The 1122013-nt window shown below is 40.9% G+C and overlaps 14 protein-coding genes, 1 long non-coding RNA gene and 1 other non-coding gene across 26 annotated transcripts; 7 read left to right on the top strand and 9 right to left on the bottom strand.

The window, feature by feature from the left end:
• Positions 1-37773: 37773 nt before the first annotated feature.
• Positions 37774-40444, bottom strand: IFT70B (intraflagellar transport 70B). The gene has a single exon (XM_063118600.1). It carries the CDS (start codon positions 40413-40415, stop codon positions 38409-38411), a length of 2007 nt encoding a protein of 668 aa, XP_062974670.1. The 5' UTR covers positions 40416-40444; the 3' UTR covers positions 37774-38408.
• Positions 40445-52092: 11648 nt separating this feature from the next.
• PDE11A (phosphodiesterase 11A) lies at positions 52093-251857 on the bottom strand. The gene is made up of 20 exons (XM_063116335.1): positions 251030-251857; positions 224368-224526; positions 169242-169331; positions 167165-167305; positions 162543-162607; positions 158582-158720; positions 155285-155360; positions 152576-152643; positions 148588-148680; positions 145437-145487; positions 113685-113831; positions 113467-113574; positions 97470-97579; positions 91332-91422; positions 87197-87297; positions 81123-81200; positions 79651-79714; positions 76055-76129; positions 74381-74464; positions 52093-52382 (listed from the first exon to the last, which is right to left on the bottom strand). The coding sequence occupies exons 1-20, from the start codon at positions 251855-251857 to the stop codon at positions 52224-52226; spliced, it is 2727 nt and encodes a 908-aa protein (XP_062972405.1). The 3' UTR covers positions 52093-52223.
• An 8699-nt stretch (positions 251858-260556) lies between these two features.
• On the bottom strand, positions 260557-260661 carry LOC134393872 (U6 spliceosomal RNA). The gene has a single exon (XR_010025140.1). It is a non-coding gene; the product is annotated as a U6 spliceosomal RNA (small nuclear RNA).
• Positions 260662-262956: 2295 nt separating this feature from the next.
• LOC134392223 (cytochrome c, somatic) lies at positions 262957-265634 on the bottom strand. The gene is made up of 2 exons (XM_063116361.1): positions 265466-265634; positions 262957-263105 (listed from the first exon to the last, which is right to left on the bottom strand). The coding sequence occupies exons 1-2, from the start codon at positions 265632-265634 to the stop codon at positions 262957-262959; spliced, it is 318 nt and encodes a 105-aa protein (XP_062972431.1).
• Positions 264325-284364, top strand: LOC134392224 (uncharacterized). Its single transcript, XR_010025032.1, has 2 exons — positions 264325-264393; positions 283970-284364. It is a non-coding gene; the product is annotated as an uncharacterized LOC134392224 (long non-coding RNA).
• LOC134392212 (RNA-binding protein 45-like) lies at positions 269156-284364 on the top strand. Of its 2 annotated transcripts, none has more exons than XM_063116345.1 (11): positions 269156-269543; positions 272237-272359; positions 273423-273549; positions 274008-274133; positions 275015-275134; positions 275409-275576; positions 277462-277591; positions 279819-279912; positions 281401-281549; positions 282092-282288; positions 282977-284364. In XM_063116345.1, the coding sequence occupies exons 1-10, from the start codon at positions 269223-269225 to the stop codon at positions 282282-282284; spliced, it is 1551 nt and encodes a 516-aa protein (XP_062972415.1). In that variant the 5' UTR covers positions 269156-269222; the 3' UTR covers positions 282285-282288; positions 282977-284364. The 2 variants fall into 2 exon arrangements, with proteins under 2 accessions (XP_062972415.1, XP_062972414.1); XM_063116344.1 differs by having other exon boundaries at positions 281398-281549.
• A 3348-nt stretch (positions 284365-287712) lies between these two features.
• Positions 287713-311514, top strand: LOC134392209 (RNA-binding protein 45-like). 2 transcript variants are annotated; one of them, XM_063116336.1, is made up of 16 exons: positions 287713-288057; positions 290355-290468; positions 291078-291204; positions 293101-293229; positions 293898-294026; positions 294231-294347; positions 296140-296319; positions 296508-296717; positions 296871-297077; positions 297749-297853; positions 298936-299112; positions 301273-301402; positions 303674-303767; positions 306442-306590; positions 307937-308133; positions 311393-311514. In XM_063116336.1, the coding sequence occupies exons 1-15, from the start codon at positions 287737-287739 to the stop codon at positions 308127-308129; spliced, it is 2382 nt and encodes a 793-aa protein (XP_062972406.1). In that variant the 5' UTR covers positions 287713-287736; the 3' UTR covers positions 308130-308133; positions 311393-311514. The 2 variants fall into 2 exon arrangements, with proteins under 2 accessions (XP_062972406.1, XP_062972407.1); XM_063116337.1 differs by lacking the exon at positions 311393-311514 and adding an exon at positions 308238-308891 and having other exon boundaries at positions 307937-308168.
• A 2001-nt stretch (positions 311515-313515) lies between these two features.
• LOC134393272 (RNA-binding protein 45-like) lies at positions 313516-333444 on the top strand. Its single transcript, XM_063118302.1, has 11 exons — positions 313516-313815; positions 317639-317749; positions 317883-317997; positions 319822-319950; positions 320723-320851; positions 321729-321896; positions 324444-324573; positions 326268-326361; positions 328114-328265; positions 328829-329029; positions 333363-333444. Exons 1-10 carry the CDS (start codon positions 313516-313518, stop codon positions 329019-329021), a joined length of 1521 nt encoding a protein of 506 aa, XP_062974372.1. The 3' UTR covers positions 329022-329029; positions 333363-333444.
• A 12442-nt stretch (positions 333445-345886) lies between these two features.
• OSBPL6 (oxysterol binding protein like 6) lies at positions 345887-450878 on the top strand. Its single transcript, XM_063116319.1, has 27 exons — positions 345887-345947; positions 368148-368189; positions 395259-395527; positions 399914-400009; positions 404342-404464; positions 406998-407051; positions 408610-408723; positions 408831-409001; positions 409348-409480; positions 411015-411118; positions 411947-412033; positions 417741-417815; positions 425311-425476; positions 426639-426769; positions 428133-428240; positions 430996-431133; positions 432808-432895; positions 435129-435382; positions 438219-438356; positions 438670-438733; positions 439061-439139; positions 439971-440115; positions 442493-442637; positions 443258-443384; positions 444004-444126; positions 445935-446039; positions 449221-450878. Coding segments are annotated over exons 3-27 (2871 nt in total). The 5' UTR covers positions 345887-345947; positions 368148-368189; positions 395259-395425; the 3' UTR covers positions 449222-450878.
• A 2406-nt stretch (positions 450879-453284) lies between these two features.
• On the bottom strand, positions 453285-471254 carry PRKRA (protein activator of interferon induced protein kinase EIF2AK2). Of its 3 annotated transcripts, none has more exons than XM_063116353.1 (8): positions 471128-471254; positions 469067-469236; positions 467383-467464; positions 465989-466067; positions 461793-461910; positions 459223-459320; positions 456855-457029; positions 453285-454952 (listed from the first exon to the last, which is right to left on the bottom strand). In XM_063116353.1, the coding sequence occupies exons 1-8, from the start codon at positions 471244-471246 to the stop codon at positions 454795-454797; spliced, it is 999 nt and encodes a 332-aa protein (XP_062972423.1). In that variant the 5' UTR covers positions 471247-471254; the 3' UTR covers positions 453285-454794. The 3 variants fall into 3 exon arrangements, with proteins under 3 accessions (XP_062972423.1, XP_062972424.1, XP_062972426.1); XM_063116354.1 differs by having other exon boundaries at positions 461793-461907; XM_063116356.1 differs by lacking the exon at positions 467383-467464 and having other exon boundaries at positions 465989-466053.
• A 2556-nt stretch (positions 471255-473810) lies between these two features.
• PJVK (pejvakin) lies at positions 473811-483770 on the top strand. 2 transcript variants are annotated; one of them, XM_063118598.1, is made up of 6 exons: positions 473811-474076; positions 476407-476602; positions 476775-476916; positions 479965-480082; positions 482158-482253; positions 483465-483770. In XM_063118598.1, exons 1-6 carry the CDS (start codon positions 473857-473859, stop codon positions 483764-483766), a joined length of 1074 nt encoding a protein of 357 aa, XP_062974668.1. In that variant the 5' UTR covers positions 473811-473856; the 3' UTR covers positions 483767-483770. The 2 variants fall into 2 exon arrangements, with proteins under 2 accessions (XP_062974668.1, XP_062974669.1); XM_063118599.1 differs by lacking the exon at positions 482158-482253.
• Positions 483771-487225: 3455 nt separating this feature from the next.
• On the bottom strand, positions 487226-495228 carry FKBP7 (FKBP prolyl isomerase 7). The gene is made up of 4 exons (XM_063116318.1): positions 494980-495228; positions 493342-493493; positions 488503-488636; positions 487226-487865 (listed from the first exon to the last, which is right to left on the bottom strand). Exons 1-4 carry the CDS (start codon positions 495183-495185, stop codon positions 487704-487706), a joined length of 654 nt encoding a protein of 217 aa, XP_062972388.1. The 5' UTR covers positions 495186-495228; the 3' UTR covers positions 487226-487703.
• A 195-nt stretch (positions 495229-495423) lies between these two features.
• Positions 495424-518080, top strand: PLEKHA3 (pleckstrin homology domain containing A3). Of its 3 annotated transcripts, none has more exons than XM_063116317.1 (9): positions 495424-495440; positions 496384-496736; positions 503569-503685; positions 504948-505103; positions 505734-505870; positions 508524-508688; positions 510277-510320; positions 512821-512936; positions 516089-518080. In XM_063116317.1, exons 2-9 carry the CDS (start codon positions 496697-496699, stop codon positions 516211-516213), a joined length of 900 nt encoding a protein of 299 aa, XP_062972387.1. In that variant the 5' UTR covers positions 495424-495440; positions 496384-496696; the 3' UTR covers positions 516214-518080. The 3 variants fall into 3 exon arrangements, with proteins under 3 accessions (XP_062972387.1, XP_062972386.1, XP_062972385.1); XM_063116316.1 differs by lacking the exon at positions 495424-495440 and adding an exon at positions 495442-495482; XM_063116315.1 differs by lacking the exon at positions 495424-495440 and having other exon boundaries at positions 496305-496736.
• Positions 518081-523579: 5499 nt separating this feature from the next.
• On the bottom strand, positions 523580-827945 carry TTN (titin). The gene is made up of 281 exons (XM_063116312.1): positions 827743-827945; positions 825465-825568; positions 819419-819622; positions 817561-817848; positions 813351-813442; positions 813004-813254; positions 810401-810701; positions 805665-805805; positions 800264-800539; positions 800016-800141; positions 798101-798385; positions 797731-797796; positions 795621-795879; positions 794508-794568; positions 794191-794403; positions 792720-792862; positions 791100-791302; positions 790727-790957; positions 789449-789693; positions 787951-788174; positions 787682-787846; positions 787420-787588; positions 785316-787006; positions 784922-785203; positions 782452-782718; positions 782075-782347; positions 781362-781625; positions 780994-781254; positions 779715-779975; positions 778552-778815; positions 777717-777977; positions 777304-777564; positions 775874-776134; positions 774596-774737; positions 774015-774180; positions 771235-771466; positions 769452-769736; positions 769216-769341; positions 765760-765948; positions 758759-758815; positions 737931-738209; positions 736182-736745; positions 735460-735741; positions 735076-735354; positions 733565-733843; positions 733191-733469; positions 732778-733065; positions 732378-732656; positions 731992-732273; positions 731614-731892; positions 731245-731523; positions 730864-731142; positions 730433-730720; positions 730038-730316; positions 729538-729819; positions 729163-729441; positions 728763-729041; positions 728390-728668; positions 727971-728258; positions 727444-727722; positions 726943-727224; positions 726050-726328; positions 725661-725942; positions 724594-724872; positions 724200-724487; positions 723745-724023; positions 723378-723656; positions 722993-723271; positions 722588-722875; positions 722155-722442; positions 719708-719989; positions 718362-718640; positions 717956-718237; positions 717543-717821; positions 717155-717442; positions 716743-717021; positions 716361-716639; positions 715981-716259; positions 715185-715472; positions 714744-715031; positions 713487-713768; positions 712952-713230; positions 712568-712849; positions 712192-712470; positions 711462-711749; positions 711040-711318; positions 710668-710946; positions 710285-710563; positions 709424-709711; positions 708915-709202; positions 707509-707799; positions 705873-706160; positions 705250-705342; positions 704835-705120; positions 703257-703440; positions 701960-702049; positions 701581-701848; positions 701228-701488; positions 700458-700667; positions 700287-700364; positions 700150-700176; positions 697434-697481; positions 697268-697324; positions 697084-697161; positions 695112-695351; positions 694089-694181; positions 692725-692802; positions 691639-691704; positions 690723-690806; positions 690287-690337; positions 689844-689906; positions 689511-689588; positions 689125-689205; positions 688568-688648; positions 688179-688238; positions 687734-687811; positions 687425-687505; positions 687155-687238; positions 686321-686425; positions 684524-684700; positions 682931-682996; positions 682135-682212; positions 661584-661667; positions 660697-660771; positions 659597-659671; positions 658917-659000; positions 658601-658684; positions 658226-658309; positions 657810-657884; positions 657482-657550; positions 656134-656199; positions 654953-655030; positions 654552-654650; positions 652694-654181; positions 652200-652283; positions 651522-651605; positions 650015-650101; positions 649500-649595; positions 647450-647527; positions 645937-646035; positions 644970-645056; positions 644543-644590; positions 643883-643963; positions 642119-642172; positions 640131-640526; positions 638780-639055; positions 637146-637421; positions 636864-637003; positions 636159-636285; positions 635804-636067; positions 635427-635693; positions 635028-635291; positions 634788-634927; positions 634538-634664; positions 634145-634411; positions 633775-634041; positions 631818-632084; positions 631489-631628; positions 630315-630441; positions 629276-629418; positions 627535-627658; positions 627040-627303; positions 626645-626742; positions 624725-624893; positions 624364-624630; positions 623628-623894; positions 623240-623518; positions 622215-622623; positions 621987-622111; positions 621616-621882; positions 620699-620968; positions 620191-620493; positions 619792-620094; positions 619017-619204; positions 618414-618528; positions 617370-617654; positions 616805-616956; positions 616533-616680; positions 615825-616002; positions 615612-615733; positions 615037-615324; positions 614652-614948; positions 614063-614249; positions 612810-612925; positions 612421-612720; positions 611938-612237; positions 611735-611840; positions 610115-610311; positions 609721-610026; positions 609341-609619; positions 608676-608975; positions 608271-608573; positions 607796-608170; positions 607397-607699; positions 605726-606025; positions 605337-605633; positions 604951-605235; positions 604578-604871; positions 603526-603825; positions 603091-603399; positions 602814-603004; positions 601038-601467; positions 600399-600707; positions 599867-600015; positions 599008-599037; positions 598772-598901; positions 598374-598673; positions 597968-598285; positions 597578-597874; positions 597177-597476; positions 595434-595748; positions 595156-595304; positions 593772-593922; positions 593391-593672; positions 592997-593299; positions 592602-592904; positions 592206-592487; positions 589744-590043; positions 589321-589623; positions 588919-589227; positions 588556-588837; positions 586826-587125; positions 586380-586673; positions 583306-586266; positions 582881-583201; positions 582495-582779; positions 582050-582349; positions 580535-580837; positions 579366-579641; positions 578960-579259; positions 578564-578866; positions 577867-578166; positions 577473-577760; positions 577084-577380; positions 576690-576992; positions 576281-576586; positions 575250-575537; positions 574759-575049; positions 574368-574655; positions 573354-573944; positions 573155-573259; positions 572374-572571; positions 571980-572276; positions 571301-571888; positions 570909-571211; positions 553690-570792; positions 552603-552899; positions 551918-552505; positions 551528-551830; positions 551098-551394; positions 550530-550817; positions 549855-550154; positions 549443-549745; positions 548978-549283; positions 547104-548870; positions 546718-547014; positions 546089-546376; positions 545670-545969; positions 543513-545579; positions 543097-543399; positions 542702-543007; positions 542314-542604; positions 541888-542187; positions 541438-541743; positions 539993-540298; positions 539602-539883; positions 538712-539305; positions 538327-538614; positions 537906-538205; positions 537372-537674; positions 536836-537138; positions 536142-536726; positions 535567-535872; positions 535170-535469; positions 534196-534771; positions 533794-534099; positions 533106-533699; positions 526380-532333; positions 526137-526290; positions 525010-525303; positions 523580-524879 (listed from the first exon to the last, which is right to left on the bottom strand). The coding sequence occupies exons 2-281, from the start codon at positions 825553-825555 to the stop codon at positions 524587-524589; spliced, it is 97539 nt and encodes a 32512-aa protein (XP_062972382.1). The 5' UTR covers positions 825556-825568; positions 827743-827945; the 3' UTR covers positions 523580-524586.
• Positions 827946-856328: 28383 nt separating this feature from the next.
• On the bottom strand, positions 856329-971481 carry CCDC141 (coiled-coil domain containing 141). The gene is made up of 24 exons (XM_063116311.1): positions 971234-971481; positions 967983-968105; positions 943808-943999; positions 935894-936002; positions 926362-926615; positions 915792-915911; positions 907576-907770; positions 901012-901184; positions 899079-899220; positions 894959-895078; positions 892750-892941; positions 889471-889647; positions 888967-889146; positions 887520-887645; positions 884906-885094; positions 884455-884634; positions 882330-882479; positions 874605-874745; positions 873915-874109; positions 872016-872199; positions 870248-870360; positions 865459-865587; positions 861636-862489; positions 856329-856796 (listed from the first exon to the last, which is right to left on the bottom strand). The coding sequence occupies exons 1-24, from the start codon at positions 971333-971335 to the stop codon at positions 856535-856537; spliced, it is 4602 nt and encodes a 1533-aa protein (XP_062972381.1). The 5' UTR covers positions 971336-971481; the 3' UTR covers positions 856329-856534.
• Positions 971482-996927: 25446 nt separating this feature from the next.
• On the bottom strand, positions 996928-1064003 carry SESTD1 (SEC14 and spectrin domain containing 1). Of its 4 annotated transcripts, none has more exons than XM_063116307.1 (19): positions 1063921-1064003; positions 1062125-1062229; positions 1049748-1049828; positions 1039685-1039793; positions 1037439-1037529; positions 1035312-1035425; positions 1024864-1024977; positions 1022699-1022796; positions 1020925-1020980; positions 1018297-1018508; positions 1012357-1012479; positions 1007033-1007227; positions 1005972-1006086; positions 1004218-1004377; positions 1002996-1003077; positions 1002620-1002742; positions 1001203-1001394; positions 999364-999485; positions 996928-998393 (listed from the first exon to the last, which is right to left on the bottom strand). In XM_063116307.1, the coding sequence occupies exons 3-19, from the start codon at positions 1049800-1049802 to the stop codon at positions 998264-998266; spliced, it is 2091 nt and encodes a 696-aa protein (XP_062972377.1). In that variant the 5' UTR covers positions 1049803-1049828; positions 1062125-1062229; positions 1063921-1064003; the 3' UTR covers positions 996928-998263. The 4 variants fall into 4 exon arrangements, with proteins under 4 accessions (XP_062972377.1, XP_062972379.1, XP_062972380.1 ...); XM_063116309.1 differs by having other exon boundaries at positions 1018306-1018508; XM_063116310.1 differs by lacking the exon at positions 1024864-1024977.
• Between the last annotated feature and the right edge of the window lie 58010 nt (positions 1064004-1122013).

Genomic DNA, 1122013 nt, shown 5'->3' with positions numbered 1-1122013 from the left:
AACAACTAAATTCTTAACTTTTACACATTAATTTTAAGTCACCATGCTTTTACTGGTCACCAACTCAAAATAGTATATGTTCCAATCTTAAATATTACCCTTATATCAGAAAAAGCAGCTTTAAAATAGACAAATGCACAATATCACATCTCAACAACTCACACTTTTTTGATCATAAACCAAAAACATGGCTGTAGTCTGGATAGCCTTTTTAAAATTTAACCTGCAAGAGTAAACGAAAATTGCAGTTAACAGAGATTAACTCTTTGAGCCAAAGTCCATGCCCCCAATAAACACGGGTAGAATCCAAGTAGTTTTCCTGTGCTTGTGGAAGAGGGCTTCACAGGAATAAGAAGGAGTGATATTTTCAGAGATTTCACCTCCTCCCTGCAGCCTCCCACCCAATCTGCTCTCAGGGGTCCCCCAACCAGAGTAGATTTTCAGAAGATACCTGTCAGCAGAGGGAAGCTACTTGGATTGTATCCTAGGATTTAGCACAACATCCCATTTTTATGTTTTGACCATGTACAAGTTATCCTTTATCAATATCGATTTCTTTCTCAAATATAGAGATACTTTTGTTTTGCTAGAAATAAGTGTGTTTTCATGTGCCTAATAAGCACCAAATCTAGGAACAAATGTGTGTTTCAGGGAATAAAATTGCCTTTTTTGATAGCATCAAAGGAAACATTTAAACTTTGTGGTTGTTTTTGCTTGTTCTGACCAAGTTTGTGTTATCTCCAAAACATGTAGGCTCATTTATGGTGCTTAATTTATTTACTTTTCTGATAAAAAAATAATAATCCTAATCCTTTGTTCCTGGAAATTGCACAAGGAAATACCCATTGGGGATATACCCTTTGGGGATATTTTTCATAAATTGATAGATAACAAGGAGTGTTCAAATCATGAAGTATAAACTTTGGTCATGTTAGTACAGATAACTGAACATATTGTAAATTGCTTTACTTATTTTGCTAAACCTTGTTTCTTTTCCTTCCCTTTTTTCTGAAACGGTTAAATTGTTCAGAGCATTACACCTGTAAAACATGCACAAGCTGAATGCTACTTCAAAAAAGTGAGATGCTCATTAAAAAATACAAATGTACCACATGGAACGCTATTGACTGTGTTTTCATGACCCTTCAACAGGATAAAAAATAATCGTGAAGGATACACAGGAATATGCAACATATTCATTTAATTTTCTCCACAACATGAATTACAACATTCTGCTGTCCTTTCACCAAAGTTGCAATACTCTAAGCCACTATTCAGTAGGCTTCCAAACGCCTGTGTATACATAGTAGTATACGTGCCAGGATTCTTCTGGCCTTCAGGAGTGGCTCCTCAACCTCTGAAACTCACAAGAGCAAGAGAATTTCCTCAGTTTGCACCTGCATGGTGCAAAAGACTGCCAGAAGTGAAAATAGAGGCATAATCTGAACTCTACCCAGCAGGGACTCCTGCAAAATAATAAATACCGTATTTCTTCGATTGTAAAACGCCATCGATTGGAAGACGCACACTAATTTCAGTACCACCAACAGAAAAAAAGCTTTGATTCTAAGAATAATCGCACCTGCGATTCTAAGACGCACCCCGTTTTTAGAGATGTTTATATGGGGGGAAAAGTGTGTCTTAGAATCGAAGAAATATGATAAAAAAAAATTTAATGGCAAGATGCTTAGGATACCACTGCAATACTGCAGTGACCCCTGAAGCATCGTCATGATGTGCAAGAACCAGCATGCCAAAATGCAACACCTCTTTCAGGTACCTCTCCCACCTGACCAGCATCAAATCGAGGCTGCTGTGTCGCTGCTAAAATCATTGAAACCCCTGATCAAGCGCAGAAGTGCTGTGAGTGTTCTTTAGTGAGGGAAGCAGGGACCCTCTCCAGTCACATGGGGTGAGGAATGTGTAAGTTCTACCCCGTGCTATACGGCAAACGTCTTTGAGATTTTCCAGAGCAATTTGTGATACATTGTGAGGGTCTTCAGTTCAAGGAAGGGAAAATTCAAATCCCATTGGGCATGCCAGCAGTAGCTCTTTGGATTTAAAACAGCTTCTGTTTTAAAATTGGAACTTTGTAGGTGAGCGCAGTTCTAGTGTCACCCTGCCCAAACATATTCTACTTTAAGCCACAGTTGGTCATGTTTATGCCTTCAATTACAGTTTTAACTCATTATGTCTTAGAGTTGACAAAGGCAGCTTATTTCACACACTCATGAGGTCTTGGGTATAATGTAACTTTCCTGAATGCAACCTTCCATGTCATAAGGCAGTCTATTTTTTGAAACGGGACCTTCCAAAATAGTTTGTAACGTAGCAGGAGGAGATAGTGAGTAGAAGTGGGCATCAAGTATTCCATTGGCCCGTGTGCAAGCTCTATATGCCTGAAGTAGCTCTTAAGATCCTGGCAAAGTGCTAATGTCTTCTTTGGAGTTGGCAGGAGAAGAATTCAAGTCTGTAAAATATGATATAGACGATTACATCTCCTTGCAGTAGGGAATATATTTATGTTCTTACCAAAGTTTAGCTGTAATTTCAGAAGAAGGATCTAAGGAATACTCATAGTTTTGTGGCTTTTCGTTTGCTAGGAATCATCTTACATTAAGGGTGCCTCTTAATTCAAAGGGTCAAAACTATATATTACATTAAATATGTCTTTACAGTTGTATTGTGGTCGTAGGTTTTTAAAGTAGCAGGTGGTGATGGTAGTGGGGTGATCCAGGTCTGGACCACAGCACAGGTGAAAAGGTTAACCCTTTCTGCCAGCACCTCAGTTCCAGTCCAGACAGGAGCCACTCACAGCTGCTATTTTAAAAATGTTCATCCGAAGACACATTTAACATAATGCTTTTGGCCACAGGCCACATTAAGCAGTTCTTCCATTACAATATTAATCTATTAAGAATACAATTGAGCTTTGTGTTAATTATCTGAGAACATGTTTTATGATAAACTGAAAACATATTTATACAACTACAGTTATAATGTGGAGATTATAGATGCTTACTAATCAAGTGGTCTTAAACTTTCTCCTTAAGATGATTAAATTAATACTTTTTGAAATGGCTGGTTGTTTTTACTTCATTGAAATATAGTTTGAAAGGTTAAAACAGCAACTGAAGCTTTGGACACTTTGGGGGAATAAAGCTTGGCAGCATGAATAATTTCTAATAGCCTTCAATTCTGTTAAGTTAAAAAAAACTTTTCCAAATCCCCATACCAACTTAGTCCATTTTAAACACTAAACCTTTAATTGGGATATACACCATTCAATAACCCTGAATTCTGTGAAATCATTTCTTAAAATTTGCTATGACTGAACATTTGCTATTTCAATGTCATAAAAACAAGGCATGTACACCCTGGCACATGAGTATTAAGGTTTATGAAATAAATTGTATCCCCTTAGGCTTCAGTTACATGTTACTTGGAGTTATAATTTTTTTTTTTTTTAAATCTAAATCTAAAGCAAACTGGTCAGTCTGAGTCTGGAGAAAAGACGAGTAAAGACAAGCAGCTTAATCTGTTCTCTCCTGGTCTTCTTCCACCTCCAAATTGCCCTTCCTAACTTGTGTTTTTCACACATGTTAGAAAATATATGGGATATAGGATACTTCTAAGCCGACAACTCTTAGTGCTACCAAACAAGACATAATGTGGTTATTCAGTCTTGCCCTCCATGGATTTTCTGTGGTAAGAAAGTGTTAGGAGTGTAAAAAAAAAATGTATGGAAGCGTCACAAATGGAAGATGGTGTCTGGATGCCACTATAGTTCCACCTCCATAAAGATCTGTGTATGAGGCAGGGCCATTGTGCAGTCAAAACATCACTGGGAGGTATTTATTACATTTTTATACCACCCAATAGCTGAAGCTCGCTGGGCGGTTCACAAAAATTAAAACCATGAAAAGCATAATAAAACAACAATCTAAAAGCACAAATACAAAATACAATATAAAAAGCACAACCAGGATAAAACCACACAGCAGAAATTGATATAGACTAAAATATGGAATTAAAACAGCAAAGTTTAAATTTAAGTTAAATTAGTTGTTAAAATACTGAGAAAATAAAAACGTCTTCAGCTGGTGACGGAAGGAATACAGTGTAGGCGTCCACTGAACCTCTCTGGGGAGCTCATTCCACAGCCGGGGTGCCACAGCAGAGAAAGCCCTCCTCCTAGTAGCCACCTGCCTCACTTCCTTTTGCAGGGGCTCACAGAGAAGGACCTCTGTGGATGATCTTAAGGTCTGGGCAGGTACATATGGGAGGCATTCCTTCAAATAACCTGGCCCCAAGCCATTTAGGGCTTTGAATGTTAGTACCAGCTTTTTGAAGTACCCATGGTCTCCCTGGCTGCTTTTTTAAAAATATATATAATCATCATTGTGATGGGGGGAAATGTGAGGCTCTTATATAGCATGTCATTTCAGCCTGAGAATGGGATACAAAATTCGATGCAGTTGCCATGCCTATTGTGGCTCCCCAGTGCATATATTTACGGTTGGAGATGTGAGTCTCTTCACACTTTTCTTGTGCAGTGGTAAACCCCAGGAAGCCTGGGTGGTTTCATACTGTGCAGTGGTTTTCAAAGAGCTTGTCCTTTGTTAGTAGGGCTTGAGTTGGTAGTGTGTAAGATTTGACAGATGATGACCACACACTAGTAACAATGGGATTGTGCTGCCCAATTTCCCCAAGTCAACCTAACCTAGTGCTAATGTTGGTCATTCCTATTTCTGGCAACCAACAGTCCTATCCTTTTGCTACCCTTGTGTATATCCTTGGCTTCTGGATGGAGGGGGTGGTATTAGGCCAGGCCCTAGTCTGCCCTACTAGGCATTTATGGAGCATTCTGCACTAACCAGAATTTCAGTTGGGCATGTCTTTACTACAGGCTTCAAGTTATAAGTAAACAGTAATGGTTGAATTCACCAAGTTGGCACATTGTTTTAACTGTTTGAATAGTTTTACTGCTTTTAAATTATATATTGTTTTAATTTGGTTTATGGTTTAATTTGTTTTTAGCTGTGTATATTTACTGTTTATACTGCATGCTTTTATCTGTACGCCGCCCTGAGATCTTATTGATATAGGGCGGGATATAAATATTTTAAATAAATAAATAAATAAGTCTGAATTTGATGGGGGCGTGGAGGCCTCAAATCTTCCTTAAGGGGTTCCTAGAGACACATCTGCTTGGCTACTGTGGGAAGCATGATGCTGAGCTAGGTGGACCTGTGGTCTGATCCAGCAACCATGGGGAGGCGCCTGTTCACAACAGTGGCCACAGGTTTAACAAACGTCAAACTGTTTGAGTCTGCAAGGAAAGTAACTTGTCAAAGAGCATGACTACAAGGGAGCATTTGCACAACCCCCTCCCCCCCCCCACAAAAAACATGCAACCACAGGAAAAAAATCACCAAGCATCATGGAATGCAACTGCAGACCACAAAAAAATCCAGGAAACAACCCACACACCACACCAGCACAACAAAGAAACAAGAACCCTAATATTCCTGGAGTGCAAACACACACACACCCCAAAGAAGAGGAAAAACGCTAGAATGAAACTACAAACCAGAAAAACAACCCTAGAGTGCAAACATACACACTATAAGTGCCCACACACTGCTGGCTAGCTGCTTGTCTGGAATCCTCTCACTGGTTTGGGTGACGAAGGACCACAGATGCCAGCAATGCAGAAATATGATTGGTTGGGGGCATCGGTCAGAAGTGCCCCACTGCTCAACAGAAAGCCGCCTTTCTACTTATTTGGGCAATTAACAGGAAGAGGGCAAACTGCCAGAGCGTTCAGGTGGGAAGCCTTACCTGGAGCAATTCTTGCAAGGAGATTGGGGCAGGCTTGGGGAAATTAATACAACAACACAGCTGCCTTTTATGCAGCTGAAACAGACATAAGAAGTGGTTAGACTGCTTCAGGGATTTCAATTAACTTAGTGGTTTCAACTGACTTCGTGACTGCTTGGGGGATGGACGGGCCAGCGTGGGAGGGGGGGGTTGCCTGGCTGAGGGTTCTGTATTGGCACCTTCACCTCCCCTGCCCCTAATAAGAACCTGCCCCTGTTTGGAGGTTGACTCAGGAATTGGTGTAGTAAAACAGACACTTGACGTTGAAACAGAAGACCGTGTGAGTGCAATTCATCAATCCTGAATAAATGGAGCCCTGGGGAAGCAGAGGCAATCACAGGGGCCAAATACAGCAATTGACCTTTATCCTTCACCCACAGACAGGAACAATGAGGATTTCATGATGCAAAGTTCATTAGAATGTGCCTCTGTTGGAAACCTTGACTGCCCAGCAGCTGTACATTTCAGGATGGGGTTCCTTTTTAATTACTTTGTCGCGTTTGGATACAAAAAATAAAAATAAAATCAAAATATACAAAAATAAGATTGGTAACCTTTTAAATAACTCGAGCAAATCTAAACCCATTAACAGACTGATAGGATGAGGTGCCTACCCAAACACACAAGGGGAAAATAGAAACAAGAATCAGGGTACAGTTGTGCTAACTGAGTAGACGCTCAGGGTTGCTTTCCAACGTAATGCTAGTGCAAAATTTCTGTGAGGTGAAGTTACACTAGTTGTGTACTCTGCTAATAATTCTGTATTCTGCCAGCACTGAACAAACGCCTGGCATGATGAGTTGTGAATTAGTTGTGCAATGGAAGTCAAAGTATTGGATTTGACATGTGTGCAAGGATGAAAACAGGGTCTCTGCAAGCCGTAGTAGCTTTGCTCTAGCACAGCCTTCCTCTGGCTGGGGCATTCTGGGAGATGCAGTCCAACACATCTGGAGCGCCCCAGGTTGAGGAAGGCTGCTCTAGCAGAACAATACCTAGCACTGGATACAACCCACACAATACAATATTTAAAAGAACAAAATGCAATGCCAAACAAAAACAGCACAGGAATATACATAAAACAACCATTTCAAAACTAGAACGAAGTTGGGTGAGGAGAAAGTCTGTGGCAAAGGAACTACTACTTTGAAACCCTTGTGAGGCTTGCAGTAGCCAGGGCAGAAAGTGGTGGGGGTTTTTTACTTTGTTTCTTTTTGCTCCCTGAGGGTGGGTGTGTTAGTTTTAATATTCCCTCCCACTGGCTCTAGGGCTACCATAGGTCCCCACCACCACCATTCCATGGGACATCTGGGGAGCAAAGAGTTTTGGATCCAGCGGATTCAAAGGCTTCCTCAATCCGCCTTTGGCATGTCCCTTTTTGCCCTTACTGCTCGCAGCCATTGTACCAAAAAAAATCCCACCATCATCCAGGGGGCAGATCTGCCAGAATAAATGTGTTCATCTTTAAGGTGGCACCAAACACTATTGGTGCAGTGGACGACACAGGCACCTTCAGGAGACAGCATTCAATTATTGATATAGCACCATCACCATATATGTGGAATCCTTGGATGAAAGATGCTTTCTGCAAAAATAAACACATTACATTTCCCCCCAAAGTTTTAAGATATTGATGTCTGAAAGCTATTTGGAAGGTCAAGTTTACAATAGCTGCCGATTTTCCAGAAGCCTTTTCACTGAGGCTGTTTTTTTTTCCATTTCTTTAGCCTCCTGCAACTCAGGGGCTTTATCCATTCATGCTGCTGCTTTAACAGCTGTGGAGTTCACATTCCAAGTGTGGAGGCCAGTCTAGTGTGCTCTGTGTTTCACCTTCACCTGCTTTTCTAGAAACTATAATTCTTTTTTGTTTGTTTGCTTGCTTGCTTACTTTTCCCCCTCTTTTTCTTTTTTTCTGAAAAAGAAGGAAACAACTGAATTTTTTTCAGACCACAATAATAATAATAATAATAATAATAATAATAATAATAATAATAATATACCGCCCTATAGCCAAAGCTCTCTGGGCAGTTTACAAAAGTTAAAAACTGAACATTAAAAACAGCTATACAACATTTAAAACCATAAAAAGCATAAAATACAAACAAAAACACAATATCGCATCAGTATGAGCATGAATTAGCAGCAAACATTTCCAGCTGAAGTGGGAGGCCCATCTTCCTTCTTTGCTCCTCCTTTAATGAGGCAGGCATGCAATCTAAAGAATAATTAAGAACACATTATAACATTTATTAATAAAAGTGCATTGTGTGTGGCTTTTTCTAGTGAGCCAACTACAGGAAATACAAATACTAGTTTTTAAAAAGCACGCTGTGCTTTTCATTCAGTAGATTAGACTTTAGATAGATAGGTAGATCTACCTACCTACCTACCTACCTACCTGTTTATAAAACCTGATATAAAGCAAATTCTATAGGTGTTGTACAGTTTTAAAATAGAATAAAATGCAATAAAATATAATAAAGTACGAAGCTCTACAACCAACATACAAAAGCATATACAAAGCCATGTATATGATACATGATAAAAAAATACATACATGATAAAAAAAAAACAACCTGATAAAATATAGTAAATTTCAGGAAACAGAACCATCCAAGAAATAAGCAGTATAGCAGTGATTAAAACAGCAAAGGTTTTAAAGGCTTGGGAGAATAAAAGGGTTTTGACCTGGTGACAGGGGGGGGGGAGTGGGGGAGTGTATGTATATACACACAAACACAATCATACAAACACACACACATAGGCATATCCTTGACTTCAGTTTACTGTGAATTTGGTTTCATTATTCCTCAAATAAACGCACTGGGTTCGACCTGAATTTAGATGCTTGCAACATGACAATCCCTCCAGGCCCCTGAAAATGTAGTGTTGAGGGTTGGAGGACTCTGCTGAATGGTGTAAAGTGTCGTGCAAGGGCATTATGATGATGATTACATTTCATTGCCACCCAATAGCCAAAACTGTGAGCAGTTTACAAAAGATTAAACCCTTAAAAATGCAATATAATACATAATATAAAAACCATTTGCCATAGCAACTTAAAACACCCAACAATAAAAGTTGCAGGACCAGTTAAAGCGTTACCATTTGCTGTCAAATACTTGGAAGTAGAGAAACGGATGATAATGTCGGTACCTCAGTGGAGAGAGCATTCTACAATCAGGGAGCCACCATAAGAAGGCCCTGTAGGTGAAGATTGCTCACAGAAGGTGCCTTTTTCCAATTTTAGGGAACCGCCTCTTCCCCCTCCAACCCCACACAATGGACTACCTAATTCAGCAGTGTCCCATGATCATCCGTGTAGCATTTCATGGAATTGGAGGGGCAGAGTCTGTAACCTCCATTAACACGCTCCCTACCATCACTTCTCTGCCCATGTTTTCATTCCTCAGTTACTTCCTCTTTCAAAAGAGGAAGTACAGAACGAGCACGAGGCCCATTGAGTCTGCTGTTCTAATGGCGCTGTTTCTCCTGCACACAGCAGGAGAGAGCAGCAATTCTGAGTTTAAAAAAAACATCGGATTTAATGGCCCCATTCAGAAGACACCTTAAACTATGGCTTTAACCATGGTGGTTAAGCCAGAAAGCCTTGTTCACCATGGATAAAGCCATAGTTTAAGGTGTCTTCTGAACACGGCCTGGCTTTCTGGCTTAACCACGTGGATAAAGCCATGGTTTAAGGTGTCTTCTGAACATGGCCTGTCTTTCTGGCTTAAGAAAGAGTGGAAAGAAGGCCAGAAGGGGTGCAAGGCGCGTGGGAGGCAGACACCGTCATGTGAGGAACCTGAGCAAACTCCGTGAGTGCCCAGTAACAAGCGTGCAATAAAACGCTTGTCGGATGGAGCTTTGTATCTGCCAGCCTTGTTGATTGTGTCTAAATCTGGATTCAGATCCAGTGTATTTGTCTGTTTATTTTATATGTATCCTGCCTTTCTTCCAAAGAATGGCGCTCAAGGCAGTTAACCCTGGGTAATACTCAGTAAAATTCACACTTAAAGGGTTTGAACACGTACCCCATGCCTTCATACACCCACCCAGTCAGGTCAGTAAGACTTTGACATGGGGACAGATAGAGTGGCTGTCAGTATTTATGACAGAACTATATGTTCTCACATTTTCTCATTTATTCCACTTCAGAAAACAGCTTACTCCCAACTTAGCTCTCAAAGGAGGAGGGCCTTCTCTGCTGTGGCACCCCGGCTGTGGAATGAGCTCCCTAAGGAGGTTCGCTTGGCACCTACATTATATGCTTTTAGACGCCAGGTGAAGACCTTTTTATTCTCCCAACATTTTAACAATCTATAAATACATTTTAACATGGTGTTTTAAATTTGTAATTTTGCATTGCTGCTGTTTTTATCTGGTTGAGCTTTTATACTGTATTTAATATTATGGTTTTATACTGTTGTTTTATACTTTGAATGGTTTTAATTTTTGTGAACCGCCCAGAGAGCTCCGGCTATTGGGCGGTATAGAAATGTAATAAATAAATAAACAAATAAAGTGGACTGCTGCTGCGGATGCGATATGACCACAAGAGGCATGAAAACCTAACAGAGCCATTGAAAGGCTTTCAAGAGGAGTGCGTGTATTATTATAGAATCTATAATAAAGAACAACGCAAAGTTTGCTGTTTGAAAAGGAATGTTGAAACATGGAAACAACTGTTGCGTTTTCCTGATGGAAGAGAATAAATGCAGCTACTCCCGGGTCTCTTATCTACCTGAAGAGCTGAGGAACTTCTGTGGCATTCTTTAAGTTGGGAAATTTGTAAGTGCACAAGTTTCCATTGGGAGTGTTTGACATGTGTTTAGAAGCTGAATGGTATACGTTATATTGAAAAACCAGGTAAGCTTCATGGCTTTTCCCCCTTCTGTGATCATGCAACTGAGTCAAATCATTGGTCCATCGAGCCAGTCTTGCTGATGCTGAGTGCCAGGGGCTCTCCCAGTTTTCAGGCAGGATTCTTTCCCAGCCCTACCTGGAGATGCCGAGGATTGAACCTGGGACCTTCTGCATGCAAATCTGAGGCTCTCCCACTGAGCTACAGCCCCTCCCTTTACCCTGCTTTTCTTGCCCACTGTATCAATGCCTAGAAGAGACAGGCAAAAAGCCGTTATATCATCAGGGCCAGGAGTGTAGCTTTGCGATAGCACTGGTTAAAGTAGTGGATATGTGTCCCTGTCAGAGCCTGCCACACTAGTTTCAGAAACGCATCAATCCTCTGACAGCCACCAACCTGCTATTTAGGTCATAGGAAAACAGAGGGTTTGATGCTAATGCATCCAAACACTCCCAGTTGGGCATGCCGCCAGGCTCTACCATTAGGCAGAGTGAAGCAATTGCCTCGGGTGGCAGATCCTAGGGGGAAGCAGTGGCAGACCCTGGTTGTTCCTCCTGAGCCTCAACCATGAGTTCCCTTCTGTTGGAGGACAGAGCTCAGTGTGTGCCCTGGGGCTCTCCTGCGCACCCTAAACTCAAGTGTGATAGAGGATGCTTTCCCATTGCTAATAGACAGCATCCAGATGTGGAGTGGGGGGGGACACCATCTTGTCCTTTGCCTCAGGCAGCAAGAAGTCTTGGACTGGCCCTGACATGCATACAATTGCACATATCCATTACACAGGTAAGGTGTGCATTCTGTCCCTCTTGCTTTCTCTATTATGCGTAAGGCTGCCTGGAGGAAGGAGAAGCAGTCAGTTTAAGCATCAGATTTTGGAACGGGACACCATTTGCTTTCCTTCAACCACCATTTCTGAGCTTTCTTTTTTAAAAAAAAAGTGTGAGGAGTCATTGTGCAACCTTGATTAAGGTGCAAAAATGAGTCCTGAGACAAAAATGACAAGAATAATATCTGCAGATGTTGCATAGAGGGCTCCTTCCACCCATCAGTGGTGTCTCATTTTAAACTGGGGCCCTCGGACACTGCACATAAAATGTTAGCACACCAGGGTGGTGTCCGCCTAGGCTTATGTATCTCTGAGGCACTAATGTTGCACACGCAGGCAAAGTGAAGAAAGGCAGTGTAAGCAGGATGTAAGATTTGTAGAAGCCTCCTAATGACCTTGTGTCGTAATAATCACAGAGGGTGCATTGCTAAATCCTCTTTTGTCCTCCTTTTTTGTTACGCATTTCATCTTTTTGGGAAATTCATAAGCAGCCACCCGGCCTCTCTCTGGGAAGCTATGTGTCCTGTTTCGTTCCATCATGTCTAAACATGGAAGCTGGGAAAAGGCGGGACTGGATTAGTCTCAAGGAGGGCAGCTCTTCAGAGTCATATGGCTGAAAGGAAATTTTTGCTGGTAACGACAGCCTTCACTTTAGACACATCAATTGAGACTCTGTCCTGGCATGAGTGTTTGTACAGCAGTTCTTATGACAGAGAACATGTGCTGCCAATGACAGCTAGCGCCTTTCTCTGACTAATTTTATTTAACTACATACTGAAGTTGTAGGAATACTGTTGTGGTTGTGATATTCCTAAAATATAAGCTTCGCATTCCCCCCCCCCCTCTGTGGAGAAACAAGGACTAACTAGTTCTCAGTCAAAATCCTCTCAAACATTTTTAACCAAATTAATCTGCCTTTTGTACCTCATCCTTATTTCTATAGCCTAGCCAGTGTGTGTCTGTGTCTATGTGTGTGCAACTAAGCCTGAAGAAGAGCTCTGTGTGATTTAAAAGCTTGCCTCAGGCATTAAAAATGGATATCATTGCAAAGGATTCCCCACCCACCCCCCATTTCAAGGAAACATGCGTGAAAACCTTCCAAAATACTTCTCACCCATGTTCAGTATAATCTCTTTTGCTAGACCTTTTAGCTAAAATCAGTTGCTAAATTCCCCCCAAGAAAGAATGGATAGTGAAGGGAGTATTTCATCTGGAATAGCCATCTAGTGGATTTCCTTTATTTCAGTGAGCAGACTCATCTGTGTTTGTCAGAAGGTTGTATTTTATGAAAGATTCACAACATTTATTCTCTCAGGAAATGTGCACGCTACTTTGTCGATATTTGGGCTTACATTCTAGCAGTGTAGCTGGATAATAGAGATACTCTTTTTCAATAGGAGAGAGTTTAACGAATCCGTTGTAACAATCTTTAAGATGCCACGAGGCACATTGTTATTTTTAGTGACTCTACTAATTGTGAACGAGAACCAGTATTATTTTCTTAAGAGAGTGCTAGAACTATAGTCTTCAGTATTCCCTGGGGGGAGAGATTGACCATTAAAACAGTTTTAAGTTTGTGCTGCAAATATGCCATTTAAATTCTACATCTATATCCACAGAGAAATGTGTCATATTAGCTGACTAGAGGCAATTCCTACAAATGAGTCTATTATTTTGTGGCCTTGCATAAATTCAGCTACCTACAAATATAAAGGTTTTTATGACAACTTTTCGGTCCAGGTTCACACTGAGTTTGGGTGTGTGTGTGAAATAGCCTTGGTCACCTTGGTAGATGACGTACTCTTAGGGTGACCTTATGAAAAGGAGGACAGGGCTCCTGTATCTTTAACAGTTGTATTGAAAAGGAAATTTCAGCAGGTGTCATTTGTATATATGGGGAACCTGGTGAAATTCCCACTTCATCACAACAGTTAAAGCTGCAGGTGCCCTGCCCTCTTTTAAATCTGGTCACTTTAGTATAGCTCCTGCAGCTTTAACTGTGGTAATGAAGAGGGAATTTCACCAGGTTCCCCATATATACAAATGACACCTGCTGAAATTCCCTTTTCTATACAACTGTTAAAGATACAGGAGCCCTGTCCTCCTTTTCATAGGGTCACCCTACCTACTCTGGGAACTAGACAGGGGACAAGTATCCCTGTTGGTTTTTCTGGGCATCTCATTGGCATTCCATACCATCAGCCATGGTGTCCTCCTAGGGTGTTTGGTCAGTATGGGAACTGGGGGCACTGGGTTACAGTGTGTTACTGTGTTACAGTGCTTCTGATCTTATCTAGCTGAGCTTCCATTTTTGTTTCATCCAAGCTTTGTTCATGTAGATAAAAAAAAGCAATATATAAATGGGAAAAAGTCATGTAATTACCAGAATGCTGCGAGTTGTAGGACTTTTTTCTGTCTAAACGTGCATAGGATTGCACCCTAAGAGAGTAAGGCTGCCCCCTTTTTTTTGTTCAGTTGTAGGCAAGCTGTTAAAACATTTTGTTCTGTGTGACTTTTTAGTATTTTAAATGTATTTGTTCTGCACCCTGTTTTAAGATTTTCAACTGCTCTTAATTCTGCTGGTTGACGTGGGGCACATATTTTAGAGTACACACCATTTAATGCATGCTTCTAACAATAGTGCTGACTCAAACAATCTCTTGGGAGTCTAGAAACACGATTAATTTTAAGAACATCAGAAGAGCCCTGCTGGATCAGACCATGGGTCTATCTAGTCATGGGCTCTCCCACGCTAGAGGCATTCAAGAGGCAGCTGGACAACCATGGCCTTTGCTAGACGAGGGATTAGCCTGGTGCGAGGCCCGGGCTCGTCCCTGTGTATCCAGATGACACACAGGGGATCCTGAGCTCAGGCAGAGGTCAAACCTCCCTGGCCCCGGGATAACCAGCACCGCTTGTGGCCCGATATTTCCCATGGTCTCTTGCTGAGCCCGACACCACGGGCATGTAGACCAGTCTGCCGCTTTTCCTGGCTATTGCATTTACTTGTGTGTAGCCAGGGGGAAACGGCAGACAGTGCACAGCATTCCACAGGAGTGCTGCGGCCATCAGGGCAGGGTGGGGAGATGGGGGGAATCGGTGCCTGGGGGGAATCGGAGCCAGGGGGGATGGGGGGGAATCAGAGATCGCGGGGGGGAATCGGGGATCATGGGGGGGAATTGCGGCCAGGGTGGGGAAATCGGGGGCAGGGGGGAGCGGGCAGCCCTTTTTTTAAAAAAATGCCTACCTTAGTCGCTGGTGCGCTTCTGTGCACCCGGCCCCTTTAAGAGATTAAACAAAATGGCTGACCAAACAGGGCTTTCCTTTACCCCGTCGCATCTGATGTGTGGAAAGGAGCGACAGCCCGCGCTACTTCTAGCGCGGGCTGGGCCCTCCTCACCACCGGATTTTAAGGTAGGTCTAGCAAAGGCCCATCTGTCAGGTGTGCTTTAAGATGGATTCCTGCATCGAGCAGTCGGTTGGGCTGTGCTTTTTTCCAAGCCAAAAGTCAGTGTAGAAAGGCCAATCCCCCATGGCTACAATCCCGTGAAACTCCCCCACACACAGCATGGTGGTTATGGATAGTAAAACACACACACACACACACACACACACACACACACACACCTTGTTTTGTGGGAAGAGGAGGATTAAAGCTCACCCCCCAGCAAAGAACGGGATGGTCAGAACGCAATGATAGCAATACACAGGAGGGAGGAGTGCATTTATTTTGCATGGAGGGAAAATAATCCAGACTTTTCCCACTCCAAAAAGAAATGAAACATGGGTGGGAAGAGGCGAAATTAGTGCAGAACGTGGATGACGTCATGTGAGTCATGTATGTGCAAAACCACATACCAGGCATGGCAAGAGTGCGATAATCGCTGGTGTGATGGAGCCCATTGAATCCTAATAAAGCAGTGCTGTCCAACAGATCTGCATTATTTGAAAATGCACAAAGCTTTTTTTTAATGGTTGGTCTTCAGTGCTCTCTCGCTCTCAAGTACTGCTGGCACATGGCAGGCACATGGATAACAAATCCAGTATTTCTGACTGTATTTCCAAAAGCTCCAGAAAAGGAATTTCCACAGCTGACCAATCATAAAAAATCCCATCTGTTTCATGCAACACACACGCACACACATGAAGTACAAATGAGGGTTGTTGGATTTTAGTATTTCATTTTAAGGTTTATACAGCTAGATCACACAGAGCTGTCTCTTTTTAAATATTACATGTAGTTTGATGAGGAAGTATGTAGGGCGCAAGGGAATAGACTTTTCCTTACGTGTTTTTTTGGGGGTGGGAGCCAATCCCATAATTACAAATCCCTGGAGGAAATTCCCCCCATATGTCTGCCTACTCACTGCTTAGGTTTTATGGAGCATGGAGCAACGACAACATTTACAGTGTGGCAAAACTGAATTTAAAAAACAAATTGAATCACACCTTCTGGCCACCACAGCTCATTCTGAACACGGCAACGAGAACGAGGCACATAAGTTATTATGCAGAAACACTTATTGGCTCTGAATGCACAGGCCAAATGTTCTCTGTCTGTTTCACCTTCTCCCTCCCACCCCCGTCCTCACCACTCATTTCATTTCATCATGTTTTAAATCAGTGTGGCAACAGATATAAAGCATGCCTGTCTCCAAGTGCCTGACAACATTTAGTTCTTCTATGAAATCATATTGCTTTTTTAATAATAGCTGATAACTGATAGCTTTAAAGGAGGCAAGAGGCACATTAAGCCTTACACAATGCCGTCAGCTCAGCTCGGCGGCCGGGCAAAAGGCATGCTGCAAATTCATATAAGAAACCCCGGCATTGCCAGACTTATGCAGATGGCTAAATGAAACTGCCACACAAGGCAACTGGAAAAGGGCTTTTTCTGCCTTGGAAACTCATTTGTTATGTGCAGAGCGTTGGTTTTAATTATGTAGAAAGGAGAATGATCAATAAGTGAATGTGTGGTGTGTGAGATAGGAAAGTCAGTGGAACTCCCATGATCTCAACCTTGTAAATAAGCCTACAAAACTTACTAGCCTGCTATATATATATATATATATATATATATATATATATATATATCACCCAATAAAAAAATAAAAATCACTAGCCTGCTGGGGGCTAGTAGAGGAAGGACAGAGATCTGCATTTCTATGCTGGGTGCGTAAAAGGTGGGAAAGAGTTATTTCCCCCTGCTCTGCCGACTCGTTCACCTGCATGGAATTCCGGGTTGCTTATGGTGATCCGACTAGTGCTGAAAGACCAAGTGGTGATGCATTCTGAATGAGCTGTCACAGGTATAACACCATAGACCAACCTTACATATCACCTCACTTCTTTCCATGGGCAGCAGATCCATATAACTGCATGAATCACCAAGAGTAGATTAAGTGTAGGATGATGTAAATGTGTGGGCCAGCCCACAGTTATCCGAATCACTTGGTTGTCCAGATGGTTCTTGGGAAAGGTATGTTTCAGTCCTGTTGAAGTCAGTGGGGTATAGTTTAAATTGAGTGCTTATATCTGATTGATTTTGATAAGAGATTGATGAAACGTGCCTACTTTTCTCACCATTATCTGGGCCGTAGCAAGAGGCTGATGAACAAGCAGGTTGCAAGGATGAGGAAAAGCAAGATCCGGGATGGGATCTTTTGTCAATTGTCCCCGGCTGGAGTGTGAGCACTTGCCAGATGCCCAGTCATGCTTCCCCTTAATGCCAGCTCTGATGCCACTCCATGCAAGCCATGGTTATCCTATGGGGTCATCCGTCCAAGGAGATTCCCCCCCCCATTTCAGCCATGCTTTCATCCAAAACAAGTGCAGGAAGGCTAGAAAATGAGGTGGTGCACAATTATTTGCATCTAGCTTCCAATAGAGCCAGTGTGGTGTAGTGGCTAAAGTGTCGGACTGGGAGTCGGGAGATCCGGGTTCTAGTCCCCACTCGGCCATGGAAACCCACTGGGTGACTTAGGGCCAGTCACAGCCTCTCAGCCCAACCCACCTCACAGGGTTGTTGTTGTGAGGATAGAAATGGAGAGGAGGGAGATTATGTATGCCCCCTTGGGTTCCATGGAGGAAAAAAGGAGGCATATAATTGCAATAAAATTAATAATAATAATAATAATATGTAATCTTAATGATATTGATAATGACTCCTGAGCCAGTTCACAGCCCATGATTCCATTGATCTACTGTGTAGAATGCTTGGGAAATCAAAGTGGCTATCAGGTACTGCTGTGAAGCAAACAAAAACAAAACAAAAGAAATCACAATGGACGAGCCATGTAAACATCACTCCACTTTTACAGAAAGTCCAATGATTACTGAAACCTTTTGAATCAACCAATATGGAGGTGATGAACAGGATACATCACTCAAAAACCAAAACAAGCAACCACCAGTAGTGCATCCAGATTATAATTCTTACAGATTTAAAAAATAAAATAAAATTGTATAGCTTTAAAATTTTATGGCTTTAAAAAATGTTAAACGTGTTTGTCTGAACGTGTTTATATGTTTTTTTAAAAAAATATTAAGTGATAAAATTTCAAATTTTAGATTTTTTTAAAAAATATAAATTTATATAAAAAATTATAAACTGGATGTGCTACTGGTGGTCATTTGTTTTGTTTTTGAAACCCTTTGTATATCTCTCAGGCCATTCAGATAAATAGGTTGGGCTGTTTGAAGTTTATAATTGGCAGTGGAAATGTGAACTAAAGCTTTACAAATATATAAGCAGGAAGACACATTGCAGGGCAGATCCAGCTTGATTTACACAAAAGGAGAATGTGGTTCATCATGGCCCTTACACATTGCAGGATAGGTCAAGTGCAGGAGTAAGTTTACCTGCTCCCCCATTTTCACTAGCAAGCCAAGAAAATACAAACTTCCCAATCTTGCAGCTAGGACTAAATAATCAGGGAATTCCTGGATTTGAAGGAGACATAAGCCAGATCTACACCAAGCAGGATATAACGCTTTGAAAGTGGTTTGAAAACAGTATACGGAATGTGTCGTGGGCCCCAAGAGTTGTTAATACTATTATAAACTGTTATAAAGAGGTACTGTAGATCCTGCCGTAGTTGATTGGTATCCCATGAGATGGTGTTTTCCAGATCACAATTCCGTTGTCCAAGAACAGGTAAAAATGTGTACACTCTACAAACAGTTTCAGTGTATTTTAAGTGGTGGGGGACATGACCCCGTTCAGAAGACAATGTTTAATCCAGAAAGCCAGGCTGTGTTCAGAAGACACCTTAAACTACAGCTTTAACCATGGTGAATAAAGCAAAAAGCCTTATTCGCAGTGGTTAAAACCATGGTTTAAGGTGTCTTCTGAACAAGACCTAGCTTTCTGGCTTAACCACCATGGTTAAGCCATGGTTTAAGGTTTCTTCTGAACAGGCCCACTGAGTTACTAAGGCATATATCCCAAATACATATACCAGCCAATATTAGTCTGATGTATTCCATAAGTCTGTATTAGCAGTTTGCTGTAATCCTATACAGACGTACTAAGAAACATGTTCCATTGATGTCAGTGGGGCTTACTTCTGAGTAGACATGTATAGGATTTTACTATGAATGAGCCAATTACACATGGCAGCTAGTTACTAAAATATGCAGGTTCCAAATTTTAAAGACTTAGCCATCTGCACGTGGGCTTCCAGATGCAGGGCTCTTAGCACCACCAGTCAAAAAGCACCGTGCCCTAGTCCCTCTTTTCTTCCTTAATGGATTCCTTGCGATAACAAAAGTTTGGGGAAACAGTGGGAAAACACGGGAGGGTTATAAATGGAAGCCCACATTCCATGGATCCCACCCCCCATAAAATTCTGTGTTTGCAGCAGGGCAATTGCAAGCCCGATTTTGAGCTATTTTGCCCCATTGCCTCAATACCTTTGGTCCCAGTTCAAGCAAAACTTGAAATATGGATAAAATCATGAGAAGTCAACTGAACAGGAACTTTAGCCCCCATTTTCATAATCGCTTAACAATACTGTGGGTCAAGTTGTGGGAGAGCCACATTTCTCATTGCTTTCATTCCCCCCATTTCTGCACTACAAGAAAATGCAGCGCATTGCATGGATAAATACTTTCTTGAAGTGAATACTTTAAATATATAGCTTTCCCTTTTGCCCCCCCTCCCTTTCAGAGGAGTGTGCGTACATGGGTGGTGGGTTTAGATCGGACTGAAAAGTAATTTATGTGTAAATGTTGTAAAACATTTCAATTCTTCTGTTACTGGGCAGGGTACCAAACCTCCAGAGCCATTTAAAAAGCATATGAATATATACTGTAGCAGGTCCCCTGTCAGGTTGCATGATTGCTAGAATGCTTTTCCTCACCAACACTGTTCTTTCTTTCTTTCTTTCTTTCTTTTTCTATTAATGCATTCCCTTCTCGTTTCTAATATGTTTTCATCCCTATCCATTCATCCAGATGGGCCTAATGTAAAGGGACGTGAAGCAATGGAATCCAGTTGCTAAAATTCCATTGTGACATTGACAACCATAGCAAGGCATTCTCTGGGTGTGCGTGCTCATTTATGAAAAGTTACTGCTTGCCTGATTGGAATATTCATATATTTTAGCACATGGATAGCATTAGCTGTTATGTTAGATTTCAGTTGAAATCTAACTGAATTCTCAACAGACATTGTGGGCTGTAAAATTTTACAACCATGGAGTGTGGAGCTTGCAACATGTAGATTCCATTAAAAATCAGGTGAGAATGGAATCCAAAAGTATGCTGCATTACATACTTTAGAGATTTTGTCACTGAGTTGATTGGCCTGACTTAAGTTATTAGCTGTTACGAGAAGCTTTCCACAGAGAAATGGAATTAGAATCGGTAAAGTATCGCTTGTTGCATTATTATTCACAATCCTGTTGAAAATAAGCTCAGCCTCATACACCATCTGAGATCTGTTGGGGAGCTCCTTCTGTAATAATAAAGCTTTTCATACTTTTTTCTTCAGGAAGAAAGAGGCTGTGATAACTAGTCATTCCTACAACGGAACAAGTAGAGTTTTGGAAAGGGATCAGGGCTGCCCATGTCACTAATATGTTGGGGTTGTATATTTAAATGCCAGCACTAGGATTCTGAAAAGGGAATAAGCTCATTGCTGCCAAGATCATCAAGCAGACTGGGAAACATGATGCAGGGTGGAAAATGTAACTAACTTTCCCTTCTGTGCTAGGTTCTTTTTTAAAAAAAAATCTCTCACATACACACTCCTTCTCCCAGGGGCTGTTTGTACATGGGGAAAGCCCCACGGTGGTTGTGAGTCTGCACTGCGTCAGTTATATGACACAGCCACCACTTCACAGCCACCACGGGGCTTTTCCGTGAAGCTGTGCATTGAAAATATTGGGGACTTGCCTCGACTTTTTCAATGGGAGCAAGGTCAGTGCAGCGCTTCTGCCATCTGATGTCACTCTGGGGCCAATCTGGGGATGGCGCCTGGTGGAAGGTGACCAGTGATGGGGTGGCAGCTCCAGTACCCGGATGGCTGCCAGAAACCCTGCACTCCCTCTGTAATCCCAATGCCACCATAGGTTGTGGAGGAAGCAAGACTAGAGTCTTGCTCTTTTGTTCCCCTCCTCATTGCTTTGTTATCACTGTCGACAGTACTGGCCTAGATGGCCCATGGTCTGATTCAGAAGAGGCAACTTCCTACGTTCCCACGTTCCTATTTCTCCCTCCCTCCTAGCCTGTTGCCTCACTATTTCTCTCCTACACCCCCCCACCTCTTGAGCTCGCTTCTGAGTAGCCAGGCCCCCACGACCAGCCATTATGTGACTAGCCACATCTTCCATGGGAGCCATTTTGTGGCAGTGCCCACAGCAGTTTCTCAATTGCCCAAATGTGCCCACTAGAACAAAAAGATTGGGAAACTCTGGTCTAAACAGTGCCCAGAGCTGATATGGTCTAAGTAGTAGGTGGTGTCTAGTGCACTACTGGTGGGGTGCCTTTAAAAAAAAAGAAAAATCCACTTGCAGTATGATGGCGCTTCTCTTATCATATGAAAAACGAGCAGTGCAGCTTTTCAAATGAGAAATAAGCTGATAGCATATATTGCCTTTAACAGAGAGTGACGCGTACACTAAGCCAGTGTATAATTGTGATCTGTAACTCATAATCTTAATTACAAGGGGAGAGAGAGGGGGGGGGAACCTGAATGAGCTCATTAATGCAGTGAAAAGAAAATGTGACCCACCTGCCAAATGGCAAGGTGGAAATAATTAATCTGGTCAGTTATAAAGAAAAAGATGCATTAAAATGCAAAGCCTTGGGTGGTGTGATGCTTTTAAATTAGACAGTTCTGATTTACAAGTGGTGGGTTTATTGTCAGACTTGGTTTACAGACTTAAAGTGCAGTTTGATATGTGTTTATGCAAAAGTACGTCCCACTGAATTCAATGGGGCTCACTCCCAGGCAAGTGTGATAGGATTGCAGCCTGTTTTTCTTCCTTTGAATTTGAGTTTGGTAAGATTGCTTGGTACGAATTGCTCACATGGCACTATCAATGTTCTGAAGAGATCTTGCCTACAAAGGTATAAGCTTAAAAAAAAAAAACTTAGAAAGGGAAGGGAAAGGATGGAAGGGTAAAGCCTAGATTGGAGCAAATGCATATAAAATTAATTTCCTCAGATCTCCTGTTACTCCACTCTCTCAGGTTCCTCTTTATGCAACTGTCTTCAATGGCAGAGTGGGCAGAAGTTTGATCTCCATTTGCTTGCAGAAGCCCCTGCAAGCATGGCCAATACTCAGGAACGCTGGGAGTCCAAAACATCTGGAGTCCTTCCTTCTGTCCATCCCTGGTCTATGCCAGCGCCAGCACATATGCGAAGTTAGCTTCTGCTTTTATGATTTGCTCAGTCCTTGCTATGCATATGTTACTGATGCTAACGACCTCTGCTCTTGCTAGACTTTAATAATATGAGCCATTTTAGCAGTTTCTCTTTAACACAAGCCTAGTCTAAAATTTACTCCAACCTACAAATACATAATCAGTATATATGTTTGAACTATCTATGATTGCATATCAGGTATGCCGTTCTACTCCTACAACACTGAACCAATCATTTATATTTATTTATTTTTATTATTGCATTTATATCCCGGCTTTTTCCCCACAAGGAACCCAAGGCAGCGTATATAATCCTCCTCCTCCTCCTCTCCACTTTATCCTCACAACAACAACCCTGTGAGGTGGGTTGGGCTGAGAGTCTGTGACTGGCCCAAGGTCACCCAGTGGGTTTCCATGGCAGAGTGGGAACTAGAACCCAGATCTCCTGACTCCCAGTCTGACAGTCTAGCCACTACACCACACTGGCTCTTATATGATGCAGAAGCCACTGTGGAGGCATCCCAGGTCTTTCCCCCAAAGCTCCGAAATAAAAAAGTTGGGGTGCATCGCCATCTGTCACTGTGTTCCAGGGTCGTGGCAGAGGCGTGGTTGGGCGCCATCCCCTGAATGGTCGCCATCTGTTGCTTTCCCATCTCCCCAGCACAGCCGAGAGCTCCTTCTTGCTCCTCCTGCTACTTCTGTGCCTCCATTTTTCCTGCCAATTGCTTCGTCGTCCAGACGCTCGCTTTTCAGTTTCCAGGACTGTCGCGGCGGTGCCTTGGCCTGACCAGCCTCTGCCCATCGAAGCTCAGCCCGCCCTGGAGTTCTAGGCTGTGCATAATGGGACTTGGCGGTTTTATGGCAAGTGCACACTTCACAAGCCCACCAGAACTCCTTGTGAAATGCGGCTGAGCCGAGCTGTGGTAAAGTGGCTCCGTTCAGATCCTGGAGCTTGAGAGCTATGTACGTTGTGCTGTTTATTCCCCCAGGTAGAGGGAAGGGGGAGGGCCAGGCAGACGTGCAGTGGCATTTGTGTGGCAGTGAACAGTTGCACCACGGTGCACAGAGCAATGGGGCAACGGCATCTCCCCGAGGGACGCAAACCCCTCACTCGCTCCTTGGCATGGGGACAACCCCCAAGGAGGTTGGGGGGGCTTGTGGCACCAATGCGCCCTCGTCAAGACACTCCCATAGACTAGGGTGACCATATTTTGGAAACCAAAAAGGAGGACAACATGGTTGCCCCCAAGGGGGCGTGTCCAGTACCAAGGGGGCGTGCCCACCCGAACATAGCCTTGGTCACATGTCTGATTTTACAGCACACATTTAAGACAAATCTGTTCTACATAACATCTTAATGTTAAAATCACTGAAACAAAGAACAAGTGAGAGATTCAATGTATCTGAAATTAACTTCACTCACTCCTACTTTTGTAGGTTTTGCTGTACTTTGAAGATTTTGCTGTACTCTGTGTGTTACGTTCTCCCCTTCCCTCAAATTTCTTTTCTGACTGTATCTTCACTCATTGCAAGCCGCTGTTGTTGTTAACAGGGTTTGCTACTGCCCCCAGATCTGTTTCAAATTTGGTACAGCTAAAGCGCTACCTAAAAGCTTTCATGGTGCCAACTTTCAGCTCTTTATCTTTAAAAATGATGATTTTAAAAATAGTAATTTTAAAACCTCATTTTTAAAAAAATTCCTAAAAAATCAATGGATGAACATATCTGTTTCAAATTTGGTGTGGCTAAAGCTCTACCCAGATCCTATCATGGTACAAAGTTTATCTCTTTAACTTTAAAAATGATGATTTTAAAAATAATAATTTTAAAACCTCAATTTTTAAAAAATTCCTAAAAAATCAATGGATGAACGGATCTGTTTCAAATTTGGTGTGGCTAAAGCTCTACCTAAATCCTTTCATGGTGCAAAGTTTCATCTCTTTATCTTTAAAAATGACGATTTAAAAAACTAATTTTAAAACCTCAATTTTTAAAAAAAATCCAAAAAAATCAATGGATAAACGGATCTGTTTCAAATTTGGTATGACTAAAGCCCTTCCTAAGAGCTACCATTGTGCCAAGTTTCATGTCTTTATCTTAAAAAATGACGGAGTTATAAGCATTTTTGTTAATTCCCATTAGAGCTGCTCTTTGAAAAAAATCCAGATTTCCCCTCCCCCTCCCCCTCCCTCCCACTCCCTCCCACACCAAAATAAAATGCAACAACAGGGGGAAGTGCAAGACAAGGACGACATCATATGAGTACCATGCTGCAAAACCACATACCAGGGATGGCGAGTGTGTGATAAATCACTGGTGTGATGGAGCTCTCAGTGGAATCATGGAACATTAAATCTTTATCCTAAGAAAAGATCACTATTCCCCACTTAATATTTTTTTTTAAAAAAAGAGGGCAAATTTCTAGAACATCTAGTTGCAATTAAAAGCTTAAAACAATAGCGGTGCTTCTGCTATTTATTTATTTATTTATTACATTTCTATACCGCCCAATAGCCGGAGCTTTCTGGGCGGTTCACAAAATTAAAAACATTCAAAGTATAAAACAACAGTATAAAACCATAATATAAAATACAATATAAAAGCTCAACCAGATAAAAACAGCAGCAATGCAAAATCACAAATTTAAAACACCAAGTTAAAATTTATTTATAGACTGTTAAAATGCTGGGAGAATAAAAAGGTCTTCACCTGGCGTCTAAAAGCATATAACGTAGGCGCCAAGCGAACCTCCTTAGGGAGCTCATTCCACAGCCGGGGTGCCACAGCAGAGAAGGCCCTCCTCCTGGTAGCCACCTGCCTCACTTCCTTTGGCAGGGGCTCACAGAGAAGGACCCCTGACGATGACCTTAGGGTCCGGGCAGGTACATATGGGAGGAGGCGTTCCTTCAGATAAAGTGCTAAAGGCACGGAGATCAGAGAGGAACTAAAAACAAGGCTTTTAAGGCTGACGTATCATTTGCTCTCATCATTAGACTTTAATGGGCGATGTTTGTTTTTTAACCGATGCACATCACAGTTGTGGGAGAGCTCATTTGGCTCACAACTGCTGTAAGGCACAAAGGAAGGATTTAAAACTCCCTTTCCCTTACACCAGAATCCTGATCTGGATGTGGGGATGGTGTGTGTGCCATGCTGGCTATTTGTGAAAGAAAAATCTTGCACTCAAGGGCAAAGCACATGATTAACGTCGCCTCATCACTCTTTTCTGTCGCCCTCTTCTGAAAGCCATTTGCCCTTTTTCAAATCCTGAGACGTTAACGTCTTCTAGGAGGAGGATCCATCTCGGTCTATTTATGGCCTCAGAAATCTCAACTGCAAAGAATAGGCGGAACTCTGAGGTACACAGCGCATATGCTCTATGGAACTGGAAACAGTAAAACAGTTACTTTTCTATAAATACCAGTAACTCCTGTTGACATTTACAAGCACGTAAGATTCTTTTACGCAGTCCATGATCGCCAGAGTGTTTAACAGATCAGTCAACTGCGTGTCTGCGGTGAAGAGGCTCCATGTGGGTAACTGTAAAGCTATTTCGCACCCCTGCATGAGCCCTTGCAAAAGTTTAGGATATTTACATTAGTGCCAGTAGATCGCCAAAGCATAAACTGAAAAAAGAAATATGAGCCAATGACTGAATGGGTGACTGGAGTCTGAGTGCTGTGGCTTGAAGGAATATACGAATGTTATTGTTTCCTTTAACTACAGTATATGTCAAGTCAAGGCACCATTTCCTAGTTTGGAGAATCGTTTTGTCCAAAACATACTTTTTGGCACCTCCAGCTGCTAAGGAAAGTAATGTAATAAAAGGAGCCGGGTTCAGCGGAGGGCATCTTTATTTGCCAAGTGTGAGACTTGGCAGGCTTGGGGGAAGAAAATATGTAAAACTGAGCAAGAAGAATGAGGAATGTCTGTGATGTGATTAAAATAACCAGCATGTGTTTATAACCTCTTCTGGAGGCTGCCTTGTGTAAGGAGAAAGTCTAGATGGGAGGAAACAGCTGGAGCAAAAAATTAAATTCTTGCCGATAAGACAAACTCACCTTGGTCTGTTCAGAAAATCAGTTTCATGACCCCCATTTCTCTTGACTGCATTGCTGCGAAATCATGGAAGATCACATAATGGGGATTTGAATGGAAGTTCTCATACACATCTCTGATGAATTCCATTGCTCCGTTCTTATGATAGGGTTGAAAATACAGGACCTCACACTAGTTTGCACCAAATACTATTGTTTATCAGGTGAAAGACTGCCTCCTCTATTAAGGGTAGTCTATCCTTGGGAGGGCCACACAGGTCGCCCATTTGTGACGGCTTCAGGATTAGGCACAGCAACCAGAAAAGAGATGATCTTAGTTCAAGGAATATCGAGTTCAGCATCTCTGGAGAGCATGAGAAGCATCATCTGTGAGGATGAGATGAGGTGACCCTTAACGCCTCTTCCAACTCTATGATTGATTGCCCCACCACTCCTGACCCACATACCAGACTGACAAGATCATTGCACTTAAGGTGTAAATCAGGGCAGGAACTGACCCCTGGTCTTGTAAGCTATCCTTAATAAAATAGACAATGACATGAAGCCCAAACAGGCCCAAGGACACAAACCAAGCAGAGAGCCACTTGAATGTCAGTATGAACTATGCCCAAAGTCCGCAAAAGTAACAGGAAGGTCCAAGGTCACACATGTGACCACAGCTCTATTCAATCGTACTTTTACAAAATGGTTACAGTAGGCTTGGGACTCATTTATTTTATGTCCCACTATTGGGTTCTTTCTTCCCAGCTAACAGGCAAAGTCACATGGTCCCAGCAATGAACCACAACCCTTTGTTGCTAGAAAAATTAGTTTCTTCCCCCATTGAGCATATCTAGTGTTTTGGGCAGGCTCCTCATGTACCATAGCTCCACAAGTACCACAAATACCACTATTCACTCATTTCAGTGGCAAGATGTGCCCTTCCCTGAGAGATATTGGAGCCATTTCGAAAAATTTAAAAGGTGATTCAAAAATAATTGATTGCATTTATTTCCACACTGTTATTATCTAACCTGAATGCTGATTGTATCCTAAAATATAAAAAAGAAAAAGAAAAAAGGCTATTCATGCCCCCATGTCTCTGGCCCACCAGATCATAAGTTTTTTTTAAAAAAAAACACCATTATTTTATTTATTTCAGCAGATCTGAAGAAGTCCATCCTTGAAACAATCCAAAAATTTAATGTGATATCAAAGCCTGTGCATTTTAGGCGATGTACTTCCCTTTTCCAGCATTGGACCCAATATGTACTTTTCTTTATTTAAAGAATTAAAAAAAGTATTCCCCACAGCTAGGCTATTTGTTCTGCTTTCAATCAAAATGATCTCCCTTCCATTCCATCGGGGACAGACATTAGACCCTTAGCCTAGACTGCTGACTGGTACCACTTTGCCATTAACTTCAGTGCTAACAACTAATAATGTGAGACTTTTATTTTTAAAGAGTTGTTCTGCATGTTTGCTTTTTTCTCAACTGAAAAGCTTTTTATATTGTTGATTATGTTTACCGTTGAATGGAAGGTTGGGACTTACCTGCCTATGATCTTTCAATCATTAAGCACATGGTATTTCTGTTCACTTCCTCGTTTTAATGTAGGGCTATCTTAAAGATATTTACTTGGCAACAAGTTACATTAAGCCCAGTGGGACTCTCTTCTGAGAATATATACTTAGGATCATGCTGCATGGTTGTGACCCTATGCAGACTTCCTCTGAAGTAAATCCCACTGAAATCAATAGGACATGCTTCTAAATAAATATGGGTAGGGCAGGGCCAAAAGTATTTTGATGGGATTGTGTTTGACAGTTTGAGTGTTCATCCTCACTATTAATGCTAATGAGCCTGTTTCAGCTGTGGTTTCAACTGAAGCTGCAACAACTGGCCATAGATGGGCATGCACATTCCTGCTTGTATCAAAAGACACATAGAACCACTGTAAGAATGCCTGGAAGAGCAATCTGATGCAGAAGAAAATGCACATAACAATCCGCGTCAACTGGGTGCCCAGATCTCCTTGCTGGATCAGGATAAAAGATAAGGAACATGCTGATGTGTTAGCACTTCTTTTTAAGTGGGTTCTAACCCCCAGAGGCTCTAATCAAGTTTAGCTGCAATGCTTGCACTGAAAGCCATGATATGACACAAACTGTTTCCACTGCTTTCAGTGGGACTTAGGCCTAAAGCCTAATCCACACCATCCATTTATTCCAGAATAGCATTGAGGTCGTCCCATATGACACACAGCTGATGTTGCAGTGATCCAGGGATGACCCCTCAGTTTTCCCAGGATATCGGTGACAGCTTTTGTCCCAGTTTTTCCCCGAGGTGCGCAGCTGGTGTGCCCGCCCCTCGTGAAGCTGTTGCTGTTCCTTGCGAGTAGCAGGGCTCAGCAAACAGGCAACCAGCTATGTGGAGCAAGCCCATGGGTATCAGAGGTGAGGGCGAGGGCATTGTCAACAATGCCCTCGCCCTCACCTCTGGATGGATCTCGGGGTCTTTCAGCGCCGAGTGTGTGTGTTTTTTTTAAAAAAAAACACTCATCTTTGCACATGATCACAACTCTACTCTTGGGCAAGAGTTAGGAGTCATAAAAAAATCGCCCTAGAACGGCTCTTCTTAAATTGTGGGCAAACTCGCTGGCGTGTGCCCTGTGAAGGACAATTGCTGAAGCAGAAAACTTCATGATCATCCCTCCCCCCTCTCGTAAAGTCTCTAGGTATAGATGAGCCCCTAGTTATAGCTACCTTTAGTTGGATTGGGGTCTTTATTTCTATCCAGCAGAAATTGGATCTCACAGTCAATTGTTCTCAGTAAAATTCTAGTGCAGTTGAAATCGTTATATTGATCATTCAAGTATGCTGTGATTGTACATGAGAAAATGCAGTTTATTTGGAAGATAGCAGGAAAACTATCTCTTCTTTGGTCTGGTCCAATATTATTTGGACCAGACTTTATTACTCAATGAGTTGCCTATTATTATTATTATTATTATTATTATTATTATTATTATTATTATTGCCTTTTTCAAGTTTTGGTGTAATAATCTACTTGAATAAAGAAAAATACAGAAATAAATCCTCCAGACTTTGATCGAATATTAAATAATGAAGTTTACAATATTATTAACTCTAACAAAAAGGGTGATCAAAGAGGTTCAAATTTCTCAGAACAAATTGTTGAGTAGCAGCTGAGGGACTATAAGAACAAAGTGTCATAAATTCTCAAATTTCTCAAAATGGCAAATGTGGCTCAATGTAAGCAAGTGAAAAGTGATGTTGAGACCAAAAAATCCCAACTTGAAAATAAGCTGATGGGATCTGAGCTAGCAGTGATCTTGAGGTCGTGGTGGACAGCTTGATGAAAATGTCAAAGCAGTGTGCGGCTGCTGTGAAAGAGGCAAATTCCAATGTTGGACATAATTAGGAAAGGAATTGAAAATAAAACTGCCAATATCATACTCCCCTTATATGAACCTATGGTGTGACCACATTTAGAGTGGGTTCAGACAACATGATAACCAACGGTGGTTTAAATAGTCAATGGATGGTTATTTAACCCACTGTGGGTTATCGTTTTGTGTGAAGGGCACTGTTAATTATTTCCTTGGCCACCATTGGTTATTTCATCAACCACAGAGTTGCAAGGCCAGAGCAGTCAAAGTGGTGGCTGCCGCTCTAGCCCAGCCAGCAGGATAGTTTTTTGGCAGCAGTGGCTAATGGGATACAACCAGGCAGGGAGAGAGAGAAGGGGATGAGTGAGTCAAGTCAGCATGTTGATCCTAATCCACACCACAATTCATCATGTTGTGTGGGGATTACTCCCTAGATAAACAACTGTTGAGCAGATTATTACCCCACCATTGACTATTGTGTTGTCTGAACGCAGCCTTAGAAAATCATGTACAATTCTGGGCACCACACCTAAAAAAGAATATTGTAGAGTTGGGAAAAGTGCAGAAAAGAGCAAGGAGCTGGAGCATCTCCCCTATGAGGGAAGGTTACAACAGCTGAGATTGCTTAGCTTGGAGAAAAGGTAAGTAGGGGGAGACATGATAGAGGTATACAAAATTATAAATGATGTGGAGAATGTGGATAGGGAGATTTTTTTTCCTACCTCTCTCATTAAACTAGAATCCAGGGTCATCCCATGATGCTGATTGAGGAAAGATAAAAGGAAGGACTTCTTCAGAAGTGCCTAGGATAAAGAAACAAATACTGGATGATGCCCAATTTTTTTAAAAAATGTAAAACCCAACTATTAAAGCACACAGGGATTTTTGTTTGCTTGTTTTTGTTTTAAAATATACATTAGCCATCAAAAAGCTACAAATTGCTTTAGCAGCCTATGAAGCCAAGCACTCTAATTCAATGCCTTGTTCTATACATTTTAGCCAGGCAACATGTTTTAATTCCCAGGAATGCCTTTTAAATAGAATTCTCTCCCAAGAGATACCCAGTAGGGTCTTCTGTGGAGGCTTTTAAGAGGGATTTTAAAACTTACCTTTTTTCTGCCTTTCAATTGATTGTATTTGCTGCTGTTACATATTCAGACTGCATTGCATTGTATTTTGTATAGTATTTTAACAGCCTTATTTTAAAATGGTTTACATTTAAGGTGGGTTTATAATGTATCAATATTGAATTTTACTGTTTTATATTGCCACCTGCCGTGCGAAGACTAGAGTCTTGAAATACAGCTACGAAATACATGAAACAAAATGCAATCAAATGCCTAGGATTGTGAGCTACACAATGTTGAGCTCTGAGTGCCTTTGGCTGCCAGTGTTTTTAGTGAGGGAACGCTGAGCTCAGTGATTCTGTACAGTCACATGTGAAGTAGATTGGATGCTTCTAGGCAGAAGCTTATTCCTCTCCGAAACTAGCAGGATACAGTTTCTCTGTCTTAGGAGTGAATAAGTGATTCAGGGTTTGCTTCATTCGCTCTGTAAAGGTTTTACCTTCATCCTTTGGAGGATGCTGCCCTCCTGTGGGAGGACAAGCTATTAGAGAATCAGGAAGCCCAATTTGTGGCTCACTATCACGCTCTATAGGAGCACATGAGAATGGAATGCAACAACAAAGCCTACACATAATGTAGGTGACACATGTACCACTTCTTAGTAAAAACATTCACGAATCTTTAGTGAATAGCTGAGAATCCCGCCAGATAGAACTGCAGACCTGTCCTACGCAGTTCCTATGCGTGTGCATTTGGAGTCAGTGGGGCTTCCTCACAAGTGAAATGCGATGGCATCCTTCATGTTTGCTGGTTTATCCATTTAACATCTTCTGTACTGCAATGGCCGTGAGATAATATTCATGGTAAAGACTGCTTTGAAATTGAACAGGTTATCCAGCTGTGTGCTAGAAAAGCAGATTTTTTAATTCCCGATAGGAGCTGTGGCGCCTTGTGCCATCCATACACCTCTCTGCATTTTTGCATGGCAAGGATGGCTTAACAATCGGAAACAGTGACCTTAAGTAGGATTGGTAGAATTAATTTCAGAACTAAAAAAATGTTGGTTTTGTTTTCTCATTCAGGGTGTTGGGATGCGGAGAATGCTGTTCTTCCACTCTGCTTCTTACAGCAGTGTTTGAATAGCCTTCTGTGCGTGTCTCTCTCCTAGAGGCAAGGCAAGCCATGAAAAAGTGATTGATAACGCAGCAGCAGTCACTCAGACTGTGCTATGCTACGCATGACATGGACAGGGAGAAAGGAAGATCCCTAGAGAGAGCGTTTGCTGTGAGTGGAGGAATGGAAGAAAGATGGAGGGAATGCTTTTGCAACCTGGGGACAAAGGCATGACCTGTGCTACTGTAAAGACTTTCACCAGCCCTTTAATACAGACTGGAAAGCTGTACAGTAACTCCTGTCGGACAGAGCTAGAATAACCTTGCTATTGCTACTGGCTGCGGCTCTTCCACATTTTCAGGGCATTCAGCCCCACAGGTGTGACCAATGACCTCCAGCTCCAGAATTCTCAGAGGGAGATGAGAGGTCGGGAATGATGCCTTACACAATCAAAGAGCTTATCCACACATCTGATCTTGGTGGTAGCTATTCCACAGCTGCTATCACTTCTTCTGGTTGTAAATGACTGACGGGGAAAAAGATAACAAAGGAAAAGAAAGAGGTTGAGAGAGAAGATAGATCTTTGATGTCTTATCTTCCCGCACAGCTGGTGACATTACAAACCCTAAGAGACTCAAGGCTAGGTCAAGAAAGACACAAGTGTGCCACCTTGGTTCTTGTTTTCCTGCAGTTCCCTCGAGAAGCACGATTAGAAGTTTCTTATAATTGTCACTTATCTCAGATCAAAATGAATACATTCATTACTTTTATTTAATCCACTTCCAAAGAAATGTATATTAATATTGGTGGGTGGGTGTTTTAAAGAGCTGTCCTAAACAGATGTTGTATCTACTGGTGGCTCCTCATTCAGTCAGCAAAGTACTCCAAGGCCACCATTTTGAAGATAGACACACACACACACACACACACACAACCAAACAAAACAGTCAACAAACAATGGAGCCAGGTTTTACAATTTATGGGTATTTTGAGGCTACACCACCAGTGAATCTGCAGAGGAGAGCTAAACGGATCTGCAGAGTTCACTTCCCGCTTGCCCTAGAAAACAATTGTGTATGACATGGATGCCTGTGCTGTTGCAGAGATTGATGGAGGAAGGGTGAGTGGGGGATGCAGGCTGGGGTGGGAGGGAAGGATCTAGGAGGAAAATGAATTTGGTGGCGGGAGAATTAATCAAAGAGGAAATAGTGTTTGAGTTTACCTCTGTCCTGTACTCAATTTATGTTCCTAGGCTTCATCTACACTACTGCTTTTAAAGCGCTTTAAAGCACTTTGAAAACGTTTTGAAACCTGTATATGCAGTGTGTCCTGGGCCCCAACAGTTGTTAAAACTGTTATAAAGTGCTTTAAAGCAGTAGTGTAGATCCCCCCCCTGGACAAATCATTCAGTAGTTTGCCTTCTGTAAAAGGTTGCATTAGGAAATGCTGGGTCAAAGGAATGGTTTGATGTTCAAGGCTCATGGGGCATCTTTGCCTTGTACTCAGTTTGTGGCCTTGGGCAACTTACTTGTCTCCACTGTTTCTAAACCAAATGCCTGTTTCTAGCCAAATGCCTCTGGTAAGTCTACAAGTAGAATATGAAGGCAACAGTTACTTGTCTCCGCCATGTGGGACTCAGAGGTAATACCACCTCTCGCCATTTAGCTAATACCAATTTCTAGAACATTCCCCATGAATCTGTTCAATTAATTGAAAAAGCCATTTTTCAATGAATTGTGACATGCATAGGATTGCACTGTAAGCTACCACTTCTTGTTTGCAGATTACTCTTTCATTCATCCTTAACGTATTACAAATCAGTTTCATTGGAGGATTCCCACCCCCCCTGCAGCAAGTTCCAATAGAAGAGCAGGGGGAATATCCATCCATTTTTACACCCAATAGAGTTCAGAGGTAACAACAGAGACATGCAATGTGAAAATGCATACCCTACAGCGGGCTGTCACCCTTCATCGCTTATAATAGTATCTGTGGGTTTTGGCCCCTAGGGTCATAGGAATGGACAGGAGCTTGACATTCCAGTAAGCAATATTGGCCATGGAATCATAAAGGCTGATTTTGAAGCTCATAAACATCATAGCATAGCCAGTAAAACCATTAAAAACAACAACCTCTTTTCTGCTTTTCCATTGCTTAGAGGGCATTCAACATTTGAACTCACAGGATTTTGTTTTTTTAAATGTCCACTGACTTTTACAGAAAATGCATAGCGACTATTAAACAAAGCCCCGCTATTCCCTGTGTCATTGCACATAGCCTGCACTTCGTTCCCTGTAATGCGGAGTGACTTTTAAAAACTTTTTGTAAAGGTCATGCTGTTTATGCTGAACAATATATGGTACAATTCCCCCTATAAATTAGAAACATGTTTTACTGCTGGCTGCTCTGTTCATGGAGGTGAACAGGATTTGAAATGGGAAACAGTTTCATACAGGGTAAAAACAGGTGACTACAGTACCACATTTGCCACAAGTCTCCATAGGTTTCAGCCATGTGATGAGTCCAGGATTACCAGATGCTGGCACCTTCAAAGGACTGACTCTTGGCATTATTATAGAAAAAAATCCAAAATCCAAAGTAAATGCAGGGTAGGGCAATATTTTTATTAGGCCAACCAAAATTTCATGTAATAGTGAGCAACCTTTCAAGATCTTCAGAACTCTTCATCGGACTAGGGCCATTTCTACACCTGCCTTTCCCCCCAGGATCGTCCCTGTGCATCCAAATGACACACAGGGGATCCCAGGAGCAGGCAGGGACGATCCCTCCATTCGCCTGGGATAATCCTTAGGTGTAGAAAGGGCCTAGATGTTAAACAAAGCAGGGAACAAAGCTGGCTGATGTGGAAGCTGCAAACCCTGCATTTAGTCACAAGATTCAGTTAGAATACGGGAAAAGATAGCAGACCAATAGATTAGGCTTTAGTAGGACTATCCCTAAGTGCTGGGATAAAAATATATATACAATGGTTGATGTCCCAAAGCGGCAAGTGATCAGCTGTTTTCACTAATATAGGAAGGAGCAACAGCACTAAGTACTGCTGGAATGAAGTACCGTACATTCAGAAGACCATTCAGAAGACAGTCATTTAGCAATAGCAGTAAAGAGGGAGCATCAACTTAATTCCCAAAAATATTTGAAGGAAGGTGATCCAGTGTGATTGGGAGTGTGTTCACTTCATAGTTCCTGTGACAGCTTTGCTAGCTCTGTCCATGTGATCAGCTTCCATCAAATGTTCCAGAGGGAATGTATTGCATGTTTTTGCATGGTAGAGTATGAACCAGACCAGCGTCTTATTGTTTCATGCTAAGCCTTGCAGACCCTTGGCCCCACTGGAACATTGTTTAGCTTTCTAAAATGTGCCTGAAGCTTGTAAGAGATGGAGAACCTTCAGCCCATGAAGCCTCCATGAATTCCTCCCAAAGGCAGGGTAGGCCTCTGAGCCCTGCACCCTGGAGGAATCACTGCTGTTATCTCCAATTACAGATCAGAGATAACAGGGAGTATTCCACCCCCCGCATACTGCTCCCACCCACCCCGAGGTCCTGCATGGGATGGTGAGAGACAAAGGGGGTGCTGAACTGACCAGGACCCTTTCTCTACACTGACAGGACACCAACCTGTTTCTCTCTCCACAGGGAACTACAAAATGGGAGGGGGTCATGACATCAGTGGGTGAGGCCCACTGAAGAGTGCCCAGTTTGCAGGGGGCTGGATTCTTAATGTAGTTTTCCACCTGTGCTATAAGTGTATCAGCATTTCAAGGAAACAATACACCAAATAGGAACAAACATTTTTAAAAAATATATGGACGGTATTTCATATATTATTTTTCTCTCTGCACACTTTGATTAACAGGCAATGTTGGATTTGTATAAATCTTCATTCTCCTTTGATTTCTGGAGGGAGAGATAAACGGTGTCCTATCTTCAGGCACCACTGAAATATGCTGTAGTAGTCTAATCCTGCCTTCTCTTACTGCTGTGTAACTGTTAGCATCAACTTCCACTTCCAAAAAGTCGAAGCTTATTTGACTTTTGGTACTTATGGAGCTTATTCTTGGGTACTTGGGTTTCACAGACCTACTAATAAGCAATTTGGTACTTCCAGAGGGCCACTTGCAAGCTTGGATTAGGTGAACTCATGCTGCATTCAAATCAATACTCAGCTTTACTGAGTGTTTAGCAAAGAAAAAAAAGGCATTACTCATCACCACTTCTCTGGCTATCCAAGAAATAACTCACTTAAATGTATTTGAAAACATAATATGGTGGGGGAGTAAAGGCTGGGTAACAATATATAAAACCTTTGTCTTAAATTCTTAAAGAAAATATTTCATAATCCAAAGCTGTTCAATTTTCCACTTTTTGGGGGAAAAACGAAACGACCCTGGGGGTGTGGGGGACAGAAAAATAGGGTTTTCCCGTTTTTTCCCCAGGCCTTCACATCTCTACTACTTAGCAGACCTACCTAGAATTACTCTGCTCAGCCTATCCACACTCACACCCCTTTCCTCAACTCCAAGCTCATTCACTTTGCCACTCCTACTTCCTCCTCTGCCATCAGTGGCCCCAGCTGGGAAAATGTTGTGTGTGTGTGTTGTGAAGAATGGGCTGGGAAGGAACAGAAAAAGAGCAATGCTGGGAGGGAGAGGGAAAGTGAGAGAGAAAGACCAAGCCTAGGCGTAACCAGCAAGGGCGCAAACAAGAAACATCATCAGGCCAAGCAGGTTGCCAGATGCTAATGTACAGGCATAGCATCAGCACTGAATGGCCCAACCAGCAGAGGCCACAACTGCTTCCCAACACAGCAAAACAACAACAACCCTAAGGGCCTCCATTCTCTCCCACCCACCCATCCAGGTAACCAGCAACCTAGGGATCCTCCTACACAGACTACTCATTCCAAGAGAAAGGTCCCTACAGAAGGATTCTAGATTTCTGAAAGTCTTCCAGCCTTAAGTCACTACATCCAAGCTTTCTCTGGTGGGAAACAAGGTCCATGAGTGGTCTAGGAGGAAACTCCACTTATAAGCTGTATCTGAAGGCTGGATGGTCACCATGGCAGGGTAGGCAGGGGCTTGTGTATCTAGCAGTATATCTCTCTGTGTTGTTGCATGGAGTCTCCACTGCCAGAACTTTACACATCGCTGCAGGAAGGCTTATGACCTTAGTTAGGCATGGATGTGATCCAGACTTAGTCATGCTTAGAGCAGAACCACAGAAATCACTGGGACTAACTCAAGTATGTCTAAGTCTGGATACAACCTGATATAACTTCATGGTTACCTGAGAGTTTCAGATCGGAGGATGTTTAATTTGTCTGTATAACAACGATAATTTTAATCTCTTCTCAGACCAAAACCAACACATTATGGAAGATGCATGAATGACTCTCTAAGTTTTTGCAAATAGCAGTTGTGGAGCATGATCCAGGTCCAGACTGTAGTGCAATTGGTTACCTCTTTATCCATGTGTTTCTTCTCTGATGAAACCCCCAAAGCTACTATTTGCTATCGGGGTGGGGGGGTGGGGAATCATGTAGTCACATCCCTCATCATTTCTTCATTCCAAAGTGGCAAGACATTAACAATCAGGCAGCAGAAGTTTCTACTTTATTTTGGAAACCACATTTCTGTTTATTTTTGTTAAATTTTAGAAATATCTATGGTAGCGTGTTTTTTTAAAGAAGGTAATTTCTTAATAGGAAAAATAATAATGAATAAATGTTAACCAGTACAAGAGAGTTAAACTATAATGATGATATATACTAAGCTAGCTCAATATTTCCTACCAAATGTGATTGTCAAATATTGAGGCAAAGTCTCTGAGGATGCTATTGGTCCTTGAGTAATTTGGTACAAATAGTAAATTTTAATTTAAAATACTACAACTGACTACCAAAAAAACCCTCAGGAAACCAATGCATATGATTATAGATAGATATGGGGCCACGTCCAATGCCAATGGGCTGCTGCACCCCTGCTGCTTCTGCTGTGCTCCACACAGATTCCGTTCCACAAGTGAGACCCACCACAACAGAGATTTAGTACTTCTAGGAAGAACACAAAACAATCAGAAAAAGTTCATTTATGGAACGGTGCAGGTCAACAGAGCTCTGCTAACCTGCCCTGATCCAGAATTGAGTGTTTCTGCTAGTTTTGGGGTTTCCTAGAGAGAGGGTTAAATATCCATTTCGCAGATAGTGCATCCTGCTTGTGCAATGGAATCAACAGGACAGGACGACAGCCCTGTTGGATACTACCCCATGTATATAGTAACTCACTGATCCTTTTTGAATGGGAATGCCAGAGCAATTATTTGTTCCACCCAATCACTTCATACATCAGTGCCCTCAGCTGCCTGGCTTCATAGGTCACAGTGTTCTTCCCACTGTGCATCTTCTCTTCCTCAAGAGGTTGTTCAATCACAGCTGGGATATTTCGGCCATACACTTCACAGTGCTCAAGAAACTGGATACATTCTTGAATGACACTGTCACGCACCATAATCACATGCTTACACATATTTTCCAACAATGACAGGAAACATCGTTTGGCATAATACCAAGTGTCTGTACCAAGCTTTTTGTTGTAAGGCTCCAAACTCTTAATCACCCTGGAGATGCCAAAGTCAAAGTTCCCTTTGGCACAGTAGAGAGTCCCAATAACTAGATTGACAATGCAGAGGTGGTAGATCTTTTTATCAGGCTCATGGTATGAGAGCTGCTCTTCTTCCTTTTCAATTTTCCTCATCAGCTCCTCTGCCTCTTCATTTTGGCTAGTCATGATGTAGGAAACACACAAGTTAGCCAACACAATGGCACTGACCTGTAGGATATTATCATAGTGCTTTTTTACAATAGGCTCATAGAAACCAATGGCTTCTTTGTATTTGTTCTCTTGCATGAACAGTACATGAGCCACGTTAAGTTTCCACACTTCATGATCCTTGCAGAAGTCCACTGACTTGTGAAACATCTTCTCCAACATGGGATAGTTCTCCATGTCCCAATAAATCTTTGCCTGAGCCATAAAGACAGGGACATACTTCTCCAGTGTCTCATCATACTCATTAACTGCCTTCCTTAGAGCCTCATCATCTCGATTTTTCCTAGATTCCTGCACCTCCTTGGTCAGCTTTCTCAGCTGCTCCGTTAGGGCCCCTGCCAGTTCATCAAGCTTATGGAACGCCTCATCAGGGGCAGTTTGGCAAGTGATCATGGCATCTAAGAAGTTGTACAGATATGGTGTCAGAAGCTTATAGGTGAGGTGAGCATTTTCAGCCAGCACATCTGCAGCCAAGTCATAGTACTGGTACTTGCAGTAAAGAAGCAACAGGTTCCCAAATGTCTCTGGTGGGCAGGGGTTCTGCTGCAGGAGGAACTGCATTTTCTCAAAGCCTTCAGTGGGCCGCCGATCCATGTTCATCAGAGCTTGGTTGTGCAAGGTGACTGGATCCAGCTCCTCCTCAGCCCGGGGTGGCATGTCTGTGAGGGCCTCTTGACATGCCTGCACATTGCACAGCTGATACTCAATGGCAGCCTTGAGGTTGAAGGCCTCCACCAGGGCTGTGCGATGCAGGAGCAAAGTGTTGCCGACGCTGCGGACATCCAGGCCCTCAGTGTTGGTGCCCACACTCAGCTCCGGGTGCTGCTGCATGCCCCGCTCGATGATATCTGCAATGTGCTTGAGGGCAGGGGCGTACTGCTTGGCGGCATAGCAGCACAGCGCCATGTTGTAGGACAGCTCCGGGCAGTAGCCGAGCACCTGCATGGCCGAGGCAAACTTGCTGCAAGCCTCCTCGTGCTGCCCTTCGCGGTACAGCAGGCAGCCCATGTTCACTTCCGCATCCGGCAGCTCCGAGGGGTCTTCAGCCGCCCCGGGGCTCCCTTCCGTGGCCGCTGCCAGCTGCAGCTCCACCAGGGCCTTGGCACTGGAGAGGTCGCCCTGGGCATACTGGGCGGCCGCCTGGAGGCGCAGAGCTCGGCTCTGGAAAGTCGGGACGTCGAGCAGCGGGACGGTGGCGCGCAGGGCTTCGGCGTAGAGCCCGGCCTTGTAGAGCGCCTGCGCGTGGTAGAGCCGGTACTCGTGGAGCTCCGGGTGCAGCGCGCCCAGCTGCTCGTAGCACTCGGCCGCTGCCGCGAAATCCTGCAGCTGGTAGTAGCAGTAGCCGAGCAGAGACAGGCCTGCGCGGGAGCGGCAACTCCGCTGCAGTTCGCTGCTTAAGATCCCCACCGCCTCCGCGAACCGCCCGGCCCGAATCAGCCCGTAAATTGCCGCGGTGAATTCCCCGTCGGCTATGGGAGCGACCCCCGAGGCCATCCTGGACAGGCCTCCGGCTTCACGCAGAAAGCGTTGCCTAGGCAATGGCCGCCCCCGGAAACGGAAGAAGCTCCGCCAGCCCGGCGTCGGTTTCTATGGCAACGGCACTCCCAGGAACAGAACGTTACGACGCTGCCCACCGACATCTGCGCACGCGACGGAAACCAACGTTTTTACTCACCTGTGTTTCATCTCTTCTTACGCAGCTGTGACGTTGCCGAGTACCCCCTAAGTTCGGAATGAGGCGCGTCCTTCGATTGCCAAACGCGTGTGAACGACGGGCGGCAGCGTGAACTACGTATTCCAGCATTCAATGCGCACGACTAATTCTTCGCCTCCGAGCATTCTGGGATATGTAGTTCTTTTATGGAGGGGTTCGGCAAGAGAAACGGAACACGTTTTGGGGGCTTGTGACGTTGGAGCCGTAGAGCGTTAGAAGGAGGACGGAATGTGCCTGTAGGCCTTGCTCCGTTATGATTCGCTTTTTAAAAAATGAATAATTTTAATTCTCAACTGTCCTGGAAATTCATACATTGATTGGAAAGAGAGAAATAAACTATCCAGTGTTATTTGAAGGGGCAGTTGCAAAAGAGTAGCTAATAAACCTGTAATGTAGCCTGCTTTAAAAACCCGCAGATTGGTGGCGTGGGGTTAACTGCAAAGGGTTAGTGAGAGTGGTATATTGCAGGGTAGTTGTGATGTCTTCATATCGCATGTCGAGATGGGAGTTTGCAACCATCTTGTATTATGAACTGTATATTTTGAACCTTATATTTCAAGCAGGGCTGTATTTGATGGTTGCTTACAACAACTCTTTAATAACATGTTTCCAAACATTTACCTACATGATTTTTATTGGTGAAATATAACCACCCAACTTTTTACACACAACAAATTACACACAAATGGCCATTGCGTGCATCTGGCCACACTGTTTGTTAAGTTCTGACTGGGCCAAAGAGATCCCACGTGAAACCCACCTTAAGTTGCAAAAGAAGGCAAGACTAATGGGGGGGGGGTTGTATAAAATAAAAAAATTATGTGCTCTTTTAATTAATTTTATGTATTTGATTTATATTGTATTGTACTAATGTTGTTCCCTGCCTCAATCCAAAGGGAGAGGCAGCTAAGAAGTTGTTGTGAAATTGCCACCTTCTTTACTCACTCACTTCACCAAAGCCATTCAATTGAATCCAGGGGGGGATCTACACTACTGCTTTAAAGCGCTTTATAACAGTTTTGACAACTGTTGGGGCCCAGGACACACTGCATATACAGGTTTCAAAACATTTTCAAAGCACTTTAAAGCGCTTTAAAAGCAGTAGTGTAGATCCCCCCCCCCCCAGATGTATTGTGCCTCATTGACTTCCATGCAAATGTTATGTTCTCTGTCACCATAAGAGACCCCAAATCAAACTAAGTGCTACTTAAATCAGTGCTACTTAAAGGTTGGAGCCTCTCGGTTGTATCCAATATTAGTCTAACAAGTCCCATTCATTTCTAAGTAGGATTAACACTGGGTAGAACCCACTCTATCTCTATGGATATGCAGGAGTGAGGAAAGTTGGGCCTACTAAAATTGCCTCCTTTATACAAGTATTAATGCTACAGAGACTCGGTCTTGCTTTGTGTATGATCACCCATATAGGAGGAGGGTAGTGTGAGGTATGTGCACAAAAGGAAAGTGGGGGAGAGAAGAAAAGGAGCTAAAAGCATGACTAGTGAAAGTTTGGAAAGACTAAGGAGGTCTGTCCTTAAGAGACTGCCAACCCTCCTGTCTTTTACAAAGGCTCATCCAACTGAGTTTTACAAGCTGGTTTTATTATAGTACCAATATGACATCACTCTGCTTAGCAAGATTGTGCTCCTTAAGACCTGGTGAGCAGAAAGTAGGCTTGGATGTACTGGTAGATCTCTGGATGATTCGAGATAAATCAGCTAGGTTTTCTGATACCCAATTGTGTAACAATAGTTACAACAAAATGACTCTACCCTAAATTATAGTACTGAAAGCTTGTGGAAGGACTGGGAGCTCCATTCAGTCCTTCACACTCAAACCAAATTCCTGGGCTCAGAATTCTTTAATTTTAAGTGTATGTCTTCTTTTGCATGAGGTGCCAGTTGTTGGATCTCGGGGCTCTAGTAAAATACTAATTAGATCCCACAAACCAGATGAAAGCTTTCATGAAAAGGATGTGCAGCGAGCCTTTGATAGTTTTGTGGACGGACACACAGTTAAAGTGCAAGTAGCGCATGCAACAGCGAAGAGCTTATTTGAGTATAAACCCCTAATACTTTCCAATCATCTTTGTTTTGCTTCATGGAACATTACACTTCTCAGGCTAATGGACTTCCACCTTCTAGCTGAAGTCACTAAAATATTAATATGTGTTCTTTGCACTCTGTATTACATTTACTACACTGTTCATATGCTGTGTGGATATAGATTTATGGTTAGATTCAAAGCCCCCTTCAAACAGTTGCTTTCAAATGTTCACTACTTCTGTAAAAATAGATTTATTTTTTTTATTATAAATAAAAAATCAGAAGGTTTCTTAATCTTTAGGTGTATTTGGAAAATGGCATAATGCTATTAAGCATTATTTTAGACATTTGAAAAACACAAAAGAACTACAATAGAATGTTCACGTAGGTGTGAGGGGGAACTACAACTAAGGGTGCAGTCCTATGCATATTTAGACAGAAAATTTCCAATAACACTTCCCAGCCTTCATGCCTGACCGAGGAATACTGGGAATTGTAAGACTTTTGTCCTGTCTAAACATACATAGGGTTGCACTTCAAGGAAATATGTATAGCAGTCTTTCTTGACCTAGTGTCCTCTAGATGTTTTAGACTATAACTCCTAGCAATCCTATCCATTGGCCATGCTGGCTGGGGCAGATGAGAACTGAAGTCCACAATTTCTAGAGGCCAACAGGTTGGGGAAGGTTGAAGTATGCAGTTGGTTGCATGGCATCTAATACACAGGGTTTATGTTGAGCCCGGCAACAGTGAGGTTTGTCATAAGCATCTGAGACAGAAGAAGTCTACAGTTTGTATTCATGCAATCTGCTTCCAGATCTGCAGGGTGAAGAAAGCATTCAACAATAGCAGATGGAGGGTCACGTTCAAATGAAAACACAAATCACAAACCAGAATTGCCCAGGCCATTTCCTCTTGCTCTTACTGTCCTCCTTCATTCACTTTTGATAGGACCTTGGAGATCAGAGGCTGATAGGCAGCACTTTTAGTAGGGCCTTTTAATTAATACTGTAATTTGGTTAAGCAATAAATGCAGTGCAATGGTATAAAGAGCTACAGAATTAACCCTTCACGGGGTTTCACACTGTTCAAGTAAAGCCAAGGAAATGCAACTTCTTGATGCAGTTTAGGTTTTCAGCTTCCAAAGATGACAAAAACTGCACACCTTGTAAAGCAGGAGTTGGGAACCTCAGGCTCAGGGGCCAAACCTGGCCTGCCTGGGGCCTGAATCCAGCCTTCTGAGGTTCCCCAGATGGCAATTGAGGTTCCCTTCCCTTAGCCCTACTGTCCTGGCTTTTGCAGTATCCTGCCATTTCGTACTTGAGAATTCATACAAATGGCACTTCTACCCTGGAGAGTGATGGAAGGGCACCCTTTGTTGGGGAGAGGTGGCGTGTGACGGGTGAGGTGGTGGTTTAACCCTGACCATTGTTTGCAGGATAGAAGTGGGACACTGGAAAGCTGTCTGATGCCAAGTCAGACCACTGGTCCATCTAGCCCAGTGTTGTCGACATTGACTGGCAGCAGCTCTCCAGGGTTTCAGCCAGGAGCTTTCCCAGCTGTACTTGGAGATTCCAGGGATTGAACCGGCATGGTTTTTTTTAAAACTTTCTGCTCCTGGAACACCATGTTCTCAATCCAAATTGGGGCCACATGTGCTTACACAGGGGTAAAAGCACAGCAGTGAACCTTTGGAATTCCGGAATTGTGCAACTCCAGAGAAGAAAGAAAGACTGACCCTTGGTATCAAGAACATGGTCAGAGGGACCAGCAAGGGGAAGGAAGAGCTTTGGCTGCATCTGTGCTTACATGTGTGGCTGGAAGGGCTCTGCATGTAGCAGCAGCTTCTCCTGACAGAGGGCACTGTACAGAAATTCCGCTTGTACTTGACAGTGGAGGTTCAGTGATTGGTGGCACTAGGAGCCCTCCATCTCAAAGAGTCCATAGTCTTAACATGGACACTTCCTTGGAAGAAAGCCCATTTGAACATAGTGGCGACTTATGAGTAATATGCATGGGAACATGAACCAGAGTCTAAAAGGATCAAGGACATTCACTTAGAGCACCTCTACATTAAGAAAAAACCCCTACACCCTTACCAGGCTTTCTTCTTCTGGGGTCTTTCTGCATTTATTACGACTCCTGTGATGACCACTTGAAAACTTCCCCTCTCCATAAAGTTCAATGAAACAATGCCATCTAGTGGCTGCATTATAACACAACACTGACTTTACTCACTGGGGATATCTCACAATATCCTGTGATAATTTTAAATAGTGTATTATCTCAGATCTTTTTAACAGCAAGATTACTCGGGGGAGTGCTCAGAAGATGTCCTGGAGACTGATGGCATCATGTAACGGACTCGCAAATTTCCATGAGTGACCAATCATGAGTGAATAAATTGCTCCTGTAGAGAAGCTCTTAGAAGTAAATAATTCAAATACTTTTACAGGGAAATTTGAACATTTAAGGAAACAGATGGTACTTCTATCTTTTCTTTCTATGTTGCCCAATGATCATTAAAGCATACTGCAAATGAGTCCCAGTTAAAACCTGAAACATTCATTTAGTGATTTATTCATTTATTTAGTGAGATAGAACAAACCCAAGTTACCCATTTCAAAATTATCCTGTTAAAAAAGTTGAAATAGAATTTCTGAATGAGCTAAGGCAAACCAATGAGTGATATTAACAGGCAGAGATAAGAGAGACGTACATAGTCATATAAATTCAAAATCCATAGTATATGCATTTTTATAGTATATAGGATCCATATGTTTAAGGGAAATCCTTAATTTAGCTATGCACATGTATGTTATCACACACAGATTGATAGCCAGTCTATTTCTCACACAGCTGATTGGTGCAAATCTAACATGCCCATAACCTCAAACAACAAATCAAAAAGTTCTAATAAAAAAATTGATTAAAATGAGATATTCACAGATATACAAGACAACTCAAATGCATAATTAAGGATCCTCTTATAAACACAAAACCCTCTTTATTACAACTGATTTATATTCTGCTTTCATATTGTTCTGCTTTCACATCGCATAAACTTCCTAATTCATTTTTCAGATTTTGTAAGATTGGAAGAGGACCAGCTCTGTTCTTTCTTTGCATTTTATCATACTCTGGCCGTCCTCTTTCTCCATTTCTTTCTCTTTTTGTACATACATGAGCTCATGTGACATAGTTGAGGATGTGTCAGATTTGGACTGAGGAACTACGGGTTCAAATCCTGACTCAGCTGGTGAAGCTCACAAAGTGACCTTGGACCAAGAACTATCAGCCAGCCAATCTCACAGAATTGTAAAGGATATATTTTTGAGAACCTTCAGCCATATCTACACCTGCCTTTTCCCCCAGGATTGTCCAAATGACACACAGGGGATCCCAGGAGCAGGCAGGGATGATCCCTCCATTTTCCTGGGATAATCCTTAGATGTAGAAAGGGCCTTCCGATATTCTGCCTTGATCTCCTTGGAGGTCAGACAGGATGCAAATGTAATTTATAAATAAAATACTGGTGAATTGGTATAATGATTGACAGTGCGATCTTGTACATGGGGCGGTATATAAATGTAATAAATAAAATATAAATAAATTATTATTGAGTACAATGGTGCATACTCCCAGGTAAGTGGGTATAGGATTGCAGTCTAAATTTTGAAAGTTTTTCAAAACAAATTGTTCCACAAAATATTTAGGATTTCTTTCATTTTATTATGGGGCAAACAGCTTATACAGGGCAGTATCATATATGGCTGCTGCACTCCTGCTCATTCCGTTGCACACTGCTAACATAATGGAGAGTTAGCGCTCTGCTGACCTGCTCTGTTCCGGAAAGAAGTGTTTCCGCTTGTTTCCAGTTCCTTTACAAAACACTAACTCCCTGTTGCCTTAGTGTTGGGCCCCACTGCTACATGGGCAGCACAGGATACGGCCTTTAAGATTTGCCTGGTTTTATTAATGTGAACTATAGCTTTTGATATTTTACAAGTTCACTTTTATATCAGATGCTCCTAGTGCATTTTTAAAATTTGTGAATAATGGCAGCGGATGTATTGATTACTATTGAATAGTCAATGCACCCACTGCTTTCTGAATTGCTTCTCCTGTACTTTTCATGACAGTGGCATACCTCTATCAGGAATTGCATGTAAAGCCATAATGGCAATTTCCTTCGGTTCACATGACCATTCTTGCATTACATTTCACATGCTTTTTCCTGATTGGGACATTAATACAGTGTCAAAATTAATATATACATGAAGTAGCAAGTAAATTGTTGTCCATCACATGACATTTTTCTTCCTAGTTGAGTGCTGGCAGGTGGTCTGAGGGGGGAGTATTGTGGCAAAATAAACAATGACAAAATTGTGTCATTGACTATTTTGCCACAATTACATGTATTTAGAAGCTATTGTGTGTTCTTGTAAAGAGAAAATACAGCTCTTATATCAGTGCCAGAGTCTAATATTAAGATTCAGTACAATTTAATAACAGAATATATTTCCTACACGCAAACTACTATTTTTTCATGGCCACAAACAGTAACAATTTGTTGATTCATATTGTGTAAATGCTTTTCAGTACAAGGTGGGAACCAGATTGCTAGACCTACATTTCAACCCTAGGAGTTTCTTTAGACAAATAGCATTCATTTCTATGAAATTCCAAGGAGCTGGGATCTTTTAAAACAAGGTTCAGCTCTTCAAATGTTTGGCAACTCCAAATTGGGGAGCAATGGGGAGGTATAACCACTCGAGTCTACTAAGGAAACTCAGGGACTCAGAATCTCACAACAGCGATTTGAAAAGACGTGAAGGATGCTTGACTGAATTGAAGGAGTTGCTTCGGTACATGTTTGAATGTGGAATTAGTCAGGAGAGGGGCAAGTGAGGCAGGGGGTGGGGAGAGTGAAGCATCAGAACCACTGCATTAGTCAGCAGTTTCTGACTTTTTGAATTTTGATCCACAATAGAAAAGATACCACAAGACACGGGAAATAGATGGAGGCAATTACAAATAGCTGCGTGATGGATGGTTGACATTGTTAGGGCCTCGAGTGTATGTCAGCTCGCAATGGTTTTGCATTCCCGTCACTGCCACTGCTGTTGCCATGGGCAACGATGTGCTGAAGCCAATAAAAAGGAGAGGAAATGAGGGAACACTCAACCTTGGAGGAAGCTGTAGGTTATGTGCTATAAATTATGTCACACTTAGCAATATGTCGTATCAAAATTCAGGAAAGCTTTATGTAGCTGCCAGCAGGACCAAGTCAATCACAGTGTCTGTTTTTGCCATAAAGCACGTATTATATAAATAAGCCTTATACGAGCTTAAAGCATGCCACCCCAGCTCTATTTATTATTAGGGAAGAAGGGGGAGGCGGTGGAGAGGTAACAGAAACAAGTTGAAACAGTGCAGGTATTCATTTCTCTAGTAACATGGATTTCCCCTTAGCCTACCTGTTCTATTATGCTTTGGCAAAAGAATTCAAACAGCAGGGAGTTTATTTGATTTGTGTTTTGCTATAGTAGTATATCTCATGTAGAAATTCCAAAACTCAAAGCTGGGCAGTACCTTTATAGGACTAACCCAAATACCACAAAACAGTGAGCAAGCTTTCAAGTGCCCTAGAACTCTTCATCAGGCTAGCTGGATAAAAAGCAGGTGGGGAGGAGAGAAAAAATGGGCCAGAAGTTGCAGCTATGAGGTTTTCAGTTTAGATCCAGGCTCAAGATGGAGACTGCAGACTGTATTAGGTTACATGTAGTTCTTTACATGTTTCTAGGAACACAAAATAACTTAAGATTTCAGAATTGTTTTCAGAGATTAAAAGATGCTCAAAAATGCTCTATGAACCTTGTGCTTAGATGTTTATACAAGAAGTGGTAAATCTCTGCAGTCTTAAAACTATGGGCATGTCTACACCAGCCATTTATCCTGGGAACATTCCTGTGCATCCAAATGACACACAGGGGATCCCAGGAACAGGCAGGGACAATCCCCCCATTTTCCTGGGATAATCCTTAGGCCTATGTCTACAATATCTGAATTCAGGATTCATTCCCAGTGGTGCTTCTACAGTACAGCTACAATCTGTTTGTAAATGTAAACCCTACAAGAGATGAGCATAGCACTTTGCTTTTTCTTAACAGGCAGTTCTATAACTCTGAAATCCTAAATACAAGAAGTATCCTTAATACAGATTAGCATGCATTCAGGAGACTGACAGAGCGAACAGGTTCACATTGCAGCATTCAGCACTCAAATCGCCAAGATTCCTACAGAAACCACCATTCACGGCTATTCAATTGAGAAATAAGATGTTTGCACGAGGTGCTGATCCCAATTTAGAAACAATTTGAAACCACGACACTGATACGATGCATTCAAACTGCACTGTTTAAACTTTACACGTACAAAGAACCTTTCACTTTGCAATGTAGCTTGATATGCCTCTACTGTAATTTGTACTAGAAGAGGAGGGAACTTTGCTTTACCCAATGCGTTTCGATGCAAATATTGTAAAGCTGACACAAGTCTATTTCCCTTTGCAGATAAAAGGGATTGGTTTGCAGCATTGGAAGTATGGGTGGGTTGGTGTTTTTTTTTTTGACTAAAATTGTAAGTTACACAATTGCCCAGATTTGGGCCCCAGTAGTCATTTCCTCCAATGGATGGTATGGAGCCTATCAATTTGGAAGCCAACAGGGCTATCTAGACATAAGGTTGTGGTTTCTATATATTTGAGCAGGCCCCTTAAGTGGTTGAGGTAGTAGAAGTTTGCCATTTAAAAAAAATAAAAATCCCTTAAGTGGCTTGACAAGCACCTGTCAGCTGTGGTGTCACTTGCGAGAAACGTAGGGTACTTCCACATGAGGCTTTTATCCTGCAATCGTTTGCCCTCAAACATGGAATTAAATGGGGAGTGCAGTTACACCCTCTGTTTGTAATCCTCCTGTGCGTTCTCACTGCTGCTTCTTTTTTTCTTATCAGAGAAAATCTGTTGAAGGAAGAAACGATGGAATAGCTGCATAATGACTTTTGACTGGTAGTGGTAGGAGCCCTCTGCCTGGAAGCGCTCAGGAAAAAAAGGATAGGAGAACAGAGAAAGAAGAGGAAATTGGCATCCTTAAGCCACAAACATCTTATAGTAAATATCCAGGGGTGGTAGTAGTTGTAGGCATAAGTTAGGCAGATACATGTTGTGGGTTTAAAAAAAAAACCTGCCTTGCCTGTACTATAGAAGGATGCTTCAGGATGAAGTAAAGGATAAAATATGTATTTCCTACACTTCAGAGCCCCTTCCCTCACTATGTAGCTATGAAAGGTTCAGGTTCAGGGCTGCAAGGTCAAGCATCCTCCACGTCCCAGACCTCTAATATTAAAGGAATATAAGGACCTGGTTCATACGAGGTCAGAGTATCTGTCCACGTATTGTCTACTCTGATGCGCTGTAGCTTTTTAGGGTCTCTTTAGGGTTTTGTGTTATCTGGAACCTTTTTAATACAGGACGGGAATGCTGTGGGAGGGTTATCTTTTCTCTTTCCCTCCCTCCGTCCCAAAACTCCCTTCTATCTCTGTGAGGCTGGAACATTCCTCTTGCATGTCCCTCATATAAAAGCCAGTTCTCAACATTCCATTGCACACTCTACCTTGACCAAGAAACAAAGTGGGAGAATGCTGATGAAGAGGCAGAACTATTCAAGAAAGTCCTGCAAGATTACAGACTCTGGTTGGGTGGCTTAGGGTTTTAAAATCTTTTAATTTCCAAACTTTCTATAATTCTGCATATTTAGGGAACCCCCGAATATATCGAAACCACAATCTTATTTACATCTTAATTCTAGGAGTCCTTTGAAGGGTGGCTGACAACAGAAACTCTAGGCAACCACCATTCCTTAGGAAAATCTGTTACCCATGAATACGGACGACATGCCAATTCAGATGCCCAAACTGTCATATTGACAATGCGAGTTATGTGTATTTGTATATAATGTGGTACATGCTGAGGTGGCCACATAGATTCTTCACTGTAAGCCCAGCTCATAAAACTGCACAGTAAATGTCTGAATTGTGCCCTGGCTATGTGGCCAAGCAACCACATGACAGAGTAGTAAACACTGCTTATTGGTGCATTCAGCCTGTATTCTCAACACACCAATCCGGAACTTCAATGCACCATGTATTTTCAAATTTAATTAGGGAACAGAAGTCCACTAGCTTGTCATGCCAGCACTGAAAGAAATCCAGGGGAAACTGAGGTTGTGCTAAATAGAAATGAGTTCATTTCCAGTGTAGACATGTCTGTGGATATATTACACTTTTGTGTTTATCAAATGTGATTCAAATTTCACATACACATGCAAAAGCTTTCACCATATCTCAGTACATGCATTTTTACTTGATTTCTGTCAGCTGCAATATATTAACATGTTACTGTGAATAATAATAATAATAATAATAATAATAATAATAATAATAATAATAGGCCAGAAAAGCAGAGGTAGTCATTGCTGCTTTTGTGACATACTCTAGTGCCACACCAACAGTAAAAGTCAAAGTTAATGTGATTCAGAAAATGTACTAGAAAGCCATCTTCATATCATATAGTGCAAATTCTCTACCAGAAGGCAACAGATTTCATTTTTATTATGCAATTTTCATGAAATACCATTGGTTCTTTTCTTAGGTGTGCAAAGCAGCTTTAAAAAATGAATGTTTAAAACAAAATTCTAAGAGAACCCACATTACCATGCAGAATTTTTACCTTTATGTAAGCTTTCGCCTGCAGAGCAACTCAAATTGCATTGCTATTATGAAATTCTTAAGGAAGCCAGAACAGGTTGGTATTTTTCAATGTAATAAAGTTCATTCCCCCCCCCAACCCCTTAAATGTAGCAAAGATAGGCGATTCTAAAAGCCCTGATCAATCATCTGAAGCTTTGTTGTAAAAAATAATAATACTTCTGTAGAATACAAAGCAGGCTTCTCTGAACACTCAAGCATAATAAAAGAAGGAAAAAGGGATAAATGGATAAACATCACAAATGCAGGTATAACCGGTTCATATTAGCAAATGCTGGAAAGGTGCAAACCCATGTTATTATTACAAACTATTCTTTTTTCTTCTTCTTCATCTTCCAGCAGCCCCCTGCAGATGCCTCAGTTGCTGTTTATAAATGTCAGCCATGCTCTCTTTTACTAATTTCACTAAGCTGCAAGCTCCAGTTACGTCAATCCTTTGTGACCACGTTTGCCAGTTTTCATAACAGCCGCTGAAATGAGCTGACTGCGCCAAGCTCAAAGCTGCAGACACCAACGCAGCCTCATTGCAGATCCTCCGTTCAGACCAAGTGAGCTTCCAGGAAGCAGCTAGACCATGGCCAGCCAGACACTTTTCACACAAATTAAGCACGTTCGTGATAGCATTTTTGGTTTGCTTTTATTTTAAAAATTATGAGAGTAAGCCTTAACCAGCCTTTCAGACGCTTCTTATCCTAGCAGCAGGACACATTTGCAGACTTAATTTACGATCTCCATAGACATGGAGCACTTGGAAGAAGAAGATGTTGCTGTTGCCTGGGAAAGCAGTCGGGTTTGGTGCAGTTCTTCCCACTTTTTTCTATTAGCCACCACTGAATCCAGCATAGGCTTCAGCTTCCCATTCACTTTCACTAAAACCTGGAAGGAAACAGCAGAGGAGGAATTCCGGATCATTCATTAGGCTGCTAATTCCAGTTTAAACAAAACATTTGCTCAGTTCAATTCGTCCATGGGCTCCCTGAGAAGGGCTCTTTTCTGGAAGGTTTTATTAGATGTGTCATATTTTGCTCATGTGTACCATTCCAGAATACCAAAGGAAAGTTGATACAATATCATTCTGTTGGATTCCTGGGGGAAGAGGGGATTGTTAATGCATTAACACTAAATAAAACTAAAGAGGACAGAGAGTTTTCTTCCCAAACCAGCAGGCTCCCATTTAAAAGAAAAGTCATTTTTTAAAAATTAAAACTTTATTTATACCCCATCTTTCCTCCAAGAACCTCAAGGTGGCATACATTGTTCCCATTTTATTCTCACAACAACCTTGTGAGGTAGATTAGGCTGTGTGTGTGTGTGTGTGTGTGTGTGTGTGTGTGTGTGTGAGAGAGAGAGAGAGAGAGAGAGAGAGAGAGAGAGAGAGAGAGAGAGAGAGAGAGAGATTGCCCCAAGGACACGTAAGCTTTCATGACTAGGTGAGGATTTAAACCTTGGTCCCCCCAGTCCCAGCCTGACATTCTAGGCACTACAGAAAAGATCTGAATCCTGGACAAAGTTTCCTATCCCAAACCTCTCTGTGTGCACTTTGTGTGGCAAATGTGTTTGCTACCTCAGTATTCTGGTGTTACACCAGTATTGTCCACAGCAGGTATTTAATGTATGAATGGCATACAGCAGCGTGCACACATTTTTACACACCCTTGTTGGATGTGGGGGATAGCTATGGGGTAGATTTTGCCCCTTCCCAGGAGTTTTGATGTTTGGAGTTCATGCATTTTAAAATGACGACAGGGGTGGGTCCAGCTACACACACACACACACACACACACACACACCGCCTAGCCTGTGTTGCTGTTGGCTATTTGCTCCACCATCACTGCAGTTCCCCAGCTTCCCACCGGCCTCCCATCCAACAGGAGCAGCACAGCAGCAGCAGGTGTTAGCATAACCATTGATCTAACACAGGTATCCAGTAGCATTATATTCTGGTCAAATCAAAATGGCGGCAGGGGAGGGTCCAGCCTCATGGGGTTGGCTCTCAAGTGAGCACCATTGAATGCCTGCTGCTATTGTCAAGGGCCTGCCCACTGGGGAGAGCTGTAAAGGGGCACTGAAGGTGGTCCACTGGGGGTTGGCAATCAATCATGGCCCCCTCAATCACAGATTGTCATATATAACGCAGTGGAAGCTTCCAGACCACTTTAAAAAAAATTCAGGCAGTCCAAACATTGTTGCTATTTTGGACAGCTAACTGGTCCTTAGCAAGCACAGTGCTTTTCTGAGGGGCAAATTACATGTGACACTGAAGTCATGTGTAGTTTTTCTCTGATTGAATCCACTCTTACCCAGAAACATGGTCTTACTATTATAGATTGTAGTCTCAATGATAGTAAAAAAAAAAAAAAAAAGTTGTCAAAGAAAGCTACACACAACTGAGTGTTATGTCTGTTGCTTTTCTAGCCCAAACCTTTACTCCTTCCTTGTGTGACTTTCCCCCCATAACCCTGTCCATCTTCATTGCCCTCTGAACCATTCTAATTTGTCTACATTCTCCTTAAAGTGCAGCGCTCAGAACTGGACACGGTATTCTAGATGAGGTCTGTTTAGTGCAGCATAAAGTGGAAGTATTACTTCCTGCGTCTTGCAAACTATTGATCTAATTGTATTGACCACCTGTGATCTAGAGCTCTTTAAATCGGGCTCGTTGAGTTTTCTGCTGCAGAAATTCATGTGCTCTGCACTTTTCGTGATGTGTTATCAGTCAGCCGAGAAGCACTGCAGCCTTAGCAAACTTACACAACTGACTGTGTGGTTTAAGGGTGCCCTTGGTCTACAGAGTGAGAAGGAAAAAGGTGATTAACACAGAGCAACTAGACGGCTGGAAGGCCAGCAAAGCACATGAACCCCCTTAATGAAGTTTAGGAGACTGAGGGAATGGGAAAGAGTTTAGGAACTGTGGATGGAGCCTTGGTAATCATTGCTCTATGTTCCCCTCACACATTAGTTTGACTACTGAGTAATATCTCATTAAATCCCCCCACCCTGCCAATGGAACCGTTTTCATTAACAAAATGGATTCCTGCTCCCACCTCAGGCTGTTTGCGTGCCCTCGACATCTGCTCCGGAGTGTTGGGGGACCCACTGGTACAGATTTGAGGGGAGATGGGAGGCTGCAGGGGGAAAGGGAGGACAGGGCTCTCTGCCTGCGTGGAGCTCCCGTTTGGGAAACTTCCATAGCTGAGATTTTTGGCGGGAAACCTCCCCCACCACCCAATGCCTCAGTTCTCCTTTGACCGCCATTGTGGCTGCATCGTTGGGAACGTTCTCGTCCTTGGACTGTGTTTTTTAGAGAGCTGAGTGTTTTCATACTGTTTTTTCTAGTTTTCTTCGTCTCCTTTTTCGCTTCTCCTTTTTAATGTTAAAATGTACTTTTGACTGTTTTGGCGATCTCTGCGATCGCCCCTCATGCTCAAGGGTGCATGGCCCTCAGGGCTCCGTTTAGGAAATGTACCTGCTGTGGGAATAAGCTCCAGGGCCAGGGCCCCGCTGTTTTGCAACCTAGGCAAGGCGAGCTACTCCCCCCCCAAATTGCCAACTTTAATTGAGCTGTTCAAAAGAGTTTCTGTACTATTATATTTTCCTTTTATTATGTTTTTTCTTAAAACAGCTAATTTATATAAAACCATGACCCTTAAAGGGCACTACTGCGCCCTTCTGAGGTCTGTGCCCTAGGCAGCTGCCTAGTTGGCCTAATGGTAGCGCCGGCCCTGGTAATACACTTTGCCTCTTGTGCCCCGGAAAGGGACATGAAGTGGAAACTTGCCAAAATTATCAAGCCTTTTCCAATCAAACCAGAAAACATCGGGCGGACAGACTAAAGGCTGAACTTTGGAGTCAAGTGCTTGAGGCAGTTGAAACACCTAGATGCCCACTCAAAGAGCCACAGTTACAGGTAAGCAACCTGTTTTCCCCTGGCATATATTGTTTCATTTCTTGTGTGTATACATGTGTGTGTGTTGCTTGTACATTTTTATGTACATTAAAGGGTCTAGCAGTTCAGGAGTTTACAGATTATCTAACAAAGATGAGGATAATAGCTAACATCAAATACCCTTCCGTTATTGCCCTAGGGTGATTAAAACTGAAGAAGGAGGAGGGATATTTCCCTGGACTTTGATTTTCAGTCGTAAGTAAAGTATAGGCAATTAATTCTATAGAATAGTGGTTATATAGAGAGTAATTAAAAAAAAAGAAACACTATCATTTGTTATGCACATTAATCAGGCGACATTTGGACTAGAAATATTGCAAAGGCTAGATTTTATGTACAGGATATAAAACTTCTTTCTTTAGAGGTTCCTTTGATATTTAAGCCCTATTTGTGTATTTAGTAGACTTTGGCTTTGGGACACAGATTCACTCTTTTAATTAAACATACTACTATAATTCCTATGGAAATTAGCCTTTTAAAAATAATTCAGCTACTAAAGCATTACTCTCAGACTTTCTGGATACAAAGTACACTATTTGGATTTTATATCTGCCTGGGATGTAATTAAAATCTCATTTGATTACTATATATTTTGGCTCTCTTTTACTTATTAAATCCCTGTAATCAATTTTCTTTTATGAAGCTTCTGGGAAATTATCTCAAAAGCAACACATTTCTCTCCTCCCAGCAGATTCCTTAAACATTTACTAAATTACTTTCTTAGCACCTGTCCATATCTGAATCAATTCACCAATTTATTTTGAAGCTACTTAGATCTTTTTGGCTTTAATACAATTGAGGTTCTATAGTTTTAGCTCTTCATTCCACACATCATGTTACATATTGCCCAATGCCAGTTGCTCAGTGCTCCTTTGTGCACGCTTTTTCTACCTCATTCTGTCCTTTAAGAAATTATAATTCAAAGTTGGTACCCAACCCTTGCTGTAATAAAAAGTGACAAGTTCTGGTCTGGCCCAATCTCCAAAGTCTAACTGATCCTGGATGGTATTGTGGGGGTGGGAAATCACACTAATATTTTTTTAAGCAGTATGCGGCTATCCCATTGGAAAATTTTCTTTTTTCCTGACCATACCTGTTGATCATAATGTGCAAAGCATAATGGTAAGCCAATATCCGTATTGAGGTTTTAGTGGCTTATAGGGATAAATAGTTTGTTCTCAGTATTTGCACATTATGTTTGGCTGTAATTCAATATAAAGTTTAATAGTGAAAGCTTTTTTTTTTTTTACTCCTTTAACATTGTTAATGATTATGTCTGTTCAATAAAAAGGAAACATGGTATGGTTCACCCAATACATTTATTGTCCACACAATTACTCAGGACCTTCTTTTGAGTATGGACTCATATGGGCAAACGTATATAATAGGTCTACTGTGAGATCAGATACAGTAAATGATTATTTTTAAGCCTTTAATGTCATGGCCCAGATAAAGGTTTGGGAAACCACTGTTTGGAAGAGGAATCTAAGAGTGAAATTCAGTGCTACACGAGCAAACTTCCATTAGTGTGACAAGACTTTCTCTTCCTCTCCTCTCCCAGGCAGCCCCCCCAAAATCTGCTCTGGAGGGCACCCCAACTTCCCACTCCAGGGAATTAGTTCTATTGCAAACGGCTCTTACTGCTAAAAAGTTTCTCCTAATGTTCAACCAAAAATGACCTTCCTGTAACTTAAGCCAGGGGTGGGGAGATGGTCAATCTTTTGGACTTCAGCTCCCAGAACCCCCTGCCAGCATGGCCAATGGTCAGGAGAGCTGGGAGTCGAAGTTCAAAACATCCAGAGATCTGTCTTCTGCCCACCACTGACTTAAACCCCTTAGATCTAATCCTGCCTTCTCGGGCAACAGAGAACAAACCTTTGTCCTCTTCTATGTGACAGCCCTTTAGGTACTTGAACAGTGCTATCGCATCCGCCCACCCCCTCACCCCCCGTCCTCTCTTTTATGGGCCAAACATACCCAGTTCCTTCAATCTTCCCTCCTTACTCATGAGACTTATTTTCCATACTGTCGTCCACCTTTATTGCCCTTTAAACCCATTCCAATTTGTCTACACTCTCCTTAAAGTGCGGTGGTCAGAACTGGACATGGTATTCTAGATGAGGTCTGCTTGTGCAGCATAAAGTGGAAGTATTACTTCCTATGTCTTGGAAACTATTGATCTAATTGTATTGACCACCTGTGATCCAGAGCTCTTTAAATCAAATGTCCCATTGACCTCTAAAACCAGCTCCAAACTGGTTCGCAGGACAGTGTGTGTCACCTGGTAAATTACAAGCATTTCCTACAGCTATGTAGATTTTTCTTCAGGGCTTGCATCCAAATATTGACCAGCTTTGACTCCCCTATTTAATTCATGAGCTTTGACAAGATAACAGCATATGGTCGTCTTTCTGCAGATCTAACACTTGTAAAGTGTGTATGTGCAAAAAAAAAAGACCATATAAATTCTGTTTTATTACTAAGCAGAATATCAGAAAGCAATAAGCCACAATGTTCACACTGCTCAGTAACTGACTGGGTTCTAATTAATCATTTTTACTGTATAGGCAATTGAGAGAGGACCTGGAGACTAGAGACACTGAAAAGGGACAAAAGGTATGACCACATGAAACTCCCACAGAAGTTAATGGACTCCAAGCAGTTTGCATCTTGTGTTTTGCCGAGTAGATTATTCCATGGAAATTACACAGTAACATTTTTTAAATGCAACTCTTCTGGGCCACGTGTAGGGTGGAGTTAAATTTCAAGAAACCTGGAGCTGCCACCAAAGCAGAAGCATTGCATCAGGGTCCCTCTTCTTGGTGCCAGGTTTAGGAACAAGCCTAGTAAGCCATGGTTTAGAGCCTCATATTATGGCAGGCCTCTCAAAATGTTGGAGATAATACAGATGCATTACAATTGGAATTGCTTTGGCTTAAATATGTTGGAAAGCCTGGCATGACTTACAGCAGAGTTGCCTTATATAGAGAAAGCATGGGCAACACAGAATTTAGTATTGTAGGCAATGTGCAGACCAGATCCAGTTGAAAAGAAGTTCAAGTCAACTTACTTTATTAGTGCCTTTATACCCAATTTCAGAGAAGGTTATCTAACACTGTTCAACTATAAGCACCCCCTAATGCTTGGTGGTACCCTTTCATTACCCTTTCTATTATAATGTAATACACATTTTTATCATATGGAGCCTCTGAATCTTGACATGGCTTAGGCCCTCACATCTGGCCCTACCTCTTCTGGCTTTATAGCATCTAGTACAGGTACAATTCAAACTCGTCTTTCCAGTTCTGCCAAGCTTGAGCCAGATTAGGCCCAGTGAAATCCAGTGATGGGGGGGCTTTCAAACCTTGCTCCATAATCCAAAATCTCAAGCTGTTTTTTGTTGTTGTTGTAAATGGGTCCTGTTAGACTTCTGACACTGTGGCCACAGCTAGACCTAAGGTTTATCCTGGGATCATCCAGGGTTCGCCCCTGCCTGAGCACTGGATCCCCTGTGTGTCACCTAGATGAACAGGTTTGAACCCTGGACGATCCAGGGATAAACCTTAGGTCTAGCTTTCAAAGATAGGTTTGTTGCAAATGAGGAATGCAGTATTATATAAAAATAAAACTTTTGTTGCTTCAAACAAACATAGCTTCTAACTAACTTCTCTCCAGCCCTGACTGACCCTTGAGAGTGCTGAGTCACTCACTGCTGTGTCACCTCCTGATTGGGCGAGTATTCCTTCAATCAAAGTCTGTGTCCCTGACTTCCTCTTCCATCTAACTTCCTGTGTGTCTCACTTAGTTCTACCTATTGATACACTCCATGCTTGGATATCAGGTTAATATTAAGGCATGGAGGCATGCCTTAATATCCCTTCGTTATGGAGGGGAAGAGGACAACTTGACCCAGAACTGCCATTTTTGTCAGCAGTCCTGTGACCCTTGTAGTGTTTCATTCTGTCCCTGGATTTCAATTTTAGAATAGAAGACATTTGACTGGGCTTTGCAGAACTAATATTATTTCTAATTTGGGATCAGTAAGGGTGCATCAAGATTATCTTCTTGGCAGATAATCACCTAACACGCACAATTCATACTATCAGTAATGAAAGTCAACCTAATTAAGGCCAGTCTCACTTCCACTGTGCTTGGAGAAAATTAGCAATACCACCTGAAAATGAACACTAACATTTGCTATTCCATTTGTTGCACTTCATTCAGCACATGTGCCACTATTCTAAATTCTGTTGTCCTGCTGTAATGATTATTCTTGTCTGTACGCCTCCCTTGCTTCATATGGACCTTGCATGCTCTCTTGTTTTTTCATTGATGGTGGAATTGCAAAAATACACATCCCATTCACCCACACGATGTGTCTGCTTACAGGATAACCTGGCAGTATGATGAAGTCTTCAGTCCTTTTTGCTTGAGGCAAACAGACAATCCATAGAAACATGCAGAAATGTAAAAGAATTATAACAGAGATGGCAGCCTGTAATCATTGTGTACTGCATATGTGTGCCAACCCTATAATAAATACATCTCTGCACATCGATTTCAGATCTTCAAGTTGAGTTAAAAGCAACCATCCATCCAAAGTAGTTTGCTTTCCTAACAGCCTCCACCGGAGTAGGCCAAAGGTACAGTCTGAGGTCATTCAAGATTGGTGCCAATTCAGAGCACTGCCTCTTTAAATTCCTTGTAATATCCAGTTGCATTTCGGGGCTCTGGGAGTCAGCAGAGGCTTCTTGGTAAAATATATATACTGGGGTTTGTCCTCATTGGATAAATTCCTGGGTTTTTAAAACACTCAACTAAAATCACCCCTGGCCGGTTGTGAGTCAGAGTGAGGAAGGTACTTAATCCTTTCACCTCCAGTCTTTTCCCCAACTCAAAACCACCCTTCCCAAGCCTTTTTCCCTGTACAAAGGGAAAGATACAGGGTTCTTACAGGGACTGTGATAAAGAGCTATCTTTAACTAGCTCTGTTACCAGAGACCAGTTTCTTACTTCAACAGCCTGCTGCGAATTTGTTCAAAATAGTGTAGCACAGAACTTATTCAGCACCCAGCGAGCTCCTAGCTACAAGAGGATGTTCAGGGCAATAGTAATGCTCCCTTTGAATCTGATATTTGGCAGAAGAGCTTGATTGTACCTTGGATGGCAATGTCCTCACGGAACACTTTCTAGCACTATCCTTTATGGAGCACAGCACATGTACACTAATGCAAGGGTATACCACAAACAGAGGAGATGTTTATGTGCATGCACATCGGTGATTTCATGAATGTACTTTGGTGTTGTTGATTCTCCACAGATCTAATCTTGAAAGAGTTATAAAGGCAAAATAGGCCATACTGCTAAACATGGAGGGAGTCATTCTGCCAGGCTGCAGAGAGGAGGAAAAAGAGGAAGAGGGCTACTCCGTTATCTCTGCTATCTACCTTTGGCCCTCCCCACAACTGTCACCTAGCAGCAGCCATCTGTTCAGACCACGTGAAACGGTTTGCATCCTGGCTGGTCACTCTAAGAACTGTGACCTTAAAAAGATTGGTTTTTTGTACCTCTTTCCCAAGCCCTTTTTCTCAGTGAGGGTTGGTAGTTCCAATATGAGGGGGCAGTGAATCGGTTCCGGATTTCAGGCAGACCCAGTCAGAACTCTAAAGGGGCTTCACACCTTGGATAGCTCTTTTAGAGTTCTGACTGAAACCCGGAGTGGATTCAGCACCCCACTGACTTTGGAGCCACCAGCCTCCATTGCTTTTTCTTTGTGTTTTACATTAACCCTGTTCAGAAGGCACACTAAGCCACAGTGGCTAAGCATTTCGAGCATAATAATAATAATAATAATAATAATAATAATAATAATAATAATAATAATAATACTACATTTATTTGTTACCCGCTTCTCCCTCTGGATCGAGGCAGGGCACAACACAAATGCAAACATCATACAACTAATTAGAACATTTAAAACCAATACATCACTAAAAGCAGCACATCATTAAAAGGCAAATTTAAAATTCAAGTGGGTAGGCCTGCCGGAAGAGATCAGTCTTTGTGGTTTTCTTAAATTCCAGAAGACTATTAAGTTGACGAATCTCTCCCAGCAAGCCATTCCACAAACTGGGAGCGGCAGAAGAAAAGGTCCTCTGGGTACCTTGTCAGCATTGTTTTTGTTGGCTGGAGTAAATTCTTCCCAGAGGACCTGAGTGTGTGAGGCGGATTGTATGGGAGAAGGTGATTATGGTTTAGCAGCCCTGTTCAGAAGACACCTTAAACCATGGCTTTAACCACGATTTTTTTGCCTTATTCACCCTGGTTTAAGGTGTCTTCTGAACAGGGCCAGCATGTCCTGTGAACAGTTCCTAAACATGGTGGCTACATAACCACAGTTTAAACAAGCTCACTAACCCACATGCTGCAAAAAGGTTAGCACCCTAACCACGGCTTAGCGTGTTGTCTGAACAGGCCTATTATACGCCTGAGGGCAGATCCTGGTTTACTACTGATCTTTATAAGTTACTCTGAGAGCCTTTTCAGCTAAAGAACAGAGTAAAAAATACTTTAAACATACCAATAAAGAGGACCAACTGCTTCAGATATAAATATAGGCTGCCATCCTTATACCATTTTCTCCAGAGTAGCCTTGCAACCCCCAACTTCAATTTGCTTCTGCAATTTGCCAAGCGTCCCAGAGCCTAAGAGAGTTGTGCAAAACACATGAGGACTCCAGCCATTTACTTTCGGCATTTCTTCTGCACAACAATCAATACTTGCTGCCTTGATATTAAATAGATTTTGAAAATCTCTTCAGTCCATATCAGTCTCTTATCCTTAGTTAGTTCTTTAGATTTACCCTCAGCTGGGAATTCGCCAGCCAGATGTAGGTTGTGATTCTAGAACACTTACTGGAAGCATTCCATCCATCATCATTGCTAGCCCTTTTCTGATGCAATATTGTTTGGTCTTTGTCTTTCTTGAAACCTGAACAGCTGTTAAATTATCCATTAATCTTCTTTCAGATTTGCTGCAAGTTTTGTTTCTTTTCCTTTCCTTTTCTTCTTCTTTTTTTTAATCCAAGGGTTCTTTATTGGCCATCTTTTCAAACACATTTTCCAGCTTCTCAGTCCATTTCCTCAGACTCTAGTCTGCGTCTGCCTTTTTCTCTCAATCCTTTTTGACGTACTGCTCAGCTAATTCCGTCGTTGCATTGTTTGAAAAACATGCTACTGGCCCAAGGAGCTCAGTTTTTCCTTATGGATAGTGAAGAATTGCCTGTCCTCTTTCACCCCATTCATTCTTTTCCTCAAGTGGACCTTATATTATTCTGCCACATCACTGCAGCCTCTGATACTGTTTGATAATTTCTTCATGGTGTAGTAGCCAACTGTGCCCCAGTGCTACCAGTAATGATGTTGCACTAGAGTAAACCAATGCTTGCGCAATGTAGGTAGTGCTGGAGGAAAGCCCAATATAACTAGCACTAGGGTAAGGGGAAAAAGCAGAGATTTGCTGCTGAATACTGGTGGCCAATTGTCACTTTTCCCCACTGCCATGGCAAGCAGTAATTATCTTGGACAACCCTTGGTTCATGCTAATGCAATATCATTAACACTAGTGCTGGGCAAAGTTGAATACTAACCATAGTTTCAATTTTATGGCTGCCCTAAAGTATCAAGATTGAATAAATTGGGGATAAAATTGAAGGGCTTGTGGGGCATGAATTACCCAACCAAAAATAAAGATCTTCTCAAATATATCTTTTAATTTGATAGTTGTTTATAAACATTTGGGCTACAATGCTGCTGCTAATCCATTTGTTTTGTTCTTTCTGTGCTATGCTTGCAACACAGCACCAGAACACAGGGACAATCACTGCATTGTTTAGGTAACACTGCCCTTCCAGTGCTGTGCTGCAGCCTGCATTTCCTAGGGAATCTTCCCGATTGTCCAGGAATGGGAAGACTGGGAAGTCTCCCTGGACTGGGAAGTGTCCCCAGTTGTCTTTTCTTATCTTACCACTGGGGCTGCCTGCAGAACAGCACCCGAAGATAAGGAAGCACCCCCAATTGCCTAGTGGGACCCCAGGGATGCACTGCCTGTCCCAACTCAACTTCATCCATCTTCATAGGGACCTCCTGAAGTATCAGTGAAAGTATCAGTGAAAGTGTGTGTGTGTGTGTGTGTGTGTGTGTGTGTGTGTGTGTGTGTGTGTGTAAGAATCCAATTTCACAGCCTGCAAGCAAAGCTGCAAACTGATGGTCTTTTTTCACACAATCCTAGCTGTTCGGTTGGGCAATAATGTTGCCATTTTGCTAAATCACAGCAAAGCAACTATACTGTCTCTGCTTTCACTCCTTAATCAAAGGGACTGTGAAGATTTTAGGTGCCCTAATTAAAAAAAGGCAACTTATGGTAGTATAATTATACTTGTATGCACCTGTCCCAGGTTACACACACATGCGGAATCTCTCTTCAGATGCCAGCACTGTGACAGATCTGATAGAATCAAAGGGTACCTACAATTCATCCTATTTCTATGAATGTTTAGATGTGCATAGTGATGGTGCTATATAAAATAATAATAATAATAATAATAATAATAATAATAATAATAATAATCTGTCGTGCTCATGATGGATATCTTAATTTATTTCAATGGAAAGAGGTGTTGTATGGGTGAAAAGAAAGGCTTCTGTAAACTGGTTTCCTCCATTGAATTAGAGCAGCAGTTATTTTTGGTACACTAGAGCTCTTGTGCTTCAAACAGATTACTGCATTGAACTGGGGTGGTAGTGACTAGTTCCCTTATAGCTGTGAATGACCAGCAGCCAGCCTTCCTGCCTAGTTCTTTCTTCAGCTTGGAAAGACTCTGTCTCTTGCACAGGCGCATATACATGTACACTCCACACATTACTGAGCATTTAATGTAAGATAGGGTTACCAGATTCAGCATAGCCAGTGCTGCCGTGCTTTACATAGTTGCACTAAAGGGAACAATTTAGAAAGTCAAGCTGCACCCACCACTGCAATAGAACCTTGTACCCAGATGATGCCTTTATGCTTTCCTGCAAGCAGCAAGTAGGGTGGGGTGGGGGGGAATCTACATGGCAATGGCCTCAGAAGTGCTTTCTGTTTATAGCCAGATTTTCTTGAAATTGGTTTGGTCTGGCAACAGCACATAAACCAAGGAAAGCAGAATATATGGCACCTGAAAACCCTCTTTTCCAGTCACACAGGACCTGAAACTTCAGGGTGAATGGGCGGAGTGAGGGAGGAGAGCTGAACATCATCAAGACCGGAGGTGCCACTTAGCGAATAGGGGAGGCTTGTTTCCTGCCCCTGTCCAGGCTCCCCCTGCTACAATGCTCCTATGAATGGAAACTACAGGCTAGATACTCTCCCTGGTGAAAGCAACTACTGCGCAATTCCAGAGGCTAGAAACAGTGCTGTAGAGCTTTTATGAGTGGGAACTACAGGCTAGATACTCTCCCTGGTGAAAGCAACTACTGCGCAATTCTGAAGGCAACTGCAACATTAAGAAACGTAAGCTGCAGACTGCGCACCCTACTGCAGGGGAAAAGTGGGAATGGTAGGGGGGAAGGGGCAGCCCCACCCCTTGACCACGTCACTGCTAGGTCACTGACACATCACAGAAGCGTGGCCAGGATTTAATGCAGGGGGCCAAAGCACACTGCAGCTGAACCACATGGGAGCTGCTTTAAGTAAAATAAAAACAAAAACAAAAAGGACTTTTCAAAAATGCGGTTCTTTCAGGGTCGCTGTGGGTTGGTGACAGCATCATCTGTTGTGAACGACCCTGATGTGCTCTCCCTCTGCATTAAATTGGCCATGTAAATTAACTTTAGAAGTTTGGGTCAGGGGTGGGTGGGGTTTAGATCAGGGAAATGGTGCAGAGGAAAGGATTAAATACCCCCTTCCTCAAAACTACTCCATGATCCAATTCACAGACACACCCTGAAGTTGCCTTGAACTAAAAAAGTAAAACCTTATGGGAGATCCTATCACGAATCTCTAGCATCTCATCTAGTTCGGCCCTGAAAGCTAGGCCTCAGTTACAATGGGACATAAGTGAGCAAGCACCCAATCAAAATATTGCTTGTTCCAGCATGTGGCTTGCTCATATAGGATAGTATCAACTTCACCCTTTGTCTACTTTCCTTCCAATATTTTCACTAGTTCTGCCAATTACCTGGGAGGGGTTAAGCTCTTACAGTCTCTCTCTACAAGGAACAGTTTAGAACCCCAATATAAATCATGATAATATCCATTCTTTTTGCCAGAAGGCCTGAAAGCCAAAGCCAAAGTGTCACTTCTTAGAAAGACAGACGGTTTTTAATGCTTTATGTGTGTATGTTCTGTGTTTTAGAATTTTAAATTTTGTAAACTCGTTTTTATCTTAATTTTAGAACTTCTGTAAACCGCCCAGAGAGCCCTGGCTATGGGTCGGTATATAAGTGTAATAAATAAATAAATAAATAAATTTCTGCTACCAAACTACATGTAGATCATCCTTCCCCAACTTGGTACTCTCCAGATGTGTTGGACTGTAACCATCTGGAGGGCCCTGGTAAGGGCTGTTAGAGAAATTCCCCTAACCTGATAAAGAAGGGACGGCTTCACAACCAGGCCAGACACAGAGAATCTTTATTACTGTGCACACAGGAGAAAAGCCCCATACCTCATACAAACCGATGGCAGAGACTCTCTCACCATTAGCCACATCAGCATACATTTATACTTCATCCAAGTTGCTCTAATGAAGTCATATTCTTCCCTCCTCCCTCCTTTGACTGATCACAAGTTCCATACACGTTCTATAAACAGAAACCCATTCTTACATAAATAATGCCATATTTTGGCAGCCTATGACCGGTACAAATGTTGCATTCTATCCCTTGATAAGCTCCCCAAGGAGAGATAGGGATTTCAGAGTATGCGCCGACCCTTTAAAATCCCTGGTCAGAAGGCTCTCAATGGTTTGGATGCCTCTGTGTCTGGGGAATGGGAAACGTGCTTCTGTCCTCAAGGCCTTCTTTCTCTGATATTTTTGCTATCGGGTGTGGGGCAAAGGGTTTAGGGCAACCTTGACGTTTAAAGTGAAGACTAGGCACTTTACTTTTCTCCAAGAGGAGACATGAAGGTGGGGGCCAGGGCCAGAAGTATCCATGCTTCTGTACTTTTATTCGCCTTGGAGTAAGGGGCTTCAGGTGAGCTTTTCAGATTTCTTTATCACGGCAAAGTAATGTATAATCACATGAAATCACCAAACTTGTGTTTTTTGTTGTGCTACAAAACTGTAACTCGCTGTTGCTTCACAGTGGTTGCTCTCCACAATTACATGCAACAAATTAAGACATGTGAGATTGTCACACATGGCATTTCCATGCTTAAATGTGTCACTCCATTTCTTGTTTGTCAAGGTACACTACCTCCAACTTCTGCAGATGTTGAACAATATAGCACAAGTGATTATGAAGGGGAGAAAATATAATTAGAATTCAGGGTCTATGGAAAATCTTTGCAGGCAAAAGTAAAAGCAAAGCAAAAAACAAACAAACAGAAAAAGCAAAAAAAGCATTTTCTGTAGTATGTTGCCTGTTTGGTTCACAGCAGTATAGTTACTGCCTGAAGCCTTTTGCTTTTCATTGGGCATATTCTGAATAAATTAGAGGGTTTGCTACAACTACAGTGTTTGGTTAGAATCACCCCACAGATTCATTTAATTATGGGGTCACACATTGTCTACAGCTTAATGATGAAAAGCTAGATAGGAGGACATAAAAATATTTTTGCCAGTGGCTAAGACCATTATCTATGCACTTCCTTTGTGTGTTCTGAATATATGGTGTTTGATAAAGTGCCTTATCAGAGACCTTTTCCTTACGTCTGTGTTATTTAGTCAAAAATGCAAGCTGCCCCTGGGGGATTGGGATGGAGCAGGGCCAACTCCTTTACCCTTTGCATTTACAGAGATTTCAGAAGAGTCCTTTGGATGCTTGAAAGGCACATCCCATCTGGGATTCCAAAAAGGGAGCAGAGCTCTGGACTTGTCTCCCATGAAAAAACAGATCCCTTACATTTAAAGTAGCTGCTGTCAGCCTGTCAACTGACTAACTGCTTATATTCTTATGCAGACAGGAGCAGAGTGCTTGGCCTCTGACCTGGGTATTCTTCCATGTCCGGAGGTTGCCATCTCTGCGTAACAATGCAGTGAGAATAGGTGGGGAATCTCTTAGTTTCTTTTGTTTAAATGGAATCTTCCAGTTCTTATAGAGTTCTCTATTTTCCTTACAGGAAGCCTCACACGGCTTGTGTATAAACCACTTGGTTCTACTAACTGGGTTTGGGGGAAATAAAAACGCTATAAAGATACCCTTTGACTATACGCAAGCACAGGGTGCTCCGAAATGAGGATTTTTATCTTGCTACTGCCCTGCCTCGTTCATGGGACTTTTATGGGGGGGTCCAGATGCCACTGCCTCCCACTTGTAACCCTCCTGTGTTTTCCCACTGCTTCTTCCACTTTTTCTCTTACTGCAGAAAATCTGTTAAGGAGAAAAGGATGGAAGAGCTACAAATACCTTCTGCCTGATAACACTAGGAATCCTCCATCTGGAAGCACCCACTAACACACCACCTTCATTTGTATTGTTTGGGCATGATTTGCTATAGAGAAGCAGTGTGTGGGGCAAGGCTGCTTAACCCTTCTCCCTGCTTACCAATTTCCCCCTGCAACCCATCCACCCCCACCCCCACCTATCTGGGACCTGACACATGTTTACTTCATAGGGACAAGTCGCTGGTGTGAGTGTTGTAGGAGAAAAGAGGCAGATGGCAAAAAGTCCACACACTGATTCTCCGATGCAATTTGTGGCTCCCCATGTTACTTTCCAGCTGTTCAGCACTGACTCAGGTTTTCAGACTGGGGTTGGTCACTGAACATCTGGTTTGGTTCTTTCATTAACACACTGATCTAGCACCTCCTTTTACGCAGACAGCTTTATATTCTAGAAGACAGATCATGGAGAGACACAATATCCACCTCTTATACACTCATAGTTTAAGATCACACACACACACAAAATTCCACACTGACGTTCTCAAATCTTATAAAGCAGAGGTGTATCTTATCCAGTATAAATAGCAGAGCCTTTTAACAGAAGGCAATGACAAGGCAAAGTAAGCACAGAATTAAATACATACATAAATAAATACCGAAAGTGGGAGATAATATTGTAGACCCCATGTATATAATTTAACATTTTGGAGTATAATATACTGGAGCAGTATATAGAGAGAGGTGATTATATGAAAAGGAGGACAGGGCTCCTGTATCTTTGACAGTTGTCTAGAAAAGGGTATTTCAGCAGGTGTCATTTGTATGCATGCAGAACCTGGTGGAATTTCCTATTTATCACAACAGTGAAAGCTGCAGGAGTCAGAGGTAGAGTCAACTCAGTTCAATGGACTTTAACTAGGTGTGCATAAGTTCACAGCTTCAACCAGTAATTCTTTTTTTTTAACTGCAAAGATCACTACATTTTGAAAGTGACACAATTTAGTAGAAAAAAACACCCGATTTGTACATATCTCCACAAAAATGATATGAGAAGGGAAAAAAAAGACTGACTAAAATGTATACATTAGGAGCAATTCAGGATAAACTTCCCTCTCTCGCTCTCTCGCTCTCCCTCCCTCCCTCTCAAATTATAGGCAAAAATAGGACCATCTAGTTTAAAAAAACTACAATATTGACGTAAAAACTAAAATGTCCCTTTCCCCCTGACACGCATACACGCATCTTGACATGTGTTCACACACGCATGTAGACACACGTGTACGCACAGGCACCCACACCTACACACACAGGCACACCGGGGGAGGGTATGGAGGCGCACAGGGCAGAGAAGAGGAAGTAGTCAGATGCCCCAGTGGTCTCCATTTACCCCCATGAAAGCAGCACTAGGCACACATTAAGCCCCCTAGACTTGTCAGCCCCAAAGGACACTGATTGAGTTAATCCCATCAAATCCACTCACCGGCTAGCTGCCCAGACATCACCATATAGAGGAAAGTTTAAGTGCAGGTATGCAGGGCAAAGGACATCTGAGAGCAGGTATTTCACATGTAATGGCAGCCGCCAGATGTTCCCCCCCCCCCCACAGCTCCAGCGCCACCTAGCTTCAAGTAAACTTCAAGTAAACATCGCTTAAGTGCACTTTAACACCATAGGTCAGTTTCAAAATGACACTGACCAGTTAAACTCAGCCAAGTCCTTAGGACTGCCCCCTATCCACATCACCAATAGGGGAGGGGCTACAGGCACAAAGCACATGGCACTTTCAGCTGCAATTCTCCTTCTGACCACTACATAGAAGTATATAAGCTATTGTCCTGCCTCAGCACAGTGTCACTGATTTAGCAGTGTAAACGCCAAGAGGTCACCTAATTCTCGAGAATAAACGTTTGGAGCCCAACGCCTTGCCTGTGATCTTTCGCAAGTGTTTCAATATTGGATTTAAACACACTTGGATTAGCATAATTTATGCAACAATATGAGTTTCTCCTACAAGCATAATACAGCCCTGTGTCACTCTCCATCTCTTTAACCTTCCCTACCTCCTGAAAGCATTACATTGTTATTTCCTGACCCACATCAAAGTGATGACATCAGGACTCCAGGTAAGTTCTACAACACGTTCCAGAGAGGGAGAACATGATAGACGGATGCTATTTATGGTGGCGGACTTAAGCATTTTAAAATGTGCAGCTGTGGCTCTGGTCAGTGCTGATTTAGCTTACAAGTTACAGTTACATCAGTTCTGAGTCATAGGGCCAAACTAGATGTGATGTTAATTGTATGGATACGCTTGACATGCACATTTTTTTAAAAAAATGTTAATTGTCATGGGGGAATGTGAGTAGCATCAGGGCCTCAAAGGGTGGTGAGTGTGCAATCCTTCCTCCCTGCCAGGGTCCTGACAAAAATCTTCTTGCTCACATTCCAGCTGCTATTTACATTGAAGCCTCCATTGATGCCAATGGACCTGGGCAAGGTGTGTGTGTCTTCATCACAACTATGACAGAGGGGAAGGGTTAAACTTTATCACAGAATCATAGAATAGTAGAATTGGAAGGGGCCTATAAGGCCATCGAGTCCAACCCCCTGCTCAATGCAGGTATCCACCTTAAAGCATCCCTGACAGATGTATACTTATAAATGCAAATTAGAAATAATTATTCTTATATAAATAAAATAAGTACATGTCACCATGGCATGGAAGGTTGTGACCAGGTGACCTGTGTGACTCTGCTCAGTCTGCTGTCCAGTTACTAATTGTTGATGGGTGACTTTTAAGGCCCTTCCAGGATCTCTTATGGTTCTTTATCTTGAAACCAGACTTGGACCCGACAGCCCTTCAAATAGAGGAGGGCTTCAAAACTTCGGACAGTCTCTGGCAGCCCAGCAAAAGAGGACATGTGGCCACCCTCTCAGCCCTGATGCTGCTCAGGCTCCCCTACAGCTTTTATTTACATTTTTAAAAATACATGTGAATTGCATTCACACAATTAACCTCACATCTTGTTTGGCGTTCCTGAAGAAATCTAGAAAATCTATATTGGCATTATAGCATTAAAGTAGAACAGCAGGGAAAAGGGAATGAGGAAGCCGAATAGATAGAATCCCTTTATGGATTCTGTCAGCAGGTGCGTAAGTATGCAAGCATTTTTCTGCAACCATGTTGGAGAGAGAGTGGGAAAAGGAAGGAGGAAGCCAAATTCTGCACAAGCACGACATGCCCTTCTGCCATACCTATTATATTCCATGTTGTGTGATCTCATCAATTTATTACCGTTCAAAAAAGAATTTGTGTGGGGGAGAAGAAACCCAGAACCGGAGATACCTGTGGAGCATGAAGCCCTAGCTTAGGGTTTTTAACCATGTATAAACAGGATTTACAGTGTCTCCACGCATCATTGATGTGATGGCTGTACTGGAAATTAAAACTCAGCTTTATATTCCAGGGAGCATCTCACTCAGTGTGAGACGGTGACATCAAGTTTTCTGTTTACCCCTTAGGCTGGTATGACATTAACTTCACGTTTTGACAATGCCTTAAAAAAAAGAAGGAGGGGAAAAGATGCTGAGCAGCAGGGTAATAGTTGCGCAGCACGAGCAGGGGTTGAGGGGAGGCATTCGGATGTGCCTCTATCCCCCACAGAACTCCTGCTAAGATGGAGCTGAGCGGTGCTCTGAGTGCTCATATCCAGCCCTCTCACACAGAGAACACACTGATCATTCTTTGCTCTCCTTAGATAATTCTCTTGCCTATCCCGATTAGAAACACCGACTCCCACAAACCAAAGCCTCTGGCTTAACATGCATGGTTTGTCTTAGTTAATTGGTTCTGAACTTTCCCCCCCTAATTTCTTCCCTAACTTATCCAGAACGTAATATTCATTTTAAATAATAACAGGAAATGTTTGTTATATGCTATTTAGTGGCATATTTGATTTGAAGCTGTCAAATTTGCAAAGTTTTCCAGATAATTACATTGCATTGTGGATTTGTCTTTATAGTTAAGGAGCAGGCCAACTCCTTGGTCCACTCAAAATCTGATATATATATATATATATATATATATATATATATAATATGAATGAGAATAAAGAGATAATTATTATAGTGGGAAGACTGTAGTCTTGAAATGTGCCTAAGAAATGCATAAAATAAACATACAACAGTACAATAATTATTGTAATTAATTAGGAACTGGATACTTGAGGAAACACCTTTTCTCATGTCAGCTTGTGTGAACTCTAAGATCTTATTCAGAGGTCCTGACCAAAGTATCTAGGGTAAAGTGGGTCACACATGACTAAGGAACTTATAGAACTCTTTTTCCATGCAGGTATCACTTGGCACCTATGCAAATACAATGTCTTTTAGGTGCTAAGAAAATACCTCCCCCACTCTGACTTTTTTTGCTGTTTTGCTGTGATAACATATCCCACCTTTCTAAGAACGTACGAAGAGTCATGCTAGATCAGACCAAGGGTCCATCTAGTCCAGCACTCAGTTCACACAGTGGCCAACCAGCTGTCGACCAAGGGCCCACAAGCAGGACATGAATGCAACAACACCTTCCCACCCATGTCCCCCAGAAACTGGTGCATACAGAGTTACTGCCTCTGATACTAAAGGTAGCACATAGCCATCAGGACTAGAAGCCATTGATTGCCTTCTCCAGGAATTTATCCAACCCCCTTTTAAAGTCATCCAAACTGGTGGCCATCACTACATCTTGTGGCTGTGAATTCCATATTTTAACTATTCTGCATATAGCATCCAAGGCACCTAACAACAGTGACAATAATAAAAATAAAATAATGCAATTTTTAAAAAGTCAATAACAATGAAAGAAACAAGAAAAGCAGATAAAACCAATAAAAAACACCAATGGTGGACACGTTAAAACATATTACAAGATGAGCCATAAATTAAGACATCTGTCTAAATAAAAAAAAGTCTTTGCCTGATTGCGGAAGAACATTAGAGAGAAAGTTAAGCAGGCCTCCCTAGGAGAAATTTCCAAAGCATGGGTGCAGCCACTAGGAAGGCTCTGTCCCTCTTAAACATACCAAAGAGTCCCATTATGCATATCAATGGGTACCTGTAGTGAAACCATGAACTTCCTTGTTTGAACAGCAGCTCTCCTATGACACATTTGATTGCTGTTTCAAATACAAATATCTGTCAAGTTTCAGAAACAATTCCCAAAACTGCATGTGTAGAACTGCTGTTTAAACATGAAAGGACTGTTCACTATTTATATTGTCTTGAAAAGTGAAAAAACAAACCCCAATATTAAACAACAATACAAATAAAAAAAAGTACATAACCCTGCTGTGGATCCTGCAACCTTTGGACCAAAGCCAATGACTTGGTTCTTGCATAATGCTAACCTATGGTTTATTTAACCCATGTTGGTTGTTGAATTCTGGGTTGTTTTAATGTGTGAACCCCAGTCACGCTAACAAGCCATAGTTTGTGTTAACCACAAACAACCTAGAAAGGGAACCCATGATTTGTTGTTGGGTTCTGAACTCTGGGTTGTTTAAATCATGGTTCGTTGTTATGTGTGAACCCAGAACCATGGGTTGTTCTGAGATTGTTTCACCAATGTACAGAGGCAGTGAACAAGCGTGGTTAAAAAAAAACCCAGCTGCTCCACATGCTAGTACTTCAGAGCCACAAAAGCATTTGGGATACAGGGAGGGAGCAAGTGAAAGAGGAGAGAAACAAACCACATTTTGTTTGATGATCTGCCAGACAAAGACTAGGTTCACATGATCGTCACTGTTTGCTGTGATAGCCATGGCCCCCATGGGCACCACCCTGAATACTTAAGCCACAATTGTGGATTGCTGTGTCATCCTAACCTGGGAACCACTGTGGGCTGTTTGATTGTGTGAGCTGGCCAAAACTCTGGGTAGGGCAAAAACCAAGGGTTAAATAAACCATGGGTTAGTGTTATGTGCAAACCAAGTCAATATAAGCAAAAGATCTGAAAATCATCAAATGTGTCAACTAATGGAAACATTTGAGGTTTATTTGGTTATTTTATTTCTCTTCCTTATTGATAGACGATACTGATTTTGGGCTAATAGGCATTCATTTATTTCACTTCATTAGAAGTGCCTTAGCCTCTTTCTCTGCTCAGTGTACTTTATGCTCCCTGAGGAGTGAAACAAGTAGGGTCCACGACAGTCTGCACATATCCAAAGATTGACACCCTCTGCAAAGCTCTTACATATTATCATTATTTTCCCTTCTGCAGAGAAGCAGGACCAGCCAGTCTTCGTCTAACCCTGCAGCAGCAATATGTAAAGTCACCTGATAGAGAGGCATGCAGATGCTATCAATCCATTCCAGCTGCAATCGTGGCAGTTCATCTTTCCTGTTCCGATCAAAAATAGCCTGAATTGGGCGGGGGGAGAGAAAGAGAGAGAGAGAGAGAGAGAGGAGGAATATGTCATGCTTTGTTACTCTAGAATATTTTACAGATGCTGCTTTATCCAATACTTTAGATCTAAGATCAAATTGTTACAAACTGAACACTTTGAAAACCATAATCAATCTTTATGCACATTTCCCTGTCTTTTGTCTAGGATGAAAAATAAACCATTTATTCCCTAGCCCTGCTTATGGCATATGTAAGTTTAATTTATTTGACTGTTATACCATGTAGTTCCTTAACGTCAGACAAATATACCATATTGTTGGCATTTACGTTGCAGGGGAGAGATGGGGTGGGGGAGGGGGAGAGAATATAAAGACAAGCAACTCCTTCTCTCAGACCTATTCATTCTTCCTGGAGGGAGCTGTGCAGTGCAATCCTATATGTGTCTTCTCAAAAGTAAGCCCCATCAAGGTCAATGGAACCTACTCTCAGGTAAGTGAATGCAAGGTTACAGTCTCATTGAATGATCATCATGAGCTGTAGTTCTTGGAGCATTGCTTGAAATTTGCAGAATCTGAGTCCAAGCTTTAGATATCAACAACTTTTGCAGTCTATTCTCCTCCAGTGCTCTTTGAAACTATGAGAACTGAAAATCCGTATCTTCAAAACAAAAACAAACTCTTCTCCTTGCAAACCCCAAACTCTTATTTGACCCTTCTTTGGAGTTTTACTGGGAAGGTTTTTTCCTGGCCCATGTACTTTGGGCTAGATGAAGAAAAACTGGTTAGTTATGTAATAGGGTGACCATATGAAAAGGAGGACAGGGCTCCTGTATCTTTAACAGTTGTATTAAAAAGGGAATCTCAGCAGGTGTCATTTGTATATATGGAGAACCTGGTGAAATTCCCTCTTCATCACAACCGTTAAAGCTGCAGGAGCTATACTAGAGTGACCAGATTTAAAAGAGGGCAGGGCACTTGCAGCTTTAACTGTTGTGATCAAGAGGAAATTTCACCGGGTTCTCCATATATACAAATGACACCTGCTGATATACCCTTTTCTATGCAACTGTTAAAGATACAGGAGCCCTGTCCTCCTTTTCATATGGTCACCCTATATATAACAAGGCCAAACTGAAAATATATAACGAGCAGGAGAGCTAACGGCTTATTTAGTATTTTTCAGTGTAGTTTATGGGTGCCTCCAAATGAGGCTTTTATGCTGCCAACACCCTGGAATGTTATTGGGGTCAATGGGACTGACTCCCAGGTTCATATTTTCTCATATATATATATCGCTACTGATAAGGGCAGAAGCTGAAACGTTTTGCTTAAAATATATGTTTTAATACTTTATTTATTTATTTATTTATTTATTTATTACATTTATATACTGCCCCATAGGTGAAGCTCTCTGGGCGGTTTACAAAAGTTAAAAACAGTGAACATTAAAAAGTATACAAAATTTAAAAACATAAAAAACATAAAAACAACAGTATAGAAACAACGGTATCCATTTAAAAACAGTCTTTCTATCTTTCATATAAAACCTTAAACTGTTTTCTCATTCTACAATAAAATAGTTTCCAAAATGAGTGATGAACTTACTGAAGGCGTGAGTTTGAGCTCAGATCTTTCTCTGTCTCCTTGTTCAAAGAACTCGTTTGTTACCAGTTCAGCTACCTAAAACACGTATCAAATAATCAACCAGGGTTAATACTATGAAGAGCAACGAATACCTTGCCTGAAGCCCTGATCAAGTAAGGAGCTTAAGCACACGCCTGACTTTAAATATATGTTTGCTTGGAGTTCTTACTGAATCAGAGCCACAATATCTGATGGACATGGACATGGATTCTCCATTGGTTCACTACAAGCTCTTCCCACATTCGATCACTTCTTATCACAGACACTCAGGTCTGAACTACTGTATAGGAGTGTATGAGAACCTGGTTTCTGTTCATAAATCAAACATTTACTGTCTACAATCCTGAAATGTTTGCAAATTCCTGAAATTAGATCGTATTCACAAAATGCACATTTTTTGCAAAATGAGCATGTTGAAATGCACATTTTTTATTTTACAAAATACACATTTTCATGCTTCAATTAATTGGGGGAAGTGTGTACCTTTGAAAAATATGCACAGAAATGTACACTATTCCCATTCAAAATGCACACGGTCCCTGTTTGAACTAGCCAACAGGTCAAAAACAAAAATGGGAGCAAACCAAAATGAACTACAAAGTGATTTTCAGAGAATTTAGGTGAGCTTGAAAACAGCTGATTCTCCCACCTTCACCATTGCAATCTGCATGCATGAAAAAGATTTTCCACTGTTTTTGCCATAATCTGTTTAAAATGCCTTGCACGAGTGCAGACAACAAGGGAACTGGATGCTATCAATGGCAGGAAGGAAATTTCTATCTAAATTCACTTCATAAAGTCATGCTGGCACTACACACACTCCATATTTTCATTGGGATTCCTTCATGGAAATTGAGAGGGGAATGGAGAAGCCATGATGTCCACAGGCCTGTACTTCTTCACTGAGATATGGAAGGAGGAAAGTTATTATTATATCTAGTTCCATGTGGGCAAATCAATCTAGCTTTGTAATAACAATTTGTGAAGTGTTGGTGAACTCTGGAGGTAAAAATAAGGTTGCTGCCAAAGCTTTCATCATGGTAAACCCCAGCTAAGTGTTGCCTTCTTATGATAACACTGTCATGTGGAAACTAGTCCATGCAGTCCGCTATTTTGTGTGTATGGAGTTGCTACACAGATAAACCTCCACCATGGAATTTATTTTGCAGAAGAGCCATGGCTCAGTGGGCAGAACTCATGCTTTCACTAAACATCTTTGGTGGTGCCCAGTGGGGATATGCAGACAAATTACACAGGCCACAGCGAGACCTAAGGTTTATCCCAGGATCATCCCGGGTTCGTCCCTGCCTGAGCGCTGGATGCCCTGTGTGGCACTTAGACAAACAGGTTTGACCCCAGAACAATCCTGGGATAAACCTTAGGTCTAGCTACGGCCACAGAGAGGGCTGACCCACATGGGCTGGTATACACAACAAACGAAGAATCGCTGTTTGGTGCAAGCCCCATGCTGAGGCAGTTTCAAGCTACTTGTACATGGCAGCCATATTGAGAGAAGCGACCTGTAAAACAGCTTCATTTAAATTAAATGAAAGTAACCTGGATCGTGAAAAGGATTTTTCCTACTTCAGACCCGTCTACAAAAATTTTCATATCACCATATATCTTGGTTGCACATAAACATCTAATTATGAGCAGAGATTAAGATTGTTTTAACACTTTTGTAATGTTTTATCTCTTTCATTGATTCATTTGGCCTTCGAGATGGGCTGGGCTATAAATCTAAGTGAAATAAAGCTAAGGATACGTGTGAGTAACTTCTGGAAATAGGCAATGATCTTCTGCAAAGTTAACCTTAATGGATTTTCAGGTTGTGTGTCTTCAATATGCTTCTTCCCCCGCCTCCACCTGTGTTTCTCAAGGCTGCGCTATTGTTTTGCAAGAAGCCTGAAGAAATTGCTAGGACTCAAGGCTGCAAGCGAGGTTGCCATGACAGACATCTCAACTATTGTAATTCTCTCTCATACTAACATGGCCTGCACACATGCATGTTATGTGATCTCTGTTGAAAACAGTATGGAAGATCATAGGTGATATGGCAAGTCCCTCCTGTAGTGTCATAATTTAATAGCTTTGTAACTTATTTGATCAGTGCTAACCTAGATACTACCCTGTGTGCCACCTGAAGAGATGACATCAAGTACTAGTCAGCTCACAGGTTCTTTCCCCATGCCAGATTTTCTTTTGGCAGATATTAAGGGTTAAATCCAGCATCATGCTAGTGGACATCTGCCACCCCATTGAGAATTCCTCCCTCTTTCCTCCACCCCAAAATCTCCTCTGCAGTGTTTCCCATTCCTCCAGAGCACTTATTGAAGGTGTGTGGAAGTGGTGGAAATTAACCCCTCCTGGATCCACTGACAGAAACAATTCCGTCAGTGGAATGACACCACTGGATCCAACCCATTGACTGGATTTGTTATACATGTAGGAAAATGAGGTGGCAGAGTACTGAGGCAGCAGAAAAGTCTATGGATGGGCAAGTTCTGTGGGTCTGGGGGCCAATCTCACCTCCCCCCTGGAACCCACTAGGGATAGCGCCCCTCCCCACTGCCACTAAAATTGCTAGTGTTGTGCCACCTACTTTGGTGCTGAAATGTGCCAGTGTGTCAGTGGTGGCAGCAAAAAAACAAGTGATTTTCCTTTAAGAGAGGACACATTGGGAGCGTGCTTCTTGACGGGAAGCAAAATAGCTCTCCCAGGAAGTTACACTAATAAGACATGGAGTACTGTAAATGCAACTCTGGAAGGACAATATTTAAACATGGGTGAAATGTGGATCTTTTAAAATATATATATAAACATGCCACACCCTACAGAGAGACTGTGATAGTTATAGGCAGCCAGTAGATATATTCCTTCATGGGGATAACTATTTGATATGGCTACTAATAAATTTAGCTATCAGTGAGGATTTTAGGTGACATACATTACATACTTAATCTCTTTGACCTGGAAGCTAATCAGGTTAGCGGTTTGGACTTTATAAAGAGGAGAGAGGGGATGCCCTTCAGATGAATAAATTGAGCCTTTTCCAAATGTTTAATCTGATTTACAATGGGGATTTTTTAAAAAGCCTTTTGCTAGCTCTATCAAGCTTCCTATGGTTTGTCTAGGCACCCCAGAAACAGTCTTAAACAACATTGTTAAAGTTCAGATTTGAGAAATCTCCTTCAAAGATCCATGCTAAGCATTTGCTTTCAACTTTTTGTAATAAGAGGGAATCTACAAAATAATTAGATATTCCAAGTTGCTTTTAAATATGAAGTGAAATAGTTAATCCTCGGGCTGCAATTCTGGAACGAGTTTCCCCACCCCCCACCCCCAGCACCTTAATATTACTCAATGCCGTCAAATAAACAAGAACAACAAAAAGATTGAGCAATAAACCATGCCTAGCAGAAAATCTGTGCCATTTTTAAATGCAGCAATTCTGTTGTAAATCGATTGCCAGATTTGGCCCCTTCCATGTCAGGCTCCTGGGAAAACCGTTGCATCGGTACCTCCTCTTTCAGGCCCTGCTATTAATCATGACTTGCCTGTCTTGAAATCTCCCACGGTTTGGTCGCAGCTCCAAGGTCACAGGCTGTCATTAGCATTGATCTGAAAAACAGAAATGAACAATGCAAGCTGAACAAACCTTTGTTGCTTTTCTGAACAAATTCACCCAGGATACAAATTTTGTTTTAAATGGTCAGGATTACAACCTTCTTCCCTTATAGAAGGGATGGCACTCTTTGGAATCTCAACAGTCAGCACGGTTTTTATGTCATTAAATATAGGAAGGCTAATGCATTATAGATAATCAGATAATGAATTTTCAATGTTATCCGTTGAGTGCTACAAAGGAAACATGTATCACCACAGACTAACTACTAATTTTGCTGCACTTTGACTAATAAAGTCATATTTATAATGTACAGGGCAGCTGGGTTTTTGCTATGATGTAAGAAAAGGAGTTATTACATAATAAATACAGATTGGGCTAATCTATTTGCCTACTTACAAGTGACTACTGTGGCAAGAGAAAAGCTATAACCATGAGAGGCATTCCAGACACTGTTTAAGCCGTTTCTACAGTTCATCTGCAATAAAAGTTCAGGATTTACTGTAAGGACTACAGTTACACTGTAGTTTAATACCTGGCTACAATTATGTTTTATAAGTGTTGGGAGAAAGAAACTATTCAGCTGGAGAAAGCATTTATGTACAGTACACGATGCATATAAAACTATGAGAAAGCCCAAATGAAGAGCAAGGACACTGGAAATAAAGAACTGGCAAATATATTGCCCTGGCTCTAAAATCAGAAATGAGTGAAATGACATGGAAAAATAGGAAATGACCCATGCCTCAGCTAAGACACAAAGACGTAAGAATCTTACTCATCACATGAATAGCTCCTTTCATAACTATGAGAAAATGTGGGTAATGTTGCTTCTGTCTATCCCTACAGACTTTACTCTTTCCTGAAGTTTCTTGTTGAGTGTAGCGATGGTAGTGAACTGTGCAAGCATGCCCTTAGGAAATGTGGCGACTGCAGAGGTGGGTTGGAAGAGCCAGAGGCCTATGCCCATCTGCTCACTGATATATGGAGAGAAGAGTGGGCAAATGTGTACATTTGTATACTAGGCATTGTGGGTGGCATGAGGGCTGCGTGAGGCAGCAACTACAATAGGCTCCCTAGAGAACACTGGGTCGGTCCTCTCACCTACATAGAGCTTTAACTAAATGTTACCTGCAAATATATCTAACGAAGTTCAGAAAGCAGCTTTTATTTCAGGAAAGCTGTGTGGGGAGCGGGTCGGGATGAGATTCATCGGGCTTAGCTAGGGTGACCATATGGAAAGGAGGACAAGGCTCCGGTATCTTTAACAGTTGTATAGAAAAGGGAATTACAGCAGGTGTCATTTGAATGCATGCAGAACCTGGTGAAATTCCCTCTCCATCACAACAATTAAAGCTGCTGTGCCTACCTCAGCCCTCTTTTGTAGAGTGACCAGATACTTACCGGAATATCTCTCTTTGACTTTTAACCTTCCAGTTGTAGTCACCTTTGTTGACAAGTTCGAAAAACTCAGCCCTCCTCCTACAACAAAACGTATCCATGAGAGGAAATACATTTCTTGCACTTAGGTGTAATACTTCTGGTTAGCATTTTGTATAAGAAGGTTATACAATTCCCCAAATATATAAGTCTATTCAGAATTTACTACAATGACTAATGCAGGTAGAGATCAGCCTGTCTGCTGCAGCCTATTCAAATTAAAATTAAAACTGCAGGATCATTTTACAACAGCCCATCAATTTTCATGGTCTCCTGATTATATATTGGGAACAACCTGGAAATAAATGATGGAACCTTATTACTCTATTTTTATAGAATGATCAAGTGTATTGAAAAGAATGTTTGCATTTTATAAATATGTAAAGTTGCCAGCTCCCCCAAATAGCATAACCATCCCTGGCTGTTGGGTCATGTACTAATTGATCACAGTCAATCAATTTCAATGTGCGAAGGCTTGATTTTTCCATTGTTATACGTTAAAACCAAGCTACATGTAAAAGTCACTTGATGACAAACAATATGTGGTCTGTTTAAAACAAGCCACCTGACAAACACCAGTTAGTGAGAATCTGCGTTGTGTGGCGGGTGGAAAGTTTGACTTAAGCTGGAGAGAATCGAGTTCAAATCCCTGCTCAGCTATGTATCTCACTGAACAATCTTGGTTCAGTCACTATCTCTAAGCTCCTAATGGAAGGATAAAATGGAGAAATCCTTATATACCTTCTTCAAGGAAGGGTAGGATACAAATGGGATAATAAATATATAATTATAAGAATACTTTGCATGTGTCTTGTTTTTTCAAGTCAACAAGCCTTAAAATATTTGCTGACAGATTTTTTTTTCTGATTTGTGGTTAGAAAAACCTATTTAATCTAGAGATTTAATATTTCTAGAACGAATATTTAATTTTTGTAGGGAGAAACATGCACTTTATCAAAATATTTATTTGGCTCAAGGTCTATAAATACCAAAATAAAGAGGCTTTGCTACCATGTGACTAAAAACCTGGCAATGTAGTTGGCTTATTCATCCATTTACACTAGAGTTGTTAGAGGTACAGACAGCTGATGTCATCACTTTCTACTTGTAGCCTTTCCCATGTTTTCCTTCCCTGGCTTCTGTCTTTTCTCTTATCACAAAAAATCTCTTAAGGAGAAAATGACAGAATTATCTGCATAGTACCTTCTGATTGGCAGCACTAGGACCCCTCTAGTCCTCTAGATGTTTCTGCGCTAAGTCTAGAATCCGCTGAGCCATTATGGGGGAGTCAGGAGTGCTTGATGTTAAAGAAGAACATAGATTTAGTGGGAGTAAGGAAGACCTGGTAGAATGGGGGATCACTGGGGATATGGTCAATCTCTGGATATAAACTCTATAATCCTAGAGAAATCTTTTAAAAGATACATTTATGGTAATAAATAAATTAAATAGAATTTATTGATAAATCACCAGATCCAGGTGTACACAAATGTGAAATTGCTAATCTTCTAACACAAACATCCCTAAAGTCAGCCTCTGTACCAGAGGACTGTAAAGTAGCCAGTGTGACAGCCATTTTTAAGAAGGGACCTAGGAAATTACAATCTGATTAGCTCAACATCTGCTTTGAGTAACTGAGTAACTGGTGGAAAACATTATCAAAGATAAAATTATCAAACATATAGAGGGATAGATCTTGCTAAAGGAGAATCAGCATGGTTTTTCCAAAGATAAGCCCTGTGTTGCTAACCTTTTAGAGTTTTTTTTTGGAGGGGGGGGGTGTCAGCAAGTATATGGACAGAGGTATTCCTAATTACTTACACTTTCAAAAGGCCTTTGGCAAAATCACTAAACAAAGACTACTGAGCAAACTTAGCAGCTATCGAATAAGAGGAGACGTCCTCTTATACATTAGTAAAAATTGGTTAAAAATTGAGGTAGGAGAGTAGGAATAAATGGCAAATAAGGTTCAATGTAAGCAAGTGTGATGTGATACTTTACATGGTGGAAGATTCAGGACAGACAAAAGAAAAGACTTCTTCCCACAGCGCAAAGTTAAACTGTGGATTTTGTGATCACAGGATGTAGTAATGGCCACCAGTTTGGAAAGCTTTAGAGGGGATTAAACAAATTCATGGAGGACAAGGTTATCAATGGCTACTAGTCATGATAGCTATATGTAAGCCATTGCTAGGGAACATGAGTGGGAAGGTGCTATTGCCCTCAAGTCCTGCTTGTGGGCTTCTGACAGGCAGCTGGTTGGCCCCTAGGTGAACAGAACACTTGACTTAGATAGGCCTTTGGTCTGATGCAGCAGGGCTCTTATAACTAAAAGGAGCGAAGAGGGCATTAAAAGTCATTTCTGCATTGGAAGATGATATTTAATTTACCATGTAAATCCTTTGCATTATTTGGTATGAACTCTGGAAGTGGCACAGAGACTTACTACACAATACAGAGGATCCTCAAGGTTATTGGGCGGTATAGAAATGTAATAAATAATAAATAAATAAATAAATAAATAAATAAATAAATAAATAAATATTACTCGTTTCAGCTGCTACATTTGTTTTGGGGAGGGTGTCCTGACCATATAGACCATCCCTCAGTCTCCCACAGCAAAAGGCAATGACCTAGAAGCAGTCATAAAGCAATTAGTATCAATGATTGGCATCCATGGGGTGGCTTTTCACCACTGCATCAGAAAAAGATAGCAAAAGACAATCCTGGAAACAGGATCCTGAATTCTTGCTATTCACTGGATTTGTCCTTGACTCAGGCTCCTTTCACATATATTCTGGAGTGGCCTGTTTGCCATTTTTTCCATTCTGCTCCCATTAATACTTACAATTTCCACCCACATGGTTAGTCCACATGGGTGGTAATATTCCATAATGGGGTTAGTGTCCCAAGCGTAATCCATAACAGAACCAAATGACCTTCTAAGGTTAATGGTTGAAAAGAGACAAAATAATAATGTGTGATCTCCCATCCTCCCTGATGACTGCTGAACTTTCTGTTTATTTAATATAAAAGTTCTTAGTTCACTAATGAAACTTCAGGTCATATACTTTTTTCCTTGCACATTTTGCTTTTTACAGATGACCAAAGTCGTTGCACATTATAAAAACTTTATAATTTAATGCAAAGTCACACACTCAGAAAAGAAAATTCATTTCTCTCATGCAGATTGAAAGCAAGATGGCCTAACAACCCCTCTGAGAATACTGAGAGTACTGCAGTGATGACAATTTTAATGGCCCAGACTAGCTGGCACATTGGCTTTAAATCAATCTTATCCTTAACTGTTCACAGGCAACTCCGCATTGCGTCAGCACTACACAAGGTGTTTTTGTGAGTGCTTGCTTCTTTTATTTAAATTAGAAGCCTACAATTGAATGCACATTTTTTTTCTTCCTGAGAAAACAGAACTGCCAATTGAAAAATCTCTTTCCCCATTGTTTAGTTTCCTTCAAGCAATATACAATTAATAAGGAAATAAAATCTTCCAACTCTGACCAAAATGTGACCTTCTCACAGCCATCTTGACCAATTTACATTTTTATATTTTTACAGAAAGACAGGTTTATGAGCATTTAAATATAGACAGTTCCTGCTAAACTTGGCACGCATCTCTGGCATCTTTTTTGTGCCAATGTCAAACAACCGACTGTCAAAACCCAAAACAATCATGAGGATTTTGGTAAGAGGGATGAGGTTGGATGCTCTTTCACCATCTGACACATTCTGAGGGCAAGGAAGAGCTCTGCTGAATCAGAGTAGCGGGTCCAAATTCATCAGGGAAGTGACCAATCAGATGCCTCTGGAAAGTCTACAAGCAGGACTTGAAGGCAATACCCCCCATTGCTCCCTAGCAACTGATATTCATTGTCCTACTACCTTTGAAAATGGAGGCTCCATTTAGCTATCATGCCTGATCGCTGTCATCTGTCCTCCATTATTTTCTATAATCCCCCTTTTAAAATCACCTGAGCTAGTGGCCATCACTACATCTTGTGGCTGATTTACACCAGCGTATACATCACTTGATGAATAGGATTGCCATCTTCTCTTCTCTCTCTCTATTTTCCTGGCAGAGCTCCTATTCCTTTAACAACTGCATGACAGACCAAAGTTCAACAGCTGAACCTTTGTTCAGCAAAGTGATGCTGTTTCAGGAAAAGCTTCACCCACACTCAGGATCAGAACTCAACATCCTTGGACAGCTTCTGGGGCTGCAGCACCCCAGCAAGGCCCACCTCTGGCATCTCCTCTTGATTGTATCTATATATTTTTTTGCTGGTAGCTGTTGCCAGACACTGCCATTTACATTTTCCACAATCCCCCTGACAAAACATCATTCCAGGGCATTGTGGAAAATTAAAATGGCGCTGCCCAGTTTTGCTTTGGACCTGTGCTGTTGCCCACCACTGCCATCACCACCAGGGTCCTCTGAGATAGGAAGGGATCCACCAGAGGGCACTTAGCTGACGGTCCCCCTAGACCTAGAGCCAGGCCTTGCTTCGCCCGATAAAGTTCTGTAAGTTTTATAGCTTGTTAAATGCGGGGGGGGGGGGGGAATGGTCAAAATGCCGAATACATGAACTTCATAAGTATTAGTGTTAGAGATGGTGTCACGGAATATATATATATATATATATATATATATATATATATATATATTCTGTGGTATTTTATCTCTGGTGGGAGTTTCACACGTACCAGCCATCTCATGAGAAGCAGGCATGTGTGAACTAACTCAAAACCTACATCCCTGTTAAGACAGTTATCTAGTAATAGTCCTTTGTTACGTATTTACAGGAGCATAAAACTGGATCAGAAGGAATTGCGAACCCTCTTCATGTGTTCTCTGGAACATGTGAAGGCTAAAACTAGGGATAGGGATGGGATTGCGCATGCTGGCCCCATGGCAACATCCCAGCACACGCAGGCCCCACGTCCTGTTAGTTCTTTGGCCTTGACATATTTTGAGGCAAGGACTGCGGGGTAGATATCCTCGCATTGGCTTCACTCCGGGTCCTAGGCCCTTTCTACACCTAAGGATTATCCCAGGCGAATGGATCCCCTGCCTGCTCCTGGGATCCCCTGTGTGTCATTTGGATGCACAGGGATGATCCCGGGGAAAAAGACAGGTGTAGAATCGGCCTCAGTCACTTGTGTTCAAGCAAATGTGAGTACAACTCCGCTGAACACCTCGCCACTCAAGGCGAGGGAAGTGAGGAGGCAGGCCCAGTGTGCACGAGGGCAGGGCTACAGTGTGTGGCTCTTTCCCCAGACTTCGGCCTCACATGTTCTGAAGAATGCATAAAGAAGGCTTTGGTCTCATTGGATGTAACTTTCTTTTTAAACGTAACACTGAGTGCCAAACTATACATTCAGAAAAAACACCAAGCAGTTTTCCTGGGGCTCTATGGCCTCATCTATACTAAGCAGGATATTGCACTATGAAAGCGGTATATAAAGGCAGGAGCCACACCAAGCAGGATACAGCACTATGAAAGTGGTATATGGTATGTGTCAGTGGGACCCAACAGTTGTCAGTGCACTTCAATACCACTGTAAAGCAGTCGTGTGGCTCCTGCCTTTTATATACTGCTTTCCTACCGCTTTCATAGTGCAATATCCTGCTTGGTGTAGATTAGACCTGAGACGTTAGTATACAGATGGGACATTACAAGCTCCCCCATTTAAAAACAATTTAAAACTAGCAAAGCATGAAAGAAGAAAAACCGGCTCTCTGAAAAGCTCGTCTTCCGATAGGTAAAGCTTTTTTCACTTTACAAATTAAGCATAGCATACATTTGTTTAAAAATTAGGAAATAGCTGTATATAACGTATGTAAATCTTTCACAAAGCCTCAAATACCATGAATGCTAGAGTAAATAACTCAAATGATAATTAAATACTAACTTCTAGTATTATGTGCCCTGTGCCCTCACTGGTATTTAAAAGGTCATTAGGGGGCTGTAGCTCTTTCGGATTTTCATTTGTCAAATTCAGAAAATGCCAATACCTACTCAAAATAGAGAGTGAGGTCTGTTGCCAATATTGACTTCTTCAGAAGCTGCATAAGGTCACTGTAATCCTTGGAGGACAAGTTAGCAAAGATGTTGTGACCCTATAATGAAAGAGATAGCAAAGCTAAATAGCTCAGAATCAATATAGGGTTTTTGAAAGGTTTTCCAATAACTCCGCAATGTGGGTCATCATTACAGCAAATCTTTTTTTTTAATTCATAGTGAAAACATGACAAAAATATTTCCATCAGCCACTGTAATTAAGTTGTTTTCCTGGATTTTTCTGCTGGTCTGAAATTATGGGCAATTAAATAAAAAGATTACACTCATAAATTTGGTGCATGCAATTGATAAACAGCATACCTTCCCCCTCCCTTTACCCAAATGCCTTTGGGACTATATTTTGAGAGCATTGGCTTTTTCCATAGCAGATTTATATGCATGGGCAGACACAGCACAAATTGTTATTAGGCTGTCGCCCCAATGCTAAACACATGAAAATGGACCCAAGTCCAAATTTCAATGGAACTAATTTCTTCCAGAAAGTATGCCAAGAATTACATTACATGTTTCTTGGGGAGTTGGTCTCCTTTTTCCAGCTATCTTTATCTGCTTCTCTTGGCAAGTTTGCAGCTCAGGGAGTAAGGCTGGCTACCCCAGCCTATTGTGGCAGGGGCACTTACCCTTAAAGCACATATGGGCAACCTGCAGCTTGCATTCTTTGTGAGGCCTGCAGAGCTCCAGAGAGGCCCACTAACTTTTCCTTGCAGCCCAGCTGATCAGCCTTCAGTTGGGCAGCGGAGAAAAGACCATTGTTCTGACACTGTTATTGGCAGCGCTGGGACAGTGATCTTGATTAGGATTGCTGGGGGAGTGAGGGGGCCTTAAACTCACCCTACCCCCCATCTCCCTGATCCAGGTGCTATTGAGATTGCTGTTTTTTCCTTGCTGCTAATCTGGATCTGGATCAGAATCACATTGTGGTGGGAGGGACAGAGGCTGTAACATTACCCCCTTCCTAATAATGCTGCTGCAGGTTGAGTCACTGTTTCTAACAGCACTGGGTAAAATAGCAATCTGGATTGAGATCGCTGGGGGTAGGAGGGGCTTTAACCTCGCTGCCCCCCCCCGGCAACACTGACATCAAGATGACTGTTTCCTTGGGGCTGTCTTCACGGCGCCGGGTTGTTGCTGCTCCGCTGCCAAACCCAATGCTATTGTTGGTGTGCAGTGGCGGCCAGTTGTCCTTATGAGGGGAAGCAGTGAGGGCTTTCTGGCGGCCGTTAGACTCACCAGGCCCACCCCCTCCCACATCTTCTGGCAACCAATAGGAGGTCACCTTCCACCCACGAACACCCCCAGGGTGGCTCTGAGAGAGGACAGACTGGCAGAAGAGCCGGGCTGACCTCACTGTGGCTGGAAAAGTCAGTGTAAATCCCCGACTTTTCAGCTGCGCATCTTTGCCTCTTTGCCCCGGGTTCGCTTCGAATCTGCTGCTGCGTCATATAAATGACACAGCACGGATTCGGAGCCACTCCAGGGCAAAGACGACGTCAAGACAGCCCCCTCTGTTGCTAATAGGACTGGGGAAACAGTGTCCGGGATCTGTTTTGCTGGAGAGGGGGAAAAGTCGTTAACCTTGCCTTCCCTGCAGCACTCTCCATGCTGAGTTTGCGGTTTCCATGTAGCTAACAGCAATCTGGATTGGGATTGCCTCCCCCAGAGATACATCATCCCTTGATCTCAGCAGGCAGAGAGGGGAGGTTTAAACCTTCCCTACCCTGTGAGTGGAGATGTCTGTGTGTAGAGAGAAATGTGTGTGTTTGGCCCCCAACACACCACGTGAAGCCCTCAGGGAGAAAATGGTTGCTCACGCCTGCCGTAAAAATATCTTTCCTAAGGCTTCGTTACTGGCAGAAGAGCTTTAGAGCGTCATCACACAGGGGAAAATCACGTTTGCTTACCGCCTGCATGTTTGACCGTCATTACTTCCACTTTTGAAAGAGAAAGTAAAGAATGTGCATGTCACCCTGTTTTGATCCTGCTGCTTCTCCTGCTCGCAGCAGGAGATAGCGGCAACTTCCATCTTTAAAAATAAGTCAGGCTTACTGGGGTGTTTTTTAGTGGCACGAAGAAGGCTAGAAGGGGCGGGAGGCAGACGGTGTTGTGAGACGGACCCGCAAAAATCCGTGAGTGCCCAGCAACCAGCATGGAATAAAATGCTTGACAGATGGAGTTCTTAAGCTAAAATATGGTTCAAGTATTCTTTTGCCATTCCCCTGGCCATTTTGCCTTTGGCTCCACCCACGATTGGAATGCAGTTCCCAAGAATGTCTCCCAAATGGAATTTGGTCCTTCGGTTGAAAGAGATTTTATGGCATAATACGTTGATGACTGCACTGTTTTGCTGTAACTGTGGCAGAAACCTGGTTATGAAATGCCATTCTTCTGAAGAATTTGACGCTAATAAAAGACATTCTTCTCATACTGGATGCATAGGTGTCAAAATCCAAATTCAGCCCCAAGAAACAATTTCTTTATTCAGAATACATTAAGCACCCTAACAGAGCAATCCTTAGAATAAGCCCCACATTGTTTTGAGATTTACAGCCTAACTAAATACATATTAGAATAAAATAATATACTCTTTTGTTTGCATATGTTTACTGTTCCCAGGATCAGTCAAAAAGCAGTATAGCAGAGGCAAGTAGGATGAGAACAGATGACCTGTGATCCAAAATAACGCCCCCAATTTAGTACAAAGTTGCTGTGCTTCTTTACTCCCACCACACAACAGCAACTCCTTATATCAAACTTTTCCACATGAGGCTGTTAATCCATTGAAGAATCTACTTTCAGTTTTGTCTCAGAATTAAGATCTGAGCTCTCCTTAAAGAGTTTTTCCTTTCCTGCTTTTCTGCTACATAACCTCTAGGAGATGCTGTGCTATGGCAGAATAATGCGATTATACAAGTAGGAAAATGCATTTTCTTTTGCTTTCAGAAATAATACTCCACTTTACCCACTCTGAAAACAACAACCCAGGAAAGTGCTCTTAAAAAAACAGAAATGTAGTTCTTTAAAGGTTCTTTAGACTGGAGGGTCACAACAACATCTAAAGAACCCGTAAGAAAGGAATGATGACCCCACAATAAATGCCTCGTGTAGAAAAGCTCATTGTGTATGGATTTTTTTCTAAACCCTAACATTTCAAGAGTGGTTTGGCAGGCAACACGGTGGGGTGTTGGGAAGAATTTAGAAGTCCTACTATATTTGTAGAACATTTGATGCATGGCCCTTTGGATCAAGATGAAGGGTATGAAGAGGCCAGTTCAAAATTTATGGTCAACATAAACCGCTGTAATCCTGTATAGTGCAAGCATTATTTTATAATGGGGAGGGCGAAGGAGAAGAACTTACAACACTTATCCAAATGATTACCATTCTTTAACTTGGCTGAACTTCGTAAGAACCAAATTGTAAAATTATAATATGTACAAAATAACATAATCCTTGGTATTTCTTTGCTGGTCTTAGAAAAAAAATATCACATAGAATCTGATTTCTATTTTCTTGGTTGCAGTGCAATCTTTAAAAGGCTGTTTAGTGCTTAGGAAGGAGCATGTTAGAGAAAGAAAACCAATCTCAACAGTTTACCACACAAATAAAAATAGTTGCGTCTTCTGACCTGATGGTCTTATTTACTATGAATACCAAGAAAGTTGTGGGAGAATATTATCATAGAGTTTACGCTTACTGCATTTATTAAGGCAGAGGCAATGTCGGCCTATTTTCCAGAAGAACATATTTATTTATGATGTAAAACATTCACTAGAATATTCCAATTCAAATGGTATAAACAGCAAAACACAGAAACATTTCAACAACATTCCGAGCTGTTTTGCTTTGTTGAATTGTTTTAGCTATTCTGGGAACTAAGGTCACACAATTCATATCACAAAACCCAGGAAAAAATATAGCAAAGGATTCTAGAGCAGAACCCAGAATCATTTTCATACATGTCGGCAGAGAAACAAACCAATAATAGAAAAATCTATTAAGACTGTCACGATTTATTTTAAGATACTTATATTTACAAAAGAAGAAGAGGTTGTGCATTCCGCTGCCTTTGTACCTCACTCTGAAGAATCATGACAGCATGGTTAAAATGATGGTGCTCCAGAGTAGCAGAAGTCCCATAGAGCTGAGCCAAAGCAGATCCACTCCTGAAAAAAATGCAATAGACACAAAAGATCAGTACTGCTACTTTCAGCATATGCTCCTAAGAGAAATCCTGTCCACAATTTCACCACTAATGCATGCATTCCCCTATACAAACAAACAAACCTTGAAAATACCTTATACAGCCATACTGAAGCTCATTTCATACCTTGCTGTATATCACAACGACGGATGTTAGTTGTATATTTAGCCACTGCACCAATCACCCAGAATAAACAGAAAATCAGTCCTCCAGAGCAGGGCTAATCTAGGACCATATGCTGAACATATAGTGGTGGCCAAAATTGTGGACAGTTTTTGAAATTTTCATGTTTTGCAACTTTGCATGCCTATAGAAAATGTTCTGTTTCACAAAATTCAAATGTTTATATATCAATTGAAAGACCTGATTCATGTAACGCAACAATCCTGCTTCTTTTCCTGGGTGTCCAATCAACTCTTTTCTTTGGTGCCATTGCTCTATTTATGATATACGTACATACACTTTTAATTTGAGAAATATTTCAAATAGTCACACAATCTCCAATTGTGCTTCAGTTACAGAACAAACAGCAAAACTGACTTTCCCCAACTTGAAACATGATGTTTCGCAGCTACTGCCATGTGATTGGCCAGTAGGACTGTGATTGGCCAGTAGGGTTTGCAGTTCCAATCTGCTTCTTCACTCAATCACACCTGTGTTCGTTTTTAGACTAAAGTAAGCATAACTTTTTTTGTACTGCAGATATTTGCGTTCTGTTTTTTTCGTATTGAATTCAGCATTAAATTCTCTTTCAATAAACATTTGAATTTCGTGAAGAACAATTTCTATAAGCATGGTATTTACATGTGCCAGAATGTGGAAGTCCATTGAGTTCTGCAATTCCTGCAAACTTATGACTGCAATTTCTGATGCAGGAAGTGATACACATGCAGAAGTCTGCTTAAGTGTGTGGAACCTCCTTAGCTGCCCTGAGGTGTCCATATGGACACAGACACATAAATGCAGGGTGCATATGGCACATATACTAACAGATGCACAAAAATGCACTCATAATCCTTATATAGCTATGCTAAATTTTAGGGTGGGTGCAGCATTTTCCTTTGTTTTGTGCCACAGTACTACATAATAATACAAGAGAGAGGGACTTTTCTGTGGTGGCCCCCCAATTGTGGAACAATCTCTCTGATGAGGCCCGCCTGGCACCGACTTTGTTATCTTTTTGGTGCCAGGTCAAGACTTTTCTCTTCTCTCAAGCATTTATCAATATGTAATTAGCCCGGGTTTGTTTTTGTATGTTTTTGTGGTTTTAAATTGTATGTTTTTGTGATTTAATTTTTTTGTATATTGTTTTTCAGTGTTTTTATCCTATGTAAACTGCCCAGAGAGTCTTGGCTATGGGACAGTATACAAATAATAATAATAATAATAATAATAATAATAATAATAACAACAACAACAACAACAACAATAATAATAATAATGCAAAATTTCCAAAGAATCAACTAGACCCAGACACAAAAAAGTCCAATGCCAATTATAATTTCACCCTTAAATTAAGCAGCAATAAGTGATCTCAAAAATGCTAAAGTATAAATACCAGAGGACCAGTAGGGAATAGACTCTCCACTGGCGCTACTACATAAGGGAATTAGACACTAGTCCTCTTTCCCTTGTTCTGTTTGCTGGCCCATATGATAAGGGGGGAACCCAGGATCAAGGGCATTACTATTACGGACCAGGAACATCTGGTAAAGCTGTTTGCGGATGATGTTCTGTTATTTCTTTCGAATGTGGAAGAGGTTGTGCCTGTATTTTCAGAGATTCTGTCCAAATTTAAAAGCAATTTGGGATTACAAATAAATTATCTTAAGTCTGCACTGTTAAGTATAAATGTTCCCGAAGCAACCTAATGGAAAATGCAAGCTGAATTTCAATTAAACCTTAAACATTCATGCATGCGATATCTAGGCATAGTCATTGCTAAAGACATCCACCAATTGACAATATAGAACTAAAACACAATAATTAAAGTCATTAAACAAAAACTAAATAAGTGAGGGGAAAACTGAACCAATCCTTATTGGCAAGGATAACGTCGTCTTTTAAAATGATGCTATTTCCCAAATGATTATTCTTATTCCAAATTATTCAAATTCCGCCCTCAGAGGCTAAGTTAAAAAGATGTCAAAAGATGGTGGAGCGATACTTTAATAACTGCAGGTTAGCAAAGGGGCCAATGTATAGGCATCAGAAGCAGGGTGGGTGGTCAATATCCATTTTTAAATTGTACCTAGCGACCTTTCAGATTCGCCAGCTTATCCTCATCTTTCTTAAGGACTAGTCACTAGACTGTTCCAGGGGTAACAATGAAAACCCCTTGAAAAATTCCCTAACATAAGGTGCTCAAATACATTTTTAGGTGACGTAGGAGATCCCTTTTTTGCAGCCACATTATAAATATGGCGACCATGGGCTAAGGTCCTTGCACCCCCTATGTCACCATGATTTCCCTTTGTAGATCATCTGGCATTCCGGGGCTTCCACAAACACACCCAATAAAGGTCATGGAAAGGAAAGGGTTTATACCCTTTACGGGACTTGTTCCTAGGATGGAGGCCAATTACTATGGTAACTTTAGAACAGATTTTCTCAGCAGAAGAGCTGAAGTAGATACAAAAGATCCATGCTGGCTCTTTTACAAAACATTTGTACGCTAAATTGCCACCCCCACCCCAAGGTTGTTAACCATTTTTAAGGTCTTTGAGTGAGCAGTAATGCTGATTTAAAGGGGGTGGTACTGTCTGTCTACAGATGGCTATTGCAAGACATGGTTTGAAAATCCAATGGGAAATGGACCTTGATATGAAGCAGTTAGAGGACCAATGGAAAAAGTTCCAGGTATTCCTCTCCCTCCCCCCAAAACCACAATTTCGGCACAAATCGGAGACACATCTTTAAAAACTGTGCATAGATGGCATTTTGCCTCAACCAAACTGTCCAAAATTAACTATACTGGAGAGGTTGTGGGCTCAGAGGAACACTAATACATATATGGCTGGAATATCCAATAGTTCTTGAATATTGGTGGGATACTGGAGGGATATACTTTGTATTTTTTTAAAAAAGGAATCAAACAGGCAAATTCCTTAATTTTATTATCTATAAAATTAGTGGCTTAATTCACTGGTGGACTATATTCACTGGTGAGAATGAACGTTTAATGTACAAGGACTTGTTAAGACTTTCCTTGGCAGGTACTTGTTTGGACGTGGCAGCTCACGGGTGATGGCAGTGGTTGGTCCCATTAGCAGAAAACTGACTCATAAACTGAACGTGTTTAAGGGGGTGGAGACTCAAGACTCATTTATTACTGGCTTGTTTCCATTTATTGAGTAAATCAGCGGAAACGCGGGATGGCAATCCCCACCAAACATTCAGCGTAAATTCCAGAGGGGCATATTATGACATGACTCTGACATTGTATTGTCTGTATCTTAAATGAATGTAGAATGAGTAAAGTTGTACCTATTATAAAGTTACAATAAATACAAAAGTTATTTAAAAATACTTAAGCCATCAAGAAAACAGAATGGATGGTATAGCAGGAAAATAAAATACTAATATTACTACCCTATTCCTGTCTACTTGGAAATAAGTCCCATTGAGTTCAGTGGGACTTACTCTTAAGTAAGTGTGTATAGGATTGTGGTCTAAGTCTTCTGTCATATGTTTAGATGTATTGTTTAAAAATAATTATACTGTAATCTCTGTGTGTGTGTGTGTGTGTGTGTGTGTACACAGCTGCACATCATTTAAAATGCTAAGTTAAATCTTTAAAGGTAAACCATGAACTGTAATTACAAAACTGAGAATTGTTGGGCGGTGGAAGGCAATAGGATTGGACTGTCACAATAGATTAATGTGCACCAGTATTTCACTTCTGGGACGCAGCCCTAAAGCGATGAGATGCAGTTTGTTGGTGTGCGTGTGTGTTTAAAGAAATGTGTATAAGAGATTATGCTAGGAATGAGAAGAAGTCTCTGAGGAGCTTATACTACAAAGCTACACCATACTGATATTTAATCATCATGGGGCAGCTGTAATAGGGAGCGGCGGGCGGGGTGCGGGGTGGAGGTGATAGGGCGAGAATGACTTGGAAACATCATCCCCGGGAGAAAATAATGCTGAGGTGTATTAACAGAGCAATTTCAGGGAGCTGTGATGTTTTCAATCACACACATCTTGAACCTTCAACATGCTCCAATCCCAGCACTTAGAAAGTAAAGGGGGGAAACAGAGAATAATGTTAGGCCTGATTTTAGGAACCAGCTTGTGAGGATGAAAATCACAGCTTCTGTCATGGAATTAACAACTGTTGTTACCAAAGTTCCAAGTGTACTAGAGAGCACGGTCAGATGAGCATTTTATTGCATGCTCGTTACTGGGCACTCACAGATTTTCCCGGGTCCCGCTCATGATGTCGTCTGCTCTCATGTGCCTCCCACCCCTTCTAGTCTTCTTCTTGCCACAAAAAAACACCCCAGTAAGTCCAACTTATTTTTAAATTGCTGCTGTCTAGTGCTGTGTGCAGGAGAAGTGGCGGGATCAAAACAGCCCACTGAAAGGGCCACGTGCAAGTTGTTTATGTGCGGGTGGAGAAGCGATGGTAAGGAAACATGATTTTCCCCTGTGGGATGACGCTCATAGTCACAGCGTGCCTTCTTGTTTAAACCCTGCAGTGATTTCTGTGATGTTATAGAATGATTGGCCAAGCGGGGTTGTCCATCACCCTGCTGGCAGAGGGGCTGCCCTGCCTGTTTGGCCTGGAGAAAATTAATTGCTATTAAAGCTGAAGCTTTGAACTTTTTCGAACTTCCAAAAGTATCACTTTATACTCTGCCCCTAATCCTTAGATGTTCTAAGCTTCACACTTCTTTGGTAGCATTTTGGATGTAATCCTATGCATGTTTGGACAGAAAAAAGTCCTACAACTCCCAGCATGCCCCAGCCATTGTTGAACAGAACAGTTTATTATCAGCCTCTTTTAAACCAAGGGAGAAGAAGTCAGTGAAGGAGCAACCTCAGCCCCAAAGCAAAGCAGTGTCTCATCTGATGTCTTAAACATATGGGGAGTTTTACATGGGAGCTGAGCTTTTATACAAGAGGCATTTATTGTTTGCTTATCATTCCTTATTCATGATTGTTTAAGGGTTCTTTAGACGACGACATAACCCTCTAGTTTTGCTTCTGTTTCTAAAGAGCACTTCCAGCTAGTTTTTTTTAGTGTAGAGGAAATGCAGTATTTATTTGTAAAAGTGAAAGGGATTTTTTCCACTTGTGTAGTTGCATTATTCCACTATACCACAGTGCTACCTAGAGTTTATGTAGCAGAAAACAGTAAATGAAACACTCTTTGTGTACGGCTTGAATCTCAATTCTGCAATGAAACCGAAAGTAGACATAGCAGATTAACAGCCTCATGTAGAAAAGCTCTCATAAACCACAATAAAAGCTACAAAGGAATTAACGGAATGTGCCAAGCACTAACCATGAACAAAAGCCATTTTTTCTGCGTTTTGTAGGAATATGCCTATATTAGCCAAGAAGAACCCTGTTTGTGGAAACACCTGCTTCTGTTTTGAATGCCATCAGTTATATTTCCTGAATACTGCCTGAAATTTCATACAACTGCAACAGAGGAACAAGAATGACAGATGGGGAAATTTCAATGCTTTTCATTTTGGCATATGCAGAGAAATACTCCAACCAATGGAACACCCAAATTCTGTATTACAATTTTATACCAGACAGAAATTCACAGAGGGCAGGCCAAGTCAACAGCATGATACGAAGGGGATTTAAAAGGAATTTAAATTTATGTTTCAGAGTGGGAAAGGAACAGGGAATTGTTAAGATGGATTGTCTCTCTTAAAGGCAAGCATAAGAATACTTTGCTGTGCATGGCACCAGAAATTAATGCTTTCTTGTGTAACTCCTAACACCTTTAACTCTCACCTTCAACAAAGGAATAAGAATGAAGAAACATACTTGGCTTGAAAGGCATTGTTGGTTCCTCTGTGGTCAAGGTCATGGCATAAACATCCCACAATCAAAGCTAAAATTTCAATCTCTGCCAGAATCTCCTGAAATCCTGCTGTCTAAAAAGAAAAAGAAAAGGGGGGGGAGGAAAAACAATGTTGATGATGTCAATAACTGCAGCTTTCAGTGATGCTGTTAAAAATCAGATATATGAACATTTAGTGGGAACCTGAACTGAATCCTATCAGTTGTTAAGGTTGAATGGTTGATCCATTGTTCAAAGCTTTTGAGGACCTTAATACAGATGAAAAAGCAACTATAACTCCAACCAGTAATATACTAGCCTATACGAGCAAAAGGCTTAACTACATCCAGAAGTGAAACGGAACAACTGGGTTGGGTACACTGGTGACAATATATGCGGTGATAATAACAATTTGATGATAATAATGATAAAACAATTTAAAATTATTTAATTTTTCAATCTAATCTAAAACAAATACCAATATATATATATATATTGGACCACGAAAAACTCAATAGTATAACATTTAAAAATTGATACCAAACACGTTTCAACCAATGGTCTTCTTCAGTGGTAAAGTAAACATACACTCATATATATATATATATATATATTCACAATACATACAACACAAATATCAGTAAGCGCTATTGAAGTGTTAAAACCAATTTAAGACGCTTGCCAATCCTTCCTCTAGTACATGTAGACCTATAGAACTGTACATGTTATAAAACAGATAACTGTAAAGGAGGCCAAGGTCTCCACCAAGGAGGATTGGGGTGTTTGTTTTTGGTTTGGCAAGGAACTGCTATAGTCTCACATATGAAGGTCAATGAATAATAAAACAATAGCTCAGGGTGCTGCCCAAACAACTCTCCACCCCAGCTCAAATTCCCAATCAGCGATGAACCTCAATGAGTAACTTCGGGAAAGTCACCCAGTTTAGTTGTGAGGCTAAGGAGGGGCAAGAAACATGCACACCACCTGGCGGAAGAGCGGGTTTAAAATGTAATAAATAAATAAGAGGTGCTGACCTACCCAGGAGCTGGCACACCATCTCAGTAGACTTAATGCATAATGCAAGAAGTCATTACAATATAAAGGAGAATATTTGATCCTATTTTTACCACACACACACACACATACACACACACACACACAGGCCAGTTCCAGGTTTTGGAGGGCTATTGGACAAGGCGCCCTCCGTGGGCCCCTCCTTCAGTGAGTCTACCTTCTGACCACCACTATCACTAGCTGCTATTGTTCCTCATCATCTTTCTCATCATTGCTATGATTTCCTTACTTGACAGCCAGAGAGCCAGGAAGCAATGAGGCAGTGGCATCTACTGTTCCTCCTCCTCACCACAACTATTGTCTGGGCCAAAGTGAGAGGCAGGTGAGAGGTTGCACTGGTGAAGAGGAGAATTCCAATGGACTCTTGTCAGTGGTCCCTTACTGGGCTCTGGACCCTTGGCAGGTGACCAACCACGCCTACCCTTGATACCAGCCTGGAGTGTGTATATCTATTTATATATCTTGCACTACAAGATTTCTTTAAGAAAGAAAGAAAAAAGGTGGGGAGGGGGACACAAGAAAAGAACTGTGTACAGACTGGTTTTCACATTTTGTGTCATATCGACTAAAAACAGCAATAGTACCTGAAGAATAAATTCAGCACCTGAAGGTTCAGTTCAGTTGATCAAATAAATAAATAAATCTTGCAATGAAATGGGACTAAATACCAAATATCAAAGACTATTACAATATATAATTTTCAGTGTGAAGCTATCTTCCTGCCCTCATATTGGGATGGATCCAGACTTAATCATATGTATAGTAGTCCATTAAAATCAATGGGATATAAATTAGTAATGACTAAATTAAGTCCCATTGATTGAAATGTGAGTACTCCATGTATGACTAAGACTGGATCCAACCCAAGATGAGGGCAGGAAGATATCTACTTTGTAAATAAGGTGCTAGAATAAGGATTATGCTTCCTTTGCTTTTAAAATTCAAGTATGTACAGGAAAATGCATAGCGCTGGATCACAGTGGAGCAGAATTTATTTTTGCCAGAAAATAAATGACCTTAACTCACAAGAGCCAGAGTCTCAAGTGAGTTATGGAGGTCATTCTTCCATGTGAGGAAATGAATTTCTTCACACCTGGTCTGCTTTCTACATGTTTTGTTATTAGCACACTGGATTTGAGTTTAATTATTTGTACAATATATCTTAGCTGTTTGTTTTCTTTTCAGAGGGTATCTGAAGAAACACAACTGATTAAAAAAAATGTGGGTCTGATCTTGAGGTCGATCCTACAGTCAAAATTCCTTACTCACACGAGTAGTCTCATTATAATCAATGAGTGCAGTCATGTGAGTTAAAATGATGGATGTGTAGGTTGCAGCACCAGGTCTGAAGCTCTCAAAGGCCAAGCCATACAGGGGTAACAGTATAAATCATTAAACATATAAAAGGACTGCAGAGCTGGGGAGTTATTTTAAAACTTTAATGCTGCATTCATGGCATGACCCTAAGATGGGACTAAATAGCACAGGAATGCAGCTTAGGTTAAAACTCTGCATTTGAGAATGAAGTGCTCCTCTTCACTCTTTGCAAAAAACAAACAAACCTGTAGAGGTCCCTTTTGCTACCCCAAATATATGATAAGTGATTATAATTCAGAGAGATTCTAGACTGGGCTATACAAGTCCATGGACAGTTTATAACTCAGACAGTTATAAAATGCCATAAATTAAATGCCAACACCATCCAATTATTGTCTAAAGAAAAATAAGATAGCAAGGGAGCTGAGTGGTGTGAACCTCTTTTCCCACATCAATGTGACTTTGTAATCCAAACATAAGCAGCCCAGCACCATGAACCTAAACTAACTGTCAGGGTTTGATGGAAGCCAGCATCCTATGTAGCAGTAGGATCAGAGCCCCAATGTAAGCCATTAGCCAGATGGAGGCCAAGGGCAAGTGGTACACACTAAGATGACCATATGAAAAGGAGGACAGGGCTCTTTTTAACAGTTGCATAGAAAAGGGAATTTCAGCAGGTGTCATTTGAATGCCTGCAGCACCTGGTGAAATTCCCTCTTCATCACAACAGTTAAAGCTGCAGTTAAAGCTCTTACAAGAAATACTCACAGACGTGGAGTTTCTTCAGCGAAAGAGTTTACTGAGGCATATAAGCATACATCGTTCCCATACATAAAAATATATATATACTCCGGATGAATGACTGGCTTTGAAGGTGGTGCCGTCGTGAGAGTTTTGGATTCTGGGACCAAGGGCTACGCTACTTGGAACATGGACTGCTGGCAAGGGATGGGTTGCACCTCACAAGGGCTGGAAAGAATGAGTTCGGCTACAGCATGAAGAACTTGATCAGGAGGGCTTTAAACTGAATCTTACAGGGGTGGGAGATGTAAATTTTGAGGCAACAATGGATGAGGGCCAATGCACCACAGTACAGAGAACAGCTCCAACAGTGTCCCAAAATAGTGTCTGCAACAATGTAGGAACAAAGCCAGACTATAAAACACATGGTCTTCGATGTCTATATACTAATGCCCAGAGCATGGGAAACAAACAGAATGAACTTGAACTCTTATTACATGAAGGCAAATATGACTTGATAGGTATAACTGAAACTTGGTGGGATGACTCCCATGACTGGAATATAGGAATTGAAGGATATAACTTGTTCAAAAGGAACAGAAGAAATAGAAAGGGAGGTGGAGTTGCACTATATGTTAAAAATACCTATCCCTGCACAGAAATACAGGCAGATGAGACTGGGAGCCCCGTCGAGAGCGTCTGGATTAAAATAAATGGGGCTAGGAATAAAAAGAATATGATAATCGGAGTCTACTACCGACCACCCAATCAAGGAGAAGACGAGGACGAAACTTTTGAGAAACAAATTGCCAGTGTTTCAAGGAAGTGTGATGGGGGACTTCAATTACCCTGATATCTGTTGGGAGACCATTACTGCCAAAAGCGGCCCTTCCAAGAAATTCCTGACATGTATGGGTGATAACTTTCTCCTACAGAAAGTGGTGGAAGGAACTAGAGGATCGGCAATCCTTGACTTGTTATTGACCAATAGGGATGACTTAGTGGATAAAGTGGCAGTTACGGGAACTCTGGGGGAAAGTGACCACGTCATACTTGAATTCTTGATTATGAAGGAGACAAAAGTCGAGCGTAGCCATACACGTACTCTGGATTTTAGGAAAGCTGATTTTAATAAACTCAGAACTATAATAAGTAAGGTCCCGTGGCAAGGGAGCCTAATGAGAAAAGGAGTGCAGGATGGGTGGGAGTATTTAAAAAAGGAAATTTTAAAAGCACAGTTACAAACAATTCCAACAGGGAGAAAAGATAGAAGACAACAGAGGAAACCAATGTGGCTCCACAAAAAGCTTAGAGATGACCTGAAAACAAAAAGGGATACATATAGGAAGTGGAAGGAAGGCCAGGCTATAAAAGAAGAGTACAGACAAGTGGCGCAGAAGTGACGAAATGGCGTCAGGAAGGCTAAAGCTGTGAATGAGCTGAGATTAGCGAGGGATGCTAAAAGCAATAAAAAGGCTTTCTTCAGATACGTGAGTAGTAAAAGACAGAGGAAAGAAATGGTGGTTCAACTGCTTAATGAGGATGGCAAATTGAGAACAGACGACAAAGAAAAGGCTGAAGTGCTCAATTCCTACTTTGCCTTGGTCTTCTCCCATAAGCGGGTCTATGACCCCCCGGGAAAAAGTGAAGCAGAAGTTAAGGGGGCAGGATTGCAGTTTGAGATTGATAAACAAATGGTCAAAGAACACCTAATTTCCTTGAATGAGTTTAAATCTCCAGGGCCCGATGATCCTAGAGTAATGAAGGAGCTAGCAGAAGAACTCTCAGAACCTTTGTCTATTATCTTTGCAAAATCGTGGAAGACGGGTGAGGTGCCAGACGACTGGAGGAGGGCTAACGTCCCTATCTTCAAAAAGGGCAAAAAGGAGGCACCTAGGAACTACAGACCAGTCAGTCTGACATCCATCTCTGGGAAAATTCTGGAGCAGATTATAAAGAAGTCAATCTGTAAACACCTTGAAATCAATGCAGTGATTACTAGAAGCCAACATGGATTTGTCAGGAACAAATCGTGTCAGACTAATTTGATCTCATTTTTTGATAGGATAACCTCCCTTGTGGACTGTGGGAATGCTGTGGACGTCATATATCTTGACTTCAGCAAAGCTTTCGACAAAGTACCACATGACATTCTGATTAACAAACTAGCTAAAAGTGGGCTAGATGGAACAACTATTAGGTGGATCCACAGTTGGCTACAGAATCGGACTCAAAGAGTACTTATCAATGGAACCTTCTCAAACTGGGGAGAGGCAACGAGTGGGGTGCCGCAGGGCTCAGTCCTGGGCCCAGTGCTCTTCAACATTTGTATTAATGATTTGGACGAGGAGGTGCAGGGAACGCTGATCAAATTTGCAGATGACACAAAATTGGGTGGGATAGCTAATACCCTGGAAGACAGAAACAAACTTCAAAGTGATCTTGATAGGCTGGAGTGCTGGGCTGAAAACAACAGAATGAAATTTAATAGGGATAAATGCCAAGTTCTACATTTAGGGAATAGAAACCAAATGCACAGTTACAAGATGGGGGACACTTGGCTCAGCAATACTACAAACGAGAAAGATCTTGGAATTGTTGTAGATCGCAAGCTGAATATGAGCCAACAGTGCGATATGGCTGAATTAATAGAAGTATAGCTTCCAAATCACGTGAGGTACTGGTTCCTCTCTATTCGGCCCTGGTTAGGCCTCATCTAGAGTATTGTGTCCAGTTCTGGGCTCCACAATTCAAGAAGGATGCAGACAAGCTGGAGCGTGTTCAGAAGAGGGCAACCAGGATGATCAGAGGTCTGGAAACAAAGCCCTATGAAGAGAGACTGAAAGAACTGGGCATGTTTAGCCTGGAGAAAAGAAGATTGAGGGGAGACATGATAGCACTCTTCAAATACTTAAAAGGTTGTCACACAGAGGAGGGCCAGGATCTCTTCTCGATCCTCCCAGAGTGCAGGACACGGAATAACGGGCTCAAGTTAAAGGAAGCCAGATTCCAGCTGAACATCAGGAAAAACTTCCTGACTGTTAGAGCAATGCGACGGTGGAATCAGTTACCTAGGGAGGTCGTGGGCTCTCCCACACTAGAGGCATTCAAGAGGCAGCTGGACAACCATCTGTCAGGGATGCTTTAGGGTGGATTCCTGCATTGAGCAGGGGTTGGGCTCGATGGCCTTGTAGGCCCCTTCCAACTCTGCTATTCTATGATTCTATGATCTTCCACTTACCAGCAGCAACGAAAGAAAATAAACGTTCAATATGTACAACTATATATACATTCCAAAACTGGATGATAACATCATTGCATCAGTCAATTATTAAATTGATGAGGGGTAACACTTTCTCTTATCTTCGACCTTTACAGTTTCATCATTAATGAGCAGCATCTGCTGTGATGGTGAAACTCGGACCTTGTGCCAAGACCAGTTTTGTTCAGGGGTTATTTTTCTGTAGATAAATTTTTGCCCTGACATTTTCATATGGTCATCCTAGTAGTACACACACACAAAATAGTTTATCTTGGCATGCTTGGGTTCATGCTTGAGCTTGGGTTCTCATGCTCCTCTTCCTCTGGAAGACTTGGGAAGGTTTTGCTTATTCTTTTAGTTAACCATGGCTTCCTGATTTGTCCAAACTAAAGATTGTATATAATATTAAGACCCTGTTCAGACAACACACTAAGCCACAGTGGTTAAGCATTTTGAGCTAAACATTATGTCTTAGCGTGTCATGTGAACCATGACTTAGCATTTCATGTGAACCATTCCTAACCATGGTGGCTATATAACCACAGATTAAACATGCTCACTAACCATTTGCTGCAAAACGGTTAGCGGCCTAACCATGGCTTAGCGAGTTGTCTGAACAGGCGCTAACTATAGTTAGTTTAAACAAGCCAGCTTCATAAGCAATGGTTTAAAGTTGGCTTATTTTGAAAATAACTATAATTAGTGCTAAACCACAATCCCTAGTTCAGATGAAACAGGAAGTCAGGTTTTCTATTAGTAAAATTGAAAGTGAAAGCTTCAGGACACCTCCTCCCAAACAAGCAGAGGAGAAAGGAGGAGGGAGCATACTTCTACACCATAGCATGTGTATTTTTAACGGTTTTTAATGCTTTATGTATGTATGTTCTGCGTTTTAAAATGTTAAATTTTGTATACTCATTTTTATCTCAATTTTAGAATTTCTGTAAACTGCCTGGAGAGCTCTAGCTAGGGGGGCGGTATATAAGTGAAATAAATAAATAAATAAATAAATGTGAATGTGTCTCAGATAATCATATCTTGGCTTAATAAATTCAGTTAAAAATCAGGCTTTTGTCCACAGATGTAGCTCATTTACACAAGCTGACAAACAAACCAGGAAGTCTTCCATTGACTATAGTTTCCCATTCCATCCAGGTTGGTTGGTTTAATATTCTGGCTTTTTCTGAAGCTGTTAACCTTTATTTACTGGTTTGGACAAAATGGAAACTATTGTTAATGGAAGACTTCCTAGAGGGGATCTACACTAGTATATGAAACGTTGTTTTTATAGTCATTGAATGTTTTGTTTTTGAACGATTTAAAACGCAGCAGTTTTTAAAACGTTTACTTACTTTTCTCTTTCCGTGGGAATGCATTCCTTTTGGCCACACTAAGAAAATAAATCCGTTTGTAATTTCCCCTCCCACTTCCTCTTCTCTCAGAGACATTCCTCCACCAACCAGCAGCTTCCCAAAAGTGAAACTGGAAATGGCTTGAAAGAAGAGGCTTGAAAGAAAAAAACGGCTCCAACTTTGGGCGCGGAAATGACATAAGCATGCCCCCAGGAATGCGATTGGCTAATTAAGAGCTACAGGAAACCCATTTAATACGATGAAATCGGCCACATCATACCAAATAGAACGAATTATTTCAGAGAAGTTCAAAATAAAAACCGGAGAACAGACAACAATAAAATGTCACAAACTATACGTCATGTGGCGAAATACTACCAAACGCACACTTAAAAACGGCAAGTCACGCTCTAACTTGACTAGTGTAGCTCCCCTCCTAGTTTGTTTGCCAGTTTGCATGAAAGGAAGAGTGAAAGGGCTGCATGCGCAGGCAAAAAGCTCATTCATATCTCGGCTTCTTCAGCTGAGATATGATCATCCCAATGTGGTCAATACATGAAGGGGGAAGGGCAGATAGTCAGTCCGGAACGATCTTTTCAGTAGGGTTGGTCAAACCCTTGGTCACAAGGCCTGCAGGTCATTAGTATTGACTTCAATTGACATATCTCTGTTCAGTTGCTACACAGAGTTGGACTAGATAAGCCTCATTTCTAAGCAACACAGTTCTATATTTGCATAATGTTTCTTATTCAGCTCAGTTCTTATCCAGAGCTTTCTATAAACACTGTGTTGGATGCCCAGTATCAATGGGAAATACATGCAACATACTTAATGTGAAGAATAGCAAAAGGATTAATACTTTAAAAATGATGAAGTACACAGCGTCCACAAAAGCTTATGTTAGAATAAATTAATTTGTTAGTCTTAAAGGTGTCAAAAATTCTTTGTTGCTTTTGCTGCTACGGACTAACATGGCTGCCCTTATGAAAATTATAAAAAAAGAATATTCATTATTCATTATTCATGACCCTTCTGCTTCTCTAAACCTAACCACACTCATTTCACAAATGTCATTCTTAAACATGTAATATCGACATTTTAAGAAGCATATGAAACCAAAAGGATTGTCAGTGTGTTTACTGTAATAGCCAATCATAAAAATGTTGAACTGCAGCTCTCTAGTACAGCCTCACTGACAGTATTATCATAAAATCTAAGATAATCATATGCTTCCCAAGCCCTGCATTACCAGTAAGTTGTGCAAAATTATGACATTCCATAAGAAGTTATGTAAATCTTAGAAAGAAAATGGATGAAATGACAAAATATGTACCTATATTTCAAGGTGTCTTTACTGAAGTATCTATACTTTCAGAGTTTAGTGACAACATCATAATCTAGGTAATATCACACTTAGGAATAATTTAATGGTATGACCATTTATGAGTACAGATTTCAAGGGGAAAAGTGATCCTTGTAGAACAATATAACACAATGAGCAAATCAGTAAAATAGACATTATCCTTTGGCCTTTAATTTAGTCTTATATTTTTAAACACACTGATATTGTCAAAAAATATGTATTCCTAAACTGAACGGTATGTTTAATTATGCAGACTGTATTCCGCATAGTTAAATGTATTGTTCAATTTCGCATATTTTAATTGCAGTCGATCAAATTACTAGCGCTTTTCTGGCTTTCAAATTATGGCTAATGGCTGCACATAATGGAGGTGTAGTATAGTTTGTCTTACACCTATGCATGTCCATTAGAGCATCATCAGAGTGCCTCCATGCATATAATTACAGAAGTTCTAACAGACACATGCAGGCCAAAAAAGGTGGAGCCTATCACCAAGATTCTATCCCTTTTCCTAGACAAGGCCATTATTCCATTTTGAACACCTCGGAGGTGTCTAGACGACGATGCTTTGCAGCTGGTTCCATCAAAACCCCGCAGCATCACTGCTGTAGGGCAGGAACGATAAATTTAGATGGCAGGAGGGAGTGTGAGTTTTCTGGTGGCCATCGGCTCATCAAGACTGCCCCCCGCCCCGTCTTCCTGCACTTAGAATTCAAATAAATTCTGCCCCTATACACAGTGGAGGTTCTACTGCATCACTTTCAGGCATTTCTCCTTGTCTAGGAGACCACGAGTGTCATCAGACAAGCATTTTATCACACACTCATTACTGCCCACTCAAAGTCCTTTTGATGACGTAGTCTGCCTCCCATGCATCTCCCACTCTTTCTGGCCTTCTTTCTGTCACAAAATAAGACCCCCGTAAGTATGATTTATTTTTAGAAGCGAGACTTGCTGTGATCTCCTGCGTGTGCAGGAAAAGCAGTGCAATAATTTTTGTGAAGCACCCAGAGAGTTTCAGCTATTGGGTGGTACAAAAATGTAATAAATAAATAAATAAAAACACCCGCTGAATACAGTAAACATTAAAAAGTATACAAAATTTAAAAACCATCAGAAACATAAAAACAACAGTATAAAAACAACAGTATCCAGTTAAAAACAACAGTTCTGGGGTCCGTTAGCTGTTAAATGCCTGGGAGAAGAGAAAAGTCTTGATCTGGCGCCTGAAAGATAACAGTGTTGGTGCCAGGTGAGCCACATTGGGGAAATCATTCCACAGTGGGAGGGCCATCACCGAAAAGGCCCTCTCCCTTGTTGCCATCCTTTGAGCTTCCCTTGGAGTAGGCACTCAGAGGAGGACCTTAGATGTTGAGCGCAGTGTATGGGTAGGTTCATGTTGGGAGAGGCGTTCCATCAGGTATTGCAGTCCCAAGCCATGTAGGGCTTTATAGGTTAAAACCAGCACCTTGAATTGGGCTCGGAAACGTATAGGCAGCCAATGCAAGCAGGCCAGAATCTGTGTTATATGCTCAAACCTCCCTGTTCCAGCTATCAATCTGGCCGCCGCATTCTGCACAAGCCGTAGCTTCCAAGCCATCTTCAAAGGCTGCTCCATGTAGAGGGCATTGCAGTAATCTAATTTGGAGGTTATCAGAGTATGGACAACTGAAGCTAGATTAACCCTGTTCAGATAGGGGTGTAGCTGAGCAACCAACCGAAGTTGGTAGAAAGCACTCCGTGCCACCGAGGCCACCTGAGCCTCAAGTGAGAGAGATGGTTCTAGGAGAACCCCCAAGCTACGAACCTGCTCCTTCAGGGGGAGTGCAACCCCATCCAGAACTGGTTGAACACCCCCCATCCGGTCAGAAGAACCACCCACCAGCAGCATCTCAGTCTTGTCTGGATTGAGTTTTCTTTGCTCTAAAAAAACCTCGCTGAAAGTGCTGGTTAGATCTAAAGCAGTGGTCTTCAACTGGTGGGTCGTGACTCAAAAGTGAGTCACGAGATGAGTCCAGATGGTTCGTGGCAAAGCTATCGCTGCCATATTGGGCAATTGTGGAAGTGGATCCCATGTTGCAGGCTGGGAGTCCAAGGTGGGTCTCGGGTCTAGACCAGTTGCAGGCCATTGATCTAAAAAATCCATAAACAACCGTGAGTAGGGTATTAGCAATGCTCGATAAATCCCTCATGTAGAAAAGCCCTTTATGTCAAAGGATGCCGAATGTGTCTCCATTCCCAGGATGAGACTCTGAACAGACATAAAAATCTACGATGGTTTTGCAGCCATTCAGACAGTTCAATCCTAAATGTGCATATTCCCATCTAGTCCTATAATTACAATAGCTGAACATCTCAAGCAGAATCAATCAACCTCTAAATTCTGTTCTGTTCCTTGGTGACCTGCCCTAGAAGAACCCTCAAAGTATCTACGAATGGTATAAAGAATGAGGACAAGGGAAGTTCTTATGAGTTCTTCTTTAGTAGTAGATCCAACTTCACATATACATCTTTCAATGATTAAACTACAGATTATGTTACATATTCCAATAAAACCTATGGCAAGTGAAGTCAGGAGCAAAGTTTATACAGAAGCAGACTTACAGTATAACTCCATTGCATATGTACATGTTTACTCACAAGTCTCACTGTGTCCAATGGGGCTGGTGCCCAGGTAAGTGTGCCCAGGATTACAAGTGTGCCTAGGATTTCAGCCTTAGTATTATTAAAATACTTGGGCATTTCCCTCACATTACAAGTTTGACATGGATGCGCTCCTGCAAGTGATTCCCATAACTTACCTCAACATTAAAATCACTCGACTGGCTGCCAATTAGTTTCCGGGCAAAGTACAAAGTGTTGGTCATTACCTTTAAATCTCTAAATGGCTTGGGTCCAGGTTACCTGCGGGATCGCCTTCTCCCATACAGTCCGCCCCGCACACTCAGGTCCTCTGGGGAGAACTTACTTCAGTCAGCCAAGACTAGGCTGACATCAGTTTCCCAGAGGACCTTTTCTTCTGTCGTCCCCGGATTGTGGAACGGCCTACCGGAGGAGATTCATAACATTAACTCTCTCTGTGATTTTAAAGCAGCTTTGAAGACTAGCTTTTTCCAGCAGGCCTACCCAGATCAATGTAAAATCAAGAATTTTTAAGATGTGTTGATTCCTGTACTAATGTTGTTCCTTGCCTCGATCCGAAGGGAGAGGTGGGTAAGAAATATTTATTATTATTATTATTATTATTATTATTATTATTATTATTATTATTATTATTATTAAAAATGTCCTGATAGAATACTTAAATATATACATATAAGTATTACAGAGCTACTTACAGTCTCATATTTGGTTAAGAACTACTCAGATGTATTAAAGATTTCAATGAGATATTCTAAAGCTTGATATACACATCTGTTTGCCACTGCATAGTGACTTTTATTTAAGGCAATAATCTTACGGCAGCTAGGGGTGTGTGTGTGTGTGTGTGTGTGTGTGTGTGTGTGTGTGTGTGTGTGTAATCCATTTGCATGAATTGTGTCATCATGCAACCTACAAGATGAACTCCAGAGGAAAAGAGGTGAAGGTGGGGGGAAGAAGGGTGCTTTACAGAGGGTGGTGTGGCAACAGGATACTTTGAATCCATTCACAATAACAGGTTTCCCAAAAACCTCTGCCACCAGGGGATTGCCGCCTTGTAGAGAAGAAAAGGTCATGTGCGTTTGCTCTAAAAGCTGATGCAGAAGAACTGCAGCGTGAGCAGCGGGAAACAGTTGTGACCCACATTTAGTTGTGTTTTGACAGGTAGTCATGCAGATATACACAGATCCACTGACAAAAGATTGATGTTTAACTCTTCCAAACGCAAAAAGCAGACTTTCCAAACACGGACAGATCTATCTGATCCTGCTGCTTGATAGTTATTTAATCCAGATGAAAAGAAGCTTTTCATCAGAGAATGAGACAAGTTGTCATCCCTCACCACCACCTCCTAGAAGCAGCCTAAAACAAATGCGGCCTTTTAGCTCCACCTAGAGGAAGTCTTACATTTAGATCTATATTGTTATGAATAAAGATGCGGCACAAATTTGATAACATTCATCAGAAGTTCCGTTGGACAAGGAGGGTCAATCTTTGTGCAGCAATTTTAACAATGAAACATCAACCTTCAAATAATTTAACTTGGTTGTCAAGGATGATCAAGGATCAGCTCAAAGTTCACAGAGGAGCTGGCTGAAGGCCAACTGCGAGAGACCTATGATCCAAATCCAGATGTGTGGATGAATTTTATTAAACGTAGCCATGTCGGGGGAAGCTCATTTGATCAGAAAAGCAGCATGGGGTTTAAATCTTCCCTCTACACTCAGAAACTCAGGTAGGGGGTCCCAATCCAGCCCACCTGGGGTCCCAATCTGGCCCCACTGGAATTCCGCAGATGGCCATGCCCCCTTCCTCTGGCCCCACCCCCTTTCCACAACCACCAATCATTTGGTGGCTTCCCAGCTTTTGTGGAGTCCCCCCCCCCAATTCTAAAAGGTTGAAATGCCTCTCTGAAAGCTGAGTTCCTGGCAGTAGGACCTTTAAGTTATAATACACTGGTATATTTGGCTCCACCCCTTTTGCCTTTGGCCCCACCCACCACTGGAATGCAGTGTCCCCCCCAGCTTCTCTGAAGCAGAATTTGACCCTCAGGCTAAAGGAGGTTCAATAGCCCTGCCCTACACCCCCTTCCTGATCTAAACTGCACCACCTCTTTTCCTCTTCCCTCTTCATTTCTTCTTCCTTGTGTGTTTCCTTCTATTTAGACTGTAAACCTGAGGACAGGGGCTGTCTTGTTTTACTGATTGAATGTAAGCTGGTCTGGAAGCCTTTTTGGCTGAGGAATGGGATAATAATACTATAAATAAATAAATAACAAATTAGTGGGCTTCTTAAGCCGATGGGGCGATATCCTAGGGATTGCCCCGGGATCCCCCCCAAACCCAAAACATTTTATAACTAGCAATCCTCCCCCTGCCCTCCTCAGGAATTAGAAGTGGAGATTATGTGCTAGTGATATCACAGGCACGACACAACCAGTGTTTTCCTGGTTCAACGTGAACCATGCGGGAAACCTGGAGAGCCATTTTTAGAGCTTATTATTCCAGGATTGTGGGGGCAGGGGGGTATGTTTGTTTAGAGAGTAGCATCAGTGCTATCAACCCACTTCCACCATTCTGTCGTCACCCTTAATATATTTAAAAAACAAACGCTACGCTTTAATTGTGTTATATAGACACCCTGGATTCTGTTTTCTTCAACCAGCTCCCTGCTAGCACAACACTGAAATAATTAATGCCATCTCATGTTCAGTTTTATTTCCCAATGAACTGCTTTTTATCTCTGTTGTAATGCACTTTCTCGTAGAAAATACTGCCTGGTTTAGTGGCACATGAAGTGTTATTATGCTGGGTGATGCACTCTTTGGATTTGGCCTCTTTCACAATCATGGCGCTTCATCATAAAATCTTCAGCTGGAAAGGACCCTCAAGGACCATCAACCCCAAATGTATGCAGTGAGTCAGGGCTCGTAATACTCAAGATATCCCTGCTGGCAATGTGTCCACCCTTTCTCTAAAAAAAGACCACAGTGAAGACATGAAATCAGTGCAATGTGGAAACAATAATTCTCAGCTTTCTTTATATACTGTAAGTGCATACTTTTTCTGATGCCTCCCCCAAAGCTGAAAGAAATGGTTCACCCATCTTCATTAAGCAGGTTGTAAACACTTGCCTGCATATGACCTTTTTGATGAAATATTGAAATACCACACTTTCCCTATCCTCCATTAGATCCCTGAACTCCTGCACCTGGCAGCCCTTCCTCACCCATCCAATCTAGCCTGCCTGCCTGCCTGCCTGCCTGCCTGCCTTCCTCACCTCCTGTCCTACAGCTGGAATTTCCAGATTATCTGTTCCTTTTAACAGTCTTCCCCCTCTGGCCAAGTCCTAATTAGTTGCTACAGTTCATCCGTTTACATCCACTTTCAGACGCATTGGAGTTCTCACCTGACTCTTCTTGCTACTGCAGGGGTGGGCAACCTGTGGCCCTCCAGATGTTTTGGCTTCCAACTCTCCACATCCTTCACTACTGGTTATGCTGATTATGTCTGATGGGGAGGAGTTGTTGGCCAGAACATCTGGAGAGCCACAACTTGCCCATCCCTGTGCCACTGTGACATTTCTTGGCCAATTGCCTGACCCTACTTTACATCCCTGAAAACAAAGTCAGTTTAAGTTTCTTAAACATAGTTAGTTTTCAGGTTTGGTTTTGGTTTAAGATAGCACTTTTTCACATTCCTACTTTACATCCCCCCATTTTGTAATTGGTTAACAGTTAAGTGTCATTTGGGTGATGGAGCAGGCAAGCCCTCAAACCGTACATCTTATATTTGTATGGATAAGTGTTCAAGTCCTGTTGATTTCAATGGTTTCTCTGATGTTTTAGGTAAGTAGGTAGAGTAGGGATTTTATGATGCAGTGAGATCTAGGTCAATGAATATATATATATATATATGCTCTTCTTAACCATCCGTATATTTCCCGTAGCAGCCATTCTGTAAGATCAGATTCTATAACAGTAAGGTTATAGGACTGCACAACTGCCATCTATTGTTCTATTCTTTCACAGTGCCTTGAACATCCCTATTGTTGAAGTTCTATCAAATGTTGCCAAATAAGTACAGCTTCAATCAGGACCCTTTATTCTCTCAGGCATTTGTATCTCAGTCAATAATTATATGCCGTAGTAGCAAGGAGAAGAGGAAACAAAAGTTCAGACGTGTAAACAATGGGGATAGTAACACAAGCTGTACTATCGCTCAGTTACTTACAGTTAACATAGCAAACATTAGCTGACACACGTTGAAAGCATGCCTCCAGTTGTGATACAGAACCATTCGATAATTCTTCCTCACTGTCAAAAGCCACCTACACAGCGTCTGAAATGGAAAAATACAAACCACATCAGGGATACTCATGTGTACAAATGGACACAGCAACCATTGCCAAGACAAAAGCAGCAGATTATCTGCCCGGAGCAGATGGTTACCTCATAGTCAATTTTAAATTTCTGAACCATTCCAAGCTCCATGAACATCCGGAGGGCTGCAGTTATCATGGCGTCCATGTCGAGGGAGAAGTCATCGAAATGGATATTATCTATGCCAAGCTCTGACACAAGTGGGATGTTTGCTGCCTAGAATTACCCAAAGACAATAAGAAACTCGTCAGGCACAGCTCAGCTCTTTCTCTGCCCTCTTGCTTAGCAAGAACATGGCTTAAATCGTCTAGAGAGCATACCTCCCTTGCATGGCAATTACAAATATCTGGGGCAAATCTAAGAGTGGAAATAGATAATTTGAGCAGGAAACTTGCTTAATCTTTTTGCCAAAACCTACAGGTGCAATCGAACAAATACCTCTCTAACTGCACCATGCTCCATTCATTTAATTAGAAAATGCCTAGAAACAGAAGTCACATTTGGACAAATGGAAGTTGTGTGGAAGCAATGCCTGGCAAAACTAGAGGGCTTTTTTCTGCATAGATCTCCTCTCTAAGTCAGGAAAATGGTGAACACTGTCATCTTCTTCGTTTATTTTGCTGTAATAAAATGGTCTGGGAAGGGAAGCTGATGCGTGTGATCCATGTATACATATTCATCACATCACTCATCACAAGGGATGTTTTATGCACTTTCTTTTCTTACAATGCATGTAAAAAAAGGCATGTATATGGCAGCCCTGAGCCTCCCCAATGGCAGCTCCAATGGATTTGCATTAATCGGCTGGCAGATGTAAACTGCAGGGGGAAATGACAAAGGAAGTGTTCAAATTTAAAATGTTTATATTTGCAAAATTTCAGCAAAAGCATCCGTGGTGTATCGCCACATCTACATATTTGGGTATTTCACTTAGTAGATGAGCCTATTGCAACCTGGCACCCTCCAGCTGCATTTATTTATGTTATTTGTTATTACGTTTATATCCTGCCTTTTCTGCTCTTGCAAGGAACCCAAGGTAACTTACATGGTCCTCCTTCTCTCCATTTTAGCTTCACCACAACCCTGTGACGTAGGTTAGGCTGAGAGTCAGTGATTGACCCAAAGTCACCCCACGGGCTTCATGACCGATCACGAACGAGCGTCCCAACACACTAGCTCTATGTTACATGGCTGTCTGGGGGATACTGGGAGTTGTAGTCAAACACATCTGGAGGGCAATAGGCTGGGGAAGCCTGGAGTAGACTGTAAGTCATTTTACGTGTGTGCCAGCTTCAGACGTTACAAACCAAGCACGACTGGTTGCCTACACATTTTTTTCTGTGGTTGGTTGGCTTGCAATGCTTGTTTGTAACGTCTGAGGAGGAAATTGCAGAGGAAAGTTGCATATGCTGTGGAAGTGAATATAAAGTCTATGCAGCTTTCCTCTACACAAGAACCCTTTCAGACATAGTAAACAAGTGCTGGCAACAATTGCCAAACGTAAAATGCAGGTTGCTGCCAGTGCTAGCCTGTATTGTCCAAGGCTGCTCTGACTGAACCAATGGAAAAGTGTGAAAATAAAATGATAATACTGGAAATGCATCTTTTTGGGGAGCTGCTAGTGGAATAAACTGTAGGGGTCTCTCAAATGGAGAAACAAGAATATATAACAAATTGATCACAAGCTGATGAACAAAACAAGTCAAAGACATTTCTCCACATCAGTCTCCCTATTTATGAGGCCATACCACCCTATATTTAAACAGGAGTGCCATAATCCAAAATAATCACTGAATTAATAGCCAAGAGGTAACATTTGTATAAAATAACCATTTGCTTTACAGCAGTAATAAAAGAAATGGCAGAATTATGTATGAGGGTTGAAAGTGATTTGAATAATGTAGGAAAGGAGAAATATTATATGCATGTAATGTCTATTGTCATTCCCCTACATTTGAGGTGAAGCAGAAAAAGCTTACAAAAAAAAATTATAGAAATTAAAGTGTTGTTTAAAAACATAATCTATGCCTAAAATCCAAATTGATCAGAAATGGTTTTTCAGCTCTCAGATATTATGGACTAGCAAAATGGCTGTCATTATGATAGGTAGGAGAGTGGAGGAGGCTACATATATTGCAGGAAATACATCTTTGTGTGCTCAGAGCACAGAGACCTAGTGAACACAATCCAGTATTGCTTAGTAACAGCTAAGTCTCGTCGAAAGCAATGAAACTGGATTTAAGGCAGAACTGAACATGATCTGGAGATGAATGAATGCTGGAAATATAGGAGTGCCTTCTCCAAGAACTTGCTTGCTTTTCCTCTGGAATCCCTCCTCCAGCTGCCCCCACTGTCTGAGGATTAGGGGGTACATATCAGAGAAAGGGCCTTTTCCATGGTGGCACCCAAACGTCAACCCCCGGCACCACCACTATGGGGGTGGGGCTTGTTCCCAGACTTGTCCATGCTCCCTTGCTGTACTAGCTGCCCATTCTCCTTCCCTTCTGGGTATTTCTTAGTTGTAGGTGTCTCGCAACTGCAAAACACCATGGCGGGCTGCCCCCCTTTTCCATGCTCCCCCACCCTGCTACTCCTCTTAACCAACTAATGGGAAAAGGAGAGTAACTTGCATGCCATTCCTATTCATAAAAGCAGATTAGCTACTCTCCCTTTGGCAGGCTAATTACTCTTATTGCCTTTCCCATTCATAAATGCATAATAGCGATTTTACCCTCCTTCAGAATTGTGCACATACTGCTTTAGAAAGAGGGAGTAGCGAGACTGCTTTTATGAATGGGAAAGGTAGGCTGGATAGTATCAGTGGTGACAGTAGTGCCTATGGGGGAAAAGAGTGACGGGGGGGGGGGGAGGCCCCACCCCTTGAGAATGCCACTGCCAGGTTACAGAGGCACGCCCAGGATTTAATGCAGAGGGAAGAGGTATAAAGCAGAGGCACCGCCTGGGAGCCGCTTTACATAAAAAAGATGGAGTAAAAGTACTTTGAGAAACTGTGGCTTTTCAAGAGGGAAGCAGCTGATTGGCAACCACACCATGTATTGCAAAGAACCTCAAACTGTTCTCACTTCACACCAAAGCGCTTGTCTAGATCACCCCATGGTCTTTCTCTTACAGGTTCTTCCATCTTTTTTTTTTCTCACCACTGAAAATCTGTTAAGAAATGCCTGAATAGCTGCATGCTGTCTTCTGATCATTCATAAGAGGACCTCTCCATCTGAAAGAAACCTAATTTGCATGGCTATATTCCAACTAACCTTAGAAGTGGAAATTTTGTGGGCTATAAGGATTCTTCTGCTTTCAAACCTTTCCTCCTTTTATTTATTTATTTATATTTATTTATTTAATTTATTACATTTTTATCCCACCCTTTTTCCTCCCAAGGTGGCATACATAATCCTCCTCCTCTCCATGTTATCCTCACAACAACAACCCTGTGAGGTAGGTTGGGCTGAGAGTCTGTGACTGGCCCAAAGTCACCCAGTGAGTTTCCATGGCCGAGTGGGAACTAGAACCCGGATCTCCCGACTCCCAGTCCAACATTTTAGACACTACACCACACTGTTTTTCATGGTTTGTCAGAAGCACACAGGGTAGGAGAAGACTCTGCTTGTTTGGTTTGGAGGAATGAAAACAAGAAAGGAATGGCTGTTCAGGGCTTTTCCAAAACATTTTGAGATCTAAGCTAAAAAAAAAAAAAAATCAAACCATCTCTCAAGCCACAACTAAACCTGATGTCAAAACTGTCATGAACATATCTATGCTTTAAAAACAAACAAATAGGAATCCTAAGGGTAAAGTGTACCCTTATGTGTACCTGAACATTTATGCCCATCAGGCAAATAGATTTGGGTGGAAATGTTAATCAGAAAAACGGTGGTGAAAGGGCGGAAGCCCCAATTTGGCTGCTATTCAAAATAATTTTTAAACCAGAGATCTACTTATAGAAACCGTACTGTCCTGTCTAGTTTGGCCCTCTTTAATTAGCACATAATGCACAGTCCACCAAGGCATTTCCCCAACCTGGTACCCTCCAGATGTTTTGAACAGCAATTTCCAGCATTTCTGATCGCTGGACATGATGGATGCAGCTGATGGGAGTTGAATTCCAAAACATTTGGAGGGCGCCAGGTTGGGGAAGACTGTCTTAGAGAGTCAACATAGTTGAGAGTTTAAGCATGTTGTTGCATTTCATGATTATAAAAGGCTGCAGGGTCCAAAACTAGACGGAGTCTATCATGTGTAGGGAGGAGATTAAAAAAAAAAAAAAACACCATTCCATTCTCCCACTGGAGATCCACCCACCCAAAGCATCTGTTGGCACAGATTTTATTTAACTGGGGACAAATAGGAGCTAGGGGGAGGGTATATTTTATCAGGAAAATAAGATGGAATAAAGCGTTACCCACCTACCTCTCCCATGTTTCAATACTGATCCAGTCTGGTGTCCCTACTGCTGCTTTTAGTAAATAAAGAGTCATGGTCAAGCACAACCATGAGATTTAAAATGTAATTAATGTCACACTCAGTTTGACTCTTTTAGGGATCTAAATGCCATCTAACCCTTTGATATGAAGATATAATTAACTGATATTTTGTTTGTTAATTGTGAAATGTTGCATTTAGGAGCCAACTATTTCATGTTTGTCTCAGGTTTGAGGCATCTCAGTAAATTAGATTAAAATTGCACACATGTTTACGTCTCTCTCTGAAGGGACTGCGTATCTAATTGTTTCAGGCAAGGGACGCCTTAACACCCAGAGCAAACTTAGTTTTAAAGGCCTCCATCTGTTACTGTGTCCTGCTGACTGATGGTGTCTCTCTGCCCTTCACACTGCTGAATCAGCATCCCTTCATGATAGATCTGCAGCGGCACAAGTAGGACGTTGGTCCCTAAAGGAAACTTTCTCCGACAACTTAAAAGTAAAATGAGCAAATGGGAACAGAATAAAGAAGAGCTCCCATGTAGCTTCTAATCTATTTCAACACAGAACTCATTTCAGTTTTCTTGGACCTTCTGTAAGAATGGAGTCTTGGATTCACTGTAGACCAGCACGTAGCCGGTTTCATCAGAAGCAGGTTTCTGAATGTGTGAGCACTTATTTGTGGAAGTTTTTTAAACATAACAGAATGCTTATTTAAATTTAGCTCTTTAGAACATGGGAGGGAAAACACAGATAACCTGGGCTAAAAGGAAATAGAGGAAATAGAGCAAACTGGTGTGTGTCCAGAGAAGAGTGACCAGGAAAGGTGAGGGGACTGGAAACAAAGTCCTATGAGGAATGGTTGAAATTGCAGGATATGTTTAGCTAAGAGACGAGTAAGTGAAATGCTGTCAGTTACATATCTGAAATGCTGTCATGAAGAAGACGAAGCAAACATGTTCTCTGTTGCTCCGGAGGACAGGACAAGAGCTAATGGGTGGAAATTGCAGGGAAACAGATTTCAGCTAAATAGAAACTTCTTAACAGTTTTCTGCAGTGGAACAGGAGGTGGTGGGTTCTCCTTCACCAGATATATTTAAGCAGAGGGTGGACAGCCATCTGTCTCGGTTGCTATAGGTACATTCTGCATTACAGAACTTGCATTAAATAGGGGGTTAGATCAGTGATGTGGGAACTCTGGCCCATGGGCCTAATTCAGCCTCTTGGGGATGGGGCTTAGGGCTGAAGATAACAGCAAGGATGCAGGTGGATGGAACTAGACAAGATGGTGCATTGGACATCTCTGCCCTCTGATTTGTATTGCATATGGAGTCCAAGCTGGGATGGATCTGAATGACTTTATCCCAATTAAAGCACTGCAAACCTCTCACAACAAGCAACTGAGGGTTCAATGCGATCTTTATTCTGACCAGCCTGGAGAAAGCCATGAACCACCCCGAATGACAAGGTGACATTGTGAGGATGCAATGACAGAGGAAAAGACATTCTTCTTTATTCTCATAACTTTCACAGAGTAGGCTCAATAATGAGTTCTAACCTGTGTTCAGTCAGGATATGGATTTCAGCATGGATTGTACAAACTAGTCAAAGTATATCCATATATGGATCAGTAAAAAAGATAGTCCAGACATACCCTACTGTTACAAATACACACCTTCTAATTATGTTATATTTTATGTTATATTTTCTGTTATTATAATGGGGGATATTGATTAAGCCTAACTGCAGCCATGAAGAAGGGACATTCAGCACATCCACAGTTTAGATACTAGAATGAACTTCAAAGGGAAAATGGAAATCTCCACCTTCCAACAGCTTTCAATCTTTCTTTTTACTCTTCAGATGTTCACCCCACAGTGCATCAGGAAAGAGGGGGATTTAACTCTGCACAGATTTAATTCATCACACCCATTGTCCCCCTCCCCACTTTTTCATAGAATCATAGAATAGTAGGAAAGGGCCTATAAGGCCATCGAGTCCAACCCCCTGCTCAATGCAGGAATCCACCTCAAAGCATACCCAACAGATGGCTGTCCAGCTGCCTCTTGAATGTCTCTAGTGTGGGAGAGCCCACAACCTCCCTAGGTAATTGGTTCCATTGTCGTACTGCTTTAACAGTCAGGAAGCTTTTCCTGATGTCCAGCCGGAATCTGGCTTCCTGTAACTAGAGCCCATTATTCCGTGTCCTGCACTCTGGGAGGATCGAGAAGAGATCCTGGCCCTCCTCTGTGTGACAACCATTCAAGTATTTGAAGAGTACTATCATGTCTCCCCTCAATCTTCTCTTCTCCAGACTAAACATGCCCAGTTCTTTCAGTCTCTTCTCATAGGGCTTTGTTTCCAGACCCTTGTTCATCCTTCTTGCCCTCCTCTGAACACGCTTTTTACTTTATTTGGAAGACTGTATCATTTGCATATTTGTAAGAAGTGAACGACAAACAGTTCTTCCAGCCCAGAGCTATCTTGGTTCCTGCTCTGTTCATCTCATATTGCAAAATGTAATGACTAAAGCTCTGGAAACAAAGGGGAATCTTCAGGAGCAGTATATTCTCTGCTCGTCCTCTGCATGCAAAGTGCATCTTCTTCTACTAATGGAAGTGTATGTTGAAACCCTTCCTCCTCCCCCTTCCCTTCCCTTCCCCTGCTGTGCAGCTCTGGCTTTCAAAGCCACCTCAAGCGTCCAAACAAGCACTCTGGTAGCTGGCTCAGGAACAACTGAGCCAGAAACAGCAAATTACGTGTATTCAGGGCACATCAATTAACATTGCCCTCATGCAGCTTCAAATGCGCCACAAGCACTTACATACAGCAGGAGGCACTTCTGACCTTGGCTGCTCCTGCTAGTAATTTTTTTTTGGGGGGGGGGCATGAATTAAATGTCACAGAGTGTTTGAACCAGGCTGTGTGTGCGAGACAGACAGACAGACACACACACACACACACACACCAACAACAACAACAACAAAACCCCAAACACATCAGGCAGGCAAGCAGGCATACACATATTGCCTGTTACCATTTTACCAGAAAATCTGCTGAAATTTCAAGCAGAAATGCCAGATCGTTCTGGTAGATGGAATGGAAACAAACACTCCTTGCTTGATGTGAAAGCCATTATTTTGCCAGTGTCATGTTGGATAAATACCAGCACACTATGTAGCCTACACATTTATACCAGCTTTATACTAATTTAACTGTTATGGAAAGAATTGTAGGACTGAAGGAACATCAACGTTGGCTCTACCCAATGACCCATTCCCACACAAACCAAGTTTAAAGGGAAAGGGCTCCCTAATCGTCCCCTCTCCTACATGAACTAAGCAACAGAGGCTCTGTCAAAGTTCTTCCTCTATATTCACTTTTTCTTTCCCCCCTTCTGCACCTCAGGCAAATTCGGTTATGAACTCAGACACTTGCTTGCTATTCACATTGGGATAGACAGTGGCTTGAAAACCCTGTTTTAGGTTATATGGGAGAAAACAGAGAACATACATAGGCCTGGTTCAGACAACACGCAAAACCATGCTGCTTAACCACAAAATGGTTAACAGAATGCATTGATCTTAATGTAAGTTATGAAGTTTTTATTTTGGCAATACCTGTGGCCTGTTCTTCCCTTATGGCACATTGTGATCCGGATCGCAGAAGCTCATTGGTGAGGACAGATGTGTGGGTGGTCCTACCTAGCGAACAGTGGTTTGGTAAATAAGTCATCTAATCCTGTTTTCTGATTCTGATGCGTTCACCGCGTAGTAGAAAAAAGCAATGAGACACGTTTTCAGCATAAAAACTACAGGTATTTCAAAAAAATCCACCATGTGGCTCTTTGTTACCTCCTCTTCAAGGAAACATGCTCTGTGAAACACACTAAGGGCATGTCTAGACCAGGGGAGGGAGGGGGAAGGATCTCACGATATTCTGTCCAGATGCGTGCACAACATCCCAAGAGGAAGAAAGGATGTCACTGCCACCATTTATTTTATTTTTTTACAGTAGAATGAGCACACATGTGCTCCAACTAAAAGTGATTTTTTTAAAAAAACAAAAAACCACCTACTCCCGTTCTCCCCCCAATGGGTACGGCGTGCCTGAAGAAATCTGATGGCAAATCGCCATTTTCCTCTGTTGCCCTAGCAAGCGCTATTGTGCAAGCATTCATATTGTGCAAGCATTCATTTATGCAAGCTCAACAGCGCTAGCGTTGAGGCACAATCGGATACCACCCACAGTTACCAACTTCCTTTGCTTTTCAATTGAGCCTTTCACCTGTGTCTTAAAAACAGCTGCTTGGTCTACAGATATTAACAAATGATAATACTTCTCTCTCTGCTTTACCTTTTGACCTCTGCAGATCAAGAAACTGCCAAATGCAAAGAGGTATGTCAAGAAGAGGGTGTGTGCACGTATCAGTCAGTTGTCAATCCTGGCCGGAAACCTACATTCACATCCTCTCTTAGCCATGAAACTCACTCAGTGGCTTTGGGCAAGTCACTGTCTCTTAGACTAGCCTACCTCACAATATTGTTGTGATATTTATAATGTTATCTATGGCCTTAGCTAGACTTACCTTATAGTCCGCAACAGAGGAGGGAAGATCTCGCGTTGTGATTAACGCGAGATCCCTCCTCCGTTTACACGTTGAGGCGCGATGACCTCAGGAAGAGAGGCGTTGCACCCACCATTTTTTTAAAAAGAAGACAGAGTGCACGAATGCTCTTGCGCTAAAGGTAAGTTTTTTAAAAAAATTAACTACTTTCCCCGCTCCCCTCACCCTAACCCTGATGGGCGCAGCGCGCTGTGCTCCGTGTGCGGAGCTGGGTCAAAAAGCGGCAACGGGCCACACGTTCTGCGGTCCCAGGCTGAGCCCAAGACTGCGGAAAAAGCAGGCCCAAAGGGGGAGGGCGAGATTCTGGAGCAAGGGAGGGATCATCCCTCTCTGATCCCGTGTGTCATGTGGATGCACAAGGACGATCCCAGGGATCACCCTGGGATTTCGCTCCATCTAACTATGGCCGCTTTCTATAATCACAACACAATGAATGAGTCAGGAGTTTGCTCCTAATGCTGTTGGCAGGCACAGGAGGAGGCTAGGCTGGTATCATTCTGGTCTGCTGTGAAAAGGAGGAGGAAGTCTATTTAATACTGACACTATATGTGACCGATACTGTATTTGCAAATGTTAAAGGGGCGTCTGTTCCAAAGTACATCGGAAACATTAACTGTGTGTTCTTATTTCACTGATGTACTGCAGTTCCTATATTTCTGCTACCTAACAAAGAGTGATTTCCTCGTGTCATTTGGTTGCTAGAAAGATGTGTAGACTAGTGAGGCAGTGGAATGAAGATATCCAGCTAGCCACTGCAGCTTTCTTCCTTTTCTTCCCCCCCCCCTTTTTTTTTTTTGGTAAGTGCTCATGACATAGCCAGGCTAGCAGAACAATGACAGGCAGAAGAGTTTATGCAAATATACCACAGGAGTAGTGCCCCCAAAGGGAGAAAATTATATTTCAGGGCCTTGACTTGATTGACAATGGCAGCTGAAGGTTGTTAGATTGAATATAAATCATATTAAGAGCATCTCCAAACACTGAACATGTATTTGCATGCAAGCACTAGAAAACAACAAAAGCTGTCCTACAAAATATGTTTTATCTTCCTCTTATTCTCTTCAGCCTCCATCAAATCCTAGCGAGGCATATTTTGTTTTTAAGCATACCCTGCGGGCTTGAGTTGTAAATTGCATCGTTAAATCAAATCTTAAGCAGCGTGATTGTGAACTTAATTTTCCTCTAATGTCATCTACTTTCTGAAAAACAAACAAAAAACCCACACGGCTCACCTGATCGGAAAAAAAAAAGAGGCAAACACTCTGATCTGCGTTAATGCTGCTTATGCCTGTCCTGGTGGATAGATAGTAACATTTATCACTTTTCAGTTTTGGTGCTGGGTGTGTGTGTGTGTGTCAGTGGGGAGAAAACCTGTCTCACTTCTCAGCCTGATTCAGGCTACAATCCTATACACATTTACTTGGGAGTAAGTTCTATTTAACCCAATGGCACTTACTTATGAGTACATATGCATAGAATTGTACTGTCAATCTTTTGCTGTTGTGTGGGCCAGATCACACACTGGTCTATCTGGCTATCAGTTTGGGGATCCCCACACACCACAACTCATCCCATTTAGCAGGGTCTCCCGACTTTCCATGTAGCATTTTCAGGGAGCTGCAGGGGCTGTTGTGGGAAGGAGGGGGAGGAGAAGTCCATTTCTGTCAGCACAGTTGATCCAGCGTAAACTTGGATCCAACCCTTCTGTCCAATTTGTGTGATTTTTTCACCTCAGAAAAGGAGTGGAAACAATGATATGCACAGCTGCATATAGGCCTTCTTATTCTTTACATCATATTGTGGCAGTGCCACATGCAGACGCTCATACCTGCACAAAGGAGGAACTTGCACCTCAGTGGTAGGATGCACACTTTGCAAGCAGAAGGCCCCAAACGATCTGGAGTTTGCTGATGACATCAAATTATTTAGGGTAATTAAAAGGAAAAGGGAAGTTGAAGAGCTGGTGAAGAGTTCCAGAAGATTCTCTCCAAACTGGGAGAATGGGCATTAAAATGGCAAATACGTTTAATATAAGCAAGTGTCAAGAGATGCACACGGGGTGGAGGGAAACCCTAACTCAGATGGGGGTGTGAGCTGGCCAAGAAAGGGGTCTTGGGGTTGTGGTGGACAGGAGCTCAATGAAAATATCAACCCAGTATCGGGCTGCTGTGGAAACGGCAAATTCCAGGTTGGGCATAATTAGGAAACAAGATGAAAATAAAACTGCCAATATTATAATGACCTTAAACAAATCTATGGTGATACCACATTTGGAATACTGTGTACAGTTCTGGTCAATGAACCTCAAAGGGAACAGGAAAAGGGCAACTGAAATTACCAAGGAGTAACTCTTCTCTGAAGTAAAGTTACAATGTTTGGGGCTGTTAGGCTTAGAAAAAAGGCAATTAAAGAGAAATGTGATAGGGGTGTATAAAACTATGCATATTATGGAGAAAGTGCATAACGTTTTCTTGTAATACTCGAACTCAGAATCTCCCATAAAGCTGAATGGTGAGAGATTCAGGACAGAGAGAAGAAAATTCTTCACACAGTGCATTGTTAAACTCATGAAAGAAAAGTCTAACAATGGCTACTAATCATGATAGCTATACATTACTTTTGGTGTTGGAAGCAGTATGCCAGTTGCCGAAGATCATGAGCAGGAGGATGCTGTTGCATTCATGTCTGGCTTGCGGCCTTCCCAAAGGCATCTAGTTGGCTAATGTGAGTAGAGAATGATGGACTAGATTTAGAGGGACACAGCAGTGACCCTGTAGTTAAGGTCGGAGAGTAGATAAAGCATTCTACCATTATAAAGGGGTAATGGGGGGTATTCTAACATTCATAAAATCAAAAATGTTTCACCAATCTTTCTGAAATTTACGTGTACCAGAAAGAAATGCTGGTTGTACGTACCTTGAAAATTTCAAGAAGTTTGGTGAAAGATTGAGGGAAGGAGGGCAGTTTAAATTACAAAAGAAAAAAACCTCTCTGAAACAAAATGGTTCTGATAATTTAGGGTGGTGATTTTTTTTATCCATGAAATGTGGAGTCTTCAGCCCCTTACCCATTAATCCAGTGGTGCTGTCTTCTTCCTCCTTCACTGTAGTTGGTGGAATGGCTTTTCTTTTTTAAAAAAAATCCCTTTGGTTGATTTTTAATTAATATTTATTCATCCTATTAGAGTGAATACAGAGGCCTTCTTCAGGGATAGCATGACACATGCTCAGCCACATCGCTCTCCCCCTCCCTCCTGCCTCAGATAGATTAGAAGGTTGAAAATAAAATGGCCACCTGCTTCCTCTAGCACAGACATTTCCTTAGTGGAATCATCAGTGTCTTCTCAGAAGTAAGTTCCATTGAGTGTAATAGTCTTACTCCCAGGTAAGTGTGTAGGGGATTGTAGCCTTGTAACCACAGCTAGCAAGCTATGAGAATGCCACAGGCACCAGGTAGCCTACCCCTGCAGTACAATGTAAAACAGACTTCCAAGGCAAGAGCAAATGCGTAATATCATTTGCAATCCCTTCCCATAAGCACTGGATTGGAGGGAGAACATGGAAGAGACTGTGGCTATTGGTTAAGTCACAGATGGCAAATTCAAAACCTGAGCGTTTTCCTTATGTGGAGAATTGTTCCACTGACTCCCAGCAACTAATTCAAGTATCAGAGAGACCCTAAAAAACAGTTGGACACTTCTGTCGGTTTAGAATGCAATGCTCAGGTTTTAGTGTTGAGCTAACAATGCATACTTACTCAGAAGTAAGTCCTACCAATTTCAAAAGACATAGAGTCCCTAAGTGCCTCCCTCCTTCCCTGTCATGTGTGCAAAGGACGTGAGGGGACGTCTGCTGTACTGTTTCCTTGCAGCCCCCGGGAAAGCCAGGACTTAATCTAGGTAGACATAAGATCCTCAACACATTTACCTGGGAGTAAGCCCCGTTAAAGATAATTGGCCTTACTTCTGAGTAGACATAAGACCCTCAGCACATTTACTTGGGAGTAAGCCCCATTGAAGACAATGGGACTTAATTCTGAGTAGACATAAGATACTCAGTGCACTTACTTGGAATTAAGCCCCATTGAAGACAATGGGACTTGCTTCTGAGCAGACATAAGACGTTCAGCACACTTACACGGGAGTAAGCCTCACTGAACCTAAAGGGGTGCTCTTGGTAGGGTGGAGGATCAGATCTGCTTCCCTTTGTTGCAGAGAGGCATTCTATCCCTTTCTCCCTTGATCACAGACACGGAAAAGTCCTTCCTCTGCAAGTTCATAGCACAACCCCAGCTTTACACCCTGCCAATCTGACACCATTAGGATAATAATAATAACAACAACAACAACAACAACAACAACAACAACAACAACAACATTTCTTACCCACCTCTCCACTTGGATTGAGGCGGGGAACAACAGTGAATGTAAAACACATTAAAAACTGATTAAAAACATAGCATACATGATTAAAACATCCTTAAAACATCCTAAAATTTTACTGGATAGGCCTGCTGGAATAGATCAATCTTTATTGCTTTTTTAAATTCTAAAAGACTGTCAAGTTGATGATTTATTCCATCTGGATTTATTCCAGCTTTTCTTTGATCTAGTTTATAACACAATAAGGGGGGCGGGGAGCCACAGGAGACCTTCTGGCTGATGCCAAGGTCAAAGGACACACAAATTTCTGGGACTGGCCAGCTTCAAGAAGAAGCCCGTATACAGAACGAAAACAACGAATATAAATCCCACAATTATATTTATTTACAGTCTTAACATCTACGATTGGGTGTGTGGATGATACCCTACAGAGTTGAGACTTGGATGAGAATGGTTTCCAAAGGTGAATTGCATGTAGTTTGTTGTGTGTGTGCGTGATTGTTTGTTGTGTGTGTATGTGAGAAAGAATGCCTAGCAGAGAGAGAAAGGTGTGTGTGTGTGTGTGTGTGTGTGTGTGTGTGTGTGTGTGTGTGTGTAAAAGAAAAATTGTGACTCTCTGTTTTTTTGTTCAACAGGAAGGAACAAATAGTCTTTTTCAAATCATTCTTGGATTGAAACATGCAGATCATTCAGTTCAACCTCAACAGAAGTTGGCTTCCTATCTAAATCTGGTGTTCACAAAAGATACATCTTGATCTCCCTTTATGGATATAGAAAATGTTTGGGTTTACACAACACGTAAACCCATAGTGTTTAGGTGTGCTGAACTGTCCATGCTGTCATGCGGGGCATTTTTAAAACCGGCAATGGGTTCAGTGGACACAAAGACCCTCAACACATTTGCTTGGGAGTAAGGCCCACTGAGATGCTCTAAAAAAAGAGAAGTAGGTGGCCTGAAGTTGTTCGTGATCAATTTTCCACAACCCCAGTCACCTCTGCATATCATATTGCATATCATAACCTGCTGCCCTCCAGATGTTTGAGATCACAAGTTGCATAATTCCTGACCATGGGACATACTGACTTGCAATGATGAAAGTTGTAGTCCAACACCTTTGGAGGGCACCAGGTTGGGGAAGGGCTGCTCTAAACAAAAAAAGAGAAGTAGGTGGCCCTAAGTTGTTCGTCATCAGTTTTCCACAACCCCACAGTCACCTCTGCATATCCTATTCTCCACCCTGGTTTTTCTGCTTTGGGAGAATGAGTATTTCACTGGCACTTTCTGCCTCCTGGCAATTTTTGTGAACTGCCCAGGGAGCTTCAGCTATTGGGCGGTATAAAAATGCAATAAATAAATAAATGTAGCATTAAGCCTTGTGAGCCTTAACTCCCAATTTCCCTGCTTTTTGGTGCTTGGTTGAAAACTGTAGAGCCTTAACGTTGTTTTGTAAACCGTAGGTTTTTTTTTAATGAATAGGCCTTTGGTCTGATCTATCTTTTACCTCCCAGACAGTGGTGTAGTGGAACCAGTGCTCACACGGACACAGCACCAGCACTTTTTGTTTAGCCAGGACACTTGATATCATCTGCCACCCCCACCCCCATCCCCCTCAGACTTCCTTGTTCCTTCTGAGCTTAGCTGCAATCTTCACAGTAGCTGGAGCGAAATGAATTTTCTTAGCATTAATAAATATTTGTGAGCTATCTCTTTTGTAATGCAAATCATTTTGGGGTTGACTGTTCTTGGGTGGGCAATTAAGACCCGATCACTTTATAAAAACCTGCTCTAAGGTAGATATTAAAATTGCTAGAATTGGTTTGTTGATATAGATCAACACAGCTGCCTGAATTTTCGGCTTCTCCTCAGGGGCGTAGCTATGGGAACCATCATCTTTAGCATCAGCATTTCAAAATTTTCCACTACACCATTGGTCCCGGGTTTAGTCCTGACATCTTCAGGTAGGGCTAGGAAAGACGTCTGTTTGACATAACGGAAAGCAGCTGCCAGTCACTGCAGACAATTCTGAGCTACCTGGACCCATGGCCTGCCTTGGTATAAGGCAGCTTCCTATGATCATGTGTCGGAAATGGCCAGATTCAATCGCTCTCAGAACAGCAAATGCTTTGCCACAAAACGTCACAAAAAACACATTTTGAGCTTCTTTTTTAGCACTATATATGAACCCCTTTAAACACTACACTAGCTGCATGGGAACCAAGCATATTATTAATGACCTGTTTACATGGAGGTGAATTGTTTAACCTTTCCCACAGAATCAGCACCAGAGTTGCTAATATGATGGGCAGAACCCACACAATCTGCATTCACCTATATGGGCCTTTGCTAGACCTACCTGAAAGTCTGGTTGGGAGGAGGGGTGAGCCCGCGCTGCAGCTAGCGCAGGCTGTTGCCCCAGTCTATACGTCAGATGCGACAGGCTAAAGGAAAGCCCTGTCGCGTCCGCCATTTTTTTTCATTTTTAAAGGGCCGAGTGCGCAGGAGTGCATGGTAATTTTTTAAAAAAGTTTTCTCGCTCCCCCCTGGCCCCGATCTCCCCCCCCAGCCGCGATCTCTCCCCCTGCCCCGTATGCGCAAGTACGCCACAAAGCCGGGAAAAGCCATGGAACGAGCTAGACCTTCTGCGGTCCCCGGCTCAGCCTGGGAGGGAGGGTTGACCCCTGCCTAAACCCGGGATCCCCTGTGCATCATCTGGACACACAGGGGCGATCCCGGGTATCAGCCTGGGCTAACCCCTCATCTAGCAAAGCCCATGGTTGACCCATCTGGACATTATTCTGGTTGCAAGAAAGTCACTCACAGAGAAGCTGAATGTGACTAGTGGAGAATTTTTAATGTTGTTGATGTAAGATACAAAGCAGAAGGGATATGTTTTAAATATCTACTTTAATATTTACATTGCAATTTAAACAAAATTCAATTTAAACCTCACCCATATGTACAAGTCCTTGCACCTTGATGTTGCAAGTTGTTATGTTTGAAAGCTAGCCACTATTTTGCAACGTTTAGTTGATCTTAATAAAGATATTTGATATTTTCTCTCTCCACTGGCAATGAAATTCATTGCACCAGGCTTAAGGGGTCTAATTCAGTTTCCATGAATATTATCTTCAAATTTAACATTCCACCTGATAGAATATTTCCTTTACCAAAGATTTTCATATGCCACTAGCTTTAGAAGAACAGAAGTACATACACAATGACTGGTGTTATTTATTTATTTATTTAATTTATATCCCACTTTTTTTCCTCCAAGGAATGCAAGGTGGCGTACATAATCCTCCTCCTCTCCATTTTACCCTCACAACTACCCTGTGAGGTAGGTTGGGCTGAGAGTCTGTGACTGGCCCAAAGTCACGCAGTGGGTTTTCATTGCCAAGTGGGGACTAGAACTTGGATCTCCTAACTCCCAGTCCAACACCTTACCAACACTACACCACACTGGCTCTGTGCAATGACTGGTGTTGAACTGAACTGCTTCTTGTATTAACTTGTAGGATCAGCATGTCTCCTTGTCACTGGAGACATACCAAGAGCAATAGATTTGCCAGTTTCTGTCATGCAGTTTTAATTTCTATGGCTTTGTTTTTTGGAAGTATTTATATGGCAAATTAAGTAGGGGAAGCACATTTACTAGTTATAAGACATATGAAAATCTATCTGTTCCAGAGCTGTGAAACCTATGTGTTCCAGACACAATCTGTACAATCCCCTGGCGCTACATAATGTACCAAATAAGATCACATAACAAGGTTTCTATTTAAAAGAATTAGGGAAAAGAAAGTATGTCCTTTGGAGTAGGTTGTTTGTTTAGCCCAGTATTCCCTGAAATCATGTCGCCTGAGACAACCACTTTCTGAATTAACATTGGAACCACACTTCGCTTACACCTGAAAAGATTCCTTTTTGGACCGTGTAAGAGAAAGTACTACCTGTCCTGAGAGGATTCCACAACCCAACTTTTGAGTAAGAAACTGACTATTCTGGACATACCCTTTCTGAGGGCAGATAATTCTTTTGCATGTTTGCACTGGCAGTAATTTTGGGTGGGTACTTTGAGCTTATGGGATAATATAATTTTTAATTAGTTCATTAATTTATTGTGGCAAACTAGCAGTTTTGTTGTAGAATGCTAAGTGTGCCCAAGCAGTTCTGGAATCACTGGTTTAGCCTTTAGTTTGAAATAATCCTGGCTAAATCCAACTCAGGGCTTTTCTACACGAGGCGTTTATCATCCACTCGTCATTCAGTACTTAATGGTTTTTTTATGGGTTCTTTAGAATATGTTCTGACCCTCCAGTTTTGCTTGTGTCTAAAGAGCACTTTCACTGATATTTTTTTAGAGCAGGGGAAATGTGGTGTTCCGTTGTAAAAGCGGAAAAAAACACACTTTTCCACTTGTGTATTTGCAATATTCTGCTATACTACAGTGCTACCTAGAAATTATGTAGTGGAAAAGCAGGAAAGGAAATGCTTTGCACGTAGTGCTCAGATTCTGCAATGAAACCGAAAGTAGATACAGCGGATTAACAGTGTGGTGTAGAAAAGCCCTTAATATCTTTCAAAGAATTGGCAGGGTGGGAGAGGGGGCAGAGGGCCTAGACAATTAGACATTACACCTTTTGCTCTGGGAGGCCCATTCCCTTCCAACTGTGGATGGGTACAGAATAGTGGACAGGCAAGTCACGGTGTACATGCTCAAGGCACTTTATTCTTTATTCATGAGATCCAGAGCTGAGCCCTAGAACTAAAAACAGATTCTGAGGCTAAATCTTGCTAATGTGAAGAATACGACTGCTGGTATATATACTATATCAGGGTTGCAATTATCACAATTTTCATCATGAACAGGCTTACTGCAATGATCTATGGAGAGAACATCCTTGATATGAGTATTGTGATTATATTAACAACAGAACCAGGGAGGATATTTCTTCAGACTTTCTCTTTTTCTTGTGTTTACGCTGAAGAAAAAAACAGTACGGCCTGTATTGCTGCCAAAATCCAATACCTCCACATGTGCAAACATTATTATGATCTCAATTTACATTAGCAGTGCATTGTTTTGAATTTTATATGTTTACAGAACATCTCTTAACGTGGAGCAAGGAGGGCACCCAGTGGCCAAACAGCTTCATCTCATGTGTTTGATTCGTAAAACATTTCAGATTGTAGCTGAAATGCAATATATTGCTTTGAACTCACATGCTTAAAGAGGCAAACGACCATATGAATTAAAACATAGGTATTTTATTTTCACTAACTTCTGTTTTAAAAAGAAAACAGAATAAACGTGAATGTTCACACTATTGGTTATAAAGCCCCAAACAATCCCAGTATGATTAAAAGGAACTGATATTACTCAAAGGGGGAAAATAAAGAATTTCTAATTTTAATATTTTGCCGATTAGTTTAAACAAGATTACATCACTTGATTAATTAAATGAGAAGATGCACTTATTTGTGCTATTTTTAATTAGGAGTGGTCTTTCCAGCCTGATCCAGTTAGGGGATATATAGACAGATGGCATGGAAACAAGATTACATTTGCTCATCCTGATCTAGATGGGGAAATTGCACACGAACAGGCACTGTATGTGTGATTAATACTTCCAATCCTACAGTGACAACATGTATGCAGCCCTTGAAACTAAGTTGAAATCCAGTCAATTTATGAGTAGGAGGATGGGGCTGGATTCAGCACCCCACCCTTTTTTCGCCTTCCCGCCCAAATAGCTGATGGATAGTGTTTCCTCGGCTTTCTTTACAGATCTCCACATATACTCTGTTCTTTCAGAGCTAATATGGTCAGTGTCTGCACATCCGTAGTCTCAGTGGAACAAGCAACTACTAGAAGGACTGTAAAGAATCTATGGGTGAAATCCATTGACGTTTTTCCACTGATGGCACTGCTTCTGTCAGTGGAACCAGGACGACGGTTATTCCTCCTCCTGCTGCAGTTTTCTATGTGCCCTTAAAAACTGCTTTGGAGGGTTGACGGACCCTCCAGTGCAGATTTTAGGGTGCACACAGGGGGGAGAGGGAGAAATTCCTGTCACGCAAGCGGACTTCAGTTCATGCGATGTTGGATTCCGCCCTACCTTTGATGATATGAAATTTAGTCAGAAAAACTCCATATATAGTTTGAGGGAAAATTGAGGGCCAAACTACATGTTACATTTAATGTTTAACTTCTAACTACATCTGCTACATCTGTTGTTTTATGGTACTTAGATTAATTACAGCTATGGGGTGTATGTTGTTATTGGGATCACAGTGGGTGGGGATCTCAATAACCCAACTATGAACTGCCTAAACACAGACACATTTCTCTATGGGACTTCGTATAAATGTTCCCACTGGTGCTGTTTCAGCCAATCCTATTCTCTTAATGCTCAAAGAGCCAGCAGTCACAGGTGAGGAAAAAAATCATCTTAATACAGTTTTAGGCCATGGGCCCTGTTGATGCTCTGTGATGTAGCTTGGGTTGCAGTGTTCTGCTAAGGGATCAGATCTTGAGCAGGGATCAGCTGGCTTCAGGTTTCTCAGGAATCAAGTAGAAAGAGAGTAGAAGCACGTCCTGGGAGCTACACAGGATTGTCTGTACGCTGCTCCAATGAAATTCAAAGAATGAGACTGAAGCTTAAATAGAAAGTTACCGGCCCTGTCTCTACATTGACTGAGAGCTCCATCACACCAACTTTTTTCTCCTGGTATGCACCTGCAATTTTGTCCTCCATTTCTTTAGCACAGCAAGTGCCGGTCCCTTTCACAATCATAGCTATACTGGAGGACTCTCTTTTCACTTGTTTGCTCTCCCATTATTGCACCCGCCCCACCCCACCCCTTCTTCTTCCCCCTCTACTTCATTGGTTCTTTTCAAGGATTGGATGTGGGAGCCTCCCCCCCCCCCCGGTTGCTCTGGCTTTGCTGTCTAGCATTTTACCGATTCAACGTTTAATCGGCTGGGTGCCGTTTCTGCAGGCAAGGAGGGTGGAGTTGGAGCAGCAAAAGGCCATTCGACTGGCTCAATTTGTTTGACATGGTGTGCTGGAGGAGAACTGGAGGTGGAAGGACGCTTTAATCCCACATGGAGGAAATAAACCAGATTTTCCCCGCTCCAAAATAAGATGGAAAAGGAAGAGGCGAGATGAGTGTAGGACACCATGTGAGTACCGCATTGCAAAACCACAAACCAGGCATGATGAGAGTGTGATTAAACACTGGTGTGATGGAGCTCTGAGACTATGAGCGTCATCACACGGGGGGGGATCGCATTTGCTTACCATCGCTTCTCCACCTGTGTATTTGTCCCTCATTACTTCCTCTTTTGAAAGAAGAAGTAAACAACCTGCACGAGGACCATTCAGTGGGCCATTTTGATTGTGCTGCTTTTCCTGCACACATCAGGAGATATCGACAACTTCCATCTAAAAATAAGTCAGACTTACTGGGGTGTGGTGTTGTTGTTTTTTTGTGGTGCAAAGAAGGCTAAAAGGGGCATGAGGCGCGTGAGAGGGACCCGCCAAAACCCATGAGTGCCCAGTAACGAGCGTGCAATAAAATACTCGTCTGATGGAGCACTTGGATCCTTAAAATATCCCTTGCTTTTGATGGTACTTTTAAAACTGGCTATGTATCAGAATTACGCATTTTTATTTCCCCCACTATAGACATGAAAGCTGGCTAAAGATGCTTCCAGGTGAAGCTTTTATGGTGCTATCTCCCTGCCTCATTCATAAAATTTAACGTGGGGTCCAGATGTCATTGTCTTTCACTTGTAACCCTCCTGTGTTTTCCCACCTCCTCTTCCATTTTTTTCTTCACTGCAGAGAGTCCATTAAAGGAAAAAAAACAAAAAACCAGACAGAATAGCTGCACAATGCCTTCTGAATGGTAGTGCTTAGAGCCCTCCATCTGGAAGCACTCTAAGATGTCCCAGCATTATACAAAACTCATTCACAGCTAGTATAAAACTACTCTCATTAAAGTAGCTGAGATTTCCTTGTCTCAGGTGGCATTATTTCTCAGACTGGATTTGATTAGAATAAAAAGATTAACTGAGAATTACAGAGATCTGTCTCCTATAAGTGGCCCTGCCGAGCCAAGCATTAACAGACTGTTCTCCTTCTGTCTGGAAGTTGGAGCAATTAAAAGCCAGACTTCACTGTCACTTCCCAGCAACCAGACTGGGCATAAAGAGAAGACATCATAAGGCTATGCTGAAGGACAATGCACAGCTGTGATTGTTTGAATTGCATAAGTGGCACGAAATGAAGTGAATCAGGTTGGCCTATGCTTTCCCTCCCCATAGTGGAGAATATGGCCTGATGGGTTGTGAAGATGGGTTGTGAGTATGCTCTGTGTGTGTGCTTCCTGGGGTCAGATGGTTACAGGGATGGTGCATGTGCATGCTTCAGCCCTCTAGGCTAGATGGTTTAGCCCCTTGGAATCCTCACGCAGAGTTAGTTTGTTCTGTTGGGAAGGTGAATGATAGAGAACTGATTTATGATTTAAGGGCTCTTATCACGTAGTATAAGGTAAACTGAACTGTTATTTGTGTATAGCAGAATTGCACGGGGATGGGGAATCACTTTTGCATCTTTGATATTTGTTATAATTATATTATTATTGCAGGGGTAATACTTTGGCTGTTGCTAGACGAGGACTTAGCCCGGTGTGAGGCCTTAAATCCCGGTGTGAGGCAGACGACGCACAGGGGATCCTGGGGTCAGGGCGGGCTAAATCCTCCCTTGACCTGGGATAACCGGATCTGCTTATGGCCCGGCTTTTCTGCAGCCCTGGGCTGAGCCTGGGGCTGCGGAAGGTCTAGCTACTTCCGTGGCTTTTCCCGGCTGCTCGCTTACTTGCGAGTAGCCGGGAGAAGCCACGCACTGGGCACAGCACTCCATAGGAGCGCTGTGCCCATCAGGCCAGGGGGGGAAATCACGGGGGGGGGAGATGGGGGCCGGGGGAAAGAGCGGACCCGGCAGGAGAGATGGGGGGGAGAGCGGAGGCAGGGTGGGGAGATCACGGACAGGGGGCGCGGGAGGGGGCATCGGACATGGCAGGCGGGTGATCGGGTGGGCATGGCGAGTGGGCTGGCAAGCGGGCAGGGGGGCATCAGACATGGCGGATGGGGGGGAAGAAGAACGGGACCAGGGCAAGAAGATCAGGGACGGGCGAGCGAGTGGGGGGCAGACATGGCGAGTGGGGACGGGCGAGTGAGCGGGGGTGGACATGGTAAGCGGGGGGAGGACGGGCGAGCGAGCGGGCAGGGGGGCATCAGACATGGGGGGAAATCAGGGGCAGGGGGAGCGGGGAACCCTTTATTTTTTTTAAAAAAAAACCTCACTTTTCCGTTGGTGCGCTCCTGCGCACATGGCCCTTTAATTAAAAAAATATATATGGAGGACGCGACGGGGCTTTCCCTTTCCACGTCGCGTGTTACGTGTAGAAAAGGCGACGGCCCGCGCTAGCTGTAGCGCGGCCTCGCCCCGACTCCCCACTGGATTATCAGGTAGGTCTAGCAAGGCCCTTTGACTACAATGTTTGGATTACTAATTATGGATTGTCCTGTGAACTGAAATGAAGGAATCTACAAATGGGACTATTGAAGCATCCAGCATCTTGAGAAAACCAAAGACACTTCAGAACTGGCCTACCGCAAAGTTGCAAGCAAGAAATCTATATTTTTGTTTGGATTCAGAGGGACTCATTGTGCATTTATGTGTTTTGAGAAATGGTTGCATTTGCTTGTATAATTTAATTCTTACTAAAGACATGTTTGTTCAGTTATATCTTTGCTAGTTTTATTCTGCTTAAGCCCCGTAGGACCCACACAAGTAGAGATTATACATGCACAAAGAAGCTTGATGTGCTAGCTTCTGTACATTGACGGAGGATATGTTAAATTGGAGGATATGTTAAATTATTTATTTTAATTCTGATCCTAACTTTTTTTTTCTAACGGGTGCCCAAGATGGAGGGTAGCATTATATTTGTTCTTAGAAGTCCTTAGAAGTCATTTTTGTACGATTTCATTTTCTTCCAGAGTGCCAAAATAAAATAAAATAAATCCTCGTGACACAAAAATACAGAACCTTCGCTTTATCTTTTCATCATGTCTTTTTGAACACAAACGGTAACGTGCTTTACTGACATTCCACAGTTCATCATTTGATGAAGTGGATGCTTTATCATGAAGCAGCTCTACCTCATGATTGTGACACGAGAAAAATAGCTTTGTACATGCCACCACCATCTTTCCCCTCCACACACATCTTCCCTCACTGAGATTGGCTTGAGCATGGCAATTCTGAACAGCATTTATATGCCTCCCCCACAGTTTTCCATCAGATAATAAAGGTGGGAACGAAGTGTTACGAGAGAGACGGAGCTCCATGTCGCTTTCTTTCCTCTTCCTAGCAACATCTATTATAACACAATGTGTGACATGAGGAAATCATGCTGTGGGGGTTGTTTTTTGTTTTTTTGCCCCCAACAGCCAATGATGTGGAGCAGTGGGGGTGGGGAAACACATAGCAATGATGCAGAGTCAGAATTGGTGATATAGTAGATGTTACTAGGAAGAGGACACAGAAAGAGAGAGAGAGAGGGAGGGAGAAAGAAAGAGAGCAGTAGCAGCTCCATGTTCCTTGTAATGCTTAGTTCCACGTTAATAATACTAATATTTATAATACTTAACACTAATTATGCTTAGAATTCATTAGAGTTATTAATTAATGCTTAGACATTTCCACACAGCTACACGACTAAATAGTTTGAAGGGAAGACAAAAGCTAAAATAGAACAATGAATCCTTCACCCCCTGCAATGAATGATGCACATTTGTTTTTAGGCTGTTTTTAATTTTCTTGGGTTTTATAAACATTCTTTCACCATTAGGTGATACTTCTTTGGACTCCACAACAGATGCAAAAATAATGGTGAAAAATCCATCACACAGAGCTGCATAATGTACTATATTTGTAACAGTAACATGAAAACTCATAGTATCCCTTATAACATAAGAGTCTATTCATCAATAACATTGACTGTTTTTCTCACAACATTCATTCTTCAAGCCTAACTTGCCAACATATTGACTAATACAAGAGGGAATTAATGATATTGAAAGAGAAAATTGCTTGTTTTCTTTCTTCTTATCCATGTGTTTGGCACAAATACTAGGGATAAAACAAAGCTGACAGTTTTACACCTTTGGTGAAAAGTGATTTTCAACCATCTTCAAAGTAGGCCAGAGACACAAGGATTTTCTTTTGTACTGTGTTATATACCATTAACTCACTAAAACCTTGATAAATCTTTAAACAATTGTAACAGTTTCCTTGAGCACTGCAAGGTCTGAGCATTTCTCCTTTCAGTGGAAGAACAGTAGCTGAAAAAACTAGAAAATAAATCATAAAATATAGCAAGTCAAAATGTTATTTACTTGTTCTACCATCATTGGTCTAATTCAGCTTTCTCCAACTTGATGCTCTCCAGATATGTTGGACTACAGCACCTACTATCTCCACTCACCATGTCCAATAGGCTGAGATGATATATATCTGGCCCAAAGGAGCCCCAGGCCTAATCTACACCAAGCAGGATATAGCACCATGAAAGCGGTATAAAAGCAGTATATAAAAGGCAGGAGCCACACCAAGCAGCATATAGCACTATGAAAGTGCTACAGTATATGGTATGTGTCAATGGCCCCCAACAGTTGTCAGTGCACTTCCATACCATTATAAAGCAGTAGTGTGGCTCCTATCTTTTATATGCTGCTTTCATAGTACAATATCCTGTTTGGTGTAGTTTAGTCCAATCCAGGGGTGGAACTGAACAGGGAGATTATGCCACTGCCAATTCCCTTATACCCTGCCAATCCCCGTGGGACCCACTGCTTGCAGAAGGAAGATTTAGCACTTCCGAGGCAATCGGAAATGAGCTAAAATGCTCATTTCTAGAATGGACTGTAATTTATCTGATTTTATATTGCCCTTTTATCTTTTAATGTTTTTAATTTATTGTGTACTTATTGTATTTTTATGGTTTTAATTGTGCACTGCTATTGAGCGGTATAAAAATGAAATAAATAAATAAATCCCAAGAAGCTGATTGGTGGGAGATTCAGGACAGATGAATGGAAGGACTTCTTCACACAGCACATAATTAAACTATGGTATTCGCTACCACAAGATGCTCCAGCAAAGGAGATCATTACCTTGTCGTGGTGCTGGAGCTTGAGCACCTCAAGGATGCCATGAGCTAAACCGTGAAGGGACACCCAAGACGGGAAGGTCATGGTAGAGAGGTCAGACTAAATACGATCCCTGGGGAAGGTAATGGCAACCCACCCCAGTATTCTTGCCATGAAAACTAAATGGATCAGTACAACCAGAGATATGTCGGTATACCATATGCCAGCAAATCTGGAAAACACAAGAATGGCCATCAGACTGGAAAAAATCAACTTATATCCCCATACCAAAAAAGGGAAACACTAAAGAATGTTCAAACTATCGGACAGTGGCACTTATTTCACATGCCGGCAAGGTAATGCTCAAGATCCTGCAAGGTAGACTCCAGCAATTCATGGAGCGAGAATTGCCAGATGTACAAGCTGGGTTTAGAAAAGGCAGAGGAACTAGAGACCAAATTGCCAATATCCGCTGGATAATGGAGAAAGCCAGGGAGTTCCAGAAAAACATCTATTTCTGTTTTATTGACTATTCTAAAGCCTTTGACTGTGTGGATCATAACAAACTGTGGCAAGTTCTTGGTGGTATGGGGATACCAAGTCATCTTGTCTGCCTCCTGAGGAATCTGTATAACGAACAAGTAGCAACGGTAAGAACAGACCACGGAACAACGGACTGGTTTAAGATTGGGAAAGGAGTACGGCAGGGTTGTATACTCTCACCTTACCTATTCAACTTGTATGCAGAACACATCATGCGACGTGCTGGGCTTGACGAATCCAAGGCTGGAGTTAAAATCGCAGGAAGAAACATTAACAATCTCAGATATGCAGATGACACCACTTTGATGGCTGAAAGCGAGGAGGAGTTGAGGAGCCTTATGACAAAGGTGAAAGAAGAAAGTGCAAAAGCTGGGTTGCAGTTAAACCTCAAAAAAAACAAGATTATGGCAACCAGCTTGATTGATAACTGGCAAATAGAGGGAGAAAATGTGGAGGCAGTGACAGACTTTGTATTTCTGGGCGCAAAGATTACTGCAGACGCTGACTGCAGCCTGGAAATCAGAAGACGTTTACTTCTTGGGAGGAGAGCAATGACAAATCTTGATAAAATAGTTAAGAGCAGAGACACCACACTGACAACAAAGGTCCGCATAGTTAAAGCAATGATATTCCCCATAGTAACCTATGGCTGCGAGAGCTGGACCATAAGGAAAGCTGAGCGAAGGAAGATAGATGCTTTTGAACTGTGGTGTTGGAGGAAAATTCTGAGAGTGCCTTGGACTGCAAGAAGATCAAACCAGTCCATACTCCAGGAAATAAAGCCAGACTGCTCACTTGAGGGAATGGTATTAAAGGCAAAACTGAAGTACTTTGGCCACATAATGAGAAGACAGGATACCCTGGAGAAGAGGCTGATGCTAGGGAAAGTGGAAGGCAAAAGGAAGAGGGGCCGACCAAGGGCAAGATGGATGGATGATATTCTGGAGGTGACAGACTTGACCTTGGGGGAGCAAGGGGTGGCGACAGCCAACAGAAAGCTCTGGCGTGGGCTGGTCCATGAAGTCACGAAGAGTCGGAAACGACTGAACGAATAAACAACAAAACCACAAGATGTAGTGATGGCCACCAATTTGGATGGCTTTTTAATGGAATTGCACAAATTCCTGCAGGAGAAGACTATCGGCTACTAGTCCTGATGGCTATGTGCTACCTTCAGTATCAGAGGGCTACTTTAAATGAGTGTTTTATAACACACTCGTTACTGGCCACTGTGCATCTCCTGCTCCATTTTCTCATTCTAAAGCTAAAAATAAAACCTCAGAAAACCTGGAATAAATCTATATTTGTCTGGTTTTCCTGCCATGTGCAGGTAAAGTTGTGCTATAAAATGCCCACAAGCAGGTGCTGTCCCATTCAACTGCATTGAGACTATACAAGCCATGTGGTCGCTGCTCTCTTCCTTGTGTAAATACAGCTCATTGCAGAAGCGTAAGAGATGCAGGAAGCAAAGCCAGGGTAAGGGAATGTGATTTCCATCTGTCTGAAGGAGCTCAGAGGCAGTATCCCTCTTTAAACCAGTCGTTGGGGAATATGGGCAGAAGGGTGCTGTTGCACATATTCTGCTTGTGGGTTTCCCGTGGGCAGCTGGTCGGCCAATGTGTGAACAGAATGCTGGATTTGATGGACCTTGGTCTAATCCAACATGCTTCTTCTTGTGTTCTTAAGACTGCTCCTTACATTTCTGCAAATATGATGTGTAAAATGTGTGATATTAATGGGTGGTTGAAGACAATTGTATGGGATAGTTTGGTTTATTTATTATTTTATTTTATTTCTATACCGCCCAATAGCTGACGCTCTTTGGGAAGTTCAGTGTTTTGTGCGACATTAAAAATATTTAGCAAATTTAAACAGCCAATATTAGAGTGACCATCATTACCACCATGCCCCAAGCTCTATCCATGGATATACAAACTGTAACAGCTTATACCAACTGGCCTGTAGGCCATACACCAGCAAAAACTACAACAGCAGTGCTTCAGAGATATTTTGAGGCTTTTCTCATAGACTTTCCTTCCCGTCAGACCCACATATTGCTTGTCACTACTGCTGTCAAAATGAAAATCCATTGAACAAAAATAGTATGGACAAATAATTGGAAGTGGGAGGCAGAAGGCATAAATAAAACTGCCATGATTTATTTGTTTTGTATCATTTATTCCATTTAGTCATAGAATCCAATCAGGCCCAGCATCAGAGTTCGGCAAGGCTGAGCGCTGCCGAGGGCCCACGGGCTCATGAAAGCCAACCCTGCTGACCCCTAAGGCCTCCACTCACCACAGCCATCTCTCCTCTGGAGAGCTGGGTTGGCAGGACAAATTGGCTGGGGTGCCTCTTCAGAGAGCTGGCCAATCCCAAATGCTAGGCTCTAAGGGGGTCCTTCCTCAGAGCCAGGCATTGTGGAGACTGGAGAGGTGTCCCAGGAGATTGCCTGTGCTGCGGGTGATCTCCTGGGACACGTCTCCTCATGAGCAGCTGCCTGACTTCCAGAACTCAAAGTCTGTATGACAAACTGCAGAGATCATGCACAATGGAAATATTAAAAAAATACGGTTATTTCTACAAATAAATGATTATTTTTTTAAAAAAAATGCTGATTATTATAACACCTATTGATGACATCTTTGTTTAGGGTTAGCAAAGATCAAAGTACCTAAAGAGAAATGCTACTAATATTATGTTCTGAATCAAAGATTCATAAAACAAGTAATTCATTATTTTGTATGATGGGGTTCGCCTGACTGCTGTTTGCCCTATAAAAAAAGAATATCTCACAGAGCTATAAATAATGGAAACCGGCCATTAAATATTGATCTGTTGCATAGTATTCACAGCTGCACAATTAAGTTCGCTTTTTAAAAAATAGCTTATTGTAAATTATATATCAATAAAGAACTGTTTACATATTCTGTTTGGAAAGGACATTAGTTGAAACTTAAGGTGGCACTTGTGGGATTTCTTACTGTCAGAATTAAAAACCTTATCACTTGTTTCCTTATGATCCTAACCTCTAATCCTTGCTATAAGTAAGCTGTCATACAAACTTGTCCTGCAAACCCACAATTTGCTGGCTACCAGTTAGGGCCTTAAATCAGATATCATCCTAAACCATGCTTTACGCTGGCCATAGTTTATAATCTAAAACATAGCTTGAGCTTCCAAACATACTGGCAATCCATTGCTTAGAGCAAATTGTTTGCTTTCAATTTATGTTGTTTCAGCACTGCAGCACCTAGGGGCTCATCTACACCAAGCAGGATATTCCACTACGAAAGCGGTATATACCGCTTTCATACTCCTTTCATAGTGGAATATCCTGCTTGGTGTAGATGAGCCCAAGGTATTGTGGTGGCCAGAGACAGAGCAGTAACCATCCTATGGGTTGTCACTTCAGACATCACACCAAACCATAGTTAGCGCTGCAGGTCTGTGCTGCTGGCCAGTCACACCAAATTATTGTGAAGCTTCCTTAACCTTGGTTTTGTACAATGCCTGAATAGACCCACTGTTGTTCTCCTGGGACAACTGTGTGGTGGTGACTGGACCAAGTCATCACTCCAGAAAGCTGCTGCATGGGAATGGTTGTTATAACCCTAGCCAAAGTTTTCCACAAATAGCAATTCCTCACCCCAACAAGCACAATTGTCAAAGTTCAGTACAAAGTATGATTAAAGAAAACCACCACAAAATTATTCCCCTGATTTCCCATCCCATATTATTATTATTTTTGTGAGTTGTGTACTTGGCCCATGCAGCTTTCAAGTGCATGTCTTCCATGAACTGGACAGTCCTGCACAGTACGGCAAGACACCCCTGCCTCCCTCAGATCAGAAGGTGAGGCCTCGCTCTGCATCACTCCAGCTTAGAAATAAGCTTGGTTGGGACTCATGCTAAGGCCTTTTCTGTCATGGCACTCACCTTCTGAACTCTGCTCAAGGAGGCCCTCCTAGCCACTTCTCTGCTTTCCTTTAGCTGAAAACCTTTTAGAAAATGGATATTGTTGTTTTATACTGTTTTTATATTTTTGATGGTTTTAAATTTTGTATACTTTTTAATGTTCACTGTTTTTGACTTTTGTAAACTGCCCAGATACCCTTGGAACTTTTTCAGCTGAAGAGCAGGGTTAAATAAAATCTTTAAATAAATAAATTATAGCACTCAGAGAATATTCATAGGAAGGAACCCATTGTCTGGAAGCACTGAAAGAAAATTAGCTAATTAGTTAATTATCTCCTCCACAGTTTTATTTTGTTTTTTGGCTGTGAAGGGGGGAAGAACATTTGCTTTCTATGCAATAATGTTTCTCTAGATCTGGGCTTTTATGGAAAAGCAGATTTTGAAGGAAAGATTGAACGAAGAGTGAACTGACAGGTAGAGAGGAGAGGGCTGTTTCACAATGACATTGGGGCTGTCTACAAACACGGAAAGCCGCGTGATGGCTGTGGATCTGTGCCCCGTCAGTTAGAGGATGTAGGCGCAGATTCACAGCCATCCCGGGGCTTCTCCATGATGCTGCATTCTGAAAAAGTTGGGGATTTACCCAGACTTTTTCAAAGGGAGTGACGTCAACACAGTGCTTCGTCCGTGTAATGTCTCTCCACAGCCAATCCAGAGCCAACCTGGGGGAAGCCAAACAGCAATTGGTCGCCTTCCACCAGGAAGAGGACAGGGGCAGCTCCAAGACCCGGATGGCCGCCCAGAAACCCAGCACTCCTTCCTCGGCATCGGGATTATCCAATGACACACTGGAAGAGGGAAAGCACAGGGTTGAGGAGGGAGGCGGCGCCAGTCCGGTGACATGAAGACAGCCCCGTAAACTTTTATCAAATATTAATATCCTTATTAAACTTCTCCTCTCTTGTGCTATTTCTTGCCTCCACGCTTTCTCCCTTGTGGCTCCTTATGTGTAGAACCCTTCCCCTTTAAATATTCAGCTAGCCTCTTCTTTGTCTTACTTTAATAAATGATGATAAACTCATATTTTCCCTTTTATATACTATTTGACCTTTTGTTTCTTTTCTGTTCCTAAGTGAATTATGTTATTCTTTTATTCATTTACCTTCTTTTACTTTCTCCCAGCTAGTGAAAGGTCTCCCTTTCCTTCCAGCTACACTGTCCTTTTTCTTCTAAGATTATAAGTCTGCAGGCAAGAACGTGTGCCTTTTATTTTTGAACACTACCTAGCACATGTTAGGCACTTCTATAAATAATATGTGGTGATAATAACTAATCACTAAGGTGGAAGCAGGAGCCAATAGGCAGATGGAGTGAAAGGGATGGGGGATGAAAGTAAAGCAACTCCTAGTTAGCAGAAGAGTAATGCCGAGAATATAAAGAACAGAGAATCCTGACATGACTAATCATGTGACCGCAAACATGACAGAGAAAGACAAATGCAGGAACTTTATTATAGGCTGCAAGTTGGCACAGAGAACATTAGAATTATTCCTGAAATGGATTGTTAGTGCCACAGGATAATAAATCTTTCTGCACAATCCTGCTAATTTTTAATTCTTTTTTGGATTTTTAAAAACGTCTCTTTACCAAACATTTGCACAATAAAATAAAACATTGGTATGTTACCTTAAATTTGTCAACTTCTGCCTTTGAACATGTTGCATGGTAAGACAGCACCTGACCCAGAACAAATTGGGGTGGGGAGGAAATTGCTTTAAGTGAGAAGCAGAAATGATATAGTCACTTTAAAAAGCCATTGATGAAATGCCCTTTAAAATGGTTTATTAATATTTGTGCATCATATACTATACATGAAATATTACAGATCATCATTTATACTTGCAGCACTTACCTCCTAGATAATGTTTTAGGAAATCGTATGTAGTAAATAATGTAATGTTGCAGACAATACTTTTGTTTTAAGATGTTTCTTTTGAGAGAAAGAAACCTTAGAAAAATAGTTATGGGTAATACTGGCTTTTCATAGGTATGTTTTCCAGGGTGTGCCATAGTCAACAGGTTTACCTTGCTATCCTATACCATGTATAAATGTCCTTTAAATGTGGTACTTTAGAAGTTAAAATATCCCACGAATACCATCTAAATAACATGTTTCATGTATAGAAATTCTATACATTTGCACCAGATATAGACTACATGTTTCTAACCTATCTCCCACAAGCATTAGACTGGAGTCCACTTTTAAAAATGGAACTACCTTGAATTTTCAGACAGATTGGAGAAAAACAACACTAGCTGAGAGCTGAAAGTTATTTAAGATAAGCATCTCTGCCCATGGTGAACACGCGTCTTTCTTTTGTCCCACTTTTGCTCTGGTGAAACAGACTCTGCTGTTTCTTCAAACAGTAAAAAAACCTACGAAGCCAGTTTAGCAGTGGCAACAGTAGGATGAATGTTCACACCCCCATGAGCTACCAATTCTCTACAGTCTCAGTAATTATCCAACTGTGATAAGAGGGTCTTTTCAAACCCAGTTATCTTTAAGGAAACTTTCCATGTCACTAGAAAGAATTACATCAAATGTGTGCTTCTTCCTTGTATTTTGAGCCAGTTACTATTCAGGATACAGCCATGGGTGTCATGAAGGCTATAAGAAATTTAAAAGTCTACTCACAAGAACTAAGCATCAGTACTTATAAAGTGCATTTTCAGTGATGGCACCCTGGCTGTAGAATGGTCTCCTCAAAAAGGCTCACCTAGCACTTACTTGGTGGACTTTTCAGTCCCAAGTGATCTTTTTTTATTTTCCCAGTCCCTTGAAAGTTTTCTTTTTTAAATCTAAATCATGTTTCATTCATTATTTAGAGCTGCCAGTTTTTTTGTTCTACTGATTTTATTCTATCTATGCTTTATATTGTATTGTTTATAGTTGTGTTTTGTCATTATTATTGTATGCTGCCCAAAGAACTTTGTTTTGGGGCAACATATATTGTCAGTTGATAAATGGATATATTCAAGTCCTTAACAATGAATAGATTTCATCATGGGTGAGATCAAGGAGTTCCACTTCACCACAGAAATGTAGAAAAAGAAACAGAAATCACTTTCCTTTCACATCACTGTTCAAAATATGAGCAAGCCCTTATTAATCTCTCAGGTTCTCATCAGCATTTTTAGTATGTTTCAATCATCCTACCCTTGTACAAAAAACCCCCACCTAAATTGTGATGATCCTTCATCATTATTAAAATCAACATTCACATAACAGTGTGATCAATCTTTACATATCTTCCAAGAAAGTAGTATGTTACAGCTTATCGGTTATATATTCCTTCACTGAAACAATAAATTTTTTTTTTAGTTAAAGAGTCCTTATTTTGATGAGCTGTAAACACACTTTGGCTATGATTATAAATAGCCACAGTGTAGGCAGGGGAGAAATCTCCATGCACCTGGAGGTTACAACTGATCAAATGGCTGAGCAAGCAGGCCAATTTTAAATGGAGAACTAGCTTGCCTATTCCACCAGGTGATGAGATAAAGATGTTTAAAATACCTCTAGCGAACCACATATCTTTTCCTTGCTTGAGCTATGGCTGTCAAGGACTCTAAGCCAATAAGGCTTAGAATGCTTGACAGCCATAACTCAAGCAAGGAAAAAGTATGTCGTTAGCTAGAGGTACGTTGCCTGGAGTACAATTAAGCCACAGATCTGAACTGACAGAGGTTGACAGAGACATTCAAGTCTTGCAGAACTCATCAGCGATACTGACCACCATTACCAGATGAAATGGTGGAATATTATCAAAGAGAAACTATGCTCATATGGGCTCTCTACAGAACATCTACTAGCCATAGGTTTAGAAAAAGCCAAAGACCTTGTTAAGCAGCGTATATGGGATATTGAACTGCAGAATGATCTAAGTCAAATCCTATATATTTATCGCTCTCCCCAAGATATACAGGGCGGTGGCCCCACAGCCTATCTGAGTTCCCTTACATATTATAAATACAGGTGGGCATTTACTAGGGCTCGCTATAATGCTCTCCCTTCCAAGTTCACAGAAGGCAGATATCAAGGAATTCCAGTCCCCCAAAGGTTATGCCCATGTGATTCAGGTGAGATAGAGACATTATTATTATTATTATTATTATTTATTTATTTATTTATTTATATAGCGCCATCAATGTACATGGTGCTGTACAGAGTAAAACAATAAAATAGCAAGACTCTGCCGCATAGGCTTACATCCTCTCATGTGCTTTTATACTGCTCGTTCTACTCAGAGGCCCAGTCAGTTTTAACCCATCCTCTACTACAGGGCTTCCCAGGTGACACTGAAGAATTTTATACCAAGTTTCTCCTTGCCGATAGGAACCCCTCAGTTACTTATAAGGTTGCTAAATTCTGCCACTTGGCTATGAGGACACGTCATAACCTATTAACCTTGGAGGACTGTTAAATCTCTGGGAGATGGGAACTAAGGATCTGTACTACTTTGTATGGTTGTTGTTGCTGGATTAACGCTGTGCTGGTCTTGGACCGTAATAAAGTGATTTGATTTGATTTGATACTGACCACCAAGTTTTTTAAGATCAAAAGCAAAATAAAAGGATGAGAAGCAGGACAAAACTAACTTTTCTCTATTGTGAGCTGCAGAGAAAGGAGTCAGGCAATACACTGTAGTGGAAATAGATGCAACTTATTTCTATGGCAGGAAGAGGGACAGCAGTGACCCTTCTTTCTTCCCCCTGGCCACATAATGACAGGTGATTTTTTTTTAACAAACAGTAGCCGATTTACTGTGATACTCACATCAAGAGCCACGGATTGCTTTGCCCACGATTTCTTCACTTGGTTATACATTATAGTATTGTTGATGCCCAAGCCACAAAATATAACAAAAGCCTAAAAAATAAAATAAACATAATTATTATTTAACCATTTAACAGAGAGCAACATTAGTTTACTTGTTAAAAGGATCTTTAAAAGCCTCATCTGGGAACCAGACCCAGTAAAAAAAATGCTAAGATGGAACTCAACGATTATGAAACCAACACAGGCTGTGGAATTTTGCCAGTATTATGAGGCTGCCCAGGAATTCCCAACGAATTAAAAGACCAATATACTAATGCATGGAAAGCAGCTATCATCAATAGAAACAGTATTACAGCAGCATGCAAAACCATTATGCAGGACAGCAAAATAAACAATTAACTGTTACCACACAATCCTCTGTTACCACACAGTCATGGATCTGGTACCCAATAGAAGCGTAATACAGTGCATTGCCTATTGTAGATAACACAGTAGGCATGCTTGCCAAGGAGCAGTATACGTTTTCCAATCTCAGCCTGCCCAAGGAGTTGTATCCAATGAAAAGGGTTCATCAACCGATTGACCTACAAACTTAGGCCTCAGCTAGACCTACGGGTCTAGCACGACCGAGGGGCGAGGCTCTCGCGATATTGTTATCATGAGATCTCCCCCTGTTTACACACGGCACGACAGCCTCACAGGCACAGGACATTGCGCCCGCCATTTTGTTTTTATTTTCTTAAAGGAGAAGAGCGCACAAGCGCTCGTGCACAAAAGGTTAGTTTTTTAATTTAAAACCACTTTTCCTGCTCATCCCACCCCACCCCTGATGGGCGCAGAGCTCCTGACGAGCTCTGCGCCCCGTGCGTGGTTTGTGACTCCTTGTGAGTAACCGTGAGGAGCTAGGACAAACTGCAACACCCATCCACACGTTCCACGGTCTCGGGATCAACCCGAGCTCATGGAAAAAAGCGGCTGAAAGGGTAGGGTGATATCCTGGGAAAAGGGTGGGATCATCCCTCCCTGCTCCCGGGATCCCCTGTGCGTCATGGCCATAGGCTTTTAAGCTTTGAGTAACTGGGAATTAGCAAATGAGTTTCCCTCTCCTCTACCCACCCACCCCCTGTTTGTTTGTTTTTTAAAATAAAGCTTGTTCTTTGAGAAGGTGGTAATCAAATAACCTTAATGTTTTTATATAGTATCTATTCTAACCTTGCAGAGTCTGTAAATAAAAGATATAATCCGTAACATCTGTTTTAACTCTCCTCAAAATCCATATAATTATTTAACAAGGTTTAAAGAGATTCTATCTGATGAGAATTGTATGAGTTAGTCTCAAATTACAGCTACATTTGGAGACAACCCTCTGTCCTACTTTCAATATTATCAAGTATAAAGCTTTTTAGACTACAATATTAGAATCAGGAAGATGGAAACAAAAAAATCCCCATTTGAATTACTAATATTTGAGAGGAAGAAATTGAAAGGGCTCTTGTTGCAGATCTGTCACACTTAAAGTTACAAAATAAATGAAAGCAGTAATTTTGAAACCAAATGGAATAATTAATATATTGGGAATTGATATTCCAGATTCTGTTTTGCAATTCATTTCTGAAAAAGGCCCTGCGGCCTTTCCATGTGTAAACCTGAAAGAAAGCCATTACGACATTCTTTACTGCTGCAATTTAACACCATTTCATCTAGGAAAAATGTATAATAGTTACTGTGAGAGATGCTGGAAAAATTCAAAAACCTGAAGCTGACATCTGTCATGCTTTGTGGAGTTGTAACAAGATTTGGAGGCCATAGCTAGACCTAAGGTTTATCCCAGGATTGTCCTGGGGTCAAACCTGTTCATCTAGGTGCCACGCAGGGCATCCAGCGCTCAGGCAGGGACAAACCTGGGATGATCCTGGGTTAAACCTTAGGTCTAGCTATGGCAGGAATGTCTGGACTGGAGTTGATGCTACTATATTTCTTAAGCTATGATATTTCTTAGTTGGACCTTCAGGCTACCTGTAACCTGAAGGGGAACCAGTTTGCATGGTCTGCCCACAAAGATGGCTGAATCCAGATGGTTTTCTAACCTCTCTGTGGGTGCTTCTTGCAGGTTTTGCTGGCAGTTCTGCCGAGCCTTTTTTGCTGCTTAGAATGAGGCAGTGATCTGGGCAATTGATGCGGTCGCTCTCAAGCCTACTTGACCAAATTGTAGAGCCAAATGGGCTCCCTGCTATTCTAAAGAGCTGAAATTGGGTTGATGACTAGAGCGCAAGGAGTAGAAAGCTTGTAGCAAATACAACTGAACACAAGTGAGAGTCCATTATCTGGCCATCATTGTGGAGAAGATGGCAGAAAAGTAATATTTTTCTGCCACCATTGTGCAGAAATTCATCTCTATAACAGAGGTAGTCTGCTAGGACAGGCTGGGCCTATTCATAAAATCTCCTGTCCAGCCATTTTTGACCATCTCAGCAGTCTCTTTTTACCGTTTTTGGCCACCTTAGCAGTCCCTTTTCAAAAATTGTGACCATTTTAGCAGTCTCTTCTTAAAATTACAGTTACAGGGTAGGAAACGATTCTGAGAGGTTATCCAGCTCAACCCTCAATCTTATTAACAAAACCATTGGAATCATTTTCTTTTAACATATAAATATTTATATGTTCCTTATACAAACAGAATTTATACCTATTACGTTCCTCGCATAGATATGACGGCACACGCCATTTTGTGTAATAAATGTTGCAGCTATGCTTACTTTTAGAATTAATCTGTAATCCTGATTGCAGGTAATTTATGCAGGTAATTTACAGGTAATTTATGCAGATACTGAAGATATGCACGCAAATTCTCAGTCAAGAGCTTGTTTTATGCAACTAATGCTACCAACACCAACTTGGAATTGATTTCCGTTGAAATCAGTACTGTGTTCTTCCAAATTATGACTTGGATCCTGAGTTGCCCTTTCATAGACAAAAGGGCTCCTTCCATTTACGGAAAGGCCTTTGATCCAGAGAAGGCTCCTACTGGCAAGAGGCTGTATTTGCCCATTCTCCCTGCAAGCCCCTGTGCTATTCTGGAGGGGCCCCCATCTTCTGGAGCATTTTCAGAGGTCACGGGGGCCTCCACATGGAAAGAGGAATTGGTGAAAGATGCCTCCCCTATTCCACCAGCAGGAGCATCCTTCGAGTGGAATTCGATTCATGGGATCTGAGGATCCAAGCCAATATGTTTGGAAGATACATACATCACTTCATACAAGGGATATATACAAGGTATTTCCTTAGATAATTAACAAGCATTTTAGAACCCTGTGCTGGTGGGGTTTTTTTTTAAGTGTCCCTAGCTTTAATAGCAAACTAGGTAATCTGGAAATTTGGGGCATTATCAGATGAGTGTTTTATTGAACGCTCATGGCTGGTGTGACATGGGTTGTCATGGTAACGGAAGGAGGGGAATAGAAGGGGTGGCAGTTGGGAGCGATGAGCAGAGGAGCAGGGGAGAGTGAAGGGGAAAAGGAGGAGAAAGGAAAAGGAAACGAAAAAGGTTTTCAAGGGATTTGGGGAAAATAAGAAAGAGAAGGCGATGTTGGAGAGCATGGCTGTAAGGAGCAGGGAATTATGCAGCCTGCCACGGTGAACAGCACTTCAGGAGCAGCATAAGCAGTTTACCCGGCAATGCACAGGGCCCTGCAGGGATGGCTGGACAGTTATTTAGGAGTTGAGATAACTCAGGGACTCGCAGTGTGTTAACGGTTAAGTTGGAACCATGTTCCAGCCCAAATTAAGCAAATCCCATTGGTTTGAATGGGAGAGTTGGAGTCCGAACCTATATATTTTTATTCAGAAACAAGTCCCACTGTGTTGAATGTGGCTCACTCTCAGGTAGATAAGCACAGGATTAAAGCATTAAGCAACTGAATTCTTCAGACCTGCTGAAACCAATGAGACTTAATAAAGGTCCTGCTGCAAAGGTAACGTTTCTTACCTCAAAGAGTCGCTGATCAGCATCATCAAAAGGTTTCCCATCGAGCCTATTTAACACTTGAGCTACCCCTTTAAAAAGAGTTTGCAAACGTAGTCAATTTTATTTATTAATTTCAAAAATTATTTTTGTTTATTTACAGTTGCAAATAAAAACACATACACACAGATATGTACTATAACTAAAGAAAAAAGAAGAAATGCCATAGTACATAATCCATAAAAACGTGGTTAAAAATCAAAACAAACCACCTCACATTTTATTATTTTCCAGCAAATTTAACAAAACTGCTCATAATTCAATAAACTGAACAGGGCAAACTTTGGTTTATGCCTAAGCACTTTGACTAAAGGTGCAATCCTATGACTGTTTAAGACAGGAAAAATGTCCCCGGAAATTGTAGTATTTTTTTCTGTCTAAACATGCACACTTAATTATACTGTCAGCTGTGCTGTTCTAAATCCTGTAGATTATGAACAACAAACTCAGGGCCCACACATTATACTTTTAGATTGAATACCTCTCAGTATTTTACAGATTGTTAATAACAAGCTTTGTGAAAGAGATCACTACAATTAGTATTGCAAGGAAGCAATCAGAAAAATAAAATACATGCTCATGTAGTACTTCATGCCTGAGCACTTTGACTAAAGGTGCAATCCTATGACTCTTTAGAAAAACTTTCTGTCCGTCTTCTTGTTCCCTTGCATGCTGCGTGGGTACTTTCACTGTAAGACTTCAAGCACAGGCCTGTTGTTTTTTTAAATTCTGTGTGCAACACTTGGTTTATTTTTAGTACACAATAACTACTACCACCAACACCACCAAAAATAAATCATGAATATATCTAAACAATAAAGACCTTGTTATCTGACTTGTTATAATTCCTCCTCTGCAGAATTTATGTCTATATTGATTGGGTAATTCTATATTGTTATGAAAAAAGTTGAAGTAATTTTCAAAACTACAAGAGGACCACCGAGGGGGGGGGGAGGGAGGGATCCACATAGAGATGCTTCCCAAGGTGAATCAGTTCTAAACCACATTTTCCATATGAACATATGAACCTCTTTTGGGTGGCAGATGAGAAACAGTATTAGTTCAGGCATATATGAGGGTAAAGTCTTGCACCATGAACAAGCTTCCTTTTAAAAAGACTTCAAAAGACTAGTGCAGCTCATTTGTGGGGGGAGAGCAAATCACCCTCTCCCCCCTCCCCGCTCCTTTGTGGTGCTGCTCCCCTTCTTAAGGAGGCACTAGGAGGAGGGCAAGTAGCAGCAGTGGCAAAACACTAGCTCCTTGCAGTGACCCTTCAGGCCCCCTTTTGTTCAGTTTCTCACCTCTGCTCCTTATATCTGAGGTTTATAAAGCAACTTTCCCTTCCTCCTAACAGGGTTCTTCTACCCTGGGGCTGCCTAGATGATGTGAAAGCTCCGTAGTGGCTGCGAGGTGGCGCTGTGTCAATGATATGATGCAGCAGCCACCTCATAGCCATCGCAGGGCTTTCCCATGGTGGTGCAACCCCGACTTTTTCCCCTAGAGCAAGGCGAGTATGGCATATCCACCATCTATCCTCACTCTGGAGTTGTGGCAAAGGTGTTCCTGGGCTGGTGGCAACCCCTGATTGGTCACCATGTGGGCCTAGTGAGTCACTGGCCGCCAGAAACCCCACACCCTCCCTTTGTGTTGGGATTAACTGCTGCCACCCCGCAGCAAAGAAAGCATGGGGGGTTGCTTAAGGTGGAGGCAACACAGCGCCATAGAGGCAGCCAGCCTGTCTCTCTGCTCCTTGCTCTTGTGAAAAAGGGCACCCACCCCTTGTCTCTGCTCACCTCTGCTCCTCGCATACAAAGCACCAGATCATTCACTCCTGCACGTGTCTGGAGAAGGGCTTATGATTGCAACTTTCCTTTACACCCTTCTGCCATTACATCTGAGTAGACCTAGGAGGTTATTCTCCCGACCCCTCTCTCTGCTCGTACTTAGTAAAATGCAACTGAAAGCAATGAATTCCTTCTGGGTAAACTCCTCCTGTGCCCACCCTTTCATGATGGAACTTTTCCTTCCACCAATCAGACTGCCCACTCTGAACGCAGTTGAGGTCACACACACTCACAAATCGCACTGAAGCTGCCCTGACGGAAAAAAATGTGTCAGAAAAGCAGTTTCCCAAAAAACCAAATTATACAGCAAGGAACAGTGCGCTTCGTCATATGACACTATCATTTCAGGGCTGCAGCAGGATCGGAGTAAATATGTCATGTGGATAAGCATTTCACAGCAGTCACTTACTAGTATTAATTTATAGTAAATTATAAACATAATACTTTTTTTTAAGAAGAACAAACCTTAGAGTTTACATTAGAGCCTCGTGTGGCGCAGAGTGGTAAGCGGCAGTTACTGCAGCTGAAACTCTCCCCACGGCCTGAGTTCGGCCTGAGTTTGATCCCAGAGGAAGCTGGTTCTCAGGCAGCCGGCTCAGGTCGACTCAGCCTTTCATCCTTCCGTGGTTGGTAAAATGAGTACCCAGCTAACTGGGGGAAAGGTAACTGTGACTGGGGAAGGCAATAGCAAACCACTGCGCTACAAACTCTGCCAAGAAAACGTCAGCAATGACTCAAGTGCTTGCACGAGAGGTTCCTTTCCTTTCCTTTTTCTTAGAGTTTACATTAATAAAGCAATTTTTTACTCATTGAAAAAGTTATATCTTACCAATTATTTGGTGGCTGCTATTCCATATAGGTACACAGAGTACAGACCTTATATGAAAGCCAGAAATCTGGTCAGCCTAGGAGCATAAAAACAAGACTTCAGCATGAATTAGCATTCATCCAATAAGAATAGCAATTAACGGATTGTATCTAATGTTGTCTGTCCACCAGTGGAATGGAAAGTGTTTGTGGATTAGATTTTCCCTCCCCACTTGAAGCTCCTCACATGTCCCCAAATCTGCTCCAGAGCAGATTGGGGGGGGGGGCGTGGGGGATCCGAGGAGACAGGTCAGTGTTATGCACATGGGTCTGAAAGAGATGAACAAGAAATAGCCTGAAGCTGTCAAGTAGGTGGAAGAGGCAGGCATCCAGTCATAATGAAACTATGAAGAGTTTGTGGGGGGGGGAAGCTATAGATGTTCCTTGTGTAGCTTAGAAATAACCTTTTAATTCTTTTCAGTTCTGAGATAAAGAACTATTATATGAAACTGTATGATTTCAATTTTAGGGACACTATTCTGTGCAGAGTTAGGCTTACTTGGATATTTAAATCAATGAGAGTTAAATCAAGGGGATGTTAGTCTTACATAGAGCAGACCCATTGAAATTAATGAGGTTTAAGTTAGTGCTAACATAAGTCCCATTCATTTCAATAGGTCTAGTCCACACAGGGCTAATATAGGATACTACCCATAATATAAAAATATGTTTGAATAAGATAACAGAAGCACAATCACATCATTTATTGGAGAAAAATGAAAAAGTTATGTTTTGTGAGCTTCTATTGGTCTTGCTTTAATTGGAACCAGGGGGGGATCTACACTACTGCTCTTAAAGCGCTTTAAAGTGCTTGGAAAATGTTTTGAAACCTGTATATGCAGTGTGTCCTGGGCCCCAACAGTTGTCAAAACTGTTATAAAGCGCTTTAAAGCAGTAGTGTAGATCCCCCCCTGCTTAATAAAAATAAAAGTGAAGACTCTGCTGTTTTAAAAAGATTTTCCAGCTTACACTGTAATAGTTCCTCTTTTAAGCAGTTCCTATTCTAATAGAGTTCATTCTTTTTTTATATTAAAACAATTTGCATGGGATTTTAATTGTGATTTTCACCTTGTTGCCCTGAACACCTGGTGGAAGAGTGACTAATGTGAAAGCAGTGAAGTAAAGAGGTTTTTAAAAGTGGGTTATGTAAAGAAATGCTTGGTGAAGGCAAATACCACTGCACGTTAGCTCTAACTTACGTTAATAAAAGATAATGGTGTTTGTTTATTAATGAAGTGGTTTGTCTCTGAGAACCATTCTTCTAAAACTTGAATTTGGAGATTAATAGGCTCAAAAATTAATTATTATCTCTTCTGTCTCATGAGTCACATCATTCTTTCCCTGTATAAGTTAAGGCAGCATTTCTTATTGATGCAGACTTTATGTGAGTGTGAAACAAATATGAATTAGCTGCATTATGTATTAATCAAGACATGACACATTAAAAATACAAACAAACTATCATTACAGATATGATATGTTTTACTTCTGCGTATCGTTTAGCAGGAAATATTCCCAGGCATTAACTGTAATTATTTGGGAAGCAAAATAAATTAAACCCAGCCATTTCCTTGTAAATTGGTTTTGATAGCTTATTTCAATATATATACAAATTACTATGATTGTTTGAGAGGTATTCCTAGACAGACTTGCTACAAAATAAAGACTTTATCAAATAACGACAACAGTTAGAATAACTCTACATACACTGCCCTAAACTGTGTGGAAGAAGAAGAGAGTTCAAATATGATGACAAATATTCTCTAAGGTTGTCTGGGGCACTATGTATCTAATTCCCGACACTTCCCCCCCCCCCAAAATCTGACTTCCTCTACAGGTTTTATACCTTTCATAACAAACCAGCTCAAACCTAAGAATATCTCAGCACATTCTTTTTGAACTCAGGCACAAAACGTATTTATTTAAACTATCACTTGAAGCAGATTAGGCACCTCTTAGCAAACATTTTATTATGTTTCTAATACTTTGCATGAAGATCCTGAGTGTAAAGGTGAAGAACACATTTATTAACCTGTGATTTTCCAACATATGGTCATGTTTTACACCACTGCCTATCTGAGGAAAGGCTGGCCAGGAAAGATGTGCAGCTGATGTAAGGCACAGCCAAGGAGAAAGCTGTAGAGATGGTTAAGTGTAGGCTACTTGCCCCCCCTCCAATGAACCTGAATACTCAAAGGGGCCTGATTCTATCAGCTGCTCCCTCTTCAAAACCCACTCCTAAAGGAAGAAATCTCACCTTGGGGGGTCAGGCTGGAGTTGCAGGATGTAGAAGTGGCTCCTAAATGGAGGAGGTCTGCTGGGCCTATTCTCCTCCATCCAATTGTTTCACATGTGAAGATGCTGCCAGTGTGATGATGGCAGCATTCATTTTCTGCTGGGGATCATATGCGAGTTGTATTTCAACCCCTACGATCCCAAGAGGAAAAAGACATTTCAGCATCGCTATACTGGCAGCATCTTCAATTTCTAAACAATCAGGAGGAGGAGGAGGAGGAGGAGGAGGAAGGGCCTGTTGGGCTTGTCCCGTCTTCGAGAGAGCCCTCGGCCACCTGCTAGTCTGTCCCTGGCACCCTAGGCAAGTTCTTTGCTCCCTGAAGAATGGGGAGACAGTAGCAAGCAGCAGAGACTGGAACCAGCACCTGCTTGCAGTGGGCTGTGCTGGCCTCGATTCTGTTCTTTTTAATTTGAGCATGGACATTTGCATGTGCTGTGTGATGCTTCACCCTCTCCCTATAAAACAGGACTGAGGAGAAACTATACTTAGGACCCTGAAACAGGAGAGGTTGGCAGGAAGGAAGTGGGAAAACAAGGGAGGATGGGAGGGCTGGGAATTATGGATCAAGGAGCCAAGGATGCTATGACTAAGGGGAAAGTGGGCAGCAGCGGTGTCTGCTATAGTAACTTGTTGTGACCTGATGATCTTAAGGAGACAATGAGGGCTGAAAAGCAGTGAAGTGAGGCAAAGTTTCACATATTCATTTGAATTAACCAGTCATTTTGCATTTTTCAGCCATGACTGTGTCAGTGACTAAACCAAATAGAGCAGAGTTAAGGCAGTTCTGTTTATGTTGTGCCAAGAATCTGATCCATTGGTAAAAGGAGCAGTCAGCCAAGAGGACACTTCATAAACATGATCAGGATCACAACCTTAAGTTACAAAACGTAGTCCAAGTCCCTATGATTTTGAGTTTCAAAAGAATACATTGGTGTGTAGACATATGGGTAGACAGTGTCTTACTTCTGCATCAAAGCGAGGATCTTGATATGCATCACTGATGTTCACTGGGAGGCCTGTGGAAGCGACGAGTTCAGCAATGCTATTATGTACTAGCCAGTCTGAGTAAGATGAAGTCGGTTTCTCCAAACTGTCTTTGAAACTATCGTAAAGGCAGAGCAGAGGAAGAAAAGGGTATAGTCACTGATGCTTGAAAGCCCATCTTCATAAGTCTGGAAAGCATAGCCTTATATCAAGGTTGCCTATAAGAATTCAGAGCAGCTCAATGCCGTTAGGTACAGAGCAATACAGGGTTTTGTGGTTTTGTTTGTTTCCAATATGTATATTGTTATACAAATATAATAAAAAAGGAGGCTAATGATGACCTTTCAATAAATATACAATACGATAATAAAATAAGATCACTAAAATTATGTAAAACAGCAGCAAAATTAAAAAAGCAGATTTAACAGGCCTTAGCTAGACCTAAGGTTTATCCCGGGGTCATCCCTGTTCATGTAAAGGACACACAGTACTGGGAGCAGGCAGGGACGACCCCGGGACGATCCCGGGATAAACCTTAGGTCTAGCTAAGGCCTAAAAAGCAGAATTCCAGACAAGGCTAGCTGAAATCAAACTGGGCTAGTTCTAACAATATCTTTAAGCATAGGGCAGGTACATGTCTTCTCTGCACCTGCAGGGACAGCATATAAGAAGTCAGCCTACATACACAAAACCCAGGGTATGTATGCCTCAATCACATCTATGGTTCCCCAGAAAAGATCTGGACCTAATGTGTGGATAGGGAGGAAATAGTGGACCAGGAAGGACAGGAGTGCCCTTGCTCTCTCTACATGAGATGATCCAAAAGATATACTCAGAACTGGCTCATGGGCTTTGCTGTGAGAGGGCCAGGTAAATTTCTCTTGGGAGGCAGATCCAAATTATGGGTTCTATCACTGAAAAGGCCAAGTCTCTTATCTGTCTGCACTGCGCATCCAATGGGAGAGGGAACTGAAACATAGGCCACAGCTAGACCTAAGGTTTATCCTGGGATCATCCAGGGTTCGCCCCTGCCTGAGCACTGGATCCCCTGTGTGTCACCTAGATGAACAGGTTTGACCCCTGGATGATCCAGGGATAAACCTTAGGTCTAGCTATGGCCATAGTTTCCATAGAGGTTAATGTGGAGAGAGATGATTCTTAAGGCATTCTGATCCCAGGTCATTCAAGATTTAAAGGTCAAAACCAGCACTTTGTACTGAATCCAGAAATCATATTATTTTAAACCTTTACAAATCTGCATTGGTCATCAGTCTAACATAGTTTTGTGAAAGATAAAATAATATGATATGATGGTTCTAGACAAACTTCTAGCAATGACATCTTCAGAGGCTGTCCAATGCAGAGCACATTATAGTAATCTAACCTAGAAGCGACTAAAAAAAATCACAGAATTCTAGATGTTGAAGATAGTCTGTTGAGGAATGAACTCAACAACAAATCCCAAACATCTCCAACAGGTGACTTACACGTTACTCCCGTGACTATGCCGAAGTCTGGAAAAATGCAGAGTGTAGTCATAAAAATAAATACATATATTCCATTTATGATTCTGATGCAAGAGCAGGACAACACAGCAGGCACCTATTTATATTTTGAAGGTATATACGGTACTACATTTTAAGTGAAGATGAAGGCTAACAATATCAAGAAGAATGTATAACTAAGATACCGAATAATTTTTGCATATTAATTTAAGACCATGTAATATTCACAATTAAAGCAAGATTTTTTTCTTAAGCAACATCACACAGACAGCTTAGTTCAGAAACCAGTTAAGCTGAAGTGTCTGTATCTATCCCAGTTTGCCCCAGCATCTTCAATGCAGCAAAACTGGATTCACTCCAAGATTTTTGCTTAGCCTATTTGTGAGTAAGCAGATTATGAAGCTGTAAAGAATAAAGTCCCAATGAACTCTCTATACTAAGGCCTTAGCTAGACCTAAGGTTTATCCCGGGGTCATCCCTGTTCATGTAAATGACACACAGGATATCCTGGGAGCAGGCAGGGACAACCCCGGAACGATCGCAGGATAAACCTTAGGTCTAGCTAAGGCCATAGTCAAAACTTCAGCTGGCTTCAGCTAGAGCAAAGCAAAAAATGAAGATATGAGCCAATACGTGAACATGGGGGAAATCTGCAACGTACAGCTGATTTTAATGAAAGAATTTAAAGGAAAACAAAGGAAAGTCTCTAACTGTCTTGAATAAAATATTATGACTATCCGTTCCAGAGCAGAGCATGCTGAGACAAAAGAAATATGAATCTGCAACAAAAGAGCTGGATGCATAAGAAACAGAAAAAAGAATTGATTTTAGTTTGTTGCATAATTCTCCACAAACTCATTCACAGGTGTTCTCTCTTTAAAAGAACAACGGTGTTAGGCAAATTCAAATAAGGCTGCAATCCTACACACTAACCTGGGGCTAAGTCCCATTGAACTCAGTGGGGCTTACATCTGAGTAGACATGTTCAGGATTGCACCAAAAGTTATTTTTAAAACTTGTTTTAAGGAAGCAGGAAATCTACACATTTTCACTCACATTGTTTTCAGCGAAAGTAATAAATAAGTTACATGATACGTGCTTCGGTAACAATGCAAAACCTAAATGTAAAGATGCAGAAATGCAAAACCTGGTTAATTATTTCAAGATCTACTTCAGCAGCTTCATGAACATTAGTGGAAAGGAGCCTTTGAGGGCAAGATTCCAATTACCGATGCAGAATGCTCATAATTGTGTATCGTGCAAAATCTATCATGAAGCAAGCAGAAATTTAAAGTGCACCGCACCGATTAAAATCTGAACATTACTATTATATGAGAGGATGATTAAATCAGCACTAGATGATGTGTGACAAGCTTTAGAAGCAGCAAAATAAATTTAAGTTGACAAAAAAAGAAATCATTCAAGTGGAAGTTCTAAATGTAGCCTGCCTCTATTTCCAGAAAATTAGGGTGACCATATGAAAAGGAAAACAGGGCTCCTGTATCTTTAACAGTTGTATTGAAAAGGGAATTTCAGCAGGTGTCATTTGTATATATGGGGAACCTGGTGAAATTTCGTCTTCATCTCAACAGTTAAAGCTGCAGGTGCCCTGCCCTCTTTTAAATCTGGTCACAGTATAGCTGCAGTATAGCTCTTGCAGCTTTAACTGTTGTGATGAAGAGGAAATTACACCAGGTTCTCCATATATACAAATGACATCTGCTGAAATTCCCTTTTCTATGCAACTGTTAAAGATACAGGAGCCCTGTCCTCCTTTTCATAGGGTCACCCTAGGAAAATGTATTTCATACTTCTACTCTCTAGAAAGATCATATCAAATTTGCAGAGGAAAATGCTAATCATCTCAACAGATTAAAAAAAAAGTCAGATTGATAGAGAACAACCAGTTGGCAGTATTTACATCCCACATAGTAGTTACACACTCAATACAAGTGCCTTTGGGGCTGGTGGGGAGAATCACACTTTCTCCAGTACAACATATTACAGCTTGAGTGCGGGGGGGAAATGCAATATTCCTCTAACACAGTGGTTTTCAACTGGTCCCTGAGACCCACCTTGGACTCCCCCCAACCTGCAACATGTGACCCACTTTCACGATTGCCCAACGTGGCAGCAACAGCTTTTCCGTGACCCATCTGTAGTGATCTTGTGGGCCACTTTTGGATTGAGACCCACCAGTTAAAGACCACGGCTCTAACAGTAGCACAAAATGGAGTGAAGATGTGTCAATTGCATGCCACAAATGAGAAAATGAGCAATAAACTAATGGAACAGAAAAGCCCTAAATCTGGAATCTTTCTTTCTTAGTTTTTTTTTTTAAAGGGTTATCTTGAAGCACCTGTTCATAAACAGCGTTTAGGCCAACAATAAAAGATTATTCATTAGAACAAGTTCAATAAAACATGAGATCTAACCTATTCTCTGCATCTGCACTGCATTTTGGAGACATCAACTCGAAGGATTTGGTAAATTTCACCACCTGTTATGGTAAAAATAAATAAAAATGCTATTGGTTTCAGATTTTTCATGCAACAGTGAAAAATACATTTTAAGTGATACACAATTAGCCACAAATCAGTTCTCAATGCTCACTGAATAAAGTGCACTTCTTCCCCCCTAATTAAATCATCCTGAATTAATTCCAACTTTCTTTATTGTGATATAATGCTAATATTCACTGAAACCACAAGTCCAGAGTGTAATCTTGAGAACATGGAAAGCTACTGCTTGTCAGAGCAGAGCCATTTGCCTTCCACTGTTGGGTCAGGATTGCTTCACGGCCTTTTGGCTAAGATCAAGTGTAGTTGGGTCAGGACCCACTACTGGGGTTGCAGCCTGACCAAAGGTGGCTCTCAATAGCAGCACTACCATCATACAAATGCAGGTTTTGTGCTAAAGGTGCCCCCTGGGTATGAAAAGCTTGAAGAATACTGAAATAGACAATACCTGTCTAAATGTGCTGAAGGTCTGATTTAGTATGAGGCTGCTTATGTTAAAGGCACAATCCTATGCGTGGCTGGGGCATGCTGGGACTTGTAGGCCTTTTTCTGTCTAAACATGCATAGGATTGCACCTTAAAAGTGTCTTTTAACTATATTGTAGCACTAATATAAAGACAAACTCCTTGCCCTTGCTCAGAAAAAGATGAGGTTTGAAAGAATGAAATCCTGTGGATTTTACCTGTTCTGATGCAGAAGAAACTGAATGAAGGCATAAAATGAAACCATGTGAAACCATAAACTCAGATAAGAAATTTCAGATTATGAATTTACCACGACTGTTCAGGAAGATAATTATGGATTAGACTTGATGGCAAACATTCCCCACCCTACAATAATTTATTGGCCTCAGTCAGAACAGAAGACAAGCAGCATATCTTTTTATACCATCTGTGGGACAGAGTCCCAACTGGCACAAGTAATTCCAAATGACAGTGAGGCCGCCTTGGGTGATATTAGCAATTTGCATACTGCCCAGTTGCTTCACAGTAACTTCCATTCCTAAAAGACGGTGTCAGTTGTCCTCTATGGTATATTTTCAAAAGAGAAGCAATACTTCAAACACAGTACTTCAAACACAGAAACAATACTTCAAACACAAAAGCAATACTTCAAACACAGAAACAACATTCACTTTATCTCTCACTCACCTCATGATTCCAGCACTTGTCAATATAAAAGGACGTTCGCTTCCCAGCATGTATCAGCAGCAATACCCCATGTCTATTCTGCCAGCCATCTATAGCCCTGCAGGAATTCTTAGGCTGCTTCCAAAACCTAGCATTTTCCAAGTGTCATAGCACTAACATGCTGATTCAGAGCACTAATCAATCATAACTCACACATTCAGGCAGGGAAAAGCGTGCAATCCCTACAGCAACCTGTACTGGGTGGGTGATGAGGTGTTGTTGTAGCCACTGCTATAGAGCTATAGCTATAGAGTTATAGAGAGCTCCGGCTATTGGGTGGTATAGAAATGTAATAAATAAATAAATAAATAAATAAATAAATAAATAAATAGCAATGATAGCTCAAAACCCCATAAGATAGGGATGCTGTTGGACTCCCTCCAGATGCAGTTGGACCCCAGTCAGCATGGTCAATAGTCAGGGATTATGGGAGCTGTAGTCCAACACTATCTTGATGGCCACAGGTTTCCTACCTCTGTCACAATCAGAAGTAATTAAGTAAGTAAAAAGGCCTTTTGTGTTTTGAGTGCTGCCTTTCTGTCCCCATTGAGCCTAGCAACAAGGGGCATGTCTAGACGAGTCGTTATCCCAGGGATGGCCACGGATCCCGGGGGCAGGGAAGGATGATCTCTCCCTTTTCCTGGGATAACCGGGACAGCTTTAATCCCAACTTTTCCTATGGTCTCGGGAATCGTCCCGAGACTGCGGGATGTGTGGGCGGCCATCCCGGCTTTGACCTGGCTCCTCGCAAGTACACGTCAGGAGCCAGGAAGTGGACATGGGGCACGGAGTTCTTCAGGAGCTCCATGCTCATCGGGGGTCGGAGGGGGGAGCGGGATCTTTTTTTAAAAAAAACCCACCAACCTTTTCAACGGAGCGTTCGTGCACTCATCTTCAATATAAAAACAAAAAACAAAATGGCGGGCGCGACGTACTCCTTCCTCCCGGGATGTTGACTGAGGGGGAGGATCTCGCAAGCAGAATATTGCAAGATCCTCCCCCCTCCCTCCTGGAATGCCGGAAAGTCTAGACATGCCCAAGGCCAAGCAATGTATTTAGGGCCTCAGTAATAGAGGAAGGGAGACATAACATTCCTCTGATCCAGCCCACTAAACTGCAAGTTGCTTTATGGTCTACGCTGGTCACTTTAGACTGGAGTTGGGATTGCCCTTAAGTAGAAGAACCCAGGTCAAGACTCCAAACTCAACACTCTTCACAAGCTCTTACGCACATATAGAGCTCTTACATTAACTGGCTCCTACATTAATGACCGGCAGCTTTGCACATGCAAAGAGGAGGTACCCAGAGCTCATCTTTGAACTGGACCTCATGCAGAAACCACAAGTGGTATTGGTGCAAAAGACTCACTTTAGTCTTCAGTGTTTATATCGGAGATTTCTTTCTCTAAAATTGGCCTGTCAACATTTTGGATTGTAACCATTAGCAGAACCCACATATCTGATGAAACAGTAATAGCGAGCAGGCAACGAATTACTGTAGTGTACGTTACTAACATTTCAAACCATGCTGCTCTGTATATGGAAAGGAGCCAGAGGGAGCTGCAAAAGGGAAGAAGGCATCCAGTGTTGCCTGTTTGTGTCAGGAAAAGTGTGCTTATCTTTGCTTGAGCGTGATTTTGAGCATTTCTATTTTTGTGTGGTCACAGCATTACAAAGTCATCCATTTAATGGTATGTACATTTAAAAACTGCTGAATTTGCTGAGGGCTATTCCTTCAGAGCAGGCAGTTCTGTTCTTATACCTGCTTGTTGCATGCAGACTTGTTACTTAGGCCCTTTCTACACCTAAGGATTATCCCAAGAAATTGGAGGGATTGTCCCTGCCTGCTTCCGGGATCCCCTGTGTGTCATTTGGATGCACAGGGATGATCCTGGGATAAATGGCTGGTGTAGATTTGCCCTTATACTGAAGTTACTGGGGTAGCCCACATGTGCAGGAAGACCATCCAAGAATGAAATGTTACATTACAGCTTATTTTTTAGTATAATTTCGGCCAAAATGGCCCCCAACACAATTGATAAAAGTATATAAATACATTGTTCAGAGGATATAATAAAATACAAGTTTAGAGCAACAATATAACAAGTTTAAAGCAGCAATATGTCTATTTAACTACAAAAAACACGTGGATGACTTACGAGTAACTGTGCTGGAAGCTGGCAGTACTAAGGGAGTGCCTGGCCTGCCTCTATTGCCTATACGCTTCCGGTCGGAATTCAAGGTGCTGGTAATGACGTTTAAAGCCCTAAACGGCTTGGGACCTCGATACTTGAGAGAGCACCTCTCCTTATATATGCCTGCCTGAGACCTTAGATCTGTTGGAGGAGCCCTTCTCTGCATCCCACCAATGCAACATATACGTTATGATGGGACAAGGGAGAGGGCTTTCTCTGTGGTAGCACCCTGACTGTGGAATGCCCTCCCCTTGGAGGCCCGATTGGCGCCAACATTGATTTCATTTTGACGCCAAGTAGAAACATGGCTTTTTAACAAAGCCTTTGATGATTAAACTCACTGGCACATTGTTTTAACTGTATCTATTGCTTTTAAATTATATATTGTTTTAATTTGGATCATGGTTTAATTTGTTTTTTAACTGTGTATATTTATTGTTTTATACTGTATGTTTTTATCTGTACGCCGCCCTGAGATCTTAGTGATATAGGGTGGGATATAAATATCTTAAATAAATAAAAAATAAAATAATAAATATTGTCTGGTGACTCAAAGAGGCACTACGATATAGGAGGACTGCAATATTTTAGTAAGGGGGGGGGGGAAATTTCATCAGTTCTTCCTAGCATGGGAAGACAAGGGACAACTTGTAGTGACTTTACCACCACATCAAAGTAATTGTGTGAAATGAAATGGGCCCTCAAGCCCAAGGTATGATTAGGACCCTCTTTATCTCTGGCAAACTATTGCAACTTAAAATGATAAAGCGAAGCAAAGCTTCCTGTGCACCTTCAGGAAGCAGCACTCAACAGTGTATATTCCCCATCCTGCCTGGCCTTTTCCTCAGCATTGGATACTGCTGTTCAAAGGTGGTCCAGTCCGGACATTTCTGGAAAGCAGTGCCCAACACTGTATGCTTCCCCTGACCCCCAGTCTTTCGTTGAGGAAGCGCTGGCAGCGTGTGTATGTACACTAAGACGGAAACGTACAGTTTCTGACTTGGCCAATGAGGTCACACAAAGATACACTTTGCTTAAATTAATTACTATATCCTTTAAGTGAAACAGAGCAAAAACGAAATAACGCACAAAAGAAGTTCCTCAGCCACTCATAAATTATATATTTTCCAAAACCTGGAAAAAAAATGACTTACAGGCGATTCAATGTCTTCAAGGAGCAATACCGAGCAGCGTTCACACTTCAGTAGAGTCTGGGCTCGATGCATAATTTTCTTCACAATTTTCTCTAAGTCTGTCTGTTCTTCAAAGAGATCATTCACCACCTCCAGCAAGGCCTGTATGCATGGGATGGGCAGCAATCACAATTTGTTTGGAAATAAAAGTACAAATTTTTGCAAACTGGGATTGTCAAAAGTACCAGTCACTGACTCTCTCTCTTATACTGGTTTACTTCCTTGTAAATTAAATGTAGGCACATAAACAGCAAAGGAAAATGATCCCTGTAACAGGTCATTTATGTAGTTTTCTGATTTTTATTTCTGTTCTCTCTCAATGATAAGAGAGATCACTTCAGTGTTTAATGTATACTCTCTACCTCTGCAAATTAATTGAATGGATTCTGATACTGGCTGTTCCCTGTTAGCTATCAGGGTAACATCAGACGGGGGGAAATCACGTTTCCTTACCATCTTGCTTCCTGCTGCTCTTCCGCTGAAGGGATGAGAAGAATCTCACAGGAGAGAAAAGGGAAACAAGCTGCAACCACGTGACCCCTTCACTGTGGTGGGACTGTGCACTCTAGTGGGCGTTTTATGGCAAAACTTCTCTGCACAAGGCAAGAAATGGCGACCAATTTAATTATAATGCAGAAAAGTCGCATTTTGTTTGGACTATTGTACTACCAACAAAATGGCAGAAGGAGTGGGAAACCAGCAGGAGGCAGACTGCATCATGAGAGGGACCCATGAAAATCCGTGAGTGCCCAGTAACAGGCGTGCTATAAAACGCTCGTCTGATGATGCTCTCAGTCACAAGCATCAAGAATGCTTTAGAGTACAATGCATGTTTAGACAGAAAAAAGTCCAACAACTCATCTGCTGGCTAGGTATGCTGGCTAGGGCATGCTGGGAATTGTAGGACTTTTTTTCTGTCCAAACATTGCACCGTTAATGACTTCCAGAAAAAAATAATAGCTGCAATCTAGCCCACAGTTATATAAACTTGGTACAATCAGTGGCACATAACTTGTGCAACTGTATGCTGGACTGAACCCACTGTTTTTCCTTTCATGCCAGATCTAAAACTAGAGATGCAAGACATTAATTTATTTCGATAAGGTCACAGCTTCAGACTCTGCTACCTAATTTACATGTTTCACAATGCTAATTCTTTTATTTTCAGTTCCTACACATCCTATATGTTTTAATATAATGTGTTAAATTAATTCTTAGTACCAGTCAACTAAGTCTTTGGAATTACATTAGACATTAATGTGGTCCATTATTATATGCCTCTGCACATCATGCTGGCATTAGAATTTAACTTATCACTGAATATACAAGAGGCAAAAATAGAACAATTAAATACTCTGAACCCTGTTTAGGAGGAATGGAGACACACCTTGGTTTATGGAAACTGCATTTTAAACCATTAAGTTCAGGTTTTCTTTTTTTGAAAATCAAGTGTGACGTTTTTCATTTGTAAGATAAAAGCCACAGTCCTAGGCTCATTTAATTGGGAATAAGCCACACTGAGCTCAGTGGGACTAACTTCTAAGTAAGCATGCAAAGGATCATGCTGAAATTCAATTAAGGGTACAATCCTAGGCATTTTTAGACAGAAAATGTCCTACAAGTCCCAGCATTCCCAAGGTTGTACCCTAAGTTACTTTCACAGAACTCAATGGGATTTACTTCCACGTAAAGATCCGTACAATTTAACGGCATATTCCATAGTACTTGAAGACTATTCAGTTCTAGCCACTCTTGTAATCATTGATACAGGTACTATTTAAGAAAAGATCCTTTATTGTGTTTGTAACATTATTATGTCAGGGCATTCAGACAGGTACTTTTGAGAACATTCTGGCAGTCAGTTGGACACTTCTAAATGATTTTTAAGGCAGGATTCAGTGAAAAGTGTTATGGTTTCATTTGGAAATAAAGTGTGATTACTCTGCAAAACGCTCTACATTTTACCATGTGATTGTGCAGAATTGGTATATCAAATAAAAGTAAGTGGTCATGGTCCCAGTTGCTACTTTTTACTTACTCTGCTTCTGTCATACTCCTTTCTGGAAGCAGCAAACAGCTGAGCATTAGATATGGCAATCCCACAAAATGGAAGATACATTTCCATTACCTAGTACAAAGAGAAATATCAGCTCATTAGAAGTTGTATTTGTTGAAGTTAAATATGCATCTTTGGTCAAGTTCTCACAAAGATGGTATACCGTGTCCGTGCTGAACCATGTCAGCCTGCAGGTAGGGGATGACATGATTGAATACACTTCCATTTCCGTCCATACAGAAAATTAGAGGTCAGGAAGATGGATAGGCTAGACCCAAAATGGCCGCTCACTTTCATCAATCCATTAGTGGGTGGAGTGTTAGGGGGTGCTGTTTTGGTGGCCCAGTTTCAGGGGCTGCAATTCAAACCCCAAAATAGTTTTGAGAAGGGCTGGTGGCCCACCATGGCAGCAGCAGGACATTGTCTCGGTCTTTCTCTCTTGTTCATAGTTTTGAAGTTGATGCCTTTGGAAGCTTTTGTATGGAAGATCGTTCCATTACATGAGCTTCTACTTGCAGTCTGAAGTGGAACTGTCAAGAAATAGCTGTACCACATCAATGAGAACAGGTTTGCTTTAACCTCTATGGCCTCAAGACAACAGGATGCTGCACTTGACGAGGCTGTGCCTCACCATCCCCTGTAGCAGTACAGTATGTGTGCCCTTCCAAGTTACTTTGTCCTAAAGGGAAGAACAAGCACTAGTGAACCAATGATGATGGGTATGGCTTTTCTGGTCCTGGAATCAGTCCCAGCAAGAGGCCTGGCACCAGTTATGGCCTTTCACCAGTGTCAGTTTCCTTAAATCTGGCCTCAACAGTTGCTGCACCTACCCAGCAGTGAGTGTATAGGATGATGATGATGATGATGATGATGATGATGATAATAATAATAATAATTTCTTCCCTGCCTCTCCCTCTGGATTGAGGAGGGGAACAACGTTAAATACAATATAATACATAAAACTAGTTAAAAGTAGTTTTAATACAATATTAAAATAACAATCACAACATCTTGAAATTCTTAGGTTCAAAATTCATCTGGGTAGGCCTGCCGGAAGAGACTAGTCTTTATAGCTGTCTTAAACTCAGAGAGAGCATTAAGCTGACGAATCTCCTCTGGCAGGCCATTCCACAGTCTGGAGGCAGCAGAAGAAAAGGTCCTCCGGGTAACAGTTGTCAGCCTAGTTGTGGCTGACTGGAGTAAACCCTTCCCAGAGGATCAGACATAAGATAAAAAGCCTATGCAACTTCCAATTTCTGCACTGTAAAAGATAACGAGAGAGATATATATAATTTCCCAGAAAAAGTTTAAACATAGTCTGAGTTTACAATCATAGGCCCTTTAAAGTAAAGAATAAAACAGACTTAAAATACAGAACAGAAACAATTCAAAGAAAATATTTGCTTCTGCGTTCTGTGGGTTCTGCACAACAAAAAGGAATACACCTAATGTATTCTAGATGATCTATGTCATGGTTGCCTCAGGAGCATGTAGAAACTGAAGAAAAACAGTAGAGATAGATTCCATCTGCAAACAAGTCATAATGCTTTAAAACAACAACAACAACAACAACAACAACAACAACAACACACCAGCAGAGCAAACCAAAACACATTACTCAGCAAAAAGCTAAGTTACATTCTAAGGAAACTGTAATCTAAGGCAAAGGAGTAGCATTTAATATCAAATTTCAGGATACCTGGAGAACAATAAAGAAGGTGAAGACTTTTTATTTCTGTTCTTTGATTATTATTTTTAGGACTTCTCAGAATCATTTGAAGTTCACTCTTCTTAGGCATTGCCTTGTATTTAATTATGAGACTCAGCATCATAGCAGCTTTGTAAATTTGAAGAGCATAGGCTGGGTGAAAATGGAATAGTCATAACTGAGCAGGTCCTGTATCTCAAATGGACTACAGTCTCTAGAGCCCATTCTGAGATCTAGGGCTTTCACCTCTCCCAATCCCCAGCAATCTCCAGTGAGATTGCTCCTTCTCTGCTGCTAGCAGTCATCTTGCAAGGAGGCTCACTGGGAGTTGGAAGATGTGAAAGCTAACAGAGTGCCAGGACAGTATTTTGTACCCTGCAGTCCAGGTGATCAGTGGACCCACAGTTTCACTGGGCGCACCAGATCTGTCCCTAGCCCCTGCAGGTTGTGTACCCCTGCTCTAACAAATGTGATAAATTGAAATCCTATATGCATTTACCTGGGAGTAAGCTGCATTGACCTCAGTGGAGCTTAGCTCTGAATAGACATGCATAGGGTTGCACTATTAATATCCTGTAAGACAGTGGTTCTCAACCTTCCTAATGCCGCGACCCTTTAATACAGTTCCTCATGCTGTGGTGACCCCCAACCATAAAATTATTTTCGTTCTTCTCGACACGATCCATTGTCATGGGATGGTTTGCTAATGAAAATAATACATAACAATAGCTTTAATAATACAAAAGATGATACATGACATAGTTCAGTCAATACAGTTTCCTAAGACCATCGGAAATATGTGTTTTCCGATGATCTTAGGCGACCCCTGTGAAAGGGTCATTCGACCCCCAAAGGGGTCCCGACCCACAGGTTGAGAACCGCTGCTGTAAGACATAGGTGGACATCTTGAGTCCCTCCAGATGTGACCACTCATGTGACCCACAGCTCCCATTATTCCTCACCATTAGAACATAAGGAGTGCCCTGCTGGATCAGAGCAAGGGTCCATCTACTTCAACATTCTGTTCACACAGTGGACAACCAGCTGCTCATGGGAAACCCACCAGCAAGACATGAGTGCAACAGCACCATCCTACAACTGGTAAACCAATGGATATGATGGCTAATGGATATTGTAGAGCAAAGTATTTGGAGATCCACAAGTTGCCCACCCCGGCCATAAGAAGAACTGGACTGAATTAGACCAAAGGCCATACAAAATCTTTACAGAAGGTGCTATTAAAATCCAACACAGCCATATGGAAACAAACCTGGAGCAGAAAAGTCTTGCACATTAGAAAGACGCAGACCAAATGTTACCATCTCTGCATCTGCTACTAGTACAATGCAGATGGGAAGATCACATTTTTTTAAATACTCCACTATGTGAAAATGTTCCAGCATATGGATGCAAGCATATCAGAAAGAAGAGCATAGCCTTCTCCATGATATGTGTGAATACTTTTTAATGTTGTTCCCTGCCTCAATCCAGAGGGAGAGGCGGGTAAGAAATAAATATCTTCTTTCTTGTTGTTGTTGTTATTTTACACAGGGACCATTCAAACAGATTCTAAGCCGGTCCATTTTGATTTGTTTCAGCACAACATAAGCTTTGTAAAATGAGGAACTGTAACAGCCATAGCCTAAGAGTGTACATTAGTTGCTTCATACAATTACTGTATTAAAAAAAAGTAGAAATGAAAACTATTTCATACATTACGTGTATCTTACATCAACCTTTCACAACCTGATGTAAAAAGCCCTGGTGGCTGTGAATTATGGGAGTTGCACTCCAACAAAGCTGGTGGGTGCCTGGTTGGGGAAGGCTGTCCTATGAAGAGATGACCATGATTTCCCCCCTTTCTTCACAAATCTCCCCCTGCAAGTACGTTATTGTACTCCAGGAACTTCTACAAGCTGAGGAACATTTTTTGCGGGAACCCTCTCACACTGTCCACTGCTCATGACTACAGGGGTTCCTGCCCAACTCCTCAGTTCCTTGAGACCAACTAGTGTGGCCTAGTGTTGAGGAATTCAATGTATGATTCACACGGTATCAGTAGTCCTGACACCAAGAGCGGGGATGGTGGGAGGGTTGTGTGAATGCACAGGTGGCCACTTGAAGAACTACAGTTACAGGTAAGCAACCTGTCTTTCTTCATCGTGGGCTCTGTACATCACACATATGAGCAATTAACAAGCTGACTTGTGTCAGGTTAGTCTTCAGAGTATTGAGGAACGAACTGTACGGCCAAATTTGCAGTCTTCTCAGGATTGCAGGTCTAACCGGTAGTGAGTGGCGAAGGTTAATGGTTGCGACCATGTTGCTGCTTTACACAGGTCCGGAATTGACACTCCACCTTCAAAGGTCATTGATGTTGCTACTCCTCTTGTTGAGTGTGCTCAAAGTTGGTCAGTTAGTGGGAGACCATTAATTTCGTATGCTAACTGGTCTGGTCTGTATGATCCATGAGGAAAATCTCCGAGACGAAACTGGTAGTCCCTTTTGATGCCCACCATAACAGACAAAAAAGTGGTGAGTTTTGTGGAAAGTTTCTGTCCTGGATTTATAAAATGCCAGAGCTCACATGACATCCAGTGTATGTAAAGTAGACTCAAGGGGGGGATGAAGGCGCTGGGAAGAAACTCGGTAAAATGACGTCCTGGTTGAGGTGGAAGGTTGAAACTACCTTCGGAAGGAATGTCGGGTCCAGATGCAGCATGACTCTAACTCTATGAAATATTAAATAGGGAGAGTTGATGCGTAAGGCACAGAGTTCAGACCTATGAGCTGATGTAATCGCAACCAGGAAGGCAACTTTGAATGTTAACAAGCGGAAATCTGAAGTGGCTAAAGGTTCAAATGGCTTGGATGATACAGACTTTAAGACTACTGATAGACTCCATTATGGTACAAATGATCTCAATGGGGGCACCAAGTTTTTTATGCCTTTCATAAATTGTTTTGTGTGCAGATGAGTGAAAACACGGATCTTTGGATCAGGTGGTGTGATGCTGATATCACTGCTAGATACATCCTAACTGAAGAGAACTTGAGACTTTTTTCAAATAGGGAGAATTCCTTTGATAGGTCCCTTGACTGGGTCAAGTTATTTCTCTCTGCAAAGCGAAAGTTTCTCACTTCTGGGAGTGGGATTGTCTTGTGGCTGGTTTCCTGGCTGCTTGCAGTACCAATAATAATAATAATAATAATAATAATAATAATAATAATAATAATATAATAATTAAAAAAAAATATTTGTTACCCGCCTCTCCCTCTGGATCGAGGCGGGGTACAACACAAATAAAAACACCATAAAATACATACAACTAATTCAAACGTTTAAATTAGTATTTCCTGAAGTGGCAATTCTTCCATTGGCATCCTCAAATACTCCAAACTGTCAACTTGAGAGCAGATAGATTAGGATGATGAATCTGGCCATTCTCTCTGGAGATTAGGTCTGACTTCATGGGTAGTCAGATTCACTCCTCTTTGAACAGTTTGAGTAGAGGTGTGAACCAAGGTTGTCTTGGGCCACCATGGTGTGATCAGTATCGCATTTTCCCGGTCCCACCGGAGTTTGGCAATGACTCTTGTCAAAAGTGGGGTCGGTGGAAACAAATAGACAAGGGGTACTGTCCAAAGCAGTTGGAAGGCGTCCCCAGTGGACGCTGCACTCATACCTGACCTTGTGCAGAAGTGGGGACATATCACGTTCTGCGGAGACGCAAATAAATCTATCTCTGGTACTCCCCATGTCTGGTATATCTGGTGAAGAGCAGGTTTGGAGAGTTGCCAGTCGTGTGCGTCCTAAAAGTGGTGGCTTAAGGCACTAAGCAGTTGTCCTCTCTTGCGATACGTAGAGCCAAGAGAAAAATGTTCCGACAAATGGCCTAATTGAATAAGTCTAGGGTCATTGTTGCAAGACAACTCAAATGCATGCCGCCCTGCTTGCTGATACCTATATGAAAGTAGGCATCTCTGAGGTCTATCACTGTAAACCATATTTCATGTTTGAGAAGGGGAAGAATTGGTGCTAATGTGGTCATCCTGAACTTCCTGGTCTTGATATATACATTGAAATCTTTTAAGTCCAAGATAAATCGAAGCTCTCCGTCCCACTTTGGTATCATGAAATAGTGAGAGAAAAACCCCTCACTGGTATTGTATGGAACAATTCTCTGTATGGCTCCCTTTTCCAGCAGTAAACGTGTTTATTACTGGAGACGATGGGGTGACATGGACGATACCAATGGGAGGAAAGGTCTCAAAAACTATCTTATAACCGTGAAGAACCACACCGAGGACCCATACATCAGTTGTAATAAAAGTCCATGTTTGAAAATATTGGGAAAGAATATCTCTGAATCTTGGGTTGTCCATCTCCATACCAGGTAAAGTCAAAGACGACGCTTGGAAGCATTGTCCTGCTTATGCTTCGACTGTCAGAAACAGCTTGGAAATGGTTGTTTCTTCTGCTGCGAAGAAGACTGATAGCGAAAGGAGTGATCTTGCTGCTGCTGGTTTCTTGGTAGGTATGGTGGTTGGTTTTGGTACTACCATCGGGCATGAAAGGGGGACAGTTGATGCTCACCCAACCCCATCTTTTTTTATTGTATTCTTGGCCTTTTGGATATTGTCCGTCGCTTCATTGGTGGTAGAGTTGAAAAGGCCATCCCCATCAAATGGGAGGTCTTTTATTCTGGACCTAGTCTCCAGTGTCAAACCCGCCAACCGTAGCCAGGCGTGTGTCCTTAACACTAACGTTCCCACTATAGGCTTTGCCTCACAATCTGTTTGAGGTTGGGCAGTGTTGATTTGTTGCCAGAAGAGCTTCAAAGCCTCTGCATAGAAGACATTGGCCAACTCTCTTTACTCATCCTGTAGGTATTCACATCAGGTATTCATATCAGGAAGTCATCTTTTTCCACAAAAAGAGTTGGTACCAGGCCATAGAAGCCTGGTAATTAGACACTCAGAGGCCGAGCGCTGTCAATGAGTAGATTCTGCACCCCAACATATTGAGTCTCTGGCCTTCCTTGTCTACTGGAGCAGTGTGTATTTTCTGTGACCAACCTTGAGATGATTAAACTATGATCGAATTCAGCTTGGGATGTGTGAAGAGAAAAGTTGTATCCTTCTCTTGCACCCAGTAAAGTGACTCCAGTCTCTTTGAAGTCAGTGTCATAGACAAGGGTTTTTTTCCCAAGAGAACGAACAACATATGAAAGTAGACTGAAGAGATCAATATAATAGGAGAAAAGAAGAAATGCCTCAGCAGAAAAACACTGAACGATGGAGGAAGTTCCCTGTGATGGCAACCACTAGATGGTCGAAAGAGAACTGGGGAGTTAGGCGGGAATCCCGTAGACATGCACAGTGGACGGTGGGAAAGGGTTCCCGCCACAAATGTTCCTCATCTTGTAGAAGTTCCTGGAGTGAGGCTCCACGCAAGTGCAGAGCCCATATGTGTGATGCACAGAGACTATGATGAAGAACTTCTATTTAGTCCTTTCTGCTACAAAGGTCAAAGGGAGGATAAAACTGAAATGTCATTCAATAACCAGCATTCTTATCTTGTAATTTCTGCAGTGACACATAATACTAGCCATATTAGGTTACACAACCCTTCAATATTTTATCAGTAGATCTTCAGTTAAAGAATAAAAACTGTTGAATACTAGCCCAGTACTTGATCCTCTTCACCTCAAAATAGTCTTCTTCTATTGTATGAGTCTTTTATTCTACAAACATGTTCATTAAAATAAATGAATAGGCTAAAATTAGTGCAATTATATCTAGGTCCGTGTCCTTATATTTTAGCTGATGCCTGACCTTTTCCACAAAAGGGAAGAAAAATATAATTATGTTCTTTTTCTTGTTTTGTTTTTTTTCCTTTTTGCAGAAAGTTTTTTTTTTCCATCCTGACTTCCATGCACTCAAACATGTTTACATTTAGTGGCCAGATCCATCTGTTGATGACAAAAGAAATGTTAAAGGCATAGAGACCCACTGAAATTGGTGGGATTTAAGTGACTACTAATTTAAATATCATTGATTTCAATGGGTCTACTTTAAGTATGACTAAGTCTGGATCCATCCCTTATATCTTACAAAAAAGACATTAGCAGAGATGTTCCTTTCAACTAAAATAAATTAGCTTATATAGTTTGTGTACTGTTGTTAATGTTGCTGCTAAGCATTCAAATCACACAAAACATTTATGCACTGCAGTTTGGATCCAGATTTAGTCACATTGATTTCCATGGGTCTACTTTAAGTATGACTAAGTCTGGATCCAACCCTGCATCTCCCATTTCAGCATAAGTGCACAGAAGACAACAAATGGATAAAAACACATGTCCTCCCCTTTAAAACTCAAAAACCTCACATCACCACCACAAATTAAATTCCACTACTACAGCTTGTACAGATGGAACATTTGAAGACAGTTTGTCTTGAAATTGTTGGCATCAGCTACTATTTGGGTAGTCCTCTTAATAAAGTTTTCATTGCATGTCAGGCAACTCAGTTTTTAATCAAAGAATTCCAATGCCCTGAACTAATGCTATGCAATAGTATAAAGAAACTTAAGCACAACAGATGCTTCCAGATTCGTTTCATTTATGACCAAGGGTAATAGTAGGGGTTTTTTTTTAAGCTACAAAGAAAACAGGATTGCAATACAGAAACTTTTAATTAGAATTTGGTTGAAAAGCTCTGAGGGGTTTTTTTTTTGGTTCTCTTTTTACTATTTGCTAAAAATAATCCAACATAAAAGTCAGTTTTGGCTAACACAGAAGCGACTCAATAAATTAATGTTTACAAGCATTATTTAAGAGGAAGAAAAGTATATGAATATTGTGGCATTACCTCACAGTTCTGTTCCCTTAGGTATGTCTGGACTGAGTTGGTGTGGCTGATGATGCTGTGAAAGGGGGGAGGAGTATAAATGGGGGAGTTTAGTTGGTTGGGAGTGTCAGTTAGGATTGTCAGTGGTATGGAGAGGGAAAGGAGATAAGATTTTAAGAGATGTAAGATTACTGTTTTTATTAGAACTTCAAGTTAAGCAGGTTAACTTGAATTTGAAGTAACTAAGATCTGTTAAACAAAAATAAACATTTTATTTTGTTTTGTTACCTCAAACCACGTGTCTGCTTGGCTTTATCACCTGCTCTACAGTTACTGTCATATACACCTTATATATAACCTTCACAGTACACAGTAAAACCTTTTCAGATTCTAGGCTTTACCCTCTCATATGAGGGAAAGGTTGTGTTTTACCCTTCCCTCAGGTTGTTCAAGTGGTGGCACTTGGCTTGAGGAGGGTTTGTGTGCAACAAAGGCCTGGTGTGTGAGGCCTGTGTCATGACAAATATCTATATATTGAATTAATAATTTTCTGAAGATTTGATTCATGATGACTGCGGCATATTCGTCCATCAAACTATGCCATAAATCCAGTGGGTGTTATCGCTTCAGAGGACCACACAAACACAACCAAGATCTTTGTGAAGAACAGAAAGGAGCGTGCCATTCTTTAGCTTCATAAAAGCTTCACACATTCTATGTGTGCAATTTCTGCAAAACTGATGGTGAAATTAAACATTTCCCAAAGGATCTGATATAGTCCATAACCGCTGACTCCTGCCCCTGCCAGCAACAGCATAGATGTTATATGTAGATTAAGTGTCCAAATTAAATCATCATCATCATCGTCATCACCACCACCACCACCTCCATAGAATGAACTTTAAGTCTGGAACTGTCCTGTGTTGGCTGCGACAGAGTCTTGGTACAGGACTAAACAAGAAACAAGGCAATGAAGCCAGCAAATGTTGACGCACACAGGTTTCAGTCAAATAGAATTCAGGCTAAAGTCGGAGTGGTCAAAATAGTGGGCAGGGTCAAAATACAGTTAGGCAGCCAGATACATCACACAGTCCAAGAGCAAAGTCATAGAGAACCTTTTTCACAGAAATCTACATGCCAACACCTTTTCCATCTCATTTGCACTAACCGCACCAATATTTGACAGCTCCTTTGACAGCTGTCAAATAGAACCACAGCTCAAGTGAAAAATGTTCAAAAACGGAGAGTGGAATGTACTTTTCTATGAAAATGACATGCTGGGGGCTTGGGCAAAGTAGGGCTTCAAAGCAGGGCATCCCCAGGGCAGGGCATCCCTTGGATCAGGGAAATCCCTTGGATCAGGGCATCCCCAAGGATCAGGGCAATACTTAAAACCCTGGAGATTGCCTGGCTAAAGGGGTGATTTAGACTCCTTTTTCCCACCTGTCAACAGTAAAAGGCTGCAAAATCAGCCTATATACTGTTCCCCCTTATCATTATCTTATTTTGATAGTTAAAACATGCAAAGCACTAGACAAGGCAAACCTATCTATTTTGGACAATTGGAGTTACGCACTTGCACAACTGCAAAACTCCAACAAAAGAAAGGAGGATATTTGCGCATATTAGTGGGGCCAAGAAAATTATATCTGTTTTGTGCACATAAAAGAAAAGAATGGGCTGTCGTGTTGTGCGAACTCAAAGTATCTTTCTGATCAAAAATGTTCTGACTCTATGGGCTCATCTACACCAAGAAGGATATTCCACTATGAAAGCGGCATATAAAAGGCAGGAGCCACACTACTGCTTTATAGCGGTACTGAAATGCACTGACCTTTGTTGGGGCCCATTGAGACATACTATATACCGCTCTCATACTGCTATATGTCTTATAAGGCCCCTTCCAACAATACTATTCTATGATTCTATTAACTATATGTGCTGCCTTGTGCTCCTTGGCGTAAAGCTGGGTTATAGATTTAATAACTAAGGCCCATAAGAGAGAAGGACAGTCTTCCTAGAGGGCCTATAGATTAGGAGGGGTGCCCAACCTTTTTGGCCCCAAGGGCAGCATGTGATGCTAGCTTGTGGGCATATGTGCGAGCACATATACGCACGCTCCAGCAATCCTGCTACAGGTTGCTTTTTCCTTTCTGATAGGGGCAGCAGGGAAAAAGCGATCTGTATGGGGGTCTCTCACCTTTTGATCTGGACAAATATCCCCTGCTGTTCCGGTGGGGGGAGGGGTTATGTTCTTCCAGCATACCATGGACACTAAGGATCCTCAGTTCTCCCTGGGGTGTTTTTAATAATTGCACCCCTCCCCATAGAGGTTTTTAAAAGTTTTTTTTAATACTTCTGCAGATCTGCTGATAAATCCCTTTCTTATGGTCTGTTTTGGCTGCATAAGGATCTATAACCAGAGAAGGAGGATGGGAGGGTGCTGTTGCACCATGTCCTGCTTGTTCATCCCTGGCTGATGGCTGGTTGGCCGCTGTGTGGGCGGAGTGCTGGACTGGATGGACCTTGGGTCTGATTCAGCATGGAAATATACTGTTAGTTTTACCCTACCCTGTACCTGCTTACCCTACCCTGTGCCTGTTGGCATTCTCTTCCCCTCCTTATTGTTTTACTATGATTTTATTAGATTGCAAGCCTATGCGGCAGGGCCTTGCTATTTACTGTTTTACTCTGTACAGCACCATGTACATTGATGGTGCTATATAAATAAATAATAATAATAATAATAATAATAATAATAATATATGCTGCTTGGTGTGGCTCCTGCCTTTTATATACCGCTTTCATAGGGCAATATCCTGCTTGGTGTAGATGAGCCCTTTGATAGAAGAGATTAAGCCGTGGATGATTCTCATTGCCTTAACAATTTTTGCATATTGCTGTGACAGTAGGTTTTCTGAATGCTTGCAATTGTGCATAAGAAACTGACCTCTTAATGGTACTTATCACTGGAAGTCTACAGAAAATGTCTCAAATCTGCAGCTCCCTTATATAAGGCAGATTGTATGCAAAACTCCAAGAAAATAAAGGAGGATATTTGCGCATATTAGTGGGGCCGAAAAAATTATATCTGTTTTGTGCACATAAAAGAATATATATGAAAAGGCTCTGACTGCAACTGGGTTCGTGATCAGAGCAGGGACAGGGGCTTGGCGGCAGAAAGACAAGTTCTGCCACCAAGTCCCTTGAGATGCCGGGCAGAGCAGAGGGAAACAACCCACAATAACTAAGTACTGTGGGTTCTTCACAAAACAACCCATACTACACAGCTTGTCACCCATGATGGGCTGCCGTGTTGTGCAAACTCAAAGTATCCTTCTGATCAAAAATGTTCTGACACTATGATAGAAGGGATTAAGCCCTGGATGATTCTCATTCATGTAACAAAGCCTCATTTCTCTGATCCTCTCCAGCAGACAGCAGCTGCAGTATTGAATGAGTCACTTTGCTTTGTTCTCCAGCTGCCGAGGAGGCTATATGTGTAGAATGGTCCATCAGTCTGGATGGAATTTTTGCATATTGCTGTGACAGTAGGTTTTGTGAATGCTTGCAATTGTGCATAAGAAACTGACCTCTTAAAGTACTTATCACTGGAAGTCTACAGAATATGTCTCAAATATGCAGCTCCCTTATATCAGGAAGGTTGTGAGAACAAGCCCTAAGAAAATCTGGTGACACACACACACACACACACACACACTAATTACTGTAAGGAAATACTCTTCTAAAGTTCTTCTCTTTTGTCTCATAGATATATCATCCTCCTTACTTGACGTGAGAGTTAAAAATGTAAGCACGAAAAGACTGGTTTTTTTCCAGTCTTCCCTACCAGACTATTTTAATAGAGGGAAGGTGACAATAAAAAGAAAAGAAAAGAAAAGATCAGAGTATGGCTCAATGAATGTTTCCATGCTCAGCAATCTCCTCCCTCACCCACCAAGCACACATGCAACCTTGACTGACCCAGGCATTACTTGTCACATCTTATGACATCAACTTTAATACCTAAGTGGATTTCTAGGCAGCTTGCCTTGCCTGAGCTAGCCTATATATTGCTGCTAGGGGGAGAGCTCTTAACAGTACGAATTAGAAGGCATTGTGCAACAGTTCTGTCTTTATATCTTTAATGGATTTTCTGCATTCAAAAAAAGGATGGAAGTGATGGGAAAACACAGGAGGGTTACAAATGGAAAACGACACCATCTGGACACGGACACACACACACACACACACACACACGACATAAAATTCTGTAAAGGAGGCAGGATAAGAACAGGTTGCTTACCTGTAACTGTAGTTCTTCGAGTGGTCATCTGTGCAGTCACACATATGGGCTCTGTGCAGAATATCTGGCATGATAGCAGATTGCCTTGGGGATTTTTCACCCTGCAACTCAGGTATTTGAGTAATAGGCTCTGCTTGAGATGTTAAAACCTTAGCCATAGGCGTAGTTTGATCACCAATTGCTTCCAATGCCTGCTTCCAAAGTATGGCCTTCAACCTGTCGGATCTGTGACGCCGGGTTTGCTTTGAAAAAGCCTGTCAGCTTGAACACGTTTTCAACCATGTGTCCCTGTCCCAGACACAGAAGGCAAAGAGTGTGTTTGTCTGAAGGTGGCAACTTGCTGCCACAGTGAGCACACTTCCTAAAAGGTGCTCGCAAGGCCATAAGCCCCTAAGGGGTGATTGCGGAAGAACAAACAAAAAACGCAAACCAGAGAATAAGATAAGAAAAACTGAACAGAATTAAGAAAAGATAGAATAAAACGCTGAAGTATACAGAATAACTCTGCAAAAACACCAAGAAGATTCCCTCACGAGGTTGCCACTATGGTGGTTGAAGAGAGATTAAGGGGGAGGTGGGGACCATTGGGACATGCGTTGTTGGACATGGGGAGGGGTTCCTGCCTAAAAAATGCTGTTTGCTCTAGAAGTTTTCCCTAGCCAGGTCTCTGCACAGGCGCAGAGCCCATATATGTGATGCACAGAGACCACAAAGAAGAATGGTGCGATGAGAGCCTCATCTGGAAAAGCCTCACCCTAAAACTAATCCCACTCAAAATGGCTTGGAATTGTTGCTAAGCTTCATTCATAAATAAATAAAAAAACCAACGTTAAAACATAAACTTGTTTTTGTCCTTTGGAATTCTCTGGTCTTCTAATGATCAATGGATACATTCATAGAAGGGCCAGCCATTTAAATTAAGTGACTCCTTTCAAAAAAATAAACATGTGGCAAACACAGGCAACTGGAACAGAAGGAAACTAAAAGAGCAGCAGACTTTTCTTTCTTTAGGCATTTCTTTAACCTTCTTGTTCCCAAGTTTGCCTGTAGAGCCATTTTCCCATGGATCAGGAATTGTTTTCTGAAGAATTCAGAGACTGGATCTTCTTTTGTAAATAAATGATTTCTGTAATTAATTCAAACCATGCTTTTACTTGTGCAAGCTTCGATATCCTTGCCCTTTCACCATTATTTCCTATATCCCTAAAAATAGGTGCAATATGCTTGACTGAATTCATGAACCCAAAGACTGAAAATCAATTGTAATATGGTTAGGTGTGAACACACTCAACCAAATTGTATTATATTTTGGCATCTGTACAGTGTGTGTCTGGCAAGGCTTATAACCAAGACCTCTGATCAAATCAGAGTGTAACAGAAGTTTGTCATTTGCAAACATATTTCTCAGGGGAGATCACTCTTTTGATTCCAAAACCACCCACTGCTGGCATTTTAAACTGTGCTCTATGGGCCCTAAATCCCAGTCCATTAGTCTCAGATCAATCCTCCCTTCCATGTATGCTGTGACACCCATCCTCTGAAAATCAGCCCACTGCATAGCAATTAGGCTTGGGGGGAAAACCCTCTCACTTAAATTAATAGAAGGCTTTCTTCAGACCTAATTGTACTGTGGCTCAGAGAGGCATTTGGGGGAGTTTCAGCTGAGGAGGAAAGGGTTAATTGTTCCTACCCAACACAACACGCCCCATCCTCCCCACAATTTCCTTCAAACAGAGAAATTAGGCTTTTTAAAAATAATAATAAAAAAATCCTCCCATTGGCACCAAAGTCTGATTGCTGCACAGGGAGGGGCCCCCATCTTTGTATATGTGCATGCTCCTTCATAAGGCTGAACTGGCCAGCCTGCCTCATCTCAGTTTCAAAAACAAACATTCTGTGAGCTTCAAACTTGGAAACCTGGCACACCAACAGCTGCCTCATTCCTCATGGCTCAGAGTGACTTGTTAAATGAGAACTGTGTGATTGGATCCTGTGGCGTTACACCCCACAAGTCAATTCCAAATGTATGTCTGCAGTTTGTAGGTCTGTGGTTTTTAGAATGTTGGCCTGAGTGGGCGGAGTTAGAATGTCTTGGGAGGGGGGAGGAGTGATATATAAGGGAATGACTGAGGGGATTGGGAGTTCTTGTTCTTTTCAGGAAAGCTTTTCAGGGAGACTTGTTAGGTACTCTTAGAGTCTGTAGTGCTCTCTGTGTTTATGATACTTACGTTCTGGGAAATTTGAGGGTCAGTGTAGTGCGTGGTGTCTTTAGAGTGTGGTGTGCACGTAGTGGAAGTATATTAATCAATACTGATAATAAAGAAAGTTCAAGAGTGATTGTGTGAGAAAAAGGAAAGTGCGAATGTGAGAGTGACAGGATTGTATGGAAGGTTTCAAAAAGGTTTTTAAATGTTGTTATTTGAAACAAAGCTTATGAACTTTTAAAAATAAATTTTGATTGTTTGTTTTAAAACTACCACAAAAATCCCACGTGTCTGTTTGGCATTTATCATCTTAAATTTACACATATAACACCCACTCTGACAATCATTCACCTAAGCAGATATAACTCACAGCGCATTATTATATATATTAAAATCCATTCTCCATTTTAAACCCCTTTCTCCACATAGTTTGGAGGAAGGTGATTTTTATCCCTTGCCTCAGGCGTATCAAGAGGTGGTGCTTGGCTTGAGCAGGGAATAGCCTCGGCCAGGTCTGGTGTTCAGAGCCTGTATCGCCCCATAAGAAGTGGTGGTAGTGGTAAGGTCTGTTGTTCAGAGCCTGTGTCGTGGCAGATCCCTCAATATATTTGTTTTTATTGCAGTTGGGGGTAGGTGGGTTCTGGAGCTGATCTGGCAGGGGCTTCTCCCCAGTTCAGTGTGTCATCCCAACTCCTTCCATGACACATCCCTGGTTTGTACATAGGCAGTTTTTGGTGGGTTGAAACTATTATTTATTAAAACATTTGAATCCCGCCCTATTATCACTGGGATCTCAGAGCAGCATACAGATAAAATCAGAACAATATAAACATAAATAATACAGCTAAAAATCTATTAAATTGTTAACAAATTAAAACCAGTAGAAAACAAGTTTATGTGTAACCATGGAGAATTTAGCCCTCGAAGGCTTTGATAAAAGAGCCATGTTTTAACTTGGTGCAGAAATGAAGCCAATGTGTCGGGCCTCCAAACTAGCTGTATTGCCAATTTACAGACAACATTAAATGACAACAAAATATTGTAACTCCCAAAACAACAACACAACGCTTAAAAAAAGAGTGACAGGTACACTAGTTCGTTTTTTATTCTGGTACAATAATAGAGGTACAGAAAATATTAAAGTTAGTATTCTGCCCCACCCCAAAAAGAAAGAAACCAGCTCTATTGCTGAAAATTCTGTTCATGTTGAGATAAACTATTTTATCTGAAATCAAGAATAATTCTGTCCCTTTTATAACTAAGCAACTTTGGAATGCATACATTTCCTCCCACACAACACTATATTTTACAGATCTATACTATATTTTACACTATATTTTACAGATGTTACACAACACTATATTTTACAGATCTGTATATTATGTGTGCTGAGTTCTTTTAGACAACTGATTCCAGAGAATGAAATGCTGTAATTGGATTCAAGTGATTATGACAGAGATTGGGCATATCAATAGTGGGAGAATAACTTGCCCTTTCATAACACAATCAAATCTAACTGAAGCTTTATCTTTAGTCTGAAAAGCCGGTTGATGCCTCACAGACATTTTCAGCAGTTCTGGCTTTATCAGTTCCAACAACAACAAAAGTATACAGAGACTAGTCATGGAGAAGTGTTGAACATTAGAACAAGCAGTTCCAAAGAATAGATCTTCTAATTTGAATGATAGGTAACACTTGGCTGACATTCATTGTGTTCTATTTTGTCTAAAGTGTATCTGACAAACCACTCAGTTTTTAAATGCGCTGCTTGTGTTGGCATACCTTAGTATCAATTACCAAGCTAACATAAGAGCTAGCAATAGCTAAAGAAAATTTGTGGACTCTAATGTTCTTTCTAGAATATTAATACCCACTCAAAATCAGCTACTGCAAAACAAATGACAGCTTGTACCAACACAATAATTAAAATATATATCCTGTTCTTGATGGGCCAAGCTAACCTCTTTGTAAGATTTCAACAATTGACTTCCTGCAGGATGCCAACCAAGGAAACCTTCTAGGACTCTGCCATGCCTTGGAAGTATTGTGCAATAGCCCTCATGCAACGCTGCTGCGCCACAGGAATAGTTGACTCTGTTGCCATTTAACGTTTTAGTTTTAGCAGTGCACACAGTCCAGGGTCTGCTTGCCAAGTGACGTAACAACACTAGCATAACAACACTACCCTGCTCCATCTGGGATTCCATCGTCTGCTCTGGGTGACGGCTCAGGCGAGGAAGCACAACATGGGACAAGAGCTGGAACAGGAGCAGTTTTAGCAACACTACGAGCTGCACAGATATTGATGAGCCCAGGACTTGGAGTGAGTTCAGGACCACGGAGAGCAGTTTCACAGCTACAATACTGACAAATTACCTCAGAGCCAGATTTCATAGCCAGGTCAGGAAAATCTTTCTGGGAGCTCCACTTCCTCAGGTGCAGAATCTGTTTTTCTTAAAAGGCCAATGCCCTTTCTCTCAAGTCAAAGGATTCTTTGGGTGGTGAAGGTTTGGGGAGCAAGGGGCTGGCTTAGGAATACTTTCTAGAGCCTCCCTGCTCTCTGGAGAAGTCTGAGGTCCACTCCACAGAATCAAAGGACAGTGGTGTCTCATGGAGATCAAGAAGACAGAGTGCAAGAAGGCCCCATTTGTGAAGGTTCGGGAACTGTTTCTGACTCCTCCTCAGAACTGCTGCCACTAGAAACTTCTGTCTCAGAGGGCTCTTGGTCCAGGGCCATGGTAAATAAAAATAGAGAAAATTAGGGTGACCATATGAAAAGGAGGACAGGGCTCCTGTACCTTTAACAATTGTACTGAAAAGGGAATTTCAGCAGGTGTCATTTGTATATGTGGGGAACCTGGTGAAATTTCCTCTTCATCACCACAGTTAAAGCTGCAGGTGCCCGGCCCTCTTTTAAATCTAGTCACTCTAGTATAGCTCCTGCAGCTCTCACAGTTGTGATGAAGAGGGAATTTCACCAGGTTCTCCATATATATATATACAAATGACACCTGCTGAAATTCCCTTTTCAATACAACTGTTAAAGATACAGGAGCCCTGTCCTCCTTTTCATATGGTCACCCTAAGAATATGCTTCCATCGAAGACAGAAACTTGGCTGAGTACAGGTTAGAGCACTGTCATGACTATGTCCTATGCTGTTACACACACGCACACACACACACCAATGATTATTGTCAGGTTTCAGAAGATGTCTTCCTCCATCCTTCCATTTCCTTATGCATGTTTATTTGAACTGTAAGCCTGCTGGCAGGAGGCTGCTGCTTTTATTTAATGCATCAGGGACATTTTCAGCAATTCTGGCTTGGTTATTTGCAGCCTTTGAGAAATGATAAAAATTAACAATAAACAGCCATTATTATTATTATTATTATTATTATTATTATTATTATTATTATTTTCCAGTTCCCATAATGAATTATGAGAAGCATTCCACAGCAGAAAGAGAGAAAGAGCACAAGCTGGAAGAGCCCTTCTTTGATTCTGCATTCAGCTAGAGGAAATACGAATCCAATTTTTAGTTTAAGCTTCCTGACTTGACTTGCTACTGTCACATTCATTCATCTGAATCTATGCCACATGCACTCCAGGAAGATAATGCAACTGTGTGAACTGCTTTGGGATTGAGCTATAACTATTCCACAGAGCATATCATGTCTCCTGGACCTATGAATAAGCTTTTTCAGTTCTAGACGTCAACATTCTATGAGAAGGACATTGATATATTTCCTGAAACCAAAGAGCCACAACCTTGAGTTTAAAATATATAGAGGAGTCTGGAAGCCAGCACAGACTTTCCACCTCAGAGGGGAAGTGGGAAAACAATTGATTCATAACATAGATTTTGTGTTTATCAGTCTAGCTCCAAGCAACACTGTTTAGCTCTGGTGTCCAAATGTATACAAAGAGCACATCACACATATCCACACACGCACACCATACTTGGTGTCAGATTTTATTTAAAGTGACAACAGTTGCAAATTAACCTAACCTCATTAGAAAAGACATTTTAACAACTTGAAAGCAGCACTTTTTTTTAGGGTGGAACTACATAGTTTAAAGTAATATAAACTATATGCTATAAGATTGTTTGTCCACACCAGCAACCCCATTGCCTTGTCCAGCTTTATCTTCTAGTAACATGCAGTAAAAAAAATGAATGGTGCAACAGGGAAGGATGGTGGCTCCAATTTTAGTGGGGCTGTCAATCCATTCAGGGTTTCAGTCAGAACCAGACGGAACACTAAAGGAGCTATCTAAGGTACTGAACCTTTTGGGGGATAGGGCTCAGCATCTTGGATAGCTCCTCTAGTGTTCTGTCTGACACTGACTAAGACCCAGAATGGATCCGAAGCCCCACTGTAATCGGAGCCACCAGCCTCCATGGTGGTGCAATGCCAGGGTTTCTCTGCCCCCACAAGTGGCAGCCACTGAAATGGAATGGAAACAGGGAAAGCAATGATGTCACATCACACATCTTGCTTTACTAAACACTGTGGGGGAGAGATAAGGAAGGGACATGGGGGCACAATTTTTGATAGAAGTCATGCATCGCTAGTAACATCAAGTACTATCTGTTTTTTAAATGCAAAGCTCCCAGATGAAGTTACCCTCTGAGTTTAGGAGCAATGAAGAATTACGGCTATTTGTAATGCTTACCTCTTTTTCTTTCTTTCGTTCCTTCCTAATCCTCTGGGCAGAAAATGTATTTACAAGAGTTTCAAATGAATCTACCCTTTCTTCAGGGTAATTTTGTGAAATGCGTGGCAAAAAACAACAACACAGAACAAATGGCTGGGTGAACATTTTGTGAGAACAGCACTATGAGCAATGTTATGAGCTTACATCCTGCAAAATGTAAAAATAGGGCCCCACTATGATGTAAGCTTAACAGGGTGCCAGTACTGAAGCTAGCACATTCACTGTTTATAACCTGCATTTTAATGCTGTATATCATTTCCAACCTCAAATTAAATCGTAAGTACATTCAAAATGTACTTATTGTGAACTGCCCAAAGGGCTTCAGCTATGGGGGATGGTATAGAAATATAATAAATAAAATGAATGAAAATATATGCAAACTATCTGAAATGTATTGGTCATATTAAAAAAAACATTTCTAAATAGTTCTACACTTGTATAGTTCATGTGTATTTTCCCTCAGCCAATGAAAGTGGCTTTTTGTATAGTATTTACAACTCCAAGTGGTTACAAGCAAAAATTGTGCTAAAGAAAGGGAAATCATCAAACTGCTGCCCAGTGGAGCTTTTCAGAGTTGACCAGGGACAATTACATGCTGGCCCCAAGGACACTGTAGAACCTTCTGAGGCCTGCTGTAATATATTTGCTAGGCATTTCCAGAATAAAATCTCTTGCATCCTCCACCTGTTATAGCAGATGAATCAGGTGAGGTATCCAGAGCACAATCTTGTCCAGTTTCCTTGGATGAGTTTCAGTTGATACAGCTTGAGGATGTTGACAAGGTGCTTGGGCATGTTCATGCAACCACCTCTATATTGGATCCTTGTCCCTCTTGGCTAATAGCATGGATGGAACAGCTGGCTGGGCCAGGGAAGTAATCAATGTCTCTCTGTGAGAGGGAGTGGTCCCAGGCTGCCTGAAAAAGCAGTAGTGAGACCACTCCTGAAGAAAGCTTCCCTGGACCTGGAAAATCTTAATAACTATAGGCCAGTGGCAAATGTTCCATTCCTGGGCAAGGTCCTTGAGCGTGTGGTTGTGAGCCAGCTCCAGACACTCTTGGATGAGACCGATTATCTGGATTCATTTCAGTCGGGTTTCAGGCCTGGTTTTGGTATAGAAAGAGCCTTGGTCACTCTCCATGATGACCTATGTCAGGAGAAAGTCAAGGGGAGCATGACTCCATTGATTCTCCTTGATCTCTCAGCAGCTTTCGATACCATCGACCATGGTATCATTCTGGGATGACTGTCTGAGTTGGGAATGGGAGGTACTGCATTGCAGTGGTTCTGCTCCTACTTGGCGGGTCGGCTCCAGAAGGTGGTGCTTGGGGGACATTGCTCGCCCTGTGGATTCTCCATTATGGGGTTCCGCAGGGGTCAGTTTTGTCCCCCAAGCTGTTCAACATCTACATGAAACTGTTGAGTGCAGTCATCCAGAGTTTTGGATTGCATTGTCATCAATATGCTGATGACATGCAGCTCTATTTTTCCTTCTCATCTTCATCAGGTGAGGCTATGGATGTGCTGAACCGGTGCCTGGCTGCAACAATGGACTGGATGAGGGCTAATAAACTGAAACTCAATCCAGACAAGACTGAGATGCTGTTAGTGGGTGGTTCTGCTGACCAGATGGAGGGTGTTCAACCTGTTCTGAATGGGGTTGCACTCCCCCTGAAGGAACAAGTTTGTAGCTTGGGGGTTCTCCTAGAACCATCTCTGTCACTTGAGGTTCAGGTGGTCTCAGTGGCACAGAGTGTCTTCTACCAACTCTAGTAACCTCCAAGTTAGATTACTGCAGTGCACTCTATGTGGGGCTGCCTTTGAAGACGATTCAGAAACTGCAGCTTGTGCAAAATGCAGCAGCCGGATTGATAACAGGGACAAAAGGTTCAAACATAAAAGAGCACCTCTAGCCCTTGCATTGGCTGCCTGTACGTTTCCAAGCCTGATTCAAGGTGCTGGTTCTAACCTATAAAGCCTTACATGGCTTGTGACCACAATACCTGACAGAACGCCTTTCCTGACACGAACCTACCCATACACTACGTTCAACATCTAAGGTTGCTCTCTGGGTGCTACTCCGAAGGTGGCCCGGAAGACAGCAACAAGGGAAAGGGCCTTCTCTGTGGTGGCCCCCCAATTGTGGAACCATCTCCCCATTGAGGCCTGCCTGGTACCAACACTGCTATCTTTCCAGCACCAAGTTAAAACTTTTCTCTTTTCCCAGGCATTTAGCAATATGTGATAAGCCTCATTGATCCTGGATCTATTTTTATAGTTGGTTATAAAATTGTTTATTATTGTTTTTAGATGTATGTCTTTGTTTATGTTACATGTTATTGTGGTTTTAAATTTTGTATATTGTTCTTATTGTTTTAATCTTATATAAACTGCCTGAGAGCTGCAGCTATGGGGCAGTATAGAAATGATAATAATAATAATAATAATAATAACAACAACAACAACAACAACAACAACCACCACCACCACCACCACCACCACCCAGCTAGTGAGACTCAAACCATGGATTTCCAAATTTGTACTTCACTCTCTACAACAATTTATGCAAAGAATCAACTATTCATACTAGAAAGTGGCAGCAAATACACAAAAGGCCCACTTACTTTCAAATTTCCAGATTGAATTTTTATTCCTTACTATCTCTAAGCTTTGGAAAAACGTGTTTAGTTTTGGTCCCAACTGTCATAGCTAAGTAGTGTCAAGAGTAAAAGCTTATTTCTGTTAAAAACTGGAAACATGCTGAAGAAGAAAACAACTATGAACTAAACTGGGTTTTTCTATCAAGCCACAGACTTGGGTACCCCGAAATAAAATTAGCTGGCATCAAGCCTAGTGTCTCAAGCTTATTTTTCTATCACCTGAATTGCTTATAAAAAGAAGCAAAAGCAAAATCAGCTTATAACCAACTCAAGCAAATGCTTTTCGTTTCATTTAACATGTTAAGGTCACCCAGGAAATGAATTCATGCACAAACACAAGGAGCAAGGGCATCTTTAGGATTTTATTATAAAGTCCTTCTAGATGTCTGCAGGATTTATAGACCAAAGAGGTAAGAAAAATATTTCAGTGTTTGCTATGACATGGGAAGGAAGGACCTGGTAGTGCAATTCAGAAGCACCAAAAATTGGGGTGGGGGGTGGGAGCCAAAGAAGTATGTGCACCACAGTTTTAAGATTCTGATTTGTTCTGATGCTGGTAACCATCCTTGCCTGATTGTGACATAACAGGAAAACTAAGGTTAATTAACCAAGGAAGTGTTGAACTTTGCACATTGAAAAGAAAATGGGGCTGTGTGAGGCTGGAACACACTGGTACAAGGCTCATGCATATCTCAGCTTAATAAACCAAGATAAATATATCCAACCCAGGATACGTGTACCAAAAGTTAGCTTTGTAAGTGATATATTAGTAGCTTAATTATTTGGAAGTACATTTCTATGTCCCCTATTTTGAGAAAAAACAGTATAAATGACTTGATTTCAGGCTTTTCTAGCAAGCAGGATGTCTCGACCAAAGACAGTACCAAATTTCAAATTTTTAGGTGATCTGGAAGCTCTAGTTTGAAATAAATGCATCTCCCCTCTTTTTGAAGGGGTCAGATACAAATATCCCATGACATGAAAGTTCTACCTGTAGATCAGGAACGGCCCTTCAGATGTTGTTGGACTCCAACTCCCATCAGCCCCAGCCAGCATAGCCTATGGCCAGGGATGATTGGAGTTCTAGTCAAACAACATCTGGAGGGCTGCAGGTTTCTCACCTCTGCTGTAGATCAAAGTCTACAAGTAGAATAATGAATGTTGGCTCCTTCACACATGCAAGTTATCAGCTGATAAAGCAATCATCACATTTTGAAAATAGATATTTAACCCTTCCCTCAGATGTCAACTTTAATGTCAAGGAACCCTGATTTCTTCCATCCAGAGAAAATACTAACTTCTATTATTATTATTTTAAGAATCAAGGTAGTTGGTTTTACACTAGGGCTGATCATGTTACATTTCTTTATTCAGCTAGCATGGCTATTACTCCCCTGCATTGCACTTTACCCTCTGTATGTCTTGCTGAGGCAAATGAAGGGAAGATTAAATTTACTGAAGTAATAAACTGGTGTATAAAAGTCTTCTACCTGGTGCTCTGAACTTCCACCCCATTTTTACAGAATGTATGGAAGAGAAACTCTGAACAACTTCTAAAGGCAATAGCATGTATGTCAAACCAGTATTTAAAATGAATGGCTGTTCCTTCAAGCTTTAAGTAGACCTAAATTAGGATATCTAACATTAGAGCAGTGCTAATATTATTCCTGAATAATATTCTTGCTTTCTCTCGCTTTGAGAGTTTGCAGTTATACAAGGTTTTATTGTTGTTAAGATTTTGGATTTATAAGGCATTTTAACTATAAACTTCAGGGCTCATAGCAACATCTCCACATTAAGTTTATCTCTACAATAATCCTGTGAGATTGGTGGGTTTTAGTCCTACTTTATAGATTGGAAATTGCTTAAGGGAACACAATGAAAGCATGGCCAAAACGGGCTAAGCCTCCAAGGACCAAAGCCAACAATCAATCCACTGACCACTTTCTAGAGCCTCTTGATCTATGTATAAAGAACGTATACATATCTTTATGTACATATAATGGAAAGCAGTTGTCTGCAGACTCCTTAGATGATATTTTGACCCTCCAGTTTCACTTCTGTGTTTAACGAGCATTTTCGGCAAGTTTTTTGTTGCGAAGTGGAAAAGCTGCATTTAATAGTAAAAGTGAAAGAAACCACTTTTTTAACTTATGTAGTTGTGCTGTTCCACTATACCACACTGTCACCTAGAGGTTATATAGCAGAAAAGCAGTAAAGGAAACACTCTTTGTCTAATGCTTGGATCTCAATTCTGTGACAAATCCGATTAACAGCTTCATGTACAAAAGCTCGATTTGATATGGCCACTTAGGATCCCTCGAGGGCCGGATTGGGACCCCGGGGCTGAGGTTCCCCACCCTGGTTTATAGTCCAGATTATGGTTGTTGCTTGGATCCCGCACTGAGTAGGTACATAAAACACAAGGTGTTTTAAATTACATTTACATGGTCCAGGCAATTATATTTTTCAACCATACTAGAGTAGCTTTCCAATAGTGAGTGATTTCCCTGTCATGGCTAAAACCTGTCCATATCACACAGACACCACTTCATACAAGCAGCTCATTATGTAGTGAGGTGCCCACACAGTTTGGCATCCCAGCAGTAGCCATGCTACCATGATACCATTTTTGAAAAGATAAAATCCTGCTGTTATTCAAAACTACCTCCATCAGGGTCGACATCCAATAAAGGGCTGCTTTCTGCCTTTCTTGCTCCCAGCAGTCCTTGGGGCAGCTTGAGGTGAAACCTGAAACTATCACATCACATGCCTTATTTGAACATCTCCATATCCGTTCCATCTCAAGATTGCAATCATGCAGAGAGCATAAGTTCAACATCAATTTTTTCATCTCCCCACCCCCCACTCCCACCACTTTTTGTAACCTCTTGTCTGATTAAGAGATCTGGGGCTTGTCTATACACTATATATACTGTGTCGTGGCTGCACAATTGTACCTTGTTCTTTATATGACGCCAACTCGCAGCCACATTATACTACTAACCGCAAAGCTGCGCATTTTCAATGTGTCGCTTTACTGTGAGTTTTTACTTTGCTCTAACGTCGCCACAGTTGTTTTTGCATGCGTCAGTGTTGGCTTCAGTTTGGATTAAGAGAGTGGGCATAGTTAGGGGGCAGATCCCAGTGCAGTGTAGGCATGAGAATACAAGGCAGGGGGGAAAGCTCCAGGTGAATGTTTAGTAATGGCCCTGATAGCAACATTAAAGTCTCATTCTGGAACAAAAGTAAGGACAGTTATTATGAATAACACATAAATTCAATGAACTGTAGCAGCGCAGATGTGCAGCTACAGGCTTTCAAAGCAACAATGTTGCTCAGAGTTGCCAGAAAACAAAACAAAAAATGCTTTTGGAGGTTTTCAGTCACTCAATACTTGCTGCCCATTACTGCCGTGTGACAACAGTGTTGCATGTAATGCTATTGATGCCTCTTCACAGCAGCGATTAGTTTTGGAGGGAATCAGAAAGGAAAGCAGCGCCATATAGACGCCCCCCTGGAGATCTCAAATGCTTGCACATTTTTGTGACCTTTTAAGTTAGCCCAGTAAAGACATTGCACTAATATTACTTTTGGAATTAAACGCAAGGTGTACTCTATTGCTTTATTTTACAAGAACACATAAGTCTCCTTGTTTAAGTTGCTGCACAATGCTTTCAACATCATCTATTTTTCCCCAACCAGTAACCCAGTTAAAATGAAAAACTTCACTATAATTATAGATGCGTTATAGCTATTGGGTTACAGAATAATCAGTGATATAATGTACACCATTAACTGGAAGGATGTTTCACTGTAAACAACTGAATTTTCAAGTAAATATATGTAGGGCTAGGGAATGAGTCTGTAGTTTGTTATAGATTATTTGCTGGGAATAGGAGTTAAAAATAGGGAATGAGCAGTCTGAAGTTACTGAAGTGAGAATAAGTAAAATTCTATAGCTGTGAAGTAGCAAGCACTGATAATACTGATGTTGTAACAGCTTGAATCCACTTGATGGCACTGTGGGCAGACTATTTCTCTTTATGTAGGATATACCTTTTCCAGACAGGTAGCGCGATTTTCAGATAGAATGGTGGCGAGGTGCAAAGCACTTTTTAAAAATTGGGCCAAAACTTACTTGCTGTTTGGGTTAAAGGAAAGAGTAGGGTCGCCACATCTATGCTGTTAACCTCTGAAAAACCTTAAAAGTGACATAACAGTTCCAGAATTCACTATGTTCTGACACATTTAAGTAAATAACAGCACAGAAAATAAGATTATCTTGAAAACAATAAAACAGAGTTTAATAAATTAAAATATGACTTTCCCCCCCCAGCCATGAAACATTAAATTTTACCACTTCTACTTTGTTATTAATTTGTTAACATTTATATTCCCACCTTCCTCCAGAAAGCATTTATGGGGTCACCACTCAGTAATATTCTCACAATAATCATGTGAGGTAGGAATCACAGAGACATCGGAACTTGTGCAAAGACACCCAGAGAGATGCATAGACAAGCAGGCATCTGAATCCGGAATTTGCACATCCAAACCAAATCAATCTAGCTGCTATACCACAGTGGCTCCCCTTACTAATTTTATAGCAGAAAACACTCTGACCCAGCAAATACTGGCCCTTTCTACACCTACAAGGGAAGGAGGGATGATCCTGGGATTCAGACGGCTGCGCAAAGTACCGGAAGTGAAAAGGGGTGTTGCGCCCGTAGCAGCCGCTATTTTTTTTTAAGGAATAGGAGCCGGAGCGCACTTGTGCTCCAGCAAAATGTAAGTGGGGAAAAAGGCCCAACCCTGCTCCCCACCCCACCCCCAATGTCCTTGGACTGCCCCCAGCTCGGCTTCCCTTTGCTCACCCCTGCTACTTGCAGGGAGAAGGAAAGAATCTGGGACGGGCGCCCACACCTCCTGTGGTCTCAGGTTGATCCCGAGGCCGCAGGAAGAATCGGGATTTCCCAGGGTTTTTTTATCCCTGGGAAAACCCGTGCCTGTCCCCCCCACCCTGCCCTCGGGAGTCACAGGGACTCAGCCGTGACCAGCCCAGACTATCAGGCTGGTGTAGAAATGGCTGCTAACACATGTGAAAGCTCCAATGCATGCTTGGAAATCATTCCATCAAAAGTTCCCTGTTCATGTAAACAGAAGGATAGAATTATATTATTATTATTATTATTATTATTATTATTATTATTATTATTATTATTAAATTTATTTATTTGATTTGTATGCCTGTTTTCTACCAAATGCAGCTTACCATCACTAATAAAACTCAATAAAAACCATAATAAACAAGTGCATTAAAAACAATTACAAACACAATAGCTGAGTAAAATCAGCATCCAGTTGAACAATAACACATTACACAATAATGCTTACGCACCAAAAGCCTGCTTGAGTAAAGCGGTCTTTGCCTTCCAGTCGAAGGACAGCAAAGAGAGCGCAAACTTGTCCTCCCTCAGCAGAGAGTTCCAGAGCCATCAAGGAGGCCCTCCAAAAGCACCTCTGAAGGTGGCAGTCTTGAAAGAAGGGCCTCTCCAGAAGACCTTGACCTGGGCAGGCTCGTACAGGAGAAGGCAGTCTTTCAGGTAGCCTGATCCCAAGCCGTATAGGGGTTTATAGGTCATACACCAGGCCTTTCAATTCTGCCCGGAAACAGACCAGTAGCCAGTGAAGCTGTTGAATCAAGGGAGTCACGTGCTTCTTGTAACCAGCCCCAGACAACTGTCTGCTTGCAGCATTCTGGACCAGCTGAAGTTTCTGAACAGTTTTTAAAGGAAGCCCCATGTAGAACACATTACTGTAGTCCAAATGGGATGTAACTAAGGCATGCATGCCCCACAGATCAGGCATCTCTAGGAAAGGGCACAGTTAGCACACTAGCCTCAGTTGTGCAAACACAGTCCTGAGCATCCAGGTCCAAGGCTGAGTCCAAAACTACACCCAAACTACAAACCTGAGTAGTCAGGGGGAGTGTAAGTGCATCCAGCACAGGTTGAATCCCTATACCCTGATCTACCTTCTGACTATCCAGGAGTACTTCTGTCTCGTCTGGATTAAGCTTCAATCCAATCCAATACTGAACATCAGACACCCATTTAGAACTAGAACAGCTTCCTTGGATTTGAATAGAAAGGTGAGATAAGTGTGGGTGTCATCAGCATACTGGTGGCACCAAACTCCAAAACTCTGGACAATCTCTCCCAGTGGTTTCATGTATATGTTAAATATCATGGGGGATAAGATGGAAGCCTGAGGGAACCACAGGCCTATGGCCACAGCTTCAAACAGGAGTTCCCCAGCACCACCTTCTGAGACCTCCCCTCCAGCAAGGACTGGATCCACCATATAACAGTGCCTTCCAGTGCCATCTCAGACAGATGCCTCAGAGGGATGCCATGGATACCCTCAAGAGGTCCAGCAAAACTAACAGGGACACCCACAACTTGTCCTGCTCTCGGCATAGATTGTCCACAATGGTGACCAATGCAGTCTCTGTTCCTTAACGAGGCCTGAAGACAGATTGAAAAAGATCTAGATAATCCGCATCATCCAGAAATCCTGGGGTTGAGAAGCCACCATGCACCAGTTGCCCATATAGTGGGGTTCATGGAGGGGGTGTTTTTTTTAACGAAGGTGTTATCACCGCGTGCTTTAAGCAAACTGGAACCACAACTTACTGTAAAGAGCCAGTTCCCCACCTCCACCCCTTTTATAAGACAGGAAGGGCAAGGATCCAACACAGAAGTGGTAGGCCTCACTTCTCCAGGTTGCCTGCCCCAAAACTGAATAGTAAGGACAAGCAGGAGCCAAAGTTACATGCACTGGATCTGTATCAACTACGGCATCCAAAGTCAGCAAGGATAGGAATTGATTTTATCTGCAAAGTGGCGCACAAATTGGTCAGAGTGGGCTATCAAGTGGTCCACCTCCTTTTCTTGTGGGTCAGGCCTCTGCTCACCTGAAAATGCTCCATGGGGCGACCCTGTGCAGTCTCAATGGGGGCAGAGATGAACATCAGACACCCATTGAGTGCAACCCCATCCAGAACGGGTTGTATCCAATGTTAGTCCTACTTCAAGTAGACTAGTGAAATCAATGGGACTTATTTTAGGCCATTGGATACAGCCCTTGGCTTTTGTGGTACGTAATAATAAATAAGTTGAAAATTACAATTACTGTCATATATTAATTTAAAGTGCCTGCTCATCTCCCTTCTCCACCCAACCTTCATCAACTTCAGTATAACCTCCCTATTTGTTTTTTTCCGCCCTTCAATTAAATTAGTCCCCATGCGGTGTACTCCTTCTATTATTTGGTCTAGCTTTAGCATAGAATTTTTGCAGAATTTGGTCTGATGTTGGGGGCCACGTCTGCAACGTCCACAAGCCTACAGAACTTAGCCAAGCAATGATATTTGTGGGGAAGAGCTCTGCTCATCTCCCAGCCCCCAATCAAAACATCCCCAAACCTCGCTATGAGCAGCGAATGCAGCTTCGTGCCGCCTGCAATGCAGGCGTGAGCTTGGAAGGTACAACTGAGCTGTTAATATCACTTCAGCTTTTGCAGTAAAAAAAGAAAGGGGGAGGAAACCTGTGTAGAAAGTGGTTTTTCTTGGGTTTACTTATTCAGTTTTACAATTCGTGCTGCTTTGCAGCAGTAACTGGAAGCAAAAATGATCAGGCACCAGCATAAAGCTCTGATTAAATCAGCAGTGACGATGGACAGGGGCACTCTCCTATAGCCATAATGTTAACTCAGTTGCTGCAGCTCCAGCAAAGCAGAGATACGCTGCTGAGTGCCACAAAGTGTGTAATCTGATTGTTACAGCCAACTAGGCTTGGCAGCTGATATACACTACTTCCATTCTCAGTGGTAAGAGATTATTATTAATAATAATAATAATAACCCAGTAGAACACATATCTCTGTAGTCTAAATAAGCCAGAAAACATAACAGACTTGGAAATGGGAGAAGCAAACATAAAATATTTATGTTGTACAACAGGGGCCCAAATTCTGTAATTCTCCTATTGTTTAATAACATTTTAATCTGTCCAAAAGGAACATATACAGTTATCCAGTAATTAGAATACTGTCTCTGACATTTACTGGGCTTCCAGTTTTTCATTGCTTTAATATTCAGTAAAGTCCTCAGAGTATTTCACAGAAAAACACCCTGTCATATTTAAAACAACAGCTCATCAGAATTAGAGAAATGCAAACATTACAGAGAACTGAATATGCTTTAAGATGCACTAATGGAAATTTAGGAAGGAAAAGCAACATTTATATCTTTTTTTGCACACGGGCAAAAGATAGCTTTTAAAAAATGTTCAGAATTGAGGTGCACCAAGCACAAAATATGAGGAAAGGAATATGTCCATCTACAAAGGAAAAAGCAGAGAAAAAACTGTACATTGAATGTTGATTTAGCATGATCTGGACAGCAGAGAGAGGCAACAAAGCCTAACACAAAGAAGCAAAAGAAGACTTTAAATATATATATTTCTGACTGTGGGTTGAATCCAGACTAAGTTAAGTCCCATTTACTTAAGCCATTTATTTCAATGAGAACTGTTAGTAATGACAATTTTTAAAGTGTTGTAGCTGAATGTTCTTTAACATTGTGGGAAGGGAGCTGTTGTTTCTACTTCAGATACTGTAGACTGCTAATGGCAGCTTTTTAAGTAGAAAGATCGGTGATGTAGGCAGTAACAAAAAGGAAAAGGATATTATTTTGAATGTTGTAGCAGCACACATCTCTAGAAGCCACATCATTTTCCACTTCAAATTCCACGAAGTATTATATGAAAGAAGCTTTTGGACTGCTTTTACCACTTCAGGAACTGAACGGTTTTGTATGAATACTCTTCGTAACCTGAATGCAGAATGCATATCCAAAATGTGCACTTTAATTATGATTTCTGATAACATGTAAAACACATACCACCAAAAAGGAACCTTCAGACATATGTGTGGGGCTTCAAATGACATGGCTGTACCACCTGAAGACACCCTGCATCTGCCCGGTCACAGAAGGATTTCTCAACTATCCTTGCTAACTTGCCTTCTTGTAAGTTAAACCAATTATATAAGAAATGTGTTCAGCTCTTTCACTTCACATTTATTATGCTTTTTACCGATATGAGAAGCAAGAAGGCCCATCAAATGTACTTAAAGTCAAACACAGAAAATAGGAATATTGTTTGATTACAAATCTTACAGTGCACTCTTTTTTTTAAAGAAACTGTGTGGGGGTAATGGGTAGAGGGCTGGACGAGGACGGGAAAGTCCCAGGTTCAAAGCCCCATTCACCCATAATGCTCACTGGGTGCCCATATTTTCTCAACCCAAATATCTGAAGGGGTTGTGTTGAGCAAGAGAGGGGAAAGTCAGGACATAAATGTAGCACAAAGAAATAGATAAAAATTATGTCCAGGGTCCCTTGGTGACCCAAGATATTAAGAGATGGGATACATATTTTTTTTTCCTCAGACCAATTTCACTTATTTAAATGCAGCCTCCATGCTTTCAAAGTGGCATGGATTACTCAAGAATAAAGGAGCTATATAACTTTACTATAGTTAAACAGAGCACTCTTATTACTGAGTTTGCAATCCTAAGCACACTTAAGTGGAATCCACATGTCGTACTGAGGCCGCTTCCATGCGACCCCAGTGCACCCCAAAAACGATCGTGTAGCTTGCCTGTAAAAGAGACGAGGAAGAGGCGTCCTTGCCACCGCCGCCACCCAACTTCCTCCTCGCCGGTCGGCAAGGAGAGCTCGGCGGAAGAAGGCGGGCTGAGCTCTCCGAGCCAGCCAGCGAGGAGGGAGGTGGGTGGCGCCGGCAAGGACGCCTCTTCCTCGTCTCTTTTACAGGCAAGCTGCACGATCGTTTTCGGGGTGCACTGGGGCCGCATGGAAGCGGCCTCAGTACGACGTGTGGATTCCCCCTTACTAGGAAGAAAGTCCCATTGAAATGGTGCACCTTGTTTCCAAGCCTTGGTACTGCACCCTATGGTTCCTTCCATGCCAGATCTCTGACAATTTGAGATCTGTCATGGAAGGTATCATAGGGTGCCAGGCAATACTATGCATTCTTCGAAGCAAGCTGCACCAAGTTGGCAACCCCTGGATAAACAGACCAATGGTTTGAATCAGTATAAAGAAGCTTCGTGTGCTGGGGTTTGTGGTCAACACAGTTAGGTGACCACCATCAAGGAGTTGAGCAGGGGGTTGGACTCGATGGCCTTACAGGCTCCTTTCAGCTCAACTGTTCTATGATTCTATGAGTCTGTGGTAGCAGAAATTCTGGATACTGACCACAATCACAGTAGCCTCCCTGAGGTTAAATTTAATGTAGTCATCATCCAGTCATCTTGGTTACATGAAGTAGCTCGTGGATTTGCATGGGAATGCATTTGAATTATTCCAACAGGTGAAAATCATAGAATGTTAATACTGGAGATAAAATGTATTTTCAAGCAACCTCTCTGGAATGGTATGCTGTTGTCCCAGACTGAGGGGTCTAAAAAAAGGGCTAATAAGCATCTTAAGATCCAGCCATACGATGAAAGCAAGGAGAAAGTGCTAACATATGGATGATCGAGAACCTAGATTCAGAGAACACTGTGAGGCCCCAGTATAGACGGAACCCCAGGTTGAAAATAAATAAATCTATAAAAACTCTGCAGAACAAAAACTGAAGGACCGTTCTCGCTACAGTTATCTTAACAAGTCTGGGCATTCAGCCAAAATACTATCCCGAAGAAGAGAAAAGAACTGATATTTTAAAATGAAGTTTAAACAACACGGTCTTCACAGGTGAATAATTAAAATGAGTTAAGATGTTCATTAATACAAGTAAATAATAAGTAAATTTTTAAAATACTGTCCTCCATCATAAGCTAAAAGACTTGTAACATTATTAAGAATATGTTGACTCCAGGAGCTTTGCAGCTCACACCTGTTCTCAGTTCAAATCTGCCCTTGTGCCAAAATAGCTTCCAGGAATTCTTAGATAAAAAGTTCTTGGTTGTTATCTAACTTTGTATGTAAAAAAAATGACTACTGGAACAGTACCTTATAGTCCCAGGGAAATGTTTAGATTCAGAAATCTATACAACCTGCTTAGGTTTTAGGAAAAGTAGCTTCCACCCAGTTCTGTACTCCAGAGGAAAGTTCAATTCTCAGGCTAAGAGAGCAATCCTATATTACCTGGGTAGCCGAGGGACCATAGGATTGTTCGTATCCCCTCCCCCCACCTCCTTGAGGTCAGAGACAGCCCTCCAATCTCTGAAGGGGGAGATGGTAGGGAAGTCATGGCCCCTCTAACTGCCATTCGTTCAGCTGCTCTGGTGTCACAGAGGGACTCATTTGAATTCCAATTTCTAACCTAAAAGAATGTTTTAGGTTTCCAACCTAAAACATTCTTTGTGAAATATCACACATACACCCACAATCTATGGAAACATGCTGGTGGTCTTTTAAAATGACAGGCTTGGTTCAGAAATGAACTGAGCAGTCTCTGAGACCTTTGCAAGAAAGTGACAGGAAACATTTGCTGATTATAAAATAAGGTAGGGTTATTTAAAACATGCTAAATTTGGGAAAATGTGCAACAGTAATGTGCTTTTCATTGTTGTTGTTTATTCGTTCAGTCGCTTCCGACTCTTATTAGACACTAAATCATTTATCCACATTATAGAATATAACAAACACAAACACTTAGCTTAATCTATGCAAACCTAGTTTAAAGATCCATTTTAAATCAATCTTAGAATGATAGCCTGTTTAGCATTTTTTGGAGATTGTGCTGTGAAGATCATTACATTGCTGCTTAATCATATCCATAAGTAGATGCAGCAGTTCAGGACAATTACTGTGATAAACTATCATTGTCTACATTTGACCAGAGATGCTCATAGTCTCCAGCTGCTGGCTTTCAAAACCAACTCTAATTGCAGATACCAAACACTACTAATTGTTCCAGAATTATTCCTGCACTCCTTGGCCTGTGTCACCTCTGTGGGAATGTACATTTATGCTCCTTTCTTTTCTTTTCTTTTGAGAACTGGGAATAAAACTCTTCTTGAAAGTTCACCCATCTACCACAACAGGAAACTTCGGTTCTGTTTTGCTGGGTCCAAGAAGGAATCTTTCAAGAGGTCTCCAAATCCTTTATGGAAGTCCAGGTTTTCCCCACCACCACTTTTGGGCACTTTATGTATCCCAAACTGGGTGACTCCCACCATCATAGCCAATTAGGCAGTGGAAGCCCACCAGTTCCCACCCTCTTATTGCCAAATTTACTAAGATTGCTTATAATTATTATTAATCATTTAATGTACTGATACCCACCTTTCAGAAGGTGGCTTAGAAAGATAAATACACATTACAATATACAGATAAAATACAGGTAAATAAAAATGTGAATGTGATCTGTTTAAATTTTAGCTCAGTGTATGTAGGCATTATTTCTTCGCCTATCTCCACTACTGGCACAAGAAAAAGCAAGGTCTGAAGATACAGGATGCAATCCTACCAATGAAACCTAACAGATCTGGCCCTGTAAGCTTCCTGAGTTAGACATATCCAGTGGAATTTTAGGGTGCCTTTAGGATGTTTTTAGGATTTTTTAACAATGTATACTATGTTTTTAATCAGTATTTTATGTATTTTATACTTACGGTTGTTCCCCGCCTCAATCCAAATGGAGAGGTGGGTAAGAAATAAAATTATTATTATTATTATTATTATTATTATTATTATTATTATTATTATTATTTATGCAAGGTACTCTGATAAATAAGTGTAATAGATAAATAGTAAATAAACCAGTTTAACCTTGAACAATTCAGTATACCTGCGTTGTCTATATAGGGCTAACAGGATACATTTTGGAGTAGCAAATGCCCACCCTCAATAAAGGAGTACACTACCCAAGGCCAACCAAGTTATTTTGGTATCTGAGGCAGAGACCTGGTTCACACATAATGAAAAGCCACTGTAGAGGAATTTCAATGTGGGGTCTATTTTTGCAGTGGCAGCCACTATTTTGTATATTCAAGGTACAGCAGGAACATGCCGTATTTTATCGCTACTTGTGAACTTGGCGAGATTGGGTTGTTGGGGTACTTCTCAAGCCATTCAAAACCTATGAGCTATTTTAGGGTTAAGGGTGGCTAGTAAAGAACTCCAACATGTTGGAGGGGTGCCATAGCTTGTCATTACAACTCGCCAGACAAGCTATGGCACCCTCCATCGCAGCTTGAATATTCAAAATGGTGATCACCACAACAAGAAGTTACTCTAGTATAGCTCCTACAGCTTTAACTGGTCACTCTAGTATAGCTCCTGCATCTTTAACTGTGGTGATGAAGAGGGAATTTCACCAGGTGCTGCATGCATACAAAAGACACCTGCTGAAATTCCCTTTTCTACGCAACCGTTAAAGAATCAGGAACCCTCATTAGATAGTAAGAATGGTAAAGGAGAAATTAGTTATGTAGAATCTTTAACATAGTTTACAAAAGGGGACCATTTTGTTTCAAAAGGATCAGTTAGTTCAGTGGGACCTGGCAGGTCTAAACCTCTTATAGCCAGGGAGAAAAAAAACATACATTGCTATTCTTAAAATACATTTATTCACTTTTTATAAAAATTATCACACTGCTAATAATATCAACAAAAACAAGTCAATTAAGTACTGAGGACATACTGATTCCTGCACTGAACAGGAGGTTGGACTTGATGGCCTTTTAGGCCCCTTCCAACTCTACTATTCTATGATTCTATGTCTCGGTTGCCCTGACAAGACCCTACGGTGGTATGTTTTCGGAACAGGCTATGCCCCATACTTTCCTCTTGAGGTTGAAACTGGATCGGGAAAGATAGATATATAAAATGGATAAGATAATGCTTTACTGTTAAAAACTTTTACTATTTTTAAAGACTGTAATCATGCTTTGTAGAAACAACTTTTTATCTTGTAATAAAATATTTTTTAAAAAAGAATCAGAAACCCTGTCCTCCTTTCCATATGGTCACCTTAAAGAAGTCCCACAAGGCAATTCCCCTATGGTGGCTTCTTGTTATGTGAGAACCAAGTCAGAAACTCCCACCAGCACCCCAGCACCCCACCCCCTAACTGGTGATAAAAATACAATAGAAATAAATTAATCATTTACAAAATGCTGCCTCTTCAGGACACCAAAAACTGGCGCCTGAGGCAGCTGCTTCACTCTACCTAAGGGTAGGGCCAAGCCTGTTTGTGTTACGGGAATAAGAGGCCAGGAACTAGCTTTTTAACTGTTGTTATGATTTCAAAACTTGAGTTATACAATAGGCTGTTTCAAAACAGTTTTTATGCTTTGTTAGTGGCTGGTGTGAATTTCTCTTTGCTTAGATAATGCACATATGGGAATAAAAAAATCAAAATGGTAAAGTTTGATACAGAATCTGCTAATGTATTAAGACGCTTGTCTGACAAGGCAGTCTGCCTTCCAGCTGTACTCACTGGTGCTTCTCAGTAGGCTCTGCAGAAGTCTTTTTCACAGCACATCCATTCGCTCTCTTCAACACTTGCAAACCACATAATATTATTTCTAAACTCTTTGCTTAGCATATGTGATTATAAACACTGCAGCACACTTTATCTCTGACAATCCCAACAAAAGTTAATGTTGGAATGATACTTTTTATTATTAAAGCAGATAAGTGGGTGCATGGAAAGAAAATATGACAGGGAACTTAATTGGCTTTCGTTTTTATGCAAAACCGCTACTGAACTGCCAGCGGACTTCTTGAATTGGCAAACCAGCCGGACAACTGTTTTTATCCCAGTTGACTAAATGTCAGTGGGTAGATAACACATTAGATCTTGTGTTTTCTATTTATTCATTAGTATCGTGACACTTTGCCACATCTGCAAGCAATTAGAGAGATTTGAAATAGTTTATAAGGCCACCGATGAAATTTTGTTAAAATTAAAAAATCAATAAAACAGCCCAATTATGTCAACTGATCAACAATGCAGAGGTCTTGGTTGCGTTAATAAAAAATGTAGCCTAAAACCTAGCTTGCCTCTAACATCTTCTTAAAATGCAATGTTCTAGAATGCAGCCCAAATTCTTTGTCCACTTTAATGCACACAGATTCAGTTACAGTGCAACCAAGACAACACAGTCAGAATTCTATTAATGTGACCAGGTTAAGACTGCCAAGACTCATTTTAATGCTCAGTTAAGACCAGAATGTGAGTTTCTCTATCCCCACATGACAGTCAGAAAATTGGAGCAAGGATGGAGTAACATGCAACATTATGAGGTTATGCCATGTATTTTGCATTAGTAGGTGTTCCCGGAGGGAGGGCTGCTATTCTTAATGATGACCATGCACCTCCTGTAACATACAGATACAGTGATATCACATCCCGCATTCTGAATTGCTAGACATTACCAAAGAGAAGATATGGTGACATGGGGCTGCTGTTTTCAGCAGCCATCGAGCATGTCCTACCATCATGACTCTTCTCAGCCAAATGAAGGAGAAGGGCAGAGTCATTTCCCCTGATGCCTCCAAGCTTTCTCATGCTCTGCCTCTCACACACTGGTAGAAGATTTTCTTCCCAGTGCTACAGCATTCAAAAAGGCAATAGTAACAGGCTTGTTGCTAAAGCCTTTAATCAAATTTGGGTCAAATATTGTACTATCTTCACTTCTATACTGCCATCCAAAATTTTAATGGCCATTCCAAGTACTGCTGTGCTTTCAATTAACCCACTTACGAGCCACACTTACATGAACTAGAATTATGTATTGCTGCAGTATCTGCGTTCTTGTGCTGTTTCAACATTTCCTGCAAAACCACTTGCACTTCCAATATTTTCATCTTTTTTTATTTTTACAAATATATATGCAGCTTTTCAGCCTGGATGGGAGCTCTCACTTGTGCCAAACGATATGAGTTCTGATACCATTTTAATAGCTTCTTGTCAGATCAACGTTATTCAAGCCAGATATTTATGGTAGGAAATTGAAGAGGGAGCCAAAGGAGGTCAGGAGAAAGGGGCTGGAGCCCTCTGCTGCTCCAAGGTTTGGGCATCCCTCTTAGGGATGGAAGTCACTGATATGGGTCTGAAGATTGCCAAGGTATTTCCATAACTCACATAAGCGGCTGAAATTTACTAGACTCATAGAACAAAATGCCCTGATTATAGAAAATTTTCAAAATAAGAAATTATAGAAGTAGGATGCATTTTATTTATTTATTTATTACATTTCTATACCGCCCAATAGCCAGAGCTCTCTGGGCGGTTCACAAAAATTAAAAACATTCAAAATATAAAACAACAGTATAAAACCATAATATAAAATACAATACAAAAGCTCAACCAGATAAAAACAGCAGCAATGCAAAATTACAAATTTAAAACACCAAGTTAAAATTTATTTATTATTATTATTATTATTATTTATTTATTTATATAGCACCATCAATGTACATGGTGCTGTACAGAGTAAAACAGTAAATAGCAAGACTCTGCCGCATAGGCTTACAATCTAATAAAATCATAGTAAAACAATAAGGAGGGGAAGAGAATGCCAACAGGTACAGGGAAGGGTAAGCAGGCACAGGGTAGGGAAAAACTAACAGTAGAAAGTAACAGTAGAAGTCTGCACAACATCAAGTTTTAAAAGCTTTAGGAAAAAGAAAAGTTTTTAGTTGAGCTTTAAAAGCTGTGGTTGAACTTGTAGTTCTCAAATGTTCTGGAAGAGCGTTCCAGGCGTAAGGGGCAGCAGACGAAAATGGACGAAGCCGAGCAAGGGAAGTAGAGGCCCTTGGGCAGGCGAGAAACATGGCATCAGAGGAGCGAAGAGCACGAGCGGGGCAATAGTGTGAGATGAGAGAGGAGAGATAGGAAGGAGCTAGACCGTGAAAAGCTTTGAAGGTTAACAGGAGAAGTTTATATTGGATTCTGAAGTGAATTGGAAGCCAATGAAGAGATTTCAGAAGCGGAGTAACATGGTCGGAGCGGCGTGCTAAGAAGATGATCTTTGCGGCAGAGTGGTGAACAGAAACCAACGGGCTGATGTGAGAAGAAGGAAGGCCAGAGAGAAGAAGGTTGCAGTAGTCCAACCGTGAAATAACCAGTGCATGAACAAGCGTCTTGGCAGACGAGACAGACAAAAATGATCGAATCCTGGCAATATTATACAGGAAAAATCGACAAGATTTAGCTACTGCCTCAATATGAGGAATAAAGGAGAGCGAGGAGTCGAAGATAAAGCCAAGGCTACGAGCTTCCTTGACCGGAGTAATCGTAACATCATTGACAGTAAGAGAGAATGAGAGATGAGGAGAAGGTTTAGGAGGAAAAACAAGCAATTCAGTCTTTGCCATGTTAAGCTTCAAGCGACGATGAAGCAGCCAGGCTGAGATATCTGAAAGACATGCCGAGATACGATCGTGAACATCAGGAGAAAGTTCCGGAGATGACAGATATAGTTGTGTATCATCGGCGTACAGATGATATTGGAGACCATGAGATTGAATAAGCTTGCCCAAGGGCAACATGTATAAGGAAAACAACAACGGGCCAAGCACCGAGCCTTGCGGAACCCCTACTGAAAGGGGAAAGGAGGAAGACGAGCTGCCATTAGTCAACACGCTGAAAGAGCGACCCGCTAGATAGGAGGCAAACCAGTTATAGACAGAGCCACAAAATCCAAGGTCATGAAGGGAATCTAAGAGAAGATCATGATCAACCGTGTCAAAGGCTGCAGTTAGATCAAGGAGAATAAGAACGGAATAATGGCCTTTAGACTTGGCAGTAAGGAGATCATTGGTGATCTTAGTAAGGGCTGTTTCGGTGGAATGCAGAGGACGGAATCCAGATTGAAATGGATCCAAAATCTATAATGGATCCAAAATCCATTATAGACTGTTAAAATGCTGGGAGAATAAAAAGGTCTTCATCTGGGGTCTAAAAGCATATAACGTAGGTGCCAAGCGAACCTCCTTAGGGAGCTCATTCCACAGCCGGGGTGCCACAGCAGAGAAGGCCCTCCTCCTGGTAGCCACCTACCTCACTTCCTTTGGCAGGGGCTCGTGGAGAAGGACCCCTGAGGATGACACAGCACAATACTAAAGTGTAGCATTCCAGATTGCTAAATGTCCACCCAACGCAGACACTCTTAAATCGCTTCTGGAACAGTTGAAGTGATTCAACTGCTTCTGTAATTATAAAGATGTTTCCATTTTAAGATAGAGGGATGGAGCAAATGAACAGTGGAAATAATCAAGGACCTGCCATAGATCCCTGTAAAAATAGATGTGTAGAGAATCTTGAAGTAGGAAGACATTTAACTTAGGAAGACATGCCCATCTAGAGCATGAGTTCTGTAGCTGTCATTTTCCAAGATGCCTAACAGACAAATGTGAATATGCAATGACTCATGAACAAGTGCATGTAGAAAGCTGGTTTTGGTGACAAAATTTAGGGGTTTTAGTCAAGATAGATAGATAGAACTCTTACTAGTCTTTGTTACTAGGGATCTATGGATTTTGCGTTCTTATCTGTATTTTGTAGATTGTCAGGCATATTTCGATATGTCATCCACACATTAACAGAGTCAGAATGAACTTTCTACATGTGCTTATGAGTTATTGCATATCCACATTTGCCTGTCAGTCATCTTGGGAAATGGCAGCTACAGAATTCATGCAATGGAATAGGCATGTCTACCCAAGTTGAATGTATTTATTTATTTATTTATTACATTTTTATACCGCCCAATAGCCAAAGCTCTCTGGGAGGTTCACAAAAATTAAAACCATTAGGAACATAATAAAACATCCAACAAGCTAAAAACCCAAATACAAAATACAATATAAAAAGCACAATCAGGATAAAACCACACAGCAGAAATTGATATAGGATTAAAATACAGAATTTAAACAGCAAAGTTTATTTATTTATTTATTTATTTATTACATTTTTATACCACCCAATAGCCGAAGCTCTCTGGGTGGTTCACAAAAATTTAAATTTAAAGTTTAAATTCAGATGTTAAATTACTGAGAAAATAAAAAGGTCTTCAGCTGGCGACGAAAACAATACCGTGTAGACGCCAGGCAGACCTCTCTGGGGAGCTCGTTCCACAGCCGGGGTGCCACAGCGGAGAACATAGAAACTTCAAGGTTTTCTGCGCATCAATTTTATATTTTTTTCCACAAGGGTCTACAGCAGATCCAGGACTAAACATAAGAAGAGTCCTTCTAAAACAGATGAAAAGTTCCTCTTGTACAACATCCTGTTCCCTAGAGTAGCAAGCCATGTGAATCCAGGAAGCTCAAAACTAGGTCAAGAAGACCACAGCCCATCCCTTTCTGTTCTCTCCTCCAGCCCAGCCCAGCCCTTCCGCTGGCATCTAGTGGCATGTTATCCTAGTTTCTAACATTTCATAAATCCTTGAGGTCATCCGATGAGGCCTTCTAGAAGTGCCACATACTTCTGAGGTCCACTCCACAGTCGTCCAGAGCATAGTGACACCCACTATGTAGAATAATCTTCCCCCTGAAATTAGACATGTGATACCACTTTTTATTTTTAGGTGGATGTTTATGCAAGCCTTTCCTGAATAGTGTAGTCTGCCAGCTTAGATTAAGAAAAAAAAAGGGTTATATATTTGGGCTGTGGAGAAAATTGGAAGTCAATTTTATGTTTTAAGTGTTATGTAGTTTTTAACTTTGTACATGTTTTGTTTTTGTTTTGTTTTTCTCTCTCTCTTTTCTTTTTCTTGTATTGTGTTTAAGTAGGTTTTGTTTTGAAAATAAAAAACTTTAAACGTATAGATTATGTGGTCTATGTGTTGGTTTTTATTTTTATGTTTTTTGCCATGAATCCAGTAAATGAATTATACTGTTGTGTGAAGAAGTGCTTTCTTTTGTCTGTCCTGAATCTACTGTCCACCAATTTGATTATATTACTCCAAGTCCTAGTAGTACGGGAAAAGGAGAAAAACATCTGTCTACTTTCTTTGCACACTGCATCATAAACCTTACTCTTTTAAAAAAAAAAACAACTCACCTTACCCTTTTTTTCTGAACAGAAAGGCCTCAAACACTTTTACATTTCCTTGAAGTGATCCGGATAATACCAATTCTCGTTTCTGTCATTTAACTTTTAAAGCTTTCTTTTTTTATTTTCCCCACTGGCTGCCAGTTACTGCAACATCCCTCTATTTAATAAGACAGCAGAAGATTAAGAAAAGCATTAAAAGCACTATATTAGGGGGGGAAGCCTTTACAGTGAAACACACATAAAACATGCCAATGTCAAAAAGTAATTCAATTGTTAACCAAGTGATGTTCAGTTAGCTTTTAATGCTCATCAGGCAATCAATAACAGTAGGCAATGAAGCCATATTTATGAATATTTATAAACATCTTGCTCTTGAACAATTAAACAAAGCACAGGAGCTAGAAAAGTTCTATTCTGTAGAACAGAACAAAGCCAGTTGCTGCTTGTTGTCTTATATTTTGCTAGAAGGGCTAATATATTTTATGTGCATTGCTTTATTATTATTATTATTGCATAGATTGGGATGTTTTGATGCTGTTGCTTTAGTTCTCAAACATTTTTATGTTCTATATTTTAAATTGTTTTATGACGTTGTTTGTGAGCCGCCTTGAGAGGGCTTTTTTTTTGCCAGAAAGATGGTTTAAAAATAGCAAAATAAATAAATACTCTTCAGAGGCCTACATTCCCCCATCAAACTGCTGCAGGACAGATTGTCAAACAGCAGCAAAATGGAAGACTTTATTACTAGCTTGTCTAGTACAGCAGGGCCAGCCTAAGACATTTTGCTGCCTGAAGCATAATAGCAAATAGCACTCCCTCCCCAGGTCAAGCTACATAATACCCACAAAGGCTTCTCCCTGAGAGAGAGAAAATACAACAATGTTAAATTAAATAATAACATCCTGCCCTTTCACGTCACCCCAAATCAGCTGCCTGAGGCAGCAGCTTCACTCTGCCAACTGATGGGGCCAAACCTATTATACAGAAATGGGGGGTGCATTTTTGCTGACAAAGATTGCTTATAACAACCCCATCTTTGCCACGTGCATTCTGAAGCCATTTAAAAATGAAGGCCATGTGTAGGCACTAAATTTATTCCATCCCTAAGTGATCTGGTAATGCTTTCAAAATGCTGTGCAGACACTAAGTAATCTTTAAACTGTTCCTGGGAGGAAGACAGTGGGATTAATTTCAGGGAAGAGGAAGACATCTATACCAGTTCATCCCTGATGTAGCATATTAATTAAACTGTAGCACATGATAATGTAGCACAGGTAGTGGCATCTCACAGTTGAAAAGCAGTTGTGACATATGTGCCTTCTTAACCAAGGAACATCTTGCTAACTATAAAAGCTCTTTCTACTGCCTCTTGACAGTGATACTGCACCCTATAACAGGAGTCTAATCTTCAGAGTCCTTTATAGTCGCCAATCTAATTAACACCATTGATACCCAAGAGTGAGATTTATTTATTTTATATATATATATATATTCATTCTAGGAAAACAACATGCTTTACAATACACATCTCATTATACCAATTGTTTCCTAGCTACTGAGCAAGGTTCTATATCTATACCACTTAATAGGATATCTTTAGAGTCTATTCTGTTTCCAAGACTAGCAAGATCCAGATATATTAGAAATTTAAAGCAAGTTACCAAAGCTGTGTCCATTCAGTGATGACTTTAACATTCTACAGGAAGTGGGGTAATGACTAATGTTACTCTAACACTCAACAGGAAGTGGAGGAGGTATCTCTAGGAAGTGGTATCATGTAGTTTAAGGGCTTAGGACTACAGTCACTGGGGGAAACTGAGCCACTTGACTACCTAGCTGCAATCAACAAGGGTAGTCCCGGTGTGGAGGTGTTAGGTAAACAAATTCTATTGGGGTGCTTTTAAACCCTGTTTAGAGACACCTCAATATAGTGTTCCAGAGTCTTCTGGTTTCTAGTCTGGAAACATATGGGGGAAAATGTCTAATCCTTTTGGGTGGGTGGGTGTATTTATACTATTGTCTAATTTCTGGTAGCAGGCATCTCCCCAGATCAACAGTACTGTGGGGAAAAGCACATGTTTCAAACCTGATGCAGATTACTGTCCTGTTGTTCTAATATTATATAAACCAGAGGTGCAGAACTATTTAGGTATGGGGGACCAGCCTGCCCCCCTACCAAGCCCACTGCAAGCCAGATGATGTCAGCATCACCCCTTTTTTTCAAGGTTTTTCTTTTTTCTTCATGCGAGAAGGAGGACCAGAACTGTCCCTTCACCTAACGTGGACAAAAGGACCCAGTCTCAGATTGCCCGGCATTCCCACTGCTATCTCTGATCTGACATCAAGATCAAAGTGGGGATAAGGCACCATGGGACTTACCCATGTGGAGCAGAGTAGCCACTTTCCCCAGCGTGGGCAAGTCAGGCCCAGGCAGTTTCTAAAAATATTTAGATTAAACCATTTATAACAAGAAAAGGAAGTACATCTTTGGAATTTGCTACCACATGACATAGTGATGGCTTTAAAAAGTGATTAGACAAATTCCTGGAGGAGAAAGCTATCAATGGCCACTAGTCCTGCTGGCTATATGCTACCTCCACTATCAGAGTCAGTATACCTATGTACACCAGTTGCTGGGGAACATAGGCAGGAACATGGGTGTTGCACTCTCGACTTGCTTCTGGGTCTCCTGTTGACATCTAGTTTGCCACTGTGTGAACAGAATGCTGGGCTAGATGGGCCCTTGGTCTGATCCAGCACGGCTCTTCTTATGTTCTTATATTAACACATCATAGTTAAAACACATAATCACAATAAAATGAAACAACAGCCGCCAGCAGTAACATTAAAACAGCACTCCACCCAATAATCAGGAATAACAAAATACAAACGCCAAAATAACAGCAACCCAAATAAAAACCTTAAAGATAATGAACAGGCAACCCTAAGTACAGCTGAAAATGTTATGAGACAATTTAAAAGAAATATTAATTTGTTTAGTTTTTGTCAATCAGGTCACTGAAAACTAGGCCAAAGGGGTGACAGGGAGCAAATAAATGGAGATCGCAACACTAGGAAGTTGTAGGAATTGTTGTAAATGCATTACAAGTTACTGTGGTGTGGTGAAAATGGGAAATCAATATCCCACTTTTCAGAGGTCTAGTTCAGAACTTAATAGCATTAAGTAATTATGTTCTCTAGTACTCTTGGGAACTCTATGTTCCTTATTTATTTCTTAGCAATTCAATATTGTTCATTTTAATAAATTTGGTAGTACAACTATAATTGCTCTTAACTTTGGTTAAGTAAAATTCCATACAAGCAGTTTGAAAGTGTGCTTAATTCAAAATTGCTAGCCACTTGCATACACATAAATTCCACCACCTTTAAATCTAAAGTTCTTAAATGATATCTTTTGAGTATCCATAACCCATTCAGAACTTCAGTGGACACACTGACACCTTGCACGTATTTTTAATAAAAGAAGAACAGAATGCTTACATTAAAAAATATATTTTATTTATCATTAGCAGAAAGGCATAAGGTTTTAGGATCACACTAAGACAGACTGCATTCAAGTTTCATTAGTTATATTGTATATTAGGAGTTTGGTTGTCTGGATTACTATGAATGGGCCTACTACTAAGATTTTGCCTGGCTAACTTGGTAGATGGCCAGGGACTTAGCTTAGCAAAAGGAACTAAGGCTGTAATCGTATGGATGTTTAAACAGAAAAAAGTCCTACAACTCCCAGCATGTATGCCACAGGTCGGAGGGAGAAACATAAACAGTACGGAACCCCTCTATTTTCCCTCATCCTAAAACTCCACCTCCCAATGAAGCCCTGAACTCCTATGAGGGGAGAGGGAAGAGACATGGCTCAATGGTAGAGCAACTGTCTTGCATGCAAAAGATCCCAGGTTAAATCCCCTGCCTGAAACCTAGGAAAGCTGCTGCCAGTCGGTATTTGCATTCAGACAACACAAAAGTCAACAGTGGGGTAATAATCAACTCGACAGTTGATTATCTAGGGGGTACTCCCCACACGTGATAACAATCAACTGTGGTGTGGGAATTAGGATCAGCGATAAGTTGAATATTAGTCCATGCTGAGTTGACTCACTCATCTCCCGCCCTCTCTCCCCCCTCAGTCCTCCTGCTAGTATCCCATTAGCCATTGCTGCCAAAAATCTGTCCTGCCAGCTGGACTAAAGCATCAGCCACCGCTTTGACTGCTCTTGCCTTGCAACTCTGTGGCTGACGATATAACCAATGGTAGTTGAGGAAATAACCAACAGTACCTTCCACACAACACAATACCCAATGGTGGTTCAAATAGACAACCATTAACTATTTAAACCACCACTGGTTATCCTGTTGTCTGAACCCAGTCAGTGTTACTGGGCTAGACGGGCCAACAGTCTGACTCTATGTAAGGCAACTTTCTATGTTTTTGTGTTATGATGATAAGCAGCCACTCTAAATATTAATAACAAAATGAGGTATAAATGCATGATTTAATTAATTTATACGGTACAAGCTTTTGTGCAAAGAAAATGGAAAATAAAAAAATCCTGAAGACTAAATGGGCATTTCAGACCATTCGTTACTCTGTGAACTATATTACCTTCTTGTGCAATTATCCATAACTGATAATGCCAAAAAACACCTGTCAGGATTCACCCTTAGGGATAAAACTCTGTGTTAAATTAGTAGTAATGAATGGCTGCAAGCTCATAAAATATGCAAGTAAATAAACAGTGCTCACATATTGAAATTGTTGGCTTGTTTCAATTTTCTCCAGCACCATTTTATGTATAGATATAACCCTAAGTGGTTCTAAACATCATGAAAGAGTTCTATCAGTATGACCATTTTGTGACATCTCTTAAGAAATGTTGCAGCAGTTGTAGTACACATGTCTGGTCCTAGTCAGGTATGCCGTTAACAAAAACCAGGGGGTGGAAGCTCATGTAATAAAAGCATTTTTCAAAGTGTTTTTTTTTCTTGCACTGCTGCTCCAAAAAACCTATTTGATATTTGCAGAATAATGTTCAAGTGTTCAATAATACCAAGCATACAATCTATTACAGTTCTTATTTATAACTCATTTTAACAATCCAATCTTCTAATTTAGCTGGTACAATTACCATTTTTGAGTGATGCATGGCTAGGTCAGAGTAGAAGATACATTTACTTAAGAAGCTAGCCAATGAGTGTGGGATACAGCATCCATATCATCTATACTCATCCATATCATCTAGCCCATCCTTCCCCAACCTGCTGCCCTCCAGTATTTCAACTCCTCAGAGATGATAAGAGCTTTAGTCCAAAATATCTAGAGAGCATCAGGTTGGGGAAGGATGCTATGCCTCTTCTATATCTTCAAACCTTCTCAAAGGCTATAAAATAAATGCATTTTTGCCACAAAATGAAAATATCCCAGGCCAAGACAAGTGCAACAGGATTTGCTCATTAATACGCATTCTCCCCTTTTTGCAACAGAGACAAACAGAGGTACATTAACAGTTATTATCTACACTAGGCTGCAAACCTAAATTCACTTACCTTGAGAGAAAATATTTCTGAATAAATATGGATAGTATTGCATTGCTAACACCTTTTCACTATGGCTATATTTAAAAGTATATTTGGCTATACTTAAAAGCTAATTATTAAAACCAGTTAGTTATTTCATAGGTAACCACTTATTTACAAACATATAGGTCGACAATTGGGGAGCAAGAAAAATAGCAGCAGTTTTTAACACAATGAGCCCCATCACACCTACTTTATTTCCCTGGTTTTCCTCTGCGATTTCTAGCTCTCTTTCATTGGCGTGTCAAGCTAATGGTCCCTTTCACATGGGTTTGTGGTATCGCACTGTACCGATGAAACCTCCCTTTCGCTTGCTTGCTCTTCTGTTCCACTCCACCCCATCCCTTCTCCTTCTGCCTCCAGTTCGTTGGTTGTAACATTGTGATGGGTGTGGGCTCTTTCCCCACCCACTCACTCTGGCTTTGTTGTCTAGCAATTTACCAACACAGTGCTGAAGGAGGAGAACTGCATCGCCCTCCCCTTTCGTCAGCAAGCTCTACCTTCAAAGCACCCACCCCCAACAAAGGAAATAGCAAGAGGACGGCACTACATGGGGGAAGAAGGGCGCTTTAATTCCGTTTGGGGGAAATAATGAAGTCTTTCCCAGCTCTGGGAAAACACAGAAAAGGGAGGGGAAGAGGTGGGGTGTCTGCAGGACAGGCACAATGTCATCTGGGTGCCGTGCTGCAAAACCACAAACCAGGCATGATGAAAGTGCAATAAAACGCTGGTGTGATGAAGCCAAATATCAATTTCCTTTAAAACAAATGGCATATCCATTGTACCTCCTCCTCATCACCAAGGATTCTTCTTGCCGAAAATGGCAAACTTTTTCATTTGCTAGGTATATTCAAAATGTCAGACATTCTTTCCAGACCACAACTTAGCATACCTGGGGTTTTCTAGGGACTGAGTTATATAAAACGTTGTTTGGGGCCAGGGTGATTATATTCAGTTTGCGTGGCCTTCAAAATCGGGGGGGGGGGGGGACCCAATGATGATATGTACCATTGGAAAGACAGTTCATAAATACTAGCTGAGTTCGGACGGCACGCTAATCAACGGCTGTTTCCCATTCTGTTCCTATTACCTCCCACCCCCTGTTGATTAGCGTGTCGTCCGAACTCATCCACTGTGTCACTACATACATATATTTTAATGAGTTTTGAGGCAAGGGAAAAGCATGTTCATAAATCATTACGTCTGAATCTGTAATTACTGTACTGTAATAATCTGTTTGGAATCCATTTTTGATTAAATAATTAGTGTGCTAAAATAAGATGGCTACACACTGAAAAGGATTCACTGTGGTCAGATAACATGCTAAGCTATGGTCAGGCTGCTAACCCTTTTGCAGCAAATGGTTAGCGAGCATGTTTAAAACATGGTTATATAGCCATCGTGGTAAAGAATGGTTCACACAACATATTAAGTCATAATGTTTAGCTCAAAACGTTTAACCACCGTGGCTTAGTACATCATCTGAACAGGGTCGATATCATGCAATCCTATTCCTATTTACTCTGAAGTAAGCCTAACCAAGTTCACTGGGACTTACTCCTAAGGAAAACTGCACAGGAATGCAGCCCTAGGTTACACAGAAAATGGAAAGAATAGCACAGAAAACCTGGACCTGTTAAAATGCAGGAAGATCAACAGTTTATAAGTAGCCATTAACTAATGTGGTTATATGTATAGGCTTCAACAACTACACACTGCTGAATGTTTAATTTGTTATTGAGGAGTTTCTTTTAAGACCTAAGTACATGCCTATTGCTGTTGTGAACTTCTAATTGAAAATAATAATTTCTTTGTTAATGGCTGAATCAATACACTAGTGCTCTCACCCCCAGCATCATTTAATCATGCTATTTAGCTCTCTCCTTTAGAAAGAACAAGACCATCTCTTAATTGCTCTGAATAAAACTGGGGGGAAGGCATGAACAAAGAGATCAATGCATCCGGTGTTTGCTGGTTTGTTTCCAGTTTATGATTTCATTTCATTGCAAAGAAGCCGATGCTATCAAGAAACTGAACAGTGATATCAGAAAACCTGCTCAATTCAATAGACTCTGGGTCTTGGAAAGGCTATGCACATCCATCCAGACAGAGGGTTAAACCATTGAAATGCTTCCAAACTTGCATTTCTGAATCAACTGTGTTTTCAGAAGCCTGACCTATCTGCATGCTGTCTACCTGACCTTTTATTCACTTCCCTGCTACAGATCTGATCTTCTTATGATCACTCAGCATACAAGATAAGGTGGCCGTACAACATAAAATATATAGCTTCTACCCACGAAGAGCTCCTAAGCAGGACAGCATTCTGGGGCTCCCTCACTGCAATCATCCCAAGTGTACAAGATAAAAGAAACAATCAATGCACGATAAAATAACAATAATATTGCAACAATAATATTACAACAATTTAATAAAAAGAGTACTTATAAATACAACCAGCAGCCCCAGAAATTAACACACACAAAAAGGCCAGTGAGAATAGGTGGTTCTTGAGCTTTTCTGAAGGACTGCAAAGTAGGGACCTGACTAGCCCCCAATGGAAGCTCATGCCAAAGGTGTGGGGCCACTACTGAAAAGCCCCTGGCCCTCTGTACTCACAAGCCTAACCACCCTTAGCAGCAGGCAGGTGAGAAGGGTGTATGTTAATGATCTCAGAATACAGGCAAGCTGGCACAGATGAAGGCAGTCCAAATCATTCAAGGCTTTAACAAGTAACTTGGGCCTAAACTGTTCAAGGCTTTAACTGTTAAAACCAGCACTTTAAATTGGGCTTGGAAATGCAGCTGGCACATTATTGGTGGCACATGAGCTGACCGCTCAGCCCCCATCAATATCCAAGTGGCCATGTTCTGCACCAATTGAAGTTTCTAAAACATTCTCAAAAGCAACCCCATGTAGATTGTATTACAGTAGTGCAGTCCAGATGTCACCAGAGCATGAATAACTGAGGCAAGATCTTCCTTCTCCAGACAGGGTCAGAACTGGTGTACCAGGCTAAACTGGTAAAAAATATACTACCTGGCAACTGCGGCCACCTGAGCTTCCCAAGTTAGCACTGAGTCCAGGAGCACTCCCAAACTCTACATGTGGTCCTTCAGTGGGAGTGCAGCACCATCTAAGGCCTTAGCTAGACCTACCTTTTAATCCACGACGGAGAAGGGAAGATACCGCGATGGGATTATCGCGAGATCCCTCCTCTGTTTACATGTGAGGCGCAACAACCTCAGGAGAGGCGTTGCGCCCGCCATTTTTTTAAAAAAAATTAAAGTGACAGGAGCGCACGAGCGCCAGAGGGTAAGGTTTTTTAAAAACTAATTTAATTTCCCCGCTCCCCCCACCCTACCCCCGATGGGTGCAGCGCTCCTGAGGAGCGCTGTGCCCCATGTACGGCTCCCAGCGAGGAATTGCGCGGAGCCGCGTCAACCCGCAGCAACAGGCCATACGTTCCGCGGTCAGCCCGAGACTGTGGAAAAACCAGGCCCAAAGTGGAGGGCTCTATCTTGGGGCAAGGGAGGGATGATCTCTCCCTGCTCCCGGGATCCCCTGTGCGTCATTTCGATGCATAGGGACGATCCCTGGGTTTGCCCCAGGATAAAGCCCCGTCTAGCTAAGGCCTTAGACAGATGTATTCCTCTGTCCAGACTGGGTGATTTCCCTACCCATAGTACCTCGGTCCTAAGGGCTTTTTTCCATGGGACTTTTCTTTGCAGGATTAAGAGGGCTCCTTTACGTATGTTTCTCCCTCGCCCCCAGGGCTTTTCTTTCTCTGTCTTTTTTTAATGTTCCATTACACAACCACTAGGCAGTGCTGTAGTATAGCGGAATTGTGCAAATGCACAATAATGCCACTGAGAAAAATACCAGACTTTCCTCGTTAAGAAAAAAAAAGTATGATAATTGTTGCAAAACACAGGAAAGGTTCTGGAGGAGGATGTCGTGTCAAGAACATGTGAACTACCGTGAGTGAGGAAACACAACTGCACAATAAAAGGCTTGTTTAGAAAGGCTCTAAATCTCAGCTTGTTTACTCTGTTTTCACTCTTGCTAAAACGTTTGTTTTTATTTGTGATATTTATAGTTAAGACATTTTTAAATGAACTTCTCCCATGGGCTTTCCTATGGCTCATCCTATTTCTCCCACAGAGCCCATCCCCATTTTGCCGGTTGTATTAGCAGCAATGTATGGCCATCTGCATATTGTTTCCAAAGCTCCTCTCCCTTCTTTTTCCTCGTTTTGAATTGAATTCTGTTTGTCTTTTTACCCACTTAAACCTTGCACTTATTTACTATCCTTTTTTCAGCTCCACTATTACTCATTGCTAGAAGGCTATTTTCTACCTGCTGCCCATATGTTGTAGGTATGCCTTTGCTCTGACCTATGCTAGCTTTTGAAACAGTAGTCTTGGTACATGAGAAGGCAAACCTTAAGCTTTGAGAATCTGCTTGGGGGGGGGGGAGTTACTAGAAACTAAAGGCCACCAACTGGAGCCTTTTGCAAAATGGCAGCTCTGGTGGGCAGATGTATACTTAGAATTAAGGGACAAGATGTCATTGCATTTACATCTGGGCATGGCCCCAAGAAGGATTCAGATTTGGACAAATTACAGGCCATCCCATGCAGAGGGGAGCCCTTGGCACCCTCCTTCCAGACCCTTCTGGCCCAAGGCTGTGGTTCTCCCATTATCCTGGAGACCTAAGGGTGATCGGAGGGTCTTTAAATCTAGTCACCTGTGACCTACCCCACAAATGCCCCATTTCAGGGCCTTAGCTACTACCACTGGCAGTAGCTTTCCACTCACCAAGCTCTCAGTAGGCATAGCAGGAGGAACCTCCACAACGAAGGAGCACTGCCCCCCCGTGCTCCCCAGAGAAGCTCCTCTCTGCTGACTGAGGCTGGCATAGAGGCAACATTAGGGAGTTATAAATAATTACTCAGTCAGTCATATACCACTGCAGAGATTATTCTCATGCCCTGTAACAGTTTGCTGCATAGTGCTACTATTAGGCAAGTAGAGGTAGCTAATTTAATGAGCGACCAATGTTAGCTGACATTTACTAACTAATTCAAGTATACATATCAGCACACAATTAGCTAGATTCTGCCTCTGCTAAAAGAAACAGTGATACTGTGATTACCCAATTTTACCAGTTAAAGCGAGTACATTAGAAGCATGTCCACAAACTAGTACAGGTTGTCAGAACTGCTCATCTTGTCTTTTCCCCCTTAACTTTACTTGCGATTTTAAATTGAACGTTATAGCAATTGCTATGCAAACCTTACAAAGGGTGACCAAAGAGTTGGAAATAAAACCAAACACCTGATGCCTTGTATGAGATTATTTTACATTTCAAAATAGAATAACAAAATCCAGACACGTCGTTTGAGATACAGCCAAGTACTATGGTTAGGTAATATTTTATAAAGAGGATACAAATAAGTCATTTCTGTTTTATTAATTCAATCTTCTGACAAGCAAATGGCATAACTGAATGCAATTACAGGTAATTATTCACCAAAGTAGTCATATAACGGCATAAGGAGCATCTGTCCACATGGCATGAATTTTACCACCACACATCCATAGCCAAATAGAAATCCATGGAATTGGCAGAAATAAAGTTCTCCTTCCTTTACATTTAGGAAGATGCTCCCCACATGGCTGCACACCTACATTAAGTTTCCATCATTGGGGGATGTTGAACATGATGCCCAGAGAGACCTTGACTATTTGTAGAGGGAAATGAGCAAACTGGCAGCTCCCTGTTGAAATCTAGCTATCCAGTCTATGATGCCAGTGCTATTTTGGAGATTTCCAAGAGAGGAAGAAGAGTGAGGAGGGTGTGCCTGCAGATTTTGGCAGTGGCAACAGCAGCCCCAAGGAAGGAACCAGTGATGGAGGAAAGACTTTTGTGTCTCACCTTAGGCAGCAATGAGGCTTCAATTACCCCAGAAAAGAAACCAGGGCGAAATCCCGGGGTGATCCTAGGGATCGTCCTTGTGCATCCACATGATGTACAGGGGATCCTGGGATCAGGGAGCGATGATTCCTACCTTGCCCCAGGAACTCACCCTACACTTTAGGCTCGCTTTTTCTGTGGTCTCGGGCTGAGCCCACAGAACATGTAGCTGGGCATCACGGTTTGTCACAGTTCCTCGCAAGGAGCCGGGACCAGTGCACGGGGCGCAGAGCTCCTCAGGAGCACTGCGCCTATCGGGGGGGGGGGAGCAGGGAATTTTTTTTAAAAAAAACCTTTACCTTTTGCACATGAGCACTCGTGCGCATCTTCTTAAGAAAAAAACAAAATGGTGGGCGCGACGCCTCTCCCTCCGAGGTCGTTGCACGCCACGTGTGAACAGAGGGGGAGATCTTGCGATAAACATATTGCGAGATCTTCATCCCTCCGTCCCGCTAGACCAGTAAGTCTAGCTAAGGCCCAAGTCATAAAGTATGATATCTTTAGAAAACAAAACTGAGCAGTCTGAAAGTCTTAGATGAAGTGACACCCACCAGCCTAGAACTTTACAGTTCTAATAGCAAACATAGCAAAATAAGACTAGAATTTTTAGAAAAGACCAGTGAATAAACTAATGGGTGAATACATGAACTCTTATGAAATAAGAATGAAATGCTGAAGAGCTCACTGCTGCTATAGCACTTCTGTATGTTGGGTTTTATCTCAAAACATGGGACAACAATATAACCCTTGCAGGGAACACAAATCGTTGAGTAAATGTAATAATTCTAATGAATAAGTGGTGTAAAGACATGTTGTCAGACAATGCTATGTCATCTTAGCATCACAAAGAAAAAAATATTACTTTATTATGAATAAAATTCAGTTGCTTTATAAGAAAGGAGATAACTCTGCATGCACTTCTCAGAGAATAGTTATGAAAGATTTTATCAAGAAAAAGGGGGGAATCTTACTTTTTCATCATCGTCGGTGAAAGGAGCGCCTCCAGGAGTTTTATTTATCGCTTGTGCAACACCAATAATCTCATCCTCACTGTTTCTTATGGGCATGCAAAGCAATGACTTGGTCTTGTATCCTGTCAGTTTGTCAATTTCGTCATTAAAGCGGCGGTCCTACCCAAATAGATAAGGAAAACATTAAGATTAGACTTCAAATGCTTTCATAAGATGCTTCTCTGAATCCAACACACTGCAATGTTTTCATCAGACATTTCCTGGGTCGAATTCACCAACTTGACATGTGGCTACTGCAAAACCTTAACTGTGAACATTTTTTTTCAGGACACACAGATTATGTATAAACATAGTTATATTTTGCGTGTGTGTGTGTGTGTGTGTGTGTGTATAAACACTGAAATGCAAAACACGATATATAGCTGATATAAATGTTGTAGGACTTTCCAAGTGTTCCTACTTCTTGTTTTTCCCCCTTTTTATATATTATTCTGATATAATCCCCTTAGAATCCATTAGCTGACTTAAAATAGCACTTTTTAATATGGTGTGGTGGATCACCCTACCTGCCGCCACCACCCTTTCTAACTCACATTAGTAGTAGCAGTGTGATCAGTACAAAAATACAGCTGCAATCATTGCACAATTTTGCCCTAATCCAGGGAAATAATCTCATTGCCTTGCCTAAAAGGTGAATAACCATGTCATTTACTTAGCTTACAAGATGATTGGCTCTCTTCATTCTCTGAGACCATAGATCACCGCATAACAGATGCAAGTGGCAGCATGTTCCTCTGCACTCCAAAGCTTCTATCAGCATCAATGCTGTCAGAAACATCAAAGAACAGCTGCCTGTATCACATGTTCATCCTAGGTACTGGCTGCAGGGTTTTTGCTAGAACTGTGTGCAACAACAGTTTCCAAGTATGGATTGACTTCTCTCTCAAGTGGACCAGTGGTAAGGGATTGTACATATTACAGAGCAATAATTGTATCGATTATGCCACAATCTCAGCCTAACAGATTATTATCAGTATGTTGTGGGAGAAACAGCAGCACACCACTCCGGGCACCACCTTCCCCACCCCAAGATAAGAGCAGTACTACCCCCCAGGCTGTACTATCAGAAGAGAAGCAGAGAGTTGGGTCCGTGCACACTGCTCTTCTTCCTGTTCTGAAGGGAGCAATGAAAGGGAGTGAATGCTTGCTTAGTCACCATCTCATTTCGCACGAAGCAAAGTCCTTCCTTCCTTCTTTTCTTCCTCCTAGGGGATTGTGAGAGCCTGAAACTCTCACACTTTTCTGTTTGAAGGGATGAAGGGAATGAGGCACTTAGGTTTCATTTCATCCAAGGCAAGAGCCTCTCTTCCCCTCTGCTTTCCTCCCTCGCTCCTTTAATGGGACCTAAATCCAGGACAGATACATACATACACATGCCCTGCAATGTTATCTTGTGTATCTTTGATAAAACTGCAGTGTCTGTTTGTGTGGCACAAACGTAATCCATAAACAAAGTCACTGCTGCAGTCTAAGATTTAGGTTTGTCAAGCAAATGTAAATCCTAAAAAAACCAATTTGTTGAATGGTCACTGTGTCAAAACAGAGATGGGTTTAAAAAACAGCAGCAGAGTATCAACATGTTTTCTTACAATAGTTGCTAAGTATTTTGTTCACTTTATCTAACTCTAGGACATTCCTACATATTTGAATGTTATTTGCCTCCAATCTGTGGCATACTTCAGTTAATCTAAGATATCCGATATTTCTCTCTTGGCTGGATCAATCGGTATCTCTACAGTAGTCTCTAATTGGATTCCGCACTCCTAGAAAAAAAAAACACTGACAGTTTACTTCTGAAAGATAGAAGAACTACGCTACCTAATCAACATTTGTTTTCTTTACGGGGGATATAAAGGGGATCCCAAAGGACCTTGGTTAAGAAGATTCTATCACCTAGCTGAAGGGAATATAGGCATGTTTTCGCCAAACCATCTCTCTTTCTGTATTACTGCTGTATGACTTTTGCCAGCATTGGTCTTGTCTCTGGCTCTTATAAGCCCCTTTTTAAAAAGCAAATATTCTCCCTTTGAGAATGAAACAAACTTGGAAGACCTTTTTTTCTTTTAAGGAATCCTAGAGAAACCTTTCCAAATCTCAACATATACAGCCCTCTATAAATTATCATACACATGCAGCTACATATCAATTTTATATCACTATGTTACTGGCTTTTTGGAAGAAATTACAGGTAATTTCTCACAATACTACGGTTGCACAGATTAATCTGTTACATTACCTCCTTTCTTCCAGTTATAAACATTATGTTTTTAATGGAGTGGGAAATGTACAAAATGTTGTGGGATATCAACATACATATATTAAAGTATGATAATGTCACAGCGATATCCTGGGAACATTCCTGCAAACAACTTCGTAAGGATAACATGCACATCTATTTCCCAGAGAAGAAATCTATCTGGTAACATTTTATAAACTGTTCCAGAGAGTATTCAGCCTTTCTAAGAAATAAGCTGCTCGCTCTTCTAATGTTCCATTGGCACACATTTTAAATTACTTGTCTACACAACCACATCTTAAAACAAAAACCTTCTAAAAGTAGCCTGCACAAAAATGTATTGTACCTTACTGTGTACATACAAACCAAAATGGGGATTTATGAGTGTTATTCCCCCACCCCGCTCCGCATTAGGTAATCAAAGGAGTTCCTATGGCGCCAATCAATCCAACCATCAGTGAGTTAGATCCAAGCTAAGGACTTTTCTACAAGAGGCATTTATTGTGCATTTGTCATTCCCTACTCACAGTTGTTTGCAGGTTATTTAGATGTCCTGACCCTCCAGTTTCACTTCTGTGTCTAACCAGTACTTCTGCATGTTTTTTTAAGAGCAGGGGAAATTTATTTATCCAGCATTTATTGTGAAAGTGAAAGAAAGTGTGACATCCTCTCATGCATTTGCACTATTCCACTATACTACAGTGGCACCTAGAAGTTATGTACTGGGAAAGCAGTAAAGGACTTCGTCTAGTGCTTGGATCTCAATTCTGCATTAAAACCGAGAGCAGATGCAGCCAATTAACAGCCTCGTGTAGAAAAGTTCTAAGTTTACTGCAGTTAAGTCCCATTGAAACTAATGTGAAAAGTTAGTCATTGATTTAAGTGGGACTTAAGTGTAACTAACAAAGGGTGCTTCAGGATGAGACTCTTATTGTGCAATTGCCTTGCCTCATTCACAGAATTTTACAGGGGCTCCAGATGACTTCGTCTTGTAACCTTCCCATGTTTTACTACTGCTTCTCCTCTCCTTTTTCTTTTCACCAAAAAAATAAAAATAAAGACTGATAACAAGGAAAAGATGGAAGACCTGCACAATGCCTTTTGATGGTTGGTACTAGAAGACCTCTGTCTGGATGCACCTGCCATATCAAAATAATAATCTAATCTGAATTTTCTCTTTATCAATGAATTCCTACAATACTTCCAGGGGCTCATCTACACCAAGCAGGATATTGCACTATGAAAGCAGTATGAAAGCGGTATATAAAAGGCAGGAGCCACACTAACTGATTTATAGCAGTATTGAAGTGCACTGATAACTGTTGGGGCCCATTGACACATACCATATACCACTTTCATAGTGCTATATCCTGCTTGGTGTAGAGGTGTCAGTGGGCCCCAATAGTTGTCAGTGCACTTCCGTACCACTATAAAGCAGTAGTGTGGCTCCTGCCTTTTATATGCTGCTTTTATAGTGGAATATCTTGCTTGGTGTAGATGAGCCCCTGCTTGGTACAACCCAGAAATTCCTCTGGAAAACTTGGGAGTACTGGCAGCACCCTAGCTTCAGAGTGAAAGTGAGCATGCTTGACGTAACCGTGCTGGCAGTTGCAGCCAGAGGTTTTCATGGGGCAGCAAATCCCTCATAACTTTTCAAGCGCTTCTCAGAACTTCACCAAACTAATGAAAGGCGCATATTCTGAACAAGCCAGAATAATGTACATTATTATTTCTCACCAAAATTTGAAAGAAATATATGGTATGCAGAGCTGTAGCATGGAATAAAAAAGACACATAGACCAGCTTTTAGCACTTTTAAGCTCAAGGAAATTTGTATCAGACTGGTTTGATATTTTGCACAATTGTAGACTTTAGTAGTTAGATTATGGATTATGGACGCCAGGTTTCAAGTTATTAGCTCAATAGGTGTCATTTTTAAAAGCAGTGGAATTTCAAAGCATATAATAGTGGAACTATTTTTTTTATTTTTTGCAACTCACTTTAACTAAAGGGGCACTCCATGGCTTTTAAATTTATTGATGTTCTTATAAGTACATCTTTTTAAAAATTACATTTACATCCTGCCTTTCTTCCATGGTGGAATTCAAAGCAGGTGTTCCCAAGTGGTCTTCCATCCAGACACTGACCAGAACCAGACCTGTTTGGCTTCTGTAATCTTGCTGCCTTCAGGACATACTTATTTATATACCTAAGAGTGTCATCAGACAGGGGGAAAAATCATGTTTCTCTACCCTCACCTTGCCTCCTGCTGTTGTCCCACAATAGTGGGAAACAGCTTCCTCTTTCTTCACACGGGGAAGAGGAAGCAGCAACAAACACATGGCCCATTCAGTGGGCGTTTTTATCGCACTGCTTCTTCTGCACACGGCAGGAAATGGTGGCAACTTTCGCTATTGCCCAAAAAATCTGATTTTCTCTGTCTTATTTTATGACAGGAAAAAAACCAAAAGGAGTGGGAGACGGGTGAGAGGTGGACAGCGGCATCAAAAGGACCCACGAAAAACCGTGAGTGGCCAGTAACGAGCGTGCAATAAAATGCTCATCTGATGACGCTCTAAGACAGCTTACAAATGTAAATAAATTAGGTGTTTTTGTTATCTTTCTACACCCCTTTTAAAGCATAGGGTTTAAAAAAAACTAGTAAGTGTAATCATCTACTTAAAATCCTTTAGTGAAAATGCAGTTCTTTTTAAAACAATTCTTCTTGCTTTTGAGAATAATAGTGAAGTATTTAGCTTTTTGGATGAACTTTGGGAATTTTCTAAGGAGCAACCAAAATTCCACAAAAATATACATGCTTTCAAATCCTCCAGAACTCTCCATCAGGCTAGGTGAGTTCAAAAAGCAAGGGACGGGAGTCCAAAAATGTGCCCAGGTGTTGGAGCCATGAGGCCTGCAGTAGACAGATCCAGTCTCAAAATGGAGATTTTCAGTCTCAATGATTTAGTCAATGGTACATTTGCAAGTCTCAGATTAAACCCAGCAATGCATTTCAGGGTAAACTGCAATGGCTGATCTCATTTTTTGAAAACATAAACCCTGGCTATAAGTAACTCTGACCTGCCTCTTGCCTTTGGTTAAACACAGGCTGTATCCAGACAACACGATAGTCAACGGTGAGGTAATAATCAACTGTACAGTTGTTTATCTAGGGGGCACTCCCCACACAATAATCAACTGTGGATTAGGATCAGCATTGCATTGACTATTAGTCCACACTGAGTTGACTCATTCATCCCCCGCCCTCTCCCCCCCCCCCAGTCCTCTTGCTAGTATCCCATCAGCCATTGCTCCCAAAAATCTATCCTGCCGGCTGGACTAGAGCAGCCGCCGCCGCTTGGACTGCTCTTGCTTCGCAACTCTGTGGCTGACAAAATAACCAACAGCAACTTGCTGCCGCAGTGAACGCAATTACGAAAAGGGGCCTTTAGGGCCATAGAAAAATCTTAATATAATTTAATTATTTTTTTAACAAACTAAAACTATAAGTAAGTAAAAACGCAAACAAACTATGAAGAAACACCTCAGTTGCTCACAATATTATTGTAAAAAAAAAGACTCTTTTAAGAGCGACTTCACAGCAGGGCACCAGCTACGGCAGTCACAAAGGAACTGAGGGGAAGGAGGGAAATGCTGGGACATGCACACTGAAGCGATGGGGGAGGGTTCCCGCCAAAAACGTTCCTCAGCTTTAGAAACTTCCTGAGTGTGGCTCTACGCAGGTGTAGAGCCCATATGTGTGATGCACAGAGACTACGAAGAAAAACCAACGGTTGTCCAGGAAATAACCAACGTGCCTTCCGCACAACACAATAACCAATGGTGGTTCAAATAGCCAACTCTACACAGCATTGGTTATTTGCGTTGGTTATTTTGGCCAAATAACCAACCATTGGTTAAAAAACATCCTCCAGACAACATGATAATCTATGGTGGATTAAATAGCCAACTGTCAACTATTTAAATTATCATTGGTTATCGTGTTGTCTGAACCCAATCGTAGAGATTCCTGAGTTGGCACAGAGCAGAAATGCAGAGAAACATGACAGTCCTTATAATTACCAAAACTAGAGACTAATTTTGGGTGGTACACTAGGTAAAAAAGAGTTCTGAAGAATTTTGGAGAACTTGAAAGCTTGCACATTTTTTAGGAATTTTGGGTGGTACACTAGGTAAAAAAGAGTTCTGAAGAATTTTGGAGAACTTGAAAGCTTGCACATTTTTTAGGAATTTTGGGTGGTACACTAGGTAAAAAAGAGTTCTGAAGAATTTTGGAGAACTTGAAAGCTTGCACATTTTTTAGGAATTTTGGTGAGTCGTAGTGAAGATATTTTGCTTGGGGGGGGGTTGTTTTTCTCATGGACCAACACAGCTATCTTTGATATGTTTTTAAACATATTTCCTTGTTTCCCTCAAACATAAAAAATAATACATTAAAACAACTGCCTTCATTGGTCTCAGAAAGGCAGTATAGAAATACAATAAATAAATAAATAAAAATAAGAAAGGTTTGGTTTAACATTTTGGTTCAGAGCTGTCCTAAGGTGGGAAGGGGGGGTCTGTGGCAGCCACCTCCTAAGCCCTGCTGGCTTCTGCTAACCAGGGCAGAAGATGGAGGCCATCGGATTTTTCTCTCCTTTCCCCTCAACCTCATTGCCTCCAACAGGAGGGAATTTACTACTTCAGCTCTTGGGATGGCCTAGTTTCCGGGTTTGTTTAGGGGTGTGTTGGGGGAACATGCAGCCAAACCACTCCATCTTTGGCCCCACTGCCAGCACAGCATTGCCAGGACGGGGAGGTAGATCATAGAATGATCTACCAGGGATCATAGAATGAAATTTCGGATGCTTTGGCTGGTTCCCCCCCCTTTTCCTCTTTCTTTCTTTCTCACACACACTCACATATAATTATATTACGAGTTCTTATATATTGGGTCTTGTCTGTGCTCAGGAGCATACTTAACGTTATTTGTGTCTACAGAGAATGCTGCATTGTGATCACAGACCAAGCAAATCTTCCCTTCAGTCACTTATGCTAGGGACTTTTTTTTAAGCCTAAGATAAATGATTTTTAATAATGCTACCCAGGGCCTGGGTCAGGATGGTGCTGAAAGCTTCCTACAATATGCTCACTACTCTCAGACCAAACTATGCCCAGTACACAGTACTCCACAACACATAAATGAGCCTTCAAATCAGTATTAGGTAAAATTATGCTTACAAAATAGCTCCTCTTCTACCTTAATAACCCAGGTAATGAAGTGGATTACAATGCAATTATGCTCAGAGTAGGTGTCATACAGTAGTGAAATAAGTATCATAAATATGAAATTGAAACCCATTATATCAAGTTATCACAATCAGACCTATTACTTTACTGCATTTGAATTACTGACTAATTGTATTAGTAGGACTAAAAAGCTAATTGTTATGCACTCTGTTCGAAAAGAACCAAAATGTGTGCAGGAGCTAATTGTAAAAACAAACAAACAAACAAACAAACAAACAAACAAATAAGACTAGGAAGGACATGCTACAATTACTGGGCTTGCTTAAATTATTGATTCACTTTTAGAAGAAATTGTGAAAGCAGTGAGTCTCGCCCCACCCCTACCCCACCCCCCGGATATATGTCTGCAAGATAATAATCTTAAAGTGGTAGGCTGGTGCTAGGCCTGTGAGTTAACTTTTAAACAAATAAAATTGCCCAAGTCATGCTGGGAGTTGTAGGCGTAAGCTGAGGCTAGAATGGAATGGTGGAAGTTGGAGAAAATCAGGAAGAAGGAGAACAAAGACAGTTAGTGAGAGGTCAGGCAAGTGGGAACTGAGATAGGATTGAGAGATCGTGACCTGGTTTGCTAACCCATGCGTTATTTACAATCAGCCGCTCTACATACCAGTATTACACCTACCAGCATGCATTTGGCAGCCTGCAAGTGTCTGCGTCCTCTGAGAGGCACTTCTCTCCTCTCATTGCTGGTGCTGCTCCTCAATAGAGTCGAGGAGTAGTGATAGCAGCTGAGAAAGATGTCGTTGTTCCTTGTATGCCCGCATCCGTGGAGAAGAATGCAATGTGCCAAGGGTTAAAGATGGCATCTCTGCCAAAGGGTGGCTGCAGGTGGCTACATGCCAGATTTGCATTCTGTAATGAATAGACTGTGAACAATGAAGCTTTGAATGTAACCTATGATTATGCACCTTAACTCTTTATTGATGATGTAACCTAACTTGCTAACCCAGAACTGGCCAATAGAAGGGTTAGAAAGAGACTAACACCCTCCTTTAGTCAGGGCCAATAAATGGACTGAGATTCCTTTGTTCGGGGTGCCTCCATCTTGCATATCATGGGGAGAGCACCCCATACTGCAGTATTGGAAATTAAAATGATTAAGAGCATTCTCCAGCCTCGTGTGTTTGATTAGCTATTAACGTACCAGAGTACTGAGCCTTTTAACCCCTTGTTGAGGGACAACAGTAGCATCGCCGAGGAGGGGAGGCAAGCGCCGTCAGTGGACGCGCCCAGCTCTGGCCAACCCTGCTGCAACTGCTTCAGCCTGTGCTTCTCACCCACCAAGTGCTCCATCCGGAGCCTGTACTGAAGGGCTGGGGTGGGCACTTCTCCCTGCCCTTCGTGGGGTCTGTTTCTGGGCATTGCCAGAGTGCCTTGCCTTCCTCCCTCCCTCTTAAGGGTGAAGGCTGTGCACTGGCTTCCCCCAGATTCTGAGAAAACAGTGATATCAGAACGGAGTGCCTTTGAGCATGTTTGGCCACTCAAAGTCACGGTGCTGTATCTAGTTATGATTTTAAAATCACGCATGGCAGGCAGGAGGAGGCACCGCAAATGGATGCAGCCCATTTATGTAGTTTGTCTCCTTTTATGTGAAATTAGGTTGGCTGCTCGAGACCAACCTTAGGAGTCTGGGTTCTGAAAGGCACGCAGTGGCCAAATGCCTGCACACTCACAATGGCTCCTTCCTCAAATAATAATAATAACAAAAATAATAATTCAAAATGAACTATATGAGACAGCTGCCTCACTTTGCCTAATAGTAGGGCTGGTCCTCATGCAGGAGTGAGAAAATCTTCACAGGCTGAATGCTTTTTCTTAAGTGAAACTGTTGCTAGCCCCTTGCTTCTGTTTGCATTATTTGTACTTTAAGAAAAGTTATCCAAATTATGTTCCTGGTTGTTCAGCTGTCCAAGAGCTGTTCATCCAGGATCCAAGCAAGGTACTTTGCAACACTGTTCAGTTCCACTGAATGCTAATTAGCTTGTGAAAAAGCGAAGCAGTATTCCAAGGTGCTTCAGTTTGGGAAGCTCAGAACTTGGACTTTAAGGCTATCATATATGCACACATTCTTGGGAGTCAGTGCCATTGGAAGCAGGATGCATGACTAAAAAGAATCTGAGCTACTTGATCAAAGCAGAATCTGAGCTTCTTGGTCAAAGCAAAGGCATAAGATACTTTGCAAACTTAAAAGCACAATCCTATACATGTTTACTTGGACATAAATTAAGCAGGGCTTACTCACAAGTAAGTGTGTGTAGGACTGCTGCATAATGAAACTACTATTTCTGGAACTGGAAAAGTTTTATCGCACACTCGTTTTTTACGCGTCCTTTGATGCCGCTGTCTGCCTCCTGCACTTCTCCCGCCCCCTTCTGGTCTTTTTTCCACGACAAAATAGACCCTGGTAAATCCAACTTATTTTTTTTAAGTGAAACTTGCCGCCATTCCCTGCTGTGTTCAGGAAAAACGCCCACTGAATGGGCCACGTGATTGTTGCTGCTTCCTCTTTCTTTCCCGTGTAAAGAAATCATCGCTATTGTGGGACAGCAGCAGGAGATGGTAGGGAAACGCAATCCCCACCCTCATCTGATGATGCTCTCAGTGAAGCTCCAGTTCTCTGGTAGGCAGAGAGACCCTGAGAGTTTTCAGAACTTTAACTAGTCCAGCCCTTACTCCAGCCAACTAGCCTGCAAACCTTTGCCGTAGTTTAATGCAGGAGCAGCAGCCAGCAGTCCACTCTCTAGCGAGAGTGTTGCAATTTCTCAGTCCATATGGTAAGCCAACATTTTCATATTCTCTTAATGCATGCCTTGGGTTGTTTCCAAGCATATGCCACTAGTACCCAGACAGAGAAAGATAGAAAAGGTAAACCATGGTAAATACAGTGCATTCAGCAAAGAATTGGGTTGAGAGTAGAGAAGACAAATAACTTAGGAATACTTTTATAAGTATTAAGTGCCATGAAACATAATGCCACACGTAACTTTGAGTCAATGGGAGGAGGTGTAAATATAATAAACATATATACATACAATCTTTGAAGAAGATAAACAAGCCAAAAAGAGTTCTGAACTGAAGCTAACAAAAATTTAAAAAAATGTGCAAGAAGAAAAGGCAATGAAAAGCTATTCAAGCATCGAAGCTGAACTTTAGTTCGGTGTTATGTACTAAAGGACATAAAATATGAATATGCAACCATGGGGACAGAGTTTGCAGTGTCTCACTCAGACATTGCGTTTCTTCAGATCATGAGGAACAAGATCAGGAACAAGCCTCAGGCTTAGCTATCTCCCAGAATTCCCTGTTCCTTTCCATAGTTGGCTATTAACCATAGTTGCTGTGAAGTCCAAATTAGTTAGTGCTGACCATGATTACCCCAAATCATTTTTGCTTCCATTTTTGCAAACTAACTTCAAGCCATGGGGTAGTATCCAATGACAGTCCGACATAGACTAGATGCATTGAAATACATTCTATTAAAGTTAGTTATATGTCCGATTCATTTCAATCAGTCTACCCTAGTTAGGACTATGAGCTCCATCACACCTACTTTTATCCTCGCTTTGAGTCCGTGGTTTCCCCCTCCGTTTTCTTAGCGAGTCTAGCACTGGGTACTTTCATGTCTGTGCGTTGTTGCACTATTTCAGCTCATGTATCTTTTCACCTATATTGCTACTGTGCCGGCAAAATCTCCTGCGCCCTACGTTCTCCTTCCCTCTTCAGTTAATTTATATATATACACACACACACATATATATATATTTTACTTCTGCGCAAATACAATAGTACAGCAGCCTGAAACTGTGCAATTATGGTAAAGCAACACACTGTGCTTTCCCCTAAGATCATATTAAATAATTTAAGTGAAGAGAAAGTATTACAATTAGTTTTTGGAGAAGTTTGTGGTCAATGTTGGCATGGCAATGGGAAGCAGTCATTGTTCTGGTCAGGAAACCTAGACATGCCTACTCAGGAGTAAGAACCTAACCTTGAACCACAGAGGTGATCAAATGCAGGGCTGTCCCAAGACAGAATATCAAACGGCTCCCTCCTCCCCAAATCAAGGCACATAGTATCTAAAGATACTTAAAAGGTTGTCACACAGAGGAGGGTCAGGATCTCTTCTCGATCCTCCCAGAGTGCAGGACACGGAATAACGGGCTGAAGTTACAGGAAGTCAGATCCGGCTGGACATCAGGAAAAACTTCCTGACTGTTAGAGCAGTATGACAATGGGACCAGTTACCTAGAAAGGTTGTGGGCTCTCCCACACTAGAGGCATTCAAGAGGCAGCTGGACAACCATCTGTCAGGGATGCTTTAGGGTGGATCCCTGCATTGAGCAGGGGGTTGGACTCGATGGCCTTATAGGCCCCTTCCAACTTTACTATTCTATGATTCTATGAAAGGACAGCATGGGATGGCATACATGGGGTAGGCCCATTGATTTGAATCACTAAATTTAAAAGTCACATGGTTTGAGAGAGAAGCAAGTGGATTCTTGTTTGCCAGTAATGAAAAACAAGCCGAGATAGATATATACGTAGGATTGCAGTGTAAAAAGAACAATCTTTTTTTCAATTTTATTCTTATTTCTTTCTTTATATGTAGTGCAGTAAAAGTTCTGTCACCTACACAGAGTTTTTAAACGACATGTTATTTATTCATTTTTCAAGGTATCACCTTTGTTTGTGATGTTTTAGTCTCCAAAATACTTGCTAATCGATGCTCAGAGAGCAACTGAATACTGCTGGAATGGATCCAGCACTGTCAGCTATTATCTGCTTATTAAGAGCTACTGGATAAAACACACCTTCAAATCTTTCTCGTACACTGCACTTGCCTCCCAGGACCTGCTTTTAACAGCTCTTTCATACTGGAAGAAGCGCAGCACTTAGCCTACTAATAACTAATCATTACCCTGTACAATAAAATATATTTCCCATCTGCCCATGACTTCCTTTTATGTAGTTGGCATCATTGTCAAGGAGCACCCAATTTAAAGAATCATAGAATAGTAGAGTTGGAAGGGTCCGACCCCCCGCTCAGTGCAGGAATCCACCCTAAAGGGTATATAAGAAGTGTGAATCTCTCCAACTGTGGTTCGATTCCAGCAAGACCTTACAGGTAAGGGCTATAGTCCATCTGCATTGTACTACCAGAATAGACACTAATTATTCACACTGAAACTGTGAAAAGTTCACCCCACTATAAGCACGAGGCAGAAATTTTGCCATGGTCCACATATGCAGCAGCATAAGGTGGTAGGCTCCTGAGACTGTAGACTGCATTTTGTAATGCTTCTCCACATCAGAATTAAACCACCCCCTGCAAGTTAACAAAAAATAGATGGGGGAGGGATTATTTCACTCAGTTTCGGGGTTTGCCCCAACCCAAGGGCATGGCTAGACGAGAGGGGGATGATCTCGCGATATGATGACACGACGTCCCAGGAGGATGGAGGACGTTGCACCCGCCATTTTTATTTTTTATTTTTTTTGAAGCTGAGCTCATAATCGGTCGGGCGCAAAGGTAAGTGTTTTTTTAAAAAAGAATTACTCCTGCTCCCCGCACCCAACCTGATGGGCACGGAGCTCCGTGCCCCTTGCCCGGGTCCTCACAGTTACTCGTGAGGAGCCGGGACGAAAACGGGACGCCCGGCCACATGTCCCGTGGTCTCAGGATCATCCCGAGACCGCAGAAAAAGTCGGGATTAAAGGGTAGGGCGATATCCCGGGGAAAGGGACGGATCATCCCTCCCTGCTCCCGGGATCCCGTGCATCATGTGGATGCACAGGGGCTATCCCGGGATGATCTGTTTTTATGTTTTTTATACTGTTTTTATGTTTTTTAATTTTTTTGTATACTTTTAATGTCTACTATTTTTAATTGTTGTAAACCGCCCAGAGAGCTTCGGCTGGAGGGCGGTATATAAATGTAATAAAATAAATAAATAAATAAATCCCAATGATATCGCCCTATCTAGACATGCCCGTAGTCCTGCAAAACAGGGATACCGTGGCGGGTGGCAGTTCATCTGGTGCTGGTGGAGGTGGCACTGACAAGAGCAGCAGCAACTTCTTTTTTTACTTTTTAAAAGCCATCACCTGTGAAGGTAGCCATGGCAATAGGCTACTTCTCCTCTCCCCTCCCTTTTGGTTTTAAAATTAAAGCCACAGTGGTTGGAGCTTCGACCGCCACTGATTTAATTTTAAATACAGGAGGGGTGGAGGAGAGGAGAGGAAGCTCTCCGCCACTGTTCCCATTGCTGGCATCATCTTTTTAAAAGTTTGATCCCTTTTACAATCCCTGCAGGTTACAGTGACTTTGCCCTTTGTCAAGACTCCATTATAGAAGAAGACAGCTGAGAATCAGATGGGTCACTCTGAAGTTTCCAAGCACAAGATGGAAGTGAACAAAAATGTTTTTTTTAAAGATGAGGAGGGGGAGAGAGAAGCCACCAGCGCTTTGGTAGGTGCCCTACAAATAACTGTATTTGAGTCGCCACTCCCACCTTTCCCAAAATAACTGCAACAGCAGCCCCAATTTGCCACCTGCAGATTGAGGTGATGAATTGGGGCAACCATTTTGGTTCAACTCCTAAAATTAGCTCTGTTGTGTTCCTGCTGTGCTAGATATATTTTTTTATGTGCATGGAAATTATTACGTGGGGAATATACAAGAATGCAATCTTCCACCTGCAGTCTGGAATGGAACAGTCCAAACCACACAGAATTCCACTGCCAATTCATTCTGCGGTATACATAGAAGAGGCCTTATTGACATGACCCTGGACAGCCACTATGGCAAAATAAAAGCAACTATCCGTACCAGCTGAGTGGCTTTCATCTGGCCCTAAAGGAACTGATACAAGTGACTTATGTTTAATGGCCTGTCATATCCTACCACAGCTGCCAGGATGGTTTTAGAAAGCAGCAAAGCAATATCAATTTCCTGGCACTGGTCAGCCAAACTAATTATATAGAATACAATTTCACTTTGAAACCGGCTAAATACTGTCACCTTTATTAAGCATCAGCAACCAGAAGGCCTTAGAGTCAAATCCAAGCCAAAGGTAAGACAGAGAGGTATGTGTGTATAGGACTGTGGCAGCTATGGCAAGGGGATTTCATGGCAGCCACATTTAAATGCAAATAGTTGGAAACCCAAGAGAGGAAAAGCTACTAAGGAGGATGAAATTAAGAGGAAATTAAGGGCACAAAATGAAGGGCTACATTCAAAGTCACATGAGCAGACTTCTAGTCGCACAAAGGCAGACATTTCCTCTCCTCCACAGCCTGCCATGCACCCCTAAAATCTGCTCTAAGGGTCCCCCAACCTCCAGAGCAGATTTGGGGGTCAGGTGCAGGAGGATCAAGGTTCGGAGTATCAGCTCCACTGGCACATGTCATTCTGTCAGTGGATGTTCATAACTGGATTTTACCCCCAAATATTCCCTGCCTCCTGCCCCCAGCCACTTCTCCACTATCACTTCCACTTCTCCTTTCCAAAACAGTTTTTCCAGCAAAAAGAGAGAGAAAGAGATCAAAAAGAGGGGGGTCATTACACATTTGCATGTAATATGTAGTTTGGCACTAACTTCCTACAACCCCCTGAAGAAGGCCTTGAAAAGATACAGGCCGAAACACGTCGGGTTTTACAACCTATAATAAAAAGTTCAGTATCCTGAGAATTCGTTTCTCCCTTCTTTTCAGTTCATTGGATGCTTTTCTCCCCCTGCTTTTACTAACTACAAACAGCCCCTATATACATGGGAATAGAAGATAAGCCTTCCAAACCATGTGCCCCAATCCAGCTAGTGGGCTAAGTGCAGTGCTAGCTCCAGGTTATTGAGAACCCTTGGGCAAGATGCCCTCAATGGGACCCCTCCCTTTGTGAGCTCTACCTTCTCACTACCATCATCATCATCAACGGCTATTGCTCCTCCTCCTCCTCTTTCCTGCCACTTGCTTCCTTGACAGTAGGGTGATCCTATGAAAAGGAGGACAGGGCTCCTATATCTTTAACAGTTGCATAGAAAAGGGAATTAGAGCAGGTGTCATTTGTATATATGGAGAACCTGGTGAAATTCCCTCTTCATCACCACAGTTAAAGCTACAGGAGCTATACTAGAGTGACCAGATTTAAAAGAGGGCAGGGCACCTGCAGCTTTAACTGGTGTGATGAAGAGGGAATTTCACCAGGTGCTGCATGCATACAAATGACACCTGCTGAAATTCCCTTTTCAATACAACTGTTAAAGATACAGGAGCCCTGTCCTCCTTTTCATAGGGTCAGCCTACTTGACAGGCAAAGAGACAGTGAGAAAGCAGCTAGTGGCATGTACTGCTCCTCCTTCAGAGCGAGAGGCAGATAAACAAGCAGGATGCAACGGTGAAGCAGAGGCACAACAGGGGGCTCTTGTTAGTCGGCTCTGCTGGAGTTTGGGCCTTTGGCTGGTGCCCAGTCATACCTATCCTTGATGCCAGCCCTGCTTAGGTGCATGCATATTCCTAGCTGGCATCAGCTGAATCAACATATGCTATGTGTGCAATTTCCCAGCCTGATCCAGCAGCTCTGTCTGTGTACAGCTCTGTAAAGGAAACTGTAGTTATTATTTATACAGCGCCATCATTGCACATGGTGCTGTACATAGTAAATCAATAAAACAGCAACTTCCTGCCACATAGGCTTATATTCTGATAAAATCACAAGAAAACAAGAAAGGGAAGGGAATGTGCCAAACAGGCACAGGGGACAATAAAACAAACAACATTATAAAACAGTAAGATCAAACTCAAGTTCTAAAAAGCTTTGGAGAAAATAAAAGTTTTCAGCTGAGCTTTCCAGACCGTAATTTAATTCGTGGCCCGCAAATGCTCTGGAAGATAATTCCAGGCATAAGGGGCAGTGAGAGAAAATAGACGAAGCCAAGCAAAAGAAGTAGAGGCCCTTGGGCAGATAAGGAACATAACATTCAATGAGCGAAGAGTGCGAACAGGGCTATAATATGAAATAAGAGAAGACAGATAGGAAGGAGCTAAACCGTGACGAACTCTGAAAGTCAACAGGAGAAGCTTATATTGGATTCTGTAGTGAATTGGAGGCCAATGAAGGGATTTCAGGAGTGGAGGAATGCCATCAGTTGTTTGGCACAGAAGAGGGAATCCAGTCCCTGCTTCCAAACAACTGATCAGCAGAATTCCAGCTTCTTTTACGGAGCTATGCATTCATACTGTTGGACTGAGGTCAGAATACGTGGCTTCCAGGAAGTCTTGAGGTCTGCATCTCTCTCTTTATAAATTAAAACTGTAGTGATCTAGAGCACTTTCCTGCAATTATAGGCATCATTTGGAACCTACGTATACCAGGTCTTGCTTCTACCAAAGTTTCAGTGCTTTCTACACTCCCTTACTTCAGCAGAATTTCAAGTCATTCCATATGTCACCAGGAACACAATCCAATTCAAAGTCAATCAATAGTAAAGCCCTCCATTGATTGCAATGACAGTCTCATCAGGCTCCAAGGAAGGAAAGCAGATGGTTTAAAAAAAAATACAGTGACAAATCCTCTCCATTTTCCTGTGGAACACTGAATATTAAATACTAATACTTATCCCTAAAACCATGTTTATATTCTGAGACATAGTTTAAAACAGTTACTAATATTTGCTTACTTAAAGAAATGTCTTAAGACAAAGCATTCTTAATCAGCACCTGAACTTTCTGTTTCATTGTGGTTATTCTCCCCTCCACATAGGAAGTAGGTTCACATCCATCTGTTGTTCTGACAGAGCAATGGTACCTTTTCACTTCACAGATGATCAATCACCTGCATTCAGCATTAAAGGAAAAAATCACCACAACTGCTATTAATTTTTAAGTAGCATATTGTCAACATTGACGGTGATCTGAAAGAGAACATCTGTTGCTCACTTGTGTTTGTGCAACTCCATAGCATCTTTCTAGCCCCTTTATTCTTTATACACAGTTAAAAGTCTCTCCTGTTTAAATAATATTCAATTGTCACACATCTACCAGGAACAAGAGTGTAAACAGAGGCTTGCTGAAAACTTGCCAGTTAACAAAAATAAAGCCAAAGTTTTCCTTACCTCTCACAAACAAAAACCCTATTTTAGATGTGGAGTCCAGTAAAATTCATGACTTTCTCAATAACAAATTGAACCAAGCAGAAGTTAAGACAATGAGAAAGTTCCAGGCAGAAAAACTGTCTATTTCTCTAAAACACACATCTCTGCTCTGAATATAAAGAATCTACTAACAGTGTAGTTATATGGTCCATTTCACCAATTGAAAGGCCATAGGATATGACTATAGGATAGTGTTTCCTAGTGGGAGTCTCCATCCTGGGTGTGAACCTGTGACATCATGTGTGCAGAACCTGTGCAGGTAGTCTAAAGCTCCTTATGCATCATTCTCAATCCTTGACTGTGTCTATGGCCTGGGTCACTTGGTGATGCTTCATGATGTGATTTTCTTCTGGCTGCTCCTGCAACAATAAGAGACTGGTGTGCTATGTGGGTTCTGCCTCATTCCCTTCTGTACCTCTGACATGACTACTGCTGGCGGGACATGCAATATATGTGTTTTGCCTTAACTTCACATTTCCAGCTGGCACGACCTGAACCTGTTTCCCAATGAGCTACTGAGGAGGACACAGCCTTATTTATTCTGATGGAAATAGCTTTGGCTAACTGGCAGAAAACTTCTTCTCTCTCAAGGGCATTATTCTCCCAGCAGGAACGGAATCCATCCCCTGGGGATTTTCCATTCATGTTCACCCAGGTGAGCTGCAGAACTGGCTGAATGTTATGTTACACTTTTCACCCTTCCTTCCCTGCTGTTTGCCAGCTGTTTGGGGTATAAGATTCCTGAGGTGTGCCAGTGACTGGGTTTGTGCTGGGTTCACCACAATGGTTCACACAGCCAAGGATGCTGTGGTGACCTTGTGGCTGGCAGGTTGTGTCTTTTGTATGTGGTAGGGTAGGATGATGTCATAGAGGCATTTCTTCATCGCCATACATGAACTGGCCCCTTTCATACAAGGCTGATTGATTATTATATTTCTATACCGCCCAATAGCCGGAGCTCTCTGGGCAGTTCACAAAATGATGCATCAGCAATTAGATGCTATGTTCACTGAGGGAGTGTCTTTCACTGTTACTACATTCTGTATAGTTTAGAATTATATCACTTAAATCAACCTTTGTTGCTAGGTGTGCATAGAATCCTGACTGAATTACACCACTATTAACATGACATTGGCATAGGAGGATCATAGGATGACACTGCTCATTTGCTATTCTTATTTGGAAGAAGCCCCACTGAAATCTGTCAAACACATTTCCATATTTAACATGGGCCTGCAAGAATGAAATGTCCCCCTGACACCCAAAAAGAGCAAATCAACTTATAGATACAACCTCACTTAAATGAACAGAAACTCAGACCCAAGATTTGAGTTTTGCTTATACTAAATCTAAACTTCATGATTCTCTGTAAGTGGCTGTACTTTTAAAGACACATGTATAAAATAAGAATTGTGGGTTATACAATCAAAAACAAAAGCCTAGTTTTTTTACACTGCTCTGCTGCCTTTTCCTTCCTATTTAAAGCAAGCTTTTAATCATCATTAGATGGAGAAGTAGAATCAAATCATTCACACGAATAAAGTTTGTTCCAATGTGGCAGCCTCGGCCCTCTTGACATTGAATCTTTGTGTGCGCATTCTGGCCATCCTTCTGCTGTCCTTACTTGTGCTTCATGCAACATTATGCTGGTGCACCAAGTGCTTCAGAAAGCCTTGAGCCCAACATTATCAATCATTGTGATGGGCAGATGCTGTCAAGGATGCATGAAGAATGGAGTAAGGAAAATGATAATGCTTGATAAAAATCAATGACTGACCCTCAAATGGAATATTGTGTGTAATACTGTGTATGTGTGGGGTGGGGTGTTTTTTGACCTCAAATGGAGGGCTGTGTGCAGTGCTATTTGCTTCTAAAAAGAAATTCAAAGAGAGACAATGAGGTAACATACTGGAAAAACTGGAATGGCTTTCCCAGAAAAAGGAGCTGATTTGAATGAACATGATAAAACGTATTTACAAGAGCATACAAACTGTCAAAGCAAGAGCCTCTGATCTCCTTCAATGGTTGTTCTGTGGTTCTGCAGGGTTCACTGCACCTGTGGCATCAAGTGAGGCCACCTAATTTCTATTGTGTTCATCCCAGTGTCTATGGAGAGTGGGTGTGGTAAAGCTAGCTGGCTGGAAGCAGCCCACAGGATAAGAGTTTATACCCAATGCTTATAAGAACTCTTAGGCTTAATCTACACCAAGCAGGATATTGTACTATGAAAGCGGTATATATTTATTATTTATTTATTTAGAATATTTATATAAAAGGCAGGAGTCACACTACTGCTTTATAGTGGTACTGAAGTGCACTGACAACTGTTGGGGGCCCTTGACACATACTATATACTGCTTTCATAATGCTATATCCTGCTTGCTATGGCTCCTGCCTTCTATATACTGCTTTCATACCGCTTTCATAGTGAAATATCCTGGTTAGTGTAGATTAGGCCCTAGTCATAAGGAATGGTTTCTTATGATCAGGGTGGTTGGTGGCTATGAGACTCAAATCCAGGGGTGAGCAACTTGTGGATCTCCAGATGTTGTTGAACTGCAACTCCTGCTATCCCTTACCATTACCTATGCCAGAAAGAGCTGATGGGAAATGCAATCCAATAACACCTTGATGGTGAAACGTTGCCCACCTCTGCTCTAATCCAATCTGGGTAACTGTGAGGATCTGACACTTGTACTAATCATAGGGCATAGGTTGTGTGAGAAATAAAAAGAGGAACCGAACACATAGGCGATTGGATAGAAGCAACTGAATGCCTGCCCACAACAATTAAGTCCCAAACATGACTTATTTATTTATTTATTTATTGCATATTTATATGAGTACTGTCATCAACGTTTAACACTCGGTTCTAGAACCTGGTTGTTTTCAATGTCAGGCATCAACCCTGAAATACACCATCATTCTAAAAAGAGGATATTTGAGCAGAGTGACTTTTTTCTTTCTTTCTTGCCATAGGACAGTGTCCATATTCCTAGGATGGGATAACTAACGGCACAATCCTAGGCACATTTAGACAGAAAGAAGTCCTACAACTCCCAGCATTCCCCAGCCAGTCACTACTACTACTCCTTATTCATCTGAGACTTCTCTTTGTAACTGCAGTGCATTGTATTTTTTCTGGTGTCCAAAGGGAGTAGGGCTTAATCCTCAGGATTAGGTTTCAGAGAGGAAGATTTTAAAAAAGTAAAATTGATCAAGTGCTTGCCTTGCCTGAGAAGAATGTAATTCTGATAATTATCCCATCTTTCCTTTGCAAAGTGAATCTTTGGTCAATTTCAAAGTCCAAACCCCCTTAGGTAGCTTCAAAGCATGGTGACTCTGATTCCTTAGCATTTGAACAATCCTTATTTAGAAATTAGTCTTGCTCCAGTTCTGGAAATAATAAGAGGGACATATAGCTGAATCCTTGGGCTCCAACTATATCAATGACCTTGCTGCACTAGATGAGGAGCCAATACCTAAAGGGTGTACTTCCAATGGATATATACAATGCTGGACAAGTTTACTAAAAATTGCCTCTTATTTATTTTATTACATTTATATACCGCCCCATAGCCGAAGCTCTCTGGGCGGTTTACAAAAGTTTAAAACTTCTTGCCCCACATTTCAGTCTTGAGTATTTCACGGCCTATCTGTTCCCTCCAAATGAAATGCCTTGGACCAGGGATTCCCAGATTTTCACAATGAGCCTGTTCAAAAATCCATAAAAATGATTTCAAGTTTTATGTTGCTTCCCACAAATCAATCCACACCCATTTTATCTATGTAAAGTGCTGGTATTGACATTTAAAGCCCTAAACGGTTTGGGGCCAGGTTATTTGAAGGAACACCTCCTCCCATATGTACCTGTCCGGACCTTAAGATCATCTACAGGGGCCCTTCTCCGTGAGCCCCTGCCAAAGGAAGTGAGGCAGGTGGCTACTAGGAGGAGGACTTTCTCTGCTGTGACACCCCGGTTGTGGAATGAGCTCCCCAGAGAGGTCCGCCTGGCGCCTACTGAAGACCTTTTTATTCTCTCAGTATTTTAACACTTAATTTTAACTTAAATTTAAATTTTACTGTTTTAACTCTGCATTTTAATTTTATATCAATTTTGCTGCATGCTTTATATTCTGGTTGTGCTTTTTATATTGTATTGTGTATTTGTGCTTTTAACCTGTTGGTTGTCTTACTATGGTTTTAATTTTTGCGAACCGCCCAGAGAGCTTCGGCTGTTGGGCGGTATAGAAATGTAATAAATAAATAAATAAAATCTACTGAAATTGTAAATGCCATGGTAAAAGCTTACTATATTTCCAGTGATTTCACAGACTAGCAGGTGTATTTATAATTATATAACTATATATGAGATGATTATGTAACATTTTGCCTATTGTTCACTTAAATCTACTTCCAAGACAGGGGTGGGCACTTGTGGCCCTGCAACTCCCATCTTATCTCACCACTAGCTATGCTAGCTAGAGCTGACAGGTGTTGTAGGCCAAAACATCTGGAGAGCCACAAGTGGCTCATCACTGTGATAGAGGAAGGCTTCTGAGCAAATTTAGGAATCATGGTATAACAGGACAGGTCTTCTTGTGGATTAGTAACTTGTTAAACAACAGGAAACAGAGTATAGGACTAAACATACAGTTCCCAAGTTAGAGGGAACTAAAGATTTGTATTGAGACTCATGTTATTTAATTTATCAATGATCTGAAGTCACAGGTGAGCACTAAAGTGGCCAAAGTTGTGGATTAACAGCACTGGCCTGGGAATACTGGAAGTTGAAGGACTTATTTCCAACTAAACATGCATAGGATTGCACCTTAAATTATTCAGAATGGTGAAAATCTAAGGAACTATCAAGAGCTTTAAAAGAATCTCTTCAAATTGTGTGGATGAGGGAGGAAAAGGCAAATGAGATTGTTTAAGTAAATGTATAATGATGCACATTGGGACAAAAAAATCCTAACCTTGCATATCTATTAGTGGCACCAAAACTAGCAGTGACTAATCAGGAAACAGACCTTGGGGTCGCAGTGGAAGGCTCAATGAAAACATCAACCCTGCATGTAATAGCAGTGAAAAAGGAAGAATCCACGTTAGGGATTTTTAGAAAGCGAATTGAAAATAAACCAGCCAGTATTTTAATACCTTTATATAAATCTATGATATGCCTTTGAAATCATGGTTACAATTCTGATTGACCCATCTCAGAAAGGTTATTATTCTACTAGAAAAGTGCAGAGAAGTGCAACCAGGATTAATGGGGTGGGGTGGGGGGGGTTGAATATATTTCCCTATGAAGAAAGGATAAAGCAAAATTGAGGCTTTTCAGTTCAGGAAAGAGAAAAAGATGACCAGGAGGGAATGTGACAGATTTACAAATCTATGCATGGTATGGAGAAAGTGATAAAAGGTTGGGTTTTTTCCATCCTTCCTCTTTTAAAACAATAAAACTTGGAGTTACTCAGGAGAGCTATTAGCAGTAAACACTGGGAAGTCCTTCTTTGCACAACTTATGGATTTTGCTGGTACAAAAATGTGGCGGTGGCCACTGAGTTAGATTTACAGAAATTCGTGGATTATCACATATGTAACTAAGTGGAGCTTCCCGTTCAGAAGTGGTATGCCTCTGGGAAGTGATGGCAACCGAGGGCTATTCCCTTCATGCCCTCTTTGTGAGCTTCCAAGAAGCATCTGGAACAGCAAAATTCTTATCTCGAACTCCTGCAGACTCTGTAGAAACCCTACTGAGTGACCTACTCCTATCTAATTGAGTACAGCAGGGGTGGAGAACCTCAGGCCCAGGGGTCAAATCAGGCCTTCCTGGGATCCCAAACTGGCCCTCTTGGGTTTTTCAAATGGCCACGCCCCCATCCCTTTCCCCAACTACCAATCGTTTCAAGGTTTCTTTGTTTTTGTGGAGTTTTTTTACTCATTCTAAAAGGTTGTAATGCTGCTCTGCTAAGGTTTAGTTACTAACAGCAAAAGACTAAGGGCACAACCCTACTGAGATAGTCAGAGACTGCCAAGCATCCAATGCAGGACAGCTAAAGCACAGAGGCGGTCCTTGTGGTGCATAGGAAAGCTGTGGAACATGGCTTCCATGGTCTCCTCCTCTCCCCGCCCCTGGAACTGCCCCCTTTTCTCCATCTCTGCACTCCATTTCTGAGTGCAGAGACATAGCCAACGTGGCGGGAACCACACCAGCTATGAAGGGAAGGGGAACCCTGGTTCCAACCTCAGATCCCAGAAACCAAAAAATCCTATGGCCCTCCAAAAAGTGTCTAGTGGCCATAGAATTGCTCCCCAAGTGATATTTCCCTTTTTTCATATCTCACTTTGCAATGGCATAGACATCATCAAATTCAATTTTGCAGCTCAGCTGACCCAAGTACCACACATATGTCCCTCCTAATATGAAAAAGTGAAAAGTATTTCCTGGAGCTTCTGTTTTTGAAGATCTGGATCTCCATGGTTTGTATCTGTATCATTCACTATTCCCATTTTAGAAAGGAGAGAACTGAAAGGTCACCTAACGCTTGTCCATAAATGCAATATAAACTGCAACCCAAGTCCCGGTTTGTTGAACAAGACATTCTAAACTGCACCCACTCTATAGCATACTGTCAAAGTGTACTTAAAATAAAGCATTATAGCAACACTAGTGCTGATCCTAACTTAGCCATATACACCAAATCACACCCTTCTACTCCAGTTAATTAAAACAAAGTAACTAATCCCACCTGGTTCCCTACTCACAATCATTACGGGCTGCTTTTATACACAGTAGTCTAGAAAACCAAGAGTTGGATCCAATGTTAGTATAACTTAAATCTCATTCATTTCAGTTAATATGCTCTAAGTAGGATTAATACTGGATGCAACCCATGTGCAAAATACTTGTATAGCATGTATGTTTCACATTGTGCATGCATGCAGAAATCAATACACATGCAAGTAAAGCCTTGTTTGTATTTTAAAAGGATAATGTAGCAATTTATATGCACATGCTCCCTTCAAAATTTACACACTCTATGTGTATTCTACATTCAGGTAGCTGAGCACAATTATACAACTTAAGAAGTGGCTCTAATGTTGATCAAACGCCCCATATTCGTAGAATCACTTTGTCTGTCGCTGTGTGCTTTTTTTCAGCCTGAATTTCTTCACGGTAACCAGAATAATTTACAAAAAGCCCAAACTACGATGTGATGCACCACTAGAAATCTGACTTGTGTGAATGAATTGTGGCACACGGGATTATGATTTACCCTTAAAAATGTCGAGACTGGGGAAAATTGTCAGTCTTGATCATTTAGGAACCTAAATATGTGATTCTGGTGCCCAAGAATTTCAACTCCCCACCATTCCTGCACACAGCTGGCATCTAAGAATTTGGTTCAAATTAGATTTTGGATTAAGAAAATATTTCCCAGCTCAGGTGATATAGGGTGTATTTATCTGTTACATTTGTATCCTGCCCATTGGAGACCAATGTTAGTCTCACAAAAGCTCTGACAAGTTAGGCAGGACAAAACAAGGATACGGACTTCTTTGAATCCATTCAGTGAGCTTTGCATCTGAGCAGGGCTTTGAGGCTGCATTAAAGACCAAAAGTCTTCTGTAGTGAATTTTACAGATAACTGTAGCACATATGGAAAATGGTTAAAGTTGATTGGGACGAGAAGGTGGGACTGATGCAGAGAACAGAAAGTCTAGCTTACTATTTGGCTCCTATAAACATGTATGAAGCAACTCTAGCCTCCAATGACATGCTTAAAGTATCTCCACATCCCTGTATAGATGGAGAACAACACTAGACTTAAACAAGTGATCAGAAGGTTCAGGTGACTCTGTGCGGTAATTTTTTACACAACTGCCCTGTGTGTGCTCCCTCCCAGTGAAAGAGTAGGGAAAATCCACCCTATCACTCCATTTTAATTACCTCGACCATAAACACCTTATGTTTCTTTAAAGGGATTCTTTAAAGAATGTTAGGGTTGGGGAGAATACATCAACACATTCTTATTAAGTATGATAATTAGGGCTTGTACTTCATGTTAGTTCTATTTAGAGTAGACCCCTTGAATTGAGAATGACTTAAATTTGATTAACATTGGATATAGCCCTGAGTATCCCATTTTTTTCTCCACTGTGGAATTAGCTCAAGGCAACATGGATCATCTCTCATCTGGGCAATAAACCAGATCTGAGACCTGCTTAGCTTCAGCAAGCTGACTGCATTATGAGGTAAAATCCAAAACATCTCACTGATAGACCCACTGAAATGAATGGGACAAGTTAGTGACTAACTTAAGTCCCATTCATGTCAATGGGTCTACTCTAAGTAGGCCTAGTTTTGGATTTTATCCCATGTACTTTCAACAAGGGGCTCATCTACACCAAGCAGGATATTCCACTATGAAAGCGGTATATAAAAGGCAGGAGCCACATTACTGCTTTGTAGTGATACTGAAGTGCACTGACAACTGTTGGGGCCCATTGACACATACTATCTACAGCTTTCATAACCCTATATACTGCTTGGTGTGCCTTGTGCCTTTTATATATACCACTTTCATAGTGGAATATCCTGCTTGGTGTAGATGAGCCCCAAGACCCTGAGATTAAAAACAAATAGATCTTGAACAGTGCTGCCTTGGGGTGGGTTTTTCTTTACTTTTTTTTTTTTTTAACTGACTGGTTTCAGAAGTTGATTCTGTAAACTGATTTTTACTGTTATGGTTGCCTATATGGCTTTCTTTTCTTGGTCGTGGTGTAAGTCGCCTGGGGTGGGGGGTGGGGGGCGGCGATCAGCCGAAAGGCGGGGTAAAAAAAAATTATACGAGCACTCCAGCAAGGGCTTTCTGAGCGCCTTGCTTTCGCCAAGTCCTACCTGGTAAGCGTCGGCGATGTTGACCGTCTCGCCGTGCTCGGCCACATAGCCGATGATACCTTTGCCCCAGGGCACCTGCACCTCGTTGGAGTTCTCGGTGCTGTAGCAAGGCAGCAAGGGGGTGCCGGCGTGCACGTCGAAGACCTTGGAGACGAGGCTCTTCTTGCCGGCGCCGCCTTCCACTAGGAAGAGGGAGCCCCGGTCGGCGTCCACCATGAGACAGACAAAGATGAGGATCTTGTAGCTCAGGGCGCCGAGGTCCAGGTCGTTGATGTCCTTGACCAGCTCCAGAAAGAACTGGCGCTCGTTGTGCTCCTTAAGGTGGCGCTTGTAGTCCAGGGCGGTGGGCGGGTACTGGGGGAGGTTGACCCGGGACTCGAGCAGCGCGCTAAGGATGTGCGCCGTGGTGGGCGGCAGAGAGCTGGCTTTCCTCAGCAGCGCCCGGCGCCTGGCGCTGCACAGCGGCTCCTGAGCCCGGGCATGGACGTGCTCGTCGTAGGTACGGTTCACGTGGATGGCCTTGGAGCGCGCGAAACTTTTCCTCAGTTCTTTCTGCGACGCTCGCCGCTGCAGCCCGCCGGCCGCCGTCGTCGCCGTCTCCGGGGCCATTTGGCCCGCGCCCCTACTGAAGAGGGAACGGATCAGCGGCGAGGGGGCGCCATTGCTGTGGCTGTTCGGCCGCCCTTCTGGCCCGCCGCCGCTGCCTGGACTGGGAGCCGCCTTGCTGAGGAGTGAGTTTCTTCTCTTCAGCCACTTCTCCACCAACTCCGGGTGTCTGTCTAGGAAACTTTCTACTGCAGCAGAGTCCAAGCTGTTGGGGGCAGACATGGCTCCTCTTTCTTTCCACCACCCCGCAAAAAAAAAAAGGGGGGGGGAGAACCTCCGCTTGCAAACTTTTAGCACTACTTATGCCTCATGCCGCAGCCCCGGTTAGCATAAGGAAAGCGCGGACAAGACCGCGCCGCCACCGCTGCACTTCTCCCGACCGAAGTCCTAAGAAGAAACCAGGGCTGGGCAGAAAGTCACTCGCCACGTGCTGTGATCAGCAGCTGCCCGGGGCTTCCCGCCCTCTCTTGGAGCAAAAGGAGAAACCGGCGGGACCCACAACGTGGAGCCATCCGCCTTCTAGCCTTGGTCAATTTCCCTCTTTCTTCTCCCCGCTCCGATTTTTCTCTCCCACTCCCCGGTCTTCATCACGAGCAACTCCCCTCGTCTCTCGATTCCATTCAGGTTTCGCCTCCTCCCCCCCCCCCTTTAGGTGGATCCTGCAGGGCTTCTCCGGTTTCCCCTCCCCGGTTACTCAAAGGGGTCTGCCGCTGTTTCTCTGGAAATGCGCGTCAAGCGCTCTGCTAACTGCTGCTCCTGCTGGCGGCGGCTCCTGCGTAACCCAGCCGGCCGACCACTGAGGAGGCAGGGCGGGGAGGGAGGACGCGTGAGCCGAGGGAGGGGAGGGGGAGGAGGAGGCAGAGCGAAAGCCGGTGGCGGAGAGCAGCAGCAGCAGCCTGTTTTAGTAGAGGCGATCACGTCGGCGGTCGATCCTCATTGGAGTGTGAATAGCATAATGAATGAAAGGGGACGCCACACATGCACACGACGGGTGAAGCTGTACAGTGAAACCCACCCACTGACCCCCACCCACTACCCATCACAACGCGTGAGACTAGTATGGGGGAACTTACACCACTGTATTATTATTGGTTAATGGCTCGAGAAAGGCAATCTCGACGCATTCCAGGTCTTCCATTAAGAAATGCAAACTCTGTGATAGATGCTGCTGAGCAGCTATCGGTTGTCACGGGATGCATAATTAGATTTAGGAGTTGTGCGAGAGAAAGGTTTTTTTTAAAGTGAGTGCAGGAGGGGGGGAAATGATAAAAGGAGGTTTCCTGTGTGAGAGATTAGTAACCACGTGGCCCTTTGTTTGAGGATGCGCGGTGTGTCTTTTGTGCATATGCTCGTCAGCAAATAATAATTAAAAAAAAAAAGCATGGAAGACTCACGTCCTTCTCCTTAAATCATAAAGCGCTTGATAGATTTAAGGGGGAACTATAAGAGCCCTGCGCCCCGATTCTAAGTGTAGTTCTGGAGAAATGGACCTTGATGGTTTTAATGGAAAAGATTGCAGATCTAACCATACTTTCGAATTAACATATTTGAAGTTTGAGGTGCTTAAAACGAGGGGGGAGGGGAATCCAAGGTGCGCTGCTTGTGTGGGAGCTGGAGGGATTGGGTGGAGAGGATTATTTATGTTGCAATCCGTAACTGTATACGTCAATATAGAAACCGCGAGCGATGGATATATTCCATTCCAGGAGGAAATCCCCCCTTGCAGCTCCTTCCTTATGCATGCCTGTTCGGAAGTGAGTCCCAGTAAATTCAATGGAGTTTCCTCCCGACTAAGTATAGGTAGCCTTGCAGTCCTAGTTTGCAGCGGCCTCGTTTCCCCTTTACTCATTAAAATTAATTAATCGCGTATGAAATATTTTAATGGGCTTGCTAGAGCTCGGAATATAAACGCCTCCTTTCCCCTTAAAGGAGGGTGTTTGAACGGGAAGAAATACGAGTATTGGTTTTCTGTAACCGCACAAATACATGGTGTTGGTCATAATGTCGAATCACAGAGGCGGGGGTGAGTTTCTGTGCCAGCCAACTCCTGCACTGGGAGTCTCCCCCTGAAGCGGCAGCGCACGTGGTTACCTTTCCATGGAAATGTGCGGGTCTCAAGGTCCGATTAAGATGAAGGAACAGCAAACACACGCGGCTCCCGTGCCGCCTCCTGCCGCGAGACGAAAATCCGACCGCATCCGCTGAGACGGACTGACGTGGAGCTATTTTTATCCACACGTGGAGGAGCACATTTCATGGCTAAATCGATGCCTACGCAAAAATGCTGCGGAACCTAAAGTCATGGATCTCCGCACGTGAAAAACGTCTCCGGTGCACCGACGCGAATGAAAGCGATTTCGAAAATTCATGAATGAGATGTCAAGCCTTCTCAATGGGAGCTAAGCACACAGCCATCCTGTATAGCAAGCACCTGCGTGGGACTGGATTTCAAAAGCGCCTCGAGAGCGAGACGTCGCTTAAAATAGGGCTCTGCCCAGGGAACGGTTGTCAGTGCCAGAGCTCAGCTCTGGAATGGATGAAGTTATACTAAAGAAACTGTACATTTGAGCACGTGCAGAGTTCCTTTCTCAGAGCTACCACGATTTCGGTACTGCTGCTAATTCTTGGCTCAGTGTATTGCAGAAAGTCCCAGTTGTATCCCCCAGGTAGTACTAGGAAAGAATCTTGCCGGAAACCCCGGAGATCCGCTGCCAGTCAGCGTTGACAACACTGGCCCAGATGGACCCAATGGTCTGGCTCGGTACAAAGGAGCCTTTCCCTAGGTTCCTACGTCTGCCAGGACGGAATAATTTCACGAAGGCTTGAGCCCCAATAGGACTATTTCTCTTTGTATACAATTTAGGGAAGGCGGGAGTCCAAAATGACCTTGGGAGGGTGTCTATAAAAGAACATGACCCGATCTAAAATAGACCCGCAGAATTCGATTACGGGGTTGCTGGTAGAAACGGGACTGGATTCTCTAGCCCCCGCTGATATAAACTGATTTTCCTTCCCTACTGCAGTCATTTTGGAGTGTAGGTAGGAGGAGCCCTCCACGTCTGATGCTCAGATAGCATAAACTTTGACAGAAACAGTAATTGAAACAGACAAAGGACTGGGCTCTCCGAAGACTGTGACCTAAATATCCGTCCTAGATTATAACGTTGAATTTAGCACTTTTTTTTAAAGCCCAGCTTCCCATTGCTGCTCTATTTGCGGTTTGGCTGTAGACTGAACTTTATGTTATGCCTGCCCTGTTTATATTGCTCAGGAATATTTCCCTTCCGATTGCTTGTTTGCAAATTCTCTCTCGCTATCTTTCTGCAAGACCATGGATTTGCTACACACCAGCTGGTGGCTTCTCATTCAGAAATAGCGCATCGCGAACAGCAGAAACTTGTCAATTGTGAACGAGGGAGAGAGAGAGAGAGAATATTCCTTTTCGGAGCATGCGCGGTGGAGAGGGCGGAGAGGTTTCAATACACACGCGTAATTCACTAATTCTATATTCCAGAGTGACGTGGAGCTCTTTCGAGGGGGACCACGTCCTCCACATACGCACACGCTGCCCACCGCTTCAGCTAGCGCTTAGATGGGAGGGGCGAGGAGAGGATTCCATTGAGAAAATGCTCCTTTTGGATGGAGACCGACCAGGGAAGAGGTTTGCAGCCGCCGCATGGAAGGAGCTAACAAGAAGCGCAAAAGCGGGAGAGCACTCAGCAGAGACCCGCAAAAGGAAGATGTTAAAACGTCTCGAGATTTGTTTGTAAAAAAAAAAAAAAAGTCCCAAAGGGTTTGAGCCGCTTCTAAACGAGAGTGGGGACAGTTGTTTGATTCAGCAGCAAGGCAATTCATATATACATGCTAAGGGAGGGGGGAGACGGGAGCAAGGGAAAATTCAAAGGATAGGAGTGAACGTCCTCTTTGCCTCTATTCCGCCAAACAATTCGCATCTGAGATCACGTGCTAATATAATAGCTCTTCTCCTACTCAAAAACAACAAAAGTTTTATTAATGCTTAATTCAAGTCATGTCATCTGTTTTACGCTCCTCCCTTCAAACTTAATGGCACCACGCAGCTTTCAAGGGGGCTGTCAAGCTGTGGGCAAAATGGTCAGCAGTGGTGGCTGGTGGCTCCGATTAAGGTGGGGCTGGAAATCCCTTCTGGGGTTCAGTCAGAACCAGCCAGGCCACTAAAGCAGCTATCCAAGGTGCTGAACCTAGTTGGGTTGTGATTCAGCACCTTGGACAGCTGTCAAGCAAGGGGAGCTCAGACAGCCGGTGTGTTAGTTTCTGTCTCAAGTGCCAGATTAACTTGGTTGCCCTTGGGGACTGTGCTCCTTGCGAGGGGAGTGGGGGTAGCCTTTTGCTGCTTTCTTCAGGCAGCACAATGTCTTGGGCGGGCCCTGGCCTCAAGCCTGCCTAGAAACCGGAGCCTGGGTAATCAACTCACCAAGGCGTGGGATCAGCTGGCTTTGCTTTTACTCGAGGGTGAAAAAAGGAAACCCACACAAGCTCAGAGGCACTCTTTTCCTTGTGGCAAAACCTCATAAGTTCTAGGACTGAGAGATGACATACTAAGAACGGCTCTGGGGCTCAACTTCCACTTCGAAGATCCCTCCCCCCCGCACCTCTATTTTGTTGATAGTGGAAATGGCTGCTCCTGGTGCAATTGCAAGTGATCATTGCCTATGTAGTGATATAGGTCGTCGGAGGCAAAATCCCGCTGAATTCTATGACGTGTCCGAAGCTTCAGCCTCAGACGCGCTTCTTGGGAAAGAAGCCGACGCGACTTCACTTCTCCATCAAGGCCTTCGAGCTCCGTGTGAATGAATGCGCGCGCTTGCTCGCTGGGATTTCCCCGGGCTTTTTCCAGATGAATTTATATGGGCGCTGAGCGCGCACGCGCGTTGGTTGAACCTTCTGCTCCGCCGCTGGCTGAGGCAGAAGTGTCTGGTCCGCTGCTGGCGCCTCGCTGCCTAGTTACCGCTCACATGGGACTTGAAAGAGCCCCACGCAAAAGACCCATGGCGCCCCGTGAGCCTCCTCAGGGAGGAATTTTCCAGGGCACCGGCAGCATCATTGATGCAATTCTTCCTGACAGGCATCAAGCGCTGCCCGCTTTCCTTCTTGTGCTCATATATATGCACCAGTCAAGTGCAGGAGAAGGAAAGCAGGCAGCTTTATAATATATAATGTATGTTATACATATATTCTAATATTATTTATTAATAATATTAATATTAATTAATATTTATTATAATAAATAAATATTTATAATATAAATATTACATTATAACCCAAGGTTGCCCACAATGCAATCTGACCCCCTCTCTCTATATATGTACTGTATTTCTTCGATTGTAAGACGCCATCGATTGTAAGATGCACGTTAATTTCAGTATCACCAACAGAAAAAAAGCTTTGATTCTAACAATAATAATTGCACCCGCGATTCTAAGACGCACCCCGTTTTTAGAGATGTTTATATGGGGGGAAAAGTGCATCTTAGAATCAAAGAAATATGGTATATATACACATATATATTATAGAAATAATATATAATATAATCGAATTTATATATAATAAATTGTTCTATATAATATATTACAGCCCAAGTTGGATTATATGAGCCCAATGCAATCTGACCTCAAAAGGGCTGAGGGATTGTTAACTTTAACCGTAGGCAGCAGTCTCTGAGCAAGTTGCCCTCCAACTGCCTCAAGAAAAGGCATGTGTGGGCTGATTTGGGGCTGGGGTGGGCCGGCTGAGGGATATATTTGTTACCCTGTGTTGCACATCACCACAAGCACAGCTCAGACTGGTAATATGCTCAGGAAAGCAGACAACACACCTGCTCTGGTTACTTGTAGGGGGTTGGGGAGATGCAATTATTATTTCTCAGTGTCCTGACAAAGACATTTGTATACCCTTGACACTGTGGCTTACAATGCTGGCTAAGCAAATCAATGGGCAGTCAACCTATCCCAACTTTCCCCAATCTGGTGACCTCCATATGTGGGGTTTCAATTCCTATCTGCCTCAGCCAGCCCAGCAAATGGTCAGGAATTCTGGGAGTTGCAGCCCAAAGCTTCTGGAGGGCACCAGGTTGGGGATGGCTCTCCACAACAGCCTGAAGCTTTAATGGCAATAATCCTTTTAGGTTATTCACAGTGAGTGAATACTATGTAGTCCGGTCCCATGCATGTATGCTCAGAGGAAAATCCCACTGGTTTTCTTTGGCCTTATTCTAGCTTTAATTGCTTAATTTCTGGAGGACCCCTGGTATGAGGTTCTACAGCTCAGATATACATGATAATGAGCACTGTGCCCCCTCTCCTGGTAAATGCCTGCCCAAAGCTACACTAATATATACAGTCTTCCCAAAGAGAAAAAAACTGAAGTAACTTGAACAATATAGTATATCTATTAAGAACAACTTAATAGATGTGCTATATTGGATAGCAGTGGATTGCTAAACATCAAGACAAGATCAAAAACATATTGTTGAAGTAGTGATAATCTCTTCTAAGGTAGTATATTTTTCTATCAGAAATGACTTAAGTTTTAATCCTATTTATATCAAAGTAGTACAACTGATATTATTCCAGGGGAGACTGTTTAAAAATTTGGCTTTTATATGTATCCTCAGTCCTTACAAACATGGGCCAAATATTACCCACTAGTCACTTTGGCACACTTTTATACTTAGCAGCACAATCCTGTAAGTCAGGGTTGTACTTCTCCACTAGGAGGGGCTGCAACATTTCCAGTAAAGCAAATGAAAGGAAAATAAAATCAGGCATGTCCTCGTTACCAGCAGCAACATGCATAACCCTGCCACCAAGCCTGTTTATGTATATTTTAGTATCTATTCAATGTTAGCATCACAAATGTATCAAATTAATAAGAACAAGTACTTTTAAATCTAGAAGATCTTGTCTACTGACTTTGAATATGAACACTTCCCTTAAACAAATTAATAGCTTATGTATTAAAAAAAATCATTAGTAAGAACATAAGGAAAAGCATGCTGGATCAGACCAAGGGTCCATTTAGTCCAGCACTCTGTTTACACAGCGGCCAGCCAGAGGTCAACCAGGAATTCACAAGCAGATCACAAGTGCAAGAGCAACCTACCGCCCATGTTCCCCAGTAACTGGTCTATATAGGGTTACTGTCTATTCTAAACTCAATAAATGGGTTTATGCAGGCTATATGAGGATCAAATGGTAGCCTGAAGGCCTCCTTTCTGCTGGAAAAGCCACTTTGGGAGGGGGCAGTTAGCAGAGGAGATAACTTGTTGAGGAAGACACTTCTCACAAACAAAAAATTACTAATGCCTGAGAATGAAGGAGAAGTAAGGACTCAGAAGAACTAACAGTGCACAATTATTCTGGTTATCACTGTTAGTCTGTCACCCTTGAGGGAGTTTGCGTGGCGGGGAGAAACCTATCTCAAATTCAGTCTGAGTTTGGCAGGGTGCATAAAGGAGAAACTTGAAGTAAGCCCAGTTTAGTTCAAAGGCCTGTTCAGACAACATGCTAAGCCATGGTTAGGCCACTAACCCTTTTGCAACAAATGGTTAGTAGCATATTTAAACCATGATTATGTAGCCACCATGGTTAGGAATACTTCACATGAAACGCTAAGTCATGATTCACATGACACACTCAGCCATAATGTTTAGCTCAAAATGCTTAACCACCGTGGCTTAGTGGGTCATCTGAACGGGGCGCAAGTCGTCTTTCAGTATTTTGGGGGTAATACGAGAGACGCATTATGCCAGAGACTAATCAGGTAAGATTAACAATACACTTTCCATCTTGGACACATTTATTTTCTAATGGGCTATTAGTTCTGTTTCATCTTTTGAATTAAACTATACTTTAGCCAGAGGAATGCAGTAAAGCTGCTAGGACTGATGTAAACAATGCAAACATTATTTCTAAGGACATGTTTGCAATGGACAAGGGCAACAATAAGTTAATCTGTCCACATCTGTTAACTGTGGCTGTAAGGAGTCTGGGGTGGACAAAAAAGTTAGAGAACAGCAACGATGCACTGCAAAATCCAGAAGAGATATTTACTCATTTCTCTAACCTGCTGTTGCTCTTAGTGGTCAAAATTCTGTTGAAGTAGGAGCGCTGACTGCGCGGCACTAAAGATCTAAGTTCCAAAATAAGAATGCTGGTTGAAGGTATCTTTGAATTTCTTTTCTTTTATGCTGGTAGATGTTATCTTTGAATTTCTTTTATCAGGTGTTCACAGAGGAGTTAATGGTCCAGTTTGGAAGAATTGGACTTCTCATCTAACTTCAAGTATCATTTCCACACACACACCCCAGAAAACATCTGTATTTGACAAGCTCTGCCTTGGCAGCATATTGTCAAGCAAACACTTCTAAAGCAGAACTGTCAGGAATGAGAATTAGGGAGAAAAACTGTCAAGTCCCTTCCCTTCTCCCAATAACTGGTTTCATAAGTTAAATGTTTTGGAAAAATGAAGTGCCAGTTGAAATTGGCCAGTTTGCATCTAAAGAGATCAGGTGGAAGGAAACCTATGTCTTTGGAACTATGTTGGGGTAATCTAGGAAACACACCATTCATGCAGGTCTGTCACTCAGACATGCAAGTTTAGTAATTTGATGATTTCAATGGAATTATTTATCCACAGTGAATTATTTTAGCTTTATTGTTTACAAAATGAAGAAGGAACAGACCATCTACATTCTTGCTCCTTTGTTGGGCATAATTCAGCTGTAGATAAATGTACCTGTATAGGTTGGGTGGGTTGTTGTTGAAGGTTAAGCATTCAGGGAAGTGATTAAAAAAAAACCTCAAAAACAAAATACCTTTCCGCATACAATATTAAAAACAAAACAAATATGGTGACACGTCTGGCCTCAAACTGGCTTCACAAAAAATATGGAATGCTTCACGAATTTGTGTGTCATCCTCGCACAGGAGCCATGCTAATCTTCTCTGTATTGTTCCAATTTTAGTCTATGTGCTGCCGAAGTAAGCTTGTAAAGTACCTACCCTTAAACCAGAGGTGCCAACTGGGAACCTTTGGGATGGATCCAAGCACCCTTCCCCTATTTCTGTGGCTCTCATCACACCTCACCTAAGAGTTAATGACCCTTCTGTCTGTCTGTCTCTGTGTGTGTGTAGAAACACCTTAGAAAAGCATTCCTTTTTGCCAGGCCTTTTGCCTCTGGCCTCTCCCAGTGCCCCCTCTGCAGCATGAGATGAAGCCATGGAGGGATGCAAGGTGAAAATTGATGCTTCATTTGAGATTCCTGATGAATAAGCAGGTTACAATGGTGAAGAGGACCAAGAACTCCAGGGTCTCTTGTCAGCTAGTCTCTGCTAGTTGGTAGATGCCGAACAATGTCTACCCTTGTGGCCTGCCATGAAGCTCCAGCTCTGGGAAGGTGTACATCAAGGGCAGGAAAAGGTGGGGCCAGGACTCCCAGGCCTGTGTGCATGGGAAAGAAACAATGATATACTATGGCTGGTGATTCCAGCACTTCAGCAGCTTGTCCTGCCCCAGTAGTTAGCCATCCCTGCTATCTTACCCTTTATAACCACCTTTCCATGCTTATATAGTATAACATAAACAAACAGTTGGTACCTGTATCCATGAGATAGGTTTCCTCCCCAGTGAATTCCATCTTCCAGGATATTTGGAACTGCTTATCTCTTTAACTTATCTTGAACTTGAAAAAAGGTTTGATTTGAGCAGCTGACAGAATATTTTGCATAGTCCATAGCATGCCAGACTGCTTGTGTCCATGCTTGGAGAGATAAGGGGAACCATGCATTGGGTTCTGCTTTTATTTATTTATTTATTTCATTTCCATACCGCCCAATAGCCAAAGCTCTCTGTTGGGCTGTATCCAGGTGAGATATTGTTAAAAGAGATAATCCAAAGTTATGGGGATCCTCTCTCACTCCATCTTTAGATTTAATTGAGGGAGTGATGACACCTATCTGGAAGTCAAGGAAGCATGTCCAGGCCAGTGTGGCTTTGGAATCAGCCAAACATTCTAATGGGAAAATAAATCAATGGCTCTATGTATTTTGCCCTTAAAGAGGCAGTGACATTGCATACTCCAATGGAGAGAGATTATCATGTGCATCAAATCAAAACCCTTACCAGCCAGACTGCACCTATTTGCAAATCTTGGACATTTGTCCCCTTTCTAGAATACCATTACCCACTGCAAGTTTTCAATCAATGATTGTCACATCCTGATTTAGATAAATACTAATCTGTGGTTATATTACGTGGATGCTAATATCATGCTAACCTATTAGAAAATTGAAATGTAAGAATGAAACAAGTTTAAATAAATTATAGACCAATACCTAGTTTTTCCAATACCCTACCAAGCACAGTAGTGTGATGCAACAGCGATCAGAATTCTATCCATATCTAATCGTCCTTGCCCTTGACTTCATTGAGATTAATTGTATTTGTCAACTCTTTCAATTTTACTGTAGCACAGTCCTGCAAAGTGCTGAGCTGTCCCTTCTTCCATTGATTTCACTGAAAAGTTGGCTTGAATAAAACATTGCAACTGAAGTGTGTAGGTTCACTTTTCACAAGGGCAACGGCACTCTAATACAGCCCTGCCAGACTTGACAATCCACTCCACTCCCATTTCTAGAACCTTAGGCAAACTGCAAAGGTAGGTGTATTGACCTCATGGTAGGTTGTCATATACTTCCTGGTGGGTCATAAATTCTGCACCTTCATAGACAGAAGTCCGAACTAAGCCTGTTTTGGTCTGTTCTATTGTCGAATATATTATTTATTTATTTATTTATTTATTTATATCCCACCTTTTGCCCAATACTGGGCCTCAAGGCGGCCTTACAAGATTTAAACATATACATTTTAAAACCTATTAATAGAAATATACAAAAGTTTAAAATATATTCCAATATTAAAACATTTAAAATACATGACAATTTTAAAAGCCCTTAGCACAGACAGAGGCCCAGATTAATCACCAAAGGCCTGCCGGAACAAAAACTGTTGCTAAACTTCAAATTGTTTTATCTTTCGTTGTGAGTTGCCCTGATAGGTCTGTAATGAGGCAGCCTATAAATACTGTAAATAAATGGATAAAAGGACTACCAAAGTATCTGGACATGGGTAAGTATGTAAAAGGAGAAGACAATGTTCAGTCTTGTTTTGTTAGGAGACAGAAGCATCTGAAAAGGGCAAACCTTTATTTAACACACATCATTTGTAGCAGAAGGAGTTATGCAAACTGGGAACTATTTTGACATCACAGGATCTGCAACATGTTATGAAGAGGTTGATTTTTTCAAGTAAGTAATGAGATCTGCTCTTTCATTCTTCTTTTTAATGCCAGCAAAAATCATTTTTGTTCCAGGAATGTATTTCTTAGGGTCTTCCAAATATTCCATCAGTGTATTTTCACTCCAGACAATACCTGGAAAATTTAGAGAGTGATAAAATATCTATTTTCCATTCTACTCATGTTTTACTAGTAGGCATCACCTACAGCTATGTGCATCTATCTACTCTGAAAGAATTCAAAATCTATTGGGTCATATAGATGAAAATAAACTTGAATAGCTAAGATTAAAAAAAGAGGACCAGAAAGAATGTCAAACAAAATCCAGTTTTCATTACTATTTGAACACATTTAATACTTAGCATATATTTGGCAATCTATTTACTTTTGATTCACACTGTAAAGTTGGGATTCATAAACTGGAGAGTATTGTAGCCACATCAGATAAATGTAACACTTTCAAATGCCTTGGTTACTTAGTTCAGTACTTGGAACTAGGTGGCAGCTTCATCTAATAACATAATCAGTTGCTGTTTTTCAAATTTCACACTTTTCAAAAAATTCAATCTAATCATTATCTTCCTAAATATTAAAAAAGAAAAGAAAATCAATCTAGTTGGAAATAAATTGCCATTGCAGAGAACCAACATATCCTTTAACTCTTTCTGGAAATCCTTTCAACTGATTTCCCCAGCCAACTGGAGTCATCTCTATCTTTTAAATACAGCGTACTGGGATAATTGTAAGATTTTAACTGGTTGTAATCTTTAGGCAATTTATTGATTACTAGTCTTTTGCTGGCATCTTCATGCCACGCACTCTCCACATTTCTCCTCTGCAAGTAAGTATGTAAAAGATTTTGCTTCTATCAGTTCTTACAATATCTAATCATTGGGCTACATCCAACATTATGGAAAAGGACGTTTGCTTACACAATGGGAGTTTCCCTTTTCTTCCTCCCCGCTGCATCCACCCACATGCCAGAGAGTTCCCCCAATCCTCTAGTGCAGATTTGGGGTTGGGGAAATTCAATCAAACAGCAGTTTTCCACCAGTGAAAGGTCACCGTTGGATACAACTCATTGCATTTCAACATATAAAAACATTTGAAAGAAAACCACAATAATGAAAAACCACAAACAAAATGTTCTTTGTAATATACCATGAACAATCCAATGCTATGCATGTTGACTCAGTAGTAATGTGTTTGGCGAGGTTTACTCCCAGATGTGGGCATATAATTGCATCCAAATACAACTACCGTATTTTCCGGCGTATAAGACTGGGCGTATGAGACGACCCCCAACTTTTGAGAAGATTTTCCTGGGTTAAAAAGTCATCTTATACTGGGCGTATAAGACGACCCCCAACTTTTGAGAAGATTTTCCTGGGTTAAAAAGTAGTCTTATACGCCAGAAAATACAGTAATAACATTTGCTCTCCGAAAGTATCTGGAAACCTTATTATATAAATAAACCCATGCACTGTGGCTCCTGGCACCTCAAACAGCTCATAGTAGGTTACCTATAGCGAGGCACTACTAACGGTCCTCCCTCCCTCCCCAGGAAAGACATACAACGGGCAGTAATGCAACTGATCCACTAGTGTTGAGATCAAGTCCCAGCTCTGGTACAAGCTCTCTTAACACTGGGCCCTTGAGACTGGTGCCGAGTGTCAGCATAGTGCATAAAAAGACCATATATATATATATTCATTAAATGTAAATCATAGGTTTAAAATTGCTACAGAAAACATATGGAGGGAGCTATCCTATGACCCCTAGACTGAGTCAGGGGTGGGTATGTGATATTTCGGATTCCTTGATCCAAGGTTGGAGACAGCACTCTGACCCTGGTGTCTGAACTCCCTGCCAGCATGGAGGGAACCAGTCTCCTTCCCTCCCCATCCCTGAACATGAGAAGAGCCCTGCTGGATCAGACCAAGGGCACAATTAGTCCAGCACTCTGTTCACACAATGACCAACCAGCTGTTGACCAGGGACCCACAAGCAGGACACAGTGCAACAGCACCCTCCCAGCCATGTCCCCCAGCAACTGGTGTATAGGCTTACTGCCTCTGATACTGGAGCCATCAGGACTAGTAGCCATTGATAGCCTTCTCTTCCAGGACACCACAGTGAATGTCTAGCTAAATTGCAGTGTGGGGGAAGTGTAGAGGCAAAGATCACTTCTGCTCCTCCTCCCACTCTGCATTGGATACTTCTAAGCCTCTGAGTTTGGGGGCTTATGAGTATCAAGGATGGATTCAATAGGATTGTGCCCCAAGTCCCCAATACATTAGAAGAACTGTTTCAGAATGCATCTCCAAGAGCTGCTTTGAATTGTGAAGTAATCTTCCAGTGATGTGATGTTTTCTCTTTCTCTAACTTTGAATCAAATTTATTTAGCAACAACGGATACTGCACCAATGGTGTTTATAAATGTCAATTTTATTGAGCTACTCCCATTATTCTGCCTTTCCCCTCCTTTGCTTTACCTTTACTCTTGTTTGCCTCTGAATAAGAAAATCCAGGAGATTGTCCTGTTTTACGGCCAAAGAGACCCCAAAGATTTGGGCCTGTCTTGTGCTTTCCACCTTTTTCAACTGTGTGGCACTGAGAACATTTTTGAACGAAGATCTTTTTACCCTTTTCAAAATCTCCCATGGTAATCTAGGAAAAAGAAATGTGCAGAAATGAAACGCTGATGTCCTTGAAATTATCCCCTCTCCTTAGCATATCTGCATCTATTTTCATGTTTATAGTATCTAATAGCACAGAGAGGACATAGGAAGTTGCTTTATATTGAGTCAGATCATTGATCTAGCTCAATATTGTCCAAATTGACTGGAAGTGGCTCTTCAGGATTTCAGACAGGAGTATTTCTCAGCACAATCTGGAGTTGCCAAGGACGGAACCCATTTTTTTATTTGCAAAGCATTTATTTATTTATTTAATAGATGTTAGTATTAAAATATTTTAAACCACCCTTCATCCTTGCAGGTATCAAGGCACCATACTAATATGATTAAAATAATACACATTACAATAAAAACAGTAAAACTACAACATCAAAGACTACCAGTGATCTATGGCCTTCCCAAAGTTCATACTGTGAATATATTAACACATTTCAATTGTAATAACATTTTAAAAAATAGGTACCGAGTGCCCACTATCCTGTTTTTGAACTGGAAAAATAAAGACGCTGTGCCTACCATTTTCACCTCAAGTGAGAAAAATAAGTGCCTACACAGTCAATCGACAAAACAAATGCATGATTTGTCATGAGACAGATAAATGATGATGATAATAATAATAAACCCAACTAAAATATGAAGATACTGGCCCTGTTCAATAGACACCTTAAACCACAGCTTTTAAATTTGTATTTCTGCACCGCTACTGATTTTATCCAGGTAGTGCTTTTATATTGTATTTTATATCATGTTTTTATACTGTTTGTTTTATACTTTGAATGGTTTTAATTTTTGTGAACTGCCCAGGGAGCTTCAGTTATTGGGCAGTACAAAAATGCAATAAATAAATAAATAAATAAAATTCTTATAAAAGATTGTTGGCTAATGGCAGCAGGTTCCTAGCCTCTTAGTAAGCTAGTAAAAGATTTGTAGGCTAATAACTATTATAGGCTGATTTTAATCATTTAGGCTACAATCCTACAGTCCCAAGAAGGGCACCCTAGGGAACAAAGGATATAGCGAAACTTCCTCTCCACCTGCAGAGAGAGGTCTATATATAGACTGAGAAGGAGGTCCCACCCTAAGAAACCTCCTCTGTGTGGTTGCGGGAAGTTTTGCTGCTGTTATTCCACCATTTCTGGAATGTCAACGGTGGAACAGGCAAAAAGAAGGCATGCTGCGGGATATATGGGGAGAGACTTTGATATGCAAGACTGAATGCACAAGAGCCTAGAGCAGCCTTCCCCAACCTGGTGCCCTCCAGACGTTTCGTACTACAATTCACAGCATTCCTGACTATTGGTCATGCTGGCTGGGGCTGATCTTGGGAAGCCTGGGCTAGAACAACTCCTCTGTGAGAAAAAGCTACAAAATTTGGGGCTTTTTAGCTTAGAAAGGAAGGTGGGGACATGATAGAGGTATATAAATTGTGCATGGTGTGGAGAAGTTTTCCTCCACAATACTAGAACTTAGTTGCATGGTGGGAGATTCATGACAGATAAAAGGAGGTACTTTCTCACAGACCACAAGATGCAGTGATGGCCACCAAACTGGACAGCTTTAAAGGGGGATTAGATAGATTCATGGAGATAAGGCTAGCAACAGCTACTAGTCAAAATGATTGACAATATATTACCTCCAGTAAAAGAGGCACTATGCTTATGAATACCAGTTGCTGGGGGACACAAGAAGAAGGGTGATATTCCACTTATGTCCTGCTTGTGGGCATCCCATAGGTATCTGGTTGGCCACTGTGGGAGCAAAATGCTGGATTAGATAGGCTTTTGGTCTGATCCAGCACAGGTCATATGTTCTTATTCCAAAATCAACTTTTTGGCAGTATCTTGATTAGGCCAACACCAAAGTCACAAATAGCACTCAAGCTTTTGAGTTCTCCAGAACAATCAGATTAAGATAAATCTTCCCCAACCTAGTGCCCTCCAATGTTTTGGATTTCATCTCCCAGCAGCCCCAGCTAGCATGGCCACATGTCAGGAATCCTGGGAGTTATAGTCCAAAGCATCTGGAGGGCACCAGGTTAGGGAAGGCTGAGTTAGAACCTAGCCCGATGAGTTCTGGAGAACTTGGAAGTTCACACAGTATTTTGTGTGTGTCGTTTGAGTTGACCTAATGGGCTATTACCCTAATACAGATTCTGGAGTTCTTCTCACGGCCATCACAGCTACCTTTGCTTTTTCTCATGTTCTTATGTTCACTAGCCAAAGTTCAAGGCCATAGAGGAAGCTCTTTGAGGTGCTTCGTAGAGCTGTATGCCTAAAATATAGAGGGGCTAAACTTTGAGTAGAGTGCAGTTTTATTGATTATTATTATATACAATATTTATATACCACTCAATTATCTAACACAGATTCCAGAGTGGTGATAAGCTACAGTGTTAAAGTTTAAAAATGGTTTCACGTTTTTTCTTGGAACACCGGTCGCTGGAAGACTTTTAAATACCAATCCAATGTGGGTCTGCTCTTTCCTATCCTATCCAAGACCAAGGTAGGAAAGAACAAGATGAAGCTTGACCACTGTTACTAAGAGTTCTGTTACTGCTGTTAATTTACATCCTACTTGAGGGGCGGGGGAGGATTATATGTCAAGAAATACTTTTGTAAGCCGCCGTGAGAGCCTTTTGGCTGAATGGCGGCATAAAAAATCCTTAAATAAATAAATATAAAATTATATAAATTGAACAGCAAATATATTGACTAGGCGCTTTATAGTAGACCTAAAATTAAAATAGGAGATCCTGCAGTGAATCATCGTCTGCTGCCTACCTTCAGTCCAGGCTAGAACAGGGCCCTTTTCTACACCGGCCTGGTCTCTTCGCCCAGCCCAGCCCCAAACCCACCCCGCAAACTAGCCACTGCAACCCGCAGGGGCTGGTGGTGTCACACTTCGGGCACGCATTCAGCAACAGGTGCCGCCAAGGCAGAGAAGGGGATGGCGTCACAATAACAGTCGCAAAACCACAGGCGCACGCGCGGGGGCCTTCTGGCTGGGGACTGAAGCGTTCTAGCCAGGAGGGCGGGACATTGTCCTCTTCCGGGCCTCCCTCTCCAACAGCCGTCGACGAGGAGAGCCGCCCTCGCACCTGCGAATGCCGGCGAGCAACGAGTCCTCGCGCGCTCAACAGTCCGCGAGGAACGGAACAAATGTATTGGTTCGGACCGTGGCCAATAGTTGCTCCGCTCACTGCTGTCTTCCCGCCCTCTTGGCATATATTAATGCTCGAGTGGCCATTGGCTCTTCACAGAGTGGGAGTTGAACGGGGAGACAGGATTGATTGTTTTTTTTACACCAGCGAGTGGGTGTGAGGGGAGGCGGGGAAATGGTGTCGAAGTTCCGCCTCATCGGGAGGGGTCGCTGTGGGCACTTGTCTTGTGCCCTCTCCAGGCAGCCCGACTCCAAGGGACCACAGACGCAATGAAACCACTTCCGGCTTCTCATTGAACTGCGGCTTAGAAAAAGGACAGTGCACCATAGAGGAGGGCAGAGTGGCTATTCTGCCCTCCGTAATATTTGTTTTTTCCGGGACGCCGCTTGGAAAATGGCGGCGAAGGATCGCAAGCCCAGCACTGAAAGAGACCGCCATGGAGGGAGCAAGAGCAGCTTTCTTTCCCAGGATTTCGACAATCCCCCCCGCAGCTGTTTATTCGTACAGCTGGGCATGGAGGTGCCGAAGGAGAAGGTCCGGGAGCGCTTCGCCCCTTTCGGCGAAATCCAGGATATGTGGATGCTGCGGGACAAGCGAACCCAAAAGCTCAGCGGCGCCGCGTTGATCAAGTACGCTCGGAGCTCGCAGGCCTGCCGGGCCTGGGAGGCGTTGAACGGCCAGTGTTTCTCCCGGAGCGTGACCAAACCCATGAAGGTGAAGCGCTCGCTCGCTCGCTTTGCGCTTATTCCCAGCAAAGTGTGCGCACCGTTGCAGTCGCGAACCCCCCACCCCACCCCTGAAAACAATTGTTAACAGGACGACTATCCAATAAAATAAATGCAATCTCCATCAGCCTGGTTGCTTCCGGTAAAAGTGCAAAAGGTGGAAACTCGAAGCTCAGCTGAGTTCTCTCTCAAAATATTCACTGCGGTTTTTGTTTCCCAGTGAATGCACGCACCCCCAGTGATGGGGAAAGGAGGCCTGGGATGATTTGTGTTTGCACGGCTTCTCTGATGCTGCCCTTAAGCTGAACTGAAGGCTTCCTTTCCTGCCTCTGCCCCGTTTCGTGGGAAGTGTTTGTATGTGAAATAGTGGGAATCGGTATGAATCCCCTGGCACAGGGAGTTTATTCATAGAACAGTGAAGCCATGTCATAATGGAGTGCCTCTGAACATGTGCAGATGACATTTTCCTCACTGCTGTGTAACCCGAGAGACGCAACTTTCCTAAATCTAGTGTTAGGTGGCTGAGTTACCGACTGATCTATTACTTTAGCATTAGGAGTGGATGGTTGTTGTGGCATTGTTAGGCCATGGCCAATAAACAAGTTAGCATTTAAAGGAGCCTCAAAGTTCCCTTGCCTTTTTGGCTACCATAGTGAGAATTTGTTAGCATGGTGAAGGGATTCTGTAAAGGAAGACAGAGCAGGGAAGCATGAACTCTTGAGGAAAGCTGTGTACGATGCTTGAAAAACATTACAGGAAAAAACATCTGGGGTTTCCATTGTGCTTGTAACCACATGCCAGTAGGTCAGGAACGGATAATGACAACACCTGAATTTGGACATTGACAAAATTCATCCAGGATTATCAGCATTTAACATACTGAGAACATTCACTGTAACATATACGAAATATGTGCAGTACAATCCTATGCATGTTTACTCAGAAGTAGGTGCAGCAGAGTTGAATGGAAATTACTCTGAAGTTCCTGCAGTCTCAAGTACCACATACAATAATTGCCATCTCAATTATCACCTGTTGCAGTCTCAAGTACCACATGTGAGTTAATCCACTAAGGGTGGGGTAAATTATTCACAAAGCTCAACTCTGCGAAATATTACATTTCATAGTTATAATTTGGGATCCCTCTGTTCTTTGGGAAGAGTGACAGCCTTCAGCCTCTTCAGCGCCAGAGCATATCTCTAATCCAGCCTGCAAGTGGGAGTGGCTTCTCGTTTTTTACTGTATATGGAAGGCTTTCTACTTCTTTCCACGATGACTACAGACTTAGGCGAATAGGGGGTTTGCACATTTTCATACTTATGTAAAAGCTCCCAGAAGTGCAATAAGAGTTGGCCACGTACAGAAGATCCCCATTTGATCCTGCCCTTGGAATTAACTGATTAGTATGGTTATGACATGTATTTTTTGAGAGCGCCTTCTCCCTTACCAACCTGCCCGGTCACTGAGGTCATCCAAGGGCCTGCTCCTGGTGGTTCCACCTAGATCCATCCTCCGATTGGAATCCACCAGGGGAAGAGCCTTCAGCGTGGTGGCGCCCCTCCTGTGGAATTCCCTGCCTCTGGTGGTCAGGCAGGCTCCAACCTTGTACTCCTTTCGGCGCCTCCTGAAAACATCTTTATTCCAAGAAGCCTTTCTTTAACATGCAGCCTTGGATTTCTGATTTTTGCTTCTTTTTAAATTGTTTTAACTGTTTTATTCTGTTTTTATTCTCATTTTACCTTGTACACCGCTCTGAAATTTTTCAATGGGGAGCGGTATATAAATATTCTAAATAAATAATAGTAAATAAATAATAATGCAAAACCATAATTAAACCAAACTGGGGCGGTGATGTGTGGGGTTGGGGTCCCCCCACCCCAGAAACTTCGAGAAAACGTTCCAGTGCCTGAAATTGGTTTGGATATTATTTAGCATGTGGGCTTACATTAATAAATAAAATATTTAAAACATGCCATCTTAATTTTCAGGTTGAATCATTATATTATTTTCCCCCTATTGCCAAAATATTGGAAGTGAGGGACTGCATTAGGGAATAATCAATTAAGGGCACCTATAGCGCAATGCTATGAAGCTTACTTTGACATATGTTCCTCTGTGTTCAGCCTTCAGCTTTAATGTGTAAATATTATAACACTTTGCCAGTAAACTGCAGGTGCTTCCATTACATTTTTTAAAAAAATTTAAGAGAAAAAGTTATTGAAAATTGTCAATATAATGTTAACATGCTCAAAGAGTTATATATTTATATACTTGTGCATGCTCTTTGGGATCTGAATTTTTTTTAGAGTTTTGAAACAGCTCAATAATGTTACTAATTAGCTTAGGCTGCAATCCTATGCACATTTAGACATAAAAAGCCCCAACAATTTGGCTACCTGGATGGATGCTGGCTGTTGTAGAACTTTTTTCTATCTAAACATGTATAGGATGTTTAATGAAGCAATGCATTTTTAAATGGAAACTTTTCTGTGGAAAAATATAGCTGCCCCACCTTACTTATTACGGAAGGAATTTGTCCAGGAGAGGGGGGTACTTCACATTTCTAAGTACTATATCATGGATTCTTAGTTGGCTCTTGTGTGACATCTGAACCTGACCATACAGTATAGGTTGAGGTAAGATACATTTTGCCGCACTTCATCACCACTGTTTTCAATGTAGGTGCTTTTGGCAGAAAAGCAAACTCCTGGAAGTTTACAGTATGCTTACAAGGAACCATCTACTCGAATACGAATCCACATTCCAAAGTCCTTCACCGAGGAAAACCTTTGGGATATGTTTAAGGTACTAGTTTAATTTTCACTAATCAGTACTCTATAGCACTTTCATTTCCCCGTCCAAATTAGACAGGTGAAACTTCTCCACTCTGTCTGACCAGTTTGTTTCTTTTACTTGAACAGGTGTGTCTGCAATTTTTATAGAATAACAAAACTATGAAATGATAAGACAAGTAAGACACATCGCTAAATAATACAGTTAGGATTATTAGAAGCATAATTAATAGAAATAGTGGCTAGCATATTTCTTAATGAAAAGAAAGTTCTATTTTTTTCAACCAACAAAACAGTTAACATTAGATATTTTATTTACCTGTCTGTCAGGCATGGTTGACAGAAAACATGTAATCATGTTTGATGGGCTTCTTGTTCTTCCAACATCTCTTTGCTCAACCATATTAAAATTTCAGTATTTATAACATTCTAACTAGCATTAGCTCAGGTCCTTTATCTTAAACATCTATGCAGTTTGACTCAAATAGGAATTTCAGTCATAATCACAATTCCTACACCTAACTTTCCCTGACAAGGACAGGCTTTCAGCTAACTTAAGGAACATCCTTGTGAAGGCCTACCTTCTCAGTTAAGGAGATTTTGACTGACGACACTAAGCCATGGTGGTTAAGCATTTTGAGCTAAGCATTATGGTTTAGCAATTCGTGTGAACCATTCCTAACCATGCTGACTACATAACCACGGTTTAAACACGCTCATTAAGCATTTGCTGCAAAAGGGTTAGTGGCCTACCATGGCTTAGCGTTTCATCTGAACAGGCCCTTTCTCTTTTTCCAAAAACTATCTTTGCACCTGTGGCAAGCTCTCTTGTCCCTGATCTAAGAACACAATCTGCACTTAAAGCTATCCCATGGCACATACAGAACTAATCACTCTGCACTTACTTAGCACACATAGATGAAAATGAACAGCGCTTCTATGAAATATAACAAATTCTTGTCGACATTGTACATTATATTCATGCTTTGATGCAAGGTTTAGAACATGTCATTTCCGCCATCTGCTTTTGAACTATTGCAATGAAATCTTACCTCGTTTTGTTTCAATCGTAATAGGTCTATGGAGAGATTATTTTTTGCATTATTGAACGGAGCAAGTTCTTTAGACACAATAAAGGTTTGGCATACATAAAGTTTACAAAGGCATCCGAAGCTGCCTCGGCAATAGAAGGCTGTGACAAAAGTAAGAGATGTTACTTTTCCCACCATTTGCTACTGTAGTACCTAAGCCTACTAACAAGTTTTTAAGGAGCAAATCTATGCATGTTTAGAAAGAAAACCGTCCTACTACTCCCAGCATGTTTCCAGCCAGCCATGGCTGCCTGGCGAATGGTGGGAGTTGCAGGACTTTTCTCTTTCTAATCAGGCACTGGATTGCACCCTTTACTGTTTATTGATTAACTTGCTGGTTAAACTGATTAGGGCTGAAAATAACGAGATTAACTTCACAATCTGCCATGGTAGATTTTCAGATTGAGTTGTAATTTGGGAAACGGGTTTGGAAAGCAGCAAATAAATAAATCTTGAGAACTTCATTTTAAGAGTCCCTAAAGAGAGATCAGGTTGTGTAGTACACAAAAATGAGTACAAGTCAGAATTATGAAATGCATTTTAACATCTTCAATTATATGTTGGCTTCAGGTTTCAAAGCTGCTTGGGCTGAGGATGAAGATAAAACTGATTCCACTGCACCCTCTGAACAGGAATCATGTGTGAATGGCCCAAAACAGAACTATGATGAACAAGGGAGCAGCTTGAACACTTTGGGTGAGAAGTACAGTTTTAAAGGAAACATTTTTGTGTAGGCTGTGATTCTGGTACACACATGTTGGCAATTTCTATTAAAATCCATGGAACTTGCTTGCCAGATTTTAAGAGACAAGGATTTCCAATGTGGTGCCCATGAGAACCCACTTTTTTAAAAAAAAAATACTTTATTTTTTTCCTGTTTTTTAAAACACATGCATGTATTTGTATATATCCATAGCAGTGAATACATATGAAATGTCAACCTTCTAGAAATTATACGTAGGTTTCAACAAAAGCAGTCCAAATATTCAAAGTAGTATCCAGTTTGATCATTGTGTGCCACCCATTCAAATATTAAAAGCGTTATCCTTCCAGTGTTGTAATATCAGTTTTTTAGCTGTCAAAAGGGTGTGGAGAATCCAATTATGTTGATCATTTGTTAATTTCCAAGAAGCAGGAAAAGACTATGTATTCAGTGAATATTAAAGACTTTTCCAGGACAACATTTATTTATTTAGTAACGTCCTCCCCCAAAGAAGCACCTATTAAACGTTGCCAAAACACATGTCTAAAACAAGCATTAGCGTTATTGCAGCGCCGGCTATTAGCCAAATTAGACAATCCCGTACTAGAGAGACATTGCAGTGTCCAATAGACATAAATGTTTTTGCTGAGTAAGACGTAGCCTAAGATCCATAGACATGACAAGTAGATGCAAAGCGGAATTTTGTGGTGGTGTCCAAAGCAGTTTCTCAAATTCCCAAATGTGTTTACAGATCCAAAAAGGTTGGGGACCTCTCTTCTAAGCGGTTTCAAATATGGGAGGTGTACAGTAGCCCAATCAAATGCAAATCACTATATAATAAAGTTTTAAGTTTAGACTATTTGTCTGGCTTAAGGTGTCAAGAATTTGTCTCCGTCTAAACCCCCTGAATACTATGAAAATGACTGCCACGTGAGTAGTACAAACGAGGAAACAAACAGCCATGAAGTAAAAAGAAACAGTATGTATATTTCAGGTAGGTAGAACACGCTGAAGGTTAACATTTGTGTGTAGCCTGCAGTTCTAAAACATACACCTGGAAGGCAAATTATTTCCCCTGAAATTTGTGGGACTTGCCCTCCTCCATATTAAGAGGTTTTAAGGAGATTCAAATATTTGGGGTGCACAGTGGTCCACAGGTATGCAGATCTCTTTCCCTGTTGTGTTTGTGAATAAAATCAACGTAGGCCAGTCATTCTGTAGCCTGCAGTAATGTTGCTTTGCTCTATTTCCTTTTAAACAACTGCCAGAGCCTACAAGCTTGGAAAGGACTGATACCCGAAGCCACGAATTTGTCTCCAGAAGGTTGTCAGTGGTTTCTCAATCCCCATTTGTACAAAAGCAACTATTCAGCCTTTTTAATCTCATCCCAGGACTGGAATCTTGTGAAACTCATCAGGATCCTCACAGTAACTGTGGTAATGCAACAACTTGAAAAGTATCTTTCTGTTTAAGATTGGATATCTTAAAATCTTTTTAAGAAAACATGAGAGAATTTTGGAGTGGGTGCCTTGGCAAAGTAAAGGGTGGGAGTTGTTGTTGTTGTTATTAATAATAATAATAATAATTACATTTATATAATGCTCCATAGCTGAAGCTCTCTGGGCGGTTTACAGAAGTTAAAAACAGTGAACATTAAAAACAAATATACAAAATTTTAAACCATAAAAAGCATAAAATACAAACAAAAACAGACAATATCCATTTAAAACATCTATTCTGGGGTCAGTTAAAAAAACTCAGCATATGCTGTTAAATGCCTGGGAGAAGAGAAAAGTCTTGACCTGGCGCTGAAAAGATAACAATGTTGGCGCCAGGCAAACCTTGTCGGGGAGATCATTCCACAGTCGGGGGGCACCACTGAAAAGGCCCTCTCCCTTGTTGCCATTCTCCGAGCTTTCCTCGGAGTAGGCACTCGGAGGAGGACCTTAGATGTTGAGTGTAGTGTATGGGTAGGCTCATGTTGGGAGAGGCGTTCCGTCAGGTATTGTGGTGCAAGTCTACTGTTACTTTCTACTGTTAGTTTTACCCTACCCTGTGCCTGCTTACCCTACCCTGTACCTGTTTGCATTCTCTTCCCCTCCTTATTGTTTTACTATGATTTTATTAGATTGTAAGCCTATGCGGCAGGGTCTTGCTATTTACTGTTTTACTCTGTACAGCACCATGTACATTGATGGTGCTATATAAATAAATAATAATAATAATAATAAGTCGAGTTAATGAGTAGGGAGATGCTATATGGGGTGTGTGTGTGTGTTTCTGTTTCCAAGCATGAAACTGGAGCAGTGGACAATGAGGTGTCTTTGTCTGTCATTTTGTGACAACTGTACTACTTAACCAAGTTGTATATTCTTATACCAATGCAACTACCCAAATTATATTCACCACAGGTGTGCTCTTAAATTTATTTCTGAACAAAGGGATTACTCCTCAGATACGTGCCTTTGAGGTCAAGGGGTAGGCTATTTGAGTTTGGGAAGCTCCATTTGGGAGCACACTGCTTTGCTTGTGTGTTCCCCAATCTCTGCATCTTCTTTTTGAATTAGCAGCTAGACTATCAGCCATTTCAGTCAGGTAATACTTTTTTTAGGATTGATATTGCAATTGAACAATATCAGTTTTGGCATGTGCAGATACAGTAGAGTTCCTGTGGTGGATACCTGTGCATCTTATACACCTTACCTGTGAAGTTGCATCCACAATTTCCTACATATAAGTGAGATTAGTGTAGAAATTTGCTTGGTGTGGAGTCCATATCAGAAGCTGCTGATAGCACTAATAGTAGCATCAGTACATGCTTTGCCATGCACCATCCTTCCCTGACCTGGTGCCCTCCAGATGTTTTGGACTTCAAGTCCCATCAGCCCCAGCCAACATGGTCAGGAATTTGAGTTGCAGTCCAAAACAACTGGAGAGGACCAGTTTGGGGAAAGGTTCTCCAGTTTCTAAGTTTAAAATAGAGGGTTTTTATATAGATACTGAGTAATCTGTAGTGAGTGACTTACTGTGTATACCAAATGTATGTCAGCTCATTTGGAACTTCTTTGTACCATAACTTCATAATTATTTATTTAAAACATTTGTATCCTACCCTATATCATTAAGATCTCAGGGCGTACAGATAAAAACATATAGTATAAAACAATAAATATGCACAGTTAAAAAATTAAACCATGAACCAAGTGAAAAAAAAAATATAATTCAAAAGCAGTAAATTAGTAGTACTCCAGTATTTTTGTTGGGTGCTTTGTTCCCCAGTAGGTCTTCAATACTTACAAGTATACTGTTGTTCATTCTTAGGATACGCAGTGATTCAGTACACAACTACTGCAGCAGCTATATATGCCAAAAAGAAGCTACACGGTTTTGAATATCCTTTTGGGAACCGCCTGCTTATCACTTTCATTGAAGACGGAACTGATGGAACTGAGTAAGTACCAAATCATATAAAAATTAAATGTAGTCATGCTAACTTGAAAATGGTAATGGACACTTCTTTCTTTCTAGAACAAAGACCTGCAAAAGAAAGACAAGGAAAATTTAAACATGCCTGGTACTATACAAATACTGATAAATGTAATAGAATTTAGTTGACATTTTCTTTAAGGTGCAACAAATTAGATGGTTTTTATGTTCAAACTGCTTGGATAGAAATCATTATTAATAAAGGAAAATGGGTTTTATTCATCTATTTCTTATTGAAAGATGCATGAAGCTGTTTTGGAGTTGGGTTTGAATGCAACGGTATGCCAACTTTCCCCTACTGTAGAGGTATTAATTGAGAAAAATGTATCCAGAAAGGATTTGAGTCAGTTCATGCTTTTATGATCTCTACCGTAAGGAATGAAAATTCTTCATAAATAGTAATTTCTGTTGCTTGTTCTCTAAAGAAGAAAAATGTGGTTTTGAATATACTTATCAAAGCACATCTGAAATGTATTAAATACATCTGAAAAGTGTTAGGAAAATGTTCCTAATGTATCACTTTTAGGAAGCACTGAAACATAGACCCAGTTCACATGCAATGACAGCCCATGTAGGCACAAATGGGAGCAAGTGTGCTGTCTCTGGTGGGCTTCTAACTTCTGCTTTCAGTAAACAGCCTACAATTATCATGATTGTAGGTTGTCACAGTGATGTCCAAACCCGGACACTCTGGGTTGTTTAGGGGTTAAGCAAGCTGGAGTTAACCTACAATTTGCTTCCATTCACCTACAATTTGCGGATTAAGTAACAGCTCATCTGTTTTGTGCACACCGGGTGAATGTGTTGTTGTTTCTTTAATTAGTGAGTCCATTTCCTAAACTGATTTTTTGAAGCGCTTTCAAACTGCATCCCGCTAGCCAAAATGATGCATTCTTCCAGCAATTTATTTATTTTATTATTTATTTATTTATTTATTTATTTATTTATTGCATTTCTATACCGCGCAATAACTTAAGCTCTCTGGGCGGTTTACAAAATTAAGACAATTCAAGTATAAAACAACAGTATAAAACCATAATATAAAATACAATATAAAAGCACAACCAAGATAAAAACAGCAGCAATGCAAAAATACGAATTTAAAATACAAATTTAAAACAGCAAGTTCAAATTAATTTATAGACTGTTAAAATACTGGGAGAATAAAAAGGTCTTCACCTGGCGTCTAAAAGAATATAATGTAGGTGCCAAGTGAACCTCCTTAGGGAGCTCATTCCACAGCCGGGGTGCCACATACAGAGAACTGTTTTTCACAGCAACACTACACTATGCCTCAAAGAAGGGAGGCGCTCTGTTACTACAACATGCGTGTGAATCAATATGCCACCACTGAAATGAATGGGGAAGTCTTCCTTGGCAAAAAAAATGTGGCAAAACAACAGATTGGCCCATAAGTATTATTAGATCAAGATATGTATGTTTCCTCCCCCACCCCATCCTGCCCCAAGTTAGGGCTAGTCTAGGATAGTAGTTTCAGTGCTTATTGAAAACAAGTTTAGCTGTTCTGTCTTATGAAAGACTGTAACACTAAATTGTTTGCTTGCGTATCCTTATTATAATTTAAAGCAAGCCCAAGTCCATAAGAAAACACAGGGCCTGTTCAGATGACACGCCAAGCCATGGTTATGCTGCCAACCCTTTTGCAGCAAATGGATAGTGAGCATGTTTAAACCATGGTTATGTAGCCACCATGTTTAGGAATGGGTCACATGGCAAGCTAAGTCATGGTTCACATGGCACTCTAAGCCATAATATTTAGCTCAGGTGATTTAAACCTTCAGATCGTCTGTCATCACTTCATAAGAGACAAAATTTCCCTAGTAGTCCGTTGCTGTTGTTAAATTCCTTGAAAATCTGGAAGTTTGATATGTAAGCATGGGTGATCAGATTAATAACTATTTGCTAAAAATTATATATTTCATCTTTATTTAAATATCTACAGTGATAAGGGCCAATACAGTCATTAGTCTTTGATGTCTGGGTGGGTGGGTGGGAGTTGAGATTGTGTTTAATAGTCCTGTTGATATTGATGGGACTTAAAGAACATAACTTTGGCTGTGTTAGACCTATAATTAGTCTTGAATATTTGGCTTCTCTATCTAAATAAATTGAATAATGTTAGGATATAGAAATATTGCATTCATTCTAAAAAGAGCCTGATCTGCTTGCAGCCTTGCCAAAGAGATAGCAACACAGCTGTTGAGTTCACAACTGTCATCAAAGACATGGAATAAGAACTCGGCCCTTCAACTTCTGGGGTCTTCTGTAAGTACCCCAATTTTTAAAAATGGTTTAAATTCTTTAAATATGTATTTCAGTGTCTCATCTGTACATTAATCACAGTACTTTTACACAAAGTGGTTTGTGTGTGCTCAGTTCCTTTATTGTTTTTCCCCCCAGCTAAGTTGATTTCCCATAAGAAAAAAAGGGGACATTTTTACATGCTTTGTGTGTTTTGGAAGGGAAAGAATTGCTATTTCTTGGCTTTTACACACATTGGGGTTTGCACACTTACCTCATTCTCCCTTGTTTAAGAGCCACTATATTGTGGCTAAGTTTTTTTTAAAGCTGAAGCAGTTAGACTATTGGTAATACCAGTTTACCCATAAATGTTTGTGGGTACAATTCAGACTGGATAGTAGAACCCTCTTTTCAAGGGCTTCTTCCAAGAGTGGCTGAGCCCTGAATATACAATACGTTTCAAACGTTCTCAGTCTCGCCGCCTCCTCTCCTAACATTATTATACCTTCTCCGCACATACACACGTCCAAGTGACGAAACTTACTATCCAGAGGTCCTTGCGCACAGTCACATGTGTGCAAGGTGTTTGTTTGCATAAAGCTGTTAGACTGGGGGTCATCTGGTGGAGGGGTTTCTGATGGAAAGACAGGATAAAAGCCTTTTAATAAAAGAATTGGAGTGCTAACCTGGAACTGGCATTAGAAAGGGGAATAGAACAACATGTGCCTGACCCTGTCTAAAACCACAGACCAGGAAACTTAATTTGAAGAAGGGAGTAGCCTTTTGCATATGAAGGTGAGTTGATATATTGTTGTTTTTATGTTTTTGATGGTTTTAAATTTTGTATACTTTTTTACTGTTTACTGTTTTTAACTTTTGTAAACTGCCCAGAGAGCTTAGGCTATGGGGCGGTATATAAATGTAATAAATTAAATGAGTAGGAAAACTAGAAAACTGCTCCCTTGGAGAATGAGCCCTTGGTGAGGAGGAGAGAATAACCCTTTACACATGGGCATCAAGAACTGTCTGTACCTGTCCTAATAGCTGTCAGCTTGAGAACTGTTAATAGGCTGAAACCAATACCATAGTTTACCCTTGTTTTATTCATACAAAATGAGAGAATGAGTAAAACCAACACATCAGAAGGGCAGGTTGTATTTTCAAACCTAAAAGTGTTTTGCATTTGGGGGGGAAACGGTGTGTCTGGACTGTCCTTTGGGACTGAGGTTTAATTCTGGAAAGGGTGGGGGATATTTCTGTGCATTTGACTGTGTTTTATTTGGTACTGCAGCATGGAAGGATTTAGTTTGTGTTAACTGTGTTGACCCATCAGAATGAAATTGATTATAGCTTTAAATCCAGCAGTATGCAAGAGGACAAACCGTTCTTTGTCCAACAGTAGAAGCAAGAACAGTTATTAGATTGATATTCAGAAACCTGCAGTATTGAATGTGTTAGTCCACGGTTTATAAGGAACATGTTGATTTTGATGCTTCTTCCTTCCCCCAACAGTCCAGTAATCCTCCACCTCAGCTCCAAACAGATGCTGAGCTTCCTTCCAGCAAAAGGAAAGCTCCACCTGATTCTTCCGTGCGAGAGAGGCTCTTTGTAATGTTCAGTCCCCATCCCTTACCTGAAGACATATTGGATAATGTATTAAGGTGAGGTCTAGTGAACTAAGACTGATTTGTTATTCAAGGATGTATTGATATAGACCTGATTATTAAATAATTATACATAGATTAGTATTATAATAGTGTGTATATCTGGAAGAGGGGAAACAGGTGCTGATGAAAAATGAGTGCCATTAGTGAATAACTTTAGTCATTCTTATGACAGAACTAATAGCAGATTACAGATGATCATGCTGATTTATTGTTTTGAAATTTAAAACTTGTTAGTTCTTGAAAAGCCTTTACATCAGTAATTCAACCTGAGGCAATGGTTGTCTATAAGAGTAGAACCTGACTTGTTGCAGCCTGATTTTAAGAACTACATGTTAGCAGACAGAAGAGAGTCCTGCAAATTAAAGATTAATTGATTTATTGCAGCATAAGCTTTTATGGGCAAATTTATCACATATGTGATGTATCTGCCTATAATGGTTCTATGAATATATTAGATTGGACAGATGAGTCTGCAAAATAAAACAACACATCCTCTTGTTTCATACCTAATTGCATGCTACTTCGTTTTGTTCCAGTCGGTTTGGAAATTTTATAAACATTTACCTCATACCCGGGGAAAACATGGGTTATGCCACATTTGCAGACAGAGCAAGTGCTAGCAATGCTATAGCCATGTTACATGGCAAGACTGTGAATGGCGTTAAGTTGAAGGTGATGCTGGCAGACTTGCCCACAGAAAACTCCAATAAACATCAAAGAATATTTTGAATGAGTAAGTACCTAGTCTCTGGCATGATACCTGAGAGAGCACCTTCTCCCCTGTTAACCTGCCCGATCACTGAGGTCATCCGAGGGTCTGCTCCTGGTGGTTCCACATAGATCCATCCTCTGATTGGAGTCCACCAGGGGAAGAGCCTTCAGCGTGGTGCCTCCCCTACTGTGGAATTCCCTGCCTCGAGGTCAGGCAGGCACCAACTTTGTACTCCTTTCGGCACCACCTGAAAACATTATTATTCTAGGAAGCCTTTCCTTAATGTCTTGCCATGAGTCACTGTATTTTAAGTGTTTTATTCTGATTTTATTATCATTTTATCTTGTACACCACTCTGGAATTTCCAATGGTTAGCAGTATATAAATATTGTAAATAAATAAATGAATAAATAATAAATTATGCTACTGCAGTATCATCTTAGATAGGCTGCAGGAATAAAATGCAGTGTTTGCTAAAATGCTTCTAATGTGGAAAATTATAATGAAGAAATTAAAATATATATGTTGGCATTAATTGCTCATGTACAAACTGGATTAAGTCCCTTCCTGTACATGGTTTGGGATTATGCAATACCTGCTTGTCTACATCTGCCACCAAACTTCACCTGCCGTCACTATTTACAGCTTTTCTGTTGGGTCTTTTCCTGCCTGATCCAACCTTTTTGACTTTTCTATCCTCTTCCTGCAGAGCTGCTAGATCTAACACGGACTCCTTTCTCTTGAGGCTGAACGCAGATGCGCTTTGTGGCTACAGGTTTTGCGTCTTGTGGGGCTGAGGGTAACAGGCGCACTATGGCAGTGTCTTTTGCTACTGGATTGGCTTCACTGTTCAGGAAAGCAGCCTGGGTGCATTTCCTGGAGTGCCCTTCCAAATCCAAATTTCACCAGTCCTTTTCTGCAGGAATTCTGCCAAGTGCTTCCATGTTGCAGCATGGGCAACCAATGTCCCATCTGCCAGTCTCCAATCTCTTTCCAGGCAAACTGGGAACCAAATGAAGGTTGCTTTTGCTACTTGGTCTGAATTGGTGTGTCATATGACTCAAGTTCTAAAACTGCCACTAAAACTTTGGGCTGCCTGAGCTTCTAAATTACTTTATCAGAATTCAGGGGTCCCTCAAGACTCTGCCTCCTGGAATTAGGCCCTTTCTGCTGACAAAATGTTTGTTACACCAGAAGACATATTTCGGTAAAGGGCTTGATAAGGAAGAACAAACTGCAGTTGAATCCAGGCAAGACAGAGGTGTTTGTCGTGAAGAGACTTAATTCAGGTATTGAGGTATGTCAACTAGTCAAGCCGCGCTCCCTCTGAATGACTAAGTTTGTAGTTCAGGGTGCTTTTTGACCTGGCCCTGCTTCTGGTACCCAAGGTGGAGGCAATGGTGAGAAGCATCTGTTATCAGCTTCACCAGCTTTGCCCATTCCTAGAACGTGTGGACCTGGTAACGGCGGTGCATGCTGTGGTAACCTCTAGGCTTGCTTTCTGCAATGCATTGTACTTGGGGCTGCCTCATATTTAGTTCAGGAACTTAAACTAGTACAAAAGATGGCAGCCAGGTTGCTTTCCAGGACATCCTGTGAAGACCTATAACACGGTTACCTTACACTGGCTGCCAATTCCTTTCTGGGCAAAATATAAAGTGTTGGTTCTTACCTTTAAAGCCCTGCACGGTCTAGGTCCAAGGTACCTTAGGGAATGCCTCCTCTCCCATGTTCCGGCACACCACTTAAGGTCCTCAGAGGGCATCTGCTGTTACTGCCTAGTGTAAGATTGGCAGTCACACACTAGAGGACCTCTTTGCTGCCCCTCCTCAGCTGTGAAATGCGCCTGCTGTCTTTTTTGAATATCATTAAGCAGGCATTAAAGACTTATTCCAACAGTCCTTCCCTTTTTAGTATCTTCTTGCTAACCATCATATTGTTTTTCTGTTGTATGGTTTTATTGATTTATCTAAAAAAAAATTAAGCTTTTTTATGCTACCTATGTTATTGATTTTTATATCTTGTTTTAACTTTGTACATTGCCTAGGATATTCTGTATATAGGCAGGGAATAAATTGAATAAATATATAAATTTCAGTAAGTTGAAGACATGTGTGTTCCTGCAGTACACCAGCTTTTGATAGTTAGCTTCTGCCCTGCCAACTAAGCAAGTGAGTATTTTGTATGTGAACCTGATGGGGGCTAATTATGCAAAGTAATAAATTTCTATTCCATTAAACCTTTTCCCCAGATCTTTTTGGTGTAAAAGGGATCTGGTGAAAAGATTTGGATGTCACTCTAAAAGCCAGTGTTTTTAAGAGAATGTGGAAGAGGCCTCCAAGAGAGCACAATCTCAATATTGTGAATGGTTGATACTGAACTCCTGTCAAACAAAGCTATGTTGATAGGAATGCCCCAGATAAATGCTGGTGCAGCGGTGAAAGCAGAGGTTCTTATATTCAATGTGTTGGCATTGCCCTTGAGTCTTCAAGTTTTGATGCAAAGTGTTCGCTGAAGTAGAGGTAATTACCAACCAGTCACTAGAACTGTCTCCCTCTCTTGGTCTTTTGTCACTAATTAACAGATGTTAACAAATTGCTATTGCATAAAGTCCTGATCAGTTTTTGTTATTTAGCAGCAAGATTAATTATTACTCAAAATTGAAGAAATCAAAATGCTTTGTCTATTCCACAATGGAAGGACAAGCTATGGTCAATTGCGTTTATGGAAAAAACGTTGTGTTTTATGTACATTCTTTCGGGAATTATGAGGGACACAAGGGAGACTTCTGTGCAATCTGGTATCCGTTCATTACCCACACTAATAGGAATACTAATGAATTCAGTATACCAACATGGCTTGTAAACTTACAGAAAGATCTGGTGTATTGACAATGATCTCCATCTAGATATAACTTTCATAGAAGGTTGAGAAGAATAAGGGTAGGAGCTTTATACAGGGAAGGTTGTCTACCTTTTGGAAGTATTTGTTGGGTACAGTTTGGTAACCTTTTCATAGTCTATCTGAAGACGTCCTTTTGGTTTTTTTGTTGGTTGTTAAATATCCTGTAGTTTCAGAAGTCGTTTACAGAGCGAACTGCTGCATTCTAAAAATTAACCAACAAATATGTAATATGAAATTGTGCTTGCTTTTGCTACCATAACTCCAATATATATTGGTGAAGGGAATAAATAAACATGGAGTTAGAGGTATCCAATAGTTAGTCCTGTCATCAGACTGGGAGAAGGCACCTTTCTTAGCTGAGGTGCTCCTTGGCTTTCACTTTACATTAAAAAAAAGGTGTAAGAGTAAGTCTAGCATGAAAAACTGCGCTCACTCTTTTTCTAAAATCCTCCCTGTCTCTGGATCGCCCTTAAACCCTTTCTTACACATACTGTATGCAGTCCTTATCTTTTCAGACATACAAGTACAAAACTCTGCCCCAGTCTTTCAAGTTGTTCCTGTTGACTTCAAGCTTCTCTTACTCCCCCCTTCTCCGTTGGCTTCCCTGATATTTTCAGGGAGGTGTATTTTTCTTTGTTTTATAGTTATTAGTTCTTGTCTTGACTTATTTTTCCTAAGCTGACTTGCCTGTGCATGTCTATTAGACCCTTTTATTCACCAACCCATGTGCATAAAACGTAGTCACTGAGTGTGCTGGCAAATAAAGATGTGCCCTATACTATGTACATACATGTAGAAATCTCAAAGGGCACCTTTCAGCCCCTTCTATGACTGAGCTGGTTTGGTAAAAGGGGGCAACCTCCTAGTCAAAGGTGGTACTCTTAAAAGGAGTGGGCACCTGCATGGCTTTAAAAGAGGGTTAGGCAAATTTTTGGAGAAGGCTATAGATGGCTACTAGTCCTGATGCTATGTGCTACCTCCAGTATTAGAGGCAGTTAGCCTATATACACCAGTTGCTGGGGAGCATCAGCAGAAGGGTGGTGTTGCACTTGTGTTCTGCTTGTGGGTTTCTTGTGGGCAACTGGTTGGCCATTGTGTGAGCAGAGCCAGTGTTGGCACTAGGAAAAAAATGGGGAGGGGCACAGCATGGGCAAGGTATATTTCTAGGTGGGTGGGTGGTGTCCCACAAGTTAAGATCTCTGAATGAAAAATACCAGTATATCTCACACTAAAACTACCATCCTAGTTTGGGACGGCTTGGGACCACTATACCTGATGGCATGCCTCTCCGGACATAAACCTACCCGTACACTACGCTCAACATCTAAGGTCCTCCTCCAAGTGCCTACCCCGAGGGAAGCTTGGAGAATGGCAACAAGGGAGAGGGCCTTTTCAGTGGTAGCCTCTCAATTATGGAATGATCTCCCTGATGAGGCTCGCCTGGCGCCACCATTGTTATCTTTTCGGGGCCAGGTCAAGACTTTTCTCCCAGGCATTTAACAGCATATGCTGAGTTCTTTTTAACTGACCTCAGAATAGTTGTTTTAAATGGACATTGTCTGTTTTTGTTTGTATTTTATGCTTTTTATGGTTTTAAATTTTGTATATTTTAATGTTCACTGTTTTTAACTTTTGTGAACTGCCCAGAGAGCTTCAGCTATGGGGTGGTATAATAATAATAATAATAATAATAATAATAATAATAATAATAATAATATAATCTAGCCATATATTCTGAAATAAATCATACATTGATTAATTTAGGTTTTCTTTTTTTAATGTAGCATGTATTGGCTAAATTCAAATTACTGTAAGGAAAAATGCTTCCAAACAAGGTAGAGTCGCTACACAAGCCTTTCCTTGACCTACAGATTAGACAGAACACTTTCTTTAGAAAACAGTTACTTTTGAACCAGTGCAGGCAGAACCAGGAAGGCAGACTCTTAATGTAAGGATTACCCTGGACTAGATGGGCCCTTGGTCTGATCCAGCAGGGCACTTCTTACGTGCATGTGCACACACAATTTTCCAGCGTTCAAAATCGCGGGCAGAGCCTCCAGCAGGCTTTCTCTTTCAGAACGCCTCTCTCCACCTGAGGAGCCCTGCTTAGCGCACAGCTTTATTGATACACGCAGTAACCAATAGTAGCTCCATCCTGTGCCGTCCTCCCGCCCTTTTGGCATCTATTAACGAGCGAGAGAGGTCATTGGGCCTTCACAGAGGGGAAGAGTTTTGGTTTGTTTACATTGGCGGGTGAGTGTGAAGAGGAAAGGTTGCCTCTCGGTCTCTCCTATCGCAAGGGGGCGCTGTAGTCACGCACCCGGCCGCCCCTCTCACAGTGGCGGCAGTCCGACCCGGAAGGACCAGTGTCTAGTTGAACCGCGGCTTAGAATTAGGAGCGTGCACTATAGAGAGGAGAGCGTTGGAGGGCAAGAGCGGCTATTCCCTCCTTTGGACTTTCCGGGGCGCCGCGGCTTTCAAACGGAAAGCGGAAGTCAGAGTTACTGTAGAGCAAACTTCTGTGGGCCGGACCGGCTGAGGTTGAGTTTCCGGACTCCGCGGGAAATGGCGGCGCTGGATGGCGGACACAACATTAGAAGAGGCGACGGTAGTGGTGGTGGTGGAAGGGGCGGGATCCGTTACTTTGCGGAGAATTTCGACGACCCTCCCTATAGCCGCCTGTTCCTGCAGATGCTGACGCCGATAATGAAGCCTGAGCTCTGGGAGCGCTTCGCCGCGTTTGGCGAAATCCAGGATATTTGGGCGATACGAAGCCAGGCCAGCCCCGATCTCGTCTCTTTCGCGTTTATCAAGTTCGCGCGTAGCTCGGAGGCTTGCCGGGCCGCGGAGACGGTGCAGGACCAGACGAGCCCCGCTCCCATCAAGGTGAAGTAGGGGCGACGGCGGCGGCGGCATTCCCTGCTGGGGTCGTGTGGCTGCTGCTGCTGCTGCTGCTGCCTTGTTCACTCCCTGCATTTTAGCAGCAGCGACAAGCCTGACTGACATACATCCCGTGCAATCCTTTGCATGTTTTCTCGGAAGTAAGGCCCAGTATGTTCCAGTACCCTTGCTCCCAGCACAGCGTGGAAAGGATTGCAGCCGCGGACGTTTAGCAAGGGGAAACTTCGCCCAACATCTCCCTGTCCAGGGAATGGTTTGTGTTTCCCTGATATCTGCCATCGAGCCTTCTTCATCCCTGCCTTTTTTCAAGGGAAATCTCTTTATGTTGTGTGACAAACTTCATGAACGTCTGTCTTAAAAGTCAAGGCAATCGCTGGTGAATCTTGCTGTCCTGCATTCACTGATGTGACTCTGAAAAGTGGGGATGTTAATATAACAGGGGTCCACAGTATTTAAAAGTGCATGACAGCACCAGTGTTGCCTACAGAAAGGATGTTTGGTACACAGAAGTAACTCCCACTGAATTAAATGGAGCCTACATTCAAGTAACTATGAAGCTTGCAGTTTCAATTGCCATATATAGGTTAATCCACTTAAGGCTGCAATCCTATGGAGATAGTCAGTAGCTGCTGAAGAATGAGACTGCTAAGTATCCAATGCAGGACTGCCAGAGCACGGAGACAATTTTTGTTTTCATCCTCCGGCTGCTCTCTGCTTTTGCTAGACAGGCAATTTTGCATGTCTAGCTGCCACACTTCTGAGCGAGAGGGGAAGGAGGCCAGGGTGTACATAAGAAGCTGCATAATGTAGCTCCCTTCCCCACCCTCTTCTCCTGGTCTCTGCATTTTGTTTTCGAATGTGGAGATGTTGCCAGTGCAGAGAGGACTGCCAGCTATGAGGGGGCAAGGGAGGGGAGTGTGATTTCTGGGCTCCGAGGTTAGAGCCTTGATTCTGACCTCAGAACCCAAAAACAGAACAATGTTATGTCCCACCCACCCCAAATGTAGGATTGTACTCTAAGAGGTGGGGTAAATTATCCACCACTTCCTATAAAGTGTTGCATTTTATAGCATAATTTGAAGCCTCTCTTTGTTCCTTAGTAAGATTGGCAGCATTCAGTTTCTTAGTCCCAGGATCTTACCAATCCAACCTGCAGTTTGAGATCCACTTTTAATGTTTTGCTATAAATGTGTGCTTGTCTTACTTCTGTTTGGGACAATACAGGATAACAGAGTTCCTATATCTTCTATTAGTAATGTAAAAGTTGAAAAAAATCACTTGAAATCAAAACAAACCACTAAAACTGAATTCAGACATCGCACCAAGTTTAGGGGTAATGTCCGAATTGACAAACCATGGTTTGCAGTAAACACAAGGGATTCAGAAACCGTGGTTTGCAAACCTTGGTATGAATTTCCTGTGGTTACAGATAATGTCTGAATTGGCAAACCAAAACAATAGAACTGGTACACCACTCGGCAGAAGCTGAAACAGTGTTGAAATGGGAGCTCTAAGTAGATGGAAGATGAAAACAGACAGCTCTAAAGCATCGTTTAGGCCTATACATTTGGAAGCTTGGGTCATTGGCTGGGTTATAAACTATGGTGAGCTGTAAATCATGATTTGGTATGATATTTGATATTTAACCTAAATTTAGCGCCCAGGTGTAAGTTACTGCTCTTCTTTTCCTTGCTGAAAATGCTCTTTAAAAGAAGCATGATAAAGGGGGAGGGAAGATAACCAAGTGGGTGCTTTGGCTTTGTAAGAATGGCCAGCATGTGAGATCCTACTGTACATGTTTTACCATGATATGCAGTTCTCTAATGGCCATTGAAAGTAAACTCACTGACATTCTTTTAAAAGTTAGGGATTGATGCTGTTTTAATTATGCTTATGACTGCGTATTCTTTCAAAGCAGTTTTATGCATTGTGTTGAATAGAATTCCATCTTCTGATAGGATTGCACCCTAAGTTTAGCGCACACCCCAAGAGCTATTTGTTTATATTTATTACGTATATTTAGATGTTTCCTTGGGATCTGGGAAAAAGTCAGAATTGAAACGGCGACATTTTACTGTTATTTATTACTCGTTAATTTTATGAAATGATGCATTTTTAGATCCAGAAAAATTTCCATCGAGAAATATAGCAGCTCCCGATGACTCATGAGGAAAGATAATTTTATGCAAAAGGGGCAAGCAGTGCATGAGCCTGTGGCCATATTGTTCAAATTGTGATAACTTCTTTTTTGGCTCACTTCATCACCATTGTTTTAAATTTAGGTGTCTCTCGCGCAGAGCAGAACTTCTAAACAAATTGAATTTCAACAGCTTACTCGAATATGTGTCAATGTTCCAGAGTCCTTTACAGAAGAAAAGCTGAGGGATATATTTAAGGTGCGACTTCATCAACAGTCAGAACTTCCACTGCATTTTCATACCTCACTCAAAGAATATTAAGTGAATAAAATGCCTTTTCTTGAATCTAAGAACATAAGAAGAGCCCTGCTGAATCTAGTCCAGCACTCTTTTCACACAATGGCCAATCAGCTGTTGTCTAAGAACCCACAAGCAGGACACGGGTGCAACAGCACCCTCCCATCTATGTTCCCTAGCAACTGGTGTATACTGGCTTTCTCCCTCTGATACTGGAGGTAGCACATAGCCACCAAAACTAGTAGACATTGGTCGTCTTCTCCAGGAATTTATCGAGCCCCTTTTTGAAGCTATCCATATTGGTGGCCATCACTAAATGTGGTAGTGAATTCCATAGTTTAACTGTGCTGTGTGAAGAAGTCCTTCCTTTTATATGTCTTGAATCTCCCACCAATTCACTTCATGGGATGACCCCAGGTTCTGATATTATGGGAGAGGGAGGAAAATGTTTCCCCATCCACATTTTCCACACCATGCATAATTTGTACACTGCATAATTTTGTACGTGATTTTAAACTAGTTTTAAACTATTTCAATATGTTCTCATCTGATTTCTTTTTAATTGTACAGGTCTATGGCGATATAGTGTCATGCGTCATCCAAAGGAAGGCGGTCCTTAATGGAGATAAAGATTTGGCGTACATAAAGTTTTCGAAGGCATCCCAAGCTGCCTTTACATTAGAGGAGTGTGGAAACTGTAAGATATTCTACTCTTGCCCCCTTCTTACAGTGGTTTGATAAGACCCTATCTTGGGTGCACTTTTCTTTGTGGAATTGACATGAAAGTAGTCCTAGGATATTGTCAACTGCACAGTCATAAAACATCCCCAAATTTCCTATACCTACTGTGTACAGATTTTCTTTCTTAAACAAAAGTGCTTAAGTCATAAAGTACCCTAAGAAATTAGAAATTATTCTTGTGTTGGGGGTATTTACTTGTGTCAGCCAGTGTAATATGTTGTGGTAAAAAGTTTCCCTCAAACTGAGTTCGGATGACACAATAATCAACAGTTGATTGAATAGTCCACGGTAGTCTTAATAGTCCACCATAGACTATTGTGTCATCTGTCAAGCCTTTTCCATGCCACAGTTGGTTATTTCCCTGTAATAACCAATGCAAATAATGGTGTACAGAGTTGACTACCTGCACAGCCGTTGCCCAGTGGGACTCTATATGCATGTGAAATAATCCTGTCCCGGAAAGCATGCAGGGAGCTGTCAATTGTGCTGTCCCTTAATAGGATGCTGCGATTGGCAGCTCTCCACACACTTCCTGAGACATGCACATGCTGAGTGGGGCACCGCCGATCTTGCACACACACACACGGCCCCATGATCCATGTGGATATTGGCTCGAGGAGATGGAAGGAGCGCCTTCCATCCCCTTGAGCCAATATCCGGATGGATCACGGGGGTGGGGTGGGGTGGCGAAGGATGTCTCCTGCGGCTTGACATGTAACATCAAAACACAGGAGATACCCTTCTGCTGGGGCATCCTCCTGCGCCCCACCAATGTTCTCCATAAAGTGCTGGAGAATGGGGATGTTAGGAACTCCTGCTGGAGTTCCTAGCATCCCCCGTCCCCATTTTCCAGGACTTTGTGGAGAACATCGGTGGGGCGCAGGATGTGAGTGTCCACCTGCGTCCCACTCTCCGTTCACCATTTGTGCATCCTGGGACAGTGTGAAGGAGAGAGTCTTTTCTCTCCGTCACACCGTCCCAAGATGTACAAATGGCGAAGGAGGGCATGGCAGGAACATTCTCCTGACACCATGTCAGGAGAGGATCCGCCTCCACCATGTCCTCTCCTTGCCATTGGTGGGTGTGAGGCACGCGAGGCAGGACGCTGTCAGAAGAGCCGAAGAGGCTCTCCCTCGCACGCCCCATACCCACCAATGGGGAAAGAGCGCATGGCGAAGGAGGACGCTTGGCAGCGGCTCTCCTGCGTCTTCCTCCCCCCTCTGGCCTCCCCACTGAATGGTGGCGGTGCTGGTTCTCACTTTCCATATCGAGACGCCTCAGAGAAAGCTGCAGGAGAACTGCCTGCCCCTTCAGCACAGAGAACATTCTTTGTGGTGAAGGGGTGGGTGTCTCCCAGGGCTGGCTGAGTCCCTTGCCAAATGCAGCTCTGCTGTGACCTCCAATTTGGAGAGGGAGAGTTTTGCAGAGGAATCCTGCCGTTACCTCCAATCCCCCAAGAGGGGATTCCCTCAAAGAAGTGGGACTTCGCCTCCAAGCCCCACACCATAGACACATCTAAGGAGGCTCCACAGGCTAGACGTTCCCCTAGAAGCACTGATCTAACAGGCAGTTTTAATACTAGAATTTTCACATCTCTTTTGGACCTGATTTTGATATTCTAAAGCAACGCTATAACTGATGATTAAATGTTGACAGGGAAATTTGATAACTATTAAAATGTTTAACTTCACGACCTCTTTCAGTGAATTTTCAGGGTGACTTATAAACGTTGCATTTCCATAAATTAGACCATCTCAGGCACTACATTTTAAGAAGTTCTAAAGAGATGTCTGAGCTGCACCTCAGAGGTATGGGACACTTTTTAACATCTTGAATCATTCGTTGGCTTCAGGCTTCAACGCTGTTTGGGCTGATGTTCCAAATACCCTCACTAAACCCTCTGGGCACACATCTGGTGTGAATGGTCCCAAACAGAAAACAACGACTCATGAAGTACAAGAGAGCAGTGTGATTGCAACGGGTAAGTAATACAATTTCAAGGCAAAGAATTGGGTGTACGCTATGAGCCTGGAATTGCACATACTGGTAACTCCCATTGAAATCGTTGCAATATGCTTTCCTCTATTTAAGGGTTTCTAAAAAAGTTTAATAGTGCACTTTTATACGTGTCTACCACCATTGAGTTCAGTGAGACATACTTGCAAGGAAGTGTGTATAGGATTGCAGCCTGAAATATGAGAGATGTATGCCAGTTCACAAGATGGAATGCAGGTCAGTAGTATGAACTGAATGTTGAAATCTTGAAATGTTTGTTACCTGGCTTCAGGTAACAATGCCAGTTTGGCTGAGCCTGTGATTAAGCCCGATGAATCCTCTGAACACGAATCCTATATGAATAGTCAAAACCAGGAAACAACCACTCATGGAATACAGGGGAGCAAAATGATTACAATAGTTGTATAATATACTCCCAGGGTAAATATTTCCATGATCCTATGCTATTTCATAGATTTTTATTTTTTTACTGAAATCCTTGGGGTTTGGTTGCTTCATTGTTAGTAGTTCTCATTTTTAAGGGTTTTCTAGGAGATTCATACACAGTAGTCCACAAAACTGAATGCAGCTGAGAACTATGTGATGATTTTTTTTAAAAAAAAAAAACTGGGACTATTTATCTGTTGGCTTCAGGGTCCAGGACTACTTTGACTCAACCTATGATGCAGCCATCTGGAGCCAGGGTACACGCATCCTGTGTGAGTAGTACAAACCAGGAAACACAGAGCCACGGAGTACAAGGGAGCGCATTGATCACTTTAGGTATGCAATTCTCTCTCAAAGTAAATATTTCCTAGTTTGTACAGTGCTGGTCATTTCCTTTGAAATCATTGGGATTTGCTTGCCTCATTTTTAGAGGTTCTAAAGAGATTAAAATCTGACATGCATAATAGCCCACAAGATTGAATGCAACTGAGAACTATGTAATGATTTTTTAATCTTGAACTTTTGGTCTGTTGCCTTCAGTTTCCAGGACTAAGAAGTCCAAGCGAGCTGAATTTTGTGTGGACAAACCGTATGTAAGAAGTGCAAACCAGAAAATGAACAGCCATGGAGTACAAGAGAGAAACTTGATTACTTTAGGTATGTAGTACACTGCTAGGATGAACGTTTCGGTAATCCTAGTACACACATGCACTGATGTGGGTGTGGGAAATTTTCCAGTGTTTTATTTTTCCTTGAGACAAATTTCCATTTCCTAAGTTCATTAGGAACAATGAATGGATGCTAAATTCAAATATGATATTAGGCAAACTTGGCATTTCTAAATGGCATAGGACAAAATCCTGTCCTATGCCATTATGAAATCCATAAAAAAAACACATTGGCATATTGTAAGTGATCTACTGGGGTGCAATTATACACCACAAATTGGACTAAGACGTACGAAGAATCTTCAGGAATTTTTAGTACATTCTGATATTGACCCACCCAAATTTACTGCATGTACCAGTGGATGTACCAGTGGATCCACCCGCCAGTGGATGTGCTGTATGTATGTTATCTTTGCAAACTTACACGTTTGAACATCCAGGGGACCACCATCTGTTTAAGCTGCATCACTTCTCTAATTGTGCAACAGAATGGGTAATTAATGTTATCATCTGCCCATGTGGACTTCTTTACATAGGAAAAACCTCTCGTACTGTAAGAACATATATAATAGAACATCGCTCTAAATTAAAACATCAAATCTTGGATGGACCATTGGTTTGGCATTTTATTGAAAACTCTCATAGGTATGATGAGTTCAATTTTTTGGTCATTGATAGAGTATACCCCCATAAATACAATTGGAACAATCATGATAACCTTCTTTTAAGGGAGGAAGCAGAATGGATTTTTAAGCTCGACACTGTACAACTGCATGGCCTGAACATCAGTTTGGCATTGGCATTTTTTCTTGGAAAGTAATATCGATAGAGGGTCATTTTTTACCACCAATATCAATATCACTATTCTTGTCAACGTTACATACCGTGTATGCTCCTGTACCTTTAAGATTCTTGTATAAGGTAAAGGGAAAACACCTGTCGATAGCACAGCCATTCTTGAAGCATTTGGATTACTTGCTGGGGATGGAGGTTTGATCTATTCTGGCAGGCCTATCCAGTGAAATTTTAGAATGTTTTAATCATGTATGCTATGTTTTTAATCAGTTTTTAATGTGTTTTATATTCACTGCTGTTCCCTGCCTCGATCCAAGTGGAGAGGCGGGTAAGAAATATATTATTATTATTATTATTATTATTCCTCTCCTGTTACTGTATGCTTCTTGTTTTGTTTCTAAAACCTCTTTTTATCATGCAGAAAAACCTAGTTTTGGAGGGCTGTAATTAAAAATGTAGGGGAGAACTATTTAAAGTCTGCAAACCCACACTTCTACAGCATAGTTTATTCACGGTGATAATGAAATTGTTTTTCTGATGAAGTCTAGTGAAAGACGAAATAGGATTTACACCGGATGCCTGTAGAAAAACAACTTGTTTATTCAATTATTCAATCTTGTATTCACCTAGGATTTTGCCAAAAAAACCTCTAACAGATGTATGTGACACCACATAGTTTGACTTTTTGTCTTATATAAAACTTTTATTGTATTGTATAAAAGCAATTCTACTTGTGTACAGTTGTGTGCTTTTCAGCATTGTCTGTTCTTGTTCTCTGTGCAACTGTTGCCCTTTTGGTGTGTTACACACTTCCTAGTACACACATCCTGCTACACACATTGAAATCCTTGGGGTATTGCTTGTCTCATTTATAGATGGTCAAAATCACTTCAGAATTGAGACGCACAGTAGCCAACAAAACTGAATGCAACTGAGAAGTGAGCAATATCTGTATAATCTTGAACTTTTTTGTCTGTTGGCTTCAGGTACCACACCATCACAATCCTGTGAACAGGAATACTATGTGGGTAGTTCAGGTTACAGGATGCCTTTGACTCAGCCTGTGATGAAGCCACCTGAATCCAGTGTACTCAACTCCTTTGTGGATAGTGGAAAGCAGGAAATAAACAGCCACAGAGCACAAGGGAGCAGCTTGATTACTTTTGGTATGCAGTAGCTTCTTACAGTGAAGATTATCTAGTATGCCCATGCTGATAATTCCCCTTCAAATCCTTGGAAATGGCTTGTTGGAGGTCCTAAGAAGATTCAAATGTGAGGTGCACATTACTTTGCAAGATTCAATGCAAGTATGTAATGAATGCTTAATCTTAGACTATTTCTCGGTTGTTTTCAGGTTTCACCACTGAAAACTGGAAACCGGCTGAGCCTGTATCCAAACCATCTGAATCCTGTGAACAGGAATACTATGTGGGTGGTTCAAATTACAGATCTGCTTTGACTCAGCCTGTGATGAAGCCACTTGAATCCAGTGTACACAACTCTTTTGTGGGTAGTGGGAAACAGGAAACACATAGAGTACAAGGGAGCAACTTGATTACTTTAGGTATGTAATGCACTCTTACAGTAAACATTGAAATCTTTGGGTCTTGTTTGCCTTATTTTAAGATGTTCTAAAGGAGATTCAGATATGAGGTTCATGCAGCTAAGAAATATGTTATGAATGTTGAATATTGGACTATTTATTTGTTTGTTTCAGGTTGCAACACAAGTTGGGCTGAGCCTGCGTCCGAGCCACCTGAATCCCATGGACAGGAATATTATATGGGTAATGCAGGTTACAGGCCCACTTTGACTGAGCCTGTGTCCAAGCAACATGAATCCAGACTACACAAGTCCTATGTGGATAGTCCAGAACAGGAAACACACAGCCATGGAGTACAAGGGAGCAACTTGTCCAATTTAAGTATGTAGTACACTCTAAGAGGAAACGTTTCCGTGATCCTAGTACACACATTGCTAATTTGGGGGGATTTGCTTGCCTCATTTTAAGAGGTGTCTAAGGAGCTTTAGATGGGAGATGTACAGTAATCCACAAGAAAGAATGCAGCTGAGAAACGTATACTGATTTTTAAAAAAATCTTGGGTTGCAGCGGCCTTCCCCAACCTAGTGCCCTCAGATGTTTTGAACCACAGCCCCCAGTATTTTTGACAATTGGCTATACTGGCTAGAGCTGATGATAACTGAAGTCCAAAACATGTGATGGACACCAGATTGGAGAAGGCTGGGTTACAGGAACACTTTGAATGAGCATATGACAAAGCCACTTGAATCCCATGAGCATGAATGCTATGTGAGCAGTGCAGACCAGGAAACCAACCGCAATGTTTTAAGAGGGAGCAGCACAGTTACTTCATGTAGGAAGAACAGTCTGAAGGCAAACATTTGTGAATAGCTAGCGATCCTAAAACATAAGGCTGAAATGAACTTATTTTCATTGAAATCTGGGCCTTTCTTTCCTCCATATTAAAAGGTTTTAATGAGATTCAGATATGTGAGGTGCACAGTAGTACCCAGAAATGTGTGCAGGCAGAAGTCTGAAATAAATGTGTAATCTAGATCTACTTTTTGTTAAGCTTCAGATAAGTTCCAAGAACCTTCTGAACACGGAGTCTATACATGTGGTACATACAAAGAAACAAATAGCCATGAAGAACAGAGGAGCGACTTTCTGGAATCAGGTGGGTAGTACAATCTGAAGTCAAACATCCATGTGTAGGCTTGGATCCCAATAACCATATGCTGAAATCTCCAGGACTTGCTTTTAGGTAAATAGATTGATGACTGGTGGGTACCATGCTATACGTTGCCTAGGGCAAACACCAACGTCTTTTGAAGGGGTTTTATAATGAGAGAATGAATAACTATTTCTTATTTATTTATTTATGCATTTTTATGCCGCCATTCAGCCAAAAAAGGCTCTCACAGCGGCTTACAAAAGTATTTCTTGACAGTCCCTGCCCACAGGCTTACAATCTAAAAGACATGACACAAAAGGAAAGGGGATTGGGAGGGAGGAGGAGGGGAATATTTCTTGGGAATATGAGAGCAGAATTCTGCCTCAGTTTACGGTTTGGCCAAGATGACTTTTGCAATTCTTATTTGTATGCCCTTTTTATTTTTATTACATTTCTATACCGCCCAACAACCGAAGCTATTCACATTGAGTAGCAGAAAGTAAGCTTGCTACTCTATCCATATGTGGTACCAACACAGAAAGCATGAAGAAGAAAGACAGGTTGCTTACCTATAACTAATTCTTTGAGTGGTCATCCGTATAGTCGCATAACCCACCCTCCTACCCTGCTGCAAGTGCCCTTAAGCTTGCGTTTTCTGCTTTATTTTTACTCTTATAGTCAAGGTATTGGTTGGACATTTCAACTGAGCAGGAAGCCTCACTCCTTTGACAAAAATCTAGCTTAGCTGTAGAACTTTCACAGAGCTCTGTGCCGGTGTAGAATCCATAGACGTGGCTGCACATATGACCACTTGAAAAATTGGTTAGAGTACGCACTCCATCTTTTCTGTCACTTCAAATTCTGCAGACTTCAACGCAGATGCTTTAAGACAAAAACGTCTATATTTATGCTGTCTAGTTCTTTAAAATGCATCTCACAATATCAAAGCCCACATTACAACTGAGCCGATCATAGATTTGCAGAAAACTTATAAAACAAATTAAGGGTGTATCTGAATGAAATTTATACAGTCTTGTCATTCTGCGACTTGCAATAGCGATGCTTTACTGTGTATTGTTTGGAAGGATCACCGGGCTTTGCAAGCTTGGAAAAGAGAGATACCAGAAGCCAAGAATCTGTCTCGAGACGCTTATCAGTGGTATCAGAATTTCCATTTCTTCAAGAGCAACTATTCAACCTCTTTGATCTCGTCCCAGGATTGGAATCTTGTGAGACGCGTCGGGGTCCTTACAATAACCGTGGTAATGCAACCCATTGAAAAGTATCTTTCTGTGTAAAGTAAAATTGCATGTCTTAAAAAAATTTTTTTAAAAGAAATGTATTTTGGAATGAGTACCCTGACAACAAAAAGCTTTGAGTTGAGGTTAAGAAATATCTTTCTTTTCTTTCTTTCTTTCTTTAAAACATTTATATCCCGTCCTATATCAATAAGATCTCAGGGCGGCGTACAGATAAAAGCATACAGTATATAAAACAGTAAATATACACAGCTAAAAACAAATTAAACCATAAACCAAGTTAAAACAATAATATAATTTAAAAGCAGTAAAACAATTGAAACAGTTAAAACAATGTGGAAGAAGGAAGCAAGCTATTTTCAATTATGGGGGCTCCATTTGAGAACACAATTATTTCTTGTGTGGTCTCTGTTTTCTGCATCTTCATTTTGAAATAGCAGTTGAATTACTGCCCTACTTTTTTGGTAATGGTTTAGCTATTAAACAATATAGGAACATAGGAAACTGCCTTATACTAAGTTGGACAATTGGTCCATCTAGCCCAATGTTGTTGACGCTGACTGGCATTGTCAGTAGCTTTATGGGGATTTCAGCCAGGATTCTTTCCTAGCCCTATTTGGAGATCTAGGGATTGACTATAGTAAGGGAGGCAGTGGTGGTGAAAATGTGAACAAAAGGAACCCAAAAGGCGACCACCGTAGAAACAAAATAAACCCAATGAATTAAATTGTCATTCGAAAAATTATACACATTTGTTTTTACTAAAATAACTATTTACAATCCAATGCTAGTACAAGTCTACAACAAATAACTACCACATCAGTGTAGCATCTCATTACATATCAATAGCATTCAATTGTACTTAACAATCATTTCAAACCAAATTTTAAACAATCATTGCAGAAAATCCGACCCATAGACAACAAACACTTTAATCTAATCACAACAGTATATTAAGACCAAATTTAGCCAACAAGGTTCATGTTATTCCTTGTTTCGAAGTATCGTCTTCAAAAACGTTGGTCTTTGTACTCTGCAAAAAATAACAGTTACAAGTAAACACATTTGATTAGAGTTACTGCACTCTAATCTTGTAGACTTGTATTAGCATTGGATTGTAAATAGTTATTTTAGTAAAAACAAATGTGTATAATTTTTTGAATGACAATTTAATTCATTGGGTTTATTTTGTTTCTACGGTGGTCGCCTTTTGGGTTCCTTTTGATCTAGGGATTGAACCTGGGACCTTCTGTATTCTGTCCAACCATATTTATTGATTGCGTTTATATCCTGCCTTTTTTCCTCCAAGGAACCCAAGGCAGCATACATAATCCTCCTCCTCTCCATTTTATCCTCACAACAACCACCCTGTGAGGTAGGCTGGCCCAGAGACACCCCGTGAGCTTCCATTGGCCGAGAAGGGACTAGAACCTGGATTTCAAGACTTCTGCTCCAACACTCTGATCGCTACACCATATTAGCTCTCTAAGCGTTTTTGATGCTAACTAGGTTCTCTTTTACCCAGGATTTGCAAAGCAGCTTCAAATGCTGGTTTGATAACCCTGATTAATTTTAAATATGTTTAGCAGCAGTGTAAACCATAGTAGAGACTGGAAAGGGAGGGGGGAGTATGCAAGGGGTGGGTGGGAAGAGAGCAAGCAGTTGTGAGAGCAGAAGTCCATTTCGTGTGACTTGAGTATATAACTCTAACAGTGCTCACTTTAAGTAGGTGGTACTACAAGAAAACTAAGGTTTAAGACTGTCAGTCATTTTTCTGGGTTACCTTCACACTTTGAGATGCATATGTCTGTGCTAATTGGTACCTGTGGTAAAAGAATGATGCATTATGCATTTCCTCTTGTCAAATATTCTGATGTGAAAGGAAGCAATGTCAGCAATTTGTTTAATTTTGGTTTATTTAAGAGATGTACTGTATAACCCACCCTTCAATTGGTTCCAAAGGTAGCTAGTTACACGACAAGCTCAAAAGTGCTGATTTGTGACTAGTTCTTTTGATGCTTTTAGTCAAGTATCGTTTATTTTGCTAAAGGCTGTTGAATTTATAATTAAAAAAATAATGTCAGAATTGGCACTCCCCCTGTATTTTTGCCCACTATGTTTTAATGTTTCCATACTTAAAAATATACTGTTGTTCATTCTTAGCATATGCAGTGATTCAGTACAGCAGTGCTGCATCGGCTATATATGCCAAAGACAGACTTCACGGTTTTGAATATCCTTTTGGGAACCGGCTGCTTATCAGTTTCATTGAAGACGGAACTGATGGAACTGAGTAAGTATCAAATGATATCAAACATATGTCTAGTATTGATGACCGCCTTGAGAACTGTTGTAGATTCTTTTTTATTTTTAAGAAAATTGTGGGCAAAGGATAGTCAAGGAAAATGTAAACATGCCTGATGCTTTACAATATTAAATGGGATATATTTGATGTTCCCCTTGAGCAGAAACAAATTTGATGCTTTTGATGTTCATAGAATCATAGAATAGTAGAATTGGAAGGGGCCTATAAGGCCATCAAGTCCAACCCCCTGCTCAGTGCAGGAATCCACCCTAAAGCATCCCTGACAGATGGTTGTCCAGCTGCCTCTTGAATGCCTCTAGTCTGGGAGAGCCCACAACCTCCCTAGGTAACTGGTTCCATTGTCGTACTGCTCTAACAGTCAGGAAGTTTTTCCTGATGTCCAGCTGGAATCTGGCTTCGTGTAACTTGAGCCCGTTATTCTGTGTCCTGCACTCTGGGAGGATTGAGAAGAGATCCTGGCCCTCCTCTGTGTGACAACCTTTCAAGTACTTGAAGAGTGCTTGAAGAGACACCATAGAAGACCAGTTGGAGAGGGCTGGGGGGAGGTTTTAAAGGGAAATGGCTCTGACCAGCGCAGAGAATATTGCCTGCTCTTCCTGGCACTGGTCGTGTCTCAGGCCTCGCTCAGTGCCCATCACCCCCACGGGGACATCGTGTGTTGCGTGAAGTGCCTCTTCTGATGCAGCAAAGAGCTGGTGCTCTCCCCCATAATGGCAGAGTCTAGGGTCGTGCTTGGCCCATTGTGACCCTGTGCGGTGCCACTCAAAGCACCTCTGTTCTTCCCCATGCCAGCAAAGTCCCTAAACGCCGGCACCTTTGCTGTTCTCTCAGGTCAGACATAACAGCTGCAATTGCTTCCAGGGAGCAGGGCTTGGATGCTCCGTGTGTAGGATTGGGGATCCCTGTAGGCCAGATTAAGCCTTTGAGCCTATGGGTTTGCACCTCTGAACTACAGGAGAGGTATCATTGAAGAAAAATACATCCAGGAGGGATTTTGGTCTATTCTTGATTCTTAAGAGCTCTACCAAATGGAATGAAAGAATTTCATAAATAGTAATATTAATGTATGTATGTATGTATTGTTGCATTTATATCCCGCCTTTTTTCCTCCAAGGAACCCAAAGCGGCGTACATAATCCTCCTCCTCTCCATTTTATCCTCACAACAACCTTGTGAGGTGGGTTGGGCTGAGAGTCTGTGCCTAGCCCAAAGTCACCCAGTGGGTTTCCATGGCCGAGTGGGGACTAGAACCCGGATCTCCCGACTCGCAATCCAACACTCCAGCCACTACACCACACTGGCTTAGGCTGCCCTAATTAATAGCAAAGATGTTAGACTGAATATTTATAATAATGGCACATCTTAAATAGGTTGAATATATCTGTTAAAGTATCGGAAAAATATTGCAGATGTATCACTGTTAGGAAGCTTTGGAAAACACTTCTGGTTTGTTTGTTTTTTTAATTTGTGGGTCCATCTCTTAAGCTGATTTTTTCAAGGCTCTTTGAAACTACTGCACAGCCCAGAGTGCATTGGTTACATTCTGACAGAATTCAGCTTGCTTGGCTTGCACAATGTGTGTATGAATCAACCGGCACCGCTGAAATGAATGGGGAAACCTTTTGTGGGCAAAAAACTCCACGTGGCAAAGAAGCATATTGGAAGCTCTTGGGGCCATAAGTATTGATTGATCAAGATATGTCTGGGTGTGTAGGGTGTGTGTGTTTGCTTGCCAATTATGGGCTACTCTAAGGTAGTTTCTGTGTTTGTAGAAAACATGGTAAAAAGATATAAAAGTGAATTATTTGCTGCAGTATCAGTTCCTATGCTATATAATTTGTGAATTTTAGGCAAGCCAAAGTCAATAAGTAATTATAGCTTGTTATACATCCATGAATTGCAGTCTAACGTCATTGCTGTTAATTAGGGCATTCTAAGCCATCAGTCTTTCCTCATCAACTCCTAAAATATGAAGTTCCTAGTACTTTGCCCTCTTAAAAATATAATATGGAAAGTACGAGCAAAACAGAGGACAGAAAAATCACAGTACTTTCATATTTATTTTTAAAGCTGTAGTCATTATATTTATTTATTTAATAAATTATTATAATCTTTATATATCGCCCCACAGCCGAAGCTCTCTGGGCGGTTTACAAGGAGCCAAAATTAATTGTTAGGATCAATGTTAGGATATAGAAACACTGCTTTTGTTCTAAAAAGATCCTGATTTGCCTGCAGCCACATTAGAAAAATGGCAGCACAGCTAGTGACGTCACAACTGTCATCAACGATATGGAATAATAATTGGGCTGATCAATGGCTGGGATCCTCTGTAAGTATCTTCTTCGTTTGTCCTTTTAAATAGTTGTAAATTCCTGAAATAAGCATTTAGTCTCTTTATATCTGTGTATTAATCACAGTACATTGATGTGGTGTGGTTCTCTGGTTTGTTCTTTTTGGGATGGTTTCAGTTGCATTTATTTTCTGTAGGAGAAAATAAATGTACAGCCGTTTTTGTTGTATTGGTTGGAGAAGCATCATTGTTTGTTGCCTCTCACGCATACTGAGCTTGCCTGTTTTCCTCTTACTTCATCCTCCCTTGAAAAGTTAAGGATCATGGATAACAAGAGTTTGCCCTTAAATGTTTCTGCTTACAATGAAGATTGGATGGCAGAACTGTTTTCCAGGGGCTGAGCTCTGAAGATATGTTGTATTTTAAACCTTTTGAGTTTGGCCTCCTCCCTTTCTAAATTTACTGGGATGGGTGCAGATTTAGGCATGTGCAATGGGGAGGGTGGAAAGTGACTTCCTGACCCCCTTGTCTCCACATCAGACCTCCAGCCCTTGAAAATGCTACACAAAGGGTTGGGTTACCCTTCTAAATGGGGTAGGCCGTGGTACAAGGGGCTGACAGGGATGGGGTGAATCCTCAAAAATCGTGTGTTGGCACCTTGCATGAATGGAAATGACTGCCAGGGGGAGGAGAGAGCAGGGAAGTCCGCTTCCTCCAGACCCATATGTGCCTAAATCTGGGTTTAACCTATGGTGCTCTGATTCGCCCCACCCCACTCTCAAGTGCCAGCTGTGCATTCAACACCAGTCAGCAGAGGTCCATGTACACAGACATAAGTGTCCAGCTGCTTTCGGTGTGCGAAGACCTGTGGATTGAGGAACATCTAATAGAGCAGCGGTTCTCAACCTGTGGGTCGGGACCCCTTTGGGGGTCGAACAACCCTTTCACAGGGGTCGCCTAAGACCATCGGAAAACATATTTCCGATGGTCTTAGGAACCGAGACATTTCATTTATTTGCAATTAGAAATAAATATTTCACAATATATAATTACATATTGTTTTTGTGATCACTATGCTTTAATTATGTTCAATTTGTAACAATGAAAATACATCCTGCATATCAGATATTTACATTACGATTCATAACAGTAGCAAAATTACAGTTATGAAGTAGCAACGAAAATAATTTTATGGTTGGGGGTCACCACAACATGAGGAACTGTATTCAAGGGTCGCGGCATTAGGAAGGTTGAGAACCACTGTAATAGAGGGTTCTCTGATGGAAAGGCAGGATAAAAAGAATTAGGTTGCTAAACTAGAACTGGCATTAGAAAAGAGAATAGAACAAGATATGTCGGACTTCTTCTAAAACCACAGACAAGTGCACACTATTAAAATGAAGCAGCAGCCCTTCAAAGATCAAGGAAGACTGATAGGGCAAGTAGCAGAGCAGTCCCCATCCCCCCACAAATCCAACATGAATCAATGAGGCTCCTTTACAAGAGGACATTCCACCTACCCATGTCATGGTAGGTAAGGGGAGGCAAGCTTCACCCAGCTCAGAATTTCCTTCCCTGGAACTTTGCATGTGTTTCATACTGCAAGGAGAATATGCCCAATAGTGGGAGATTTGCTCGTTGGCGAATGACCCCCTTGGTGAGGAGGAGAGAATGAATATTAACGCACCTTTTGGGGGAAAACTCTCTGCCTGTCTTAAAACCTACCAGCTTGAGAAGTCTTAGAGGCCGAAGCCAATACAGTTGTTTGCTCATACAAAATGCAAAGTGGAGTGGAAGAGCGTTCTCAGTCTGTATTGGCACCACATAAAAGTGTTGGGCTATTGGAAGCACAGGCTGTCTTTTGGGGCTCAGGATTAGTTCTGGAAAGTTTGGAGGTATTCCAGAGAATTGGGACGAAATTTTATTCTGTAGTATAGAGAGTTTGTTAGTTCCCTGCTGTTACTTGATGCAAAGGAACAGCACTTTCCTCCATTTTTGGCATTTTTGTTTTATGGTACTGTAAAATGGGGTTAAAATCCTGTGTGTGTGTGTGTGTGTGTGTCTGCTTGTTTCAGCCATAGTTTTGAGCATAGGTGGGACACTTGTGGTCCTTCTTTTGGGGCCTACAGCTCTCATCAGCCCCAGCCAGTATTGCCAGTGGTGAAGGATCATGGGAGCGGTCGGCCAAAACATCTGGAGAGCCACAAGTTTGCCCACCCCTGGTTTAGAGGTTCAATGTTTAGTTTAGGAAATAAAGGTCAGGAGGTTTAGCTCAGGAAGCACGAGGCTGTGTTGTTATTTAAAAAAGGTAGCAGGACATTACAAAATTCAACAAAAGTAAAAAAAAAAAAAGTTGGGAGAAAGCTTGATCTTAGGAAACAGAAACTTAATTGGCAAGAATACACAAAAATCTTCCCTCCTGATTAGTTTGAGTGGGAAAGAGGAAAATTGTAGAAGGTAAAAGTCAGAAGCAGGGAATCAAAGATGTAAGGTAGGAAAAAAGAAGGCCAGAGTGTTGTGGGAAAGTAAGTTGGAACTGCTGGAATTGGAAAACTGAATGAAAAGGCTGCATCAAGCACAATCCAATATTGATTTCATAGGGGACATGGATAAAATAGGGACCAAGTCTAGTTAGGTTAGCTGTATGTAATACACAGCATGCTAAATTTAAAATAAACATATTGATTTTGATGCTTCTTCCTTCCCCCGACAGTCCAGTAATCCTCCACCTCGGCTCCAAACAGATGCTGAGCTTCCTTCCAGCAAAAGGAAAGCTCCACCTGATTCTTCCGTGCGGGAGAGGCTCTTGATAATGTTCAATCCCCATCTCTTATCTGAAGACATATTGGATGATGTATTAAGGTATGAACTAAAAAAAAATATCCTGACTTACTAGACAAGGATATGTTAGATTTAAACCTGAGTATCAAACAGTTATATATACCTTTGCACTGCGATAGTTATAACCATTCAGGTGTTTGCCTGAATGCATGAGGAGGGCTTAAAGTGGGCAGAGCAACCTGACTGTCCGTGCTGCCCCTGCCGCTTTACATCTGCAGGCACACTAGCTGCTGGACTCTTTAATTCAGACCTTGACCATGTTGAATCAGCAAGTCTGAAAAGGGATCTCCCTGGGATGGGGAACCTTGATAAGGCAGGTCTTGGATCAAGTGGGAAGTTCTATTCATGTTCAATGAGCATGACTTGGACTCCCTTTGTGACCTTGCTGGCAGTGTCTCAACTGGTGGGGGGCAGCACACCTGGAAACAATATGGGGCGGGGGCAGCTTGCATGTTACCGGCCCTCTGCCAAGTTTGAGCTCTCACACTTTCAGGCAAGCGCCTGAACAGGGCTAGTGTGTTCACAGTGTCTAGTGACCATAGGATTCAAAGTGCTGGTTATGACCTATAAAGCCCTATATGGTTCGGGTCCAGGTTATTTGAAAGAACGTATTCTCCTTTATGAGCCTGCCCATGCTTTGAGATCTTCTGGAGAAGCCCTTCTTTCATTCCCACCTTCTTCACAGGCACGCTTGGTGGGAACATGGGAGAGGGCCTTCTCGGTGGCTGCTCTGGAACTCTCTTTCCGGGGAAGCTAGGCTGGCTCCCTCCTTGATGGGCTTTCGGAAGCAGGCTAAAACTTTTTTGTTCCAGCAGGCCTTTGGAGAATAATCCAGCCCTCCATCTATGTTATTATAATTTTGTTGTGTATTTTAAATGTTTATGGTTTTGTTCCCCCCCCCCAATTTATATTTTAAACTTTGTAAGGCCGCCTTGAGGCCCAGCATTGGGCAAAAGGTGGGATACAAATAATAATAATAATAGTAATAATAATAATAGGATGGCTCCCTTGAAAGTCTTGTTAGATAGATCTTGGAAAGCCTTTAGCCCAATAATTCAAACTGAGTTATACTTGTCTGTATGAGTAGAATCTGACTTGTTGCAAAGACAACTTCTTATTGGCTTCTTTTAAGAGCAAAGTATTAGCCAGGAAGACAGTCCTATGTCACATGGAAATACGAATTTATTGCACCACAAACATTTATGGGCAGAGTCGCCTTCCTTAAATCCTTGAAGTATAAAGAAGATATTTGATGTGTGCAAACGTGTTCAGGATAGGTGGGCCCCTTTTACAGGTGAGGCTTTAAAATAAAGCAACACATCCTCCTGTTTATAACTGCATACCGTTTCTGCTTTGTTTTGTTTCAGTCGGTTTGGAAATTTTATAAACACTTACCTCATACCCGGGGAAAACCTGGGTTATGCCACATTTGCAGACAGAGCAAGTGCTAGCGATGCTATAGCCGTGTTACACGGCAAGACTGTGAACGGCGTTAAATTGAAGGTGATGCTGGCGGACTTGCCCACAGAAAACTCAGATAAGCGTCAAAGAATATTTTGAACGAGTAAGTACCTAGTCTCTGGCATTATGCTATTTACTGTTTTACTCTGTACAGCACCATGTACATTGATGGTGCTATATAAATAAATAATAATAATGCTACTGCAGTATCGTCTTAGATAGCAGAACGGTTTCAGAGCTGGCCTTTCTACTTGTTAACTCTCCATACAAGGTTAAAGATTTAACTTGGCCCCTCTTATCACAGAATAACTAGGGGTTTTGTTAGATATTCTGTGTAAAGTCACTACAGATTGTTCACAGAAGGCGTCACTGCAGCAGTTTGCAAGCCATTTTTTTCTGTATTTTCTGATAGCTAACAGATAAAGAAATAGCCATGTGTTATCTTTTTCTTTGATTTTTTTGTAGAGTGCACACTGCACTTTACAAAGAATGGGAGCAGAGGTTCCTGTTCCAGCCGGCTTACAATTTAAAAACAGGCCAATGAAGTAAAGAAAAGAGAGGGGAATGGAAGTAAGAGTCACTGGATGGATAAGATGTGATTATTTCAGCTACACATACTTAAGCTTACAGGTCTAGGGGGATGTTCAAGGCTCTATGGAAAATAATGAATTTTGAGGAGGGATTTGGAAGGACCTTGTCTCATGAAGAATTAGAAAGAAGTTTCTTGGAAAATAAATGACTGCGATACGTCTGAAGTTGTACTATTGAGTATTTAAAAAGCATAATGTATGACAAAATAAAGGATGGAATTGTCATTAGTGTGTGTTATTCTTTCACCGAAGAGCAAATATTGCTGAGATCTGATGGTCCTGTTTGCACATAACAGCAACCCATGGGTTTCGAAACCATGGGTTGTCATGCAGCATGCCCACCTCTTCTGCTTTTACCCCACAACCCCTGATCAGCTCCTTCATAGATTGTGGAGCATTACGGTCAAACCCAGACCACTGGGTTATTTAGGAGCTAACTGAGCAGCAAACCATGGGTTAACTATTGGGTTGTTTAGCCCCTAAACAACCCAGAGGGCTGGGTTTGGATGTCATACTCCACAACCTATGAAGGAGCTGGCCATACGTTGTATAGTAAAAGTGTGAATGTGGTCATGGAAATGGACTTCACTCTATGAGGTCCAAAGCAGGAGATACACATGAAGCTGCCCATCATCATGTCGGTGTAGGTGGGGCCGCGCTGGTCACAGTCAAAGCACATGCAGTTGGGCGGAAGTCTGCTCATAAAAATCCAAAGGACAGTGATTACTGACATTTTGGAAAACCCTTTATTATCTCCCTCCGGTGTACATACTTTATATTACCATAATATAAAAGAACAAAAGAATGCAACATACACAAAGCGTATTTCTAACAAACCACAGGAAAGGACGAAATCCCAATTTTGTCTATTCATGCAGAGAATGGTGTCCACCAGTGAAGTGGATTGCTGCTCCCCTCTGCAGCCTCCCTGCCATCCCCGCCCCCACTCCAATGAGTGGAATTCCACTCACGCGACATCAGGTGTTAGTCCAAAGTGCTCAATACAATCTCAGGAAATGATACCCAAGAGAGATTTACTAGATTGTATCCAGCTGTGTCTGTCTGCCAGCAGATTAGACACTGCTGGAGGGATGCACTCCCTCTCCCCCATGCAGTTCCCCCAAATCTGGTTCCAAGGGTTGGGGGTCTCGGGGGAAGGGAATTAAGGCCAAGTCAGCTGACACAGCATCGGATATCACTCATATTTTTTTTTGCATTAAAGCACATGAGTAAATTCCATTGATCTTTCCAAAATGATTGATACTGAAGAGGTGAGTGCTCATCTTCTCTATTTTAATTCATAGCCCAAAAAAAGATGCCAAGGGGAATAAAAGAAGTGCTTAACATTAGCCAGTTTCTTCAAAGAAATTCCATGTATGCATTTTTATGAGGAGTGTGGAGAAGGAGGAGGGGAAAGAGTTACTATGCCATGACAGTAGTTATGCCTCCCACCAGCATTATTGTATTATTTTGAAGTGGCTGGAAGTTTGTTGGGAAACAATATCAGAAACACATTAGTTTATTTTGATATGAGTAAGGTCTCTGTTCCCCGTCAAATAAACACTGGGGGTTTGAATAATCCACTTTTTGCATACCTTACATTATAATCTGCCTTCAAAAAAAGTTTTTTTTCCTATCATTTTTGCTTCCCTAGACATACTCAGCTGTATTTCTTTTTAGTTTTACCTTGTTTATACCTTATTGCAGTATACTTTCATTTTCATGGTAATAAAGCTGCTTTTTCTCATTGGTAAAAATCGTAGAACTCACATGTTCTGGTTACTCGAGGGGAAAGAAGTGGGGCTGTTTGTTTAATCCTTGTCTTGACATCCCCAGGAGAAAAAAAATAGTGGAATGGAACAGGAATTCAGAATTCTGTTGTAGAATGCTTCTGCTGATTACATGAATGTTCAGTTCTGTGCTGTTTTTAATATCATACCGGAAGGTATATGGAAGCTCTTGTCTCAACAGTCGTGCTAGTAGTATTCTTTTTCTAGTCTAGTAGTAAATGCAGGCTTGGTTCCAAGTGTGAACGGAAGGAGAAATTGTATTAGTGCTGGTGATGAACTGTTGTGCAAGTCTGGCAAAAGACATTTTGCACAAGTCTGTTGTGCAAGTCTAGCGAAAGACACTGTCAACATGCATTGGGGCTTGCATTACAGTATAGGAAACATGGTGAATATGAAGATACGAGCTGTAGCATATAAACTCTGATATCAATCTGCTCATGTAAATCCCTTATTTAAAAATAACTGCATTTCCTCGACTGCTACCTATTAGTGCGCTAAGAAGACAGCACACTCTGCTCATGGGTTTTCATGTACATGGCAGACATTTAGCACTTAGTGAGACACGTCAGAGGTTCAGTGGAAGGGCTTCTTAAATCCTGGGGCTCCAAAGTAAACTTCACAGTAACTTGAAGCCAAAATATGTTTTTCTAGATCAGCCTTTCCCAACCAGGGCAGGATCTACGCTACTGCTTTATAACGGTTTTGACAACTGTTTGGGCCCAGGACACATTCCATATAAAGTTTTCAAAATGTTCTCAACATGCTAGATCCTGCTTGGTGTAGATCTGGCCTTAGTGCCTTGCAGTTGTGTTGGATTGCAGTGCCCATAATTCCCATCCACTCAAAGAATGTAGACCACATTGGACATTTTGTCATATCGAGCATGTCATTTGTTTACTGTTTTAAAATATTTTTGAAATAACTGTAATCCAGGTGTATTGACATTTCTGAAACCATTCTGTATTTTGTGCTCTTTCTGCAGAACACAGGCTGCCAACAGGACTCTCAGGAAGTGGACTGAAAATATGGTGGAATTTGTGACTTGATGTATTTGCTGAGGGCTGTGACAAGCTTTTTTGTAAATAACTTTTTTTAATTTTCAAACTTTTCAGTGTTAACATTTATTGTAAGCAATCTATCTTTCTAGGCTGCAGAAAAATGCATTCTCTGAAAATTTATTGAATCGAAAAGTTTAACGGGAAGGACGTTAGGTCTGGCTAGTGAGAATGCTCTCCTGTATTTGGGAATTGTTAACTAGCGCAGGTAGGGCATCCTGTCTTTGCAAAAGGAGACTGGTACGCCTAAGGACTGGGGGGAGCATTAATGATTCTATTCATTGCTAATGACTGAAACTTTTAATTGAAGAATGGCAGAGGCAGATTAGCTAAAGTGAGAGTATACAGTTCTTACTGTATATTTACAAGGCTGGAAACCACTGCCTCCACATAGTCAAATATTTCTCTAAAAAGATGATATTATTATTATTATTATTATTATTATTATTATTATTATTTTAATAAAATCAGAGATGCTTATGATTGCCCCTGGATTATTCAGAAGAGCTCTGTGTGGGGAGGATGGCCTGATGAAGCAGTAGCAGGTGGGAAGGCAAGATGACAGTTTGTCTCACTGGCGTCTTCCTTTTTTAGTTGCCCATTGCTGCTTTTCCAAGTTTCTTCGGTGCCTAGAATGCACCGAAGTATTCCAGTTGTGGGGACTCTCTTCCCCAGCTGTCAGCTATGCTTGTTATCTGGTCTGTACAACAGGGGCAAGGCATTGTCACAGAGAATCTCAGCCATGATGGCTTTCTGTACATATGTTAAGTTGTGTCTTGTACTTTTGTTGGCATCGCCCTAGCACTTTGGCTGCAGTATTCATTTTGTTTTGAGAAAGGCAGCAAGAGCAAGAAAGCCCTGGATGGTAGTAGAGAGGCCTTGTACCAAATTATTTGTGTGTCCTCTACTGATTAGATTAAAAGGAGTTGTGTCCATGCAACTCTGGATACAAGCAAATGCATTCCTGACTAGCAAGTCACCACCCCAGCCAGACAACCCATAAGAGTACCTTTAAATTGGGAAGTGCACAACCTGTGGTCCTATATGGGTACCCTGTCCCCAGCCAATGTGGATTCCCCAATTTCCCCATCTCCTTGACTCTCCTTCCTCGAGATCCTCCTTGTACAGATCTCTTTCCTCCCTGCTGCTAGTACTGCTGCTGTATCAGGATTGCTGGAGGGAAATGTGTGTGTGTGTGTGTGTGAGAGAGAGAGAGAGAGAGAGAATGTGTAGAGGTGTGCAATACCCAATCCCTGAGCCAGCATCATTTGGAGCCAAAAAGTTTGTATACCCCCTGCGTTAAATTGTTCACCCAAGAACCTTGGTGGGAAATGCTGCCCAATCTTGGATCAAGATGCTAAAGCAAAATTTCCCACTAGAGAGACATTTTTCTTGAGAAGAGTAGCAAACAAATTTAATATTCCTCAGAATCCTTGAAAAGATAAAAAGCCACCCTGGATTGGCTCGTAAAACAAGAAAGGTGGGTTTGATTGGGGGGGGGTAGCTTGTTTTACTACAACGGTATATAAATATTCCTAAATAAATTCAGTTTAGAAGCTATTCTATTCATATGCGATCTCCATTAATTTCCATAGAATCTTTGAGCGTTGAACACCAGTCAGAAACTAAATATTCTATTGGGTCGCGTCGTAACCGATAGTAGCTCAATCCTCTGCAGTTTACCCGTTCTTTTGGCATTTACTGACGCCATTGGCCCTTCACAGACTGGGCGTTGAACCTGGGGAGAGTTTTTGTTTGCTTACCTTGGCAGGTGTGTGTGAGTGAAGTGGTGCCTCAGTCCGCCTGCCATAAGGGGTCGCTGTGGGCACTTGTCTTGCGGTGACGAGACCCCCAAGAGGTTTAATGAAACTACACAGACGCTTCCGGTTTCGAATGCAATCGCGGCTTAGAAGGGAGCGCATCATAGAGGTGACAGTGTCGGAGGGCAGAGCGGCTACGTCAGGACTTCCAAGTGGAAACCGTAAGCGGATGTAGCAACTCGCGCCTCCTATCGCAAACTGTGGGTGGTGGTCTTGCCTTAACTTGGGAAATGGCGGACAACTGCGGGACTGACAGAGACTACTGGAGGCGCTTCCCCCCTGAGCTGGCCCAACAGCCCCCCAACAGCCACCTGTCCGTGCTGCTAGGCTGGGCGGCGTCGCCGGAGGAGATCCGGGAGCGCTTCGCCCCCTTTGGCGCGCTCCAGCACGTCTGGGTCGTGTGGGATACGCAGGCGAAAGAGCCCTTGGATGTGGTCTACCTCAAGTACGCCCGCGCCTCGCAGGCCTTGCGGGCCAAGGAGAAGATGCACGGCCAGTACTTCTCCCTAGGCGCTACCAGGCCCATGAAGGTGAAGCCCAGCGCGAGTAGTACTGCCTCGGCTCTTGCCTTTTTACAGCACCAAGACAGTTCGTGTGCGGGGGGTCGTTCGCTCGCTTGCACACGAGTAACCGCAAGGCTTTGCACGTTTACTCATAAGTAAACATTGTTAGTAGGCCATGTCAGCCCTACGTAGAGTAGATCCATTGAAATGAATGGGTCATAAGTTATACCCTGCATAGGACTAACATTGGGTACTGCCTACTCTGTGGAGTCGCATGTGGCCCATAATATTTATTTATTATTTATTTGTTTATTAAACTTATATACCGCTCCCATAGCCAGGGCTCTCTGGGCGGTTTACAGAAATTCTAAAATTGAGGTAAAAACAAGTATACAAAATTTAAAACTCTAAAACACAGAACATACATACATAAAGCATTAAAAACCGATTAAAAACTAGACATGTGGGTAATTAGGATGTGCCGCCATATACCTGGGCAAAGAGGAAAGTCTTAACCTGGCGCCGGAAAGATAGCAGCGTTGGCGCCAGGCAAACCTCATCAGGGAGATCATTCCACAGTCTGGGGGCCACCACCGAAAAGGCCCTATCCGTTGTTGCCACACTCTGAGCCTCTCGGAGTAGGCACCCGAAGGAGGACCTTAGATGTTGAACGTAGTGACCGGGTATATTCACGTTGGGAGAGGCGTTCCATCAGGTATTGTGGTCCCAAGCCGTGTAAGGCTTTATAGGTCAAAACCAGCACCTTGAATTGGGCTCGGAAACTTACAGGCAGCCAGTGCAAGCGGACCAGAGCAGGTGTTATATGGTCAAACCTTCTGGTTCCCGAAATCAATCTGGCCGCTGCATTTTGCACAAGCTGCAGCTTCCGAACCGTCTTCAAAGGCAGCCCTACGTAGAGCGCATTGCAGTAATCTAACTTGGAGGTTACCAGAGCATGGACAACTGAAGCCAGGTTATCCCTGTCTAGATAGGGGCGTAGCTGGGCAACCAACCGGAGTTTGTAGAAGGCACTCCATGCCACTGAGGTCACCTGAGCCTCAAGTGACAATGATGGGTCTAATCCCAGAGAAGTATACAACCGGAGGTGCCCATCATTTAATCTCCATATCAGGAGAAGCTTCCACTGCTGGTTTTTATTTGATCTTTCCAAATCAAGTTTATTAGGGAACCACTGACATGTTAATAGCCAAAAAGGAAATTTACAGCAACATGTATACAATACACAGAACATGCACAAGAGGCAAGGTCCTTAAACCAGAAAATTAGTCTCATAGGCTTACCTGAGTTGGGAGGTGTTTACAGCTAATTTATCTGTATTATTATTATTATTATTTATTTATTTATATAGCACCATCAATGTACATGGTGCTGTACAGAGTAAAACAGTAAATAGCAAGACCCTGCCGCATAGGCTTACAATCTAATAAACATAACAGGCTTAAACATTTAATTTTATCTAAGTCTTAATCTTTTCTTCAAATATTTTTTCCTTGGAATTTTGTATCTTACAATATAACATGTGACATGGTATTCTCAACCATCTGGCTCTCAGATATAGAAGCAATGTTCTCTGGTCATTTTCTTGTATCTCCTCCCAAAATTAGTTTTCATTGCCTGAAAATGCAGTGCTGCCTTGCAGAGGGAGAGTAAGGTAAGCTCAGACAAATATTTCTCCTCTCCCTGCTGGATTTTTAGAATGGGAAAGATATTAGAAAATCTTGTTGCCCAATTGCTTTGATACTTGGTTTAACAAATAATTCCTTAAACCGTTCTAATGGTTTCCCAGCTAGGTTGTATATCAGCAGCAGAAAGACCCTATCTTACCAATTTTATGATCTAACTGAGCTTTCCAGTTGTATTGGGGGAGGGGATTGTATGTTCCCTTGAAAATAATTGTTACAGGGACACTAACAAAATAAATAAAATCTCTGTGTCAATAACATAGCAACCTGAAACTAAGCCAAGTCTTCTCTGTTCAAATGTGTAGTACATTGTAGTATTTTTTACTTTCATTCCAAATGATGATAATGATGATTATTATATTTATTTGTATCCCGCCTTTTGCCCAATGCTGGGCCTCAAGGTGGCCTTATAAAGTTTAAAACATACATGGGGGTGGGGTGGGGAACAAAACCATAAACGTTTAAAATACACAACAAAATTATAAGACATTTACATAGATGGAGGGCCAGATTATTCTCCAAAGGCCTGCTGGAATAAAAAAGTTTTAGCCTGCTTCCAAAAGCCCATCAAGGAGGGAGCCAGCCTAGCTTCCCTGGGAAGAGAGTTCCAGAGCACTGGAGCAGCCACCGAGAAGGCCCTCTCCCATGTTCCCACCAAGCACGCCTGTGAAGAAGGTGGGACTGAAAGAAGGGTTTCTCCAGAAGATCTCAAAGCACGGGCAGGCTCATAAAGGAGAATACGTTCTTTCAAATAACCTGGACCTGAGCCATATAGGGCTTTATAGGTCATAACCAGCACTTTGAATTGTGCCCGGAAACAGACTGGAAGCCAGTGGAGCTGTTTTAACAGGGGAGTTGTATGTGAGCTGTAACTAGCCCTGGTCAACAATCTGGCTGCAGCTCTTTGAACCAGCTGGAGTTTCCGAACACTCTTCAAAGGCAGCCCCATGTAGATTTTGTTACAGTAATCCAATCGGGATGTAGCTAAGGCATGTGTCACCGTGGTCAGGTCCGACATCTCTAGGAACGGGCGCAGCTGGCGCACTAGCTTTAACTGGGCAAATGCACTCCTGGCCACCGCCAAGAATACACATGGCACACCCCTCTAGTTCAGGGGGAAGATGGTTCTTTCCATGCCGGCTGTGAAGTGGGGTGGGTTTGGATCTCTGACTCCCCTTTCCAAAGCCAGAACACTGTCTCTGACCTTGGAGAAGTTTCCTGAGCAATCCTACGGTCCTTGGGACACTCGCCCAGGGACCATAGGATTGCTGTCTCCATCTGCTTTAAATGTCCCCAAAGACTGAAATAAATTCAAATGTTTACTTAGAAGTTATTTCACTGGGATACTAAATATTTTGACAACATGACAACTGGATAGTAGATGCTTTCTTACATTGTTTAAATGTAACGGAAAAAAGATGAATTCACTGGAAAAAAATGTTAACATACTTAGTTCAGCATGCCCCGAGGGCTATGTGTTTTATATGCATTTATGCTTCCCAACAATGTGGGGGGAAATAGAATTTTGAGATTGCCCAATTTTAGTAGTGGCATGCTACTAATTAAGTTTATGAAACACGGAAGGGCTCCTTCTGTCTGGGAGGCTTTTGTTCCAGCAGAGCTTTTCTGCTAGCTGAATGGGGAGAACATAATCTTCACCCCCACTCTCTTTGCAGTCTCCTGTGTCCCAGAATTATAGAACAGCAGAGTTGAAAGGAGCCTTTAAGGCCATCGAGTCCAGCCCCCTGCTCAATGCAGGAATCCACCTTAAAGCATACCTGCCAGATGGTTGTATAGCTACCTCTTGAATGCCTCTAGTGTGGGAGAGCCCACAACCTACAAACATCTGTTCTGGAAGGTTGTGGGTCCTTCAATTAATGTCTTTAGAAATAGAAAGAAAAATATGTGGACAAATCCTAAGCAGTGGGAAAATGTGCAGTATGGAATATCCTCCCTCTGCCGCCTCTGGATTGAGGAGGGAACGGAATTTGTACAGGAGAAGGAAGCGATGCCTGAGCCAGTGGGGCACTTCCTGATGCAAAACTATGGGTTGCCAATTGACTAGTATGAAATCTGAACCTGGCCGTAGTGTTTAAATTGAGTTAAGATCCTTTTTGACCCACTTTATCATCACTGTTTTCAATTAGGTGTTTCTGACACTAAGCAAAGTTTCTAGAAGCCCTGAAGATATTGGTACTGGAATATATGTCAATGTGCCAAAGTCCTTTACAGAGGAGAACCTGAAGGATGCATTTAAGGTACTAGAATGACTACACCTCTTCTCACTATTCCCACAACACTTTCATACCCCATCCAAAGAATTCTGTGAATAAAATCCTTCACATTTGTATCTACTGCAATATGATCTTATCTTTTTTATTATTTGTACAGATCTATGGAGACATTGATTTATGCATTATGCAACAGAAAGAAAATAAATATGTGGCTTACATAAGGTTTTTAAGGCCTTCCCAAGCTGCCTTGGCAATAGAAGAGTGTGACCAAAGTAAGACATGGTACTTTCCCTCCTTAAGAGTGGTTTTACTGGTGCGATATCTAAGGCCTAATTGGCACCAAGCAGGATATTGCACTATGAAAGCAGTATGAAAGTGGTATATAAAAGGCAGGAGCCACACTACTGATTTATAAGTGGTATTGAAGTGCACTGACAACTGTTGGGGCCCATTGACACCTACCATATACAGCTTTCATAGTGCAATATCTTGCTTGGTGTAGATTAGGTCTGAGTCTATTTACATTTGTATTTGTTTAAGGAGTATTTTAAAATTGTTAAAGCTGAATTTGCTAGCACCTCTGCGCGTATGTGGTTAGATCCATTTCAAACACGATTACACCAGCATTGTAAATTAGCCTAACCAAAGGTACAAGTCAGCCAAAAAGTTTACTCGCCTGCTTTTTACTCACGAGAGGGGCTGGTGGAGGATAGACAACCCCCTGCTCAGTGCACAAATCTAGGTTAAAGCATCCCTGACAGATGGCTGTCCAGTCTCTGCTCTGTATTCCGCCACTAAAGGAAGCACAATTTATGGTGATAAAAGATGGCTATCTCATTGACAGCACTGCAGCTGTGGAATTCTCTCCCAAGGAAAGTCTTACTGGCTTCATATTTGGTCATTTCTATGTGGGCTGCCAACTTATTCCTATTCCGCCAATGTTTAATTTTTTTTTAAATAGCTTAATCAGTCTATGTTGCTGCTGTATTTTAAGAGATTGTTTTGGATCCATCTTTTCAGGGATCCTGTGGGTATTGTTTTATTTTATTATTTATTTTATTTATTACATTTTTATACTGCCCAACAGCTGAAGCTCTCTGGGCGGTACTTGTAAGCTGTCAAACTTGAGTGCCCTATGCAGAGTGGGAGGCACGTTGCGCCTCTTGCTCTGTAAATATCACCCATCTAGTGAAGGCTTTGGGGAGGGAGAGGACAGGAGGCTGTGGACGGCTGGGGATAACTCATATTCCCATGTCTCAGTCTCTTCTGCTCCCTGCTCCCAGGGACTCGCCCTTTCACCTCCTATGAGCTCACGTTTGCGAGCTATCCCGGTTCTCTCCGCGCTGGCTGTGGGGGAGGAGAACGCAGTTTTCTGGCTCCAAGCTTGGAGCCAAGAAACCCAAATATCCTGTGTGCCTAGGCACTGTCTAGGATTGCTCCCTCCTTGCACTTAGTTTTCATTGTATTAAAATGTATGTTTTATGATTATAACTGCCTTGGAGGCCCTTCAGAGGGCTAAATGGAGGTACATAAATATTCTTAGAAATAAATAAAATTACAAATAATGATCAGCTGGGATGGAACCCGATCAAGGAAGTTACTTCATGCATACCCACTGATTGTACAAAGTATTATATACAAGTCAATATCAGTGGAGGGCTTGCACTGGTGAAGGATTGAAATGCAGATCTGTTTCAGATCTGGCATTGAGAGTCTAAAAAGCAACTGGGTAATTGCTTATTATAACCTGACAGGGAAATTTGACAGCTATTCAAATCTAATTTCACAGTCTTATTTCTGATTGACTTTTAAAATGTCCCTAAATTAGGCTCTCTTAGAAAAAAAAAAGGAACGGAACCTCTCGTGCAAGCACTTGAGTCATTGCTGACTCCTAGAGGGACGCCTGTTTTCGCTGACATTTTCTTGGCAGACTTTGTAGCGGGGTGGTTTGCAATTGCCTTCCCTTAGGCTCTCTTAAGCACCTCACTTTGAGAGGTTCTGAAGAGAGATCTGAGGTGCACAGTAGTCCACAAGGCAGAGTGCAAGTCAAATGTACAAGACACAATTTAACATTTTGAATCATTTGTTGTCTTCAGATTATAACGCTGTTTGGGCTGATGTTAAAACTGCCACCCCTGAATCCTCTGAACACAGATCCAGTGTGAAATGTCCAACACCAGAAAAAAAGAGTAATAATGTAGAAAGGAGCAACTCTAATCCTTTGGGTATGTGGTATTGTTTTAAGTCAAATAAAGTATCAATATGCTGCGATCAACATATGTGATAATTTTCACTGAAATCCTTGGAACTTGTTTGCTTCATTTCGATTTGCACATAATGGCAACCCTTGGGTAAACAACCCATGGGTTGTCATGCATGAGCAGGAGAAAGCAAGCTGCTGCGTCCTGTGCACCCACCACTTCTGCTTTTTCTCAACAACCTACGATCGCCTCCTTCATAGGTTGAGTGTCACATCCAAACCCAGACCAATGGGTTGTTTAGGGGCTACATAACCCAGCAGTTAACCATGGTTTGTTGTTGAATTAAATGCTGGGTTATTTAGCCCCTAGGTTGTTGTCCTGCTCAACAACCTATAAAGCAGCTGATCATAGGTGGTTGGTTAAAAAAGAGAAGTGGCTGGTGCACGGCAGGCAGCACGCCCACACTCTCCTGTTCATCCTTCAATTGTCCATGGTTTGTTTAACCCATGGGCTGTCAAACTGGACCTAAGTCACTTGATTGCAGTGTATACAAATCCTATGTGAATAATGCAATATAAGAAATACACAACCAGAGGCTACAAAAGAGTAATTTGATTACTTTAAGTATGTAGTACTCCCCTATAATAAATATTTCCATGATCCTAAATTTCACATGCTCCATATTTCCATTGAAATGCCTGGGATTTCCTTGCCTCATCTTAAACATTTCTAGAGAGAGTCAAATATGAGATGCCTTGAATGCAAGCCTGTAATGGATTATTTGTGTTGGCTTTAGGTTACAACAAACCTTTTTCAGACCCTGTGTCCAAGGCGCATGATTCCCACGAACACATACCCTATATGAGTGGTGAGAAACAGGAAACAAACAGTCGCAGAATACAAGGAAGCAACTTGATTACTTTAGGTATGTAGTAATCCCTTAAAGTAAACATTTCTGTGATGCTACTACACACATGCTGATAATTTTCATTAAAATCTTGGGACTTGCTTGCCTCATTTTAAGAGATTCTAAGGCAGGGTGGGGAACTTACTTCGGGTGGTTGGCCGAATGACCCCCTCCCCACAACTAGTGCTCCATGGGCAAATGGTTTGGGGTGGGACAATGCATTATGACATCATTTGGTTTCCAGCAGATGCATCAGGTGGATGATCCAGTCGTGTTGCTCTTTGCCTCTTGGGCTTCTTCCCTGCCACAGCTAATTGGCTGTTTGTTCCTTCATTCGCTGCCTCCCCACCCCACCCCAGCCACCTTATAACTGACGTGTGACAAGTCTTCTGACTTCTCACTCCTGAAGCTTTCCCAGGTAGCCCAGATCACAGCAGGCAGCTCACTGGTAAAGCAGACAGCCCTGCTGACAGCTAGTGCCAAAAAGAGTGTGTGTGAGTGAATGAGAGCCGTAGTCGGGTGGGGTGGGGTGGGGGCAGAGAGATGCTTGTGAGGTGAACGGGTGGCAGTGTTGGCCAAATGAAAATTTCCAAAATCTATATCACCATAATGCCTGTATTAGGTCAACTCAAAGGTACAAAATATGCTGAGCAATCTTTTGAGTTCCCCAGCGCTCTTCATCAGGCAAGATCAGGTTTACCGTGTTGCCTGATGAAGAGTTCTGGAAAATTCAAAAGGTTGCACAGATTTTGCAGACTTTGAGATTGCGTAATAAAGATTTCACAATTTGAGCTGATCGTAGTCTTGAAGAAGCTGGAAAGCAAATTGTGTGTGTTTGAATTAAATCACTACAGCTCAGGCATTCTGTTGTGTTGTTGTGCTATGTTTCATTTAGAAGAACTGCCAGACCTTGCAAGCTTGGAAAGAAGCCACGAATCTCTCTCTAGACGCTTATCAGTGGTATCAGAATTTCCATTTCTTCATGAGCAACTATTCAACCTCTTTGATCTTGTCCCAGGATTGGAATCTTGTGAAGTCCATCGAGGTCTTTGCAGTAACCGTGGTAATGCCACAAATTGAAAAGTATCTTTCTGTGTAAAGTTGGATGCCTTAAAAAATTCTTCTTTTTAGAAAAGAGGAGAGAATTTTGCAGCAAGTGCCTTGGCAATGTAAAAACTGTGAGTTAATCAATAGGGAGATGTTACGTTTGCAGGATTCTGCCTCCCAGCCTGAGACTGGAGCAGTTGACTTTGAGGTGACGACTCTACTGTTTTGCAGCTATGTATTCTTATGTCATAGCAACTCCAAATGGCTTTCCTCACCTTAACTGCTCTTTGAAATTTGTTTCTGAAGGAAGAGTGAACTCCTCAAATATGTGTCTTTGAAACCAAGAGTAGATAATTCTGAGTTTTGGGAGCTCCACTTGGGAGCATTATTTCTTTGCTTACATTTGACTACATGCCCTCTTAGTCAGGGTCTACCTTTTTCTATTAGTATAGCAATTAAACCATGTTAAATTCAATAAGTGTACATGCTGTAAAAATCTCAGTGACAGCACGTTCCTATAGTGAAATACCAAGCATCTTGCATACTTCACATGTGATGGTGCAGCCACAATGGTACAACTGCGGCGCCTAGCAGTAAATTTAGCACATGCCTTATTTTCTCAGGTTCCAAATAAGTTTTATGCTGAGTAATCAGTAGAGAGAGAAAATGTTTTTTATACAAACATATATCAGCTCAGCTGGAACCTTTTTGTACAATATACATTCCTGAAATATTTAATGATTTTACTTACATGCTCCCCAAATCTGCTCTGGAGAGTTAAGGAATCCTTCAGAGCATATGTAATAGGGTGGGGTGGGGTGGGGTGGGGTGGCGGGTGGAGAACAAGGGTAAGTCCTGTTGCACAAGTGGAAGTCCACTTCTGTGACGTATTTATGCCAGTATCAACATGAATTTTAGATAAAGGTTTTCCCATGTGTTTTCTACTGGCAAAAATACACAGTTATTTCAGTTTTTGAAGTGGGTTTATGGAGGAAGGATAGTTCTAATTCTTGAAGCTAGAGTTTCACTTTTGTTTAAGTTGTATTTGAAATGGAACTGAAATACAGTGCAGGCAACACACTACTGATCTTTTAGCAATGGTTAAGAGTTGGGAGCAGGCTTAGGCCTTGTTTGTTTGCTCCCTCTCCCTCAGGGCAGATGCCGTCTCCCTTCCCTCCTTGTCCTTAATTATGGTTCACTGTGAATGTGTGCACTGATGCTAACTGTGCTTGAGAATAACTAGGTTCCCTTTTCATCAGGATTTGCAAATCAACTTTAAATTCTCATTAGATAACCCTAGTTTATGTTAATTTTGGTTAACAGCAGTGTACATGTAACAGCTTAATCATAGTTACAGATGTAAAGTGGAGACAGGGCGTACGCAGTTCCATGGTTTGCTCCAAATCACTTAACCATGGTTAGGAGATCAGCAGTATTATGTCTGCACTGGCCTTTTCACACAATAATCTGTCCAATCCTACAGTGTTGTGTTTTGTTTTAAATACCCTGATCCCTAAACACTTGTACAGGGGTAACATTGCTTAAGTGGTAGTGTAACATAATGTTATATCCGTATAAGCCTGCTTTGAGAACTTAACTCAAAAAGGTCCTTTTCTGTTGTGATACCCAGATTATTGAATTCTCTTCCCAAAAAAGTTCAGCTGGCTCCTTCCTTGTCTACTTTTAAGCAGGCATTGCAAATTATTATTTCAGCTGGCGTTTTAAATTAACTTCTCTTGGATGGGTTTCTTTGCTCTTGTTTCTAGTGTTTTAATTTTTCTTTGGTTTTTTGTTTTTGTTTTGTTGTTGTTTAATTTTTCTTCAATTTATTTTTGTTCAGACGGGACAGTTTTAAAATATTGTAAACTGTTTGGAGTGGACGTTCTGCCTAGCAAGGCAGGATAAATTTTTAATATATAAGCCAGTGTTTAGTTGTGGCATTATAGCAAACTGCAAATATGGACATGGCGCTGTAAGAAACTGTAGGATCGGACTGACAGGCCACAATTTTATCATACTTCCGTGAGAATTAGCCCCATTGCATTCAGTGGGGCTTACATATGAGTAGGCATGCAAGGAATTGTTCTGTTAGTCATTTTCTGGGTTAACCTTACAATTCTAGAGACATATGCGTTCAAATTGGCAGCCTATGGTGAAAGAAGGCTCTGTTACGTATTTTTTATTGACAAGCATTCAATGTGAAAGAAAAGCAACACCAGCTGTTTATTTAATTTATATTTATTTATTTAAGAGAATTATACTCCACTGTTCAGCTGGCTTCCAGACCAATTATCGCAACAACACATCATCAGTAGGGTAAAACTAACCTCTTTCATGTGGTCTTATTCCAGCTGTCAGTCATGCAAAGCTTGAAAAAGCTGATTTGTCACTAGTCTTTTGATGCTTCTGTTCAAGTATCTTTTATTTTGCAAAAAGCTGTTGAATTCATAATTAAAAAATAATGTCATAATTGGCACTACTCCTGTATTTTTGACAAGTGGGTTCTTCCCCTGTAGGGCTTGAATGTTTCCATACTTACAAATATACTGTTGTTCATTCTTAGCATATGCAGTGATTCAGTACAGTACTATTGCATCAGCTATATATGCCAAACACAAACTACATGGATTTGAATATCCTTTTGGGAACTGGCTGCTTGTCACTTTCATTGAAGATAGAAAGGATGGAAATGAGTAAGTACCAAATGATATAACAGTTACATGTCGCAATGCTGACTAACTAGAGAATCGTAGTGGATACCTTTAAAAAAAATTAGCATGTCATTTGCAAAAGAAAGTCAAGGAAAGTTTCAATGTGCTCACTACTTACAAATATCTATACCTGGATTGTTGTTGATGTTCCCCTTAAGCTTCAACAAATGCAATGGTTTTGATGTTCAGACACAAAAATAAAACACTAGGATAGAAAAGAAAAGGTTACTTATAAAGTAAAATTGAACTCTCTATTGAAAATGTTCATGAAATATCTCTTTTAGGAAGCATTGAAGACATAATGCTGGTGTGGGGATGTGTGTGACTTTGTTGGTCTGTCTCTTAAGCTGATTCTTGAAAGCCCTTTGAAACTGCACCCTGCAATCAACAAAGGGGCATACAGATTCTTTGCAGGTTCCCAGGAACAATCTTCAGGCCCATAGCCCTTCTAGTCTATTAAGTATTGTATTTTCACCTGGGAACAGTGGGAATCTAGAATGTCTGCTATTTCAAATTCCTTCTCTCCCTCTACCAAGACCAGAGGGGGTGGGGGCACGTCTGAGCGATGGGGATTTCCTGCAACCACTGGGGAAAGCAAGGATCTTCAAAGAAGAGGGGAGATGATCTCTGAGCCTGGGCCTCCTGTTTGATAAGCTCCTGGGAAGATTGCTCCTTGACTCTTGGAGAGCCTTGAAGACTCTTGGAGAGCCTTGGACTAGCCTTCCCCACTTCCTGTCTTGGCTAGTCTTCTCCTTCAGCTTCCAAACCCAGACCAGGGAGACTGAGACTCATTCTGACGGCACGCTCAACAACCTAACAAGTCATTGTTCTCAGGGTGGCTTGTGCATGGTTAACAAACCATGGTGAATTCTCCAGGCTGGATTCAGACATCATAATAAGCCACACTGACATAAACAAGGCTCACAACCCACTATGGCTTATCATGACATGCAAACCAGGTCATGGGATGCTCCTGGTTACATAAGTATTGTTGGTCAGGATGTGTATTTTCTTTTCCCATTTAGGAACTATTCTAAGGTAGTTTCAGTGTTTGTTGAAAACAAAGTAAAGGTTGCTGCTTTGTTTTCTGAAAGATTATAAAGGTGAATTGTTCGTTTCCATATCAGTTCTGTAACATTTTGTGAAAATATGTGGAAATACTTAAAGTAAGCCACAGTAATTAAACAAGGCTGGTTTGATATACATTCTTGAAGTATGGCCTAATTTATTGGCTACTAGCACATTCTAAGTCTTGCTAATAAATTTCCCTAGTAGTCCTTTGTTGTTTTTAAATTCCTTTAAAATATGGAAGACATGAATGAAATACAATATGTACAAAGTACGACGCATTTTCTAAGAAGGTTGTTAGGCAATCATGGGCGATAATATGAATAATCATTTGTTAAAAATCATGCATTTCATCTTTATTTAAATATCTACAATGATAGGAGGCAGTGTGGCCAGAGTTAAGCATTTTTAAAATCCCATTGATTGTTGGTTAAGAGAAGTGTGTGTGCTTAATGCTCCCATTGATATTGATGGGACTTAGAAATGCTGAATATGGGTTGTACTGGGCCTTTAATTAACCTTGAATAGCAACCATGAATTTTGGGCTTCTCTGTCTAAATACAACTGAATAATGTTCAGATATAGAAATATAGCTTTTCTGCCTGCAGTCTTCTCAAACCACAAACAGCACAGGAGATGACTTCGCCACTGACATCAACAAAATGGAGTAGTAGTTTGGCTCTTCAGGTTCTGGACTCCTCTGTAAGTATCTCTTACTTTCCCCCCCTTTTTATAGTAAATTCATGAAATACATAATCTCTTAATATGTATGCATTAATTACACAGTACTTTTAAACAAGAGTGGTTTCTGTAACCTTTGATATATATTTTTATGGATTGTTTCAGTTGAATTTATTTCTAATAGGAAAAGCACTACCATTTTTTTACATGCTTGTTGTGTTGTTTTGGGTGGGAGGGTTGTCTGTTGCCTCATACTGGGTTTGCCCATTTTCCTCTTACTTCATCCTCGCTTGTCAACTGACCTCAGATACCTAAGGATTATTGCTAACATGAGTTTCCCCTTAAATGGTTGTGCTTATAACTGACAGGGTAGTAGAACCATCTTCCATGGGCTGCTTCTATAATTGGCTGAGCCCCAAATGAACAGCATGTTCAAACATTTTTGAGCTTGACCTGCTCGCCTTCTAAACTTACTGAATTGAGTAGACTGTGATGCAGGCGACCATTGGAGAAGTGACGGATTGCCCCAAAATCATGTGTTTGCACCTTGCATGAATGGAAAGGGCTGCCATAGAGTGGCAGGAGTGAGGAAGTCCACTTCCGCCAGCCCTGATGCATGCGCCTGAATGTGGATCCTACCCATCGTTCCTCACTCACACACCCAGGAAACCAACTATGTGTTCACCATCATGTTAATAAAAATAATGCGGTGCTAATCTAGAACTGGCATTAGAAAGGGGAATGGAACAGGAGATACCTGACCCTTCTTAAAAACACAGAATAGGAAACACCATTTGAACAAAGCAGCAGCTCTTCCCAAATTTGTTGTGGTTTTAATTTTTGTGAAACACCCAGAGAGCTTCGGCTATTGGGCGGTATAAAAATGTAATAAATAAATAAATAAATAAATAAATTAGGTTCATATAATAGGGCAATTGATGACACAATCATCTCCAGAAATCCAATCTGAATAATGTGGCTGCTCTGCAAGAGAACATTCAAGCCCTCTACCCTCCCCAATGTCTTGGCATGGTGAAGGGAGTTAAGCTTGATGTGTCTCAGAATATTCCTCCATGGAACTTTCAGCCACTCCCTCCCCATGTCTTCCCAAGGGGACAGGAGGAAAGTTTCACCTGGGTCAGAATTCCCTCCCTGGAGCTTTATATTGCCATACAGGTGTTCCACACTCAATGGGTATATGCCCAGCAGTTGGAAGAATGCTCCCTTGGATAACGAACCCTTGGTGGACAGGAGAGAATGATTGTTAACACATGGGCATTAAGGACTCTCTCTGCCTGTCTTAAAAGCTTCTCTCTGCCTGTCTTAAATGCTATCAGCTTGAGCGTTCTTAGAGGCCAAATCTAAAAATATAAAATGGGAGATTAAGTAAAACGGAACCATCAGAAGGACGTTCTGAGACTGTGCTTCCGAACCCCAAGATGTTGTACTTTTGGAAGTGTGATACCTACATGTTTGGGCTGTCCTTTCGGGCTCTGGAAAGCGTTGCTAAATTTTATTCTATTTGCTTCTTTTTGTTATCTGCCTTGAGTTTTTGGAATGAGGAAAATTAAAACTTTAAATCCAGCAATACTGAAGAGAGAAGAGAGTTTGGAAATGTTTCGATTTTCTAGGAAGTCATCATACATTAGAAGTAGGACAGGATTATGAGATTGATATTCAGTCACCTACACTGTTGAATGTGTGATAGTCCACTGTGTTTAATGCACAACACACAAGTTTTGAAATGTTAAGTATTGATTGTGACTTCCCCAACAGTCCAGTAATCCTCCACCTCAGCTCCAAACAGATGCTGAGCTTCCTTCCAGCAAAAGGAAAGCTCCACCTGATTCTTCCGTGCGGGAGAGGCTCTTCATAGTGTTCAATCCCCATCCCTTACCTCAAGACATACTGGATGATGTATTAAGGTAAGGTCTGGTGAATTAGAAAAGCTAACATTTTAGGAAAGGTAGTATTTGATTTAAAGCCGGGTTATACGTAGCTTTGCATTTTAATAATGGGTGTATATGGAAGGGGGAACAGGTGCTGGTAGAAAATTACTGCAGTTAGTATGTTTTAGACATGTTTATAACATAGCTAATAGCAGATTACAGATAATTCTGTTGATTTAAGAAATGTAAACTCTTGTTAGGTAGGCCTTGGGCAACCTTATCCACAGCAATTCAAACTGAGATACTAGTTTTGTATATGGGTAGAAAACATGACTTGTTTCAAATAAAGTTTCATTATTGTCCTTTCCCCCCAAGCAATGTGTTAGCAGTGAGTAGGGAGCTCTGTGACACCTTAAAGATGAATTGGTGTATTCTGTCATAAACCTTAATGGGCAGAGCTGCCTTCTTTAGATGAGTGAAACGTATTTAAGATGTTGGACCAGCATGCACATGTTGGGTTTGGGTGTGTGTGACTGTAAAATAAAGCAACCCATTCATACTTAATTATATACTGTTTCTGCTTTGTTGTTTTGTTTCAGTCGGTATGGAAATTTTATAAACATTTACCTTTTACCTGGGGAAAATGTGGGTTACGCCATGTTTGCAGACAGAGCAAGTGCTAGCGATGCTATAGCTGGGTTGCATGGCAAGACTGTGAATGGTGTTAGGTTGAAGGTCATTCTGGCAGATTTACCCACAGGCAACTCCAATAAACATCAAAGAACATTCTGACCAAGTGGGTAAGTATACAGTTGCTTGCATTGCACTGCTGCTATATAAATGTGTGTAGTTTAGTGGCCTCTCCCCTAGTTAACCCTCCATTCAAGTGGCTAATGTTGATTTAATTTAAGGAGTGAACCTGGCTCCAATGATGTCTCAAGTCTCATGGATGTTGGGCTGCTTCTCCTACCTGAAATATCGTGCTGGTTGAGGAATGTCACTAGTAGGACAGACTAGATGGATAATTAGTCTGACTCCTAGCTCTTCTGCTTTAGAAAGACATTGCTATCTACCCTTGTTATTTTATGCACACATTTGGCAAACATCTAGCAGTTAGTAAGGTATGTCAGAGGTTCAAAGGAAGTACTTCCTAAACTAATGTAAGCCTAGAACTCTCAAGAAGCCCAGCAATAACTAGGTCGGGGTGGAACCTTCAAGACGGCCCAGGAGACATTTTCCAACCTTCGGAACCCACTTGGCAACGCCTACATACCCCACAACTGAAATCACCACCAAATTGTCGCTGGATTTGCTGAATTGTTGCTGAAACTGCCACGCATCCCAAATCAGCCCCTTGTGTATATGTGATGGCTCTAGTAATGAGCTGCCCCAACCCCATTGTTTTTAGCCTGGAATGGCTATTATTGGCACCTGGGAGTTTTTCTGTAACTCATTGGTGGCTTAAATATGTCAGGCACAACAAGTTTTTGTGCTGTTGAAACTTTTGTTATAACTGTATCAAACTCCATATTCTGAGTGCTCAGTGTGCCATTTCAGCTTACCATATGGTTCCATTTGTGGCTGTTGCACCAGTAACACACTGGGACCATGCTACTGAAGCCACCTTGGTCTCCTGGTCTACCCTGCTGCTGGCAGGAACTCGGTTGCTTTTCAGAGCTCGACGAACTCCAGAGTCCTGTGGAGAAGCCCAGAGAGAGAACCACCGAAAGGACTTGGGACACCATTGTTCTGTCACTCCTCTGCCAAATTGGAGAGATCAGATGGTAATACAGCCGGTAGATCTTTTCCAAAAATGCAGTCTGAAGATATCAAGAAACAACATCTGATAGAAATTCCGAAGTTTTTACATCCATCAGAAAGAAATTTTACTCTTTATTCTCCAGTGTATTGATTTTATCTTACTCTTACTGCGATAGGTCAAATATGCCCCATGGTATATCTTTGACTACAGCAACTCCTCCTTGAGAGAGGGTGGTGGTGACAGCATTTTTAAAGGAGACAGTAATTAGGCAACTCCTGAAAAAAACATAACCTGAACCTGAAGCATATTTAACAGCTATATGCTTGTTGCCAACATCTCCTTCCTGGGCAAGGTGTGCGAATGGGTAGTTGGCAGTCTACTCCATATACCCTTGAATGAAACTGATTATGTGGATCAATTTTGATTGGGCTTTGGAATGGAAATTGCCTTGGTTGGCTTGTGAGATGACCTTTGCTGAGAGAGATATGGGGAATGTGACCCTGTTGAATCTCTTGGACTTCTCAGCGGTTTTGATACCTTCGACTATGGTATCCTTTTGGATGGGCTGTTTGGATTCAGAGTTCAAGGTACTGCGTTGCAGTAGTTCCACTCCTACTTGGATGTCCGATTCCAAAAGATGGTGCTGAGGGATTATCATTCTGTCCCTTGGCAGTTACGCTATGGGGTTCTACAGGGCTCTATTTTATCCCCGATGCTGTTCAGCATCTATATGAAACAGCTGTGGGTGGTAATCTGGAGGTGTGAGCTTGAGGTATCATCAATATGCACCCAGATTTATCTCTTCTTTTCATCAAATCCAGGTGAGGCAGTGGCTGTTCTGAATCAGTGCCTGGGCATGGTAATGGACTGGATGAGGGCTCATAAACTGAGACTCAATCCAGACAAGAGGAAGTACTAGTAGTGGGTGTCTTGTGTGCCCAGCTAAGTGGTGATTAACCTGTTCTAGAAGGGGTTGTACTCCACCTAAAGGATCAGGTTCATAGTTTGGTGGATACTCTTGGGCCCAGCATTGTCACTGGAGGCACAGGTGGCCTTGGTGGCGCAGACCATCTTTCGTCAGTTTAGGTTGATGTTACCAACTGCACCCTTCTCTGGACAGAGATTGTCTAGCTACAGTTACCCATGCCCTGGTAACCTCTTGAATGAGTTACTGCATTATACCTGGGACTGACTTTGGAAATGGCCTGAAAATGCAATTTGCTCCGAAATAGGGCAGCAAGATTGTTAATGGAGACTGGTCAATATTAACACATTATACCAGTCAGTTTCCAGGCCCGAATAAATTAATTTTCATAGCCCTAAATGGCTTTGGGATGAGGTTACGTGAAGGATAATCTCCTACCAGATATATTTGTCCAGACCCTAAGATCATCTTCAGAGATTCTCCTTCAGGTGCTCCTGGCCAAATGAAGTGAGGCTGGTGGCTATTAAAAAGAGGGCCTTTTCAGACATGGCACCCTCATAGTGGATTGCCCTCCCCAGAGAGGCTCACTTAGTGCCTACATTGTGGTCTTTTCAGTGCCAGATGAAGAACTTTTCCCAGGCATTCTAATCCTTCAGTTTTTGTTGTTTTAAAATGTGTTGTATATTTAAATCTTTGTTTCCGTTGTTTTTAAAAGTGTTGTATTTTTAGATCTTTATACTGCTGTTGGCTTTAACTTTGATTTTATACTGTAATTTTAAACTTGTAAAAGTTTTATGTTTTATCATGTTGTATTTTATGGTTTTAACTATTGTGAACTGCCAATAGAGCTTCAGCTGTTGCGCAGTATAGAAATTTAATTAATTCAATAACATTGATATGCCTAGATCTTGGAAAATGAAATAAAATTTTACTACGTAATGATATTATTTCAGCAGTGAAATCCCTTATATCAATTTTTCCATATAAATGATATGCCTGATACAAGTTGGCCAGTTTTACAGGATAAAGTACAGGCATACATTGGACACAGTTTTATTTAAAAGTCCTTGGAATTATGTAAGAAGTCAAAGCATGAAATTTATTGTTAATCAGGTTTCTGATGTAGAACAAGAACATAACATTAAAAAAAGAAATACATGTCAAAATACTGTTACTCAGAGGACAATTAGACTTAAAACAAGCTCATAAATTGAAAAAAGCCTATAATTTTATGAAATAAAGGAGAATTGAATGTGGAACTATGTTTTCAAAACAATTTGCTAAAGAGTTACAAGGTTATCAAAAAACAACAATAGGCAAAATGCACTAAAGGATAAAATAGCAAAAATACAATTAGAGATCTCGTACCAGTTTAAGTTGTTATGTGAGGATTTATATAGGACACAAGATCCTTCATCACAATTAATTGGGTTTTTCACAAATTTATAGTTACCTAAATTTAATCAACTGGACTGAATAGCCTAGAAGTACCTTTTGCCAAGCAGGAAGTGATGGTTTGGATTATTTATTTTAATAACTTAAAAGTATAACCAGATCCTGATGGACTTATATCAAAGTTGTATGGAGAAAGTTGCTGGATTCACACTATAAATTAATCTATCCGCATTCAGATTTTACCAAAATCATAGATGGGACCTAAAATAATTGCATTGAAAAATCTGTCCTCTCGTGTTGTGTGACATCTTCCTTTCTCCTGCAGCCTCTTGTGTCCACCCAATAAATCGGGGGGGGGGGGTTCCCCAGTTCTCTGGAGCAGATTATGAAGGTACATTTGGGGCTGCATAGGACATGAGAAAACTCCTTTCCCTGTTACTCTGTTCATACAGCTCAGGATCAAACTGGTTTCATAGATGAAAGGAAAATAATGTTTAATATGACCATTGATTGTATAGATAGAGCTTAGAATAACTCACAATGAATATATCAATTTTTAGATGCCCACAAAGCATTTGATCATGTTGAGTGGACATTTACTAGCTGAGCTGCATCATAGGGGGACCCTTTGGAGAAAATTTGCAAGGGCAGGAACGCAAGAAAGTCCCATTGCAACAGCATTTGATTCCACCCATTGAAAAGTGTTCTCCTTTTATAAATTGCTGGCATGATAAATATCCTGACAGCATATGTATTTTTGCTATGATTTGACAATAATCAAATCTGGACCTCTGTCTATGCCTGAGACTTTTAAAAATTGTTATGTATTTTAAATATTTAATATTGTAAACTATTTAATTATATGTTTAACTTGTGTATATTTCTATTTATAGCTTTTAACTGTATATGTTTTAATTTTGTAAAGCCGCCTTTAGGCCCAGCTTTGGGCAAAAGGTGGGATATAAATAAAGATTAATAATAATAAATTTGTCTATTTTTATTAATTGTATTTAAATTTGCATTTGTACAGCTTTGTGCTCTCTTTCTACAGAGCAGAAAAGGCCAGCAGGACCATTCTCTATTTTGTGCCTCTTTCTACAGAACAGAGAAGAACAGCAAGACAATTCTTTATCTTGTGCTTACTTCCTACAGAACAGAGAAGACCAATAGGACTATTCCCTATCTTTTGCTTTCTTTCTAGAAAACAGAGAAGACCAACAAGACCATTCCCTATCTTATGCTCTCTTTATACAGAACAAAGAATACCAGCAGAACTGATGTTTATTCTGAAGACTTATGACAAGTTTTTCAGTGGGTGAAACCCACAAGCCCAATTTTGTAACTCTTTTTTTTATAATTGAACTTTAAATACAGCATTTACTGTATGAAAATGTTCCATAAGTCTGATTTATTCAAGCTAGCAAAAAGCATTCTGAAAAATACTACAGATGGGATATTGAATAAGAATAGAGATGATGTGGATTTTTTTATTTATCAGGTTCTTGACAGCTTTAACTAAAAAAAAGTGCTGAATGAAAAACATGTGGAACTTCCATTACCAAACAATCTTTCCTTTTTGCACAACAGTTGTATGCTTGTTGTAGGGGATTTATATATTTATATACAGTATTCTTTCTGTTACAGGAATGCCAATATGTCACTGTAATTGAAATGTTCTTTGTGTTCTTGTTGTAATCTCAAATGTGAGTTCAGTACCTGCATAGAGCTCTAGAAGGTTCCAGTAAAACATCTTGGCATGAAGACATACCCTCCGGTCATAGGCTCCAAGGGAAATAGCTTAGCATTTTTCAGAACTTTTCCCTCTCTCCACTCTTTCAGCGAGACATTTTTGCTTTCTCCTTTCATTTTCCCCACAGCCTTCTTTTTCTTCTTTTGTTCTCTTCTCACTTTCACTTCTGTCTATAGGTTTATCTTTTGGCTCTTTTTGGATTTACACAGAGCCTGTGATGCACCAGGCACTGTTTAACAGGTGTTCTGATTGTGGTAACAAGTTTTCTCCATTGGACATCCACAGTTGTTGTTTGTTCTGAGTCATAGATACTTGCTGCAATGTCAGTTGTTTACCAAAGAAGTGCATTGCAACGTGTCAGTCTGCCAAGCGGTAACACAGGGAGCAGACACTGTTAGCAGCTGATGCAGAGGTCCAGACCCTCTTGAATCTGACCACGTGTCTGTTTTAATTCCCTCTGTCCCACAACTAGCCCCTGAAACCAGGTTCAGGAGCCATGGCAATACCTCTGGCCATGTAAGAAACCCACCTGTTGGCTCCGATGTTAGGGTTTATACTGGAACAATGGGAGCATCGGCTTTGAATCTGAAGCAAGGCTCTGATGTTGGTCACCACACCTTTTCTTACAAGTTTAAAGAGTTGGGAGCCTAACAACAAAGACGGAGGAATAAAGGAGACAAGGCAAGGTCTTGTGCAAGACATGCCATATGCCATTCCTGCCTCCGTAGGCAAGAGACAAGATGAACCGCCCACAGAGCTTCGGCTATTGGGCGGTATAAAAATGAAATAAATAAATGTAGCAATTGACCTTCCAAGATATAGGGGTTGGGCAGAAAGTGGCTCCCACTCAACTTGTTCCAGGCACCCTAAACTTCACCTCTTCCCATCTGAGCCTCAAGTAGCTTTTCTTTGTCTTGGAACTTTGGTGGTCCTCACTAAAAAGACTCAACTGACATCTAGATTATTGGCTTAACATCCAAAGGGAAGATCTGGGACCACTTACTGTATTCCGATTGGCCTCTATTGAGGGACTAACTCCTACATTCTCCAGTGCGATCACTCCCCTCGTGGCTCTGAGTGTTTCTCGCCTTGCTCCCAAAGATCCTCTTCAGTTTTTTTTTAGTGTCACTTACTGAAGCAGTTGCAAGAAGAAAGATTTGTTGTAGAACACAAAGATTCTGAAGGCATTTATTGGCTGGGGATATTTGGTGACTTCTTGCCAGGCATGTTACCTCCCCTCTTGCCAAGGGGAGTTGTCCTGACCCGCCTGGGGAGGGCAGAGCCTGGCACAAGTGCCACTGAGCATATAGAGAGTATGTTCCTCTTGTAACTCTGAATTCACTGACTTTTCCTCCGAGGAGTTTGGTTATCCCTTCACCATCCCCTCCCTGGAAAGCATGGTGGGTACATCCTGGAGCAGCCCCCAGAACACCTAAGCAGATGCCAGCACATGTTCATCTAAGGATGTGGAGAGTGTGTCCTCCCCACTTATTCCAGGACAATGGGTTTTCCTCCCTGCCCTCAATGAATGCTTCCATCAGCGGGCTGTGGAAAAGAGGACTCAACGTGCAAGATTCAGGAGGTAGGCTTCCCTGGTGAAGGTGATGGGGGGACCTCTCTTTTGTTCCATGGTCCTGTGTTTATGTGTGTGAGAGAGAGCTGGCTGCTTCCCAAGACTCAGAGGTGTATGTTTACAGGAGGCTCCTCCAGCCCCAGTGATGGTTTTATTCCTGATTGGCACTGTTGGATCCACCTCAGCTCTTATGTACTAATTATGATACTGCACTTGAGTTACATCTTAATTATAGAATGTACAAACAAATGACAAAAATGACAACTAGAAACAATTGGAGGTCCGTGTTTTTGTGTGTGGTGGAATCACCCTTCCCCAATTTGGTGCCCTTCAGATGTTTTGGACTATAACTCCCAGCATTCCTGACCACTGTCAGTGCTGATGGGCTGATGGGCATTGTAGTCCAAAATATTAGAGGGCACCAGGCTGCATTAAATCTCAAAGTTAAGGTGCAACGAGAACACTTTAACACATCCAGTTAAGTACATTTTGTGTTTGATTATTCTGTATTTGATTATTCTGTATTTTTTGCATTTGATTATTTTCTAGATGCTTTTGGATGATACTGATTATCTAGACCCTTTTCATTCAGGCTTTCGGCAGAATGTGGGACTGAAATTGCTTTGGTTGCCTTGGTGTATGACTGGGGAGTAGCCCTATTAGTTCTCCTCATCCTCAGCAGCTTTTTACTCCAATGACTGTGGTATCCTTCTAGACTGCCTGGTGGGCCTGGGCCTTGGAGACACTTTATTACAGTGGTTCCAGTCCTTCCTGCCAGGTCATGTACAGAAGTTGGTGTTTGGGGGATTACTGTTTGGCACTGTGGCCGTGGGTCTATGGCATCCTGCCCCCTATGTTGTCGAACACTGCTGGGAAGGTCATCCAAAGTTTTAGAAATATGCTGATGATACTCAGCATTATTGCCCTTTATTGCCTGACTCCAAGAAAGCAGTCAACAGCCTTGAATGTTGCCATGGCTGGATGAAGGTAAACAAGCTGAGATTAAATCCAGAAAAGACAGAGGTGCTGTTGGTCAGTAGAAAGCCTAACTCAAGGACTGAGGATCAACCTGTTATGGATGGAGTCGTGCTTCCTCGGAAGAATCAGGTCAGTAACTTGGGAGGGATCCTGGAACCTCCAGTGGCAGAAGTGGCAAGAACCACATTTGCACACCTGCATCTAGTGTGCCAACTGCAGCTGTTCCTGAGTCAGTCTGATATGTCAACAGGTATCCAAACCTGGCTTCCATCACGGTTAGACTATTGCAATGTACTCTTCATTGGGGTATCCCTGAAGTGCATCCGGAAGCTCCAATTGGTACAAAACGTGGCTGCTAACCTGTGCACAGTATCTTGATCACTGGAAGATTTGCACTGGTTACCTGTCATTTTGCAGACTCAATTCAAGGGGCCGAGCTACTTGAGGAACCGCTTATCTCAGTATGATGGGAGAGGCCCTTTTGAAAACAACCTCACTTGCAGAGGCCAGGTTTTCGGCACATTGCGGAGGCCTTTCTCCTGTGTTGCTCCCAAGCTCTGGAATGCACTCTTGCCAGAGCTACAACTACGCCACACTCTGCAGTTAGGAAAGGGGTAAGACACATGTTCTTAATTTGGCTTTTTAAAATTGTTATATTTTTAAAGATGTATTTTTAAGGTTTTACTAGATCTGTGATTTTTGTTTCTGTTTGCAAACCACCTTGATTGTTTCCCCCACCACCATTAGAAAGGCACTATATCAATGTTTCAAATAAATATTAATTTTAGTAGTAGGTTAATGTGACTCTCATACTGAAATGTTTTTGCCAAAGTGGCTCCCACTTGAAAAAATAACGAAGGTCACTCATTTAGGCATTGCATTGCCATTCAGTATCTAGTATCAATAATTGTGACATCGTAGTTTTCCTTTCCTACTTTGGCAGTAGTCCAGACTTCTTTAATGCTGGTCATCTCAGTCCTGCTAGCTCCGATCATGTCCCCTCCAGTTCTGTAAAGTTTAGATGCTTGTCACTTTGCTGGTGCAAAATCCCTCTGTTTGAATTCAGCTGGATTCCTCCTCACAACTGCAGCCCTGTATGACACAGGCCACAATATTCAGTAGCTTCTGCAGCATGCTGGATAGAAGCTACTGGAGGCTGGTTCAGGGGCTGCAGGAAGGAGGAAGAGGAGAAGGAAAAGATCTGTTGTGTAAGTTGCCCTCTGGATATTAGCCCTGATTTCTCACGTGTTGATTCCCACATGAATAAGTGGACCAGCTCCATTAAAAAGCACTGTATTTGAGGGGACATAGACAATTTCCTTAAATGTTGATCTAGGATGGTTCATTTGCACATGCAATTCCCCACTTGATTCTTTCGTCATTAAAAGATGAATGCATGTAGCAGCTGGTATTTTGAAATGGATGGTGCGTTTTATATGTTGCAGCTTTTAAAAGATGCTTTGCTTCTCAGGAAAGACAGGAGGAACTATACTTTTTGTAAAATCGAAAAATAAAACAATTTTGTAGGAGAGGAGTACAACCATGAAAACTCCATCCAGCAGAGGTCGCTGGTGCCCAGGCTATTAATGTATCATACGTATTCAATATAAACACTTAAAATTGTATTTTGAGCATCCACACTTCTTGTATGTAATGAATGCAATGTTTTGTTCGTTTTTTATTAAAGTCATCTTCAGTGAAGAGGAACATGTTTGTTGCCAACATAGCAATAATAATAAAAGGAGCAAATGTTTGATGCCGCCTAGGGTGTTCTGTATATAGGCTGGGTATAAATTGAATTGAATAAAATTAATGAAATAAAAATAAATATTACAGTGTGTATGATTAATTTGCTTACTTGTCTGTCTTCCCTTCATTTTCCAAATTTTATCCAGAAATGGGTCACTCTAACTTTCCATAAATAGAGAAATGCTAATTTTAAATTGCTTCTCAGCACTCTCCAATTAGTGGAGGAAGGTTATGCAATTTCTGACTAATAAGTTAAGGCTGCAGTGATGAAGAATGAACAACAGATAAAGTGGCCAAGTAGCTCAAAGATGGGTGGTGATGACTGCCCAACTAAAATATAGAAGAGAAAGGGGTGGGAGATCAAAGTAAAAAAAGCATGCCATATATATCATACGTAAATTTTAAAAATAGGATAGTGGGGTTATTTTCCCTTGACATAATTACATGTATCAGGAAATATCCAAACCCACAAGGGGCTGTAGTGCACACAGAAACCTTATTCATTTTAGTCATGTTAAGAATGACAAAACAGCTAGCAATCTAATTCCCAGCTACCATTTATACTGTATAGGAGGTGTACGTTGGACCAATTTACAGATAAAACAAGGGCGTCTTTACATTACTGGGAAAGCAGTTCATTTATCCTGGTCATTTGTGCTTCCTGCTTTTGGGTATGATTGTTCGGGGCTGCATTAAGCAGACCACGTGGTTTGAATTGAATACTTCCCCTCTAAGCATGGTCCGTTCACTTGCATTGAGACAGTGCCATCTAGTGGCAGAAGATCCCGCTTTCCCCCAGATATTACCACTTTAAAAGTGGTTCTTTTAATGGAGGAATTTCCAACTGTTGCCATGGGAGATATCCTGGTCATTCACAATATCGTGTAAAAGACCCACAAACTTTCATGAGTGGCCAATCATGAGTGTGCAATAAATTGCTTATTTAGAGGAGCTCTGAAAAACAAGTGTTGTGCTGCTGTTGGAGGGGAGGGAATACGAACAATTGAGTGTGTGTGCATGTAGGTATACACATACATGTGTGTGTGTGTGCGCAAGTTTTTTTACAGTGGCATGGAAGTCACAAATACTCAAACATGAACTGACAATGAAGTGTGTGATGAATGGTATCAAATAGTTCCCAATTGCTATAAGAAAAATACATCTCAGGATAGGCAATTCTCTCCTAATTAGAAGATACAAAATTTAGCAGTGTGGAGTGCCCCCCCTCCAACCCCAAAGACTTTATTATGTAGTCACTGAGCATGCTCAGTCCTCATTGTATTTTATAGGGAAGGTTGCCTCAGGGATTTTTTTACCCCTAGTTTTTATTTTTTGCAAACATTATTTCCTTCTTGTTTTGCAATGACCCCATTTTGGCTATAATCCTGTCCGTATGCACTAACTGAGTTTGCTGTTAGAAGGAGTGATGGAGCACTCAACCACTGAGTGTGGGTTAACGTGCTGTATGAACAGCCCCAAAGAATTCCTCTATCAATGTGACACAGTAAGTTTCCAATTCTTCTCAAAGTTTCTCCAAAATTTCCAAAAATCTATATAATCAAGTTTTTATTGTTTATAGCCAATGGCCATCACAATACAAACATAAAGCGCATAAGTATAAAGCAGAAAAACATTTGATACAATAAAGCAAGAATACAATACGATGATCAGGATTTAAAACATTCCTTCTGTTTAACCCCCTTAGGATTTGGCAGTGGTATGGTTTAGAAAGGCTGTTCTTATTTTTCTTGCAGCTAGCACAAATAAAGTTATCCTATAGCTGATGAATTTGTCCACATCAGCCAACAGCCATCTAATTTCAAAGTTGTCTGATTGGCCTTCTAAGGTGGTCTGGAAAGGGAGAATAAATTTAGCCCTGGGCGAATTATGTAATGGACAGTATAGGATATAATGTACAAGATCTATACTATATTAAGACTTCAGGACTCTTGAAAGCTATACTCATTTTAAGAGTTAACATCTGCAGCTGAGCTTCATGCTTTGAAGAGATCTTTTTTTCAGGGACTGATTATTTCTTGTCAGATGCTAAGGTTAAAGAAGATTGGTCGTGCCTTATGAAGCAATTTGGACCATCCTCCAAGGGCTTTAGAATGTTTTATATTTTAGCTGTAATTTCACATTCTAAGAAGCCATACATATTTTTTAAAGGTGGGGCGGAATCCGATCCCTCCAATTTACTGTGTCCACTTATATCTTGTGCTGCAAATACCATTAGCTTTTTCCCCCTCTGGGAATCACCAATCACTTGCAACATGTCTTTCTTTTTAGAGGCTCTTGACTCATTCATGATCAGTCACCAGATGATTATCATGAAGAACAGACCCAAGGTTGCTATCGTGCTATTGAATAGGGTTCAAGTTCTGTCTGGATAAGAAGAAAACTGTGTGTTTTATCACTAGCTCTAAACACCAGCATTCGAATTCTTAATGTCTTGTAGAGTCCTTAAGGACCAGGAGATTGGCAGTTAGTCAACCCTCTTTCTTCTGACTAGGATTCATGTGAGATCAGACTGTTTCCCATTCTATTTAAACTGTCATGTCAAAAATGTTCCCTCTCTTTCCTCAGAAAAAGAATTGAATGTTTTGAGGTAATTTGAGCAATGCAGGCTCTTTGCAGATGTTTGAGTCTGAATTGTAATGAAAGGCCTTCAGCCATTGGGATGATGTGACTGAGGGGCTGCCAATGATCAGTGATTGTGGAATAACAATTCCTGTACACTCTCATCCCCTGACTCCTCCCATGACTGCATAAATAAACCAATCAGGGTCCACACACCCCTGGCAAAACCAGGGAGTCTAGGCCTGCCTTCTTTTTATCCAAGGTTGTTGCAAACTACTCCAGGATAATCTCCAGAGGATGGAGTTCAACACAGTTACACAGAAAACATCTCAAGACAGCCAGCAGTGGGGCGTGACTTAACCTGGAATGCTTTCTTTCTGCAGAGAGGAGGTCATACTCCCAGGAGAGTGTCTCTTTGTTAAGAATCTCTTAATCTTTATTTATTGCTTGGTATTTGTTTAAGGTTTACTAGAGTGACCAGATAAAAAAGAGGGCAGGGCTCCTGCAGCTTTAACTGTTGTGATTTCAGCAGGTGCTGCATGCCTACAAATCACACTTGCTGGAATTCCCTTTTCAATATATCTAATCTATCCTGTTGCAGGTATGCATTTGTGAGTCCTCAGTCCTTTGCCCTCTATAGCTCTCTCATCTGTCTAATGAAGATTTCCTTGCATATTATTGATGATAAATGTATCTTGAATAATAACAGTTGTATAGGACCTACCTATGTATTTATGTATGACCTTCTTTAGTTCTGTGGCTACTAACAGTGCAATCCTATACGTATTTACTTGGAAGTAGTTCCCATTAAGTTCAGTGGGGCTTACGCTAAGGTAAGTGGGTATAGGGTTGCAACCTGAATTATTTAGAATAACTTCTAATGGGGTTGGTGTCCTATATTTGCAGCAAATGATGGGGAAACAGTGCATTGACCTTTGTCACACCTATATTTTAAAATTGTGTTACTATGTATTTTACACTTCTTGTATATTGTTTTCACCTGCCATTCTCTGTTATATTAATGACGGCTATTGAAGCTGTTGCTAGAATTAACCTATCTTGTTCCTTTAACCCTACAAATATAATGTTTTTTACTGGCTTGTTGGATCAGTGGCATACAAATCATGTAGTATAAGATCTTTTTTACTTTGCCATTAAATAGCCCACGCTTTCAGAGGTAGCTTAGAGTCAAGGCATTATCTAATTGCTGCATTCTAAAATTAGCCAATAATTCTTGAAGCCTAAATGTTATTGCTTACATAACTCCAATATACATGGGTCAAGGGAATTAATAAATGCAGAGTTTAAAGTATAAGGCATGCAAAGAGAAACAGACTAAGAGTTGTGTATGGATCAACAGGATTGGTTTAACTTCATATTGGCTGGCTGGAAGGTGATTCTATCCACATCTTTAGTGGAGAGGGGCAGGGGAAGAAGTCATAGAAAGATAAAGGATTTCTGCATAGGATACTGTCAGGAAACTAGTGGAGGTAGGACTTTTTCTGTTCCTGCTACTATTTATGGGATATCTGCATAGTGATTTTGAATGGGGTCAGATGTGTGGCATTCCTTCCCATTTCCATCAGAAGTGTAGACTGGAGTGAACTACAGAACCAGGACAGATCAACCAGTTTGCAAAGCATGACCTGAGAGACTAAAGTGATCTCTTTCTCCTTCTCTCTCCCCCCCCCTTTTTAAAGGTCATTTACTTCCAGTTTTGCATGACTATGCTAAACCAATAGTACAAGAGGTTACCAGGCAGACAAACCCCTGTTGGAGTGCAACTCCCATCAGCCCTACCCAGCATAGCCAAAGATGAGGGATAATGGGAGTTGCAATCAAGCAACATCTGGAGGGCCAGATGTTTCTCATGCCTGCCTTCGGGTTTAGAGCAGCCGTGCCCAACTTGGTGTCCTCCTGAAGTGTTGGAGAACAATTCCCATTATCCACAGCCAAAATGTCCATTGATCATGCTGGCTGGAGATGATGGGAGTTGTACTCCAACACGTTAGGACAGCATCAAGTTGGGGATGGCTAGTTTAGAGCATGACAGTACTAGTTGTTCCTCCTCGGATATGTCCCAAGACATGCTAGAATCTGTTCGTTCGCAACATTGTACTATAAAATCTCATTCTCAAGTGTGGCAATGTTCAAAACTCCACCATTCAGGGCTTACTGGCAACAGAGCTTACTATCCAGCAGAGTTGGAGGGCATTCTTCATTATTAAGTCCATGTGTGATACACCAGCTGGAATACAGAATGAGAAAATATTACATAGATACAGATGGCAGACAAAATGGTTAGATGACTCTATTTTTCTTTCCCCCTATAACGTGTGGCATGGATGACTTGTTTGAGTCACCTGGCGTTCTATCAAAAATACGGTGTTGTACAGCCTTCTGCATGATGCACATCTTGGTCCTTCCTGCTCTCTAGCCAGTTATACAGCAAGCAAAATATTGCACTATGAAAGTGGTATGAAAGGCGTATATAAGAGGAAGGAGCCACACTACTGCTTTATAGCGGTATTGAAGTGCACTGACAACTGTTGGGGCCCATTGACACATACCATATACCGCTTCCATACCGCTTTTATAGTGCTATATCCTACTTGGTGTGGCTCGTGCCTCTTATATGCCGCTTTCATACTGCTTTCATAACCTGTTTGGTGTAGATCTGGCCTATATATCTTCGTGATAGGGATGGTCTGTTACTGGCAGCATTGTAGGTGCAAGGTGCTCCTGTAATGTAGCAACTTTGGACTAGTTGATTTACTCCTGTTCTATAACTCTAGGGCAGGGCTGAGCAACACACAGCCGGGGAACCACAGAAACACCCTTCCCCTGGCCTCAAGTGCAGCTCCCACTGCACACCCACCCACCCATATCATCAAAATTTGGTGATGGCAGCAGAAATAATCAGCACTTTGTGGCTGAAATCTGGCGGCAAGCCACTACAGGCTCAAAAGTGCCAGATTTAGCTTGCTTTTAAGCTAAATATGGCCCTTTGAGTCTAAATATGATTTCCCCACCCACACCCTGCATTGTTTCAACGGAGCAGCATGGAAGGAGTGATCATGAGGAATAACCTCTTTCCCCTGCAGCTTGGCTATATTCCAGTAAGCAGCGCACTAAGGAGGCAGGAACTCACATGGAAGGGGATGCTTAAGGCTCATCTTCCCTGTACCCCTTTCCTTCCTGCTGCCATAGGTGTGCGCAGCCCATTTCATTAGGGTGTGCACCCAGGTAATTAAAAAACATTTTTTTTAAAGGCCAACATTTATTGAATACTCAATCATAATTTTTTTTATTCATTTATTTATTAAAGAGTGTAAATTCTGATGCTCTACTCAGTGTTCAGCTTGCCTGACTGTTGGGGGGGATTGCAGATGGCGGGGGGGGGAGGGAATGAGTTGCTCCTCAAGCCCCTGCATTGGTGGGACTTTGTGGAGACACTGGCCGGAGGAGGGCCTTACAAGGTGATAGTAGCCTTCGGGGCGTTGGGGGGGGGCTCCTTTCTTCTTTGAAGTGTGGCTTGTGGCAGAGTGATTCCTTTTTGGTCCTGCTGCCTGGAGCAATGACATGCTGTAAGGGGCGGTGGCATTGGAGCAGCTGGAGGGCAGCCGGAGGATTGTTCCCACCGCATCTAGATCCCCCTCTGGATCCCTATAGAATGTCCCCCTCAATTCGCCACTTATTTTTTGAGACATTAGGGTGTGCCTGGACACCCCTGACACACCCCTTGTGCACACTTTGGCATCCTGCTCAGCTGTTTTGTCTCCCCGCCCCTCAGCAATAGTTGCTTGCTGGAAAACATAGAGCCGATGAAGAATTAGAAGCACCAAGTTATTTTTACTCCTTGTTGGACTTAACATATTGTATGGACTTTTGACTTATATAGTATTTGATTTCTAAAGTGTGAGGTGTTGGAGTTTAAATTTGGTTACTAGTGACACTCTTTAATATGCAAGTCCTTCCTAATCCTGTGGGGTTCTCTGGTTGTTAAATGGCAAAGGAAATACATACTGCATATGCTCAGAAGCGTATTTGTGGAATGGGAAAACACAAGTAGCGCATGTTTGGGCACTAAGTTAGTCAAAGGGGACTGGTCTAACGCCACCATCTTCAGTAGTCAAACACGAAGCTAACCTGTGACAGGGTCTTCTATATTGTGGCACCTAAACTTTGCAATGCCGTCTTGCCACATTCTCCCAGCCTCATCTTCAGAAATGAAGATTTCTGAATTTTCTGGTTTTATGAAATCCTACTCTATGTTGATGACGATCTTAGATTTTTACATACAAATATATGAATATACTGTTGGGGAAGGAATTCTTCTAATCCCCTCCATGGCTGAGCTGGGGTGGGACGGGACAAAAAGCGGGCATCCCTCCAGCTCGAAGGCAGTAAATGAAGGGGAATCTCTACTCCGCTGGCCTTTCAGTAGGACGCAATAAACGCAGAGAGCCGTCTGCTGGCATTTCTTGGCGCGTGCGGCATCTCTTTGACTGGATAAGGCAGAGGAAGGGCCTGGAGCGGGCGGTGAGCACCTGGGTTGCCGGCTCCGGCCCCTGCCTCGTCTTTCGCTTGGGCTCAGGGGGAGGATGACTTGGCACTGAATCCCGATCCGGCTCACTCGGCGCTTCCGGGTCTTGGCAAAGCCCAGTCTGCCTTCTTTCCGTGCAGGGAGGGAGGAGCGCCCGGGAGCCGGCGAGGGAGGGTGAGAGCGCACAGCCGCGGACGGAGGAGGGAGAGGAAGGACCCCTCACGCCGCCAGCAGCAGCAGCAGCAGCAGCAGCAGCGGGAGCATCCTCCTCGAGTGCCCTTCGGCCAGTTCTCGCCTGCGCTGGAAGAGGAGGAGGACGGAGAGCCGACGACGCCACCACCACCACCACCAGTCCCCCCCCCCCTCTCCCTTCCAGAGGTGGAGGCGCTCTCCATGCGCCTCCGTCCATCTCCAGCGCCCGCATCCTGCTGCTGCAGCGCCCCGAGCTCGCCCAGCCCAGGTAGGTTCCCTCCTCCTCTGTCTTCCCTGGGCTTTGCGCGGGAAGCGCCCGGGCCAGCGGAGAGGTCTGAGGTGATTGCACAGACTCAGGGGCAGGTGGGGGAAGAGGACGGGGCCCGCTGTGCGACTCGGAGGGCGATGCCGCCGCCGCCGCCGCCGCTGCTCCACTCCCACCCGCAGGTCTAGCCTCTGTCAGAGCGGCTGCAGCTGGAGAGGGAATAAGTGATGCATGCAACAGAAGCGTCATGTCGCCGCAGAGCGGTAAGGAGCGCCTGAGAGCTTGGCATCGCGTGCTCCCAGGCATGCGTTTGCACAAGCCACAATGGCTGCGTGCGCTGGGACTGGGACCAAACTGCACCCGGGCCGGGCAGGGAGATGCATCTGCCCGGCACCAAGTGGGATAAGGCCAGGGAGAGTTATGCTCGCGCAGGCCCGTGCCTGCATCCACCAGCTCCGGTTTGGTCTGACAGACAGACGGAGCGTGAGGGGCAAGTCTGCATCGGTGGGCACGCTCCAGTGACTTGGGGAATGTGTGTGTGTATATATTATATTATATTATATTATATTATATTATATTATATATTACATTATATGCCAACGCACAGGAAGAGGCATGCTTGCAATTTCCCCTTCTCATATTGCACAAGCATACATGCCAATTGGGACAAGTCTACATCTTCAAACTAGGAGGAGGCGGCACTCTTAAGGTTCTCATTGTATTTATTCTAGAGGGGAGCTCTTCCTTAAAGTAAAAAAAACAAAACCAGGTTATGCCTGTGTTTCTTAACTTGCACACAGATGGATGATGATGCAAATGCAAAAAGGGACTTCTTAATTCTCTTCCGCCTCCGCCCCCCTCTCTTTTTGCTTTGCAGTCAAGATGTGTGTTTCCTGCATAGCGGGAACAGGCTCTCTGCATTAACTATGTCATCAGAAAGCTCGGCCTGGGAAGTGATACCTTCCTCATAAAAGGATAAAAGATGGTGCATGTGCATGCTTAAAACTTGTAATCTGATGCTGATAGTGGGCTTTGATAAACGTCCAGATGAAGCTTAAACACTCAGAAGTAGTATTATGGCATGATGTTATATAACTAACTCAATGGCAATGAAGTGAAATGCACTGAAACCGGCTTGGAAGCTCAACTTATTTATTTTTCCCTCATATGAGAAATTGGGACATTCTTCCTTCCCCAGAAGTATAATTTAAAAAATACGTATTTGTTTCATGAGTTGTTGTTGTGTGTTGGAGAAGATGATATGCAGTAAGTTTTGATGAAAAGTTGGCACTCTTAACTATCTTTCTTTCTTCTATTAGATTTCAGAAATGAGGCACTAATTTTTTATTTGCTAGAGATGGTGTGAGACGTTTATTATTATTTTAGATGATTAAAAAAACAATGCTTTGGCAGGCTTATTGCTGTCAGTGTGGTAATTTTAAATGCGTCCTTTCACTTAATTTCATATGACAGTCAAATTGGCATGATGCCACTTAACACTGTGGGGTTTCCTGTTGACTTATAACAATTCTGTTTTACCAATAGGAACTAGTAAATAAAGCAAGAATACCTCATTTGTACTTCTCATAGTGAAACAGATTTCCAAGGTCGTACAGCAAACTGCAGTGTAACTTGAATTCAAACTATCTGTCATCTGTAGGGAAATGTGTCTGAAACTCTTCAGAAGGGGTTATGCTCACAGTCCCATTTCAATGGGCTCTGAAAATAATTACATATTTTCTGAAATACTGACACTGAGTTAAAGGTGCAAGAAACTGTTTAATTTGCCCACCACTAAAATCTACAGTAGCAGAGTCCTGAATGACACTAGTATCTCATTACATGATTGTTGTTCCTTATATTATTAACTATCAGCTTAAAGACCAAGTATTTTCCTCAGAACATGGTCCATCTGTAGCAACTATCATTTGCTCATATAGCCATACCCACCCTAATTTGACTGTAGTTTTGTCTACATGACCTTGACTTTCAGGAATGGTAAGGGAACAGAAGAGATAAATAAGATGTTGCCTGGAGTCTGTTTTATTTCAGGATAAATTTATTTCAGGATAAATGTAGGCAGAAAACCTAAATGCTCATCATTATATTGCATTGGAATCCCAACCCGTCTTGTCTGGAAGTATTCCATTAATTTCAATGGAAGTTAGAGCTCATAGAAAAGCCGCTATATATTAGTCCTGTTGCAGGGGTTACTAATGAAAATGTCATTGTCATAAGCATGTCCAATCTCCATCCTTCTGTAACATTTAAATGCTCCTGTTGTATGACTCTTTTCCATCGTGGACCAGATGTCTCCTGCCCCGGCCTACATCAATGGCAGTAGGTGGTGGGGAGGGAGGTGCTCACTATGGGATGGAGCCAAGACATGTGGTAAGATCCAATTACTGTTATTACTGCAGGGAAGGTGAGAACTTGCCTTAGGGGTGCTGGTTCAGTGGTATCTCCTTTGGACTGAATATGTAAAATCTTCCCCTAACTTCTAAATAAATATGCTTAGTGGGTCAGACAGGTATACTAGCTTAAATACTAAATGTGCCATATTGATTGCATCTCTAAAATTCCTTCTGTGTATTCCCTTTTACATATATGGAAAACATTTGTGCATGTGCACAATTATTAAATTCGGTGTGTGTAAATGTGTTTACATTGTTCTAAGCTGGCCTGAGGGTTGTGAAACTGAAGGGCAGGGGTACATTTTCTAAACCCCCCTCAACCCCAAAACATGTAGCCTTAAAATTGCTGCTGCAGCACTAAAAATGCTATCAAGTTATGAAATTAGTGTGTCTTTCCAATATGCACACATGAGATATCCAGTTATGGTTACCATATCTGCATTACGTAGACACAATTGCATTTGAAGTTGCCTTCAGCTTAACGCTTTCTTAGCTCTTGCTCAATGAAGAATCATTTATTTTCCTTGACTTTTTACCTTTCAATGGTGAGAACTTTTGTTATGGAAAATGCTATCTTGTAAGCATGTAGCAACCTGAATAAAATGTGAATAATTGTGCAAAGTGTCATTGATGGAAAGTACTGAGTGATGTGGTAAATTAAAACACCTTTGTGTAGAAAACAATTAGAAAATCTAATGGGAATGAGAGCACATATTATCTGAATAATAGAAGTAATGTTGAGAAAATAAAATACTAATAGAAAGTAAATTATTCCAACAAGCATGAACTGGTTTTATCAGTCTAATATTTGCCATTTCAGAATTACATATATGCAGTTTCTAGTACACGAAACAAAATTGAAATGTGGAATAAGTTATGTACTGTGTATGCCAGTTCGTGAATCAGAAGGATAACACATTGCCCTGGTTTGCACGTAACTTCAGTTCCTGAATTGTTTAACCCAGGAATTGTTAGGGCTGAGTGGCAATGAGTGAAGATACTGCCTCTCATGCACTCATCGCTTCTGCTTTCAATCCTCAACCCAGGAATGCCCCATTCCTGAGTTGTTATTGTAATGTCCAAACCTGGAATTCTGGATTGTTTAGGGGTTAAACAACCTAGAGTTTCCCCAACAATCACCTATGGTTTGTTGTTGGGTTAAAGTCTGGGTTGTTTAACCTCTAAATAACCCACTATTCCAGGTTCAGATGGCATAATAACAACAACTTACCTGCCTCTCCGTTTGGATTGAGGCGTGGAACAACAATAAGTATAAATACATAAAATTGATTAAAAACATAGTACATATTATTAAAACATCCTAAAAACATCTTAAATGATAATCCAAGGTGTTCTTGGTTTGTTGATAGAAAATGGAAGCAATGAGAGCATGGGAAGCAGCACAGTGGTTCGCTCCCGCTCCACAACAATTCCTGAGTTAAACAAACCATGAATTGTCATATGTGAATTGCTGCTTTCGGTTCTGCTTTCTGAGCAGAGTTCAATTCACAGAATGGGACTTTCCTCCTTCCTTCTGCAGCCCCATATCCCTCCTCCCAAATCTGCTTCTTAGGGATGGGGTATCCCCAAGAATGGCATGGGATGTGGATAAAGATTTGGAGTAATAAGGGAGGATCACTGAAAATTAGGAAACCCTATGACAGCTGAAGTGTCTTCTGCTGATATAGTGCTACTTTTAGATCCAAGTCATTGTGATTCAAATTTCCTGTCAGCAGATAACCCTTCAGGCATTGATCCATCTGCTGCTGCAGTACCCCTACATGAATTCTGTGACTTCATGTGAGCTGCTGACAACGTCTGTTGGGTTTAGCCATCACTTTATGCAAACAGAGAGTATGTCAGTTAAGCTGAAATATGAATTACCCTCCTGCACTAGCTGCTTTGCTCCTCCATTCGTGTGAATGGGGAAACAAGCATGAAAGCTGCAATTAACCATAGCTTCCTGTTAACATCTGGACCCTGAAACTATGGTTAATGGCTTCCAAACTAGTCAAAACAGGAAGCCATAATTTAAAGTTGGGTCCCATATTCTGGCTTTTTAGAAGTCATTAACCATAGTTTCTGCTTTGGACCCAACTAGAAGGTATCGTTAACTGCAGCTTCCTAGTTTGTTTCTCTGCTTTTGCAAAGCCAGGAGCAAAGGGGCTGCATAAACAATGTGTGAAGTTTGTTCATATCTCGGCTTATTAAATTCAGATTTGATTATTCAAATGCAGCCACAGAATACATAACATTCTCATGTGGTTTTGGATTTTATGCAGGGGAAGAGTTGGTAGTGGATAAATTACGTTTTGGACACCTTGTCCACATTACCGAACTTCTCATTTGGGAAGCTCTGCTAGATTTCCATGGAAATTCAGGTACCCTCAAAATCCCTTTTGATATTCACCTGCATTTCTTATTCCACCCATCCCTTTCTTTCTCCTCCTAGAAAGGCTCACAAACTCTGCCCCTCCTTAGTTTGAGCAACCTTTGTGCGAATGAGCTTTTGTCTTACTTACCTCTTCGGATAGAGGGAAGGGGGGCAGGGAAAGGCCAAAATGAAACATAAATGCTAACTTTGGTGATACTTGAGAATGGTGAGGAGAGAATTGGCAAGATTCTCTGGCATGACTTTGCAATAGAACACAGAAGGCAAGGCTTAGCACACCTGAATTTACAGCTTGGAAAAGGTGTGCCATTCTGTTGAATAGAATAAACAGAATAATGAGGAAGTTACGAGCAAAACATTCATACAACAGTAAAGAGCAAGAAGTATTGACTGCAATCCATTTATGGATGTGGCCATAATATTATGACAATTATTAGTGTTTTGAAAGGCATTACTATTTGAGACAATTGCAAACTGTTGTGAGGATTTTATGATGTGTTCTGCTTATTAAGTGTTTGTTTAAAGACTGGCTGTGAAGTGTTTAAAAATCGCTCTGGGCTGCTTCATGGTGCAAGTGAAAACTTTTAATATCACATTGCAATAAAAGCTTTTCAGTATTAGAGTTTTAGCAATCCAGTTGGTTGCAGATGGATTGTTGGACGTTCCCTTTCTCCAGTGTTCTGTTTTTGTTTTTGTTTCAGAACAGTAACTTGCTAACTCTATAGGACAAATACAAAAGATAATATCGTAATCTTCTATTTGAAAATAAAGGCAAAATCTATTTACTTAATAGATTATAAAAATTGTGAGTACTAGATACACAACAAACATTTGAGACACTTTCATTCTCTTGTTTAAAAGAATTTTATTTTTTGTTAACTATAAATTCTGACCAGCTTACAATCAAAAAAGTAGCCTATGATTAAAATCTTAGTTAAACCACATAATAAATCAATCAGGACTAAATATGTGAAAGCTGTTTAGAGGAACAGAAAAAGGGTTGCCGGCGACACAAGAGAATTCAGAAGTTAGATGCCCTCTCTGGGGGCAGGAGGTTCCACAAACAGAGGCACCCCTGCAGAAAATGCCCTCTTCCTAGCTGCTATCCATCTTTCCTCTGATGGTCGGGCTCTTGTCTGGATACTATTAAAATTGCCTTAATATTAGAGTGTTAAGTAATTTAATTCATCTTGCCTCTTCGAAATCATATAAAACACGTATAAATTAGAGGTGAGGATGGTATGTATACCTCTGTCAGACTGCTGCTACAATTGCAATCAATATATCAAATCAGTACTTGGTTTATAGCATGCTGCATGTGGCAGCAGTGCATTGTGGCAGTCATAATGCAAAATTCATTATTGATTAAAAGTGAGCTGTTTTAAATACAGGATGATTGTCAGTGACATTTCATCACACTTCACTGGTGGAATCCAGAAAGAGGAGTGAACTCAAGTCTCAAGCCAATTTAAGCGATTTTAAAATTACCAAATTTATTGGATTGGCACTGAAGCTGCATACTCTACCAAATCATATTAGTGCTACTTTAAGCTGTTTGTGTATTTTATCATCATAATTTTCTAAAATTCAAAATTATACGTATATGGCTTTAGTGCACAGATCCTGAGTTAACCTTGATTAATACAATAATTGCTTTACTTCCCTTTAAACTAGTACATTAAAACAATCTGATCATATACTGAGACACATGAAACACACTGAGCATATCCATGATCTATGGGGTAGTACATTTAATCCTTCGTCTGTAACGACAAAATTCCTCCTGCTAAGAAATCAATGTAATTGGATAATAATTGAAATGTATGTATATATGACAGCTCTTCTGTAAGGATAGAAGTTTATAACATCTTTTGTTGGCTGCAGGGAGGATAAAAATCAATGGGTTTTTTTTAAAGAAAATAAAAAAATCGGATTTTTAAAATTTAAATCGGATTTTTAAAATTTAAATCGGATTTTTAAAATGAAATGCTTTTTGAGGAAAAATCTATCTAAAGATAGTTTTCATTTTAAGATACATTCTAGTCCAAAGGTTATTCATCATGAAATAAGGATTAGCTTTTAATTATGTAGCATGAGGCTATTTAATTTCTTTGGTAAAGGAATTCCATTAATCCATTCACAATGTCATGCTCTTCCAGAGGTTTCTGTAAGATTATTTTTCTTCTTCCAATAAAGTACAGCAGAATAGTTGTCCAAATATGAATTATTAACCTATTAAACTGGAGATAGTTCACCTCGCAATAATTTCATAATTATCTATCTATGATGTGTTTCTAATAGTATAACCAAATCAGTATTTTTTTGATATAACTGTAAAACTAATCTGAAAAGTTACTATTCTAAAAATGAAACCTTCATCTGGTTGTAAATATTAAGATTATACCAGCAAGAATGAGTCTTTGGTAACTTAGTTGTAAGTGTAAAATACAGTGAGGAAGAGTGCACTTTTTTGATGGGGGGGGGCACATGATTAAATCTAGTCTTTCTGAGTAGTGATTTAAATCATGATTTAAATCAAATTGATTTAAATCAAATCCAGCCTGGTTGGCTGTAACATTTCATCCATGCTGAGATGAAAGTACGTGCTTAAAGCACTCCCCCCACCCCATTGCTTACAGCTGGGTTTTGTCTTTATTCTAAACATAGGACCTCTTTGTTGTATTACTCTTATCTTTTCAATATAAATTTGGTGATGGCAATTAAACAAGCCCTTTGTGTGCAGAAAAATATAGACTAAAAAGAAACTGGGTGTTAACTGACAGCTAATATTAGAATGAATACAATTACAGTAGTTACTTGTGCTTTGGAAATACAAATGACCTATGTTTTATTAGCAGAGAATAGGTATTCATAAACCATTCATAAACCATCCAACATAGCATATGTTATTTTACTCAGTTGTCATGTTGTAGTTGTTTGTTTATTTCCTTCCAAGCCACAGCTTTTAATAATTTGAAAGAGGGCTTCTCTGCTTCAAAATTTTTAATTTAAAATAAATTGATCATAATGCCTGTGATGGGCCTTGTAATTATTATTTAGTTGCTTCCCCTATATAAATATTGCTGAACTGTGAGTGGAGATTATTTATTAAGTAGCTTATAAATAATTGGGGGGGGGATGCATAGCCCACAGGTTTGATCTCCTCATGTCCCAAATTAGTTTTGTCTGCAGACATGTAACAGATACAAAATTTGCAAAACTATGGCCTTTGCTAGATCTACCAGAAATTCTGCACCGGACGAGGGGAGACCTTGCGATGCAAGTATCGCGGGATGTCACCCTAGTCTACACATCAGGCGCGATGAGCTCAAGGAGAAACCCATTGCGTCCACCATTTTTTTTAAGGAACGGAGCTCACAAACACTAGTGCACCAAGGTAAGTGGGTTTTTTTTTAATTGGGTTTCCCCGCTTCCCCCACCCTGCCCCCGATGGGCGCAGCTTCCGGCTTTTCTCACGCAGCGCCAGGAAAAGCTGCAAAAACAGGCCACATGCTCGCGGTCTCGGGCTGAGGGAAAAAGCGGGCCCAAAAGTGTAGGCTATATCCCGGGGCCAGGCAGGGTTGATCCCTGCCTGAGCTCAGTATCCCCTGTGCGTCATCTGGACGCACAGGGACGATCCCGGCTATCACCCCAGGATATAGCCTGGTCTAGCAAAGGCCATTGCCTACCCATTTAAGAGGTTTTTAAAACTGGGGGGGGGATCGACACTACTGCTTTAAAGCACTTTAAAGCACTTTATAACAGTTTTGACAACTGTTGGGGCCCAGGACACACTGCATATACAGGTTTCAAAACGTTTTCAAAGTGCTTTAAAGCACTTTAAAAGCAGTAGTGTAGATCCCCCCTAGCATTAAAATATTTATTATTCTAGATCTTCCCATTTTTTTGGGCTAATATCTTTAATTTTATATTCAAACTTGCAGTTAGTCTCTGAACTGTTTTCCTTCTAATTTAGGGTGACCGTATGAAAAGGAGGACAGGGCTCCTGTATATTTAGCAGTTGTATAGAAAAGATTTCATTTGTATGCATGCAGAACCTGGTGAAATTCCATCTTCATCACTTTAGTATATGTAGAGTGACCAGATACAAAAGAGGACAGGGCTCCTGCAGCTTTAACTGTTGTGATGAAGAGGGAATTTCACCAGGTGCTGCATGCCTATGAATGACACCTGCTGAAATCCCCTTTTCTATACAACTCTTAAAAATACAAGAGGCCTGTCCTCCTTTTCATATGGTCACCCAATATAATTAGACTATTCTATGGTAAAACACAGTGTAAACAAATGGAGAAAACAAAATGTAACTTGATTTTAGGTACCATATTAAGTGGATTATCTTAAAGTGGTTTGATATTTTCCAAGTAGCTATTTTAAAGCTGAGCGTGGTGGGATGCTCCTATTCTATTGACCAGGAGCTAGAGCTGAGACTTAAATGTGATTTGGCCAAGGCAGATCCATTGGAACATTTTTATGTCCTTATGTTCTGTGTTCTTTGTCTTTGCAGGGCCATGGAAATGTCCTGGTTTCAGAGTTAATACCAAAACCTGATGTAATCTTGTGTATCTGTCCTTGGGAAAGATCATTTAAAACCATTTTGACTGAGTACTAAGGAAATTGTCACGGATCACAAAATTGTGTCACAGCAGATGTTAGCTATGGTCTCAAGCCACAAAAATGTTTATTTGGCAGAAGGATTGGGATTTCAAAACTATATTTTGTGATTAAGCTTTAATTTTGTCTTAATAGAGTGCTTATATACTAATAACAGTTACTTAAGCCTTTTGGATGGACTAGAACTGTTATGAAATCAAAGAAATGACAGAACCAGAACTTAGATTTCCCCTTCCTAATTAATAGCATAAACCTATGCACATTTACTCAGTTGTAAGCCTCAGTGGGTTCAATAAAGCTTACTCTAAAGTAAGTGTGGATAGGATTGCAGTCTAAGACTGAATTTCTTTATCACTTTGATACAAATAGTAAAACCGATTCCATTGAAACTGTTCCAAAGTATCTGTCAATAAAATATAGTTATTGTTCCTTAAACATGCTGAAAACTTTTAGAGGGTGTAATATTTCAAGATTTTAATTATGTCTGAATCACAAATAAAAGAGACCTGGCATATGATTTTTTTTAAAGTATGTTTAGTCAAAAAAATATGGCCCTATGAGTGTCACAGGACCAATTAATCAATGATATAGAATAGGTGAAATGTTTGTTATTTAAATTGCTTCTGTTATATAAGTAGGAGGATTATAGGATGCAGTGCAAAGGTGCTGAAATCCTGCACACAGACGGCTTAAATTCGTTTTGGTGGAATTTTAAGCAGTGTGTTGGAGCATAGGATTGCAGCCTTCTGTGATTAAGTATTTTCAGCATAGAAAGAGATAAAAACTAAAGATGGCTTTAAACTGATGATCTCTTGGACCACCTTTTCCAGTGAAAAAGGCTTTGTGTATTGATGACCAAATTAGTTTGCATTTCCATGAAACTAACAGTTCTTTATATTTGCAAGTAGATTGTTTACTTGTGTGGGTGGGTGTTTGCGTGAACCTAAGAAGTGCCCTGCTGGATCAGACCAAGGGTCCATCTAGTCCAGCACTCTGTTCACACAGTGGCCAACCAGCCATCAGCCGGGGATGAACAAGCAGATATGGTGCAACAGCACCCTCCCACCCATGTTCCCCAGCAACTGGTGCACACAGGCTTATTGCCTCGAATACTGGAGATAGCACACAACTATCAGGGCTAGTATCTTATCCTTGAACCAAGAGTGGCATGCACGGTCCTTTTCCATCATAGTCTCTTTTACCATAGCTTGGAATTAATTAACACTCCCAAGATGTCTTCAAGGGTTAGGTTACCAAAGTATGGATTGCTGTAATCAGACATTCCGGGTCCACTAATGGACACAATTGGCAAATCATCCAAAACTGGTAAAAGGTACTTTATTGTATCAAGGGCACTTCGGTCTCCAATGACAAAACTAGATTAAGAAACATCCCAAGAAGTAACCTGTTCTTTTAGAGAGAGCACATTTTGGACATGAGAGCCTTCTTACCCACAGTGCCATCTTGTCAAGATTCAGTTTATTGCCCTCCATCTAACCCATTACTGAATCCAGGCACTGGATCAGCATCTGCACAGCCTCACCTGCCTCAGGTGTCAAGGGGAAATAGAGTAGAGAGTCATAAGCATAAATAGCAATAGCATAAATATTGAAGAGCTTCTTCTACTGCAGCAGAAGGGGTGAAACCAGGCTTTCAAACTCAGGCTATACACATTAGTAACAACTGCTTGATGCACAGCTGAGCTTTGGGGCTGATACAGAAGATGGTAAGCTCATAAAATTCAGTACAATGGCTTGGATCCAGATGTAGCCATATCTGAATAGAAAGGCTCCTTCCGTTCACAGAAGGCTTTTGATTCAATAAGGAAGTCCTGCTGGCAAAGTGCAGAGGAGGCAATTTTAGTGGATTTCCTCCTCCCCCACACCCCCATGCTCCCCCCAAAATCTGCTTTGGAGGATTGGGAGACCATCCAGAATAGCATGGGCAGTGGCTTCATATTATCCTGAGCACAACTCCACTCAGGGGATATTGCTGCTGTTGGAGGCAAAGTTTGAATCCAACTAATATTGTTGTAAACCGCCCAGAGAGCTTCGGCTGTGGGGCGGTATATAAATGTAATTAAATAAATAAATAAATAAATAATAGAGTCATATGTCAAGAAGAGAAATTAGCACAGACATTCCATTTCTTTAGTTCATGTGTGAATTTTTGGACTGGCAAAACTTTTTAGTCTTTTTGTTTTTCAAAATTATTGCTACAACAGTAGAATTTTCCCATTTATTATTAATATCAGTCTTCCATTTATTAACATGATAAGGTACTTCTAAGTAGCAAAGTGTTTTACAGTTTGGGTTAAATGCAATATTGTGAGAGTACTACCACCAGAGTAGATTTGGGAGACATGTGTAGGGCTTCAGTGGGCAGGGAGAAATAGGTTCTGCTAGCTGTTTCTGTTCTCCTGGCAGATGGCCAATGTTGTATACAAACTTTTACAACACTCCTGTAGTGAAGCTTATTATTATTCCCATTTTACAGATAGGAAAGTGAGATTGCAAGAAAATGCTTTGCCCAAAGCCATAATTGTGCTCTAATTATCATCTGAAGCACATATTCTCTTAAAAAACCCACACCACTTCTGGATATGCACAATTCAGAAGGGACAGCAGAAATGGGGAAAAAGGCTGTTGTGACAATAAACCCAGAAGACGACAGAAATTGGCCTATTTGTTCTTTGGCAGTGACTACCCAGTTTTATAGCCATATAGTGAGAAGTTTGTGAGAACGAGTCCATCCTTTCCTTTTTGTTTTGTTTTGTTTTCTGATAAAATATTAAAATCCTACCAACATCTGATGAAAGAGCAATATTGTGTTTCCAAAAGGGAAGTCTGGCAAATTATCATTTAATCTTTCCGTAATAAAATAGTGACTACAAACAGTGGTTTAAATTTCAGTGAAATTGGGAAATATGGTTAAATTTGGAAAACTAAATAGAAAGATAATGTGTGTTTATCCATACTATTTATGACAGAATTCCAAAATTATTTTCCTCAAGGCTTCATCATTAGATATTATACATTTTTAACCGGTGGCTGCTGTAGAAGTGAAATTATTTTAAGTGGCTTACATAATACAATACCTTTCTCTTTTACCAATTCCTAAACTGACACTGTTGTTTGATTATTGACTCTTATCACTCTTTATCTACAGATTAGGTAACAAATGGCTCAAAGTGAAGCTGTCATGCAGTTTTCCCTCTAAGATTTGCTGGTGTGTAGAATGGCATGTTTGTAAGATGGGGTGGGGGGTATGCATCAGTAGGAGAAAGTAGAATGAATTATCGCTGTGTTTTCATTTTTGTCCTATCGGTTGTTGTTACTGGTAATAAACTAACATTTTTATCACGAACATTTTTAGCTGTCGCCTGCATGCGATAAATTCCTGACAGCCACTTACTATGTAGATAATGCTGTCAGGTAATGCCAGGAAATCCCCCAGCAATCCCTCAGGAACCATTGTAACTTCAAATTAAATTGTAGACTAGAGGAGGGACTCGATGGCTTCAAAAGACAAATGACTTCCACCTCCATGCTGGATACAGTTACGTGATGACTGACACTTATTCATTCCTACTTCTGAGGTGAGTTTGGCTACATTCTGTTCCCTAGTTGACAGTTCTGTAAACCTCAACTGTAACCTTCACAATTGGTATTTATTGCTGTCTTTACAAATTTGAAAGATTTAACCGTGGCTACATCAATTACTTCAAGCAGTCAGAAAATAGGAACTCGCTTTCCCTCCCTGTGGTCTATTTGCTCTATGCCACCAACGCTCTTAATTCCCATTTCTCATTTCCCAATCTGCAACAACAACCAAAAGAGGAACAAAGTATTTCACACATTGTGAAAAAATAAAATAAAAATCACATCAATTCTCCAAACAGAATATGCAAATTAAGCTATAGAAAATGATCCAGTGTGCAGTATTTTAACTGCAGGAGTGGCTTTTTCTAATAAAATAATTGGGGTTAATTGTGAATGCAATCTTAAATAACTTTGCACTGTGATATTAGTGGAAGCTGTCTTCATTGAGTGAGTTATGTGTAGTGTTATCACTTCTGGTTTTACCTTTAACCCATTGGGCTGGTTTGATCTTGCTAGCTACATGTGGTTGGGTTTGCAAGATCATGGATGTCCCATCTGAATAGTGCCTCAAGCAGGCTCAAATCATGCAATCATTTCCCAGATGTTATGCTGCAGATAATTAAAGAATAATCTCTGCTGCTTCCTGAATAAAAATGGATGTGGATTAGGACCCTTCCTTCAGGTGAAATGACCTTGGACTAGGATCTTAGTCAGAAGTAACTTTGACAGGATCATCTGTATCTTAAAAAAGCCATATTGTAAATTTAATAATGGTAAGAAGAAGCTTTGCTGGATCAGAACAAAGATCAATTTACTCTAGTCTCTTGTTTCTCATAGTGGCAAATCAGATGTATTTTACATTTTTAATACCTCACCAATCAGACAACTCCTGAAGTTATTTGAAATTCTTTATTGGGGGTTTCATGCAGAGACATCTGCTTGGATGACATTATTCACTGGCTTGGTTTGCACATATCTATAAGCCAGGGTTGTGGGGAAATTGTGGCATAATGCTCCCTGATTGCTCCCACTGTAAATGGGACTGGCTAAACAAACCGTGAACCTTATGTCCATACTTAGTTTAGAACTATGTGTAAATCATGAACTCTAGCTCGTCTCTCTTCTGATCTTGGATTATGACTCTAGTTTGCTGTGGGAGAGACAACCAGAGTTCCTGGGTCACACACAATGCTAAAACTATAATGCTAAACAAACCACAGATGAAATGTCCATGGTTGATTTAGTGGTGAGCATTTACAAGCATATTATGTCTGAATTGGCCCATTGTGGACTGTCACATATTATGTCTGTTTCATTCCTGTAAGTGGCTGGGATAATCTTGTACAAATTGGTTTATAACACAAAACCATGGTTTGGCACTCAGCAAATATATCCAGAATAAATCTGTGGGTTGTGTGCTCCTCCTTCCCCCATTCAGAGCAACTTGCTGGTTTTCAGCAAGTGATAGTTTGCCCTTACATCCAAGCAGTAAACTAAGATTTGCACTTGCCCTGCAAAGTAGAATTTGATCTTGGTTTGCAGCTTTGGTTTTCATGGAAAGTGCAAACTATTGTTTGCTGGTTCAGGTGTAACAGCAAGCGATGGTTTGCCAAAAACCATGATATCAGTGTACGAGAGGAGAATATCCATCTCATAGCATGCTATTGTGTAGCAAGTTTGAGTCCATCTGAACCATGCTGCTATATATAGTAACCTGAATCCATGCCCATTCACATTCCTGTTAATTAAGTTTTTTATTTTCATTTGCGTTATGGTGAATCATGCATCTCCAAGGCTTCTTTGTTCAAAGGTTTGCCATTTAAGCTGTACAAGAAACTGTAGACAGTATAAATCCTACCCTTGAGACAGCATGCCTCAAGGAACAAGAAGAATTGTTTCAGGAAGAAATCCTATCCAGTTCACATGAACAGCAACATTCCCTTTATTGCTTGTATTATGATCACAGACCCACTTAATTGTAACTGTAATATTAAAGTTTTAAGACTCTGGCCCAGAAACAAGTACAACAGCCATTAAGGAAGGAGCAGAGCAGTAGAAAGAGGATGCTTTGTTTGGAACTGGTGAGGTAGAGAAAGTTCCCAAGTGGTTAAACCTGAGATACTCAAATACTTGCTAAAGTTTTGCCTCCGAAGCCCAGAGAAAAATGCTGAACATCACATAGCATTGATCCATCCAGATTCATTATTATATATTTATTGTATTAGGGACTCGATTGCTACATGATAGTTATGATACAGATCATTCTCACCATTACATTTTTCTCACTATAGGTGCTGCTATTACATCCCTCATTAGGAGAATTGTAATTAATTATATCAATACCCTAATATTCATATCAGACAGCATCTTCTCCAGCTACTAAGAGCTTACTCCAATGTAAGTCATATTGAATTCAGTATAACTTCTTCCTGGGGAAGTGTGTATTGTAGCCTAAATAACTTATTTCAAAATGCAAATCAGAAGTGCTGGTGTTGTGAGGTGGCCAAGTTAGCAGATGACACCAAGTTATTTAAAGTAGTGAAAACCCAAATGGACTGTGAAGAGTTCTAAAATGGGATCTCAAAACAGGGAGAATGGACAACAAATTAGCACATGCAGATTAATGTAAGTAAGCAAGGTGATGCACATTGGGACAACCAATCCTAACTTCACATATACACCAATGAGGCCTGAACTGGCAGTGATTACCTAGGCAAAAAAATCTTGGGATAGGCTTGGTAGCTCAATGATAATGATTACCATCCCCCACAAAAAAATTTGGGATTCCATGTTAGGGATTATTTATTTATTTATTTATTTATTGCACTTATATACCGCTCCCATAGCCAGGGCTCTCTGGGCGGTTTACAGAAAGGATTATTAGGAAAGGGACTGAAAATAACATCGCACTATATTTTATTTGAAATATTTCCAAATTGTCCCCAAGGCAATTTACCATAAAATCATGAACACAATAAAATATTGCAATTCCAAACAAAACTAAAACAAAACTGATAAAATACATTGCAAAAGGGGAACCTTATAAACAAAAGGAACAGAGAGGAACCGCCCAGAGAGCTTCAGCTATTGGGCAGTATAAAAATGTAATAAATAAAATAAATAAATAAATAATATACTTAATCAGTAAAAAGTAGGGGTGGATCAGTATAGTTTTTACCATCCATCTAAACTCCACTAATGAGAGAGCCAGACTAACCTCCCTGGGAAGAGAGTTCCACAGCAGAACTGCTGCTATACAAAAGTCCCTGACATGTGTCCATAGCAACATCACCCCTTTAGTAGCTGTGTCACACAGCAGGGTCTCAGATAAAGAACGTAGGCTCTGGGCACGGTCGTATCAGTGATTTTCAGACCTTAGTCCTGGGGTTTCTCTGAACCTTACCTCAATGGGAATATCAACAATGGTGAAACAACTCATCTGGAAGACATCTATCTCACTACCTGTCTTCCTGTGCAATGCAGAACTACAGGGTCGTGTTCTCTATATTTTTGTATGTATTGTCCATATATTAGGAAATAGGCCTAATAAGCATGGTGAGTGCCCCATAAGAACATATAGTGTACTCTAGAAAATGCCTATGAGGAAAGAAGGGAAGGCACCAAAGGGAATGTACCTACACTCTGTAGTGCATTTAGTTAATTTTAGACTCTGGGCTTAATAGTCTTATTCCCTGCCCGCTCGTCCGCCCTCTTTAGATGGTAATGCATATTATTCACTTACTTCAAAATGTGTCAAGCCAGCCATGCTGTATTTAGATCCCATCTTGCTTTTCTGCTGAGTGGGTCCCTGAACTTCTGCCCCCAAAAGCACCCTGACAGCACCATTGTTTAACTCAAAGAATTGTGCAGGTTAAAGAAGTTCTTTATTGTGTCTTAGCAAATTGCCATTATACACAAAGTGCAGGTTAAAGGGGATGAACCCCATGTGCACTGCCTGGATCACCTTGGAAGAAAAGTAGGATGGCATTATGATAAAGTACTAGAAAGACTATTACCTTTGGAAATATTTCCTTTGTTTATGAGGCTTGCTTATGCAGGAAGAAGTCTGACCATTTCTCTGTGGTCTGAAGAGAAGGCATCTGTTCAATAATCTTGATGTTCCCTGGCATCTGTATAAATTGTCTGGCTATTCAGTCAACAGTGGTCACATCTGGTTAACCCTTGATATCTCCTGATGAAGGGGATTACAAATGTAGCCTCCATGGCCCTTTTGTATATATTTTTCTCTTTGAAAGTAATCAGAGGGTACAACATTCATGGTGTAACTCTTTTTCTTTTCTTTGGCTTTATTGCCAGGAGCCTTCATAGCAAATTACAGGTTTTCCTGTAGTAAAAGCTAAGATTCTTGTTAGCCAAGTATAACAGGGCAAAGGTAATACTACCTTGGCTCCAACTATATAGGAAGTCCAGGGATGGCCCTACTATTAGGCAGAGTAAGGTGAATGCCTCAGGCAGCAGATGCTATGGGGAGACAGTGGCTGTTCTTCAAGAGTCCCTGGCCATTCCTCTCATTGGATGATGGAGCTGTGTATGGCTCCTAAACTACCCTTAGGTGCAATGGAGGATGCTATCCCATTGCCAGTGTTAAAGTAAGATGCAACTGACATGCCTCTGTACATGGAACAGAGAGCAGGTGCCTTCTTATTTATTTACTTTACTTTATTTATTAAAACATTTGTATCCCGCCCTATATCACAAGGATCTCAGTGGGGTGTCCTTCACCTCAGGCAGCTAAAAAAGCTTGGGCTAGCCTTGGTGATGCTGACTGCATGCTGTAAATCCCATGTAAATTAATTCACCAGTCTCATCCTGTTGGGGCATAGCAGTTCATAGTGCTTGATACAAGTGCCCCTGATATAAGTACAGGGATCCAGACTCAGACTTGGTTGCAGAACCAGTCATTAGGGTTTGAATATTTGCTTCCTCTTGACCACAACTGTTACTGGTGGAGGCAGAATGGAGGAAATCCCCTTACCCAGTATCCTAAGAGCAGTCCCAGAGCCTGTGCATTGGAACATCTCCATGCTTTGAGGGATTAATTTTTTTACCAGTAATAAATGGTCCAGAGCTGTGTGATTCTACCTCAATTGGCCATCATGCCCCTTCAGCTGTACACAAAACTTGACTTTCCCCACTGTCTATGCAATCATGCCTGATTGCACCTTGTGGCAAACTCAAATTCTTAGGATCAGAGTGCCTCTGTATGCTACTTTTGGGGCCTACTGATATAACCAAATTGCAAGAAGATCCGCCCTCAGCATATTTGGAGATTGTATCTAGTTTAAAAGCTTAAAAAGACTTCTTGCTAGTTAGAACCAAAAAATACTATCTCAGCAGAATCACTGAAGTATAAAATCAGTTTTCATAGAAAGAATAATGTTAGGCCATCTTCTGTTAGAGAATTTTCTTGGACTCGTTGGCTGCAGAATTCTGTCTTCCTGGTCCCTTTTTGAAGTCGTCTTGGATAGTTAACTACGGATGGGAAAATCAGCAAAGCTTGAGTTTGTCAAGCTTCTCCAAGTTCCACCTTGAAGCTTGATCCACTCATTGTGAGCTTTTTCTTGTTGTTTGAATGGGAAAAGTGCGCATTTGGGAACACATTTTTTAAAGTGTGCACCCAAACTTACATTTCTCTGCTAGCCTATATTGTCTAAAATTGTGGGTGTTAGAGAAAAATGAGAATTTTTAAAGTGTGCATTTTCCTACAGGATGCATTTTTGGACCAGTATCACTCAGGAATGTGTGTTCGGAGTGTGTGAAGGGGGAAAGTTCTGGTAAAAAAACAAAGGAGCCATAATGACATCCTCACACATCCCTAGTTCACTGTACTTTTTTCCTGACTTAGTGCAAACTAGTATCTTCAGTGAGTGATTGACAATAGATTGTTAATGGAGATATCAGTTGTGCTCTGGCTAAAAGATGAAGGAGGTCTCAAGATGTGAAACCTGAAACTGCAGTTACAGTGACCAGTGATCAATGTTTGTAAGCAGGGGTCCCTGAAAATTGTCCTAACTGCAGCTCAGAGGGATGCTATGTTCTGATGGAAACATTAGGAGAACTCTGTGCGCTTGATCACTTGGCTTGCTGCAATGATAACCTGTGCTCAAGCGTCACAATGCAGGGGTGACCTTCACAGAGCCTAGGGAGGAAATCTTGTTTGCCCAGCATCCCAGGATAATTAGGAATGGTTGCTAGAGCAACACAACATCCTTGGTACATACCGAAGGGACAGCCAAAATGCCAATTAGAGCATTGCAGCTAAAATAGCAAACTGTTTTAGGAGCCAAAGCATTTTTATCAATTACTGCCAGATTTTGTTCACTTTGTTTTTCCAGCAGTGATGTTGAAAGTCCACTGAATACAAGGAGCAAACAGAGAAAATAAGAGGAGGGGAGAAGTGGAAAAGTGTATAATTCTACTTGGAATTAAGTTCCAGTGAAATCTGTAAGATTTAACTCCAACCAAGTGTGTGTGCAGAGCTTCCTACTAAAAACAGAATAACAAATACAATGGGGGAAATAAAAGTAAATTGCAACTTTTGAAATTGCTTAAAACAGCCACTAAAATGTATTGGATGCATTTGTGGGCTTATATTCAAACCCTTGTTTGTGTGGCTGAAGGCGCTTTAGTTGATGCATGGCTGGGGTTGCTGATCCCTCCTCCCCAGTATAGCTCCTTGGATCCCTTAAAAAGCTGCTCTCAAGAGGGCTGGGAGAGCCTTTTGGTGCAGGATGTGATGTGCATGTAGGACTGAAACAGCGTTGGGGCCTGAATATCAGCAGCTGGCTTTGGGATTTGTTCACCTGGTCACAGAGATGGTAGTAGCATGGGTCTCAAATCTTGGATTCTAAAAATGACTCAAGTTTATGTAAAAGAAGGTTCGTGGCTTATTACAAACATAAATTATAACAACCCAAGCAATTATAGCATTATACTTATTATGACCCACTTAAAATAGATACGGATCTGTTCAGATTGTAAATTTATATGAAGTCCAGTGTGGAAAGTATCCTGAAAATGGCAGAAGGGTGCACAATGCATGTGTGTATGTGTGTGTGTGTCTCCTCTTTTTGCAGTCACTGCCTCTTCTCCTCATCCCCCATGGGAGGGCACAGGTCTCTCCTTTGGGGTATGCAAATGTCAAGTGAGTAGCAGAAGGGCATTGCATCTCATGAACCATCCTAGCTTTCAATATTTATTCTCACTTGTTCAGCTTTTCAAATATGACTCTGCAGGCCAAGGATTTCAAGAAGTAGAGTTACTGCAATGTTGGCATTTCAAGGGATGCTGTGCTTACTGCCTTCCAGTGCACCCAAAAGGAATCTCCTGTCTTCTCTCCCCCCCCCCCCACTTTATTTGAGTCACTTTCTGGCTCTGTAACAACCCTTCTATAATTGTAAAGATCTATTTTTTACTTTTTTCTCTCCTTGTTTCAACTCATCCAGTCCAGCTACGTCCTACTTAATCTTCTTTCCACTTTGGTGACCTGTTTTCAGATCTATTTTCTAATAGATTGTTGTTATTAGGCTACAGTAAAACCTCTACAGTTTTTTTTTCTGATTCTATTACTGTAATGGAAAATGGGTTCTATGAGCCAGGATTTTTTTTTTATCATGTTTGAGAGCACTTAGTCATTATTTTGTATGCACAGCAAGTGGATTGATGAGTCACTGTCTCCTTGCAGATATAGTAAAAAGGAGGGAAACATATCAGCATCTTACTCAGATTCTTGTTCTGAGTCATTTCTGCTTACCTCATTGACAAAAATAACATAGTGCAGTTCTGGAATCGCATTAGCTCTGTCACAAAGTGGTTCATTAATCCATTCCAGTTGCAGGTTTTGTTACTGGTAATGATGCAGGATTCACTTGACCCATAGAATTATGTCTTGTTAGTAGGCATTTCCACTGGTACATTCATGGCATTTAAAATCATACCTTGGGATCCTCTTGCAGTTGTAATACAGCATATAGGATTGGGGCATTGAGGTGTTCATACAGAACTGAATATTTGAAACCGTTGTCACCACTAAATAATATAGAATATGCCCAGAGAGGTCCGCCTGGTGCCTACACTGTACTCCTTTCGTCGCCAGCTGAAGACCTTTTTATTCTCTCAGTATTTTAACATTTAATTTTAACTTAAATTTAAATTTTACTGTTTTAACTCTGTATTTTAATTTTATCTAAATTTTGCTGCGTGGTTATTATCCTGGTTGTGCTTTTTATACTGTATTTTGTATTTGTGCTTTTAACCTGTTGGTTGTTTTATTATGGTTTTAATTTTTGTGAACCGCCCAGAGAGCTTCGGCTATTGGGCGGTATAAAAATGTAATAAATAAATAAATAAATGTGCTACTGTTAATCCAGATTTCTGAATTGCTTTCCAGAGGTCATTTCTGACAACAGAATAAGTATCAGTGCATTACAATACACTATTAATTCTGTGAAATGGGCAGTCCGTTCCTATGCCTTGTTTATAGTTACCATAGTAGTGCAAGGAGAAGTTTGCATTTTGGAAGCTACATTATCACTCTGTAGTAATACCGTATATGCTGAATATATTTTCAGCACACAGCTGTTCAGTCCTGAGCCAAGCTTTGAAGTAGGCCATAACTGGGGAATCAAATTCCAGAGCAGACTGATGAGAATCCAGACGGCCAGAAGCAAATGACACCTTCAAAGGTGGGTGTAGTTAGGATCTGGATCAAGCAGACAAGGAGGGAAAGACAAGGGGTTTCCTGTGGCTACTCAGTGAGGAACTGATGTGGACATGAGGGCTGCTGTGTCCCATTTGTCTCATGTGGTTCAGCTGATGATATTCGGGCTGGAATTGGAACCTAGAGGCTGTTCTTAATCTACACTCTTACTATGACTGGTTTACTGAGAAACCAGGTAAGCATTCGCATACAGGGGATCAGATGTGGGAGACAGGTTGCTGGATGCCATGGTTTGCGACACAGCCCCACCCCCAAAGGCTACATTAGCTCTTTCCCTAACTGCTTTTCAAATCAGGATAGTGAATAAGGATTCATTCTCGAAATAAACATAACTTGAATGACATGAATATGAAAAGCTACATTCAAGCTATTTTGCTTTAGGTATGGCTCACTTTTCATTTCTTCCTTCCTTTTGCTCTTTAGGTCTCAATGATTCTGCATGAAAGCTGAGGTAAACCATGGCAGGTATGCTAAACATGTTATGAATGTTAAATTTTAGCTGCTTGAAAATCCAGTGATAGAAAGAAATAATCCTAAGTAAAGGAGTAAAGGTCTGATCCAGATATAATTGTATACAGCATTCTGTGTGCAGCCAACCTGAGATAGTGATGCGTATTTCAGTGTGCATTACAATAACTCCATCCAAATGGCTTCGAGTAAATGGCAGCTGCATCAGATACGTCATGTCCAAATGTGCAATTGTTATGCAGATGCACTTCTACGTCCTGCATATGTGTGTAGTTGCCAATCCGACAAGAGACTTCACATGCAGAAGCAGCTTTTGCACACACACACACACACACACACACACACTCATATAAACCTTGTAGATGAATAGATAATCTAACATGAAACAACATCTACATTTTACAGTGCATATGATACAGTGTCATTGATTCTCCTGTCCATGCAAGACTATAATTCCTTTTATTAACGTCTTCATCGTGCACTAAGCCTGAAATGATGCAAAGCAAGTATTTTTTATCAATCAGGCTATGTAAAGCAACATAAAAATATTGATTTTACTTTGGTTTTATTTTGTAGCTGTTTGTAGTATTATTTTCAGGTTTTATGCTATATTTTATGTTTTTATATTTTATGGGTTTAGCTCTATTTGTGAACTGCCCAAAGAGCTTTGGCTATTGGGCAGTATAAAAACGTAATAAATAAATACAATTTGGTGAGATTTAAGTGGAAGAAAGATACAAATTCAGAGAAATTTGGTATGCTTGCAGGGTTTATATTGATCTGTTTATTTATTTATTTACAATATTTATATACTTCTCCCCATTCAAAATATCAGAGCGGTGTACAAGATAAAATAAAGTAAAAACAGAAAAAACACACATTACAAATAGATTTTTAAAAGAAGCATTTAACTGTGACAAGAGGGCCTAGTTGTTTGTACTGTGCTTATTCAGTGTGTGTGTGTGTGTGTGTGTGTGTGTTAAAAAAATCTGCTTAGTCTACATATGTCTTTACAGAGCGCATGATGTCAGTAATCTCTGCATATTCAGCTATCTGACTTGATAGTAATCGTGTCATAATGTCTCTTCATCATTATCTTCAAGGACAATTCCAATTAATTAAGCATAGAAAAGTAGCCTGAATTTTTGAAAAGAATAGAAGCATGCTTCAATTTGCATTGATGAATTAGCACTGCTACTGCCTTCTCAGAGTGTTATAGTAATGAAAATTGCTGAATGTATGCTGTTCCATGTGTTTCCTTGAAGCTTAGTATGATATTTTCTTAACACCTCCAGTTAGTGCTGAAGTAGTGTAACATTTTTCTCTCTCCCTGTCAATACTTGTGTACATCCAATAGAGGTTTCTTTGGTTGAGATTTGGAAAAGAGTGGGGAACTGTTGGCATGTTGCTAAAGAGCTTACATTAGCAAAGGAACGTTGAAGAAGTGTGTATTGCAGTTGAAATAAAATGTGGTCTGTAAACAAAGCCTCAACTTTGCTTTCAAAGCTAAATTATGATGGATGCCATTGACATTCAGAAGACAAAATGGCAGCCAAGACATCCTGGACTGTAGAAACACTTTTTTAAACACTGTCTTACCATTAATGCTCAGATGAAGAGATATCCTTGAGGTGACCTTCCATTCTTTAAAGTTGCAGTTGTCATAAAGGACAGTAAGCACCTAAGCCTATTCATTTAATAATCTAACTTATTTATACATTCCCTGCACTAAGCCAGACAAATTGTAGGAATGGAAATACTTTTAACTATAGATAATGCTGGTAATGTATGCACCTTTTCAATGCAAAGGTATCTATGGTGATTCTCATCTATTCAAGCTACATGAAACCGTTGAGTGCAGTCATCTGGAGTATTGGATTACGTTGTCATCAATATGTTGATGACATGGAGCTCTATTTCTCCTTTTCATCTTCAGGTGAGGATGTGGATGTGCTAAATCATTGCCTAGGATTGGATGAGGGTTAATAAACTGAAAGTCAGTCCAGACAAGATTGAGATGCTGTTCGTCCTGATCGGACAGAGAGTGCTCAATCTGTTCTGGATGGGGTTGCATTCCCCCTGAAGGAGCAGGTTTGTAGCTTGGGGATCCTCCTGAAGCTATCTTTGTTACTTGAGACTCAAGTAGCCTCAGTGACAGTAGCTTCAATGGCATGGACTGCCTTCTTCCAACTTTGGTTGGTGGCCCAGTTATGCCCCTATCTGTACAGGGATAACATGATCTCAGTTGTCTATGGTCTGGTAACTTCCAAGTTAGATTTCTAGGGCTGCTTTTTAAGGTGGTTTAGAAACTGCAGCTAGGTCATAGGTCATACCTCTCCAAGCACCTTGTCCACATCCTCAACTGAAACTGGTCCCACAAACTAGACCAGACAGTACTCGCTGGAACTGTATCAATGATGGTGTTTAGGTCAGACTGAATATGAACAACTGTACCTTCACAGTGCCAAGCAAAAATGTCACAGTTGACCCTCAAGGATTCCAGCGTATCCTTTCCAGGGTCTAGATGTCACATTTCTGTCTAATTTGTTGTATTGTGAGGAATCAGTGCATGCTGAAATCTATTGGGTGCTTTGCAACGGCTAAAATGTCCTTAGCATAACATTGTCCTAGCCTTGAAGGAGAGATGTGTTGGGTCTCCCTTAGCCTTGATCTTTTCTGAGACTGTCTCATAGCTTATTATTTTTTAATAATACCCACTAGCTTTTATGATGTGGTGGTCCAGCATTCCAGTAGGTCTGAACAGCATCATCATTTTTTATTTTAAGCCAGTAGACATATATCAGCACACATTAACAGCTTGAAAACCCTAGAAGGCAGCATCAGATTACTCTGAGAAATTGTCCCTGGATTATGATTAACCTAAACATGTCAACTGAAGTATAGTGGATTTGAGAGATGGGGAAATAATCTTCAGCTACTCAATCCTGTAAGAGTAGTCTGTGTGCAGAAGACATTTACTACTAGCTTTCATTCTTTGTATACAAAAGGGTGTTGGTGGGGCAAAAAACCCTACAATACTCAGGGCTGCTCACATAAGAACTGTTGTGGTTGCTGTTCAGATTGCCATTTCCTTGTTTCGCCAACTTTTAATTAGTTAAATTTGATTGCACCAACTGTATGTGTACGGCAGAGACACATGGGCATTCTCAAGCACAGCAACACCCACATAGTCCACTACTGCACCCAGGGACCTGCAACTTACAACTCAGATGAAGCTAGTGTCATGCAGTGGTTAGAATGCAGGACTAGGATTTGGGCGTTCCAGGTTCTAGTCCCCACTTGGCCATGTAACTCACTGGGTGACTTTGGGCCAGGCACTGGCTCTCAGCCTAAGCTACCTCACAGGGTTCTTGTGAGGATACAGTGGAGAGGAAGAGGAGGATCATCCAAGCCACCTTGGATTCTGTGCAAGAGGGGAGGAAGGCAGGATGTACATATAATAATAAATGAATAAAATAAAATAAATTCTACTTATAGTCAAACTTAATTTGGTGGGCGACCATGGAATAAACTTCAACACAAAGACGGAGTTTTATTATGTATATAGATAACACTTATATGAGTGTATATAAGCCTTTGTGACTGTATTCACAGCAAGCAATCCAGGCAAACAGCTGATGGAGTTTCTACTTGCAATCCAAAAATGATTGCCCTAGACCTTGTTTTGTTTCTTCTTGCTGCTATACAGTTCCTCAATTCCTTTCTGTTTTAACAAGTTATTACCAGGGTGCGCTGCTGAAAGATGTTTGCATAGTACTGTTCGAGAAAACTATTTATTTTTCTTCAGTTTCTTATTTTTTCTTCTCCAGGACTATGTGCTAAAAAGAGCATTTTGGTCATTCTGCTCTCACGGCTAAAATTAGCAACGTGTTATCAAAATATTTATTTTATACTCTCCCTCATGATGCAAAAATAATGCAATGATAACTCCACCCCAGTTTAATAAGTTGTCTCTGTTCTGATCATCTTTTATTGATTTTAATTAGATTTTGTCATGGCTGAACAACTTACAACTGCAGTGTTTAAGAGCCAAATGTTTGCCCTTGTGTAGCTGATCTTTTCCCCCACAGTTAGTTTGTGTGTGTGTGAGAGAGAGAGAGAGCGCGCACTGGATTGGGATCATGGAGGGAGGGTGGATTCTTGATCAGAATTGGTCTCCCTGCCAGTGCATCCTGTTCTTTCCAGTGGGAGGAAAACTTTTATTGGCAGCAATGGGAGCTTTCATCCCTCCCATCATGAAAAGCAGGTGTGAGGTGGGGTTCCAGTTGGGCCAAAGCCCTCTTTCCTCCCTGCCACAGAGCTGATCTAGCTCACCCTACACATACACATGTGCCTCTGAGATGGCTATTTGTTTTTTAAAAAGTTAATTTGTTTAAATATATATAGGTGGAGCAGAACAAACATTTAAGCATAGCTTATTGAAAGGTGCCACGTTTTGGAATGATAAATGTACAGATAATCCCCCCGTATTCGTTTTTTTTCCTGATCTGGTTGTGACAACAGCATGTATTAGATGAGTCTTTAAGTTAATTTTTAAATTTTATTTTATATGATTAAATAAAGATTAAATTTAAAAAAATTAAAAAATAGCAACGCAAGGGCAAACTATGTGACAAGTGTCACATCCAGTTTGGACGTAACTCTTGCACTATAACAGAGGTAGGGAACCTGCAGTCTTGCGATTGTTGGACTACAGCTGCTATCATCCCTGAGTATAGGGACTGATGGGATTTGGGATTCAAGAACGTCTGGAGGGCTACAGTTCCCCAGCTATAATGACACCAAATCAATAAAAAGAAGAACATTAGCTCTGCTTTTTAGACAGTATTATGTACGTTTGATTATCTACACAGAAAAAAAAATGAAAGAAAAATGTAATATGTGAAATGCCCCTAAGAAGTCATGAAATATTGCGTGTTCAGTGCACAACATTTTGAAAAACATACTCTTGTTTGTAGTATTCCACATTTTATTAAAAGCTTATATTCAATTACCGTGGCTTACACATCAGGATTCTAGTTAAGGTAGGGTTACATCAGACATTTCCATGGAGGTCATCTTTTATCTTACAGCTTGTACAGGCACATAGTTTATAACACCTCTGTGTTGCTGAGTTTGGAACAAATATTGATATGGTATGAAACTGTTATCTAATAAAAGCACGTCTGAAGATGGCTTTGAAAAGTACAACATAAAGTTATTTGCAAAAACCCTTTTGGGTATTTCATACAATTTTATTGACAGTTGAAGTCATCATCTCTGATGAGTTAATTCTGACTCAGCTGTCAGTTCATAAGTCCAATGAAAGTCACTGGTCTTAGGGGATAATAAAAACATATTGGCTGATGCTATGGATCTATTTTATCTCTGACAGCAGATGTTTATGAGTAATTTTAATGTTGGTTTGATCAAACCTGTAATAATTCAGGGGAAGGTAACCTCTGGTAATTAGGATGGAATTCATATCCTGTTGAAGTCAGTGGCAGAGCTCCCATTATTTGAATGGGCCTGGATCACATTCATTGACGCTCTTGAGATGTAAAAGCCTCGTTTAATGTTTCAAGCCTGGTTTAACATTACAGGAATCGGCACGCACATGTCTGAGGCTTGCACACTCCATCTTTCTCCCTCTCTCTCTTCCCCCCCTCCTTTTGCATGTTGCAATTGAAAGCTGACAATCATAGCAATCAGAAAACCATGATTTGCTGTTTTGTCCAAACCTGGCAAACTGTAGTTTGTTCACACCATAATTTTTAGGTTCCTATGAAATGGCAAAGTATGGTTTGCTGCCAACTATGATTGGAAGCTTTCAGTCACTGCACACAAGAGGAGGAAGGAGTGTGCCTGCCCATGGCTCATACCTGCTTCTTCTCCTAACACTAAACCATAGTTAAATTTGAATACTCCCATTGTATTTTACTGGAATTCAGTGGGTGAATTACATCCATCAATTGAATTGTTTAGTAGAGGAGGTGATAAACAAAATAATAGTATTCAATATGGTTAGCATTAAACATTTCTCCTTCAAATGAAAACTTTATTCAGCATAACGATAGATTTGTTGCTTTTGCCTAGCCATGCTTTCCAGAATAGAAATAGCAAGTTCACAGAACAGCATTGTTCCCTGAAGAAAAAAGACTTTGTAGTTCTAAACACATTGGGGAATATTATGCTTTATAAATCTGGCAACACTCACAAAAGTATGTAAGTTCTGTATATCGAGTATTGCCCTCTTGTTGCTATAAAAGAGAACCATATCCATTTTTCCTTAATTTGATTAACTGTTGTGCAACTGTGAGTCCTACAGTCTCCATTTTATTGGTTCACATAATGGTTCAAACACCCGTTTTTTCCTGAGCCCTTACAATTTAAGCTGCTATTACCTGTTGCTAACAACTATCGTTCAATGATTATTTCTGTATATTGATTCATTAAAATGTATATGCTCTTTTACATTGTTCCTGGAAAAGGAATCAGCTGTTTTAGTAATGGCTTCTCAGTAACTATAATCTTTCACACAGACAGACTAATCCATTTTCTGGTGCAACACTGTTATTCTGTCATTTTTCAGAATACCTGGTGGTATTCTGTTGGTCCTAAAAGCAATTGCCATTTCTAAACACAGGCTGTTTTGTTTGAAGCAGTTTATGTTAGGGCAATGTGCCAGCTGAGATCCACTGAATTCCTTGCCCCTGTTGCATGAAGTATGACAGATGAGCATAAGACTGAAGGCCTTCTCAGTGCTTGCATGCTTTGGGACGCCCTCACTTAATTTATTCCATATTTCAGGGGGAATAAAGGTAGGCAACAATCTGTCTTCGTGTTTCCTTCTCCCCTCTCCCAATTAAGTGCAGCTAATCTAGATTCTTGACTATATGTATCTTTATATGTTGTAACCTGTCTTCTATATTTTGGGTTAAATACAACTGTAAAGCATTATTTCCCTATGTCACATTGCCTTGTGAGGTGGGCCAGATGCATACGGCTCTATCTGATGGTGTGTCATAACCTATTTTTTTGTCTAAACTTGGGTAAGGGGACCCCAGAGGTGAGCCAGTTATCTACCTGGGCTGGAGAGAGTGCCCAGCTAAAATCTCCTGACCACAGGCTGATAGCCTGCTGATAGCCTCCTACTTCCCAGTAGGTCTAAATCCAAGAATTCTGATAGTGAACCAAGTGGTTAGGTAGGTGGGACATGAAAAAGCTCCTCTCTTAGATCAGAAAATCACACTCCAAACCTCCAGTTCAAATAAAAAGAAGGTGTTTCTTAGAGGAATAAGACAAGAAGGAAATGCATAGTAGGCATTGGAAAAATAACCAAAGTAAAACAAAGCTTGCAAACCTATGCTAAACTCCTTGAGATAATATACAATGCAGGGCTACAATTGCAGAATTGCAAAACACGCAGTATCCTTGGCTGGTTGGGAAAGGCACTGTAGATCCAGTGTGACCAAAGATCTATTACAGATTTATTAGGTTTGTCCAGGAGATGACTTTTTTTCAGGAATAACTGCCCAACTTAGTTCACCAATCAGGTGAAAATCCTTCTTCTCACCTTTTGGACTAGGAGATGAAGCCAGAAAACTGTTAATTAAAAGGGTAATATATTGGAAAGCTTCCTATTTTGTAGATTTGGAAGCCAGGGAAAAAACTGTGTTATCCAGAGAGGGCTGTGCATGTCAGCATCCTGGGCCGGATCTACACTACTGCTTTAAAGCGCTTTATAACAGGTATAAAGTGCTTTAACTGCTTTAAAGCGCTATAAAACTGTTATAAAGCACTTTAAAGCAGTAGTGTAGATCCAGCCCTGGTCAAAGATGCTTAAAGCTGTAGAGAAATGGATTTTCAAGGGCAGCTCTGTGGGACATAAGTCTCGTCCTTCTTTCCACACTGCCAGAAAATCCCAGCCCTCCTGACCAGATTTTGAGGGTGTGTCAGCTCCAAGTGTTTTCCCCTTATGCACTGCTTGCTGCCCCAGTTGGGACAGTGCATGGCATGCAGAGGACACACACTACTCAGTTACTGTTCGGAGGAGTGACTCCTCCGAGCGCTAGCCCTAGTCCCTTCCCTTCATGGGCCACTCACCCCATTTGTCACAACAAGCAGTTTGCAAAGGAGGTGCCTGGCTCGGGTGCCCTTTGGGGAACGGCTCCGCCAAGGGCAGCCAAATCATTTCCTTTGGTGCGTCCTTCATCACCCCAGCCAGGATGGTGCATGGCACATGAAGGAGGTGCCCAGCTTGGCTGGCACTTGAAGGAAATGCTCCTCCAAGCACCAACCAAGTCCCTTTTTCTGTGCAGAAAGAGGCACGGAGCTCTCTTTGTACAGAAAAAGGGAAAATAGGCAGACTGGGCTAGATGATGTCAGGTGGGTGCTTCATCACCCAGCCCATCAGATTGGGCCAGATTGAAATTCCAGTCCCCGGACCAATACAGTTTCCCACCTCTGACTTAAATAATATGTACTTGAGATCCACAATTTACCCAGTCAGAGAAATCAGATGATTTACAGGGAAACGGAGGGCATGACATCTGTTGAATCCTAATTGCAACACTTTATAGTAATGTGTAATGTCATTGCATATTAATACTGTATTGTGCATCCATTTAGCAATATAATATTTACAATATTTTTAAAATCTAGAATATTAATTTATTAAATGCAAATATAGTACTAAATTGGAGCACACTTTTTTGATAGAACAATTCTAGAGTATTATTGATTTATGCCTTTGGGGATTTGAGGGGGCTTAAAACAGTGGATTTGAATAATGTCTCAGTTCATTTGTTTTAATTCCAATTTGCCTTTCCCTCTCTCATGGATTGCCCCGAATCCTTGGGATTAGAAGGGGAAGTGAAAATAATGCAAAGTCATTGCTGACTCAATTGTATCTGCAGCAGATCTCTTTGCTCTTCCTACCCAAGCTAACACAGAAGCCGGGTTGCTGCTTGAAAACATGCATCAAGGGTGTCTGTATGTGTATGTCTTCTTTTTAAACAAAGAAATTAATATAAGAAAACACACTGTGCATACGCAATCCATTGTGCAAGAGTTGAACAGTTGTGGAGGTGGTAGCTGTTCAAAGCATACATTTTTAGGTGGTATGCTGAAGTGATCAAGTTAGGAAGGGAGTAGGTCACAGACGGTCCATGATTAAAAGTGTTGTTGATGTTTTAGGCTGCTGACGAGATTTTCTGCGCATGGTATGCTGTTTAGGACACTCTCGTGTGTGTATGTGTGTGTGTCCACATACAATCCCTGGTCACACAATAGACACCTCTGAGCTCCTCACAATAGGATTACCAGTACCTTACTGTATGTAGCTTTGGGAGTGTTTTCTAACCATAGGCTCTGTGACAAGAAGGTTCTCTATGCTTTCCTAGGGCATAACCTATGTTTCCTGTCAGCCTAGAACACTGAAGGAGAAGCCTTGAGTAGGGAGCAAGAAATACAGCTTGCTGTTTTGCTTCTTTTACCGTACATTCAGATGAATAATAAGCAAGCAACACTGCCCAGGAGTACAGCCGTTTTACTAATGTTTAAGGAAGTTATTTTCACAACAATATCTCTTTCAGTTGCAATAAAATATGTACCTTTATCATTCACTGTTTTTGAACTGAAAAGTGATGTTATATAGAGATCAGCAGCCAGTGTCATTGAGCTTTACAGTATATAGCAAAGAGATGCGTAGCAGACTTTGCAGTATAATTCATCAAACAAAAGCTTGGCATTAAAGCAGCCCCATCTTCTGAAGTCTTATATTTACTGATTTACTACGTCATGATTCAGAATGTTAAAGGGAGCCAGGTAGAGGCAGTTGAAGGACCCTGTTCAGTTTCCAATCCATATCTCTTACCAGTCTGTGGTTAATTGTTTTGCAGTAGAATTCAGAAGTGAAAGAGAAATGAATCAACCCAGTATCAGTAGTTTCTCACTACAATTGGTATAGTTGGAAGCCCCAACCTGATACCCTCTAGATGTATTGAACTCCAACTTCCATCATCCCCATCTGGCATGGCCAATGGAGTTGTAGTCTGATGCACCAAGTTGAGAAAGGCTGATCTAGGGCTATTCATTTACCACACTATTATTAAAATTATTACTATTACTAGTCACTGTCTTCGTCCTCTGAAAATCTCTTCAGCATCTGTTTCCTCAAATTCTATGGTCAGCACAACCAACTGGCCACTTAATATACTTTCCATTTCTGAAACTCTTACCCCAGAGGGTCCATGTGGCCCTTCACTTCTGCTTTCTCTTTATGTCTTTATTTCTCCATCCAGGCACCATATGCTTGTACATGGCTCAGAGTGGGTCTTTCTCCTTTTTATGGGCACCAATGTTTTCCATCCTGCATTCTTTACTTACAGCTTTAAACCTTATTGATTTATGCTTGGACAAAAGTGCTTTCCAGATTTGTCATCATAATTTTGTCAGCACAGTCCCAAAATTTTGTCACCATGCCTTGAATGAACAGTCTCTCTCAGGACAGCAAAATTCAGTTTATGGGTAGGATGGCCAAAATGGATTGGGCTGCTTGCTAAGCCATAGTAGCACTGCTGGTTCAAGCCATTCGGAATGTCGTCTATGCTAGTGCAAAATCTGTAATACCTGGGCATTTGCCAGCTTTAGAGAGCTGTTGGTTAAATAAGGGACTGCATGGTTTTGAACAGTGGAATGTCGCTGTGCCTCTCAGGCTATAGATTTGGAGGGTACCATGGATTCTTTGTAGCTATTAAACAGGTTTTAAGTAACAGGGTAACTTATTGACTGCAAATCCCTCCCTTTTCCATGGAACACTACACCATCCATCTATGAATGTGAATCAGATCTAATAACAGAATCTTTTTGTCTCTGGTGTCATCTGACCTAAGCCTTTTATAAGTGTGCTTGATTCTCCTCATGGTAGAGTCCAGGTATTGGGTTCCCCTTTGGAAACACAGGCTTTTTTATATCCTAGACATAATGTTTTAAAGACTGGCTCACTCAGCAAACCTGTGTGAGACCATCTGAAATTAAGACTGTGGGCTCTTCTCTATTTTAGAGTGGGGGCAGGCATTGTTCTCCAACACAAACTTGACTGCCCTCTTCCCTAGTTGTGCTGTCGTATATGCAGGCTATGAGAATCCTTTTCTATGGTAAGTCAGCCTTTTTCCCTCCTGAGTAGCTCTAAAATGCCTATTTAGCAAAGTGATGATATCCATGGTTGGTTTTTTGTCCTGTTAAAGTGAACATCTTAAGTTTACACTAATACAGGATAGTTTCTAAAGAGTTTATCCATCCACTTCTAATACTGAGGGCAAAATAAAGGCAACATCCAAACGTATTGACGTTTAGAAATCTCACAAAGTGTGAGCAAAATTTTTGAGCTACAGCTAATTTTTTTAAAGACGGTTCTGTTTTGGTTCTGAAATCCACATCAAGGTTAAAAAGAAAAAGGATTATATTTCATTATTTTATTTCAAAGATTTTCTGAAGTTCAAATTTGACAGGAATAATAAGAGCAAATGTCTGAAGTCCTGTGTTTAGTTTTTAATATTAAGCAAGTAGTTCATCAAATGTTTTCTTCTGATAAAGTTCTAAATATTTACCAAAGATAAATGCATATGTTATGACTAATTACAATAAAGCAGGGGTGGGCAGCTCCTGGCCCTCCACAAATGTTTTGTCCTACAGCTTCCATCAGCCCCAGTCAACATTGTCAGTGATGAAGGATCATGGGAGTTGTAGGTCAAAACATCTGGAGGGACACAAGTTGCCCACCCTTGCAGTAAAAGGATACTGAAATATTTCATTTTATGTATGTAACTATCTGAAAGCAGGCACATTGCATTTCTTTCTTGAACAGAATTTGCCAATCTTGCACTTTAGCCTGTTTTTAAAATTAGTTGCTTCTGCTTACAATTCCCCTTGCTAATCTGCTCTGTTAATCTGAGCTGACAATACTAAATTTCCAGAAACAGTAGAGAGAGCGACCTTTTATGGGAACATGCTACTGCACATGGAGCTATGATGATACTGGCCATCAGCAAAGATATACATCTGTCTGCGATGCCATAAAGCAAGTCCAGCTGCATAATGACTAGTTATATAGAAATCTGCACAGCAAAAGCTATTTTACACAGGTCACAGTTCAAGAACCAGTAAAAGCTATTCAGCAGGAAAGCCAGCCAAGGCACAAAACAATTCTGGATGAGATTTGTGAGTGGTTCTTTTGGAGAACTGATTATGGTGGAAGTCCTCTGAACCTCTCTGTTAAACTCTTGGCAGGCTCTTTATATAAGAGATGGATGGATGGACGATAGATGCTCCAAGTGCTTTGGAGCATTGGAAAGATCTCCAAGTTAAGGAGGAGAATGCTTTTTACATTCTTCAGGCATTTCCTAAAGTCAAGGATTTCACAACTTCTGTCCATTTTTGAAAATGTGTACTGTACCAAGACATCCCCAATGACAATGTAAAAATAAGATTTCTCTCTCTGTACTATCAAAATAGTTACATTTCACATAGTGAGAATACTAGTGTGTTGCAATGTCACTGTGACATTCATTAAGAAAAATTAAAACGGGCACAGCAGTGGGGCTATATACAAAGTCTAGTGATGATCAACACTGCTCTGTGCTGGGGTCTGATTCTGGTATGGCTTGCAAGATTCGTAATTTTGAGGTGGTGGAAGGTGGATTCTGAGCTACTAACGTGATGAATATGTTCAGAAGCCAATGTGATGTCTGTTAGGATGGAACAAGGTGACAATGTAGTCGACATACACAGGAGAGAAGAAAAGAAAGAGGAAGCATGGTTGCCTCTGTATAGAATACAGATTGACATAATTGAGAATACTCTGTACTGTTCTGAAATTTAAACCTGGCACAAGTGCAAGGAGACACTCAGAAGGGATATTTTTTGTTGGTTTACAGAGAACATTGATAGAAGCAGTCATAATGTAATTGGACTGTAAAGCAGTTATGGAGGTAAACTTGAAGAAAACTAAAAGAGATTTTGAAGATTAAATAAAATTTGGCCACACAAAAACATGTCTATGGTTTACTTTAAGGACTGCCTCTTGTGGCGCAGAGTGGTAAGCGGCAGTTACTGCAGCTGAAACTCTCCCCACAGCCTGAGTTCAGCCTGAGTTCGATCCCAGAGGAAGCTGGTTCTCAGGCAGCCGGCTCAGGTCGACTCAGCCTTCCATGCTTCCGAGGTCGGTAAAATGAGTACCCAGCTAGCTAGGGGAAAGGAAACTGCGACTGGGGAAGGCAATGGCAAACCATCCCGCTACGAAGCCTGCCAAGAAAACGTCAGTGAAAGCAGACATCCCTCTAGGAGTCAGCAATTACTCAAGTGCTTGCACAAGAGGTTCCTTTCCCTTTTACTTTAAGTGGGAAATTAGCAATTTACAGTAATAGAGAAATTAAGGTTTAGGATAATTCTCTTCCCTCCCCCCCTCCTGCCTCCCATAACAATAATAGGGCAATAATAGCTTTATGAGCAATACTTCGTGCTGCTAATTATCAGACATTTTAGTCTCTTGCACAGGTCTTGAAATACCTTTTCACCTCCCCCACCCACCCCTGTCCCTTAGTATATAATAAACTAAGGATCTGCCATATCAATGGCCCATTTTAGTCCAGCTCCATTCACTACCAACATCATTTGGGTAGAGTTTTTTTTCCCTCCCAGGTCTCCTGAGGCCTACTACCAGTGGTAGGGCGACCATATGAAAAGGAGGCCAGGGCTCCTGTATCTTTAACAGTTGCATAGAAAAGGGAATTTCAGCGGGTGTCATGTGTATATATGGGGAACCTGGTGAAATTGCCTCTTCATCACAACAGTTAAAGCTGCAGGTGCCCTGCCCTCTTTTAAATCTGGTCACTCTAGAATAGCTCCTGCAGCTTTAACTGTTGTGATGAAGAGGAAATTTCACCAGGTTCTCTATATATACAAATGACACCTGCTGAAATACACTTTCTATGCAACTGTTAAAGATACAGGAGCCCTGTTCTCCTTTTCATATGGTCATCCTAGCTCAACCCACCCACCCCGTCCCAAAGTGCCATGGTCCTGATCTGGATTGGGAATGCACATGCTTACACGGAAGAAAAAATGGGAGGCTGGACTAAAGCAACATGATTGCAAGTGTAGTTTGGCCTCAGTCACCCACATTGTCCTGGCTCTGCTGCTGCTCTAGAGTAGACCAGGTGACCTGCTGGTTTCTGAGCTTGAAGCTGAGTACATGTATTTTAATGAATCAATGTCCCTGTTCAGATGACATGCTAAGACAGGGTGGTTAAGCATTTTGAGCTGAACCATGACGTAACATGTCGTGTGAACTATTCCTAACCATGATGGCTACATAACCACAGTTAAAACATGCTCACTAACCATTTGTTGCAAAAGGGTTAGCAGCCTAACAATGGCTTAGCATGTTGTCTGAATAGGCCCATTGATGTCACTGCTCTTCCTGATACCAGGAATGAAGGTTGTGCTGGCCAGTGGGTGACTCAGTATCTCCCAGAACACCCCCTTCCTTCAGAAGGAAGCTTTTCATTGCCTCTCTCAAGGTAGGAAACCTAGTCAAATAGCTTTTTTAAAAATAAAATAAAAAGTCTGAGGGTTGGGATAGAAAAAGCTGGCACGATTGAAGAAGCCAGTGTGCGGTGCACCATGCCACAGTGATTTTATTTTTTAAAAAGATTGGGGAGGGGGTTGTTGGGGGTGGGCAGGTTGGTGCACACCATAACTCTCTAAATGGCACCATCCTGCTTGCTACCAAATTTATTTATTATTTATTTATTTATTACATTTCTATACCGCCCAATAGCCGGAGCTCTCTGGGCGGTTCACAAAAGAGACTTTCAGCTGGTGATTATAGGGGTTAGACTTCAGACCATATGCAGACTGTATTTTGCACTGAACTATGGCCACTCTCTAATGGTTCTCCCCAGTGCTGGGATGAAAAAGATATTTGATCTCAGGAGCTTGGTTGATGTGTGCTGCCTATACACTTTAATAATATCCAAACATCCCCCCAAAACTGGAGTGAAAGCCCCATCATACCTAGTCAAATGCGCAGCTCCTGTCTCTTCCTGAAAACAGGAAGTAATTAGCCCCATTCAGTCTGGTAGGAGAGAGCAGCAACTGGACTTAATGAGGGTTTTTTAGCGGCTCAATAATGGCCAGAAGGGGCGGAAGACAGGCGAGAGGCAGACCATGTCATGTGAGTAATTCGCAAGTGCCCAGTAACACGCTCGTCAGATGAAGCTCTGAGTAAATACAGAAGTAGAGAAAAATAAGCAATTTGAAGAGAAAAGCCACAAAACAACTTATGATTTAACTCACTTAGGGTATACATTCCCAATTTATGGGCATCTTTCATTATTACAGTAATAATGAGGATGAGGTTTTTCTCTTGCTTCCTGCGTTGAAGGGTGATTGTGTCATTCCTGTTGTATCACTAAAGGGAAAGGTCTATTCAATTAATGAAATTGTTTTCAATATTGATTTTACTACTTAGGATCGTCTAGACTCGGGGATATGCATTTTGTAGAGTTCTTTGGATCTGCAGTGCTCTAAAATAAGAGTAATTCCCCTAGAATAAAAGACTATTGTCAGCTCTAGCTGATAGTCTCATTATTCATAATCAGTAGGATTTGGGTTTTTCAGCTGGAGCAGGCATAAATTCAGTCAAGATGAGTCTTCATGAGAGTCTGCAGCTTTGGGGTGGCTTTCTGTATTTTGATAGGAGACGCTTGCTTTGAGGTGAGGGGAAAGTGTGCATATATGTACATGTGCACGCATGCAAGGTTGATATAAATTGGCATTTCCAACATGTATTGTGTGTACGGGTATGCTATTGTGTTCCATCAAGCGATTTTTTAAAAAATGTCTAAAGCATATGCTAACCCCCCGCAAACAATATTAAATCAAAAGCAGTAGCTGTCAAGATGCACAACAAGCAGATTAGTATCATCATTTGACTCTAGTCCCTTCAGTTACTATGTTGGTCCTTAGAGAATGAAAAAGAATTGGAGGCACCTTTCTAAATTATCATCTTAGCTGGCAATTTGAATGCATTGAAACTCTCCTAATTACCATAAATGTTTCAGAGCTTCTGGAAGGATGGAAAAGTGTGCTTAATCATGTAGGCAAAAAGCAAATAGGAAAGGCAGATGTCACGTTGACCTCCTGTCATCAGAATCTGATTATCTGTCGTTTGACCTCCTCCATCCATTTGAGGTCATCATTGATGAATTCAGTATTAAGCTTTAGAAATTTAAAGCTAGTGTACTCCTAGAAAAAACATGATGTCTGTATTTTTCAATAGGCAAAATAGAGAATCTGGTGTATCATTATTACAGAATTTATGAGTGCAGATAGTGTATGAACACCAAGTTAATATAATTAAATAAAGCTTACTCCCATAATTCTTTTTGCAGATTATATGATCTGTTTCAAAGTGCAACATTTTCTGAAGTAGAGAATGTGCAAACAAGCACCATTCTATTACCACCTGCATTAACAAAAAGTGTTTTGTTAATTTAGTCTGACAAGTGTTGCTTAATTCAAGTAAATCTTGCTGCTACCTGGAAAGGTGCATTAAATTGCAATAAAACATACATTTTACTCAGATTTTCATGGTGATCTTTGTAACTTTGCATATGTTCTTTTTCACAGCAGAATTTGGTAGGGTGTTTGAATTTCACATTGTTCTTGACTTCATGAACTATTTTTTTTCAGGCTGACCTACTTTAATGTACAGATGATATGGTTTTTGTTCTTTACTAATATGTTTGCAGTTAATTAAGTGGCTGTAACGTCTCTTCAATGTTGAATAGAAATAGCTCATGTGATCCAGCTGAACTGTACACAAAGTAGCACTAACAGTGTGACATCAAAACCAACTTATTCTGAGCTTCCTAATTCAGTTAATTATATATTCTTAAATTATAACATTATGTTAAACCTACAGTGAAAAATCTTATAGGTCAGCATAAAATCAGTATGTGAAATCGGTTGTCTCTGTGTCTATTAGGCCCCCTCAGTATTGCTTGGTAAACTCTCTGACAGGCTTTCCTGTACTAATAGGTCGGAATTCTTATGCACACCTACTTGAGAGTGACTCCCATTGAGTTCAGTGGGCTTTAACTCTGCATAAACCTGTATAGGTTGGCCTGCATAGATTGTATAGAAAGAAGAATTTCCTAGGTGCAGCTTGTTTCTTAAAAATGGTGTTGCGATGGAAGAAACTGCACCTGGAGCAATCTGTAAACCCAGTCACCCATAGCTTCATATTCCACAGTTCACTAACTCCAAAGATCACTTTCCTGTCCATTCTCTTCTGCCAGCTGCTCACAGCCCCTCCCCTTGTGTGAGATCCCCCCCCACCTCCATGTTCTTTTTTGTCCCTCTTTTCTTCAGTTCCTTCTGTTGACCATCCATTGAGTTTCAACCCATCAACTATTTGACCCATTTCTTTTACCACTCTTGGCAGCATCCAATATCATCTCTGTGTTTCCACTCATTCCATTGCGCCCATAGCACCCACCACTAATGGGGAGTTAGCACTTCCTAAAGTAATCCTGAAAATGAGTGGAAATACTACCCTATTTCTTCGATTCTAAGACACGCTTTTTTCCCATATAAACATCTCTAAAAATGGGGTGCATCTTAGAATCGCAGGTGTGTCTTAGGTTTTTTTCCCCCTGTTGGTGGTACTGAAATTAGTGTGCGTCTTACAATCGAAGAAATACGGTAGTTTTCAAATCAGATCAGTCCCATTCTAGAAACAAGAATTTCAACTCATTTCTGGTTGCTTTACGAATCACTGGCTCCCCATTGTGCAACCGGTAGATCTGCACATGGGCAGCATAGGATACTGACCTCTGACCTGCAACTAGCCTCACTAAATATCCCAAGCACGTTACCATCTTCATCTTTCCATGTCAATAGCATAAAGCCTTTTCTTTCTGTAGGATTCCAGTATGGTTTTCAAACAGTCCTCTTGTAAGTTATACTCTTCATCTATTTCTGCAGGCGTTTGTCTTTTCCCCTCTAATTCTTTACCATTTAAAATCTATTTTGTTTATAAATGTGCAAATCTTAGAGTTCATACATTTCAGTAATTGTTGCTATTAAGACCATATATTTCAGTAACTGTTGCTATCACTACATGGAAAGATGGCTGGTTGTAGTCCAAAATATTTTAGCTAAAATAGGCGAGGTGCAGTATCTAATGTTCTCCCCCAAAATTGGCTGTGCTCCCTATTTCCTCCATTGACACATTGTAAAATTTGGGGGTTTATTGGCAATAGGTCCCTCATTTTTGCACAGCGCATATTTATCCAGTGTCCTCTGTATGGGAGGCATAACAACAGAAGACCAGCCATACTGGATCAGACTAAGGGTCCATATAGTACATAATTCTGTTCACACAGTGAGCTGGTTGGCTAACCAGCTGCTCACTGGAAAACCCACAAGCAGGACATGAGTGCAACAGCACCCTCCTACCCATGTTCCCCAGCAGCTAGGATACATAGGCAGATTGCCTCTGATACTGGAGGTAGAATAGAGCCATCAGGACTAGTAGCCATTGATAGCCATTAATTTGTCCAATTCCCTTTTAATGCCATCCAGATTGTGGGCCGTCACTACATGTTGTGGAAGTGAATTCCAAAGTTTAATTGTGAGCTGTGTGAAGAAGTATTTTTATCTGCCCTAAATCTCCCACCAGTCAGCTTCATGGGATGACCCTGGGTTCTAGTATTATATGAGAGAGAGAGAGAGAGAGAGAGAGAGAGAGGTGTCTCCCTATATGCTTTCTGATTTCTCTATACCTCTGTACACCTCTGTCATGTCTACGCTTACTCACCTTTACTTTTACTTTTCTTTTTTTGCTTAATTTTACTTTCTGATTAGCATAATCCCCATAATCTTTCATTTGTTTAAGGTGTGTCTTACTTTAATTTGCTCTGTTCAGAAGACACTTTAAACTGGGGCTATGCAAGTCTCAGGCCTCGGATTCAGAAATCCGAATCACGGAGGCCATTTTATGCTGGATCTGCCATTTTATGCTGGATCTGCCATTTCCTTGCACAGCCCTAGGCCCCCCCATACAGCCTATAACTCCCAGCATGCAGTGCCTGGGAGGGCTATACTTACCCGGGCTGAGGAACAGAGGGCATATGTGTATTCACTGCCAACATTGCCAGCTCCTCTGCTCAATCACCGGCTTCCTGGCGCGATTGCTGGCTTCCCAGCACAATCCCCAGCATCCCAGCATGATCGGCCACTGCCGCCACAATCCGGAAGACTCCATTAACCCTGGAGGGGTCCCCACGGCTTCTGCAGGTGCCCTGCAGCTGCCTGCTTCCCCCAAGAGTAGCCCCTAGTGGGGGAAGCAGGCAGCTGCAGGGCGGCAGCGGCTGATCTTGCGGAGGAGTTGGCAATTGCGCGGAGGAGCAAGTGATGGCAGCAGCGAATACACATATGCCTTCTGTTCCGGGCCCCTGGTAAGTACACCCCTCCCAAGCACTGCATGCTGGGAGTTGTAGGCTGTATGGGGGCCTAGGGCTGTGCAAAGAAATGGCGGATCCATCATAAAATGGTCTCCGTGATTCGGATTTCTGAATCCAAGGCTCAAGGCTTGTACAGCTCTACCTTAAACCACGGCTTTAACCATGGTGTTTAAGCCAAAAAGCCTTAAGCACCATAGATAAAATTGTGGTTTAAGGTGACTTCTGAACAGGGCCATTCTCTCATGTTGTGGTAGAAATGGAGTGTAATCCTGAAATTGCCCCACTGAGGTAGAGCCATATATGCACTGGTTGCTTCTGTCTTAGTGCCTGGAAAGTGATTGATTCACTGCTTTTCAAAGAAGATAAATTGCTTATTTCCCAAGCATGTTATTAAATATCCATTGCTTTACAGCACTAGTGAATTTTTTTAAATTACACTTCTAAATTTATAGAATGTATTGCCTATTGCTTCTGACTGTGACAAAATCAAAATTATTATTTTACTGCTTGGGAAAAGAGTAGAAATACACAGTAATATGTGCTGTATTATGCTATAGAAATACTACAGTTGATTGCATATGTTGGTCTACAGCAATAAAATAATACACTTTCAAGATTAGTACAATTCAAGAATTAATAATTCAAGAAATTATGTCAATACCCATTTTGGATTACAAATTATATTACCAAAACTCCTAACATGTGAATAGCACATTTACTATTCTATCCCTAGCCAGTGTTAGGTAGTGGGTAGGTCTGGATGTGGAAGACCCCCATCACATCCATACTAAGAAATATGTTTTTCTAAGAAGTGAATAAAATGGAAAATAGAATCAAGCTGCACATATTGATTCAATTTACTAATATTGAATATTGCTCTCTGCAATAGCTGTGGTTAATTGCTACCTTCATCCTAAGCACTATTGAGTAGTTTGTGTGTCTGTCTATTGCTAATAATATTAGCAGCTAATACTATTACTGTGTGTATGTGATGTGCATCAACCACAAGATTTCGTTCGGATCCTGATTCAGCTATCAGCAGCTATACTAGAGTGACCAGATACAATAGAGGGCAGGGCTCCTGCAGCTTTAACATTGTGATGAAGTGGGAATTTCACCAGGTGCTGCATGCATACAAATGGCACCTGCTGAAATTCCCTTTTCTATACGACTCTTAAAGATACAGGAGCCTCTTCCTTTCCATATGGTCAGGTATCTCCTGAATCTGTCTGAATCAGCCTGATTAATTCAGGATTTGTGTGTGGAGAGAGAGAGAGAGAGAGAGAGAGAGAGAGAGAGAGAGAGAGAGAACGCTCCATCACACCAGCGATTTAGTGCACTCTCTGGTGTGCGGAATTGCAGCACAGTACTCACATGATGCTGTGCCTCTTCTGCTGACACCTTGCCTCTTCCCCAGGCTTTTCCGTCTTTCTAGAACGCCTAAAGTCTGGATTATTTTCCTTAAGTGTGTTCTCCTTTGTTGGGGGCGTGTGCTGTGATGGGAGCCTTGCTGTTGGCTTGAATGGATTGTATCAGGTCCTAGCAGGGAAAAATGATGACTCCCAGCAGCCAGCTCCAAGCCTCAATATAAAACCCAAACCTTGCATCCCAGGCTCAAAAGCATTTTTTTTTAATCGTAGAATGCCCAAGTCTCTGCAGAAACAGGATTGTACTCCCTCGATGCCCCCAAAGAGCCAGACTAAAGGGTTGTACCATTTTTGCTGGGCAGAAAGGCAGTTTGGTTGAAGTCCTCATCTGACAGGCCTGTCTTGTTAAAGGGGGAGAAGGAGCAACCAATAAACTGAAGGGAGAAAGAGAAGGGGTGGGTGGAGTAGAAGAGCAAACAAGCGAAAGAGCATCAGAGGTAAAAAAACGCGGAGGCAAAGCGGGGGGGGGGATTATGTGTGATGGAGCCCAGAGAGACGCACACAGAGAGAGGATTGTGACATTTTGTACTATTACTATACAGGCAAAATGGCTTGAACGCAGTAAAGGGGCTGAACTAATTTATTTTTTTCAAGTACCTTTTTGCCATTCCATTCAGAGTGTGTTAACTGTACTTTGACATCACAAAATGCCAAATGTGATGTTTATTACTCTGATCTCCACCCACCCTTACTGTCTACTTGCTAGCTGCTGAAAAAAACAAACCACCAACCATACAATATTTTGAATATTCAAAATGGCTGCCAGAATGCCCCACAGCCTACTGTGGCTTATTTGATCATGTGAACTGGACCAGTGACTGGCTCAAGATCACCCAGCGAACTGCATTGAGTAGGGTTTTAAACCTGGGTCTCCGACACCTATAGTGGCATTATCATTATATGGGGAATTGAATTGTAATAAAGAGACAAAAGAATTGATAACAAATTTGTTAACAGCAGCAAGATTAATGATATCTAGGAACTGGAAGGTTCAAGGGGATTATCATATAGAAGATTGGTATAAAGAAATATGGGATATTGCTATTAATGATAAATTAACATGTAATATAAAAGTTAGAAGAGGAATGATAAAAATGAATGACTTTGAGGGAATATGGAAACAGTTTCTAGAATTTGTATTATTAAAGGGGAGAGGGAAAATACCTCCAGAGGAAGCAATGAGATTTTGGAAACATGAATAAGATCCCGTGGTTGGGGGGAACACTTTTATGTTAAGTATGATTATGTTAAGAGAATTAAGTTAGAATATATGTTTTTTTAAAAAAAATAAAAAATAAAAATAAACCTGGGTCTCCCTTGTCCTGGTCCAATAAACTAACTACTTTTGGCATTTCTCTTTTTGTTTTTTCCACTATGCAGTATAGAACAGAGTGTTGTTTGTCTTTGCACAGATAGCGCCCCCCCATTCATACAGTCTTTAAAATATCTTGTTTTCTCTTAAACCACTGCTAATATAATGCCTGGATCTAGCAATGACATTTACCTTTCATTAATGCCCTTTAAAAGACTAAGGCTGTGTCTACACTAGCCATTTATTCCAGGATAATATCGATGTCATCTTTACTGGGCCACATAACGCACACCTCCTCCCGTGGTGATCTCAGCTCCACCATTGAATTATTCAGGAATATCACTGACTGGATTTGTATCAGTTCTTCTGGCTCTATTGCTACAATCCCATCCACAGCTGGGGTGCCCCCCCTTTTGTAAAGCTGTTGCTGTTCGGAGTGAACAGCCAATCTGGGGTGTTTCGGAGGTGTGCGGTAGGGGACTGTTTGCCATTTGTGGCACAGTTTTTGATTGGTTATTGGTATGTTTTGGCCCTGACTGTGTGTATTTTTTTTTAACACAGACATATCTGCACAGCATTGGATAATCACTGGACTTCCTATCCACCCCATGTGTAGCTTTGATTTTGCATCTGTGCGCATCCCTACCGATTCATTAAAAAAAAAATCCTCATAGCTGCATTATCTGCGTATTCCCACCCACTTCTCCTGATACACATTCAGAAGCCCCGTCAGGGAACACATGTTCTCCTGCAACGGCTGTCTTTTACTTATGGGAAACTTCCCTTGCGTGTGCCCCGTGAGTGATGATCACGGAAGCAGGAAGACTCACAGCCATCCCTCCTCCCTTGCGAAAGGGCAATAGGTGTAGATGAGGCCCAAGACACTGCCAAAGTGTCAGATCTTCCTTACTTTATCTCTCTCGCACACAGTGGCAATGCTAAACATAAAATATTTTTTCCAAATGAATCAACAGAATGGAGCTCAGAAGTTTCCAAATCTTTTAGATTCTCATTTACCCAAGGTCTAGTCAGCAAGTTGTTTTTAATGCCCGCTGTTAAGAACACAAGAAGAGCCCTGCTGGATCAGACCAAGGGTCCCTCTAGTCCAGCAGTCTGTTCACACAGTGGCCAACCAGCCATCGGCCAGGGACGAACAAGCAGGACATGGTGCAACAGCACCCTCCCGCCCATGTTCCCCAGCAACTGGTGCACACAGGCTTACTGCTCACCATAAATAGCTGAAACCCTTTCCTTTTTAGCACTTGAATAAGCTCATGAGTGCAGCTCAGTTAACTGAAATTATTATTTTGACCTTTTGCTATGATATGTCAAACCTTTTAAGGTACAACTATTTTAAACACTGGAATTGATTTTTTATTTGTGCTAAATCAAGAGGGTTAGGGTGTGAACATCTTGAAATAACACAATTGTTATAGACTTTTGTAGTGGGTTCCTAGGTAGTGTATTTATACAATATGAATGCAATCTTGCATGTAGTTATGGATTTGTCAATGCAGTGTGGCATGTTTCTGTATAATCCCTGAGGATTGCAGTATGTGACTGTACTATCAAAACGTACATGACTCCATAGCTTGTAAGGGTCAAAGTATAAAATGGCTTGCCGTTTTCAATGTTTAATTTGAAAGTATGTATGAAAGAGGATGGGAGGTTGTTGTTTTTATTTGTATAAAGCGTACGTATATGTTGACATGTAATCATTGGGAAAAAATAAAATATGTATTAGCACTAGCTCTAATGACACTTGTGGACTTGTGCAATGTAATTAGCAATTGCTAGTAGTAGTTTATTATGGTCACAAGACCAGCAAAATATATGCTCTGGTTTCTCTTCAGATCATATAAATCTTACTAGCACTTGCTAGGACAATAGGAAAAAGCAGCAATTTGCTACAGTTTGGTGGCGGAGTTGACATTTAACAGCAAATCATTGCTTTTTCCCATTGTTCCAGCAAGAGCTAGTTTTGTGCTGCGCAAGTGTTGGTTTATGCTAGTGCAACTTCATTAGCGCTAGCACTGGAGCACAGTGCATACTACCCATTGCATGGCTTCTTATCCCACATCAACTGGGATTGTTCAGCTTGGAAAAAAGAAGGCTAAGGGGGGACATAACAGACGTGTACAAAATTATGCACGGTATAGAGAATGTGGATAGGGAGACATTTTTCTCCATCTCTCAAAATACTAGAACCGGGTCATCCCATGAAACTGATTGGTGGGAGATCCAGGACAAATAAGAGGAAGTACTTCTTCACACAGCGTATAGTTAAATTATGGAACTCACTACCACAAGATGTAGTGATGGCCACCAATTTGGATGGCTTTAAAAGGGGTTTGGATAAATTCCTGGAGGCGAAGGCTGTCAATGGCTACTAGCCCTGATGGTTGTGTGCTATCTCCAGTATTCGAGGCAGTAAGCCTATGTGCACCAGTTGCTGAGGAACATGGGTGGGAGTGTGCTGTTGCACCATGTGCTGCTTGTTCATCCCTGGCCACTGGCTGGTTGTCCACTGTGTGAACAAAGTGCTGGACTAGATGGACCCTTGGTCTGATCCAGCAGGGCACTTCTGATTCCTGGGGGTTTTATTGTTTAAGCCATCTTGAGAGGAACTCTGGCTATGGAAACATGGGCGAGGCATCAGAGTAGAAGGGGGAGAATGGGTTCGCACAACACGATAAGGCACGATGGGTTGTGAGCCTTATTAGTTTTCGCATGGCTTATACTGATGTGCAAACTTGGCACAGACAATTTAGCATGGTTTTAACCATGCGTAGGGCACTCTGGAACTCATGGCTTGTAGTAGGTGGTTGAGGGTGGCTTGTTGTGACATCAGAACCCAGTACTGTAGTTTACCCCATGCAGCTACAGAGCCACCTGGCGAGAGCAGCAATAAGGCCCTTGCCACTCTTTGCAATCTTGCCAATGCCACCTCCCTCGCCAATTAGGTTTGCCCTCTCCCTGCTTTGATTGCTACCCCTTTTCGGAGTACTTTGTTCATTTGCCACCTTTTCCCCCTGGTGCTTAAGAAGTATGCCAATGGAAACGTAATTTTTATTATTTCCTCCCTCCCCAGTCTTCTGCAAGAACGAAAGACCGCACATTCACCTGTCAGCGATGTGTAGTCTTGCCTTGTCAATTTCCCTCACACCCATTTGTGCAGTGCAAAAGCACAGAAAAGTGAGGGTGGGGGGAGGCGAGAGAAGTAATTGCTCTGAAAAGGAGCACCAAAGGGGCGTGCGTTAATAACTCTGTCTGGCAACGTTATCTTCTTGCTATTATGCTTTGAACTGACTCTTTATCAGTTCCCCTTGAATTGGACCAATTTAAAGATACCCTCATGTCTAGCTTGGGTGCTGATTTGGTAGTTAAGAAGGCATTTGTATGTGTCCAGAGTTTCCAGAGGACACACACGAGTGATTAGTTAATAGCCTGCATTGCTACCACCCAGAGCGCTCTTGTTCCTGGCAGCCTTCAAGCTTCTTGCTTTTGCTGTCTTTCCCAGAAGAAAATGGGGAAGGGACATGGCTCAGTGTGGTAGAGCACCTGCTTTGCATACAGAAGGTTCCAGATTTGATCCCCAGCATCTCTAGGTAGAGCTGGAAGAATTCCTGCCAATACGTGTCGACAATATTGGGCTAGATGGACCAAGGGTTTGGCTCAGTATAAGGCAGCTTCCTGTGTTCCTGTGACACTAACCAAAAACATCGCACACTTTAGATCAGCCTTCCTCAACCTGGGGCGCTCCAGATGCAGTCCAACACATCTGGAGCGCCCCAGGTTGAGGAAGGCTGCTTTAGATGTGTTCATACAGCCATTATGACTGAGCTTCTCTGTAACACACAGTTATGTATTGGTTGCTCCAACTGTCAAAACAAAGCTGCCCACTGACTAACCTATCTCTATTTGGAGCTCTCACTGAATATTTAAAGGTATACCCTCTATAACAGACAGCTTGAAGGAAACCTTGGCATGTCTACCAGCCCGTTCTTCCATCTCTGGAAATTGCTCATTCCAAATCTTTTCATACTTCAATACAAACCATAACTATGTTACTCAATACCATTTTTCCAAAATGCATTGGGAATGTAAGGCAGATAACCATATGTGGGTTACATTCATGTCAGTGGCATTCATATGTGAAGAAGAAAACGATGCTATGGTTACTGTAGATACTGGGCTTCCTACATGTTCTTTAAGTACGCACATGCACACATATTTATTTTTAGACTAATAAAGCTGTGGTGGCGGTGAGTAGGGGGTAGGGAAAACTGATTTTTAAAAAATAGCTGAAAAGTAACTTGTAACTTGGGAAACCAGGCAAGAGAGAGTGATCAATATCATGTAAGGGAGGAATTGTAATTGTGTTCTGCCACTAAAGAAAATACTAGTTTGAAGTCCTGCAGAAGACAAATTGCTTCTGGAAAAAAAATGCATTCTTTTTCCAGAACAATCACTGTTTATTTTATGGTACCCCCATGGACTATGCAAGCTCCTGATATTTCTCAATTGCTTGGCATCTTTATTTGTATACATACCATTTACGGCATGTTTACTGGATTTAAATGCTTTAATTGGTTTGGTAGATAGGACTTAAGAAACTGGTTTAGATTCATCAGTAAATTCAAATGTATTGAAGTGGGCAAATTACCCACCCTATCTCAGCAGTTTTGTTTGGTATTTGCTTATTCAGTGTTATGTAGTGGAATATATATAAATGGAATATATGTGTGTGTGTAAGCATATAGTCTCTCCAACTTTTTCCTTCTCTTTCAAGGTCTGGCTTGGATGCCTTTTGAATTCATCTTACCCTTTCATGTAAATGACACACTGTGAATTGGAATGATGCTGAAAAACATTTGGCTTCTTCTTTGTGCGGAAGACTAAAGTGAGATTGATGTGGTCTTAACCATTGAAGGAGATCACTAGAATCTAGCTGCAGTGATGAGTTCAGAGGAGAAAGGTATATCTCCTGCTCACAAAACCTCTACACCATCTCATAAAAGTGCCTCTTCTTCATCCTCTTCCCAGAGGGACAGTAGGCAGGTGAGTGAAAGAATCCTATTTGTTTCTATTTGTTCACATTGAAACCCTCCAGTTTCTTTAGATTGTTCGTTATTATTTCTGTTTTGTAAAAGCAAAATTTGGAACTCAACTCTAACCCCTGCCCCCCACCTCCTGGGTGGTCCCTGCCATCCCCCGAAGCCTCCTGGAATGCTCCCCACCACCACCACCACCACCCACTTTTCTTTATTCTGGCATTGCTGGGATGTTATTTTCTCAGAATGCCTCTGGGGCCCACATGGAGCCCAGAAGCATTCTTATAAAGAAGATGGGGCTGGAGGCCAGCACTTCATTTTGGACCATGCCAGGGAGGGGCAGAGAGCCCGGTGGGTGTCATGTAAAGTATCTTCCCCCACCCACTGTCCTAGCAACTTAGATCATTATTGCTGGGAGGAGGAAGATAATTTAACCTCATTATCTTTCTAGCAGTTGTGCTGAGAAAGAAGGTGTGTGGGGAATAACTATCCTCGTGGTCCCTCTTTTCCAGTACAAACAGATTCTCCGGGAAATCAGGCGCATCAGGAAAATCCTTCTTGCACACACATTTCCCTGCTGAATTGGGTCCCTGCCTGCCTCCCAAACAACTGATTGGCAGGTTGGTAGGAGCCCAATTTTGCTACTGCACAGGGCATCTGGGGGAGGACTACTTTGTGTGGCCTTGTAGCGTGGGCAACAAAAAGTGCAAGTGGGAATTGGCTCCCTGGGGACCAGAGTACCCATGGCAGGCCAGACAGGCATCTTCCAGGAAGCCACAGGAGGGCCACAGGCCACGTTTTGCCCACCACTGATGTGTAAGGGTAGAACTTGTCTTCCTGATATTATTTTCTATCTGGAGGAACTTTTTAGATGAAAGAGCATTCAGCCATATGAACCTCCACTTGCAGTCAGGATTGTATAGGCCAGGCACAAATATAACCACCTCAGTGAATGGATGATGAATGATGATGGTGATAACGTATCAGCAGCTATGAAAAATGAAGTCAAGCAGAAAGAAAATAATATAGAATAAGTGGGAATTAATAGGCATTTTCATATGGGTTCTGGGGCCCAAAAGCAATGAATGATTGATAGAGGGAACCAAGTATGTGAAGGAGAACTGAGAAACTCAGGTTCTTCGTTGGATAAAAGCCAACAAGTGGGATTTGGTCATTTTCAGAAAATGAAATCAAAGGTGAACATGATAACTAAAAAGAGAATCAGGGAGAGAAAAGACAAAGAGGCGTTTTTAAAGATTGTGTCAATTTTCTAAGCTTTGGAAGGGAAAATGTTAACAGAAGATATGGGGTGTGAATGTATTTGTACCATAGTCTTCTTATCTTGCTCAACAGACGTTAGCTGGCATCATAAGATAAGTTAAGTTTAAGGAAGTTCACAAAAAGAAAATGACCTGATCTCTCCTTTCCCCTGTATTCAACTTCACCCTTGATGAAAAACCTCCGTGGAAAGTTGGGGCCCCTTTCTGAATAATGTGGAATGGGGAGTGGTTGCTGATGGAAGAAGAGAAATATACCCCAAATTTGGTGGACCCCATGAACTTTATTTTAGGATTTTGAGTGTTTGTGTGGGAGAGGGATGCCTGTTCCAATATATCTTTTATAGTGAGAGATATGTTCCAATATAAATTCAACCTCATGTAACTTTCATATTAATTTAATGATTGCCTTTATTCTGTAATTTCTCCTGAATTTTGCATTCTTTTGGGGCTTGTTGTTTAAGTCATATGTTCCAATTACTTTGTCCCAAAGTATTTGCTAAATGTTAATTTCCTGCCACAAAACTTGAAACAGTAATTAGTACCAGAATGCATGCATAGTCATTGTGACTATTTCAACTGTACAGCTTGACTACCCACAATACAGTTATGGAATGGGTAATCACAGTGATACAGCAAGCCAGATGGGAGCAAGGCAGTCTTTCCTTCCCTCCTCTCAGTCAAAAGCAGGATGGGAGTTAAGCGCTTATTAACCCACCCTTCCCCAAAATGAGGAAGAGTGAGTTATCTCCAGCCCCAGTTTGTCTCAAGCAGGATGGGACGATACACTCCTAATTTTTCCCAACAGAAGAGAAGAAAAAAGAGTTGGTGTTTTGCTCAAGAAAGCAGGCCTTCGTATTTTTCTCCTCTTCTCCATTCATTGTGGCAATAATGCCTTTCCTTGTCCCAGCAGCCAAACACAGTTATAATTGTGGTCAGGGGTTTGGTGGCTCTGGGTAGAAAATTGCCATATTGACAGGGTTCAGACAATACGCCATGGCTATCGTGGGTTGCATATGCTCGGGGTTTGTCATTAAACCATTCTCATATAAACCTAAAACAGATTCTAAAACATGGGTTATGTAAGGTCTATTTAATCTTCACATAACCCACGCTTAACATAATAAACCCGAGCAGAAGAGTTATATTCAAAATGGCAGCTACACGTATCACAGCACTATGGGTTAAATAACCAATGGTGGACTCTTTTGCTGTGAACAGCTGCATTGTGTGTAATTTTTTGCCTCTGTGACTTTGCTGAATCATAGTCACTGTATTGAGAATTTGCCATAGGTAATATTTTTCTTTTCTATCTGATAATTTACTTAATTTTTCTTTTTCAGTTCATCAGCCTGGGATAGGAAAGAAAACTTCTATCCAATACTATAATTGTAATTAGAGCCATTTTGATATAGTCAAAACATGTAGAATGAACATATGTGAGATGAAATGTGGGATCATGATGGTGACTCCCAGCCAATCTGTGCACATTCCCTTTCTGTGTACAAATGCTACATTCATGGGCTCTGCAGACATAATTGGCAACCCTGCAAAAAAGCTCTGAGTGTATTCACTTTAAGCACTTTGTGAAAAAGATTTGGATCTAATCAATACTAAGTTGTATGTGAGAAACATATGTAAAGTTTGCTAATTTCTTTATTTCCTTGATTTGGGTAAAACCTATCAAACATTTTAGTCCAAAGCAACTGAAAACTGTCATCAGATTCTCTATATGGAAATCAATTGGTACGAACTATTAAACAGGTCAAATATAGTTTAATTACGTCTTTTTAATTTTAATATTCCTTCATGTAGATTTGCAGATCCTCTTTTGGAAGATCCATTATTGTATTCAGAATGTATTTCTGCAACATTGTATTTTCTAAGGATGCTTTCTTTTAAGGGTATCCACCATGTCAAAATGCCATCTATGTTATAAAATTAGGGCAGAGAGTTCAAATAGCCTCTCCTGTGTACTTGACATTTTCATAGTACAAGTATTGTACAGTTACAGCCTCTTGAGGAGACAGTTGTAGAAACACATACCAAAAATTATGTTGTACAGCTATATATCTAAAGATATAGCAGAAATATGAACAGATATGCAGAATGATAAGTATTAACATTTATATCAAGATGAGGAAAGGCATGATTTTTTTTTTAATTTATTTTTTGGTCATGATGAAACTCAAGTAACGGATCTGGAGATCATCTGGGAGTTCCATCTCATCCAATTAGCAATCAGATAATGGGTACAGTGCCCCACTGTCATCTCTACTGACCATGGTTTCTGCTGCCTGCATGTTGGTGGGGGGAATCTTTAGAGAGGAACTTGCTATATGGGTTCCACATCACAAGAGGAGGCTCTCTGCTATAGATGTACCCCGTCACATGTTGATGGTATGTGCAGGGGGACGACATACTAGTGTGGGCCCAGTGTGTGCAGCTCCCTTCCCTGCCTCATGCAGTTGTGAATTGCAGGAGGAATATCCAAACAGCGATATAATGAACAGCAGATATTTGAAAATTACAAATAGTTATATCATGCTTTTTTGGCAGGAACCAAGTGAAGAAGAAAGTTGACTCAATCCCTTCCCCCAAAACAATTACTTTTAAGTTTGGCCATTTGTCTTTCTTTCTGTTGATCTGTGAATAAAACTAAAATAAAAGGAGGCGCTATAGGAAGACAGAAGAGAAAAAAACCTGCTGAATTGTAAAGTTATTAGATGAAATAATGCAACAAAACTCAACTGTATAATATATCCCTGTCTATTTATTTATTTATTCCATTTATCTGAATGGATTTACATTTTGCCTTTCCATCTGAAGATACATGGGCAGTAATATAATATATTGTCTTGTGACTCTTGGGTGGTATATTTAACATTTGCGCAGGATTTCACAGCCTTGAGATGGTATTAAAATATGAAATACTTTAGGAGTCTCAGTTTTGAAATTTTTTAATTATAAGGAAGAAAACTGACTTTTACATGGTTGCTAAATTGTTTCTGGGAACACAGTACATTTCTCTAAAGTATGGTAGCCTTTGTTTTTTAGGTAAAAATATATTTTCTGTGACAAAGCATTTACTCCACTTTTGTTTCTGTTTATTTTAGAGTGGCCATGTGTTAGAGCGGAATATTTCTTCTGGAAGCACAGATCTGGTAATTGGCAAGCAGTTGCTAGAAAATGAACCAGTCAGTATATCTAAAGTAAGTATGGTTATGGTGTCTTCACCAGTGGTTAGTGTGAAAAACAGATATTTAATGTGAAACTATAATGTATTGGTCTGCTGCTAGTTAGCCACTTAATGTAGATCAAATTATGCCTAAAGAGGGCACTAGTCCTTATGCTTTTTAAAAAAGATGCAAGTGGAGTGGAAAATGTAAATCTTTAAGCAATTTTAATGAGGACCCATCTTTCTAAAAAGCTAAGTCCAGGTCTGTTGTCATTTGTACTGCAGTAAGACCTGGATATACAGACTCATTTTGTAGTAAGGTACAGAGCACCAATACCTTGGAGAAATGGAGTCACCAGGATTTAGAAATAAACAGTAGTGAATAGCCAAGTTGCAATGATCCAAACGCTATGGGTTGTATCCAGTTATGATTACTCGGCTGATAGAAGGTCAGCTGGGTGGGAGGCAGTTTTTGTTGATTCCTAACCCTTTGGGAAGCTAAAGGAAGAGTGAATTACTGAAAATTGCCTCCCTCCCTATTCTGCTGGTAAAGGCCTTTTGTGAATAGAGTGACCACAATTGGATACAATCCTATATTTTTAGGTTACCATTTATACACTTTCACATTTATCCGACAAGGCCTAACAAGGCCTGCTTGCACATGGAAGCTGGTTATGTCATAGCTCCCTTTGCTGGATTGAGTTCCATGTAAGTGAAAGGGCATTGCATAAGGTGGTTTTTGTCCTGACAGATAGCTGTCGTGGTCAATGTTGAAAGTGTCAGTCTTGGGTTGTATCCAGTGATGCTGTTCCACCAGTGAAAGGGAATCACTGGCAGAACGGATTTCCCCTTCCTCCTACAGTTTCTTGTGCCTCCCTGGATCTGATCCAAAGGGTTGGGAGACCCTCTGGAGAAGATTTAGGTTTAGTTGGGGGGGAGGATGGGGAAGTCCTGTTGCCTGTTTGCCTTCCACTTTCCCTAGCATCAGCCTCTTCTCCAGGGTATCCTGTCTTCTCATTATGTGGCCAAAGTACTTCAGTTTTGCCTTTAATGCCATTCCCTCAAGTGAGCAGTCTGGCTTTATTTCCTGGAGTATGGACTGGTTTGATCTTCTTGCAGTCCACGGCACTCTCAGAATTTTCCTCCAACACCACAGTTCAAAAGCATCTATCTTCCTTCGCTCAGCCTTCCTTATGGTCCAGCTCTCGCAGCCATAGATTACTACGGGGAATACCATTGCTTTAACTATGCGGACCTTTGTTGTCAGTGTGGTGTCTCTGCTCTTAACTATTTTATCGAGATTTGTCATTGCTCTCCTCCCAAGAAGTAAATATCTTCTGATTTCCTGGCTGTAGTCAGCGTCTGCCGTAATCTTTGCACCCAGAAATACAAAGTCTGTCACTGCCTCCAGGTTTTCTCCCTCTATTTGCCAGTTATCAATCAAGCTGGTTGCCATAATCTTGGTGTTTTTTGAGGTTTAACTGCAACCCAGCTTTTGCTCTTTCTTCTTTCACCTTTGTCATAAGGCTCCTCTGCTCCTCCTCGCTTTCAGCCATCAAAGTGGTATCATCTGCATATCTGAGATTGTTAATGTTTCTTCCTGCAATTTTAGGCCATTCGTATCAAGACATAGGGAGTATCATTTATAACATAGGCACAGTAAGTAGCATTTTAAGGGCGCTACTTCAATTATTCTATGCGATAATTGAAAGCTTCCAAACTGGGAGGCTTATGATCATCCTATGCAGGTCAGGAGGATCTTTGCCTCCCATGCTCCCGCCCTACACTCAATGAGCTTTGGCTATGGAGCGGTATACAAATACATCATCATCATCATCATCATTTTTGCCAGTCTAGCAAAAGTGTCTCAGAGTGGGAGGGAAGGAGGCTGGAGAGGCCTCAAGATAGCTTGTATCCTGGCTTTTCCAGTCTCCTCCCCTCCCCAATTCCTGAAATGCCCACTTTTCTCCCTCTCTGACCTCAGAGAGACAGCAAGCACAGTTCTTTCTGTGCCAACTGCATGGGGTCAGAGCTCCGATTCCCAGATCTGAGAATCCAAACGATCCTGACACTGTCTAGGGGCCATAGTATCATTCCTTCCATTGGATATATACTTCGATGCATTCAGCAGCTGAGGAGCACCAATAAAGGCAACAAAAAACATGTAGCCTTTTCAGATGCATGTTCTGCTCTAGATTCCATCTGCTAGGGAGGTAAGAGTTTCTAATGGGAAGGTATAGAGTAGGGCCTTTTCAGTGAGGCCCTCTGTGTTATGAAATTCCTTTTCCAAGGAAGTCCGAGAAATGAAATTCCTTCAAAGGGAATATTTAGGGGAAATTATATATAGCCTTTTTGTGTGTGGAGGGGGGGATGTGTTGTGAAGTGAAAGTTCCCTTCACTTAATTTTTATTATTTAACAACACATAATAAATCATATACATACATAACAATAACATTCCCCTTCATTACTTAGCTATACATTCTACTTCTTGAGCTAACTCACATTAATAAGTGAGTTACACTTATTTAAAAAAATAGCTTTTTTTGTAAAGCAATGTAATTCATGAAAATTTGGGCATGATCTAACCAAAGTGAAGTATTTGTAAGTCTCATTGATTTTAACGGGATATACCTCATCCCTGGGCCTTTTCCTTCCCCACTGATTTCTTACTCTCTGGGAGCCTGGTCTTGCATTTGAAACTTCGTCATGCCCTCCAGTCAACCCAGAGCAAGATTGTACCTGTAGCTTTACTGCTTTAGGATACATATTTTATTGATTGTTGTTTTATTGATACTTTATGATATATATATATATATATATATATATTATAAGCTACTTTGAATCCTTGAAAGAAGTTAGGTAGAAATGTCTATCTAAATAAAACCAATATGTAATTTTCTCAAGGTATGTAAGCTTTCTCATCAGCATTACGAACTACTTTCTACATCTATTCTGTTTTGGAAGGAATAAATTGAACTGAGACGATCAATGTGGTGTTTTTCTTTTAGTCTCTTCCATAAGAAAGTAACAAAGGCAAAGTAAATGAAACTGAACAACTGCAAGTTTAACCAACAATAAAGGCATTATTAGTTTGTAAAATTCATGTAAGGCATAATTAGTTTATAGAACTAATTATTGTTGCATTCTAAATACTGATCACATACACAGATGGGAGGTCATAAACTAGCAGTTAGTTCTAGTTGCTTCATTGAACAGAGCCAACCTTTTAATTCTTCATTTCATTTTGTATTAATTTTATGTGAGTAATCATAATTTTTCATGCAGATGATTTTGAGGCTACAGAGAATCCAGTTGCAACAGGACTTTCTTCCTCTCTCTTCCCTTCTGCAGCCTTCAGTGTTGCCTGAAAATCTGCTTGGAAGGGTTTCCCAGTCTTCCAGAGCAAATGTTGAGGGTGCCAGGTGGTGGTGGTGGTGAATTCCCCCCTCCCAATTCCACTGACCAAACTATTTCTCTGAGTGGAATTGCGGTGCTGGATCCAAACAAAAAGTCGTAGATCATCAGAATATATAATAAGAAACCTTTTAATGAAGGATAACTCAGACAGAGTTCATAGATTGTGACTCTGGCTTTAGCTAAGACCTAAGGTTTGTCCCGGGGTCGTCCCTGCCTGCTCCCAGGATATCATGTGTGTCATTTACATGAACAGGGATGACCCCGGGACGATCCCAGGATAAACCTTAGGTCTAGCTAAGGCCATAGTTGCAGCCAAAAAACACACACCACCCTATCTCCATCGTCTAGCCCCACATCACATCAGTAATGCATACATGTTCTAATCATGTGATTATTAATAATTAGAGTGGGGTGGAGTGGGATGGGTGTGGGTGGGTTGATGTTTGGTGCATTATCATGGAGTGCATGTTCGTGCCCTTCACTCCACATCATTGACTTGCAGGGAAATGTTCAGAGTTATGACATCATGACACTGGTTAAACATTCCTACTTGTAATGAGGGAAGAGGTTGAAAATTCAACTTGAGGATCCCTATGCTACTTGTTACGTATAGTTCTGTCCAAAGAATTGTAATTTATTTTGTTAAAAGGAGATCTCATAAAATATGTGTCCTTAGTTGAGTGCGTAAGAGGGAGTTCAACAGATTATTTCTCTTTATTCGTCTCAGAACATGGACATTTACCAACCACACCTATGAATCTTTACTCAGAAGTAAGTCTTACTGAGTTCAGTGAGACTTGATCCTTTGTATTGTCATCTTGGATTGGATTGACATTGGGCTTGGCGGTTTGAAACATGGCTCCTACAGTGTGAGGCATTTCAGACAATGTTGAAATTGTGGGTTTGTTTGGTGTGTTTCCCCCCACCCTAACGCTACGCTTCCTTCAGGAGCCAGACAGCTGGGAAATTATAGAAGGCCTGAAAATTGGTCAGACTAATGTCCAGAAGCCAGACAAACATGAAGGATTCATGCTGAAGAAAAGGAAATGGCCTTTAAAAGGCTGGCACAAGGTAAAATATCCATAAAACACTCAAGCGGTCATTATTTCAGATTAAAATTAAAAGGTCATTATTAGCTGTGACAAACTGATCTGCTCTTTAAAAGTTTTAAAATACATTTTATGGACCATGCACGTTTATTGTATTATCTGTATAAAACTTTATTTAGAAGATATTTGTCCTTAAGTAAAATATGTTTCCTGTCAGGAGCAGAAAATGCCTTCTCTGTAATGCTTATTTATCAGTGGAAGTATTACAGTTTGGTGCCCCTCAACCCCTGAAATAAGGGAAGCTTCCCTATAACTTATAGAATAAAACAGGCAAGGCGCAATGCAGTGTGATGGTACACAAACACTAAGGCAGGACCTACACTACTGCTTTAAAATGGTTTATAACAGTAGTGACAACTGTTGGGGCCCAGGACACAATCCATATACAGTTTTGAAACCGTTTTCAAAGTGTCATACCCTGCTGGTGTAGATCTGGCCTTAGTATATTGATGTCTGGGTCTGGGTATATTCTTGGTATTTTGTTAAACCCAGTAACTCTGAGTCAGGAGAAATGTCTGAGCATCTGACAGATCTAATTCACATGCATATTATACCAAAAGGATAGGGGGAAGCAAAGGGGTTTATAAGAGAGGGAAAGTACACAGGATAGATGGTAGACTTGTGGACCCCTCCCCCACTTTAAAACTCTGATCCTGAACACATTGTTTTGTGGGAAATCAAGTCTCCTTCATTTTAGTTTAAGTTGCTTCCAAGTATGCTTACTAAATATCATGGCTTCTGTGTTTGAGAAGCCCAATCCTTTAGATACAAGAGTTTAATAGAAACAGTTACTTCATCCAAGCCTGGATCCAGTTCTGGCAAATGAAGCAGTCACCTCCAGGGATCCAGAAAGGACCTTATGTTGCAAGACGACTAGAACAATCCTGTTGATGCCGTGTGTGTCGCATTGCAACATTTTTACATCAAAAGATGTAAAAGCAAGCGCCAGTTCAGCAGTGCTGCTCATTATCTGGCAATCAAGAAAATGAAGACATCTGCTGGACTGGGCTGTGGATGGGTGTTGGCTTTTGCTAGGCCAGGGATAGGCAACCTGGGCCCTTTCTACACCTAAGGGTTATCCCAGGAAAATGGAGGGATCATCCCTGCCTGCTCCCGGGATCCCCTGTGTGTCATTTGCATGCACAGGGATGATCCTGGGGGAAAAGGCAGGTGTAGAAACAGCCCTGGTGGGCGCCACATAGTTTGGCTTTAACTCAGTCCAATCATTTCCAGCCAGTATAGCCAGTGGTCAGGGATTATGGGAATTGTAATTCAGGACATCTGGAGGATACCAGGTTGCATATTTTGTTATTGGCTATAGGAATTATGGCCTTGTACAAGAGTTTGCATTTACACTTTTTCTGATCCTGTGAGCTGCTGTACTTAAAAAAAAGACTCCTAAGGTTGGGATGATAGCATGGCTCCATTATAGTCTGGCTCCAGTTCACACAAGACATTTTAACTTTGGATAAGAGACTTGGGTAAAGGGCTCAAAACTGCTGTAGAGCTGTTAAATTTTTTATTATATTAAGTAGTATATATAAGTATTATTAAGAAAAATAATAAATAGTTGTAATATTTCACTTTAGTAACCCAGGCCTTAGCTAGACCAGGCTATATCCCGGGCGAACCCTAGGATCATCCCTGTGTGTCCAGATGAAGCACAGGGGGTCCCGGGATCAGGGAGGGATCATCCCTCCCTTGCCCTGGGATATAGCCCTACACTTTGGGCCCGCTTCTTCCGCCGTCTTGGGCTGAGCCCGAGACCGTGGAGCATGTGGCCTGTTTTCGTGTGGTGCTGGGAGCAGCGCACAGGGTGCAGCGCTACACCCATCGGGGTTAGGGTGGGGGGGAGCGGGCAAATTAAATTAAATTTAAAAATAACACTAACCTTTGCTCACGACCGTTCGTGCGCTCCTCTCCCTTTAAGAAAAAAATGGCGGGCGCAACACCTCTCTTCCTGAGGTCGTCGTGCCTTACGTGTAAACGAGGGCGAGATCTCGCGTTAATCGCAACGCAAGGTCTCCCCTCCTCTCCCCCGGACTTTCAGGTAGGTCTAGCTAAGGCCTTAGTGTCATTAGTGTGCTCCAGTTGTTATTGTTTTTTTTAAAAAAACTTTGTTTTGGGTTTGGTAGAAGCAGTTCTCCTGAAAATGTATATTTGATTTATTTTATAGGGTTAGTGATACATTTCTTTCATGAGCTCCACTGTCAGTCAGTTCACTTAGGTCACTGTTGTAACTGCTTAATGGTCAAAGACTGCTAGAGATGCACATTCATTACTCCAAAGAAAAAATCAATACAAAGGAGCACTGTTTATATTTAATTCAGATTTAAGACTTATGAATTAACCTTAATTCAAATTAATTAATTCAAAATTAAATGCTCTGTGGTGGTTATTAAGTAACTACAGGGAATATAGATTTTTCTCCATTAGATATATTGTTTTAGTTATTCCAGGTTTTACTTGATTACTTACATATTGTTTTTCTGCAGCGCTTTTTCGTCCTGGATAATGGAATGTTGAAATATTCAAAGTCACCAATTGATGTAAGTAAATCTGGAGCTATTTTTAATGTTGGGAATTTCCTATTGTATCACTTAAACATTAACTTTTAGATCTAAAGTACACATTGTGTTAAAGATATAGCCAGCAGCTATGATTTTGGTGTTTATTTGTTTTTACTCTAGAGTAAATACAGGGGCTCTGATCATGATCAGGACCGGGGGTGGGTGGGTGGGGGGTGGGTGGGTCGTTTTTATGGAAAGGTGGGAAACATTCATTAAATAAATAGAAGAGTATCTCATTGCTTCTGCCTTTCTTTAAAGCCCAGGAAACATTGAGACTAGACCGTACCAGTCTGTGAAGTTCTCTGCAATGCAGAGAGAATTCAGGGGAAGGCATCTTTGTGTTGGATGTTTGGCGAGGAGTGGTTGCTAGAAAGGGATGGGTGGTTTTATTTATTTATTTAGAATATTTGCATACTACCTTTGATAATACATATCTCAGGGCCGTTTCTGGTTGCTCCTGGAAACCAGGTTTGTGAACTTCCTGGGAATTGTGCATTTATTTGCGATAATCCAGTGTTGATGCTGCACTTATATCTACTCCCAGCAAAAAAGCTGTGGACATTACTGACTCTGCACGGTACATGGGCACTTCAGTGTAGATCTCTTGCCACATACTGAGCCAAGCAACAACAACCTGAAGTAAAATCCTAGTGCAGACATTGCCTGGAAGAAAAAATGCAAAAGAAAGCATTAAACATTTGGCCAGGGGTTAGGATCTAAAAAGAAAGAAAGTGCCATCTTCTGTGAAAGATCTCTCAGGGTGCACTTTGTGGAAATCAGGAAGTAGAGAAAACGGAGATCAGAAGAAATGGCTAATTCCAGGCTAATGCATTCCTGTTGATGAAGTAATCAATGGCACAGCTATGATGAATATACACAGTGAAGTATTCTCATATGTGTGATTTTTTTTGCCACCTCCCCCACAACAGCCTTAAGAATGGCTAAGGCTTAATCAGTGCCATTTTTATCCATAATTAATCATAATCACTGACCCCGTTCAGAAGACTCCTTAAACCACAGCTTTAACCATGGTGGTTAAACCAGAAAGCCTGACCGTGTTCAGAAGACACCTTAAACCATGGTTTTAACCACGGTGACGAAGGCAAAATGCCTTAGCCTTCTAAACACTGTTATTAACCAGAATTTGCAACTGTCTTCAAACTGGTTTCAAACCCTATTTAACATCAAATACTAGTTAGTGTTAAACATGGTTAAGTTTAATGCAAATGAGACAGTGACCCTTTCAGATGGGAGTTAAGTGTTTTGAGCTAAACATTATGGGTTAAGGTTGGGGAAATCAAAGGATAATGCATTGCCAGCTTCAGGATGCTTCTCCCAATAAAGGCCTCTAAGTATTTCTCTCCTATCTCCATTAACGAAATTATTTAACAATGTTTTCTTCAGTTGTTTGATATTTCTGAACTAGTCTGATATTCCTGGATTAAACGATATATTTCCACAAAACACAATAAAGAATAATTAAATTGCCTTATTTTTCTAGTTTGTTGGTAATGCTTTGTCTTGGTTTTTTTTTCAGACTCAGAAAGGGAAGGTCCATGGGAGCATAGATGTTGGTTTATCAGTTATGTCAATTAAAAAGAAAGCTCGTAGGATAGACCTTGACACTGAAGAGCACATCTACCATTTGAAAGTAAGGAATGTTTCCACTAATTTTCTTTGCCACTTGTAACAGTCAAGTGGCAGGACGGAAGTCACATACCATTACTGAATTCCCATTCCCACCAACCCTTTCACTAGGTGAAATCCCAGGATGCATTTGATGCTTGGGTGTCAAAGCTGCGGCACCACAGATTATACCGTCAGAACGAGATTGTACGATCACCACGAGATGCCAGCTTCCACATATTCCCTTCAACTTCAACCACCGAATCCTCTCCTGCTGCTAATGTTGCTGTGCTGGAGGCTAAGGTATAAAATGTCCTTGACGTGGAACAACTCCCATATTTAAGTTCATACATAGTTGTTCAATAATTTATTGCAGTTCCTTGCTGTTGTTCCCACCTTGGAAATGGGTGCCTTTATAGGCAGGACGAACATAGACAGGGAGGAAGATGTTTAACTGAAGACTTCCTCATTTTACCACATTTACTGAATTAATTTGTTGTATTGTTTTATTTAGATTAGAGTGCCAAATTTGTATATGCCTCCTTTTTCAAGAAGGCATAACATTTGTCCTTTGGTTGTTGGTTAATTTTTATCACAGACAGTTTTTCTCCTGATGTTCACATAATTTTCTATATATGCGTTCCTTTAGGTCTCACAGAATAACTTCCCATGGCAACCATCTATCCCCTGCAGTAACAGCCTACCCTCAACATGCACCACTGGCCAAAGTAAAGTAGTTGCTTGGTTGCAGGACTCTGAGGAGATGGACAGGTGTGCAGAAGGTCAGTCTCTCTTTCAATTCATGTTGAGTCTTACATTTCAATTCATAATGGGTCCTTCTGCTATGGAATGATGAAGAATTTAATTCAATAACAGACTGGTACTGTGGTGGATCTGTATACACAGTGGCTAATCAAATGTCTTTCCTGATAGTAATCCATAGTTTCCTTTCACTTGTAAGTAACTCAGCTGGTAGCTAATAGATACTTCCTGTGGAATATCCCTATTTACCTATCAACAGGGAAACTACGTCCATTTATATACCTCTGAATATGATAGCATCTCTCAGCGGTTAACAACGTTAAAATACAATATTAAAACATAGTATTAAAACCTTAAAATACAGCATTAAAGTATGTCCAGCTAATAAAGGAGCAGTAAAATGGAGCGGCCTAATTAATTAACTTACAGCCCAGGGAAGGAGTGGGTGAATAAGTGAGTCTTCAGGAAGTGTTTAAAAGATGCCACATTTTCTGCCTCCCGAACTACATGAGGGAGGGTTTTCCAAGTAGTTTCCATCTAATGAGGGCACAACTCATAGGATTTCTCTTAGAGAGAAATGTGATTTTAACTTTTACCTAAGCATTTATATTCTGCTTATTATAATTAAAGTCCTCCTTTTTAAACATCATGATTTGTCCAGAATAACTAGCCTAGCCACATTTCCGTATTACCTAGCTCTGCTCTTATCAATAGAACAATAGTTATTATACTTCAGATTTTTATTTCACCTAAGCAATAATGAAGGAATTAGTAGTCACAGATAAAACCCAAAGTCAGGGATTGATTGAGATTCAGGCCTTCGCTAGATGGGGCGAAATCCCAGGGCGATCCTCGGCATCGTCCCTGTGCGTCCACATGACGCACAGGGGATCCCGGGATCAGGGAGGGATGATCCCTCCCTTGCCCCGGGATCTCACCCTTCACTTTAGGCCCGCTTTTTCCACGGTCTTGGGCTGAGCCCGAGACTGCAGAACATGTATGCGGGCGTCGCGATTTGTCCCAGTTCCTCATGGTTACTTGCAAGGAGCCGGGACCCACGCATGGGGTCACAGAGCTCCTCAGGAGCACTGGGGTGGGGGGAGCGGGGAATTTTTTTTAAAAAATTATCTTTTGCATATGAGTGCTCATGCGCATCTTCCTCAAGAAAAAAACAAAAATGGCAGGAACGATGCCTCTCCCTCAGAAGTCGTCGCGTGCCTCGTGTGAACAGAGGGGGAGATCTCGTGATAAAAGTATTGTGAGATCTTCACCCCTCCGTCCTGCTAGACTGCTATGTCTAGCTAAGGCCTCAGTTTGTCCTAATTCTTGTCCTTGTAACTGGTTATTAATAAAGAAGATCAGAAGTGTGGAAGAATCACACACACACATATCTCTTTACGCTTGCGAAAAGTGTTGCTAAATGTGTTGTATTTGCTACATCAAGCAGTGTGATTATGCTACTATAGTTAGTCCCATCTAAGGCAAGAGATACCCTAGCAAAATAAAATCTTAGTCAAGATAACAATGTTTGTTTGTTTTCTTAATTTGTGTCAGATCTTGCACACTGTCAGTCAAACCTTGTGGAACTGAGTAAAATTCTTCAAAATTTAGAAATACTTCAGAGAACCCAGTCAGCTCCAAACTTCACTGATATGCAGGTAAATACATTTGTTCAAACCCAGATTAAATAATGATGGTTGTACTTATAATAGGTTTTGTACTTTAAATATCCCATGTCGTTGCCAAAGAATACCAACTGTCACTCTGCAAACAGACGTTGCTTTGTCAAGTTTAGAAACTCTGGTCAATGATAAAAGACCCAAGAATGTGCAGAATAATTTATTGTCATACTCAAGTTCTGTAATGATTATAAATTATGCAACCAACACAATTTTGCAGAAATTTACTTAATTTGTATACTGTGTTCCAGCAGTTGAATATTCACATGTTCTTTGTTTTATTAAGGAGTTAGACTGTCATGTAGAAGCAGACATGAAACCCTTTTTCGTTAACATTTAGGCCTAATCTACACCAGGCAGGATATTGCACTATGAAAGCAGTATGGAAGTGGTATATAAAAGGCAGGAGCCACACTGTTGCTTTATAGCCGTATTGAAGTGCACTGACAGCTGTTGGGGCCCATTGACGCATAACATATACTGCTTTCATATCACTATATCCTGCTGTGGCTCCTGCCTTTTATATACCACTTTCATAGTGCAATATCCTGCTTGGTGTAGATTAGGCCTTAGAAGCAAAATTCTAGAATAAATGGCTTTAGGATTGTGCTGTGCCATTTATTTGCTTTTAAAATTGTCTGCAATTGTCTGCTTTGTTTGTAAAACATAGGTTAGCATTCTTACTACATTTTTATTTGCAAAAAACTAACACCAAGATTCTTGTTACTAACTTTTGCAATATTGTCTGTGTCCATTGCGTGAGCTTTAATGCAATGCTTTGTTGCTTTTAACTATTTTATGATGTAGGCTAACTGTGTAGATAAGAAAGACAAGCGTGTCACAAGAAGATGGAGAACAAAAAGTGTCAGCAAAGATGCTAAAATACAGCTTCAGGTACTGATTTCACAATGTTTCCCTTTTCACTACTATTTTCGATCAATATTTATTTTAAAAAACAGAAGAAACCAGCTGGTTTTGAAGCACTGGCTCTTTCATTCTCGCAAGCTGTTAAAAATTTGAAGAGCAAGACCTGATGCTCACAAATTTAATTTAATATAGTTGTATTAAAATAGATAGAAAGCGAAGTAATACATGAAGGCCTTTCCATATAAAGAAAGAAATGGATAGAAAGCAAGGGCGGGGCGGGACCACTCTGTGAGGTTAAAAAAACATTACTGACTTGGATGCAAAGAACTAATTTAGGTATATTCCAAGGCTCTGCTTGCTGAATCTATTATTTATTCTTTTGCTGTTTTCCCTTTGAACTGAAGACCACAGAAGGGCAACAGTTTGAGAAACTTGACATCAAAAAGTCCTCTTGGAAATGCATAATTAGTTATGCAGTTCTTTGGATCCTAGCTACTGTATTATTAGTAAAGATTCCTCTTCTGTCTAGGAAAGCCATATGCACACTGTGTGTTTGTTTATTTTGCTGTGTGTTTTTGGAAGCCATAACCAATCACTGCATGTACATACAGCAATTACATGCAACAGTTTGCATTACATCGCTTCCCGGCATAGAAGTGATATCTGTGAAGTCATCCAGTGTGAAGGTGCCCAGAGTCAAGGATGTTGGTGTGTGTGTTTTTAATCATAGATGCCTTATAGTGCAATCCTGTGCATGTTTAATCAGAAGTAAATCCTATTGCATTGAATGCAGCTTACTCTCAGGTAACCGTGCATAGGATTGCAGCCTTAGTATAGGTAACTGTGTGTGTTTTTTCTGTGCCATTACAAGTAAAACTGCAACACCACTTTGTTGAAATCCTGGAGCTAGCCCGAGATGAGGCAAGAGTCTACTATAACTTGCTTTAGATTTCCCAGGAATAATGATTATTTCTCAGGAATCATAGATCATAAGTAACAAATTATACACGATAGTTCTACTTGTGCTCTATTTGCTTCTGAGCCCCTTAACCAGCTGGGTTTATACATGCAACAGAATGAGGAGGAAATGAAGTGATAGAATTCCAAAGTGATAGACTGTAGCTCTTCAGAATGCAATGTGGGCTACCACTTTTGTATGCTCACCCACATAATAAGATCCCTGTATGTAGAATTCTAACACAGCAGAGAGGGAACTGAGTTAGAAGCTTTCTGCGTTCAGGGAATCTCTTTGTTTGTTTTTACAAAGGCCAGGCTTAAAAAAATGTGACCCCTCATCTGAAGTAAAAAATGATAGAATTCATTCTACCACTTCAGGACCTTTTCACCTTACTCTGCTACATGTGTAGATCCTGCCTATATGATCTACCAGTTGGAAAAGGAGACTTCTACTGGAAACCCATGTTTTATATGTTACAGAAGCTGTCCATGTGCAGAAATAGACCCATGATCTGTTTTGAAAGAGTTTCAGCCATGCTGATCATAAATCATTCCTTGAAGAAGTTAAAGTTTGATACCTTTGCATTTTTAAAATGACACTACCAGCATGAAGATTCCATCGCAGGCTTGAAAATAAGTACTTGCCTGGTCAATTGAGACAAGTAAGAACGGCCTCCAGGCAATTAGTTGAGACAGAGCCGAGTGCATTCTGTTGCCCTGCAGCAATGGAAGCGGCATATAGGGCTGTTTCTCCTCCTGTCCCCTCCTGGAAAGTAAAGAGAAAATATCTTCCTCTACTGCTGCACTTTGCCTTCCCAAAGCAGGGAAAAGGAACGTTCCCACATTGTGCCTCTAGACTGAGTTCTATATTACAGGGTTCTCTGTGAAAAAATGTGTTTTCCCTGGATGGAGTGACCCTCTTTGCCTCAAGCAGAGAGGGAGGGAAAAGAAGCACTGTAGGTTCCAGCTCAGATATGTTTTCCCAGCCAGGCATAGGCAGAGAAGCTGATTTCTGCTTTTCTTTCTATCTTCCTTCCTTCTTCCCCATGTTCTCTTTCTACCTCACCTTCTGCTTGGGAGGGAGAATTTGCCCAGGGAGATGAACGCTATGGAGCCAGTTTCTGCTTGTCTTTCACACCCTCTTCTTCTATCCTTCTCCTCAGGAGAGCATGAGCTGTTTGTGTGTGTCAAAGAGAGGGGGGGATTTATTTATTTATTGATTTATTTATTTATAATGCAGGTCCGTACTCTGCCCCTGCCAATTGAGTTTTTTCTCCCTCCCAGATTTAATGGCAGCTGCTCCTCCTGGCAATTTCCCATAGGAGTTGGAATGAAGTGTACATGGTGTGTGTGTTTGTGTGTGTGTGTGTGTGAGAGAGAGAGAGAAAGAGAGAGCGAGAGAGCGAGAGAGAGCGCTCGGTTGAATGAATGGCAATAGGTGACCTTCCACCCCCTGATCAGCAAGGCAGGTGAATAAATAAAAAAGAGGGGGAAGAGTAGGTCTGAAATATTATTATATCAGTTCTCTTCTACTGGAAACAGTGCTTTAAAGAAAAGAACACTTGACAAACCAAGTCTTTCCCTCATATTATAGATTCCATGTAGCACCTTCAAGCAATTTTTGTGCTTGTTTTTGTGATATGTTTTACATGGGCATTCTGTTCTGGTCCATTGCTACTAATGTCTGTTGTCTGAAGCACTGACACTAGATGTAGGCATTTTTAGTGAAACAGATTTTACTGTTTTAATTTTTTCTGCCATCTTTCTAGTAAGTTGGGGCTGAAATAGCAACACCATTATTCTGCAGAAAGGTGGGAAGGAACACCTTGAACACCCTTTGTGTTTATACTATTGAGGGCCTCAGACTCCATAGTCCTTTTTTTACCAAATGGTGCTCATAAAAACATCTCCCCTCTCTTTTTTGTGGGTGAGAAAGTCTGTCTGTACTAAAGGAATCTTTCTAAAGGAGTGGATCCTTTCAGAGGGAATTTTTCCGTAAATGTTCTAGGATTTCAGAAACTTTCTAAAGCAAGAAGCTGGTTTGCCTGCATAGATTGCCATATGCTTTGGAAATGATGACACAACGTTTTGCATGGGCTATCAACAGTCAGGCTAATTGCTTTACAGTAATAACCAGGAAAATTAAGAGGCAATGATTAGAAGGGGTGATTGCAGCATCTTAAAACATGCAGCATTTTAAAACATAAACTTGTATTTTTCATGTTGTAAATTTCACACATCTTAGCATATTTATGTAGCGTTTTCTGAGAAGGCACGGCCCTTACTAGTCCTATGCCCTTGTGTAGTAGATTGCTTGCTAGATTGCTTGAACTATTGTGTGGTTTTTCTTAAGAAGAGGGAGCATTGATGTGAGAGAGATGGGGATTGACCAGGAAAGTCGGCAACCACTGTCTCTGCTCCAAGTCATATGCTAAGTTCCAAGGATAATTACAATATGCTGAAGTTGTGTTTGTTTGTTTGTTTTAATGCTGAATGAAATTCATTTGGAGGCTTAACAATGAAAACCATCTTAAAGATAAGAAAAAAAGCAAATGCCTTAGAAGCCAAATGAAAAATTGGCCCCATTCAGAAGTCACCTTAAACCACGGCTTTAACCATGGTGAATAAGGCCTTTGCTAAACCTACCAGTAAATCCTACTAAACCTACCAGTAAATCCTACCAGCACCATGTACATTGATGGTGCTATATAAATAAATAATAATAATAATAATAACAATCCGCGACAGATGAGGGGAGACTCCGTGATGCAAGTATCGCAGGATGTCACCCTCATTTACTCGTAAGGTGAGGCGACCTCACGAAGAGAGACGTCGCACCTACCATTTTTTTACTTTTAAAGGGGACGATGCGCACGAACGATCGTGCGCAAAGGTAAGTGGGTTTTTTTTAAAAAAAATTGGGTTTTCCTGCTCCCCCCACCCTGCCCCCGATGGGGGCAGCACCCTGTGCACGGAGCCAGGAAAAGCCACAAAAATGGGCCATAGGTTCAGGCTCAGCTCGAGACTGCAGAAAAAGCAGGCCCAAAGAGGTAGGCTATATCCTGGAGCCAGGGAGGGTTGATCCCTGCCTGAGCCCAGGATCCCCTGTGCATCATCTGGACGCACAGGGTCAATCCCAGGTATTACCCCGGGATATAGCCTGGTATAGCAAAGGCCTAAAGCAAAATGCCTTATTCACTGTGGTTAAAGCCATGGTTTAAGATGTCTTCTGAACACGGCCTGGCTTTCTGGCTTAACCACCATGGTTAAAGCCATGGTTTAACACCTCTTCTGAATGGGCCCACCGTATCTGTATGTGCAGCCTGTTGACATTCAGTATATCTCACCACTATGCATGATGTTCTAACAGATTGCTTCTCTGGTGTGGCTTACAAGAAGTGACAGAGAAGCTTCTGGTTACAACTGAGTTAAACTTAATTTCTCAATCCAGTATGAGAAGGGATTGGATCTTTGGCTCTTGACACTGTTTCATTCTTCTCTCATCATTGTTCTCCACAGTTAAAAAGCAGCATCTGACCAAGCATTATATAAGGGTCACCTGTAGCTGGGGTCTCCCGAAACCCCTTCCTATTCCCCTTTTACTTCAGGAACAAATTGAAAGGAGGATGAAGCAAGGATTTGTGCAAGTCTACTACTTGCTCCTCTCTCCTTGGCTGAGAAAGCAATGTCTGACCAAGTCTGAGCAAACCTGAAGGGGGTGAGGGCTTTCAGGACTTACCCGTTAGCAGTACCCCATGGATATGTGAAAGAAAACTGGCAGGATGTAAATCAGTTGTAACCTTGTAAAACTGCTTACTGAATGTTCTGAAGTGGCACTTTGGATTTTAAATGATGTGTTGAAGGACTATTACCACACTCCTTTTGGAAGATGTAGCATGCAAACAGTTGTTAAAGATGCATTTGTCTGTAGTCTTTGTTGTTGCTTTAGGGATTTTGCAGAATATGTTTGAAAGGAACTAACAGGTTAATCATCCAAAAACAAGTAGAAGCCAAGAGTTGACTATAAGGAATAGCCATCCTGTGCTATTAAAACATGTGCTATTGAAACTCCAGACAGGTGGAACCTGAGGTGACATAAATTTTTACAAAGAAAAATCTTTAGTTCTTAAACACCCTTAAACTGTACGTCTACAAACTGTAATAGACCCACATGCTGAGAACAGCATTTCAGGTGATTTCTGTTACAATGCATAAACTGTATCGGAAGTCTGGATTTTTATTGTCTTTGAATTGCATAAGCCTCTTGCTTTTTATTTGCAGGCTGAATAACACAGAAAGTTTTAGATATGGATTTATAGCGTATACTTTGCACATACTTGAATGAGAAAACAAAGCACAATGTTTAATAGCAGGAGATTACCTCCTCCTAAGAACTGGGACCAATTCCAATTACTCTTTACAGATGCAAAAAAAGAAGTCTTGTCACATTAGGGCTGGGTGTTCACCATGCTCTCAGATTGCCTGTCTGGCATGATGAGCCCAAGTAAAACAAAACAAAACAAAAACTCCTTCAGCTTATCATTGGCTAACTGGGGGTGGAGATGAATAGTGGAGCAATTGAATCACTCCCTCTTGCTTGCACCAAGTTACAATGCAGATTGAGGCAATCCACAGTTTAGCTCACTTGGCGCTTTGTAGACATAAATCTCACTTAAAGAATCTCCCCCTCCCTTCTCTGACCGTCTTCCATCTTCCTGCATCCCATCATTCTTTTCCCTTCTTTCTGCTTCCCTGTTCTTTTCCTGTTCACTGTCAGGAAGGGACAGCGCTGAAAGGCCAATTCAGTACTGCACGGCGCCGGCAGAGACTAGCAGCAGCAGTGGCTACAACAGTGAGTGGATTTAACAGTCAAGGCACCTCCATACAGTTTTGAAGTTGGGGCACTGTATACATTGAATATGTGTTTGTGATACCGAGAGCTTGAATGGCGCTTCAGATGCTGGTGACACTTGGGGGCATGGGAGAGATGGAAGGTTACAAGCCGGCTCTGCCACATAATAAAAAGTGCTGTGGGATCACAAACCATCTAACTTACATGTGTTTACAGTGCGATCAAATAAGTGTTTTTAATGACATTGTACAGAACCTACTTGAACTGAAGCATTTTCAGGTCCTGTTGATTTCAGTGGGAGAGAGTGAGGCCATGGCTTTAAAATGCATAAATGTAGCTGGATTGTACAGTGTGTGTGTGTCTTTAGAATCACTTCTCACACAAGCATAAAAGTAGCTTTGTGTACACTTTCTGAGCTGAATTCTCTGTTTTTGAATGTATGGTGCACCTCTTGAAGAGCAAAATTATGTGCAAAAGGGTTAATTGTTGTTAACTTTGGTAGCATGTCTTGTCATGTCAGGAGGGCCTTCTCAGTGGCTGCTCCCAAGTTCTGGAACTCCCTGCCAATGAAAGTTAGGTTGGCTCCCTCTCTGCTGGCCTTCCACCAGCAGGTAACAGCATTTTTATTCAAACAGACCTTTGGCGTGCAAGTGAGTCCATTGGTTTGGGTGCTGTTTCTATGCTTTTGTAGTTTATTTATTTATTTATTTACAATATTTATATACCACTCCTCATTCAAAATTTCAGAGCGGTGTACAAGATAAAATACAATAAAAACAGATTAAAACACCTTAAAATTCATTTTTAAAAGCAAAATGAAAGGTGAACTGTGAACTGTAGCTGGTCATTAAGGAAAGGCTTCCTGGAACAGTGATGTTTTCAGGAGGTGTTGAAAAGAATACAAAGTTGGCGTCTGCCTGACCTCCAGAGGCCGGGAATTCCACAGGAGGGGCGCCACCACGCTGAAGGCTCTTCCCCTGGTGGATTCCAATCGGAGGATGGGTCTATGTGGAACCACCAGGAGCAGGCCCTCAGATGACCTCAGTGACCGGGCAGGTTGGTAGGGGAGAAGGCGCTCTCTCAGGTATCCTGGTCCCAAGTTGTTTAGGGCTTTGTACACAAGTGCAAGAACCTTAAACCTGAATAGGCAGCCAGTGCAGTTCCCTCAGCAGAGGAGTTGCATGCTGGAAAAGGGCAGCTCCAGACAACAGCCGAGCTGCAGCATTTTGCACTACCTCCAGCTTCTGGAGCAGCTTAAAGGGCAGCCCCACATAGAGCGCATTGCAATAAACCAGTCTTGAGGTTACCAATGCCTGTACCACGGTGGCTAAGCTATCCCTGTCCAGGAGAGGCCGTAGTTGGTGAACCAGCCGAAGCTGGTAAAAGGCACTCTGAGCCACCATGGCCACTTGAGCCTCCAGTGACAGAGATAGTTGTGTTTTTAATGTATTTGTTTTATGGCTGTTTTACTAAGTTTGTGTTTTAATTTAATTTAATTATTTTTAGCCTTCATGAGCACCATTTCTTTGGTGGAAAGGTGGAGTTTAACTCAAATAAATAAATAAAGTTGATGAAAAACAGTCTCACCATTGCTTTTGCAATATGGTCTTGGAAGTGTTGCTGTGATAGCTTTTCAAACACCATAATAACCCAACTAACCCTTTTGCACATGGTCCTGTATGATGAGGCAAGTGACCTTGCAGGTGTCAACACCACCTGAGACACAGCTGCATAGGGCTCCTTTCTTTCTACCCTGGGACAGACCTCCAGGTCTGGGGGAAGCGTAAGAAATACAAAGCCAGGCAACCAACTTCCCAGTTTCCAACACTCAAGACTGAGAGGGAGGATGAGTGCAGATATGGCAACCTAGTGAGAATTTGGGAAGATGGTGACCCCATATCTGTGCAGTGCCCCAGAGGGAATGAGTAGAGCTTTAATTTTACTTAAGCCACATTAGGAACTCTACTGGATCAAATGGTGGAGTAGAATAATCAAACAAATAAATAAAATATATGGCACCATGCATATCAAAAAAGTGGACTTCAGTAGAGAAAGAAGACCTGTGAAACCACCCTAAGATGTCAGAATCAGGCCTTGTCCTAGGATAATTATTTTATATTTATAATGAAATTTTTATTCCATTTTCCCCTTTCAAATGGAGAAGTCCAAAGTGACTAATAACAAATATAAAAACAGCATCATAACAATGAAACAACAGTAATCAAACTGTCACATTCTGATAGCTATTTTATACCCATACCATGCAGTAGAAATAATAGAAAATCAGCAACGTGTTTAAGATTCCGTTGTTCACTTTGGAACAAGTTTTTTTAAAAAACAACAACTACAACAATAACCCTCAGAGGGCCTCGTTTCTGAGTAAAGATGCTTAGGATCACACTGTAATTCCATGAAGTGGCTGTGGTAATAAAGAAAACAGAAGAGAAGTAGTTGGTTACCAGGTCCATCAAGGAATTCCATCACACTTTATTATATTACTGCATAAGTTTTATTTCTGTTCCATAATCTGAAAAAGTCATATTACTAACACTGCCAGTTATATAAATGTAATAAATAAATAAATATAATGGTGGAAGGAAAAAATAGGTGTATATCCAACTTGGAATTCTTAATAGCTGGGAATAGCAGTGTAAAGGAAACCACACTCAGCCAAACTGGCTGTCCACTGGATTTTGCACAGATCTTGGAATAAAGCACACAGCTCTCAAATTGAAAGGGTTAGGCCCAATCCTTTATTGAAATTGGAAGGGTAAGAGGCCCTCCACTTCACAAAAACAGGCCGCATGCTGTTTAGGGCTTTATAGGTAATGATGAGCGCTTGAATTGTGCATGGAAATGGATTGGTGACAGTAGCAGTATAGAAGAATTAGCTTTTCAGGCATGAATGTAAGTCTAAGGCCCTTTCTACACCTATGGGTGTAGAGGGAGGGAGAGGGGGCGATTCCAGACTTTACCTACTTCTGGGATCGTCGCCCTGAGGCTACATGGCCGCGCGACGTCCTGGATGGGATGCGCACATTGCAGGCACCATTTTTTTAAATGGAAAAAGAGTTGGAGCACACTCGCGCTCCAGCGAAAAATAAGGTAAAAAAAGAAGAAGACCCGATCCTACTCCTCACCCCACCCCCGATGGCCCTGGACTCCCCCTGTCCTGGCTCCTTCCCTCTGATGACTCCCACTACTCACGGGAAGGAGGGAAGAAGCTGGGACAGGCGGCCACACACCTCCTGCAGTCTCGGGATGATCCTGAGACCAAGGGAGGAATCGGATTTTTCCTGGGAGTACTTATCCCTGGGAAAACACGTGCTCATCCCCCCTGGCCCCGGGAGACCCTGTGCGTCATTTGGACGCACAGGGACTCGGCTGTGACGGGCTGGTGTAGAAATGGCCTAAGTGTACAATCGTGCCACTTAATAAACACATACATTTTCAAGGGAAAAAGCGGACAAATGAGCCCAGGTAAAAACACTGTGAATGAACATTTGAGATGGGGTCTGTGATAGAAAAGAACATAGAAGAGGTGGAGTTGGACAGTACACCCTAGAGGCATGTTGAAGATGGGTGAGCAATGTGCAGGAAGAAATGAAGGTGGTCATTGCCGCTTCAAGGTCTCTATGGGCAAAGAAAAGCAAAGGCAAAATTCTGGCTGGTTAACTTTCAAGTACCCCCCCCCCCCGCCCCAAACCCTCTGTATGTGCACACACACACATACACATATGCTGCAACTCAGAAAAGCATCTACTGTATTGTGAATGGCAAGCACGCATTTATACTACACCAACATCAGTATGCACTTCAGTGTAATAGTCTGTCTAATTTTCAGGCCTGCTACAGAGAGGTTTCTCCCATCTCAGGTGCAAGTATGGGGCTTTAGGGACATTTTCCTCATACATACTTTCCATATATATTATTGTGATACAACTCTCTTTACCTATTTCTTTCCAAATTTAGTTCCGAATTCAATTTTTTTTCATCTTTTCTCCTCCATTGCTTTTTTAATCCTTCATTTAAATTAATTGCTTAATGCCCTCTACTCTAGTCCTACTGTCATTCCAGATGTTTGGTCTAATTTCTGGGTGCTGTATAAACATCCTTTGCCCCTGCCTCTCATGTTTAGAAGGCAGTGAATCCTTGAAATTGCCGCAAGGAAGTGGTTTTGAATTATTACATTAGCATGCATTTATTTATTCTTTATTAAAATCTATCATCTACCTTCTGTTAAACTTGGTGGGTAGGGTTGAGCGCACTACATTCTAGGAAGTAAAGTAATCTGTACATTATTTGCATATTGGTTGGTCAACATATATAAACTCTTCTCCATGAAAATTTCTATTTCTTCAGATCATTTTTTTGTAAATATACGTGCATTAGCTGGAATTCAAAGTGCCCTTTAAATATGTGCTTGTGCTTTGTGGGGCAAACTAGAAATTTTGTGGGTTTTCTTCTTACCCACAGATCCTTGTGCAACCTAGACGGCCACTTCTCACATTCCCTTAAGCATGGGGAGAGAATTGCTTGGCAGCAGGGAGTGTTTCCTTTACAGGGAGAGATGCAGGATCTCCTTTCACCAGCCCGTTGGATCCTGAGTGTTCACAATCTGTATACACTAAATTTGGATCTATTATTTTCATCATTAATATCTCTCTTTTCTCGCTTGTGGCAGTCTTTCTAGATGGACATGATGGGTTTTGTCAAGTCATGCTGTCCTGTTGTTATTGTTATTATTATTTACTGCTACTACATTTATATCCCACCTTTTTTTACCTCTTGCAAGGAAGCCAAGGTGACTTACAAGGTCCAGAAATATTCCTACTTGCCCTTTTTTAGGTAGAATTCCCTGCAGTGCTGGGAGTTGTAGCCAAAAACATCTGAAGGCCATGAAATTGGGGAAGGGTGGCCTAGACAGTCACAGAGGAGAAGATATAGAAGAATTGTAGTAAGACTATACATGGAATAAGATGTCTAATCCCTCACAAAATATGTTTTAGCTGATGAATGAGAACTTTAAATCATACTCTGGAAGGCAAAGGTCCATGAAAAGACTGGGGCAAATTGTATTTTAAGCTAGTACTTGTTGATTATGGAAAAGAAATCCATATTCTGTTGAAATATAGACCCAGTTTACACAATCGCCATGGCTTAAACAAACCATGGTGGCTTGTTTAAGCCATGGCATGTGCCGAGTGCTATTTGCGCAATTATCCACCCAGGCTCAGCTTGTTGTGTTGTCCAAATCTGGGTAGCATCACCTGTTTGAGGAGGAAACAACCCACAAATACCCCAACAACAGGCCATGTGAACTGGATCCTAAAGTAATATGACTTTTCGAGTGTGTACTTTTTAGGGAATTTCAAAAACATGGACTATGTTTTTGCAATATTTTTTCAGATATTGACATTTATATTATATGAATTATTTGAATAACAATGTAATTTAGCATTTATATTGGAGTGCTAAATTGGGTTACTGCTTTATTAATAGAAATGCTTGAATTTTGGGGTGCCTAGCTTACCCAAAGATCATATGCATTTTGTCTTGCATGTCTGTGTGTATAATACAATAGCATATATATTCATACAAAAAAAGGGCCATGGATATGTGTGTGTATGTATACACATATATGTGTATATAGATATATATTGTGTGTACATCTTAAAATTACACATATACATTATATACAAAATATACACATATAAAAACATGTACACTTAATGTAATACAAACACATTTTTAGAAGAGAACAAAAAGTGGAGATGGCATAATAAATTGTGTCTTTTGGAGACATCATTCAAGAGACAACCTAAATGTGCTAAATTAATCTGTAATTCTAAATTAAAAGAGAGACACCAAAAGCATCTATTCAGCTTCACCGTATGTGTTTTGTAGATATACTATAATGCAACATTAATATCAATTTTCAGACATACCTACATGTTCATAAACCTGTCCATAGCTCTTTGGGGAATATTTAACTATACTTTTAGCTTGGTGAAGAAACCAAATACTGTGTAACTTTTAACTTTTGTTGTATGCCTCCTTGGGAAGGTTTACCCAAAGGCCATCTCATAAACCTTTTAAATATGTTTTTTACTGTAGCCATTAACACATTATCATGTAAGTATGAAAATCTAAATATCTAGAACTTAATTAATGTTCTCTCTCCTGAAATAACACCCTTCACTTTTTTGCTTTTCATGGAATGGTTCTGGAACACATCTTACATCATCACTTCAAAATCTATTATTTAATCCTCACACCTACACTCAGAATATATGGTTGGTTATATTTTGGTTTACTTAGAAGATTTTCGCTTTTGTACATTTCAAACTATAACTGTATGTGTGAATTGAAATGGTATCTATTCCTCATGTAGCATAAGGGAAACTTAAATTAATGCTCAAAATGCATGAGCTGTGATTTGAGAGGAAGAAATTTGATTTTGGTGCTCTCTGCAACATAAGCAGAACTTCCAGGTGAGGATTTATTGTAGAATCGACATGGCTTATTCACTCACATTTTACAGAAGATCCACATGACGTCATCATCCATTTGTAATCCTTCCGTGTTTTCCCATTGGTGCTTTTATGCTTACTGGAGAAAGTCCAACTTTTTTTTGAGAAGGATGAAGAGTAACACAGCCTCAATAGGTGTAAATGCCCTTCATGCTATTCTACCATCTTTTTAAAGAGGTGTGTTTTTGACATGCCCAAGTTGACTTATGGTAGCATAACCTTTGAGGTGAGTGCCATTTTTATCTTTTAAGTTGTACTAAAGCACTTTCCCAGCTATGTGTCATACACACACACCCACACACACCCACATACACATACACACATGTGTGTGAGAAATACCACTTAAAGAAGAGTGTTATAGCATTATAACCCTATAATGCAATATATCAATGTTTTTAAATGATGGGGAGAAATCTTTTTTTTAAAAAACCCTTTCCAGTCACCACCAATAGCCATCTTGTTAAAATCACAGAGACTGGAAAGGGGATTCCCCCCCCCCTATTTTTTTTCTATTTTAAAAGAAATAACTAGGTATAAAAATGGTGCTCACTGCAAAGGGTATAGTGAATAGGTGCTAAGGTATGATTCAGTTGCCCAAAAAGTCATTTGCCATGACAAAAAACACACACCTTAAAAAAGAACGGAAAAGCAATGCTGAAACTGGTGTGGCTGGAATGGGGTGGAATATACATACAGAAAATTCACAATATACCCTAATTTCATGGAAAGTCAACTGCAATTCCACTTGTAGCTTGCAGTGGAAGAACAATGGTTCATTAGCACTTTGACCCAGCTGTCTGGAAGCACCCCTACTGCAAAGGGGATTAAAAATCCCCGTCTTGGCTAAAGTATCAATACTTGTAAATACTGTTTGGGTAATGCGAAAAATGTTTTAGGATGCTGTATCTGGTGTTCCATGGAGGAAATATTCAGTGCCATGTATCTGTTGCTTTTCAATTTAGGTTCCTTTCAGTACTACAATGTCTCCTGTTCGCCTACATTCATCCAATCCTAACCTCTGTGCAGACATCGATTTTCAGGCTCCTCCAAGTCATGTATCTGACTCCCTGGACAACTCCACAGACTACATAAAACTCCAGGAAGAGTTTTGCCTCATGGCCCAGAAAGGTAATCACCTGTGTACCAGCTGCCTCTTATTGGAAGTAGCCTTTTATATAGTAAAGAAGTTTTCCTGAGTCTCTGTGTGCGCGTGTTGCTTGTTTTATTTATTTATTTTTATTTATTATTACATTTATATCCCGCCTTTTTTTCCTCCAAGGAACCCAAGGCGGCGTACATAATCCTCATCCTCCTCTCCATTCTATCCTCACAACAACAACCCTGTGAGGTGGGTTGGGCTGAGAGTGTATGACTGGCCCAAAGTCACCCAGTGGGTTTCCATGGCCGAGTGGGGACTAGAACCCGGATCTCCCGACTCCCAGTCCAACACTTTAGCCACTACACCACACTGGCTCTTGTTTCACTTGTGGAAGAAGTCAGTTCAATGGGCAGTTGTTGAGGGATTCTCTTTCATCTTGTTCTGAATCAGAAGAATCCTTGTGTTACATTTTTAAAAGGTGTCATCTACACTTCCAGGCCCCCTTCACACAAAACTGCATAGGAGTTGCTTATCCATGTAGTATATGTGTCAATACTGCAAGCACATGGGTTGATGCTGATGGCTTGCATAGAATCATGGAATAGTAGGGTTGGAAGGGGCCTATAAGGCCATTGAGTCCAACCCTGCATATTAACAGGAAAATCAAATTGATTTTGTGTTCTATGAAGTGTAAAAGGACTGCAGAGTACAAATGTCTTGTCCATGGTAATCCCAAATGGAATATGTGGATACTCAAAAGTGACAAGCAGCACTTGCAAAATCTGCATCTAATTTATTTCTATAGCCAAGGGATAACATTCCCAAAATTGTGTGCTAAGGTTCTACAAGTTGCATGCACAGTGTTGCCATGTGGACTGAAGACATTTCGAACATAAAATACAGGCAGCTGCCTTCTACTGAGTCAGACCATAGGTCTATCTAGCCCAGTATTGTCAATGCTCATCTGGAGCAGCACTCCAGGGTTTTAGGCAGGAATTTTTCCTAACCCTGTCTGGAGCTAATAGGGATTGAACCCGAGACCTGCATGCAAAGCTCCACCACTGAGCTATGGCCCTCTCCCTTAAGAAAGGAGAATAGGGGGCCTTGGAGTGGCCCATTAACAGTTAGTACCTGAACAGCAGACTGGCAAACAACTCACTTTAGGCACTTACATTTCTGTTTTCTCTCCAGTGCATTCTCTTCTGAAGTCTGCCTTCAACAGCATAGCGATAGAGAAAGAAAAGCTTAAGAAGATGGTTTCAGAGCATGATTTCGCAGGACCTGCGACACAGATAACACGTCTTCGACAATCACTTTCTCAGGTAAGCTCCTAGATAGACTCTTGCCATATTTGGTTATTTTTGACATTATTATTATTATTATTATTATTATTATTATTATTTATTTATATAGCACCATCAATGTACATGGTGCTGTACAGAGTAAAACAGTAAATAGCAAGACCCTGCCTGTTATTCATAAGTGGTTTTTGTGTGTGTGTCACACATAAAACACCTGGTGTCTTTCTAACAATACATAATAAAATAAAATGTGATGATATTAATGAATTTTCATGAACTAAGCTCAGTCTTTGGAGACCTGCTCTTGCCTCCAGTTTACTATAACTATAAAACTTAATTGAGTGAAGGTGGGTTTTTTGTTTTCTTTACCAGCCATGGTTCTAGCATGAGATGAGTTATTTAAATAAACCATAATGATGATGATCTCTTATTTATTCTGTAGTTTTTCTCTCATCTCTGTTCTGCTTCGTGTAGTGTTCACCTTGTTTGTCACTTAATGGTCCTGTGTTAATATCTGGTCTCCTTGAGTATCCCTTTTTGTATTGGGGTGGGTGGGCAGAGGGGGAGGTGACAGCAAGGAAGAGATAGAAAAAGTGTGGGGGGGGGAAACCCCTAAGCTCAGTATAATTCACCTGAATCCAGCTGGGTGCTATTCTCTGTATTATCTACACAAGTTGACTATTGCCAACATATTTATTTTGAAGGAAGCTGGTACACCATCCTGTGCAAACTGATGATACTATCTTTGTGAGCTTGTAAGTTTTTCTTAACAGGAGTCTAATGAAGACCTTGAAATGGCTCAAGCAGCAATGAGGCGCGTTTAATCCTTTTTCCATGGGCATTTTCTCTGGATCACCCCACTTTTCTTTTCGCACAGGTGAAAACAGATTGGAACACCATATATTTTCCTCCACTAGTGCAAAAGCAACTGGGAGGTGGTTTTGATTGGAAAAAATACCTTATAGGGAAAGGACTAAGGACTGCCCTCCCATCCAACACTGCTCCAATCAGATTCACTGCCCATCATGGCTGTATTTCATTTAAAAAAGAAAAGAAAAAGATTGTCTATGCATTTCTCACATCTTGTCTTTGGTCTTAAACTTGCTTAACATGAGGGGGCTTATGGATCACTAACAAGGAATTCTTATGATCCTCATCAAACTACTGGCATTCTTTGGGAGAAACCTTAATAGTGGAAAGATACCCAAAGACAGCTTCTGAATCCAAAACTAATGTCAGAGGAGATGTTAGTTTCTGAAAAGTACCATTCATAGTATAGGAACATTGTGGTTCTGGCCCAAGTATATGGTACAGCAGTGATTTGACTCTACTTCATGTTGTCATGTTCGTTTTAAATTAGATATTCAATTTTTGTTATTTTAAGGCTCTCAACCAGAATGCTGAACTAAGGAGTCGCTTGAACAGAATACATACAGAGGCTGTTATTTGTGATCAGGTTGTCAGTGTAAATATTATCCCTAGCCCTGATGAGGTAAGACTTTGGCATTGCTCTAATGGATTTACAGTAGTCAAATCCCACTCATTATCCCTAATGATGAAATTATTCTGTTTGACAAATCTGGCATGTAGTGGGTCGAACTAATTTTAGATCATTTTCTGGTAATGTTCATGAAATTAATGAGCTGTGGTTCATGCGGGATTCCCTTTGGAAATCCCTCTGAGAAGTGGAAGGTTTGGTGTGAGCATTCAAAGACTATGAATTAGCCATTTGTAAATAATTGGGCAAGTAGCAGAACCCATAAGAACATAAGAGCAGCGCTGCTGGATCAGACCAAAGGCCTATCTGGTCTAGCAGCCTTTTCCCACAGTGGAAAACCAGGTACCTACAGAAGCTCATAAGAAGGACATGTGGGCAATAGCCTTCTTCAGCTATTGTTCCTTAGCAACTGGCATTCAGAGGCATATTACATATAGCCGTTATGATTAGTAGCCATAGATAGCCTTATCCTCCATGAATTTGCCTAACCTTGGAGGTTGCACATGGACCTAAGGCCCCATTAGAGGCCACCAGGAGAATAGCCTTCTGTGTAGTGGCCCCCTTCCTATGGAATTCCCTGGAAGTCAAGCAGGTGCCAATGTTGGATTGCTTCCGGCGCCTCCTGAAAACATTGTTGTTTCAGGAAGTGTTCCCAGAATGATTGGCTATGGTTTTATGAGAACTTTGTTCTTTTAAAAATGTGGTTTTTAATATGGTGTTTTTATTCTTTTATTTTATTTGTTATTCACTGCTCTGAAAACTTTTGGATAGAAAGTGGTATATAAATATTGTAAATAAATAAATAAAAATAATAAATAACCCCTTTTTAACACCATCTAAGCTAGTGGTAGTCATCACATCTTGGGGAAGCTTATTCCATAGGTTAAATATGCATTGTGTGAAGAAGAGCTTCCTTTTGTCTGTCCTGAATCCTCTGGCAATCAGAACTGTACACATTATTTCAACTGTAGATTTGTATAAAGGCATTACGATATTGGCAGCAGTTTTTCCCCTTTCTTTTCAATTTTTGATCCTTTTCCTAATGACCCCTTGCATGGAATGACTCCTTGATCTTTTTCCTAGTTAGTCACTGCCAGCGCAGACCACAACAATGCAACTGTGAACTTTGGATTTTTTTGCCCAAATGTGCATTGCTTTAGACTTGTTTTCCGTTTTAATGCCCAGTCACCCAGTTTGCAAAGATCCTTTGTTTATTTTCTTTTCACCACCCTGAATAATTTGCTGTCTTCTGCAAACTTGGCCACCTTGCTGCTCACCCCAACTCCAGATCATTTAGGAACAAGTTAAGCACCAGCCCCTCCCAATACAGATCTTTGGGGGGGCACTTCCTGCACCCTCCACTGTGAGAATTATCCATTTATATTGGCTCTGCTTCGTGTTTTATAACCTGTTACTGATACTTATGTTTTGAATGTTGAAAGATGAAAGGTAAAATGTATTAGTCCATGTGTTAGATTTGCAAGAATACCTGTTGCTCATTATGCTTCCTTGCCCAAATTGCTTAATCGATGTTTTTGCCCAGAGTAACAAGCCCATAACCCACAGCAAAACATCTGAAGGGTCTGGCCTTCTTCCTTCCCTATCCTCCCTTGGTGTCTGTTGGGCACCTTCTACTGTTTTTCTGTGATGTCCTCCCCTCCCCCTTTTTTCCCATGTTTCCACCATTTCAGAAGTAACATTACCATATGTTTTGCTGATTAACATCAACAAAAATTTAAATTTGTTTCAGCTTCTTTCATTTGAAGCCAGCTGTATAGAGTGGGAAGTGGGATCAAGAATCTTTGCACAGTATAAATTGATATAAAAGGATAAATTGCTGTTTAAAACTTGTTATGGGCTTCAGAGGCAAGGAGAGCCCTGGGCCACCTTTGGAATTTGGGGGCTTTTCTAGTCCCTATCCTTTGTCTGGGTTAATTAGAGGGACATTCCTCAGAATGGAATGATCAGGCTTGATCCAAAATGCAGCCCAATGAGAACTGAGCATGTACAGTAGCCATGGAATATGGAGTGATAGTTGGAAAAGGGAAAATAAAGCAATGGAACACAGCATGGAGGGAGTGTGGGAGAATGAAATTGCCCAGCATGGTAGGAACGGCTAGTTCAAACCCTGAAGAAGGACACTCCAGCACTCCTTTCAGGACTGAGAATACACTGCAACATTTTGTTGCAGATGCTGTGTGTGTGTGTGTGTTAAAAAAACAAGAACCAAACCTGCAGGATGTAGAATAAGGGATTATGCCCATGGCAGTTGCACAACCAGGTTATATACCTTTTACTTGAATGTTGAATTTGCCAAATAAGGGCAGCTTTATGCTTTTGCCATCAAACACAACATATGTTTGAATGCTAGAGAAAGCTGGTTTCCCCTGCAGCAGAGGAACAATCTTAAGGGAAGGCATCTATTTCTATCCCCCGCCTCAAAAGTGTTACGAGTGCATCCTGAAAAAGGAGTTGTTTGCAGAAGCCCTTATTGTTGTCTTGGCTTCTTTTCATCCTAAACTCCCTGTTTGTTAGATTGACAGGCTCGTGGGGGCATCTCTGCTTTTTTGTGTGAATGAAAATGCAGGGAAGGAAAAAGGTTATGCAGGAAAGGAACAGTGTGTCTGTACACTAAACTATCTTGACTAGGCAGGCATGATCTTGAGTTTCCTCTGTCATGTATGAGCTCTCAGGCCCTTCGTGCAACATTTGGAGTTCATATGCGTGTGTGTTTGTTTTTCTTTTACAGACGGGTGAAAAGATCCATGTCAATCTCCCACTCTCCCAGCAAGTTTCTAATGAGAGCAGGCTCTCCATGTCTGAATCGGTCTCTGAGTTCTTTGACGCACAAGAGGTGCTTCTGTCTGCAAGCTCATCAGAAAATGAGGTTAGAAACAGAGAGGAGCGTTAGCCTTTATTTTGTGGTGCCATATCACTGTAATACTTTCAGGATCAAGTAACAGCACACTAAGATGCTGGACTTTTGACCCTTGTTAGAAAGGCTTGGGCATGAAGTCCTTGATTCAAACTTCACCTCAGCTATGAAGTAAATCAGTAGCCTTAGGCAAGCCACTATTTCTCACCCTCAGCAATATAATGATTCTAACCTATCACATAGAGTTGTAGGAATTATTGAGATAATGTATGTGAAGCTATTTGAATACTCTGAAACGTTATAATGCATTATTACTACCACTCCCAAGAACAATGCCGTTGATTTTAGTTGGGTTACTCCAGAGTGAAGGAGCTGTTTGCCTTCAGATCAAAGCCAAAGTTCTGCCAAACTCCGCTGAAAGCTACCCCTTAATTAGGAAGCAGACACAGTGGGGTCTATCAGTGCTTATCAACCTAATAGAAAATACAATGAATAATTACAGGCACTTATAAAGATCCGTCCATGAGCATTTGACACTGTTCTTTTAAAAGTTGATGTTAAATACCCTTTAGGGCAGAACATATAGGCAGTTAAATCCGTCAGTAGTATCCTGTCTCCTTCCTCAGTCCCTCCAGACCTGAACACTTATCCAAGCCTCAAAGTTCAAGTTAGTCCTGACTCAGTAAAGCTGTTTGTTATTCCTAGGCTGTTAACTAGCTGGGCTCTGAGGCCATTCTTCCCTGATCTTTTGTCATAGCTGAGGAAAGATGATTGCAAGACTGGCATGAGATCTATAGCCTTCAAATATAGTTTTCCACCATCAGGGCAAATCATCCCTGCCTTTTCTAGAAACAATTCCTTTGCTCCCTGTTTCGTGCTGCAACACCAGTTTGTGAGTGCCAACTGTGGCTATGCGAATGCATCTGAGGGCAGGGGTTGGCAACTGTTGGCTCTCCAGGTGTTTTGGCCTACAACTCCCATCAGCCAATGGTGAGGGATGAGAGTTGTAGGACAAAACATCTGGAGAGCTACATGTTGTCCACCAGATGTCCAAAAAAACCTTTAGAAGCTCGGCCTATCAAAACACATCTACACCAACATCAAGAAAGCAATCATACTTAAAACATGCTCAATTGTCAGGAGATTCCTGAATCATAGTCATAGAATAGTAGAGTTGGAAGGGGCCTATAAGGCCATCAAGTCCAACCCCCAACTCAGTGCAGGAATTCACCCTAAAGCATACCTGACAGATGCTTGTCCAGCTGCCTCTTGAATGCCTCTAGTCTGGGAGAGCCCACAACCTCCCTAGGTAACTGGTTCCATTTTTGTACTACTCTAACAGGAAGTTTTTCCTGATGTCCAGCCAGAATCTGGCTTCCTGTAACTTGAGCCCATTATTCCGTGTCCTGCACTCTGGGATGATCGAGAAGAGATCCTGGCCCTCCTCTGTGTGACAACCTTTTAAGTATTTGAAGAGTGCTATCATGTCTCCCCTCAATCTTCTCTTCTCCAGGCTAAACATGCCCAGTTCTTTCAGTCTCTCTTCATAGGGCTTTGTTTCACTTTGAATCAGTAAAAGACAGCATGACTTGGCAAAGCCTAGCATGTCCATCTAAAAAAACTGCCATGAGCAAGAAAACATGATGATGATGATGATGATGATGATATCTCCATTTTCTTCTTTAGGCTTCTGATGATGAATCATACATCAGTGATGTGAGTGACAACATATCTGAGGACAACACCAGTGTCGCAGACAATATTTCTCGGCAAAGTACGTAGGTGTTGTTTTTTTAAGTTTGAGAAACAAGTGTGTTTTTAGGCAATGTATGCATGTATAAATAAAGACACTTTATTCGAACATGTGTCATGGCTCCTCCTGAGGAGTCTTCTTTTGAGGAAGAACCTGACTTACCTGGGGTTGTGGACTCTCCTTTCTCTGAAGTCATGCCTGAGGCAGTGTTGCTGCAGGAGACGGGATGTGCAGCTGATGAGGAAGCAGGCCCCTCCGGAGAGCTCCATGAAGGCCATCCTCCTCCAATCTCCGATGGTGCAGATTCTGTGTCAGAGGCGAGTCATCCACCCAGCCCTCGGCAAAGACAACAATTGAAGCGCAGAGAGCAAGTCCGTCCTGCAAGGAAAAGTCCTCGACTGCAGGCCAGAAATGCAGCTCTGTGAACACCACTCTTTTATAGCTGGTGGAGATGGAAGGTTCCTTAAAGAGCCACAGCTGGAGCTGGGTGGGACCAGGCTAAGGCTCTGGATAAAAGGACACTTCAAAGAAGCACTCGGGCACCAGCAAACAACTGTTGTGACATTTCTGGTTTTGCTATCCACGCTGTGTTTCCTGTATTTGAGACCTTGGGCTTTATTGTGACTGGACCTTTGGACCATACTTCAGACTGTGACTTTGGACGTTGATTTTGGACTTTGACTGCTGGGAATCTTTGCTGCTGGGAATCGCTTATCTCTGCCTGTTACTCCTGGCAACTAGGAGCTTTGCTGCTGGCTGGCTTCCCAGACAGACCTGATAAGACTGTGTTTGTAAATACCACAACATGACTCAAATCACTCTAATAGCCACTTTTACATTTTTACTAACTTAAATTAGCTGTATCACTGTTATCTGCAGCAAAGGCTTTTTCTTTCCATTTTAACTCGTTCATTTCCATTTAACATTCTCTTTAATCCCCTTTTTTGTCTCATCCCTTACAGGTCTCTCAGCCCATCTTTTTTGTTAATCTTCCTTCCTTTTCTATCTCCAGGCAGATTGTCTTCTCTCTTTCTCTCCACCTAACATTTCTCAGTTACGTTTCTGGTTTTGTTTCCCCACTTCCAGGTTTTCTAGCACACCCTTCTCTCTTTATCCCCACTCTACAGTTCTCTCTGTAACCCATTACCTCCACTTTTGCTCAAAACTCACAGAATCTTTCTTCATTTTGCTCCACCACAGGTCTCTATTCCCCATTTCCACCTCCCCATTTTACTCTTTCTATTTTGACTCTCCCCCCTCTCTCTTTCTTTCTCTCTCTGTGCTGTTTTTGAATACCCCTGTGTGTTTACTTTTTAAGCTTCAGTGGCAACAGCACAACAAGGCTTTCATTTTTAAGCAAGCAAGGATCTAACTACATATCATATGCCAATGTGTATGACAGAGCCCTGATGCTCTTGCCCTTTTTAAAGGAGGGACATCTGCTTCGAAAAGAGATTATTTGGAGCAGAGATGCAGCATGTTGAAAGCCCTTCCCAAACGCATATTTGGTACCCCGTTGGTGGGAAGAATTACCGAAGAGCCATTTGGAGTGGTAAAATGGCAAACAGAAAAGATTAAGCACATGCACACACCCCTTTTTTTGCTCTTAGGGTGCTTTCAGAAAGCTCCTACCGTTACCAATCAAAAGACATTGTGCAGCTATTCCATCTTGTCCCCCTTAAGAGATTTTCTGTGGTATGAAAATAGATGGAAGAAATAGTAGGAAAACATGGGGTGGTTGCAAATGGAAGGTGGCAACATCTGGACCACCTCGGCCCCCACAACATTCCATGAAAGATGATGCAATTTCACAATAAAAGCCCTTCTGGAAGCACCCGTCCTTTTCTTGTCTTTTATTTGATTGTTTAACTGGAATTCTTTTGTATGTAATGTTTTCTTAGGTGCTTGGTGCTTGGTTCAGCTTCAGATAGGCAGGCCATGTAGCATGGCTGGTTGTAGTAGGCTGGAAAAGGTTGTACCAGCTCTGCCACAAACCTTTGAGTCTACAGAGGAGAAACAACAACATGAATGTAGTGACACGGGAACCCACCTGACGCCTTAGATTAAAATGTTCCTTCAAAGAAGTGAGATGACCACAAATAGGGAGAGGACTGCAGTTGGCCTACAAGCCTTACGTTGCACTAATAGAATATAGATCTAACTCAAATAGACATCAGTAGTTTAATTTCTATTGATTGAATGATTTCCATCTATGGACAAATTTCACATTCATGCTATTCTGTTTCTCTTCCAGTACTTAATGGTGAACTAACAGGAGGTGCTTTCAGAAATGGGCGAAGGACGTGTCTCCCAACCCCCTGTCCTGATACTAGTAATATCAACCTATGGAACATTTTGAGAAATAACATTGGGAAGGATCTCTCCAAGGTATCCATGCCGGTAGAGCTAAATGAGCCTCTGAATACTTTGCAGCACCTTTGTGAAGAACTAGAATATAGTGAACTCTTGGACAAGGCTGCTGAATCTGATGACCCCTACGAACGCATGGTAATAATCGTGAGAGAGCACAGCATTGCTTGTTCTATAATGTCCTTACCTTCACCTAGAGCTCTAATTCTCCTTTCATTGTAATCTCACCTAATGAGGGTGAATTTTACCACAAATCAGCGAAACTGAGTTCTGAAGAGGAAAAAAAGAAAAGAAATAATCTTGTTACCATTTCTGATTGTAATACAACCCTTGCACCAAGCTGCCTTCTTTTGTACTGAGCTGGTCTTTTCTTGAGTAGTGTAACTTCAGAGGAAAGGACTTGAGTGAAATTGCAGCTCCTCCTCTGTCATTAGAAAAATTTCATGGAAAACATGTAAGAAAATGAGTGGAGTATCGTAGGAAGTGACTCTTCAGATCCATGCTCATGTTCCCTTTGTGGCCTAGGGACCTCTTCAGTTCGTGACTTCACACATCCTAAAGGTAATGTCAGAAGTCCCGGATATTGTGGCTTCTCTCCATGCTATTATCGCCCTGCTTTCCAGAAGGAGAGATACTGTCATGAGAAGAAGCTACCGAATGGGCTCCATATGGCTTGGGATTTCTGATGTTGCCTTCAGGGTGTGAGGAAGAGCCAGGTTCCAGTTGCTCCCGCGTTGCTAAGGTAATGTGAGATACGGGCACTTAGTGTTAGTAGCATGTGGTGCTACTGTGTTCACCTGGAACAGTGAATACAGTAAGGAAATGTCAGTAGTTTTAAAATACTACGGCTTCCATTTTTCACAGAATGATCACCCATTTTTCTGTATGCATGCAAAATAAACTTTTTAATAATAATCGTGAACTGCAAGGCTAGTAGACACATCTGCATAAGCCGGCTACGTTCTGACAGGAAGCAAATCACTGGGAAATTCCACTTTGCTTGCCCTTTTTATGGCTCTTGCTCAAGTCCTTTCATTTGAAGGTGATTTGCATAGGAGAAATTCCTGGTGGGCTTTCTCTATATCATATTTACGTAATAGTAGTGTTCCAATTTATGTGTCTGGGAAATACATCGAAACACAATGTGAGATGGGTCCCATCTCTGAATGATAAATCTTCAGAGAGGCGGAAGTGCTCTTATTCTTCTCTAATTATGCAGAACACATTCATTAATTTTTGTGTGTCTGGCACTACCGTCACTGGCAGACTAGTTTTTGAGCTTTTCTCAGCACCTTAGAAAGTATCTAAACAAAAGTTCTCAATCTGGAGTAAGTTCACTTGTATGAGGATGTCAAGGTGGTGCAATTCAGGAATGCATGAAGGGGAATACTAAGATTAGACTTGTGTGACTAGAGCAGGGATATTGAACCTTTCAGCCCAAAGACTGGATTCTAGTTCTCAGTGAAACTTTCAGCGGCCATGCTCCACGGGTGGGTAGAGCCCAAAATACCAAACCTTTGTGGCGTATTTTGACTTGAAGCTCTTACTGGCAGTAATGAAGCCTTAGAAGAGCCATTTCAATCTTTTAGAAGGGGAAAAACTACAAACACCAGGAAAGCACCAAAAGACTGATGGTTAGGGGGAAGGGGATGGGGCCAGGGCAAAGCGAAGGGGTCATGGGCATTTGGAAATCCTGGAGGACTGTATTTGGACCCCACGTGGGCCAATTTTGCCCCATGAGCCTGAGGTTCAGCACCTCTGGACTAGAAGATATGTGTGCTTTCCCACCAAAGGGTCTCCAGATTGCAGCCCCTGTCCTTTGCTTATGCTATCAGATCTGATCCCAAGATAAAGTAGCAAAAAAATCCCAGTCCTGAAGTGAGTTTGGAACACTTATTTGCAGGAAGAGATATATTGGCTGTGCTCGCACATCACAGTTCACCATAGTTCATTGTGACATATGGGAACTACAGTGAGCCTCACGCTCACTTCTGATTTTTAATAACCACTCTTTCCCATTTCACCCAAATCAGGGATCACGGTTTTCAATAACTAAGCATTAATTTATACAAGGCAGCTTCATAAGCTATGTTTTGAAATTGGCTTGTTTTAAAACTGATCCTGGTAAGGGTTAAACCAGGATTCAGGATTTGGAGCAGGAAGCTATGAGGGCCTTTAGGTAGGGAAGGGGGACAATCCCGGACTTACCTGCTTCTGGGATCATCCCTGGGTGTCTAAATGGAAGCACGACATCCTGGAACGGAAGATGGATGTCGTGCACCCCCCACCCCCGATGTCCCTGGACTCCCCCCGGCCCAGCTCCTTCCCTCTGCTGACCCCTGCTACTCCCAGGGAGGAGGGAAGAATCTGGGATGGGCGCCCACACCGCCTGTGGTCCTTGGGATCATCCTGGGCCTGCGGGAAAAACCAGGATAACCGAGGTCTCAGTTATCCTGGGAAAATGGAGGGATCATCCCTGCCTGCTCCCGGGATCCCCTGTGCGTCATTTCGACACACAGGAAGAATCCAGGGATGATCCCAGGAAAAATCAAAGGCGTAGAAAGGGCCTAAAACTGAAAGTAAAAGCCATTTGGGAGCAGGAGATGGAGAGAATCAATGGGAGAATAGAATGTGCAGGCATGAAGCTCACTGCAGCTTGTACACATCACGAATAAGTCATGATTTATGGGGAATACAAAGACAACCACTGTGGTTAGGAACAGATCCCAATGGATATTGGCATTCCTACACCCCACCCCTACCCCCACTGCAGGAATACTTTCCCGTTTCTCTGTTATGTTGGCACGGTGATTATACTACTATTGCAACAACACAGCTAGTGCCATTGAAGCAGTAAGGGCAAAGAAAAACAAATACATTTGTATGTGTAATCCCTGCATTTCTCAATCCAGTATTATTCAGAGAACAATTTTTCAACTAGTTTCTTAACTAAGAGTTTTGTTGTTTTAATTAGGTCCTTATCGCTGCTTTTGCAACTTCAGGATATGCCTCCACTTATTATAGAGCTGGAAGCAAGCCCTTTAACCCTGTGCTTGGCGAGACTTTTGAATCGATTAGGGAAGACAAAGGATTTCGATTTTTCTCAGAGCAGGTAAAATCTGTTCCAAAAGAGGCCCTTAAATAGCAGTGTGATTTTAATTTGTGTCTTTGTTTTTTAGTTAAGGCATTTCATCTTTTGCTGATATGAATTTAAATATTTTAATTTTAAGATATATTTAAAATATATTTGTTTTAAAGTATTAGGTAACACTGTAAAGCTAAAGCCAGTTTTGCAGAAATTTTGCAGACTTGTATTCATGTACTTTGCACAGATCTGTGGTATATCTATTACAGTGATGATAAAAATGAAAGTCTTTGGCTTTTTTTTTTGTACAATTCCTCGCCACCGTAATTTTTTTTTTCAGGTTAGCCACCACCCACCCATTTCTGCCTGTCACTGTGAATCAAAGAATTTTGTGTTTTGGCAAGGTATATATTTTAATTCACAAGCCTAAAGATCAAATTTAGTTTTTAAAAAACCGAAACAAAGATTATAATTACATGTATAGTTTTGTTTTGAAATTTACCTAAAAGTTTAAGATAGTTGTGAAGCCTGCTATTTGTAGGTCTTCCATTTTCTTATTTGATAACAAGAAATGAGAAAATGAATAATTTTCTGCCTTCGGAATAGCATAAAATATTTTCTCAGAACAGAGCTGTGTTAGATCACATTATATTCCAGGGAGATGAATAGATCACTGTTTATGTAGAGCTTCAGTAATTTGTAGGTTTCTAAATCTTTGCTCTGTTGTTCAGATATCCGGTGGAAAAACAAATTCTGGGGGAAATCAATGGAAATACTGCCAATTGGAACACTGAATGTAACGATTCCAAAGTAAGCAGATTGTTTGTTCTTTACTTTGAATTGCTTCTTCGCCCTTGAACAGCCGTGTCATGGAACTAGTTTAGGCACTACAATCACACTGAAAAATAATTTAACTGATAAAGAAACTGGAACTTCTAATGCAGAGGTGGAACAAATTTTATCCACATCGATTACCTATGAGAGAAGGAATTCATCAGCAGTGTACCTAAAGGAGAGTCTATTCCCATCTGGACCCGCCAATCAATTTAAATTATCTGTACAGGCCCTGCTCCAGTTACCACCACCTTCAGAAGTGCAGTGGGTGGGTGGCTACTAGGGATGGGGCCTTTGCAGTATTGACATCCAGACTATGGAATGCCATTCTTTGTCAGGCATTTGCCCCCACATCTCCTTCTGCCTCACAACTGAGAGGAAAACTTTTATTAGCCAAGGCTTCCCATTTCATCTGAATCAGCGATCGTGGTTTACAATAACTATGGTTAGTTTAAACAAGCCAGCATCCAAAGCTGTGATTTTGAAAGGATCTTGCTTCATAACTGAACTGGATTTAAACATTTTTATTTAGCCAGGCTTTAGAAATCAGTGGTGATAGTGTTATAGACTGCTGTTCTTATACAATTATGGTTTTGATTATCCTTTTTTTGTGACGGTTTATTGATTTAATTAATTGTAAGCAATCTTTGGGGCCTGAAATAGTGGTGAAAAGGTGGGGTGTAAATGTTTTAATTAATCAGATTAATTTTGATTTCACCATTGCTAAGGTAGTATTAATAAGTATATGCAGTGATTTAGGAAAGGGTACTTCTGAAGCATAGTCATTTCACTTAATATTCTTCCTAGATATGGTGATTGCTACGTATGGAACAAAGTCACTACTTGCATACACAATATCCTTAGTGGAAGGAGATGGATAGAACATTATGGAGAAATAACCATCAGGAACACAAAAAGCAGTGTCTGTATTTGTAAACTCACATTTCTCAAGGTAAGTTTTCTATGATTCTCACTGTTAACAGAGGAAGGGCTATTTATACAACTGGTGCACCCCACACACAGTGGTTTTTGGGGAGTACCCAGGGGAGCCGCTGGCAGGTTCACTAGCTGGGTGGGATTGGTAGAAGGAACAATTGTACAAACCGGTGCTTCAACGGGGGTAGAGGTGTGGGGAGATGAAAATATAGCCCCTTCACTAGCTGCAACTGAACATGTAAATTGCAGTGGTGACATTTCCCTCCTCAACGTTGGATGCACCATTTGTACAGCCTGTGCCTCTATGCAGTTGCTGCTAGGTCACAAACTCGCAAGCACTCTGAATATTTCTGATGTTTTGCAGGGAAATATGGTTTTGGTGTGGGGAAACCAGAGAGAATCTCGTCTAGTGTACTGTTCTGCAATGTGTTTGTCTTGAAGCTTCTATACAGTTGATCAGCTGACTCTGGAATTTGGTTCTGGAGATGGCTGCTGGACGTACAAAGTGGCTCAATGGTTTAGTGAAAGAATTTTAAGACCATTTCACTTTTAGTCCTGGATCTGCAAACCTTCCCCTTCCCACTTTGGCTTGTGTTTTGCTCTTTCCAGTTTTCTGTTCTTTATGTCCTATGACTGTGTATTCTTTTTTATGATGAAGTCCCACTGAAAAGGCTCTGTTAATTGATGCAAGACAGTATCAAATGAAGATTAAGGATGCAGTGTTTAGTTGATTAATCATTTAGATGAATCAATTTAAAAATATTTGGCTAAAAAGGTGCTTCTCTCCCCGATTCCATAGACAGCCATTTTAAAAAATAACATATGCAAACATAGAGCTATTTTAATACAAGAACATACAAACCTGTGAGTAGCAAGCATCATCTTAGAAAAATATTTCCCCTTCTCTCTCTCTCTCTCCCTCTCCCTCTCTCTCTCTCTCTCTCTCTCTCTCTCTCACACACACACACACACACACACACGGGTCCCCCAATTATTGAATGAACTTTCCAGCAAGGCCTGCCTGACGCCAACATTTTTATTCTTTTGGCACTAGGTTAGGACCTTCCTCTACTCTTGGGGATTTGATAAGGTTTCTTATTCAGGTCATGGGATATCTTATTGTAAACTGTTAAAAATTATTTGGATATGATTCTGTGTATCTGCTGTCCATATGCTTGTATGTAAACTGTTTTAAAATTATGTATTTTAATCTCTGTAACCTGCCCAGAGAACTTTAGCTACTGGGCAATATAGAAATGCAATGAATGGAAAGAATACAGAAGATGTGTCTTCTAAGACATGGGTGGGGAACCTGTGGGCCTTCAGGTGCCATTAGTCTCCCACTCCCATCATCCCTGACCACTGCCACAATGGCTGGGGTTGATGGGAATTGGAGCCCAATATCTGGAAGGTCTCCCCAGTCTAAATTGTTGCCTGCTGTGACATTTGTGTGCATTATCTAAAAACAAATAACGTATGCTTTTTCCCTCAGAAGCTTTGTTTTATTCATATGCAAATTTAAATAGATGTAATCCATTAGTTAACTGACTAAAGCTCAACTAATGGTGCAAATTCAGTGCATGTTTAGACAGAAAAAAGTCTTACAACTCCCAGCATGGCTGGCTGGGGAATACTGGGAATTGTAGGACATTTTTCTGTCTAAACATATAAAGGGTTGTGCCTTAACATTTCTTTAATCAAGTGACAACTTTGCCATCAGTGGACAAAATGCAGAAGCAAAAAGAGTGTGAGTGTGTGGAAACCTGGGGAGTAGAGATCTAACCAGGGTCCTCTTCCACACACACTATTTTCTTCTACATCCCCTGACTGATATTTTGGAAGAACTGAATCTGTTCTACAAAATGCTTCCCTTTACAAAGAAGATTAAAATAATGTTGAAAAGTGTTTAAAACAACCCTGTCATTACTGCCCTTTAGTTTTTTGTAATAATTTTAACTTTTTCCTGATCTAGAAAGTGTGACTTGCATGTGGAAGCAGACTCCCTTCTGGTCAGAGATCTAGCACATAACACAGAGCTGGGCATTTCTGATTCCTGCAGCTACACACACACACACACACATACACACCAGTATGATGGGCTAGGCATGTTATTACAGTCGTTCTCTGAGGACAGCATGTGAAAAGTTGAACAGTTGTGTGGCACTATTGTTTTAGAGGGGTTGAGAATGAATCATTCTGCTTCCCCCTTTCTATTAGCTAATTGGTACTGCCCAAATGTTGGTGGGGACAGGGGGGTGTAGGGATGTAGATCTGTGTTAGCTACCCTGACCTTGTTGAATATTTATGTGTAATCATAGTCTGAACACCTGAAAATAGGATGATTTAGATGAATCATTCATTTTCAGGTGAATTATTGTATCATTCGTTTTCAGGTGAATTACTGGAATTCTAATGTGAATGAAGTTCAAGGCATTGTCATGGACCAAGAAGGGAAAGTGGTGCATCGCCTCTTTGGAAAGTGGCATGAAGGACTATACTGTGGGGTTGGGCCTTCAGCAAAATGTATATGGAGGCCAGGTAAAAATGTATTGGCCATATGGCTAAACAGTTCATGGGGAGAAGTACAGTGGATACAGAATTTGTGCTACATCAATTAATGGTAGCCTGGAGTAGCTCCAGAAAGACTGGGTATATGGAGCCATGGTTGACCTCTTCTTGCCCACCTCCACTCTGGCCCTGCTTCCTTCCATTATCAAATCTAGATGAGGTCCACCACTAGTATCCACACTAGTATCACTTGTCTCCCAGTGAATGGGCAGTGCTGGTCTGGAAGTGCCCTAAACTGGGAGGAAGAACCATGTGGCACTCAAGCCTTGTGTATATATAATGGCAACAGTATGTGTAAGACACCATTTCCAGTGGTTGCTCAGTAACACATAGAGCAGGGCTTAATTTGCCCCATGACCAGTGATTAGAGCTCTGAGAATCGACCATGCCAGCCATCTTTTGGCAGTATATATGCTTGGTGTTTGTCAAATGCATGTGTATCACCAGTAGCTAGAGGCACTATCAGAAGTAACAGGCAGGTGGGGTGTTGTTGTTTTTTGGCACCTCCTTCCGCATAAAGGGACCTCTTTGTTGTTGTTGTTGTTGTTCACAAAGACTAACTACTAACTTCACCTTGCCTATTAATGCAGGCTCCATGCCAACCAACTATGAACGTTATTATGGCTTTACAAGGTTTGCTATTGAGCTGAATGAATTAGACCCTGCGTTGAAAGACCTTCTTCCAGTGACAGATGCACGATTCCGGCCAGATCAAAGGCAAGAAGGACATTCTTTATTCAATGCCTAATATGTTCAGTGTTTTGGAGTAGTGATGGTAGAGTATTAATTGTCAGGACTGCAATGTTCACTCTATTAATTTGCTTCATGAATTGCTTAAAATCCTTTTCATCAACTAAAAGGCTGCCCCCAAATTAATCAGGAAGCATTTTTTTAAATATAAGTGCTTACTAAAAGTGCTTAAGACAGGCATCATCTTAGAAGAGGCATCCCCTTCCTCTGTCTGTCTGTCTGTCTGTCTGTCTGTCTGTCTGTCTCTCTCTCTCTCACACACACACACAGAGGAATGCCTCTTTTAAGTTGGTGCCTGCATTGACATGTGAGTGCATATTCCAAAAACAAAAGAATTATGCTGGCTGTTCAAAATAATCAGATTTATTCATAAGCATTTGTTCTATTTTACCAAGGAATTGGGATAAAAATAATAAATTCAAACTCAAGATTAACGCATTAAGATTTCTTTAATGGAGTGACAGTCCTATTCATTTTATCCAAATACATTATCTGGAATGTGAGTTGCTTGTCTGTGGATTTTGTTGTTTTTCTTCCACTGCTTGTATGTTGATATCCGCTAAATGATCCAATTGCTTTACTGAAGGCTTTTAGAAGAAGGGGATTTAGAAGCAGCAGCATCAGAAAAGCAAAGAATAGAAGAACTCCAGAGGAATCGGAGACGCTACTTAGAAGAAAACAATATGGAACACGTACCAAAATTTTTTAAGTATGTAAATTCAGAAATATGTTGATTTCCTCCTAACAGATATAGCACCAGCCTGGCAATAAAGTAGGAAGGTTTAAACCATCAACAACAACAAAAAGTAAAAGGGTGGTAAAAAGGACAAATTGAAATTGAAAACAAGGTAAAATTTGTCTATTTTACTGCTCCATAGCCATTTGCTGCTGAAATTTGTGAACTGCCCCCCCCCTTTTTTTTCCAGCACCACTGCGGTAGCAGGAGTGCAGCCTGTGGTGGTAAGGAGCTCTGGGGGCTCGAAAGTGGTCCCCAAAGTTGCCCACCTCTAGTTTAAACAGATGATTCTTTATTTTATTCACAGTATTGCCTGGTTCAGACGACACTCTGGGCTTTGTGGTTAGCTTAACCATGTTCAGCTGTGGTTAATGCTGATCTAACCACATGCGGAATGCTTGCAGACAACACTTTTAACCCTTTGTGGTTAAGTTCTCCTTAGTGAGCTTAACAGGGCAGATGGTTAGAGAAAACGTGTGTCAGATGACACCATAAACCATGGTTAAGCATTCCAGTAACCATTTTGTGGTTAAGCAGCATGGTTTTGCATGTTGTCTGAATGGGGTCTATGCATTTTTAAACTGGAGTAAGGAGTTGGTAGCTGTAGAGACTATGTTGTAACAACTAATATTAATAAAATATTTACAACAATTTTTAAAAAAACTTCAGCATGGGAAACTCATTATGCTACGTGAAAAATATGAGTTACGTCATTCACATGGTGGGGAATTGACAAAAAGGAAACAGCATTAAGGGAGAAAATTGATTACAGATTATGATTGATCATAGACTCTGTTTAACTGGGGCCTTGTAGCTCACATAATTTTGGCCCAAAGGTTCAGATGAGAAGTGTATGTGTTTTTAAACTCTTTGGGTTTAAACACTGGCAAAGAAATTGTGTTTATTTATAGTGGGGGCTGGATCCAGTGGTGTCATTCCACTTAGGGAATGGCTTCCTTCAGCAGAACCGGCGGAAGGGGGCAAGTCCCTCTCCCTCCACAGCCCAACATACACCATCAGAATCTACTCAAGAGAGCTTGGAAACCCTCTGGAACAGACATTTGGACCACATGGAGGGCTGCAGAGAAGAGGAGAGACGAAGAAAGCCCCATTGGGCTAACAGACGTCTGCTAAAGTGACTCTGGATTTTATTTATTTATTTATTTATTATTGCAGTTAAATCCCGCTTTTTTTCCTCCAAGGAACCCAAGGCGGCATACATAATCCTCCTCCTCCTCCTCTCCATTTTATCCTCACAACAACAACCCTGTGAGGTGGGTTGGGCTGAGAGTCTGTGACAGGCCCAGTGGGTTTCCATGGCTGAGTGGGGACTAGAACCCAGATCTCCTGACTCCCAGTCCAACACTTTAGCCACTACACCACACTAGCTCTCCAATACTTTGATATTATTGTAAAATCCTTGAGCTTCAAAGATAGAACATTAACACTTTGAAGCAGTTGGGTACTTTATACATGCAGAAGGCACTTTCCATGAGTGTGTTCCTAGCTCAGTGTGTTACACTGCACAAATTGGTCTGCATGGGTGCAGTTTCCATTACCTATCAAATGGCAGAGGCTGCTTCCACTTAACAAAGCTGAAATGTTGCCATTGTCTATTATATTCAAATTATATAATTTGGTGGGATTTGGGCTATTTAAAAAGGATTCTGAATGCAATATACTGAATGGGAATGCAATTCTATATTGTTGTTATTGTTGTTGCTTTTCAGTTTCTGAATATATTTTTGTCTAACAGCAATTCCTTTGTTTTACATTTGCAGAAAAGTTATCGATGCCAATCAAAGAGAAGCTTGGGTTTCTAATGATTCATATTGGGAACTCCGAAAGGATCCTGGCTTTAGTAAAGTAGAAACCCTCAAACTCTGGTAAACTGAGAATGTAGATCTAGTAACATATCACTCTTAAAAAGAAAAGAAAAACTATGCACAACATGTTTCTTATAGCTAAGGGTGGTTTGTGGGTCTGCAGGAAACCTTCCATTTGCTTTTATATTCATCTTTATAATGGACTTCCAAAAGTGCATTAGCCCATACCCTGAACATTTCTGCAACAGTAATTAAATTAAGGCGGGAAATTACACACACTTTAACAATTCAGACACAGGAAACGCAGCACAAGAGAAGCATGTACTGAGTTAGCCAAAGATACTTTGAAGAGTATCTGGTGCTTAAAATAGACACGGAGAGTTCCAAAATAAAACAAGTTCTGTTTTAACAAACATGTCTACTAGAATGTTCACACATGCAATGATTGAATCTTGAGTCACAATACTTGTTCATTTCTAGCTTCAGGTTAGTTTCTTGGTGTGATGTGCTTGGACTGGCCATGTCGAAAAAAGACACAATGCTTTTCTGGAAGCTCTTCCCATTCATATGCCATTGTTCATGCCTTAAAAAAAAACAATGTGAAGTTGTACATTGTCATTTTAAAATATGTATTCTTCTTAGACGTTTGTGAAAGGCAGATTTTTAAAGCACTAGGATTTTGTTCATATTATAAATAATGGAGGAAGTGTATTATTTAAAAGAAAACAAACCCTAAATGGATTGTAAAGGGAAAGTGATCAACTGCTACATGCTTTAACTTTGGGGGACTTGGTTGTATGGTCAAGCTGAAAGGAAAATGGCTAATTTTGTAACAAACTTGGCAAATGAATCCAAGGTCGTATTCTCGATGCCTAATGCTGTGATAAATATACTATCTCTTACCATGACTTCCCACGCTTCACAATTTGTCTCATTTTCTAATAAGTCTTTATGCGATTAGAATTCCCTGAAGCTTTTTACCAGTGTTAAGCACAAAATGATGTTTGAAAAGTGTCTCATTTCTCTCCTGGGTGTGTGGAGGATCATCCTGATAACACGCACACTATACATATATGTTCATGTTCCCTTATGTACATGCTATACTTTCGTTGCATGGCTGTTTGTAGTTTTGGTGGGAGAAGCAATGTGACACACACACTAAGTTCTTGATTGCCTCTTGCTAATATGTTTTTTATGCAAAATTATATTTTACCATTTTTCATAAAGCAATTATATTTTTGGATGAAGAAGCAAAACCTAAGTGGCTGTTATGTAGCACATTTTGATGTATATGTGAAAAGAGCCTGAATGACTTCTCTCTCAAAGTAAAGTGAAGTTGGCATGTTTTACTGATATCAATATTATTAGATACAAACATTAATGCTTTTTAATGAAATCTTGTCTTTCATTCATGCCCAGTGACATAATTAACTCTACATGCATATTTTGGGCATTGATGACAGAAATGATTTTCTTGTATATATTTTCAAAACAATATTTCTGTATATACATGGCACGTAATTCTATAAATGCTTTATTTTTCCTTTAAATACTGCTTCTTAAGCATACATTATTGGCAGGCTTCCATAGAGACATAGAAGTGGCTAGCTTTTACTATGATTTCCCAAAACCAAATTAATTATATTTAACATAAATATTCTACATATTACTTATCTTTTTCCTCCCAAGCCCATAATTTCTGCTCTACGAGAACATCTATCAAAGGAACACATAGTTTAAAAAGTATAGTTTTCCCTCCCAGTGTTACAAGCACTTTGAATATACAACATTGTACGGGGATTAAACATCTAACCACAACTTCTCTCTGGGCTTCACATGCAGTTTAAGATCGCCTTCATTTGACGAAGGCTTAAAACATAAGGGGGTCTAGAATTCTACATAGCAGTGATCACATCTTGAATGTAAAAGTGCTCTCTAGTAAAAGTTATGCTAACATTTCAGAATATCAGCTTTTATTTTCTAAGACCTCTACTTGTTGGAGTTGTAATGCAAAGGCTGAAAGGTGCTGGCAGACTCTTCCAGACCAGGGGGCCAGCACGGGGCCATCTCTTTCTCTAGACTGTGGTTACAATCTCATTTATCCAGTATATTTGCTCATCTCAGTTCTTCCCTGCAATTCTCCGAATCCAACCAAACACTCTTTGCTATGGGAATGATAATTAAAAGTAAACCAACTACTGCCCACTTATGTCCGCCACCCACACGTCTCCCATTCCTTCCGCTCGTTTTTCCATCAAAAAATAAACCCCTTTTAATCTGTCCTTTTTTTAAAAAATGGACTGTGCCGCCATTTCCTGCTGTGTGCAGGAAAAGCGGCACGATATAAATGGCCCCTGAATGGGCCATGTGGTTGTTGCTGCTTCCTCTTTCTCTCCCTTTGTACACAGACCGTTGCTATTGTGGGACAGCAGCAGGAGGCCATAGCGACGGTAGGGACGCACGAAAATCCACCCATCTGATGATGCTCTGAGCCACTTCCTTCAGAACTTGGAGATTCTTGAAACCATTTCAGTGTAGCACTTGACTTGAGCTGCTGCTTTTAATGTGCTAAATGAAGTCTAGACAAAGTATACAGTATTTATGCCAGATTAACAGAGCCACTCTACTACATATTCATGGATTCCAATCATGCAAAGCAATCACGCATCCCTTGCTGTGGAATTTATCTGAACCAATTCACGTAAGGTCTCTGTAGCATGGCTGCTGCCACAAAAGGGGTTTCCACATTGCATTGGTTACATACAGGAAGAGATTATCATGTTGTTTGCCCAAAACACTTGCCTCCCCTGCTATGACTCATAGGGGGCACAAACTGGTGTAGAAGACCCCATGTGACCCAAGCAACATATGTGATTGGTCCTTTTATATATAGCCAATGTAATGTAGCCAGTCATGAGGTAAGTGGGTTTGCCATCATCCACCGTGCAGAGGTAACATGTAAATTTGCCCTCAGCGTCATGAATTATCATGCTTTTCTTTAAGCATTTTTTTTAGTTTTTCAAAAATACTATACAAATTGTTTTTAAAAAGAAAAACACACACAAGCAGTATATACATTAGTAATAAATATGCAAAATCTAAATAAAACAACACATTTAAAAATAAAAAATATAACTCACTTAAGGGAATATACATCCTATCAGGCAGAAATGCAAACATTATGTATTTCTGCAAATGATTGAACTCATATGATGCAGACTTTTCTTTATTAAATTTCCAGATTGGAAAATTGAGCTCTTCTGTACCCTGAGCCTCTTCCCTCTCCTGCAAGCTTCAGGAAAATCTCCAGAAGACAGTCTGACTGTATGATTTGCTTCCTTGTTAAAATGCTGCTTTTTCACTGGAAGTCACTACATTAAGTCCATCATGTTCCCTCACTGATCTCTGTTACATGCCCCTGTTCCTCAGTAGACTTCTCCCCTCCATTTCTTCCATTATGCACCCCAAAGTTGGCAATAACCACATGTCAGTGACAAGTTTTTGGAGGCACTCCAGCAGATTCAGGGGCAAAGAGCAAGGTGGGGGCTTTCTAGATTATGGGAAAGGCCTAGAAGGCCTGTCAAGGTGCTTCTAGTAGAGGGCTTTTTAGGTGTTCTGTAACAGCTTTCCAACAGAAAAAATAAAACCAGGATGTCGGGCACTCAATGTAGTAAACAGACTTTCTGTGGGGTTCTCAAGTCTTTACAGGTTGATTTTATAGCTTTAAAAAGCGTTTGCAAATAGTGGCTGTGGATACAAAAAGAGGTACTTTTGAATTACATTTTACAATACATATGTGTGGTGAGTGAACAAAGATGACATTTTGGCTACCAGTACACACTTCTGAGGTCCATAAATTTCCTATCAGCCATCATTGTGTTTCTAAGAATGGTAGCAAATGGGGAATAATTTCTTTCCGTGGCGTGTAAGAAGCAGTTTTATTAACTATTAACAGTGCAATACTATGCCCAGCTACTTGGAAGGAAATCCTGTTAAGTTCAGTGGAACTGATTCCCAAATGCACATCGGATTGCACCCTAAAAAGAACAGGTGCTTCCCTATTTACTTCAGTGGAAAATGAATTGTACTCCCAATTCTTTGTTCAGTGAGTTCTGTTCCCCTCAAATTAAGCACTGAAATGCTTCCCTGTAACCTTTCATTGTTTTGTTTTGCTGCTTATCCTATCTACCAGGAAATGTCTGTAAAGAAAGGTATAACTAGTTGAGTTTAATTTATGTTTATTCTAATAGAACAAGGCAACATTATCAAACTATGTGCTACATTTTGTGCAGTATTTTGTTAAATTCTAACAGAAAATTGGTAGCTGAAGAATCATGATGGAAATGGAATTGTATTTTAAAAATAGCCATGAGCACAATCCAGTAAATGTTCATTTGAAGTTTGACAAATGTTGAAAGCAGTGGAATGGGACATTGATCATGCCTAACAAATTCCATAAACTCACAATTTACTAGATTGTGTCCTGTGGTCCTAATTGAAAGAAGTGGTATTCAGGGTGTAAGAGAATACATGTGAACTTTTAAGTATCGTTTAGGCCGCAATTTTACTCATACTTCTATGGGAGTAAAGCCCCACTGAATACAGCGGTCCTTACATTTGAGTAAGCACGCGTAGGAATGCACGGTTAATCTGCTTGTTTGCACTGCCCAAAAAACATGACAGTTTACTTAGAAAAGTGTCTTCCCCTGACAGTGGGAACTGTCGTAGCAGTGAAGAAAATGTGTTGTTCCAGAGACTCATGGTTCTTTTCAACATGTATGTATCACTTAATTGGATTGCGTGTTATGTTGTGCTACCAAAATGCAGGAGAACTATGCCTCTTCAAATGAATGTTGTACAGAGGAATGTTCCATTTGTAAGAAAACAGGCCTCAATAAATTCACACCAACTACTTTTTAAAGTCACTTTGGTTTTTTTTTAAAAAAAAGTTTTCTGATTAACTTTATTAGTCTTTATTTTAGCCTTCTTCCAATGAGCTCAGGGTGGTCTAAATGCTTCCTCCTACCCCATTTTATCCTCAAAACAACCACCCTGTAGGTTAGGCAGAGACAGTAACTGGCCCAGGATCACCTAGTGAGATTAATAGCTGAACAGAGATTTGAATCTGGGGGTGAGATACTGAAGGCAACAGCAAGTATCATTGGGCTGGATCCAGACATTGGGCTCATTCAGAAGACACCTTAAACCATGGCTTTAACCACAGCGAATAAGGTTTCTTGCTTTATTCACCATGGTTAAAGCCATGGTTTAAGGTGTCTTCTGAACGGGGTCTTAGTCATACTTAGAGTAGATGCATTGAAATCAATGGGACTAACCTGAATCCAATTAATTTCAGTGACTCTGCTATAAGTTTGACTAAGTCTGGATCCAACCCTTTAAGGGTGGAATCCTAAATACACTTACTAGGGAGTAAACCTCATTGAACAAGTTGGGACTTCTGAGTAAGCAAGCATAAGGACTGGGCAGCAAACACAGTGGTCTTATGTCTTGAATATGACAATCTACCCATAACCTTTAAAAAGATGTCCCCGAACAAGAGGTGCATGTTTCCTAGTAGATAACCACATGAAGTGTGAGCATTGCTTTCTAGCCCTCCAGAATGCTTTGGTTATTGCTTTGCATACAACTATACATGACAGATACAAAACATGTCCTGTGCCTCCTTGAAACCAAAATAAAATGGTGCTATCAGAATGGAAGCCAAGAAAAGAGCATTTTGTATGTTTATTACCCAAAGAAAGAAATGTACCATTGGAAACTAGGGACAGGCTTTCAGATGGAAATAAGCATGCTATTATTTATCTGGTATCAACTTACTCAATAATGGTATGTTACAATATAAACATTCACACAAAATGTGAAATTTTGGCCATTATGTTTATATAGATTATCACCACATTGTAAAGAACTAGACAAGGCAGATGATAACAGTGTGGCTGAAAAACTATTTCTCAAGAGGCAGATTCCGTGAGCAAGTTGCTGCAGCAGTGGTTCTGGTATTTTAAAAAGTACATAACCAGTTACTAAGTTTGCTTTTTGTTCAGAAGCTCCATTTACAAAATTGTAGAACGTTGATGCAAAATGTGTGTCTAAAGCTCAATCCTCTTCACACATTTTATGCAATGGCAATCACATTTGCAACGACTTGTGGCAGAGCACGGCCAATCGTGACTTCTTGGTACATTTACCTATGTTATACAAGTAGTGGAAATCTAGTGTTTATTTGCATATGCGTGGCATGGTTTTAAATCTATGTATTTAAAACACAACGTAAAAGTGGCCCTGGGGCCCTCAGCTCTGAACTGAACTGCCCATGTGTTTTATGTTGCTATAAGCTTATGTTAGGAGGATCAGATGATAGGCTTACTTGTTTCACATAGAGGAGACCCTTGGTAGTCCAAAAGGATGACTTAGACTGCAATCTCATATACACCTGTAGGCAAGCTGCCTTAAACCTAGTGAAACTTACTGGCGAGTTAGACATCCTGTGCTATTAGGTTGAAAGCCAGAGCAAACTTTCTAGAGAGAAAGCCTCACACAGTTTAACAAGACCTATTTCTAAGTAAACATGCTTAGGATTGTCTTGGTTGAACTCTATCTACTCTGAAGGTCCCCACAAGTACAAAAACCATTGATGTAAGCAAACCACTCACACAACGTTTTTGCTGCATTGCGTTAATGGAAATATCCAAGAACTAAATAATCCTTGTCCAACAGAACCATCTATTTTTTGCTTTTCCTTCCAAAGGAAAAAAATATCTGTAATGATAGGAAACTAATCAAAATTAAGTGTTAATCAAACCAGTGTTGCTTTCAACCCACAGCCCCTTTATTGCATACTGCCTGAATCAACACTATTCTTACCTAGTGGAGTGGTGCAGGCTTCCCTTCCCAATACAAATTATGTGACTTGAGAACTGGATGCTCTATGCTGATGTCCAATCATGTAGTTCTCCCCTCTCATAAAGAACTGGGGCTGCTATTACTGCTGCTGGCTTTATCCATGTAAGCAACTGCTCAAACAACAGTCAACATTAGTGACCAGTGCAACATATGGCACAAGTGGAAAAAAAGACGATCCACTGTCTTGCAAGAGTTCCTGTGTCACATGTTGCACTGGTGGCTAATGTTGACCATTTTTTGAGCATTTACCTTGAATAGATTACCTCTAGGGCAAAAAAGGTATCTGCATTAATATTTTGCTATGACAAATTGATGAGTGCACAATGCCCCCCCTATTCTAATATATATAATTTATCTTAAAATAAAAACTTATTACTGCAGTTATTCTTTAAAACAATTTATTAAAGAATGACTAATGAAACTGATAGATCTACCTTATGAAAAAAGGGCAGTGATGTTAATAGTCATTACTTCTATAAAAATTCAATCTTCAAACCATAGGTTTAAAAAGGCCACAGTTCACACACTGAGAGAGAAATCCAAATACCGGAACATTTATAATACACCATGGCCATCACATAAAGCTTTTCCAAACAGCAATTTCCTTGGGGAGTTTCAGATACCAGCAACTTTGGTTTCAAGGTCCCATATTCAGAGGTTTTCATGATGGAGCCTGCAAGCTTTAGAGTATGCATGCCATGTAGGCTCAAAGCTACTTGGTGATACTAAAGCTGAATACAGTAAATACAACAGTACTATCATTCTGTGCAAAATCCTGTCCTCAATTCAGCAACCATGGAGGAAAAAGAATTTATCGTAATCAGCATAATCATAAGATAAACCTTTTCAGTCAAACATATTTCATTACAGTAGTTTATCTGATTCCAAAACTCCCTTCTTCTTAGATTTTGTAATTTTGTCATGAAATGCAAGACGTAAAAGGAGACATGCATTGTTAAAAGGAAGCCAGCATATATGGATGCTCTCAAGGGAAAGGAGTGTGTAGTGATCAGAAGTCCGTTTGGAGGGATATTTTCTGAGGACCAAAGTAGACGTCGTTTTAAATATGTGGTTGCTGTCCCTCCCCCACCCCTCTGTAATACCTAATAGAATTAATTTCATATCACGATGTCATAACATTCCTCTTTTCTCACTGTGATGTCATGACGTAAGTGTTGCCATACTAGAAGATCAGGAGGAGGGAGGAACTGAATAGATGACTGCTTTTTGGGGGAACAGCTGTTCGTTTAAAGTAGGGGAAGGTAGACTTTAGGCTTATGGGTCCTACTTTTTCACTAGAACCCTGAGGCCCACCAACTGGAGCTGGGTGCAAAATAGTGGCTGAGGAAGACATAGAATTCTTTTGAGCACAAGCTGAGCCTTGCAATTTGTTTTCAGTACCGGAATTGGACCTTGCACACAAATAATTTACACACAAACCCACTCCTGATTTCCCCCAACTTTTCTTGATTTCAGCAGCCTAATTTAGGAAGAAAAGGGGTTCTTTGTTGTCGCTATTGTAAAACCATTGAGTCAGAAGCCCTTGCTGATGTACTGCAAATTATCTACTGGTAGATCCCACTCTAACCTGCCCAACCCTGGTTTAGAGCAATGTCTACTTTGGCCCTGAAGATTCTAACCCACCAGACTCTAGAAAGCTGAATTCTGTGTCTCACTCCATGTGTGTAGTTATGTAGGTATCTGGGATTCCTGAGTCTATATACCCGAAATGAAAACTTTGCAATAATGGATTTAAATTATTTCATTATAATGCATAATTATATCTATGGGTTTTGTGATGTGACTTTAAAAAACAGCCCCAATACTTTGGAAACTGCTCAGCTTGGATACATATATCCTTTTAAGTTATATCTGTCCCTTTGCTTGAAGCTTATTTCCTTCCAGCCATGATCTTTAAATACTGTAGTGCATTGTGAGCAGCATCGTTGTGAGCATTGCCCCAGGAGATTCCAGTTCCATGGCAAACTGTGATTGGATTGGTTGAAAGTTCTGCAAGACACTGGAATTGTCCATTGACACTCAGTTCCTCTGAAATGACAAACACAGATGTTGATCAATGGAATCTTGTTATATATTAGAAAAAAGTAATTTTGCATATTCTTTTCCAAATATTGTGAACTAGCGAACAGTCCAAGCTTCACATAGGTGGGGCCATAGCTCAGTGTGATAGAGCACATGCTTGGCATCCAGAAGGTCCCAGGTTCAATCCCTGGCTTGTTCAGGTAGGGCAAAGAACGAAGCCTGCCCGAAACCCCAGAGAGCCACTGCCAGTCAGTGTTGACAATATTGGGCTAGATGGACCAATGGTCTGACTCAGGCCTTAGCTAGACCTAAGGTTTGTCCCGGGGTCGTCCCTGCCTGCTCCCGGGATATTCTGTGTGTCATTTACATGAACAGGGATGACCCTGGGATGATCCCGGGATAAACCTTAGGTCTAGCTAAGGCCTCAGTATAAGGCTGATTCCTATGTTCCTACGATGATAAAACAAAAGGCAGCAAGTAAACCCACAAAGCTGTCATGTTGGACACATTGTGCCTGCCCTGTCTATGTGAAGCCATGCCTGTCGGCACTTCTAGCCGTGGCCTCTGCCATGGGGCAGCCTCTTGAAGAGAGGTCTTCCCACTTCATTCCAGGGGCGGGGGTGCTCCACAGCAGGGGAGAGGGAACCGGCATATAACTGATCCTCGGCCAACTAAATAGCCCTTAGTTTGATACAGCGAAGCCTTCAAGCATACCTTCACAGCTGTCAGAGGGCTGGATATATTACACCCAACCTTTCCGAGAGCAAGTGCACCCACTGCCAGCCATAGGCACATCCCCTGCCAGGTGCACCCAACCCTTTAAGGGAGGGGCTTATCCACTCCATATAACTCAGGGGGTGGGCTGCCCCACAGCAGGCAGGAGAGGCAGGCATATAACTGTGTCCTTCACCCTGTTAATATGCCGTCTTCATATTTTATGGACTGAAAAGGTATGTGCTGGTTACGGAAGTCTGCCTCTAGTGGCTGAAGATGTACTGCAAGCTTCAACCAGATGGGACACGCTGGACGCATTTGAATTAATTAAAATTAATTGATGTGTTTTAAGATCATAATCCCGAGGTGTACACTCATTGGATCCCCTTAGTATGCATACTAAGTTTCTGTATGCCGCCCTGAGATCTTAATGATATAGGGCGGAATACAAATGTTTTAAATAAATAATGAATGAATAAGTTTCAGGTGTTTAGGTTTCACAGACTTGGTGCTATGGTGGTGACAGACGTACGGATGCACATCCTCTTTTATTATAACAGATGTCGGCAACTAGACTGAATTAGTTATACTTAATTTGCATTTAAATCTATGGGACTTAAGTCATGACTGACTTGGTTACAATGGGACCTACGTGCAATTAACTTAGGCGGCAATCCTATACACCAGAACATAAGGCCCATTGTACTTAGTGGGTCTTGCTTCTGAGTAGACTTGCATAGGATTGCACAGTTAGTCTGTATCCAACCCAGGATTTATATAGATTTTATAATTCTGCATACAAGTGAATATAGGGATTAGAACAGTTCTATGACATTTATTTATTGGGGGGGGGGGGAGTGTCTTTAAATTCTTGTTCAGTAACTATTTTGTCAAAGCACTATATAAAAACAGCAGGTTGAGCATAATATCCCTGAAAACCAAGCATGCTGTAATCCTGCAGTATCATTCTCTTTTCTATACCTATTGCATCTTTTAACCAATTTAATGTTCAGAAAGCTGGTTCTCTCATTGCTCTTAACACTAAATTCATGCTAAAGATCGAAGAGAAGGATAATTCCATAATTCCCACTTTTTTGGCACACTTAATCTGAAACCACTGGTTCTCTTCAGCCAGCGTTGGGGAAAAACATACCGAGGAAGAGGAAGTATCTCACGCACCGCAACAGTTCTTACCTATATTCAAATATGTTGTATTAAAACCTTGCTCTTCTGCAATTTCTCCAAGAAGCTGGACATAATCTGTATTGGGAATACTGAGGGGACTTCTCTTCAGCAAAGCAATTTTTTCTCCATTAGAGTTCCTTAAGGTATCCCATGTACACCTCAAATTATGACTCTGTTCATTTCCCTGAAACAAATTAAGAGGCTTTAGATTTCATCTTTTTTTGTAATTAGGAAGTTATCCAACACCTCTGAGGCAGTGTCAACAGTCTCCTCTACTCCTGTTCCCTTCCCCACACCTTGATAATCTATTAGGAAGATACCAAGCTATCATGTCACACCAGGCTCCATCCAGTTTAATGACCCTCCCTTGCTTATATTTCTCTCTTATAATTGTGTATCAGCTAGTTGGCATTCAGCCAATAAGTTTTTTTCTTTACTCAAAAATGAATATTCTCAAAATCTTTAGAATGAACCTTCCTCTTCTCCTGCTTTATTCAATGTTAAGAAGTGGCTACGATCTGGCCAAATTCAGCCTAAGAACAAAAGAAGAGCCCTGCTGGATCAGACCAAGGGTCCATCACATCCAGCACTCTGTTCGCACAGTGGCCAACCAGCTGTCGACCAGGGACCCACAAGCAGGACATGAGTGCAACAGCACCCTCCCACCCATGTTCCCCAGAAACTGGTGTATACAGGGTTATCGCCTCTGATACTGGAGGTAGCACATAGCCATTAGGCTAGTAGCCATTGATGGCCTCCTCCTCCTCCAGGAATGTATCCAACCCCCTTTTAAAGCCATCCAAATTGGTGACCACCACTACATCTTGTGGTAGTGGATTCCATAGTTTAACTATGTGCTGTGTGAAGAAGTCCTTCTTTTTATCTGTCCTGAATCTCCCAGCCTGCAGAAGGTTGCTATCTGGCACACCAGTAATCAGTGGAACTCCCTCTCTCTCCCTTTGCTGTTGCCTGGGGAAGCAGGGAGAAATGGGAAGCCCAGAGACAATTTGAAAGTAATAATGCTCTATGTTATCACTTCCAGATAATAGTGGAATGGGGCAAGGAAAGAGGCTCTTTTAGGGTGAGCGCGGGATGTAGCAGCAACAAAGGTATTCCAGTAGATTGATGGACTCTATTGAGGAAGTGGACAGATGCTCCAAAGAGGCATTTCCAGGAACATGTCTGCAAGAAAATGTAGAGCAAATCTAAAGCCTGGTTTATAAAGCACACAGGCCACAGGTAAAACAATTACTTGTATAGGCATTCCACATGTTTCTAATCCTCTTTAAGTGCGCTTTCCACATGTGCTGGCCTCTAAGCTTCCCTGCAGAGCACCTGCCTGGTTCATCAATGGCCGGCGTGTTAAATGATTTGCGCTTGAACGAATGCAGATGGGGAAGGGCTTTTCCCATGGCCTGTGTCCTGTATAATGTGTAGCTGCTAGCCTAGTAAAGGTCTACAAGTACTGTGTGAGCACAGGGCTACTCTTGGGGAAGCACTCAAAGTCCCATTTCCAGAAAGCAAACAATCCCCCACTGCTACTAGGACAGTTTGGTGCTCCCTTAACTCCAGGATTTTGAAGTGTCAGTTATCACCCAAAAACCTCTTATACCCTTCAGAGAAGTAATAGTAAAGCAGCACAAAGTGATGGCTGTGAGGCATTTTATTAGTAGACAACCTGCATCTTGGTTTTTGTGAAAATGACTGACACCAAACTTCCTCCACCACCACTGTAAATAGAGTAGCCAAATGCAAAAAATAATAATAGCAGGGCTAATGCACCTTCTTGCTTGCCATGCAAACAAAATCCACTGAAATTCCTTCTTCTACACAACTATCCAAGTCGCAGGAGGCCGGTCCTATTTTGCATCTGGCCACCCTAACTGGAAAGCAGATTTCTGCACTGATAAGAGAGTGGATGGCTGGAATTTCTTTCTATAAACCTTATCACAATTCTTTGGTGAGGAAATCCGTCTTCTTCTAGCTTTTAGAGGAGAAAGTGGTTGTTAGGCAACTGGAGAAGTATGGCATCAATGTATTGGAACATATGTTAGATGTCAAAAGCACAGGTGTAGCCCAATTCAGTGCTTGATTACTCAAAACTAAGTAACATGATATTCAATGAAACATATTTCCAAATAATTGCACATAAGACTGCATCCTATGTGAAAAGCCAGGCCTGGGGATGGGAGAACTTGTTGACTACATGAAGGAAAATGGGAGGTGACGTGTAAATGTTGAGCCAGTGAGGACACAAGATCAACCTTCTCTATGTATGTTCACTGTAAGGGAGGTATAAATGAAAATGAATAAAAATAGTTTTGTTATGTTTGATGAATAACTAAGCAGTTTCCAAGAAATGTAATTAATTACTTACTAAAGAAATAGAAATACAATCTCCAGAAAAATTGTGGAATTTATCAAGTAATTTCTCAGCAGCATTTCGCTTGGCTAATCTTTTAGAAGTTCCCATCCCTGCATAATGAAACAAGAGCAAGAATTACTGAAATAAACAGAAAACTTAAATTGGGATTGCATTCATACAAAAGCAAAACATTCATATTGGGATACAATCCTACAAGGCAACTAAGCCTCATACGCTCAGTCTCCACATCTTCTACTCCAGTCACCAATTTGAAACTCTCCTTGTGTGAGCAGTACTGATTCCATTTTGAAACAACCCAAAACCCCACCTACAGACTGAGAGCATTCACAAAAGACCTGTAACCAATTCCTGATAGACTTCTTCAAATGCATTCCAAGTAACCATTTCCTGATAGACTTCTCCAAATGCATTCCCCAGAGACAAAAGTAGAGGTAAAACTAAGCAGAATATGAATGCTGGATAGCAAGAGTTATACCTGGTCATACTCATGCTAATGCAGCCCTGTTGCTGAACTCCAAGCTGCATCAAGTACAGCCATCATCCCAAATCACCCTCTTTTGTTCCCATAGCAAGCAGATCTTTAAAAATAAGATCATACAAAAACCCTCAAGTTAGAGGGAAGAAGGAGGCTAGCTCGCTCTCTCCCTTTTGAACCAAAATCACAGAGCATACTACAGATGCCAGGTTGCGAGAGCAAGCTGCCATGAGTGAGTGCTTTGCCTGGCTGTATTCTTTTCCTCTTCACCTAAGACCAAGAGTTGCAATGCTCCACAGTTCTGATCTACAGGAAAGGGCTGCAGCCCAAGGAAAAGTATACTGCTTTTAAAGATTCCCTCTCCTCTTTCCCCTGCTGTCTCTGTGTGTATGCTCTTAAGTCTCAAAAAGTCTATTTTTCAGTCTTGAAACTGCTTCTAAGCCTCTACTTGCTCAGCTAATTTCCCCAAAACTAGCTTGTGCTTTTGTATTTGTTTCAACCTCAATAAATGTGCCATTGTGGCGTTATCCCCTTCAGTGCTGTAAGTTTCTTGAGTAAGAATCACCTTGCTTAGCCACAGACGCTCTATTGCCAATGTCAAAAGATTCCTTATAAGTGGGTGTAAGTCTCATTGGAATGTGTGCAAGTTTGTACCCAGGTCTAATGAGAGCACATCACATAACAATGTTTTGTTCTGATTAACTTCCGCAATAAACAAAGATATCTAACTATTAATCTGTGTGGTTCACTCTAGCCATTGCCAGGACAGAGTTTGTCCCATAACACATGAAGAAGAATAAGGAGGCAGAGATATGGACGAGCATAAAGGGGAGAGATGGATGCTCAAGGCAGATCTGAAAGCAGGACCTAATTTGAACCAGGCTGACTAGAGGTCAAGATCTTGGCTTAGCAGGTGTTTCCCACGAAGTGCTCTAAGGCAGAATCTCAGTTGGGGGAAAGGGGCAGAAGAACCTGCTGCACTACTGATGGAAGGCTATACAGCAGGGATGAGGAAGGCGTGGCTGTCCTGATGTTCTTGGCCTGCAACCCCCATCACCCTCGCTACTGGCTTGGCCCGATGGGAGCTGGGAATCAAACAGCAGCTTTCTCTCTCTTAAGCTTGCGTAACTTGACCAAACAGCAAGGGAGGTCAAATTGGAATAAGGTAAGCATGCAAAGACTGCCGCTTCCCCATAATGGTCTGTTGCACTAGTTGGCCTGGTTCAGATGACATTCTGGGCTTTGTGGTTAGCTTAACCATGTTCAGCTGTGGTTAACGCTAACCACATGCGTAATGCTTGCAGACAACACTTTTAACCCTTTTGTGGTTAAGTTTTCCTTAGTGAGACTAACCACAATGTGGTTAACGGGGCAGATGGTTAGAGAAAATGTGTCAGACGACACCGTAAACCACGGTTAAGCATTCCGTTAACCATTTTGTGGTTAAGCAGCATGGTTTAGGGTGTTGTCTGAACGGGGTCTTTGTGTGCATGCTCTCTTGAGCCCTATGGGGATCGGCTGTGCATTTGCCCAGAGAAGTATTCTACTCTAAATGTTCTTATTACACATCCTAGTTTACAAATTTGCTAAAACAAAATAACACTAGTAGGTACAAATATTGCATATGTATGTGTATATGGCTTTATACAATTATTTATTTACTAAATTGACTCTTAAGTTAAAGAACCATCAAGGCAGCTTACAATTTTTTTTACATAAAACACAATCTTTCCGGCGCCAGGTTAAGACTTTCCTCTTTGCCCAGGCATATAGCGGCACATCTTAATTACCCACATGTTTAGTTTTTTAACGGTTTTTAATGCTTTATGTGTGTATGTTCTGTGTTTTAGAATTTTAAATTTTGTATACTCATTTTTATCTTAATTTTAGAATTTCTGTAAACCTCCCAGAGAGCCCTGGCTATGGGGGCGGTATATAAGTGTAATAAATAAAATAAATATAAAATAAAGGTGCATCAAAATACAAATATCAATAAACTGCTATGGATTATTAACCCTCTGGCTAAATTCAGGCTATGCTATATTTTATACTGGGGGAAAAAGGAAATAAAAAAAGAAATACCCACCTGTTTCCACAAATGTTTCTATTCTGCATGTCATGGTAAACTCTCTCTTATGAGGCGGCCCTGTCTCCTGTGCCAGTGAATACTCTGGAAGTCTCCAACCCTTCTGAATAGCCAGCTCCTAGAGAGAAAAGAAGACGAGTAGATGGTTGGTCAAACTGCAACAAAACAGTCACATATCCCTTTAGTAGCCACCAACACCACCAATGTGTGGTGTTGATTATTGCAGGAAGACTCTTTAGAACATATTTGTTAATCATAATTACTTTAAAAATGCCATGGTAACTTGCAAAGAAAAACGGATGGAGAAATATTTATACTTGGAAGCGGGATAAAAGAAATCAAAAATGCTGTGAGTTTCAGAACTACTGGCTTCGATTTTACGGCACACTTTTTTAGAAGCAATCTTGGTTGTTGTTTTTACTGGCTTTGCAAAATGACACACGTGCAGTATTTTAAGGATGCCAAATATGGTATAGGCAGTATTTTTATTCAGTGCCATCTATCAGAAATAACTAGCAGTTTTTATAATCATGAAATAGAATAATCAAGAACTTTATTCTTTTTTGGGTTGAAACCAAAATATGCCTCCCGCAGAAGGAAAAGCTCCTCCTGTCTACGTAAGGCTTCTGATCAAGTGGAGATATCTTGCTGGCAGAATGGAGCAAAAGTCAGTTTTTATTAATTCCTTCCTCCCCGTGCAGCCCTGAGAATCAACTCTGGAGGGTTGTGAGACCATCCAGAACAGACTGGGGGAAATGCCAGGGTCCCAACGGGAGGAGGGAACTACCTCCCCTGCCTTCTTTCTGCCAGACTTTTGGGTGAAACTCTGCTCAGGACCTGCTACCGCTGATAGAAGGAAATGCTAGATCCAACCCTATACTTCAAACAAGCAAACAAACAAATGCCTCTATGGTTTTGGGGGATTTACTCTTAAGTAGTTATTTTGTGAAGTATAACCAGCCATTTTAAAATAAGCTTATCTTGCAAGACTATTTTTCCATCAAGTCTCTGTCTGTTGGGGTAGGGGGGCATCCTTTCACAGAAAGGTGGGCTTCCATTTCTGATTCTTACACATAGGAAAGTAGATGTGAATAATGATATTCCTTTTAACAGGATTTCCCAATGTTTGATTTTGACCCTGTTCAGTCGACACACTAAGCTACGGTGGTTAAGCATTTTGAGTTAAACATTATGGCTTAGCGTGTTATGTGAACCATTCTTAACCATTCCTAACCTTAGCATGTTGTGTGAACTATTCATTAACCATTTGCTGCAAAGGGATTAGCGGCCTAACCATGGCTTACCGTGTTGTCTGAACAGGCCCACTAGGTCCCCTGGAGAAAGGCTGGAGTACATGAAGGAAGGAACCTGTAATTGCTTGGACTCCCCAAAGCAAAGCAACTCAAATGCGTTTTAAATGGAGCAGACACAGGCCGTTTCTACACCTGCCTTTTCCCCCCAGGATCGTCCCTGTGCATCCAAATGACACACAGGGGATCCCAGGAACAGGCAGGGACGATCCTTCCATTTTCCTGGGATAATCTTTAGGTGTAGAGAGGGCCGCAGACTGGGTTCAGGCAATCACCGGGGGGTGGGAGGGGGGGGAGAGGAGCCATCGTGGTTACCTGCACTGCAGCAGATTTTGGTGTGTCATGTGAACCTGACACACGGTGTGTCGGGAGTGGCTTCGTACCCACCCTACAATGCACAATGTGCAGTAGAGGTTGTAAGGTGCCAGGTTTGCACGATATGCCCTGCAGCAGGGTTGGGGGGAGAAACCATGATGGAATGGGGTGGGGTGATCTGGTCAAATTGCAGCCCACTGCTAGGCTCTGCTCTACAGGCAGCACACAATAGAGTCAGGTACCTTTACAAGAGGTTTCTTTAGCTCTACAGTCTGTGAGAAAACACTGCGGAGCTGTGAGTCATACTGTCTCTGCTCCAAGGCCAACACTAAAGAGAGAGATGAGGGGAGGTTCCACTTGAGCCTCCTGCAAGAGCTAAAAATGGCAGGCTCTCTTAGGAACAGAAGAAGAGCCCTGCTGGATCAGACCAAGGGTCCACCTAGTCCAGCATTCTGTTCAAAGAGTAGCCAACTAGCTGCCCACAGGAAAGCCACAAGCAAGACACGAGTGCAATTGCACCCTTCCACCCATGTTTTCCAGGAACTAGTGTACATACTGGAAGCAGCATATAGCCATCAGGACTATCCTATAGGAATTTGCCTAACCCTCTTTTATAGCGACCCAAACTGGTGGCCATCATTGTGTTGTGGTAGCAAATTCCGTACTTTAACTGTGCTGTGTGTAAAAGCTATATATACGTATCACAACAATCCATTCCGACCCTCAATAAATTGCACTGCTGCTTCAGTCAATTTTACAGCCCCATCTGCATTTCCCTAAATCGCCAACAACATTGGACTACACTGCAGAATTGTCATACACTACTCTCACACACCTCTTCTGCAAAATAAGAACAATACTGGGCTATTTTGCAGGACTTGTGTAATCCATGCTTTCTCAATCAAAGCCCTGCCTCCTGCAACACGGATGTAATAATGATGAACTTCTATCTGCCCAAGTTGTCAAGGTAATTCTTTAAATGTTTGTAATCTCAGAAAAAAATATTAACAAAAGCTTAAGTTAGAAAGATGACGGACTCCTGTCTTTGCTGTTACCTTTTGTTTTTGCTAGACACACTACTGTCCAAACCCAGCTACAGGATACTCCTGGATTTCTAATTTTTTTAAATGAGGCTGCAATTACTTCCTAACAAAAGGGTTAATATACCCAGATAGTGCATATAATAACCATTCCTCTGAATTCATGCATCAGCTAAAAACACTAAAAGGTGGAAGACAGCTAGTTTCTCACAAAATGAATAGCCAGAATATCAGCTTAACATTTTGCCTCATATCTTAGTTTCTACGAAGGCTAGAGACTTGCGAAAGAAAGAAAGAAAGAAAGAAAGAAAGAAAGAAAGAAAGAAAGAAAGAAATCTGGAGACTATGGCCCTTTCTACACCTAAGGGTTATCCCAGGAAAATGGAGGGATCGTCCCTGCCTGCTCCTGGGATCCCCTGTGTGTCATTTGCATGCACAGGGATGATCCCGGGACGATCCCTGGAAAAAAGGCAGGTGTAGAAACAGCCTTAGGCTCACCCCACCCCTCCTCAGAATGGAGCTACTTTGGTGTGGAGGAGCCTGGTTGTGCTGTTGCCTGCTAGAGTACCAGTTAAACACATTGGCATCCCATGTTCCCATGTTTAACTGACTGACCTGTCCTGTCCTGTCCTGAGCCTTGCCTGTGTGGCTGGAAACTGAAAGTAGAGATAGATGGGGCAGGCACAGCACGAGCAGCCAGTGTGCTGCTCTCAGACTGACGTCATCACTGGAACCGGGGGGGGGGGGGGGCATTCGCCCGCTCTTGCCCTTATGAGCAGATGGCCTTGGCTGCAACTGCAAGGGGAGGGGACCAAACACCCCTTCCATAAGAAGAGCCCTGCTGGATCAGGCCAAAGGTCCATCTAGTCCAGCACTCTGTTCACACAGTGGCCAACCAGCCATTGGCCAGGAATGAACAAGCAGGACATGGTGCAACAGCACCCTCCTGCCCATGTTCCCTAGCAACTGGTGCAATAGCTTCCCACACAGCTCTGTGGATCACTGTCGAGGATAAACCTGAGGGGGCTTCTAAGAACAGAGCACCTCACAAAGCCAGAATAGGACCCCAATGAAAACATTCCATTGCAGTGATGTGAGAACAAGGTTTGCTCTCAATGCTCAAGGCTCCATGGCCGAAGAAAAGCTTTTCATATTATCTATCACTGAGTAAGGGTTGCTGTTGACCAGCACACACAACCATGTGAATGAGAAATCCTGACCCATGTATCAAATGGTTTTCTCTCCTTTCTCTTCACCACACAATTTGTAATCACTATACTTGGCTTTATGTTGCTTACTCTACATTCTTTCCTGAGTGGTGACATGAACTGTCTTCTTCTTTCTCATTAATGCTACCTGTTCTCGGCTGCCTGTATTGCTGCTTTCTGTTGTCAGAAAATAAGAAGGAAAAAGAATTTTTGTACACATGGATCTATGTAATTTAGTATAAATATGTAATTCAGTATAAAACAACTTTAACCCCTAAAAGCAACAACAACAACAAGAAAATTGAAATGCCATTTTAACTTACCTGCAATGATCCTATAGGGTTGGCCTGATTCTGAGCTTGATTGAAAGGTTCAGGAATTAAGTGGTCTGGCATAGAAATACTAAAATGAACACAGTAAACTTAAAATTGGCAGTTCTAGAAATAATTTCAGGCATCATTCCACTAATAAATAAGGATCCAATCTCAAATGCCTACTAAATTCAAACATAAGATTACCCCACAGATGTAGAAACTACCTCAGTCTAAAAGACCTCTAAAGTGGAGATAGCTTAGGGTGCAATCCTATGCACATTTAGACCGAAAAAAGTGTTACAACTCCCAACATTCCCCAGTCAGCATGACTATGGCTGGCTGGGGGATGCTGGGAGTTGTAGGACATTTTTCTGTCTAAACATGCATAGGATGGCTTTCTTACATGCTTTTCCAATTCAGTGTGACTACAAATGTATATCCAGAGGGTTTCTCCTCTTTCTCCCTACATTGGTAGTTTCCTGTGGTGCCTCGGAGATTACTTTTGAAACTCAAGGAGTTTCTCAAGATTTTCAAAAGCAGCATGGAAGGAGTGGCATCTATTGTAACCATAGTTATTTGAAAATTGTAAATTACTGTTATTTGCCATCGATCAAGACAGAAAACGACAAAAATATTCTTTCTCAAGAATACTAATGAAATGTAGTACAAGGTGGCTATGTTTATACTGAAAATAGTTACATGCATCCTCACTAAATAAAATGAAACTAACATAATTTGTTGGCAGGGTCTAAGGGTTAACTTTAGATTCTAAGGGCACAATCCTATGCATGATTAGACAGAAAAAAAATCCTACAACTGCAGAATACTGGGAGTTGTAGGAGTTTCTCCTGTCTAAATACTCATAGGATTGCACCCTACGCCTAATTTATTTGTGATAATGCTACTGGGATAGAAACACAGGTAGTTAAACAAACAGAGAAACTTCCATACTCATAGGTATTTCAATGCATAATAAAATTTCCACCCAGTCAAAACTCGCATAGAGTTTCGTGAAAAGTCAAAGAAATTGCCACATGGTACGAAAGTCCTGGTAGTTCCTGTTCAGCAATAACTCTAGTCCTGTACAGACTTTTAGCCACTCATGTGAAGGCTAAAAGTGGGAAGGGGGCGTGGGCATGCATGCAAGCCCCGCCCTTCCCATGTCCTAGTCCTGGACCTTCCTGCATTGAAGGGGAAGGTCTGAAGGGCGCCCCTGCTCATGTTTGCTTGAGCACCCTGCACAATTTGGATTCTTCAAAAAGGGGACTTAGGCAGGGGGGGGATGAGGACACTGGGGCAGGGCTTGTACACCCACCCACGTCTCTTTCTCTTTTAGTCCTCCCATGAGCAGACTGAATGCCTGCACAGGGCTGTTGTGTGACCGTGATCAAAACCAAACTCACCAGATATTAGAATTGCCTTTCAAAATGTTCAGTGCAGCTTCTGCAGCTCTATGTTTTGCAACTTTCTTGCTGGGACCCTCTCCTAAATTGATAAAAAAGGGGGAAAAAATGTGTATGGATTTTTAATGGCTGAATAAGAGTTACAGGGGGATTGGATCAGGGGAGACTGCACTTTGGTATTAGGTTGTGTGAGAGGGATGAATGGGCTCGAAGGCTAGAACTGGGAAAAAGAAATTTGGATTCTAAGGTTAGGATAGGGGGCGGAAGATCAGAATGAAGGAGGAAAAGGATAAGTCCCAGTTTTAGGACAGAGGGAAAAAGGGGGGATGTAGGTAAGAGTATTTGGACTTTGGGATTAGGCTGGAGAAAAAAAGCAAGAATGGTTATGTTAGGATCTCGGAGAGGGAGCTTTGGACTATGGAGTTAGGCTCATGGGGAGGCTAAAAAGGAGGAGGGAGGCAAAAACTAGGTTCGGATGACACGATTACCAACGGTGGATTAAATAGTCAACGGCAAGCTAAATAATCAAAGATCAGATTGTGTCATCAGGACTTTTTCACACCATGGCTTGCTATTCAGCCCAAATAACCAACGCAAATAGCCAACACTGTGCAGAGTTGATTATTTGAACCAACGTTGGTTATCATGTCGTGCTTCGGGCACTGTTGACTATTTCGTTGCACACAGTTGGTTATTTTCAGCGACTACAGAGTCCCCTGGCAAGATTGATCAAAGCGGCAGCTGCCGTTCTAGTCCAGCCGGCAGAACTCACAATGGCTGATGGGATACCAGTGGAAGGACTGAAGGGGTGGAGAGGGAGCAGGGAATGTGTCAATCAAATACACCATTGACTAATAGTCAACTCGATGCTGCCCTTAACCCACACCACAGTTGATTATAATCATGTCGGGTGGGGAGTACCCCCTAGATAATCAACTGTGAAGTTGACTATTAACCCACCGTTGACTATTGTGTTGTCCGAATGCAGCCAAACATTTGGATTCTGAGATTAGGAGAGAAGAGAACAGAAGGACTTAGATACATGAGGAAGTATGCTCATCTATTCCATAGCTGCTGCTTGGGAGAAGGTCTCTCTAGCAAGGGAGTAGATGAGCTCTCATTAAAGGAAGGGGAAAGAACTGGGCTAAAAATGTGCTCTTCCTCCAAGTCAAATCCTCCCTAAGAGCCTTTAAATGGCAAAGAGATTGCTCTCCTTGCAGATTAAAGAAGCTTGTTGGAGAACTGGCCTTGGAGGACACAAACACTTCGAGACCAATTCCCTCTTCCACTCTAGCACACTTCCTCCAAGCCCAATTCACCACCACCACTAACAAGATCCTTTAAATTCCATTGTCCCCCTGACAGATTATAAGGGACCATCACAATTCCCCACAAGCACTCACATTTAAGCCCACTTGCTTTCCTTCATTCCAACTTGATGGGGTGTATTTTCCTGCATACTACTGGGGAGGGGAGGGGTTCTCCCCACTGGCAGTGACCCAATTCTGCCCTCTAAGCTAACATTTTGGTGCCCAACACAAACTCATTCAACCCAAATTACTATAAAAATGAGTGATAAGCTAAACAAATAAACAAACTCATTATTTCAAATATTAAACATACATTACATGCAGTTAAGAAATCAAAGGTATAAATCATATTAGAATCCCCAGTTGTTACAAACCTGTTGCAGTTATGTCACCTATGGTGACTTTATAGGTGAAGACTGGCATGTGTACTTGACCCTCAGATTTTTCAAATTCATACACAGGATTGAGGTTAGCCTTTGTACCATATTCATGTAATAGCTGGATTGGTGTTTTCCCTGGTTTGGCTGCAATAATTTCCTCCAAGCTGTTCATAAAGATATACAATAATTTAATGAATATTTGAGTAAGTTAGAATTAATAAGTGAAGGTTCCATTTTTTGCTTTTGAAGGTATCATGCTGTATTTTTCAGTCATGAAACTCAGTGAGTGGAATCCAGATAAAGTTAAAGATACTTCTGCGGTTGTACTTCAGCTCATAAGAATGAATAGCCATGGAAGAATTATACTGATAATATAAGCAGCAGAGATGTGAAGTTCATGCTTTGGATAGAACACCAGAAGCATGAAAAGAGAAAGCACGTTTTGCTTCCGCTGTGGTGCTTAGCTGTAAAGCCATCATTAAACTAATCTGACAATAGAGTAATGTTTGCATAGCAGGTTACAAAGAGAACTAGAAGTCACCAGATTTTAGGAGTGGCCTACCCACTTGCCTTGAATGACACCTTAATTTCATTTTTTAAAAAATTGCAGGCCTAAAACACAAAGCCCCAACCATTGCACACTTCTCTTGCTCATTCTCAGCTATAGCAAAATTTAGTGGGCCAAGGGCCAGAATTACACAAGATGTTGAAGCTCTGTCATTAGATTCCCGTCTTTACATTTTTGTAAAAAGCCTGGGGGAAGGGGAGAGAATCTGGGTAAAACTGTGGCAGTGGGAAATTTAACACTTTCCCCCAGATCATTTTCCTGGTGAAAATCCCCCCTTGAGAAATTGCTATTTCCTCCATAGGGAAAACCTACAGGTTCCCTCTCCCTGAAACCTGAGCGGTGGGTGGGTGACTTACTTTGATTGGGAAAACAGCCGAAGAGAAAGAATGAACCCAACCCTAATATTCTCTCTCCCATTGTGGCTTTCAGAAAAATTAACTAGGCAAGAGATATGATCACAGATCTCCAATGACTTGCCTGCTTCCTCACCTCACCCCACCCCCGCTCCCCCAGGGCTAACTGGCCTATAAAGAGAAGTCATTACGAATTCTCAGGTAGTGCAAAGATCAGGGCAGAACTGTGTATATGAAAAGTAATACTACTATGTAGTTGTACTGTACTGTTAACACAAAACACAGAAAGAGCGCCAGAAAAAGAACATTCTTCAAAGCACATAGCTGAGGCACATAGCTGAGGATTGTAAGTCCAAAAAAAGAAAGCTTCAGACACCGGAGAGGAAAATTTGCTTACGGGAAAAAAATAAAACTGGAAGAACTAGTTCGATAAGACAGAATGTCAGGCCCAGTGCTGAGTGTACTGTAGAAGCAAAGAGAATATAAATTTAACACTCAGATGTACAAATTCTTAAATGGACCGAAACTCTCAATGGACTCAAATATGGAAGAAGGTAGGAAGTAGTTGGTTCAGATTACTTAAAATCGGATGTTAACACTTCATGCATTGGGTGAAGTGGACATAAGGATAAATTTGTTTGCCTTTAAGGCTGCAACAGCCCACGGAGACCTCTCTGGGTATAAATATACAGTGCAATCCTATGCGTGTTTACTGGGAAGTAAATCCCACTGAGTTCAAAGGGACTTATTCCCAAACGCAGCAACAGGGAACTGGGGCGAGATTTTTCTTTTATTTATGGGTGGCACAGAACACCCAGGCATCTGGACCAGGATTATGAAGTGTAGCACACACCGCACACCTGTCTACTCGAAAGTAAACCCTACTGAGTTCAAGAGGACTCACTCCCTGGGCTACTACGGGGCTGCAGCACCCTGTCACGGCGACAGGCGCCTGAGAGGCGACTATCGCCATCTGACCCGCAGCCCTTCCTCCGCCCCGCAGCTTGCGAGCGGCGGTGGCTGCCGCGCGGCTCCGAACGCGGCGTGCGCGGATCGTTTATTACCCACAAGGCTCCACTCGCCCGCCCTCTTTCCGCGCGCCCCCCTCTCCAGCCCTCCCCCCTCGCGCGTCACCTGACGGTTTTTGGTTTCGCCACTGGGGAGTTTCGCTGCTCCGTGGCCGGGAATCCCTCTTGGGTCACAGCCTCGCAGGGGAGAGGCTGAGGCGGGCTGTTCCCGGCCGCCGCCTCCATCTCTTCCTGCCCGGGAAGCAGCATCCTTCTAGCACGGCCTCCTCTCGCGTGTCACGTGTGGTTCCGGGGGCCAGCTCGGGGCGGAGCCACTCACCGACCCAAGTCGCGCACCACCTGCCTCCGCACGGGGAGCCCAGCCCAACGGGCCCGGGGACCGCTCCGCTCGCTCGCCTTCTCCCTCCGGGCATGACGCGATGGGCCCAATGCCAGCCGCCCAGAGAGCGAGCGAGCGAGCCCTGAGAGGGCAAAGGCTGAAAGGAGCAGCTGCTGCCCTCTCAGCTCTCTCGCTTGTCCTCTGAAACGGGGCAGGATTAGGCCCACTGAGGGAAGTAGCAGGAAGCTGGTCCTCCAGCAAAGCCAGGCGCTGCCCTGTGAATAGGAGCGCTGTCATGAAACTCGTCTTCCCCGACCTGGTGCCTTGCAGATGTGTTGGACTGCAGCTCCTTTAGTCCAACACATCTGGAGAGCACCAGGTTAGGGAAGGCTTTAATAAACACATTCCACCACTATCCTCGAGTGTCCTTTATACACACACACACACACACACACCTTTTGGTTTCAATTATTTCACAAAGACTGCAATCGTACTTGGGGACAACGGTGCTTTCAGCCAAAGCTTTTATTATTCAGTCGTCCTGTCTGAAACACGGAATTTTATACGGGTCCAGACGACTGGGTGTTTCTAGACACAGGGCTCCTAGCGCTACCAATTAGTAGCTTTCTCACGGAAGAAGCACTGGGAAAACATGGGAGGAGTATCAGTGGAAGAAAAGTCTGGAAACACCCCACCACATACACACTAAAATTCCTAGGGTTTGATAAACACTATTTTGTTGTGGGAAAGCATAATATATATATTTTAAATAAAATAAAAAATTAGCATGTAACCATCTGCATACCCAGCTGGCCGCCCCTGCTGGGCCTCAGCATGCCCATGCTGATCTAGATGCTGAGCCAGGCCTGTTTGCACTGTCCTCATCACCTGTTGCTCTGGCAGGGTCCCTGGGCTGTGAGGCCCTTGTCTTTGGCCCCAAGGTCCAGTCCTAGCTGCACCACTGCTGCCAGTGGAAGGACATCACTAGCGGAATGAGCCTTCCATATTCTCTCTTCCTTGTATACCCTCCAACTTTGTTCCTAAGATTTGGAGGCATGTGGGCGGGGGACTGCAGAGAGGAGGACAGCACAAAAATCCCATTCCGCCAGTGGTATTCATGCATGCATTTACAACACATATATCACTCCACATCTAAACAGATTCCAGAACAGTATTTTGCTGGTAGAATAACAATTCTGGATCCAAGCCATCGTCTGTAAACACCTTCAAGCACCTTCAAACCTTCAGTGTTTTGTATAAATATAAAATATAAAGATTTAAAGACACAAAGAACAGAACTGTCTCTTCAGTACAATTATGAACAAACTATGCGAAATTAAAGTACTGATCCAAATGTAGATCAAAATGATGACCCGTGCGTCTGACATAAGACAAATTCTTCCCTTTTTTACAATGTTGTCAGTCCATTCCGAAGTCATATTTCATTTTTTAAGATAAAGCTTTTCAAAAACATGTAACAATCAGAAAGACAGCACAAAAGTAAAATTTAAAAGAAAACAACTAAATTGAAAAACACATCTATCTATATATCTATATATATCTTGCTCTGTAACTGCAAATTCGGAAAACTGCTTAATTACATTTCAGGGAAGCTCTGGGTGGTCACATTCCAGTGTTGGTTGAGGCCAAAGGGGCGGGGGGGGGGATTACAAAAAATGCTAGCATATTTTATCTTTGACCTCTTACTGCTAGTAAATAACTTTTAGCAGAGGCATTTCAACCCTTTAGAATTGGGAGAAATGCACAAAAGCTGGGAAATTACAAAAATATTGATGTCAGGGGAAAGGGGGTGTGGAATTCTGGGGAACCTCAGAGGGCTGGATTGGGAATTCCAGAAGGATGATTTTGGCCCCAGACCTGAGCTGCTCCTCCACCCTTTCATGAAGCTGATTATCCTCCATTCCTCTTACAGAAGACACCAATGTAGAAAGTTGCGTTTTAAGATGGGGCTTTTCATGTCATGCATTTAAGATTGGTATTAACATGCCAAAGAAGAATTATTCTGTTTTTATAGCATGGAAAGACTGCTTAAGAACAAATTCCAGTGAATAAGGTTAAATTCTAACTCACCTATATTCCACTGAAATATACGGTTTTCGCAGTGTCTTAGAAATTCTAAGATTTTTTTTTAAATCAACTCTGATGAAAGATGGGAGTTTTCCTAAGTCATGTGAAAGTGATGTGAATGCTAGTTTGGTACTACAGAAAGGTATTGCTCTAATACAGGTGAAAGTTGCCCTATCCGGTTACTTTGTTAATTTATTATTAATTAGTTTGAATGTGGCAGAATAACGACAGGGAGTTCTTGAATAATAGACTGGAGAAGCTGAATGATTAAAACCATGCCAATGCTTCCTTCCGAGATAAATGTGAGCTTTAAAACACAGTAAGGATTTTTTGTCCTGTATTAGTCCATTTAGAAAAGTTAAAAGCTTTTTAATATGGCTCTAAGGTTTGAAAACTGCAGTTGCTAACAGCTTTATTTTTTATTGTGTATGCATAATATGTTTGCTGCTGCTACCAAAAGTTTTGTTAAGCAGGTTGGTGATGGAGGTCGATTAGTTCCTGTTCGTAGCCTCAGTGAAGCTGATAAATATCAACCCCTCAGTCTTGTAATCAAGAAGAAAAGCTGTTTCCTTTGTAAAAGATCCAAATTTGTTTCAACACCATTCAGCCTAAAAGACATTCTTCAAGGAGAGAAAGAAATATCAGCTGGTAAGTGGTTGTTGTTTTAAGTTCATCAGAGCTTTTTTAAAAATATTATTTGTTGATTTTTCAGAGGTATAAATAAAGGGAGTAAACATGTGATTTCATTGTATAAAAACATAAGCGAAATCAATTAATATGCTAAAAACAAAACAAAAAAGTAACTTTACATCCAATAAAAGATGGGAGATTGAGGAATACATTTTAGAAGTTTTGCATTTATAATATATTGAGTACTTGTCACTATTAAAAAATGGTTTATTTTTTGTGTATTCTGTTTTGTGTTATATGTGTGTGTATGTGTATTTGATCACACCTGTAAATTACCTGCAGCATGATCCCAAATAGGTTTATTTAGAAGACATCCCACTGAATTCAATCAATCTGGATGTACTTCCTAGTAGTAAATATGCAACCATAATATTCTAGGATAGCACATCATAAATTTTATTTCAATTTCTGTGAAACAATCACAGACACATTCGGGACAGATCACTGTAGGATAAGGCGTGAGGTTCTCCAAAAATGCATTACCCACATCACTGTAGGCACAGGGAATTGCTTGAAGAGACTCCACCTTTTAGGCCTTAAATAACAGCACTGTGTCGGTCATGGCTATTGTATATGCAGTCTTATACAACAGAAAAGAAACTAAGGCTGACATTGCCTTTTCTTTTAAAGTACAAAAGCAGTTTCTGGCATTGTTTCTTTATGCGAAGAAGCCATCTTAAATTAGTCACACTTAATCAATAGCAATAGTTAGCCATAACTAACTTAAGTCCATTTATTTCAAGGGGCCTAAGCGTGACTTAGTGCAGTCCTAAGCAAGTCTACTCAGAGAAGGCCTGTTCAGTTCAGTGGATCTTACTCCTAAGTAAGTGCATATAGAATTGCAGCCTAAATTTAGGTTGGATCCACCCAAATTATTTTACCTCCACATGGCATTGGCATTCTGAGATTATGTACAAACGTTTTAAGTTATTACATTATTCATGATGGGATGCTATTTTGTTCCATGTGAAGGCAGCTCTGTTGCTTGCAATTTCTGATGTTAACAATTAAAATTGTAATTAATAACACATTTAATATTTTCTAGGATTGCAAATTCCATGCTGTGAATAAGGAAAAACAAATGGGATAAATAACAAACACAATCCTTTTCTTTGCTTGCATTTGAAAGTAAAGGTTTAGAAGGAGAGGTAATGAAATAAAGCACCTTTCTTAGGATGTTTCAGTTGTGATTGTTTAATCTGAAGCCCACCAGAGATTCAGACATGGGTTTTGGTTGAACCCTTGGTCTGCCCCGTGGAATTTAAAGATCTTATCTATTGCTTTCTTGTTCTAGAACCTTCTTGTCAAAATGTTTATTTCTAATCTGAGATTCCTAAAAACGTTAATGCCATTGGGTTAGATCTAAACTCTTACCTCCCATGGAAGTCTTCTGATTGAGCAAATGAATGCCGCTAGTGGAACAGAGATGAAGGCAAACTCTGATTTTCCTTTCCCCTGCAGTCCCCTATGCCCCATCCAAATCTGCTCTGGAATGGAACCCTCCAGAAAAGTGGGAGAGGTAGCACTAGGCGCTGCAGAGGGAGAGGGAAATGGGGAAAGATCACATACACAGCTTCTGCCAGTGGGGACATTCTGACTGGAATTCCACTCAGGCAATGCTTCCCCTAGTGGAAATTAAGCTGGATCCAACCCAGTGAAGACAAGTGGGATGAGCTTTGCAAAAGATACCAAGGGAGACGTCTTCCAATGATGGAACTCCCTGGCCCAGGAAACTTGCTGATGGCCATGCCTGAAGGCCTGAACATCTTTTGGAAGTATTTTGTTGCAGCTGCCTTTTGAGTGGTTACCTGCCCCAAAGTCTTTGCAATTCGGCAGGCTATACAAATAAATAAAGAAGAATGGTGTAGCTAGATCACATCAGAACTTCTAACCTTGTTCACTTTTATGTGCAAGACAGTATCTAACATAGTGTCTCCGCTCACATGTTTCTACTCAGACCCTTAGCTCATCCTTGGAGGCCCTCTTTTGCCCTGGCAACACTTCTTACTGGCAGATTAAAAATATAATAAATAAATAGTTTTGCACAAGGTAAACCACAAATAAATTAAGGCTGCAATCCTAGTACACATATCTAGGAATAATTCGTGTTGAACACAGTGGAACTTACTTCTGAGTAGACAGGCAGGCTATAAGAATAGAATCTGAACACAGAGTAGAACCAACCAGAATCTAATGGGTAAGCAATTTTGCAAACCATGTTTTGGATCAATATTATATATGGCCATGAGACTGTTTTTAGACTTTAGTAAACAGCCTCTTTCCCTTAGGTATTTCATCTTACCAATTACTGAATTATGAAGACAAATCAGATGTAGCACTCAATGGTAGACGAGGAAATCACATCATGAACTCTGCCGGGGTCAATATCGCTGGATCAGATTCCCTTGCAGTGAAGGCTTCATTTGGTATTGTAACTAAACATGAAGTTGAGGTACCAACATTACTCAGAGAACTAACTAGTAGGTTGGTATTATAGTTTTAAGTGTTTTGCTATTGCTGTCCTACCTTATCGCTTCATTTTACAAATGAGCTCTGAAACGCTGCCTGATATTTCACAAATGAAACATTGAGCTTGGTTTTAAGTACTGCGAATAGGAATAACGTGAGACTATGTCGATTTCCCCCTTTATTTTAGAAAAATGAATTTTGAGCACTGCCTTGTTCGCCAGTCCCGGGAAAGTAAGAGGACAGTTCTCTGTGTGGTCATGGAGAGTATTCGAACAACACGGCAATGTTCGCTGTCTGTTCATGCTGGCATGAGAGGTGACACAATGAGAGTGAGTGAACATGTTTTACAAAATTCCTTAAGTATCTTATGTGTGGGTTTAAGTACACCTGACTCTATACTGGTTTGTTGCCTATGTGTTTTAAAAATAATCTTCTACCCAAGGATTGGAGATCATTCAAGATAGGATTGGATCCAGATTTTAGTTGAAACAACTGTGCTGGCAGACATTTATTTATTTAAAACATTTGTATCCCACCCTATATCATTAGGATCTCAGGGCTTCCCTGCCCCTTCCTTGTCATGGCACCTCCTCCAGCCCCCTGAAAATGCTACATGAGAGTCAGGAGACCTTGCTGGATGGGGTGAATTGTGGTGTGGGGGAAGAGGTTTCTCCAAAATCGCGCAGAGGGACTTGCTATGAGCATAGCCCTTTCTCTTGCTTGAAGGCTGATCCTGGATCCAATCCACTGAAATTTATAAAAGAAGCAGAAGCAATAGCCCAGCTAAATTAATTCTATTTTAGTTGCCGTAATAGCAAATGCAGAATATTTTCTTGTTCTAGTTTACATAATTGAACTAATAAAAGCGGGTACACAGAGCTTTTTTTGCCATGTACATAGATCACTTCAGCCAAACAAGGTTATATTTAACTCAAAGGTTCGTATATTCTCACATCAATAGATGTCTGTCCAGTTAAAGCTATAATAGAATCATAGAATAGTAGAGTTGGAAGGGGCCTTAAGGCCATCGAGTCCAACCCCTGCTCAATGCAGGAATCCACCTCAAAGCATACCTGACAGATGATTGTCCAGCTGCCTCTTGAAGGCCTCTAGTGTGGGAGAGCCCACACCCTCCCTAGGTAACTGGTTCCATTGTCATACTGCTTTAACAGCCAGGAAGATTTTCCTGATGTCCAGAGGGAATCTGGCTTCCTGTAACTTGAGCCCATTATTTCGTGTCCTGCACTCTGGGAGGATCAAGAAGAGATTCTGGCTCTCCTCTGTGTGACAACCTTTTAAGTATTTGAAGAGTGCTATCATGTCTCCCCTCAATCTTCTCTTCTCCAGGCTAAACATGCCCAGTTCTTTCAGTCTCTCTTCATAGGGCTTTGTTTCCAGACCCCTGATCATCCTCATTGCCCTCCTCTGAACGCGCTCCAACTTGTCTGCATCCTTCTTGAAGTATGGTGCCCAGAACTTAATCTTGTAAACCGCCCAGAGAACTTCGGCTATTGGGCGGTATAGAAATGCAATAAATAAATAAACAAACAAACAAATTGGATGCAATACTCAAGATGAGGCCTAACCAGGGCTGAATAGAAGGGAACCAATATCTTGCGCGATTTGGAAGCTATACTTCTATTAATGCAGCCCAAAATAGCATTTGCTTTTTTTGCAGCCACATCACACTGTTGGCTCATATTCAGCTTGTGATCTACAGCAATTCCTGTCCTCCACTCTCATCTTCCAGTAGCTGAAAGCGGTTACATTCCTCCAGTGGTTCCACTGGTGCAGAATGTCTTCTAGTTCTTGTGCTCCTAACTCTCACTCTTTTCCAGGGAGTTTCTTCTTCATTGGCTGTCCTCACCTCAGCATTCTCCACTTCTGCTTCAGCTTGCTGTTGCTCTTCAATCTCTTGTGCTTCTTGTTGCTGTTGCAGTTCCACCTTTCAGTCTAAGAACTCCTCACCTTCTCTTATTCCTTGGAGGGTGGACACTCGCCGCTCTCAAGTCCTCTGAGTTTTTCTTCCAATAGTGTAACCAGCTTGCACTTGTTGCACGTATATGCCATGTTGTTCTCAGGCAGGAAAATGAACATTGCACACACTTTGCAGGTCACCACCACTAGAGACTCCTTTCCATCCATATTCTCTATTTCTGTTTTGTCTCTTCCTTTCTGATTGTATTGGAATTGCCTGTGCTTTGTCCTGTCCTCTCTGAAGGTACACAACAAAGTCCCTTACTATATGAGTGTGATTTAAGAGATGAAAATTTTGTTAAGGACCTCCCCTGCCGAACTCCTGTTTGCTCCCCCTGTTCACTCTCTCTGATCACTCTCTCTCTCTGGGAGCTGGCTTCCTTTTGTAGCTTCTAGTCCAGCTGAGGCAGTGTCGTGTCTCTCAGGAGTTTGTGCTTTCAGATGGGAGAAAATGATGAGGCTCGCTAAGTAATCCACAAAGCTTTTATTAAGCAACAAACCTGAATAGAGTCTACCTCTTTGAAGCAATGCCCCTAGGTAAAACTATACAAACTAAGCAAAACAATTGTTCAAGAAGAGAGAGAAGTTACTTCTCAAATTCTCTCTGACTTTCTCACGGCTTCGTGCTGTGCTTTTCAGCTTCTGGCAGATCCTAGCATCAGTTAGTGTTTCGGAATGCTTGCCCCCGGAAGAGACCTCACTTCCCAGTTAGTATGTAGGATTTGGCCTTGAGGAGATAAGCTCTGGAGGGGCTGACTCCCAGCTGGTGAATCGCCCGTGAGAGCTTCCTCCCCCACTGGTACAGGCTGGCTGGTGTCTGGCGCTGCATCTTCTAGTTCTGAAACTGATTCTGATTGATTACCTGAAACACGTTCTCCCGAAACAGGGGCAGTACGGTTAGACATGACAGGCAGCTTCTCTTCTCTGGTTCTGCTCAGCTTGGAGTCAGGAATCAGAATTCCTTCCCAATCCATTGATATGCTATGGGTGAGAGGTTCTGATTCATGCATGGGGAGACTCCTCTGTTGTCTAGAGCTGTCCTCTTCACTTCAGTGAGCAGGGCAGCTTCATGTTGTGTGCATTTGTTTGTATCCATGAATCTGCTATTGAATTAACTCCTGTATGCACTGAAGTTCATTTTGTATACACATTAGCTTGTGGATCGCCTTTACCTGATTTTCATCTCAGTTTTGAAAGGTCTATTTTAATAGTACTGTAAACTGAGATGTTTGTCCTCATTTCGTTAGAATGTAATGACACCAATAGTTCTCCACTGTCTGGGTTTGATTTGAAGGCTAAAAAGAATCATACTACATATTTTCCAGTAGTTATTTAGCTTAATCTAAATGCTTTTATTTTTTAAGATGGATATTAATGCAATATCTTTCTTTTTAAAATAGTTCCATATTATTGATGACCACAATTACAAAGGACGTGACAGGGCTATTGTGTTTCCTGCACATACAACTATTGCATTTAGTGTATTTGAACTTTATATTCGCTTGGATGGTAATTTTGGTAAGTAGTCTTCTTGTTTTGCAATCATAATTGCTACCGTTATTAAAGTTGTTCTTTTTCTGGTATTGGGACTGCACAGTCTGCAGCTCTATAAACATGAAATACATGCTACATAATATGTACGTAAGCAGTCCTGGCCCCCGTCTATACGACAACGGGATTACTCCTCAATTAATATAAACCCGAATTGTCATTGTTTCGAATCGAGCTAAAGAGCGTCACACTGCAGCATCAATAGCGATTTATTTCCTGAATTTTTTTTATAGTGCAGTTATATATGCACATATTTGCATATACGATGGTTTGATGCTATGGAGTAGGGATGATGGAAGCTATAAATTTTATATGCAGAGCTCCGCAGATTCATATAACAAACAAACCGGGAGTGAGGGGATGGGGAAGGAATGAGGCAGCAGAATCAGAGAATTCAAATTAAAAACGGCACGAACGAACGAGGCAGCCGATAGGTGGGAAATCATGTGTCCTGAAACGTGAATATGTGCAATTAGGTCAGGGTAAACAAGCCGTTTAGACAAGCCCTGTTCACTTTATCAGGGCCTTATATCCTTACCCTACAGATACATGTAACTGTAGTGGGATGCATAGTAGCTTGCACCAAGAGTTTCACCCTACACACGATGGCAACAGATACCTAGATTATCCCAGTCATTTAAAGAATTGGAGTGATGATTTTTAGACCAAAAGGGATATTTGGTTGAGGGGAGCTGAACCCTTCCCCCACCTGCTGTTTATCTCCCTATAGCCCTCCCCCTCTCAACCTTCCCGCCCCCTTCCCAGTTTGGCTGAGGAGAAAAAGTACTTGGGGGAAACAGACAGTAGGGAGACAACTTGTAGAAAGCTGAGAGTTTAGCAACCCCCACTTCTGCTCTAAAAATTGGATAGCCCCTGTATGTGATTGAGGCAGATGGATTTAAATAAATGTGTCTGCTACTGTCATTTATATTTTTTGAGTCATAGCTACTGAAACATTCTATGGGAGAGACTTGTGGGAAAGTCCATTATGCTGAGTTGCCTGTCAGTTGCAGTCATTTTGTACTGTTACTCCACATTTATTTAACCAACTGTTGTGCTCAGGCTGAAGTACATTAGGGCTTCACTTATGTAAATTCAAGTCTTGCACTCAGCAGTGGCAATAAAGATCAGGGCTGGACCTACCATTAGGCAAAGTGAGTTGGCTGCTTCAGGCAGCTGATTTGGGGTGCCATGAAAATATAGCAAAGATTTTCGGCCACAGGTGCCAAAATAACTTGGCTGGCCTTGGGCACTATACATTTTAACCTGGGGAGCGGGCAGAGTACCATTTGCTGTTCCGCCTCAGGCAGCAAAATGTCTTGGGCCAGCCATAAGAAAGACACACACTCTGCTTCTGTATGTGGATTTCTAGTTCAAGAGCCTTCCACATGACTGATGGGTGCCAAAAATCCCACACACCCACAACAGTCTTTTGTGCATGTGGAGAGGGCAATTTGCATGGTAACCCCATTTCAATGTTCCCATCTCTCTCTCTGTCTCTCTCTGTCTCTCTCCTGGCTTGGGATTAGAGTTAAAGCAATTTGGAATGATAACTCTTAAAATGATTACAAATGCATGACATAGTTTCATTTCATGTTTTTCTCAGCCACCCACTTAGGTCCCAATCTTGAGATAGTAATGTGCAATTGTTGTGTTGCATGCAACTAGTAGACAGGGACTGTGAACAGGGACACATGTTCATATCTGGATTGCAAGACGAATAGGAATGCGGATCACTATCCATACTGCGTAGGCTGATGGAGATTGCATTTATATCACAATCCTGGATTTGTTTCACAATTTGGATCCATTGGGGTTTCCAATACAGCAAAGGAATCTGCTCGGAAGTTTGTTTCTAAACCCAAAATCTCCCTTGTTGAAACAGCATGTTTGCATTTTACTTTATGATGTTCTTTTCCCAACAATTTTTCAATATAACTTTTTTTAATTCAAATTGTAAAACACATTCATTAACTGTATTTTGAAATTGTGCTGCTTCTGACTATGACTACTTCAAATATTCTCCATGGGTGTTTTTCCAGAGCTCTGCGTCACTCCAGAATCAAAAGGAGGATTTGAAAAAGAGCCATCAAGATCATTTTCACTAACCAGATTAACGAATCATCTCTTTCATAGAAGTATGATGTTTGATATTTATGTGCGTTACACTAATTTGACTAGTGATTTATTTATGATTAGTGCAAAAGGTCAGCCTTTTAACAGCTCTGTGAAAAAGCAAATTAAATTATTATTATTATTTTGGATCACAGCAATGGCAATATGGCTGTTAGCAGTCTAATTAAAATAATTGCAGAGATTTCAAAATATGCCGGGTGCATACATTTTTAATTATAATGAACATAATAATGGTGTGGCTTAATATAAAAATATGTCACATTTTAATTTGTTTTCATTGTACAGCAAGGTTATATTTAGTAGATTAAGAAGACATTTTATAATGTACTCCAATATTATATTATTCTTATAATATGGCAATGTTACAATATTTTAAGTCTAACCTACTTCAGTCCTTGTTCCTGCTATTAAACCTATAGCTCAATCCAGTTCTGGAGCGCATGTATGCATGAAAGAAATGTTACATATGTTTATCCCAACAGTTGGTACAGTATTAGAAGATGCTTTACCTGTATCGTGTATAGATCATGTTATAGAAGTAGTTGATTTCTTATTACTGAATGGTTCTAAATTTAAATACCTCCAGATTAGCAGGGGGTCTCTACAGAACTTTTCATAGTTGATTGGATCCAGACTTGGTCATATTTAGAGTAGACCCATGTATTCCAATGGATTTACTCTAAATATGATTATGTTCTGATCCTACTCAAAATAAACAGAGCAACCATATATTTTATATTCAGAGACTAAGGTGATATTTATAATTAATATAAAATGTGAACAAGCCCTTATAGTTTCTTTCCAAGTTCACAACCTGGAATCAGAATATCATCAATCATTTTTCTTGAAGTGAAGATTCTGAGAATTTGTATTGAACAAAGTAATGCTCTAAAATTGCTGGATACTTATTTGTATGTTACAATATGATGTAGGAATTCTTACCTGATGGAAAACAAGAATTAAAACACTTGATTATTTTTGTGTGCTAAAAGGTAAAGGAAACCTGCTACTTATTTGCCTAGTAGGAAAAATTATGCTATTAGCATGTTGTGCTATTAGCATATCATGCAGATTACAAATATTTATTCACTTGTTAAATCCTAATGATTACTGTAGATTATCTACTGAATGGGGAAATTACTATTCTTTCGGTGAATTACCAATATACAGCAATCTTTTTTCTGTCTCTTTATGTGTGTGTGTTTTCTTACAGACAAAAGGGTAATGGATATCATCGCTCACTCAGATAATTACTTAGATGACCTTTTTGCAGACTACTATGAAAAAGCTACAAGCATGACTGACATCTCCACAAGCTATTTCCGAGAAGGGGCTCACGTACGAGTGAATCTACTTAATAACAATATCCCCAAAGGTCCTTGTTCCCTGTGCGGAATGGGGAGTTCCAGAAGGGAAACAGTCTATGGTTGTCTTGAGTGCTCTTTTAATGGACAAACATTTGTACGATTACATGCTGTGCCTTGTTTCGACCTATGGCACAAGAGAGTGAAGTAATTTTTTTCTATAAATGCCTGTGGGTTGGATCCAGATTAAGCAAGTTGCATTTTGTTTCCTTTTAAATCAAGGGAACTCTGTGAACATTGCTAGGTCTGAGAAATTAATTGGTTGGATTTGCCTTCTGTGAAATTTAAATAAAGGCCTGGTTTTGACAACACGCTAAACCGTGCTGTGTAACCACAAAATGGTTAATGGAACGCAATGCAGTCCATTAACCATTTTGTGGTTAAGCAGCATGGTTTAGCTTGTTGTCTGAACCAAGCCAAAGCCTGTTTCCCCCCAAAATGTGCATATATATGTATCAATTAGCTTATGCAAACTTTATTCAGATTTGCATTCTATTGGCCTATGCCTCAGATCTTTTAAGTGCCTAGCAATACCTTAGACCTAATTTTCACATTGATTTAAATGGGATGCAAGTGAACTAATTTAGTCTGGACCCAATCCTACATGTATACTTTGGTGTGATTGTGCCATAGAATTTTGAGTGTTGATTGTAAAAGTATAAAATATGGAGCCACAAATGCTTTTCTCTCCTTTCATGATTTTAATGCAACGTTTTCTTCTATACTTCACATTATATCAATTTTTAAATATCTTTATAGCAGCGCTTACAAAATTTATTGTATTCTTGGGTAATTCTATCTAATTGCATAATGCAAAATAGCTAACATATATACTTTTGAATTAGAATCTGGAAATAGCATTTTTTAAAAAATTTAAAAGTGTCTAAATTGATGTATAGAAGTAATTTGTATATTTTTAGGAGTAATTTGGAAACATTTGCTTTTGTCTAAAGAGAATATATTTTACCTTAACTACATCACAGAAAGACGGTAAGAAAATACATGCATTATTTATTAATGGCATAAATATTTAATTGACGTATCGGATTAAGAACATGTTTGTGTTTGCTCTGGTTAAAGATACATTTAAACAGAAAAGAAGACTAGACACTAGTGGGACATAAATGTTTCAATTTAAATTTGCCAACATCTCACCATTCACATCTCTTTCCCATGTAGTCCATCTTTTTCATTAGTACGGTGCAAGTTTGTTTTTAAAATATTAAGGCTTTCTATTTTTAATGTCTTTTGATGTATTTGAAAATATTTATTTTTTTGTAATAAAGATATAGCGTTTTGAAAAAAGAGTAACTCTCCTTTTTACCTAATTCCATCACTGAGACATAGCCATTAGGTGGTACTATTCACCTCTACATTTAAATTGCATGTTAAATTTGGCACTGCTGGGGCCTTGTAGAATTCCTGCTAAATATTTATCTGCCAGTGCGCATGTAAAAATAGAAATGAAAAAACCTCCCCTTTGTACACATTGAGATCTTATTGCATTTCTCCTTCCCTACCCAGGTGATTAATATTAGAAACAGCTTTGCCCAGCACCAATCTGCTGGAGGGGAGGGAGGTGATTTAAATGAGGGAAGACTGGACAGTGTGCAGAGATTACTTTTTCTGTGCTCCGAGTGTCCCATTTAACTCATTTTTCCTAAAGCCTGCCAAACACCACAGAGATCCCACCACAGTGAGAGTTGCTAAATAATCCATAATCAGCCCTGGAGCATGATTTGTCTATTTCAGTGAGCATATTAAAGGTTAGGATCTTCCCCACCTCTGACAAGGGACAGAATGTTTTTTGTAGTCCCCCACAACCCCATATTGGAATATCCACTTCAAAAGCTTTATTACTTGCACATACATTTTAAATGTGGTTAGGTTAGTTAGGGCCCTTCCAGACATGTTTTTTTTAAAAAAAATGTATTTCAGCTTTGCTTTCTTGCAGGACTTAACAGTATGCGAGGGGGTAGTCCACAAGCCGTCATCATGGTTCCACATTCCACCTATCGTTTCCCACATCGTCTCCTGTATTTTCTCAGCATGGGGTAAATCCGTTAATTTTTTGACCTGCGCAATAACAGCAGTACCTACTACTTATGTGGATCATTCACTGCAAACATCCAGTTCTTTGTTGTGGGTGTGGTAATGACATGAACTATGACATCTGTGAATGAACTATGAACTGTGAATGAACTATGTGAATGAACTATGACATGAATGAACTATGACATCTGTGGGTCTGTTCACCCACCGCACCTCCTCCATTCAAATCTCCCAGATGTCGTCCCACCTGCAACATTTCAGTGCTCCTGACTGTAGTGACAGTACCCCTTTTTACTCCCACCCGTCATCCCTTCCCGCCCCTTTTCACCTGTTTTCTCTCCCACAAATGTTTGTTGAGTGGGCTGCATCAAGGTAAATCTGAACAGATACTTCCTATATGTGACCCCCTCCAATTTTGGGGGTTGTTTTGGCACTTTTGAAGGATCACTATAGTTTGCTCATTTTGCTGAAGCTACACCTTCTCCTAGCTGTTCTGTATGTTATGGGGACATAGGCCATAGCTAGACAGGGTGAAATGACACATAGGGGATCCCAGGATCAGGGAGGGATGATCCTTCCCTTGCCCTGGGATCTCACCCTACCCTTTAGGTCTGGTTTTTCCATCTCCGGCTGAGCCCGAGACCATGGAACGTGTGGCTGGGCGCCGTGGTTTGTCCAGCTCCTCGTGAGGAGCCTGTACCCACGCACACGGTGCAGAACTCCTCAGGAGCACTGCGCCCATCGGGTGGGGGGAGCGGGGAAAATATTTTTTTAAAAAAACCACCTACCTTTTGCACGAGTGCTCCTGTCTCTTTAAAAATAAAAAAATGGCAGGCACAACGCCTCTCCCTCTGAAGTCATCGCGCGCCGCATGTGAACAGAGGGGGCGATCTTACGGTAGTGAGATCTTCACCCCCTCCGTCCTGCCATAACAGATAGGTCTAGCTAAGGCCATAGTTGCAGTCATTCTTACAGAACCAGAGATGGCAGCAGCTCTGGAGGAACGTGATGTTCCTTTCTGTTCGTGACTGCATCTCCAGGACTAGGCAATAGCTTAATCGGATGAGACTCTGCAGGGTTGCTGCAATCTCAGACTGCACAGCAATTCTGTACCGGTGATGAATGTACCTTAGAAGTAGAATAACAAGATCCTTGGATTTTGTGTGAACAATGGCGGAGTAAGTTCTGCATGACTTGGGAAACCCTGTTCGGCCACTCACAACTATGGAGGCAAACAATGATAATGTGGAAAGTTGTCTCTGTAGAAGAACATGTTGCAACCACTCTATGGTTTGCCCTAGGGAGATCTATGGCTGGAGAAGTAGTGCTGGAGGAGTGCTTTGCCATGAAATATCTACTTTTACAAAAAATGGTTATCTTGGAAAGGTGACGTAAAAATTATATCAACCACTGCTACTTCTGCTCCAGTGACCTCTCCTCCCTACCACGTCTTCAAGTCAAATGAAGCTGGTATAATTACCCGCTTATGAAGCTGGCAGAAAATTACCCTTACTAGTACCGTGGTCATTCATACCAAATTCACAGCGTCCCATATGGATTATGAATCATGTGCTCCCCGTTGTCACATTTTATTTCTTTTGCACTTGATTATTGGAATGTAACTAATTTTAGTCTTGATTTTTAAAAAAAGTATAAAAACCTACCACAACAAAGGTATACAAAATGTGTGGCATGTGACATAAAAAAACATGACTTCCATTTCAAAATGTATGCCTGAAATCTCTTAATGCGTAAGTCCCAGGGAAATCAATGGGCTGAGGCATACAAAGTGGTTTTCTTGGTTTACAGATCTAGTACCAGATTCACAGCTCCATCTTCATGATGATGTTGTACTCAGGGCTCCTCTGCAAGCAGAATTTCATGTCGGGTTCAACAGATTAGGCAGCATTCTGGGAGCAGCCAGCATCTTGCTGAAGTGAGGATTGGGGAAGTATTTGTGGAAGCCCCCCAGGCATAGGGGAGGGAACGCCAGATGTCCATAAAGCAACACTCAGACCCTTTAGCCACATGCTCTGTTATAGCTCATCATGTTGGTAGACATTGTATTCTTTGGCAGAAATGAAGCCATCTCCATCATGGTCGTTCTTTTTAAATATATCGACCAAAATATCCTCATGAAGCGACGGGTCGCGTTTCTTGCCATCTCTTTCAAATTCTTTCTTCAAATAATGGTTTATCTGAAGGAAGAGTTAGAAAAAAAGCATACCAGAATTATTTTTAAATATATTGTTATTGGTTTTATCTTTTTTGGTTTGTTTCATATAGGACATTGTTGGCAAGTCTGAACTTTTTGTTGCCATGTGCAAATTGTGTAAATAGCTTGTCATTTATTTAAATAATGTTCTGACAGATGCTTTGGGAATACCAGAATTATCTTAAACTTTGTTATAATTGAGCAGGAACGCTTCATAGGAAGCTGCCTTATACTGAGTCTGACCATTAGTCCATCTAGCTCAATATTCCTGTGGTGGCAGCAAGAAGGACAGGCCCCAGTTGTTTTATATCAGTGTCTGACATTTACATAAAACAACTGGAGCCTGTCCTCATCACTGTTGCCACTACGGTACTGGGGAAGAAGAAACAACAAAGGTGTACAGACTGAATTGAACCATCTGCTGAAATGACAATGCTATAGGAAGAGAAGCAAGACTTCAGTTTTACCATATGAAAGAACAGAATGTAAAAGACAACCTTTAATTCAATTTTGCCATAGTGTTAGATTAAAAAAATGTTACAGACAGCCTGTAAACAAATAAGGGGCAGATGACATAAAGGGCAGGTGAGCTACTCTAACGGGGTGCTTCAGAATATTACCTCATGTTTCGAAAGCTTTTTGTCATTATCCGCGTCTATTTTAGAAAATGCTTCAACACTGCGAGGCCCTTGAGTTACTGCATACAGTTCAATCTCAAAGATCAACGTCGCATTCGGTGGAATCTTTGCTGGTTCTAAGAAGGTAACAAGAGAATTTTAGGAAAGGCACATTCAGATGACAGATAACCAAAGGCAGCAGTACTTCTACGGACACTTAGCAATGAAGGATTCTGGGTCAGATATACTTGTTATTAAGATACCACACCCTGAATCTGAAGCAGCCCTCCTGATCATTAGGGGCACAATCTAAGCGGATGTTCCCCTCTGCACGCCCCCAAATTAATGAGAGCTGGAGAAGAACGTGTGCCCAATAGGGACGTGCCAGAGAATTTCAACGTGGATAGTGTCTGTCATTCTAAATTGCTTAACTACTCGCTCACAACACCCCCCACCAAAACCCCAAGCTGCTCTGAATTAGTTTCATTGGGCAGCATCCAATGCCCGAACTCCACCAGTGTGCTTCATCAGATCGCACTAGTGGGAACGAACACTAGCATAATGGAAACCTAGTGTTTGCTACAGCAACCCCTTGAAATTAGCTTAATCTAGCATTTCCGGAATGGCACAGGCCAGTGGAACTCCCTTCTACCAGCACTGTGACTTGTTCTGTTCCAGAAATGCTAGTTTGGTTTAGTTTTGTTTTGCTGTAGCAAGCATTAGCTTTCTGTTCTGCTAGTGGTCTTTCCTGCTAGCACAAAGGCACCACTGGATACTGTCCACTATGTGAGAAAGCATCTTGATAAAGCTTGTCACTGCATAAGCCAGAGACTAGGGTGTGCATTAAACAGAAAGATGGATTGTCTGGCATGGTCACTGATATTCTCATTGAGCTCCATCACACCAGCAATTTATCCCACACTCGCCATGCCTGGTATGCGGTTTTGCAGTCTGGTACTCACATGATATGGTCCACCTTTTGCACTCATTTTGCCTCTTCCCCTCTATGTTTCATTTCTTTTTGGAGCGGGGAAAGTCTGGATTATTTTCCCTCCCTGTGAAATAAATGCGCTCCTCCCTCCCGTGTATTAGAAGGCTTCTTAAGAAACATGAAATGGCTAATCAATCAGGCCTGAACGGCTACTCCATTAAAAATAAAGAATATTTTAAAAGATGCCTTTAGGACAGAGCGGGAACTTGTGTCCCTCCCGATATTTTGGCCTACAACTGCCATCAAAGGGATGATGGGAGTTGTAGGCCAAAACATTGGGCACAAGCTGCCCACCCTCTGCTTTAGTTGTACAGGGAACAGCAAGATTTCAGTGATAAAAACATCTAAGCTTTAAGGAAGAAAGGGGGTTCAAGGAAAATTCATGTTTAGTGTACCACAATGTCTACTTGTATTAAAAAGTTTTAACAGCTTTGAGGAGGAAAGGACACTAAAAATGGCAAGACAGGTAACAATAATGAAGGAGTGAGCTTCCAAAATCATCCCAAAGTAAGTATTTGGCAAGCCATGCACATGCAATTAATAAGTATAGAATTTGATGCTCTTTATATAGATATTCATCTAAAGTTACCAAATCTAAAACTAGGACAAGCAGGAGCCATGGCTCAGTGGTAGAGCACTTGCTTTACCTACAAAAAGTCCCTGGTTCAATCCCCAGCACCTCCAATTTATTTATTTATTTATTGCATTTTTATCCCGCCCTTTTTCCTCCAAGGAACCTAAGGCAGTGTACATAATCCTCCACCTTGTGAGGTAGGTTGGGTTGAGAGTCTATGACTGGCCCAACGTCACCCGGGGAGCTTCCATGGCTGAGTGGGGAGGGTTGGAAGAACTCCTGTTTGAAATCCTGGAGAACTTCTGTCAGTCAGTGTGGACAGTACTACTAAGATGGACCCAAGGTTTGATTCGTTATAACGCAGCTTCCTGTTATTCCTAGAATTTTATTTTGAGCATCCATAAGCTGTACTGAATGCTAAAAGCTATAATGGCCTTCGCAAGCAAAGGGAACAACACAAGTCATATGTAGAATTCACAATAAATGAAGGCAACGATAACCTTTTAGGCAAAGGCAGCTCTGCTCTTCTTGTGGCCACTCTACTGCTTGGGGCCCTCCAAATATTTTGGCCTACAACTCCCATCATCCCTCACCACTAGCTATGCAAGTTAGGGTTGATGCAAGTTGGAGGCCAAAACATCTGGAGGCCCCAAGTTGCCCACCTGTGCTAAACTGACACGGCTTACCTGCTCTGAATTGTAGCCTGCAAGGGGTTAACTGACCAAGCCCCTCTTTTTTTAAAAAAAACCCTAGGAAGCAAAAACACAAAACTTACAGAATCCTGGGGCAGGCTTAGAATATATGGACTGGAGTAGAGTGATCAGATACAAAGGAGGGCAGGGCTCCTGCAGCTTTAAATGTTGTGATGATGAGGGAATTTCACTAAGGGTGTGCACGGACCCCCCGCTCCGCTTCACTTCCAGATCCGTGATTTGCGGATCGGGCAGCTCCGCCCCGCCCCCGCTCCGCCTATGTCCACTCCGCTCCGCTCGGAGCTCCGGATCCAGATCGGAGCTCCGTTTCCCCCCCCCCCCCCATAGGCTTGCATTAAGCTAAAAAAGTATACAACTTTTTTCTGTTAAAGTTAGAAACCTCAAGTTTGGCACCATGACACCTCATGGAGGTATACACACGCACGCCAAGACTCAAGGCAATCCCATCATCCCCTGATTTTGGGGGAATTTATGAAAACCGGGCACCCCATTCACACCCCTTTCCATAGCTCTGTCAATTTGCACTTTAGAAACCTCAAACTCGCCACCATGATAGCTTGTCCAGGGATACATACTCACGCCAAGACTCAAGGCAGTCCCAGCAGCAGAGCCCGGTAAAGGACCAAGGGAGAGGGGGACCTTACCAGCCTCTGTCCGTGGTCCGTCGCCGTCTTCAATTGAGCCCGCGGTTCCACCAGGAAGTCTGGGCCACAAGCGGCCCAGGCTTCCTGGTGGAACCGCGGGCTCAATTGAAGACGCCGACGGACCGTGGACGGAGGTAGGTAAGGGAGAGGAGGGCGGGGAGGGGGGTTACCGGGACATGCCGCTGTCACCGTATGGGCGACAGCAACAGCGGCAGGGCCCGGTAAACCCCACTTACCTTTCCGGTGGAGCTCCGGATCGAGGTGAAGGATCCGCCTTCACCTCGATCCTCTTCGCCATGCTCCGCCGGCCCCCCAATCCTCTTCGCCTCTGCCTTAAGGGCAGGCGAAGCCCCTCGCTCCGCTCCTGCTTCTCCGGTCCGATTAGACATCCCTAAATTTCACCAGGTGCTGCATGCATACAAATGACACCTGCTGAAATTCCATTTTCTCTACAACTGTTAAAGATACAGGAGCATGATAGGACACCAATTTCACAAGGCTGGTCCAAGAGATCTTTTTCATAAAATTGTTCTATAAAAGGCCAGACACAATTAGCAGCAGCAACATATACAGCTTACATTTCTAGATTGAGTAGCTAAACCAAAAAAAAAAAAGGTTTCATATCTTGCTTCAGTAGCCCAGTTCAGTAGCCCATACATACCACTGGAAAACCCATGGAAAGATCTAGAAAGCTACATGCATTCTTGACATTCAGAACTAGTGCCATCTTGCCCAACATACAGGGCTATGCTCTGACAGAGAAGAAGCGAGTTCTAGGTGGAGTAAGGGGGGAAAAGACCTTCTTCAACTGCAGCCTAAAACAAATAGTCAGAGTTAGTGTTCAGTAATCATGCAATTCTCGTTTGCGCTTTCAGAGTACGTGTTGACAGATCAAGACATGTTAATTTGATTGAACTTATGCCATATTAATCGCTGGCTTCAGCAGAATTTGAATCACAGGTGAAGTTGGCCTACGGAGGTTTTAATACCAGGGGTGTTGAACCTAGTGCTGGGCCGAATCTGCACCCTATTTTCAGGAACTTTCTCTTTCCCTGCAAAAGAAGCATTTCCCTCGCCTGCCTTTTTCACAGGGGGGGGGGGGAATTCAGGGATTTTTTTCCTTGGGGAGGGGGACAGGGTTTTCACATCCCTTTTTCAAGTGTAGCCAGTTGCTGAGGTGCCTTTGTCCTATTTTTTAGTTTTTCAATAGACCACCCCCTTCCCCTGGCATCTGGAGGAGCCCAGCAGATCTTAGCGAATGCCTATTGGAGACCATGTGACCTCACCTTCTCCAATAAGCATTCAGGAAGAACTCCTGGGCTCCTGAAAATGCTGGGGCTGTTTAAAAATAAATAAAAAGACCCCTCAACAGCTGACTACATTTAAAAAGGTATGTGGAAACCCTGTCCCCCTCCCCAGGGAGAAAATTCTCACCCCTCCCAGCCTCTTTCGCTTGAGTTTCCATTTCCCCCCTCATGAAATGCCAAAAATAGAATGGCTGAAATTTTTGGCACAGCACTAGTTGAACCTCTTTCAGTCTGAGGGCCACTTCCAATCACTTCCTCTGTTGCTTTCCCATGGCAAACTGATTGCAAGCTCTTTGGGGCAGAGACTTGTCCTGTATAAAATGCCACGCATATTGATGGCACCACCACATGTGTTTCCACTTTAAGTCTGGCAACATTCAAAGTATAAATGCAACAAAACCTGGACTGAATCCAAGCAGCAATTTCTCAGTGTCACTACTGGTGCTAATGGATAATAACATCTAAAGAAAAAGGCGGAAAAAGAAACATCATTCTGATTCTCATTTTCTAGAATAATATGTATGTGAATCAATCAGTTTCAACAGTCCTTTCACTATAGTTTTCCTGAAACAATATAAAGTTTAGAGAACAGAAATTATTAGCCTTGTTGTACCATATCCATGCTCTCCATAGGCCAGGGAAGGAGGAATAAGCACTTTCCGTTTCTCTCCAGGGCACATATTCAGCATTGCAATATCTAAGCCTTTAATTACTTGTCCAACACCAAGGACAAACCATTTTGGATGGCCATCATTTTGTGTTCGACTACAAAGAAAGAAAGAAAATAGATATTTTAAATGATACCATTAAATTTTAGGAAACCAGTTTGATATATAAGCACAGCATCATCTTCCATGAATATTTATTAGTACTTTTGATACGTACTCCCACTGAAAATATATCACTTTCATCATCACAATTCAGCTGGCATTTGTGTTACCTGTATCATGTCCTGGTCTGTGGCTGTAACAGTTATAGAGATGGTGTAAACGATTAAATGCCCTATATGGTTTATGCAATTCAGACTCCCTTTACACCATTCTTTTCATCCAATGCTACAAGGTTCTACTAGTCCAGCAGTGGGCACTTTTAGGCAATCTGGAGGCCATTTTTGCCCCTTGGACACCCTGTTGATTGCAGGCTGCAAGGCGCCCAACCTCCCACCCCTATCCCCACCCAAATGGCCACTATGTTTTGAAGCTAAATTTGACTTGTAGTAGCTACATGGCCTGTTCAGAAAACACACTAAGTCATGGTTAGGCCGCTAACCCTTTTGCAGGAAATGGTTAGTTTGTTTAAACCGTGGCGATGTAGCCACTACGGTTAGGAATGGTTCACACAACATGCCAAGTCATGGCTGACACACCATGCTAAGCTGTAATGTTTAGCTCAAAACGCTTAACCATCATGGCTTAGTGTGTCATCTGAACAGGGTCACTGAGCACTACATGGGTCAAATTTAGCTTAAGAACAAGTATGGCCAAAGATCAGGAATTATGGGAGTTGCAATCCAGCATCATCCAGGGATCCAAGATTGGGGAAACACCGTGAGTGCTTCCAGATCACTTCAATCAAAGGACACCATGCAACTATTCCAGTGTTTCTTCCTGAACAGGTTTTTTTTCTGGTAAGAAAAAAGATGGCAGAAGTGGTGCACAAAAGCGCTACAAATTGTAAACCATCCAGAGAACTTCGGCTGTGGGGCGGTATATAAATGTAATAAAATAAATAAAATAAATTGAAGATGATATCATCCGGACCACACACACACAATCACCCAGTAAAGATGTGTATGAATTAGTACAATTGTTTAATAAAAGCCTTGTAGGGGAGCACCTTGTGTCTATGGCCTAAAGTGGCCATAGACCACTTTAGTGGCCTAAAGGCTACTTGCTCCCTACATGCTTTCTTAAGAAAATGTGGGAAGGCTGCCTCTGGTCCACATTGCTTAGACATACAAGTAAAGCACATCCCGAATATATATGAGCACACTGAGAAAAGCATACATGTTCTTAAACGACGCTGTGAGTTCTAATGAGCAAAGAAAGCATGTACATGTCTGAGGCTGCAACCCTCTGGGAATAATCCCCGACGATGGCAGCAGGGCTTTACTCCCTAGTAAATTTGTTTAGGATTGCGCTGCACAGCATCCGTGCATGGTGGCAAGAAATCGTGCTAAAAGATCAAAGGGAGTATTTGCTTACGGCGTTGTATTTGCAAGGGGGCGGTCAAGGCAACGCCACTGTCTTACCTGCAATAAAACTTGGATTTATCGCTGGCCAGGTACCCGTCATAGTGGGCATTCAGCAGATCCCCCTTCTTGCTCTTGGACTGGCAGTTTTCGGGGACGTGTACGACTTCGATTTGAACTTCGTCCGCGGGGGACGCCCCCTCGGTCCGCAGGGGAAGGAGGGCGAGAGCCTGCAGGACCAAATACAGCCTGGAGCCGAAAGGCATCGTGGCGGCCGGACTGCTCGGTTGCAAAGGGAGCTCGCTCTGTCCCGGGGCTGCGTGGCACTGGCATTGTTCGACGTCACGGCAGCCGGCAGGGGCGTGGCCGCGGGAGACACCAGGCGCCGCCTTGCTTCGCCGTGTTCCGGCGGGTGAGCAGGCGGCGTGGATCAACCCCGCTCGGACGCCTCCCTCCCCTTCGCTCCCCGCACCTCCTCCCCCTCCACCCCACCCCCGTAGGCTTTGCAGACACTTTGGAAGGTGAAAGACGCGGAGCTGCTTAATGTCCTTCATCGGCGGAAGGTCTCCTTCCCCATTTAAACCTAGGCAGTGAAGTATGGTCCCGGGAGGGGGGCGACTGGGGTGCGCAGGACTGCAGAGTCCCCGCCGCTTAGGGATACGGGGTTAATGCGCCTTCGCCCTCCCATGCAGTGGAAGTGAGGCCCCGATTCTATTTTAGAGGAGTTCCTTCTGAGACACGCACCACGCGATTTTGAAAAAAAATATCCACGTCGCGTTCAGCTTTTCCTTGAATGCATCATTGATTCCTCCGTGCTGGAGAAGCGGAGATGGCAGGAGCCGAGCTGCTGGTCCTACTTAGAGTAGACCCACTGAAATGAACGGGGCTTCACGTTGGACCCTATCCGTTGAAACGATGCCCCTGCGATCCTGTGCATGTTTATTTGGGAGAGCATCCTACCGGGGCTTTACTCCCGAGTAGGGGAGGGTTAGGATGGGAGTCTGAAAAGGTGCAGCGAGCGAGGGAGACGGGATTGAAAGGCGAGTGGGTGCGTGTTCCAGAGAGAGCGGCGAAGGGCGCCGTGTGACCGATTGCACGCGTGACACTAATACCTTGCCGCCGGGGAGGGGGAAAAAAGAAAAGGTCCTATGGGGTGGAGTGTATGTGTGTGTGTCATTTCCTAGGGGTTTTTTTTTGGGGGGGGGGAACTGATGCAAGCCCGCCCAGCTCTGCGTGTACGCGTAGGGTTTTTGTGTTTTTTTTTTAACCAGCAGCCCCTTTTCATCCAGGAAGTAAATGAGACGTCAGGGTCAATGGAGCCAAACGCAAAGGCCCGAGAAAGGGGGAGGGGAAGGAGAAAGGGAAAGAGAGCAGCTGACGGAGGAGGAGGAGGAGGAGGAGAGGGAAGCAGTAGTCGGAGCCCGGGCGGGCAGGAGGGGTTGGTAATCACTTTGTTTTCCCCAGCGGCTGCGATGTGCATAGGCAATGAATGACTCCGTTGCTGCTGCTGCTGCTGCTGCTGCTGCTGCACGTGCCTATCTAACCCAGCCCGGGCAGCGTCCCCAAATCCAGCCGCCCCCAAAGGCTGCAGTCGCTGTTGCCTCCGCCGCCCGAGCTCAGCCGCTCAGCCGTCAATGTCCATAGGGGTTTGCCGCCGCCGCTTCTGTTTAGAGGGGCTGAAGGGAAGAGGAGGGCAGGCGGGCAGCCCGCGCCGTTTGTGCTGCTCTTTCCCAGGAAGAGGAAGAGCAGGATGCTGTGCAAAGCGCTGCTTTGAACGATGGAGGGAGTTCTGTACAAGTGGACCAACTATATCACAGGTAAAGGCGGGCTGCGCTAAGCACCTGCGTCCGGGCGTAGGGGGGGGGTTAGGTGAGTGGGTCGCCCCTGTCAGTGCTTGGGCAAGGGCCCGGCTTCTAAGAACCACACCTGCCCATATAGCCCCTATAACCGGAGTTCTTGGACAGGTTCCCCGCATCCTCCTCAGTGATTGGCCTTTGAAGACGATGTGGATGAAAGAAAGGTGGTTGCTGGCTGACAAAATTAAATCCCCTTGCCTCAAGCAGCTGCTTTCCAGATGGGTTGGACTACAGCTCTCTATCTCCCCCAGCGGACCACACCAACACATCTGGAGGGCCCCAGTTTGTTAAAGGCTAGAATAAAGTGAAGATGCTTGAGTAGGCTGGAAAATGGCTGCAGCGTTCCCCAACCTGGTGTTCTTCAGATGTTTTGGATGACAACTCCCAGCATTCCTGACAGTTGACCATGTTAGCAGGGTCTGATGGGAATTGGAGCCAATCAAGTTGGGGAAGGTTGGCTTAAAGCGTGTCCCAGTGTTTGGCCTAGTTGCCACTAGTCTATGAACCCCCTAATCTTCCTAGCCGGCATCCTCCACTTCTGCTCTTTCTTCTGCAGACTCCCCAGATGGTGTTCTGTAGGCTTGTCATGGTGGAAAATAAACCAGGCCCAGTCAGAACTATCCCATGATAGATCTCATGGTGCTGCTCTTTGTATCAGTGAGATGGGCCTAGTGGGAATTTGGCAGGACAGGAAAGTTTGCGTGTTTGAAGATGAGTAATGCAAGGCGTCATCTCATACCTTCCGAGGGTACAGCTCCTGCTGACTTCCTTTGATCAAATCTGATCAGAAGCCTGAAGGGGCAGCCACAAAATAGTCCACCAAAGAAGGAGATGGAAAGGTTTGCTTCTATATGCATAGAGGAAAACTGATATTGTTTGAGAGACACACTCCAGGACAGGGTGGCTTCGGTTCAACTTCTCAATAATTCACTATTGATTCACTGTTGCCCTTTCGAATCGCTTTTCTCTATCATCATGGGCAGTAACCCTTTAGGCAGAGATTTTCAGTTATTTTCAATAACTGGAGATGCTTGGGGATTAACCATAGACTATGTGAGTATGCCTGCATGTAACACTAAACACTACTAGTCCCATCATCCCTAGCCATTATGGCCAGCCTGGCTGGCAATGGTGAGAGTAGCAGTCCAACATATCTGGAGGGCACCAGGTTGGGAAAGACTGAACTAAACCAGAATTTCACACTGCAGAAAGGAGCCTGTGCAACGCATGCTTCCTCTTCCCGTCTCTTCCTCCTTTGAAGAATAAACCAGAATTCGGTTTCACTTTAACAGATTCCTGCCTTGTTGTTACGTGTGAACCAGGACTTGTCATTTCAAATAAACTCTAGTTTGTTAAATGAGCCAGTGTTTGTAATTGATTTATTTAGCAGTTGAAGCCATGATTCTTGATAAGCATGTAATGACAAGTCAAGAAACTGCTAAAGTGAAACTGAATTGAGATTATTCCTTCTCCCAGTTGCACAGGAGAGGAGAGTGTTAGACCCTGAGCTTTGCTTGTGCTCCTTTCTGCTTGTGTATGTAGCACAAGACGATCGTTTAGCACAGAGGTGGGTAACTTCAGGTGCTCCGGGCATTAGTTTGTCCTTAAAGCCCCTGTAGTGGTTTGCTGCTCAATTTTGGCAAGAAGCTGCCAATCCCACACTGCTTTTTTGCTGATTTTGTTGGACCAACAGGGCCGTGTATTGTCCATCCCTGGTTTAATATTAAGTGTCAACCTTCCTATCAAGTGCAAAGTATGTATTGTACCACTCAGGGCTGTCTCTTCTCAGTTTTACATTTTAAAAAGGGAAAAAGTGGATTCCTGTTCTGAAGAGTTTGCTAAAGACGTTAGATTCCCCTTCTTTTAAAAGTCTTATCCCTTATTCTAAAATAAATTCCTAACTATAATGGATATCCTGATTGCAAAACTTCTCCTTTGATGGAGTGTGGAGAAGGAGCATCTCAGCCCTGTGCCCAAATGTGCCTGCAATTGCAATTTTGGGAGAATACAATAAAAAATTAGGTAAGCCTTGGGTTCTGTGGATGAAATAGTTCCTCTGACAACTTTGCATCTTATAATTTTAGACTATGAATGGAGCTGTGCATCAGCAGCTTGTTTTACTACATATATTTCAGAACATAAATCATAAAGCAGCCATTCCATATTTAATTTGAAAATAATTATAATATGAATGTGAGAAAATATGCCCAGGAATCCAAAATGTCCAGAGAAAAGGCTCAATCGTGACAGGGGAAAAATATGGAATATTGTTGCAATTCCCAAATAGCTAGTTGTGGGAGCTTTAAAGGTGGCCCTCAGATTGCCAGTGGAGGATGTTAGGGATAAAGTAGCGCAGGTAAGGCAAAAGTCACAAACTGAAAACATCAGGCAGGTACCACTTTGTAGCTGCCAGTATATTTTTGAGAAATACAAAAATACACAGTACGTTACCAGTAACCTAAGAAAATTTGATTACACACCTGTGTCCCATTTTTCCTTGGAAAAACTCATCGGCCCTGTTCAGCAAGCCATGGTTTAAAGTGTCTTCTGAACAGGGCCTGTGCCTCCTAAAAGGGATTTCTAGTTACTCATCTATGTAGTTGCTAACCAAAACCAGGCTAAGGCATGCTTATCTTAACAATGTAAGAGTATCATAAGCCATCAAAACATTTTCTAGAACTGATTCAAAAGATGAAATACAATAAAGTAGTTCAATATTCTCTTATTTCTTTTCCATGTGGTACTTGTTATATGAAAATAAGTTTTTAGTAGCATAATGTGGGAGCGATGTGCTAAGGCATTGAGATCCTTTTCTAGTGCAGTCATTTCAGTCCTGAGGATTAGTTCTCAAACTCTTTTTCTTCTGAGTGCTCTGCTGATAAGTGTTTAAACTCACCCTTAAACTGGCACTGCCTGTCTTTTATTTTATCTTTTACATTTGCTAGTGTTCCTCTTTATTTATCTGCTCAACACGCATGCGCGCGCACACACACACAACTTCTTTAAATATATTCCTTTTGAGACGTCCTTGAATTTGGTAGGTGTGTACGGGAGAATATAGAGATCACGGTTCCAAGCTGCTCGCTCCAAAGTATACTGTGTTTGCAACACATGGACCTGTGTATATCATGTTTAGTCTGGCCTTTACATAACAACCAGCTACATAGAATCAACTTCTCTCTTACCTAGGATTAGCTGTATGTCAAGAGAGACAGATTACCTAATACATATGGTGCCTGCAGACCTGTTTAAGGTTGTCCTCTGTGTGTGTTTGTGTGTTTTAAATTTGGCTTCTTTGCCTTTAAACTGAGCAACTCAATGGAGTAAACAAGTCTGCCTGTAAAGATAATAGCAGAAATGGCTACCAGCAGATTAAAAAAGGAAGTGCTTGAATTTGCATTGCAGCACTGAAAAAGTTTGAAAAATCTTTAAAGGTACAGTTTGGGTTGAAACAATTTCCTAAGAGTCAAACATAACGGTTTTGTTCTCAGTCTTATTTAAATTCCCAATACAACGCTATGTGGTATTTTGGGAGTTATTTGCTCATATTGTAATTCATCTGACATTAAGTATAAGCTGATGTATTTGCAGATTGAGAAATGTCATTTAACCATAACATGCTATGTGGAATATAGACAGATGAGGTATATTATCTTGAAGGGCCACATGGTATTTTCCCCCCCTGTGAAGCCTTTGGAGCAACCTACTAGATCATGGGTGGGATCCTTGTGGTCTTCCAGATATTTTGGTCTGCAACTCCTATCAGCCCTAACCAGCATAGTCAATAGTGAGGGATGATGGGATTTGTGAGCCAAAACATTTGGAGAGCCACAAATTGCCCACTCCTATCCTAGGTCCAGTATTTATTTTTATTTATTTATTTTATTGCATTTGTATACCGCCCCATTGCCGAAGCTCTCTGGGCAGTTCACATAAGATAATACCATGCTGTAAATTATCCCCCTGTTCACTCTCTGGCTGCCTCCATTTCTCTCTTCTGTCGTGAGGAGTTTGTATGATTTATTTTTTGTTCCCCATTTCCATTTTACGGGGTCAGCCAGAAAAAGGGTCTGTTTGTTCCATTGTTGCAGATCCTGTCAGAGTTCCATAAACTGCTTAATAAGGCCTCTAGCCTAATTGTAGTGTCACTGGGTTTGTTTAATTCTGCAATCCCTTCCTCATTCTGCTCAGCTTGAGTCAATTTCTAATTTCTCTAATATTCTTAGATAACAAAATCATGTCTTTTTGGACTTATGAATTGGTTTGCAATCTATTATTATTATTATTATTATTATTATTATTATTATTATTATAATAATATCTCGCCTTTTTCCCAGTACTGGGATTCAAGGTGGTTTTACTCATACATTCCTAATGAAATTTCCTCAATAATTTAAAAGCAAACTTGCCCGTGGCAAAAATCACTCCATTGGGTTAAATGGCTCCTGTTTCATGGTGGCAGTTACCAGCTTTAGCCCTTCTACAATTTTCAGTAAGCTTCACCCATGCCCTCTGCTGCAGGGAGGCCATTATTCCATTTTAATGGATAGAGCTTGGCAGGGAAGGGGCTGTATCTCAGTGGTAGAGCACCCTCTTTGCATCCAGAAGGTCCCAGGTTCAATCCCCGGCTTCTCCTGGTAGGGCAGGGAAAACTCCTGCCTGAAACCCCGGAGAGCTACTGCCAGTCAGTGTTGATAACACTGGCCTAGATAGACAATGGTCTGACTCAGTATAAGGCCTTAGTTAGACTGGGCTTTATCCTGGGGCGAACCCCAGGATCGTCCCTGTGCATCCACATGACACACAGGGGATCCTGGGATCAGGGAGGGATGATCCCTCCCTTGCCCTGGGATAGAGCCCTCTCTTTGGGCCTGCTTTTTCTGCGGTCCCGGGCTGAGCCCGAGACCGCGGAATGTGTGGCCCGTTGCTGCGGTTTGAGCCGGGAGCCGCGCACAGGGCGCAGCGCTCCTCAGGAACACGGCGTCCATCGGGGGTAGGGTGGGGTAAGCGGGAAAATAATTAAAATTAAAAAAAAACCTTACCTTTAGTGCACGAGTGTTCGTGCGCTCCTTCCTCTTTTTTTTTACGCCTCTCTTCTGGAGGTCGCCGCGCCTTACATGTAAACAAGGGTGAGATCTCACATTAATCACAACACGAGATCTTCCCTCCTCCATCGTGGAATAGAAGGTAGGTCTAGCTAAGGCCATTGTCGTAGGATGAGATTACATTTAAACATCAAGAACAACAAGAAAGAGACGGAAGACAAAACACTCAGCTGCAATGGGGGCAGTTCTTGCTTATACGACTTGGTTTTCATATAGTAATTGTGCATTTTAACATGGCATGCCAAATTAAATTCCAAATCCAGCACTTGTTTCTCATTGCTACTTGGTCAAATTGTACCTGTCATAACATATGGATGGAGCCTTTCTTTAAATCAGACTTCCTCAACTTGTCACCCTCCAGATTGTGGGATTAGAACTCCAGTCGTCCCCACCCAGCATGGCCGTGCCAGCTGTGGACAATGGGAGTTGTAGTCTATCAACTGGAGGGTGATAGGTTGAGGGAGGCTGCTTTTGACAAAGATGTGAATGACTGGAAGAGAGATGCCACTTATTCATCTCCTGAGGTTTTCTGCTTAAAATGTACTTAGAAATTCAATCTGTTATGTTCCTGAGAAGAACTACATTGATGGTGCTATATAAATAAATAATAATAATAATAATAACTACTAACGGTGAGGTCTCCTTTTTCCTTGACATAGCTTTGTTGCATAAGAACTAACGGGTAGTGGCTGGAATCCAATGACATTTTTGAACTGATGGAACACCTTCCATCAGCAGGAACTGGTTGAGGGCGATTCCCCCTCCTCTTTGCAGCCCTTCAAGCCCTTTCAAAATTGGCTCTGGAGGGTTGTGGAAGGCTTTGGAGATTTGCAGGGGAGGCAAGAGAGGGAGAAGGTTGTATTGCACAAGCGGATTTTCGCTTGTACAACATTGGATTCCATCAGTGTGTTGTGGAACTCACTGAAAACAAAACAAATGACCACCAGTAGCATATCCAGTTTATATTTCTTATAGATTTGATTTTTTTGATTTTTGATTTTTTTATAGATTTAAAAGCGTGTGTGTTCATAACAGATTTTAAAATATGAAATGTTTCGATATAAAGCACAAGCTTCAGTCACATATAAGAGAATGCTACAGTACTTGAAAACACACTTGGAGCATTTGCAAACCTCCAATGGATTGCAGGTCTTGCAGTGAAGTCCATGGATCTGGATCAGTACCTGTATTAAAATTATATCTGTATTTCGTTTTTGAAGATTACTTGAATATGCATAAATCTTGCTTTCCTCTAAGTCAAGTGAGCAACTTCCAGGAGTTGGGGGACCACATTGCGCCCCCCCCCGAAACCAGCCCCCTCCCCTATTACCAGCAGAAGTGGCTGCCACTGACAAAATCCCAGCAATTCTGCTGAGAAACAAGCCAGCTGTTTGGCGGGCCGACAGGAGCCTCATCCTGTAGAAAAACAGGGCATGCAAAGGGAGCCATCCCTGCACCCCGTCTTTCAGCAGAATCAGTCTGCTGGAAAGGCGTTTGGTAAGCTGTCAAGAGCCCAATTCTGCTGGGATTTTCATAGTGGTGGGGACCGAGGGCCAAACAAATAGCTACAGCAGGCCACATGCCTCTCACCTGTTGTTGCCCACCACTGATCTAAATGGAGACCTGCTCCTGTTACCTGTGTGAGATTTCATTTGTCACAAAACTAATGTTTTCTGCTGTTTTCCTAGGTTGGCAGCCTCGCTGGTTTGTTTTAGATAACGGGATATTGTCTTACTATGACTCACAGGATGATGTTTGCAAAGGCAGCAAAGGAAGTATAAAGATGGCAGTGTGTGAAATCAAAGGTAAGACGAGCAGTCATCCATTCTAGGTTGTGCTATGATGACGTAGCCTAGGCTGCCTTTGACTTGAACCTGGTGGATTCATCATAGAATCATAGAATAGTAGAGTTGGAAGGCCTATAAGGCCATCGAGTCCAACCCCCTGCTCACTGCAGGAATCCACCTTAAAGCATCCCTGACAGATGGCTGCCCAGCTGCCTCTTGAATGCCTCTAGTGTGGGAGAGCCCACGACCTCCCTAGGCAATTGGTTCCATTGTCGTACTGCTCTAACAGTCAGGACGTTTTTCCTGATGTCCAGCTGGAATCTGGCTTCCTGTAACTTGAGCCCATTATTCCGTGTCTGTTAGTTAGCTTGGTCCACATTATGTGGTGAAATTGGTGTTAATGTCACTGAGTGAACAAAGGCAGAGACAGACCTCAAGCTGGCGCTTTGGAGTAGCAACTTATTTGACTTTCCAAGTATATCGTTTGAGCAAGTTGCCTTAACTGGGGCACCAGGATAAGATGGAGTTGGTAGGGATGGACAAGGTTTTTGTTCCAGTTTGCAAATCATGCAAACATCTCCCATTCACAACAAAGGAGAACTTCAATGAGCTGGAACTTTGCTCGTTCTCCCATCCTAGGAGTAGGTAATATTCACAAAACAAATTGCTGTTTTCCATAACAGCTTGAGCTCTGGTTCACTTTTTGCTTCATCATTTTTGGAGTTGTCTCTCCCAATCACTTCACTTTGATTAATGTGGCCACTGGCTCATTTGATATGGTTTTCCCTGCTCTCTAGAAGTGGCCAGGATGTCTCTGCTCTCTTCCTCCACTCAGGTGAAACTCTATGAGAGTCAAGAGCCAGACCTTCTCTGTTTCCACCATGTGAAACTTTATCAGTTGGTTTCTGAGCCCAGTTCAAAGCCTTGGTTTTGACCCTTAAAGCTCTAAACGGCTTGGAGCCATACTAGCTAAAGGAATGTCTCATTCCGTGTGTAGCTGCTCTGGGAGCAACTCTTATAGCGCTCTATGGTTCCTGCCATAGAAGTCCCATTCCCAGAGCATCCTCCCAGAAGTGGAAAGATGTCATACAGTGTGAAAGAGAGTTGCAATTTGCAGTTGAAAAGAGATGGAGGTGAGCTGTGGATTCCTGGTGGTGATTTTTGAAGTGGCGGCAGCAGCTGAAGGTGGGGGGCAGTTTGGGGACTGCAAGTTGTGCAGTCCTGTTCTCGACAATTTTTGAAAATTTATACTTTTATTTCATTTGTTCTTCTGTTCTAAGTTCATCCATCCGATAGCACAAGAATGGAGTTAATAATCCCAGGAGAACAGCATTTCTACATGAAAGCTGTTAATGCAGCCGAACGACAGAGGTGGCTCGTAGCATTGGGGAGTTCAAAAGCTTGCCTGACGGACACCAAAACAAAGAAAGAAAAAGGTACTTGCTTATTTCTAAAATACGATGAACCTTTTTTTAAAAATGTGGTTCTTAAGTGGGTTCTAGGTTAGGGTCCAAGGTTCTGTCAAATGTAAATTAATTTATTTTATGAAATGCTCAGTTCCCCAACGTGGCTCTCCTGGGAATCACCTCCCCTGGCACCCACCAGATTCCTTGCTCCTCCTGACTTTTTTGTTTTTTTTAAATTAGGGATATTAAACGTGTGTTTTTAAACTGGAAGGCAGGTATGGTCCAAAACAAAAGTGCTGACTTCCAGCACCATAGTTATTTCCTAGAATGCTTCTTGGCCCCACATGGACCCCAGGGGCATTCTTAGAAAATAAAAATGCTGAGTTCATTTTGAAGTGTGCCCAGTTACCCGGGAGAGGGTGATTGGGCACACTTCAGTGCTAGAGAGGGGGTGGGAGGAGGGGGAAATGTTTTGTCCGTGCCCTTGAAGATGGTTGGAATTTGACAGTGAAATCTGATGCTTTTCAGTGTGTACACAGTTTACGACTGAGCCATTCCATTTGTTTAAAGCAGTATAAATGGTAATATTTATATTTAAAACTTGTCAAGAGAACTCCTGTCCCTCAACAGTGAAGCTTCTGTTTTCTGATGTTCTTGCAGAAATTACCGAAACCAATGAATCTCTGAAAACCAAAATGTCTGAGCTTCGTCTTTACTGTGACCTCCTAATGCAGCAGGTCCATACAATACAAGAATATGTCCACCATGATGAGAATCGCTCATCGCCCACCACCGAGGTATCAGATTATTCTTCTGGGGTGCTTTCATTCAACCTTCAGAGAGCGCTCCTATGGTCCTTGGGGGAACATACCGGGGAACACAGGATTGTTCAGAGTCCCCCCTCCTGAGGCCATAGACACTGCTACAACTTTGGGAGGGGGACTCCGAGATCCAATCCCCCTCCCCCTCCCTTGCAGTCTCTGCGGAAAGAACTGCAACAGCTGCTTCCTGAGGTGACAAACGTAGCCTTGGAGGGAAGGAAAGAGGGGTGTTTCCAAGGCCACGCCTCCCATGAAGCATAGTGAGGCGTTTGCATCAGGCAGTTAAATGGGGAGAGCAGCAAATTGCGCTGCTCTCCCCTTCCAGCGGGTGCTCTGGAGAACCTCACCAGCCACTCTCACCCCTTGGCATTTCCTGTATCGAGAGAACGGCTAGCAGGGCTCTTTGGAGCAGCCGCTTGCCCTCCGTTTCCCTCATTTCACACCCCCGCCACTTATTTTAGCTGCTCTGTGGGCTCTATGAAGAGCCACACAGCCAGAAGAAGTGGCGGCGGGGCTCTTGTCAGAGCTTGCCCTGGTCTTGTGGTAGCCCCATGGCTGCTGCTTCCATCTGTGTGGCTCTCCATAGAGGTGGCAGCAGAAGTAAGGGGGAAGCACAATGTGTCGGTAGTACTTGTCTTTCCTGCCTCAGATGACAAAAGAGATTGTGCCAAGGCTGGCCGTTCCGTTGGGTGGGGAGGGGAGGGGAGGGGAAAGAGGTGTCCTATGGCCTCTCCAGCTCTGGCCCGGCCCCCACCAGCACAACTCCTCTAGATGGGCTCAAAAGCCTGTCTAGGTCAAAAAAGTAAAAAGGAGGATGGAGAGGCAAAAATCACCCCCTCCTGCCCTGCCAGCAATAGCTCAGCAGGCCATTGGGTGCAAAGAAGCCTTGAAGATCAGAGGTTTCCTTGCAAGGGGAGCGCAGTCTTACTGTATTTCTTCGATTCTAAGACGCACTTTTCCCCTCCATATAAACATCTCTAAAAACGGGGTGCGTCTTAGAATTGCGGGTGCGTTTATTATTTCTTAGAATCAAAGCTTTTTTTCTGTTGGTGGTACTGAAATTAGTGTGCGTCTTACAGTTGATGGCATCTTAGAATCGAAGAAATACGGTAAATACTGTGTATGTCTTTCCCTTTCAGGCCTGGGAGAATGCACACCAATGTTATGTTGGACCCATTCCTTTATCTAGTAGTGGTGCAAACGAGCCCAACATTAATGCTCTGGTTTCTAAGACTACATAAAACACCTTTGGTTTATTTTCTTAATATAATTCTACTTCAGAGCCTACAAAATGGGTTGGACAAGTAAAATTGGCAATTGTATTGTGGAAGTTTAGGAATGAAGTGAAAGTCCGCCCAGGTCCACAAGGATAGGGGATGCCCCTAATGTCTGGCCTTCACAGGCCCAGATGAACACGCCTGGTGCTGGGACAGACCTGTGCCCATGTGCTCCTGAGCCCCCAAGGATACTCGGGCATGGGTTCCCCTGGCTTCCGGATCATGCCCCCCCCGCTGCTTTAATGGTGGGTACCCTTGCGTTAATGGGGCCTTTAAAGCCACCATTGGCATGGCAGGGGCTGGGGGAGCACGCTTTCTGAAGCCTCTGGAAAAAGTTTACGTTTCTCCCGCTCTGGTAACGGTGGCCACCATTGACGCAGTGGGGGAAAGGGCTGAGGCCAGGCAGACGGCTGTTGAGTGCTCACGATCCTATGGAGGTGTCCTCTTCAGGATTCCAAATTCCATTCTCACTCCCCACCCCCACCCTCACCCCAACAGTCAGTCAACATTCCACTTTCACTGACGATGCTCCATTCTGAGGGAGGGGGCTGCCTCATTAGGCCTTTTTTCCCCTAAAGATTTTTTGTGCTTCTGCAAACCTCGGTTGTCTGAGCCTGCAGATACCTCCATGGATAGTGCTGTTTTGGCTAAATAAGGATTTGTACTTGGAGAATTGATACTGATGTTAGTATATATGAGAAGACAGAAGAATAAACTATAAAGACACAACAACAACGATAACAATAAAAAAAATTTCTTATCTGCCTCTCCCTCTGGATCAAGGCAGGGAACAACATTAAATACAATATAATACATAAAACTGGTTAAAAGAGCATACAAAACCAATACAATATTAAAATAACAATCACAACATCTTAAAATTTTTAGGTTCAAAATTCATCTGGGTAGGCCTGCTGGAAGACAGGCCAAAAAGAAACAGAAGGAGCAGTAACAATAGATAAAACGGCATGGGGCAACAATAAATTGATGAAGCACCAGGAAGGTGCTTCAGTAGGAATTTCAGTTCCTTGACCTGAAAATATTGAAAACATTTTAAATATTGAAAACATTGTCCTTTTGTCCCACTGGAAATATCTGAGGTGATCTGGCCAACCTCTGTGTCCTGCTCCATCTCTATACAAATGCTCAGCGTTCATCACAGTAAGTCTAAACTACCTACCAAGAGGAATGTTGCACAAACTTTTAGTTAATTAAAGAGTGATGTGTCAACGAGTTAAATTGGGAAGTAAACGGCTCTAACTTCAGCAAAAAGCTTTATCAGGCAGAAAGCATACAATTATTTCATTGTTCTTAAGCAGTTGCTGATATGTGCTTTGTCCTTTTGTTTTCAGAATATGAATGAAGCTTCTTCTTTGCTCAGTGCTACCTGTGACACGTTTATCACGACACTTGAAGAATGTGTGAAAATAGCTAACGCCAAGTTTAAGCCAGAGATGTTTCAATTGCCTCATCCTGATCCCTTAGTTTCTCCTGTGTCACCTTCACCTGTACAAATGGTTGGACATTCTTTAACGTCAAACTTTCCTGAGGGTTTGAGGAAGCTGGGGAGGGAATGGTGGGGTATGATCTGCTGCAGAGGTCCCCCAGAGTTGCCATAGCAAGCTTTCCCAAGACAGTGAGTAGAGCCTCCTCCCAAGAGTAACTAAAGCCACAGTCCTTACCAGCAAATAAGAGCAGCTTCAAGTATTGCATATTAAATGTATGTGTGTGGAAACACATAGATACATATACATCTGGTCACAAACTTGCATGTGTTTGAGGTATTTGGTAATGCCTTTAGTGTTCAATAAACTCAGTGAGATTTATTTGTGAGCAAAACGTTGATTATTTATTATGTTTTTATCCTACCCTTCGTTGAAGGAGGTCAGGGTGCCATACACGAGTCTTCCCCCCGTTGAGAAGTAGGTGGGGCTAAAAGCCCAAGAACACCCAGGGTGCTTCATTATGGAGTGGGGATTTGAACTCTGCTCTCCCCTGCCCTAGTCCAACAGTCTAAGCACCAAGCTACCCTTTCTCTAAGGATCCATTTGTAAGATCACAGGGAGCCAATTTGATCAGTGGGAAAGAGTGGCAACTGGGCATGCTTTGAAGGCCTTAAAGACCAGGCTCCAGGGAAGCAAAAGGGAAATAACAGTTTTGTTTTATTTTATTTATTTATTTATTTATTTATTTATTTATTACATTTTTATACCGCCCAATATCCGAAGCTCTCTGGGCAGTTCAGTTAACTCTGTAAAAGCAGTTTCTCCTCAGAGCTCCAATGCTCTCCCTCTGATCTGCCTCCATTTTCTAAGGGGTGCATAGCACCCTTTGCCATACAGGTTTGACATGAGATAGATGAAACTGCTTGGCCCAAAGAAAGAATGGGGTGCAGATGACAGTATTTTAGAGAGATGCTCATCTTCTCCCTTGTTGAGCCCCATATCGCAGTTTGAGATGAAAGGGTTGGATACCCTGAGTGGAATTCCCCTCAGAGGACACTGCCACTGGCAGAATAGGCTAAGAGGTGACTTTTGCTGATTCCTCCCCTCCCACTGCAATACCTTGCATCCTCCAAAAGTGTTCCAGATGCTTAGGGGACCCTCCAGAACAGTGTGGGAGGTGGCCCTGGGGGCCGCAGGGGAAAGGGGAATTGGCCAAAAGTGCCTCCCAGCCACCTTTTCTAACGGCTGGATCCCTCTGCTGGCTCAACAGCCTTCCATAGATGGGAGGAGCCTTTCTGCCTATAGGCCTCAAAATCTGGTTCCGATCCAATGGCTCTAGTTAAAATAACATTTTTCCTCATAGTATACAGTGCTTTAAGGTCTCATTACAACAGATAAGGAGAATATTAAAACCAACATAAAACACCTATGTAAACGCTGCCGAACTATTTTCTTAATTATGATGGAATAAAACGTAATTAACTTAGAGATGTTCATTTCTTGATGACAAGTCACTTTGTGTCCCCTCATTACAGTCTTCAAAAAACAAAAAAATACAAATGAATATTTTCACTTTAAAAAAGAATTGCCCTGCAAATATAACTAACACAAGCTTGGGGAGTATATAATAACTTCTTTTGTTTCTTAAATTATTCTTTAGATGAAACGTTCTATTAGCCACCCAGGTACTTGTAATTCTGAGAGGTAAGTATAAAATTGTGATTATATACATTTTAAAGTTTTGGAAACAAAGTAATAAATGAAATGTTCTTCAGTATTCCTCACGTTATGAAACCCCCATATCATCTCAAGTAAAAGATCATTCTCCTCAGTGAGTTATTCAAATGAAGACCCTGTTCAAACAACACACTAAGCCATGGGATGTAATCATTTTGAGTTAAACATTATGGCTTAGCATGTCATGTGAACCATTTCTAACCATGGTAGCTACATAACCATAGTTTAAACATGCTCACTAACCATTTGCTACAAAAGGGTTAGCGTCCTAACCATGGCTTAGCGTGTCATCTGAACAGGCCCAAACTGTATGTTGCCCCCATATAGTTCAATATGAGTATGTTCCTGCAGAGAAATTCATTTCTAATTACTTGATCATGTACAATATAATTAAAGCTTAGTACATGAGTGGTTTGAATTCCCTGTGACAGATCCACTTGTGTAAAGCTATTGGAGTACATAAAGGTTGGAAGAAGAGCACTAGTGGTATATTTTATAGTTCAGAATGCCTTTTACCTTCTCATGCACAATCCATCTCCTGTCTGATGAGTGTGCAGAGCTCTCCTGTGCTTAGCAACCAAATGCAAACTGCTTAAAATATATTCCAGTCTGTGGTTCAGTCTTGCCTTTTTGCTGCCATGCTGATCTGTCTGACAAACTACCCATGTGTAGTTCTTCAAACAGGGTGGGTGGGTCATAGAATCATAGAATAGTAGAGTTGGAAGGGGCCTATAAGGCCATCGAGTCCAACCCCCTGCTCATTGCAGGAATCCACCTTAAAGCATAACTATAGGTGTTCTGCTGAGCTGTCCTCTCCCTAGAGTGGCCACCAACTGAGCATACTGTAGGTATGCTCAGGACCCAGATTAGTATGTGTTCCCATTGCATTGTATTTTGGACTTTTTTTCTGAAATGTTTTTGATTAAGTTGTTTAATTTATTGTTTTAATTTGTTTAATTTATTTTGTTTCCTATGAGCTGCTTTTAGTGGGGAAATTGTGATATAAATTTACTTAGAAATAACATTATTACTGCCGTGCCTCCGGCTGTTCCAGATAATGTGAAACCGTACTGTGCCTCATATATGTCTAACCAGCCACTTGCTCCTCTTGAAGGCCCTGCCGTGTAGGCAATACCCACAAAGAGTGGAAGTACACTGCGTGAGATGGCCTCCTTATTGGGAAAGAAAGGAGTGCATGTACAGCCCTACGCAGGTATTCAGGCTGCACGCATTAGGGATAAAAGTGGGGGGGGACCGGGACTTGGCCATGCATGCAGACCTCACCCCCAACATCCCTGCCTGCTCACTCTCTGACCTTCCCATGTTCAGGGTGAAGGTGTGTGAAGGGGGCTTCTGCTTGCGTTCATGTGAACCAGAGTAGAAGCCCCCACAAGGATGTGAGGCCTTGCTTTCTCAGTATTTCTGATTGTGCAGAGTCTTCCATTCACGTTCAAGCGAACACAAATAGAAGTTCCCTTCAGACCTTCCCCTTCAATACAGGAAAGTTGGGGACGTGAAGGTCAGGAATGTTGGGGGCGTGCCCATGTCCCCTCCCCACTTTTAGCCCTCACGTGAGCAGACTGAAACCTGCATAGGGCTTATGCCTCAGAGTCCCCGTTCCAACAACACGCGAAATCATGCTGCTTAACCATAAAATGGTTAACGGAATGCATTAACCATGTCTTACGGTTGTCTGACACACATTTTCCCTAACCATCTGCCCCGTTAACCACATTCGTGGTTATGTTTACTAAGGAAAACGTAACCACAAAAGGCTTAAAAGTGTTGTCTACAAGCATTCTGCATGTGGTTAGCGTTAACCACAACTGAACATGGTTAAGCTAACCACAAAGCCCAGAGTGTCATCTGAACCAGGCCAGAGTGACACTGGATGTTTCACTCAATGTGTAGCTAGCAACTACATTACAGGATTAAAAAGAATAACTAGGCAGGGGGATGACTTTCATTGGGACTGCAGCTCATGGGCTAGTGAGACACAACCCTTCTCTCTCCAGCTGCAGTCCCAATGTAACACACACACAAATCCCACAATTAACCTTAAAAAAACCGCTGCTATTGACACCAATGGGAACTTTCTTTCCTTAGCATGTGCAGATTTTTGTAATGGTTGCAGCAGGGTAGGGAAGGGTTAAACCTCCCCTCCTCTGTGGTCCTAATGATCCCTCTCCACTGCCTTTTGCCTAGTATTAAATACATTTTTTAAAAATCCTCTGACATAGTTGCTAGCTACGCATTCTGCATAATGTCTCGTTTAGCCCACAGTGGATTGCCGCGGTGCCCCACTTGAAGGATTCCTTTCTCTTTTAATATTTTGCTGCACAGTATTTCAGGAAAAATGCTGTTGTGTACCAAAGAAACACCACTGAGAAGGAAAATGAGAGAAACTGGAGAAGGCTGTAGGTTTTAAAAACACTTCCTAAAATCTGCAATGCTATTTAATTTGTAGGAGCAGCCATTCTATAAAAGAACCGTATTCGTCTTCCTACCGATTATCACAGAGATGGAGAAGAACAGTCTTGGAGACAGAACCTCCTCTAGATCTTTCCCTCGAAGATACAGACAGTAAGTTCTGACCCAAGAACTCTGACATCTATGGACTTCATGATTCAGTTGATTTTGCTGTGTTTCTTATAGTGGCACTCTTTCACCATAGCCATGATCTCTGCTAGAATGATGATGAATGCAGGAGTGAGTGACCCACAGTCCCCCCTGCATTGTATTGCACCAACTGCACAGGGGGGCCCTTGGCACTCTGCCTTTTGGGGAGGTTGAAGGTCCTCGGGGTCAGTGGATGAGTTTTAAAGGTGCATGCATGGAGCTGCCAATTGTGAAGTGTGTGTGTGTTTATAGGAGCAAGTTTCTCCACAGGTGACCCAGGAGTGATCAAGCACCCACTTCTGTGTTTATTGGGTGGAAACATGGCCCATTTAAACATGCACGGGCCATTTGTAATGGAGAGCACTGTGCATATCATATTTTTCCGTTTGCATGTGCCATTTGCAATGGAAAGCACTGTGCATATCAACTTTTGCCGTTTGCATGTGCCATTTACATATGCCGTTTGTAATGGAGAGCACTCTGCGTATAATCTTTTGCCGTTTGCATTCAGAGATTTTTGGTATCCAAATGTGAATATTTGTCAATTGGTACTCATTGGGAACAGGGTCATGGTTAAGAACACAGGAAGCTGCCTTATAACAAGTCAGGGCCATTGGTCCATCAAGCCCAGAACTGAGCCAGTTTATGCTTCCTTCAGAGGTTGCTTGAAACTTGTAAGAACTATTGAAATCATAGCAATATCTTACTGGGCTAAGCTGTCATTTCCCCACCCATTTCCTGGCAGAAAAATCTTGGGGTGGAGTGGGGGCATCTCAGCAGGTTGAGGTGGACAAGGCGGGCCATCGCTCCTTTCCCAGTGGTTGTCCGTTGACAGCTACCATTCATCGCCCCCACAGCCCCCAGATCACTGTTACGTGATGATGCAGCAATGGCTCCGATGAGGGCTTCTGAGGGGAAAACATGGCACTGCCTGGGGGAAGAGTGCTGGCAGTGCTGTGCGCCTGTTAATTTTAGCCCGTCCCGCCAAAATTTGTGATATGGTAGAATGGCCCTGAATTTTGAGCTTGAACGTTCAAAACCGATATCCTTTGGCTCAGCGCTAATATTTACAGCCTAATCTGTTCTTCCATTGTTTATCCTTAAGAGAAAAGTCCATTTCGGCAGGCTAAATTCAGAGTTCCTTTGATTTACAAATTCCTGTTTTAAATCACGTTTAGCCAAAGAAGAATTATTTAAACTGTTATTTCTGTAGTCCTTATCCACTTTCCTTGTGTTATTGGAGTTGGTGGTGGAAGTGAATAAAGAATATAAATTGAGGAGCTGAGTCATCTATTCTGTGCGATTCAGCCAATTAAGCACTTTTAAGTCCCGCTGAATTAAAAAGGAAGCATTAAGCCGGTGCTCAAATCTCCCCTTTTGAAATGAACAGTACTTAAAGCTACTTTAGTTTTCATTGGATCATGCCTGTTTTTCTTTGATTTCCCCCCCTTGCTTATTTTTTAAGCTTCTACAGCCCCATGTTCCACTATTAATTGCAAAATTGTGACAGTGAAAAATAAGGCTGGAGTTAAAGAGTGGCCGTCAGACTTATGACCTCATACTTTGGGAGAGAGTAGTTGTCACCAGGCAAGCATGGGATTCACAACTCTGTGGCCGTTTCTACACCTGCCTTTTCCCCCGGGATCGTCCTGGGATCATCCCTGTGCATTTTCCATGGATATTCATTAGCTGTAGAAAGGGCCTATTATCCCAGGAAAATGGAGGGATCGTCCCTGCCTGCTCCCAGAATGCCCTGTGTGTCATTTGGATGCACAGGGATGATCCTGGGACGGTCCTGGAAAAAAATGGCTGGTGTAGTCATGCCCCTTATATTGCTAGTGTGTGTGGATATTTGCAGGGGGTAATCAGCAGGTGGGAGGAGGGACTTAACATTTTCCCCACCTGCTTAGCTCTTCTCCACCCCCCAGAATGCCCTTCAAGCCAATTCTAGATTGTTTCCCCTAGATCTTTTCCTGAGACCAGATCTAAGCCTGCATAGGGGATAGGGGCGATGGCTGAAGTATGGATATGGCGCATATTTCCTGAGAGGAAACAGTGGAGATGGGGTGATTTGATTTGATTTATTACATTTATGTACCGCCCCATAGCTGAAGCTCTCTGGGCAGTTTAAACCAAGGGTATAAAACCTCTTTCAACCAGAGACCCAAATTCCCTTTTGGAGAAGCTGCATTCTATTGGTGGGTGGGGCTAAAGGCAAAAGAACTTGAAGCCAAAGGTAAAGGGATGGGGCCAAAAAATGCTGGCCTAGTTTAGCTTCAAGCTCTTACTGCTGCTAACTGAGCCTTAGGAGAGGCATTTCAACCTTTTAGAATTGGAGGGGGAGCTGCGCAATGCCGGGAAACCACCAATTGGTTCTTGAAGAAAGGGGGTGGGGCCATCTGGGAAATCCCAGTGGCCCATATTGGGGCCCCAGAGGGCTGCCCTTGGGCCTGAGGTTCCACAACCCGGCTTAAGTGTTTTTGTAAGCCACCTTGAGAGCCTTTTTGGCTAAATGGCGGGATAAAAATTCTATAATAAATAAAATAAGTACAGGAAGTCTCTTCCTTTCTGCTGATTTCCCCCTAGAAACGCTGCTGTCACAATTACCTCCACACAGTTATCTGTGTTTGATTACCAAGGTGACAAGTCCTTCTGTCCTTCGGACCATGTTTCTCCCAGTGGGAGATACTTCCCACGAGTAATGGCTTTTTTATAGGGTTTCTTTTCCTGGCTTTCTTAGGGTTTTCATCTATAGGTTGCATTTTGAAATAGACATTTGGTATAATATTTGCAAAGAAAATTTAAAGTGACAGTTCAGTTTTACTCGTTGTGCGGAAAATATCTTCCCCTCCTGCGAAGCTCAGAGCACAGGTTAAGAGCTGCTGCCCATCAAAATAGATAATATTAGGCCAAATACTGTGTCCTGGCATAAGGCAGCTTCTTACGTTCACACCTGACCAAGGCCTAATGGAGAAAGTTAAAGGCTTCTTTAAGCCATATGGAGATCCCTCCCCCTACATGCAACTCTGAGCTGTGTGTGTGTTAGAGGAGCTGTTTGTAAAAATGACTGAGCAGAGCTTTTTCTGAAATAAATACCCTGATCAATGTCTCGGTAGGGCCAGCATTCTGTTCCAGAGGTACTGTCAACGGAGATTTCGCATCTTCGACTATTCCTGAAGCGACTCTATCAGTGTCTAACAAACAATCAGAACTTGAAGAGACTCTTCCACCTTCTTCCTGAATAAATAGAGGCATCAACTTCTCTGAGCAACGCTATGCAAAAGCTGCTGTAATTCTACTATTGTTGTAGGAGAGTAATTAGTTCCCTGTGTGAAGGATTTCTCTGCACTTTATAGAATAATGTAAAAACTAACTTTGAAGCGTATTTTATCTTTATATAGTTTATTTGCAAGAGTATTTTCCTAAAAAGAAAACAACAACTTCAGATTGTGCATTTTTAACAGATAGGTATGTACCTTTGTAAATGTAGCTCTTCTTTTTACGAAGTGTGACAGTCAAGCAACTTAGTTTGGACATTCTAAACCTTGACAAAAAAGGTTTCAAATTTGGGGTAGGGAAAACACGTGCCATAGACCTTGACTGCTCACTGGATCACAATGCAGGTACAATATCCCTTTGGGGACAGTTCACCTCCTGTTAAAGTCAGTGGAAATGCAACCATTGGCTGGGTTGGTGGGCACTTTTCATTTCAGTGGACGTTTTTCTTGCATTTAGACTGAGGCAGTATTCCTAAAATAGAGGTTTTTGGTGTTTAGCATTTCCCTCTTTTTAAAAAGCAGTGGTTTACAAAAGGGCATAATCTAAGGAGTTTTAGGTATACCTTGAGTCCCTTTGAAATTGGTGTAACTTGAGTCCATGCTAAGGGCACATTCTACCCAAAATTAGGCACTTTCAAGTCCCATTGGCTTTAATGAGGGAGATGTAAAAACAGCGAAGTCAGTGAGATTTGAGAGTGTTTAGTTTTAGCTAGGTGTTGCCCGGAAGGCTTAAATTCTGGTGTGTGTGTGTGTGTATGTTTTAATGGGACTTTGAACACCTGCATTTTTTGGGGATTGTACCCAAAATCTAGCCAATCAATAATAATTGATAGATGTGCAGTATTTTTCTAAACATGCATATGAATTATCTGATTATGAGGCAAGATACAAAACATGGGGTAAAGGTATTTTAACATTTTTAATGTATTTATTCTTTTTTTTGCGCCACAAAATGCCTACTTGTCATTGTGGGGTGGGGGGGAGGAGAAGAGGTGTGAAGGTGTGCTTAATTCTTGTCGGGGTCACTAAATGCATTGTAGCACTGTTTTTTAAGATCATTGGGTGTAATCCAACCAAAGTTTAGCATTTATAAGTCTAATTGATTTGACTGGAGGAATAAAAAGCACGTGCTTAACTTTTGCCTGTTTGAAGAAATGGGACTAAAAGATGCTTTGACCTTGGCTGGATTGTACTCATGCTTTTCACTTAAAAGCAAACTGTCCTTGATGTGTCTTTTTACCAAAGTGTTATTTTAGCGCTGGTTTCTAAAATATGCTCTTGAGCTGCCGTTGTAATGTATTCATATTTGCAGCTGTACATTTATTTATGACATATTTATACCAAAGGGGGAGGTGGCTTTTATCATTGTGAGTCCTATAAACTTCAAAATAGCATCTGTGTTCAGCGATTTTCTCCTCTGAATTAACTCCAGTGTCAAATATGAACTTGCCTCTAATAGAACTGAGAATTGAGCTCTAACTAGCGAATGAACCATATAGCTTAGCAACTGCTTGGTGTACATTATGGGCCCAGTTCATCAGAAATCTCTCTTGCACAGGCTCTGTTACTTTTTTTTTGCAAGAGCAAAGACGAAATATGCAGCTTATATTTCAGCAAGGTTTGCACAGATGTTTCTGAAGGATTGTGCCCTACGTTCTTAGTGTTTTGAAATGTAATTTTGTTTGTTTGTTTTTGTATTCACTTTGGGATAAACTTGGTAAATAACGTCTTGGCCATGGAGCACTTTTTAAAAAAAACAAAAAAAAACACTGGGTTTTGTTTTTTTTGGAAGTTACATAAGTGTTCAATAAATACAGTTTTTACACACAAGCATGAACAGCTCTCTTTTTTAGTAAAATCTTTCAGTTTAAGAAATATATTGATTGTCTTTGTTGATAACACACTTTAGGTTGCAATCCTGTTTTTTTGATTTATTTAATACGTTTCTAAACCATCTTTCTGCCAAGGCAGTTTACAGTTTTTAAATATTGAAGCAAACAAGGAAATGCTACCAAAAATATGCCGTTGATGGCCCCTTTAGGAACTGATGGTACAAGCTGCCTGGCTCCTCCTCCTCTGCTTTTCCTCATGGTACCTAGGAGTAAGTCTCACTGGACTTCTGAGTGAATATGTGTTGGATTGTGCTGTTAAACTGGTAGTCATTGGATGAGTTCAAACAAATTTCATAATGAATAGTGAGGGAATAAGACACTGTGGAAGGCGAAAGGAAGAGGGGCCGACCAAGGGCAAGATGGATGGATGATATTCTGGAGGTGACGGACTCGACCTTGGGGGAGCTAGGGGTGGTGACGACCGACATAAAGCTCTGGCGTGGGCTGGTCCATGAAGTCACGAAGAGTCGGAAGCGACTGAACGAATAAACAACAAAACAAGACACCGTTAAGTTCCACCAACTATGTGTGTCTGACCCACCTACAGGCCTTTTCAAAGTCCACCTGTGGACATAACTTTTGAATAGAAAACCCAATTTGTGCACGATAAATTGTATGGTTTGTTCCCAGATCACATGTGGCATATCATCTGTGCAATCCTGGCCTATGGGTTTTATGGATATGTGTTCTATGTTATTTCACTTTTTAATGTTGCCCTTCAATATAAACAGCCTCAGGGTAGTTCACCACAATAAAAACAAAACAATAAAACACCACCATAGCAGAACAATACAACAGTTAAAGATTTTAAAAAGCAGTTAAATTGTCAGTGTGAAATATCTTACGTCAACAGTTAAAAGATGAGGGGAATAAAAAGGTCTTCACCAGGTGTTGAAAAGATAGGAACGCAGGCACCAGGGAGAGAATTTCCTAACAGGAAGGCCTTTCCTCAGTCCCCACCCCCCTCACCTCTGGTGGTGGAGGTACCTGAAGAAGGATCTCTGATGATTAAACGCAAGAGCAGACTTGAGTGGAGGCTGACTTTCCTTCAGCTACTTTGGGCCCAAGTGCCACGGTACTTTGACCTTGGCTCGGAATGGACTAGTGAAAGTGTTTAAGAAATGGTAAGGTGTATTCCCGGTGACCTGGTCAAAAGCTGTAGCTGGAAACTTCAGTACGTTCAAAATATTCCATAAATTCAAAATATTAGCAGTCTCCCACATTGCAGTAGTCTAATCTCTAGTAGATGGTTAATTGTGGCTATGTTGTTTTCATCCAGAAGGGGCTGCAGCAAGTACACTTGCTTTAAGTTGTGAAAGGCGCTCAGCCATTGACACCACTTGGGCCTTAAGTGATAAAACTTGACACATATCCTTTAGGGGAGGGTTAAACAACATGGTGCCCATGGACACAATTGCATCCCTAGACACTTTTCTTCAAACACCCACCAAAGTGTCCTAACCCCTCCCAATTTTTTTAATTGACACATTTTCCGTGAAATAGGTTTCTGTTGGTGCTGATCACTGTGGGTTCAAAGGAGTTGTTTAGTGTGTTGGGGCTCAGACCTGCACCTCTGCCTTGTACTCAGTCTTTTGGGCAGGTTGCCTGTCCTTTGCCAAACCTCCAATGGCAGGCATTTTGTGGTGGTGCCCAGGACAGTTTCTCAAATGGCCAACTGTGCCCATGGGTCAAAAAGGTTGCCAAGCCCTGCTGTATCAAGGTTGAATTCCATCCCTCTGGTTAGAGAAACCACCTACCAACAGTACCCCTGTCTTGCATGGATTGATTTTCAGTTTATGGGCTTGCATCCAGTGATCTGACCATGACAAGGAAGTAGCAAAAATGTCCCCCACAACTAGATCACCATCATCCTGCCTGTTGAGAAGAACACATCCAGCATGTGACTTTCAATATGCATTAAGCTCATGATATGTTGGGACAGCCCCATATTTGTCACAGCAAGCCCTGAGCCACCCCTGACACAGTAGTCTCAGCATGAATATTGAAATCTTCCAGGACAATACATCTGGCTCCTTAACACCAAGTCCACCTTTGTAAGCTCAGTTAGGGAGACTTAGGCAGTGGGGTTGTTAGCACCCTAACAGAATCTAGAATCTGTCCTAAGGGCCGAACACAAATCTTCAGATTGGCACCCAGAAAGACCAGCTGTGAGGGGTAGAATTCGTAAAGAACATGGCAAGTCTTTCTACTGAGTCGGTGCAATCGCTGTCCCGGGAAATCAGGTGAACACATTTGAGAGACTTAACTGTCCCTACCTAATCTAGCCAGAATTCATGAGCATAAGCCTTTTAAGGCACTCTCATCCACAATCAAGTCATAGATGATTGTATTGTGGACCAAACACATTAAGCAACAGCACCACAGGCTTGATGGTGCATTGGTTGGGCAACTTGATCCACTGGAGCTGGGGAAAGACCAGAAGAGGGAACGTATACACACCTGTCCATCTGAAAGGCTGGAGAGATTGTGTTTCATCCATGGACACCTGTGAGCTTCATGGCCGAGGGGGAACTTGAACCTGGATCTCACCACTCCTGGTCTAAGCATGACATTACCCTGACTCATTTAAAACTGCATCTTTTCAGACATAATTTCATAATACCAAATTAAGGTGCTACCTGCTGATGGAAATGGATCGAAAATGGCGACTGTGGGAAACAAGAGGTGGGTATGAGTACACTTGGGAAAAAGCCAAGTATATCTCTATCTCTTTAAAATACTGCCTCAACTCCTGTTTGAAACAACCCAATGAAGATTGAACATTCTCAATAGACATTGAGTGGAGAAAAACATTTGCCAGGAGGTGGTATGGGACGGAGTATACTACTGCAAGAGGTCATGCCTGGAACCCTGAATTGGGGCACTCCTGTGAGGTTGTGCAAATATATTGCAAAATGTTGCTGCCAGTTTCACATGGATGCATCTATTTTGACAACTTGACAATTATCAGAATCATTGGGTGTGCATTATTGCACTCTTCTGAAACCCTTTCCAATTTCTTTACAGAACAGGTAAAACTCAAGCGCTCTGGCGCGTTTCTAGTCCTCCATTTTGTTTTACGAAACCAGGTTCATTCAATAATCTCTTCATGTGCCTTGCATGCTTATTAGTGCATTGATGGTGCTATATGAATAAGTGTGTGTGTTTGTGTGTGTGTGTTGTGGTGAGATCCACTGATATTGTAGATATTTGGCCCCTTTACTAGGTGATGAGCTCATCAAAACTCTTCAGATGTTTTCATCACTTGATCCAGTCCCCTTTCATCTTGATTTTTTAACTCGTTTTCCTTGATGAATGCATGATATAAAGTGTGTTGGAGTTTAATATGTTAACAAAATCCTGGAAAAGGGTTGTATCTTTGGGGAATCCCTGGTAACTTGGGTTTATAATTGGTCCAAAACAGTTTCGGTAGCTTCTGCCTGATAATGAGCTTTTGCTGGGATTATTACAGTTCTAATCCTCCCCACTAGGTGTTGCTATTACCGCCTTGAACTGTACTAATCATATAATCCTAGAAAAGTAGAGTTGAAGGGGCCTATAAGGCCATCAAGTCCAACCCCCACTCAATGCAGGAATCCACCCTAAAGCATACCTGACAGATGGCTGTCCAGCCGCCTCTTGAATGCCTCTAGTGTGGGAGAGCCCACGACCTCCCTAGCTAATTGGTTCCGTTGTCGTACTGCTATAACCAACTTTCACACTTTGTCTGGATTTGCCTTGTGTAAGGCTGTGAAAAAGCTGCAAAAATCCAACTAGCTATAGAAAGCACCATGTGACAGCTCTATTACATGATACTTCTCACCCTTTTAGAAACAAGGAAAAGTCCCCAAAGTAAAGGAAAATACCAAAATAGACAAGCAATTATTGGGTGTATGTGGGGGGAGTTGGTAAAGGGACTCAGTTTGGTCAAATTGGTGCTAGCAATAGCACATGTAATTGTGCATCAGGGACGGCATTAGGCATTCCAGTAGCCACCTAAGTTTCAGTAATCATAAAATGGTAGCCTACCCTGCCCCTCTCATATTGGCACTAGTCTGAAATTTTATAGGCATGGCAAACCGCCTTTCATACACTGCTTTCTGGTGAATTATTAAACTGGATGGAATGAGGCCAGCTACTTTACTTCCTATCTGCCTTCCTACAATGCCAACAGCCAGCATTGGAGCCATTTTCTGCACTGCCCATTCACAGTATTGACTGAAGGTCTTAATGCCCTACTGTTCCCCAGCCTAGACACCAATGTATCACACGCAAAAGATCATACACAGTCTTCAGTCTACTGAATTCCTTGCCAGGCCCTGCTGCCCTGTTCTTATAGCAACAGGATCTCTTTAGTCTATGGTGTACCAGAGCAGGTGTTGTCTGCTTGAGAGAGGCCTTTCTTCATTGGTTGTTTTAACAATGTTCCATCCCAGACAGCCCAGTCTAATATATGGAATGCAACTTTTCCTCATTCACCATTTAGAAATGGTATAACTAATTAACGTGTTCAAAGGTTTGCAACTCTATTGGTCAAAATGGCTAACCTATATACTGTGGTGAAAAATGAAAGAAAAAGGACAAGGCATTCTAATGTTTAGGGAGCTGAAGGAGCATGACAAGAGGAATGGAGGGAAGTAAAATAAGAAGTGAAAGATATCTGCCTAGAGAGCTGCTTCTGGTCAGAGTAGAAACTGCTGCCATGTTAGATGGACAATGGTCTAACCTCTTATAAGACAGCTTCTTATATTTCTAAGCCTCCACATTTTCTGAGACACTTGAAAAGTAGTGAAGCATGAATTAACTCCTTTTGTGAGTTCTGACAGCACCCCCTGCCAAACACCCTTTGAAAACATTTCCTGTCCAAACTATTCACATATTCAGAATGTCGAACTTTTAGTAGGTGGCCATTTTGTAGTTTAATAGCACTTAAATATGTAGTGAAAATGCTGACAAGTAGGTGATGGATGAGTGAAAAACTCCTGGAGTGGGGGAATTCTTTTTGGATAATGTTGGAAGGCTTGTCATGAAAGCTACACCTGCTGAAATTCCCTCTTCGACTCAACTATTAAAGGTACCAGGGCCCTGTCTTCTTTCTCACCTGGTCACCGTGCAGGACGTTCACCTAGGAAGTACAATAAAAGGAGGAATGGTTCTACTACAATAGAGGGAGGAGATTGCCTGTGAGGCATGTTTGAGGCAAAAATCTGTCAGGTTACCTACTTTCATCTATCATCTTAATCTTTCTGCTATTATAAATTAGGAACTCTAAATTTATTCCAGTAATTATTATTGCAATGCTAAACAGATTAAATTTTGCTTAGGTGTAAGCACCAAAGGTAGACGAGGAAAATTCGACTTGATAGAAGGATAGAGGCTGAGAGCCAGAACTTGGCTGTTGGAAACAAAGAATATAACAACCAGAACACAGATATGCTGAAGTGCAGGTAGCATGCTTTATTTCAAATGAACAATACTATCTCAAGGAGGTTCAACAAAACAGCTAACAGTACAGTTTACTACTACATTAATTAAACTAATTAAAATTTAAGTTCAGGGCAAAATGTGATGTTATAGCAACAGTTTTAAATTTTTCTTTAAACTGTGGTTCAAAGCTTAGTTGCTTGGAGTTGACAGTATCTAGTAAAATCCTAATGCTACCACACAATCACTGCATCCTAGGAACCTCCAAGAGTTGGTACTGCTTCTGGACTTGAGTACCCAAACAGCTTTCTTAATCAAGGGGATAGCCAGGTGATGTTACTTTATCGTAAAGCTATTCAAGCAGTCAATGTGCCAGAAACAATACATTAACAGGTGGTGAACAAAATGCTGGCCGTTTGCACTTTGCTCAAAGTATTGTGAGTCAGTCATGAACAAAATATAGTTTGACATTGATCAGACGGAACATAAGATATTAAAGTGTGGCTTACAGGAGGGTATGTGCAAACCTCACCAATGCCTTATGTTTCTGATTCAAAATAAATTCGTGCACGTATAAAGAAACCGTGCACAGCATAATCTCTTAGATGTAGGTAAATAAGTCTTCAACAGGGAGCCTCTCTACCTGTTGAGGCATTCTTAGACATCAACATTTTGTTGAGGCACAAATATTAGTTAAATGTTGAGCAGGGTATTCGTTCCCTAAGAAACTTTCTCCTACCAACAGTTCCAAAAGTTACATTTTAAAATGTCATAAAATAAATGGTACAAAACTCCATAACCGTTATCTTCGGCTATATACAGTATGTACATGTCAAATGAAAAAAAATGTTTCAAAGTCAAATGATAATGACTATAAGTCATAGTGTATTTCTTTGGACTTTGTCTGGTTCAGGTAGGTATAAAAATATTTTTTTAAAAATATATATTTACAGATCACTTATTTCAGTGCATATGAATCACTTGGCAAAAGTCAAGTGTAAATAAAATAGGCCAAGCCTTCTAAATCGATCGAATGTTAATATTCACAGTGGCAGAATCAGTGCCAAAATCATTTCCTAAATTCAATGTATAAAGTCCTCCATCATTTTTTTGCACATCCATGATGATGAGAGTGGTTAAATCTTCACTGGTTTCAATGTGGAATCTACCACCCTGACTAGAAATGTCTTTTCCTCCGCAGGACCATGTTATGTCAGGAACAGGTTCACCAGAGAAGGCACAGGATATGGTGAGAACCTTTCCTTCCTCAATGGAGATATCATTGGGAAGAGCTTCAATTTTGGGTGGTATTCCTTTGCAAAACAGGAAAAGAAGTTTAAAGTTAGTTCTTTGAGGAAATTACATTTTCACCACAACGAGTTATTTTACATATCGGGATATTGTGGGGGTTTCTCTAGCTCTACGTATAATTGTATTGCTCACCTCTCAAACCTGGTTTAATCATTCTACTAGTTGAACTCTCCAGTTGGGTCAGGCTAGATTTCCCCATTATACTGCTGGAGCTCATCTCTACAAAGGAATCTTTCATGGAAGACATGCTTTTGGCAGACATGCTTGCAAATTTCATTTCAGTCATGCTGCTACTGCTGCTACTGCTGAACGAAGCTTCTTGTTTAGAAGCAGACATTTGAAATGACTGCGAGGAGAAACTTTCCTGCATGCTTGCATCACCACTTGTCCTCAACACTACCTCTTTTGGAGGTTCTTCAATTAGAGCTGTGGAGCATAGCAAACATAGATGGGAAAACCAATGATCACGTTAACCGGTGAAGTCATGTGATCTATATATTGACTTTACGGAAAGAGAAAGAGGACACCGGTTGGTTGTTCGAGGAAAACTGAATTTGGTTATCATTTCCTGCCCAATAATGGGTAATAAAAATGATAATATCTTTTGTTCCTTTCATTTCTCTTAAATTTGTATGTTGTTAACCAATAAGAAGAAAAACATAAAACATTACAGAGCTAATAGTCTAAAGATTTTTTTGAGGGAGGTGGAATTAAGGGATAGTTGTTTTGAATAGAGTGTTGTTTTCCCGGTTCACCATCCACAACTGAACAGATAGCCTGCTTCAAAGCATCATTATAAACCAATACAGTTTTCCTTAAACACAAGCACATACACAAAATACATCAACAGCAGTACATAGAGTAACCCAATGATTCCAGGAATCGAGATGTTCTTAAAATGAAAACAAATGAGTTTTGTCTAAGAAGATTAATGCAACATTTTTTAAAAAATTCCAGAAGACTACATCTTGGGGAATTAATTATTCTGATAGTTTATTAAGCAGTGATCACTAGAACCAAGGGGTTAATAGCAAAGTATGAAGTTGGGATATTCAAAGCCTTCTTGTAACCCTGAGCTGGCAAGGAACATTTTCTTAAATAAATAATGCATTTTTTAATTCAATATGTTGTAATCTATATTGCACTATCGGTTCAGTAATGAAAAAAGCACCATGTTAAAGAAACAACATAATCCATTGCTATCATCACATCCTATAAGCCCTATTCATATTAAGACAAGACGTATAGAAAAAACTTACGGAGGACAGTCAGAGATGCTGTTGCAGAACATTGCCCATGAAAGTTTTTCGCTTTGACTGTGTATTTCCCACTGTCGCTCACTGCGGCTTTGTGGATTGCAAGAGAATAAACATTCTTGGAACGACTTACTCGGATGTTGGCTGAGAGAGAAATCTAGCAATAGAAAGAAAAGCTTCATTATGAACAAGCATAACCAAGGGTTAGGAATGAAGTATTTAACGCTAACACAAATGATTACTCACTGGTTGGTTATCCTTAAACCAGTTGATTTCAGGAGAAGGCTCTCCAGAGACTTCACACGTAAGCGACACATCTTGTCCTTCATCGATGTTTTGAGATTTGGGTTGCATGATAAAAACTGGAATATTTGAATCATCTTTTGAAAAACTCATTTCAAAGTGACATTTGATGATGCCCTGTTCGGTCTTTCCTTCACAGGTAAGTATTCCTTCATCTTTCTGTGTTGTTTTTTTGATGGTCAGAGTATGATCACTTCCTGACACACCATATCTATAATCTTCAGAATTAGTTAGTTCTATTCCATTCAGCAACCATTTTACATCAGAAGCTCCAGCAATACTTGCTTTAAGGGTAGCCTTTTGACCTTCTGACACAGCCATTTTAGTGGTAGTAGATTTAACTTCTGCATAAGATTTTTTAACATCTTCAGACACTACAGACTTTTTAACGAATTCCTCCTGGACCACTGCCTTTTCTTGGGAAGTCACTGTAGCTTTCTTCTGAGTAGATACTTCAAGTATTTCAGCTTCTCTCTGAGCTGATATTTCAGTTTGGGCTAAACTTGAAACCTGAGAACTGACATTTTTAAAAGTTTGGCCAACGAACTGGAAGTTGGTTTTAGAGGTGCCACCTTCTCCAATGACCTCACATGTATATTCACCTTGGTCAGATTCCTTGAGATTATGGATCTTAAGTTCATATGTGCCATCAGCTGCATAATGAAATTTGAGACGACTATCTTCTTTTAGTTTCTTGCCATCTTTGTACCAGGCTACTTCTCGGACACTTAAAACACTGCTTTCAACTGAACAGAATAATTTTACTTTATCACCTGATGCTTCCACCTTCAGCTGCTGTTTAATCTTAGGAGGAACAGCAACTGGCAAGTCTACTTTCTCTGCTGGTGTTGTTTTCCCTGCAGTTGTTGACTTGGCTTTTGAGGGGGCAGGAGACGGTTCAGGTGATTTTACTCGTTTCGGAGATTTTACTCTGTCTGGGGACTTCACATGAGGCTCAGGAGATTTGACCCTTGGAGGTGATGTAATTGCTTTTTCTGGAACCCTTTTCTTTTGTACAGTCAAACTGAAGTGGGCTTCCTGCCTTCCTTCAGAATTTTCTACCACAACAGTGTAGCTTCCTTCATCTGAGCTCTGGACAGATGAAATCTCAAAGGTAGATTTATATTGTGTACGTGTAACTTGGTAGCGCCCAGCAGAAACAATAGCTTGACTTGCATGTATCCATGTCACTGTTGGTGTTGGCTCCCCATCAATGTCACAAGAAAATCTTGCAGTCTCTCCTTCAGAAACAGTGATTGACCGTGGTTTTGTTAATATTGTAGCAGGAAGAGTGGTTTTAAATTTTCGGTGCACAGCTCTTTCTTCTAGTGATCTTTCCTCTGATGCACTGACTTTCTTTTCGGCAGAGGCATGATGTTCATACGATGATAGTGATTCTCTTGTTTCTGTCAGTTCTGACTTGACTTCTCTTACGGAAGCCCTTGCTTCTGTTTCAGAGACTTTCTTAAATGAGGAGATTGCATACGCCTCAGTCCTTCTCAAGTCAGGGATAATGGATCTGGGTACTTCCTCATCTCTACGTTGGGAGGTATAAGTAGTGTAGTCTCCGCCTGTAACATCTAAAGTTGCATAGTCAGAACATTCTCCTCTATAGTTTGTACACACAACACGGTATGTACCACTGTCATCAATATGGCAATCTAGGATCTCCAAGGTTAACACACCACTAGTATTAGTGAAATGTATCTTATGGCTTTCTTGTATTTCAACCCCATTATGATACCATTTCACCTCAGCAGTTGGTTTGGACTGGACATTCAAAATGAATCTGGTGTTGGTGCCACATGGTACGCGATGTGAGCGCATCCTCAGAGTGATGCGTGGGGCATGATCCAGAGTGAAAGGTTCTTGAGTCAGAACTTCATATTTCCTTTCCATTGTTTTTTGAGTTTTCAAAGCAGCTTTCATGGACTCATACCTGGAAAATATATCAAATCTTGCTGTTCTTTCAAATCGAGAGAGAGATCTCTCACTGGACACTGGACTTGGCGAGCGAGGCCGAGTTCTCTCTGGTGTAGGTGATCTTCTCTCAGTTTCTTCCACAGGGTGTGAACGGGGTCGAATTAATTCAGATACAGGGCGCATTAGCTCAATGTAAGTTGGAGAAAGAGAGCGTCTTCTTCCTAGTAATCTTGAGGGAGGTGAAAATTCCCTGTGAACATGTCTCACCATTTCTAATTCCTCTTCTTCCTCTTTTGATGTGATCTCAGTTATTTCTCTTTCTCTCCTCCTCCTCAATCGTCTCTGTTCTTCTTGTGACATATACTCAAGCTCACTCTTGTACTCTGAGAGCCGCTTGGTTGTGGTGACTGGTCGTAGCAGCTCTTCATCCTCTTTCTCAGCCATGATTCTCTCTTTCTGTTTCGATGGCCTATAAATTGCTCTGTCGTGGCGTTGTCGGAGCTGGGCATAAGTTGCAGCAGTATCTTCTTTAGAAGGTATATGATAGGTTCCATATCTCAGCTCTCTTTGCCTAGATGCTTCTGTGGCAGCTTGTGCATCTGCTGCAGAGTAATGAAGGGAAGACAGTTCAAATCGTGGTGGGCTTCTGCTTGGAGGTGAAGCAGAAAAGCCTAATTCCAGTTCTTCTTCAAGCCGCAATCTTTCTTCTTCAGTTCTCTTCATGGCTAAATAATCATCCACAGGCAGAAGTATTTCTTCATCTGACAGGTCACTAAGCGATCGCCTTCTTGGTCTGTAATAAAATTCATAATCAGGAGATGGGGTACGTCGGCGTGCTGGTCTCACTATTTCAAGATCATCTTGTGACAATTTGGGTATGCGCCACTTAGGTTTATATTGATCAGTAATGCGTGGCAGCGGCATCACATAGAATTGTTCCCATCTGGAAAGGCGAATGCGCTTTGGTCGCTTCTGAACGATTCTGTCAAGCTTTCCTGGCATCTCATACTGGTCTCTCAGCTTCTTGTACCACTTCATGTCTGACATCGGCACAAACAATTTGATATTCTGATCTTCTTCAAGAGCAGTGGCTGCACGTCTGCGAGGCTCTGGGATCTCATAAGGCATTCGGAGCCTCCTTTCTTCTTTAATTTCTTCCTTTCTGAGTTCAAATTCACCTTTGACAGTCTTTGTGGTTACAGCTGGTTTATACAGGATAGCAGCTTGTCTCAGAGCTTCCTGTGCTACGTCTGTCAGTGGGACAGATTCGGTTCTTGAAAGGATTTCTGCCATTCTCACTGTTTTGTCAATTCTCCTCTGTACGAGTTTTTGCTGCTCTTCTACACTGGTGTATTCACGTTTGACGTATCTCAAGCGCTCTACTTTCAAGTAAGCCTGGCAGCTTGAGGATCCAGCACTATTTGTTGCAGTAACTCTATAATAACCGCTGTCTTCTGGTAGAGTATCTCTGATATGCAAAGCATAATAGTCTAACCCTTCATGTACAATTTCAATATTGGGGCTAGCAGATAGAGGCTGACCATCTTTTTCCCATTTTAGTGTTGGTTTTGGTATACCAGATACTCTTATCTCAAAGCAGACACTGTGGCCTTCTTGGCATTCTGCATTTGCTAATAGTCTCTTGAACATGGGTCTCAAGGTGGTATCCTCTGAGGGAGCATGCTGAACAACAGTTAACTTAGCTTTGCAGCTGTCCTCACCATATTTGTTGCGTGCTAGCACAGTATATTCGGCATCATCATCCTCGTTGACATTATGGATGAAAAGCTGATAAAGACCCTTATCAGTTTCAAAAGTATACTTCCTATCGTCATCTCCTGGCTTGATCTTCTGACCAGATTTGAACCAGGTTACACGAGGTTCTGGATGGACTGTGATAGTTACTCCAAACCTGACATTTTCTCCAATATAGGCTGTATGGTTATACAGAGGCAGAGTAAATTCGGGTGGCCTCTCCAAGAGTCTCAAGGTATCTACTCGGCGTTTCACTCTCTTGACAGTTCTGCATCTGTAATAGTCAGAAACTTCTCTCACACCTTTAACAAATAGTTCTGCATAGGAACTGTCTTCACCATAGTCATTAGCAACTTTGCATCTGTAGGTACCATTATCTGATTTTGCAATATCTTTGACATACATTGTGGCCACTCCTTCATGGTAGCTGATTTCATATTTTTCACTGTTCTCCAGTTGTCTTACTCCGAAGTACCAGGTCACTTCTGTGGCTGAGTCATAGTTTTCAATCTTGCAGACATACTTGGCATGACCACCTTCTTCTCCAACAGAATGCATTATCTGCCCAGTTATGGGTCCAATTTCAATCGATGCCACTTTAACCTTAGCAACTGTAACACCCCTCTGAGATCTGACTGCTCCACCCCATGAAACACGGGCTACTGATACAACTGTATTCCATTCCTTCTTCACTAAGGTTTGGTAGTAACGTCTGTGTCTCAATGTTTTGATTACTTTTGTGCTAGTTTTCTCTGTCCTCTGCTTCAACCAAGAATGTTCAAGGGCATCTGAAGCAGTCATACGAGCTTTCCTTTCTTTTACTAGCAGGCGGTCAACAAAGTCCAAGGCTTCAATACTTATATCTTTGAAGGCTTCATCATCAAAGTTGTATTCAGCACTGATGATATTTTCAATTGTCTGTTGGTTTGTTTCAGCAATAAAAGGATTCAGGCCACTTAGAAGTACATACACTAGAGTTCCAAGTGACCACATATCACTGGCTGAGCTGACCAAATCATGCTGATGGACTTCAGGTCCATAATATTCCGGAGAAGTAAATTGAAGTCTGAAATTATCACCAGGTTTCAGCTGCCTTGCCTGGCCAAATTCAATAATTTTAACTACAGAGCTTCTTCTGGTAAAGTAAATAATGTTCTCTGGCCTGATATCAAAGTGCCCAATGCTATGACTGTGTAGGAATTCAAGTGCTTCACATACTTGACGTACATAGCTTACAATTTCTCTTTCATTCAGTTCAAATGCAGGGGTATTAAGTCTTTCAAAGATGTCAACTCCAGATATGAACTCAGAAATCATGACCAATTCTTCTAGGCTTTCAAATGATTCATGAAGATGTAGGATATTTCTGTGCCTGGCAATGTTTAGGATGGAAATTTCTTTCTTTACTAACACTTGATCAGCACCTTTTACTTTGACAAACTTGGCCAGATAGGTCTTCTTAGAAGTTATCTCAACACAGCGGTGGGCAACTCCAAATTGCCCACGTCCAAGTTCTTCAGCAATCATATATTTATCATACAGTTCCTTTGTAGAAGAGTGTGATGCTTTTGCTGTGGTGACTTCCCTGGCCTCATCAACTTCTTCATCGTAATTTAGTACTCTAGTCTTATCCTCCTTGGTTATAACGGAATCTGTAGGCTCAGAAGGTTTGCTCTGCCCAAATTTATTCTCTGCTATAACACGGAATACATAGCTTGTTTTACCAAATAGGTTTACTACAGTGTATCGTGTGTCACGAGCTTGTCCAACACGGATCCACCTCTCAGCTGTGGTAGCACGTTTCTCAACAGTATAGTGTGTGACTCTGCTTCCACCATCATTAGCTGGAGCATTCCATGTTAAGTTGACCGAGTCCCTTGAAACTTCACTTGCTTTCAGACCTCTTGGTGCATCAGGTACATCTGCGACATCTAACTCAACAGTTTTCTGATCAATGCCAAACCTGTTTTTAGCACAGACAATGTAGAAACCAGCATCTTTTCTATCCACACCATTAGGGAAAACAAGAGATGTGAATGACCGTGTAACAATAACTTGGTAGTGTCCATTAGTATCAATGAGATCTTGTCCTTTCTGCCATGTGATCACTGGATCAGGCTTGCCACTAAATGGGATTTTGATGCTTATAACTTCACCACGGAGAGCGTGAACGGCTCCCATGCCTTCAAGATTTTTAGGCAAGTGGATCTTAGCAGGAACTGTAGGGGGAGAAAACAATAAAAAGGAAAAATAAAATTACTGCCAACTACTGCTTTAAAAAGACTGAAAGATTGTTTTAGATATGAGAAAACCGATTCAGAAAGGCTTAGGCATTTGTAGTGTATTGGCTAATATTTAGAACTGTTTCCATGGTTACAGTGCCAGCTGAGCAAAAATTGATGGTCATATTATAATAGTTGGAGATTATTAATCCAGTAATAGTGCTTCTGTCTGCAACAACGCTAGAATCCTTTACCAGACAAGTGCGTTCAAGAGCCTATTGCTATTTTATAGTCTGATAAAAGCTTCAACAAAATTTTTCACCACATCACTGCTAGGAAGATGCAGCCATTTTTTTCTTTGTATTTTTATATGTTGGATGCCACCTTGTGAGTTTTTGACGCTAGAAGGTGGCCTAAAATATCTTAAATAGATAAGGTTTTGTGTTTATCGTTCATACATTGTTTTGTATCTAAGTATCCTAGTATATTTTAATTATGACTAAGCCCTGCTTTGTGTAGATGAGCCTTGGTGCTATTGTACAAAGGTCATAGAATCATAGAGTTGGAAGGGGCCTATAAGGCCACCAAGTCCAACCCCCTGCTCAATGCAGGAATCCACCCTAAAACATACTTCCCACTATCTGACAGTTTGAGGCTATTAAGACAAGATTCTAAACACAGGATACAGAGGGTTGGGTTTTTTGTTTTTCTGGGGGCCCCCATCTTCCTATTAAATAAAAAAAATTAAGTAGCGAAGCACATTATTTACCTTCAACATCTAAAGAAGCAGTCCCAGACACAGATCCTCCCTGGTTGGTTGCTCTCACTTGATATACAGTGGCATCATCATCTGTTACATCTGTAATTACCAGTTGGTGATATCCACCCTTAAATTCTTGTATCTTCACCTTCTCACCATCTGGCATAATCTCTTTGCCCTGCCTGAACCATTTTACAACAGGCTTAGGATGACCGGTGATTTTGCAAACAAATGTGGCATGACCTCTAAATTTCACATTCAGGTTTCTGATTTCTTCCTTGAAATGTGGTGCCTGAATTGGTACATCAGATTTGGGAGTGATAGGTTGTGAAATTTCACTCCATTCACTTTCACCACCTAGATTTTCACATTTTACACGGAACTCATATTCAAGGCCTTCAACAAGACTGGTGACAGAATAGACGGTTTCATGGATTTCTTCTGTTGTTACAGCAATCCATTTGTTTTGCTTCTTTTCACGTTTCTCGAGGTAGTAATTTCTGATCTTTGAGCCTCCATCACTAGCAGGTGGCCTCCAAGATACCACACAGGAATCTTTTGTCACAGCAGATACAATTGGCTGAGTTGGGTGGCCTGGTTTCTCTGTAAAGAAGAAAACAATTCAGGACATGATGTCAGTTTGCGTCATTGAATCTCTGATAAAGTAAATCAAACATGAATGATCAAACACACTTACCAAACGGAGTCTTGATGACAACAACAGAAGAAACCTCTAATGCTTCACTCATGCCAAATGTATTCTGAGCAAAGACACGGAAATAGTAGCCTGCATTTTCTGTTAGGTTGACGATTCTACAGGTTGTGCTAGAAATGCTTGAAGATACCAGCTGCCACTCTGTGCCTTCTTTTGCTTCTCTTTTCTCGACAGTGTAATTGGTAACGAAGGCACCTCCATCATCTTCCGGTGGCTTCCAGCTGATGACCACAGAGTTCTTCAGCAAAGCTTCCACAACAATTGGACCTGTTGGTTTATCAGGCTTATCTACAAAAAGAGAAGAGGCAATGATGCTTTTAAGTCATATGCCAGAAAACATATTCAATGATATGATTTCAGAAATGATGAAAAGCCAATGCCTACCTTGTATTTCCACATTGAGTACCGTGTCAACTGTTCCAAATATGTTACTAAGTTGCACTTTGTACTTTCCTGCGTGGGTCTTATGTTGTACATTTTTAATGACGAGATGGGTATAATGCTCTGTGTTCTCAATAGTAATATTTTCTGTGTTTTTCAAAGGTTTCTTGCCATGGAACCAAGTGATAGCAGGTACTGGACGACCGATGTATACAATATGGAGGCGAAGAGTGGAACCCACTCCTGCAAGGTATTTCTCTTTCAATGGGAAGCCAGGGTGGAACTGGGGAGGAGCTTGCAACAATAGTTTGCCACTAGTTTCAATCTCTCCAACATCATTGATAGCCTTGCAAGTGTAAACTCCTTCATCGTCCTGCTCTTCTGTGAGTACTGTCAGTGTGTGGGTGCGTCCGTCTGATGACATCTTGTATTTTCTGCTCTGTACGAGTTCTTTGCCAAAACGATACCATTTAATATCGGGAAGAGGTCTCCCAAGGATCTGGCATGATAACTGAGCTGGTTCACCTAGATTTGTAGTGACATCCTTCATCTCTTGTCTTACTCCTGGTGCTTCTCCAGCTGTATTTATTAAGGGAGAAAAGCATACACTTTAAGCTCTCTATATTGTTTCTTCATTTCAGTGCATCAAACTAAAATACAGTAGTATCAAGTATAATTTGCATTCTTCCAATTTAATAAAGTCATCGTTAGTTTCAACAGCATGGGATAAGGAAAGAGCTTATTTCTTTCATTGTGGGCTATTCAACAGAGTAATTATAATCATGATGCTTTATTTTATTATATCTTGGAGTTGACAAAATAATTTAAGATCAAGTTGTTTCAATTGACAATTGACAAATTGCTTCAAGTCAATCAACAGAATGTATCTACACCATGCCACTGTTTACTGTGACATGTAACATCTTTTAAATAGCAACATACAGCATAAATGAATATGACTGAATATTTAAACTTACATGTCAGTTTTGTCTTCACTGTCATTGCTGTTCTACGTGGTCTACTGATTCCAGTCTCATTTTCTGCAAAAACTCTGAATTCATATTCTGTGGCTTCCAATAAGCCTCCCATTGTAAACTGCCTGTCTTTGATGCGTTCTTTATTGCACTTTTTCCATGCAGATTCTCCAGACTGGCGATATTCAACCCAGTATCCAATGATATCTTTACCACCATCGCATTCAGGACGCTCCCATTCTAAAGTAATGCTATCCTTAAATATAGATATGATCTCAATTTCTCCCGGCTGGCTTGGTTTGTCTGTAAAATGTCAAAACATTTTCATAAGAAATTAAAATGTGCCTTCTTCAAAACCATCATCCTGATGCCCTCTAATACAGAAACTACATTTACGTACCAAATGGATCCTTGCACACAACTGGCTCAGAAGCAGGGCTTGGTTCACCCTCGCCAATATCATTTTGGGCCACAATACGGAACTGATATTCAGCATCTGGAACCAGCCCTGTGACTGTATACATTGTAGTTGTGATGTGAGTCTTGTTGTGCCTGACCCATTTCTCAGTAGATGTCTCTTTACGTTCAATATAGTAGCCAGTGACACGAGAACCACCATCATCTCTAGGTCTGGACCAAGATAAACTAATAGAACTCTTTGTGACATCGAGTATCTCTGGTGGATAACTTGGAGGCTCTGGAGGATCTGATGCATCAAAGGGAAAAACAACCATAGGTCAGTGGGGAGTAGTGATGGACAAAGATAATGGAAACCTGGGTTCAAATCTCAATTCAGCCATGAAGCTCACTAGGTGACCTTAAGTCAATCATTATCTCTCAGCCTAAGCTACCTCATAGGTTGTAGTGAGGATAAAAAGGATATGCTGTTTTGAGCTACTTGGAGCAAGGGCAACATAAAAATACAATATGCTTATTTTCTTTAAGAAAATAAACAAGACTGAAAGGTATACTTACGCAATGGTGTTTTTGGCACAACTGGCTCTTCGGATTTCAGGGACTTGCTTACACCAAACTGGTTTTCAGCATAAACCCGGAAGTGATATTCCACATTTTCTTTGAGTCCCTTCACGACTAGGGATGTACCCTTTACTCTGGAATCCACAGTGTACCAGGCAGTCTTCGGTACTTCACGCCTCTCAACAATGTATCCCAGTAGATCTGCTCCGCCATCATCTGTTGGAGGTTTCCAGCTGACTCTAACAGAGCGTGCTTGTATGTCATCATATTCAAGTGGTCCTTCTGGTGGATTTGGAATGCCAATCACTCTGACTTTGATGTAGACAACCTTCTTGCCACATTTGTTCTCAAGCGTCAAATCATAGGTACCAGAATCTTCTCTTTCTGCATCTTTTATCACAAGTTCAGTATCTGATTCAGAAGTGGCAATCATCGCTCTCTTGATAACATCATGCCCTTCTTTAGTCCACTTGCATATCGGAATGGGCTTTCCTTTGATTGGAACTGAAAGTTTAATTACGCCACCTTGTCTTACAAAGACACCTTCCAGGTATTTTTCATCAAGTTCATAATCAGGATATTCTAGGAAGGGGAAAAACATGTTATGTATTAAAAAATGGTCCCAAAGTGTTTTTGTGTATACTTTTTTTAAAAAGGATTTCATTAAGAAGTAAGAGTTCAAGTATCTTACCAAGCATTTCAGTCACTTTGGCTGTTCCTGGTACCTCCGCAGGTTCACCAGGGCCACCAGCATTACAGGCCATAACACGGAATCTATACTCTGCACCTTGAGGAAGGTGCGTTAGAGTGTATTCACGGATCTTGGTGGGAGTGGTGTTGCATTTGGTCCATTCAAACTGATCAACCTTTTGCATTTCAATCAAGTAGCCAGTGACTTTAGACCCGCCTTCATCTTCTGGTGGGCTCCAAGCCAGAGAAATGGATGTTCTTGTAGTATCTGTAACTCTTGGATTCTGAGGTTTGCCTGGAGGAGCTGGAATATATGTTCAGAGCAGAGTTAGACACATTCAAGGTGGCTACACATATAGTTTTGCCGTTTAAAAGGCAGTCCAAAATATCCACCATCTTACAAATATTTTGCTGGTAACATGATTAAACATGAGCATCTTCTGTCTGGCTCCAGGCCTCTTTTGGACTTTCTCTCTGCCTCTAGTGTACTTTATGACTACAGAAAATAAGGATAAAGAAATATAGGAGATTATTTACCAATTGGATCCATAGCAACTGCAGGCTTGGAAGCTCGACTTGGTTTGCCAGTGCCCCGAGCATTGATAGCGGTGACACGGTGTTCATACTCCAGTCCTTCTATCAACCCAGTAGATCGGTAGCGTGTCATAGTCACTGCAATTTTATTTACACGGACCCATCTGTCTGATCTCACTTCTTTGCGCTCCACAATATAACCAGAGATCTGTGAACCACCATCCTCTTCTGGTGGATACCAAGTAAGTGTCATTCCATCACGAGAGATATCAAACACTTCTGGGGTGCCAGGAAGGCCAGGAATACCTACATTTAAAAGAATAGGAGGTGGGGGGGAAGAGAACTTAATTCTGTTTACAGTCACGTTTTGTTCCTAATAAGTAGACACATGGTACCATAGCTAGGATTCAACGACTTACTGAAGCAAAAGAAAAACAGAATTTATGTAGTGCAGCATAAAGTCTTCAAGTATTTCAGTATGTGTCCATATAAACTGATCTAATTTTTTTAATGCAGAGAACTTAGGAAAATACTTACTGATTCTGCTCTTGCATTCAATAATTTCAGACTGCAAGTAAGATCCAATGCCAAAGCGGTTTGTGGCAGCCACACGGAACACGTACTCGGCACCCTCGGTAAGTTTAGAAAACTTAAACATTGTCCGAGTTACAGATTCAGACACTGGTAACCATCCTGGACGGTGAGCATCACGTTGTTCCACCACATAGCCACTTAATGTTGCACCCCCATCCATCTCAGGTGGTTCCCAGGAAATTGTTACAAAAGTTGAGTCAATATCAACTATTTTAATAGGTCCAATGGGTTGTCCAGGTTTGTCTGTGAAAAAAGAAAATAGGCAAAGAAATGAAGAAATAGTAAAACTAACAGTGTAGTTGAAACTGGAAAAAAATATGCAAGAAAAATCATAGACAATTAGGTTTTCAAAACAAATCCTTACCAAGAATAATAACTTTTATTCTTTCAAGAGCAGTTCCAGTTGTATTCTTCAGTTCAAGTGTGTATTCTCCAGTGTCACGTATTGTGGTTTCACGAATAGTTAATTTAGCTGTCTTAGCGACTGTTTCAACCTTGACCCGTTCTGATTCTCTTAGTTTAGAGCCAGCAAAGAACCAAGAAACAGCTGGAGGTGGTCGTCCAGAAATTGGAATAGCTAGTTCTACAGGTCTACCAGCAGGTACATGAATGGTCTTTTGAGGTATTCCAGCAAGATCAATTGCAGGTAGAACTAAAAAGAAGAAGAACCCCAACATTGTTAATCCTTGTTAACTATGTATCAACATTTTGAATAAAGTTTCAGTTTTCATCATAATTATGACCCTTACCTTTTAGTTCTTGTACAGTCACTGCTGTGACTATCTCTCTTGGTTCGGACACACCCTTCTGATTTTGTGCTCTGACTCTAAACAAGTATTGTTCGCCTTCATTTAATGAAATTATTGTGTGCTCAAGTATTGTAGGCTTTAGTGTTACAACTTTCATCCACCTTTCGGTTCCAGCTTTACAGGCCTCAACCACATAGCCAGTTAGCCTGCTGCCGCCATCATGCTGTGGTTTTTCCCATGCAAGTGATACAGTTGATTTGGTAACATCAACCACCTCCAGTTTTTGAGGCACACTTGGAACCTCTGACACAAGCATCGCATCTAACGTCTCACAGGGTTCACCAATACCATAGATATTTTCTGGAAGTACTCGGAAATAGTATAGAGCTCCTTCGAGGAGTCCAGAAATTCTATAAATGGTTTTGTTACATTTAGTAGTCACTGTCTTGTAAGCTCTCATGGCAGCCTCACGTTTCTCAATTATATAGTTGTTGATCGGAGCTCCACCGTCAATAGTAGGAATTTCCCAAGTAATTGTCACAGACTCCTTTGAGACTTCTTTGACTCTCACTGATCCTGGTGGGCCAGGAGTGTCTTGGGGGGGGGGGGAGGAAAGACAAAATAAACATTTTAATATTTTTTCTGCATTGTTCTTGTTCCCCCCCAACTGTATTACTCAAATAAAACTCACAAACTATTCATTATTCTAGAAACCAATTGCCACTGCTGTCCTCTCTCTCTCCCTCCCTCCCTCTTTGCTATTTGTCTGGCTCCCCAGTTACTTAATTGCTGCCCATTCTATTTACATTTCAAATACTTTATGCGATCATCTTGTGATGAAATAGGCAAAGCTATTGCTGTAACAATAAATAACAACATTTTGTACCTACCATAGACTTTTACAAGAATTGTTGCCGATTTCTTTCCTGATTGATTTTCGGCCTCAATGACATATTTTCCAGCATCGTACCGATTAACTTTATCCACAACCAACAGCGTATAGCTGTCTGTTGTGTCAATAATACCCCGATTTGCCAGGTCAACACCCTCTTTGCGCCAGGCAATCATTGGCGCTGGTCTGCCAGATACCGATACCATGAGACGTAAAGAGCCTCCTGCTCTAACAGTAACGATCTTCTTCAGATCCTCAGCAAGCTCAAGATCTGGAATTTCTATAGATGGGGTTAAAAATAAAAGATTAAGTTGTGCTCAATTATTTCTAAAGCAAATGTGTAAACTGATATTTGTAAATGATGTATAAATATTGGATCTTGATATTACCTAGCCGTTCCACTGGTTCTATTTCAGCAGTTGACTCACTGTATTCACTCATTCCATTTACATTGGTGGCAGCCACTCTAAAGCGGTATTTCTGGCTTGTTTTAAGACCAATCACAGTGAATTCGGCATTCCTTATGGTGGCAGTACTATGTGCTCTATACCATTGTTCAGTACCTTCTTCTTTCATTTCAAGAACATAGCCTAATATATCAACTCCACCATCATACATGGGCTTTGTCCAAGCCAAGCTTATGCTGGTCTTAGTAGTGTCCACAACTCTTGGAGGTGAAGGTGGTGCTGGAGTGTCTTTGGAAAGAAATGACACATGCTCATGTTGTTACAGAGTACAACAACACTTGAAGAAATTACAATGTTGACATGTCTGCAGTAACTATGATGATATCTTTTTAATCCTTCCTGTACTTGAATTGGGATATAATTTTAGTTAAAATGGACTTTTAGATTTTGGGATGCTTCAGTACATTTTGCCCCACTGGGCGCACATGCTATGAAGTCACAAGTAGTCCTCTGGTATGCAAGGAAGTGATATAATAGAACTATAGAGCTTGACAGGATCAACAAGTCATCAGTGCAACTCTCTGTGCCAAAGCAGGAGTCGTCTTTTCTCATCTCTTATCTCTTGACCCCATAATTCATCCTACACCTTACTGCAAACAGGGAGTAGGAACAAAAGGTGTAGAGTAGATGAGAAAAACTGCCCACACGTTACAGGCAAAGAGAAAAGCCCCCTACAAAACAAAACCCCAGGGTCACTAGCTTATCTGATCCTGGGTGAAGAAATCATTATAAATTTTCATGAATAAGAATAAGAAATTCCTCTTAAACCTCGATACAGTTAGATTCTGAGTATGAAGCAAAAGCCGTTCACTGATTCCTTTTTCCCCCAACAAGCAGGAAATATGACTGGGGTACAAGATAATACCAATCAATATTGTATCTGTAGTTGTTGTGATCTGTAATACTGTAAAGCAAAGAATTTTGGCCAAAATTTAGGAAAGAAAAAAAATTGCTTTCTGACCCAAATAGGTGCCAGCTAGTACACTGGAATAAAAAAATAAATTATTCTTTCACAAATGTATCCATTTATATGTCTGGCACAACATCCAAAATACTTATGATTCCTCAATAATGATTCTTCAGTCTGCCTGCCCCAGGTATCCAGTTCTATCTAAGTAAAGTAGAGGTAGCCATTACATAACTGAGTGAGATGCAAATACGCAAGTGGCCCTGAAAACATGGTCCCAGGGTGACATATTAAATGCTTAAAATGAATATAAGAAGATAAGCGCACACTCATTTGGTTTCTGGTGAATAGACCAAACAGACCAAGCAGACCAAATAGACCATTTGGACTGCTCTAGATCCAAGGTCTATGAGATGCCCATATTGTTTAACCTGCAATTATATTGATCTTGGGAACTTACATGATGGATCTTTGCAGAAAATGTATGGAGAAACATCACTAGGCTCACTGTTACCAGCAGCATTAACAGCAGTGACACGGAATTGGTATTCACTGCCTTCCATTAGATTAGTAACTTTCAACCTCGTATCATAAATGATGTAGTCTCTGTTAACCCGTGTCCAGCGTAGACTTCTCTTTTCTCGTTTGTCTACAAGATAGGTACTGATCTCATTACCCCCATCTGACTCTGGTTTCAGCCACTGAATAATGATATGTTCTTTGCCAACACCCACTGATTCAGGTGCTCCAGGGGGTGATGGAATAGCTGCAAGTATTTTTTTAAGGAGAGAGAGAGAGAGAGAGAGAGAGAGAGAGAGATCAGATATTTCACATTTATCATGTGTGTGACAATTCTCTTTGCTGCCCACTCCTAAACACAAATCCCTAATTGGGCTGGGGAGATACTTACTGAATGAATTTCTAGCAATAATGGGTTCAGTTTCAAGAGGAACGCCTGGTCCGTACTTGTTGACAGCTCTTACACGGAATATGTATTCATTGTTCTTAATAAGTCTCGTTACTACACATGACAGTGTCGGACATTCAGCTTCAACAATAACCCAGTTCAGTCTGCTGGTCTCGCGTCTCTCAACGATGTAATGGGTAATTTCTGCCCCTCCATCTTCTTGAGGCATTTTCCAAGCCAAGGTACACTTCTCTTCTGTTACTCTGCTAATGGTGATTTTGCCAGCACATGGACCAGGAGAATCTGCAGGCAAGGAGTAAAAGGATAATTACTGCCATGAAAGAAATGCTTTTATCTTTGAAATGACTTCGAAGGAAATAAATTATGGCCCCAGAAAATTAACAATGAACATTATCAAGAAATACTTACCAAGCACTTTAACTAAGACAGCAACTTGCTTTGTTCCACTTGCATTTTTAACAGTTAGTGTGTATTTTCCGGTATCGTTTCTGTCACAGAACTTGATGATTGCAACAGCATGCTTGCTTGTGTATTGTAAAGAGATCTTTTCACATGGGTCCAATTCTCTGTCACCCTTAGACCAAAAGACTTTTGGTTCTGGTTTTCCACCAATCGATGCCTCAAGAACAAGGTCGGATCCAGCCCTAATTGTTACAATATCTCCTTGCAATTTGGCATCCAGCACAGCTTTAGGTGGTGCTATGAAAAACAAGAGAAATAAATTTATATTTTCATAATTTAACAAACTGACATGGTCTACATCATTTTAAAAAGCATACAAATGAACGTCTCTTACAGTATTCATCTTTACAGGTAACAGCACCAGTAGATTCGGAACCCTTGCTAATCACACCAGCAGCGTTCTTTGCCAATACACGGAATTCATATTCCTCTCCTTCACCGAGAGCTGTCACGGTAAAGAAGTTTTCTGAGACAATGGTATAGTTGCATTTCAGCCAACGGCCATCTCCAGTTTCATTGTATGGTTTGCGTTCTACAATATAGCCAACAACTTTGCTTCCGCCATCATAAAGTGGGGAAGACCAGCTTAATGACACTGAAGATCGTGTGACATCTGTTACCTCTGGTCGACCTGGTGGATCTGTAAGAGAACAACATGATGAAAACGTATTATTTTATGCTCCCTTAAATAATAATAGATATCACATTTTCTTTACCACTTATACTTACCAACTGGGTTTTGGGCCACTACTGGCCTGGAAGCTTCACTAGCCTTGCTTACGCCAGCAGCATTTAATGCATATGTTCTGAATTGATATTCCAAACCTTCCACAAGTCCTGTAATCTTATAGTTGCATTCGGTACATGGACTTTTGTTTTCCTTTACCCAAAGGATCGTGTTGCGTTCTTTCTTTTCAATCCAGTATCCAACAACTTTGCTGCCACCATCATGATATGGTTCCTCCCACCGAATAGACATGGCATTGGAAGAAACAAAATAGACCTCGGGTCTAGTGGGTGGGCTTGGTGGGACTAATAAAAAACAAAAAACACATGAAGGGAATGTTAGATATTGCTGTTCATAGAAAAACAAAACTGAAGGAAATTTATGCTTGAATTTATGCCTTGAAACAATGATTCCTTACCAAATGGATGTTCAGCTACTATTGGTACTGATTCTATTGGCTTGCTGACCCCAAATCTGTTTTCTGAGCTGACACGGAAGGTGTATTCCATGTATTTGGTGAGATGAGTTACTTTGATCTGTGTACGTTTGACACTGGAATTTACCAGTTGCCATGCCGTTGTACCAGATTCACGTTTTTCAACAATGTAGTTTGTAATATCAGTGCCACCATCATCTTCAGGTTCCTTCCATGACAATACACAGGATTCAGCTGTCACAGATGATATTTCTATGGGGCGCGTAACTGGACCTGGTCTTCCAATGACGACAACTGTGACGGTGAATGTTTTCACACCGGCCGTGTTCTCGAGAGTCAAATAATATTTGCCAGAGTCACCTCTCATGCTGTCCTTAACAGTCAGCGTGGTTCTAACCTTTGTTGTCTTGATAGTCACTCTATCAGTTTCCTTAAGTCTCATTTCTTCAAGTTTCCATGTTACCTTTGGAACAGGACGTCCACTAATTGGTATATCAATAGTAAAGGAGCTTCCAGTTTTGCAAGTTATAAGTTGCCTAGTTATTCCACTGAGATCTGCAGTGGGCTCAATCTGTGGTTCTTTAATAATGACAGAAGAAAAGGCTTCTCTTGCCTGACTGTATCCAGCATTATTCCTTGCTTTGATCCGGAACTCATATTCGTTGTTCTCTATAAGACCTTCAACTGTAAAAGTTAGCTGTTTCGTCTGGCCAGCTTCAATCCAATAGTCAGATCCCTTTTGTTTCATCTCTAGTAGGTATCCAATGATACGACTGCCACCATCATGATCAGGTTTAAGCCAAGCTAAGACCACAGACGATTTGGTGGTATCAACAATATCTAACCTCTTAGGTGGTGCAGGCTCTTCAGTGGCTACAACTGGCTCTGTCAATTCACATGGTTCACCTACTCCATATTCATTTTCCGCTGAAACCCGGTAAAAATAGGGCACACCTTCGGCAAGATTGGTGATCTTAGCAATCTGCCGGGTACATTTTTCATTTACAACCTGCCAGCTGCGGCGGCTTGCTTCTCGCTTCTCCACAACGTAATGATGTATACGGGCACCTCCATCCAAAACAGGGGCATCCCACATTAACGTGATAGAGTCTCTGGTCACATCCTTAAAGGTAATAGGACCTGGTGGCCCAGGAGTATCTAGGACTTTAACAGTGAAAGCAATAGATTTGCTACCACTGTTGTTTTCTACAGTAAAAACGTATTTGCCAGCATCTGTTCTATTGCAGTTCTCCACAGTTAATGTGCTAAATGAGTCTGTGGTATGAATGTCAGCCCGCACGCTAAGGTCAGAATCTGCTTTGGACCATATAGCGGTAGGAACAGGTCTGCCCTTGAAGGCAATGAAGAGACGGATATTTGCTCCCGCTCTGATAATGTGAGTCTGCTTGAAGCTTGCATCAATATCAAGTTCAGGGGAAGAGAGTCTATCTACCGTTTGCACCGAAGCAGAAACTTCACAGCTTTCTCCTTTGCCTGCGCCATTGACAGCACAGACTCGGAATTTGTAGTGCTCGTTTGGTTCTAGGTCAACCACAGTATACTTGGTAGCAATGCAAGTCTCAGCGTTGACTTTATGCCACTCTCCCAAATCAGCTTTGCACATGTCAATGATGTAGCCAATGATTTCCAGTCCTCCATCAAAGACAGGCTTGGTCCATTCTAAGCTGACACTTGTTTTTGATGTGTCTGTCACTTTGACAACGGTAGGAGCACTTGGTGGATGAACTGGCTCTCTGCATTTTATCAGCCTTGAAATACCACTTGGTGGCCCCACTCCTGCTTTATTTTCTGCCATGACCTGGAACTCGTATTCATTGCCTTCCGTGAGGCCAGTGACTCTGTATCTAGTTTCAGCAATAGGCCTCTTGCTGGACACTTTGACCCAGAGAATGCTCTTCTTCTCTCTTCTCTCCAAGATATATTGGTCAATGTCACTTCCACCATCTGACTTTGGCCTTGTCCATGTGAGTGTGATGCTGTTTCCTGTTACATTGCTAGGTTCTGGAGTGCCAGGAGCGTCAGGAACAGCTGTAAAAGAAAAGGAAAAAAGATCACATAATATTCTGGATAAGGATGACAAGGTAATGATTATGATTTCTCAATTTAAAGTAAACTTACTGTAATGTGCTTGAGCTACAAATGGATCAGATTCCAGTGGCCTGCCAACGCCAAACTTGTTGGCTGCGGAGACACGGAACTGGTATTCGTTGCCCTTTATTAATTTGAGTGCAGTATAACTACAGGCTTCACAGTGGTCTTCAATTAGCGCCCAGGATACTCTGCTGGTTTCACGCTTTTCAATCACATAATGAGTAATTGCTGCACAGCCATCATTAGCTGGAGGCTCCCACCATAATGTTGCCTTCTCTTCAGTAATATTGGTGAATCGTATTGGCCCACCCACTTTTCCTGGAGTATCTGTAACATTAAATTATCAATTATTTGTACTGTGATAATTCCAAGGCAGAATGAACACTGTTAAATGATAGTAGCCCAACTTGATGTAAAGGAAGTCCAGTAAAACAGTGCCGAATTACCTTGTACTCTTACGGTTATTTCTGCCTGTTTGGTGCCTGATGCATTCTTTGCTTCTACCCTATATATTCCACGATGGTCCCGAGATGCATCTCGAACAAAGATGGTGCTATAGCCAATGGCATCGGTTATTTCGATATTAAGTCTTTTGTCAATCTCTTGTCCATCTTTCAACCAGGTCACCTGAGGAACTGGCCGGCCTGTGATGAGAACTTTAAGTCTTATGCTTTCTCCAGCTTTAACTGTAAGACCTTCGAAATGCTCGGCCCCAAATTCAATATTTGGTGCAACTAGAGAATAAAAAGAAGTAAAATAATACTCACTTGGTGATCACCAACATATATTCCCAGAAAATAATATAAAGAGGCATATTAGTTATTTTATTTTAGAGTTATAACATTAAATGTACAACTAGTCAAATTTACGTTGCTTTATTGAATTCACTATTTCATAATTATAATACTTCAAAGTAGGAATGAATCGTGTGAACCAACCATTTAGCACCGAATGAGCTAATCATGAAATGTTCATAGTTGTCCGGTCTGACTGTAATAATCGAGTGTGCCACACAAACTTTAAGATAGTTTGAGATTCTATATAACATACTTAGCTTTTCATAAATAAGGCTTACCAGCTTCATCTCTGGTCATGATATAGCCTGAAGACTGAGAAGGAGGGCTGATCGTTCCAACGGCATTTCTTGCAAGAATTCTGAATTCGTATCGATCACCAGGGCTAAGTCCAGTAACTGTGTATTGGCATTCACTGACATCAATAAAATTGCATCTGACCCAGCGATCACCGCTTCCTTGCCGTTTCTCAATACTGTAACCCACAATTTTGCTGCCTCCATCACGCAGAGGTGCAGTCCATTTCAGAGTAATGGTTTCCCTAGTCACATCAATGTAATCAGGGGTGCCAGGTGGATCTGAAAGAAAGATAAATGCATGCATAGTAAGAGAGGTCAGCTCCTGTTCCTTTGGCATGCTGCTTCACACAGAGTAGTGAGTGACTTACCGACTGGAGAGACAGCCAAGGCAAATTTGCTTGGATCACTAGCAGCGCTTAATCCAGCTGAGTTTTCTGCATATACACGGAATTGATAGTCCAAGCCATCCATTAATCCAAGAACTCTGTACTCCCTATTAGCTATTGATGAAACATTTACTTTTTGCCACAGGATGCTGTTTCGTTCTTTCTTTTCAACATGGTATCCTGTAATTTCTGCACCGCCATCGTACATTGGAGCATCCCAAGATATGGTCATTCCGTCAGCTGTTATGTTGTAAACAACAGGCTTCCCTGGTGAACCTGGCGGTTTAAACTGGTGTTTTGCTATGACTTCTATAGAGTTAAGCGGTGGGCTCACTCCATATCTGTTTTCTGCACGGATTCTGAACTGGTACTCTGCATCTTTAATAAGATTAGAAATTTTGAAAGTTGTCTTTTCTGCACTAGAACATACCATTTTCCAATTGGTTTGTGAAGTCTCCCGCTTCTCAACACTGTAGCCAGTAATTTCTCCTCCTCCATCATCTTCAGGAGCACCCCATGAAAGAACCATACTGTCTGCTTTGATTTCGTCTAGTTTTACAGGACCTTTTGGCTTGGATGGAGGGCCAAGTGTTATAACTGTAATTGGGAATGACTTTCTGTGAACATTATTATCAAGAATTAAGGTGTATTTGCCACCATTCTCTTTTTTCACATTCTTAATGCTTAAGGTGATTTTGTTTTCTGTTTTCTTGAAGCGAATCTGTTCACTTTCTTTAAGAGGCATGTTGTCTTTCAGCCAACTCATAGTTGGTTTTGGCTTTCCCTTGTATGGCAATTCAATGTGTACATTATAGCCTATTCTCACTGTTACTTGTCCTCCAGGTATATCGGAAAGGTCTGCATCAGGTATTATTACATAGTCTTTCACTGTAATAGGCCCAGTTGAAACGCCATCACTTCTTCCTTTTTCGTTCTTTGCAGACACTCTGAATTCCATAACAGAAAGCTCCTTTAGTTTTTCAACTTCAAATTCACATGCTTTACTTGTCCCTGCAAATGACCATTCAGTTTCTTCCTTCAGTCTCTTTTCAATAACATAATCAGTTATGATACTACCGCCATCAAATTCAGGTTTGCTCCACTGTAAGGTGACAGAAGTCTTTGTTGAATCTTTCATGACCAGATCCTGTACAGGTCCAGGGACTTCTGCAGCTTTAACTGGTTCAGAAGTTTCACATGGTTCACCCAACCCATTTTCATTTTCTGCTAGAACTCGGAAGAAGTATGGGGTCTTCTCTGACAGGTCAGTTATCTTAAATAATGTGTTAGAGCACTTTGCTGTAACAGAAGACCAAGCTCTCTTTGTAGCGTCTCTTTTTTCAATGACATAATTTGTTACTTCAGATCCACCATTGATGAGTGGTGGTTCCCATACCAATGTCACAGTTCCACGAGAAACATTTTTAAGATGCAATCTCTGGCATGCAGATGGTGTATCAAGCACTTTGACATTCACAAATGAAGTTTTCGATTTTCCAACTCCGTTCTCAATTGTGAGGACATATTTTCCTGTATCATTGCGAGTGACTTGAGGAATACTAAGAAGCGTGGATGATTCTGTATTCTGAATGCTATATCGTTCATCAACACCAAGGTTCTTTTCACCCTTTCTCCATGTGACAGTTGGAGGTGGTCTTCCTTTAAATGGAATCATTATCCGTACATCTTCACCAGCCTTAGCTACAATGGAGGTTCTGAGAGCCACATCCAGATCAATCTCTGGCTCCTCTGCAAAAACAAAGCAAAACATGTGAACCAGATGAATTAATATTTGGGACAAGCTAGGTATACATAAAATATTGAAAACAATAAAGAAAAAACAAAAATGTATATACCAAGTATGTCTTTAGCTTGAACAGGTTCCGTCATTTCAATAGGTTCTCCTTGTCCAGCATAATTTATAGCAGCTACACGGAAGTAGTAATTGATTCCTGGCTGAAGTTGAGAAACAACATATTCTGTGGTTCTCACTTCTCCTCTTGCACTGACTACAACCCATTCTTCTTCATCTCCTTCTCTCTTTTCTATGACATAGCTGGTAATTGCACTTCCTCCATCATAGGCTGGTTTGGTCCAGCTAAGTGTGACAGACGTCTTTGTAGAATCCACAACCTTTAGCTTAACAGGAGGTCCAGGTTTGTCTATAAAATTCAAATAACAAAATGAGAATTCAAAACTTCAACCGCTAACAGTAACCTGGTAGAACAACAAAACATGCTGTCGTTTTCTACCACGAAATTTCATGAACATCTATAATTCGATCCTTAAACTTGTAGACATCCACACACATGGTTTCTTACCAATAGGATCTGCAGCTTTGAAGAAGTCAGATGCATCGGAGAATGGACCTTGGCCAGCTGCATTCACAGCAGAAACTCTGAATTGGTATTCACTGTTTTCTGTTAGTCCTGTCACTTTGTGTCTGGTGTCACGGATGGTTTCCTTAGAGACCTTGAACCAGCTTAGACTTTTCTTATCACGCCTCTCAAGGTAATATCCATTTATATCACTGCCACCATCTACCGTAGGCCTGCTCCAAAGTACAGTCATTGAGTGCTTGGTTATCATGGTGACCTCCGGCACACTAGGTTGTCCAGGTGTAACTGTATTTTGATTCAAGTACAAATCACATCAGGTCAGTGTAATTGAATAACAAAATTGTTCTTCATAGAAATCTCCAAGAATGTATAAATTCACAACTTTTTAGCTTACCAAATGCATTCTTAGCTACAACACTGTCAGATTCCAATGGATCACCAGCACCAAACTTATTCACAGCTCGGATGCGGAATATATATTCATTTCCTTTTATGACTTTGGTGGTAGTGACAATGCATTGCTCTTGTTTTTCTGAAACCATTGACCAAACCACGCGGCTTGTCTCACGTTTTTCAACAATGTAATGGCTTATACTGGCACCTCCATCATCTGCTGGGGGTTCCCACATAAGGGTGACCTTTTCAGCAGTGACTGTTTTGAAATGTATAGGTCCACCTGGAGGTCCTGGCTTATCTGTTGATATGAAAGGAAATGATATGTTTTTAATATACAGTAATGGGTAGTACTAGCGGAATTTACAGACCTTTTTATTCACTCAGTATTTTAACACTTAATTTTAACTTAAATTTAAATTTTACTGTTTTAACTCTGTATTTTAATCTTATATCAATTTTGCTATGTGGTTTTATCCTGGATGCGCTTTTTATACTGTATTTCGTAATTGTGGTTTTAACCTGTTGGGTGTTTTATTGTGGTTTTAATTTCTGTGAACCGCCCAGAGAGCTTCGGCTATTGGGCGGTATAAAAATGTAATAAATAAATAAATAAATAAATAAAACAACTCAATATTTACACACACACACACACACACACACACACAAAACATACCAAGTATTTGTACTTTGACGGTGGCAGTTGCAGAACCCATGGCATTCTTTAATTTCAGTTCATAGCTTCCACTGTTAAGACGGGTTGCATCTTTGATCAGTATAGATGCAAATTCGGTGGTGTTTTCAATAGATATCTGGGCACTAGTTTGTATTTCTTTGCCATTTCTGAACCATTCAATTGTAGGTATAGGCTTTCCTGAAATGCCAAGTTTCAGCTTAACTGCTGTGCCAGCTTTGTATTTCACCATTTCTGTATATTCTGGTGGTACGTCTATTTCAGGTGCACCTTAATGAAAAATAAATGGAATAAAAATGGTATTAAGAGAGTTCAAGTCTTCAGACTTAAAGCTTTTAGTTAAGAAGACTAATACAGTATGGACTAACATTCAGTACCGATTAATATATTTTCTACATATTCCGATAGCAAAAGTCAAATGAAATTTGAATCAGTATTGTACTATCAGGCTAAAAACCTTGAATTCAGATAAGGATTTCTGTAAACAGTGCTAACTTTAATCCCAAAAATAAAACTGATATTGATTTTTATGCAATTATATATTTCTTACCATATGTATCTACACATGTGACAGGTCCCAAGACATCCGATGGATTACTAATTGAACCTGCAGCATTCTTGGTAAAAACACGGAATTCATATTGAGAGCTCTGAGTCAATCCTGAGACAGTAAACTGAGTCTCAATGACATTGGTGAAGCTAGCTTTTGTCCATCTTCCATTTGGAAGATCGCGTTTCTCGACAATATATCCGGTAATTTTGCTACCACCATCGAAAGCTGGCTGTATCCAAGAAAGGCTGACAAATGTCTTGGAAATATCTGTGACACGAAGACTTCTTGGTGGCTCTGCACAGTATGAGAAACAACAGCATTTGCAATTAGTAATTGTATTGTATGGCACCAGCATGCCAAAGACGTAACATGAATTTCCACTACAATTCATGATTTGAAATGTGATGCTTTCCTACGGAATACATACCACATGCATCAATAGCAAGTACTGCATCAGATGAATGACTTGCTTTTCCAATACCAGCTGCATTTTCTGCATAAACCCTGAATTCATAAATAAGTCCAGCGGAAATGTTGGAGGCCTTGAAGTGAGTTGTGCGTATAATCATTTTGTTTACTTTCTTCCATAATATACTGTTCCTATCCTTCATTTCCAGGTGGTAGCCTATGACAGCATTGCCTCCATTGGAAACAGGTTCATGCCACCCAACAGTGATGCTTTCTCGGGTTACATTGGTGATCCATGGTGTGGAAGGTGGTCCAGGTGTGGCTAAATAAATATTAAGTACAAGTTAATAAATCCGAACCGTATGTCTGAAAAATTCAGGAAACAAGGGGCAAACAAGAAGTTACTTACTGTAAGGCAGATTAACAGTTATACATGCTGAATCAATATGGTCACTTATGCCAAAGCGATTTTCTGCTTTAATACGGAATTGATATTCTTCTCCCGTCGTTAGCTTTGTGACTTTAATAATATTTCTGGCAACCGTTGCAGACACTTCAGACCACACAGCAGTGCTTGTTTCTCTTTTCAGTACAATGTAGTTGGTAACTTGACTTCCGCCATCATAACGTGGTGGCTCCCACTTCAGTGTAACACTTTCTTCAGTGATATCACTAACAAAAACAGGACCGACAGGAGGGCCTGGTCTGTCTAGGACAACAATCTTGATGAAAGATTTAGTCGTTCCACTGGAGTTGGCAGCGGTGATGTCATAACGACCCGCATCAGCAGCCATGCTTTCTTTAAGGTTAACGATGACACTTTCTGCTGTGGTTTCTGTGTTAAACCTCATGGTCGGTTTGAGAGGAATGCCGTCTTTAGATAAAGTCACCTTTGGCAACGGTTTTCCAGAAAGTGGAATTTCAACCTTTAGGTTTGAACCTGCTCGTACATAAACTGTGTGGTTCGGGAAACCTTTCATGTCAACCTCGGGAGATTCTGAAAAATACATTTACAATATGTTAAAAAGAATGGTGTAAAAGTGCATTTTCAGTTAAATTCATATAAGCTCTCCAATTAGTCCTGGAAGACATACCAAGTTGTTCTTTAACTGTAACAGCTAGAAGAAGCTCTTTAGGGTCACTTAGACCAGCTTGGTTTTCAGCAAATACTCTGAAGAAGTAGTCCATATTCTCCTTGAGCCCTTGGACAACATGATGAGTTGTCTTCACTACTGCACATTTGACCCATTTTTGCTGCCCTTTCTCCAGAGCTTCAACGAGGTAGCCTACAACTCTGCTTCCACCATCATGTTCTGGTTTTAGCCACACAAGAGACACACTATCTTTACTAATGCTTGATACTCCCAGTTTTTCTGGTGGGCTTGGTTTTTCTGAGAAAGAATAAGAATAAGAAGACGACACGTGAACAAAATAGGCCATATGTATTCTACTTTTAACATATTTAGCAGCTGTACATTTTACATGGGAAAGTGATATATTTTATCTTGAACAGATATATTAGCATACCAGTTGTAAAGAGAGTACTTGGGTGTTTTCAAGACAAACACCTTTATACTAAGGCCTTAGCTAGACCTAGTGATCTAGTGGGACAGAGGGATGAAGATCTTGCCATTTTTTTATTGCAAGGTCTTCCTTTCTGTTCACACGCAGCGCGCGAAAACCTCAGAGGGAGAGGCGTCGCACCCGGCATTTTTTTTTAATTTTTAAAGAGACTGGAGCACACGAGTGCTTGTGCGCAAAAGGTAAGTACTTTTTAAAAAATAATTATTTCCCCCGCTCTCCCACCCCCGATGGGCACAGGTCCCGGCTCCTCGTGAGGAACAGCAAGGAGCCGGGACAAACTGCAGTGCCCGGCCACACATTCCACAGTCTCTGGCTCAACCCAAGACCGCAGAAAAACCAGGCCTAAAGGGTAGGGTGAGATCCCAGGGCAAGGGAGGGATCATCCCTCCCTGATCCCAGGATCCCCTGTGTGTCATGTGGACGCACAGGGACGATCCCAGGGATTGCTCCGGGATTTCGCCCCATCCAACTGAGGCCTGAGTTACAATAAATTAATATCAGTCATTAATAATAAATGAAGTTACTTAAATAACTCAATGGGATTTCAAACAAATCAAGCACAGAGCATAAAAAGTAAACATATTTTAAGGAACCAACCTGTTATTTTAACTCCGTCTTTAGTTTCAAGGGGTACTCCAACGCCAAACTCATTTTCTCCAGAGACTCTGAAGTAATAAATTCCACCTTCTTGTAGATGGGTCACTTTGTAGGAAAGACGATTGCAATTGTTGGTTACAGTGACCCAAGCTTTCTTGCTTGCTTCTCGTTTTTCGATGTGATAGTTCTTCACAGGGGCACCGCCATCATTCTCAGGAGCTTCCCAAGATAACACAGCTGATTCTTTTGTTACATCCTTTACAACAATATTAGATGGAGGTCCTGGTGAGTCAAGAACTTTAACAACTAATGTCAAAGTAGCTGTGCTTACGATGTTTTGTAATGTTAATGTATACTTTCCGGAATCATTCCTTGTTGCTTTTTCAACAGTAAGTGAGGTGCGGTTATCTGAGGAATCAATATTTGCTCGTGTACGGAGATCAGTATCTGGCTTACTCCACAGTACATTGGGGATAGGTTTTCCTCTGAAAGGCACAGTCATTGTGAACGATCCACCAGCTTTCACAACTAGAGTCTTTCTCATTTCGTTATCAATATCAAAAGCTGGTTCTTCTTCCCTTTCTTTTGCTACTTGAGGTTCTGAGATATCACTTGGATCAGAAGTGCCAACTTTATTGACAGAACTTACTCTGAAAACGTATTCAGCTCCAGATGTAAGACCAATTATGGTATATTCTGTGGCTCTTAAGCTTTGGATAGCAGTTGACCAATTAGTTTCACTAGTTAGCTTGTATTCAACAGTGTATCCAGTAATAGGGGCACCTCCATCAAATAATGGCTTTGTCCATCCAATTGTTATATGTGACCTTGTAGAATCCACAACCTTGGGCCTAGATGGAGGTGATGGCAGGAAAACTGGATCTTCTGCTTTTATTAGTGGTGAAACATCACTAGGAAGACTAAGACCTGCAGCATTTTCTGCAAATACTCGATATTCATATTCACATCCTTCACGAAGGCCTGTAGATTTTACCCTTAGATCATAAACTGGCTTTTTGTTGACACGTATCCACCGGAGGCTATTTTTCTCACGCCTTTCAATCACATATCCAGAAATTTCATTTCCTCCATCACTGTCAGGTCTTGCCCAACAAAGCGTCATGGATTCCTTTGTTATACTAGTAAGCTCTAAAGATTTAGGTGGGCTTGGAACAGTGAAAGGATCTAGAGCTTTGACAGCATCACTTTCCAAAGGTTCCCCTACACCATATTTGTTAACACCCATCACCCTGAAGATATATTCATTTCCTCTAAGCAGTTTTGTCACTTTGCAGGATGTTGTTGGAAGCTCTGCTTCACAAATAGTCCACGCAATTCTACTGGTCTCACGTTTTTCCACAATATAATGATCGATCTCTGCACCGCCATTTTCTTGAGGTGGTCCCCATGACAGGTGACACTTCTCAGCAGTAAGTCCTTTGATTTCTAGTGGGGCTGCTGGTGGACCAGGTCTATCAAGTACCTTGCAATTGACAGCTAGTGATCTTGTTCCAGCGACATTTTGTAATGTTAGTACATATTGCCCTGAATCACGTCGAATGCAGTCTTTAACAGTTATTGCAGTAGTGTGATCTGTAGAGACAATTTCAACTCTTGCTTTTTCCTCAATCTCTTTGCCATCCTTTGACCATGAAACTACAGGCAAGGGACGTCCAGCAATATCAGCATTGATTTTCAAGATCTCTCCAGCTTTAACAACAACAACATCTCTGAATCTGACATCCATCATAATTCTTGGAGCTTCAATATCATCCTTTACAGTCACTGGTCCAGTTGTTTCAGATGGCTCACTAAATTGTCCAGCAGCATTCCTTGCAATGACACGGAATTCATATCGTTGGTCTTCAGTAAGCCCTGTTACATCAAAGAACCTTTCTTGTACATTAGTGAAGTTGCATTTCAGCCAACGGCCATCTGGTAGCTCTTTCCGCTCAATAATGTAGCCTGTGATCTTTGCACCACCATCATATTCTGGTTTGGTCCATGAGAGTGAGACACAAGTTCTTGTAATATTAGTCACTTCTGGTTGGCCAGGGGGATCACATGGGTCCCTTGCAGCAACAGGCTCACATGATTTGCTACATTTACCTATTCCTACAATATTTTCAGCATACACACGGTATTCATACATCAGTCCTTCATCAAGGCCTGTGACCTTCATCTGTGTGTCACTTATAAGGATTTTATTTACTTTAGTCCAAAGGATGCTGCTTCTTTCTTTATGCTCAAGGTGATAGCCAAGTATTTTGCTACCTCCATCATTAACTGGCTCCTGCCAATTTACTATCATGAAGGCTTTAGTTGCATGTGTAACTCGGGGAGTACCAGGTGGACCAGGAGGGCTAAATGGATACTCTGCAACAACAGGTGTAGTTTCAACATAGGTGCTCTTGCCATAGCGATTTTCTGCAGAAACACGGAACTGATATTCTGATCCTGTGGTTAAGCGAGCAATTTTAATTGAAGTACGTGCCACTGCTGCAGACACAATACTCCATGTCGTTGTAGTTGTTTCTCTCTTCTCCACAATATAATTGCTAATTTGACAGCCACCATCATACTCGGGGGGTTTCCAAGATATGGTTATGTTATCAGCACTGATATTGTCAATATGTAATGCAGTTGGTGGTCCTGGTCTGTCAAGGACAATTACAGTGATAGCAGCTGTAGTAGAACCTGCACTGCTTGAAACATTTAATTCATAACTTCCTACATCTTCTCTTGAAGCTTCCTTAATTGCTAGTGATGTTGATGTTTTTGATGTTTGGACATTTACTCTAGTTGTCTCTCTTAAAGGCAGTCCATCCTTCTTCCAGGTAACTGACGGAATTGGCCTTCCTCTGATGGGCACATCAATCTTAAGATCTTCACCAGCTTTAACACTGAAAGTATTGAAAAGAAGTTCAACTGAAGGCTGGATTTCAATATCCTTTGCAACTACTGGAACCCCAAGCTGTCTTGGATCACTCTTCCCTTTTTCATTAACAGCACAGACTCGGAATGTGTATTCTTCTCCCATAGTTAATCCTGATATTGTTGCTTCTAATGTCTTAACTTGTGTGCAGGTGCTCCATTTTTCACTTCCTTTCGTTTGCATTTCGACTACATAGCCAGTTATTTTACTGCCACCATCACTCTCAGGTTTCTCCCATTTAATAGTAGCACTGTGGCGTGTAACATCAACAAGGGTAACTTTTCCAGGTGGATAGGGTGGCTCAGAAGCTTTAACAGGTTCAGATGTTTCTGCTGGCAAACCAACTCCATATTCATTTGCAGCCAAGACACGGAAGTAATAACTGCATCCCTCTTGTAGCTGTTCGATTCTGAAGACATTCTTGGTGCAGTTGGTTGTAATAGTGGCATAGGCCTTTCGTGTGGTTTCCCTTTTTTCAATTATGTAATTTGTAATTTTAGCTCCACCATCAATAAGTGGAGCCTCCCAAGCTAACGTCACTAAATCTTTCTTCACTTCTCTGACAGTCAAGTTCACAGGTGCACTTGGTGTATCAAGCACTCGCACATTAACAAATGCTGATTTCTTGCCGCTATTGTTTTCTAAAGTCAAGTTATATTTACCGCTGTCAAATCTGTTGACATTATCAATGACCAACATTGTATATGAACTAGTAACCTCAACCTGAGCTCTGTCACTCAGAGTGCCTTCTGCTTTTTCCCATTTTACTTCTGGCTCTGGCCTGCCTTTGATAGTGACAAACAAGCGCAATGTGCCACTAGCACGCACTGTGACGACTTTTCTGAGATCTGCATCAAGTTCGATTTCAGGAGGTTCAATTTTCTCGGCAGCAACAACACTACCAGGTATAGTTGCTGGCTCTCCAACGCCTTCTGAGTTGATAGCACAGATGCGGAAGTTATACTCGCTGTTTTCTTTAAGTTTTGTTACTGTGAATTGTTTCCCTTGTAATCCAGATGGCGGTGTGCAACTTGTCCATTCATCAGCAGTCGCTTCTTTAAATTCCACCATGTATCCTTTAACAGGAGCACCACCATCATAAATAGGCTTGTTCCATGCAAGTGACACAGATGATCTGGAGGTATCAGTCACCTTTGGATTGCTTGGAGGGCCAGGTGGATACACTGCATCACAGGCACGATAGAAAACGGATGGCTCACTAGGTTCCCCAATGCCAGCAGCATTTTCAGCAGAAACCCTAAACTCATAGAAATGGCCATCTGTAAGTCCAGTTACTCTAAATCGCGAGTCGGTCAGTCTCTTTTTATTGCACTTGGTCCATCGAATGCCATCTTTATCTCGCTTTTCTAGAATGTAACCTTCAATTTCAGCTCCACCATTATCTGTTGGACGACTCCAGGTGACAATCATAGAATCTTTTGTGATCCCAGAAACTTCAGGTGTTGAAGGAGGACCTGGAGGTTTGTATGGGTTGCATGCCAACACCGGCTCAGATTCCAGTGGTTCACCGATTCCATATTTGTTAACAGCCATTACACGGAAAATGTACTCATTGCCTGGAAGAAGCCTGGTTACTTTGTGGTTCAGAGCTTGCACATCAGATGACACTTGTGTCCATGAAAGCCGGCTTGTCTCTCTCTTTTCTATGACATAATGTGAAATGTTAGCACCACCATCTTGTAAGGGTGCTCCCCATGCTAGGTAGCATTTTTCTGCAGTCACACCTGTAACTTTCAGAGGAGCTTCTGGAGGTCCAGGTCTGTCGAGCACTTTCACAGTGATGGGTATAGACTTTGTGCCACCAACATTGCTCAGTTTAAGTGTGTAAATGCCTCCATCCACTCTAATGCAATCTTTGACTGTGAGGGTTGTTCTTTCAATGGTAGACTTAATTTCCATTCTTGCAGTTGCTCCTTCAAATTCTTTTCCATCCTTCGACCATGTGATATCAGGAATAGGTTTGCCATGGATGTCAGCCTCAAGAACAAATGTTTCTCCAGCATGAACGACAATAAGATCTTTGTATTTTGGATCCAGTGAAGCTCTTGGTGCTTCAATTTCATCTCTAGCAATAATTGGTCCTGTGCTTTCAGATGGTTCACTTAAGCTACCAGCTGCATTTCTTGCAATTACTCTGAATTCATATCTTTGGTCTTCCACAAGACCAGTTACTGTAAACTCAGTTTCTAGTACATTTGTAAAACTGGCTTTCATCCAACGACCTTCAGGCAATTCTCTCTTTTCTACGATATATCCAGTTATTTTGCTGCCACCATCATATTCAGGTTTCTTCCATTTTAGTGTTATATAGTTTCTAGTAATAACAATTGCATCAGGACGGCCTGGTGGATCGCAAGCATCTCGAGCGACATACAATTCAGATGTTTTGCTAACCTTACCAATGCCAACAATGTTTTCAGCAGAAACTCTAAATTCATATTCAAGACCTTCTTCAAGTCCCTCTGTTTTGTATTTAGTGTCCTGAATGAGGGTCTTATTCAACTTTGTCCAAAGAATGCTGTTTTTATCTTTACGTTCTAGATGATATCCAAGAACTTTGCTTCCTCCATCATTAACTGGTTCATGCCATTGTACTATCATGTAGTCTTTGGTAGCTGTATTGACAAATGGCGTTCCTGGTGGTCCTGGTTCCTTGTATGGATATTGTACAAGAACTGGTTTAGAATCTAGTGCAGAGCTCTTTCCATAACGATTTTCAGCACTAATTCTAAACTGGTATTCAGAACCTGTTTTAAGTTTTGTTACTTTAATTGTTGTCCTTGCAACGGTTGCTGATACCATCTGCCAGGTGGTGGTAGTTGTATCACGTTTCTCTACAATGTAATTGGATATTTGGCAGCCACCTGTATATGCTGGTGGTTCCCATGAGAAGACAACAAAATTTGAGCTAACTTCATCAAAACGGACAGGTCCTTGTGGTGGGCCAGGCTTCTCTAGCACTATTATACTCAGATGCTCTATTGCTGTGCCTGCAGTATTGGTTGCTGTTACAGTATATTTCCCAAAGTCATCCTTGTTACTTTCTTTAATATACAAAGTAGTCGATGTTGGTGTATCTTCAACATGTAATCTAGTTGTCTGTTTTAGGGGCTGACCATCTTTTTCCCAAGTGATATTAGGCTTTGGTCGTGCTATAAAGGGTATTTCTACTTTAAGGTCTTCTCCAGCTTGTACAGTATACGTATTGAACATCAGTTTGAAATTTGGCTGAATTGTCAAGTCTTTAGCAATCACAGGAACTGCCAGTGGTCTCGGATCACTTTTGCCTTTTTCATTATATGCCTTGATACGGAATTGATATTCATGTCCAGAACTCAAACCAGACACAACTGCATTGCATACTTTGGTTTCAGTAACAACATTCCATTTATCAGATCCTTTTGGCTGCATTTCAACAATGTATCCCAAAATTCTGCTACCTCCATCATGTTCAGGCTTCTCCCACATAAACGATGCACTTCTCTGAGTCACATCAGTTAGTGTCACTTTTCCAGGAGGCAAAGGTGGTTCAGAGGCTTTGGAGGCATCTGCAGTTTCAACTGGAACACCAATTCCAAACTCATTTTCAGCCATAACTCTAAAATAATAAATTGCCCCTTCCGTAAGATTTTCAACTTTAAAGCTTGTTTTGCTGCACTTGGCACTCACGTTTGCATATGCCTTTCTGGTTGACTCACGTTTATCAATCACATAGTTCTTTATCTTTGCACCACCATCATTAGCTGGAGGTTCCCATGTCAGTACAGCATAATCTTTCCTTATTTCTTTGACTACTAAATTTTGTGGTGGTCCTGGAGTGTCAAGTACTTTAACGGTAACAAATGCAGACTTAGAGCCACTGCTGTTTTCTAATTTCAGTATATACTTTCCAGCGTCATTTCTATCACAGTAATCAATCGATAGCTGTGTATAAGTCAGACCCTTTTCGATTTGAACCTTATCTGTAAATTCTCCTTCTTCTCGAGACCATGAGATTTCAGGAGTTGGGCGTCCTTTAAATGGTATGTTTATCCTGACAGATCCACCAGCTCTAACAACAATTCCCTTCCTTAACTCTGAGTCAATATCAAGTTCAGGAGCCTCAAGTTTATCTTCTGGTTTAACCGTACCAGGAACTGCTGCAGCCTCACCTACTCCAATTTTGTTTAGGGCACACACTCTTAGCTTGTACTCTTGATGTTCAATGAGCTTTTTGATCTCAAAACGATTGACTCTTAGACCAGTCTGGGGAGTAGCTATCGACCACTCTTCTTCATCGGCTTTGCAGGTTTCTACAATATATCCCAGGATTTCACTGCCGCCGTCATAAATAGGTTTACCCCATGCAACTGTAATTGAATTCTTTGTAGTATCTACAGCATGGGCATTAGTGGGTGGGCCAGGCTTGAACATAGGATCACATGCTTTCCAGAAGGGAGTAACTTGACTTGGTTCACCAATTCCAGCTGCATTTTCAGCAGACACTCTGAATTCATATTCATGATCTTCTGCAAGTCCTGTGACCCTTAATCGCAAGTCTGTAATTCTGCGTTTGTTGCATTTCACCCATCTGATACCAGTTCTGTCTCTTTTTTCCACAATGTAGCTCACAATTTCACTGCCACCATCACTATCTGGACGATGCCAACAGACAGTCATAGAATCCTTTGTAATGTTGGTGACTTCTAGGGACTTTGGAGGACCGGGAACAACAAATGGGTTTTTCATTAGTACTGGTGCAGACTCCAGAGGCTCACCAACTCCATATTTATTAACTGCCATTACGCGGAAGATATATTCATTTCCTTCCAGAAGTTTTGTTACTTTCAGCATTGTAGCTACAGCATCTGAAGCAACAACTGTCCAAGCAAGGCGACTTGTTTCTCTCTTTTCAATGATGTAGTGAGAAATGTCACTGCCACCATCATGGATTGGTGGAGCCCATGCTAAGGAACATTTTTCACAAGTAACTCCGGAAACCTGAACACTTTCTGGAGGCCCTGGTCTGTCCAGTACTTTTACTGTTACTGGTACTGATTTTGTCCCTGCAACATTGGAGGCCTGCAAAATATATTGCCCACCATCAACACGTATAGCATCTTTTACAGTAATCAAGGCCTTAAAGTCTGTATTCCTTATTTCATATCGAGCAGTATCTTCAAGTTCTTTATCTCCTTTCAACCACATAATAGTAGGAATTGGCTTCCCATGGACATCAGCCTCAAGTCTGAACGTTTCTCCAGCATTTACAACAATTGCATCTTTGTATTTTGGATCCATAGAAATTCTTGGAAGTTCAACTTCGTCTTTTGCTGTTATTGGTCCTGTGCTATCAGAAGGCTTGCTCACTGCTCCAGCAGCATTCCTTGCAATTACTCTAAATTCGTATCGTTGATCTTCAGTAAGGCCTGTTACAGTAAACTGAGTTTCAGTAATATTGGTAAAGCTTGCTTTCATCCAGCGACCGTCGGGCAAATCACGTTTCTCTACTACATAGCCTGTAATTTTGCTGCCACCATCATATTCTGGCTTAGTCCACTGCAGAGTAATTGAGCTTCTTTTAACAACAATAGCTTCAGGGCATCCTGGTGGATCACATGGATCACGAGCTACATAGCATTCTGAAACTTTGCTTGTTTTGCCTGTGCCAACAATATTTTCTGCAGAAACTCTAAATTCATATTCAAGGCCTTCGTCAAGATTAGTTGTCTTATAATGTGTGTCTTGAATAACTGTCTTGTTTACTTTTGTCCACAAGATGCTGTTTCTTTCTTTTCTCTCAAGATGATAACCCAAAATTTTGCTTCCACCATCGTTTATTGGTTCATGCCACTGCACAATCATAGAGTCTTTTGTAACTGTTGTCACAAATGGTGTACCAGGAGGGCCTGGTTCTTTATAGGGATATTGGGCAACAACCGCATCAGACTCCAGGGCAAAGCTCTGGCCATACCTATTTTCAGCAAATATTCTAAATTGATATTCTGACCCAGTTTTCAGCTTCATCACCTTGAGGGTAGTTCTTGCAACAGTAGCTGAAACTGTCTCCCAAACTGTGGTGGTTGTATCTCTCTTATGAACAATATAATTGGTAATTTGGCAGCCACCTGTATATGTCGGAGGGTTCCAGGATAATGTAATACTTTCCGCACTAATATCATCAAATTTAACAGGACCTTTTGGAGGATCTGGTTTGTCTAGTGTTATGATTTCAATAGATGCAGATTTCTGTCCAACAACATTGGCAACTGCAATTTCATACATTCCACTGTCTTCTTTACTGGTTTCTTTAATATTTAGGATGGTAAGATTAGCTGAATCAATGACATTAACTCTAGTTGTCTGCTTTAATGGTATGCCATCTTTGGTCCAAGTAATAGTAGGCTTAGGTCGACCAGATATTGGTACTTCAACCTTTAGGTCTTGTCCCACTTGTATACTGTAACTGTGGAATTGTGGTCTTACATCTGGTTCAATAACGAGATCTTTGGCAGTTATTGGAACAGCAAGTGACCGTGGATCACTCCTACCCTTTTCATTTACAGCCATTACTCTAAAGAGGTACTCTTCACCTTGAGTTAGGTTAGTAACAAGCGCTTCAAGAATCTTGACACGCGTACACTCTGACCATTTCTCGCTGCCCTTAACTTGCATTTCCACGATGTATTGCAAAATTTTGCTTCCACCATCATGTTCAGGCTTTGCCCAGCTCAATGAAACACTGTTTCTTGTAACATCGTCCACTGTTATCTTTCCGGGAGGTTGAGGAACTTCAGCAACTTTAACTGGATCACTTGTTTCTGCAGGTAGTCCAATTCCAAATTCATTCTCTCCAGAAACTCTGAAGTAATAATAGCAGCCCTCCTGAAGTTGATCAATTTTCCATGAGGTCTTGTGGCAATTTGTTACAACAGCTGCATAGGCTTTTCTTGTGGCTTCACGCTTTTCAATAATATAATTTTTAATTTTAGCTCCACCATCTATCAAAGGAGGCTCCCATGCTAGTGAAACAGAGTCTTTGGTGATGTCTTTAATTTTCAGGTTAATTGGAGGACCTGGGGTATCTAGGACTCTTACAATGACAAAGGCAGACTTCTTACCACTGCTGTTTTCTAAAGTAAGAGTGTATTTCCCAGAATCAAATCTGTTAACGTTGTCTAGAACCAATGAGGTAAAGCTGCTAGTGCTGTCAATAATAGCTGCCTCCCGGATGTCACCTTCCACCTTACTCCATTTTACTTCAGGTGTTGGGCGTCCTCTGATTGGAACAAATAATCTTAAGGAACCACCTGCTCTTACATTTATAACTTTTCTCAGTTCCATGTCAAGATCAAGGTCTGGAGCTTCAAGCTTTTCTTCAACAAGAATAGTTCCAGGAACATCAGCGTGCTCTCCTACTCCGGCTTTATTAACAGCACAAATGCGGAATTTGTATTCATGTTTTTCCAACAATTTTTCTACTTCCATGTTGGTTTTCTTAATTCCAGTTGGTGGTGTACAAATTGCCCAGTCTCCAACACTTACATCACAGTTTTCAACAATGTATCCTTGAATTTCAGAGCCACCATCATAGATTGGTTTACCCCAGGAAAGGAAGACTGATGATCTTGTAACATCTATTGCTTTGGGGTTATTAGGAGGACCTGGTTTGTATATAGGGTCACAAGCTTTATAATAAATAGAAGGTGGACTGGGTTCACTGAGGCCAGCTGCATTTTCAGCTGAAACTCTGTATTCATAATCATGATTTTCTAGAAGTCCAGTGACTCGGTATCGAAGTTCGCTTATCAAACGCTTGTTACACCTTGTCCATCGAATGCCTTCTTTATCACGTTTTTCAAGTACGTATCCCAAAATTTCACTGCCACCATCAGAAGCTGGCCTCTCCCATACAACAATCATAGAATCCTTGGTAACAGCTGAAACTTCTGGGGCCTTTGGTGGAAGTGGCACTACAAAAGGATTTTTTGCAACCACAGGCTCAGATTCAAGGGGCTCACCGACACCATATTTGTTTACAGCCATGACACGGAAGATATATTCATTGCCTTCCAAAAGTTTAGTAACTTTGCAACCAAGAGTCTGTACATTGGCATCAACTAAAGTCCAAACTAAGCGACTAGTTTCTCTTCTTTCAACGACATAATGTAAAATGTCACTGCCACCGTCCTGCAATGGGGGCTTCCACGATAGCATACATTTTTCAACAGTAACTCCTGTTATAACAATAGGCCCTTCAGGGGGACCAGGTCTGTCGAGAACCTTGACATGAATAGAAGCTGTTTTTTCACCTGCAACATTCTTTGCTAGCAATACGTAATGTCCACTATCAACCCGAATGGCTTCTTTTACACTTAGGCTTGTGGCAAAGTCACTAGTTTTGATATCCAGGCGTGCCGTGTTTGATAGTTCCTTATCGCCTTTTAGCCATTGAATAGAAGGTAACGGTTTGCCATACACATCAGCGTCAATCTTGAATGATTCACCAGCATGCAGTACAAGGGTTTCTTTAAATTTGGGATCCATACTTATACGAGGTGGATCTACTTCATCTCTTGCTGTGACTGCCCCTGAACTTTCAGATGGCTCACTGAAGACACCTGCAGCATTACGTGCAATGACACGGAACTCGTATCTCTGATTTTCAACTAGGCCAGTTACTGCAAACTGAGTCTCAGTTACATTTGTAAAGCTTGCTTTCATCCAGCGGCCATCTGGTAACTCCTTCTTTTCAACAATGTAGCCTGTGATCTTGCTTCCACCATCGTACTCTGGCTTCTTCCACTGAAGAGTAACAGAGTTCCTTGTGACAATTATAGGCTCGGGACGACCCGGAGGATCACAAGGATCATGAGCAGTGTAGCATTCTGAACCTTTACTTGCCTTTCCGATACCAACTATATTTTCTGCATAAACTCTGAATTCATATTCAAGTCCCTCCTCAAGTCCAGTTGTTTTAAATTTCGTGTCGGGAATTGCTGCTTTATTCAATTTAACCCAGAGGATGCTATTTCTTTCCTTGCGCTCCAAATGATATCCAGTAACCTTGCTGCCACCATCATTGACTGGTTCATTCCAATGCACAACCATACTATCCCTGGAGACTTCTGGTACGTAAGGAGTTCCAGGTGGGCCAGGTACTTTGTATGGATACTGGGCAACCACCGAATCTGATGTGAGGTATGTACTCTTTCCATATCTATTTTCAGCAGCAATTCTGAATTGATATTCACTTCCAGTCTTTAATCTACATGCTTTTAGAGTAGTTCGGGCAACAGTAGCTGAAACAATCTGCCAAGCAGTTGTGGAGGTATCTCGTTTTTCTACAATGTAGTTGTTGATAGAACTGCCACCATCATATTTGGGTGGTTCCCAAGAAATGGTAATACTGTCTGCAGTTATTTCGTCCAACTTTACTGGTCCAGTTGGAGGTCCTGGCTTGTCAAGGACAATAATGCTAAGGATTTCAGTAGCTTCACCTGCGCAATTAGAAAGTTTGACTAGATATTGTCCAACATCTTCTCTACATGCTTCCTTTATTGTTAATAATGTGTTGTTGTCTGTATTTTCCTCATTTACTCTAGTTGTTTGTCTCAGCGGCACATTGTCCTTAAGCCATACTATAGCTGGTTTCGGTCGACCAACAAATGGAACATCGACCTTTAAGTCTTCACCTGCTAATACACTGAAAGTAGTAAACAGCAGTTTGAAGGCTGGCGGTATCACAAGATCCTTTGCAATGACTGGCACACTCAATTGTCGAGGATCACTGATTCCTTTTTCATTCTGAGCTGAAACACGGAAAGAATATTCTTCACCCTGAATCAGTCCTTTTATAATAGCTTCTGTAACTTTCACAGTCGCACATGTGGCCCATTTGTCACTGCCTTTGCTTTGCATTTCTACAATGTAGCCCAAAATTCTGCTTCCTCCATCATGTTCAGGCTTTTCCCAAGTCAAAGACACACTGTTTCTTGTCACATCTAATACAGTTATTTTTCCTGGAGGGAGAGGCCTTTCAGACACCTTAACGGATTCTGCTGTTTCAACAGGTAGCCCTATTCCATATTCATTTTCAGCTAGGACTCTGAAATAATAGTTGCAGCCCTCCTGTAAGTTGTCCACTTTCCAGCTTGTCTTGTGGCAATTGGCCATAACAGTTGAGTACGCTTTTCTTGTTGCCTCACGCTTTTCAACAACATAGTTCTTTATTTTAGAGCCGCCATCTATGAGGGGAGGTTCCCACGTAAGTGTAACAGATGACTTCGTGACCTCTTTTATTTTCAGATTCTGTGGGGCTCCAGGTGTATCTAGAACTCTTACAATTACAAAAGCTGATTTGCTGCCTGAACTGTTTTCTATGGTCAGTATATACTTGCCACTGTCAAATCTATTCACATTTCCAACTGTAAGCAGTGTATAAGAGCTCGTGGATTCAATAGTGGCCTTGTCTAAAGATTCTCCAAGTTCTCTTGTCCATTTCACTTCAGGTGCTGGTCTTCCTTTAATCGGGACAAAAAGTCTTAAAGTACAGCAAGCTCTAATAATTATAACTTTGCGTAGGTCGGCATCAAGTTCAATTTCTGGGGGCAGCATCCTTTCTTCAGCCTTTGGTGTTCCAGGCACAAGAGCCGGTTCTCCAATGCCTTCAGCGTTCATGGCATATATTCTGATTTTATACTCCTGGTTTTCTTTTAGATTGGTAATGGTAAAGGAAGTGGCCTTCAGTCCTGTAGGTGGAGTTACAATTTTCCATTCATCTTCTTCAGGTAGTGCTGTTTCAACCATGTAGCCTGTGATTTCTGAGCCACCATCATATATCGGCTTATTCCAAGCAATTGTAATTGAGGATTTGCTTGTATCTAAGACACGAGGGTTGCCAGGTGGACCAGGCTTAAACAGAGTATCAGCAGCTTTGTAGAATTGACTGCATGGACTTGGTTCACTTATGCCAGCAGCATTTTCAGCCTTTATTCGGTATTCATATTCGTGACCTTCTGTGAGTCCAGATACTTTATAACGCAAATCTGTGACAACCCGCTTATTACATTTCACCCAGCGTAATCCAGCTCTGTCACGACGTTCTACAATGTAATTGGTTATAGGACTTCCACCATCAGAATCAGGATGTCCCCAGCATACAATCATAGAATCTTTGGTTGCAGTTGTAACTTCAGGTGTCTTAGGTGGATCAGGTACTACATAAGGATTTACTGCAAGAACAGGTTCTGAGTCTAGGGCTTCACCAACTCCATATTTGTTAACAGCCATAACACGGAACACATATTCGTTGCCTTTCAATAGCTTTGTGACCTTTAATTTTGTTATTGGAACTTCTGTGGCTACAGATGTCCATGCCAATCTACTAGTCTCACGTTTTTCTACAACATAATGGTCAATACTTGCACCTCCATCATCCAAAGGTGGTAACCATGACAGGACACATTTTTCTGTGGTAACGTCAGACACAGCCAAAGGTCCTTCTGGAGGACCAGGTCTGTCTAGAACTTTCACATTGAAGATATGTTTGGCGAAGCCACCTGGATTGGAAGCTGTAAGTGTATAAGGACCTCCATCTCTCCTTGTAGAGTCTTTATTGATAAGGACTGTTGAGAAATCTGCTATTTTAATTTCCAATTTTGCTGTGTCTTCAAGCTCCTTTCCATCTTTTGTCCATGTCAGAGTTGGTGGAGGACGACCCGCAACATCAGCTTCAAGTTTGAAAAGTTCACCTGCTTTCAATATTAAAGTGTCTTTGTATTTAGCATCAACCATTATCCTTGGGGCTTCAATCTCATCTCTGCATGTTATGGCATCCGAGGGTTCAGATGGTTGGCTAACAGCACCAGCAGCATTTCTAGCAGTGATACGGAATTCATAAGCAGCATCTTCTGTGAGTCCGCTAACAGTGAACTCAGTTTCTAGTATATTGCTGAAGTTAGCTTTTAGCCATCGACCATTGGGAAGATCTCTCTTCTCAACTGTGTAGCCAGTTATCTTAAAGCCGCCATTATATTCCGGTTTTTTCCACTTAAGTGCTACTGCATGTCTTGTGATGTTGAGAGGAACTGGCTTACCAGGAGGATCAATAGGGTCCAGAGCAAGTGTTGGCTCAGATGACTTGCTTGGTTTACTTTTGCCTGCCATATTTTCTGCTATGACTCGGAATTCATACGCAATGCCATCTGTAAGACCACTTGATTTGAAGATGTTGCCTGACACCAAGGCTTTACTTACAGTCTGCCAAAGAATGCTATTTCGTTCTTTTCGTTCAACATGATAGCCCAAAATTGGACTTCCTCCATCTGTAAGAGGCTCATGCCAGCTAATGCTAATTGAATCTTTGGTAACTGCAATCAGTTGAGGAGTGCCTGGAGGCCCAGGAACTTTGAAAGGAAAACTGGCAATTACATTCTCTGAACTGATAGCTGGGCCTGAACCATATCTGTTCTGAGCTTTAACACGGAATTGGTACTCAGTTCCAGTAGTTAGACGAGCAGCTTTAAATGTGGTACGTATAACGGTAGTTGCTAACTCAGCCCACGAAGTACTGTCGGTTTTACGCATTTCTACAACATAGTTACTTATAGGAACCCCTCCATCGTTCAGTGGAGGTTCCCATGAAAAGGTGACGAAGTCGGATGAAACTTCATCAAATTTGATTGGTCCTGTAGGAGGTCCAGGGACATCATGCACCTGTACAGTTATAACCTCACTAACTTCGCCAACAATGTTTTTAGCAGAGAGTGGATATCTGCCACTGTCATTTCTCATGCATTCATTAATGGTTAAGATGGTTGCAGTAGCAGTATTTTCAAAGTTCACTCTTTGGGTTTGTTTAAGCAACTGGTCTTCCTTTTTCCAAGTAATACTTGGTCTTGGGCGACCAAGCACAGGGATCTCAACTTTGATATTGTCACCAGCTCTAGCAATTATTGTTTTCTGATAAATACCACGCAAATCAAATTCTGGAAGCATCATTTGCTCTTTAACAACAACTGGCCTGCTTTCTCTTGGATCACTTCTTCCAGCGCTATTAACTGCCATAACCTGGAAAGTATATTCTTCATTTTCAGTCAGATTTTTTACCACACATTGTAATGTCTTCACAGTTGTGATATGTGTCCACTGAGTTGAACCTTTTTTCTGCGCTTCAATTACATAACCAGTAATCTTGCTACCACCATCGTGTTCTGGCTTTGGCCAAGCTAGGCTGACTGAGTTCCTTGAGATATCCATAATATTAAGGCTCTCTGGAGGTGATGGTGCTTCAGTTGCTCTTATAGGTTCGGCAGTTTCAGCAGGTTCACCAATTCCAAATTCATTTTCAGCAAATACTCTGAAATAATATTCACACCCTTCAGCCAAATTAGGAATCCTAAGGGAACATTTTGGGCACTTGGTTGTGATGGTTGAGTATGCCTTTCGTGTTGACTCACGTTTTTCAACGATATAATTTGTTATGCGTGAACCACCGTCAATTAGGGGCATATCCCACTGGAGGGTGATGCTATCTTTACATATGTCTCTGGGCTTAAGATTTATTGGTGGCCCTGGTGTATCCAAAACTTTTACATTTACAAAACCAGTCTTCTTGCCAGCAGCATTTTCAAGGGTCATTAGATACTTTCCTGCATCATATCTAGTACATTCTGTGACAATGAGAAGAGAGAAAGAATCTGTATTTTCAATATTGGCGCGTGCTTTAAGTGGGATATCATCCTTGGTCCATGTAACTTCTGGAGTTGGACGTCCCCTAATTGGAACAAATACCCGAATGGTCAGTCCGGCTCTGACAACGAGAGTTTTCCTCAGCTCAGCATCTAATTCAAAATCAGGAGCCATTTCACGTTCCTTGATTTCAATATTTGGAATCAGTGCTGGTTCACCCACACCAACAGCATTGATTGCACTAATTCTAAAATTGTATTTGGCTCCTGGCTGGAGATTAGCAACAACAAACTCTGTGATTCTTAGAGCAGTTCCTAGGGTGTCTTTAACCCATGTTTCTTCTCCTTCTTTTTGGTGCTCAACAATATAGCCAATGATGTCAAGTCCACCATCATAATGAGGTTTTCCCCAGGCTAAGCTAGCACTTGTCTTTGTTGTATCAGTTACTCTTGGGTTGGCAGGAGGTCCTGGTGGATCTATAGTAATGAAAGAAAAAAGTACACAAAAAGACATTTGGTTAGAGTCCTTTTTATAGAAAAATGCTATTAATGCAATATGAAGGCATTTCTCAGAGCTCAGAAATCATACTAACATGCAGCATCCTTGGTTAATACTGGTTGAGAAATATCACTTGGTGGCCCAATTCCTGCTCTGTTTTCTGCACTGACGCGGAATTCATACTCATTTCCTTCTAGGAGTCCAGTCACTTTGCACCTAAGGTCTGATACTGGTTTCTTTGATACTCTGATCCATCTCACGCCTTTCCTTTCTCTTTTTTCCAAATGGTAGCCAGTGATTTCACTGCCACCGTCATCAGTTGGCCTCTTCCAGCTCATTGCAACACTGTTTTTTGTAACATTTGATGCTTCTGGTTTACCAGGAGGACCAGGGGGACCTGAATGGGGGTGGAAAACAGATTTTGAGCAACACTTAAATATATACTACAGTCAATTTATATTAATACCTCTTCACGGTTTTGCTTACCAAATCTATCCACCATTCTAACTGGTTCTGACTGAGAGGGTTCTCCCTTGCCATACTGGTTCACAGCTGAGACACGGAAGATGTACTCATTTCCTTGGATAAGCTTAGTAACAACATGCCTACACGACTGAATGTCTTCAGCCACCTGAGTCCATAGCAGTCGGCTAGTTTCTCTCTTTTCAAGTATGTAAGACTTGATTGGTGATCCGCCATCTTCAATAGGAGGTGTCCATGTGAGAGTAGCTTTTTCAGCGGAGACATTGCCGATTTCAACTGGTCCAGGGGGCCCTGGTACATCTAAAACTGTTACATGTACATGTTCTTGTTTAGTACCAAAAGGATTGGTTGCCGTGATTGTATATTCACCAGAATCTTTTCTAGCTGCATATTTGACACTAAGTGTGGAAGAGGTTGGAGTTGATTCAATATGAACAGTCTCTGAAGGCTTAAAATCTTTTCCTGCTTTGGACCATGCTGAAGTTGGAAGTGGTTTACCAAGGATGCTAATAGCAGACATTGCAATCATATCTCCTGCCTTTACAGTCAGGCCATCTTTGACAGTAGGATCAATAACGATAGTAGGTGCCTCTGTAAAAGAAAATGAATTTGTCAAAAATAAGAAGATACTTAAAACACTTATTGAATAAAACCAATGAGTGTTTTGACAGAGAAAACGCACCGTATTCATCCTTGCATATAATAGCTCCTGTACTTTCTGATGGAGGACTAATAGCTCCAGCGGTATTCTTAGCTCTAATTCTGAATTCATATTTTGAACCTTCAAAAAGGTCAGTTACTGTATATGCACATTCTGGAACATTCACATGATTTGCCTTCATCCAAGTCTTTGACGGTAGATCGCGTTTCTCTACTATGTAGCCAATTAATTTGTGTCCACCGTCATATTTTGGTTCTGTCCAGATCAGAGTTACTGAGTTTCTAGTTACACTGATAACTTCTGGCTTTCCAGGAGGATCTGAAAAACAACAACAGAATGCAGGAATGGTAAACTTGATATCAGATTATTGGTTTTTTTTAACTCATGAAAAATTCTCTTTCTTTGGGTAACTTACCAATAGGATCTAGGGCCACAATTGGTTCCGATGGCAGGCTAGGTTTACCCACTCCAGCTAGATTGATTGCCATCACTCTAAATTCATATTCTAAGCCTTCAGTTAACCCTGTCACTCTGAAGTCTTTCATCCTCAGTGGAGTCTTGTTTGCTCGCTTCCACAAAATACTGTTTCGTTCTTTATATTCAAGGTGGTAACCTGCAGAAGACAACAAACACAGAAAACATTTACTTATAATTCTAAATGGTAAATGCAAAAGTGGCATTGACCTAATAAACACCAGTATTTTCCTTGAAGTTCCTAGTCGAAAGGGTTTTATATAGACTGCGTGTTTGTGTTACTTACATTATTAAGCCATTTGTGGTACCCCAACAACATGAATGAAAAGAATAGAAAACTGAACTCTTCCTATTTACAAAAGCTTCCTTGCTTTGTCTCCAGGAGAAAATTTCTATCACCACCACAGCCTACCAGGCAAATGGCTTCAAGCTTATAAGTCATATACATTTAAACTAATATGATTCCAATTCACTTATTTCATTTTCATTCATTTAATATATTTCTATATTGCCCAATAGCCAAAGCCCTCTGGAAGGTTTCTTTTGTAGCCTAAATATAGATGTACGATGCATTATAGTGTTTCTTTTCTTTTTAGTCTTGAAAGGGAGGTGCAGTGCTGTGAGGAAGCGAAAGGGGAGTTCGTCAAAGTGTGTTAAATCATGATTTGCACTTGAAACTCTAGAAAGAAAACCTAGAAGAATCTTAAGCCCAAAAACAATACCTGTGATTGGTGAGCCGCCTGTCTTTTTAGGGTCTGTCCATACTAAAGATGCAGAATCATGCCTAATCTCAACAATTTTGGGTGGTGCTGGAGCATCAGGAACATCTGGAAAATGTAATAAATATAAAAAAAGAATTAGACTTAATCATAAGACTTAAAATACAGTTATCTTACAACAAGCATATTATGTTGGGCTTACCAAATGGATGCCTTGCAATTATGGGTTCAGATTTAAGACCTTCACCTACTCCATATTTATTTTCAGCACTAATTCTGAAAGTATATTCATTGCCTTCATGAAGTCTTGTAACTCTAAAGGTAGTTTTCTGGACAGCTGATGCACATGTCACCCATTTATTGTTCACATTGTCTCTCTTCTCGAGGATGTAGTTAGTAATTTCTGAACCACCGTCATCTTTTGGAGGACCCCATTTTAATGTCATAGCATCGGCTGTAACTTCCTCAAATTTCACAGGTCCTGTTGGGATTCCAGGTTTACCAACAACCTTCACAGAAATAGTGCCTTCTTTGCTGCCCGCGATGTTCTTCAGTGTGATTGTGTATTTTCCAGCATCATCTTTATGGCAGTCACGTACAAGGAGTGTAGTGTTAACTGCGGTAGCTTCAAATGCAACTCTTCCCGTCTCGGTAAGGGCCAGATCTTCTCCTTTCTTCCATGTCACAGTTGGTGCTGGCTTGCCTTTAATCGGGATTTTCAGACGGAAACAGCTTCCTTCTCTAGCTAGATAGCACAAGCCTGGCAGGTCTCTTAAATCAAGATCAGGTGGCACTGTAAAACAGAAGATACTGAATAATCATATACTCGACACAGAGGACTGAATACAGTGGTGCCGTTCTGCTGACAGAATCAGTTTCGTTGGCAGAATTAGAGGCAATTCTCCTCCCCCTCTCCAGCCTCCTACGTGGCCTTAAAATTTGCTCTAGAGGGATGAAACACTTGGGACCAGATTTTCAGATGGCACAAATGTCTGTAGAGGGGAAGGAAGGAGAAAGTCCCATTGCGAAGTTGGATTTAACAAAAGTTAAATACAATTGCTTTGATTCAGTCATTTTTTTTCTTAAAAAAAAGAAAAAAGGTGGGACCTTTGTTGCTTTGCTGCAGTGGACTAACATGACTATCCCAGTTCCATTCCTCACTAAATTGGCACATATGATGGGATTAATGAATGTGAGAATGTAGATATCTACTCACCAATATCGTCCCTTGCCACCACTGTAATTTCGTTAGGTGTCCCATACCCAGCTTCATTTTGTGCTCTCACTCTGAAAAGGTATTCTTTTCCTTCTTTCAAGTCTCTTGCTGAATACTGGAGATTCTTTGACCTCATAACTTCTTGCCACTGATTTTCACCAATCATTAGCTCAACGCTATATGCATTAATACGGCTTCCACCATCACTAATAGGCTTTTTCCATGACACATTGCAAGATGACTTTGTCACAGCCAGAGCCTTTAAGTCTACAACAGGTCCAGGTGTTTCTAGGAGGAAGGAGGAACAATGATATTGATAAGGTTCAAAAGAAAATTAGAATCAGAAGATACTTTTAATAGATCATTAGGGAAAGCCTGTGAATTTTCTTACCAGAAGCTTTAACAGCATCACGAGTTTCACAGGGGTCACCAATACCATATTCATTTTCAGCAAAAACCCTGAAGAAGTAAGATTTGCCTTCTTCTAAGTTAGAGATCCTAAAGCTTGTTTTTGGACACTCTGTGGCTACTGTGGACCACGATTTTCTCTCTGCATCACGTTTTTCAACCACATAGTTCTTCACTGGACTCCCACCATCAATTAATGGAGGCTCCCAAGAAATGAAGGCAGAATCTTTAGATGCTTCTTTTACAATCAGATTAATGGGAGGCCCGGGAGTGTCTGCATTAAAACAAATGAACAAACTCAAGTTATTGAGCAAAATACAATATAGAGAGAGAGAGAGAGAGAGAGAGAGAGAGAGACCCATTCTAATCACTATAAAGTTATGTGTGTGTGTGAGAGAGACAGAGGGGGGGGGGAGAGAGTGAGTGTACATTTATATGTATATACGTATATTTCACAATAATTGTAGAACTTACCAAGTACTTTGACTACAATGGTGTATGACTTTTTGCCACAGCTGTTCTCCAGATTCAGGACATATTTCCCAGCGTCATATTTATTTACATTTTCACACCGCAAGAAGGTGTCAAAATCAGTTGATTTGATGTCTAGTCCTTGCCTGTCTCTTATGTTGGCATCCACTTTAGACCAAGAGATCTTAGGAGGTGGACGGCCTCTTACAGGCACATAAAGCCTCATTGTGACTCCAGCACGTAGAATTAGGACTTTTCTCAATTCAGCATCAAGCTCTCCTTCAGGTGGAACTGCATTTTAAAGTGAAGAAATATGTAATAACAAAGATACATGCTTCAAAAAACGATTGAAAATATATAGCACGAAGTCACTCTCGATGAGTTAGGCAGGGGAGAGCGGGATGGGTTGGAAAGGGAAGAGAGAGAAATCTAAAGAAATAAAACAATACATATTTTTAAAAGAAGAAAGAACAGAGAGGAAATCCCTCTGTAAGCTACTTCAGACTCCCTTCCAATTGCAAGTTTTCATGTCACCTAAACAAAGACTATTTAGCTTCTCATAGTCTCTCACTTTCTTCTGACTGACACCTGAATTAACCACAATGCTTGGGGCATGAAGGCACTGGCCAAATTTGGGTCCCTACTGTGGTGTAACTGTTAAGGAGTTTCGTATTAGGTCAACTGTGCTCATCTTGCACTTAAAATGTCAAACTTTTACAGTATCACACAGAAGAAGGGGACCGTTTTCTTAAAAGGAGTGACCTTCTTTCAGCAACAGGAAAATTTAGAATCTCGATAGTAGAGCTGGCATCAAAAGCAGAGTATTCTATACCGAAAAAGGTTTTAGGAATAGAACAGCATAGTGTGCTGTTACTGACAGCTAAAAGACAGTGGCCTATGGACCACACACATGTGAATTCATAGAACAGTTCAGTTCTTCTATTTTCCCTTAGGCCCTGAACTAAAGCTTCCACAATGACTCCCCTCAAACTGCACTAAAACCAGCAACTTAAGTTTCTTTTCAGGATACTCACTTAAAATGTCTTTTGCCATGTGCTTGTCTGGCACATCGCTTGGGTCACTGTATCCAACCTTATTAACAGCATAAATGCGGAACTGGTATTCTGTGTTCTCTGTGAGTCCAGTCACAATGTAATGGGTATCTGGCAAATTCCTTGGCAAATTGCATCTGACCCAGTTATCTGTGTCTACTCGTTTGACTTCAACAAGGTAGCCAATAATAGGACTTCCGCCATCATAAGCTGGTTTGGACCAAGACAAGCTTATAGAACTACGGGTACTGTCAACAACTTTGGGGAATGCTGGTGGACCAGGAGGATCTGAGAATGAAAGCAACAGAAAGGTAAATAGTGCATTTGGACACACATACACACACAAAAAGCCACACAAGATGAAAACCACACACATATATGTCCAACTTACACTGAGGATCACGAGCATATGCCGGCTTAGATGGTCCACTAGGTTTTCCTGGCCCAGCTTTATTTAGAGCAGTTACTCTAAACTCATATTCGGATCCTTCCTGGAGTCCAGTGGCCTTTACCATTCTTTCAATGACTGGCTTTCTGTTCACTTTTGTCCAGTTAACAGCTCTAGTTTCACGTTTTTCAACGATATATCCAGTTATAGGGGAGCCACCATCATTAGCAGGTGCTTTCCAGCTCACAGTCATGGAGGCTTTTGTTATGTTACTAATAATAGGTGGCTCAGGAGGTCCAGGTACATCTACAAATAATCATTTGAAATGCACTTAAGCAGCTGTTAAAACATAAATTATCAACCAATTGGACAGAAGAAGCTACTAAGATATAGTTACCATATGGGTTTTTAGCCACTGCGGATTCAGTCAAGATTGGGTCCCCTACTCCGTACTTGTTTTCAGCGCAAATGCGGAATTGGTACTCATGTCCTTCAATCAGTTTCTCAACACTGCAGCTAGTGATTGGGACATTCGTAGTGACTTGAGCCCAGTTGGGCCTGCTTGTTTCTCGTTTGTCAACTATGTAATTAGTAATGTCTGATCCTCCATCTTCAAGAGGAGGTTCCCAAGAAAGCATTGCCCGATCCGTGTACATGTTGGCAATCTTCACGGAAGCTGGAGGACCAGGTTTGTCTGGGGGAAAGTATTAGGCAGAGAGTGAGGTCTCAGAACTGCTGCATTTTCTGAAGTTTAAAGACAGTAATTTAAAATAAACTTTAACCTACCGAGTACTTTAAGTTTAATAGTTGCTGACTTGGTACCACCTGCATTTTCAGCAGTAATAGTGTAGTCTCCTGTTTGCTTTCTATTTACACTGAAAAGCTCTACAGTGGAGAAGTTCCTCTTGGTGGTTATCTTGATTCCTTCAGCTGGTTTTAGAATCTCCCCCTCTTTCTTCCAAGTAATACTTGGCATAGGCTTGCCAAACACACTCGCCTCAAGGCAAACATTGGTTCCAGCTTTTACTATAAGTAAGGTTTTCATACCTACACCAAGCTCTATTTTTGGTGGTACTGAAAAGTTTAGAAAAAAGATATTATTATTTTTGCAAAGAGTACTTAACGAAAAAGACAGATTTTCTGCTTAATACTAACAGTATTCAGTCAATACTCTCCTTACCATTTTCTGGCTGAACAGTTACTGGATCAGAAGGTTCAGAAGGCCAGCTGATGTTCACTGCTGTTTTGGCTATAGCTCTAAATTGGTACTGCGCACCTTCCACCAAATCAGTTGCAGTGTACTCTTCTTGAGGTATTTGATGGGGAGTAGTATTGCATCGTACCCATTTATCTCCAGGAAGCTTACAGGATTCAACATAGTAGCCAATTATCTTGCTACCACCGTCATGTTTTGGCCTTGCCCAGACAAGGGACACAGTACTCTTAGTAACATCAATAACTTCAGGTTTACCAGGAGGATCTAAAAACAAATGAGGTCAAATTTATTCCTAGTTTAGGCATTTAATATAAATATTTTCGAAGGATAAGTAACACAAAGGATTCATCTCCTCTGAGAGGTGTGTAAAGGTGCTAGAGGCATCTCTGAGAAAACTGTGTATTTCTAATGAATTTTACAAAATCCAGAGGAATGAAGGGGGAGAAAAATTGGAGCAGAACCCAGCAAAAATCAATTTCAAGTCCCATTCATTTCACTGGAATAGATTTAAACACATGCTTAACTCTTCAGTTGAAATCAGTGAGGCTTAAAAGTACTTCAGTTTTATGCCTTACATTACTAATATTTATAGAACATGTTGGCTTGGTAATAATAATAATCGTACCTATGACCATTATTGCGAAATAAGCGTTTTGCTTACCGACTGGCATTCTTGCTGTAACGAAATCTGTTGGCTTGCTAGGCTTGCTAGAACCCGCTTTGTTCTGAGCATAGATTCTAAAGGTGTACTCAAGGCCTTCAATTAAATTTGCACACGGGTATTCTGTGGATCGCACAAGTGTATCGTTTGCCTTCACCCAGAGCAAACTGTTCCTTTCTTTACGTTCAATGAGATAACCAGTGATTGGACTGCCTCCATCACTGTCTGGCCTGTCCCATGCCACAAAAATGCAATCCTTGTTCACCTTGGTAACACGTGCATTCTTGGGTTCGCTAGGCACATCTGAAGAGAAAGCAATGAGAAAAAGAATGTTTAATCATTTCAGTGTTACAAGTATTCTGTTAAGGACTAAATCATTGTTGGAGTCAGACATACCAAATGGGAACCTTGCAATCATCTTATCGGATTGAAGTGGTTCAGAAATGCCAAAACGGTTTTCAGCACGGACCCGGAACATGTATTCGTCTCCAGGGGTTAGCTTGCCAAGTCTGCAATTTGTCTTTGTGACAGAAGCTGCTGCTGTTATCCAGCCACCTCGGATGACGTCACACTTTTCAACCACATAGTTCGTGATGTTGCTACCGCCATCTTCCAGAGGAATATGCCATGACAACGTGCAGGCATCAGCATCAATGTCAGCAATGTCAAATGGTGGCTGTGGCGGGCCAGGGATATCTGTAGGAAGATATAAAAAAATATACGTTTAAGGCAATGCTAATTGATGGGTTTATTAAAGGCTAATATATAAAGAATTAAGCATGGAAAGGAAAATTCAGTGTACCCATGACAACCACTTTGATTTTCTGAGTAGCCACTCCAGAGCTGTTTTCAGCTGTTAGGCTGTAATAATCACTGTCTTTCCTGGTTACGTCCTTAATGATGAGAACAGAAGTGTTGTCTGCTTTATGGACAGCCAGGCGGCTAGATGTAAGCACATCTTCATTTCCTTTCATCCATTTACAGGTTGGGTGAGGCTTCCCATAAATATGCGCTTCGACCCTGAGTTTCTTCCCTGCTTTTAAACTGATATGATCTGGCATCAGAATCTTAGGTGGCACTGAAATTAAAATCAAACCATGAGAAACCCACGTTCAAATAACACAAAAATAATAACCAATGAGTAACCAATGTATTTGGAATTTCAATTTATTTTCTTGCATGTCATCGTTAGCTGATATCACTGTTACTACCATGCTGATAGCAACTTGGGCTTCCAAACTAGATCTTGGGCTCCTGTCAGCCTTCATGATCCTGACACTGTTCATAGATAATGCAGAAGAACTGACATTATGTCCCAAAAAGGTGAATATTCTTTTAGCTTTGAAGTAAACAAAGTAGTGCTGAAAAGCTGCCTGGTAGGACATATATCTAATGCTTTTCAGGCCAGAACAAATATCTAACACAGTGTTTGGAAGGCAACAAAGCAGAGCCAGCTAATATACATATAAACTGTTTTACTGAATGCCAACAAAAGGCTATTCTACACAAGTCTTTAATCCTCTGTCTCTGCTTTTGGATTCGTTGCAGAATTGGGATCTGAGCATTACACGAAGAGCGTTTCCCCCCTGTTTTTCTGCTACATAACCTCTGGGTGGGTCTGTGCTATAGCACAATAACACAATCACATAAATAGAAAAATACACTTTCTTTCACTTTCAAAAACAATACCACATTTACCCTGCTCTAAAAAAAACCTCACTGAAAGTTAGAGATATAAGCAAAATTGGAAGGTTGCTTCATTGTCCAAAGAACCCATAAATGATGAGCGCACAATAAATGCCTCATGTAGAAAAGCTGAATGACAAAGTCATCGCAAGTGATAGCATACAGTTCTAAATATATTATGTGATGTCCAAAACTCTAGCTAAGCAAACACATCTCAAATCAGCAGCATTTCTTCTCATTTAAACTAGATTTCAATAGTAGACATGATAATGATTAGTTACTTACTGAGTTGTTCTTTAATTTCAAACATGCCTTCTGTTTCTCTGGGCAAACTTACTCCCACAGCATTTCTAGCTGCCACTCTAAATTTGTATTTCTTTCCTTCCTTTAGGCCAGCAACAACAATGTTGAGATCTTTTACAATGGAGTACTGTGTCCAGTGATCTCCAGCTTGACCCTCTTCTTGGAACGCAATAATGTATCCATCTATTTTAGAACCACCATCACGCAGTGGGGTCAACCACCCTAAAGTAGCACTGTTCTTCGTAATTTCAGCCACTTCAACTTTCCTTGGAGGATCAGGTGCACCTTAAGAATAAAACAGGCAGGTATACTGAAATATTTACTTTTTAACAAACAATGATTCGATTAAATTATGTCTTAAGACCATAGTATCTTCCTGTTGTTTATTACTCTGTTCTTTTAACAGAGTATACCGTTAACACTTCATTCATTTAAATGCTCTTTTGAATATGTACTTCATAAGACCAGTGGTTTGTAAATGTTGTAGTAACTAAACAATTCTGAATTGCTTGTTCTTTGTGAACCACTCATTTTCTTATCACATGACCACCATGTGGCAAAAGAATGCATGAAAGGCCCCTAAATGAAAATACCTTATTTTTGCCTCTCTCATACAATTCAACAAAGCTATATTTATTTATTTATTACATTTATATCCCACCTTTTTTCCTCGAAGGAACCCAAGGCGGCATACATAAACCTCCTCCTCTCCATGTTATCCTCACAACAACAAACCTGTGAGGTAGGTTGGGCTGAGAGTCTGTGACTGGCCCAAAGTCACCCAGTGGGTTTCCATGGCCGAGTGGGGACTAGAACTCGGATCTCCCGACCCCCAGTCCAACACCTTAACCACTACACCATACTGGCTTTCATATGTATGCTTAGTGGACCTATATGTATGCTTAGTGGACCTTTTGTTGAAGTGCACAAAATGATGTATCAAAATTTAAACCCAGACTTAACAGTCTAATCCTAAACGCATTTGGAAGGAGATCCCAAGTTAGGGCCAGAAGAATACACAGCCCTTGATTTCTCATCATGTGCAGTACATTTCATGTCCATTCAGAAGTAAGCTCCGATGTGTTCAATGGGACATACTCCCAGAACTAAAGCCTGGTGTACATACATTAAAGATAGACTCTGGGACAAGCTGTGTATTATGTTTTCTGATAATGTGACTCCAGCTCACTTTATGCATGTAATCAAGTTTTAATGTGTGGAAGCATATGAGAAGATTCTGACAATGGCACCAGGCAGTGCATTAGAAATGCTAGGTTATGTCTAACAGTAATCATGTAGATTTCTAAATCTCCAGAATGCAGGCATTCAGGTAATCCATTTGTAATAATGATGTAGAACTATGAATAACCTGGTTATACACAATCTGTTGCCATTTAAACATAAGCAATGCCAATTGATTTTGACTATCTAAACAATCATATAATATTGGAACCTGTTGGATGAAGTAATAGAGAATCTATATTATGAAATACTTACTCAGTGGATCTGTTGCCAGGATTGGCTTAGGTGTGTCTCTTGGAACACCAGGACCGTATTCATTGACAGCTGTCACTCTGAAGAAATACTCAGTACCCGGTACAAGGTTAGCAACTTTGAAACTAGTCTTCTTTACATCACTAATAATTTTCCCCCAGGTCTTTCTATCAGCTTCACGTCTTTCCAAGATATAATGTGTTACAGGACTACCACCATCGTTTTCAGGTGGTGTCCATGAAAGCTGACATGATGCTTTTGTGACTTCTGAGACGCTGAACTCGGCTACAGGTCCAGGAGTATCTATTAAAAACACACATCAATATATGTACAGTATTAAGCCACAATTCAAAATAAAGCAGCAGATTCCTGAAAAAAGGATGTTATCATCAATACATTGCTAAATTATCAAACCAGAAAACGTGATAAAAGTATTTCTGTTACTTACCAAGGACACGGACATTCACAAAGACGGCCTTTTCTCCAGCAGTGTTAACAACGGTCAAAGAGTATTTGCCTGAATCATCACGCGTAGAGTTGGGAATGACACAAAACGCCATTGTGTCAACCAGGTCAACCTGACCCCTCCTGATCACATTATCAATTCCTACTCTCCTCCAGGTGACTTTAGGTGCTGGTCTCCCTCTCACAATGGCAAAAAGCCTTATGGGGCACCCTGCTCTGACTGTGACTAACTTTCTCAGGCTTGCATCCAAATCAATCTCAGGAGGTTCTGAAAAAGAACATGAAAAGATAAAAAGTTTAGACCTGGAAAGTAAATTTTAAGAAATCAAATAAACGATACACAATTTAATGGCTGGTTGGCAAAATTACCAAGTATTTCTTTGGGAGAAACAGCTTCTTTCAAATCAGCTGGCCGGCCAATGCCAACCTGATTTTGGGCTGAAACACGGAACTCGTATAGTTCTTTCTCATCTAGGCTTGTCACAGTAAATTCTGTATGAATAACTTGTGCAGCAACATTGCATCTTTTCCATCCGTCATCAGGACCTGCTTTTTCAGTTTTTGGTCTCATTTCTACCACATATCCAATGATAGGAGCACCACCATCATAGAGCGGCTTTCCCCATCCAAGAGTAATAGAGCTCTTTGTGCTATCAACAACCTTAAGATTAGTGGGAGGACCAGGTGGTTCTGTAAGAAGACATAAAAGTACAGAAATAAGCATTCCAGTGAATCAGAGAAAGATCTTTTAAATTAAAAGATTACTAATACAATGATACATGGAAGATCAGTACCTATTGGATCCTTTGCTATTGCTGGTCTCGACGGGAAACTTGGTTCACCAATTCCAATTTCATTTTCTGCCTTGACTCGGAACTGATACTCATGTCCTGGAATAAGATCTTGAACTTTCTTACGTCTTTCTGGGATTGCAGTTTTGGTAACAGGAACCCATCTCAACGAACGTTTCTCTTTCTTCTCTAATATATAACCTGTAATTGATTTTCCGCCATCATATTCTGGTGGATTCCAAACTACAGTCATCTCCTCTTTGCTGACTCTTGTGACTTCTGGGGGATCAGGACGACCAGGTCTGTTATACTTTGTTTTTGCTATAATTGGCTTTGTCTCTGTTGGTGGACCAGTGCCCATTTTATTCTCTGCACGCACCCTGAATATGTATTCATTGCCTTCTATGAGATGTGTTACATGTACATTGTTCATTATCACTGACGAAGAATACGTAGTCCAAACCATCCGTTTGCTTTCACATTTCTCCACGATGTAGTTCTGTATTTCAGCACCACCATCATCCTCAGGTGGGTCCCAGTTGACAGTACATCGATCGCTTGAAACATCAGAGACTTTCAAATTTCTTACAGGTCCTGGTTTGTCCAAAACATTTACAGTAGCATATGCTACAAAGCTACCAGCTGGATTAGTGGCAGTAATAACGTATTTACCACCATCAGTACGCCTTGCTTTTGAGAGAAGGAACTTCGATGTGTCTGAAGTTGTTTCAATTTTGGCTCTTGGAGATTTGGATAGATCTTCATTATCCTTTGTCCAACATACTTCTGGTTGTGGCTTGCCTCGAAGTCCTGCTACAATTTTAATTGGCTCTCCAGCTTTCACAGTAAGTACTCCAGTTAATTTTAGATCAAGTACTGGTTTCTGCACTTCTTCTTTAACAACAACTTCACTTGTCTTTACCCAGTCACTTTCACCTGCTTCATTCTTCGTCTGAACTCTGAACTGATAAATTTTATTTTCAACACATTTGTCAACCATGTAATGTGTTTCCTTAATGCTGCCTTTGTGGACTCTGTCCCACTCATCAGAATCCTTCAGTTTCTTCTCAACATGGTAAGTTAAATTGGGACTGCCACCATCGTAGTCTGGCCTCCTCCATTTCAGATACACAAAGGTCTTTCCTGTTTCTGCAATGTGAAGGTTTTCAGGCTCACCTGGCCTATCAATGGGATTAATGGCAAGGATTGGAGTTTTGGTCTCCACAATTGGGCCAGGACCTACTTTGTTTTCTGCACAAACACGGAAAAAGTATTCGTGATTTTCTACAAGATGTGCTTTTATCAGCCGTTTAGTAAGATCAGAAGCAACTATTGACCAGCCTCTCTGATTTGGTTGACGATATTCTACTATATAATTTGTAATTTCTGAGCCGCCATTATCTTCAGGATTCTCCCAAGCAACCATACAAGAATCTTTAGTGACATAGCTTACTTTCAGGTTCTTGCAAGGTCCAGGTCTGTCAAGTACGTTAACAATGGCTGATGCTTGGGCATGTCCACTGCTGTTCTTAGCTGAAATGAGGTATTTGCCATGATCTGCTCTTGTAGCTTTTTTCACTTGCAGCTCTATATGAGGGAATTCCTGAATTATTTCAACACGCTGATCTTTTGTTAGCGTTTTGCCATCTTTAGACCATGTTATGTCAGGATCAGGTCTACCTTTCACTTTGCCAACAATTTTTATTGTTTGGCCTACTCTGACTGTAATTACATCACGGCATGTCACATCCAGCTCTAGTTCTGGAGGGGAGAGAATGTCTTTGGCAAGAACTGTTTCTGGCAATTCTCTAGGTTCTCCCTCTCCTACAATATTAGCAGCTTTTATACGGAATCTATATTCATTTCCTTCAATTAGTCCAGGTACTGTAAAAGCACACTGTCTGATTAGTTCATCTTTATTAATTCTATTCCATTGTGTAGTTCCACTTTTCTGGCATTCTACAACATATCCCAGAATAGGGCTACCACCATCTTTGAGTGGCTTCGTCCATACTAGTTCAGCTGTTTCTCTGGTCTTATCCTTGAGCTTTGGATTAATGGGAGGTCCAGGAGGTGAGAAAGGACGTGATGCTTTTATTGGGTCAGAAACTGGAGACGGTTTGCTTATGCCCACACTGTTTTCTGCAAAAGCACGGAATTCATATGTGCTACCTTCATAGAGGCCTGTGGCTCTTAACCTCAGATCAAGCACTGGTGTTTTGTTGACACGTACCCACTTGCCTGAGATTTCACGGCGTTCAAGAAGATATCCAATTATTGGACTTCCACCATCAGATTTGGGTATAGTCCAAGCTACTGTTGCAGCATTTTCAGTAATGTCATGAACTACTGGTTTACCAGGTGGGGCTGGTGGATCAAACATAGCCTTAGCAACTGCTGGTTGCGAATCAAGAGGTGCACCAATGCCTATCTTATTCTCTGCACGGACTCGGAAAACATATTCAGAGCCTTTCTGTAGACGTGGAATTTTAATTCTTGTCTGATTAACTCCTGAAGAGACTACTCCCCAGGTTTCTTTCTTTGACTCTCGCTTCTCAACAATGTAATTAATCACAGGACTTCCACCGTCATCTTTAGGAGGTCGCCAAGCAATAACCATGTGATCTGGAGTCACCTCTAGAATATCAATTGGGCCAGTTGGAGGACCAGGAACATCCAAAACTGTTAGATGAACAGGTACAGTTTTGCTTCCAACTATATTCGATACTGTGAGCAGGTATTCTCCAGTGTCTTTTCTCGTGCAGTTTTTAATAGTTAGGACAGTTGAGTAATTATCTGTGTCGATCTTGTAGTTGCCTTCTGATTTGATTTCAGTATCATCAGTGACCCATTTTGCAGTGGGAACAGGTATACCTCTCATGATTGCAGGGAATCTTACTGTGCTGCCAGCTTTAACAACAAGGCCTTCTATTAATTTCACATCCAGGTCAACAGATGGTGGTACTGAAATAAAAAATATATGTACATAGATATTATTATATGATTTCCCCATGCCAATAGTTCAATTAAGCAGTAAATACTACAATTATGTACAATAGTACAAACGTAGAAGTTACCTAATTTTTCTTGGCATTCTATTGGTATGGTTGTGTCTGGAAGACTAAGACCCACAATATTTTGGGCTTTCACACGGAATTTGTAAATTTTTCCTTGTTGTAGACCAGTAACAACACATTCTGGCACAGGGACGGTTTTGAATTTAGTCCAGTCCTGTGCACCTTCTTCTTGATACTCCACCAAAAATCCAGTTATTTCAGCACCGCCATCACGGTCAGGCCAGTTCCAAACAAGAGAGACTTCCGTCTTGTCAACATCTACATGATGCAAGTTCTTTGGTGGGCCAGGAGGATCTTTTAAAAGCAAGATAAAAACAGGGTTAGCATTTCTACTTTTAAACACATCGAAACATGTCCATGTGCTCATGCATAACACACAAATTCACACAATGACACAGTTTACAAAGCTTCTTTTAAATATAAAATATAATCCCAAATATGCTTACGAAGTGGATCGATAGCCTTGATTGGCTTGAGGGTTTCAACATAAGGACCTCGGCCATACTGGTTCTCAGCAGCAACACGGAAGAGATATTGAGTGCCTTCCATCAGGTATTTAGCTAACAGACTGTGTTTCTTAGAGGAGGAAGATATTGGTAACCATTGAGCAGTAGCAACATCTTTCCTTTCCACCACATAGTTGGTAATGACAGAGCCACCATTGTCCTCAGGTTCCTTCCAAGTCAGGTAGCAAGAATCTTTTCTAACTTCACTGACCAGTAGATCCCTAGGAGGCCCAGGCTTATCTGGAGAAAAAAAAAAGGAATCAAGAGTAATTGTTCAGTAAAGCTCATTTGACACATTTATGTAATCTATCTATACAAATAACATTAGGGTAAGTTTCCTCCTTGCAATTTACAGCCCTTTCTTTCCTTATCGTCATTTCCTTATTATTTATTCATTCAAAGAATTTTTGTCCTACTCTTCAGCCACGACTACCAGAGCAGCTGAAAAAGATGAGAAATAAGTCCCTTCCCACAGTTTTACAATCGAAAAGGAAATGACACAAAAGGAAAGGGAACTGGTAAGGAGCAGGAAAATGCAAAATTCAGGCACTAGACTCCTCTTATTAATAGAGGAGGATGGACAGACCTAATTCCTAACTATTTTTCTGCTGAAATAGAAACATTAAGCTTGGACTAAATTACAGTGGGTTAGATCCAGACATGCGATCTCAGAAGAGTGAAATTCCATGAAAACATTGTGCATGTGGGTAGCACAACATGCACAGATTGAAATCTGGCCTTGAAGTAAGAGTCCACATATTTTCAAAAGTCTCACAGTGTGTGAGAAAGAACCTCAGTGACTATTAATCTCAGAGAAGAATTAAGTTTTTCCATGGACTATGGCTACATCATCCAAATCGGGGGAAATGTGTTTTATTTAACAGATTTCCCTCAAACTTTAAAAAGAAAGGTAAGTTCACCTTTGGTGCTTATAAACCAGGGAAAATATATTTTTTGGGGAAATGGGTATACACACTCTCAAATATGGGGAAATGGTTAAGTTTTAATTAATTTTCACTAAATGCCAAAAGAAGAGGTTCAGTTTAAATAGTTTCCAGAAACCGGGTGTATGCCCACCAAATTTTGAGGAATTGTATTTGAATGAATTTTCATCCTCAGAGATTCTGAAAAAAACACTTCTAAACTGTTTAGGAAATTCCCATCGAAAGGTGGGGAGCCAGGTTACTGAAAAGTAATGGAAGATGCTTGCTGGCCTGCCTTCAAGATCAGTGAGATCAACCAGTGGAAGGGACAGGGCCTTCTCCTATTTTATGGAACTACCTCCCAAAGGATGTGCATTTGACCTCCTCAGTTATGGTGTTGAAAAGCCATTGAAAACCCATCTGTTTCAAATGGCTTTTAATATATGTGTTTTATTGTTCATCTTTCTCTTTTATTCAAGCTTGATTGCTGTTGCTCTGGAAATATATTTTATATTGCCTGAATTTTATTTTAATGCATTGCTGTTGCTGCTCTTTGTATCTTTGTTTCATTTCTATTTTTATACTTGCATTTTGTTTGCTACTTTGGGCGGATGTGGTCCAGAAAGGCGGCTTATAAACACTTAAGAAAACAAATATTTCTTCCTGCTTTACAGCTGAAGATAAATGTGTTGCTATCATTCACATTTGGTATGTTTTCGCTCCCAATAAAAGTGTTAAAATAATTACCTAGCACAACAACTTTTACTGAAACAGTCTTTGACCCAACTGGATTCTCCACAGTCAGAGAGTAAATTCCTCCGTCTTCATGGGCAGCATTACGAATTTCTAGCTTACTGCCAACTCCTGTAACTTCAATATCTGCTTTTGTAGAAACTTCCTTATCTTCTTTCTTCCAACTCACTTTTGGGAATGGGATTCCTTTAATTACAGCACTGAGTCTCAGTGTACTTCCAGCTTTTACATGTTGTTCCCGTGCCATATTAGCATCCAGGATTAAGTCAGGAGGTTCTGAAAACAGAGATTTCATTTTCAGAAAACATGCCCGTTTTGGCCCTTTTAAAACAAATTAAAATATCATATTCTGCTTACCAAGTCTGTCCTTGACTTCCACTGGATCGCGAACATAAGCTGGCTCTGATTCTCCTGCTCCATTGACTGCCATGACTCTGAATTTATATTTGGTACCTTCAGTGAGACCAGTGACATTGTAGTTTGTCTCAGGGCAGGAATCCGCTGTAAAATTAGCTTTTTTCCACTCCTCTTCTCCAACCTTTTGGTACTCAATGAGATAGCCTATAATCTTGCCTCCTCCATCATGACGTGGTGGTTGCCAGGACAAAGCAACGGAACTTTTAGTTTTATCCACTGCTTCAGGATTAATTGGTGGACCTGGTTTAGCTGTAAAAAAATAAATAAATTGGTATAACAATTCTGGAAAAAAAATGCTCTAAAATAATATAACAACACATGATTAAATGTTTAATAATTTACCAATTGGATCTCTGGCAAAGAATGGTTTTGACGGTGGGCTAGGATCACCAACACCAATTTCATTTTCTGCTGAAACTCGGAATTCGTATTCACAGCCTTCAAGAAGATCTGTTACCCTGAACTGGGTATCTGGGTAAATACGTTCTCTGGTGGCTCTTCCCCATCGGTTAGACATGGTTTCCTTCTTTTCAAGTATGTAATTTGTTATTGGCTTTCCTCCATCATATGGCTTTTTCCAGGTAACTAATGCAGAATTTTTGGTGATGTCCTTAATTATTGGTTGCTCTGGTGCATCAGGAACACCTGAAGAAATATTTCAATGTTTTAAATCCATGTTATATATAAAAAAGGAATATTAAACTATAAGAGAATTAGAAATATGGCAGGTATTAAGTAAAATAAATTGGAAAATGAGTGACATACTGAAACGATCCTTGGCCTTCATTTCATCTGATTCTAGAGGATCACTCATGCCGTACAAATTTTCAGCATAAATTCGGACAACGTAGTCTCTCCCCTCTAGTAATTTAGGCACTTTGCACGTTGTCTTCACACTGGCTGATGTGACTGGCATCCAGACGTCTCTGTTTGCATCTCTCTTCTCAATAATGTAATTCGTAATTGGACTGCCACCATCATCCAAGGGAGGTTTCCAGGAGATAACAAAATGATCTTTATGTACTTCATTAAAAATAACTGGGCCCACTGGAGGTTGAGGACGGTCTGTTTAAAAGCAAAGCAAAATTTTTATACCTTTGATTCAAGTAAGAATGCACAGGTTTAAGACTCCTAGTAAATTTAAGAAGTTAAATAGGTCTACGTGGTTAGCACAAAGCTCTATAAATTTCAATTATTCGTTTATTTTTAGTAAATGGAATATATTCCTTTCCCCCTGCTTATAAATCACTGGTTCTGTTTTGTTTTTCACAAATTAAATTTATATAGAAATCAGTTGTACTGTGTTTTTATATTGCAAGTATACCAATGCTGTTCATAATATGGGAATTACAGATGTGAAATTTGATCCAGTTACTTGTTACAGTGAAATAGTTAGGCATACAATGGCTTATATTCTTACTATTTACTCAGGTATCTTTGTCCTTAGTCTGCCTAGAGAACAGTAATTCCAATCTGTCTACCACAAGAAAACTGCTGGGTGGTGCAATTAGGGGATTTTAGACTCTGGACATCATCATCATCATCATCATCATCATCATTATTATTATTTACATTTATATAGCACCCCATAGCTGAAGCTCTCTGGGCGGTTTACAAAGATTAAAACATGGAACATTAAAAACAAATATACAAATTTTAAAACCATAAAAAGCATAAAAACAGATTATGGTCTTACTGGGCAGGGAGGCATTCTTTAGATGGTAATGTGTATTGGTTTCACTTACTTCAAAGTATGGAAAGACAGCCCTACTATATTTGTGAGCTCTTGGGTTCATTTTGCTGAGTACAGCCCTAGACTTCTGCCCTAAAGTCCTACTCTAATGGCACCACTGCAAAGCAACCACCCACCCACTGAAGGTGCTTCTAGAGGGAACATTCCTACCACTAGAAATCAAAAGGCCTGTATTCCATCCTTTCCTTCTTAACTGTGTTTTTTTTCCCTCCTGGTAAGAAGCAGAAGCGGTGAGAAAACAAAAGAGAATATTAAATGGAATGTCAACAACGTCTGGACCTCCCATAAAATTCCATAAACAGGCCGATTGCACAATGAAAGCCTCAGCTAGAAGCACCCTGAGAAGACTGCTTCCTGTACCATGAATGTTGACTGGCCTCCCAGTCATCTTTTGATAGTTTTGCCACATCTCTGTATTTGGTGTAAGTGGCTCAGTTCCCTCACTCTTGATTCAGAAATACAGCAGAACTGCCTGCCCCAACAAAAAGGCACTCCCAGAAATATGATTCATGCAAAATACAGAAGGTGGGATCCTATGACGGCAGGTATTTCTTACTCTTATACAATTCACAAGTAAACCTTTTCCTATCTAAGGCTTGAAGCATGCTTCAGCTTCTGGAAATTTAGAAAACATTGGTGTTTAGAGCAATATCCCTGTACTGCTAGTGCAACATCTTGATTTCTAATGTCATTGCTAGAGTATAGGATTGGGTCGTTATTTTAACATTCATGTTGCCTTTACTGTTTCTGCAGGACCTAGTGGTCAATTTAAGCATTTTAAAATAGAAGGATTGAGGTTAAAAGTACAGAATTTATTGGGTTGGAACCAGAGATATGGAAGGGGGAACTCCAAGCACGTGATAGGGTTGTCCTGCTATTTTCTCCCCGCTGCATCCCTTTCTTCCTACCGCCCACCCCTGTGAAGCCACTTCTGATGGTGGGGAGACCCTCCAAGACGGCACAGCATGTACTTCAGAGACTGTACTGGGAAGAGAAAATTAGCAGAAATAGGAGAGGGCAACTTGTGTGAGTGGAAATACCTTCTACTTGCAAAAGGGACCCTCTGGAGCCAACCCATTGTTCTTTCCTCACAGTTTTGGATTATAAAGAGGTGGTCAGGACATTCCTTCAACACATTTTCCAGTATAAACATAAGCTTATATATCATAATGGGCTTTAGTTTTTGTTCAGAATAAGAAGACATTCATCAAATGAGGTTTAAATCAGGGAAATAACTACAGCTTTTTCATAAATGTGAACTGCCCAGAGAGCTTTGGCTATTGGCCGGTATAAAAATGCAATAAATAAATAAGTAAACAACTGTAACTACCAAAGTTCCTCACAGCGTACTTTGGCTAAATAGTAGCAAGTCAATACAAACTAACTTGTGATATGCCATTGTCTCCTTATTTTATCAGCTCTAATTCGTATTTCATATGCGAAGAACATATTCTAGCACTATAACAGCACTTACCAACTACAGTAACTTGACAGAAGCCTTTTCTTGATCCTGAACTGTTTTCGACGATGACACAATATCTGCCTGAATCTTCACGGACAGATTTTAATACCCCTAAGCAAAGAGTAGCTGGAGTGGTCTGGATCTTTGTCCGTTTGTCTTCTTTCACTGTAATGTCATCTTTGAGCCAAGTAACCTTTGGTTGTGGTTTGCCTGAGTAACGGCCAGTCAGACTGAAAGCTTCTCCTACACGGACAGTGAGCTTCTCTCTGATATCAAGTTCAAGTTGTGGAGGAGCTAATGGCATTGTTAAAGAAAAAGAAAAGGAAGGTCAGTTATATTTATAGAACATTGCAGAACAAATGCACATAGGTTGGTTTGGGTTTCCTGTACCCCAAAACTGAAACGTACCAATTTCATCTTTGCACGTGATGGGCTTTGTACAAAATGATGGTTTGCCTTGTCCCACAATATTACAAGCGCTCACACGATACTCGTAAGTGTCACCTTCTTTCAGTCCTTCAACAGTGTATGTCCTGTCAAGCATTTTCTCTTTCGTAACTCTACTGAATTTTTCTTTTCCAATCAGACGGCTTTCCAAAACATACATGGTTATATCAGAGCCACCGTTATACTTAGGTGGGTTCCAGGTCAGTGTAACGGAATCTTTAGTTACTGCTTTCACTTCAAGATCCTCAGGCCTCTCTGGTACGGCTGGAAATAAACATTTACAACATATTAAGTACATTTCCCTAGGCATATCTTGTGGTCATTAATGATAAAACAAACAAACAAACAAAACATACTTATTGGATCTCTGATTAAAATCTCTTTTGTTGTCTCTACAAATGGGCCCATGCCAATGATATTCTCTGGTGCAATTCGGAAGAAGTATGCTTTTCCCTCAATCAGTCCCTGCACAGTAGCATTCTGCCGGGTGACCGTATAAGTTACTGGTGTCCAAGCCCTGTGATCCGCTTCACGCTTTTCAATGACATAGTTGGTGATAGCTGAACCACCATCGTCTTCAGGAGAAAACCATGTAAGTTTGCAGGAGTCATTGGTTAGATTTTCAGTAAGAAATGGGATGCCAACTGGGCCTGGTACATCTGCGAAGGAAAACAAAATGAAAATTGATTCAAGGTGAACCTTGAGGCCTAACTAAGAACACAGCACAGATGTTCTGCTTGCACTGCTTACCCAGCACGTCAACGATAATAGTCTTCTTTCTTTCTCCACCTGCATTTTTAGCTAGGAGCGTGTAGATGCCCTGGTGACTTCTCTTGCAGTTCTTTATGACCATAGAAGAACTAATAACAGTTTCCTCAATTTTAGCCTCTTCTGGCAGAGCTCTTTCATCCCGACTCCATGTAATGGTTGGAACTGGCTTTCCTGAGACATAAGCTATAATACGGATCACTCCACCGGCATGAACAACAATTCTGTCTTTCACATGAGCATCCAACTGGAGGTCAGGAGCAACTGGAGAAACAAACAGTGTTATTTTATACGTAGGGTTCGGTTCTTTTACGCACGCAAGAAAAGAAAAGAAAAAGAAGGGATTTTTATGCTGACAAATACCTATTCTGTCTTTCATTTCAAGGACTTCAGTAACATCTCCAGGCTCTCCAATACCAGCAGCATTTATTGCTCTGACTCTAAATCTGTAGAAACCTCCTTCTTTTAATCCTGCTAAAACAAACCTGGTTCCTCTGATTTCTTTATCTTTTGCCTGAAAATGAAAAGTAATTTTGTGTCAGTGAGTACCCAAAATTACGAACATGATTCCTATAGGACCGATATCCTAAAATGGACAAAGCTGAACGAAAATATAGGGGGTGGGGGGGGGCTAACGCTTGTACGGAAAGACTGTGTGGAGTTGTGAGATGGGAAACGAATAGCCACCATTTGAATGGCCATCATAATGTCTGAGACCAATAATCTGTCAAATAGTAAAACATGCAGGTGACACATCTACTTTTCTAAATCAAAATCTGTTTCCTCCAAGGAAAAAGAAATAGAACTTTGGGAAGAACCTTATGTTCTCGTCTGGTCCCTGCGAAAATATACATTTGTGTACAGAATAGTACAAAATAGTCTTTCCCCCCCAATAGCATTCTAGAAATGCAACTTAAAAATGCTTAACTGTTTCTTAATTGCAATCGTATTCCAAGGGCAGTAATCCTTAATTATAGTTATTTGACTCCCAACATTTTACTAAATAATTTGTGTGATGAACATTTTGATACAAAACACATTGTAACACAGCAGGAATCCCATAGGTCAAGTATCAGAGGCTGTCCGGCTTTTCCCCTCCTCAACTTCTTCCTCCATTTCAGTTTACCATGCTACTTTACCAGGCTGTCTGTCGAATACAAATGCCTTATTTTTATTTTTTATTATTATTTATTACATTTATATCCCACCTTTTTGCCTCCAAGGAACCCAAGGCAGTGTACATAATCCTTCTCCTCTCCATTTTATCCTCACAACAACCACACTGTGACGTAGGTTGGGCCGAGAGTCTGTGACTGGCCCTAAGTCACCCAGTGGGTTTCCATGGCCAAGTGAGGACTAGAACTCAGATCTCCCAACTCCCACTCCAACACCTTAGCCACTATACCACACTGGTTCTCTCTTCCATTCTCTCTCTTCCATTCTTTCCTCCTTATCCCTACTTCATCCCTACTTCATACAGTGAGCGTGTTTAAACTGTGGTTATGTAGCCACCACGGTTAGGAATGGTTTCCCCCTACTATATTACCTACCTACTTCCCTAGTTCCTCATTCCTGTCAGCACTAAGTCACCCGAAGGTTTGGGGAGCAATTTTGTTCCTGCTAGTCCACGGTGATGAAGTGGAGACTCTTTCAAGTATTAAGCCCAGTGTCCCTCATGACCTCCTCAGTACATACAATCAATACGCTCTAGCATAACGTGTTAAATAAAAGTTCCTGTAGCACCTACCTTTTCCCATTCTTCTTTCCCTTCCTCTTTAAATTCCACAAGGTAACCAGTGACTTTAGAGCCACCATCTTTTAATGGTGGAGCCCATTCAAGGTCAACCGATGATTTTGTCCAGTCAGTAACTTTTGGAGTAGGAGGACCAGGTGGAGCTGAAAAATATCATTGTAACATTTATTTATTTAAGAATATTTATTTAAAATACATGAAATATTTCTATATCACTTTTCTGTGGTATGTTTTCCATTTTCACATTAAAAAAGTAAATCTAAACTATTTACCAATTGGGTCTCTTGCAGTTCTTGGATCAGATGGCATGCTTGGTGGGCCAACACCAGCTGCATTAATAGCATATACACGGAACTGATAATCTGAACCTTCAATAAGGCCAGTTACTTTGTAAGAAACACCCAATGTCATAGGTTTAATGGGATCACGGTTAACTCTTGTCCATCTCTTTCCAGTGGTTTCTTTACGCTCCAGCCAATAACCTGTTACAGGCGAGCCTCCATCATATTCTGGTTCCTCCCAGTTGACAGTCATTGAATCATGTGTGATGCTGCTAACTGTTGGCTTGTCACAAATTCCAGGGACAGCTAGGAAGAAGGTACACAGAGTGTAAAGTCAAAGCATCAAATGGACATCAAATTAATTCACTATTGCTCATTTATGTATGATATCCTATGCTGCAGCTTTCCCTCAGAACTGTCTTCCCCAATTCTTCAACTTAACATGCAGCCCAAACCTATCCTTTTTATTGTGGATGTTGTAGCACACTAAAGGTACAGCGGCACCATTTGTGAAGTAAGAAGGGCAAGGTGGTAGATTTCTGCCCCACTTCTATATAAATTCAATCTGCTTTGTTGCTATACCTTATTGCCAAGACAAGTTCTTCTCTAATTCTTAGGATCCTGTGCTAAGAGCCACGTCTGACCTTCATTCTGAAAAGACCTGTTAACTCCTGCACCAAATGCCGCAATTTCTCATGTGCTGGAGCAGCCTGCCTGTCGATGCGAACAGGCAAAAAGAGTTTCCAGAACGGTATATTAAATACCATCAGAAGTAGTGTAGATGTACCAAGATCCTTACATGTTGTCTAAAACTAAAAATGCATTTTAACGGGCCTGTTCAGATGACACGTTAAGCTATGGTTGGGCTGCTAACCCTTTTGCAGCAAATGATTAGTGAATGTGTAGACACCATAGTTAGGAATGGTTCACTTGACACACTAAGTCATCGTTCACACGACATGCTAAGCCATAAGGTTTAGCTCAAAATGCTTAACCACCATAGCTTAGTTGCCATCTGAACAGGGTCAACATGACACAGACAACATCTTAAACCCTGGCTTTAACCATGGTGGTTAAGCCAGAAAGTTGGGCCATGTTCAGAAGACATCTTAAACCGTACCTTTAACCACAGTGACTAAGGCAAAAAGCTTTATTAGCCATAGTTAAAACCATGTTTTAAGGTGTCTTCTAAACATGGTCTGGCTTTCTGGATTAACTACAGTGGTAAAAGCCATGGTTTAAGGTGTCTTCTGAATGGAGCCAGAGAAAGAGTTAACCACAGAGGCTCTATTTATTTAAATTTTTAAAACTATTATAGACATTTTAAGGCACAATCCTATGGTCCCTGGGACAGAGCCAATGTCGAAGAGGAGGGAATGGGAAAGGACTGGGGACATGATGTGGAGTGGATGGAGCTTTAGAACTAAAGGATCCAAAGCCCTCCCAGACCCCAATGGTACATCCCCCCACACAGGGGAAACATTCAAACTAGCCCTATTTCTTTGAAATAGTTCTAAGAAAAAAATAAGAAGGAGCAGCAGCAAATGCCAATCTTCCCTCCCTCCTTTCTGTCCTGCTGAGAGGACCCTGACCCAACTTTGGTGTACTTGAATTGTCCTAGTCGTTTGCTATGTTAAAATAAAAAACTATTTTAGAAATAATAATTTTAACTAGCAGCTATCATATTGCTTAATCTGATTTGTTGCATTCTGATTCAAACAATGATTTACGTACTGAAAAGATTTCTTGCTGTTTCAGGCTCACTATCAAGAGGTTCCCCAATGCCATATTTATTCTGTGCCATTATGCGGAAGACATATTCATGACCTTCCAGCAATTTGGGTACTGTGAAGAGGCATTCCTTAGGCTCATTGGTTACAGGGACCCAGGTCCTTCTGTTTGCTTCCCTTTTTTCAATAACATAGTTTGTTATCTTAGAGCCACCATCATCTTTAGGAGGAAGCCAAGACAATGTCATGTGATCAGCTGAAATAGATTCAAATTTAATGGGTCCTTCTGGTGGCCCAGGACGACCTGAAAATACATATAATAAAAATGTTAATTGGCGTCAAAATTGAGCATTACATAACAAATAGTAAGTTGGGCTGCCGAAGCCAAAAGCTGTAAATATTTACCCAGAACATTCAGCCTCATCTCCTTTGAATCTGATCCAAAATTATTGACTGCAGTTATAGTGTAGAGCCCTGTATCCTTTCTGCGGGACTGCTGTATCACTAAAGTACAAGAATCTTCACCCACAATCTTGTTGACATGTTGGTCGTACAGCACTGGAAGTTTGTCATCAGGTTTCTTTGGAGGAGCTTTAACCCAAGTCAGTGTAGGGAAGGGCACACCCTTTATTTTGGCTACAATGTTAATATCTGTTCCTTCTTCTGCCTCCATAAATTCTCTGAGTTCAATAGATGGAGGGCCTACAAACAAAAAGAAGCAAACGATTATTGCACCAATACATGCTTTGAACTCTGTTTTGTAGTGCAAGAGCTACTAATGTTTCCAGCACTTACATGTCTGATCTCTGACAACAATTGGCCCAACGGTAGCTGACGGTCTGCTTGGACCTGCTTCGTTTACTGCTTTCACTCTGAATTCATATTCGTCACCTTCTTTAAGGTCTTCAACGGTAAACTTTGTTTCTTCCACATCCCGTCTATTGCACTGTCGCCAGGCTTCCTTTCCTTCACCTGTACGATCCCAACGGAGGCACTCAATATTGTAATGGGTCACAGGAGCACCGCCGTCATTCTTCGGAGGCTTCCACGTCAAGCTCACTGTGTTCTTAGTTACAAGACCAATCTTGAGTTTGATAGGAGGGTCAGGAGGATCTTAAAACAACAAGCAAAGTAGAGTAAGTACTGCTCAACGTTACAGAATCATTAGTAAAAACAATTGCTCCACTTTGATGTAACTCACGGATTGGATCCCTAGCTGTGGTCCTTTGAATTGTATCTGCTGGTGGTCCAACACCAAAGCGGTTTTCTGCACGTACACGGAAGAAATATTGTTGCCCGGCTATGAGATCAGGAATAGTTAAGGATGTGCCAGCACAGTTTGCATTGACCTTTGTCCAGGCCTTCCCTTCAACAGTTCTTTTCTCAATAATGTAGTTTCTGATTCTGTCTCCGCCATCATTGTCTGGCATTTTCCATGAAAGTTTACAGCTGCATCTTGTGATGTCACTTACTTTCAGGTCTTTTGGTGGCCCTGGAACATCTATTAAATGTGAAAAGACAATGGAAGAACCTTTATACAGCTATCTTCAAATCACAAGGTTGACGATATGGTGCAAAATTAAGCTTGATTAGTCTTACCGAGGACATTCACCCTGACGTTTACAGTTTTCTGTCCTGCTTTATTCTTCGCTGTAATACTATATTTCCCAGAATGACCTCTGTTACATACAGGGATCATAATGACGGAAGTGGTATCTGTTGATTCCACCTGCACAAACAAAACAAAAAATCAATTAATTGAGAACTAAGGATTAAAAGTAACTTGAAAATTACTTGAAGAAAAAAGGGGAATATAAATGAAAACTATTTCTCACCGTAGCATCTTCAGGTATATTATGTCCATCCTTTAAATAAAAGAAAAACAGTAAATATCAAAGAGGTTCCAATAAATTTAGTTACAGAGCAATCCTATGGCCAATAGACAATGTCTGGGGCTCTGAAGGATGCTGTGGAGCTCCTTCTCCAAGGCTAGAAACAGAGGCCCAGACTTGGAGGAGGAGATCTGGTTATGGATCTCCCGTATTACCTCCCCAGCACCACCCAGCTGCTATGGAAAGCTCTGTGGTGGTTCCTCACTACTGGAAAGTCAAAGGGCTCATCTACAACAGCAGGATATTCCACTATGAAAGGGGTATGAAAGCGGTATATAAAAGGCAGGAGCCACACTACTGCTTTACAGCGATATTGAAGGGCACTGCAGGATCTACACTACTGCTTTATAGCGGTACTGAGGTGCACTGACAACAGTTGGGGCCCATTGACACATCTACACCAAGCAGGATATAGCACTACAATTGCTCCACTTTGGTATAAAAGTGGTATATTGTATGTGTCAATATGGTATGCATCAATGGGCCCCAACAGTTGTCAGTGCACTTCAATACTGCTATAACGCAGTGGTGTGTCTCCTGCCTTTTATATACCGCTTTCATACTGCTTTCATAGTGGAATATTTTATTATTGCATTTATATGCTGCCTTTTTACCTGCAAGGAACCCAAGGCAGTGTACATAATCTTCCTCGTCACTTTATCCTCACAACAACAACCCTGTGAGGTGGGTTGGGCTAAGAGTGTGTGACTGGCCCAAAGTCACCCAGTGGGTTTCCATGGCTGAGTGGCGACTAGAACCCAGATCTTCCGACTCCTAGTCCGACACTCTAGCCACTACTTACCTTTACAGCTTTCTTTGCATCTCCTTCAAATTCCCAAGTTACTTTAGGAATTGGACGTCCCTTAATAACTGCTGGAAGTTTGATTGTTGTGCCAGTACGACAAGAGAGCAAATCTTGTGCTCCAACATCGATATATACTTCTGGCTCCTCTGCAAGATATGAATAACATAATAAAAATAATCTATCATGTAACTGTAACAACGATGCACTCCTATATCAACTTATATAGGAGTAAGCTCCAATGATCTCAATCACACTCACTTCTGAGTAGACATGCGTAGGATTACATTGTAAGTTGTGTATTGCTTTTATGAAAATATACACAGGCTTCTGAATATGTATTTATTTTAAAAAGTTTACATATTCCCCTTTAGCAACACTCTGAGAGCGATTTACAAAAACATGATCCAATACATCAAAATAAATTAGAATGAATGTTAAAACAACAATACATTAAAAAGCCTGTGTAAAATATGTATCTTGGATCTTTCCTCATATTCTAGCAGAAAGAATTATTTCCAAGAATCCTTACCTAGAATATCCTTGCATGGTATTTCGGAAGTAGCAAGACTGGGCTCAGATTCTCCGGCAGCATTTACAGCCTTGACTCTAAATCTGTACTTTCTGAGCTCTTTCAGGTTGGGTACGACACATTCGCAGGTAGGGAACAGCTTGTCTGGTTCGTTCACCTTCTTCCAATCTGAACTGCCTTCTTCTTGCATCTCAACAATGTATCCTTTAATGGGACTGCCGCCATCTTTCTGTGGAGGTTTCCATGCAAGAGATATAGTCGACTTGGTTCTGTCTTTCACATCTGGGCATGATGGGGCACCAGGAGGAACTATTGAGGAAATGTAACAAATTTTGGATTAGGCAAATGCCCCTCCATTGCTAGTGCCTATTACACAACTTATTCTAATGCATGTATGGGGCAAAACCCCAGATATTAATGCATTATATATATATTTCTAACATAACACAGAATTTTCAACAATTGCTATATATCATGACAATACCTGCATATAACAATGAAACTCATTAAAGATTAGAGCTCAAATGTACTGAAATTATAGGATCATTGTTCAGCAGGCTTAAGCTATTGAATAAAAGGGGCACAGTCTGCCATTGGAGTCATTTACTGCCTAATGTTCTTTATACACTTTATACTTACAGATTGGATCTGCAGCTTCAACAAGATCTGATGGTTCACTTGGAGGGCCGACTCCAGCAATATTTATAGCCATAGCTCTGAACTGATATTTTACACCTTCAATCAAACGCAGTACATTGAATTCCAGTCCTTTCACAGCTGGTTTTGTTACTGGAGCTCTGTTGACACGAGACCAGTAGACACCTCCTTCTTCTTTCTTCTCTAGCCAATAGCCAGTAATTGCAGCTCCACCATTGTCTAGAGGAGGTGTCCATGTTACTAGCATTGACGACCTAGTGTGTTCAATAACCTTTGGTTTTCCAGGAGGTCCAGGTAGACCATAAGGATCCTTGATAACTACTTTCTCTGAAAGACATTCATCACTTGTTCCAAACCTATTCACAGCTCTAACTCTGAATTGATATTGACCATTTGTTGTAAGTTTATAGACCTGAAAAGTGAAACAAAAATATAAAATGTCATTTTAAAAGGATCCATTCAAAAATTAAAAGCCTGTGTTGTTTCAGAGACTTTCAACACATTATATCCAAGATCATGTGACACAAATAATTTACTTCAAAACACACCATGCCATTATTTTTTACTCATATTCAGAATGGGGAAAGTATGCTTTTTTTATTTGTTAACTGGGGAAAAACCAGAACATGCTTAAAATGTATCCTATGGAGTCATTCTGTTGACAGAAGTAGTGCTGCCAGAGAAACTGAGGGGGGGATCTTCCCTCTCCACATTGCACCCCCCTGCCATCCTCCAAATTGGTTCCAGAGGTCTGAGGAAATCTCTTGAGCAGATTTTCAGGCAGCACAGAGGGCTGCTCAAGGAAGGAGAGAGGGAGAAAATCCTGTAATGCTAGTGGATTTCCACTAGCATTATACTGGATTTAAACCATTTTTAAATTATTAAATTCAAATACTGCCTATTATTATTATTATTATTATTATTATTATTATTATTAATGTGCAATTCATGCTAGAAAATTCCAGACATCCCTTATGTACTTATATTTTTTTCAATAATCTCTAGTAAACTGTGGATTTGGCCCAAATAAACTCGGTTTCTTAACAATTCTGATTTTCTGAGCGCAATGATAGCTTTCCAGACTTTGCAAATCATATTCCTGCCACAGTCAAAGCATACCTTGTAAACCTATCTCAGAAACCATTTTATATTACTCAGAAAGAAAACAACTGGCTCAAAAGGTAGAAGAATGTCCAAGATCTAATTGTTTCTATTATCAATCTTTGTCACACCACTACATACACATGAAATCGCTTTTAGAGTACTGATCTGGAGTATTCTATTCAGAATTTGAGGAGGATGTAGACAAATCGAACAGATTCAGAGGAGGACAATGAAGAGGGTCAGAGGTATAGAAAACAAGTCCTATGAGGAAATGGCCCTCTTAAAACAATTTCTGAAAAAGCCACATGTATGCTGCTGTGATACTTCAAGGCTTTATCCATCATTAACCCATCTCCATTGACTCCTACTAACTCAGCCCTAGGGCACAGACCACTTGCAACTCTGCAACAAGGGATGGGGGTGAGGTACCACTGTGCAGAGTATTGATTTGCCTATTTCATTTCTCCCCCACATAAAATAACGGCAAACTTTACATTGCATTTCTTTTGGCATTGAAGGGAAGGGAGATATATAAATGGGAATAAGTTATTAGGAATCTGGGAAATGGGTTGTATAACATCAGCTTGGGTAATTCTACTCTTTTCCACTTGAAGACCATGCGTTTTATCTACGAAATCAAGACCAAAACTTTACCCCAAATCGTCTATCCACCACTGTGCTGGATACTTCCTCCCAGTCAGATTTCTTCTTGCTTGCATCACGTTTCTCAAGAATGTAGTGAGTAATCTCACTGCCACCATTATCAAGTGGAGCATCCCAAGTCAAGCAGCAAGATTCAGCTTTAATATCAGAAACGGTGAGGTTTCTTGGCGGAGAAGGACGATCTAAAGAAAACCAATTTCAATAGTGTGTTATGGTAGAAATAAACACAGGAAACCTTGTTCAATTAAGCTGCAAATCAGGTACTTACCAAATACTTCAACATGAACGTTGCGGTATGCTGTGCCGAGACGATTGGAAGCTGTAACTGTATAAGTGCCTTTTTCTTTCCTAAATGCTGCGGGCATACTGAGTTCAGTTTTTGCCTCTGTTCTAGAAACTTCTTTTTTGGTGATCTTAAGGGCATCGGATGGTTTGTCAATAATAACATCATCTTTGGACCATTCAATCTTTGGCATTGGAAGACCTGTCACATCTGCAGGGATGTTGACTGGCTGTCCTGCCATTACTTTGATCGTATCTCCCCGAACAGTCAGACGTAAAGTCACGGTGGGAGGTTCTGAAAAGGAAAATGCACATACCAAGGTAACAGTGCAACAGTTTAAGATACAATAAAATCTAGAGTTAAAACCTAACTGTCACATTTATAGGTAAAATTGTGTATCTTTCTGTTAAACAGCCTCACCTTCATCATCTTGTATAACCACATTAAGAGGCAATGATGGTTCACTTTCTCCAATCTCATTGACTGCCTTGACTCGGAATTCATACATATGCAACTCAGCAAGATTGTCAACAAGGAGTGATGTAGTTGGGCAGAGTCTCTTATTGACTCTTTCAAATTCATTTGAGTCATGTCTTCTCTTGTCAACGATGTAACCAATGATGGGGCTGCCACCGTCATTACGGGGAGGTTTCCAGTCAAGTGTAACAGATGATTTCGTTCTCTCTGTGTACATAAACCTCTCAGGTGCAGTGGGAGGCCCTGTGGTCACAAGAAAGGAGCAGTGACGAGTTTAATTCATACACATTCACATGGAAAAGTTTGCCTTTTTATGACATTATGGTTGTGCAGTAAGGTACTAATACTGAAAGGGTGACCTGATTTATTTGGGTGCATATGAGACTTCCCAGAGGCTCAGAACATACAACAATATGTTAATTAAAAACAAGGGAGGAAGCTCTGCAGATTTTAAATGATTTCCCTTTATCTTTAAAACAGATCTCAAATTCTCATTTAAATAGAAAGGCCATGCTACCTCAAAAATACACCAATGGTCACATTACGTATGGTAGGGAGGATGGAAAATTGGACAACAACACACATGACTATATAAATGCAGAGCAGAAAGAAACAATCTATACAAAGTTGCATGGATATTTTTCTGCAATAGTCACTCCCTTGGCCTGTGTTACCTGTGTTGAACCTGCTAGAGGTCAGTCTACCATTTAGACCTGGAGCAATCAGCAATTCTAAAACTGGATTATAAACATGCTGGATTGCAGGTATTGCAATTCTCCTGACGCTACAAATGTCCTCTGTTATGAGATTAACATACCCAAGGTTCAACTGTGAAAAAATTGCCCCCTTTTTTGCATATTGTAATAGATCTTCTAACGATAAAAGGCTACATAGAAACTTCTTTGTATTACTTTTAAATTTCAAATTAAAAGAAAAAGAAAGGGATCTTATGTCCTGAAGTGTTCTCATGATTTAGAGCAGCACAACAACCTTACCTTTGGGGTCAACAGCAAGGATAGGTCCTAGTTCAACAGGTGGACCACAGCCAAACTTGTTCTTGGCGAATACACGGAACCTATATTCTTGTCCTTCAACAAGACCTGTAATGTCACACTTAGATCTGTCTGTGTCTACAGCTAGTCTCCATGTATGCATTTTGGCATCTTTCCTTTCTACAAGGAAGCCAATAATCTCACTTCCACCATCATCTTTGGGATCATCCCAATTAAGCAAACACATCTTTCTATTCACCACTACAGGATGTAGATCAGTCACTGGTCCAGGAACATCTAGAAAAGAAGACATGAGATGTAATTAAAGAGCACAGATAGCTTATGTGTTAATTTCACTGTATGTAGTATGTCTTACCAAATATTTCTGCCCTGGTTGCAGCAAATTTAGAACCACTCTCATTTGTTGCAGTAATCACATATCTTCCATGGTCTTTTCTGAGTGCATTTTTGATCATCAACACAGATGACGTGCCAATGTTTTCAATCACAACTCGTTCTTTGTCAATTTCCCCTTCCTCTAAAGTCCATACAATTGTAGGAGTAGGGCGTCCAGTAACAACAGCAGGAAGTTTAAGGGTTTGACCTGCTAATATCTGAACACCTGCTTTGACGGAAACATCCAGTTCAACCGTGGGAGGCTCTGTATGCAGGAAAAAGAGAGGCAATTAATTAGTTAATTAATTAAAAATCACATGAACTATTTGACATTAGATTTAATTTTAAACTCAATGATCACTGTACCTTGAGGTTCTGCAACTGTTACAGGCTCAGTTTCTCCAGGAGGTCCTTCTCCAGCAATATTAATAGCCGTCACCCGAATTTTGTAATCAGCACCTTCCCTAATTCCTTTAACTATATAGCTTCGAACTTTAACAGCTTTCTCTGTGCAACGTGACCACTCATTCGAGCCCACAAACTGCTTGTAAACGTAGTAACCAGTGATTTCTCCACCCCCGTTGTACAGTGGAGCATCCCATTCTAAGTCAATACTTGTTGAGCTTGTATCAACAATTCTTGGAACAGGTGGACCAGGTGGCACTAAAGAAAGCAAATACATAAATCAGCATTCATAATTTTTTAAAACTTCCTTTCTCATACCCAATGATAATATTATACATTTTAAAACTTACATATTGGATCTTGTGCAATTTTAGGATCTGATGGAGGACTGAATTTGCCCGGACCAGCTGCATTCTCAGCACAAACTCTGAAAACATATGTTAATCCTTCCAATAGTCCTTCAACCTTCATTTCCAGGGTATTCACAAGTTCTCTATTCACTCGAGCCCAGTGAGTTCCATTGATTTCACGTTTTTCAACCCAGTATCCCAAAATGGGGCTGCCATTGTCTTTAGGCTCATTCCATTTAACCAACATACTACTGCTGGAAGGCTCTTCTACTAGAGGTTTATCAGGTGCATCAGGAGGACCTATAAAAAGGAAATATGCAGGCTTTAGCAGATCATGGTTAGCTATATAGACTTGAAATTCAATGTAATAGTTGAAGAGATCACATGTAAAATTGTCTAGGAGGCTAAATTTGAAATATCATATCTTTACTTGCAACTTCAGTTGCAATATGCAGCCCAATCTTATTCATGTTTACTTGAAAGCAGGTATCACTAATTTCAACACTATTATTCGATTGCAGACTAAGAGATAAATTATCCACTATACAATACCTTAATTTATTACCCAGGGGGAGAAACTGGGGTCAATGCTTGGGGTGGGGAGACATGAGTTAGATTGGGAGAATGTCTATTAACCCCAGTGCCACTGGTTCAATCAAATTCAGAGTTGCTCATGTGTACTAAAATGTAGTTTAGCCTTCAGCAATGCATTCCCATTTAGATATTTCGTTATCGAGCACCCTAACCACACAGATCTGCATGTTTGACATAGAGTGGAGAGGGGATTTATGATCATGAACCTGGGGTCTGTCTTCATGGTGCTGAGTTGCCTCCCTCCAAAATCCCACTTACCCAATGCCAAGGAGGGAGCATGGGGTTTTTGGCGGCCATCTGGGTACTGGAGTTTCCCCCCCCCTCTTCCTGGTAGAAGCCGACCAATCGCTTGTCACCTTCCACCAGAGACCACCCCTGGATTGGCACCAGATTGATTCTGGAATGATGTCAAACAGCAGAAGAGCCGTACTGACCTTGCTCCCATTGAAAAAGTCGGGTTAAGTCACCAACTTTTTCATTGCGCAGCTTCACGGAAAAGCCCCGTGGTGGCTATGAAGATGTGGCTGCATCATATAACTGATACAGCTCAGATTCACAGCTACTGCGGGGCTTTCCCCATGTACAAATAGCCCCACAGAAAGAAAGAAAGATTGAATCTTTCACAATTATTTTTCCACTTTTTATGTATGAACTGTCTTTCCATTCCTTTGCATTGTTGGGCACTTCGAGAATCTGCTTTTTGTCAGTGATGACCATTCTAGCTTAGGATACCCTTATTTCAAGGATATAATACAAATAATATCCACCCTTGTATTTCAAGACAAGATGGTAAAATTGAACTTGCAATGATGTGGCAAGTTTTCCAGCCAACTAGCTTGGACTGACCTAGCCATTTCATTTTTAACAGGTTGCCCTCCTATCTAATAACCAGGAGATGTAACTGAGTGGTTATCTCTCCACAAGGTTTTTATTCTGGATTATTGTATAGAATTAAAGTTCTATGATTTAAGTACAATATGAGTGTAAGATGGTGGTGGTGTTGATGATGATGATGATGATTAATGCACTGTCTTTGGAGGAAGTGTTACATATGTTTAGATACATTACAAGACTTACCAAATGGATCTTTAGCTACAACAGGCTTTGAAGTACAAGGAGGTCCAACCCCAACTCTGTTCTCAGCTTTCACACGGAAAACGTATTCCTTTCCTTCAATCAGTTTGATCACATTATATTTGCAATGCCTAAGTGTTGAGGTAACAGTAACCCAGCCAATTTCAGCTTTTGTGTTGTCTTTCTTTTCCAAGACATAGTTCAATATATCACTTCCACCATCATCCAAAGGAGGTTCCCACTTGCAAGTAATGGAATTTTTTCGAACATCTTCAAAAGCAAATTCGACTGGTGGGCCAGGTACATCTGTTTTGAAAAATAAAAAACAATGAGTACCACTTGGCACATATCAATTTTGAAGAAAAAACCCCCATACCAAGCACATTATGCACATGGACATACCTAACACATTGACTTCACATGACGCTTTTGCAACCCCATGATCATTTTCAACTCGGATCGTAAATGTGCCATGGTCTGCTCTGATTGAGTCCCGAACAACCAGAAAAGATTCTCCTTGTCTGCTGTTGTCAACGCTCAAACGTTCTGGCAAGGACAAGTGGAAAGGCTCGTCTTCTGCAACTTCCCCTTTCTTTCTCCTAGTAACCCTGGTAACTCTCTTCTTGATTTCTTCTGGTTTAATTACTTCATCATTCCATAACCAAGCGATACTTGGGTATGGTGACCCTGAAACACGTGCTTCAAGTGGAATCTCAGAACCTTCCTTTACCTCAAGGCCAGCTTGCAGACCCGTGCCAATGAAGACTTTTGGAGCCTCTGTAACAATAAAAACGTAATTTTAGTTTACATTTGATACTATAGCAATTTCTCACGCATTGTTGGAAATAAATGGGAAGGGGAAAGGTGCAAAACATACCAATGGGATCGACTGCTTTCACCAGAGGAGTGACATTAGAAGGTTCACTGACACCTGCAGCATTCTCTGCGCGGGCACGGAACTGATATTCTTTGCCTTCCTCAAGGCCTTTTACAGTGTAAGTCAAAAGTGGAACCAAAAAGTCGTTGCATCTTTCCCACTTCTCTCCTCCTTTAACCAGCTTTTCCAAAACGTAGCCCATAATTTTGGTTCCTCCATCATACAATGGTGGCTTCCATGTGAGCGTTATTGACTTCGATGTGGGATTGTGAGTCTCAAGATCAACTGGTGGATCTGGACGTTCTGCATATTGAAAATTACAAAGAAAACGTATAAACAGAAGTCAAAGAGGAACGATTTACATTTTCAGTGTACATGATGATCCAGCAAAATAAAAAAACTTACGTTTTGGATCTTCTGCAATCACTGGATTTCTCAGTTCAAGGTATTCACCTCCTCCAATTTTATTGACAGCTTTAACACGGAAGTAGTATTCACCATTTGGGATAAGATCCTTTACATTCCATGCCAATTTGTTCTCACCAGACATCACTGGTATGTATGTTCTCCTTCCAGCTTCTCTTCGTTCCAGTACATAATGTAATATGGGAGTATTGCCATCAAATTCCGGAGGTTCCCAGGTAACCTTGCATGAGTCTTTAGTCACGTCACTTGCCTTAATAGAGCTGCATTGTCCAGGCAGACCTATTTGAAAAATAATATGCACACACGTAGCATTAATTAAGTAAATATCAGTAGGCTTGAAAACTATATTAACCCAAATATTATGTGTGTCTGCACAACACATATGAACATTAAACACGTTGGTGACAAATCATGTGTATAAAATTTACATTTCCTCAGGTGGACAGATGCCTAATCAGATGACTAGTTTGTCTATTTTATTCTCTGTCATTACCAGGATATCTGGGTATTACAGCAAGAAACATCATCTGCATTGGCTTATGTTCACATGTATCTATTAAACAGCCAAGAACTGCGTACCTTGCCACTTAGTCACCATTATGAGTCTAATAAAACTGTTGGCTAATACAAGAAAAATAAATTACCTATCACTTTGACATTGATAGTACCAGTTGTTGAACCCAATTTATTCTCCAAGGTAATAGTGTAAACACCAGCGTCAGCATGGACAGTATTTGTTACTTCCAGCAAGGCAGAAGTGTAATCGCTCTTCATTGTTGTCCGGTCACCTGTTTTAACCTCCTTTCCATTTTTATGCCATGCAATGGTTGGAGATGGAACAGCTCTGAAGGGAACAGGAACACTTAACTTTTCACCTTCAACTACAATAATGTCTTTAGTCTTTAGATCAATAGTCGGATTACCTGTGAGGGAGAGAAAAAAAACCCCAGAAAAATAATTTCAATTAGTGTGCCAAAAGAATGATCATTTATTTTGTGATGGCTTTGAAAAGAAATATACTTACAATCTGGATCTTTGGCTACAACATTTTCTGATATGTCTGATGGTTCACTAGCTCCTATAGCATTGACAGCTCTGACCCTGAGAACATATTCCTTGTCAGGTACAATTCCTTCTTCTGCTTTGTATTTCAAGTCTTTGACTGGCCGAGAATTTATTCTCATCCATTTCTCAGTTCCTGCTTCACAGAGCTCAATATTGTACCCAATGATGGGACTTCCGCCATTTTTCTCTGGTGGTTTCCATGCAATCGAAATGTGTTTTCTGCTTGCATCTGTCACATGCAAGTCGAGAGGAGGTGAAGGAGGGCCTGCCAGAATGGAAAATAAATGTTATTTTCTATTATACGCTTTGGCATAACACACATTTCATTCGTTTTAATTTTCATCGTGACTCACTTGTTGGGTCTTCAATTGCCAGAATATCAGTTGGTTCACTAGGATGACCACATCCAGCCTCATTCTCAGCACGAACCTGGAACTGAACCTCTGTGCCTTCAATGACATCCGTTACTCTGTAATTGCAGTCAGGTCCAGCTGTCTTGCCCGCTTTCACCCAGCGGGTGCCCAGTTTGTCTTTCTTTTCAATAACGTATCTGTGTGAATAATGGGTATTATTATTATTATTATTATTATTATTATTATTATTATTATTATTTGTATCCCGCCCCATAGCCGAAGTTCTCTGGGCGGTTCACATAAAACCATATAACGAAATGAATCAGAGAGACTGAAGTAAAAGCAAATCAAGGAGGACTGTTATTTTTGTATATGACAACAGCAGCCAGACTACTATATGCGCAATATTGGAAAAAGACTCAAGTACCATCAACAGAGGAATGGCTCCTCAAGGTTTTGGAGTTGGCGGAGATAGTGAAACTCATGGCGTTACTAAGACAAAAATCAACCTCATTTGTACTGGACTGGAAACCTCTGATAGAGTATATACAAGAGTTGCAAAAGAATGATCTATTTGTGTGTGGATTTTATATATAATCTGTGGTTTTTACATAATACCGGGCTGGCGAAAGGGAAGTCATTGACAGCCTATGTCTGACATGAAGATTGCCTCAAATGGAATATGGCCTTATATGTTTGGTATATGTATTTTATTAGAAGTAGTGTACTATATTATTAGTCAAGTATGTGATGTTATGTGATTTTTTTTAAAAAATTCTCCCTTTCCCCTTTGTGCTTTGCTTTCTGTAGAAAATAATAAAATTGTTAAAATTAAAAAAACACACAAATCAAGCATTTAGATAAAAAAAATCACTAATGTAATAAATAATATATGCCTATAAGAAACGTAACAAACATTTAAGACAACAACCAGTCCTCCTGCTCCATCATTCCTTCCATGCGCTCAGCTCTGCATACAGAATTCCTATCAGCCTCCATCCAGTGCGCAGAGAGCTGCACATCTGGAATGGCTTGGCATCCACGTTGATGCATGCAGCGGACTGAGAACTGTACCTTTCATTAATATCATTAGCATGTATTCCTTCAAATCATTTGATTATCTTCCCTAGCAAATCAATGCCATTCTTACCACGCCTATTTTTATCTTATAGTTTTCTCAAGCTTACTCTCCTGGATTCAGCTCCTACATTTATTTATTACAAATTAATCCCTTTCTATAGCTTTCCAGTTCAATTAATGAATACCACTCTCATTCTGAGTGAATAAAAATGACCAACTAACCATGTGGTTAATGTGGGAAAGCCTTATCAATTTTTGTGAACCGCCCAGAGAGCTTCGGCTATTGGGCGGTATAAAAATGTAATAAATAAATAAAATAAATAAATAAATTATCACTTAATAAAACTCTCAATCTTTACCACATATTAGAATGCATGTCAGCAAAATATCACACCAGTCTTCTATTAACCCATAGTGTAATGCAAATACATGGTAGAAAACCTTATTATCTAGTACTTTGGTCACTTGCACAGGCAGGCACACACACACACACACACACACACACACACACACACACACGCACACAGATGTCACTCTTACCGTAGAATTGGTCTGCCACCGTCATTCTTAGGTGGTTCCCATTTTAAGTCAACATGTCTCTTCGTCACTTCAACTGGTGTAAGTGCATATGGTGCTCCAGGGGTAGCTAAAATAAATATTATTCATGTTAGGAAAAGCTAAATGTAAAAACAATGGCCTAGTTCTTTGAAACTGAACTCTGAACATGTGCATTGAAAACTTACTGAAGGTGTCTTTAGCAAGAACGGAGTCCTCAATTTCACAGTAGTCACTCTGTCCCACTGCATTTTCTGCAGCAACACGGAATACATACAGAGAGCCTTCTGTCAGTGGTGTCACTGTATATTTGGTGTCCTTTACTGTAGTGTCAACGGTCTGCCAGCCTTTGCGCCGCACGTCTCTCTTTTCAACAATGTAATTTGTAATCGGGGAGCCCCCGTCTCGTTCTGGCACTGTCCATTTAAGGTCTGCAGTGTTTTTAGTGATATTAATGACTTCAAGCCAGCGAGGTGGTGAAGGAGGATCTATAAAGGCATTAAGAAAATGGTTATTATTAAGTTGAACTTGCCAGAGTATTTAACCAGTGGAAAGAAAAATAGGGAGTCCATAAAATAAAGACCCATTGATGAAAATGAAGTAAAAATAAGTCTTTAAAGCTTCCACTGCATACTGAACATGCACCATGGTTGTAACGAAGAGCTACTTACTCAGCCTCTCCTTGCACAACACAGGATCGCTGGGTTCACTGGGTTCACTCTCTCCAGCTTTGTTCACAGCTCGGATTCGGAAAGAGTATTCTTGTTTCTCCATAAGTCCTTTGAGGAAGTGTTCTGTCGTGGGAACTCCGTCAGCCACTCTCACCCACTCATCTGTACCAGTCTTTAACAACTCAATAACATATGACTCAATTTTGGCACCGCCATCATGTTCCGGCTTTGTCCAGTTCAGGAAACATGAGGTCTTAGCAACATCTTTCACCGTTGGTTTTCCAGGAGGCCATGGGGGATCTGGGCATAAATTGAACATTTAGATTGAAATCTCAACGGTAGAACTTGGTTTAAGTTATAAAATTGATCTATGAGAAACATCTACATACCAATGGGATCCTTCACTAAGATTGCATCTGTCGGTTTGCTTGGTTTCCCTGGCCCAGCAAGGTTCTCAGCCAAGACACGGAACTTATACTTCTTGTGGTTTGTAAGACCTTTTACCCTAATAATGATGATGATGATAATGCATTAAATGTATATTTAGTGCTAAATATTATTCAATGCTAACAGTAAACATTTGTATAAACACAAGTGTCTATTGTGTATATGTTAGCCTATGTCATCCCACAGGTACAAAGAAAAAAATATCATCTACTCTCCCGCAATCCAGAGGTTCCTTGTCGGATGCATACATGGTGGTAGGACATGCACCACCACCAAAAATGTAGTTAGTAAACAATTTATACTTGAAGTGCTTAAAATTCGAAGGATTAATCATTCTAATATGATCTGTTAAAAATGGCTTGATGTGTTGAAGCCTTGCTGAAGATCTATGTTCGTAATCTGATCAGTTTCTTTAATCTCTGGGTTTGTAACAGGACAGCAACAAAAATTAATGAAGCAAACAGCTTATTACAAATACTGCCTAACAAAATCTGTGAGCTGCTCACACGTGGAATAGTAAAAGTGCCATTTTGAAGGCAGGCAAGTATAATGTTTGGATGTGAAGCATTCCTATTTAGTCCTACTTAGAGTAGACCTATTGAAATCAATGGAACTTTAGTTAGCAATAACTAAATTAAATCCCATTAATTTCAATGGATCTACTATACGTATGACTAAATCTGGATCCAAACCTCATTTGTATTAGCAGTTCAAATTACTAGGAATGTAAAAAAGGCAGAAGACACTATTAGTCTTCTTTTGAGAAGTTCTGAAATCAACACTAATGCTACAAACAATTGCACTAACACAGAGTCACCCTTTGAAGTCTCAACTCCACTACTGATGCAAGAGTAGCAATTGGTGCTACTACACCAAGGATACCCCATGGCAACCTTCAGTTGCCCTATTCAGTGGCTCCTATATGACATTAGTGGATGGGTATGAACGTGGCAGGGAAAGGATATTCCACTGGCTAATGTGTTCTGAAATGATGAACAGCAAGACAATTATTTCAAGCAATTACAGGAAATTAGTTCTTTATTCTAATATATGATGTTATTGAGCCAAGAATATACAAAAGTGATCTGTTTATTTAAAAACAGGCCTATTTAAAAACAAATGAGTTAATATTCTTCTAAGCCTATTTATCTATTGAAAATCTATTTGTCGACAGTAAGCATATAAATGATCTTACTTGAATGTTGTATCTTTAACTGGTATTTTATTGCATCGTATCCATTTATCTTGATCAGGGTCAAATCGTTCAACCCAGTAACCAGTGATAGGGCTACCACCATCTTCGTCTGGTTCAGCCCAAGTTAATGTTACAGAATCTTTAGTGATCTCAACAGGTTGAACTCGTGTTGGAGGGCCTGGTGGATCTGAACAAAGAAGTAAAACAATAAAAAAATTAGAATCTACATATTTGCCACTTTTGTGTAAATGTAAGAGAACTCGCCTGTAGAAATGTGCCACTTAATGAAATTGCTGCCACATGGAAGCTACCTGAAAATGTCTCTCTATGGCTGCTGCTCCACTTAGCAAGCTGTTCATTTATTTCATTGTCTGTGTACTGGCCTTACCACAAGGCTTATCTCCATACCAGTAGCAACCAGTGCAAGAGACAAGCAACATGATGGGGTGTACGGATCTATGTAGTGAGGAGGTACCTACAAAATTACTTTCCATTTGGAGTGCCTGCCAGACTGAGGTGATTTCCAGGAGCTTCAACGTGGCAGCCATAATGTGACGAGTGGCTCTTGCTGTCAACTGAATGGACTTACCAAATGGATATTTGGCAATGATAGGAATGGACACGGCTGGTTCTCCAACTCCATACATGTTTTCTGCACTGACTCTGAAGATGTATTCTTTATGAGGCGTGAGGTTAGTGACTTTGAAGTTCGTTTCTTTAATAGTGGATGACAGTTTGTGCCATATTTCGCTGTCTGCAGTTCTTTGCTCTAGAACATAGTTTGTGATTCTGGAGCCACCATCATCTCGAGGAGGATTCCAGGTCAAAAAGCAAGATACGCTTGTAATCTCGGATACGTCAAATGCAGCTGGTGGGCCAGGCTTATCTGTGGAAACACGACAAGAGTTTGAACCCTTCCTCTTCAATTAGGAAAACACTGAGAGTTATTTTGGATCAAAGCAAAATTAACATACCTAGAACATTAACCTCAACCACGGCTGTGGCCCGACCACTGGTATTTACAGCTTCAATAATATAGGTGCCACTGTCACTTCTCTTGCTGTCTGTTATGATGACTGTGGAATGGTTCGGTTTGGATTCAATGGATATTCTTTTATCAGGTCTGAGGAGATGTTCAGCCTTTGTCCATGTAATCCGAGGTTCAGGTTTCCCAGTTACTGTGGCTGGCAGCTCTATTTTTGTTCCGGCCTTGACAGTGATTCCAGCAAGCAACTTGACATCTAGGAAAATCTCCGGGGCCTCTGATTTTAGAGAGAATTAAGAGAATATGTCACATACACAACTGCATATTTGATAAATATACATGGGTGTAAAACAAATATACATGGGTGTAAGACAAATATACATGGGTGTAAGACAAATACCAAAGTTTTAAAGCTAACTTACCCAAGCTGGCACTCTCCAGATGTGTGGGATTGCAATAATTCCCTGCCAGCATGGCCAAGGTTGGGGAAGGCAGCTTTAGAAAGTATAAACTAATTCTCAATGTAACTGAAATCAATATTTACCAACTGAAATCAATAATTACCCATTGCATCCACAGCTTGGATGTCATCTGTGGGCTTGCTTGGTTTGCTGGCTCCTTGCCTGTTCAGAGCTTTAACGCGATAAGCATACCATTCCCCTTCCAAAAGCTTTGTTACTTCCATTCTGTTAATTATAAAAACCATTTCAGTTTACAATATTGCTACATGTAACCCTTTAATTTGTGAAACATTTTCTTCCTACTGAAAACCCTTACTTGGTCTCAACAACTGGATCTCCGCAGGGCTCCCATTTGTCAGTGCCGCGTTGGCATTTTTCTACCAGATAACCTTTGATCCGGGAGCCACCATCATATTTAGGCGGTTCCCATGTAAGGAAAATGGACTTCGACGTTGGATTCCTCCATTTAACATTCTCTGGTGGATCAGGCACCGCTGTAAAGGAGGGAAGGGAAGAAGAAAAGAAGATGTAGATGTTCTTATTATCGTGTGACCTACACATTTTTGTACTCTTTACTGCTTTTGCCTCACCATCCCTCCCCCATTGATTTGGATCCAACAGTGCCCTTCCTGGATGGGAAGACACTTTTGATTACGAAAGATGTCAGCCTGATTTCTGCTGATTCCTCCTTCCCATTTCAGCCCTGCAGAGCACATCCCTCACTATTCTGGAGGTTCCCCCAACCCTAAGGACTGGCTTTTCAGAGGATGCAGAGAGCTGCAGTGGAGAAGAGGAGGTGATGCAACCTAAATTCCACTTGCATGTCTTTCTCATTCTGCAAGCAAAATTCCACTTGCATTCAGTTTCTGGAATACTTACCTGAGATGTACACAACCCTTCTTCATTCAAAATCTCTGTGTTGCTTTCTTCCAGCAGGCATATCAATTTATGATACTCAGCATGAGTTAGTACATAAAAAGCAGAAACACAAAACCAGTAAGAATAGCTAACGGAGAAAACTCACTTGCAGGTGCTGACATGTTAACAGGTTCATCAATGTAAGCAGGTTCTCCTGGTCCACATTTGTTGCATGCTGAAACCTTGAACAAGTATTCTTTTCCTTGAGCAAGGTCTGGTATGGTGAACTCTTGGTCAAGGACATTGTCCATAACCTGAAAACATGAGAAGCTCCATTTATTTCCGCAGCATGATAATATTTAATATGATTTTCAGCATTACATGATGAAAACATACATAAACCAAACATGTACTGTATTGAAAAAAGAGATAACATACTTTGATCCATGTTTTACGGCTCACTTCACGTTTTTCAATAACATAGCCAGTCAATGGGCTTCCGCCATCATTTTCAGGTGGTTCCCATGATAGTTGTACTGTGTTCCTAGTTATCTCTCCAACTGTTAGTTCTCTTGGTGCACTTGGGCGAGCTAAAAATGGATTATATATTATATTATAAGACAGCTTTGTACTTAATTTTAATTCTTTGATAAAAGATTTTGGTTTATTAGATTTCAGTCATACTTCTTCCTGATTCTCTTTAAAGACATATTTGCAGTGCTTCCCTATACATGTATAATCAGAAGTCCTATTGTTTTCAATGGAGCTTACTCCCAATAAGCATGGATAGGAAGGCAGTCTGAATTCTTAAAAAAGATGACCTCCCTCATATTATGGAAATTCATAATGAAATGGCACAACGGAAGTTAATTTTTTTTAGTATTATTTATATAGAAAGATCAGTTGCTAAACCAAATTGTATAAACCTGGTCATTTACAAAACACATTATACTGTATGCAATCACTGTACATTAAAATTCATAAAATGTATTTGATTGCTCACCAATGACATTCACATCAATTTCTCCTGAGACTGATGCCACAGGGTTTTTTAATGTCAACTTATAAATGCCTTTATCTGGCCGTTCACTTGGAGTAATAACCAGTTGTGCAAAGGCAGCTGTAGTCTCAATTTTCACCCGGTCACCTTCTTCTAAAACTTTGTCACCTACAGACCATGTGGCGGTTGGTACTGGATACCCAGTGATAGGAACACGTATTTTGAGTGGCTCTGGAACAATAACTTCAAGTCCATCTTTAAATCCACTTAAGTCCATTGTGGGTCCAACTGAAAAACAAGCACAAATTATGCCAATTTGTGTTTCATTCTTTTATTATTTTGTACAACGTCAATAAAACGCAACTGCCCTCAGTGTAATTGCCAATAAGAGCATTATTATAGATGCCTACACAACCTGTTAATCAATTGAGAAAGGGCTGGATCCAGATTTAAACTGGATCAACTGTGTACTTCCAGCACCCGTTCTTCCTATGGCAACCCTTGCAGCTCCCTGAAAATGCAACATAGAATGGGATGAACTGTGATGTGTGGGGTGGGAGGAATTCTCATGGGTGGGGGGACCTTCCGCAAATGGAGCCTTTCCTCTCCTGGAAGGCAGATCCTGGATCCAACCCAAAATAATTTTAATAAATGTTTCATAACGTGATGAAATGGCAATGCAGAAAACTTGTAGGAAGGCTTACTCCAATTTCAATTTGGTACATTTTTAATTGTACCTAGTATATTTGCATACTAGACTGAACTAGGTGCTAACCTCCTTGATTAGCAATGCTTTCTTCAGACAAGTCTTAAATATATTTCCTAACTACTTGGGGCACATTAATGGCTTTCTGCCATTTCAATATAACTGTTTTGTAGTAAGGATGTTTTTAATTTAGATAATCACAGTTGCGATTGGTTTTGGTATCAAACCTGACTTACGAATACATGATAGCATTGTTTTTAATACAGAACATGAATAATCTCAAATACCATGAAGCCACACAACATTTTATTGACGATGCCAGTGAAATGAATTTGACTTACAATGAGGATCATCAGCAGTCAGTGGTCCAATAGCTTCAGCTGGATCTGATACACCAGCAGCATTTTCGGCAGATACTCTATAATAATACTTAGCCAGCGGTGTCAATCCAGTCACCTACAAAGGCAGAGGTAGATATTGTAACTAATTATCCCCATCTGAGGTCCTCCTCCAGGTGCCTACTCCGAGGGAAGCTCGGAGAATGGCAACAAGGGAGAGGACCTTTTCAGTGGTGGCCCCTCAATTATGGAATGAACTCCTCAACGAGGCTCGTCTGGTGCCAACATTGTTATCTTTTCAGCGCCAGGTCAAGACTTTTCTCTTCTCCCAGGCATTTAACAACATTTAATAGCATATGCTGTGTTTTTTAACTGACCCCATAATAGCTGTTTTTAATAGATATTGTCTGCTTTTGTTTGTATTTTATGCTTTTTAATTTTGTATATTTGTTTTTAATGGTCACTGTTTTTAACTTTTGTAAACCGCCCAGAGAACTTCAGCTATGGGGTGGTATAATAATAATAATAATAATAATAATAATAATAATAATAATATAAAAAATCAAAGACTTAATGAGCATTTTACTTCAGAAAATAATGCCCTACCTTGTAAGAAAGACTAGGTGCAAGTTTCGGATTGCAGCGGACCCAGTCGTCCGTTCCCTCCTCACGTCTTTCAATAATGTAGCCCAAAATTGGGCTGCCTCCGTCTTTCAGAGGAGGTTCCCATGTAAGTTTCACAGATTCCTTAGTTTGGTCAGAATGGTCAAGGTTAATGGGAGGACTTGGTCTTTCTGGAAAACATAATAATTCACGTGATTTGAAGATTGCGCACTTCAGGAAGGGGATCCTAACCATAATTCAAAGAGAGAATGACGCAGCTGATCCCTCAAGCCCAGGGTGGCATGGGAAGCTTGAGTTCTTCAAACATAGTATCCCGTGCCCCTGGCAAACTACAGTTTTGAAAGTGAAAGGAGTATCAAAAAGTATTTCATCATGTGACATCCCCCCCCAGCTATTTAAAGAAACAAAAGGCCCTTATATGTCTGTAAGCTATCTTGCTAGAACCTGGCCATAGTTTTTTAATAGATGGATTATGGATTAATATCTATTGATCCTGCCTCATCGGACACTGCGAACATCTAAAGCATTGTCTCCTATTTTAGAGCTTATATGGCACTACTATTGTTCTCACTTTCCGACACTCGTTTGTCTAAAGGACATATATGGTGGTTTCTTAAATCAAAAACACTGAGGTTTTATCCAGATTTTCCAGCCTATCCTAATTTGCCTCATGTCTTTTCTGTGCTCAGATTTTAAGAACAAGTAATATTATCACCAGGTAAAATGGAAAATTTTCTATTATCACCAGCACACTAACCAATTGGATCCATGATCTTGACTGCATGTGTAGAAGCACTAGGTTTGCCAACTCCAACTTGGTTTTGAGCTCTGACTCTGAAAAAGTATTCTTTGTTTTCCACGACATCTGTTATTACTGCAGACAATTCATGCGCTCCTGTGGTCATGGTGGGCTCCCACTTGATTGAACCTCTATCACGCAATTCAATAATGTAGCCCGTAATTGGAGAACCTCCATCGTATTCTGGTGTTTCCCAAGTAAGAGTTGCACTAGATCTGTTTACATCAGGAACTTGTACATTGAGAGGAGGACCTGGGACATCTGCAAGGTGGAAAGAAAATTAAAGATGTACGCTGTTCCTGTTTAAAATAACTTACACATTACTTTCCTCCAAGCATTCTAAATTATTTTTCTTACCAAATCTGCTCTTTGCTTCAACAGGTTTGTCTGTTTCAACTGGCTCGCCGGTACCCACTCTGTTTTTCGCACTCACACGGAAGAGATACTCCACACCTCCCCTTTGAAGACCGGTAACTGTGTATTCACAACTGTCGGCACGATCAGTTGCCAAAATCCAGGTCTTGCGTTTGATGTCACGCCTTTCAACAACATATCCAGTGATTTTACTACCTCCATCACTTTCTGGTTCCTCCCAGGCAAGGCTAACTTCACCATCAAATGTTTCAGTTACTTCCAAGTTCCTAACTGGACCAGGGACATCTGAGATAAAAATGATAAATAATTTACTTAAAACAGAAGTTTTACTTTAACTCTGACATAAATAGTAATAACTCAATGAGGCACATGGATGTGGTTGGCTACTATTTATTTCCTGGTTCATAATACCAGTGCTTTTTCTTTCTAGAGACATATGCAAGCACCTTGGTTACCAGTTGTCATTAGAAAATAAAAATGATGAGCTTACCAATAACTTGTACATTGATGCGTGCTTCAGCTTGGCCATGTTTATTTTTGAGTATAATTTTGTATCTTCCTTTGTGTGATGTCTTTGCTTCATGGATTCTGAAGGTAGTACTTTCAGCTGTTGTATCAACCGTCTGAGTGGGCAGGGCTTCATCTTCCTTAAACCACTCTGCTTCTGCTCGTGGGTAGGCATCATATGGAACAGTCATAGTCAATGGCTGCCCAACATCTACCACAAGGTTCTGATCAGCTGTCTTTATTCTTGGAGCAGCTACGGAAAAACAACAAAAGAGTGTGCATGTTAAATACATTACACAAACTGTGCGTTCAATACAGATTCTGATATAGAAAAGCACAATGAATGTTAAACAACTTTTCAATATTTTGATGTCTAGAGTGGGCCAAAATTATAAGACACAGTTGTATACATCTCACTTTGAACCACAAAGGTCAATGAGGTCTTTTTGTTGCCTCCATTATACATAGATAATCCCTTTGTGCTGAGTAAAGCTGATTTCCCAAACACAGGTGTTACAGAGATAAACTCCATAATAGAAACTACAGAAGTGCATTGCTGATAGGATTTCAATGACAAAGTTAAGATTCAAGCATTCAAGATGACTGATAATGCCTCCACACAGGTATAACAAGTGGTGGGTAGAAATGGAAAAGAAGAGAGAAATGATCGGATTGTGCAAAACAGGACATTCCTTTTCTCCCTGAATGGAATTGCATAGGGCAGTGAGCACCCTAAAAATGTTACATGTTTCTTCATGTAACAATTCTTGTAACAATTCTTCATTATCACTAGAGTGGTAGTAACCTCTGAAATTAACAACCAGAAAATAATAGGGAGAATGTCACATTATTGCTCTAAAGTTTCTTCCCCCTTATTTTTGATAAACTTCAAAGACTTACCTGCCAATTCTAGCTTAGCTCGAGCTTCTTTGTCTTTGGCAATGAATCTATATTCTCCTTGGTCACGCGGCCTTATTTCACAGACTTGCAGCCTATGGACCTTCCCTTCACTCATCATTTGGTGTTTATCTCCCTGAACAATAATCATGTTATTTCTCAACCATTTGACTTCCACCTTATCTTTATTCAATTCAGCAAAGAAGATGACGTCAGAGCCAGGAGCTTCATAAGCATCTTGTGGTGGCCGGATGATCTCCACAGGAATTTCTGGTAGAAATGTTTAAAAAATGTATATTATGTTGAGGTGCTTTTCACCAAAACAAACAAACTGAAAATTGGAGAGAAAGATAAAATAGCAATTGTGAACATACCTTCAACGAACAGCCTTGCTCGGGATCTCCTGTCGTCCACTCCACAAGAATACTCACATTCGTCATCTAGTCTGCAGTCTTTTATAACTAATCGGTGTAAATTTCCATCCTTTTCAAAGAGATACCTTTATATCAGGCGGGAAAAAAGGATTATGTGTTACATTTAGAAACAAAGGTCAATACAGCAACCATCGCATACCAGCACTCGGCGAAAGAAATTGCACCTACTTTTTGCCCTCTTTTATTTCTCGTCCGTTTCTGTACCACTTCACACTCGCTTTCTCTTTGGAAAGCTGGCAAGAAAAGACGGCATCATCAAATTCAGTGACGGTCTGGTCTTGCAAATGCTCAATGAAATCTGTAGGTGCCTCTGTGATGATAAGCTCCGCAACAGACTTGTCTTGGCCAGCAGTGACGGTGTATTCCCCTTCATCGATAAACCCACAATTTTTAATGATAAGTGAATGCTTGTATTTATCCACTTTGTACAAAATGCGGCGGTCAAAGGTGACTTCTTCGCCATTCTTTGTCCACTGGAGGGTTACGTTAAGACGATTCACTTTGCACCAGAATGTGACAGATTTCTTCTCCATGGTTTCAATGTCTTGAAGAGGCTCAATAATTCTGAGATCTTCCTCTATTAAGAGAGTGTTGTTTTTTTAAATGGTTAGTATATATCCTCATCCAAATTTGGACATGTCTAAAAGTCTGCATCACTTAGGCCATGGCTAGACCAGGCCTATATCTTAGGATCATCCTGGGATCACCCGTGTACATCCAAATGACACACAGGGGATCCCAGGAGCAGGCAGGGACGACCCCTCCATTTGTCTGGGATAATCCTTAAGTCTAGCTAATCCCTTAGTTTCCAAAGGGTGAGGAACCTCTTTCAGTCTGAAGGTTGGCTTAAATGTCAGAGAAGCTCTCAGGGGCCACATTCCAGTGGTGGGCAGGGCCAAAGGAAAAGGGGGTGGAGCCAAAGGAAAAGGGGGAGGGGCCAAAAATACAACATCCCCGCCAAACTAGCATATTGTAGCTTACAGCTCCTACTGACATTAATGGAGCCTTAAGACAGGCGTTTCAACTTTTCAGAATGGAGAAAAGTGCACAAACTCTGGGAAACCACCACTTGCCAGTTGGGGAAAAGGAGGTAGGACCAGGGGAAAGGGTCAGAGGGCTGGCTTGGGAACCCAGGATTTCGCCTCCAGGCCTGAGCCTCCCCACTTCTGACTTAGAACATGCAAACAACTTACCAAGTACAGTTAAGTTAGCAGAGGACTTGACATGCTCTCCTCTCTGGTTTGCTAGTGCGACAGTGTAGGTTGCTTGGTCATTCAAATGGGCGTCTCTGATTCTTAGAGTGTAAACTAGATCCTTATGGACCAGGATGTATTTTGCACTATCAAATATTGGTTCATCATCTTTGTACCACTTAGCCTTGGCACCTTCTGTATTAACTTCACAGTTAAAGACAAGCTCTTCTCCTTCTTTAACTTCTTGGTCCTTCAGTGGAATAACAATCCTGAGTTTTTCTGTAATTTGAAAATGTACATGATTTATATATTTTTGTAAGCTTCATACTCAAAAAGAAAAAAAATGACATGCCCACAAATGTACGGAGGAAAATCCCCCAAAACTTACCAATCACTTTCAAGCGTGCTTTGGCTTTGGCATCACCAACCATGGCAGCATAACTTCCCTCATCATCCAGGACAGACTCTTTAATGACCAGAATTCTCTTTTTGCCATCAGATATGATGTCATACTTATCACCAGCTTCAAGAACAGTATCCCCCCTAAGCCACTGTACTTCAAAGGCATCTTTGGATACTGAGCAGACAAATTCTGCCTTTTCTCCTTCAAGTACTTCAACATTCTGGGGTCTGGTAATAAATTCAGCTGCAAGTTCTGAAAAAGATGTGCATTTTGTTTTCAGTTTTCAGGGTGAGGAGAGTCAATTGCTCTATCTAATTGAAAATTAACAGCAAAAGGCGTGCCAGACTAATTCAACATGAGGATGCCCTGGCCTAGATTTGTAGTTTTCCCTATAGAATGAAATCTTTATTGTTGAAAGTGATAAGCCATCACAATTTGACACAATAAAAACAAGTAAAAAGATAAGCTAAAATAAAAAAAGTTAAGTAAGTTAAAAATAGATAATATAGAGTAAAATGAAAATAATGAACACAAATGGAATATAAAGATCAAAATCACATTAACGTACATTAAGAACTCGCGAGTGGGGAACTAGATTTCATACATGCATATTTGCTTAAGATATGGGCCAAAAATCCAAAATGTAACTTCACCATCTACTCAACTGCACCATGTCATCTGGCAGCATCTGTTTGGAAAGACACCAAAGAAAATCTCTTACCGTGAACTTTGAGCTTGCCAGTTGTCCGAGTGCTTGGAAGCCTGCAGCTGTAGGGGCTTGCGTCATCAAGACGAGCGTTATGGATGACCAGAATTCTCTTTCGTCCGTCCGCAATTTGTTCATATCTGCCGCCATCAGGCAACTCCTCATTGCCTTTGAACCAAGTTACTTCTGCATCAGGCTTGGAAACCTCGCAAATCAATTTGACGGTATCTGTTTCGTTTACTTCTATGTTGGGAAGGTTTTTGGTAAAGACAGCTTCCTCCTCTGTACAAAAGAAACGTAGTTGCATTTGATTAGTGCAGAAATCAAGTCATTGCTCTTTTCCATAAAGTGAAAGCAAAACTTGATTTAGTTTTACCTATCACTGTAAGCATGCCCGAGGTTCTGGCTGCCTTTGCTTCACATGTATATTCAGCTTCATCATCAAGTAGACATTTGCTGATAACAAGTATCCTCTGGACGTCTTTAGCAATGATGTCATATTTCTTGCCTTTTCGGATTTCAACACCGTCCCTAAACCACTTTGCCTGTATTCAAAACATTTGACAACATAGCAAATTGGGTAAAATGCAAACACACTGAAATTGTAATATCAAATGAAAACTCACAAAGCTCCCCTCCCCCATGGATTCCTCTGTCATGCCTAATTAATACACACTTAGGGCTCATCTACACCAAGCAGGATGGTATGAAAGTGTGAAAGTGTATATAGTCCACTATGAAAGTGGTATGAAAGCGGTATATAAAAGGCAGGAGCCACACTACTGCTTTATAGCGGTATTGAAGTGCACTGCAGGATCTACACTACTGCTTTATAGTGGTACTGAAGTGCACTGACAACTGTTGGGGCCCAGGACACATCTACACCAAGCAGGATATAGAACTATGAAAGTGGTATATGGTATATGGCAAGTGTCAATGGGCCCCAACAGTTGTCAGTGCACTTCAATACTGCTAGTGTGGCTCCTGCCTTTTATATACCATTTTCATACCACTTTCATAGTGGAATATCCTGTTTGGTGTAGATGAGCCCATACACTTGCTCGTCATTCCAAGATGAACAGAATGTCGTCATGAAGAACCTTGACGGCAGGCCTTCTCCGTAATGGCACCCTCTGGAAAACCCTCCAAATACCCTCGGGAAAACCCTCCCTTGTGCGTTCAGGAGGTGTAAAATATAACATCTTTCAAACACCTCCTGAAAACACATCTTTTTAGATAAGCCTTCGCTGGATTATAACTTTTCCTGGTTTTATGTGACATTTTAATATTTTTTTAGAAAAGTTTTAAATTCTGACTTTGTATATTGTGGTTTTAACTGTTTTAATTGTGCACTGCCCAAAGAGCCTTGGCTGTTGGGCAGTATAAATATGTAATAAATAATAAATAAATAAATTGCACATGCTCCTTTTATATGCTGCATAACTTGTATTTTTATTTTCATTAGGTATTGAGCTCTAAATTAAACCATTTTACTGTAAACGTTCCATAAACATATCAGTTATAGACTAAGATTTATAATTATAGGCTTCTTCTTCTTCTTCTTCTTCTTCTTCTTCTTCTTCTTCTTCTTCTTCTTGCCTTTATTTTGTTAACTTTATTAACAAAATAAAATAAAATGTCATATTAAAAAAAAAATCTTCTGGTCAAGATGGGGAAAACATCCCATTTTGACTGGAGCTATTGGCTTGAAGCCAGAGGAGCCTCTGAGCATACAAAGTGGTTCTGAATGTGTTTGTGTATGATTTTTCCACAAAGCAGCAGCCCATTGTATGCAGAGAGTGCCCGACGTTCAGGGGTTTTCTGCAGGATATGGGATATTGCTGCCGGAAAGCCCTGAAAAGCCCTTGTGCATGAGTGGAAACATACATCTCTGGATCCAAGCTACTAGATCCACTGCTGTATAACTGAAGGAAAATATGTAGACTGAGTAAATTTAATGTTCGTACCAAATTTGTGTATTTTATTTTAATTAGAAAAATTCAAATAAAATACACAACATTTAAAAAACAAACAAAATAGGTAACAGAATGATGGAGAGAAAGAAAGCAGGAATGGGGCTTTGGTCAACAATAATTGTCTACAAGCAAGGTCCAGTGATGATCTGCTGGTTTGAGCCAGACACAGCTTTCACCTTCAAAATGCTTTGCACATTCACAAGGGCTAGAACATTACTGTTTAAGATGAGACAGAAGGGATTTCTGATAGGTGCAGCAAATACTGTGTGATTCTATACAAAACCTAAAGGGCAAATATTAGAAACGTGAACATTACAGACCTTAACAGTTGGTCGGGAAATTTCACATTCAAACCGAGCAACTTCCTTTTCTTTAACTTCAAGATCATGAAGAGGCTTTGTAAACTCGACATGAAGTGCTAAAAGAAAAATAAATATATATTTGAAGATTAACATTGATGTATTAAAGTAAATGCTTGTAACTAAGGTCGTTATGATTTATTGACAATCATAGATGAACAACAACAAAAATCAAAATAGTTCCTTTTTGGGGGGGGAGGATGAAGGAAAAAGCCCCACCCACTCAGCTGGATGACTGTTCACTTCATTGTATCATCACATGGAGCCACTTGTTTGAATAAGTGACATGCCCACCTATTGGGGAATTACACAAGCAAGCATCAAGTTCTTTGTATGGAAATTATAAGTAGACTTACGTTCAACATTCAGGAAACAAGAGGTCTTGAAATCTTTAGCATCACAGGTGTATGTTTTAGCATCATCCAGTGTGCAGCCATGAATGATAAGTTTTCTGACTCTGCCATCCGCAATGATATCGTATTTCTTTGTTTTGTGAATTTCCGTGCCATTCTTGAACCATTTCACTGGTGCATCTCTGGACAGTTCACACTCCAATACTGCAGTGGCTTCTTCCTCTACGGTCTGGTCCTCAAGAGGTTTGGTAAACTCAACAGGTGGTTCTGAGGGAAAAACAACAACACATGTCATAGAGGTGTTGCAGGCTTCATGTTTTCCCCTCCAGAGACTGATTCGCTAGCTATCAACTTGATCTTTTAAAGAATGAAATATGGCCAGAATTATAGTCATTATGTTAGGTGTAAAAAGTACTTCAACCAAGCACTTTCTCTGGTCCAGATCAGTATGCTGTAGTATATTGCTAACGGAGTAAATTGTTGTTCCAGAAAGTTTACCTTTTACAAAAAGATTTGCTTTCGTTTTGAAATCCTTTGCAGTCAAAGTGACTTCTCCAGCATCAGTTAGCTTCACATCCCTGAGAACAAGGGTGTGAACTCTTCCTTCAGCACGGGGTACAACCTGAGAGAGCGAGAGAGAGAGCACATTATGCAGAGCAGATTTGGTAATTAACTACACTGCAACTTTATCTTAAATATTTGGGTTAGCATATCTTCAATTCAAAGAGTATCCTGCATCCATCCATGCATTTCCTGATTTCCTGTTCCAGTTGCACCTCTTCATGCTGCACATGCAGCCACTCCCCAAAGGTTCCCAGAGTTTTGTTGAATGGCACATTGGCGTTGGTCCAGGGAAGCTGGGGGAATGAATCCAACTCCAGATCCCCCTGCCAAACAGCTGATTGTTGGAACTGCAGCCTTTTGCAAAGGACTCTGTGTGATCAATCTGTTGTTCAATTAAAAAGAGAGAACTCCGCTGACAGGACCTGTTTGCACCACAGCTCCCCATCCAGCTGAGGGGAAATGTGCAGATGTACTCCTAGCTGGGTTGGGACAGGAGTGCTGTAAACTTCATTCTTTGTATTATCATAAACCCATTTACATTTTTGTACAGAAATAAAATATAAAACCTTGTAAACTGCTAAAATAAAAGGAGAAGTACTCCTGATGAATAAGTTCCCATTTAACAAGCATACAGTATATATCTGTCCTATACAATTGTTGGTGATACTGTGTTAATTTCTGACTTGATATGATTGTTCTGTTTTATAGGATTGATCTGGGCTTTTATTGACTGGCATTTTATTGTAATTGTATTTTTAATTTTTAAAAATCTGTTCATCCCCCAGAGAACTCTGGTTATTGGGTGGCTAATAAATTAAATAAACAGACATATAACCACAACAACAATAATAACAATAACAACAACAACAACAACAACACAATAATGTATTTCACACATGGATATTCATCTATCTATTTACTGGCCATTCCATAGAAGTTTTAATCTAATATATGGGAATAAACTGTTTTCTTTAATCTGGAAATGCTACTGAAAAATTATAAACTTTCATTAACTAGGCCTTCATTTTAACATGTAGATTTATATTTTCCTTTGAAAATAAAAACATACTTCTATTATTAACAGGCTAACTATCTTAACCAGAGGATCTAACAAATCAGGCATCAAAATAATATTTAATTGAATGCAACTTGTGCTTGCTATTACTTGTAATATATGGCTTGATACGAAATCATTTCCAATATTCAATTAATTGTATTCCGGGCTGTTCACATCTTAGTGCTAACAGCACACTTGACTAAGGGTTAAAAATAGAAGGTGAGAAATGCTCAGCCGGCAGTTCTACCCAGAAAGTTATCTGGAAGTCTGCTTAAATGCCTGAAATGGAATTTCAATCTCCTTAATCCCCTTATATGCAGAACTGGATTCCAGCTCTACATTCAGAAGAGAGAAAGAATCAGGAAATACAAATGATCATAAACTTTGCTAGAACTATCAGAATGCTCCCTATCCCTACATCAGCAAATCCCATTCTTGTTGCCTCTTAGCTTGAGACCTTTTATCTTCCTTCGTCTAGCGTCAACTTCTTTTATTAAAAAATACTTTTCAAATGATATTTAAGCCTCTAACAATGTCTACTTAGAAATAAGGAGGAGGAGAAAGACCTGCAGACAGATGGGGAAGGGGTAGGGGAAAAGGAAATATTGTCTTCTGTACCTTGTCACTGGGTTCCAATTTCTGTCCTTTCAAGAACCACTCCACTACAATTCCCTCATAGGAGAGCTCACATTCGAAGGTTGCCGTTTCTCCAGCCGTCACAGTTACATCCTTTAGAGGCCTCAGGAGGCCAATGACACGTGCTTGACGAAAAGAAGAAATCATCTTCAGATTAGCCACTTGCGCCCCTTATTAACTGCCATCATGGCTTTCCCCAAGAGAGAAAGAGGGAGTATGGTTGTACTGAGGCTATTTAAATTCCCTGGCTAGATCACGGCCCTTGGGGTTCTCACGGGGAGGGCTGGTCACTGAAGATCCCTTTTCGCAGAGCCTGTCCCTTCGAAACGAAAAGGTCAGCAAGAACGTTGCTCTGCATCTGTCTCCTTGCCAAACCCTGCATACCTCGCTCTAGATAAGGCATGTGCCTTCTAAAATAGCAAGAGCTACGATTGGATAGTGAGACAAGTGGTCACCAACTGTGGAGGGTGTCCCTGTCTGTCAGGCCACTAGCACTTTCCACAAATGTCAGCATGGTGTTATCTCTCAAATCTTAAACCTGAAATGCCAAGCACCGCAAATAGTTCATTTGCAGTAATTTAAATTTCATAACAACAGATTATGCAAGGCCATCTGTCAATCGTACTGGGATATATAGATATAGATAGATAGATATTTTCTAATCATCTAATTAATTAATCAAAACTCTTTTTATAATAGTGACTTTATCTCATGATTTAACAAGGAAAAAATTCAAAATCAATTAGAAGCATCAAATGGGATTACCTATTTAACTAATTAACTAATTAATAAAAAAACTTCATATAATAGGGAGAACCGGCATAACTAAGTTAACAAAACTGAATCACCCCTATGCCCACCCTAGGCTCATCCGATTGGCTCTCCTCCTCATTCACCATCCCATTCATATCCCTAGGATAACAACAGTCTGTGGTAGAGCACAACGCCAACTTGTTTCACTTTAGCCCAGCTACTGATGTGACTCCACATAGTCTTAAAGGTACACTTGTAAGACACTTACGTTTCACCCGAAGGTGAGCACTCGATTTGGCGTTGGCTGCTTGGAAGTCCACACCACCAGCCTGGTTCAAGCGCACATTGTAGAGTGTAACACAGTGCCTTTTCCCTTCCTCCTTAATCTCACAGTCCTTCCAAACAGAAAAGAAATACAAAACAATGTACAGTGCTTGATTTTAACAGCGACAGTTCTCAATTATTTGAGGATAAAGGAGCTACTGTTTTCTTTCACAATTGCCCATTGACTGACTATCACTTGCTTTGTCAGCATTCATATTATCAGTCCCTGGGGGTTTAAAATGGTAGCAGAAATTTGTTCCTGTCTGTGTTCTCCTTTGGGAAAAAAGGATTATCCTAGATGCAGCTGTTTTGAAACCATCCTGCTACCATCCTGGGTGTGTGAATACTGAGGCCTCAGCTAGATCTACCTGGTCTAGCGTGACAGACGGGTGAAGATCTTGCGATATCTTTATCGCAAGATCTCTCTCTTTGTTTACACGCGGCGCGCGATGATCTCGGAAGGAGAGGACATTGCGCCCGCCATTTTGTTTTATTTTTTGTTAAAGGAGCAGAGCGCACAAACGCTCGTGTGCAAAAGGTAAGGTTTTTATTTTACATGATTTTTCCCGCCAATTTGTCCCTGTTTCTCTGCTTCACAGTGCCAGGATCAGCAGTTTTAAATATGTCTCTAAGAAACCAAGTGCCATCTTGACTATATTTTAAAATATATTTTAAAATAACTTTCTATTAAACTGATGTATGATGGTACTTTAATTCCCACCTCTACATATGATTACATATAATACAATCTCAGATTCCATGTATAGTATAATCTAACTTAAAATAGTGAAAAATGAAACGTGGGACTTTCAAAGTAAGTCCTAGATAAAGACAGGAGCTTGGATCTAAACATTCTGCACATGAGAGGGTTGATAAGTTTATTCCCCTCTGCATCCCCCTTGGTCTGGAGGGTCTTCCTATCCTCTGCAACTCTCTGAAGTCAGTTTTCAGGGAATGGCTGCAGATGAAGCCTCACCTCCGTTCTCCACACATGGAAATTGTCAAACAGCAAGATAGCAGAGTCCAAGCCAGTTTTTGTATTACAATTCTAGAAAATATCTTTCTGAACATATATGTAACAAACAAATGTGATTATTAGTTTTAGAAATATTGCTTACAGCTGACTGAGTCAAGGGCTCTCCGTTCAGTTTCCAGTTGGCATGAATATCTTCCTCAGAGATTTCCGTATCGAAACGGGCAGTCTCTGTCTCAAATATTTCCACACTGTACAGGGGACGTACAATCTTAATATCACGGTCTGTAAAGGAAAACCAACAATCACCTAATGTCATTCGCTTTTATTACAAGATGGGTAGGCAGTGTTTAACAACAGAAGGATTGAGAACGTAGACATTTATTTAGAAGATTTATGTCCCACCTTTTAATTGAATGATTCTCAAGGAGGCTCAAAATGGACTGTAAAAAAAAATCAATAAGACGAACTTGCCTTCAATGTTGAGCTTGCCGGAAGTCTGGTCAGTACCACAATCACAGGTATATTGACCAATGTCTTTCTTCAAGGCTTTCTTGAGGATAAGCATTCGTTTCTTGCCATCGGCCTTGATAATAGCATTCTTAGATGGAGTTATTTCTTGTCCGTCTTTAAACCATTTTACCGGAGCATCTGCTTTGCTAATTTCACATTGCAAAATGACTTCATCTTTTTCCACAGCGGTGTAATCTTGAAGTTTTCCAGTAAAATAAGGATCCCCCTCTGCAAGTCAAGGTGAATATGTGACATTCTAAGTATTATCCATGTATCCAAAAGTTGTAGGAACTTACACAAGCCAGCTTAAAGATTTTTTCTCCTTTCTAGCAGCAGGGTTTTGTTTTTGTTTTTTTTGAATGTGTGTATGTGTGTGTTTCCTAATATACCAAGAAAGCTTTCTAAAAGTAAAATTAACAACCTGAACAAAAGAAATCCTAGTTATTCAGAAAAATGCTAATTTTGCTTTTAGCAAACTTTCTCATCATAGACCTAAAAGAAATAAGTTTCAAGGGTGTTCCACAAAGTAGTCATTTATTTATTATTTTGTTTGTTTAAGAGATTTAGTCATTTATTATTTTGTTTATTTAAGAGATTTATAGCCCGCTTTTCCATTTAGTAAGAAAAAAAATCCAGAAAGTGGCTTACAAGGAGTTGAAACAAACAGAGACAATACAACATCCAAAAATGTACAATAGGAATACTGCTGCAATAGAACAAAACTAAAACAAGAATAAAATAACAGCACAAAATAAAATACAGCAGAGCTATACAGAGATCTAAAAGCTATTGTTGATTAGTAAAAGCTCAGGAAAACAGGACAATCTTAGCCCAGTGGCGAAATGACAAATAATAAGCAAAACAATTTGGAATAGGACCTCAGCAGATGGGACCATTGGTCCATCTAGCTCAATATTTTCTATACCAAGTGTAAAGAACTCTTTAGGACTCTTTAAAGATTTAGAGAGGAATCTTTTCTAGCCCTGCCTGAAGATGCTTTTGTGTGCAAAGCAAGGGCTGAACTAGGGCTGAACTCCACCAATAGACAAGCTTGAAAAGGTGGCCAAATGGTCCCAGACCATTTGGGTCTTTATAAGTAAGGACCAACACTGTGAATTATGCCTGGAAAGATACTGACAGCCAATGTTAATGTGATATGCTAGCACTTATGCCATTTAAGGGACATGGAATTATATGGACAATCAAGCAGTTCATCCCAATTGAAATCAAAAGGTAATCAGGAACAGCTGAAGTCAGTGGGGCAAAATTAGTTTAAGTTCAAATACATTGGTGGAAGAGATCTGTGGCCTAATAATTAGTATGAAGAACTGTTTATGCAGCATAAAGTAACTCCAAATAATTGTAGTGAGGAGCTAATTAATACAGCAATCTATGGGGTTCATAAATCATCTGTATTCCTCTTATGGAAAATACGGTAACCAAGATGCTAAAAAGCTAAGTTACCCATTTTGGCCACATATTGAACTAGTCTTGAACTAAAAAAATATGTAACAGTGTACAAGTTAGGTAACATCTACAATGGAAGAATAAAGCAAAGCCCCCACCTCCAACAAAGAAATAACAAAAGACATGGCCATCTATTAGAGCACAACAACTACTAGCAGTCAGCCCTCAAAAGTTTTCTGAAAGAGAGCTTCAAAAAGATAGTAAAGTAAAGGCCACATGGACCTCCCTTACAAGAGAGTTCCTAAGAACTGGAGCTGGAATCAAGAAGAATTTAGCCTGTCCAAAAAATGGACTCTGGAACAGGTCATCCTCAGAAGATCTCAAGAGCTGCCCAAAGGAGCAAGGGGGTTCTTATGGAAAGAGTTTGCATGCATGGCATCATGCTTATACTTCTGGAAGAGATTTTATCTAAGAAGATCCTTTATATAAATCAAACTCAGGTCACACATACCAAGAACAGTGAGTTTAGCTTCACACGATTTCCCCATGGCTTCCACTTTGATCTGAGATGTATCATCAATAGTGAGATCTTTAAACGTGAGCGTATGGAATTTGCCATCATCCTTCATTGAAACAACCTTGGTGGTATGGAGCCGTTGGTCATTCTTATACCAGATGACAGGGATATTGTCATGGGATAGTTCCACGGTGAAAACAGCAGTTTCGCGCTCCTTTGCTGTCACATCCTTGAGAGGAGTAATGAATTCAAGACGAATGCCTAAATCATAAAAGTATCTTATTAAAGTTAGATCGTGATGAATAAAGTGATATAAATATGAAAACCAAACATACTGTCAGCACAACCTGTGGTACAAACAAACCTTCAATGATCAACTTTGCACTTGTTCGTTTATCTTCAGCTTCAAACATATATTTAGCTTCATCCTCAAAAGCCACACTCTTAATGACAAGGGCATGCTTTGTGCCTTCTGATAGGATTTCAAACTTCTCATCTCCTGGGATCTCTTGGGTTCCTTTCAACCAACGGAAAGTCTTCGGTTCTCTTGATACTTCACATTCAAACTTAGCTTCATCCTTCTCAAAGACTTTGACATCGCTGAGTGGAGTTATGAAGATGAGAGGTAGTTCTGAAACCAAATCAGGTAATAAAGAGTATTAGATATTAATTTCTATCGACTACTCCAGCTATGGACTTTTCCCCCCTAGTGGATAAGAAACTTTTGGGCTTAGAGTTGTCATCTTCTCAAGCCTACCTTTGACTTTCAGATTAGCAGCACTTTTAGCGTTTGCAGCCTGGAAGGACACCTCTCCTGTCATATCCAATTTGCAGTTATAAAGGATAAGGACATGCTTCTTTCCATCTTGAATCATTTCACAATCCTGGTTTTTATTAGTGGGAAAAATAACAATTTTGGCCTAATCACTCACTCATTCTCTACAACTTTGTAAACAAACAAACAAAACGTTTACTATCTTTTGGGTTTTTTCTTGAAGAAGACTTACAGGTGAAGCGGTTAAAGTTTCTCCCTTTAACTTCCAAATTGCTTGAACATCAGGCTCAGAGATTTCAACCTCAAACCGTGCTGTTTCACCAACAAATACTTCCACTCCGTACAGAGGACGCTCTACTTTTATTAATCGAGCTGAAAACAAATATATGTGTATAGATCTTAGATTTCCTGCCTTGATCAGTAAGTGCAACAGATCGTGAAGAAGTCCTATTGAAGGAGGACAATAACTTACCCTCAGTCTTAACTTCAGAATTTGTCTTGTCAGTTCCACAGTTACATTCATAATTGCCCTTATCAGCATCTGATACTTTTTTAATTTTTAATATGCGGCGCTTGCCATCAGTCTTGATGGAGATTTTCTTGGAAGCTACAAGTTCCTCACCATCTTTATACCACTTCACTGGCACATCTTTGCTAAGTTCACACTCCAGAATGATATCATCTTTCTCAGTGGCAGTATAGTCTTGCAATTTCACAGTGAAGTATGGATCAGCCTCTATAAGATATGGGTTGTGGATGAAGTCATTAATTTTTTGAAGAGATTAGTAACTACAGCGAACACGAAGACTGAAATACATAAAGATAAATACATACGGAGACAAGTAGTAACAGTACGTAACAAACATATTACCTAAAACCTTCAGGTGTGCCTCAGTGTGTAGTGTCTTAACTTGTGCCTTGATCTCAGAGATGTCATCAAGTGTCACTTCGCTTATTTCTAATTTGTGTTTCTTCCCTTCGGCAGAAATATGAACTGTTCTGCTATTGTGGAGTTTCTTGTCATTTTTAAACCAGGTCACTGGCATATCTTCATGAGAAAGTTCAAATTCAAAGTGAGCTGTTTCTCCTTCCTTCACTGTCTGATCTTGGAGTGGGGAGATAAACTTCAGCCTGACACCTGAAACAGAGCAAATGACAATGAATGCCATACAGTCATGGCAGATGGTATCTCCAGATTATTGATTCTTGTAATTTTTATGCTGTAATTCTTCACAGTAATAAACTTGCCTTCTACAAACAGTCTTGCTGTGGTTTTCTTCCCTTCGACTTCAGCAGTGTACTGTCCTTCATCATCAAACTGAGAATCATTGATCACGAGTATGTGTTTCTTTCCATCTGCAATGATGTCAAATTTGTCTCCAACTTTGATTATGTCACTGCCTTTAGACCACATTACGTTGGCTTCCCTGGTGAGCACGCATTCAAACCTTGCCTGCCGCCTCTCTGGTACAGTCACATCTTTCAATGGCACGGCAAAGTCAAGCTCAATTTCTGCAGATGAAGAGAACAAATTATTTTTTCAAGTCCACAATGGGAGTAGTGTCTGAGGTAATATAAAACACCTTTTAGTAAAACAACCTACCTTTCACTGTCAGGATAGCTGCAGTAACTGCATTCAATGCTTGATAAAGAACTTCTCCAGCCTGGTCTAACTTGACTTTGTGTAAGGTTAAGAAGCGTTTTCCTCCTTCAGCTTTGATCTCACAAGTCTGGAAAAATATGATGTATTTTGTGGTAAGGAAAGTGGAATTCTTATCACAATATGCTCTTGTCCCTCTGAGCTAAAAAAAAAGGCTTGGGATTTCCTACAGCAGTCAGTAATTATCACTCTAACATTCTGACACAAAAAATATTCGAAACAAAAAATATTCTTAAAATCACTGTAAAAATGCATGTGATGTGCTGTAATTGGTTGTTTATGTTGTGTGAAGACATGATTCAGCTTTGAACCACTTACTGACTTGATTTTATATCTTTCCTTAAGTTATCATGCAGAACCAGCCTTAACTAACATCATTCAAACAACACTGTGGCCCTGTTCAGCCAACACACTAAACCATGAAGGTTAAGTGTTTTGAGCTAAACATTATGACTGAGCATACTATGTGAACCATGACTTAGTGTGTCACGTGAACCATTCCCAACCATGGTGTGGCTACATAACCACAGTTTAAACATGTTCACTAATCACTTGCTGAAAAAGGATTAGCGGCCTAACCATGTCTTAGTGTGTTGTCTGAACAGGCCCTGTATTTAAATTCATGAAGTCTTAAATACAGATTCTTACAGGTGAAGGCCGGAGTAGTTCTCCTTTCAATTTCCATTCTCCAGGGATATCGTCTTCAGAAATCTCAGTGTCAAAGTTTGCTGTTTCTTTTTCATAAATAGTAACATCTTCCAGGGGTTTAAGCAGCTCAACTTCACGATCTGGCATTTTAAAATGAATGAATAACAACAGATGCTATCAATGAAACATCTTGCAGTCTTCAGTGTTTATTTTCACCTGTATCAGGTGAAACCACTGGCAAAATACAATATTAATGTAGAAATAGTACTGATATTTTCTTACCACCAAGTGTCAGCTTAGCTGGATATCGTTTCCCTTCAACTTCCACTGAATATTCCCCAATATCATCGGGTGTGGCATTCTTAACTTTGAGGTAGAGATGAGATCCATCTTTTATAATTTCTGTTTTGTCAGTTGGTTCAAGAGGAATCTCCTCATCACCTTTATACCATTTAATATTTGGCGTATCCTTCACAACATCACAAGCAAAGGTAGCAGTACCTTTTGGTTTCACATGCTGGTCTCTGATAGGTTTCACTAGCCAGTCTTTTATCATTTCTGTATACCAAAACACAAAGTACTTTTTAGCATTTTATACTGCACATCAATTTCTTTTAGTTTGTCTTAATATTTCAGAAAATACTATTGTTGCCATGTTTCCCCTCACATATTCTGCTCCTTCTGCCATTCATGTCTATTAGTTTCTTTGTTTAGTCTCTTCTTTTCATGTAACTGGTTACTTGGGTTTTCAGAACTTTATTTTTTCATGCTTAGTATTATGCAACTGGGCATGTAATGCAATTGTTTTGATTCCGGTGGATATGAGTGATTTGCAGTTTAGGAGCATCATGGTTATTTGCTTTCAAGATGTTATCAACAAAATCAATGAAATCTTCAATACCCCCTCCCCCCAAATCCCACAGTAGGCAGTGGCTGCAATACTGAAGACACACACATTTAGTAGACAGTAGCCCTGTCTATTTCACTGAGACTAAAACAGAGTAAAAGATTTGTAGATGAAGTCAGATATTTTTTTTTACAGGATTTCACTATCCATGGATTCTTATACCTGGAAATCAGTTTAAATTTGGTATTACTAAATATAATTCCCCAAATACAATTTCCCAAGTGGAACCACAAACGAACACTGTTGCTCAACTATGTGGTTGAAAGATAAGCTTTGGCTATTGGGCGGTATAGAAATGCAATAAACAAACAAATAAATAAATAAATAAATTTGACAATCAAATTGGTGTGGTAGTTAGTCATCAATGCTTTAACAGAGGCAATTTTACCAATTATTCATAGATAGATGCATTCATTCTGAAAAGCTTCTGGGAGTGTAGCAGTGTGTGTTGCCAGTGAATTATTCTCTAAGGGTGCAATCCTATGCATGTTTAGATAGGGAAAAAGTCCTACAATTCTCAGCAGCCCCAGTTAGCATGGATGGCTGGAGGGAAACTGGGAGTTGTAGGCCTTCTTTTTTGCCTAAAATTATTTAATCAATGAAAACTTCATTGATTAAATAATTTTAAATTGTTTCATCATCGTTATCTAATTGCTACTATCACCGCTTATATTGTCACCAGTGTACCAAACCCAGTTGTTCTGTTTCACTTCTTTTCTGTCTATACATAGCATTGCCCTTTAATTGGCTATTAAATGTACACATCAGGAGGGCTACAACACAGAACTGCAACCCTGGTCCGATCAGCTCTGAACCAGAGTCCTCCAGATGATTTCAATACCAGTTGCACAATCAATTCAATGAAAATTGAGTTTCAGTGAAGATATGATAAAAGGGAAAGAATATAATGGGTCCGTCTTAATATTCCTTGGTAGTATTTCACCACAGTCTGTTATCCCTTCCTTCATACTCAACATCCCAGGAACACATTCCCAGGAATGTAACTTACCAACAACTTTAACGGTCGATTGACAGCTGATGTTTGCATCTTCAACAGTCACCGTGTATATTCCACCATCAGTGTCATCAGCATCCATGATAGTGACGGCACGCTGCAAGCCGATAATACCCAAAGCAATTTTCCCAGGTTTGTCTTTGACAATTTTCCCATCTTTTCTCCAGACCACATCTCTCTCTTTGTTCAGCTCGCAGGTGAGATAAAAGGGTTGCCCTTTGATGACTGTAAGTTCCTCCTCCAGAGTCTTCACAAAGCGCACTGGTAATTCTGATAAAGAGGATAAAGAGGTTTTATTTGCATATTACCTCATTCCCATTTAAATTTTCTCACTTGAGAGATCCAGATATGCTCATAGGTGTGTGCTTATCCCTTGAGAATAAGAGGGATCCCATTCCTTTCAGTGGAGGGACCTGATTCACATGTATAAAGTGAATCCAATATAAACTTCTCCTGTTAACCTTCAAAGCTTTTCACGGTCTAGCTCCTTCCTATCTCTCCTCTCTCATCTCACACTATTGCCCCGCTCGTGCTCTTCGCTCCTCTGATGCCATGTTTCTCGCCTGCCCAAGGGCCTCTACTTCCCTTGCTCGGCTTCGTCCATTTTCGTCTGCTGCCCCTTACGCCTGGAACGCTCTTCCAGAACATTTGAGAACTACAAGTTCAACCGCAGCTTTTAAAGCTCAACTAAAAACTTTTCTTTTTCCTAAAGCTTTTAAAACTTGATGTTGTGCAGACTTCTACTGTTACTTTCTACTGTTAGTTTTAACCTACCCTGTGCCTGCTTACCCTACCCTGTACCTGTTGGCATTCTCTTCCCCTCCTTATTGTTTTACTACGATTTTATTAGATTGTAAGCCTATGCGGCAGGGTCTTGCTATTTACTGTTTTACTCTGTACAGCACCATGTACATTGATGGTGCTATATAAATAAATAAATAAATAAATAAATAATAATAATAATAATAATAATAATAATAATAATAATAAATATAAAGGGATGCTGTTCTAGGCTAAGAGGTTTTATGTATACATCCGAGCAACTATGGTAGAATAAATTGCTGGGCAGGCGTGCGCTTATACAATTTAAATTATGAGGCAAATCCTCATGCAAAGCTTAAGTATTTGTAACTGAAATAATCGCATATTACTCCTCTTCTACAGTTATCTTGGGTTGAATTATTGACTGGAACATAGACCTTCTATGGATAATATCAGCTGCACTAAGACCTGTTTGTATCGACTCTAATGTAAATGAAACAAATGTAGTTTTACCACACAAATTAATTTTGTCATATTTAGAGCACAGGTAAATGAAAACCTATTTGGGGAAGCCATGAAATACCTTCAACAACAAGCTTCGCTGTAGAGGTCTTCTCTTTGTTTCCCAGTTTCAGTACACAAGTGTACTCCCCAGCATCTGAAAGCTGGACGTCAATAATATGGAGCTTCCTGTCTTTCCCATCAGACAGGAACCTGTGCTTAGGGCTCTCGCGGATGTTGCTGCCATCTTTCATCCAACTTGTAATGGCAGTGGAGGGAGAGATGAGGCACTCAAAGATGGCAGATGAGCCTATGGACTCTGCTTCTGTCAGCACGATGTCTTTGATTTCTGTCACAAACTTGAGCGGCACAGCTTTTAGCTGGTATGTGAACGGGGGTTCATCAGGCGGCTTGTCACCACCACTCCCTGGCCGTAATTTCCTCCTCTCTGCATCCGCTGGCGAAGGTGTCTTTATGGCTAAAAGGTAGATATGTAAATGTATAAAACTGATCTCTGCAGGAGGGTTGGCCTCACTCGTAGAATTGAAGCCAGGGAATTAGCTGCCAGTTTGACAGAAATCAGCATGGAGGCAATTAAAGATGACAAGTTTAGACACAACAACAAAAATCCATGCAACTCTTTGCATTCCACGGATCAATTCGCAGGAAGTACCGATTTATATCAAGAACGTTTGAATAGAAGTCAGTTCCCGAACAGCCCGCCCTGCTCTTCCAAAAATTCATCCTACTTTGTCTTCCTCATAGCAATACTGTGGATTCTATTCTTAATTACCCACATGTTTAGTTTTTAATCGGTTTTTAATGCTTTATGTATGTATGTTCTGTGTTTTAGAGTTTTAAATTTTGTATACTTGTTTTTACCTCAATTTTAGAATTTCTGTAAACCACCCAGAGAGCCTTGGCTATGGGAGCGGTATATAAGTTCAATAAATAAATAAATAAATAAATACTTGCTTCACATCTGTCATACTTTCTTTGTAGTGGGCATTGCAGGTATTGGGCCCAATCTATTTCAGGGAGGTAAGCGTGGGTTGGGGAACCCCATTTCCCAAATAAGGGGAGCCATAAGAGATCTTGGGATGGGGCTTCAAGGCTCCAGGCCACCTCGGGAATGGGCATGCCTGCCACACAGACTGGAAGAGGGGCCCATTTTATTGGTCCAAGCTGTGGTGCACCCAACACTGCTACTACTCTCAACATTACCCCAGCATACAGGTTCAGTCACAGAATCAGCCAGTAGTCTGCTGCCCAGTGACTGGATCTTTGCACTATGCCTGGATCTTTACCCTATGTCTCCATAAACTGTTACCGTTTATAATCTACTCCTGACTTAATGTGGTTTCTGCCCTCTTCCTTCCCCCTCTGCATTTGCATTGGAGATACAATCCACCTCACTCTAGCATGAATGCAGAACAAAGCAGTGCACAGGCCTACCTCAGTCCTCACTGGGTCCCATTGAGGACTGAGGTAGGCCTGTGGGACAAAGTATTGTTCTGGCGGTAGCAATGGATGGGAGAGTGGGAAAAAGACTGGAACTCTTCATGTCTTCTTTCCATTTTTCTTAATTTGATTGCAATATTTGTTCACAGCAAGGGAAGGTATCCTCTCTGTCCTTACTCAGAATTAAGAACTTTACATATATGGATTTCCCCCCCCCCCAAAAAAATAGATGCTATTATTCCAGATTCTAGATGTCATCCTGTTAATTATGGAATGCTAAAACAAGCAGAATTTGGTTGCATTTTTCTTGTCTGTTTTAAGTACCATTTGCACTTTCTGAAAATGGTTCAATAAAAATATTACTTCGGATGAAGAGGCAGTATTGATTGGGGAAATATTAACTCTGGTGGTGGTGGTGGTAGTTGAGGAATCCTCATATTCATCTTGTTCAGGTCTTTGCTGTTCAGAAAGTTCAATGACTGGCAAATTAATTTTGAATTGTCAGATGTTTGATAGCTCATAGCATAAAACCTGGGATTATTATTTGCAATTATTAGATGTTTAAACATGCAGGGAGCATATTTTAATTTTGCTATCACTCTTTCTTACCTTTAATAGGACTTTTACCCTTCGCAGCTTCCTCCTTTGGTGTAGTTTTGGGCTCTGACATAAAACAGCAGCAGTATTATTACAAATAAAATCAAAACCTCATATTCAGAATTTAAAATTGTGATTATTTCCTTGAAGCTTTGTTTCTTTCTGTGTGTAAATGTAATGATCAATATATTAAATAAAATAGCATCTTTAAGAACAAAAGCAGAGCCCTGCTGGATCAGACCAAGGGTCCATCTAGTTCAGCATTCTGATCACACAGTGGCCAACCAGTGACACACGGGAAACCCACAAGCAGGACTTGAGTACAACAGCACCCTCCCACCCATGTTCCCCGGCAATTAGTGTACATAAGCATGCTGCCTCTGAGACTGAAGGCAGCATAGAACCATCAAGACTAGTAGTCATTGATGGCCTGATCCTCCATGTCCTGTGAATACTGGGAAAATAGCTTTGGACAACTATGGCACCAGTCCAAAGGACAATTTCACACCGAACTTCCATTTTATTAATAATATTTTCAGAGCGAATGTCCTCTTTACCAGTATATTAGAACTTCTTGAGTCATCTTGAAACCGGCACAGAGTATTTCTCTTTCATCAAAAGAATATTTAACTCTGTATACATAGGTAATGCTGATCAGATCAGAGATTTCATACTGTTTAGTTTGGCATTAATGCAGATAAGTAAAAATGAATTACTAGCTGATGTCAGTTATCACAAAGTGCAAAGACTGAGCCCAGAATTTGTGCCCAAGCATCATTTCCATGAGATCAGTTACAAACTTGCAACCACGGATTGCACCCATTGATCCTTTGTCCATTTTGTAAAAGTGGGTTGATTGCTGTTCTTTAATTCCTTTTGTTTCAGGTGCTTAAATTTCTGGATGCCTGATTTGTATTTATAGCCATACATTGCATACATACATGTAAATTAATTCTATATGAGTAACAAATGACCTTTAGGCACCACTGTTCCCAGTCCTACTGTTAGCTCTTTTATGCACTCTAGTGACCAGGGCAGAGGCCTAACTCATCTACTCATCTATGTCCAGGGGGCTGTAAACCACATCAGAAGTTCTGTCTCCCACAATCCCCTTGGATGTCAGTGTCCTGATGGTATTGAAGCTTGTCCTTCCCTCCTGCTGCTATACCTGTTGGCTTCTCCTGCCTGTGCACTGAAAATGCTAGCAGAAACAAAAGGCTCTTGGGACTTGTAGTTCTTGAGAGAAACTTTCCTCTATTCTCTCTCTCTTTCCTAGTCTGGGCTGGGGACTCACTGTTTACAATGTTGTTGTTTTGTTCTAACGTCTATTACTGCTTCTGATTAGCTGCAGCAAATCTTAAAGGATATTCTCAACTCTGGACATCCCATGGAGACACCCAAACACAAAGAAAAAAATCTGCATAAATATCTTGAGCATGATCTACAATTAAGCCTTATTTTTCCCCCCTTCATTGTAATGGTGTTGCAGCTTGAGTCAGGTTCCAGTAACTGTACCCATTTCGCCTCTCCTATGCTTGGGGCCTGGGAAAGAGGTCTATGGCAGACTGCTTTGGGATTACATGTATGTTATATAGCACAATGAGATATAATCTGTACAGAGTTGTTGTTGAGCTGTTTATTGTAAATATTTGTGCTAGTAAGAAAATATTAGTACTATTGTAGCTTTTTGATTGTTGTGTGTGATTACTCATACAACTAAAATTTGTAGAACAGCAATGCAAGTAAATGAATGTACTACAGAACCAGTATTCATACCTGCTTTCTTCCCAACCACTGGAGTTGTCAAAGGAGCGGCTTCAGGTGTCGGCTTTGCAGGGGGCTTAGGAGATTTCAGGGCTGCGGAAAGAAATCACATTTCCCCTCTTTTATCTATTCATTGATAAAACTGATAGCTGAGGTTGCAACCCTCAGCATACATTCTGGGGAGCTGGCCCACAGAGGTCAATGGAACTTACCTCAGAGTAAAGATGCTTATCATTGCATTTTGAATGTTTGATAACCTTTTAGAACAGGAGTAGACAACATGTGGCCCCTCCAGGTGTTTTGGCCTACAACTCCCGTAAGCCCTCACCATTGGCTATGCTGGAGAGGGATGATGGGAGTTGTAGGCCAAAACATATCACGGACAAGAAGAAGATTCTCATTGAAACATGTAATAATTACATTTTTATTGCTTTTGGTTTTTCATAGAAATAGAATGTTGTATTAACTGGAATATTTTTCTATCTATCTATCATTCTATCTATCTAAACATGCAGCCGGATAAAATAAGAAGAGCTGCACCACCAGCACATAAAATCATAGGGTGGGCTTTACACACTTCAAGTTATACCATAGGTTACACTACTTTATACTAACATCACATTTGACTGGACTAAAGAAAAATGTCTTAATGATTGGTTTGAAATATCCTACCTGTAGCAGGCTTTGGTTCAGGAATTTTTGCTGGTTTGGGTTCTGGAACTGTAAACACAAATATAATGAGGTTATATTGAGACAAAATACTGCAGAACTAATGAAGAAGTGTAAAAACTGCCGGAGAGACAGACAACACAGCACCGTTAAGACTTGGTTTCATTTTATTTGTTAAATGCCTTCATAAACTACACCAGGGGGAATACACCTGGTTTGATCCATATAATGCCAAATAAAAGGAGCCTAATGAAGAAGAAGCAATGACTAGGTATGGAATGAAGAATTAGAAAATAGCGAGAAGAATGGAAAGATGAAAGTGTTTATAGTTGGCTGATATGAAAGATTAGCTTAGCTTGCAAACCAATGCTCAAGATCAAGCACGGTTTTAGTTGTAGCAGCAAAGGTAAGAGCACTACATGTTGTGTACCTTTGGCTGGTTCAGGCACAGGCTTCTCTTTTTCCTCCCTTTTCTTGATAGGTGGGATCTCAGTTTTCTTCTTTTGAATCTCTGGCACTTTAAAAAATATTTGTTTATTTGGAAGCTGGATTTAAATATTTTGACTTCCCTGACACATTAACAGATTTTATCATGAAACATTTAACCAGTGAGATTTTTTAAAAAAGTTAACATTTCCCAAGATTAATATATGCGGCAAAGATGAGCAGCTGGCTCGTACCTATTTCAATACAAGATGAATGAGAAAGACTGAATAAGATGAGCACTTATGGAATATAAATCAAAGATGGCCTTCTTCATGGCTTCTCTCACACAAAGTGAAGACACAGATGCTCATCACACGAGGCTGAAATCTCACATCCTCACCAGTGCTTTCTGCTTCTGAAGCCTTTGTGGGTTTAAGATGCACTCCTTTACACAGGCGGGCATGTGGTTTGCAATCAAGGACTTCCGTTCTCAGCAAGTTCTATTTGTTTCTATGTTTCATTTTACAGCCATTAGAAGCTGCTGTGATTATAGCGCTACACTGTCATTACACACAGACGATAGATCGGATTAATGTCCCTTATCGCATTATATCCGATCTTTTTGAAAGAGGGATAAAGGTTGTAAACTGCGGGAGGGGTCTTGGATCACTAGATATAAGCCCCAGGTGGAAACGCTCTCAGAAACAAACATTGTGCAGAAAATTTGGATAGTACACTGTGGTTCAGATGCTGAAATTCATAAAATATTCACGATAATGGGGCTTTAAGTAGAGTCTCTTAGGGCACAATCTGATGAATGTTTAGACAGAAAAAAGTCTTACAACACCCAGGCTTCCCCAGCCAGCCATGGTGGCTGAGGAATGCTGGAACTTGTAGACTTTTTCCCATCTAAGTTTGCATAGGATAGCCTTTACTGGTTATCATCATAGCCATCTAAGTTTGTTTTATACCTTCAGGCTTCTTAATCTTTTCTTGAGGCTTGAGTTCAGGTTTAGGTTCTTTCTCCGGTTTAGCTTCTTCCTCCTCAGGCTTCTTAACTGCTCTTTGGACTTTAAAAGAGAAAGAATTTTCTTTCAAGAACAACATGATGAACTTATGAAGGATTTTATTCATAAGAATCTGCTATTTTAAATACACAGGCAAAAAGAAGAAATAGAAAGTATCCACTTCACATATCTTATGTGAAGTCCGCATGGCGCCTACACTGTACTCCTTTCGTCGCCAGCTGAAGACCTTTTTATTCACTCAGTATTTTAACACTTAATTTTAACTTAAATTTAAATTATACTGTTTTAACTCTGTATTTTAACCTTATATCAATTTTGCTGCGTGGTTTTTATCCTGGTTGTGCTTTTTATATTGTATTTTGTATTTGTGTTTTTAACCTGTTGGTTGTTTTTTATGATGGTTTTAATTTTTGTGAACCGCCCAGAGAGCTTCGGCTATTGGGCGGTATAAAAATGCAATAAATAAATAAATAAATAAATAAAATTATGGGTAAACAGATTATATTTTATAGTCAAGATTACATTAATCCTCTGACTTTGCATTTGGAGAACAATTCTCTCCTCTTTCTCAATGACCATCATGTAAAATCTGCATCATTATCTATGATCAATTTCCTGAAGGAGTGGCTTTTTGAATGGGGGATGAAATTAAAACATGGATTCCAGAGGTAAGGGAGGCAGTGGGTTGTTTCTGGTCACGAAGAACATGGTGATCAGTGCTTCCAGATGTCTGGCAGTTTTCAGTGTTGTCTATAATTTATAGTAGTACTAAGATATGTTTACTTAGCAGAACTAGAACCAGTTTTTCTTTGAACCAGCAGAAAGGCTATCTCCTTGATACCATAATAGTTTTTAACTTTTGTAAACCGCCCAGAGAGCTTCGGCTATGGGGCGGTATATAAATGTAATAAATAAATAAATAAATAAATAAATAATCTATGGGCTTCTCAAGAGAGGTCATAATAGGTTGACCTAATACATCCTATTATACAGTGTTTCCCCGATCACTTTCCCTAGGCTCTTATGATTATTTTTCTTCAGGGCACCAATAAGCCTATTACTGAGCAAGTGGCCAAATTTTTGAATCTGGCTATTCTCATTAGACCACTCATGGAATGTCTGATCATTATTTTAAACCTACTGATTAGCATTTTTACAGATTTTGTATCCTTTCTTTTTACCATCATGTATTTTTATTAATGTCTGTGTACCTATATGCTATAATAATGGTCTGTTGGCTGTAAATAAAGATTGATTGATTGATACAAAAAAGTGGTTCCTGCTGGTTGTAATCTGATCTGATATTAGGTCAGCAGTCCTTTTGGAATAAATGTGAACCACTTAGAGATTTTGATAATAAGCGATATATAAGTATTATTAATAAATAGTAATAAATAAATATTATGGTACTGGGTTCCTATGGCTTTTAAAAAGTAACATAGTCCAATAACTATACCTTTTTTCAGAGCAATTTCTTCCTTAGGTGGAGGAGGGGCAGGTTCAGGACGTTGTTTCCGTGCTTTCAGCCCAGGTGCTTAAAATGATATTAATTTCAGAATAAGCCCACCAGTCATCATAGCCATCTAAAAGCTATCCATGCCATACACCAAGTACTTGATATACAATACGCATCAAAAACAGAGAGTCAGAAGATAATGTTAAATGTTGCTCCTGAAAAAATCTCTTGTCAGAAAGGTGCTTCCTTCAGTTCCATTTGCATGAACACAAAACAGAAAGATCAGCTACTCTCTTAGTTTGGGGTCCTCTGCTTTTCAAATGCTTCCCCTCAAAAAAGATTTATTTATTTATTTATTATTAAAACAACCACAAACATCTAATTCCTGTATTCTACTTTATTCCCCCCACCCTTTATCACAACGTCACAGTCATAATCAACAACTGTCAGAATACTCAGTCTGAAATGAAAACATGCTTCAATAAAAACAAAAAGAAGTGAGCCAAACACAGAACAACTATGGTTAGTCACACATGGAAAGAAAAATGGATGACGTTGTGAGAAATACTAAAACTACAATCTCGTACTCTTTAAAGACAAGAGTCAGACACATGGGCCTGTTGGTGTATCACCACATAGTGGCTGCGTGGTTAACAGAAGAGGCTTTTTTCAGGATACATACAGGCTGAGGACCTTACATTGCTTGCTCATATAATAATTTGTTTCCCTTGGATACTACATGATTAGCAGGGATAACATCCCTTTTTGTTAAAGTTTTTGTAGGCATAACATTCCTTCTTGCTTCACGAGCTGTCATGTTTCCTCATATAATTGAATTTTCCCATTTTGAATCTCCCATAGTGAAATTATTATAAGTAAAGAAGAGGAGAGGACTTGCTTCAGAGAAAAAAACATCTGAAATCTAAGGATAATTGCGGTGAATATGAATATGCGGTGACTAGAAAACAGCAAGCAGCAAACTGAATATTGTTTTCTTCCGTAGATTACACTGTGTGCTTTAATGAGCAGAAGTAATCTTTATGCTATGCTAGGCCTCATGTTTGGGGAGGTTGGAAAATTACCATCTATTAAAAAAGTAAAATGCTATTCTTATAACTCCAGATCTTAGGCCCCACACTTTCAAGGACTGAACTGTATTTGACCGTTTCATGATGCCCTGTGTCATGAGATAAGCTTACATCTCAAAACGTAAGATTTGAAGTTGTTAGTTTCAGAATCCTTAATAAAACGCAAATCAATGCTGCATATATTTGATTATTTTTATAATCTGCTATGGATTTTCATTAGGAAACAATACATCACCTTTTTTCTGCTATAATCTTTTGAGCTCTACCTGCTCTATTCATAATTCTAAATACTAATTATATTCCCTCCATGCTTGACACATGCACCTTGAAATAACTCTGGATACAATTCAGAGAACTATAAAGTTGGTTTCACACACTCAATGGGCTTTGGAGTTGTGAATCTCAAAGAGGAATCACATGCTGAACAGTTTTTGAAACTTAGGATAGTTTCAAAGCATACTGGGCAATGCCATTGTGGTTTGCTACACCACATAAAAACCCAAGTTGGGCAAGCATAAGCCCTGAAGCATGCCTAAAGTAATTCTCTGAATTGTGTGTCCAAAATATAATTATAGAGAAATACAAAAATGACCGTTTAAAAAACAATAGGAAAGTTTAAAAGGTTATCCCTCCTATGGATCAAAACCCACAAACCAACAGAACAAGGCATCGTCGGATATTCTCAGTGGATTAACCATCAGTGAGTAGGGATATTCGACCAAAAACCATTCCAACAACATCCAGTTAGACTAACATTAATATATTAACAGCGCGATCCTATATGTGTTTACTCAGAAGTAAGTCCTATTGTGTTCAGTGGGGTTTACTCCTGCATAAATAGGTATAGGATGGCAGCCTGAAGCTCACACTTCCAGAGAACACTATTATGTATAAATTTGTATTAGTTATATAACTGGGGCTTAGTAGAGCTGTTAAATACTGTTTGGGCTTGCTGGTGATACCTTTAAGTGAAACCTTTTCCTCTTTAACTTCCTCTTTTGGTGGGAAAGGTACACGGGGTTTAGGTTTTTCAAGTATCTTCTTTTCTGGTTCTGGTTCTTTAAACGATACGGTGGTAGATTCAATGCAAATGTAATTATAGTATAATATAAACCCCAGCTGAAAACATCCAAGGTATTAAAGAAAATAAACTGCTTCTATAGTAAAACTCCCTGTAATGCCAGTGCAAAAATAAATAACTCAGATTAAAATATCTGATATGCCAAAGTTAAGAATGATTCTGAAAGAGTCATTAGTCAACTTAAATGGGAAAAGTAAGATAAAGAAGTGTTTTCCAGGACAAAGATGATGGCGATGTTCAACAGAAATTAAGACAGCACAAATACAACAAAGATAATATATGCACACAAGTAAACAACAACATACTGACACGCATATAATTCCTATATGGAAAGATGGAGACGGACAATACAAAAGCAAGCTGTAGGTTTTATCCCAACTGTAGTACTATAGATACCTTCTTCTGTTGGAATTATCTCTTCTTCTTCTGGGATAGGAGCAGGGATTGGTTCTTCAGGTTCAATTTCCTCTGTAACTTCTGGCTCTTTAAAGAATATCGATAACTAGCATAAGATTGCCATTTAAGACTGGATGGCAAGAGGAACTGTAGACATATTACACACAAAAAGCGGGGACGTTACATCCACATACTCTTTCACAGACAAACGAACCAATGTTACAGTGTCAATTCTGTATATGTGTAGGCTCTCGGGTGGCATGCAATTGTGACCAGGAAACTATCCACATGGCCTCTAGGAAGCCTTTAGGGCTGGTTTGGTGCAGGGAAGTCTATATGCAAACAGTTGGCTTGATTGTGCCTATTGGAAACAATGTGACTTAAAAGTGCTTAGCTTTGCCTGGATTAAGCTCACACATGTGAACCTCCCAGAGTTATGTGAACTGCTCAGAGAGCTTCGGCTACGGGGTGGTATATAAATGCAATAAATAAAATACGTAAATAAATATGAAAAGACTGTTGTGGTCACAGACAAGAATTTGTTATTTAAATGTGTGAGGATTTTTTTTTCCTTCAGAGAAGTAGGAGCAGCCTTGATAGCCATAAAATGTCATTTTTTTTCTTTTTTAAAGCAAATGTTCAAAGAATTTTAGTATTTTAATGAAGATTTTCAAGGGTCTTCTAACCATGTTCAGTTTTGTTTGCAGACAAACTTAACATTCCATAAAGAAAACACAGAGTGCACTATCCTTCTATGCTATACATTTGCAAAGATAATCAGTGGAGGCTGGTGGCTCCAATTTCACTGGGGCTGTGAATCCATTCTGGGTTTCTGTCAGAACTAGCCAGAACTCTAAAGGAGCCATCCAAGATGCTGAATCCTATCCCCAAACTAGGCTCGGCACCTTGGCTAGCTCCTTTATTTATTTATTTATTAAATTTATATACCGCCACATAGCCGAAGCTCTCTGGGTGGTTTACAAAAGTTAAAAACAGCGAACATCAAAAAAAAAAAAGTATACAAAATTTAAAACCATCAAAAATATAAAAAAGTATAAACCACAATATCCATTTATTGTGGAACTCTCTTCTGGTTGACTGGTATTCAAGGCCTTTAAAACGTTATCTTTTTACTACTGTGTTCCTCAAGGCCAACCTCCGTGTGTCACATGTATTTACAACATTTATATACCGCTCCGCATTCAAAATTTCAGAGCAGTATATAAGATAAAATTAAAAAAAAATTAAAAGTACATTTTTAAAAGAAACAAAGTGCAAAATAAGCCGTGGCTGTTCCTTAAGGGAAGGGAAGGGCTTCCTGGAACGACGTTTTCAGGAGGCGCTTTAGAGTTCTGGGTGGTTCTGACTGAAACCCAGAACGGATTCACAACCCACCCAAATCAGAGCCACCAGCCTCCACTGTAAATAATCACATAAATGCCAGACCAAACGACGTAGAAACGACAGACTGGAGAAGGATGACGCTGACATGAAAAAGAGCATATACCTTCAGTTGGCAAGGGTTCTGGCTCTTTCGGCACAGCAACGGGTGCTTTTTCTTCTGGCACAGCTTTCTTAGGTGCTTCCCGAACTTCAAGAGATTTTAATTTGTTTTACTTTCATGGATATTATTTGAAGTACAAAGATGCCAAAGATTTGGCCATGAACACGTCTCTCCACCTGCAACCCCCTACCCACCAGTTATGGTCAGCAAACAATTTACACACAACAACAGAATCAACACAGAGAAAGTATGTTAAAAGAAAGAAGCAGCATCAGGATAATTGTTTTCTCAGTGAATGACTAAAGTACCTTTGGTGGGCGGAGGCTCTGTTTTTTTAAGTGCAACAGCTGGAATTTTCTTTTCTGGAACAACTTTCTTGGGTTCTTCAGGCACTTTAAAGATAATAGTTCAGTTTTTAATTTGAGAATTCTTGAAGTAAAAGATACCAAACACCAAGAAAACGAGCTGATCATTAAAGACATGTCACAAACAAGATGAATGCTACAGACATATACATATACAAATATACATAGACACACTTTAGATGAAAATATGAACTCTAGGAATTTCTGTCAAGATAGAGCTGAAGAACAGAAAATAAAGAAGAGAGTACTTTAAGAAATTTTAAGAAGAACAAAGAAATTATCTTCTTTAGGTGTATATATCAGTGTCGACATGTACCTTTAGCTGGTGCTGGTTTGATTTTTTTAGCCACAGGAACTGTTTTTTTCTTTTCTGGGACAGCTTTCTTGGGTACCTCAGGCACTTTAAAGATATTAGTTTGTTTGTTAAAAGACAGGGGGGAAAACCATGAAACCACAGGCATATCAGACATTAACTCATCCAACTTCAAATGAATATTTCTTCCTGATTCTGGTTCCATACATACAGTTGTGATTTTGATTTGCTAATAATGGACATTTCATATCCTTAATTGTATGAGCAAATTATTTTGGAGAATCAGAAAGAACCTTATTTCCTTATTGTTTCTCTCTCCCTGGCCTTCTCCCCCCCACCCCCTGTACACACACACAACAAATGTATACATACAATTCAACTCTATCTACAAGACTAATTTTTGAATTGCTCAACAGAAAGTTGACAAAACAAACGTTGTCAAAAATCTGCTTTAAAGAAGACACATTCTTTCTTGTAGCAAACATTATGCCATGTACCTTTCGCTGGCAGATGTTCAGGTTTTTTAGGTTCTGCAATAGATTCTTCTGGTGCAGCAATGACTTCTGGTTCGGGTTCAGGTTCTTCTGATGGAACAATGGCCTCTGGTTCCTCAAGAATGTATTCTTCAGGCTCTGTGATTTCAAAAGCCGAAGCCTGTTCAGGTTCTTCAAGTGCAGCGATGGCCTCTATCTCTTGATGAACAGACACATGTTGTCGTTCTCGGTATCCAATAAAAGTCTGTACCTCTCGTTCTTCTTCATACTCCTCTTTAGCTGGTGGACGTTCTGGTTTTTTAAACACAGCTTCTGGTTTCTTAGCTGGAGGTTCTGGTTTTTTAGGCACAGCAGCAAGTTTTGGCTTTTTAGGCACTTCAGTGGGTTCTGGTTTTTTGGGCAGAGCTGCAGGTTCTGGTTTTTTAGGCACTGCAATGGGTTTTGGTTTCTTAGGCACTTCAGTAGGTTCTGGTTTCTTAGGTACAGCAATAGGCTTTGGTTTTTTAGGCACAATAGCAGGTGCAGGCTCTTCAGGAGCAGCAATAACCTCTGGTTCTTCAGGTGCAGCAATGACTTCTGGTTCGGGTTCGGGTTCTTCTGATGGAACAATGGCCTCTGGTTCCTCAAGAATGTATTCTTCAGGCTCTGTGATTTCAAAAGCCGAAGCCTGTTCAGGTTCTTCAAGTGCAGCGATGGCCTCTATCTCTTGATGAACAGACACATGTTGTCGTTCTCGGTATCCAATAAAAGTCTGTACCTCTCGTTCTTCTTCATACTCCTCTTTAGCTGGTGGACGTTCTGGTTTCTTAAACACAGCTTCTGGTTTCTTAGGAGCAGCTGGAGGTTCTGGTTTTTTAGGTACAGGAGCAAGTTTTGGCTTTTTAGGCACTGCAATGGGTTCTGGCTTTTTGGGTGGAGCTGCAGGTTCTGCTTTTTTAGGTACAGCAGTAGGCTTTGGTTTTTTAGGCACAATAGCAGGTGCCGGTTCCTCAGGAACAGCAACTGGTTCAGGTTCTTCAGGTGGAATTATGACCTCTGGTTCCTCAGGAATGTATTCCTCAGGTTCTGGGATTTCAAAAGCCAAAGCCTGTTCAGGTTCTTCAAGTGCAGCAATGGCCTCTATGTCTTGGTGAACAGACACATATTCTCGTTCTCTGTGTCCAATAAAAGTCTGTACCTCTCGTTCTTCTTCATAATGCAAGGTTCTGATTTCTTCTTCATACTGTGGACGTTCTGGTTTCTTAGGCACAGCTTCTGGTTTCTTAGGCGGAGCTGCCGGTTTCTTAGGCGGAGCTGCCGGTTTCTTAGGCGGAGCTGCCGGTTCTGCTTTTTTAGGCACAATGGCAGGTTTTGTTTTTTTAGGCACAATAGCAGGTTCAGGTTCTTCAGGAACAACAATGACTTCTGTTTCTTCTACAAGAGTAATGTGCTCTCGTTCTTCAACCACGACAACTGGTTCTGGTTCTTCAGGCTCAGCAAAATATTCTGGCTCTTTAGGTAAAACAACAGTTACTATTTTTTTTATAGGCACAGCTTTCTGAAGTATTTTTAGTGCTTAAAAGATATTAGTTTTACCTTAAGAATGGTTAAAGATATTTAGCTAAGATGAAGAAGAACAATGAAACACAGTGGACAAGTGTAACAAAATCAGCAATTGTGTATTCTCATACTAAGCACAAAGAGAACAATCCTGACAAAATTGAGCACATCTAAGCATTCTAGCTCGCTGGACTGTGCCAACAGTATTGTTTACAATAAATTTTAAGCAACAGGGCACAGACAGGACAAGATATTTTCAGACACTTGCTTCATAAACAAATTAAACATTGTTCTTTATAAATGCATTGATATTGAGATGTACCTTCAACAGGAGGAGGTTCTGGTTTTTTAACTACCGGCTTTTTAATCACAGGAGTTGGTTCTTTCTCTTCGACAACCGGCTTTTTGGGCACTTCAGGCACTTTAAAGATATTAGTTAAGTTTTACTATTGTGATTTGAAAGAGCAATGAAACACAAAAGACAAGAAAATATCAAAGCTTATGTAATGAGATATAAGTGGGCAATGCATCCTTCCACCCCGCAAACTGCTGTGCCAATATATCTACAGTTAACTAGAATTTATTTGTACCACCAGTTGTTATATACATATAACACAGGTCATTCAACACAATGCAAGACATATTCCCAAAATTATATCCAGAGATGATAAATAAGTAAGATCTTTTTTTTTCTTCCAAAATTCTATCAAAGACAACATATACCTTTAGCTGCTGGCGGTTCTTTCTTTTTGAGTGTAGGAACTTTCTCTTCAGGCACAGCTTTCTTGGGTACCTCAGGCACTTTAAAGATATTTATTTGCTTTACTAAGCTTAATTCCAACCAAGTGTATAAAATACCAACACACATTCAAACATAACACAGGGACATATAAAACATTATGTACCACATGACTCTTAATGATTTAGATCAGCCTTTCTGTTTTGCTTTCATTAAAACAAACACTAATGCAAACATACAGATAATAACAAGGATATCAGATACGTACAAGGAAAATTCCACTTATAATCCCTCTGTGTATTATGTTGCCCCTCCTCATAAACAGTAAATCTGCCAAAGGGGACGTTGGCACAAAGATTGGAGAGAGTTTCTTGATTTTTTGTTATCAATTTAGTAAATATAATCATTTGTTGGATGTTTAGTCCTTTGGTCACAATTAGTACTACTCAATAAAGTATATATCCTTTTTGCCATTTTGTCAATTTATTAGAAAATTACACTGCAACTATTCTTTCGTCTATGAATTCCATAATTTCATTGATTAATTTATTTTGGATATGGATTGCAAAAGCTTACCATAAAACTGCAAACTTATTGTAAAGGAATATTACAATCTTATATCAAAACTCCTCAATCTGTGATGTATCAAGCTGAATGCAACCTATCAGCCATGTATGGCAGCTCACTGGCTACTCATAAATTGTTTGCTTGGAACAGCCTACTTGGAAAAGCCAAAATGTGTGTGTGTGTGTGTGTTTGACATACCCCTGGACTACAGGTCACACTACAGGCATGATCTAGCCAAAGTTAAACATTTCTAATTCCCACTGATTTCAATGGTAGAGATTTAGGGACATGATTAATTCTTCCTTTGAAATCAATGCAGAGTAATACTATGCATGTTTATTCAGAAACAAATCCCATGGTGTTCAATGGGCTGTCAGATAAGTGTCAAAGGACTGAGGCCTTAACAGGCCTTACCTTTCGTTAGATCATGCTGAATGAATATAACAGTGCCACATTTCAATGACAAGTAATAAATGAAATAACAGATACTACGTTTATGGAAACAAGACAAAAACTTGAATCCTGCTCCATTAAAATCCACTGATTTCTATTGTAACCAAAGAATTGAATTTGTCATTATCTTAACATTGACAAATACCTTTAGCAGGTTCTGGTTTCTTAGGTACTTTTTCTTCTGGAACAATTTTCTTGGGTACTTCAGGCACTTAAAAGATATTGATTGATTTTGAATTTGTGACATCAAAGACATCAAAGATTTGAAAACAATAAACACAAACCACAGCAACAATGACATGGATGATGACATTCAAACGTGGTTTTCTCCTGCAGGCTACAGGAGAACACAGAAAGTATAATGCCCTTTATTACTATTCATTCTACACCCTGTCTTTTATATTGTTATGCTTCCCTTCAGAGTTTCTCTCCTGAAAAATCACGTGGGCCATAGCTAGACCTAAGGTTTATCCCAGGATTGTCCTGGGGTCAAACCTGTTCATCTAAGTGCCACACAGGGCATCCAGCGCTCAGGCAGGGATGAACCCAGGATGATCCTGGGATAAACCTTAGGTTTAGCTATGGCCTTAGATCACTAACATCCTGCAGTTTAATGGCCATTCCCATTTCTTAGTCCTTCCACTAAATGATCCCAATAAATGGATGATGTTCAGACTACTGAGTGTGGAAATGCTTTTCTGTTGCATGCTAATTTGAACTTTCCATAAGTATAAGAATTATATATTTTATTTCTCAACCAATCTCAGCTGCCATACTGTCTGATGACAATTGCAAAGGTAAGGCCAGTTCGGACACTTGAAATCTTTTACAAACAATGCGTGGATGGGTTGGATAGAGTTTGAGTACAGCAACAGGCCCTGCCCTTGACCACCATGCGGTGCTTTGCATATAGAATCTATGCATATAGAAGCTGCATTCCCTCAAGATCACGTGGAGATAACCCATTTTGGGGATAGGGTCCAGCACCTTGGATAAATTCCTTTAGAGTTCTGACCGGATCTGACTGAAACCCAGAGCGGATTAATTGCCCACTGAAATAGGAGCCACCAACCTCCACTGGAGGCAACCTGCTTCTATGCAGGAATGATCCATGTATGGAGATTAGGGGCTAGCTGCCGCCATGCTGCTCCCGACCTCGACCCATTGATCGTACATAGATTTTAGCTGTCTGCACATGGTTGTAGTTGATACATTAAGAGATTGAAAGTTAATCCCCAGCACTTCATGCTGCAGAGTTGCTGATACTAAACTTGTATACAGACCTGGTCAGCAACCTGTATGGGAAAACCACGGGAAGCCTCAAGTACAAAGAGGTTTTATTTTTATTTTTAAAAAGACTGAAAATATTCTGACTATCTCACAGGAGAGGACAAGGTGCACACCATAGGGGGAAACAAGCACAACAAAGAATAACATGTCCATCAGAATAAGAAAAGAAGCTTCCATGTGGTTATAATAACATTGACAAGTACCTTTAGGAGGTGGGACCTCTGGTTCAGGTGGCTTCTTTTCTGGAATAACTTTCTTGGGAACTTCTGGCACTTTAAAACATATTGGTCAGTTTCAACTTTTGAATGCAGAAAAGATGAGCAAAAACATCAAGAAAAACTGTTTTTAAAAAACAACAACCTAAAGTTCATATAAAAAACTCAAGTGATGCTATTTAGACATGACAAAACAGAATTAAAAGATTTTAAATTTGACAATTAAACTGTATAAGGAAATTCCAGGAAGTAGTGAACGTGAAAGAAGGATTTAATTGCTAAAGGCGCACAAGAATATGTATATTTTCCAAAATACCTTTGGGTGCTGGAGGTTCAGGCTTTTTCTCAGGTACTTTTTCTTCTGGGATTATTTTCTTTGGCACCTCAGGGACTTCAAAGAGAGTAAATTGTTTTAAATCTCAGGTTTCAAAGATGTATGTCAATCATTAAAAAGAGCAAAGAAATCAGAGAAAGGGAAACCAGAGAAGGGAAAACCAACAGTGCAAAGGCCCGTATCTTTCTGACATACATATGGAACATAAAAATTACATAGGATGACATGATGTGACTTCCACTCAAAGTATTAGTCTCAAAGGAAGGAGAGGCTATGAAATAGGTATTCATAAAAACAGTTATGCAAAACGAAGACCAGTGAATGTCCCTTTTGTAAAAGAAACCAAACTTTCTTTACAATCAGAACCTCTTGATGGTGTTCCAAGTTATTATATGTACCTTTAGCAGGAGGAGGCTCTGGTTTTTTGGGCTCAGGAACCTGTACTTTTTCTTCAGGAACCACTTTCTTGGGTACTTCAGGAACTTTAAAGACAAGAATTTATTTTAATAGCCTAAATTTCAAAGATGGTTTATGAGATGCTAAGAACACATGGAATTCACAAAACTTCATGAATATGGACAAAACTGGAGGAAACCAGAAATGTGACACAATTCACCGGGGGGGGGGGGCTTTTCTCTCTTTCTTGAGAGATCACAGTAAAAACATAAACAAAGAGAAAAATCTATACCTTCCTGTCCCTCCCTCAAAAAAGATATCGAGATATTCATCCCAAGAGCAAAACAAGTTGATTCATAGTTATTAGCAATACATACCTTTAGCTGGCGGAGCTTCAGGTTTCTTAGGCACTTCAGCTGGTACTTTCTTTTCTGGAACAACTTTCTTTGGGACTTCAGGCACTTAATAATAATAATATTAATAATAATTTACTACAAGTAGTTTAAGAAACAGATACAAAGCAGTTGCCAGAAAACAAAATGTAATACAGCCACATGTGAATTGTTTAGATTTGTGATGAAAATTAGAAACATTTAGGTATAGAAACATATTTAGGTATTGCAGACATGCAATAAACTAACACTGACAGACATTTTAAAAAATATGTAGTATGACTTGTTATTCTTGACATACCTTTAGCAGGTGGGGGTTCTGGTTTCTTTGGAACAGCAACTGGAACCTTTTCTTCTGGGACAGGTTTCTTTGGTACCTCAGGCACTTAAAAATATTAGCTTATGTTAATGCTAAGTATGCCAAGCATTAAAAATATTTTAGAATAAGTTAACTGTCACAAAAACGTGACAGATAGACACAATTTGGCCTGAGTTGTGCCTAGCTTTAATAAACTGAACTTACAAAATGCATTGTATATATAGCATGACTAAGAGTATAAAACAATAGCAACATAGTATAGATTCTAAATATAACAATAACAGCATGACAGGAGTGCAACTTTTTTTTGTTTATTCTTTAAGCTCCATCACACCTTGGAAGAAACGCTGGGTACCGTTGCTTCTCTGTGGACACTTAGTTACTTCCTGTTTTCAAACAGGAAGTAAACAAGGTGCACGAGGGCCATTCAGTCCCTCGTTGTGAACACGCTGCTTCTCCCACACACAGCAGGAGAGAGCAGCAACTTCGGTTTAAAAAATATTTTGTAGTTTTTCTATTTTTTCTTGCGGTGCAAGGAAGACCAGAAGGGCAGAAGGTGTGCGAGAGGCAGATGAGAGATGACGTCATGTGAGCTACCTCTGTGGAATCCTTGAGCATGCAATAAAATGTTCATCGGATGGAGCTTTTTGAATAGTATGTACCTTTAGCTGGTGGCGCCTCTGGTTTTTTAGGCACAACTTTTTCTTCTGGAACAGGTTTCTTGGGTACCTCAGGCACTATTAAAGAAAGGATATTGGCTTTGTTTACTCTTTGGCACAAAAGTACAAAAACACACACTCTTTAAGAAACAGGACATAATCCAAATGCAGGCTGCAGTCCTAAATGGACTTACTAGAAAACAAGTCCTTAACCCATGACACTTTTCTGTTTAAGGCTGTAATCCTATGTCACTTACCATAGAACTCAGTTGGACTTTGTTTCCAATAAAATAAGCATAAGGACTGTACTGCATGTCATCTAACTGCAGTTATCCTCGGAGCCCCTCCCTCAAGTGCCTTGGCTATCTGAGGCAAATGGTGATTGGGAAGATGGACTTCTTACTTGTGGCATCTCAGGTGTAGAACTCTCATCTTAGGAAGGCTCACGTAGTTAGTACTAAATACGATTTTTTTTGAGGGGGCAGGCATAGTCCAATTGATATTCCCAGCCTTTGAACTATTGAGATTTTCTTAATGATGTTAGCCCTATCTGCTGTTTTACTTTTAATATTGTTTATTATCTTTCTTGTAAGCCATTCTGGAAATATTCATATCGAAGGCAGGCTATAAATTTGAAACAAACAAACAATATTAGGGTAAAGGAGAACCCTGCTGCCTTTATTGCTTAGCAAATTCCAGTGATACTAGAGAGAACCAACAAGGAAACATTAAAATCACCACAGAATCATGGTAAAGTATGGAAAGATTTGTTAAGATAATAGGATATGAATAGAGTAAGGTAAATGAAGAGTACAGATGAGGCAATCTCTGTATTGTAATGTAGGATATTGATGACAAATGACTGCCAATGTATTCCCAAGTCATCTTATTGTTTATTAATGTTTGATTCGTTAAAAATCAATAATATTAATTATTAATAAAGAGTATTTTGTCTTTAGCTACCAAACAAGAAGACTCATAGAAGATCATTTATAATATAAAATGTGCAATATACAATTGCAAGAACAAGGTGGTCACTGTTACACTCTTGACCAGCACGTCACTCTCTTTTAGGAGTTTTACCTATCTTTAATGAGATTTACCTTTTGCTGGAGGTGCTTCTGGTACAGCAACTGCCACCTTCTTTTCTGGAACAGGTTTCTTGGGAACCTCAGGCACTTTAAAGAAATAGCATTATTTTCTGTTACATTTCCGAATGTTAAAACGTAGGTAAAAGACTTAAGAATCAAGAAGCACCTTTAAAGGAATATCAGCAAGGTTAGTAGTAATCTTAAATGAAAGTTGGGATGGGTGAGAATACAAATATATTAAAAATGTCCAAAATTCACAAAGTTCTCCATATTTGGGACAAAAAGAACTTGTGATTTTAGATATTTGAAAGTGAGAGAAACAAAACTGATAGGTTTGTCCATTCAGGCCCAGGGCTTTGAGTACTTAACCCTTGAATGTCTGGATCTGAATCCCTGAGTATTCAACAATGTAAGTGGTAATGAATTAAGGTTGCCACCTCTTTTTTTCTGACAGGCTCCTTATCTCCAACAGCTATATGGCAGGCATTTACATTGCTGCACCTATTGAATTTGGCTAGTGCAGATGGTTGAGAATTTTGTTTCAGTTCATTTTTGATAGGAATTTACCCAAATTCACCAAGGTTTTCCTGCGCAAGAGGGAAAGAACGTGAGCTTTTAACAATCCAAATGTGGGAGAAAGCAAAACTGGCAGACTTGCCCATCTCTAATCAGGCAAGCACACAATGGCTATAATTCAGCACACTTAAGACCTATTGATATCAATTGGGGTTAAGCATTCATAAGTCTTTGGACTGTGGACATTACCAATTCCAAGATTTTGAATTAAAAATGAAATCAATTTTTAGAAGGAAAAAAGATGAATGAAGAGTGTTCAAGAATGGCGGAAGGGAGACTATAACACAATTTTTCATCAGAATGACACCCAGGCTGAGGTATACCTTTAGCAGGTGGTGGTTCTGGTTTTTTAGGCACTGCAACAGTTACTTTCTCTTCTGGCACAGCCTTCTTGGGCACCTCAGGAACTTGAAAGATATTAGTATGTTTTACTTTGAAGAATTCCAAATAGTGTATAATACAATATGAAGAAGTGACAAAGGGTAACACACTGTCTTTCCAAACAGACAAAAAAAGACACGAGGACATAAAATGATATGAATAATATTGAAAGTATAAACACACAGATGGGAAATGCCAATTAGTACATAACACTCACTACTCCAGTGACAAATCTGAATCCCCCCCCAAGTGTCTAAAGACACTGGGATTACAATTTCCAGCTCCAGTTCATTCATGTACAGTAGATCCTCCATTTATATAAATAGTTATGTTTTCAATCGTGCCTTTGTACTGTTCTGTTATTGGCTGATGGAAATACTTTGACTCAACTGAACCTATAAAAGTCTTTAAAATGGCTGATATATACGTTTTGTAAGGCTAATCCTACTGCTGCCCCACCCTTGCCAGGGTATTTAGTTATGGTATTTGTTATTAATATTTATTTAAATACTTGCCTTTTTCTTTCATCCTGATATTGGATTTGTGATTTATAATGCATTATGGGTATGTATTGAAAAGGGGAAGAATGCAAAAGGGGAATAAAGCAAATGCATCTAGGTATGGAAGAAGCTGCAAATCTTATTCGAATTTCTGTATTAAGTAGTATGGAAACTTATTAGGATATAAGGCGTTGATTATCAGGGAAACAAAAATATATTTATAATCTTCTTATGACAATACCAAGCAGCTGTTGTGGTTTTTAGACAAATGAACTATTGCTTACTTTTCTAGGACAGGTTTCTTGGGTATATCAGATACTTAAAAGATATTAGATTGTGTTAATTGTACAAACTCAAGAAGACATAACAAAGACAAATAACGGCAAGACAACAAAAGGTCATAGGTAACAAGACTTGATGCTAAACCTTGACATGATTTTGAGATATTCACATTACAAGACGAAGAATTTGAACAAATATAAAAACAGATCTTAAACGAAGAAGACACTTGTTCCACATAAAACAAGATGGGCATTTATTAAGACAGAGTGCATTATTCCCCCAGAGATGACATCTACCTTTTAATGGTGGAGATTCTATGGTTTCAGGTACAGCGTAAGGTTCTGGTTTCTTAGGTTTAGTGACAATCACCTTCTCTTCAGGCACTTGAGCCTCTGCTGTTTTGAGCACCACAACAGGCTCTCGTTTCCTGGGTTTGGCAACAATTACCTTCTCTTCTTCTACTTCAACCTCTACTACTGTTTTAGACACAACTGTGGGTTCTGGTTTCCTGGGCTTGGCAGTTGCTATCTGTTCTTCTTCCACTCCAGGTTCTACTGATTGGGGCACCACAATTGGTTCTGGTATTCTGGGTTTGGTGACAGTTATCTTTTGTTTTGGCACTTGAGGTTCTACTATTTTAGAGACCACAATAGGCTCTGGCTTTTTCGGTCTTGCAATAGCTACCTTCTTTTCTGACACTTGAGGCTCTACTGTTTCAAGTATCACAATATGTTCGGTTTCTTCAGCAGTAACTATCTCTACTTCTTCCACTTCAGGTTCTACTGTTCGTGGCACCACAATTGGTTCTGGTTTTCTGGGTTTGGTGACAACCATCTTCTGTTTTGGCACTTGAGGCTCTCCTTTCTTGGACACCATAATATGCTCTGGTTTCTTAGGTTTTGTAATGGCTACCTTCTTTTCTGGCACCTCAGTCTCTATGGTTTCAAGTGTCACAATATGCTCTGTTTCTTCAGCAAAATATTCTACTTCATATTCTACTTCTTCCACTTCAGGTTCTACTGTTTGCGGCACTACAATTAGTTCTGGTTTTCTGGGTTTTGTGACAACTATCTTCTGTTTTGCCACTTGAGGCTCTCTTTTTTTGAGCACCATAATATGCTCTGGTTTTTTTGGTTTTGAAATGGCTACCTTTTTTTCTGACACTTGAGGCTCTTCAGCCATCACAATATGTTCTGCTTCTTCAGCAACATATTCCACTTCATATTCCTCTTCATATTCCACTTCAGGTTCTATAGTTTGAAACACAATTTGCTCTGGTTTTCTGGGTTTAGCAATTATGATCTTTTCCTCTTCCACTTCAGGCTCTACTGCTTGTGGCACCACAGTTGGTTCTGGTTTTCTGGGTTTGGTGGCAGCTATCTTCTGTTTTGATACTTGAGGCACCATAGTAGGCTCTGGTTTTTTAGGTTTAGCAACGGCTACCTTCTTTTCTGACACTTGAGCATCTACTGTTTCAAGCACCACAATATGTTCTGGCTTCCTCTCTAGCTTGTCTTCTCGTGTTTCAGGCTCTATAGGTTTAGGTACCACAACAGGCTCTGTTTTTTTAGGTTTCATAATTAGAACCTTCTTTTCTGGCACTTGAGGCTCTTCTGTTTCAAGCATGACACTAGGTTCTGGTTTTCTGGGTTTGGCAACAGCTATTCTCTGTTTTGGCACTTGAGGCTCTTCTGGTTTGGGTATAGCAATAGGTTCCGGTTTGAGGGGCTTAGCAACAAGTTTCTTCTCTTCAGGCACCTGAGGCTGTGTTATTTTAGGTAAAGCAGTAGGTTCTGTTGTTTCAGGTTTAACAATGGATATCTTCTCTTCTGACACTCCTTTTCTGGGCACCTCAGGCACTTTAAATAAAATTAATTCCTTGTAAGAATATATAAAGCACAAAATGCAAATAGCAGTATTACATGAACAAGAATGAAATAATGGGGGAAAACATTTTTGTGTCTTTCTTGCTTTATGTGTTCCTTGAAGAGATAATATACCTTTGATAGGTGGAAACTCTTGTTTCCTAGGAAAGACATCAGGAACTCTTCCTTCTATTTCTTCTAGAAGAATTTCCTCATACGTTTCTGCCACTTAAAGATATTAGTTTTTGTTTTGAGACATGCAATATCATACTTAGAAAATCATAGGACAAAAGTACATAACCACAGATTGTGAACAAACAAAGTGCCAGTCTTAATTATCAAGAAACACACTTCCTTCTATGCACTTTTTTTTTTACTACTTAAAGATATTAGTGGGTTTTTTTTGAGACATACAAAATTATACTTAGAAAATCATAGGACAAAAAGACATAACCAAAGACTATGAACAAACAGAGAGCCCAGCCTTATGAAGAAACACGCTTCTTCTTTTTATATAACCTCGGAGGTAGGCCAGTTTTAAGATTAAAGAATCCACAGCTATTTCTTTCTCTACAGAGACACTCGGGCTGAATTAGATGGAATTTCAACAGGTCTATTTGTTTAAACTGAGGTTTGCCCCAATCACATATGAAACGGGCTGTCTGCTTTTAAGAGCAAAAGGGGGCATGTGAGTTAGATGCTGAACTATGGCCCCTCCCTTGGCTTATGTCCCTGAACTCTGATGGTTAACTCCTTTTAACCCCATCTGGGCCCTGATACTGGAAGTGAGTCCAGCTGGGAGAAAAGTACTTAGGCTGGAGAACTGCAGGGAGGAAACCCATAGGATCAGGAAGGGATCAGTTCCCATCACCCATGTGCCCTTTCTTTCTTTAAAAAGACTCCCCAACCTTACATTATACACAACTGGGTACACTCAAGGTGTAATCAAACAGGTCTTTTACCATCACATTTGATTTGAGCCTCAGTGGATAACTGATTGGTTGTATGGTTAGAAAGAAGACAAGCCACTTCCTTCCAAACATAGTATGAAGGTTAGGAGACAGAAGGCAATGGCTTCCTTTCATAAGCTGACCTATGAGCCCAGAACTAGATATACTTTTAAGGCTGCAAGCATCTACACACTTACCTGGGAGTAAGTCCCACTGAACACAATGGGTCTCACTCCTGGGTAAACAAGCATAGGATTATCCTATAAATTCCAGTGGAATTAATGCAATTAGAATATAAATGCTCCAGCTTAAATGGTTTCTGATTTGTACTCATCCTGTGCTCCTGTTAAATTTTGACATATTTTCTGAGTGCCACCTATCAGTTCTTTCATTACATGGTTCTCATGTTGTCTCTTCCCTTTTCCCTCATAGTTTTTCTTTTCCTCCCTTAATATTTTATGAGAAGGAATTTTACTAGCCTACAGCTTAGTCACACAAAAGACAGATATAGTTATAGATATATAGTGTTTTTGCTCTGTTTGAATATTTATTCAATGTTGATCCCATTAATAATATAAATGGGACATAAATACAGCATCAATTTACCATAGATTCCTTTAATATATCTAACAGCCTGGGCCTGGGCTCTGTAACATGGAACAATGACAGGTTACAGTCTAATGAAAGGTGCATATACCTTCAATAACTTCTTTCCTAGATACCGGAACTGATACTTGTTCTTTAGAGATGATTTTCTTTGGTATCACAGGCACTTTAAAGATATTAGTTTGTTGCAGGAAAGTTGAAAACACACACACATAAGGAATCAGACAAACAAAAGAAACAATTTATGACATTAGTATGCAAAATTCAGAAATAAATGATAATGAGCCCCGGTGGTAGCTTGCTTGAACACCTTGAAATGTGTTCAGTTATGATTACTTTCAATGAAAAGCTGATGTACTTTTAGCTTTTGGAGATTCCGACTCTTTAGAAATCAGTGTCTTCTCTTGAATCTCAGGGGCTTTAAAGATATTAGTATTTAATTTTTTTAGAAACCTGGGCACTTTAAATAAGATGTTAATGCAAAATACAGACAAAACAAATTACTGCAACACACATATTTCAAATATCCTACATAATTTCTACATATCATCCCTTCCTTACTAGAATTACAATGGTAAAACAACACTTCTTGCTTAATGTCAATCATTCCTTCAGTATCCATTTCTGCTTTAGATGATCTGGAATGCTAGAATAGTATTCTGAAGCTCCTCAAACACACTTAGTAGCCTGGTTCAGACAACACGTTAAACCATGCTGCTTAACCACAAAATGGTTAAGGGAATGCATTCATTCCCTTAATCATTTTGTGGTTAAGCAGCATGGTTTAGCATATTGTCTGAACCAGGCCACTATGGAGTAAGCCCTACTGAACACATTGGGGCTTACTGAGGTGTAAACATTCATAGGGTTGTGCTGCATCTGCTTTCTCACTTAAAACTGCACTGGGAGAACACTAATATTTCTTCATTAAATTGAGAGCAAGATATTGCAAGATATGCTTAGCTACAGATGGTGTCTCTCTAATGATTATACACACATCTAATTGAAAGATATCAGATTGTCAATAGTGACCTGAATTTTATCTAATCCGATTATTTCCCTAAATTGCGTGAAAACATTTGCAAAACCTCTGGCAATTAATTAGCCTACCTCACACAAAACACTGAATTCTAAAAGAGATGAGGCTAAATAAACAAAACGAAGACACATCCGATTCCTTCCGGCTGCAGCTAGAGGTATATTACCTTTAACGAGTGGTGCTTCGTCTTTAGGTGCAAGAGGTGGTTTCTTCTTTTCTGGCACAGCTCTCTTTGGAGGCACTTTAAAGATATTAGTGAGGGTATGTTTTTTTAGTATACAGGCAAACGTGAAATGTATCTGAATAAATGGCAAGGGGACAGAGCAAGAAAGATTCTAACGAATGGGGAAGTCGTTTAAGAGGAGTTGATTGCTTTGGGAGTTTGTGAAAGAGGCAATGTACCTTTAGCTGGTGGAGCTTTCGGTTTTTTGGGAACGCCAACAGGAACCTTTTCTTCTGGGAAAGCTTCCTCTTCCAATTCAAGCACTTTAAAGATATTAGTATATTTGAGAAGTTTTAAAAACCCATAAAAAGGCAGGTTAGGAAGACACCATACAGTGAACAAATGAAGCTATAGAAACAATGCTGGAATGAATGAAATGTCAAAGAAACACAGTTCATGTAGAATTTGCACTCTTTTGTCCATATTGTTTCCCTTGCCTTTTAAAAATCACATGGCTACCAGCACAAGCAGTGGTTTTTGCCTCTGCAGTTGAATTATTATCCTCTTTCTGACATAGTGACAATCAGCTTCTCTGATGTTTTTAATTGGCCTGGCACATTGGGACCATGATCCTAACTTTAGATCATATCAGCTGCTGCCTCACTGCACTATATTTTTCTTTTCTGAAGCCAAAGTGTGTGGACAAATATTTTAAAATGGGACTTTTGGATTAAATACATAAAACCTGACTGAAAGCATAAAATCTATGAACCAGGCACACTGGTGTACCTTTTCCTATATTCAGTGCAACTGAAATTATTCTGCTAGCTGATGCTAGTTGATTGGTTTTCTAAATTTACTTCTTTTGTAAATGAAATGAAATGTTGATGTACCTTCCTTTTCTCTGGGAATAACTTTTCCTTCCAAGACAATTTTCTCATGGACTGCAGGAGTTTTTAAAGATATTAGTTTTTTCTTGGACTTTTTAGTTATAAAAGCTTTAGGTATTTGTCAACTACACAGAAAAAAAGAATAACTGAAAAAATGTGTTTCCACTGTCAACACTCTTGAGTATTTTTCAGAGGGAAAATAGTTTAAGGGCTTCCTGCCCAGGAAATGAGGGAATAATGAGTTATTTAAATTTAATACAGTATTATAACCAGGTTAGAATTAGAAAAATATATCATAAAACATAGCCAACCAACTTCTTATACCTGATATGTCTCTTTTCCTCTAAACAATGTAAATGCTATCAATTAATTTGGAGTATTTTCCAATGGTGAAGTCAAATGATTTTTGTAAAGCAACTGAATTTTTAACTCCAGGTTTCTACAGCTCCGTAGAACTGCTAGTGTGTGCTTATACCATAAAATCTAAGAGCTGTAGCTATGAACCAGATACACTGATCATGCAACTAAACTGATCATGATTTGTTTTTAAGTGTTAAACTACAGCATGAGGCATCTGTGCTTTTTATTCTTGCTTATTTACAAAAATTAATCTACCTTTCATTGTGGGAGGTTCTTCTGCTTCATGGGGAATTATATTTTTCCCCCCAGGGACAGCTTTCTTGGGTATGGCAAGCACTTAAAGACAGAGTGTACTCAGGCTTATTTGGAGAAAGATGCACCTCTAAAAATATGTATACATTAACAACTCTTTTCTAGGGCATGAGTGTTAACAACAAAGACAGAAGAATATATGAATGTTAACATTCTTTCCCCCTTGATGTTGAATCTACCTTTAGGCTTTGAAGCCTCTTTTCTTTTTGGAACAGCCTTAGGCACTTTATCTCCAGGAAGAGCTTTTTTATGCACTTCAGGCACTTTAAACATATAATAATTTTTAGTTATTCATTTTTTTAGGGGTCTTAGAAGAATGTTATTTAATAATAAATAAAGGGAACATGAAACACAAAGTCACATAAACTGAACACATAGACACACAAAACCAACACACACACATATGAAGGCGTACAACATCTTTATTCAAAATATACAGACAGACGACAAAAGACTCAAGTCAAGGGTTGCTGTTTCACAGTGTACCTTTAGGTGGGGGAGCCACTTCTTTTTTAGGAACAGGTACTTTTTCTTCTGGGACTGGCTTCTTTCGCACTGCAGGCACTTTAAAAACATTGATTTCTTTTTAAGAATAGTTCATCCTTTGAATTGTGAACTAAGTGCAACAATAAGCAAACCAGACTAAAAAGGACATACAGAAAATCATCGAAAGGAAGAAATGACAAAGACTCATAGCAGGCAATATTGATTAAATCCCAAGTCCAACCATAAAATAAAAATGCCTCTATCTTTGGTAGTGAGCTAGACTGATCTGCCTTTACTTTTTAAGATAAGCTGAATGGGCAAATGATCCGTTAATCACACTAAAACTTGTGTGGCTTGGATCCAAGATTCCCCATTCAGCCATCACCACTTGAAAAACCACTCTGGAGGGTCTCCAAACCCTCCAGACAAGGGAAGCTGCAGATAAGGGGGCAATTGGCAAAGTCCCCCCCCCCCCATGGAAATATCATTTAATCCCATGGTGGGATCTTTAAATACAAGCCTCCATGTTTAGGATGACTTAGACAGGATCTACACTACTGCTTATAACAGTTTATAGTGGTTATGACAACTGTTCAGGCCCAGGACACATTACATATACTGTTTTCATAACATTTTTAAAGCGTTATATCCTGCTTGGTGTAGATCGGGCCTTAGTTTAGCGTTTATTTTTCCCTTGAATTTACAACTAGGCTGCATTCTCAAACTTTAATTTGAGTCCAAACCCTTCAGCTTAACTGGATACTGTATTAGGTTGTGAATCTTCTATTAGCTAAGCAAAAACATGCACTAGCCGGTTTAATATATAAAATATCACCTATTTGCGCTGTCATGGGCCCACAGTCTGTTTCCCTAATCTTACTTTGTACCTTATTGTGAAATATGTTGAAATTTCGTAACAACTAAAGTGCTATAAGGAATTGCTACAAGATATGCTATGTCGTCGTGTCCTGAAACAGGACACAACTATATACCACAGGCATAGTTAGGTGTTATGGCCATATTTAAGCTTAATGGCCACCTAAAAGGGCATTTGGGCTTTTAGGGCACGTAAAGGAATAGCTTTAGGAGCTTATGTACCTTTGGTTGGTGGAGCTTCCTCTTTTTTAGGTACAGCAATGGGCACTTTTTCTTCAGGAATGGCTCTCTTAGGCACCTCAGGCACTTGAAAAATATTTTATAAAGGAGTTCTTAGTTACTTGCAAGAAACCAAATTACCAAGTTCAGAAGGCTTTAATCACAATTAGATTTTCGAACTCCCTAGCAACAACAGCACGGTTTGTCAGACCTACCCTGGAAATCCTCTCAGGTAGATTTTTGTAAGTAAAGAATCAACAAATACCGGGGGAAATAAGATTTGATGAGGCAAAAAGGCAAGAGACAACAAACAAAGAATTGATATACCTATTGCTGCTGGAACCTCATACTCCTCATATTCTTCAATCTCCTTTGTTTCTCGAACCTCTTCGTAATACTCAAGTTCCTCAGGTTCCTCATACGGCTCAACTTCTTCTGGTTCTGGAGCTACTTCAAATTCCTCAACTTCAGGTTCTTCTGGAGCTTCCTCATATTGTTCAGGCTCTGGGGCTTCCTCATATTGTTCATATTCTTCAGCCTCTTCTGCCTGCACAAACTCCTCAATCTTCTCATAAGTCTCGTACTTCTCATATTCTTCATAAGTATATTTTTCAACGGTGGGAGCAGGAACAGGTACTCTTTCTTCAGGGACAGGTTTCTTATGGACTACAGGCACTTTAAAGATATTATTAACTTTTCATTATCTCAAAGATTGGCACAAAAATAAAATGCAAGTAAAATCACCCACAGGTTATTCTATACATATATAAAGAAGATGTGTATTACTACCAGTCAGCAGTAATGGACTGTAAGATGTTAGGAGAGAGTGAGAGGAAAAAAATCTTTACAAAAGATTAAGTGAGGCAAAAAAGGAATTGTTACTTTCCTTTGAGTTAGGAGCAAGTATTTTTCCTCTCTCTTTTGTATTTCAGGGACCTTAAAATGCCTTGTTGTTTTAAGCAGACATTTTACACTGTTTTAGAGAATATTAATAAAAAAGCAACACAAAAAGACATCATGGATCCCACAAGTTAAATTTCTTAAATATATTTCACAGACTAAGAGCAAAAGCACACAATCTAGTAACATGAAAGAAGACTTTTTTTTTAACCACAGGTAAGAATAGATGTACCTTTAACAGGTGGCTCCACTTTTTTAGGAGTGGGTACCTTCTTTTCAGGGACAACTTTCTTGGGCACCTCAGGCACTTTAAAGACATAACACCACTTTAGCATGATGTTGGATTTTTTTTTGCACATCAGTCAAATTATAAGGCTACAAACAATACACAGACATAACAGGATGATACAAATACCTAATCTGCTTAATTGTTTTAGATGTGTACTTAATGGAATAACAGAAAGGATTAGTTAATGGCATGATGAATGTTCCCATATAGCAAATAGATAGATGTACCTTTTGCCGGAGGAGCAGGCACCTTTTTGGGAACAGGCACTTTTTCTTCCGGAACAGGTTTAGGTACTTCAGGCACTTTAAAGATATTATATTATTTTAAGAATCTGGTCTCAAGACATCGTGGACAAACATATAAGATCACAATTTGGTCTCAAGACATCATGGACAAACATATAAGTTCACAACATTTTGAAGAATATAAATGATTACTAATGTGCAAATGAATGGTTAGGTGGACTATTTTAAATATTGGATGTACCTTTTGCAGGAGGAGGAGGTGGCACCTTTTTGGGAACAGGCACTTTCTCTTCTGGGACAGGTTTAGGAACTTCAGGCACTTTAAAGATATGATGTTATCATAAGAATTTGGTCTCAAGATACCATGGACAAACATATGAGACATCACAACATTTTGAAGAATATAAACGATTACTAACGTGCAAATGAATGGTCATGTGTACTATGTTAAATATTGGGTGTACCTTTTGCAGGAGGAGGAGGAGGAGGCACCTTTTTGGGAACAGGCACTTTCTCTTCTGGAACAGGTTTAGGTACTTCAGGCACTTTAAAAAAAAGCATTATAGTGCTTTTTAAAGATTATGTTTTTAAGCTATCGTGTTAACACAATTCTAACCAATAAAAAGAAGCATTAAGGACACTTAAGTGCACTAAAAGCAAAAAATAAAAACTGGAGTACTAGATAAGAAATAAGACTTGTCAATTCAAGCACTCAAAAGGCAGCATAGGATGATGCCAAGAATTCCAAAGCAATTTCCATACAGTACAAACAGACAGAACTGACATAAAAAGACAATTCAAGCTACACGACGTGGAAATACTTCCTGGACGAAGTCATTGTAATTGGCAAACAAGAAGGTTTTTTTTTTATTATTTTTGTGAAACGTCAGGTTGTTAGTACAACTGAAGAAGAGATAATGCAGTGCTGATATACTAATTCTTCGCAGATAGTATTAATCAATGTACCTTTTGCAGGAGGAGGCTCCACTTTTTTGGGAACAGCTGCAGGAATTTTCTTTTCGGGGACAACTTTCTTTGGCACTTCTGGGACTTTAAACATATTTTTTTTCATATTAGGGTTTTTGTTTGTAATCCATCTCAGAAAGAGAAATACAATATAGGTAGGCTGACCATATGGAAAGAAGGACAGGGCTCCTGTATCTTTAACCGTTGTATAGAAAAGGGGATTTCAGTAGGTGGCATTCATATGCATGCAACACCTGGTGAAATTCCCTCTTCCTCACAACAGTTGAAGCTGCAGGAGCCCTGCCCTCTTTTGTAGAGTGACCAGATACAAAATACATGGGTTTTTGGAAGCAGGCTAAAACTTTTTTGTTCCAGAAGGCCTTTGGAGAATAATCTGGCCTCCATCTATGTTAATATCTTATAATTTTGTTGTCTAGTTTAAACGTTTATGTTTTTTTTGTCCCCCGCCCCAATGTATGTTTTAAACTTTGTAAGGCTGCCTTGAGGCCCAGCATTGGGCAAAAGGCGGGATACAAATAAATATAATAATAATAGAACCCGGATCTCCCAACTCCCAGTCCAACACCTTAGCCACTACACCACAATGGCTTATTATTATTTATGTCTTTACTTTGTTCTCTGTGGATCTTCAAATGTCATTATTTGCCTTTTGAAATTATTTACAAAGCATGCACAAAGCAAAACAAACATTAAACAAGATGAAGGATGTCTACAAGGAGAAAAAATCAGGCTTCAATGAAAACGAGGTCTGCAATCCTATGCCAACGTACTTGGGAGTTAAGTTCCAATGAACTCAGTGGGTCTTACTCCTGAATAGGTTGCATAGGATCGAACTGCATGGGTCAAAGGAATATTAAGCAAAGGATTATTATTATTATTATTAATAATAATAATAATAATAATAATTGTATCCCGCCTTTTACTCAATACTGGGCCTCAAGGCGGCCAAAGATAAAATTGTTGCCATAATTTTAAAAGAGGTATTTGATAAGGATAATGAGTTGATGTACCTTTTGCAGGTATAGCTTCCTCTTCTTCAGGTACAAAAATAGGTGGTTTTTCTTCTGGGACACGCTCTTTTGGCACTTGAGGCACTTCAAAGATGTAATTTTGAAGAAAGTGGTTTATGGGTGCATTGTCACAAACACAAAGAACAAAACAGAAAGAGTTGACCGTCAAGGAACAGCAACTATATTTGACACATACAAGCACCCCACTTAAGATTATTTAAACAAATATATGAGAACAAGAAGACTGATTTTATGGGTTGATATACCTTTAGCTGGTGGAGGTTCTGGCTTTTTAGGCACAGCTTTCTTGGGTATCTCAGGCACTTTAAAGATATTAAGAAATGGACTTTGTATGTACATGATATCACAGAGAGAAAGAATACAATATAGCAGAAGACAAAACATAAAGACATCAATGTCTAGGGAATTATGGCTGCCAAACATTATGCTTTCGTTGCTTTAATGTGGTTAATATTACACCTTATCGTATTTGGCACATACTGTATTTCCATGTTACACATGTAAGGATAATCTACATTTCACAAATACTTATTTCAGGTACCTTTAGGTGTAGGGGGCTCTGGTTTTTTAGGAACCACAACAGGTACTTTTTCTTCTGGCACGGCTTTTTTGGGCACGGCCGGCACTTTAAAAAAACATTAATGTTGAAATCAGTTTGTGTTCTTTATATTTCTTCCAGTATTGAAAGACAACAAAAGACTCCAAAGCAGAACAGCTTAAGTATGTTGCGTCTGAACCACAAGGACAAGGCACTCACAGAACCTGCATTGAGCAGGGAGTTAGACTCGATGGCCTTATAGCCCCCTTCCAACTCTACTATTCTATGATTCTATGATCTGCTCTTACTGAAATCAGCAAGTATTTGTTCCTGATTTAATGTAGCAGGAATGATTGCTCACAAGCATGACCAGGTGAACAAACAATTTTAGAATCGTTTAGATATGTCACAAGGTGATGTACCTTTAGCGGGAGGAGCTTCGACTTTTTTAGTTACTGGAACGGGCACTTTCTCTTCAGGGACCACTTTCTTGGGCACTTCGGGCACTTCGATTGAAAGAAACAAAACTCTGAGCATGACATTTTGTGTCGACATAAGACAGAGAAGAGTAACTCATAACACAAGGACACATAGACAAAGACAACGTTAAAAGGAAGAGAAATAACTTTTCTCAACGTGACACAACATAACAGCACAAAAGGAAGGAGCGGTAATTTTATTTGCGCATGAAAAATCCCAAATTAATTTTACCTTTAGCTGGTGGAGCTTCTTTTCTTTTAGGCACTGGAACTTTTTCTTCGGGAACGGGCTTCTTTGGCACTTCGGGCACTTTAAAGAGATTGTTTGAGATTGTTGAGGAAGAGACTGCGCCATTCACAGCACATTAAAACAGAAAGGCAACAGAAAGGACACTACAGGTCTAGCACTGTTCCCCATTCCCTCAACTAACCTTCTTGGATCAAGAAACTTAACGAGAAGAACAAAAAAGTTTGGGAATACTAAAGAAGAGATGGATGTACCTTTTGCTGGAGGAGCCTCCTTTTTCTTGGCAACAGGTACAGCAGGAGCCTTCTTCTCTGGGACGGGCTTCTTGGGTACTTCAGGCACTTTAAAGATAGCATTGCATTTTAAAGAATGGACTCACACAAAAGGTACACCATGTACAGCTAAAACACAGATGTATTGCAACACTACGGCTTGGTTCCTAAGGTATGTTAACTCAAGAAAGTTCACGGAAGGAAAGTTTTCTGGCCCACTTCTTACTGGAAGCCACCTGTGTTCCTCAAAAAGCCGCTCTCTAGAGGGTCGGGGTATGTGTGCCTCTGAATAATGTAGGATGGCTTGTCTGGTGTGCTACAGAAGGAGGGAATTGTCCAAAATCAGACTTGGGCCCATCTACACAGGGGATTTACTCCAGTGCTACTGTGCCTCACAGACATTCATAGCACATGACAATCCCCCCTTTCCAGAGCAACTGTGGGTTCTTCTGTCAATGTCAGCTGTATGTGAGATAAAATGGGATACTGCCAAATGCTTAGCTTACCGATTATTGTGGGTTAAGGTGGGTTAAAAGTTTGCTTCATCTCACAGCATGTCAACCAGTGAAATGAGCACATAACAAAGAAGTGGCATAGATGATAGAACAAACAAGCCAACAGACACACTCTCCGTTGCACTAATTCTATTAATTTCAGCGGGACTTATGGCAGAGTCTTACAATGTGATGGTGCATGTGGCAGTGGAGGCAGGCAGTAGTAAGTGGACACACTAGAAGCAGGAATTGCCAGGCAGTGATGGTTGAATGCAATTTGGGGCATTGCTGCCCATCCAAGAGACACATGTATGCACTGTGCAGACTTAGCTAACCCTGAAAAAGGGTTGAACCCTTATCTTCAACCCTTTTTCAACATGCATGCATGTACACTGTGATTGGACCCATTCAGATCCAACTGGACTCACAAAGGGACTCTTCAGAGCAGATTTTGTGGGGCTGCAGGGGGGAGTGGAGGAGAAGGGAGTCCCATTACATGAGTGGAACTCTGCTTCCAAGCCATTTTTTCTCTCCTCTATGCTACTGGGGAGATACTGGGATGGGGTGGGAATGCAGGTTGGGCTGATGCAAAGTCCCAATAACAAAAGCATTTTCAAACCATTAAATTAAGAGTTTTAGACAAGATAATCTTTCAAGTGTGTGCACGTTCATGCATGGGGGTGGGGACATGGCAGTTTTCTCACAGTCCTTAGGATGTGATGCATGGCTACTGCTGCCCTGGCACATACAGGAGGTTGGCTGACAAAGATGGAGCGATGATGGGGACAATCATCTTATGCTAGGCATCTTGTTGCCAATTCTCTGTTGCCACAATTCATGAAAGCACAGAGGACATACTTCTTCATGCTGGGCGTGTTCAGAAGACACCTTAAACCATGGCTTTAACCATGGTGGTTAAGCCAGAAAGCCAGGCCGTGTTCAGAAGACACCTTAAACCACGGCTTTAACCATGGTGAATAAGGCTTTTTGCTTTATTCACCATGGTTAAAGCCATTGTTTAAAGTGTCTTCTGAACACGGACTGGCTTTCTGGCTTAACCACCAAGGTTAAAGCCATGGTTTAAGGTGTCTTCTGAATGGGGTCAATGAGAAATTTCTTCCTCTTCTTCATATTGAAGTAAATTATTTTTTTACTTCATTTTGGGATGCACCTGAACTACCACAGGCTGCAATCCTACCCACACTAATCTGGAAATTAGTCTCATTGAATTTGATTGGGCTAATTTCTGAGGAGACATGTACAGGATTGCACGGCCATATTCTAGGTTCTACAAATAGAGCTAACCTGCTAATTAGAAGCTGTATTCAACTGGGAGAAGTTTAGCTGAGAGGTTTGCATAAGGACCGAAGATGCTGCCTAAAGCATGGACAAGTTAAATGTTTTTGGAACAGTCACTACTTCAATTAGAGCTATTTCTAATTTCAACATAATGTCTATTCACAATATCACTTTTAAGCATTATCAAAACATTGGTGACATATAGCAAAAAGAACTGAAAGCAAAACAGAGAAGAGCAAAACAAAAGCCCAAACTTCAAACACAAGAGCAATTTTTGTAAAGGTCCTTCTTTGTCAAAGCATTTGAAAACAGAATTTTACCTTTAGCTGGAGGAGGTGGTGGAGGAGGAACTTCTTCCTCTTCTTCATACTCAGGAACTTCTTCATAATGAGGAACTTCTTCCTCTTCTTCATACTGAGGTACTTCTTCCTCATAATGAGTTACTTCCTCCTCATAGTGTCTAACCTTCTCCTCATATCGGGTGACTTCCTCCTCATAATGAGAGACTTCCTCTTCTTCATATTGAGGAACTTCTTCCTCCTCTTCATATTGAGGAACTTCTTCCTCCTCTTCATATTGAGGAACTTCTTCCTCCTCTTCATATTGGGGAACCTCCACATGGACAACTTCTTTTTGAATGACGGTCTTACGAACTTCAGGCACTTTAAAAATATGAATTTTCAAGAGGCTTAGCTATCATATTCATGAATTCTAAGAATCAAAATTCATTGCAATGTAAGAATTAAGCCAAAACAAGAACATTCAAACATACCAGAGTAGCACACAGTATACAATTAAAGCACACAAAAAACATACATTGGTACAATTTCAGATGTACCTTTAGCTGGCGGTTTCTTCACTTTTGCAGTAATTGATATTGGTACTTTTTCTTTTCTGGTAATTCTCACAGGTTCTTCAGGAACTTTAAAGACACAGTATTTGATATTTAAGAGCTTTCGGAATTAAATACACAGAAGGCTGCAAAAAGCAGCAAGAAATTTGACACAAACATTTCTGTTACCAGACAAAATAAACAAACATTTGGACAAGTAAGATGCATGGCTTTTGTGTAGTTGCAAGTGCAACCTTCATACATTAGTCTTTTTACATGAGCTATGTAAAATCCTTTTCACCCTTAGGATTAATAAGATATGTGAAATCTTGGTAGAGTATGTCAAAGATTTAGAACAGTTGTGCATTTCTTCAAACCGATTCCATTACTGAGAAATACTCCAGTCTGAAAGATCTCATATGTTAGAAAGATCTCTCACACTAGAGACATTCAAGAGGCAGCTGGACAACAATCTGTCAGGGATGCTTTAGGGTGGCTTCCTGCATTGAGCAGGGGGTTGGACTCGATGGCCTTATAGGCCCCTTCCGACTCTACTATTCTATGATTCTATAAGAGGACTGATCCGTTCAACATAATTTTTCAAGGGAATACGTAACTGTTATAATTACAAACTGTCATATATCAAATAGACAGAAGTAATGGAACCTTCTTTCCGTTAAGCAGGTTTATGTCAAGTCTGTGTTGAGGTCACTATCTTTCTGTAAGAAATTTATATTCTTCCAAAATGGCATATTCTCAGGACATATTGTTCTCTAATCTGCTTCCCTGTAATGAGGAAGGGCTTCAATTTTATGGGATCTCTTAAGTGGCTTACCATTTCTACTGGTTATAACCGCAGGATAAGGGTAAGCTTAATTCTCTGGAGAGAATTAATATTGTTAATGTGAGAGAAATATTCCTTTTCTTCATATACACCTTTGAACTGAGGTGATAACCTGTTGTTAAACTACATAGCACCTTTTGTTAGTGTCTCTATATTTCTCCTGGTTGACTTCATACCTGTATATGAAACCTCTTCTTCTGTGTGAAGAGAAACAGACACTTCCTCTGCATAGCCCCAGTGCTCTTCCACAGCTGTTATTAAAGACAGAGGATTTAACTTCAGTATTTTTTTTTAATGGGGGAACACTTTTTGAGGCACACAGTGAGATTCCCCATCAGACCAATCCAACCATTACGCAACGCATGTAGCTTTAAAGGCCAGCTTTCTGTATTTAAATAAAAAGAATAAAGAGAGGTGCCCATCTGCTATCTCCTCAACTATATTTGGAGGGTGGTGGTGGAAGAATTTCCATAAAACCTACTGTTGGATCTGAGAACTAATAGAAAGGCTGTTTGCACATTTGGTTCAGTTGGAAGCCTGAGTACCTTTTTCTGGAGGAGCTGCTTTTCTTTTGGGGACAATCATAGATACTTTTTCTTCTGAGACAACTCTCTTTGGAACTTCTGGCACTTGAAAGATAATTGTAAGAAAACCATGCTGTGAATGTAATCGCTTTCTCTGTGAAGTGTTTTTGAGGATCGTATAAGAGGATTATAGGCAAAATATACAGACTAATATGCAATTGCTACATCAAAACAATTTTTCTAACATGACAACATAATTTTAAGACCAACATGACACCATAATTTTCAGCAGACATACATTTAGCAGAGATTAAAAACTCTGCACTATACTTACATTAGCAACTAGCATGCTTTCGGTTTATGGAATTTGCTCTTTTTCTAAGAACCATATATAATAAACGCAATGCATATTAACAGAAATAATAATTTATGAAATCATGATAAAGCACACCAGAAATAAAAGCAAATAAAAGACCAAAACTACGCAAGTTGTAGAACATTGTGAGAAGAATGCTTGGATTCAAGACAACATTTTCCAACAAAGGCAGAGAAATTTAACAAGCACAAAACAGAGGAAACGTATGGGCACGACAGGTTCACTGACAGAATAAATAATATTGAAAAAGATATTACATAATACAGAATCAATCCTTTAAGGTCTAACCGCAATGAGCTGCTGAATATCAGCACAGGACAATTGCTTGAGGTGCACCCAAAGCAGCTACTGGATTTTTAGTTGATTGATCATTGCCTTTTAACAAATTAATTAATCAATCTATTAAATTTGAATGGACTTCCATAATGCCAAAACCTCACCCTTAATTAAGGGTGCCTTTAATTCTTCGCCTGACCATTTTTAAAAATGACGTCTGTCTTTTACAATTGGCCCTTACTAATTAATTAACTGAAGCTTTAGGTGACTAAGGCTAGATCTACACTAAGCAGAATATGACACTTCGAAAATGGCTTGAAAACTGAATATGGAGCGTGTCCTGGGCCCCAACAGTTGTCACTAGTTATAAACTGTTTTAAAGCAGTAGTGTAGATCCTGCCACAGTTACTGGTTAAAGCTTGCAGCCACAAAAATGTGTAGTATAAAGCATTTCAAGGGTGAATCTCCTTGGCACGGCCATTTAAACTAATATTCCACCTTTGTTTAAAGAACATTTTAACAGTTTAACCAGCTTTAAATGGCTTGTCTCAGGGCTCATTTACACCAAGCAGGATATTCCACTATGAAAGCAGTATATAAAAGGCAGGAGCCACACTACTGCTTTATAGCGGTATTGAAGTGCACTGAGAACTGTTGGGGCCCATGACACATATCATATACCATTTTCATACTGTTATATCCTGCTTGGTGTAGATGTGTCCTGGGCCCCAAAACTTGTCAGTGCACTTCAGTACCAGTACAAAGCAGTAGTGTAGATCCTTCAGTGCACTTCAATGCCACAATAAAGCAGTAGTGTGGCTCCTGCCTTTTATATACTTCTTTCTTTCTTTCTTTCTTTTCTTTCTTTCTTTATTACATTTTTATACCACCCAATAGTCGAAGCTCTCTGGGCAGTTCACAAAAATTAAAACCATAATAAAACAACCAACAGGTTAAAAACAGGATAATGGAATATCCTGCTTGGTGTAGATGAGCCCTCAAAGAAGCCAGATCCGAACATCAGCGGCTGCTGTTGCTGTTTCATGCAAGAGCCTTTTGTTCAGTCAGAGAACATTAGTGTACCTTTAGCTGGTGGTGCCACCTCTTTCTTAGGAACTGGAACATGGACCTTCTCCTCTGGTACAGCTTTCTTTGGCACTGCTGGCACTTCAAAGATATATATTTTTTCAGGTGATTTGTATTACTCACATGTGACAAATATAGACAGGTTACAAAAATGATTAAAGATAGGAAGACATAGACATTGTACGCCAAAAAAGGAAACAATAACAATTTAACATAATTAGACCAACTGGACAATGGTTGGCACTGAAAGACCTACTTTAGGCATGCCCAGTAATTTTTGTTTAACTTGTTATTTGTTTGAACAACAGGTTCTCCCCACAATGGCATATCACAAACAGCTTTGGAAAGTTCCCTCAGCTTCCAAAGTGGTTTGCTATGTGTCATGAAGAGGGGTGTTTGGCAACTGAATCCCCTAGTCCTGTAGGATTTATTGAAATGGCTCTATTCCCAACCCATAGTGAGCTACCGAAGCCTTCTGCAGAATGTATAACTTGATGTACCTCTTTTGGGTGGAGCCTCCTCCTTTTTAGTGACGGATACTTTTTCCTCAGTGATTACTTTTTTCTTATGGACTTCAGTCACTTAAAAAAAGAAGAAGGTAGGCATATTGCAAGCAGCTCTATTTCAAATAGGTAAAAATCTATTTTGAACTGAATTAGGTCCTTTTATAATACATATGAATTTTTACCGTATCAAAAACATGGATGAATCTGTGAAAGAGACTTAAGAATTGATCACACCACTGGTTGAAGATTGAAAGAGGGCCGAAAACATGGTGACATGTTTTCAAGAGATATATGAAACACAAATAGTTCCCATGTGAAACTCACCAACAAAAAATATATACAACAATGTTTAGACAAAAACATCACTGAGAAGAGAGGTTTTTTTAAACATTTACCTTTGGTTGGTGGAGGTTCTTTTACTTTAGGCGGTACCGGTTCTTTAGGAGGAACTTTCTTGGGCACTTAAAAATAGTACACAATTGTATAATGTTGGAGCGAATTTAATAACATTAGGAAAAATACACTGAGAACTAATGACACACAGATTTCACTGAAGAAACACAACTAATTGCCTAAACACAGACAGCTACTCATACTTCATATAAAAGAGGTTAGCATTAGCTCAATTATCTTTCGCTCACCTACCCACCCACATACACAAACATACACACAATATTACATTATTGAAGACTTAAAGGTGACAAGAAGCAGTTTGTGTACCTTTGGCCGGAGGAGCCTCTGGTTTCTTGGGAACAGCCACTTTCTTTTCTGGTTCAGGTTTCTTCCGGACCTCAGGAACTTCAGAAAGAATATTTAAGAAAAAGTAATGTTTTTTCTAAATTTTATATGAGATGTCACAAATTTCCTTTATAAATGGCAGCGAAACATAAAGAGATGAACCAATCACTCAATGCAAAGCAGAGTTCAAGTGCTCAGAATCTAACTCTGTGATACACAGATGCACTAAGATGCACTTAGCTGTACCAGAAGAATGAAAAGACATACAAGATGTTATATAAAGTCAATGTGAGCCATTGGGTTGGATCTAGGATCTCTCTTCATATATGGAATCCAGTGGACAGTTTCTACTGGTAGAACAGTGGAGAATGTGATCTGTGTTGATCCTCCCCTCCCACCGCAGTCCCCTATGCCCTCCTGAAAATCTGCTCCAGAGGATTGGTGGATCCTCTGGAACAGCATAGGAAATGGCACTGGGGGTTCTGGGGGAGGGAGCATTTGGCAAAGATTGATCCCTGCTTCCCACTGGACAGAGTCTGCTGAACGGAACTCTGCTCAGGCAGTGCGTCTGCTGGTGGGAGGAAATGCAGGATCCAAGCCATTGGTGGCAAAGGTATTGCAGCTTTGACTGGACTCAGTTCCAAATATGTCTGGATGTCTTCAAACACCACCATGGACAGAAACAGAAATGCAATAATAATGAAGTATGAGATAGACAGCTGTCAGACCTTCATATCGAAGAGTTTATACTTTTATATGGAAGAGTTTGCTGGTATACCTTTAACTGGTGGCACTTCCTCGGGAACAGTAACATGCACTGTCTCCTCAGCGTAGTAGGCCTCTTCTGTTAATGTAAAGATATTGTTAAGAATGTACAGTTGAATAGCTGGTATAAGAATGTTGATACAATTAACAAAACGAACGAAACCAGTACTGCTACAAACATTTAGTGGGAGAATCACACCGCTTCATATTCATATTTACTTGGATCTCATGTTACTTCCTACATGCACTCTCTCTGTACTCTCTATTGAGGCTTGGCACCATGCCCCATTGCATATAGGCTGTCGGGTATTGGCCACACAGTAGATGTTTAGTGGGCCTGTCATCATCTGAATTTGCCCAAAGACATGCACACTTATTTGCTTATCTCATATAAATAATTGGTTCTTCAAGTTTATTTTATACATGGCTTCATCATCCCTCACCATTGACTGTGCAGGCTTGGACTGGTGGGAGTTGTAGGCCAACACATCTGGAAGGCTCACATGATGCCCAGCTGTGCCATAAAACAAGGTGAGGTGCTGGACTGAATTACTTCCCACTGAAGTCAATGTAACCACATCTAGTGACTTCAGCAAGAGGTGACACAACTCAATGCCTTGAAAATATGGTCTCATAGGTTGTATCTCATAAATTAAATTCATAAAATTAATTCCATAAATTAAAAGAGCCCCATTAAAGGGATTATTAGGTCATGTTCTATAATTTCATAAGTCTTGAAGCAAGGCCTTCAGATAGATTCCATGCACTTCCATTTTGTTTAAGGCTAGGAGGCAAATATATGGGTGGCAAATATCTCTTTAAGTTAGATACAGTTGCTTTTATGAGTTTCTTGATTTTTGCATTAGATGCATGGTTTCTGGTTGCTCACATTGTTTTGAAGAATTTTCTTGCTCTCTGAGCTAAGCAACCCAAAGTACTAAAAGGAAGTGCTTAACAACAATACAGTGGAGTATAAAGCCCTGTTCAGAAGAAATGCTGACATACTGAATCACTGTGAGTGGAGAGTGGGGCCGTGATGCATTGCCCTAACTTCTGATCTCTGTGTGTACTAATGTCCGCAGAAAAGAAGTCTTTGCATGTACACCTGCACATGTAAAAAAATCTATGTGATTGGACACTCCACACAAGAAGGGTTCCAGGTCACGTGGATGGCTTCATGTGTACATTTCTACATGCTAAGGTTTCCTTTCTGCAGATGTTATGCTGTACACATGGACGTCAGGGAGCCGGGGAAGGCAGCATACATATGAGGGGCAGAACTAGATGGCATGGCGTTGCACCCTGCTCAGAGTTTGATTAAGCACCTCAACATTTCAGCTGAACAGGGCTTAGAAAAGACACAGAACCTGACGAGCAACTTTTAATTAATATATATTCAAGACGTATCCTTAAATTTAATGTTTTAATCTTCTATTTGGGTTAAACTAAGCAGTTCTGAATGGTGCAAACCATATCACACGCAGCATATGATAGATTAGATTTTAAAAAGGCTCGGCATTTACATTTAACTCAGATCAAATGACATAATGACAATTATCCTACTGCACCAAGACTGACATTAGTTGACTTTTGAATTGTGGCATACCTGACACCTCTGAAATCTCCTCCTCTCTTTCATAAGTAATTTCCTCTCTCTCATACGAAATTTCCTCTTCTTTCTCATATGAAATCTCCTCCTCCTCTCTCTCATAAGTGACAGCTGTTTCTTCCTCCTCCTCCTCCTCTTCCTCTTCTTCTTCCACTTCTTCAGTCCATCTTTCCACTGTTGATATTTTAAAGATGAGTTTATTTTTTAATACTCCTGTGGAATGTGATGTCTTATAACCAGTCTTGTCAGGTCAAGATAGTTGTGATAGACATGCATTCAAACAACATAAACAAGACTGTATACACAAAAATACACATGTATACATACACTTGGTATCAGTTGTAATTCTAGTAATGTCAGAATTCTCCCATTTCAATGATTATATAAGAGAACCTACAGTAAAGTAAGTCAATCAAGGTTAGATATGACCTTCACTCATCAAATGCCATGTTTCTTCCCGCCCAAAGGTCTCTACTTCTCTTGCTTGGCTTTGTCCATTTTCTATCACTGCCTTTTATGCCTGGAATTCTCTTCCAGAGCATGTGCGGAACATGAGTTCAATTATTGGTTTTAAAGCTCAATTGAAAACTTTTCTTTTTTCTACAGCTTTTAGAACTTGATTCTGTTCTTACTTTTACACTGTTAGTTTTATTGTCCCCTGAGCCTATTTGGTGCATTATCTTACTTCTCTTACTGTTTTATTATGATTTTAATAGAATGTGAGCCTATGTGGCAGGTTGTTGCTGTTTTATTCTTTTACTATGTACAGCACCATGCACATTGATGGTGCTATATAAATAAATAGATTATTATTATTATTATTAATAATAATAATGGTATATCTGGCCTGGTATGCCTTTCACCCTGATCAATGGAATCCTGCACTATTGCCATGTTGTGACTCTGTCATGGTCTAGTTGTCCTGTGAGAAAATTTGGGTGGAACTTATGCAGGAAAAGCCATGGTGCACTAGAAATACCCTATGGGTCTAGATCATGTTGACTTATTTGCATGGGATTTAGAAGGACACAAGGATAATACATCACCATGTACATTGATGGTGCTATATAAATAATAATAATAATAATAATGGGGTAAGATCTTTCACTAGCAAAAGGTCCCTTCTGATGGGAAAAGGTGTCCTCCATTTACCCAAGACATTGCATACATTCATTCTCAATACCATTTTAATGAGCAACTAGAGTTTATACCCTACAATCTGCCTCTTTCCTCTGCTTCTTACACTATCATGCAACCTCTGATACATTTTGGCACTGCACTGTGAAGCATCTTCTGCTAGGGTTCTTCAGAAGTTCACAAAATAGCATTACTGCATTTTCTCCTTCTGTTCATGGCTCTTCAGATACAAGCCACAGTTTTTTGGGAATTTTTTAGTATAGATGTATTTGTAGCACATATATATATATATATATATATATATATATATATGGAGACACATACAGACACACGCACGATATATATATCTATATATCTATATATCACATAAACACACAAATGTATCAAAATTGATAAGTAATGGAGAAGGGGTCATCACTGGGCACGCAGGTGTGGGGTTAGCCTGCATGACCAGGGTCACAGAACAGGACTTCAAAAGACACTTTCTTTTAGTGTTCTAAGATAGAAAATGTTCTAGTAAACACAGACACAAAACTGTTAACTCTTCATGTTATCAGGAAGCAACAAGGAGCAGAACAAGCAGACATTTAGTTTATGACTGCAAAAAGTGTCTCAAAATGATTAGGTTTCTCAGAGTTCCAATTATTTGCAAGATACCTTCAGGTGAAGGAGCTTCCACTCTTTTAGAAATGGCAACAGATACTTTTTCTTCTGAAACAAATATTTTCTCTTCTAAAACAGCTCTCCTAGGCACCTCAGGCACTTTGAAAGACATTAAATGTGTGGAGTTTCAATTGGAATATATTTTTAATGATGACTGAGGCTAGTACTTTGCAGATATTTATCTAAAGATTTACACAACTGAAGGTTGTGCAAAAAAGAAAAGTAAACTGCATACTGCTCTTTAATATGGAACATACAAAGTAAAGCTAATACAGTACTGAAAAACAAACACATAAACAACCCCCACAAATTCGCAGACAATCAATACAAGAATGTACTGAATAGCTACTAGCAATATGACAAGGTATGAAATATATGATGATGATCAGCATACAAGAAAAAGCAAAGGCTCTTTAAGATGATAAGATTTACAGTCTTGTCCCACAAGCTGAGATCCCCTCTTACCAAGGATTCATGATCTGTGGGGCGCACAGGTTGACAGTGAAAGGAGGAAAGGCTGGTGAGGAGTGGTTGCACAGCTGCAACATGAGCATCTCCCCAAGGAGAGGACTGCTGAGCCAATCAGAGCGTTGATGGGGTAGGGCCAAAGGGGCGGAGCCACTGGAGTGAGATCTCTCCTTTGTTCTCACCCAACTTCAACCTCAGGCCCCTAAAAGCAGGCCTCCTATGCGGCTGGCAGGATTGCAGTTGCTGATTTCCCCACCCACCCACACCGGGTAGTAAGATATCTTGCAATGGAGGTGGTGTACGAGAAAAAGGCAAAGGTGATATCATAAAGACTGTTGCAGCCTTGTCCCAAAAGCATACCTTTGGCTGGAGGAGGTTCCACTCTTTTGGGAACAGCAACAGGTAATTTTTCTTCTGGGATGACTTTCTTCGGTACTTCAGGCACTTAAAGAGATCATTCAGTTTTAGAATTTCCAAAGAGACAGGAATGATAACAAAACTACAAACTTAAACTATAAAGAGTAGATAATGATCAAAAAGGCAATGCAGGACAAAACAAAAATAGGACAGATGTAAAACACAAATGGTGTTTTTTTTGGAGGGGTGGTGGTTAAAAAAAGAATAGCATACCTTTAGCTGGAGGAGCCTCTTCTTTTTTACGTGGTCGAGGTACTTTTTCTTCAGGAACCACTTTCTTGGGCACCTCAGGGACTTTTAATAATTTTAAAAGAAGCATATATAAGAATATATAGAGGTTACAAACATAATTATGACTGATATCAACAATCACAGACAAACATATCCCAAACATATCCTGCACAAGACTCAAATTTAGTGGGGTAGGGATGACTATACATATAATTAAGAGGAAAATACAAAGAAAGGAAGAAAAGAATCATTTTTTTAAAAAATATATATATCCAGGTGTGAATCTTGTACCTTTGGCTGGGGGAACCTCTTTTTTCTTCAGAACAGCAACTTTCTCTTCTGGAACAGCTTTCTTAGGTACCTCAGGCACTTTAAAAACATTAGTTTTAAGAATATTGAAATCTAATATTGATAAAATTGATTTATCAGTTTGTGATATTGTTAAGACACATTGGAACTGGATACTTTAAAACAATCACAGCTAAATTACTAAACGTTTATGTAAAACAATGAAAACGTGACATTCTAAACACAACTAATAGTATTTTCACATTTGTTTAATTGAAGAGTATTTCTTTTTATGAAGACATTATTTTCCTATATTGTAGGAAAACTACAGCTACAACACAAAAACAATAACTTTTGAGGGATCTCAGATTTATTCATGACACACATCATTTAAATGGTGTTTGAAACAACAAATAAAAAGAGCTGTTTATTAGCAATGTTGTCATACCTTTTTTAGGAACAGGAACAGGTACTTTTTCTTCTGGGACTGGCTTTGGTACTTCTGGCACTTTAAAGATATTAAAAACAGATTCTGAGGATTACTTGGACACATAACATCTGATCAATAACATCTCATGGTTAGTGATTATATATTCATAGATGAAGGAAGAGATGGTAGTCCTAAAAAGGAATTTCCCAGCCCAGCACTCAGAAGGACCTCAGCTTAAGATTTCCTGAAGCCACCAGTCCTGGTACATATAAATAAACAGACATTTCCACCACAGAAAGACAACTACATACATGTTGATGTAAACGCAAAATTTGTGATTACATATGAAGACAAAATGTATGGAGACAAAACATATGAAGAGAGAACATTGGGTAGTACCCAAGTACCTTTAGCTGGTGGTGCCACTTTCTTGGGAACAGCAGCAGGCTTTCGTTCTTCTGGAACGGGTTTCTTCGGTACCTCTGGCACTTTATTATTTAAAAATAAAAGAAAGAGTTTTATTATTTGAAACTCTTATTTGGGATCCAATATCCAAAGATTCCGAAAAACAAACACAGAGAAGTAGAAGTAAGATAAATGACAGATGAAAGCATCACTCTAAATCTTTGGTGTTAATAGAAAAGGGTATTCTCAGGCTACAGCCATGAACATAACTGCATTGTACACGTATTCCTTTAAAATTTACCCACATAATAATACGCCTTTATTAGTTTGCGCTATACACAGCATGCAGATTTTAAAAAATGTTATGTAACGAAGGAAAACTTAGAAAAGTATTTGTTATCCCATGGTTGTAGTGTGTACATAAATAGATACATACTTTGCTTGCAAAAGACAACAGAGACATATAAGTAACACATGTGAGGATACATTCTGGAGAATGCAAAAGACTTAAGATAAGCAAGATGAAAGGATCTTGCTTTTCTTCCGACAACCGATGTACCTTTAGCTGGTGGTGCCTCTACTTTCGGAGGAGGGGCAGGCTTTTTCTTTTCTGGGACTGGTTTCTTGGGCACTTCGGGCACTTTAAAGACACACAGGTATGAAAGTTTAGGAAAGTGCTAAAAGCCTGGAGTCATTCATAATAGTGAAGAAATAATGAAGGTTTAAAACCATCTATGTATTTTAAGAAAGGCAGTTAAAGTTATTCGAGATTAAATTAGTGGCATCAAATATACATTAAATCTGAAGGATGTTAGCGGTAAAGCCAACTTTTTCTTATGGTAGCATAATCATATTTTGTGTTGTGTTACAATCACTTGAAAGACAGTAGTACACAGACAGGGGACATGTCTGACGTAAGATTATTATTTTCTATATCTTACTCACCTTTAGCTGGTGGGGCTTCTTCTTTCTTGGGAACAGCAACTGGAATTTTTTCTTCTACTCTCTTACGCACCTCAGGGACTTTAAAGAGAATGATTTTGGGTTTGTCAGAATTTGGGACCATAAGAGTATTTTTCATGCTACTGTAATGTTATAACTTAAAATCATGTGAGCTTTGCTAATTTGCTAAGAAAGACAAATGTGGACACTCAGAAACAAGGGCCATGATCAACAAAGGTGTAAAATAACAACCACAGAGCTCAAGTTTTTAATAGCTAGGAGTTTCGATGAACTCGCATCCTACAAAAGAATATTAAATTAGTATGAAAAATCTACCTTTAGGTGGTGGAACTTCAGGAACCTCCTCATAGAACCTTTCTTCATCATACTCATCTGGTTCTTTAAAAGAGATTGAAAATTGTATTTACTCTCCATTCTAGATAACACTAAAATGGTAAACACAAAGCAGATGGGCAACGAATGTGTGGAGAGATGGGAGACAGAATCATTCCTGCTCTCCTCGCCCTCAATCTTTAGATCTTCTGTACAGAGCCTATACATTTACAGCATATATAACCTTATGCTCTCTCCATGCAAGCTGGTAACCCTCACCATTCCATGCATTGCTTGGTCACCTGAATAGCGCTAATGACATTAGGTCAGGATTGACAAAGGTATTCACTAACAACTACACAGCTACACATAGTTTCAACAACTAATACTGTTACTCACACACTAGAAAACAAGGTAAAACTGATTTGAAAAGAGACTGAATCTACCTTCAGTTGGGTATTCCACATAGAAGCTTTCTTCTTCATACTCTTCTGGTTCTTTAATGAGAATTGTAAGATTTAAAAATTATATTCACACTCTGTTTTACGAAGCAGTGAAATGGTACATTAAACAACAAATGAAATGCAATAGCAAAGAGATTTGCACTTTTGTCTCAGTCCAGAGCCCTGACTTTATATGCTTATAAAGTTCTTGTGCTTGAGTACTGCTCCCATGGATTTCAATGTAAGGAGCAGACCCTCACATGCAGATGAAAGCCCACTGGAGTCTATATGCTCCGGTAAAAAGAAAGAGTTAGCTATTCTGTGTGGGACGGTCCCATGTATGCACAGAGCTGTCGCATCTACAAGATACTGCAGAATCAATTTTCACACAAGAGAAAATAGCAAGGAGAGAAAGGAATTTAAAGATATTTGTAGTTACCTGATCCATAAGTATATTCCTCTTCTTTGTGATATGACACAGACACCTTTTCCTCGGAAATAGTCCATTTTTGTTCGTCTGGTACTTTAAAAACAATAATTCACGTTAATATTTTTAAATAAAAGAATTTAAAGATATAGGCACACTACAGTGAATAGGATCTTCCAGCACTCCTTCTAAGACCAAACTCAGGTCATGAGTGCTGACCGGATTGGAGCTAAAATGGGGGTCGCTGAGAAACAAGTGAGTAGTATTGACTTCTTTGAGGAAGCCCTGAGGTTTGCAGAAATATAATAAAATAAAAATAAAATTACAGAAACCCCTGAGAAGGCACTCCATCAAAATAGCCCAATGAGGATTCAGGATGTTCAGTAGTCATAGAATATTGAGTTTCTGTTGGAAAATAAAACCAAAACATCAAGGGAGGATGTGATGGAATGTCCTGCTTTAGCTTACAGCAACCTGAAGAAGTGCAAGGCTGGCTGGCAAGAATCCTGAACAGGAGCCCTCTTGCTAATGTGCAAGGGTATGCTGCAACAATCTATTGCAGAACCCATTTGTTCCCTTTACTGCCCTGTTGCTTTGTCTGCAGGTATGCCTTTGCACGCTGCTGCTGATCTTCCATGCACACAGAGAGGGATAGGGGTCAAACCGAGTTCTGCTAAGAGCACGGAAATCTGAGGATCTCTCAATGCATGATCACTGCTTCTGCATGGAGAAGGACCATGCCTTTTGCTGTTGTGTATTGGAAATAACATAAGGCCAATATGCTAACAGGTTCTAAAAACAGTGCTTACTGCAGGACAGGACAGGACAGGGGAAATATGAGTGGACCTGCACATACAAAAATCTATGTTAATACTTCGTACAAGTATTATACATAAATATTGATAAAAGAAAAGATTATGCTTTCTACCTTTTCTTTCTATAACTTCTTCATGCACAATCTTCCGTGCAGGTTTCTGTGGTGGAGCTTCTGGAGCTTTAAGGATATAAACGGTTAGTCCCAAACACGTGAAAGACACCACAGCCTTTTTTTAGTCATCATTCATGATCAATCACACTTTAACATCTAACACTTTAACATCAATCACACTTTAACATCCTTATAGGCACACACTTTTGCCTCACTTACTTGGAAGCAGAGCAAGGGGCATAAAGACAACCCTTTTAGATTTCCAAATAAAAGAAGTGGTATACATTTGATAAAAAGAATGAAGACAGAGCTAAGCAGAACAAATACAGCTAACTTCTGCCTCACCATGTTTTCTGAAAGGAGCTTGGAGGAGTTAGAGCTAGTTTTGAGTGAAGGTCTTAATATCCTGCTAAATTTTCCCTGTTACTTAGTCGAGTAAGGAGTGTGTTTAGCCAGATATGCCCAAACTATTACCTAAATGCCCTCACTCTCAATTGACTATAATATTTTCCTTTCTTCACACAGTTTATAGGAAATACCATTAAAAGCCCATTAGCTGCCAGGCATCATACTTTGTATGTTTAAACAGTACACTTTTAAAGTGTTTGGGACTTATTCCTTATCATTGTATGAAGTTACATCCTCCGTTAAGAGCCCTTGAGACACAACTGGCTAAAAGGTACAAATAAACTAAAATAAGTTAAAATCATGTTTCTCACTTTCTCCCCAAAAGTATTAAATTTGTTTTTCTTCAACTACATGGCTACAAGGAGGACACTTAGAACCACAGGCGATTGTTCCTTCCATCAGGGAGGGGCTACAAATGAGCTTTACATACAGAACATCCCAGGCTCCATCCTTTGCACCTCCAATTTAAAGGAGAAGGGAGGGGAAAGACCCTCTCTCTGCCTGGAAGCCTAGAAAGAGGCTGCCAAACAAAGTAGATAGAACTGAGCTGGATGGACCTGATATATAAGGCAGCTGCCTGTCTTGCTATGTTTCATGGGTATTAAATGGAAGGAAATGTATCAATAGCCTCACACACTCTTCTTAAGCACATACAATTTACATGTCGTTCAGTAGTACCTCTAGCCCGTTTAAGGTGTTCTTCTTCTAGCCTCTGAGAAGTTCTTTCAACCTCTTCAGTTACAGGTTTTCGAGTAACTACAAGGGATTTAAGATGCGTCACATTAGCTTGGAAGTAGCTATTTAAACCCGGGCTCCTTGCCGTGTAATGGGAATGATTTTAAAACCAGGCTGGATTTCCCTTTCAGGGAGGGAACTTTCTGTCCCCGAACTTTCTGACATGACGTAGCCTTTCACTAGTCCACTCTCCATTTCTCTGGCCGTTGGAGGGATCACAGCACAGCGGTAGAGCAACTGCTTTGCATGCAGAAGTCCTTGGTTTGATCCCTGGTGTCTTCAGGTAAGGCTGGAGAAACTCTTGCCTGAAACACTGGAGAGCCATTGCTGCCAGTCCTTATTCAATATAAGGCAGCTTCATATGTTCCTATCTTGTGAAACCGCCATCACCACCACCACCATTTTTATCACCTGTAGGGATATTTCAGTGATTTATCAGAGGACACGTTTTGGGGACACATTTTGTGGTGGGGTGGGAACAGTTTTCAAAAACTTTCTTTTTCCCTTTCCTTTCTTCTCTTCCTTTTGTTGCAACCACTCTAAGCTCCTCATGTTGCCGCCATTATCCCCCATCTTGAATGCCCTGGAATGATCAAACATCTTTCTGGGGCATTATGGAGAGGAAGGAATGGTAGTTGCTAGAATGCAGTTACCAATGTGAAGAGCTTTTCTGAAATGGCTGGTAAGTGCAGCCCTCAAAACGTGTCCATTGCTGAGGTTCACGCACACTCTCCCTCCATGCAAGAGTGCTTCTAAGCATGCATGTGGGGAAGGGGTATACCATCTTCCAATGGAGGCTGCTCCTCCTTATCATGCTATTCTAGAGGGATCCCTGGCCTTTGTGGGAATTTTTTGGAGGGCAAGGGGGGGGGCATAAAAGCCTCCATACACTTGCACCAGTTTCGAACCCAGTCAATGAGAAATTGCTAGCAATCACTTGTACTGGCTCCCCTACTATTGATGTCGATTTTTAGCACTGTTTAGTTTGCTGTACCACGGCCCTTTGCATCAGATTGATTTGATATTTTTCACAATTGTAGACCTCATCAAGAACATCATGGATGCCACAGTTCAGGTTATTAGCTCAACAGGTGTCATTTTTATAAGCTATAGAATCTTGAGGCTTATAATGGCAGAAATATTTGTTTTCTGAGACTCGCCTTAACTATAAGGGCACTCCTGTTCCCCTTTAATGTCTAAAAATGAACTTAATAGTAAACTTGCACTTTAAGAAAATGATAGTGAGAACTGAAATGAGACATGCTGCAACAGGAAATATTTTGATGCTAAGAGTGTAAAGCTCATACCTTTCTGTACGATAACCTTTTTCTTTTCTTCCTTCTTCTTTGAAATTTCTGGCACTTTTCGTTCAGGTTCTGGCTTTCTTGGAACTTGAACCACTGAAACATGAACAACATTGATGTCAAGGAATGTGCAGCAATGGCAATTGATCATGAAAGCACACTTCTTTAATATCTCAGGCTAGTATTTAGATCTATGCTAGTTGACATTATCTTGTTTGTTTGTTTTCTTCTGTGCCTCTGCCCTTGCTCAAGGTATTTTACAACAGTTGAAAAAGAAAAAAAAGTAATATAATGAAAATAGTATACCCGGTAAAATAGGTTTTTATCACATTACTTTATACCTACTTCAAGAAATAAACATCAAGAGCCACATAATTGTAGCAAAGTTAATGATGAGTGAAGTGTATGATTTATTTTATTTATTATTTTATTTTATTTATTACATTTCTATACCGCCCAATAGCTGGAGCTCTCTGGGCGGTTCACAAATGTTAATAATTGTCTACTCTCAGTTTAGGTGTGATTCACTACTGACCACCTTTTCCTGAAATACTGTAGCATCATTATGTGGGTCCCATATTCACACAAACAAAAATGGTTTAAGTTGTTACATAATCTGCTATCATCTTAGGCAGAATGTAGGTAAAATGGTTGGACAGCCATCCTAAGTTTTTTTTCAACCAGTTGACTGCTGCATAAAAATACAATTTGTAGAAAAAGAAACAGCAGCTTTTCTAAAGCTGTGGAGACCCTCCCCTGAAAGGTCAGTTAAACAATACTGCCTGTTTGGTGCATTCTCTTCCCCTCCTTATTGTTTTATTATGATTTTATTAGAATGTAAGCCTATGCTGCCGGGTCTTGCTATTTACTGTTTTACTCTGTACAGCACCATGTACATTGATGGTGCTATATAAATAAATAATAATACTAATAATAAGAGATCTAGGCAATTAATCATATAAGGGGGGGAAGAGAGAAGGAAACAAAAACAGTAAAGGCAATATTGTTTTAAAAAGGAAGCAATACCTTCTTCGTGATAAACTTTTTCCTCATAAGAAATTTCTCTTTCTCCATATGCCCATTCCTCTTCTCCTTCATCGTAACCTTCCGTTCTTTCATAATATTCATGCTTCTCTCCATAATCTTCTTCCCATTCTTCATATGCTTCTTTGCGAACCTCATAGATTTCTTCCTTTTTCTCATAAACTGCTTCTTTCTTCTTTGCCACAGTGGTTACTTTGACCTCTTGAGGTTTCTTTGCAGGAACTTTAATAAAAATAACACTTGCATGAATGTTGGAAGTTCTCAGAACATTCACTGAGCACATGCTTTGAAATAATACACATACAGCCATTTTTGATCATGTGGTTTCAATGTCATGTCATTCTTAAAACAACAGCAACATGGATGGCGGATGCATTTATTATAGCTCAGCTGTTGTCTGGAGCTGCCCCTTTCCATCATGTAACTCCTGCCGAGGGAACTGCGCTGGCTGCCTATTCGCTACCGGGCCAGGTTTCAGGTTCTTGTACTTATGTACAAAGCCCTAAACAACTTGGGACCAGGATACCTGAGAGAGCGCCTTCTCCCCTACCAAGCTGCCTCGTCACTGAGGTCATCCGAGGGTCTGCTCCTGGTGGTTCCACATAGATCCATCCTCCGATTGGAGTCCAACAGGGGAAGAGCCTTCATTGTGGTGGCTCCCCTCCTGTGGAATTCCCTGCCTCTGGAGGTCAGGCAGGCACCAACTTTGTACTCCTTTCGGCGCCTCCTGAAAACACCATTATTCCAGGAAGCCTTTCCTTAATGTCCTGCTATGAGTCATTGTATTTTAAGTGTTTTATTCTGTTTTTATTTTCATTTTATCTTGTACACTGCTCTGAAATTTTCAATGGCGAGCGGTATATAAATATTGTATATAAATAAATAGCATGTGAATGGATAGATAAACGAACTGAGTCATTTGCTCAGTGTAAAAATGTGTAATCCCTGGGTTTTGGTAAGAAATTTTAATAATCTCAGAATGTATTTTTGTGTCTATTTTATTCAATGGGCAAACAGCATGCAGGCTCATCTGCAACAAACTCAGGAAGTAAATGTTGAAATAAAGAAAAAGAGTTCAAATTAGTATTATCAGGATATGCCAGTAAGGAGATCCATAGGATGAGCAATGAAGTTAAGATGATTGAAGGGAAAATGTAGAATTACATCTGCATGGTTTTAAGGGTCTATTTCCCCAACAACAGATTATTTCTTTCTTATGTGCATTTCAGCATTTGATTCTTTTACGTTTTCTTGGAATAATTTCCTGTACTGTGGGGGCTGGGACTAGGGCAGAAGATGGCAGTTCTGGTTTCTTTACCACTTCTGAAACATTTACAAACATGTCTGATAAGCAGCTCGATGTATCACCACACTGTAATGCTTGGATTTAATTTGATGCCATCTCATTCACATCAATGAGATGAAATTGGATTTGGTTTACTGGACTGAGCTGTGTGCTTTCTATGGCTCTCATGAACATTTTCAGACAAACCAAAGAGGCACATGTCTTGGGAATGAATCCCACTAAATATGTCTTCTGTTTTGTCAAATTCAACTGCAACAATCCAGTTGACTAAAGCTGAAATCGAATTACTTTCAGTAACAAAATGGCAGGGGGACCCAATTGCATGTACAGAACCTGCACATGTACAGCTGGTACATGTGAAAACTTTTCCTGAAGTGGTGCTCTGTGTGCACTCATCGTATTTGTTTTTAATGTTTACTGTTTTTAACTTTTGTAAACCGCCCAGAGAGCTTCAGCTATGGGGCGGTATATAAATGCAATAAATAAATAAATAAATAAATAAAAAAAATGTGATAGGTTATAAGGACTTTAGAATTTGAGGCGCATACTTGAAGTGTAACAAGCGTGTTACCATTTTGCTTTAACCCACCATCTGATTGTTCTTTATCATTCAGCTTTATAATGCTTGAACAAGCTATTTGATAGTACCTTCAGGTGGCGCAACTTCCTCTGGAGCTTTTGGAACTGGCTTTTTGGGAATTTTCTTCAGAACTGGTTTTTTAACCACTTAAAAAACAAACAAAAACCCATTAAGCGCATAAAGAAACCCAGCAAGTGAAAGAATACAGAAAGATTTGTGGTGTTCCTCTACTGAACTGCAATGCTGTAATACCTTTTTCCTTTTTCTTCTCTTCTGGCATTGGAAGTAAGATAGGAAGAGCAGGAATATCTTGGAAACATAAGGAATATTTTCATTAAAATCCATTCATCTGGCACAGTGTTCTAAAATACTTTCTTCACCACTCGTAGCAGCCAATTTTAAAAAATAAAAAGCTTACCTTCTGCTGGAACTTCGACTGGAACGGCAACTCTAGCATCTGGGATATCTGGAAAGCCAACAGACAAGGAAGGAAGTGATCGCATTGATTTGGTTTTATGCTATATACAAATAGCATACTAATTATCAGAGTGTGGCTCCTAATGTAGCCAAAATGGCATAATCAAGAGAGAGAGATTAGTAGCTTCAAGATTTGCAGAAGTACAATAAATATTTAGGGAATAAAACCCATGGTGCTGGGGTGGAAGAACCCCAAAGCAGTCCACTTAGGACTGACCATACTCAGTGGGCATGGAATATCGTCTGATTGTTGGAGTGGGTGGGGATGCAAAACCAGGAGAGGGGAATGAAATGGAGTAACTTGAAAGAGGGCATGGCTAGCTGATTGGACCCCTAAACAGGAGTATTCCATGCTGCAACATTTTGTTGTCATATAACCACCCAGAGAGCTTCAGCTAATGGGCAGAATAGAAATGCAGAATAGAAATTAAATAAATGAATGAATTAACAATAGAAATGACAGTTTCCCTTGGAAAAGTATACTAAGGGGGCTAATGTGGGGTGCGGGGCTTCAATATTGCTGTTTCACAGTCCTGCCATCACACAATTGTGCAATGTTGCATTAGCACGATAGTCATAATTGAGTTGTACTGGGGTAGTAACTCATGGGGAGAGCAGGGCTTCAATATTGCTAATTCACAGTCTTGGTGGACGTGAGGTGAGTGGTGTGGGGTAAACCATGGTACATAAATCAGTTCTTACATTAAACTTTCCCATGCAGGAAAGCATTGAAAGGGGTGGGGAGAAAGTCTCTTTTATTCGCTGAGCAGCACCAACATGGTTGATGACATTCAGTAGGGACATTGCAAGCATCTGTGAGGGGAGAAGACCCCACCGCACCCAGCCCTCATGGACCCAACTGGACGTGCCCGGTGTGAGGGTAGACCCTTGCCTGAGTACTCATGAGCCTCTGCAAGCACTCAGGTGCAGGTCCGCCCCGGCATCGGGGATTGTGCCCTTTCCCCCCACTGCCTTAATGGCAGTCAGCATTAACACAATGAGGGGGGCGGAATTGCACATTTTCCAGAGGCTCCAGAAAGAGTGCTTTCCCCCCACTCCAATGGGGGCCTTAAAGACCCTCTTAACACAAGGGCTTAAGGCCCTCATTGGAGCAGGGGAGGGGAGGAGAGCTTTCCGGAGTGTCCGGAAAGGTGCGATTCCCTTCACTGTATTAATGGTGACTGTGTGGGCAGGCTAGGACAGTGGTGGGGTGAGCATTTGCCAAGTTCAGCCACCCCTAACATTCAGTTCTACTTGCTGGACTCCCACCCAGCCCTGAAGTGTGGCGGTTTCAACTGCAGTTTGACCCGTGAAAGCGGGGTTTTATGTAGTGTATACTTCACTGGTTTTGCTCTGTGTCACTGAGGGAGCAGGGCAATTGAATGAAAATCCAGATATAACCAGACAACACTTCTGAAACCATTTCCATGTAGATTGGGCCAAAGTTATGTAAACCTCTGTAAGGTACCATCTCACTTGACCTATGTTCTTTTTCCTTTTTGTGAGTTTTGCAAGAAGTAATGTACTGGGGTGTTTCCCTGTTCCATATACACAAAAGGGATCATACCCTGTGGCTAATGTTATTCTGGAAAATACCTCTGGCCATAATCATGATCATCATAGACATAATAATAATTAGCAGCATCTCAACTGGTTTGTCCTTAAGATTACATAAAGCTATATTTATTTATTTATTTATTACATTTTTATAGCGCCCAATAGCCGAAGCTCTCTGGGCGGTTCACAAAAATTAAAACCATAATAAAACAACCAACAGGTTAAAAGCACAAATACAAAATACAGTATAAAAAGCACAGAAAAGGTTCAGTTGTCAGGCTTGATGTGGAAACTCTGGTAGGGAATCTACACGTCGTTGTGAGGGCGCTTGCATGCGCCCCCAGTGCGCCCCCAAAACGACTGTGTAGATCGTGTCCTGAAGAGACGGAGGAAGAGGCGGAGGAGGAGGAGGCTGGGGAATCTGGCCGCGTCCTTGCCGCCGCCGCCCACCTCCCTGCAGGCCGGGTTGGAGAGCTCGGCGGAAGAAGGCGGGCGGAGAGCAGAAAAAGCTCTCCGACCCAGCTGGCTTTTCCGCCAGCAGCAGGAGGCCGGCGGGGAGGTGGGCGGCGGTGGCGGCAGGACGCGGCCGGATTCCCCAGCCTCCTCCTCCTCCGCCTCTTCCTCCGTCTCTTCAGGGCACGATCTACACAGTCGTTTTGGGGGCGCACTGGGGGCGCATGCAAGCACCCTCACAATGACGTATAGATTCCCTCTAGAAATCATTTCCCCTTATGAGAAATCCTTCTAAAAGAAAGATTGAAATTCTGCTGTTCAGAACATGTAAGAACATGAAGACTATGTACCCTGAATTCAACTGTAATATTAAGGCAGGGATCCCAAAAGCCACAAGCAGGCTTTTGCGCATGCACCAGTGTGTGTTCAACGCCCCACCCCACCCCACTTCTTGCCCTTTCCACAAGGCCATTCCTGAAGGTCAGGAGAGCCTCTGCGTTGACATCCAGCATAAGGAACCACAGGTGGAAAAGAACATATACAGATCTCAAAAACCTGCAGCTCCTTTAGGAACATGCAGAGGTTTGCTGGTGTTTCAAATGCAAAAACAAAACATGGCCCAAATGGCATTAATTGTTTTCCTTTACCTGGAGGCTTCACTTCCAGTTTAATCTCTGAAAGAGAAAAAATCAGATTGGTATTTGGAATTATTTTGACTCCAAGTATATTGTTTCAGTTCTTCCATCTTACTACATTTTTAAACATGAAGAGAGCATGTACTTACCTTTAGTAGTCAGGTAAAGTTCAGCTGTGCTTCTTGCTTCACCTCTCGGCTCAAGGCGGGCAATGACAGAATACACCCCTGAGAAATCAAAAAGTGTCATTTGGGTGCGATGCCATTTCTGGCAGTTGCATAAAAATTAACAAGAAAGGGAGGACAATTCTATAACATTACCTTCATCATCTGCTGTAACATTATGGATAGTCATATAATGGCAGCGGCCTTCTGTCCTAAAGCTGTACTTATGGCTCTCTCTGAGTTCAGTTTTCTCTTTATACCATGTGACGACTGCATCATCAAAAGATACCTCACACTCAAAGGTTGCAGACTGGTATTCGCTCACCACTATATTCTGTATGGTCTTGGTAAATTGAATTGGTTCAGCTGGTTTTGAAAGAAATAAAAAAAACAATTATTCTTTTCTACTATTCTTTTTTCTCTCTTGCTCATAGGAAGTTTTGTGTATATGCTAGACCCCCCATCACACACAAAAAGAAATCAAGACTAAAGAAATTAAAAGAAAATAGCATTTAGCATTCTACGATAGTGAACTCATATATTGGGAGGGGGAAAATCAGGTAGTTGGTACAATGCTCTGTTATGTCAGAATCAAGAGAAGCTATGAAGATGAGTTGATAAAGAAAAATGTCTTGATCATAGCAGAAGTCATATAATAAGAATGCCAAATGAAGGAAGAACGGAATTAAATAATAAAAAAAATCCCTCTCATCGTAGAGAAGATTCAGTTATAAGAATGTAGAAAGAAAAAGAAGATAAAATGTCAGATGACTAAGTATGATGGGGTGAAAAGATGCGTAACAGAATTTGCTCCAGAGGATTTCCCACCGTGGCTCTTTTTTATTTCTTTTTTCTTTTGGTCTTATTTGTTAAGATATATCCAAAGCTGCTCATTCTTATGATAAGACGTGCATCTCTCTACAAACCTTCAATTGTTAGGTCGGCTGTTGTTTCTAGATGGTCAAAGCGGCAAGTATAGCGCCCCTGATCTTCTGTTTTTACATCCTTGATGATGAGCCTGTGCACCTTCTCTGAGACTTCAGTTGCATATCTGCCTCCTATTTTAAGGGCCTTTCCATTTCTGAACCATTGGGATTTTGTATTTGGAACAGAGAACTGACACACCAAAGAGCATGTAAATCCTTCCTTGAGTGCAGTATCTCGCAGCTGTCGTTCAATCGCAGGTTCTGTTAGCAGGTTAAAGTACACATTTTAGGAAATACCAAGCAGATGCTACACCAAACCATAAGCTAATTTGAAATAGAAATTTTGCACTTACCAATCACTGTTAGTTTAGCACTAGCAATATGGGGTCCGCATACCACCCTGTAATTTCCCTGATCTCCAAGCTGACAGTTCCTGATTTTAAGTATGTGCCGGTCACCTTCAATTCTTATTTCATATTTGTTGTTAGAATCCAGTTTTTCAGTGCCTTTGTACCAGGACAGTTTGATTTCTGGATAGTTTATTTTAATCTCACATTCAAAGATAGCATCTTCATCTGTTATTACAGTCTGATCTTCAATATCTCTGATCAGAGTAATGGGCTGAAAAACATTTTTCATATGTTTGAATCACTGTTTCAAAGCATGAACTGTCCTATTTAACAACAGTGTCAATAAACAACATTAATTTCAGGAACATATGACATGATCTACCTCTGTTTGTGTAAGTCTTTGCTGAATAAATGACACAAGTTCATCAAACTCCTGTTCTTCCCGTCTAGATTTCTCTGTTACTTCAATCTCCTATTGAAACAAAGACCATGAATTAATATGAAATAAAATATTCATACTTTTATCTATTCCCTTTTGCCAAAAACCTTATTAGCCTGAAGCAGTTATGAAGATGGAACTTTATTTACGTGCAAACAGCTCAGTTCTAATCTTTCTGAAATGTCAAAAGTTACACAAACATAACAGAGCTGGTCCAGTAAAAGCTGTCAGGAGCTGTCCCTAAAGACAACTCTTAAGATATGTATTTCGTTTGAGGATCTATGATTTCTCCTTTGGAGAAAAAACTTTGAGTTTGCTTAGAACAACAAAAAAATCCTGGTGTTGCAAGATCTAGGGCACATCTACACAAAGAGTTTGCCCCGGGGTGGCTTCGCAGTAGCGGCATGTCATCTACATGACGCAGCCGCCATTGCGAAGCCATCCGGGGGCAAACCCTGGAAACACCCGCTCCCCAAAAGTCAGGCGCTTATCCCAACTTTTTTGGCAGTGGAGGCCATGGCGCCCCCTGATTGGTCCCCATGGGCAGCCCCGCGCATATAAAAGTAAACCCCCCCACAACAACCGGGGGGGGAGGAATGGGGCTGTTCCTCCCTTTAAAAAAATATTATTTGTATTATCTCCGCAGTTGTGCAGATACAGATATTAAAAATTAAAAGACATGGGAGGGGGGAGGAACAGGCAGCCAGAGGGGGGGGGGAGGAGAGGTGGTTCGCCCTGAGTCCCCTCTTGTTTTAAAGTGTGTGTGTGTGCTTACCTGATTTAGAAGATGAGGTAGCCAAGAGGAAGACCTCCACCCCCCAAGTGCAGCTGGAGGCTGCAGATCAGAAAGACTTGTTATGGTTGGTGCATGAGCAGCCACAACAAGGTTTAGTGAAAAAAAGATCCCCTCTTAGCCACCTCATCTACTAATTCAGGTAAGCAACCCCTTGCAGAAAAATTTAGGGAAATTATTTTCCTATCCCACTCCACCCAGCAGACAAAGATACTTCCCTACTTTACTGGAGCATGACTGAAGGTTTTTTTGGACTGTCTTGAGGGACAGAAGGATCATTGTTAAATGATGAGAAGAAAACTACAGGAAGTCAGGGTCAAAAACCAAGCCCAAAGTAGAATATGATTTTTTAAATAGTTGTTGTACATCTGAAACGCTGAACACATTTGTAAAGCAATAATACATTCCAAAAACAACTTTGAAACCAATGTAAACATGATTATTTACCAATCTATGGGTTTCTTCTTCTTGGCTTTGTTTTAGCAACTCAAAGGCTTGGAGGAGACCTCGGAAATCTGTAATTCCATACATACGAGCATATTTCTCATATTCTTTAGGATCTACATTTTTGAGAAGTTCCATGATATCAATGGCCTTTTCTTCCTCATCTTCTTTCCTTTTGGTTGGAGTTCTATAGAAATAGCCAAGTTATTTGATTAGCAAGTAGGCACCAATGCAATTTTATCAACTCTATGAATTCCCATCTTGATAAACAATTCATTTTAAAAAGACTCCTACAGCACAATCCTATACATATCTACTGAGAAGCAAGTCCCATAGCCCTGGATCCAGATTGGCTATTCTGTGAACAGAAGAGTCCCTTCTTTTCATGGAACGCACTAGGATCCAGCAATGGCTCTGCTGGACAGAGGGAGTGTGGAAACAATCTTTTATGATAGCTCTTCCCCCTTATGGCCTCATCATGGCCTTCTGGAAGGTCCCATCACCCTCCAGAGCAGCTTTTCTGGAGGCAACATGGAACTTCATGGGGAAGGAGGAATAGATTGCGTCCCCACCCCTTTTCTCCAGCGCAAACAGAACACCACTAAGCGCTAGTCTAGATCCAATCCAAAGAGTTAAATGGGGCTTATTCCCAGGTAAGAGGGCATAGTATTGCAGCTTTAGCTGCTCAAATATTACTCACAGCTATAAAAGAGAGTGTTAGGCTGCAATCCTTTACCCATTTACCTGGTAGCAAGTGTCATTTAACTCAACTGAGTAGATACATATAGCTAGGTTTGCGCTGTTAGTGTTAATTTTTTATATCATTTCCATCTCTTTATGTAGCTTGCTGTGTGGACATCAATAAATTATACTTCAATAAGTGTAAATTACATTTCATGTTTCTCTGACCATTAAGGAAGAACATTTTGATAATGCCCTTTGCTTATGGTATTTTCAAATAACATGCTCAGAGGCATTCCTGCTGAGTTTCTCCCACACTATGAAAGCCCTCGCACATTCATTTATATCTTTAGAATACTGACTGTGATTGTCAGCATTAGAGAGAGAATCATTCTGTTGGTCCCTAATACTGAAAAGGCTACAGGATGTTACATTACCTCTACCAAATGGCTACCAGAACACAAGCAGATGTCCGCTCATACAACAGGTGTTTCCCTTCCTCTCATCTCCCTGCAACACCACACATGCCTTCCCCGAAATCTGCTCCAGAGGATCTTCCAACCCTCTGGAACAGCATCGGAGGTCATGTGGAGGTTACAGGAGGAGGAGTAATTAGATCTGCTAGGTCTGTCTGTTTTGCTGGTGGAAAGATACTGTTAGGTACAGCCCATTGTCTGAATGTCAGTTTTAGAATCTAAGAAAAATTCAGCACAATCTTAAGCACGTTTACTCAGAAAGAAGTCTTACTGAGCTCAGTGGAACACATATTCACAATTATGTGTGCTTACAATTGCAGTCTGAATTATATTTTGTAGTTTAGATACTTATTCTTAAAAGAAGTCCTCTCTCCTGTAGATTAAAATTAGATTCTAGTAAGAAGTAAGCAACTCCAGTACTTACTTCTTTAGTTTTGCTCTAAGGTCTCCTTCAATTACTTCTTGTTTCTTCCTTTCGTCAACCTGTAAGTTGGCAGTGCTTTCAATTTCACCGTGATCGTTAAAAGCCACACATCTGTACTGCCCAGAATCAGTTTTTGTTGCATCCTTGATTTCCAGCTTGGCTTCATCCCCTCTTTGCTGAATCACAATGCGACCTCCTTGGTTCAGCTGCCTCCATTTTCCTTTCATCCATTTCACATTGGGGATTGGATCTCCACCAACTTTAGCAATAAATGTAGCGGCGCTCTCTGGTGGTGGAGAAAAAAAATTGCAGTGAAGAAAATTATCTGCCATAGGCTGAAGGAAAACGGTAGCCAACTTATGGCAAATGCAACAGATATGAAATATAATGCATTCTTATTTGAAGCTGGGCTTACTTTCAATAACAGTGATACTTTGAGGCTCTGAGATGAAGTAAAGCTTTCCATCAGTTGGTGCCTTCTTAGCTGCTGGTGCAGCTGCTGCTTTTTCTGGAAAGCAATTTGTAGAAATTAAGTTGTGGGAAGAAAACGATCATGCTAAAACCAAGTAACCACCAGCCGTATATCACAGAAAGGTTTTAAAATCTGAATTGTACAACATCTAGAGAATCTGTTTATAGGTATTTAATAAACATAATAAATAAATAAATATTGACTAAAACTATTGGAAATGCTATCCAGATTATGTATTGGATTCATTTTGTATGATTTGACTGTATATAGCAACATAAGTGATGTAGGTACCCTGTAACAATTAGCTCAAGACAGCTTTGATTAAGGCACTGAAGTAAATGCTCCTTGACGGTGTAGTATTTTCAGACAATACCGTGCCAGGATGTGTAAGAATATCCAAGAAGTAGTACAGTATGTAGTGATGTGCCTAGGAAAAATAACTACATTTGACATGTTCACATATCTGTGAAGCCACCTCTAGGTACCATAATTGGGAGGTGCTGAATGGACCGATATTGCCGTTTTGAGTTACCATTACATTACATAAACATTCAGTTTCACTGTACCTTTAATTGATACTTTTGACTTGCAAGCATCACTTCCAGCCACGTTTGAAGCTTTGCACACATACTCGCCAGAATCAGTTTTGGTAACTGCCTGGACTTCTAAAAGAGCAATTCCATTAGCAAAGCTCAAGCTGCATTTGTCAGACGATCTTAGTTCTTTCCCAGCTTTTAGCCACTGGATTCTAATTGGCTGTGATCCCCGGACATGGCAACTGAGCTGCAAGATGTTGCCTTCATCTACAGCCATCGGTTTAAGAGGTTGATCAAATACAGGTGGCTTTTTGGGTTCTAAAATGTCATCCCAAAGATAAAATTAAGAAAGCAAAGGAATAAAAGGAATTAGGTAACAAGTTGTCTTCAGTAACAAGATATAAGATTGCACAATGGGCTTTTCTACATGAGGCTTTTAACCTGCCACTTTACTGAGGCTTCTGGATTCTTTGACGGATTACCATTGGCTCCTTTACAAATGCTTTTTTCCAGGGGTTTTCTTTCTCTTCCTTTCTATATGTTCCATTACGCAACCACTAGGTGGTGCTGTGGTGGAACAGAATTGTGCAAATGCAGCAGGATCTCATACAATCATTCACAGAAATACCAGACTTTCCTCATTAGGAAAAAAAAATCTAAAATGGTTTGCAAAGCACAGGAGAAGCCCTGGAGGATGATGACATCGTGTAAAGGATCTGCAAACTACTGTGAGTAAGGAATCACAAACCCACAATAATTGCCTCATATAGAAAAGCTTAATGTTGATGAATGCATTCCATATTTATTCATTTCAGTGTTTAAATAAAAAAGCAGAGTTGTGTACAAAAGAAAAGAGCCTCTATGGTCTACCTTGCCAAACTTAAGATGTAAAATCTGCACTTTTAAAAAATAACATATAAATCTGTTACTTTGCACAAGGAGAGAGAGGGAAATATAAGAGATTTTGAAAGTATCAGCTGTGCAAAACTGCACTTTCGCCCATTATGCTAGATAACTACAAATTTAATGTGTTAGTGTTAAGACAAAGTCCTTTTCAAACATTAAAAAAGATATTATATTGACAGCAGTTCCATGTAAGAAAAGGCATGATTGTCCCAACTAACAATCACACAGATGCACCATCATATGCAAGTGCTGGAAAGCACATAACACCTTTTAACGTTGGAAGTGGTCTTCAAGAGTGTGTTTAATAGAATTAAAGGAAACATTTCAATAAAAAAAAGCATTGTGCATAAGCAATGAAGAACATTTTAAAAAAGAAGAAGATCCCCACCCTCCCAAAGCTACACACTGTAAGAAAAATATCTGGGAGATGTCTTTTTGCAATGTTAATCAGGGTTCCAGCCTCTTCAAGCATGCAGATAATTGCATTATTAAAGATATTAGTTAACAGCAGCACATTTTAATAACAGAAATGTCAAATAATGAAGAGCATAGGTAGAATTTTCTATTATCTCGTTAGTACTGCAACCTGACTCCTGGCAGCTGCATGAATATATAACGTGGGACTGAATTTCATCATCAAATGGAGAATGACAGTTGAAATTAATGAGTGTTCTAACTCAATTAGACATTGTGGAAAAATAGTAACAACTTATGAAGAAAAGTTAACACTTTGAAGAAGACAACTGTGAAATGAACTAACCTTTAATAACAACAGAAGAAGTACACAGGGTGCTCCCGGCTTCATTGGACACTTTGCAGGTATATAAACCTGCGTCAGTTTGTGCTGCATTTTTAACGTGCAGAAGAATTGTGTTGTTTTTGAATGATAATTCACAATTGTGGCTGTCATAAATCTCCTGGTTATTCTTGTACCAGGCAATAGTCATAGGCTGAGAACCAGAAACACGGCCCTCAAGTTTAAACGTATTCCCTTCTGTTTCTTCTACAGTTTCAGACAGCTTTTTAGTGAAAGAAGGTGGATTCTGTCGTTCTGTCAGAAAGGAAGACAAATCTCAAGGTCTAAAAAGGAACCTTAAAACGGAATGCCAAGAAAGATTTATTTTAAGAAATATGTTCAAATAACAGCAGTGCTACCTTCACTTTGGCTTTCCTTGGCGTAACACAATGTGTGTCAGTTTATGTATGGCTGAGGAAAATTTGGGGGCAATTTATTCCAGGGTTTGAATCTGGAGCATTTTCTTTTATAATGCCTTATTTTAGGTACTTATAATTTTAAATGAAATATCAAATGCATATTTTATATAAATTAAAAAGCTATCAACTCAAGAAAGATTTAAAGGTTTAAAGATTTAAATTATATATAATTTAAAGTTATATATAACTTGTATTCTTGCCTCTGTTATATATATTTGCTTGCTTTTATGAAATTCGGACCTGGTAAACTAGAAATAATTGACACTCGCTATCTGACACGAAGATTGCTTTAAATGGAATATAGCCTTATGTATTTGTGATCATTTTAGTAGTTGTTTTTGTATAGTTTGTATTGTTTCTTTTTACCTTTCCTTATGTGTTTTGTTTTTGTGGAAAATTAATAAAAGTATTAAGATTCGGGGGAAAAAAAGAAAGATTTAAAGGAGAATGGATTTTTATATATATATATATATATATATATATATATATATATAGTCACCCTCCGAACAACTTTCTTTTATTTTCCTATATTTTCCATATTTGCTCTCATAAGCTTTTAGACTACTCCAGATATCCAGATTCCGCAAGGCATCTAAAATGTAGCTATTTTAATGTGTAACCTGATAATTATAGCCTGGATCCAGATTAGCTCCCAGTGTAATCATAGCCCTAGTGAAATAATTACAGCTTGGATCCAGATAGCCCTGAGGCTAGTGCTAGGAACTTATGCAAGGGGGAGGGGTCACAAATTTCAACACCAGCTGCAGCCCCCATTCCACTGCATCACACACTGTTATAGAGGATCTCCTGACCCACATGAGTGGCTTTTAGTAAGTGCAGGAGGGTGGGAAAGCCCTATTGCACAAGTGAAATCTGCTCACAGTTCTTTAAAAGAAGCTCTTTTGATATCACAGAATCCAATTCTCATCCTATAGATGAAACACCCAGTACCTTTAATATTAAGTTGAGCTGTGCAGGAATCCTTTCCAACTTCATTGCTAGCATGACATGAATATTTTCCAGAGTCTCCTTTGCCAACTTTCAGAATTGTCAAATGGGCTATATTTTCTACGTAACTGATCTGGTAGTTCCCTCCAGTTCGTAATTCCTGGTTATCCTTTGACCAAGTAATCTTAATAGGACGTGTTCCAGAAATGTGGCATTCAAAGTCAGCACCGTCACCAACAACTGCGTCAACCGATGCAATTGGGATGTCAAAGAGTGGAGGAGTCTTCCCTTCTAAAATTTGGAACAAGTAGAAGCCATGTATAACTTTGTACATTTTAACACATAAGAGTTACATTGTCAAAAAAGCAACACATTGAAAATATAGGATGAGGACTAAGTCAAAGCACATTCATGAAGCAAGTTTAGGATTGGATGTAAGTGATGTGCTATAAAAAATTGCTCAATGTTATCAAAGAAATATATACGGTATAAATATATAATTGTTTACAAACCTGTAAGGATGAGTCTGGCGCTAGAAGAAGCAGTTCCAATAGCATTGGAAGCTGTGCAAGTATATTGCCCTGCAAGACTCATGTCAGTTTGTGAGATCTGTAGAGTCGCAACATTATTTAAGTACGAGGTTTGCACGTTATAGCCATCTCTTATTTGTGCACCATCTTTATACCAAGTTACTTCGATAGGTTCAGAACCAGTAATGCCACAATCAAATGTAATTGGTAAACCAACAGTTTCATGAATATCTCTTAATTTTCGTGAAAATGAAGGAGGAAGTTTACGCTCTGCAAGGAAACAAATATTGTACAATGAAGAGTTATGAGCTAAATAATTCAACTGTTGTGGTATACATCCACCAGATAAGACTTTCCATAGAGGTTAAAAAAAATGGAGATTTAAGAAAATAAGAATATAAGACAAATTGTGCTGGATCAGATCAAAGGTCTATTTAGTCCAGCATTCTTTTTGCACAGAATGTACATCGCCAATCCAGCTAAAGTTAGTGATGACTAAGTCCATCTGAAATCAATGGGATTTAAATTACCAACCCGTCCCAATTTTAGCTGAACTGAGGCCATTGCCTTTCCCAACAATTTTGATCAGATACATCATGGATGACATAGAAGGGGGGATTTATCTAACGTCTGATTATTCACTATTAGCAAGAACAGAAAGAATGATGGAGACCGTCTAGGCATCTCAGTTGGCTTGTATTGAGACTGTGGAAATTCCCTATTGAATGTTAAGAGCGTGGTTGTTTCCCAAATAAGAATGGCTTTCTTTTTCTGAAGCACAGGATATTTTAAAAGAGTAACAAATAATCTCAGGAGCTTTCGAAAGCATATTGCAATATTCACCTTGAACAGACAGTAGCGCTGAAGAAACCACTTCCCCAACACTGTTTTCCGCTTTGCAGATATACTCTCCACCGTCATTACTATCCACTTGGTTAAATACTAGCGTGGCAACTTGGTTTTTAAAGTGCATTTTAGAGGTAGCGGTTGCTCTTAGTTTTGTGTCTCCTTTGTACCATGACACAATGATTTCTTGTGTTCCAGCAATTTGGCATTGTAATGATGCAGAATCTCCAACTGTCACCTGAACAGGTTCCAGATTTCTGACAAAGTAAGGTGGTTCTAAAGAGTAAAACACAGGCTTAGTTACAAAACCAATCAGTCCTCCACCCAAACCTTACAAAGGTCATCGCTTGTTTAAACCACTTTTTAATTCAGCTACAAACCTAATATTGAGACTGTAGCTTGAGAATTATCTTGTCCTGAATCATTTTCTATATGGCAAGAATATAATCCGGCATCATCTGTTTTGCTACTAGAGACCTCCAGTATGGCAGATGTTTCTGTAGTGGTAATACTGCATTTTTCTGAATGAGATATATTGATACCATTTTTCTTCCAAGATACTGCAATTGGAGGTGTACCAGTGTATGTGCATTCCAGCGTTAGCTGTTTTCCTTTCTCTACATTGAAGTCATTCAATTTCTTCACAAATTTGGCAGGTTCTATTCAAAATAATATGAACAAATACGTAAGATTTTTTTGTGGTTGCATTCCAGCTTATCTGTAAGGAGCTGCAACATGAAAAAATTACAAACCTTTCACGAAGAGGTGAGTTGTGCAAGAGATTTTCCCCGCTTCATTACTAACAATGCAAGTATAATCTCCACTTTGGACTGGGTGAACATCGAACAATTCCAGTTCAGCAACTGATTCTTCCAAAGAGATGTTACATCTGTGTCCTGGGACTAGTTCAACACTACCCCTAAACCATTTTATATCAAATGGAAGGGTTCCTTTAATGATACTTGTGAACGTTATATTTGCCCCAGATAAAACTTGCAAAGGTTCAGGTTTTTTCACAAAAGTTGGGGGTTCTAGACATACACAAAAAGAGATTATTTTAATATTGTTATGCTCAAAAAGCAGGATTTAACATAGAAACGAAGAATATAAAGAATTTAGATCTGTTTTAAAAATCTCCTGTTCATATTTTCTACATTTGTTTTTCAGTATTTACCTCTGACTATGAAATAGGCGTCACATTCATCAGATCCAGCTACATTTGTTGCTATGCAAGAGTAATTTCCAATATCTGACTCTTGAAGAGTATTTACTCTCAGACAACAAGTGTTATCTGTAAGGGTTGCCTGATACTTTTCTCCACTAGTGATTTCATCTCCATCATGGAACCAAGAAACAGAGATAGGAGGTGAGCCAATGACTTTGCACTCAAGTACGCCAGATGACCCCAAGAGACCATGTGTTTCTTTCAGCCTTTTTGTGAATGAAGGTGGTATAATGCGATCTGTGGAGCACGAAGCAAAGATAAAAACATTAGAGTGTGTCTTCATAGGCAAAGTTTTAGAGTGATAGATTTCCAAGTGTGTCACGCTTTTGTTTTAGTCTTTGTTTTCACCATTTGCGGTGGGTCTTGAAGACACAAATATGTTCTCTTTTCATTTTAGAAAGTCTCGTTCATTTGATCCCATTCCTGTTCCATGCCATTAGATGTAAAGCAATGATACTGCACAAGTCAAGTGAAAGCCTAAGTATGTAGATTCATTTGTAAGACTGACCCACGGTCATATATTCTTCAGTGAATAAATTTCGTAAGGAATTTATTTAGAATTAAATGGTGCATGGATCCCTAATGTCAGACCAAGCAAACTTTTCCCAATATGGCCAAGGGCGATTCCAAACACCTACATATAGATGCAGAATTAAAAAACCCAAATTAGAAAACTAACCTGAAACCTGTACCGATGCTGAGCAACTGCTTTGACCAACATTGTTTTTCACCTCAAATCTGTATTCTCCACTGTCCTGTAATCCTGCGTTCAGAATCTTAAGTCCAGACACTTTGTTGAAGAAAGTGATTTTGTATTTGTGGTCAGAAGAGAGCTCATGTCCATCCTTGAACCACCGAGCGGTGAGCTCTGGTGTTCCAGCTACTGTACATTCTAAGGTACAAGAATCTCCAGCTGTGACTGCCATTGGTCCAGGCTTCTCTACAATAGCTGCAGGCTCTGGAATGAGATGTAAATCATAGCCGCATTTGAAATAAGATAATGTAATATGTGAAGATACTTTCTTTGAAGGTACTTTTTGTTTTATTGTACCAACCTAGAACTGATAAGGTAGCAAAACATTCCTGACTTCCAGCATCATTTTTAATCTGGCATGTATATTTTCCAGTGTTGGTTGGTTCTGCATTGACAACCTGAAGGACAGCAACTTTATCTGAATATGACATCCAGACATTGTCACTTTCTCTGATGACTTCACCTTTGTCTTTCAACCAAAGAACAGAAATTGGCTCAGAACCTTCTACCGTGGCTTGAAGTTCAGCTGGCTCCCCAACTACTGCAGTGATATCATGAAGTTTCTTCACAAACCTTGGGGGTGCTGAGCAGAAGATGGAAAATATGTGAGTGACAGATAAGAGAGTAAAGATGAAAAATGCAGAAACGCTGGAGAAAACACAATCATGGAAAGACTTTTACAAACCTTTCAGCATCACAGAGCAAATGCAAGCATCGCTTCCCACATCGTTGGTTGCCTTACAGTGATATTCACCAATGTCGGCGGCATCAACGTTGAGAATGTGAATACTAGCGAGGTAATTTTCAGATAAGATCTTGTACTTCTTGCTACTTCTAATTTCCCTCTTTTCTTTATACCATGAAATTTGGAAGGGAGGAGTGCCCTGAAGCTCACATTCAAGATGAACGTCAAAACCTTTCAGAATTTCTACTGGCCTGGGTTTCTTGCGGAAAACAGGAGCAGCTATAAGAGAGGAGGTTTGAATTCTGTTAAATGTGAAGGACTAGCATTAGAAAGTAAAGAGCATGCTGTTTAAGAATGCAAAATTGCAAGGGGATGGGAGGGCATAGATATTGGAAGGAAATTTCCAATATCTATGCCCCCACCCCCATTGAACTTTCATGGGAACCAGGATTGACTTGTTTAAAGAAAGAGAATAGCTCTAGCAAGCTTCTACATCAGGAAGAATGGAGGAAACCTAGGAAGAGCTGGTTCTGACCTTTGACTTTCAATGAAGTACTGCTGTTGGCACTGCCTGCTGCATTTTGGGCTTCACAAGTGTAGTCTCCGCTGTCTTCCACAGTCAGGCTGTGCATTTCAATGACTGCCACAGAATCAACGAAGGACATACTGTATTTGTTACTGGGCTGAATTGGAGTTTCACCCTTGTACCACACAACGTTAATTTCTGGAGAACCACCTATCTTGCATTCATATCTAGTTGAATCATGTTCTTTCACAACTCTGGAGGAGTCTAACTTCTTAATAAACCTTGGTGGCTCTATTGAAAAAGAAAAGAAAAAGGAAATGTACTCATAAGGTTAAATAAGAATGGCTGCATTAGATTTGCAAGATCTGAGGATTTTGAGTCATCCACATTAGAAATTGAAATATCCTAGTCAAGAGATTACTATCAATCCCAGAGGCTTACTTTATTCCTCACAAGTCAAGCCGTAGAACAATCCAAACTATGGCCTTAGCTAGATCTAAGGATTATCCCAGGCAAATGGAGGGGTCGTCCCTGCCTGCTCCCGGGATCCCCTGTGTGATTTGGATGTACAGGGATGATCCCAGGACAATCCCGGGATATAGGCCTGGTCTAGCCATAGCCTATATCAGCCTCAGAAGGACTTTGGTGTAAAAGTCTGCAGATATATTCCAATAGCCATTTATGTCATCCATAACAGTATGACAAAAAGAAAGAAAGAAAGAAAGAAAACAGGGAAGAAAAGAAAAGGAATCTCCATTACATACAAGATTGGAATCACTGACTACATTAAGATGACAATTTCTATGGCTCCTGGAATGGCATCCTGGTGCTATATTATCCAAATAAAAACCAAGTTCCTTTTTTTACTATGGACCATAGATTTCTACAGCTTAAACACACTTATGCTGAAAATAAAGTTACCCAACATTATTCTCAAATAAAAATATGATACTCCATTCAAGCATCCCATTTTAAAAGGGCATTCTATGTTCAGTCTGTTTATGGACTAATACGTTGCTAATTTTAAACAGTCTTCTAAGCAATAAATGCAAAGCCCAGTGTGGTATTACGTTTCCCACGAAAATAACTTCATGTCAAAACCTCAAGATTTTTTTTTTTTAATCAGCTGTTATTCTAGATCGAGGATGCCATCCACTTGCGTCCACTTTGAAGGCTGGAAGATTCACGCATGTCTTCAATTTTGTTTGCTTTATAAAATGGGGTCGAAGAAGAAGAAGAAGAAAAAATAGCACTTTCGTAAGTTACCTTTGAAACCCAGCTGAGCAGCACAAGACTCCTTCCCAGCGCTGTTGCTTGCATAACAGGTATAAAGCCCAGCATCACCTTTGCCTACTTTCAGCACAGTCAGTGTGGCTGTGTTTTCTACCAGTGTGATCTTGTAATTGCCACCGGGGCGGATCTCTCTGTTATCTTTTGCCCAGCTGACTTTCATGGGCACTGATCCTGTGACGTGACACTTGAAAGAGCCACTTTCCCCAAGAGCAACATCAAGAGGCAAAGGCTTCACATCGAAGAATGGAGGTTTCAGGTGTTCTACAAAAAAGAGTGGAAAGGGATAACGTAACTTGTTTGGCTGCCAGTCCTTCAAAATGCCACTAGTCCCACATGCCGTTAGACCCCTGCCATTTGTTCATCTTGACATCGCCTTCAAAGCTGTATCAATGTTGGATTTAGCCGTTTACAAACCTGTGAGCTGGAGCTTGGCACTGGAAGAAGCTTTTCCAAGAGCATTGTGAGCTGAGCAAACGTACTGGCCGCAGTGAGCCATGTCGGTTTGCAAGATTTGAAGAGTTGCTACATTGTTTAGGAAGGTTGCTTGAATGTTATCGTCGGCTCTCAACAACACCCCATCCTTATACCAAGACACTTCCAGTGGTTCAGAGCCAACGATACGGCAATCAAACGCGATTGGAGAGCCGACAGTCTCATGAATGTCTTTCAGCTTTTTCGTAAATGAAGGAGGAAGTTTACGGTCTGCAAGAAGAAATTGCATTTGCAACATTTAACTATTTATCTACAAGACTCAAAACAACATTTTGGCCATGATGCTCTTGCACTGTGGATACAATACCCACATATGGAGGATCCCCAAAGTTATTGATAGAGCCATCCCCCACCCCCACCCCATACATGTGCACATACATGGGCACATGCAGAAAAAGGACATTAAGGGAATGAGATATCTGTGCACACTTCCAAAACCACATCCACGCCTTTCTCTGACTGATGCAGGCTTACAACATAAATAATTTTCAAGTCATGGAGCGAGAGGGAGGGTTGTATGGAACGAGAGGGAGGGTTGTATGGAGTATTACGGGAGGAGCTCATAGATTTTCCAACCTCCTTTGTGCATATACCACCACGTGGGAGTAATAGAGCCCTACGACAAGTATATTCTGCTTTTAGTATATTACACACACACAATATTTGAACCTATAGCTGTTAAAGGGTCAGAGCTGATTCTTTAAAAAGGACCCATCACCTTTGGCAGTCAGCACTGCTGTTGAAGTGGCAAACCCAGCGCTGTTTTCTGCTTTGCAGACGAATTCACCAATGTCGGCATGCTGCACCTGGCTGAAAGCAAGTGAAGCCACATTGTTCTTGAAGTGCATTTTATAAGCCTGAGTAGATCTTAGTTTGGTATCTCCTTTGTACCATGACACCTTGATTTCTGGTGTTCCAGCCACTTGGCATTGTAAAGATGCTGGCTCTCCAACAGTCACCTCCATAGGCTCCAAGTGTTTAACAAAATAAGGTGGTTCTGAAGCAGAAATGACCATAGTCAATACCCAGTCAATCTAAGTACATTGCATGATGTCAATTAATATAAAAATAGTCAACCAATGTAAGGCAATAACACACCTAAGATTGATACCAGGGCATGGCATACGTCCTCCCCAGCATCATTTGCAATTTCACACACGTATTCTCCTTCGTCTTCTCTGGTACTATTAAGAATTTCCAGTATGCCTGACTTTTCTGTTGTTGTTACGTTACATTTTGGAGACTGTGTGATGTTTAAACCATTCTTCTTCCATGTCACGGCAAGCGGGGGAGTTCCACTGAATGTACTTTCTAGAATTATGGATTTGCCGTGCTCTATGCTGAAATCGCTTAGTTTCTTCACAAACACAGCCGGTTCTGAGGTAAAGTCACACGAAAGAAAGGGTCAGACCCCAAACTGTACCGCATACTTACATGTGTGCATGCTATAATATGTACCTGGGGTAACATTTGGACAAACCTTTCACAAAAAGATGGGTGGTACAAGAGGCACTGCCAGCATCATTAGTGGCAAGACAGGTGTAATCTCCAGTCTGGAGTGGTCCTACTTCAAACAATTCCAGCTCTGCAGTTGAATCTGCCAAGATGATGTTGCATGTTTTCCCTGGCACAAGTTCTCTGCTTCCCTTAAACCAGTTCACTTTGAAAGGAGGAGTTCCTCTTATCAGACTTCTGAAGGTTACACTCATTCCAGGCAAAACCTCCAATGGATCAGGTGTCTTTGCAAAAGAGGGAGGTTCTGGATTTACACACAAAAGTTTACACTGTTAGCAGGTGTACTAGGTAGTTGACATTTGCATTAAATAAGTAATGCAAGATAAACAGAGAGTAGAAAACACTTCTATAAGGCAGCTTGTCCATCCTTTACTGACCTTGCACTGTCAAAAAGGCGCTGCATTCATCAGATCCAGCTACATTTGCAGCAGCACAGGTGTAGGGCCCTGTATCAGATGAGTCCAGAGCGTTCACCTTCAAAGCACAGACATTATCTGAAAAGGCGGTTTCGTATTTATCCCCACTGAAAATCTCATTTCCTCCGTAAAACCAAGTCACTGAAAGAGGTGGTGACCCAGCAATTTTGCACTCCAGAACAACTGAAGAACCCAGCACGCCAAACGTTTCTTTTAATCTTCTTACAAAAGAAGGAGGGACAAGTTGGTCTGTGTAGGGAAAGGTAACAAAAAGCCACGTTTTAAGAAGAGACCAATACAGTCGAGGGAAAGAAAATGGTAATTAAGAACAAAGATTCCCCAAGCCAACCTGAAACATCAACCGAAGAAGTACAGCTGCTTTTCCCCACTTCGTTTTGCACTTCGAACGTGTACAGTCCCCTGTCTTCCATGCCGGCAGAAAGAACTTTAAGTGTTGCTACTTTGTTGGAGAAGGTAATCTGATGCTTGCGGCTGTTGGTGAGTTCTCTTCCGTCCTTAAACCACTTCGCAATTAGCTCTGGAGTCCCACCCACCGTGCACTCCAAAGTAAATACACTGCCAGCGGTAACCGTCATTGGCTCAGGCTTCTCCAAAATCACAGCCGGTTCTGGAATGAGGGGAAAACAATCCACAGAAATTGAGTTGCAAAACCAAGAGTGAGAAGGAAATTATGATTGTGCTGCCATTGCAAAGGCAGTCAAGGCTGCATTCTTCAGAAGGGGGTGGAAAGCCAGTACCAACCTAGGACTTGCAGGTGTCCTGCACATTCTCGCATTCCGGCGTCATTTTTAATCTGGCAGATGTACTTCCCACCATTGGTGGCTTCGGCATTTGCAATCTGAAGGGTTGCAATGTTATCCGAAAAGGAAATCTGGAGGTTTTCGCTTTCCCGTATTATTTCACCCTTGTCTTTAAGCCACACGACAGAAATAGGCTGGGAGCCTTCCACTACGGCCCGCAATGCAGTGGGTTCTCCAGCATAGGTGAAGGTGTCACTCAGCTTCTTAACAAATCGAGGTGGTTCTGATAGAGAAGAAAATAACTTAGGGTAAAAAAAAAAAAAAGGAAAGAGAAAATCGCAAGAAAACCAGAAAGAAACGTAGGAAAAGGAATGACCAAAGAATGACCCCTTTGTACAAATACTAACCTTTGAACTTCACGGCACAAGAGCAAGTGTCACTTCCCACCTCATTTGCCACTTTGCACTGATATTCCCCGGTGTCGGCAGCTTCAAGGTTAAGGATGTGGACACTGGCGTTGAAGTTCTTAGTGGTCACTTTGAACTTCTTACTGCTCCTGACTTGCTTCCTGTCCTTGAACCAGACAACTTCAAATGGTGGTGTGCCTGCAATTTCACACTGGAGGATGACGTCAGAGCCCTTAAGGGTGTCTACGGGGCTAGGTTTCTTGCTAAAAACAGGAGGCTCTATAAAAAAAAGAATATGAGAACATGTAACTGGACTCTTGCTAACAGGGGCAAGTCATTTAGGAACAGAAGACAGAAAGTACGCTTGTAAATACCTATTTAGGTGCCTGAGAAATATTCTAGTTTTGAAAAGTGCTGCATGCATAGCAGTTCATTTTGAGGTCATTTCTATATCCAAAGCTGTAAAGTCTTGGCATCCTACCACAAATTCTTTTTGCATGTGGCACTGAATTTTCCAAATAAATGCAGTTAATAAGGGTGGGTGGGTGCCTACGCATAACCTTTAATATGTGTCATGATTTCTGCCACACCCACAGTCAGATCTGATACGCCTTGGCACATACTCTCAATCTTCCACGTCCATGGGTATATTCTTACTGACTTCCTTCCTTCCTATCCGTATGAGTGTTGCAAATTTAAAAACAAAAACAAATCTCCTGCATCTCCGTTTTTCCATGTAATTCCAGTCTACATCTAATGTCTTCTCTAACTATAGAGCGTTTCCAGGAGGTAACGAACAAGCAGCAAGCAGGTTTTGTAGCTGGCACCAATAACAGGGAGCTGGTCCTCCTACTCCTGTAACTCAAACCTTGCCTTATCTCCCACTTCTTTGATCCATCCACCTGTTGTCTCTTGTTGTCAGCTTCCTAGGTTAGATGCCCAAGAAGCACATCCTGACTGAGGCGTAAGGGTGTTTTTCAACTTTAGACTGCTAGAATCTGAATGACAGGAAATGGGCTGTACCCATTATTGTCCTGTGCTATTGTATAGTTCTGTAACTTCTGAGGCTGCCAAGTAACAGATAAGACTAGAAGGACCACTGAGCTTTTATCCTATAAGGCTGTTCCTTCTGCTTTTCAATTGTCCAAGTTTGTTTTAGCATATGTTTGCATAGTGGGGTTGGCCCTACACATCAGCACCTTCAACATGTCCACTATCACTTAGTTGTGGAGTCTCACTCCTTCACCATTACTTTCGACGGTTCATTTCCGATATTGCAGAGTACAAACGAAAGCAGGGGGCAGGGAAGAAGAGGGAGGAAAACTGTGGAAACATCGGCGGCTCACCTTTCACGGTGACGACCGTACTGCAGCTCGCAGTGCCAGCAGAATTGAGAGCTTCACAAATGTAATCTCCAGTGTCTTCAGGGTTGGCATCAACGATGATGAGCACTGCGATGGAGTCACTGAATGCCATGCGGTGCTTGTCACTAGCATGTATTTCCTGGTCATTTTTGTACCACACAATTTTGATTTCTGGGGAACCACTGATTTTACATTCAAGTTGACATGAATCACCCTGCTTCACCATTCTTGCTGCTTCTAGTTTCTTTACAAATTTAGGAGGTTCTAAGAATCCAGAAGGAAAGCAACATTCAGTACTGTACTACGTCGAGGAAGAAGAACTCTTGAGAACATGCACATTTTAGGATGTTAATCATACAGATGGTAAGTTCAATGACAACTAACGAAATATAAGCTTGAGAGGAAGAAAAAGAGAGAGGATTTAAAGAGTTTCCCCCCATATTGGGCCAAAATACTTAGGGAGAGACAGACTCCATCTGTTTTATGACTAAATCTGTTCTACATTCCTATAAAGGCTCTTTAATAAATACTTTCCACTTCAAAAACCATCATATGTAGCAGGGGCACAAGGTCTAAGGCCCGGGTTCCCTATCTGGCCATCCTGACCTGGCCATCTTGGGTTCCTTAGATGTCCATGTCTCTTCCAAACCCCATTTCCCCTGCCCACTGATCATTTGGGGGGGGGGGGGTCATGGCTTTTAAATAGTTTTTACCCGTTATCCTAAGGCTTAGTTACTTGAAGAAAGAGCTATAGGCCAAAGTATGTCATCATCATCATCATTATTATTATTATTATTATTATTATTATTATTATTGGCATTTTGGCCCCACCCCCTTTGCCTTTAGTCCCACTCCTCACTGGAATGCAGCCCCAGAGAGTTTCTCTGAAATGGAATTTGGCCCTCTGGATGAAAGAGGTTCAACACCCCTGATATAAAGGGCCTGTTCAGACAACTCGCTAAGCCATGGTTAGGCCACTAACCCTTTTGCAACAAATGGTTAGTGAGCCTGTTTAAACCATGATTATATAGCTACCATGTGTAGGAATGCTTCACATGACATGCTAAGTCATGGTTAGGCCACTAACCTTTTTGCAACAAATGATTAGTGAGCACGTTTAAACCACAATTATGCAGCCACCATGGGTAGGAATGTTTCACATGACACACCAAGTCATGGTTCACACGGCACGCTAAGTCATAGTGTTTAGCTCAACCACCATGGCTCAGTGTGTCGTCTGAACAGGGTCAAAGAGTCCAGCACTTATTATCATTATTACTTATTTATTATTACTTGCTTGAGCATTTCTATAATCTAAAGTGCATCAGCTATCCCATAAGGATATGCAACATTTTTTTACTTCTGTAACTGTAAAAACCCTGACATTTTTGCACTAATAAGCTGTGGTGCCTTTTGCTCCCCTTGTGTTGTCACACAGAGCTCAGGGCAGGGGAGCAGAATCTCCCCCCAGCCTCAGTCAACCTCAGTCAAGTGGGGAAATCAGACGGAAGGTGGCACCCAGGAAGACCACTTCTCCCTGCCCTATGCCTCCAAGAACAGGCCAATATTTTGGGAATCGACATGCATGAAATAAGCTTCTCACAGAAAAAAAAATAAAATCTCCTGGTTGAGTGCAGGGCGAGATGGAAGGGAGAAAAGAGACTGTCTGAGTCCAGCATTCCCTCTGCTTTTACTTCAGTGGTTAGTTGATTGGCAATGTGAGCTAGTTGATTGGCATTCAAAAAACTCTTAAAGTTTCAGCCTGTGGGAGGAATGAGATGCATCCCCAAGTGCAGAGAGCACTTGCTGGTTTCCCACCTCCTTGCAATATGTTGACCCTCTCATGGGCCACAGCTAGACCTAAGGTTTATCCTGGGATCATCCAGGGTTCGCCCCTGCCTGAGCACTGGATCCCCTGTGTGTCACCTAGGTGAACAGGTTTGACCCCTGGACGATCCAGGGATAAACCTTAGATCTAGCTATGGCCATGGAGGGACATGAAGGTCACTTTTAATGGACTGGGATATCAATATAAAATGAAACACTGATATACAAAATACACATGAATGAGATGCAATCTGATTTTTACAAGGACAAAAACTAGAGAAGGCCATAAAGTTGCATTGAACGGTGATGAATGTAAAGCACAGCCAAGAGGAGTCATTTGTCAGAAATATATATATATCACACTTCTACGAGCATAATGATTTTCTCTCTCTGAGTTTCAAGAAGGTTAGAAAGAAAGATTTCATGTCTTTCATACCCACAGACACTTTTTACAAGGATTTTTTTTCTTGTTTGAAAGAGGACTGTTCAATTTTGACTTCAGGCAATTAGAATCAATTGGAAAAAAGAAGCCCCAACAAATCCTTCTTCTGAGTGAAAAACACACACCCTAGTTTCAATAAGGTCTACTTAAATTCCAATACCTTTCACATTAAGCTGAGCTGAGCAAAAGTCTTTTCCGACATCGTTGCTAGCTTGGCAGGTGTACTGTCCAGAGTCTCCTTTGGCTACTCTCAGAATCCTTAAATGGGCTGTATTTGCTACAAATGTGATGGCATAGTTTCCTCCTGTGCGGATCTCCCGGCCGTCTTTTGCCCAGGTAACATGTATTGGTTGGGCTCCGGTAACATGACACTCAAAATCAGCACTTTCTCCAACGGGAAGATCTTTGGATTCAGGTGTGATATCAAACAGGGGGGCTTGTTTAGGTTCTGAGGATTAAAAGGAAGAGTATATTGCCGATGGATTTTTCTTTTGAACACACAAATATATCGCCAAATTTTGAAACATTTGAGCTTTAGGAAGAAAGGCTTAATAGAATCGCTGAAAAAAAGAAAGATTCAGTGTGGAACAAACCTGAGACTGAGAACCTGGCACTAGATGTAGCAGTTCCAACAGGGTTGGTAGCTGTGCAAGAGTACTGCCCAGTATGGCCCATCTCAGTTTGCAACAGATGAAGAGTCGCCACATTATCTATGTAAGAGGTTTGTACATTAAAGTCATCTCTTAAAGGCACACCATCCTTATACCAAGTAACACTGATGGGTTCTGACCCATTTAGGCGGCAAACGAATTTGACCGGGAAACCAACAGTTTGCTCTGTGTCCTTTAACTTCCTCGCAAAAGAAGGTGGGTGTTTTCGCTCTGTAAGGAAACAGGCATGCAATAAACATATAAATACATGCTTTGTGCAGCATCTGGACATAGGAACCACATTTTAAAAAGGAGCCTTTTTTAACCAACTCAAAATAAAATGGTCACCTTGAACTGCCAAAACAGCCTTTGAATAGGTAGCTCCAACAACGTTTTCTGCTTTGCAAATATATTCTCCACTGTCACTGACATCTACTTTGTTAAATATAAGTGTAGCAACATTGTCTTTGAAGTACATTTTATACTCTGGAGTTGATCTTAATTTGGTATCTCCTTTGTACCAAGATATTGTGATTTCTGGTGTCCCAGAAACTTGGCACTGCAAAGTTGTGTAGTCTCCAACTGATACTTCAAGAGGTCCCAAGTGTGTGACGAAAGAAGGGGGTTCTGAGAACACAAAGAATCAGCATCAGCACAAGATTACCAATACACCTGATACTCTGAATTATAAAATTAAGTGACAAAGATAGTTGAAATGTCACGAACGACAGACCTAAAGTGGATACTAGCGCTTCACAAATATCTTCTCCAGCCTCATTTTCCACCATGCATGTGTATTCCCCTTGGTCATCCTTTGTACTGTTAAGAATTTCCAGAATGCATGACTTCTCCGTTGTGGTGATATTGCATTTTTCAGATTGACTTAAAGTTACACCATCCTTCTTCCATGTGACTGAAATAGGAAGGCTACCAGTGTACTGGCTTTCTAGAATGATGGATTTGCCTGGTTCGACGCAATGGTCACTGACTTTCTTCACAAAGACGGCTGGTTCTGGTGAGCAATAAGATGTCAAAGATTGAGCATCAACATTGTGCAAACAGTTAATATTCCAGAGCAAGAAATTGCTATCTGTACCAACCTTTTACAGAAAGATGTGCTGTACAAGACACTTTGCCAGCTTCATTAGTCACAACGCAGGTATAATCTCCACTCTGGAGCGGCTCTACATCAAAAAGCTCCAGATCTGTGACAGAATCTTCCAAAAAGATGTTACATTTATCACCTGGTACCAGTTCACTGACCCCTCTAAACCAGTTCACCTTAAAGGGTGGCGTTCCTCTAATAACAGCAGAAAATGTAACACTTCTGCCTGGCAAAATGTCCACAGATTCAGGTTCCTTCACAAAAGAGGGTGGTTCTAAACAAGTATGAAACACAATAACAGATCAGAGGATGATTAAGTAAGCATGAAATTAAAACGGACATTTCCCTCAATTCATATCACCCCAAAGAACAGAATTTTGCAAGAAGGAAAGATTAATAAAAAGTTTTGGAAGATTCCTGCAAAGAGTGAGTCAGTCGTCAAATACTGACCTTGCACGGTCAAAATAGCCCTGGTCTCTTCGGAGCCTGCTACATTAGCAGCTTTACATGTGTATGTTCCTGTATCCGATGACTTCAGTGAACTGATTTGCAAACCGCAAACGTTGTCTGAAAAACTGATTTGATGTTTTTCCCCACTAGTGATTTTATGGCCATTATGAAACCAAGCAACGGTAATTGGGTGGGACCCAGCCACTTTGCACTCAAGAACGACAGATGAAGCTAGTACACCATGGGTTTCTTTAAGTTTTCTTGTGAATGAAGGTGGGATAATCCGATCTGTGTAAGAGGAAGTAAACAAAACAAGACAATGACTTCCAAGAAGATCCCCAAAAGAGAACCATTTCCTAGTGGAAATATTATGAAAAGAAGCAATAGCACTAACCTAGAACATCAACTGATGCGGTACAGCTGCTTTTGCCAACATTGTTCTGTACCTCAAAGGTATATAAGCCACTGTCTTCCCCTTCAGAATCAAGAATTTTAAGTGTCGACACTTTGTTGTAGAAGGTAATTTTGTATTTGTCGCTACTTGTCAGTTCTTTTCCATCCTTAAACCAGCCTATTGAAAGTTCAGGTGTACCACCCACTTTGCACTCTAAGGTACAAATATCTCCTACAGTGACCTTCATTGGCTCTGCCTTCTCTACAATGACAGCTGGCTCTGGAAAGAGATACAAGCAATATCCATCTATAAATAACTTTATCTCAAAGACACATTTGCCCAACGTTTCAATTGCAGAAATCAGTGCTCTAAAGCAACATCTTTTCTGCTTTGTTGTGAAGGCAGTACAAAGCTATTAACTGATCTCCTTTTCTGGAATGTGTACATAGCGCACACTCACAAGACATGAAATATCACCATGTCTATACTATCTATAGAAGTATAATGTTCATATTCTGGACTCATCAGAATAATCCAAAATATTTATTCTGCAAGTAAGTTCCTCTTGTGCAGTATGGATTGCATTTATCAGTGCATCTTCACTCCTGATCAAAATATATCATCCATATTGTTTTCCTGACCTGAAGTCAGGATTTATGAACTGTGTCAAAGTTAATTTTGTAACAAACTTTTAAGATTTGAAAAGTCTGTAAAGCGCCTACTTTTCCTTGAAGGCCTTTGGCAGAACACTCTAGTTCCATGTCATACTGTAACTGAGCCTGTATCTAAGCGTGTGTAGCCAAACCAACCTCATATTGCCTCCCTATTTTCCACATATTGCCTCCCTTCTCTCCCCATCTGATGTTCCCCCTGTATCAAATTTCAGATTGTAAGCTCCTTGGGGCAGAGAGAGCCTCTCATCTTGTACTCTGTACAGTGTTGTGCATACTAAAGATGAAATATAATATAATATAGATTTATCGCATCTTCAGGGTCCCGTATCTTTTCTAGCCTTCTCAACTTTTAAAATACCTCCTTTTAAAAAGCAAGTTAGTGTTATTACCAACCTAGAACTGTTAGAGTGGCCATACACTCCCGGGTTCCAGCATCGTTACTGACTTGACAGATATACTTCCCAGCACTTGCTGGTTCTGCTTTGGCAAGCTGTAAAGTGGCAACATTTCCCACATAGGTGATTGCTGTGTTTTCACTTTCTCGAATGACCTCTTCCTTGTCCTTCAGCCAGAGAACTGAAATTGGTTGAGAGCCTTCCACCGTTGCTTGTAACTCTACTTGTTCACCCACCACCACAGTAAGGTTGTTTATTTTGGTCACAAATTTTGGTGGTTCTGAAGCGGAAAGAGGCAACGGGCATGAAGATTTCCAATAAGAAGCATTCTTCAAGTTCTTATAAAAAAAGACGATTTTATACCATGTATTCTAAAACAAAGCTTACCTTTTAGTTTTACAGTGCAAATACAAGTGTCACTTCCAATGTCATTCTGAGCTTTGCACTGGTATTCACCAATGTCAGAAGCTTCAACATTCAGAATGTGCACACTCGCATGGTAGTTCTTGGATGTGACCTTGTATTTTTTACTGCTGCGGATTTGTCTCTTATCCTTATACCATGTGACTTCAAATGGTGGCGTCCCAGAAATTTCGCACTCAAGGCTAACTTCAGTGCCTTTGAGTGTATGTAGTGGAGATGGCTTCCTGCTAAATACAGGAGGTTCTAGGAAGAAAAAAGAAGCAGGCACCATTTTTTAAAAGATAGCTATGGTAAAATACAAGGTTAATGCAATTATAAGGTAAGAACTGTCAGATATGTATCTGTTCCAATGTCTAGCCATACAGTTAGCAGAAGTCGTTTCCTTTTCATGTACCAGCACGAAAAGTGACAACTGTCTTTGCTAAGCATCACACTATCTTGTGATGCTTAGCAAAAAAAGAAATAATGCTTTACATGGAATTTTATCCCTCCCCCCCATCCCATGAAATGCAACCCTTCTGACTCACTACCCAGCCCTTCGGTGACCGATAGAAAGTTCTGATGGTTACTGTCTATGGCCCTTTCTACACCTAAGGGTTATCCCAGGAAAATGGAGGGATCATCCCTGCCTGCACCCGGGATCCCCTGTGTGCCACTTGGAGGCACAGGAATGATCCTGGGATATAGGGCTGGTGTAGACATGCCCTATATCTCTTTCACCACCAAGTCCTTAGTGCACTCTCAAAGGATAGGGCCACAGGTTAGAAAACACTTGTTTAAAACTAACCATGAAGACTAGGACACTGCCCTGAGCAAATGCCAAACGAAGGGAAGCCTATAAAAGAGTGTTTTCTAACCTTTTACTAGAAGTTTTGTGCTGCAGCTTGCTTTGCCAGCAGGATTCTGTGCTTCACATATGTAATCGCCACTATCGTCAGCACCAAGATGTCTCATTTCAATTACTGCCACAGAATCTGTGAATGACATCTGGAACTTTTCACTAGCATGGAGTTCAGTGTCATTCCTGTACCATACCACTTTGATTTCTGGAGTGCCACTGATTTTACATTCGAGTCGTGTGGAGTCACCCTGTTTCACAACTTTTGACGGCTCTAGCTTCTTAACAAACTTTGGAGGTTCTAAGAAATGAAGGGAAATATGAAAGTTCAATAAATAGGAAGAAAATATGTATAGAATAAGAGGGGAGGGGAACGGGTAACAAGAAAACTAAAGGCAAATTAACCCGTGTCAAGAATCTCTAAATATAGCAATGCACAAAGAAAAGTAATCAAGATACATTTATAAAAAGAAAGCAGAAGACATATAAGAAAAGAGAAACACAGAACAAATTAGCACACCTGTTACATTCAGTGTTGTTGTGCAAGAATCACTGCCAACGTCATTGGAAACTTGGCAAGTATAGTTCCCACTTTTTGATATATCCACTGAATAAAGATTTAAGAAACCAGTAGACCCTTCAATCCCAAATAAACAGTTAGGTCCAGGCACAAGTTCTAAATCTTCTTTAAACCACTTTATTTTAAAAGGCGGTGTTCCCTTTAAAGCAGCTTTAAATTCCACTGTTGAATCAGGTACAGCTTGCTGGCTTTCTGGTTTTGCCAGGAAGCTTGGTGGCTCTAAAGATTTTAAGAAAACAAAAGAATTATTTCATTTTTGGCACAAGAAATACAGCTCGGCAAGGCAAAATAAACAATCAAGAGAACTAAAGATGTCAAAAAAAATCATAAGAAAAAGAAGTTGTATATAGATAGCGTTAGCTGTCAGTTGCAGTCAAAGATATTAAGTTAGTAATTGTGTAGTTGAAGTAGAAAAAGATTTACATTTAATAAAGTAAAGAGTATAGGAAGAAGATAGGAATCCAAACCTTTCACTGTTAAGGCGGCACTACATGAGTCACTTCCTGCAACATTAGTCACGCTGCAAGTATAATTTGCAGAATCTGTCAATTCCAGGTAATTAACCTCTAGTGATACAGTGTTTTCATGGCACAGACTCCTGTATTTGGCGCTGTCAGGGATCTCTTTTCCATCTTTATACCATTTTGCCGTAATAGGGAGTGAGCCAGAAATTTTACACTCCATATGAATGGATGATCCCAGAATTTTATCCATTTTTGGTAGTTTTTTGGTAAATGAGGGAGGAATTGATTGATCTGTCCAGAAGGAGGGAAAAAGGCAAGTAGTATCAGCTTCCTTGCTGTTAATCATCTTCATGAAAATACACTGGCAATTGAAATGTTGGTAGAAAAATAAAACAGCAATTTTGGCGAAACTCAATACTAACCTAGTACTGACAGAACAGCCTCACAGGTGCTGCTTCCAAACTCATTTTCAACCTTAAAAGTGTATGCACCACTGTCCTGCTTCATCACGGATTCAATCCTAAAACTGGCCACATTATTATCAAAGCTCATAGTGTAATATCTACTGGGCATGAGCTGTTTGCCATCTTTGAACCATTTGGTTTGAAGTTCTGGCGTTCCAGCCACAGTACATTCCAGAGTCACGGGGTCTTTTTCAGTCACTTTAACTGATTTAGCCTTTTCTATTATCTGAGCAGGTTCTGCAGTAAGAATTAAAACACAAATATATTGAAGTCTTCTAATGGATAATATGCAAAGGCTTGCTGATTAACGTAAAATTCAAAAGACACAAACCTTGTACTAAAAGCAAAGCAAAGCACTTTTCAACTCCTGACTCATTCTTGGCCTGACAGGTGTATCTCCCACTGTGACTAAGGTGAACGTTCTTGATTTTCAATCTTGCCACATTGTTCTCAAAGGTAATGTGGAAGTTCTCATCATTTTCAAGGATTCTTTCATCTTTTATCCAAGACACTGTTAAAGGCTGGGAACCAGCCACTGTGCATTGAAAAACAGCGGAACTTTTCAAAACAGCACGTACATTTTCTAACTTCTTGATGAAGGATGGGGGCTCTGTGTTTTTAAGAATAAAAATCCAAAGTGAAGCCAGAATAAGATTTAAAATTGGTTAAAGCAAAAAGAGCAAACTGAATATTTTCTAGATTTTTTCCCCTATAGCAGTTGCTGAACTGACCTTTCAAAGTGACCCTTGTGCTACATGAACAACTGCCTCCTTCATTTGCTATAATGCACTGGTATTCGCCAGCATCTTGAAAATCACAGCTCATTATTTGAAGGCCAAATATAGATTGTCTATCAGTCATGGTATATTTTTTGCTGCTTCGAATCTCACTGTTGTTCTTCAGCCAGGTTACTTCGAACGGAGGGGTGCCTGTGACTTCACATTCTAAGACAGCATCATAACTTTTCACTACTTCCACGGGTTTCAGCTCCCTTATAAATGTGGGAGGTTCTAAATTAGAAGAAGAAAACAGAGCAACCTCAGGAAAAAAGGGAGAAAATCCAACTGTATGTCTGAGTGAATTCAAAAAGAATTTTTCCAACTAACCTTTCACTTTCAGTTCAATGCTGCAGCTTTCACTACCTGCATCATTGTGAACTTCACAAATATAAGTCCCACTGTTTTCCACCTTAGCATTGGTGACTTTAAAAGTGGCAATGTTGTCTACAAATGAGACTCCATATTTAGCGTGGTCCGTAACTTCATTCCCATCTAGGTACCAAGTTGCACGGATTTCAGGTGTACCAGCTACCTGGCATTCAAAAGTGGTAGATTGCCCTTTTCTCAAAACTACTACAGGGCTAGGCTTCTGAACAAACCTGGGGGGCTCTAAAATCAGAATGAGGTGGGAGGAAAGCACAAAAATAGATTTATTGAAAATCAATAATTGGTTTTTTTTAAAAAAAAACAACAAACTAAGGTGGAGGCTGAAATCCTATGCACGCACTTACTTGGAGTAATCCCCATTGAATACAGTGGGACTTACTTGCAAGTAGACATACATAGGATTGTGCAGCACAAATAGCACAGGGTGTAAAACTGCAGACCTTTCACAAAGAGGGTTGCTTTGCAGGTTGTTGACCCAACATCATTGCTTATTTGGCAGATATAGTTTCCTGAATCAGATGTCTTGGCTGAAAAGAGTTCTAGTACACTTGAAGTGTCATCCTTATAAACTGAGCGAGAGGCTCCCGTCAGGAGTTCTTTGCTGTCTTTGAACCACTTTATTTGTATGGGAGGAGTGCCGCTCACCAGGGCTTTGAGCTGGACTCTAGCAGCAGGTATGATATCTTGTGACTGTGGTTTTTCAACAAAACTTGGAGGTTCTACAAAGCATGAGGAGAAAGACAGGAAAAGGAGGGAAATCACTCAAATTCAACGTAAGAGAAAAAAATGCCAAATGTGTTGCCTAAGAGAAAAAGAAAACGCAAAGTATCCAAACCTTTGACGGTTAAATATGCACTGCACTGGTTTTTTCCTGCTTTGTTTGTTGCTTCGCAGGTATAAGATCCACTGTCTCTACCTTCAAGCTGGTTGAGCTCCAAGAATGCCATGTTATCATGAAAGGAGTATTTGTGTTTTTCACTAGCAGTTATTTCTTGACCATCTTTGTACCATTGGATACTTATTGGATGGGAACCAGACACTATGCACTCAAGGTGGACGAAAGAGCCCTTAATGCTGTCCATTTTCTTTAGCTTTTTGGTGAATTTGGGTGGTATGATCAGATCTACCCAAGACAGACCAAAAAGAAATGTATTAGATTAGGCTGCTACAAGGTTCATCTTTGCTATCAGTAGAATAAGAACTGTAATGGCGGCCAAGGCCCATCCACCCATCCACCCACCTCCATGCAGGATACACAATACAGACCTAATACATTAATGCTAGCTTTACAGCTGCTGCTTCCAACATCATTTGAAACCTCAAATGTGTATTCGCCACTATCTTTCTTTTCTGTTGAAGCAATCTTCAGCATGGAGACTGTGTCGGTGATACTGATTTTATATTTGGGTCCCAAAGTCAACTCCTTCCCAGCTCTGAACCATTTGGCGGTAATATCTTTCGTTCCTGAAAATCTACACTGCAAGGTGGCTGGATCACCCTCAGTGACATCAATTGAAACAGCTTTATCAGTGATCGTGGCTGGCTCTGTGATAAATACGGGAAGAAGTATGAGTTGTGTGACTTGAACTGGAATATTGACTGAAGATTACGTTATATATTATAAAGGTGAGAGGAGGCTAAACAAACCTTTCACTGTTAGTAAAGCAGAACATCTTTGGATTCCGGCGTCGTTTTTAGCCTGACAAAAATATTTCCCATCATGCTTTACTTCAATGGCCCTGATCATGAGAGTTGCCACATTGTTCACAAAAGTCATTTTTGTGTTATCATCTTCAACAATGTCGTCATTATCTTTCAACCAAGAGATTGTTATTGGCATGGAGCCTTTAATAGTTGCCTGAAACACAATGGTGCCTCCTCTAAGAGAGCTAATGGTCTCAATCCTCTTCACAAATTGTGGGGGCTCTATTGAAAGAATAGATATCTGGTGAGCATCGGAGTCAACAAAATGTTAAAATAAAGGACAGAGGGACATTTTTTCTAAGTAGTACTGACCTTTCAGAGCCACCTCTGAGCTACAGACGCAGCTTCCTACATCATTTGTTACCATGCATTGATATTCGCCCACATCTGAAGAGTCGAACTTGAAAACTTGGAGACTAAGCAAGGAATTCTCCATGGTTATTCTGTGTTTTCTACTGCTCCTCACAGGCTTGTTGTCCTTTAACCAATATACCTCAAATGGAGGAGTACCTAACACCTCACACTCCAGTATAACATCTGAATCTTTTAATACTTCCCTGGGTTCAAATTCCTTGATAAAATATGGCGATTCTATAGCGCAAGAGAGAAAGAAAGAGTGGGAGTGGTTAATTCTTTTTGGAACCTCTTAAAGACTTAAAAAAGGAGAAGAGAACTTGGAGGACTTCACACCTTTTACTGCCACAACACTACTGCAGGTGTCCTTCCCAGCGTCGTTTTTGGCCTCACACATGTATTCACCACTGTCTTCAACGGCGACATCCATCAGTCTGAGTACTGCTGTGGAGCCTATCAAAGACATCTTGAACTTGGCACTGTCTTTAATTTCCCTATCATCCTTAAACCAGGATATTTTAATTTCAGGGGTGCCCATTACTTTACATTCTAACTGGGCATATTCTCCTTTCTTAATCAACTGCGATGGCTCAAGTCTCTCCACGAAAGTAGCGGGTTCTGTGGAATTAAGAAATGTTATTAATAAGAGTTGCAGAAAGAGTTTAAAGAACAGTAAGAGGCAATAGGCCAAAGTATTGTACTAAGAGAAAGAAAATGCAAACCTTTCACAAACACGTTTGCAGTGCATGCAACTGAACCAGCCACGTTGCTGACTTTGCAAGAATAGACGCCTGAATCTGCAGGTTTTACTGCATAAAGTTCCATGTAACTCGACAAAGCTTCTGTCATGATGTAGCAAGCTCCACCGGTTGTTAGCTTAGCATCACCCTTAAACCACTCTACAGAGAGTGGTGCTGTTCCTTTAAAAGTACTCTTCAAACGCACCGTTGACCCAGGTGATATGTCTTGAGACTCTGGCTCTGTTACGAAGCTAGGTGGCTCTAAACATTGTTTGAAAGAAATAGTTGGAAAGAGTAAGTAGTGTAACTTATGTGGTGTGTTAAAAGAATAGAATTGTTAATAAGAAACACCAAGAAGAGAATTCCAAAAAAGATGTCAAACCTTTTACAGTCAAAGTGCTACTGCTTTCTTTACTCCCTGCAGAGTTTGTGGCTCTACAGGAATACACCCCTACATCATTGATATCCAGACGCTGGATCTCCAAAGACGCTGAACCTTCTTCATAACGTACTTTATATTTGGCACTGGCAGTGATCTCTTTGTCGTGTTTAAACCAAGAAACTTTTATTGGAAGAGAACCTGATACTCTGCAATCAAGATGGCAGGAGCTACCAACTGCGCTGTCAGCGTTCCGCAGGGGCTTGGTAAAGAACGGGGGGATGGTGCGATCTGTTGCAAAGCAGAGCAAAGACAGAAAAGCCGTCAAAAGAGCGTTTCAAGACTTTTTGTTTCAGCTGTTCTGTGCTCTGAAGTGGAGCAGCGTTGTTGTCTTTAGCCAGAAGAAGGTTACCAACCTAATACAGAAAATGTGGTGGTGCACGAACTGCGTCCAACGTCATTCTCAACTTCAAAGGTGATTTCGCCAGTATCGTGCAATTCGGCCGTATAGAATTTTAACTGAGCAACGTTGTTCTTAAAACTGATTCTATACTTTTTGTTAGAAACCAGAGGTTTTCCATCTTTGAACCATTTTGTTTTTAACTCTGGGGTGCCTGCAACAGTATATTCCAAAGTTGCTGGGTCCCCAGCAGTCACCTGAATGAACTCTGCTCTCTCAACGATTGTGGCAGGCTCTATAACAAAATTAAACAGAAGTCATTACAGAGCAATTGCAGTAGCCTGCCAATAGGTGAAGAACCGTGAGATGTGAAGGTGTTCCTACACTGACCTTTAACTGCTAATTGTCCAAAACTTGTTTGACTTCCTGCGTCATTCTCAGCCAGACATGTATATTTACCACCAGAACTCATTTGGACATCTGAGATTTGCAAAGTGGCAATGCCATTTTCAAAGGTCACTTTGACTTTGTTATCCTCTTTAATAATATCTTTCCCCTTCATCCAAGTGACAGAAATAGGAGCGGAGCCTTTCACAGCTGCCTGTAAAACAACTGCATCTCCAGCGAGAGAAGTAACGTCTTCAATTTTCTTAACAAAAGATGGAGGTTCTAATTTGAAAAAGAAAAAGAAAACCTTCTCTATTAGTATTGCTTCACATTACTCTAGGTGTTGTATTTCAAAGTTATTAAATACAATAAAATAGTTCTTCTAGATGTAGTATCAATCACTATCCCTCATGGATATTGGGGTCCAGAAGAAAGTTAGGAAAAAGTTTACAATTTCCAATCTGGATGTAGAGGCCACATTACTTATCAAATGTGACTCATTATGTATTATTTGACAACTGGCAAGTTAACCCATGTAAAGATTGGGGTTAGGGAGGGTACAGGAGGAATATAGTAGGGATGAGGTCTTGCTTCTCGGAAGGAGGTAGGGAGAAGGAATTTGGGTGGAGTTTTCAGTTTTTGGATTACTGTCAGTGCTGGAATTCCTCTGTGGAGTGAGGCAGAGGTACGGACAAAATTGGTATCCCTTTCATCTAAATTCATACAATGTATTGGAATTAAGTAGGGAAGGTTGAGGTGCTTGGGATTGTTCAGTTATGAGACAAGTGTTTTCCCTTTTAAGTAATCAACATGACTGGTCTTGTATAATCTGAACTCTTCTGGCTAGGAAATCCCTCAATGAGAACCCTTTGATGCATTTACATAAATAAATATATTTGCCTCTTAAGGCAAGGGACTATACCCAAACTGATTTGCATAACGCTGCATTTATAAGTTGAAAGGATACATGAATTGTCTTTGAGAGTGCTTCCAGAGGAAGACTTTTATTGTGTAATAACCCTGACTCATTTAGAGAATTTTGCAGTGGGGGTTCGAATTTTGCAGCCCCCCTCCATTTGTAAGCTTCCTGAGTTTTCCCATCTTACTAGAAAAAAAATCTGTTAAGAAAAGTCAGAATAGCTGCATAATGGCTTTTGTCTGATAGCTCTATGTTCTGTCTGTCTGGAAGCACCCTGAGTCTCTTTTACACTATCTTGGTGATAGTGTGAGTACTGGCAACATGGAACAGAAAGATGAATGAGGCATTTGTAATGCAAATGAGAATTCTGGCCAATGTAGGCATTTGCATCACAAACTGGTTGAAGTTTCATGTTTGCAAGTTAATGCAACCTGGCTTCTGTTTCAGGAGGAATATAATGGCTGTTCCTAGCAGGTTACAAGACACAGAAAGAGAAGGCAGGAAAAGGATGACTTGGCAAAGGCTGTTCCCAAGAAAGCGTTGGTGTTCCGCTTTCTGTTAAAATATGTTTGTATTCGTTAGTCTGCTCACTAACCTTTCAGTATGTATGATGCACTGCAAATGCATTTTCCAACTTCATTCGCTATGGAACATTCATATTCACCAACGTCTGCACTATTAAATGAAGAAATCTCCAAAGAGATAAGAGACTTTTGGGAAGTCAACCTGTATTTTTTACTACTGCGAATTTGCTTCTTGTCTTTAAACCAACTGATTTCGAATGGTGCAGTACCAGAAACCTCACACTGAAGAGTGGCATTTATTCCTCTCACTAGTTCAGCCGGCTCGAGAGTTTTGATGAAAGTAGGAGGCTCTATAAAACCATCAAAGCATTAACAAAGAATTAATGACTGGTAAGAATGCATGCAATCGAACAAAGCATCTCTAAAAGAAATTGCCCATGGGTTGAAGAACGAACCTTTGACAACAATCTCAGTGCTACAGCTATCACTGCCAGCGTCGTTAACTGCTTCACATGAGTAACTTCCAGTGTTGTCAACTTTCACATTGGAAATATCTAGCACAGCCACGTTGTTGGCAAAAGATATCCTGTGTGTATCACTCTCTCTAATTTCTTTATTGTTTTTGAACCATGTCACCTGGATCACAGGGGACCCTTTGATTTTGCATTGAAGATGTGCTGACTCTCCTGGAGTCAACAAGTAAGAGGGGTCCACTTTTTTCAGAAAGGATGGTGGCTCTAAAGGAAGAGTTCAGAAAGAAAGAAAGAAATCCTGAAATACAATGCCTTAGAAGATCAACCTGATGTGATGATTACAAAACAAATTATTCAGAAGCATGTAAGAACCCATCCTGAACTCTGTTTTTAAAAATGAAAACCAGGATTTCTCGAAATTGCCTAGGAGGAAAATAAAAAGTGAAATGACAAGTTTCTTTTGTCATTGCTGGAAGACGGTATGCACATATAAGTCAGACAATAACCTTCAGGAAAGACATGGAGACAATTGCAGAAGACGTATAGCATATTTGGAAACATGAGCAGCACACTAATAATGGAATAACTATGGAACTAATCTCTTTTTAAAAAAATTACAGCCCACTTCTTATTTGGAATGACGAACTACCAGTAATAAGAGAGCACGAATAGCATAAAGTTAAGTAGATCAACGATTTCCTTACCTCTGATGGTTACAGTTGCAGAAGAAGAGCTACTCCCAGCCTCATTTGCAGCAGTGCATGTATATGTCCCTGAATCTTTAAGTTTAGACAGAGGGATCTCAAGTGATGCTATTTTGTCTTCAAAGTAAATCTTGTAATCTCTGCCTGGGGGTATTCTGTTCCCATCCTTACTCCAGGATACGGTTACTTTCCGGTCTTCATCCACTTGGCATTCAAGATGTATCTTTTTATTGACCGCAGACTGCACAGACTGCAGCTCTTTAATGAAACGGGGCTTATCAATGATGGCAAGTTCTGCCTGGCAGATGTCTGCTCCAAACTTGTTAGAGGCTTTGCAAGTGTATACCCCCCTGTCATTGACTGAAAGATGTGTAATCTCTAAACTGTGCTTATTGTCAGCAGCTGAAATCTTGGTGCGTTCTGTGGAGGAAATGGCAGTGCCGTCCTTCTGCCACACCGTGTCTATCACAGGGGTGCCTGACACTGTACAGAGGAACCTGGCACTCTTACCCACAAAAGTAGTAACAGACTCAGGTCTGGTTAGGAAAGTTGGAGGAAACGCTTCTGCAAAAGAAAGGGGTAAAGTTGACAGTGGCTTGAACAATCTAATGGCAATTTTTCTATCAGCACCAAAGAAAGAAGGGGCAGAAATGCTGTATCTACATTAAAGTGGCTAAAAAGAATAAAGATTCCCAATGGTCAATACATTAATTATAATTACTATCATTAGGATTCACATGGCATGATGTAAAACCTTTAAAGAAGTAGATTTAAAAGCCAGAATTTCATCAAAGAAGAGTCATATAATTGTCATATAATATATCACGTCATTATTTTAAGAGTATTTCATGAATTAACCGTCAGTACGGTTTCAACGGGGTAAAAGACGCATGCAATTTTACATTACTAAAAGGTACATTTTAAACAAATAATATTGCTTTAAAATATGTTTACAGAACTTTCGAAAAGAGAAACACCCATGTGTTATTAAATATCCTTTATTTACTTCAAGATGGTTCCTCCGCCCAACACTTACGGATCTTGCAATATGCAAGTGGTAAATCAAATCAATTGCATCTGAGCGAATTTATAATTATAAATTTATAATAAAACTATAATTTCTTCAAGAAGCAGAAGACATTTTAAAATGTTTAGAGAAGAATATGCTAGAAACAAAAGCTATTAAAAAAGACTTTAGGCCCAAACCATTCGCCCGCTGCATCGTTCCCACGTCCCCCCTGCTCTGAGTGAAGAAGTTTCCTGCTTCCAACCCATATCAGCCCTTCCATTAATGGAGGCTTGCCCTTGTATGTGTGTACACTCTAACAGTGCATATCAGGAATGGACTGGGTCAGTCCCTTTATTATTTGCACCTCTTCCATCACACTTAAAGAGTTCTGAAAAACGTCGTTCTTAAAATGGCTGCCAATTTTTAACACTTAATTTGACCATATCCTAACTGTTCTTCTTTGTGTCCATTTCCAAAGGGAATACAATTTTGTTCCTAGATTTTAATCACTGAGCCTCTGAAATAGCACTGGCATGTTCTTCTGAACTAAAAAAAGAAACAGAGATCCTTGGACTTCATGAGAAAAATCACAAAGAGCTCCAGCTGTTGGGTGGTATAGAAATGTAATTAATGAAATAAAAAATAAGGAGTAAAATGAACCCTAAAAACATTTTACAATACACTAAACTGTAGTGATAAAGGCAAACATGTTCAATACAGGGCTTGTGCACGGCACTTACCAGTTACTGTTAAGGTTGCTTTGCTGCTTACGCTGCCATATTGATTGGAAGCTTTGCAACTGTATTCCCCACAGTCAACTACTTGAGGTCTCGGGATTTGAAGAGTGGATGTATAATTAGCTGTATGGATGGTGTATTTGTCACCATCATAAATTTCCCGCCCAGCTCTATACCATTGAAAGCGTACGTTTGGCGCCATCTCGATCTCACAAGTGAAATTGGCAAGGTGATACACAGCTACTTCCTGGGATTCCAGTCTTCTCCTCAGGATTGGTGCAACTAAAAGTAAAATTAAAAGAATAATAGGGCTATAAACATCCACATGCGTGCGAATAATAATAATAATAAGAGTGCATATAAGTGTACATTCCAAATCACTGTTAATAAAGTGACCGACACAAATGGGATGGGTGATTTCATGATCAATCCAAGAAAAGTGACTGCAAAGGAAAATGGTTATCAAAAGTGAAAGGAAACTGTAAGTAGAATACTACACTGCAGTGCACAGTGGAACTCCGAAGATACTCTGATGTGCTACTTCCTACTACAGGCATGCGAACAACATGATATATAGACTTATACCAGGTTGCACTGAAAGAGTGGCAAAATGAAATGTGTGACATTCTGCTAAAATGGTGCAATGATTTCCAGGATGTGCAGTGCAATCTCTGTGCAGGTTTACTCGAAAGCAAATCCCATTGAGTTCAATGGGGCTTACTCTCTAGTAAGTGTTTTTAGGATTGCACTCTTATCATAACAATGGAAAGCGTGGGGGGGGGAAACCCTTAAGTTGCTCTGTGGATATGGGGATGAATGTGATAAACATGCGTTCTTTTTACAAATGGGATTTAACATCCATCATTCATGATAGGAATCATGACAATGAACTTCATGGCATGGCTGAAGAGTGAAAAGTGCAAATAATTTCAAAACGTGTGAGTGAGTAGCTTGAGAAATATATAATTTGTGATTAGTTTGGTGACGTACAACAGAAGTCAATATACTTCTTATATCTGTATCTAAAATGATAATAGAGATACAAATATGTATACGTGTTCTATTTAGTTAGAAAATGAGTGAAAGTAAGAAAGCCATATATTATCCCCATAATCCAACCTCTTTTTACAACTGTGAGTTTTGCTGTGGTTGCTGTTTTTCCAACTTCATTCAGAGCCTCACAGGTGTACTCTCCTTGATGTACTTCCTTGAATGCTTGGTTGATTAGTAGTGTGTATGTGTCATGGTCTTGCAAACACTTGAACTCATTACCTGAAGATACCAGTTTACCTTCAAAATACCAATTTACCATTTTAACATTTGAAATGATGGAAGTAAGGCAAACACTGTCACCTTCCTCAACAGCAGTGTCTACAACACTTTGGTGCACGATGGGACAATCCTTGCTCACTAGTCTGCCTTCTTGCTCCCTAGTCTCAATTACATGAGCCTCCTCTTCATTTTCCTCAAAAAGTTCTTCTTTTCTCTCTCTCATTTTTAGAGCGTCAATTGGTTTTTCAGCTGGGACAGCTGCTGAAGGAATTTCAAGGGTGAGTGTGGTTGTACCTACATCTTTAATCTCCTCCTTTAAAGTAGCAGTTTTGACTTCTTGAACAGATACAAGGTGCTCCAGTTGTAGTCTTGATTCAGTAGTCAATTCAGCACGTTGTGGCTCAGGTGAATCAATAATATCACTTACTGATTGCTGCTGAACAGGTGAATCATTTACCGTAACTGAATACATTTCTTTGAGAGGTGAACCAATAATAAGCAACTTCTGGTGTTCAGGTTCTGAGATAGTGCTGGGTTCCTCTGCTATCAGGATGTGTTTTTCTTCATAAATAACAGAACAAAATGTAGCTTGCAACTCATTTTTTAAGTCCCCTGTATGAGAATAGACTCCTTCGAGGGAGAGAGTTATTTCTGCGGTATTGGAGCTTCCTGTGGTAATAAGGCAGGTGCATGTTGTATGTTTAGGTTCTCTGATCACCTTTACAGTTCTTAATTGAAAACTTTCTAGATCATCTAGTGTATCAGAAGAAAACAAGTGTTGTTCTGTTGTCAGAGCTACTTTCAGGGCACTTCTTATCTGTGCCCTCGTATCTACACTACAACATACTGGGGCTTCAGCTACAAGCTGGGTTTCCTTATCAAAGGATTTGTTTGCCTGTATTTCAGGCACATCCAGAATTGCCCCTGATTGTTTCTGGGCCTTTACATTTTCAGCTTCTGGCCTTGTGAGTTCATCTAGGTGTTCTTCCTCAAATGGCTGTTTTTCTTCCAATATTAATGGAAGCCTGACTGACTGTCCTTCTTGGATTCGTGCTGCGAAATCTTGCTCAGTGGCTTCTAAGAGCTCTGCACTCTCTATAGAGACACCTTGTTCCTCAATGCAGATGGATTCTGAAGGCAATCTGGACTCAGACGTCACGTCACAGCTTATAGCCTGAATATCGTTAAATGGCTCAACGTGTCCTACATCCAAGGCCCTCTCTTCAGTCACAGTCGACACCTGCATAGCCGTTTGAAAATCCTCCTTTCTCAAGGTTGCTTTCTGCTCTTTGCCTGCTTCAGGGAGGACTTGTTCTTTAGGCAGCAGCATTTCCTCAGACACAGTGGTCAGACATGTTCGGGGCTGGGGCTCAACTATAGTCAAGGGTGTTTCTCCTGCAACGCTCCTCTGAAAGGTCTCCAATGCTTCTGCAGCTATCTGGCTCTTTTCCTCAAAAGTCATAGCACGTTTAAACATGATCTCAGGTTTCTGCAAAGCAACTTGGCATTCAGGTTTTTGCAAAGCCAAGATGCCCTCCTTTGGCAACACTTGCTCAGTTTGGCTCATCTGGAGATGCAAGACGGAAAGGGGCTCTTTGCTGGACTGAATGCTAACTTCCTCCATCAGAGGAGGAAACAGCTTAGCACCTTCACAAGAGGTGGAAACTTGTTCTTCTGTTATGGAGCAGTGGAGCAAACATGGGCTTTTCCTAGACAGAGCTTCATCTTCTGGTGGCACCTCAGAACTAAAACACTCTTCTCTAGGAAGGGTGGCTTGTCCATGTACAATGGGCAAACACAGCAGCTTTTCACCTTCTCTTTGGATTTCTGCTCTTACCATGCTGTCTAATATGGGGATATCCTCTGTGTATTCGTTACAGAGCTGCTGTTTTTCTTGTGCAATCAGGGCTGTTTTGACAAGGGTGTCCTTTCTCATTGAGCCCTTTTGCTGCTCTGCAATGGTTGCATCAAAGATGGACTCTTTAGGGTAGGTTTGTTCGGAGGCAATCATCGGCACATGTAGTACATTGAGCGTTTCTTGGGTTGGGCTAACTTCTTCTGGTGAATAAACATAATCAATTGTACTGGCATGAGCTTCACTTATTTTTCGCTGCTCTGCTGCTACAACAGATTGAAAAAACCTGCCTTCTTCCTGCACTAGTTTGCCCTTCTCCCACTTGTGTGCTTCAACTGCCAAAGAACTTTCCTTGGACAATTCTTGGATGCCCTCAACCTTAGGAATAAACACTGCTTGTTTGGGCTCACTTGTTGAAGTAACTTCCCCAGCACCTGGAATGGCGAACGCAACAGATTCACCTGAGCTTACTATAAATTTCTCCTCAGCAATAACAGAGGCAAATTGAGATTTTTCTTCTGTAGCAGACTTTGGTGTGCTCATTTCGGGTGGCTCGATTTGCAGCCCCTTTTCTTTGTCTACTTGGTTTACTTCCTCCACAACAGGTAAACAGATTTCAGAAACTTGGTGGAGCTGGGAACCAGGCAACTCTGCTATTGGCGGGCTTTGAAGGGGCTCAGAGTGATGCTCTAGGAAACCAGGGTGTTCCTTCACCTCACTTGCAGTAAAAGCTGTAGGCGCCACTTTTTTCCTGGCCTGTGAAGAGGCATCTGCAATTTCTTCAACTTTATGAGACTCAAGCAAGGCAGATTGTTGAGTAAGAAGGGCTTCCTGCTGTACGGTAGCTGTTGAGTAAGAAGCCATATGCAAAGCATCTACCTCTTCACTCAGTAGTGAATGCCTGTCCTCTATTCCAATTGTATACATCACTTGCTGCCCATCATGCTTATCATCACCAGGCAGTTTAACTGCATATAATCGTGACTCAGTGGCCTGTTCAGTTACAGTTTCTTTATAGGACTTGGTGCGTTTTTTCTGCACAGCTTTCTGCTCCTTATATGGAAACTCACCAGAGATGTCTAAGAGAATAAGAAGTTCTGCACTACTAGTGGCTTCACCTAAGAGATTTATTCCTTTACAGAAGTATGAACCACTGTCATCTCTCTGACAGTTATTCACTGTTAGTGACCCAGAACCATCAACATTATGAACGATGGTGTAATGCATACTGGAGAAAATCTGGGCATTTCCCCGAAACCATTGAATCTCAGGAGAAGGCTCTCCAGTGACTTGGTACTCAAACAAAGCAGAAGCCCCTTGTACACACTGAACAGGACTGAGTCTCTTAACAAAATGTGGAGGTTGGGGACTTTCTGGCTTTTCTGTGGGAATCTGAGTTGCTAATTCTGGCTCCAGTTCCCTGTTATCTCCTTTAGGATTTACTTTCAGATAAGCACTACATGCAGTCTCTCCGTGGATATTACTAGCAATACATGTATATTCTCCCTCATGATCAAATTTCGTGGAAAGAATAATAAGGCTATAATTTTCCTCATCAAATACAAACTTATAGTTTGTAGATGAAGTCAGTTTAACACTATTGAAAAACCATTGTATCTGAGGCTTTGGATTTCCAGTAACTGTAACAGAGAGTCTAGCTATATCTCCCAAACCTATTTCAACATTTGACACATGCTTGAGGAAGGTTGGAACGTTACTCTTCTCCTTTTTTATCTCGAAACTGCTGGAATAAACTGACTTTTCAGGCATGAGTTCAAGTGTTTTATCTCTATCAGATAACTGTAGGCCGCTGCTGTAACTTTCGGTCCTTTCTTCCTCAGCAGACACAATAATAGAGCTAGAAATCTCTGTATGGGGAAAAAATTATGTACATTTTACTGAAATGTTTTTTTAAAAATTACACATACAAAAGCAAAGATGGCTGTTTTAGCCATGAGAAAAATCCCAAAATCCATATTAAGGCAAAAGTCACAAAAGAGTGCGTAGCCTTTTCAGTTCTCAAGAATTCTTCAACAAGCAAGCAAGGGGGAGCTGGAGAAAGCTGAAGCCATGAAGAGCTGTTCTACACAAGGCTGCTAATTTGCTGTATCTATTTTTGATTTTGTCGCAGAATTGAGATCAAAGCTCTACATGAAAAGCTTTCTTTTCTGTTACACAACCTTTAGGTGGCACTGTGCTATAGTGGAATAATGTAATTACACCAGTAGAAGAATATCTTTCTTTTGCTTTCAGAAATAAGACTCCGTTCCCCCCCCACCTAAAAAGTTCTTGGAAAGTGCTCTAAAAAAAAGGGGGGGGGAGAAACGAAAGTGGAGGTTTATAACATAATCTAAAAAACCCATAAACAACCATGAGTAAGAAATGATGATTGCACAATAAATGTCTCATATAGAAAAGCTCAAAGACTGCATTTAGTCAGTCTTAAGATGGAATGTAGGAACAGGTTGCAGACATTCAAATTAAGATTTCTTAGGTGTTCTGATCATTTGTAGACTGTGCAAGTGCAACCAGAAACAATCAGAGCACCTAGTAGACTCCATAGCTTCAACATCAGCCAGTTTACCCTCACTTCTCCCTTTGCTTTCATCTAGTCTGATGAAGAGTTTTGGAGAATTCAGAAGCTTGCACTTGTTTTGTGTCCTTTGGGTTGCTCTAATAAAGATATTGCCCTAATATTTTATTTATTATAATATGAATCTTGAAAAGTTGTATCAGGTAATTATCATATACATGAACATGTTAGGGCAACACTTCATAATATGTGACATAGTGGCAATGCTGCAATGCAATCAAAACATTTATTTTTTTCAGAATAAACCTTTGCTTCAAATGCGGGAGGTGGGGGAGGATATCTTGCAAACTCTTTTATAATGAGAATTTTCTTTTAAAATCACTGCATGAATAGTAAGGAAGAGCTGCATATAAACTGAAGGCCTGATACTTTTCAGCCTTTATCCAGGCAGGCTTTTAAAAAATAAATGTTCATGATTATTATGCATGCATAGAACCACATTTTCAATTTTCAATGGAATTCAAAAGAGAAAAATAACAGAAACCATTACATAAATGTGAATTTTTGCTTAATCAAGAAAAGCTAGAGTCGGAGCCTTAGTGAAGAGATCTACTTGTGTTCAAACCCAAGGACTGCATGTGTTCCTCTTAGATATACGAGATGTAGGTATTATTTATTTATTTAAAATTTGTATCCCACACTATATCATTAGGCTCTCAGGGCAGCGTACTGATAAAAGCACACAGTATAAAAGAACAATCTACTATAATTGTTTTATGATTTAAGTACTCTCTTAAAAAGAAAAAAAAAGTTTGGATCCAGAGATCCCCTGAGTGGCAGAAAGCTCCCCCACCCCATGCTCAGGAATCCACTTAAGGAAAAGAGGAATGGATCACCTACATAATATTCAGCAGCCAGGAATCTCCCTGAACTCTTCATCAGAAGAACTAAGATCATTCTATGGTCCACATGTGGATCTCATGCCCTGCGTAGGGCAGATGAGTATTATTATTATTATTATTATTATTATTATTATTATTATTATTATTATTTATATAGCACCATCAATATAAATAATAATAACAACAATAATAACAATAATAATAATAATCAAGTAACAACTTGATCTTCTCTACCAATTGTCTACCAACTTTCCTTCCTTATAATAGCTGTCTCACACTTTGGCATTTCACATGTTACATCTTTTGTGTATGAGTTGCTGTACATTCTTTTTTCCATGGTTCCATGAAGTAGGTAGTTATTGGCTTCCTAATTCATGAGGGGAAACACTCGTCATACATTGCAAATTCCTCCCTTTTCCTAAATGGCAATTCAGATCCATGTAGGAAAATATAATATGAGGACTGTACAGATGTTATTCCTGTATAGTGAATACATGCACTGGAGGACTGGGATTGTGCCCACTGTAGATGCATAGGTTATTCATAGCTCTCCAAAAAGCAGGATTTCGGATGCCACATTATTCCCTTGGTCTCTCTCTCATTGTGACCAGTGAGAGTGATGTGCACCTTCAGGGTTCTGGGAAGCCCACTACACTTTGACTGCAGGCAACTACGGTTACACTCCAACTATATATATTTAGCAAACTAAAGTACACTGTTATGTCAAGATCCTAGGTTGCCTAGTAATGATTAGCTAAGTATCTTGAAGTCACTTTGAATTGTCAGGTGCATTTGATATACATAAAGAAATATTATATAGTCTCTTTACAGTTGCAAAGAGAATTTTTCCAACTTACTGCCCTTTGTTCTACTTTGGAAAAAATGAATTGTTTCTAGTTTCACTCTCCTTAAGCAAGTGTTTATTTTTAAACTTTTGAAAGGGGTGGGCATAAAGGTAGCGGCATTCTCATACATACCTCCATGTATTAGAAACATTGTTGAAAGGCCAAGAATTAATTAACCAAAATACATTCAATGAAAAATAAACAAGAAGAGTACTGTATTTTATGCTTTTATTAAAACAATATATACACTGAGATTTTAAACATAACATTGAATATGAACAAACAAAGCTCTTTAGACTCTTTTTAAAGTACCCTGTAACTATGAAAAAAGACATTTGAGTAGACACTGAAAAAGTGTACAGCTTAAATGATTTGTGCACTATTCTATTCAGCACTAGTGTTGACATAAATTACATTGCACTAGGGTAAGCTACCTCTGTTTGCAGGCACAAAAGGTTTCCAGGGAAACCCATTTCGCCAGCAACACCACTGGCATCCCCCTAGAGGTAGCGAGGACTAGCAGAACATATTTTACGTTAATGCTAGTGCCAAATAAGATATTGCGCTAGCTTTGGAAGATATAGGTCCAGCTGCCAATCTCTGCTTTCACCAGGGATATTTGGCAATGGTTTTACTGAAACAAGCAGCTATTTTGGATTTATAGCAGTTGATTGCAATCAGTCCCTGGTGGTTCCATCACTGAGCTCGGATTTTCCTGGTCAATAAACTTTAATTTAAAATTGCAACATCTGTGGCCCTGATCCAGAGAAATGGGTGCATTGCAGAAAGCTGCATGCCTGCTGCTCCATTTGTGGTTTCAAAGGACAACTGGGAATGGAGAGGAGAAGCTATTCTCAGTTATGAACAGCTCTGGGTAGAAGGGGGTGTGAGCGGATGTGTGTGTGTGTGTGTGTGTGTGAGGATTTAGCCCTCTCGTCTTAAGAGAGACCTCAAAGTGAAGATTTTCACAGTGCTGATCAGGCTGGAGTCAGAGTGGTGGGGTGAGGAGAGGTCCCAAGGACACTGTAAAGGGTTGTTTTATCTATTAAGTAGCTTGCTGTTCTAGAAACAGAGCAGATCTGTAGCTTTGTACACTTATTTTTTGCAGGATCCGCCCACATCTGCATAAGCAGAGATACCGCAAACTGAAAGGGAGTGTGAAAGATCAGATGTGGAGCTGAACTCCCCCAAAGCGGACCTGTTCGGGGTTTGTAATATCAGACAGTACAATACATTCAATGCATATTCTCTAATGTGCAGGGATACCGGCACTTTACTAAGTCCAGAATTGCTAGTCAACTGTATAGGGAATGACAATGGATACAACATTATGTGCAATTTCTACCCAGCTCAGTGTTGGATCAGACACTCTCATTTCTCTTATACCTCAGCACATAACTTCTATGATACGTTGTTTTGCTAAATATTTAATAATTTCAGCTTCTATGCAAAATATTTGAATGCTTTTGAATTATTTCAGGATATAAAATTATCTATGTACTGATCTTTAAGCATGCTGAAATACCCTGTATAATGCATTAGTACAATGCGGCTAAAAAACAAAAACACTCCGTTTTCCTCTCATCTTAGATTTTGCATATAGATGCCTGATAGTTTATCATGTATATCTAGAACATTTGAAAAATTGCTTTTAATTTACAGTCAAATGAGACTAAAATGTTGGGTTGGAAAAATAATTAATCTTCTTGTAAGATTTTTACCATCTGCCCCCTCCTTCTTTTTCTCTTTTTCTCTCCTTTTCTCTCTTGTTCTATCATCTAATCTGAAGACATCAAGGGAGTAGCAGGTTCATGAAATGAAGAAATAGCAAGGGAAAATAATAACAGCCTATCTTCCTCCCTTCCAAATCTACAACAATGATTTAATATTTACTTTTTCCAACTCGGACAAGCTGGACCACTTGAATTACTTGTCCATCTGAGCTACCCTATCTGAAGCCAGTGGTGAGATTTGGGTTTCTCATGATGCTGTGAGAGGAGAGATATAAAGGCTTGCTCCTACACATAGCCAAGCTGATATCTGACAAAACACGTTATGCACATCTCAGGCAATGAACTCTTTGGGTTGTTGTCTCTATTTTTGTTTCAAACCCCAAAGCATCTGCCATTGCTCTAAATCATATTCTGTGATATAATTAAAGACAATTTTGATGGTATTAAACTATGCTTACAAGGTTTTTATTTATTTATTTTATTACATTTATATACCGCCCCACAGCCGAAGCTCTCTGGGCGGTTTACAACAATTAAAAATAGTAAACATTAAAAAGAACTTCTCTGTGGCCCTGTTTGAATGAAACGGTGGCATTCAGCAGCAATTCATAGATTAATGAATTAATTTGTGGGTTTATTAATCCACAAATTGCAGGAGCCACTTCTGATTTCCAGCAACAACCTATGAATGCAGCATTTGTAGGTTGGTTCCGTGATGGCCGAATACAGGCACTTGGGGTTGTTTGTGAGTTAAATAATCCCAAATTAACCTATGGTTTGTTCTTGGGTTAATGGGGTTGTTTAACCCACGAGCAACCTTAAGTGCCTCGGTTTGGATGTCATAGAAACAACCTACCAATATGGGTTAATTAAGCCACAAATTGCTGCCAAACATCACTGTTACTTCCAAACAGGGTCTATAGTTTGAAGAGTAGTTTCAATATTTTGGGGTATGTCACAGATTCCTATTAATTTAGTCAGCTTTGAGATTATGTGGAGCCTAAAACCACAGGTATTAGATAGACTGAGCACAAAAATATAGAAATATAGAACATACATATACATAACTGAGTATATAAATGCACTAATTTAAGTATAAATGATCATGCTTCTTTTAAATATCATTGTTGAAAATAATAACAAGCAGCCTTAACTTTCAGGAGTATAATTACTTTCATTTTTAAAGTAGCTATCTTGGGCTAAATATATAGAATTTAATAATAGTCATATTCTTTTCCACTTGTGGATTACTTTCTTTTCAATTCAAAAAGTTATTTTTGTTCATCATTTCTTTTACTTACGTTTTAGTTACATAATATGCTTTCTATGGTGGTCAATGTATTTAGTACCCTATCTTTGTAGTTGTTTTTAATACACTAAGGGTACATTCCTCTGCATGCTTAGACAGAAAAAAGTCTTATCACTCCCAGCATTCTCTAGACAGCTTTGCTAGCTGGGGAATGGTAGGAGTTGTAGGACTTTTCTCTCTCTCTAAGCATGTGTAGGATTGCACCTTAAAGCTGCCATCCAACACATATTTACCTGGGAATAAGTATCCTTATGTATACTCAATAGGGCTGAGTGAGTACACATGCGTAGGGTTGCACTGTAAACCCAATTTTAGGCATGTCCACTTGAGAGTAAAATTCACTTGGGACTTGATCCCAGGATTTGAAGCCTAGATTATTTTACTGAATCACCACTGTACAGTGGAAAGTACAACATGTGTTCGTATATTGAAAACTACATGCATAGTTCTCAATTCCTCCTTCTGCTCTAATCTAGGTTTAACAACATGTAATGTTATAAGTATTAAAATAATTGCTGGATATCAGGCCTTGGGGTTTTGTCTCATTTTGCCCATGTATGGACTAAAGATAATTGTTCCTATTTAGGTTTAAGCATCTCTAGTATATTTTGGATCACTGTTTTCTCCTAGCTTTCAGGTGCTTCTAAACTGGTAAAGAGAAATAAATCCTGAAGCTTTTGCCTCATCCCCTAGTGTGACAAAACTCTCACATGGCCAATTTGGTCTCTGATTCTCTTTGCATCAGACTATTTTGACTGGCATCATGTTACTCTTGATGTATATGGAATGAGATTGATGTAAGTCTCAGTTACCTCAGTGGCCATTTTGTTAGAAGATGAGAAATGGCAGAAAGATTCAGGATCTGTTCAAGAGAGTATGTGCCGTTCTGATACAACATTGAGAGGGAGAAATTCATATTTGTGCTCTTTTCTGAAACTGTATTGAAAATACGGTGTGCGTTACAAAGTACAATTCCAAACAAGTCAGTTACAAGAAAAAAGGGATATCAAATATTTCAAGACCCTCTTAACAAAAATGCAAATGCACCTTTAAATAACACAATAATATTTACATGTTTCAGACAAAGATGGTGTACACATGTGGGTGACAATTACAATAATATCATTACAAGGATGCATAAGGGGGTCAAGGTCAATGGAACTCATTGAAATAAATGTAGCCTGTGCTGTAGCGCTGAATAAGGTCTAAGTATCAATTAACCTCCACAATAGCTTACAAGAGTGAGAATAAATGAGGTGGGACAAGTAGGTCCCATTCAGAAGGATGCTTTGAATCATAGGAACATCTGAAATTACTGCTACATATAGTATATTTGCACAGATCTCTGAACACAGTGCAAATGTCATCTCTTTAAGATCAAATACATTTTGAAATCCGAGTATTTAGCAGATGGTTAATGAAGCAGAACTATGGGCGGTCCCTGCTTTGTTTGTTGCTACACATTTGTATTCTCCTTCATCACTTTGGACTAAATTTCTTATAGTCAGGCTGTGATAGCCTTCGTGACTTTCCTCCATACAGCATCTCCCTTCATGAAGCAATGACCCATTTTTAAACCAACTGATAGCTGGTTTTGGAGAACCAACTACTAGGCATTGGAAATATGCAGAGGTACCTTTGAAAGAAGCACAATCAGTAATATTTTTCATAAACTTTGGTGGTGCTTCTGTGACTTGAAATTCAAAGCTGCAGCTGTCCGTACTCTCTGCTTTAAATTCTATCTGCTCTTCTTTGGATGGCTCAGCAAATACATCAAAATTAATGTTTACGCATGACTCTCCTTCCTCTTCCTGCTCCTGTTCTGTAACAGCTACCAGCCGAACTGCCTTTTGAGAATCATCACTGTCTCGTTCAAACTCAAACTCCAGTTCTATTTCTGTCTGGCTGCCATTTCGGATTGTATTATCCACAAGCAAATCAATCTTTTGAGGCTTATCACTGGTGCTGTCCAAACCTACATCTGTCTCGCCTCCATCACCCGCCATTGTAATAGACTTCTGGCACTTGGTTACAACTAAGAAGCATCTGCATATTGCTTCTCCAACAGTGTTAACGGCTTTACACAAATACATGCCACTGTCAGAATGGCCTACATTCTTAATTTTAAGACTATGACTTCCTTTCTCACTAGTAATAGCATACTTCCAAACATCTGGAGCAATGCACTTGCTCTCCTTAAACCACTGCACCATTGGAGCAGGGGAGCCTGAGACTTTACAATGAAACAATGCCTCAGATTTTTCTGGAACTTCTGTGTCAAAAACAGGAGTGGTGAAGCGTGGAGGCATCTCAGTGACTTCAAAGTCAATTTTAACATCTTTGTTTTCTCTTCCAGGTAAAGCCATTGTGCGTTCTACCAGAGATAAGGGGAGAACATCAAGAGATACAATCATACTCTGATTATCAGAAGTGAGTTCAGGAACAGTGGCTATTTTTACTTGCTTCTCGCATTCCTTAATATCAGCTTCATCCAGCTCTACCTCCAGGAGTATTTCCTGAGGAGAAGGTGTTCGTGATGCAGAGCCTGGTTCTATATCAAACTCTATAACATGTTGATGAGTTACTGGAGGAGGAAGCGCTAAGGCTCTTCCATCATGGGGCAACACTTCTAATTGTGCAATATTTTTGGCTTCCCCTATGATATTTATCGCATGGCACATATATTCTCCTCCATCTGTTTTTTGAATGTTACTGATTTCCAAGGTACATATATCACCCTCTTTCTGTACACTGACTCTTTGATCTTGTTCGAGCAATGACTTATTTCTATACCATTTCACATCAGGCATGGGAGAGCCTATGACTTCTGCAATAAAACGTAATGTGCTATTCTCATAAATCTTTCTTTTAGTCAATGGTTTAATAAATGCAGGGGGCATCTCATTTTCCTTTGGTTCCAATGCTTCACAAGGTGTACCAAACATTTCAGCACGCAGCTCATCAAGGGAAGAGCTTCTTTGTTGTAAAAAAGACCCAGTGGGTGTTTGATAGCACTCTGGCGATGTAGTGCCCCTGATAAGATTTGCAGGAGAAAACCTTGAATCTATATTTGGTCCTCCTGAAGGTGTAGAATATCGTTCCTCGGAAGGTGTAGAATATCGTTCCTCAGAAGGTGTAGAATAACGTTCCTCAGAAGGCGTAGAATACCGTTCTTCAGAAGGTGTAGAATACCGTTCTTCTGAAGGCGTAGAATACTGTTCCGGGCTGCCAATTGGAGTGTGATAAGCAGCAAAATTCTCCACTGATGCTGGTGGTGTATAGAATCTCTCCGGCTCTGCCATTTCATCCCCGTTCATGCTATCAATATCAATAGACATTTCTGACTCAGGAGAAAAAGGGCGGGTCAGTTCTTGCTGTTGGTTGTAATAATCATAAACAGTACTAAATGTAACATCCTCAACCTCCAAAGAGGTGATAGACCCCTCTCGAGTCAGAGTCTTGGATGTGTTTTCTCTGACGTTTGGAGTCTCCTGTTCACCAGCAGCAAGCAAATACTTTGTAAGAGAAAAATCTGAGCCTTCATTTAGCGGAACATGTATCTCTTGCGTTTGAAGAGTAGCATCTGTAATAAACTCTTCATTTAGGTTTCGCAGAGAAAAACTGAAAGATTCAGTGGTCTCAGGTTGTTTTTCAAGTTGGTATTTTGCACTAGATTCTTGCTCTTTAAGGATAGTTACACCTCCTGTCTCTTCTTCTTGGAATACAAGTGGGTCATTTTTTAAAGAAAGAAGGAATTGAGCAAATGAGGGTTCCTTGGCTGAGGTGTCTGATGGCCCCTGAATAATTGGATGTTGTTCCTCAGGCATCATTTGGGTATAAATAAGTTTTTCAGTATCACTTTTCTCATATGAAGACCTTCTCACTTCATTGATAACAAAGGGTTCATTGCTGAGTGCTTTTTCTTCCTTTGCCTTAGAAACACTTAGAGATATATCTTCATGTGCAGCTTTTTTCAAATGAGATATGAAATTATTACCTTCTGGAACTATATTCCCTAGAGTGTTAATATGTTCAGGGATATTAGTTTCTTTCACTATGTTTTGAAAATACTGACTGAGAGGGGTGGGTTCTGACTGTCCCCAGATAAAGGCTTCATTTGGCATGCTAAGTACTTCGTCCTCCGAAATCTTTTCCTCATGTTCACAATGCCTCTTTGCAACAGGCTCTTGTTCAACAGAAAGGCAACCACTTTCTAGGGCCTTCTTCAGTATCTGGGTTACTGACATCTCTGCTTCGGTTTGCACTTTATGTTCTGGGGAATTCTCTTCCTCCACCTGTATCTTATAACTCTGACGAAGTTCTTCACTTAAAGAAATTCCTTCTTCTGATATATTTGTGTTCTGCAGCTGTTTTATGAAACTCTCTGTTTCTGTACCCACCATCTCAAAAGCAGACTTCAGATTAAAGGAACACACTTCTTCCTTTTGTAATGTTTCAGTCTCTTTCAGCAAAAACTCTTGTGATAAAGCAGCATGTGCTTTTAGATCAAACACTGGTTCTTGTGTTTGTAGTTCTTTTTCATGGGACAAGGAGATTCCTTTGTGGCCACTGCTTTCATTTGGGTCCTGGTTGGTGTTTGTAATCTCTTGAGTGGAAATTAGTTCCTGCCCTTGAAAGGCTTCTGTTCCATCAAAAGCAGAATACAGGAATTTGAGAGATATTTCCTCATGAGACAACTTCTCTTCTTGTTGTTGATCAACATTTTCTATATTCAGAAAAGCCAATTTGAAATGAATGTCTGAATTTCCAGAGGGTGCACATTCCTGAACATTTTCTTTTTCCATTTTAGTTACCACAGGTTGTGAATCTTCTTGACTGCAATGCAGTATCTGATGTGCATTATCTCTGATAGTCTGTGAATTGACTTGCATTCCTTCAGAAGCAGAAGAGAGTTTTTTGAAATGCATTTCATTTGTCTCCTGTAGTTGACTATTATTTCCTTCATCTGAGTAAGCTTGCTTTAAATCAAACATATGCTGTGCATTACTTTCTTCCATTTTAGGTTCATTTACTTTGGTAAATTCTCTATCAGAATGTACAATTTCTTCTAAAACTAACATGCTTTTTTGTATGTTTTCCATGATTTCAGCTGCCATGCTTTCAACAATTGAATATTCACTTTTAACATGTTTTTCATCAATATGTTCTATGTCTGAGTAAGCAGAAACAGAATGTCCATCTTTTGCATGTGTTTGCTCTTGCTGAAGAGTGACTTGCTCTTGGATAACACTTTCTATATTAGCATTATTCTTAAGGGATACAATATCTTGCTCAATATTATATTCCATCTTCACTGGTTCACTGCCCTGGGAAAACTCTTGTCTGGAAACTCTTACTTGCTCTAGCAATGAAATGGTTTTGTTTACGATTTCCAGGTTTTTGTCTGCACTTAGTTCCTTTCCTTCAGAACCAGAATACAGCGTGTTAGCAATTACATCTTCTTGGTTTTGATTAACATCTTCCACAGGTGGAGAAAGTTGTTTTAAGTCAAATATAATTTCCCCTATTGGTTCTCTGCCTTTGCAGATGTTCTGACTGTAACACACCTCTGATGTGTCAGTCTCAGCATTTTCTATTGTTTTGTCTGTGTTGGTGTCTCTTCCTTCAAAATCTGAAAGATCTTTGACAACAATTTCCTCCTGCTGCTCATCATGTATACTTCGCAGATATGACATACTTGTCTCTTCATTGGTTGTTAAATCTTGAGAATTCTTGCTTAACACACCAGTAAAACTATTATCCTTCTCATGGATATCACTATCTTCTTGCATTGCTTTAAATATAGGATTAAAATAAGTGGGATCAACAGATTCCTTTGTACTTAGATCCTCATCAAAAATGTAAATGTGCTCTTTTACTTCCTGAAAGGGTGTCTCTATGGTATTACTTGAAGTTATTTCCACATATGATCTACCTTGAGTTGGGACATATTGACTACTCTCCATGTCTGGTTCCAGATGTTCTAGTGTGAATTCTTGAGCTTTACCGTGCACAGAAATTTCGTTACTAGAAGGTATGCTTGATTCACTTTGGCTGATTACAGAATTAAATGCAGTAAAACAATGATCTTCAGAACTCTTTTGCATCTCCTCAAATAAAGTAACTTTATCTTTTACACTCTTTAGTTCATATTCTAGCTCATCACTTACAGAGATGTCTTCTACAGTCACAGATTTATCTCTCTCTTTAAGACTCTCTTCAACCATTTCAGGTTGGCTGCCTGATGATATTTCTGCAGCTGTATATTTATATGTGCCTTCCACTTTAACTTTTCCTTGTTCAACAGCTTTATCTCTTAACTCACTAATAAGAGGAGAGTCTGGTCCTGAAATAATGACTACTTTTTGTTCTTTTTCTACCTTTGACTCCATTCTTTTACTAATTTCTCTTTTATCCTGGATCTGGAAAGCTGGGCTTTCAGTTTCATCAGCAAGTAGGGACTTCATTACATCTTTTAGATAACTAGGCAATTGGGATTCCATTTCTTTGGACGGTATACATGTTTCTTTCCCTGTGAAGTCAAGTGTACTAACACCATGGAACTCCTGGCTTACAGAATACGCCTTATCACTAAAACTGCTTTCCACTAGTCCTACTGAGGATTCAAAATAATTATCCACATTTTCTTTTGAAATATGTTCCTGGACCCCCATGGTGGGATCTATTGAGACATCACAAGCCATTTCTACTACTCCAGCTTTGTTTTCGGCAACACATTTGTATGTGCCAGCATCAGATCTGGAAACCTTGAAGATACGCAATCTATGCATACCATCTCCCTCTTCAATGCAAAAATGTTCGGTAGGAATCAAAGCCCCTTCATTTAGAATCCATGTTACAGTTGCCAGAGGTTCTGCAGATAATAAGCATTCAAGTACAACTGTATCTCCTTCTCTACATCTAATATGTTGCTGAAGTTCTTTTATGATTTTGGGGGGTTCATGGACCACATCAAATGAAAATTTAAATTTATGTTTTACTCCTGCAGACGTTGGTTCTTCAGGGGGTTCTTCAGGTACAAACTCAACAGGTTGAATTACTTCTTTATGTTCTTCATCCTGTTCTGGAGTTGGGGTTGGAGCAGTTATTTTGATTTCCACAGGAAGAGAAAGCACATCTGGATCTGACATGCAAGGTCTAGGGAGGTTAATTTGTGGAAGCAGGAGGGTGGCTCTACCATGAGTGCTTAAAACTGTGCCATCTTTTTTTGCATTGTTAAATGCCAAACTGAGTTCTTCTTCCTCTTCGGTATAGTCTTGGAATAACTCAACTTTACATATACTGAGTGGTTCAGGTTCAGTCTTCTCTTTTACTTTCACTTTTAGCATGCCTGAAGTTGTAGCAGTTCCATATTGATTAAATATCACACAAGTAATAGGCCCTTCCTGATCACGGACAATGTTGGGGAATGTCAGCATAGAATGATCTTCTGCTGTGTTGATGGTACATTCTTGGCTACGTGGTAATGGTTTGTCATTGTTATACCAAGTCACTGTGACATATGGGTAGCCTTGGAAAACACAACTAAAAATACAGCTCTCCCCTTCACTTACTTCTTGAGATTCGATTTCATCAAGAAAGAAAGGGGGACATGGCTGCAGATATTTTGGAAGAGGACTCTCCAGTGTCACAGGTGGTTCTATGATCTCAGTTTTGATTTCAGTGACCTCAGCCAATACATCCTCTTTCATTTCAAGAGAGTATTTATTTACTGATGTTGCAACTTCTGCACTTTTGCTCACTTCCCTGTTCTCAGAAACAGCTGTAGGTTCATTAACATTAAATGTGATTGTATCGGATATCATTGTTTCAGGTTTTCTGGTCTCATTGACATCATCCTTAAAAAGTACATAGACTAGAGGAGAGGGTTTTTTCTTAATGGCTTTTGTTGTATTGACAGCTTCAGCGTGTATCTGTAGTTTGGTATCCACGGTTGTTTCGACTGATTTTCCTTGACCATAAGTAAAGTCTACCTGTATTGGATTCCAGATTGTCCCTGGAACTTGTCGTGGAACTTGCTGCTCGTGCGGCCCTTTAAAAGCGACTACTTTTTGTTTTTGGAACATTTCTTCCCTATTACTTCTATCAGCCAACTCCTGGGGAATCTGGGAAGGCTCAGAAAGGCCCACAATTCGTTCCATTCTAACCTGAAATTCTTCCGACGTCTCAGACTCTCTGTTCAAACGTCCTATGCTCATTTCTTCAGTGTCTGACATTGTTGATAATATGGCCTTGTCATTAATTTGCTCTATTGTTTGGAAAACAGGCCCCTTTGTCTCTGCCCTGGATGAGACTGGATGAACTGACAAGCCTCTGTTATCCTTAAATCTTACAGGTCGTACAGACGCAAGCTGTACCTCAGCTGATCCCTGGGCTAGGCGCGCTTTCCTCTTTTCTAGCACCGCTTTTCTCGCCTCACGAAGACGTTGCAACTTTAGTTTTACTTCCTCATCAAGTAAAGCATCTGTATCACTTTCTCCTCTAACTGAATGCTTGTCCCTTACCCAATCCTTATCATACACAAATTCCCTTCTCAAGGAGGGGATATTTTCAAAGCTTATGGTCCTTACCATCCCCTTGGTGGGGGACAAAGCTGTCAATGCTTTTTCAGTCTCCTGTCTCTTATCAAATGGAGAACCAATACATCTTAGGTCAACCTTAAGCCTACCATCTCTCCTTTCCTGCACCAGACGTTCTATATGTTCACGGGTACGCTCTGACTTTCTCAGAAATTCTAGGTATTTGGCATTTTGTTCCTCACCACGTGCTACCAATAATGATGCTGTGGACTCAGCAGAACCCTCACTGTTAATAGCAAAAATCTTATAGCTCCCAGAGTCCCTTTCTTGAACTTCTTTCACCTCTAAACTGGAGCCGTGCATATCTGTGCAGCTCTCAGTTTTTATTATTCGTCGGAGACTTTGGGGGATTTGCCTGTTGTTATGAAACCACATTATTTGGGGGACAGGGTAGGCACTTAATTTGCACTGGAAAATGGCTGGCTCTCCCACCAGGACAGACTTATACTTCAACTTTTGTGTGAAAGAAGGTTTCAGTTTCTCAGACCAGGAATGCATAGCTGAGATTGCACTTGAAGACCGCTGAGCGGACAGGGTTCCTTGGTCCAGGCGATCTTCAGAATCAGCAACAGCATCTTGTTTGCTTGATGGGTTTTCTGAATATACTGGCTCTTCGCCGAAGAATAGTTCTGCAAGAGAATACCATTATATTACAGCGTACTCTGCTCTTTACGTTTTGAGAAAAAATGAAAAGAAATGATATAGCTATAAATGAAATTAAATAATGGGCATGCAACAGATTCATCACAAATCCATAAAAAAAAATTCACTCACCATATTTGTTCGAATAAACGCAACGCCTTGCTCTGTTTTAAAGATTCTGACACGAAAATCGTTCGTTGTCGGTTCTTTCTTCCAACTGTGGAAATTTCTTCATCAACAAGCAAAAATGAATCTCAAAATGACATGTTCTTGTGAGTGCATGTTTTACTGCCCGAAAAGCTTTTTTTTATTATTATTTTTTTTTGTATCTTTTGTTTGCAAAGAGCTAGGGTGGGGTGGGGGGAATCTTACCTGACTTGCAGACAGTAGAATAAACGCCCTTTCTAATCCCTTTTATTGTGGGTTAAAATGGTCAAACAATTGAAAAGATGCTTTCCAAAGATATGAAAAAAAAATGTAAGTAATTTGCTAAAATGAAATGAGAAGGCGTTTATTCGAACTAATACAGCTGCTAACTTCAGAGTGTTATGCAAAAAAAGAAAAAGAAAAAGAAAAGAAAATGAAAATGAAAAAAAGAAAGAAAAAGAAAGCAAGCAACATGGACCATCTATGCTATCTGCAAGCCAGTGTAAGAAATTTATCATGGAGAATTAATCTCATGTTCATGAAATGGGAGGGCGCCATAGAAACAGATCAATCTCCAATCTCCAACCACTTCTTAAACATATGCCACCCCAGATTTTTTGATTAATTAATGCTACAGTGCTAATGTAATTTTAAAATGTTTTCAGAAGTTGGGTCTAGTTTTAAATGCCCCATGCATTAGAAGAAGGTATACTACGAAAGAAAAGCTTTTGCAACCAGCTGCATAGCACGTAGTGAAAGTAAAGATTGCAAATCTGTAAAACGAAAGTTTTAAATTGACTTTAAAACTTGTACTCTTTTGTAATGCAGGTTATCCTTAGCACATTTTAAACAAAACAAAACAAAACATGCAGCATATTCAGATATGCTTCAGAATATGTTTTGCTTTCTTCATCGTACAGGTAAGCCTCTCAAAGTGGTTACTTTTCTTTAGGCTAAATCTTTGCTCCAGTGTAACATTCCTTGTGACTGTACCTTTAACTTCCATCTCAATCTGCTGCTCTATCTTCTCTTGAAGAAGTTTTTCTGGGGCTGTAATAAAAAAACACACACGGAACAAAAATTAATGGCTGTCAAATGAAATATTGGGAGAGAACAAAACATTTGTCTATGATGCATTGACAGAAAAATTCACACAAACATACATACACATAACATGCCAGGAAATGTTTGATAGATCTAAAAGAAACAGTAGAGAATGCTAAAATATTGTTTATTTTTTTTCCACAGCTTTTTAAAAGGGCTTCTTTTTTCCCCTCTTATTTTGAGGGGAGGGGGAAATTCAACATGCCTTTAACATGCCTTTAACATTGTGAGGAAAATAGTCAGCCCTCCACAGCTGTTTATCAGGTACCGAGGATCAAACAGGTTTCAATGCAACGGTGGTACGGAGGAGGAAGTTGTATATGGAAGGAACATGCAGTTGCCAACCTGTCACTCTCAGATGTGTGCTGCACTCGGCTTGTCCTGCAGAATTAATTATTCTGCACTTGTATATACCCCTCTGATTCTCATGAACTTTCAGTAATTTTAAACTGCACAGAGGACCATCATGCCTTAAAGAACACAATGCAGATTCCTCAACTATTAGCTGGTTATACAGCCAGATGACACAAGGTGTAGGTACACCCTTGATTACACAGAAAAGTGAGACATCTCCTCCTTCTTTTACAAATGTTTCAGGGGGCAGAGTTTCGAGGAAGACTGGTACGATGGCACCAGTTTCTACGATGTCTTCACATGGCACAACATCAGGGTAATAGTCTCTGATCCGTTGTTTCTCGGTGTCCTGTATCCTTTCAGCTGACGATACTGAGATGCTTGATGTTTCCGTGGAAGAAGACTCTTGTTTGTATTCATAGGCTGTTTTAATCTGAGACTCTTTGACTGTTTTTATGCTTTTAGTATCTGATTCAAGGGTAATTTTTGTTACTGTTCTGGCTTGTGCTTCTTTAGCTAGGTAAGAATAAAGTTAGGATAAGATTAGACGTTTTGTAGCAATCAAAATCTACACTTACAAAAAAAATTGAATAAAAAGCCATTAGTGTGGTAAAAAGAATGTTCAGCATGTTAGTGCAAAAAAACCAAAACAATAGGATATTAAGGTTTTTACTTTTTTGATTCTGCATTTCAGGGCTCTATTCACACCAGGTTGCAACTAGATGCATGGGATTTGTGCCTTTGACATTAGAAGGATTGGAACTCGTTGATCATTTTTACAAATATGTATTGTTGTTTTTTAGTCAAGGCTTCTTTCTCATTGGCTAGAAGGGCAGGTTCAGATGCAAAGCTTTTCACTGATGTGTAAAAAAAGTCAGGCAATCCACCAGTTGATAAAAGCAAAGTTAATGGGCCGAAAACAGACATTTCTTGACACTGTTTTGATTTGAAGTTGATGTTCCTGCCCGTCTAATAATGCAGCTGTTTCCATGCCAGGAGTAATGGGAAGAGAATCAATAACATTCTCACTCTTCCAAAGAAGAACAAATCAATGTTCAAGCACAAGGGGGAAGTAGGAAACATGGAGACATTTCCCCCTTTTTTTAAGCAGTAAGGGCCCAATCCTATGCTCCCTGGAAGCGCCCCAGTGACCATAGGATTGTTTAGATTCCCCTCCTGAAGCCATAGACACTGCTATGACTTTGAGAGGGCCACTCCAAGATCCAACCTCTCTGTCTCCCCTCCCTCTTTCCCCTCTGTGGAAAGAATCAGGGCGCCTGCTTTCTGATCTTGCAAGAGTGGCCTTGGGGGACCTTAGAAGTCAAAAGGGGGCATTCCTGTGGGCGGGGAAGAGAGAGAGAAAAGGATAGGCCAAGATATGAAAAATCCTATGGCCTCTCCAGCGCCAGCCCATCTCCTATAGGTGGGTTCTAAAGTCCATCTTGAGAAAAAACAAAACAAAGGGGGGATGGACAGGCAAAAATCACCTCCATTGCTCCTCCTGCCTTCAGCAGCAGCCTGACAAGATACTTGGAAGCCTCCAAAATGGGAGGCTTCCTTCTAATGGGAGGCAACCTGATAGGGTTGCACTCTTAATGTACGTCAAGGGAATGGAGATCCAACAAAACGAGGCAAGTCACAATTGTTAGCATCCGTCATCTGATGTGGCATGGAAGAGAAAGCCAATTAGCATGTATGCTTCCTTGTTCTAACTAATAACCAATTGGCTTGGGCAAGAAAAAAAAAGGGAAACAAGATGTGAAATTCTGATTATGAAAAAAAATCTGTTTAGGTTTTAAAACAAAAAAATATTGTCTGTTTTCTAAAGCAAGCTGTGTTTTATCATATACTTCAGAGAACAACTGTGTTAATGAGTCAGTATCTGCTTAAGGCATCTTCCAAACTTGGTGCCCTGTAGTTTGCGACTACAGCTCCTGGCATTCCTAACCATTGACTATGCTGGCTGGGAATGATGGGAATTGAACTCCAAACATCTGGAGGGCACCAGAAAGCTGGCTTAAGGTCCTGCGCAAACTGGACTGGCCTAGATTGAAGGTGCTGCTGTTGTTTGCTTTTTAAGCTTTTCCAAAAGTGATAGCTAATAACACAGAATTAACTGTAAAAACAGTCATTTCTATTGGCCTACTCTAAGTAGCACTTATTTTGGGATTTTAAATATTTCCTGTTCTTCCCTTTAGCCAACAGAACATTTTCAAAGCACTTCAATATTTCACTACAAACTGACTGGTTCTTACTTTAGGAAATGAATCTAACACCTCTGTAACATGCTGCAACAAGGCATGAAACTTACTTTAGGAGCAAATCACACAGATTAGCTGTGCATGTGAGTAATTTATGAATAGAGCCCTCAATGTAGAGCGTAGTGGGAGATGGGACTGAAAATAATTACTTTAAATTAAATGCTAGTTCTGAAGCTGTAGGCGGTGATGATGAGAATGAAATCAGTCACACAATGTTAACAATCAGAATAACCACCTTCTATGGTTAGTATAGCAGTTGTGGCTACTTCTCCATGGTCGTTACGAATAGTACAGCTGTACAATCCTTGATCTAAAAGCTGGACATTAAGAATGGTGAGGAAAAGAACGCTTCCGTTTTGGGACAGCCTTATTCGCTCGGACTCTTGTAGTGTTCCTCCTTCATGGGACCACAAAACGACGGAAAAGTTCTCGCTTTCCAAAGCACACATAAACTGAGCAGTATCGCCACATCTCACAGTGAGATCGTGAAGCTTCAGAAGGATCTTTGGTGGGGTCTCTCTCAGCACTTGAATTGAGGTCATAGACACCATGGCACTTTCTGACTTCTGGGTAACGGTTGTAGCATGAAGAGTTTCTGCTTCTTTCCCAACGCCAGCTGTCACAGTGGAAGTTCCAGAAATACGTTCGGAGGTCTGCACCACCATTTCCCGTGATGGCTCTTGCACGGATTTAATTTCTTTTACATAAACTTTGGTTTCCTTCTTTGCAAAAGGGGAAGCAATATGCACTTCTGATTTTGCCTGGACAGACTCTCTTACATCTTTCCCAGAGCTTTGCCTATCTAAGGCTTGCACTGTGTAATCAAGTAACAAAACATTTGATTAATACCTAATGCACTTCAATGGGGCCTAGTTAAAAACAAAACTCTATGTTATAGATGATGAGAATGAAATATGTCATCTTCCTTTGAAAGCCTAGCATGCCAGGTGCATTCATTAAGGGCACCCTGAATATTCAGCATAATACATAAAAGAATGATAGATGAAAAATGAAGTGGTAATGTGTGGGAGATATTTGTCTCTTCTTTTTTTCCTGCGATTGTCCATGCCAATTGAAGATATTTGTGATACCCTGACAAACAACATTTGTTGTTCTGTCCTGTCCCTTGTTTCCCTTTTAAAACCGAGTAGAGCAAACCTCAGAGAATGCTACCAACTGCCAACAACTCACTGTGTTGAAGTGTGCATTTGTTTAGTCTACTAAAACATCTGGACTATCTGAACTATAGAACTAGGATGCAAATTCTAAAGGACAGGAGCCTTGAAAGTACAGGAAACAAGAGTGGTTTATTGTGTTATCGCTAGGACTATCAACATTAGTGAAGGTACTGCAAATTCTAAAAAAAAGAAAAGTGAAATGAGGAAAAGAAGGTGATTAGTCACAGTGTAGAAAGTGTGGCTTATGCAACAAACTGAATCCCTAAGAACAAAAACGGGGCTTTACCTTCAGCAATCACTGTAAGTGTAGCTGTACATGTTTCATCTCCAGCACTATTTCTTGCTTTGCAAGAGTACTGCCCGGCATGTTCTGAGAAAGCATCTACTATTATCAATATGGCTGTGCCTGTAGACTCATCAAAATGGAAAACTATGTCTTTTGTTGGCAACATTAGCTGTTGATCATGAAACCAGAGGATTTCTGGTTTCGGCCTGGCAGAAACCCTGGCTTGGAATCTGACTGTTTCCCCGCTGCGTACGCTACAGCTCGAAATGGGCTGGATAAAGATGGGCCTTTGGCCAACAGGTTCCTTCTTAATGGAAACAGATGAAGAAACATGCCTTTCGGTATGTGAGGTAACTTCTTCAAACTTAAATCCTGAAAAGAAGCATGCCAACTTTTAATTTCTTGCCCCTGTACACCAGTCAACTTTCTCTTGCTGTCCTACATGCCTTCCTTGCTTTTAAACTGACATTTCTACACTCTTTCTTTCCCTAGTGACAATGTTTATGCTCTGGTGCAAACAGAAGAGAAAACAACACATTTGGATACACCTCACAATTAAATGTAGAACGCTTTTCAAGAGGATGCCTCGAATCGGAATAATTGTTTCCTTTCACAAATATTCAAAGTTGAATTGGTATCATCACTGTGAATGAATTCAATTCTTAGGGTTTGAGATACACTACAGATATTGCAAATCACTGTAGATACATCCTCCTCAGAAATGGCCAAAAAAAATTATCGTGCTCTTCTTTGTGTTTTTAAAATGTATTGGGATATTAATGTATGCATTTCGGAGCCTTCCTTTCTATTTTCATTGTATGAAGCTCTCCTCTTTCATATATAAACACAATTTCAACAATATTAACAATGCCTAACAATTGAATGTGTTTAATATATTAAGGGTGCAATCCTGTGCATGTTTAGACAGGAAAAAGCCCTATAACTCCCAGCATTCCCCATATAGCCTGGGAATGCTGGGAGTTGAAGGACTTTTCCCCTGTGTAAACATAAAGCTCCATCACATTGGGGGTTAACACGCTCCCTACCTTCACTTGTCCGCCCATGTTTTCGTTCCTCAGTTACTTCCTCTTTAAAAAGAGGAAGTACCCAATGAGCACGAGGCCCATTGAGTCCGCTGTTCTCATGGCACTGCTTCTCCTGCACACAGCAGGAGAGAGCAGTGATTCTGAGTTTAAAAAAACATCGGACTTAACCAGGGTATTTTTGTTGCACAAGGAAGGCCAGAAGGGGCGGAAGGCGCGCAGGAGGCAGACGACATCATGTGAGGGACCTGAGCAAACTCCATGATTGCCCAGTAACGAGCGTGAAATAAAACGCTCATCGGATGGAGCTTATACATAGGATTATGCCCTAAGACAACTTGGCTGGGATCCAAAGAGCTACTGTAGACATTCCCAGTGGCTTGGGCGTTGCCATATGAATATTTTAATGTTGTTCTTTGAATAACAGTTCCCCCCTGCTATATTCATGATGTTTCAGGAATTTGCTCTTTGAAGGGTTTTTGTGTGTGAAATGACGTGATCCACAATTCTCAGAGTAACCTTTGGATCAGGTCCTAGCTACCCACCAGATTTCACACTTCTCTGAAAGTTACATTGCAGTTCTTGGCAGTTAAAATGGATCCAAACATGCATTTATATACATATTTTGAGAGAAAATACGTACTTAGATTAATATTTTGAGAGGAAAAAATACATTTAAATATGTATTAAAATATGTATTTAAAGACATATTTGAGATTTTTTTTTTAAAAAAATGCAGATTAATGTGACAATAAAACAGAATTATGGGTGAAAACATGTGAAAATGGAGACAGACTGAAACAGGCAGATTTGCTTATCATGCCATATCACAAACAGCTTTTTAAATTCCCCCCTGCCCAGAACCAAAGGCAGTCCTTTCTCTTCTCTCCTACGTAATATACATGAATGCAAAACTCCTGATGTGATACCATTTCGCAGTGAGTATCCCCACTTTCATGATGTGCTCATCATACGTTTTGTATTACTAGATGTTACAGAAGAGAAGGAGCTTCTGGGCTGCTGCCTTTTAGCAAGTGGCATATATTGTTGCACTGTGTGGAGGCTGGTGGCTCTGAGGCCAGTGGGGCCATGAATCTGCTCCAGGTTTCAGCCAGAACTCTAAAGGAGCTAACCAAGGTGCTGAACCTATTTTGGGGGTTGGGATCAGCACCTTGGACAGCACCTTTACAGTTCTGTCTGGTTCTGACCGAAACCCAGAGTGGATTCACAGCTCCATTGACATTGGAGCCACCAGCCTACACTGGAACCACCCATAGATACATATTTCTGGACTCAGTATCAAAGTGGTATTCGCCACACAGCAATGAGGTTGGGGGTAGAGATGTAGTTTGTGAAAGATCAGCCCAAATCCCCATTAGGTGTATTAAGCTGGCTGCACAGTTCTTTGGATCCTAGCCTTTTGCCTCCTTTCAATGAAAAGGTGTTTGGCATTAAAAAATAAATATATGATGGGAATTCGTTTATGTTAGAGAGGATCCCCCCCCCACACCTTTTGTTGATGCATGCTGAATGCTTACTGGAAACAGAATGGAAAGGTGAAAGGTATGGAACACTGGACGGACGTGAAATGATGTGTAGAATGTATACTGCGGAGACCAACGGACATTGTGAACATCGGACAATGGGATTGATTATTTGTGTTAAGAGACACTGACGTGACGGACAATTACATGTAGGTTTAAGAAAGAATATTAATGATCAAACACATGCAAAACTGAAGAGTTTCTACTGAGGCAGCACGCTGTACCTTCCAGTTTCAACGCAGCCATACTTGACACCTGGCCTACAGAATTGCTGGCCACAAAGGTGTAAATGCCTTCGTCTTCTGGGTAAGCTTCTGCAATCTCCAGTTGGAAAGTGTCTTCAAACTGAGTCATCCTGAAGAAGCGGGATGGCTTGATCTCTTTGTCTTTGCTATACCAAGAGACTTTGAGGTCTGTTCAAGTGAAAAATAAACAAAATGTAAAAAGGAGTCACTCTTCACTCTCGGTGAGCAAATGGTTGAAAGAGTTGGGAGCTTGGTAACGCTCCTCAGGTTGGGACTAATTAAAGTGATATTTGACATGACAACCGCCATATTGAGTACTTTCCCCCCTTTCCTGGAACATTTAGTCAGACTAATCCTGCATGCCGTCACCCCTTCCAGCAACAACACATGCATGGTCCAGGGAGAAAGGAAATGCAACAGACAAATCTGGTGGGACTGTGTAGCTTTGCCTTCTGTGAACACAGAGAGCGTGAACCAAACATTTTGTTGTCTGTCTTTCTTCCAATATATCCACATCTCAAGTTTTTATTGTTTATAGCCAATGGCCATCACAATATCCAGAATTTCAGTGAGCATGAAAAATGAACACTTTTAGGATTTCAGGTATTTTCATGTAGAATGCCTCCACTGCGGAGATTGGTAGTTTTGGATATTAGGGAGCAGCAGAGGATTACAAGGCTTGGTTCTAATAGGACATAGAGATCTGGATAGTGATCCAAATCTAAAAGGGATCTCCATGCAAAGAGGAGAGTCCCCACTCTGTTACTTCACATATGGAATGCAACTGGAGTTCCTTCATTGTACACTCTTGTCAATGGGCAGGCAGAGGGGGAAAGGGGTGTAGGTTGGAAGTTCCCAGTGGCATATACCACTGATTCCTTTGCTACGGTAAACATATCAGGAACATTATGACCCTGTTCAGACAACACACTAAGCCACTATGGTTAAGCATTTTGAGCTAAACATTATGGCTTGGGGTGTCGTGTGAACCATGACTTAGCATGTCATGCAAACCTAACCATGGTGGCTACATAACCATGGTTCAAACACACTCACTAACCATTTAGTGCAAAAGGGTTAGTGGACTAACCATGGCTTAGTGTGTTGTCTGAACAGGCCCTAAGTTACAGTAACCTGTAACTTTGTAGGATTGCTGAATAATAAATTTGGTTTAGGTATTTACATTGCAGATGTCTAGAACCATATAATTTTGAACCATTCATGAGTTTCTTGCTTTGAAATAATATCCAGATTTTCTAAAACATGTATTTTACTGTGGTATTCAGATAAGGTGTTTAAAAAGTAATGAACTTTAAAAAGTTAAATGTACCATGTAAAGGGCAATGGAAGACATGTAAATCTTGCCATCCTGTAATTTAGCACTTAGCTATTATTGTAATACATTCATGCTGTATCTGAGGATATGCAAGTACATTCATGAACGATACACAAAGAGTGGGAGTGCCAAGAACAACTCCGCATGCTCTGTTCGCAAATAGATATTTCAGCCTTCAACATGCACATCAAAATGGTATATATACCCATGTGAGCATATATACAGACATTACTGTGACATGCTTTGCATAGCTGTAACAAATATTATGCCAATATTTTCAATGTAAACTCCTACATGATTTAAAAACAAACAAAATATTTTTTTCTGTAGTTATTAAAAATTAGGGGAATGAAAGGTCTGTGTATGCCGTAGAGTGGGGGTGAGGAGAGAACAAGGTTCTGTTGGAATATACCAAAAATAGCCACTATTCATTTCAAGCCCATTTATATAATTTTAAAATTGTCTATCAGGATGTTTATTTGTACCTAATATATATATATATATATATATATATATATATATATATATATATATGAGATACTATGTGAGTTTCATTAAAGTCAGCCACTCTTCAGGGAATTAAAAAGACTAATGTGTACTTTTATATAAAAAAGGAACATTTACAATAATACTGAAAGTTGTAAAATTATTATTCTCTCCTATTGTAATTAATTATCTTTCCTCTGTTATAAGGCTCCATTTATTTGAATGTCTAGATAGACCAAATTTACTGTGAGTAACATATAGCTCTTTCAGTGATGCACAGGAGTGATGTAAATACTTTGAACAATAATATGGCTAAAGCAGGGATGGGCAATTCATGGCCGTCCAGGTGCTGTTGGACTACAACTCCCATAGTCCTTCACCACTGGCTATGATTACTAGGGCTGATGGGAGTTGTCGCCCATCAACATTTGGAGGAACACAAGTTGCCTATTCCAGGAATAAACTACTTTATCTTTGTTGCTCCTATATATGCAATTAACTATGTGCACTGACATCAAAGTATCATTGTACATTGTGAGCATAAAAGTAGAAAGGTCAGAATGAATCATTAGGAATATTTTGAGGACTAATATTTCTCCCGTATTCTTCCCCAAACAAGCCTTTCAGTCATTTAGACCATTCTTATTTTATGTTCCTGTCATAATGAGAGAATGTGCATGGCATCTTTAAAACACTTCCTAGTGTCTGGGGCGGGGACGACGACAACACAACCCTTTACTAGTAAAGTTTGTTGTTGGGCTTTTTAAAACCCCAAGATGCTCCTAATTTGACACATACACAACCTGCACACCTGAGAGGACATATCTGTATTTTGTACTTGAGCATAGAAACCCAAATGCAAAAAAGTAAAGTGAGAATTGACCCTAGTTGCAATAAAGGAAAGTTCAATTAAATCTAACTTTGCAAGACAACACTGTGTCAGCAGGTGACACCAGAGGTTTTGTTCATTTTTCATGCTCCTTTAACACAGTGCTCACACCCTCATTATATGCAGTTCTCTAAAGCTCTCCTAGGTCATTGCACTGACGCATTTTCAAACGTTGTAAACCAGGAAAGCATGGCAAAAATGCCTTTTTGAGTTTAACAGGGAAGAAGGATTGAGCCTGTTATCATATTTGAGACTTCATAATAATTGAGACTTCATAATATTTATCAATGCAGAAAGAAGCCCTTAATGATAGGACTTCTTGGCCAGCAATAATGTGATGAAAGTTATTTTATTACTGGCTAATAGGGTTTTGGTTGAGTAACACTATATATCTATATGTGTGTGTGTGCGCACACACAACTGAATCTACACAGTTATAGGAAAGCTGGCTTCAGTAACTGGACCCTTTTTGTCTTCTTTTGCGTATCAGTTGATCAAGGAACAACTGATTTTGCCCTCCCTTTACTTTTTTTCTTCCCCCCTTCTTTGTATCATTTCCCCCCTAAAATTGTATTAATTAATTTTATATAACAGTTGCTTAGACATCAATTGTTAGGGGACTGATCACTTGTTGGTTATATTAAAAATTAAAAAAAAAAATCAAAAAATCCAAAAAGTAATAATCAAGGAGCCCGAACGCTTTATATGGTTTTGTTAAACTAACCTGTCCCTGTAACTCTGCACTGAAAGTAAGTGGGCTGTCCCTCAGAAGTAAGCGCATCACGCAGTGGTGTGATAATAGTAGGTGGGTAAACTGGCACCTCTAGATCAGGAGAAACAACTTCTGGGACTAAAGAAAAAGACCAAAAAGCGATTATTAGCCTCCATGGAAGAGCACACACGACAAAATATTGACAACACCATTTTCAAAAATGCTTGAGAAGGGCAGGGGGAGCTTGCCTTCCACCGACAGGGATGCGGAAGAGGTGGCCACGCCGTAGTCATTCTTCGCTTCTATCGTGTAGACAGCAGCATCTTCAGGGAACGTCTCGATCAGCAACAGAGTGTATTCTTGGGCGTCATGAAGGAACTTGACCTTAAAGCCTGGGGAAAGAGGCTGTTCATCTTTGTACCATGAGACCTTGGGCTGAGGTGTGCCTGACACAACAGCGCAGAAACGGGCTGGTTTCCCAGACTCCACGGTGGCTGGCTGAAGCTCCTTTACAATTTGAGGTGGCTCTGGAGCTGTACATAAAAACACAAAGTAAGCTAAATATTTTCTATGCCATTTCTCCCTATTAAACACAGTTGTTATCAGTTTGTTAAGGACCTATAGGCAATGAGGTGGGGGGGCGGGCTGGCAAGGAAATTGGATTTGGATGAGAGAGAGCTAGAGGACTTTCAGATGGGGAGAGATCGTGTTTCCTTACTGCTGCTCTGCTTCCTGCTTCTCTTCTGCATTTTAAATAAGTTGAATTACACGAATTAAGAGAGTAGCGACCACGTGGTCTGTAATGTAAAACCTCCCATCCCATACAGTTTATTCGGTCAGCGCCCTGTAGTGGGCATTTTATAGCACAACTTTGACTGCACATGGCAGGAAATCTTGACAAATCCCGCCATATTTCAGAAGAATTGAGGTTTCTGAGGTGTTTTTTTTTAATGGAAAACTGGGGAAAGGAGCAGGAGATGTGCAGGAGGTTCACAGTATTGTCAAAATGACCCATGAACATCGGTGAGCAGCCAATCACGAGCATGCTATCAATCGCTTGTTTAAAGTAAGCCCTTAGTTTATAATCACAGCTCAGCAACAAAACCCAACAAGCACTCCTGGACAATGTGCAAAGACTTGATTTACTCATGTACATTCTAACCACATGGACTGCAAGGAGGAATCTGAAACTTCCCCCACATTAAAAACGTCTTGCATGTACAAAACTTATTCATCAAGAAGTCAACTGGGCTAGAATCCTTTTTCCTGACATGATAGTTTTCAATGGGCAGGGAGATTGGGATATGGGGACATCCAACTATAGGGTACCCCAATATAGCCATTAAAATGGTATAGTCCCAGGCAGACTGTAACACATGCTTTTTCTCAGCATATTATTCATCCCTGACTTGCAGCTTCACCTCAGTCATAGGGCTGTCCTTAGGATAAGAACTATAGGCAAGTTCTTAGGCAAGAACTATAAAGCAATACTGAATACTAGGGGGAAATATCCCACATACAGTTTGGATAGCTCTGTGTTGGAATGTCAGACTCTTTTATGGCCTGGCTTTGACACTAAGGCATTACAATGACAATTTTTCCGACTTTTCTAGTTAGCAAAGTGTCTTGGGCTTCATGTGTGCCAAATTTCAACTTCTACCATTTGGGGGTACATTTTGAGTCCCCCTTTTGGTTAGAGAGATACACAAATATTCTGTTTTTTCAAATTTGTATACTAACTGGAGTATCTTGGACTTCACCTGTGCCAGGTATCAGGGCCCCTAGCCTATCTAGAAGTACCAAACTATTCTGAGAACCCCATGAGCCAGTGGGCCTGAGGGTAGGGACTGTCTTCTTTATTGATAAATTGTAAGCCGCTCCGAGAGCCTTTTGGCTGAGGTGCGGGATAAAAATACTCTAAATAAATAAATAAATAAACAAACAAACAAACATGTGGTTTAAAGTTGTTCACTAGAAAAGATGGATTAAAAATCCAATAAAAAGCAAAATAAATCTCTACGCCTGACATACCATTCACATGGAGAGTAATGGAACTCCTGTTTTTTCCAGCTAAAATGGTGTATTCTCCAGCATCTGTATATCTGGTTTCAGTGATGGTCATCCGATGGACTCTTCTTTCCACCACATAATGATACCTTTCTTCAATCTGGAAGTTGATTTCAATTCCATCCTTATACCAGCGAGCATCAATGTCATCTTCATTGACCTCAAATTCTACCACAGCTCGCTGTCTCTCAATGACCTAAGTAAACAGAAGCAAAATAACTATTATATATTAAATTTACGACAGCCGTTTTCCCTTCAATGAAAACTATAGAAAAGGCACTTCCCAATTCTCAGATAAATGGAATTGCATTTGCGATTTACCGTGACTTTTGGATCACGTCCAAGTTTGCACTGCATTATGGTTATGTGTCTTTGGGGGAGTTAAATTGCATTTTGACATGTGGGTGGAGCTTTGAGGGCAGGACGATGTGATTGGCCGATTTCCCGTTTTCCCACCAATCGGCTGTCTCGTTCCTTCCCTCCCCACTCCCGGTTTCTCTGTTATATGAATCTACGGAGCTCCGCATATAAAATTTATAGCTTATATCATATCTACTCCATAGCATTGTATATATATAAAAAATCTGGAAAATAAATCACTGTTGCTGCTGCAGTGTGATGCTCTTTACCTAGCTTCGAATCAACGAAAATTCGGGTTTATATTTAATCAGGAGCAATCCCGTTGTCGTATACTTCACCTCTCATTTTCTAATTTCCTATCTGAGCACACGCGTGAGGAGGACACACAACAAAATGTGATCATAGAACCCCAGCAGGATCTACACTACTGCTTTTAAATGGTTTATAACAGCAGTGATAATTGTTGGGACCCAGGACACACACTCCATATACAGTTTTCAAATCGCTTTCAAAGTGTCATATCCCTCTTGGTGTAGAGCTAGCCCCCAACCTTAATGGTACTGGCTCCTGCCCAGGGATCCAGCCAGTCTGGAATAGATGCCTTGTAGTGCTTTTCAGCACTTTCATATGGCATAGGGGAGTTCCCAGCCCTATTTGAGCATTTGCTCTCAAGTGGTTCCAATTGTGTGAGATGAGAGAGTGGGACTGTGCTCACTGGCCCTTCCACCTTTCCTGTGTCCTCACTGTCCATCCCGGCTGCCTTCCATGTGCTGGAGAGAGGAGGGCTGAAGTGGGGGGGGGGCTGCTCTGTGCGCATAGGGCCCCGCACCATTTAGAATCCTGATCACAGAGGGGGCCTCGACTGCACAGGGAGTAGGGCCTGGGGCTCTCCTTCCCCCTCCAATGAAGGAAAGGGAAGGGGGATGGGCAACAGGGAGGTGACCAAGCAGGCAAAGCCAATGAGCATGGTCCGACTCTGCCTCCTAACACAACTGTGGTGGCATGAGAAAGAATGCCTGAAATAGGGCTTTAGTTTTACTGACACCCCATTTGGTATTAGAAAGGATAAGAAAATGTGGCAGTCTATCCCCACACCCAGGGTATCCCCAACGTGTTTCAGAGCTCCAACTAGGCCAAAACAAAGCCTTGTCAGAACCTGTGGGGCTTGCGGGGCAGTGGGGTCTGGAGAACGGGGAAGGGAAAAGAACAGGAAGGGTTTTTTTCTTCGAAACCTTGTTGTGTATACCCTGGGGGGAATTTGTTGTTTGACTTCGCTCTGTATATCCTGCCCTACCTAACCCTAATTTCCACCTCCAAGATACCATAAGCTGATAGAGGTTCAAGCAGCCCAAACTATTCATCCCCCATTTCTTCCTTCCTTCTTTCTTTTTTATTTTATTTTATTTCTTTTCTTTTCTTCTAGAGTTCCTAGAAGTCTCTGAGCATAGGTTCATGTTGGGCTGTTTTGAGGGTGTGGTTTTTTTAAGTTATTTAACATATATTGATATTATATATCAAAATGGATGGCCGAGCACACCATCATGCGTATGCATCACGCATAACTGCCCAGAGAGCTGCAGCTATGGGGTGGTATATAAATGTAATAAATAATAATAATAAATAATATGCCACTCTAGAACAGGGTGACAGGTTAATGACAAGAAAAGGAACAACTACACCTGTACTACATGAGTCTTCAAGTACCAAATAAGAGATAATATTGCCAGATCCTCCTAGTATTAACACTTGGGAAATAAGAGAGGTTTTCAAAATATAATTTTGTCAGTGCTTGAACATTTTTCACAGCAGCTGTAAAGTTTCCTTTTGTTCACTGGCATTAACTGATTTGAATTAAGCCAGAAGGGGGAATTTAGTTCAATATAAAGTATTTTGTAAGGTATTAAACTTATCTAAAGGGACAACAAATATGTGAGGGAAATTACCATGAACAACCAAAGATTTATTTTCTGTGTGCACTGCAGCAATTCCTAGTTCTGAAAAGTCAAGCCACTGCCCAGTTTAAAAAAGCAGCAATGTGAGCAATTCTCTCCCACAGGTGAGCAATTCTCTCCCACGTGACTGTGCATAATCTTTGGCAAACAGACATAATTACATGGGTAAATTTTCAAAATGGGAAAATGTCAGGATTGAACATTTAATATTTATACTGAATGAGATCTGGGAGACAAGCTTTAAACAAAGCATTGCTACACGTAAGCATATCTGAACATTCTCCACCACCACCCATCTTTGATGGTATCAAAGCTTCTCCACAAATTGTTATTGAGTTTTGATCTTTTCTTTTCTCCAGCAAAAGAATGAAATTTCTGGTAACAGATGCAGGTCTATCATACTGCTTATCCTAACTCTAGGAAGTACTATACCTGAACATCTTTTTGGAGGCTTCTGATACGAACGTCACGCCCTTCCACTATCAAATTGGCACTAGACATATTTCCTCCTGCTACTACAGTGTACTTCCCAGAATCAGACACCTTTGTGGAAGTAATCAGAAGACGATGAACAAATCTTTCCCTTTGAACTTTCACTCTAAAAAGAATGCAAATAAAGGAAATTTAGAAAGAAAACATACACACTATAGATGGTGGGGTCTCCAAATAGATTTTCTTCCTCTGTAACTGTTTTGGATTCACAAGATGATTCTCTCCTCCCAGCTCTCACTGTCAGAAGTTACATTTTTATTCTTGGCACATATGCAGTCTATCCATACTTCTTTCAACGAGGTATAAAATGGTAAGTTTCATTATCTCCTCCTATCGCATTCCTTTTTGTGCCGAACAAATAAAAGCCACAGAATGGTAGATTCTTGATAGTTCTCTAATCAGATTGACCACGCAACATTTGAATTCTCTATCTTTATCATCCAGGTAGGTCTTGCATGCTTGTGATTAGCAGCACACAAGTTCTCATGACAAAAATAAATAAATAAACATAAACAAATTACCTTTCTCCAAGCTGAAGCTCCTGCCCATCTTTCATCCACTGAACAGAAATGTCAGGTTCTGAGATTTCACATTCAAAAACAGCTCTTTTCTTCTCCACAACTTTAATGTCTTTAATGTGTTTTCTAAATTCAATATGGCGAGCTAGAAAAACATAATGTATAATATTGTCATTTTGAGCGACGTAGTACATACCAGAAGGATTAATATTGATGGGCTACATCAAACATTGTGTGAGGTCCTGGCTTCTCCTCTACTTCAGGCCACTGTGCCCCACAGATCTGCCCTGGAAGGTCCCCCAACTCTCCAAAGCAGATTGTGGGTTGGCTGTAGGGGAGGAGGGAATCCACTCCACTGGTGTTCTGTCAGTGGATGGACACAACTGGATTTTATGCTATTTATTTAACTTCGACTTTGACTTTCTGCATTAGTTCCAAGGCAGGTTACAACAATAAAATCAGACATATAAAACACTGCTACATAAAATATGTAAATAAAATATGTCAATAAATAAAATTTGAGACATAGCAGCAGTCAGACTAAGACAACTGAAAGAAAACAATTTTATGTAGGGGTTATTATTCACATAACTATCTCAGCCTGTGACACCCGTTGGCTCACTTTCAGCAGCATCAAGCATTTATGAACTAAGCGATGTATGTTTTACCTACATTTGGATGATCCTATCTCAGCTTAACCAGCTGAGATATGACTTTGCTGCAAGTACAAATGAAGAAGGAATTAATTTACTTCTAATTAACCATAACTTCCAGTTTTGTCTGAATTAAGAAACTATGGTAACTAGCTTTGGAACAAGCCACGATATTAAGCCATGGTTTGAAATTGGCTTAATAACTTGGCTTGTTCTGAAACTGGTATCCATAATGTCCTGATTTGGATGAACTACTGTTAATTGGAGGCTTCCTGGTTTAATTATGGCACATGTGGAAGGAGGAGCAAAGGGGCTTCTGCATGGTGAAAAAGGTACATTCATAGCATATGAAGACAAGATATGATCTCCAAATGATCTCATTATTACCAAAAGCTGGATTGGCCATTGGGAGTACACCAGAAATGGCAAATATATCTGTGTGGTAGTACGCCTGAATCTAACCAGGGCTGAACTCAATGCATGGTGGCTGATGCATGCATGTGATGGGCCTTGGCATAAATTGATGCACCTGGAGTTCAGTATGAGCTGCCTTCTTCCTGCAGCTGCCATGGGCTGAGACACTGGTGTGAGCATGCCCTAAGTTAAAACAGATGAAGAAAACAAATACCTTCCACATATAAAGTGGCCGCTGAAGCAGCTTTTCCAGCAACAAAACTGTATTCAGCTCCATCTCCAAAATGTACATTCCTTATTGAAAGAGAATATGTAAGCTTCTTAGTTCTGATCTGGCATCGGTCCGTGGATTTTATTTCCACCCCATTCTTTAACCATTTGTATGTAATGCCTTCATAATTGACAGTCACTTCAAAGGTTATTGTATCTTTTTCTTCTGCATTGATGTCTTTCAGCATGGATGTAATCAGGATAGCTGTTTAAAAACAAAATAAGTGAATTCTTCATTTAGAATTTCCTGGTTGAAATAATCTATTAGGATATTACTAACATTTTAATTATTATTTAAGATCATATCACACAAAGGTCAATTGTCTCCATTATTCAATTCCTTGCCCAGGTAGTGTTTGTTGTTACATTTTATCCCATTCATCAGCTCTCAGGAGCTGTGACTTGTTTGTTGTTACATTTTATCCCATTCATCAGCTCTCAGGAGCTGTGATTTACATTTTTATTCCTATAAGATAGGAAGTTAGGCTAAGAGAGAATGACTTGCCCATGGCCACTCATTGAGATGCACAGCTAAGCAGGGGCTCAAATCAAGGTTTCCCACATCCTTCAAACCAATGCTCTAGCTTAGCTGCTAAACCACACTGATACACATCTATACACCTGCTGCCTCTTAGACATCTTCACATACTTTTTTAAAATAGCAATATCAAAGAACATTACAAAGGAGAGCAAGCATATTCTTTATACAGATCAAAAAGGTTTGAAAAATGAGGGTCCTAAATAAGAAAGTTAAACAATATGCTGGCAACAGAAAGCCCCAGTTCACATGTCATTACTACCCATGGCTTGTTTAAACCATGAGTAGTCATGAATGAAAGGAAGTGAGAGTGCTGTTTCTCACTGCCCAATCACTCCTGCTACAGCTGGACAGAGCTAAACAACCCAGAGACACTTCAGCACTGAGTTGTTGATCATGATGACCAAAACAGATATTCTGGATTGTTGGAAGAGAGACAATCCAGAGTTGTAACCCATGTTTTGTTCTTGGTTTACAACTCTGCATTGTCTCTCCTCCAACAACCCACAATTCCAGATTCAGACATCATGATCAACAACCCAGGGATGCAGCAAAACTTGATGGGAGCAGGCAGATGGGAACCAGCATGCTCACTCACTCCTGCTTTTTCACGGCTACTCATGGTTTAAATAACCCATGGATAGTAGTTGTGATGTGCGAACTGGACTAGAGGTTTATACTGCAAGAGTGGCATATCCAGAGAAAGTAGGTGGGCTTAATTTTTAGCCCCTAAATTTAGCCCCTCTTGCCTGGTCTTACTAAGCACAAAATGCTCTGTTCCCATTTTATCTTTACTTCTACCCAGGATTCTGTGCTGTTGTATATTTTTAGCTTACGTTTCACTGTCAGGGTCGCGCTGACTTTGTCATTTCCGCAGATAAAGGTGTATTCGGCAGAATCCTCACTGCTGGTGTTGATGATGCTGAGCTGATGGAGTTTTCCCTGAACTACTATCTTAAACTTCTCGCTCATTTCAATTTCCACTCCATTTTTCAGCCACACAGCAGGTACATTAAAATGAGACACCTCACACTCAAAAGAGGCAGTTTTGGTCTCAGCAACCTCAATATTTTTCATGGTCTTTGTAATGTGTACAGCTGTGGAAAATAATTTAAAAAAATAAGATTAGATGGTCCTTGAGCAGGGATGATGAGAAAGATTTCTTTCAGTGTGACATTTGATAATGGTACATGATGTTAATTAGATAAATATATAGATAATTGATAATTTAATTTTTTTAAAAACTTACTTTCCACAAATAGTTTTGCTTTACATTCAAGTTGTCCTACTACTGCTGTGTATTCTCCAGCATCCGCAGGGGATATATTTTGCAATGTCAGCTTGTGAACTTTCCTTTGAGAGCTCAGTCTGTATTTGTCACTTGGCTTGAGCTCAATGTTTTTGTGGAACCACTTGACTGGGACAGTGTCATGAGACACGCTCACTTCAAAGGAAACGACGGAGTTCTCCAGAGCAGTCACATCCTTTGGTTTTTTGATGATCTTAACAGCTTGAAGGAAGACGTTAAAAGTTTAGTCATTGGTTTGAGTTTAATTCCAACCATCGTTGGACTACTGGCAACAGGATGGAGACAGATAATAGGCTTGGATTTTCAGAACTGAAAGTACTACGGGATGATAAAAGCGTATTTATATTTTGTTTTATTTATTACATTTCTATCCTGCCTTTCTTCCTCCTGTAACAAACACAAGGTGGCTTACATGAACCTCCCCCTTTCCATTTTATTCTCACAATTCTCACCCAGTGAGGTAAGTTAGGCCGAAAATCAGTGACTAGCCCAAATTCACCTAGTGAGCTTAATGGCCAAGTGGGGACTAGAATCTGGATATCCCAAGTTCTAGTCCAAACACTTCAACCGCTACACCACACTACACCATATTGCCCATGATTTGCACATTTTCCTTTGTTCTCATCTTGTTCATAGAGTTTTCTGTAGAGCTTTAAAAAAATCACCAAAACACAATGAATGAATGTGCCACTGCGGGGAATGATGCAACTTGCCATAGCATTTTCAATTCCCTTAAATTATCTCCAGCTGACTAATTATATAAAGGCTGACTTACTTTCAACATGGAGCCTGGCATTGGCTCCAATCTTTCCCAGTTTAAAGCTGTAAACTGACTCATCAGGTACACCACAATTCTTGACTTTCAGTGTGTGGACAGTTCCTTCCACCTTGATCTCATATTTGTCGCTAGAAAGCAGCTCAACGCCATTTTTAATCCACTGAGCGCCTTTCACATCAGGATGAGTAAGTTCTACTGAAAACACTGCATCTTGTGTTTCTGTTACAGTCAGGTTCTTCAGTGTCCTTTTGATCTTAACAGCTGTTTCGAAAGAACAAATCATATGGGAAAAAGCAAATAAAAATGGTTAAAGTTGCATCGTACATTGCAAACACAGGCTTTCTAATGTATAGTTAAAGGAGGCTGGCAGAAGATTCTGCTTCCATCTTCAGATGGAAGATGTTTCTGGCCGATTTTCGGTGATATCTGTTCCCCCTCATCCCATCGCTACAACAGAGAGGTTTTCTGGGTTGCTGAGGCAGCTCTTGGAGAGGACTGGCTAGAAAAGCCACCTTCCATCAGCACTTCTCAGGATCCATGACACATTACGCTACAGTGTTGACCAATCTCATGTTATAGTTGTATCTGAGATTATTTTTTCTTTTCTTCCCAAAGAAAAATAAATTGTATACATCTTTGATTAATATTGCATGTTAACTGTGTACCCAACATAAAGCTAGGGTAAATATCCCCCACTCCACCTATGAATTCATGAGGGAACCTACAATGTTACATTACAAGACTGAAACCACAATATCTTCCTTTTCATGCCATGTCTACTCTGAAGGAAGCTCCGCTGTGTTAAAGGGGGTGTACTCCTGAGTAAATGTGTCCAGCTAATTTCAAATTCTAGAGGAATTCATAAGAATCATAAGAACAATATTTGCAGTCCCATTTCTGAATACTCCAGTATTTTTTTTTGTAATAAAAATGTTGGAGTATGGCTGCCAATTGTATTGCTGGAATATGCCATTCAATAGTCAAGCACATTCCATCTTGTAAGCTTCTTATATTCAACCTGTATTTCATTTTCTATTTATTTCCATTTTTCATAATGAATGTTGCTAAATTCGTAAGTGGACCATGCACAGAAAGGGCCATTTCAGTAGATGTTCAATCAGGCCAGCGTGGAATTGAGGCAGGTTTTTTTTATTACTCACTTTCCACTTTCAGCTTAGCAGATGTTTTTGAAGATGCCACTTGAAAGGTATATTCTCCGGCATCATCAAGTTTGCTGACTGGAATATTAAGCCTCCTCTTCAAACCATCGGATTCACTTTTACAGTGAACTGTCATAGAAAGTGGTTTTCCATCCTTTATCCACTGGCCCTGAGACTCTGGATTGGTTACTTCGCATTCAAAAACAGCTGTCTGGGATTCAGCCACAGTTAGATCAGTGAGGGGCTTTGAAATAGCACCACCTGTGGGGAAAAAAAACAAAGTAAAAACTTAGATTTGCCCTTTGTGTCCTCAGTCAGATTAGCTGTTCATTGCTTTCACTGACAGCCCATTTTCACAATGCTCCTCTTGTGGTAGCTTCTGTCCACTACTCCTACCACAAACAGGGCTCGGCCTATCATTAGGTAGAGTGAGGTGGTCACCTCAGGCAGCTGATTTTGAGCAACATGAAAGGTCAGCAAATGGTTAATGATTTAATTTAATCTTGTTGCATTTATATTACCCGGAAGTGGAGAGATGTCCATGGGAGTTACTCCCTGCAGTGTCAAAATAACTTAGCTAGTCTTGGGTGTTAGGTACCTTGACTGTAGTGGTGCCATTTGCTGCTCCATCTCTGACCTATGCCATTTGCTGCTCTGTTTCCAGCAGCAAAATGCCTAAGACAGGGCTGGACCATAAAGCAGAGCTGGCCCTGTGAAAATGGTGTGCTCCACAGTTCTGTGAACATTGATTGTTACTATGCTCCTACCCTTGGGAATTGCAGCTGTACTAAACTCTGTTGGCATCACAGACTATGTTGACCTGATGACACTTTCTTTCCCCATGTCTCCATGGAGACCAGATGGAGGATGATGCAACTCTCCCCAAAGTCAGACTTTATTATATAAATTTGGGAGGTGTTGTATTTAACCCCATAAAGAACAACAGAAAATTAAAACTAAGTGAAAATTGAAAACAATTAGAAAAACATATATATATATATATATATATATATATATATATATATAAAAAGTAAAAACTACAACCTACTTGAAACTACCCAAAGCATGCCCTGCCCTTCAGAGAAATTGGAGTAGTGTTGAAGAAGGAGGTAGAGACCATCCTAGTATCACTTTCCTTCAGCCCCCTCCCCAACATTTTTTGCAAGACTCTATTCATAGTCATGGAAGGAATTATGTAGTGGACTGACAAACATGTAAACCATGGGGACATTTTACCTTAAAGAAAAGTCAACACAGTAGCACAGTCTGATCAATTTACCTGCTACAACCAGCCTTCCAGATGTCTTCTTCTCCCCAGCATAGAATGTGTACTCCCCTTCATCGTCCTTCATCATGTTCACTACTGTCAATTTATATATTGTGCCATGTGCCTCTATTTTGTATTTGGGGCTGGCTTTGAGTTCCTGGTCTTTGAAATGCCACACAACATCAATCCCGGCATGGGACAGCTCAACTTCAAAGGTTACATTCTGCGTTTCAGTGCAGGTGATATCATGAAGTCCTTTAATAATCTGGATTTCTGTTTGTTTTTTAAAAAGTGCATTGTTAGAATTAAATTATCATTATCACTTTGTTACATGAGGAGAATGTATTTTAGTAATGCCAGTATATTTGAAGAATACTTACTTTCAATTGTGAGATTGCAGCTAGTTTCAACTTTGCCAACAGCCAGTTTACAGTGTCCTTCATCTGATGCGTGTGTCCTCGTAAACACAAGTCGTTGTTTAGCACCTTTGGAGACTGTTTGGACACGGTCATCAGGCTTTATCTGCTCATCATTTAGGTACCATTTGGATGAAGATACATCCGGAACTGAAATTTTGCATTCAAGGATGGCTTTTGTGCCCTCAACTGCATGAACATCTTTTAGAGGTATTACTATATCCACACCTGCAAATCACAGAAAATAAACATCTTAAAAAAGTTTCCATTAAAAGCATCCATTAATTTCTTCTATAAATATTTCACTTAAGTATGTAAGAATGTCTGAAGATGAGACCAAGATCCTAGTCTAGTATAATGTTTCAAACAACAGATGCCCAGATGTCCCTGGATGTTCATCAGGAGAGCATTATAGGCTATCCCTTGCTGCTGTTACTATTCAGAGCTATTCTGGATTGTATCCAATGTTAGAGTAGACACATTGAAATAAATGAAACTTAAGTTAGATTAACATTGTCTATACATACATAGCCATCATACTGCTGATAGCTGTAAACAGAACTACACTCAGTGAATTTATCCTTTTTAAAAAGTGAAATACACTAACGGCTTTCACCAAATTTCATGCAAGTTAATTATGCTTTTTGCTGTATGACTTCCAATGGACAAGCACTTACTATAGACAGTGACACGACCAGTAGTTGAAAGAAGCAGGCTAGGGATGTTAAAGGAGTATGCGCCGCTGTCTTCTTTTGTTACATCTTCAACTAACAACATATGAGACTGCTTGTCTATCACAATGTGGACCCGATCACTTGGTTGAATTTCAACACCATCCTTCATCCAGACCCCTTCAACATTTTCTTGGGAAAGCTTCACTTCAAGTTGAACAATATCACCTTCACAGACCTTCTGATCAGCAAGACCTTGAAGGACAGTGACAGGTCGTGCTATGGAATATGAAATAAAAGAAATATCAAATTAATAATCATGCTAAGGAGCATTGGCTATGAAATTTATGGAAGGCAGAGACTGCTTTGGTCGAATGACTTACGCTTCATCTTCAGTTTACAGGAGGTCTTTTTTCCATCTGCTACAAAGCTATATTCTCCTTGGTCTTCTTTGGCAACGTCCTTAATTGTGAGGATTTGGCGACCTCGGCGTGAGGATATGACATATTTATTACTGGGTGTGAGTTCAACATCGTTATGATACCATTTTCCTTCCATATCTTCAGGTGAAATCTCACATTCCAGTTCTCCTGAGAAGGATTCTGGGACTTCAATATCCTCCAGTTCTTTAATAAACTCAATAATAGCACCTGCATCCAAAAACAATCATCTCAGTAAGCGATTACATTGGTTATGAAAATTCCAAAAATGTTCATTAGAGACTGGATCAAAAAGTATAGCCCAATTTAAAATCTTTCCACCAGTATCCAGAGAGGTGCTAGCCTACACCCCTGCTGATTCTGTTGCACAAGCAAGATCCACTACTTGTGCAACAGGGATTTAGTGCTTCCAGAAGCAAGCAGAAACACGCTGACTGCTCATTTTTGTAATGGGGCAGGTCAGTTGAGCTCCCCCAAACTCTACTGATGCAGAGTGTTTCTGCTTGTTTGGGGGCTTCCTATAGGGAGTGTTAAATCTCTCTTCTGCAAGTGGCGAATCCCACTTGCGCAATGGAATTGGCAGGAGGAGCTTCTACATACTTTCAAAATGTAGAAATGAGCACTCAATATGCTTACAATGATAATGAATACAGATACACATATAAATATACTGAAGTCTTCCTCCTTCCCCCTGGACTCAGAATAACACCTCTTCTAGCCAAACTGTACTTTATCTGAAACCCATGTTACATATACTATGACTAGAACACCTGCTGCTGCCAGAGCTGGTTCTGTGCTGGTCCAGGGCCATGCCCATGTCCCCATGGTTCCCCTAACAGCATGTCTAGCATCCTACTCAAGCAATGCATTTCCAAAGGGGCTGAACATCACTTGCAATTCATGCTTAACCAGCTGTAAGAGGAACCACATGGATGAGGTCCTTTTCATACACCCCAATGTCATAGGAGCAGCCACATAGACTGCGTTATTTATTTATTACATTTCTATACTGCCCAATAGCCGGATCTCTCTGGGCGGTTCACAAAAATTAAAACCAAAGTGTAAAACAACAGTATAAAACCATTATATAAAATACAATATAAAAGCTCAACCAGATAAATACAGCAGCAATGCAAAATTACAAATTTAAAACACCAAGTTAAAATTTATTTATAGACTGTTAAAATGCTGGGAGAATAAAAAGGTCTTCACCTGGCGTCTAAAAGCATATAATGTAGGTGCCAAGCGAACCTCCTTAGGGAGCTCATTCCACAGCCGGGGTGCCACAGCAGAGAAGGCCATCCTCCTGGTAGCCACCTGCCTCACTTCTTTTGGCAGGGGCTCGCAGAGAAGGACCCCTGAGGATGACCTTTGGGTCCGGACAGGTACATATGGGAGGAGGCGTTCCTTCTGATAGCCTGGCCCCAAGCCGTTTAGGACTTTAAATGTTAATACCAGCACTTTGAATCGGGCCCGGACCTGGACTGGCAGCCAATGAAGCTGGAAAAGGACTGGCATGATGTGGTCTCATCGGCCAGTCCCTGTTAGTAACCGCGCTGCCCTGTTTTGTACCAGTTGAAGTTTCCGGACCGTTTTCAAAGGCAGCCCCATGTATAACGCATTGCAGTAATCCAAGCGAGAGGTTATCAGAGTATGGATAACTGTAGCTAGGCTATCTCTGTCCAGATAAGGGCGTAGTTGGTATATCAACCTAAGCTGATAAAAGGTGCTCTTTGCCACTGAGTTCACCTGTGCCTCAAGTGACAGTTCTGGATCCAAGAGCACCCCCAAACTACAGACCTGATCCTTCAGGGGGAGTGCAACCCCGTCCAGGACAGGGCAAACATGACCTCGCCGGACAGATGAACCACCCGCTAACAGTACCTCCGTCTTGTCTGGATTGAGTCTCAGTTTGTTAGCCCTCATCCAGTCCATTACCGTGCCCAGGCATTAACCACATTCGTCAAGAATGCGTTAACCACATTTGTCAAGATTCGTCTCTCTCTCATTCATAAAGAGAGTCAGATGTACATACAGATTGACAGTCATGGTGTTGTAGTTGTTTACAGAGGGTTGGTAATTTTGGTTATTTGGTTGAACCCATATATCAGAAGGGTCATTTGATTACTCCATCACTTATCTAGAAGTCAGTTCACTATATCATCCCAAACCTTCAAGACTATTAGACAACTGTTTCCAGTGCTCAGCAATCACTCAGAAAATCACAGCTCCTTGGATTCATTAGAATGATTTTTTGAGTTGGCTATTAAGGGAAACTCAGAATGGCATGGTGTGGGAAAACTGAACAGGGAGCTATTCATTATAAAGCACTGGCCGTGTTTCATTTCTACACAAATAAACAGAAACAAGGGCATGTAGGAATACTGTATGCTAAAGTAACTCTTGTCCTCACCTTCGACAATTAGTTTAGCTGTAGTTTTCACAGATTCATCTTCCACCAGGGCACAGCTGTAATCCTCCTCATCAGACTTGTCAATCATTAGCACTGAAAGGAAGTGACCCTTCCTGTCTGAATGCGTTCTGTATTTGTCTCCAGAAGAAATCTCCACACCATCCTTGTACCACTGCACTTTGACAAAGGGTTCGGAGGTTTCACATTCAAAGGTTGCCATTGAATCTTTCTCCTTAGCAGTGACATCTTGTAGCTCCTGCGTAAATGTGATATGCTGCTTGGCTGCGAAGAAAATGGAAGGAGATTTAAGAATGGGGAGACATTGCTATGGTTTGAGTGTCACAGCATAAAAAACACATGCCACTTAAAAACGAACAAGAGGTATACACATTACCTTGTACTAGTAAGAAAGCATGGCTCGAGGTTTCTCCGGCTATGTTAACAGCTTTCACCATGATGCTGGCAGAGTCCTCTGCTGTTACATCTCTGATGACCAATTCACAAACATTATCTTCTGGCCAGAACCAATAGATGCGATCCGACCTCTCAATCTGCACACCGTTTTTGAACCACTGGCATTCTGGGTCCGGTTTGCCCACTACACGGACACGGAAATGGGCATCACTTCCTTGGCCAATGGTCTGGCTTTGTATACGTTCCAATATCTTTGGAGCCTCCATGCTTGGACTGAGTTGAATCTTCTCTGGCTTGATGGTTGGAATAGTGATTTTGCCTTCCTCCATAAGGGCTTTCTTCTCTTCCTCCGTTAAGTCTTTGGTCCAATGAAGAAGTTCATCTTTCGTTTTCTTAAGCAGCTCTTCGTAGGACTCATCCTTCTTACGTGATTTAAGCTCCACAGCAGTAATGGCTTCATAATAGCCCTCCTCAGTTCTGCGTTTGAATTTACTGCGAAGTTCTTCGGATTCTTCTGTCACCTTCTCATGGCTGACTTTTTCTGCCCTTTTGAGCTTCACCACCTCTTTGGTAGTTTTCTCAACTGGTTTGTCAACCTTTTGAACGTCAAACAAAAGTCTTCCGGGCTCTGTCGTCGGAGCTTCGTGCTTAGGCTCAGGTGCCCGGCGAAGAACTGATCTGAAATCTTCCCGCTGCTGAATCTCAATTATCACCTTGTGTTCGGTTGAGCCTTCAGGGTTTTCTGCAGTTACTTTTACTTCACCTGTATCATATGATTTGCAGTCCACAATGTCCAGGTAATAGATTCCATCATACCGAAGCCTAAACCTTTTGCTTTTACGAATGAGTTGGCCATTGAGATACCAATTGACTTTGGGCAGGGGGTAACCAGTCACCCGGCAGCGGAATCGTGCAATTTCACCTTCAAGGACTCTTGCAGGCTCAGGAAACAAAACTATTTCTGGCTTTTGTTTTACTTTTTGATCTTCTGTAACTCCATGAAGAGCCCCTTCATGGGCCATCCGTTCCAGTTCTTCAATGCGCTGCAGTCCCATCCTGCCTTCGGGCAGCTGAGATTCTTCAACAAGGCTTTTCTCATCCTTAACAATGAGTGTTGCCGATGTGTGGTCAGTGCCATATTTATTTGTAGCCCTGCATGTAATCACTCCACTATCTCTGGGATACGAGACATCATAGTCAAGGCTGCAATATCCAAATTCATTAATCATTCTAAGTCGGTTGGCTGCCTGCAACGGCTTGCCGTCATGTAGCCACTCCACTACCATGGTGGGGTCACCAATGGGCGTAAGTCTACATTCAAAATGGGCTGGCCCAAAGCGCTTGAGCCTTAAGGAAGTGAGTTTCTTCTTGAAAAATGGCTTTTGTTGTTTTTCCTTGTCATAGAGGTCACCTTCCTCCCACTGCTCTTGACCATAACGCAAGTGGAGAGGTTCCAGTTCCGGAGCTGCAATTTCTTTTGCTCTGTATGTCCCCTTGGGAATGATTAATCTCCTTTCCGGTTCAGGTTCAGTGAACTCAACTTCAACGTTCACTTTACACCTTGTAGTGTCACGTCCGGCTTTATTAATGGCAGTTGCGGTATACCACGCAGCATCATGTCTGGTAGTCGAGTCAATTTTCAGGGCAGCTTCTCCTTTGGTTCCCTCAATCCTGAAATACAGCATATGGAAAGTAAAGACCTGCTCTTTATAGGGCTTTTTAAATCAATGAAATAATTATGTAATGGTAAACCGCAAGGCCAAAGATTGGAAAAAGCTTCACAAACACTGCTGGAGAATTTGGTTTCATTTTACATAAAATCCTGCTAAGGAAATTACCAGCACCCTCAAGATCCTAATTGCTAGTTTTAATTGATTCAGTTGCACTTTGGCTGCAATGCAGGTGTCACATACGGCACTGAGTATCTACTTCTGTGTGTATATACATATGTGTATTATCTATGCATAAATATATAGATAATATATTGAGAAAAATATACATTGATTTCACTCCATTACAAACGGAACAGGTTAATTGTATATTTAACAACAACATAAATAAATAAATAAATAAATAAGGCTTACTTTATATTTGGGTATTTATGGGGTACGATGATGTCACTGTTCTTTAGCCACACAATGTCAGGATTAGGGTTACCCTTGGCCTTTACATTCATTTTCAGATTGTCTCCCTCCTTGACAGACATATTCTTCAGTTTTTCAACGAACAGCGGTGTCACTAAGTGTTCCCTAGCTAAAAAGGACAAGATAGCAGGTTGTCAGAGGAATACATTGAGGCAGATCATTTAAATCAATGGCCCATCTCCCCAAAAGGCTGAATAAATACCTTCCACAGTCAGGGTCATTGCGATGGATGTTTTGCCTGCTCTGTTTTGAGCAATTACAACCCATTCTCCAGAATCGGCAGGAGTAGCTGGAATAATAATCAGCGACTGTGTGCCGTCTTCCTTTATCACTATTTTATGTGTATAATCATTAAGGACTTGTTGACCTATGGAAATAAATATAGATATTATTTTAGACTGAGCACTATTTTCCTTGCTGTGAACCTATGATTTTACAGAGAGCTACATGATGAGAGGTGAGCTTTCATACCATTGTGAAACCAGTATGTTTCTGGCATCGGTCGGCCCACAACTTTGAGGTCAAACCTTGCCGTCTGCCCTTCTGCACAATGAAAGGATGTCGGCTTCAAGACAAACACCGGCTTGTACAATCTCTCCAGCTGTGCCTCATCCGTCTCTTCCAGCCTGCGTGCAGGAGAGCGTGAAGGCGAGCTGCGTGCAGGTGAACGGCTCGGGGATCGAGGAGAAAGAGACCTGAAAAGGTAATATACCAGCCTATCAAATCACAGGTGGGCAATGGCGCCTAAAATGTAGCAACACAGAGAGAACGCCCACTTACTTGAAGATCAACTATAATTAAACAACAAGGAGTCTTGTGACACCATTTAGGATTCAATCCTATGTATGTTGAGACAGGAAAAAAAAAAAACTAAAACTCTCAGCTAGAGTTATTTAATTGTGTTAACTAGTGATCCAGTAGAATCCATATAATTATATGTGGACTTAGGTGTGAAGGAGAATTACTTCTAAGTGAGCAAGCCTATGCACGTTTAGACAGAACAAAATTCCAACAATACACCACATTCCCCAGCCAGCAGGAGGATGCTGAGAGTTGTAGGGCTTGTTTCTGTCTAAACGTGCATAGGATTGCATTTTTATTCTGGCCTAAACTTTCATGGACTAGAGCCTACCTCGTTAAAAGAATATTTAAATAATGAGCCAGATTAACTCAAAAGAAGATGATATATTCCACAATCACCCTGTACTGTGATGTGTGGATGTTTCACACATGATACTGAAATATTTCAACATGATACCAGTCAATGTGATGAAAATATAGTCACTCCTGTCACTGAAAGCAACAGCAGGATATAATATCCGAATAATTAAATTGTGCAAAACTGTATTGGAAACTAGAGTTTTAGAGCTAGTGTTCTGGACCTTTCCCCACCAAATTCAGTACCCAGAATTATGCTCATTCTATGTATACTAATTATGCTCATTGTTCTAAGAATAATTTCTGCTCCTGAGGCATTTAATACAAATTTTGCCTGGTTCTTCCACTTGCCTACTAGATAACCAAGAGTTAAGAGCACATGTGGTATGTGGTATTTATTTATTTATTGCATTTATATCCCGCCTTTTTTCCTCCAAGGAACCCAAAGCGGCATACATAATCTTCCTCCTCTCCATTTTATCCTCACAACAACTCTGTGAGGTAGGTTGGGCTGAGAGTCTGTGACTGGCCCAAAGTGACCCAGTGGGTTTCCATGGCCATGTGGGGACTAGTACCCAGATCTCCCGACTCCCAGTCCAACACTTTAGCCACTACACCACACTGGCATAGGGTGGGTGGCTCCTTAAGATAGTTGAAGAAGGTAGGAGCTGAAAAACATTAAGAGGAATCAGGGCCATCTAGATGTGGTTTTGACCATTTGCTCTTCTGCACACCACTAAAATGCACACTTGTGAGAAGACCGCTACAAGAACCCAGTAATAAGTAATACAGGGCTCTGCCTTATTCTTACCGATATCTTCTAATCATTTCAGGTGATGGGATATAACCTGGAGACCCAGTTGGTCCAACAGGTTCAACATATAATTTTGCAGAGCATATGGCATTTCCTCTCACGTTACTGGCAAAGACGGTATAAATGCCTTCGTCTTCAGGCAAGACCACAGGCAGGCGCAGACTGGCTCTGCCGTCTTGTAGAACCTCCATGTGGTAGTGGTCTCCATGCTTGATGCGCTTCCCATCCTTGTACCATGCAATCTGCATTACAAAAACAAAAAATAACAAAACCATGTGACTGTGAGAATGAGGATGTTGTTCCATATAAATAACTTGGAATTCCCCACTGAATGCTCTGTTGAGGTTCACACGGTTTTAATTGGTTTGGTAGCATGAAAAGTTGTGGAGATGTGCTCTTTCCTTTTTCTTTGGCCTTAGCTAGACCTACCTTTTATTCCGCGACAGAGGAGGGAAGATCTCGCATTGTGTTTAATGCGAGATCCCTCCTCCGTTTACATGCGACGCACGACGACCTCAGCATGAGAGGCATTGCGCCTGTCATTTTTTATTTTTAAAGGAACAGCTGTGCACGAACGCTCGTGCTCAAAAGGTAAGGTTTTTTTTAAAAAAAATTAAATGATTTTCCCTGCTCCCCCTACCCTATCCCAGATGGGCGCAGCTCCCGGCTCCACACGAGGAATCACACGGAGCCGGATCAACCCACGGCAACGGGCCACACGTTGCCCGGTCTCAGGCTCAGCCTGGACCGTGGAAAAACCGGGGCCAAAGGGGAGGGCGAGATCCCAGGGCAAGGGAGGGATCATACCTCCCTGATCCCCTGTGCATCAGGGACTATCCTGGGGCTCGCCCTGGGATAAAGCCCCATCTAGCTATGGCCTTTTTTTACAATGCATAAGACGATGCACAAAATGAAACCTATAAATAAAACTCCTTTAAAAGTGTCCCATCACTCCCCAGTTATAACTTTTCAACTGGCTACTATATACAAGATTCCAAGAAATCGTGGTTTGACGACAAACTTCAGATGTATGTCTCTTGCAAATTGGTTTTGCATATTAAATTCAGGAAGATAAAAGAAGTGCCTCGAAATAATTTTAGAGAGATAGATGTGGCTCTTATGTGAACAGAATTTAAATAAAGAGAGATGCAAACAGCATACTGGATTGTATCCAATTTTAGTCTAACTTAAGTCCCATTCATTTCAATGGGTCTACTCTAAGTAGCACTAAAATAGCATACAAGCCACTCTTTTCTTCTATTGTAAGGTATATACCTTAGGCAAAGGATATCCAGTCATTTTGCAATGGAAGGTCACTCCACTTCCTTCAAGGATTCTGTAATTCTTTAACCTCAGTTCAAATCCTGATTCAACTGTTTCAGAATCAGATATGTCAACCACCATTTCTTCTCCATCTTCTTCAAGGAGCTCTTCAAGGGTGGTTTTAATAATTCTGTATTCAATTTCTTTGATAAGTCTTTCTTCAAAGGAAGAAATGTGGAACTCCTATCATAAAAACAAAACGTTCAGTTGATTTAATGACAGCTGTATTTCAAGTTTTAGGACAGCTAATGAAGCAAAGGAAAGAGGAAAATGAAACTGACATGTCTTGTTTGAAATTAAAAGTGATTAATTATAAGCGACTTACCTGTTCTTCTGCAAAAGTCCTGACTATCACGGTATCTTTTGCCATTTTCTTCCTAATTAGAGCTTGTTCTTTTTCATATTCTTTTTCGTAGTCAGCATACAAAGTTGGCGGGGCTACCACAGCCACTTTGGGTTCTTGTACGTATGCGGTCACTTGAGTTTGATATATTTCTTGTTGAGATTTTAGGTAGACCTCATAAGCAGCTGAAGATAATAATAATAATAATAATAATAATAATAATAATAATAATAATAATAATACTAGTTCTAGTAAACTGCTAGCTGCCTATGTGCGACCTCTGAGTGATAGATCTAATTTGATAGGGGAAAGCGTCATAAATGGCTCACTCCTGTGCTCTAAGATGGGTACAATAATTCTACCCTCTATTCATATTTGCACTATAATTAGAATCCCTTTTTATAAAACAGTGGTTTCCAAGTGGTTTATTGGGACTCAGCTGTGAATTGGACAGCATTAGGCAACACCATCCTTCCAGTTACCTCTATGTTAACCTTCATTGCCATATTCAGCTATAACTTATAACAGCCTTCCTCAACCTGACGCCCTCCAGATGTTTGGGACTTAGCGCCTTTCTACATTTACTGTGCACTCCTCAATCCCTCCACATAGTTATTTCAGGGTTCTGTAGATGACATTGTGACCTTCCAGGTTCGCTTCTGTGTCTAACCAGAAGTTTCAGCAAGTGGATTTTTTTTAGAACAGGAAAATGTAGCATTTTATTGTGAAAAGTGAAAGAACGTGCGATTTTCTCTTGTGTATTTACACCATTCCACTATACCACCTAGAGGTTATGTAGCAGAAAAGCAGGAAAGGAAATGCTTCTCGTGCAGTGCTTGGATCTCAATTCTGTGATGAAACCAAAAGTAGATACAGTGGATAAACAGCTGATTTACAGCATCCTGTAGAAAAGACATTGTAGGAGTTGTCTACATGTGGGGAAAGCCCCATGGTGACAGCAGATCTGCGCTGCATCAATTAGATGATGCAGGTGTAGCCTTGCAGCCACCACAGGGCTTTGCCACAATGCTGCAATTTGAAATTCAGGGATTTACCTTTTCAAACAGAGTGACATCCATCATCTGACATTGCTCCATGGCCAATCTGGGGTCAACCTTGGGGCAGTGCCTTGTGGAAGGCAGCCAGTGATTGGTCGCCTTCCACCAGGAAGAGGGCATGAGGGCTGCTCCAGTACCTGTATGGCCACCCAGAAACCCTGCACTCCCTCCTCGGTGTCGGGATTACTTGACACCGCCCCAGGAGAGGGAAAGTAGGGGTTGCAGAGGGAGGTGGTGCCAACCCAACACAGTGAAGACAGCTCCCAACTTTCATCAGTTCCAGACAGCATAAAAGAATCCTGGGAGTTTTATCATTCAAAACATCTGAAGGGCACCAGGATGGGGGAAGATCCATAGGTGATTTAAAAAAAAAATCTTATACAGTGTATAGGAAACTCTTGAACCTTTCTTACATGTTAATCCAGTCAGTAAAACTGTATGTTCATGACTTTGTCAACTCTTAAATACTGACAACGTTTACTAGCCCTCCTTTCCTTACTGATTTTGTTTTTAATCCATTGACCACAATTCTCTAGGCACATACCTTCTTCTAATAAGGAAGCTGATGCAGAAACTTCCCCGTGTTTGTTACGAACAACAATGGTGTATTCTCCGGCATCATCAGCAAAAGTCATAGAAATTTCAAGTCTGCATTCCCCAGTTTCTTTTTTATGAAGCACTTTGTATCTTCGGAGACATTAAAAGAAAGAAAGAAAGAAAGAAAGAAAGAAAGAAAGAAAGAAAGAAAGAAAGAAAGAAGCTCTCATAAGATGGAGGAACTACAAAGACATGAATTACTGAATGAATCATGGAGGCCTAAAATCTATGCTGAGAGACACTTCAACGTGGTTCAGGAAAAACAAGTGGTACTGTGCTCAGGGACATGGCCCCACCCTGCAGCAAGGTGATACAGGATGCTTCAGGTGATGGAATTATTAATTATTATTATTATTATTATTATTATTATTATTATTTACATTTATATACCGCCCCATAGCAGAAGCTCTCTGGGTGGTTTACAAAAGTTAAAAACAGTGAACATTAAAAAGAAATATACAAATTTAAAACCATAAAAATCATAAAATACAAACAAAAAGAGACAATATCCATTTTTTAGGGGGATAGTTGAGGGTAGAAAGTGATGCCTGAATGATACAGCAAGATTTGTCAAAGTGTTGGCCTTGTCACGGGAAGCGGGTGCTCCGCTTCAAGCTGCAAAATGATTGGGCTCTCTCCCCAAACCACACCCCTTCAGAATGGCAAAAGAACGCCACACATTCCCTCATATCCAAGGCTCCCTGCATGTGGAAAGCTAACATGTGAAGAAGGCTCCCTCCCAGACTGTTCTCTGACCGACTATACACACAGCACGTTTTTGATGTGGGAGACCATTCTAATATACGATCCCTCACCCTGCATTCTGAAATAGTGCAGTCCGTGTACTTTTCCTGAAAATTTGGGTTGGGTCTGAGACATTGAACTTATATTACAGTATTTTGTGAGATATACACAACAAACACATACACTATGGTGGGACATGGGAGAGGGCTTTCTCTGTTGTGGCACCCTGACTGTGGAATGCCCTCCCCTTGGAGGCCCGATTGGCACCAACGCTGATTTTATTCAGGCGCCAAGTGAAAATATGGCTTTTTAACAAAGCCTTTAATGGTTAAATTCACCAAGTTTGCACATTGTTTAAACAGTTTCAATTGTTTTAATTGCTTTTAAATTATATACTGGTTTTAACTTGATTCATACTTTGTTTTTAGCTGTGTATATTTATTGTTTTATATTGTATGTTTTTATCTGTATGCCACCCTGGGATCCTAGTGATATAGGGCAGGATACAAATGTTTTAAATAAATAAATAAATAAAATAAATATCCAGTTTCATGTTCAATCTCCTGGCAAGCCAGCAATTATATCTTGCACCATTTGAGCTGCAGTCTATAGTAAATGTGTTGAATTCTCGCACCAGGTAGACATTATATACAACCCTAAAAGTCATATTGCACCTGTAGCCTGTAGTAAGAGGAAGCCCAGCTTTCTTCCAGTAAACATGTGGCTTTGGGTTGCCCCCAACCTGGCACTCAAAAATGACACTTCCACCTTCAATTAACTTCTGTACAATTGGTTTTCTTATGAAGAAAGGAGCTGCAGCTTCTCCAGACACTTCTTCTGCAGCAGCTGTGATTTCAGCCATCACTACATCTTTGGACTCCACATAGCTAGAAGAGCAATCACAAGAAAAGTAAAGGTAAATGCAGTGATCCATTAGGCGAAAAGCATGAAAGGAGTCATCAGAATTCAAGCCGTTTAAAAAAATGATTACCGTTTTTCTTCTGTGACCACTTTTGTAGAAATAGCTTCTTTGCTCTCAAACTCCTCCGAGACTATTACAAAAAATAAAATAAGAATACTGACATCAAAATACTTTCCATGATGAAGAATTGGCACAGATGTTACATGAAAAATCACTGGGGATGGCAAAAAAACATCAACAAGCAAGTGTGAATTTTGGGCTTGCTTGTTTCTTCTTCCAGCTATACTCATTATGTCCAAATATCAGAAACTGGGTTGTTGTTGTTTCAAAAATATGGTTAGTCCAAATCAGGATCAAACCATGATTTCAGATCATTGTTCTAACTGTAGCAACTCATTGAGTTTTGTGGCTAAGTGAGATTTAAAGGCATGCCACCCTGGTCAAAGACTCTAGATAGCTGCTATTCCAGAATGGGGCAGTGGAACAATTACCCATGTTTGAGCTAGGAGACAGAAGTATGGGCATTTTTGACCAGGCTTTCTTTAGTTTGGGGTCCTGGTGACAGGATCAATGATCTCAGGGGCCACCATGGAAAAATATCCTGATTGCTTCTGCACAGTTTCCCCAGCTATCTACCTAAGATACCTAGATAATATGTTCTCATTGCTGTGTTGCTCACCTGACGGCTAGTGGTTGTGAGTGTATTTGGTGGGGGGGTGGAGGTTTAGAGAATTTGGCCTGAGGTAAAAGAAATCTTTAGAAGATTGTATTAGCAACAGGGTCTCTTGAGTCCTTAAGAAGTCTTTTGAAAACCCCAAAGTAAGTGCAAGTATTCTCTTATGCACAAAATATCCCTTTAATAGATTCACTTGTAGTTCATCTTGCCTTTAGTGTTGCTGCCCATCTCACACCTAAGCCTCTTATACCAGGCTACCAGGTTTAAAGTATTCACAAAGTATTGTTGGAAACTGAAAAGGGTAGTTTTGGGGAACCCTGAGTTGTAGCGGCAAGGAATTCCTTAGGCCCTGAAATATAAGTATTTCCTGGAAATAAGAAACTCCATAGATGGCATTGTCTAGTAAAGGAGCATATTCCCCACAGGTGGTGACAACACAGGGAGGGGCAACCCCCCCATATATATCCCAAAATTAAGTATCCCCCGTTATTACTTTCTGTACTTGCCTTGCACGATGAGGTGGCATGAAGTGCTGACACTTCCGGCCTGATTGGTAGCCGTGCAAGTAAATCTTCCGCTGTCTTCTGCAAAAGCTTCTCGAATCACAAGGCGAGCGACTCCTGCCACAAAGGTAATCTGAAAATCTATGGAACTCTCAATGTGGTAGTCTTCTCTGTACCATGCTATAGTTGGAGCTGGATATGCAGAAATGCGGCATTCCAGGGTGACGGATTCTCCCTCCATAACAGTCATATCTTTCAGTACCTAAATAACACAGACAGATACACAAACAAACAAACATTCAGTGTGTTCATATCAGCCAGCCCACATCCACACCTGTAGTTCTGGATCCAACCCAGGATTTGCACAGCTATACAATATTTGACCCAGTAGTGCAGCTAGGTAATTTTAGATCCTGGACTCTTGTGGGTGGTCCCGTAGATGACCACATATGTTCACTTGTGAAGCACGCAACTAATATTTCTCTTTCCTTGCCATTCGATGCTTTGCAACTACTTCTACATCCCTAATAAGTTAGAACAACAGCAACCCAAATGTTTGCCAACTTTGATTGGGGGAAAAATACTCTGAGCATGTGCAGTTTTTTATTTTAAGCTCCCTTAAATTACAGCACCATCATGGCTCCAGGGATAAAAAGGAGTTTGCTTCTGATGCGCCTTGTTGCCTGCCACTCTCTGGGTGGTCATTTAGCGGGTATGTGTGTGTGTGTGTGTGTGTGTAGAACTCAGGCAGCCAGGACTTTGGCCCCAAGGTCCAGTCGTAGTTGCACTCTCAGTATTTAGTTTACCTAACTGACATTGTGAAGTTTTCTTCTCTCTGCTTGGCTAGATTAATTCAATCTTTAATACAGAACAGGTGTTCCGTATTCACATCTTCAGTCTCCCATATAAGCATTCATGATTGGTCATGTAGATTCACAGCATTGGTTCAACTCAATTTCGTGATGCTTTCTGCCTGTGCTTTATTGTCATTGTATTCTTCTGTTGATATTGTGAATCATGTCAAAGAGGCTTTGAGAGTGGTACATCTTGATTCAATTAACATTTCAGGGACCTTTCATCCCTACAATTATGATAAACCAAAGACCATCATAATATGGGCAGATTCTCATAATTTTTATGATCAGACTTTTCCTGCTCCTTGTGATCCAGTGTATATTTGTTACAAGGCAATTGTAAAAAAAATGTTGGAGAGAGAGAGAGACTTGGGGCTTATGTACACCAAGCGGGATTTTCCACTATGGAAGCGGTATATAAAAGGCAGGTGCCACACTAATGCTTTATAGAGGTATTGAAGTGCACTGCAGGATGTACACTACTGCTTTATAGTGGAACTGAAGTGCACTGACAACTGTTGGGGCCCAGGACACATATACACCAAGCAGGATATAACACTATGAAAGTGTTATGAAAGTGGTATATGGCATGTGTCAATGGGTCCCAACAGTTGTCAGTGCACTTCAATACCGCTATAAAGCAGAGGTGTGGCTCATGCCTTTTATATACCGCTTTCATAGTGGGATATCCTGCTTGGTGTAGATGAGCCCTGAGAGAGATATGTTGTGATACATGCATTCCAGCCCTTCTCCTGCCCTGAAAACACAGATAAATCCTATTACTTCAATATGGCACATTTCAATAAGACATAAGACACCACAACCAATCAATTAATCCCCAATGTATACACAGGGCTTGGCATGAACTACCTCCACCATTCATTTCAATGAAAGGAATATAAATCCATCCATGCATTCCTCCATGCTTTGGGTCTGCATCTTCCATTGAATTGAATGGGGGAAACTTTGCATGTATCAGTTCCATATGCAGCTCTCTATATACTGCAGATCTGTTTCATACACTGATCATATAGATCAATTTCATGTGCGTGACACATCTGGCTCTGGTGTTGATGAATGAGTATATGATTGGTATTTAAATGCCTGGTTGCGAAAGCTTAGGGTTTTGCTTTTCATTCACCTACTGACTACTTACACTAGATGGCACCAGAGCTGCATTATATTTTGATTGCTAGGATACTAACAAGCAAATTTATGGAAAGTACAAAGAACTGTATTAGAAAAAATCTGTTACTTACTGTTACTATGGAAGGGGGTGTGGCAGGAACCTCTGCTGGTTCAGGAACTCTAGCAACTTCAATCACCTAGGGGGGTTTAAAGTAGAGTTAGTAGTTTTCACCCAAAGTTGAGAAAGGAAACAGCAACATGCGTGAGAATGGTGGTAAGACAATGGTTCCTTGCCCGTTCCTCTCCACTGCTTGCTAAGACAAAGTGATGTTAGGATCTTAAGATGTTAGGTAAAAAGTCACAACAGATGGTACACGAAAGTCAGTTGGGAAAGAGGGGTATTTTAAAAGGGGGAAAGAGGCTGGTAATGAAGGAAAGGTGTAAACACGCTGGGTTACTCTGAAGGCAAATCAGGAGGACTAGAATGTGGTAATGACAAACCTGTGGCTCGCCTTCTTGCATTAATTCAATGCGTTCTTGTTCCCGCAACAGACCACCTGTCACGGTCACACCTATTTCCCTTCTCATTTCAGCACCATAATGCCTCTGATAGGTGTCGGCCGCTGTCTCTACAAAAGGAAACTGTGGCGAGGCGACTTGCTGTGGGATCACTCGGGGTTCGGGTGACTTTGCAAGAGGAGGCCTCACGGGTTTGGTGATCTTTGGAACAGAAGTTGCTGACAACTCCTTTTGCAGAGTAGCTATAGCAGATCCTGCTATTGAAACCTGACCAACCCAAGAGAAAGAGAGTTACCACTTTGCTACGTTAAAAGGAAACAAAAAATGCACTATATATTAGCCAGGCAAATACATGTAAAACTGGGAGAGAGCAATACCGCTTCTTTATTGTCATTATTAGTCTGGGAACGATAAAAACCAGTCTATTCTTTTTCTATCATCAATTAGCAAGGCTCTTACGATGAGCATTTTTAAATGCTTCTTTAATTTTCTAAATAATGAAAAAAAATCATGATATAATAATTTGATATTATTTAAATTAACATTTGAGATTATTCTGCAATATTCAAAAATTGAGTTTTTTCTGCAAAAACAACATAAAGTCTTCTGGCACTTTAAAGTTTAATAAATGTTCTAGGTAACCCTTTTGTACCCCCTATTTGCTGTTAAGCAGCAACAAGTCTCATAAGGATCACATGATCTTTAGGGTTTTTTAGGTAGAAATTCAAATATTATCATGATATCATGGTAAATATGCAAACTCACAATGTAAAAGCAGACTGAGTTAAAAGGCCAAATCATTGTATTAGGCAAAACAGACAGACAATACTCATTTGTTTATCTGGTTTTTGTTTTGTTTAACAATATTTTTTTGGGGAAATAAAATGAAGGTATTTGCCATAACATACTTTGCATTAATTACATGTATTTGAGGGTTAAAAAGGTGCATTTTTAATGAAAAGATGAAGAGATATCACAAATCTGTATTCTAAAAATGGATTAGATGGGATCGTTAGATGACGAGACCTGTGAAAGAGACAATTAAATTTCAACTAGAACCACGGGGGAAAGTAAGATTAAAGTAGTGCAAAAGCATTGTCATTCTAACTGGGGCATATGATATAGTTTGGATTATGTATGTATCGTATGTTAATGCCTAAACCGATTTAGTATGCAGCAGGATTACTGAAGAATGAAGAAATGCTATTGTTTTATGAATTATTTGATTAATGCATGGGGTGAGCATTTACAGAGAATTTTCTGCCCTTCAAGAGAAGAAAGGAGTATGCCAGGCATATCGCATTTTATCCAGCATTTGTTTCCCTTCCTACCCTCTTCTTCTTGTTCCTTTCTGGACAAGAATTTTTTTAAAAAAATATATACTCTTGCTTGATCAATACAAATGGACATTCTCGGGTAATCTTCCAAATTGCTTATGCAGATATATTCGCATTGATATAATCCACTTAATAGAGACCAGCCCAATAACATATGGCAGAATCAATGGGACTTTCCATTCCTCTCCCTCCTCATGCATCTTCCTGCACTTCCACCAAAAGAAAAAAATGCTCTGGAGGGTCCCCCAACCCTCTGAAGCAGATTGCGGGAAGTGCAGAGGCCTGCAGTGGGGAGAGGGAATCCAACCGCTGAGGGATGCTGTTCCACTGGCAGACAGACACTCTTGGATTCCTTCCACCACAAATAGTGCCACGTCTTCCTCAGTAGTATTTCATTATTAGAAGAGGAGGATGAGCTATGGCCTGTGGCCAGGATCCATAAAACTCCCTCTCCCCTATGTTCTTGGGCTTCTTTGCATACTATATAGAGAAGACAATGAACTGGACATTTCAAAGAACAAGAGGCATTTTGCCTGGCACACCCTTCCTCCTCTTCTTACCTCATAAGTATGATCTGGTTTGGGAACAGAAACTTTTGAAACTGTAAAATGAGGGCTTGCTGTACGGGGACGGGTGTGTTCCACATGGACTGATTTTTCGACTGAAGTTTCTGCAGTCCTTTTAATCTATATTAACCAATAAAATGTTTGTTGAGAATTTGATGCGGCTTGCCAAGTAGGAAAAAACAACAACCCAAAGATGTTCAACAGCCATTGGAAATGACCGCATGGTTAAACTTGAGCCTAACCTGTGTTGATACGGCCATTTTTTCAGCAGCTGTAATGTGTGTTTCAGGAGGAACATGAACCTCCTTGGTTTTCACAGCTTTGGTGACAATATGATGTTCTGGCGGTAACTCAACCGTACGCCTTGCTATTGCATGCTCTTTATATCCATATTCCAAAGCAGCCTGTTCAGAATACGCTTCTTCGGCATAATCTGGCTCCCTTGGCTCTCTAATGCGTGCTTGGTCAACTGCGTGAACAACTGTGGCTACAGCTTCAGCCTTTTTGCCAACACCAATCTAAAGGTAATATTTGTAGAACATGGACACATATCTACGTTAACGAGACAGAATAGCTAGCATAGAGGACAGACATGCAAACACCTTGCTTATCCAGCCTTCTGTAATCCATATCTGTATTTCATGTGCTCCCTATTACTGTTATATGTACACATGTTATACCACCATACATTCTGGATTTCCTTTTTTTTTTTAAGGCAATGAAGAGACTGTGCCCCCTTAAAGACTAACAGTGTTTTATTACTAAGGCATGAGCTTTCATGGGCTAAACCCATTTTGTCAGATACAGGAATATATAGATGCAAGATGGGAAAGTCTGTCAGAGGCAGATAGAAAGAAAATATTGGTCTCTACACAGCGAAATGATGAAGCCATTCAGACGATCTGTTCAAGCCAAGTTCCAAGTGTTAAACTTCAAGACAGACATTTGGAGGTCTGTTTCCAAATGACCTGGAAGGTTGAAATCCCCCACCCCAGGAACACTCCACATGATCTATCATCTACAGCCAACTCCTGCAATACAACTGTATTTGTTCCTATTCCTCTGGCAGAAACTCACACCTACAGGATCTAAAGCAGGCATTTCTAAAATTACAGTACCCATCTCAAAGTGTCTGTCTTGCAACAAAGAAACTGAAGAACGTAAGAAGACCCATGCTGGATCTGACTAAGGGCCCATTTAGTCCAGCACTGTTCACACAGTGGCCAAACAGCTGTCGACCAGGAACCTACAAGCAGGACACGGGTGCAACAGCTCATGTTCCCCAGCAGCTGGTGTGAATGAACTTACTGCCTCTGATACTGGAGGTATCACATATCCATCAGGACTAGTGGCCATTGATAAACTTCTCCAGGAATTTATCCAATCCCCTTTAAAAGCCATCCAAAAATTTTAGAAACAGAATTCAGTGTGAGACCTCAGAGTTGACATTCATTGTTAAGTTTAACACCTTGGAACTTGGCTTGAACAGATTGTCTGAACGGCTTAGTCCTTACAGTGTGTAGAGTCCAACTTCCATCTTGCAGTTCACTTCCTTTAAATTGAAATGGAATGTTTCTACCTGCCTATAACTGACTTTCCCATCTTGTTTCGATCTATTCCTGCATCTGACGAAGTGGATTTAGCCCCTGAAAGCTCACGCCTTAGTAATAAAACATTGTCAACCTTTAAGGGCCCACAGCCTCTTCATGGTTTTCATACCACAGACATACATGTCTGCCCCTTCTGAATCTTTTCTTGAAGACAAATGTAATGTCTCTCTGAAATTTCCAGATATGGAGGAAGAAAGATGGCACAGAATACAATGCAGACAGATAATGCATAAATACAGTAGAAATGTTCAAACACTGTATATCCTATTAAAAACTTGCACATATTTATGTGAATTCAGAAAAAGCAGCATTTTCTGAACCCCATGTGTAGCATGTTTGATACATATGAAAGTTTACAAACGAAAACATATACGCACACATATAAGTATATGCATAAACACACTTGCTTTTCAGAGAGTTGTACAGATAATTTTGCAACATGTTTAACTTGGTCTTTGTATTGATTCACAGTTAAATGATTACAGGGCTGTTTTGAGCCTTACCATACCCTCTTTTAAAGTGGACCGTGATTCTTAAAATGATGGTTTAGACCATTTTTTTGTACTGTATTAATGGGTTGGATCCAGACTGGGGCAGGATCTACACTAGTGCTTTATAATAGTTTATAATGGTATTGTCAACTGTTGGTGCTCATGACACAGTTTTCAAACCAGTGTTATATCCTGCTTGGTGTAGATCTGTCCTTAGTCATGCTTATACTAGATCCATTAAAATCAATGGAACTTAAATTAGTCCTGAATAGTCAATGGGTGTCCTCTAAGCATGACTAATTCTGGATCCAACTCAATACAGAGTGGGTAGTATCCAATGTTAATCCTACACAGAGCAAACACATGGGACTTAAATTAGTTATGACTGACTTAAGCCTCATTCATTTCAATGCATCTATTCTAAGCAGGACTAATATTGGATACTACTATTTATATTATTAACTTACAAAACTATCCAAAAGAAAGTTCCATTGAATTCTTTGGGGCTTATGCCCATGTGTATAGGATTGCATACTTAAACATGTTAAAATTGACAAAGGAGAGCTACAAAGTGAATTTATGTGAATACATGTTGCTATTTTTTTGGTATTCTAGTTCATCTGAATATACCCACACGAGAAAAATATGGGAAAGAATCATATAACACCCCCACCAACACCCACACCTATCATCACTTTCAAAGGGACATATTAAATACTATGCTAGAACAATGTCCCAGGCCATTGAAGTGGCAGTCTGCTAGTGTGGATATTGTAGAGGTGTTTTTTTTTTTAAAAAAAAAAACTTTCATGAATTTTACATTTCAGACAGCTCTATTCACCTGATCATGAACTAGATGGATTTGTTCTCTTTTGACAGCAACTTCTTCTCTAGTCCTTGTTATTTTATCTTGCTCCCTGCGTTTGTCAACAGCAATGATTGTCGGAACTACGGTAGTTTTCTCAGCCTCCTTCCTTATCTGATTGTTACAGCAAGAATAGAAGTTTTTGCATTACAAAATGTCTCACACGAAATGGTACAAAAAATGAGAGATGAGGCTGGAATACATAGGCCGGGAAAGGTTAACAGGATTAAAGTGTTTTAAGGCTTTGCCCCCTGCAGAATGGCCCAGCTCCTGTATTGGATAATACTGATGCATGGTTGTTAACTAGCTGGCTAGTTAAACTGAAGAAAACGTGAAAAGAATGCAATTTAGTATATGAATCTTTAAAGCCTGAAATGTTATCAGGGGGAAGCTTGTGAACATATTAGGGCACCACAAATGGAATAAAGGCCACTTCCCATTTCTCATAAGTAATGCAACAAGAAAACGATATTAAACAGTTAGTACATTTACTGAAGGATGATGCGAACATCAGTGTGAGAATGGTATATAAGAATGGCCATCACGTTACCAACGGTTCTATTCACCTTTTCTTGGATAAGGTGGGCTTGTTGCTCTTGTTTGGTAGTAATTCCCTCTGTAGTTTTTACTATTGTGGTGGGCACTTTGGGCTTATCTGTAGTAATTACTACTTTAGGTACAGAAGGTTTCACAGGCTTGATAACTTCTTTCTTAATCTGATTTTTATAGTAAAAAGAGAGGTGCAAATAAATACATGGTGTTGCAAAAATGTTTACCTGGACATCTGGGAAAAGCAGCCAAGGACCAGTAAAGCACAAGAGATTATGAAGAAGCAAAGATAATAAAATACCTATAGAGATCCTATAACTAGCATTTTGTATGGGCTGCGTACAGTTCCCTCTTGATCCTATGTAGCTTTACTACATTCATTAGAATGACATCAATGGGGAAGCGGCAATTTGGCCATCTATTAATTAAGTGTAAAGGTATCACTGACTCTTCTGTATATTGTTGAATACTTTAAATGGTCTTCAGAGATTCCCAACAATTAATGAAACACAAGGAGTATTGCTTTGGGAATCCAGGTGAATCTGTCACCACCACTCCAGATGGGGGAACATTTTGTTTAGTCTACATTTTACGCAAACTGATCTAAGTCGAATTTCCTGGACTAATATGTGAACCGGAGGACAGCTGACCCTTCAGACTACGCATGTCACTGAATATTGCAATGCAGTTCGCAGCTCAAAAACTGTATTCAAAAGTGCGTATATTAGGGAAGGTTGCATACAAAGCGAGCCTGTTCAGAAAACACATGAAGCCATGGTTAGGCCGCTAACCCTTTTGTAGAAAGTGATTAGTCAGCATGTTTAAACCATGGTTCTGTAGCTACCATGATTAGGAATGGTTGACATGAGATTGCTAAGCCGTAATGTTTAGCTCAAAACACTGAACCATCATGGTTTAGCATGTTGTCTGAACAGGGCCACTATGTATATGTTAGAAAAACGGCATACGAACATAAATGTGTGTGTGTGGGGGGGGGGGGGTTGTGCATTTTTTTTAAAGATTTGCAGACTGCAGTGAAAATTGGACAGAACAGGCTTGTGGCTGAATACAGGCGAAAAAGACACAGATCGGAAACAGACTAATTTGTCTATCTCTATACAACAAAATGGCTTTCTGTAATCACCTTGTGATTAGAAAAAAATCAAGCACCTTGTTGCTGTTTTTTAAAAAAAGCAAAAGCACACATACATCTGCTCTTTTTTAAAAACCAACCAACAACATCATCTTGTCTGATGAAGAGATCTTGAGATCCTCGAAAGCGTGTACATTTTTGGGCGATCTTTTACTTGGCCTAATAAAGGCATTACACCAATATGTTTGGAACACCTCTTGACTGAAATCCATGTGGAAATAGTTGTGGAAATGATTTGATATTTGTTTGAACTGAAGGGTAAACAGAGGGGGGATCTACACTACTGCTTTAAAGTGCTTTACAACAGTTTTGACAACTGTTGGGGCCAAGGACACACTGCATTTACAGGTTTCAAAACGTTTTCAAAGTGCTTTAAAGCGCTTTAAAAGCAGTAGTGTAGATCCCCCCTAAGTTACCAAATGTGATTTTTTTGAGATTTACACAGCTCAAGTTGGTTTGTTAGCTCAACATAGACGCTATCTGAACCATTTCCATGCTGCCCCCTGTGGTAGCAAAAGAAGGCCAGTATTAGCTTTGAAACTAGTGGACATTTTGAATTGGGCAAAATATTTAATGAATTTCATGGGACAAACTCAATGCTATTAAGAGGTTTCTTTCTTGTTCCTTTTTGGAAAAAAATGTCAGTCATTATCTAGTGAAAATCATGAGTACCTGAGTAAAAAACAACAACAAAAAAAACTAAACTATAAAAGTTCTACATTGAAGGTTCCAGTCTTGCAATCACTAAATATGCAAGATTCCCTGTTGAGAGAACTGGGATTTTGGTTAGGACTAAGTTATTGATTTGCTTCCATGAAAAAACAGACAATTTATTTTATAAACATTATAGAAGCTTCTGTTGCTGTAATGTGATACAGTACATTAAGAAAACAAAAGAAACTAAAAAAAGAATGAAATTTGCAACAGAGATGGAGGTAGATGGGTTAATTACACATCTTTAAAAGTTAAACTCACCTTTTCATGATGAGCGATGTGAATTTCTTCTCGTTTGGTAGAAATCTCTTCTCTAGCTCTTGAAATCTGTTCTCGTTCTTTAATTGTGTCAGCAGCAATTATTACCTTAGGTACAGGAACTTTCACCTGTTCCTTTCTTATCTGAGGTTTATGGAAATAAATAAATAAATAAATAAATGATTCCGTTATATCAGATCCAAATAAATAAATAAAATCTCAAAACCAAATTACATAACTTTATCCAGCAACATAGAGGAAATCCTCAAGACCTACAATCCAACACTGAGGTAAGTGTGCTTGTGCATATTGTAATTTTTAAGCATACGTAGCTCTGTGCTGGATTGGGGCCAGCAGATATACTTTTTATGTCTAAATAAACACGGAGGGGGGGTTTGTTTTATTTGACAGTTATTAAATTCTACGGCTCCAATCCTAAACATAGTGGAAGTTGATCTAACATAATATTTTCCCCCCACAAAAGAATATCCTTGCGGGAATACATGGAACGGGGGCGCAAATTATTATAGTGAGAAAAACACTAGTAGGGAATAAGCAGGATCAGGAATTTCATTCGTGATCAACAAGTGGGACAGGACTTTCAAAAAATTGTTGCAGTGTATCTTCACCTTCTAACAGGAGTACTCTTTTCATGGTTCCAGCAGCAAGCCCTGCTCTCTTCCAGGACACTCCATTCAATTTTCTAAGTCCTTCCCCCACCAGAGTATTTATGCTGGGGTTTTGAGGGTGAGGGGTTGCCCCCTTCTTTTAAAAAAGGGGGTTGTACTTTTGCAAATCTCAGGTTTCCCCAAGCATGCTGATACTGACTGGGTTCGGATGACACAATAAGCAATGGTGGGTAAAATAGTCAACAGTTGGTTATTGTGTCATCTGTCGGGACTTTTTCACACCATGGTTTGTTATTCGGCCGAAATAACCAGCGCTGTGCAGAGTTGATTATTTGAACAACCATTGGTTATCATGTTGTATGTTGGGCACTGTTGAATATTTTCTGTGGCAAGAGTAACCGAAGCGGCGGCTGCCATTCTAGTCCAGCCGGCTTGCAATGGCTGATGGCATATCAGTGGGAGGACTGAGTGGGGAGAGAGTGGGGCATGTGTCAATCAAACATACTGTTGACTAATAGACAACTTGACGCTGGCCTTAGCCCACACCACAGTTAATTATAATCATGTCACGTGGGGAGTACCCCCTCGATAACCAATCGTGGAGTTGACTATTAACCCACCATTAACTGTGTTGTTGCAACCACTGCTTTCTTGTTTCTCAGTGCTCCTGTTTTGGCTCTTAAGTTTGCTATTAAAGGGAATGATACTACAGGGTTTACTTCTGTAATGGGGATATTCTAGAGTTTTTCTCTTCTCTGTTTTCTAGACAGGATGCTATCTCTTCTTCTAGAGGTAACTGAATGTGGAAGAGTGGGCCCTACTCCAGTCATATTCACATGAACAAGAACTTCAAGAGTCAAAGGTTCTTGTCTTTAAAGATGAGTAAACCCTCTCCCCCTTTAGCTCCTTTCCATGGGCTCCTGGTAAATGAGGAGAATGTGCTTCAAGCTCACGCAACCGCCCCCCTCCAAATCTTCTTGACCTTTTCTACCCAATTTCCCTAGAGAGAAGATAGTGACCTCTGGCCTGGTGCAACCCCAGGTTGATTTGTACTTCTTTCAATCTATGGATGGATTACAAATTTGGAGAGATCCTGGGTATAATTAACCCAATATTGTTCCAGGTCAAACATTGCTTTCTCATTACAGGGAGACAGTTGGGGAATAGGCAGGATGGGGTGGGTGGGTAAGCCTGAGCCTCCTCTTGCAGCTAGCTCACAAATGAACATCTGAGGCTCAGAGAAAACTGAAGAGTGACGCTGCATTTGCAGGCTTGTTGAACTGAAATAATTAGACATGTGACCATATATGGCAAGTTGTCATGTGACAACTTGCAATATGTATTTTAACCTGTTGTGTCAGAGGAAATTGTGCTTTCTTTCACTTTCACAATTAAAGAGGCACATTAACTTTGTTCTAAAAAATAACAACACAAAAGTGCTAGTTAGACCCAGGAGGGTCATGACGTATAGCTTCATCACACCAGTGTTATACTGTGCAATCACTGCGAATTGCATGCAAAGGACTCTGAAGTTTTCTAATTTATAATCTGCTTTGACTGTGAAGTACTCTCATGCATCCTGCTTTAATTGTGCTTCTTAGCCAAAAGAATCGACATATTTTACTACCCCTTTAGGAGCGAATCTTTTGTTGTTCTCCGAGCGGCCACTGGGGGTGCAGGAGGAGGATTTGATATGTTTAAAGTTCAAATTAAACAAATGCTTATATCTGCGTAAGTTTTAAAGATAAAGTCAGCAAAATTGGCACAGTAATAGATATTAAGGAGGGCTTTAAGCATACCAAATTTGAATCAGGTTGGGTCATCCATTGATTTTTTAAAATGTTTTTTTTTTACATTTCTCCTACTTAAACCCTTTTGCTGGTATGCAAAGGATCTTAGGAGCGCCGCAGCCCAAGGTGTGATTTAGCTAACAACAACAACAGCTTTACGCTATGGGGATAATTCGAGGGAAACGGGTACGTGGGATGAACCCATAAAGAACTGTGGGTGGGGAATGATGAGTGCACGTTCAATGCCTTGTGTAGAAAAGCTCTTGGTTCCAAAAGCAGATTGACAGGCAGAAAGGGGAGAGGAAGACTACTGTTCAAGCGAAACAGGTTTACAGACATCACATTGGGCACACAAAATCTAGCTCAACAGCTCTTTGAGTTTACACTGAATTTACAATACATTTAGCGTAAGACTGAACATCTTCTTACGCAAACAATAAAAGACATTACTTCCTCCTAGCTCTTGGGCACAACCAGTCCAGTCTAATCTAGTGATAGATACGCCACCACCAAGATAGACGAATGTAAATGCTAACAATGACAAATGAAAGCAGAGAAATAGGGATTGAAAGAGTGATGTCACTATAGGCACATAAATTCTGTTCTGGAGCCCTTCAAAGTCATACCAAATAAGAGAAAAGGGAAATGGGTGCAGGTATAAAGTTTGCAAATGAAACAGAAATGACTTTCTCATGGGTAAACAGCTACTATTCACCTTTTCCTGAGTGATGTGTATTTGTTCTTGTTTAGTAGCAACTGCTTCTCTAGTTCTTGACACTGTCTCTTGTTCTCTGGCTTTACCAGTAGTACTAGTAACTACTATGGTAGCTTCCTTTTTAATCTGATTTGTGTTTAGGAAAGAAAGAAAACCAAAGCTTAAAATTTATTTTAAGCAACAATCACTTTTTTTGGAAAATAAAAGCAAAGAATCACTAACGTAATAGAAAATAAAAGTAAGTATGCTTGGGATATGTTATTTTAAGCTCAGCAAGTGAGGAAATAAGTTAAATATTAAGGAACACCTTTGTTAGAATAATAAAAATGTTAGATTTACAAAACAAACTGTCTAGGTATCTTATTTAATATTTTTATTGAGGTTATTAAAACTGGTTCTGAACCATCAATATAAACATGGTTTTAAAACTGTTAGCTGATTCCTGCTATTAAATATAAAACAGATGGTAGATTAGTTGACTCCATTGGAAATGGTTTATATTTAAATGCTTTTCTGAATCATTAAAGCATGCTTAGTATTTTGTTAATGGTTTGCTAAAGCATGCATGGGTTGTATGTAAGGAATGGCAAGGGGAGGCTGTTAAGGATGGCAGCTTTGTTTTACTTCTACCTGCTCTTGGACAGGTTGAATGTGTACTGCAGTCATTGCTGTCCTCTTAGCAGTCTGTTCTACAGCACTTGGAAGGGGTTCTCTTACTCTGGCCATGTCAACAGCAGCAACTACAGTAGCAACAGCTGTTGTTTTGTCAATGTCCTGTAGGACCCAAACGGACGACATGAAAATACATCTCTTTCCCCCCACAGGGATAAAACAGCAGCAACATCAACAGAAGCAATAAGCACAAGACGAGCAGATGTGTTACCGCAGGGGAAGGCAATCCTTCGAGATCTTGTTGGACTGCAATCCCTGTCATCCATCACCATTGGTGATGCTGGCTAAGGCTGATGCAAGTTAAAATCCAACAACATCTGGAGGGCCACATGTTGCCCACCCCTGTATTTACAATGTGGTCCTATTTAGACATTATAATACAACTGTCTAAAAAACTGTGTAAGCACATTCTGACGCACAGCCTTTGAAATTCCATCTAAACAGACCTGGGCCACATCTACACCAAGCAGGATATTGCACCATGAAAGGGGTATGAACGCAAGAAGCAGGAACCACACTACTGCTTTACATCAGTATTGAAGTGCACTGACAACTGTTGGGTCCTATTGACGCATACCATACACCGCTTTCATACCACTTTCATAACGCTATATCCTGCTTGGTGTCGATCTGGCCCTATTCAGTGAGAAAGCTTCACAATCCAGGCTGTGTTCAGAAGACACCTTAAACCACGGCTTTAAGCATGGTGAATAAAGCAAAAAAACAAACAAACACTTATTCACTGTGGTTAAAGCCATGGTTGAAGGTGTCTTCTGAATGGGCCCATAGAGTGCATGAGCAACTATCTTCAATTAAAAAGAATGAAAGAAAAGGTCTTACCTCTGCAGCTGCGGCTGCGGCTGCGGCAGCAGCCCCAACTCCAATCGCAGCAGCCCCAACTCCAATCGCAGCAGCCCCAACTCCAATCGCAGCAGCCCCAACTCCAATCGCAGCATCTGCTGCAGCAGTGCCACTAACAGTAATCTGTTCTTGGACACCGTATCTCCCTTCCCATCTCTCTTCAGCTCTCATCTGGGTTGTACTTGTAGTAACTCTGGTATCTCTCATTCTGGTTTCAGATGTAGCTACGTAGCCTTCCTGTTTCCAAGGAGGAAGAACCTCAGAGCCTACAACTGCCATTGCCTGTGTCTTTCGGACCAAGAGTGGCGATTTCACAGGTCTGATAGGCGAAGTAGAGACTGAGAGTCTTGCCGCTCCAGCAGGAGATACAGATCTGTTGAATAAACGTAACATATTGTTCATGCCCAAGAAACAGCACACAAAAGCATTTTTCATGTAGCATAAGAGCCTGGCAATCTATTAAGAACATTGTGTACTGATGACACAGATGCCCATATGTGAAACAGATAATATTTTGCTTTAAGGGAAATCAAGAGAATATAAATGGCCATGTTAAATTTGTTAATCTAATCCCATAAAAATCCAGCACATATTATTAAGGAAAGCCTGTTGCTGAGCTTGCAAAAGGCTTTCTTTAATAATATGGAAAGGGGATCATCAGTAATTTATTGAGAATTTTTCATTATCCAAAGCAATAAACAACAGGTTGGATTCAGATGCAGAACTTTGCCCATGAGATACTCTTGCTGGAGAAAGGGTGGGGTGGGGGAGTTGGAAGCAATTTTTCACCAGTTCCTTCTTTCTGCAGACCCCTGTAAAGCTGTTGCAGAGAACTGGGGGACCCTCCACAAAGATGTGGGAGGTGACATGGGTGGGCTGCAGGAGAAATGGATACTCTGCAAAAATTGCATCCTCCTCTTCCTCCAGGAGGGAGCCTCTGCTAGGTCCCTCCTTGCAATGGAAGGAATTCTTACATTCGTAGGAGGCCAGGTATGTATCCAATGCTATGAGAACAACAGTTTGAATGGACTGTGTAGGCCTGAGTTCTGAGAACCAGAACACACATTACATAGCTACGAACTACATCTTTTATTCTTTCTTTTTACTTTAGAGTAAGGTCAGTGATCCCAATCTGGATTCCTGACTCTGTGCTTGCAGATTATATTGCCATAGAGTGATCCATTAAGCAAATGGTGACCATTTAACCAAATGGATCACTTCAGGGAAATATAAATTGCAGGTATGTGGTGTCCAAGCAAGGGGAAACATTAAAGCCCCGTAGCCCCACACTATTATTTACTATTTAAATGTGCTTTATTTTCCAAAATACATATTTAACTGAATGTTTTGATATGTTTACACCTCAAGAACTATGTTGCAACACTTATGGAAGGCCTAGTCTACAACAGAATTGCTTGCTGGTAGATAGCCATGATGTTAGCAATGAGCTGGGATGGCTGTTACCCCATATGAATGTCATTGACTTGTTGAACAGGCTGCTTACCTGAGCCTACTTGCATAGATTTTCTGGATGTTGGCAAAAGAGAAAGTGTGGCATAGGGCCAAGAATTTGGTTCAACGTAGACTTTGTAAAATCTAGTCCTGAAACAGTTATTTCATTTACATACAGACCAATCAGATTTATAGCATCAGTAGCTCAAGACTTATTTATGAATCGAGTTTAGATGCAAACATTTTATTCGAGTTCTACTCAAATGAAAGAAGGAAATAGCACCAATTTGTGTCCTGTAGGTGTCAGTGTTGTAAAACAATTGCATTTCTGTTGCTGCTTGTAGGGATGAATGAGAATTTTGTTTCTGAATTTTGTTTTCAAATCATCAGAACGCAGGTGCATTATTATTATTTTTGGAAAAAAAACCTTGCACATTCTTGACCAGATACAAAAGAGGGCAGGGCTCCTGCAGCTTTAACTATTGTGATATTCAAATGACTCCTGTTGAAATTCCCTTTTCTATACTACTGTTAAAGATACAGGAGCCCCAACCCCCTTTCCATAGGGTCGCCCTATTTATAAATAACACCAACTTTGCTTAGCATAGAATGTTAAGAATGTTACCATAAGTTGCTCTGCAAGGCTAGGAAAGAAATAACCGTTCTGATAAACCCTAGCAACCGTTATTTTAAAATAATGGGGGACTCTGCAGCTACATGTTTGTTTGCCCCAACAGTCCAAGGCGTAGCCAGAAATCTGCATGACACCTAGCAGGTCCTAATCCATTTAAGTTTGTGCCTCTTCCTCTATTCCACCTCAAGACAATGATTATATAGCATTCTTGACTTCAGTATCAAGCCAGCCTTCGTGTGTGTGTGTGTGTGTGTGTGTGTGTGTGTGTGTGTATGTTTTCCTCCACTTCCCCCTCCCTCACCTTCTTTTGTCATCGTCTGGCCTGATGTTTGTTTGTTTCTTGGTTTGTTTGCAAAACAAAAACAACTTTGTTGCCACTTTCAGCATCCACTTGGCTGCCCTCAGCAGCACGGCAGCCTCCCGCCTTGCAATCTGAAGCAGAATGCTCTATGGGAAGGTTGCCATGTTGCTTGGCCATCTTGTCTTTAAGGTAAGCCTTAAACTTATACTTCTTGTCCCATTTTCTGTTTATATTACCCTTGGGGACGGAGGGGGGAAAAGATTTTTTATAGATTTTAGAGTGCTTTACCTGACTGGCGAGGGTGTTGGAGCTCTGACATGTCGTACAGGGGATGGCGACTGTCTAACCGGGGATGGCGACTGCTGTCGTGCCATTTGTACTTTGGCAGCAATTATTGGTGGAGTCGGTGACTTCGAGGAAGGCCTAGGAGGCATCCGTGGGGCAAGAGCTGCCTTGTGGGTCAGCTGTTGTCCTGTGGCACTCTCTATAACCATCTCAGCAGTTGCAAGTGTCCTGGCGTCAAAGTGGGCTTCTATCTTCTGTAATGCAAGCACACCGAGAACGGTCATGAGAACCTGTCATGTTAAAACACTGCTTCTAATATAACTGGCAAAGCAATCCGTCTAAATACAAACCTTTTCAATTCTGGCTTGTCGTGTAGTTTGTGTAATCTGAGCAGTCGAAACAATTGTCTTTGTCTTTTTAGCGGGGACAGCTTCTTCCTCACCTAATAGAAAGGAAAAGAGGACTCTTAAATGGCAATAAACAATAATGGTTTTGTTTGGGGGGTGGGGGAAGAGGATGGAATCAAATCTGTTGTTCCAATTATTTATGTGCACGTATAAACACCACAGGAAAGAAAATTGAATGGCCATCTGTTTTACTTAGATATAAACAAATAATGGAGGGGGAGCAGTTTATATAAGTTTAGGCTTTTTGTGCAACTATCTAATTAGGCCAAACAAGCCATGCATAATAATTAAGACTTTGACAGTGCAAGCCTATATGCTTAGAAGTAATCACCATTACATTCAGTGGGACTTATTTTCAGGTAAGTGTGTCTAGGATTACACTCTAAATGGATGCTTTAGAATCATTTCAGTTTATTTATTTTATTTATTTATTTATTTATTACACTTATATACCGCTCCCATAGCCAGGGCTCTCTGGGCGGTTTACAGAAATTCTAAAATTGAGGTAAAAACAAGTATACAAAATTTAAAACTCTAAAACACATATAGGAAAAAACCCCTACTGAATCACATGGCCTCCATAGCTACTCAGCTCACTTTTGCTGAGTTTAATTTGTTTCCCTGAATCTAATCTTTGTAATGAAGGGTATATAGAGAGCTTCTTCAGACAGGGGACAGGACGAGCCGCTTCCTCTCTCTTCACACACTGAAGAAAGAGGAAATAAAGACCACGTGGCCCATTCAGTGGGTGTTTTTATCCTGCAGCTTTTCCTGCACACAACAGGAAATGGTGGCACATTTTGCTGTTGGAGGTAAAAAGATTTTTCTGGGTCTTTTTTTTTTTTAACGGGAAAGCAAGCAGAAGGAGTGGGAGACACGCAGAAGGCGGAAGGCATCTTGAAAAGCACCCACGAAAATCCATGAGTGCCCAGTAATGAGCGTGCTATAAAACACTAATCTGATGACATTCATAGTTGCTCTGATCCAGCTAGTGGCTATATGCACATGGAAGCAACTTTTCACAAACACATTTCTAGTTGGATTTGAATTCACACATGAAAAAGGCTGATGTATGCACAGTTCCCCAACCTGATCCAACAACCATGGTAAGTACACAAAACCATTATTATTATTATTATTATTATTATTATTATTATTACTATCTTTCTCGCTCATGGTGGTTTTTCTAGATGGACATGACGGGCATTGCCAAGTCATTCTGTCTTATACAGATTCAGGAATTTCCTGACAATTGAGCATGTTTTAAGTATGACTGCTTTCTGGATGGTTGTTGTTGTTGTTGTTGTTGTTGTTATCATGATCATTATTATTACCACCATTTGATCCTGTATATCAGGGGAAGAACTGCAGCACAAGCATTGTATGCAGAAAGTTCCAGGTGAAGATTCTTGTCTGAAATCCTAGAGGGCCAGTGCAAGAACTGTAACAATACTGAGCTAGACGGGCCAGTGGTCTGACTTAGGATAAGGCAGCTTCCTATGTTCAGCTGTTCTGAGAGAGGGCCCTTCATTTGATTGACAGGACTTCTTCTTTCAGGTCACTGCATGTGCCGAATGGCTGCTCTCAGAGCTAGCATCAAGGGTAGGCATCATTGGGCACCTGCCAGGGGCCCACACATTAGCGGGGGGCCAACTGACAAGAGCCTCCTAGAGTTGCTGCTCCTTTTCCAAATTGAAACCTCTAACTTCTCATTCTGACCCAGACAATGGGAGTGGTGAGAAGCAGCAGAATGTCATGTCTAGCCCTGCTCCTCCTGGGTTGGAAGAAGGTGTTTCAGGTGATCAGTCACAATCAGACTCTGAAGTTTAGGAGTCAGCGCCAGAAACAGGCCAGCCTTTACCAGTGGGGGAGAAAGCTCTCAAGGGCTCTTCTCCAGCTGGGAGTGAACCCTCTCCAGAGCTTATCTCATCAAGGGCAAATAATACAGTCAGTCAGAAGCCAACATTCTTCCAAGGGAGAGAGCACGGAGAGGTTAGCCGATCCTAGAGTACGCTGCCGACTAAAACGGGCGGAGCGAAAGGAAGGTGAGAGGAAATCGGCCGGCTTGCATCTCGTGAGAAGCTGCCTCAGAACTATTATTATTATTATTATTATTTATTTATATAGCACCATCAGTGTACATGGTGCTGTACAGAGTAAAGCAGTAAATAGCAAGACCCTGCCGCATAGGCTTACAATCTAATAAAATCATAGTAAAACAATAAGGAGGGGAAGAGAATGCAAACAGGTACAGGGTAGGGTAAGCAGGCACAGGGTAGGGTAAAATTAACAGTAGAAAGTAACAGTAGTCTTTCTGAAGTTAACGTGTTTTGGGAAAAGGCTTTCCATTCTTCTTGAAAGGACAATTGTCTTGTTTAGTTTACATAGTTTTGCCTAGGGGAAAGTTTAGGTTAGACTCTCTTCAGGTGAGAAGAGATGTTTATTGCTTGAATAAAGCTTTGTGGATTACTTAGCAGGCCTCGCAATTGTCTCCCAAGAAGGCAGGAGGTTTTGAGAAACAGAACACAGAAGATGCCACTGCCAGCTTGCTCACTGGCTCTCTGCCTGTCAGGCAAGCAAGTGGTAGCAGTGATGGGAGAGAGGATGAGGAGCAATAGCAGTTGGTGACAATGGCGGTAAGAAGGTAGACTCCCTGAGGAAGAAGGCTGAGGGAGGGATGCCTCCCCCAAGGGCCCTCAAAACCTGGAGCTGGCATTGGCTGCTCCATGTGTGCTTTTTGGGATTGGAACTGTTGAGGCAGCACGTACTGGCTAGAGCCTTTGTTTTGCACACTGCAGTTCCAGGAGCTTTGTGTAAACATAAGGATGTATTTACGTGAGTCAACATGAAGCTACAATATTATTATATTTATATTTATTTATATCCCGCCTTTTGCCCAATGCTGGGTCTCAAGGCAGCATTACAAAATTTAAAACATATACATTAGAAACCTATAGAGATATACAGAAGTTAAAAGTATATTAAACAAATTCTAATATTAAAACATTTAAACATTAAACATTTACCCTCTTCTGAGGATAAGAAGCTGGAGCTCATGCAGAATGCCTGCCATGTTTCAGCATGCAACTCCTTTGCTGAGGAACCTGCACTGGCTATCTATTCACGACTGGACCAGGTTTAAGGTTTTGGTACTAGTGTACAAAGCCCTAAACAACTTGGGACCAGGATATCTCAGAGAGTGCTTTCTCCCTTACCAACCTGCCCCGTCACTGAGGTCATTGGAGGGCATGCTCCTGGTGAGTCCCCATGGACCTATGGCCCAATTGGAGTCCACCAGGAGAAGGGACTTCAGTGTGGTGGCCCCCCTTTTTTGGGAATTTCCTGCCCATAGAAATCAGGCAAGCACCAACACTGTGCTGCTTTTGAAACCTCCTGAAAACAGCTCTCTTCCAGGAAGCACTCCTTAACTAACCAGCCACAGTTTTTATTGGCAGTATGGTTTTAAAAGAAGAATTTTTGTAATGGTGTGTTAATTCTTTTTATTTTTTTTACCTCATATGTTCACCACTCCAGCATCTGTTTTAGATATGGAGGGATATATAAGTATTCCAAATAAATCAATAAATATAAATAAGTAAATTTAGCCAATACCTTGCTGGATTTTATATTAAGAAAAAAACTTTTGAAATATTCTAGTAAAAATGGAGGCAGCCACACACACACAACCAATGTCTAGTTACTTTTCTTATATTAAGAGCGGTAGAAATGCAAACTGAGCTGCTGCTGTTTGGAATTATTTTTTCTTCCTCTCATGCTGAGGTATTTATGATAGGTTTTAGCATTGAGTGAAATTTTACAGCCAAGCTATAAACACTTGAGAGACATGAAGTTGATGGATTTGTTGGCAGAACAGTAACTAGAGTGGTTCAATGCCATGATTATCCCATTTCTATGTATTTTTTTCTTATTATTTTACTTCTATGGCTCATAAACATATGATCTAAATAAATTCTATTTTAACTTTTGTAATTTATATTTATATGTTTTAATTGTACATGTTTTAATCTTGTAAACTGCCTTGAGTCTAGTACTTGGGAAAAGGCAGGATATAAATAAATTAATAATAATAATAATAATAATAATAATAATAATAATAATAATAGCAACAACAACAAGAATAATTTATCATTACCTTGAACGAGCAGTTCGGCTGTTGAAGTAGCTCGACCCACGCTATTTGTGGCATTTACTGAATATGTTCCGGAGTCTTCGGGGTAAGCTTCTGCAATTATTAAACTGTAGAGGTCTCCTTCATGTAAAATTTGAAAATCGGCGGAGCTTTGAATTTCTGCTCCATCCCGATAGAACTTCACCACAGGTGTAGGGATTCCAGTCACTCTCACGTCAAGTCGAACCTGACTTCCTTGTCTTGCGGTCATGCTCTGTAGTCGTTGTGAAAAGTTTGGTGGCGCTGTTTCAGCTGTAGTTTGGTACAGAATAAGAAGCAAGCTCAAGGGAGAAAGTCACAGAGAACCAAAAAAAAAATCCACACACACACACACACACTCCTCTAAAACAGCTAATCATATTATATTTTTGGTGTGGAAATAGTACAACTGCATTAAATCAGGGGAGGGGAACCTCAGGCCCGGGGGCCAAATCCAGCCCTTTGGGGTTCCCTTGGCCACACCCCTTCCCCTAGCCACATCCCTCCTCCCAACCACTGATCATTTGGTGGTTTCCTTACATTTGGGCAGCTTCTCCCCCACTCTAACAGGTTGAAATGACTCTCCGAAGGCTTGGTTACTAGCAGTAAGAGATTTAAGCTATAATATGGTGGTATAGCCTTTGGTTCTGCCTCTTTGCCTTTGCCCCCTCCCCTTACTAGAATGCAGACCCTAAGAGCTTCTCTGAAATTGAATTCTGCCCTTGGGTTGAAAGAGGTGCTCCACAACCCCTGCATTATAGGAAACCTGTGATTTAAACTTCTGCCTGAAGACCGTACTCCTCTGCAACAACAAAAGTGAAGCATCTCCCCCATCCCGTCCCACCCCACCCAATGTGTTCATAGGACTGAACATAAGAATGATATCCCTAATTAGAGGACCGTTTTGTGGGTACTTTGACTGACCATGAAAAAGGTCACACGAAAAAAAGTTAAGCATCAGTTAGTGGGATGGTAACAAAGGGGTTTCATTGTATGTCATTCGGCTGAGTAGTCCATTCAAGACAGTGAAGCCTTTAACTTGTTAAATCTGCTTCAAAAATTATGGGGTAGCACTTAAAGCACATACCCGAAGGTAAGGGTTTGTGTGCTCAGGTTAATCGATGCAGCTATGCAGCGCACCCACCCTGGGGCTTTCCATGTGTATAGACAGCCCCCTGGAGGGCTTTCAGCTCTTCGGAGCAGATTTTGAGGGTGGCGTCGGGAGCTGCGGTCCCGTTGATAGAACTGCTTCCATCAGTAGAATAGAATTACACTCTTAGTTACAACCCTTTCTTGACTCGATGGCCTTATAGGCCCCTTCCAACTCTACTATTCTATGATACTTTGTTTCGAAAATTAGGGTGACCATATTTGGGAAACCAAAAAAGAGGACACCTAGTGTGTGTGTGGGGAAGCAGCTTTCTGAGTCCTGCAGAAAGTACGTTATTCTCCCGCCACCTTAAAGAACCCGATTGGAGTGGAGGAGGGGAAAGGATTTCATTCTGCACCACCACCATCCACTCCAATTGGGGCCTTTTCTATAATGTCCACGAATGACCCACTTTCCCCTTTAAGACCTCAGTTGGAGCTCGGGGTGGGGGAATGATGTGCCTCAAGAAAGCATGTCATTCCCTCCTGCCATGCTAATGGCAGCCTTAAAGGGGAAGGTGTGTCATTCCAGGACATTATTGAAAGTTATAGAAAATCCCCCCTGACACCAAGGAAAGAACAAAAACCAGGACAAATCCGGGGAAATCCTGACAGTTGGTCACCCTACGAAAATAGTATTTGTCGGCCATTTTTACACACTTGTAAGATGATCTGTTCTCCACTCATAGCATACCTGTGACAAGTAGTTCAGCGGTACTAGTTGCTTGTCCAGATCCATTGGTGGCTTGTAGGGTGTATCTTCCACTGTTAGCTGCTGTCACGGCGGGGATCACAAGTTTAGCGCGGCCATCGCTAAATGAGATCTGCACACCGGGCAGAGTTGCAGCAGAAAGAACCTGGCCATCCCGATACCAGCTCACCTCAGGAACTGGGGAACCTTTAGCAGAACAGAGAGCGTTAAAGTGTTCACATTAATAAGATTGTGGTGTTGTTTGGAGCAATGGTCACAAACATCTCTGCTTGTTGCCAACACAGATGGCAAAGCTGTTTTCAAATGACGTCATTAAGGGGTTGCTGTTTTGACCAAGACCAAGAGGCCTCAGTTCCAATTTGGGCAAGAATAACAGAATGTGCAAGACATGGCATTTTGGAAAAAGCAAACCTTACCCCACCCCTGACTGCAAAAACTTGGTGAGACTCATCTCAGCGGCTTATGCAGTTAGGACCACCACCACATAGTCTTCTGTTTTCACTTTCTAATAATTCCAAAACCCAATATATTTCCATCTAAATTTAAAATTGAAGGAATAGTTATAAAATATGTGAAGGGAGCTTTCCTTATATAGCAAGCTGAATTTAACTTATATCGCCTCATCCAGGGGTCTCCAATGCAGTGCCTTCAAAACTAGGCTGAGGAGCCCTTCAAGCTGTTTTCACCCTCTGCAAGTGATTGGTGCGATTCCTCCATTCGTTAGCACAGGGGTGGGGGGTGGGGGTGGGAAAGGTCATCCTTGCCGAAAAAGGCCACCCCCACCAAGGTCCCTTGGAGCAACTGGGCCTTTGGAGGGGGAGGGGTGACCTTCACCTGCCCCTCCAGCTGATTTTATTAGAATGTAAGCCTATGTGACAGGGTCTTGCTATTTTATTGTTTTATTATGTACAACACCATGTACATTGATGGTGCTATATAAATCATCATCATCATCAGCAGCAGCAGCAGCAGCAGCAGGGGGCCTTTTTCTGTCCCTATGAAAGCCAATGTAGTGGTTGGTCCATCGGCTTTCATAGCAATAAAAACACATACCCCTGTCAAAAATGGCTGGGTGATAGTCCACCCCCGGCCCCCGTCAAAGACCTTCGGGCCAACAAGAAAGAAAGAGGCGTCAGAGAGATTGTGGGGGAAGAGAGAAAAGAGCCAGTGAGAGAGAAGCCAGAGTGCACATGGACAGTGTACACATTCATGTATACACACAAACACAGATAAAAGGGGAGGGGATGGGCACTCCACCCCAGTGCCTAATTTGTGGTCGTGCCCAGAGGCCCCAAAAGGTTGGAGCCTGGCCTAACCTTTAGGAAGCAATAGTTCAAGTAAGCAGAGGGAGTGAATTAACTCTGCATTAAACATCTACGTCAACCTTCCCCAGCCTGGTGCCTTCCAGATGTTTTGGACTACAACTCCCATAATCCCTGATTATTGGCTATGATAAGGGCTGATGGGAGTTGTAGTCCAAAACATTTGGAGGGCACCAGGTTGGAGGAAGCTGGCCTACGCTTACATTTCTAGGGAGCTCCATAACTTTTAGCATACTTGTTAAGTGGGTTATGCACTGGAAGCCTCTGTCTCAAACCTCAGCCTAACTACAGTATCAACATACTAGGTCACCATGTGCAATAAAGGGACAATAATTCTGTCCTGAATTTCAGGATTGCTGCAAGGGTTAAAGGGTGAATGTGTGCAAAGTGCTTTGGTCATGTAGAAAGGTGTTATATAAATATTAATTAATGCATTATTTTATAATATAGACTAAAAGATATATAGATAGATCGTCTGAAAAAATCTCAGCTTGCTGTCTTTAAAATATATTTGCAACTCTGCTTTAATATTTAACGCACACCCACCCACTCCTATGTTGTATTATCATAGGTAGGGAAATTATAAATCTGTAATGTCTAATGATAAGGGGGGAGAAAGGAAATGCAACAGTAGAAGTTACACTTTTTGTGATTTAGGGGGTCAGATTTCAAGAGATAAAAATTGTACAAAGATATTACTACATCAAAAACACACACACCAAATACTGAATCATTGTCAGGTCTGTCTGAATTGATGAGCAGCTTTAGGGGAGGAAAGATTTACAACATCTTTCAATATGAGTTAGTGTTACAATAAGATTACTGTGTGCCAAAGCTTGGACTGAAAATGAGAGAAGGTAGGGTGACCATATGAAAAGGAGGACAGGGCTCCTGTATCTTTAACAGTTGCATAGAAAAGGGAATTTCAGCAGGTGTCATTTGTATATATGGAGAACCTGGTGAAATTCCCTCTTCAACACAACAGTTAAAGTGCAGGAGCTATACTAGAGTGACCAGATTTAAAAGACGGCAGGGCACCTGCAGCTTTAACTGTTGTGATGAAGAGGACATTTCACCAGGTTTCCCTATAACCCATGGGCATTGAACCTCTTTCAGCTCAAGGGCTAAATTCAGTTTTGGAGAGGTTCTCAAAGGCCACGTTCCAGCATTGGAAGAGGTCAAACACAAAGGGGTGGAGCCAAAGCCAAAAGCGGCAGGGCCAAAATACTAAAAATGCCAGCCTATTTCTGTTAGGGTGACCATATGACCGGATTTGCTCAGATTTGTCTGGGTTTTTGATGGCAAATCCGGGAGGGGCTTTAGTCATGCCAAATTTGAAACAGGTCCGTTCATCCATTGATTTTTTAGGAATTTTTTAAAAATTGAGGTTTTAAAATTATTATTTTTAAATCGTCATTTTTAAAGATAAAGAGATGAAACTTTGCACCATGAAAGGATTTAGGTAGAGCTTTAGCCACACCAAATTTGAAACAGATCCGTTCATCCATTGATTTTTTAGGAATTTTTTAAAAATTGAGGTTTTAAAATTATTATTTTTAAAATCGTCATTTTTAAAGTTAAAGAGATGAAACTTTGTACCGTAATAGGATTTAGGTAGAGCTTTAGCCACACCAAATTTGAAACAGATCCGTTCATCCATTGATTTTTTAGGAGTTTTTTAAAAAATGAGGTTTTACAATTATTATTTTTTAAACTGTCATTTTTAAAGATAAAGAGCTGAAAGTTGGTACCATGATAGCTTTTGGTAGAGCTTTAGCCATACCAAATTTGAAACAGATCTGGGGCCAGTAGCAAACCCTGTTAACAACAACAGCAGCTTGCAATGAGTGAAGATACAGTCAGAAAAGATATTTGAGGGAAGGGGAGAATGTAACACACAGAGTATAGCAAAAGCTTCATAGTACAGCAAAACCTACAAAAGTAGGAGTGAGTGAAGTTAATTTCAGATACACTGAATCTCTCATTTGTTCTTTATTTCAGTGATTTTAACATTAAGATGTTATGTAGAACAGATTTGTCTTAAATATGTGCTGTAAAATCAGACATGTGACCAAGGCTATGTTCTGGTGGGCATGCCCCCTTGGTACTGGACACGCCCCCTTGGGGGCGACCATGTTGTCTTCCTTTTTGGTTTCCAAAATATGGTCACCCTAATTTCTGTTCAAAGTTCTTACTGCTAATAAGGGAAGCCTTAGGAGAGGCATTTGAACCTTTTAAAATGAAGGTGGGAGAAACCATGCAAAAACAGGGAACCATCATTGGTGATCAGGGAAAAGTGGGCATAGTCAAGAGAAGGGAGCTGGATATCTGGGGGAATCCTGAATGTCCAGACTGGGAACCAGGTGGAATGGATTTGGCCCATGGGCCTGGGGTTCAACATCCCTGCTGTAACCCATGTGTGCCTATGATCCACTTGTGGCATGAATTCTGAGTCAGGGAGTATTTTCATACTCCATTCCAGTAATATAGTCCTTAGCTCAAAAACATGTGGGCTATAAGTTTCGGTGTGATCTCATTTGGCCTGGCAATGCTTGCACATCTAAAATAGGCCTTGCTAGCATTGTGAAATCAACTTGACCTACCATATTGAAATCAGGCATTATGTATGTTGCTGTTGTTTTTAGACTGTAATCCTGCAAGCAAGGACGATCTTGGCTAATTGATTATATGTAAGCTGCTGTGAGAGCCTTTTGGGCTGAGGTATGGCATAAAAATACTTTTAAATAATATATAGTAAATAAGTACCTACAGTAGGTTTGCAATGTGGACCACTTCGGAGCATTACTTAATGTGAGCGTAAGATTTCAGGGATTCGATAATTGAACTCCCACTAGTTTATATTATTTGGACTGTACTCCAAATGTACTTGACCCAAGTACATTCATTTCAACCAGTTTAACGCTGATTCACACCAACTCTTTCAATATGCGGCAGCTGTAGGGTCTAGTTCCTCTACCGTATCTCAACTCCGGTGCCTTGCTCAGAAATTAGATTTCCTGGACAACTAGTTTGAGAATGGATAAGAGGAAGAATTGGTAGAGCATCAAGGCCTCTCCCCGAGAAGTGACCTGCTGATTGGTCTTGTTACCCAAGATACCACTCCCTGCCTACCCTTCTTTTACCCGTGGTGTGTCTGATGGGAAGCTGAGGGTAGATGGTACACCTCTCCTTGGTGACCATATTAGGCCTGGGGGCTCCAGCTGCTGGCCTGACTCCTAATCTAGCTCATGTACTAACCACAGGCTATTTCTCAGGCTTATTGGGAGAGAGACAAGCCAGAGTTCCTGTTTGGCACGTCATGGGAAACAACCCAGGGATGACGCATCCTGAGTTGTATAGCTGCTCTCGCTTGCAGTAACAGCAATTGGGTAGCATGCACCAGCATGCCCACTTGTTTTTAAACTGAGGGTTTAACAAAAAAAAGCTGGGTTATTGTGACATGCATATTAGGCCTATGTTTGCTAAATTCTAACTCACAGAAAAGGAAAGGGCTTAGAGCCAAAGCAGACATTACTTTAATGATGAAACTAGAACAAACACTCTAATGATCTTTTATATGGGGGGGGGGTTAATAAAAGAAAATGGAGGATCACTATTTGTCAACATAAATTATAGGCACAGGTCCCCCAACTGGGATGATAACAGGGGGAAGGATTACAGCCCCGCTACTCCCCCACTCTAGAGTCCCAATCTAGATCAGGGCCCCTGTATTTACTCTGGAGTAGCAAGCAGCTCCATCTTTAAAATACTGTCTGCTTTGGGTCTCGATAGTTTGTTTTGACTGTATATACGAAGGCTGCATAACATACTTGCTCCTCTAAATTTCATGTACTAATTAAAAATTGTATGGAATGTTTGAATTGGCCTACTACACCCTGAAGTCGCTATACAGCTCAGAATGGGAGTTGTGTGGTGTCTTTAGAAGAACCCTATTCTATTGGGCTCCACCAGCATGCTCAGACACCAGGCAGGAGACTGGGTGGGGTGGGGGAGCTAAAGAAGATACTTTTTAAATTACTCTTGCTGATGTGCCCCTTAATTCTAGGAGGCACTGGAAGCACTGGGCAGTATCCAGTGCTGGCAGTCTGTTAGCACGAAATCTAAACACATTGCGTTAGCAGGAATGACTGCTAGTGCAACAGGAAATTACCACTTGCTAATTCAATGCGGGAAATTTGCTAAAACTGCTACTTCTGGAATGAAACAAATCGGCAGAACTCCCTTCCACAAACACTGCTGATTTGTGCCATTCTGGAAGCGGTAGTTTCAGTTTGTCTCTTGTTGTGCTAGCCAGTGTTGGCTTCCAATTGATCTAATAGTTGTTCCCTCTAGCGCAGTAGCGGTATTGGATAATGCCCACTGTGTAGTTGACCCAAGGCCAGCCCTACCATTAGGCAAACTGAGGTAGTTGTCTCAGGCAACAGATGTTGGGCGGCAGCAGCAAGGTGTTGGGGAAAAGAGCTGTGTGTCACACATCCTGCCCTGCAACAGGTTGTCTCATTATCAATGTTAAAGAGAAATTCAACTGCTAGTCAAGTTGGAATTTGTACATAGAACAGGAGGGGGTGGGCTTAGTCTTAGCCTTCATCTCTGCAAGCAAAATGTCTTACGCCTCGATCGTGTATTTGGAGATATCAGCAAAACAAAATGGAAATAATGATTGTAAAAACAGATGAAAGCCTTACCACTAATATGAGCCTCAAAGGTTGCGGCACTACCCTCCAGTGCCACAACACTTTGTAACGGCTGTGTGAATGTCGGCGCTTTTGTCGTCATCTTTACAGGCACTCTGAAAAGAAAGGTGGAAATAAAAATGGAATGTGAGTCATTGGTCTGCTTGAAGTCATTAGCATAATAAGGCAAAGTGACTCTTCATATTGTACTTCATATGGAGTGATTTATTCTAATTATACTGGAACTGTGGCTCTTGATGGGGTTAATTTTCTAAAACCAGCATTTTATGGAGAATTAGGTAATGTAATTTTTACTCCTGTGCTTCCCATACTTCCGATTAATATGGGCAGGATCTACACTATTGCTTTAAAACGGTTTATAACAGTAGTGACAACTGTTGGGGCCCAGGACACACGCCATATACCATTTTCAAACCATTTTCAAAGTGTCATACCCTGCTTGGTGTAGATCTGGCCATGGTCAGCAACAGAATTGCCACTGGCTTTCAGGGAGCCACATGTTGTCAAATGGAGCAAGCATACCACTTAGAAGCCTACTTCCTAATGCTGATTGTGCCACTGTTTTACTGATCTTTGATGCATTACTTAACCCCTCCCCAAACCAGATTATACAAATGTAAAAATGGGATCGGATGAAAGAATTTTCTCCATAACCCTGCATTTGTCTGAAAATGGTAGTTTCATTTCCCTCTCCCACTCAATGGGGAAAAATGCCTTTAAGTAGAATAGTTGAGATCTTCAATCTATTGGGCATTTTAGAAGTGCAAAACGTAAGTGCAAAACCACAAGCAGTTCAGTTGAATCTGGGCTTGAGAGAGACCAAGGGGATGCACAGCTTTGAAATGTGAGCTAGGCTATTAGATAACAACTGACAGTGATGGCTTGAACAACTGCAGGAAGGTGCAAAATCTGAAGAACTGCGCCCACCCCCCGGCTGAAATGTTTATTGGTGTAACACAATGCCCTCACTCTCTGCCAAACCACAGTGATAACAATTCAACTCTCTGGAGGGGAATATTTCTTCATTTAGGGGTACCTATCTCCTTAACCTAACCACTTAATTTATTTTAAATTATTTTTAGGCCACCTTTAAGGGAAGAACCCTCTGAACGTGGCATCTGTCAAAATCGTTCAAAAAGGAGGCAGGTTCAGGCACAGATGGTTCATCACAAGATTACAGACTTGTGGGATCAGAGGTTGTATCAGAGATAGCTAGAACATCAGCCTCCTTGACAATTCAGTTGTCTATAAGAAGCCTATTTCTCTTATCTTAACAATTCCTGTGGTTATAACTTCAGGCAGTGGAATTTAAACATGACAGAATAAGAAGCTGTATTTTAGTAGTTAGAACATGCCATGGTCTTGCATTTTTTAAGCATATGGACCAATATGAGTTCTTTTCCCCTCTTCTCAAAGAGCTACTACTTTCATATTTTTCTAGTGAATTGTTTTACATGAATTTGTTTCAACATTTCATCTTAAACCAAGAATATTTAGTTGACTGCTAAATGTAATTTGGGTCCCTCGCATTATCTGTAGCAGTGACATCCAACGAAAGAAAACTAAACCAAACACAATCAAAACCAAACTCAGGGATGAGTTTAATCCCTTATCATGAATGTTTCAGGCCCAAAAGTTTCTTCTTCTTCTTCCAACTATCCTAATGTACAAGGAAGTTGTCCTGTTATTCAAATTGTGATCTTATATGGCTTTTGTATTATTAGTATTTCAAAGCTATGCTTCTGAAATGTCACATTCCAAAAATAACCATCCCAGCTTTGACTGACAGCAGGCAAGTGGTCCAGAGCCGCAGTGTAATGGATACCCCAGCAGCTGATTCCCTTAAAAAGTCATCAGTGCCTGGCCAATACCATGTGCATTTTATCAGAGCTATTCTGGGAGCGTCTCCGTTTATCTGCAAGTAACATAACCTTGAGCACTCTCTGGAAGCATGAAAAGTTAATCAGACATCATAATAGGCTTTTTTAAATAATAATAATAATAATGGCCATTTGAAATAGCTTTTACCCCAAGCACATTGAAAGAATTATTAGCCAGGTATTTCAAAGACTTAAAAATTAACAATCAACAAAGCACCCTTGTTTTAATGAGAAAAATGCATTTCAGTTTAAAAGGACTATCTAGGACTGCTGCCTTTTACCCTCTCTACCTAATCATATCTATTAGAACCCAGTAGTTACATGCAGAATGTACCAATGATTTCCTTGACAAAGAAATACAGTTCAATCATTACAAACATGCTACTAACCTGATTTCACAAGAGTGCCTAAAAGGAGCGGGCTAAGCCCGAACGAAAGTTGCTTAAACGACGTCCTTATCCAGAGTATGATTTTAAACAATCCCAACATGAGAATGGTTGAGCCTCTACCCATAAAAAACAAAACTACACGGTCGAAACGGTGTAGTTTTGCTTTTCTTTGCAATCCCTACACCCGAGGCGAGGCTGGGAATGCACGACTGCTCAGAAGTGCTAACATGGTTGTTTTACTTTTTATACTCCAGATCTGCTGACAAGTCTGCCTCCGTCACCTCAGCATCACTTCTGATTGGCTCCCCAAAAGAAAAGACCTGGGAAAGAGGGATCGACTTTATGCCATAGGCCACCTGTTTGCCTGATTGACAATGCTAATTTTGGCACTACAAGTGACCATGCTGAGGAAAAAGCAACCAGCAAGTTGAGGAAAATATAGCCGTGTGGGAGGTAGTCCTTGTATCTGATGCTACAAAGCAGTTTGTGTGTTAGATATAAGATAAGTGTGGGAGTAAAACAACAACAGTGTGAATATGTGTGCTAATAGAGGTCTCATCTACACCAAGCAGAATATTCCACTATGAAGGTGGTATGAAAGCAGTATGTAAAAGACAGGAGCCCACTACTGTTTATAGTGGTATTGAAGTGCACTGACAACTGTTGGGCCCATTGGACACATACCATATATTGCTTTCATACCACTATATCCTGCTTGATATGGCTCCTGCCTTTTATATACTACTTTCATAGTGCAATATCCTGCTTGGTGTAGATGAGTCCAGAGACTGTGGCCTTTGCTAGACCTACCTTAAAAAGTGCGATGGAGGAGGGGAGAGCCCACCATGCAACTGTCGCGGGCTGTCACGCTAGTCTATACGTCAGGCACGACGAGCTCACAAAGAGAGCCGTTGCACACACCATTTTTTTGTTCTTAAAGGGCTGGATGCGCACGAATGCTCGTGTGCCCAGGTAAGTTTAAAACACACACAAAACGTTTCCCCCACTCCCTCCACCCTGCCCTCGATGGGCGCAGCGCTCCTGGGGAGTGCTGCACCCCATGCGCAGCTCCCAGCTATGCACGAGTAATCAAGCTGTGAAAATGGGCTCAGCCCGAGACCGCGGAAAATACCGGGCCCAAAGGGGTAGGCTATATCTCGGGACCAGGGAGGGTTGATCCCTCCCTGAGCTCAGGATCCCCTGTGCGTCATCTGGACACGCAGGGGCGATCCCGGGTATTAGTCTGGGATATAGCCTGGTCTAGCAAAGGCCTTTGTTAGTTAACCAAGAAGAGTCAACTCAATGGGCACTGCTAGTGCCCATCAAGCTAAATCCTACATTTGCTATCAAATGCAACTGTCAATCTCCAGGTCAAATAAGTAAATTGATCTTATGTCAGGTGGCATTATTATACTGGTAGAATATATGGTTTCAGCTTAATAAAGTGTGCTAATGCTTGTTTAATATCAGAAAGTATTTCTTTAAAAAAATACTTAAGGCAATGATACTGGGGATGACTTGGCAAAACAATGGTCTCTATGAGAGCAACGTATTTGTGGGATCAGATAATCTGGGCTGGTACTACCCATATCTGACCCTAGTCAGATGCCATACACTTGGCCTAGATGAGATACATCAACTCATATTGTAATCACTGGTATATCTAAAAGAGGGAGGAGTCTTTTTTCCTCCGGCTTTGTACTAATACTGGATACCAGGCCCGGCCTGGCAAAAGTTGCCTAGGAGGAGTTTGGGGAGATGGATCATCAACCATCACATATACGTTATTTTTTTAAAAAAAATTCCCCATCCCTTCATATGTGATTAAATTAGGCCTACGTTCAAAGAGATGGATCAACCGCTGTCTGTATTTCTTTGATTCTAAGACACACTTTTCCCCCCATATAAACATCTCTAAAAACAGGGTGCATCTTAGAATCGCAGGTGTGTTTATTATTTCTTAGAATCAAAGCTTTTTTTCTGTTGGTGGTACTGAAATTAGTGTGCGTCTTACAATCGATGGCGTCTTAGAATCTAATTTCCCCTAAACAAGTGTGGGAAGAAGTTCAGTTCATTTGCACTCCAATGTACCATTTCAGGCTATGGGTTCTAATGGTTCTCTGTGATGTAGCTTGGGTCTCAGGGTTCTGCTAGGGACCAGAACTTGAGCAGGGATCAGGTTGGGTCAAGTTTGTCAGGAAGCAAGGCAGAAAGAGATCAGTGCCACAGAAGGCTCTGAATCAGGAATGTTGGTTCTTCCGGACTTTTCACTGGCTTTAAATAGTATTGACCATGGTATCCTTCTTAGGCATCTGTCTGAAATGGGACTAGGAGACACTGCTATAGGGTGGCTCCGGTCCTTCTTCGAGGGTCGATTTTAAAAGGCAGAGCTGGGGGACTCTTGTTCAACACTACGACCCTTGGCCTGTGATGTCCCTCAAGGTTCCATCTTGTTCCCCATACTATTTAACATACACACGAAACTGCTTTGGAGAGGTGGTTCAAAGTTTGGAAGTTTGGTCCCACCAGAATGCTGATGACACCCAACTTTCTCTCCTTTCACTCCATATCCAAGGAAGCTGTTCAAGTTCTACAGTCGTATCTGATGTCAGTAATGGATAGGATGAGGGTGAATAAATTGACGTTGAATCCAAACAAAACAGAGGCGCTCCTAGTTAGTCGAAAGGCAGATGAAGAAATATAGATTCAACCTGTGCTGGATGGGTTACACTCCTCCTGAAGACACAGGCTTGCAGTTTGGGTGTACTCCTGGATTCAGCCCTGAACTTGAATGTCCAGGTTTTGGAGCTGGCCAGGAATGAATTTGCACAGCTGAGCCTACTACATCAACTGTGCCAGTTCCTAGAGATGTCTGATTTGTCTATGGTCATGAATGCCTTAGTTATATCCCCTTTGGACTACTGTAATATGCTCTACATGGGGCTACATTTGAACACTGTTCAGAAACTTCAGCTGGTCCAGAATGGTACAGCCAGACTGTTGATTGGGGCTTGGTATGAAGATAACCAGTTTCATTGGCTACCTGTCTGTTTCCATGCACAATTCAGGCTGGTTATAACGTATAAAATCATATGCAGCTTGGGATCAAAGAACTTCTGAAAAACCTTCTCCCATATGAACCTACCTGGGTATTAGGACCTTCAGGGGAGGCCATTTTATTGGTACCACCACCACTAGAGGTGCATTTGGTGGAGACTTGAGAGATGCCTTCTTGGGGCCATCACCAGGCTCTGAGTGAGGCTAGGTTGGGTCCTTCTCTGGTCTTCTGCCAGCAGGCAGACATTTTTATCTAGACAGACCTTTGGCATGTAAACTGGACTGCTGTGGAAGGAGGTTTAACTGGTTATGTGTTGGCTATATCTTTTATTAGTGTGCATTTTAGTTGTGTTTTTAATTGATTTGTTTTCATGCTATGTTTCAATTAAGGTTTTTGTTTTAATTTAGTTTTTATTGTTAGCCACTTTGTGCATTATTCTTTGGTGGAAAGGTGGGATATAAAATTATGTAATTAAGTGATAAGAGTGACAAAAGCATATAAACTTAAGCGATGCAGAGATGTACAAAAATATGACAAAGTATAGCATTTCTTTTTCAATAAGGGAACTTGTTATAGAGAAAATTGTCATAAGATGGTTACACAATGCACCTATCTGCTTGGAAAATTATATATATATACACATACATATTTTGTTTAGGCTTTTGGTATATCAAACACTTGCATTCCGGGAATGCAAGTATTTGATATGCCAAAAGCCTAAACACGATTTCATACATATGTGATGGAACTGCAAAAAAGGCAAACAATATGGGAGTATGGGAGTCAGCACGATTTATGACATTTCTTCAATTATAGATGCCTTTAAATCAAATAGTCTGTTTCTTGAATCTTGTAAAATGGATTAGCAAGGACCAATATTATGTATTTTAATTTTGCAAGAATTCTTTTTGCCAAATCATGGAAAAAATAATCAAACCCCAAAGAAAATAGAACCATGTATTAAGATTGGGGACCAGTTGTCGTTAGCGCACAATTTGCATTACAAATCATTGCACAAATTTAACGCGGTTGTGAATGTGCACTTACCAGTAATTCCAACATTTAACAAATAAATTGTTGATACCTTTGTTACTGTTTATACTGTAGAAATGGGGGGTTATTTATATTTATTTATTTATTTATTACATTTTTATACCGCCCAATAGCCGAAGCTCTCTGGGCGGTTCACAATGCCCTTTTGCTTGTATGTCAGCTTGTGTCAACAGTAGGTGGCTAGAGCTAACACTGCAAGTTCATGCTCAGTAGAAAATATGGCAGCTACTAAAATTAGTTGCTGGCTAGAGCACTAAAGCATGGAGTACTGATACCAAGTGGTATTGACAGGACACTACGTGAAAAGCTCTTTTAAGATTGATGTTTAAGTTTAGCTTCTGCCCTATAACTATAGCTCTTTTGGGACATTCTCCTCCATAGAACTCTAATTGTATGGAAAAGGAAAGCAGGGCCATGCCTTCAGTCCTGTGAGCATCAGTTCTGGTACTGAAAAGAGGCACCTTGTTCTTCAACTCTTTACCCACTTTGCTAAGCTACTTTTTTGCACCTGTTTCTAGTTAGTGGCCCTCAGGGGTCTAGTGGAAAAGAACGTAGCAGCTAAAACAGGGGTAGGAATGGGCCATGGGCACATATGGCAATTGGAGAAACTGTTGTGGGCAACACCACAAAATGGCCACCATGGTAAAGGACAAGTAACCTGTCTAAACACGCTAAACAACTCCTTTGAACCCACAGTTTTCAGCAGCAACAGAAACCGATTTCAAAGCAATCCCAGCAAGAAAATACATTAATTAGAAAAAAGTGGGAGGGGTAGGGCACCTTGGTGGGTGTCACAAAAGGGATCCAGGCCCATGTTTCCTACCCCTGGCCTAAAGTTTGCCCAGCGTTGGACTAGTGTTGCATCCACAGTGACTTAAAAAATGAGCATTCCTCTTCAGCTTCACAGTTTATGACATAGTGATTAACCTGTGTAATACAGAATTTATTGACAGAATGTGATTTATGGGTCCTACAGGAATGAATATGCATTATGTCTTGAAGCTTAAATTTATGTATTTTTTGTGTGTTTGCTGTGTTTTCAACAAATCAACACTTCTGAAGGATAAAAATAGAAGGAGAGGGTGTCTTACTTCCCAGCTGTTGTTTATGTGCACAGATTCACTTTCTGGTATATTCAAAATATTTAAAGGGAAAAATGACATTACACTAGCATTTTCAAGCAAAATATTTATTTGTTTACTTATAGACAAGTTACATTTGTTCCTTACATTTATTTCTCATTACATGGTTAGATAAAATGGGAATGTGAGCAGATTTCACTTTGTAATTCTGGTTTGAGGAGGAAAGGGGAGGGGGGGAAAAAAGGAACCATAGTGCAATATATTGTACAACTTTTGTGACAGATTAGCCAAATTCCTTATGCCGAAGAGGTTAGATCAGTCTTCTCCAACCTGGTCTCCCCTAGATGTTTTGGGCTACAATTCCCAACATTCCTGATCATTGGCCATTCTGGCTGGAGCTGATGGGAGCCGAAGTCCAAAATCTGGAGGGCACAAAGGGCAGTATCCAATAGGGTGCAATTACTAAACTAAATTAAGTTACACTAGCATGCATTACTCTGGAGCAACACCAATAGCATTAGCTAGAACACCAATTTCTCTGGGAAATCAGCACATCAGCTAATGCTACTTGCATTGCACTGGACTAGTTTATGCTAGCGCTACTTCATTTCTGTTAGCAATTGCACACTGTTAGATACTGTCCCAAGCTGGGGAAGAACAAACCCTAGTGAAGTTACTGACACATCTTGAAATTCAGCCATAACTGGGAGAGCACAGCTGGCCAGGTCCAGTATTTATCATCTCTTCACACAACTGAAAATATGCCCAGTGCTTAGCCTCATCATCATATGGTAAGGCAAGGATGTGTAATGAGTGAGTCCTCCAGAAGTCATTGGACTTCAGCTCCCATGATCCCTTACAATTGGCTAGGCTAGCTAGGGCTGATGGGAGTTGCAGTCCAACAATATCTAGAGGGCCATACTCCCACCCCCACTCCCCACCATTCCTCAACAGCTCTGTTGTCATGAGCCTGGATCTTCAAGTTGCATGCTCCCCCACTGAGTTCTCCACCTATGGGAACATTCACCCAATGATTTGATGTCATCATGTTGTGAATCACACTGCCTGCCAGCCAGCGGTGTAGTACAGGAGCGAGTAAAGTTCCAACATAATAATGCCACAGCATGATTGTGCCTGCACGTTATATAGTAGAGGCCATTTTTGGTGGCACCCAAGTGGCTTGCATAATATGCCTGTCAGTCCATTAATATTTAAAGAAGCCCAATATAAGGAACAGGATAGGGACTCTCTTCTCAGAGAGAAGCTTTGAGTTCATTACTTCGCTGCCCCAGTCTGGCTAAAAGAGATTGCATACCTGGAGTAACGATTAACCCAGCTTTCATTTTTAGATTACTTCTGATATATAATTAGATCACAATTCTAAATTTCTACCCTTTACTTAATTTGAAGAAAACACATTTTCCATTTTAGTTAGGGTTAACTCCTAAACCACCCAGAGTGGACCCAACAGAATACGTATGTAAAATAACGTGCTAAAGAATTGTAGATTGTATAAGATAAACTTTTGTGGATATTGAACACAAGAGACATTCATACAGCCTGTGTCATGTACTGTGTAAGGATTCTGAACTGTTTTGGCAACCCAATGAAGAGCTCTTTGGGGGAAAAAACTCTTTAAAATTCACATGGTTCTAAAACGAATAATCTTGTGGTGTCTTTCTCCAGTATGGTTGATGCCCAGGTGACTCAGGCTACATCTTCCAACTCCTTTGCTGGTGATCTCGATGTATCTTTTGGGTGGTTAAAGTGCAGTTGTATGGTTTTCTGGAGTCAAAAGAAGGAAGCCCAGTTTTCTAGTACAATAGGAGAATTGGTGATCACCAACAACCATTCTTGCCAGGGCTGAATTTGTTCCCTGGCTCACCAGAGGTCAGCCACAGAATCTGCTTTGAAAAGCAGGGTCGAGACTCTGGAATGTATGAAGTCATTTTTAAATGTGCCACCACTGGGCACATTCAGCCTGTCCCACATTCTTGGGTTAAAGAGGAGGGTTTCCACAGGGCAGATGGTATAGCTCACAAGCAAGCTTAAGCCCAGACACCTATATTTTTAGAAACTGAACACTGATTATCACTTCCTGTATGCAGGGCATTCAAGGCATGCTCCATGCAAATATATATATATATATATATATATATATATATATATGTAACCAGCACATTGTTGGTGCTTCATGAATATTAAGTAGTCACTGACATCTCCCCCACCCCACTCCAAAACCTCCAAATACCATGAAAGTACCCTATTTCTTCGATTCTAAGACACACTTTCCCCCCATATAAACATCTCTAAAAATGGGGTGCGTCTTAGAATCGTGGGTGTGTCTTAGGGGTTTTTTTCTCTGTTGGTGGTACTGAAATTAGTGTGCATCTTACAATCAATGGCGTCTTACAATCGAAGAAATACGGTAGCTTAGTTCTCAGTAGGGCTGCATCAGGAGTTCAGCATAACTGAGCAGTTGCTGAGGCCTCCATTCTGGTACAGGGCTCACCAATGCTAATTCCTGGAGAAATTCCTGTCTGGGCTATTTTTCCTCCTTTCTGTTGCTTCCAATTCACTTGCCCTTAATGAGCAAAAAGTGAAAGGGTCGAGAAGTCTCTCTTTCTCTGGGAGGTGGTGATTGGGCTGAGAGAGAAAGGGAAGCAAATGTGTGGCGCTAATAGCATTAATTAAGAGAACTTTGCCCAAAGGCACTTTGCCCAAAGGTGCTGGTCCTCACAAACAGCAGATGAGGTTATGAACCGGAATCTGACCGTATTGCTTCAGACTGTACATGGAGGCTCACATGATGGAATGCTATGTCATACAAAAAGGACCCCTGAACAAAGAAAGCCAAAGTTCGGTGAGGAAGGTTCTAGGGTGGATCTACACAGTGTCGTGAAGGCGCTTGCGTGCGCCTCCAGTGCACCCCGAAACTCATTGTGTATATCCTGCCCTACCTGGCCAGAAGAGGCGGAGGCGGCCCCGCATCGCCCCTCGCGGGGATGGGGCGATGCGGGGCCTCCTCCTCCTCCTCCTCCTCCTCCGCCTCTTCTGGCCAGGTAGGGCAGGATCTACACAATGAGTTTTGGGGCGCACTGGAGGCGCACACAAGCGCCTTCACGACGCTGTGTAGATCCCCTCCTAGTATAGCCCAGATATGGGCAAACTCTCCAGAGATCTCCTTGGGCTGGCTCAGGAAGTTTCCACAGTTCTCTAGAGATTATCTCCCCGACGCAGCTCACCTGGCACCAAAATTGTTATCTTTTCAGCGCCAGTTCAAGACTTTTCTCTTCTCACAGCCAGTTAACAACATGTGCTGTTTGTTTGTTTTCAACTGACCCCAGAATAGTTGTTTTAAAAGGATATTGTTGTTTTTATGCTTTTGATGGTTTTAAATTTTATATTTTTGTTTTTAATGTTCACTGTTTTAAACTTTTGTAAACCCCCCAGCTATGGGGCAGTATATACATAAAATAAATAAATAAATATGAGGGGATGGGGATTAAGAAACCTGGGGAAATTTCCCAATCCAATCTAAGAGTTTAAAGAAACCTTGTGCAGCAGAGACAGACTGGTGGGGGAGGACACTGGGAATTCTAATCTGCTACAGTTTTTTTAAACTGAGATGGAGAAGAATTTAGAGACTTCCTTTCAAAGAAAGATTGAAAAACAGGGAACGTGTTTTCTGTTTGTTTTGTTGAAGTTTATTATTTTTGTTGTTGCTTTAATATTGTCTTGTATGCATACAATAACCAAATAAAAACATTACCCCCCCCCCAAAAGGAAAGAAACAAGCTTTACCAGCTTCCAAAGTTAGATTCTGAGGCCTTAGCTAGACCTAAGGTTTATCCCAGGATTGTCCCGGGGTCATCTCTGTTCATGTAAATGACACACAGAGGATCCAGTGAGCAGGCAGGGACAACCCTGGGATGATCCTGGGATAAACCTTAGGTCTAGCTAAGGCCTGAGCCCCTGCTTCGAGAACTCTCTTAGTATCTTGCAGAAAAGAGAAACCAAAAATGTTCAAGGTAACAGCATCTGGGGCTTTTTAGCTTAGACAAAAAGGATGTAATCAAGAGACATGATAGAGATGTATAGAATTATGCATAGGGTATAGGAAGTAGAGAGGATTTTCTCCCCCTTTCTCACAATACTAGAACTCTGGGCAACAAAGGAAGTTGGATGATGGGAGATTCAGTACAGATAAAAGAAAGTATTTCTTCTCACAGCAGACAGTCAAACTGTGGTCAAATTGTCTACCACACAATGGCCCCATTCAGACAACAAGACAAACCATGCTGCTTAACCACAAAACGGTTAATGGAATGCGTTAAGGTTAATGCATTCTGTTAACCATTTTGTGGTTAAGCAGCATGGTTTAGTGTGTTGTCTGAATGGAGCCAATGTAGTGATGGCCACCAACTTGGATGGTTTTAAAAAGGGATTAGACAAATTCATGGAGGAAAAGGCTATCAGTGGCTACTGGTCAGTGGTGCTAGGTCTCTCAATCCCAGTTACTGGGGAACACAAGTGTGAGAGTTCTTGTGCTCACATCCTGCTTGTGGCCTTCCCAAAGGCATCTGGTTGGCCATTGTGTGGACAGAATGCTGGAATACGTAGGCCTTTGGTCTGATATCCGGCACAGTTGTTCTAGTATGGCCATCTTCTTGTCATGCTTGTTTGAATGTTTTATGCTTTTAAAAAAAGCAATCAGGTGAGCCCTCATCTGTAAACTGAAGTGGTGGTACAGGCCAAACCCAGATTCCCCTCCTCATCCACTGTGAGAACTAGGTCTGTTTCTCAGAGGATCTGGTGGAAGAGTCCTCACCTAAATGAGGATTCAACATCTCCCTTCACACTGGCACTGTGCTGGATTATCACTAGTGAGCTAAATCCCCCCTGCCCATACATTATTATAATTCTGTTTATATAAAATATGTAAAATATGTTTATATAAAATATGTATACCCTCGTCTCATCAGAAAACTTTTAAGCCAATTTACAAGTGATATAGAACAATAGTCAACTTACAAGTGATATAGACATAGAACAACTTACAAGTGATATAGAAAAATAGCCAACTTACAAGTGATATAGAATAATAATTAAAATATACTATGAGCATTTAAGAGACCAAGGAATAAGAAAAAAGTGTTTTTCTGCTGTGCTGAATGCCTTACTTTTAAGGTCAACAATAGAGAAAGTTGGTCTGAGCTCTCCCACTTACAAAATATAATATATCACTATAATTGCTCTGGTGTGAGACACTGTTTGCAAAATACAACTAAATCTCATGCATGGGATTTTAGCAAAACTCTCTTTTTACCACAAATGCTGGGAGTATATTATAAGTAACATACATACTAATTGTTGGGTAAAATAATAGAAAAAGACATTCCCAACATCACAAAAAAAAATGCAGTTTCATTTACGTTCATATAATTCCAAACTTTAAAAATAGGCACATGATGTCTGATAGAAAATGAAACACTAAGGCTGCAATTCTATACACACTAAGAAAGCCCCTCTATGCAAAATAGGATTGTGCTATAAGCAAATTTGTGAAAGAGCAAGCACATAGATAAAAATGATAACATTTACTGGAAGAATGTGTTTGGTCTAGTTATGAAAATCAAAGCTTCAAATTTGATTTTCATTACTTGGTGTGCAGATTAAATATTAAAATTATAAAGTCTCACAGGGTTGCTCTAATGGAGGCAACCCAGATAAACTGGTTGTCCATGAAAAAGCAGATTTAAAAAAAATCTAGAAGTGGGTTTCCTTTCCAGTTTGTAACCAAAGTAGAAAGTTCTTTGCCTTTCAGTATGAAAACAGTAATATCTTTCCTCCTAACAATATAAACTTACAAAACTCCATTCAGATCAAAGCCAATACATATTTTAATTCTTGGATCTTCCATAGTACTGATTGGCCTTGAACTTGATTAGCTTTAAAGCCATTTTGCCTGTAGTGTATTTATGTAATAGGGAGTGTCCCATATTGTAAAATATGCTGAAGGAAAAAATGGGATGCCCCCCCTTTTTTTAACAATGAATGATAGGTTTAATGAACTTTATATTGCCTCACTTAAGAAAATCTACACCCTTTCCCCAGAATCCTAAAAAGAACATCCTTCACTGCACTTTTGCAATATGGATCTAGTCGACTACCTTAGTGAAAAGTTTTCCTTTATGACATGAATTCTTCATCAGTGCTTGGAAATTCACATATTCTTATTAATCAGAACCCCTGCTTAGTAAACAGCACCAACCCAATCTCATTATTGTGCCATCTTGCTTGAGGGGTTCATAGGCTAACCATTGCTCATCTTGATTTCTGAGATGACCGCGACAAATGCATTCTTAACGAACCCTGCTTGACCAGGTCAATAAGTACAAATACCTAGGAGTGACATTTCAAAGTTCAGGATCCTGGTTCGAGCATTTGAAAGCAACAGCCTTGACAGCTAATGCAACTGGGAATGCTATTCTTCACTTTGCCACAGGACCAGGTGGAAAGATGGTGCCCCGCCCTTAATAGAGCTATAAAAAGGTAAATTACTCCCCCAGATTTTATACAGGGCACCTGCCTGGGTGCATTACCTCATTGGAGTCAACGCAGCATGATTTTTTATCCAGAGTTTTCGGGGTACCTAGATCCACCTCCAAAGCCATTGTCTGACTCGAAACAGCTTGCCACTCAGTGGGAATGCTTGTCCAATAAGCAGCCATCTTCTTTTGGCTAAAGATAAGTGTTTCAACTGGTCTCACCCTTGGTTTTATCAGCATATGAAGACATGGGCAGACAAGACAAGCATATCTATTTCTGAACTGGGCTTTTCGCAAACCTACCTACTTGCGAGGGGTACGATAGTGCCAGGGAGATCTTTAGAAGGCTACATGATGTTGACATCGAGACTTCAGTGGCCATCACTGCTAGGAGTCATTCCAACATAATTTATAAAAGTATTATTACCTTCCCGGGAAGGTCCCCCCGTACTTGACTTCCATCACCTCATATGAGTTGAGATGGCTTATGACTAGGTGCAGACTGAATTCACTCCAGCTGATGGAGTGGTGAAGGCATGTTATAGGTCCTACGATAGTGTGAAAGCAGACTGCCCAGCTGGATGTCTTAAGGTAGAGATCATGGTACACTTCCTAGCAGAATGCCCATTGTACACATACTTGAGGAAGCAATATCTTGAGCCCTTAATACTTGGGTTTGAGGATAATTCCTCTGTAAAGCATTATCATTGTCGGCTGGTACAGATTATTATACGTCATATAGGACTGCCAAGCTTGTCAAACAGGCTCTGGAGAAATAAAAGTCACTGGCTGCCATAAAAGACTAAACTTATCAATGTAATATAACAAGCGAGCAAATTTTGTTCAGGATTACAAAATGTTTTAACTTGCTCTTGTTAGCCACTTTATTAACACTTTGTATTTTGGTATTACCTCTGGCTGAGGAGTATTTTATTATGTTTCTGTATGCGTATGGCCTGATTGACTAATAAGCAATAAACTGTTGTTGTTTTATTTTGGCCCCTCCCCCTTTGCCTTTGGCCCCACCCACCACTGGAATGCAGCCCCTGAGCTTCTGTGAAATTGAATTTGGCCCTTAGACTGAAAGAGGTTCAACACCCTGGGTTACAGATTTTTTAAAAAACATGCATTCATGGAACACTGCATCTAATCCTTTGGCTCCTGGCTACATTTTTGTATGCTATTTGCTTTGATTATGTGAAACAAAGAATGAGGCTAAAAGGAGTGGATGGTATGAAAGTTTTGTGAATGAAACACTTGGATGGGAGTTGGAGCACTTTACAAGGCAAAAAACATAAAATGCAGTTACCTCACGGAACGCTTTTTAGTTTGCCTTTGACCTTTCAAGCAATGCGAATCCTGACCTTGTAATGCTTCAGGTGTGGCAGCCTTCCCTTTTTCTGACAGATAGCCTCTCCCTCGCTTTGATTTAGTCTCTGTTACATTGGAAACATGTACATTTTTATTCTTCTCTGAAACAAAATGGGGACGTCAGCCAGAACAGAGCAAGGTCTTCCATTTATTATAACTAACGTTCTCTAATAATGCGCGCCTAGTTACCTATTACTCTTATGAAAGCTGAGCAGTGCGCCTCCCCGACTTCATTAGTGGCAAGGCAGATATATTTTCCAGTGTCAGCAAGGACTGCATTTCTTTTTAAAAGGTAATAGGTGTCCCCTAATTTCTCAATCTGTAAAACAATGAAATATAGACACAGGGAGATTAGTGGCGTGAAGCAAGCGATACTATGCTCTTCCCAAAGGAACATTTACAAAACGTTTAGACGTACACTAATTTCTCTTGCTGCCACTCTGATGCCATCTTTTGTCCAAGTGACATTTGGCCTTGGTCTTCCATATATTGTACAGTGTAGGTTTAAATCATCTCCTTCTTGCAGAGTAGTGTGTCCAAATTTTTTTATGAAGTTTGGCTGTTTTCCTTGGACTAAGGAAGGAGAGAGAGAGAAAGAAAGCATACATTGCATTTGAAAAAGCAGGTCTTTTTTTAAAAAAAGCAAAATTCTGATTCTGAAATTGAGTTAGATGGTGTTTTTCCATGCAGTGAACAAACAGAGAGACAGTAGCTAGCAGCTCCACTCCAAGACAACAGTAAGGCCTCAGCTAGACCTACAGGTATAGCGCGACGGAGGGGTGAGCATCTCACGATATTTTTATCGTGAGATCTCCCCCTCTGTTTACACGCGGCGTGTGACAGCCTTGGAAGAACAGGACATCGTGCCCGCCATTTTGTTTTGTATTTTTCTTAAAGGAGATGAGCGCCCCACCCCCGATGGGCGCAGTTTCCAGGTCCTTGTGAGTAACCGTGAGGAACCATGACAAACCGCGACGCCCACCCACATGTTCCGTGGTCTCGGGGTCATCCCAAGACTGCGGAAAAAGTGGGCTGAAAGGGTAGGGCAATATCCCGGGGAAAGGGAGGGATCATCCCTCCCTGCTCCCAGGATCCCCTGTGCGTCATGGGGATGCACAGGGACGATCCCGGGGATTGCCCTGGGATATTGCCCTGTCTAGCTATTGCCTAAGAAAACAAGTATGGTCAAACTTTTGCCTCTCATGTGCAATAGGTGTATAAGGTTAAAAGAGTAGCCTCTGCTCTCTCATCAGTTTATTATCTTACCAGCTTGTCCTCTTACTATAACCTAAGTTGTAACAAAGATTTTAGAACTAGTATACACAAGTGGGATTTGCAACAAAATGCTGCAGTATATCCTCATCTTTTAACAGGAGTACTCCTGTTTGTTGGTTCCAGCCAGACAACCATGCTCTCCTCCAAGGCTCTGCTTTACAACCCTGTCCCTTTTCTAATTCTATTTTCCAACTGATATTAAACATTGGCCTGATATTAAACAATGACAACACACGGTGTGTGCTGGTGCATGCTGCTAGATTGCTCCCACTGCAAGTAGAAGTGGCTAAACCATTCATGGAATTTCTATTCATGGGTTGCTTAGTTCAACATGTGAACCAAGCCATTTGGCTTGTATCTCCCATGACAAGCCAGAGAAAGAACCCGAGAAAAAAAATGGGTTCTTTCCCTGGCTTTTCAGGGAAGAAAGAAGCCAGAGGTTGGAGTTTGTACATAATGCTAAACAAACTACAGGTGGAAGGTCCAGAGGTTGTTTAGCCTCTTCTGCACAGGATACCAGCACGCTACCACATTCACGGTAACCGTCACTTTTTTTTAAAAAAAGTATGTGGGTTGTCAGTGGGGCTGTTCTCACAACACACAAACCCACACTCAGTGGTTGAGTGTGGGTTTGTTTTTTAACTGCGGGTTAGCATGTTGTCTGAACATCCTCAGGGTGGCTTGTTAACCATGTTAACTACCCCTAACAACCCAATAACAAACCATGGGCTCTCAAGTTGGATTATTCAATAAAAATTAGTAAGCCATCTAGGGAAAATGTCCTGGGCTCAGACAAAATGTTAACAAACAAAATGTTTGTTTGATTCAACAAACAACCCACAGTTCAACAACAACAAACACTCAATCACTGAGTGTTGGCTAGGGTGTTGTGCGAACCTAGGGCGAATCTACACATGTGCTCCTAACGTTGTATATGACTCCTTTTAACGTTATGACTAATCACGTTTTTAAACATCCTGGGCACACTAACAGATTGTAGCGTTAGATTCCTTCCTCTTACCCGTTAATACTCCATTAAATCAGGACACACTCTCTTTCTCGTATCACAGTAGCGTGGAGTTTCTTTAAACATTACGTGCTGCGCCTCACTCGTTACAGTGCTATGCCCACTTCCTCTTAACCATGAGCACAACTGCCGATTTCAGCACCAAAATCAGATGTCCACGCCCCCCATGTCCACGTTTGAAAATAGGGGCAGATATAGCGCTGACACTGAGACGGGACACATGCTACATGATGCTGCGATTTCTCGGCAGTAACAACTGAGATATATTTCGGGAGGAAGTAGGAAAAAATAATGACCCAAAAATGTGAAATGAAGTGTGTCGTTTGGCCCATTGAGATATTGTAACCTTTGCTTTACGTTGTATTACATCAGTGTAGATTCCCACCTAGTCAATGTATATCAACCTACCCAATATAGCTCCTGAATGTCCCAGTCCTCTTCTCAGAGGCCCTCTTTTACTTCCATTCCTGTTGTTGCTAACAACGCAACACTATTAGAGTGGGTGATTGATGTGTTAAAAAACAGTGTTCTCCTTTAATCAGCACAATCGGGGGTTATTAATTTCAAAGTTTCATCAGCTTGCATTTGTGACGCCCTGCCCCCTTGTCGTCTCAACTTCACCTGAGACACCCACAAGCACCCGACAGGACTGTCCACGCCACTAGCACCCAGGACCACTTCAATCCCCCCTGTGCTAATGACGTGTTTGAGGGTTTAGGTCTACTGCTGCTGCTCCTGTCTTGCCTCTTCTTCAGGCCCCACAGCTCCACAGCCCAGCAACCTAGCCTTCAGTTTCCCATTCCGCTGCCACCATTTGTTGTTTTCTCCTCAGACACCTCCACAGACCACACATTGTTTGTATATATAATTGGAATTTATCAACTCAAGTAAATGCGTGTATAAGCTTAATGGTTTCCTCAGTTCAAATGCGTATGGTTACAAGGTTCAAAGTGTATTGGTTTCAGTCACTTCTGTCTTACTAGATTCCACTACAGAATACTAAAATCATCCACTTCTGTCATATAACCATTCACTTCTCTCTACCCCACTTCTACCTTCACTTCACAGAATTCCAACCCACACATTCTTCCTCTCACTCCCTTAACTATATATAGATACATTTCTCCAGCTCCTCCCACTCTTTCACAGCCAATCAAAGCAGTCCCCTCCACCATCCAATCAGCACTCAGGCATTCAGCCCCCCCCCCCTACAAATTGTAAGTACCTTGAGTCCTACTTATTTCCTGCACCTTATACATAATATAAACAACTTTGTAAATATATTTACATTTATAACACATAAGGCAGCTGAACATCACAGCATTCTCTACCATGCCCTTCTATAAGGTCCAGGTCCATTCACACATTAGTCTACTAGCCTCCTGTGCTCCTCCTCACTATGCTCCATGGCCTCTCCAGTTTCTTCCACATCTTTTGCTGCACTTTCCTGCACTGCACTGTTAACACCCCAATTGCATCCACAGGAAGAGTGATGGAGCCAGGGTGGGCAACTCTAATTACTGTAGCACTGTACTGTCTTTCTGCAGTATTGATGATAGTGGTTATTTTTGGTGTGGCTAATTTAAGGATAGAAGGAAGAAGAGGAACTTGCTTGTTTGCCTTAGAGCAATTCTTCCTCACCAAGACGATAAAGCAATTGGCTCATTAGAAGCCTGCTCTGACCCAAACTAGTTGTGAAAGGACCATAATTCAAGCATCTGCTACTGCCACATTCACGTATAAAGCAGTGTGCATGAGTGTTACTTTAACAATAAGAAGCGCTTATGGGAGAAAGATGCTAAACACTTCCCACTCTTACATCTTACCTCCACGTAGTTGATTGCTTTGGTCATTTTTCTCCCTAATTTTGATTCCAAAAGTGAGGCCAGGGCAGAGAAAAGCAGCTTTAGTAACAGACTGAGAAGAGGGAAGGCTTATAAGAGGGGAAAGGTTTAGCACTCTTCTCCCACATACTTCTTCTGTCAAAGTAAGACAAACTTCACCCATGCTTTAAATATGAACAGGGACCACTCTGATCCAGAGGCCTATGAAACCTGCTTGAATCATATTCAAGTAGGTTTCACTGTTCATTCCAAAGAAGATTTCAGCTTATAGGCCCATAAATCTATTCGGTGCATTGAAGTGAATGGGAAAACCTTGTTGGAGCCTCTGCAACTGGATATATGAAGTCAGCATAGAGAGAGACAGAGTTATGAAACCAGGTTCATAAGTGCTGCTCAGTAAAAAAGGCTTATATAAATCTCACCCTCAGCCTAAGTTACTTGACCAGCCCTGGTCATGCAACATATTTGTGGATACAAACATGCAGGACAGGCTCCCGTCTCTTGCTCTCCATGGGTTCATCTGAAGCTGTGAATAAAGTGTACATGCATAGGCTCCGTGTGTGTGATAGGAGACTCACAAAATGTAGAGTCTCTGAATATCCAAGTTGGCTGGATATACAAGTTACATGCATGATTTGTTCACAGCTTCACTTAAACACCTGGTAGTTGAGTGCATGGACTATGTGATCTCATTCCCCCTCTCCCTCCAAACATTCGTATCCACAGCAAAATCATGACCATAGTGCCTCCTAAACCTTAGCACATGTGCTCCAGCCGAAAGGTTCCACAGAAGCATCTTGTGAGCCAGGCATAGGTCAGCTGACCTTCAGAAGTATCATATAGGTTGGCATTTTGATCAGTGAGCCTGGCTAAGAAATATAAAAAGAGGGGATTCCTTCATGAAAAGGGTCTTGGACCAGGAAGGAGTTCCAGGTCTGGCTACTAGACTTCATCTGTCAACGAGCTTAGGAGGGAGGTGCCCATGGTTGAAGCCGGGTTCCCTCCGAGAGGCATTTTGCTATACAGTTAAGTGAGGGGCTGAGGCTTTTAAATGAAGAGAGCCAGGCAAATATTGTAGTGCACAACCATTTACTCCACGGTATTTATAATGGGTAGGATCCAGATTTGTGCTGGATGAAATGGGCTAATTTTCCACCCCCTCCTTTCGATGGCAGCCCCTCCAACCCTCTGAAAATCCTAAAGAGAGAGTCAGGAGACCCTGCTGAAAAGAGTGAGCTACAGTGTGTGGGGAGGGAGGATCCCTAAAAATTGTGTGGAGGGAACATCCATGAATGGAGGCCTTCATCCTGCAAAAGTTACCTTACTCTTGCAAAAGGCAGATCCAACCCAAGAATAGTGGTAAAGAAGCAAAGATTCTTGTTGGAGTAATTTTGAGATCACTACAATATATATCATTAGAAACAGCTTGCTTTTATATTTAACTACGGTATTTCATGGGAGAATGATTCCATGACCAGAGATATTCACAGTGATTATTGGCAGTACGTAAAAAGCACAATGCACTCAACCAGTGATGATTAATTACTATTAGTGTTATACTATATGTAGCATTAACATTTGTGAAGGGATGAATCCATAAGCAAAATCACACTTGGTATAACAACAGTGGCAACATTACAACTTGTTTTAGGAAGTGTTGTAACTCCCCTGACAGACTCCTGTACAAGTAAATCCCTGACCAATGAACATGTAAAAATTACCTCAGGTGCCATTCCTCCTGCTACCAACTCCTGTATTTGCTCTCTTAAAACATTTAGAGAACACATTAACAAAGTTAAGCTGCCTCCTTGCTGAGGTACCAGGCAGTGCTGCTAAGGGAAATCTACTCCCCTCAAGTTTGTTGATTTATGGCACAAAGGATTTCTGTTTCCTTTAGTTACCTTAGCTATGCATTTGCTCTACATCATAAAGTGGTGAGCAGTTTGATAATTTGGGATGATAAATGGCCGTGTGCAAGGGGAAGGACTCGTGGCACGTTGCATAGACCTCAAAAGGAATTAACAGCAAAGCTTGGCTAGAAACGTGAAGCAGGCAGGCAGAGACAGACCGTGGGATTGAAAGGCAAAAGCTTCTTCTGCTGTGCAACATGGAATGCTTGCAACAGTGCTGGATTTAGGAACAAGCCAAGTAAGCCATGGTTTAGGGCCTCATGTTATGAGGGGGCTCTAAATACTTTAGAGATAACTAAGGTTTATTATAACTGATATTGTGTTGGCTTAAATAACTTCTCATATAAAAGCCATCACCAAAATTCTGAACCCTGACCTCCCCATCCCAAACCACACCCAATGCCAACAACTTCTCTTCCAGGGCTGCTGGATGACTCACATCATCCACAGGCTGCCCAACCTCGCCTCAGTCCTCAGATGAGACAATTGGAGCTAGCCTGCCAACACGTGCTAAAGTCCTGTTCTACACCAGGCACCATTGCTACTAATCCCCTCCTCGCCATTTTCCCACTCTCCCTCCTCCATAACAACCACATAGGCCTGGAGCCAGCTTCAGTGATTGCGGGGGTGGGTGGGTTGTGTGCACGAGTAGAAAGTGGGGAAAAACACCAAAACACTGGCACTGAAAAGAGAGTAAAACTCTGGTGTTCGATGAAGTAAATGAATAGTTTTAATTGTTTTCTTTCAAAAATAATCCAACGATTAAAACAATAGTAAAAATCGTGTATTAGTTGCTCAACGTTTCAGACCCGAAGTGGTCCTTCCTCAGGAGCTAGAAGTCAATACATCGAAGTATTAGAAAGCTGCTGTATAAATCATTAAACAACGGGTGTTGTTCCAGTTTGGTCATGATATGTTGATATATATTTTTAATGTATTGTGAAAATGCTGGATATGTGCAGCTTTCTAATACTTCGATGTATTGACTTCTAGCACCTGAGGAATGACCACTTCGTGTCCGAAACGTTGAGCTCCCAATGCACGATTTTTACTATTGTTTTAATCAGATTATTTTTGAAAGAAAACAATTAAAACCATTCATTTACTTCTTCGAACACCAGAGTTTTACTCTCTTTTCAGTACCGGGGTTGTGTGTGCAAAATATATAGAGTGTGTATGTGGTTTGTTGAAGGAATTACAAACTATCAGAGATAAGGACTTAAAGCTTCTTTATTTCAGGAGCTTAGCAAAAATGAAAACTAATCCATCAGGCCACACCCCAAGAACTCCAGTTTCTATCCTCTCACTTCCTTTTCCTCCTAACTCCATTGTTTGCCTAACTACAACTCCCAGTATGCAACTCACCCACTACAACACCACAGGGGGGCAGAGACAAAGACTACTTTTATTGTATCATTGGCTAAGCAAAAAATACTAATTCTAACAATGAAGAGAACTTTGGAAAGTGTACCGACTGAGGGTGAAATTTCATTCTGGACACAGAAGGGTCCCTCGGAGTGTCAACAGTGGAATAGCCCATTTGGGAAATCGGCGTGATTATTCAAAAGCGATTATGTTTTGTCTTTATTTTTTATGTTATGGGAGCCTCTGAATCTTGAAATGGCTTAGGGCCTCAGTATGTCTTAATACAGCCTTGGACTGCTGCCAGTCACCCCACATTCTATATGTAAAAGTATTGTTCTAAAGACTACTTTGTATACTGACTTTCCCAGTAGGGGCTTCCTTTCAAATTGGGAAATAGTCCTTATTCACTTGCCCTCATTCAGGACATATGGAGTTTTAAAAAATTGTCCGATATCGAGCCTGCATAGAATGTGACACACTGGCCTGTCGGTAAAAATCCAGTAGGATTGATTGCAAAACAGGTGGCAGCACATCATGAGGCCAGCGCTGCTGAAATAGTTCCACAGTTCATAAGCCTGTCTAGAACTAGTTGCACTTGTTATTAATTCAGACAGTGGGCAGGATCCAAAGAATCAGGCAACTAATTCTGTTTGCATTAGGAGGCTTTTATCTTGAGATTCTCAACAGCAATGCTTCATGACAAACAGATTTCAGAGTTTTAAAAGCAGTTTGTGATATGGTACGAGGATCTGCCGTTCAAAGCAAAAACTGCCCCAAACCCCATTGGGTTATGCAAGCCTTTGGAAGCACCGAAAGTAGATTTATGCATTCCCACCAATATATTTGCACTTGTTTATACATATGGGCATAATACGCAGAAGAGAAAATGTTCTCAAATGCCAGAAAAAGCTTTAATAAACCTGTCACATTTTAGAAAGATATTTCCTTCCTCGGGGGCAGCAAATAATACTTTTTTCAAAAAACAAAAACATGCCAACAACTATGGCATGTATCAGAGTCTCTTGAGAACAATATTGTAGGACTGAAACCATTACAATATTATATTATATAACCCTTTAATGCCCAGCACACATCCAGAAGAGATTGGAACGGCCTGGAACAGCCATTTCCAAATGACCCAGTTCAACCAAATTCAGCAGTTATACATAAATACACGGGAGGGATGCAATGAGCCACAAAAAAGCCCACAAAAACACATTTGGTTGCCCCTTCCAGGCAATATTCCACATTCAAGAAACAGCCAAGAACAGCAACTTCCAAGTGAGCCAAATCTACTAAATTTGCTAGTCACACATGACTGTATGGGAGGGATGCAATGAGCAAAAAACATCCACAAACCCACGTTACAATGCCATTCCAGGCAATAGTCCATATTCTGGAAAAAGAATTGTGTGGAACTGCCACTTCTAAATGACCCAAATCAATCAAATTCACATATCAGACATAACTGGATGGGAAGGATGCAACAAGCCACAAAATGTTCACTGAAACTGTGTTCCAGCATGCCTTCTAGGCAACACCAGTTGACATTCTCAAAAAGGGCCTGTCACACCAGACAAACATAATTATATGGGAGGGTTACAATAAGACACAAACTTCCTCAGAAACCAGTTCAGATATCAGTTCTGGAAAATAGTCCATTTTCTGGGAAAACGGCCCAGGAAGTCAATGCCTAAGTGAGCCAAAAGAGCCAAATTCACCAGTCACACATACTTCTGTTGAACTGATTCAATAAGGCACAAAACCTCCATAGAAACATCATTCAAATTCCCATTCCGAGCAATATTCTGGAAAAACAGCTCAGACTGGAAACTTCCAAGTGAACAAAATCAACCAAATTCACTAGTCACACATATTCATATGGGATACAGATGGAATGAGTTTAAGAAAATCCCTCTAGTTTACATTGCCCAAAAGCCATTCCGTTGCAGTGTAAATTGCAGGCATAGAGGAAAGAGTTAAAGCCCCTGAACCACCATTCCAAGGTCCTGATCCACATCCTTACAGTGACTTGAAGTTTGACTCTCAGATAATTTGGAATGGGTGGGGATGGAATACACAGATGGGGAGAGCAGAAAGATCAATACTTCACACCAGCTTTCTGAAAGCAGAAATGCAGTACAAGGGCCCCATTCCTAGCTCTTACTTTCTGTGTGGTAGAAAAAGGACATGCTAGGATCATGGCTCACACTATATTCATGTCTTACACTGAACATGCACTCGATTCTCTATGTAGGCCCATTTCATTTCATGCACCCACACTTTTGCTTGGTCAACAAAGATGCCCCGTGTTTTCCTGGACTCATACAATACATGCTTCCTAGGGAGAGGTTGACCCATCAGATTTTACAGCAACCTGGTGGCACTTTATTACATATTTGACTTGACAATCACATGGATGGCAAATACCATCTGAGTATGAATTTATCTAGAGAACTACATGATTGAACGGACACACTACTGCTTCCTCTGATCTATGCAGCTAGACATCCCATGAACATAATTCATAACTTTGTTTCCAAACATCGCATGAATATTGTTTATTTTTCTGTATAAATGAAGAAACAGCTGCTGTAGTTTTTTCTTTCTTTTCCATGGATATATTTTCTGTTATATTGATGTATTTTGTTGAGTGTATACTTATGATTTAATGCATAATACAAAATCAACAAAAAAAATTGTAGGGCTGAAAGTTAAAGGCACATTTTGGCAATTTTTCTGATTCTGTTCTATTATTGTAATATATATTAAATACGTCTTTTAATTCTAATATTGAGCGATAGTGTTTGTTTAATCCCACCTAGTCATGTGTGACTGGTGAGTTTGGTCAAGAGGTAGTTTCCGTTCTGGCCTATATTACAACATATAGACTGTTGCCTGGATCAAGTACTGGAACATGGTTTTGTGGCAGTTTTGTAGCTTATTACGTCATTCCCATCTGGCTGATTAATTTGCTTGATTTAGCTCGCTTGGAGGTTGCTGTTCCAATCCATTTTCTGAAATAGGGACTATTGCCAAGAACAATACCAAAATGTGGTTTTCTGTGAACATTTTGTGGCTTATTGCAAACTTCCCATGTAGTTACGTTTGACTCGTTGATTTGGCTCACTTGGAAGTTGCCATTCCAGGCCATTTTCTGAATATTGACTATCGCCCAGAATGGGTATTGGAACATGGTTTTTGTGGTAGTTTTCCGGCTCAATGCATCTCTCCCCTCAATTATGTGTGACTAGTGAATTTGGTTGATTTGGTTCACTTGGAAGCTGCCGGTCCAGCCCATTTTCTGAATATCGCCTATTGCCCAGAATGGGTATCCAAACGTGCTTTCTGTGGACGTTTTGGGGCATATTCCAACCCTCCCATGTAGTTATGAGTGACAGGTAAAGTTGGTTGTTTTGGCTCACTTAGAAGTGAGCCAAATTACTTCATTTGTTGAATCTAAATTTATTTATTTTTATTTATTTATTTATTACATTTCTATACCGCCCAATAGCTGGAGCTCTCTGGGCGGTTCACAAAAATTAAAAACATTCAAAGTATAAAACAACAGTATAAAACCATAATATAAAATACAATATAAAAGCTCAACCAGATAAAAACAGCAGCAATGCAAAATTACAAATTTAAAACACCAAGTTAAATTTATTTATAGACAGTTAAAATACTGGGAGAATAAAAAGGCCTATAAAAAGGTCTATAAATCATTTCCTGAGACTTCAAATGCCTGTCAATGTACACAGACCCCCTCTGTATTTGCTGTAGTTCTGCTTCTCATACCCATGGATAGGCTCCTGGTTATTTATATGCCTCCATACCAGGAAATCCTGAGTATGGAAGATCTGTCATGTAAGATCTGTCATGTAAGTAAGGAACAGACCCCACATTTTTCTGTGCTGTGGTGGGATTTTAAAGGAGCCCAGCCGGAGGAAGCATTCCCAGGAAGAACATAGGAAGTTGCCTTATACTGAGTCAGATCGTGGTTCCATCTAGCTTAGTATTTTCGACACTGACGGGTGGTGGGTATTCACTATTTTAGACAGGAGTCTTTCCCAGCCCTTTTCCAAGGATTGAACCTGGAACAATTTACATGCAAAGCACGTGCTCTACTCGCTGAACTATGAGCCTTCCTTAAACCATTTCTCCACAGAAGATCCTCAGTTTGATTTGCACCTTAAACCATAGCTCAAATAAATAGCGAAATAACATGGATTTTCCAAATGTAACATTTCCTATTCCATTGCCAAGCATATTTAAGTGACATGCTGTCAAAGATCCATTACTCTCACAAATAGGTTGCCTCAAGAAAGATGAGAAAACTCAGCAAGTTTAACTTGAGCAGATGTTTTTTGCACTCTGAAGCCTCAGGCCTTTAGTTTTCTGACAGGGCTGACAAACAGAAATTCAACAGGTGAAACTTTCCCCAGCATGAAGATTCAGTGTGACGATTCCTACAATTTGTGTGGCAGTTTGTTTATATATTTTTAAAAAGAAGGAACGGTAGGTGCAATTAGGAACGAACGCACATTAGAGTTGCCACTTTTTTTCTTGCAGAGTGAGGTTCTGTGGCTTTAAGTGCTGTGTGACAGGCTGAACAGGTGAAGGTTTCTCAATGCTGTGTACTTACAGGAGGAAGCCTCATCTGTTGTATCTTGGCTGGTTAAAAAAAGTGCTAAGGCTTTCTAGGAGATAAAAGCAAGTTGACATGAGCCGTAGCCTTCTCAGTTTATAAAGTAAACCCCGGAGAAACAGTTTGACTAAAAATGTGTTTCTAGACTTGAGTACAAATCTTAGTATCATGATTTGCCTGTTCTGTTAATTTAATGAACATTTCCATAATATTTAGATACAGCGCAAAGCAGGTCTCCTAGGTCCCATTCCTTTGCAAGGGAAAAGGTGACAGATCTTTCTGTTGTATACCATAAAATGGCCTTCAACCAACCATGCATCTAATAATAGATCTACGAAGCAATATGCAGCCTTGCAATAGGATATGCTAAAAGATGAACGGAAGTAGTGTTTGTATAGGACAGACCTATTACACAAGGGAAATCATGTATGGTATGTTTCTAATCAGTTTTTAATGTGTATTTTATATCATGTTTTTATACTGTTTGTTTTATACTTTGAATGGTTTTAGTTTTTGTGAACTGCCCAGGGAGCTTCGGCTATTGGGCAGTATAAAAATGCAATAAATAAATAAATAAGAGCCCATCCGGCATCAACATGGTTACCTTTTTGGTGCCAGGTTAAGAACTTCCTTTTCTCTCTGGTATTTGACAATGTATGGTGAAGTTTTAATCAGGTCCTGGGTTTTTCTTATTGTTGATTGTTCAACATTGCATAATTTGTTTATTTTTACATTTTTATACCACCCAATAGCTGAAGCTCTCTGGGTGGTTCACAACAATTATGTAAGTCTCTGTGTGTGCTGCCTATTTATATGTTTGTGTATAAACTGTCTTTATGTATAATGTATTTTTAAGGGTTTAATCTTTGTAAACTGCCCAGGGAGCTTTGACTATTGGGTGGTATAGAAATGTAATAAATGAAATGAATAAATGAATTCTTTTATCAGCCATGCATCTGTAGAGGGGAAACAATTGGCTCTGATTGCCTTGTCGTGAAAAGCCTACTGAGAATTATTCCATTAAATAATGGCGTGGTGCCATGAGCTGCACGGCCACAAGTGCGAAACATTGGCCAGTAGCATCCAGTGCTGACCGCAGGGGTCTCCTGCCTCTATTGGCATGGCAGCATCTAACTATGACTCATTGGTGGCCATCAGTTTTATGGGACCCATGCTTGCTCTTCACTCTGAGTTCATATAATGGTATCACAAGAGAATACCCTTGTTGTTCTGGTAGATCCTTTGAGCCACACACCTAAGCTATTTGATTGTATAGGAAGACTTATCAATATGTAAAATTCTGTGCAGGTCTCAGGATAAAGTAGCTGAGGAGGGCAGGAAAGTAGAGCTGAACAAATCTGCTTCTTATACTTTGGTAAGTATAGGAAACTTTGGCCACTGTAAATTAAAACATTATTCAAAGCAAGTGTCCCAATCTAGGACTATGGTTTGGAGAAAGTACTTACCTTAAGTTCTATCACAACTAAAGAATTCATTTCATTGATATCAATACGATTTAGGCATAACTACTTTACCCAAATTTGGGTAAAGTTGCCTTACCCCGAATTTTACCATGAGTAACCCCTGAGTTCCTCATTTAAAACAGGACCTTCCTTCCTTTCACTCTTCAAATAAACTAGAACTAGTCAAATGATTGGGGACTATATGTTCTTTTTCACTTCAGGCTGGTTCGTACATCCATGTACACCACTGGTTATTAATTAAAACGTTATGATCATTGAGCTGCGGGTGCATGACATGATTCTGTTGAGTAGTAATGCACTTGAGATGTTGTGTGGTATGAAGGGTCTGTTGTTTTGTAATTGTGATGGTTCATTCACACATGCAAGTAACCATCCGAAGATGCTGCTCTCATTAATTGATGAGCATGCATCTGTGTACCAGCGGATGGAAGCTGTTACCAGAGACCTTTGGAACTTGTTTTCCCCCCTTCATTTCAGCCTGTGCAGTGTTGGATTTTTGTGGATCAGTTCCAACAGGAGTATTTTGCTTAACAAAAATCTTTATAGAGTAGTGTTTTCAACATGTAGGCTGGTTGAAAGGGAAATGTTGTACATCATCTGCAAAATACGTTCTGTTCACAAAGTGAGGATAGGTTGTCTTCTTGGATCAACTGGCTTCCTTCCCCTGCTTTTTTGCCTCAAGGACGGCATTGCCTAGAAGACGGATCTTCTTTCAGTTTGCATGGCTACAATAAATCTGCAGCCAGTTGGCTAAATATCCTCTTCTCTCCTTCTTCATGCCACCTCCACCATTTGTAATAGATATTCTCTCCACAGCATACTATGCACTTGAGGATTTATTTCCATATTGTAAATTTCTTTCAAGAGACTGGAAATATTTTCTTATAAATTTCCAACAGAGCAGTCGTTATAGGAAAAAAGAAAGTTGTTCTCCAAGAACACAATATGCAACTATTTATCAACCCTTTTTTTTTAAAAAAACACCACACACCTATGTAGATATAATATATGCCTAATCTTCCTAGGAAATGGAATTAATGATGACTAACTTGTCTTTTGAATATGGTGAGAATTTATGTGAATTTGCTCTTTAAATAGCATGATTTCTTTTCTTACGTTAGTCAAAACTGGTGATATATTATTATATGAATCAAAGTCATTACATTCTACAAGTCAATAAAAATCTAATAATACAATGTTGTTCTGGCTCCCATATTTAAAAATAAAAACAAGTGCAGTTCCCAAGCAAATGCTTTCTTTGACTCTCACTGTTTAAAATGATTGCTTCTTTCTCATTATTTTAACAATCTAAGAGAATACCCATTAAAACATATTAGTTTTACGTTTTAAACATGTCCTTGTTTTATACTTTTATCATAATGCACAAAAACATTTCTTACCCTTTTTAATATCACTCCAAATTTCTTGTTACCTTGAAAACATTTAAGAGTGAATTTAAATGTTAAGAGAACATCTCCATAAACCGTCGTTTTAGCTTTTCACCTTGATACTTCAACATGCCATCGGTGAAACTAGTGAAAGCTAGTATAGTGTCTTAAGAATTTGAGCTATCAACTGGAAAGTCACTAGATGACCTTAAGCAAGCTGCTATTCCCTCAGCCAGCCCCATCTGTCCTACCTCACAGAGCCGTAAGGATTACTGAGATAATGTAAGAGAAGCCCTTTGAACACTTAAAATATGCTATATGAATTTTAGGTATATAAAACATCTGTGCTTTTCATTAAATAGCATTAAAGCAATCCTGATTATTATTATTTTACAGTGCATACATTGAAGTGAGCATCTTGTGGTCTGTGTACATTTCATAAGCCATAACATATTTTCTTTTCTATTGTTTGTTTGTTTTTAGTTCTGCAGCACTAGGCTTTTACAGTGCAAAAACCTAGCAGGTGACTTTAAAATGTCTTTCCCCCCTGTAACATTACTGAAGCATAATGGAATAACAACTTCCAGTGTAGCTGTGATATTAATATAAAAGCACTAGATTCAGAGTGACTCATAAGCAAGAGAGGCAAAGGTGATGTGAGGTGTAGAGAAAGTCGACCGTTTGCTGTTGTCTCCAGTTGTGAAAGTTAGAAGTCCGGTGAAGTCAGAGTCCTGTACTAAGTGAACAGCCAGTATGCAAGTGATACAACCAAGTAGAGGGCACACAGGATTATCCAGTCTAGTCTTTTTATAAGTGCCCCGTTACCTTTCACATGGAGGATGGCACTGGAAGAGACTGTGCCACTAGAATTTTTAGCTCGAACCACATAGAGCCCAGCGTCTGTGTCACACACCTTCTGAATGAACAAAGTATACTTTGTGTCCTTGTGTAAGAGCTTTAAGTGCTCATCTCCAGTCACTTTCTGGCCCTTCTTGTACCTGAAGTAGAGAGTCAGTTTTCAAGTCAGGTTAACATGAATGCTTATTGAAGCAAAATAATCTGCGACAATTTCTTATGACAATGACTGTATGTTAGCAGCGATAGCAATCGCTAACAGTATCTTCCTACCTCTTAACATTTTAAAAGCGGTATTAAAAAGCAGATTGGCTCACAATTCAAATAGGTTTGGGGATTAAGAAATGGGAACAGCTGAATTATCAGGAAAGAGGTGTTCTGAATCAAGAAATGTTTGTTCTTATAGGTGATCTTCTTGTAACCTTTGTTTGGACCCATAAAGACCAGGCCAGAACCGCAATTGCATGTATATATGACAAAATTAATCTTACCCATAGAATACTAAAAAAAGAAAAGAAAAGTTGATTTTCTCTTCCAGAAATGCTCCTCTGAATTGATTGGTGTTATTCCTAGTTTATTCTTGAGTAGAGAAAAATCAGGCTTTAGCCTTTAGGACAGGGGATCATTTTATTTTCACAGGGGAATAAGCCCCATTATAAAAGTTTAATAATGTTTTGTGCCTATTAGTAGAAGTGTGTTCTGTCCACAAGCTCTAGCTAGGTGTGTGCCTTTTTCCACTACTAATATAATTCTGTGACAGTGAACCTGTTCAGACAACATGCTGAACCATGTTTAGGCCGCTAACCCCTTTGCAGCAAATAGTTTGTTTAAACCATGGTTATATAGTCACCATGGTTAGGAATGGTTCACACAATACAATAAGTCATGGTTCATATGACACGTTAAGCGATAAAGCTTAGCTCAAAATGCTTAACCACCATGACCTATTCAAATGTATACAGAAATGCTGATTCCAGGTTTTAAGAGTCAACATGGAGGGTGCGGCCACAAAGGGAGATCACCCTTCCATAGCCTTTAATCACCAACACACTCCATGGTTAAACAAAGAAGTGACATTTCAGATAAACTAATTATTTCTTGCCCCATACCCTTCCAGCTATTGCCTGTTTGTTTGCATAACACCTTAGGTCTAAGACAGAATTCCTGTGATTTTTCTTTAAAAAGCATGTTTTGTTGCCATCAACATTAGGGCACAGTACCTTATAAAGTTTTTTTTTTTTACTGAAAATAAAATCTTCTTAAAGTGTTTTTATAATGCTGTGACTTAGAACTTTATTTTGTTCTTAAGCTGAACAAGCTGCAATAACATTTTTGTATTAAAGACTGCCTAAAGCTGGCAGCAACAGCATCCCAAAGGGAAGATGGTAGAGTATTTTAAAAGCAAAAAAACAAAAACATTTATGATTGAGCTAGTGACCCAGGCACAACACAGTGATAGGTTTTGGGTTTTTTTTCACTTGCCTTTCAGTTAATTTCTGATTATTAAATTTTATTCAACATATGTTAGTCTCTGATTTTAACATTGTTATTACGCACACTCATAAACATTTTTTTCTTTCTCTCCAATACTGCTTTCTTTCTATGCACATTGTTGGGCATTACAAAAATACAGATTAAAATACATGCTGCCATAAAAGAGAGGCAGTTACAAAAGAATTGCATGGCAATAACCAATGACAAGAGGTTAGATCTGAATCAATCTGGATGTTATTTAGTTAACTAAATGGGGACCTCCCCACCTACATGGCTTGCAGCAAAATTATAGAGAACACAGTCTTACCGGAAGGGATACAACTGAAGCCAGTATGCTCCATTTTGTGATTAAAACATATAATCTCTCTCACTTTTGCTCTCCCACGCCCCGATTTCACTGCTGGACGCATCCGATAACCTTTTGTGCTGTCCCCCCCCAACCCCCCTCTTTTCAACATAATTTTATACTTAGTACTCTAGTGCAGGGATCAGCAACGTAAAAAGTTGTTTGATCATAGATGTTTCCAGATGAGGCTTTTATGGTGTCATCATTCATGGAATTTTACTGGGGTCCAGATAAAGATATCCTCCACTCATAACCCCTCCCAATTTCCTCACCACTGCTTCCGACTTTTTCCTTAGTGTGGAAAATCCATTAAAGAGAAAAAAAGTCAGAATAGTTGCACAATACCTTTTGAGTGCTAGCACTTCGAACCGTCTGTCTAGAAGCAACCAGAATCCACCAGCATTTTCTTTCTATGTTGCTGGATGGATGAATTGCCATACTGCAGCAGTGTGGCAGCTGTGTTGACCGGGGCAAAAGCCTTGTTTGCGGGATACAGTAAATGACCTTTGTGTTGCTGAACCCAGTTCTGAGGGCAAAGTAGAGTACTGAGTCTTTTGCTTTATATTTAAGGATTGAATCATAGCTTAGGGAGGGATGTAGTCTGTTGTCTTCAGCAAGGCAATGGGCTAAATCCAGTTGATTGGGGGGCTAACTCTGGACATGTACTGGGCTTTCTTATTGTAGCATACGGGTGGGAACTGAAGTACCTCTTACAGTTCAGTCCTATGCATGTCTACCCAATTAATTAATCACCCTCACTCCCAGGTAAGGGTGTATAGGATTGCAGCCTTAATGTGATTGGGAATGAGTGGGAGGCTATTTATATTTTTAAAAGTGAAAAATCTCAGGATGTATGTGAATGTTTTTGCGTACTCCTTTAGGATGCTTTGGCTGCCAGTCAATCCCAGCCCCAGTTCGTCAGTTGTAAAGTGAAAATCCCAATGATTTAGCTATCAGGGTTATTTTGAAAATGAGGGATAATGGCTGTAAACAGAAAGCACTCCGAACATTAAAAGTTCTGGGCATGCCCAGGGGGACATTCAATATCATTGTTTTTCTATTGAACAACAGACCTCATGGCATTTTATAACAGCAAAATATTATAAACTGCTGCTCAGTTAAAAAAAAGATTTGCCATGTGGCATGCGGAGGTGCTAGAATTGCCCATTTTTGAAATCAAAATGTCGGGTGCCTGGGCAGGGTCTAGCCTGGACTCCATATAGTCCCAACATTAGATTCAGGGATGAGTACCAAATCACTATTTCTCTTGGCTAGGCTTGAAAGGTGTTTGTTTTCTAAATGGATTTGTTGGTGTCCCTTAGCTTCTTTAGTTTATGATCTGACATTAATGGCCATCTGATTTGTATTTATAGCCAGACATGGCATTAAGGCATGTATATGTATTACTTATACATGATGGACAAATGGCTGTTAGGTACTGTTCCCTGTCCCAGGCATCTAATATAGTTCCTTTATGCATTCTGTACACCAGAAGCCTAAGTCATTTACTCACATATATCCCTGGGCCTGAAAATACTACCAGCAACACTGGTTCCCACTATCCCTGATGATGATGATGATGATGATGATGATGATGATGATGATGATGATATATTTATTTATTTATTTATTACCCACCTCTCCCTTTGGACAGAGGCGGTGCTTGTTCCTCCCTCCTGCTGCCTGTGAGCCTGTGCACAGAAAATCTCTGCAGGAACAAAGAAACTCTGGGACATGTAGTTCTAGAGAAACTAGGTCAACTAGGGAGGCACACTTCTCTCTGTATCTGTCTCTCAAATTAGAAGTTGTATATGTGTGTATTACTGTTACAGCAAATTTCATGGACATCCCATATAGATAAAGGGAAATAAGTCTGCATAATTATCCTCAAGCATGTGATCTACAATTTAATGTCAGCTAATAGGCCAAGACTTCCTCTCTGCTCCACTGCCCGATCTCTGGAGTCTGGAAAGTGTCCCCTTCTCCCATGCTTGAACCTTGCTAGGCAGATGGGGACAGAGCCCTCTTGGGTATATGGAACAACCCATGTGGTTCATTGAATCCTAGGACTAATCTACACCTGCAGCCCTTTCGCAATGAAAGAGGCATGCTCCTGAAGGTTCTCCGCTTCCACAATCGCCCCTCATGGGGCACATGCGACTGATCTGTACTGCAATTAGAGGAGTGCCATTGCGGGAGTGCCATTGTCCCATTACGGCAGTTCCACATGTGTATTGGTAGAAGTGGGCAGGGCTAGGCAGATGGCTACAGGGGACAAGATTTTTAAAAAAATTGCTCTTGAGGGATGTGCATGAGCGCAGACACGCAGCAACACATGGGGGGATAGGAACTCCATCAAATATGTATTCCTCCGCAGAGATATGTTTGTATTAAAAAAAACCCCACAGGGCAGTAAAACACTCCAATATCTATGCACATGCCCCTCACAGCTGATTGGCTGTTCACTGATCCCGGAACTCACGGTGAACAGCCACAACCTTGCAAAGGGGGGGGGGCACACTGCAAAAGTTCTTTTCAATGGAAGCGAGAGAGCTGGGGGAAATGTGACAAAAGCAGCCAGGGATATTCCGGTAAAAGTGAGAGGTGGAGCTGAGATCCCCGCGGGAGCAGGTGAACATCATGTGGCCCGTTAGTGACGACTACAATATAATCCTGCAATAAATGACTGGTATAGACTCCCACCCACCCACCCCAGTCAAGGAAGATAATACCTGTTTTTTACCTGCCTTGTTGCTAAGAGGGGCACTGGTCTGCAAATGCAGAGGAATTCAGGCCACACTAATAAGGAATTTTACGGCACAAGTCACTTAGTGACTGGAATGTTTTGTTGTGAAACAACAATGTTTCTTTTCTTTTTTTAATTCATCTTTAAATATTCTTTAATATTTTAGGTTGGGTATACTTGAGTCACTTCGAAATCTGAAAACTATGATGGCATCAGGGCCCAACAATTCAGGCATATTATGACTATTAAATATGGCTTCAGTGGGAAATGGAATCATATGGAAACGTGGAGTGATATGAACAGGTCGCTCTGATTTTTAGACTGGTGCCCAGTTATATGTGGCTCATGGGGGATTTCTCTATCTGTATTTAGGTTTTCTCATTGTAAGCTACCCACCAGGTCAGTGTAGGCTCTGGGAATCCTGTTACTTCTACTTCCAAAGTCACCGGAGAACCTTCCATGACAGTTACATTAGACAGGAGCTTGGAGAAGTTAGGCGCCTGTCCAGATAGGCTGACCATGCTGTTCTTTTCAGATACACTTTTAATCTCTTCTCGGGTGACCATCTGCCTCTGACAGCTTCTGGTGGCGTCTGATTGAAACAGGAGACCTGAGAATGCATCGGGTAAAGCATGCAGCCTATCCTGGTTTTTAGTAAAGTTATTTATAGCATGCAATTGTCTTTGCGCTTCTGTCATGCTCCTGTGACCCCCATGGCGTTGCAAATGGCTCTCGCACACTTCACTCGTCATGCAATAGGCAGCCTTTGTCTTGAGCGTGCAGGAAACAGGGCTGGCTTCAGGCATTTCTGGTGAACTATGAGCAAAAGGAGATTCCACTTTGCATTTCGAGTGGTAGCTTAAGGTAGAGGAAGAAAACCTCTCTAGCTGTTCTGACATACGTTCCTTCCTGTGACCAGGCATGTCAGCATAAGCAACAGAGGTTAAGCGATCCGATTCATCTGCCATTCTCTTACTGCCAGCGTTTATCGGCATTTGCACACTATAGGAGCTGACATGCAGACTGCGGGAGCTACTGCAAGGTGGCTCTTCCAGCTCCATTTCAGAATGCAGAAGGTTGGATTCTGGCGTCTCAGAAAGGGGTGGCAAAGAGATATCATCAGGGGATATACACTCATATTCGTCTCCAGAGATCACTTCTTCTGCCAGGAGCTCAGCCTGGAAACTATCCTCTTTGGCAGGAGATAACAATTCTGGGTCCTGTGAAACAGAATCCTCAATCTGCTCTTCCTTAAAACAGAAAGAGAGAGAGAGAGAGAGAGAGAGAGAGAGAGAGAGAGAGAGAGAGAGAGAGAGAGAGAACAAAGTTTATAAAATTATTTTTGTTTGTTTGTTTTCCTCTCACATAATTCTATGGCATGTTTTAGTTTTAAGGTACTTGAAAGCACAATACATGATCTGTATGGTAACAGGGCGTACCCATTGCTAATAGAAACCTTTACTTTACAATTACTCTACCATAAAATCAAGCTTATGAACATGAGGCTTTTCAATCCTCTCTAGAAATATAAACCCTTACAGCAATTCCTTAGAAGTACAAAGAGTCTCACCCCTTCTGGCCTTCTTCCCAGGACAAAAAAAGATCCCGGTAAATCTGAATTATTTTTGAGATGGAACTTGCCGCTATCTCCTGCTGTGTGCAGGAGAAGCAGTGCAATCAAAATGGCCCACTGAATGGGCAACATGCACATTGTTTACTTCCTCTTTCAAAAGAGGAAGTAATGAGGGACAAAAGCATGGGCAGAGAAGCATTGGTAAGTAAACACAATTTCCCCCCGTATGGTGACACTCATAGTAGTGTCTGAGACCTCATCAAATGATCCTGTGTTCCCAGAGTTGCTCTGCAAGGGACCATAGGATTGCTCTCTCTATCATTATAACTATGGAGTTGGAAAGTACCTATCAATATCCTCTATACTAATAGTAAACTCAGTTCTTGGAGTGTGCATCAATAATGTAGCCAAAAAAAGAGGGAGGTATCAACAGGCTTGGGGGAAGTACAAGGCCTGCAACGATATGAGAGGGGGCATCCAAAATCATCCCAATAAGGACTGAGCATGCTTGGTAGCCATGGAATGCTGATTGACATATGCAATGGGGAGAAAATGGAAAACCAGAAGGCAGGGGGAATGGAATGGAGTCTCCTGGAAGATACTGGCTGGCTGAACAAGAGTACTCCACACTGCAACATTTTATTGCAGGTCCTATTTGTACCCTCTATATGTTTAAATTAACCTCCACATTGTTGCTTGTGTGGCATTTAAATAGTAGGACTAACTATGCACACATGTATCTGCTTCCACGCAATTACAGAAAGAATTCTAAACTCATCTGCATTCATGGCAAATAAATGACCGACAAATATATGTTATGATCAGAAATGTGAATAAATCAAGTTGTTCCATGCTTGACATGCTTGAAGGATAAACTCAGATGGCTCAAGTAATATTTTTGCAATAGCACGTAAGAAATTTATTGTGCTGCCACTTCTGAATACACTTGTCCCAAAGAGCTAATTAGTTCCGTATCAGACAAAAGATGAGTTTTGAGTACATGGAACAGAGAGGAGCACAAGGTAACATTGCAATAGCTATCTATAGAGTAAGTTGTTGTACTATGAAAACATTGTGAATGTTAGAGAGCAGCCTTCCCCAATCTGGTGCCCTCCAACTGTGTTGAACTACAACTCCCATTATCCTCAGCCAGCAGCCCAATGACACTCTTTGCTGAGGATCATGCAAGTTGTAGTCCAATGCCTCTGGAGGGCACCAGAAGGATGATGGGAGTTGTAGGCCAAAACATCTAGAGGGCCACAAGTTGCTCCCCCTTTCTACTATAGCATAAGGAAGTCCACTTCCTCAGTGAAATCAATTTGCTGTAGGTTCGAAATGGAAAAAATTAAGTACTATTCTATGCAATGCATAGTGAATTTATGAAATTCACAGCCACAAGGTGCGGTGATGGCCACTAACATAGGTGTGTGTGTTTTTCAAGTGTTAACAACAAGTTTTTCGGTGGATAGATCTATCAATGGCTATTAGCCATGATAACTAAACGGGACCTCTACATTCACAGGCAGTATATTTCTGAATATCAGATGTTAGGGAAATTCAGGGCCAAAACAGACATTGCTTTACAATGGTGTCTAGCAGCTATGTTGTTTCTTTCATTTTTACTGTAGAGTAGGTACAGGGGCTCTGATTCAGATTTTAAAAGCCCCCCAGATGACAGCCTTTCGATCCTTGTGCCATTTTCAAATGTCTATGAAGCTGATATTTATTGCCAAATTTGTTTTGTTATTAATTGAAGTATAATTTCATATAATGTTCTCTACAAAAAAGTTAAAGCCATGGGCAATATACTGGGTTTTATAATCACTCAAAAGCAGAACATTATTCCATAGTTCAAAACGTTTCGGAATCTTTTTTGTGGGCCTCAATTTGTTTGTTTGTTTAAAAGAACTTGTTTAAATTTGACTTCTTCTTTTTTTAAAAAGAAAATTATATTTCTTAATGTTACCTTTACAGCACTGGTGGAGATAGCTTCTGTTTTATTTATAAATGGGCTTTCAGCCAGTATGTTTGATTCCATCTAAAAGTAAATAAATAAATAGAATGAGTACATTAAACTTGTCTTCTAAGAAAGCTAATAATTCCATATGCAAAATAAATGGTTTCCCTAATTATATACTTTCTAGACAAAGGATTGTTCTATCAAGTGATATTTGGTCTGCAAATATAGTATAAATACTTCAAATACTTAAATCTTCAAATACTTAAAAGGTTGTCACACAGAGGAGGGCCAGGATCTCTTCTCGATCATCCCAGAGTGCAGGACACGGAATAATGGGCTGAAGTTACAGGAAGCCAGATTCTGGCTGGACATCAGGAAAAACTTCTTGACTGTTAGAGCAGTGCGACAATGGAACCAGTTACCTAGGGAGGTTGTGGGCTCTCCCACACTAGAGGCATTCAAGAGGCAGCTGGACAACCATCTGTCAGGTATGCTTTAAGGTGGATTCCTGCATTGAGCAGGGTGCTGGACTCGATGGCCTTGTAGGCCCCTTCCAACTCTGCTATTCTATGATTCTATAACTGTGTTTAAGTGTTTATGTGCCTTTTTTGTTTTCCCTAATGAGCCTGAATTTCATATACACAAAATTGAGATGTGTGTGTGGGGGGGGGGAAAGGGGTGCCAACCTGTTTTGGCTCGCTTGCCGTTCCTTTTACATGCTCCTTCTCTATCTTCTTTTCCAGCTTGTCACATTCTGCAACTAGCTCAGCATCTGTATTATCAGAACTTGGCCCTTTTCCTTTGAGTGAGTCTTCCTGTGAAATGGAATGGAGAGCTACAGTAGCTGAACAGAGCAATCAAAATAATAAGGGCAGAGGGAACAGCAGCAGCCCAACTGTTTTTATCCCCTCCCCAGCTGTTTATGAACTCCCTTCCATTCAAACCAATGGGAGGGAATTGATCTATGTCAGCTCCAGGCCCGGTGCAGATCAGGAACTGGTTTGGGGGCATGTCTGGGGACCAGGACCTCCCAACAAGTCCACTAGCCTACCCCAGGCATGCCTCCTTAGCCCTTTCTACACCATACGGGTGTAGAGGGAGGGGGTAATCCTGGACTTACCTTCTTCTGGGATCGTCCCAGGTGTCCAATTGGCCAGTGCGCCATCCGGGATGGGAGGAGGAACATCGTGCGAGTCGAGGCAGTCATTTTTTTAAAGGCATAGGAGCTGGAGCGCATTCGTGCTCCAGCAAAAGGTAAATGCAACAACAACAAAACCCCGCTCCTGGTCCCCCCCCTGATTTCTCCCAGCCAGGCTCCTTCACTCTACTGATCCCTGCTACTTGTGGGGAGGAGAGAAGAAGCTGGGACAGGTGCCCACACACCTCCTGCGGTCTTGGGATAATCCCGAGACGGCGGGAGGAATTGGGTTTTCCCAGGGATTATTTATCCCTGGGGAAACTCATGCTGGCCCCCCTCCCGCCCCTGGGAGCTCCTGTGCATCATTTGGACACACAGGGACTCAGCTGAGACCAGCCCAGATTTTTGGGCTGGTGTAGAAACGGCCCTTGTCTCCCTCACCAATTTTGGAGATCTGACTTCAGAGAAGTCAGGGCTTCAGAGGTTTCCATGCTGGGAGGGGGCGTCATAGAGTGTTACTGTCTTTCTGCCATCAGAGGGGGTGTTCTGATAAATACTACGGTTTCTGGAATGCCCTCCCAGGGTCTATGAGATTGCAGCCTGACTTCGTCAAACAATGCTGTAGGTATTGGCTAGGATCCAAAGCATGCACAACTGTCCTGTGCTTTTGTGGTGAAATTACAGTTTTATTTATCCTAATATTTATTAAGCACTCTTTATTCACAGATGGGGCACCCAAAGCAACTTACATAGCAATGAAATATAATACAATATAAACCAAAAACATAAAGCAAGCAAAGCCACCAATAAAAACAAAGCGTAAATTAATTTAAAAAATGGAAGAAGCAGAAACACTCAAAGCCAGCATCAGATTTGCAATAAAAATTGGTTTCAGACTGGTTTCACAGTCTTTCTAAAGGCTGAGAGGCGGAAGTAATAATCTGGCCCCTTCCCTCTCAAATTCTCCCCTTCAGGTGACAGCCCTCCCCAAATATTCCTGATGATTGATAACCCTCTAAATTAGTATCACACGAGACAAGCAGAAGGGAATATTTGGAAACAGCGCTCTAAGGCTGAGTTAACGTTTCCACAAGACACACAAAATAATGATAATTTCATTATGAAATCCTAATGAAGACCTGGATTCCAATTCATCCACACATGCACGCAACGTGTTTCCAAGCATCCACAAGGGGCAGTGCTCAAATTATGGGGGGAAAGACGGGTTCAACGAAATCCATCAGTCCCACTGGATTCCCACCCCACGCCCATTTGAGCCAAATCATGACTCAGTTCAGACGACACATTTCACAATGGTGGTTTTAGAACTCCATAGTGGAGTTTTTACACCATTGTTGAAAAATGTGTTGTCTGGAGGAAAAACTCTACCCTTTGGTGGATTTTTTTGTTTTTAGAAAACACTCCATGCTGAATATTCACACTGTGCAGAGGAGAGTTCCTGCACAACCGTTGTGTTGTGTGGAGGGCTCTGTGGAGTTTCCCATTGGCCAGTGGACTTTTCCCACTGGCCAACAGAGTTCTCTGGCAAGACCAGCGAAAGGAGGGAGTGCCGCTCCAGGAGAACCGCTGGGATTGGTTTTTTTTTTGAAGCAATGGCTGATGGATACCATCAGGAGTACTGGGGGAGGAGAGAGGGCGGAAGAACTGTCAATCAAACATTGTGTTGTCTTTTACTCAACTCCATGGCAGTCCACAGTGGAGAAGGAACATGTTGTGTGGTAAGAAACTCCTGAAGACTCTACCGTTGAGTGGAGTTTTCCCACAGCGTAGAGAAACTTGTTGTCTGAACTGAGCCCATGTCTCCCCTGTAGCTTTCTAAACTCACTAGCTAAGGGAGGGCATCACAGAAGGCAAAGTTAGTCGATCCCCTCTGGTCCTCCTGTAATTCATCATGCCACTTCAACCTCACAGGGTTGTTGTTGTGAGGATAAAATGAAGAGGAGGAGGAGGATTATGTACACCACCTTGGGTTCCTTAGAGGAAAAAAGGCGGGATATAAGTGCAATAATAAATGCAATAATGCTTGTTACCTTGATGAGTATAAGGTGTGTGGGGTTGGGAACCTATATATTGCAGGGACTCCTGTAGAGTTCAGTGTGGCTCTGTGTCCTCTAAACACATGTTCACATCTCAACCCCCAAGTTCCCCTGTCAGTGGAACCCAGCATTTTATCTTTTTTGCACATGATGGAAATTAAAGATGTGAACTCAACAATTGATGTCAGAATTAAACTGATGACTCCTGTGTCCAAAGCAGGTTTCAGACACTACATGGAGTCCAAGAGAGTAACCTATGACTTTGTCCCATTGAAGTCAACAGGAGCCATTGCGAACAAAGCCAGCCATTATCTGAATTATTCTACTTCATCAGCATTGTCCCATTCTGGGTTTATATTTTTGGTTTTGCTAGGGTGATGCAACCTATGAACAGAGGTGAGCGAACTCACCCTTGCCTGCCTCAGTGGATGCTCACCCCCGTCATTGCCACTGTCCACCGATGCTCACCAGGATGTGTGAGCTTCTTCTGAGGTGCAGCTTGGCTCTGACTGCCGAAATTGCATACTTCACCGCTGCATAAATGGCGGCCACCATTAATGCAGGGAGGAAGTGTGTGGTTTTAACAGCCAGGGCGAGCATCTGCTGAGCCCTTTAGAGAGCCTTGCACACTCAAGCCCACGTCTGCACTCATACTGAGTGCACCTGTCTATGTCGGGTGCGTGGAATGTGTGTGTCCGTTGCACTGCCAGCATTGAGCTGGATCTAGAGGCGTGTGCTGAGTGTATGAAATGATTATATTTTGTTACAGACTACTTTTGCTGCATGGTATTACCCCATATTGTATATCCACAGCTGTAGCCCTGAAAATAAGCGTTTTTTCTGACAAAGCACGGTCGAAACGTTTTCCCCCCCAATGTAACCAGTCACCCATTAATAAAATTTACGATTCTGACGCTGAAGAATGTTTACACAGTCATTAGTTTTCCAACATCACGCTGAAGAGTTTACATACAGCTTCAAGTGTTGATATGTTCATGATTTATACGCATAAGTATGTTTGGACAGTTAGGGGTTTTTATTTCGATAGCTTCTAGTCTGTATTGTAAATTACTAGGCTGTCTTCATTTGAACACATATGTTATTATACTTTTGTGCCCTCGTTCAATTGTTGTATTATATATTGTAATTTACTTCATTGTACAAATACAGAATGTTATGGAATGCGTGTGTACTCAAGACAATTTAGAAAAATCTTTTAGAGCAGGAGCTATACTAGAGTGACCGCATTTAAAAGAGGGCATGGCAGCTGCAGCTTTAACTGTTGCGATGAAGAGAAAATTTCACCAGCTTCTCCATATATAGCCCTGTACTAGGCTCCTCCAGAGACTGAGCACTCCGCAAGGAAGCAAGTCCCACCACAGTAGACACTTCCAGCTCCTCAAAGCCTGCCCACCGGTGCAGAGAACATCCCGTGTGGGAAGTCGAAGGAAGACGCCAAGTTCTAGGCTCCACTCGAGGCCTGTCTCTTTAGGGATCTCTATTCATGGCACTGCTTGCTTTGTATATCTGACCTTCTCCCTTCTCCTGAACTCCAGAGCTGAAGCAATTGCCTGCCCGCGGTTATCATACTGGTCTATCCGTGTTGACCCCAGTTCTTGCCGTCACCTCAGAACACTGACTGGCTCCCCTGGCTCCCAGGATGCCTGTGGGCTTTGCTGCCTGTTGTTGTTTTTTTAAATGGATATTGATGTTTTTATACTGTTGTTTTTATGTTTCTGATGGTTTTTAAATTTTGTATACTTTTTAATGTTTACTGTTTTAACCTTTGTGAACTGCCCAGAGAGCTTTGGCTGTGGGGCGGTATATAAATGTAATAAATAAATAAATACAAATGACACCTGCTGAAATTCCCTTTTCAATACAACTGTTAAAGATACAGGAGCCCTGTCCTCCTTTTCATATGGTCACCCTACCTATAAACCAATTGTTTAGGCATTATACCTTCTGCGTTGTTTATGTGGTTGAGTGCCCCTATTGGTTTGTGTTATTTCAACCACTGCCTCCTATCATATTGTAACAGTCTACATCTGGCAGTGACGGCTTTTCTTGACCCATTTGTGGCTGCTCTTTTGTTGTATAACAGAGTTGATCTCTGCCTTCACCAATTAACCCCGCCTACACTGCAACTAAAAGGTCAGGCTGACATAGAGGCTCAGCAGCTGGCAGTTCACTTCTACGCCCTTATTTCTGGCACAGAGGCTCACAGTATCGGTGTGGAAATATCCAAGATCTTTTTCCAGTAGTAAGGGAAAAAATTACCCCAAGCTTGTCTTCAAGTTCTGTTAAGGAACTACACAGTTCACTGATAGAATCAAGAACTTCCTTGTGTTTTCCTGCTATTTTTTCAACATACTTCTTTCCTTCTTCAATGCCTGTAGCAAAAATAGAGTAATAGAACAAGGATAACACTTGGATTAGCCCAAAGTGGTATAAATGCAATACCTATCTTTATACTCAGATTCGTGTTTTTTTATACTATAGGTTGAGATTTCTCTGTAATGAAACACTGAATTCCTGTGGATCTTGTTTTCCAAGCACCAGATCACACTTACAGGACAATCTTATGCATGTTTACTTGAATGTAAGTCCCACTGAGTTCAATGGGTCTTTCTCCTAAATTATTATAATTATTACTATTATTATTATTATTATTATTATTATTATTAATTACCCGCCTGCTGATTGGATTGAGGCGGGGAACAACAGCAAGCATAAAATATATAAAATACTGATTAAAAACATAGTATACACTGTTAAAAAAAACATCCTAAAAGCATCCTAAAATTCTACTGGATAGGTCTGCCGGAAGAGATCAGTCTTGATAGCTTTCTTGAATGCTAAAAGACTGTCAATCTGACGAGTCTCCTCCGGCAGGCTATTCCACAGTCTGGGAGCAGCAGAAGAGAAGAGAAGGTGCATAGGATGTCAGCCTTAAGCTACAGTGAAACAAACTCATTAATGGCTTACATTGATCTATTATTTCTCATCGTTTATTAGATTTATATTTCATTTTTCAACCTTAAACTGATTTAAAGATTTTAGAAAACAATTTCAATAGGTGCTATACTGTAGCTCAGTCTTCTGTAGATGTTGAATAAGCATTTTGCTGTGATGACTGAATGCAGCTTATGAGTTTTAAATAGATTTACTGAATGTTACAATGGCAATCTTTTCTTTCAAAGTACTAAATTATCAGAAGAGCAGGATAATTTAGCATGCAGTGGAGTAGTGGTAAATTTTGAAGTGCAGGTGCTCATCATGATAGTCCCCACAGAAAACCCCCCACAGAAAGTCCAAAAACGCAGGCAGCTGTGTTGCTTCATACCAACAAACCAGTTCTGGCAGTTTTTAAGCTCCATCACACCCTACCACTCCTGTGCCCACGTTTTCCTTCCTCAGTTACTTCCTCTTTTCAAAAGAGGAAGTACACAATGAGCACGAGGCCCATTGAGTCCACTGTTTTAATGGTGCTGCTTCTCCTGCACACAGCAGGAGAGAGAAGCAATTCCAAGTTTAAAAATAATCGGACTTAATGAGGGGGTTTTTGTCCCACAAGGAAGGGCAGAAAGGGCGGAAGGCACACGGGAGGCAGATAACATCATGTGAGGGACCTGAGCAAACTCCTTGAGTGCCCAGTAACGAACGTGCTATAAAACGCTCCTCGGATGCAGCTTAAAGAGTTCTTGCACTTTGACCCTATGAGCCCTGGATCCACTACACCACTGCAAGCATGGATATGAAAAATTACACAGATTTGAGATCTGGCAAATTTTCCTTAACAGAAATTGTTGGACTTGAATATGAAATAATGGCCATAGCTGTGGCAAAACACTGCTTTCAGGATTTTGACATTTGAATCTTGATTCTGATTTGTTTGGGGTGCATGCTGCCTTTGCTCTTCAGTGCTAATCTTCATAGGGAAATCAATGACCTATACATTTGTTTAGAAAGAAAGAAATCCTGGAATGGAGAAAGCATTTTCCCCCTCATTCTACAATATTGGGTTTTCAAAGTAATGAACCCTTACCATATAAATCTTTCGCAAGATTACTAATTTGCCGAATTCTTTCCTCTTGCTGAGGGATAACAGGGTCAACAAACTTGTTGAATTGCTTGTAGAGTATTTCTACTGCTTCCCTCGTTTTACACTCTGATGAATATTTTCCAACTCTAAGTACCGTAGCACTTGCTTCTTCACACCAAAATTGACACTGTATTGGAAAAAGGAAACAAAAATCCCAGTATACTAAAAACACGCTTTTTCCCTGTAAAATGACTGATGTACGTTATAGCTCAGCTGGGTCCCTCCAGATGTTTTAGACTACAACTCTCATCATCCCTGATTATTGGTCATCCTGGCTGGGGCTGATGGAAATTGTAAGCCAAAACGTCTAAAGGGACCCTGATAGTGGAGGGCTGCTCTAGAACACCACTGAAAAGTTTATCTTTTATTATGTTACAAATGACTGTGAATATCAGTGTTCCGATGTATGCTGACAATCTCAGATGAATTTTGTAAATGCCCCCAAATGCATGCCATTCTCCACTTTTTCAGATATACACAAGTCAATTTTGATTTCAACATTCCCTGACCTATCTCAGAGCTTTCTCCCATACAGTCCGCCCCTTACACTCAGGTCCTCTCGGGAGAGCTTACTTAAGTCAGCCAAAACTAGGCTGACAACTGTTACCCAGAGGACCTTTTCTTCTGTTGCCCCCAGACTGTGGAATGGCTTGCCGGAGGAGATTTGTCAACTTAACTCTCTCTCTCTCTGAATTTAAGACCCCTTTAAAAACTAGCCTTTTCTGGCAGGCCTAGCCAGATGAATGTAAAACTAAGAATTTTTAGGATGTGTTGATTTGTTGTACTAATGTTGTTCCCCACCTCGATCCAAAGGGAGAGGCAGGTAAGAAATTATTATTATTATTATTATTATTATTATTATTATTATTATTATTATTTATTCACCCTGTATTCTTAATAGTGGCAGTGGTGTGGCACTGCATTGTTTATAGAATGCAGCCGCCAGCCTGCAGCCACCAAGGGGTTTTCTGGCAAAACTGCGCAGAACCTACCCTCTCCAGCTTACCACGGCTTTTCTATTTAATGCAAGGTCACCACCTTCATGCCATCTATTGGTGGTGTCCTTGCTGCACCTTGAAGCTGGTGGCATTCTGGGAGCGTGTCAAGCTTCATGGTAGGTCAAGGAGACACATGGGAAGGCCAGGCAGAGGGTGGGTTCCAAGTGCTCAATGGGCTCTGGAGCTGCCCAGAAAGCCCATGTTCCCCTCTGCCATGGGGATTTCCCTCCCCGACCCCATAGCAGCAAATAAAAGGAAGTACTTCTTCACACAGCGCATAGTTAAGTTATGGAACTCACTACCACAGGATGTGGTGATGGCCAGCAATCTGGATGGCTTTAAAAGGGGGTTGGATAAATTCCTGGAGGCAAAGGCTATCAATGGCTACTAGCCCTGATGGCTGTGTGCTATCTCCAGTATTTGAGGCAATAAGGCTGTGTGCACGTTGCTGGGGAACAGGGGGGTGGTTGCTGTTGCACCATGTCCTGCTTGTTCATCCCTGGCTAATGGCTGGTTAGATAATGAATGAGAGACTAGCTCTGGTGCTGTTGAAAATAGTTAAAATCCTTAATAATTCTTATTTGTATACAAAATGGCTGGTTGGCCACTGTGGGAACAGAGTGCTGGACTAGATGGACCCTTGGTCTGATCCAGCAGGGCACTTCTTAGGTTCTTATGTTCTCAAAGTAACACCGTGAAGGCAACTCCCAGGCTTCCATTACCATCTAAATGCATGAAACGATGGATGATACACAGACTGACCGACGCTACGCATGAGTTTGTCCCATACCTCAGAACTGGCCTCTTAACACAACTACAAAATGCATTTGTGGTTTTCTTATACCTCTTCCACCATCTGCTGCAGGTGCTCCATCAGATCTAAATTCTGTTTGTAATCTTCCATAACCTTGCCAAATTCACTCAGTTGTTTCTCTAATTCATTGATGGACTGAGAAAGCACCCCAGCTTTATCACTTGGCAGAGTTGCTAAGGAATCAAAGATCTTCTTCTTTAAATTCTCTGACTTCTTTTTCAGTACCTGTTCCAAAGAACATAATGGGATTTTTTTTTTTTGAAATTTGTTAACATGTTCAGCATTGGGAGAAAAATGATTCTCTGCAACATTACCAGAAAATTACCCTCTGAAGGTAAAGCTGGTGCACTGCTGCTTTGCAGCCTCTGGTTTTCTTGATGGGGCTTACTGTGATTTGGTAGATTTCTCCCTAGCACGTTAAGCTTTTTTAATTTAAAAGCATGTCTGACAATACCAATAGGATTATATAACATAAATGTAATTATAAAATATTTGGAAGAAAAGTAGACATGAAAGATTGAGTCAGTTCTGAAATTAAAACACACACACACACACGAACCCTAAGCCAATTCCCCAAAGAAAAGGGGTATAATGACCTTTGGTGTTCTGTTACATCAGCTGCAATAGGAAAAAAAAAATCTGATGAATGATGCCAGTCATATCTGTGTACGTTTGAGATAAATCTTATGCACACAGTGCCCCAACTATTATAGTTGTTACCTGCATTTTTTCAGTATATCCCTCGACTTGCTGAATCTGAATCCTTAAGGTCTTCAGGTTTCGTGATTTTTCAGTTTTCTTGCTATAGTTGAATTTCATGTTGTTGAATTTCTTTTTGAGGTCTTTAAATGATTCTCTGATCTGGAAAGAAATCGTTAATTAAAACAGGAACTTTGACAGTGATATAAAATAAACTAAAAACCTCTTAAGCGGATTAAATGTACATCCTAAAGTATTTTTCCAGCATGGAGATAATTTCTGTGGGCGGGGAAAACATGCAAACCCACAATTTATTAAGGAAAGTTCAAATATTTATTCAGTTGAAAGCATAGGGCTCTAGAAGCTCCTCCATATCCAGGCTAAAATATCCAAAAATATCAAGTGGAAAAATGTAATGCACTATGAAAAACATATATATGCCATAACGTGTAAGTGATTCCGCCATACATGTGCCAAGAGTGCTAATGTGTATTGAACTTTGCCACATGGTGCTGCTAAATATAGAAGTTTCAAGGCTCTTCCTTTATTAGAGAGAGAGAGAGAGACAGAGAGAGAGAAGCAGACCTGAGTCAATGTTCCTCTGAAACTCTCCTGTTCCAGTTGCAATTAGGACTCCAGCCTGTGAATGTTTCTGTAATGTATATTTTCTAGGTCATCCTCCTTTCTATTTGCTGGGACATCTTAATATAAAGACGTTGCTTTTTTGTTGGCCTTGCCATTTGAGCTCTAGTTTCTGAACTTCAATAAGACAGATGATGTTTGTCATCTAGCAACTAATGAGATTAAACTCTAGGTCATCAAAGTTGGTATGCAATATGAGCTTTCATAAGGATGTATTTGGAAAGCAACGAACTGCCTCTTGAACTTTCCTGGCAAATTAGTACTGTGCTGTGAAACGATGTAGCTAAATACCATCTCAAACACAAAAGGGTTACAAAATTACACTTGGTTGGCTTACAGGAAGCAGATAAATCCATGGTTTTCAAGGATTTCTATATGTTGTGCCAAAATTGGAAGGAAGACATTTAGAGTTTCTTAATAGATTTACATCCAAACAGCCAAAAATACTTTCATTTTCACTGACTTAATATCTTGTGTCTACTTGATCTTTTCTGGACTAAATTTGTGTTCTATTTTTGATGTGGGGGGAAGCAGGCCCCACCCTGCCGGTGGAGCTGGGAGTGGCCAGAAGTCAACATGTTCAAGGGAGGGGACACGCTAGCAGGCATCTACGTTACTGGAATGCAAAAGCAGAAGGGCACAGTAAGGCAATGGAGAAATCCATTTCATAAGTAAAGAAAAGGGCACACGGTGACTATTGACAAGCAAGAAAAGGGAAACAGGAAGTGGCCGTGGCGCCACTGATAAAGGTAGAGACAGGAAGTCACTGCAGCTCTGCTATGAACTGAGAGTCAGGGAGGAGGAAAACAATATGAGCTTGTCAATTCTCTTTCTTCCATCTTAGACAACAAGGAATTGTGGGAACTGAAGGGTGGGACAATAGCTGTCAATTCCTCCCAACCAAGTCCCCCACAACACAGAGGATAAATCACATTGTCACTGTCAGAAATAATTTTGGGGTATACTTGTCCGCTGTTAAGATGGGCTTGCCTCTGCATGCCCTTGGTGAAAATTATCTGCCGATCTGTTCTCTGGGATTTGGATGTGAGCATCCAAGATTCAAATCCAGTAAGACTTTAATATTACTGGGCACGCCATGACAAGTCATAGGATCCAGACGGAGCTCCCAGTGCACTTTTGGAATGCCTCTATAATCCGGTTTCTCCATTCACTTCAGGAAATCGGAGAATTTGCCTCTCATTGTAGCTTACCACAGAATTGTTGTGAAGATAAACTTAGGTGAGTATATACTTCTGGTAAGCTTTTTGGATTGGATAGGAATGAATCCTAAATAAATACCAAATGCATGATCATACTATCTCAGAATAAATAACTTTAAAAGGAGTTTATGTGTGAGACCTGTTTGTGTGCTGTCTTTGCTTTGAGTTATAAATAATGCCTCCTAGTTCAAAATTGGTTCTCAGTTTACATGAGAATTTCTAATTATCATTAGCAGTTTATCGCAAAGTGTAGTGCTCACAAGATTTTGCTTTGCGAGACATCAGATACACCAAGAAACTGATTTCCAGTAAGTCAAAGGTGCCTATTACTCCAAAAAGTCAGGCTGGTGAGTCCACAACTTTTATTCATAATGTGAAAATATTTTTCTTTGGGAGTGGGGAAATCCCTAGGCCAAGTCATAAATCATCAAGAGCTTTAACAGCTTATGTCAATTCACCAGCGTTCATTTTAAAAAGTTTTTAAAGCTCTTTTTTCTTTTTCGGGGCAGAGAGGATACATGAAATAGGATCCCCTTGTTTCAGAAGAGACGTGTCTTGTGTCAAAAATCTGCAGCTGCTGTCACTTTTCTCTTTCTCAACGGAAAATTAGCTCAGATTTAGACCCTAACGCTCTCCTCTTACGCCTACAGGCTACAGCTCTGACTATAAATTCCAGCGGAAGGAATGAATAATTCTGCTTCATTTGATGGGGAGAATCCATTTGTAGTAGTAGGAGCAGTATTGCTCATTCCAGTTGCTGAATAGGTCAGCAGCATCCCTTCACCTCGTACCTATGGTGTCTCTTTTCTCACATACCTTTTATGGCGGTGGGGGGAGTATGCAATACTAAAGAGTATACCAAAGAGTATGCACCCCCCAATACTCTTTGGTATGCAAATACCAAAAAAAGAAGCAGGTGCATTGACGGTATGGGGGAAGGGGGGAAAGTGAAGCATAAGGGGAAGAAGTTTAAATGACATTACTCCTACAGGCCCAATGTGGCCCCTGGTTTTCCTACTGAGAAGCAAGGCAGAAAAGAAATTATACATGCATCTAAAACTCCAGTCCTAAATATGGCAAGATCCTACTGATTTCAAAGAGGCATTTCCAAGTGAGCAAACTTTGGATTGAGTCCTAAGTGTTTAGTACTCAACATAAGAGCACCGTAACTGCAATGGCTTTAGCAAACTGGGATAATAGAAATTATGCACTGGACTTCTTGAGAGGAGAGTCTCACGAGGATACTGCTGCATAGGACTGCCAATAAATTACAACCTAGTGGGGGGGAAACTAGATCATTTGAACTGACCATTCACTTTTCAATCCCTTTATTGAAAAGTGACATGCATCATACTGATTTTAACCAACTTTGGACCCTAGATTTTTTTAGGGCCTTATAGCCATAATTTATGCAGCTGTCCTTAACTCTAGCTGTGTTGTCATAGATAAGGTATGATGGAAAGGATGCTTGATGATGGCAGCTGCTGTGATTTAGCACACAAGAAAGAGAAAACAAATAATAGAGAGCAAGACACGGCTTTAATGTTCTGGTTGTCATGGTTCATTAAAAAATAAATAAATAAGGAGACCCAACTTTCCCCCTCCTGTCCATTTGTGAGGAATCACAAATGTGGCCCTTTCTCATTGTACATGCTTACATTGATTGCTGGAGGGCATGAACATGAAACAACACAAAGAAGTAAAGGAAATTTAGAACAATTATGTCTGCCCTGCAGGGTTGTGGTGTTCCTGTGAGGGAAGAAGTTGCTGGTGGTGGAAGAGTAGAGTAGTGGGACAAATAATTCTTCTTTGAAGAGAAATAATGACATGGCAAGTCTGAACCAAAATCTGCACTGCACCAGCATCTGGCCACATGGCACAGCGCAAATCCTGCTGGCTATCATACCACACCCAAAATGGCACCAACATGCCATATGTGCCTGGAATTGTTTTCAAAAAAGGGGATGCTATTAAAAGATTAGTGTTCTTTCCCTTTGAGATTCTTGTTCTAAAAAAGATCTAGGTTTCTTGCTCTAAAAAAAGAACTACAAGCAAGACTAAAGGTTTTCTTCCAATTTGTGTTGCCATTTGGAACAGTAGTTTGTGTATTTTTACAGGATCATGGAGTTGAAAGGGACAGTGGAGTTTATCTAGTCCAAATGCAGGTTCTGCAATGCAGGATGCAACTACAGCATCTCTGACAGATAGCCATCCAGCCTCTGCTTAAATATCTCCAGCAAACAACAGCCCACCACATCCCAAGGTAGTCTGCTCCACTGTGATACAGCTCTTACCATTAGGATATTTCTTCTAATGCTTGGTCAATATCTATTTCCTTTCAATTCCCACCCATTTTTCTAGCCCTGCCCTGAGGAGCAATAGAAAACAAGTCTACACCATCTCCTGCATAGTAGCGCTTCAGATATCTGAAGACAGCTATCATGCCTCCTGTTAAATTTCTCTTCTCTAGGCTAAAAACATGCAGCACTATCAACCATTTATCATAGAACATGGTTTCCAGACCCCTCACCATCCTGGCTGTCCTCTTCTGGACATGTTCAAGTTTGTCAATACTTTTTTAAAAACTGGCACCCAGGCTATCTAGATCCTTTTCACAACTACTGCTGCCAAACCAGATCATCATCATCTTACACTTATGTCTTCGATTATTTATTTTGTATCCCAATGCGTTTACATTTATCTCTATTGAATTTCATCTTGTTGGTTTCCATCCAGTTTCGTCTGCATTAAAAAGGAAAATCCATCCTTTTCTCACTAATCATTGCAATTGCAATTCAGATTTCAGTATGGATTTTCAAGCATTTTCATGCTACATATGTAACATATGTAAAAAGTATATGAAAGCTCGGTCTGTAAACATAGCTTGAGCAATTAAAAAAAATGGAAAAGATCCACCCCATCTTGCATGCACAGGGGAAGAGGCAACATTGTGCCCTGCAGAGTACTACTGCAGAGGGCACCCTGACTTTGGGGGCCATGGGCACTTGCAGCTTCCAGGGAGAACTTATAAATCTCCATGCATGAGCAGAGCACCTCCATATGCCAACTTGGATCTCTGCCAATTAAGCTAGATGTTTGCTGCTTGCTTCCTGCTTGATGGGTATAAAGAACTTCCTCCTGCTACCAGAACTGAAATATTTGTTTGCTGGTACCTGGTAGGCAATGTTAGAATTATTATTTAATACATGTTTACTTCTGGAGACAAAAGAGATAAATTGCAAAGTGACAAGTAATGTAATTATTCACCAAATTTGTAACTATCAAAGACATTCAGATTTACTGAACAATATACTTTATAATAAATTCGCTACATTCATTGTAAAATCATGGCCGTTTCTACACCTGCCTTTTCCCCCGGATCATCCCTGTGCATGCCAATGACACACAGGGGATCCCAGGAGCAGGCAGGGACGATCCCTCCATTTTCCTGGGATAATCCTTAGGTGTAGAAAGATAGATAGTTCTTTGTTAAAGTTAAAGTTATAGATCTTTGTTAAAGTTAAAGAACTATCTATCAAGTTAGATAGATCTTTGTTAAAAGCTATGTAGACAAAAATGGTTTCAATTCCTCCTTTCTTTTGTTTGTTCTACATGAGCATTGCTTTGGTGAAGAGGGTTTTCATATTTTCCCACTCACTTTTCCATAAATTCCTATAAACAATACTTTGACTGCAAAGTGCTTACATTGTCATCTTAAACGGGATTAACAAGTTTAAGGGCATGCACTGTGGGTTTTAAGTGATTTATACACCTGGGCACCCTAATCCTTAAAAGTTTGCATCAGAGTAGCATAATATTCCTATCATCATGGCAGCGTAGTGTCATTGCTTGTGATGATGTGCATACTCGTTAGGCAGTAGCAAAGTGTTACTTAAATTCTCATCAAGATGCCACTTTCTTTTTAATTGCACAGATCTCCGGATTCAAACTGCAGTCCATAAATATATTTCTTCCTGTAACAATTTCATGACAGGCTTATGGGGCTTTTCTCAGTCGGCATGGGACTAAATACTGAAACTGTGAAGGTGTAACTACCAAGCTGCTGTATACTGAGAGTACAGTAAGGAAGGTACGGCTTAGGGACTGTTCCTGCGCCTGGATGCACCAGGGAAAAACAAAACCTTGGAGCCACTGATATGAAATTCACAACATCACGTGATGCTTAGTTTCACGCTTCTGCTGAACCCATCCCACAGCAAACCGGTTCATCAAAGAAGATGGCATTAACAGGTGGGGGAAAGGGACGAGCTGTTTCATTCTCCTGCTGAGACTAGCTGAACGCATATAGACTGATCAGCAGAGGTGAAATTACAAGATGGGACCACCGGAGGTTCATGTAGACAAGACAATTTATATGAGGGCAGTACCAGCTGAGAAAAATAAAACCTGTTTGAAGATATGGAAACACCCTTAGGATTCAGTTATAAGACATAAAACCTTACACTGCATAACACAGAGAAGGTGAAGTTACCCAAAAGTTGAAAAGTGAACAAATGCATTACTGTTGTCCAGGATCCAAAGAACTGCACTAATTCCTCACACCCCAAGGCACTTCGGGTTTATATTTCTTGAACAGCAGCCTTCCATGCTTCATGGAAAAACAATATTTGAAACAGGGGGCATGTCTACACCAGGGGTTGGGTGGGGGAGGATCTCACAATATGCTGATCGCGAGATCCTCCCCCTCGGCGTGCAACATTCAGGGAGGAAGGACTTTGCGCCTGCCATTTTCTTTTTAGGAACAGGACATGGAGCACACCAGCGCTCCAGCACAAAGGTAAGTTTTTTAAAAAGGGGGGCGACCCCACTCCCCTCCCCACCCCCAATGAGTGCAGAGCGCTTGAACAGTTCCGTGTCCTGTGTCTGGTTCCTGGCTCCTCGCATTTACTTGTGAGGAGCTGGGACGAAACTCGGACCGTGGGAAAAACCAGGGTAAAAGCTGTCCCGGTTATCCTGGGGAAATGGAGGGATCATCCCTCCCTGCCCTCGGGATCCCCTGTGCATCATGTGAATGGACAAGGATGATCCCGGGGCGATCCCCGGGATAAGCCCTCATCTAGACATGCTGAGTGAACTTTCAGAAGTGGTTTATAATAAGGCACTGGGGTCAATTACAAGAAAAATGTCAAAAATCTTACTGGGGATGTCCAAGCAGTTTGGACATTCTCAGCTACTATTTATACATCATCATAAATTACTAAGAAGCTAAAAACACATTTAATACACTTTGGCTGGCATCTATGCTTCAAACTATGCTCTAGAAGGCAACAGCTATGTTTCTATCATAGCATTATGCTGTGGAGAGGGGGTTCAGCTTTAATTCAAATACCTCTGTATTCTTATGCCAGTGAATGGAGCCAGATGAAAACAGAATACCCAGAATGCATCATTTGAGACGACAGTTGGGGCATGTGCCATATTTTTAATGCTTCTGCACATAAATGTTCACAGCATGTAATAAAGTAAAAATACCAGAAATAAATGTTTGGAGTAGCCCTATAGATACACTAGTTTATTACGTAATTTTTTTATATAAAAAATCAATCCTTGCCTGTATTCTGAAATAGAACAATCAAGAACTCTACACCTCAGCCTACCACCTTATTCTAAGTAGTGTATAGATTGACTCCAAGACAAATTTAACTGTGACTATTTCCAATACACTTTTCTATCTGAAAGAACACAAATGCCCAGGAAAAAACTTTGATGAGCCCAGAGGTCATCTCTAAACTTGGCATGTGTATCAAGCACTCCTCAAGAGCTTAAGCAGAAAGGTAAAGGGACATCTATGAAGACTACTGAATAGCAAGAAGTCAAAGGACACAAGAGCTTTCAATCATTTAATGTGTTCTTTTCACCAGACCTCATGTATCTCGTCTCTTTTGGTGCAGAAATGGAGGATGTGTGACAGCTCTTCCTCATACATTTCAGCTTTGGAACCCCAGTGAACGCTGTCAGACTCCAGGGCGTCCAGCTGCTGCTGTAGGTTCTTTACAGAAATATGAAAGGAATTCTAGAATGAGATGCAGAAATCAAGCTGAAACAATGAGCATTTGGGACTGTAAACTAGATGGTGACACGATTTATTAGTAAAGATGTTTTGTTTTTTAAAAGCACACACATCAATTTAAAATAAAAATACTTTACAGTAAGTTTATGTTTTCCAAGAAGATGTTGCACTAGGTTTGGGGGAGATGTGAAGGTATGACATTCAGTTTTGCATCTGTTTACATGGTAACCAGGTGTGAACTTTGGCCACAGGGGAGCTCTGAATACAACTACTTCACATATTGGCCCCGTTCACAAGACACCTTAAACCACGGCTTTAACCATGGTGAATAAGGCTTTTTGCCTTACTCACTGTGGTTAAAACCATGGTTTAAGGTGTCTTCTAAACACAGCCCAACTTTCTGGCTTAACCACCATGGTTAAAGCTGTGGTTTAAGGTGTCTTCTAAATGGGGCCATTGTATTGTTTCTTGGTTTATGGATGAACAAAGGCTGCTGTAGATCACTAACATGTGAACTGGTGCTATGGTGTAGTGGTTAGAGTGTTGGAATGGGACTTAGGAGATCTGGATTCTAGTCCCCTTGGCTATGAATGTTACTGGGTGACTTTGGGCCAGTCACTGACTCTTAGCTTAACATAGTTGTTGCGAGGATAAAACTGAGGGGAGGACGACCATGTAAGCCATCCTGGGTTCCTTGCAAGAGGAAAAACACGCAATATAAATGTAAATGTAATAATAAATACACAAACAAACAAACAAATAGGGTGCACTCATATAACCTACCCTAAAAGTGTGTTTTCCTCTGAATCAAGCTCATATATTTAAATTTATTTATTTTTAAATTATAACCCTTTCAGCTTTTCACATTTCTCGAAGCAGCTAACACAATTAAAACAGAAACAATAAAACAATAATAAAAGTGGAAGCAGCAATAATAATAGAAAAGGGCAAAAGAAGCAGCCACATCAATAAAAATATAAATCAAACAGCAATAAATACAGATACGGCAGTATCACAGAAAAGATCATCTAGTTAAATAAAGTGAAAAGCTTGACAGAACAATATTGTTTTTATCTGGCAATAAAGCTTAAGAAAATAGACACCAGCTGAGTGTCCCTGGAGAGAACATCCACAACCAGGGTCCCATCATTGAGTAGGCTCTATCACTAGTCACTACCTGCCTCAATTCAGTGGGTCTGGGTAGTTGGAGAAGAGCCTCTGAAGTAGACTGTAAGGCATGGGCTGATGCAAATGGGATTGGCAGTCCTCAAGGTATCTTGCTCCCAAGGTATATGGGGCCTGTTAGAGCAAAAACAGCACCTTGAATGTCCTTAGGGCTTGTCTACATGGGCGCTTTTCCCCACGGTAGCTTCGGAGTGGCGGCAGGTGATCTACATGACGCAACCGCCACTCCAAAGGGATCCAGGGGCAAAGCCCCAAAGCTCCGCTCTAAAAAAGTTGGGCACTTAACCCAACTTTTTTAGCTTGGAGCAAGGCTCTGAGCCTCTGTGGACCGTTGTTTTTTTAAAAAATAAAATTAAAGGTCTTTTTTTATATATATTCTGCGAGGGAGGGAGCACCCCGTTCCTCCCCCCCTTGTTCCCTCCCCCCCCTTTAGCTGTAAATGCCAAAAAACAGAGCTAAGAGGAGGGAGGAAAGGCGAGATCAGGGCAGGGCAGGGATGACGTCATGTGATTAATCAACATGTAAGGCAAGGCGACAGCAGGCTATAGCACTGGTGTGATGGAGCCGTGAGCTGGGTAATTTAATTTCTGGTTCAACTTGACTTGTAAATAGCCAAAGCTCAGTCACAGTAGTTGCCATCGAGTATAATCCCATGATATGATAAAAGAGGAAATTGCAAAATGTCCAATTAAGCCTCTGACATTCTTTTAAATCTGTTGTAAATATCCCGGTTCAGGAGCAATGTAGGAAAGGACTTCATTCCACTACTGGGCCTGTTTTGGAATTGACTTACAGGATGTTTCGCTGCTGAAATTATATCCATTCCAAGTGTAAGTGCCAATTTGTACAGGTGCCTGATATGTGCGTGCTTCTCCTGAGCATTATTCAGATGGATCTTAGCATGAGGGGTGTCACTGGGCACATCTTTCATTTCTGTGATCGCCAGTCCTCCTGTTTTTATGAGACCTTCAAGCTGGGAAAATTAACATATGTTTCATTAATAACCATTTTTCCATTCTTCCACGTCACATTCACAAACCATTATTCAGGACACACAAATTTGGATCCAAATCCAGATTTAGGACTTCATAATATTTCAGCATGGTTACTGTCCACTCTTAGGTGCTTCTTTTAACATTGTATTCATTTATGGCACAACAGGGAAAACAGAACACACAGACAGACAGATGCATAGTTGCAGTGAGACAATATGTTTCCATGAACTTAAAGATGAATATACTTACTTCCTCTTTGACATGATGGAATCTGAGGGTTTTGTTGAAAATGTCATCATATTCTGCCATCCTTTCCTTTATCTCTTTATGGAGATGCATAAGCTCACTTACTTTCTCAGACTTTTCCATGTCAGGAACTCCTTTCAAGCTCAGCTGCTCTGATAACTTTAATGTGTATTCCACCTCAGCATTGAGTTGCTAACAAATCAGATACAACAAGATTATTCAGTCTTCAAAGGGAAGTGAGTTTACACTTAATCCAAGCAAATCACGGCCCACTTAATCTGATCTGTTTCTTCTCCCCCCTGCTCTCAATGTGATGCTCACATTAACCTGGGAAGCCATGGCATCTTGAAGGAAAACCATTAGCAACTTTACTAATTTGCATTATTCCATTTATCTCTTCCTTGTGGCCTTCAGGATCTAGAGGCCTGTGAGGATCCTGAGCAAGGCTACGGTGTCTTCTTAAAATCTTCCCGTACTGCCTTCATATTAAGAATGTGCTTTCTGTACTTTGTATCCTATAGATCCAATCGTCCAGCAGAGTCAAAAGTAAGAATTTAATTCACAATACATTCCGCCTGCTACGGATAGACAATTCAGTTTATTTCTGACCCATGGTAATTTTCCAGGAGTTTGCTCATAAGTCTATTTTATCCCATGTCTCCATGGATCTGCAATATATATATTTTTTTAAAAAAAATCACTGCATGAAAACCTGCATTTAAATACATATTTTAGAATCTCAAAATCTGTATTTCTAAATGTATCTCCTCTTCCAAATACACATTTTCGAATGCATTTTAATATGTTCTTTTGAGCCACAAAGTATGTTGGAATGGAATTCACGAGACTGAATTCCTCAAACATCCCTTTGCTCTACCCCACCCACATTCTCTTCATGGAGCAGATTGTGGCAGATGAAGGTGGGCAATCTAGCCCCTGGCCCTTGGGGGTGCCCTCACACCTCCCAAATTTGCCCATCCCTACTATATATAAACATTATTTATATCAGCCTAGGCTGATATGCCAGCTGTGCCCCTTCCTAGAGTTGGAAGACCTAAAGATGGTAGTGCACACACTGGTAACTTCGAGGCTCGACTTCTGCAATGCGTTGTATATAGAGCTACCTTTGTGCCTAGTCTGGAAACTTCAACTAATTCAAAATATGGCAGCCAGGTTGGTTACCGGTACACCTAGAGGTGACCATATTACACCAACTTTAAAATCACTTCACTGTGTTAGTTTCCGGGTGAAGTACAAAGTGTTGGTCATTACCTTTAAATCCCTACATGGTTTGGGTCCAGGTTACCTGTGGGATCGCCTTCTCCCTGCACACTCAGGTCCTCTGGGAAGAATTTACTTCAGTCAGCCAAAACTAGGCTGACAACCATTACCCAGAGGACCTTTTCTTCTGCCACTCCCAGACAGTTTTTCTTCCGGCAGGACTACCCAGTCAAATTTTAAAATGTCTGGCTGTTATTTTAATAATGTATTAGATTTATATGTTTTTAATCAGTTTTATGTATTTTATAGTATATTGATGTTGTTTCCCACCTCAATCCAGAGTGAGAGGCGGGTAAGAAAGAAATTTGTTGTTGTTACTTCTACTACTATATACCAGGGGTGAAGAGAATCAGGCCCTGGGGCCCTATCTGGCCCACCAAGGTTTGCCAGATGGGCCCGCCCCCTTTTCCCCAACCACCAATCATTTGTGGTTTCCTGGTTTTTGCCCATTTTTATCCCATCCTAAAAGTTGAAATGCCTTTCCCAAGGCTGTGTTACTGGCAGTAAGAGCTTTAAGCTAAAATATGCTGACATGTTTTGTATTTTTGCCCAGCCCCCTCACTGAAATGTGCCCCCTGAGAAAATTCAATTTGACCCTCACCCTGAAAGAGATTCCCCACCCATTATATACTATAGACATACTATGGCCTCATTCAGAAGACACCTTAAACCACAGCTTTAACCATGGTGGTTAAGCCAGAAAGCTGGGCTGTGTTCAAAAGACACCTTAAACCACGGTGAATAAGGCAAAAGGCCTTATTTACTGTGGTTAAACCCATGGTTTAAGGTGTCTTCTGAACATGGCCTGGCTTTCGGGCTTAACCACCATGGTTAAAGCCATGGTTTAAGGTGTCTTCTGAACAGGGCCGTTATGTACTATATGCAAACATTGGTGTGTGCATTTTCCGAAGAGGCAAAATGTAAGTAGGGGATGGTTTCATGACTTCTCTGCCACACGGCCCATTTTCCTCTGCTTCTCTTGCATTCCACACAAACTGCTCTACTCAATGGAAACTTTATAAACAACGTTGAGAGACCTATTTCAAAAGATGAATATGCTTTTAAGGGGGAAAATCATCAGTATGGATGGTGCACAGTTTTCAATGTTATTCCTTAAAAAAATGTATAGTGTATAGTGATATGATAGACATATACATTTGTGCTCATCCACAGTATCAAAGTATCCTCTGGTTCTGAAATTATTCAGCACTGCATGTTTGCATTTCCACCCAATTTACAACAAAATAAAATATCTATTTAGGTATTTGTAGGAACACGTCCTTAGAAGATTTTTTTTTTCTACATGGAATGTCACACACTTAATTTTTGTTCTCACCTGAAACTGTGGTTTCATTTGGTTAAATTTATTTTGCAGTTCTACAAGTATCGAAAGGTTACTTCCAAGATCAAGTGCTGCGGTAGACTTGAGTGCCTCTTGAAGAGAGTTTAGGTTTTGTGTAGTCTATAATAAATCACAGCACAATATGCAAATGTATATTTTGGAATTCACTACATTGAAGTAGCAAGAAAGGGCACATTTTTTGTTGTTGTTGTTGCAAAAAATGCATATTAAATCTCTACATACTATTAGAAGGATGCCACAAAAATATGTTAGACTAATGAAAACTTGTACACCTTAAATAATACATTCACATAAATGCTGTTTTTGAGGACTGGGGTACATCAGAAGGTTTAGATGTTCAGACTGGTGATAAATACTTAACTATGAAACATAATAAAAAGAAAAAACTCAGATTCGAAAGGGAGCTGGGATTAGCATTCAGTGGCAAATAGACAAAACTATGCTAGTGGCTCAGATGGCATCTTAATCCTTCTAGCTTCTTCAACCTATTTACCTCCTGATTACATTTCATAATAAATATATATCTATATAGATAGATAGATAGATAGATAGATATATCTCCAATCAGTTCTACAAAAAATTACTGGTGAGTTAAGTCCCAATGAACTCAATGGGGCTTACTTCTGAGTAGACTGTACAGGATCGCACTGTAAGTCTTAAATCTGCAACAAAAAGGAGGATGCCCAAACTTAGAAGCAACAGGAGAAACTAGAAATCATGTAGCTCTGGGCATTTTGAGATCCATTAATATGGCAATCGATGCATTCCACAGTATTCTGATGATGGTGAGCACCTCTACAATAAGCAACCCCCGCCCCCCAAACAGCTCCCTTAATAGTCTTTCTTCTTGTGCAGCCATTTTGGGCTCACAATGGGCACAAGAAACTTGCCTCTCCCCTTTTCTTCCCCCCTTTTTTTGGCCGTTCCATTTGAACAACCAACAGAGGGTGTTGCAACGTTACAGGAACATTTCACAATCAGGGAAATACACCAGGGAAGGATTTACACTACTGCTTCAGAATGGTTTATAGTGGTATTGACAACTGTTGAAGCCCACGACACATGCCATATACCATTTTCAAACCGCTTTCAAATTGTTATCTCTTGCTTGGGGTAGATCTGACCCTGTTCTTTCATAGCAGTGTATATTTGTTACAGGATTTTCTGCGAGTTAAATCTCAGCGGAATAAACTTCAAAAATGCTTGGAGAGGCACCCGAGGATGACGTCATGAAAAAGACCTTGAAACTTCCATTAGTAACTGATCTTAATTGCACTCCATACACTCCATTTGAAGTTGCTCACCATGCACTTATTTGGAGTAGCTCTTCAGATATTCTTTAACTGGTTTCTTGATCTCCTTGACAGCATGAAACCACAAGCAGAAAGACAGGAATAATCATTATGTAGATTGCACTTACACTTTTAAATTGCTCATTAAATTTCCCACACTGCTGTTTAATGGATTTCACTTGATTCATATTAAGTTTCCATGTTGTCCAAAGCCGTGTCAATTCTTCCTTTTCTTTGTTCAGAACATCAATAGTATGTTCAGTTACTTGTACAACATTTTCTACATTCAATATTAGATTCTCATTTACCTGTTAAATGAAGAATGAACAGACCTCATTTTTCTGAAAGGAGATTTAACCATTTTGGGTAACTTAGTACCTAACATGAATGGTAAAAGCTAAGAAAAAAACAGACATTGCCTTCAGCCTCCATTTTTACAAACAACCCCCACCCCCACTTCATGGTTAATAGTGCAATCCTATATATCCCTACTAAGAAGTAAGTCCTATTGTGTACAATGGGGCCTACAGGTAAGCACATATAGGATTACAGTGTTTGGAAATAGCACCAAGATTTTTAATAGGGAAGGTGGGATAACGCTGGAGTCAGTAAAGCATCAGTGTCTGCCTCACCATGTTTACTAAATTTAAAAAGTCATGCCCCATATCTTGAGTGGAAAGAATCTTCTTCAAAACCATCTGCCACTGGATGTCTGCTGACTGCATCAAGGCCTCATTTTTAGCGTCAATGTCTTCTTGCAAAGGCTCAGTTATATAGAACTCTTTCAGCCTCTGAACATCAGCTCCAACCTAAAGGGATAGAAATAAATGAATATAGCTCATCTCTTCTCTATATTTATGCTGGGTTTTTTAATGATTGATTTTGGCATATAGAATCCATGGATCACTTCACCGAAGTTCGTAGAGATTAAAAAACTGATAAAGCAATAGACCCAAGAACTCAGATAACACAAAAGATTCGAGAACTCAGATAAAGCAATAAATCCAAGAACTCAATTTTCACCCTTGTCAGTTTAACTAATTAAGAATTAAACCTAAGAGAGACACACTGAAAAAATTCCACCTGTTTCATGATTTCTAATACTTTTTAGAGGACTGTAGAGAATTTACCTGTGGCCCTCCAGATGTTCTTGGACTTTAGGTCCCATCATCCTAGATCATTGGCCATACTTGCTGGAGCTGATGGGAGTTAAGAGTCCAACAACATCTAGAGTTGGAGCCCAACAACATTTTCTACCCCTGATCTAAAGAGATTTTATGTGCTGCCCACGTTGAGTGGATTCTTCTAAACAGGTGTTATGGTGGCTGATACGCTAAAGGCTACTATGAGATAATCCATACGAACAACAACTACATAATCATAAAAATACAAAAGTATGATCTACAAAATCCAATCCAATCAACATTAAACCAACTAAGTCATAACGGCAAGATTATCAATCAAACAAACAAATCAAAATGCTCAACTCCTATCCACCTTAAAAAAATATCTGGATTCTGGACAGGAATATTTTAATCTGTTTCTTGAAGAAGAGAAAAGGGGGTGGTGCCAAATGAACTTTTCTAGTGGCTATCAATCTCCCCTCAGAAGAAGGGAGACCGTATAGCAGGATCTCAAACAATAGCCTAAGAGTGTCATCACTCTGGGGGAAATCACATTTGCTTACCATTGGTTCTCTGCCCACATGTTTGTCCCTCATTACTTCCTCTTTGAAAGAGGAAATAAACAATTTGCACGTGGCCCATTCAGCTGGCCATTTTGATCCTGCTGCTTCTGCTGCATGCCGCAGGAGATAGCGGCAACTTATGACTTTAAAAATAAGTTGGACTTACTGGGGTGCTTTTTGTGGTGCAAAGAAAGCTAGAAGGGACAGGAGGCATGCGGGAGCCAGACGACATCATGAGAGGGACCTGTGAAAATCCGTGAGTGCCCAGTAACGAATGTGCAATAAAATGCTCATCTGATGGAATTCTAAGAAAACAGGCAGCTTCTTGTGGGAGCATACAATTTAGGCCCTAAACTCCCCTCATCTACTCTAGAGTAGTTGCAGTGGACCCAATCCAGATTGCCCCCTCTGAGGCTGCTCTAGAGTAAAAAATGAAAATAGGCATAGCTTCTAGACATAGATTTAAAGTAATGTTTGTGCCCTTTCTACAGTATGTCTCAAACCGAGTCATTCCATCTCCCTGTCCACCTCAAGCTACTATTTCTTTTAGTCCTTCTCTCTCCCTCCCATATATACACATACACACACACCTTCATCAATCCCTCCTAGTCAGGGGGGCTCACCCTCCAAAACTGATGGCTTTCACATTCCAGCAATTCCAGACATTTCTGTATCAAGAAACCATCCTCTAGCAGTCACCATAAGGACTGCTAGAGGATGGTTCTACTCACTGACCGTTAATGAACATCAATCATTCAATCTGTCCCTTTAATATAATCCCAGACTCTGATCAATTATTGCCTTAGGGCAAAATCATAGTAAAAATCCCAGCAGATAATATTTGGAGAGATTACAGTTTACATTCTAAAAACATAAAATCTGTGTAGGAGCATAGGAAACTGATTTATACTGAACCAGACAATCAGTCAATCTAGTTTACACTACCCTGGTTCACACATCATGACTTCCCATGGAAGTTAGCCCTGGGTAGTTTCCACCCTGAGTAGTGAACAAGTGGCAGCAACTGAGCATGCTGGCTCCTGCCCACTTTTGCTGAGGTGGGCAGCCAGGAACACTCTGAGCCTGGAATTTTAGGTTGCTGGGGAAAGAACATCCCAGAGTTATAATCCATGGTTTGTTCTTGAATTACAACTGTAGGTTGCCCCTGTCCCAACAACCCACAATTCCAGATTCAGATGTCACACTAAACAACCCAAGAACACAATGAGCCTGGAATTGTGGGTAATTGGGGGAAGAACATCCCCAGAGTTATTACCCATGGTTTGGTTTTGACTTACAACTATAGGCTGCCCCTTTCCCAACAATCCACAATTCCAGGTTCAGATGTTGCACTAAACAATGCAAGGATGGAGTGTCCCTGGATTGTACAGCTCAGCAGGAGTGAGCAAGCAACTTGCTCATTCACCCCCACCCATTTATGACTACCCAAGGGTAGTTGTGACAGTGAACTGGGGCGCTGACTGGCAGCAGCACTCCCGGGCTTCGGCAGGAGTCTTTCCTGACCCAACAGGGAGATGTTGGGGATTGAACCTGAGACCTGCTTCATCTATGTTCTGTGCTCTACCATTAAGCTACAGCCTTTCCTAAGAGTTGAGTTAGAGGCAATAAACAGTGATCACCACACAGCTGTGATAAGCCAGACCCTTCATAAGTACATGAGAAGAGCCCTGCTGGTTCAGACGAAGGGTCCACCTAGTCCAGCACTCTGTTCCCACAGTGGCCAACCAGCTGTGGACCAGGAACCCACAAGCAGGACACGGTGCAACAGCACCCTCCCACCCATTCAAACTATTGCATTTTTAATCATATTTTTTTCTTTAAAACACACTCTTTACCATCAAGTTTACTTGTTCTTCTGACTTCATGAAGACTAAAGAGTAAATGCAAACTAAACATGCTGGGTATGATCCTTCCCCAAACACCTGCAGTGGCTGCATATGAAAGGTTTCCCATGGTGTTCATCAGAGCCCAGGTTCTTCCCCTCCCCACCTGGTGGGCAATGCGGCAGTCTGGGGAATGGGAGGTCTGTGCCCACCTCCCACTCAGTCCTCCCTGACAAGTTGGGTATAGATTGGCACTAAGAGGTGAGGATCCCCACAGGGCTTTGTTGAGCCCAGTGGGGATCCCTCACCTGCAAGCACTGTGCCCGAGCAGAGAAGGACCATATACTTTATATTCCTTCAAACAACATTTGTACAAGTACCTCAGTTGACGACTTTAAAAAGGCCACATATGGCTTCAGGACTTCAAGTTTTAAGCTAATATTCTTGTTCAGTGTTGTCAGTTCTTCATTCAGAAGGTCGGCTTTGTTAGAAAAAGCTGTCACTTCTGTGGTTTCAAATTCTTCCATCTCTTTAAAAATTCTCACAGCTAATTCCAGTTCATTGGCCATCTCCTACAGCGGCATAAACAGAGAAAATAATCTATAATGTGCACATAACCTTTAAAAAATCAGAGCATTTCTAGCAGGTTCACTAACTCAACTGTAAAAAAAAACCTTTTTCGTAGCATATTAGTGATTTGCCCTGGCAACTTTCCAGGTACTGAGTATCCAATGGTGGTTTTGCACTAGTAGAAAGCATTTCTGCCTGCACAAGGTAGAGTACCTGATTCTCAGCAATCTCTTCTCCCCCGCAAATACTACAGCCCAATACTGCTCCTAAGGTTTGGAGGTTTCCCATTCTGGAACAGAATGGGAAAAGCACTGAGAGATGTAGTAGGTTGGGGAGGTGGAGATCAGGGAAAAGTGGGTGCTTCACCTTGCATGAATGAAAACACTTTGCATGGGTTGATAGAGCACACTTAGAAATGGGCGAATGAGCGATGTTCAAGAGCGTCAGGATTCTCTGAACGTTTTTTTAAAAAAACACAAGAAGTGTGATTATATACTTCAAAAGCCTCAGTTTCAAATCTCACAACGTTCTAAATGAAAAAAGACAAAAAGGAAAAAGGAGAAAATAACACATAAACTTCCATGAAAGCAAACCAAATACCCAAATGTAAGTCCATTCATATATGCCACTCTTTCAAATGTTGCTGTTGTTGTTAGGTCTTCATTGGGTTATAGGTGGTGAGCTTTTATCTTTCCAATGTTGTAGTATCAGTCTTTTAGCAGCCAAGAGGGTGCGAAAAATCCATTTGCACTGACCATGTGTTACGTTCCAAGAAGCAGGTACACAATTTAAGATAACATGTGCATCAGAAAATATTAAAGAGCTTTCCAATACAAAGTTTATGCGTCTGATGATTTCCTCGCAAAAGGAAGCAACTACTGGGCATTTCCAGAACATATTAACAAAAGAAGCATTAATTGTATGACACATCCAACATTTAGCCGACTTAGACAAACTTTCTCTCAATGTAATCTTGCTGCTCATGTTGTGCCCAATTCCCTGTGAAATTATCAGTGGGAAGGAGCATCTTCCCTAATTAAAAAATAGCTAAATATGTTGGGGCTCTTTTATTTAAGAAAAAAAAGATAACTAAGAAGGACATGATATAGGATAAGATTATGAACAGTGTGTAGAAAGTGAATTGATCAAAAATATTCTCTTTCTCAAAAAAAATTCATGTATGATTTGTTTTCCAGTAGATTAAGTCAGCCCCACTTTAGTCTATGGAGGAAATTTGCACAAATCTTTAGTCTGATTGCTGACTGTTTTGCGCAAATCTCCCATTCATGCAGTGCGACAGCAATCACAAATTCGAACGGGAATCGGGCACAAGATGAGCAGCAAGACTATGTTGAGAGAAGGTTTGTCTAAGTCGGCTAAATGATGGATGTGTCACACAATTTACTTAGAGGGGTCAGGGCAAACAATAAGAAACCTTTCTTGATTACTTTATAGAATTTCTTGCCCCATTATATAATAATGGCCTCCAGTTTAGGGTCATTATAGTTGCAATAACGTTTTTGAATCCGTCTTCAAAGGAATCCAAAGGCCACCCTATGTATTATTGCTACGATACAGAGCTGTCTTGAAACAGTATCACCCCACTGCCTTCTCCCTGCTGCAGCTGTTATAATGCGTGACATGACTCATCTCATGATTCTTCCAGGCAGGTTTGGACCAAGACTTTTTGCTGCCTGAGCCAAAGGACAAGATGCCCCCCCTCCCCCCTCATTCCATATACAGAATCCAACTGGACTTGCAGTTTACAGGCTTGTATACCTAAGGCAGTGGGGGAAAGGCCATGTGGCATACACAGATCTGCCCGGCAACAGATGGGAATGGTTGGGGGACTCAGGAGGAACAGATGAGGATCACTACTGTTGTCCCCAGCATCTGCTGCTTGAGGCAGTTGCCTCTCTCTGCCTAATGGTAGGGCTGGCCCTGCTTCCAGATTGTGTGGTAGGAACATACGGTTTAACACAAGATAAAACAATATGGTGTAAGAGAAGACTATTTTACCTTGGTTTGATTTGCCAGCTCTAAATATTTGTCCAAGACTTTCTCTGATTCAGGCACAGATGATCCAGGATTCATCGCAACTGAGAGTATTGGACCAATGTTTTTAATCTTCGTAGAGGCCTTCAGGTTTAAATAAATATCTAGTATTACTTGAAGGCAATAACCTACTACTTCGCATGCTACCAATGGCAGTAATCGCCTTGCTTTGGACACAACTGGCATGTTTGTGGACTAGAAACTCTGATGAATAAGCATTTCATGGGTAGGCAACTTTTGATGGGAGAGAGCTTTCAAGCAAGTGTCGCCCCACATGTGTCCTAAGGTGACATAATCTTAAGAAAAAACAGTGTGCCATGAGGGGATCCGCACGTCGCTCCCAGAGCGCTTCTATGCGACCCCAGTGCACCCCGAAAACGATAGTCTGACTTCCCTGTAAAAGAAACGAGGAAGAGCCATCCATGACGACGACGACGATGAGGAGAGCTCTCCGCTGGCGAGGAGAGCTCAGCAAAAGACGGCGGGGTAGAGAGCTTCTTCCGCTCTTCACCCTGCCTTCTTTTGCCGAGCTCTCGTCGTCGTCGGCAGCGGCGGCGGCATGGACGGCTCTTCCTCGTTTCTTTTACAGGGAAGTCAGACTATCGTTTTCGGGGTGCTCTGGGGTCGCATAGAAGCGCTCTGGGAGCGACGTGCGGATCCCCTCCATGAGTACCTGTAAACATTTGAGCACAGAAGGCACCATGTAGTTAAAGATGAGGGTGTGTTCACTATTGAGTCTGAGGAGGAAAGGCGGGGTAGAAATGTTTAAAGTAAATAAATTTCATTTCTGTGTGGGAAATATTTTGCAAATCACATCATGTGTGAATAGGATCCCTGGAATATACACACAGAAATGCCTAAATTTTGCCTACATTTCCCCATCGCTATTCTGACATATTATTTGTGAGTGGAGAAGGAAGCATAGTATAAAGACACAGACACCAGAGCTTGGGAATAAACTAGGACCTCTTTAATTTAACAATAAGGTAGATTCACCCCTCCCTGGATCTGCATGTGAAACTGTGGGAATCAATGTCCTTACCTCAGGCCACTTGCCTGGCCTTATGGGCAAGCCACTGTCCAAAGCCAGGAGTCGGGTAAACCCACCCCCTTTCTTAAGTGACACTTTGTAAGTGCGGGGAGACTGCCCTGCGTTACTCCCACCTGAAGCCTCACAGCTCGGAGTAAGTGAGGCAGGAGGGTCTCCAAAGGCATACTATATCCTGACATGAGAGCCACACAGCCCCCTAGGAGCAGGACCTCTGGACATGCCAATCACCAGAAGGTGCCAGAGTGCTCACCATCCTGCCCTTGCTTCACATGGCACACATGTGGCAACACACAAAGTGCCCTATTCTGGTCCTCCCCACCCGCAACGGCCGTTTTCCCGCCAAAGCCATCCCGGCTTGGCAGGTACCAGGTTTGCTGTGAGCCGAAACATTGTGTGAACTGGCTTGTGTTCATACAACAACATTTTGCCCTCTTCCCTTCCATCCTACAACCCCCTGCACCCTCCCAAACCTGCTCCGGAGGGTCCCCAGTCCTCTAGAGGAGATTTTGAGGGTGTGTGGTGAGCAGCAGGAGGAGAGAAAATTGCCTCTTGCCCGTTCTGCTGAGAGAAGGCTTTCCATCATTTGGGTGGGGTGGGGTGATAGAGCACCTGCTTTGCATACCAAAGGTCCCAGGTTCGATGCACAGCTTCTCCAGGTAGGGTGAGGAAAAGAATCCCACCTGAACCATTGGAGAGCCACTGCCAGTCCGTGTCGACAATACTGGACTAGATGGACCCTTGGTCTGACTCAGTATAAGGCAGCTTCTTAACCTTATTACTAAAGATAACTATTTTAAAAATAAAGCAGCCTGGACAATGAATTTTACAAAATGCCATGTCTTCATGGGAAACCCATCTACGTTTTTTAAAACAAATGTATTTTTTAGATTCCTGAGCATTATATTTTGTGTACATAATTGTGTCGTGCATACATCATTTACATTCTTAACCATGGGAGTAGCAGAAAAAGTCATGAAGGCTTAGGATATGTCATTATATGATGTATATATAGCCATTATGATGAATGTGAATCCATTCCTGTAGCACATTTTTAGAAGCGTCTAAATCAGGTTAAGCTGTGTCTACCAAATGCCAGAGTTGATTTTAGTATCAAATCTCTTATAGTGCTTTATATTTACAGGGATCTGCATGAGGAAACACTTCTTTTGGTTAAAAGTAGGTAGTAGCATTCTTCATAGAAGCAGAGGCAATATAGTTCAAATTTCAAACATGTTTTCCAATTCTGTGAAGGCCTATTAAAAAAAAACACCTGTGATGGAAGGCATTTTTTATTTTTTGCTTCCGAGATATGTTTTAGTTAGCCTATGGAGTTCATAGAAAAATCCTGCCTAAATAAAACACAGTCCACAAAATTAATCATTGAATTGTTAGGTATGAAATAATAATTTGTTTTCATTAAGGGTTTTCATGATAGTTACTGTATTGGTTGGGCAACAATAGGGCCATTCTGAATGGGGAACAGCAAGCCACGTGTTCAGCTGGACCAGCCTTCTCCAACCTGGTGACCTCTAGATATATGGGACTACAACTCCCATCATCCCCAATGCCTATGCTGCCTGGGGATTACGGAACATTGTCATCCATACATCTGGAGGGCACGAGGTTGGGGAAGGCTGAGATGGACTCTTCCTTCCTCAATTGGCCATGTAAGACCAGATGCCCGATGAGAGAAAACCAAGAGAGGAAAGGAGGCAGGTGAAGATATCAGAGACCTGCTTGGGAATCAGCTCAGTATTGGTCCTGTCGGGTATTTAGTGGAACTAAACAACAAAAAAATGTTTCTGACTTTTCTCCTTTCCTTTTTGATTCCTCTTCTTTCTTCCTTCAATCCCACTATCTTGCCTCATGGATCTCTTTCTTTCATGGTTTCAGTGTTTTAAGTATAGGACTGGGTTTTTTTTAATGGAACTCTGTATTTTTATTATTATTATTGCATTTATATCCCACTGTTTTTCCTCCAAGAAACCCAAAGCAGCGTACATTACCCTCCTCCTCTCCATTTCTATCCTCACAACAACCCTGTGAGGTAGGTTGGGCTGAGAGTCTGTGACTGGCTCAAAGTCACCCAGTGGGTTTCCATGGCTGAGTGGGGACTAGAACCCGGACCTCCAACACTTTAGACACTACATCACAGTTTTTTTTATGAATGTTGTGAGCTGCTTTGGGAACTCCGGTTAAAAAGTGGGATAAATACCGAATGAAAATGAACAAGTGTAGCATCAGACATTTCCTGGACAGAAGGACTGAGAGAGAATCTACACGTAGTACTGAAGGCGCTTGCGTGCACCTCCAGTGCGCCGTCAAAACGATGGTGTAGACGGAGATAGAAGAGACTGAGGAAGAGGCAGAGGAGGCGGCGGCTGGGGAACCGGCCGCGTCCTTGCCGCCGCCGCCGCCTCCCTGCCGGCCTCTTGCTGCCGGGGTAAGAGCCACCCAGGTCGGAGAGCTCGGCGGAAGCGGAAGCCGAGCTCTCCGACCCGGAGAGCCCAGCCTCCTCCTCCTCCTCCTCTTCCTCCGTCTCTTCTTTCTCCGTCTACACCATCGTTTTGTAAGCGCCTTCAGTACTACGTGTAGATTCCCTCTGAGAGAACAAGAGCAATAATGGATAGGAAGGAAGGAAGCAAGATGAGGAGCTTCTCTCTCTTTTTGTTGCCTGCAGGAATTTTAAGGATATTCCAGCTTATTTGCGTTAACCGAGAACTTTAAGCAAGTTTACATATGTGTTTCACCATGAAATTACATTAATATAGCATGACTACAAGTTATATTTATATATGAGGTGAAACGGAATTCAATGTCACACAAGGAGACTTCCACTCGCACAAAAAGACTTCTCCTTCCTTCCTGTACCTCCCTGAAATTTGCTTCTGAGAGTCCCCCAACACTTGGGAGCAGATTTTGGGTGCACACTGTTCCATCAGGAGGAGGAGTTAACTCACCACCAGTGATATTTAGATCTGCAGAATGGATTGCAACAAGGGTTTGTTAACGAAGAAGCCTGTTTTCATGTACCTTCTTGAGATAATCATCTAAGGAGGTGGTTAATTGTTGCTTTTTTGAGGCGAGTTCTTTGTAAGCAGGGCACTGCTTGATCAAGTGATCTACTCTTTTCTGAATGCAGTCTATCGATTCCTGCACACCAGTCATCCAAGAGCTGAAGGTGAAAACAAGACCAAAATTAATATTTTTGCTATTAGGTGGCATTGTAATGAGTAGACAAAGACAATTCTAATGCTTCATCTCAACATTGCTTTAAGGAAGAGTTAAAATTGACTAGTTTTCAAACACAACCATCCCCACAAATATAATAACGTATATTAAGATGGACTAAGCAATTTTATTCCAACAATTTTCCTTCCCAAAGTTAGTAATATGCTTCACCTCCAATACACCCTAATATTGTGAGAAAGATGATCAAACATTTGAATAAACTTATCAAAATCTAAACCTTGAATTAACTTGTAAAAAAATATAGAATATAGAAGTTTGTATTTCTGGATCAATTTTTCCTATAAGGAGTTTTACCTTTTCTTACAGACAATTCACAATTAATATTCCCTGTGAGTTTTAGAGACAATATTGGTTTAAAGATTTTATATATATATATATATATATATATATATATATATATATATGCAATAAGTCAATTGGCAAAGAACTGACAATCATTCTAAATATTTAAGCTCTGGGGTGTTGATTTATAATAATGCAAAGACTCGAGGCAGTCTTCTTCACATTGCTTATCACATGCAATTAGGATGAGAAAATTGCACATAGAATGAGAACTAATTCTTACATTCAATTAGATTGCAATGGAAGTTTTCTCTGGCAAAATACTGTGAAATTAAACAGTAATACAAATTCCATTGAAGTATTAATATTGGCCTTGAAAATCATATGAGCACATGGAGGAGAATCACCCTCACAGCTGGAACTTGATACTTCAGGAAGCCCCTGTTCATTTTACAATATAGCTTACAATATAGCTCGCCCCTTTCCTAAACTTTCAAGGGGAAGCAGATGGGGGAGAACACCACAAGATTTAGCCTTTTGATATTGCCATGCATTTCCCCATGTTTCCCATTTGCTCTGAATTATGCTGCTCTTGCTTATGGGATGCTCGGAACCTTGGCAAACGGCATTGCCCATGACTCCTGGTAGCCGTAGATACTGCTTCACATACTCAAGGCAACGTCTAGCAACTAAATACTAAAGTACCATTACTACTAGGTCTTCTACTACCTGGAATCTTCACCAGCATTGCCCCCGACTCGGTTTGGGAAAGAGATGGGGCAGTGGGTAGACCTTTGAAAGAGAACAAAACCAAGGCATTTAGGATCATCCTGAATCTGATCCTATTCTTAAAAGGATCTGAGTGGGGGCAACCCCATAAAATCCAGTGTCTGGGAACTTTTCTACATGAAGATTTATCACGTACTCGTTAATCTCTGTTCAATGTTGTTTTCGGGTTCTTTAGACAATGCTGTGACCCTCCAGCTTCACTTCTGTGTTTAAAGAGCACTTTCGGCAATGTTTTTTTTAGAGCAGGGAAAATGTGGTATTTATTTGTAAAAATGAAAGAAAATGCTTTCTTTACTTGTGTATTTGCACTATTCATTAATTCCACAGTGCCACCTAGAGGATATGTAGTGGAAAAGCAGGAAAGAATATGCTTTTCGTGTAGCTTAGATAGCAATTCTAAGACAAATAGATACAAATCAATAGCCTCATCTAGAAAATGTCTGGATGCCCCCATTTTCAGGCTTTGGCTTATCACTATCTAAAATTCCCTACTCTTACCAATTCCTATGGACACAGCCATTTGGAGAGAGTAACATCTGAACTGGCACAACCATGCTGTGAGGTATAACTACCCGGAAGTGATTCACATCTATGAGATCCTTTAAAATGTATGTGGGGTCCTTCATTTGCACCCTTAACTTACCTGTGGGCATCTCCTTTGCTAAGTAAGGTGTGTCCCTTCCGCAGGGTATCAGCTGATCCATCTTTAATTTCTTTCTGCAGTTCCTCATACTTTATTGCCAATAGAGGCAAGCTTAAATCTTCGCAGTCAAGAAGTTTAAGGGAAGCTTCTACATTTCCAAGTATGTCATATGCCTATAAAATAAAATAAAAAATTAAAGATAGAAGCATTTTAAATAAAGCTAATCATTTAGAAAACCCATTCAATAAACAGTTTCTCTCTGACTCATTGTACAAATAAATATAATGCCAGATGGTTCAATAGTTATGAGATAACTCATCCTGATTCAGCACGGGTGATGTGCCTGCAAAAGCAAGTTTCCACATGATGACTTCTACAGCATCTGTATACAATATTCACCAATCTATTTTTCTTACATACATGTGTAAAGTCGATTGCTAAAGCACCCACAAATTATCTGCTTTTCTTCTTCAAATGTGTTGTTTCTTGCTATACACACGAGAAACAAGTGAAATGTCTGTAAATATCATATCAGATATAAGCAGAGAAATGCTCTTTCACACAGGCTTTTTTTAAAAAAACCTGTAAGCACTGGGTTTTAGGTCACAAAGGGGAGAAACAGAGATAAAAAGAGAGAAGGCTCAAGATACGCCTTCAGTTGTGAAGTATATTTCTAAATTACCATATTATTACACACACACACACAGAGAGAGAGAGAGAGAGAGAGAGAGAGAGAGAGAGAGAGAGAGCTTTTCTACAAGAGGCTGTTAATTGCTGTATCTACTTTTGGTTTCGTCGCGAAATTGAGATCCAAGCCCTACAGAGCGAGCTTTCCCTTTCCTGCTTTCCCACTATATAATCTCTAGATGGAGCTGTGCTATTGCAGAATAGTGGAGAAAATGCCAGATTTTCCCAATCTTAAAAAAGCTGGCATAAAGCTTATAAAGTATGGGAGACGACCTGGAGGTTGACAATGTTGTGTAAAAGATCCACAAACTTCTGTGAGTGATCAATCACGAGCACATGATAAAAGCCTTATGCAGAGAAGCCCTAAGTCTGCCAGACTGAATATTTTGCATGCCCAAATTTTGCTGGGAAAAAGTACCACTATTCTATGGATTTGTCCATGCAATGAACCTGAGGGGGAAACAGTAGGACCTAACCTCCTGTCTTGTAATTTCTACTCTGGTATTCGTGAAGATGTAATTAGTCCCCTCCTGAGCTCCGTACATTGTAGACCTATTAATATGTCAAACATCTACTTTAAGAGAAAATAACACTCCATTCTCTTGAGGAGTTGCCATGTTTCTAGCGCTAGCAGGGAGGACTAGAAAACAGTTAGTAGGTTGTCTTTGGTTGCCTTGTTATTTTGATTCTCTGATATTATCTATTTCACCCAATTTTATACTCTATATATTTCTTTTATTTATTTATTTCACATTCTTTTTTATACCATACTTTTCTTTTTTCCCTTAGTTTGATGGAGATATATTCTTATCTTTTTTCTATTCACTGCGCTAAAGCTGATGATGACCATCCTCAAGTGACTTGCTCTAAAGCCACTCTCGTTAAATTCAATTAAACTAATAAAGAGCAGGAGTTTTGAAGATTGTAACCTACTGAGGTAGGTTTTTCCATGACAGCTGTGATGCTGTTCTGGCTGACAGGATTACCCCTTCCTCTAATGCTACAGTTTCACAAATGGCGCCGACTCAACATAACTTGATACTTGCTAACACGGCCCTTCTTGTCCTGCTACAGGCGCTTTTCAAATCTTAATTCAAGACTTGGTTAATGTAATCTGTGTATTCGAAACCTGGCTTTAAAAAATAAAAAGAATTGGAGTATTTAAAATGTCTTTAGCCAAGCTTTATTAACATTTACACAGCTTGGATTGGATCCAGATATAGACGTATGCAAATGGACTGGTGGAAACAGACTTCACCTTCTCCCCTCTCCGTGGCAGCCCTTCCAGACCCCTGAAAATGCTACACAGGGAGTTGGGGGATCCCTGAAAATTAATTGGGAGGCTCCTTCTGTGACCAGAGCCCTTCTGTTCACAGAAGGCAGATCCTGGATCTAAACCCTTGTTTTACCAATAGGGGTGCTTATACACAAACACTAAATTGAAGTAAGCTTCAGGTTAGTCAAAATGCATCAGTAGAACAACTTGAAATAAGTATAAAACACTGCAAAGATACTTGGGTTTCTGTGATTGGGGATGATGCAGAAGCTAGCTTAAAATGAGAGCTGCTGGTTTTTGCCTTTCTATACATTTTTTAATTATCATCATCATCATCATAATTTCTTAGCCGTCTCTCCCCCTGGATCGAGGCGGGGAACAACACTGAATACAAAAATATTATAAAATACATAAAACTTATTAAAATCATATAACCACCCAGAAAGCTTCAGTTATTGGGCAGTATAAAAATGTAATAAAATAAATAAATAAATAAAACTGATACATTATTAAAATAACAGCCAGTCATCTTAAAATTTGCCTGGGTAGGCCTGGCAGAAGAGATCATTTTTATAGCTTTCTTTGTTTTTATTCTGTAAATAGCTTTGGAAATTATTATATACTGAAGGGTATATACATTTATAAAATAAATAAATAAATAAAACAGTGTAGTTCTATTTTCTCCCTTATACTACAGGGCCTTGAAATGGAGGCATTTCTATGCAAGGAAGAAGGTGAATAAGAGACGCCTGCATCCACAAACAGACTTCAGAAAGCATATACTGTATGCTCATGAGAATTCCCTCTGGACCAGTGGGCCTGCCAGCCCTTTTCATTGTTTGCCTATCCATTACTGACACATATTACCAGTAATGCTGATCTGAGGGTAGGAAGGGAGGCCTGAACTCAATTGGGGTGGTCTTTCCCACACCCTAGCAGCTCATTCCTTCCTTATCACACCCAACATATGGTCAAAGTTGCAATAATGATTTATCTGAGTTTTGGAGCTCCCTCCATCTTACCGACTTATCATCAGTGCTGATGCAGCAATGACCTATTGGAAAAGTGGTCTTCAGCTGGTGGGTCGCGACCCAAATTGGGCCCCAAGATCAGTCCAAATGGGTCACGACACATGACCCATCTGCTCAACATGTTGCCGTCATGTTGAGCATAGAGAAAATTGTGAAAGTGGGCCCCATGTTGCAGGTTGGGAGTCAGAGGTGGTTCTCAGATGTGGACAAGTTGAAGACCACTGTATTAGAGGAAGGGCACCTGGATTAAGGTCTCAGCATATTACTACCCCTGGAGATAGTACTTTTATAATACTGCTCTGTTAATAGGTGAGAGGGAGCGTCCAGGCTGAATATGAGCACCTTCCCCCTGAATCTCTTACCATTAGGGACCCCAGTTTCACAGTGATGACCCCTGAGAGCAAGAGAGGACTCCACCCCTGAATATGGGCTTGGGCCTCTAAACACTGCTTGGGCTGCTTTAACATACCATTGGTCTTTTATGGTGTTAGAGAAATGACCAAATCCCAGTATCTCTTCCCCTCTGCCCGAGAGATTGTGAGTGCATCATAGCTATACTCCTTACATCAATGCTGTTAAGAAAGGAGAGGTTTCTGAACTGAGTGAGTCATGGTGTTCCCATACTACCTCCTCCATTTTTTATTTTTTTGAGGAGGGGAGAAGAGAAAATGACAAGGAAGAGAAATAGACTAGTTGGGGGCTGTTACTTTTAAATCATAAAGGTGACAATGCTATTGTTGATTTATTTTAATACATTGTTTCTCAATGGAAGATACTGTCAAAGAGCCAGAAATGATCACTTACAACATTCATTGTAGAATAATAACTGGTTTCTCCTTCTCTAATATGACTGAAACATCACTGAAGAAAGACTTACAGGACAATACACACACAGCTACCTAGCCTGCTACCTTTCAGAGATGACAGAAATCAAAACTAGTTCTCTCTTGAAGCTAGTTTAATTAAATTTCCAAAATTACCCCAGGGATTATTTGCTCTTTGTTGCTGGCAATGCTATTGTAAACGAAGTATGAAGCCGTTCATATGGTTATTTGTAATTCAAGAACAATTTCCCCCCATATAGCTAGTCTGCCACTAACTTAAAACCTTTCACTGTATTTTCAGGAATCAAGCATGACTGAGTCTTTTATGATGCCTGAATACTTCTAAATCTGTTCCCTTGCTTCAGTTCATATGGCTTGTGTTGTCTCCTCTTCATCTGTAAGTCACATAAAAAAGTAAAATTGTTCATGAAGCATTCTGGCAAGAGATCATACTTAGTACCATGCAAACTGCAGTTGCAAGAGGTGCCCTGAAAGCAAAGTTGGGATAGAAGAGTTACTTGCTGGGATACCTTTAAGAGCAACTAAACCAATTGAAAGGTGGAGTGGGACTGAGAGGTAAGCATGTGCGGCATGTTACAGGAACTGTTAACTGGGCAGCTTTCCTGCATAACCCATATCTGTTTCTGTTTAGCTCCCCTTGAGCTAAACAGAAACTGATACGGGTTATGTAGGAAAGCTGCCCATCAAGCATCAAGGGCTGCTTCTGGGGTTGACATTGTAATCTTCAGCCAGTTCTTGACTCCATCTACAGGCTGGCTCACCTTCCCAATACCTTCCTTCTGCAGATAGAAGGAAGAGCCTGGAACCTGGACTGTGGCATCATGGGAGAAGCAGTTTCTGTATGCTGCCATTCTTATGATCAGCCAGCCTCTGAATGCATCTCAGCTCCTTCTGCCCCCACCACGGGAAGAGCCTGGACCACCAAATGCGTCATCTATTGCCAAGACACCACTATACACACCTCTAATGTATCCCTAAAATACTGTGACTTTAATTCATTAATGTTAAGCCACATCAAGCTTAGATGAAAAGCCAGGCATAAATAAACAAAGGGAACGCCAATTTGGACTCCTAGGCCCTGTGTTTCTGGGAGATTCTAGTAATGAGACTCCCAAAGAATATTTATTACAAAAACGTTTTAAGGAATAGTATTCTAATAGCTCCACCTGGTGCTTAGAATATAAACTACCATATGCAATGCTCTGAATGAGAGATACTCCTCCTCCCCTGGCATGGAATGCATGGAAATATACACCAATAATAACTCTCTCTGTGGAATGGGAAACGGAACCGCAAAATTAAAGAAACAACAACAACTCAAAACTCTAAACACCATGACTCGCATACTGTAGGGAACTGTGGAGGCAGTTCCACATGCAGTTTGGCCATGATAAGAAGTGGCTTCTTTCTCACATGGTTCACCACTCTCCAACCCTTGTTGCTGCTGGTGTTTCCCAGTTGCAGTTGGTGTGGTGAAAAACTGACATGGTTTATCAGGCAAGGGAAGCACTTCAGTCACTTAGAACATCTCTACATCAAGAAAAACAACCACCTATCTTTACCAGGCTTTCTTTTTCTCAGGTCTTTACATGTTCACCACAAGCTCCACATGATTTTGATTGAAAAGGGAATGCTATTCTTTTAAATGAAACAACCCCATCTAGTGGCGGAATAAATCCCATGATAAATTAGATTCTGTATTATCTCTGCGTTTTTTAAAAGCGGGCGGATCCGCACGTCGGCCCCAGAGCACATTTATGTGACCCCAGGGCACCCCGAAAACGATAGTCTGTACTTGCCTGTAAAAAGAAAGTAGGAAGAGACTATGCTGATGACGACGACGACAACGATGCCACCCAGCTTCCTGCTCCCCGGCCGGCTCGGAGAGCTCTTTTTGAAGAAGGCGGGGTAGAGAGCTTTTTCCGCTCTCCACCCAGCTCTCTGTCCCGGCCGGGGAGCAGGAAGCTGGGTGGCGTCGGTGGCGTCTCTTCCTCGTTTCTTTTTACAGGCATGTACAGACTATTGTTTTTGGGGTGCCCTGGGGCCGCTCTGGGGCCGACGTGCGGATCTGCCCCTAGATCGCAGGGGGAAACCACGAGAGACGTCCTGGCTGTTGTCGACGTCATGTAATGGACCCGCAAACTTCTGTGAGTGGCCAATCACGAGGGTGCTTTTAATCACTTGTTTAGAGAAGCCCTTTTAAGCTCTCTATTTCCATAAATGCTTGCATTAAAAAAAACTTCCATTATATTGGTGAAGTATCTTGCGTATCAATTTGCCAGCACATATAGTCTTGTTCATATGGAAATTTGGACTACACTGAATTATTTACAATGGTTTTCTTATTATGAAAAAAGTTTCATAAAGCCCCTCCCCTTTTTAACCCCCTGCCACCTGTTTGTTCTCCTGGTGACGGCAATCACGGCTTTCACCACTGTTTATCCCCGTTCCCCCTCTCCTTTTGCATAATATTATCTCAGAGTTTGGGCCAGAAGCCTTGTAGCCATGGCAGAAGCACAGAGTTTGGGCCAGAAGCCTTGTGGCAGAAGCACAGAGCATAATTGCCATTGCCAGTAAGCTGGTAATGGCAACTCCCCCCCACCGCCCCAGAAACCAACACAAGGGGAAGCCCTTCTTCTCAGGGTAGTGAATCGAGTTGGGGTGGGGAGAGATTTTTGCTCATCCTTACAGTAAATTACCATTATGGTTTTAACCTCTGACTAACCTTTTTCGCTGTGTTGAAAAAGTCATTGGTTTCTTGCAACAAAGTCTTCCGTTCATCCATACAGCGGTTCACTTCCTGTTGCAACAGATTTATCTTCTGATTCGAAAGCTTTAGGTGCTCTTTTTCAGCATACTCCTCTGAGAACAGAATCCTGAGTGCATCCGATTTTAAATCTTCCAAAGCAGAATTCCATTCCTAGAAAGGGAAATGCAACTCAATTAGCTAGTCGCAAATTGCAATCCAGATCCAACTATGTATTTATATATTTTATTATTTACAGCCTGCCTTTCAAGAATAAAAATCTTCCCAGAGTGGCAAACAATAGAAAAAACAATAAAATCCACACTAAAACCACATAGAATGTCACAAAAGAAAAGAAAATGTAGCAGTGGAGCATAAAGACGCTGATTAAACTAAAAAGGTCTTGCAGAATAATATTAATTTTTTATAAAAAGAAATCACCCCACATTTAAAGAGGAGACAACACAAGTGAAACAGAACAACTGGGTTGAGTACACTGGTGACAATATAAGCGGTGATAGTAGCAATTAGATATCAATGATGATGAAACAATTTAAAATTATTTAAGCAATGAAAACAAATGCCAATATATATTGGGCCACTAAAAACTCAATAGTATAACATTTAAAAACCCATACCAAACACAGACCAATGGTCTTCTTCAGTGGTAAAGTACAAACATAAGGCCATCTTGCTATGACTCAAAATGCACCAGCGTGTAGCTGAGCTCCCCCATTAATGGGGAGCCATGAATTGTGGGGGTGAGCAGAGTGGCGGCGAAGGAAGAAAGGCTGGCAAAGAGCAGCTGCACAGCCCCAGCAGCAGCAGAGCTCCAGCAGCAGCATCTCCTTCCTAGGAGTGGGTGGCTAAGCCAATCATTCCCAATGATGGGTGGGGTCAAAAAGGCAGCCCCAGCAGAGTGAGATCTCTCCTTTGTTCTGCCTCCAGTTCAACCTGAGCCTTCCAAGGCAGATCTCCCATGTGGCTCCTGGATTGCAGTTGCTGACTTCCCCACCCACCCACTCCGGGTAGTAAGATGTCTGGCAGTGGCAAAAGTAGTAACCAGTTAGTGGGGCTGGGAAGGAATTTTACCTGCACACCAATTGGCAAAGACTGTGCAGGTTTTTTGCCTTCCCCGTTTCGAGATTAATTCCATTGTAAATAAATTGTTCTGGACTATCAGTAAGTTCTTTGTGGATGCTTCATTTTATAACATTTGTCACAACTTACGTAAGCATGATAGGCACTGGGCTAGATCTATTGGTGAGAGGGAGCGGGATTGAGCTCCCTACTCCTTATGGTGAGGATTCCCGCAAGGGATCTCGGGCATTCAACACCAAGAGCAGACCAACATGGGGACTGCGAGCTGGCCACATCCATGGTGGTGGAAAGGGGCCCACATTAGCAGTCTGCGCCATGGTGTGCCCCTACCAGTGCTTCTGGCATGCAGGCCAGGAAGAGGAATCAGTTAGTAGGCGGGCGGGCCAATTACAGGATCCACGCTGTTTGCCGCTGCCAAGACTATTCGTGAGTCAATAAAGCTGTGGCCAATGTATTATCCCAGCTATGCCTGTATATCTATTTGTTCTCGACCCTTCGCCAACCGGATCCAATTAAGCTCTGCCCACACAATATAAGAACACTATCAGCAATTTGCCATATTTCACTATGAGCCAATCCAAAGAAAGTTCTGCATGCCAATGTACTATTAAAATCAATGGAATTTATGTGCTTGACTTCCTACTAAAATCCCATTGATTCAAATAATGGCAAACTTATCTCCTGAAAACTGGCCAGTATCCAAAACGGGGACTCTCTGCCCTTTTGTATGAAGGGAAATTATTCATTTGCATGCATTCCAAGATTCCTCATTGAGTATGGAGCAGCTCTCCAAACACAGAGAGCTTTGAACACACATCAGATCTCCTGGATCAGAGCCACAGTCTGGTCTGAGATAACTCAATTTCATTCTGACAGCCAGGTCTCATGTAGGTGGTGACTATTCTGTTTTAAACAAAAGGAAATGTTTTCTATTTCATGCTGCCATTTTTACAGGTTATATGGTAAATGAAAGAGAATCACTGGTGTTTACCAGTAATTTTAAAGATTTCCCATAAATCAATGGTAAAGCACATGCTTTGCATACAGGAAGTCCAAGGGTAATTCCTGGGCAGCTCCAGTTAGAAGGATCTCAAGTAGCAGGTGTGAGAAAAAACCCTATCCTGGGGCACTGGAGAGCCAGAATGGATGGTACGGACTTGGAAGTAGAAGGTGGGCTAACTCAGTATAAAGGGAGCTCTAAATATTCCTATGACTTTAGAAGGCCAGTGGGGAACCTTTGAAAATGCTGACATTTTGGTAAAATGTGACCACACACACTATGGGACCCGAAAGTTAAATGGCCAGTTATGAATCACCCAAAAAAGACTAAATGCATTGCCAGAGAGACAGAGAGAAAATAAAAGAGGGTACAAATTTTTATAAACTTTGCATCTGCTAAATTTTAGGTGTAAAAAAACCCATGACCATTTAAATAGAAATATAGTAAATCTCACCATGGTGACCAGGTACTTGTGTGCCAGCCTGTTCACTCTGCTGTCCAGGTACTAACTGGTGAGAGGCAACCGTTCCTCCAAATTGGAGCTGTATAAAACATCCCTTCAAATAGAGGATGTCTCCAAATAGAGGGCAGCCCTCTAACAGCTCTTCAAATAGAGGATTGTTCTCTGTAATAGAGGACAAGGCCACCCTATGATAGCTGTCAGACAGGGATGTCGCCTATCTGCCACCATTCACCTCTGGGAACTACTGGGAAAACAGCTGAACAAACAAGGAAACTCCTAGCAACCATAGATCAGAGCAGGACGTGTGGTCCAGCTTGACCCTGACGCATGGTCGTTGGTCTTCTGTTAGAGATTGCTCTTGTCTCATTTCTGCTTCAGCACACATTTATATATTGAGAAATTTGAAGGCCACCAGAGTGCTTTCAGTAAATGAGCAAATTTCATTCTCATTTTGAAAATTTACTGGTAGAATACTATGGCTGGTTTTAAGTACCAAAGAAGACTTACAAACAAATCTGATATGTTTGATAAGGCTTCAGGCTGACCAGCCCCAATAAATGCCAAATGTCATCCTTATCTTGTATCCTTCTGTCTTTGGCCCATTTAAAATGTAGTCTGTGCTAAACATTAGTTGTCAACCAGGGTCCTAAAACTACTTAGAGCTCAATCCTATGCATGTTTAGACAGATAGAACACATAGGATTGCACCCTTAGATTACTTACAGGTAATAAGATGGCAATTAAATGGAATCCTCTTGTCAAGAATTGAGGCATGAGAAAGTCCTTTATAAACTGAATGCATAGTCTAGATTTATTTTTTGCATCTCTGTTCAGTATGCTAATTAAAATGTGCCTTTGTGGCAAATGCTTGCTTGGAAGACAAATATATAACTAATAGTGAAATGACTCGTGCAGAAATGGCCATCATAAATTTGTCCCAACCATTAGTTCACCAGTGCCAATCTTCTAGATAAATTTCAACTAAGCGCTAATTTCCTTTAACAGCCATATTAGCCTTCTGCCTATTTTATATCAAACATAGTTAACCATTTAACCTTTCAATCAGACTTTGAATGATAATACATTCCACTGATTTAAAGTCGGGAAAAAATCATTATATATTATAACCCTGAATTTATTTTCAGGGCATTAAGTATATTTAGATCTATTTGGTATTTTGCTCCTAAACTTGTAAAAATTGTCTCAACATTCTTTAGAATCTTTGCAGATAGCATTCCATTCACTTTTAAGCCTTATATATATTATTTAGTTACATAGACTACTACTAGTATTACTACTACTATTTCTCTTTCTTTTCTTTTTACAAGGGCATACTTGATGAGTTTTAAAATAAAAGGTGAATCTTTACTATCACAAGGAAAATAAGCAAATAAGACAACTGGACCAATTCCTTTCTATTTATTTATTTAGGTATTGCATTTATATCCCGCCTGTTTTCCTCCAAGGAACCCAAGGCAGCATACATAATCCTCCTCCTCTCCATTTTATCCTCACAACAACCCTGTGAGGTAGGTTGGGCTGAGAGACTGTAACTGGCCCAAAGTCACCCAGTGGGCTTACATGGCTGAGTGGGGAGTAGAACCTGGATCTCCCGACTCCCAGTCTAACATTTTAGCCACTACACCACACTGGCTTTCTATCATTGTTTGAATGTTACAATCACTACCTAATCCAGCCTTCACCAAACTGGTCCCTTCCAGATGTTTTAGACTACAATTCCATCATCTCTGATGATTGATCATATTGGCTGAGCCTGACGGGAGTTGTGGCTCAAAACACCCAGAGGGCACCATGCTGGTAAAGGCCACCCTGATCTCTTCCTCTGGAAACTGTGACCGCACTTCATGAATATTCATGTGTGAACAAATGCTCAGCCTCAATGATCAGCCCCAAGTAAAGCCTTTTCACTGGACACAATTCCACATGGGCCTCACCATGTGACAACCACAATTTATGTATTTAATTTAAAAACATAATGGCCCTGTTCAGAAGACACCTTAAACCATGGCTTTAACCATGGTGAGTAAAGCTTTCTGGCTTAACCACCATGGTTAAAGCTGTGGTTTAAGGTGTCTTCTGAATGGGGCCATTAAGTGCCTTTCTGCATTGAAGAAAGGTGCAATCAAGACAAGTGTACAACAGTGACAAATATAACGGCACACACAAAACCTGCAATGTTATGAGGCGGAAGTGGTTGTATATGAATGAGCCATCTGTCACACTTGTCTACTCTAAAGGGTAGTAAGTATGCTAAGCCTCTCTGTTGAGGCTACATGGAATCATTTGTTCAGAAGCCACGAGCATTTTTTATTATTATTACGCATAGACTAGACGTCTTCCCTAGATCAGGGGCAGGCTGTGAGCACATTGGAAATATGAGAAACTGTCCTGGGCACAACCATAAAATAGCTGCCACGGATAGTCACAAAGGACAAGTAACCTGCTGAGAGGCATTCATAGGAAATTCAGATGGCAGCAGCTAAAGGTTCTCACTTTGTTTTGAAGCAATCCCAGCTTCCGGCAAGAAAATACAAAAATATTTTGAAAATGAATATTGGGAGGAGTGGGGTGCATTGGCAGACACCAAGTAAGGTGTCTGTGGAGCACATTGGTGCTCATGGGCACCACGTCTATTCCTGTCCTAAATGCTGATTCACACAACAGCGCTGCAGCCATGCCCCCTGACTGATGCGTGATTGGCAACTGTCTGAAGGGTGCCCATATACATACACTTGTAAACATCTCTCTCTATGAGGATGGGAGTCCTGGTCCATCACAGCTCCCATCCTGGAGAGATGGGAGCTGTTTTAGAGAGCTCTATGTGCACGCAAACTGCCCCCTTTAGTCTGATGCTGACCATGGGCTTCCCTACATGAGTGATTTATTGCACACTCATGATTGGCCACAGGTCCTTTACACAATGGTGTCAACCTCCAAGGCATCTCCCACACTTTTCTCACTTTAAAAAAAATCAGAGTTAATGCAGTATTTAAATTATTGTGGGATGTCCCTAGTGTGAAAAGCCAGCATAGTACTATAATTCCACCACTAGATTGTGCTCTTTCATTGAACATAATAGCATTGCCGAGAAGGAAAGCTTTCAATTCAAAATCACATAGTCACTGTCTAAAGGAGCCAGTCGTAAATGCAGAAAGACCACAGAAGGAGAAGCCCCAATAAGGGTGTGGTTTCCCCCCTTAATGTAGAAACTCCCCATGAGTCAGCCAGTACATGCATGGGCATCTGGGGTGTGTGGCTAACATTCTAGAGAGCCTCTTCATGTATTTGATTCCAAATGCCTTAAATAGGTCTGCATTTTTGCTGCAGTGGCTCACCATGTGCACTGGGTAATTTTCTCCATGACACCACAGGACGGAACCTTTTTCTCAGACATCTGCTGAGCTGTTGAGGGAAAGGTCTGATCTGTAGTATGATCTGCTACCCATGAATTGCTTGTCACGTACAATTAGCTGTAATTTGGAATGATCTAAACTGGCCATAAGCACAACACTTTTAAGGCTGCATGCCATTTGATGGTAAGAGTTTGCTGTCCATCAAGAGCAATTTCCTACTGTTATCATGCCTTTTCAGTTTTCCTGAATTCTAAGAATGCACTCCACATAACCTGTGCTTACTAGCACTCCACGGATAGGTCATGCTATTCTACTTCTTTGCCTTCACAGCAAGTAACCTTTTAAATTGAAGTTTTCACTATTCCATTTGGCAAGAAAATTAAGTCCCTTGTAGAATTGTTGATTGATTAGGCGCATTTTAAAGAAAAAATAAAAAGTTCATGTAGATGGGGGAATAGAGAAGAAATTATGCTCTGTTTTAAAAATAAAATAATGTGGACAATTTGTTCACAAGAGGTTGTGCGGCTTTCAAAAACAAAGTGGCTAAGAAAAAAGAAACTCATCCTGTGGACGGATGTCTAGTTGCAGAAAAATGTTGAGTATGACCCAGCCAAAGTGAAGCACTTTCAAGTACCACTGAATCTAATTGGAGTGATTAACTCTCTTCCATTATCTCTTCTGGCAGGCCTATCCAGGGGAATTTTAGGATGTTTTTAGGATGTTTTAACAATGTATATTATGTTCTTAATTCAGTTTTATGTATTTTATATTTACTGTTGTTCCCTGCCTTGATCAAAATGGAGAGGCAGGTAAGAAATCATCATCATATCATCATCATCATCATCGAAACTGAAATGTCGACCAGAATCTTTACTAAAATTAAAAAAAACATACTTTGGGACAGATGTTTTATTTTAGCTGAGCATTGCCTTTGCTTCTTTAATCTTAGCGACAGACATATTGAAATGAAATCTGACACACAGATTTTGCCAAGGATGAGAGAAAACCTTGAGGAAAGTATATGTCAATCAATTTGTGAAAGGATTAAAAAAAAGAACTTTACCAATAGCAACCTCAGAAGAAACAGATGAAGAAGCTGTTAGATACACTCTTCCACTGTGATTTGTGGATCAGCCCAAAGTCCCAGTGGCCTCCAAAGTTTTTGAATGCATTCCTTAATTATTTTGGCTAATAGCTATAGATACCTTTATCCCTCCATTAATTTGTCTAGTGATGAAACCTTAACACCAATAATTTTCAAGGTATGAGTCTAGATTCCTAGAGAAGGGTTGATGGTTGTAAGACAGAACAATCTTCCATTCTTCCTCCCAAGGGCCTGGTTGATTAAGCCAGAAGCTATCACACTGGTTCTGCCAATGAGGGAATATCACAACACTGTGATATTCCCTTCGGCTTTCTGACTTTCTCCCCCAACCTTGATTTACTTCTTTATTACTCTGTTATGCTTAATTCTTTGTTAACTTGTTATAATTAATTTGCTTAATAGACAAATGTGGCAGTTCCCTAACCCTAACCCTACCGTATACTTCCTTAAGATGGGGTGACCAGATCTGACTGTACACAGTATTCCAAAGGTGACCATCCCATATTATAAAAGCATTGTGATACTTGCTATATACTAGCCAGATGTTTAATAATCCTTTCGATCCAGTTGGGGGAAATTTTGGGACAATGGGTTTATAATGTCTTGGTTCCCCACTAGATTAATTTTTAGAAATCAATATTATGTTGGCTACTTTATCATCAGCTACCTCCAGAAAGGTGGCTGATTTGACTAAGATTGCATATTTTTGCCAGAAAATCAACGTTTTCACAACTGAGCTCTTTATGAATCCTTAAGACGTATGCCATTTGGGCCCAGTGACATGTTAAATTATAATTTGTCCATTAGCACCAAACTTCATCTCTTGCAACCTCTACTTGATGTGCAGTGAAATGCTATGCATGTTTACTTGGAAGTAAGGCCTGTGTTCAATGGTGCATACTTCCAGGTAAGTATGAATAGGGTTGTGGTCTTAATTTTTCAGGTGCTCTTCCTGAAATAAATAGCTGGGATATGAGTATCTAAACAAACTGAACTTTGTATTTAGAAGACTTTGGCTTCATGAGTGGACTACAGTCCTCTGAGAAAAATATTCCTAGATCATAGATATAATAATAATCAATTAAATATCTCCCCATAAGTGATTAGAGGAATACAGTCTGGATGTTTCAAATAACGTAAGAAGGTTCTTACTTTAACCTTATTTTCCATTTCTGTGTGCTCCTGAAGCAATTCTTCATTGTCTTTTAAAGATGACCCAAGGTTTTGCTTATGGAAATAATCTTTTATATTCTGCTTGTACCAAGAGGTTATCTAAAAAAGAAAAATATTTTTGATGGTTAAAAATAATGGGTTGTATGAGCAGACTTCCATGCATGTAACAGAACATTTCCATCTCTCTCTTCTCTGAACAAACCCCCATGCCCCCAAAATCTATTTTGGAGGATCCCCCAATCCTCTGGAGACTATTTGGAAGGATCACAGAAACTGCAGGGAGGAATGGGAATCCGTTCTGCTAATGGATGCCATTCTATCAGTGGACTGACACAATGGCATTTAACCTAGAGATATAGGATTTGCATGATCACTGCAGCCCACTGTGAGTTGTGGCACATACAGGGCAGCTTTTGAATATTCAAGCCATGGCTTGTTGTGTCATCTGAAGCAGGCGAGGGTGGTTTGTTGGCATGGTTGACAAACCAGCCAGAACCCATGGGCTGTCGTGGCTTGAACATTCAAAATGGGCACCTGCCGACCGGAGAAACCCATGGCTTAAATAAGCTACAGTGGGCTGTATGGTTGTGTGAACCAGTAGCAACTCACTCTGAACATAAGAACCATGACGAATCTAACTCTTAGGTGCTTCAAACCCCCATGAACTCTCCACCATGCTCTCCAATCCCTCTATGATCACCTTGCACCCATCACCCTCGTGTTTACTAGGTAGTGGTGGAGCGAGACCCTTTTTGTTTCTTTTCACTTTAACAGCCAGTCAAGCAGCACCCACCACCACCACCACCTTCAATCCTGATAATACCTCTGGGACCATGTGCCTCCCATTAAAATGGTGGTTGGGAAGCTAGTGCTTTGCTTCAAAGTGCACTCCAACAGCCAGGAGTTGTTGTTTTATTATAATGTGAGGCTTTGCTGGTGCCAGGGGAGGAGAGTGAGGATATCTTTTGCAGAACTGTGGTGTTACAAGACACTTTTACATGGTCTTTTAGATTATGGTATTCATGTCAACCTCTGTCCAGTCAATAATTAAAAAACTCCATAGGGGCAGCCATGCTGGTGTGTAGTAGCAAAAAGGAAAAAAGAAGAGTCTTAATGACAATTGAACCCACATTAACATGGTTCACTTCAAATCAATTTCCCCTAAACACAAACATATATACACCCTAAATGACAAGTGGGGTGACTAACAATTTTTTGTGGAAACTGTCCACTTCCTTAGAAGCATGGTTACAGGCCATTTGGGTCCAAATATGAATTATTAGACAACAAACAAACAAACAAAGACACACCACACTCTGTAAATGCACGAGATGCCTGACCTTCACATATTCATTCTAGGATATGAAAGAGCTCAGACTCTTACCCACACATAGGCTACAATCTAACACAGACATTTGCATTCATAACCTCTGTAATTTTCAGCAGGGCTTTAGTGTGTATTACTGTACCGCACTGAGGACCTGTTCTGTCTTCTGTGTTAAAGATTAAACTATAAAGTATTCCTCTAAGAATATTCTGAAAGTAAACAAAAATGCTTCCAACAATCTTGGCAAATCACCTAAGGAGTTCAGCATAGCCAGGGATATAAAGAGATAATTAATGTAATTAAATTTTGATTTGATGTCACACCACAAAGCTGCTTTCTAAGTGCTTCCAATTTATTCATTTTGATGTTGTTCCACATTCAATGCCTGGTTTTATTTTTAAATCACAGTACTGGAGAAATAGAGTCATATACAGGTATGTGTATATGTGTATGTGTGTGTGTGTGTGTGTGTGTGTGTGTGTGTATATATATATATAATGCTTAGCATATCTGTAGAACTTAATACCTAAAAATTTGGTGGTTTAGTTCAGACATAATAACAAACCATGGTTGACTGTTAAAAGAATGATCAACAGTAAGACTTGCATTTGCACGCTTCCTCCTTAACTTTCTTCTTTTGTATGTGCATGTGTTGGCGGGAGTGGGATTAATTTTCAGCAAGCTAGTTTTCCATTTATCTGAGTGCAGTAAAATATGGGTTTGAGAGCTATTCAGGATCCAGGATTAAAAGTCACAGTTTGCAATCTTGGTTTGAGGACCAATTATAGTTTCCTGTCAAATAGAAGCTGGGAGCACTTACACAGGCTCCCAATCTATGACCCATTTTTTTTTCAGAACATAAATCTCATTTAGGCTCCTGTAAAGAAAGACCCTCTGAGTGCACGGAGGGGTTAGGAGCAGAGGTACCAAACACGACCCTGTAAAAAAGGCCCTTTGGCTCAGTTCAGTTCAGACGACACGTTTCTCAACCGTGGTTTTAGAGCTCCACGGTGGAGTTTTTGCACCACTGTTGAGAAATGTGTTGCCTGGAGAGAAAACTCCATCCCACAATGGAGTTTTTTTGGAAAACACTCCACAAAGAATAGCCATGCTGTGCAGAGGAGTGTTCCTGCACAACCGTTGTGTTGCGTGTTGTGCGGAGGGCTCTGTGGAGTTTTCTGTTGAGTTGACTTTTCCCACTGGCTACAGAGTTTCCTGGCAAGAGTAGCAAAAAGAACGAGTGCTGCTCTAGGAGAGCCATCAGGAGGACCAGGGGAGAAGAGAGGGCAGAGGAACTGTCAATCAAATATTGCAATGGATTTTATTCAACTCCACGGTAGCCCACAGTCATGTGACAGTAGAGTTAGAACATGCTTTGTGGAGAACAACCCTTGAGTCTTTCCACTTGCAGTTGAAATCTCAATTCTTTCCCTGACTCTTTTCATCCCTCTAATGGCCCTTGGACCAATGCCCATTATAGAGTTGAAGGGCATGGTTAATGTGTGTGTGTGTGTGAGAGAGAGAGAGAGAGAGAGAGATATGCTCAGCTTGCAGTCAACTCCTAGGCTCTGCAAGCAATACACAGATTCAGGTACCTTTTCAACAGGGTAATTTACTACTACAATGCATAAGAAAACACTAACTTCTGAGGAGCTGCATGGCAAACTGTCTCAGCAGCAAGGCCTGCACTAACAGAGAACAAGATGGGGAGAGACTCCATTTGGGACTCCTGCAAGAGCTAAAAATAGCAGGTTCTCTTAAAGTTCTGTACACACAAGCAACAGCCTCTAGCCCTTAATAAGTTGCATAGTTGCTACAACCCACTTCATAGCCCCATCTGCATTTCCCTAAAAAAAAAAAAAAAAAAAAAAAAACCAGCACACCAGGAGACTGAATAACAACACTGGACTACACTGCAGAGTTGTCTCACCACAACCACCAAATGGGAGTAATAACCCTCAGCTATTTTGTAAGACCCACACTTCCTCAGCCACAGCTCTGCCTCCTGCAAAATGGGTATAATAATTATGAACAAACTATATCAGCACACACTGTCAGGGTATTTTGTTTAATGTTTATAAACTCAAGAAAAAAATATTAATGAGACTTGGGTTAGAAAGACAATGTCTGTCTGTCTTTGGTGCTACCTTATTTTTATTTTATTTATTTTTTGGTAAACACACTAGCGACAACACTAAATTCTTGGATTTCTAAATTGTTTTTTTTAGAAGGCTACAATTATGTCCTAGCAGGAGAGACCTCAAAATGGCTTAAAATTTCCCAACCCTCCAGAGCTGATGGCGGCGGGGGAGAGAACGGACCCCAGAATAGCCGTTTTTTAAGGATACTGTTGTTTTTATGCTCTTTATGTTTTTAAACTTTGTATATTTGTTATTAATGTTTACTGTTTTTAACTTTTGTAGACCGCCCAGATAGCTTCGGCGATGGGGCGGTATATCAATGCAATAAATAAATAAATAATAACACACCCAGAAGAGTTAACACACTCACGAAGATAGTGAGTGTGTTAAACATTGCTACAACTTCATTCCTTGGCTAAAAGCACTGAAAGGTGGAAGCGGGCTAGTTTTTCACAAAATGAATGGGCAGAATAGTGGCAGCCCATTTGTCTCATATCTGGGGTTCTACAAGGACTAGAGGCTTCCATTTAAATACAAACAAACAATGAAAGCTGGGGGTTCTGGAGATTAGGCTTCATCCAAGGAGGAGCAACAGCACTGTGGACATCTATGAGTGAGACATCCCCACACTCATGTAGTTAATGTGAAGCAAAAGTGGTTGAGTACTTAGTACAGCTACGGGAAGAAAATAATAAAACCATCACAATAGACTACTGCCTACAAAAGCTTACACCAATATAGATGTGCTCATCTTTAAGGTACCTCAGGACATTTTTTTAAAAAAAATTCCTGGAGAATTATTTAACAAATGATCATCTCTGACCTTGGTCTCCACTTTGGAGCAACAAGCTATGAATAAATGAGCACAAGTGCCTAGAGTATCTATAATTTATTTGTTCTCCTCACAAAGACATGATTGGGAGCCAATAAGGAAAAAAATGCATTAATAATGGGCACGCTTGCCAAGATAATTATGTGCAAAGTAGCCCTGTCTGCCTCTTGGTTTTAATTAATGAAAAGGATTTACTGGAAATATTCAACAGAGAATGGTATGCAGAAATTATGAAGCTGCTCAGATCATTGCATTGCAATTATAAGTTAGGGAAGAGATGCTGTGTTAGGACACTAGTACCTATTCCCAGTGAGCTGCTTCTAGCTGTATCAGAGAAAAATGAAGTTGCTGCTCCTTTGCCTAAAGTGGGATCATGGAAATTCAGCAGATATCCGGCTCTATTCAACTTACCACTCACAATACCAAAGGCTCCCCCCACAAAATTCTAGACATAGTAGCCATATGAGACATTAAAACTGCATACGGGTCTGAAGGCAAATCCTACCCCCAACCTTCCTGGGCATGTGGACTCCTCTTCATGCATTTAGTGATACGGTTTGAAGGACTTTTATAAGTGTGTTTCGAAATGCTCTTATGAAACCCTTTCAGATCTTAGGGCTATATGCCTGAAGGTCTTCAGCGGAGCCAGGCGCATGGGAACACTGGGCTGCAGCTTGCGTGGACACCACTACCCCAGTGGAGTCTGGCGGCTCTGATTTCAGTGGGGATGTGAATCCATTCTGTGTTTCAGCAAAATCTCTAAAAGAAGATGCTGATACCATTTGGGGGCTCAGGGTCAGCACCTTGGCTAGCTCCTTTAGAGTTCTGGCTGGTTATGATTGAAACCCAGAATGGATCCGCAGCCCCACCGAAATGGGAGCCCCCAGCTTCCACTGCTCTATCCAACATAGACGTAGCCCTGGCATGAGCAGGCTGAACGCCTGTGAAGGCCTAGTATCACAGCTCTGTATGAGGGTGTATGGATGGGTGGAAGGTCCTAGCAAAGCTGGTAGTAGGCACGGGCCAGATGGGAAATGTAGGCCCCATTTCAAACTACTCATTAAGTATTACTAGCTATCACTCTTGCTATCAAGCATTCATATTCTGCTTAATTTGAACTCCCACCTTTGCCTCTGGGGAATGCATTTTATTAAGTCTGTTAAATTGAATCACTTAATCATATAATACAATCATAGAATAGTAGAGTTGGAAGGGGCCTAAAAGGCCATCGAGTCCAACCCCCTGCTCAGTGAAGGAATCCAACCTAACCTTTTGTGATTGCTCTCAGCCCCATTCATGTGCTTTTGTCTCATCTCTGCTGGAGATGGGGGGTGAAGACACCTTGGCTTTTTGGCTGTCTCAAAATGGAGTCAGTACTGCTCACAGGAGAGCTACTTTGTAACAAATCTTTACCAAAGGGTTCCCCTTTGACTCTACTCTACCAGGGGGACTTGGAGTATAGGCCCCCTAAAAATCGTAGGCCCATGTCAACTGCCCCACTGCCCCCCCTCTGCCCAGCCCTGGATGGGTGGAAGGTCCTGTCAAGAGCTTCATTAACAAAAATGATTTGGTGAGGCATTGAGTTCAAGCAACAGAGCTTTGAAAAAGAGGAACCTGTATGAAAGTCTGTCACAAAGAACAAAGTTTTGTGTGTGTGTGTGTGTGTGTGTGTGTACGTACTCATATGATCAACAGAGATTTGTCCAGTAAAAGATACTACCTTATTTACAGTCCTTCAAAAAAAAATGACACACCAAATAAAATTATTGGAAAGGAGTTGAAATTCTCCTTGTGGCAACCTTGTACTAGATATTACCAAAGAACATGTATTAAGAAATAATTCTTTTCAACAACATATTGTTCCAACTTATTTTGTTAAATTATTTGCCAGATGGGATTTGCAACATTGGCCTGCTTTTAACCATTCAGGAACTATCGCCAGGAAAAGAAATGTTAGATTCCAAGGTAGATCCTTGGCCTCAGGAGATGAAGTGAAATAACCACCAAGATAGTGTCACGTCGAGTCTCATGAACTGTAATTTGTGACGTCCTCATGACTTGCATAGCAATGGCTAAAGCCTCATGTTTTGTAATTCCTCCTTTTATATTATCTTAAAATGGGGATTTGTTCTCAGCTACTGGTATATAGCCAACGGCTGTGGAGACGACACTTTTGAAGGAACACAGGATTTGTCATTCTGGATACAGATCAATCTAGTCAAGAAACTGGTAAATCTAGCCCTCCCGTGGGCAATTACTAACATCTGATGGATGCTTCAGAGTCTCATAGCAAGCCCAGGAAAACGCATAAGACTTTACTTGGGGGATTTTATATAAAAATGCAAAGAACAATTTGTGATTTATAATGTACCCGTAGCGCATTACAAAACAGGTAATGTGGCACTCTCCAGGGGGCTATCTGAAGAGCTTTGAGAGGAATTTGCAATAAAGTGCTGCTGCTATTTGCATATTTAATTTATATGCTCAGGCTGCCAACTATTTCAGAGAATGTAAAACACTACATCCTTTATATATTTGTTCAGATGATTTCTATAAAATGCTGTATGACTTTTCAGTGTAAACTAAACCGTCTTGCTACTGCATGAATTACAGCCTCTTGAGAAGTTGATCATGATTTTCAGCGAGTAAGAGGAGGGGTTATAGAAAGCATAGGATTTTCTATGCCATAGAAAACATAAAACTCCACAGCTTTAACACAGTCAACCCATTCAGCACTATAAAGGCTGCATAAAGCACAGCCCAATTTAATGCTATAAGCTGTATGTGGAATATCAATGCACCTCCAGATCTCATCCGCCCAGAATGGATTCAACATTCCTTTCAGTGTCAGGAATAGAGCCTATGGAGTTGTGTGTGTGTTCGTTTATGTTCCCTTCACTGAAATTAATTTGAGGCCCCCTTGTGCACAGAAGATTTAGGATCAGGCTGGTGGCATATAAATATTGGAGAAACTTGTTTGGAGCATCCATAGATATGTTTAAACATTTGAAAATGCAGTTCCCAAAATTTGCAGATTTTACTTTTTGTTCCTTTAGGGCGAGGTAAAGAACCTCAGTCCTGTGAGCTAAATCTGGGCCTCTGGGTTTCCCGAGAGCTACACCCACTTACCCTGACTCTGACTAACCCCTTATCCCTCAGCCACCTATCAATTGATGCAGTTTTTCTCCATTCTAAAAGGTTGACATGTCTCCTAAGGCTTAGTTCGTGGCCCTAAGAGCTGTAAGATACAACATGCTGGTATTTTGGACACCGCCCTTTGGCTCAGTCCACTACTGGAATGTCGTCCCCAAGCACTTTTGGTACTTGGGCTTAAAGAGGTTCAACCACCATGTTCTAGGGTTCCTGGGCAGGGAAAATTAAATGGTTAAGAACAATTGCATAGTTTTACAATGGTATTAGTTAGACTAAGGGTAAGCAAAGGCTGCACCTAAGGATATCTTTCAGATAATATCAATTGACCTAATCCATGATCTGTCCTCAGGGACTATTTGTTGCTATTGATAATGGGGAAAAAATCTAAAATATTTTATCTGAGGTCCCTGCCTTTTTGGTACATTGCCAGTCATACATTTAAAAAAGCAGTTCCTTTGATGTATTACTCATATTTGGTATATCCCCATTTGTAATTAACACAATATGCATATCAGTTCCATGATCTCAGAAGACACCAAACTGCACCTGGTAGAAATACATAATTTCTTTCTTCAGAAATTGGTTTCCTCAGATGTTACCAGATATAAAATCTTGAACATAAATAATGAGAAGGGGGGATTGGGTTGTATCCAGTATAATTCTAGACAAGTCTACTAAAAAAGTAAGCACACCTATTTCAATGGGACTTACTCCCAAGTAAGTGCATATAGGATTGTAGCCTAAGGGTGCAATCCTACGCATGTTTAGGCAGAAAGAAGTCTATAGCTCCCAGCATTCCTCAGCCAATCCGTACAGGATAGGGAATGATGGGAGTTGTAGGACCTTCCCCCCACCCCAACTTTAACATGCAAAGGATTGTTCCCTAAGTTAGCCATGAAGTCTGCTTGCATGATAGGGCATCCTCCGCCTTCCCCCTGCAGTCATGCCATCACCACCACCACCTGCTCCCAGAAAATACAGAGTGCTGAGGGACCCTCCGGAACAGCATGATAAGGTAGTGCAGGGGGAAAGGGAATGTACCCATCCCAGTTCCACTGATGGAAGAACTGTTTCCATCAACAGAAACATTTTACTGAATCCTACCCTTTGTCTGGATCCAACCCAATGTATTTGGTCCTCTTCCTTTCCTGTACTGGGAATAATTGTATTTTTTTAAAAAAATTGCCATCATTTCAAACATTTAGTTTCCAACCATGTGGCTTAGATACCCAGTTGCATTTTAAAACTGAATTCAAGGTGTTGGTAATGATGTTTAAAGCCCTAAATGACTTGGGACCTTGATACTTGAGGGAGCGCCTCTCCCTATATCTGCCTACCTGAGATCTATTGAAGGAGCCCTTCTCCATGCCCCAACAACATGAGATATATGCCATGGTGAGATGTGGGAGAAGGCTTTCTCTGTTGTGGCACCCCGGATGTGGAATGCCCTCCCTGTGGAGGCCCATCTGGCTCTGGCAATGGCTTCATTTCGGCGCCAGGTTAAGACATGGCCTTTTAACACAGCTTTTGATGGCTATAAATATACAATAAATATACAATTCTAAAACAAATCAAACCATTAATATATTAAAACCAATATGAATTTTTAAAACAGTAAAATCCACCAGCCTGCACACTGACTTGTTTTAATTGGATTTTGCTGTTTTAAAATTTCATATTGGTTTTAATATTTTAATGGTTTAATTTGTTTTAGAATTGTATATTTAGTGTTCTATTTTATATGTATGATTTTATCTGTATGCCGCCCTGAGATCCTAGTGATATAGGGCGGGATATAAATGTTTTAATGAAATTAAAAGTAATAAAATAAATAGTATTCTAACAAACGTTTGTGAGCCAGAGTCCACTAATCTAGATTCACTGCTATTTAAGTAGGTAGGCTAACCCTATACTCGGTTATGCATATCAGAAGACCTAAAGACGGTAGTGTACATGCTTGTAACTTCGAGGCTCAACTTCTGCAATGCGCTCTACATAGGGCTACCTTTGTGCCTAGTCCGGAAATTTCAACTAGTTCAAAATATGGCAGCCAGGCTGGTCACCGGTACACCTAGGGGTGACCACATTACACCAGTTTTAAAATCTCTTCACTGGCTGCCACTTAGTTTCCGGGCGAAGTATAAAGTGTTGGTTATCACCTTTAAGGCCCTACATGGTTTGAGTCCACGCTACCTGCGGGATCGCTTTCTCCCGCACACTCAGGTCCTCTGGGAAGAATTTACTCCAGTCAACAACAACAACAAAAAAGGCTGACAACTATTACCCAGAGGACCTTTTCCTCTGCCGCTCCCAGATTATGGAATGACCTGCCGGGAGAGATTCGTCAATTTAACAGTCTTCTGAATTTTAAGAAAGCTATAAAGATTGAGCTCTTTCAGCAGGCCTTTCCAGTTGAATTTTAAGATGCCTTTTAATAATGTGCTGCTTTTAATAATGTATTAATTTTAAATGTTTTAATTATATGTATTTTATGGCATTTGCATTTATGTTGTACCCTGCCTCGATCTGGAAGGAGAGGCGAGTAACAAATAATAATAATAATAATAATAATAATAATAATAATAATAATAATAATAATTGTTATTATATTTGTTCCACTAACATCAATGCCCCTAACCCTAAAAGAGGGGTGGGGAACATGTGGGTCTACAGAAGTTATTGGGTTGCAACTCCTCCTACGAGCACCAGCTAGCACAGTCAATGGTGAGGGAAGAGTGAAGCTGCAATCCAAGAACATCTGGGGGTTCCACATTCCCCATCCCTGCTCTGAAACTTGTGTAAATGGCTGCAGGATTGACTTCAATGGGATTTAAGTGGCCTGAATGTACACCAGATTGCAGCACTCCAGTGCAATCCCAAACACACGGTTACTCGAAATTAATAATCCACAGATCTCAATGGGCTCAACCCTAATGGTAGCACAAATATTGAATCCCATCTGAATATAGTATCTGATCCGCACATAAAACCTCACTTCGCATATCCGATGAGGTTGTTACGTATGTATGTACACTGTCCTGCATAGAAATGCAGGCATACATTTAGAGATGTTTCTGTTCCTTCCTCAGATTGTACCTGATTTTCCTGGTAGTGCCACTGGCAGATTTGCATAACCTGCTCCAGTCCTCGGCGCTGCAGCTTCAAGTACTTGTCCAGCTGCCTCCTCCGGTCTTGGAGAACTTCAAGGAGGCTGTCAATTTTCAAGCAGCTGCTATGAGCTCCCTGGACAAATTCTGGATTGACATTCGGCCCATCAGCTTTGAATTCCTCTATGAATTCGGTAAGGTCATGGCTTTTGTTCAAGAGGACAAGTGACTTTTCTAAGAGCTCTGTAAAAACAAAATTGAAAAAAATGGGCACATTTTAAAATTGGCATCACAATGATATTTATTTGAATGTGTGCACATTAAAAAAAATACGCAAGTTTGCTTTCATGAAATCATGAAACTGTTTCTGTAGTTCAGCTCCGTGCTTAAATAAATATCATGAGAGTGTTGTGTGTCTGCCATCATCACTATTTCTGGCCTGGGGCTGGTTTCCAATCACTGCCGCAGGCTCTAATTGCTGAGAGCCTGAATACATTGCCGTTCTCTAACTGTTCTTAAGAATACAAGAAAAGCCCTGTTGGATCAGACCAAGAGTCCATGTCGTCCAGGACTCTGTTCCACAGTGGCCAAACAGCTGTCGACCAGGGACCTACAAGCAGGACACGGTGCAACTGCACCCTACTGCCCAAGTTCCCTGGCAACTGGATGCATGTTATAAGGGAAACCCCCACTATATTAGATGGATTCACAGAGGCATGAATATTATATCCAGCAGAGGGCACTGGTGACATTCAGGAAACACAAGCCATTTGTTACCGGATGACTTCAATGCACTAGTCTGCATAGCCTTGGGCAGGATTGACAGCTCCCCCAGTCCAAAATATAGAGTACGTAATTTGCATAATATGTCAATGGTATTTACATACATTTGCACATCATCTGCATGATACTTGCTCAAACCATCTTACTCGCTCAAACTGTCTTTCATTTCGAAAACAAACAAACACACTACATGGCCATTTGTAGTGCACCGCCTGAGCACAACGGTTCAAATTATATTCTTACAAAAACAGATAAAAAGGCAGAGGTCAAAATCGGAGCGCCAGCATTTTAGCTCACCTTGGCAGCACAATGTGTTCAAGTCATTCACATGTTCATTGCTGCACAGCCACTCTTACCAATTGACATTCTCCAGAGTATTGACAAAGAGAAATTATCGCAACCATTATTGCAGCCGATGAGAAGTCTCTGTCTCTTAACAGACAGCAGACAGCATGTAATTTCCAAATGATGAAATTATTTCATAATGCAACTATCTATCATGAGACCATTTCTTGCTTTATCTCTGAAAGACATCTGTGCCTTCTTGGGGGGAGGGGAGGGCCTTGTGTGCAGAAATACGGGTCAAGCTCAAGCTAAAATGAGAACACACAAGTCGTTTGACAGAAGTGTGACTTTTTTTAAAAAAAGTCCAGTGTTGTTGTTTTTTAAAAGTCACATGAGAAACAGCACTGAATCACTTGCACCATATAAATCTGGGTCCTCAGCAGCCAACATTTTGCAGCATAATCAGGGGTAATGAGAGACTTGTAATGTCAAGGCTGGGGTAGAAATTCTGGCAGGATCTGGACTACGGCAGTGGAAGGTGGTGTCTCCAACTTTGGTGGTTCTGTGAATCCATTCTGGGTTTCAGTCACCAGCCAGCACTCTAAAGAGCTATCCAAGGCCTCAGCTAGACGAGAGGGTAGTAGGGCGATAATTTTGCAATTTTATGATTGCGAGATCATCACCCTGGTCTACACGCGGTGCACAACATAGCGGCCGCCATTTAGAATTTATTTTTTAAATGAGAAGGAGCGCACGTGGGAAAATCATGAGTATTTTTTTTTAAAAAAAACCTTGCCTTCTCCCCACCCCACCCCGGTGGGCACAGAGCTCCTGAGGAGCACTGTGCCACGTGCCCAGTTCTCAGCTCCTCGCGGTTACGCATGAGGAGCTGAGACAACCTGCGACGCCCGGCCACACATTCCACGATCTTGGGATCAGCCTGGGACCGCAGAAAAACCAGGCTAGAAGGGTAGGGCAAAATCCTGGGGAAATGGAGGGATCATCCCTCCCTGCTCCTGGGATGCCCTGTGCATCATGTGAACACACAGGGAAGATCCCGGGACAGTCCCTGGGATATTGCTCTGTCTAGCTATGGCCCAAGATGCTGAACCCTACCCACCCCAATAGGTTCAGCACCTTGGATAGCTCCTCTAGAGTTCTGGCAGGTTCTGACAGAAACCCAGAATGGATTCACAGCCTGACTGAAATTGGAAGCACCAGCCTCCATTGGTCTAAGGTGGAAACAAAGTTGGGTTATTTCCAAAGCAAGAGCCCCCTTCAGTTGTTCTCTCACACGATTACCACCTGACTGTCCATGGTCTGGGCCTGAAGCATGGAATGTGTGTAAAGAAGGCTCTCTGCTTCAGACCTTCCCAACCAATGCCTGGACTGTGACAGGAAGCAACTGCAAGGATACAACAGACGGGATGGGGTGAGGGAGCATGGCCTGCTCTTCCCCTCATGCAATGGGCACCGTGTGAGCTACTAAGGGCATGTCTAGACCATGCCTTATCCTAGGGATCGCCCCGGGATCATCCCTGTGCATCCGCATGACGCACAGGGGATCCCGGGGGCAGGGAGGGATGATCCCTCCATTTCCCTGGGATAACCGGGATGGATTTTAGCCCGATTTCCCCCAGAGTCTAAGGAACATCCCGAGACTGCAGGAGGTGTGGGTGGCCATCCCAGTTCCTCATGAGTAAACACGAGGAGCCGGGAAATGGGCACGGAGCTCTTCAGATGCTCCGTGCCCTTCGGCGGGGAGGGACGAGCGTGATCGGATTTTTTTTTAAAAAAAACTTACTTTTGCATCGGAGCACTCGTGTGCTCACCTTCAGTAAAAAAATAATTTAAAAAATGGCAGCCGCGACATCCCTTGTTCCTTCTGTTGCACGTGCCATCTGTCCAAAGGGGAGGATCTCGTGAGCATAATAATGCAAGATCCTCCCCCCTCCCTCCCGGAACGCCGGGAGGTGTAGACATGCCGTAACACCCAAATGAAATGAGATCTTATTGTACCGTGGCCGTGTGTCCTCTTTTACAGAGAACAGCCCTTTATCTGAAGAGCTGCCAGAGGACTATCCTCTATTTTAAAGGCATTCACTAGAGCTGTCCTTTCCAAGTCCAGTTTAAAGATAAAAAACACAAAAGGAACAGCTGTCCCTCACCAGTTAGCACCTGGACACTAGACTGAGCAGGCAGACACACTATGGTCACAGTCTTTCACACTATGGTGAGATGTACTGGATTTCTACTTAAATTATCATAATTATTTCTACATTTGCATCTATACATATAAATTAACATGTGCAAATTTCATGCAAGTCTTTGTCCCTTTTTGTCCTCTTTTTGGTTAATGCATTCCCTCTTTTTTGGAGTTTCTTAAAGACCACTCTATCAGGAAACTCTGTTATACAGACAGAGGACAACAAAATAAACAAAATTGGAACCTTTCCCTCCTCTTTACACCTTTTACTTTCTTTCTCCCCTTTTTTTCCTTTGGGGTTTTAGATGGGTGATGCTGACAGGTTTAGGTACTGTTTCATTTTACTTTTAATAGATGTGTAGTTTGAGAGAGAGAGAGAGAGAGGCTTCATAGGAATTCAAGGTAGGTCGCATCCTCAGGAAAAGGGTCACAGAATAGATAGAGTAAGAATAGGGAGAGGCAAGCGGAAAAGTATAGGGAGACAAAAGTGAGACAACTACGTTGCTATGAGATGGAATTGTTAACCACGCTCTTCCTGCTTCCTTTTGCAAAGGTTTCTGGGAAGCTTGGCTCAATGAACAATTAAGCTAGATATGCTTAATTTGCATATCTAATTTCAGGCTTTTATTTATTTTAAAAGAATAAAAAAACAAGTTACCTCAAGACTGTGGTAATAATACCCATACTTCATTAAGAACTAAGATATTTTCTCCTTACCAGCTTACCTGTTGATACAATCTTATTTGATTGCCACACAGTGAACAATACAAAAGACAATTTTAATTACATACATGACTACCCACTTTCTGAATCTTTCTCTCTCTGAAAAGTGTAAAAACAAAGAATAAAAGATATCAGATATCAACTCTTGCCCCTTTGGGAAACAGCCATATTCTTCAAGACCATTATCCCTGTGGCAAACAATTTCGTATGATTGTTTTCAGTGATGGACCTCTTTTTTGCAATAGCAATCAATCACTATCAGGTGTTCTAAGGCCAAATTGCTCTGTGATGAGCGCTTCACACCAATGAAGATTGAATTGAGACTACCAAACTCATATTAAAGTGACCAGGCTTCAATTCACTATTCTGTCTTCTTACATATGATTCAAACCACTTGCTTTTCAAGTAGCTAAAAAAAAAAAAAGTTTTTTTTTTTTTTTAAAAATGTAGGATAAAAAAGATGAAAGTTATTATTGTTGCACCAGCCAATAGCAGTTTTCATTCACTGTAAGTGTAACATCTGATTAAAACTACATGACTAAATTTCAAGGTCAGAGGAGGAACAGGGAGCAACAAACTCATGAGGGATTAGAAAGGCTTTTAAAATGGACTTCAATTGTGCTTATTTCCACAAGATAATGATTTTTTAAATAATGCAATGCTCTAGTGTCCTATTTGGAAATCATATACTAATGTGGAAGGAATGCTATATGAGAATACTGTATTTATACAGATTAATGATGAAATGTATGGATTTCTTAATGCCTGACATAATTTCTTTCACATAGAAGACTCGGGGTATAATCCTGCCAGTGTTTATACAGAAGTAAATTCCATGGGATTACTCCTTAGTAAGAACATGTACTTATACTGCCTTATACTTGGTCCATCTAGCCCACTATTGTCAACACTGACTGGCAGCAGCTTTCCAGAGTTTCAGATGAGATTCTTTTCCTCGTCCTACATGGAGAAGCCAGGGATCGAACATGGGACCTTCCGCATGCAAAGCAGGTACTCTTTCACACTGAGCTACAGTCCCAAGTTTGTAAGTAAGTATGTTAGGATTAATCCCATAGCTCCATCACACCAGCGATTTAGTGCACTCTCACCATGCCTGGTGTGCAGATTTGCAGCAGAGTACTCGCATGACGTTGTGCCTATCCTGCTGACACCTGACCTCTTCCCCAGCCTTTTCCATCTTTTCCTAGAAGGCCTAAAGTCTGGATTATTTTCTCTAAGTGTGTTTTCCTTTTTTGGGTGTGTGTGCTGTGATGAAAGCCTTGCTGTTGACTTGAATGGATTGCATCAGGTCCTGGCAGGGAAAAGCGATCCCTCCCAGCAGCCATCTCCATGGCACTGCTCAGAAGACACCTCACACTATGGCTTTAACCACGGTGGTTAAGCCAGAAAGCTGGGCTGTGTTCAGAAGACACCTTAAACCATGGTGAATAAGGCAAAAAGCTTTAGTCACCATGGTTAAAGCCATGGGTTAAAGTGTCTTCTGAATATGGCCTGGCTTCCTGGCTTAATCACTGTGGTTAAAGCCATGGTTTAAGGTGTCTTCTGAATGGGGCCCATGTCTCAGTATAAAACCCAAACCTTGCATCCCAGGCTTGAAAGCATTTTTAAAAAATTGTACAATGCCCAAATCTCTGCCGAGACAGGATTGTACTCCCTCGATGCCCCCAAAGAGCCAGACTAAAGGGTCATTCCATTTTTGCCAGGCAGAAAGGCCGTCTGGTTGAAGTACTCATCTGACAGGACCTGCTTGTATATCTCTTATTAAAGGGGGGGAGGAGAAACCAATGAACTAGGGTGACCACAAGAAAAGGAGGACAGGGCTCCTGTACCTTTAACAGTTGTATAATAAAGGGAATTTCAGCAGGTGTCATTTGTAAGCATGCAGCACCTGGTGAAATTCCCTCTTCATCACAACAGTTAAAGCTGCAGAAGGCTTGCCCTCTTTTGTATCTGGTCACTCTAGTATAGTTCCTGCAGCTTTAACTGTTGTGATGAAGAGGGAATTTCACCAGGTGCTGCATGCCTACAAATGACACCTGCTGAAATCCCCTTTCAATACAGGAGCCCAGTCCTCCTTTTCATGTGGTCACCCTAAATGAACTGGAGGGAGAAAGAGAAGGGGTGAGGTGGAGTGGAAGAGCAAACAAGTGAAAGAGCATTGAAGGTAAAAAAAAAGTGGAGGCAAAGGGGGGGAATTACATGTGATGGAGCCCTAAAATACAGGATAAATACCAACAAAATGTTGCTGGATTAGGGCCATAGATTTCACAGGAGTTTGGTTTAAGTTGGTTTGTTTGTGCTTTTTATTTTATATTTTGTATTCGTGTTTTTAAATTGTTGGTTGTTTTCATGCTTTTCATGGTTTTAATTTTTGTGAACCACCCAGAGAGCTTCGGCTATTGGGCGGTATGAAAATGTAATAAATAAATAAATAAATATTCAGCACTGTTCATGTGGACCTTTTATGTCTTCTCAGAACTCAAATGTTTGTAAGCATATTCAGGATGTGGGGTGGAGCACTTTATACACCTCCAATCCATCAATTGGGGCCATTCCCACCTCCATGGCTCCAACTCTTGCTTCAATCTAGTGGACTTTATCAATTATCTTCTGCTGATTGAGTCTCAAATGGTACTATGACCACCTAAGACATTTCCTTTCTAGTGAGCCTTTGATTTACCTTATATTTGCCTTATTTAGTCCTGGTTTGTTAATTGTAAAGTTTTCCTTTTATTTACTAAGCAAACAGACCTGACCACCATTGTTTTTTAAAAAAACCTTTAAATATCCATTGGCTTCTCTGTGCAGTTTTTAAAAGCCAAGAGCCCAGAAACAGTATTTTGCAGCGTTTACAAAACAGATAGCGTGCAGAGCATATAAAACAGCTATTGTGTGGGGCAGAGTCATCCTAAATGTCTTGATGCAACATAAATGGGTCTGTGATGGCTGCATATTTCTCTCCAAGTTGCCAATTGATTGCCTGCAGCTTCCTTTTAGGCTGCTAATCCACCTTCCCAGCACAGATGGACAACAGCACTCAGCAGGCAAAATGATACATCACACAATTACACAGAGCCAGAAACGGATCATGCTTTCCCGTCTCATGATGACATTACCTGGATCAAGAACAACATTTAGGTAGCAGCAGTTAAAATAATTCTCTCAGGTTGTGGAGTCCCACTATTCCATGCACAGGGGCCTCAGCCATTGTAGATATGCCTAGGAAGACGTTCAAATCCTGACTGGAATGAACCCAGGCCTCCTGTTTCGACTGGCAGCCCTATATAAACTTATTGGATTCTGTAAGCCACAGTCCCTAATACCCCATGAGAAACTTCTTGCTACCAAGTCAAGACTACTTAGTCATCCCTGACGGATCCTGCTTCCAGCGCACTTGGCTCCAATTCTCCCTTTCTATTTGCATTTCTCCGCTTCAGACTTCCACAGATACCAGCTTGAGTTCAAGTCCCCAAAACCATGATAATTGCCTCTCCCAGCAAAATGTATGCCAAGACGAGTCTACTGAACTAAGATCAGCTGCCAGGTGGCTTGGCCAGGGCTCTTGCCAATTTGCAGACTTCAAAAATGTGCAGGTTTTAATGTCCTTTCCCATTTGGATGGGGAATACGTTGCCATTTGGAACGTATTTGCTATCAAATGCAAAAACATGTCATCAATATTTGGTTTAGTACCATGAAGCCATATCATTGCTTTATAAAATTCATCATTCAAATTTGAATGTCAGTTTCCGTTGAAATATACCGAATTTCACATTTGCTGGCAAATTTGCAAAACTTATCCCGCATCCACTCCTCTGTGGTGCCAATGACAACCAGTACTTCTCTGCTTTATGATATACATAGTTTACTGTACAGAATTAAGATAGCCATGGGGTCAGCCTTATTTGTACTGGGTTGGATCCAGACTTAGTCTACTCAGAAATGACTAAGTCCCATTGTTTTCAATGGGCCTGCTCCAAGTATCCAAGTTTTGTTTATTTTTATTGAATTGCACTTATATCCTGCATTTATTCAAGCAATGCTTGGCAGCATATGTAGTTTCCCTGCCCCATGTTATTCTCACAACAGTCCTGAGAGGTTAGGCTGAGAGATAGTGACTTGGCCCAAGGTAACTCAGTTTCATGGATGAGTCAGAATATGAATCTGCCTCTCTCCGGTGCTAGGCTGATATTATATCTAATAGTGTGACACTCTAATCCAGGTAAGAGAAGTTTCTGTGGTTTGATGATTGGAAGACTGAGGTGAGGAATTTGTTAAACAAATGCTTTTTTAAAAAAAAGGGGTGGGGGCAGAGGAAATGGATGGAGAAAACAGAGCAGGGTTGACAAACTTATGACCTTCCAGATGTTTTGGACTTCTACTCTCATCAGCCCCAGCCAGAGTAGCCAATGGTCAGGCAGGATGGGAGTTGTAGTCTAACATCTGGGGGTCAAATAGAGGATTCATAATAAAAGGAAGATGAAGTTCTTGTTTGTAGCTTGAAGTACTTCTATTTTAAAAAAATATTTATTTGAATTTTATAACATATACAATAATCACACTACATCAACTCAATATACCACAATAATGAAATTAAAAAAAACTTATTAAAATCATATAGTAATATCGCGTGCATCCCACCCCCTGGGACCCTTATTCTCCTTTCCAAAACTGTAATGTATCCTGCGATGGTTTACTCCCTTTCCCTTTTCTAATACAAATTTAACAAATGGTCTCCAAATCTCATCAAAGTCATTTTGCTTCAGCACTCCTCCCTTAACTTTAATACTACTCGTGAGTCTGTCATTAATAGCTATATCCCAGACTTCTTTATACCATTCTTCTATTTGATAATCCCTTTGTTCCTTCCATTTCCTGGCAATTATTAATCTAGCTGCAGTTAATAAATTATTTATTAATTCTTTACTATTTTGCGTACATTCAACCCCTTCATGTATTGATAACAGTGCTGTCCTTGGCCCTATCTTTAGCTTCCAGCCCATTATATCATTTATATCAATACTATTTGCCAAAACTTCTGAATAACTTCACAAGTCCACCATATATGGAAATATGTACCTTTTTCCTGACATCCTCTCCAACATTTTGCAGAATACTTTTTATCCATTTGATGTAGTCTTACTGGTGTTAAATACCACCTCCATATCAATTTATAATAGTTTTCCTTTATTCTTACCGACATATTCTTTAATAAACGTTGGTTCCATATCTTTTCCCACTCTTGACTACTCAACTGTCTTTCCATATCTTGATCCCATGTCATTTTATAATGTTCATGCTGCTTTCCCATTCCCAACAATATCTTATATAACGCACTCATTATACCCTCACTAACTAGCTTCAAGTACTTCTAAGATCAAAACAATGGCCCTGGAAATGACTTGATATTTCATTCCTCCTCCTTCAAAAGTTGTAAGCAGCATTTATTTGTGAGCTCCTCGTTCTAAGTATGTCACTGTGAGAGACGAAAGCCCCCTCCATACCTTTTGTATGATGTTCATGCTGATGAAGGAGTGCTTTCAGGGATTCAGGGTTCTCAAACTCCTGGGAATTCTGCAGGAAATCTTCGACTTGGTCGATCTTGACAGCAAACTGTTGAAAAGCCAGAAGGAAGGGGAAGAGAAAGGGAAGAAGAAGAAAAAAACACAGTTCAAAGGCCTGTGACGACCACTGAGAAAAGCTCATCATCAGCGCAAAGTCTCAGACAGATGTCAAGCATCTCCAGAGACAACCAGGCATATCTTCATTCCTTAAATGTCTGGAGGCTAATAGACTTGTTCTGTTCTTTCAAGTCTTAAAACGGAAGGTATGTAACAGTTATCACTGTCATGTGCAGCAGAGTCTGAGCTGGGGCAGGGGAAATATTGGGGAAAGAGACTTATCTTTGGATTCTTTGGTGAATAATATTGAATAAATATTATTAGCTTCTACCTCTGGTCCAAAGTTCCTAATCGAGAAGGATCTTCCTGCAAAGCAAATGGTGGGCATTGATCACCCAGTGAAAGGGAGGGTAAGAGGGTTACTGGTGATTGTCAGTTCTGACAGCATTTATCAGGTTTGGCAGTGCACACAGGCACAACCCCCTTACCTGGTTCTCCCTCAACTCCCAGGTGTTAAGCATGAGTGATTTTTCTTACACAGCATCCTGTTTCATGTACAGGGCCTTCTAAAACATCTGGAGGGCCACATGTTTCTTACCCCTGGTTTAGACCTTTAAAGATCAAAAGCAGTACTCTGAATTGCACCTGAAAGCTAACTTCAGTCCAATGAAATTGTCTAAGGCCAAGTGTTATATGTTCCACACAGTAGGAACCAGTCAATAACCATGATGCACATTCATCTGGGCCAACTGTTGTTTTTCAGTGCTTTTCCAGGTAGGCCTGCATAAAGTACACTACAGTAATCTAAACTGGAGGTTACAAAGGCACGCATGGACAAGTGCAGTCACTGATTTTAGACATACCTGACTAGATTTTCTTTGGGAAACCCACAACCCCGCATCTGCAGTAGGTTGTTTTGTTATGCTATTTATAGGGGTGGTCAACTTGTGTCTCTCCGAATATTTTGGCCTACAATTCCCATCAACCCTAGCTAGAACAGCCAGGCATGGCAGATGTTGTGGTCTCTCCCACACTAGAGGTATTCAAGAGGCAGCTGGACAACCATCTGTCAGGGATTCTTTAGGGTGGATTCCTGCATTGAGCAAGGGGTTGGACTCGATGGCCTTATAGGCCCCTTCCAACTCTATTATTCTATGATTCTATGATCATGGGAGTTGAGCTGTCCAGCTGTCTTTGCTTACAAATTGCCCAGCCCTGGGTAGCTTCCTCTTTGTTTTGGGGGGCTGCCTGTAAGGGTATGCTTTCTCTCCCACCATCTTTTTTACACAAACACACACACCTCAAAATATTCTGGGATAGAAGGCAGTGGTTCTTTGAGTCTTTGTGAACGTTAGTAAAGCAGTATTAAAACAACATACTGGCCCCGTTCAGACAACATGCTAAACCATGCTGCTTAACCACAAAATGGTTAATGGAATGCATTAGCCATTTCGTGGTTAAGCAGCATGGTTTAGCATGTTGTCTGAACGGGGCCACTATCTTTATTACAATTTAGCTCATACCTAATCACACACTGCATTTTAAGTGGAGCAAATATTCAGTAGCGTTGCTCTTTCAGAGCTGCTAGTAAGAGAGAAAGAAAGAAAGAAAGAAAGAAAGAAAGAAAGGGAAAGAAAGAAAAACTCTGAAGTTCAGGATGTTGAAACTTCAGATGAAATTAAGAAATATGATGAAAAATAAGCCTTTTGCTCTGCCTGCTTTTCTTCACATGTTCCAAGCTGTTTTTCCTCCTGATCTTTATGATATAAAACAAATCCATTATCCTTCAACATTTGGGATTTCACTTCTGATTTTCATTAAAGAATATCCTTGAGATGAGGCTTGCACTTCATCATAATAAAACAAAGATTACACATAATCACATTCTGTCATTTAAAGGAAAACATTTCAGCGAGAAATTTCCAGTATTTCCATTTTAAGTCAATATGACATTTCCCATTCGTACCCTGCACAGATAATTCAAGACATAATGAGGCCTTGGTCCCACCCCTGCTATTTACAGTACTCTTGATAGCAAAACAACAACGATGTTTAACGAACTGTCTGCTAGACCTTTTGTGTGTGTGTGTGTGTGTGTTTTCTCCTGCTCAGAGATATTCCCCTCAATCTCCTCCAGAATTGCTGTGGCAGGTGCCATGAACATCACCTGAGCTCCTGTGGGATATTTAGTTATTTATTTATTGTATTTATTACATTTTTGTACTCTCTGGGCAGTTCACAAAAAAGGCATTACCATTTCCCACTTACACCAGGGAATGGATGGGAACTCATTTCTCTCTCTAAACATTCGGATAGTGCTGCTACCAGTAGGCCTTTGCCTGACTAGAGAAGAAACAGAATCCTCTGAAGAATGTTGTTTCCCCCCACTCCCCAATTTGTTTTGAAATTACTTATATACTGGCTAGGGGGCTGTCAGTATGCAGGGAAAGCCCCACGGTGGCTGTGGATCTGTGCTGCATAGGTTGGATGACACAGATGCAGCTTCACATCCACGGTGCAGCATTCTTGCAATGCTGTGGTTTGAAAAAGTTGTGGATTTACCCTGATCAGAGGAACATCAATATGGCACTTCTACCATCTGACGTTGCTCCAGGCCAATCCAGGGGTGGCGCCTGGTGGAAGGCGCCCAGCAATTGGTCACCTTCCACCAGGAAGAGAGCGGGACAGCTCTGGTATCCAGATGGCCGCCCAGAACTCCTGCACTCCCTCCTTGATGTCAGGATTACCCGCCGCTGCCCTGAGAGAGGGAAAGCGCGGGGTTTGAGAGAAAGGTGGCACCAACTTAGCGCCGTGAAGACAGTCCTAGCCCACCTCTGACTGGAAGCATCGATGGCCAGTGTGTAATTGGAGGTGAAAAACGATACCTCAGGACCAACAGACAGTCTCACCAGCAAAGACAGGCCAGGAATCCTGGCCACTGCTTCTTCACTGCAAAGCAGTGGGAGAAGAGTGCAATTTTCAAGCAGAACCTGGACTTCCAGATGCCGGTTTGCAGGGGAAGGAACACACTCATCCAACAGGCAGTTCCATGAGACTGCAGACTCTGGGCTCATCCACTGGCCAGATTGCCAAGGATACAAAAATACTCTTTCTTATAGCCAGAAGATTCCCTCATGAGGTTACCACTATGGTGGTTGAAAAGAGACTGAGGTAAAGGCGGGGACGGTTGGGACATGCACGCTTGGACGTGGGGGAGGGGTTCCCGCCTAAAAACGTTGTTAGCTATAGAAATTTTCCTGAGCCAGGTCTCCACACAGGCACAGAGCCCATATGTGTGATGCACAGAGACCACGATGAAGAACTGGGAGGCTGCACGCTCCCCTCTGCCTCCCTGGAAGAACATTATGGCAAGGGGGAGACCAACCTAGCCTTATACAATGGCCAGACAAAGAACAGCTGCAGAGAACATGTTTTCCTGGTCCTACAAGCACCTAAGAGCCGAGTCCCTTCCCACCCCACTTGCACCCTGATTGGGACATAAGTGGTGTGAGAAGGAGGCACTTGACTCACCCAGTGCTTGCAGGAGCCAAGTTCCTTTCTCCCATGTAGAGAGAGAGAGGCACAGCGCTTTGTGATTCTGTGGGCCCATTCAGAAGACACCTTAAACCATGGCTTTGGTTAAGCCAGAAAGCTGGGCTGTGTTCAGAAGACACCTTAAACCATGGCTTTAAGGCTTTTTGCTTTATTCACCATGGTTAAAGCCATGGTTTAAGGTGTTTTCTGAACACAGCCCGGCTTTCTGGCTTAACCATCATGGTTAAAGCCATGCTTTAAAGTGTCTTCTGAATGGAGACTCTCTGCATGGAGAAAAGAAAACAGCTTTCTTCTTTAAGTGGCTGGGGCCAGATAATGGGGCTTTAGAACAGGACTTTGGGGCAGTGCCCTCCCCTTTATTTATTAATTTATTTCATTTATATACTGCCACATAGCCAAAGCTCTCTGGGTGGTTTACAAAGATTAAAAACAGTGAACATTAAAAACAAATATACAAAATTTAAAACCATTAAAAGCATAAAAACAGACAATATTAATTTAAAAACAACTATTCTGGATTCAGTTAAGAAAAAAACCCCTCAGCATATGCTGTTAAATACATCATCCATGACATCATCCAGCCTGCCAGCTTGGTTGCCTGCCCCTGGTTTGAAACATTTATATGTTACATTTCATCCATGATTTCAAGGCAGTTTACAAAACTTAAAGTAAAATAACAATCAATATATACAAGAGAACCCACAGTAAAAACACAAGAGCTAAAGAACACATTGTGCTAATTGTGCAGCTTAGGGTAGGCAATTTTGCGGGGGCTTAAGTCAGATTTGGAAAGCTGAGAAACTGTCATGGGCATCACCACAAAATGGCTGCCTTGAGAGCCTGTCAAGTTACAAAGGGCAAGTAACCTCCCCAGGAAATGGATGGTAAGGCAGAGGCTGGGTTTCAGCCAAAATGCCAAACCACATATTTGCCCTTGCAGAGCTCAAGACACCATTTTACAAAAAGAAAACATGTGATTCTCTGAGACACACTGTAGCATGTAGCTGAGGGATGTCTTTTTTCTTCTTTTTACTCTCGTGGAAGTGTGGATAGCCCTGATTCAGATCGGGACCACCACATTTCCAGAGGAGGGTTAGACTTCCCCCCCACCTCCACCATTTGTCTCTTGAAATCCCCCTGCCCCGTGAGTTTTAAAGAAAAAGAAAGGGAAAGTATCATTGGAGCCATCTCACCTGTAGTGCAGGTGGCATTTGGAGAAAGGTATTAGCATGCAGGCAGCTTGGGAAGAGGCACTAATTTATGACTTTCAAGGTTAGCCTCAGCTCTTTGAATTGGGCCTGAAGTGAATAGGCAGCCAGTGAAGTTATTTTAAGACCAGTGAGATATAATCCGTGCAAGCAGGGGCGATCAAAACTCTAAAGCTTCCAAACCATTTTCGGAGACGGTCCTGTGTCTAATGCATTTCAGTAATCCAGATAGGATGTTTCCACAGCATGCATAACAGCATGGCGAGGCTGAGTTTGCCCAGGAGAGGTCAAAGCTCCTGATTTCATGCTATACAGGTCACCTGGATCTGTATAGACAAGACTGAATCAAGGAGCTGCTGCACCTTCAGGGAGAACTCCATCCAGAACTAGTTGAACACCATCTCCCTGAACTAGAAAGGTCCACTCATTGAACCTTTAGTTTGTCAGGATTAAGCTTCAATTTACTGGTCTTCATCTAGCCCATAACCAGATACCAGTCAGGCATCTTTTGACAACAAGAAGTAGGGCCAGGAGTCATCATTCAACCGGCGACACTTCACTGCAAATCTACAAATCACCTCTCCCAGCAGTTTCTTATAGACATTAAAAAAAAACATGAGGGACAGGAAGGGACCCCATCTTCCAGAAACCCACAATACAAATACTAAGAGAGCAGGCAGAAAGTCCCTCCGTGCAACCATCTGAAAATAACCCTGTGAGTAGAAGCACAACCTCTGCGACACCAGACTGCCAAATCCCTGTTCATAAAGCCAATCAAGGAGTACAGACAATGTGTAGTCAAAAGAAATGTCAACAGCAGCACGGTGGCTGATTAAAATATAACCACACAAAGGCAGCAAGTCATTTGTGGGTGATGACATCTCATACCATTTTCATCAGAGAATTATAAACCGAAAAGGTAGTGAGGATATTGAGAAAACTGACAAAACCACATAGGTAGCGGCTTCATTTTAACAGGTTAGCACAGAAAGCACCCTTCATGCCACTGTTCATGTGTGATTCTGGTTTTCAGTGAACCATCTTTCTCTGGAGCCCACAGCACCTGAGTTTAATGCTGAAATAGCTCTACTAACTCTTGTATATGGAGCAATTTTATTAACCCACATAAATATTGTTCTCCTTTTCCTTTGTACTCCCAGTAAAGATTCTGGCCCATGCCTTGGTGCGCTCATACCTTGATTGCTGCAACCCTCTCTGGCCTTCCATTGTTGAAACTCCGCCCCCCTGCTCTATCCAGCACTCCGCTTCTAAGATCATTCACCTCTCTTAGAGCATCATCAGACAAGCGTCTTATCAGATGCTCATTACTCCCCACTTATGGATGTTCACGGGTCCTTTTGATGACATCATCTGCCTCCCATGCATCTCCTGCTCCTTCTTGCCTTCTTTCCATCTCAAAATAGCCCCCTTTAAATCCAGCTTTTTTAAAAAATAGAATGTCCCGTCATTTCCTGCTGTGTGAAAAAGCAAGGTGTGCTTGTGACAGAAAATCTCACAAGCACATCTTACACCCCAACAAATTCATAATCATAATTATCATCATAATTTAAATGCCTATCCATTTTCTACCTTCTCATGACACTCAGAAGCATCTTTTGAGGCAGCTGCTTAATGGTAGGACCAGCCCAAAGGTTCCTACTTAGATGAAACATGAAGAATTCAGAGGAAAGCACAAGTAGCTCCTAAGCTGTTAAGGCTAATCACCAAGAGCCCGTCTACACTTGTCTAGATGAAACGTAACAAGTTGGCAGAGATGACGTCAGCAGTCACGTGATGCTGTTGTTGTTACGTTTCTTCTGACTTTTAAAACCGTTCCACTTTCTGTTAAAATCGTTTTAAAACTAACAATGTGCCCCAACCTTTCGTTGTATTCAATGCCGTCTTTCAAAGTCATGTCTCGTGACCATGGTCTTTGCTTCCTGATTAGGACAAGTGAGGGCTTTTCTAGGGGAGGGAGAGCTGGCACAACGTGATGAGGGGGAGGGGGAGGGAGGGCGGTGAAAGAGGGGACAGAGGCTTAATTTTTTTTAAAAACCGCTTATCTTTTGGGGCGCACGTGGCCCCTTTAAGACGCTGCAGGGCTTCCCTCGTCCCTACGCGTCGCCCCGCCTCCCTGCCGGCTTATCCCGGCAGGTCTAGCTCAGAGTCACCGGAAGAAGGAGGTTTACTTCAGAGCCGGTATGAGCATAATGAAGAACGTTCTAAAGAAGAGTGTGCCGGGGTAAAACGATAGAAGAAAAGGTATTTCGATTGACTGGGCTCAAGTTGCATTTTGTAACGTAGCAAGGGAGGACGCAACAATGCACTTAAACAACGGTGTAATGAATAGTGTAGATCCTGCCCTGGTCAACAACAGTTCAATAACTAGTGAAATTTTTCAGGGAAAGGAACCACACATCCCTATGTCTCTGCCAGTTTTCAGAAGATGAAACATTTCAAGGCAGATTTGGAGGCTCTGAGAAATTCCAAGTGAAGCAAAAAGAGTTTTTCTAAAGGTAATTACATTCCTAATCACTATGCAGAAGACTTAAAAAGCATTTCAACAATCTAATTTTAATAATATTTATTATTATTATTATTATTATTATTATTATTAGTAGTAGTAGTAGTATTTCTTACCCGCCTCTCCCTCTGGATCGAGGCAGGAAAAACATTAAATACAAAAATATCATAAAATGCATAAAACTGATTAAAACATATAAAACTGATACAATATTAATAACACCCACAATAAACCCTCTTAAAATTCACCGGGGTAGGCCTGCCAGAAGAGATCAGTATAATTTTGCATTATTTTTAATTGCAATTCATTATTAGATAAGGTCGCGTTGGTTCTGATCACTCCCCTTTTTGGGGGTGGGGTGGGAACAGAAAAAGCAACATATCCGAGATTATCTTTCATTTATTTCTTTCTAATTTAGTGAAAGAATGCAATCAACTAGAAAAGGAATCTTTTTGATAATATATAGCTATTTCTTCGCAATTAAAATACATTTGATTTTTGTATACAAACCTCAAGAGCATTTTCAAAAAAACTCGAAGTAAGTTTCAAAAGCACCCTCCGCTTCTCTAGAAAACTAACAAGGGAATCCCAAGCATCTCCCAGTGTTTCTGCCATAGCATCATACACCTGCCCTTGATCTTTGTTTTCTGCTGCGGTTTCGTCTGCTTCTCGTAACAGGTCCCAAACTTGGCCTTCCAAAGGCTGAAAAGAAAAGAAAAGTGAACCAATCAGAATTAAATTCTTAAAACTCTGTGGACAAACCCAATTTTGACAGTCTTTTAGCATTCAAGAAAGCTATCAAGACTTATCTCTTTCGGCAGGCCTATCCAGTGGAATTTTAAGATGGTTTTAGTATGCCTTTAGGATGGTTTTTTTTTAACAGTGTATGCTATGTTTTTAATCAGTATATTATGTATTCTATGCTTGCTGTTGTTCCCCGCCTCGATCCAATCAGAGAGGTGGGTAAGAAATAAATTATTATTATTATTTTAATTGTTCTATTTATTGAGGGCTTCCCTCCTTGTTCTTTAGCTACCTACAAAGTTCAATGATAAGACGTAGCCAGCACAATCCTTGGTTTACTCAGAAGTATGTCATATTGTTTTCACTGAGACTTACTCACAGGGAAGTGTGAATAGGAACGTATTCTTAATATGCATGTAAGTCTTGTCAGCAGAATTCAAAACTCCATGAATAAATGTGTTAAATCTGATAAATTTTATTTCATCTGTTTTTATCCTGCCATTCAATACATTTCCAAGACAGCTTATAAATTAAAAACCACACAAATATCAAACATTGAAAAATAAAACAACACTACAATGTCAATGTAAAAGCAGTTGGATAAATAGAATGAAGCAATAGACAACTAAAAGCAGTTAGAAGATAAAACCATATAACATCCAGCATTAAAAGGCCTGAGCAAATAAAACTGTTTTCACGTGGTGGTGAAAACCCATTAAGTATAGGTACGAACCACCCAGACCTAAAAAGCCCATTCCAAAGTCACCACTACTAAGAAGAACAAATCCTCACTGAACTTCAGTAGGCAGGGTTCCACAAAAAAAGGCCTCTCCAGTTCATGTAAGAGCAGGTGATCTAGGGTGACCATATGAAAAGGAGGACAGGGCTCCTGTATCTTTAACAGTTGTATTGAAAAGGGAATTTCAGCAGGTGCCATTTGTATATATGGAGAACCTGGTGAAATTCCCTCTTCATCACCACAGTTAAAGCTGCAGGAGCTATGCTAGAGTGACCAGATTTAAAAGAGGGCAGGGCACCTGCAGCTTTAACTGGTGTGATGAAGAGGAAAATTCACCAGGTTCTCCATATATACAAATGACCCCTGCTGAACTTCCCTTTTCAATACAACTGTTAAAGATACAGGAGCTCTGTCCTCCTTTTCATATGGGCACCCTAGATCTTAAGTACTCTCTAGATGTATCATTACAGCTATTGGGACACAATTCAACAAAACGTACTTGTGACAAGCTCCCATTGAAATCAGTGAGACTTTTTAGATTTAAGTTCCATTTGATCACTTTCATTGATTGCTTTTGTGTTAAAGATGACTGTGCATTCTCTAGATGGGCTATTTATAGCACACTTGTTTCTGGCCTCTCATGGATATTTCCGTGTCAATTTAACGACACTGTAATCAAACAGGAGGTCTCCTGAAGTCCCCCCTCACCTTATTCCATTTTAAAATACTTCACAGATAAGCTGGAATAAGCCCCCAGCAGCACGAAATTGGCAGGGTTTAAAGCTGGCACTGCACTATGAACAAAATTTAAAACATACATTTAAAACCTATAAATAGAAATATACAAAGTTAAAAATATATTAAATTATTATTATTATTATTATTATTATTATTATTATTATTATTATTATTTATATAGCACCATCAATGTACATGGTGCTGTACAGATTACACAGTAAATAGCAAGACCCTGCCGCATAGGCTTACAATCTAATAAAGTTGTAGTAAACAATAAGGAGGGAAAGAGAATGCAAACAGGCACAGGGAAGTGTAAACAGGCACCGGGTAGGGTGAAGCTAAACAGTATAGAGTCAGAACAAACTCAATATTTAAAAGCTATAGGGAACAGAAAAGTTTTTAGCTGAGTTTTAAAAGCTGTGATTGAGTTGGTAGTTCTCAAGTGTTCTGGAAGAGCGTTCCAGGCGTAAGGGGCAGCAGAAGAAAAAGGATGAAGCCGAGTAAGGGAAGTAGAGGTCCTTGGGCAGGCGAGAAGCATGGCATCAGAGGAGCGGAGAGCACGAGCGGGGCAATAGTGTGAGATGAGAGAGGAGAGATAGGCAGGAGCAGTTTTAAAAGTCCCGATTATTTGCCAAAGGCCTGCTGGAACAGAAAAGTTTTAGCCTGCCTCCGGAAATACACCAAGGAGGGAGCCAGTTTAGCTTCCTTGGAAAGGGAGTTCCAGAGCTTGGGGCAGCCACCAAGAAGGCCCTCTCCCACATTCCCACCAGGCGTGCCTGTGATGGTGGTGGGGCCAAGAGAAGGGCTTTCCCTAAAGTTCTCAAAGCACGGCCAGGCTCGTAAGCGAGAATAGGGTCTTTCAGATAACCTGGACCCGAGCCATATAGGGCTTTATAGGTCATAACCAGCACTCTGAATTGTGCCCAGAAACAGACTGGAAGCTAGTGGAGCTGTTTTAACAGGGGAGTTGTGTGCTCCCTATAACCAACCCTGGTCAACACTCTGGCTGCAGCTCTTTGAACCAGCTGAAGTTTCCGAACACTCTTTAAAGGCAGCCCTACACAGAACGCATTAACAGTAATCCAATTGGGATGTAATATTAGTAAATGTAATATATTAGAAAACATGCAGAAGTCATCAGAATGTATTTTTTATTCCCTCCAACCTCATCCTCTAGCAGCCTTTCGAGGCCAGACAGCCAACCTATACGGTTTGACTCACTCTATGGCAGCATTGCATTTTCAACAAGTACACATGGCTGTTAGCTTTGTCCTCCTGTGCCTCCGTCCTTCAGATGTGTTGGACCATTCTAGCTGGGACATGATGGAAGTTATAACACAAGCCTTAGAACCTGCAGCAGTTGCAGTCAGAGACTATGAAAGGTGTTATGGGACAAGCTTTAATTTATTCATTGTTTAAATCGAAGTAGTATATAAGTTTGCCTCAGAAGAGTCCTTTGACTTTGTCTTCTTTTACTACCTTCACCATAAAGAGTAACTAGTGCTGCATTTTCTATTCATTTTGAAATCTTCGGAGTGTCTTCCAGAGACTTGATTTATGTTTGGCTATTTTCATCTTGAGTCTTTATCATGACAATGAAGTGCCAATTTCTGCTGTTGCATTTGGTGCTATCAGTAAGAATGCATAATGAAAAGAGGAACCTGTAATAGGCAAATTAACGTCTCGGATAACTCATTCTCCTGATACTGACTGTAATAAGAACTGAAGATAGGAAGATTTGAAATTCTCCTGATGGAGGCTGAGCTGAGAGTAGGAAATAATAGAACACGAATACATCACAGCGCTGAACTCAGAACATGAATCTCCCAATTCTCTCCAGCCATGAACCACATTTCCTCTGTGTTGGTGATAGGCTGCATCTGAATAGGCTGTTAATTTGTCCTTTCCAAAAAGAAATGGTTTGAGAAACACTTTTCCGAAATCATGGAACTATTATTCATTAATTAAAAAAGATTAATAGTTGTCATGTCAGTAAAAGAAAGAAAAACTGAAGAAAGGGTCACTAATTATTAATTAGTATTTGAACTATGAACGATGCAAGACAATAAATAGAGTTCTATAAAGCAGCTACAAAGATTTCCACTGAACATAGTATTTGTAGGGAAATGAAATGCATTTGAAGCCAGATGCATGTTCTTGGCTTTTAGGGTTTATCTGCACATCCCCAAACAGCAACTTTTGGGATACAAGAAGATCTGTCTCTGGGCTGGTCCAGAAATCCTTTGGGTCCCATGGACAGGCACGTGAATGGTAGCTTTGCCTCACTATTGGGGGGTGGGGGTGGGGGAGAGGAGGTTGGAGGTTTACCTGAGGTTTACACATCTTGGGACCACTATGCCAAAGCCAATCCACAGAGGCCTTAACACAACTCCCGCTTTTGCTTCCATCCCTGTGTTTACCAAGCAGGAAATCTAGCAACCCACAATACATGCATTCACTTCGGTGAATCATAAATTCTGCAAGCCTTATTTAGCCTTACTTTAGCAATTGGTGTGGCCATGTGTCCTCTTTTACAGAGAACAATCCCGTATTTCAGGGGTGGGGGGAAGGTAGATCTCCAGATGACTAGGACTTCCAACTCCACGAAGGCCTTGCCAGCATGGCCAACAGCCAGGAATGCTGGGAGTTGAAGTCCAAACCATCGGAGAACTACTTTCTCCTGACCCTTGCTCTGTTTGAAGGGCTGCTAAAGGACTGTCCACTACTTGATGGTGTCCTCTATTGGAAAGTGTCATGTTTAATTCCAGTTTAAATATAAAGAACCATAAGAACTAACACCAATCAACAGTGAACACCTGGACAGCAGACTGGGCAGGCAAGCATATAGGTCACAGTTTTCCACACTATGGTGAGATGTACTGTTTACATCTCTCTATGTGAGATGTAAATTATAATAACCATTTCTAAATTTACATCTACACATATAGAATCATAGAATAGCAGAATTGGAAGGGGCCTACAAGGCCATCGAGTCCAACCCCCTGCTCAATGCAGGAATCCACCCTAAAGCATCCCTGACAGATGGTTGTCCAGCCGCCTCTTGAATGCCTCTAGTGTGGGAGAGCCCACAACCTCCCTAGGTAACTGATTCCATTGTCGTACTGCTCTAACAGTCAGGAAGTTTTTCCTGATGTCCAGCTGGAATCTGGCTTCCTTTAACTTGAGCCCGTTATTCTGTGTTCTGCACTCTGGGAGGATCGAGAAGAGATCCTGGCCTTCCTCTGTGTGACAACCTTTTAAGTATTTGAAGAGTGCTATCATGTCTCCCCTCAATCTTCTCTTCTCCAGGCTAAACATGCCCTGCTCTTTTAGTCTCTCTTCATAGGGCTTTGTTTCCAGACCCTGATCATCCTGGTTGCCCTCTTCTGAACACGCTCCAGCTTGTCTGCATCCTTCTTGAATTGTGGAGCCCAGAACTCAACGCAATACTCTAGATGAGGCCTAACCAGGGCTGAATAGAGAGGAACCAGTACCTCAGGTGATTTGGAAGCTATACTTCTATTAATGCAACCCAAAATAGCATTTGCCTTTCTTGCAGCCATATCGCACTGTTGGCTCATATTCAGCTTGTGATCTACAACAATTCCAAGATCCTTCTAGTTTGTAGTACATGCAGATTTATGCAAATCTGTACCATCTTTTGTCCTGCTTTTTGATTATGCATTTTTTTTGACAATTCATAAACGGTGCCCCATTAGTAATCTATATATTGGCAAAACTTGCTTAATTACCTTATTTTGGCTTTGTTGATAGAGGAATTAGCTAATGTTTCCAAAATAATATTTATTTATTTATTTATGACATTTATATACCACCCCATAGCCTAAGCTCTCTGGGCAGTTTGCATACTGAACATTGCAAATATTGGCTGCAATGGGGAAATGTATTGGCCCATGACAACATTCTATTGCTTATTATTATGAGATTGTATGATTAAAAATACGTTCAGAGCAATCTTATTGTTATGCGCAAACACAGGTGCTGTGTGATAGATAACACATTGGTTCTGCAGAAGTTGTCGTCTACAAGAGATGGTTTAAAAGGTACAATATGGAAGAAGAGCATTCCCATCAAATGAACATACAACTGAATGATACAGAATGTGTAACCATACTCATAATATCTATGGTAAAGCATTGGCCATTGGTATTCCACCCTCCTTTGGTTTGATTCTTGCTGGATCAGATCAAGGACCATCTCGTTTGATATTTTGTTTCTAGCAGCTATTAGCAAGTGCTTTTAGGTGACTATAAGCAGGGGGTGAAGACAATGGCTTTCCTCTGTAGTTTGTCCCCAGCATCTGATATTCAAAGGTATATGGCCTCTGAATATGGAGCTCCATTTGACTACCATAGGGCAGTATCCAACTGTGTCATTCCATTAGTGCAAATGATGTTGTGCTAGCAGAAACTAAGCTCCGAACTGCACGCAAGAGGAGGATCCAACTGAAGTTTCATTTGTGCAAGCGTAGTTGCACAAGCAGTTTCACTTTACACTTGTGCAACCAGTTGCCCGCTACCAGTTGCCCACAACCGCTTGGGCACCAGAAAGATCTGGCAGAGCTCTGTTAGCACTATTTGAATGTGTGGAATGACACTGTTGGACATTGCCCATTCTTAGCAGCCACGGATATCCTGCACAATCTCATTCAGTTCTTTAAAAAAGAAAGAGCCATCTAAGCAGGTAGCCAGCACAAAATCTTGTGGCAGTGAAATCCAGTGTTTAATTATGCACTTCCTAAGTGAGTATTTATAAATACTGTGCCAGGACTACTACAAAATCATGGAAAACTTTGGTTCAGGTTGCCAGGTTGTCAGCAGAAGTCCTTAGAGGAAAATGCAGCACGTGGCTTTATATGTCCAAGTGGGCGCCTTTAATAAACGCTTAAGAACTACCATTCTAAGTGGGCAGATTCAATCTTCTCTAACAGGAGAGTTTCATCAGACTCCACCCCCATTGCCAAAGTGGGTCACGACTATTTCAGTTCCAGGCATCTCTTATCATACAACTAAAAATCCAGATTAACCATCCTAAAAATAACTTTGCACTATTAATTGCACATTGACAGTGTTTGTTATAAGGTGCTGGTAAAATCAGTGTTTAAGCTCACAATGTGCTCTTTCTTTCTGATGCTGCTAATTATGCTAATAAATTTGTTTCTAAGCTCCTGGCATGCTTGAATCTCAATGAGCAATTTATTTTTTAATTGGAAGCTATTTGCCAATAGGTAAATGGGCACGTTTGGCCATTACGCGCTTCCCTTGCTAGGCAAAACAGCCTATGAATTCAATAAATATATTTCAAGGCAGCCAATTTGTTTCCAGTGCCAGCTGTTCCTCTCACCATTCATTACATTTCATGCACAGAGCAGAGTCAGAAGCTGACATTTATGTGCTTTCAGAACAGACCTAGGTATTGATTCGCAAAACAAAACAAAAAAGTATCTTGAAGCCACAGCTAGCTTGTCCACAAGAGGATTTTAAAGGCCATCTCCGTGAAAGCATAACGTTAAGAGATTGAAGCATTTGTTACCATGAATATACCACTCAAGGGCAAACTCTAGACATATTTCAGAGGAGTACAAATGGAAGGGGTGCTGCAAATACTTTCACAGGCCGTTGCTTGATAGTCTGTGCCTTTACAATTTACTTTCCAGAACAACAAACACAAATAGCTATGCCACTTACAGTCAAGTTTTGCCAGAGACTGTTTGCAGCGGGTGGAGGAGACGACAAGGAAGAGTGAACCAGACAGTAACTTTTCTTGAATCAGTTAGTTCATTTAAAAATATTGGTAGTGATCCTGTTGCTTCATTGCATGAAAAGAGTTCCTTTTATCGAGGGGAATGCCTTGTACACATAATGGGACAATTAAGGGCACAGCGTATTTTTCCTTAGATAAGAGGATACAAAGCTCGTGTATGCCTGGGGCTTAATTCAAGCTTTTGAAGATTTTTTTGTCTGTCTGCACACCACATTCACCTTTTTCCAAGGCGTTCAGGACACTTTTTTAAAATGCAGGTATTATGCGACAGGATCAGAAAACTCCCACAAGTAATTTTTGTGTTAAAGTTGCCATTAGGGCTGCTAAACTATTTATGAAATATAGGGTGACCCTATGAAAAGGAGGACATGGCTCCTGTATCTTTAACAGTTGCATAGAAAAAGGAATTTCAGCAAGTGTCATTTGTATAGAGAGAGAACCAGGTGAAATTCCCTCTTCCTCACAACAGTTAGAGCTGCAGGAATGATACTAGAGTGACCTGATTCAAAAGGGGGCAGGGCACCTGCAGCTTTAACTGTTGAAATGAAGAGGAAATTTCACCAGGTTCTTCATATATACAAATGACACCTGCTGAAATACCCTTTTCAATACAACTGTTCAAGATACAGGAGCCCTGTCCTCCTTTTCACAGGGTCACCCTATGTAATAACATTCCTAGCAAAAAATGAACTCAGCTCGATTACTTACAAAAGGCAGTTAGACTGTTTAAACTGCCAGTAGTTTTAGGCAGAGCAAGAATATGTTCTAGCACATGGCTGGATGAACAGTATAAGAGCCATCCCAGGGCTTTCCCCTGAAGATCTGAAATAAAAAGTCGGGGACTTTTCCAATGCAGCGAGGTGACAATGGCACATCTGTGTCTGCCGTCACTCCAGAGTCCTGGTAGGAAGTCCCAAGCAGATGGAGACCCCTGATTGGTCGTCATCTGCCCGGACAGCGGGGAGGGGGCATTGAGCCAAATGGCTGCTGGGACACCTCCATGCTTCTCTGGCATGGGATGGTGAAAAGGCAAGGTTAAAAAAAAAAAACCATGGAGGAGCATGCAGACACACAGTGGTGCCTGTGCAGTTATGGGGCAGTGCACAGGTGCAGCAGCAGCTCCCCAATGCAAACCCCGTGCCTACTCCTTAGAGGGAGAACAAGCCACAGGAGCACAAGCATGGGGTTTTTGAGGGCTCGGGGTGCCAAAGCGTCGTCATGAAGCCCCGGGTAAGCTTGGGTTGCCAGATGAAAAAAGTGGGATATAAATGTAAAAATTAGAATAAATAATCTACTAATGGCCAAATAGCAGGCTGGTGTTAGTGTGAGGTGCGGGGGGGGGGGGGCAGGGAGGCTCAGGAGTGACACTTCTTCCAGGCATTGGGAAGCAAGTCCAAAATGGTGGCTGCTACGTTCCTCCACCTGAGGAAGTGACTATCTTTCTCCCTACCCCTATAATGCTCTAGAATCACATTACCTCCAGTACATTTGGGCCGGAAGCCACTCAGAGCTGGAGCAAAAACAACAGCAACATTAATAAAAGGGTTTTAATTTAAAAAATGGGGCCCAGGCACTAAGGATTTGGGACTGACCCAAGAATGCACTGTTATTGTGCCAGGTCTGCACAGAGTTCAGTATCTGCCAGCTGGCAATGGCATGACTGCTTCAGCACAATACAGCACAGAGACAAATGTCAGTACAGCCTGACTAAAGCCCACACCTTCCAGAGTGTAAGGTGATTGTGTGAATGGGCCCATAGCCCTACCTATAAATAAATAAAGGTCCTTACAACTCAAGACAAGGAAATTTGACTTTCCAATCACGATATCTGCAGAGGGTCTGCTCAGTCTTCTTGCTTTCTCTAAAACTGTCCCTCCCCCTCCCCAAACATCCCCCCACCATTAAGTTTTCCACACACCAAGCACTGGAAAACATTTTTCTAGTCTAGCACACATGTGTCAGTGACCACTGATAAGTGTCTGAACTCTGCAGTTGCTTAAAATATCTTTACAGGACACAAGGGCACCAGAGGTCACATTGTATAGCGATAACATAAGCTCTATCACAAGGTCACTTGGAAGTTATCCTAACAGATCGTTTTCCAAGTTAGCTCTCTGAAGTTGCAACCCATTTTGTAATGGCGTGAACCACAAGAATTTAATTTACAAGCTGCTTGAAAACTCATTATCCTGGGCAAACCAGCTGTTTTGTGCAAGAAAGGAACAGTTGGAAAACTTACGCACATTTATTTCAACAGATCTTAATTTAGGCCAAAATTACACACAGCACAGGTAAAAAGATTGTCCAGGATTTAGAAAATCTAATTAGGTGGGGATGGGCAAACTAATATGACTTCCAACCTTTTGTTTGCACCCTCTGTTCACTAAATTGTGATGAACTATATTCAGTCCCAGCTATAAAGGGGAGAAAAATATTTAAGTGTGCTTTATGCCTAACTCTGCTGTATTGAGACCACTGTCTTCATCTTTAACTGGTTTAGGTAAGCAGTTTTCAGACTTCCTATCTTCAGGAAACACTTTCCACATTGACTTTTCTGCAAAGGACCTCCTCAGTTTTGCCATGGATTTCTGCATTTTGTGGAAGGTTCTGGAGCATGTTCTCGGGAACTCGCTTAGCTCATGCTAAGGTCAGGAACCCTTGGCGTTATGTGCATTCATGTGTCTAGAACAGGTATATCACCAGGACCACAGTCCCAGTGTCCCACTCTAAACTGAGTCCTGGCTCTTTGCCAGTCAATACAGGGACCTAACAATACAGTGATCAATTAAGGAGGCAAATGGTCAAATACAGGCAGTCAGATACATGGGGTCAGGCTAAGGCAGCAGTGGTCAAAAGTGCAGGCAGAGGTGAAAACCCAGCTAGGAAGTCAGATACATCACACACTCCAGAAGCAAATTCAAGAAGGAGTTCAATGGTCAGCATCATGGAGCATCAATAACAGGGCAAGGTCCAGGAGGCAAGGTCCAAGGAACTGAAGCTGCTGGAACAGTGTTGTTTCCAACACTGGCAAGGCAGGCACTGAAGGCTTTTAACAGCAGAGCCTGCTGCCCCACCCAGGGCTCAGCTGCAGAGTGCAGTACATTAGAGCTCTCTGGACAGACCCCATACTCATAAGGAGTTCCTTCCCTCCTGATTAGACCTCTGCTGCAGCCTGACACTTTGTCAAGGTTTCCTGAGTTGGGCCTGCCTCCTCTGGTGCTTCCTGAGACTTGGGTGTGTGTGTGTGTGTGTTCCTCAGCTTCCTCCTCTGAGTCCCCCTCTTCCTGAGTAGCTGGGACCTTAGTAGGCTCCTCCACGGAGTCAGGCCCCTGTTGCGGTGCACGTCCTGACAGGAAATGGGCATCATCTTCTGTTGAGGTGTTTAACTCTTCCTCCTTGGAGGAGTATTCCAATAGGGGCATGACACCCATGAAGAAAGGCCTTCCTTTTTAAGCTGAGACTCTACTCTACCTTGTCAACAACAGCCTTTCTGGCTGGTGGATGTTCTGATTTGCGCCTGAGTTCTGGTCACAATCTGGCCCTCTGGGGTCCTCTTGATGGCCACACCTACTTCCCCCAGCCACCCATCATTTGGCTTTTGCAGTTTTTCCACATTCTAAAAGGTTTAACTAAGGCTTAATTACTGGCAATAAGAGTTTTAAACTAAAATAGGCAGGTATATTTGGTATTTCTGGCCATGGCCGCCACTGGAATGTAGCCCCCTGAGATCTAAAATCGGACCATGGCCTGTAAGAGTTTCAACAACCCTGCCCTGCATGAACTAACAGTGTGTTGTAAACAGACCCCGCTCCCTGTGTGCCCGGAAATATTCCAGGAATAGATTGCTGGTGGTGGTTAAGCTGTGTTTCCGGAAGCATGGCCGTTATTATTGGCCTTCTCTTTAAAGAAACCCCCAATAAACTTCTAAGGAACTCTTAAGGGTTCTCAGTTTAGAAAATATTGGTTTTATTGGGAGTTGAAGTGTCCTTCTTTACTTGCAACAGTTCTCTATCTTAAGGCCATAAGAAAACAGTCCATAAACTTTTAGATGTCCTCTGTTCAGCCCAAGTCCAGGGTAAAAATAAATAATTAGAAGAAAGGAGACTAGGGACCTTGAAGTAAGCCATCAATAGTTAGCATACAGCAGACTGAACAGGCACATGACTGGCTATGTTGGCTAGGGATGATGGGCATTGCAGTCTACCAACCTCTACAGCAGCGGTTCTCAACCTGTGGGTCAGGACCCCTTTGGGGGTCGAATGACCCTTTCACAGGGGTCGCCTAAGACCATCGGAAAACACATATTTCCAATGGTCTTAGGAAACTGTATTGACTGAACTATGTCATGTATCATCTTTTGTATTATTAAAGCTATTGTTATGTATTATTTTCATTAGCAAACCATCCCATGACAATGGATCGTGTAGAGAAGAACGAAAATAATTTTATGGTTTGGGGTCACCACAACATGAGGAACTGTATTAAAGGGTCGTGGCATTAGGAAGGTTGAGAACCATTGCTCTACAGGATGAGGTTTCACTTTGCTATAATTCCAAATAATACCTGGCAGTGGTAAAAAAGAAAAAGAAAGATCTCATGACCAACTAGTATATCACTTTTAAAGAGAAATCCAAGTATCAGGCCATCAGGAATTGAAATGACAGGAGGAAATGTATTGTCCTCTAGGTCAACCTTATTTATTTATTTATTTATTTATTTATTTATTTATTACATTTCTATACCGCCCAATAGCCGAAGCTCTCTGGACGGTTCACCTTCTCCAACTTACCAGACGTTTTGCACTTCAACTCCCATCAGCTCCAGCCACCATGGGAATCATAGAATCACAGAATAGTAGAGTTGGAAGGGGCCTATAATGCCCTCGAGTCCAACCCCCTGCTAAATGCAGGAATCCACCCTAAAGCATCCCTGATAGATGGTTGTCCAGCTGCCTCTTGAAGGCCTCTAGTGTGGGAGAGCCCACAACCTCCCTAGGTAACTGGTTCCATTGTCGTACTGCTCTAACAGTCAGGAAGTTTTTCCTGATGTCCAGCCGGAATCTGACTTCCTGTAACTTCAGACCGTTATTCTGTGTCCTGCACTCTGAGATGATCAAGAAGAGATCCTGGCCCTCCTCTGTGTGACAACCTTTTAAATATTTGAAGAGTGCTATCATGTCTCCCCTAAATCTTCTCTTCTCCAGGCTAAACATGCCCAGTTGTTTCAGTCTCTCTTCATAGGGCTTTGTTTCCAGACCCCTGATCATCCTCATTGCCCTCCTCTGAACACACTCCAGCTTGTCTGCGTCGTTCTTGAATTGTGGAGCCCAGAACTGAACGCAATACTCCAGTGGTCAGGAATGCTGGGAAATGTAGTCCAAAATGTCTGGAGAGCACCAGGCTGGGGAAGGCTACTCTAGGTGAAGCATGCCAAACAAAGTTGTAATTAAAGACACCCCCATTCATGCTGCACATTAGTTATCCAGCACCTACCTGATACTGCAAAACCCACGACAGTTCAGTAACAGTCATTTTAACGAATATTTTATATTTACTTCTCTTTGAAAGGCAACTGATCAATTGAATTTACTGCATTCTACCAAAGTGCCACATTTATTGACCGTAACTATTTAAAAATCGACAAGTAACACCAAGCTTACATCAGACTAATTTCATTAATTTATACTCTATCAAACAAACATCGTAAGGAATCCTCTAAATAGCAAATGTCAACCGAGTTACAAGCGCAGCAAGCAGGACCACTTTAATACTAAGTTGTATGTCCTTCCCACCACTAATTTTTGGTGAGGTTCTTTCCAGCAGCACTAAAAGATTCTTAAAAATAAAATCTATCCCCAACTAGTATAAGGGGATGAGATATGCTGCCACTGTGATAGGAAAGAACTGAAAATAAACAAAAATAAATTTCTCCTGGCAACACTGGTGCCCACAGCTGATACATTTACGCTTTCTTATAGTTGAACATGTGGTTGAATCAGTGTTATTGAAGATTATTAATTATTAGTTAAAAGCCCCATCTCTAGAAAATACCAAATAGACAAACTAATTTTTATAGAGCTGGCTCTGAAAAGTAGTATACATTTTTTTAAAAAAGTATTGGTTATGTAAGGCAAACAACCCCATACCACAATTTGGACTCTCTTTCTCTGTCCTTCTTATTTAAGGTATAATTATAGAATAAGAATGTTTTGGTTAAAATAACAATTGAAAGTTACAATCCATGAAACAATTTTGCGATACCTCTGTCAAACTTTGTCTCATGGCTTAGAGCAGGAGCAGGCAAATTTGGTGCCCTCCAGTTGTTCTGGACTACGACACCCATAATCCCTAACCATTAGCCATGCTGGCTGGGGCTGATAGGAATTATAATCCAAAACATTTGCAGGGCACCGGATTGCCTACTCCTGGTTTAGAGGGACTGAAAATGGGATCATTTTGAAATGGTATTAAAATGTTAAGTATTAGGAAGTTATGAACGGAATGTGTAGCACTCTGTTTTGCAGCCATCAATAGTCTTAGAGCCTTTTATTATATTGTCAGAATAAATAATTGCTCACACAAGTGGTCTACCCTTTTGAACAGTGTAACTTTGGAGGAGGCACTCAGAGACGATCACAGTGCCCACGTGAGCAGTTACTTGTACATACCAGCCAACTCTGATAATACAGGACTCAATTTTTAGAAGGATAAGGAGACTTAAATGGTGGACCAGAAACAATGGGGAACCTTCCACATTACATCTGGACATGTTGCCTTTATGAAACAGCTGGAAATGATTTAGTTGTGTTTAGGGATGCTAAAGACATTTTATTTTGTGAATTCCATTGTGAACAAACCTGATTGACTAATGTACAGATCAGAACTTAGTTATATACCAGATTTCACACTTCTCCTTATGGCGTGACACAGTCATCAGCTCAAAAAGAGATCAAAATCCATTTAGAAACAGGATGAAATGGACTGATGAAAGAACAGGCACAAATATAGCGTGGACCAGAAATAGACTGATTCAGCCGTCCCTATGTGCACCACTCCTAAACACAGTAGATTAGGGGTCTCCAATGTTTTTGGACCCATGGGAATTTGAGAAACTACTGTGGGCACCGCCACAAAATGGCTTGCATGGAGGATGTGGCTAGCCACATAATGGCTACTGTGGGGGCCTGGCTAGTCAAAAGCGAGCTAAAGATGAGGTGGAGAGATAAATAGGGAGGCTACGAGTGGGGAGGGGGTGGGAGAAGCAGCAAGGTAAAGGGGTGAGGAGAGAAATAGCAAAGCTAGAGGATGTGAGGGAGATGGAAACAACAAGGCAAAGGAATAGAAGTCAGAGAATGAGCAAGGCTAGAGGATAGAAAGGGAGAAAGAAAGAAAGAAAGAAAGAAAGAAAGAAAGAAAGAAAGAAAGAAAGAAAGAAAGTTAACATTTTCCAAGATTTTTATTTTTTAAAAAATTTTTTGAAGGAGGTAGAGAGCTTTGTGGACACCGTCACAGATGCCTGGGAAGCACCATGCCACCCATGGGCAAAGCGCTGGGGATCTCTGTAGTAGCTAGCTAGCTGATATACCATAAGGTATGGTAAATTTTACATTAGAACAACCAACTCTGGATTGGATCCAGACTTAGTAAGTCATGTTTTAGTCACAACTAACTTGTCCTATTAATTTCAATAGGATTAAAGTGTGACTAACTAAAGTCTGTATCCAAACCACTGCATTTAGGAGTGGTGCATGTACCAGCCATGACTTACTGAAAAGTACATTCGAGTTGAAAAGACTTTAAACATTTGTTTCACCATCCAGCACAATCTGGAGGGGATCTACACTAGGAAAGGTAGAATGTGCCTTACTGTTTTTAAGTGTGTGTTTGGTAGTATTTCGCCACATTTATTTTTATTTATTTATTTATTACACTTATATAACGCTCCCATAGCCAGGGCTCTCTGGGCGGTTTACAGAAATTCTAAAATTGAGGTAAAAACAAGTATACAAAATTTAAAACTCTAAAACACAGAACATACACACATAAAGCATTAAAAACCGATTAAAAACTAAACATGTGGGTAATTAGGATGTGCCGCCACATGCCTGGGCAAAGAGGAAAGTCTTAACCTGGCGCCGGAAAGATAGCACATGACGTATAGTTTGTGACGTTTTATTGTGGTCTGTTCTCCGGTTTTTATTTTGAACTTCTCTGAAATAAGTCGTTCTATTTGTTATGATGTGGCCGATTTCATCGTATTAAATGGGTTTCCTGTAGTTCTTAATTAGCCAATCGCATTCCTGGGTGCATGTTTACGTAATTTCCGCGCCCAAAGTTGGAGCCGTTTTTTTCTTTCAAGCCTCTTTTTTGCAGACACTTCCAGTTTCACTTTTGGGAGGCTGCTTGCTGGATTGTTTGTAGGTGGAGGATTGTCTCGGGGAGAAGAGAAAGTGGGAGGAGAAATTGGCAGAATAGAACAAACGGATTTATTTTCTTAGTGTGGCCAAAAGGAATGCATTCCCATGGAAAGAGAAAAGTAAGTAAACGTTTTAAAAACTGCTACGTTTTAAACCGTTCAAAAACAAAATGTTCAATGACTGTAAAAACAACGTTTCCTTTACTAGTGTAGATCCCCTCCTGGTGTCCTCCAGATGTTTTGGTCTATAACTCCCATCGGCCCGAGTGCTGTGGTAATGGTTGGGGATAATGGGAGTTGTAGTTCAAGGGTAGTATCCAATGTTAGTCCTACGTAGAATGAGGCTTAAGTTATAAGTCCCCTTAATTGCAATGGGTCTACTCTATGTAGGAATAATGTTAGATACTACTGAAAAATATCTGGAGGGCACCATGTTGGGAAAGGCTGTGCTAGGACTTTACAACCAAACGCCATCACTTGAATGCAAAAAATTACCCAGACTAGTCAGAATGCATTTAAACCTTACGTGGATGCGAAGTAACAAAATCATGCCATCAGCATAACATAAGGGAAACTTCAATTTCCATAATATTTGGAGGGGGAAGAAGTCATCTCTCTGGCTCTGTCACAACAACCTGATCACAGTGGAAGATGAACAGAACAGAAAGCAATGGCTAATCTTCCTAACCTTTTGCTTTTGACATTAGATCAGGCTGTTAACTATTCAAACCAATTCTGACCTTAAGACACATCCTGTAGAAAGATGTCATTATTTTTAAAAAACACAATTTTCAGTCTGTTAGCGAAGCAGTGCTTCTGAGGCCAGTCTTAACAGGCAGGCATTCCATTCGATACCTAGTCCCATACTTTTTTTACAGCTTAACAAAAAGCGGTATATAAATTCTCAGGGGAGGGGGAATAATAATAATAATACAAAAAAAATCCACAGTAATTTTTATTTTACAATGGCATAATGGGTGAACATGCCCTAAAAGGGTTAGTAAAGGAGAGTTTATTGAGTTGCAAACAGAATAGTGAAAAATACTTTTTTAAAGTGATTTTGCATACTGAAATGCTAATATATGGCATATAGGCAGTACTGAAAGTAGATAACTAATGTGCTAGGGTTAGCGATAGAAAGACTACTCTGTATGCAGACAGGGTGCTTGAAGCAGATAAAATTTAATTATCTCCTTCTTACTCTCGTGAATCTAATCCTGGCTCTGAAGCTTTTCAAGCTGATACATCTGTTTGAAATAAAGGGAAAGATGTGTTATCAAGTGGCTGTTATGTGGGACTGATATCTGTAAGGTGCATCTAGATTACGGCATCATTCACACTATCCATTGGCACACATGCTCAGCAGATCATGCTGCTCTTTCCTGTGCTAAATCCCTCTCCTTGCTACTTCCATACACCTGAAAGCTGCAGTCCTGGAGGTACTTAGCTGGGAGTAAGCTCCATTGAATGCAATGGGACTCACATCTGAGTGGACATGGATAGGATTGTGCTGTAAGAGCTGTATGGATTTCGATGGTCATTTGCTTAGGGTGACCCTATGAAAAGGAGGACAGGGCTCCTGTATCTTTAACAGTTGCATATAAAAGGGAATTTCTGTAGGTGTCATTTGTATATATGGAGAACCTGGTGGAATTCCCTCTTCATCATAACAGTTAAAGCTGCAGGAACAATACTAGAGTGACCAGATTGAAAAGAGGGCAGGGCACCTGCAGCTTTAACTGGTGTGATGAAGAGGGAATTTCACCAGGTTCTCCATATATACAAATGACACCTGCTGAAATTCCCTTTTCAATACAACTGTTAAAGATACAGGAGCCCTGTCCTCCTTTTCATATGGTCACCCTAAAATCATTTCCTTCCACAGTCAAAGTGTCTGCTTTTCAGGCTGGAGGCCCAAACATGATGCACTGTTGAAGCTAAGCAGCTCTGGCTTTGGAGACATCCTGCATGAAAGACTGGGAAGGAAACCATGTGTAACCCACTTTGAAGATCGTCTGGACTTGTTATTTTAGCCATCAAATATTTATTTCTGAGGGAATCTTCTGTGTATACCATCGGAAGGGAACGTAACAAAAAACAAATGAAGGTTAACTAAGGGGGATTCCAAAAATAGCAACTCAGAATCCACTAGTGATGGTGAACAGGAGTCGCATCAGGTGCCGGCACTGTTGGACAGCTGCCAAGACTCACACCGGAGCAAGAGGCCTCCTGTTTATCCTCACAGGTCACTCCTGAAGTTGCTCCTTACTATTGCTGCCTTTTCACGTGCACTCTCCAAGTGAGTTAAGCAGCGTCCCCCAATATGGCACCCTCCAGATGTTTTGGACAACAACTCTCATCACTCCCAACCACTGAGTGTGTTGGCTGGGGCTGATGAGAGTTGTGGTCCAAAACATCTGGAGGGTGCCAGGTTGGGGAAGGCTCATGTGAAGAATGACAAGCACAAGAAACAGTGGCTTCCATTTGCCCTGCCCTCTTTTTGCAGGCCGTGGTATGGACTGGGCCTAGAGGGAGACAGCAAGCCAACCGTAGTGGTGACAAGACCAAGAAGGTAGGGCCAATACAGGGCATTTTGCCTTAGCCCCTTCCTCTAAATGTGAAGCCTGCACGGACAGTGGTGAAGTCTTCTGAGAGGTCTTTAACAACAGGTTTGTGGGACAATGTGGCTTGGATACAATATTGTTAATACAAGATAGAAAGGAAGCAAATAAATAAAACAATAATAGGTGAGTTATGAACAGAAGCAAACTTCCACTATTGGTCTCTGGATAAAAGGAACTAGGACTGCCTTTAGCGCAAGATGCTTGTGAAATAAGACAGGCACTTACGTACCCTCACAATAAAGGTCATTTTTCTAATGTAAAAATCTCTTCATGTGCCAGACAAAACTATTGGAAAAAGCAGAAACCTTTAGCTTTAATGGCACTGCAAAGTACCACCATAATTAATAAATGGAAATAACCTTGAGCACCAAGATTAACAGATAATGTAACAGATATCTAATATATTGAAAGCCCCCAAATATTCCTTTTACAGAAAGACAAAGCAAAGAGTCAACAACTCTAAGATTAAAAATGTCAAGAAGAAAATATTTTCCGTTTTCAAAAAATATATTCCCCCCACCCTGCCCTCAATTTGCTCCTTTTGAATATTTGCATATAAATTATTGTTTTGCAATTTACGTTCTGCAAGTGGAATAAAGTAATTAAGCGTGATCAAATATGGACCAAATTACTGATAACGCGTGTCTTTTAAAAAAGAATGTTTACTCTGTACAGTGGATTTGATGTGCATGTTCCAGGTTCTCTGTTATAGTTCACTGTGACCTTTATTATGACAAAGAACAGTGCTTTGGCCAGCAATCAAGAATGCACGGATGCATTCACATGAATCTTATAACACCCTTCCAGAGGTTGATCCAGATTAGTCACAGAGCAAGAGGTACAGCAACAGTTCTTCACAGAAAACCCCAGTGAAGGCTGACATTATAATTCTAAAATTAAAAAAAGACAGATTTTGTCTTCATGCACCTATAGAGTCTCCTTACAGGTGCTAAGATGATCATGACACTGCTATTTCTCATAGAACAAACTGCCCATCTAATGCTGAGAAAAAGAAAAAGCATTTTAAAATGAAAGGCAGAACATCTGGTCCCCGTCTATATGACAGCAGGATTGCTTATTTAATTTCAACCCGAATTTTCATTGATTCGAATGTAGGTAAAGAGCGTCACACTGCAGCAGCAACAGCAAGTTATTTCCTGAATTTATTTTTTTATAGTGAGTTATAAATGCGCACATGCGCATTATTGCATTATCACATATACAATGATATAGAGTAGAAGCTAACGAAGCTATAAATCTTATCTGCGGATTCATAGAAAACACAAACCGGGAGCGGGGGTGGGGAGGAAGAACGAGGTTGAACGAGGCAGCAGAACATATCTCCTTCGTCTGGCTGCCCGTTTCCCCCTCTTTCTTTTCGTGAACCGCCCAGAGAGCTTCGCATATTGGGCGTTACAGAAATGCACTAAATACATAAATAAATTTGTTTTAGAAGCTTTCCCTGCAGAGTTCCGCAGAGAAACTTCAAACTAAAATCGGCATGAATGAATGAGGCAGCCGATAGGTGAGAAATTGGCCAATCGCGTTGTCCTGCCCTCAAAGCTCCACCCACATGTCAAAATGTGATTTAACTCCCCTAAAGACACATAGCCATAACACGGTGCAAACTTGGATGTGAGCAAAATATATCGCGAATGCGAAGACGCGCATTATCGCATAGAAAACCCAGCACTATGGCGAATGGACAGCTGTGTCGTGTGTCCTAAAAAGCGAATATGCACAAACAAGCTGTATAGACAAGCCCCCGGTCAGTTTCAGAGGAAGTTATTCAATCTTTAGTCTCAATGAATTCAACAAAACAAGAGGAGCCACTAACACAGCAATCCTAGAGCTGGGGAAGCAAAGCAGCTAGGGTGGCCATGAGGCAGTCCTCCATTTGAACCATGCTGTATTGGAAAGGCTGTCCAGTCCAGCTCCAGTTTAAAGATAAAGAACTCCAAAAACTGTAGACCATCAACAATTAGCACCTGCACAGCCAATTAAGCAAAGCACACAGGTCACCTGATCACAGTCTTCCACTCTACAGTGAGATGTACTGCATTCCCATTTTAAATTATTATTATTTCTAAATATGCATATATACATCTACACATCTACTTAGCTTATACAAGTGTATGCAAATTAGTGGCCTTTTTTGTGACACATTTCTTCTTTTGGGGGGCACTCCATACACTGGCCACAGTGGGAGATGCGGGAAATGGTTTTTCTGGGCTTTTTAGCCTAGAATATTCTTTAAAATTCCCACTGAAACCAATGGCGGGAGATCCCTTGTAGCAGCTCTAAAGGACGAGGCCCCTCTTGGGGGAACAAAGGGGTGTTGAAACCAGCAGATCCAAAGCCAGCTCCAATACATCCCACTCTTAGAACACCCCATTCCAGAGTCTATTGCTATATAGAACATTGCTGGTGGCAGACCTTTCTGAGGACGTACATGGAGCCTTCAAGGTAGATACATCCCTATGGCAGAACTTCTCTCTTTTGGTAGAGGAAGACCTCCAACCTATCCTGACCTTTCCCAGATGGCCAAGCATGGGTTTAGGATTGCTCTGTAAATTCCTTTGATAGGACTAATTTCATTAATGGAATTAAAGTATAACTAGCTTTCTCTGGAGCCACCCCCCATCCCCCGCATACACAACAGACAGGGGGCTTCTTCACACAAGCAAAGTAATGCATGCTCGTGGCTGGCCACTTTCGAAGTTTGCGTGTCCTTTTGACGATGTCGGCATCAGTCAAGATGTCTCCTGCGGGTTCTTTCCCTTATTCCGTTATAAAATAGATAAAAGGAAAGCTGGAATAAACCCTAATGGTGCGAAACCCGTCATGCTACAAGCACTAATGTCCACTAGTGCAATATAAATAGTACCAGTAGACAGACTGTTGGATCCCATAGTACTCATTTCTTTAGAACTTCCCTGAATGATAATCTATGTCCAAGAATGCTCTTATTCTTTCCTGGTACTTCCAGCACACACACACAACTCTTCCTTAATGAAACCTTATCCTGTTCACATCACCTTGCAACACTGAACTGCAACAAAATGTTTCTTTCCAACTTTTTCAGAACACTAAATAGAAACGTTAAACATTCCTGCCTCCAGCAAAGGATGCGACAATTGTTTTGTTTTGAATAACAACACTGCTTACGATAGCATAGCATGATATAATATGGGACAAAAACAACTACAACAAGAAGAAGCAAACAATGGCAGTGATATGCAGATGCCAAATGTACGAACATTTAATTTAGGAGATGCTGTTTAAGTCTCCTATGTATAGAAACTAATTTGCACAAAAAACAAATGTCAATCCGAGAATACACATGTGGATCTGAGTATTGTGGCCAGTCTGATTAATGACACTGTCGGTAAAACAGGAGCTAGATAAATGTCTTTGTTTATTATGGAACCATTAATGACTTATTCCTTTCCTTTTCCACACACATTCTGGCTACTGTGTATAAATCTGAATCTCCAAATCTCATTTATCACATTTGGGATCCAAAAAGTTCTTGTTTAACCTGTTGCTGCCAACGCCCCCTTCCCAGATTTCTCTATATTGGACCATTTAGGGTAGGCATGTCTGGGCAACTGTCTAGGACCCATACCCCATCAGGGGCTCATTAACAAGAGCTCCATGGACCTGGTCCTCTTCACCATTGCACCCTTCTTGTTCACCTTGTTTCGGTCCAGACAGTGCTGGTGGGAAGGACAAGGAGCTGTTGACAACAATACTGATTTGCTCACTGGCTCTCTGCCTGTTAAGCAGCTAAGTAGTAGCAATGATGGGAAAGAAGAGGTGGAGCAAGAGCAGCTGGTGGCAACAACAAGGAGAAGGAAGACTCACTGATGAAGGGGGCTCATTGAGGACGTCTTGCCCAAGGGTGCTCAAAACCCTGGACGTGGCACTGATCTCCAACACTGGGCAAATGCTTATTATAGAATCATAGAATAGTAGAGTTGGAAGGGGCCTATAAGGCCATCGAGTCCAACCCCCTGCTCAATGCAGGAATCCACCCTAAAGCATACTTGACAGATGGTTGTCCAGCTGCCTCTTGAATGTCTCTAGTGTGGGAGAGCCCACGACCTCCCTAGGTAACTGGTTCCATTGTCGTACTGCTCTATTGACTGACTTGCATTGCTGGGGAGCCAAATTAGGAAAGAAAAGCAGGGCAGGGCAGCAAAAGGGTACCTTTCAAGCCAGCAGGGGCCTTAAAGCATGCAGATATTAACAGGGACTGGCGAGCAAGACCACATCACGCCAGTCCTTTTCCAGCTTCATTGGCTGCCAGTCCAGGTCTGGGCCCGATTCAAAGTGCTGGTATTAACATTTAAAATCCTAAATGGCTTGGGCCCAGGCTATCTGAAGGAACGCCTCATCCCGTATGTACCTGCCCGGACCCGAAGGTCATCCTCAGGGGTCCTTCTCCATGAGCCCCTGCCAAAGGAAGTGAGGCAGGTGGCTACCAGGAGGAGGGCCTTCTCTGCTGTGGCACCCTGGCTGTGCAATGAGCTCCCTAAGGAGGTTCGCTTGGTACCTACATTATATGCTTTTAGACGCCAGTTGAAGACCTTTTCATTCTCCCAGCATTTTAACAGTCTGTAAATAAATTTTAACTTGGTGTTTTAAATTTGTAATTTTGCATTGCTGCTGTTTTTATCTGGTTGAGCTTTTATATTGTATTTTGTACTATGGTTTTATACTGTTGTTTTATACTTTGAATGTTTTTAATTTTTGTGAACCGCCCAGAGAGCTCCGGCTATTGGGCGGTATAGAAATGTAATTAATAAATAAATAATAAATAGATCTGCTTGAGAGTAAGCACTCAAGTTCATTCATAGTCATTTTATCTTAGAATCTGTTTGCATGGCCATTGTGGTAGCCATAGGCAAAGCTCTCAACAATCCTGTACACATCTGCTCTATGCTTATGCTCAGCGCTGCAATGTTTGCTAACATTTAATGCAGGGAGTTAAATCCTCCATGTGGAATCAAGGGCATGTGGGCAACTAACCATGGACAAGGAGTGAACAACCCACAGTAATTTTAAGTGACTGCTGTATACTGAATGGCTGCATGAAAGAGAGATCATAGTTATATTCTATGTGGCTCATTTGTTGCTCGATTATGTGAGCCTCATTTTTAACAACACATAGGCACCCCTTCAGTTGGCTCGTCACATTAAGCCACAGTGGATCAATTAACCCCTGGGACTTAGCGGGATGTGCAGGCGGCCATTTTGCATATTTGAACCGTGATTGTAGCTTGTCATGTTGTTCAGGTGGGTTGTTGGCATGGTTAACAAACCGCCCACAAACCATGGGCAGTTTTTGGATGGTCAGTGGTTTGTTAACCATGTCAACAATACACCCTCACCAGATTAGCACGATATGACATGACTTGAATATGCAAGAGTCACCCGGTACGCGCTGGAACCTACCATGGCTTAAATAAGCCACGGTGGGCTGTGGTGATTGTGCAAACTGGGTCAATATGATAAAATATACCTTTGAATACACGAAGTGGTTGGAGGACTGCTGCTGAACAGTCAAGTCCAACATTCATATCAAAACTATAACAGGACTTGTAATATATTAGAACGTTCATGTTGCATGTCTTACCTTAACTTTAGCCAGGAGAAGTTCATGATCTTGCAATAATTTGTTGGTCTCTTCTTGATTGCTGCCAATTTCTAATAAATTTGGCACCGATTCAGCTAGCTGGAGCTGCACCCATTGCCCACACTAAAATGCAAATATAAGCAAATATTGTTCTAAACAAAATTTCTCCACATCTTTGCACATTGCTCGTGTGTACACATGATCAAAATTGTAAGCTACAATATACCAGTGCCTAGTAAAGTATAGTGAGTTGGATCCAGACTTTTAGAGTATGTCCATCGAAAGAAATGGGTATCATCATCATCATCATCATCATCATCATCATCATCATCATCATCTATTATATTTATATACTGTCCCATAGCTGAAACTGTCTGGGCAGTTTACAAAGATTTAAGTTAGTCATGACTAAAATAAGGGCCAATCTATTGTTTTATCTCAGAACTGTAATGTCTGGTCACTCACTCAAACTCACCCCAACTCATTGCCCTTAAAATATTTCTCCGAAAATATTCTACTTTATTCTGAACTTCTTTTATGACATTTTTAAAATTAGAATCATAGAATAGTAGAGTTGGAAGGGGCCTATAAGGCCATCGAGTCCAACCCCCTGCTCACTGCAGGAATCCACCTTAAAGCATCCCTGACAGATGGTTGTCCAGCTGCCTCTTGAATGCCTCTAGTGTGGGGAGAGCCCACGGCCTCCCTAGGTAACTGTTTCCATTGTCGTACTGCTCTAACAGTCAGGACATTTTTCCTGATGTCCAGCCAGAATTACTGCAGTTTCCATGCAATATCAAGTCTAGCAGGTTCCAGTTTAGCAATATCAAAACTTTTAGTGGTGGGAATGGCATTAAAGCTACAGAACCTATTTTGTAACATGTCCGCCTCTCTCCCCCTCCCCATATTTCTCCTCATTCCCTTCCTTGCTCTTTCTTTGTGTGAATTTGGATGGGATTTGCAGCAGGAAGCCTCTGGGTTTTTTGGACGCTAGTTTTGCTGTGCACCTACAGAGTTACACAGTTGTAAATAACCACGTGATTTCTTTTCGTCCTGCACAGCTATGAAGGTGTGCATGCTGTCACTGGACTACTTTTTCTTTTTTTAAAAAAAAGAAGCAGCCTGAAGTGACAGTGGGCCCATTCAGAAGACACCTTAAACCATGGCTTTAACCATGGGAGTTAAGCCAGAAAGCCAGGCTGTGTTCAGGTGTCTTCTGAACACAGCCTGGCTTTCTGGCTTAACTCCCATGGTTAAAGCCATGGTTTAAGGTGTCTTCTGAATGGGGCCAGTATGTCTTCCTGCTTCTCCAGCAACTACAGCATTCTAGCGCACGTCCTTGCACTATAACCAAGAACCATAAAAAAAAAAACCATGACCTTTCGAACTCCTCCCATTTCTTCCACAATTACAACACTATGCATTGGTGAGTGGCATCTGACTGCATTATAAACATGGCATCTATTGCGCTGTATGCATTAACACAAAGCAGCAATTGCCTTTGAAAAGTATATCAACACAGCAGTGCATCACAAACGAAGGAGGCTCCAATGAGATCCTTCCTAAATCCTACCTGCTGTTCTTGGCACACGTGACTAAGGCCTTAGCTAGACTTACTCATATCTGCGACGGAGGAGGGAAGATCTCGCGTTGTGATTAACGCGAGATCCCTCCTCCGTTTACATGTGAGGCGCAATGACCTCAGGAAGAGAGGCATCGTGCCCGCCATTTTTTATTTTTAAAGAAGACGGAGCGCACAAACACTCATGCGCTAAAGGTAGGTTTCTTTTTAAATTTAACTTAATTGCCCCTCACTCCCAATGGGTGCAGCGCTCCTGAGGAGCACTGCACCCCATGCACGGCTCACGGCTCCGCATGAGGAATCGCGTGGAGCCGGGTCAAACCGCGGCAACGGGCCACATGTTCCACGGTCTTGGGCTCAGCCCAGGACCACGGAAAAAGCAGGGCCAAAGGGGAGGGTGAGATCCTGGGGCAAGGGACGGATCATCCCTCTCTGATCCCGGGATCCCCTGTGCGTCATGTGGACACACAGGGACGATCCTGGGGTTCGCCTGGTCTAGCTAAGGCCTAAGTCTAGATCTATCCAAGTTTTTCAATTCAACCCCAGAAATAACGTAATGGCACATAAACTTTAGCAAACCAAGTTTGAAGAGAAAAAAAGTGTGACAGGTTCTTTCACCCTCTTATACTGGTGAATTACTTATACTGAAAATGAGATGGTGTTTCAAATTTAAGGTAAATTGTTCCAGTTAAGACTTTGGGCTCTTCTAAACCAAGCAGGATATTCCACTATGAAAGTGGTATGAAAATGGTATATAAAAAGGCAGGAGCCACACTACTGCTTTATAGTGATATTGAAGTGCACTGCAGGATCTACACTACTGCTTTATAGTGGTAATGAAGTGCACTGACAACTGTTGGGGCGCATGATATATCTACACCAAGCAGGCTATAGCACCATGAAAGTGTTATGAAAGCAGTATTATATGGTATGTGTCAATGGGCCCCAACAATTGTCAGTGTACTTCAATACCACTGCAAAGCAGTAGTGTGACTCCTGCCTTTTATATACCGCTTTCATTCCACTTCCATAGTGGAATATCTGCTTGGTGTAGATGAACCCTTTAAGTAAGGCTTTTCCTTTTCTAAAATGGGAATTGATATCGGCATCCTAGTAGCATTAATTATTTGTTCATGCATTATTATTATTATTTATTTATATAGCACCATCAATGTACATTGTACATTAATGCCTGTTGAATTCCTTCAAACAATCTGCTCACGTCAAGTTAGACCAATTCACTTCATATATTCTGAATGCAGTCTTAAACAATATAAGAAAAGCAGAGTTTCATATTTTGAATCAATGCAGTTACAATCAGAGAAAATTAAAGCAAATAAGTAAGGAAGTTCTGGTACACATTGGCCTGCTGTTTATTTACTTTAATTTAAAGAAATGTTTTCAGAGGAAATAAAATATTTACTTTGCTCTAGACTGAATAAATATTTGGAGTGATGATTAACTGATCTTTAAAATATGTCACGCACCATGAAATAATTAGAGCAACTTCCCACCTCCTCTCCTTGGCAATAAAAAAGGGCTTTCCATGACTCGTTTTCCCTTCAGCTGCTCTATATCGACTGATACGTGCAGAAATCTGAGTAGAAATGCTGAACCAATCAATGCTGCAGAACTCTCAGCACAAGTCTTTAAGATCCATTAAGCTTACCTTAAGAACAGCTATGATAATTCTGCTGTCTCCAGCCTGGACAAGAACGGAACTAACGGTTGTTGTGGAAGGCGGATCATCAGAACTGTTCTTGCTTGACATGGTGCTCTAGCAGAACTGGGCTTCATGTGAAAAGGTTCCCTCTTCGCGGCTGTGTGAATCTGCTGGTCATTGCAAAAGGCAACAAATGGGGTTACTTGGCTTCATTCCGTGAAAGAGCTCAGCTAACACTGATTGCTCTGCCAAAAGGAAAGAACAGGAGGTTAAAAATAGTCACCCCCATTGAGTTTATCATATATGAGAGAGAGAGAGAGAGAGAGAGAGAGAGAGAGAGAGAGAGAGAGAGGTGACACACCCCTAGCTTCGTAATTGTTCCTGTTTGCACCCTATAAACATCGCTCTAATAAAAATGTCTTGAAGCAATGATGCATTCACTATTTGTTGGGAATTAAGTACTACATGCTGGAAAAGAAAGAAAGAAAGAAAGAAAGAAAGAAAGAAAGAAAGAAAGAAAGAAAGAAAAGTCGTGACTTCCTCCAAGTAAGTGTTTACTATCCGTGGAATAGTATTTACATTCATGCCTCGAACCAAACTACCACAGAAGTGTGAAGCTTGGGCAGCCCGCACTGGGCCATCTCCAGACCCAACTGCTTACAGCAAAGTAACACTTCCTCTTCAAACAAATGGTCTCCATTTCCCCAGGGCATGAACAAAAAGCAGGAACAACATAGATGACCACAGCAGAGACCCCTTTGGGACAAGGAATAATTATTTGAGTGTAACCCCAAAGAAAAGAAAAACCTCAAAGGTTTTAAATGTTTATTGTCATTTTGAGTGACATTTGATTAAGGCACACAAGGGGCAGTTCGCCCCTGGTTTGACTGCCATTTTCCAGGGGCATCCATATCTCTGATTATTCATTTATTTGATCTACACCCTGACTTTCCACCAAGGAAATGGTGCTCAGTGTGGCTGATAATAAGGACCAAAAGTAAAAATAAATGAAAACTCAGCTAAAAGAACCATAAAACCACAACAATAAAATACTATTATCCAATATGAATATTCAAACAACGGGTCCAAAAATGCAGCCACAACAAATGTCCTTAAAAGATGACACATTTTTGTCTTTGCTATTTAATTACGAACATGTCCTAGAATACTCCATGGGAAGTTTCAGAACATGCACCATGAAATCCCCCCACCCATCTGCCACTGATAATGGGGCCCCCTGCATTGTATCATTTGTAACTTCAGTGCTAATTGTTGAACCTCACCACTTCCCTTGTAGAGCAAGTAACTCCCATATCGCCTAAAAGCCACTAGTGAGTTTATGAGATGCCTCTTTATCGATACGCTTGAAAAGGGCAAGGTGCCTGGCTCATTTAGAATGAAGCACTGTACAAGGAAGAACATTGATTCAGTGCAGGGGAAATCACAGGCCGTTTGTAACCGTGCCACAGGGTCAGTGCATTAAATCTATTGCTAGAAACACAGAGCACGCCAGAAGCAGCCTGCGGTATTAGGCAACAGCTGTCTGATTCCCTGCGACAGGACAGCTGAGACAGTGAAACTGGCGTTTAGGCCGCAGGTCGCTTGTCAGATGACAGCATGTACATCACAGAAGCCAGACGCTGCTCTGCCAAGGCATTGCTGCTTTAAAATATGTCACACGTTTCGATGAGTTATAAAAGGCAAACCTTAGCGGAAGGATGGATCGGCTCAGCAAGGCAGAACTGTGTTTGAACCCCTCACCCTGAACCTTGTAAATAAATGGGAGTTTTGCCACTGACATTTCATGAAGCGGGGACTCTCTTCTGTGAGTGGGATGCTATAGTTAGCACATTTATTGATTTAAGGCAGGGGTGCAAAAAGTGTGGCGCATGGCCCACATGCAGCCTGCCAAGCCATTTCTGGAGGCCCACCAGAACCCCTTGAATTTGCCACAGGAGCAGCACTGTCTGGGTTTTTTTGCACTAGCACTAGTGCTAACAAGGGAATCGTTCCTTATCACCCATCTGATGAGAGATTGGAGATAAGCAAGTGAATCTCCAGGCTTGTGCTTTTGTGTATGTGAGTGTGCATGTGCATACCCTGGTGTCCTCCAATGTGGCTCTTGAGGCCAAAAAGTTGGGAATCCCTGAATTAAGGTATATGTACCCCAAGGACTTTTAGACGGGGGAAATTGCGTTTCCTTACCGTTGGTCTGCTTCCTACTTCTCTTCCACATTTGAAATGAGCTGAAATTACATGGGGAAGAGAGCAGCGACCACATGGCCCAGACAGTTCAATGGGACAGCACCCTCTAGTGGGCATTTTAAAGCACAATTTCACCTGCACACGGCAGGAAATCCCTACATATTTCAGAAGTGTCGGGTTTTCTGAGGTTTATTTTTTAACACTAAAACCAGGAAATGGAGCGGGAGACACACTGGAGGTTCAGGGCGTTGTCAAAATGACATGTGAACATCCGTGAGTGGTTAGTCATGAGCGTGCTATAAATCGCTCATTTAAAGAAGCCCACCATCTTTCATGTGAATATATCCCAGCATAAAGTCACAAGAAAAAAAATCCCTTTGTATTTAGCAAAAATGACAGAAGACCAGAAAATCATAATATTCCGTCACCCTTGTTGCCACATGCATATCCATCATTTGATTCCTCTACAGTTGAGTGCTATACACATGGAGTTGGTTTTCACACATGCAGGCTCATCACAGCTTCAAGTTCATGGTCCATCACAGATTTAACACCAGACAAGCCTTTTTATATCTCCTGAAATGCAAGGCTTTTCAGTGACACCAGCAGGTGCAGAGTAGAGAAATCAAATGAATGAATCTGTGAATCATGAAACAGAAGAGAAAAAGAGTTCTCAGGTGAAAAAAAAAGTTGCCTAACACATTTTGGGGCAAAATAATGTCCTTCCTCAGGGCTGCAATTAAAATTCCATCATAAAACATGGTTAATATTTTATAATACACCATAAAACATAGTTGACATTTTATAAACTTAACCACATATGAGAAGTTGTGTTGATTAACATTCTCAACTAAATCCACAATTTGTACCATTCATAAAATGCTAAAAGAAATTGTTATATTAAAACTGTTGTTTGATATAAACTCTAATTTGTTGTAACTACTTACATTGTGTAGAAATACATCAAAACGTTAAGTTAGAAAAGCTTCCCCTTAGCACGACTGCTTTTAAAATTATGAGACAAAACCAATACTGCAAAACATTAAAGGTTTAAAACACTCCTAAAATCTATAATCATGTCTACAAAGTTACAACCAATACTGTACTAACAAACACTTCCCCTCTTGCTGTCTCCTTAAATGTGTGAATCAGCCATTTGTGACGGGCAGCTGAACTATTTTAATGAGTCTTCTGTTTTTATTCTATTTTATGTTGTACACCACTCTGAAATTTTGAATGGTGACCGGTATATAAATATTGTAAATAAATAAATAATAAATAAACAGTGCTATATTTGATACGATGCAAAGTCAAACTGTGCTGCGCTCTGTGTGTGTGCGTGTGTGTTGTGTAATTTGACTGTTTTTTGCACCATCAAATAAGGAAGACGCATGTGTGAGGCAGACCTAGCTTTCATTAAAGGCTTTATTTCAGCATCATGTACAATGCCTCGCTCACTTGTAGGAAAAGAGATGCTGCTGGATATCACAACTGGTGTATCTTCACTACACAGGATTTGGTGTTCTTAAAATTATTATTGTATCCAATAGTGCAGCCTCTGGCTTCCTCTTCCCTCCCCAGCTCCCCAAAAGCCACTTTGGAGGGTTGGGGGAACCTCACGGCAGCATGCCTGAGTCATAGGAGGTTGCCATGGAAGGCACAGTGGCTCATAGTGGGGAGGAAAGATTGGTTGTGTGTGTTGCCTTCCATTCGTGAAACCGCCGCTATGTACAACCTATTATTATCCTCATCCTCATCATCTTACAGCCCAGATGGACCACTGATGGACCTCAATGAAGATGAAACTGACCATGACAAAGCCCTGTTCAGCCATTCACCGGAATACATGACGGCCTAAACCTGGGTAGGGGATTGTGCTGTGCCCATGGATTCAGCAGTTGCCTGCACTGGCTTGCTGTGTTAATGGTGTGTGCCGTTAATGCAGAGTGGGGAAGTGTGCAATTTACACAGCCTCCAGAAAGTGGCATTCATCCCCACTCTGTTAATGGCGGCTGGAAAGTGGAAATACACACTTTCTGGAGGCTCCGGAAATCACGCATTCTCCCCCCCCCCATGCTGAACCAATGGGGCCTTAAAGGCCCTATTAATACAAGGGTGCCATGATTTCCTCAGCCTTCTGTTAATAGGCCTTTGCATTAATACAGCCTTTAAGGCACCCATTAGTGCAGGGGGGGATGCAGAGTTTCGGGAACACCTGGAGGGTGCACATTCCCCGCTTCTGTTAATGGCAACTGAAACACATCCAACCACACAACGCCCCCCTACCCTACATGTTTGTGTCCTGATCCAGACTCTAGTGGACCCTACCCTCAGGTATGTGAAAGTAGCATATCCCTAAAAATAAACCACTCATGAACCTATGACTGCGATGTGAAAGCAAGAAGAGATGCTGAGAATGTTCCGTATGGTCGACTCTCTTGCCAAAAGATTTCAGCCTCTCAGTAAAGAACCACGAACCGGCCTCAGGAAAATCTAGTTAAGAAGTCTGTTAAAGAAATATGTAATCTCTAAGCCAAATGCAAGGCACAGCTCTTGAACAAGATGACTCAGAGAGCCAACAAACATTTTACTGGCCTCTCAAGGAGGTTCTCTGCAGTAAGATAAACAATCCATAAAGAGACTCACATAAAGGGAAAGAAACGGTAATTCAATTTATACTGCAACTCTACTGTTTGGGAACCTATGCTACGTTATTAAAAGCAGACTCATTTTGATTCCCCCGGAATGTTCGGTATATAATTATAATATTCTGTAGACAGTTTGATTGACAATTCATCTATGTGTCCCATGTAGAGTGGCCAGATGCAAGAAAGGATAGGGCTCCTTCGCCTTTAAGGCAGAAAAGGAAATTTCAGCAAAGAATGGGTTGGATCCAGGAGCTGCCTTCTGCAGGAGGAAGGGTTCTACTTGCAGAAGGTCCCTCCACTGAGTCTTGGGGGGTTCCCTCCTCCACACCTGACCACATTCAACAGGGTCTCCTGACTCCCTGGGTAGCATTTTCAGGGGGCTGGAGGGCCTGCCATGGGAAAGAGAGGCCAGGGAATTCCATATCCATGCAGGCCATTGATCCAGCGTAAATCTGGATCCAAGTCACAGGTTACATGACAAGCTATGCTTGCTGGAATGCCCTCTTGTGCACTTAAAGGTACAGGAGCCCTGTCTTCTCTTGCATCTGGCCTCCCTATGCACATATAAGCTTGCCAAACTCTGGCTCCAGAAGTCACACCATGACCCGGTCCTTACAATGAGGATAATAGCATCCATACCCTTATAGCTGTAACCATCCCTTGGAAGGTCTCAGATAACAATTTATTTATTTATTACATTTCTATACTGCCCAATAGCCGAAGCTCTCTGGGCGGTTCACAAAAATTAAAACCGTAATAAAACAACCAACAGGTTAAAAGCACAAATACAAAATACAGTATGAAAAGGACAACCAGGATAAAAACCACACAGCAAAATTGATATTAAATTAAAATACAGAGTTAAAACTTAAAACAGTAAAATTTAAATTTAAGTTAAAATTAAGTGTTAAAATACGGAGAGAATAAAAAGGTCTTCAGCTGGCGACGAAAGCAGTACAGTGTAGGCACCAGGCGGACCTCTCTGGGGAGCTCATTCCACAACCGGGGTGCCACAGTGGAGAAAGCCCTCCTCCTAGTAGCCACCTGCCTCACTTCCTTTGGCAGGGGCTCACGGAGAAGGGCCCCTGTAGATGATCTTAAGGTCCGGGCAGGTACATATGGGAGGAGGCGTTCCTTCAGATAACCTGGCCCCAAACCGTTTAGGGCTTTGAATGTCAATACCAGCACTTTGAATTGGGCCCGGGCCCAGACCTGGACTGGCAGCCAATGAAGTTGTAAAAGGACTGGCGTGATGTGATCTCACTGGCCAGCCCATTAGTAAACGTGCTGCCCTGTTTTGTACCAGCTGAAGCTTCCGGACCGTTTTCAAAGGCAGCCCCATGTATAACGCATTGCAGTAATCCAAACGAGAGGTTATATCAGAGCATGGATAACTGTAGCTAGGCTGTCTCTTCCAGATAAGGGCGTAGTTGGTATATCAACCTAAGCTGATGAAGTCATGAAGTTGCTTCAAGAAATTTACAGACACTACAAATACTTCAAAGAGAGTGTACTTTCTCAGAATATTTGGCTGTAATGGATTTTCGGCTCTAGCATGCATCAATGCAGGGGGTGTGGGTGTGTGTGTGTACACACACACACACACACACACACACACACACACACACACACACATATATATGCATATACAAATTCTAGGTAGAATGTGCATATACAAATTCTAGGTAGATTGGTCTCTCGGTCTCTTTTTTCAGTGGTGCCATGCTTTCTTTTTTGAGCAACGTGTAACTGCATAGCATAGCAACTTACCATTTCTTCAATATCATTTGAAAGATGGTGCACTCCACACAGGAAATTGTAATCCCCAGTATAGTGGAAGAGCAAAGCAAAAATCTCTCTGAAATCAATGGTATAATCAAATCAAATCAAATTTATTACGGTCCTAGACCAGCAGATGAAATCAATGGTACTTCACGATATAGACTTTTGAATGAAAGTTTCCTATTGTGTTTAGAATCAGGGTATAAAAGATAGGAGAAGTGCTTGCTTCTGAGACAAGGTTGTGCAAGAAGAAGAGGCAACAAAGCATTAACATGATCAAGCCCGAGTGCATCAGATATGGCTGGTATATTGGAAGATGGCTTCTGCAATTATTCTGCAGTTACAAGTAGCACTCTAGACTGCAAATCAATTAGCCATGCTAGCTCATTATTACAAAGTCCATAGGGTCAGTAAAATCATGACTTCATTGAACCCAACCAATTCCCACAAAGTAGCATGAGAACTTTCAGATTATACAGATCTCTTCTACATGTTAAGGCCTAAGATGAAACAGAGACTGGACCAAAGAAGCAAAGAAGAACCGTTATTTCAAATTAATCACCAAGTCATCTCTTATAACTGAAAGGATTTCCCAGGTTACCCGTGAAAATAGGGCTAGAACAAAAGTAGAGAAAATAGAATTGGTTTGGATCCAAATTTAGCTCATTGTAAGAGCAGACCTATTGAAATAAATAAATGATTACATTAGACACGATTAACAAGTCCCATGGATTTCAATGGGTAGACACCCTAAGAATTACTAAATCTGGATCCAACCTGTTGCCTTTGGATCTGCAAAGTTGGGGATTAATTTTGGGAAAGATAAAAAATTTTGCTTCACTTTCTCGAATGGCTCCCACCAGCTTATAGAGTATTTATAGACAGAGTTACGAATGATTGCAAAAGACTGGGCTACATCGAACATCAGATGAGTGGACTTCTACTTGCACAATGGGACTTGCCCTGCAGACCCCGAAAAATCTGCTCCAGATGGTCCCCCAACCCTCTAGAGAAGTTTTTGGGCTGCAAAGGACTATGTGTATTGGGGGGGGGAACTGTTCTACTAGTGGGTACCATTCCATTAGCAGATGGACATACCTCAATACATCCCTCTAGAAATATCAGTAGAGATAAGGTTTATTTGACACATGTAATTTGATAAAAGATTAAAAGAAAGCTGCCTTTCAGGGATGTGTTTGTTCATAAGACTGTTCTGCATGATTTCCACATTAGTGTGGTTTTAAAAACGTACAAAAATTGTATATTATATACATATTTAAATTGTATATTTGAGAGTATTTTCTCACAAAATATACATTTATAAAATGCTATCTAAATGTATGCATTTCTAAATATGCTCCGTCTTAAATTATGCATTTAAAATGCATTTTGGTACATCATTTGAGCCAAGAATTACATTGTTAAATTCAGAAAAGTGCAAAATCTGAAGGATAATGATGTTCCTTCCAATGTACACATTAGTCCAGTAGGTGTGTATTTTTGATATTCACAAAAAACAATTTCCTCAAGTATCCTTAGCTGCAGTGAAGATAGCCCAACGTCTACCTCACCCATCAATAGCAAGCTCAGGTAGTCAGTGCCAATAAAAATGGGGCCAAAATGAAGCCATTTTTTTTAAAGAGGAATGGACCTTGTAGAAAAACAAAAACATATTTTTAAAAAAAACACCTCAGAGGGCAATTTCCCAAAAGACAACTCAATTTGAAGATAGCACTCTTCAAATACTTAGGGTTGTCACACAGAGGAGGGCCAGGATATCTTCTCGGTCATCCCAGAGTGCAGGACATAGAATCATGGGTTCAAGTTACAGGAAGCCAGATAATGGCTGGACATCAGGAAAAACGTCCTGAGAGCAGTATGACAATGGAACCAGTTACCTAGGGAGGTTGTGGGCTCTCCCACACTAGAAGCCTTCAAGAGGCAGCTGGACAACCATCTGTCAGGGATGCTTTAGGGTGGATTCCTGCATTGAGCCAGGGGGTTGGACTCGATGGCGTTATAGGCCCCTTCCAACTCTACTATTTTATGATTCTATGAACTCAAAGGAGGACTGAACATGCTCAATAGCCACAGAATGTTGAGAGTCAGTTAGGAAAAAACAAAATGGAGGGTGGGTGGTGGGATGTACTACCTTGAAGTAGGGCCTGACTGGCTTCAACCCTGAACAGGAGCACTCCAGTTAACAAGGAGAGGCAGCATTCTAACATTTCTTGAACTTTCCACTTGTCAAACATGTAACTTTAACGCTGGACTTTCCACTTTAATTTGCCCATTCCTTTTACTTCGTATGTTTATGTCCAAGCTCACGTATGTGAAAGAATGGCCACATATAGCATTTGCCGCTGAATGCGCAGACATGAAAACAGCCAATGTCAATTATCACTTTGGTTTATTAGTCCAAGTTGATGGTCATCCCTACATCTTGTGGTAGCGAAGTCCATAGTTTAATTATATGTGGGAATCAATACTTCCTTTTTATCTGTCCTAAACCTTGCACCACCTTCTAGTAATATAAGAAAGGGTGAAAAGCCTCTCTGTATCCATTTCCTCCAGACAGCACATAACGTTATACATCTTTATTACATTACCCTGTAGTTGCCTTTTTCCAAAGCTAAACAGTCCCAGACATTTTAACCTTTGCTCATAGGGGCCTTGTTACGTTTGGTTGTTCTTTCCTGCACTTTCCCCAACTCTACAATGTCCTTTTTTTAGGTGCAGTGACCAGTACTGTAAATAGTACTCCAATTGTGGTTGCACCATAGATTTGTGTAAGGGCAGTATGATATTGCCATTTTTATTCCTTTCCTAATTATGCCAAATGTGGCATTTGCCATCAATATATGTGAAGTTGGGATTTTTTACCCCAAAGTGCAAAAATATTACAACATAATACTTAGCCTGATCCTGTGCATATTTCTTTGAAGTAAATCCTATTGGGATCTATTTATTTATTTATTACATTTCTATACTGCCCAATAGCCGAAGCTCTCTGGGCGGTTCACAAAAAATTAAAACCATAGTAAGACAACCAACAGGTTAAAAGCACAAATACAAAATACAATATAAAAAGCACAACCAGAATAAAAACCACACCGCAAAATTGATATAAAATTGAAATACAGAGTTAAAACAGTAAAATTTAAATTTAAGTTAAAATTAAGTGTTAAAATACTGAGAAAATAAAAAGGTCTTCAGCTGGCGACGAAAGGAGTACAGGGCTTACTCCCTGTACTCAATGGGGCTTACTCCCAAGTAAGTGTGTGTAAGACTGTAGCTTTAGAATTTCTTTTGTAGAGCCAATTATAAAGTTGTCGTTTAAAAAACAACACATTTTAAAAAAAAATAATGCTGTGAAAGGATAGTTTAAAATTATTTCATCTATCACCATGGAGCTTGGTGAAATATTTTTAACTGTGATATAAAAGGAAACAGAGGGTAAACAGAAGTTAAAATAATAACAATGCTTTTTATCAGAAATAGTATGCGGCAGCAGCATAATGGATGATTGAATTGATAAAAATGTGGCAGAATTAAAGACATCTGCTTTGAAGGAAACAGCCTCTGTAGGAATTGCTCACACTCCTGGAAAATGCGATAGCGAAACTACTGAAGGGAACATGAGGCATTTGACAGCTATTTGTGCATTAAGAAAAAGAAAGGGCTGAAGGGGATTTCAGTAGCTCTGCTAATGTTGAGACTCAGAGTGGACTTTATTGGCTTCATTGGGTTCTGTTTTCCAATTATTGATGTGGTTGCTATTCCATGAAAGAGCCACACCGACAATGAATGAGCTATTGCTGAACTGAACTATGCATAGAAACAACATCAAAGAGTAGAGTAAAGGTGCGATCCTACCCTTCTGGGGAAGGCAGTTGAAGGGGCACTGAGTCATGCGGCAGACTTGCTTTGCTATGGGTGGAAAGGAAAGTTCTCAACCAGAGGTTTGCCATACCTGGGCCCATGGTGGAAAGTTGTGCTACTGTTCGTGTCTCTACCTACAGCGCTCCATGAGCACTGGGCCCAAAATGCAATGTTCTGTGGAGAAGGTGAGGTTTAGCGGACAGAGGCCTAATCTGAATTTCTTGGGATCAGCACAGTTGCAGCTCCTGCCTGTCTTCACATCATGTCTCAGGGCATAGTCTGAAGGCAAATGAGGCGATCGGCTTGCTGCAGCTAAGCAGTTTTGTGTCTGGTCAGTACTTGGAAGAGAGACCACGTGGGAACCGCATATGTAGCCATGTTGAGTGTCATGATGGAAGAAAAGTGGAATATAAATGTAATAAAAATATATAAATAAATAAAGTAATGACACTTCTAATAACAAAAGACTATTGCCCCTGTGGGTCAAATGATAATTTACGTTAATTCCATAACACTCAGGTCCCTGTCAGGACCAGTGCATGGAAGGAGGGAGGCACCAAATGAAGGCCCTTTTTATTTTAACAGCTGTTCTGTGAGGGAACGAATTTTGGGAGAGAAGGATTAAATCTCCCCTTCCCATATGCGGTGCGATTGAGGTCCTGCATGATTACTTTGGAGTAAATAAAAATTAGAGGGGAAACTGCACACCTCATAATTAACACAGCATAATTAACACAGCACCCATAGGCTAGAATCAATGGGGTGCAGCAACCATGCGACTTCTGTAACCTAAGAATTAGGGATAAGAAGGACAATTGCTTATGGTTGTATATTTTCACAGGGGCAAGAGTATAGATGTCCACTGAATCATCCTTAATGAAGTCACATTATTCAGGATCACAATACAAATCTAGGCAGGGAAATCTCCCCCCACCCCCAATTCGCAGATGACAACAACTAGGGATGGAGAATCAGCAAGGCTCAGGTTCGTCAAGGTTCTCTGAGTTCCACCACAAAGTTCAGTCCACCTCCTTCCCGTTTTTGATAACGAAGTGTTTTTGTCTTCATTCAAATGGGGAAAGTGTGGATTTTGGAACACCATTTTTGAAAGTGCAGACCAAAATGTGTACATTCCGCCCCATAGACTAAAGCATGAAAATGCATTATTATTTTTTAGGAAAATACGTATTTTTACAAAAGTGCACATTTTTCCAATGCAAACTCAAATTCAGGAACATGCGAGCTTTCCCTGAAAATATGTGCTCATGCTTTGGAGGTTTGACCAGATCTATACTAAGCAGGATATAACACTGAAAATGTTTTGAAGTCTGTGTGTCCTGGACCTCAACCGTTGTTACTACTGTTATAAACCATTTTAAAGCAGTAGTGTAGATCCTGCCCAGGGCATATTTGATTTAAAAAGGATGCAAAACGAAAGTCTCTTACTGCCCTAGCATCTACTATACTTACAACTCTGAAAGAGAAAATCCCACATATCTTTTTAGTATCCCTTGTGAAAGCAGGCGTAGATAAGTGTGTGGTGAAACACAGTTCATGAACACTTATGCCTTTGGCTGCTTTAAGACTGTGGCTTACAGTAGAAGTACAGTCATCTGTTTTTAAAAACTCATCAAGGGCTTCTCTGTACATGTCAATACATCTTATTTTGTGTTGCACAAGGAGTTTTCACCTCCAGAGCAATGACATTATGACCAGGCTGCCTTCATTCAGTACAAATCTAGATATCAATCCATCTAAATGTCAAAGATTGAGAAAACATGACAAGGCAGACAACACATCTCTTTGAGTCAATCTTTTCAAGGTTAGAAGGGCAAATGTGGCACCTAAACACTAGATCTTAGAGGAGACTGAGATAGATATGGAGGGTTAATTCCCATGGCCTATTTGTGGCTGTGTTGCTGTTCCTTTAAGCTCATCCTTAGAACAGTGCTATAATTAAATATGATCTCCATTTCACTTTGACCAAAGCAGTCAGCAAGGATGAAAAAAATAGTATTGTATAATACCCTTATTTTCATTTAAAAAGAAAAAGCAATCGAGTAAATTCTTACACTCCTGTGATTTTGTTTTATTGACGATTGCAGGGCTACACTAGCGTAAAAACTTCTGTAAGCAGTTGATTTTTTTTTTAACAGTAGAGCTATTTAATAACAATATAATGCACAGACTTTAATGTAAACCTCGTCAACGTGGATGGTACATTCACACACTAAGTAAAATATGAAGGACATTATGCAAAAAGAAAAAAGAAAGAAAAGAAGACACATTTCTTAATGGATGAAAATCAATCTCGGTGGACCAGAAGTTTAGAATCAATCAATCTTGATGGACCAGAAGTTTTGAACGCTATATTTAGCATTCAAGAGAGACAGACAGACAGGCTCCAGAACCATAATTTTTACTAGATGTTACTTTAGACATTAAATTTTACAAGTGAAATTAACTGCAGATGGGGAAAAACGCTTCATACCCTCTTTGACAAATATTCTCATGCAATTGCCCGGCTCTTTTTAGAAAGGTTTTCTGAATTGATAGATCATTTACTCTTACCTTATTGTTTATTGCTGGGATTGGGGTGGGTGGGGCAGGGAACGACGATGGTGGGATAGATCACGTTTGAATCAAGCTAACTCCACACATTGTTCAGCACAGCGTATTGACACAATTCGTCTATGAATGTTGAATTCAGTAGTTCTGCACTTGGGTCCATTTAGTGAACTAGCGAATCAAGTGAAGGCGGTGTTTGCCCATCTCTTGCAGGAAGCATCTGACAGGTTTGGCATCAGCCATTTCTCCTCCTCTCCACTGCAACTCATCAGGTTGCTCAGCATAATTTAAAGAGATTGAAATCCACTGACCATTCATAGCATCTTTCTCTCCAGCCAGCCTACTATGTGTACCTCTAACAGACCAGTCCGGAGTTGCATCCTACTAGTTGCTGGATGCCTTGGCATAGCATGTAGCTATCAAGAAGGTAACAATCTTATTGGAATTTCTACAAGGATGCAGAAGAAAACTTGGACAAGTGGACATCTCTCTCTCTCTCTCTCTTATGAAAAATCTTTTCAACCCACCACAAACCTTTAGATTCACCTAGAAATTCAGGGCCAGCGTCATAGATCATCATGGTTGGCTACCCACTGGAGATCCAGCAGGGATCCAGAACTGTGACCGCTTTGGCTCCATGCTCCTCTTGCTGTTACCACCTCTTTGTTTACCAACCCTCTGAATCAGTGAACAGGAGCAGGAACAGAAAGCTGCTTACTTACCAGCTTTCTCCAATGAATGATGAACTCATGGCAGTGGCCAGGAGGAGAAGGTTCTACTGAAGGATGGGAGCCCACACTAAGGATAACTTGCTCAAGAGCAGCCAATGCCCCTCGTAACCTGGAGTCAGCAAACCTGACATTTAGGTTACAGTATTGCAGGGACAGTAGAAGCTACTGCCAGCAGGATTCACCCTTGTATGCAGCTTTTAAAGGTACAGGAAAGTATCCCGTTCTAGACAGTACCCCACAATCCAAACATTCCTTCCTTCCTGGTGAGTCCTGCCAGCCTTAGACTTGGTGCGAGAATTTATCTCAACTCCTCATTTCATCAACATAAATTTGCCACCCCGCCCCAAATCACTAGCAGAAATCCTCTCCCCAGTCAGTTATCATTAGGGGCATGTCTACCCAAAGGGTTTGTCCCAGGGTGGCTTCGCGATAGCGGCACGTCGTCTACATGACGCAGCCGCCGTTGTGAAGCCATCCGGAGGTAAACCCTGGAAACTCCACTCCAAAAAAGTCAGGCACTTACCCTGATTGGTCACCATGGATGGCCCCGCACCTCTGGAAAAGTTTAAAAAAATAAAACTGGGGAGGGGGGGGGAGGAGGAACAGATTATAAAATTTAAAAAAGGGGGGAGGAGCAGCCCCGTTCCTCTTTTCTAAAAAAACTTTTTCAGAGGCACAGGGCTGGAAAATTCGCATTTGCCTTCCTTCCCATGTAGATGCTGAGAAGGAACGCAAGTGTGGGTGCAAGCGCCGCCGTAAAGACAGGGCCCCTGTCTTCCTTTCCTCAGCCCCCTGCCCCCTTTGCCAAGCTACCTATTCTTTCTCCTGCTATTCCCATAGCTTTCTGTTTCTTAGATCTCAGCCTATTTTCCTTGCTTACTTACTTCCACCCTGTTTCTAGCTTCCCACACACACATATATAGTTTGTGTGTGTTGCTAACATCCATTTTCAGAGATTGAAATATTGGTGACCATTCCATGACATCCCACTAGCTCAACCAAGCAGTGCTAGAGGCTCTACACCCAGAAGAGCACAATATAGATATTCCTTTTAAAGGAACTCATAGGAAATGTTCAAATAAACCAAATATTTCTAAAACCAATATCCTATACTATGCCAGCATTTTTTGCACCCCTTAAACGTTTCATTAGGTTTTGAAAACTCTAGATGATGATATTTTGCTCTTGCTAACACGGGAGATTAAACACACATTAAATTTTACCACTTCATGCTTTTCTTAACAATTTGCATCAATAACCCTGTACAAATTCTACTGAAGCCCACTGTAGTGCGATACCTTCATTAATACTACATCATAATCTGGGGCAAACGTGCACAAAAGGTTGAAGGATACTCTTCAATGGAGTACCTCAACAGTCAGCCCAATTAACGCACTGTGATTTGATCCCACACCTTGCTGCGCTTTCCTTTGTCAAACATATAAATTCCTGGACGTCAAAGTGGCTCAGTCTCTAGTATGTTCATCTGCCAGTTAAAAACTGGTGCAGAAAATCTCTTTTTAGATTTGGTCTCCACCCACCTGCAAGTGGAATCATTTCCCCCCCCCCAAGCAAAGGATTTGCATTTCTATCCACAGAAGTGGACTCCACACATTTTTAGTTATGATGATGCCTTCTTGTACTCTGCTATATGGCTGCTCTCCATACCAAGTGTTTACACCCTTGAAATATTGGCTTCCTTATCTCTCCACTCCAGGCTATATATTAGCTTCTTGAGTCAGGCCAGAACTATTTCGCTTCCTTGCTCAGAATGTAAACCACTCGAGCTAGTTAATTATTCTGGCTACTCTTACTTAGGATTCCTCCCATTTGGATTTCCATTTGGGTGATCAGTTGCCCGGGGGAGGGGGGTTAGATGCAGTTTAGCCAACGATATGTGGTGGAAGAATTCCATTACATTATGATGCTTCAAGATGGAGAACTGTATAAGTAGCTGGTAAACTAATTCAAGCTTCCCATCACAGGCAAGCCACCTAAAAATTCTTCTGATTCGCTGCTTGTGGCACATTTTAAACCAGAGACTTAAAAAAGGTAATCCCAGTTTGGTTGATTCCTGTAGAACACCCTTCTGCAATCTGGTGCCCTGCAGGTATTTTGGGCTTCGCCTCCCAGCATTCCTGGCCATTGGCCATGTTGACTGGGGCTGATAGTAGCTAAAACCCAAAATATCTGGTGTGCAACAGGATGGGTAAGGCTAGTATCTTTCCAACCTGGTCCTCCAGTTCAGTAGCCTGTAAAAACATACCTAAGTAGCTTTTCCAGGAAGAAAGGGCTGGATTGATGAAACCTTCTCAGGCTGGTCTTCTATGTGTGGTAGAAATCGGAAAACATGCCTTCGCATCCAGCCACCTAGTGAACCCAGTTCACTAGGGTGACCATATGAAAAGGAGGACAGGGCTCCTGTATCTTTAACAGTTGCATAGAAAAGGGAGTTTCAGCAGGTGTCATTTCTATATATGGAGAACCTGGTGAAATTTTCTCTTCGTCACAACAGTTAAAGGTGCAGCAGCTATACTAGAGTGACCAGATTTAAAAGAGGGCAAGGCACCTGCAGCTTTAACTGTTGTGATGAAGAGGAAATTTCACCAGGTTCTCCATATATACAAATGACGCCTGCTGGAATTTCCTTTTCAATACAACTGTTAAAGATACAGGAACCCTGTCCTCCTTTTCATATGGTCACCCTACTTGTAACACTACTGGATATTCATACATGGGTGTAATGTTTTAATAGGGGATACATACACAATATACATAAGTTCTAGATCAGAGGTGAGCCGACTTCAGGCCTGATTACAGATCTAATTGTTGTGATCTGCCCAGATTGCTTTGCCTATTGTGGGGTATAGAAATGTAATAAATCTACTTTTACTAGAGCCTGAAGATCTACCAAACAGAACCAGGTCAGAACTGCTGTACTGTGGTACTCTATCATAATGCACTCTATGTAGGACTGCCTTTATGCATGGTCCAGAAGTAGCATTGAATGCAATGGTGATGTTATTATGTGATGCGTCTAGCCAATACTGGCTGCCAACTTGATACCCAGTCAAATCTAAAGCTTTGGCATTAACCTAAACAACTTGGAACCAGGATTCCCAAAAGTTACGCCTACTTCCAAATAGACCTGCCCGTCTGCGGCAATCATCATGAGAAGCCCTTCCTGGATTGCGCCATATCCTGTAGTTGTCCATCTGGTGACAATCATGAAGAGGGCTTTTTCTGTAGTGGCACCCACTCTCTGGAAGACCCACAGCCAGAAATAAAACATACCTCACCTTGGCATTTGATGTCATGTCATTTTGATTTTTTGTTTGTTTGTCTTCAGATGGCCACCGCTTATGTTTTAAGATGTTTTAAGATCCTGGTTGTGTTTTTATATTTTTATTAATGGGTCTTGCCAGACCTCAGCTGATATATGTGCATGCCAAAGCATGTGCATATCACAAGAGAAAAGCTGAAAACTAATGTTGAGGGAAGCAAGGAACTGCAGGAATCCTAAAAACCAAATATGCAGATATATAAAATATAGCAATTTATAAATACACTAAAATATACAATTTCTCACATACGAAAACAGCATACTCACATTCAAAAGGTTCTTAGCAGCTTATGCAGTCCCTACAGAGGCTTCGCTGGAAGGAACCTTCAAGCTACTACCCACACAAACTCAGGAAACTTGGAGCCCTCTAGTAAATGCTAAAACTACAAAACACAGGTGTAGAGGAAGGAGCCTCATGGAGTCACAATTCCTTAAAGGGCACCCATCCACAAGAAACTTATCAGAAGATTAGGTAGAAACACCACCGGTTTCTCCCACAGTAAATAGCTTTTCTATTGGAATACTTCTGGCATTGTCAGACACTGCAGCACAACAATATTGTACCTTTCTCTATTGTTTCAATGTGTGTTTTTAGTTTGTGCAGATAAATTTATATTATCAGTTATTCTTGTATATATTCTTTATCAGCACTGTTGTTGCATTGTCACATTGTTCAGGGTTGGGAGACATTTCCTGTTTGGTTTGGTCTGTTATTGTTTGCCACCTTAACCACCATTTTTTGGTGGAAAGCTGGGATAGAAATAAATAAATAAAGAGTTAATTCACTTATCTAGCTTAGTAAGTTCATCTGGCAGATTTTTTTTAAAAAATGTCATGCGTTCAATAGCACAAGCATCCCAAACCTACACAACTATATACAACAGAATTTCAGATATGAGACAACCTAATTTAAGCTGATTCACAATTCACTTCCATGTCCCATTGTATGGACAATCTCCATGCCAGAGACACAGTGAGAATCAGCTTCGAATGACTTACCCAAGGCCACCAAATACACTTCATGGCTGAGCAGGGGTTTGAACGTGTGTCTCTCACATCCAAATTGAATGGATGGTGAGATGGTTGGAGCTCACCAGGTGCGAGTATCCCCAGTGAGAAAGCATCTTAGACCCACCCAGTAAAAAGAAGTCAAGGACACGTGAGTTAAGCAACCATAGGGTGACCATACAAAAAGGAGGACAGGGCTCCTGTATCTTTAACAATTGCATAGAAAAGGGAATTTCAGCAGGTGTCATTTTACATTTCTATACTGTCCAATAGGCAGAGCTCTCTGGGCAGTTCACAAAAATTAAAAACAATCAAAGTATAAAACAACAGTATAAAACCATAATATAAAATACAATATAAAAGCTCAACCAGATAAAAACAGCAGCAATGCAAAATTACAAATTTAAAACACCAAGTTAAAATTTATTTATAGAGTGTTAAAATGCTGGGAGAATAAAAAGGTCTTCACCTGGCGTCTAAAAGCATATAATGTAGGTGCCAAGCGAACCTCCTTAGGGAGCTCATTCCACAGCCGGGGTGCCACAGCAGAGAAGGCCCTTCTCCTGGTAGCCACCTGCCTCACTTCCTTTGGCAGGGGCTCACGGAGAAGGACCCCTGAGGATGACCTTAGGGTCCGGGTAGGTACATATGGGAGGAGGCGTTCCTACAGATAACCTGGCCCCAAGCCGTTTAGGGCTTTAAATGTTAATACCAGCACTTTAAATCGGGCCCGGACCTGGACTGACAGCCAATGAAGCTGGAAAAGGACTGGCATAATGTGGTCTCGTCAGCCAGTCCCTGTTAGTAAACGTGCTGCCCTGTTTTGTACCAGCTGAAGCTTCCGGACCGTTTTCAAAGGCAGCCCCACATATAACGCGTTGCAGTAATCCAAATGAGAGGTTATCAGAGCGTGGATAACTGTAGCTAGGCTATCTCTGTCCAGATAAGGGCGCAGCTGGTATATCAGCCTGAGCTGATAAAAGGTGCTCTTTGCCACTGAGTTCACCTGTGCCTCAAGTGACAGTTCTGGATCCATGTGCACCCCCAAACTACGGACCTGATCCTTTAGGGGGAGTGCAACCCCGTCCAGGACAGGGCAAACATCACCTCGCCAGACAGATGAACCACCCACTAACAGTACCTCCATCTTGTCTGGATTCCCTGCGACTGTGGAATGATCTTCCCGATGAGGCTCGCCTGGCGCCAACATTGTTATCTTTTCGGCGTCAGGTCAAGACTTTTCTCTTCTCCCAGGCATTTTAACAGCATTTAACAATGTTAAGTTTGTTTTTAATGGACTCCAGAATTGTTGTTTTTAAATGGATACTGTTGTTTTTATATTGTTTTTATGTTTTTTTAATTTTTGTATACTTTTAATGTTTATTATTTTTAATTGTTGTAAACCGCCCAGAGAGCTTCGGCTGTGGGGCGGTATATAAATGTAATAAATAAATAAATAAATAAATAAATTGAGTCTGTTTATTCCCTCTTCATCACAGCAGTTAAAGCTGCAGGAGCTATACTAGAGTGTCCAGATTTAAAAGAGGGCAGCGCACCTGCAACTTTAACTGTGGTGATGAAGAGGAAATTTCACCAGGTTCCCCGTATATACAAATGACACCTGCTGAAATTCCCTTTTCAATACAACTGTTAAAGATGCAGGAGCCCTGTCCTCCTTTTCATAGGGTCACCCTAAGCAACCATAGAGGAGAAGAAAAGAACATTTCATTCGCTTATTCAGTAAATCTGCTCAGATAACCATTTAAACTCATAAATCATGAGCTGAAGTCAAAACAAAGGCACGCCAAAGGGAGCTAAATTTCAGAAGAGTAACCTTTCATAAACTTATACTTGCAGGTAAATCCAGGGAAGAAATCCTACAGGAACTTACCATCAGGAGCTAAATCCCAGGGGCAAAGCCCTGCAAAAACTTGAATTTTCCGTTTGTCCTGAAATGAATGTACCTCTAGAGAGCAAAGGGAGCCTACAAATCTGTTAGGTACCCTACTAAAATTCCACCTGACTTCTTTTCCATTTCCTTTGCCTTCTTATCCATTTCAAGACAACAATTCTTGCATTTCTCAAAAATTTACACATATCATAAAACTTTTAAAAATATATAATACAAAATACCAATATATTTTCTCTGTGTGTTTCAGATAAGCACACACAGATAATTAATTTGTATTTGAAATATGAACTGCGAATACATGGATTTTCAAGACTGTCCAGTACTGTCCAGAGAGGAATGGGGAACAACAGCAATCCATGCATACCTGGAAAGTCAGTAGCGATACTGGGAATATGTTGTCACTGATCCAGTATTTATAACCCTTGCCAAGACAGAGAGAATGTGAAATCAACAAACCAAGTTAGCATCAAAACGTTATATGCTGCAATTAACAAGAGAGTGGTGTTCTTAAAACCTGAACATTGCAATGTTCACTTTTTTGAAAAAGCAGCAGTATAAAGAAATAAAGGAAAACATGCCATTAGAAGCATAAAAATTCTTGACTATTTTTACTCCCAGTGTGCTGGAAGGGTTTCTGTTCTACTCTTTTTTTCTGGCTTAGACTTAAAATAATTTTTAATAACAAATCTTGCTCCTCCTGCTAAGAAGTTACCCAGCAAAAGTTTTTCGAGGCATAACTTCCACTTGTAAACTTCATAACTTTCTACTTTGTTTGATCATTGCAATTGTCTTCCAACACTTTTTACAGCTTTCTCTGTTGGTAATGTCTAACATGAGCATGTGTTTCCATTGCACAAAAATGAATGCTTTTTTAGGACATAGAAATAGATTTCCAGACTGCGATGCCATGCCCACTTAGCTGGGAGTAAGCCCTATTGCACACTGTGGGACCTACTACTGAGTAAACATGCATAGGATTACAGTCTATTTTCTTAAACACTGTCCAGGACAGCAGGAGATGGCAAAAAATAAAAGATTTATTACCTTATAAGATTGTGTCCAAAGCAGTCAGCCAGCTCAGTAACGTGGCATGAAACTACAAGCATGCCCAGAAATAGGGGGAGGAAGGGAGCTAGGCTTCTTGCTTTTATTTTTGAACATTACTTATTTTTACATACATTTACAGAGATTGTAGGTCACCACTACAAGGTGCTAAGCCCAACGAGCTCATCACATTGGGTGCTTTCACAGTCAGAGGGCGTTGATTGGTTCAGAACTGCAATTCTAATTATACTTAGCTTTTGGCTATGCTGCCTGGGGATGATGGGAATTGCAGTCCAAGAACATCTGGAGAGCCACACGTTCTTCACCTTGCTATAAGGAATATATACTTTCATGATGCGTTTTGAGATTTAGTGGAGAAGTCGTTCCTATTCCATTGTAAATTCAATCTGAATGTAGACAGTGTCATTTGTCTGTTTGCATTTCACATTTGCAAAAGGACAGCCTCGATGCTTTTGCCTACCATGCTATGAGTTTGGCTGTCAAAGGCGAAGGGTTCTTCACAGATCACATGTAATACCCAGAAACAGATTCTAGAAAACATATATGGTGCCAAATTTTACAGTAGAGAATCAGGGGTCCTCTTTTTTACTGGCTGGCAATTTATATACACTTGCATTCTCCGACCTGGTATCCTCTGTATGAGACTCCGAGTTCCATCATCTCCAGCTAGCATGACCATTGATTGGGACTTGTAGGCCAACAGATGATGTAATGTACGTGTGTATCTTTTATTCAAAGACACACAGGAAGCTGCCCTTAGAGAGGAAAATTGGACTCAAATGGCCCATGTGGGATTGCTGTTCTGGTGCGGAGTGATTAAGATTGATCCTTACAAGCCTTTTAGGCCCATCCAGGTGAGTGTGTGGTAATTTGGACATGTTACCAGAAAAGGAGGGGGAAAGAGCTGGGCCGGAGGGAGAATTTCCCAATACAACCCAAATGTTTTGCAGGCAGGAAAAGTCTAAGATGCATCGATCATTCAGAGGACAATTTTTCTTCTCACTTGCAGGGTTGTCATCGTCTTTCCATCCCTCCAAAATGTTTCAGATGCAAACTCTGGAATGTGCTCTACTTTCTCTCCACACAGGGAGTTGAGATGCATCATTATTATTTTTTACATTGTTAGGGGTTTTAATATTATGTTTGTATTTGTTCATTAGTCTTGTTTTCTTAATTCTTGTTTGGTTACAGAAAGGTGGTAAATAAATGAAATAAATAATTAAAGCATTAAAGGAACAGAAGAGGTTGGTCTATAAACCTTTAGCATTTGATGAAATTCATGTTCAAGATGAAACCATGGGGTTAACTCCAATAGCAGAGCAAATCCCCACTCACATTATCTACCTTTCATATATTGTGGTGAACTGTTGAGGAAGATTAACAAAAACGAGCATTGTAGGCTAAGATTCAGACCTGTACTTCCCCACTCCAAGTGAGGTGCCACAGGACAATTTGTAATGGACTGCCAGTTAGATCTGAAAGCTGTACTGAAACGGGTCTGACTTATTCGATCTTTCCTCTCCTTGAGGAAAGGGATGAAATTAGACATCAGAGATTTATGTGCTGAGCAAAGCCATGTGCTATGGCTTTGTTCAGCACCTGCAGTTAGCTCCTAGTGCCCTCTACATTGAGAAAATACTGAAGACATTCTTTAAACTGCAGTGGTCATTTCCTTTTTCTCTGCATTTCTTCATGAAAGCCACATTTCCTTCTTTTATTGTTGGCTCCTGAGCTAGCCATACTTCTGCCTTACTAATAGGTGAAAAGCAAAAATGGGAGAAGCATTCAAGGAAGGTGCAAAAAGGGGAGAAACGAGTTCTCAAGATGCTGAACTTTTTATTTTTTTTATTAGGTTGAGAAGCCCGATGCATTTCGGCCTGTATTTTTCCTAGGCCTTCTTCAGGGGCTCTTCCCTGTGGCCATACATTAATTTTACAATAAGAATATATATTTTACTGGGTTGTTCCTTTCACATTTTAAAATATGTATTTTAATTGCTTACATCCCCCTGAAGGCCCAGCAAAATACAGGCCGAAACACATCAGGCTTCTCATCCTAATATAAAAATAAATAAAATGTTCACGATCTTACTAATAGGTGAGGCAATGCTCAGTGGCTTGACTGGTTTCCTCAACAATTATTTTTGCTTTGTTTCACCTTATGTTAAAAACAATTCTTCCTCTTTTCAGTACAATGCTCTGATCCTAAAAAATTTAAAAAAGTTGAACAACTAACTTCTACTTCAGAATAATAGTTCTATTTCTAAAGGGAGAGCAGAACATCAATTGATTGCAGTGTACTGTAAACTTTATTTTCAATTACATAAATGTGTTGTAAAAGTAAGTGAAATGTAGCAGTTCATTACATTTATTAATGTACTTGAAATGTAATTATAGTTTTCTTGCCAAAGAACATTGGGATTATGTCTGTGATGACTGTTACTGGAAATACATATTTGACAATTTAAATTAACTGTAAGCAGCTTAGCATGAGTACAGAATTTTTTTTAAAAAAGAATAAATCAACTTAAAAACAAGTTACTGACATATGCATCAATCTGCCTACCCCCCCCCCCCAAAGGAGACTATAAACAATTTTGAGTAAAATATAATCAGGATTCCTAGCCCATTATTGCATATATCACATAAAATGTTTTCTTCCTTTTTAAAAGAAAATTTCTAGCACTTATGGCTTCGAAGATATGGTGGAAAATGTGCAGGTAGGCACATTTTCTTAATGACATGTAGGCATGCCACAAGCTTGTGCTGCCCCAAAGGGGGTTAATCCTTTAACTGGTCAAGAATTGAGGCCTTATATGTCCTCCACAAAACTTAACCAGTGCAGGAAGAAGGCAGAGGCTGCAGAGAAAGGCTGCCCCTTCCATGAGACAGGGTGAATCCTCCTCCTCAGGTTGTGGAGCAGCAAATTGTGCGGTTGCCCCCACCAGTAGGACCCTCCACTGTATCCAGGAGGTGCTCTGGAGAGCCTTCCTAGCTATTCTTCTGCTATAGAATTTGCCTCAGTGGGAGAGTGATGCCAGCGGGGCTTTCCGAAGCAGCCGCCCACCTTCGGTTCATCTCTTGAGTGAAAGAGGCCACCTGTCCTCAGGAGAGCCATGTCAGCCAAGGAAACAACTGGTGTGGCTCTTCAGGACGAATTGCTTGGCTCTGAGAGGATCCCTCCTCAGAACCAGGCATTGTGGGAGAGATGTCCCAAGAGATTGCCTGCCTCATGGAACATATTCACTGCTTTTGTGTTACTCTCCATTATATTTTCACTTCTTCTGTCACTGCCTTTCCCTGCCTGAGGGAAATTCCCCGGAGCAGGGGAAGAAATGAGGAGGCCACCCAGTCGAGGCTCCTGCTTGCAACAGGCTACAATCAAGGCTGTTTGTTGATCTTCCTCATGGGTAATCAATCAGGGGAGTTGTCATTTGTAAGTTCCTCCGATTTCTTGCGATGTCTTCAATGGCACTTAGATAAGGTGAAGTGTAGTGTATGCATATGAGATCAAGATTCCCAGAAGGGGAATAACTAGAGTGCTCTGAAATAGCTCCTTAACCCCTTTTTCACCTAGAAGCAGAATAAATTACAAGAAATAAGCAAATACATATGAATTTGCACAATACCTTTGGAATGGAATTGTGGTCTGGAATATTACTGTAAATTAGAACATTGGACTTACCACGAGAAGTTTTCTACAGAGGATGGAGGGTATCCACGAATGGATAGCTCCTCCCACTTTCTCCAACAGGCAGACTTATGAAATTTCCCAGGTTGGCTTACAGAAAAATCTTCTTAAATTGATTCATAAATACAATGCTTTTCCTTCTATTTATTTATTGTTACATTTATAGCCCACCCTTTTCTTCCAAGGAGCCCGAAGTGGCATACATGATTCTTTTTCTCTCATTTTTATCCTCACAACAACCCTGTTAGGTAGGTTAGGCTGGGAGTCATTGACTAGCCCATGGTCACTAGAACCTGGATGTCCTGGATCCTCAGTCCAACATGCTAAACACATCATACTGGCTCTCTATAATTCTAACAAGAATACACTCAACATGTCCTGTTCACTCCAGGGTGTGCTCATACACCTCCAGTTCTTCAAATGTAGTTATGCAGGGCCTGGGTATAAGGTCATGAAAAATGGGGATCTAGATGAGAGCACTCAGAGAAAGAAAGCTGAACTCACCTGTCTTGGCCTATAAGGAGCTATCATGTTTACATTGACTCTTTCTGCCCTAACTTCTTAAAGAGATGATGAGAGATAGCAAGGAATGTATACAAACATTGAGATTGTTGTGCTTAGTGGATCTAAGGTTTCCATTCAGTCACATATAAATGTGCAGAAAAGAAGGCCAAACATGCCACGGGAACAATACTTGGAAGGTTTAGACTCCACTCCCACCATTAAAATCCTGGTGACTCAAAGGAGTCACTAAATATTGTTCCCACATTCCACCTACTTGGTGGTCCCTGTAGACTTTATCTCATAATACACTGCCTTTCCAAGAGTTTTTTTAAAAATAAGAATGAAAATATGCTCATACTTCATAAATATAAAAGGTTTTTATTTGGCTTTTGCAGATTGGAAGAGTAAATACAGTCTGCACATAATTTTAATCTTATGTCCTATATTTAATCATCTTTTATTACAATATGTAGCATTTATCAATTCTGGAAATTGCATACAAACTGCCTATTTAACTTGTTTATTCAGCCATGAGCATGTAACTAACAGAACATACACCTGTAACGTTTGTTAATACCAAAAAAGTGTGACATGTTGGAGGAGGGAGGCACCATGTCCTCCCATCATTTATTATCTGGTTAGCTTCACTTGCTTCTTTGTATCCCCTTTCCTGCAGGTTTTCTTCCCCATCCTTTCTTATATAACTGAAATCCCCCCTCCCCAAACTACAAATGTAAGTAGCAAGATGTACATGGTTTACCGCACCTCTCAGGAAGGCAGAAGGAAACTGAACACCAGAAGTGTTCATATGCTCCTTCCTTCCTTCCCGTTTCATCATGTCTGCTTGGCTCAGATCTTTTGAATGTAGACAACAGAAGAAATGTGATGCTTAACCCCCAACTCTGCCATCCTTTTATCCCAGTTATTAAAAAAATTATCTGCCCAAGATCCAAAGTGTATTTGTGCATCCCTTTCACATTATAGGAGAAAGAGAGAGACGGAGAGGAAGAATATTTGCTCCAAAGTTGGAAGGGGAGAGAAAGAGCTGCCCTTCCCACTTCTACTGATTAACTCCTGCAGGACACTAGGAAATACAGGCTTACATAAATGTTGTCACATTTTTAAAAGATGGATTTTATTAAGCACAAAACAGCTCTCAATACATTATCCATACAAATTGTGGGGGTGGGGGAACCCAACTATAATGAATTTCAAAGATTTGATGGGCAGGATGTATATTGGCACAATAAAAAGGGCTATTTAAAAAGTAATACATAGGGTCACCACTGTTATACAACAGATAGCTTGCCTATAGCCTAAAAATACTACATTATTTGGAGAATAAAGAGAATTACTATTCTGGGTGGAACCTGTACTTATTAGCACCATTCAAAGCTTGCATCAGTTGCTTAGGCAAAGGAGCACCTGATAGGTCAGGGTAAAGCTTCAGAACAAGGGTTCAGTGCAAGGTTTCCAGTTCCTTTTAATAATATTTGAAGTCTATGGTTTCATAGCATGTTTAATAATTATGGCTTGGTAGAAATACAATGTTAAGATGTAGAATAAGGTTTACTTCAAGAAGGGCAAGATTTTTATAACAGCCGTGGAAATGAAGTCTTATGTATTATGGCAGGCGTAGAATGCAGATGACATGCTGGGTTACAAACGGATCTCTTAGGAACTGGCAGAAAGAAACCATTAGCTCTCTGTTGTACAGACGTCTGGTTGTCTCAGCTGCTGTTTTTTCAGACAAACTAGCTTTATCTTCTCTCTAATGTGTTCAGCTGTAGAAGCCATATCACTTGGGCTCCCAAAGTACTGCTCAGTACTAAAACGAACAAGGGAAAAAACAGCTACTGAATCTAACATTTATTGTTACGCACATGTCCCACAGTTTATAACAAATTAAAAATTAAAACGCATTTGCTTTCAGCTACACCTGACTAGTATAATACTGGATGTTTTAGGATGGTTTCCCAGACCAGAGTGATAAACGTGCATGTGTGAAATCATCATGGCTTTGAAACAAGACCTCATAACTTTGCTAGTATATACTGAAGCTGAAATTTTACACGCTGAAATTGTACATCCCTTCTAATTCAAACTAATATGAATTATTTAAAATTTCATTCCAAACGAACAACACACATTGTGTTTCTTCAGTTAATTCTACTGTATGCAGTGATTGACTGATGTCCCCCTCCATTATAGATACTTTTTGATGGGACAGAAATAAGGCAATTGTATATATAAAATTTCTAAATTATTATTTTTAAAAATTATTGTTTGCTAAAGCTATAGTATCCGACTTAAGAGTGCAGACCTAGCTAGCTGGAGGTGGTTAGGATTCGGCAGAGGCACCCCTCTGCCAGTGGTGATGTTCTGCCTGTGGAAAACTCCCACCAGCAGAGTTCCTGCTCATGTTAGCTGGTGGAAAGTCCTGAAACAGGGTGTTTTGGGACAGGCCTGCCAGTGGCTTTGGATCCACTGATACAAAGCTTCACGGACCCCCAGGATCAGATATGCTAGGATTTAGGGGGGAAAGGAAAAAAGCACCCTCACACCTTCTGCTCTGGCTTTATTCTTCACTGCAGGCCGGCAGGGCTGAGGATACAGTAGTGTATCTGCTGCGCCACGTCTCCCCAACCCCACTATGAATTGCTCTGCTACTCTACTTTCTTTGGTAACACTTAATAATGCAACTACAATATTCTTATGTTCCCACACCAAATCTTGAAATTTATTTGACATGTGTTACAAACTGAAAAAAATGTAGGATAATCATACAGGCTACATACCCATCAGGATAAACCACTGGGATTGTTAATCTATCCAAAAGTGATTTTCCAACAGCTTCAATTTCATCAAATTGTTCCTGATCATTTATGGATTCAGGCTGATCTGGGCATTCTTGCAACACCTGTAAAAATTGCATTAAGAAAAAAATCAATTTCTAGAGCTCCTTTAAAACAACAGAGCAAGATTCTTATATTTTCTATTCATCTTGGTACTTTTTTCTGTAGTCTGCTTTGTTACAACTGCTTTGGTGACTCCACTGAAGACCTGGGATATGGGCAGAGGTGATTTTGGATGCCCGTCATTGCCAACGTTTGCTGGCTCAAATATCACCTTTTACCAAATCTGTCATCTTGGAAAGCTGTGAGACTTTTAATCAGATGTGGATCTGTAACCAGAGTTCATATGCTGTCATACTGAGGCTAGATGTTTTTAAAACTGACCTGTGTAGGGCTGCCATTAGAGATCTGTACAAGCTGAACCTAGCGAAGCTGTCCAGCATATGCACTGACTTCTTATCATCTTCCAGGCACAGTTTTAATTTATGAAGCTCTTGATCTAACCTGTTTTAGATACTTGTTTCTTTATTTCGTCACAGTTCCCAAGACTGGCCAAGTGCAATGACTTAACAGTATTAGCTTAACACCAGGTTCAAATAACAAGGCTGTTACAGAGCTGTCTCAATAGCTGCTTACGTTTTGGAAACTCACTGAAGTCCAAGCCTGAGCATCTTTTGTAAATGATTTAAGTCCTAACTGGACTAGGTTCTAAATAACAAGTTATAGCTGAAGAATTTTATTGAATGATGGGTTTTATATGGTATTTAATAGAAACAGGAAGAAGGACACATAAAGGATATGATGGCTCAGTCTGAGGAGACATAAGCAGGTGTAAATGAAGGTATGTGACTCATTTTCAAAGAATGGATTGAGTTCATCCTTTGGGTTGAATCCAAGGTGTCCCTTATCTTTCAATGATAAAAAGGACTCATTTGGATCCAATCTCTTCTTCTGACTCCAACCCAATGAGTTTTGGTGATGGTACGTTATGATATTCCATTGCACTAAACTGTTTGAAACTGCAAAATCACTATCATATATTTTACCCTGGATTACTCTCAAGGACTGTTCACATGGTACTTTTGACCTCTTTCACATAACATCTGTGATTGCCAAGTTCAAAAAACACTGCTTACACAACTCAGAAGCTACTGCTAATGAAACCCATGAGCTCCTGGCTACATATGAAATCACGCTGGTCCTCTATAAGCTGAGTAAGGTGCAGTCTACACCAAAGAGCTGATATCATAGTAAAACTGTTCCTGGACATCAGACTACATGGGGAGATCACATGGCTGAATATTTCTTCATACATAAACTGTGTACACATATCAACTAGATTATCACAATTTTAAAAAAAATGTAGGGGGAAAACATTCAGTCCTATGTGAACCTCTACTTAAACTGGTATACTCCAAGACCCATTTTAGCACATGATCAACTATTTTGCTGGACTGGGCCTAACTCACATGGTGTGACCAGGTGGGATTATAGTATGGAGGGGAAAAATCCAAAATGAATATGTGAATTCACCTTCAAACTTTGATTCTAATCATACTGATTTAGATACAAATTCCACTGACATCAGTGGGACTTCGCCTCCATGAAAAATAATGTGTTTAAAACCAGGGCATCAAATAGTCACACAGTCTTAATATACTACTCAAATCATAATTCTGAACAGTCTGGAAGAATATAATAAATCTTCTAAATGCATTAACCTCAAAAAGTGCATTTTAAAATTTTATATCAATGTTAATAGAGTAATTTGGAGGCACTAACTTTTTCAGCATTTGAGTGGAATGCAACAGCCATTTCCAACCTAGTTACTCTCTCTTCTGAAGTTATTGTGAACTGTTTCCATACTCTGTTCAGCTTTGGAAGTGTGTCTCCTGAGGACCTGGAAGTGCATCTCAGAGACTGACACAAAACGACAGTAGCCTGTAGTAACTGTCTCCCGTAATCGTAAGTACTCTATAAAAGGAAAAATACATGCAAAATCTGAATTTCAAATTTTGGAACAGATATAGCTACAATTCAGTGACACATCTGCAAGAAATGAAATATCTAACATGTAAATCACATATTGATCTTTAGACTATTAAAATACCTGCATGGTTTTCCAAGCTTTTCCAAGTACAAGGACAACCTGCAAACGATTTGTTTGGAAATCCAACTGGGAGTTGAAGGCTGTGGGAAACTGAAAGCTGACCCTCTTTATTTCTTTCATCTGACTAACTACTTGGTGTGTGCATGAAAGAGCGAGAGCTTTGCTGCGCAAACCATTTGACTGCTTTTATAATAAAAGTACAGAGGGGTCTGGTACATTGTTGATTCCTCATTTGCTCTTTTCTCCTCCCTTTACCTAAATGCCCAGGCCATTATGAAAACATAAAAATAGGTCAAAACTAATGTTCACCTAACGAAACCCACCCGTTTCATAAATCCATTTGCCTTGTTACTTTGCCACTCCCTCCTCTGGCAAGCACATCTGTCTACATCACAAACACACAGCACAATCCTCCCATCCTTGTGTTCTCTGCAAACTACAGAGGACACAGGGATGGCAATGTAAACATTTCTACTCCACCCCTTGCCAAGTTTTCTGCTGTTCATGGATAACAATAGGGAGAAGGAGGTTTCTTTCTTTTTCTGCTGGGTTTCTCTAGACGGCCACAGCAGCAACATGAGGTTTGTGCCTTTTTCAGAGTCCAGAGCAAGGGCAGAGGAACCTCTTCTTCTCCTCCTCCCTTGCACATGCTATGAAACTTGGAGGAAGATAGGTGTTAGTAGAAATGACAAATAATGTCTGTCTAATAAGTCTAGGTCCAAAATTTGGACCTTTGCTAAATAGCTAATCAGGGAAATAACTTCTGGAAAATGCAGAGCATTTACATAGTAACCATTAAATTTTGCCAAGGATGAAGTGAATTCAAACATTTCAGTACAGACCCTGTACATTTTGTGATGCATAACAGTGCTGTAAATAGTGCTGTGGTTGTCCCCAAGGATATGTGTCCCCCGTCCCCGTCCCCCCAAAAAAAACTTGCCATGATTTCCAGTAATCAGAATTTTACTTAGTAAACAACTTAGTAAATGGCCTAAAGGGGAACTAATTTTAATTTTAAATGTAGACTGCAAATTTTAGTGGCAGCTTTCTAGTGATCAATCTAACCTGCTAAAGAAATCCATTATATACCTGAGCTACATCAACAAACTTCCGGTGCTTTTCCAACAAAATTTTGGTTTCTTGAGTATCATCTCCGAGTCGGATATGGGTCTTCAACAAAGCATCTAATAATTCACTTAACCATTCTACTGCCTAGAGAGAAGAGTAGAAACAGACTGTAAAAACAGAAAATAATTAAACCATCATAGATATACTGAATAAGGCTACTGTTTTGAATTCTGCCCTTCTTCCACTTCCTTTAAGAGGTCTGCAATATATTACAGGGGTGCTCAAGTGCCTAAAAATATTTAATCAATTTTCAAAGCTCATTTTACTTGATACTAACATTTCTTTTAATTGAAGCACAAGCACCACAAGCCGCAATAGGTATGTGTCTAGATCTTACCTGAGCAGCATCTTCTTCACATTTAAATAGCTGAACCATCTGAAGCATCTTTAACCGTCGCACATCTACCATGTCCTCACATCTGTGAAAGCCAGAATATGAAACTAGATCACTTCTGCTTTGCAATCGAGCTATCACTCCCACAGTAGATGCAATGACACCGTACATCAACAATTCTTGTTTTCTGTGCCACTAAAGTTTGTTCAAAATACTATGATGCAACACATTGTTGGAAAACATAGAATTGCTTTAAAAGTTACAAAAATCTTGATAAAAAACCAAACACCTTAATATTTCTTGGGTAACAATATGAATATGTTAAATTATTCTTTGACTTTCCAGGTGGGGAGCCAGATTAGGCCTACAGGCTGGAGATTCCCTATCCCTGTTCTTAAACCATCATCCATACTGGATGGGGCTGATGGGAGCTGCAGGCCAAAACAGCTGAAGGTACCAAGGTTGTAGGGGACTGTTGTAAATTATAACGCGGCCTATGGGAAGTGGGTGGGTAGAGTGGGGAGACCAATGCTCTGGCAAAAGCAATGCCTTGTGAAGGGATGTCCCTACCTGCAAAAGAAAAGCCAAACCCAACAACAACAAAAACCACTTTCCCATTCTCTGGGCAGAAAAGAAGTGTGGTACTTGCCTCCCCACCCTGGGACTTTCACAAGCATTACCTTCCTGAGCAAATCAGCCACATTTGTGGTTGGCACCTCTTGAGGACTACTCAAAGCAGCAACAGAGTGTCCTACCATGCAATAGCAAATGTGATCAGTTTTGCTCACAAAAAAGCAGGCAATGGAGACTAAGATTTGCTTTCTTAGTATCAGGAAAGAGAGATTTAGTATTTGAAACCTACAAAATAATACTCTCATATCAAAATCTTAAGGATCTTCAAGACTAATTTTCTCTCATTTTTGTTGTTACGGTGTTTAACTTTTTCATAATGAGGGATATAAACTGTATTCAGAAATAAGAGGAGCTACCTTCTGGATTCTGCAGTCTATGGGACATATTGCATGGAACATGGTATCTTATATTCTGGTTTTTTTAAAAAAAAAAAATACCACAGCAATAGTTGCCAAGTTATCAAAAGGCATCAAGTGAGCAATAGCAATTTTAAAGTAACATTCAATTTACAGAAAAATGAATTCAAAGCAAAAAGGCATTACCTACGTTTTTAAACTGAACTTCGGACATGAGAGAAATTCTCAGTTATTACCTTTGCTTCCTGAGCTGCATATCTTCCATCACTCCCTGAATGTGATCAACATTCTCTTTGTTTTCAGTGGTTACATCTTTTCCATAAGCCCAAGATGCCTGGTTAGATATTTGATCAAGAAGACTTTGACCTTTTTCACGCAAACCTTGCAGACCTAAGTCTAAGGTACAACAAACCACACTCTCTTATTTCATACAGCTAGTACATATTTTTCCCAACATAGTAAATGTGAAGAAATAACTTATTGTTCTCCTTCCATGAATTATGTCTGCCCAGTTTTCATTTCATCCATGCACAAGTTAGTTGCAGCAATTTAAATTATTTAAATTATTTGACAATTTACAGAACTCTAAAAGGAACAACTGCTTGAAATGCAACGTACAGGATTTAACATTCAGTTCTAATTGTGTTAACGTATAAGAAGCTAATTAGTATTTAAACTAAACAGGAACACAGAGAATTTCTAAAATATCTATCATTTTTAGCAGGCAAGTTAGCATTTATTACATGGAGAGGCCGTAGCTTAATGGGAATACTCATGCATGGCATGCTAAAGGTCCTAGGTTAAATTCCTGGGGTCATCAGTTAATGGCAGATAGCTGGACTGCGGGAGATCTTTGCCCAGAACGTTAGAAAGGTACTGGCGGTCAAGACAGGACAGGGGCAAGACGAACCAATCAATATAAGGTAGCTTCATATGCTCACTTTAGTGATTCCCACCCCCCATCCTGAAGGTTCTTCCTTTTTTCTTACTGTTTATTGTTTTATATTGATTAGTTTACCTTCAACTAGAGTTTTCAAAACAAGAGAGATTTACTTACTAATATTCTTATTAAAACCTTTTAAGTACTGACACAAATCTTCACATTTGGACCACTGCTATCCTTTATGAGCTAGGAAAACTAAATACAACTTCTTATAGAGCTCAATTATTCCTACACTTGCTTCCTATGCTCACTGTGTGAAGGGGGTCCACGTAACTATAAAGGGCAATGGGGCCGGTCCCTGAGGTTGTGTAGCTTCTTTGCCCTGTCTCCTGTACCCCCTTCCCCGCAAGATCCACACAGAGTGTGGACATCTGGAGGAGGAAAGCCTAGGTGTAGATTTCCAAAGGATCTAGAACCCTAATGGTGGATGGTTCGATCTACTAAAGAGTAGATCGAACACTATGCAAACACGTTTCCCTCTGTAGAAGTCCACACTCAACTTGTTGGCTTCTTTCATGTGATTAAGGCATGAAGGAAGCTTTAGAGGTTTTTCTCATCGTGCAAGCAGGAGGTTTGGCAAGGACTCAAATAAACAGTGTATCCTCTGTTTTCTCATTGTACTACAAATACATTCATGTATTTTTAGATTTTATACCCCAATAGTTTTTGAGCAAATAAAGAAAAAAGGAAAAGCCAAGTGTTCTGGCCTTGATCCCTAGAAATGCACAGCTAGCTCTGTGAACCCAGCTTGTATATTCATCCCCTATATTACATTTGGAGTTTTTCTCTTTCAAATGAAGGGAATCTCAAATGTCCCTGGGGAAAAGAAGGGATGGGGCTTGCACACCCGAGCAAAGACCTTTAGGGCATGCACAAGCTCTTCTGCATGCTTCAAGGGGCTTGCTGAATTGTGGCCCGAGAGGATAAATATACAATACTAAGCACAAAGAAAACATGTATGCATACAAAAGTCAATTTATGCTTCAATTTCTAATTAAATCATTCACTGTAGTTTAGATTTTGGCATTTCCACAATCTTTGGCTTACCAACGCTTTTTAATTTCTCTTCAAGTAGCTTTAAAGTTTGCTGAATTGATGCTCCATCAGCTGGTGCTACATCAACACACAACATCCCCAGTAAGCCATCTAGTTGCTGAGACAACTGAAAAAAGACAATCCAAAAATATGTTATCTCCAAATTCTGTAATTTTGGTATTTCTCCCAAAGGTTTTGCTGCAAAATGTCAGACTAAATTGTGAGAAAGTGAACTATAACAGGTGATAAAGGCTAGAAGATAGGGATGCTCCCAGGCAGAAGGCCTTATCAATGGAATCCATTATGGTCCTCACCCAATAGCACTCACAGAGAATGCTACTCCTAGTCCTAATTAGCAACAATTTCTATTAGTCTTTTGTGATTGAGATGGGATGTCCCAGCAATACTGGACACATGCATTTTGTGTGGACACATGCCAGCACTAGTGCAACCGGAAGCTAGCAGTTCCTAAAGCAACTGGAAATGAGCCAAAACACTTCATTTCCAGAGCAGGGCAAGTCAGCAGTGTTCACAGAAAGGCTCTGCAGACCTGTCCCGTTCTGGAAACAAGTGTCTTGGCTTGTTTCCAGGGTTGCTTCAGGAAACCTTAGCTTCCTGTTCTGCCGGTGGGCTGTCCAATTTATTTTGAAAATATGAAGATACTTTCTCATTTTGCAAGATGCCAGATTTAATGCAAAGAAAAGTTGCCCCACGGTACTGAAAACTGGGAAATATAGCCATAAGAATCAAGGGCCTTCAGATAAACGTGAACACAAAAATCACTTAGGAACTCTCTGGAATGTGTTCATTACATTCTATAGCACGCGATGCCCGATGGCTTCTCTCAAAGAGAGTAAAAACAAGACTTCTAAGACTATACATTCCATTTTGCAGAAATGCTAAAGTATATCAGAATTTGTCCACAGAGGGCTCTTTGTGTTTCCTTTGAAATGGATTAGTATTTTGGGGGGCTTTGTTTATCCCTGACAGATCCTGGCTGAACTATGAACTGTCAATAGCAGCAATCACAAAGCAGCAGCGTACAATGAATAATATATACATGTTTTACTTACATCTTGAGCAACACCATGGAATTCAAGTGCTGCTTGTAACAGATTCTGTCTAAACTCCAGTTGACTGGCCTGGCGGTAACAGACATCACTCAACTGCTGTTGTAATGCTTTCAGCTCTACAAGGTCTTCCTCATCCCCAGCATTCAGCAAAGCTGCAATCTGTTGATTAAGTTCTACATACACTGCAAACCACTCCTGCAAAAACAGCACATTATACATAATTTTGTATCACTATTATACGTAATTTTGTCATGTTCTTTTCGTCTGATCAACCAATCTTAGGCTTACTGAAACATTATGCAAGTGTATGCATACTTCTGCATAGCAATAATGCATTAAGGCCAATAGGATGCTGATCTCATGAGCCTCAAAATTTTGTTCCTGTTTCAGTCTTATTACCTGGGACCAATTGTCAATAATTCCTACCTCTTACCAAGTTTTCTGAGTTTTTTTCACTGCCACATCTCACCATTTCCACTAAGCTTAAATTCTTATTTGGGCTCCTCATTATCTCCCAACTACAATATCCTGTTTTATGAACTTGTATCTATTTAACACAGGAAAATGCGTTCAACTGATCATCTTCTCTACTCTTGATCACATCACTCTTCCCTTCCTTTCCCCTTGCGGCACTTTCTCCCCATTACATAAAACACATATATTAAACCATTTCATGCTCTAACCATGACTTCATAGAACTTCTATTGCCTTTCTCTTCAGTTATATCAAGGGTGCACATCACTGATCTTACTAGTTTATTATTTATACAGCACTGCCATAGTGCTGTATGTGGTGCATTATTTATCATGTTCTGCTCAAGGATAACTTGATGATACAACTGAGATCCAGACAAGCTTCAGACGGCATAAGATAGGCTGACAAGGAGATGGGCAAGTGCCTCCGCATGTGCTCTATTGCCACTATAACACTTGATAGGGAACATGCATGCAGCGCATATGGCTTTTGAGCTTCCACCCTGCAGGAGATCAGTGAGCCTGCCCAATGCAGAAGCACATCCCCTTCTTGGGGTGTTAAGTCAGAATCTCCTCTTCTTAATGAACGATCCCCATCTGTGCCCAAGGTGAAATTTCTAGGTCCATCTTCTCAATCCTTTAGTCTGCACAGGCTCCTGAAATTCCCAGGCAACCATTTTTGAGCTGCACTTTAATACGTGGAGTTCTGCTGCTAGCCCAATATAGGATTACCTTTAAAGCACTTAAATGAGCCTCGTGTGGCGCAGAGTGGTAAGCGGCAGTTACTGCAGCCGAAACTCTCCCCATGGCCTGAGTTCGATCCTAGCGGAAGCTGGTTCTCAGGCAGCCGGCTCAGGTCGACTCAGCCTTCCATCCTTCCGAGGTCGGTAAAATGAGTACCCAGCTAGCTGGGGGAAAGGCAACTGCGACTGGGGAAGGCAATGGCAAACCACCCCGCTACGAAGTCTGCCAAGAAAACGTCAGCGAAAGCAGACGTCGCCCTAGGACTCAGCAATGACTCAACTCCTTACACGAGAGGTTCCTTTCCTTTCCTTAAAGCACTTAAAGGCCCAAGACCAGAATACCTTGAGAACCTCCCTCTCCTGAGTTTTAAGATTTGCCTCAGAGGCCCTTCTCTGTGTTCCACCTTTTGTGAAAATTTGGTGGCTGTGTGTATAAGAAAAAGGGCCACCTCTGGGGTGGCACCTCGACTATGCCCAACCTGAAGTAGTTTGTCAAGTGCCCTATGCTGCATTTAAATAAGCAACCAAAACATTTTTACTTCAGCAGGCTTTTAATTTGCACACTTAATTTTAATCACACTAATTTTAATCATAGCCTATGTCTCCACTGTATTGTCCTGTTGCTGGGTTATATTTTATTGTATGTTTATCATTTTAAAATGGTTGTAATTTTATGTATTATTTTGTAAAAGGTCCTGTTAATTTTATAGTAATGCAACATTATAAATACAATAAATAAATATAAAATCAATTAAGAGGCTGATATGCCTTGACTTTCCTTTCCAATGGAGTGGTATCATTTCACTGCTACCTTGTGTGGTTTACTAACCTTTTTTCTATTCTATTAACTCTAGTCATACATTGCAACAACAAATCTTCTGGAAAAAGTTCTTCCTAACACGTACATCACCTAGCACAGTACAAACCTATTCATTGACTGAAATTCCTAGACAGTAAGTAGCAACATCACCTTTAAAATGGGGAAAACATGACTCAGGTTTTTAAAGGCAGTATAATGCTTGGAGAAAGGAAATGACTCAATGTTAAATGAATATTTAAGCTATTTGCACTGCCAGTGGAATAATTTGCTTGCAATAAAGTCTGAATCCTTTTTAGTAAACACAGTTAAAAGTAATTAGCTTGTAAATCAATGAGACAGCAGTTTAAAGAAACACTTGAGTTATTTAAAAAGCTTTTATGTATATAACTTCTAATTGCTGCCTTGCACAGTCTTGGTGTCAATTTCTCAAATTCAGATGCAAGAGACAGATTGACTGATATTCTCTTAATGGTTTATTTACTAAGGAAATCTTTCCAAATTATTAAAAATTCATGAGATTCCAGAGACTTCAACTGGTGGTTCCCCTAATGCTATTATAAATTGATAATGTAAAAGGTAATGGCTGAACCTATTTGTAACTTTAACTTTCTTCTCTCTTCTAATATGCATGCTGCCTCAGAGTTTAGCAGGGGTGGGGTGGGGTGGGAGGATTTCATGATGATTTGCCCTTGGAAACATACGGATCTGAATGGCTTCCTGCTACCTCTTATGGAACTTTTCCGAAGATATGGCTGGTGGTCCTCATGAGACCCTAGTCCATGGGTGGGCAAGTTCCAGGGGCCAGAGAGGCCACATTGCACCCCCAGTAAGGGCCATGTTCCTTACTGATGCCGAGCCACTAAAATTCAGCAGTGCAGCAGTAGGATGAAAAAGCCCTTTAAGAAGGAAAATCCTTCCCACCAAGTGTTTTGGTTGCTTATTTAAATGCAGCATAGGACACCTAGACTGTGCCCAACCACTTCAGGTTGGGCACAGTCTAGGTACCACCCCAGATGTGGCCCTGTTTCTTGTGCACAGCCATCAAATTTTCACAAAAAGAGAAAGGCCTCTGAGGCAGATCTTAAAACTCAGGAGAGGGAGGTTCTTCAGGTATTCTGGTCTTGGGCCATTAAGTGCTTTAGAGGTAAGCCTAAATTGGGCTAGCAGCATTAAAGTGCAGCTCAAAAATTCCTTTAAAATAGCCACTTTTTGCTGCCACCAGAAGTCATTTCATTCCATTTATTATATTTCTATACTGGCCTGTAGCTCAAGCTCTATGGACAGTTCACAAAATTCATCAGCAAACTGTTAACTCTCCTTTTAAAAAAGATTTATTTTCACAGCAGCTTAACAAGTGAGGGTCATAAAAAAGCAAGGGTGCCCATGTGATGCCCTGTCCTGCTCTAGTCACTCTTTGAATGAGGAGGTGTCCCAGATCACAGATATGATCACTCCCAAATGTCCCTGCCCAAACCCTCAAGATTTGACACTTGTAAGTTATGTGCCAATGAAAGGAAGGACAGTGATTCTCGTTTTTCAACACATAACTGTGTAGCAATCTCAGACTACAAATCCAAGCCTGAGGTAATTGTTTGTGTTAAACTAGAAGTGGTCTAGACACCTGTGACCAGATGGTATTCACATATACTTCCAAATACATGATCAAATGGTAGCCAGTGGTGGCTTTTCCAAATGCAGTTGACACTGCCTGCTTAATAATTCCTGTATTGTTTGGAGGATGAACAACCCACAATGGAGCGAACATCAAAAGACATCAATTCCTAGTATATCTAGACCTAGAGTTGATGAAACTATACTCATGTTGTCTGGGATGCAGAGAGGCACAGCCTCAGAACTGACAGGGCCTTCCATTGCTGACACCAAGGGAAGAAGAGATGTCACCTTTTTAGTCAATGCAATGACAGAAAATTGCAGCAATAATGTACTTCATTTTGTCCACCCTACTTATATAGTTGTGAGATGTTATGTTGTGCATAGGCTGCTTGACTAGGATGTTACAATGGTTGCAAATTTGTTGTTGCAGGTAATTCACAATATGCGATTATTGCATAGTTATACCTCTATAACTGTTATAATTATGTTATATAAAATTATAATACTACCGTATATGATCAACAATAACAACATATATGTTCATGGCACAACATGCTGTTTTAAGTTTATAAAACTGTGGGCTCAATTAGACTTACAGCCTGCAGTTGAGTGTGGGGGCATTGGGCATGTACATTATCCCTTCCTCTAAATAGATATGTCTCATGAAATGAACACTTTAAATCCCTCTATTTATGTGACAGACAGGTTTCACCCACAATGATTTAAGAAATGCACATCTGAGATCTGTTATGTCATGTGCGACATGTTTACTATGGTACAAAGCATGACAAAAAAACAAAAAGGCAGTACATTCTAACGAAGAGTGTGAATCAATTAATTTCAACCATGTTGTATAATATGTCGTGATCTAAAAACATTGTGTATGAAAAACAGCTATTGTGCACATTCACTGGATGCTATGGCAAATGTAAATGAACAGCACCAGCAGGGTATTTTGCATATTGCAAGTAACTGTGTATAGTCTCCAAATGATGTTGAGGTACACCCAGAATATCAGACCATCACACATTGCCCAGTCAGTAGGCATATTCTTCACTGGGAGACTATGCACATCAATTAGCTAGTGTGTGCAATGCTCACATCATCCAAAATGACTCGGAGGTTATGCATACTGACTGAAGAATGAATGGAATTCCCTATTCATTCCTATTCCTCCTAATATATGTACATTTTTCATGATATCTGTTAAATGTGGACAATGGCTGGGTTTGTAGGGGTGTTTTTGCACATTCTCCATTCAACTCCCATTAACCCCAATATGTTTTATAATACAATGTTTAGCACTTGAAAACAAAATCTGCATTTACCAATCAGGAGGCAAATGATGATCTTAACTGAGGATGAAAGTAATTATAGTTAGCGTTCTCAGAAAAAAATAAATACATTTACTCCCAAATCAATGCTTCCTTATTTTGTGTTTTCAATCTCATCAGAAGTACAAACAAACACTGCCATGACATTAGAATTTAATTAACCATCATTGGAATCACCAGCAGTCGCTAGGCTGTTACGGAAGAAGAGGTACAGTGTTTTATAACTCATAAATCACTGTCTAAAATTCACTAGAAAAAATGTCACTGGAAAATGTTGCACATAATTAATTACATACAAGAACAATCATGCAGTGACTTCCTTGGGAAAATGAAAACTCACACTGTGCTGACTTTCAATCTCTTCATGTTTCTGTTGCAAAGCTTGTGAGGCTCTAATTGAATCACCTATTCCCCACTGGGTTCTAAGCTGTTCTGAACCAGGTCCTTCGAGCCAGTTCACTACCTGTTAATCAAACAGCAACATTTTCATCACATCAAATAATTTAACCAACACACTCTAGGTAGGTTTTAAAGCATCAATGTTACTTAAATGTCTCTTCTAAAAAAGTTCATAATATACATTTTTAATAGCAATACTGTCTCTACATCAAGGAAAATAAGGGTGGCAGAGTGTGTGCGTGTGTGTATGTATGTATGTATGTATGTATGTATGTAGATCCAGCGAGGCTATTCAAACATGTCTCAATTGGTTTTCTTTTTCTGAAGAATGTTTTGTTTGTAAACTTTAATAATTCGTCACCACATATTAGAAATAGAACATGAAGGCAACCGGCATGCTCACTGGTTTTCAATTCATACAGTTCATATTAGCAGGCAAGATAAATAGCTTGCTTCTTCAGAAAGAGGAGAGGGGGGGGGAATTCTTTTAGTTTCTAGTGAAAGTTAAGTTGTTCAAATGTGTAAAATTACAGTGCCTGAGTGAGTTTAGGAATAAGTTGTAGTATATGCCACAACATTTGATGCTCCTTTATTACAGACTGCTATCTGCAGGGTTTTTTGTTTTTTTGTTTTTTTTAAGATATGTATTTATCTGTAGGCACTGGAGTAAAATATGTGGGGCTGGATGAATATATGTCAGAATTGGTTTTGTAATGGCGGAGTCTGCTCCACCATAGGCAGGATGGTACTATATAAGCCATAAGGATCCTCCTAATCCAACCTACCTGTGAGATGACAGAAAATGAGTACTAGCAGCTTCACACAAAATGGAACGTAAAGGTGTTTGAGAGAAAAATAACAGGTCGTTAACAATAAGCAAGTTCTTTAAATATATACAGAAAAGAGAATGGAAGCTAAAGGCTGCTAGCCCAAGAATTTCTTCATGAATATGTAAGGTTTGGCTTATTTATTATATTTTTATACCGCCCAGTAGCCGAAGCTCTCTGGGCGGTTCACAAAATGTGTAATAACTGTTTTGATTCTTCCCACCCCACACTGTAGCCCCTTATACTATAGTCCTGAAGCTTCCACAAGTTTCAAAGTCAGCACCAGAGTGAGAAATTGCTGAGAGTTTCAAGAAGTCCCGTTACTTTCACTGCCTAACCTACAAAACATCAGTATCTGGGCTGCTTATATGAAATCAATGACATATGAGTGCTATACAACTAGATAAGCTAAGGCATCTCAATGATTCTTACACATTCAATCTATGTTAAGGCTCATGCACACCCTTTTTTAGTATTAGATGCAGCAGACTTACACATGTCAACTATGAATGGCACAAACAAGTTTAAAACAACTGAAATTTGACCACATACACAAAAGCATGGGTCCAAGTCATCCCCAATGGTATCTTCCAATTACATTCTGTAGAAACCACCTATTTATTTTATTTTATTTTATTTATTTTGTTCCTTTAAAGGATTAACAAGCCACCTTCCAAGGAAACCCCTCCCAATACAACATACAAAATTTAAAACCACAAAACATAACAAAAAAATTAACAATTAAGAACAGGTAACACCATATACACAATGGCGCCCAATAAAGTCCTGGCTCAATTATAAGCCAAGGTAAATAAATAGGTATTTAGGGCCCATTTGAAGGCATGTAATATTGGGGGTCTGGCGGACATCAACAAGAGTTCCACAAGCAGGGGAATGTACTATCAAAAAGGCCCTACCCTTTGTTCCCACCAGCTTAATTACTTTGACAGGCAGGTTGGTATGGCTGAAGGTGGACGCTTCCATGTAACCTGGCCCCAAACCATTTAGGACTTTAAAGGCCAATACCAGCACTTTAAATTGGTTCTGAAAATGCAAAAGCAGCTGGTACAATTTCAATATCACATGATTTAACTTACTAGTATCTACCCATACTTGAGCAGCCAACTGAAGTTTTTAAAGGAAGCCCCATGTAGAGTCCACTATAGTAATCCAGCATGGGTGTAACTACCAGAGGTCTGGGGAGCCATTTTGGGGGATTTTTTTTAATGCAATTTCCCCACCCGACTCCCCAAATTAAAAGAAACACAACAAAACATGAATTCGGGGAAAGGGTAGCAGGCTGCAAACAGGGAGGGTGGATGCAAACAGTTCCTAAACTAGAGCATGGATAACTAAAGGGTCACATTTGGCATACCAGCCTCAGCTGATAAAAGGCACTCCTGCCAGGTCCAGGAGAAGTCCCAAACTGCATATTTGGTCCTTCAGGGGGATTGCAACCAATTTAGGCCCATATGCAAACCTCTATCCAGAGAAATGAGTTCCCTACCCACAGTACCTCAGTTTCAGCTTATTTACCCACATCCATCCCAAAACTGCCTTCAGACACTTTTTCAAGAGTTCCACAGACTTCTTAGGATAAGCAGATGGAAATGAAAGATAGCCCCGCATGAATTATTCATAACTGATGTGATAGTGGCAGCAGTCACATGTCAAGTTAAACCATGGTTTAGTTCAATGTGCTCCAGCAAGAATGAACCACAGTGAGTCTCATGCCCTTTAGCTCTCCCTCTTCCTTCCTTCTCCTCCTGCACAACCAAGAATGAGGAGAAACTTTTGGAACCTCTTTAGCTCATATTCAGCCCAGTCAATATTAACAATGGTTTATTTAAACACACCAACTTCAGAAACCATAGCTTGAAGTTCGCTTGTTTGAAACTAACATTGTAATTGTTAACTACAATTAGCCATGTAATGGAAAGCAAACAAAAAAGCTTACAAACAGAAGGAGGAATGTGAGAGCCCAGGGCTTGTTGTGGCTTGTTCCTGCTTGTGTATGTCATGCCAAACCATGGTTTAGCATGATGTGCAAATGCAGCCATTTTGTACAGTTTTCTCACTTGAATATCCATACCAGATTTTTTAAAACACAAAAGAATCAGCCCTTACCCATAAATACACCTGAAACAACAGTGCAATTAGTCTAAGCTGATTGGCATCTATTGTGGTAACTAAATAGGAAGCTTATCAGCCAAGCTGTGCTGGGAGGAGGATTCTCCCACTGCAGCAATTATCAAATGATACCGCAAATCATCCTTTATCTCCCTGCTCTCATTTCCCTTTGTTCAGATTCCTCTTTTCATCAGTAAGAGAACACATATTCCTGATATAGTTGGGCATCTAGCTTAATTCACAATTTTTTAAAAAAGCATCTCAGGTCCCCCCGCCCCGCATCCTAGTATTTAGATATCTGCAGCAGGTAACCTCTAAACTGATTACTAAATAAAAAATAGAGCTGAATGCTCAATTTTGTTGCCTGCCAAAGTTCAATTCACTTACTATGTAGCTTCAGTAAAAAAGACAGTGCAAATGGATGACAATTTCTAATCAGAATGATGCAAATTGAGGTTGATGCCCCAGTAAACAAGTCTATTTAAATGCATTAATGATGGCAGTTTGCCAAAACAAGGTTATAAACTTCATTCCAATCAGCCCATCTTTTGCTCAGATCATTTGAATACTCAAGCTGTTAAAGAAAAAAAAAAGTCCAATATTTTGCTTATATTGACCCATTCACTACTCTTTCTTCTCCATTTTTTTTAAAAAAACCCACCCCAGCAATGGTTTGATTTTGTTTAAATCTATGGTGAAGCATCTGAAGATTGTGTGCTGCAGATTTATAGAGAGACGCAAAAACTATTTACTGTTATATTTAAGTACATCTAGAATACTTTGAAATAAAATCACTGGATTTCTTGCTTCCCCAGCCACCCCCCCAGTTTGAAAAATCAGTATTCGAAGGCCAAAGATTCATGTGCATTAATTCTACCGAGACCAGTAACTAATATATATATATATATATATATATATATATATATATACATACATCTAATTTCAAATAATAAGTTTGGGCGGGAAATAAATTGATTCCATTTCCTCTATTATCTCTACTGGGACAATGTCTACAAAATTGTTGAAATGTCAAATTACATACTGATTTCCAAAGCAACAGTCCCATCCTACATGACCTTTTATCACACAATTCATTACAAGCGGTGGTTTTTTTTTTAAAAAAATCACTCTAGTCAGGAACAGTTCTATATTACAAATACTGTTTTGGATTTTAATCTCTGGATATACTACCCTATGTATATATTAGTAATTAGACAAACTCTTATTTGTGTTCTGTTCTTTTTAAATGGCTTTTCACAGGGCACATGATCCAGCAAAAAATGTTTGCTTTTCTAGCCTGTGGAAGTTACTATTCAAGATTTTATTGGTAGCTTACTTTTATTGGTAGCGTACTTTAACGCATAATTTAGCAGAAAATGGTTAATATTATTACCTACTTTGAACTGTAGTGTACTTGGGTGCAATTAAGGCTGCTCTGTGCTAACCCAGCTATTAAGAAAACCCAACTATTAAGAAATCCTAAAAGCTGGCTAACATGGATTACAAAGCATATAGATTAGGGTGGTATGTAGGCCATATGTCATCAAGGGGACAGTGTCACACCCCAACGTCATTTTGTCCCCAGCTGGGGCTTCTCCCATTGATAGGCAAATCTGAGACCGCTGGATGCCTCACACACTGCTCATGAGCAGCATTTGAAAAGAAGAAATTTGCTCAGCGCTTGCAGGAAAAAAACAAAGGGGAAGGCAAAGGATGAGCAAAGCCCTCTTTTATATCCGGTTGTGATTGGCGACAAGTTATGAATTCCTCTCCCTGCCTCCTTCCAACACTCCCAGTAGCCTCCAGGTCAAGAAATGGGGCTTGGGGAGGGAGGTGGGTGGGGCTCGTGGAGGGAGCCTGATGGGCAACCTCCACAGACTGAATTTGGCTTGTTGGCTGGAATTTGCTCACCCACAATACAGAGGAAGGCCTTTCGATACCCCAGGTGAAGGTGACTTGCTTAGTCAAAAGACAGAATATAGTAAGACCTGGCAGTTCAGAGGACCAAGAAAGGCAAGGTTATAAGTCCCATCTCATGATATGGCTCATAGAGAGACTGGACCTGTTCACACATAATGCTAAGCCACTGTGGTTAATGTTGAGAAGTGAACCATATTGGCTTAGCGTGTTGTGTGTAGGGACAGAACCCTGATAACACTTGCTAATAAGCCATTCTGGGTAAATACCCCCTTACAGTGGGGTTAAGAGGCCACGGGGTGGCTTACCGTGTTGTCTGTCAGGCTCCCCATGATTTAAACTGGCCGTTCTGCATGAAAACACAGTGACCATAGAGTAAGCAACCTAGACATACGCCACTTCTGGGAATGCTCTAGGCATTGCAGCTAGACTCTATAGTTGTTGTTGCATAGCACCCAATGGAGTGGCCTGCGTGCTCGCTTTCCCAGTGCGATGGCCACTGGGATAACTGGTGGCAGGAGGCCAGGGAACTATTAAGATGTGGGGAAGGGTAAGTAAACCATGCTGTGTTACACAGTTCCCAGACATGTGACGGGCATGGTTTTCCTAACCCCCCACATTGTAGTTCCCTTAGCTACCCTTCCCCCAGTCACAACTGAATATGCCCACTGTCTCAATAAAGAATGGGCTGTGCACCCACACATACTTAAACTGTGCAATAGTTTTTTCTTCCATCAAAGAATGGCCAATATGAAGTAATATGAGGTATCACTGATTTTTTGAGACTGTCAGTTTTTTGATGGAATGGAAGTATTTAGCAACTAGAGTCTTAATGAGTAAAATTTCTCATAGGGAAATTTCTTGGTTAGGGAAACTGTAATACTTAGCATTTAGTAATATATATAACAAGTAAAAAAAAGTGCAGAAAAGTAAGATAATCTCCTAGGCAAGAATAAAAAGTCGTGTTAATAATAAGTAACATAAACCAAGTGGAGCTTGGCACTTACCTGCATTACCTTCTGTTGAATCTCCTCTAGCTGAGTGCGCTTGCTCCGTTGTCTGCATACTTCTTGATACCGCGTATACTGTTCTCTGAGTGAATCTAGCAACTTCATAACCTGGGGTTGAGCGAGCAATTCATCATCCATGGGAGACCACGAGACCCCTCCTTCTGAACCATTAAAGCGGCGTTGTTGTAATTCAGATAACAGCTCATGACCTTTAATGATTAAAAAAGCCATAATTAAATATTCTAATAACATAAATGTGGTACAGTCAGGTAAAGATGAGTTAAAGCCTCAAGGCAAAGGGTGAAGACTTGTGACTGGAGAATAAATCTGACATGAGGCAGGGTTCATAATTTTGGTTTGAAATGACTCCGTTTCAGTTCCTATTCCATCTTTCTGGGGTTAATTACAGCATGATATAGTTTTTTGTGGGTGAAATGGGGGCAGCTTAGTCACTCATTATGAGTTAGGTCACACACACTATCCACCACATACCTGTGGATTCACACAACCACATTCCAGGTAGCACTTCAAATTGCAATGGCTTTATTGTTTACTGTTTCTTAAATAAAACTTGTAAGCTGCTTTGATTATATGTTAATGTGGAAGAGTGGGATATAAATAATGTAAATACACAAATAAAATATATGGGACACAATCCAGATGCAGAGATTTCAACAGAGAAGAACTAAGCGAATAAAATTTAAAAGTGCTTTAGGTTTGGATGGGAAAGATAGTCCCAAAACATACTTAGCTGATGAATGATATCTCCAATGTCATGGCACATTCTTATATTAGGAACTAATTAGGAAGGCCCAAAGTACATATTATTTCTATTTCCATAAATTCTATTTATTTATATTTATTACTTTAGAAAAACCACTCCCAGTAACTGAAGTTTTCTGGGCAATGTACAAACTAAAAATATAAAGTACTAGATAATAAAACAATGATAATAAAACAGGTCAGATAAAAGCAGGATAGAAACACCAGCAGCACATAATACAACAAAAGTAAACACACCAACAGGGATAAAACAGTGCAAAGATAAGCACTAAAAACAATTCCTAGATTGCCTGGGAAAATAAAAGGTCTCCATCTTGCACCCAAAAGACCATATGTTGGTGCCTCTTTGAGGAGGACATTTCATTGACAGGGCATCACCACTGAAATGGCCCTCCATCTGGGCAAGGGTACCTGGAAAAGGGCTTTCGGGCCCAGGTAAGTAAATTTAGGAGAAGGTAAGCTGACCCCGAGCCATTTAGGGCTTTAAAGATTAAAACTCATATTTTAATTGGTCCTGGAAACAGGATGGCAGCCAGTGAGGATGTCAAAATACTAATATAATGTGATTGTATCAACCAGTTCCCATTAACAATCTAGCTGCCCTGTTTTAGATTAACTGAAATTTCTGGATCATTTTCAAATGCAGCCCAACATATAACACACTGCAATAATCCAAATGGGAATCACCAGAGTATTAATAACGATTGCAAGGCTATGTCTATCCAGGAAGGGCTGCTGGAAGTGCCATTTTTCTTGGTAGAAAGGAGGAGTACAAATCAAATCAATCAATACTTGGCATATCAGCCTAAGCTGATAAAAAGTGCTCCCTTTTATCAGCTCAGGTATATGGGGATGCTATTCAATCCATCATAGACTAAGTGACTTGGAGCACCTTTTATCAGCTTAGGCTGTTATGCCAAGTCCTTTTGGGGGAGTGCAATCCCCTCCAGAACCGGATAAACACCACTCATTCAGACAGATGAACCACCCACGGGAAGTATCTCCATCTTGTCTGGATTGAGCCTCAGTTTATTGGCCCTCATCCAGTCCATTACCTTGCCCTAGCACTGGTTCAGAACAGCAATTATTAGATGAAAAGGGAGAGGTAGAACAGGTTACATCTGCATATTGGTGGTGCCTCAGTCCACGTCCCCAGATAACCTCTCCCAGCTGTTTCATGTAGATATGGAAAGTATGGGGGAATAAGATAGCGCTCTATGGAACCCCATAGCATAACTACCACAGGACTACCAATGATCCTCCAGCACCACTTTCTGGAGTTGGCCATCCAAGTAGGATTGGAATCGTTGCAATACTGTGCCCCCACATCACAATTACAGCAGCCTATCTGGAAGGATACCATGGTGGATGGTATCAAAATCCTCTAACAGGCCCAGAGAACAGAGTGCCCCTCCCCCATCCTTCTCTTGGCATAAGTCATCTCACTTAAGATGTAAGTATATCTCCAAGTCTATACTTCCCATTATCCTTGATTATTTATAAGAGAGTTTACATTCTTAATTGCCTTCTTGGCATTCTCAGTGGCTGATTAGCAATTTCAGCAAAAAGGGAGACTGGTACTTTATTGCTCTATAGTTGCTGTTCCCAGAAATGGAAAAAGGCAGAGCAGTGGTGAATGGAAAAAATGGTATTCAAGATGAGAAGAATAGTCATAGATCCATTATTTTGTTATAACAGATTGACTGTGAGGACATAGTTAAATGACAGCCCCAGGAATAAATCATTAACCTTACATACTGACCATGTTCATACCAATGTATAAAATCAATCAAAGGAACAAAAATACTGACGCCACAGGGGACCCATTTCAGCTTACTATACCTGTCTGCAGGACAGTTTCAGGATCAACAGATGGAAGAAAATTTAAGTCTATAGACCTTGAAATAGAAAGATAAATTACTATTACTTGCAGAGAACATGGGAGTTATAATACTTATATAAAACTGCTCCTTATAGACTTAAACACAACCGTATCTAGATGAATTCCAAATGTATTAGGGGAAATATTTCCTCTATTTTGTGTTAAAATGGCTATCAATTTTGACAGTGTCACAAGAAAATTTTCAAAATTTCGTAAGGGGTTGGACTCGATGGCCTTATAGGCCCTGTCCAACTCTATTATTCTGTGGTAAGTGTTGAGACTTTTGGCATTTTTAGTTGATTTTTTTTTTTTGGTTATTTTTCAAATGACATAAATGAGCAAATATTACTAACCTTGACAAATGTAATTAATATACATTCAACATATGGGCAGTAAAGTCACAACTGTATACATTATTTACAGCAGTTGGTACATAGAAAGATATTCTGGTTTAACTGGACTGAAAAGAACTGTGTAATTTTGGGAGGCATGATGCTCCAACATTGACAAAGAAGTATGTACTCATATCCACACCATCTAGTTCAAAATGTAAGGGCTGGAGTTTTCCTTCTGCTTGAATATACTCTGCACAAATATGATCCCAGTAGTTTCCATGAAAGTGAAGAAGTAGATGACACTTCCACCTAGAACATGCAACCTTACAACCTGCCAGAGACCTGAAGAGTGACTTGTAAAGAGACTTAGAGCCTTAGGAACATAATGGAAACAGGATATGGCAGCTATACATTCCAAGGGGGAGCTCAATGTCCCCATAATAAAGTATTAACTGCAGATACAGATATTTCAAATTGAACAACACCAGAATGACTAGGCAATGACCTGGTTCACATAATTGCATGGTGGTTAATAAACCACAGTGGCTTGCTAAATACCCTGCGTGGGCCGGGCAGATTAGCATAATTATCCTCAGCAGCATGGCTTGTAATGGTATGCAATCCCGACCAGAGTGGCTTGTTGTTTTGGTTAGAAGCCGCCCAAAAGCCATGGGCTGTCATACAGTGCTCCAACCATGGGCTGTTGTACGGGCTGTTAAGCATAGCAACAAACCTCCCTGGCCAGGTTCACACAACATGACAAGCCCCTCTGAGAAGGGTAATTGTGCTAATCTGTCCAGTAAGTGACTGGCATGTGCTGTGGGGAAAATAAGCCACGGTGGCTCATGCAAATCAGGCCAATTTATTTATTTATTTATTACATTTTATACCGCCCAATAGCCGAAGCTCTCTGGGCGGTTCACAATGAGATACAAATGCATAGAAGCTAGCACTGAACCACTTTTCTAGCAGTACAGACACAAGCAAGCACAAACATATCTTACATGGCTGGGGCATGTGGGTAGTTACAGGACTTTTTTCTGTCTCAACATTCATATGGCTATGTCCTAAGACAGACATCTACAAACCACACATGTTTATGGCTTTTTTTTAAGCCAGAGATAAAGAACACCTTACAACATTCTAAAATTGGCGCTGCACATGAACTCATGAGACTTAGGATACTGGCTTGGGGTTTCTATGACAGAGCCCTTGTGTGTGTGTGTGTGTGTATAAAAACAGTTCAACATCCTAGCCAGAACTACCACAAAGATTCAAACCTAGGATTTTTCTGCAGGAGTGTTCCTGAAAACAGCTGTGACCTTCTGAAAGATAATGTCTCTAGGCAACAGAATTTTGTAATTGATAAATTAGTAACGAAAAAAAGAAAAAGGGTTACCTCTCTTTCTCTTGTTGGTTCCCTTTATCACTTCCACTGTTGATTAAGGCAAGTTCATCCAGTAGGGATGTGGATTCTTTTGTAAACTTTTCAAATGCCTGGATAGAATATGTATAGTTAGCATCACTGAAATGGATTTTTACAATCTAGTGCCTGTAGATTGAGGTTAACAGCATACTCTAAGTGCTCCAGCTATGGCATTGTAGAATCATCTCTAAAGTCAAACCACTTATCAAAGGTGGGGCATAAAGGCAGACATGAACAGCAAACTCAAATATTATTTATTTATTTATTTATTACATTTTTATAACGCCCAATAGCCGAAGCTTTCTGGGCGGTTCACAAAAATTAAAACCATAATAAAACAACCAACAGGTTAAAAACACAAACACAAAATACAGTATAAAAAGCACAACCAGGATAAATATCACAGTATGTGTTATTTTTAGCATGAACAATATAAGAAATGACAAATCATTCGTATCTAGTGAATCCTTGCCTGTCCAGTGAACTACATGCTAAAGATAACCAAAGTTGAGCAGTCACTCCTCTGAATATTGGGGAAGCAGAACTAGAATGCTCACATTACCTGCTTCTGTTCATTTCAACAGTGCATTGGATTATAAACCTTGATGGCTAGGAAAAAACCTCATGCTCATAAACCAAAATGTGAATTTAATAAATTTCAGTAAGGCTTCCAAAGTCTGTCATTGTGTTTTAGCTTTCATACCTGCTGTAAATGTTTATTATTGAAACAAAGCCCAATATTCGGATTATGGTCATCTTGCAAAGATCACTTGAAATAGCCTCCATACAGCAGCAGTCAGCGTGCTGCACTTCCCATCACATGTAGAGGCCAGTGCCAGGAACACATGCACTGGTATGGTCTAACACAATGTGAAATGGAGATACAACACAGATCCTGTGCTAGACATTATGGCAGTATCAGGGATCTCTCAATGAACTATTAGAGACTTAATACTAATAAAAGATTTAGAAGCAGATTAACATCTGCTGCAAACATTTATATACAAACAAACAGCAGGAGGGGGAGCATTAAAAATCTTGGGGTTTACTTTTCAATCACCTATTTAACTCTTTAAAATGTAAAAAACGCAGCAGAAAAATCAGTGTTAATATTTTACTATTATCAACCAATGTTTGCTTTAACATCCCTTGTCTCTGATTCAAACCCAAATACAACTATTCAAATAACTTGGCAATTTGCTAACAAGATTGCCTACTTACAGCTATTGTCAAACAACTGTACATACATTACTTCCATATTTTATTTGCATCCTTTTATTTATTTATTAGAATAATTTATATTCTGCCTTCCTAGCAGTTTCACACAGATGTTAAAAAACACAGGGACTAGATGGGACCTTGTAGGACATCACAGGCCAAATGCCGAAGTATCAAGAAGAAGTCCCCCCCCAACACCACATTCTGTACCAACCCCCCAGGAATGACTGGAACCATTCCCTAGGACTGACATGCAATCTAGAAGGGTACTATGATGAATTGTATCAAAAGCTGCTGTGAGGTTTAGTAGAGGCAACAGAAATGCATTCCCCTAGTTCCTAGTGTCAACCAGGGAAATCAAAGCTTCTTCCCAAAATCAAGCCTGAAGAGAGATTGAAATGGGCCTAGAGGCAATCCATTTCATCAAAGAACCACTGAAGCTGAGATGCCACACTTGGGCACTTTGCCTAATAATGGAACGTTTAACACTGGCCTATAACAATCTAATATCGTTGGATCGAGAGAGGGTTTTTTAAAATAGTGGCGTTACCAGAGCCATCTTAAACTTAAATACAATTATGCTTTCCTCTAAGGAGCATTCCTAACCTTCAATCCATTGAGGTAAACCAGATCTGGCCTCTTTTATAAGCCAATATGGGCAAGGGTTCAGTGCACACATTTGATGACCTCACCCTTCCCAAAAACTGTTCTCACATATCCGTTTTCACATAATAAAAGCACAACACCTCCAAATCGTGCCCTGACTCCTAATCACTGAAATCAACCTAGTGATTTACCTTTAAATATCATTAAACATTGTCAGGACTGTCCACATCAATACATCTATTAATATCTTTCCCCATCACCTTTCATAAAAACCCTACTGAAAGAGTAATAAAAGAAATTGCCAAGAAACTAACCAGCCTTTTGTTCAGCCAATCCATATGATCATAGGTGAGGCTCCCTCCAAAATCTTCTGTGAGTTGGCATGGTTCTATATATCGAGTAAGTTTGTTGGCAGATACTAGAATTACCTGTATGAATACAATAAAATGGTATTAACAACTTAGGGCATTGTGTTGCAAAACTGAACATTGTATGAAAGGGCAGTATTCGACAGTGACCAGACACACATGTCCAGTCCCACAAATTCTGTTGCAGAAGCAGCCCCAACTGTGTGACAGTGAATTAGTGCTGAACTGAAATCCTCACTTCTGGAAAGGGGAGGGTTGACTGAGCTTGCATAAGGGAGATCTGCAGATATGTCCCCCTTACAGAAATGAGTGTTTCCTCTCATTTTGGGACTTGCCCCTAGGAGCACTAATTCGCTGTGGTGCAAGTGGTGGGGACCACTTGCACAACGGAATTAGTGAGGCTAGTTTCACATGGAAGGGAAGTGGCGGTGGGTCCCACATGCAGTTGAGCAGGATGGGACAGCACCCAAACTTTCATCTATAAACCAGCATTTCTTTTAAGTATAATCAAAATGGACTTAAAATTAAATTTGTAACTTTATATTTGATTTTTTTTCTTGAACTGATACAATGATGTTCCTTAAAACTGCCCCTGACAAGCAGCATTTAAATTTCTTCTTTACACAATACATCTTAAAGTTTTACAACTGCTATGGCACCAAACAGTATGTTGTCATGACTCCGCTTTCAGGAAGAGAGACAGATTATTTTTCAATACACTATGTGATCTGTCAGTCTTGACAGTGGTATACATTTGATGAAGTCAATGGCTGTTGACTGGCAGTTTAAGAAGCATGTTGACTCAAAAATAAACTAGGGAGGACAACAGGACTTGGTTCGTCATACGTGTGCTTAAGACTGCAGCCTTAAGCCAGAACTAAAGGTTCTGCAGTCAATCTAGCACCAGGGCGAGAGTTGATTTGCAGGGGTAAAGTGGCAAGTGTGTACTGGGCAACGCTTAACATTCCTACATGACACTTGTCCTCTTCAACTCCCCCATTCATCCAGTTTCAGACATGTACATGCTATATCAAATATTTCCCTGGAAGCCTTGCTAGAGAAGCATGGGGTGGGGTGGGGTGGGGGTGGCAGTGAGCTGCACGGGGAAAGCAGCTGGTGGAAGAAGAGTTAAGCACACACACACACACACTCCACTTCTCCCCTATAAAATTATTCCTCCCTATGCTGCTTAGCAGAGAAACAAATAGGTAAGGTTTCAAAATGTCCGTGGAATGTTTTTAGTTCCAGCTTTAGTAATGCTCTTCTTCCTCCATCATAAGAGGTTACAATCACTATTGTTTGGCGCCTACTACTTCAGCATACAAGTGACACTACATGTTTAATCATGCACATTACCCTGGTGGTGATAGGATTGACACAAACCACTGGGAATATCATTTCACAGCTGAACTTTATAACAATAAGGTAAAACCATACAGTGACCTGGCCAACTGTGTACTAATTCACACAGATCAAAGGAGGTGTTTTTTTTCAAGATAAGCTGGAACGCTTTTTGTGAAATGTGATTACTGATAACTCACATCACCAAAATGTATCAAGAACTGTCTAAATGTCAAATATTGACTTGAAAATTCAAATTGTCTCAGTTTTTCACTCCAATTAATTCTACTCCTAGGCAGTATACCATATGCAAAAGGATGCTTTTTCCAAAGTCATGTAGATATCCTTTAATATATTCATGATAAATTTCACTTGGACATCATGCTGTCTTTTATAATTTCCACATTGTTCATGCACATTGCCTACGGTATTAGAAGTTGTTTTAGTTTCATCATCCTCGTTGCATCCATATTTCAAACACAGGGCTACTTTTCTTTCAGTAGTCACATCAGCAACCGTAATTACACCAGCTTCTTTCTTTTCCAAAGGAGAGCCATTTATAATAAATACATTTTTTTCCTACTCCTTTTGTAAATGTAGGCTTCACTGTTACAGGATGTAAATTTGCTTCAGTATCAATAGCATGAAAGGTACTATTATTGCATGGTTTCTAATTTCTACATTAATGTTCAAATCAAGTCTTAAAATAAAAACACACACCTAAGTACAAATGGCTTATTTAGCAACAGATTAGTATGCCATATAAATTTAAAGTGAAAAGATTAAGCTTCCTTAGAGAATAAAGACAGAACTGGACAGATGGTAGGAGGGATGAAATAACACCAATAATTTATGCCTTAGGTCTCTTATGTCCCTTTGGCTTCCTATGTGTTTCCCTTATGGTGTTATTTATGCCTACCTGAATGGTGGCGATAGGGTTGAGCTCAGCTTTAATCACTTACTCCATATCATAATGAGGCAGCTGCAATTTTGCTAATGTTAATGAAATTCAGCTTAAGTAGCACAGTTATGTTTGAAAGAAGTGTGAACTTCATGAAATTACTGGGTTTAGTAATTTTGTTAATGACTACACCATTATCACATAAGCCAAAAACCCTTATGGAGATAGAACAACCAAATGTAAACACTTTAAGCACTGTGTAAACCAATAGGAGATCTTTAAGCAGGTGCTTACTTCTTCCACTTGTATTAATGGGACTTAAAAGCACTTAACTTTGGCTCGACAGTGATCAACATAAAGAAATCATAGGAGAAAAAGAGAGACCTATTGGCTATTTCCACAGTTGTCTGCAAACATTTACTGGGGGGTTAAGTTTTTTAAAATAATAAATCAAGTCTTGCCATGACTAGGTGCTGTTCTCACGTAATGACAACCCATTGGCATAAAAACCGATAGGTTGTCAGAGATGAGTGGGAGGCTTGCCTCTTCTGCTTTTATTCAGCAACCCATGATCAGTTCAATCATCCAAAATTGGCTCCTGTGGAGCGTGACATCTGAACCCAGACTAGGGTTGATTAGGGGCTAAACAAACCAATGGTTAACTCAATTACAGGTTAACCGGTGAATTGTTTATCCCCTAAACAATCCAGCAATTTGAGTTTGGACATCACGCTCAATAGGAGCTGATCATGGGTTGCTGAGCTGATTGTAGGTTGCTAAATCAAAGCGAAAGAGGCAGGCGTGCTGCAGGTATCACATCTACTCTCTCCCGCTCGTGTACAACCCATCAGTTTTTAAACTGATGGGTTATTATGTGTGAACCAGGTTAATGATTCTCCTCTACTTTTCACTGCTAAAGTATTAACCAACACACTGACCTAGTTCCAATGTCACATTAAACCAAGCTTTTCCCCTTCCTCCTCCAGCATGACCACAGAAGCATTCAGAAGCATTCACTTCCATTTTTCACTAGCAGAGCTTCTCATTTCATCTGAACTGAGGTGTGTTACAGCTTCCTCTTGTCAAGCTAAACTATGGATTAGTGTGATACTTCAACACAGCCACTGAGTAATACTTTCTGTGGGTTTGTTTGTACATGTAACTGAGTGGACCAAAGACAAAAAGTACATACAGAGCAAGCTATGCTCCTGTCAGACAATCTGACAAACAAGCTAGACGGCACAGTTTATTCACCCACCCCACCACCTTGCCTCTCCTCCCCCTGTGCTCTTTTTACCTGTCTGGGCAGGTATCCAAGTTTCCTTTGCAGTGGAAACCATATTCCAGCATCCCTTGCACTGCTGCTATGATTTCCTAGACAGTTTTTTTCAGCCTTTGCCAGGTCCCCTTTCTCTGTCCGTGTACAACAAATTGGGGCGGGGGGGGGTAGCTCCTTGAACATTTGCAGAATTGGAATGAAATTTAATATACAATTTCCTCTGTATGGAGCCACCATATGCACTACTAGATAAATGCACGACTTTGCATTTTCATGGAAAAGTGAGGATTTATCCAGACGTGAAACTGTTCGGGAACTGTGGGGCGGCGGGAGCTGATTTGGAGTCCGACACAGATGAATGTGGCAGGAAACAGGTTTGCACAGAGATCACCTGAGCGGAGCGGAGCAGCGGCAGTGTTTTTGGCTGCTCTTGGTGAGCAGCTTGTGATTGTCAGATGACACCTAACACACTGTAGATGAAATAACACCTACAACAGACCATGGGTTCTCAGGGTGGGGTGTTTGAGGGAAACAAGCTGCTGTGGGTGCAAAGAACAGCACACAGACAACATGCTAACCCTTCATGGATTAAGTGTGTTGTACGACCCAGCCACAATTGTGGTTCTTCACATACAAGGTATTAGGGAACTTTGGCAGGGCTTCCACATAGTGCAAACCCCCTCCCCCTCCATACCACTTCTTATCGAACTCTTTGTACATATTACTGGAAATAGGAAAGTTACCGCTGCAATATTAATTACATAGTTATAAATATATGAGAACACTAAATTGTATTGTTTTTAACAATGTTTCAATTGATTGCCAAACAATGTTTAATTTTGGACTTTTATTTTAATCTAAACTTGTAATCCAACTTTTGGCAATAGTATCTAACAAAATGTTGAAATCCCTTCATAATTGGATATTGTCTGTTTTTGTTTGTATTTTATGCTTTTTATGGTTTAAAATTTTATATATTTCTTTTTAATATTCACTGTTTTTAATTTTTGTAAACTGCCTAGAGAGCTTCAGCTGTGGGGCAGTATATAAATGATAATAATAATAATAATAATAATAATAATAATAATAATAATAATAATTCAGTGCTTTTTAGAAACAGTAATACAACGTTTATAGTTGTTCAAATAAGCATGGATTTTTGCTTTTCCCTCCAGGCATATTGGAAATTGTTGAAATCCTGCTTCTAACTGGGTTAAAACTGGTGCAGAGAGAAGCTGCAAACGAGGCTCCTTTCCCAGGCTCCAATGAGTCACACGTTACCCTCAAATACAGAAAGGAAGCTCTCTCCTGCTAGAGTAGCTCAAGAACTCGATCTAAGTCTGTAAAGCCAATTTACCAAATTCATCCCTGACATTTTTTTTTAGGTTTAATGTCTTTTTCTAGTCCTGAAGTACAATTCATAGATATTTTGAAAGCCATTCTTCCCAATTCTGCAATGTTAAGACACAGTCAAAGGAAGTAGTAACATTTCCTCAAAGTCTATGTATAGAGCATCCATAAGATTGACGTTTCAAATTCTATAAAGAACCTTATATCCATAGAGAACCCTATTGAATTAGAATTTGATTACTTTTCCTTTGAATTTGTCATTAAGTGGTTCACTTGGCTTTTTGAAATATCTGAAGAAAATATTTCTTGGCCTTTGCTGCCAAGTTATTATTATCAATATGTTAGATAACTTTCTGTCCAAGACCCATAAAAGGGAGTGTGTTACAATAAAGCTTTTGGATACTAAGCCATCCATATTCCGTATTTGCCAACTGCATATGGTGTCTGTATCAACCTAAAAATTACAGGTTGCATCCCATAGTTGGCTTTGTGTTAACAGAAAACACTTCTGCTCATGCAATGCAGGGTACCAGATTTATGCTGATCCCTCCTACCCTATTGCAGTCCTCTGCAGTACATCCCATACTGTTCCAGAGGATCCCTCAATCCTCAGCAGCAGCTGCAGGGTGGGGACTGGAGGGCTACATGCAGTGATTAGGGGGTATCTGTGAAAATCAGGTGCTCTTGTTTTACATGAGCAAAAGCACTTTCCATTAGCACAAAGCCACCGCTGAATATGACCTTTCAGTAATATATATGAAAAGTTAGATATTTTCTTTTCAAGTTGATGCAAGTTTTGTACTGCAAATCAAACATATAAAACACATGACAAACATATAAAATTCAATGACACCATTTTCCAGGAGGGTAGTTATTTCCTAAAATATTCAAGATGAAGTTCTACTTATCAAACAATAACCCAGTGTGCATGATCGCCAGTGCCCACTGTGGCTTAAATAAGCCATGGTGGGATGCAGCAAGTGCTGGCTACCATTGTGAATATTCAAACTGTGGCAGGTGGTTGCCATAGCTTATCATAATGTGCAAGCCAAGGCAGGGCAGCTTGTTGCTGTGGGTAACAAGCCACTCTGAAGCCATGGGCTAAAGTATGGTTCTAGGGTGTGAACTAGTGCTGGTGATAGTGTGAACTGGCCCATAAAGTCATACAGCATTTCACAAGTTAAAGTTAATTTGTATTTTTATAGCATTTCTGCTTCCTATACTTTAAGATTTTCATGTCTCCTGCTCCAAACCTAAATCTTTTAAAACTCATTCTGCCATATTCATGAGAATGGAGTAGGTCAGAGTTCTTGGCTTTGCAGAATTTTGATTTTCAAAGGGCTAATTTGACAGCTTTATATCTAGTCAGATGTAGGTCTAAAGATAATAATAAACTGTGGTATGTATGAAAAGAATCTGGAGGCAATTTTGATCCAAAACCTCAAGAAAAGAAAAGAAACTCCATTCAATTCTCCAGTGTTACTGAATGCTCAATTTTTCTTCAGTTTTTTTAAGACAATCTCTCAATAGATAAAACAATAACTTATCTAAAAGATCCATCCTATGTCTCTTTCTTGAAAAACCAACCCCTTCGGACAGGGAGAGTTTGGAGTCTAACAAGATTTTTGAATGCTTTGCATGGTTCAATCTGAGCATGTAGAACAGTAAGAGTAAATTTGAGCATATGCAGGATCCTTCCCCATTAATATTGGCGTTACAGTGCTACATCCACTCAGCTGGGAGTGAACCCCATTGAACTCAATGGGACATCTGAGCAGACATGTATGGGATTGTGCTTTAAGTAACTAGTGGATCTATGTTCCATGTTAGGGTTAAAAGTGCATCTCAGGTCTTTAGGATCAAGAAGCAATAATCTAGAGCCCACACCTGCCAAGATCTTCTAACTTAATAGCAGATAGTATAGTGTCAAAATTAATGCTTGAAGGTTGCAAACCTACACACACTTACCTGAGAGTAGCTAATTGAATTCAATAGGAATTTCTTCTGAGTAGGCATGCAAAGAATTACACTGTAAATTTCTGAAATAATTTCCTTTCCTTTGGATTTCCAAATGTGAATAAATGGTGTTTCCACTTAATTTGTACTACCTATTATCAATTATCTCTTTTCAGCCTTCATGTCTGTTATTTATCATATTCTGTACTCTTTCTTTCATATGTAATATACAGCATTTAGCAAACAGATACTGCTAAATATTTCTTTCCTTTTTAAAGTATCTTGAGCATTAGTGGAGAAACTATATTTAAAGGGAACAAAACAGCAAGCTAGTTATATATTATTAAACTCCATCTGTGCTATGCAATTTATTGGCCTTCACTATATGTAGCTTTGGACTGAAAGAAACAGAGGATACATGTTTTCCTGAGGATGTAACTCAAGCTTCATTAAAGAAAAAAAAGCAACATGTGTTATATATATTGCCCTACAAAGTGGTTGTTATTGTGCTTTGTGAAAATCAGTAATTTACAGATGGACTGGCAATGTTTTGGGAACTAGACAATATATTAAATTTCCCCTATAACACTAGTCAAGCATTCTCCTTTCCTCGTAAAGGAGGTATAGCTCTGTAAATTCAGGGAAATGGCGCACTATTAAAATGAATAAGGAAGCCTGGGCAGCTGGTGGGAACCCCCATGTTGTGATCTGGATGAGAGTCATAAAGCTAGACTAGAAGCCACTGACCCTGACAATACTTGCCCACCAGTCACAGTTATGCCATCTCATCCAAATAGTCCTCCAGGGAGGGGGTGAGAGTCTATGCTGGAGGAACCACCACATCCTAAGCCTTGCCAGACGCATGTGAGCCAGAGTGGAAGAGAGGCGCGCTTTTCCTGCCACTTTCTTCTTCTTTTCATACTTTTAAAATACTTTTAAAATACTTTTTTTTAACTGGGGTGTGTGTGTCTCAGGGAGGCCTTGAAACTAACCATTCCAAGGCTTCCCCTGAGCAACCCCAACATGCCCCATTGTATCCTCAACTACAGGCAGAGTTGCAATGTTGGAGCCACAGTAGCCATAACTTTCCAGCGCTGTTCATTTAAGACCGCTCTGTGGGTGGAAGTGGACATTCACTGCAACTAACAGGCCTGTAGCGACCTCCAAAGGAGCATAGGATTGCTCTTTTAATTTAATATAACAGAAAAACAATTGGATTGTTTTTTACTAGAACGCCATAAAAAAATTACCTCAGCAAGCTTATCTACGAATACACAAGAAAAGGTCTAGTGAAAGCATTTTCTTTTCTCTGCAGTTTGCATACTTTTACCTGAAAATATCCTCTATGTGAACATATGATTGTATTCATTTATTTAAAGCATTTCTAAACCGCCTTTCAAGGCAGGAGCCCTCCTACAGCAGCTTACAATAAAATCTCATATAGTAAAAACCATACAAAACCCATATTAAGATCTAAAACATTTGTAATAGAAAAGGAATTAATTCATTCTCTAGCATTTCCTGTAGCATTTTCAGCTTACAGTGTAATTCAATTAATTAAATTAACACACCCAAATTTCAGTGAAGTAATTTTGTATAATTTAAACTCACATGGTTTTCTGTTCATAACTACAAATCAGCTACAGCAGCAGAAATTATCCACATGGCGACCACAACATTCTTAATTAAATGCTTCTATACCCAGTTTAATGAAATACATTTTTATAATTAAATGGCTGATATTGAATCAGCCCTTCAAGTCAAATAATAAAAAATGTCCACATTTTTGAAATTGCTAGAATCTGGATATTATCCCAGGCTCATTAGTACATCAGATTTTATTTTTTTACTTTAGGCATTCTGCTAATTTGTCTGGAAAGATGTCAGTGCCAAGTCATAGCAAGAGCATTGATCAGTCATGTGGGAACTTTTTTTCATTAGAGGTAAAATCTGAACTAAAAAAGGTCAGGTTTTTTTACAATGATAATGGGTAAAACAAGGGCACAGGTGGCATGGGTTAACCCTGTACAGAACAACTTTAAAATATGTATTTCATTGAGGAGTTTAAGAAAAAAAACCTATCATAAATCTCCAGAACTACTTTGGTCCACTGAAATATTAGCAGGTTTATGATTATAAGAATCCAAACTCTTTTTCATCAAATACAAATTTAAAAATAGCCAAACTGTTGACCTCCCATGGGCTGAACCTTGTAGGGGAGCACATCTATATGTCACCTGTTCAAATACTGAAAGCTTTGTAAGGTCCTCGATCCATTGCATTATATAGGAGGCTAGTGTTTACCCTTCTAATGTTGTAATATCAGTCTTTTAGCTGTCAAAATGGAGCAGAGAATCCATTTACATTGATCATTTGTCAATTTCCATGAAGCAGGTAAAATAATTTAAAAGACCATGTATATAAGTGAATATTAAAAGCATGTTCCAGTACAAAATTCATCTGTGTAATAATCTCTCCTCAAAAGAAGCAACTACTTGACATTGCTAAAACATGTTTAAAAGAAGCATTAGCTGTATTGCATCACCAGCAATTAGCTAAATTAAGACAATCCCTTATTAAAGAGTTGTTACAGTGCCCAATAAAAGTGACACAAAACTTTTTGCTGAATAAGACATAGCCTATTTATTTTATTTTAATTATTTAAAACATTTATATCCCACCCTACATCATTAAGATCGCAGGGCAGTGTACAGATAAAAGCATACAGTATAAAACAATAAATATACACAGCTAAAAACAAATTAAACCATGAACCAAGTTAAAACAATATATAATTTAAAAGCAGTAAAAACAATTAAAACAGTTAAAACAATGTGCCATCTTAGTAATTTAACCATTAAAGGCTTTGTTAAAAAGCCATGTTTTCACTTGGCGCCTACAGTCCATAGATGTGATAGGTAGAAGCCAAAGAGGCAATTCACTGATTAGGCATTTTGTGGTTGTGCCCACAGCAGTTTCTCAAATTACAAAATGAGCCCATAGGACCAAAAAGGACTCCTGGCATAAGGAGTTGTGAAATGAGCAAAGTAGTATGTGTGTGTGTGTGTGTGTGTGTTTGAGAGAGAGAGAGAGAGAGAGAGAGAGAGAGAGAGAGAGAGAGAGAGAGAAGGGTGGGGGGTGGGGGAGAGTGTCAGGGAATTATTTACATTGCTGTAATGAATTGTGATGTGATGAATGGAAAATTCATCTTAAAATTAATTATTATTATTCATATAACATTGATAAACTACAACAGAAATTAGTTAAATTCATGTCAGTGATGGCTTATCTTTCGAGTGGATGCTGTTCACTAGTAACTGAAAAAGAAGAATGTTCGACAAGTCTAGAAATAAGGAACTAAGGATCAGACTAATGTAACTTACTAAGCAATATTCCATAGCTGCAAATGAATGTTATGAAAGATTGGTATTGTAACAACCTATGAATCATTCAATAATAGTTTTGCAGATTAATATTTTTTTAGAAACTATTCATTTTTACTTGGTACATGCTGTTGTAGCATAACTATGGTGTTCAGGCCTGACAAGTGAAAAAAGATACACATACCTCAAAGCCAAGTCTATCCTTCTCTTTCCAAAAGCAAAAATGTGTAACTTTCTTGTCCCAAAATTCATCTGGTTTAACTACACAGACAAGCGATACCCCAGCTGGAACAACGTTCTAAGAAGATGAAAAATACACAAATAAATCTAATTGACTGCAGATCTTCATGTTTCTATTTATGTTATGATTGGCTAATGTTCATGATGCAATATTTCACTTTATAGAACACAAAACATCTGTAACACATTAGTTACTGTATTTTAATTTAGATCTACCCCAGGGACTTGCTGTACATCTCAATGTTACTTCTAATACTTCAGTAACTAAAACTGTGGTGATAATACTTATCCATTTGTTTCTAAGAGAAATTCAGAATTTATGGGCAAACCTAATGGTCAAGACAGATTCCATGGCTACTTGACCCATTAAAGGAAGTAACTGCTAATAAGATGGTACCACCGTCAAAACACAACTTTAAGAGACCCGAGAGTTATACTAACAGGCCAGTCTTATACGTGTCTACTCAGGAATAAGCCTCACTGAGTTCAAGCAGACTTATTCCCAGGCAGGTGTTTACAAGATTGCAGCCTGCATTTGCTTAATGTCCGAAAATAGTAAGTATCTCTTATGAAATAATAAAAAGCCTAGGTCCCTCAAACTACTTAAATATTAAATGTTTCATTTTTTACAGTAGCAATTCTAAAATGCAGGCTATTTTGTTCAACAGGATACACTATGAAGACAACTTTCTTTGGACTATTTAGGTTTGATATTCTACCCGTCTATCAACGGAACAGCCTCACTTCACAAATGACAACAGTTTAGAATTGCTCATAGTTCACAGTTGTTTCCTTTACCTGTCAAGTTGCTTAATTTTGTGTCTCTTTGTGAACACACCCACACAAAACATATTAAATGGACAGATGGCAGGAACAAAATGCTTATTATTCATAGTATACATCCTGTAAAAGCGCATTCATATAGAACTAAAAAGAAGAAAAGCAATATGTCTTGCCACTTGACAAAAAATGGTTTGGAGTCAAAATGTCAAACCTCATTAAGCCAACATCTGTTAAAAAAATTCATTAAGCTGAAAGAAAAAATGCCTTCCCACTCTGGACTCTTTAGAAATAGCAACATTAAAGCAGAGGATAGTTCAATTATAATAAAGAATAAGCAAGTTTGGTATTAGATTTCCAGTACAGCTTCACTTCCTGCTTCCCCTTTCCCAGAGATAGCTATTTAGGCCTCTCTTTCACCCATGTTGATTTTACGGATCCCTTTCCCAAAAAATATGAAACACATAACTCCCACTATTAGAGAAAGAAGTTAAAAAATATTTTAGAAGCCAAGTTAAGAAATGACAATTACTTTATCTGAACTTATAAAAGCCAAAGGAGGAAATAAATCCTATTCTTATAGTTTGTACCATTAGAGGAAATTCTTTAAGATTTATAGAAATCCTATACAAACTAATTATGCTTGCCTTAGGATATACTGAAAAGTGGTGACCATTGAACATTCTACACATTAAGAAGAGAGGATCACAGCAACTGGCTGACTCTACAGACAGGGAGCGGTGTTTGTTTTCCCTTATAAGCATTCTGACGTAGCACAGTCCTAGGAGGGCTTTACTATCCAATTCCTCAAGACTGAAGGAATTTCTAGACATAGGCTCGTACAGCTCCATGACACTCTATCAACTCTCATTTTCTATAGAACGCTTCCTTGTGAACAGCTCTAATCTCTGAGAAAGTAGAGTAAACTATCAACTGACCAGGGAATATGCCTTTTAAAAACATTTTTTTCCTAACTACAAGCGAACTGGCCCAGTTAAGATATAATAACAAACATGTCTGGGGCTTGCATATTCATCACTCCTTCACACAAGAAAGAAGATATGAAGCTTCAGTTTGCATTTTTGTAACAAATCAGTTCCCATTTTGTCCTGCTCTGATATCTTGGTTTGTGAAGAAACCATGTTTCAGAAAGCTACTTTGCTTAATCAACGTATGAAATTGAGCTTGGCTCATTTCCCAGAAAGTAAACACCACAATAGCAGTAAAATAGATTATTGATTAACCTCAGCATGACTTAATTCTTTGCTTCAAATTCATAAACACATCTTACCTGTAACATTAACACAACAGTCTTGACAACATTCCATTGGGATTTTCTACCATCCACTATAACAGTAAATCCTCTGGCTTTACACTTTTCACTGTAAAAAAGTATAACAACATAGGTCAGGTATCCCATATTTCATCACCTACTGACTTGCTTAAGCTGCTGTTTTAAAAGGTTTGATGGTGGCATTCCCTCCCCCACATACTTCCAGTGAATTAGTCTCTTATGCCAATTGAAGTTTTGCAAGAGTAATCAAATGCACCATCTTGCTTCATTTAAAGCAAACCTATAGTTAGGATGTAAATGTTTGGGGAAAATAAACTGATAACATTAAAATTCAAGGGAGTTTACTTCAAGATTAGGGACAACAGAAATTGCCCACAAAATTACTTCACTTACTTCAAAGCCCAAAGATGCTCCAGATCTTTTTATTCAAAAAGAATGAGAGGGAGCAGTCTTGAAGCTAGGAGACCGATTTATTTCCCCTGAACTTTGTCATGACTATAGTTTTATATACACTCTAACTCAGTGCCAGATATTCAGAATGGAAATGGATTAATTTTGCCAAAATCACAAGGAAGTGAAGGGGTGTCATGACTAGGCCTGTTCCCCTTAGGCTCGGGGAAGGAGTTTCAGGTGATCAATCAGAATCAGATTCTGACGCAGAAGAGACGGCACCAGAAACATACCAGCCTATATGGGGAGTGGGGGAGGTGACTCTCACGGGCTCTTCACGAGCTGGAAATGAACCTTCGCCAGACCTTATCTCTGAAAACGTTAACAACACACTGTCTGTGGGAAATCAGTATTCTTCTGAGGGGGAAGGCACTTCAAGGCTAGCTGATCTTCGAGTAAGCTGCAGTCTAAAACGGGCAGAGCTAAAGGAAGGTGAGAGACGGCTGGCCCAGCTAGATTCTCAGCAAAGGTTTCTTCAGAACCAGTTTCCCTGAAGTTAAAGCATTCTGGAAAAAGGCTTTCCATTCTTCTTGAAAGGACAATTGTCTTGCTTAGTTTGCCAAGGTTCCTAGAGGTTGGACTCTCTTCAGGAGAGAAGAGATGTTTATTGCCTGAATAAAGCTTTGTAAATTACATGGCAGACTTCTGTACTGCCTCCCAATAAGGTGGAAGGTTTTGAGAAACATAACAAGGAGTGCCTTTTAATGAAAATATTAAAAGAAAGTCACACCTACAGTTTTATTGATTTTAGATTTTTAAATATCTTTCATACTAGGCACACTATGGCCAAGTTTCCACATGACACTATAGTTTTTGCAGTACAAGGACAAGCTGCAGAGAGTCTCACACTGTCCTCTTCTGTCAGGGCTGCAAGAAGGAGGCTCAAAACCTTTACTTCCTTTTTAGATTAATTGTAGTTTATTGTGACATTCAAACCCAGACAAAGTGCAGTTAATCTTAACTACTGTTTGTTGAAACAAGACAACTTGAAGACATAGTTTATGATGCTGGCTTGTTATAACAAACCTTATCTAAGGTAACACTAAACTGCAGTTAATTTAACATGAAAGTGAAAGCTCTTGATCTCCTGTTGCTCAAGCCAGGAGGAGAGAGTGGGGAAGCCTGAGGGGAAGAGCTCATGAGCCAAGGCTGCTGCAGTATGTCCTTGCAATGGTAAAACAAGCAAACACAACTTATGTTTATAGAAGCAGATTACTATATGTGTATATCTATCTAGCTGGGAAACTACATGGTCAGTGCAAATATATATTTGACCATTTGGATGAGGAAATGGGGGCTGAATTCACAGCTCTTTGTTCTCCCTTCCCAGTCAAAATTGTTTTATATGGTATGTATTTCTTAAAATCTTCTTTCAAGCTTGCTGTTTGAAAAATAATAAGTATCCACACATCTAACAAGATCAGTATCCTTGTAGCGCCTTCTAGTGCTTTGTAAGTAATGCATTATCTGGAGTTGAAGTGTTAAAATGGAATACTTTATTACAGCATATATGTATCTGCACCTGAGAACTAAGAATGAAGTCAAATATACAGACTTTATCAGCAGGGTGCTCAAGGACATGAAACGTGTTTCATTATTCTTTCCTAGAATTTTGTAAACAATTTTTGTATGTTAGCCATACCTCATATATTGCATTAAGGCTTCTATCTACTCCTACTCCACTTCTCAAAAGGAAATCTAAGGAAATCTAATGAGATCTATCAATCAAGGTATTTTGTTTGAAAACAAAATGACAATACATAGTGCTTTAAAGAGCACACCCATCGAGTCACCTTGGAATGCTTAGCAGGTAGTCCAAGGTGACACTCAGCTCATCCATACTTGTTTGTTGAAGGCATAATGGAATTGTCAGAATGAGGCCACTTCTTCGGTCTTTCCCACCTGTAATAAACAAAAAACAAGAATTGCTAGTTGTGCACTTAAAAAAAAACCTCAATTGAGTATTACTTAATATATCATTCTTGACACAAAAATGATGTTTAAATTGAGAATGCCATTCACTGAAAGACACTGAACTGAAATTCGATACTATGTGTCCTTTTACTACAGATATTGTAAAAAGTATATATTAAAATGAACAAAAAAACTGGACTAAAATAGACACGTTACATGCCTGGATTGTTACAAGGTTCCAAATCAGGCTTAAGGTCACAGAGAATTCTGTTTAATTCTTCACAAGTGTACTGAGGCATATAACCTAAATTCCTGAAAGATAACACTACCAAAATTATGATAGCAGACATTCCATTTAGGACATTGTTTTATGCTCAATTTGGTCCTAATAAATACAACATTTCCCCCTAGGTTCTTCAAAAGGAAAAACACTTTGATACTGTTTGCACGTGACTACCCATGGGTTGTGTTCCGTGATGTCCAAAGCTGGCACTCTAGGATGTTGAGAAACAACCCATGGGTTGTTTAGCAAAGCAGAAACAAAGCGTGTCTACCCATGGTTTAAACAACTCATGGGTTGAGATCACATTACACTCTTTTGGTGTTTTAATTGTTAGCTGCCTTGGAAAATTGCTTATTTTTAAAAGGTAGGATATAAATATATAAGTGAATACCAACTATTTGATTAGTACAAAAACTCAAAAGTCCAAACACTTGGATCAACCAACATCTATTTGAACCTGGCAAAGTTTGAATGCTATGATTCGCATTTAACACCACTGAGACTTTTGGAAGGAAAGCTTTTTGGCCTCACCAAAAGGTTAAGAAAATAGAAGTGTTGGGGATCGAGGAGAGATACCTAAAAGAGACTGCATAAAAAGCTTTGGCAAAAGTTACAGGCCCTTTTGCTTGCACAGTTTCCTAGCACTTGGTGAGACAAGCTCTGCTTCTATTGGGTTGTCCACAATTTCCTGGAGCCTTAAAACCCCCTTCAGGGTGTGCTTTGCATGCCTGAGCTGCAATTAGTATATAGGACTTCAACAAAATATACATGAAAGTAGATACGGTACAGTATTTGCTTAGAACTGTTGACAAAACTCTGGTTATTATTTTTTAAAAGCACTCTAAAAAGATGCCTGTATTTCCTGACCCAAATGCAAAGCAAACTGAGAGAAGATTACCCATCACCAATGTTAAGCTTTGAATTGAAGCCTTTCATAGTTGGGAAACTCCCCCCCCCCCCGATTTGCGACATCATAATTCAGCAGGGGAATCAGACTTCATAGACTGCTGCAAATATATTCTCATCCTGGAGAAGGCTATCAATGTCTACCAGTCCTGATGCCTCTATACTACCTCCAGTATCAGAGGCAGTAAGCCTATATATACTAATTGCTGGGGAACATGAGCGGGAGGGTGCTGTTGCACTCATATTCTGCTTGTGGGTTTCCCCATTGACAGCTGGTCAGCCACTGTGAGAGCAGAATGCTGGACTAGATGAACCCTGATCTGGCACAGTTCTGCTGATGTTCTTATATAGCTTCACCACTGCGGCCGCAGAGGACCAGAGACTCTCTCTGAAATGTACGTAAGTACAGCTCATTCTATGTGCTGATCTTGGCTCGAAATAAAATATCTATCTAGATCATTCAATGTCACTACCTCATAGTCTCTATTTCTATCCTTCACATGATACTTTTTTTAAAAAAATAACCAAATGTAGGCTAAAGCAGCTTTGTGTGTTAAGTAGATTTTGTAAAAGACACAGGATTTTGTAGAGGTCACAGGATTTTGTTTTTAATCTAAGAGTCACAAAACCCCATACAAAAAAATAATGAATCAATTCTATTTCTATCATTACTATTTTCCTCACACTTCTGACTTGATTACTGGATGAACACAATAGTTCATTAAGCAAATTTATAAGAGCTAGTATATAGAACAGAAAACAGTTCATATCCTTTGCAAAACAGAGCTGCTAGGCTACTAACTAGGACTGGCTGATATGGTCATGTGGTACCAGTGCTGCAATTCAAAGTGTTGTCCTTTAAAGCCCTGAATGGTTTGCGACCAGAGTATCTAAAGGAACGTCTCCTTCTGTAGGTCATCTTTGGAGGCCCTACTCAAAGTTCCCCCACTGAAGGAAGCCAGGCAGATGGATCTCAGTTGTGGCACTGCTTGAATAGAATGCCTTCCCCACAGACATTCACCAGGCACCTACATTGTTACCTTTCTAGCATCACGCAAAGATCTTTCATTTCTTCCAGGCATTTTAGAGACTTAGTTCTAGGTTTTTATAGCTGTTGCTATATATCTTCATTTATTCCTGTGCTGTTTGTTGTTTTGTTTTGGATTTTATTCTTTTAAATATTTGCATTGTATTTTACATTTTTGTTTGTATTGTGTTTTAGTCTTTTAATTGTTAGTAAGCTACCCCAAGAATGTTCATTATTGAACGAAATACTAATAGTAGCAACTGATTTTGACATATTCCATATTTTATTCCATTTGAAGAACGAGTATCAATGTTTTTAAAACATGGACTATCGCACCTATTTTTACATGGAAAATATGTACAGTAGAACACATTCCTTCTAAATACAAACAGAAAGCAAACTCAATTACATGGAAACCATAAAGCTAACGGCTCTACATTTAGGATGTTTTTTTTAATTAAATTAAGTCAAAGTTTTAGCTACAATGAAGTAAAGTGTTCATTTCCACAATTCAAAAGTGCAAGACTCACTAATCCTGTCTTTTAAGCATTTCCTTAAAAAAAACACTGCTCTACATGGAGCCGTTATCCTTTTTTTTATCTATATGCTTTGGAAAATCCTGTGCAATTTTTGCCACATTCATCCACTTGAAAATGAAAGGTAGCATTAAATAGTCGGTGCTTCTAACTGGCAGAGTTATTCAGCCTGTTCTGGGGTGCAATCCCAATAAAGGAGCAAGTTCGTAGCTTGGGGGTTCTCCTGGGAACACTGCGGTCACTTGAGGCCAAGGTGGGCTTAGAGGCATGGAGTGCCTGCCACCGACTTTGGTTGGTAACCCAGCTATGCCCCTAACTTGACAGGAATAATCTGGCCTCAGTACTTTATGCTTTGGTAATGTCCAGATTAGGTTGCTGCAATATGCTCTATGTTGGACTACCTTTGAAGACAGTTCAGAAACTGCAGCTTGTGCAAAATATGGCAGCCAGATTGATAGCAGGGACCAGAGGTTCTAAGCATATAACACTGATTCTGGCCAACTTGCACTGGCTGCCTATAAGTTTCCAAGCCCAATTCAAGGGGCTTGTTTTGACCTAAAAAGCCTTACGTGGCTGCAGACCACAACGCCTAACAGAGTGCATCTCCCAATATGACTTGTAAACCCGTAAATTACAATCGCCATCTGAGGCCCTCTTCTGAGTATCTCCTCCAAGAGAGTGTTGGAGGATTGGCAACACAAGAGAGGGCCTTCTTCATGATGGCCCCGAATGTGGAATGCTCTCCCCACTGAGGTCTGTCCGGCGCTAACATTGTAATCTTTTCAGTGCTAATACTTTCCTCTAATCAAATGCATTTGATAGCAGACAATGGAGCTTCTTTAGTTGTTTTATAGTGTCTTCGCATTTTTAATAACTTTCAACTGTTTCGATTTTTATTTTTTTTATGTTTCAATCTCTGCTGTTAGATGCTTCGTCTTTTTTGAGAAAGGTGTCTAATAAATTTATTTACTAACAGCAGCAGTGATAAAACATTATTAAGAGCTAATTTCTCTCCCCCTGCCCTTACACTATATAATCAGGCTTCAACATTTACGTTTGCCATGGCAAGTGCTATGCTGCCCTTTGGCAACTATGATGAGTGACCAGCCTTCCTCCTCACTGGTGCAGAGGTGGGTAGGGACTGTCCCAGTCCATGGTGACCCTTTCCCCTTCCCAGCTCCATGTTTGGGAGGAGGGCTAGTGGTTGTTTGCATGCTTGGTGAGGGGAAGGGGTGCCTCAATTCTGAGAAGCCAAACCACAAAGTGCTCCAGCCTTCTCCCCTCCACTGCTAAAGCCAGCAGGCTCCGTACCTGCCTCTCTCACAAGAAAAGATGACAAGGAAGGGTATAACAGTAGCAGAGAGGGAAAAGAAGCTGGGTGGCGTGGGTTCCCCCCCCACCACAATTTTTATCTTGGCTAGCAAGAGTTGCCAAACATTGTAAACCCCTGAATATAAAAATAATGGAGAAGGTGTTGTGTAGTGATCAAGAGCTAAAGCTATAATTTTGCTCGAGCAGAAAGGTAAGGTTTTTTTCTTTAATTTATTTCCCCGCTCCCCCCACCCTAGCCCTGATGGGTGCAGTGCTCCTGAGGAGCGCTGCGCCTCATGCGCAGCACCCAGCTCCACCGAGTAATCAGTCGGAGCAGACTCAAGCCGCGGCAACGGGCCACACCTTCCACGGTCCTGGGCTCAGCCCAGGACCGCAGAAGAAGCAGGCCCAAAGTGTAGGGCTGTATCCTGGGGCCAGGGAGGGATAATCCCTCCCTGATCCCGGGATCCCCTGTGCATCATCTGGATGCACAGGGACAATCCTAGGGTTCACCCCGAGATAAAGGCTGGTCTAGCTAAGGCCTACCTCTGTTTACATTTTCCTTCACCTAGTGATCTTGTAAAGAGAGAGAAATGAAAGTCTCTTTTGTGTTATCAACCCACTTTTCCAAAAAAAGAAATAATTAATAAAGCTATTCTAGCTGCCAAGATTTCCTGAGTTTAAGCTTCTAGGTTTGAGCATCAGAAACTGCAAAGTTCTTGCCTTTACTTCCTCTTCTTCCAAAGAATAGAAATTCAGCCAATAGTAAACAGCAGGTGGAGGAAAAGGAAATGACTCCATTGTTCAAAGAATAAGATCATATGCATCCTTTAACTTGAAACGGCTGAGCATATTTAAAGAAAATATACTTTCCTTCCTTCCTCTTATTATATATCTTGCAATCATAACCATTTTCCTCTTTAATATGTGTTTGGTTGGACAATGAGACTCACATTGGTTTTTGTTTGTTTGTTTCTAGGAGATACATGAAACCAAAGAAGGTTCAAACAATAGTTTAAAACAACCCAAAAAGCACACCACTATGTTAGAAGGACATCATCATAAGTACGGATTTTGCTACAAACAATATGACAAAACAAGATTTTTAAAAAGTTAAAACAGAAAAAGATTGTTAAAAAGTTAATGAAGTGGAAAAAAGATGTTTTGGACTATGAATTTTATATCCAGATCATAAATAATGGGTTGTATCAGATGGTGTTTTTTGCACTAGCAGAAAGGCTTCTGCTGATGCAAGATGCAATACCCGATTTTTGCTGATACCCGATACCCACTGCAATTCCCCTCCCAAAAGCTCTTCCTGAGGTATGCCGGACCCTCCAGAATAGTATGGGATATGTTGCAGAGGGCTGCAGCCTGTAAGAGAGCTTAGTGAATATTGGGTGAAGACTTTGCCTTCCAAAAGCAGAAGCACTTTCCACTATCGCAAAAGCCAACACTGGATACAACCCAATGAAAAATTGATAATACGCCCTTAGAAGCATTAGAATAGTACACTTTAAAGTCATCAATTAAAAGCTTTATTTCCAGTTATGTGTTTGCAACAGGTGAAATGTTTAATGGTTGGAATGAAAATGATTGGCCAAGGCCCATACATTTAATACCTGCCAGGAAAAGGCTCTATACAAATTCTTTGCCAGGAAAAAGATATGTCCTGCTGGTAATAATTTTCTCTCTATTAATGCTCCTCATTTTCTGAAAAGCTTACTAAAGAAGTATTATTATTTACTTTAAAAAAAATTGCTTTTGTCATTTGCTGCATAGGTTTCAAAGAAATTGTCAAATTATGACTAGCAGGCGAAAAAGTGTTGATTCTTTTAAGTAACTAAAATAAAATGGTTGATTTACAGACAGGATCAAATTACAAAGCAGTAAAATGCTATGGGTTGATCCCGCTTGCTCTGCTGCATACAAAAAACACAGAACAATTCTCATGGAGAACAGTATAGCTCACCATTCCCCATGACTGCTGATGAGGCTCAAGTATTCAGTGAAAGGCAAGCCCCTTCCTATCTCTCCAGCACCTTATATTGAAGACCTCAGCAATCTGCTTCTTCCCTTGGGCCCTGCATATTACACTACTACTTCTCCCAGAAATGCCTTCAAGGAATGATGGGTAAAGCGAGGGCCTTACCTTAAAAATGAATCCTTTGATAATGTAGTATGGGGAAAGTCTGGTGGTAGTCGGGTGCCAAGGCAATAAACAGTACAATGGCTTCCAGCAATGAAGCTTGGAAATTTGTTTGTTACTGGGAGAGCAGGATTGCTTCCCTCACTCCACCAATTGTTGATGTTCCCTACATATTATTTAGCACAGTCCTCACCCCCTCTTTCCCAGTGATCTTAATCAAGAAAGCTGTTTCGCCACTACTGGCAATGGGGAAACACCAATCCTGATTAGAACCATTGGATTACTGTTTCCTCGCTGCTAAGAGTAGCAGAGAAACAGTGATCTGTTCCCCACCACCCAACTGCTGGCTAAAAATGGGCAGTGCACCTTGGGGAGCCACAGGGTGACCATATGTGGTTGAAATAAGTATGTTTCAGATTCTTAATTTGTTTTATTTATTTAAGCATGCTAATTGGGCAAGAACAATGTATATCGTATGGACTGCAAAAAATTGCATGAGAAATATTAACATGTATAAAATACAATGAAGCTCACGCATAGGACAAAAAATAATACAACGTAACAGGAGAAGGCAGAATGAACAAAGCAAGAATGACTAGTTGTAAACTGGAGACAGCCAGTCTCAGTTCACAACAGTAGGATACCAGGGCAAGGCCTAAAGGCACATGATGCTACAACTATTTATTTATTTATTTATTTATTTATTACATTTTTATACCGCCCAATAGCCGAAGCTCTCTGGGCGGTTCACAAAAATTAAAATCATCATAAAACAACCAACAAGTTAAAAATGCTTAAGCTAAGCAAGTCTCAGAACTTGTACACATGACAGGACAGCCCACCATGGCTTAATTTACTGACAGGGGCTGTTGCATTGTGCCAGGCTCCTATGGATGCCATGTTTTGCATGGTACCCACAGGCATCCAGCTTGCTGTGGTTTGTTGTGTCGACTGAACCCAAGCGGCAGGGGTTTGAGAGTTAGACAACCCTCAATTAACCCGAAAACAAGGTATTGGTTATTTGAGGGTTGTCTAACCCTCAAACAACTCCTGCCACCTGGGTTTGTATAACATGACAAGGCACAGCAACTGCCAGCCAGGACTCACATATGCAAAATAGCGGCCAGAAAGTGCTCAGTGCTGTAAGAGTTAATTAACCTACAGTAGCTTGTCTTAATGTGCAAACTGGCCCTCAGTCCAGTTAGTGGCTGGATGGCAGACTTCCTGTACATTGTCTTGGAATTTCATGAAAGAAAGGCAGAATGTAAATGCAACACAGTGGGTGTGCAAACCCTTGCTCACACAGGAGATTTATGTGCACACATGTGCATGCATGCACATAAGGATCTCCTTGATCAGGAATTTAATCTTTGGCAATCTGAATGTCTGACATTCACATCACAGATGCTATCCAATATCAAGTTTGTAACATGCATAAAAGCTATGCTAAAACCCATGTTTGGGTAGACTAGGTTATTTTACCATCTATAAACATTTTCCAACTCTCCACTTCCCCTACTATTTAATTTCGCTCACCTCCTACACTACACTATAGTTAGTAGTAGCAATGACAAGCTATTTTAAAATTAGGGATTATAATCACATAAGTAGAAAGCAAACAATTCTATTTTAATTAGAAGATAAAATTGTAAGACTCTTTGGGTTACATTTAATTGATGGTTTATGTTACTATTATATTACCTTACCGTTAGGTAACAATGGCATGCCTTAATTTATCCAAGCAAACAAAAGAACAGAGGATACCAGGAAAATAAGTAAATAATAGAAGGGATTCTTTAAACTGTTTCCTTGTCTCACTTCGTCAATTCCATAGGACAATTTACATTTGTTCCTTTTGGGACATTTTAAATACATTTTTGGTATATTATACAAAACCGTTTTACAAAAAGAAAAAAGGAGGGAAAGAGATTTTGTTGCATAATTATCTTAAAAGGGCAACAAATGTCCTGAGAGAAATGTTTAAAATTTCCTGTCTAAAAACACACACACACACACACACTGTAAGTGTGAGAGAAATATTTGATGCACTAGCTCAGGTAATTAATCAAACTCTGTGCAATTTTAAAAAAAAACACCCTATATATCCTAGTTTTCCAGTTAAAAAGAACATGGCTTTTTAAAAAGTCTGTTAGTGATTACAAGAGGAGGGTGAGAATAAATGAACAAAGGGTAATACCATACTCCAGATTCAATTAACTTTCAGTCTGATTATTAGAAAACAACAGAGCATTTTGGTAATATACTTTTCCTGACCAACCCCCAACCCCCATCCCGAACTACAAACACATCTCCAATTTTAAACATATATTTTGGATGCAGACCCTACTGATGACAATGGAAATTATTTCCAAATAGAGCTATTCACAGGCACAGTTCAAAATCTTAAGCAGTTACTTATGCTGTTAATACTTATGCTTTGCTTTTAGTTAGGCCTGGAACAAGCATAACACTCCGGATCACTTAACTGTTTATATGGGATCAGCACTGAGCCATAGGATCAGGCATTCCTTCCTCTTCCAGTAGGATGGACAGGGGGAATTCATGCCAGGGAAGGAAGAGAGGATGGCAGAATGTACAATACCCGTGCCCACATTCACTGTACACCTGTGACAATTCTTAAGGGATCAAGAGTATTATGCCTGCTTGCTTCCTATTAGGTATCTCTACATTTCTTTAAAAAACAGTTTCTTTTAAAAATACAGCCAACTTGTGACATCAACAAACTAACCCTAAACAACTGATTGCATCAATGCCTACTCCGTCATTTTCCAGGATTGTGTTAAAGCAGCATGAGAGAGTTCTTAGGAGAATGAGTTTAATTTTGAGTATACGATGTTTTACAACACATAAAGATGACTCAGGGGGCAGTTATAAGGTGGCACATTCCCATCATTCTAAATGAGATTACATGAGTAGTTTTTAAATTATTTGTTCAGAGTCAGGTTTGCATGTTTTGCTGATTTAGCAATGAACTATTCATCAGCTACAATGCAAATACTGAGATTTCCCACCCTAGGACTACAACATAACAAATGCTAAATATGGATCATATTCCATAAAGAATTTAAGAATATATATTTGGTTCTAAGGTGGAAAACTGTGGGTACTTAACAGAATTATTAGGAACAAACAAAGCAACTATTATCAAATAAAAACTACTTAACGGGAACACTCCTTTTTTACAATAAAGTCAATGGGATATTTGGACACCCAACCAACACTCCATGGTCCAGTACCAATTTTAGTAACACAAATTTTTATCAAATGCCAACCAGAAATTCATAGTTAAAGTTACAAGAGTCAAATGCAATCCAAGACAAGATATGCAAGTAATTTAGCACAAGCAAGATCTCAGCCTAGTCAGTGCTCAGATAAAAGTGTGCATCAGGCTCCCCTCCATGTTTTTAGAATTCTTCACAAGCCAGTTAACAGATGTTGAGCTTACATAAATTTATCATTTTTAAATGTAGATTATAACAAAATGAAACATCTACGGATAATTATAATAGGCCAATAGAGAGAGAGACTAGCAGTCTTTGCTTCAATATGGATGAGGTGTGGCTGAAGATAAAAAGAAAGCTTACAACTGCTCTTAGTGGAATTTCTGAGGTATATTTGTGTCAGACATCAGAAAGGGGAGCGATATAACAACTCAACAACTCAATTCTTGTTACAAAGAGACTGAAGAATGAAAACACAGAAAACGTACCTGAAAGGAAGGCTAACTTTTTCTTCAGAATAGGCAATATTACTGTAGCATCCATCCTACGTTCTGTTAACTTTCAGAGTTCTGAAATACAAGAAGTTAGTATTAGAGGTTGCATGCCAAGGGAAATCAATTGATACTATGCTCCACTAAAGCTGCTTGTGATGTGGGATCAGACTACAGAGATTTATGCTTGCTTCCTAGAGTGCTTTGACGCAGGGCTCCTAGTGATACCAATTAGAAGGCACTATGAAACTATTCTGTCTTTTTCTCCATAACAGATTTTCTGTGGTATGAAAAAAATGGAAGTGGTGGGAAAACCTCGAAAGATCACAAGTGGAAAGTAATCTGGACCCCAGCCCAGCGCAACCACTGTAAAATTCAGTAAGTGATAAATGTCTCAGCTGGAAGCACACCTAGAGAGAAATTCAGAATGCTTCATAATAAAAAATAAATGGTGGTAGCTTGCTGCTATATACACTCAGCAACTGGTGTATATATCAGCAAGCCTATATACACTGCTGCTGGGGAACACGGGTGGGAGAGTGCTGTTGCACCGTGTCCTAGTTGTGGGTCCCTGGTCAACAGCTGGTTAGTGTCATGCCTCCACCAGAGTCCTCATCATCAGAGGATGAAGGGGAAGAGCAAACTCCACCAGATTCTGGAGAAAGGACTAGCTGCCAAGTTGAACAGGATCCCTTACTTTCTGGTGGCAGCAAGACCCAGGTGAAACCTCATAAACAGAGTAGGACAATGATGAAGGGGATCACAAGGCTCCTCCAACCCCAGCTGAGCGTAGGCTGATGAGAGTCAGGGATCAGCTTCAGCAAGCTGCCAGAGCTCGAAAGCTAAGGAGCTAATTGCCAGCACCTGATGTCAGGAGTTAAAAGGCTCACAGCAGCCCAGGGAAGATGCTGGAAACAACACACACAATCACCATCCAGGCATGCATTTGGACTCCTTGCTGAACTGTGACCCCCAACTCTGCCTGCATCTAGAAGCCCTACTCTATGACCCCAGGACTGCATTATTTGACTCTGCTGGCATCCCAGCTAACTAAGGAATCCAGATGCAATTTCTCTGGCTCGGCCTCCACACTCGATAACGACAGCCATACATCTCCATTCTTAGCCGGCAAATGTGGACAGTTAGTCACTGTGTGAACAGAGTGCTGAACTAGATGGGCCCTTGGTCTGATCCAGTATGGCTCTTCTTATATATCTGCTCTCCAAAAATAATAGACAACTTTTCCAAACAATTTTTCTGCAAAGGCTGAGTTTATCCATGTCACTGCTTTTGAATTGCTGAAGAACTCAGCTTAATTAATTTCATCCTTTCTACATCTTCCTAGCCTCCTTACTAATTTGTTTTGTTTGGGCATTATCCAAAAGGCTGCTTCAGCCCCGCTGATTCCATTGCACCCCTGCTGATTCCGTTCTGTAAGCAAGACCTGCCTCAGTTGCGCAACTGAGATTTAGCACTTCCGGGAGTAAGCAGAAACATTCATACCTGGAACGTGGCAAGTCAACCTGTCCCAATCCAGAAATGAGTATTTCCACTCGTCTCTGGAATTCCTATGGGAAGCAATAAATTTCCATTGTGCAAGCAGAATGGAATCAGAGGATCAGGCCCCTTGCACAACAGAATTGGTGGGAGGGGTTGCTTGAATAATGGCCCTGCTGGATACTGACTTTTTTTTTTTTTTTTTTTTGAGAAGTGGGTGGTTTCAAACACTGCTTTTTTACAAGCATTTTTACAAGCAGCAGCTAGACTGGATGTATACCAAAATTAGCAGGACCCCCCAAAAGCTATCTAGGGGCCATAGGATTGCTTCCTTCACTATATTACAAATGACAGTTTCAAAGGATTCATAATACATTATATGGATGCAACTTATCCTGCACCTTTTTATTCCAAAACATAGTAAAAATATACAATTTTCAATAACGTTTTTACTTCCCTGTCTATCTTCTCTCACCCTGATAATATCTGTATGCTAAACACCACATCCCATACCTTCTTCATCCAATCTTTCATTGATGGAAAGTCTTTTTGTTTCCATTTACAACTAATAGCCATAATTGTCTTGCTTTATTTTATTCCACGTTGAAATATGTATGCCTCATATAATAAGCTTTTCTATTTGTGTATGTATTAATTTGTCTAAATTTGGAGCTTCAGTATATAAGGAAATGGACTGCAGAACAATCTATTCTCTTCCATGTTTTTTTCTGTTACTAAATTGATATACGGATCTCCTTTATCATTCTCTTTGCCCCACCTTTCCACAAAACCTTCTCTCCTCCTATCTCTTTTGATTTGTACGAGAAGTAAAAGAGTGAACTTCCCAAGAGCTTTTAAGCTCTGCTAAATAAACATAAAAATACTTAAGTTTTGCCTGTAATTTTGACATTGTTTACTTCATATGTATTTGAAATAATCAGCATCAGGTTCAAGTAACAAACTGAACTAGTGGTGTAAAAACTCCACCATGGAGTTCTAAAGAAACCGCTGAGAAATGTGTTGTCTGGCAGGAAAACTCCACGCAACGGTGGAGTTTTTTGGGGGGAAAACACTCCATGCAGAATATCCATGCTATGCAGAGGAGAGTTCCTGCATAGCCATTATGTTGTGTGGAGGGCTCCATGGAGTTTTCCATTGTGTTGAGTTGACTTTTCCCACTGTACAGAGTTGCCTGGCAAGAGCGGTGAAAGGAGTGAGTTCCGCTCTAGGAGTGCACTGGGATTGTTTTTTTGTTTGCTTGTTTTTTGCAGCAGTGGCTGATGGGATACTATTGGGAGGACTGGGGGAGGAGAGAGGGTGGAGGTCCTGTCAATCAAACAACGTGATAGATTTTACTCAGCTCCATGGTAGCCACAACACATTTCTCAATGGTGGTGTAAAAACTCCACCGTGGAGTTCTAAAGAAACCGCTGAGAAATGCGTTGTCTGAGCCACTGACTAGCATTAAAACACTGAGGATATATGGGGCTTGAAAAAGGACTGGCAATCTTTATCTTCTCAGGTGAGAGCTGGGGAAAGAACTGTGAGAGGAGACCTAGGTGAGAGCTCAGAAGAAGGCTGCCACAAGTGAGAGGTGTGGCTGCCGACCAGAGTTTGTAGGCTAGTTGTGGAGAACCCCATGTGGAATAGAGATTTAGTTATTCTTGTAAGGAGTGCTTCTTAAATTTCTGTTATCCTTTATTCTCTCTCCTGTTTAGTGCTGAGCTGTTGGATTAGGTTAGTTTATTTGTACAGTTTTATTGGAGATATATTTACTACTTTTTGCTATTCTGTTGTAAGCTATACTTACTGCTGTTAATTTGTTATGTTGTAAGCCACTTTGGGCACAGTTTTGTGGGAAAGCGACACTGAAGAGAACTGATTCACTTCGGTCATGATCCAGCCAAGCTAGTTAAGCTCTATTAAAGCCTATGGATTTGAGAGGGGGAAAATATGTGTTTCACTTTGCCACTGCCACCCATCCCCCACTTTATTTTAATCATGGTTAAGCATGATTAACAGTTAACCAGGTCAGCAAGACATATTGTGCAGGAACAGTGTATCCAGTCCCAGTAGTTCAAAATTACATTCTCTGCCCCACATTCCTTCCCTAGGGTGAAGAATCTTGTTCTGCTCCTTGGGGAATCTTGTTCTGTTTCACAGAAGGAAAGAGTCCTACTCACAGGGGCTAAACGGCTTGTTCTTATTCAAAGCAACTATGCATTTCCCCCCAAACAGACTAAGTGTGCTTAGGATGTGGTGCTAATATTGCAGGGACACTCTGCACTGGTGAATTATTAAGGATAAAAAGGTGCCATGTTCTAGATTTTAGTTCAACAAAAGTACACGCACATATAACATTTATTGACTTTTTAAAAGGTATCTTTGTAAGCACTTCATAAATATGCTGAAATGAAAGAGAAGCTGCCTTGCGTAAGAAGGGAGCAGCCATGGGGGAAACACCCTCTCTTTATAAAAGTAACAAGTACAAAATCAAAGAAGCCAGTTGCCATGCCTAGCTTCAGATTACTGAAGACTGAGCATTATCACACTTTTCATAACACGAAAACATCAACCACTGGCACCCTTCCTTAATCTCCCCCAACACAAGGAAAACGTATGAATGTATCACCACCGACATTATCTATTAAACGTTATTCTAGAACCTAGATGCACATTATTTTGACTGCCAGAAGGTTTATATAAACGCATTTCATATTACCAAAACGTTGAGACTCCTAAGACTTTGCGCCATTTAAAACGATTATACTACCAAATCCTCCTGTACCCTTCCAATAAACAAGTTTATTTTCCCAGTATGCTACAAACCCACCCTCAAACATTGCTAAAATCCCTCAAATTTTCTGAACATAAATTTCTTTGAACAAACTTCTGTAGGGCCTCTAGACTACACATTATGTTAAATGTTTCTACACATATACATGCAAATATTCTTTTCTGCATCTTCTTTTTTTCTTTTAACAGTAACAGCAGCTGTGGGGGCCACGATCCAAATTGGAACCACAGCATTAGTGATGGTGCTAACAACACCCCCCTGCCCCACCCCCAGTTGCTCTTTATCCAGAAGGGAAGTTGTTGTTGGCGCCTATCTACTTTGGCCCACCAAGATGGATGTGTCAGAAAGGCACAAACTTGTACATTGCTGGAATTCAACTTCACAAACTCAATATAGCTGGCACAGAACTTTTAAACACTTAAAAGACTGAAAGAGGTTTCCAATAGTCAAAGGGTATGTAGTATTAATGCTTTTCTATGCTTCTCTCATTCTCTGCCAAATTTTCAATTCATTAAAAACATCAGTTTGGGAAGCAAAAAAAAAAAATGTTTATGCAGAATAAATAATTACTACTATGCATGTCTTAAATTGCTTAATTACATTTTTAGAAAACTTTGTCACTCTTCATGGCTTGTTACCGAAGAACATTTAAGTCTCCTTACTGAAGCTCACATTTATTTATTTATTTATTATTTCTATATGGCTTTTCTTTTTTAAAAAACTCCCAAAGCCGTTTACAAGATAAAATACAGTAAAACCAGTCATTAAACAATTTCTAGAGATCAGGGAAATGCCCGAGCAAACAAATGTGGTTTAAGTTGCTGTAGGCAACTTTTCACAAGTAGGAGCCTGCCTGATTTCAATGGGGAGATCATTCCACACAGTGGGTGCCACAACTGAGAAGGCCCTCTTCCACACCAGGGCCAAACGAGCCCCAATTAGGTGGGGTACTGTAAGCATGGCTTCCCCCTCAGAACATATAGCATGGCCTACACGAGAGAAGACAGTCTCTCAGATGAACTTGTCCTGAGCTGTTTAGGGCTTTATAAACCAGCAATAACAGCTTAAACATGGCTTGGTAGCTTTCAGCACAGGAAATGTACATGGTAAGAAGCTCTGCTGAGCAAACTAGCTGCCACACTCTGCACTAGTTGCAGCTTCAGAAGTAGCCTCAAGGGGAGCCTCACATAAAGCACATTAAAATAGTCCTGTCTTGACATTACCAATGCATGGATCACTGTGGCCAGGCTATCCCTATCCAGGAATGGTTGTAGCTATTGTACCAGCTGTAGCTGGTAATAAGTGCACTTTGCCACAGAAGCCACTTATTTGTCATACAATTTGTATTTCCATTACAACTGTAAGTAATAATCAATTCTAATTGCTTCACAGCAGTTTCCTTGCTTTTTGTAATTAGCTTGAATCCATTATTTTGTTACAGGTACAATAAATTAATGCTTTAAATACTTGACAATATGGCAATATTTCACTGAACAACTATAGGTCTTGGCTACAAGTAGGCTATACACAGTGCTTGCACAATCCTTGTATCTGTCATCTCTCCCCTTCTCCCCAAGGAATCAAGTCCGTAGCAGAGCCACGTAGTCACCTCCTTGACAGGGTCATCCTCAGTAGTACACAAAGTATACAGTTTGAAGCCGTGTGGAAAGCAAGACATAAAACAAAATACAGAATATGGATATGGAACCATTTTGCTTAAAATATAATACAACTATGTAGGACTGTGGTGGAAAGAGTGGTCTGAATTATTTGTTTCTCAGGCTTTAATCTAAAGGTGCCTTGCATAAGCACAAAGCACTTCCACTTATACAAGGCGGGATCCAGCCTATGTGGACCAAATTGCATATTGCTCTGGAGGGTTCCAAAGCCCACAAGAGCAGTGAAGGGGGTTGGGGGGTTGGAGGAATGCAGCAGAGGGAAGTCCATACTGTCCAAATCAGGAAGTCCATACTGTCCAAGTGCACAGTGCTCTATGCTCATGCAATGCCAGATACAATCCATGATTCCTAGGAGACAGAAAAAGTTTTCCCTCCAAAGCCAAAAGTAGTTATACTTATTTTTTGTATTAGTACTTTTAAAAACTTAAATATTTGATACGGGGCTTGGGGCAGGGAGAATTAAAGTACCCTTGCAGCACAATACATGTCTACTTAGAAGTAAGCCCTACTGAGTTCAATGGAACTTAAGTGTTATATTAAAACAAATTCAAAGTTTTATTCGAAAATTATTTTTACTGGATTACTGAAGAACTCAATAATGTATACTTCCCTTACATTATGTAGATCTAAAAAAGAAAATGAAGGTACTGAATATTGTTAAACATATCAGGGCTGTTCACACAATATGACAACCTAAAGTGTCAGAATTTATCTTAACAGTTTTAGAAATTTTACATTATTAACTATTTCTGCACAACTAAATGAATTTTACCTTGGAAACACGCAATCAAGTGCAGCTGGTGCAGAAATTCAACACGATGGAAGGTCAAGGGGAAACATAAGAGCACATAAATACTTCATCAACCTTTTCATAATGCCACAAATTTAAATCCAGTATGGTTCCAATTGCTGCACATTTCTCAAATTTAAGAGATAAAATATCTCATGATCCATACTTTTTTCAGTTTCCGGCAAGGCTGAACTAAATATCAACAAATGAAGCACCGTAACACTCCTAAAATATGTTTTCAGCTCTCAGCATTTCAAGGCCTCTTTAAAAAAGAAAAGAAAAAAAGAAGTGCAGATACTTTCTTAAAGTGCTTCTGCCTTTGAATTCAAGAGATTTTCATCTCAAGACAAATAGAGATAAATTATGTAACATTACCCCCCAAAGGCCCTTTGTACTCAAGAATTCTTAATCTAATCCCAAATTAAACACCACTTCCATCAGTAGCTCCATTTTTGGGAGACAGTGACAAGACACAGCAAATTCTGAAGATGCTATCTTTTATTCATGCACATGAATTTAGGCTTATTCTAAAACAGCTTTAACCAGCAATCCATCTATCATGAAAACACCAAGATGGGAACGTACACAAGGGCAGAGGAAAAAACAACTCAGCACCACACAAGCTGTATGGAATGTACTTTGGATACAAGCATTATGCCACTAAATAATATCAAGGAATAAAATACTGCAACAGTTATTTCAGTACAATCTTCTTCCAGAGGAAGCTAACAATGTGTGGTATATCAAGACACCTAAATGTTTGATTCAACATTATAGATCAAACGATGGGAATAATTTGTATTAAGGGAATCAATGTAATGAAAATGACTGAAGTCTAACAAGCATACTAAAGTCATGTGCAATACAATTTTTATATTTTTATTTACTTTGAACAGCAGACCACCACTGACACCTTGCAATATCACAAATGATTTTTCTTTGGATTCTAGCCATATACATTATGCGTTATCCATGAAATTGGATTATAGCCATAAACGTTAAGAGCAAGAGATTTTTTAGAACCTTTTTCACACAAATGCTCAAAAGTACAAAAGGCTCAAGTGCACAGTAGTAGCGCTTTACTGCTGATATGTAAAAAAAAACCCTTTTAATTTTTTTTTAAAAAAAATACTATTACTATAGTTTCAACAGGCAAATGAAAAAGCTCTATAGAGTAGATTCACTAAGAGAAAAAGTGTACTTGTAGATTGCATTGAAGACATGATTGTATAAGATACTACTGAGTACATAATGGCTTGTGGAGGCCATGTGTGTTGGAAATAAGCTATGACTTGGTTCACCTGTAGAGATCCCACTACAAGGTGTACATATCAGCTAAACATGGCACTTATTTGTGCAAAGATGAATTCTCAGTGGCTGCTCCCCAACTTCATAACATTGGCCACAGCTAGACCTAAGGTTTATCCCTGGATCATCCAGGGGTCAAACCTGTTCATCTAGGTGACACACAGGGGATCCAGTGCTCAGGCAGAGGCGAACCCTGGATGATCCCAGGATAAACCTTAGGTCTAGCTGTGGCCATTATGTCTCTAGAGATCTACCATTACTGCATTTATATCCCAGGAGCCCAGAGTAGCATTTTTAACCTATGAAGCTTGTAAAATAAGTGATGCTGAGACACCCCTCCACACTTGCACTTCCCAAATCCTCTAACAACCCTCTGAAGTAGATTTGGGGGTGGAGAGAAGGCAGGGAAAGGGCAAGCAATGAAAACTGCCCCCTCCACGTTCCACTGTCTGATATTTTCCATCAGCAGAAGGCAACTAGTTGGATTCCATCCTTAGTCTTAAAAATGTTTAAAGTCACCAGTCAGCTGTTTTCAACGGATTCTATCTCCACATATTTATGGAAGCTCTAATTGTGGTTTTATCTCATCTGAATTGCTTTGCTTAAGCCTCAGCTTATTATATAACCTTTCCTCAAGAAAGTACTGAGTAAAGTAAATGTGATACTTAGAAGAATTTCTTATTTTACCCAGAAACGACTTTGGATTCCTACCAAAATTAAACAAGCAAAAGGACATAGCTAGCTATTTTAGCCTCTTATATTTTGAAGGGGAGAAATATGGAATACAATTAAGTTGTCTTGCATGCATGGATGTGCATATGTAACAGACTGAAAACTTTCAAGGAATTGGATCCAGCTTTAATCATGCCAGTCAGTATGCTTAGAGTAGACCCACTGAAATCAATGGGTCATAAATTAATCGTGACTAACGTAAGTCCCATTTATTTCAGTGGGTCTACTCTAAGCATGACTAAATCTGGATCCAACTCTAAATCAACGGAATACTCAAAATGTTGTTTTTGTTGCTACTCAAACAGCTGAAATGTCTGCAACACATTAATTATGCTGCCTTAAAGAGCAGAAAAAGTTAGTTATGATGAAATGAGGACATGCCAGCTAAAACTTCAACCATCTCCTTTGTTCCTATATGACTAAGATGGCCAGCAAGTTCTGATGAAAGAATAGAGGACAAAGCTGGAGAAAGACAAAAATAAAAATAATGTATAATTTCTCATGGCCTAAAATCATGTTATAGTTAGGGGGGGTGGGGAGTGAAAATCCCTAAAATTACAAAAGTTCCTTTTGCTTCAGAGGAAAATAAGTATACTGGATATAAACATGATCTTCAGAAATATTTCTACTTAACAACAAGTGCCTGGCCATAGTACTACATAACATGTAAATCTCTCCAAATCCAGTAATTCGTTCTGAGACCCAACTTGTCCATAGATATTTTCTATGGACAGACTGAATGCACATGCAGATCAAATCCCTGAAATTAATAGCTATCCTACTCATTAACTCCTATACCAGCTTGGCTCAGGCAATCACCTCCTGAAATAATATCAAATGTTATTTCTCAACCAATAATTGCAAAATGAATCCTGAACTTAAGAACTGCCCAGTTATATCAGAATAAAAGTTTTCTTCTAATCCAGCATTCTGTTTCCAACACTAGCCAGCCAGATATCTGAGAGATATAACATGTATTTATGTGGAGAGGGACCAAATTAGAAATAGAGAATGATGAGCAAGAAAGAAAGGCTGCCCCTCTAAACTGATAAGAGGACAACGTACCCAGTCTAAACAGCTATGTTTCTGATAAGTATAAATTCATCATTTTCAGATGCATAATTCAAATCTTCTACCACCCTGAAGGAACTTCTGTACTTTTTAAGGTTCCTTTCTTGAGGGTATCCTCCTATTAACGCATGAAATAGAAGATCTGTGCATAAGTCCTTTGTAAACAGGAGGAGAATATGGTATCATTAATTACAAATGCTAGTTAATTCTGAAGTTGGCCACTTCAAAATATTCAGACAGACAGCTGACATTTTAAAATGTTTTTCCTATCTGCTTATTTATTTCAAACTACTTCTAGGTTACAGTTCATATTAAATTACATACACACTATGGTTGGGTTTGTTGCGATGTGCAAACCCAGTTGTGCTAACAAACCATAGTCTGTTAACATGAACAACCCAGAAAGATAACCAATGGTTTGTTGTTGGGCTGTGAAAACTAGATTATTTAAACCATAGGTTGCCATTACATTTAAGCCCAGAACTGTGTGTTGTTTTGCCAGGCTACAGAGCAGGCAGGCAAGAGCAAAAGAAACAGCAGCTCTGCACACCTGTACTGTCTTCTTTATTGATACATTGTAAGCTGCTCCGAGAGCCATTTGGCTGAGGTGCGGGATAAAAATACTCTAAATAAATAAAATAAAGCATAACAAAGGCAAGTGGGTTAAAGGGAAGGAGCAGGCGAAGTAGAAGGGAAACAACCAACCCAGGGATTAAGAAAACAACCATGGTTTGGTTCAGCCATTTGTCAGGCAAATCTTGGGTTCTGTTCACAAAAGTAGTTTTGTGGTCACAGAAGGGGCCCCTCTGAGCACAAGGACCCCTTCCATTAGTGTAACTCTACTTCCTTTCTCAGAGCAAAAAGTTAGGATTCAAAAACTATATAATGATATGAAGTTGAGATGTAAGGCCCCTTTCTGTCATCTTCATTTGAACTTTGGTCTTTTTTTTTACAATGAAAAACTTGCCTATTGAAGTTTATAAAAGGGATAAAAATGTCACTCAGAGCATAACTTTCACTTACTTTCAAAATCCTTTCCATGTCCTTAGGCACACAGCCAATTAAGAACAAACAGCAAATTGGCTAATTTAATCAGAACAGACCTTCCCCTCCCCTCTATATTGCTCAACACAGACACACACACACACACACACACGGAATAAAAGCTGTTTTACGAGACCTATATGGCAAAGTTGAATCAAGAATATGTAATGTGTGGCAAATACTGTATATTTGGCTATTGCATGTGTTAAACAGCTCTATTCACTCGATCAGTAGCAGCATAAACTGCTGACATGTATGTGTGAATGAGTCATCAAAACTGTAGGTAAAACCTGCACAATCTACTTTCTCCTCTCCGCTGCAAGAAGCAGCTATGCACTGCCCAGGGGAGGAAAGTTAGGAGCTATCAGAACTGATAGCTGCTCCAGTCAACCAGAGGCTTCTGGCCATCTACAGGCTCATTTATCGCCTCTTAGTGAAGCAACCTGTTTACATAAATGTTATGTATATCCATGTCTGAACTGTGCTAACTGGGGTATTTTAAAGATAGCTTTGTTCAACTAGATTGCTGTGACTTTGTTTTAATGTTTGTAAACTACCTTGGGGGTCCTGTTAGGGGGGAAAGAGGTGTACAGATATTCTAATAAAACTATTAATAAATAAATAAATAAAATTAGTCAATAGAATGTTCAGATCCCACAGAATTACAAAACAATAAAGTCCTCCAAGTCATCATATGCCCATCTCTCTACAGATAATCCTTTATTAATCAAATAATGAATGATGCTACCTTTTTTCTACTTTATTTTAATCAGTGTAATTATTTATTAGCTTCATATGTAATCATGTTCATGCCTTATGGTTTGTTGATGTTTTCTTGCAAACTGAACTTTGGCCTCTCACAAAATGACTTCTAGTCTATAACATATTAAAAAGGATGGCAATTCACCTTTTTCCAAATGTCTCAACTTGTCAGATAAACATATTCTGACTTTATATCCCAATACACTTTTCAGAACCATTTTTTTCCTAAAACCCTGATGCTATCATTTGATACCAGCTTGTGTAATCAGCAAAATTCTAAATTGGCAGAGGAGCTACAACTCAGTGGTAGAGGACATCCTTTGCAGGCAGAGAAGGCAAATTGTGGCCCTCCAGATGTTTGGCCTACAACTCCCATGATCCCTCACCATTGGCTATGCTATTAAGAGCTGATGGAAGGTGTAGGAACATCTGGAGGGGCACATGTTGCCCACCTGAAGTAGACGGCCCTAGGTTCAGTTCTTAACAGCTCCAATTAAAAAGACAGGAAGGACTTCTCCCTCAGATCTTGGAGACCCACTGCAACTAAGAAAAGACAGCAGTGAGTTGGATGGATTAACTCAATATAAGGTAGCTTCATATGTAACCCTATCAGTATACCCAAGCTCTTTAGATTCAGGTATCACCTGTTCCACAATTTATACCAAACAATATTTCATCTACTAAACTATCATACCTTCATCTCTTTTTATCTTAATTATTGTAATTTCTCTCTCTCTGGATTTATGAGCAAGTACTCCAAACTTCAATTTTTCCGAATCGTAGCTGCTCATCTTCTCACCTAAAAACAGAAGACAATACCCCACATTCACCACTGGAGCTTTAAGACCATTAAAAAACAACTCAATGCTATCTTCATTAGATTCCCAAACCTATTCAGACTAGTTTTCAAATGCTTATGCTATTTAGCCTAAATGAGTGATCTTCACACTTTTGCACATTCACTTGTCATTGCCACAGAACCCCTTCACACTGTAATGAGTTCTTGAACTCTCACTATAAACCACACCCCGGACAGGCCTGTTGGGCCTCATAGCGTGAACTCTGAACACAAACTACTACGTTACCAACACTCCTTGCAGTTGTACACTGCAGGAGAAAATTGACAGCTGTGGGTAAGATGTTTTGGCCTGTTTGCCATTCCTGACTTTCTCCCTGAAGAATTCCTGATAAACTTCCAAGGCCCATAAATCAGAGAAGTTCTATACAGGCGTTTGCCCGCACTCACATAGGACTAAAGTGGGAACCCTACATCCCCACGGCTGTTGAAACTGTTATGCATTAAGGTCTGAAGAGAACTTTGTCAGCGTGTTCAGCTAAATGTGCTGACGAAACTCCTGTGATTGGGAACCCTTATCAGGCAGGGTTCCCAATCAGGAGAGTTTTGTAAGTGAGTTCAGCCAAATAGTCTTACAAAGCTCTCTTCACATCTTTACACTCAAGGTACAATAGTCTCAACGGGCATGTGGTAACATCGTTGGAGGGGCTTATGGGGGCAATCAAGGTAGGATGTTGGAGAAATCTGTAACAGAATAAAATGAGTTTGGATGTCTATTAAACCGACCTGCAGATTCCACAGCGGACCACCTTTGCCAAGTCACATGATTTCCGTGGACATGTGGACTAATTTGTTGCCTTTCTGGAATTCTATGCAAATTTAGTTGCAGAAAAATATTCAAAATAAAAAACACCAGCCAAAAATGCAAATTTTCCCCACAGGCTAAAGCATAACAATGTGCATTTTAGGGGGATTTGCACATTCGGGCAGGGGGGCACTTGTGCATTGCAAGTGCAAATCTGTCCAAATTCAGGCAACTGGAAAAAAAGCCGATTCTGTCAATGAATCTGCAAAACGCATATGGAATGGATTTTACAAAATCTGTACATCCCTAACTTACAGCTTCCTCCTTTTAGCCCTATGCATGTACAGGTAAATACATGCATAGTATGAATTACTAATCAACATAAAGCCTATAGAAGCAAATCTATTTACCATGCCTAGGCTTTTCCATACCCATGGAGCCACCGTGTCATGCATCACCTGCAAGCTAGTAATCCCTGGGACACACAATAAGCTGAATATGGGCTATGGGCCTTACACTACATATAACTGTAACAGTACCACTATAACTTCATTAAGACCTTTACAGTATAATCCTACAAATACTTACCTTGCACCTCATTGAACAGTGAGTAAACATGCATAGGGTTAAGCTGTTAATGATATATTATATTCACAAATACAACTAGAGATATGGTAAAAAAAAAACATGTCTACAAAAAAATCATGCAAGGCTATTAAATTCCATGGTTGGCATAAACAAATGCTTCAAGCCGAGTTTGTGTCATCATTTGAAAACATATCACATCATACAAATACAGCTCTTGCTGTGTCACACTTGAGTCAGATACTTTGTATATGTTCACTCCTATGCAAAAGAATGCTTCAAAAATCTGAATGATCCTACTTACTGTGTCTATTGCAGTTCCCAGAAACATTAGGATTCCTTGACAAAGTAGATTTAAGATTTCACCCAGCTTTTCAACTCCTGCGGATTTAAATTAAAAATTTACAACAATGTTTTTCTCCTGATAGACTAGTATACATTTTTGTTTAGAAACTTCTCGTACACCTCAACAATGCTGGCTATGGATCATGGGAGTTGGCAAAGAGCACCAGGTGGTGGAGACTTCCCCACGTTCATGGTGAAATCACAAGAGAACACATTGTTTCCATTCACTTGTGTATCACTGGATTGTAAACTAGGGACAGAATAAGTAAGATATTTTAAGACATTGCTTCCAGATTCTCAAGAAGATTGGAACTGGAGGGAAACCAATAAGAATGCTATCTACATGCTAAAAACTCTGAATATATATTAAGGGGAGAAAAATAAAATAAAAACAGAATAAAAGTTGTGCGAGTGAAAGGCTGCTAGAAAATTGTAGCAGCGACTTTCTGAAAGGAATTTGCCAAACTATTAGCTCAAAACATATATTCTCCCAAAGTCACACTAGTACACAAGGTAACAGAAGGTATTGCATTCAAATCATTAAATAGCAGAGCCTTAAAGAAATGGACATTTCCATTTTGTATTTAAATTCAATCATGGGAGCCTCTATGAGAACTCTACTCAAACTTCTTTATCTATGCAATGTAAGAAGTATCTAAGACAGCTACCCCAGGAGTTATATTTATATGGAGTAATATTGAACTCCAGACATATTTCAAGCTGGGGCACTCATCAGGGCATATTAAGTACAATGGCAGAGAAAGGGTTCATCTCCTAAACATATCACATCCTGTATTAGATCCCCCCACCCTCAGTTGACTTAAGAGAGACTACATAAGAAGAGCCATGCTGGATCACACCAAGGGTCCATCTAGTCCAGCACTCTGTTCACACAGCGGCCAACCAGCTGTAGACCAGGAACCCACAAGCAGAACATCTGTGAAACAGAATCCTCTCAGACATATTTCCTAGCAACTGGTATATGTAGATTTACTGCCTCTGATACAGGGGAAAGCACATAGCCATCAAGACTTGTAGCCATTGGTGGCCTTCTCCTCCAGGAATTTATTCAACTCCAAATTGGTGGCCATCATTACATCTTGTGATAGTGAATTCCATAGTTTAACTATATGCTGTTTGAAGAAGTATTTTCTTTTATCTGTCCTGAATCTCCCATCAATCAGCTTCATGGGAGCCTCTATAAGAAGTTTACTCAAACCTCTTTATCTATGCAATGTAAGAAGTATCTAAGATAGCTACCCCAGGAGTTATATTTATATGGAGTAAATACCTTCAAAGCGTATAAGACACAGACACAGCAAAAGTACAGCAGAAGGCAATAGGAAACAATTACGACTTTCTGAGCAGTAAATTCATCTTTCTAATTTCTCCTCACTGAATGCTCTGGCTCAAGTCTAAATTGCATGAAGAAATGCTGCTCCTCATTATCCAGATTGGATATAGCAACTATTTCTTATTCTGATGCACTTCATAGATTCTAGATTGCATCCTTAACTTTATAGTTTAAAAAGGTGAGGAAAAGTGGGCTAGGCTGCACTAGCATGAAACAAACAAATGGAAAACACACAAACATGCTTTTGGAAACACTGGAAAAATGAAAGCTATTGCATTATTCTACACCTTGCTCAGAGGTACTTCTTTACTGTGTTAGATACATATCAGAAGAACTTCAAATTCTTTCATTGGTAATTTGTGGCAGCTACAACTGTTTTCTTCCCTCTGTCATTTGCTATTCCCTGCTTCCCCTTTTCCCTTCTAATTCTTCTATTGAAGACTTGTATATAAATCTGTCAAGAAACAGGAAACTAAAATATACAAGATTATTTGTTTTGGATCACCTAGCAGAAAAGTGTCATGGTGGTGCCTATAATCTATTTACAAAAGGGCAACAAATGCAGGCACAAATTCAAATAGCAGTCTACAAAATCAAAAGAGAAGTATGACCTACACAAGAAATTTAAAAAGAGAGGCTCAGATTTCTTAGAAGAAATATTTTGTTTAACCATAAGTCTTCATGAAACATTTCCGCAACACATGAGAAGGCCACAGTCAGTGCAGAATTTCTATGAAAGAATTTCTGCAAATTTCCATTTTTCTGTGCAAATCAGATACCAAGGCCTATGGTCATAGTTCCATAGGAGACATGGAATCGCAATGTAGATTTTTCTAATATTCTGCATTGTTTCAGATATATTCGGCAAATGCCCATCTATATGTAGATATTGCTATGGTGATGTGGGGGGAGAATGGTATCTAATGCAACATTAGGATTAGGCCTTTAAAACCATCTCTTCAATTTTAATTTGCACTTTCCTTTCCCCTTATAATTAACCAATTTCTGAAACGACTATATGCCTTATGCAAACTAGAAAATACATTTTATATAAAATTAAAACTTCACCAGGGTGAGGGGGGAACAAGGTAGCTGCACCTGGGAAGAATAGAATTGCTTCTGGATTCATTTTAACAAAGATCAGGAGGTAGGGAATGGGAGAAGGAAATCAATGCTCACTACATTACAACAGGAATGCCAATATGAGGAAGTCTCTGCAGAGCCACCATTTTTCTCAAATAGGAGGTAGAAAAATATGTCGTTTAACAGGGCCACCAACTATTACCTGGTTTTAGCCATTTGCCCTGAAGTGATTCCAGATCTTACACACACACATACACACCTCTATTCCCACTCCCTCCGTATTTCCTACACAATGCTTCAGAAATGGAAACACTTTTAAAATAGCTTGAAATCATGCAGATTTTCTCAGTCATCCACCTTTCACTAAGCATCATGATGCAGAACAGTGGGAAAGGATAGGAAGAAAATTGTAAAAACGATGAGTCTGTCCAAAACCCAACGGATACGGCAACCGCAAATCAAAACGCTGCTATTGCTATATTGACTCAACCATCCCAGTCATGCATTTCTTCCGCAAAACCAAAAGGATAAGATGCCAAAGCCCTGACTGCACCATAAATTGCAGGACGACCAGAGAATAGTGCCCTGGGCGACATTTTTGCTATGAGAAACAAGTCACAGTGAATGAAGTGGTTCACATAAGAAGCCACGTTCATCCATTTCCAATCAAGGATGTAGGTTTCTTTGCCCACCCGTTTTTCTTTCCCTCAAAATTACCATTTCCCTAAGGTATTTTTAAAAGCCGATTTAGTCTACATAAAGTTACAGAGTAAATTGAAGAAGTGGCCAAAGAAGGTGAAATGTTTCTTTAGAAGCAGAACACGCCGTGAGAGAGAGAGAGAGAGAGAGAGAGAGAGAGAGAGAGAGAGAGACGTGTCTTTCCCCACTCACCCACTACTAGTGTAGTCAAGGCTGGGGTTGGAAAGTGACAACACAAAGGGAAGGAAAAGCGTAGGAAGCGAGGGAAACCTCGAGCAGAAAAAAGAAGCAGGCTGACTCCCCCCACCCCTCCACCGACCACAGCGGGGTCGCTTAATATGATAGATTTTTGTAATAAAAATCCAGCAAACATGCAACTTACAAGAAGGAACCTGTTGCTGTGATGTTAGCCCGACTATTGTTAAAAAGCAATGCATGAGAATAGTGGAGAGGCTTGACGGAAAGGCAGAAAACGAGGAAAATTCAAGGGCAGAAATGTGCAGGTTTAAACTGGCAGCCCTGGAGGAGAAAGGGGCAGTGTTTAGCGGGGCGGGGGCTGCCGGCAGATTTCCACCCACCCACCCCATGAGGCATTTTGGCAAAGACGCTAAGGAGAGGGGCTGGGCCTACCCCACCCCCGGAGAATCCACCCCAATATAGTTTACCTCAAGAGGAGGGAGGTGAAGCGATACCCAGCAAGGCCGGCGGCGTTCCGCGTTGCTGCCACCGTTGCGGGAAACAAAAGCCCGCTCAGGCCGCAAGGCTGGGCCTGCTCTGCTCCTCCTCCTCACCCTTCCTGCCGGCAGCCACCGAGAAGCGCCTGGCCGAGCGAAACAGAGACTCACCTGGGCCCAGGGCGGCTGGCTAAGCTGGCTGCGGCCGGCCTCGGGCGCCGTAGTAATGGAGCGGGAAAGGCGGGACAAAAGGAGCAACGGGGGCGGGGAGGGGGGTTGACTGAGCGAGGAGACAAGCAGCTGTCGCCGCGCTTCTTCCTTCGCTGCCCGCGTCAAGCCGGGCCTGCTGGCGCTGCCTCACCGGACAATAAAAGCGGTGGCTGCTGGTGGGAATGGTGGGTGGTGGTGCTGCTGCTGCTGCCGCCGCCGCCACAGCGCCTGACAGTCAATCCGTTCGGGGGCCGAGCCGCGCCTCTCAGCCGCCAAGCCCGCCCACCCTGGAGCTCGGCGGTCGTGGCGGCGGGTATTTTACTGACGGGAGCCCAACGTGGGTCAAGCGAGGCGACTACACACATTCCTCCCTCACACAGACACACACACACACGCTTTTTGCTCAATGCTGCAGCTGCTTTGAGGCAGGGTCAGCCAAGAAACTGCAATAACAAGCCCCACCCTGAAGTAAAACAATGCACCAGCCAAGCCACACGCTTTGCCACCCCCCACCCCCACCGTGGCCAGAGCCCCCGGTGTATAGGATCCCTTCCCCATAACCGGAAAGGGACACACACAATTTAGTAGTGACAGCCGTCGAATTCACCTTTATTTTAAAACGCTTTAATCATTGTTGCAAATCGCCCTTCCTCCCCCCCTCCCCTTTTCACTTTAAGTGTGTTATACCACAATTCACGAGCGCTGATTTTCCCGCTTTAAACGTCACCACACCCCTTCCACGGAGTGCGGAAGAGGACACACTCGCCCCCCCCCCCCCACTAGTATAAATCATTTGGGAGGTCACACAGCTGGATCGTAGGAATTAGGATTACTCAGGACTAAATCCCAATTGGGAAATTAGAATTGCAGCCACAGTGATCCTACATGGTTGTTTCTTTTGACCTGGAAAGAAGTAGAAAATGGACAACTGTAGTTGCTATACAGCCAGGGCCAGCGCTACCGTTAGGCCAACTGCCTAGGATGCGGACCTCAGAGGGGTGCAGTACTGCCCTTTAAGGGTCACAGTTTTATACAAATTAACTGTTTTAAGAAAAAAAGTAATAAAAGGAAAATATAATAGTTCAGAAACTCTTCTTAAACAGCTGAATTGAAGTTGGCAATTTTGGGGAGAGGGGAGTACAAGTAGCTCACCTTGCCAAGGGTGCAAAATAGTCTGGCACTGGCCCTGTATACAGCATATATAACACGATACTTTAAAATTACTGTACTTTATGGCCATTTGCTAGATCAGCATTTCAAGAACACCCTCTAAGGCTACACCCTGACCTGACACACACCTCAGCCTGCCAAAAAAACTATTATTTATTTTATTTATTACATTTTTATACTGCCCAATAGCCGAAGCTCTCTGGGCGGTTCACAAAAATTAAAACCATAATAAAACCATGTATTATTACATGGCATGCTATTTTAATCACAGCCTAAACAGGAAACTTTCCTTTTCCTTACAGAATCTAGACTGCAAATATTCTGGCAACTTTGTTCCCAGAGAAGTTAAAATATTTATGAACATTCTACACCATCGCACCAATTTAGCCAAGTGGTGTCAGACCATCACTGCCACAAATACAGTACATAGATTTTTCAGTGCACTATCAAGGCAATTTTTACAGTTATTCCAGAAGACATTTTAGCCCCCTCTTGACAGCCTCGGGTCTGCGCCCCAAGGCCCCGGGCTCCCAAATTGGTGCTCCTTCCCAGCATCTGCATGGGAAGGAGTGCCAAATCAGAGTTTATTTATTTATTTATTACATTTCTATACCGCCCAATAGCCGGAGCTCTCTGGGCGGTTCACAAAAATTAAAAACATTCAAAGTATAAAACAACAGTATAAAACCATAATATAAAAGCTCAACCAGATAAAAACAGCAGCAATGCAAAATTACAAATTTAAAACACCAAGTTAAAATTTATTTATAGACAGTTAAAATACTGGGAGAATAAAAAGGTCTTCACCTGGCATCTAAAGACATATAATGTAGGTGCCAATCTAACCTCTTTAGGGAGCTCATTCCACAGCCAGGATGCCATAGCAGAGAAGGCCCTCCACCTGGTAGCCACCTGCCTCACGTCCTTTGGCAGGGGCTCGCGGAGAAGGACCCCTGAGGATGACCTTAGGGTCCGGGTAGGTACATATGGGAGGAGGCGTTCCTTCAGATAACCTGGCCCCAAGCCGTTTAGGGCTTTAAATGTTAATACCAGCACTTTGAATCGGGCCCGGACCTGGACTGGCAGCCAATGAAGCTGGAAAAGGACTGGCGTAATGTGGTCTCGTTGGCCAGTCCCTGTTAGTAAACGTGCTGCCCTATTTTGTACCAGTTGAAGTTTCCAGACCGTTTTCAAAGGCAGCCCCACATATAACGCATTGCAGTAATCCAAACGAGAGGTTATCAGAGCATGGATAACTGTAGCTAGGCTATCTCTGTCCAGATAAGGGCGCAGCTGGTATATCAGCCTAAGCTGATAAAAGGTGCTCTTTGCCACTGAGTTCACCTGTGACTCAAGTGACAGTTCTGGATCCAAGAGCACCCCGAAACTACGGACCTGATCCTTCAGGGGGAGTGCAACCCCGTCCAGGACAGGGCAAACATCACCTCGCCGGACAGATGAACCACCCGCTAACAGTACCTTCGTCTTGTCTGGATTGAGTTTCAGTTTATTAGCCCTCATCCAGTCCATTACCGTGCCCAGGCACTGGTTCAGAACAGCCACTGCCTCACCTGGGTTTGATGAAAAGGAAAGGTAGAGCTGGGTATCATACGGATATTGATGACACCTCAGTCCACATCTCCGGATAACCTCCCCCAGCGGCTTCATGTATATGTTAAACAGCATAGGGGATAGGATAGAGCCCTGTGGAACCCCATGGCTTAGGAGCCATGGCACAGAGCAATAATCCCCCAGCACCACCTTCTGGAATCGGCCATCCAAGTAGGAGCAGAACCACTGCAACGCAGTACCTCCAACTCCCAGCTCAGACAACCTATCCAGAAGGATACCATGGTCGATGGTATCGAAAGCCGCTGAGAGGTCCAGGAGAACCAACAAGGTCGCACTCCCCCTGTCTCTCTCCCGACAGAGGTCATCCCACAGGGTGACCAAGGCAGTTTCCGTTCCAAAAACCAGGCCTGAAACCCGATTGTAATGGATCTAGATAATCCGTTTCATTCAAGAGTGCCTGGAGTTGTCCTGCAACCACCCGCTCAAGCACCTTGCCCAAGAAGGGGATATTAGCCACCGGCCTGTAGTTGTTAACATCCTTCGGGTCCAGGAGTGGTCTAATTACCGCCTCTTTTAAAGAGGCCAGCACCACTCCCGGCACCGCTGCTGGCAAAAACCAAAGAGAGGGGAAGAATGTGGCAGCCGGCTCTCCTCCCTCTGAGCTCGCTCTGGCTGCCCCGTTCCACTCCCCCCTTTTTATTTTTAATCTTTAGATGCGGAGGTTCGCATCTACAGATTAAAAATAAAAATAACAGGAAGGGGGGAGAGGAACGGGGCAGCCAGAGCGAGCTCAAAGGGAGGACAGCCGGCTGGCCTGTTCCTCTCCCCTCCCCGGTGCTTGTTCCGTCAAAGGTGGCAGCCTCCCTGCTGCCCTGTTCCTCTCCTCCCCCCCCCCCCCCGTTTTTTAAAAATTATTTACAGCGTGGAGCCGGGAGCTCCCTGTCCTCCCCCTTCCAACACCCCTTAAAAACAAAATTCTTAAAAAGGTTCCGCAGAGGCGCGGAGTCTGGCTTCAAGCTAAAAAAGTCAGGGTAAGTACCCAAGTTTTTTAGCAGGGAGCTTTGGGGCTTTGCCCCTGGATCCCTTCAGAGTGGCAGCTGTGTCATGTAGATCACCTGCCACCACTCTGAAGCTACCCCAGGGTAAAGTGCCTGTGTAGATGAGCCCTTAGTTTGTCTGAAGCTTTGTAGGAATGGTAGCCAGTGTAATTTGATGAACAATATAGATGTTAGCTCAAGTTGATAAAAAATACACAAGTATCTCAGGATCCAAAGGCTCTTAAAGAAGAAAGAAAGAAAGAGAACGTTTAATATAGACAATGAGAAATATACCTGCCTAATGCTACCAAAATAGAAAGAAAAGAAATTGTGCCAATAAAGGTCCATACTCTTTATGCTAAATAAGGTTACCACTAAAGAGATTATTACTGAGGCAATGATCTAAAAATGCCTTAAAGCCAAATAAAATGCAGGTATGCCTAGGGTGACCATATGAAAAGGAGGATGGGGCTCCTGTATCTTTAACAGTTGTATAGAAAAGGGAATTTCATCAGGTGTCATCTGTATGCATGCAGTGCCTGGTGAAATTCCCTCTTCATCACGACAGTTAAAGCTGCAGGAGCCCTGTTCTCTTCTGCATCTGGTTGCACCTGGTAAAATTCCTTCTTTATCACAACATTTAAAACTTCAGGCGCTATACTAGAGCGACCCTTTTCTAAACAACTGTTAAAGATGCAGGATCCCTGTCCTCCTTTCCATATGGTCACCCAAGGTATGCCAAGTTAAGTGACTTGCATCTTCAGCCTCTTAGGTCAGTTGTGAAGAACCATGTACACTGCCCTGAGGATAACATGTGGGGTATAAATGGACAAACTAAAATTGTAAAAACTTTATTTATTTATTTATTTATTTATTTATTTATTTAAACCACAAAGGCAGCTAGCAATAATCAAACAAAACAAATCCAATCAAGGGCAAATTTGAACTGGAATGGCGAAGTGGTTAAAGTGTCATACTAGTGTGATACTAAAACTGGGAATACCCAGTTGTAGCTCAGTGGTTGACTTGGGGTGCAATTCCCAGCATCCCTTCAGCCAGCCATGCTGACTGGGGCATGCTGGGAAATGTAGGGTTTTTTCCTGTCTAAACATGCATAGAATTTGTACCTTGAGCCAGCCTCCCATTCTTATCCTTATCTATTTCACAAGGTTGTAGTGAGGATAAAACGGTGTGTGTGTGTGCATGTGTATGTGTGTTAGAACCATGTCTGCCACTTTCATCTCCTTGGAGAAAAAGCAGGATATCATGTAATAAATAAAGTAAATAATAATGTATCAAACAAATAAGGAAACAGAGACAAGCCCCAAAATTGGCGCATGTGAAGAGGGAGCAGAACTGGACTCCCCTAGGACAAGGGGGTCCATAGTCTAGGCATTGGGTTCTGCACTGTAGAGGAAGAGGATAGGTTCCAATTCAAGGAAAACCAATCTAGGACTAGGGATATAGCCCTTTTTGGGTGGGGTGCACTTGCCTTGAAGAATCAGGTTCATGGCTTGGGAGTGCTCCCTGACTCCGACCCAACTTTATTCTTGGATGACCATGTAAGAGCAGTGACCAGGAATACTTTTGCACAGTTTTGGCTCACATGCCAGCTGTGTCCTTTTCTGGAGAAGGCATATCTGGCTACCGTCACTCATGCCTTGGTCACTTTCAGGTTAGATTAATGTAACACACGTGGGACTGCCTTTAAAAGAATTTAGAAACCTTCCTGCCAGACTTTTGACTGGGGCCCACTTTTCAGAAATATTACTCCATTTTTATTTAATCTTTGTTGGCTTCCAGTCTGTTTCTGAGTACAATTCAAAGTGTTGCTGGTCACCATTAAAGCCCTAAATAGCTCAGAATCAGGGTATTTAAAATATTGTCTTCTCCCTCATGATCCTGCCCACCCATGTAGGTCATTTTCAGAGGTGTAGTTAGTGGGAATATGGTACAAGGGCTTTTTGTCTCTTCCTCCAAAGTATTGCATTTATCGCTTTGCAAACTTCCTTCTACAAGACCAATGAATGCATTAGAACCAGGAAAAGTAATGCTTGTTATCCAGCCCACAAATATTTTTCTTTTAAGAAGATTTACCTCTTTTTTACCAAAGACTAGACAACCATGGTTGACTTACCACATGGCAGTAGTGGAGATTGAGGTGGGTGGGGGGAGAGTTTTTGTCCTTTTTCTTCCAGTGTTTCTTTGTAAAGTGTGAGATGCCCCACAGAAATCAATGTACCACCCAACTCTGTGTGGCCTTGTTCTCACAAATGGCATACAATGTGGTAAACCTGATTCAGATTGCAAATAAGGGATCAGATGTCTAAATGCTTCTGTAAACCAAGCAATATTCCCTGTGCATAGAAAATTAACATGTCAGTATTGTAGCCTAGCCTATTTCCTCACATACTAGTTTATTATATGCAGGAATCTTGTGTATGTGTGAGGGAACAAATGGTTCAGTCCTTACCTACGCCAATACCAGCTCTTTTGCTCTGATATATGGCGAAAGAGCTACATGCCTTCAGGACAGTAATTCTTACCAAGCTTGTGAGAGCCAGAGATAAATCATTCTCATTGAGAAGGATTGCTCTATGGACTAACTTCCAAAGGCGATTAGATTAATCCACAATTTAATCACCTTTAGGATATTCGGTAAGACCTTCTTCTGTTTTAAAGCTTTCCCACCAGTTAGATTGATGTTTACAGGAACATCGCTGCAATAAAATCAAAACCGTCCTAAAATATTTCCAGAAATACAAAAATGAGTACTGATCTTTGTTTTTGTCAGTTTTAAGATGTAAATAACTATCAAATAAAATAGTTGATGAATGAGTATATTATTGAATTTAACTGCTTTATAGTTTATTAAAGGCTAGGCATTTCATGATGATTTATTCTTGGTACTATCTGAATCACATATCAACATTAATGGACATAATAACTATTAGAATGCAATCCTATATCCACTTACCTGGGAGAATGCTACATTGAACTAAATGGGACTTTTGAGTAGACATTTATAGGATTGCACAGTCACCTAAAAAGCCTCTGCAACTGTCTGAACTAAAATTTGACTCATTTATTGATTTGATTTGCACCCCGCTTTTCTGCCAAGAAAAATGGCACTCAATGCGGCTTAAAATCGTAAATAAAACTTGATTAAAACACTAAAAAAGCAACGCATTAAAATACAATAAAAGCAAATCAATAACTGAATAAAAACAGAACCCCACCCTATAGACTCAGTTACTTGCCAAAGGGTCTGCTTGAATAAAATGGTCTTTGCCTGCCAGTAGAAGGGAAGCTTGGAGTGGCTACCAAGAAGTCCTTCTCTCATGTCACCACCAAACACATTTCTGAAGGTGGAAATATCAAAAGAAGAGCCTCTCCCAAAGATCTTAAGACCTGGGCAGGATCATATGGAAGAAGCCAGTCTTTGAAGTAGCCTGATCCATTAGGAGTCATAACCAGCCTTCACTGGCAGTAGCCAGTGAAGTTGTTGCAACAAGGGGGTCATGTGCTCCCTGTAACTTACCCCAGTCAACAGTCTGGCCACCTCCTGGACTAGATGAAGTTTCTAAACAGTTTTCAAAGGCAGCCACATGTAGAGTGTGTTACATGGATGTAATGGGATTTAACTAAGGCATGAATGAGTGTGGCCAGATCAGACATCTCTAGGAACAGGCTTAGTTGGCGCACTAGTCTAGGGTGAACATGTGAAAAAGAAGACAGGGCTCCTGTATCTTTAACAGTTGCATAGAAAAGGGAATTTCAGCAGGTGTCATTTGTATATATGGAGAAACTGGTGAAATTCCCTCTTCATCACATCAGTTAAAGGTGCAGGAGCTATACTAGATGATCAGATTTAAAAGAGCTGGCATGCCGATGTAGGGAAACACCAATAAGTGTAGATGTTAAAAAGAGAAATCAACTCTGGTGCTTTATAAGCGTATTAAAAACTATTTTATTCTTAAAATCCAAAATCCAGAGCATTTTTGAATTTTAAGAATAAAATAGTTTTTAATACGCTTATCAAGCACCAGAGTTGATTTATCTTTTTAGCATCTACACAGATTTAAAAGAGGGCAGGACACTTGCAGCTTTCACTGTTGTGATGAAGAGGAAATTTCACCAGGTTCTCCATATATACAAATGACACCTACTGAAATGTCCTTTTCAGTACAACTGTTAAAGGTACAGGAGCCCTGTCCTCCTTTTCATAAGGTCACCCTAACTAGTCTCAGCTGTGCTAGTATACCCCTAGCCACTACCAAACCCTCTAGCTTCAGTACCAAGCTCAAAGGTACACCCAAACTGCGAGCCTGAGTCTTCAGGGGGAGTGTCACCCCATCCAGCACAGGTTGAACCCCCTTTCTCCAATCTGCCTTTCAACTGTCTTGTCTGAGTTAAGCTTCAATTTGTTTGCCCTCATCCAGTCCATTACCGAACATCAGACACCAATTTAGAACTAGAACAGCTTCCTTCAATCAGCATATGAGTGGCATCAAACCCCAAAACTCTGGGTAATTTCTCCCAGAAGTTTCATGTAGATGTTAAATAGCAAATTTAACATTTGGAGGACAGTTGCATTCTGAAAGTTAGGTTGAAGGAGGTCCCTTTGGAAGGCAAGTCAAAATAAAAAATAGTTATTACACAGGGCAAATAGCAATAGTAGTTATGTTTGTTAACAAGTTTTTAAACTTCGGCTATTGGGTTCTATAGAAATGCAATAATTTTTTTTTTAAAAAAAACAGTGACAAAAATAGTGCAATACTGGGTATATTTTTCACTCGGAAGTCACAGTGGGATTTGCTCCCTGGTAATTGTACATGGAATTGCAGCCTGACAGCACAATCCTATGTATGTCTACTCAGAAGTAGTTCTTCTTGACCTCAAAGGTACTTATTCTCAGGGAAATGTGACTTCAATTGAACACTTTCAAGTAAATGTAATTGGATTGTGCTGTAAACATTGTCTGGGTGCTCAGGCCAGGATCCCCAAAAAACCATGAAACTAATTCTGTATGAGTCCAAGGGGATTTGTTTTTGTTCAACAGTATAACACATCCTCTGATGTGACATGGCACATGACACTATTATTGAAACTAAGACAATTTTCCAAAGCAGCGTGAGAATATCATGCAGGTCAGTGTTCAAAGACAAAAATGTCAAGGACTCCACTGAGCTTGCATGAACCTAAGCAGCTCTTTTTGATCTCATCCGTTTTGAAACCCTTGTCCAGCTCTTTCAGTTTAGGAAATAATTTAAGATCTTTTTCTCGTTTGTCTTCACAACATACCCATGAGAAGTTATTCCCATCATACAGATGGGAAAATAAGATGGGGAAGTCCATGGCTAAGTTATTTGACAGAGCAAATTAGTGGGGCAAGTTAGATAGGGAAAATAAGCAGGAGTTTGACCCCCCCCTTCCCAATTTGTCCACCAGATCAGAATAAAAACTGCCCTTATTTCTTTGAGCTGGAATCAGAACTGGAGCTTTTAGTCACCACAGACTTTACCAGGTAATTAAAACAACAACAACAACACTTTAAGCCAAAATAAAAATTGTAGGTAAATTTTACTAATAAGATTTCTTATTTTGCTAATAAAAACAAAACAGGCTTGGAAAGACACATCCAGTTTCTCTCATGACAGAATCTGTTTTCTAAATTAAAGCTAGATGTTCTGGCTGCGATAACAGCTTTTCAGATGTTGTAATGCTTCTACATCAATTGCCAACTTTTACATTCACCATTACTTTATCCTGTGGGAAGGATGGAAGTTTTACACAATTCTTTTTGTGAACTTATACAGGTTTTGTTTTGTTTTTTGGAATGGGAAGGCTGATCATTCTATGCTATTATACAGCCATCTCAGCTCTGTTACACTTTAATGTGCAAAGTTGGAGGAACTACTCTGCCACTACCTTAACTGTAAGTACAGACAAGTTGATGCGGAGCCAGTCCTGTTCTGATGCCATACCTAGATTTTCCTATAATGCCAACATTGCACCCAATGTTAATTGCAATTGACAAGGGTGCGGGACAGTGTGCAGAATGAGAAACAGGCAACATATTCTGGCCTCTGGGCAAATTATGATCTCTGCAACACATGGAATTGGAGCAAAGTTTGGGAATACAGAGTTCCTCAGTTAATTCTCTGTATGCAATATGTCCAACACTGAGTAGTTGTTGGCATAGAACTGCATATCTAGATCTTAGGCCCTTTTCATTTCCATGAGATTGGCTTTGTTGTGCTTTAGAACTTGCAGGAAAAGCAGGTTTGAGCATATAAGACCCACTCTGTCCCACTTGCATTGGCTGTCTGTATGTTTCCAAGCCCAATTCAAGGTGCTGGTTTTAACCTATAAAGCCTTACACGGCTTGGGATCACAATACCTGACGGAACGCCTTTCCCAACATGAACCTACCCAAACACTGCATTCAACATCTAAGGTCCTCCTCCGGGTGCCTACTTCGAGGCAAGCTCAGAGGGTGGCAACAAGAGAGAGGGCCTTCTCTGTGGTGGCCCCCCAACTGTGAAACAATCTCCCTGATGAGGCCTGCCTGGCATCGAAAGAGTCATCTTTTTGGCGCCAGGTCAAGACTTTTCTCTTCTCCCAGGCATTTAGCAATATGTAATGAGCCTGGGTCTGTTTTTTTGGCTCATCGTTTCTAACGTTGATATAGTGGTTTTAAATGTATGTGAATTTTGCATGTTTTTGTGGTTTTTAATTTTTGTATGTTGTTTTTAAATGTTTTATCTTTTGTGAACCTCCCAGAGAGCTTTGGCTATGGGGCGGTATATAAATGCAATAAATGCAATAAATAAATGAATAAAATATGTGCACTTTTGCTGTTGCTTCTCCATCACATGTTGTCAGTCACAGACAAAACGTGAATAATATATTGCCCTGGGTGAAAAAGGGAGAAGGGGTATGATAAAATAGTTATCAATAATTAAGAAGCCAGTGGAAAATTAACCAAGAAAGGTATGGGTAATACATATATATATATATATATATATATATATATATATATATATATATATTTAAGGGCACTATTTAAACTTTAAAGAGGGAATGAGTTGGAGCAGGATATTGAATGTCAATGAATTCGAAAAGAATGGTACGGGACATCATTCAACATCTTGCTCTTGGATGAGGCGATTCCTTATGGGTCCGAAGAAGTGGGGGCTGGGGGCAAGATTTTTTTGGATGTGGCATCCTCACCCCAACTCAACACAGCCTAAAGATCACCAAAGAAATAAAGTGTTTCCAACCCTGATAAACTTGGACTTTGTCAAATCCTTTGTGCTTGCATGAATTCAGGAAGAGTGCTCCAGAATTATATACACAAGTGGGAGAATTCCTGTTCAGGGTTCCAGTCAGCCACAATATTATATTTCATTTTTCCTTCCCCAAAAAAGACATTCAGCATTCTGTGGCCTTTGTAAGTGACAAATACAGGAAGCAGTATTATCCTATGTACTAATAAAGGAATTCATTCTCCCAAATGTAGCTCCTTTTGTAGCCGAAATGTTATACATACAAGAGGGAAATTATCAACAGGCCTGGGAGAACCCCAAGGTTTTGAAGTACAAGTAATGGATTGTTTTTAGGGTTTTTTCCCTCACCCCTAAAATTGTTTTGTATTTCTGCAAATCTTGGGGTTCAACCAAGCCTGTTGATACTTTTCCTTTTGTATGCAATTTTGATAACATATAGAGCTGTGCTTGGAGAATGAATTCCTTTATTAGTATATAGGATAATATTGCTTCCCGTATTAGTCACTTACAATGGCCTATCATTATCAAATATTTTTATACGAAGGCTCAACATGGGAAGTGGCATGGCACAAACGGTCTATGTAAAATGGATGAGGGGGCAGATCGTGAGCGGGGAAGAAAATAAGCTTGAGAAGACTGAATTCCTCTCAGTCTGGGTCATACTTTTCTTTCCATTAGTACAGAGATGGTTTTGCCTATAGCTTTTTTACTTGCTTAGTGCTGTTACTTGGAGTAGCCACAAAGAAGAGGAAAGCCCGTCAAGTGTACATTTCAGCTGACCAGCAGCATGCAAGGTATTTCTCTATAATTCTCTTATTTTATTGTGAAACGTTTCCTTTGATCCCCTTCCTCAAACAGATGATATTCTCCATATCTGCTTGTAGGCTCATTCATAGCCACTCTCCTAAATGGTAATGCCACTGTGCAACTCTGCTCTGGCACCATCTGCTGCTGAACAAAAGAAACACTTCACTGAGAAATGGGCTTTAGGATTATTTGGTTCATTGTCATTTGGGGTTATGAAACTTACATGTGATTTGCTTAGCCCTTGTATTTCTCTCTGTTTCAATTTGTTGCTGTTGCTCATTTTTGCACGATTAGTCATTTTGCACATTCTGCATTTCCTACTCTCAGGATTGTGGACTTTAAAAATGCTGATAATATGCAATTATGTTATGCACCCATATAGACCAATAGCTTTGATGTAGGGTACAGAAAATGGGGAGACTGTAATTTTAAATGCACTTATCAGGGAGTAAGTCTCCTTGGCCTGGTTCAGACAATACGCTAAACCATGCTGCTTAACCACAAAATGGTTAAGGGAATGCATTAAGGTTAATGCACTCCCTTAACCTTTTTGTGGTTAAGCAGCATGGTTTAGTGTGTTGTCTGAACCAGGCCAGTGAATTTAAAAGAGAGAGGAAGAGGCTGAAAGATTGCTTTGTCTAAAGTAGGTATTCCGACCTGGGGGCAAATTCAGCCCTCCTAGGATCCCAATACAGACCTCCAGGGTTTCCCAAACGGCTGCACTCTCTTTTCCTGGTCCGAGACCCTTTTCTCTGACAGCTGATCATTTGGTGGTTTCCTGGCTTTTGCAGTCCCCGTCCCCACCCCCATTCTAAAAGATCAAATTGCCTTTCCTCAGGCCTAGCTACTGGCAGGAGCAACTTTAAGCTAAAACATGCTGCGTTTTGGCTCCACCTCTTTTGCCTTTGGCCCTGCCCATTAATGGAATGCAGCTTCCTAGAAATTCTCCAAAATGGGATTTGGCCCTTAGGCTGAAAGAGGTTCAACAGCCCCGGGCTAAAGCCACCCTGTGAATTCATGGGAAAGAGGCAGGTTTAGGAACTAGACAGTGCGTGAGAGAAGCTCACATCTCTCCTAGTTAAGACTTCCCAAGTGAAGTCCATCTCACACTGTGAGGAACCTTCATTTCACATTCTGACAGGGGTTTTTTTTTTTTTTTAGTGTGCAGTTGAACACAAAATGTGCAGTTGGGGGGGAATGTGCAGTTGGAAATTTGATAATGTTGCAGTTGAAAAAAGTGGTGAAAAAATAAGACATGTTATGTGTATGTGTTTATTAAGAACTTAACAAGAGACAAAGTCAGGGATGGCATGTAACGCAAATTATATAAAGGTGCAGGTGAAAGAATCCTTGATGGTGTGGCTGATGTTGTTGGGTCCTGCGACAATGTTGCCTGAATAGATGTGGGGGCAGAGTTGGCACTTGGATCTATAGCGTGGTCTGGTCCCTCTGTCTTTGTCTCTGCCCTGTGTACCATTGCTGTTTAGCATCTGCTTCAGGTTGGGAGGTTGTCTGTAGGGCAGGACTGGTCTGCTGCCCAAAGGCTTTTTTGAGAGAAGTGTCTGTTCTGATAATGGGTTGGAGTTCACTGATGATCCATTGCAGTGGTTTCAACTGGGGGCTGTAGGTAGGGTGACCATATGAAAAGGAGGACAGGGCTCCTGTATCTTTAACAGTTGTACTGAAAAGGATATTTCAGCAGGTGTCATTTGTATATATGGAGAACCTGGTGAAATTTCCTCTTCATCACAGCAGTTAAAGCTGCAGGTGCCCTGCCCTCTTTTAAATCTGGTCACTCTAGTATAGCTCCTGCAGCTTTAACTGTTGTGATGAAGAGAGAATTTCATTAGGTTCTCCACATATACAAATGACCCTTGCTGAAATTCCCCTTTCTATGCAGCTGTTAAAGATACAGGAGCCCTGTCCTCCTTTTCATATGGCCACCCTACTGTAGGTGACAACCAGTGGTGTACTTCTCTTGGTCTGTCGTCTTTCCTAGGTATCTGTTTGGCCCTGCCAATCTGTCTTTAAATTTAAGGTGCTACAAGTGTTGGTGATAATCTGTCTAGTCATGAAAGAGAAATAATGTGTGAGGTGGGGGCGGATGTGATTGACAGGGTATTTGCGCAGTTGGAAAATTTGCTTTTTAAAACCGCTGCGTTCTGACCCCAAAATATATTATTTTGAACTCCTTAAGTAGTTGCATAACAGATCATGATAACAGAGCACACAAAACACAAGACAATTATCCACAGGTGACTCCATTTTCACTTATGCCTGGGTAGCATCAACTATGGTGACAAATAACATGGAAAATCAGATTTCTTATAAATGTGGACCAGCGAGTAATATAAACAAAAAATGGTACCTGCAGCAGGAAGCTGGAATATATCCTGACCTCCTAACAGTAGTGCTCTTGTTCAGGCTTCTAGCCAGCCATGCCCACTTCCAGGATACTCCATTCCATGTTCCTCCCCATTCCTTTTCTGTTTGTTTTCAATTGACAGTTAACATTCTGTGGCTACTAAACATGCTGTATCCTCACTGAACAGTGGTGCTTTCTTTTCTTGCTCATTTAATTTTAGTTTTCTAACTCCCCCCCCCCTTACTGCTCCAAACTTTGGGGAACTCCTGAGCATGCAGTTGGGGAAGTAAAAGCAAGGAGCAGCAGATGAAATGGATGGCTAAACAAATGGCAGGGAAAGAATTATTATTATTATTTATTATTATTTATTTATATAGCACCATCAATGTACATGGTGCTGTACAGAGTAAAACAGTAAAACAACCAGATATTTGTCCAGTTTGACTAGAATGCAGATATCTAGGGCTGCACCCTCTATTTGTTAATGGTACAGTTGTTAAAACAGAATTGCCTGAGAAGATGGTTGTTGTGAGCATGGTCTGGATGCTTCAATCTATATTTAATTATGGGTTTGCTATATCTTGAAATAGAGCAGAGCAGATGTGAGGACTTTGTTGTTGGAAGGACAGTACTCAAAGTGGATTAGAAAGGATTCCCACAGACTTCTTAATATTAGTTTCTCTCCTGTCACCTGGATTTTTCAGAATTTTCAATTCATGGATCTTAAATAAATGCTATATATATATCTCCTTCTTTCTGACTTTAATTTTCCATACAGTGACCAATTCTTTGGGTATTTGCTAATGCTAATCACACTTGCTTATAGCCACATACTGAATATAAAGAAGATGAGAAATGTGAGCTATTTTTAGGGGTGACAAGCCAAGGCTCATCACTTGCTCAGAAACTCTGTCCTTTTTTAGAAGCCGAGGCTGATCCAGTCAAAACTTGACAATCTGTGGATTATGTTCATAGACAATTCTAGAAGCTTCTTCTCCTTCTCCTTCTCCTTCTCCTCCTCCTCCGAATGGCAACAGGCAAAAAGGAAATACATTCTGGAAACTTAAGTTATTATAGGGTGACCATTTAACAAGGAGGACAGGGCTCCTGTATCTTTAACAGTTGTTAAAGCAGGTGTCATTTGTATGCATACAGCACCTGCAGGAGCCCTTTCCCAGTGACTGGATACAAAAGAGGACAGGGCTCCTCCAGCTTTAACTGTTGTGACAAAGAGGGAATTTCACCAGGTGCCGCATGCATACAAATGATACCTGTTGAAATTCCCACTTCATCACAACTGTTAAGATACAGAAGCCCTGTCCTCCTTTCTGTAAGGTCACCCTACGTTATTAAGCAATGTTCACACTTCAGAGGGATTAGAATGTTAAGAATCCAAGAACTTTGGCTATAATCCTGTATGCACTTTCCAGGAAGTAAACACAATGAACTCAATGAGGTTTACCTCAAGGTAGACACATTCAGGAATCATTCTTACAGGTAAACTTATAACTATTGTTTACACATATTAGTTTGGCTCCAGACATAAACGTATTTGGAGTAGCCCCACTAAAATCAATGGGGTTTGAGTCATGACTACCTTAAGTCCCACTGATTTCAATGGGTCCATTCTGACTCTGGATATAACCCATAATTTTTGCATAAATATGGTCCAAACTGGAAGAAATATCTTAATCAAATGATATCTGAGGAAAATTGAAGATACATTTTGTCACAGCAGAAAAACTATCCATAAGGAAAAAAAACATCATAAAGTTATTTACAAATGGTATGTGTCAGTGAAATTTTAAAAAGACTTCATGATGTTTTAGAGATGTAAGAGGAGGAGAAGCAGATGTCTTTTATATATGAAGATATAGAAAATTCTGGAGAAATAGCTAAACTCAAGGGTATTACAGGATAAGATTTATTTGCTAAACCTATTTGTAATTTTTATTGGTTATATAAAATATGTAATTAATAAAACAGACAGAAAATGGCTAGAACTGAAATAGCCAGACGATGGGAAACTGTGGATATTTGAGTGGGATATTGGAGTCCGAGAGTGTGGAGCACTGATAATAATAAACTAACACAATTATGAGAGGGTAACATAGCAAGAAATGTTTGTGTGGGGAAATGGAGTCAGTTTGTTATTTACAAGAATCATAAATATGGTCAGAATATTCTTTTACAGTGCAATACATGTGAACTCTGAAGTAAGTCTAGCTGTTTTCAATGCAGCTTACTTCCAGGTAAGTGTGTTTAGGATTGCAGCCTTACAGACATTGTGAACTGCTGTAATATTCAGTGATATATAAATGTCACAAATATTTATTTATTTAATTAATTGTAACACTTATATACCTCTGAATATGATAGAATCTCTCAGCAATTAATAACATTAAGTCATTGGTTAACAACATTAAATAATAAATATTACAGTTCTTATTAAGTGAAATTATATATGACATATGTAATTCATTCTGTTACAACTCATTGTTAGTTTTGTGAATATCTCTGTGTCTTTCTCTGATACAGAGAGAGCGAAAGAGAGAGACCTGGTTCACACAATCACCACAGCCCATCTGTGGGTTGTGGCACCTGCGGGTGCCAGGTTGGCGATTGAAGCACCTGTCAGTACGACTTCTCAATATGTGTGAATCCTGCGAGGGTGGATTGACAAGCCACCGAGAACCCATGGGCTGTTTTAGGGTTGCAGGTGGCTTGTCAACCAACCCAACAACCAATAATAATAATAATAATAATAATAATAATAATAATAATAGTAGTATTTCTTACCCCCTCTCCATTCCGATTGAGGCAGGGAACAACAGCAAATATAAAATACATTAAACTGAATTAAAACATAATATACATTGTTAAAACATCCTAAAATAATTTTAAAAACATCCTAAAATTACACTGGATAGGCCTGCCAGAAGAGATCAGTCTTAATAGCTTTCTTAAATGCTGATAGACTATTAAGTTGACGAGTCTCCTGTGGCAGGCCATTCCACAGTCTGGGAACAGCAGACCTTCGCTGGGTTTGTACATAACAAGAAGCTATGGCATACCCTCACCACATCCCAAATATTCAAAATGGTAGCCACTACTGCAATGAGAGGTCCAGCAGGGAAATTCACCCATGCTGGCTTCTTGTTACATGTGAATCAGGCCAGAGAGAATAATAATTACATAGAAACAAAGTCTGAATTTCTGTCTTATCATTTTCCTTTTGTTTTAGATGAGGGGTAGGGAACCTGTGCCTCTTCATATGTAGTCGGACTCCAACTCCTGACAACTCCAGCCAGCATGACTAATGATCAGGGTTGATGGAAATTGGACTCTTGGAGTCTAATATCTGGAGGGACACAAGTTTTAAAGACTTCTTCCCCACCTCTGTTTTAAGGACTTCTTCCACAGTTCATTGAGGATGACAATCTTTGTTTGCTCTGTCCCATCCACTTTCCCTTCTCCTCAACAGATGATTAACATTAACATCACTGATCACCTGTATAGAAGAGAGAGAAAAGGCATCCTCAAGTATTAGGGCATTTCTACATGAGGCTTTTATCCCGCACTTTTATGGAAGCTTTGGTTCCAGATTCTTTGCGGGATTAAGATCCACTCCTTTAGGCATGTTTTTCCCAAAGGGTTTTCTTTCTCTGTCTTTCTATATGTTTCATTATACAACCATTAGATGGTGTTATTGTATAGCAGAATTGCGTAATTACACAAGACTCTTAATCCGCCATTTCTAAATAATACCAGTCTTTCCTCTTTAGGGAAAAAAACTGTGGTAATGGTTGAAAAGTAAGGGAGAACTGGAGGATTACAACGTCATGTAAAGGACCTGCAAACTACCATGAGTGATCAATCACGAGCACACAATAAAAGCCTTGTGTAGAAAGGCCCTTAATGCAGCTGGATCTAGATGTCTGATGTCTTCAAACACTGCTAGATTAGGGATGACACAATATAGTACCATCTCTTTAGAAGATCCCAAATGAAGCTATCACTGTTCATGCATCTATGCACATCACTTTGTTGGTGACCTGGGGTAGGTGACTCAAAAGCTAGGAGGGAGCATGACATGTAAGGAGGGCCTCCAACGATGTAAACCAAGGCCGGAATGGAGCAATAGCAGGAAAGACCAGGGTAAGGACAAAGGTGGTGAGATCAGCCCTGATGAGGGTTAACTAAGGAGGGCATAGGAACACAGGAAGCTGCTTCTACCATGTCAGATCTTTGGTTCATCTAGCCCAGTATTGTTGACACTGATTGGCTGTGGCTCTCCAGGGTTTCAGGCAAGAATTTTTTCCAGCCCTACCTGGAGATGCATGCAAAGTAGGTGCTGTACCTTCCCTGCTGTACATCATGACCCGTTGGTACATGAAGCTGCCATGCATAGCCTTTTACATTGCTCAAGCTTCATGGACCCACAACAGAACTTGCCAGATTGAAATCAGAGTCCTAATCTGTGTGCTAATTATCGTGGAGGAGCAGAATTCAGTGTTTTATTTAATTTAAGACTTAAATTTAGTATAAGTAACTCTGCTGCTACAAAATTTGACATGTTGAATGTTTGTTTTTTGGACTACATTTGGGGAATAAAATGATGTTCTTATCTTAGGAGCTGCTGGAAGAGGTTTCTTGAGACCTAAAGCAAAACAAACAGGAGGTTTCTTGGACAGATATGGTAGCACTGTCCATGTGTAGGCATATATAGTACTTCATCATAAGCGATGTCTCCTAAAAGACCTGGGAGAGATCTACACTACTGCTTTTAAAGCCCTTTGAAAACGTTTTGAAACCTGTATATGCAGTGTGTCTTGGGCCCCCAACAGTTGTCAAAACTGTTATAAAGCGCTTTAAAGCAGTAGTGTAGATCCCCCCTAATTCTATGCCTGTTTACGCACAAGTAAGTCTCACTGGCTTCAATGTGACTTACTCCCCAGGTAAGTGTGCAGATTTCCTTTTATTCCTAGTTCCCTGATATAGCAAGTCCATATCTTATCATTTGCAGGTACATCAGCACAAAGCTTTTACAAGTGACAATGATGGGAAAATGGACCTTTAGCATATTAAAAATATTTAACATGCTAATCAGGCTTAGAATTTTGCTTAATTTTAATCTGAGTTCTGAAGTCTTTCCAGCCAGTTTTTCTATTACAGTCAAATTTTCAATCTTTTTGGTTTTGCTTTTTTGACTCCTATATGATACTTAAAGCATAATTCTTTGGCCCTTTTTTCACTCTGCCAAAGCATATTGCCAGAAGTCAATAATAAATGAATCATTCCAGACAGGTAGTGAATTTATCTCACTTTCCTGAAAATAACACTTGTAATTTCAGCCCCAAAACAAACAAACTGGTGTGGATGGATGGGGGCAGTCTCCTTCAAGAAATAGACAAATATATTTAATGTGTAGAACAGGTCTGTCTGTTATATTATCCGGATTTTCTCAAGCTAATTTTATATATGATTTCTCCCCCAATAAAAACACACCACCCACTATAATACATATGGGATTGTATATTTAGAAATAATGAAGTTAGCCCATGCAAAAGGGAAACCAGAAAAGCTAATAAAACCTGATGGTTATTTTTACGTTATTACTAGGGTAAACAAATTCAGCTTATCAGTAATGGAATAAGACTTCATGCAATTATTTTCCTAGCACTTGTTATTTATGAATGAAGTTTTAAAGGTTCTATTAACATCTTTTCAAAGTTAATAAAGAGGAACATTGTCCTTCCTTGCTAAGTAAGTTTCCATCTACATTGCTGAGCGGGGTGGGGGGTGGGGAATGATTTGCCAAACACTTTTTTTATGTATGTAGGGAGGTTTTATTCTATTGAATCACAGTGATCCTGTTAATTAGCTGTTCCTAAAACATTTACTCATACTAATGACTTTCCGTTGCTCAAATAACCAAGAATGTGAAAAGGCTGTTTTGCACATATGGCAACAGTAAAAATAACATCAGATATAATTAGCAGTCCCCATCACCAAACATTTAATATCCCCGTAACAACAAAAGAAGGACAATAGCTTTCTGAAGTCTAGGGAAATTAAAACAATAAAACAATGGCATCCGCTCCCAAAAACAAAGCTGCAAAATAAAAGAAGTCAAGAGGCAGGCGTTGGCAAAGGGGAAGGATTTTGCATATGCTCAGACAACTCCTATGTTTATCCACTTTGAGATAGGAACTAGATGGAAGGCTACTCTAATACCGTGGGTAAGAGAGCAGGAGCACCTCACGGACTCCCATAATCCTCCTCCAAAGCATGTTAGTGGTTGTGAATATAAATAATAATAATAATAATAATAATAATAATAATAATAATAATTTCTTACCCACCTCTCCATCCTTAAAAATATAGTATACTTTGTTAAAGCTTTCTAAAAAAAACATACTAAAAACATACAAAAAGCATCCTAAAATTCCACTGGATAAACAAGGTAATATGGAATAAACAAGGTGGTTACCACAGCTTGGAGCAGTAAATACACCACGCAAAAAAGTTCTGTTGTTGGTTTCTACCCTCACCCTAATAAGGGAGCTCACCTTGCCAACTGTATCTATTGGACTTGCACAATAATGTGTGCATGGCTTCAGAATTCACATTTCAGGATTAGATCTCATAACTTTATCTCATATCCAGAGTGACATCTACAGTGTCTTACAATGAGTGTCTTACAATCTAAGTGAACTTTTGAATATACATGTTGGTAATCAAGTATGGGTGGCCAGAACAAAGAATAATAATGAAAACAACAACAACCAATAAACAGAATGGCTGCTTCAAGGTTCTGAAACTCCCTTCCCGGGGAGGTTAGACTGGCTTCCTCCTTGCTACAGTTTCAGAGGCAGGCAAAACGTTTTTTGTTCTGTCAGGCCTTTGGGTAATAGTCTGGACCTTGTTAATGCACTGGATTCATATATGGGGCAGCAGGTTAGAAAGCATTGATTCATATACTCACTGTACTAAATGCATTCAACAATATATTGTTGTGAGCTATCGCTCTTGTAGTGGTTACAGTGTTGGACTGGGAGTTGGGAGATCCAGGTTCTAGTCCCCACTCGATTATGGAAGCCCACTGGGTGACTTTGGGCCAGTCACAGACTCTCAGCTCAACCTACCTCATGGGGTTGTTGTAGTGAGGATAAAATGGAGAGGAGGAGGATTACGTATGCTGCCTTGGATTCCTTAGGGAGGAAAAAAAGGTGGGATGTAAATGAAATAAATAAAGCAATATATAAGAATTGACACACCTTCTTGCATTTTTGGACTCCCCTTGGGGCTGGGGCTATGGGGACAGTCATGATGAGCACCTGCACTTCATCATTTACCATTACACCACTGATAGAGAACCACCCACCACTCGATGTCACCAAAAACTGTATTTGGAGTTATTAACAATTATGGCCATCTCATAAACTGTCATTTCAGTTTATGAAACACACATTTAACTCTTGATCATACTGACAGGTAGTGCAAGGAATGAAGAGTTAACTCACACCTCATCATGAACTACTTGTTCACAAAAATGTTTCCAGATGCCAGCTACCTCCAAATCATACTCGTATAAATACGCAATTGCTCTTCAGGAAGCCTGCCTTTATGACACCTGAGTTCAACATGTATATGTAGAATTTGGGGCCAGCCCTACTTTTAGGCAAATGAGGCAGCCATCTCAGGTGGGGCAGTGGTAGCACGCCCCCTCTTACCATTCCTGCTGGTCCACTAAGCTAGGGTGATCCTATGAAAAGGAGGACAGAGCTCCTGTATCTTTAACAGTTGCATAGAAAAGGGGATTCCAGTAGGCATGCAGCACCTGGTGAAATACCCTCTTCATCACAACAGTTAAAGCTACAGGAGGCCTGCCATTTCGGTATCTAGTCACTCTAGTATAGCTCCTGCAACTTTAACTGTTGTGATGAAAAGGGAATATCAGCAAGTGCTGCATGCATACAGATGTCACCTGCTGAAATTCCCTTTTCTATACTACTCTTAAAGATACAGAAGCCCTGTCCTCCTTTTCATAGGGTCACCCTAACTAAGCTAGCCTGCCCTAAGATATTCCTCCACCATCTGGTAAGATGGATGCCGCTGCCCCATCAGCAGTATTGAAGTAAGAATCAACTGCTGGTAGAGTGACCATATTTTGGAAACCAAAAAGGAGGACAACATGGTCTCCCCCAAGAGAGCGTGTCCAGTACCAAGGGGGCGTGCCCACCCGAACATAGCCTTAGTCACATGTCTGATTTTACAGCACACATTTAAGACAAATCTGTTCTACATAACATCTTAATGTTAAAATCACTGAAATAAAGAACAAGTGAGAGATTCAATGTATCTGAAATTAACTTCACTCACTCCTACATTTGTAGGTTTTGCTGTACTTTGAAGCTTTTGCTATACTCTGTGTGTTACATTCTCCCCTTCCCTCAAATATCTTTTCTAACTGTATCTTCACTCATTGCAAGCTGCTGTTGTTGTTAACAGGGTTTGCTACTGGCCCCAGATCTGTTTCAAATTTGGTGTGGCTAAAGCTCTACCTAAATCCTATCATGGTACAAAGTTTCATCTCTTTATCTTTAAAAATGACAGTTTAAAAATAATTTTAAAACCTCATTTTTTAAAAAAATCCTAAAAAATCAATGGATGAACGGATCTGTTTCAAATTTGGTGTGGCTAAAGCTCTACCTAAATCCTATCATGGTACAAAGTTTCATCTCTTTATCTTTAAAAATGACGATTTTAAAAATAATAATTTTAAAACCTCAATTTTTAAAAAATTCCTAAAAAATCAATGGATGAACGGATCTGTTTCAAATTTGGTGTGGCTAAAGCTCTACCTAAATCCTATCATGGTACAAAGTTTCATCTCTTTAACTTTAAAAATAATAATTTTAAAACCTTAATTTTAAAAAATTCCTAAAAAATCAATGGATGAACGGATCTGTTTCAAATTTGGTGTGGCTAAATCTCTACCTAAATCCTTTCATGGTGCAAAGTTTCATCTCTTTATCTTTAAAAATGACAATTTTAAAAATAATAATTTTAAAACCTCAATTTTTTAAAAAATTCTAAAAAGTCAATGGATGAACGGAACTGTTTCAAATTTGGTATGACTAAAGCCCTTCCTAAGAGCTACCATTGTGCCAAGTTTCATGTCTTTATCTTAAAAAATGACAGAGTTATGAGCATTTTTGTTAATTCCCATTAGAGCTGCTCTTTGGGGGGAAATCTGGATTTCCCCTCCCCCTCCCGGATTTGCCCTCAAGAACCCGGGCAAATCTGGTCATATAGTCACCCTAGTCCAGTCAGCTTTTGTATGTGGTTGGAATGACTGAGGGAAGCACCATCTTGTTCTTTTCCTCAGGCAACCAAATGCCTTTGGCCCTGGTGAAATGTGAATTTTGAGGGGGCTACATGATATTATGCACACAGAGTATCCATAACTGAAGTATCTCCCTATGATAGAGATGAGCAACCTGTTGTTGCTGTTGTTTTTGTTGTTGTTGAGGAACACATTCTCTCATGGGTCAGTAGACACACATCAGTGGTGGATGAGGCTAAAGCCAGTGGTGACCTTTTGTAGCCCTTTTCTCTTTCTGCCACACTCTTTTCACTCTCTCCCTTCCCAAGCAATGGACTGCCAGGGAAGGTACAGACAGCATTTGGCAGAGGTCTGAACCAATTGCATACTGAGGGCTACATGAAATTAGGCCGGGGCCTGTATGCATCCTTAGGGATGCAGGTTGCCTATCCCTGCCCTATGTATTCATTCTCGTGGGGAGGATGATGTTCTTTACCCAGAATTCATGAATAAGATCAAAATAAGGCATCATTTGTATCATTATGGAAGTACCTTATGACTTCATCTTTGTTCCCCTGGGAAGGCAGTCTTAAAGGCCAGGAGGAATGGGAGTTTGCCAACATCGCTAGATTCTCCTGTAAACATTGATCTAAACGATTATGAGGCTGATGCAATGTACAAAAGATTTACATACTCTTTAAGAATATAACTGAATGAGCCATTTGAAACATCAGGAACTATAGAAAACACCAATAAGAAGGAAACCATGGCAAAAGCATGCAGCCACTTTTAAATTCACACCACCTACTTTGCCAGACGTATTACAAGATAAATAGGTCACCTCTCCATCAAATATGCTATCCACTTTAATGCTAATCACTCTTATGTCTCACACTCTGTAATCATTTTATCATTGTTGACTTTTTTTTTGCAATTATCTTGATGAAAGGTTAAAAATGATCACAGAGCCATTCCTTCAGTCACATAATGAAGGGTGGTTGAAAATTATTTGACTCTTGCTGCTTGATGATTATAATGTCTTCTATTTTTGAATTATTTGAAGTAACTTGGAACATTATTCAGAATTTTCTGTCTCAAAATCAGAAAGCTGGCCGGCATGATGATTATTTAAAAAAAAAAATATTCCTGGAGTTTTCAATTTTGTGAAAGATTAATTTTATCAGTAATACATGAATGTCCATGTAATTATTAGCTAATTCAGTTAGACAAATAGTTGTGGGGGCAGGGAATAAAAGTTAGAGAAGCAAATTTAGTCATATTACTCTGTGGATGACTGAGGAGAAAGAACGAAGGACTTATCAGGGCATGACAGGATGTTTAAATCCTTCCCATGCCAAAAAATAAAGTGGGGGAGAAATAACCTTCAGTTCCGTTTTCTATAACCCTTCAGATTAGAGGGGTTACTACCTTCTTCTTTTGATACAGTTGGAGAAGGTTTGTAAAGGAATGGAAAAACCAACTTTTCCTGGCAATACCTTAATTTATCACTGTTATTTCTTTAAAATAATTTTACGATTAATAAAAGAGCTGTAGGAGATTAATATGTTATTTTATACTCCCCACCCCAGAACCTGACCAGTTTGCCACAGAGTAGAGACAGACACTTGTAGGATTTTCAAACATTCTCCCACTGGTTGTGTGTTCATATATTTATTTATTAAACTTATATACCGCTCCCATAGCCAGGGCTCTCTGGGCGGTTTACAGAAATTCTAAAATTGAGGTAAAAACAAGTATACAAAATTTAAAACTCTAAAACACAGAACACACACACATAAAGCATTAAAAACCGATTAAAAACTAAACATGTGTATTTATTTATTTATTTAAATAATGACTTGCTCTTAAGTCTCATCATATTTATAAATATCCCCATCACCCTGTTTTGTGGTAGTTTTAAAATGCACTTTTCTTTTGATTTGAAAATAGGGTCATTGAGTGATAAAATGCCCCACAATTTAAACCTAAAAGGTCTGCTTGTTGAGGCACTGTGCAAAACAGACAAAGACCCTGTTCAGCTGACCTGCTAAAATGTTAAGCATTTTGAGCTAAACATTGTGGCTTAGTGCGTTGTGTGAACCATTACTAAACATGGTGGCGACGTAACGATGGTTTAAACATGCTCACTAACCATTTGCTGCAAAAAGGTTAGCAGCCTAATCATGGCTAGCGTGTTGTCTGAACAAGCCCAGAGCATCTAAACTGGCTGTCTTGGGTGAATGTTGAGCTGCCACCAACTGACTAATAGAACAAAAGAACATTGGGACAGTCCATCTCCGCCTACATTTTATGCATCTTAAATTTAACAAAGTATATGTTTTCCTTCAAAACATTAAACTAAGGACCTTATGCAATTTTTTTTAAAAAAATAGGTTTTGTCTTGAACTAGATTTTAAAATAACCAGGAATATTCTTAAGCATAAGAACCACAAAGGTGTCAAAGCTGTTACTTTATACATTCTACAACTCTTATTCTTACCAGAGTGACTTTCTGCTGACACAGTATCATGTTTTCTGACATTAGGATCATGTGCTTTCGATGATTATTAAAAAATTACTTGTTAACCCATGCTTTTCCCAACCATTAACTTGTCTAAGTGTTGTCATGCTTTTATAATGATGCGTTGTTTTATAATTCGTTGAAAGAATCCACTTAAGGATTTTTTAAAAAGGAAGCAGTATATGAACATTTAAAAAATGAACAAACAAACAAACAATACACCCTATCCTTAGTAAATACCCCAAAGTCAACAGGGCCACCCTTGGGGGAAGATCATTTGGTAAAGAATGTATTTACTTATCTCAACTGGCCCCTCAAAGAGACTCAAAAACCACACAAATGACTGTGGTACTATTAAAAACCATTAACGTCTTAGAAGAGATATTCAAATAAATTAAAAGCACCATTACAGTGATCATAGAATAGTAGAGTTGGAAGGGGCCTCTAAGGCCATTGAGTCCAACCCCCTGTCACTCAGATAAGTGACAGCCACTAGACTCCTGTTCCATGTCACAAACTGGTTTTGAAAATCCCCACAGTTTCAAAAGGTTGTGTGATGAGTGTTGTGGTGGTGACTAGTGTTTGAAAAATGAAAATACAAAGCCCAGTTGGATTCTTAGAACAATTTGCACAAATGTCTGGATTTTTAACTCCCTACCCTTTTTGTTCTAATGGAAGAGATTTTCAGAATAATCTGACACTCACATATTGAGATACGTTCCCACTGGGATATGAACAATAGTACATCTCTTTAAGTGTGCAGAGTGCTTCTTGTCAGCTTTCAGACAGGCCCATCCCAACAACTACATGGGACACACCAGGACCAAAACTAGAGGTGATGTTGTATGGGAAACATCCCGGAAGGTATTGTGATGAGGAGTTCGAATGACACGCCCAATTCCCTTTTCATGCCTAGAATGACACGCCCAATTCCCTTTTCATGCCACAGTGAATAAGGCTTTTTGCTTTATTCACCATGATCAAAGCCGTGTCTTCTGAACACAGCCTGGCTTTCTGGCTTAACCACTGTGGTTAAAGCCATGGTTTAAGGTATCTTCTGAACAGGGTCTCTGTATCCTACGAACCTCAGATGTGAGTTGTTGGGATGGGCCTGCTCATATAAACGTGGGACAATGACATATAAATTAGTTGGTGGGTCATTCATTTTTAGAGCAAAAAAGACACATGGGTGTGGTCAGGGAAGGGGCGAGCTAAATTTACACTACATATCAGAGACTCATCAACTCCTCACTCACTTTATATATGATGCGTTTTTAAACAAAGAGAATTGCCACACAGCACCGACTTTGGCCCTCACTGCCAGAATAACATGTCTATCTAAGATATGAGTCTTACAAATCTTTTTTCTTCCCCTTCCCCACTCAAAGGCATGAAATTGTATAAGGTGTAAAATCTAGAGTTCCTTACTGAAGAGAAGGCAAATACCCACTTTAATCTAAGCTACTCATCTTCTTTTTCTTTTTAACTTTGAAGGTAAGTGACTCTTGAGGCCAACATGCCTGCAAAACACCCTAGTCATAAATGCCACCAATGAAGTAATTCAGTTCACAATTCTCCACAATAAAATGATTCTTCAGAGATATGCAATTGCAGGATGCTGACATTTCACGCGGCACAGTGGTCACAATCTTCAGACAAGGCAGGCGTGTAGTGGCAACTGGCTTTTCATCATCTCTTCTCCATTACTGAAACCATATTTCTCCAAAGCCTGACAGACCTCATATCAATTATGTGACTGTCTGTCATCATCACTAGTCTTTAAAAGGCATTCAGGGTTCTTCTGTATCCAAGGGAAAATATTTGAAAAGGGGCACAATAACATTCATGTGGGGGTGCTGAACCTCTTTCAACTTGAGGGCCAAATTGAGTTTCAGAGAAGCTCTTGGGTAGGTTGACCATTTAAAAAGGAGGACAGGGCTCCTGTATCTTTAACAGTTGTTTAGAAAAGGGAATTTCAGCAAGTGTGATTCATAGGCATGCAGCACCTGGTGAAATTCCCTTTGTCACAACAATTAAAGCTGCAGGAGCCCTGTCCCAGTGGAAGGAAAGGAAAGGAACCTCTCGTGCAAGCACTGAGTCATTACTGACTCTTGGAGGGATGCCAGCTTTCGCTGATGTTTTCTTGGCAGGCCTTATAGCGGGGTGGTTTGCCGTTGCCTTCCTCGGACGTTATTACCTTTCTCCCAGCTAACTGGGTACTCATTTTACCGACCTCGGGAGGATGGAAGGCTGAGTTACAAAAGAGGACAGGTCTCCTGCAGCTTTAACTGTTCTGACGAAGAGGGAATTTCACCAGGTGCGGCATGCATACAAATGATACCTGCTGAAATTCCCTCTTCATCACAACTGTTAAAGATACAGGATCCCTGTCCTCCTTTCTGTATGGTCACTCTATCTTGGGAGATGGATTCCTGTGGTGGGCAGGGCTAAAGACAAAGGTCAAAAAGGGGTGTGGCAAAAGGATTCCACCATATTGTAGCCTAAGAGGGATTTCTGTCCTTTAGAATGAGGGGGGAAACTTCACAAAAACTGAGAAACTACCAAATAAGGTGGGGCCAGTGGAAGATGCCATTTGGAAACCATAGAGGGCCAGATTTGGCCCCTGGGCCTGAGGATCCTTACCCCAATGCTAGTGGTTTGCACCTCTCTTCAGCTCCTTGGATATCCAGCTGCCCATTCACTTGTATTGCCCCAACAGAGCAGCAGCCAAACCTTCTGGCTTGGCTCTTTAAGGAAAATTTCCGGTCTCCTCCTCTCCCCTGTAGCCAACTGCATACCTCCACAAAATGTTTCTGGGAGGTTAAGGGGCTCTCTTGAACCATGTTGGATGAGGCACAGTAGACATGTGGTGGAGGAGGGAATTGTCCCAAACCAGGCTTGGATGCTAAATCAATTTAAAGATGTTCATGGCAGGAGAGTTTCCTGCGTTCCATCCCAAATTGTTCAAAACCCCGTCTCCACTCTCCCGAGAGACTTTTCAGGGGATGCATGTGACTGCAGGGAAAGGAAGGGATGGAAAACTTTCATTCTGTGGCCTTCCTTAAAAGTTAACTGATCATAGGGACTGAGCCAGGAATCCAAATGGAAAAAAACAAAAGCTACAATGAAAAGGGATTTTGCAGCCATAGGGCATCATCAGATGAGCATTTATCACAAGGCTTGTTACTGGCTACTCACGTTTTTTTTTTAAGATCCCTTTGACAATGACACCTGTCTCCCACTCCTTGTGGTCTTCTTTCTGTGACAAAATAAGACCCTGGTAAATCTGATTTTTTTTCTTTTGGAAATGAAACGTGCCATTTCCTGCTGTGTGCAGGAAAAGCAGCGCAATAAAAATGCCCACTGAATGGGCCACATGGTCATTGTTTACTTCCTCTTTCTTCCCCATGTGAACAAACAGGAAGTATTGTGAGACAGAAGCAGGGGGAAAAGCAACGGTAAGGAAATGCGATCCCCCCCACCCCCGTCTGATAATGCTCACAGAACAAATTTGCAGCAGCAGAGCCCTTCAGTGGCGTTCTGCACTGCTTGGATTTTAAGCTTGAACATGTATTTTATGTCCGTGTTAGGACTAACCAACTGTGGAGAAGACTGAATTTTCTTTCTGGATCTTATATATGTTTGGGATGACAAATAGAGAGGTAACATTTATTGTGAACCAATACCTGTTGCTATAGGAATATTCAGGTTTTCCAGATACACAGAAATCCTCATAGTTTTGCTTGGGACAGGTGTCTATAAAGGCACCTGTACATTGTGTTCACGCACTAAGCCCTTACAGAACATTAATGGCTGGGGGTAAATGTTAAGTTTAAGAAAGTAAAAGGCTTGCGTAGTCATTAAAATTGTGTGTGTGGCTATCTCAAGGCTAAACAGAGGAAGACTATCTGTGAGCAATTACCTTGAGATAGAAGCTGTACTGGGAACCTTGCCAGGATTCTGTAAGGTATCATGGTGTTAATGATATGAATATACCAAAGATCCTTGAGGCTGGGTTAGCCTAATCACAGCTGTATGTAATATAGATAAAAAACTGTGTATATATGTATATGTGTATAGCTTTTGTCACTCTGCACAATGACACGGAACTGTAAAGAAGTCTGAAGCTAATAAACTTACTCTGCTAAGTAAGAGCTGCATTGTGAGCTGTGTTTCTGAGCACAAACAGAATTCCCAAGGAAAAGTTCTGGCCCCAACAGTAAATGGTTTCCCCAGTTTAAACATGCTAGGGAAACCATTTTCCAATGCAACCTTGGCTTTATTTTACCAAAGGATGGGATACTGTCTGTCCAGTGAAGCTACTCTAAAGGGCTGCCTTGATGGTGCTGTGTTGGTGCCACATTCCCCTAAAACCCGTGGTTTCACTCCTGCAGGGTGCCACTGGGTAATCCCCATGCCAAGGAGGGCGCACAGTGTTTCCAGTGGTCATCCGGGTACTGGAGCCACACCCATCTCCCCCCTCCTCATCCTAGCTTCCAGCAACCAATCGGAGAGTGCCTTCAGCCAGGGAATGCCTCCACAGTGAAGCTGGAGTGAGGCTAGACAGTAGAAGGGCCTTATTTGCCTCACTCCAGCCAAAAAAGTCAGGGTAAGTTCCTGGCTTTTTTTATTTGCAGCTTTGTGGGAAAGCCCCACAGTGGCTGCAAGGTAGCTGCTGCATCATATAACTGATACAGTACCACCGTGCAGTGCCACCATGGGGTTTTTAAAGCATATAGACAGCCCCTAAGTTAACAACTTTTAACCAAAACACATGCATAGCCATGTTTGGTTAAGTCTTGGAAGTGGTGTGCCCTTGTAAGGTACCCACAAGGAGACAACACAAAATTAGAGCTTTTCAGGAAATGAAGTTTTGTTAAGAAAAATGTAAGCAATAGCAATTAGTTAATTATGAGGCTTCTGCAGGAGAGAAGGAGTGATTGAGCAGAAGTGGTATGCTGTTTTGGTTTCATGGGAGGAAGAGGAGGAGGGAAGGGATATTACAAGGGTGGGGGACCCTCCAATTCCCAGCACTGCAAATGTTCAGGGAAAGTGGAATTTTTGGAGAGCCACAACTTCCTTACTCCTGATATTGGGCTCATCTGCACCAAGCAGGATATTCCTCTGTGAAAGCAGTATATAAAAGGCAGGAGCCACATTACTGCTTTATAGTGGTATTGAAGTACACTGACAACCTTTGGGGCCCATTGACACATGCCACTTTCATAGTGGAATATCCAGCATGGTGTAGATGTGTCATGGCCCCCAAAAGCTGTCAGTGCACCTCAACACCACTCTAAAGCAGTAGTGTAGATACTGCAGTGCACGTCAATACCGCTGTGAAGTAGTAGTGTGGCTCCTGCCTTTTATAGACCACTTTCATACCACTTTCATAGTGGAATATCCTGCTTGGTGTAGATGAGTCCCTTGATTTGACCTAAGTAACCAAGCCTCAGTTTAGCTCAGCTCTCCCAGGCAAAATGGACATGCTGGGAAGCAGGCTCTGGGAGACATAAATTGGTGGCAGCATTTCGCTCTCTGCTGCAAACCACAGGTATATTGCTAGCATGTGATTAGGGTGGCCAGTTTCAAAAGGAGGACAGGATTCACACACTTTTAACAGTTGCGTAGAAGATGGCATTTCAGCAGGCATAGCTTGCATGCCAAGCTGTCCAGCCTATATGTGCAGCTGGCCACTGTACAGATGATCCATCTTAACCCTGTGGTGAGAAATGGCAGGGCATTACCAGGAAAAACAAGATGAAAATCAGAAAGGACCCCCAGCTGGGCACACTGTTTATTTGTCCAAGAATAAATGGCTCCTTTGGGTTTCAGCCACTGTCTGCAGCCAAGATAGCATTTGACAAAACAACTTCACCGCACACTGTAACCAGCCCAGATTACATTTACTGCCAAAATTTTAGTTACAGAACTACTGAGTCACAGCTAAATATATTTGTGCTGGTTGGGTTGACATCTTTTTACACTTACTCTGGCTGGATTGCTGTACCTTTAACAGCTGCATAGCAGACAGAAATTCAGCTGGAGAATTTTTCTCTATGCAGGATTTCCTAGGAGAGCTGGCAAGCCCAAGCCCACAGAAAGAGTCATGGCTTGGTTTTGAGAGACCACAGCTCTGTAAGATAAGGGACAGAGGTTAGCCACAAGAAAACTGCAGCAGAGCAGGCCTTAGCTATAACAACGGGCTGTCAAATACTGTAAGAGATCATTTGTCTTAAAAGATTGACCTGTATTCCAAGAAACCGCCATCCCGGAGAAGTTGATGAATGTTTCTTATTTTTACACATCAGCCACAGTGGACATCTCTTATTTCAGTAAAATCCATTTAGATCACCGGATCCAAATTGAAAGCCTAAACACACAGAGAGAGAGAGAGAGAGAGAGAGAGGAGAGAGAAATTCCTTGTTACAACTTCTCACTTCAAAGTCTCCTACACCAGTGTTGGGAGCTATGGGCCTTTAGATGCTTGTATTGAAGAGACTCCACAAATTAGTCAAAGTTTATTGAGGCAACCAAAATAGGTTTTAGCCAATAGACACCACCAATTAGTGGTGCAGCTAATTTATTTTATACCTTTGACTTAATGGCCTTTTAGATGGCCATGTGTATTTCAGTTGTGAAACACACAGCCAACATATCATTTCCCCCAACATCTAACTCTTTCCACATTCCTCATATGTTAGATAGGGTGACCATATGAAAAGGAGGACAGGGCTCCTGTATCTTTAACAGTTGCATAGAAAAGGGAATTTCAGTAGGTGTCATTTGTATATATGGAGAACCTGATGAAATCCCATCTTCATCACAACACTTAAAGGTGCAGCAGCTATACTAGAGTGACCAGATTTAAAGGAGGGCAGGGCACCTGCAGCTTTAACTGTTGTGATGAAGAGGGAATTTCACCAGGTTCTCCATATATACAAATTACACCTGCTGAAATTCCTTTTTCTATGTAACTCTTAAAGATACAGGAGCCCTGTCCTCCTTTTCATATGGTCACCCTAATGTTAGAGCAGTAACTAACCAAACAACCAAACCCCATTTACTTACCTTGAGCAAAAAAGAGAAATAAATAGTCGAGCGTGTGCTATTTTGCATTTCGAATGTGCTTAAATCCTACCACCGTCATAACTGCAGGGATAAAATGCAATTTGCTTCTGCTGCCTTGATGCTAAAGTACATTGATTTGGGAATAAGCACCATTTTGTTGTAGGGAAGAACAGCATGCATTTAAAGTAAAAACCTAAAACAAAACAAACCTAAAAACGAGCATCTGTAACCATGTACATGCCTGGGTGGCCACTCTGACTATAAAATGTTGAAAAGAAAGAAAGGACGCTCCAATGAGTGGTATCAGATGCTAATGCTGGGTCTGCTTGCCGCTGCTCCGTCATCACCTAATGCTCTCTGGGTGGTCCTTTGGGTGGGGCCTGGGCTGAAGAATCATCATGTTGAAAACACGGATCCAGTTCTCTTAGAAGCCAGGAATGTGGCGTTAATGGCCATCCTCTGTAACGATTTCCTCCCAGTCAGAATCATCATGTGCACCAAACAAAACAGATCAAACAAATGTCATTAGGTAGACTTCTTCTATGGTTCTGTGGCACATATTCAGATTCGTGACCTGCATGTTAAACAGCTCATTATCAATGCCCCATGCATCCATTCCCCCAGTAAGTGCTAATGTTAAACTTTAAAGAAGGAATCTTATATTCTTGAAATATGAATTTATTAAATCAAGTTCTGACCTTTTCGAGCCTACACAGTCAGAGTATTACATTTTGAACACACAAAGGCAAAATTCCCCATCTATATCGCTCCTAGGCTCCTGCTAGCATGTTCTGTAATCAAATTATGGCTCTTATTGTTAAAGGCACATCTCTCTCGGAAGAAACAAACAACAGTTAGGCAAATATTTAACCCAGCACAAATGTGTTTTTTGCTAAAGACACTATGTTGCCACCTAAAAAGGTTCGACTTTAGATATAATACAAACATCTAGATTATTTTTCCTTAAACTAAATTAAATTTAACAACTGAACAGCAGTACTGTATTACATCTGAATATCCAGAGCATTCCTTGCTGCATGCAGAATTCATAGAATTGCACACCCAAGGCTGTGTGTGTATGTGTTGAGTTCTGCCTGCGGGAAAAGAGTTGAACCACTGGGTTTCTGTAGGAGGAGGTGCATACACGGGTTCTTTTTCTTATTCCAATTACTTTTAATGCAAATGAATAAGCATGGACCTGAGAAGTAGCAGGGTAGCTTGGTTGGAATGGATCTTGCTTGGAAGGTAATGGCCAGGAGCCATTGCTGGGCCACTAAAGATACACTCTCTCTTCCAGTTACACACAGTGGCCCCATTCAGCAGAAGACACCTTAAATAGGGTAACTATATGAAAAGGAGGGCAGGGCTCCTGTATCTTTTACAGTTGCACAGAAAAGGGAATTTCAGCAGGTGTCATTTGTATATATGGAGAACCTGGTGAAATTTCCTCTTCATCACACCAATTAAAGTGCAGGAGCTATACTAGAGTGACCAGATTTAAAAGAGGGCAGGGCACCTGCAGCTTTAACTGGTGTGATGAAGAGAGAATTTCACCAGGTTCTCCATATATACAAATGACACCTGCTGAAATTCCCTTTTCAATACAACTGTTAAAGATACAGGAGCCCTGTCCTCCTTTTCCTATGGTCACCCTAGCAAAAAGGTGTCCAGAAGCCTAGAGAGCTGATACATCTTTGCCAGCTGTGCACACAATGATGGGATCATTTCAGAGTCCAGGCTATTATACCTTTCCAAAATTATGTTCAACATGCACATGCTTTTTAAATACAAATTAAGACAAGGCAATAATAAAAGTTGGTTGATCTGCTTATTGCACATTTGTAGCAGTCCTGCTATAGTTACTTAGCAACCATATGAGACAAAGAAGCAAAAGAAATTAAAAAGAGAGGGGAGAGGAAATCATTTGAAAATATTAGACTGAACATATCTCCAAGTAATATTTCAGTAGGAACAGCCTGATGTGGGGTACTGCCTAACACAAGACCAAGCACAGAAGTACAACCAAGAAGCTGGGAACAAGAACCTATCCAGAGGCAGGAACTTCAGCATCTAAGTCAAGTTCTAGGAGAAGGCCACTTGCTCCCATGAAATCCAGGGCCAGACTGAGCCCTTTATATCCCCATCAGCACTCTTACCTCTCCCAGGCTCCGCCTCTTCTTTGAAGTGTGGAAATCTTAAAGGGGCCATGTCTCCTGGAACCTCGTACTCTGCAGATCGCTTCATTGTCACCTCTGACAGAAGGGAGTAGCTGTTCAGCTGAGAGCATGATGTTCCTTGATGAAAGGGGGACTGACTTACAGGTTCTGGTGGCCTGCTGCACACAGGGTCCTAGCAACTGGGTCCTGATTCTGGGGTCTATGCCTGGCTCCTTTGCATCCCATGCTGTAGCTTCTCTCACCTCTAAGTTCTGTGTGATGCCTTCTCCTCCGAGCCAATGGCCCAGTTGCTGCTTGAGTCTAAATGGGGTGGGAGCATGACAGATTCTATGCAAAGTCAGGTATGATTTCAATAGACCTAGGCTCACCTAACTCTGAACAGGATCAGGATCATGAATAACAGTAAATACATATTGGCCACAATCTCAAGATCCACATCCGAGTGTTGTTGTTCTTTAAAAAATTATTCAAAAAACAAAGGCAGTTCTGTTGGCCATTAGAAAAAACTCAAAATCCATATAATGTAATATTGTAGACCAACTCAAAGACCACAAAAAGTCTGCAAGATACCCTTACCCAAGTATGGAGAGAAATCGCTGGTATGCTGCTAAAATTCAGTTGCTTCAAGTGCTACGAGCTAAATGTAACTCTTTTAGCACTCATAGAATCATAGAATAGTACAGTTGGAAGGGGCCTATAAGGCCATCGAGTCCAACCCCCTGCACAATGCAGGAATCCACCCCAAAGCATACTTGACAGATGGTTGTCCAGCTGCTTCTTGAATGCCTCTAGTGTGGGATCCATACCTGTTATAGAGTGCCCAATGGGCCAAATTTAACTTGCAAATTGGGCTGTTTTGGCACTCCATAGCTGCTACGGATGCTATTGGGGGGTTTATTTATTTATTTTTAATAGCGGGGGCAATAAGGGTAGCAGGGGCGGCACTAGAGGATGGTGGGAGCATCTATATTGTCTGCATGTAACCCACTCCTGCTTAATATTGACAAAGCTGGAGATAAATTTTGATGCTGTGCTAAGTAGAAAAGAGTCAATATAAGCCAAATCGAGCCAAATGTACTTAAAACATTTCTATTTCTCCTTCCCACCCAACATTATCCACAGAGTGACCGACTGAAGTTCTCACTGACTATGGTGGTGGAGGCCCCATTCCAATGTGTCTAACTGCCATGCGTCCTTGAGTCTCGTCTGCCTGTGGTGGCAAAGCACAATGGAACATACATATTAACGCACCTGTGCAGGCTGAACCCTTGAACATATCAGGCATGGTGAGGGGAGAGAAGTAACAATCCTGACCGGCTTCCACCACGACTGTACTCTAGAGAACACGTGCATGAGGCTACAGAAATAATAATAATAAAAAGAACCCTAAATCCCTCATAAAAGTGACAACAAGAGATCATCAGATGAGAGGTGAGAATAAGTGAAATAAGTTGACCGATATTTAATAACTTTATCTAGAGCAGGGAGGAGCTGCCTATATGCTTCCGATCTGAATTCAAGGTGCTGGTAATTTTATTTTATTTATTTTATTTATTTATTGCATTTTTATACCGACCAATAGCCAACGCTCCCTGGGCAGTTCACAAAAACTAAAACTATTCAAAGTGTAAAACAAACAGTATAAAAACATGATATAAAATACACATTAAAAACTGATTAAAAACATACCATACATGATTAAAACATCTTTAAAACACCCTAAAAACATTCAAAGCCCTAAACAGCTTGGGATCTTGGTACTTGAGAGAGCGCCTCTCCCTATATATGCCTGTCTGAGATTTGTGATCTGTTGCAAGAGCCCTCCTCTGCGTCCCACCAATACAAGATGTGCATTATGGGGGGATGTGGGAGAGGGCTTTCTCTGTGGCAGCACCCTGCTTGTGGAACACCCTCCCCTTGGAGGCCCAACTGCTGCCAACACTGGCTTCATTTCGGTGCCAGATAAAGACGTGGCTTTTTATCAAAGTCGTCGAGGGCTAAATTCTCCATTGTTACATATAGTTTTAATTGTTTTTAATTGTTTTATTGCTTTTAAATTTTTCTACTGGTTTAAATTTAATGATTTAATACATTTTATCTGTAATTATTCATGTTTATATTGTTCTGATTCTATCTGTACACCGCCCTGAGATCCCAGTGATAATAGGGCGGGATACAAAGGTTTAAATAAATAAACAAACAAACAAACTTGTGGTTCCCCAGATGTTGTTGGACTGCAGGTCCCATAATCCTTCACCATTGGCTATCCTGGATAGGACTGATGGGGATTGCAGTCCAGCAACATCTGATAGACCACAGGTTGCTTACCTGTGAGGTAGATTCTAGAGCAGTCTTCCCCAATCTGGTGCCCAACTCCCACCAGCCCCAAGCCCCAGACGGCATGGTCGATGGTCAGGAATGCTATTAAATATCTGGAGGGTACCAGGTTTGGGAAGGCTGATATAGAGGAGCAAATGATGCAGGGGCTGGACATTTATTTTCATATGAAATGCACAAAGTCATATATTTTACTTTTACTAAGAATCCTCCCTTAGAAACACCAGGGGTTTGCCAGATGTTGGTGTGACCATTTTTAACTGTGCTTAAGCACATTGTCATTATCATTGCAATGCTACTTCCACAAAGGCTAAGGCCAGATCTACACCAAGCAGGATATGACACTTTGATAACAGTTTGAAAACTGTATATGTAGTCTGTCCTGGGGCCGATCTACACCAAGCAGGATATGACACTTTAAAAATGGTATGAAAACGGTATTTGTCATGTGTCCTGGGCCTGAACGGTTGTCATAACCATTATAAACCGTTATAAACAGTAGTGTAGATCCTGCCCTGGCCCACAACAGTTGTCACTACTGTTATAAAACATTTTAAAGCAGCAGTGTACATCCTGCCTAAGCGTCCCTGGAGAATGTACCCACATTCCTGGGTGTGCTTCTGTTTACCAAGGCCAGCCTTCTCCTGCTTTGATATTTTCTTATTTGTAAAGGCTGAGAAATTTTATTTGCTCATGTTTGATATGATTATATCCACTGCATCAGTTCTTTCTCGAAGGACTCTGCTTCTCTGTATAAATGAACAGCAATAAAAGTAACATATTTACTTAGAATTTCAAAAGCAGAAACATAAATATTTTTCCAGACACATACATGCATGTGCACACATCCACACCCACACCCACCTACATCTATATGTGAGAAGAGAGACAGTGAAATGGACAGACAACTTGTACTGTCTGAATGAAAAACTTCAAACCAGGTTTCAGGGAACTAAACTTCTGCTACAACTTTTTGTTCTCAGCAGTTAATTTGTAGATTTAGTCCCAGGGCATAAGTTTTGTGCCACAGCCAAATTTCATTACTATATCTGCCTATGAAGACTCACATCTCCTCTTAACATGTGATTTATTGCACGTTCATGATTGGCTACTCACAGAAGTATTTGGGTTGATTATATGTCTACAACCAGGATGTCTCCTGAGGAATCCTCTGGAAATCCCAGGATAAAAAGAACCACTTCTAAAGTGGTAGTAGCTGGGAAACAGCAGGATCTTGTCTAAAAAATAAAATAAAATAAACCAACACCTCAATGGAACTGAAGAGAGGAGAAGTATTCAATTCAAACCCCTTGTTGCCCTTCTCCTTCCGGGTAATACAGTCCATAACAATAGTGCCAAAGAACCAGGAAGCAGAAAAGCCCCAGGTAAACAACGTGATTTCCCTTTCCCCACTACTCGGCAGTGGTTAGGCCTCAACTTAAGTATTGCATCCAGTTCTGGACACCACACTTCAAGAAGGATGAAGACAAGCTGGAGGGGGTTCAGAGAATGGCAACAATGATGATCAGGGGTCTGGAAACAAAGCCCTATGAGGAGAGACTGAAAGAACTGGGCATGTTTAGTCTGGAGAAGAGAAGACTGAGGGGAGACATGATAGCACTCTTCAAATACTTGAAAGGTGGTGCCACGACACAGGCTCTGAACAACAGACCCAGCCGCGGCTACTCCCTGCTCAAGCCAAGCACCACCGCTTGATATGCCTGAGGCGAGGGACAAAAACCACCTTCCTCCAAACTATGTGGAGAAAGGGGTTAAATGGAGAAGGATTTCAATATATAAAATAATACACTGTGAGTTATATGTGCTGAGGTGAATTATTGTCAGAGTGTGTGCTAAATGTATAAACTTCAGATGTTAAATGCCAAACAGACACATGGGATTTTTGTGGTAGTTAAAAACAAAATAATTAAAATGTATTTTTAAAAGTTCACAAGCTTTGTTTCAAATAAAACATTTAAAAACGTTTTTGAAACCTTTCATCCAATCCTTTCACCCATTCACATACGCGCTTTCCTTTCTCTCACACAATCACTCTTGAGCTTTCTTTATTATCAGTATTGTTTAATATACAGCAACTATGTGCACACCACACTCCAAAGACACCAGTCTTTACGCTGATCCTCAAACTCTCCAGAACCCCAGTACTCTACACACCAAGAGCTAAAGCACTAAAGGCTAAAGACTCTAAAAGTACCTAAAAGTCCCCCTCAATCCCCTCAGTCATTCCTTTATATATCACTCCTCCCCCTCCCCAGACATTCTAACTCCACCCACTCAGGCCAACATTCTAAAAACCACAGGCTTACAAACTTCAGACATACATTTGGGAACTGACTTGTGGGGGGTATACTTAAAAGGTTGTCACACAGAGTAGGGCCAGGATCTCTTCTCGATCATCCCAGAGTGCAGGACACAGAATAATGGGCTCCAGTCACAGGAAGACAGATTCCAGCTGGACATCAGGTCCTGAATGTTAGAGCAGTATAACAATGAAACCAATTATCTAGGGAGGTAGTGGGTTCTCCCACACCAGAGGCATTCAGCTGGACAACCATCTGTCAAGTATGCTTTAAGGTGGATATCTGCACTGAGCAGGGGATTGGACACGATAGCCTTATAGGCTCCTTCTACTATTCTATGATTCTGATATTCAGGGAGGCTTAGCATCTGGTACATCCCTGAGAACTGGATGTACAGGTTAATACCAGCTCATGAGATTCCAACAATTCCTATGATTCTGATGAAACCTTTGGAAGCTATCTCTATTGCAGTCTTGTAAACAAATATACATGAGTACTTCTTCACATATTACTTCCTTCATGCAATGGCAGGGCTGAGTGCCTGGGGATGGGAGACATAAACCCTAACTGGGCGAGGCAGTCTGGCACCTTACAAATATTTTGGACTACAGCTCCAATAATCCTTGACCATTGGCCATGCAGGCTAGGGATGATCAGAGTTGTAATCCAAAACATCTGGAAGGCACCAGGTTGCCTACCTCTGCCCTAGACAATTATATGAAAGAAAATTGTGGCACAGAATGCATGAGCTGCTGTGGGCCATAGACTACAAATGAATTACTCACCAACCTTATACATTAATTGTCATCCGATAAATTATTATTTAAAAAATTAATCGATTGATAGTGACTGCAAAGCTGCACTATCCAGATTCCTGCTATCTGGCAAATGGCGTCATGAAAGGCGTAAACTTCGTTTAGTCTATGACTTAAACTGGGAACGCTGTCAAAGAAGTGCATGAATTACATAGGCAGATAATACATAAATAATAAAGGTAATACTGGTGTTAAGTTTAAAATGTGGAAAAGCTCATCACATTTTGAATCATGGGCATTGGCTTCAACTAACTGTGCGAATTAGCCTGCAGACACGGTTAACATTGTGGAAGCCTGCTACTAAAACCTCACATATGCCATTTGTAACTGTAGTTATAACGCCATTTATTATTTTCCACCTTAGCGCTTTCCCTTTACCACAGACTTGATAGATTATGGAACTCATCACAGGTTTCTTTGAGGTATGCAGGTTGGCTGAGCACCCCGATGCAAACTGACTGAGAGCTAATTTCGTTCGCATTGATTAAAAAGAGAGAACGGGGCGGCCAACTTCAACCTGAAGTGTGAAGAGCTGTAATAAGATGTTTTAATAATTCAGGACACTTAATTGTAAAATGTTGACACTATACTATGAAATGGCTTCTGCTATAAATGCCAATAGGGGTTTCCTATTATAAATATTAGGAAATATGTGTGAGGTGAGAATTCAGTTAAGCTTTGTAATTTCATCCTTGGTAAAACTCGTAGTAAGGAATGACAAGACTCATAGCCCCTAGTGATTATATGTGATGTCAAGTCATAACTTCATAGTAGAATATCCCCATATTTCCTTATCCTTTTATCAACTCTCAGGTTTTCTATGTAAAAGGGGTCAGCAACCAGTGGTGCAGCTAGATAAACTGAGACATTTCAGGACCTTGTCCCAAAGCTGTGGAATTCCCTGCCCCTGCCATTGCTGTTAACCAGGCGTTTGGAGGTGTTCAAGAAAGGTTTGAAAACTTTTATTTTCGAATAGAGGGAGCTGGCTGGTTGTCCCTGAGGTAGAGTATGCTGATAGCCCTCGTGGTGGCCAGGTTTTGTACAGGTTTTTAAGTTTTTATTGTTATACTCTTTGATTCAGTTAACGTCTTCTATGAGGATGATTGCATTTATTGTATTTTTTTCTGTCTAAACTGTTGACCTACTTTGTTTTATGTACAGCGCTTTGTAATTAAGTGCTATAATTGTTGTTGTTATTTGATTATTATTGTTATTTGATGCTGATGATGCTGGTTGTTGTTGTTATTATTATTATTATTATTATTATTATTAAACCATGGGGTGGGAATCTTTTGATAGCCATTTGTAAAGCACACAATTAACATTTATCCTCCCATCACCACCATTCCATGTTTTACAACTCCTTCTATATTCCCGATACATTAGAAAAACCACAAAACCGTTCGCCAACCCCAGTTAAAAAAGACACTGTGGACATGTGCAGTTTTGCATTTTAAACTCAAATCATCACACCATCATCATGACAGGAATAACACGGAGTTTGCTTCTGATGCCCTCATTACCTACCTCTCTCTTGGTGGCTGTTTGCCCCTCCTCCCAGGTCCGTGCCCTGGACTTTAATTGTCAGGTTCAGCCCTAGCTGCACCATTGTCAGCAACTGGCAATTCCCAGAGCCAAATCAGTTGACCTACTCTCCTCCTTCAAGCTTTTCTACATGAGGCATTTATTGTGTGCTTGTGATTCCTCATTCATGGTAGTTTGTGGATGCTTTATACAAAGTCATCCTCATGTTGTTGTTGTTTTCCTAATGAGGAAAGTTGGTATTTCTTTGAATGGTGGCATGAAAGCCTCATGTATTTCTGCAATTCTGCTACACCACAATACCACCTAGTGGTTCTGCAAAGGAACAAATAGAAAGGCAGAGAAAGAAAACCCTCAGGAGGAAAACACATGTAAAGTGGCTAATTTAAATCCCACAAAGAATCCGGAAGCAGAAACCTCAGTAAAGCAGCAGTTAAAAGCCTCCTGTAGAAAAAGCCTTCCTCTACATGAGGCTTTTTCCATGCATGAATGCAGGGAAAGAGAGTGAAGTGAGTCTGAGTAGGAAGTCAGGAAGGCAAAAAGAGGAAGGAGCTTCCTCATCATGCCTGCCTCTCTTACAACTGATCCATATATGCCCACAATGGCATGGTTACTACCAAAAAAGTATTTCCATATGCTTGAAGTTAATTGTGGGTATGGAAACTATTACATCCCACATGGGTGAGCCACATGGGTAAGTATAGCCTCAGCCTTGGGAAGATAGTGTGTTGACACAGATACTTACTACAGCAGCCACACCACTGTCTGTGAGTACATATAGATCTTTCTCTGGCCTTTTCTACAGGAGGCATTTATCGTGCATTCCTCATTCCTTGCTCACAACATTGTGACCATCCCATCCCATTTCCGAATGGGGACATGTGGCATTTAATTGTGAACGTGAAAAAATGCGTGATTTCCTCTTGTGAATTTGTGTTATTCCACTGTAACAGAGTGCCACCTAGAGGTTGTGCAGTGGAAAAGCAGGAAAGGAAACACTAATTGCGTAGTGCTCGGAACTCAGTTCTGTGACGAAACCGAAAATAGATGCCGCAGTTTAACAGCCTCGTGTAGAAAAGTTCAGACATTCTAGGTTATCCAAAAGTAGCCGAAATGGGGATAGCCATCCCATGAGGCAGGGTGAGATCCTTGCCTCAGATGGCAAATGCAATAGGTCGGCAGATTGCATGCTTCCCCGTGCTCAGCCTGGAGGGCACTCTGCCAGCACGGCAACTAGCCACGTTTGCCAGGTCAGCTGTGGCCTGTGCTGTAGCCTGGCTGCTGTGGAGCGCCCACCAGAGCAAGGCCTTGGAGTAGTGCTCTGCAGAGCAGCACCAGCCACTTCCCTTGAAGCACCCACCCCATGTCCTGCTCTCACAGGCCCTTCCTCAAAGTGAGGCATTGTGGGTGAGGTGGCCTTAGAGACTGCCTGTGCTGTCGCACGAATGGGCAGGACTGTTTATACTGTTGCTGCTAACATGGCGGCAAAACAACAGCAACAACAGGGGGGGAAGGATGATGAGGCAGAGGCAGCAGGTCCTCCATCCTCAGGCAGCGCCAGCCCTGAGTAGGAAAGTACACAGGACTGTTGCTATGCCATGGCATCACGTATATCCCTTCAGTTTCTCCTCCTCACCTTTCCTTCCCTGAAGCAGTGAAACAAATCTGGAGAAGAGAAGAAAGGTTATGCCAGCTAGGGGAGAAAGGAGTAATCAGAAATCCACTTTAAAGCATTGGCGGGTGGGGTGGGGTGGGGTGGGGGTGAGGAGAGCACTTGCTACTTAGTTGCCTAAGGGCATTTTGTTACATCAACAATAAATAAATAAAACAAATAAATAATAAAACCAGGACAAGAAAAATGTACGAGAAGTTCAAGGGTGAGTGCTGTAATGTTTAGACGTCCACTCCACATTTTCCTAGCAGTTCTAGCATACTAGACACTGCTGGATCAGTTCTGACCCAGGTTCTGTTTAGGGGCATGTCTACACCGGGCAGTATCCTGGGGATCGTCCTGGGGATCATCCCTGTGCATCCACATGATGCACAGGGGATCCCGGGAGCAGGCAGGGGGGATCCCTCTATTTCCCTGGGATAGCGCCATACACCTTTTTCTCAGTTTCTCTCGAGGTCCCGGGACGATCCCGAGGGACGCGGGTGGTGTGGCCAGCTGCCCCGGCTTCTCCCCTCTACCCTAAGAGTAGCAGAGGTCATCTGAAGAAGGAGCCGGGATGGGAAGAGTCCAGGACCATCAGGGGTGGTGCGAGGAGCAGGGTCGCGGCTTTTAAAATGTATTTATTTACTTTTTCGCTGGAGAGCAGGTGCGCTCCAACTCCGGCATTCTTAAAAAACAATAATGGCGGGCGCAACGTCCTCCCTGGACGTCACATGCCACGTGTGAATGCAGGAGGAGGATCTCGTGATCAGCATATTGCAAGGTCCTCCCCCTCTCTCCCAGATTGCCAGGAGGTGTAGACATGCCCTAGGACTCAAACTCTGTCTTATGCAAGCTGGACCTGGTCAGGCAGCCTCGAGAGATTCCAGTAGGTTTCTTTGGTACTAATGTTTTTGTGATAACAATATAACCTGCTTAAACCACTTTGGGTCTCTGAAAAATCTTACAACCCCCCATAGACATCAACAGTGTGTCAGCTCTTTAAATAACCTTGTTCAAACACATGTTTATGACTCCTGTTGCTTCAGACGTGAAAGCTGTTATAAACAATCTAATGCTACTACATTGTTAAACAATTTTTACAGAATTGTATAGTTGTTACTTCAAAGCACCACGAACCCTGCCCCCTCCCGCACTTTTTAAGAAGGCCTCTTTGCAGGCTTTCTAATCTCTCATTTACATGAAGAGCAGAACCACCAGCCTAATCTGGTTTTGGCTTCAGGTTTCTGGCCGTTGTCCCGGCGTGCTCCCTGCTCCTTGGCAAAAGACTATGAACAGGCTCTGCACGTTTGGGCTTTAAATAGAAATCCTTTCTATCAAAAGCCATTTTGGGGAAACGGGTGGGGGCGTGCAACAGTAAAATCTAAAAGAGGAAATAAAATAGGGACATTCTCTCTTTATAGAGACAGAACCAGCATAATAGAACTGAAAGACAAGATGGGACTACAAACGTAATCTAATCCCTCTGCACTGAGCTTTTCTGACAGCCAAATTCTCATCCAAGATTCATTATACAATTATATAGAGACCTCTGAAGAACTTCTTACAGTTACTTCTGTGAATTAGGCCATGGGCACCATCCAGAGAAATGTACAGACAACTTGTAACCCATCGTCAGCTGCTGCAAACTTCCTCAAGCAGCCCACAGCAAAGAAACCCCACTTGCACTCACGAAACGCAGCTACTGGGTTACATTAGCCTGTGACTGGTAGTTACATCAGTTCTGTTTGATGTGGGCAGAGCTGGATTAAAACATGCTGAGACCCTAAGCCATGTCAAGCTTCAGAGGCCCCATACCATAAAAAAGAAAGAGGGGGGAAGTGTATTACATTATAATAGGAAGGGTAATGAAAGAGTACCACCTAGTGTTAGAGGGTGCTTGTAGCCAAACAGTGTTAAAGATGTGTATAGAAGGACTAATAAAGTAAGCTGATTTGAACTTCTTTTAAAGTGGCTCCAGTTTGCCCTTTTTGCTTCCAATACTAAATGCTGCATTGCCACACTTTCTGGGTATAATGCAACTCTGCTATAAGTCACATCAGACTTTCCAACATATTTTAGCCAAAGCGATTTCATCTCAGTAATCTTACACCTTAGTTATCTCCAACATATTTGAAGGACCTAATGAGGCCCTAAACCATGGGTTACTTGGCTTGTTCCTAAATCTGGCACTGAGTGTGGGATTTGCTGCATTTGCTAAGCTCCTATTTGGTGTGGCTAATGAAGCCAGCCAAATGATATTTGGTGTTCTGCTCCTTATAGGGGCTGCCTGTGTCTATCCTCTTTCCATACTGCTTCCAGGCTAGTCACCCCTCTCATTCCCAAAAGAACCCCACTTTTCTCCATCACCCACTGTTGTGAGGAGAGCATAGGACCAGGATCTGTTCCTGAAGTGAGGTGAGAGGAATAATGCCAGTTAGCCTCAAGTGAATGACATTTCCATCCCATTAGATAGGGTGACCATATGACCAGATTTGCCCGGATTTGTCTGGGTTCTTGATGGCAAATCCGGGAGGGGGAGGGGAATTCCGTTTTTTTTTCCCAAAGAGCAGCTCTAATGGGAATTAACAAAAATGCTCATAACTCCGTCATTTTTTAAGATAAAGACATGAAACTTGGCACAGTGGTAGCTCTTAGGAAGGGCTTTAGTCATACCAAATTTGAAACAGATCCGTTCATCCATTGATTTTTTTAGGAATTTGTTAAAAATTGAGGTTTAAAAATTATTATTTTTTAAATTGTCATTTTTAAAGATAAAGAGATGAAACTATGTACCATGAAAGGATTTAGGTAGAGCTTTAGACACACCAAATTTGAAACAGATCCGTTCATTCATTGATTTTTTAGGAATTTTTTAAAAATTGAGGTTTTAAAATTATTATTTTTAAATCGTCATTTTTAAAGATAAAGAGATGAAACTTTGTACCATGATAGGATTTAGGTAGAGCTTTAGCCACACCAAATTTGAAACAGATCTGTTCATCCATTGATTTTTTAGGATTTTTTTTAAAAAATGAGGTTTTAAAATTTTTAAAGATAAAGAGCTGAAAGTTGGCACGATGATAGCTTTTATGTAGAGCTTTAGCTGTACCAAATTTGAAACAGATCTGGGGGCAGTAGCAAACCCTGTTAACAACAACAGCAGCTTGCAATGAGTGAAGATACAGTTAGAAAAGATATTTGAGGGAAGGGGAGAATGTAACACACAGAATATAGCAAAAGCTTCAAAGTACAGCAAAACCTACAAAAGTAGGAGTGAGTGAAGTTAATTTCAGATACATTGACTCTCTCACTTGTTCTTTATTTCAGTGATTTTAACATTAAGATGTTATGTAGAACAGATTTGTCTTAAATGTGTGCTGTAAAATCAGACATGTGACCAAGGCTATGTTCGGGTGGGTACGCCCCCTTGGTACTGGACACGCCCCCTTGGGGGCAACCATGTTGTCCTCCTTTTTGGTTTCCAAAATATGGTCACCCTACATTAGCTTCCACTTCCTCTAATCAGCAGAGAGAGAGTTCAAGTGGACAGAACGATGTTTAAACAGATAGCTCAGATTCAAATAGGTTAAATAGGATTTATTTAACAAAAGCAAGGGGTGGTGAACAAAAATGATCTATCTATCTATCTATCTATCTATCTATCTAATACAATGAATCAGAGGAGGGTAGTAATAATAACCAGAGTCTTTCTCCTGAACCTCATAATCTTTCTAATATGGTACCTGAGGGCACCAGTATGACCATGGCACTTCTCTCTTGGTGCCTGCCAGATTGTTGATTATTATTATTATTATTATTATTATTATTATTATTATTATATCCTGCCTTTTTTTCTCCAAGGAACCCAAGATGGCATACCTAATCCTCCTCCTCTCCATTTTATCCTCACAACAACAACCCTGTGAGGTAGGCTGGGTTGAGAGTCTGTGACTGGCCCAAAGTCATCCATTGGGTTTCCATGGCGGGGTGGGGACTAGAACCCAGATCTCCCGACTCCCAGTCCAACACTTTAGCCACTTCACCACACTTCCCTGCCCTTCCTGATGTTTATTTTAGCTCTGAAGGTTTTTTTAAAATTACACCTTTTTAAATTGGGAGGCCAGCACGCTACAAAGCAAAATGCCCTCTTCTAACGCTATCTTTATTTGAAAGAGTAGCTTTGTGTTTTGGAGATCAGATCCTACTTTTTTTTGGTACTTAGATTCTTGGGCAAGTTCCTTTTTTCTTTTCTTTTTTTCACCTTTTTGTTTTTGTTTTGTGCCCATCTGTGCCCACCATGCCAGCCATTTTACGAATGGGGAACCCCCTCCCCTGCCATTTTGCGATGGCATCCCATGACACTCTCTCAAAATTTCCAATGTGCCGACTGATTAAAAAATGTTGGCAACTCCTGGTCTGAGGCCATAAGAGTCTCTCCAAGCTGTGATGCAGCTGAAAATCTCCAGTCTGTCTGTCAGTCTTTTCTTGCTAGCTAGCTGTAAACCTGCTGGTGGTGGCCTAGGGCCACAGCTAGACCTAAGGTTTATCCTGGGATCATCCAGGGTTCGCCCCTGCCTGAGCACTGGATCCCCTGTGTGTCACCTAGATGAACAGGTTTGACCCCTGGCTATGGCCTAGGTTCTTGGCAGCATGGAATCTGAGGGCCGCTGTAATTTCTTTTACAGTCTTCTCCAGATGACTCTTTCTGCCTTTTCTTCCCTTAACCTTTACCATTTTCCTCCCTTACTTTGTTTAGTGTAAAATGGATAAACCTTTTATTATTATTATTATTATTTGGGACATTTTGTAGAAATCATGCAAATAATTTTTATATCACGTAGAAATAAAATGAAAATCAGGCATTCAGAAAATCTTAAAAGTTTGTTCATATTACTATATCCATAAATGTAATCTGTTTTAAAATGTCAATAATTCCAGGAAAATAATCCCAGTAAAAGTTGTATAACAATACGTTGTATATTTTTTCATTAAAAATGAAAAGTAACCCCCCCAAAAAATTCCAGTAAAACATTCTGATTTTCATGCCCATTCTAAAATAATGTGAAAAGATTCCAATTCTCATAAAAAAAATCTTAACCTTAATAGCCTTTCCCCTGACTTCACAAAATTGAATCAAGTGAGCCAATTTCAACCTGTATAATGTTCCTTTTAGGCTTTCCAAACTTTCCCAGCTCTTTGCCATATCTGTTCTTGCTGTTAGAATCAGATTCTTTCCATCTGTTGATGTTTGGGATGCACCATTTACAAGTGGAGACACAGGGAAGTGGTTATATATGTCCCTGATGGTCTTGGATAGATAAGTCTCATAATCAAGTTCTGCCTTTTTTGAAAGTCAATTTAAGAACAATATTCCACAAAACCAAAAAGCACATCCTCGTGTCTTACAGTCTCTTCAATGGTGCCACACTGAACGTGAATAGGAAAAACTGTTTTGCCTGCATTCTCTGGAATAAACAAAATTCAACTGTTAATAATGTAGCTTTGTCAGCTTTAGAATTAAGCTGTAACACATAAAGCTGGAGATAAGATTATAGCCCTTGCCTGCAAGAGGTATTCTCACAGTTTTCACAAGCCGTGGTTTTATCTAATTAGCACAGATGATGTATTTATGCGTTATGCTCAACTGTACAAGAATAAGTAAGCAAATTGTGCATCAACATATGAATGGGGTTGACTCAAAGCACAGGATTCAAGGCACGGGTGTGCCAACAAATTAAACGGGTGGGATTAGCTATTGGTTTGGTTTTCCTTATACTGCAAGACCATCTTCCCCTCCTCTTCTGTGCTTTAACTCTTCCAATCTGCCAAGGCACAACTGCATTTTTTTTAAAAAAGCTATGCGCTGTGACTCTTCTGTCCAAAAAAAGGTGGCATATAGCAGCAGCAGTATCTCTTCCTCCTCTTTGGGAAATCCAAGGCAATCAGCAGACTTAGGCCATAGCTAGACCTAAGGTTTATCACTGGATCGTCCAGAGGTCAAACCTGTTCATCTAGGTGACACACAGGGGATCCAGTGCTCAGGCAGGGGCGGACCCTGGATGATCCCAGGATAAACCTTAGGTCTAGCTGTGGCCATAGTCTCCTTGTTTAAGCTGCTGCACAATGCTTTCAACATCATCTATTTTTCCCCAACCAGTAACCCAGGCCATAGTTAGACCTAAGTTTTATCACTGTATCGTCCAGGGGTCAAACCTGTTCATCTAGGTGACACACAGGGGATCCAGTGCTCAGGCAGGGGCGAACCCTGGATGATCCCAGGATAAAGCTTAGGTCTAGCTGTGGCCTTAGTGCCTGTATAGTCTCTCAAGAGTCTACCGGATGTTGGTGAAAGAGAGTGTGCTCCTTTCCACAGGATGCCAAACCAGTGCAGGGGGAATTGAATACATACATTCCCTCATTAGGGAGGAGGATTTGTAAATCCGTCTTCAAGTAGTTTTTCTGGTATTCCTGGCTTGTCGTTCCCAAGGAGTTTATGCACTTAAAAAACAAAAACTTGTGTGTATTCTGTAGAGCTGGAACTCCATGCAGCTCCGAATCATGCGCTTCTGAAATGTAAATGAGGTAAAAATAAATGTAAATATATATAACCTGGGTGTGTAATGTATATCTCTTAAACTCTTAACTTGTAAAGTTCCCTTAAGGAGCCATTGATTGGCTGAGCTGACATGTTGTAAATGTGGACTGAATGGATCCATGCGCAGTCCAAGCACAAGGTGAACCCATCAAGCAATCACTGGCAGTTGGGTTTTGTCACTCAAAACCCAACTGCCAAATCAGTCCCTTCCATCGGAGTGCAACTGTTAGGATTTCTGGAAAACGCCGTTTTTAGTTAGCACATGTTGACTGCCACTACACAAGACCCAGGGTTAAGCTGGAGTCCAGGTTAGCAGTCAATTGCAAGTGCTTGAAAACTGGCTCATTGCAAGGTAGATCAACACAAGCTGCTTTTTCTTGAGCATCCCAGAGTGCAGGACATGGACTAATGGGCTCAAATTACAGGAAGCCAGATTCTGGCCGGATATCAGGAAAAGCTTCCTGACTGTTAGAGCAGTACGACAATGGAACCAGTTACCTAGGGAGGTTGTGGGCTCTCCCACACTAGATGCATTCAAGAGGCAGCTGGACTGCTATCTGTCAGGGATACTTTAAGGTGGATTGCTGCATGGAGCAGGGGGTTCAACTCGATGGCCTTATACATTCCCTTCCAACTCTACTATTCTATGAAAAAAATACATGCCTGCCACAGATGCAAGTAGTCACATGAATCTGTGGTCAATTCCGAATTTCAGGGTTAGGGTGGTGTTGGGGTGAGGAAGACTGGGAAATCATGTAAGATTTGACAGATGGCGAATGGAGTGTGTTCAGATGACAGGCATCTGAGTAGGCCCCTTCCAACTCTGCTATTCTATGATTCTGTGGCTGTAGATCAAGGATGGACAGACTTCAAGCTTGCAGGATCTTTGTGTTTTATTAGAACCTCTGAGATCCAGTGTATGCTAAGTGCCAAAGACATACACTGAGAATAAAAAAATTCTGAGCCCCGGAATTTGACTACCCGAACTGAATGGAGGTCACAGTCCTTCCACATAAAAATCTATTTCTAGTTACCACCAAGTTTTCTACAAATCTGTGAAGAGGAGTCATCTTCTCGCCACTATTAAATAATTGGGAGTCAAAAATCCTTGCCAATCTACTACAAATCACTCAGAAATCTACCTGTAGTTCCAGACCTACCTTCTGCCCACTACTGCTGAAGAGGATGGGCAGGAATTTTTTACAGTGTGGAGTGGAGTGTAGAGAAGCCAGCAGAAGGGGGGGGGGGACAACTTTTCATTGCGATGGATTTTTCTGTCTTACAGACCACCAACTTTCCCAGTGTGCTTGTAGCTCTGCAATTCTTTGGCCACTTCGAAGCACTGAACAGCCTGTTTGGTATGCATCGTAGAGAAAAACATTCAAAGCAAGGTATCATCAATTATTACTTCCCTGAAACAGAAACTGCATCTTGGAAGGATGAATTATTTTGTACCTTAATAATTTTATAATATTTCAATTTAGGATTTCTGCACTACTCAACGTCTCTCAGAGAGGTCTAGGCACTATGACTTCATCCTGCTTAATGATTCGTGTCTGTATCACCATTATGAAAGATACCCACACAGTTCTGAGCAAGAGCGATAGAATCCACACTCTGTCACAATCAGTTACACAGTCCATGGGGATTGTGACCAAAAGTAGCAACTTCTGCTCAAAAGAACATTAGCCCCCAAATTATTTTGGAAGATATATGACATGCCTGATATTTATTGGTGGAGTTATGTGTGGGCGGCCTGCTTAAAGTTCCTTGGATGTGACTTCATCCAGTCAGAGTGACTCATGTGTTTACCCATGAGCATGCTTAGGAGGTCAAAATGGATGACCTTACTGTTGCGTGGGCAGGATGAGGAATTCAGGAGAAGAAATACTAAGTTACACTAACAACAGATGTTTATTGACAACAATCAAAATATCCAATGCGGTCTGGACGGAAGGCCTTTCTACTGTAGGGAGTGTTATTCTGTCAACAGTCAATCAACAGAAAATCAGGAGAGGCCTAAGGAAGAAGAAAAGCATAACCTCGCTAGGGCAAAGCTATTTTCTAAGATGACTCTCCAGTGATCTGCTGTGCTCTAGGATCTGAGAGCCACATTCATTAGAGCAGGAGTTCAGAACAACACATGGGTGGGTGGCTAGATTGCCTCTGGCCCTCCATGGGCTGGATGGTGTCAGTGGGCGTCTCCTAAATTGGAGATAACAGCAGGGATTTCTACCAGCAGTGGGGCTTGGAAGCTTGATTGACTGGAGTTGGGAAGGGAGAGAGACACACACACACACAGAGAAAATAACAGAGCCAGTGGCAGAGAGGTGGAGAGAGAGAGGAAGACAGCAAAACAGAGAGAAAGAAAAGAATGCTAGAGTGCTGAAAAAGAAAGAAAGAGAGAGAGAGTCACAGCTGTTGGATCTGGAGATCTGATTGAGAAGGCTGGACCAAGTACAGTAAGATATTGCTTGGCTAAAGGGACCTGGATAAAACAGGGACACTGTTTAGTTAGGTCAGCTGGATGTGTTTATCTCCAGTTGTTTTATTTCCCTTTGTTATTTGAAACTTTTTGGTGACTTTTTTGTGGAGGAGTTCCCACCCTGTCTCTAATTGTCAACCCACACTACCTAAATTTTGTATACTTTTTAATGTTTACTGTTTTAACCTTTGTGAACTGCCCAGAGAGCTTCGGCTGTGGGGCGGTATATAAATGTAATAAATAAATAAACATAGATGCCCAAGACCTGGAGCTTTTCTTCATAAGACTGTTAATCTACTGTATCTACTTTAGGCTTTGTTAGAGAACTGAGATACAAGCACTACACAAAAATTGTTTCCTTTCCTGCTTTTTAGCTACATAAACTCTAGGTGTCACTGTGGAATAGCGGGATAGCACAAATGCACAAAAGTAAATTTTGCTTTCTTTTGCTTTCACAATTAAATGGCACTTACAGATACAGTTTTCAGAATGTTTTCAAAGTGTCGTATCGTGCTTGGTGTAAAACTGGCCAAAGAAGTCTAACTGAAGGGTCATAATATCATCTAAAGAACCGGTAAACAACTTTGAGTAGGAACTGATAAGCGCATAAAAAAATGCCTGTTGTAACAAAAGCCCCTAGAGTTTTAAGGCTGGTGTGCCTGAGGCAGCCATAGAATGAAAGGCTTCGCCCCGGTCACAGTGAGGGAAGCCACAGGAAGAGAAAAGCAAAGAAGAACGGGACACACACTTTTGCCTGTTTTCCCTTCCAATCATAGAACAGGTTAGTCAATGGGGAGCTCCATGATAGGAAGTTTATTTATGCCAGTATTTGCACAACTTAGAAAACTGTATGTGATGTAGTGTAGCAAGCTGAAGAGGCAAGTCTTATTTGACCCAGAGTTTCTCAGAGGTCAGCCTCAAAATGTATAGTGAGCCCTGT

This window comes from Elgaria multicarinata, chromosome 2, assembly GCF_023053635.1.
Source record: "Elgaria multicarinata webbii isolate HBS135686 ecotype San Diego chromosome 2, rElgMul1.1.pri, whole genome shotgun sequence".
Classification (NCBI taxonomy): Eukaryota; Metazoa; Chordata; class Lepidosauria; order Squamata; family Anguidae; genus Elgaria; species Elgaria multicarinata.
The sequence above is the reverse complement of the archived record's forward strand: the minus strand, read 5'-3'. Positions and strand labels throughout refer to the sequence as shown.

Excerpts from the sequence above, each read along its gene's own strand:
- IFT70B (XM_063118600.1), bottom strand. The coding sequence starts at position 40,415 with ATGGCCTCGGGGGTCGCTCCCATAGCCGACGGGGAATTCACCGCGGCA.
- PDE11A (XM_063116335.1), bottom strand. The coding sequence starts at position 251,857 with ATGTCTGCCCCCAACAGCTTGGACTCTGCTGCAGTAGAAAGTTTCCTA. Across the intron at positions 87,298-91,331 it reads TCATGATTCTTCAGAGTGAG|GGTCACAACATCTTTGCTAA; the intron begins GTACAAAGGCAG and ends CTTTCATTATAG. Across the intron at positions 52,383-74,380 it reads TCTGCATGCCTCTCTATCAG|GTTTTAGTGAAAGTGAATGG; the intron begins GTGACTTTACAT and ends GTTTCCTTCCAG.
- LOC134392223 (XM_063116361.1), bottom strand. The coding sequence starts at position 265,634 with ATGGGAGATTTTGAAAAGGGTAAAAAGATCTTCGTTCAAAAATGTTCT. Across the intron at positions 263,106-265,465 it reads AGAGGCAAACAAGAGTAAAG|GTATTGTCTGGAGTGAAAAT; the intron begins GTAAAGCAAAGG and ends TAAATTTTCCAG.
- LOC134392212 (XM_063116344.1), top strand. The coding sequence starts at position 269,223 with ATGGCGGCGAAGGATCGCAAGCCCAGCACTGAAAGAGACCGCCATGGA. Across the intron at positions 273,550-274,007 it reads AATAGAAGGCTGTGACAAAA|GTTTCAAAGCTGCTTGGGCT; the intron begins GTAAGAGATGTT and ends TGTTGGCTTCAG. Across the intron at positions 281,550-282,091 it reads ATATTGGATAATGTATTAAG|TCGGTTTGGAAATTTTATAA; the intron begins GTGAGGTCTAGT and ends GTTTTGTTCCAG.
- LOC134392209 (XM_063116336.1), top strand. The coding sequence starts at position 287,737 with ATGGCGGCGCTGGATGGCGGACACAACATTAGAAGAGGCGACGGTAGT. Across the intron at positions 294,027-294,230 it reads GAGCGCATTGATCACTTTAG|TTTCCAGGACTAAGAAGTCC; the intron begins GTATGCAATTCT and ends TGTTGCCTTCAG. Across the intron at positions 299,113-301,272 it reads GGGTCCTTACAATAACCGTG|CATATGCAGTGATTCAGTAC; the intron begins GTAATGCAACCC and ends GTTCATTCTTAG.
- LOC134393272 (XM_063118302.1), top strand. The coding sequence starts at position 313,516 with ATGGCGGACAACTGCGGGACTGACAGAGACTACTGGAGGCGCTTCCCC. Across the intron at positions 319,951-320,722 it reads GAGCAACTCTAATCCTTTGG|GTTACAACAAACCTTTTTCA; the intron begins GTATGTGGTATT and ends TGTTGGCTTTAG. Across the intron at positions 326,362-328,113 it reads TTCAGGTTCTGGACTCCTCT|CAGTCCAGTAATCCTCCACC; the intron begins GTAAGTATCTCT and ends TGACTTCCCCAA.
- OSBPL6 (XM_063116319.1), top strand. The coding sequence starts at position 395,426 with ATGAGTTCAGAGGAGAAAGGTATATCTCCTGCTCACAAAACCTCTACA. Across the intron at positions 432,896-435,128 it reads AGACAATATTTCTCGGCAAA|TACTTAATGGTGAACTAACA; the intron begins GTACGTAGGTGT and ends TTTCTCTTCCAG. Across the intron at positions 435,383-438,218 it reads ATGACCCCTACGAACGCATG|GTCCTTATCGCTGCTTTTGC; the intron begins GTAATAATCGTG and ends TGTTTTAATTAG.
- PRKRA (XM_063116353.1), bottom strand. The coding sequence starts at position 471,246 with ATGGAGGCGGCGGCCGGGAACAGCCCGCCTCAGCCTCTCCCCTGCGAG. Across the intron at positions 467,465-469,066 it reads AGGTGACATAACTGCAACAG|GAGAGGGTCCCAGCAAGAAA; the intron begins GTTTGTAACAAC and ends TTATCAATTTAG. Across the intron at positions 457,030-459,222 it reads ATTGTATTTCTATTTCTTTA|GGAAATGAACAGAGTCATAA; the intron begins GTAAGTAATTAA and ends AATTTGTTTCAG.
- PJVK (XM_063118598.1), top strand. The coding sequence starts at position 473,857 with ATGCATAATATGTTTGCTGCTGCTACCAAAAGTTTTGTTAAGCAGGTT. Across the intron at positions 476,603-476,774 it reads CTCAGAGAACTAACTAGTAG|AAAAATGAATTTTGAGCACT; the intron begins GTTGGTATTATA and ends CCTTTATTTTAG. Across the intron at positions 480,083-482,157 it reads TCGCTTGGATGGTAATTTTG|AGCTCTGCGTCACTCCAGAA; the intron begins GTAAGTAGTCTT and ends GTGTTTTTCCAG.
- FKBP7 (XM_063116318.1), bottom strand. The coding sequence starts at position 495,185 with ATGCCTTTCGGCTCCAGGCTGTATTTGGTCCTGCAGGCTCTCGCCCTC. Across the intron at positions 488,637-493,341 it reads CTATGGAGAGCATGGATATG|AACCAGCAAAGATTCCACCG; the intron begins GTACAACAAGGC and ends TTACCTTCTTAG. Across the intron at positions 487,866-488,502 it reads AAAAGCTTTCGAAACATGAG|ATAAACCATTATTTGAAGAA; the intron begins GTAATATTCTGA and ends CTCTTCCTTCAG.
- PLEKHA3 (XM_063116317.1), top strand. The coding sequence starts at position 496,697 with ATGGAGGGAGTTCTGTACAAGTGGACCAACTATATCACAG. Across the intron at positions 508,689-510,276 it reads CACCTTCACCTGTACAAATG|ATGAAACGTTCTATTAGCCA; the intron begins GTTGGACATTCT and ends ATTATTCTTTAG. Across the intron at positions 512,937-516,088 it reads TTCCCTCGAAGATACAGACA|GGCCAGCATTCTGTTCCAGA; the intron begins GTAAGTTCTGAC and ends ATGTCTCGGTAG.
- TTN (XM_063116312.1), bottom strand. The coding sequence starts at position 825,555 with ATGACGACAAAAGCGCCGACATTCACACAGCCGTTACAAAGTGTTGTG. Across the intron at positions 713,769-714,743 it reads TGCTCAGCTGGGTTTCAAAG|AGCCACCAAGGTTTATTAAG; the intron begins GTAACTTACGAA and ends CTTTTTCAATAG. Across the intron at positions 632,085-633,774 it reads AGCTAAACTCACTGTTCTTG|AGGGGGATCCTTATTTTACT; the intron begins GTATGTGTGACC and ends CTTGACTTGCAG.
- CCDC141 (XM_063116311.1), bottom strand. The coding sequence starts at position 971,335 with ATGTCAAGCAAGAACAGTTCTGATGATCCGCCTTCCACAACAACCGTT. Across the intron at positions 874,746-882,329 it reads AAAGAGACGAGATACATGAG|ATCAGAGAATCATTTAAAGA; the intron begins GTCTGGTGAAAA and ends ATTTCTTTCCAG. Across the intron at positions 862,490-865,458 it reads CGGCAAGCGAGCCAAAACAG|GAAGAGCAGATTGAGGATTC; the intron begins GTTGGCACCCCT and ends TTCTGTTTTAAG.
- SESTD1 (XM_063116307.1), bottom strand. The coding sequence starts at position 1,049,802 with ATGGATGCTACAGTAATATTGCCTATTCTGAAGAAAAAGTTAGCCTTC. Across the intron at positions 1,039,794-1,049,747 it reads AAAGTTAGCCTTCCTTTCAG|GTGGGAAAGACCGAAGAAGT; the intron begins GTACGTTTTCTG and ends TGTTTATTACAG. Across the intron at positions 1,037,530-1,039,684 it reads TACCTGCTAAGCATTCCAAG|TGAAAAGTGTAAAGCCAGAG; the intron begins GTGACTCGATGG and ends ACTTTTTTACAG.